Here is an 868,580-nt window from a genome sequence, read left to right on the forward strand (position 1 = left end):
CAAAGTTACCTTCGACGAAGTCAAACGATCCCTTACCGTTTCCTGTCCCGCAGGTAAACAACGGACGCTCGTGTTTTCTGCTTGCTAGAAAATTCCTGTTTTCTTTCGAAACTGCTGCTCACCGACCAGATAACAAAAGGTACAAATATTCCCTATCGACGTTAGTTAAACGTTACTTGGTCCGTTATTCGAGAAACCTGTTCTGCGACGATCTTACAGTCACAACTATTTAGGAAGATCTCGACATCGCTACAAGGAATCTCAAAATTTTATAGACTAAAATTCCCATTCGAAAGTCGTACTTTCCGATCCTTTACCACATTAAAAAGTAAATATAATCTACAATGATCGATAACTTCTGTGTCAAATCTACAACTTTGCAAATAATTAATGCGTTTATAATTGGAGTTACTCAGACCGTTCAGTTAAACTTTAAATCATAAAAATATTTAAGTCGGCAGCATGCTGAAATAAAAGTGGTAGCCAGACCGTGTCTAAATGTAGCGCACTTCGTTAAAAATCAGTCGGCGATCGATCGGAATTCTATAATCCGTGTTCTGGAGGAAAGAACCTCGCTGATTGCCGCGATATCGTTTCGGTAGTTTGCGTGTTTCACGAATAGAAGGAAGTTTTACGCGCGGATCGGAGTTCTGGATTGCTTGGTGACCCGCTGCGACGCAAACGAGGAAACAGAGGTCGAAGAAGAGGAAAGGAACGGTTGATTGCGCTATCCATCCGGGAATCTCGAACGGGCATGGGCGCGGGCGATATTCGAGGCAACCGGGGGGTCGTCTGCGCGTCTCTTCCCGTCACTTTTCTCGTCTTCAAATTGCGTTTTCAACGCTCGATTACCTGCTATCTCTCGTTCCCTCTATCCTGCTTCTTTATCAAGATTCCGCGACGAAACGAGGCAGCGAACGAACGCCTCGTTCTTTTTCCACGCGTTCTTCTTTTTTCCCTGTGCTCGTCGGGACGATCTTTGTCAACCTCTGCGTTTAAACTGTGTCCTCTTTGCGTTTTATCGCGTGTTTCTGCGCAACCGTTTACCGCATCACGCGATCATCCCGCTTTATTCCGACCGGCTTTTTTATTAGTCTCTGCCGTGCCGCGTAGCGTTTTGCTTTGAAGTTTTTTTCATTTCGTTAATTACCGATGCTTGTAATCGACTTAACTCGAAACGATTTTTTCGCCGAATTCAGCGCGAATATTTCTATCGTTTCGAACGGTGCGTCGAGGGTTGTCGAAAATATTGGCATCGCGCCGGAATAAGAGTCTGTATGAATCGAAACACGCGTAGGAACGAAAATGCGGAAACGCGCGAAACTAAAAATAAAGCTCTTCACAAATCTTACACTCCGATTAAATATCGGGGATATACTGGAAATCCCGGATTAACGTAAGCTCGGAAAATGTGTTAGCGTTAGAAAAAGTTGGACCTTTTAGACTTGTATCTTAGTGCCTGAGGTCTGCTGACAATTTTATGAATGCATGACTAACGGACCACCCTGACCTGGGTCACGTACGACCTCAAGGAGGTTTCCTTTTTGGAAAGTAGTTGAGAAAAAGACAGTTGTTCCCCGTTAGAATGTCGCGTGTACCATGAACATATTTAATATGGAACTTATTTTAGCAGCAAAAGATCAATTTTCCGATGCTATATTTACAGAATTTATAAGAAGCACAACGATATTTGGTCGATGAACTAAAAAAACATATGAAACGCCCACATATGTGTAAGTACGAGGCGGTTGAAATCGATCGATCTTCGTCCCCGTTACGGAACTGGAATAAAAAAGATATGGACACGATGCAGATGCGAAAGTGCTTCCTGAAATAACCATAAGAAGGTATAGGGATAGGGAAGGGTCGAAGTGGTCGATTGATCCCGTAGAGGTTGAACGACTTCGGTGATGTATCCCATCCTGAGGAAATGGCGGCGGGAATCCCAATCGGAAACGTGGGTCGCGTCGAAGGGGCTTCTTACGTGCCGCGCGGATAGCACGTTCTCGCGTAAAACGTCGCTCGATTTCCGGCCAGTGGCGTCACACAATCGCCATCCGTTCGCCATCCACGATCGGGTTCTCTGTCGCAATCAACGCACACGCGTTTCTGTCCGTGTGCGTCGACTGATTGCACCTGTAATTAGGGCTCCGACAGGGAAGCTCCACGCAAATGGAAATTCCGCGAAATAACCATGCAACGTTTCGACCCCGATAAAATTCATCGGGTGATCCGGAAGCCAGCGTCGATGCAATATTAATCGCGACGTTAACGCGCGTTAAGGATAATCGTTCGCGTCCGCGAAACGGAACGATTATTATTTTCAATTAAAGATCACCGTCGGTGGAAAATTCATTGGTCGGCGGAGGGATTTTTCCATTTAATCGCGGATTTCGACCGGATACCGTGTTAATCGTGACGCGGGAGGTGGATTTAACGAGCGACCTTCGCGCCGGGCTCGGAACGGATTTACACAGCCGTGCGTAGATGTTTCGGACGGAATTTATGGCCGGTACTCGTGGAACCGTGGAATGTTCGTACCGCGGATAGTCCACGAACGATATTCGAGTCCTTAACACCTTGACGATTGTGTCTTTTTATGGGGCCATTTAACCCGTTAACAAGAAAGGACAAGGTGAACGTGACAGTCTTGGTAATATGTTTACTGGGAGATTTGAAACTTTAATCGTTCCGGTTTTATCGAGAGGATAACATCGACATATATCGAGAAAGTGTTTATTAGATTTGGGAGGAAAAGGAGAAAATTTACAATCCGTATTCTTTACCGATAGAGTTTTGTGAATTGATGTTTGAAACTCAACAAGTAGAGGTTGATGATGGGAAGGTTACAAATCCTTGCATCGGAAAAGATAGTGAAACGGATGATTTGTACTCCTTTTGGAGAAAATGGCTGTACGTAGGGTAGAGCTGTCCCTTTCTTCGAGCACGTCTGCGCGACCTGTAATTACGGTGGCTCGCAATTTGCAAACTGCTCGATCGCGTTAACAGAGCGACGGAACTAGCGTTTGGACTTGATCGAAAGCGACGCGCCGAGTCTCAAAGCGTTTGGAAATTGGGGGATTCGTATTCGCAGGCGGGAATTCGCTTTTGCATATCCACGAGACCCCTTTCCTTCGTATTTCGAAGTTCGCTGAACACGTTCTCGCGGTTCGAATGACGTTCGTTTCGAGCAAGCGTGATCGAACGGGCACGAACACTTTAATCCATAGACCGTCTATATTTTTCTCGAAATTTTCTACGTTGATTACTTAATTTTCGATTAAATCGTGAGCTCAGTTTTCCGCTCCTCTAATGACTCGGCGACTTGGATTACCGAGCAGCGATCTAAATGCAAAAGTGCAAATATTCAACAGTTAAGAAGTAATAAAATTAGTAGCAAGTAGGAAATTGTCGCTCGACTCGTGACAAGGACAAATAGCGACAGTAATCTTTATCGGATAACGTCGCAACAATGTTCAGTGAAATTTGCGTCGTTTATGTAACAGAAATGATCGATAGATCGAATCGATTATCGATCGGTAAAATTAGCCAGGCGGAAGTGTCGCGTGAATGCTGAAATAGAGAGTCGAGATTCGAATCTAGGAATATGATTACCGGTTCGATGAACTTCGATGCAAATTATCGTCGTTAATCGCGTTACCTCACTCTTGAGAACCTGTGGACGGATACTAAAATCGAAAACCGGATCTTTGTGTCGAAATACGCCTTCTACGTCAACCGTTAATTAATCTGTATGGTTAAATAGCCTTGAATCTTTTATCAATCCTTATAAAGACAGTTGAAGGTCGAGCAAATTGCACAGGTGATGGAATACGGAACCAGTTTACCCTTTGTTAAACATTCGATTGAAAATATTTTTTCTTTCATGAAATAACGTCAATTATAATTGCATGTTAAGTACAATTATTTGATTGAACTTTTGTACATTTAACGGGGAGCAGAGCTTTTAGTATGTATCCATGGGAAATTTCATAAGTTTCCAAGCGGTATCCTGTGGACAGGTTCCTTTTTTATCGACGCCTGTTATCAGATCCTGTAACAGTTTGTGCAACCTTACCTGAAAATTCCCTAGAAATTCAACAATCGCTATTTAAATACAGTTGCAAAACTTTATTACATTTGTTTTTTTCTGTTTGTTATAGGTAAGAATCATTTGAGTGGATATTTGACTTCGAAGGAGAAATTGCGAGCGCTCTTCTTCGTGGGAAGGTAACGTAGATGTTGGAATTATCAGCACCACGAAATCGATCGATTTTCCCTCTGCGTTTTGAACACAATACGCAGTCTGATACTTTGCAAAGCTTACAATTCCAACTTCCATAAAACAATACCGACTATTCCGAAATATTCGATCAAACTTCAGAAATACGTACATCCCATTTCTATTTTTCTCTATATATATTTTACAAAAGTTAATTTCATAAATCGTTTCATTATTTAATTCGTTAAAATGTTGGAATATAAGTTGGTCGATTTCGTGGTAAACTAAATGTAAATTTACTCTGTTGAAATCGGTACTAATCAATGAATATGGAGCCTACGCGAAAAAATTATTTTTGAAATTTGCTGCCTTACCGACGGAGCAACAGGAAGTTTGCAGCTCGTACTCGGATGGCGCCACCAAATCCTGTGACCGCGACGCGTCCATTATCGACCCTCTGTGCACGCGGTTTTAGTTTCGCTGGATACGCGCTTCCGTCAGCCTCGTTCACGTAAGCGTCACGTGATCTCTCCGGCTAGTAACATTTTAAATTACACTTCCGTTACGTGACTATAGCGAGTGCCAAACCCAGCGAATTCAAACTTCCTGCATCCTTTACATAAACCGGATAACAGTTTTCTATCAACTTTCAACTAAATTCACCTGCAATTTCTACTTTCTTTACTAAAAAAACCATGTTGTTCAGGAAAAACTATATTAAAACGATTAAAAGATGTTGTGTTCGATTAGCGAGGAATGTAGAAATTTCACGTTCACTGCAAAATGACTACCTAGATTAAATATGCCGATAAGTGATCGAAGCATAAAGCTTCGATTTAACGTAGCACAAATGTTAATTTTCGAAAGTTCTATCTCGCGAAATCGCGTCAATATAGAGCATTCGATTCGCAGCGACTCGTTAGCTACAGTTCGTGAATTGACAATGTTCGTATCTCGCAGCACGGTGGAATTAAACGCATTAAATTATTAATACCCTTCAAAGCGGACTTATAGAAAGGTATAGGGTTGCGCACGAGCCAATCCGGGGGGTAAGTTCGTCCTGGGGGAGCGCGTTCCAGTCCGCCCTCCTCCGACGTTTCGTTTCGCTCCTGTCTATCCAATTTCGAGCGGCATTTCGCTCGCTCTGGCATAGAACGCGCCACGTGACGCTCAGCTGTGTGTTAAATCCCAAAATTATTGCTAGCCGAGTCGACTAGCTCGACTCGATTACGAGTAGCCCCGTTACATAAAGCCTGTCGGGTGCTAACCGTGGGGACACGGATGGAGTAGGGTGGCCACGTGGTGACGGAAAAAATCCTTTCGAACGATTGTCAGTCGCACCGACTCTCGTCGCGCTCTCGTACTATCGATTCGTGACGCGCAAATTATAGTATTTCCTGGTTAATAGACGCGAACTATTTGGGATCGCAATATTGCATCTAGCTTTGATGAAATGGAGTAGCGTACACCGATGAGAGAGAGGGGGCTCAACACCTACCTCTCTCGGTAACAGACGCAAGCTTGCATTTATTACACGAGCATTATCGAAGTTGGAATTTGCTTTACGGATGATTTCTTGGTTGTTTCTTGAAACAGCCGACGTCTTGAGCCGAGACGATATCAACACGGCGGAGATAACATTCGTTTACGATATATTATCTCGTGTGCTTGAATGCAACTGCGTCAGATCGTAGTTGCTCTTGAACAGCTCTATCTGATCGCATTACACGTCAGACATTCTACTATTCGGGATTAGATGCTTTTGAAGGTAGCTTATACGGTTCGCTCTCCTTTCGTAGTGCTGACGCAAGTAACCGATCTCCACTATCATTGAGAAAGCAAATTCTCCGAGATTGTAGTTTAATATATCTTATGAATTCGAGAAGAAAATATTTTTCCAAAGATTTCCAAGTGTTACACAGACTACCGATAGCGTGCTCTAAATGCGGATCCGTTTGAGCCAAAAGAGGCAGGGTTTCGTGGCAGCGAAGGCACATTTTTTGGGATTTATCCAATACCGAGAGCGTATTGATTGCTCTGATTTGGCTAGAGACTGCAGATCATAACAAAAACGTTGAATGTTCGAAAATTACAGCTTATTCGCTCGGTGTAACTTACAAGTATGACAAAAGTGTTGCGGTAGTTGGAAAGCGAAGCGGTAAAAATTGTCTGATACGTCTGTACTTCCTTGTCTTCGTTCGAAATAGTTATTCTAAATTGTTATTGTATCTGTAATATTACTTTTTGACATTACATAGTACCGTGTAATAGCAGGTAACACGTAGCAACGGCGCGAATAATATTTTAAGCAGGTATTTTCTAATGACAAGTTAATAACAGATACGTATTTACACTGGTCTGTGATTAAGCATGGTTTAATGTGTTTCGAGGTCGAGATATAGGTGGCGAGTAATTAGACGCAAGTTCCACGAACATGGCCGTGTGTTATCGCGTACCACTGTTCCGTCGAAATAAAATATGCCAAGCCATTATTTCAGAGAAAAATGTCAAGGATATCGTGACTCCTTTCGTTTAAACTCGATCCTCCATGTCATTTATATTTTCTCCGGTAGTCTATGCAAACATAGTGTTTGTTCTTAAAACTCGAGATTCTCCTCGAGAATGCCTCAACGAGTAATAAACAAGTGTCTATTAGATCTTGAAAACCATTTTACAATCGTTACGCAACAGATGCTACGATAAAAGTTTATCTATCTCCCTCGATCCAATAAATACACGCTCCGGGAAATTATCGAACATGGTAACGAAAGCGATAGATGAACACTCTGTTCATTTTAATTGTCAATTACACAATAACGAAGCGTGTACAAATTGTACACGAACATCCTGCATTTGTTTAGATTTTAAAGAACGATCCATCTTATCGTCCCGTTTTACCGTCCGACATTTATTTATCCGTCGTCGATAATCTCGAATTCCTTTTTCGAAACTCTATCGAGAACTCGAGGAGCTATTTACAAGACTCTGTTAGAAAGTTTAAGCATCGTAATCGTCTGGAAGTAATCGTGTTTCAAGAGCAGATAAGGCTAGATCGGTCTGGCCACGATAAACTCGTACCCTTTATCGCGAAGACGTAGAAAATTAACGAAACGTGGCCGGAAAAACACGAACAGCAAATATACCATGAGGATCATATTGTCTCGTATCTCTGCGACCACGAGGAATGTCGCTCGACCGAGCTCGTACCTGATAAATGACCACCACCGTGGAATATTAAGACTCTACGGCCGGTTACAACGATACAAGAGACGCGAACAAATGTTCCCGGCCGCGTAGCTACACGAAAAGAAAAGCCGGGCATAGTTTCGCGTTGATAAATCGTTACCGCTCGAGCCTCCGCGAACACGCTATCGAGAGCCTTTTGTAAATCTGCCTCTCTCGCCACTCTGTGTTCCCCGTCGATGCGAGTGTCCACAAATTGCCGCGAGATTTATTCGAACCGCGTCCGAAGGCGGTGTTGAGTTTCGTTCTGCAGAAAGGTTGCATTCGGTTCGAGAGATTTAATGATACGATTGCTCGTGTTATTTCTTTTTGTTTTTTCGTTGCATCGACTACTGTATCTGGGACTCTGCTATCGCTTCGGATCTATTTATTTATTTTCAGATATATCTAGAAAGATTCGAGGATGCAGGAACCTGGGGAGACAACGATATAGCGATAGTATAAATTTGGACTATTGTTAAAGCGAATATAAAAACAGACGTGTCCGAATTCGGCTTAGAGATATTCACACTCTAGTTGTTTTCCTCGGGGCATATATACTCGCGTGCCGCAGGTTGAGTATGGACGGATTAGCCTGACCAAGAAGTTTCCGTTCGAAGGATCGCTCGTTCCAGGTAATTTTCCGGGTAATTTTCCTGGACCGGTCCGTCACGAGAGGGCAGCGGAACGTAAAAAGGAGAAAAGGAAAGCGACGAAGTTGCAAGAAGAAGCGGAGAGCAAGAAGGGAGGAAGAGAGAGGGAGAGGCTCGTCCAAGCGAACAGGAATCGGCGATCGCTCGAAGCGTCTCCTTGGCTCCGGTCAGTGGCTGGCTACGGCCAACTTTTCTTCACCTTGCGGGCGAATGACCGTTACGTTTTTTGCTCCAAGGCTGGACGTATCCTTTCGTCTTCGGGTCTCTCCCTTCTCGTTTTCGCGCTCCGTGCAATCTGCCTCCGTCGAACAAAGCTTCGTCCAAACACACCTTACCTAACTTCCCCCTTCGTCGTTCGCTTTTTGTTTTCGCTCTCCTTTTTCCGCGTCTTCTGTTTTTCCGCGTTTTTCAACGACTCTCGAATTGCGGTTCGCTCGGAAAGTGGATGGTTTGATGGCCGAACGCTTGCGAGAACGCTTCGGTACTCGGGCTCGCTCTACCGGCGAACGACGGAGTTACCGAATCTGCTAAGACTTTGCCGAACCACTTTGGGACTTCTGAATGTCACAGTTCTTCGTGAAAATATTTCACCTAAACTTTCGGGAATTTCCAAATTTTGCGATGTTGGAATTTCGTAACTTGTAAACTTTTTGGGTTAATGATTCGACAGTTTGAAACTTTTAGAGGATGAGCAGCACAGTATTGGTGGCGTGGTTCAGCGTATACATTATGGAGTATAGAGAGATATCTTGGAAGAGCACGTTTCGGGCGAAGATCGCAGGTTGGACGGGCAAAATTTTCATTTTCGTTCCGCCGCGAAGTATTCTGTTGGTTACGGTGATCATTTACGCACTCGTTTCAATCAGCTAATTGAAAAAAGGATGAATCGGTGGGCAGCGCGGAGAATCATTAGCAAATGCGTTCCACGATTGAATTTTTCATGCATCGCGGTCGTTCGAACGCGTTGTGATTCGTCGACGCTTTATGCTCGCCGGCGTTATTCCTAGTTTCAATTAGCTAATTAAGCTGATTGAACCTCGAACACGGCCGTACGCTAATGCGTTGCCGATCGCTCTCACTATTCACGATATCTTGCAGCTTTTCTTTCCACGCAGAACGAAACACCGGTATTAATAGTTCGTATCACTGAATACGGAATAATCTGCGAATATTAACGCGTTCGCTGTCGGAGTAGAAATAGTCGTGAGTGGCGCGGAGCGTGATAATATGAAATATTAACAGGTTGTCTGTCGCGCTGGAATTGGACGCGTGCAGTAAAACGCGTTATAACAATTATTATTAAGGTAGCTAAAACATTTCCACGCGGGAATGCGATCCTTCAAACAGCACGCTGCGTAAACAGCGGAGACGTTTATTTTTCGCAGTCGAAGATAAAAATGCCAGCTGTCGATAACTACCAGTACAGATACCCTGTGCACGTCCTCCGTTCGAAAATTTTCGAATTATTTCATGCGTCTTGATTACGATTTGTCCGGACATGGTTGAATGATACGTTGACACGATGTGAGAAACAAAGTATCGATAACAACAAGCGGATACCACGTGTCACGATGCAACTTTACTCGCGTATCGATTTTGTTTCAGCGGTCTCTCACGGGGTTCGTTCACCGTGCGTTCGAACAGACGTATACGTGCCGTGTATATTTTGCTTAAACGCATGCACATTTTCATTCATCATCCACGGCAAGCTGGCGATGAATCACCTTCTTCGGCGATCGGCACAGGTACAAATTTACCGCTCGCCTGTCTCTGTACGTAGTCAGCCGGCTGTTGTATCGCATGCATTATTAATTGTAACGATACGCACGAGATATCGTACGTTGTTGGAACACGGGTCAACGTCGACCCCGAGTGTCGCTTTCGCGAACACGGATCCTCGAATCGAAGTTTACGACCCGCTTCGTTTCTGCTTATCGTAATTTAGTCTCTCTGGAGGTTTTTGGTAAATCGGAGATTCGAAAGGATTATTTTTCTGTTTGAGAAAAAGTTCGCCGCAGCTTTTGAAACGACCGATAAGAGCTTTCGTGGCCGGAAACTAGGCCTGAGGCAGTCTAGATTGGACGAAGTCGCGCGAAATTGCTGAATGCACGAAATGAAAGTATCACAGCTGACGAGTCGGGGTTGGAAGAGCAGGGATGACCGAGCTTGAAGGGTAAAAAAGAGATAGAGAATGGCGAGAGCTAGCGGAGGGTGGTTTTTGCCGAGGGTGCTCCAGCTTTTTCATAACCGGCGGAAGAAGGGTTGCGCAGACAATGGATCTTCATCTAAATTGTAAATGGCACGTTGTAAAATTGTAAATGGTCATTACTACGCGTACTGGTCGATACTACCACCGTCGCGATTAATATTAGCTTTTCAACCTGCCAGCTGTTTTGCATAGAACGAGCCTCGTGTCGCAAAATGCCCTTCGATTCGCTTTAAAATGACCTCCACTCGCTCGATTCGACGTGTTCGCCTCCCAAACGTCCAGCAATTTTCCTGTTTTCGTGTATCTCGAAAGTCGTTTGACGCACGACTTTGAAAAGAAAAAATTTACGAGGAAACTTGGTAAAAGACTCGGGTAAAATATCACGTATCTCCTTCAGTATTTCTAAAAAAGTTATTGTTATTCCCCCATGTTAATATCGCGTGAAAAGTTTCTCGAAAACTAATTATGTTGAGTCGTAAACGAGAAGCTGGAGTCGTTGCTCGGATTTTATTCGATCGAATGTGGAACATTTTGCGACACTTTTATGTCGTCAAATTTTGTCAGTCTGGCCGTGTTCCAAAGTTCACCGTTAGATATGCTGCGACGTAATACGATTTTCTTTCCCCGGGCTATATTTCATTATTTCGTTCCTTAATGCACGGTTGAGATACTTGAAAATAAGATGAAAAAAAAAAAACGACGAGTTAGAGAGAAAAAAACGTAGGAAAAAGAAAAATTCTCGACGGGAAAGCAGGTGAAGCAGAGGAAGAAAGCCAGGAGAAAATCGGAGAGGTCGGTGAATTTGCATTTTGATAAGAAATCTCTTGGAAACTTTCATTTCGAGTTCTATCTCCTCTCGCTGGCGATAGATAAGGGAGGTCCTTTTATCCGAGTCCTTTCGCCTCTTTCTGGCAAATTCCCCTTCCTATTCTTACCTCGTTACGTTGGATTAGCTTATTCTAAGCGTTGCCAGGTGCAACATCCTCGAAACATATCGATGCAAACGATTTTAAGGAAGCGAACGAGATTTGTCGGAAAGTCGTAACCCGGAACGGAAATTAATCTCCGATCAGTTTGTTAGGGATCCAACGATAAGTTTCCGACGAAAATAATAGAAGTTTTCGTTCTGTTTCGCTCTCCGTGTCTGTTTTATTACGTCAAGTTTAATTAGTCCACCTGGCGAGCGGAAAAACTTGCTCATTCGCGAAGCGTCGATTAACCGGTCTAGCGGGGACGATAAATCTTGAGGGTACGTTGTCGGAATAAGAAATTCAAAAGTGAAGCTACTTGGAGGGAACTCATGAGACTCATCGTCATAATTAATTCCTTTCTTTCCCTCCTAAGATGCGATACTTTGTCTTTCTTTAACGCTGGATTCGCGCTACTGAGACTAAGAGAGATTCTGGACATTCTACCCCTTTTGTACTTTATACGGATATAATGCAATTACTCGGCGGGTAAACTTTTAAGTAATTTTTTGTGACGTTTTTACGTCGATCGAATGGAGGAAGTTTTGTCTGCTATGAATACTGTTCGAATGTACATTTCGTTGATTAGGAAAAGAAAAATGGATCAAATTTTTGTTTAACTTTTATAAATTAAGTAAAGCTAAATGATCGAAGCGATAAGTTTTTGAGCACGCGACATTTATTAATGATATTAGAGGCACGCGGAAGAGCATTTTAGGCGCCCCTATTTATTCAGCTGAAACGAGAAAATGAGGAGTCATCGCGTGTAAAGCGACGCGTGCAAGAGGGATGATTCTTGTTCGAGTAGAACCGCTGTCCGCTCGTTTCGGATTACGTCAACTTTTTGTGTTAGTTTTTGTCGATTTCGATGTTCCCAAGCGAGTGGTAAATTATCCTCCGTTCGAAAAAAGATTAAAAACCCGATTTAACATTGTTGTAATAATTTCTGAATGTCGGCAAATATCCTTGCGAATTTTGTTCTTTTATCGAGTGCAACTTCAAACAGATCGAAATATTTTCACGCGAAACACGAGTGCACGAGCTCGTCGTATAAACTCGTCGTTGCGGTCTGAAATTTCGAACGATGCTATCTAGTCGGTCTCGTCCCATCGGGAAATATATACCGTATACGAAGCGGGTGTACGTCACTTTGAAAAATGACGTCGCTCTCGGCTTTCCTGACCGGAGGGCGAGGAAAGGAAAAAAAAAGAAAAAGCGTGGAAACAATGCTTCGATGTCGGAGGGCGAATCGAGAGAAGGGAGAGTATATCGAAGCGAGAGACAGATTGCAAGAGAGACGGAGCTACTTTGCATCGAGCCACTCACCCTCGCTCGGTACTTTGTGTAACGTCTCGCCATGGCTTTCATCCCCGTGGCTTATTTTCGACCGTGGAAACCCTTGTCCCGACGTTTGCACCGTCATCGTGATCGGTTGGACCGGATTATCGACCGTGCCGGGAATATCGCGCAATTTTTACCTTTCCTTTTTTTAAACAAGATACGTCGCGGTTCTACATCGCGATCAGTCGTATTCGTAGAACGAAATTGTTGAACTGTATCCTCGATTAATTTCACCGCGATGCACTTTTGCTGCAGCCACGGGCGAAGCTGCGAACGACCGACGCGTCGAGTTGCAAGAAAAAAGGTCAACATTTTTCGAGCAGCAGAATGTCGTAATTACAAGTGAAGGATCGATATCGTTGAACATCGACCGGAAGCACGAAACAAAGGGTTGGTCGCGAGACAAAGAAACGAAAAGCAAAGAAATCGCGTTACGAACAGGTCTCTATCGTGAAAAGCGGTCCTCGACCAAGTTCCTTCTTTGAATTGCACCAAGTCCCCGAGCTTTGAAGTTCGTCAAGACGATCCTCTCCCTCTTTTTTTCTTTAAAACTGTTCGTCATTAAAGGCAAACGAAATCACAATTTCCTTCGGGAGTCTTTTCACCCTTCTCGCCACGCCAACGACCGAACTCGCCCCATAATTATTCCCGCTCGGCGAGAATCTAATTTCCACGAGAAGTAATATCGATTAAAGTCGGCCTCGCGCGAGTAAACGAACTTCGGAGAAAGAAAATCACGGCAGCTTCTTCCTATTTTTTTCTCTTCCCGAGTTTCTTTCGCGCAGCTACTCGCAAGACCCTAAATCGAGGGAAACGAGGAACGCTTCATCGAAACGATACCGTTCGACCACGCGTTATTTCATCGACCGTTCAAATCCCACGCATTGTTGCAGTACTCTACCGTAATCAATTGCGTTAGTTTACCGTGCGTTATATCGCTACGTGTCAAATTGCCGCGCGTTGCATCGTCACTCGTCGGATCACCGCGTTATAAATCCACGAGTTAGATCGTCACCCATTGTATTCCTCGATTTTCGAATTCCTACATTTTTATCGACATACCATCGGATACCGATAAGATATCGGTGATCGATTTCGCGGTGCGTTAAGCTCGCGCGTCGGATCCCCGCGCGCTGTATCACCACGCGTTGTATTTCCACCAAAAAGCGAAATTCCTGCGCGCGAGACATTGGCCCGACAGACGCATTCTTCGTCAACTTCTGAAGCAGAAGAACGCTCGGCAGTGGACGCTCGTCTAAAAACAATGGACGAAAGTTGGAGAGAGAGTCTCCGACCGGCGTTGATGGCGACACAACGATAGTCGACGGACGAACAGCGCTCGCGAAGAGGAGATCCAGCTTGTATCTTGGTGGATCTCGCGTGCGAGGAGGCATCCTCGTCGAACAGCGTGGACGAGGAGAATGAGATCGACGAGGCGATGGTGAGAGAGAAACGGTTTAACGGAGGGATGCGACGAGCAGCGGCGAGGTGAAGCCGTGGTGACGGATCAATAGGGGTAGTTTTCAGAGACGCGCATGCGAATTCAGGGACCAATGGTCGCACGAGGGTAGTTTCGACGAGCCGAACCACCCTTGGGGCGAAGGTGGATGGATGGCAATGGGGTAGAGGGAGGCTGGTGGAGTATGCGACGCCCAGGGCCGTCGTCGAACGCACCCTCTGCTCAAAACTTTTCACCCGAGGCCGCTTTTTTTTATCCCTTTTCCCTTTCGATCCGCGAAACTCGCTGTTCGGGGTTGCCGTATTATTCGTGGTCCTCGCAATTATCGGTACAAGATGTAATCGTTTGGTTGTTTGCGTTCTACGGTTTTTGAATGTTCTTTCGGTACGAGTGGAAATCTATGGGGAACTTGATTATTCGAGAGTCGCAACGTTTATCGTATTTCGATTCGCTTATTCGTTCGAGGGTGGTGGTTTAGCGCGAGATTGGAAGATGGAAGTTTGCCGAGTGATTCACAAAATCAATTTTTATATCGTTCGTTGAGCTTATTAAGAGAGTGACGCATCGAGCAGATCGTTAATTAGTCTCGGTCGAACTTTTCGATAGTCTGTCGAGAATTAAACAATTTTCCCAAGAAGCGGGTTGTCTGAATTTCGGAAGCATCGGTAGTTAATTGGTGCTGTACGGTGAATATGGGGTGGGTCATGGAGAGTTTCCAACTTCGTCTCGTGTAACTTTGCCATGGTCATTTGTGCGATATGGGGTCAAGCGTCGACCATTGTCTTGCAACAGAGCTGAACCAATTTTTCTTTCTTTTTGCACCAATTTATCGCCGTGGCTTCGCTAGTGGGTCATTCGTCAAATGTTGACATTACGGACCGTTCTCGACACTGTTTTTCCTCGACAGAATACATATTCATAAACCTCACGAATTATCGACTTTTTCATGCTTTCGGAAAACCGGGTCAGCCAATAAAATAATGAAAACATTATGACGAACAAACGTAGCAAATACGGTTCAGGCTTTTCAAACTCGTGGTATTGAAATTCGGCATCAAACGGAGGGTAATAAATATTTTTCGTTCGACACAGTTTTTCAAGTTTCGTACTTAACGATCGATACCGTTAAACAAGAACAACGTTATAATTTTCGTTGTTTCGATATTTCATTAAAAATCTAAATGCCGGAGTTTTATGGGTCGAGAGCGATACTCGACAACGGTCGTAAAAGTCGATAAAGAGGCAACGCGAAATTCGTCGAATTCGTTCGACACCGTCAGATTTTCGTATTCGCCGAGTCTCGTACGGTTGTTTGTCGACAGGTTTTATCACGTCCGGATGTCCAATGTCAGCCGCGAACAGAAGGCTCGTTCGTAAGAATACCACGTGTAGACGCGGTGCTAGGCATGCAAATTTCTGCATCCCTCTTCTTTGTTGTTCAAGTTCGCTCGATACCAGTCGTTTTTGCACGTTCCGTTTCGATTTCCCACGAACTGCCATGCACTCGACCCTACCTCGATAACGGAAATACCATTTTTTCAGCTTCGTTTCGTAATTCTGTTAGAGATCGCGGAAAAGGTGTACTATCCTGCTCGATTACTTTTCTACGAGGTTAATCGTTATCAAAGGGTGAAAGACCTCCGATACTAAGAGGTTACCCGCCCACCACTCAGCGCCGGTCTTTACACTATCATTGACTGCGGTAACGTAATTACACGCAACTACGGTTTAACCCCGTTTACAACAAAGAAAGAAGTCTTGACGGTGCTCGAAAGCCGAGCCAAAGAGTGGAACATGCTAGGCGGCTCGGAGTTCCTTGCTTTCTTTGTGAATATTGATAAGAGAACGAGCAGGAGGATCGCAGAATTTGCTGGATTATACACGATCGCGGAATTAATTATCCTACCGCTGTCGTTTATCAAAAAGCTCGGCTCGTTTTTATGCTTAATACAATGTAAGTAGGTTTGCAACTAGGGACCACACAACGCGTGGCGATTTAACACGTAGACGTCTAACGCGTAACATCTAACTCTGAATGATCCATCGTGTCACGGCTTAACACGTACAGATCTGACGCGTATTGATTCGACGCGGAGTAACTTAATGCATAACGATACAACTCGGAGACTTTTTCCTTTGATGCAGTCTCCATGGATTCCCATGCCCTATGACGTAATGCTACCGCCTACAAGTTTATATAAATTGCAACACTTTATTCGCAGTATGCAAAAGCTAAATAGAACCTGTTCGATAATTCTAATCGGTAGTTTCCAACTTGCCATCAAAGGCAATTAATTTAATCGAAGTACACCGTTGCAGTAAGACGGCTAGATACGAAAATTCACTTATCGAGGAATGGAAACATCGATAATTAACGACGACGAACTATGAGATTGAAAATTGCCCGCATTCCGATCGTCCCTCCTTTCTCTTTCTTCTGTATATCGAAAGGGCAGCATCTTCCAGCGTGATCCGTGCTCGTTAACAATTAGTCGTCGCTGCAACGAGCGATTATCAACCGTTCGAACGTCGTACGATAACCTGTTGTCGCTAATAAACGAGTAAAGAGATTCCCGATATTACACGAGCCGAGACGATCGATCGATTTCGACGAAGGTCGCTTCGAGATATCCTCTTAAGGACAGTCACCCTTCTTTGCTCGACTTTTCTCCACCCAGTCCCTTCGCTCGAGAACGAGAGTGAGACGAGACTCGTCGATGGAAATCATGACCCAATTCCGTCGGATTGTATCGTACGATTCTTCTTTTTATTTTAAGAGGAATCTTAAAATAAGATCTCGACTGTTCGAGTGTTTAGTCTGTGCGTCTTGGACGAAAAGAAATACGGTTAAGAACGATTCTGTAGGAATTTAAACAACTTGAAACTTGCTTTTTAATTAACTTCTGCCTGAATTACCAGCGGGATATACTATCTTCGAAACCCTTGTTAAGTCGAAACTTCGCAAAATTACTAGGGCATTGGAAAATAGTTCTGCAAAATCTTGAAGCACACCTTTATAAAATACGGAAGAAATTTGCATGAAAAGTAAATTGCATTAAATGCAAAACGTAGTTTGGTAATAAGGTGTTGAATGAAACATTTATGGGGTGCAGCTAGTGTCCTAACTGTGACACCAGGCTATAGAAAATTTTGCATTTAACGCGATTCGGATAGCGTGGTCGATATTTGAAAAATGTAAATTCGGATTCCTCCGTCATTTTGGATAGTCGCAGTCTGCAATTTCGCAAAATTATTACTGGGACGCATATTTTCGTGTAATAACAGAAAATACTCGCGTCCAGAATTTAAATCGCGTTAAACGCGGAGTCTACCTAACTCGACGATCAAATGCTAGCTGTTCGTGGAGAAATTTTGCATTTAACACGGTCGAAGTAGTCGTGGATCGGACGGTTAAAAAGTGGCAACGATGGTCAAGCGATTCGTGACTATGTTACACGACACCTGTGCAGGTAGCAGGGCGAGACGGTCTGGAGGGGCAGGTGTAAACGACCCACGCGACCGTTCACCCTTCTCGCCAACCCTTCGATGAAAGTTCAGACTGGTCGTGGCAGGTGCAATACCGTCCCAACGAGGAAAGTGTCAAATTGACAAACTGACAAATACGTCAATCGGATTCCACTCGTAACAAATCTAATTATGATTTCACGACTAGAACTCGAAATCGATCGACACGGTTGAAATATCTTTCATCGATTGCTTCGGTACAAAGTAAGTAGCAACAGATAGATGCAATGAGAGACGAGATGTATCTTTAACCTTTAAGAGCTATAAAATCTAGCACCTCGGTTAGGTAGTTACATTGATGACTAAATATCTCGTACACTTTAATAGCTAAACGTGCATTAGCGCCGTGATTTCCAGATTGACATTTAAACGTTATGATCCCTGCTCGGGACCGTTATATATCCGGAGACGAGGATTTATAAAAATTGACCGATGTTATCTGATTCCAGTTACTTTTATAGCTCGATTGGTATTAAAACCTCGTTCGTGTAAATTTTAATATCGTTGTTTTTCTTATTCTTACTCTTCTGATAATTGTGAATTTCATCGGACGACTTTTGATAGATAACTTGCAGGTTATCTCGTAGCAACGTGTTCGGGTAGGCTAAGAGCGGATCGACACACGGTCTCGGAGCGTTTCTTTTGGCGCGCAGCCTCGTCTGAGCGGGCGGTCGCGCGCGCTTAGGTGCGCGCGCGCAGCTCGGTTTGAAATTCGTGGCGCGCCGCAGATCCTCCTAGGGGGGCTGTGTTCCTTCCTCTCTCGGCTTTCGTTCCACGTCCGTTCGTTCGTCCGTTGGGTTCGTTCGTTCGCTCTCGCCCGGTTCGGCTCCGCTCGTGCGAGTCGATGTAAGGTTGGGAGCGTCGTGTCGCGCGAAAGGGAGTGTCGCGGCCATCTCGACGCCCTCTCGAGCGCCTTGCTCCTCGAATTCGCCGACGATTTCATGGAACTCGCGATGCTTCGCCGTCCGATGCCGCTGTCGACGGCCGTCGTCGAGCGTCAGTCGAGTTCGCGAGTTCCCGACACCGTTCCCTGATCGCGGACAAGTGTCTTCGATTACCAAGGTGAATCTCTCGTACGAGCATCCTCTCGACGCGGCTCGTGAACTGGAAGGAGAGTGAGTGAAAGGGTCTCGAAGTCGTCGATTCGTCTCAAGGGTAGCGCATCCTCGAGGCCAGCGTGGTGGTCTCGGCTTCAAGGACGCGGCCGGAGGAGGACCTTCGCGTCCGGAGAACAGCCAGAGAGAAAGAGTTATCGAGATGACGAGACGCACCAGAGGACGGTAGTTCGTGGTTGGTAGGGATGTCCTCGTGACATGTTACCCCGTGACCTTGGCTGTCGCGACTACAACGTCCTCCATCGAGAGGCTCGTCTCCTGGCGCACGGATCGAGCGAGGATAACGGCCGATCGGTGCCCGTTCGTCCACGTGGAGTCGAATACCGGCTGCTGCCCGTCGTGCAACTGAAACCCGATTTCGCCATCCCGTATGTTCTCTGCTGGAGGGTGGCCAGCACGATTCACAGGATCCAGGTTCCGATACAACACCATCAGCATCACCGTTATCAGCGTCATCATCGACAACGTCGTCGACGTCACTTCCAGACGCCACGAAGACATCCTGTCCCGGTCCAGCCCTCGTCCAGATACCCTTCCCCGTACGGCTGCACCCTGCAACGTGGCAATTTTCCTGCGGAACCTGGTATGGAAACAAGGTGAGGCCTGATCCACTTTCGACCTAGAGCGTGTCTTCTCACCTTTTGCCTTCGAGTTTCGGGGGTGGGGCTTGCTTTTCGCTTCGTGAAACTTGCGACGTTAACGGTGCTATGTGCACCATATTTTACGTTATCGTGCACTCGAGATCGTTCGTCGAGTTTTAATTCGAGTTCTCGACAAGCCTGGCCAACCGGTACCGACGTCGCTTTACGAAACGGAGATGGACTTTGTTGTACGTCACGAGACAAAGGACCCGATAACGTAGCAAAAATTTCGACAGAATTATTCTTTTGAAACGAGGTCGGTGCGCGCTTTCAAAAAATGTGTAATCTTCATCCTATTATGCAATGGTCTGTTGTTCCAGTTGTTTAAACATTTCTCTTTTTTTCCGCGAAAACAACGACCCGGTGGAAACAAATTTCGCTTATTCCATTACCGACTCAAATTGCCAACAGAGAGAGTTATGTAAAAATTCTTTTATCCACAAAGACTTATATTTCAACAAAGTTTCATTTTCCACGAGTTCCAGCGTACTTTTAATCTACTTTTTGGTAATTTATCCGGATCGTGGAAATTGCGAATACGGATTGTAGAGAAAAATTTTCGACGCTTCCATCATTTTTTCGTTTGGTTCGATGAAAGAGAAAGATCGATACCTCCGCTGCCGACAGAAGATTAAAACCGACGAAGGTTGTTTCTGATTGGCTAGGCAGCTGGGTGAAGGCGAGATGCAGTTTCGCCGATGTGCTTTTTCCTTTTTATCCGTCAGGCCCGATCTTCCCTTGTTATTAACCCCTCCTCTTCGCATCCTCCTTTTCTCTTCGCGATTCTTCGGTTGGTTTACGTTTACCTTTTGCCGCGATCTGCCGTGTTTTCTTCGATTTAACATCGCCGCTTGATTTTGCTTTCCCATCGATTAAACCATTAACGATTTGACGGCCGTGTATTCTCTACAAAAACACGACGGCTCTTGTAGCTCGACGTTTCTCTTTACACGCCGTTCTAGCTATCTAAATCTAAAAATTTGAACACAGTGCTAGGAAATTTGATCGTCGAGAATCGAGAGAATTAATTTCGCCAGATCTTTTGTGCTTCGTGAAACCCTATCACGACCCTGATGGGGGCACACCCTTGTCCATTCCTGTCGGTCGAAATGGAAACATTTCGTCATCACCTCACGGCACGAAATTCGATACCGAACAGGTGTTACTACACAATGCCAGAGTAAAGTTGCTGATTAGTATACAATGGATTTGTTAACACTTGCGACGCGACCTCATGATTTCTGACACGTTTGTCTATTTGCATATCGGTTGGTAATTTCTCTTCGCTCCTGATTTCTCTACCGCTTACACGCTATCTTTTATCAGTATTCGAAAGTAGATAACGCGATCGATCGATGATTGTCTGCTTCAAACTTTACTCGTCGATACGTTCTCGATTTCTGTCTACGAAATTCTCGCTTTCTATATTGTTCGGGGAAGTTCGTTGCCTATAAATTACCATATAGATCGCTTATTTCGTATCGGCGAGGAAGGGGTTAAAAGCAGACACGCGGGAGAATCGTGTACTCTCATGCGGCGACGTTTCTAAGCGAAAAAACTAAGTCGACGACGCCTACTGAGCCAAGCAGCCGTCTACAGACTTCTTCGTTCCACGACCTCCCGCTGCTCCGGACACTGAACTCGGCGGCCAACAGTTTCTTTCCAACCGGACTTGAAAAGTGGAGTATTCCTTTTCCGACTGTGTCCTTTAAGTCGCGATTCGAACGGAATATTAATCGAGCTGTTCGTCTTGCGCGAGCAAATAATATACTAAAGTCATTTCCGAGACAGTTGCCGAATATTTCATGCCGCCTGCAATTCTCCTCACGAAATCTCCCTCCCTCCTTTACTTTTTACGAACCCTTTGCGCCATAAACTTTCTAAATTTTAACGAAGAAGATTTTCGAGGACGTCCGCGGTATCGAGCGGCGTATGTTAAAGAAGCAGAACCTAATCGGGATCCGATAAAAAGGATGTACGTTTGACTTACACGTTTGTAAACACGTTTTTAGCAACCCGTTTTCGCGATGGAAGTCTTCCGTTCGTTGAACAGCTCGTTACGTATCTTCGGCAGGTACGAGGGAAGAAAAAGGTTGAAAAAAGTCGATGGCAAAGAATTTCGCTGACCATTCAGCCATTTCCGGCAGCTGAGCTGGTCGCTTAAAAGCTCATTGAATCTCTGGACTATCGATGCTTTTTAAGTTTTTACCTCCTTCGTATTGTTCCGAGTTGCTCGGAATATAATTAAGGTAATACTTATGGGTATTTTGTCAAACCCAAAAACGTTTCACCTTTGGAATTTTAAACTGATATTTAAGACCATATGAACGTCTCCACAACTTAACGTTCTTAACAATTGACAATAACCTTCTAATAGGCCAGAAAAACACGCTTTCTTAACACCAATATACCTTTTCTTAAAGAAGTTTATTCCATGGTCCTAAACTGTGCACCCCAATAAAGTGGGCCTACGCGCTCGAACTCCGATGATAAACACATGGTGCCCATTTATTACTTCCTTTGAAGGACCCAAATCACTCAATTGCTTTGGGTTACTTTGTTAACAAAATGTAATTCACAACCCTGGAATAAAGACTAAAAATCTTACAATCCCATTCGTTAAACCATCTCACCAATCAGTATTTTTCACAAATAACAATCTGTCCTGATTGGCCTTTTTTGGTAACGCCTTCACGTCCTGAACTTCCTGCATTGCTTTCTTTTCTGGCTGTTTAGAAGCGACTAGTCAGTCTTCGATTAACTTCCTTAGAATATACTTACTTCAGGCAGTCTTACATTAACTTTGTTACTATCAACGACTTCAACATACAACAATCATTACTACCAGTGGGATGATGAACTACATCCTTCATTGACCTGGGCACACCAGTGTGGAGGACTCTGAGCCACTCTATCAATTCTACTCTATAATACTAATTCTACATATAATTCCACTACCGTAATAAGTTGTGGAAACGCCATGGGTCGACGAAGATTTACAACCTTCGAAATTAACTATAAATAATTAATATTTTACCCAGCGCGTGAACATTTTTGGTCCTTCGAGCCGGATACTACGAACTTGCTCAGTACATAAACTCAGTTTACAGTGCAATAATCAGGATTAAGTGTTACAATGTGTATGACAAGTGTTTTGAAAAGTCATAGTGAATGACCACACTGGTGTGTTCCCATGAGCGTCAAACGGACTATTAAGTGAAATCAATTCGAAAACATATCAAACAACGGACAATCTGAGGATTTTCCAAAGGCTTCAACAAGATAAGTCAACAATCAGTATATAATTTCGCTTCTCTAAAGTAGGCTCGTTTAATCGTTTCGCCAATTTCTTTGATATTCTTGTTACACGATTTTATGACGTCAAACAGTCATGTCAAATCCGTAAAGCTCAAACATAACAATTCTTAGTACAACAATTTAACATTGCTAGCTTGCGACACTAATGAAATAATAACATCAGGCAGATTTATTTACACATGATCAGTTCACGATTATAAAAATTCACATCATTACGATGTATCATGTATTTTATGCAAATTCAACTGACTGATTTAAATATTCAATCCTTTTCAACAAAAGTCGATTTTAATTGTTCCATGGATCTAAACAAACACGTAGTTTCGGAATTCAAGATAATTATTATACTATCGTAGCCTAAGTTGCATTATTCTTCTAAGATAGTGTCCAACGGGTCCTTCGACCCACTGTTTTAACACACTACCTGACTCGCGCATACCTACCCTAATGGTCGTAAACCATTTCAAATGCGTTTGCACGTATTCTTTAGTAAAACAGGCTTATTGTCCATTCATCTTCTTACATTTATTCAAAATCGTACAAATTGCATATAATAAAAATCTTCGAAAACATTTCTTACATTTGGTCGAACAAACAGATGATCATCAATTAATCTGCGGATTTTAATATCCTTGGTCAAAATTACGGATTTCTGTCACAAAATAAGACCTCCCATCAATTTCATCAGAATGTTAAAACGAAAAACTTCATATCAAAATATATCTCATTGATATTATTTTATTCCTAACAAGAGGTTGCCGTATTTGCAATTGTAAGGATTCTTCTCAGGTCACTTCTTAAATAAACAACGAACATTATAACGTACTTCTTATACCTAAACTGTTCAGAAAATTATATTCTAGTATTTAATAATTGAATTGCTATCATATCAAATTCACACAAGACCTAATTTCATTATTAACTTTTTCTATTTTATCACAAATGCATGTTAATAAATGCATTTCTGTCAATTGTCACATAATTAGGATATGTTGACAGTTCAAGAGAATAGGAAATTAATATATTCATCATTTATGTAATAACAGATAAATCTGTTATGATTGTTTAAAATATTTACTCAGTACAATCGACGACTTTCTCATTGTTACGCGTAAACTGATAATTGTATTTTGAGAGACGTTACAATAAAATTCTCATATCAAGATATTATCATCTTGTAGAATAAATGTTCTACCTCAATTGCATTTCATGGAATTTCAGTCGAATACTATGTCAGTTTTTATTGGAATTTTGAAATTCAATTTGCATGATGTCAACATATTCAATTATTATGTACTATCAATCTTCAATTCTCACTATTGCTTAAGAATCTAAAATTTCATCTTACGTTGATCTAGATTCATATTTCCAAACATCTGATCTGAATTGGTTCATCGGGGGGAGCTCGTCAATTCCCCAATTCAAGCAAACTATGTCGTACCATGTGTAATTCAACTTACTTTCTTTGGTAATGCAACCACACTTTAATTCTGAAAGTAAAGAATGAACTACAAGTTCAACATTTACAAAAATGCATACGTCTTTCTTCTACATCTCACATTTCATGAATTCTTCATTTATATCATAATCTAAAGTTCGTAATTCTATTCAAAATGAACCTTAATCATTAAACTGTTTCAAACTATTAGGGATTTTCAATAATATGAGATCTATTATAAAATTCATTTACAATTTTCTTTTAAGAAAATCCAATAACCTTTTTCACAACACGTGGAACAACCGTACGTGCTTGTAAAAAAGAATACCGACTCTAGGTCAGCATATGGTCATCAACAAAAATCCTTATTCAATAAAAATACAGTGTCGACCTTTTGTCAGCTGAAATCAAGTGCAAAGGACAATCGTCTATGGCACATTATTGTCATCAGGTTTCGACCCTCATTTTAGAATATTACCTGATGAGACCCTGGCTATCCTCATGGTCACAGAGTCCTATTCTTCATCTATCTTACATTCTTTTCTCAAGAAAGTTACTTTTATTTAGTTTCATGGAACAAAACATTAGAACCACAATTAAAATATTATTATTGGAATCTATATTACAGATTAACTTTAGATCATTTATGTTCAAAGCGTCATAGAATATTTCAGTTCTGAAGATTTACGACCTTCTAGAGTTGGAAATTCTATGTAACGTGAAAACAATGTACAAATACATGATACTCAATTCAAAAATATCAAAACATCACATAATTCGTATTATTTAAGCATTTCAAACATGAGGCTCATCCTTTCTCTGTTTCTTTATGGCAGTTTTGAGGCAACTCGTACAGTCTTGGGTTTACTATGGCAATCAGACCTGTTCATTATGGATCCCATTGCTCACCAACTGCACTGTGCACACCAACGGTGCACAGTGTTTTACCGAATCCTTGCTTTTCCTTTGGGCCAATGCATTCAAACTTATCAACATTTATCAGCCGCGCAGTGTCCGATCCTCACAAGGATACGCATGACACTCGGGCACAACCAAACATTATGCTTTATCAGCCGCGCAGTGTCCGATCCTCACAAGGATACGCATGACACTCGGGCACAAACAAACATAATGCTTTATCAGCCGCGCAGTGTCCGATCCTCACAAGGATACGCATGACACTCGGGCACAAACAAACATTATGCTTTATCAGCCGCGCAGTGTCCGATCTTCACAAGGATACGCATGACACTCGGGCACAAACAAACATAATGCTTTATCAGCCGCGCAGTGTCCGATCCTCACAAGGATACGCATGACACTCGGGCACAATCAAATCACAACCATTCTTGCCAGTCTCACTGCAGACTTGATCAATGCGCCCCAATCAAACGGGTCTACGCATTCAAATACAATCTATTGGTGCGCCCCACACAAGTGGGTCTACGCACTCAGACTTAAACGACAAACAGGCACGCTTAACACCCATTCCTTATTTCCTTTTAAAGACCCAAGTCATCCAACTATTTAAGTCACCTTTGCGAATCATCACAATAAAACATACGCAACCAAGACACGAGGGTACACTAGTATGCCAAGTAAAACGGAAAACCAACTTCCGTAAAAACTAATCAACCTCAAAACAATGTATAAATCATACAGGCTGCAACATAACAATATTTCAAAATGCTTTTCACATAAATTTACAATCTTAATATTCTTTGAGAATCTATGAGCCACATCGAATGCAGGTAATTGATTCAATCTTCAATTCTTCATCAAACTGCTTTCATCACGAATACAACTAACTGACAAACACAATCAAAATTCAGCCTCAAACATGTCGCAAGAACTAAATTATTTACATTGCAATTACATGTTGATTATTCAAACAAAATCATTGTGAAATCACGTTCATTCATGTTGTCACATCAGACGCAATAGTTTACTATTCTGCATTCCGAACAATTTGTTATTGGCGATTCGTTAACGAGTTCTACGCAAGCGAAAATCAAATCATCAAACAAATCATCGAGATTCAGTGTTCATTTGAATGAAAACATTATTCAGAAAATAATGCGCCATCACTGCAATGGCTTCTTGGTTCAATTATGCATCCAGAATCAGACAACTCCATCCAGGTGATCAACATTCGAAGTGTCACAATAATTCTTACCAAGAAATCAAACGAGTACTACTTTACCCAATCAAGCAAAACAGGTACACCCAAAGACATCAAGGTAATCGTAGGTGATACCACGTGACAATCAACAGCTCAAAGATAAGTACCCAGACTTTATATTATTGATCGGTACCCTCTCAACGGGGGGAGTATGTTCCGAGTTGCTCGGAATATAATTAAGGTAATACTTATGGGTATTTTGTCAAACCCAAAAACGTTTCACCTTTGGAATTTTAAACTGATATTTAAGACCATATGAACGTCTCCACAACTTAACGTTCTTAACAATTGACAATAACCTTCTAATAGGCCAGAAAAACACGCTTTCTTAACACCAATATACCTTTTCTTAAAGAAGTTTATTCCATGGTCCTAAACTGTGCACCCCAATAAAGTGGGCCTACGCGCTCGAACTCCGATGATAAACACATGGTGCCCATTTATTACTTCCTTTGAAGGACCCAAATCACTCAATTGCTTTGGGTTACTTTGTTAACAAAATGTAATTCACAACCCTGGAATAAAGACTAAAAATCTTACAATCCCATTCGTTAAACCATCTCACCAATCAGTATTTTTCACAAATAACAATCTGTCCTGATTGGCCTTTTTTGGTAACGCCTTCACGTCCTGAACTTCCTGCATTGCTTTCTTTTCTGGCTGTTTAGAAGCGACTAGTCAGTCTTCGATTAACTTCCTTAGAATATACTTACTTCAGGCAGTCTTACATTAACTTTGTTACTATCAACGACTTCAACATACAACAATCATTACTACCAGTGGGATGATGAACTACATCCTTCATTGACCTGGGCACACCAGTGTGGAGGACTCTGAGCCACTCTATCAATTCTACTCTATAATACTAATTCTACATATAATTCCACTACCGTAATAAGTTGTGGAAACGCCATGGGTCGACGAAGATTTACAACCTTCGAAATTAACTATAAATAATTAATATTTTACCCAGCGCGTGAACACGTATCACGCGCCAAGCAGATCGATCTTTCGGTAAAACCCTTCGAGTTTCGAATCTCTTGCCAATATTTCTGATATAATTTCTTCGATAGCTGTATAGCGATGAATAACAATAGGAAAATATATCGCCCATTTTCCTTATTTTCTGGCAAAACTTCTGTGTTTCAAAAAGTTTCATCGTAGAAACTGGGAACTCAGAGTGTTCAACTTGATACCTGCAATTACCGATAGTATTTCTTATCGGGCATATTGCTCGGATTTCTTGAGCTTAAGGTTCTCTTTAGATTTCTTAGGCACTGTTTAGTGTAGCCTCCCTGGATCTTCTCTAGATTCTGAATTTCCTCGAATCCCGCGAAAAGCAAAAGCAAACGGTGCTCGGAGCGTTATCTAGAAGAATCGTTACAGACGAGTATAGACGGAAATTGAAGCAACTCGTATCGCGGTCGGTCGATTTGCTGGAAGGTGTTAGCTCCGATTAGATACATTTATATCGGTCGGATCTAAGCAAGCCGAGGCATTAGGCGAGGCTCACGGAAGATTCATGAGGGCACGGTATTCTCCGGGAGCGTAATTTTCTGCGAAGGGTGCAGGCAGGCCTGAGAAGGGGTTGGGAGCGGAGGGAAATTGTAATTTTTCAGGGACACACCGGGTTCGTGCGCCACGAAGAGGGTGGTCGCTATCGTTGCAGCTGAAATTGCAGCGTTCACGAAAGCGACTGGCGTGTTTATCGATCCTCCACGCTTCGTGTCGCGTACGTACGTGCCTCGTTATCGCCCTCTTAAAGCAAACGACGCTTTATCTGGATAAACGGTGAATAAAAGGGACAGCAGAGAAGAAAAACTAACCCGATATCGCGACGTATGAAAGCCGAACAGAGATGCCCGGGTTTAATGTCCCTTTTGCTGGCACAGCTTTACCCTCGTTGCGTCTCCAAAGGGGATGAATCGTGTCGGACTGAAAGCAGCATTCCTTTCTTCGATTTAATTTCGTAGATCTCGTGAACGGGATCTAGTTTCCCTCTGCAATTTTCCTCGTGATACAGGTACACTGGGTTACGGAGGCACAAAGGACAGGAAAATAAGGAAATTGACCTGCTGACACGAGCTAGCATTTTTCAGTCGCCTCGATTTTATTCTCCTTGAAACGCTATTCGAAGTTCGACGTCGAGAATAGAGGTTGTTCGATTTCCAGAATATTTATTTTATAACACCGAACTCTATGTTTATTTACCATGCTTTGAACAAGCAGTTTTTCTCATCATTTATTTTTGTTTCCTCTCTCAAAGGAAACTGATCAACTTGTTCTACTTTCTTTGATAGTTTTATTTTCATTTCCTGGGTAGTTCGACTACAGTGATTTTCTTACTCCACTCGCCATTCGTTCCAAATATATTCGAACATATTAAATATTTTAGAAACGCGAAATAAATCAGACGTCGACAAAGGACAGAATCGAGCAAAAACGCACAAGTTTTCACAGTGACTTTTGTACCTCTGAACAATTCTTTGAGAAGAAAGAATTGCTCTCTTTCGCAGAATACTTATTTGAAAAGTAATCATGCTCCGTTCGAAAAATGTTCTTTGTAGTTCCAGCTGGCCGCAGTAGAATAAGTTCGTCTTGGTCAGACGCGGAAACAATGCGTTCACTAGCGCAGTGAAATCGGACATACGTAGTAAGACATATTGAAATCCAGATTGTCGAGACTACTAGCAACTGGTTTTTAAATTTAAGTTTGTTATTTATTACCTGTTTATATCCGCAGCAGTTCAGAATTCGATCAACAAAGTTCCACTTGTTGCCATTTCTGTAACGGCGGTGAGTGTATCAGGAATCGAAGTGGATTATAGAAACGAACGGTCGTTTTTGATAACGGTATCATTACACCAATAACAAGCGCATAAAGGATACGGAAAAAAGCAGTCGTAGAATTTATCGAGTGTCGCAACCACCTGGCATTAATAATCAGCTTGATTGATATCCGGCGAGTTTCTTTCGACCAACCTTTCTCGTAATGGCGTCGATTAAACGCCATTATCTAGCAATTAGAGATTCATTGAAAGAGCAGGCAAGATGAATGATCTTCCGACTCCCGGCTCGTTGACAGCGAATGAAAGGAGAATGTTAATAATCGAAGATCGCACACGACCAACGACGGACTCCTTTTAAACGCGCGAACAAACAACGTTTAAGGAAAAAAATTGATCGAAAGAAACGCGTGCTTGGGCCTTAATAGGAGACCACGTCTCTTTCGAGTACACTTGTCTCTTCGTCGACTCTCGAAACTGAACGAGCTACTTTTTCATCACGCTTTACGAACATGTCTTCGAACAGTTTCTCAAATTCAGGACATACTTTTCGATTCGAGAATTCTCTTTTCGCGAAGATGATTAATATTTTATTATTAAAAGTAGCGGTCAAGGTTACTTATCGATGTTAAATTTTTACAGCTGTACACTCGGGTGCAATATACATCTCTTGTGATAACGGGAAGGTAAATTATGTGGACTAAAAAATTTTCAATTGAAAATATTCAATCTTTCCCTTCTCCCGGAATCTGTTACAGAGCAGCTTTTTCGCGGGGTTCGAAAGTTTGTAGGCGAACGCATCAGTCACTACCATTAAGATCACCCCGTAGATCTTGTACGCGATAAAACATAAAATATTACAGAAATGAACGTGGTAGCGTGAGAATGATGCCGCGTGATATCCCTGGAACTGTTGGCCGCGTTCTTCGAACCACACTCTGCGGTGTGTAGAGATTCATATAAATTCTGCGCAGGTGTTGCACCGCGTTTTTCCTATTTTTTCTCTGTTTATCGATGACTTTGAGTAAGTGGCGATCCTACGACCTAACGAATGGCCATAGGATGGCGATCAATCGCAGTGACTTTTAAGCTTCGGCTGTGTTATTTTTATTGCAGCCGTTTTCTAAATTTTACAGCTTCTATCTTCGGGATTGGACTGAAAGTAGGCTTGGTTTTAAGAGCCAGTATTACTTATCGAAGTTAGATATGATACCGAATGATAAACGATACTAATCCTATTTTAGTCAGATTAATCTCTTCGTTCAGAAATTAGTAAATAAACGTTGTGACTTTCTTCGGTCTCTTCTCGATATTTTCTTTAGAAAATTAAAAATGCGATCGGAGTTCACGTCAATGAACTAATGACATTTAGAGACTATTTATCACGACGGGCCCCAGAATTGTCAGCTTCGAGAAAGTGTTTAAAAAATTCATCGCAGATGGAACTTTGTAAGACAGGATATCGAATGACCATCGCAGAAGATCGAACGGTGTTTCGCGGCCTTTGCCTTTCGAAGATCGATCGTCCAGTGAAAGGCTCGTCGATGTCATTACGTTTTATCGCAAGCACGCCCATGACGTCACTAGGCTATTTTCGATTACGTGAGCCGTTGATTGCAGGACCTAGGTACGTCGACCGTTCGTGACACTTTGATGTGTAGTATTCCGTTGCATACAAATATCGAGAAGGGTGTTCGAGATTTAATGTAACTTGTTTTAGAATCCCTGCGAATGCACCGGGGAAATGAATAGAAATGGGTCGCGAGTATTTTTCGAAGACCATACAAAAACAGAAATTGTTACGATTGTAGGGAGTTTGCGGTATTGCCTATCGATAGTTCTCGCGGTTAAAAAGTGGTTGAAAGCTCGAAGCGTTCGGACGCTCGATATGAAAGGAATGTACGTGCACGTTGTAAGCGAAGTTCGCTCGATGGTCTCGCTTCGAATCACGCCGATTTGCTGACGCGAACGTTCGCCTACAGTATAGACTCGTGTTTTTACGCGTCACAGTCTTCTGCACCTGCGGAACTTATTTGGAATCGTGCGTTTCCTGTGTCTGCATCGTGCACGCCCTTTCTTTGCTCGAGGAAATGATTATTTACAATCAGCTGTTGGTTATTTGCGCGATTGTTCGAGGTAATCGAGGCAATTCCTAGATAATTCAACCGAATCCACTGCAAATCGCGTTATCTGCTAATTCGATGCCAATGGCCATAAAATTCGCAACTGCGCTGGATCGTCGACGCTCGACAAATTGACGGACTATCCGTTCGAAGTTTCGGTTTTATCCAAAGTTACAGGTATTTATAGTTCTGCAGGAACACTTTTCACCCTCGAATCGAGTTAAAGATAGCGGGACACTTTGTGTAACCCATTTTATAATCGACGAAAATAGGACGGTATGGATAACAAGTTCGATTCGCAGTGCACCAGGTACTTATAATATTACGTTTCGACGCCCACGCGTCCTCCTCTCGCCTCGTTCCATTGTATCGATGGATTTATTTACACGTTAATTTCCGTGCTGGCTGGATTAAATTACCAAACAAAATCCTCGATGCACGTGCACCGTTGATGATTCGCGAGAGCGTTCAACGATCAAAGCACCGTGCCAATTTGCGTCACGTGTGATTTAGTCGCGTGCTGGTTGCGTTCGTGCGAAACGGAATAGCGGATCAGTAGGTAAAACGAAGACTTTCAAAGGTTCTTGGTCCCGCAGTGCCGCCATCTATGTCGCTGCCATCCCTTTCCCGCCTGTTACTGTTACAGCGTTCCTTTTATGAATTAACCTTTGGACACTAGCTCTTACATAGCGACACTTTAAGCTAAGCTGTAGGTCTTCGTAGCTTCTATTTTCTTCTTTTCTAATTACTATTTTAGAGAAAATCGGAGCGGTTAACGTTAACTCGAAATACGATCAGATTTGACAAAAATTTGATGGCTTATTTGCTACGTTCAAAGCAAGAGTTCCTTGACTCGATGCTCCTGTGGTTTCCGGTAAATTAATGTTTTATCGCGATATTGGCCTGCTGTTCGAGGGGTGACAACGAACAGATGTTCCAAGGGAATGGTGGAAACCAGTAAAATCGATCGGTCGATACGTTAACGCGGCGCGTACGGTTCGCTTTACGTTGCCTCGCGAAAACACCGCGAAAAGTTGATGAAAAGTAACGCGAACGTAATTCAAAATTGCGCGGCGCCGCGCAACGCGCAGCCTGCACCGCTGCACACCGAATGACGGTTCTCAAACTTCGGGTAAAGTACATCGATCGAATTGTCGGAGTTGCGCGTCCATTAGATAAACTCCGGTTCGCTGCGATCGTGTTTTACGATGGATCGAAGAAGGTCCTGGTCGTTCGACGAGTTTCCTGAATTTTCGGAAGGAGGAATCGAGACAGTTTGAGAGAGTCCCGGAATGAGATCCACTGGATTAAAGCAGACGGGTCGCAACGTTGCCACGTTTCGCGAGTCTCACTCTTCTATCGACCGAGCAGCGTTGCCAGCTCCTTTTCGATGCCTTTATCGCCCCTTTCCATGCAGCCCTCCTCGTCTCGTTCTCTTTTCTGCTTCCCTTCTCTCCCTCCCTCTGACACGTTCTTTTTCTACCCTCCACGACTCGCCATATTTCTCTCTCTTTATCCGCACTTGGGGCTACAAACCATCGTAGCTAGGTTCGCTCTCTTCTCTCTTCGTTCGTCCGTCTTTATTTTCCCCCTCCTTCGCGTCTTCTCTCTTACCCTCTCTCTCTCGACGATCCCTACCTCTTTCTGCCCAGCTGTTTAACCTTCCTAGGGCAGATGCCGCGCGGTTAGGTGCAACGTCACCTTTATCGTGTTTCTGCCCTCTGCCTTCGTCCTTCTTCTACGTTCTCCGTTTCGCAATTACCCGATAAGGGCAACCCGGCCACGACGAAGGGCTCCGCGATCGACTCGACCTCGATCTTTCTCCGTCGGATTTTCCATGGAATCTCGACCTTTGAAGGTACCTCCGTCTGTCCACGACTCAGTGTGGTCCAAATCCGAGCCACACAGGGTGTATCGCAACACCTGAACGTAATTCGTTCTAATGCGCGAGGAAGAAAGTACTTAGGTAGAGAATTAGACTCGTTACGTGGGCGGTACTCGCGGGAGTACAAATCGTCTTAGTGCTGGAAAGTTGGATCTAGGTTAAATTGGTAGTTAGCGTTAGGATCCGAGCGTCGGAGGACCCAACTTTCCAAAGGCCGAACTCTCGAGACGTCCTACTCTCCAAAGGCTCGATTCTCGAGAGGTCCGACTCTCCAAAGGTCCACGACTCTCGAAAGGCCTCGACAAACTCGGCTCTTCAAAGATTCAACTTTTCGAGAGTGGCAACTTTTCAGATATCTAACTTCGCCGATGATCGCTACTTAAAAGATGTAGAGATTTTTTGGCGGTACACCCGGTATGTTGTCGCACGCTTACGAGTACCGCGTCTCCGGTCGCGAGTGTATCACGAGCAAAGAGAGGCTCGACGATTCTTTTTCGAGCGTGCTCTCGAGAACGAGTTCGTTCGACGCCGGCTCCTCCGCGCTTCAAGCACAGCCATGAAAGCAATATGAAACGGATGACCGGCCGGTCTCGAGGTCAGCCCGGTCAATAACTTCGTTATACGGGCCAGTCGAGGAGGCGTTTGCTTCGATTCCGCGGCTAAACTAGCAAGAACGCTGCCTTCTCTCGTTGTCACCGGCACGCCGTATGAATTATTTAAGCGTACAATCAGAATCCAAACCAAAATGCTCCTCGTGGATGGATTTTTCAATTTCTCCGACGATAATGGCTCTCCATATCGACGGTTTATGGTAGCCGTAAAAGCCGAAAGGCAGTGACGGAGTAGGACAGAAACGAGTAGAGGGAGAGTCGGATCGTTTCGGTGCGGACACGTTTTCCGAGAATCTCTCTTCGAGTTGGTCCCCTTGCGATCCGCGTTGGTCTCGAACGATATCCTGGACGGATCTGCTCGCGACGTGACTCACCGTGTATATTAGCGGTAGGTGGAGGTCGAAGGGCAACGCGGATCTGGGACGATTTCAACCGTGGACATCGAAACGGTAGAAGGAGAAACTTCGAAAGACACGTCCGTCTCTTTGCCGTTCGTCCGGGCTGTATCCTCGAAGGATGACAGTCGGCGCAGGACTTTCGAATAACACGAAGCCAGGAAAGAACTTTCCACGAAGGACAATTATCCCGGTGTATTCCGAGGATGTTCGCTCGTTATCCTCTTGGCACGGTTATTCAACCGCTCGATCGTAGATTACGTCTTGGCCGCGTCGTTTGCCGCGAATAGGAATTGCACGTTTATACGTTCCATCGCTTTTTCGGCACGACGCGACCACGCTAACGAGCCATCGAAATCCTATAATTCACCAACAAATACGCGATCATATCTGCGAAACGACATCGAAAAGGTTAGCTGCTTTACGAGCGATATTCTGAACGCGGAAAGCTAGTGGAACAGTGTAGCGAGGGTTGATACAGGGATCTTATATTCTGATTTTTTTTAACCTGTTCAATACGGTATTTAACGCTGGAGATTCTCGAATATACTCTTCTTTCGTGGATCTTCCATTTGTAGAGAATTAAAGTTTCACTGTGATCGTTTCGGTACGAGAACATATTATTAATCCGTAAGAAAGGTTTTTGAGGTACTTGAAATTGCTTGAATCGATATCTTATCGTTGCTTAAATCGCCTTGGCATGCTTCCATCAATTTTTCTATAGCTCTGTTTTATTACGTCGCAAGGAAAACAGAAGTAAACAAAAACAGCCTCGTATCATCAATCATCAACATCGTCAACATCATAAATATACATCTCGGTGCGTAGTAATGAAATACAGCGTTGTCGACGTGACAGGACATAGTCATTTTGTTTATCCATCCATTACGAACAACAAGAACAGGTATATTGCACTATTATTTCGATTCCAATACCGCTTCAAATATCAATTCCGTCCGCAACTGAGGCAAAACCAGAACGACCGTACATTGTTAATTAACGATTAATAATAGCTACCGTTAACTATTAGTTTCCTTAATAGCCAGTGGATTCGTTCTGTCGCAACGTTGTCGAACAAAGGCTCGTTCGTTTTATCCTCTTTAACAAAAGTAACAGTTACTTTTTACGAGCGTTAATCGAGCGCGACGCGGGAGGTGTGGGCGCACTCGCGCGCGTGCACCAACAGGGTTTCGTTATCGAGCGACACCGTCTTTTCCACCATTATTGTGATACTTGTGGAATAAAAATCCGAGAGAGAGTTGCTCGGGTTGGCTCGTAAAAACCGCGTACCAGGGCTTTAAAATTTAAATCCACCAGTCTCCGTTTCCTCGCGAATCAACTCGGTCCGCCGAGTTTTCGTTTCTTTTTCCTCGCGTATCAACGACACCGCTCGAGACAGCTGGTGTCTACGAACTACAATTACCGGAATTTCCTGTCCAAAATCTCTTCTTCTGCTCCAAAAACTTATCATATTTTTGCTCCTCTGAATACGAAATAATTACCTCGTCGATCAAAATGCAACGCGTAAGAAGTTCAGTATTCACATCCGTGTACCTTAGAGTTTAAAGTGAAAATTTTCCGAAAATCCATATTTCTGTTTAAACTGCAAGGCACATCAGAAAGGTAGATCAAAGGAAATTGTTTCTTCCGATTTTTGTCTACATACATATTTTTATGTACGTGATGAATTATGATTACCGAGGTTGATTTTATCTACTCCATGACTCAAATGTTAAATCCTTCAAGGGTTTAAGATAAATGAAAGTTATCGATGACAACCTATCTTTGAAAAATTCGAGATGTCTTTTCGAAGATATTTCGGAGACGCGTTGAAAGTATTGGAAAGAAGGAATGATTGGAAATTCGATACACATTGGATGTTAGACCAAAAGCGGAGAAAGGTCAGCAGCCAGTCACCATCGACGAGTTTACCTACAGCGAAGCAGTCTCCGCGTGGACCCCTTCGACGCAGCCAGACGGGATAATGTCGTGTAATGAAGATTAATCTCGCCTAGTAAGCACCGGCCGTTCCTGTATTCATAAATCAATCTCATCCGTCCGATTATCATTCAATTCTGACTGGATCCTTCGCGACGTCGCCTCCCCACCATGTACCGGTATCGCTGCGTGAGATCGACAAATCGATCCCGATTCCTACCAGCAATCGAATTATCGACAATAGGTGTAACGGAGAGTGGTCACGCTTAAACAAATGTCGCTGCGAACGACGTACACTACCGTTCAAAAGCTGCGATCGATCATTGCTCTTTTAACAAAGCCAGCTTTATGATATACGGTAAGACGCTTGGCGCAAAGTTGGCAACGTACGGTACTTTAGACCTTCTATTTGCTTTGGGTCTTAGAAATTGATTGCTATATTACCAGGTACCGGAGAAATGCACTCTCATAGATTGTAAAAATTCGAGGTTCCTTGAATCTTAGATTTTCAACTACTTTATCGCTGTAGAGATCGAGAAATATTTCGAAGAGCTGACACATGCGGAAGTCTCATGAAATATGTTGCACTCGTACATTAAAACGATATTGTATATTCCTTTCACCGTTGGAATTGGAATTATTCCACAAATTTTTGTCGAGCAGATGTTATTCGAAAACTGGATCAAAACAGTTTCGATACCATAGAGGAATAACTGGCGTGTACCGAAATGAATATCGAACAACAGCTTGGAATTAAAGAGCACGCGAAAAGGGTCAATATGTATCGGGTCGAATATCGTACGTCGAAATTAATGAATAGGAAGGTTGCAGGAATACCGTAATGGAAATAGAACCACGCGTTCCTTTCCCAGCGCAATCAAAGCTTCCCTGCGGTACGTGGTAACAGTAATAATAGGCCAACAATAATAACATTCAATTTAGCGAAGTAACGAAACCATTAGCGTTGGTTCCCAGTCCATTTCTCTTTTCTGTAGCAAATCATCGCAGCTTCGTCCAGAAGATTCTCACGTTGCATCGAAGAATTTCGAACGCCTTTCGAATTCCTGGCCGGCCAAATTTGGAGTCCGCGAAAGAAATCGACAAGGCCGGGCTCGTCGAGAAAAATATATCCGAGGGACGTCGAAAAATCGAGCCGTTTCACGCGGAATTTAAAAGCCGAAAGTTGCGACGCACGCAATCTCCAGAAACGGATGCATTTTATTCGCGAAGCGTTACAGGTGAAACGTGGCTATTAATAACCGTCATTATTTATTCTTCGATATTTGATTAAGTTAATTAATGTTTGCCGGTAACGGGTCGAAAGCAAATAGTCGGTGAACGGTCCGCGTTACCGTGAGAGCGTGTGTATATTTGCAAATTGTCCGCGTCGCGTAATCGAAGGGCTCGCTCGACGCGTATGAATTTTGCCGAATAATGGGCGGCGACGAACCGAAAAACACGCTGTCGTTCGTTCAATTTGCAATTCCGACCGAATTAAAGAGAATCCTGCCCGTTTCCTCGCTCTCCCGTGATTTATCCGTCGAATTTAAAGCTGTCGGTTCAACTCTCGTTTATTGTTTTCCTCCAACGATAAATTCTGCCTTCTTATGCCCAATATTAACGCTTTTATCGCCGTACCACTGTCCATACCTGAATTATATCGCGAATTCTCAGGATTTCTCATCCATTTTACGAGAATACCTGTTCAATTTTAAATGATTTGCTGACCCTTCGTTGCGAGACTCTCTCAATTTTTTAAAGGAGATAAATCTGTCTCCGAGGGGCGATGATAATAAAATAACGATACGCAAATATTTACGTTCGACAAGTTACGATAATCGTTTGGCTGTTATTTTATGTAGCGTACTCGCAGGACTCGAAGAACACACCAGATTGAATGTAAAGTTCCGAATCTTACTCGACTTTCCTAGTCGAAACAATTACAAAGACAGCATGTCGCGTGTTACAGCAATTCAGGGTGAATTAACACTAGATTTACAGAACCCGTCAAAATGACGGATAATAGGTCTATTTTAGATGACAGAATTTGTTAAAAAATTTTTGTAAAAATGTCAACTTTCATCAACTTTCATCAAAAGAATCAATGTTTTAGGCAGTTCACATATCATCTGCAATTTATTTATTTTTCTACTTTAGGTAAATTTAAATAAAAGTGATCATCAAACGTCCGTAAATCTAGTGCTAAACTTCTGAACATCCGATCACTCCTTCCAGTTGTTATTTAAAATAAGGTTATCGAACAGTAGTATATAATCGCTTTATCCGAAAAGAATCCTTCGATTTGATGCAGTAATTCGAGCGAGTATTAATACCTTTTTGATCGCTCGAGTGTTAAAAACGCCCACGGTCGATGATATCCCGTCCATCTTAACGCGATCGTAAAAGAAGGGAACCGGAGGAAAAAGGAGATTCGAGAACATAATGGAAATGGTCGCGTTCTTTCCTCAACCCAATGACCGCAAACACTCTGGTCCATTTAATATGATAATCGACGATTCGCGAGATCGAAAGAGAGGTTCGTCCTGTCCGAGAACGTGGAAACCGGTTCTCCATCCTTGGGACGAGTTGCAAAGCTGGAAATAGAGCAAGAAAACAGAAGGAAAGGGATTTGTCGTCGGAAAATTACTCCGATGCGTTCGCTTAATCCTTCTGCAATGAACAACGCGCATACAGGGTGGTTCGCGTTAACAATTCGAAACGGAGAACCTACGACTTTACGGATAAAGAACGCGTATTTCGCCGATATTTTACGAATCGTGTTCGATCGGTAGCTTTATCGAAGTCGAGTCTTTTCTTTCGATTTTGAAAAATCGTAGAATTCCAGTTGGAATTCAATGGACAGGCAAAAGGATTATGTGCATGGCAGTGCTTGGTCGTAAATCGTCGAACGAAGCGTGCTGGACGGTCGATTAAATCCGCGCGTTCGCTTCAAGCGTGTGACAATTTCGAAATTTATGATCTTTACTTTCTAATTACAAAGCGATGCCGGCCAGCGTGATACGGTGGCTCGTTTCGTCGACGCGGTATCTTTGTTGGATTTTAACGCGGATGCACATCGCAGAAATGGAAACGACTCTGCTCGTTAATTAGGGAAGTTAATTTTCCCGGCGACGACGGCAACTCGTACCTCCCTGAACGCTCGCGTATTAATTTACGAACGAGAGAAGTTGCAACAATCGTAATCACTCACCTTGGCATTTGTCTCGAAATGGATACGCGTGTCGAACAATGGACGTCGTTAATAAGTCACCGGCTAATAAGTAATAAACGCTTACCGGGAACCGCGAGACACGAGTTGTTTCGTCATCGTTCGCGTTAACACCTTGCTATCCACCGACGTTACCAATCGCGTTAATTACCTTCTCGAGGCAGTCGGATGTAAGCTACCGTTGCGTACCATTCAGTTTCGGTTAAAACTTCCTTTCATCTTCGTTACCCCTTGACGGATGATCGTTACGTAACTCGAAAATTTCCTACGACGTTACGTAACATCTTCCTCTCTGTTTTTCCGATAAATTTTACAAGCGTAAACTCGAGACGCGGAGAAAGTAAAACGAAGGAGATGTTTATATCGCGTCTTCTCAAATATTTAGGATTAGATAGGAGATCCCGTTGAACTCGTGTCGAAATTGGTGTTATATTTTCCCAAACATTAACGTTAAACAATACTCTATTGTACGCGAGTTTGCTAACGTACGCGGTGTTATAATTCATCCGAGTAATCAGAACTCTACCGTAATTGCAAATCCTCGATTCGCGAACAAGAGAGTCATAAAACGTGTCGCGGACAGAAACGAAAGCGAAAGAAATGTTTGCTACAAACGTACGCGTACAAAACACCGTACCTAACGACATTTTATCTTCGACGTTTGACATTTCGAGATTATTAAATTCTCCCGGTTTGCACGCCCACGCCCTTGTACGCGACCGCCGAGGGAGAACGTTCTCAATATGGCGCCGTTCGCGAAAAAAGACTCGTTTCTCGCTCGCTCTCCCTCTCTTAACCTTCCTGTTCCTTCTCTCTTCCTTTTTCACCCGGTTCTCTCTTCCTCCGCCCGTAACGAACTATTGTCCTACAGCACCGTGACCGCGTTTCTTCGGGAATGGATTCCTCCACGCTTCTTTCTTTTCTCTCCTCCCTTTTCCCCGGCTTTTTTTTCTTCCTCGGTTTCGCAATCCTACAAGCCGCCAGCGAGCTCAACCTACCGTGCAAACAAATTATGCAAGCACATTTTCGTGCGGCGGGAAGAAGGACAGAAAAAAACAACTGGCCAATTCGATCAGGACGAAAACACGAGCTCTCGCGACAACGAAGTTACCCGGTACCTCGGAGAGAATACGCTCGCGTTAACCCTATCGTACCAGACTGCTTTCGTATTAGATAATTCCAGCGAAATTTTCTTTGATTCTTGCATTTGCAGAGGCACGAAAATTAAAATTTAATTTTACGCCGCTTCTCGTTGCCGTGTTCTAACCACCTATTCATTTAGATTAGAGCTTTGCAAACTTTTCTGGGTCGAGATCCACTTTTGAAAATGCTAATTTTTTGCGACTCGCTGAAAAAAAGTAGCCAAAGCGTAGCTACTACGGTCCGCGTCTGGTTAACGTTGATATTAAAATACCCCGAGGTCTCGTATTTAAATAAAATCCGAACACGATCAAACGATGCTGTATGAAATTAAGAAAGGTTTCTCTTTTTGTTCCAGGTAAGACAAGGCATCGTATTCGCATCACGATTTCCTATTCGTAAGTACGTGACTAAATTATCCGCGTATCTTTCCGCCGCGTCATAATAATTTCATCTTTGTGCCATATCAACCACTAGAGTTTCAGAGAGATTCGCTTCGTTGTACCGCGAACGAAACTGCGATCAAACACCCCTATGGATTCGCGTTACGGTCCATGCAACGAAAACTCATCCTGTCACGTTAATTTGGATCATCTCTCGAATCGGTATCGCATCTCGCTGTTTCAACGATACGTTCGAATTCGTGAAACGTAAACACCGCGATCCGGTGCGTAGCGAGTGCATCAACGGCAGATTCGGAGCGACGCTAGCGACAAATCTGTAGCCAATTATATGGTCTCCGATATCGATTCATTCGGTTAACCGCCACGAGTCCTCTTTCCACGCGAATGATCCCTTTTCGCGATCGCGAAATCCTTTACCTCCATCCCCCGACAAAGGCCTGTCCCCCGGCAAAAGGGTGACTCTAGCGAGAGAGAGGGCTGTGCCGATCACGAAATAGGTTCAATCTATGCATCTCGTGTGTCGTTGACGTCACTCGTGTACGCGTCTGGCCACGAGACCAGCTGTTTTCGACATCTGCGACCCCCCGTGCACCGCCTACGGTGGACTGCACAACTTTCCGGCCAACGGTGCTTTCTATTTATTCATTTTTTTTCGAGTGTCCACTAACTTTGACGCCGGTTCAAAGTATCGCCGAAGGTGGAACATGCTCACCGACCGTTTGATCTTTCGAGTTGTTTTATTTAAAGGAACCTTAGGATTCTGTTTAGCCGTATAAGCATCCTTTAGATACAAGAGCTTTTCGTTTCGAGAAAAGCTAACAAGCTATTTAAATCCTTGCACCGACCTTTCATTACGAAGTTGGATTCATTAAGTGCAGTCACGGTCTTGATCAAATACGACGAGTTGATAGAATTTGTTTAAATAATGATTACAAGTCTGGAAATGTGACACGGGTACGAAATATTGGCAAACATTCGCCGGTGAATAACGAAGACCTTTCGAACAAGTGATGCAATAATGACGTTATGAAATATTCGTCAGCGTTCTGACAACTTTTATTAATTATTAGAAGTCCACTATTATGCAATTCTCCCCTGATGGCGCTACATCCTGTTGATATTTGTCCCGTAAAAAATTGGAATAAAAAGTGGCTTGACTCTGCCGACTCGAAACAGCCGTGTACAGAGGAAAAACGGAAACAATTAAACGGCTCGTGGCAGCACGAGCCTCCATATGGTCGATAAAAAACACACGGCGTCGCGGAGCAACGATCATAATTAATGACGGGATAATTACGAGGACACGGCTCTTGTTCCATGAAACCGGAACCGTCTGATAGTTTGCGCCGACCAGTTCCTTTGTAATTCCGCCTATCATTCGTTTTCGCGATCGTCTTGACTCTGACGATTAATATTCTTTCGGCGTAAATTGCGAAATAAACAGAATCCGTAAGAAATTGTTCGGAAAGCAACGTAGACGCTTTATCGTAAGGGTTGTTGCACCCTCGGAGAAGAGCGCGGAACCGAAAGTGCTTCAGATCTCGCTAAACGAAGCAGAAAATCGAGCTTAAGGCCGAAGCTGGTCAATGTCCGAGGATGTGTCTACGCTTTAGCTAACCCGCGGCTTCGTCTTGCGCTCACACCGCCTAATTGTGTTCCGCTAATTACCCGTGACAATTCTTCACGCTATTCTTGCCTCTGATTACAGGGATCAAATATTTTTACCCATAAGTACCGAGATTGAATAAGATTTCTTGCCGGTAAAACGTCGCAAAATTTCCTTTCGAAATATGTCCGATAAAAATCTGTACCTCTAGAAAATTGATACTTCTCAAACAGTTTCGGGAATCGGGCGAATTAATGATTCCCGGAGTTACGATATTTTCGTCGCGGCAAAGCTGGAAATATCTGTCAGTTATTTGCAGTATCGTTAAAAAATGCAATCAACTCTTCTTTGCCATCGAGAGTTCGCGAAAAGTTTGAAGATTTCGTTACGGCGAGGAAAAGCGGATCCGGGCTATGAATTTCCCGGGTTACTCGGGTCGAAAGTTTCCGTCCCGGGTTTCATTTGCCTCGACTGCGAATCATCGTACGAAATAATTGAAACGGAATGCCTAATTTACGTTGGTCAACGAGCAATTAGTTCCAGGATGCCGAAAAATACGGATACAAATTTTTTATAGAAACGCCTGCATTTACTTTATGACGTACGAATTCAGAAATAGGACCACATACATATATTTTATTAACTTTATACACTCGAGATGTTTTACTCAATTTGTATCGATATTCTACGATCAAAATGTTTGCTCGTATTCAACCGTTGTACTTGAATTTCGGGATGCAAGCTCGTTTATGAAGAAATATAGTTTCTTAGTGGAGGAGTTGATCGATGAAGCCTCAGAGCACGATCTCGTTTCATCCAGCTCACGAGATACCGCGTTAATACCGTGTAGTAACATTCGACCCGAAGTCGTAATCTACGTCGAGCCACTGCCGCCGTATAACAGGATTAATATCCACGGACACACAACCGCGAGGGACCCATACCGTTGCTGCGCGAACAGCGTTCTATCGTGCACCCTGATGTGCAACTGTATCATGTAACCCTAAAACAAGGGTAACGTTGCATCAATCGTGACGTTGAATTTCGAGCTGACCCTTCGTTGCGCATTAGCAAATAGACAATGCGTTCGGCGAATCCGCAGTCGACCTTTTCCCTATCGATCTTCCCGTGTGAAATAATTAGTCGAAGCTTTAATCCTTCCTATTGTACCGCTGCCAACTACCATTGTTCCTAAATTGCACGGTATTTACACGTTTTTGTCGACGTATCGTGAACCAGTAGGGCTTTGTTGCCAAGAATCGGTGAATCTAGGAAGATTGCTTTATTACCCTTTGTTTAAGGCGAAGGAGCTTTCGACGACCGTGTTCGTTTCGACAAATCTATACAAATTCGAAATTTACGACCCTACAAAGGGTTCAACTAATATATGTTTGACTGTCGAACGACCTGAAATTTATACCGACTACCGTTCTGGGGTCAGGTGAAAGTTCCGAAAAACTAGATAATATATTTTTTGAAAGAAAAACACGGTTATTAGTTCAGGGCCAATTTGCTCGATCAGAATACCGAAAGTCCAAATAAAGGGGAACTAAAACTCGAAGGGTTGTGTCTGTTCCGGCGCTCGGTATAATTAATCGCGACGGTTGGAAGCGGAATAGTTAATTAATTTACACTGCACGGCTTGCCCGATAAAAAATTAAGCGTCTCCTTATCGGTTATTCGGAATTCGTTGGTGTGTCTGTACGACGAGCTCGAGATCGTGAAATTTTAAAATCCTTCTCTTTCCGCTGTTTGGAAAGTCGTGTTCGGACTTTCGCGGAAAAGCAATGGAAACCCGTGAATAAATAGCACCTCGTTAGTCGATCCTGCTGGACGGTACGATATCGATCGTCGGTGTCGATTCGATGTACGACTTTGAATACATCGTCAACCGCACTGATCACGGCTACGTTCGTATCGGAACAAAGAACCAATATTCGCTATAACAATTATTCTTGTCTGCTTTTATCTCGTTCGAATTGGCCGTTCGTTTTTAATTTATTTTAAAAATTCGTCGAGTTAACTAGTATAAATCGTGAAATTAATTTCTATCAGACATTCGGTAAAACGAGTTGTCTTCTGTCGTTTACCGATGCGAGCTCTGCCGGAGGAACAAAACGAGTCTCCGCGTACAGTTTTGCCGAAATAACTTTCGACAGATGCGTGACACATGTTCACCGTTTAACACGTTCACGGTATCTGTTCTGAAAGGCGTCTCGACTCTTTAACGCGACCGCGAAAACGAGACCACAAGTAAAAAAACAGCCATAAAAGTGTTCCGAGAAGAAACGTTTCGTCTGGCACAATCGGAGCTAGAGGGGAGAGTACTCTTTCTACGCTAGTTCGTATCGAAAGGAAGCGTAGGTTGCGTACATCGAACCGGCATTCGTTGAAAATATTTAAAACACGAAACAAGCCGTGAAGAAAAAAGGAGAAGCCTGCTGTTTCGCAACGAGCGCACCCTTCGCCGAGGGTTGAACCCTACGTACAGTAGGACGTGCGTTTAATTGCGAGAGCCGGCATACTTTCGCGTACTCGCTCGTTATCCTTGGTAGCGACGCGATGGCTGGCTGGCATCCCACCGAATGATTGTTGTTGTAAAAACGAGGGTTGAGGGGGTGGCGAAGGGTGGCGCGGTTTCACGAAAGCTTTTTGGGGATGCTCGACGAGCGGACGAGTATCGGCACGATAACCACCGGTTTGTATTGATCCTCGCGGGGGTGTGCAGCGGCCGAAAGAACCCAGGGGAGCAGAGAAAGGGAAACAGCGTGTCGGAGCGAGACGGACCGACTCGAGAGAGGAGGGTGCATCGAGTGAGGCCGGGAGGAAGGGTGAGTTTGGTCGTGAAACATCCCCCTAGTGACTGGCGCACACCCCAAAACCAAACCAACCCCCGAAACCAGCCACGACCCAACCTAGACGATTACGATGGATATTCCGTGCATCGAAACTTGCCTAAGAAGCGAATCTCTGGTCTCCGGGATAGTTCGGTGTCGTTAGTTGCGTCTTTGCGAAGAATTTAACTCTCGCAGGAAGGATCTAAGGTTCAATTAAGTATCTACGCTCCGGCTCGAAACTTCGGATAGAGACAAAGGAGATTTCCTTCCGTCGAAAATAAACGTTGAATATTATCGTTACACGTTCTCTGTACGGGGTAGCTCTCTGTGCACCCGATAACGAACGCACGAGTATCTCGATACGTCAGGGCTCTTGCGACAAAGTAATCGAATTACACCCATCGGTAACTCCAGAAACTCGGATTCGCATACATGACCGTTCGAGTGCCGACAAACGAGCTTTTATCCTTCTGTGCGATCCAGAGTACCCTATTTGCGACGAATCTTGCGTAGGTTGCTTTATAAAGCGGAGTTTTCATCGTCCCCTCGTGCAGACTTCACAGCGGTCAAAACGCTCGATGGTTTAACCAGCCTCGCGTGTCCACTCCACGAGCCGAGCGCACCGAACCTATCGAGATGTTACTATTGGCAGAAAAACGAAGGAAAGCGGAGCGTGACATTCGCGACAACCGTATCGACGAAACGTCACGCGATTTTCCATCGTTTCCAAGCCCGTCCGAAAAACAAACCGCTGTCCAGGTGATCCACGCGATTCGACGAGCCGTCTGCCCGATACCGGGATTGTTCCCAGCGACGTTATTAATTCGTTACAACCGTGGCAATTTGTCGGAGCGTGGCCGATAACGGGGAACGAAGTTATCGCGAGCATCGGAACAGGATCAATTTGTTTCGCGAAAAGGGAAAACCGGCAGTCGATCTGTAACCGCTTCACCTAACAGATTCACCGTTCCGTACGAATGACGGATCGTTGCATCGTTCGAATCGTTTCCGGAAGGATCCGCGAAAAATCCTCTCTTTCGGCGTTGTTCGATCCATCTCTGGCGAAGAATCATCGACGATGAAAATTGGAATCGTTTCGAAACACCGTTGGGGTGTTTCATCCCTCTTGTTCGATCGATATACAACCACCGGTGGGACATTCTTTTCACATTTTTCGATCTGTACGAAAATCTGAATTGGCCATAACATTCGCAACGTCTACCTACGCTAAAACATTAGTAATCCTGACTTTAGTGATTAGTGATCCTGACTTTCTTCGAGGTACAAAAGGTTGATCTCGACAAACGGATTATCCGGTAAATTTTGTCGTAAAATTGCGCGGGTGAGTAAGTCTAGTTCGTTGTTCCAGGTAGACCACCGACGAGACACGCGAATAATTACGATCAATGGGATTAATCAGAACAGAGAGACGAGGGTGCTGTTCGGTCGAATTCGAACGGGTTTGAACAGTACACCGGTGGATTCGAGGCAAAGGAAATCAATGGCGGATTAGGATGGGGTGCGCGAGACAGAGGGTGTCGTTTGGCAGCAGAGCGAAGGGGTCGAGGGGTGGTTAGGCCACAGCTTTTAGCCAGCACTTTCTGCGGATATGCCCCCTCGCGAGATCGTTGCCAAGGGACGTTTCGACGCGATCGACAATCCCGACTTCGAAGTACGCTCGTGACTGGTCGTTTGCATAGGCGTGCCTAGACAGGGAGAGGGAGAATTGTAAAAAAATGCTGGACAACATTGGACGACACGTTGCAACGCCATATGGCGGCAACACAGACTTCCTGGCCTGAAATTGAAACGCGTGGCTAGAATTGTACGGCGATACGCTCGCCTGTAATTAACGCGTCTGTTACCACCTTTCGGAAAATCCTCTGTTACGGAACATATGACCGTGCACCACTTTTTACGACCGAATAGAAACAAAGTAATCTCAATTGGAAACGTTGATACAACGCGTTTTTCCCGTTGGTCGTCGAACGCGAGTTATCGCCGAGACGTTGTCCTTTTTCTAAGGTTTTATGATACGCGAACAAAAATACACGAATACGTTGCAGCACAGTTTTTTCGAACGAACGAGCTCGATGCAAACCACAAAGTGTTAAAGGCCGTGTTCCTTCGAGGTGAAAAAGACGGGCGAAATCAGTGTGGCAACGCGAATAAATAAGGAATGTGAATGCCATCGTTGTTGGTAATGAGGGAAGTTTTTCGGTGCTCGTAGGTAAAATCGGGAGGCGTGGAATAAAAGCAACGCGAAGAAGATAGAAATAAAGGGAAGGGCAGGTTTTACGGCTAATCTCTGATGCCAGCAACCGTCTGAAAAGGTAATAATCCCTTGCACCGTCGGTGGTGTATTCAGGTACGTGTTTGTATGCAGGTACCCCGTTCACTTAACATCGCCACACGTATAAATAACTCTGCCAGCACTCTTGCGCGACGCGTTTATTCGCGCATGTACCTCTGGCGAAAAACTACCCTTCGGTTGTGCTCGTCCTCTTTTTTTCTCTTCGGCCCTCGAGCTTGTTCATCGTCGAGGGGCTCGCGCGATCGTTACAGGTTTTTTAAAGCTCGTTTAACCGAACCGATCCTCTCACGACTAGTCGAGAGATCCTTTCGTTCATTCAATTTATTTATTTATTCGTTTGTTCGTTTATTCGACGTTTACTCGTACCGACCAAAAATTCTGATAACGTTTTAATCGTTTTGCCGCTCGTGTCTCCGTCAGAAATTCGTGCGATTTTATGGGAAACTTATTTTCAAATTTGCTTGGTCCCCGAAATTTCCTAATTCTCGAAGAATCTAAAATTCTAAAGATCAAAGAATCTTCGCTCCACGATCGCGGACGAGATCGTCAACAATTGGACCCAGCAGGAAGAAGAGACAGAGAGAACAGAAAGCGCTTTGTCTGGTGCGGTGTATTTATATCAGCAGCCGTTCCAAACCATATATAAAATTTATACGGCCGACAGAAGATGGAGCCCTGTCGTAAATACGAATATTTGGCTGAATTCTGGCGAAATTTCGCTCTGTCCTGTCATAGTTTATGTGCCAGCCGAGCAGTATTGTGCGATTTGCTCGATGACACGACATTGTTCTCCGTCCCTTCCATTACACCCGACCCCTAACCAACAGCGCTGCTGTTTCTGTCTCTCTTTCTCTCTTCGCTCTTCCCTTATTTTTTCGTTTCTCTCGTCCTTTGCTCTCCCTTCGATTCTACGTGTCCCCCTCGTGCCGTGTGTGAAAGGAGTCTCGTCAATTCGTAGATACACGAGGAGAGAATCTACCATGGGAGCTGTAACGCCGTTCTCTCGTAACGTTGTTCGACCTTGTTGGAATCGTTCTGCGAGGATAACGCGACTCCGACTGCTACGTATTTCCCATAAGACCCCGAAGAATCCATTGACCGTATTTCGCCAACTCTTTGCGACGATCGCGTCGTCTCGACGAAACGGAACAAGGAATCGCTTTTTGCGAGACGAAACGGATTACCTTACACGTTCTAAGAGTTATTTAGATCGACTTTAATTGACGAATTCGGAATACAAAGTTGGTAAGATTAACTCTGGAGTAGGTGCGTGATCCGAATCACGATATTCTGTAGCGATTCGATTGTCGTCGAAGAATAAGATTAAATGGAAATATCGTGTAAATTGGTGGAAAATAACGAGACTCTATTAGAAAGAATGAAACGTCGAGCGTGTCGGGGACACGCGAGTTCTCATAGCTCGAATGACGCACCGGAGGCTTAATCGACCTTATTATTCGTTGAACAATGAACAATTGCGTACGAGCGTAGAAGTAATCGACGGTAGGTTGACGAAACCCTGTGTGTCACTCGAGGACACGAACCGTCAAGCTTCTCTTTCTACCTACCCTTTTTTCTTTCTCTGGTTTTCAAATACCGTGGCCTCGTAAACGCTTTCTTTCGTCGTTCCCGGCTTTATTGCGGTCCGACAAAAAGACCGTAACAATACGGGAGAAGGAATAACTCGAAGGGGAAATATCGCGTCCCGATGAAATCTTCTTTGAAGAGGAGGAGAGGAAGAAGCATCCGTGTTCCCGAAGTCGAAGCCAAACGAGAGGATAGAAACCGAAGGAATCCTTCTCGGTTTGGCCTCTTCAACCGGCACGAAGGAGAAGAAGAAGAAGCTCGATGAATAAGCGACGGAATATTTTCCTAACCCGCTCTCTCGGTATTGCAGCGAACGAGGTATTCAAATATTTAAACACGAAAATATACATGGAAGGCAGAACCGCATGAATTATGCATAAGACGTGTCCACCACCTCCTTCGCCTCTTCCTTTCTCTTTTTCTTCAATCTCCGACCAGCTTTCTTTCTCTCCTTATCGTCCGATCCTCCTCTTCACGAACTTCTGTCAGCCCCTGTTCCTCCTCGACGGCTTCCCGCCAGGCTCCGTGCACCAGGAAATGCCGTTTGTTTATGCCTCGGGACACCGGTTACCTCCGACGTCCGTCAACCATCATCCTCGTCCAGGATCGAGACTCGACGATCGAGAATCGTTCGTGATTCCAGCTAATAACGCGTACGACGTGTCCTTGATCTTGATCGCATGAAATAACACGAAGACGCTCGATCGCGTCTCGCGATCTTTCGTACCGACTCGATTTGTAATTCCGATCCGACGTCTAGCCGTGATCTCCTCGCAGAACCAGTTTCACCGTTCATTACGGCTCGATTCTTAGGCTTCGTTCCAGACACGATTTTCTATCGATTCGCGAAAAAGACGATGCTCGATTTTTTTTCACCGTTCGGCGAAACATTGTAACGAACTTGTTTTTGTTAATGTTCTCGACAAAATGCCCGAGAGATTGATTGCATCGATTAACCGTGCGATCCTTCGTAATCGATTTCATCGATGTCGAACGGAGGGCCAGCTTCGCGAAGGTTGTTATTAAGCGGAATGATGCTGGAACACGAGAGACATTACCGCAGATTTTTTCTACGGTTCAACGTTTCGTGGAATATCGCTGTCGCAATTTCATGCTTCTGCCGTGTACTCGAAATGGCATTATTCGTGAAATTATGTTGCACAGTGTCATCTAACTGTAGGTAATCGTCGACGTTCGAATCGTGATCGATATTGAACAGAACAAACAAAAATAAAGCCGAGAATAATGACTGAAACGCGTGAACAATCGGAAACTGTTTATTATCTGCCATGATACAGCTTGAAAACTTAGATTGCAACGTCGATCAATTTCGATGCAACATCGACGATAAAAACATGGACTATTAAACGACAGCAATTTTCTCGCGTTTTTTCTTCTCATGATACGACAGCGCTCGAAATTATTCGTCTTATTGATGTCTCTATTAGCGGACAATACTACGGGAGATTGGTTGTCACGGCAGAACGTTGATTTCTTCGTTCATTAATACTTGATTAAACGCGCACCCACGTACGTTCCCTTCTCGCATCTTTCGCCGAGTTTATTTTATTACTCCGGTGGCACACTTACACCGATTTCTGCCCCACGCTCGCTTTCGTTCGACGCGAACCACCGTCGAACCTCCGGGTATATGACTTCGTAATGTTTTTTTCTTCGCTTCTCCTCTCGTTCTCGATATCTCTGATTTTCTCTGGTTTTTCTCCTCTAAAAATACATTGGTTGAATATTGTTTCACCGGTTTCGTTGAGCTCCTCGATCGTTATAGGCTTATCGAACGCACCCACGCGTAGCTTCTCACCTTTTTCTCGTTTTACCGCAAGTGTCCTCGTTACCGCTACGACATTTATTTATTTAGTCGTTCGTTCGACGACTTTGAGCCCTTTACGTGGGTTACGCTTAATGGTTTTTCGGAAATCGCCGACACTTTTAACCGCGAACACGCAATACCGGTTCATGCAAAAGTCGGAACGTTTCTCGTAGAAGGCTGGTTCAGCGAACCGAAATTATTGAATTTCATTCTGAACGTCATTGTTCGGTAATTACTAGACCGCGATGTTTAAGCATTTATGATGTATGAAGGTCTACAAAACGTCGTAAATAAATTATGTAATCCACGAGATCAACAACCTGTGGGTTACACGATTTACTTTGCAGACTCGGATATACCTATCATAAATGCATAAACATCCGCAACCTAATAATTACACAGTTTAGCTCGATATTACGAACCGTGTTACTCGATCAAAATAGTTGTCTATACTATAGCACAGAAAAATTTCGATGAATTTAAAGGAAGTCAGGATTATCGTAACCCCATTCTTTTGCGTTATCCTGTAGTCCTGCACAGATTTTATTGACTGCTTGGACAAATTTTATTGTCTTAACGCGGTCGTATATTTTCGTCTCGTGGAAAAATACCAACACGAAAGGCGATACCCCTGAAAGTCGCATCTTCTTAATATTTATTCGAGAGAAAGTACCTCGTGGTCGTTTCTCAAACCGAATCGCCTTCGTCTCCCCTCTCCGTATGAACCAGTGCTAAAAAGCGGTCCTAACGGTTCGTGTTTGTACGGAATCGTGTAAAGATATCGATTAAAGATGCAACACCTGCGAATTTATTACAGAAAATTTTCACGTCCATGTACCATAACTTGTACGCCGTAAAATCATTGTTCGCCATAACCGACAAGCGGACATTTTATATTAGGAACATTAACGAACGGCGATTTTCTTTAAACGTTAAACTTCAAATTGATATACCATAAGCGTTACGTTGCGGTACTTTGTGTCATCAAATCGTGCCAGACTTTCTATGTTTAGAAATCGACTATTTGATACGGTACAATCTAATACACATATTTCTCTGGATAAATCCGTTTCACGTTCCATTTCGCGTTCTCGCTGTCACCGTTTCGAGCTCGATATTAACATGTAAATTATGGGCAGGTTTTATTTGAAAATTTGAACATCGCGTTTCGAAACGTAATCCAGGCCACTTGATATACGTTTGTAACGTACATAAGCAAGTTCGTCGGGCGATCTACGAAGGGGGAGTCCATGAACCGGGCGAAAGGATTGCCGAATCGCGTTGGCGAGAATCTATGGTTGGTTCGCTAAAATGCCCGAAACGCCTAACGCTAAATGCCAAGGTTCTTCGAAAGGGCCGCTAATGATTTCGTTCCATAGACAGCCTGATCGATTGCGTAGTCGTGAATGTTAGGCTAACGGAGACTAAGTTTCCATGATGTTTTTCGAGCCACTTGTTCGATTTCTTCATCCTCGAGCAATGAAGAAATAACTGTTTCCAAGTTTAGATACATAAAGATTCCACGAACACGTTCAGGTCGTCAATTAGCGCTCGTTCGAAGTTTCGGTAAGTGTATTGAAAGTTTTCTTTCGGTATTAGCGGAAACCTTGTACGAAATTGAAGCTGTTTAATTCCAAGTCCACGAGTTTCGCAAAAATATGCGAACTCGGCTGATAAGTTTCTCGATCGCAGAGCACCGATAAACATTCGCGTAACTGGGTTAAGACTAGATCGAGGTTGGCTTCGCTGAACCGGATCGAGGATAAATTTTCGAAATTTTTTAAATAACAAATTTCCGAATGACCAAAAGTCATACTTGGCGTTGACGCTATTGTGAGCCAGCGATGCTCGTGCAATCATAGTTTCGTCGATGCTGATACTGCGAAACGGAAAGGCAGAAATTGAAAATATGATTGGTTCAGCTTGTCCGACAAGTTTCTTCATAAAAATATCGAGTCGTAACGTTTTCGCATCGTCGAGATAGTCCGATGATATTCGTTCAATGGTGGTCCGATCGCGACAGCTGCGAGTTCGATAACGCGTTGCCACCTTAAAGTAAACTGGGACACCGTAGAAATTGCCAAGCCGTTGCTCGTACGGTGTGTGGGCGCCGGAAACAATTTCCTATTTGCTGCCTTTGGATACGCGCCAATGGCGTCTTTCCCGTTTCTTCCGATAGGAAGTTATCGCCTTCCAAGTCGAGCCACTGACTCCGATCGCGATTGCATAAATTAATCGTTCTCCTCATTTTTTTTCTTATTACTCTCCGCTCGTTTCTAACCCGACCGTCGGCGTAACTAACATTTCTGCCCGCTGGTTATATCGATAAACGCGCCGCTTCATTTAACTAATAAGACAAAGCGATCGTTTTCAAAGACGATCGTTTTCATCCCCGCGATAGTCTCCTCGTCGTCGTTGTTATTCCACTTTATGTTGCTCTTCGGCTTTAATAACGCCTGTAGCACCCTTGTCCCGCTTTTCGTGCTTTGGCTCGATACGTCGACGACAAAGATTAATTAATTTCCAGCCCTGCGTCAACGACTCGTTCAGAAGCTCGAGACGCGTCTACAAGTAGTTCGTCGAGTTTGCTTTATTTTCCTCGACCCATCTTGTAATAAACACGATAATAGATCGAGTGTATAGGAACTGCGTGAAATAAAATTTCTGAATAGCGATCGATTCGTGTACTTTGCTGTTCGAAGTAACCTGACCCCGATGATTATGCAAATCCATAGAAACCTTCGGAAAAAAATTCCAAACGAATTTCAAACGTCCCAACGGTCTCGCGATCGTTTCCTCAAAATCACGTTTGCATTCGAAACACGCAATGCATCGCAACTCGGACAAATCTTCGGGTTATTTGATGCATTATTAATGCGACGCCGATGATTTGCATGGCAACACGACGACGTTAACCATCGAGTGTCTTGCGTAACGGTGGCTAGGACACCTTTAAGGGAATTTCCCTTAAAGGGGCCTGGCGAGAGGTAAAGGACACCGCCTGCAAACGTAGGAGAACAAGCAAAGAGGAGAAGGCTGACTATTAAAGGAACAGTTTGACCATGAGGTTAGAAGGGTCTCGTTAGAATGGCCCCTATATTGTCCGTCACAGGACAAAAGGGGGTCTCTCGAAAATTTTACCGAATATACGACCGGCCTTAGAAAGTGTCTCCGCATATACCTACGTCTGCTTGTGTCGGTACCTAATTCCAATTTTATTCTCTGGGACTACAGTTTGCGAATACCCTTTCCTTTTTACCCTAACTACTCGAAAAGGATCAGCCACCGTTCGCTCGCTAATAACCGATGGCCAGCTGAAATCGTACGAAATACTGGCACACGTGTCATGCGGGGTTAATACGTGCCGAATAGTGGGCTTACCTAAACTAACTGGCGTGAACGAAAAATAGACTCAATTTCCCTAAATTCTAAAGTATCCCTAAGATTTCTGTAAAAGGTCTGAGCCGTGAATAGGTGGTGTATCCGAATAAAAAAAATCGTGAAACAAGAAGCGACGATTTCTCCAAAAATCGTTGGACGATCAGCAGGACAGCGAACCGACGAATCGTTTAGTCGGAGGATCAAGACACGATATCACGACCGTTAATTGCACGGTCGCTAATTGAATCGGACACGCGGTCGTGAGATAGCACGGCGAAACGAACGAGAAAAACCTGTTTGCCACTTGCCTCGGCTACCTTCGTGTGTTCTCTCTTGCCTACATAATATGCCAACGATTTTTGTTAATCATCGAACCGACAAAAACACGTTGCGATGCATTGGATAATTGTTACCACCTTCGTTTCCTTCTCTCCGCTATTCTTTTTTTTCTCCCTTTCTCTACGCCGCGGTTTTTTTAACCCGCTTCGCCCTATCTCTTTCTCGCCCGTTCGTGCTCGCGCTCGCATTGATTAACCGATAATTAGTCGCGATTTATTTACGGTCTCCACTGCAGCGAACAAGAATGCCGGTCGATTCTTTTTCCCCGTAACGTTCTAGTTAGGAGGCGAAAGGATCGGACTGCTCGATGAATTTTTTTGTTTTCCTTACGGAAGATATACGAGCGTAATAAATCGGATGAAAAAATGGCTGAATCGCGTAAACAGGCGCCAGCAGAGCCACGGAACACGAACTTGTTCCATGACGATTCGCTTCTGTTCAAGGATACTTTATACAGGATAGGCCAGTAATTATTAATGCCTTAATTGAGGAGGTAAAATGGTAAACGGTGTAAGTGCCAAAGAAATAAGATACGATTCCTTTAGTGGAAAACGATGCGATTCTCGACTGCGAGTAATATCCTGCAAAAACCTATAATTACCGTAGGTAGTAATTTATCTTGGCTGCTAGAATTATGGCGAGATAAAACCAAGGGTTTGCCCTTTAAGTTAATTAAGTATTATAAACATAATGTCCGATACTTCACTGCCTGCCATTCGATCTTCATGCAGGATCGAGAAGTTTTTTCAAGAAGTTTCAGTCTCCTACCTTTGGACAATTGGAAGCACGTTAAAGGGTAATCGGACAGTGACCTCTGATCCCGAGGGTTAATCTGGAATATTTGAAGCAGAAGATGGCTAGGATTAACAACGTTGCAAGGAGAGCGCAGCGAATGGTTTCCAAGTTGTTTCCATGCAGTCGCTTCTTCCTCGGACGTTGTTCGTTAAGCCTGTTTCGAAGCTACCTGTGCTCGGAGGAGCGTTCCCTTTCACGATTCTTCGTCGGATAGACGCAACCTGGCCGAAACAAAAGTTACCTTTCGCCGTTCAAGGGGGTTAGTATGGCTTTGCGAACAGACCCAAGGGCTTTTCTATGAACGTCTAAACGAGAACCGGTTCGACCGGTTCCACCGAAAAACCGCCCGGTTTTCGAACCGTTTCACGTTGCTCCTCGCGTTTCGGGGTAAATTTTCGACAGGGTTGAGCCATGGGAAAACGCGCCTCTGTGTCCGTCCTCTCGCAGCTAACCGATCATCCTTCGAACCTTTTACGGTCGTGAACTTTCCTCTCTGTGACGATTTTCAAGCAGCCTGTTTTGTCGCTAATTAGCGATAACTCGTTGCCAGTCACGAGTGACCGAGGTCAGTTACGCGTTGGCCAGCTTTCACTCGTTACCACGGGTCGCAAGTGGCCGTGCATAGCCGATAAATCTATGCTCGTTGCGTTTACTCGTTGCTGCTATTGTCCTCGTGGAAAGTTGGATACTGTCGATGCTTTTCGCCTTATCTCCGCTCCTACAACTTTGAGCCAACGACTCTGATTTTTCTGCTAAACGGGAAATTTGTCGATACATGTAGTTTGAACAGTCGATAAATCGACGACGATGCTCAAGGACATAAGTGACCCAGTTCCATCGACCGAGGATCGAAGAGATCGGAAAAGTTTGTTTCATTCAACTATATCGAAAGATGGATCGCGAATCAGCGATTCGATAGTCATTGATCGATGGGAAAGTAATTCTGACGAGGCCTAACGTTTTCTGTGGTATTTAGACATTCACCGTAATTATGGGAAGCTTTAAATGACGCATTCGATTCGTGGAAAAACTAGTCGCAAACAATGTGCGTTTGCTAAGGGTATACATTCTAACGATGGATTTTCAAGGTGATCGTACGTCCGATGGTTCGTACGATGTTTGAGCAGATTTATCGATACTCTGAGCAGGAGAACGAGGCCACAAAAATATTGTGATCGTATCGTGACACGAACGGACATGATTTAACCCAAGCACACGACACGGCAGTCGTCGGGTATCGTGATTCTTCCCAGTCACTGTGTTCATATTTGGTAAAGTACGAAGATTCTAGATAGGTTCGAATCAAACAATGCTCAAGGGGTTTCGAATAACGGTTACTTCCATCAGAAGTTCTATCAAATATCCGAGGACATATTACAAGCTGTTTGCCTCCATGAAATTAGGATAGATGCCCATTAGCTCTCGGTATCCAGGCGCCACTTCGATTGTACTTTGAACTCGACTACCGTTTCTATTTATTTGCATAGAAATGTATTTTAACTGGACGTTCTAACGCTACTAAAACATTCAAAATTTTGTACCATTTTGAATTCGAATAAAATTATAGTAAATTCAACGATTCCAGTTAAAATCTTTAGATAGCGTTTTTAGAAGCAATAAAGATACGCATCGAGTAAAAATCGAGCAGGTATTTATAACGATCCTTGATCGAGGGACAATCGTTCTCGCGGTTGCAATCGTCAACCTTTGTCGCCGTTGATCCGAGAGATCGGCGCGAGAGAGATCGCTCGGTACTCGATCACCTGTGTGTGTCTTATTGATTCTAGCGCCTTTCAAACGGCTTGTGACATTGGTCGATTGGCCTTTCCTAAATACCAAGCCGCCAACCATGTCACGTCGCATACTTAACCAACCAGTCGATCGGCGTACACCTTCTGTGTTTACCGTGATCGAGTAATTCGTGGGCGATCGACCGTGCGATCCATCGTTTCATATTCAACGTTCGAAGCCCTAGAACACCCTGTCATTTCTATCTTAGGAGGCTAAGATACAATTCCCTTACATTTAGGATAGCATGAGTTCTTCTACTATAGCATTGCTGATTATTGGATCTAATTATTTCTATATAGGGTATTCTAAAAATGGTGTAAAGTCACTACTCTGTTTGTAAGATGGTTTTTGTAGCACCGTCTATTAAACCGTTTAGCTCGGTATCCACTTGCCAGTTCGTTTACCATAGAATAGAAATAGCTTTCGCGAGAGGATCGGCTCGAAATAGGGATCGATCGGATGAAATCGAACGGTTTCGATGATGAAACGCGAATATGGGTCGCGAGTAAGAGGCGGCGATCGCCTTAATTCGTCATTAACCGTGTTGGTAAAAAAGAAAAAAAGGTGACAGAGGAAAAGAGAGCGGAAAGTCTGGGTTCGATTCGTTGCGAGTCCGAGGCGTCCTTGCACCGTGGCTCATTCATTGGCTGGCGCGTTCGCAACGCGCGCGACACCGCAATCCGTCACTTTGTAATGAGTCAATGCTATAAATATTCTCACGCTTTTCCAACCACTTTTCTGCCGTCTCGAAAGTGTCACTCGAGCCGAGTTTTCCGAGGTCGGACACGCGGCCGATTCGAGATCCTTGCGCAAGAAACCCCGGAAGAATCGTAAACTGCCGAACGCAAAAACCGAACTTTAAGTCACGTTTAGTTGATGACCTTTGCCCCGAAAAACGACCGACACGTTTCTTGTTACGTGGAGCACCTTTGAACTGGGGTAAAAAGGATTCAAGGATTAAGCCGGTTGGAAAGTTCTGACTACCTTTCGAATTAAGTTTGATTCTTATTCAATAAATCATTTCTTGCGAAGTAATTCGAGAAAGTTAATAATGTGGCTAAAAAGTTAGTAACGTCTAAATGAATTCTAACGCGTGATGTTAACGTTCGCATGTTTTGTCACGGGCCGTCATTTGTAGGTGTTAAAGTTGCCAGAAGGAAAGATTTGGTTTCAGCGCTGTAATAATGAATGAGTAGATGGTGCGTGTCCAGAGGAGGGTTCAGTTATTCCGAGATTCTCGTAAAATTTGGCAATGTACCGTGCAAAATTTGGCACCGGTCCTGCTCGTTATTTACCGTCGAAATTCAAGGCCTGCCGTATATCCTTTCGTTGTACAAATTACCATCTTGTCGGATCACAAAAGAGCCAGCGTTTAAATTCACCTTATCCGAGGAATCGTGCCAATACACATAACACTGTAATTACACGCTAAACGCTAACAAATGTAATCGATGTAAACGATCAAATATCGATGCTTAATTACTACCGCGAACATTTCAAAAATATTAAGAAATTTGCAGGAGAATAAATTAAAAGTATCGATGGGATACTGCATTTCGATCGGTAGTTTTCGATACCCGTTTCTCGGACTTATCAGCCGGTGCAACGCTTTTTACGGAGGTGGACTCTGTGCCGATTTTGCAAGAGAAGTGCAGGGACTTACTTGGTGTCGCCGGATAATACAGGCACACGCTCACACGGCGTCGTTGGGCAACTTCTAATCGTGTTAACGACACAAGGACACGAGCACGTCTCGAGCGTTTGTAAACGTTCCCCTAGCATGCAAATTGCGTGCAGCCGTCGTAGCGTACTAATTTTCTGAGTCTGCTTCAAATACAGCGAGTGCCGTGAAACGTTTCGCATTTAATCGAATGAACCCTTTAACTTCGGGTATTGTTATCGTTTAGCGCGTGCAAAGTGTTTCGTGTACGATTGTTAGGAAATTTTTAATTGCGCGTACGCTGCGCATTTAGCCGTTCGTTTTAATCAGGTCTGATACTCGAAATCGGGAAAACGTAGGAACGGCAAAGTACTCGATCTTCTCGGGTACGAATTACGTCGGCGCTAGATCTCGGTCATAGGTTAAATCTAAAGTAGGTTTCTGCTATAGGTTAGGCCTCGGTTAGATTTCTAAGGATCGATAATAGAGCATTCCAAAAATAGAACATTCGTATAGCAGCGATCGCGTTCGGATCCCTTGGCGAGAAAAACGAGTGAAAGGGTTAAGGATCGGTTCGAAAGAATTCCAACAATTTTACATTCTAGAATTAATTTTCGAAACGTCATTGTTACGTAGTCGGCGTGTTTACGGTGATCCGCGATTCCCTTCACTCGAGAGATTCAGCGGGAGGACCGAAGACAGGAAGAAGGGGATAGAAGAGATGAGAAGAGAGGAGAAGAGAATCGATCGGACGGCTGTCCCTGGATGGACTCGCAGGCTATCGAACTCTCGAGGCCTTAACCTTTACGAGATCGTCCGGAATAACTTTGAGGTGTTTGTTTCTAGAACACAGGTTCGTCTAGACACCAACTGGTTCGACCTACGTGTATCTACGTAGCTCAACTCGCTTCTCGCGATCTGTCGCGCTGCAGCGACCTTCGAGATGCGTTCTTTCTCTCCGTGTCCATTCTTCCGTCTGGAGAAACCGATGATTTGCATGGAGAAGTTGCGACGATCGACGGAACGGTTCGAATCCGTGTCACGAGGTCGATCGTCGTCGACTCCGTTTCACAGACGAAGAAGGTGCTATCGTATTAGCTGTACGAATGAATTATTCAAACTGTTCAAATTGATTGTCTCGCTCTTCTACGCCTATTCGTATTGCTAACCCTTCGCTCCATCGTTTCGTACAATCGCGTTTTTTGCGGTAAAAGTTTTAGTTTACATTTTTCAATAATTCATTTGCTTTTATTCGCTTCGGAGATAAAGCTCGAATTTCGCGTATCGTGTCAATAAATTTCGTGCGCTCGGGTTCCAGTAAAGTGCAAACGTTTAATATTTACAAGCCGCGATACCGGGATGATCCTTATTAAAGTACTCGAGGCCAAATATGGTCGTTTCCACTGTGACGTTGAACGCGTTAACAAAAGTCCCCTCGCTTTTTGACTTTCCCTTGTATTCCGAAGCACTTAACCAGCGGGAATCAGTCCTCTGGAGATATACGAACTGTGACGAAGCTGCTGGAAGAGGAACGGGTCAGAACGGTGTGCATTATCGTTGCAGAATTGCGATTGCAAAATAAAGAATGGAACCCAGACCTCTACCGTTCTCCCCATTGTACGATGCCCTCGTCTTGTCTCTCTTTCGAAAAAGCCTGTTTTTTTTTTACCACCAACCCCGCCACGAAGCACGATGTCGTCGTCGGTCTTCGTGGTGCTCGTCGTCGTCGACGTCGTTCAAATGCAAAAGTTTCGCGACTACAAAAGAGTGCTGGAATTAAAAAAGAGCTCACGGGGTAAAAGGACGACGGATCATCCTCTACGTGGTTGCTCGAGACGCGATTGCAAACTCGCGTGGCATACCGGGTGTTCTGCTTCTCTTTCTTTTTTAATACGCCTTTTATCTCCCTCCCTGCCTTTCAGTTACATTACGCCGCCGAGCTACTTGTCCGCTTCGTTTACTTTTACTTGGCGAATGAATATGATATGAACTCACGATCCGTTGCAAACTTCGTTTACCTCTTCCTTTTACGACGTTTTCTAAGCTCTAGTTCGTTAAGACGAATATAATTATTACGGAGTTCAAGAATTTCAAGAAAGGTTAAGTCTTAAAGGAATCTTTTCTTTATAATCCTTGTTACGCGAATTTTTCAATTTATGAATTCCAAGGGAAAATATCGCAGTACATAATTAGAAGATTGTAATCATTCCTCCTCTTTTACCCCTATTGGTTTCTAGTCAACTCGTACATGGATTGTACAAGATCTACTTGGAATCTAACGATACATATCGATTCGTCGTCGATCGTGGATGAAATTTTTGTGATAATAACGAAACACCCGGTATGCACTGTCACCTGTGTGTGCCTCGAACCACGAATCCGTTCGCAGGAGAACGTCTTTTTCCTTTGTGTCGGTCGTGCTCCCGTGCCTGCTGCGTTTCGAAGACCTTTCATATCCAGCCTTATTGTCGCATGTAAATATGTGAGCACGATACCTAGGGTAAATGACTCGCACGGCTTCCTTCCTTCGAGTAAACATCGCGATTTCCATTGCACGGATACCTGGGCGCGAGCGAACTACGCCTCTATTATTTTTGCATATCTCAGTTAAAACGTTATTAACTAAACATTCTACTGCGTTTTACACCTGTTATTTTCTACGCATTAATCACTTAGGGGTTTTTTTTTATTACATCTCATTTTTATGCAAATATGTTTTACTTATTCTAAATCGGTAGCACTAATAATTTACAGAGAAAGATGTTGATTGTCGGATCATAAAGTGTCCTCGATGAGATAAATAAAAAAATTTAGAAGATGATTTCTACCAAATGTACGTTAATTCTTGTACCCGTAAAAAACGAAGAGTATCGACTTTCCCAAAGTCGGAACCCGCTAATGATCGAAGGTTCGAATATCAAAAACCGATTGTATCCCACGAGGCATCTAATAACGAAAAGAAAGCAATTAAACGCAACTAATCGAATTGCAAATTGCATGAAAATGGTATCCCTAACGAAGCCTTATTTGTCTGTTTCAGGTAAGCGGGTCTACAATTTCCGGAATAGATCGATCTCGTTCGGCGGAACCGTTAACCGTTTCCCGCCGACGGCTGTTCGAAATTTGCTTTAGCAACCGATCGTGTTACCTGAACCACAGGTACGTTTGCCGATATTCGAATGGACCGAAGAACGATCCGGGGCCGCAAAACGCGATAGACGGGGGTACAATTTCACCCTTTGTGGCCGGTTCAAACGAGCGCGACTCTGGTAGCCAGGCTAGCCAGGCGGTTCGATCTTTCGTTAATATTTATGGAAGTCCGCCAGGAATCTTTATTCATTGATATTTATGCCTCGAAGCTGCCGTATATCAGCACGAAACAGACGTGCCGCTCGTACTTGACCTCGACAGGTTCGTTATGCGAAGAACGTTAGAGAGGAAATCTTCTTTGAAAGTTGGAAATAGATGAATTATACCCGATAACGTTTCGAAGCAAAGGAGCACGCTTCGATCTAATATGATAACCGTCGTTACTTGTGTGTTGCCTGTGAGAAACTTGACGGGGCTTCGATAACTGTATTTGTAAACGATTTTCTCGCTAGCGAATATAAACTTTTCACTCACGAACGTTGTTCACTTTTTTACGAGATTCTTCCTTTTTCTCTCGTCTCGAACTTTATCCTTCTCCTTGATGATATCAACTTTTTTACTTTTACGAAGAAAATGAGAGATCCGGATAGAGAAAAAATTTGTCATTCGGTGGAAATCAGTTGGCAGGTCGAGGATAGAATATAGACGCAACCTCCGCACGAGTGTCACCTGCACGTTTTTCCTCTGCTTTTTCACCGATCCACTCTTTCATCGAGGACGTTTCGTCAAAGCAGGGTCGCATGAGGCATCTAGAGACCCTTGACACGCTCCTGTTTCCCTCGAGTGTACCACCTACGACATTAGCGAACGAAATAGCGTCGAGGAGGTGGGGGAAACGCTAGTGCATACGGACTCCTCATTTTTGTCCCGCTTTTTCCACCCTCGTACATGCCTTTTCTTCGTGGAAAACCACGTTGAATACGTGATCGATCGATTTTCACCGCGAATGGAAAATAAACTTGCGGAACAATATAGATATTTTCTGAAACGAGAATTTCATACTATTTATACACTTTCTACTGTGTCCGTTTCTCTGTTCGTACGTTGCAATATTTAGATATAATAATTGGTTTTGCTCGAGCCATAACGATATTTCCAACAGATTTCCCAATTTTCTAATTCGTAAATCTTCAAACCACCGAAATTCCCACATTTCCGAGTTACGAAACAAGTTCCCGAATATCCATATTCGCAGGTTTTCAGACGCCGAAAAATGAAGGAACGGATTTCCCTTTGTTTGCCTTACTTTCTCCAGGGAAACCAGATTTGCTCTTGGCTATACCTCTCGAATATTCTAGCGAGCGTTCCTCCATCGTCGTATTCCCTAGGGAAGTCTAGCGTGATGATTGCAAAATATATTTAGCACGAAACGCGATACGTTAATTATGCTCGGAAGGTTGAAAATTTATCAGCTGTTTATGGATCGAGAAATCAGAAGCGTAATTCGCGAAATTACACGTTGTAAAGTACGTTCTCGTAACGGTCACCCGGTAGAACGGGTCGGTAGCTGGTCTCGCGGTGTGACCGTGCGCAGACCGCGTATATCCTCGCTCCATTATTAATTTCAGGCCTATGTAGAAGTTGCACGTGCAGTCGGCCACGTGTGGGTGCCCGCAAATGCACGCACTCACGCACGATACGCTGTCAGGTAGCGGCGTGCGAACGCACCGGAGTGGGCTGCGTTCTTTAGCTATTTCAATACCACGGATCGCTGCAGAAACGAAAAGTTACACTTAGTGGATTTATAGCTGAAATCATCCTTGATATTTTTCCTACACGGCTTCCTTCAAAACAAGTAAACTTGGATATTTTGAAATTCGCAAAGTTTATTCCCCCGCGGCTTGCATATTTTCCTGTGGAAAGGCTGATTTGCTCTTGACTGTACATACCTATTTAAAGTACGAGTTCATTGTTCTCGAGGGATTACGTTCAAGGTTGCTCTTTAAGACAACTCTTGTAACCATCCTTTCTCTTTTTAATTCGCCCAATAAGAGGCAGGTCGAGATCGGTGAGAATTGAATTTCCAATTACGATCTGGTTCGAAAGGCCAGCTAATCGATACCATGGGTATGGAAAAGTAGATTGATCTTTGATCCGCGAGAAGCGAAATTTCGCAGTTAAACGAAATGTCACGTTAAATGTCATCGATCGGCCAATTTTCATCTCGTTCTTTTTTCTCCGTTGGTGATTCTCGAGCCGGTCGCGTCGGCTGGAATATCGAGGTCGTTAACAATTTTTGCCTAATGCCTGACAGGAACCGTATAATAAGGTGCGGTAGCATTTTTTCCTTATGCTCGATTGCGCATTAAGGAGCTGGAACGATGCGATTTGTTTCACGAGGACCATCGAGCTCGGGCCATTTATGTAATTTCGTCGACCACTTCAGACCGTATTGTTCGAAGGTTTTCGTAGCTCGTTAACCGGTTAATCGCGGATAACGAATTAACTCGTCGTTCTGGGAAAGGTAGGAAAACTTTTGTCTCGGGTAGTAAACAGTCGTACAATCGTTATAACAATATCGCGATGGTAATTCGATACACTCGTAGCCTTTTTATGCTTCCTCGAGCGATGTTTAAGATTATTATCAAACGTTCTGGCGATGTTTAATGGTCGCGTGTAACGACAGTCGCTATCAAAGTTGTATCGATAGAGAAGAAAAATAATAGGAAAGTTTCCAGCAAATCTCCCACGCAGTTCGTGCTCGTTTCGAAAATATATATCAGATTTTCGAAGTATATGGCGCGTTGCGTCGAGTGGATGAGCGAACGAGGTCGAGGAATCGTCGAAACTTCGCGGCCGAAACTCTACAGCGATCATCCAATTTTATCCTTCCGGCAGCTGTGCTAGCGCTTCCTCTCCCAGTTTATTTCTCGTTAGATTTCTCGTGAAATGAGACTCGCGAATAGGAGAGGGAATTGCGAAGGCACTAGGTTTCCCTGGAAACGCGTTTGAAGTTTCATTTTGCGAGAGAGGGAAAGATCGCGCACTGATTTTCTTAACCGTTCGAGTATCACGGATTATTATATCAATCTGCTGCCGTCATACTTTGCTATATCCATAACCGAATCGATCATTCGACAAAATAAGTACCGCACTTCGCGCGCCACGCGAGCTCTGACAGCTACTGAAAAGGACGCGATTTGTCAAAAACATATTCCTCGCGATATACATATTTTCGGCAAGGACGAGCAATTGGTTACAGCTGTCACCCACACAACGATCTGAGTATAGAAAAAAGTTCTCCGAATGCTTCGAAGTACCACAGAAATTTGCCATTGTACCATTGAATCGTATTGTCCGCAGTCTCGAAGTTCTGAAATTGTAAATGTCCCAAAGTTTCCAGACCCTAAATTTCGAATGTAAAAATCCCAACGAGTCGCCGAAATTCCAATGTCCGAAAGAACGAAATCTGTAGAAATATTGGAATACCGGATAACGGTGTCGGAGCATGTTTTCGATATCGAAGGAGAATTACATGGCACTGGAACGAGTTAATTCGCGTGGGTGACCGGGTTGTCAGGGTGTTTTCGTGCCACCGCAGGATATCGTAGGCCGATCAATTTGTCAGCCGGGTTAATCTGCCTTTTCCATCAAACTTCAAGGTCCTCGGTCCGAGTCCTTTCTCCTGGATATTACAAACTTCAGCGGTTGTTCGCGGTTTTCCAGCCACGCTGCCGTTCGTTCCACCTTTCTAACTTGATCACGGATACACGGCCAGAGAGTATCGTGCGTGTCCGTGTGTATGTACCTTCTCGTATCTCCCACGCGTCGCTAATTACGTTTCATTCATGAGAATAGAAGGGATTGTCTCTTGAGCGATGACACGCCAGCTAAGATATTTTCATTCGTATTGGAAAGCGTTCGATTGTCGAGCGGTGCGTAATCGTAGATTCAATAAACGATGGGTATTCAAACTTGAAATTTATTCTCTATCATTTTCGAGGGATATTACGTTTTGGTAGAATGTTTGTTGCAAGATTGTTTTAACCCCTTGCTATACTTTGATCAGTCTGACAAGTGACACACTCGTTCTTGAACTTTTTAATCAACGTTTAATACCAAATTGTCATAACATTTCAACTTTGTTTTAATAATGTAGCTATAATTAGTTCTGACAGATACACATGACAAATAAATCATCAGGCAAGGGGTTAGAAGAAATTATAAACTTATGTTATTACTTAAGTTCATAGATTCTGACTGTTACTAAACATTTTAGCCTGTCATGCACTCAACTTCGTGGGGACACATCAAACTTCCCTAGTAAACTCGAAACTTTCTACGTCGCTATGCATCATGATAACTCAACCCCATAAGGTGCAAGAGTTTAAGAGGCCAATGGCATATTTTACGCTGTGTCACTTAATCAACCATTAACTATTAACAATTTCGCGAGCTCGTATTATTCGTTTTATCGAATTTGGAACGCGAGTTCTGATAAATCGCGATATGACACGAAATGAATCAAGTTTCGCGTTTGAAACATCCGTCGAGATTCGTCCAAACAAATCATCCCGGTGAACGGTAAACTTACGATCGTTTTGATAGCAGGAAAATTTGTTGATCGCGAGGAACGTCGGGCGAAAATAAGCGACGTCAGCTTCCGCGCATGAATTATTATCTGGTTCAGCGACGTTGATTGCGTTGTGGCGGCGACACAGACACGACACACCGTGTCTATCCGTAGCCCGGAATGCGATCAACGAAAGCAAGGTTGATCCCAAGGCGATTGCAAACGATAATTCCTGATCGATCGTACATACGCACACGCCCCAGTTTCCCTGGCGCGTGCATTTTTTCGACGCTTTTCGTTCGCCACTCGGCGCGAGTGAAAGTGCCGTGTTCGCGCGACATTTTTCGCCTGTCGCCACCGCGTTCGGTTTACTTTATCCCCTTTGCGATCTCCTTTGTGTATCGCCTCGATTTATGCCAATTTAGGACAATTACCTGCGATATCGGCATCTTTGCACTTTGATGTTTCGCACGTTTATCGGTTGATTCTTCATAATGGTACATTAACGAGAAAGCTAATATGATCGGCATCCCAACGAAACAATGTCATTCCAAAATACTAGAATATCACGTGAATAGAATTTGTAAGTCATCTTCGGCTTTCGGTCACTTATCTTCAAGGATCATTAAATTCGCGTTATTCGGTATGCTATCTTATGTTTCTTTACCTCGTAAAACGAAGAAATTTCGTTCCTGTAATTTTTAGCATTCCAACTCTTTCGAACGCGAATTTTTCAATTAATTTTACAGCGTCTTGCAGCGTTTTCTAATACCGTTAATTGCCCTCGCAAATTCCAATTATTTCGCGACAAAGAAGCTTGGTCCTTCGGCTCCTAATGGAAACTCGAATTCCGCGACGCGATACAACGCGTCCCTGGCCAATCGGCTCGTCTCGCGGAGACAGAAATAAATTCGTCCAAGTCGGGTCGCGATGTTCGAGGCGTGTCGCGAGACAACTAAATTCAGCTTCGAGTCAAAGGGAGAAGAAATTATGAGCCGATAGTCTGTCAAGCCTTTCTGACTTGCTTGTATACACGGTATAGCGAGTTTCTCCACGCTTAATAACGGTACAAAACGCGGAAGCGATTGGCACGCGACTTTTCGCTTATCTTTGCTCGCCAGCCTTTTACGAAACGGGCACCGCTGCTCACGCGTCTTTTGTATTCTCCTGGACTGCAAATCGATTAACCAGTTAACTGTGGAATTTAGTTTCAAAAAATCAGCACAGGGTGCGGAATTAAAAACAAGCAACGACGTGTATACACGTCGAACGCAGGGAAAATGGTATTATTATACACTTTACGAAAAACGAGAAAGGATTACATTTATATTCATTAAAAAAACTAACAATTAGTTTCTGAATACGTTCTTCAAACGCGCCGCAGTAGAAATTTGGTTCGACGTGTATACACGTCGAACGCACTTAACTGGTTAATTTAACCCTCTGCACTTCTTCATTTCTTTTACCAACTTAATTTACAAAGTAAAAAAATCAAAACATATATTGCAACACAATTTGTATGTGACAAATAAATTGTTAGAATTATTCAGATCAAAGAGAAATACCACATAGGAGTGCTAAGGGTTAACAAAATTGAAACAAGATTCTGGAAGTTCGATCTGGTGTTTGCAAAGTTTGTCCCAATTTGAAAAGACGGGAAACGGGAATTTCTATTTGACACTCGTAATTGATTCGTGGAGAAACTGTAAAAATACGAGCAAGATAGAGAAACGATGTAATTGGTAACGTCGAAAGTTTTGAGAAATTGTTGCCTTTGTCGAACGCGTTGGTTGAATTATGTTTTGCAAACGTTAACTGAAAGTTTAACTGAAATTAATCGCCCGAATGAGTGGCCATCATGGAATCATTTAACTTCACCGCGATTCGATTGTTGATTCGAAAAGCGTGGTCGTGGCTGTCCCGCTCTCAAGACTGATTATCTGTCCGTTTTATTGGACGCGTGAAAGGCTCGTCTAATATTAATCGACGCGTAATTAAGCGATCGTTAAATGATGTCGGGTATTCTATTCGCAGCTTCGTATGATTTACGAGCGACTGACCTATGGGACGTGTAACAGTACACGAGCCCGTCGATCCTCCGACGATGCGACTTTCAATCCTTTCTAGTCTTTTCAACGTAACTTTGAATCCGCTCGCACTCGCTATACGAGAAGCCTCCAAGTTCCGAACTTCGAACGTTGCAAAATCCTACAGTTTCAAAGTCCCGAAATTGCAAAATTACAGAAATTCCAAGGTCCCGAAGTTTTAAAGTTCCTAAACGTCCAATTACGAATACGAAGCGCGGTTGTAATTAGAAATGAAGCGAAGTTCGAAGAGAGGTAACTCGAGATACACCTTCCCTGAAACATTCTGTTGACGCGTGAGTCTGAAGCGTTTCAGGGGCGATAATCATCTGATCCGATGCGTACAGTGGCTTCTTGGTTTATTTAGTCTGCTGGAGAGGGTAGAATTTTCCAATTTCACCTTTTTTTAACGTAGCAAGACGCCGTAAAAGGGGTGATCCGCCGTTTTTCTCCGACCCTCGACGATTCTCCCCGGACGAAACTCTTTGTCAAAGCTCTGCCGTGTTTTTTTCAATAACACTTCGCCGACCCTTTCGCTTAACGCGCTTTTTCACCTCGGAGCCCTCGGACGTGCAAAGGCCGTGTGTCGTTGGTGCTGCACCCGCGTAAGCCAGTCTTTAATGCGTCTGCCTGGGCCGAGAAAGGTTCGATGAACTTTCCTCGGGGAACTTTAAAGGTGAGCGTCCCGTTTTCCAACGATCCTCTCGACTTTTCGACCGCCGCACCCAACCAGCTGCTTGGACACTGCTACTCCGCCTTCTAATTGCCGTATACGCTGGAACTTTCTTTATTTCTACCTCGTATCATATGTTTACGGTCGATTCTCTTTTTACGGGGCATATACGTTCCTGGAAATACGTTCTCTCCGATGTCATATCCTCTTTATGGTCGAACACTTAGTTGTAACGCTTCTCTCGAGATACAAATTCCGAACCGGGTTTTATTTCATAATCAAGAGCGATTAAAAGGAATCATTTCGCGAAACGACAGAGAAGAGTGAGATAACGATCTGCGCCGAGTTTCTTCGACTTTTACGGTGGGAGACTCATTATCGAAAACAGCCATATTTCCTGACGCTCGTCGTATATTTTCTTGGGAAAGTCCGAAGTTGTAAAATCCAAAACTTTAGAAATCCTATGAAAAGGAAGCAGGTCGGTGGGTTTTCCGTTAAAAAATGAGACTCCGTAAAATAGAAAAGGAGGAAGACGAGCTATCGTACAACGATAAACGACGTCGCAAAGCGTAAGGAGAAGGACGCAACGGGCTGTATAATCGTGACGCTCCATTGTTGCACCCACGAACAGGCCCTTTTCAGTTCGCTGCCGTACCAACGGGAGGTTATGACCTGAAAATCGTGACGGCGGTGGCGGCCGTGATCGTCAGAAACATCTGTCGATGTAGCTAGAGGAGCCGATCAAGATGGGCACAAGTGTGACGACGAACTTCGAACACGCACCCACGCTTTTACTTTTTAGGATACCTGGCGCAGCTGCGATTTCGATAGTCCCACATGCGACGGTGTTTTCTAAGGATGGCTGCATTGTCCTCCCTTCGATAGTAGGTAAATATACACCGGGGGTGCCCGAAACATCCTTACATTCTCAGGACTCCCCGCCTCCTTTCTCTCTCGCAGATACATGGGAAAATCTGGCTGTTTGCTGGATCAAAATTCTCTTTACCGAAACGTTTCTTTTTTTGAACATTAACGAACTATCACGTCGAGTATGAAACCTGACGCTTTATCTCGTTCGATACAAAGTTCCGTCGAGTTCCACGTATTTACAAGGATAAAGCTTCGTGAAAACCTCGGGACAGTCGTGGAAATCGTTGAGGATGTTTCATCCGAGCGTTTTAGAGCGGGCTGGAAAGTTTGCGAATCGTTAAAAGAAAGGATATTTGTTCCGCGCGCGTAATATCGTTTTCTTTGGTTTCCGCTTCCTACAATTTTCACGTGGCTGACCGCTCGATTCCCGGTTGTTACTCAACGAGCCGAGCAAGGAAAACGTCGTTCCTCGTCTCCTGTGGCAAATGGAACGGTGCACGGCATCGAATGATCGTTTTGATCGAGCCGTGGCGGTGAATTAAGGTCGTCGTAACAGAGATCGAAGCATTTAACGCGTGAACGCTCGGCAACCGAGATTTATGGTCGTTGGTAAGCCGCTACTTGTAATCGCTTCGCGGCGACCAGCCAGAGAACAAATCGCCACTATTCGCACAAAGAAAGGGAATCACGGTTCTCCGGCGTATTTTCTCGCTTTGCTACCTTCCCCTCCACGCTTTGGCCGCTCCTTTCTTCCCCTCTCTAACTGTACGTTTACATAAACAAACGGTACGTAGTAGGCGACAGGTGTGCGACAATCGCAACGGTAGCGTGATCGTACTACTGCTAATCTTGCCGTGGATATTGCACGATAAGCGTTTTACTCGGTAATTAATTTTCTTTTTTGCTAGAAAACTCGCTATGCTACTTCTATATGTGGCTATTTCGGAATAATTTTACTTGAAACTGCGTGCAATGTGTGGCCACGTAACGAGTCGACGTTAAGATACATGATTCCATTATCGACAACGTGATCGTTTAATCACTTTTATCTGTACATACAGACTTTTGCATGGTGTCGATGATACCTCTAACAAACTATAATTAATGAAAATTACTGTTCCCGTATTCAATGTATAGACATAGTATCAACATATGATACATGGAGGATTAATCGCGTGCCGACTTAACGCCGTAACGTATATAAACTTGTTAGGTAAAATAAATATAATAATAATTGGAAAAGTGGATGGTCGAGGGCTATTATAGTATTCTGCAGAAAACGACCGACTTCTTTGCCGCTTCTTTTGCTCTGTTTGGATGTTTTGTATGCAAGGAGATGAACGCAAATTGTACGCATGGCTGATGAACAAAGAGGAATAGTTGAAAGAAGTCGGAGAGATCGTAGCCAGACGAACTAGAAACTGCACGAACAGGGAACGGGAAGAAGAAGGCAACGTGAATGGGAATTATTCAGGCTAGCCGCTCAATGAAACGTGTTTCTTTCAAATTCTGGTCTGGCTTTGTTGTCGGGTCGCACGCGCACCGGATGTTGGAAGCAAGTTCATTGGGATCTAAATCATTCATCGACCCATAGATAGAATTTGATGCCACAATCCTCGATGTTTCCGAGTTGTAGATTCGCGTAGCACGTCTTTGAACCCGAAGGAAAGGCTACGTAATCTCGCTATCGAATTAGCTATTAATAAGTTACATCCTCGGGCAACTTGCTTCGAATTTCAACGAACTTGGAGTATGTTTACGTGGGTATCGACTACCGGTGGTCGATGAGTTTATCGAGTACAGTATCTGGCGGTGGAGTTGGGGCCGATTTTTCGACGGTAGTTCTCTCATTACCGGACGAGGACAGCTCACAGGATCGAATCGAAAGCCCGTCTCTGGCAATGGGCTCTAAGGAAGGCTGTGGCCGTCTCTCGATGAAAGGAAGGAGCCTGTTCCACGTCCATGAAGGTCTTCCTCGTCGGCCTCGGCTTCACGAAGCAAGTCACTCGACCAGGCCAGGCCCGTCCTTTTCTCACGGCCGAGGATCGACATACCTAAACCTTCCATCAACAGCTGGCCAATCCCTCGGGGAACCAGCTGCGCTTCCTGTCGACGACAAGAGTCATCCCGAAATGCTCTTCTCTCTATCTCTGCTCGGCCCCGTTTCACCGATACGCGTACGACGCTTCTTTGCTAGCTTTTTCGATCAAGTGCACCGAAACGAAATCGTGCGATGCTGTTTCCCTCGAAGAGACAACTTGACTCGTTCTTTCTTTGTTCCACAACCGATCTGCGTCTCTTGGTCGATAATTTGTTTACACTTATTTAGAAATTCTTAACCCTAACGATGAATAATTTCGTCCACGTTGGATGGTTCCGAACTCGATAGAATTATTATTCGAGTATCGTCGAAAATTTGAACGCGAGAACAACGGATCGACATTCCAGCACGAAAAAGAAACAAAGTAAACGAAGAAACATGGCTTAGCGTTTTTCTACCCACAGATACGCTCGTCCATTATCCTAATTGGAACGTCTACCCGACGAAGGAAAGGGATGATCGAGGATAAAAAATGGACTAACGAGATGAACAACAACCCAAAACCACATAACTGTCTTTCTTCGAACGAAAATTATCCCGTGTTTCGCGTTGGCAGCAAGAAAGGCTGCAAGAAAGAAGAAAACCGCGAAAGAAGACTTATTGCGATCGAAAAGAAAACGTGTACGTACTTCTTTTCCCGGTGGTGAACGCTCGGAAACGACGTTGCTCGAGTTTCGTAGCTTTCGGTGAAAAAGTGAAATCCTTGCTAATTTCGTGGTTGCACACCGCTACAGTTGCAGATGCAATTACGATGATTACTCGCTGCAACGCTTACACAAAGTTTTCAATTAACCGCGTTCGCGGAGATTTACGCCGATCCTTCCCCCTTTCGAATCGTTTCAACCTGCATCGTGCGCGGAATATTTAATTGTTCGGATAAATTACCTCGGAATCAACGAGAAAAAAACACGTCGATACGTTCTTTACTCGAATAGAGAGAATGACTACAAATTTTCCCCAGAGAAAATTTCCCTCTTGCAGCTGTAAGTAGGTTAAAAATACGTAAGCTTCAATTTTCACGTTTTCAATAGAGGATCATAAACGAGTCGACCTTAAATGCCGCTACGTTTCGAGTTGTTTGAAATTTTCGGAATTTCCCAAGATTAGAAAGCAACGAACGTCCCTGGGAAGTTGTCACGAGTCTCGCATAAAGAAAAACGGGGAATTTCCGACTTCACGTGTCCGTCGTAAACCGTGGAAGTTCGAAATTGGCCGGATCGGCGGTCGAACCGCTCGCCTGGGTCAAATCGAGCGATTTCTTCGAGAATCACGTTTCCAGCGTTCTCTGTCTTTCGCCGGACAAAGAGACGTGCGCAAATTGCAGAAAACGAACGGCAATAGGAAACGGATGCGATAAAAACAATCTTCGGGCTGACGGTTCTCCGCGTTTCAAAACGCAAGACTCGAATTAATGCGAAATTAATAACCGGCGACGGCGATGTCGTTTTATGATCGAAAGATGACTCGTTTTTCAAGGTTCTTGTTTGCGGAATACTGTTTTAAAGATTTTGTTGAAATCCGCTGATAGAAACATGTTCGTAAAATAAAACTTTAGCCTTTAGTTTTAACGTTAAATTTAAACGTTAATTAAATTTATATATGAATGTCTTTAGTCATGTGATTACTATTTAGCTATTGTTAGAAACATAATTTCTGTACTGACAGGTAAAAATGAAGAAAATATTCTTTGAAACGTATGAGAAATATAAAAGAGTGAACCTTCCAGTTGGAACCAGGTTGTGCGTTTATAAGAAAAGAAGAAGAAATAACGTGGTATACGGTGTAAAGAGCGACGACAATTAGAAGAGACGTTCCTTGGTGTATTTTTTTTCATCTTCTTCCACGCGAGCATTCTTGTTCTATGAAGAGATCAACACAAAGCGTACCATGTGAATCCTCGAACGGAAGTCGATGGTCGTTGAAGCTTTCTCAATAGGTAACGACCTCTTACCTGAAAAAGACGACCTTTTTCTGTACCTGCAAGGATCGATTCAACCGAGCCGAGTGTTCTCTCTGCTCTTTCCGTTCACGGTGACGAGCAGAGGAAACGGAGAGTACGTTATCGGTAGGAAACGCGTAAAAATTAGCGTTCATCGTCGTGAAATGATCGAATTGCCGGCAGACACGCGACAGCCGTCCGCCGTTTCGAGATTGTGGTCTTCCCTTCGCGAAACGGACGATTTCAATAAAAACATCGCGAAAGAACGCGTTTACCTTGGCAGCCAATCACTGCCGTTCGTGAACTCTTCTTTTCAACGTGCGTTGCTGCAAAACACGCCACTTGACGAGTCGATTTCGCCGATGTACCTTAATTTTCGTGAATTCCTTCCAGTATATTTAGGGATCATTTATTCCCCAGTACAGCCTGTCACGTTACCCATAGTAGCAGTTAAAAACTGCCAGCTCTACCGTCTCTTCGTGTTAATTTTATTACGGTGTATGCGCGTAATACGACAGCCAACAAATTTCGACTTGTCACATTTATCGCGAGAATGTGGAACGCTGGCGAGCACGGCGGGCTTCTTCGGTGGCATTGTAACAATGTAGCGAAACTTTATCACTCGTTCGTGTTCGTATTTAAAGACAATTTGGAAATTTGACGTACGCGTTGCACCCGAGTGCACAGGTCTGCTATCGACGATTCGAAATGTTAGCGAAAACGAGTATTAAGAACGCACGAGTTGTCGGGTTAAGAAACCGATCCCAGGAAGAAACTTTTGCGACGACTGTACTCACGTGGAGCAGGTATAACATCTACCTATGCGTGTGTAACTGAAAGGGAAGAGAAGATAAAGGGCAGGTGCGACTGTACGTACCTATAGATGGTGGTGTGGTTCTGTCGAGAGATACGCCCCTGGCACGAGGAGAGGAAGACTATATCCAATTATTAAAATTAGAGGCTCCGTCGCCTTCGGTGAAACAGCATGGAAAGTGTGTTCACGGTGTAGCTCGTTCGTTCTTTCGTCTTCGTACCTTCCTTTTTTCGTCCTTTCGTCTCCTGTTCGCTCGCCTATGCATACTCTCCGTGCTCTCGCAATTTTCGATCGAATCGAGGTGTGCACGTTGTTACGCTTTATGAAAAAGGATGATGCTTTTCGGGAAACGGGCAACGTTCAGCTCGCCACTTTTGTTCCACTTTTCTTTCGTCTTTTTGTTAGCCGAGGAACGAAGATCGATACCGAGGTGCCTTCCCCTCGCGTCTTTTCCACTCGGTGCCATCCACGAAACCTCTCTGCCTCGCCCCAGAAAAACCTGAAGCAACCTGGAATAACGTTAATTCGGTTCAGAAGTTTCATTTATTTGCTGAAATCGCGGATCCTTTAAATTACCGCTGGAACAATGCACGGAATCTCCATGTAAATACTTATTTACAGGAACAATGTTGTTACCGGAATTTGACTTCGATTCCATTTTATTCGCGAAGTTAAATTTAGTTACAGCACTCTCGAACTTATGCCGTAAATCTATACATCCTTAGCTGTCGATAATTAATGTAACGATAAAAAATAGAATTCGTAAACACTCGTATGTCCGAACTGATATTCTGTTGGTCGAAGACCGACTGTAATCACAGAGGCAACCACTTTGAATTTTGGTGAAATGCACGCAAACCCAGCGATCGCGTATGCAGATTCCAGGCTCGGAATAGCTCGTCTCTGATGCAGCCACATACTCGTGCATCCTCTTCGGTACACGCGACACGGCAATAATTAATACGTCGACGCAGCCCCGGTGAAGATTTTCGTCGTGTAGTCGGCTGCATCGATGCACCGTTGCCCCGGCAGAGAGCGTTTTCCCCCTTCCAGGCGTGTGCACTCGATCCTGGGATGCACTCCGGGCTCCGCACTCTCTCGCTATGGTCAATGTCGTTCTCCTCCTTGTCCCTCTTTACACGCTCTCTCTACGTCGTGTTTCTCTGTTGCGCGCGTTGCCTACCTCCAACTGTGGACATACTCTTTGATGCAAACGTTCCTACTGTTTGATCATCGGAATGCCGAAGTGCTTCGATATCGAGTTTTGAGAACAATTTTTCGAGCCGTTAGAAACTTTGAGAAATTTTGATCGTCCTGAAAACTTAGAAAATATAGTTTTGTATAGAGAAAAATCAACTGTTTCATGAACCTTTAAGTACGATTAATTGTTATTGTAATTTTATTCGTTTTCTGTCGCTATAAATAATGTTCGAGTTGTACGTGTATCGATGAAGTAAAGTATCAACTTTACTCTTCCATGTACCTAATTATATTAGATACATTAATCGAAGCGTGGTATCGTGAAGGAAGAAAAAAGAAGCACCACGGCAGTATCAAAGCGAACATGTATGTTACCGAAGAACAAAGGCATGCACGCAGAATATTGATTATAGCGCAAAACTTATTTTTATAAAGCTTCCTATTGATGAAAGTTTTCGAACTCTAGCCTCTAGTAGGAATAATGTAGGAAGTTCGGCTTCCACGGCGTTGTTTCTCGATAAGACAAAGAAAGCGGAGGGTATCCGAGCAAACTTGCCGAGACACGTGTCAAAGAAAATTGAGAATGCGTTAAAGTGTAAGACGCATCTGTCCCCGCCCTTGGACAAGGTTGGGCCGACGCGTCGCGGCGCATCGAGCAACACACCTCGGGCGTCTGTCGAGCGTGGTCATTGTCCCTTCGTTGCACTATCTATCGTGGCCAGGCCCATGCATTGCGCGATGTATAAATGGATCTAGGTGGCTGGCATCGCGTACCGATCGTCTCGCAACGGAGTCGACACTCTCATGGGAGAAAGAGGCAACAGTCAGGCAAAAGCGAGCAGGCGAGACAAGACAGGCCAGACTCGTCTTCTCGCTCTTTCTCCGTTCCTCCGGCTGGGCCTGACAAAAGCCGACCTTCGAGCTGACATTCACTTCACATCCGAGCCTCTTCTCTCCTCTCCGGTGTACCTCCGTGTTCCCGTCTCGCTCTGTCTCTCCGGTTCGTTCGCTGGCATCGTCTTCGTCCGGTCCTCCTGGACCCGACCACCGGAGATAGCCTCTCGTCGAGAGAGGACTGGACCCGACCGAGCACAAAGACCCGTCATTCCGGCCGACTCCGCGTGTCCTTCCTCTCCTCGCCGACCGCCACGCGAAAACAAAGTTCAGCCGAGGAGAACCGTCTCTCGCGAGCGTAAATTCCAATCGTTAGGACGGATGTCCTTCGAGTGCTTTATGACCGTCGTCCGGGGATCGGATGAATTTTCCCGCGATTTTAGACGTGATCGGTGACGCTGACACGTCCCAGGCAAGCCTGGAGACGAACGTCTTCGCTTGCTCTTTCTAACGGTACATCGGGACCAGGTTTCTTTGCCTCGTGTCACTCGTTTGAAGCGACAAGATGGCTGAAAGGGGACACATCTATACGCGGGATTCCCACAGGGGAGAAGGTTTAGAGTTTAATGCCGAGGGGTACTTTCAGCGATATTTCAGAAAATTGGTATGCCACGGAGTTAATTACGACGACGCGCGAGTGATAGAAAAATTTAATCGTCGTTGATCAGAGAGCTGCTCGGAGCTGCTTTTCGGAAATATCGCAATCGATCGAAACGATCCCGGTAATCCGTATTGCATACCGTGCAGCTAATCCTTTGAGAGGATAACAAGAGGCTCCGATTACGTTCGTACCAGAGGAAGATTATCGAACCAAAGCCGCAGCGTAATTGTTACATTTACCTCTACTTCGAAACGTTAAACCTCGTTGCAAACGCGCGATGCATCACGTTCCAACCTTGAAAAGGAACGATCCTCTAAAATCGATCTCCCGATGCAATTTTCTCTCCCGATTTCCATACGGATCAAAACAAAAAGAGGAAGAAGATTAGACGCGAAAGGATCGTACTAGTGGCATCGGCTCGCCTATTTGTAATTACAGTCTCGGGATCTGCATACAATGTGCTGGCATGTCGCTCGAGTTGGCAACGAAGTTTCGCGATGACCTTCCTCTTCTTCCTTCTACTCCGTTCGCTCTTTTTCTTCTGGCGAGCCGCTCGTTCCGGCAATCTACTACGCTCGCCTCAAAATTCCGCGCCGACCTGCCGCGCTGCGTCTCGTTGCATTCTCGTCCGGTGCTACGCATTGGCGCCGACTTCCATGTTTTAAACCCTTCGACTCAAATTTCTTACCGAATCGTTGATTCTTTCTTTGATTTCTCATGAAATTGTTACGATATTCGTTTCCTGGAGCCTCGTATCACCTGCTGGTAGAAATGTCAGAAGAACCTAAAGAACATTGTTGCGTTTCGTGACAATCATAGATAGGAAGCTGCGAAAAAGCCTGTATAGATGTCAGGTAGGTAGACTTCCAAATCTACTTTGGATCTCAGGTCAGAGAGGAGACGTATTCGGTCCGAGGCAAGCTTCTCTCTTCTCTTTGTCAAGTTTACCTCCCATACAAGTTAAATACCTGGACCGTAATACACGACGATGATCGTCGACAGGTTTCATCCCTGTCCGCAGCGAATCCTATTTAGTCTCCAATTTACGACATCGGTTTTTCGGGAACGGACTTCCCCGAGGACAATATTTCTTCGAACGGTCCGTTCTCGTGCGGTTTTTGCCAGTTTTCCTGGAACCCTCGATTCTCCTTGAACAAAAATGGCCCTATTTCACGGGGCAGAGGATTGCTTTCGACCCGACTCTCTCGCGAAGAGAAAATCGGTATATCGGTTTTCTGTACGTTCGGTGTTCGATTACGCGAGGCAGCCCGTCATTGACCTCGAAAATTTGCTTCGATATTCCATGTAAAATTTATACACAATTCGCCGGCCGACAAAAGTTTAAAGGGGATGCACCACGCGTCACCGAAACGCGCTCGAAAGCGGTGCGCACCCTGGGACGTCTCGCAGCCGGTTGCAGTCGTGTGCTCGAGTTTCAAGAGGAATTTAATTATCCCGCGCTTTTGATGCTATTATTTTGCACGATATTACGCTGTAATTATCCCGCTCGTCTCAATGAGCCGGCATTAAAATCTCAGGGACTTTTTGTTTTTTTTTTCTCCTGCCCTCTTCATTTTATCTTTTTTCCATCTCCACCGGTCGGACCCGTTCGAATGCCTCTCGTTGCGAGGTATTACGATTTTAATTTCATCGAGATTGATCGTTCCACCGGTGTTCGTTGCCCTTGAACGCGGCACCATTTAATCCATCAACGAGCGAAAAATGATTGTTCGCGAATTTGTTTCGTTTCCATCCTTTCGATTTTCGTCGACTCGTTAACGAATCTGTATTTTCTTGTTTCCAACGATGTATCGTTGTTCGGAAAAGGCACGAACGAAGTTTTTTGTAAGGCGCTCGTTACCGGTTTCGAAGGTGTTCTCGTCGCGTTGCATTCAACGGCTACCTACGATTTTTCTACCGAGATAAAAAGCGTCGATATCAATCTGGTGGTTTAGGCACACCTGAATTCTGTTTCTACACGCCGAGAGACCCGGAGGAGACCCTCTCTCCCCGAGCCACGAGGCTCCTTTCACCTTTCCCTTCACCGTCCACCGGGACATTTGTCATTCCGTTTGGTCCTCCTCCGGGTGTCCGACTTCCTTTTACCTGCCGTCTTGGTGCCTCTCTCGCAGGCCTCCGAAAAAGGGCTCTTCTCGCCAGCTTTGGCCTTGAACCTCTCCGCATTCCCTCTCGCGCTGAAGAACGTCCGCTCGTTTCGGAATCCGCGTGGCGGACTTTTAGTCCGTAGAAACCTCCGTTCTCTTCTCCCTTTCCTCTCTTCCAGTAAAAGTGTCGGTGTCCACCTCGCCATCGGAGAAAGGGAGAGAAATGCGTTACGACTCTATGACGTATTATTACGTCGGACTTCCTAAAGGCGTGCGCAACGATCCGAGGACCGTCTCGCCGAGAATGAAAAAGAGAAACTGAATACGATTTGACGTAAATCTCTTTTTGCTATGTTGCAATCCACTTTCGATTCATTCTATCGCTTGCTGGAGGCTCTTAGATCATTTCTTAACATTTCTGGATCTGAGAATTTTGGGTTTAGGGATTTTCCGTATATCCAGAAATTTCGAACCATCCATGCAAGAGGGAAAATTTTATTCGTCAAGGAACGAGAAGTCAATTAGTGATTTTGAAATCCTACAGCATGGTTTGAATCCAGGTGCTCAGGTTTGGGAAACACTGGCATTTGGGCGAAGGTTTCTAGGGATTCTGGGTATTCCACACATGTGTACATATGTGCCGCATTGAAAGTCGTGGGATCGAAAGTAGAAGATGGTTTCTTTGAATTTCGTAGTTGGAAACGTTGACCAGCAGCAGACAGACACTCGTTGGGCTGACTCAACGTCGGAACAGCTGGTAAAAGAGGGATACTCGTGCACGAGAGAAAGAGAGGCTGTTACGTGGCCGTGTGTGCGTCTAATATCTGATTCAAGCGAGGAGACTGTAGGGACCGATCCTTCATGCTGCGTGAAAGCCTCTGTACGCGCGTATCTTTAATGAATCTCTGCTGTTATCGATTTCTCGGAGAGCCTGGTCCCTCTCGAGCATTACGAAAACCGTCGCTGCCAACGCTGCGTATTTTCCCTCGACAGAATACGAATACGTCTATATATTCGTATCTTCCCCAGTTTTATGTAGTGTGCAAGATATTAGGTCATTAAGCACGAAACTCGACGAACGTCGACACACGGACATTAACATTTATTATCTCCCATTTGGCGCTAAAGCGATAGGTCAGGTTAGTCCGAAAGACCCAATCTCGCCCATTTATTCGCCCTATTTAATTGCTACATCTTTCCCAATTTTATCGGTTCCATTCTCTCGTCGGACAACACTCGACCCAGCTTCACACCGATCATAGCAAAGTTATGAAAGTTGGAGCTGAAAACTCTCCATCGCCACACACGCCTGACTATCGGTGCTCCTAAAATTTCGACAACTTCTGGGTAGAAAAATTCTTCGATTCACGACTCAGTTTCTTTCGAATACCACCCTTACCTCAGGCTTCTATAGCAGCGATATAGACGTACGACCGTTGAAACGGCTGAAGCGTAAAGGCGACATGAGTACATACTTCGATTAAAAATTGTACGTTGTCAGCTTTGATGACCTAATACGCATCGATCAATCCTGATAGCGCACGACTCGTTCCTTTCCCGTTGTTTAGAAAAGGGAGCAAGAGTTAGACCGCTGTTTTGCATGGTGCATCGTAGCCACGTTGAAAGGTGATCGGCAATTTTCTGATATAAAACGACGACCCGACAAATTGTGCGAGTGCCTTTCCGTGCATCGATGGCGCGCGGCCACGTATACATTTTTTCCGGGGTTAATTCGACGTCCGACCGCCCTGGGTTCAGGGAGCGGTTCGCGAAACCCCATTGCACGAGGGAGAACCCTCGTATCCCTTCAACTGTTGGTCGTTCTTGCTTTCTCTCTGTCTCTCCCTGGTTCTCCCCTCTCGTGCCTATTCTCTCCTTCCCTATACAACTACAGTTCCCCCCGGGTAAACGTTTCAGCATTGGGTAGGTTTAGACACGGGCGTAGGGAAGACGGAAGGCTGATGATAGAATCGAAACGAAATGCACCGAATTTTCTGCTCCGCCCTGCTAAGCGACATGGGAAAACTTTCGATATGCGCGACTCACGAAGTTTTCACGTTACGCGAAGTCGAAGTTGCAAATTCGAGATTGAAATCATTTTGGAGTAACATAAAATTTTCTGTAATATTCTTTGTTCAAAAGTAATAGCCATGTTTATGTTCTACTGTACGGTATCTGTTTATGGTTTTCGTAATTTTACACTGATAAAGGTAAATTGAAAATTGTGTACGTTACGCCACTGAACCACAGCAGGGGTTCTCAAGCTTCATTCTTCGCGTGCCATTCACTTATCTGCACGGACTTAAAATTAAAACGAAGCTTACAGATGTTACATTTCAACTATGTTGATACCTAGCGAGGTACATAATTTTGGGATGAGATGATTGGTATAATTCGATAGGGATGAGAGTATGGTCTTACCGAAATTAAATTTAGAAATTGAATTTTTATTGAAATAGAGAATTTCCCAAAAATTTTAGAGCTTTTTCGAACGTCGATGGATCTTCGGGTATCAGATAAAAGGCTTCCGCGTATGTAGAATGTATAGGATAGATTGAGAAACCCTGCGATAGAGTAGATGATTGGTCCCGGGGCGCTGTAAGCGGTTGATACGCTACTGTACCCACCGCCTTTTTCTCCCCCCACCACTGGGCGGCGCTCCATGCGCGTCGCAGTCGGCTAGCGTTCACGGGCTCAGTCTTCGTTGGATCGTCGCCGAGTGTGTATCGTAGAATCGTGGCGCTCATTTACCCTTGTGCGTCTCGTCGGCGTGGTTTTTCGTTCGCCTCGCCTCTTCCCTTTTCTTCTCTTTCCCCGTCCCTTCCCTCCCTTTCCCCCGACGCCCTTTCTTTTTTATTTTCCCATTTCGTGCACGGACAAGAAGCCGAGAGTGGTGAGTTCTATGTTACATGCGCGCGCAAGCTGCTCGTCGCGCAGCGGGTCGGACCAGTGGTGAAATACGGCCAAGAAGAAAGATAGCAGAAACGCTGTGTGCTGTTGTGCGTGCGCGAGTGCAATATTTTGATTATCTCAGGAATAAAAACACCACGCAAGCAAACACGAGGGGCATCGTGAAGCTCGTCGAACACGTTGCGCGAGATATGGATTGGGCGCTGAAGGCTCGACGAACGTAAGTCTTGTTCTTTGTAGCCTTTACTACTCCGAAATCTCGCACGGTTTCAACGCGCGAAACGTTCTCCACGATCCGTAGTGTGAAGCTTCGAACGTGCTCTCGATGTAATCATTCAGTGATTTTTGTCTCGTGAAGTGTTATAATTCCTACAGTGATCAACTTTGGATAGTTTTTCCTTCGGGCAGTTTCGGCGTGTCGCGCTCGACCCGAGTGCAGCCGAATCTCGCGGAGCGCATTGGACGCGATATCAAATCGTCGCGCGTCGCACAGTGCGGCATTTGAACTGGGATTTGGGACACGATAGTGTGCATGAAACTATTATTACGATTTAACCATATGAATATACCTATTAATAAAAAGGATGATACATCGTTCGATGTTGATAAAAAGTAAGCGACGAAACAGGAAAATGTTTCCTCTAAATATAGAATTGTTTGTCTCGGAGGTTAAATAAAAATCGAACAACAACCGTTTCGAATTTTGTCCACTGCCGCACTGTGCGTCTTCGGACAAATCTCAAACGTCACTCGTACTTGTGTCTCGAGGTCAGTGTTGTTTGCCCAGCCGTCTCGTCGCGTTGCATATAGACGTCAACCAACTTGATAAGCCGATTCGGAGCAAAATAAAACATCGTCTCACGGAACCGCCGTCAATGACGCGTGGGAATTGTTCGGCGAAATGTGTATCCAATCGTAAACGATTCAGTTTCACGAGTATCTCGTTATCAAAATTCTCCATACATCTCTTGTCAAAAATGTTTTTCGAATCTTCGATTGTCATGACCTCTGTCGAAATTTTGTCTATTTAAAGTTACGCGCGTTCTTTCTGACGGGAGTGCACTTCTTATTTTTTTTCAATCGTCAAGATCTTATTTTTTTAAAATAAGTGAGGAAGTTTTAGTGGCAAACGCTGTATGAGAACAGCGAGTCCTAAATGGATTATAGCTTGGTGAAGAAATTTAGTGGATTCTTGTGGTAATGATATTGGAACCCTCTTTAGCGTGGAAGGTTAGAGTCCAATCTCAGTAAGTGAAAAAGCTGTATATCAGATAAGCGGCAGTGATCGATACGGCTAATATCAGGATAGGAAAATCCGAATAAATCTTGTCAATATTTCAAGGCTCGGTATTTGTTAGCAGTACAGAAATAATAAGAATTAATCGTCTGAGGTCTCTAAAACGTTCAAGGAAGTACGTAGGTCTGAATCGACGCGTAACGACAATCGATCTATGCGTTGTTTCGTGTCGTCTAGCGGTAACTCGATCCTCGAGCGTGTTCGATACAACGTATGATTACTCGCGTCGATCGTGGCCAAGACTCGATTCTCCTTTCTCTCATTCATTATTCCTTTTAATTCTCGGCGTTCGTTGCGTAACGGTCGATCAATACCGACAATGTCGCGTTGTCGAAGGACGACGAAAAAGAGGTGCATCGTGTCTACGAAACAACGACGACGTTGTCGAGGGATAACCCGTTCGAGAGCGATGCAGGGATACAACGGCCGTTTGGTATCGAGGAACAGCTGCTCGTTGTTTAACTACGAAACAACACGAGTTCCCGACGTGCATTCTCGATAAACGTCAGGATCATGTGTAGACAGGGGGAAGTGACCAAACAACGCGTTTTGTGTAGTTTCGCTTACTTGATTCAACTTACGTGTTTGTTAAACTCTTCGTTCGATTGTTTTTGTTGCGTCACGTGGTAATTGGTAAAATGCATATGACGTCACTGCGGTGTCATAGCGTTAAATAATTATGAGCCATGTTTCGCACTATGCTGTTAAACACGTCAGCGTTTAACGAGAATACGATCTTCTTTCGTTCATCTTCAGTATGAGGGAATCATGAATTTTGTAAAGCAAGCAGTCGTTAAAGCGTGAAGCTAGGGGAAGTTAAAATATTGCGCATACTTTGCATCAAACTTGAAATTCAATTACAAACACGATCCAGGGTTTGTCTATTTTGTAACAGGAAGGTGTTAACGGTCTGGATAGATGTGTTTATTGTGGTAGCATGTAAGAGTAAACGGAGCACGTTTTCTTAATAAATATCGGCAATGGGAGGCGCCTATTTTCGCTTCAAACTTAGATCAAGTCGGAAATTTACGTGCGGAGAATCTCGATATCGACAGAGGGGAGGAGAATCGTGAGGCTGGGAATATGGTCGAGGGCTTTTGTCGCGGCGAGGGTAGATTTTCCAGCGTTTCTTCGAGGTATTGCGCGGACAAAGAAATCAATGATTCGTTCCGTCGTGTACGCGATAAATCTGTCACGGTGTCCATCGTGTAAGAAAAGGGCAACTTTTTCGAAGAGAAAGATCGATTGGTTGGAAAAGTCAATTTAACCATAGCGAGTGAGAATTCATCCATTAATAACCACGGTTATATTTATAGTACCGTCGATAAATATTAACAACGCTATATCATCAATTAACATTCACTTTTCTGAATAATAGAAGGCACTGTTTTAATGGTAATGCTGGTACTTTCAACGTCCGCTAATTAATTGGTTTAAAAAGTAGATACTAGGTATAACCACCCAATTTGCATCGTTATTATAACTGCTAATTAGAGTTAATTACCGTTAGTGTTAATTACTGCTATTCAGCGACAGATAACTAACGTCGAAACGTCGTATGAACGGTTAAATACCTTTCCCTCCCAAAACATATTAATGTACAGCATCCAGTGAACGTCGTATAATTGCATTCACCCTCGATAGCGACAGGGTTGACTAGCTCAGCTAGAACTTCGAAACTCGCGTCCGCGGTGTCTGCGAAATTCGCAGAACTCCCGATATCGAGTCGTCACTTCGTATGCAGCTGGTAGACTTCCTGAATATGATAATACTAGCGCTAGAACGGTAATATTCGGCGAGTCCGCCGGACAGGACAATGGTGTTCGAAGTAGAGGCGTGACTGGCATAACGCGACCAGCCAACAGAGATCCGTTTCCTCGAAGAAGCTCTGTTGGTGGTTCTTCGCTGGTCAGGATATGTGCTAGCGTTCTTTGTTCCCTCCAGTACCTCTGAACACATGCTACTTTCAAAATTTCCAACGTGCTCTTTTCCAGGATGTTTTCCTCTTTTATGATCTTCTATAGGTAGCTTGATTAGCGAAACCGGTGATGTTGCTCACTTTCTGATCACTTTAGTTGGTGACGTGTTGTATTGACACACAGTGTTATGTGTAGTTTTGCGCGTTGTATTACCAACGCGTTAGAGTGCCTATGTCGTAATCACAGCACGATGTAATAGGCATGCGTTGTCACCGTGCGTTGATAGTCTCCTCACGTGTAATTACTACGCGTTGTGATCTGTACGAGTTGTAATCTATACGCGTCGTAATCTCTATGCGTTGTGATTTCTACGCGTTGTAATGGCTGAACGTTGTTATCCCTACGCGTTGTGATCTCCACGCGTTGTGATCTCCACGCGTTGTGATCTCTACGCGTTGTGAACTCCACGCGTTGTGATCTCTACGCGTTGCGAACTCCACGCGTTATGATCTCTACGCGTTGCGAACTCCACGCGTTGTGAACTCCACGTGTTGTGAACTCCACGCGTTGTGAACTCCACGCGTTGTGAACTCCACGCGTTGTAATCTCTACGCGTTGTGAACTCCATGCGTTGTGATCTCCACGCGTTGTGATCTCCACGCGTTGTATTCTCTACGCGTTGTGAACTCCACGCGTTGTGAACTCCACGCGTTGTGATCTCCACGCGTTGTATTTTCCGCGCGTAGTTATCGCTACACATTGTATTCCCCACGCGTAGTTATCTCTACACGTTCTAATCTCTACGTGTTGTAATCTGCACTCGTTGTAATCTCTGAGCGTTGTAATCTCTGCGCATTGCAATCTCCACGCCTTGATAACTCCACGCGTAGTTATCTCTACACGTTGTAATCTCTACGCGTTGTAATCTGCACTCGTCGTAATCTCCACGCGTTGTGATCTCTACGCGTTGAAATCTCCACTCGTAATCTTCACGCATAGTAATCACCAAGTAAACCTTGCACTATATGCAGCATAAAATAGCAAAGCAACAGATCTTACACGTTACAAAAGACTTTCAAGAGAATTTTGTGCAACTTTCCAAGTCCCCATTGGCAAAATCGACTCGGGACCGAAAATGTTACTTTATACCGAGCAAAGGGTGTACCGTTACCGCTTCTTTCCTGCTGTTGGTTGCATGTGCGTTGCACAGGGAAGGAAGACCACGAGCTAAGGCGAGTCTCGTCTCGAAATACACACCGAGGCACAGCCAGTGGCGTGTGCGTTACACCACGTGTTGTGTGGCATGCTGCTGCTGTTCTTTGGTAATAGAACACCCGTCGAAAGGGAGGGCATTTCCTTTTTGGCCGTGTTTCTCTCTTCTGGTGCGACGTCGACGCGGCGTCGTTGATTCCGGAATTTCGAAAGCGCAGAGGGACGCTCTTCAACCCCCTCCGGGAACAAGTGCTCTCGAGCAGTTTTCCAAAACAGCATTCCGTACTCCGACAAAATTCTAGTAGCGAACTGTTCGCACAGCGAAACGGAGATGAATGGGAACACCAGTCAACAGACCGGTGACGAATTCATGAAAATTATCTCTCTTACGGAATATTTCGTTTTATCGCTTGTTTGTTGTTGCTCTCCAAACGAATGGTTTAAGTTGAAAATACTCTGCGGTCGCAATTTTGTTATACTTCCCTGAGTGTTTGATAAGTTTCAATATTTGTCGATCGAAGCATGTTTCGCTGTCCGTTTAAATTTAGGTATGTATTTTTCTAACAGATCGTCGGTTTTGCCGCTATATGCTCTGCACTGCAACTGACAACCGATCACTTAGTATTAGAAACATTCACGGGACATTTATATACTCGTATTGCTCAGTCTTTAAACTTCAAACTGACTTTCCACATATTTTTGTCATGAAACCGAATCGGATTATCTACGTTCTCAGATCAGTTGGTACACACTTGTTATTTTTGATCCATCGTTCTTCATGTTAAAAATAGCGACGAAAAATTTATCTTCCAATATTTAATTAAGTTTCACACCTTGACGCTATGTCATAAAATCACGCTACGTTTTCTGCATACTCACAAAATCTGGTTATGACGTTTACCTTATTTCTCGACTTGATCGCCGTTAAATTTATCTCAAGTCGGAAATCGAAAGCAATCAATACCCGTTTGGCTGGATACGCTATTTGCATCGATATCGAAGAAACGATTAAACAAACGACTCTTTCAGAAAGAATTAGGTTTCGAGAACAGTCGCACGTGTGCCAAAGAACATTTTTCACGTTCGCATAAACTTTTTCTGGGATCTTTGTGAAAAACAGGTCGTGAGAGAATAAAACCAGGAGTCCTGTCGAACATCTGCTACGAAGAGACTTGACGTCGCGTCGCTTCAAGTGTTCGGCATTGGTCACAGCTGTTGAGGTTGTCCCTCGAAAACTAACCAGTGTCACGTTTTACTTTAATTTCCCTTACAATCTCTTCGGTTTAGCCTGTAATTTGGCTACCATCCACCTTTATTCTGCACGGTTGGAAATCGTTTATGACGTTCTTGTACTTTGCACACTCATTTTGGTATCGCTTATGTCACGGTAATAGTTGAGTATTGTTCCTATTCGGTTTATTGCGGTCTAGCTCATTAGTTGTATCTTAATCACCACCATTCCGAGGGTCAGGTTTAAGCTCCTTTAGGTAAAAGTGTAATTTTAATGCCGGTGAATCATCGCAGATAATTTACACTTATTTTTTACTCCTTTATTTTTAAGTGTTACGTGCTGTAGACCACCACACGTTATAATTACCATGCGTTAAATTGCAACGCATTATGGCGCTTGTTACCTTATACTACAATTACTCTTCTTGATATCGCTACATGTTATAACAAAATGTGTTTACATCTAACTGGAACATCCTGACCACTTGGTATCGATTCTATAAATTTTCTTTGGTCTCTGAAAAGTGCCAGGTTTTAATGTTAATATGCAACTTTTATCGAGTTATGTATATGGAGGAAGAGAGAAGACATTAAAGGGAGGAAGAGATACGATTCTGCAGGAAGGCTGCCCTGCTCTAGGCTCGTTCTCAAGTCTCTAAACGACGAACGTCGAGGGTCCGAGCTTCCAATTAGGGCTTGTTAGGAATGCGTTTCGAGCTCCCTCATTGGCCGTAAAGCTCGCGAGATAACGCTCGAGCATCGCGTTCTCTGTACGCTTCGCAGACACACATTTTAGCGAAAATGTTTCTTGAGTAGACTCGAGAGAAAGCAGAACGTTCAGAAATTCGCGGCGAGCCTCGAAATATGGGAAAATTGCAAGGTGAACTTTCCAGGTGTAACATCGTGCGGCAATTTCGTTTGAGTGCCATCGTCGATCTCGTGCCACGTTGCAAAACATCATATTTTCCGCGTTAGACCCGCGGATGAATTACCATAAAAGATATTTGCTCAATTATTTCTACTTTCACCGATCCGTGATAAGCGCAAGATTGTACGGAATATCGATTCGTATAGTTTCGTGTATCTTAGAGAATTGCCGGTGGCACTTGAACGGTTAACCACCCACGTCAGATGTTACGAGGTATCAAAGCATCCAACGTGTACTCCAGAAATCCTTGAAAAAGGCCAAAAAGGCTGTTTGCGAGTGGCAGGATGTTAATTAAATTAGCCTCTCTCGCTCTCGCGTACAAACGCTCGGGTCCTTAGAGTGGCGGGCAATTAACGCAACACCGAGAACGAGGGGCTGACTTTAATTAACCGGCGACCGGCTGAGACCGTAACGAACGCTACTCTCTCGCCAACGATGTGGGATATTGTGTCAGGAATTATGTCATTAATAACTTGCCGAAATGTCATTAATAATACTCTCGCGTTTATATCCCTCGGAAACCCTCCAAGGAACAAAGTTCACCCTCTCCATTCATCCTCCGATTGACCTCTCGCGTATTTGCATTTCAACGACGATCGCGTCGAACTAAGTCGTTCGAGTAATTTGCTGCTTGTTTAGTCGAGTTGATATTAACGCGCGACGATATAACATGTTCACGATTTAACGCGTGGCTATCTAACGTACGACGGATCCGTCCATTTTCGTCTTCGTTTGTCTTTGCAACGAGGACGATTGCGAACGAACTAAGTTCAATATTGTGTCGTACTTCTCGTTGACTCGACGATCAAGCAAATGGCTTGTCGTCGCGGACTTTGGTAAATAATTAGCTTCAGTCAAGGCCGAGTCAGTGGTAACAGGGTTCTCCACTTTACCCCGCTTGGCTGTTTGCACTTTGCGAAATCTTTTATTTCTCGTCGTTTGTTCCACGCGAAGAGTATTCTCGGAAGTGCGTAACTCAAGCTGACTCGAGCGAATTGCGCAAGGATTTCGAAAATTCAACACGCGTTGGATTTAAAAAGGCGCGACAGTTCGACCGCAGTTTTTGGCAGCGTCTTAAGTCGGAGAGAATATCGGAAGCTTTCGTCCGATACTTGATTTCGTATTATTTCGAGCGTACATTTAATAATCGCCAGGTGTCGATGAAAAGGGGTTAAAAAGTTGAAACTATTCAGAACCGGAAATAGCCTGTTAACGCTCCACGTTGCGTCAGTTTCTCGTAACGACGAGATAATTGAAGGGACGCGCAGAAACACGCGGCGAACAAGGGTGACAACGGCATGAAAGAAAACGAAGATTCGCAAACAACGCGGGAGAAAGACCAAGGGAGATGAGAGCATGCCTCGTGCACGTTAATTAAAAGTGCTGCAAAGGAAGTCGCCAACTAAGAAGGGCGAGGCTGAATGAAAACAGCTGCTACTCGATGACGACACGGTCTAAGAGCGTGGCACGACTTCGACTCGATGCTTGCTGTAGACGCGAGCGAACGCCGTTAGCGCCGCTATTTTCGCTTACGAATATAAACCGACGCCCACCCATCCGACAGAGTAGCATCATCATCATCATCATCGACGTTATGCACGCTTCTACTATCGCTTTTGGCCTATTTTCTCTTTCGATTCCAGCTGTTCGCTGGAAACGATCCTAATATCGAGATTAATCTTCTTCGTTCGAGGTTTATAAACATATTAGACTAACTGGCTAGGTGCCAGTGATAACGTTTTGATCTTGACATTTACCAAGGTGGAAAAATTTTGTGAAATTTCGTCATCGAAGGAAGAGCCGAATAAAATGAAATCGTTCATTAAGACGAAATTACGGTGTCGGTTAAGATACGTGTGACGGCCACACCTCGTATTTCACGAGAAACGTTCAGGTTAGCAGATTTCGTAGCCACGAGCGAAATTTATCGATCCATTGGCGTCGAAACGATCTTCTTCCGGTTTGAAACAAATGGCGGCAATTCCGGGCGAATTTAAATACAATCGAGAACGGTGGCAAACGAACACGGCACGGGCGATAAATCGACACTGTTCGGTCGTTTTACTCGACTCGAACGAATTCCAGATCGCGTTGCCATCTTCGTCCCTCGGTGACCCACTATACAGGCCAGATGCCCGATAAAACATCGAGAATCTGCGGCGTAGTTACTCCGTTTCGAATCTACGACCTGGCTGACTCGATATACACACAGGAAACAGATTAATTCGCGACTGAATTCCTGATTCTCTTTGTCTCGGACAGTCTGGGGAAAAATGGATGCGGATTAATTCAAGCCTCTTGCCGAAGCTAGCGAACTCTTTGATGAATCATTGATTGTCAGTTTATAGAAGGTGTACTGTAGCGTGCGATAGATTCAACGTAGATAACTAATCAAAGTTTAAAGAAACATTTCAAAGGGTCAAAACTATCTGTTTTAAGCTGAAAGCATTTTTGCACGGTTTCTCTTATGGACGTAATTCGACCAATTAACCAGAGAAAGACGAGTCAACTGGTTCAAGTGAGAGCCACGCGTAACCTAATGATTTTTCTCTTTAATTATATCATTACGCAGCAATTTGTGCACGTCACACGCAAAATGAATTAACTCCTCATTACACGCGCAGGGAGAAAGTAACTCTTTTTCATGATGAAAAAAAAATTACTCAATTAACGATTTAAAAGGGAAACCCAATCCAATCGTGTGTCTGTTTTAACGAAGCGTCTCTCGATATTCGAAACAGGTGCTCGAATCATTCTTTAACTAGCCCGTGGATGACTCGATCTTAACGCGTTGGCATATCACAATTTTAAACCCTTTGGAATCAGGTTTAATTGATTGTGGCGAAACGCATTTCACTTTTTTAATCGATGTCCTAACGTGAAAGTTCCCGACATACTTTCAACATCTAGATTTTTGAAAATGCAAAATCATAGCTGCTCCAAAATAGTTTCGACGTCGAAACTTGCAAGTCGCTATCGTAGTTCAGTAATGTAACAGCGGTTTTTGTGGTAGCTGTGGTGACCCCCCACGTTATTCGACGCGTTAAAAATTCATCGCGCGTGTCCGCGCGAGGAAAGAAGAAAAGGGCAAAGTGGGAGGCCAGCTCGTTTCGAGGGAGAGGCTTTTTCGTAAGCGACGATAAATATATTTCCAAACGTATACGAAACGGCCTGGAACGACGGCTTTTGCTGCTACCACCACCGTCGACTGACCCATTTGTGAAACCCGCGCGACTCGCGTTGCCACACACCTTTTGCCGTGTGCGCTCGATTATTACAACACTTTTACGAATTACACGGGTCTCTTGCTCGAGTCTCTGCCACAACAGGGCCGTAACGTGTCTTTTTTTCTTCTCGTGAAGATTCTTTTATCTTTATTATTTCGCGTTGTCTGCTTTTTTATCTTATTCGTAATATCGTTGTAGAAATTATTAATCTCTTGCACTATTTTGACGAGTCTGACTCGTGACGCACTCGTACCTCGGCCGTGATCAATTTTTAATACGCTTCAATTTGGAGTTCAATTATAATTTGCATAGTCAACAATTGAATAATAACATTTTTTTGTCTATTTTAATATTACAGCTTAATTGCGCAGTTCTGACTGACACACCTGACTAATAAGTCATAGTGCAAGGGGTTAATCCGGTTCATCGATAATTACGATAACAATTTTAGTAACATAAGTAGCTATTTGATAACCGGAAAAATTTATAAAATGTGGTCGTCGATTGTCAGACGCGTTGGTCGAATTTTTCTCGATTTCGTAGACAAAGGGGTGGAAACAATCGGCGAAGAGGAACGGAGTTGCTGAAAACGGTTCGGTCGCGTGATAACGCGTGAAAACGAAGCTGTTGCTGCAACTACAAAGGCCTTTGTACGATTTCGTGGCGCAAGCAACGTAGAAGCCGGTATCGGTCAGAGCCCTCGACGCTCGCGGCTTTATCGAACGCACGCGATACGCAAGCCGATAAAACGTCTATCGGTTAGTGTAATTCGCCGCCTGCATTTTTCCTTCTCGATGTTGCAAGCGCCATTAGGTTCGACTTGCTAAAATTTCCTCGAAATCACATTCAAAAGGCTCTATTATGTACTCGAGAAAATAGAGAAGATATTGCAGATGTATATATTCCGTGATCTAGCGATAGGAGGAATATGTAGAAACCTACTGATCTTGAAATGCAGAATCTGGAAATATCTGCAGATCTGCTGATACAAGAATCTGTTATACAAGACGAAAAATATAGAGTTCCAACAAGCACACATCATAGCAAATATTAGATTTTGCTCTTGCAATTAGTTTCCCTTTGAGAATAACAGATGACGGTTTATAAGTTGACGATGGAAATTGATCCGAGTTTCAGTTTGTCGTCGGTTGGCCCAAATTCTGAAATTTTGGTACTCTTTGTAAAGGACAAACTGTAGGAAGTTGGGTGCGGGTTGAAACGTCGATACTCGCGGACAAGCGAGAGTCTGGTCGAGTTGGAGCGCATTGCGCAAGCGGATCGTCCGCTTCGCAAATTGACATTTTCCGTGCGAACACAGGGACTTTTGTGTACACGAGCAGGAACGAACCGTGTCCATCGTGTGTACACGTAAGAATGCAACGCGCGAAGGTCGTGGGACTGGAAGCAAGTCTTTTGTAAAAGGCAAAGAGACGACGTTCTCGTTCGTGCGTTTTCAGAAAGACAGGAGTCGAATGGAGAACCTTTGAGAGGAGCCGCGACGTGGACAAATCTGGACAGTGGTAGAAAAAAATTTCCACTGCGAAGGAAAAATTTATTCGCTGACTTCCTCTCTAAGACCTCTTTCCTTCTGCGCGATTCCGAAAATATGTAAATTTGTTTCTTCTAAAGTAAAAGCTCAGGAAGTTCACAGCTGAAAAAATATTTAATTTATAACCCGAGTCTGGCTCTTGTAACGACAGATAATTTCACTTTTTGTTTATTCAAAGTTTATGTACATAAAAGTTATCTCTCCACGATACGAAGTTAGAATAAAGGTGTTGGCTTTCGAACTTATCAAGAACGCGTTTCGTCACTGATCCGCCTTTTTCTTTCTCGTTACGGCTTAGGCAACGTTTCACCCGTCCCTCGAGCGATTAAACGCTGATTCGAACGATCGCTCGTACGTAGTTGGAAAAGAAAAGAAATCCATTTTCCAAGTAGCTTATGTAATCCAAGCTGAAAATACAACGCTTCTTGCGTCGAGGCGTGTTTTCATCTTTGCAAACGTCGACGTGACGTTAAGATTTCTCATATTTGCAATGGCCATGAGTCTCCGGTTTGTTTGTCTTTGAAACAGGTAGATACCGCTGCTTAGACAATAGTCCGTGTGATTTCGAGTTCCATTTTGTATTGTTAATTGCTCTTAACGACTTTATTCAAGTATTCGATCGTTTAGTATAATTCTTGGACATAGTTTTCTAGACATGCTTCGATCCATGGCTACTATGGTAAATATTTTCAGTTTGTTGTCCAGTGGGTTGGTCCATTTCGAACGCATAAATTATCAGATCGAGCGTTCTCTTAGCAATAGTTAACCTTCGTGACCCAGCCTTCGAGCTTAGGCGCAGCAGTCTATTTGTCACATCCTCATTAGCTTTCTAACTTCAACACGGTCATCAAAATGTTTAGTTTGATAACTTGTCCGGAGGAACTGGGACATCGTGTGATACTTGAACGCGTGGTGATCCAGCGCTTAGTAATTCAGCTTGCTTGATGACTCGATGTCTACTGGTACAATGCGTGGTAGTTCCACTTGCAGTGATTCCACAGCGTAGTAGCTGTGCATACAGTGATAGTACTACGTATAGTAATCAATGAATAGTAATTCAGTGCATGGTAACTGTGGATACGGCGATCGATCGCGTGGCGATCCAACTCGTAGTGATTCAGCGCACCGCGTGGTGATCGCGTTGTGAATCAGCGCGTGATATTTGAACGCGTTGTGACTCAACTCGTGATAGTCCAACGTGTGGTAATATAACGTGGTAATTGAGCGCCTGGTGATTCAACGGGTGGTCATACCGCATGCGGCTTGGAATAAAATCGAAGTTGAGAGCCGCTATCGAAGGATTAATTGGTTCCCACATTCCGGCGACACGGGCGAAACTTGTTAATCGAGCCGAAATATTCGAGCGGTAGGGTGCCGTGGCATTAGAAAATGTTTCGTTCACAAAGAGACAGGCCAAGCCAGACCCCTTTGTTGGCGTCTGAAGGCTCGAACGTGGCTGCGCGGGCCATTTCGTCGTTCCTCTCTTATCCCTCCTCTCTCGGCGAGTTGCCTTTTATGATTCGTTTTTATTTATCGTCGAACCCGAAAGTCTGGTGTGTTCACAATGGTCCCGTACACGGTATGCGGGCTTCGGATTCTTTTTCCATCTTTATTCTTTCTTGCGCGTTTAGGAAGGGGACCGACGCCGAAAGAAAAAGAAACGGGAGATCTCGTCGAGTCGTTTTTCTCGTCGTTTACGATGCCTGTCTTTCTACGAATTAGCATCCAGCGACCTTTTCGATTTGTTCCGTCAACGATTTACGCGAAGATCGATGGGTCGCGTCGTGAGTCGATATCATTCGTAAATTACCAGCCAGAAGCGCTCTGCTTTCCCTTACCAATGCTGGAAAGGTCGGTTTCGAGGTTGTTGGACAATTTTCTCCATTTCGACATCGCAACAGCGAAGACACGGTGTCTTTTAGCGCACGATTGCCGGCTGAAAATTACACGGTTAAGATGATCTGGCTCGGTAAAAGGAAAAACACGGCCCATCAACTCGATAATCGTCCAGACTCCATCGCGCATTGACTAATTCGGTGATGAGCAATCTTCTTTTGCCGCGAGCCAAAATTAAAAACCTTGTATAACCACGACAAAATAAAAAGGAAAGTCGTTAATGTATAAGCTGAATATGCAACAGTTTCAAACACATTTCTTAATAAATCGGCGTTGCATCATTTTGTAATTACATGCACCCTCTTAAACGTCAAAGTTTCGCAATTTAACTTATCAAAGTGCTCCGCGCAAACATGGTAGATGTTCCGATACGACTTAATGTCGTAAAAGTATCGCGAAATTACACTCGTACGTCAATTTCGAGCTTCAACTTCCAACATAATGATTGTACAAATATTTAATGTTTTTTGCAGCAAAGTAACTGACTCATCGTCGAGGAAGATACTCGCTAATGGGCAGTGTCAAATTACCAATTATCGGACAGATTGTACTTGGACAAAAAATCCGCCATTTTGTGTCAGAGATATCGACGAAGCGTTTTAAGCTTAAACGTGAAAGGAAAGTTTGGGGTTCGATCGTCGGTATTTTAGAAAAGTATCCGTATTCGAGGAACCTTGCCCTGTGAGAAACTTAGCGAGGTTTTTCGTAACGCTCGTAGCGCAACCGGGTACGTTCGACAGGTTTCCTTTTGAATTGCCTCGAACGAAGACTTCTTTCACCGGTCCTTCGCGGCTCGGACGCTTTCGCAAAAGCTTGGAGCTCGCTGGCAGCACGTTGTTTCGTAAATTTCAGTCACATATTCGCGGTCCCCTCGGCTCCTTTACAATTAGTGAAAGGAGAACTCGCGCTGTTTCGACACGGCTGTCGACAAAATGTTCTCGACCAACGAGAGAACCTGAATTCTTCGTTTCAGCCGATCGACTCGCGTCGGACTTTTACCTTGTCTCGTTTGCGCTGAAATTTGATCCTCGATCCTGAGATAATTGCGGATCTCGGGAAGAAGAACCGAGGAGATTCGATTGCATTCGTCGCTTCTTCGTATCGTCTGGTAATAACGCTGATCGCCGTCGCTCGATCATCGACGAGTAAACACCTATTAAATCGATCGATCGATTATCCATCCTTGCGGCGTGACGCTCGTACTCTTTTGCTGACAATAAGATTCGAAAGGGAAACTGTCTCGGGAACGAGGACACCGCGATCTCGTAATTTTCAATCCTCTCCTCTCGGCCGACGATCCATGCTACCATAAGCAGTCATTCGTCGCGAGCCAACGGATCTCTTCGCGTTTATCGCAATCGATGATAGTCTTGACTCACTTGGAGGGAATGTCAGCCGACCTGGCTGACAGTTTACGCTTCTCCATGGCCAAAAAGTGAACGCCGCGATCGCGATCGTAAATGTCGCTGATACGATCGAGAATGTTAATCAAGGAAGAAAACTGGTTACTTTGTCCAGGACTTTGAACCGTTTGGAAGAAAAACCACCCAGGTCGAACAGAGGTTATCCGTTTTATTCGAGGAACCGTATTCGATTATAAATTCGTGACACGTAATCTTGATTCAAAATTGGGCACGAACGGTTTCATCGAAGATAACGTTCAAAATTCCTGACTTATTATGTCCGTAGATTTCTTCAGCTGTATTTACCATCTTCCACAAACGGTTCCACAAATTCTAGCGTGTCCGAATTTGCGATGGTGAAATTTTCCTGTCGTTACATCAGATTCATTGACGAAGAAAGAGTCGCGTGAAACGAAGGATCGTTCGCCTTGGCAGAAGGGTCCAGATAGGCTGCAGGTTCCCAGACAAAGAGGACAAAGGCCCAGATCTGGCCGCGCCTCGCACGGTCGTGTCTCGAAAGAATTTCACCACATAGAGAGCCACGTAGAGAACACATAGAAACGAGGCGCGTGTTCGTGATAAAAGCGAGGAGGTTAAACGCGTATGCGTCCCTCGTATCCGTGTGCCTCGTCCATGGAATACTTTCACTGGTTTCACGGCCAACAGACACGTACACACGATGCTAATAATACACGTTCGACGCTGTGCTTGTAACGATCCTCTCTCCTGAACGATGTCGTCGTTCTTATCCTTGTCCCTGGTGTTCCTGGAGAACACCAGGACCTGCCAGATCGGCTGATGAACTTCACCGTGCAAGAGGAGTTGATCGTTTCGCGATCATGACCCCGATTCTAGCGGATGCCGATGCTGGAGCCACGATACCTGTTCTACACCTGTTTAATACTAACACTGTTTATCTGATTTTAAATTGAAAATAAATTTTAAGGGTGGAAAATCAAGTAGCGAAGTTATTTAATTACATTGCCTAGTCTTCTGTAATTTCTTATCGGTTAATACGTTAACCGAGTGCTCTGTCAAAAAGTTAAAGCACTTTCATCGACCGACTTGGGGTACTAACTGTTAGAAAATAACTCGATCGCGTTACTTGGCACTTTTCGAACAAATTTCGGTAATCGCTCGCGGCATTGATTAGTATAATTAATGTAAGCGACTACAACTTTTGGCAGTCTATCAATGCACTTTTGTCTTTCCGTCATCTATTTCCAATAGGAGACTTGAAACACTTTGAGAGGACGTCGAGAGAATTTTTGACGTTTCGTAGGTGGAAGACACTATCTGGTAGGTAGTTCGTGGAGGTCTTGTCGAGACGTGGAATAATTGGCACATATAACCAGGAAGAGGAGGGTGCTCGCTATTGTAGTCCTGGTAGCAGGATGTGTCAACGACACGTCGCCGTTGTACATCCGCCGGAAGAAGCTTCTCTCGGTCTTCGATGCGGTTACATTCAGGAACTAACGTCCGCTACATCGATACTCCCTGAATCCCGTTCACTCCCACCTTTTTTCGCTCATTCATCAAGGATACCGAGTTTCCAGAGCACAATGTCGGTGCCGATAAGGGAGGATAACTGAAACGACCACGTAACTCTTCCCCGAAGTTCCGTAATTTCAATTCCTCCGCTATCAAAGTACGGAAGTTGCGAAACTTGTCTCGAACAAATTTTCCCTGTCCCCATGAATAGCTTTGGCGCGATCGTAAGAACATCTGTTGGTTACAGCGACGGCTCGATTATCGCCAGGGTTCAAAGGTGATCTTTGTTCAGCGGGAAGGTTGATTCAGGTAGAGCCAAGATATCCTCGAGAACTTCTGGAACGCTTAAAAGCTGTCCATTCATGTGTTTCGTGTTATCGTCGCCTTGAAGGCCATTCACGAGATAGTCCGGAACTCGTTCTAGGAAACCGATTACTCTCCGATAAATCTTCGGGTATTTGATTTCTGCGAACGCGTTTCCGGCGTTACTAAACCCCGTTCGTAATGCCATAAACATAATTTCCGCCCGAGTACCACGAATTTAACGCGGGAAATGAACTTTATGTTACAGCTTCGCTCTAAGAAAGCACATGTACGGAAAAGGATGGGAAAGAACCGATAGATTTCTATCTTGCTTTACAGACTCAATGATCCGTTGTTCAATGTGGTTGACAAGCACGAGGTTTCCGTAATTCATGGACACGTGTTGCTCATTAAATTAAGTAACAATCGAGGCACGGTAGATAACTCTTGCACCTCGTTGCACGGCTACCTTACCGGCCACCTTGTTGGCTACCTTACCACCTCTATCCATTCGCTGTCTCCCTACCTGGCAGTCTTCCTCTCTTTCGCGATGTCTCGTAGTGGGGTAGCAAGGATGTGTGTGGAAACCAAGGCACACGGTGGGGTCGGGTACCAGACAAGGTCACGGCTACCAACAGCTAGTTTCTTCTTCGTCTCTCCGCTTCTCCGTTTCTTTCTTCCCCTTCGAACCGGGCAGCCATCTTGGGGAATGTGTAGCGTCATCGAATGCACCGAGAATAACAATAAATTATCTCTCTCGGTCGTCTCTCACCTTCCAACTCCTCTGGACTTGCCCTCGGGTTTTCTTTCCGTCATACTTACATCAAGATAGTTGACTTCCTGTGACTATTTTCAGCAGAAAGGCTCACGAACCGATATTCTCCTCGGAAATCTCTTTATCCGTGACTGGAGATTTGTTTTACAATAAAAAGTTTCACGCGTCGCTTGCTCCGAGATAATTTCTCCTATCTTGATTTTAAATAGGAAAGCCAGATCGATGTACTTGAATTGTAAGAGACATTCGGGTGTATTCGGTGGGATTTGAAACCCTCCTGGTTTCATAAGGGGATCACGGGACATTCTAAGCCTCCAACCTTAGGCAATTGCAATGGGTTTTTTCTGTCTTTCATTGGGAGATTTGGGATAGGATGAATTCTGGCGGGGTTTCGGGCTTCGTTTCATTTACTTGGAACCCCTGTCGCAGTGCTCCCTTGCCTTCCATCCCTTGTCGGTCGGGGACACGATATAACTCGCGATAATCTCGTCGGGAAACAAATTCCAAAGGGACACGCCCGTGGGAAGAGATAAACTTCGCGCTGAGATGTTGGAACATAGAAGGGCTGGCCCTTCTCTCGTTATCGTCCATCTACCGAAGCTTAACCTAACCTCCATGGTCGTATGAATTTCGGAATAAAGCCTCGATCCGGCATTTCTCTCACTTCGTGAAATGTTAGAGGAAAGTTTTCTTAGTTACTTAGGGAGTAGATACCGAAATAGAGCCGGGGTCTTTTATCGTTAAGCGAGCTCCGTAAATTACACCTTCCATCGCTAACATTTGTTCTGGAAACTCGCTGTTAATTTCTGATAAAGTAAGAAATCAATTTTCCAATTTACAAATTACATGCGGTGTGGAAACTTATTTCATACGTGCCCGCGAGTTTTTATATCGGATTTTTGTTCCATCGAATAGTTAAACTTTTTAAACTACGTCAGTGTGTAATAACGCAGGAGCGAAGCGGAATAATGATGCAGCATCTACTGCGTGGGAATTAAAACGCGTTCGTTTCGTATTAATATTTTGATCGCGAAAAACAATTAAACAGGTGCGTCATCGTGATTGTAGAATTAACTTTACACGGAAAAGAGTAAAATCGTTTTAACGATCTCTTAGCAGCATCTCGACGCGGTATAACGCACAGGGTGGAGGTTCCGGAGAGGCACCTTAATCCAAGGGGGCAAAGAGAGAGAAAGAGAAAACAATGGTGATTGTCTCGAAACGTTTACAGCCTAATTATGTGAACACGGGGCCCGGCCATGGTGGAGTAACAATGCTATAACTCGTAACAATGTACGATTGTTCATTGTCTGCCCGTGCCCCTTCGCTTTTCTTCGCGTGTGCACGCGCAGCTAACCCCATGATACTGCGTACCGACTATTTTCAGCCCTTGTTTCGAGATTCGATCGTCTCCCTATGGAAAATACCGATGGACATCGCTGACTCCGGAACCTTGACTTCCCTTCAAAATCCACTCTCTAATTAGCTACTCGGTTCGCGTAATTATAACGCCATTTCATTTTCTTCCGAATTTCGTGAAACGTCATCCACTGTTTTAACTCTGGTTGCAGTGGATTATTCGATGTTTGTTTAATATGTTTCGTAATACAGAGATTATAGATAAAGAGGATATCTTTTTGGAAGGTGTATTGCACATTTAAAATCGCGATAAAATTAATGGAGGGTAAATTTCACGCTGATTCACGTGTTCATCGTTTAACTAGAATTTTTATCAAGTTTTAACAGCGCGTGTTAAAACAACGTCGATGTATCACTCGAACGTCCCCGTGAAAGCGTTAAAATTACACGAATTAACGAACTAATTTCACCGCTACGAGGGAAAATTTACCGGAATAAATTAATTTTCCTAGTACGTGACTCATTTCCAGCAGCAGCTTTGACTCGCGTGAATTTCCACATCGATCAATAAAAGAGAAAAGGCTCGAAAAATTGTCACTCCGAATTGGACTTGTTCGCGGGTACAAACAGCAAGTGACCCGGCCGGATGTACGACCTCGAACCTTTCATAGGTTGCTCGTGACTCGTCCAGCCACTTCTCTCTTTCTCCGTGGGTCTTGTTCCTCGGTCTCGCAACATCCGGCCTGTCTTCCAAGGCCACGCAAGATCACACAGAAATCGGGTCGTTGAACCGGACCGCTGCTTATGCTCTAGTGAAACGAGCAGGCGCCAACCGCAGATAAACGCCTGGTACTTCATACGTCGTTGGTATTTGATAAGCAATGATAACGGTCTCTTGAAAGACTTTCTCTTCGATTGCTTTCATTCTACTTGAATCGCTCCTTCGTATTGGATTATCGCGTGTAAAATTACCATTCGTTGAATCGCTACGCATTTGATCACCATACGTTAGAATCTCTGTACAGTTACATCCGTTGGGATCACCATGTGTGGTAACACCACGTGGAGGTACCACGCTTGGAATTCAGACGGGTAGAACTATCATATGGTTACTACGCGTAGGAGTAGAATGAGTAGAGTAGAGCTACCACGCGGGGGAATCACTGTGCGTAGAATTGCTATGCGGAAGACTACCACGCATTCAGATCAGTGAACATAGAATTATCACGTGCTGCGATCATTACGCGTAGAATTACCATGCGCTGGGATCACTACGCGCAGAATTACCACGCGCTGGGATCACTACGCGTGGAGTTACCACGCACTGGAATTACTACGCGTAGAATTACCATGCGCTGGGATCACTACGCGTAGAATTACCACGCGCTGGAATTACTACGCGTAGAATTACCACGCGTTGGGATCACTACGCGTAGAATTACCATGCGCTGGGATCACTACGCGTAGAATTACCACGCGCTGAGATCACCTTGCGCTGGGAGTACCATGCGCTGAATTACCACGCGCTGGAATTGCTACCCGTAGAATTACCATGCGCTGGGGTCACTACGCGTAGAATTACCACGCGTTGGGATCACTACGCGTAGAATTACCATGCGCTGGGATCACTACGCGTAGAATTACCACGCGCTGAGATCACCTTGCGCTGGGAGTACCATGCGCTGAATTACCACGCGCTGGAATTGCTACCCGTAGAATTACCATGCGCTGGGGTCACTACGCGTAGAATTACCACGCGCTGGAATTACCATGCGCTGAATTACCACGCGCTGGAATTACTACGCGTAGAATTACCACGCGCTGGAATTACTACGCGTAGAATTACCACGCGCTGGAATTACTACGTGTAGAATTACTACGCGCTGAGATCACCTTGCGCTGGGATTACCATGCGCTGAATTACCACGCGCTGGAATTACTACGCATAGAATTACCACGCGCCGGAATTACTACGCGTAGAATTACCATGCACTGGAATCACCACGCGCTGGAGTCGTTACGTTCAGAATTACCACGCACTGGGACCACTACGCATAGAATTGCCACGCGCTGGAGTCACTACATATCGAATTACCACGTGCTCAAATTACTACACGTAGAATTACCAGGCATTGGGATCACCACGCGTAGAATTACCACGCGCTGGGATCGTTACGTATAGAATTACCTCTAGCTAAAATCCCTGTGCATAGTAATTCTACGCGTTGTTATCACTTCACTCAGAATTGCAACGCGTTGCTCTATCACGCGTCGAACTCATCGCGTTTAGAATTATCACGCATTGAAATTACTTTGCGTAAAATTATCAGGCATTGAAATTACTTTGAGTAGAATCATCACTCATTGAAGTTACCACGCGTAGAAATAGTTTTGGCACTGTCTGAATAAACCACGTGTCGTCTATTTCTAATCATGAAAGAAAACATGACAAGTGGCAAGTCGCACGCGATAAATTTGATAGTTTTTTTTTACGACGCTACTAGAATGCACATGTTCCTGTTGCTAATGGAGTTAATTTTATTTATTCCACGACGTTGCGTTTCTTTCCTGCTTCCGTCTGATAGGATTGTTGAATCGATTGTTACGCGAGTCCTGCAAACAGCGCAGAACGTTAGATTCGCGTGATCCTGGCTCGTTACGCTCGTCTGGCCGTCACTATTGGCGAAAGAACGTTACCTAAGCGAAGGTTTCTTACCGTGAACTTTGCCTTCCGTTCCGTGGAGGAAACCAGTCGAGTTTCCACGGAATATTGCGTCGTCGTCGTCGTTGTCGGCGGCAATTATTGGATTCTCGTTTTCGAGCACAGCCGGTAGCATGAGAAATATGCTAATTTCGGTTTCTCGCTACCGTTCGATCGACGAAGAAAATTGCTGCCTTTGAACGATACGAGTTGTAGGGAGTTCGAAATAGATGGAAAAATGATTGCTCCGACGAGTGAACCATATTGAAAGAAACGGCGAGTTTACGTAATGTTAATCGTGTTTCTCTCTTAACGGAGGAACATGGAAAAACTGATTTGTCATTGAGATACAGTGCTCGCGAAGGATTTCATTCGCGCTATTCGATTAACGGATGGCGAGGGTCACCGGTGATTAGTAACATAGATTCAACAGAAGCAACTGATTATAATAAAGAAAAAAAAGAGGAAGGTAATGATAAGTTGCGGTAACGTTGATATTATGCTAATGATACGAGACGAAGGTTCGAATTGAAAAATCAACTAGTGGAATATAAAGTAAACGTTATGGTAATGCGTCTTGCTACATACGACCAGTTTCACTGCGCCGGTTAACGCGTTAACACATCGTCTATCACAGCAGAAGCCGTACCTAATACGGCACACGATAATAAAAATTATGAGGATTAACATTTTTGTCGGCCGTTCGAAAGTGTTACCGCGTAAAGTTTTCCAGTGGCGCTTCGTTAAGCATTCGCGACACGAAGCCAAGTTTCGAGGTAGACGACGAAAAAGGCATCGAGATCGAGAAAAATTTCGCGCAGCGCAAATACCCTCCTCCAAGGACACCGTCTTCGGGAACCAGTCCCATAGCGAAAAAGCGTACGCTCTCGAGACTCATCGAGCGGCTCTACGTGGCTCGCACGCGCGAGAAAACCCGTGAGCGGAGAAACGAATCGCCTGCCTTTCGTTTTTCCTTCGACGAAACAGTCCTTGAGAAAATCTTCCCGCCTCGATTCTCAATTTCGTCATTGGAATCGACCAGGTTTCTCGTTTCGCGACACTTTTCCAGCTCGACCAGAAAATCGCTGATTTCGCGTTACGAGATACACTCTCCTCGATTTTTCTCGACAAAGGGACAGATTTGTCGGAAGATTTAACTCGATTCCATTACGAAATTTCTACAAAGATACTTCGACCTCGTTCGCTCGATGATTCTTTCCAGAGATTACGTCGCATTTGCATACGATTGAATAAGCGCCGAGAGAAAAACGCGTTTCGCCGTTTTCACGCCGACAATTCTGTATACACTCGTTTGTGCTTTCTTTGCAATTCTGCGAAACGAGCTGTTCCCGCATAACAAGGGAAAAGTAGGTTATAGGGAGCTCCCAGGGGAACGATTTTGCAAAATTATTATGGCGAGCACTTTTCTGATATAGGAAAAACGATTTGCGTTTATTGAAACAATTCGAATTGAGAAAACCGCGGAACATAAACAATAATAATTGCGCTGTTTAAGAATTTTATTAACTGCACTGCCCGATAGTTTTCCAATGAGCAAAATCGTTTCACCGGCAACAGCTGTTTCGCCTCCGGAGAGAAGCGTAAATTCGATTCGTTGATTAAGACGGAGATCGAGTTACGCGCATGCCGGGAAAATAGAAAATCAGTGAACGCGGAGAAACGTGATCGCCTTCGCGACGAAGCTTAAAAATATCTTCGGACGATCGTGGTTGATCACCGCACGTGCATGCGACAAGAATTTACTCGTGGCAGCAGTTTGACCCGCGTAACCCGGCCTTAAACGCGTTTCCAAGCGAGCCGAGAGACCGATGATCTCATTTTCCCGAGCGTGCACCGATTTAACCCTTTGGCTGCGAGGAATTGTGTATCGTCGCCACTTAATAAGAGCATCGTGAATCTCGGGCTGCAACGTTCTTTTCGCGTTTCGCATCGAAATGCGAGGCAGTTCCTCGAAGGTGATCCGTTAATTCTGAAACGCCGCAGGAACTCGCAATCAGTTTTCATGAGTCAGCGTAAAAATGTTGACACGACGCGGAGAAATCGAAATCCTTTCTCGAGATAGACTCGAAGGATTTTCAGGTTTCGTGGAAGAGTCGGTCGACAAAGAACACGATTCGAGCACTCGAAGTCGTTCCACGATGAATCGACGTCGATTCATCGTGCGAGGCAGTCGTCGCGACGCGAAGACAAAAGAGGTGGCGGGATAATTGAAACGAGCCGAAAAAAAAGAAACGAGAAGGACCCCCTGAGTGAAGTCCGAGAGAGAATGATCTCAGCGAGTTGCCACGGTTTGAAAGAGGAACCAGGCGCGAAGCAGCTGAGACCCGGCTAACGGCCGCCCTGATATTTGACTTCGATCAAGCCCCGAAGAACGGCCCATTGTCTCGAGACTAGTCGATGGGGCGTGGCTCTTTCTAACAAATGAATCGGAATCGGACGGTCGACGTGGCTGGTGTTGGCGACCGTTGGCGACGTGACGCCAGATTGTTCTTTGATGCCTCGTCGCTTGCTGATACTTTTCGTCTTGCGCCAACCATTTCGAGTCCTTCCTTCGAACTCGTTCAAGGTTCTTAGGTCGTTGCAGTATGGATGATTTTTAGAAATTGTTAAGGTATGACATAGGGTGAACTACTCGGTTATTACCATGTACAGTCGAGTGTGACGACTTCCTTTGGGGTGAGAAGACAGGAAAACTTCCAACCACTCTCAGATTTTGCGGGACTATTTAGTTTGCAAATTTCAGCGATCGCGTTCTGACTAAGTGCACGATGAACCAATGACGCAGTAATCCTATGTCTGATAATTCAGTAACCTAAAGTGCAGAAATTCGCGGTGGTGATCTAATGCGTGGTAATGCGATCAACGATCAATTAACGGCATAATAAACCTGATGCAACGCGTGGTCATAGAACGATCCAGCTAGAACTTGTTCCTTTTCTCGCATAAATCGAGGATAGAAAACCTCGCCGTAAACAATCGTTATCTGGATCCGTTGGATCAAGATGAAGCCGTTGGCCACGATGATCGGACCGCAGCAGGCATCACGCAGATCGAAATAAAACGATAACCGTCCCTCGATCTTAATACAAGAGTCGCGATCAAGCCGCGCCGTGGCCATTGTTTTCGTTTCTCGTGGAGGGTGTGGTTCCAGGCGGCGAAATCCTTAAAAGGTCGCACGAAAACGTAGAAAGAGCTTTGCCGACCAGCTTCGACAAAGGAGAGGTTCCGTGTTGGAAAACGTCGACCAAGAGGTAGCTGGTTTTTATCGGGGTCTTTGTCGAGGCAGCTGGTGAACAGGTGTTACTTGGCCAGCCTTAGCCGTCAGCTGTTCCGCTTCTAAACCATCTTCTGCTAAGCTGCGAGGCGCTGAAAAATGGCCGTTACTCGTTAACTAGCGAGCAAACGTCCGTGCCGATTCCTCCTTTTCTCATGCAAATGCCCTTTCGCGACAGGAAATTCGCCTATTGGTAGATTCTTTCCACTCTGTTCCTTCTTCTTCCGCTGAAATTCGTGACCGGAGTGCGAATGGATACGCGAAAATGGCAGCGATCGGCGCGTTCGTTAGGAGAGGACAATAGATGGAGGTTTGCGGACTGCGTGTGGAATACCAGATAGCGGGAACGGATTTATTGGGTTGATTCGGACCCGAATCTTGGGTCAATAAGTCGAGTAGAACTCGATCGAGTTTGGTTAACCAGTTTCTCCGGAACGGGTAACTTTCCTGCGAGTTTGCTCGATTCGAATGCTTCTGCTCCGAAATGGGAGATCCCGGAGAGCTTCAACGTATAGCTTTATCATTGTTACTCGGAAAATGGGTTAGTTATGTATTAGATTGTTGCCACGCTGAATCGCGCGATGTTAAACCTCGCGGTAGTGGATTTAAACTTATTATTCGTTGATAGTCGTGGGAAAGTAATTCGTGTGGAAGCTTCCTAGCTCGAGAGGCTTTTAACTTATTAACACGTTCGGCGCTGTGGGGTCACTCGTAACCGGCACTACGAGTGTAATAAGCATACGAACTTCTCGACGAATAATTAATCAAATGCATAGGTGTTTTCTCCTCCATTTCAGAGTATTTTGCAGCAACGATGCTTCGAAGAGTCAAAGACTGAGGTACAATTTTATTTGTTGTTCTTAATAAATTCGTCCCTCGATCAAATACCGAACAATGTCTCGCAAGAAGCAACGTCATAAAGAATCACGAACACAAAGAGCGGTCGCACGTGTCGCGAGCGGAGGTCTCGCGAGCGTTTCAACGCGTAGCTCGTGAATAACGACGCGTAATGCGGCGTCGTTTCGGTATCATTAAACGCAATTGACATCTGCTGACTGGCAGTTGGTTGCCAACTGGCTACTCGACGATGGCTGGTGGTACCGTGCGCCATCGTGTATTTCCAGTTACTTCTCGTCGATGTTTGATCGATCTGCCTACCCTTAGCCTTATCGTTCCATGCCGATAACTAGCTTGTCCCGCGAAAACCTCCGCCTTAAATATCCCTATTATGCTGCCGTTTCGTACTGGTCGCGTGATCTTTGCCAATATTATAAGGAAAACTTTGTTTTCGCGTAACTGATGGCTTTGTTGGTAAAACACGAGTTGTACGGAGCATCGACGTAACTAGGCACCAGGGTGAACCTAACCCTTATCACGTAACGCGAAATACGCAAAATATATGACGGTGAAACTTTGAAATCTTGAAACGTTATACGCGTTCAAATTGCTAACTTTATAAATTCGGTAATTTGGAAATTGAGGATTCCTAAGCTCGGGGATTTCGCCTACTCTGGTTGTATCGATAAGGAGGTCTCTTAATCATGTATTTCTGATTGATTGGAATTGATGGGATGTACAAATGTCGGGAGAAAATCCGTGGATTATAGGATTTATTTGGGATAATACGTTCCCTTAGATTCGAGATCAATTATGAATGTGGTTCGAAATTATCGACGAACGTTTCAATGAACCGAATCGAGACTCGGAGAATTTCCAGATTTAAGCTTTCTAATTGCTGTAATTCTATATATGGAATGACCCGATCTTTCCTATTGTAATTCCGCAAACTGAAATAATTTCCAAAGACAAACTGCTACGAGTTAAAACTTAATTACTAAATGTCTAAACAATTATATAAATCTATTACACAATTTTCGCTAAATATAATATGCTCTTCGAGTGCTTAACCATAAAGTTTGTTCATAATCAAAGAACGAAATGCTCGTAAAATCGCTGATAAACTCGAAGGTAAAACCTGTTATAAACTGTCGCAGGTATTTCTAACTACCTTTTCCGGAAATTCTAATCATAGTAGCACCTGTCCTTGAAAACCGGGCCCTGAAAACCTGTTAATCCGGTGAAAACAGGTGAAACGTGGTCCAATTGAACCTAAGACTGTACGGAGTTGCGGCGCTGGATTTTTCCCTGGCGCATTTTTGTCGGTCTATTTTGCAAGCGAGGGGTGATTTTCTCTCTTTCTCTGTCTCTCTTGTTGGTGGGTGTCGATATTAGGGGTAGCGAGAGGGGTTGGAGAGAACGGGAAGGTAGTGGATTTGGGGGTTGGACCCGTGTCGAGGTGGGGCAAAGGTGACCCCCGCGGATCAATACCGACGCTGGTTCGGCGCCTACATCGTACTCCAACGACCGATGCTCTTGTGTTTCCTCTCGAAATCGAATTCGATTCATCTTTTCCGCAGACTTCGCATACTCTACTATTTACACTTTCTCCGTTTACTCCCGTTTACAGAGAATCAGTCTCTGAATCTACATCTGTATGCACTTAATTGTTTGGTGCACTATGATATAGAAATTTCAGTTTGGAACACTCTATAATCGTTGACTAAATTTTAACTGCCATTAACATTTCATATAATTTGTAAGAATTATTTACTGTGAAGCAAAAGTGTATCTGGAGATTAACTCGCTAAATCGTTTGGTGATTTGGTACTAGTAAAACTCGACATTGTCCAAGTTCGAGAAGCGATGTTTTTCAAGGTATCCTAACGTCTGAAAATAACTAAGGTTGTCTTTAAATATCGCGAGTGATGCTCGCCAAAAACGCTGGTAATATCGCTTCCGCGGAAACACGTGGAGTAGCAATTTTCCGACGCGTTTTCACGAAGCGCGAAAGTAGCTCGCGTTCAAGCGAGCGTAACCGTCCGATGGTCGCTGATGATGCAACGGAGACGTCAGTCGATTACTTCACTACTTTCTCCCGTTCCGTAGAAACGTAACATTGTTCTGGATTAGTCCGCGTGGTTAACAGAGATATCGATAGAGGAACGTGTCGTTCCGCGAGCGTGACGAGCACGAAGGGCATCTCGTTGCTTGGCCGGCTGTTTCTCGTCTCCTTCGACGCGGCAAATTAAATTCGAGCTTTCTCGAGCGTGTCTCCTGTTTCTCGCGAGCCTAATAACTTACTCGTTCGACCCGCTGATGATTAATTTACCAGTGTTCCGCAATAGTCCGGAAAGGAAAAGTAAAGTTGCAAACGAGAGCTCCGGTCAGCGTGAAAGCTCTTGAAACCGCGTAGGCAAGTGCAACGGTTTGAATTAATGTCGAATAAATTATTCGGCCTTGGTGCGCTCGTTTTGAAATATTGTTGCAGTTCGGCAAGATTTTATCTGAACAGATCATAGATATTGCAACATGTGAAAAGTACCGTTATAACTATATGCGATAGAGAAGGATGGGTGAAAATTCAAATTAATGGAGATAGAGCTGCTACGAATAGCATTATCGCGGTGATTGCCGCTGTGTATTCGCCAAAATTTCTAATTATAATTATGGATATCTGAATAGCCGTTTATCAGAATATTGTGCATTCGAATACCTCATTATAACAGCGGGACATTTTTATGAAATAATACAGCACAGAGGAATTGACAATAATATTTCAACGGAGCTAAATATAAAGACTTTTGCAGTGTACGGAAAATTGTGAAATTCAATTACCGACCTAATATAGAAATACCGAGCGAAGATTAATCATAAAATTGAGCAATCTAATTTTTCAGGATATTCCTCCTCTCGGAATCTAATATTCAAGCTTCTACCTGAAACGACGACACAGATTTTTCCCGTTCTTTGACAATGACGCGATTTCTCAAGGCTTCTCTAGTACCCTCCAGAGATCTTTGAGAAGTTACCTCCTCTTTTGAAGAAAGAGGATGTTTGCCTTCGAAGTAGGGTAAAAACCTAATTTGTCGACGTCGTAGCTCGTTCTAGAACTTCTCTAACGAATTTCTGTTCCGTCTACCAGCCAGCTTGGCCGTCGAGGATATTGAATTAAAAAAGGAAACCGAAACTTGAAACTTCCATTAAAAAATTTTTTCTACGAAAAGAAGTTGCGCGAGTCTCGGAACGTTCTTCCCGTGAATTTTTCATGGCAGATTCTTTTTCGACGCGAGTAATAATCTTGGGCATAACCGAATCGATCGGATTCAGGATGTCAGTGTCCGGTATCCGTGGCCGGAAACGAGCCGTGGCGAATGGATACAAACTAGTCACGTGTCGTGTTGCATGCCATTACGTCACGAGCGAGGGATAAAAGAAGACTTTGCAAGATTTTCGTTCATATTTTCCCTTCGCGTTATGTCGATACAATTATCGTGAATTAAATGATAGCATATTGCGATGCGTTAGATTTTATTTGATTTTATGCAGAAATAATCTACGCTGAATTGAAGCGACCTCACGCAGCTTCGATCGTGTTCTCGTTTCCTCCTCGTTTGTTTTTATTCGTGTATTTTCAAGCATGAAACTGGTGATGAATCAGGAGAAAAAATGTGGCTGTCATCGTACAGACAAGCTGTTCGTTTCTTTGACAAGATTGAAAGTCGAAGAGGAACGATGTGGACAGTTCGAGGTCGATTCGCAGTGAGTTTATCTCTGTTGGAGCGATTAATTTCACCGTTAATCAGGATAGTTAACCTGCAATCGGAACGAACGGATAGGTCGACACTCGTTTTTCCACGTTGGATTGGATTTCTCGTGGATTAATCGAGTCGAGTGGAGGTCTTTGACGAACGAACGAGAGGAACTCGATTCCGCGCGTTTGCGTTTCTCGAAATCGCCGCTTTTTCCGGCCTTTCCGGCGATAAAACGTAATTCTGCGTTGTTATCGACCGGCACGACCTTCCGTACACCTCAAAATTTACATAAAACTGGTCCGCCGTTACATTTTTATCGCGATTTCCCGGTCGGCCGAATAATCTCGGTCAATGATTAATTCAGCGCGATTCAAGTTATCGTTCAGCCTCTTTCCTCTTAAAATTGCTCGCGCTCTCCGATTCCAACGGGGAAATTGAAAAGGCAAATTCGATTAATCGTTGCGCGCTCGAACGTGATTCTTTTCCGAAATCGTGATTACTAAAAAGTGTCCGCCGTCGGCGAAAGCTGCGGTCGCTGCGGGCAGCGAATTCCTCGTTGGAAGGTCGTATAATCGATTCATCGATGTTGTCGCGAGCTGGCGGGAAAATGTACGAGACAAGGTACAAGCTGTATCAGGGGGGAAGTTTTTCTACGCTTTGGAACGATGTCTCGTTTCCACGGGACAATTTATACGCGACATCAAACGCGGTGACCAGCTACATGACCGAACGACCGTGAACACAATGCGCCACGAATTTATTACGATATTATTCGACGCGATCGCTGTGCCAATAAATATCGCTGCACAACCGGAATTTAGTCGTCGACGGGACGAACTTGAATTCGCCCGAGAACTAAAATTTCCTCTAAAAATAGTTGGTTCTCGCTGTGACTCGCGAATTATAACGCTGATGGTATTTTCCTGTATTTTATACGCGGTACAATCTCCCGGTCAAGAAAATCCGTACCCCGGAGCGTACCTCTGGCATCTATATTTCTGCGTTAAATGTAATTAATAAGTACGCTGTTGGTGAAGCGTTAACGCATCCATTGTTCGTTCTGTATATCGTATGTGATATACTATCGTCCTTTGTTCGACGTTCGAACGAAACCCGATGAGTTTCATTTAAATTGCAATTACTAGTCGAATGTACATCAAAGGTAGACAGTTTGATCGGTATGAACGGATAAATACACGTTATATCTGGGAACCAGACACGTACATAAGAATTTCTCGCACGAAAATTACATAACGATCTCAACATTCGGTGTAGCTAATTAGGGTAATCTCAGAAGTATCAAATCCTTACGGTATAAAAGTACTATTTGGAAAATACTCCGCGTTGTTAACGTCTTTAAGATTCCATGAAAATAACGAAATATCGTGGTAGTAAAACGCGAGGTATTTTGGCGTAAAATGCTAAATTTGTATGTCGGTAAGTTCGACGAGCGAAAAGCGCAATGAACTAATGAAGTGTTTTGTGGTGTGTTCGCGTTACAGGTACAAAGCGAATCGTTGCGTGAGCGGGGGCGGTGGTCGCGGAAACGGTGCGACTGGCGGTACCGGAGGCGGTCTAGGTAACGGAGGCAGCGGCCGCGGAGGCGGCGGGGGCGGCAGCCCCGGTAGGGGCGGAGGAGGAGGAGGAGGAGGCGGCGGCGGCGGAGGCGGCGGAGGAGGCGGAGGAGGAGGTCGCGGTGGAGGAATAGACGGTGGCGCGGTGCCTGCTGCAGCACCACCGACCGTCGGCCATTACCACCACCACCACCACCATCACCATCACCATTATCATCACCTCGTCACCACGACCACCACCACTGGCGTCACCAGGCACCTCAGGCACAAGCTACCCCTCGGCAAGCAGTGCCTCGAACACCGTCATCAGCACCGGCATCACCATCGGTCCCCCTATCGGACCTTAAACATGGGCCAAAAGATTTCAGGTTAGGACCATGATGATGACTCGATGACGATGATGATCATTTCTCCCGTTTTTGTCGCGAATTAAGGTACGGTCCAATTGCCCGACGATTAGCAGAGTGTCGTTTCAGAATAGCCTGGTACGATGGTGGTTGTTTGTCGAGTCTATTTTTCAAACACGATGCAAAATAACGTTGGTTGTGGTTGTTTCACGTGACGAGTAGATATAATCGAGTAGGTGGAATCCGCGTAGCCTAAAGATGCGTTTAGACTAGGCTAGTGGACAGGCAACCAAGCAAGTGTAAGTTAGTCTGGAAATCATACGCGTGCTACTTGCCTGGTTGGGTACTGAACTGCACCCCTAGTCTGAAAGCATTTTTAAGTTTTGTTACCAGTTCAAAGGCAAGAATATAGACAGGTAAGCAAACGTCTAGCTTCGAGGAACAAGAGTCTACTAGATAGTCTACTAGAAAATAGCCAGATCTTTCTTCATTTTAAATACTTGCCCAGCCAACTTTTCACTTATTATCCTATCTTTTCATAGGCAAATCAATCTCGAGACTTTTTATCGATCTCGAATACGTCAAGTATCTTTTGAGTATACGCAAGGTTTCGTCAGAATTAGTTAGCCTTTTTCATTTAGAGACAAAAAAGCACAAAGTGTTTAGAGGTTACGACCGAAAAAAGAAACTAATGAATATTACAATCCTTACTGCAAGTGCAGTCACGTCACACGATACAGCGCTCGCGAGATTAACTTTAGAAGGTTGATTCACCTCGTCGAGCTTCGTCCAGGGTCAAGGCCTTTGAATGCTCTCGATCTTACCTGCTCGTTCAGGTAGAAGCTCGAACAGGTCCTTCAGACTATCCTCTGGCGAGGAACGTGCTGCAGCGAAACCGTAGTCTTATAAATCGTCCCATCAACTTTTTTTTTTTAAACAACCTTCCTTCGCTCCAAAACGATAGGGTTCTTATTATAATAGCAACGCGAGGCAAGAAATAGAAAGTTTGGATTGAAAATTGGGACGATCGAAGCGTTAGTTTATCGACTGCTGTGATGACCAGCGAAAATTGCCATTTCAAATTATGGAATATTTAAATTAAAAAGTGAAAAATCAAGTTTGAATACAAAATTGGAAAATTATAGCACCTTTCAGTAACATGAGTCGTGTATAATTTACAGATCATGTAAATTTTCTTCTCGTAGAAGTAGTAGGCTATGCATCGTAAATGCATTAACATTTTGACCGTGACAGCTAACGCATTAATTTCATCGATCGTTCGTCCCGTTCCATTCGACACTTTCTCACGACTTAGCTGGCCATTTGTCCGCTTCCGGAGGTGCATCCTCGATAACGCGACCCTGTGCGACGTTCCGTTCTCCGCAGTCAAACTTTTTGGAAAAATTTGTCATGCTGCAATCGCGGCCGATTCGCGGTTCAGCTGCGACCGTAAAATTTACGAGTCTCGGGTGTATCGTAAAAGGGACATAAAAAACGCGGCCCAGGTCCCGAAACCCGCAGGAAGGAGAACGGTGTCGGACAAGGTCGAAAAAAAGCAACCACGAACGTGTCGAACCCGAAGGAAAGACCCGGAGGGTCGACGCAGACCGGATACAAGCAGGACCCGTGAAAGGGCCCTTCTTAACCAATGCCCTTCGGCTTTTCGGCCAGGAGAGACCCTTTGAAATCCTCGCGGTCCTTTCCAGAACCCTCGTTTCAGAACCCTCTCGAACGCTAGCGGCGGGTAACAGCTGCCAGAGCAAATAAACCCAATATCCAAGGATATCGTCCTGTGTTCGCTCGACCCTTGAATGAAAGAACCAAGACGCACTGTGTTTCGAACAATGTATAGTAGCTGGACAGAAGCCAAAATTTCGGTTTATTTCAGAAGTCTCCCATACGCATTCTCCATAAGAAGTTACTACGTCATTTCTAACTTAGAACTTTCGAAATACTAGGTAGTAAACGTACATCGAATTTGGATGATTTTAAGCTCGTTATACTATCACTTGTGTTTGTGACAGTGGCCGTAAACAATAAAGAAAGAACTCCCTTAATTTTCACGTCTCGAAGCGGCGCTAAGGGACGTAGGAAAGTTCTTTTTGTTCCTGATAAATATTTAACGAGTTAGGAAAAAACATTTATTCTCGTGAAGAATTCGAAGCTGACGAACACGGGAGCGAGGTTTTGTCCAGCTATCCCCTGTCTCTCGAAACACTTTGAGATCCTTCGAAAACCTTAAGCCCGAGCCTGCTGCGGCCAGGGATGGGTCGAGACGGGTCGGACCCTTCATTATTTTTCTTCCAGTCTTTTTTCCCTGTTCCACGGCAAATCTTCCCCACAGTGTTAGTGCGTAGCTGGCAGGTATCCGACCGCACGATGAATCCCTCAGACGCATCCTGAATTATTAACGACCGCGTGGAAATTTAGCCTAAAGGGAGACTCGGCGATCCTCGACAGGGATCATGGATCCTCAAGGTTCCGTTGTAGATGGATCGACTTCTTAGAGTTACATTGCGCGTCCACTCGGACGTAAAAGTCACGCGATACTTTTACAGGAATTTATCCTGGTGTATTCCCTAGGCCCTTCAAAGACAGCTTGTAACCTGACGCGTAAATTTGACAGAGGTTATCTTGGTTTCTGCAGGCGGTGTGAAAAGCGTGACACGCGAGGCTGCAGCTGGAACTGTCGGTGGAGTCAGCGTCGGCGGTGGCGGCGTCGTAGCATATAAACCCGTGGTACCCAGAGAACTGGCGCAACACTTTGCAAGGCCACCACGGCTCGATGTCCTGTTCGACATGCCACCCGCCTCGCGGGAGATGCAGATTCATCACAGCTGGAACGCCAACGATCGTAGCCTCAACATATTTGTCAAGGTACGTCCTTAAACTCGCCCCTAAATTGCTAACAAGAACACTTGTCCTTTGACGGCGATAGGAGATCGGATATCGTTATCGAGAAGTTAAAAAGCGTTTTCAACTTCACAGGATGATGACAAATTAACGTTTCACCGACATCCCGTTGCCCAGAGCACAGATTGCATAAGGGGGAGAGTGGGATACACGAAAGGTATGCACGTATGGGAGTTGTTTTGGAGCACGAGGCAAAGAGGCACCCACGCCGTGGTGGGCGTCGCGACGGCAGAGGCACCACTTCACAGCGTCGGCTATCAGAGCCTGGTCGGTAACAACGAACAGAGCTGGGGTTGGGATCTCGGTAGGAATAAGCTTCTTCACGATTCGAAGAACAATACCGGTATCACGTATCCGGCCCTACTCAAACCCGACGAAACGTTCATCGTTCCTGACAAATTCCTTGGTAAGCCTCTATCGACATCGAACCCATTTGCGACGCACTCGAAACCCTCTCTAAACAAAGCTACTCTTCGGGGCCTGTGACTGACGCGAACCTCGTATTCTGTTTCAGTGGTTCTGGACATGGACGAAGGTACGTTAGCGTTCGTCGTAGATGGCCAGTACCTCGGTGTCGCGTTCAAAGGACTGAGGGGCAAGAAACTACACCCTATTGTTTCTGCCGTGTGGGGACACTGCGAAATCACGATGAAGTACATCGGTGGACTTGATCGTAAGTATCGGTGGAAGATTAATTTCGCGTTGAAACTCTAACCGCTTTCGTAACCGTTAACCAAAGTCGTTATTGTCGTCGCGAGGTTTTACCCCGTTCACGAAAGATCGTAAAGAACGAGTGTTGTAACGATCGCGCGTTTGTTTTCAGCCGAACCTCTGCCCCTCATGGACCTCTGTCGAAGAGTAATACGGAAACGAATCGGCAAGGAGAAGATAGAAGAGAAAGTGAACGCATTGAGCCTACCGTTAGCATTGAAAACTTATCTCCTGTATCGTGACAGGAGGTAACCACCGAATGGTGTCTCGAAGGAAAGCACCACGATCGCGATTGTGAACACCACCGCGCTATTATTATACCGTTGCCACCACGACGCACAGGGGAACGCCCGCTACCCCGTCGCCAGCCACCGAGCACAACAGCCCATAAGCCGCTTCTACGATCTATGGTGTTTGTATCCGTGTCGTCAGGATAAATCGAGACGAGCAACGACGGCAACACGATCCGTAGCTTGGTCGATCGGTACCTTGTCCTCGTGTTCGTGTTCGTTAACCTCGTCGTCATCGTTGGCATGGTCATCGTCGTCGTCGTTGTCGTTGTCATGTTCATTATCGCCGTTGTCATCGTCGTTGTTGTTAATAACCTGATCGTTTTTCGTCGTTGTCGTTCTTGGATACGATCGAACGACGTTTACACACGGGGACAAGAAAGAAAGAACATAAACGCGGAACACACGCACGAGCCGGTCATATATGTATATTGTATATCGGGTCTAGATAATTATTTAGGTGATATTGTTGTCTTGTGTTAAAACGTCTTGCACGATAAAAATCGTGACGAAGTCTTTATTGATTGTTAAATAATTGAAGCAGAGGGCGGTACTCGTACGCGATCGGGGTATCATCTCTTTTTTTTTTTTTTTTCTAGTTTGATAGCTTTTTCGCTCGACGCTGGCTTGTCTGTCTGTCTGTTTTCTCTTTTGAATCGTTGGGAAAGGAACATGTTCTGCGTGTGGAAAAAGACCGACGAGAAGTCGAGGATCTAGATTTAATACGGGCTAGAGAATACGTACGTGGCTCGAGCGAAAGATGAAGTGACCACGAGAAGAAGAACCAACGAACAGCGCTTCAAACAGTTGGCCAGTAAAACACGTTAGACTTTAGTCGGAGTCTGAAGGCTGATACGGGCAACGTTTCGATTATTAGTCAAAGAAAATGGGTAGCGGGCTCGCTCTAGTCCGGCCACTGCGCGAATAATTACGAAGACGATGAACAGCAGCAACAACAAGATAAACGAACGACGTATTTGGAACAAAGAAGAATCGTCGAAGCGGACATTTGTCGAAGAGAAGAATGTGTACAGTGACGTGAAAGCCAGCCGAATCGAACAGCCACCTTCCAATAGACTCATTTTTCAAGTATTTTCTAAGCATGCGAGGTTTAACGAAAAGTAGTAGTGGTGTGTATGAATCGTGGACGGACACGATAATCGAACGAAAGGGGAGAACTTCGAGGTGATTCGTTTCTTCCTTTTTCTTTTTCTTTTCGTTCTAAAGCCCGCAAAGAATACGTATCATAGCTACAAACGAAACGACGGTTTAACAAAAATCACGATGAATTCGAAGGGTTCAAATTTGAGCAGCGAGAGACAAACATGAATTACCTCGAATTATGTTAATTGAAAACGATCAAAACGAAGATTAGACGTACGTAGTTAAACTTTAGGGCGAGCGAACGAACGAACGAACACGGGGCATATGGCTGAGAATATTCCACACACGAATTAAAACTGTCGACGGAGGGAAAAGAAAAGGCTGCGACACAGTGTATATGTGTGTGTGCGCACGCGTATTATTCGATGCGAACTACGGCGACGATCCAGACGATCATTACCGAGAATGATAATGATGATGATAATGGTGATTGAATGATAATGATGATAGCAAACGATTATAAACGGGCGTGTTGCTACCTATAACTATTAGCATGACAAATTATGACTGGTCCCTAGTAACTCTTTAATCTTACGTTTGTCGCTTAAGTTTAATGATAATGTGCCGATATCGGCGATGTCGATTTGTACATAGGGTATAATTATAATAATGATAATAATAATTATAATAATAATAATAATAATAATAATAATAATATCTATCGGTACAACAATGAATGTATTGTGGGTAGTGATTGTATCCAAGACCGTAAGGACGAACCGAATGCGAGAAAAAAGAAAAAACAGTTCTATCGTCGTGCAAACGCAAAAGCAAAAACACTGTCATATTTTTCTGATCTTTTAAGTTTCTTGCATGATACCACGCATTGTTGTTCATTCTCCTCGACCGGGTTCCAACCGGGACTCGCATCAAGAACGCGTCTTCCAAATTGCCTGATCGGACACACACATACACACAGACACATAGTTGCTCCGTATTAAAAGCTAGATTTTCTTTCAAACGAATCATAGCTACAGTTTAAGAATCAGTTTCGTAGCCATTCCCAACAAAATAAAAACAAGCGCGATCTCGCAATCGGCTGCCATCGCAAGCATCTTGCGGTCCTCAATACTACGCACACCCAATTGCTGTCTGTTAGCAATGTTCGCCTTCGTAATATTTGCTTCGAGACGAGAAGCAAAGCGAAGAGCAAAATTGGCGACGAATCAACGGAGGAGAAGGAGATACGAGCGAACGAACGAGCGCCGCGAGCGTGCGAAGCCGATCGAGCGGAAACGAATGCTTCCTTCGCGCCGTCGATGCTCGTCGTCGAAACGATTCGAAATTAACGTCGCCACGGTAGACGATTACCGTGCGTATTTTATCGCGAATCGACGTTCGTTCTCGTCGCGAGAAGCTGCGAGAAGCCCCTCTTGTTTGCTAAATAAAACAGAGAGAAGGAAGCGAGCTCTTCTCGATTGCGTTAAGAAAGAGAAAAAACGTGTTTCTGGATAGAAGTAAACGGACAAAGCACATAAATAAGAGAGTAAATCGTATTAAAGATAAAGAAAACCACACCACACACATACACACTTGTAGAAAAGATACATACGAAGTACACTTTGTGGACGCGCGTTTTGAAACGAAGGAGAGGAAGAAAGGAAGAAAGGAAGAAAGCGAGCTTTCACAGGCACAGAAAAGATGTTTCTTTCCTTTTGCTGTGAGATACGCTTTTCATCAACTGCTATCGTCGTGTGCTGTAACTATTCTCTATTTTATTGTAATACGAATGATTTTTTTTGTTTCTTTTTTCTTCGTGCACCTGCCACGTTCCGAGCATGAGACAAGGACAAAAAAAGAGTACATAGCGTATAGAATGTTGTATATATTATTAATTAATGATTAATATTAATATTATTATTATTATATCGGCTCGATAGTTTAATTGATTAATGTCGTGTTAGTCGACATAATTGTGGATTCAGTTTTTTCTACGATAGGGAAGACGATCTATATTATACAATTACGCGATCGATCGATTGACTGGATTTGGATCGTGACAAACGGTTTATCCACCTACCTATTCTCGTGTTAGAATTTTTTTATTTAAATCGCACCGATACTTCGATCGGTCACGATGCTAATAAAGCGAATCGAAAGCAAAAAGAAACGTGTTTTAATATCGGCGCGCGTTAATTTTTTTTAAACGTCGTTTTATCTCGTCTAGTATATAATTTGTTTTTTTATTTTCAAAGAGTTTCTTGTTTTGTTTTACCCTCTTGATTTTTTATTTGACTTGTCTCTGTCATTACGTGAATATCTTCGCACGTGAAATTGTTTGTTTCATTGTATCTGAACGACGCTTTTTCGGGTCGAGTCTGTTTTAATGTATAACTTGACACGAGGATCGATCGGTCCAAAGACGCGACCGAGTTTCACTCGATCAACATGTTTTTATAATCGAATTTATTTGTATTTCGTGGACGCTTTAAATTCTTTTATCTGTTCGAACCGACAAGCTTTTTAGTTTCATTTCTCGATTGAAACTTTCCACTTGTTACCTCTTCAAATTATTATAATATTGATGTTACTTGGAATTTTTTTAGTTACTCGATTATATTAGAACCTTCCGTCATGTTTTTATAGTTATAGAGTTTAATTTTTGTCGTCATTAGTTTATTACAATATTACTATGTGGACCAATATCGGTCCCCGCAATATTTAACACGATATAACCTATTGTTGGGTATAACGAAGAATAGAAAATTGCGAAAATGATTTTCTGAAATTAGCGGACGTTAATTATTACGGTATTGGACGCGTCAATCATACAGCTCCGATCACTAGATCGATCGATCGATCGTGCTACACGAAAAGTACAGGAAAAGCCTTTTTGCTCATTGTCATTGAATGCTGCGACGTTCGATTCGTTCGCATCTGTCGCGAGAAGCATTTGAAGCGTTTCGAAATGTTTTTCGCGAACCGACTGCCTGTTGTGCAAAAACTACGTTGCCTCGACAAATGTGTCTAATTTATTGACGACGCGATAATTATCAGGACCTTTAAACTGCGTGCAAGTGATAACCGAATGATAACCGCGTGCGTGTGCATGTGCGTGCGTGTGCGTGTGTCGACAAGAGAATGCGAGTGAAGAGAAGAGAGACAGAGAGAAAGAAATTTGGTACACCGGGTGGTCTTCGATAGAATTCGTTCTTTCTCGATTCTTTTACGTTTTGCGAACTTAGCTGAAATTTTAGAGAGAACGCGACAATCGTGTCCGTTCGACGGAGGACGAAGTTAACGAAAGACCACTTCCGGGAGGTCCGGCTTCGCGAGCGTGTCTCACGCGACTTTCTTCTTTTCCTCTTGTGTATTTTGTTTCTCTGACGGAAAAAAAAACATAAAAATAAGCCTGGACTATTTGCAACGAGCGATCTCACGTCTATTTAAGCATAAGTTTACGAGTTTAGCGTGGTGTATTTGCTGTATAGCGGCGAGTGAACGCGAAGAAAATTTATAAATATGTAATGCCTTAATGTTCTATCGATAAATAATGGATAGCGTTACTGTATAATTAGTTGTGACGCGAATAAAAAGAAAATGGAAACGACACGATAGGATTCAAGAGAAAGAAACGACGGTAGAGTATGTTGACGAGGAACGAAGCAGGCATACATTGGAAAGACGTATATGACAGACAGAACAAGATTTAAAAAAAGAGGAGCGCTGTAGGTGGTGACCGTTTGTCTCCATTCTGTTCGTGATTTGATATTTTTTTATAATTCAAACGACGAGAGAGAACGACTGGAGAGATGGAGCGAGTATAAATGGAGCGTGTATAGAGAGCGGACTGCTATCTTAAAATAGTTCAGGCTAGATGTCGATGTTTGTAGCAGATAAAGGAAAAAAAAACACAGCATATTGTAATTAAAATTAAAAGTCATTAATACCGGTCGCTTTTTTACTCGTCCACCAAAATTCCAATTTCCTCTACACTTCCATCTTTGAAAGGCAAAACATTTTTCCACATTTTAGTTTCACCATTTATATTTTTAAAATAGCTAGTTGTTAGTGTAGATTGAAAAACTAATTAGTAATAAAAGATCGAATTTATGAATTGAATAGGATGGGATACAATAGACTCTCGTTATACTGCTACATTTCGCACCGATCTCGGAACACATTTACCCTATGTATTGTATTGACAAGACGATGCATTTGCCATATGTCGCGTAACATTGTGTTGTATTCACCATGTACTGCGTGACATGGTAATGCATTGTTCTCATCAAGCGTTAAATCCACGCATCTATCTTCGTTTGTGGTAATGTAACTAAAGTGTACCGTCCATTCGACCATATTTCCGTAGTCCATTTTATTGTTTAACAGTTATTTTTCTTTCCAATTTTACTCATTCTTTGCGTGGGTTCTGCGACGATCCCGTCTGTCGACAATCCTTCAAAGGAGGTTGATCACAATCCCTGTAAAGTACTTCGCAATTCTCTCCGCGTATCCCAGCCTCTCCGGCGTCCTCCACCAGACGATCCCAACCGGAAGTTGATCTCAGAGATTTTCCAACGCTCCGTCTACAACATCGCGCAAACGATTCAGTATAGAATACGCTTGTTCTTACGCAAGGAAGAAGGATTTTTAATATTCCAACGTCGCGTGCAAATGACGTTTCCGGAAATAAGAGGCAGACACGTTCGAGTGTCTGATCCAGATTCCATTTCTCGCCAGACGCCGCTCGGAGGAATATTAAATTTTCAGGAGTCGTCGCGACGGGGTGCAATAAAAAAATGGAACTCACGTTAAGTACTTTGCCAGTACTTTACCAGCCGCACCAAATGCTTTTAACAGCTTTCGATTTTCCAGACAGACTGTCCTCTGTATGCAACGTATCCTGGCATCCTCGTTGAGGACTTCCTCCTGCTCCTGTGTCTGAAAGCAGAAGATCGTGGATGTACAAGCAGATTCGAGGCGTTACAAACTGTCTTCTTGATAGTTCATGTTTATCGCTGTGTGCCCCGAGGAAGCATCGTATGACATACAGCGAACCGTTGTCGCACAAGTAATGGTGCACTCAGGTGCAACGGAAGCTTCATTTGACTAACATCTTACCACAGAATTATAGCCATAAGCTGTGTAGAGCTCTCTCTTCCTCCTGGCCGATAACACATCCGTCAAGTCCCTCCTCTTCACGGTCGCGATCGTATTCTGAATTACGGCGAACAGCAATAACAAACCGATGAAGCTAACGATTATGAGCTGCTTGGAGGTTGGTCCAACGGGATAATCGATAGAATGCGCCACAGGATATCCGAAATAAGGATGATCGTACACGTAAGGCACGCTGTCGCTTCTGTGATGAATGAATGTCCTTTGAGGTACTGGAAATTATAACGTCGTTACGAACAATTTCTCCTCCTTTGATTATGGCTCCGAGACGAGGAACTTTACCGGGAAGATAATGATTGGTTGGTGGAGGCGGATGATGCAATATGGGTTCTGGAGGCCGCGTCATTTCCGGTCGAAGGGTAGACTCTATTTTGCTCGATGATTCCGTAGCAGAAGCGTTCCCAACGAACTGGTACTGAGCCTCGATCGAATTAATCAATATACTCAACACTGGCAAAACTTTTGTTATCGAAGAAAACATATTTGTTTTTTACTTATATCACTTGTATTTTACGTAGACGTTCACTGTGTACGTTTCAACGAAAAACGGATGAATTATGGTGCTCGACTGACGGATGGTGGATGGCGTACAGCGATCTTAAGAAGGTCGAGGAAAGAATAGCTTCGTGACGTTGGCAATTCGATCCTAAACGAACCGATGAAAAATGTGCCGGCAATTTCGAGAATTGCAGCCCATCATTCGGCTCGCTGAGCTACGGCTTCACGGTGAAAACGCCATGCTTTTTATTCTCCTAAGTAACCATCGCACACTATATGCTCCCTGTAATGGCTACCCACGACTCGTGAAAGAATCTTCCATTTTACGATGTGATTCTGTACAAGGTGAAACGAAGTCAGCGATTTCTACCTTTCTTTTTGCTATATTAAATACAGTCACAGTTATACCGATTGATACACATTGTACTTACATAACCCATTACATTGCATTTCAAACGTTATAACCTGTTTAATCCGACGCGTTGCGATACAACATACGATTCCAAATAAATAAGTGGTAGCAATTAGTTAAAAGAAACGAAAAAACGTTTCGTAAGTGGGAGATAAAACTCTGTAGAGTACAATAGCATCTAGCACGCAGGTGTACGCGCCGGGGAAACAAAGGGTTGCCTGATTTCTGGTACAAAGGGAGGAAAAAAGAGGAAGCGTGTTTGATGTAAATGTTCGAACAACGAACAACGTTGGGAGGTGGGTAAATCGGTTGGTTAGGCTGGTTGCTGAATCCAAGGGGTTGCTATGGCGATGGGACGGTCGAGGGCTGTTGCTAGAGGGTTCGTCTGTCTGGAGCCCTTCTAAAGGGGATGATGTTCTTCGCTCTGTCTGTCTGGCTAGCAACCAGTCAGCTGTTTCATTGCCCTGCGATTTCCTTGTTGAACCTTCTTAAAGCCAAGCTGCTTTGCAGTCATAAGCAATCTTTAATTTTAGCCAAAAGTAATTTGCCAGCTACCTTTTCATCTTTTCGTGTTTACGAATTCGAAAGTATCATGAATATTTATACACGGTTCGCTTTATTGCTTTTTAACTGATTTTTTCATTGAAACAACTTTTATATCGTACGTTGAAGGAAGTGTTAATCCAATCTTCGAACATACGAAGAGTGTCGATTTTGACACCCGGATAAGATATTATGCTATAAATTTTATTGGTTTAAAAATTACGAGTCGGAGCTCGGCTATGAAATCGAAATCAGTTTAAGAACTGGTTTCTCAGAAATTTATAGACACTAATTCTCTGTTCTCTTTTATACGATCCTCGGAATGATTAATTAAAGTAACTCGCACCGTAGCAAAGCTTCGGTGTTCCATGACTGTCGATACGAGGAATTTTTAATTCCATCGAGAACAAGGTAATCATAAAATAAAGAAAGGAATCGTTCGAGTGTACCAACGGCTCGTTAAAGTTTGCCCGGTAGCTCTGTTCTATGTCCACGATACTCGGAAAATCATCGTGTTCCCAAAGGTTCAATAAGAAACTGCCTTGAAGAACTAAAAGTTCTTACGGTAACTTTCAACGCGCAATGGTGCGATCTTCATAACTTTTCCATATCGTTGTATCGGTCTGCAAAGAAAAAACTGTCTGATTACTTATTTTCAGTTCCATCTCGATCCACTTACCGATCCCTTCGTCCATTTTCTTACGTCAAGTTTGGACAGGTCAATCCAGATACGAAAATTCGTGTCGCAGGTTACTTACCCAACCAGCTCGACACCTTCTATTAGCGACGATAAATTCTCACGGCGAACTTTCTACACCCTAGATGACACGTTTTCCTTAGGCAGCGAACCGTACTATATCCTTGGGACTGCGGGTTCTTTCAAAGAGAAAATGGGACATCTATGTCCTCTTTGCATTATAAATAGCCGTTCTGCGTTACATTTTTCCTTTTTTATTTAAAACGCAGTCTTTATGGGGCTTTGAAATGCACGCTATACCACGCATGGTCACACGTTCTCATCCGAACGGCATATGTAAAGAATATGTTGCGAGACAACGCGTGATTATACTACACGTGGTGATGTAACGCGAGGCTACACTACGCACAGATATAGTGTGTGACGGTACAATGCGTGGTTGAACCAACTCGTAGTGATACAACGCGTAATCATTCGAGCACGTGGCAATACGATACGTAGCTACGTCACGCATGGCAATACGATACAAGGCTATACACATAGTAACCTAACACGTAGTAATCTAACAGAAAGTTCAGCGCCTCTATACAATTGAGTCAGAAATTGAGCTTCGATTAGAATTGACCTATTCGCAAAAGTTGTTAACCGTGATCTCAAATGAAATCTTCCAAAAATATAGTTGAAGCCGTAACCTTCGTTTTAGAACGCGTCGTCAAGTTGCTCGTAAACAGGACCTTTTCTGAAAATATTCTAGCCGTGCCAATCGGTCTCGACGAATTCGTGAGACGATCTGGCGTCTCGCACCGAGGTGGCTCGGACGTTGCCAGTTTACCGTGAACAATAAAATCGGCCGGGGATTGTTTTTATTTTTTTTTAAAGGCGGTTACGTGTATCGGGGTCACATCGATAGACGAGCCGCGTGAACGAGCCCGCGGTTTCACGCCAACGCGACGCGAACAAACGTTGTATTTTTAGTACGCTTTTGCAACCACCGCCCTACGCTCTCAGACACCTTGCTCTCCACGACTTTTTATCACGGTCCGATCGAAACCGCTTGGCCTGCAATCACAGCTTCGTTAGAAGGCCTTTATGCGCGATCCGTACCTTCGATTCACGCTGTCCCGAACGATTTTGCCCGCTTTTCTTCGGCCCTTTCATTCGGTTTGCTCCGATCGACCGTGTACTTCATACGTTTTATTTTCGTACACGATCGAATCTGCTTTGCAATTCGCGAACGAGGGAAATTAACGACGACGATTCAAACCGAATTTCCCTTATGTCGTGGAACTGCGGGGTTACAGCGGCAAATGAGCCTCTACCGGTCAAATTAAAATCTGCTAAAACTGCTTCGACTATTCGGGGCTATTTATTTTAGCGTATTGAACGCCACGCGAGTTTAATTCGAGCTGCATTTGGTCGAGAGGTTCAATTGAATCGATTATCTACAGGAGAGACGCAAAAAAGGCACTTTTGCTAAATATATCTCACCGTACACGTCAATTTTGTGGCATATTAAACAGGCTCTTTAATTTATAACCTAATGAAACTGTGATATATTAAAATTTGCAAACTATTAATAAATCATGCGACAAGATCCATAACCTATAAAATAAATAACATAACCATAAAACTATTTATATCAATCATAAACGTAAAAATGGTCTAATCTCAACGTAAACAATAATCATAAGGAAGTGATCGCATTCGGCCAGACGTCGTTCGTAGCAAACAGACGTGGATTTCCTGCGAGCAACCGGAAACTGGCCGAAGTATCGTAAAGTTGAGCTCTAAAATTCATTTTTCCCGAAAGTTGTGCCAAGAGTAATTTTACTTTTCCGCGCGTTTCTTTGCTCCATCGTTGCGAAACTTTTCGATCGAGATATCCGCGACTCGAGGAGCAGCGGTTACCGAGGAGCGTCGAATTAATGGATAATTCGTGTTTATTCCGTTTCCAGGGATGCTCTCGAACATCGGACTGGTTGCTTGTTAAACTTCCGACACAAGAAATACCGACGTTATTCTTTTTTTCGACGAAACTCCGTTACGTTGGTTTAATTAATTGGAGGGTTCTCCGTATCGTGTCTGACTCGTGGCGAGCTTTACTACTTGCTGGCACGCAACCAACCTGTGTTTCGTCGTCGAACGATCGACGTCGAACGCTTCGCTGAGAAATTGAAGAACCGTCGCGACGGACGTTCTACTCCGATATTTCAATTAATTTTAATCTAATTGCCGGGAGATTTTAATTTTCAAACTTATCTCCTTTTTTAATCATGAGTCAAGTTCTCGAATCACGAAATTATACCCCATCATCGCGTAGCACCTAAATACGACCCATTATCATCGTTTAGTGTCCAATCACGCTCTATTATCAGCGCTCCATCGCGAACGCTTCGCTCTCGAGTACGCCCCATCGTCGACGGTAAATACTCGTCCACTCGATATCGCGTGCTTGATCGTCAAAGCTTAACCTTTCGTTGCCACTTGAATAATAAACGTAACGGTTTGTATCCTGCTGTTCTGATCTTTCATAGATGAATACAAATATTTGACAAACGCTTTGTCGTTCCCATATTAATGGAATCTATGTATCCGGAAATCCGGCGCGATCGAAGAGACGGTGGGAGGAAGCTCTCGAAGGATCCATTCGGGTCAGGCAGCCTGGGAAATCCTTTAAAGCTGAGAGATCTCGATGATTCCGTTTCAACGCCGACCTGTTTACCTTCTTCTTCGTAAGATCCGAATTCGAGTTCCTCCATTTCTTCACCTCCGAAAAATCCTTTCATGATCAATCATTTCCACCGTGCGCTTATGTGGATGATTTTTAAAGCAGATACACAAGTTTAATCGTTTCGTAGTATCGTAGGGGCGAACGTATCGAAGGTAATGTTTGTTGGATGCACGCGAACTCACGTTTCTTTCGTTTCGCTTCCTGGTTCGTGGAGGGTCAGCTTCGAACGTGTTTAATACGTGGAACGACGAGTGCTCGCTTTAATGTAGAGCCTTCTGGCGCGGCCGAACTTCCTGCCCTCTTCAATGATGAACGTACTCCTGCAGGATTAAGGTCGATTTACGTGATCGCAAAACTAATTTTATCTCTACCGAAGCAACTTGTCTCCGTACAATTATTATTTATAGTATCTACCGTTTGTCACACTTGACACGGTTATTTCTACTCTGGCAACATATTACACGAGCAATAATTAAAGTTCTTTAGGACTCGCTTCAACCGAGCATATCGTTTGAAGAATCTATTAGAAACCATTTGGTGACTGCTGTACTCCATAAAAGTAGAATGACGGATTAAACCCTCAAGTGTTTAACAAAGCAATCGTTAAGTTGGCCAAGTGTAGGAAAGTTGTTTCGGTGAAAATAACTGGAGAGTGTATTTTTACGAAATTTCGTACGTCATCCGAATATACGAGGAGCGATATAAAACGAAATTAGATGGCCTGAAAGTTTTCGTCGATAGCGTGAATCAGTTTCGCTCGTGCAAGATTGACGAGCCCCATCGAGACGACCCGTTTCAGCCTTCAAGAAGCGCGTGCATCTTTAACGCATCGACCGGGTCATTCAGCTCTGGCGTAGCTTCGAAATTTCTCCGTCCTCGGTGCTTCAACGACGAACCTTGTAACAGTTTCTCCCGTCTGTGGCTCGCGATTCAGATTCTCGGCGAAAGTGGAACTCGAGGAAGCCGGAGCAGGTTGCCGTCGACACACGACGCGAAATTCGAACGACGATCGCGACGAAGGTGGCAACCGAGCGAAAACCCGTTACCGATGCGTCGACCGTGAATAATTGCGCGAGGATCGCTTTCCAGCTGAACCGAAATAACTTTCATCGCCTAAGGAGCCGGTAAACGAGAGGAAAGATCAATACGCGTTGGCAAACTCCAGCCACGGATTCGTCGTTTAACAAAAGGATTGATCGTGCCCGAGAGATTGATCAACCGGATAGCAATTTTATTTCGGACGCGTTCAATTTGCTATTTTTAACTTTTGTCCTCAAACGAAAATGTCAGTCCATTCGATTTTTCGATCGCGTCGCGTACGCGCGCTCGTTTCACCTGGTTGTTAAGTGGAACGTTAATTAGCGCGTCGTTGATCGATGAAACTGCCCTAATAGTTTTTTTTCCTCTCCTATCTCCTCCGCTTAATCCGCAGCTTTTTACGCGGCGCTGATAATTACACCCCATCAGATACGCAGTCTTATTTTTCCGCTGTAAACTCGAACCAAATCAACGCGCAATTAACCCGTCGTTAATATTCTACTCTATTATTGATCATTATCAAATAAAGAAACAAGGTTCTACACGGGATGTGAAATTCCCACCAGAACGCGTACACTGGCATTTAATGCGTACATACGTTCTTCGCGATATCGAGTAAATTGGTCTTAAATGTCAGACACGTATATTTGTTATACCGTTAATTAACATTCAACGCACAAACGTATACGTTCCGATATTAGCGGAAAAGGAAAACATTCCCAGAATCTCGTGGACGCGAGCTCTTGAATTTAACATATAGCGTGTTTTACCTAGAACTCGACACGCAATTTAGAGCGAAATTTGTGATACATGTGACGAGGCTATGTACACGGACCAACAAGGTATCAACGGATAAACGAAGAGGAGTAATTAAGCTACACGTGATCCTCATTGAATCAATTGCTATTAACCTACCAATTAAAGCTTAATTAATTTTAACGTCGTTCCCATTTTCATTTTCCACGTGATATCCGATACGTGAAAATCTTTTGTTTAGAAATTACAGTATCTGGTACCGGAAGATCGTTGATCACGTAGGTTCGAATTATGATTGACTCGATCACTGTCATTCGAGGATTAATCTACTTAAACAGTGACGCTGTATAATAACCTTTGACCGTGATACAAAGTCAAATGCCATCGTAACACCTTGTAGGTAGTCATCGTGGGTCTCTGGTATTCCTACGAGACATCTAACGCGTTCAGAATTTCACCTGTCCTTTATGCTTCATCAGTTTTTACGTAGTTCTTGAACATAACGTTGCCCGGCTTCCATAAAAGAGATAACGAGTCTCTGAAGTTCTTTCTTTTTAAGAAAATCTCTTACAAGAACGTAACAAAATTTACGTGCTATTGTATATCTGGAAGTTCTCTTCTTTTCTAAGAGGATTAAACCACCGGGATGGCGGATAGAATATGGAATGGATATTGAATATCTAGACAATGGAATTTTTTTTCCAACCTATGTGTGTCATTCATGGAGCTCTCAGTCATGTCGACTGGTAGGAAAGTTAATATTTGGAGGGACGAAATTATTTTACGGAAGCAGATGACCCGCTTATCAGGTAGCACGTATAATTAAAATTTCACGAGACATTTTTATTCGAAGTAAGACTTTGTTCCGAACTAAGGTTTAATTTCGTATGTCCTTTTTGAATAATTGCTGAAATTCTGAACGGTTCGTTATTTTAATTATTCCGGCAAGTTTTTATTCGCGACAAAGATCGTTCGTGATTAATTTATTCCCGATTCATAAATATCCTCGTTTCGTTCGAAATTTAGGTCATAAGATTATTCTATATAATACCGCGAGTATTAATATTTCCCTGTCGAATCCGATTAGGCGATTCGTTCGAAAGGCGGCGAAACGTGTTAAATCCGTATTCGCTATCAGAAATCGCTGCGATCGATCTTCGATCCGATGTTAAGACGTCGACGCGATCGCGTACACTCCGTAAGCCGGTTGTCAAAAATGAGAAGATATAAGCAAAGCCGCAAAGCAGAGGCATAAAGTTGTTCGACCGGTTGAAAACCGCATAGCGTGAAGCAACCCCTCCACGCGGGTTCTCCAACAAAGTAGAATCTCGACCTACGTTCAGGTCTCGCGGTCGCTTCCGGCCAAACATTCGCGTAAGGATCGCGACGCGAGGGCTGGAGGGTGGTCTTTGGCTGTAAATTCGACGAGGATACGTCGACGACGAGAGCGAAAGAAAAGTTTTGGGGCGTATGCGGTCGGTGTGTGACTTAACCCATCTTCGTTTCACCTTCGAGTCCTGTTCTTCACCCTTCCAGCGGACCACCCTCTCTCTCGCTCTCGCTCTCTGTCTTTATTTCCACCCCCGTAGAATCGACGTTGCGCGTTTATCGAACGACTGCGCGCGCACAGATAAGCGGAGATGGGGCGTGCTACGTGTTGGTTGGTCGCAGAGAAAGCGGCGGTGGACGGACGAACAAGAGTACCGAACAACGACGACAACTACGACGAGGACGGCGACGGCGACGTCGGCGAAGACGGCAGCCAACAGACACGAAACGGAGCTCGCCGCGCCACTGTTTCTTCACGCTGTGCCAACACGCCAAGCGTTGTCAACACCGACGGCTCGTGTGTCGCGAGCGCGCTGCTGATCCACGTTGAAAACGATTCGTAAGATCGCGTGAAATTTCGCGGAGGGAAAAAGCTGGATGGTTGTTCGGAGAGGTTCGAAACGGTGACGGGTTTGCAACGGAAGTAGGTAAACAAAGACGAGTCCCGATGCGAAGAGGGTGACGAAGAGTGAACTGTTATCGTGGGTTGTTTGTTGTTCGCTGGTATCGATTCAAAGCGACTGCAAGAAACTGAATCTGGAGAGAAGACACGGCAAAGTGATTTCGGAGTGCAGCGGGAGAGTGCGTCGAGTGGTGCAGCAGGAACAGCTTCGACGGAGGGATCGGGAAGATTTGTGACGGGGACAGGGGTGGTCGTTTGTTCGCAGGGAGGAAAGATCGAGGAATAATCCGGGGAGGCAAATTCGCGCGTAACCTCTGTATTTTCCGTTCGCTTGGTTCAGTCTACCTCCGTGAGGCGGAGAGGGCGGCGAGGCATCGATCGCTCGCCATTTTGCACGTCGACCGACATCTTCTCCACGCATCGACGACATTTTCTTCCCTCGTGACGGCTGCCTCGAGGAGGGAAGTTGTCACGAGCGGATGAACGAACGATTCCACGGGGAAAACCGTGTGCACCGATTGTTACGTTTTCTTTCGTGAATCCGTTCCCTCGTCTTATCGATCGCATCGGGACGTCGCGTTCGAGACACCCGATCGAGATAGAAAGCTGCGCGTTCGACTCGGGGATTAAAATTACAAAGGTCGGAGCGAAGAAGAACAGAGGGTAAGAAAGTTCGTGGGAGGAGCAGCAGGCGAAGTAGGAGGACAGGGTCGTTCTGGTGGAAAGGTAGAAGTCAGCAGGCTGGGAGCTCGGCTGAGCGAGGTCGTGGGTCCCGTCGTGGAGGAGGCCATCGAGCCAGGGGATGCGACCCCGCTGACGGGACCCTCGAGGGAGTCCTCGGTTCCTCGAGCACCCCCGCCACCCCCGCACCGCGTCTCCACCTTGAGATCACCGAGACCTCCGCCCACTACGTCTCAGCAAACGCAGGAACCGGGTCATCAGACCCACGAGTCGAATCCGACCGACCAGAATCCGGGTCATCAGGCCCAGAACCCTAGCCGTCAGTCGCAGAACCCGCAACACGAACAGAATCCAGGTCATCCGACCCAGAATCCGGGCCATCATCAAAATCCCGGCCACCAGCCGTCCAAAACAGGACAGCAGACGCAGAACCCGGGTCATCAGACCCAAAATCCTGGCCACCCGACTCAGAATCCGGGTCGACAGAATCCCAGCCATCAGTCCACCCAGACCCAACAGCCGTCGTTGCAGCAGCAACAATCTGAACAACAACAACAACAGGAGACTCCTCCCAGCAACATGGGCACCGTGTTGTCGTTCAGCCCCCGTGATAGACGGGGCTCCGGGTACCCGCCAACGGGCCATCAGCATCCGGCTGACTTCACCCTGAACAATTTCAATTACGAACAGCTGAACAATGCGAAAAACCGCGAGAACAAGAGCGGTGTCGCCACGGTGGCGCCGGCGCCGCCGACGAATCACCCGCCTACGAACAATAACGCGTTGCAAAATAACAATATCAATTTGAACAACAACGATAACGCGAGGATCATCTCGGAGAAGAACGCGCTCGAGAAGAACCTGAAGAAACACTCGTTGTTCATAAACGCGCTGTCGTGGAAACGATTCAGCACGTCGAACAACAACAAGAAGAAGCTCGACAATAAGAACAAGAATATCGGTTTCCGACAACCGCTCGATAACATACCCATCGTCGATAAAAACAAGAATATACAGACGCCACAGGTAAGCCATCGTTTTATGTCGTTTATTAGGCGTTTACGTTCCCGGTCTAGTGTTCGTCTGTTTCGTCGTTATGCGACAATGTTATTTTGTTTACGTGAACTCGCGTCGCGTCGTAAACGAACTGCTGGAACAGTTTAGGCTGATTAGTTGTACAGAGAGGTAGTACGTAGTTCACGCGGAAACTATTGTTGTGTATATATATTTTGTTTGAGAAGAACTGTTTTTACACCTTGCAGACGCAGGCATGAAGGTAACGATTAATGAACTCTTGTGTATTCTTATATTTAATTACGTACTCAAATGTTTCGATCTAATTTTCAACCTTTTATTCTAAATATTAATTCGACTGTTAAATTTTCATTTTGTCAGAAACGGAAAATTTCTCATATAATTAATTAAACGAATTATTCTTTGAACTGCGAATAACTGTGAGAGAAAAATATGTGAAAATCAGGAATTTAATTGGCAATGTAATACACGTATTTTTGAAATATTGCAGCGTGGAAGTTTCTAATTCGTTACGTGTCGATTGCGGCAAAGGTGTCCCATTTTTGTACGAGTAAAGTAGCCACGAACCACTGGTTCGGAAGACTCGTGCAAAGAACGTCGAAGGTGCTTTGACCCTAGATACGATCGAAAGCATATCGATCTTGCGTTTTCTTTGTTGCGTTTTACGAACACGCGCGTACTTTCTTTCCCCTGCTGTAAAATATCTTGGGAAAGTAAGTCGCTCGTTCGGGGATGCGTTTCGCCCTTCAATTATAAATGCATTAAAACGCGAGTCGAATTCGTTTCTTGACAAAGTGTTCCTTTTAGCTGACCTTGCTATAACTTATACAACGAAACGATTGTCTTGTTACTCGGTACGTTTTTGTACACTGACGTAACTATAATGGACTTACATAACATTTTACACCCCATTATTACAAATGACACGGCAGATAACGGATGTCTTATAATCGTATTATATTTGGACCGACTGACAATAGATCACATAACGTTACTTACAATCTCTGCCGAGAATTGATAACATATAATCTGATCAGGAATAGAAAGTTATGTAAATAATACACTATATCTACATCGTAATAGCCGTTTTAAAAATTGATATATGCATAAATATTCATAGTCCATGTATCACTTTTTATGACACATTTTTTGCCGTCCGAATTTTAATTGACAAAATCGTTGATTTAAAATTGTATTGAAACAGACGAAGCCTCCGGCGTCGAACAATAACCACACCACGCACAACCCGACGTGCGAGAAGCTAGTGCAGAAACCTTTACCCCCTAAGCCAAGGAAAACTGTGATCCAAGCCTCGACCTCGGAATTGCTCAAGTGCCTCGGCGTCTTCCTTCACAGGAAATGCACCCGTTTAAGAGACTTCCAGGCTGGCGACGCTGTCATGTGGCTGAAGACCGTCGATAGGTGTCTGCTACTTCAAGGCTGGCAGGTAAATTCTCCTTCGTTAACACCTGCAAATTTTTCTACTACAATTCCTTTTTTATTTATCAAACGACTTCTGGTTATAATTCCTCTGAAACTATGTGCAATTCTTGGTCCCCAGAACATTGGCTAAGTTAGGCCAGAATATGGCGCTGAGAATGTAAAATATCGGTGATCTTAACTCGTAAGCGATTCAACGAGTTGAAGATCTAACGTAACTATTGCATAAGAGATGCAACACTCGAAGATACATTGCGTGTATAAAATATTGAGTATCAACCACATGGTGCTCGAATGTATGGTAACCCAACGAGTAGCTATCTAACGTGCGGTTATCGGACGCGTGACGATTTCCTAACCACGCAATAACCGAGAGATAATACAATTTCAATTTCAGTATCATCGGTATCTACATGATGATCGTTGCGGCTCGAAGAACCAATTACAGTTCGAATTTCGAAACGAACCGTTCAAGAGTCATTCGATAGTGCACCGACCAATTAACGATAACGCGATAATTAATATTTATCTAGAACCACCGATGGTATCTGAAGCCTACTGGCAGGGAATCGCGATAATGAGTTAATTAAAACGGATTCACCGTTGAAGATCAAATTACGGCGCTATTATCTCGGGGATGAACGCGCGAACGAGTTGGTTCGTCGAAACGAAAGGTTCGTCGATTGAAAACAAGCCTTCGTTGGCCTGGAAGATATTTGCTTTCGGTGCTCGGTCGAATCATCGACATCCATTTCTGAGTCGATGCACATCGGTCGAAGGGAAACGCGAGAGAACAACCACTTAGGCGAAACGAGATCCGCACGCGTCAGAATAGCAAAAGCACCCTCGACTCCTTTCCTATTCCGCTTTCTCGGATGCATATGTGTGCGGTGCACCCGCGGTCACTCACGGGAATACGTGGCTCGTAATGAGAACCACCAGGGGCACGTTAGTCACAATATGTCATGGAGGGAATTAAGCGAGGCACTTCTTCTCTCGCGGAACGAAACGCTGCTTTCCCACTTACCATCGGACATATGGTACTTGGAACAACGGTGAACCATCGAATCTATGGACAGTGACCGAATTCGCTTGCGTTAAACCCAATGTTTTCTGCGTCAGATAAGTTTCAAATGTTTGCTACAACCTTATCTTTATTTATTGTCGCACTTATCGCCATTAGGGGGCACTATTATTTACTCTGCTGATAAATCGGGTAACACATTTGCAGTTAAACTGTCTACTTACAATTTATCTACGTATTTGAATCAACGTTATATTTTTAACGTTACAATCTTTACGTGTCATTTATTATTCGTTGATTTAAGAAAGGATAATTTTAAAGATTCGATGTTTGACCGATTATCACGTGTTTCATTATCAGGAGTGACATCTTTCGAATCTATTTATTTACATCATGTTCTATGTACGCAATATATTGGTCTAGTTCGATCGTTTGAAAGGGAAGCACGTTGTATAGAAACAACCACGTGTCCCTTGAGCACATTGCAAAGTTGGTTCTCGTGTCAGTCGGCCGTACCGTTATCTCATACAGCTTCAGACGCCGTGAATAGAAAGGAAGTGGGTTTTCGATGTATTGTTAGGAATGTTCGATGAACGAGGGAGACATTGTAAGCACAGCGAATACTCGTCAACGAGATGGCCAAAATTCTGTCGATGTAATTGTTACCGACGTAGTTTTGCGTCAGAGGGGAAATAAAGTTGCCGTCTAATTAGAGTGATGCCAAGAAAACGTAGTGGAAGTCCTTTCTTCGCGACCGTTAAGGTCAATATCGATCATCGCGAGTTATCGCTCAGTGTGCCGCTTTTCATGGAAAATCGACATCTCTCTATGAAAGCGATGTTTACTCTTCGTGGCAAGTGCCGACGTGGATGACATTCGCGTCACGAATGAAGTACTAAAACTCCGAACGATTCTCCAGATCGATAAGTCTGACGCATACGAGGTCCACGCCCGATAAAACTATCTCGAATTCGCAAAGGGTGTTCCTTATCTATCCACTCAGCAAATCGTTTACTAACGAGCTCATTCCAGAGCTTTCGACTAGATTATATTCATTTCCATCGTGGAGGGACTTTTTATTTTAATTCTTTTATCGCTCTCGGTCAAGCATCAACGATAAAGCAGATATCAAGACTCGCACGAGCATTTCAAGCTCGTTTCGGCCCAGCTAATATACAAACTTTATTTGCATATTTCGTGGTAAAAATACATTTACTCGTTCGCGTGTATGTTTTGAATTTTCTACGCAACTTTCTGATGTTTTAATTATGGGGTAAAACGTCCATTTTCTGATGGTTAGGGGACGAAAATTCTCCTTGTTCTATGCTAATATTAATTAACATCGGTGCTAATTTTCACGTTGTCAATTTCGATCACAATGACGTACTGTTGTGTATCGAAATGTCAATATCGATTTTCTCACCCCTGAGCGATGCACGTGAACGATTTGCACCCGCGTTTCTCTATTCTTTATTACCGCCGCAGAAAATGTTCATAAATCATTAGACACCTTGGTAATTTGCAAATTCTCGTGATCGATCGAAACAAAGTGCCAGAGGAAATCGATGAGCGTTTGAAGGACTCCGTAGACGTGCGTGACTCGAATGTTGCACTTAGAAAACTTCATCGATTTAGATAACGGTACTTGTGCGTTTTTCACCGAGCATGAGATTGCGTTTCCCTTGTCCGCCAAGATTAATCGAAAAATTCAATTGTTCTATTCTTAATAATCTTCGCTAGAAAATCTCGTACGTGGGCGGGCTAATTGAAAGCTTCCAATGCATTAAGCATTGGAATTTTTATATCGGAAAACTAACGACATAAAATTTCAAATATGAGCGGAATATACGAGTGACCGCATATACCAAAGGGTCACAGAAAATTCCGAAAGTTTTCCGGGTCACAAAGAGTCTGAAAAAGTCACAGGTTGGTAGTATTTCAGAATAGGGGCAAAAGGAACGTCAGGGTAGGTACACCTTCACACAGAGTTCCTAATAAGGGGTAGTAGTTGGTGCGTTCGCGTGCGCGTGTTTATTCGTCTCGACGAGGGTAGGCTGTAGGTAAATATACACAGCACCACGGCTTTCGTTGTCAAAAGGGTCTCTTTAGCGATCGTCGTAGCTACCCTGTTTTCCAACCCCAAATCCTACTAGGTCCTTACGCGAGCGTCGAGCACTCGTTTCTTCTCCGAGCGGGCCTCCGAACTCGATTTTCTTCTTCCAACGAAAATTATTCTTTCGAGAAAAATTAGCTGCGCCCTAAGAATCCTCGTTACCTACTTTCTTCCACTGGTTCTCCAAGTAAAATCTTTTTATAGAGAGGCTCCATTCCCTACTTTGTCCCCCATGCGGCACTAATTCGCGCACGACGCGTTCGTATTTTTTTCCTTCTTTTTTACCAGAAATTGGAACGCAGGGTTAATTATAAAGAAGGATACGAATCGATAGGGTCTGTCAGGGGGTGGAAGAGGAAAAATGTGTGCAGCAATGTGCAGCATCGGGGAAACCGCGTAAAACCGGGTGGGGAATTGAGGGTCACGTGCGTATATCGGCAACGTCGCAGAACCAACCCTTGGCATGGCACCCCTTGCTGTAGAAATATGCGGGAGCTTCCGACAGGGACGTTCACCCTTCGGTTTTAATTGCAAAGGGGAGACGACCTCTTCTCGAACCCCAAACTTCTTGCGACTCCAAAGACGATTATTCGGGAGAAGGGATTACGCTTTCTAAAAAAATTCAAGCTTCCCTCTCTGTCATTTTGTAGTAGGGGATTTATCAAAATTGCTGTGCGCGTAGGACGTTCAGAGATTTCGCATTCGTAATTTTCTGGATCTTTGGAACTTTACTAAAGTTATTTGTATAATTTTCGTACATTAACCGTATTAATCATCTACGTTTTTCAGTGGAAGTAGTACGTACCCTTTCATGCAACCTCGTGTGTCTTACAAATGATAGGACGGAATTATCGAAAGCCCCGATGGTATTACGTAAAAGTTAATTTCATCGATTTTTCGTCACAGAAGAGAATCTCTTCGACGTGTGTCGGTGAAGCATAAAAATTATTTAGCTTCAGTGAATCACCCTTATCTTCATCTGTATCATCCTTACCTTCCTCCAAATCGTTGAAATACATTAATTTTATATCGAGGAATCGATGAACGCAATCAATGAAATTGTCAGATCCGATAGAAAATGTAGAGATCATTAGTTGACATAACAATTTGACGATATAAGTAATTTGCCGTATAATAGTACCTCCGTATCGGTTCGGGGAACTATGTCAAGGAGCCACGTAATGAAAGAAATAACTTTCAAGAAAATTGCGTTGGCTATCGAATGAAAAGCTGTTCGAGAAAGCAACGATAATGCTTCTCCGAACACAGAATTCTTTTCGCGTTATTAATCATTCAGACCACGATAAGAAGACTTCGTGTCCACGTTCGACGTTTCCTCGCCCTTTCGTGGAACTTTCGTGTCAGGTTACACAGAAAATCACGCTCGAGGTTTCCATACAACACGGATGAACCGCAAATCGATTGTGCACGTGCTCAAATCTAATCAGTCAAGGGTGACACACACGGTTCGCCCTAGAAACACACTCTTGTCTACGGTGTCAATAAGTTTCTTCCGTTTGATCGAATACCAATCACGTCTCCGGGAAAATACCGGGAAATGGGAGAAAATGCAACAAGGCATAGCGATACAACCATGAATGCTCCACTTTACGTGTGGACATGTAATAATTCGAACTTAAATATTTTATTAGGTATACTATGTATCTTGCGGAATAAAAAGAATACCTTTCGCGAAACTAAACACATAAATAGATTATCGTCCATCGCGCTAACAAGTAAACAGTAGAACGCTCTCGAAAGTTAGGTAACCAATCTCGATCGGCCCTAATTTCATTCTATCCGCTCCGACAGTTTTCGCATTTCGAGTCGAGTAAGCTTCTTTCTTGCAACTTTCTGATCAAGACCGGTCGCTGAAAGCCCCGAGACAGTTTGCGCCATTAACACCCTCGTCTCGATCGAGTGTCTAATATCGAGAAGGTTCTAGTCGATTTTTCCGAACGCACTCGCGGTTCAAAAACGAGTTCTCAGGAGCAACACGTAGATCGTTTAACTTGGGACGTTAATCCATTTCGTCTAGACGGTAAACAGAAGGAGCTTTTGAACGTCATTGCCGCGAATCCCGTTAAAGGGAAACCATATCGGTTGAAATTGTTTTCCGCGTCTGCGACAAAAATCGCGGATATGTGGTCCAAACGAGCACGTGTAGGACATAGTCTTATTTTTTGTTGACGAGAAGCCAAATAAAACGATTCCGAATATCGGAGATTCGGGACGGATAATCGCGTGCGGTTGTATCGATTACGTGTACGATCATCCGGTTAGATTATCGGAGAATTTGCAACGCGAGCACCTTTCAAAAGGGATCAAACGAATGCTGTGGAATGTGCAGGAAAATTGGATAAAATCCAGGATAGCGAATATTGATGCTTCACGCTGTACGTAATTCGAAAGAACGGGAAAAGAGATAATTAACGAGGTAACTAAAATTAAATTTTAAAACTCGCGCTACAGAATTGCACGACCAATTTGTAGTTCGAAGAATGGTATTAGGAGCAACGTCGATCCGATTAGACGTCGGGAGCAGCATCTTGAGAGCGGTTGAACATCAAAGAGACAGTTTTGTCCGGATCAATGTGGTCTAGCGTTGATCGAAGCTAAAAGCGTCCGCTTCTGCGGTCCGCGTTGGACAATTAACCTATTCTAGGAACGAAATCTGATTACTAACCTTACCACGCAAGATTAAATTTAAAGTAAAAAATAAGGTGACAAATTAAAGTTAACTAAGAAATTTTTTATTCTGGAAAAATATGTCACGGTAAGAGTTGGAGCAAGTTACAGGACAATGAAGAGCCGCGAAAATTGAATTAGAAAGGCTGAATCCTCGATAAGCTGATGAAAAACGCGGTTACAAAGCTCCGTAGGGGTGCAGGCCGCTCACCTCTGGCGAATATCGACCGAACGAATATATACGGTTGGTCGTTCCGTCGTTTTCCGCTCTCGAAAGCTTTACGAGCGTCGTTACGCGGGGACCAAGCGTACTCTGTGAGCTGGCCAAGACACGTGGAAACTCCATGGACGTATCGGCACATGCCTGAATGGGGACTTTATTTTAAAAATAAATACAGTCTCCTTTGTAACCGTGTTTTCTCTCCCTCCCCTTCCTGTTACAGCGTCGATACGGCTCTCGCAATTGATACAGGAAAGCTATTATCTGTCCTGGAAAACAGAAATAGACGAGTTAATTATAAACTCGAACAAGCTTCGCTTCGCTTTACGCGAAAGCCCTTCTCCTCTTTTTGGAAGTTCCGCTTTTGATGTGCGCCCCTTTTTTACCAGACATCCCTTTCATTTCCTTTGATCAACTGTTTTTGCCGTCTTTTCTGTGAACTCAGAAGTATTCAGGAAATTAGTAGACCGAAAGACATTGAATTAATATTTTAATTTTATGGAACAGACGAGAAAAGCGACGTTATACGCGCGTTTTCTAAATTTAAACTCCTTTCGTCTCATTATTTTAATAAATCCTGTTGAACGTATTAGATATATCTTACAAATATCAACAGGGAAACACGGAAAATTGTACTTTTAATTTTTTGAATGTTCTTCGGATTTAATAATCAGAGTTTCAACAGTTACGATCCACTCTGTACAACTTCTGTATCAAACTGGAACAACTCCAACTGCGCGAACCTCTGACCCAACCAATCTCCCTCGATTCATCCTCTAATTAGTACCAGTACTTCGCGATAATTAAAGCGTACAATGTTGGTTATAACGAAATTTCTTTTTTACAATCGGCCGTCAACGATTTACCCGTAAGCGCATATAGGTGCGCGCGCGAGGAAACAGACTGCATGTGGGTGCAATAACGGTGAGGCCCCGCGATGACCCGACAGGATCGATGCTCCCGATACGAGAGATTTTCTCTGCTGGCAGGAATTTTGCGAGCGATGGCTGTTGCACCTCTGCCGTGCACTCCCTCGTTAACGCGTTTAACGCGCGCGTTACGCGGCGCAAAGCGTTCACACGCCTGAACGCGCTTCGTCCCCGATGCAGCCGTATCGTCCAGGAATATCTAGGGACGTCGACATCTCGTAACTCTCGTATTGGAGTTGATAAAAAAATAGCGTTGCTTTTATACGTTGGCCATCGGTAAATCGAACGGAAATTCGCTGTAAGAAGTACGCAAGATCTTCCGAAATCGTAACAGGTGGATCTTTGACGCCCCGTAATTGAGCTGTGGGCGTGCCCTAGTGCGCATGCAAATTAGGTGTACGCTCGGGATAAGTGCATTAAATGCACCGCCAATGGATGCACCCGTACGATCAGCAACACCTTTGTGTACGCGTTAAAGCCGACAGACGAACCACTCGCGGTCTAGCCTGCACTCAACGAGCCAATGCACTTTACCTTTGCCCTCTCGGACTAAATCGACCTACGCGTCCTAATTCGCTAATGACTCGGAGGACTCGGTTTCTGGAGCAAGGAGAACGAACGCGATATCCGATAAAGCGCAGAAGTGACACGAAAGAGACGGCTCCTGACATCTTTCGCTAATATTAAATAAATGGAAACTTAAAATAGCTCTAACGTACGTTCAGGGCCAATGTAGGCTTCCTGTCACTGACAGCAGACGAAAAGCGAATAGCCTTGCATCCTATAGTTCCGAGTGATTTGGAAATTTCTAAATTTTTAAATCTTCCAAAAAGCATCGATTTCTCTTAGGCTTCCAATGGTTTCCTCTCTGTTTAGATCCCTTCTGGATTCTCCCTGGGGTTTATCTAAGGTTTCCTAGGACACCCTAGATGATCCTGTAGTTCAATATCTCTCCTGAGTTTTCTGAGTAACGTCTTTTATCAACGAGTATTGACTAGAATAATCTTTTAAAAAGCGTATCATAAATGAAGGGTAAATGTAGGATGTACGAAAGAGAATTGGCGTTCGGTAGAAAGACGCAAAATAGTGTCCCCAGGGGCCGCGAGGAAAGGAAGACCTGTCGGAATCGAAGTATCGACCGCGGTCGCCGTCGGCTACGACAATGCCGATTGTAATTTCGCAAGCGTGACACGTAACGCGACACCACGCATGAATCATCCCTTTTTGTTCGTCTGCTAAGTAAGCAAGATGCATTTCGCGTCATCTGAATGCACCGAGTTGGAAAAAAAATAATACACGTGTTCCCTCATCGTTGGAATGGATTGATTGTCTGTTTAGCTCTTTCATTCGCAAGAATTCGTTTGTATCCGGTCCCTTCATTACGGTAAAAGACCGTTTGTGTTGTGATATTTAGAAGTTTTCGATGTTGAGATTGAAACGAGAGGATTTTATCGTTTCTTGTACTGACTGAATTCTTCTTCGTAATATAGAGGAATGAACAAGGAGTTAACCTTCATCTTTATAAATATTTTGTCTCGATATTATTGTCCAGAGCTCACTATTATCCTCGGTTCGACAATTCATCTCCATTTGCGTGCATCCTGATTCCGCAGTAATGCAGATATTTTTTTTTTTGTTATAACAGGACGTCGCGTTCATCAATCCTGCCAATGTTGTGTTCGTTTATATGCTGGTGAGAGAGTTGGTGGACGGCGACGAGGCGTCCGAGAGAGAGCTTCAAGCAACGGTGTTGACGTGCCTGTACCTGAGCTACAGCTACATGGGCAACGAAATCAGCTACCCGTTGAAACCGTTCCTGGTCGAGGATAGCAAAGACAAGTTCTGGGACAGATGCCTGTTGATCGTCAATCGATTGAGCTCCAAGATGCTGCGAATCAACAGCGAGCCAGGATTCTTCACGGAAATCTTCACTGAACTGAAGGTACGTACCGGAAGATGTCGCTAGGACGTGTTCGTTGTCGGTTAATCGGAGAATCAATGAGCATCGAGAAGCAGAAACGTTCGCCGCTTCTCGACACTTGACCGCAATACCTCTTGCAGAAAACGTAAAGCGTATAAAATTGATCCAGACAACTAAAAACAATCCAAAATGACAGGCGTGCGGAGCTGGCGATCGAGGTAGTCTGCCTGGTAGCGGCCTCGAGCGGAGCCTCGTCGTCTCCGGAGTCGCGGTACCCACCAAGGCGGCTTGACGGAGCTACACACACCTGCTGGTACGCATCGCCAGGCACGGCTGCGACGTCACGACGCTCTGACGACGGCCATCGCGACGACGAGGAGCTGCCCTCGCAGCTTGACCCCACCGCATCGACCTCGACCTCGACGTTGCATCGACAACCTCATCAGCATCATCATCGCCATCGACCTAGCCGCGACGATGGAGAGCCGAGCGGACTCTGTCCGTCCTGCGGTCAAAGACGCCGCGAAGAGATCTACTACACCATCGAGGATTTGGACGCCATCGACGCGGCGCCTCTCGAGTCCCAGAGAACGCCCACGTCGCAGAGGACCTGCAGCTGCGACACCGTCGACGCCGTCGCGGCGGACAGGGAACGCGGCGACCTTCGCAAGTATCGCAGCACCGACTCCAGGTGGATCGACGGCAGTTTCCTGTCTCCCGACGACGCGATCTGGGACCTCAGGAGACGCACCAGCGAGGGAACGGAGTTTCGATGGGCTCTACACACGTCCAGCACCGACTTGGACCTGGTGAAGAAAACGAAATGCAGCTGCCACAGTCTCACGCCCGAGGAGAAGAAGCCGCAGGACATACAGCGAGGCGACCTGAGGAAACACCACAGTGCGGAAACGGACAAGTGGTCGGTCAAGCCGGACTACCTGAAGACGCCGATGCACGACCTGAGGAAGCACAGCAGCGACGACACCAGAATGGCCAGGGAAGCCAGGTGGCTTCAAGTTCCGGAAGTGTTGCCCAATCCGAAACCGAGATGCACGTGTCCAAAATCGAAGGTGTTGGCGCCTTCGCCGCCGGCGGAACCGCCGAAACAGCAGCAGCAGCAACAACCGCCGGAACCACCGGAGAAACCCGTCGTACAGGAGCCGGAGAGGAAGCTCTACTACTCCGTGTCGTTGAACGTCGAACGAACGGAAGAACCGCCCGCCGCGCCCGTTCCAGAGAAACCGGAATTGAAGAAGCACGCCAGCGAGGACACAAGGCTAGTGAGGACCGAGAGAGTCCGGGAGAGACCGAAGCTGGAACGATCTCGCGCGAGAGTCGACAGTCAAACGTCGAAGAAATGGGGCGCCAAGGAAAAGGTGGTCAGCCCGGAGGAGGGGAAAAGACCTCGACCGAAGTGGGCGATGAAACCGCACTTCTCCTTGCCCGTCGAGAAGAAGGACTCGAAATGGAGGAGCCAGGACTCCACGGAGGGATTCAAGAGCAAAAGCTTGAAAGAACGGCCAAAGTACAGCATCCGAAGGAGCTTGTCGCCGGAGCCGGTGGCTGATCCCCGTCAGATAACGAAGCTGGAGAACAGAATCGTGCGGCGACTGATATCTCCGGAAATCACCATCACGGATGCCAAGTGGGCTCCTTACGAGGACGCTTCGCCGTTGCCAACGATCGGGATCAAGAAACGCGAACCGAAGCACATCAGCGAGATCAAGTGGACCCCTTACGAGGGATCACCGCCGGCGGACGGCGGCAGAGGCGATAGTTTCGCGGTTCAAGAGCCCGAAGAATCGAAATCTTGGTCACCGTTCCACAACGTGACGCCCACCCATCATCCACCTCCAGAGGCGACGCCTTGCAGAAGCGACGACGAAGATTTCCGATGGAGGATCCTCAACCAGGTATCGGCGTTCCCGATCTATCAGGGCGGCTGGAAAGACGAGTCACCGGAAAGGACACCACCTAGAAAGTTACAATCACCCGTGGATCTGTCTCCGCCGATTTGGTCGCCTCTGGTTCCGGCTACTCCTGTCAAGAGACAGAGATCCCAGCAACAGTATTCTCCGCCTCCGCCGGTTCAACGGAAGAGCATCGTCAAGGGCCGTGGCTTGTCGAAGAAGAAGGCTCTGAGAGCCAGGTCGGAGAGTCATCAGGTCGAGAGCGATAGACTGATGCCGCCCGCGGTGATCGTTCGTGCGGCGAGCGAGGAGCCAAAGAGCCGCCAAAGACCGCAGTTGATGAGATCGAAGGCTTTGTTAGAGGTCCCTGTGCCGATAGGGATTACGAAGAGATCGTTAAGCGAGGAAGTGCCCCGTATGCGAAGCCGTGAACGGCCACGTGCTCCCAATAGAGCTCGCAGCGAGGAGGTACCCAAGTACGAAGACCCGTGGTTCGCTAACGACAGGCTGGCAGCTGAGACGACCGAGTTGCGTGAATACGTGACTACGGTTTAAGTGGGGGATCGGAACACGAGTTTGACGGTACTCGAAATCGAGCCAAGGTATTTTAGAATTCATTTTCGCTGCTCCCTCGGCCGAGAGGGTTCCCGTATAGTTAGCTCGCTTAGCTGTTTTGTACGGACGTAGAACCGATCAGGTGTGTACATTAAAGAGATTTCGTGCAACCGCGATCATTATTTTTCGTCTCTGAGCCTCATTCACCTTTTTAAATTGCGCCATCGACGAGCGACGCGACGGTGACCGCTGCGAATCGTAGAGGAACCGTGATTCATAAGAGCGAACCAAGGTGACAGAGGCGGGTGCGTAAACGGCGAGCTGCGAGGGGTTCAAGACGATGGACGAACGTCGCGACGATCATCCGCTTCGTTGGCCTACGAAACGAAGATTACAAAATCGAGTTGTCGAAGACGCGCTCAGCGAAGCCGACTATAGTCGAGGAGTCAACGATTCTCTCCGCGAAAGAGCGGTCGAGAGACTAGGGGGTCAAGGACTGATTTAAAAACGATTTTTGCGTGGCGTCGCTGAAGGGACTCGAACGATAACGATAACCCTTCGGCTTAACGAAACGAACAATTCTCAGCTCGAAACTGAACTTTTCATCGGCAACACTGAGCACCGAAAAGTACAGCTCGACGCGGTTGTCCAGCCTGTGACGACCAGATGACAGTTCACGTAGGATGTTTAAGCGATAACGATAGCCAATAACGTAATTAAAAGAGAGTCGAGCGTAATCTTCGATTATCGAGAAAATCACATCCGACTTAATAATACGAGCTTAGGTGTTTAAGCATAGCTGATACGAGTACCAAATAAAAAACGAACAGAAGTCGTGCGGTTCGCGTGTTGCTGAAATCAAAGTTGTCGTATCGATACGGAAAGGAAGATGAAACCAAACGAACGAGCCGGTTCGAGTACACCGTGACGTTCATGTATCGATCGATCGTTCCTCTGAAAAAGAAGGGGCGTTGGAATAAACCAAAGTTCGTTCGGTGAGTCGTCGGTGCTCGACGAGGACACCTTTGTTACATATTCCTTTCTTTTGCAAAATAAAACCGCGAAACGATCCGCTCGAACGGAAATGGGTCCCTCAGGACCCATGGGTCGTCAGCGAGTCTCGTGCATACGCATAATTAAGTTCTAACGTGAATAAACAAAAAGGGGGTGGCTAATATGGCGGCTGAGGTAAACGACATTTAGTAGCCCTCGTGTGCCGGCGCGTGCAATATTAATTAGGATTATACATTTAACAGTTCATTGAATAGCCACTTAAGGATGGGGTACTAAATATTAAGCGAAACAACGCGATCATCTGTCAAATCTATCTTATCGACGGCTGCATCTTACTTTGCCCCGACTGTTCGCCATTTTAGTTGCCATTTCGCGTGCGATTCTATACGTTTTTGCAAATATGCGCGATCCCTCAAAGATTTTCGAGTACTGTATACATACACGCATATACGTATCTGCAAGGCCGATAAAAAAGAAACGGTCCGAGACTTCGATGTCTTCGACTTTTCTCGTTTTTGTCGTCTTGTACATGTTCTCCATACACGCGTTCGCCGGTCTCTTGCCGGCTTCTTCAGCCGCGATCGTTTTAGATTTTTGATATTCGATTGCAAGGAGATTCGGATGTGTTTCTCTGGAGACGGAGGAAGCCTCGATTGAAAGTGTATTTTGTATTTCGATTTGAATTCCGATCATCCATCGACAAATCAGTGCTTCGAACATACACTCGGGTGCAACGTTGGCTTTTCTTGGTTAACTAAAAAAAACTTTCTTTAACGTTCATATTATGTTATAAATATCGAATGCAACTCTCGTCAATGATAATGTGCTAAATTGAGAAACGAATTGATTATCTTGCGAATAGTACTCGATGCGTTAACAGTAAGCGTAGGAAGGAGTTATCCTAGGGAGGAGAGCCTAACTCAGAACCTCCTGTTCTCGCGCACGAAGATCAAGCGCAAATAAGGCTAGCAATGGAAAATTCCTTCTCTTACGCTTTCTTTTAAGAAGACTACTTCAGACTACTGATGCTCAAAAGGCTACACAAGTTTATCCGACATTGCATATTATTGAAAAATCGTTTAAGTTTTGAAAGGGTTAACTAAGAAAAGTCTAAGTAAAAGTACAAGTACAAGCATTTTTCCTACGCAAAGCGCGTGTTCATGCATTGAAACCGCTTTGAACCCGCGATACATTCGAGCATCTTACACAGTCAGATTTTGTACATATTTTTAATAACGTGTGATAGCTGTAATTGTGCATCACGGTGGCAGACTAATCATTCCAGACGAATTACGACGAAAGATGAGAGGAAACAGAAAGAAGCGACGAAGATGAATTTTTCTAGAGATTCGGGACTTCCTCCCAGTTACAGTTTGGATCCGATTGTTCTTTCTTTGTTCTTCGTTCAGCCGTTCGTTTCCCTCGCGGTTTCTCGATGTCGTCTCGTGTTATAAAGAACCCCTTGCAAACACATTTCCGATGCCGAGGAGGCCGTTTCAATGTCGCGGGTTATCGAAACACTAACGAAAACAGGAATGAAATAAAATTCCCGTGACTGACACGCGTTCTAATTGGCCGTACGAATAAAAATCGAAGCTTTGAAATCGAGGACGGAAGCTTTTTAAACTTTCGTTCGCCTCGAGATCGAACGACTCTTTTTGTTCGTGCGGCTCGATATGCTGTCGCTACAAAAAGAAAATGATAAAAAAAAAGAAAAATTAAAAGAGAGAAAACTCACAGAGATAGAAAAATTATTTTCTAAAGAAAATGCGTGAAACGAGAGAGAGAAAGGGAACGAATGCAAGTGAGAAAGAGAGCGAGAGGATGATAGAGTTAATAAAAAGGGGTGAAATATCGACGACGAGCTTGCGAGGTGCGAAAAAAGATCAACAAAATAGAAAAAAAATGATGAGAGCGAAAAGAAAACCAAAGAAAAGAAATATAGAAAAATTCCTTGCTTTTCCCGGTGAGATCTCGTGCTAGCGAATTTTTTCTATAAGCGTGCGTTTAAGAGAAGAACGAATACACCAACGAGATACAGAACAACGTACAAGAGCAGAGAAGAAAAAAAAGAAAAATCATGTATTTAACTGCGCGCCTGATTTCACCCGTGTTGCATAGCGTACGAGAAATTCTCACTTAGGTATTTGTAAGTACCATTAAGAAGAGTGTTGAAAGAGGGTTAGGGGAGGGGGAGAGCAGCCTGCAGATATTAAACGCCATTAGTTGCCATTCGATCGATGATCTATTTAATTAGTTGGCGATTATTCGTGGCTAGCAATCTGTCTTTCTTTCCGCGTTTGATCTCGAGAAATCGTGCACCGTTTTTCTCTTCGTTCCACTTTAGGATTATTCTAGCGTAAATCGTTAGCTGATAGAGATGCTTCGAAGGCTCCATATTTCAATGATTCTACACGGACACACACCCCCACAGTCACGCGCGCGCGCATGCACATACACGCGTACAATCGCAATTGTTCTAGTCACGTACGTGTACACGCATGGTATCGAGCTCTCCCCACGAACACTTTGATCATTTTCTCTGTTCGTTAATCGCTTTCTTATTCTCGAGGACATTTAATAAGTAAGCAGGCTGATTGTTAGTCGATTACTATAGATAGTAGATGAATCACCCTTACGAGAACAAGGCTGTCATTGCATTTATCGCTCTGGTTCAGACATGGGCATCGAATCGCACGAAGGGTGTCTCTGATGCCGAGTTCGTTTGGAAAATCGAAGTGTTTCAAAGTTGGAACGCTTCGAGACCGGAGGGCTCCAAACTCGAAACGCTTCAAATTTACTCAAAGGCGTTGGATAACGCTCCAACTGAATTTACTACTTGCCCGTGTCTGCTCTAGTTGCACTCGCTATATAGTACTGGTATCTAGGGATCCTGTTCGATCAAGCTTTCTCGAGATCAGACGTTATAGCGCGTTTACGAATCGCAATGCATAAAATGTCGAGACAAATGTGATTTTTGCATTGTTTTAATCGAATGGCGTTCAAGTGTTCAATTGCGAGGTAAAGAAAGAATTAAGAAGAAATAGAAGAAGCCACGCCACTCTTATATTAAAACGTACTAATAAATAAAGCGCTGCATAGCGATTCGTTTCTTCTCGAAGTATACATAGTACATATAATAGGTTCTTTCCTTCGTAGTGCATACAATAATTAATTCTGGCGTATTCATTGCGTACTGTACGATATTAATAAAATAGCGTAACGTATATAATGGAGCGATCAACATCCGGCGAACGACGGTCTTAACGATTGCCGTGTTGCGTAATTCAAGTGATTTGGATAACAAATGAAAAAGAAAAACATTATTTCCGCAAGAACGAAGAAGGAGAAGAAGAGAGACCCGGGCACGTTAAGATGCTGTACGGTGTAAAACAAAAAACATTGTATTTGTGCTGCCATTAGCGTTAAACAAAAAGGAACGGAGGATGAAAAGCGACAAAAAGGGAAAACAAATTACGAGGAAGCCAAAGTATTATAGTTAATGAGAAACTCCCGGGTAAAACACGTACACACACACACACACACACATACACATACACATGCAGTTGGTTACGCTCTGTACACAAGACGCGTTCACGCATACCTGCTTAGTGGGTGGTGGATGAACGTGAATCAAAAGACACGTACACGTTTACATATATAAATATACATACATATGTTGTACGATACATACAGGTTACACATACCCGACGATGTAATTAATAAGTACTTTAATCCCGACAAAACAATTCGTTTCGCGGTACGAGAATGATTTTTAGGAGCCTTCGTGTTGAATAATTAGCAGTCTCATTCCATGTATCGTATAATCGAGAGATCGAGTGCCCGTGATCAGTACGTATAATAGCGATTAAAATCATTAAATGAAAATAAAAGAACAAAAAAAAACTATATGCGAAATGAAACATGAACCTGTTGAAAATAACGGTTCGTAGTGTGTACTGTATTCGAATGTGATGAATTTGTTATACTTACGTCCCTCATTATTGTTACGTTGTGCTTCTTATTATTGCTGATCTATTATTATTACCAATGTCAATGTTTATTATGAGTCCTAACGAGAAGTATTAACATTTGGAAGTATTATTAGCATTATTATTGAATATTATTTATTACCATTGCTATTTATTATTATTGCGCGAAAAAGAAGATCGACCGCCGATTTTTTTCTAGTACAATTTCTCTAGTCCCAATTAGAGTACTGTCGATACTCAGTCTCCCCCGTCCCCGATGTATTTGATTTTTTGTCAAATAAATCCGAAAGAAAGGATGCCACGCGTTGCAGGACACGTAGTTCTTGCCGTAATAGAGTGATGCATTACCTGTGCAACAAATGCAGTATACAACCCATAAATATGAGGTCAATGTTGATTTGTTTAAATAAATGTAAGTTTGAAAATCCACGAACACTTGGTAATCATTTTGTCCTATTTTGTTCTCCTCGTTACTCAGCTTCAATGGAACTTTATAATGGAACGATAAAGTATTAGTCTGAACAAATAACTGACATAAATATTTCATAAAATACCATTATTCCAAATCGTGTAATGATTCGAAATCGAATTGCATGAGTAAGTAATGCGCATGACTGAGAAACCTTTCTGACAGCTACTTATCTGATGATTACTTATCGAACAGTTATTGTGTACATTCAGTACCGACGTTCATGTCATTTCTGTATCAGTACATTTTACGTAGTCGGATTTAGAATTAAAGAAGAATAATTTTATACATGCGATTGTATTTGCTACAACTCTCGTAAACATAAAATATGTGGACGTGTCAAAATGGCCGATCTTAACAAAGAATTGAATGAATATCTTCTTAGCAGTAAAAATGAGAAACAATTTAAGATTACTGTACCTTCGGTGACAATACCAAAAACAAGTATTGGAAAATGGTTCGGAAGAAGCGGAGAAGAAGATAGAGAAGATTCGGGATGGATACAAGGAGCACAAAAGGAATGTTGTCCTACTATGGTAAGGTATAATTTGTAACATAACCTCTCTGCTAAATGTTTTGAAGAAAACAAATGCTTCCGAAGAACGATATTTCAATGATTTTTATCTTTCCCTGACAGACAAGAATTCAGAGGCTAATAGCATTTGTTGTATGCTTTTCTTTGGGTATACTTTGTTTCTGTCTGTCTGCAATTTATATTCCAGTTTTATTACTTAAAGCAAGAAAGTTTGCGCTCCTGTATACATTGGGAAGTGTTTTCTTCTTGGCCAGGTAAGTTACTTTGAGTGGAAATAATGTTTATAAATAAAACATTTACGACGTTTTTGCAGTTTTTGCTTCCTTTTGGGTCCATTAAGTTACCTAAGGTCATTATTCACTGCTGAGAGAAGATGTTTTAGTATGACCTACCTTGTAACACTGATAGGAACACTTTATTTTGCCTTACATTTACAGTCTACGCCATTAACTGTGCTCTGTGCTGTTTTACAATTAATAGCTATGTTATCGTTCTTGGTAAGTCATATACCTGGTGGAACTAAAGGTCTAATGTTTTTTACAAGAATGTTCAAATCTTCGGTTAACTCTACATTGCCTGTATGATGTTATAGCCACCAAATATATATATACGAAATCAATATTGTATATTTAATTTTTATATTTTATAAAATTTCCATTTATCAAACATTCAGATTTATATAATAGTAAATATCATGTTGGTAATCATGTTCTCGTGTGAATTTATTAATGAAATGTACAAAAGACTGACTTTTCTATTACATAATCAAATCTATGTGATGTATATAACAGTTTTATTTGCATGTAAAAGTGAATGAATTAGAAACAAATTTTTATCAAATATAACAATTCAAGTAACTCTAAATTAAAAAAACTATCATTAAGTTATATCATAGATACAACTTTTGTATATAATGTATTCATATTTGTACAAAGTACATTTTCGTTATTTCTGTACATTGTATTACATATTGGGCATTCATTGTAACTGTATAATAAATACATGGTCTCATATTCATTAACTATATAAATGGTCTAGTAATTATTTATACCTTAATTCTTTTTAAATACATATATGTAAAATTGATGCATTATTAATCGAAAATTACTAACTTTTTTTCTTTTGTTTCGCTGCTTTAGTAGCCTTCACGCGATTGGGATTACCCTGTATACGTTTTACTTTTAGCGGGAAATAAGTAACATCTTCGGAGTTTTGCTGTTCTTGGTTTTCAGAATTCTTGCGTTTATGGATATTCATATATCTTGAATTCTTTTCAACATATGTATCGTTCTCAACATCATCATTACCTAACGAAATAAAGTCGCTCGTATCTGCTGCTTTCGAATTTTCTGTTGCGATTGGTGGAACAAACGCTCTTTCTTTACGCGATGATCTATACATATATACATCGGTAGACAATGTATATTTAGCAGTTTTTGATGATTCCATCTGTGACTCCATTTCATTACTAGAGTCGTCCGTTTCGTACGACTCCGATTTTTCCGAATAATTAATTCGTTCAATTAATTTAAACGTATTCTTTGGTGAAGGCATATCCTTAAAAATATTATGTATTGTCTGGTATAATGGATAAAAATGATGATCTGGAGATTCTTTTACATCGTTCTGAAATTAAAGTGAAAAAAGTTACAGTAAATTCATACAATGTTACATAGATCTTTAAATAGTTGTACCTTAAGTGCACAAGCTGCACATGCAAATCCTATAGTACTCAATGTAATAGTTTTCAGTTGAGGCAATAGTAAAAGCGGTATTTTACTATTTTGTGCCATTTGAATAATGTGCTTAACTAAAAGTGGTGGGTCTATATCTGCATCCATTAAAACGCAACATATATTTTCCTTCTCTAAAGCTCTTGTAATTGCATTGATACCCAAAATAACAGAATTGCTAAAAATGATGTAATTATATGTGAATTATCATGATACCCAATAACAAAATAATTAATATCTACCTTATCTTTGGGTCCGGTACACTTCCTTCCTTTGAAATTGCTTCCCTTTTAACTTGAGCACGTTCCTCCTTTTTCATGTGCCTTAGTTTCGACCATGGAATTGAATGGTCAGGACGCTTAATTAATGGCATTGTCCTATAAGAATAAATAATAAAATGGTAACATTTATTGCTTTGCAAAGCATTCTAAAACTTACTTGTTTAAAAGTTCCTCCAAGCCTGAACGTTTATTTGCATTTACAATCGGCCTGGAAAATATTGCTATTGAGGTATGCTGTATTGAACACTGTAAATGATTAAACAATGTAGGTACAATGTATACTTTACCAGTAATTATCTTGTGGCTGAGCTAAAACGTTTCGCAATCCTTTATTTGGCGTTTTTTTCGCCGACAAAGTATGTTTTTGTTGAAACTTCGTTAGTACCAGTGTACTCATGGTTTAGTTATATGAAATTTATACATTAGTATAGGTTATGTTTTCCTTCAAACACATGGGAATCAAAATTTCACGAGCCTTTTGTGCTGAGCGCCACTACTGTGCGATGCATTTCGCGCGAAATTGAAAATTGACAGCTTTATACGTTTTTTTTTACAATTGCACATAAGTTATTATATTATATATTTATTTACTTTAATATGTTGGCTTGCTCGATTGTTGAGATATCGAGCTTAACTTGTAATAATATAAGAGATACGTGCAATAAAGTTTCATTATAATTTTTCAAAATCCATTTCATAAAATTCTCGCGTATTATAAGTGTCGAAAGGTTAAAAAAATGTTACGGTGTGCAATATAAATATTGTAATTTGATGCGATAAATGATGGAGATTTGAACAAAAGGCGGGAAAGTGGTTGGCGAGCGGCGTTGTAAACTGCACCATCGATTCCATTGGCGCTTCGAAAGGAAGTTTGTGAAAGTAAAAAAGTGGTAGGTACTACGCCAGTGGGCCGAAGTGCAGGGGAATGGATAATGTGCAGAATACGCTTTCGAAAGGGAGCAGGACCGCAGCAGTGCACGCAGCAAGCCAAGATTGTCAAGATGGATGCTTGGTGTCGACGGTGCGGAGTATGGATTTTACCGCGTGATTCGTAAGCGGTAGGCCGCCGTTTTTGTTCAGTGAGTGAAAGATTGTGCATCGGAAAGTATCGGCGTTCACGGTGTTCCAAGGTGTTCTACGGTGTCTCGGTATGCAGCGTTAAGTAAACGGAGTGCTTTTATATAGTGATGAGAAAAACACCTAAAACCAGTGCAGTAGCAGCGGCCTTCTACAATGGTGGATAACAATTGTATTATCGAGGGAAACGTCAAATTTCGCGACGGCAAAAAAGTAAGTTAATCCCCCGTTCAATTTTCTGTTAAACTGGTTATCGTTTCTCCATTTACAGTCGGACCGACCAATTAATTCGGGCGAGATAATTGCTGGACTCGTTGTCCGTCAAAAGTAACGCGGTCTAATTTTTCGCGTTAATTTCTATAACGCTAAAATATTACACAACGACACGGGGCTCGTTCATCTTTTTTCTCTTTTCCGAATAAATCGTTAGATTGCACTATAAATCAATCTCAACTCGTGTACGCGAAGTAATTATCCCGGAGTCACTTAGACACGATGCAGTTGCGATAAAAAAAGAAGAAAAATTATATAATGTACGGATCTTGCGCTAACGCACTCGTCTAATACTCGTGTGTTCTGCGAGGGTGTATATACACGAGTATATCTCCTTATCCCATTTTTATGCGATTAAAAATTTTATTAACAAATTTAACCGCGCATTAAAAACTATGTTCCATGAAAAAAGGAATAAAACATAAATCTACTCTACCCGAGTTTAATTTTAATGACCGCGGTACTTCAGTTTTAAACATTTTAGAACTGCTAATTTAAACTTGTAAAAAATTCAAACGTTTAATTAATGCGCTTAATATTCGCGTGAATTTTAAACATTTACGAATACCTAATTAGAAATGGTCAATAGGAATTGAACCGTATCAATGTATACATACAGTGATACAAATATTTACTTTGTTGAATCCATTCATACCCGAACACAATGGCAAAGTTTCCATTTGTCTAGAAGTCAAATTGAGGTGTCTTGACATGAGTCAATGCCCGTTACAACTAATAAGTGGTCTGTTGAAAGGCCAAGGAAGTATTTAATGTGAATGAAATGAAGAGTCACAAAGCCATAAAAAAAAACTAGCTCATTTTCTTTTATTTACATTGAGCTACCGAAAGAAGTCGTTCAGATCGAAAAGGGTAGGGAGGCCTTTTCTTTTTATTACAGGGGAGCAGAGGGTCTAAATGGATTCGAACAAATGTGTAATACATATGTATATCTTTTTTACTGCATAAGTGTATGTCAACATATTTAGCATAATATACAGTACAGTAGATCAAAGGGGCATTGGTATATTTATTATCATAGGCTTCCCCTCGGATTTTGCTTGGTCAATTTTAAAACCTATTTCAAAATTGGAGATATTACAGATTTCAAAATTTGTAAATTAAACAAGTTGCGAGCATATTTGATCACGAATTGATGTACGAGAGAATGTACATAATAATATTTTGTAACGATGGATGTATCATTACCATTTGTTTCTCTGTACACGATAATCGGTTAAATTTTGATTCATATTATTATTGTTATAGTCGGTGAATGAAATATGCAATTTATTTTACAGTGGAAATCACGATGGTGTGTAATGAGGAAATTGTCACCAGTTGCAGGTAAATCTGCTTCTTTTTTACACGCATTTGTTTTAATAAATCTCATTTAATGCAGCTGCTCTGCATCTGTTTTATGATTAACAATAACATTATGCATGCTATGAATCACTTTGTACACTGCATGACTAACAAATATTACATGTGACATGGACAATAGATAAGGGACAGGAAATATTGTTCATTTTACATATCTCTGTTACCGATGTCACTTTATAGATATGGAATTATTGTTCTGTTTACGTAATATCCATGAATTCATTAATTTATGAGACAGGGGTGAATCGGAGGGGAATGACCCCTCTTCTTAACAGCCAACAATTACGAAACTTTAAGTAAACTTCAAGTTTTTTTTTTTAATTTGAATCTTGTAATAAATTCTTTTGTCTCATATTGTTAGTAAGAAGATGTTTAATATACATTGTATACCTGTCCATCATGAATGAAACAGATGTTGCAAATTACTCCTAAAAATTGTATATCCCGCCATAGTTTCTAATCCTATCTCCCGAAAGAATTTCCTTGTTATCAGCATAAAGAATTCCTCCCTCTGGTCCTGTTTAGGGTGGCAGCTGGCGCATCTGTTACAGATTGACTGGCTGAAGAAACAAAAAACAAAAAGAAAAAATTTCCAAGAAGAGCTTTGCTCCTAGCAATAACCATTAATACGTGGCCCTTGTAACTCGAGGATATTTTAAAACTTGGGGACCCCTGTAGCTCATAAATTTTCCTTAGGGAGAATTAGTTAAAAGTACATAGAAGGGACTAAATGGATTTTAGCGCGTTTCTACGTCCGAGTATAACCGTATTAATAGAACACGGCACCAGCCACTTGGTTATACAAGTATCACGCGTTTCGTGTTGTAAAATTAATTTTCTTCCAGTTGTTTATGTAAATTTGATACGTTTTTATCGCCTGATCGTCAGAAAGGCACAATGGCCGTTTAACAGCTTGTGTTACTCCATTGAGATCGGTGTTAGTTTACAAAGCATGCGATTCATTTACAGATTGCCTTCATTTGCAACTGTACGGAGATAGCAAGGATCGATATAAGCAAGGTCAAACGAAAGCTTCGTTAAGCTTGCAACATTTTCTCGGCGTAGAGAGTGGTTTCACTCTCGATAAGGAATCCAATACCATTGCCATAATATGCCAGGATGTGACGGTCGTTCTGGCATTCGACACCAGAGAACGGTTGATACAATGGCAAGTGAAGATTTCGAACAACTTGGGCGAAGGTACTTTCAACGATTAAAACAAACTCACTCTTGTGATAACTGGGCAATTTCCAATTTTTAATATCTATTCACTCTGATCGGACATATTTAATTTGATTGTTTTTGGAATACATTTTTTAAATTATTATTTTGCATAAGCGTTATATTATCAAATTGGTAAGTGTAGGCAAAGTTAGATATAAAGTAGCTCCCCAGTTATGTACATAGCTACACAAGGGTGTAAAGTAGCGAAACGCATCCTTGACCAAGTTATACGTTCGCGCAGATCAACAGTTCCTGATACTGATCTCCACGGTGCCGTCGAAAGCGAAGCTCACAAACGGACCGGCACATTTACACATACAGGACCGTCGCTTCTGCATCACGGTCGGAGTGCCTCCCAGATTAGTCGGAATTTGGGAGATAGCTCATCTTCGACGCTACGGGGTGGTAGAAGGAAGATTCTGTTTCGAGGGTGGCTCGAGATGCGGTCGGGGGGAAGGTCTGCACGTGTTGATAACGGATCAAGGCGAAGATATCGTGAAGATGCTGCAGTTAGCGGCCGAAGGAAAGCTAACGAAAAAGCGGCCGCTAAGCAAGGAGCAAATGATACAGGACAGCCCTCGCCGTCAGTTCTCCCGTTCCGAAACGAGGGCCAGCGATTTCTTCCCCTCGACTGTTTACTCGTCCACGTACGAGGAGCAGTGTGACAGCTGCAAGAACGAAAGCTCGCCCTATTGGTCGTCCGCGGAGAGCAGCCAGCAAACTGAGCTCGACAGGGATTACAGTAGCCGTGACACCGTCTCCGTTTCGGAACTGCCTGACCAACCAGGGGAATGGCGCAGCTGTTCTCTCACTCGTCAAGGAACATCCGCTCTCGAGCGATGCGCTAGCTGCATCAGCAAACTGGGCACCGTCTCAAAGTCCTCTACTCTAGTCACGGCGATGGGCGCGAGCAGCGTGAGCAGCCCGGCCGGTACGATCAACAATTTGGGCTGCCATTTGCAACCGCGTACGCTGGATCGGTTGTCCTTGTCCTCGTACAGCAGCAGCAGCCACGACAGCGACTATTCCAGCTCTCAGCAGGCCGAGTGTCACTGTTCGCAGAAAGGCTCGCAAGCGAACGTGCAACGCGCCTCGCCCAGTCCCAGTTCGCTGCCACCCAGACCACCCAAACCGTCCCAAAGCACTGCCACCAAGAAGGTTAAGAAACCCCCCATGCCACTGCCGAACGAGCAGATCTGCGTGCACTCGCGCAGCAAGCAGCAGCTCGTCCCGCGTAACGCGAACAGCGTCGTTGGTCCGTACGAGAATTACGACGTTCCCAAGTCGATTTTGGGCCACCACGTGCTGTTGGAGCAGAATCCTCAACCGGATCAGTATTACGATACGCCAAGGAAAATCAAAGAATGCCTAGCACTGCCAAAAACGTATCCTAATTACGATACCCCTCAAGCGCCTCAAGCGGTGGTGTTGCAACAGTGCGGTTGCCCGGCCAAGCTTACCGTTCAGTCCCCCAGATCCTCTGGATGTCCCTGTCAGAACATGATGAGCTGGGCAGGCTTCGTGCTACCGTATTGCAGACGAGGAGCCGGTATCGAGCCAACGGGGGTAGCCGTGCACCCCGTCAAACTGTCCGGGGAAGGAAAGATGCCTGTGGTCAACGCGAGCGGAGAGATCGCTATCTACGCGACGGCCAAACGACCTAACAAATCGAGCACCACGGAAGAGAAGAGCAAGGACAACTGCGATTGTCTGCCGGAGAATAAATCTAACAATTACGAGAACGTCGAGCCGGTTATCGACACCCAACCTGAATCCAAACAAGCGAACTACGCAAACATCGATTTCACGCAGTCTCTCGAACATTACGAGAACAGCAAGGATCTCCTGGCCAAGAGCGGTATATCGCAGGAAGAGCTTGAGAAATTTTCTGATCAGATCAAGGACGAAACGCCCGAGGCGCCCGTCGAGGAATCCTCCAAGATATGCCAGAAGTGTGGTCATGTTAAGGACAGAGAGAACGATTATTTAGTCATGGATCCCGAAAAGCAAACGCCAAAGAAACCGTTCCCCGGTTATTTACCCATGCAGCCAGCCCACAACGCTTGTTCCAAAGAGATCTTGTCTAGAATCTGCAGCGGTATTAAAAGCTCGAGCAATCCTGCGTTATCGGGCTCGGCAGTTACCGAGGCTAGCAAGAAGCGTTCCGATTCCGAATTTCGTGTACCTGGTTCAGCAATGTTGTCCAGTCCATACCTCAGACGTCGTTATCTGGACGGAAACAATGTAGCAGAGTCCAGCGGAAACATCGGTATGCTGTTGAGGAAACGATCCTACTCTGCAGAGTCAGCGCACTACCTGGACGACGAGAATCACACGTTCCCGTCGACCCTCACCATCCACAAGTGTTCTAGCGAAGCGGATAAAGCTTCTTTGGTCAGGGGAGAGACGCATACCTCTTGCGTTAATTCGGAGATCAAAATTAATCAGGATAACGGGCAGATGTCGATAGCCACGTCCCAGCCGTCGTTCATCAAAATTCGACGTTCTTCTTCCGTTCCATCCAAGACCGGACATAACAGAGACTCTTCTAGCAGCAACGATTCCGGCGTTTCCACGGGATCTCTCAGTCACAGAACGGCAGAGTTCGTGGAGTTTGAGTTGTCATTGGCACCTTCGACGTCCGCGAGGAAACAGAACGTATTGTCCGTTTATCGGAAAAGTCCACCGCCAACGTGTTATCACAGCAGCTTACCGAGGAAGTCCAAATCCAGCGATCCTCTTCGAGAACTATCCTTTCAATTTCAGAAGATCAAAATACCTACGAAATCCTCGTCGGCGGAAGCTGATATACCCACGTGTTTGCCTAAGGGTGTGAAAGGGTATAATAGTCCTGGGGAAGTGTCCAGTGCTCCTTACATCGACTCGCGAAGCACCAGCAGCGGCACGTCCGACATGTCCGATTATATTGAGACGTTGTCGTTGTCGTCTCACTCGTCATCCGACACGCCGGACAGTCTCAGGTAAGATATTTAATAAAACCACGTTATATTCTGCACAATTTTCTGCCACTGCAAGTACAGTTGTTTGAAGTAGCGAAGGAGTTAAATACCGTGGTGTAAAAGTTTCGAGACTAACAACTATCTTTCATTTCAGACTGGGCGGTAGGGCAGTAGCAACAACGCTACGCCCTCGCAGCGGAAAAGAGTATTACAAGATCGACAGAAGTATTCTTGTTGAACAAGGAAGAACGTTGACGACACCATCAGCCAATTACGCGAACATTACACCGGTGCTTGAGAAAAGCGAGTCCCCTTCGCCTGGATATATGAGCAGTTCTCCCTTTGAACAACCACAACCTACTCGTGAACACTTTTTGTTTCCTGATGTAAGGGATTGAAGTCTGATACAAAGTTACAGTATATTCAAGATTATTCTTTCGATGATTTACGTTTTTTTATTGATTTATCGTAGGAAGCTTGAACGTAGCAACATTGTTTGGGAAGAGAGGGGAAAACTTGAAGTTCCTAGGAATTCCAAACAAAATCTGTAAGAGTATTCATGGTAGAAATGATAACTGGGGCATCGTGACTGTTTACACTATACGCGGGTATCTAGTACAACACTTTTCCTGCGTCTACGTACTTCAAAGGGAGGAACGCCAGGACGATCATCTTTCGTTGATCCAGCATTCCAGAAACAAGAGTAAGATACGGATACTTTACAACTGTTATACGTTTTCGATTTCTTTGCAATGTCTTCTCAACTTTCTAATCCGCACAATCAAAGGAACCTAAACGAGGGGAGTTTCGAGGGATTCTAGGTTCTAGCGTATAGTTGAAATGAAGTCAATAATTGAACACTTCCTACAACGACTCAAACAATTTCTAAAATATGCTCAATAAGAAACTGTAATAGTTTGTATAGTAAGAATCCTGCCCTAGGATTAATCGAGGAGGCGGTGTGCATCCATATATTGTATACTTTGTATGAGTATATCGTTTTTTGGATATGTTTTATTTTGTATGAGTATATACTTCTATATAGAGTATTGTACAGCGGTTAAAACCGAGGAATGCAATTAACGGCTCTGTGTTTTTTAATACCGGTTCACGTAACACCATCGATTTGCATTCTGAAACGCAACCAAAAACGGAAAAAGGAGAAGAAAGGAAAATGCAATGAAAGTAGTCAGTTGCATTAGCATTCACAGGGTTTTTCAAACTTTTACTAGTTATTTTTTAATGGCTAAGATTAACAATAATATAGCCGTCGATGGTCTTCTTTTTTAACGAGATTTATACGATGGATATTGTAGTCTCTCTGGGCAATCAAAGATGGCACTATGTATAGATTATAAAGGAAATATCTTTAAAAAAAAATACTAAGGTCCTAAGGATACGTGAACGGATATATAAAAGTCGAATTATTTTTATTGAATTTTTACCGCCTCGTCAAGCGGTACTTTATTGTACTGATACGGCTTCGATTCGTCTATGATTTCCTATTTAGATTTCTATTTAGGCAACGAATTAGTTTTTAGTCGTCAATTGCAATACTAATTTTCCCTTTTCGTATCGTAGAAATGTACTTAACGTATTTTTTATTCCTGCTTAAGATAATCTATATCGTTTCGTGCGCGAAGAGCCTATATAATATGTCTATATGGAATTCTTTACCAAAAAAAAGATGAAGATGAAGCAAAAGAGAGAGAGAAAAAAGAAAGAGGAATATTTATTTTTACTTCGATGGTGCAGGATCTTTTTGATAATAAAACTATTTATAACGTAGACGGTTAAGCAAGGAGCTAGGAGAAGTATCGATGAGGAGAATCTACTTATTGTTAGATTAGTTAGGCCTATTTTATGTCTGCACAGCTTCAGACTTCTTTAACCACAAATGTCGAAAAGAAAAGAATGCATACACGAGCACCTTGATCTCCGCGTTTATTTCTCTTCTTGCTCTGCTAATCTCTTGCACCGAAGATTAATCTAGGCGTGTGATCGATGGATATTAATGCAGTGATACTGAACGCAATAATGTAGCAATGCTAGGAATTATATACGCTGATTAATTAAAAAAGAAAAATGAAGAAACGGAGAATAAGAATGAAGAGAATATCAAATATTGAATGTTTTCGCATCGAGATATTATTAAAGCAGATTAATTCTGTTTCATGTACAACGTGTTAATGCTCCACGGAGCGGATAATCAAATCAGTATTCAAAATCAAAAAGATGAACGGTGAACATCGAGCGTTTTACCGTGCCGTATTAGAGGTTCATTGAACAATGTAAAGTTAACCGGAAATCACGATTCAAACGACAATATATCTCTGTATTTTGCACCCGCACGAAGCCCCTTTAGCGACACGCGAAAGGAATTGTTTTTTGTCAGCAACAGTAATTGTAATATAAAATCTACGTCCGTCGTGTGTTAAAGAAAATCTTCACGGTGTGTTCTTGTCTTTTTTAACGATCACATCGTACGTAGCAACGCCACACTTATATCTTTTTTAACACGCTACGTTTTTGCTGAGGAAAGAAAAGCAAATCGGTGGAGGAGTCGCACTCTTCTCTCAACACAGATGGATAACTTGTATAAAAAATTAAGATACATATATATATATGCCACAGTTGACTCTATAACGAATTGTAAAAGTATTAAAGTAGTATTATCACAAGACTGAACAAGATGATAATAGTTGCTGTGTGGTTAAAATCGTAGGAGATATCTAAAAAGCTAGAGATTTATAATATAATTTTCTCGTGCGCAGCTCTCTTCGAGCGATCTTTCTAACTGTAACCCCTTTCGAACTTTTTTAACGAAAGATGGAAGAGATCTCACTCTTTTATTTTCTACTCTGCATTCCGTGCGTCGAACGTGTTCCGTGGCTTTTGTAACAGTGATGGGCGATCCTGAGGGCCATGAACGCGCATATGGCACTGTCGGATAGAAGTTTCTCAATTTTAAAATTTCAAATCTCTACATTGCTAAATTTCCAAATTCGATATTTCTATCTCTAAATTTGTAAATTGTCGGTTCTTCATCTGCCCATTACTGTTCCACGATATAATATGACGATAACATGTATCATACGCGAATTAACCCTTCTTCGAATTATAAGGCCTCAAAGCTTGATGCTTGCAAAATATAATCGACTATTTTGAAATTGACAAGGCAAATTTACCGATTCGGTAAACTGGTACTTAAGGGCCTAACGAGAAATCTGGAGAAGGGTTAATAAAGAGAAACAAAGTTTTCACTTTGGTACCGATACCAAGTCACTGTCCAAACTTTTCCGAATTTCTTATCGCATATAAAACTCGTATTCTCTGTACGAATAATTTATAGAACACGACACGAAAGGTACTTAATATTGAGAGATCAGGTATCGTAGTAGAATTAAAGAAAGAAAGCGATCGACCTTATATTTCTCTTATGGATCGTCGAATCCCAGAGAGTTATTATTAGATTGTACTATTGTCGAATGAAAAAAAAGTATACTCTTTAATCTAAAGCCGATATCGTACCCCATACATTCAGTGAAAAATATTGTATACATTTAAGAATGATAACAGATAAATTCTGTTGCACCGATGATTCCCAATCGCGCTAACAATTTAATCGGAAAAGAGGATATTGAATTTTCGGTTATCAGAGAATTATCGCGACTTTAGCGAGCCCGCGAGATTGGGAATCCAGTTCTATAAACACATGCTAGTCAAAGTTAAGTAAGTACTACCGTAGTAATACTATATTTTTACTGTAAAAGGGACTATCGCGTACAGGTCGAAAGCTAGATGCACGATATTCCAGACGAAATAGTTTAAGAACACTGCCATTTCTAGTTAAAATGTCCTAGATGTAGCATCCAAACGCTGCATTAATTATTGAATAAAAGACTAAACGTACACATATGTATCCTAGGAGAGATTCGATATAAAAAGTAGAAGTAGATCTACCAATTTCGTATGCAATTTATTATAAATTAAATATAGCATCGTCGTTCCCATTTTTAAAAATTGTGTTCACTTGGGCTAGTTGCATATTCTCGATAGACTGGCGGCCTAAAGACAACGATAAAGATGTTTCGAAATGTTAGGACGATTGAACCAAGGAGGGTAGAAGTCTTTTAAGGATTCAAGTTCGGTAACACACGAGAGTGCGAGGGAATGAAGTTGGAAGCCTTGGAATTTCGTTTCTGCAGGACTTTTGTAGGATTTCAGTGAATCGTGCAAGGAAATCTTGAACCCTTTAGCCAGTAACAGGTGACTGTATCAAATTTAGTCGATCCCTTAAACGCGGGGACAAAGTTGGGAACTCCCTGATAATGCGAGAAGAAAAAGTTGGAAGCTCTCAGATTTCGTTTTCTAGAATTGCTGCAGGATTTTAGTAACGTTAATCCCTCCGTTCGTAATACGTGAGAGCGCAAAGGAATGAAATCGCTTTTGAATTTCATTTCCATAGATTTGAAAATTTGCAATCGCGAAAAATGTACTTAATACCTTTACAACGCTTTGATTAAGAATTACACCAAGATTATCGAATTTCTGAGTGTTCAAATTCAAAATGTGTACGCGACGAGCTTGCGACGAGGAATAAAATGGAATTGAAAGCGACATCGTCAAGGATAACGTGCGACAGTTTTCGAGCCTAGAACAACCATATCTAAGAATTTACTAATGATATACATATTATATATATAAATATAAATATATTGACTACAAATAGATGATAAAGTTTCCAAGGGTATTATACACGCTCTGTTTATAATTTCTGTACATATACGTAGTCGGTGTGTGGCATTAGCGTATTCGAGACTCTTTTATTTTGTGATCCAAGAAGAATCCGCTGGTAAAGACGACTTTTTACGTGTACATAAAGAACGTGAACAGAGAGAAAGTTGTAGTGCGATGAAATGCGCTCGAATCGTCTTCAGAGAGGATCCATTCTCATGGGTTCCGATTGATTTCACTTTTCATCGCTCTGTTCGACAACCGTGTTTGTAATTGCACGTTCGCCGGGGTGATAATTGATTTGCGGAGAGTGTTTAATGACGGGAGAGCGAGCCGTATTGTCGTCAGGGATTATTTATGCGATACGAGCAATCTGAAACGCTTTACCGCGCGCGCACACACATACACACACACACAGAAACTATGTAGCATACGAATCTCTAGTAAGGGAGAAAGAGACTGGCGAAATTTCCTCCCTGTTTGCGAACTTCTCTGTGTAAACTTTGCAGGAGCCCTAACCCGAATACGTATTCGTTTGAACAGTGAAATTCATGCAACTCTTTCGATATTTTTTGCAAATATTTCGAAAATATCGTAGTTCTGTTTGTATCGAGTGTTATTTTGTACGAGAAAATTAATTTGGCCGCTATTGTAGTTACGTTAGCACTCGATTAGGAATTCATTCACCGTGCGTTAATCAGCGGTGATTTCCATACGGTAAACGGGGTCATCCGGGTTAGGAATCGGTTAGAATTCCTTTGCATTTGGTTCGAGAGAAGCTACCGTTTGCGCCGCAAGCAGCGAAATCCGTTATTCGCGCTGTCGATGCTACCGGTTTAGTACGCTCTTTATTGCACGCGATCGTAGAAATTACGGGTAAGAATAAAGGAAGTGCAATCGAAGTTGTATCTTTTCGCGCCTCTCTACTTAACGCGAAACGGTGTGCGAACGTTCTTACCGGAGTGTTCTGGAATTACGATTATCCGGCGAACGTTTTAACGATAATAGCGTGTCAGATCGATGTAACTTTCACGTCTTTATAGAGATTGAAATTCCAAGCCTTATTTAACTCGAGCAATACAAAATATGATTTTTGCATCAGATGACTTATTTGGAAATGTACAAAAGTACAGAAGAGATAACGTAAAGAGATCGATAGCATCGAAGCACGAAATGTACATAACATTTTCAGTAGACGGTCTGTTGATCATATAAATAATGATCGTGTGAATATGAAGGAACATGTACAATCGTGTGCAATAATGATTTCTATTGAGGAAGAATGTAGATCTCCCATTAATCGTTTAATATTCGCCGAGTACTTGAGTGCAAAGGTGGTTTATTGGAATTCGTATATACCCTAATCATAAAGTATAGCCGTTTTAAAATTCTCGACGAACGTAGTCGTTTTTCCTTGGCGACGGAAATCATCGTTGCACGGGGTTGTACACGAATCATTCCGAGATGAGTCTGTTCCGCGTAAAGGTTTCGCATGTGATGTACAACCGTGCCATCTTTATTCATCTGTTACTTTATTCATTCACACCATGAAAAAATGGCACGCGTCAAGAATGATAAGCGTGTACTTAATGAGCGAACAAAGTGAGAATTCCATTAGCTGATAATTAGAGCATACGTACGAAGAAGTCGAAATCCGTTTACTTTGACAATCCGTTCTCAAAAGCTAGAGAAAAGTTGTTCGGTTCAGACTGTTCGAATACACTTGAAAAAAGAGCTTGACACTTTACCAATCGATCGAGTACATCTATCTTGAGCTATGAAATGATTAAGCGTTTATGTTTAAATTGAAAATGAAAAACGGATAAATTAATATATCGCTAACGACTCGAACGATTGGCAAAGTATTGATGAAGATTGCTGTTTATATCAAATTTTATAGGAAAAATCGATCGTGAACAAATCGTCCTTTAACGCGTTGACTGCTAGGAGATTTATGAAAAACAAAACGAAACGAATTTCAGAATACCATTATGCACTAGTAATTCTACCAGTGTCGGTCAACGCGTTAACAATTTAATTCCCTCCCTTTTAACCCCCTGCTTTATAAAATCGAATTCTACTGTAACAAAAGAAATTGTAAGTGAATATTCATTTACAAAGTCGAGACTTTCCAATGACAACTTACGTAAAACATTCCGTTCATTCTTTATATATAAACAATAAGGCAAGGGGTTAACAAAGAAGAAGAAATATTATATAGACTGGAAAGACAGTATTTTAGATGATCGAGTAAAAAGAAATGATCGAAAAGAATCGCGAGAAAATGTATACATAAATGAAGATTTATTTTCGAGGGTAAAAATCGATGAATTTGAGAAGAAAAACAATAAGCTTACGTGCTGGGTCACAATTTCACGTTGAAGCGCGCATTTCATCGAATATAAATCTGATCGATTACCTTTCGAAGAATTGTTCATTTTCTTTTTTTTAATAATCAAGGTAAGCGGGTGCGTGTGAATGAGCGAGGGTGATCAAACAAAAATCATTATTACGTATTTCTTAAGTAAATTATAAATTGAACTCATACACAGTTTGTAGCGACTCGAGTCACTGATTTATTAAGAAAGTAGAAGAAATAAAAAGATTAAAAGTAATCCTCTGAGTTTCTTTTCCACGTGTCCCAAAGCAGATAATAAAGAATGAAGGAAGAGGTATTTCTTTCCAGAAGAAACATCGTATTGCGTAACAAAAAAGGTTCGATTTATTGTTCATAACTTATGTTAAAATAGATGTATAATCATAATAATATTAATAATAATTAATAATCATAATAATAATAATAATATCGACAGAGCCAATAAAATCTACGATCGTGGTGTTTCTTTATTCTCTTCACATTTAACTAGATTGTTTTCGTTTTACAGATATACCTCAGAAAAATACACTTCTCTTTCTCCCTCTCCTTTCGTTTTACATTCCTTGTATTCCATACGGAAACAGTTAAGAGTAATAAAAAATATCGTTCGACGAATTATCGTTCATCGCGTGCGCGTGAACGCGTATTTTTATTCGTATTATTTGTTCTCGTGTTTAAATATGTATCTCTTTTGTTTGTTCATCACAGATTACTCCTTCTCGAGAAAAATACAGGCCACAGATTTTCTAACGAGCTAATATAATGAATTCTCTTCCCTTTAATTCGTTCATGGCCAACGTTTAAAATAATTGATCGACGAGCAACGATCGAGGATAAAGGAAAAATCTATCTTTTTTTTTTCTTTTCATATTTTCTCATACGTAATATACGCATTTATATAATTGTAATAATATAACAGTGTCAGCGATAAAACTACTCGTTTCTTCGTGTACAAAGGAACGAGTATATGTTCAACAATTACTTGAAACATTCGTTACAGAGCCATAACGCGTGTACATCCTCTCTTCTGCAATAATTCTTCGCAAACACGTTTACTTTCTGGCACAGAAGTGAAACATTTACACGCACACGGTAAGATCCTGTACAAAAATAAGGAGCAGCATTTAAGCGGTTATTGTTCTTCGCGAAGATATTTCAGAAACTTTACTTTCCTCGTGTTCATCCCTTTTTTCCTAATCCTCGCTAAACGCGCGCTCGTTCTTCGTCTCTTAATTTTTTGCTTCTCTTTTCTCGCACTTTTATTTTCGTTTGCTTTTCCTCGGACCGCGCATGGAACTCGTTCTACGGACGCTCCTAGTTTGCATATTTAACAATTTGTTCAATCTCGTTAAATCATGTATACTTAACGTACGTATGTATATAACTATGTAATATGTATATATATATATTCTAAGATTTCCTATAAAAAAGAAGTTTCGTCGCCTGGTGAACGAACAACCATACGATTTCGAAAAACCGTTTCTACTTGTAAGTTCAATTAATAAAAATGAAATGTTAGTAAGTTTGGACCATTTTTTGCTTTGCTTGCTTAAAGACATCCTCGTGTAGTTACTATTATTGTCCATTGTTCTTTCTTGATTAATTTCGATTTCAAGTTCAGTCGATATTCTTCTATTTTTATTTTACTTGAAGAGTACAAGTGTCCAACACTTTAGAACCGCGTGTTAAAGCAAAGAATGGGAGATCCATTTTATGGACGCTCACAAAATAAAGATAGCCAAGTATAAAAAGAAGCTATTTATCTTTCTCGAGAATTACATCTGAACCATAAAGAGATAAGCCATAAGGATAACTCGAAAAATTCTTTTACGTTCATGAACTGAAGATATTTATATTTAAATAAAGATAGGCCTATAAATATCAGATTCACGAAATCGTACGATTGATGTTACCCTAAAGTTTTCTATAAAAATAATACAACAAGCTTCGCTATGTTACGTGTATAAGTCGTTAGCCGTACGATCTTACATATTATAACAAAATAATTAATATCGTAACGCGGCAACAATCGATCGGTAAAAGTTGCGTTTCATCTAAATTCTCTAAGCGTAAAAGTGTGTGTTCTATTTCTTGGTGTTCAGCGCGAGAGAAAAAAAAGAATATTCTGTTCCTCTTTTTCGTTAATTACAAAACGAACTTTGTGAAAACTGGATTGACTAGCGATCTTTTAAAATCTTCTATTAGAAAAAGAAAGAAGAAGAATCATGTACGAGTGACTGCTCGGAAAGATGACCAGAGAAAGTGGAAGATAAAAAGATGAAGAAAAACGAAACGATGACTCGATTTTTGAACTTTTAATATTTTTCATACTTTGATAGCTGCCGTCGCTAATTACCAAAATGTAAATTTCTACGTTATTACCGTTAATATTCGTGTTATTACTAATGCACAAATTATACCTCGAAATGTGGTAATTTTGCATGGTACAAAAGTTACGGATGTAATATTACCTCCATACGGCTATCCTATAAAATTAATGTTGCAACTGCAATTAATTATTACAAACTCATGAATACGATAACAGCCATCAAAGTATTCGGACTACTATATCACATATTTCGAAGATATCGTGATAGACGTATATATGTATTTTTGGGCGTTCAAAGAGCATTCTCGTGTCTTTTCTTTTCCTTCTTTTCCAGGCATCGAAATCTCCCAGGCGCGTACGTTCAATGGCACTTGCACTGTGTAAAGCTTACGCAACATATATGTACATGATACAAGTACATAATGCCTTTAAGAGTTTGTACGTTGTTCGTATATATCGTTAGAATTCATCTTTGGCTTCGAAGCGTCTTGTATATTCTTTCTTTCTTTCTCTCCTTTCACCCTAAAATACATCTATTTAGAAGCTCAATGAAAATATTCTGCGAAGATATTATACGTGTCCTCTCTCTCTTTCTCTCTTTAAATATACACTGCATAATACGTATATATTTCTTCTGACGATGTTAAGACGATAAATTTTGCAGCATTTTCATTGAAACTAGCTGCGCAAACGTTCGCTAAATTGTCTTTTTTTTGGTCAGTCCTTATGTACAATGTTATATATGTATTAATTTTCTCTTTTTTCTAAGACTGTATGATATTTTCGTAGATATTTCTGGGTTTAAGACACGACAGTGTTCCAGGGATTAGAGTTGATCGTTCAACGTTTCGTTAGAGGAAGTGTGTCGGGGAATCGAGTATCCCTAAAGTTGCGCTCCAAAAATTACTTCGCTTCTCGCGTAAATTCACTGGTTCTTTGTTTTCGTTTGTTCTTTGAATAAAAAGTAATCGGTTAACGTCGATGCTCGTAAATCGATCGAAAATTACGATAGCTAGTGTATTTATAATGGCTAACACGCTTCTCGCGGAATGAGAAACGGTTCAATTAAAACGCTTAGTACCGCACGCTATAAGTGTTACGCTAGGCTGTGTTCGTATATTACGCTACGTTTAAAAAGTTAGAAAAAAAAACATGGTAAAAGATTCTATTAAAAAACGTGTTTTCTAAGGATTGAATTGGTTAAAAAATAAGAGCGGCTAACAAAGCGGAATACAGGTATTGTATCGATTAAAGAACAAATAAAGAAAAAGAAACGCCTTCTGCGGATGATTAATAACTACTCGGGACTAGACCTAAAATTGGCTATCAAGATAAATTTAATCCTAAAATTCGTTTATCTCGTGTGTTTCTCCTATATATAATCATCTATTAGAATATATTCGATCGGTGAGTGAACTTTGATAAATAGTAGACCAATTACGTATTAGTTATGCAGCTATAAAATAAAGTGCAAAATATAGTCTTATTCTTTTACCCTTACGAAATTCAATACGTCTAATAAAAACAGTCTTCCAACTTTAAACATTAAAATTGCGGTGCATCTTCAATCGAACAGCAAATTTATTCGAAAATAAACTGTCTCTTTAACGTGGGACTATTAATATCATATTTCTAAAAGAAATGGAAATTTAATTCGAATCCTGGATGCCTAAGTAATTGTCTCGACAAATACGATCGTTCAAGAAATGCATAATATCGTAACGCACGATAAAAGTAAACTTCGTGGAACATCCTCCACTTATAATATTTGACGTGTTCTCAGTCTCATTCGTTATTGCCGATCACTGTAAGTATAATTTATGAAGCACTTAAATACCTGTGTCATTTTAATACTCTAGCATGCGAACATTCTTCTGCCAATTGTATACGTTTAATATACGTTATAAAAAGCGAAGAATGTACGGTTGCGTGCAGCTTAGGTTTCCTTTAGTCAAGGGTAAGGGTAAGGAAAAGAGTATCCTACTGAACAGAGACAAGTTTTAAAACTAAATTCTCCTTGTTCGAAAATTTGGTGAGATGTTTCTCCCCCTACGCTAATCCTTATCCAAAGGAAGCCTACATTGCATCAAACTATACAAGGCGGTTTGAGAATAGGTTAAGACAGTAAAGTAGGTAAAACTGCTTTAAATTTGTAAAATACCTGCTGCCTCTCTTTCATCGAAGAATAATTCTCCAATTAAAATACTGCAAGAACGACTTTAAAACGAGACTGTTAACAAACGAAACGAATAAACTTGTCCCACGAAACGTATAGTCTATCCCTGACTGTGACGTAATATCTTAGCAACAGATTAGATGTGAAATTGGAACCAGGACATGCAGAGAATGATCGATGTTTTCATCTCAGTCTAATCGACGCTTTAAATGCATTCACGCAACCGTATTTTAATAGAGTTGGTACTCTTGGAATTTTCGGCACAGCTTATCGATCTCCTCGTACCTTAACTGCGAGCTTACAGGGCTGGAAGCCCTAGTGGCGGGCGCGGTTCTACTACGTCGTACAAAACTCCTTAATGGTATCTTACTGTGTCCCTGATTATGATTCACGTCTAACGTTGAATACCGCCTCAACGCACGACGTAGGCGTTCCGTGGACGCGTAGTCGGTCACCTCCAGGCTATGTTGTTCTTTCAGATTAGGCTTGGTCTCTTTCGAGTCTAGCAATTTTAAACTAAAGTTCGCGGAGTGACGTTTAGTCCTGTCTAGCATGCACTTCGTCTGCACGACTTTAGGCTTGTCCTTTTCTAAGATTAACGAGTTTCGTCGCTTCATTTTATCGTCCATGGGTCTTTCCTGATTGACGCCAAAGCCGAACCTCGACCTCATCATTGGCCCAAGATATCCTGGGTTCTTCTTATCGAGTTGTTGAGCAGACTGCTTCACGAGACTTAAACCATCCTCGCAATCGATCGAAGTCCTGACATTGTTCGTCTGGTCAGCACCGTTCGTTTTACGCTTGATACAATCCTCGTATTCCACGGAAGAGTTTCTCTTGGGCTTGCCTTTGTCGAAGCTCATACTTGTTGTCCGTCCACCAGCACGATTCACATTGAACGAGGTTCTCCTCTTGCCAAACACTGGATCTTGAAGATGAGGTATCTTGGAAACGCTCTGAGAGAATTGCGCCGGTATTCTGATACCAGCATCCACAAGGAACTCGTCGTCCGACAGCATAACAGGTATCTCGGGCATTGAGCTACAAGGCCAACAAGGGTTATAATGAGCTGGAAACGTTCTGAGAGTGGCAGTGTCCTTGCTGGCTATGTTAGTAGGAAACTCGCGTGCATAATTTCGGGTTAGTAGGAAATTTTGCTGCGACCTTCGCCTGTTCTCTCTCATGATCGCCAAGAAGACAGACTTCGCGTAAGCGGACGAGGGACAAGAATGGAAAGCGTAGTCTTCCGCGTAGTCGCATTCGCACGTTTCTGGCCACAGTATAAATGGCAACGCTAATTTCGAACGGCTTTGCTGCGCCTTTTGCGTAACGTAATCACTGCACGATCCGTTGTCAAAGTTAGTAGTATCGGTTGTGTTAATGTTTGAGTTGGTATGCCCTATTCTTTCCCAAGGATGTGCTAGTTGAATTCTGTTAGATGTAAAGCGTGCAGAACTTAATATTAGACTTCTGTTAATATTATTAGTAAGTTAAAAAGATGTCAATGTTAGATTTTAGCTCGTAAGTCAGTCTCAAAAACATCTACGAATGCTTTAACGAGCTGTACAATTATATCTGATTGAAATTAGTATCATTAAATTAGATGTTAGTATTGTGTTTAAAGCTAATGTTACTTTCATTTCTAAATACAGTAAATGAAGAAGTACATAGTTCGCATACCTCCCTTTCGATGGTTCACTCGACTGACGAGGAGACGGTACACGATCTAGAACATATGCGATTCATTTTACTTGTTAATTTAAAACTCTAAGCTTGTACCAACAAGAAACATGATATGAATTCACCTTGAGATGTCGGCTGCGATCTGAAAAAAATAAAATATGTTAAATTAGTTGTGCGTACGACGAGAAGTTTTTTAGGTTAAGATTTACAATTTCAACAAAAATGTAACTTACACTGACTTCCCAGCGGTATCAATAGTTGCCCGACGCCAACTACCTATAAGTATATTTTAAAATTACATTTCATGTCGCTGTGACATTTATTTATTGAAATTCATTAAGACATACCCCTTTTCGCTGTTGCTCCCCTCCCTGGTGGAGATTTTCCAATAGCTATTCCTGACAATCTTTTTTCTTCTTCTAATTTTCTATTATCTTCGGCATCTTGTTTTGTAAGTGTACCGGTTGGCTAAAATAAAATATTTTATTAGGAATACTTCACGTTATATACGTCTAATCTATGTTTACGTCTACTTACAGTTTGACCTTCAAATTTAAGTTCTACTTCATCCAGTTTTTGTAAAGCTTCGGACAACGTGGCAAGCACATCTCTATCCTTTTCACTGTTTCTTAAATGTCTTATAGTTGCCTCTAACGCAGTTAACAATTTCTTATCGGTTGGCATCCGTAACTGACTCTTTAATTGAGGTAACAGAGAAACTACTTTCAATCTTATATTAGGTACATTATCTTCTGCCAAGTTCAATAAAACAGTAAAAAAGTGTTCCTTGAAATATACAGACGAGAAAATTTCCATGGCCTCTATCATCATACGAACGAACATCATTCTCACGTAACAATCAGGATTATTAGCCAACTGTCTGTATAATTTAATTCGAAGCTCTACCTTTTGCATAGGTTTCGTATTGTAACGTAAAAGAAAAAGGAACAAAGTTCCTGCAGCGAGACGTACGGGTATTGGCCTCTGAAAATTAACAGCGATAAAATAGCTTACCCAGTGTAGAATTCTTTAGCCTACTAAATATAAGTACTTGTTCTTGTAACTTACGGCGTGTAATATTCTGAAAAAAGCCATTGGCACGAAATATGAATAGATAAAATCACTTGAAAAGTATTTAGGTATTACTTCAAGTTGCGAATACATTAATACTGCTAATCTCCAATTGTGTGTCGATGCTATTTCCGATTCACATTTTAACAATGCTCTACCTATTTCCATAACTGTGGTATCCTGGTTTCAATAAATTATGCAATGTAGTACAGAGGAATTTATTATGCAGAATATAAGACGAAAGAAAATATACAAACCACCCTATCTATCCCGATAATTTGACTTTCGGCTAAACAATCAAGCGTTACTCCTAGATTAGGAACTAAACCTTGCAAAACTTCTTCAGAATTATCTTTTAATAATTTGATTATGTCTGTCGTTATTCGTCCGCTCTGCGGGCCCAATACCTTGGCCACCTGTATTTTATAAATGAAGTAATTATATTATACTATGCAACTATAGGGCGTAAAGAAATAGAAATTCTTACTTCATGAACTCCACATGCTACAGTTCTCCTAACCAAGAAATAGTGATCACTGGCTAATGCTGTGAATGTATGAAGCAAGGCGTCCGTGTCATCTGAAGAATTGGATACAAAGATAAACATTGCAGGCAAATTAAAAGCGCAAAACCTTCTGCATTCCACATATTTCTCATCTTCAGCAGGATTACTATTCATCTGAAACAATGCGATTCGTACACTGAACTTTATCTTGAAACTTCGTGTATATTGGTTTCACTTTTATATTTATATGTACTTACAAATGGAAGATTTGGTTTGGATTCTTTTTTTATACTCGTAAGAACACCCATTTGTGCAAGTTGCTGAAAGTACTTTAAAAACCATGTTTTCTCCAGAGGTTGTAAGGACTCTAAAATACGGATCGAATATCATACTGTAATCGCATATAAATATCAAATTATTAAAAGATCTTACTTTCGATGCCAAGTACGATTTTTCCGAACTCCTGAGCAATAACACATACTACGTTATCGTCTGACCGCATCGAATTTTCACATAATTTTTTTATAAGTGGCACTATGATAGTTTTTATCGAATCTGTAAACGATCATTGTAAAGACTGTATTTTGATTTCAAAGTAAATGTACATACAAAGTAATTAAGACGCAATTCACTACGAGTAAATTCAAAACGCTTTTAGTGCACAACTAATCATCAAGCATACCTTCCTGAAGATGAGGTAGCAAATGCGCTATTGTATGTACAGAGGCGCATCTTACATTGATTTCTTCGTCATTTGCTAATTCTACGAGAGATGGTAGCAAAGCAGGTTTTATAGACTCAGCACCAAGGCCTTCAGCAACAAAACGTAGCTGCAAGCAGATACTAGCTCGTACTTCACTATTTACATCCTGACAGAGGGAGTGTACCATTGGTAGAACTTCCTTCTGTATCCTGACAACAATTTTAATACGTATACTTATTTAACGACTTTATGAAAATAAAATTATCTTTTTTGGATATATATAGTTTGCACGCTATTAAAATTTTGTATATTTAATTCCTCAAAAATATTATTCAACTGGTACCCCCCTAGTAAAGCAAATTGATAATACTTCTGATAAGATGAAACATACTCACAGAGCAGATTCAAATCTTGTACAAATCTTTCCTAATATTGTGCTGCACGTTATCCTGGAGTGGACAGGTTGTGACAATTGTCCTTTGCTTATAGTCAATGGAAGAATCTGTATGATTTTATTTTTATTATCATCTGGTCGATATTACTATCATAGTAGATTCGAATAATGTTTAAATTTTGTTAATCGATTGTACCATCAAAGCTATGTCAAATACATAGCGATTCATTTGCAACAAGTGATTTCTGATAGAGTACTTGATGCTTAGTCTAGCGCAGAACAACAAAAACAAGTCAACTTTATTACTGATCTACTATAATTTAAGTATTATGAAATTACACGTGTGCTACATGAGATGACAACCTATTTGCCCTTCTATATGATGTTTTCTGAATATCAATTTCTAAGATCATCTATACAAACCTGCTTTCTTATGACTTCTACCGGCAGTAACTCTATCACATCCAGTAAGGTCTCCAGCCATGCATGACAGATAACTTTAAATGTATATATACATGTTTAATTATGTAGAATAACACCAAATGCATGAAAATGTAGATACAGGCTTAGCTAGCAATTCTAACTTACAAGTGGAAAAAATTACTTTACCTGGATCACGCTTTTCAAGCGAATTTAAGATACTTTGGAGGAATGTTCGACTGAAGACATTATGGCTGACAAGTTTCTGCTCTAATATCGTTTTGAACGTGGATGAAGCCGCAATGTGAAATTCTGTGGATGCAGTGGACAAGGACTGCTGTACTTTTGGTATCACACGAGTCATACATGATTCTGTGTCTGAGGCCAAGAGGTTTGGTAATGTTTGTATAAAATTAAGTTTTTGAATTTCATCGCCTTTCCTGAAAACATTATAAACATAAGAGCAAGATTACACTCGGCAAACTAATTTGTTATTAAAAAAATAAAAGTATTTTATTCAATTTACTTGGAATGAAATGTCACGACATTAATTTTCTACGGATAATTTCGTCACTCTCGCGTTATTTTCAAATGTATGCATCCTCCAAGGACAAGATCTTTATGTAACATGTCCTTTTGAAGCATGTGACAATGTTTTCACTGACATACTGTTTATATACGGAAAGTTACGTGCAGTACTGTGATTTTAACGCTTCATAAATTCGATATTAATAATTAATATCGCGATCGAATTATAAGAAACGATAGAAGAAAGAGACATTCGATGATACAGTTAATTTTCGGAGTAACCTACATCGAAGAACTGTACAATGCCTAATCACAGTCTTAGCTAAGTACTCGCGAATTACTCGTACGTATAATGTCATTTTTTTACGAGTGTCTGTTCTTTAAAAGACTATAATTAGCGACTCTTAGATGATAGGACAGTACACCTCTTGAACGACGCTGCGTTATTTTTAGAAACCATGCACGAGTTCGTACGAAAATGAAACGGGCAAGAAGAGCGGGGCCGCGATTACGAGCGCATGATTTTCTAACTGAAAACTATCTCCTCTAAACTACTTACTGAGGGGATGCGCTCTTGAACAGAGCTTCTTCTTGCAACATTTTCAAGGCGCATCTTATTCAACGATAATACGAGGAAACGGCCAATACACCAATCGATCTTTTACACGAATGACGATACACGCGTACGCACTCTCATGACGCACTTAAACGCAAGAAAAACAACACGACGGAACGTAGATGACAACTAAACTGGGCTCTGACTCCAAGGTATCGATTATATCTGACTTAGCGTACGAGGTGTCGAGCATACCCGAATCTAACCGAAATAATCCGAGCGCGACCTACGTGCGCTGCTGATGAAAACACGTAATGCTGTCTCGCGCGTAATACAATAGAGTGATGCGTTGATCGGTAGCCGATGTTGTGTAATCCGATGAATCGATGTAGTCATTTTGCGATTCTCGTTCGATGATGCATATCAAGCTATGGAGCGTCGTTTGCACATTTCTAAAAAGGAATACTGTTTGCACTTCAGTATGCGCATATCCGATGAATATTAACATAGCAGTAAAATCTCGCTAATGACTCTGAACAGGTTTATAAACGCGTGACAATCTACTATGTACTCAGCGCTCAACAAAGGATCTGTGGCCGGAGCACAATAGCACGTATAAAGCTACAAGCATCGCACGAAAACCATTTTTGTTGGCACAGTCATCATTTAGCGTTATACAAAATTAATTGATTACGTTACACAGCCTGAATACGATAATCGAGCGGAATTACGTAGTTTCATTGAAGGCTCGATACGGTGGTTTATCGAGGCATCATTGCGCGAAATTGCTATGATTACAGAACTTCAAGGATAACGTCGATCTTATAAAAGCTGAATTTTCACTTTCAGCGGAAGCGACATGTATTTCAGATTACTTACGTCAGAAGATGAAGTGCCCTGTCTATGGGCCTTTTCTCCAAGTTAGGATCTAGACTGTGCTTTTTTAACTGCTCTTCGTCCTAAGGATATATTTTTTGTTCAAGTGTCGATCGATTCGAGAAACTTACAATATTACGTACTCTTATATCGGGTATAGGTTTATCTAGCTGAAGGCTGGCGAACTCCTCGTAGTCCATAAACATTTTGCTCGCATTTTATGGTAGAGACGCGCGTATGTAACCCCATGCATTTGAAATAATTTAGCAGGAAAAGGAGCGCGTGTTCAGGTTACGTTCGAACGGTAATGAAAACACGATCGTTTGCGATTTGATTTGTCAGAAGTGGTCATTGGTATACTACATGGGAGAACAAACATTAAGATAATCGAACACACGCAACTGTATAAAATACGAAATATATTTACTTTCATAGCATGTCGTATAATTTATATAGATAAGTATACATACCTTACCGGCATTGCATAGTATATCATATACGTTTAGCGATATAAAAGATTACAGTGTACATTGATATATACAAAAAACGAAAAGTTTGAATGTGGTTAAAACACACTGACAACTTCTGCGTACACCTTATACAATCAAGATAATCGCCTGTTTGCATCCGCGTACGAAGCACTTTACGATTTATGTTTGCGAACTTAAAAAAAAAATGAGAGAAAGATTATAATTAACAGAGAAAGAGAGAGAAAAAGAGAGAGAAGACGAGTTATTAATTGTCATGTTTATTCCACGATGTACCAATTTCCTGATAGAAATTATAAAGGAAATGAAATACGAATATACAGAGAATGGAGAGGGGAACTTGATAAAACGCGATGGGGGCAGTTGACGCTGTTTTGTTGCTCGAAACGAGTCTTCGAACGTGGAACGATCTTGAAATTCCGAGACATTTCGATTGAGAGATGTGCGCTTGGCTACGTGAACGTATTTAAAGATGACGCGGGAGACAACGAATGGAAACGAATATCTCCCTTTTCTCGGCGTGGTTGCAATCAAATTTGCATTTTATTATAGGTTATTCGTTCCGCGAATATTGAATGCTAAACGACTTCGTTACACTGCAACATTTTTCCTCGAATGTCCACGGAGATCTTTTTTTTCATCGTATCGGTTCGACGCGCAGTTTACACACGTTACATTGTATCATTTTTACAAATATTTCCCGCGTAAGAAAACGATTACGAATAATATCATTTCGACATAAGTCTTGTCCGCTACAGTCTATATACTTAACAATAATAATTCTATATGAACGTCTAATTAGAAAAAAGGGAAGAAAAGAAACCTAATAATTAAGGCTCGTGGAAGCACCCTGAATCACTATATAACAGTCAAATTTATCGCTAAAGAGAATCACCAACAACGAATAGCGTTTTCCTTGACTTTACTATTTTACGCGTACAATTATTTTTCTTTTATATAAATTTCTCTCCTCGGATTTGTTGGGTCATAACGTTCCTCGTTGACGACGTAATTAGATACTCTACATGTCGCTATATATTGTTGCTGATATATCGCACGTGCGTTCCCAGTTTTGGACTAGTTTCAGTCGTAACGAGACCACGCGTGTACGCGAGCCAACGCGTACACACGATGACCTCGAACCTGCGACTTATCGGTTCTTTGATTTCGTCGAAGGCGCGCGGACACATTCGTTTCGTGGCACCTTGTTTTAAACGTAACTCTCGTCATCAACGACGGATCTTCCGTATCCTAGATGTCTCGTGGTAACCGAAGCACGAGGTTGAGGAGGTGGACGATAAGGAGGCGGCGGCGGCAGAGACCTTGACCTTCCGGCCACTTTGTGTCTGTCTTCCAGATTCATGTGCACCGGTGGCAGATGCCTCAGTCGTGGAGGAAGCGGTGGCGGTGTATCCGGCCAAGTTCTCTCCTCGTCCTCGTCCTCGTCGCCGTACAAATCGATCGCCTCGGCTTGCTTGAACGAGTACAGATCGTTTCTCTCTCTTGCGCTGTACATCTCGTTCGTTCTCTCCCTATTACCATAGATACTACTTTCAGATTCGTATCTCTCCGTGCGCGTCGACTCTTTGTTCACGTATATCTCGCTCTTCACTTTCTTGAACTCGTACAGATCGCTGCCCGAGTGGTAGCTACCGTTCTGCGAGACAGGAGATTCCCGATTAACATACATTTCCGACTTGACCTTTTTGAACTCGTTGAAGCGTTCCTTCTTGAACTCGTATCGGTCGCTGGACAGAGACGAGTCGCCCGCCAGATCCTGTTCCGAATTATGAATCGAGACCCGTTCCGTACAGATATCCTGTTGCGTCGCTCTCTCGTACTCCGACCTGAGATCTCGCGTGATGTCCAGCTGCGAGTTCCTGTAAATGTCCTTACAATTCTCCACGTTTTCCTTCATCGAGTCCTGCCTGAGGTATTCCCTGCTGTAGATGTCTTTCTCGTCGAACCTGTCCTTGCGATGATCGTGTTCGTCGAGCTTCGTTCGAGGTGTCCTCTTCAGCTGAGCTCTCAGCCAGTCTTGCCTCTGAAAATTTGGATTCGGGTAACCAATACCGTTCTTCTCTTCCCTGAAGCCGTGCTCGATACTGTTCGCGTGATGATTGGTCGCGGTGTAACCGTTTATTCTCTCTTCCCAACCACCGTAGACGCGAATGTACGACTTGCTGGTGGACTTGTCCTCCTTGACGAGCGACTTATCGAAGCTCGTCGTCGAAGCGTTCACGGCAGAATCCTCGGAGCCCACCGGAGATTCTGGAATGAACAGCTGACAATCCGACAGTGTCAGACCGGAGTCTCTCGAAAGAGACATGTGGTCTTTGCGAGGTGGTTCCGTCAGGTCCAGGCTGTCCAGGGAAAGCCCACCTGCTGCAACGAGATAATATTTTCAATAAAATACACAGAACGATCTCGTACGAGTGATACGTTCGATTTTCGGACTAAATCGAAATCGACGAAGAGGAGCAAGGTACTCACAGTGAAGGCTATCGGTACTCTCTTCGGCTCCGCTATCGCTGCGTTCTTCGCCGAACAATTGCGTGACACCCTCGCCGAAAAGAACCTCGCAATGACGAATTAGCATCTCTGTCAATGTAGGAATTACTTTGCCCTGATCGACCGAAGGATTTGGCGACCAAAGTAAACTCGGCCCGCAACAGATACCGAGATTACTGGCACACATGAAGTTGTGCTTCGACCTGCGTGCCACGTGATGCAGCACGCATATCAGGTGCGACAGAAGAGTGTAATTCGCTTTGGGTAGTCTATCTAAAATACTGGAACATACCATCGATCGTTTAATAATCGTGTACTATTTATAGAAATAATAAAGGCGTTTGTTCTTTACGAGAAGGGCGAATGACTTTCGGAACATTGATTTAATCCAAACAGCTCTGTTATGGAAGACTTGAAAAAAAAAATAGACTTCATAAATGAAAATAGACTTGATAACGATGTTTAGACAAATTTGATGTCCAGAAAGTTATTCCTTCTTTTAATTGAACATTCTCTTTAATAAACTTACTTCTTAATAGTTTGGACAGGATTTGGCGTGTCTAAGCTGTCCATCCACAGTGGAAGCAGGTGAGAAGTGAGAAGGGGATCCGGCAGATGCCTCAAGAATTCCTTGAGCAAAGCTGCCACCGCGATAATAGGAGCATCCTCCAAACAACTGGGATCACCGGTAGACTCGATCTGATCTCTCAGTTCTCTGACGATTCTCACGTTCCCAGATTTTCGGAAGATTCCCTGCGTGAATGGCCCTTTGGCAAACAGTTGCTGCAGCATCACTAACACGGGTTTAGGTAGTCCGTTCTCGTCCAGTTTGGACAAGTTGACTCCAAACAGACTGGGGTTCAACGACAGGGATCTCCTCAGCAATCCGGTGATCTTGGACTTGTTCTTCTTGACCGGTGACTTCGGTACAGGCCTGAGGATGAAGTGACAGGTGTCGTGGCCACTCTTGTTGCAATGTTCCAAATCGAAACCCTCTTCCGCGGATAGCGTATGCCGCAGATTGGATAATTTCACGGCGAAAGGTCTCTCGTGACCTATCAACGGATACGGTGCCTCGTCCGCGGACGTTCTAGCCCACAGTTGAAACGGTCCTTGCAGGTCCAACAATCGCGTGGCTAAATTGACGCAAGCTGCCGCCGTCATTTCGGATCCAACCATTATAGTCTTGCACTGCAAACACGGAAAAGAATGTAGCCTACATTCGGGTACAGGCACATGGCACTTCAGAGGAGATACACGTTCGGTCAAGTTAACGAAAAGACACTCGAGACTCGTTTAACCAGCAACGTCGAAACGGACTGGTTATTTAAGTGCAACGAGAGCTGCCTTGGTCGATAATGACCGCGTCGACCGAGGGAACCGCGTCGATAAAGAGCCAAAGATAGAGAAGGCTCCTTTTAGTGAGGAACGATCCACTCATCCACGCCCGTTGACGTCAATGATGTACATATATATGAACGGGGCATCTTTGAAGAGGAATGCTACTTCAGGAAGGTCAACCGATCGAACTCCCTGTGCGAAGAATGGACCGTGAAGGCGTGACCGCGTGTATCTCTCTGGTGCACGGCGACGGAGAGGAGGCGCACTTACGTATTCCGTGTTCGTGTCACTGTCGTGATACACGACTTGAATGTTCGTGTCCGGTGGCTCCTTCATACTCTCCTCTCGTACCAGCTCGGTCAGACGTCCCCACCAAAGATCCCTAGCTGCAGCAGTCCTGGGAACAAAAAGAAAACGATGTGATGCGATACAACAATGCCTAATCGAGCATCGCAATCCTCGGCAAAACGTAATTTCGACAGTCTAACACCTAGAGAGAGCTTGTGGTCTAAGGAGAGCTGGGAGCTAGGGAAAGCTTTAGAGAGGGAATGTAGGATCTAAGAACTTAGAAAGTAGAGGGAAATTTATGATCTGAAAGTATATTGCTGGAAGTCTAGATTCTAGGGAACCCAAGTCTTAGAAAAGCCTAGAAAGTCTAGGTCCTGGAAAGAACCTTAGGAGGATCCTCGGTTCTAAACGGAGTTTAAGTTCTAGAAGGAGTGTAGACTCTATAAAGAGTTGATTGCAGTATTACTCACGAGAAGGAGAGATTAGGAACTTACATAAAAGTGGCGACGACGTTCGTCGTCGGCCAGCCGAGGACGAAGCTGGTCTCCTGAGATTTACTCGTTTCGGCCACGTCTTCTATATGTCCGGCCGTTAGCCATAGCTCGCTCATTCTCACGGACTGCTTCAGTTTGTAATTACCACCGCTTCGAGCCTTTGCTATGAGTAACAAATCGGAGAACAGAAAGAGGTGTCTGTCCTGCGACTGTACACCCTGAAAACCGAGAAATATTATTAGTTTCGCTGGGAAGATTCCGATCTTGAGTTTGAAGCAAATGGTGCAATGGACATTCTTATACCAAGATTACTATATTCGTCTATTTCTTTCCATGAATGGAATCACGTATTCTATCGTTTCAACTATCGTTCATCTCTCGACTCGAGGAACAATTTAGAAACATAATTAGAAACAGTTTCTCTAATGTTTAGGCTTTCAATTTTAGAAACAATGCTTTATTTATAATATCCTCGTTAATCTTTCCTTTCAACTCCGCCGAATATTACAATATGTAACAATGCGAATTATTTGGACGCAGACAATGATGTTTACGATAAGTGCACATTGTTCTATTCACTTACCGTGGTGAATTGAACTGGAGTTTCCAGGAGGAAGGTTCTAGGCGGAGATTTTGGAGCCGGAGAGTTGCTAGACACGTTCAACGACTTTTGCGACAGCACTCTCGTCAGCCTTCCTGGATTTCCGCCGTTCCTCTTTCGAATCAGACTCTTCATCTTCTGTAACACGTAGAAATTACACTGTTCAACGTCCTAGAATAATAACGATAAAAAAAGTGCGAAACATCACGCAGAGATTCGCTATTGGAAATCGAGCGGAGAACATCGTCGCTATTGGGAACCTTGAGAAGAGATTAGCATTAAATTATCGTTCGGTTGGCTCGAGCTACGCTTCTATCCAGTTAACGTGCTCAAGGGTCAACAAAGTAACGACCAATTTTGATGCTCGGATCTAGGACATAAATTATTATCATCCTCGCAGCAGGCGGCTAATAACCGGACGGCAACGTGCCAAGCCGCATTAACTTTCGGCTGACTTAACAGCATTATTTCACCGACTCAATCCGCCGACAGTGAGGCATCGTCTCGCATAAAACCCGTTCGAAATTTTCACGAGCAACTACTGGTAGCTAGCTAACTCGTTAATGAAACTTGTACTTGAACCTAGCCAGTCAAACGAAACTGGTAGCTGGATGGCTATTCGGAGCAATTTCATTAAACGAGTCAGAGTTCTTTAAACTCTTCAAATATTACTGCAATAAAAACGTTCAATATCCTCTATATATAGTACTATTTTATTCTGCGTTTTTTACAAAGTTTAAAAATTTCCCAATGAAACTTCGATCAATTATACAAAAGTCACGAGGTATTCTTTCGCGTATCCTCGTCCGTTCACATCGAGCTACGTCTGACAAATAACAACGAAATATATCAAAGGGATCCAAGACACGTACGACGGGTACACGAAATTACAAACCGAGAAGACGGATTGATTAACATACTTCTCTTTGACAAGACAGACTGGGACTTCGGCTTAAGATCGAAACTTCTCTACCTCGTAATCCTTTTTCTTACGAAATCTCGACGTACGGTCCCCGTTGCTCTCTTCCAAGTGAGATTCACAACGTAACTCAACGTTGTCCCGAGCCAAACAGACTCTCACGTTCAAAGAAACGCCGTGTTTCTTTACGTTATCGTATGTTAATGAACGTTGTAGAAATCAAGGTAACGCGCCGCTGACTCGCGATGATTCTTCGCGATTCGAGGAAACGTTCCATCATCGTTCGCGGGAACACGCTCGACTGCTGCGTGCATAATGCGACTCGAGCATTGAGAAACGCGAGCACGCGGCTCGGAATGCGTGCGACAAACAATCTCTGCGACGACTAAGAAACTACTCTTGACAATATCTTACTCTTCACGCCCGGTATGCTAACCGATCACGTGGGAAGACGAATAAAAAGTCGACGAATGATGCCTGCACAGGATTTTGAGTAAATTTAGAAATTACTGTCGATTCGCCTCCTGCAACTGGAATGATAATTTGAAAGGATCGTAGATCGAATTGGACTACGAAGTACGGATCTATTCTAGGGATAGGGACGTAGGGAGTTATCGGAAATTTAGAGAAGTGTAGAGATCCAAAGATGTAAGTATCTGACACAGAGATCAAAGCACCGAGAGATTTAGGTGTTTTAAAATACGATGATCCACAGATCTAGATTTAGATCTCTGTCAATATAGATCCTACAGGGATCTACGATGAGTGAAAATTTCCATCGACGAGTTTACGAAAGTATTAAATACAGTATTTGAGTCACGACTTGCCAACGCTAAGTCATCATTATTAAAAGCAGATTTCAAACATTTTCTTTCGCTAGCATCTAAAAATACGCGTCCACTAACGCGAAGATGAAAATTTCTCTTTTTTTCTTCGAACGAAATTGCACGCTGTCGCCCTTAAAACTTGAACGAGCTAATTTATCGTGCGGATCAAAAAGCGCAACACACTTCCCGCTTAATATAATCTACACAAATAACATAGCAGACATTGTCATGGTAGAATGTCCCATGAGACGCGTGGGAAAGCATCGTGTCTGGTGTATGAACGAGCTTTCCACGAGTGCCAGGAAAAAAATGCAGTAAAGTCTCGTGAGAACCATTGAAACTCATCGTGCAACGTCTGCCTCTCTCTTTCCGCGCAAACTTGAGTCGCAGCGGAAGTGCGTTCGCGAACATTTTTCTACGCGAAATAACGAGACGAAAAATGAAAGTACCGTAGTGAGGACATCTCGTTCGTGTAGCCGGAGGTTGTCGCCAGGAAATAGTTCCTGGATTCGATGAAGGTCACCTTCCAGTTGACCGCGCTGGAGAACGGCGCCACTTCCGACGCTTCCGTTTCCGTTCTCCACCAGGTTTCGTGCCTCTTGGCCCAAGTACCTTTCGTATTCGGCCAGCCTCTGGACCTGAAACGTTAGAACCTTTCGTTAAATCAAGATTTTAACGTTAAAACGAATAAAACGTGTACGATATATCTTTTTAATCTGTTCGAACTTTCACGTATTCGTTTAGTTTTTTTTAATTCGACAATGAACGGTGAGAAATATCTTCTGTCGAATGATCCGGGTAACAAAAAATAGCGCGCTTTCGTTTCACCGCGACCACGCCTTCCAACGAATCGATGACTTTTTACGCAATTCCAGCGTTCGCGAACGGCAATTACGATAATGCAGAATTCGCGTTTGTGAAAGTAGGAAAAGGAAGCAATTGAGAAACTGGGAACGTTTCCTTTGCAAACGACGCGTGAAAATCGATATTGCATCGGCGAGCGGTAATGGGATCGGAACTCGGCTTCGTTTTCAGCCCTGAACGATCCAAATAATTGTTATTCGCGATACATCTAGGCGAGTTATGTAAATTCGACTAGTCATCGATTAACCATCCTACCGTGGTCACGCGGTTGATTCATTGCTTAATCGATACTACATTTTACTCCTCCGGAATGCTCCACCCACGGCAACCAAAAGGAGATGCAGTCTCGAGTAAATAATTATCTACGGCGATCCTTATTTCGGTTCGACGCAACGAAAACAATGATAAATTTGGTCGTGTTTCGTTTTTAAACAACGTGATACATCGACGGAAATATCCCAGTGATTTGCACTTCTTTCCCCGGATGTGTTGCTCCTTTTCTTCGCCAAGGGTTCAACACGCGCCAACGTTTTCACGCCGCTCCGTTTATCGTTCGCTCCCACGTGCGCTACGAAATTTTCAATTAAAATGCGACCGTGCTTTCACGCTGTACCACTCGCTGGTATCGAACCACCCACACAAATCGGCTGCTTTCATGACGAAAGCGTACCACTTCTCTCATAAGCCGTCGATCGCACCGCACGAATCCGATTTGGTATCGAGACTCGATCGAACAACGTATCTAAATCTTTGTCAATCCTTACGGGACTTACGATGAGCCCCCTTAACGAGCCTAAATTTGTCTCCGCTCTGGATTATCCGGTGATCGATCGTGTAACAATCGGATCGATTATCATAATCGAATGTGTATACAGAACAGATACTGATTTTTTTTTCGGTTTATCGAACTGACTTGATGTAACGTGTCGTGTGACGTTTAACACGAATATCAAAATGATTATGTTGTCTAAGCACATCCCCGTTCATTTAAATGGTTAATTCTAGATTTACTCATCAGTAGATTAATAACAATGAATGTCTAACTACAGACATTTCTATAAAACATCTAAAGTCAAGAACAGTGTCACTTCGAAGGATTAACACTAAACCAACCGGCATACAATGCGTACTTAATTTGAAATTAAAAATGAAGTTAAAAATTGAATAAACAAACGATGAAACATAAATTAGTACACACATTTATTCTTTATCTTGATGAAAATCAATTCCGATTTCAAGAAATGTACTTCAACAAAATGTATACCTTTTAATAAGAAACTTGCGGAGCGGTCATTTGACCGGCTTGGTAGTTTTAGTGTTAAATCGTTACACCCACTTGCACTTTCCAAACTTCAGAACAAGAGCTCAAATACAAATAAATAATTTTGTTTAATAATCTGAATGTCTATTCGAAGCGTAGGGTGATAATGTCCACAAAGTTCGAAGAGTAGTCAGGCGCGAAAAAGTCGAAGAAGCAGAATGTATACCTACAGCCGACGAATCCGACGCGTATCCCTCGTCCACTAACACGTCCACGTATTTAATGAACATTTCGACGCGCGAACGTCGTTCATTCGCGACGCACCGCGAGAAAATGCACGCGCGGTTCGACGCTCGCTTAACACCTTCTGGTGAAGAGCAAAAGCGTGACGACGACCGGTTGCACGACTCGAAGCTGCCAGACTGAACGCGATTTCGCGCGAGCTACTCCTAGCGATACATCTTTAGCGCACAATGAATCACAGCCCGGTCCAACGGAAGTTCACCCTGACAGAGGAGGTTGGCTCGTGTGTCATCTGGCTACCTTGTACGCCTAGATGACGGAATCCTCCAATTACCTATCTCTTTCTTCTATTTCTTAACTTATCGATTAGCATTACTCGAGAAAGTTTTTTATTTTATGGCAGATGATCTTTCCTTTCCGCTTTCACTTGCTGCTGGAGTCAATGATCTCAAGGAAACATCGATCTTCAACGTTTTTTTTAATACGAGTTATTGCTTAGTTTTTAGACAAATAACTTTCTCGAGAGAGGTTTATTATCCACAAACAATCATTGCGCAAATAAATAATTGAACAAGTCATATAAAGCTGAGTTATTTTGAGACTATCAAGTAACATTTTTTTTTAAATAAAATTCTATAAACAAAGACGAAGATTTCTCGCGGAATGAAATTTTCGATAGTATTCATGCATCATCGAGATCGGCGACATCGATTCTCTCCGTGCATTCTCTCCGGCGCCGATTTCGCGATAATTGCCTCGTTCGACGTTCATTACTCGGTTTTCTCTTTCACGGTATAATTTTCGCAGTTTGACGCCGACTCGTCGACGTATCGGCATTCTTCGTGGCCACGTTCGATAAATACCTTCGTTGTCGTCCCCTCTCCATGGCTCGTTTTCTTTCGTTCCGTTTCCCATCGTCATTGTTCAAACGACACGTACTTTTACGCGGCATTCTTATCCCGGCACCGTTTCTGGGCCCCTTTTCGCACACTTTCACCGCGCCATGTCGATTATATTCCTAGGAACACAGATCGAAAACATGGAACGCCGCGACGTTGTTTCGTTGCCTTTATATACGTTCGATCGGTGCCCGATAATCGTTATCGAGTCACGAACACTGTAGGACCGGCGTTTCACAAACCGAGTGTTTTCTCGACGATGAAAACGGTGCAGGAAAAACGTGGCTACTTTCTGTTCACGACATGTGTTATCTTGTTCAATTAGGTAGATCGAGCTGGTAAACGTTTATGGGAGCGTGTACGATCGATTAAAATAGTATTAGCGACTATGCGAACAATTTCTGTATGATATATTTTATTGGTCCTGAAACCGTTGCGCAGATAATCTCGTGACAAAATTGTTGTAAAACGACGGTAAAAAGTTGCTTCGACGTTAACGTAAACTAAAATTAAAATAAGAATCTCGAACGTAGGACGCATTCCAGTTCCCAGACATTTTTCTCACAGGTCATTACAGACCGTCGTCGCTTTAACAACCTAATTGAATCTTTCATCAATTTGCAGACAACAAATCATAGACAGCCCCATCGAACGCTGTGAAAAACCCTAAACCTGTTCACTGGCTGTTCCGAGTGAAAGATAGGAATTCCTTGTTTTTATCGGCGCCATTATACTTTAACATCAGAGGTACGGAACAAATTAACACTTTTTTTATCACGCGTTCTCTACATGAAAAATGAAGCGAAATAATAGCAGCTTTCCTTCGACAGTCGTTAAAAAAAACTTTGTAAATTATAGCGTGTGTAATTGCGATAAAGCGTTGCGTACCTGATCCTATAATTATTAAATTGCCAACCTTGTACATAACACGAAACCGTGTTCAAATTCTACAACTAGAGTCGCTAATTTATCCGAGTCTGAAACTCTAGGAACGATCAATCATTCAAACTGGAATTAATCATCGTCTCTATCGCGTATTCGGACCTCCCTCGACCCATAAACAAAAGCAAAGAGTACGAGAGGGAATTCGAAGAAATCGTATCACCTTCCTCCGGTTAAAAGGAACGAGAAGAAAGATCGTCGAAAAGCCTGGACGCCACAGTTTCGTGGCCCTCGTGGCTGCCCGGACACAAAAGGTTCCGAATGCTCGAATCACGGCTCGAGATCAGCGAAATAAATACTCGGAGACGGTCGCTCGAGTGGTTCGCTCCGAAGCTCAAAGGGATTTCTCTTAAATCCCCGAGACGAGAGGGGTGTGATCGGGTAACCCAAGAGATTCCTTCTTTCAGGGTGGCTTTTCAAAACGAGGGGTAGATCCGAGACACGCATACGGGTCCTCGTTGTCGATGCGACTCGTCGAGTCCGTGCTCTTCCTCGCATATTAAGGAGGTTTTACAAAAGGAGCGACGATGGGTCCTCGAGAACGACGGAAAGAGAAGGAACCACTCGATTCGTTCCAGGTGAAGGGATAATCCTGGACACTTGGAGCTCAACTGTTATTAATTAGCATAGCGTGCATCGCCGCCTTTTCTTTCTATTCGAGAGGAATCTCGACTCGTAAATCGAGCTTTCTGGCTCCAGGCGTAGAAATCCCATTTCGCGTGGAACTCCGATGGTATTTGCACAATCGACGAGAATTTTCGAGCGAGCATACCACCTTTGCTGGATCTACGATCGAGGTCCACCTCACAATGGGAAGAATCCGAACCGTGAAGAGCCACTTTTTGTAAGAACACTGCTTCTCCGTTGATCCGTGGATGTAATTACTATCGATGCGCAGAACTATGGCAGATAGTCGAGCGATCCGAAGGGTATGCACGATGAAACGTGGCAATTTTACGTATGCCGAACGACGCGTTCCATTGTCGAGCTTATCCTTTAACTATCTGTAACTAGATCTGTAAGTCCGCTATCGGATCTAGTACGAAACATATCCCATCCTTTCTTCGTGACTCTCTTTCGTACATATCACGAATCCTCATCACGCGATGATTCAGCTGGATTCGCGAAACACGATTCTTCTGGCGCGAAAGGGCCCTAATAAGCGAACGAACGAGCTCGCGAACCCGAGGAAAAACCACGAGCGAGGGCCGGTTAATTTGTCGGCCAGCCGTAAGATAATTTGCCGGTCGAGGCGATCAATCATTTAATTAGTCGGCGAGAACGTGCTAGCGGCTTGGAAATTGTTCGAACGCGGTGAATGGAAGAGAAAGGTCGCGGAGATTCGCGCGTGTTCGCCAACCTTTTTGCTCGCCTCCCCCGTGCTCCTCTCTCGTATACGACATACACACGTCCACCGGTGCCTGAAATATCCACGGATACGGTGTATACAGCGGAGAGAACGTGTATCTGGCAGCGTACGTACCTAAACGTATCTACCGTTAGGCTCTCGCTCGAAGCATCGACCTCGCGACTCGGAGCGTGTTCGAGTTATTTCTTGATGGACACCGCTTACGCCTCTGCACTGCTCGGTAAATATGTCTCGATCGAGCTGACCCTTGCTCTCCGACCTCTCGACGAGCTCTGATTAACACGATTCCGCGATAAGAATTACGGACGCGGATGCAACGATGTCTCTCGTGAAGTGCTGCATGGGCTGCCTGTACGGGACAATAACTGGAACCTTCTGTATTCATCGTGAATCGGAATTTGTCGACCTTTCGGTAGAAAATCGGAGCTTGCCAAAAACTTGACAACTTTATCACCGATTCGAAGTCATTGTTTCTTTTGGACGAGGACCATTTCGAGATTCTTCTACGACACCTACGCTGACTTTTCTTACCGATCGATATTATTAGCCGTGAAACATAAGCACGTTCATGCTAGGAAAAGACGCGTGGCCGGTGGCTAATCTGAATAGAGAAGGGTCCACCTACGGCGGCGAACAACGTTAACCGGCTAATTTGACCCGGTAACGAGCTGGATGAGGCGCTCGTTGGTCCGTTCGCGGTGCCACGCTCGTTTGAACTTCTCTATGGTGAATTCTTCTTTTGCCGCGTCACGAGCGGAACGGCGAAAGGCGAATGTGGGTAGACGCGACGAGGAATTATCGTCGCTCGTGGATAACCGACGCGACGTTTCGTAATCCTCCTCGGAGGTTGGTGTGTGTATCCTCGTGTTCCTTGCCCGTTAGCTCGCCGCTTTCAATGGATCGTCGCTGTGACCGGAGGAACAGGTTCACCGCCTTCTCTTCCGTCGAACTTTCTTTCGAAGAAATCGAAGTAGGACCCTGGAGGGTGGCGTTTACCTCGGCGAACGATCTTTCTCCGTTTCGTTCGATGAAATTTTTCTTTTCCCTTCAAAACTTTTATATCAAACAGCGGAAGACAAGTTCACTCGGCAACCGAGTGAAATTGTAGAAAGATCCACTGAACTATATTCTACTTACATTTTAAGTTGCGAATAGAGGTAATTCAACGATCAGATTTCTAATGTTACGCGAAACTGTGTTGTACGGAGGTAAGAAGTAGTACAATGAAGAGAATCTCGTTCCCAAAGCTGTCACTAGACATAATAGTTCGTTATCCAGTGATTATTAATGTCAGTCGATAACTTTTGAACTTTCAACGTAGAGAATGAAATTTCTCGACAATTTGTTTAAATCGAGTATACGGAATAAAGAGATTTATCCAAAATTATTCAGCCTCTTGTGTTACGAGAAGAAGATAAATCGACGCGTAAAGAACAATAATAGCGAGCACTTAAACGGCAGAATTTTTATACCGATTGCAGCAATCGCGCTCGGCGAATGGAACAAGCCTCGAGGGCACGACAGAGTCCCTACACTTCTTTCTTCATCTCGTTTTTTCATCGGCGTCTCGATATCGCAGGAGTACGTTACGCGTACACGGGGGACAAATTGCCGCGTTCTGACGCAACGAAGAACACCTGTCTCGAGAAGTTACAAAATCCGCTTCCTGTGGCGGTTGATTTACGCAGCGTCGCGCAACGCGCTCGTAGATTTACATTCAACGGAATCGATATCAACAGAAACAAATCTACGCGTTCCTGCGATGCCGCCGCGGCATTGGAACACGGGTCGTGAAGTCGATTAATAAAGGAGCAATCCGTTTCGCTCCAACAACATATCTACCGAGTTCCTCCTTCTTCGCGAAACCATCTGCGAGATCCTCCTTCGTCCTCTCGCTCGCGCCTTCGAACGGTGGTCGTGGCGGTTCGTTTATATAACGTAATGGGCATTAATAACGCGGCATCGAGGTCAAATCCACGAGGAATGCATAACGCGCGTACGAATGTCGAGGAATGCAACGTGCATTACGTACGATGTATAGGCGTGCATAAGCTCGTTCTCGAGAGCAGCGAGGCACGTTGCAAGAAACGCGAGGATATAACGTCGACTACCGATGGGATTACGAAACGCCGCGTATCCACCGTGGACGATAATTCCACGGCAATCTCGTTGCAACCGACACAAGATATATACGTAACGTCATGGTCGAACGTGAAAATAAAGAGAACGCTCTTCGGAAAAACTCGAGCAAATTCCTTTCTATGCTCCAACTTAATCCTGTCGTTACGATCCACGATACTCCGCTTCCGCACGCACGTATATTAATCTTGACTGTCGCCTTTTAAACGACCATCTAAAGTGTCTGCGAGTATACGACTTAAATTTTCTAATTTGGTATAGAGGCATTTGTACGATGATTATTCTAAGCAATACACGATTGTCCCTTTATGCGAATATCCACGTGGATGAAACATTCGCCACTATCGACCACACCCAGATCTAATCTAGATTATCGTTACTCCTATCTACCTATCTAGTCATCATTACTAGGATAATCATCGTTACGATAAAATTCCTGTTGTAATCGGTTTGGATGAAATGCTTTGAAATCCTTCCCACAGCGCTACTGTGCACGAGAAGTAAATTAAGCAATAAAATGATCAATGTATCTATCGATTCAGCAACTATGTCGACTAAAATTTACGAGGAATGCGCAATACGATATCAAAGATGAAAAACAGGGTCTGTAAGTTCGATCGGAATGAAGCGATTCCACAAATGCTGGAAGGTAGCAGCGCGAAAATTCGAAGCAGTTGTTCGATGTTCATTCATTAAGTGCACGCGATGGCGAGCCACGAGATACAGTTGGTGGCGTGTAAAATAGCGATACCCGATGGTAATGCCAAGCCTTGGCTTAGATTCCAGCTTTGTCGCGTACGTTAACTCGCGTCCAATGGCGTAAGGCATCGAGCCGAGGATTTTGCCGTGTACGGTACTTTCTCCTCGCAGCGGGATCGTGACACGTAATTGCATACTTTCGTTGTCGGCTTATGATGAAAGTTCCAACCAAGAAATCGCAACGTCCCCTTCGCCGAACTTTTTATTCCCTCGCAAACTATCCTGTTTATCGACGGTATAGTTACGATCGGACGAACGAAAAAAGACGATTGAGAAAAAAGTTGCGAATAATTTCATTAAGAATTACGCCGTTTAAGGGAACCAGGAAGCCGTTGGAGGAAATTTATTGAATAGGAGACGCGAAATGTTCAGAGAGACCGCGATTCTACGCCTCTGCGTTTACACGTACACACCTTTACTATTTAGCGGCACTCCGTAATAACCACTGGCAAAGGTATTCGAGCCACGACCAAGGAATCTCATTCCGTTCACCTCGATGACGGAATTCCGATAGCATAGGCAAGACTCCACCGCAGCTTGGAATCGATCCTCGTGATTCAACGATCTTCAAAATCCTGGCTGTCGAACACGTGCTCCGAACAGCGGAAAGAAACGGAGACTCTTGCTCTCAAATCGGGTGATCTGAATGTCCTGAACTAGTAATTAAGTCGGGACAATTTCCGACAGCCTAAAATTCTAAATTCATATCTCGTCACTACCGCGTTTTATCGTAGAGTCCAGCCGTAAGATTAACCGCGATCTGCAAGTTTAATTAAGCATAATCGTAAGTATTCAACATAAACTTTCTAATTCCGTACGTAGATAATCTAGGCACCGAAATGGGCTTATAATGCCCATAGAGTTAAGCGTTAATTTTACGAGCGAAACTGTTACCGAAGATAAGCGTACGAAGACGATTGCCATGTCGCTTGTCGTTCGATCGATATTGACTCTCCCCGTAGACCCGGGAACGAGCCAAAGAGAAAGCACGCGACTCTCTTGTTGCATTAACCACAATGTTATCGTAGTTAACGTACGAGACAAGTTAGCCCGTTAACCTACAACCTATCTCCGCTCCATCATAAACCATTGCCGAACTCGAGCGGCACGCGTCCGTCTCGTGTACAACTTTCAATGTTCGAGGTCGAAAAATCCACGTATAGGTAACACGCCTATGTACGCGCGTTCAAACGATGCATACACGATCGACAGTTTCTATACGAACACGTATGTAATGTCGGGTAAACGACTTCCAGCCTGTAGTTAACGGTATATGTTGTGCCTAATACGAGTCTCGTGTCTGGCAGGGATTAAGGTTGGATCTTTCTTCGATGGTTCACGATCGATCGCTCATATCGTTCAACTGCTTGACGTTCCACGTGTTTCTTTACGCGTAAGCTCTCTGGGAAACCCTGCTTTTTTGTTGTGACGTTAAACTCAACGGATATGTCAGACACAGCTTATAATTAGTCCTTCTGACATTTTTATAACGAGAAAGGGTTAACGAAGCAGACGAGACGAAGGGTTGCGTTGGGGACACATGATAATTTTAAAGTAGAAGTTGATGTAATTTTGTTCTATTAACCCTAAACAGAAATTATAAGATCGAATGTGGAATAGTTGCTTGTGGCAAAGATAGAAATTCCATCGAGTATTTTTATTTTGTCAAAATGGTAGCCAAAAAACTTAAGGGATCGAAAAGTGTCGAGCAATCGGTGCCGATGAAAGAAAGGAATTTAGTGAATGGGAGTGTCGCGACTCGTTTTTCCACTACAATGACACCAAGAAACGTCCTGCACGATCCGTGCACCCGGAGTGGATACCTGTATTTCTCGACACCATAGACAGTATCCCAAGGTGATCGAGGAAAGGATCTATCCAAGATTCTGAACGATCATCGTCGTTTCGAAATTCCCACAGTTCGCGATCTCCATCGAGTTTTGACGTCATATCCAAAAAAATCTATCCGCGTAAATAACTGACGGCAGTTTCGTACGGGTTAGGTTGTTTACGAGTGTCCATTCATCGTTGTTTCGTTTCTCAAAGATCCGTCGCGTTATCGCGCACAAAAAACGTCCCACTCGACGCGCGAATAAATTTAAGGAGCTCATTCGACGTATCGCAATAAAAATCGCGTTTTAATCGACGCGCGGACCCCCGACATTTTTCACGCTCCTTACGAGACAAGGCCCGTTCGCTTTCCATCGATGAAAAATCGTGCAATTAACGGGACGACCTATCGCGAACGAGTCGAAGAAAGAATCGAGAAGGAGGGGAAAAAAGAAGAGGAACCAAGCGTTTGGCCAAAGTAAAGTCAGAAGTTTCACGGTGCAGATCCGCGATAGCGAACGACGATCAGGGACGAAGAGGGAGAGCCGGGTGTCCTTGAAACATGGTAGTTAACCACCACCAACCACGAAAGGACCATTACCATCGGCGTGGATCCTCGTCGAAGGGAACGGACGAGCCTGGAAGTGCGGAACGATGTGCGTGCACGCGCGACCACCGGGGATAACTCCCTTCGCAACGGCTATTTGCCTTTCTTATGCTGATTTTTAGTCTTCGGGGTGGCAAGCGCCGGGTCAATCGCGATTCTCACCGCCACAATATCTACGTGCTCTGGCAAAAGCCTCTCGAATTTCCAAATGAAACACTTTCATACAACATGTTCGTTCTAAACGTTTGTAACTATCGTAAGCATCAGAAATACAAGAGATGTTCGAAATGAAAATCCTATGGCACCGAAGAAGACATGTAGTCTATTTATTTGAACCTGCGCTGACCTTAGAATCTCTGTAGACTCCAACTTTGTAGAAAGTTCAGACTTCTTCCTTGTAGAACTTGACTTTGAGAACGTACTGCACAGTCTATTTCCACGATCCGATGTCAACGTTGCACCGAATAACAAGGAAGAGGAGAATTGCGGTTGTACCGGTAAATCGCGGAGCGCAACGTCGCGTGGACCCTAATCGTCGAGATACAGTTAACGTTAACTCAGCGAAACGTGAATTTCCAAGGTGACACCGGTGAAAACGGTGACCGTAAGAGCAGCGCTACCGTGGCACGATTCCTTCGACGATAACGATCCTCGCGAAATTCGATCCTGCCGCGAATTAGACGCTGTCGTAGCCGTGGTTGCGGTTAAATCTATTTCCCCGCGACTAATTTCCGCGTAAACCGCAAATCGAAGAGTTGTTTCGTTTTATCGAGTCCTGCACCTGTTCGTGACGAACGAGCAATCGTTCTCGGAGGCCAGAGGAGGAAGCCGTGGCAACGGTAGCAGCGACGGACGAAGAGGAGGAAGAGCAACAGGAATAAGAGAAAAGAGAATGGGTAGAAACGGACCAACTTAGAGGCAGAATTTCTCTCTGTGTGCATTTCCTGGTAAGGGTCTTCAAAGACGAGAGTAGTCAGAAGCATCGCGAGTTTCTTGAAATAGGAAGAGAGAAAACTTAGCCACGCAGGAATTTCCGCGTCGTTTCTGCTCTCTCGTTCCGAGAGATTTGTCGGCTGACGAATATTGTTGACTCTCGGCATTTGCCGGAAAGATGGATAACTAAATGAAAAGCTAGATCGAAAGCTAACTGAAAAGAAGATTCAAGAATTTTCAATGCATGGCGATAATACCGAAATACCGATATCGCGAGAATCCACTTTCGTTAACCAAAAAATTGCACGGTTAAAAAAGATCGTTCGAATCGAGAAAGGAGGATCGTTATTGCACCCAATTTTGCACCTGTGCGAATTCAAAGTGGCAAAGTTGGAGGATATTCTCGTTAAAATACGACCTTGCTACCTGGTCCGGCGAGAATTTGCATAAAGAGTTGGCTGCCGTGTAGCAGTCGTGGGGGAAAAAGCGAGAACGAAGCGGAGACCTTTAAATTTCGGTCCAATTTCGTGGCCCCTCGAAAGCGTAGAGGACTGGTCCTGAATAACAAGACGCATCGATTCTTCTTTGTCGCTTGTGGGACTGGTTGCACGCGCGAATAATTTGCGCGAAGGTGAACCAGAATTAAATCGTACGTTAGACTATAATTATACATTGTATGCTGCTACCTGCCACGAGGGGCGAGACTGGATTTACGGTCTCGCAAATCGAAGGAAAAGAGTGCCGGGGGATTGTACGACAGGGTGTACCTGGGGCTATTTTTACGAGGACGATTCTATCGTTCGAGACTTTGGCCTGCTTCTTCCTTCGAACAACGTCACGATGTTTTGTCGTTATTCCAAGACCACTTGGTGTTCTAGATAAACGAGTGTTGTTGAAATTGTTTGGAATTAGAAGAACGGGGTCGCAGGTACCGATTCAGAGTAGAACCGTGACGAAGCCTGGGACGAATTTCAACAAGAATGCACTGATTTGTACTTGGAAATCGTACAAAACCCTGTTTCTCCCTAACCATATTATTATTCCGAACGGAGATTTTCTTCTTGCGGTATCGAAGAAATTTCAGAAAGTAGTAGATATCGAATTGAAGCTCTTAAATAAGTAATGGGAATCGCGGGTCCGTTATTTGAAGGAGCACGATCGAGGAGATCCATTAAAAATATACTCGATACTCGTTCGATACACGGTAACGTATCGTTTCGTGACAGATAGAGGAAGTGCATGCGTTAGGCGACATTCCTACGATGACTAAGGGCCATTCTCCTTGGCCGGACGTCGGCAAGGTCGTTGTCACGACCCTTCCTGACGCTTTATAGAAGCCCTCTTAAGGATGTCAAAAGTATGCTCGTTAAAAGGCGCCAGTCACTTGGTATATACGCTCGCGGCTTTACACGCGGTTACCGGACGCTTCTCTCTATATACGAGACGTCGTAAATGTCTCCTAAATGTGAGAATCCATGACCAGGGTTCACTCGATATTCGTCAGCGAGCTTGTCGAACAATCCCCGGTTAATACGCGTTAACCGTTAACCCCTTGCCTTACATTTCTTTCAGCGAAAAAATAAATAATTAACTAATTATTTAAGGTAGGTATAACACTGCGTGCCAACGTCCGAACGAATTAATTCGAACAAGAGTCGGTATTTGAGTAATAATTTATGACAGCGCGGTATAATAGCGAAGGTGCTAATTTATGAGAGAGATAAGGCTTATCCGTATCATCTGCTAGTGGGTTAGGTGTTAAGATAGAGGTGTCGGTATGCCAGGTGGACGACACGGGTTGGCATTCCCGGAAAGCACGCGAGAAGACGGTCGGCAGACCGTACGAGCGGATTGCAGTCAGCATACGGTCAATGCACCAGCCCAGTTTTCAAAATAACTTCAAACGCGCTCCCATCGGGCTGTCTCGCTCTCTCGATTCGTTGTCCCCTTCTCCCCCATCGTTTCACGGAATCGAGAATATATCCTCGGACATTCGCAGACTGTCTCTTGACCAGGCGCCAAATCGCCCGCTTTATATTTGCCCGCCGACACGGGAATATGCATAAGGCGATTCTATAATCGTGCGACGTCTCTCCAAGTGTGAATCACTTATAAATAAACCATCGAGAGTGGCACGTAACTGGAAGAGATTCTCGCTAATGCCTCATTTTTATCCTCGTCGATCTTCTAACGGGGCTTTCGCGTTATCTCGCGTTCGAGGAATTTTAGAAAATGCCGAAAATCGAATTCTCATTACGGAACGTGAAAACTGATATTAGCTCCTCGCTTTCACCGAGTTCGAACACTTCGTTAATTCGATGTACAGGTACTCCTTTGTATATTTCGTTTGAGCCTCGAATAGAAACCCAGAGCCAGGTCATTCCAGACCCAGGTCTGTGAAACTTCTAACGGTGATTCGGCTAAAATTATCCAAAACGTGTAACGGTGACTCGGAAAATTAAAGTTTTCCAACAAAATTATTGTATATCGAGAAATATTTAAATGTACCAAAATTTAGACAACAAGAAAGAAAAGGAAGTCGAACGTGACTATCGCAACGATGTACTACGTTTAAGGATTTACCGATACCTCGCGTAAATAAACTTATTAATTATATAAAAGTTACATAATTGCTAACGAAATATTGTCCCTAACTTGAACGAGTCTTTCACTTTACCTGGGTTAGATTCCTCGGAGTGATTTTGCAGCAACCGTTCAGCAATGTCCACGAAACTTTAAAAAATCCCAAAGTTTCGCCTAAACACATCACAATTTCTTTTCAACGCCACATCGGAAGGGTCAATCACCGCGAAACCGATCTCTAGCGCGTATTTGCAATTACAAACGATGTCGCGGATCGAGTCACGTTTCATCGAGGAAGAAGACCACCGACTTGGAGTGACCAGCACGAATGATGCTTCACGAATCGACTGACAGTCAGGGTTGTAGGCCTACCGATTATCGGCAGCGACACTCTGGTGGTCGGTGACGAAAGTAAAGCCACCCCTAAGCCGCACGACCATTTACGCTTGGATTTCCTTTCGTCGCCTCGCTTTATCTCGCTGACGTGGAAATCCTCCGGAAGCCGAGCTTTATCTGGCCAACCGATTGTCAGAACGTTTGTTGACGGTTCGCGGTAATGAATGGAACGAGCCAATATTATCGATGCTCCAAGAATGTAAGCAACCGATCCATCGATCGGTATACTCTTCGCTTCGTATTCCGATTATAAAAAGGAAGTCTCCGTTTACATTTTCGATTCAATTTTATCGATCGACGAATGACACCCTCTCAAACTTTTCGCGAACACTTATTTCGCAAAAATTGGGAGACGAATATATTTTTGGACCAAGTCGTAAGGTTTCATAAAATACATTATTTAATACTGGCAAATGACACTTTCACGTCGTTAAAAAACTGTCTTGAAAGTTAGAAAGATGTGACTCGATTTTGGACGGTTTCCAGAGCAAATTGATTGTTCGCTACAATTTTTCGTTACCGACGCCCGACTTTATGGATCATCGGATTTTACGAGCGTAACAGTACCGTGTTGTAAACGTGCACGTAGGCGCCTAGAGTACTGGCCCTCCTTTCAAAAGGGACCAAATTTCGCACCATAGGAGATATTAGACCTCAGAATTAATTGACCTATTTGGGTAATTCCAAAATTCTAAAGCCTTCTCATAAATATGCTAATGAATCTTATAAGATAATTGCCCAAAAATTAACTATTTCTCCAACGCAATATCTATACGGGTATCTCCAAAAGCAAAGTATTTTTTAAAACTTGCCGATCCAAGTTCACCATACATGCTCAAAATTAATTTACTCGAATGTATCTTTTCGATTCGGAGTTGCACGAAGAAACGGTCGATGTCCAATCGATATCATTTCTATTGCAACAATGTATACAAAAGGCTGATTGTATTAACTCGAGAAGATAACAACTGTCGTTCGTTCCAGATGTCGCGCACGATTCGTTCGAACGGCTATCGCTTAACGTTATTATACCTTTGTCGCGGTAAAATCGCACGGAACAATGCCACGTCCCCGGAACAATGAAACCATTCGAAAATTACTGGCTGAATTTTCCGCGTTCCTCGACCGCCAGTTTACGATCGTCGCGCCCTGCAATCCTTTCTTGCGTGCGTGGCAGGTCAATATACGCTCAGGCAACGGCGGCAAGAACGAGTCTCGTCCAGGTAAACCCTCGCTAATTTCCTTTCAACGCGCAAAAGCTGCATGAATTCGGCACTATGTGGAATATCGAAGCTTTCGTGCGAACCGACTGTCTGGCACCGAGCACAGCGGGTCACTGTACGTATTTTGGCGACGGTTCTTTCACAGTCGATAGATAATCGCGGTCGACCACGTGTTTCGAAAGCCAGAATCGTGATGCCCGATGAAATGTGACGCGAATGTAGTACGTGGGAGTATAAATAAATGAAGAGACAAAACAGCTGTTTAGTTCAAGATCTAAACGAGGAGCGTCCTGCGCTACTTGTCACCGATCGAAAACAGCTGTTTTATCGATGTAAGCGATTAACCTCGTCATCGAAATTTCGAAAGTATACGGAATGTCGTGTCGCAAAATTTAAGTTGCCGAATGTTCTGCAAACGGTGTCGCGAGGGTGGATATGTTTAGCCGGCTTTAAAGAATATTCCGCGGTTCAGAGGCGAAGAAAAAGAAATTGCGAAACGTTACAACGAGATATTTTTCACGAGTTAAACAGCGGCTGGAACTCGGAGAGACAGCTCGTATCTCGCGAGGGTGCGACGATAATTTCGCCACCTGTCGTCGCCCCTCTTCTTCGCGTGCTTCTCGTATCATTTTTCCCGAGCGACCGGGGGTGCGTTTTTTTCATCTCGAAACCGGATACTCGGAATATTCAACGTGTTGCACGGGGAAGAAGGAGGAGTCAGTCGGTACGGCGCCAAAATAGAAACGCATCGGGTTGAACGCTACAAGTGGGACGACGAGAAGAAGAGGAGGAACCGACGAAGAAACGCGTCGAAATAACCGGACGACTGGAACAAGTCCAAGAAGGAGACTATCGTTGCACGAGCTGCCGAAGAACGAGACAGTGCACGTCATTCACGAGACTCGAACGCTCTCTTCCTCCTTATCGAACCTCTTCGCGTACAAAATGGCCGATTAATCACCACCTTCCTCCGACATTTTTCACGAAAATATTCCGAAGATCTGATCGATAACGTTTGTCGAGAGAAAGTTCAAAGAAATTTTAGAAAGATCTTAAGAAGGTTCTGAACAAAATAAGATACGCGTACATATTCAATACCGTCTTTGAAATTTCTAAATACCCAAATTTCCTGAGGTTGTATAAATACTGAAAATGAAATGTTTACGGCAAAGAATCGTGTCAGTAGATTGTATATGGAAAGGGTTCGGTCTGTTTTCACCCAATCAAACCATCGAGGCAAATCTTTATTCGAGCCAACTGGATCGTTTAAGTCTTGCTTTGAAAACTAAGTAGCTCGGCTTGGTGAACAGAAGCGTAATTTTACAGTATAATGCTGGACTCTGTATAGCAAAAGTGACCTCTGAAAAATTCGGACCAACTGCCGTGGGAACGTGGCTCGTATCCTGTTTTCTTTTCGGTTTTGTAAGATGAAGAAACAACCGATCGGCGTCGATTCGAAATTATCCTCTCTGAATTTTACGGAAGGGAATTCTTGTACGAAGGTAAATAGGAAACGCGCATTGGCCTGGAAATATTCGAGGAAGACCGTGTCGTAACGCGATTGAAATTCCACATGGACTTTCAACTCCTAAACGCGGCTGTTCCATTACGCGTTTATCAAGATATTTTTTGGAATTCCTTCGGTTCCCTCGGCACCGCGGACTCTATCTCGCTCTTCGGCTACCGATAACGACCCACCAGAGACGTCAATAAAGAGACGCTTCCAGTAGACTGTGGAAACCGAATAAGGGTTAAGCCTTTAAAATATTCATTGTAGTAAAGCGTTAATTGCAAAGAGGATAACGTCTTGATGCGGTAATTAGGAGTAAATATCCCAAGGGTTAAATTCAATAGAACGTTTGTTGTAACAGGGTGCTTGATCGATATCATCCTTAAAAAGCTCTGATTTATAGCCACGTGTCTAAATCCTGATTTATGGCAGGGTTTATTTACCAACGCCGAAATTCTTGTAATCGGTTCTAAACCGAATTACAAGCTCGATGAAAGGCTTATCGACTCACCAGCTCCAGCTCCAGCTTTCTCACGTCGTAGTATCCCTTGTAGTATTTGAACCACATCACTTTTCTTCACTGATCCCGTTGTTATCTATCGTCATAATTTTACCCTCCGAGAAAAGAAGAGCAGGCAAATTCACAAGATCGTGAAAGTAATCACCGCACAATACACAGTATCGGTGTTTTCCTCACTGAACTGCAAGAAAGCGACAGCGTATCGAGTTGTCTGCGTTAGGCCGACTGGCGAAATGAAAGAATGGTCTGTTAAAGGGGCGTTTGTTCGCGGCCTCGGCGGTATCGGTGCAACGCGCGTTAGATAAATATACGGAACGAAGTGAAACGAACCGGGATCGGATGAAATCAGAGAAGAAAGAGAGGAAAGAACCGCGTGATACGATGCACTCGAGGACCTTTGAGAAACTGTTCGTCTCTCGGCATAGCCAACGGGCCAAGTATAGACGAGCACTGTCGGTGTACTCGCGCACGCTCTTCTTTATTCGCGTGTGCGTCGCATACGTGTGCACCATGCAGCTTTTCGTGGAGCGTATGCACGGAACCACTAAAATTAATTAGCCGTTTCATCAGAGGGACTCCCTCTGTTCGATCTTTCCTCTTTCTTTTACTGCTCCTCTCTCGTTGCGCTCGTGGAAACTTTCTTTTTTGATACTTCGCAAAGAGTCGTTCAATTTTTTGATTCGCATATCAGGTCAGGTGAACACTCGGGAGTCAGATCAGATGATTTTTTGTATTAAATTATCGTATGTCTCAATTACCAAATTCTCAAACTCCTAATTTTCTAAATTTCAACATTACTTCCTCAGCTTTTTAGTTTTCGAGTTAGGAAATATTTAAATTCGCTACTACCCCAATTTTCAAGTTTTTAAATTCCTCAGTTACTAATCTTCAAACCCCACTTTCTTCCACTTTCTAATTCCTCATACTCTTTATATTCTGAATCTCTTCACCTCGGATCCCCAAATTTCAAAATCTCCGTACCCTCAGATTTCCAAATGACATTCCCAAATTTCCAAGTCCGCAACTTCAAAAATCCCCACATAGCACTGCACACTGATTGCTGCATATCAGACAAGCACTCAGAAATATAATCCACTCATTTACTAAACAATTACCAATTTCAAAATTTAAATGCTAAAAATCTCTCCATCACTGCCCTACACCATCACACGTTGCTAAACGTTAGATCACCGCGTTACATCGCGTACGAGACTGACAAACCGCATACCCTAACGAATAGAAAAACCGATGGAAGACTCGAGCTTTGTTCAAGGGGCGTATAACGAAAGAAGCGGACCAGGTTGTTAGGCTCGTTAGCTTATCTCGCGCGACCTAGATCGCGAAGTATTAATCAGGTGTCGTTCGGTCAACCATGATCGCTCGTTAATCGATTCCTAATGAACGACGAACGAGTTTCTAATCGGAGTAAACTGTGTCGAGGCGAACTGGATTCCGCCGACTTTTCGCAGACTTATGAATATTTTTGTGCTCTTTCCTGTGTTGCACTTGATGCATGATTTTGCACATTATCTTCTATTTTATGCTCTGAACAGACGTGATTTAAGCAAAAACTTGATACGAAAAATGTAGACAGGAATCGATTGAAATCTGAAGCGATAATGTGCGAACTTGATGTCGATTGTGTTCGCTGCAGTTTACGGTGGAACCCGAAAACGCTTGAAAACGCATTCAAGTGGCTGAAATACGCGGTCGTTAAATTGGAGAGAGGAGAAAAGGACAGGCGGAGGAGTGCTTGTTATTGGTGGATCGTTCAGCTCAAAGATCGTAATTACGCAAACACAATTTCTATACATAGTATGTAAGTATATAAGCGTATACAAAGAGAGCGAAGAACCGGTGTTGCATCGTCGTCCCGTGCGGTGCCTCGGCGACTTCTGATTTATGAGCGGCACGGCCTCACGCGGTTTTCAAGATTGTATCTATTTTTAATGCTTCGAATTACATTTTTCCCCGGTGGCCGGTGATTGGCTTCGCCGTACATCCAACGTCCGAACCGTAATCTCGCGTTTCAACGAGCTTCGCGATGCCAGGCGTCGGAATTAATTTCAATCGATCGTATCTCGGCCGCGCCAATAACGTATCGCAAAATTTATGAGGACCGGTCTCTGCCCTTTCTCTCCTTTTCTACCTCGTTACTAGTCGTGCGATGCCTCTGCTGAATGAGCTCTTGCGAATTTATTGCTCCAATGAAACACAAGCTTTTCTTACGAAAACGGGCGCGAAACCGATAGAACAGTAATCGGTGCTCGTTCGCGGTCGACGAAAGCACCTTTCTATTCCCTCGTTAATGGTCGCCGATATCTGATCTTTGCTAATTTGTCGCGTGCGAAGTGGTGAAACTTTCCCGCGAAAAATGAGGAATTGAACCGCGTTATTATATTTCAACATCTCTATTATTATATCAGTAGACATGTAGCAGTTTTACCAGAAATCTAAACATATGGAGCATTGTGAAATCTATTGATACAAGTATTGTAAAGACCAACAGTCTCTGGTATATAGAGATCTAATACCAGAATCTAATTGGGATCCAGATAATTTTAGAACGTAGAATAACTTCAGAATACTATGATCTATGAAAAGAAATTTCAACTTGAATTTCAAGCTAGGTATGTAGCAATTTAGTCCAATAATGCAACCCTCGTAAATTTCCCCAGCGCGCGGAAAAGCTAAAGTACCAGTCAAGTCCGTAGTTTCAATTAAAATCAATGCCATCTAGGAAAAATCAATCATCGGCCTTTCTGACCGATATATCGTCACAGTAAAATTTATGAACCGCCTGGCCATTAATCAATACTATCTGGTCGCGTTGGTAAAAATCGTAGATTCATTTCTGCTGAAAGGAGGCGAACGCCCGCGTATAATTGCATATGCAAGGGACAGACAGGGAGGGAGGGGAACAGACTGCAGGACACAATTTCGATTTCCATACGAGTAGAACGACGTCCACGAAGATACCGGAGAGACGATCATCTCGCACGTCCTAAAGGATTCCTGATTTATGAGTCAAGTTTTCAAAAGTTTATCTGCTCTTGCACCGTGTGTTTGCTTGTCGCTGCCCCGATGCAATTATTTCGTCACATTGCGTTTCTTTTTCTACTTCCTCGGAATTTACTACGAGTTCAAAACCGATTTCTATCGAGTTGTTTCTTTGAATAAACCCTATTTGTGGACATGCATCATGAACGAAAGAAAGTTTTGCCGATATCGAGCGAGGTATTAAAATGAATTATGAATCGAGTCTGCAGCGCAAGGGTTAACCAAGCGCGAAACAGAAGAATGAAAAGTACTCGAGGATTTTTTCCCCGTTCCGTTTCACGCTCCAAATTTAATCCTTTTCGTGTCTCGGCGAGGCTATTATGAAACTCGTTTCTACCGTCCTGTCTCTATCTCTTTGCATCGACATTTTCTACTCTTTTCTTGTCGATTCATTAAGCAAGGCCACATCTCGCATGACGTAGCAACCGATGCATCTCGAGCCCCATGAATTCCGATTTTGCCGTCGAACGATTCGAGCGTTGCGGCCTTTCTTTTCCCGACGATGGGGCTCCTTCTTTTCAAGCTTTCGAGACACGTTTTACTCACCGATGCCAGGTCGAGCGTGCCACGTCCACGGAACTTTGCAGTCACTTACCTGCAACAACAAAGAAAACAATAGTTAGTTATCTGCAAGGGTAGAGACGCGAACCACGGCTGCCATTGAAACGGAATTGCATTGCAGATTCCTCCGCGTTGCGCTCGGCTACGGCCAAACGACGTCTGTCATTTTCAAGGTTTTGGAGCAAACTTTGTCCATTATTGTTCAACGATCCGCGGTTATCGGCTGAATCGTCAGCAAAACAAACATTCTCTTATCTACCCATCACAATGACCGTTCATTCTGGACAATGCATTCAAATCCGACGATTAGTCAACGATTCAGGAATTTTCACATTTACGCCTAGCATGGAACTTCAACGATATTTTCTAAACAGTACTATTTCTTCCTCTTTTAAAGGACAAAAATTACTTCAATTTTGAGGGCGCGTTTTAATTGTGGATGTTTAGGTGAATTATCAAGAAAATTTTTAATTTGGACATTCAATGTGGAGCGTGCAAGCTTAATAATCTTTTATGAACAGTCTACTATTTCTTCTTCTTTCAAAGGAAAAACAATTATTTCAATTTTGATGATGCATTTGAGGTGTGGATGTTTAGTTGAATGATCAAGAAAATGTTTAATTTGGGCACTCAATGTGGAGCATGCAAGCTTAATAATCTTTTATGAACAGTCTACTATTTCTTCTTCTTTCAAAGGAAAAAAATTACTTCAATTTTGATGATGCATTGGAATTGTGGATGTTTAGGTGAATGATCAAGAAAATTTTTAATTTGGACACTTAATATGGAGCATGCAAACTTAACAATCTTTTATAAAGAGCCTACTATTTCTTCTTCTTTTAAAGGAAAAAAATTACTTCAATTTTCATGATGCATTTGAGGTGTGGATGTTTAGTTGAATGATCAAGAAAATGTTTAATTTGGGCACTCAATGTGGAGCATGCAAGCTTAACAATTTTTTACAAAAAGCCTACTATTTCTTCTTCTTTTAAAGAAAAAAAATTACTTCAATTTTGATGATGCATTTGAGATGTGGACGTTTAGTTGAATAATCGAAAAAAATTTTAATTTCGAGGCTTAGTGTGGAACGTACAACCTCAACAATTTTTTCTACACAGTCTATAATTTCTTCCCTTACCATCATAAAAAGAAAATCAATTCTGACGATGCATTTCTACTAACGATGGACATATAACCTCGACAATTTTTTTAAAATAATCTACAGCGTCCCTATTCCAACAAAAAAAAAATCAATTCACTTCCAAAATAAATTCCCGAAAATTCCTTTTTACGCCCCATTAAGATAAACCTCATCCTTATCGAAGCTGCTCACTTAAGTCTCAAGTGACATCATCTTCAGAAAAAATAATTGAATAATCACCTTGACGATTCCAAAGGTGATACACATTTTCGCTGCTGTTTACGTTGTTCAATGTAAAGTTCACGTTGAGCATTAGTACATTAAAAGAAAAAAAAGCACTAGATACACTCGAGACGGGAAGTAGCTCACTCGTGAGATTTATCAACCACTTATCGCGCGTTGAGCTCGGATCACACTGAGTTTTCGAAGCATCGGTTGCGTGACATCTGCTTGTGGACGAAGAGGGTAGGGATAGTTGCCGACTTCCTATTGGACGATTCGAAACGGAGGTCGTATCAGCCCTTCGCTCGGTGCTCAACTTTAACCCCGAACAGTTTATTTTCGTGATCGAACCGTAAACACCGTGGACTATCGACAGACTAGCGAGCACCGGTGAACCACTTTCTGTAAATAGAAACACGGAAAACATCCTGCGTGCAGGATTTATCGGTGACTTTGTCGTCTGCGCGAGAATATTTTCGGGCAAACAGCAATTTATTGATAAGCGTTACCGAAGGGTGTTTCAAGGGAATCGTGACCTTCTCTATAAATTGGGCAGACTTAGAGAACCTTCGGTTTCGATACTTGTGCTGAAGGAAAATGGGCTAGCAGGGCTAGCACACATGTGACTAACAGGTTCATGCTAGGCTCTCATATATTAAAATTAGGATTCCTTCGATTTTCGGTACTAGCGATTTTGGAAAGACAAAGAATTCGAATTTCTAAATTTAAAAATTCCAAAGTATCCTATAAATTTTAGACGGAAGCGTAAACTCGATTACCGTACGTATTTCAAACTATTAATCTTCGTGTTCGAAAAAAGCAACGGCTATTTTTTGTGCCGGATTTACATAATCTATGCGGAAGAACGTTAGCGAATTATTATGCGCGATCGCTCGAGATTCGCCGCGATCATTAATTCGATATTGCAAATTAATTAACAAAGTAATTATCGCTAAACCAATGTTTCAATTCAGTTACATGCTAATGCATTAACGACACGTTCAACAATTTCAGCGCTTGTTGCGTTTAAAATGCATACACGTGTTATTCGAAGCGGAAATGTTCGATTGAATTGCAAATTCGAGGTAAATAAATTGAAGAAAATTCACGGGAGCGTCTGTGAAAGAAGGAAATGAGAATCCCTGGAGGGCTGACCGTAACGTGCCACCTGCCAAGTCGTCCTAAAGATACAGACCCGAGGAAAAGTCGACGATTTTCCCACCGTTTTCCATCGACACGTGCAAGATATTTGTACAGTTGCCATTTGCTACAACTGTCGCTACGTGGCGCCGTTATTGCGACCTCACGAACGCAAATTAATTAACGTTAACCGTTTCAAGCTTCTCTATTCTGTCTATCGTCGATTCTATACGGTTCATTGTTCGGTTTATAAAAGGACGCCTTTCATACTTATTGTTGGTCATTCCTTTTAATTACCGAGGTTTGAGGGGGAAATTTCAATTTGTAAGGTCTGTGGATGTGGAGGTACGGAGTCGTAAAATTCTAGAGAAAATAAGATATATATTTATTTAACCTCTTGTCCTATGATTTATTTGTCAGGTGCTCACGCGATATTAAAACAGACACAGAAAGTCGAAATGTAAATGCAAATAATTTGACTTGAACTCCAAATTGAAGCATTCTTGAAATTCGAGTAAAATCACAGCTGAAGTACGAGTGTGTCACGAAAATAATAGGGGTTAAAAGTCCCAAAATATCAAGGACAAAATACTTTCAAAGTCCGAAAGTCTGAAACTTCCAAAATCCCAAAGTCTTACAGCATCAAACTCGAATAAATTCCTGTGCGCAACAAACTACCCTGAAGAACTTCGGAAAGGGTCCACAGGACATTTTACGAGAATTTTTATAGTTTCTCCCCGCGGCAATAGGCGCATTCGTGCTCGTGGCAAGCGCCACGTTAAAAAAAGGCACTCGAAAAATTTGTCCGCTCCGGGTCGCGCTTAAAAGCTTCTCTGCTTCAATCATTGGACAGAGAGACTCGTAAACGCGAGTGAAACACGCGAGCCCTCGTGTGAGACTGCGTTTCTGTGACTCTTCAGAGTTTCTTCGTTTTTGTTTCCCCTTTTTGGCACTGAAAAGAAACTCCATCCAGAGTGACTTTTATTATCCCGGACTCGACTTTCGAAGAAACAAACATTGCCCTCGTCATCGGCACTAAAGTTTTTTTCACGCCCTTTTTTTATATTTAGGGTACTCTTAAATCTCCGTTCAAAGATTTTCCTGGACCCAAACTTTCAATTGTTTAGATTTATAAAGTGTTAGATTTTCCAGCTTCAAATTTGCTGCAGTTTCAAATTTTTTATTCTTTGCACTCTTACAGTGTGGCTCAATATTATATTTCTCTTGGATCTTATAGTTAAGTCAGATAAATAAATATATTTTCATTTATTTACTACTTATAATAAAATCCATGCTGCTCCACACTGTTGCAATACATTTTATTGAGAACCCCTTTTTTGATCTATTTTATTTTTTGATCTATCTTAAATTCAGGAGCTGGTAGGTAAAAGAAATTAATTAGTGCAAAGGGTTAAGCTTCCACATCTTAAAATCTTCATATCCTTCACTCCTTATGATGTCCAAGTTTTTGAACCTTTCTTTAAGAATTCAAACATGTAAACTTCCTAAGCCTTCCTAATAAAATCCTAAACTTCCAGTCGCAAAGTCCTAAAAGTTGAAGACTAGAAAGCTCCGACACGAGTTGGAAAGTCGTAGGCGGTAGTATTTCGGTCAAATAAATGACTGAGAGAGAATCGGTTGACGCTCCGCGTATCTATAGGTTCTGTGACGCGATCAAAGACCCCGTCGTTTATCATTCGGACGTTGAAATCGAACGACGAGGACGGTCACTTTTATCCCCCGGAATGGAGCATCCTAGAAGAAGCAATCACCTCGAAAGGAGTAACGGTGCATGGAAGAGAAGGAACGATTTCACGGTTCGGTTGGAAACGGCTGGACGCGTCTGTGAAAGCACGCGGTTAATCTGCTTACGATAAAGCTTTCCGTAGGTTCGATAGATAGGCTAAGAAACGTTATCCAGCCGCGAGTTTTCCAGCAACAAAGAAAAAACGAAGACTCGGGGTCTACGTGATTCTCGTCACGAACCGCAGCGGTCAGGACGTTCGATAAGCATCTTCCTGGTCTTCTACGAGGTGACACACAGTCGGAAGGTTGCTTCGGATCTAGAAACACGAGACATCCAGACGACGAAGCGTGTCCCGAGGTCTCCTGGTGATTTCTACAGTGACGGACGGCTGTTGACACCCCTTAATCCCAGCCTCGAACGCGCACAAAGAACCGTGGTAAAATCCAGGGAATTCCACAAAGTGGGGTGGAATTAAACCTCTGAAAATTTCGGGCATAGTGAACCCATTACGTGATTCATGATCGCAATTACGGAGTTAAAGAGGTGACTCTGGATTTCAACGATGGGAATTTAACGATGTTTATCGAGACGCAAACAATGGAAAGGCTGTTGAAAGTGTAGCGAAATGTTTGCTCCGAGATTTCGCTAATGCTGCGCACTAATGTTCGAATCGCAATTAACGCTGGAACTATGTGAGTTTAGTGTCAGCTTGAATCTTCGAAGTAGATTTGAAAGTGAATCTGATATCATCAATCTCGTAATTCGATTCGATTCTTGTCGTGCCTTTATCAACGAGCACAAGTATGCTGGCACCTAACAGAACAGCTGCGCCTGATTTTAAAAGAGCCCTGATTTAGGTTGATCCGTCAGAAAGAGGTCGAAAGGTAAACGTCCTAGACCTGTTACCTCGGATACGATGACGTATGGACGTTAAAAAAGGGTCGAGAGAAGTTAATCGGTCATTCTATTTGTATTCGATTCATTTACACTAATCACTGCGCGTTGCTCAACAGAAGAAGCTAATTATAAAAAATAACAAACTACGGAAAATGACATAACTGTAACTTCAACGATTTGAGCGACGGTCAAAGTGTTAAACGAGTATGCACCTTCCACTCTAACAGACAAAGCATGAATCCGAGGCTCGTGCCATTTACACACGTAACACTGTAACGAGAAGAGACGATGTTTGTCTCGAGCTACACGCTTTCAAGGAACTTCGCTGGAAGAAGAAAAACGAGCCGTTGCATAATGTCTGGCCTCGTGATAGATAAGCTGCACGGCTTGGGTTAATTCGTGGATTCATCATAGAACAGTGCCTGGGTTCAGCTTCGTCCTCGAAAACGCCGACGGCGTTCATTGCTCATCAACGAAACCCGGGACTTAATTATTTTCTGGCTTCCCACAACTGTGAATTAACATGTCGCTACGGGACGAAGAGTTATCGTCTTACGTGAGGATATTGTAAGTTTCTTCTAGGGAGTTACCGAAGGATTGATTCGGGGATCAGTGATTTGACGGGGTGATCGCTTGGCGAATCTCACGCTTTACTGCACGAAGCGTGGGTGTACGGTAGCGTGGAGGATCTTGGACGCGTTGCTATTACTATGCGTGGCTATTAGTATGCGTAGTAATCTAATGCGCGTATTAGTCTTGCACGTGGTTGTGAGCACACGTGGTTGTTGGTACACGTGGTTATCACTGTGCGTTGCAATCTAACGCGTGGATATTACAATGCCTAATAACCTAACACGTGGATATAGAAATCTGACATGTATCCAACGTCGAAGCTAACTAACAGTATTTTTCCAGCGTCCTCCATCTTGTAAAGAACTATAACGCCTAATAATGTAACAAGTAAAACGTATAGCAACCTACGTATCCAACGTCGAAGCTAACTAACAGTATTTTTCCAGCGTCCTCCACCTTGTAAAGAACTATAACGCCTAATAATGTAACAAGTAAAACGTATAGCAACCTACGTATCCAACGTCGAAGCTAACTAACAGTATTTTTCCAGCGTCCTCCATCTTGTAAAGAACTATAACGCCTAATAATGTAACAAGTAAAACGAATAGCAATCTAAGTATCCAACGTCGAAGCTAACTAACAGTATTTTTCCAGCGTCCTCCATCTTGTAAAGAACTATAACGCCTAATAATGTAACAAGTAAAACGAATAGCAACCTACGTATCCAACATCGAAGCTAACTAACAGTATTTTTCCAGCGTCCTCCATCTTGTAAAGAACTATAACGCCTAATAATGTAACAAGTAAAACGTATAGCAATCTACGTATCCAACGTCGAAGCTAACTAACAGTATTTTTCCAGCGTCCTCCACCTTGTAAAGAACTATAACGCCTAATAATGTAACAAGTAAAACGTATAGCAACCTACGTATCCAACGTCGAAGCTAACTAACAGTATTTTTCCAGCGTCCTCCATCTTGTAAAGAACTATAACGCCTAATAATGTAACAAGTAAAACGTATAGCAATCTACGTATCCAACGTCGAAGCTAACTAACAGTATTTTTCCAGCGTCCTCCACCTTGTAAAGAACTATAACGCCTAATAATGTAACAAGTAAAACGTATAGCAACCTACGTATCCAACGTCGAAGCTAACTAACAGTATTTTTCCAGCGTCCTCCATCTTGTAAAGAACTATAACGCCTAATAATGTAACAAGTAAAACGTATAGCAATCTACGTATCCAACGTCGAAGCTAACTAACAGTATTTTTCCAGCGTCCTCCACCTTGTAAAGGACTATAACGCCTAATAATGTAACAAGTAAAACGAATAGCAACCTACGTATCCAACGTCGAAGCTCCAACAATATTTTTCCAAGAGTCCTCTCGTAACGAATCATCCTTCAAGGACCCATCGATCCTCATCCTGATCCATCATAAAACGTGACAAACCCTAGGAACACCCAGCTATACGACCCATTAATCCTCTCCTCGCTTAATTACATAAAACGCAAAGGAAAGCTAGGTGGTTCGATCGTTTTCCTCGAAGATTACCCATTATTATCGAGAAAAAGGAAAGAAGGTAGTAAAATTACCCGCGGACAGATTTTTCAATGCTCCGACTCTCGGGTTGGTCTGCTCACGAGGAAGACCCAGGTAGATGATCGAGAAAGACATCTGAGAAGCCCTCTCTATCCATCTCTCTGGTTTCGCTTATACGTTTCATTGCTCTTAATTATTATCTTACCGATCGCTGAACGGTTTACCGAAGGATGCACCTAGCGTTTAAATGAACATTAGCCATTCGCGTGTTTCGAATTAACACGAGATCGTTTGTCTGTTTTCGTACGAGTCCCAGATTGATTCACGAGACCCTCGATGCACGGGATATTCTTGATAATGATGATGTATCGTCGGCGAAACAACGTTTGCAAATTTATCTACGCGGTAACGTTGATTTAAGTGTACAAAGGGAGCCTCGTTATCTCGAGGAACACAGTTTATATACGCGAGACTGGAAAATTTTGTTAATGCGTTGAGAATTGGTGGAACATTGAATGCGAACACACAATGAGTCACAGAGCTCGTTAATCACTGGTCATGAATGATACCGGTTGCTCAACGTGTTGCAGATTCAGTTTCAGTAACGTCGTGTAATTTTACAGAATTCAAATTATTAGATACTTAGCGCATCCCAGTTTGGGTCTCGAGGATCAAAAAGAACTCGTATCCCGAATTAGTACACCATCTGACAGCGTCATTTCGAGCAGTTTTACGACTTTCTGTCGCTATACGAGGCAACACGTGTGCAGTCGGCCCTTTTGATTTTTCCAAACGAAACGCTCCTTCCTCTCAGAAAAATGTAGTATAGCACAGCGATAACGACGTCTCTATCCGAAGGCAAAGTGCATATGTGCGTTGACAAGTATCACACTCGATGTGAAGTTATATCGTTAACGGCGCTTGCTCGAATATTATCATTACAAATATTGTTTCAGTTACGAGAACTGTGTGTCGGAGATTCGTTTCGTGGTATCAATCGGTAACTAGAGTACATAAGTGGAAGTTTGTTAACGAAATATTTTCTTTTACCAATTATTCGATTATCTCGTATTTCAGGTCCCAACTGGTTAATCAATTACGCATAGCTCCGAGTCCATATTTCAGTACGAAAAAAGAAAATCAACCGAACGACACTTCCCGAACACGTATAGTAAGAACCCTGAGAATGACTTATTGTGCAACGTTACATAAACGCGGACAGTAAGTAGCGAATTAATCGTTGGCGAACAAGCGAGGCGTTAAGGAATCGAACGAGTTCCCGAAGGAAATAACCAAGGCAAGAAAGAAGAAGAGGCAGAGGAAGAAGGAAAAAAAGGTAGACCGTAAATCAGCGTTGATTTAAGAGCAACGTCGTAAGCAGAAACGACTAGCTCGAGGGAGAAGAGCGTGGCACAGTAGGCCTTATTGAGATGCCGAGTGCACCCACACGTGTCGAACCTTCACAAAACGAGTCTTTATGTTCTTCCATGACGGTGTCAGGGGGTTCAAGACTTCGTAACAGTTCAAGACCGAGCGATACGCAACGAGTCGCTTTTTCTTTTACCGCCTCGAACAGGAATTCGAGACAGAGCTCTTTCTTTTCGTTTACTGTTTTTTGACGATGGAACTGCGATCAAATTTATTCGAATAACTTTAACAGAAATACGCTCGAGCATGGCTTTTTCTTATTTTTACGTCAAACGTGTTTCGTAAAAGTTGTCCCTTGCAGATTGATAGACAGACGTCGATGCACAGAGAACCGATCATAACGTATCACGCGATTTCTCGATCAGTATAATTGCCAGAACGTGACGAGTTACGGTTAAACCTTTCCTCGACGAATCAAACGTCACACGCGATTATAGATTCCGGCATCTCGTGAATGTATCGACGATTCGATAATTACAGTTTAGACACTTGGGAGTGTAGAAGAACTGACGATTTAGAAATTCCAAAATCTGAGAAGCTAATGGAGCTTCGAAGACTTGAACATTCTGAAAATTCCAAACTTGGCTATTTAGGGATTGGAAAATTGGAAACTGGAAGAGTAGAAGAATTGACGATTTAGAAGCTTGGAAATTCCAAAATCTGAGAAGCTAATAGAGCTTCGAGGACTTGAACATTCTGAAAATTCCAAACTTGGCTATTTAGGGATTGGAAAATTGGAAACTGGAAGAGTAGAAGGGCTGACGATTTAGAAGCTTGGAAATTCAAAAATCTGAGAAGCTAAGATTTAGAGCTTCGAAGATTTGAACATTCTGAAAATTCCAAACTTGGCTATTTAGGGATTGGAAAATTGGAAACTGGAAGAGTAGAACAATTGACGATTTAGAAGCTCAGAAATTCTAAAATCTGAGAAGCTAATAGAGCTTCGAAGACTTGAACATTCTGAAAATTCCAAACTTGCCTATTTAGGGATTGGAAAATTGGAAACTGGAAGAGTAGAACAATTGACGATTTAGAAGCTTAGAAATTCCAAAATCTGAGAAGCTAAGATTTAGAGCTTCGAAGATTTGAACATTCTAAAAATTCCAAACTTGCCTATTTAGGGATTGAAAAATTGGAAACTGGAAGAGTAGAAGAATTGACGATTTAGAAGCTTAGAAACTCCAAAATCTGAAAAACTAAGATTTAGAGCTTCGAGGACTTGAACATTCTGAAAATTCCAAATTTGGCTATTTGAAAAATTGAACCCAGTAACTATCTCCACACTTGCCTGTGTCCATACGCATAACCCTTATTTCAAATCAAACGAGTCCTACGTTGCACCCAAAAGTACACACCTTATTTAAAATTGCACCTCTACGAATTTCTTGTTCGGCAAAATTTTTCTGTCGAACCACCACAAAGTTGTAAAATATACAAGACGCAAGGGCGCGCAATTTATTAGCCCATTAGCATAATTACCGTTAAGTACGATACACGAGCGACTTCACGCGGTTGAAAGAAGCTTATTTTCTATCGGACGATTAAAATTACCAAGCAAGAGAGGGTAATCCGGTCTCTTAAACGGTTTCTCACTTAATAGAAACGGGAGCAATCTCGATGTTCTCTTTAATTAATCGCTGATAGAAGCCTGAGTAATATCCATGTTTAAGACGAACTCCATTTGGCGGCAATCTTCGTTGCTTGTTGGCGCTGCTGCGATCCTTAAATCATCCCGATTATCCTGGATCCTTTCTCCGATGTACAAATACGATTTCCTCGCCTGACGATTTGTAACCGCAATTAGTATACTCGTGTGTTCGTTTTGCAAGAAAAAAATATTCCGTTTCTTCGAGCAGCGGAGTTTGAGCCTGAATGTTTCTCCACACTTTACGCATTAATCCCTCGGTTACTGTCGGCACCTATAAGTACACGGCGAAAAGAACTTTATTGATTGTGTGGATTACGAAGGTCGTGCCGAGGGAGAAGATGAAGGAAGATCATTTCATCCCAGGTCTACAAATGGACTCGCCGGTAAGGTTACCTAGGAGATTGTGCTTTAGACGCAGTCAATTACGTAGATGGTTTAAGTGCCAGGATAAGTAAGGATCGAAGAAGTGCAGTTATTGCCTATGGTTAGACTCCGAGTGCGGTTATTGCGAATGAGCTTTGGTGATAGGAACATTACGAAATTATCTTCGTAGATATCAAAAATCTTTTACTTTAGTATTATAATAAATGATATAAGGTTAACGTAGTAACCTTATGCAACGGATGCATAACACCTGTTAACCTCAATTGACAGCGAATGCTTTTTGCGCTACACCTTTTTCGCTCTTATACAAGATCGTGAATACGCTCCGTCAAATTATATATTTTAATTTGTATCAAGATCTGTGACAGGTGTACAAACAAGTCGATCGCGAATGCAAGTTTCTTCGGAGCAACTTGATCGACAGAGAACATGCTCTGGAAAGGGGAAAGGAAAATGTTGCAAATAGCAAGGTGTATGAATACGTAAACGTTTCTGCACAGGTAGACATCGCTCTCCTCGATTTTATCTACTCAGCATCCTGCAGAAACATCGTGTATCGGCGTCGGCGTCAACGTCCACTGAAAAGTCCCTTTTTCTACGTTCGTTCGCGGCTACGGTGATGGTACATCGACCACGACTTCTTCGCCAGTTTACCATTCTTCCTTTCTGCCGACCTCTTCCGCCTCTTCTTCGTCCTTAACCGCCCGCTAGTTTTTCTTCCTTTCCCCCTCGTGCTAGCCTACCAGCTGGCCAACACTCCCTTCTTCTTCTTCTTCCTCTTCCATTCGCGCGGCTCTGCGGTTCATTTTTTGAATTCTTCCGAGCAAATAATAACCGTAAAAAGCGGCACCGGGGCTTTGTACTTCGGATGATAGCCTCCTCCACGGGATAATTTGTTTTGAAAATACACCAATGTCTGGAATGTCATTTCGTTGCGATTCCATGCTTTTTTCTTTACGAGAATTTTGCCACTTTTTAGTATTTTTATTTTGGAGATCGAAGATTTTTTTTTCACGTTATTCAGTGATTTCGAGAGAAATTTCACCGACGCCAATTTAAGGATTAATACCGGAATTTTATTATAGCAAATTTAATTTTATTCTATTTTATTATAGCGTCTCGTTTTATAGAAATTTTATTGCGCTTCAATTTTTGCAGGAATTTTACTGCGCCAGTTCGAACGTTGTTAAATAAATTTCATAGAAATTGCGACAAGTTGAATGCTAACGTTTAAAGAAATTTTAATTTTAACGATATCTATTAAGTAAATTTTATAGAAATTTTACTGTGTCATGTTTAACATTCTCGTATCATTTTTATACCAATTTTACTATGCTAACTTACTTTTGATTACGAAATTGGTTCTGATGGTAAGATCTACATAATGCTTATTGAAATAAAGAATTAGTGTACATACTACATCAGGTAACCCATAATTTATTTATTTATTCTCCTGTGCTAATAGTGACGTTATTTTTTTTCCTCTAATTTGACTGTGCTAATTTATTTTTATAGAAGTAGTTATGCTTTTACCTATTGCTTCATACTTAACACTTTAACGCTCACAACATGTGTGTGACGATAGATGAATGTTTTATTAATGTAAAATATCACATCATACAAAGGAAAACATTTGTAATTGTTGTTTTCGTTTGTTTCACGAGTATGTTAGCACACTATAACATGAATTTACACGAAGTTTTTTTAAAATTCTTCAAAAATGTGGGCCTCTGTTCGACTTCGTAGGCCATTAAGGCGTTAGCCTCATATTTTACTTTCAATTATCCGACACGTCGATTTTGAAATTATGTACAAATTGCCTAGCCCGGCTCGAATCGAGATAGCGGTAATCGAAGCATCGTGAACGCATAACAATAGGTGAAGCAATCACGACTGAATTCCAGACGGGTCTTTGCGTCAACTCGATATAATCTTTTCGGTTCATCTTTTTATCCGGGGTGTTTCTTCATCGGCCGCTAGATAAGCTCCGAAATTCGAAGACGGTTTATCTGTGCAAGAGAGCGGCACCTGCGGTCACAGAATGCAGTGGGTGGGCCGAGATAACGCTATGGAAAACAAAAGCAGTCGGTCGGTGTAGCGTTGACGAAACGGAAAAACGGCGTGGGTCGTGGTAACTCTAGAAGCGACATGTGTACCGAGAAACGGGATTATCGGCTGTCTTGTCACTGGACACTCGACCTCCGCCACCTTTCCATTGTTCCTTCTGTGAGAATGTGCCCATAACGTTCGCCAACGGACACTTGTCACTCGTCCTCGAACCTTCGAGGTATTTCAGGTCCTCCATGAGTCAAATGCTGCAACCGTTCTCGAATTCCGTATCTCTAAATTTTCAAACCGTGCAATATATTCTACGAGTTGCAGGTATAAGCAAGGGACAGGCTCGTTTACGAGGTTACGATCCGTCAATTACTATCGAGTCCTCGTATTTTAATGCACTACTCGGATTCTGCGAAGCTTTAAAGATACTCGAAAACGTCCCAGTCGTAAATTCACCTCGACTAATAATTTGATTATTTCCCGTTTAACGAGCAAATCGAAACTCGATCGTATCGAGCTTTTCTCGGGAGCATCGATAGCGTGTAAATTGAGGCCGTAACTCACGGAAGAATAAAAGAAACCCTAGCGATTTTCGCGATTTTTCATCAGGCCACGCGAATGCAGTACTCGGTCAGGAATGTAGCAGAGGAGGTTTTATGATTGCGCCTCTAGAGAGGGATCGTTTTGTCTCTCTTTTTCTTCCGTGCTGGCCGCAATCGTTTACCCGCTCGCACGCTCGTCCGTGTGTATCGAACGGCTGCAAAAGTGCGAAACGCCAGCACGAGTCGTTGCACCGGAACCACGCTGATTTTCTCTGCTCGATCATCGAACGCTGCTCCGAGCGTGAATACGCGAACCGTGATCATCGGGTATGTAGGTGAAAAAAAAAAGAACAAACGCGTAACCGTGACACGTCGAGAATTTCTCTTTCCTTATTCTTGACTTTGTACTAGCTGCAAAAACCGTGCGACGAGGGTCGTGATCGAACCACCGGCAAGAAACTTAGACCGACTACTGGAACGTGTACTACATTCGTTTCCACGTTCGACAAGTCAAACAAATCTTTTTTTACTATTACCGTAAATGTCTTGTACATCTGAAGATGCTGCATAGCGACTTTGATTAATCAACAGTTATCGACAGTATAGGTAACTTTGTTGTTTCGTCAGTGACTATGTAAAGTTGTTGAAAATTCGAGAATTTTTTAACAACCGTATGAAAGTGATTGGTAATTTATCGTAAAATTGCGCGAACGACAAATTGTGTGAAAGTTGAAACGCGTTTGGAGGTGAAATATCGAGCAAAACAGTGGATGTTTGCAATTCAAAGAACCTTTTTCCGGAGCCAAGGTACGATGCTCACATTGTGAAACTGCAGTTGTATCAATTCCTTTAAGCGCGCCTATATAACGTGGATGCGTTTTACGAGGGAATTCGAGATCACCGCGACTCGGCTCACCGTTTTCTGCCTGACTGGCTTGATGGTTGTAATATGCAGAAGCCCGACGGGATTTTTCTCATTCATTCGAGACGACTCATCCGAGCGAGGATTTATTTTATTTCTATTTAATGCCGCTCGTTGTATCGCGGTATAATCATCGTATGTTTGCGAATGAACGCTCGAAAGTGGTCAATAAATAGTACGATACAAATTCTCGTTGAAAGGATTGTTGCCGACTCGGAGAATTTCCGAAGAAGAAAGGAAATCATAACTCTGCACCTTTTTCTTCGATTCCTCAATTTTTTAATCTCTATAATCCTACTTTTTACGTCGCGCTTCTTACTTCTCGGTCTATATAAACTTTAATTATAGTATCGAACTCTGATTGCGTCACCGGTGATTTCCATCACAATGAACGGCGTTAATAGCGTCGATAATAACAACGCTTTTACAGTTTCTTAGAAATTAATCCCCAACTTTGCGCAGGTAATTGCTACGAACCATTAAACTGCAGCACGGTTATCTTTTTAACGGATTCCTTTCCCGAAGACGCTTTATCGTTCCCGTATATCGAGTACAAGAGTTCAACAGGTGTAACCAGGTAACTCTGAAACAAAACACGTGTTTGGCCAAAATGCGATACCGATCCTTTATCTCGAGACTGCCACTCGTTCGACGTTAATGACACGAATTTCTCGGACTTACGAAGTTTTATTGCTTCTCCGAACCAGTGACAATTAGGCGACTATTTTACCTGCAGCCAGAATAGGTGTACTAAAACAAGTTTTAGGAGGATTGCGTCGAATTGTATAGATTGGAAGGCGTTCGAATTTAAATTTCGTAAAAGAGAACGCGTGGAGCGAAACGTGCGCGATCGAGTGGGACCGCTACCTCGTAAGCGGAATAATTAAAAAGGCAATAGCGTGGGTACACTTAAACCGGACATACTGTATACTGAACTTGATCTCATCCCTACCTAGCAGGATGACGTACGGAAGCGGTGCTGTCGCTCGTGTACGTGCACGCGTGTCGGTGTGCGTGTACGCAAGTTTACGCGTGTACGTTCACCATCGAGGGGTACTGACCGCACATTCCAAGAGGGAGGTGACCGCCTCGCTTCTCATCTGCAAGAACCTATAGAGAGACTGTTGGCTTGCACGCGGTCCGAGAAAAACGGCAGAAACGGTGGACGAGGCGAAAAAGGGGAACAATTTTTCCGGTAACGTTTCGCAAACGATCGCGTAGCTCAATTACCAATGAGATTAATAACGCTGCGAAACGGCGGCCGTCGCTCGTAAAAAGGGTGTACGATTGTTGAAATTATACCCGGGAAGGGTCTAGAAACTTCTTCTTCTTAACCTTATTTTATTTCCCTTCGCCGAGAAGATATCATTAAACCTTTGTGCTTGGAGCTTCTTTTTTTCGAAATAATCAACGTTTATCGGCTTCAATTTTTAACGAATTAATGCCAATTAAATCCCGTTGGCAAGAAATCTATAAGTAGGTATATATTTTCACGGCGCAAATCGCTCGACCACGTTCGTTGCATCCGTGAAACGCGCGGACTCTTCCAACAGGATCAACGACCCTCGCGTGGCTTTTTCATTCATCGATGGCGGATACGCAACTCGCGTGCATACGAGAATCGACTTCGGTGAGAAACAAGGGCGACTCGATCACGCGTTCATGGCGGTATCATTAGACTGGAATCAACGAAGCATCGCTTAGTCGTTTTTCACGGGCAGTCCCGATCGTATAATCAAGTTTTTGCCGGGGCTCTTGATCGCTTCCCGATACGACAGGACGAACCTAACCCTTTCACTGACAAACACGTATATACACGCTCTTAGACGAGCATTAATACCTACCAACGGCCTACAGTAAATTCTGCCTTATTAAACCATCGTATTAAAGTAATTTCCATTTACGATCATAATAAATTCGTACGCGAAGAGGTTCGATGCAAATCAGACCCCTAGGACAATAAACGATTGATAACGCGCATCCAATTAGTCCACCCGGACAAACTAACAATTTTTCCGAAATAATTTACTTGTGAAAACGTACGGTTTGATCTTTTACTTAACTCCTCAAGTTATGATTTTATCAGCGAGTGCGTCAGACAGGGTGGCTTAATTACTGTTGTAACAATCAGACAAACAAAGAATGTTCCAATGTTAGACACGTTATCTATGTCGCAATCCTTGATGGAGGGGTGGGAATTGAAATTAAACGCGACATTGAATCGTGGTGAAAATGTGAACCAGATTCGTCGCCTTCCAACAGTGAAGTCACATTGACGTTTTTTCAACAGCGCGTCAAGTACGATAATGCAAGACAAGGGGTTGAACATCGACCACGATTATCTTCAATATCTCCAAGTTTCTAAAAAACCTTGTTCGTTAGAACTGTGTATAATAATCCCGTAATATCCGGTCGTCTGTCCCGCGAAAAAGAGAAAATTAGTTTAAGAGAGAAAACACAAGAATCACTTAGCGGCACTTCGCAAAATTGTGACGCGCAATCGAGGAAATAAAAAAGGAGGAAAAGAAAACAGAGGCAGGTACGAGCGGAGAATTTCAACGAAGCCGTCCTCGATTTACCTTACGAGCATCCTCCGTCAGCGAATCAGTGAAAGTCATCTGTACCCTTGACCAGGCTCGATTCAGAGCCGAGCGTAGCTAAACTAGACCGTGCGAGTGACCCACGATCGAATTAGCGACGAAAACGAGGCGCAACTTTCCTCGCCATTCGCTTTTTAGCGAGTGCTGCGTCAACGAGAATCGCGTTACAGGACAAATATTTGCACGGCTCTTTTTCGCGTGTTTGCTCGAAACGCAGGGCAAATAACGCCGGGAATCGGGGACATGACAAAAAATCAGTAGCACCTCTCTACAGGGAAGCTTTGTCTTCCTGCCGTAATTCACCCGTGTGGTTCCGCTCGCCGAATACATTGTTTGACCCATTCAAAGCCACTGGCTTTTCCTGCTGCCTTTCACTTCTTTTTTGTTCTAAACGAGACATTTTGCGAGGAGATACATGAGCACCTTTACTAAGGAAACCTAGCAATTTAGTTCGAACTCTACACTTGTAGATTTCTTTCTAATATGTACCACTACAAGGGCAGATTCTCGACAGTTCTTCAAGATGTGTATGATCAAAGTAGCATTATTACAGTAACTACTATTTCAGTGCAACATCAGATGCAGTAATAACAAATGCAGTACCGCATGGAACTAAAACAGTACCTACTTCAATAATAAAATTTTAATTATGAATACCTGAAGAATTGCTGAGAACTAAAAGAACGAGGTCTATAAGGTATAACCAAATCAGTGACCTTGTAAGAAAATGAAGTCCAACATAATAGCGTACAGTGTGGAGGTCCGAAAGATAAAGAGGAGTAACATGGGGAACTCGTGGAATGTCCGGTACTTGAAAGGATCTCTATCCGCGCTATTGTGCGTAACACGCAAGCGGATGATGCGGGTTAGTGTGTCTCGAAGAGTTTTCTTCGTACGCGAGAAGTTCCATCGGCTTCCTGTCGTTCGACACGAACCGACCGCATTGTGCGGCCATCAAAAAATGTAACGAGCGTTATTGCGGTAAAAGAACACCTCGATTAATCGCCGCAAACTGCTATTACACGCCGGGTTTGTATATTCTTCGAGCTTCGAAAGAGAATATACACGTACATCTTTGTCCATCGCAGTTTCGTCGGCATCCGACCGATCACTTTCTGCTCGGAAGACGTGATTTTATTCCACTCCCGTTCGCCTTTCGTTCGTTCCTCTTTCTGGAAGGCAAGGTGTGGTTTATGTCGGTCGACCGGGGAAAGATAATCGTGGTGGTTCCGAGGAATTCGTGGTGGTTCGGGGTTATTTCTCGACGATCAACGATAATAATTGGTAACGGTACGCGGTGGTTGGGATGAAGAAAAATGAGGGTCCACGATTTTCTCGGAAAACATGGAAATTCGAATCTTTTTCTTGTCCACTGGGTACCCCACGCGTGTCCCATGAATCGTGTCTCTACGAAATATATGAGGTCCTCGCAGTTTTCCTTCACCGTTCCTTTGTTAAATTAAATCGAATATTTCTTCGTCACGACACGCTTCTCTTTTACCAACTTTTTATTCAAAGTCCCAAGGGCATTTCTGTATAATATACTTCGCGATCGAGCAAACATCCTGATCCGCGTTATGCAACCACTTTCTAACTGTTGTTCGCACTCGTATTCGATTCGTGGAAAAGACACGAATTCTCGGCGACGTTACACCTGTAGTCGCACACTTTCGTCGCAGAGCCTGCAGATTCGTAGCACCTGCGAGTACCTTTCACGAGCAAAGAAGAACCGAAGAGGTGACTTCGGGCCTGTAATAAACTTTCTCTCCCAAGGAAGAGTGTCTTGTTTCTCCTCTCTCTTTCGCTACCATTGTTGCTCGTCGAAATAAACGACAACGAAGACGAGGACGAATACGAGGCTGCGTAACGAGGCATCTCTTCCTGGTGCGGCTTTAACGAAGCCACGCGTAAACGCCAGGAATGCAACAGCCACGATACTACGTACCGCGCGTTAGTCGTTCGTTAAAATTAACACGCGTTTACGTCCAGACACCGTTCTCTTCACGATATAATAAACCTCCAGACTGTTTTACTGGTCGGACCGTTAATCTCTCCCCTCGCGCAACGATTCGACCATTTATTGCATCGGATTAATAAACACGAAATTTTCGGAGGGAATTGATAAAATGCAGTCGTTGAATAATTTAAGTTCGTGGATTGGTAGGAGAGACCACATGTTAAATGGACAGACATATTTACACGTGTTAAATAACCACGTTACGCTACCACGCGTTGCACTTCACGCGTTGCAGTTCCACGCATTGGATCATCACGAGCAAAATTATTACGTTGGGTTACTACATGGATTCTTCCATCGTAGAAGCGTGCAATTTTCACGAGTAGAATTATCACTCGTATTGCTACGCGTTGGAACACCATGGATAGATGTACATGTAGAATTTCCACGCATGGAATTAGCATGCGTAGAATTTTCACCCATGGAATTAGCATGTGTAAAATTTTCATGCGTAGAATGGTCATGAGTAGAAATATCACGCGTAGAATTTTCGTATGGTGGAATACCACGTGTTGGATTTCCATGCGTGGAATATGCACGCGCTGAATTACCACGCGTTGGATGATTACGCGTGGAATTACCACGCATGGAATTAGCATGCATAGAATTTTCACGCGTGGAATATGCACGCGCTGAATTACCACGCGTTGGATGATTACGCGTGGAATTACCACGCATGGAATTAGCATGCATAGAATTTTCACGCGTGGAATTAGCATGCGTAAAATTTTCTTGCGTAGAATGGCAACGCGTAGAAATACCACGCATAAAATTTTCATATGGTGGAATACCACATGTTGGATTTCCATGCGTGGAATATGCACGCGCTGAATTACCACGCATGGAATTAGCATGCATAGAATTTCCACGCGTAGAATTAGCACGCGTAAAATTTTCTTGCGTAGAATGGCCACGGATAGAAATACCACGCGTAGAATTTTCATATGATGGAATACCACATGTTGGATTTCCATGCATGGAACATACACGCGTGGAATTTCCACACATGGAATTAGCATGCGTAGAATTTTCACGCGTGGAATTAGTATACGTAAAATTTTTATGCGTAGAATGACCACGGATAGAAATACCACGCGTAGAATTTTCATATGGTGGAATACCACATGTTGGATTTCCATGCGTGGAATATGCACGCGCTGAATTACCACGCATGGAATTAACATGCATAGAATTTCCACGCATGGAATTAGCATGCGTAAAATTTTCTTGCGTAGAATGGCAACGCGTAGAAATACCACGCATAAAATTTTCATACGGTGGAATACCACATGTTGGATTTCCATGTGTGGAACATGCACGCGCTGAATTATCACGGGTTGGATGATTACGCGTTGGATTACCACGCTTTGGATGACTACGTTAAATTACCACTTGCTAAATTCACTACGCACTGAATTACCACGCATGGAAATATCAGGAATTGTATCACTACATATGCAATCATCATGAACCGCATTGCCTCCATATGTTACATACCCTAGCATTAGATCACATTGTGCCATATAGGTCACATTGTGCTATATCTCTAACAAAATTTAACCCCCAAAAATCCTAAAATACGCATCTCCCTCGTCATCTTCCAAGTGTAAATATATTCCAGAAATAGTGAAATAAAGAATCCAACTACTCTGGAACCTCTGGAGTTAAGGTTTGGACCGTTACAAACTCAACGTTCTCAAAGATCTTTTTCTCCTACGTCTCTGTCACGTCGGGACTGCTATAATTTAGATGGTCTATCAAAATTATGGGCGTAGAGTATAAAAAGGTTGTTGTTTCGGCGCTGGTAACGATCGATAGTTAGGATCGTGGCTCGAATAGTTGGATCCTCGAGATTTCTCTACCGTGGTTAATAGGTAGCACGCTAAATTACGGCGCGATGTGATTTACGGTTCGTAAAGGATAGGATTGATCGGTAAACAGTTGCCGTGGAAATTTTCGATCGAGGTTCAAGGAACCCGGTCGTTTCATTTACGTTGAACAGTTACGACTGATTGTTTCCTGCGTGGATGATCGATGCACCCGTGGCTCCGTGTTCAACGATCAGTGTTCGATCGTCGACGCTATTGTTGGTTTCTTACGGTGTTACCTGTTGCTTCAATGAAATCCTTGTCTGAAAAATTAATAACATTCTGCTGCTCCTTGTTGTAGAATTTTACAGTATAAACTTTATTCGATATTTGTTCCCTTGTTGTACTTTGAGGAGTCTCACTCGTAACGCACTCACAGTTCAAAGCCTGATCAAATTTGTGATAATCTTTCACTTGAAATTCAGGTCCAACTATAATATACTTTGTTAGAGATAGCTAAGTATAAAATATGACATTTTAATTTTCTTTCTTTGCTTCAATATTATAGCTATGAATAGTTAATTTAACGCAGCTAGCAAATAAATTGTACGGCAAGGGGTTAATCTTTGTGAGGAAACTTAATAGTGAGAATGTAGTTTTTTGGTCAATAAAAAATAGTATTGACGACAATCGAATATTGAACGCACTGTCACGAACAACCTCGCAAAATTGACCTAACTCGTGATTCAACTTATATCTGTCCTAGTTTTTACTCGTTCCTTTTTCTCTATGAAAGACACCCTCTGATAACCAACCTCCGATGATCGGCTTCCAATCCGGTGTCTCGGATTTTTCACGGTGTACATATTGGTCGAACGCGGTTCTGGGATGCCGGAGTGCTTTCTCGACGGCCGGCGAGCGTCGTTAGTCGTTCTCGAATGGTCTCGGTAATTACCTGGCGGGTCCGTTCTCTATCCCAACAACCTCGAGGAGGCGCTCTTTTGTGGTCGGTAGTCTAGCAACGACGCAGTGTTTCACGTTACAATCGTCCCATTAGCGGACGATTCCAGCAATGTGGACGACGAACCGCGACGAACGACCTTCCGAAGGTCCAGCTTGCCGTGTACCCCAGTTAACGTAACTGCATCCAACACCAACGTGTGCCCGCGTTTTTCCCTAACCGTCATCTGTTTCTACCTTTATCTCTTCCTTCTTCAAATATTTTTTTTCCAAGCAAATTTCTATTTTCATCTTGATTTGTTCTTTGAACTAGTTTTAGATCTATCTGGACTAGTTTTGGATCTAACTGTGCATTGTTTCGGACGATACTGATTTCGGGTCTTTCTTTTAGAGTTACAAGAAAATATTGCGAGTAAATTATCTATGAAACTTCACCAATAGTATTTTTACAAAGAATATGTTCTGGTTTGCGAAGTATAAAAATCGATATCGAAATTTTTGTCCGCTATTGTGTGTTCAGAAATAGTTCTTGGACGTCGAACGTGTCTTCCACAGCAACGTGAGTCTACCAAGGTTTGAAAAACTGATCGAAGTTATGCATTACCGTTGCAATAGTGCAACCTTATACCAAGGAAGCGACAGAAAAAATGAAGAACTCCCGTCTCGAGAGATTCGGATTATCAAGATTCTCTTTGATTAGCGAGTCTCTACATCCATCAACGTGTCACAAACGGGTCACAGACGCTAACTGTACCCCATAGAAACCTCGGTAATTTTCGCGTCCTGGGAATTGTTTTCAGCAGACTTCGCTAGATCATGGTCAGGTAAAATTCTTTGCTCGTACGAGTCGTGTTCGATGATGCAGAGATTGAAGAATCCACTGACAATGGCTACCGTGAAACTCGTAACGTGAGCTTCCTCTTCCTCGAACTATTGTTCGATCTTGGTCGGAGCTAATCGACTGGGACCGGTACATTGCGATGTTCCACGTAAATGATCGCGAAGCCGAACGTTATGAAGTCGCTTAAACCTCGTCGATAAATTGCTCTACGATAATTAGTATTAGAATTTTTCTCCCGAGAGTAAAATTCCGATTACATCTTCCGCGAGAAACGCTAAATAGGCAGTGGAAGATAAATCCCCGTCCATTTACTAGATTCCCGGGAAAGGAAAATACATCTGCGAAAGCTATTAAAGCACTCGTTGAATTTTATTCCTATTGAAAACTCTGAATTTTTCTTCGGCATGAATGTAATCTCGAAAAGTCCTCGTAGCCAAATAGAGAAGCTGAACCCCGGTGAAAGATCTCCGCGAATGGCGCATCGGCAGAAACTCGAATTGGCCGTTCAGAAAGTTCGTCGAGGAAACGTTTTAATGAGAACGTTTAATCTAGCGGGACGAAATAACGGAACGGGTTTCTACGAAAAGCGTAATCCATGCAATTTCGACGGAATCCCGAGTTCAAGAGTGCTCGAAAGAAGTAAGACGCGCGTAAAGACTCGTACGCAGGCATGCAGGAGGAAGAAGCGAAGGAGAAAGAGGAGGTGGTTCGGTAAGCAGTGACCTTGACCCAGGCAATCAGGTATCCTCGAAGCCGAGCCAACTGCTGGCACACATTCTCGTGGATCTATACTGTTGCTCGTTCGCGACCTTCCACGTTGACTCGACCTTCGACCCCTGCGAGTCACAATAGGGAAGAGATCACGAGGGCCTGAGTAGGCCACGACAGCCGGTGAACGCGAATCGAGGCCGTTAGAAGGATAATTGAAGCTCGATTCGCTAGAGAGGAAGGTCAACTTCGTGACTATCTCAATGAAACTGAACTACCGATTTCTGAATCGACTTTCGCGCGATTCAACTTCGTCCGTTCAAAAGTTTCTTTGTCTTCTTTTCCCACCGCCATTCACGTTTAGACAATTGGGCTTTACGCGATCGTTACATAAGCGATTATTCGGAGATGGGTCGACCGACATTTCGCCCTATTCATATTTAGATTACCCTGTCCTTAGATTATACCATTTATGCGCGATTTTATTGTACTCCATAGACGTCTTAAGTAATTATTGTAGGAACAGTATTTGTAGAACTATCCTTTTATTTATTTAAGAGCACACAATAACAATAATAAACAAGAACACAAGAACACATTAACGTATTGAACTTTAAACGTCAATCGTAAAACGAATTCGTAATTCGTGGCGTTTTTAATACGTCTTGACCGATCCGTTTCCGTTTCTAAATTAACTCCACAACAACACTTTTTTCTAAACGCTAGCAACTATTTTCGCTTAACATTTCACACTGTTCCTTTCATAAATCGTCATTCACACTTGCAGTCATACATACAATTTCACAACGATTAACAAATTATACAAACATTTAACAACTAAACAAACATAAAATACAATTCACTCCCACATTATTATACCAGCCGATTTCCTTTTTCAAATATTAAAACCCCTTTGTGATTCTCTTTGGATCGAGATGGTCGTGATCATGAAGGGAAAACGTAGTTCACGGAGATTAGATTAAAGTTTGTAAAAGGGAAAACCGTTTTGGACAATGCGCGTCACGATCAGAAAAGACCCTTTCGCTATTAGATGCGTATTAGAGATTACGTTACCAGAGTAATCCTCGAGCTTAACCCTTTTCCTACGCGTCCACGTTCATTCGATTCAGAGATGTATTAATGTACCTAGACAAGCATGATCGAGAGGAAGAATATAGAGTTCGTTCCCGCGCGACGGAAACAGGTTAGTTATCAATCTCATCTATCGCAGCATCGGATTATCCCGGTTTACCTTTTATTACTTCTCAAAATAATATTGTCATCAGCGCAAATAACTGGCAAATTATAAGGCTTGAGTGTACTTACAAACTGCGAACCAGCTAGTGATTAATTTGCTTACCTGGAACATAAAAAGAAAGGTGCAAAGTTAGTTTTAAAGTGATTACACCCTAAGAATTTTATAAATGATATTCGACGGATGATAAATTTGCAATTTAAGGAACATAGTATTAAACTTTGATGCGACCAAATTGTGCTTTTATTAAACAGGCAAGCATACGAGAACACGTTAATACCTATATTCTGCCTTTACACTTAAAGTTCCATCACTATTCACTATAGTAAAAAAAGCTAAATTAGTATTGTGATAACGTTGTAATATTAACGGTACTAAAAATAATTGTCCGTTTTTTTCGAACATGCCAAGACGGAGTTTACGATGACCCCCAAGGTAAAAAGCGTGTTAAAGGGACTTTTTTGCGGGTCGATGTTTGAGTTGGCCTGGGTAGCGGAGCGAAAACAGGCGCAGATGTTTTCCCAGGCAGCGGTTTGCCGGCGAAAAGCAAATCCGCGTGTTTGCTCACGTGAGAAAGCTGGATGGTACTAATCGTCGATAATATTCAACGAGCGTGCACGATGAACAGGGGACCGATGGAACACGTAGAAGGAACACTCGGTGGTAGAAAAAGAAGACGGGGAACACGGGAGGGATGAAAAAGGGGAGGGTATTTCGTGCACGCACCTGAGAATACACGTCGCATGTGCAGCGCTCGCTTCGAGCAGATATTCGAGAGCCGGGTCTCTTCCTGGCTGAGGCGATCGCGTGCCACGGGGCTTCGTCAGCATCGAAAAATGCAGACAGGAGCCGAATCGAGCAAAAAGAGAAGACGAAGGACGGTTCGCTGTTCTCGGAGAGACGGAGAGAGAGGCTTCGGAGAGGACGGGACGAACGATATTGTTCAGCTACTGCTGCACCGAGTCAGGAAGAACAAAAGGGAAAAAATCTATGGAAGGCTCGGTGAAGGCAGCCGAGCGAAAAAGGACTTCAAGGTGCCGCGAATCTCGCGTAACGGGCTCGGAAGGGTCGAAAATCTGACTTCCGAATTTCGGACGCGGTTACCTTTCTGTATCGTTGATCCGTGGGAGTGAAAACGATCAAAAAATGCTTCGTTAGTAACAAATTGAACCCTTCGAACCGCGCGAGCGGTCTTGGTATCGAGTTTCTTAAAAAGTTGTAGCTGACAGGTCCACGAACCGATAATTATCGGGACGAAATAAAACGATCCGTCAAGCAGCACGCTACTTAAAGAAGCCGTGTTGGTAAGCGCGTTATTAAACCTTAACGGCGAGTACCCTGTCAGCTAGCGATACACGTTAAATTCGTACGATGAGCATCGTAATATATTCGCGTTACGTGTAACCATGAAAAAAAATGCTCGTCATAAATTGTTTCAATCGTCACGCAAGAAGAAGATAAAAAGAAGCTGACACGCGGGAGGCAAATCACAGACACGATTATCCCCTCGGTATTCGCGTCTGAAACGACGCGGAACGAGTTGCGTCCGTATAAAACGCGAGACGTGTAGGAAGTTAAAACCGAAGCTTCCAAATGTTAGAAAATCCCAGTGACTCACCCTAACAAAGCAGGGACGACGGGCACATGGCCGTCCTACGACGACCATCGCGGGGTAGAGGCCTGACGTCCGGGCCATAAAACAACCCTAGGGCCTCAAGTTTCGCGGGGACTAGGAAACCTCGCGGAACGGGAAGAGGGCATTCGTTTAGAGACCTTTGGAAAAGGCGTTCGTCCACAGACCTTGGAAAGGCATCCTTCTCTTGAGGACGCTATTTCGCCCACGGATTCGACATATATTTAAAATATATAGTATTTTGAAACCGAACTCAGTTAGCGTTTCAAGCATTTTTCTACCTCGTCTTACAAGTCAGAAGTGGGATACACCTAAAGAGGTTCGATAAACCTCGCGTTTTAAATCCGCTCGTGATATACAGTGCCAATTTTAGACGTTTTAACGCGGTTGTGCCTGTGAGTAGTGAGACAAGTAATAGTGTGTTTTGGTGACAATGGTTCGACCAAGCAGGAAGTCGTGCAGGTCATCTCGGGATTGTTCACGGGGACGTTTGCGTGAGCGTGAACAATCGAAGGACTTCGTGCATAAGGGAAAAAGTGTACGCGATCGTTCGCGAGAAGATTCGCGAAACCGTTCGCAAGATGATTCGCGAAATCGTTCAAGGTACGAGCGAGAAAATCGTTCGCGAGGGCAAAATGTGTACGATAGTGATCGTTCTAAAGATCGGGATCATGGTGAATCTCGTGACCGTGGACGCGATGAATCGCGGGACCGAAAAAGAGACACTTTGCGAAACCGCAGACGTGACAAATCGCGAGATCGTCGGCGTCATAGTTCGCGGGATAATTCATTGGACAGTTATTGTGAATCTTTGCATAATGATGCATGTGCAGAACGAAGGCGTTTATGGGACCGTGAACGGAATTCAGCGCGTGGACACTCGCGCCGTCGGAACCGTTCGATGGACAGTTCTGGATCAGAGAATTTACGTGCGACGGTAAAATGTTTAAGACAACAGCTTCAAGCGGTGCGTTATCGGCCAGGGAATGAGGAATTCCTGATACCGAAGTTCGACCCTGCGAAAGATAGTGCGGATGTGGAGCAATGGACACGTCAGGTTGATCGCATAGCGCGGCGATATAATTGGAGTGACGACGATATATTGCTAGTTGTTGCTCGAAGTTTAAAGGGACATGCACGACGTGTGTATGATGAGGAGTTAGTTAACGATCATACGTGGAGGTCGTTGAAAACGATTCTATTGAGACGTTTTAAGAAGCCGTTACCGTTTGCGCGATTATTATTGGAAGCAGCCACCTATACGGCCAGTGCCGGACAACATTTGGGAGATTATTGTTTCGAAAAGTTGTCGAAATTGCGTGCTCTCAAATTGGATATTCCGGACGCTTACCTGGCAGACGCGGTAATCGGCGGCATCCAGGATGAAAACGTGACCAGGACCATCAGGTCAAAACGGTACAAGGACGCAGACGAACTGTACGCAGCAATGAATGAGATGGGAGCTATGCCGCAACGGACAGATAGCGAAAATGAAAACGGAGTATTTACGCCGACGGGAAGTCCTGGGCCTTCGACGACCGTGGGATAGATTTAACAATCGGCGGTGATATGTTATAGTTGCAGGGAAGTTGGACATTTCTCTGCCCAATGCACTAAAGAACGGAGTATTTGCACGTTCTGCAATAAATCGGGGCACTTGGATAAATTTTGTTTCAGGTTAAGACAGATTAATATTGAACAATGAGCGATATATTGGCGTTTACGCATTGACGGTGACGGCAGCAAAAACGGACAACGATACGGTTGAACTCGACGAGAGGCCAGCAGGTATCAACAGGGAGACTTAGTAACGGCCAAAATGACCATTGACCGAACGACGGGAGAAAGCAGGTAGCTTTGTTCCAAAATCAAAGAGCCGGTCAGGATGCAGCAGACACGTAAATAACTGTTACGAAGTCAAGGGTTTAATAAAGGGAGGTAGACGAGTCAAACTCGCTTTCCTGGTAAAATTGAAATCTTGAGTTGTAGACGGTATGTTAATGTATGTTCTATTCTCGTTCTGTTTAGTGTTATCACGAGTATGTAACTCGTGGTAGTTAGTACACGGCAACAGCAGCGGTCGAAGGTCACCGGTTACAGCTGTTGCTTATGGATATCATCATCTTCGGCAGCATGAAATAAGTCATCGCTGGAAAAGAAGATGTTTTGTTACATCGTGTCGGGGCGATAGAGATCGACCCCGGCCGATGCTGCTGGTGTGATGCTTGTAGAGGTGGCGTGGCCACTTGCAAGATCATACTGAAGCTGTCATGTCAGTGAGCAAGGTTGCTACTGAATGATGGAAAGAGGTCCTAATTGTCAACGGTGAAATGTGTTCGCTGTTGTTTGGTTACCACCTCTTCGCCGAATTCCAGTAGTGGTGGTGCACAACTACTACTGGAGACCGATGAGCGTTTCATGGTGATAGTTCTTATTGCCTGATCTGCGAAGCCGACATGTCAGTGAGCAGGGTTGCTACTGAATGTTGAGAAAAAGGTTCTGATTGTCAACGGTGAAACGTGTTCGCCGTTGTTCTATGACGTCCTTTTAGCCGGAGGCCAGTAGTGGTGGTGCACCACTACTGGATACGATGAGCGGTCACGACAATAGTTCTTATTGTCTGATTCGCGAAAGTGTCATGACAGAGAGCAGATGCTGCAGACTGTCATGATGAAGACATCAGATTCTTCAAGCAGCAAATGGCAGCGGAATACCAGAGACATCAGTAAGGGGTTGCAACTTGGCAACTCTGACGAGATCCAGAAATCGAGCGATGAACAAGAGTCATCGCTGATAAAAGCTGATCAACGGCAAAGGCAAAAGCCGTGACCAGAAAGGGGAGTAATAGTGGCTACTATTTATCGATTATTCGTAGAATATTCTTTCGAGGCTCGAATTGATATTTTAGAGATTGAACAATATACTCAGGCAAATGCTGAATCTTTTGTTACAGAAACCTATTGAAAACCATGCTTGAGGACAAGCATATTTGCAGGCTGGCCGAGTGTTAGAAAATCCCAGTGACTCACCCTAACAAAGCAGGGACGACGGGCACATGGCCGTCCTACGACGACCATCGCGGGGTAGAGGCCTGACGTCCGGGCCATAAAACAACCCTAGGGCCTCAAGTTTCGCGGGGACTAGGAAACCTCGCGGAACGGGAAGAGGGCATTCGTTTAGAGACCTTTGGAAAAGGCGTTCGTCCACAGACCTTGGAAAGGCATCCTTCTCTTGAGGACGCTATTTCGCCCACGGATTCGACATATATTTAAAATATATAGTATTTTGAAACCGAACTCAGTTAGCGTTTCAAGCATTTTTCTACCTCGTCTTACACAAAGTACGGTCAATATTTATGCCGTGCAATTACGGTGCATTTTAATAAACTCGATCGTTTACGAGCAGAAACACAGCGTCGTTGTACACCGAAGGCGGAACGCGAACGAGAGGAAGAGGGCGACGGAGAAGAAGAAGAGACTGAAAGAGAGGCGTACAACACAGAAGCAGAAGAAGAAGGAGTCGTTTCATGCGAAATGGCGATTCCGCTCGGCCGGAATCGCCCTTAATTTGCGCATCGGTGGAGGAGAGAAACGGACGAAAGGAATAAAAGATGTATTCGCGTTGGTACCGTAGACAAATGCACCTGCATTCCGTCCTACTGCATCCCGTCCAATTATCCACCGTGCTCAGGCAACCGGCCAGATAAACCTCGCGAAACAGAGAAACGAACACGCGTTAAGCCTTCTCCACACCTACGTACAAATGTTTATGAAACAAACATTTGTTTACCTGCATGGGGCCGCAGCAAAATTTCTGAAGTTGTAACCTCGATGCAACGCCATCAGCAAGGCCGTTGTTGCTTCTAAATCTAAAGTTCAAAGTAGCGAAGCCTTACAGTTCAAAGTTATCATAGTTTTACTGTTCTAAAATCCTAAAGTCCCAAATTCCTGCATCTCTAACTTTCGGGACTCTAAACTTCAAATTCCTCCAGACAGAAATCTTCCGAGATTCCAAAGAAACTTTTCAAACGCTTACTTAACACGACCTAATAAAATAAAAGTAAAAGCGCGTAGGTGTACGAAGTCTCGGGAAAGGAGAAAGAGAAAGGCGAGTATTTCCCAGAATCGAAATGATTTCCCTCGATCATGGAATATTTATATCCAAGAGCGCGCAAGCAACGCAGGACAGGAAGAAAATACGGCGCCAAAGAAACGCGGAGAGCTAAGAGAAAGAAAGAAAGGTGATCTCTAATCGTTAAGAGCAGCGAACGCAGTGGGTATTCAATCGAAACCAGTTCGCCAAGTACGCACAACGAGCGACATTAGCGATGAGTTATTGCGTCTTCGAACTAGAGGAGAAGCTGGAAAAATCGTCGAGCGAATGGTCACAGGATTATCCGTATTTTTTCTGCCGTAATGTCTTGATTTTTCTCGACGAAGCATCGATCGATTCGAGCAGATTCCGAAGAGTCACGCGATTCCCGCGGCGAGTCCAGCCGAGACACGCTTTTTCAAAATACAATCGAGTCTCCATTGATTTACTGTGCTTAAATTTAACTTCAAGGCTCTCGTTACGCAACGAAGATAATCCGTGTACTGCCTTCTAATCCCGAGATAACTTAAGGGATCGATTAATCCGGTCGTCCTAAACTAGATCGGTGAAAAGTAGATGACGAGTGAAACGATCGCGAACGATTCGATATCAACGCGCAGCTTAGCGGGTCTATCCTGACATCCGGGGACGCGATTCGAGTTGATCTGTTCCTGTTCTGGACCCTCGGCTCGTTCAACGGGGAACGAACTCTGCCGGCGCGGTGATGAACGGACGGGACCAGTTGGCTCTTTCTCCGAGCCTGCGGGACCAGTTCGCTCGAGACGAGGGTAGTGATGGGCTAGTAATCGCTTCGAATCTACAGCTTCTCTCAAAAAAGATGCTCGCTCGACTGCGACCTACGCTTTTCTTAATTAACAGAAAGTTATGTTCTTTCCAGGCTCTGCGTGTGCTCTCCACGCTTTTCCTGAATCCTAGAATCTTATTAGCTGCAGGTTCTCCGTAGGAAACTTTCAAGTTTGCAAGGTGAAACGCGTTAAAAATCGCTAAATGTTAGAACTAATAGTTCGAATTGCAATCAAGTTCCAATGAAAGGAAAGGGATAGAATTTTTAATTGGAATGATCGCACTGCCACATGGCACGTTCCGATGAATCATTCTGATATATTCTTCGAACCTCCGTCATGGTGCACCATCGGACCACCATGCTCGATCATCCTGCGTTTCACCGTGGCTTTGTTCGCGATCTTGTTTGTGTCATCGATGCGGTTGCACGTGGTCGTATCGATAACGTTCCGTAGACTGCTATTAGATCTTAACAAGGTTTGATTGTTTTCAACATCTGATACCGCATCGTTCGTACGAAACGAAGTAAACTCATCCCTCCATCCGCTTTCGAGCAAGTGTTCTCACGTACTGTTCTCAACGGCCAGTGATACCGACTGCGAAATTACTACTTCAAGCGTCTCGTACGCGAACGGAATATTAACGAAAGACATTTGTTTAAATCGAATTTCTTCGATGGTCACTGATTAAATATACTTATAAGTGAAAAAAATTCGCGTCAAGTGGCGATGAGAGGCAGAGATCGAGACTCGCAAACGAGCGGGTAAGAAGCGTAGAGGACGATTTAAAAATCCTGTAGATAATTATTCGCCGCGAAGGCCATCCTATGCGTTAGGTGTGCGTGTATAAGCTGAATGCACGCTCGATGGTCACACGCGTCTCGCGAGCTCGCGCGGAAGACGAAGAGAGACCGCGTCGCAGACCTGTTTCCCGATACCACTGGTCTTTGCGAAAACGCCGCGGGATTCCAAAGCCGCGTGGATCTCGATTTTCGCCGATCGTTCGCGATCATCCTCGAGTCCAAGAGAATTACGCGAGCTAGCGAACGGTATCCGATTGATATACGCTTCCTCCGCAATTAACCGCGAAACCAAGAGATTCCGTGCATCGCTGATCCGGGCGTGGACGAGCAGTACGCTTCGAGCCATGGAATGCTGCGGGCGGATGTACAGGATGCCTCAAAAACGGTACATCGCGCGTAAAGTGCTGACTTCCACTTCTTTCGAGAACTAGTCTACAATTACCGGACTCGTAATCGCGATAAGGTGTTAAGTACATGCATCTTAAAATTGTCGAAAAAATACCGATCGCTTCCTACCCGGGTAAATATACCTTGCATGCATTCTTCGAGATTGTGTAATTACGCACACTGTTAACATTTATCGACAAACTGCACTTAACGTAATAACTACCGCATTTCGATGTCCATCGATTCATCCGCTTCCACGTCTTCAATGTCGACAAAACTAATTGTAACATTTATTGCTTAAGTACTCTCTATATTAACACATTGCCACATTGAAACAATTGAAAATTGCATCAAGTAGTGTTCTAATTTTTAATAAATTTTACCAAATATTTTCACAATATTTCTTTTCCATAGATGGATGTAATTAATGCAAGAATTTTTTCTGAGGAAAGTGAAATTTTTAATTATACTCATATTAGATCAGTTTAACAACTGTGTCACCCATATATGGATAACGTGTTAATAATATACAGGCCACTTAAATGACTTGATTTTTCCTATCACCAATAGTAACCAAGTTATTCAGGTCGGTTTTAAGTGCCTCACCCTATACACCTATTATCTGATCAACAAAAATGATATTCGTATTTGAATCGTTCGATCAGCGATAGCAGATAGTATTGACTTGCTCGTCTAAGATTTTATGCGGCTTTCTATCATAAACTCGGCAAGTTTTAGATCAGATTTAGATTTACGAGTCGCGAAACAAGTTACACGAGTGCAGATCGTAGGACGAAGCGCGAGTACAAAGATAATTGATTAAGTAAAATGGCGAGGGAAGTTTTCTCGGTGTTTATACGCGAACTTCCACGCTGCATAGCAAGATGAACGGCGTACTTTTCGCGTCGAAGCGTGAACGTATAGGTGGTACTGAGACGCAGGTAGAGCGAGTCATTCAGAGAACCGGCAGCCAGGCAAACAGGCAGACCAGGACAACGAAGAAAAAGTCTTATCCTGAATGGCAGGAGGACGGATATAGCGCGAGAACTGGAAATAGGCACAGGCTAACACAGAAAGAGCCGCAGGTTCAGTCGGGATAAAACGAATAAACAGGATTAGCTATTCCTTCGCGATTCGAACTCCGTGCGAGTTTAGAAGCTATTAAATAATACGATTTTATTCGTAGGATTCGAGAATACCGAGGTTCGATTACCTTGTTTATAAGATATCGGAAATTCTAAGATCACTGAGCACATTAGCTGATATCCTATGAATACGTAATGCATTTTTGTCGTACTGGACTTTGATCGTTTCGATTAAATATATTAGCCCCGTAGAGTTTTAAATTCGACGTTTAATCTTTCGCAAATACGATTTCTGTAACTAAACGTTCGCTGCTATTAAAACAAATTAAGTCGTACATGTTCTGTATTTAGATTGCTGACCGTGCAAACTACAATTAGACTGAAACTGAAAATTAAAGCGCGTTAAAAAGGTAACAAAGGTTTCCTGTACTTTCCTGCACCGAGTCAGCTCGTCATTATAGTGCAAGGGGTTAACCTTGAGATTATCCTAAGTGGGTAGTGGCTGGTTTTCTGCAAATAAAGTAACTAGCTTTATCGGCAATCCAAGACACCGAGTTCGTTCTGGTGCTTTGACAAGAGGATAAAAAGCAAGATTAGACGAAGAGAACTCTCCGATGGAAGATCGATCGTCGACTAAAATCACGAAGCGATACAAGAACATGGAATCGAAGGACAGGTTATGGAACCTCGATGAAGGTTTTTCGTAGTTCGTTCCACTCTTCTTTTCGTCAGGTTTTCTGGACTATTGTTGCCTCGAGAGCACGAGTCACTTCGCGTCGCGCACCTGCACAGCTGTCCGACAGCTGGACAAGATGGAATCACGTAGAATATAACGGTGTAACGGGCTCGAAGAAAAGAAGAGGGAAAACGACAGGGAAGAGAACGCGAATAACGTACGGACTGGAGGAGAGGAAGAATCGTCCACCATTATCCACTAACTGCGTCCAACAATCTCGATGGTCGATGACATAATGTCCGGTGAAAGTTCATTCGTCCTTTCTTCGGGACTTCGTTTAATCCTGAAGACTCGACAACGCGGTAGTCGAACACGACGTTCACAATATTTCCGCCTGTAAATATGTTTAAGTACTACGGTGTTATCGAACAGGATCAGAGTCCTTACAGATCAGCCTACACGGTAACGAGAATCCATTATAATAAACTGCGCAAGTAATTAATTTCTCCCTAACTGCTAATTAGATGGAACCAACGACACATATATCCACGAAACAAATTAACAAATAAAGTTTTTACGACTACAATTGCACGGATTATTAAGTTTACAATCTGGTCTAACGAAAAAAAGCAGATCCAGCCGATTAACGTGTCGATGATTACCGTGTTCGATAATTATCAATTCCATAGTGGGAAAACAGCTTTTCGCGCAGACAGTTTTTGCTTCGTTTCTGTTTACTACATTATGTATTCCAGTTTCCAACTGGTCGTTTTATGACGTACAGTGCCGTTTACGATACTGGAGGTAATCCGTATTTCGATATCGAAGGAAATATAAAATTACGGGATTCCATAAAACGCGCAGCCGTCAAAGTTAATATAGAGGGTGTAGCGACTCGCAGCTTACGAGATGTCCGACAAGGCTGATTTAATCGAGCAAACGACTGGACATCGTAATGAGAAACAGGCGCGAGTTGCTCGATCGTTAGACTCGTAGAGTACGTTTCCGCTGCGAGTCCAATCGATTCGATATAGGGTCCGAGAAACGAGCGACCATAAACGTGGATTCAACACGCTATCCTTCATATCGGCGCGCATTTGCAATTTCCTCGATAAAGATTGCTTCCGTGGAACTTCGATCAAAACGTTCGACTGTGCATCGAAATCGACGACAAAGAAAAACAATCCAGATCGGGGTTCAAAAAGAACGCGAAACAACGAGATACGCGCGAAGAAAAAGTGCAAGGGCGTCTGTTGCGAATTAACCTTAATGCAGAAATCACAGCAACGAGATATGGACGAGAGAAAAACGGGAGCTTGTCGAATCGAGAATTACAGTTTCGCAACGAGATACGGATGAAAGTGCAAGGACGTTCGATTATAAACCGATATTAAAATAAAACTGACGAACCGATTAACTCGTTGCGTATCGAAACAGTTTTTAACGTTGAAATAGAAAGTCGAATTTTTCCGACGAAACGCGGAAAAATTGAAACAGACGTGACGAAATGGACGTCGGATTACGAATGGACGCTAATTGTAGAATCAAGGCAGCGACGAAAGAAAGAAACTTTAGAGACGATGAATTGCACGGTGAAACACGCGACACGGCAATTTGTAACCAGGTTACGCGACGCTGGTAGTTTGTCCCAGCAGCTAGTACGTATACCACCTCTCTTCTCCGTCTGATTCGTTTGCGTTAACCGTATGTAATTGTTTCTGCTGGTCGTGTACGTGAGCGCACGAAGGTACAACAGGTAGCGTGTAACGCATCACGCATAAACGAGAACAACGTGTGTCACGCACACGCAGCAACGTTTCGACGAACAGAATAGAAACGAGACAGAGAGAACCAAGGTGCAACAGGTGTACTAACAGGTCGATTTTGTAACTCGGGGTGCGTGAGTTCCTGCCAAAGGGTGAAAGTCGACAGACTGGAACGCTTGTGAGGGTCTCTGGAAAATCTTTGTAGAAATCTTGCGTAGAAATAATCGCTGTTTTCTAAGGGTGAAGGGAATCGATAGAGAACGATGCGGAAAATATCCTTAAAGGGTTGAAGGGTGGATGCATAAACATCAGAAGTTACGATACTATTTCACTATACTACTAACTTCATTACAATACTATTATTAGTCCCAAGGTTTCGAAATTCCAAAACTTTACGAAGTCCCAGAATTCAAAAATTTCAGAGTCCACACACTAACTTTAGCGTGCGGTATTTCCATAAGTAAATATCGAACCATCCGCGTGAAAATAAACGTCCGTCGGAGCAGATACTATGATCCAGATCTGGAAGCTCCTTTGTCGCAAATCTCAGCGAGATAGAGTTATCGGAACGACGCTCTGGATGGACGTATTCCAAAGATGCTTTCACCGGTCATCGTGGTTACGTTTCAATTAAATGTTGCCGGAACACGATATTCAAGCCGGGTTGAGACAACGAGTAAACGTTAACGAACGAAGAAGAAACTCGTGTCAGACACGTGTTCAAGCGTGGCAAGACGGCCGTCGTTGCGTGGAAGAAATGACACGCACGCCACGTTCTCGGCGCCGCACCGATATAATACGAATCTGCGGTACGTAACTGCATTATGTAAATAGCACGCCGCGAAATACGTTTTACATGGACGTGGGTGTATCAAGATTTCCATGGGGATCTCGTGTTACCACGCCACAACAGCGACCACGGTAATTCGACGTTTTTTTCTTGCGTTATTACGTCCGTAATGCGAACCCTTTACCGCTCGATGGCCCGTGAACTACGTCCTTCCGAGAATTAATGCCAATTATTCTGTTTTCCCTACATTTCCCACCCCCTCCATTTTTCCAATTTCATTTTTCTTCAATTCTGAACACGCTTCAATTTTATTTGCATAGTCAGCGACTGATACCAAATTTAAACTTTCTTTGTTGATTTTGACACTAAAACTACCAAATGACCGCTCCACAAGTTTCTTATTATAAGGTACACATTTTGTTAAAGTACATTCCTTGAAATCAGCATTGATTTTCATCAAGGTAAAGAATAAATGTGTGTACTAATTGATGCTTCTTCGTTTGTTTATTTATTTTTAATTTCAAATTGAGTACACATTATACGTCGGTAGTTGCGACTCACACCTGACAGATAAATCATAGGGCAAGAGGTTAACCGTTCATAGTCCAAGTTCGAAACACGATACTAATTTGGCACGACTGTGAAACTGTATCGTAACAGTTTCGCAGCGATACCACAGCTAATATTATTAGAAATATGACATCGATTTGGCACGAGCCTCTTAAGAGTATTCAGAAAATTGTTGAAACTATGAGGCTTCCTCGCGTATGGTGAGCGTGTTTGCTAAGAAATAGTCTGCGTTCTTGTCCCGGTTAAGAAATGTGGGTCGATTGAAGTCGGTGGTTTAGAGCGATGACTTTTTATTTCGAGAACTTGGCCCGAGCGGGTCAAGGGTAGGTGGAAGACTGTCGTTCTGTTTTTAGAAGAGTAGGGAAACTTGGGAGATGAAGAACTTTGGATGCTAAAAGAAGGAATCCTTGGGTCCTAGAGCATAGATCTTCCGTGATCATGTATATATCGTAGCACGAATGTTACAAGAGGAACTTTCTACTAACAACATCGTTACATAAAAAGTTACACCCAACTATTTTAGCAGCTGAAGGAAAAACTGTATATAAAGGATCGATACGAAGTCTAATTACGGAGCAGCATCATCGATAACGACTCGAGCAGCGTAATAACGTTTTCCTTTTTCAGATTCGTTTTCGTTACCATTCCGTGGTAACGAGGTTCACGTAACGGAAATTCGCATGACCGCTTAAACGCAAAACGCGTAAAAAGTTCGATCCGCGTCCGGGCAGCTTTTCAAACGCGACGCTGAATCGTCGAGACGGAGCAGGTTGAATGACAGAATGCGTTTTCTAGTGCGGAAGCGAAGTTCGAAATAGGCCTACCGTTGCCCACGGAGCGCGCTCGATCATAAAGGCGAGCGTGGCATCGAGCGAGCGCAAGAGGAGCGCGTAACGAGCCCCGCGCAAAAGCCCGTCCTGCCATAATCGGCACAGGCGAGTTATACGGCCTGGTTGTCTGTATCTGGAGCGGAAACAGAAGAAAAACGAAATGGTGCTCCTGCTGGGAATCGCGCGCGTGTAATCGCATCGAGTCTCCACTGGACCGGGATACGTTTTTGACGAACTTTATACCATTTCTTTAAATATCGCTTGTCCAATATATTACACGAACCGGCCCCGTATGTCCTTAGCACGGTTCTGCCAGATATAAAATTAATGAAAACGTTGCGAAGACCGTGTAGAGTGTAGCGGTCGAAAGACGAACGAGGAAACGACCTCGGCGTTTACCGGTAACGCGCTCGAAGCAGCCTCCGTTTCGCGAGAAGAAATATTTGGATGGTCGCGTCACGGAGTACCGTTAGCGTAGGGTGGTCGGTGATCGGCGATTTTTCGTGAATTTCTCGGGCCCTCCTCCAGCGAGTCGAGTCGCAAATTTCGCGCCCAGGTCACGACGTCGAGCGAGCATGCTCAGCCAAACGTTCTCGCGTTCCATCCAACCGAAAGAACGAGTCTGGCCACGTACCGCTTCTCTTCTCGTTAATTAGTCCTCGCTTGCCCTCGCGAACCCTATTACCAACGTGAGCGGACACTCAATTATTTCGTCATTGCGTTGATTGGCTGACTCCTCTTTCGTCCCGTAACTCGTCTTTGATTACCTCCGTACAGCGTACGAATACTTTAATCCCGTGTTCCTGTAATAGTTACGTTACTCCGACTTTTTCTCCGCCTTTCTTTTATCAATTATTCCGCTACGTGAAAGGCTCGGGAGTTGCGGATTATTTGAAACGTTAACACAGAAATTTCGTGCGAAACGAAGATGGTTTTCGTAAGCAAAAATAGTTATACTTTATAAGTTGGAGCCATTTTAGTGTATTTGCCGTAGAGGAATTTATTGTGGTCGGGAGTTAAGTAGATTCGAGCGAATGAGTGCGTCTATCACGCTCGGCTATTTCTTCCCGAAGCGAGTTAAAATTTATTCCTTGTTCGTCGAGGTTTCGCTTATTTCGCGGAAAAGAAATTCGTGGAAACGTCGGTGGAATATCGAGGGATATATTTCTCGCTGGAATGGAAAGAAGGGTAGAAGAAGAAGAAGAGGAAGAAAGGTAAAAAGAAGAGGCTCGTATCGAAATCGATTCGTCTCCCCTCTGTTCGTCAATGGAACAGGTTAGGATCCGCGAGAGAGTCGTTCGTTTTTCTTTTTTCCATTCGCGGGCAGAGTTCGTGAGGCTCGCTCGAAAGGCAAGGGAAGTTTCTAAAGGCCTCGATCAACGTCCTTCCCTTCTCGCGATCTCGCGTGGAAATCGATAAATGTCGACGTGCGTACCTCGGTCACGTATCTAACCGGAGTATCGTACCAGGACTCTTTTGGACTTAAGAAATCGACTCGATCTCTCTACGGTTGTTGCACGAGATGAGGACTCGCTTCGACTTGCTACCCTCTTTTCTTCCTTTTTTATTTCTTTCTTTCTCTCTTAGTCCACGTCAAGATTTCTCATAACGGGCTGACCAGACGATATACGCTCAAGATGACAGGATATATCGCGACAGGAGAAACGCGTGGCCGGAGATGAACGCGATTCTCGGCGTGGTCTGAAGCTAATTAACACGAGCGGACACGAACGACTCTCTTTTCTACTAGAACGAATTGCTCGCAAGTGGAAACTAGGCGTCACGATTTATTCGTTTCGAGAGACGGAGGAAGATCGATGGCTTCGGGACACGTTTGAACATCGACTTTCTAACGATGCTCTTACAAACGTACAGACTTTTAACACGCTCTGTCCTCTTCTTCTTGCCTTGTATCATTTTCTTTTTATCGCGATAAATAGACCGATTAACGACAAACATTTTCGTACTTTCATTTCCCGCTATTATTTCTCGTTAACCGCGACTGAAAAATAAATAATTTTGCAGCGTATATTAAGTGACGTAATGACGTTACGTTAACTGATCAAGTACAGAGAGTAACGTGTACAAACGCAAGAATTAAAACCTACAACATGCGCGTCTACTAAAACATTAAAATTACCGAGAATATCCCCTTCATATTTTTATTTTGTAAGAACGTAGTCGAATAGAAGAGGTCGCGAGAGTTAACGCGAGTTGGCTGAGCCCCAAGTGTGGAAGTTTTCCCACAGTTCCGGTGCCAACACAATGCCAAAAGGACGCGCGCGCATCCTGTTGGATGGCTCCTTCCGGTTCGTTCTCGCTTTATTTTCCTTTTCTATCTCCTTCGCCTCGCTTTTGTTCGAGCGTTTCCTACGCACTGCTACGAAACTGTTGCTCTCCTCTCCTCGCTCGTTCTGCTCCGTAAATTTCGTGGAATCACGCATTGTCCAGAAAGAGACACGCCGAGAGTGAAGTACGAAAGGGAAAGTACTACGTATGTATATCACCGTCACTTTAACCCCTCGCTTAATTTTCTAAAGCAAATGTCCGAAAATTTCGAGTCGCTTTATTTGTCCGAACTTACGGTGCACGCGGAATAAAAAGAATACGCGAGTTGTCGGAGAAGAAAGGGGCAATTACCGTTGCCTAGACAAAAACCGTCTTCCTCATTGTCATACGGGTTTCGTCGCCAAGTTTCTTTTTAGTCGTAAAACGAAGCAACCGAGACACAACAGGTACTGGCATTGCCCGCGAGAATGCAAAGTAGCTGTTTTTGATCTCTCATCCTACCTTGCTACTCCCCTTGCCACGTAATTTCTACTCTTTTCATTCCCATCCTAACAATTAGCCGTCGACCTCGTGTCTTTTTCTCCTTTCAAAGTCGTCGCTGCGCTTTGTAGTGATTCCACGTTGCAGATAGCCGAGTCTTTCAATACGAATTAACCGCTTTGACTCGTAAAATTGTTCCAAAGACTTCTCGCACGAAACTCGATCGCGTTACAATGGACTCGCCTCGCGGACAATGCAGAAGCGTAAAGTGCTTAGAGTTGCCAATACAATCTGCTTCGGTCAACGAGCGTCGAGTACGTAAACTAGAATAATTGGAAGGAAGGATTTTCCATGTAAATCGTAGAACAGATACGATTGGTTCTGTACCGTCACGAGGTAATTATTCGTAATTCGTCGACGTTGTTGAAAAACGAGGGTGGTCCCGGAAAGAAGAATGCCAGGTGAATCATCGAGTAACGAGCGCTACGTCTTAATGGAACAATAAATGAGCCGAGCGTAACGGTGGCGCTTAAACTCTTTTAGCCGTTAGTCACCGATAACGTTCCGTCGCCTAAGAAAGAAAGCGCTCACAGAGAAGCCCGTGAAATCGATACGAGAGTGGGTTCACGAGGTGTACCACACGCGAGACGACACAATGGACCCTCATTTTTTAACGTCCGTCACAGCGTGGCTCGTCACCTGTCTAGCGACAGCAGCTGCGGGCTTTCCATGTCCCTCCTCGCCATACAAATCGGGAAACGTATGAACGACCCTTACGAAATAAAAACGACTCTCGAGAGTTCTCCCATAACGGAGATTTCTCTCTTTCATGGGAATACAGGGGAGCGCCGATTCGCATACGTAGAGCGGGCCTCTCGGTTCGAGATACTACTTTTTCGATAGTTAGATCATCGAAGCGTGAACGTGATCGAAGGATTTCCTAAATAATCGTACCGTGTCAACCGGTTCGGCGACATTGAAAGTCGATTAATCGTTAATTGTGGAACGATATCGGGTGTTTAAAATTAACGCTGACGATCGAATCCGCGATCGCGTGACCGGACGGTCAAAATCGATATGGCGCAATCATGCATTTGCCATCGATGACAAAGCCCGATATATCGTAATCGACAGCGACGCTAAAAGGCAATTGATAAGAATAATATTCTTGCCACGATTCGTTCTATAAATCGATGTTTCATACGACGGCGCTGCCTTGTAAGTTAATTGAGTCGTGTTCCCGTAGAAATTCGCAGGTGCACGCTGGTAATATTAAAAAAGAAATGAAGCGAAGGTGCGGCAGAATTGCGCAAACTTGCTCGGCAGTACCGTGAAATTCTCGTCCAAGGACAAGGCGGAGCACGGAATCGAGCCTTCTTTTAACGGGATGAAGCAAGTTCGAGGAGGAAACGAGGTCGATATCTAAACGCGATCGGAACTAACGTGAAAATCGATTTGACCCAGAAAATTCTCGTATCGCGAACGATCGATCGATCACCTAGCCGTGAAAACGCGGGACAGGTGAAACGAATAATGGAGACAATTTTACAACGGTATTAGCCTTTTCAAGTATGAAACCGTGTAATCGGTTAAAGTAGAACATCGGAAGGAAGTTGCATTACGTAACATAGCTTAAGGATCAGAATATTCAAATTGTACAATGACATATCCTATCATATCTATGACATATTGTCAAGACATGTGACATATTGTCAAAAGACATACATGTTTCAATTAATTAAACGCAGCGAAGAAACAACACTGTTAAAAACAATTCCAGTCATGTTGTTCCAATCTTGTCATGTTATTTTCCTTGCATTCTCACGTTGCAAAAGGAAAACGTAATTATCCGGCGAGGTAGCCAAAAATAAAGTAAAGCGCTAATTTTGACCGACAGCGTACATAATTTCATAAATTTAGTGGCGCTTTAAATAGAACAATAACGACAAAACGCTGTCGACCAGACGCCGTTCCAAAGTTAGCCCGTCGATGTATAAATGGAGTACAAGATTCATCACGAATTCAAGGCGGAGGAAAAAGAAGGTGCCATTGGAGCAAGCATCCTCTAAGTACCGGTGAGTATCGAGAGTACTTAAATATGTACGCGTCCTTTCGCAGCAGCCAAGCCTCTTTCTCGGAACGTCCCAACTCGCGACCACGTGTGTTACTCCCCCTGGCTCGACTTGATTTGCCATTGTGATGCAAATTCACCGCGGATTCGTACGCACACGAGGATTCCTTCCAAGCGACAACAACCATCTTCCCCGAGTTAAACTAACAACACGCTCTTTGCTCGTCCTTCTACCTCGTATTTATTCGATCGATTTTTTCTTCGATCCGCGCTCGTTCGGTCGTTAAATATACGGTCAAGTTTTCATCACCTGCGCACTCTCTTCGCTAATGATTTCTGCAAAGAGGCGGAATCTGAGGAGGATCAGTTATTCGGAGCGAAGGTGATAGAATCTTTTTACGCGTCTATTACTCGAAAAATCGTGAATAGAAAAATTGTTAATTATGGGTGTTTATAAATGGCGAAGCGTTCGGCGTTCGACCGAAAAATACTTCTCTCTGAACATTTTTCCTCGAGAGTTCGTTGACTCAGTTGGTCAGAGTTCACTGAATTCTCGATCCCCTGGTCGGATCGTGTTAGTCGTTTTTTTTGCATCTTTTTAAGGGACGTACATACGCGCGCAAGCTGGCTTAATATTTGAATAACGCGCGTAGGTTTGACCCGGTCGAATCAACGGCATATCGGCCCGGCCATAATCAGGCGACATTGTGTACCGTAGATTATGGGGTAGAGAGAGAGAAAGAAGGAGAGCTGCCTCGAACCAGCCAGCTACGCGAATGCATAAGTAATGGAGTTACGAGACACGAGTCTTCCTCCCTCTTCTTTTCTCCAAGAGAATGCACTTTATTGGCCGGCTCTCGCGATCTTCACACCTGTCGACTAAATCTTTGGCCAAGCAGGGAAACCGAGACGAACGAGCGACGATAGAAAGCGCCTCCCGTCGTAATTACTCACGACGAATAAAAGACCCGTGATGACTCGCCGATTCGCTATCACGCGAGTTTCAATTGGAAACGAGAGAATATTTCGATTTTGAAACACACGATTTATGAAGCTTCGTCAACGTTTACCGCATCGAGTTAAGTAGCCGCGGTTAATTAAAATATATCATTTTTCGCAACCGGTGGCTACGATAAATCTAGATATTGTTTCGAAACGCGTTTTGATTAATGAATATTCCCAACAAAGTCTGAGGCCGTTGAAAGTTTCCCGAATAAATCAGTCACTTCACACTTCGCGCAACGATCCAACGCGCACGATAGAATTCGCGTGGAACCGTGATAAAGCGGTAGGTACATAACGGTGCGAGACTGTGGAGCACTTAAATCATGCCTCTCATATTCTAGCCTCGCCGCTCGAGTGCGTGCGTTTATCTCGTATCAACGATTCCGCGTTAAAAGAGAAAGACACAAAAGCGCATATTTCAAACGAATCGACCTCGGTTCGGACAGAGAAAGCTCTCGCGAAATCGTAAATAAAATCGTGGAAAACGACAATAGTATTTGCGAATGACTTGAAAGTATTCGATAGATATTTAATTAACATCGTAGCGCGTTACAATTTCGATGGTCTCGTACGGTAAGCGCAAAGGGATTGGCGTCTTCTATTCACCTACACCGTGGCTCGTGGTGCACACACCTGGTGTCGTGTACGTACAAGCGAGCACCGACAACGCGCTCGTCTACACGGATGCTGACCGAGAGACCATGTCCGGAGATAAATCTCGCGGTGATATTGCCACGGGACTACCCGCGGTGGATCGTTCGCGCGATCGATGGATCATCGATCGGTACCTCCGTGCCAGCGGGTGGGTTTGCAACGTGCTGCTATACGACTCGTTCCTGCAACACTCCTCTTCCACACGGACGCGTGTACGCACACCACCTTTGCACACTTTCGCCAAACGATTATTCGATTGGAGAATCGGCACGCGTACGCGATCTTGCGATAAAGCCTCGACTACTGTTCTCGATTAGTAATTTTAGAGGAAAAGTATTTCATTAGAAATGATTCAAATCTTCGAGGAGAATGTCAGTGATTTAGTTTAAGCTTTTTGTACGTTTTCTTCTCCTCGAATATGCACCGTTATCGAGTTGGATGTATTACGTGAAATCAGGGTTTTATTAGATCCTCGAAAGACGGAACGAGACGGTTTTAAGGAGAGAACGATTTCGCTAACCAGGTAAAAGTATCACGAGCAGATAAGGATTCAGATCGCGTCGTTGCTTGGAATTCTTGCAATTCGGTAAATCCGTGACTGCGAAGGATCCTTTCGAAAATTGAGCGGAATACGTGACACGTTCGCGATGAAACTATAAAACTGGAACTACGCTACGTGTGTGACATTTAATTCCTTTAGCGGATTCTCAAAACTCAGTGTTATCCCTGTGCTAGTTACATAGTCGATAACTATCATGCTAGCGAATTCGCAAAACTTTCAAGACATCCTTCTTCCAAGGCTGCAAAATTATAATTTTAATTAGCAAATTCTTAAATCTTGCAGTCGCGTACTCGTAAAAGTCACGCAAAAATACGACAATAAACCAGTTTCTTCGTTTCGGTGTCACGCGCGGGAGCCGAAAAAACTCGCAGACGGCTAAAAAGCATTCGGCACGACACGCGAGCAAAGTAATTTAACGCCAGATCTAGCACGCGTAAAGCAGCAGCCATCTCTGGAGCGCGTGCACGAGTTGCAATTAAAATCTCGGAATTAACCACGCGCGTGTCTTCTGCTCTCTGCTCGCCGTCTCAGTACGTCGCCGCGTATCTTACGCTCGGACGTCACGACGGAGCCTTAAAATTACAATAGACTCCGCTCGCGATTCATCGTCTCCGATAAAGGCCGAGTTTGCTCGTACACCGATGGATTATCAGCGAGCTCATCGAGATTCCACGGCTCCCTAATGATCGAGGATCATCTGGCTTACGGAGCGCAGGAGATTGAGCGTCGAAGACGCGTGTAAGCGTCGCGGTCGAACGCGACCGGTGAATACCGCGTCTTCCTCGTAGGTGTTTGCAAACAATGGCAGAGAATCATCTACGGTCGATTTCGACATGCGACTGGAACGACGCTTTGCAATACGAACAGGGTGTGCCGCAAATGGGTCTATGCTTGACAAAACCAAAAAGGAGACTGCCAGACGCGTCTCTCGTTTTTCAATTGTACGTGGGGAATATAAATTTATCTCTTGCCTCGATCGGTTTATTCGCGTGGAAGTTTAGGTTCATAAGGTATGATATTTTTTGACTAACATAAGCTTCTTGATAAATGTGATAAAGGTTGGCTGTAAATGTTGATGGTAATTTAAATCACTTACAGCAACACGTATAACAGATTCAGTACTTGACACTAAAACTACCGAACAGGTCAAATGACCGCTCCACATGTTTCTTATTATAAGGTACACATTTTGTTAAAATACATTCCTTGAAATCAGAATTGATTTTCATCGAGATAAAGAATAAATGTGTGTACTAATTTACGATTCGTCGTTTATTTATTTAATTTTAACTTCATTTACATCATATGCCGGTAGGTTTAGCGTTAAAGTATCGTTAGACAATAAAGCAAAGTGTATTTACACAAAGCGACAACGAATAAAATTAAACTTGGTATCAATGAAGAAATCAAATTGAAATATATTGTTATGGACCAAAAGTGCCTATCAAATTGACTGAATCGAACAAGGTATAGTAAGGCGTTAAATGAAAAGGTCTTCTTCAACGAAGAGGTTAGTGTTCCAGGAAATATGAATGGCGCGGATAGGCATGCTCGTTACACCTTTCTCTACCGACTGAGTTCTCTCAGGTTTCCCTCGTTCCGTCTTCCTTGCTCGCGTGGTTACTCGCTATTCGAGCAAACGAGTGGCTGCAAATATGTATCGTGCACGGTCAAGCTGGCATGGTCTGAACGCGTACCTGCCCACGCAACAGAGGACGGAGGCACCGGCGTCTAGATATATGACGCGACAATGAATCAGAACCGGAACCTTCGGCATTCCCGAGGGCCGTATTCTGCGTGGAACAAGGTCCTGTCTACACGGGTGAACGCCTTCGAAAGCGCGCCATCGCCTCGCCACACAGTGCCGTCACCGAACCCGTCGATTGTTGTTATACGTTCCATTAATCGTCGCGAAAATTAGTCTTACGGGATATAAAAGTCGCTTGCGAGACTTTATACTCGCTCGACAATTCTGCTCCTTCCGACTGGGCTGGTACTTTGCACTCGAGAGGTGACTCTCAGTCACCATTTTATTCAGTACAATAATTTGAAGCAAGCATTTTTTAACTGATTTTATAATGTGACACGTGTGACGTATAAACATAGTGAAATTATTAGTAGAGAAATAATAACAAGAGAATTCATTTAACTTCTTAACTAAGTTTTAAAGTTGCTGTTTGTAAACAGGCAAATTACCTCCGAGTGCAAAGGGTTAATATCTAGAAACTGATCCTTCTGACATTTTAAATGTGAAAATACACGGTATGTCAACAAACGTATTAGAATAGCGAGAACGTAGATGTTTTATCGAACTTATAATTGCGGCCGACAAAGAATATAATATAAATGAGATCAGGACACGGTGTTGCCTGCAGCCATGCATATTTACAAGTCCGATATCTGAGCCAGTCGATCGAATTAAACTCAACGAAGTCTTCATTCTCCGTTTCCGGTGTCGACGTACGCGAGAGCGAGAGGAAGGGAGAGAGAGCGAAGGCAATCGAAGTAACTAACCAGAGACAGAAAACAAGATACGACGCTCGTATCTCGTCAATTAGCGTAATTCGAATTAAGCATGTCCCACGGTGCGATCGAGAATCGAGATCGTTCGTATCGAGGGGTTGGAAGGAGGGCAGGTAAGACGGTCGACTAGATCGGTGCTAATACGCTCTCGGGCAGCCGTACGAGATCGAGATATCGATCGGTTTTATCGGGTTCGAGAGGCAGGCCGACTCGTTCGGTGTGTGCACCCGCGGCAGAAATCGATGGCATTCATTGCGTAACGAGCCTCTTACCGCAAATCAAACTAATAGCCAATAAAGTACGCCGTCTAAAATCGTGTTCGCGTAGGCTAGGCCGCACCTGGATTCATCCTCGTGGACTCCATTTAATCCGCTTCCTACATCCACCTTCCCGATATCGCGATCGTACCCTCGGAAAATTTACATTTACCCTGATTGCGTTTATTAACACATTTATCACGAGCATTGTGCACCTGCTAATAATGAAATTTATCGTTTTTACCCTCCATCCTCGCTGTGAGAAAATGACTCATAGTTACTTCGAGCATCCACTCGAAACGAGTTGCGAGTGCTTCGATCAGAACGTGTCTTGCACCTGTACAGAATTTACGCTTATCGAATCTCTACGTTTAGTACTTGTTTAGAAAATGGTTAAATCATGTTGAAATACTAATAAAAGTACCGAGAAAGATGCACCCGTACCAGTTACGTTTAAGTTTATTAACATATTTGCCTCACGTGTCTTCTATCGATACATCTGTTACTACGAACAAACTTGACTCGACAACGGACTCTATCGAGCAAACCATCAAAGGTAACAATAAACTGCATAGATATGCAGTAAAATCGACACCGCGAATGATAAACCGATGAATAAGCCTTCTACTCGTATCGTACGCAAAGCGCATTCTCCACGACAACTGTGCAGCAACGATCGACAATTTTCGTCGACGATGATTTAATCGTGCTCGCTGGACTTTCGAGATAGCGCACGTACAAATGTTCCTGCATACGTGTTCGTACAGATGGAAATCTGAACATGCGAGTACACCTTTAGTCTGCTTTTAGATTATTTTCCAGGTACGAAACAATGGTGCATGGTTTAGATCACGCGACCGAAAGTATCGAATCCTATGTTTATAGTTCTCAAAATTCGTGTGCTCCAGATTTCTACTTATGAACATTCTTAGGTTCTTGTACGGGTAGATCTAGGTTCCAGATTTCTAGATTCTGTTAGATGGTATATTCTAGGTTGCTGATCTTTGGGTTCCAGATTTCTATACAGTTAGATTTCTAGATCTCAGATCTGCGTACATTTCAATCTCTATACCCAGATCCCTAAATCTCTATATTCCCAACTTTCTATATATTCAAACTCATATATCCCTAAATCTCTACATGCATTACTAGATCTCTATGTCCTAATTTCTACACATCCAGATCCTTATATTGGAGATCTGTATACATCCAAGCCTCTGTAACTCCAGATCCTTACATTGCAACTTTCCAAATCCTCAAATTCCCAAATCACTAAATCTCCAAATCTGCAGAGTCCTAAATCCTGAAATCCCCAGATCATTAAATCTCCAAATCTGCAGAGCCCTAAATCCCGAAATCCCCAAATCACTAAATCTCCAAATCTGCAGAGCCCTAAATCCTGAAATCCCCAAATCACTAAATCTCCAAATCCGCAGAGTCCTAAATCCTGAAATCCCCAAATCACTAAATCTCCAAATCTGCAGAGCCCTAAATCCCGAAATCCCCAAATCACTAAATCTCCAAATCCGCAGAGTCCTAAATCCTGAAATCCCCAAATCATTAAATCTTCAAATCTGCAGAGCTCTAAATCCTGAAATCCCCAAATCACTAAATCTCCAAATCTGCAGAGCCCTAAATCCTGAAATCGCTATATCGCGGAACGTTGAAACGAATTTAATACGGTTTCGATAAAGAACAATCGATAAGATACGTATAAATCAAGGAAGAGACAGTAATGCGTTAATAGAAGGCACGATAACGGGGCGTAATCTCGATTTCTCTCGGCCGTTCTCGTCTACCTTCTTTCCAGCCGCTTCTCTCTTCGTGCGGCTCGACGTTAATTCTCCGTTTAACCCGAACCTCCTGTTCCCTGGGTCGAGGATCTTTGACACTGACGACGATCATGCTAGAACAAGACTACAGGGTCGGGAAAGAAGAGGACACGACACGACTTAATGTCGAGGTCGTTAAGACCTCGTTTTCACTACATTACCGGACAGCAACGGTGGCTCCGTTCTTCATGTTCCTCTTCCCATCTTTTCGTAACACAGTTACTGACCCTTCCGTATTTACCACGTTTCTACGTTTCGGACTACCTGTTTCACGACTAAGCTATCTGCACGTTTAGAACGATATTTTTATTATCGTATTACATTTTAAGCGACGAACTATGATATCCTTGTAATAATGACCTTTAATAATAATCTCCTTATTATTGTATAATCCAAATAATTAAAAAATGATTGTGTAAGTTCCAAAGTAAAATTAACGCAACTTTCGAATTCGCTAGTAAATAAAGTCACGATAAGGTGAAGAAAGCTGGCGAGTTCAATTTAATTTCAATAATAACTATTCACGATTGATTCCAGAGATCGATGCGCACCGCGCTTTTTGCTTTCCCCGTTTATGTTCTTCGCGGAATATATTATGCATTATGGGGCTTATCAGAGAAGATGCAGCGCGATTACGAGGCGCTCAGTTTCGCACGGAACCTGTGGGAGAGCAGAGAATTGAATTATGGGAGCACGCCTAGGGAAGATGCTATCTGACTGCTCTGTAATGAAAGAATGCCCGACGATGTTGCGTTTCCTTAAGCATGCGTGTGTGGAGCAATTACCTTCAATACGTCTCGCGTATCGATTAAACGCATGAATCGCATAAACTAGAATTATCGAACGTTCCATGAATTACAGCTCGTAAAAGCCCTACTAATTAGCCATTCGTCTATTAATTTATATAATTCTTACGATAACCTTGCGACATAATTATAACGATACAAGTCCTCTTTCGTAGTTATATCTAAGTCGTGAAATTTTTTCTTGACACCCTTTTAATTTGCTAATAGTTGTACACTCCGAATGATGTAAAATTCGAATTCAATTGAAACGATTACAAAAGGACGAGCAGGTAAGATACCTGCTTCAGAGAACATTCCTGGCGATTTTCGAGCAACACCTTGCGAACGGAGCGAAAGTCGAGGCAATCTCGAATGAAAGTCTAAACGAAAGTCGAGTCAAAGGGCCCGGTGTCGAGCGACCGACCGTGAGGCCGACTGACCGACTGTCCACGAAATCCTATTTAACAGTGGAAAGAGAGAAAACGCAACGGCTTATCGAATACACTACATCTAACTGTACAACTGGGACAAGTACGGTTTCAGGAGGTTTCATAAAGCCACCACTCTGTTAAGTTCCCAGGCATAGTACAGAGGAGTTCCTACTCCATCGAGGTATCATCAAAGTTTCAAGCTATCGAATTACTAAGCTTTCGAGTCACCAAGTGAATAACCTTGCAACCGCTACCGAGTAAGCTCCCAAATAATCGTGCTCGCGAATCGAGTTACCGGCTAATTCGGCTATGAAACTAGCAAGGTATCAAGTTATTAACGAACGAAGTTCCTTGTTAAAAGGCTTAACTACGGCGATTTAAAGGCCGAATAAACAAACCCGGCACAAAGGCGTAAACGTTTAATTACCTCGAATAATTGGATTAAATCGAAGGAAAGGAAGGAAGAACGGAATCAGCTCTGCCCTTAACGACAGAGCATCACGAGAGGAGAATTAGAGTCGAAGAAGAAAATTGCTGCGAATTTAATTGCGATCATTACCGCGGTTACATCTCCCTGACAGCTAACGATCCCGTACTTGCAGGAAGCTGCACGGAATACCGACTGTTCTCTTTTCTTTTCCGTGGTCCTTCGTTAACGAAACGATCTTGCCGTGAAACGACGATAATCTTGGTCCGGTAAATTCGCGAACGCCCTAATAGTCAGGTGTAACGAGACGATTCATTGTCCGCGATATTTAACCCTTCGTGACTGCGTTTATCCAGCTACTCCGGGTAATCCTTTACGACGTAAATTAGTTTGCTCGGTTCGATGAAATGCTACTAGAACGAAATAAAATAATGGTGAAAATCCGAGGGTTAATTGCCGATATGATTCATAAGGACGTAACTCTAAATTCACGGATTCTTGTATGTCTAAACCTTTATTTATAGGTATTCCTACATCTTAGACCCCAACCATGTAGGAACTAGACCCAAGGATATTTAAGTCCACATCTAATAATAAGTGCCATTTCCTAATTCATACATACATATCTAGAGCAACAAGTATCTACCTATACCTAGATTCATAAATACCTAGATCTATGAATATCTAAATCTGTGGACATCAAGGTCTATCTCGACAAACCCATATCCCAAGATCGTTACACTCCCATAACTTTAAGCCCGTATATCTGCATAACACTGTTGCAATAATTACTCCTGCTAACATCGAATCATGGTTCTGACACGGTCAAGATTCAGCGTTCCAGAGACGGTATTCAGAAGCTACTTAACATGTTTCTGATTTGCATCGTGAAACAGGAAAGAGGGAGGGAAATCGGCGTGCGAAAAGCGGCCTGTAAATAAACCGCGTTAAGGGCACTCGATGAAACCTACCGTCTCACGAGATATCGCGAGGATCTCTGGTTAATTGCTGAAGAAAAATGGCAAGATAATTAGGATAATAATTAAAGGCGAAACTTCCTGCTAGCACACTCGTGATCTCGTTTTACAATTAATATTTCATCCCCTACTTATGGGAACGTCTTCCCACCACCTTCCCATCCTAGATCCACGAGGATATTTTCTAGGAAGGATCAAGGACGAAAGGAGATGACGAAAAGAATGTCACGGTCAGAACGTTTTCGAGAACTGTGGCTTGTTTTTTTCTTAACAGCCAGCAACGAGATTCGTTTTTTCTACGAAATCTCTGGTCCCGGAATGTTCAGGATGTCATAACTCGTTCGTCCCGAGGACTCGAAGGGATGCAAAAAGAGAAGGCTCGAGCAGGAGGATCGTAGAGTGCCAGGAACCACGCGGTCTCTCTATCTCGTAAAGAACGAAACCGATGGCCAGACACCCCCGTTGCGATTTTCATATTCACAATTAGCATCTTTTCTGCCTCGTCTTTTCGAATTCGACCGGACAATGCTAAGAACACCCGCGGAGGTGAATTGGCTCGTTCAACGAACAAAAATCGACGCGGATTTTTGGCCAACAAAAACCAACGTTTCGTCTGGAGGTGATCTTTTTAAAATCGATGACGCATCAGAGCCCTGTCGACGTTTATGCGACTGACGCCTCAACTTTTATGTTACCAAGCTTTCGAGATGCCTAAGTACATCAGCGACGCAAAGTTCTGGGTTACCGCGGTATCAAAGGTAACCAAAGTTCAAACTCGCGATGATAAATCGACTTTCGAGGCTCGTGAATTTTGTATGAAACGCTTCGATAAATTTCGTGGAAACACGAACCGATCTTGGATGTTTTTCTGTAGGTTGTAACGAAAGCTACCAAGGCACGCGTTCTTCCGTGATGGAGGAACGAAGACGAAGCTTGATTCAGAGTTTCGGAATGCGCGCGGACCACGGGAAGCCTTCGGGCCAATGGGTTTCCTTGTAAAATACCTCCGCTGTCGACGGGGAATCTTACAAGCAGAGGTCGCGAAGTAGCCTCCGGCATTTTGAATTAAATTGGGCTCGAATCGACGGAGCCGATCAGCGTAAACAAAATAATTTTCAAATTTTAAGTCTTCGCCCGATTATCTTACATTGTCGGTGGAACGGTAACACTTCATAAAATGTACCTTCTGCTTTATGCATTTTTACATTGTATCAAGAATATCGATAAGTACCTAATCTACATCTTTTTAAACATAGAATAAACTATTTAGATTCACCGTAAGAAGCATAAAATGAAATATTTTTGTCTGTCTCGCATTTGACACGCGTTTAAGTTATTACGACGACAATGCGTTTATGGGAGGATAAGAATCTGATTTGGTTGAAAGTAAGGGCCGAATTTGAGGAAAAAGACGCGTATCACCGAGTATCAGATTTTGAAGGGTCAGTCACCGGCGAGGCACAGCAATCAACGCGTTAAATGAGGGACGTTAGCCGTATTCGTTCCATAAAAGCGACGAGGATGGACCGTAAAGTTTTGTAAGATGGTCAAAGGACTTGACGCGTTCAAGGACCTCGCGAGGAAAAAAGGCGAGCGTTCGCGGACCATGTTCAGGATATTCGGCTACCGTGCTCCATCACCTCCGATCGTCGATGTTATCTGATCGAGAGAGCGGCAGCATCGAGAGCCCGTAGGACTTCCTCGTGTCCCGCCGAGATAGAGAGGAAAGGAGAGAGTCGAGATCCGGGCGGTTGTGTGTACCGCGATTTAACTAGATGCACACCGGCAGATCCCTATCTCGCGCCCAGTTGCGAGCAAGAGCTGCTCGACAACGCTCCGGAGAACCTCTCTCTTTCGATTGGCTTCGGCCAAAGGGAGCGAACGGTCGTTAAGGGCTGCGTACAACGGGGAGTTAACGCGTCCTCCTTTTTTATTTCTACCTCGCGAAATTAATGGCGCCTTGCGAATGAATAGAAAAAAAAGATGCACGTAGCGAAGCGGAATGAGCACTGGAACACCCTTGAGCGAGCAGAAGGAGTCGTTAAGAATCACGGTCGCTCGAATTACGAACATTTGGTAACATTCCTTTTTTACTCCTCGGCTACCGAAGCTTCAATTTGTATCGAAGAAATAGAAATTACTACCAAACTAAACAGAATCTCTGTCGACGTGAAATAACTATCTTAATTAAAGATCCTTAATTGGAGAACACCGTAGAGGATATTTAATTACGGATCATTGACACGCTTCTCACGGTGATTTAAACCGCGCGTACCAATATAATTGACACGCTGATTCGCGCGTGCTTCTGCAACGTCGAAGATGCACCTCGATGGCTCGATTCAAATATCGCGTCGTTAAAACCGCGCAATTTCGTCGAATTACAAATCTCGCCGCTCCACCAACGACATTTAATGGCCACGCAATTTCGTTCCTCTCTACGTACATGCACACAATTTTCTCGCGTTGCACCCACCGATTTCGCGTCCCGCTGTTCGCCCCGAACGGAAAGAGTACAATTTCCTCTTGTTGCGAACACGTTCGCCCGTGTACAATGCTACACGCTCGGTGAAAGCTGCCGATTTTACGATGCCCCTGCAATTCGACCTGCTCATCTCGATCCGCGTGTAAGACCCGGAAAGAAGCGCGCAAACGATAGGCAATTTCGGTCCTGAAACTACTTCCTTATATCCCGAGGAACACGTTCGAATCAGGTGGAAATTAATATCGTAAGCGCAGAGAAAGAGCACGTCGCCATTTTCCTATGGAAATCCTGCGGTCTTCGGGGGTGTATAACGCGGAGAAAGCGAGAATGAATTAGAAGAGATTACTTCGCGCCGTACCAAAACGTTCTTCCTCTATATCGCCATTTTCCCAAAGGAAGTTTACCGTGTTCGATACGGTATCTCTATCAGCACGCGCGTAAACATTACAGACATCGGTTTTTGCGCAAACGAATAGCTCGACCTATTCCAAAGTAAACACGAAGCTATCCAGGAACAAGAATCCCGCTTGATGATGATTTTTTTTTCTCCTACTCTATCCGTGTTCCGGTTACACGACGATGTTAATGGCCGAGGCGCAACATTTCGACGCGAGCAAACTAAATACTCATTAACTCGCGTGTTAAGCGTGCTCTCGCGGGTATGTACCGCGCTACATAACCACGCGAGTGTGTTTACGCGAAAGAAAGCAGAGTAAAGAACCGCGATCTAAAAACTGGTATTACGTTGCGTTGCAATTATGCAATCAGGTTAAAGCACGTACGACCGTGACGTTTAATCGCGATTAATTAAAATCTATCGGGAAGGGCCGTTCTCATCGACATCAGAATTCCGATTAATTAATTCCTATCACGATCCAATATTTCAATTGTCCGTTATTTTGCGGTTTCGCTACGAGAAAACCTGTTTCCGATCGAAACCGACGTTTAATCGATGATAACAGGCGAACGGTTTAGAAAGCACGCCCACCACTCGTTCGATCGTCGACTGTTTACTATCATTCTTGAAGTCGTGAAATTGCTTTAGCCTCAAATTCCTGTTGGTTACTCTACTAGAACCTTATGATACACCGTAATAGCCTCGAGAGACAAGCTGTGCACATGCATCGGCAATGGTACCGAAAAAATCTCCGTCGCTACTTCGTTTCGATACCGAATTCGCGGAACGACGCGTGATCGAGTTGCAAGAAGCGAATTACAACGTGGAATTGCATCGCGTTATATCCCCACGTGCGGAATTACCGTGCGTTATATTGCCACGTGTAGAACTGCTATGCATGAAATTGCCCCGCTATAACGCCAGCGTGGAATTACCATCTGCTATATCGTCGAATCGATGGTCACCGAGCGTAGAATCGCTACGCCTTGTCACGGTCAAATCGGTCCGAGAACATTTATTTCTACGTCCAACGTAACGTAGCAAATATTCGAGTTCCAAAAGACCGGAACTCGACTTAAGATTTAACGGATATGGCAGGAAAGCGAAATCGTGAAACGGACTCACCTCTTTCATGCCGTCGAGCCTGCCCAGACTCTTGGTGCCTCGCAGAGGCGGAAAGGCGGCGTCGTGCCATCCGGAGTTGCAGATCTGCACTTGCTCCGAATGCACGTTCAAAGCTCGCGCTCTGCTCTTGCTTTTGCGTTTATCCAGCAGATGTTTAGCTCTGGACTTCCTGACGGGCGCGGTTGGATCGTCCTCCGGGTCGCTTTGCACCTCCCAACGGGACGGGGACTTGAAGCGACGTCGCGGACTCGTTGGCGAGGTCACCGGAGAGGTGAGCCTCTGTACGAGGGTCCCGAACATGGTCATCATTCAATCCGATTTACCACCGCGTACGATCGAACCGATAGCCCTCTTCTCACGAGGACTCTGGCATTTTGCCGAACTTCGTCTCGGCCATCGATACGCTCGCGTTTCGACCACCACCGGTACCGATTTTGTCTGGTTCTTCCGCAACGAGCGCACTGTCACTCGCTACCGCACAGGTGGTTCACCGAAACGGATCGCGATACACACCGGGAGTACACACTCGCTCCGCGCGCCGTTCAAGGGCAGCAAACTGTTATTCACTCGAACGCGGCGGCGAAATAGCACGCGTTATCATAGCGATAGGAAGGAAAAAATCGGTCACATTCACAACGACGGAGATACGAGGGAGCGCGACTCGAGGCGCGCTCGTGTACGCGAGGATACCGTTTTCAGGTAGGTTCTCGGCACGTTTCACCGATCGACCGGAGAAAAGTAGTGGCCTACGGGAAGCGACGTGTCAGAGGCCCGGATCGACTCGAAACCAGGCACAAGTATTTGCCTTCGGGCGTGCAGCGCTCTCTCGCAAACGCGCTCCGCGTTTTCGACCGGTTAGTTCTACGTGCACCGTTTCTTTTACTCGCGCGAATCGCGCGCTCGAGCCTCGAGCGGAACGGCGGTGACGACGACGGCGAACGCGAGCGTGTTTCGAAACGTGACAACGACGACACGAGAATCGCTCGGGAGAATGTAAACGCGACACGATACACGCCACGAGCACCGATCACTGGCTACGTGCGGAATCGAACTGGTCGCGCGGAGACTGCGTTTGCCGACCGGTTGGCCTCGCTCCTGCGAGAATGCCCGAGTACGGACGAAGCCGCACGAAGCGAATCGGAGTTTGACGATCTACGACGGCCGGCAGCGAGACCGAGTCACCGGTTACCATGGCGATCGGGTCTTATTCCCCTTTGGGCCTTACACGTCGTTCGTTCCTCTCCCGGGAAACCGAACGACCTAGCAAGGGTTAAGTGTTCCGAAGATACGTTTTTTAAACTCCTTTTTTCTCCGTTATTCCAAATACTAGCGCCATTTTAAACCCCTTCGTGGAACGTAATTCGGTCACCGTTTGTACTCGCTTCTACCGGAAGTCATTAACATAACTACTGTGAACCTGTTCCTCCCTCGCGAAAAGTTACCGGAGCAGGTAGAAAAACGTTTCGCGCGTGTATTTCAAAGTGACAGATCGGTAACTGAATACGCGATTTTGTAATTGCTGTGAGAATTTCGCAGAAGCGTATCTTAATCGATTATAACTTCGCATACTAGACTTGTATCGATAAAATTTACATAGTGTCATGAAATCATAAATGTTCTACTACATTAAGGTAGTCGGGAACGATTTTTACGGAAGAATTTATAGCCGAGTACCGAAAGATTAGCGACTCCGTGTTTATCTTTAATGAGAATACGCTGACACCGCTTAGGGGGATAAAAATGAAACACCCGGTATATCGATCGCGAGAGTGTTCGTTAGAGAATCAGAATAAGGTATTAATTACAACGAAGACAGCAGATAGGCACAGATAAAAAAAGAAGCATTACGCGAATGCAGCATCGGTGGATGGTACAATAGTATAAGAAAAGTGATAATTGTCGGAGATTGGAAAAGATTGGATAACGAGTAGAGCGCGTCTGGATGCTCTGCAGGGTGCATCGTACTCTATTTGCAACTGGCGGAACGTGTCCCGCCGTAACGGTCTCGACCACGATAAAAGCAATTGATAATGCCTGACCCCGGAATGAATTCCTGTTTCTAGGCGTCAACCGGCTAATTAATGGCACGATGACTGGTTCTTGGTTGCTTCTCGGTGATATTCTCGCATGTCGGACACGATAAATGGGGAGTAGTCGTGCGGAACATCGAGAGAAGGTGCCGGGTTGTCCTGGAACGTCCAGTTCCACGAAGCTCCCTTTCAAAATGCGAAAGGTGAAAACGAGAACTCGATAAAGGAGCATCTAGACTCGGAAAGAAGGGGCACTGCCCGATTAAAAACTTAATCGTAGGATCTAATTAACACCGAGAGTAATTTCTATATCTATTAACCCGTACCCTCGTGATTTTCCCAGCAGTCGTGTCCGTCGGAGCTAATTATTTGCCGGCGCGATATTAAGGCGAATAAAGAAACTTAAAATATTGCGCACATTTCCTACTTTACGACCCTTGACCGCGTAAGTCGCGATTATAAAAGAGTTTAAAATTGAATAATGCCTCGAGTTGCGCAACCAACGTCACGGGTGCGACTCGGTATTATAAAATAAGAGTTAATAATCGAAGCTCGTAATAAAATTTATTCGCGAGGCATCGACTAAACCTAGGTTTAACGATCGTGCAACCGCGGCTTTCATCGTTCCGAAGGACGACGAGGTACCATCAGGGTAGAAATAGTGTAACGAAACGCTGTTTATTCCGCGAACGATATCATTAGGGTGGGAAGCCGTCAAAAGTTGGCTTATTCCCGCGCCTATATACGGCATTACGAGGAGCATGATTAATCGTTCCGGCAGTCCACTCGGCAATTATTACGCGGACGCCTAATTACCGCAATCAGCCGATACTAGGACCATTCTCCGTAGCGCCGTGTCCCTCTTTATTTCCTCTGCCGGTTGCATCCGTGAGAATCTGAATTACGCGAGGCGGATCGGAGCGATTGCGATTCGCCCTGTAACGAGCTCATGATCCACGATGCAAACAACGAGAACACGCGCTGTTACTCGCTACGCTTCCTCTTTCATCTTTCATCTTCATCGTCTCGTCTCGCGGAAGTCTACGTGTCCTGCGCTCCGCGATTCAACCGAGCGATACAACAGCCCTGTAACTAGAAATGTGCCTTATCTTTCATGCACGCTACCGTCTAGATACGAAATAATTAGAGAATCAACGAATATCTTTGCTCACCCTTTCATCAGGCGTTCACTCGTTAGCATTAAATCGCATGCGATACCATCGTGCGTTAGATCGCCACGCGTTTACTACGCTTTCGCGTTTCCACGCACTCGGATCTCGCAAAATGTCATATTTACGACGCGGCCGAACGAAAAGCGAAGGGAAGAAAACGAGAACGAAAATTTTGTCCGAATTCCATCTTTCCTGGCGCGTGGAATCTTCTCGGTTCGTCCTCGCCGCAGGAGGCTTAAATTTCAAGAGCACGACAGGTGCAAAGGCTAAATAAATTCCGGCTATCGCGAAATCGCGTCAGTCGACGGTCGCGGTTGTATTTTTCGCGCCTTCTTTTTCTCGCTTTCGTAGTCCCCGATTTATGGCCACGATTGCGGACGAGTAACCACCAGTTCCTCTTCTACGTACGTTTTTAACGCTTTCCTCGACGCGACGCGAATCTGGAGCAGAACGCGACACGCGCTAATCGAACACGCATCGAGTCGCGGATAACGTCGGGACGCTATAAATGTCGGACCGAATCGGGTCGACTGGCGTGCTGGCCGCATTCTTTTTCGATTACTCGCAAGTAGACAATCCGCGTTTACGTAACGCGGATTCTTATCGCAATGCTATTGTCACGCGAACAACGATCGCTCGTTGGGAATCTTCGCGCTCCGAGTCGGAAACTGGAATGCCAAAACCGCGGACCTACGGAATGCCCGAGCAATAAATTCGAGTTATCGCGAGGAATCGCAACGAGCTGTTTTAGCGGTCGTTCCTTTTTTTCTCGACATTTTTGACCGAGATGATCGCGGAACGCGGAAAGTCGCGATGCGAAATTGAATGAAAAAATTGACTAAACTCCTCAAGGAGAACTTATCGTACCCGCCATTGATCGCACCAGTTCAACAAACGCTTTACGCAAACTTTACGCTTTCTATCAACCTGTTACTTTAATCCTTTCTATTTAACGTTTTGATCAGCCTTCGAGGATTTTCCTCCGCGCCGTTCATCGGCATAAAATCCAACGCTCTCTTAGTAAGTGTACGTGCGCGAGAAGGGAAAACGTTGCGTGCCGATTATACTGTCGGACAGTGTGAGAAATATTATCCTTTGATCTCCGGAGCTGCGCACTCCGTGCCGGTTTCACTCCGGCAAGAAATTAACGACCACGGCCCGCCGTTTCAGTACGACCTGCCTACAGAGAGAGATTATCATCCGCGCGAGAGGCTGCCACGAGACGGAAGTAAGCGTGCCGCAGGAAGTGGCCGAACCGCGATTTCCCCTGACACTGAAGCGCGACCCGCCGCGTCGTTATCGTATCCCGTACCCACGCTTTGTGCCTGCTGCCACCGATAATGCGACAAGGACGTCGATTTCAAGGATTTCCCGCGTCGAATCCTATCCTTCCGTCATCCTTCGAAACGAGTTTCAACTGAATTTATGCCACTGTACTTTAAAACGATAAAAATTTGGGTAGTTACTCTTTAATTAGCTCTGATTTAAGGCGCACTTTCGCAGCGAAATATGTATACTGTGATGTTTACACGTCGTTATTCTCATCGAGATGCGAATGCGAAATGTTGAAATACTTGACGGTATTCAGCTGTTTGCAGAGAGAGATAAATTCTATGTTGCATCACTTTAGTAAGACATGCGTTATAGTGAGAAAAATTTAGACGTATTGATGAGCACTCGAGGGCGTATATTTACGCCTTTTCGTTACTATTGTAGGGTCGAGAAGGACCGTTAGCGAGGGTCGACCGGCCCAAACGGACGGTTTATGATAGGGCCTCTCGATCCAAGTGACGAAAAGCGGGCGTCAAAGACGTCGCCTAACTTCGACAAAAACGGTCGTTAGTTTGAAGTATCCAGTAATGTGAAAGATCAAGAGTGGGAAAAGAACACATTGAAAATATAGAAAAATCTGTGCCACCAAAAGAACAAAATTTGTCTGACACCTTTAATGCATCCTTGAATATTTGAACAATTTGATAGAACCAGAACCGGTTTAATTAGATTAGAGATCTATTAAGAACACAGATATCATTGATCAAAAGCAACGAAAAGTTGCAAAAGAAAGAGAGAAAGGAAAACATGCAGAGTAACGAAGAACCGGGAGTAAATAGCGAAAGAATCGAGGAGAGAATAGAAACCGGTTAGATTAGATGAGGCGGAGGTAAGGCGTGCCGCGTGAAAAACAAAAAACGGAAAAATGATCGGTGACACAAGAAACGTAGTAGATACTCGAAATAGTCGTTAGACAGAAAGGTGATTTACAGCGTTTCTCCGAGCGTGTGCCGAGCGGTCTTCGCGTTCGCCTTCGAGTCGTCCACCGTTTAACAAGCTATGCGATCGAGAGTTAAGGCCGCGAACGAGATCGTTTCTTCGTGAAAGTCGCGAATGCACAGGCCGTAGCCCCGGCCAGGAAATACACCATTCCATCGATCGGGGCAACGATAACGATCCGCTCGAGCGGTCTAATAACTCGCGATCTACGCTGCTGCCGCTCCGTGCCCATCGTGCGCGGCCATGCTTGCGTAAACGGGTTAATGGAGAGGTCAATGATGGAGAGGTATTAATAAATGGCTGGACAATGGGCGTGGAATTCGCCGGCATCGGTGAAGCTTAATCTTCCAATTCGACGAACCACCACTGCCCCTTCTATTTAACATCGTACTCGCTACATACGGAAGAACCGGCCAACGATTACGACGGAAAATTGCATTAGGGATGCGAGCGCTTCTATCGCGATCTTGCAAGAATAATCGATTATCGTCTTCTCGAATGTTTCGAACATTCTACTAAACAGCAAATTTATTCCAACCCTTAAGCGTTTCACCGTCGAAAATTAACTCGATGTATTACGAACCAATCGATCTATTCGCGCACGTTTCTATCGGAGAACACGATCGTGAACGCGTTAACGATCTGTCAAAATTTGTTACACTCGTTCCGAATCTCTCTATACAATAAATCTTGATCTCCCTTGTTCTTGAAGCGGAGTCGTCAAACGATAACAAGCTACAGGACACTGAAACGCGCTCGAGAATTACGTTCAAAGTGTCCGTCATCGGACATCATTGGATAAGACACAATATACTACGAGCTCGGTAAAATGCACCGACAACTCATCGCTCATTCTACGCCAGATGCGCCGGTATTTCGCTTGTGCCAACAATATTGCAATGGACATTTCCATAAAGGACTTTACGAACCCTTTGCTACACCAATTTGCAGTCCCGTTAGCCAGGATCATTACGCCGAACGAGCGGTTGTGTTTCGAGGCGCGTTTTTCCGCGCTTTAAAGGCTCGCACGCAATGCGGAAACGCACGTCCGAGGGCGGTTTGCACGTCGTTAGCACACTTTTACGGAATAGGCGGATCGTGTCAGTCACGAGCTACCTATGGGTTCCTTAATGACGGTCGTTTCAGTTTCGACGTTACGTCGAAGCTTTTGAAAATTCGCCAAGTAGCGTTACGTCTCTAGTTCCTGAACGTCTAAAACGGTATTAGCTTTTAACTCTCGGTCAATCGACTCGGATTCGACGTTTGAACAACTTGCCTGCTATTAGTGCATCGTTGGAGCAAGCAAAGTAGCCGTTGTTTTTTTCTTCGATCAATTACACGTTGTAACTCGTAAAACTTTCAGTCACGTATTACCCTTTTACGTTCGATTACACAAAGGAACCGCAACTTTCCAGTGAGTATTGTCAAGTTACGCGGCCATGATTCGAAATATCCAGCGTTACGTCACGCGCTTTCACGCGTCAGCGTAACCTGTCCACGGGACAAAATCGACCAATCTTCTTCTCGATACAATTTCCTGGTCAAAACGCACCTTGCACGAAAGGAGAAATTGCACGCGACTCTGTCGTCTCTGCTCGGAGGCAACCGTAATGGTAACAGTAGCGTCCACCGGGCGATAATGAAATCTAAATTGCAAATTATGACGGGGCATAACTCGCGCTCGTTATCCTCCGCGCTATGCTCCATTGTCGCACGCACTCTCTTCGAGTTTCGTTCTCTCTCGTTGTGCTGCACCGCTGCGCTGCACCGCTGCGCTGCGCCGCACCGCGCCGAACGGTGGCATGCGGATGCCTTGCGCGGATGCCCGTCTTTAATGCCCATTCGAATCTCCGCGTATGCACGCGAAACGGCCGATGCAATATGCCGTGGACCGTTAAGTGGCGCGACCTCGCTGGTCCTTGGACGAAAAAAAGACCGTTCGAACTCGGTGAAGCATTGTCGAGGACGAGGAGGAGCGGGTTCCAGAGGAAGCGCGTGGAAAAGAGGACCCACACGCGGAAACGTTGCCAGAGGTCAAGATCTTTTTCACTTTGCGGAAAGTGGATAATGGTTGTCTAATAACAAAACGATTCGATGGCATCAGATCGTATAAATGTTCATATTAACACGCTGATGACCACAGTAACAACTGATAGACTATACAGATTAGTCCTTTGAATTCGAAAGGTTACTCTTCGGTTCAGTACAGTAATTTCAGCCACGTATTTTTTTATTGTAAATTCAAATCAAGGTACAATATGATCACTGCAGCAAGTTGTTAATTATCTACATAAGCACCGATACTGCACTGTTATTTGTAAATTACCAGAGCACACTGAAGTCGCCCCGATGTGGCTCAAGTACTATGCCGTTAAGTGGGCAACTTTAACATTTTTTCAAGACTGACTTTTCCGACGGAATGACATTCATAAAATAGCGCTATATACTTGTATTTCATTCGATCGTCGAGATAATGTTCTTGGATGTGGACCGTGACGTATAACGAGGCAAGGGGTTAATTGTGCCGCATTGCGTAACAGAAGCAACTTGTTCGCACGTAGACCCCGTCCATTTGAACGACGGAAACACGTTAGACGATCCCAAGAAAGGATTCCTGAGACTTCGAGAGTGCGCATCAAGGCACGCGGAAACGTTGCGTGAGGTCGTGGAGTCCCGGGCAAAAGGATAGCCCGGTGCTCCGACGGAAGAGTCAGCCGTCAATGAGATAATGGGGCGGGTTGCAAAACATAAATTAAGATATTATCATCCCGAGTGTCTATGTACGACTGCTGTGGCGATTGTATTTATTACGGCAGGCGTGTTAAATCTTTCCCACAATTACATAAATAACGTACCGAACACTGCGCCTCAATCGCTTTATAAAAGTCTAACCAAAATTTACGAGACGACGCTGGAAAAATACGAAATATGATTATCTTCGATTCGTGGAGTCGGTTACAACCGGCCATATAATGTATGGTGATAAAACGGCCGGTCATACACTGCGCGGTGATTTTCTCGTTATCGATCATCGGTGGTATGGCTGGTTGTCTGACCACCTATGTCCGTTTCTACTGTGACAGTCGATGGTCTCTTACCGTATAGCATCTTCTTTCTTAAAATTTCATATTTTTGGTGCATGGACCCTTTCTTTAAAAATTTATATATACAACTTCGGTGAAAAATACCATTGATTGATTGAAAAGCTGCTAATGTGTACTTTGATAACAAGGAAACGTCATTACCGTGCGAAAGTGGTGTTAGGGTGGCAATGTAGTGAAAGTCTACTTATACGAAATTGATACTTCAAAGACAACCTATCAACTTGAGAGCAATCGAAATTACCTCTAAATTAGACCATCTAAACTTATGTCACATTCGCGTTATCTATTTGACTAAAAATTTCATACGCACCGAGTGAAAGTCTCGATACGCGTAAACGATCGATCGGAGGATGAAAAGAAACGAGGAGAGGAAAGGGATGGAGAGACGTTGTCGCGTCGCGATGAAACGGAATCTGTGAGAATGTCCTTCGAGAAGTTCGCCCACGTTCGTTTTTGCTTCCGAAAAGCAAGTTCTCGTCGCGTTCGTGGAACGAAGTGGGAACGTGCAGGGAAGAGGAGAGGTCTCGAACGACCGGTACGTGAGTCAGTCCAAAGGAACCTGGTGTAAGGTACCGGCAAGAGGAGGAATCTTCTCTTCAGGACGTTGCACCGATGCACCTCGAAAGATGTCCCCCGATCTTCGATCCGAATTAGGAGACGCTTCTTCGTCGGAATACGATTCACCGCCCCCTCAATTGTTTTCGCCAACCTTTCGATCATGTCTGTTTCTTGTTTGGGCGCGAAAGTGAAATCCCACGCGAGTCACCGGGAGGCGAACGTTTAGAAATCTGGCTATAAAACTGAGCTAGACTCGCGTAGAATGTTTGCTCGGGTCCTCTGGTGTCGTTGACATTATACCCTCTTTAACGAAAATGTAGGTGGAAGTCGGAGGGAACAAGAAATTAACAAGCTGACAAGTAAATCTAGTCGACAAAAGACATTAATAGACTGTGGATGTATTTATGACATATCGAAGTGTGCAATGCGAGATTCCAGAAATGTGTATACAGATTAGAGAATTCCGTTTATCTCGGATGTACCAGAAATGCATAAACATCCGCGGTTCAGTCGTTAACAATTCCGGCGTTACTTCGCGAATAAGATAAAGGCTTCTGTCGCTAATTATTTTTCGCGACGAAACAAAGAACGATGGAGCGCCGAAGCCTTTCATTTTCTCGAGTTCGAACAAAGAAACGATCGTGTCCCGACGCTAGTTGTTATTTCTATCGCGAAAAGAGCCCGTATCGCGGAAGTCGGTTTCCCCTAAAGGAGTTACGAGTGACGTCAAGGAGTTGGTGATCTAGAGGCAACGCGAGGCCAGCTTCGATATTACAGCTTGTAGTCGCGACGCTGGGTCGTCGTTACCCTTATCCGAGCGGCCCGGCAGGAATTCAATCTGCATTACGAGCGAGAATACCAGTTACAGGCATGCAAACGCGCGGCTTGCGCCACACGGTTGTAACGGCGCGTGAATAAGCGGTACGTTGTTACCTCGTGTTCGAGCCACGTCTCCGTATGTACCGAGAGTGTTAGGACATTCGGAGCTTATGATACGAAAGCCGATGCCAGAAAACTCCCTAACGCAAACTTAACCATGCAAATTTCTCTAATAACAATTTCTCTAATCTCGTCGATACTGAAAAATTTGACCAAAGTTCTGCTTATACGTATCCACTCAGTTACATGATGTTTCCCTGCTATCATCTATTATGACAGTTTCTTTGTTGCCAAATTAATATGTTCATACTTATCGTTCATACACGTACAGCACTGTTCAGCTTCAGTTCTTTGCTTCACAATTACAACATTCAATAAGTTTCTTTAAGAAAAATTGCGTATTAAATCAATAACAAGCTTTAGGTCAAGTTAAACTTATTGTTTAATAGCTTTTCTATTCTTGCAAACTTACAAACCCGAGAATCAGTAGTGCACGCCAGGAGAGGTCAGACAGAAGAGTTGCAGAATAAATGATAGCCTCTTTCAATTTATTAACCTCGGAAAATATTAAAAAGCCATATTCGAAACGAAGAAAGAAATCTTCGGAGAAGTGGGATTGAATACAAGGAACCGAACCGGAGGTCCTCAAGTTTATAGTCAGCTATCCTACGACTCCTAGGGTCTCGATTCCACAATAGCAACCATAAATTAAAATATACATCACCGTAAAGGGATCTCCCAGTGACAATCTATGTTTTTCTTTGAAATCCCTTAAGTTCTTGTACACTCGACAGACCTTGTACTTAAGAAGATTATTTCTGATGACATGTTTCCTGCAGAGAGGTTTATCCTAATTAAGGTACGTACAATTTACTTTTTGCGATTGAACGGCGATTATCGTATAGCACAATAATTCTTGGGTCCCGGTTGTTAATAACGGTTCTTCTCGTAGCAGTCGGTAGAAAATTTCACCAACAATGAAATCCCCGCTAACGATTATCCGTTTATGATGTACCGAGGTCCGCAAAGTACAGATAAACAGTATATCAAGCAGTCTATTTGACGATTTCCTATTATTATAACTTAATCCATCCCGTTAGGTTTTATCTTTACGAGTTTTTGCATCCTGCTAGCGGTAATAATTCGGACGGGTTAATAATGTGTTAACGTTTAATTAACTCTCGTGGATAGACTAGAAACTGTAGTTTACTAGGGAGCTCGTTAAAAACGTGAAAAGGTAACTAAGCAATTGAGGTCAGGCAAGAACAGGCTCTAAAATGTTTACCAAATACGCGTGTCCAGGATAAAATTGCGAATCTGGTTACGAGGTTTCCTGGAACGCGGTTGAGCGGATTTCGCGCTGTACTTTATAGCGCGTTTCTCCGTATACCTGTTACGCGGCGAGCCAGGCAGGTGAGCGTGCAGGTATAACGTTTTAGGTGACACTTTCGTGCGAAGGTCGGCTAGGCGACCTTACCGAGGTCGCGCGTGGAGAATTCGGTATGTGACTCGTTCTGCAAGATCCTCGTTACCGGTATTTCTCCGTCGCTTTTCAAATTATAATATTAACGACATGGCTGAGGACCGATCAAACAAACATAATAAATTGACGATCGAATGGACGGTAAACTCCGCTAACGAATTCCGACGTCCTATATAGGGTGTCAACGAACTATTCATCGAAGAACAAAACGGGAGAACATAAAATATCGCGTGTAATTATTCCTTATCGCGACAACGGACAATATACGTTTCAACAAAAGCACGTTAATAAATTGCGTAATTTAAAAATAAGAAACCCGAGATATCGCCGAGACAAAAGTCTTTCGACGATCGTATTATTAAATGCAGCGTGCCTTTCGCTCGAATGTCGAGTGAACTGGTCTTCACGGGTTATGAGCAATTAAGTGAAACATTCTTACTTCGTATGTTGCAATACATATGTATGTTATGTTAACTAATTTTACAGTTCTAAAACATACGAGAGTTTCCTGATACGCATTACAAATGTTAATTATCATTTGTAATTCACTTAAGAAGTTATATTTTCATTTTCATTCAAGAACTTGTTAACACCTACTTTGTACGTTGTTGTAAGTCCCATTCGCGTTTATGTGCATAAATTGCACGGAGTGTAAAAATATTCGAGCGAGCACGATTCACCTGGAACGGTCGTCCAAGGCAAACATAAATCTGCCGATTTTCTCAATTACGATCGGCCCACTTTCAACGACCTTATACAAACTAAAAGCCCATTTAAAGGCTGCAGAAATTTTTCTGACCCACTGTAGTTACATACCGCGTGAAGGTGCTCGGCCACCTTGGCCGTCGGCTAGCTTTCCATCGGTGAAAGCTCCGCTTTGTGAAACAACTCGACTCACGGTACACACACGCGCATCGAGCGCATGCACGGGAATCGCAAGACCGGTTAGACCTTCCCCAATGCATATGTCCGATCGACGAGAAATCGGCGGAAGTTCGATCGGGAAATCTTTTAACGATCGTGAAAATCTTTATAACACGCGACCGTACTGTTTTATTCTTTATTCGTCATCGACAAAATCATTAACGAATAATTGGAAGGAAATTAACGAGTAATTGACTTTTTACTCGAACAAAAATAAATAACAATTTAATTAGTCCGTAAACGTATATCTGACCGTAATTTCACGGATAATAGGATACGTTCGATTTTCATTTGTTCCTGTATCTAATTTATGCGAGTTATCAAGTCGAATCGCGAAACACCGGTGACTCGTGCCACGCACAGTGTCCTGGAAAAGTCGTAAACCAGGGATGTGCAAGAATCGTTTTACGACGCGTAGTCGACTGTATTCTCGATCGGCGATAGGAGAAACTCGAAAGAAATCTCATTAAGCGAAGTGTCCGTGAACGATAACAGCGTCGTTAATGGTTCATAGAGGGTAATTAACGTCTTGGGTCGAGGATTTTCTTCTTTTCGAGAACAATGACGCGTAACAGCGATATTCGGTGGAAAAAGTTCTCGCGCAGCCAACAATCGATAGATCAAGGTTAATAAACTTTCATAGTGACCCAGGAATAATTCCTCTTTAATCCTTTCGAATAGCGAGCGTTCACGCGACGATAAACTTTCCATTTCGTTGTTCGTGAAACAACTAATCAACTGCATTGATCTACGTTCTTATTTTTTCTCTCGGACAAAAATAAAATTTCTGCTTCGGTGGATATGACAATTCGAAACTTTCGAATATCGGCGGATATGCACTTCGATACACGGTAATGACTACGCTTCGCGCACGTAGCTTTCGAACATCGGCGAATTTACGCGACGATAGCGCTAGAACGGCAACGATAACGGTTTGTTTGCAAAATTACGCAACTCCGCAAACGATCGGCGCTCGCAACGATAAGGAGCTAGGTACCGGTGATAATGGCGAAAGAAGAGTTAATCCGGACGGGTATATCACGGTAACGCGACCCCTCGTGGCACGTGAGGTGAACATCGAGGTTCGTTGCGTGTGCCGTGAGATTTCTGATATTTTTAATAACAATCTCGACGCTATCTACCTTTCAGGATCCGAAAGAAATTGCGGTAACGGAGTCGCTTTGGTACCGCTAGAAACAGTCGATGCCAATCTGGGAAACCTCTGGCGTGGTTGTAGCGAAATCGCGATTGCCAGTCTCCTCGTATTCGTAATTACGAATTCGAGACAATGTTTTCTGCTTTCCAGACAACGCTAAAAACCTGTGTCTAATCGTTTCCTGTTAGCGGCTAAAATACTCGTTCACCGATGAGGCAATAATAACACGGTTCGAGCTTGTAAATTTTACTCATAGACGCGGTTCACCTGCGTAATCTTATGAATTTCGTTAACGACGCGACTCTACCCTTCGTTAGGATTCTTCGATTAATGAACAGGTTTCTCGGTCTATCTACGGTCGACCCCCGGGAAATGGGTCGACGGTGAGCGAGGAGCAAGTGGAAGCGCAGTTGGAGAAACCTAGCAAGATAAACTGAACCGCTCGAGGTGGTGCTCGTAAGTTAAAGCAAATCGATTCGAGCCTCGTTTTGTTTATTGCATTCTGTAATTGAGACTGTCCCCCTCGTATTAACGTTTTATTGCGTGCTCGATCGATTTATTTATTCAAGTCCCTCGCTATTAATGCTAATTACGCTCGCCGGAAAAAAAGGTTAAATTCGATGCGAACGAGATGCGAGTTAGCAAGGTGACGCGTGGAACATATTCGGATATCTGGATCAGCGACGAACGCGAGTCGAGTAAAAGGGAAAGCAAGCGGTCCCACGAGACGAGACGCTCTTGTTCTTTTTTTCGTCGATCCAATTATTCGAGCGACGGTTTGTTATTAATGTAATATCGCCAGGAACAACGAAATCGTGCAGTCGATGGTCATCGAGGACAGACCGGTAGAAAGGGACAAAGAGAGGAAGTAAGAGAGCGTCGCAGTGAAATCTCGTTGGTTTTTTGATCGGTCGTGCACGTTTCGCTTGGCCACCCAATGCGTGTCCTACAAAAGCCAACCTATCGAAACGACAGCGAGAGGAAATCGAACCGTTGAATCGTGATACGCCGAGAAAATATCGGTAAAAGTCCACGGAATCTATTTTGACCAATCCGGAAGGTCGCCGACACGCGGGATTTACAACTTCGACTCTGTTCTCTCGCGCTTTCGATTCTCCCACCAGAACTTAGAAATCCCTCTGTTACTCAACACCTGGACCTTCTACTCTGGTCCGAACTTACAAATTGTTTACGCTGTACGTCTTCCTCGAAACGTATTCCTCTGCAGATAGAGATCTGTAAGGTTCTTATACTTTCGACAGGAACTTAGAAATTGTTCAATCTCGATGTACTGTTCGTGGAAGCAAGTTCCTCCGTAGGTACCGAGAATCCAGAAGGTCGGCGACGCACGGAACTTGAACCTTTTACTCTCTATCTCGACTGGAACTTAGAAATTGTACGCTCTACCTTGAGGTACTCTTCCTGGAAGCATGTTCCTCTGCGGATACCGAGAATCCGTCCGGAAGGTCGGCGACGCACGGAACTCTAACTTGGAAACTCTTGTACTACATCTTCCCACAGATATAACAGAACTTCGTACAGTAAATGAATACTGTACTGTGTCGGACAAGTCAGACTTTGCGACTACTTTCCGGTAACGTTCGTGCAACACGAAACACCTTCGAACAATTTCATATCCGCGGTGTGAGCAGTTCTCACAAGTCGGTAAACGGCAAAGTGTATCATCAATCGATACTTGGAAATTGGTGAGCAATACGTGTTCGGTACCGCCTTTATATAACGCATGTTCTCTCGGTACATTAAACTTGCATTGGCGAAATAAGCAAACCACGAAAAACGATTGGTTGTTTTGTATGGGATGCCAGAGTATCGTAAATCCCACAAATCACGTTGCATTACATCGTTCGATAGTGACGAAGAATTGATTATTGCCAGGGAGAGAGTAAAAGATATCTCGTGATCAAAGGTAGACTAATCGTTGATTAATCGATCCGAGTGTTTGATAATCTCCGCGTGAAAGTCTCGGGACAGCTCGATGAGATACGTTTCGATCGATTGTTAATCGAGATACGTGCAGACATATCGTCCGACGAACCGTCGATGTTCTCGATTAGTGGGTTCGATAGTTGAGTCGAAGAATCAATCGAAATCTCGAGGTTCAAAGTCGACGCGGTTGAAACAAAAAGAAACTCGTAACAAGTTGATCGACGCCTCGTTTTAAGGAAGTAAATTTCTCGAAGCGGTCGATAATAGTCGGTCAGGGAAATATTAACTTTCAAGCGTTTCACAAATCCAGGTTAAAATCTTTCGTGGCACAATAGTCACGAATCTTGACAAATAATTCGCCGAACTCGGCAAGGGACCCATTAAAGATTTACAAAGGCAAATAATCGATTCAGTAATTTATCGAACGCGCCGTTCGACTCGACTGGACTCTCTCTTCCCAGACAAATCGTCCAAGATTCCGATTGCGCACGAACAGGAGGAGCAATAAAATTTCGTCTGGAATTTATTTATCGATTCGCCGTGTTTAGCCGGAGAGCAGATGCATTCTCTTTGTCGGTGTTAGCCGCGGGTATATATCTCCGCGAGCAAACCGTGGCAGAGCAGGTACCTTAGAAGGTAGACGCACGATAACCGCGTCCTGTCCCTTATCTTACGCGTCCCTGCATCCCGTGAGACGCCAACCGGACTGTATTTAAGGCTTAATCCAATTTCTTTCGGTTATCAACGAACTGTCAACAATTTAACCTCCTCGAGGTGCATCGATATGAATTCAACCTCTTGCACTATTTTAACGAGTCAGACTCGTGACGCACTCGTACTTCGATCGTGAACAATTTTACTCGAATTTTTAGTACGCTTCAATTTGAAGTTCAAGTCCAATTATAATTTGCATAGTCAACGATTGCGTAATAACATATTGACATTTTTTGTTTGTATTAATATTGTAGCTCTAATTAGTCAGACGCACCTGACAAATAAGCCATAGCGCAAGGGATTAAACTTTCGAAAATCGAAAGTTCTAGCCCGGAAGCTGAAATCTCGTGAACGCTACGGATCTTGATAATTCGAATCTGTTCGATTTTTATAATTAACGTGAACGTTACGAAAGAGTAGAATTTGATCCGTGAGCGATAGGTGAGATATCGGATCTCCGTGAAACTTCATTGATCGTGAGTGTTGCAATCGGTCGCGTACGCTCGGACGATACTCATCGAAAAGGGCGGCCCCGAACTGTTGCAGGAATTCGCTGTTGCAACGGATCGATATCTCGATTCTCGGTCGCGGATCAAACCGTCGCGGGCCGAGTTTAACGCCCTGCATGTAGGCTACTTTGCAGTTCCGCCGTGCACGACGGTGAAAGTGCACACAGGCGCGCGATCACGCGAATGTGCAAGTGCACCAGCACTATCTCGTCGCTTACCGATTCCGTGCACGCGCTTTGCCGTGTCGCGTCTCCGCTGGTGTGCGTGCAAGCCCTCGAGGAAAAGCATTTTTCTTCTGGGATTTCAAAGAGGATAGCGTTCGCGCGATTGTTCGCTGAAATACGTGCGGCATTGAAAAACTTCTAGGAATTATTTACTTCGCTCCATCGTGACGCAAACAAACAAGAGCGGCTCATTGTCCGAGATCCTCAAAGATGCTCGGAGTCCTTTTTTATATTTCGCGACAGAGTAGTATCTCTTCCGGCAAGAGGTTACAAGCGGTAACGAAAAATTGTGTTCGTGAACAGGTAGGTTGTAAATCGGAACGACAGGAAACCGAACATTGCGCGTACCGAATATCTTACCCATTTCCAGGAATGAACTTTCTCGTCAGTTTTGATACGCGTAGGAAATTACACGCGTGCATGAAATTCCTCGGAGTTTTTGAACGGGTCCCGTGTTTACACAACGCTAGGAATACGCGCCTATGCAAACCTATGCGAGATTTACAATCGGCGACTTTCGAGCAAGACGTTTCTTCTGTCGTTGCGGAGTTACAAGGTGTGCCCGAACGGTTGTACGCAAATTCCTTTTCGTTCGGCGACAACGAAATTTTGCAACAAGCCGCGAACACGGCTCGGGAAGCCAGAAACGATCGATCACGACCGCGTTGTTCTGCCTTAACGAGTAAAACGGCAATTAAGCCTCGAAGAAATTGATGTTCGGTGCACGGCGAAGTTTCGAGTGTTCCGTAGACCGCTGCATAGATCACGCCCCAGAAAGATCAAACGACGTGTTTTCTCAATAATTCAGCGCGTGCCTCGCGTTACGAACATCTCTATGTTTTATTCATGAAGATCGTGGCGTCCCTTTTGTAATTATGCCAGCATGCACCGGTGTCTCGATTGGAAATTCGAATCGATTGACAACGGGTCATCGGTAAAATACCTGTTAACGCGACAACAACAAATTGCTGCTGGAAGCTTCGCGGCTTCGAGATAGACCTGTCGAGTGGAGACAACTTCGGTTTAATGCACGGTCTAACCCGTGTCTACCCATGAATATAGAAATATTATAAGCATCGGTTATGGAGGAACATAATATTGTACACACGATGATAGATTGGTGATTAGTCGATGTTATGTTATACCTTGACAATTTAATAGTTTGACAGTACAACAGCTTCTACTGTCAGTAAATATCGACCTCAAAATTGTAATCATGTGACATATTTTATCCCTTTGCGCTCGAGGGGTGACCATTTTATTTAATACAATAATTTGAAATAAATATTTTTTAACTGATTCTATAATATGACACGTGTGATGTACAAACATAGAGAAACAAACAATTTAATTTTTTAATTAAGTTTTAAAGTTGTTGTTTGCAAACGGTCAAATTACGTTCGAGCGTAAAGGGTTAAGAGTTCAAATCTGTTGAATATTCATTGAAAATAAATATTCATATTTATAATACAAATAGCACATGCGTGTTATTCAGCTAATTATATCCCCCACAATTTCTTCCCTTCCGACAGACTGGTTTGAACCCCTCGGATGAGTCCTTTTTCTAGGTCCACTCATCGTCCGCGAACCTGTTCGTGAATGTACAATCCAGATAAGTGAAGAGTCCTTTCCTCGAATTCGCTGTTTTTCCGAATGTTATTGAATAACTCGCGCTTTCAGCCGGCGTAACAAGCTAAACTCTTACAGTAGGTCTCGTAAAAATGAACGTTTCATTAGGATAGAATTATCGAGTGGAAACAGGCTTCGGTCATTAACGTCGCGCGTCTGTACCTGTTTGCCGTTTATGAGGCGAGTTATAGGCGGACACGTGTTGCTCCCGCCGCGGAGAAGACCGCCATCGGGGGAGGAAATGAAAGTTACTTATTATCGAGAAGAGGACGGGTTCGAAAGGTGGATATAATCGTGCTACGTTCGCGGAGAAACGTTCCCCGCCGGATGTTCAACGGAAACGCATTCATGGGAAATTTCATGGTGAACGAGCTCTTGTCTTTGACTGCACTTTTTCGTTGCTCCTGTATTATATTAGAAATTGTTCCCTTTAATTTTACCTAACTTACTGTTATTAATATCGCTTTTCTTTTTTGCAGTAATTATTGCCTGTCATTATTGTCCACTTTATAGAAAAGTTTATAGAAAAGTTAGCTTTATACAGGTTGAATTTTTAAGTTTATTTAATAGTGGATGTAGATTAAGTTGGATAATTTCATAGAGATAGTTTCTAATAAAATAAAAACTGTTTACGAAGATACTAAAGGAAAATAATATTAATAAAATAAGATAAGGTATCTGTTCGGTATGAAAATTAATCACTGTCGTTTCGCTTTAACGCCGCAGCTTCTCATCCCTCAAAATCGATTGGCGTCCTCGAGGAGGATCGGCACGGGTAGTACTCAGGTTAGGTCTTATTATTCCATAAGGTGTCCCTGTCTCAGCAGCGATTCCCCGCGCACGCAATGTACACGTGACATCCGGTCCCTTCTCTCTCGCGTATCTTTCGATTTTACTAAAAGAATCGACGATGATGCGTCCCCGTACTATGAATCTCCAACGCTCGAGCGTCATATTGGAATGCCGTGTGACGTTACTCGGTAATATTTCTCGCTGCTACGTGATGCTCGTCGATTATTTCTCTCCGCGGTGATTATCGATGCTACCACATGTGCAGTCACCCCTTTTCGTTACGTTCCATTCGTTTCCTCGTATTACGTAACGACTCACCAAGAGGTACATCCGTAAGAGTTTCGTTCTTCTGGGTAGCGGTGTGGTGCTTGAAATATCCGCGTCTCGAGGTCGGTATACCTTCGCGCATTTCTTTTGGATTTAACGCGAAATATATTACCTGTCGTACGCGAAACTCGCGTCGCAATTAATACCAGACACCCGGGACGTAAGATAACCACGTGCAACGAGCAGTTCCGCGAATGATTATCGTAACTTATTGTTCCTCGAAATTCCGGGATTGTATTCGAGGACACGTTCGTGTGCATATTCGTGCGGGATCTCCCGATGTTGCTTCGAATAAATTGTTTAGGGGTTATGTGAAATAAAATAGACGCGTAGAGTATATCGGAGCAATAATTATATTTATAAAGGAAAAATTAAACGGTGAAGAAACTATTGAAGAATTTTGTGCTTACAGGGCGCACAGTTAGAACTGCTACGACAGTACATGCATCTATACCTGGACCCATCTATGTATCTATGCAGGCCCTAATTAAACAATAACTTCGAAGGATGTAGGGTTTTCCACAAACGGTATAAACATGGTCAATTTAACTTGAAGCTTTAACTTCAACATAAACTGTAGAAAGAACCTATTCGCTTAAAAGTATATCTCGTTTAAAATCGTAAGTATGAAAGTAGATTTCGTGGAAAGTATCATGGAACAACGATCGCGAGAAAAGTGAAAATCCTATTATCCGAGCGGTTAAGTTTTTCTATTAACACGGTTGGTGTAGTATAGATTCTACCGCAATTATAATTAAATCAAGAAATAAATAATTCACGGATCTATAACGATCTTGACCGTAAATCATTCCGGTTGAGATGCAATTAACTGGTCCGTCGAGATATCACCGATACGCGAGAACGGTCTCTCTCTTTTTCTCTCCTTCACCCTGTCCGCAGAGAAACACATCGAATTATTAGTATAAGCGATATTCCCCGAACACCGGCTCGATTTCACTAGCGCGTAATTGCGATTAATTAACCGGTCGGAGCGGAAACGCCGGAGGCTGGAAGGAAATGAAATTCGAAAGTAGATAGGATCTTGATAGATGGTGCGAGAATTGCGTAAATACAACGCATAATTAATTTCAATGACGAAATTGGCAAATGATCGCGCAGCCGGTGTAGCGAATTGTTTATTCGGCTAAATCGAAACGGATTTCTCCGATTGTAGGCGATCGTTCTTTCGGCTGCACGAAAGTTCATTTCTCCGTGGGAGTTCCGAGTTAAGTACGCGTACATTAACTTCTTCCTTTCAAATTTTTATGCAAAGTTAATGAACGATTCAGCCGCTTAATAAGTGGCTGTATTAACACCGAACGAGACTTAACGACACTCGAATGCAAATCCCGGTGAGTTTAATTCGTCGTTCGATAACGGATGAAAACGAAACGTTTTTTCTCACGAGACATCCCATCGGAATCAATCGTTCCACGATACGAGCAACGCGGCAAAGCGAGCGCGACAAAAAAACCGAGCAACAAAAGGCGCAACGTGTCGCAAGAATTGATAAATCAACGATCTCTCCGTGCACGTTGCATAACGAGGCAATTAGCCTCGATTCTAACGAGAAATCAACCTGTCCGCCAGGTATGCGCGAGAAGCGACCTTTCGAAAAATCGTTATTACTCGAACGTCAAAGGATCCATTGTTCCTCTCGATGACAGCCTTCCTTATACCACTGCTACTCTTTTCGCTCGTATTCCTGTGAAGGATACCGTTCGAACCTCCGTCACGAACCAATTTTTACGGTATTATCCGCGGCAAAAATTTCCTACGCATAGAACTTACTCGAAAACTCGTGACACGAATTCGAAATATTACAGAAACAAAATGTGCAGTGTACGTTTTCGCTCACAATACCGAATGCTTAAAATACGTAGACGGGTAAATATGAATTTTAAACTTTCTCGTATCCGGCAGTGTACCTCTTTAAATGCAAATTAGATTGTCCTATTTAGTAACTCGAGAAGAATGGCTGTGAAAATATTTGCCGTAGCGCATGTACATTATCGACGGTAAATTTCGATACTTGCCAAAACGATATTGCGAAAGTTGACGCGGGTAATATTTTATTTTTATTCCTATTCGTAGAAGAGAGTCTAGTAGCACATTGTGGCGAGGAAATCTGATGGCAGCCCGTATAATAATTCAGCGGCACCGAGCCAGAAGACGTTCAATTATTAATAATTACCTGTCGTCCGCATGGCGGAACGACAGCTAAATACCGGCTATGGCCGTGTCGCGTCGAATCACCGGCAATAAATTAACATCGTGACGATAATCGTCAGCTTTGACCAGCTTACTTTCGTCGATAAAATAACTTTCGTTCGCGACACAGACGCGTCTATTATCGCTTCTGAAATAATTGTCGATAAATTTCCGCGGAGTCGAAGGAGACACCGATGAACGCGCCCACGTCCGTCGAGAGGAGGAGCGAACCAATCAAGATTCGCCGATAAACAGCTACAGAATCGGCCGTTATCACTCACGATTATCGTCGATTTAACCGCCGCGAAATATCGTGGCGAGCCCGAGACGTTGGCACGCGAAACATGGAATCCAAAGGGACTCGTTTTCGCAGAAATCGTGCCTCGCTCGATCCGCCAACCACCGAGTCAGCGAATGCCAATTTTTTTTCTGCTCGTGCGCGAATGAAACCTTGAAGGCCTTGAAACGTCCGTCACACCTCCGCCAACTGATTTTTGTTTTTTAAAAACCACTCGCGAAGACACCGAGGGCCGGTCCGATCGGAACACCCTGAATATTAAAACCTTTTATGCACAGGGTGTGTCGATATTGCCGATTAATTCCTATAAGGAAAGTTGTACGATTCGATCGGAGACAAATATGTTTACCAACCATTTCTATGACCGCTCGTTTTGATACGACTCGTAGAATTTGCACTATCATGACAATTTGACGCGTGAATGAAAAGTTTGCAGATTATAGCGCGAAGTCACGTGTTGATAGACGCACAAGTATGGAGTGATTAATTGTTACGGATCGTTTACTCGGCCAGCAACGCATACACGTTCGAGATACAATGGTTGTCGAGCGTGTCAATAGAACGTAACTCAGCGAGTAGGCCCGGTTTAACGACAGACCATAAGCACGAGGCCGTTGGAATGCAAGCACGATGTATAATAATCATCGTTAAACTACCACGAGCGTGCCAATTATTCCAACAATTCGGGGTCGCATAAAGGTCCACGGTAATTGTTTATACCGGATTTTCGCCAGCCAGCTCGGTTATGCCGCACACTTATCCATCGTAAAGTTAATGCCTGTGAAAATTCTTCGTACGCGTAGGTTGCCCAATCAACGTTTCCTCGCCGACAATGGCTCGTTACCGTGGCACTTTTTCGTGCCACTTTTGTCTCGCCGCTTCAAGATTCGGTACAAAGACTACCGTCTTTGAGCAGTCTATTATTCCGGACCGAACGGTAATTGCGGATAACCATTTTCGACTAATTGCCAGCCTCCTGACAATTACATATTTCTACGTTTTCGAGGCCGCTCTACGCTCGCCACGCGTTTATGGTAATCGTTAGCGTTAACTCTTACGCTAGACAGAAGTGTTCGATTATGTACAGTAGGCTCTCGTTATATCGGCACTAATGTTCCGCGTTGTGAAGATTTGATTTCTTACTGCACTGTGTGGAGATATAACACGTGGTGATGGGGAGGTGCTGTGATAGGGCTGCATGGTAATCGAGAGGAACGACTATATAGCATGTGGTGATAGGAACATCTAGTGATAGAACGTGGTTGTAGGGACACGTAGTGAGAGGGACGCGTGGTAACAAGAACATGTGTGGTAGGGATGCCTAGAAGTAGAGATGCGTGACATACGCAGTAATATGTACGCAAGTGATCCAACACGTGGTAATCCGATGCGAGTTCTAATATGCGATGATTCAACGCATGACAATCTAACGCGCGAAGACTTAACAACATTGTGATCTGATTTTCCACATGGTAATCTAACGCGTGGAAATGCAACGCGTAATCTAATATGAAGAAGCCTGTCACACGGTTCAGGAATAGAATTAATCGTTTAGCATGCTGTATCTTTGCAATGTCACGTATTAACAATAAGCGGATACTTTTGAGCGTTAGTGTACATTGCCGGTAAGGTTACGGTGCAATTATTCCTCCTAGGAATAATGTTATTATCTACTCGTCGAGTACCATATAATTACTCCATTTACAAGAAGATAATGCCGTCAATTACACGCGCTCTTACAATATATAAATATCCCGATTTTTTACCGGGCATCTCGTGCACGGAACTCGATAAATAATTTTTCGTAACGACAGTAGCCGTCTCCCGTGACGCTAATGGGAATAGAAAGGGTCACCTTGGTAGGATACAGATATAGCGGGTTTTAATCCGTGGAAAGGAGCAGGTTAAAAATGGCCGAGGAGATCGTTAGGATTTGGCGAACAAAAACTGGTAGTAGGAGGCGTGAAGGGCGTTTCAAGTTCAATTTATCTGGAATCTTACACGGTTCCCGAATGTTAATCCCCCGGCGAAAAAACTAAAAATTTGCTGGTGGGTGATATTCGTAGAACGCGGCAGGCAATTTTACGAAGAATCGATTGTTGCCTCGAGTTCTCTGTTGACGCTTCTTGCGTGATCGCGAACCGTGATTAATAGCTTTAGTTACATTATTTATGGCAACACGCCGATTGCTTCTCTCGCGATTTATGCACCTGAGGATCGATCCTCGCGAAACTCATCATCGTCCGTCGCTCGTGCAAAAGTTCGAACAGCATTTTCAGACAATTCTTCTCCGCATTCCGAAACAATATTACGTTACGAGGCAACAAATCCCTCGCGACTAATTGCATTCCTTTCGGAACAGTATCGACTGTTTGACCTGTATCCAATGGTTCTTCCGGTACTCGTCGCAATGGGTTTTACTTTCTCTCGAGTACTCGCCCAAAAACTAGAACGTATAGTTTCGTTAAACGCTCAAAAATTTTCTCGGAAAAGGATTCTCGCAAGGCAACCATCATAATTATAAGAATCCGAAATCCTTAGAGATCCCGCACACGTATTCAAAATGAATCAAAAAGCCATTACAAGCCCAAGACTAATTACGAACCCCCCCATTTGGCAGTGGTTCAAGCTGGAGAACGATACCACGCATCGACCTTGATAATAATTCCGAGGAATAAGAGGAATGCACGAGCAGACGGTCTGGTGAGAGACCTTCGAAGTGCACGACACTGTAGGTCTTCCTCTCGCATCGTCTTCCACGGTTCTTCATCTTTTTCTCGCAACTTTGCGACGGTTCTTCGAATTCGTGAAACTGGTTCAGCAACAATTTGTTATCCGGGAATCGAAGCTCGGATCGATCGCTAATAACCTTCCCTCCCGTTCTTCCTTCAATTTTTTTTTCTTCTTACGTTGTCGTACGTGACCGTGACCGACGAAGGGAGTCCTTCGCGTCCCTATTCTTCGTCTTTGCTCGAGGAAATCTAAGCATCCCCGCTTGGACGTGGATGACGAGGAGGAAGTCGCGGACGTGCTTCGACGCTTTCAGGAAACAGGTTACCGATCGTGTTTTTAATTGTCCTCGGACAAAATCGTTGGAACACGGCCACGACAGACCCGCTGGAATGCAGACTCAATCTGGCGACAAATACGACCACGCGTTTGCATGGAACAAGAGTTCGAGGGGCAGGATCGAACGTTTTTCGACAGAAATTCTTTGCTAACCGAGAATTCTTCTTCCGCGTGCCACGTTTTTAACGCGTCCACCGAGAGCTACGGGACATACAGGACCCGTATCGTTCTGCGTGGGAAACTTTTTGTCGAATATATAACGCGATCGTGAACTGTGTCGGTACAGACCGATACCGAATCCTTTTCATTCTGTTCAAGGACAGTACACGATCTAAAATGTTATTTCGACAGAAAAATACGAAATATGCAGGAGGGATTAAACGCGTCGCTTAATTAATTTTCAGACGATCTCCGTACGAAAACTGTTTTGCTCTCGCAGCATGGGTCTGCCGTGAGTGACACAATTTATAGCAAAGTAAATTATTTGCCTACGCTTTTCTCCTTTTACCCGCTGTCGCGGATGTACGTCTCGGAACGGTCGCGCGACTTGTCCCTTATATTATCGCGTTTATCGCCCATCAAATCGTCTTTCTCTCAGACCGGAGAAAGAAAACAAAAGTTAAAACCGATCAAGCTGCGGATATTACACTCTTATCACTCCGCGAAAGCAACATTGTATAATTTTCTTGCATTATCGATTATTCGCGTCTTATTTCGTGATCGATCATATTAGCATTCTTGATGTGGCAAAATTATACAGCGTGTCTTAAAGAAGCGACATTCGTGTATATAAAGCGAAATTTGCATCAAAGTTTTTCACCGTTCCGCAGTCTGCTATTTTTGCTCCCAAGGTACAGGACATTTAGTACAGGAAACTGGACTACCAGTAAGCTCTAATTAAACTTTCGTGGGAACAGCTAATTGCATGTTCACTAATTTTAATGCATAAATACGAACACGCACGGCGAACAAACCCTGAATAATAAAAGCATTAATGTCTACTGTATTATTTGCAATATTTCTGAAATTTAATGGCACTTATGAAGCTGTAGCGATCTTGCGTCGGCTAGGCAAGAACTAAGTCGCGGCGGAGATAATACAGCAATATCGAAAAATCGAAATTGCAACAAGGAATTCTTATTATCGAATTCTTCGGCAACTAATCCTTTAACATTCCTCGGAATCTCCTCGCTTAAAAAGCGAAGCTTCGTTCTTGTAACGCAACAGAACACGCAACCGAAGCTTGTTTCTATCTTCTTCTTCTACTTGAATGGTTTCATGGTAGCGTTCCACGGCTCAAGCCACAACGAACGTTCGTACTATCGACTCCCGTCAGAATTTTACAGGACGACCATCGATGAGAACGCGAGATCGTTTATCATCCGCGAAGCATCATCGCGTACACACCACAGCCCCTGGCTGTTGCGTATGCATCAGCCACGTTCTGCGAGTCAACGGAACCGTTAGCTTTTTACGCTTTTAATTACCTACACGTTAGTATCGCGTTTCAGTGCTTGTACGCTGACTAGCGTGGTAGGCTTCCTTACTGAAGGTGGCGATCTAGGGGAGGAAAGATGCATTGCTTTCTATATTACTCGGAAGTTACCTTCAGAATAGCCGTGTCGTAGATTGCCACGCCTGAAATTTCCACGCGTTAGAATTACACGCATTGGATTACTAGTTAGATCACCACCCGTGAGATTCCTTAGCATCGTACGTGTTAGATCTCCGCGCCTTAGATTTGTTAGATCTTTGCACTTAGATCGTGTGTTAAATCACGTGAGAGCATCAAATCTTTGCGCTTCAGATTTTCACGTGTTAGAACATTTGAAACGTGCAGATCTCGCGAATGATGATCCGACTCGTGCTAATCTAACAAGTGTAAAAACCTAACGCGTGGAGATCTCCGCGTTTGTTAAACTACGGCGTCAAATCTCCACGCGCTGTATCACCACGAGGTAGATCACCACCCGTCAGATTTCCGCGCGTGTTAAATAGCCACGCGTCGCATCACCGCTCGTGAGATTTGTACGCGTTACATCTGCGCACGTGTGAGATCTCCACGCGTTAGGTTTTCACACTTGTTAGATCAGCACGAGTTAGATCATCATTCGCGAGATCTGCACGTTTCAAATGTTCACGCGCATTAAATCTCCGCGTAAGTTAGATTAGCACGTGTCGGATCTCGGTACGCGAGATTTGCACGCATCGGTTTATCAGTTTAGGAACAGCCTGTAGAATATTACGGGAGAGCAAGCGACCCGGAAACGAATGGAAAAGCGTCTTAGAAGCCTACGAGGGGGCACGATGTAACCGAATCAATTAGAGTTTAAAGCATTTGTACGCGTCCTTAAGGCTTCTCCTTTCACGAAATTATCTTCCAGCCCCTTCGGGCGAAGCACGTATTACCGCGGCACGACGAGTGCACCTCGTAAATCACTCGTCGTTCTGCAACACGCCACGGCAGAAAAGAGAAACAATGAGTGGTTGCTCCACCGCATATATCTGCACGCAGGTGCGTACCAACCGGAGGATACCGAGAACAGCTTTCTCCGAAGATGTATTCGTCTTGGGGATTTTTAGAAACGCGGTATAAAAGTGAGATTCTTTCGACGATTGGCAGAGAATAATTCTTGGCAGATGTTTGACACGAGTTATTAACCGGTATTATAATTTTACACTCTATGTGCTTACCTCCGTTGCTATAATTAAGCTTAGCTGCCATGGTAGCGAACGCGTTAAAAGTGCACAAGTATTTGCACGATGCACCGCGTGAAACGGCAAGCCGACAACAAACGTCACACGGCACGGGGAGCTGATACGAACAAGTACCTGAGTGCCAGGGACACCCACGTGTGACAAGGCATCGCATAATCTACCGGACATTTAGCGTAGGCAGGGTACTAGCCACGGTGGCTACAGGTGCTTCGATGGACAGGTGAAATTTCATAGCGAATAACACGATTAAACGTGACGTCGCGTGCCAAATACCAGTTTCAATTACGCTCGTCGTAAACCGGGAAAATTCGAATACTGTCCATCACGAGATTCCCCTGGAATATTTCCAATTGAGATATTCCTATCGAAAGTATTCTATCGCGCCTTTCTCTGCCAGGTTCAACCTTGGATCGTAATTGACCAGCTAAATAGGCGCAACTCCGCTTCGATTGTATCAATTACGAGCGTATCGGAAAAATATTACTTTCATTTAGATACGAAAGAATGAAATTATTCTCGTCGTCATTGTCTGTCGAAACGTTCTCACCATTAGTTTGAAAATTGCTCGTAATCGATCGAAAATTGCAATCAATCACGCATATGTTATCGGATTTGCGTCAAACATCCATCACGCATACGTTACACGTCATAATTAAGAAAGTGGCAAAAACGGAGGTGCAACCTGCTCGCCGCAAGACCGACCTGACTCCGTCGTCCGAGGTTCAACAGCGACCATATCTATTTTGACTGGCAATTTCGCTAATCTCTAGTAGCCTGCCACTGTACATGGACGTGGCTGATCGATGGACAGATGATCGAGCAATCGATAGCTTTTGTTCGTGGCTCGAAAGGTTAACCGAAGATGATGTTCCCGTAGAGCGTTGCGTCAGTGAGATAGAACTTTCACTAAACCACGAGGATCGTGCTCGTCTCACGAGGCAAAAAGTCTCGACCACGTTGTGGCCCGAGCATCGTTAAGGTCAATTACGGCGTTCTATTTCGTGGCCACACGTAGACGCGTTCCCTCGCGATTCGTCAAAGGGATCCGTCGAAAAGACGGCGCACGTCCCATTTCGAAACGAGCGTAATTAGAAGTAACGACGCGGCGAATAATTATGCGACGGGGGAATACTTGAGACCCGTCTCACGGCATATAAACGATGCCTTTGGTCGGGCTATGATTGGTATTAAAAGTGAAAATCATGTAGTTATCCGAGCCAGCTAACTACCGCATATTTTATCCGCGACTGGATCGCATTAATTTTCACATCGGCTTCACTTCATATTTCGAAGGACCTACAGTACGGTCCAAAAGTATTTCACCGGCTGTACTTTCTGTTTTTCAACCGGACTCGAAAACATAAAGCACGATAACATAAATCGTAGTTCATATTCATAGAAGCTCTTCTATTAACCCTTTGGGTGCATTTGACGAGTGAGACTCGTCATCTACTTGGGCGAAGTTACGGTGAATTTAAGAAGCATGTATTACTTTTATATATTAATTCATATAGTCACAAATTAAGTTCGTCATTGGCATAAAAATCTTGAAAAAGTACTCAAAGGGTTAAAGTCGAAAATGGATCTATTGTTAGGTGCTTTGACGACAGAATGTTTTTGACCGATAGTGTATCTTCTCACTTCTAAACCTTTTTCCCTATCTGCCGCTTAGGCTTAATCGGCCGAGTAATGTTATCGATTACAATGCTAATACGATGTGTTTAATTCATGCAGCTATCAATAACTCACCGGTAGAAGAAGCAAAGAAGATGGGGAGTGCCTTGCCGCCGCTTGCCTAAGACTAAGGAAGTGCAGTAGGGGGTCCTCCGTTGCCCTAAGCTCGTCCAGAATTCTCCGGGCTTCGCCATAGCTCTCCAGGTATTCCCAGTAAGAGTTCCAAAACGACCCAGGAAATAAGTCACCTGGTGACAGCGTTCGGGAAGGCTATTAGAAAAGGTATCGAGCCACAGGATAAATTTGATCAATTTCGATAACGATCGTTCCATTTTATAAACTTTACTCGGTATCAAAAATTTGAAAGGCTCGAGTGAACATCCTTTCGCTATCTTCTCTATACAACCCGTTTCCGTTCGAGGATTTCTCTCTCTTTTCAACTGGTGCTCGTCCGGTGGGGTCTTAAGCATCACGGAAGAGATGCTTCCACGGACACTCACGCACCGAGAGAATATGATTTACCATCGAATAGTTCGTTTTTCTCTGGACTCCATTATCATCAGACACGTCGTAGACTTCCTCGCGAGGTACAGCGCGAATTTATTTAAATGAAATTTAAATCAGGACTGCGAGCCCGAGGCGATGAGTACCTTGAACGATGACAGAAATACTTCTAACAAACATGCTCGAGGTAGTTGTGCGCATGTCAAAGTTAATACGCGTACTGATTTGATAAATAAATGTGTTTAGGAGCAATGATACCGGTAGAAGTCAGCGTGAATGCATTTACTGGAAGACACTCGCGCGTTTAGTCGATATCTTCGTAACCATCTTGCGTAAATACTGATATTTGTACTTATTAAATTTTATGCCATATTCTTAAATCGGATTTGCAATGATCTCGGACGATCAACGGATATCGATACTTCAGGATTCTTACGATCAGCATACAGGTTGAAGTAAAGACTATTTCTAAAATAATCATCCCGAGGAATGTCGAATTACGTCGCGTTCGAAGATACTCATCGGAAAGCTATTGGACTTGTTCATATTCGATATTTTCTGAGATGTCGACAAGGATCGAGTTTTTCCGAGATCGGTAGATTTCCATAAGACGATTAGTGTACTCACTCGACTTGAATGTACTGCCATCCCAATTCTCTAACGCGGTGCGGATCTGAAAGAAAAGAAAAGGAAGGTAGAATTGGTTCTTAAAATACAATGATCAAGATAGGGTAGAGGGAGGTATGTATAATGCATGAAGCATAATACTCGAATAAATCGAACTCGGTATACGGCAGTTTCGAGGCAGGAATCGGTCGGAAATAAACGGTTGATTACTCTGTTATTCGTGCTTCTTTTTTCGGTCAATACCTTTGGGAACAATTAGTCCGAGGAAGAAAAATCGACGATAAAGCAATCGAGGACGAGAAAAAACCGGGTATTATCCAATCGTAATAAATTACAGGGAGGAAAGATTCTGGTCTCGATATAATTTGAATAATCTAACCCTCTTCCAACTATATTAATCCCAAAGACAACTGCGGGTAAAATAAATTTATGGGCCATCGAATAAAAGGTAAATGGGATTGGTTCAATAAAATATTCAAATTTTAATGCACCGATCAAAACCGTATAGGAATATAGAGATGTAGGAACTTAGAAACGTGAAAATTGGTAAAGAACTCTTGCATGTGTTACATAATGTGTAAAGATTACGAGACGCGAGAAAATACCCTTAGCCGTAGTTATCTAGCGAAGAACACGCTGCTGTTAAAAAAGCCTAATAACGTTTCCACGGGGGAAAAAAGACGACGGTTAAAACGTAAAATCGTGACTGCTCGAGCTGACAGAAGCGTACGTTTAGAACCGTGAAAACAATTTTTCAACTTTACAACCTCGGGTTCTAACGTGGGGTTCGACGATCCGGCCGGCTCAAATGGCACGAGGCTAAATCACGTCCTCGAAACGAGCATACATTTTGTCTGTTGAATTATGACGCAGCATTACGTCCAATCAGGACATCATCGAGGGGAGCATATCCGACGTGAATAAGCTCGGTAGTCCTTAAGGCTCTTTCTATCAGCGAGCATTAAAGCGTCAGTCATAAGACGAGGGGAATCTTATTCGAATAATAAATAACGAATAAAACGGAAGAATAATATAGCTTATTGATCGCGACGAACAATTTATTTCGTTGAATCGCCATTCAATTAATCGTCCCAGTAATATTTTCACCGTCAATTATTCGCGACTCTGTTTAATGTTCCCTAACGCGTTGATCGACAGTAGAAACAACCGTGTCTCGTTGGGCACGCAGCATGAGTAATCGTAGGTATTAAGTTAAAGCGCTAATTATTTAGAATACGATCGATCAATTTTCAAATTCGAATTCGCTATTAGTTTGCAGTAACGTTATTCGACGTTAATTTAATCTCTCGAAGAATCGTCGCTCCGCTCGTCGGACAAACGATCCGATTGTGAACAGCTTTACAAAGAAGGTAACATCATACTCCGAGCCGATCGACTTTACAGATACCGAGGTAAATCGTAAAGCCTCGAACGACTCCCATTTAACTCCTTAAACGAGTAACATTGTCACGATGGAATTCACTTATCAGATATCTTTCCATTACGCTTAGTAAAGCAATAACGCTACACCGCGTAAGTGGCGAGAACGCTTGTAAGCAACGGCGTATCGGGCTCACGTTAATCGTCGCTTTAATGTTTAATTTCAACACGGTCGTAAAATCGAGAGAAAGTTGCGTAAATAAAGTACAAGTCACACGGTAGCCACGGGGTATAAATTTGCATTTCTTTCTCGAACGTCTCTTGTCGAATTTTCAACGATTTAAAGCGCAGAATTTCATTTTTAACATTTCATAAAGCATACTACAATGTCATTCAGGAATTTCATGCGGAAATTTAGAAACTTGTTTACACTGCTAATGACTTTCGAACCAAATACCTTTCCGCATTAAATCTCGCGACGAAAAGTATCCATCACGAACACCGTGTAATTACGACAAAGCCCGCCTGATGTCTGTCCCTTTCTTAATTGCCACGTTTTAATTGCTTCGACCGAGTCTATTAGCAATTTTAGGTACAGACTCGACGAGAAGATGGCTAGTTTGACCCATCCTCTGGCACGTGCTGGAGGGAAATGAATGGGATAGAACTCGTCGAGATGCTAGCTCGGAAGACGGGTCATCAACCTCTCTCTCTTATCCAAACCTTAAAAAGGCGGTCTAGAATTATGACCTGCTGAATCATAAACTACGCGATAAGGAATCTCGAATGGAGCGACGAAGCTCGTTTGTATCGTACGACGCTGTTTCAAAAAATTATATCCTCGTTTAATTTTCCAAATGCGTCGAAGAAGCGTTGAAAATATTGTCTGTAAAACAAGGTGGTTAACAATTCTTACGCGAACCGGGATAACCATCGTTCAGCAACAGATGTTACCAATTAACGATGACGTTTCGTCGCGGTAATTCGTGACATCCTGGTGGATGTGCTTGCTTACGGTAGTATTCATGCACGAATGTCTCCAACATATTTGCTCGTGTAATCAAATTATTTATCGATGAAGAATTACTACTATACAAAGATACAAGTAGACATACTTAATATACTCCTAAAATAGGGAGTTCCGTAAGATTTATTTTTCTTTGCAAAAATGTGGAGGCTTTAAATTATTAACACAGAAAAAAATTATTCAGCCTTTCACCCTAGCTGAACACCCTGTAGGCAGATTAGTAATAAGAAACGACCATCGTCTAAAATTAATAAAAACATCATACACACGATCTCCCATGACAGACTAATCGAACCGATCTCGATAAAGTGTTCAAACTCGCATCGAACGATCTTAATAGACAAATCCCATAAATCCTCGAGGGCGATACAGGGTATAAATAAAAGAGTGCGAAGGGGATTTAAAATCGGCAGGTATCGATCGTTCTAAGCCGGAATTCTCGAGCAATCGTTCGTTAGGTGTCTCGAGGACGGTGGACGATGGTCGTCGCGAGCAAATTGAAAAAAGGAGGATAAAAAAGGAGGGATGCGTGTAGGAGCCGACGATGCGTGCATCGCATTGTCACGAGGCTGTTGTCGTGTCACGGTGCGTCGGCGTGTCGATGCGTGTCTTATTGTCAGATACGTATCTATGTTAAGCGCACACGCGAGCGCGTCCATGCATTTATGCATCGAATTATACGGGCCGACGAACGAACATACACCGTAACCCATTCGTTCCCGAACGCTATTCCCGAGAGCCACCCAATCCTCGATTAATTATGAATTATTCATATTCATGAGAAGCGAGCCTAGACGACCAAAAAAAGGAACCACAAAGGAGATACACAGACTCGTTAAACTTTTTCCTGCGTCAAGATCGGACAGCCGGAGCTCACTATATTTCGAGCAAACATTATTCAAGATAATTACTCGTTCCGGAGTATACAGAGGCGGATGAATGAACTTCTAAAAATTTCTCATATTTCTGAGAAGTTTGCTACTTCGAAAAAATACAGTTAGAAATATGTAAATAGCTATAAGTAGGTAGATTCATAACTAATTAAAAATCTGTCCCATCTAATAAATAATTCAGTACGCGTAAAGATGCGTTACTCTATCAAATGAGCACATTTAACATAGTTAAGAATTTGTAAAAATAATCGAGTTTTGCCAAGATGGGATTTTTCGTTTCTCGAGGATGAAAATAGCGAGGCGAGATTATGAATGCATAGGCTAATAAATAGAAAGCCGGTGGCTGTCTAGGTCCATCGAATAGCGATAGATCATCGCGTTCGATCGAGCACGATTATCTTGGTGGATATTGCGAAAAAATTGCTCCCTCCGCGTTAATTTTTCCTGGCGTTTCTCTTCTCTCTTTTGAACGTCGGAGACGCATCTCTTGGAGGCGGTTTTAATTACACGTCGCACGATTCACGATCGTCCCTCTTCTGGCTGGATGTTCGAGACGACCAACAGGACGAGTACTCGAAGGGCGTGTACGGCGAAAAAAAGAAACAGGTCGAACCGGAGCGTTATTAGGCTCTATGCGTGGGCGTTGCTTCGATCCTCCCGTTATTATTTTATAGCCGCGTCGACCCAGTCCCTGTAACGAGCTTTTCTTTTTCCATTTCACATCGTTCAAAATTGTTCGTCGATAAACGAGATTCATCGATACACCTGCGTAAGCGTCACGAAAATGATCGTACGTTCCATGTTCATTGAACGATATCGATACATTTTCCTGTTTCATTTATGCAAACGACGCTATAGGTATAGGCATCTCATTTTCACCGTGGCTCCCACAGATAATTACATGTTACGCGATATTAAGGCGATAAACAACTTCTTTTTGTCCTTTACTTTCCGACAGCTACTAATATCGAACGATGAAAGGACCGCGGATTTGTAATTAGACTACCACCGACGTTTTTACCCTGCCCTTGATTGCCACCTGTCTTTATCGTTTCTTCGCGCGATAAACTGTGTATATTTTAGCTGTACCGCGCTTCTTATACGTTTTTTCCTATATTCTTTGATAAACGCGGATTCTTGTTTCCGCCTAACTCGTTCGATCTGGATTAGCAACCGATACTTACGAAGACGATTCTCGGTAATCTTATGGAGATCTTCTTACTCGCTTTAATGAGCAACGCTCGTTTTAATTGCTTCAAATCCTAGATAATAAAAATAATGAAATACCGCGGAAATAGTCAAGCTCTCTATCGGCAATTACCAATAGCCGACGTTGGAAAATGAGATTCAAAACGTGATGGATCTATTTTCCGATTCAACGGTTCAATCTCGATTCTATTAAATTCGCGGTACCGATCATCGATACTTCCCACGAGCTGATAGACAAACGATGCTACAATCCGGCTACGAAACATTAACCTCCTGAAATCGCATTTTCCAAAAAATGTATTCTTTGCAAGAGACGAAACGCGCCTCGTACACGTGTTCAGTCGCCGTCGTCGCGCACGCATACGCCCGGATGATTAGTTACGAGCGGTCGTCTTATGAATTACCCGAGACCTACGAACGGCTATTATACAGCGCCACGAACATCCGGCCAGGCTGTGTCCCAGGGGAATTGTAATCCTCCGGTGGTCCCGGAGGCGCGGACCAAGAGAGATCGTTCCGGCGTGCTCGATACACGAGCGAACGAACGAGATTGGAACGCCCTGACAGCGACTAATTCGCGGTGAGTCTCCGCGCGATTAAGCTCGACACCGTGCGCGCCCGCCGAGACAAAGGAGAACGAGGCGAGAAGAAATTAGAAATCGATAGAGCCAACTGGTCCCATTAGCGACGCACCCGAAACGATCCAACGGCCGAATCCGCGTATTTGTCAGCTCTGCCCGTTATCGTGGACGACGAACACACGAACGCTCGTCTCTCGAAAATAAACGTGCTCGTTGAAAGGCGGGGACACGCCAGGAGGTGATTAAACCCTCCAACCTCGAGGTAGTCTTATTTCGCCCTTTCTTCGATTCTCTTTCTCGAAACCGTGCCCCTCCGCCTTCTCTTTATCCTCGCGTTAAAAGCTCGCCACGTCACGGGACAGACGCGGGTTACACATAATCCGACCACGCTCTTTTTTCAAGAAGACGAAGCACCCCGTTGTCGAGGGGACTGAACTTTTCTCGGTGCGTACACTCGACGTGATATATACGAAGATCGGGCTTGCAATTTTGTTCGAACAAACTCTCCAAAGTTACAACCGAGTGTTTCTTTCCTTTCGTAACGAGAGAAATCCTCTTCGTCCTCTCTGGTTACTTCACTGATGAAGTACTGACAGTGATGTACGGTTATGAATCCGAGAGGAAACTCGAGTTCGCGAACTCGACTAACAAAAGACGATTAGGTTAACGGGATTCTGGGACGATGACGCATCCCGTGCGTCTTATTCTATTTATCGCCATTTATTGCACGCCTCTCGTGTCACGTGCTCAGAGTAATCTGTTATCGGCGGAATAAAATTGAGCGACTAGTATCGAAATGACCGAAAAAAAACTTTTGAAAACGATCAGGTATTAAAATCGTAGAATATGTAGCCAGTATTTTCTTCCTCGCCACGATATCCGACCTCGCGAACCGTTCCATCCGCGACACGACAGGTGAGGGAACTAGAAAATTCTTGCAAGCCGATATCGAGGTAAAGGACTTTCCCGTGTCGGGCAAAAATTAAACTGGAACGCGTCCGCCCCACCCCCGTCCAAGAAAAATGAGACACTCGCCGATGAAATCGAAACCATTCCCGGCGATCCGGTATCCCGAGTCCACTTTCCCGACAAAATGCCGCGACGATCATCCACTTTCCTGCTCCGCGTTCGTCGTCCCATCTCGGTCCCTTTCCTTTTCTTTTCTTTTCCTTCTTTTTTCTTTGCCTCGTTGACCCACGATCCCCTCCTCCCTGCTCTACTTTCTACGTCTCTACCTGTTTCTTTCTTTCGCCAAGAGACGAACGACGCCCTAATGCGAATAAAATTACGTATCCTCCAGCTCGTCCGCCATTACTGACCGCTCCATTCGTCGCTGACGAAGGTGGCAAGAGGAACTAACGCGTCGGTACTCGAGAACTCTTTGATCTCCGCGCGATAATGTACCCGCTGCCGGATGATTGCACGCCACTTAATTAATTTTCCAGCATTCTCCGGACTTCTTTTCCCTACCACGGAATGCGAGAGGTATCTTAACGCGCCATCTTCTGAATTTTCTGCGCTGGAGGATCATTCTTTCCTAGCCTTTTTCTCTCCCTTTCTCCGTCCGACGCCGATTACGCGTTTTTCCTCTCGCGTCCTGATTATGGAATCGCAAACGCGATTAACATTCATAACCATCAGGCTGGATTACGGACAATATTCGCCTGGCGACTTCTTCGAGAGAAGCCGGACAGCGAGAGGACACGAGCGATCGTTGGCGAAGCGGGCAGGGAACGTATTATGGGACACTTGCAGCGGACCGAACGCTAATGGAGTGGATCGAAGATGGACTAATCGTCCGTTTGATTTTAACCGAGAGATTCCAGAATCCGCTACGTGTTCGCTGTTGGTCCACTCGGCGATAACGCCGGATACGAAAGGTGGAAGAGGGCGTTGGTCCAAGAGTTGTCGCATTCCCATCGAATGGCGTGCGGTGCAGGTGCACGTGCGCATCGGGATGCAACTACTCTTCAACCGTCGCCATGACCGTGGTTACCGTGGTGCGTAGCGTTCCGCAAAAACGTAATTTACGGTCGTAACGTGTAACGAGAGAGAACAACAGAGACTGGAACGAGCTCGACCAAAAAGTGCCTCCGCGTCCTTCACCTCGAAATTCTACGCTCGATCAACGTTCAACACGTTCACGATAAAACTTGAAGTCTAAGTACATCATACTTTATTTGCTACTATGACCACAGAACAGCAATATGCACCTTTTACTCGCTCCTGCACTTTCATTCCGTAATCGCGTTGAGGCAACTACAGCTTTATGCAACTCCTCTTACTAACTTTATAAGAAATTTAGAAATATCACAATCTTGTATCATATATTGAAAATTTGTCTCGAGTTCGAAAATGTTACTAGTCCAACTGCTCGAAGAATCCACGTGATCCGCGGTACCGAAGAGTAAACAGAATCCTCCGCGAGTCGTTCCGTGTCCTCTCGGACAGAAAAACTCAGGAAGAGCGTCGGTGAAGGTGGAGCGAAAGAGACAGAACGAGTATACCCCGCTTTCCAGGTGCGCGATTGCTTCTAATTGCCCCCGCGTTGGTCCCGAGGTGCTTCCAAAGTGAAATTGCACCGCGACAGAGGAGACCGCGCGAACACTCGGCCAACAACGAGCCCGAATAAAAAAGCTACCGGGAACAGTACAGAGACTCCTGGGTCGTGATCCGCTTCAGAAACTGTCGGCGATTCGAAGCGTAATCACTAATTAACCGTGAGGTTTGCCGCTTCGCCGCGAGGTTTTGCAACCGGCATGCACCTTCGCGCGTACCTACGCCTCTGTAACTTGTTTTGCTCGCGTAACAACTCTTTCGCTTGGTCGGTAATAAAAATACTCTGCACTGGCAAATTTTTCCAAATGGTCCATATATTAATTAGCTTATGTAAGAGATACGTCTTTTGTATCTATTGTAGGAATAAAAGTTCAAATAAAAGAAGTGCTGTGCACACAACTTGGAGGCTTCGTGGGAAGAATAGAAAAATGAAATATCCTACATTACAAATTTCCTATGTCCTCAAATCCACAGACTTCTGCACCCCTCATGTCTGTACCCCTAGATCACCTATTCCTCTAGATCCCTAAACCTAAATCCGAAACCTAAATCTAAAGTAGTGACTCCAATATTAATGAAATGAAACTGTCGAACGACACAGGGGTTCGAAGAAGGCGATCCTCAATCGGGTTTCTCGCGCGCAATCTTGGCAAAAGCAAGCCCTTTTCACTTTACGAGGCCGTTGACGAGGCAGCGAAAACGTTCAGCAATCGTTCAGTCCAGTCGTCTTGTAAAAGTCAATATTTATGAGGGTGCTAACCACCGTCATCGCTCATCCCGACTCGTTAACCAGCTCCGCCGGCGTGGCTTTGTGTTTACATCCGAAGGACAGTCATCCTCCTCTTTATTGTCAGCCCTAAGAAAACACGCGTCCGGTGATGCATGCCGAGTAGCTGCTGCTGCATGCTTGCCAAGATCGCCTTATCAGCAGAGAGAAAACTCCACGAAACACGATGCATTTTCAACGGTGTTTTTAGTGAAAACACAACTTCGTTATGGGCTGTGATCGTTCTTGAAGATGTGGACGTTCAGTGTCAGAGTACGACGTTTAAGTTGCTGGACACGTTCGGTTTTCTCTAAATTATTTTCCTGGCTTGGTTAATGAGATATCATTCAAATTTATGACAACCTAATAACGTCAATTATTTCAGAAGCCGGAGTTTGATAGTAAATTTTAATCTCCTCAAATTACGACTATATGAATTTATGGGTCAATTTCGGAAAACAAAATTAATTTTTTAATTTATGTTTTTTGTTGCTGAGAAATCATCGTAGAATTACCCCGCTCAGCGTTGTCATAATATTGCCACGCTCTGCGTTGCTACATTTTATAGAGCCACGCTGAAGAAGAACATGGGATGGTATTATCTCGATAAGCTTCGATCATCTGTTCCCTTTTGAAAAGGTTATACGAACTGGCGTAATTGCGACACGAGAGAACAGAGAAAGGCAACGTGCTCGAAGTAACAGGTGCCGCTCACGAACTTGAATAGTGAATGGCTCGTGGCACGGTTCGAGTGCCGCCATCTCTCCATTGAAAGCCTAGTCGGCAATCGCTCACCGACAAGTCGATAAGAAGAGCCCTACTATTGGCGCATACCGATCAATTCTACGGGCTAAAGACCGAGGAATTTGAACTCGCGAAATACGAAGCAGGTCGAGTGCAAAATTCGAGTCGTCGATTTATAATAATCACGAGACGAAAATAAGGCGAAGTTTCAACATCGGAGCCGGGTGAAATTGTAAAGCGGCAAAGAACTTTCTCCGTGAAAAATTGAGCACTTTTTAACGCGTCGAGATTTACTTACCCTTTGGCAATGTTCGGCGGTAACGGCGGAGAGATCAGCTAACGGCTGAAATATGTCGTCGTGAAATTCCGGATAGTTTCGAGCTAACGGTCGAGCGTACAACTCTTTGGCACTGCACAGAGCTTCGTGATACTCTTCTTCGGCGTGCAGAAGCTTCTCCGTTGCTCTGTATCTGCGATCCGTATCTAGCAGCCCAGTGAAAGGAAACGTTATGTTATTTCTTCGCGAACAATCTTTGACTTAACCCGTTGGCTCGTAACATCGGCTAACACCGTGCAGGTCAAATGCAAGAAACACGAGTCACGTTCGTGTTGTGCATAATAGTCTACTATTTTGTTATCGTCGTGCTTTCATTTGTATTTTACGTCTTGTTTTACTCGAAACTCTTACGTAATTGGGGTTCTATGCGTGATGTTCTCGTATGCAAGGGGTCAACCGCGCTCCAATAGCTAGGGTTAAGACTTGCGGAATGAACTGCATCCTCTTACGAGACAACGCGTACAATAATGTAACGTGTTTGCATAAATAATCTACTTATCGGTTACGACGAAAAAAATGAAAAGGCTTTGACATCGATTGCTGTTTCTTATCGTAAAGTACAAGTGACATGCTCAATTAGGCCGAGTCAAAGAACATCGTGGCGAAACACCGAGTATTAACATAAACATGTCCGAACGAGGGTATCAACGAAGTAGTCGGGCAACTCACCTCCTATCGGATCATACTGTCTGCCGGAGTCCTCGATCAGTAAAACCTCGCCGTGTAATAATCCTACGTCGGCTGCAGGATCGACCTCGGCTCGGGAACCAGCTAGTAACAACCTAGGCCTACAAACACGGTACTTCAGCAGTACGGGTGCGACCACGGATGACACGGGTCCTGGAGAGACTCCAGCCAACTGCAATCAGATCAATCAAATCCTAAATGAACGTATACTGATAATATGCAAAACAATAGGTGAAAACTTTTAAATGAAAATTCGGACTTGTATAAATTTAAATCCCGAAACTCCCACATGTCCGTATTCTAAGACCTAGGTCCTTGTACACCCAGACTACCGTACCTCTGTATCTATGTCCTTGTACTCTTCTAGAGATAAATTTCTGTAAGAGTACATCCTTATCTCTACATCCTTATTCCTAGTTTTAAGAGTTAGTAAATGTTCGTTTGATCAGCAGAAAATATGGCCGATCCGAAACAGTTACTCGTCGAGATAGTACCGAGAACAGCGATTAGAAAGACCGGCATCCGATGTCGGTGTAAACTGCACGTCTCGTATCGTCGTAAAACGAGATTAAATTGCATTGTCCGTTAGTGTGCCAGCGATAATTGCCACGTCGGCTGGCGTAAGGTTACCGGCGAGGTCGCGGGTTAAGCATACCGGCTAACCATCGGCTAACTCGTGCAACAACACCATTACAATTTCGTTTGCTGGTTGGAAGATTGAATGCAGCTTCAAACTATTAAATCGATCGACACAGCTAGGAAGATTGCGCTAACATTGTAACCGTCCTAGCCATTTTCGAATATTAACCTTTTGCTATCTGACTGTTTTGTTCGGTGCATTCAATGTTGCAACGGATCGCTTTAGTCTTAGGTGATGGATCGAGCACTTCGATCATGAGTCGAAGTATCTCGAGTTCCTGACAAGATGGAACGATATCAACTCGAGGGTGATAAATCACGGAATTAGGATTTTTCCTGGCTGCTAGAGTCGACTTAAATCATCGTGAAGTGTCGAAGGGATGAAATCGGAGGGAATGTCACGGAGGGACTCTTTGTTCGCGAGTAATCGATGAATCGGGATTCTTTGTCCTCGATCGGCACGGACGATCTCGACGATACGATCGGTATGATTCGGAAGAATCCGGTAGTTTGCGCACTCGGTTCCATTGTACCGTTAATCATATCGAAAATTCTTACGGAGCTTCCCTGTTCAGGAATCCAACGCATTTCTTCCCTGATCCCTTCTGCACTCGGTCGCGCCGAAGGTAGCATTCTCGATTATCGAACACGCGTCCTACGGTGATTGAGCCACTACGTCAACGTCGAGAATGACTTCCGGTGCAAAATGTGCAAACGAATTTCCAATCACATTTGAATGGACCAAGCTTGTTAACCGAAGTAACACTTTGTATAAAGATGGAAATTCATACGAATTCGAGTGATAATCAGATACAGATATTTAGAGTCGAAACATAGAACATTCGTTCTCGTTTTTACGACGAGAAGACTCTTATTCCATTAAACCAGATATTCTATATTCGTGCACTTTATTTGCATGATTAACCTTGCTGATTATAATATCAAACGAGATCATAAAACGTCCCATCGATGCGGTATCTTACAATTAGACCTGAAACTTACAAATTCATGTACACGTAGATTGCCCAGGTGAAAATTTATAGTTTACATCCTTAACGAGCGTTATTACTGCGTTCACTGAGTAAAATAATTAAAAATTGATATTAAGTGTCACAATATTTCAACAATTACTATCCGGATACCGTAAGAACCAAATACTTTATGATCTTGCCCTGAATCTCGGAATGCGAGACACTGGTATAAACGAGTTGCTCGTCTGCTCTAATAAGGTCTTTTTTTATCCTTCAAATATTTATCGACTGTTACGACAACATTATACACGGTTGCCGAACAATTTTGCTACACGTCGAAATACGCTTCGAAAATTTGATGTAATCTAGTACAAAAATCACCGTTGGCCGAATATGTCTGCTCGAGGATACTCTCGGCAATTTATAATCTTGCTCTTCCGAATGTTTCGTTGGAAAAAGGAAGAAAAGCCACGAAACGAAGGTCATCGGTAAGAAGGAGAAAGAAACCCGCAAAGGAAGGAAACGAAAGGAAGGAAGGAAGGAAGAAGCGGAGAGAGAGAGAAAAAAGGACACACGAGTCCTTCGAGTAAGATAGGAATCGAGCGAAAGAAGGGAGAGGGAGAAGGAGAGAGAGAGACCGGTATAATTATGCAATTTAGATTCAACTTTACGATTCCGGTTTGGGTTTATTAAAAGCGAGAGTGGGCGTACGCGGTCTTCTCTCTTCGATCGGGAGTAGCTCGTACAAGAACCTGGTCGTGGATAATGCGTTTCTTGTATAAGAGAAACGACGGTGCATCTTGTTCGAACATTACTCTTTGCCGTATGAACTGATGAGAATCGTCGGACATTTACAAAGACGACTTATAACGAGCTATGAATTTAATCATTTATTCTTGCACGACTCTTTGCTCCGTAATCGTTTTTCTAGTCCCTCGGTTAGACCCTTACGTGTGTCGTATATGCCACGAAACATATTTTTTCCATGCACAACATACTTAATTCGCAAATTCAATTGCTAATAGTTTGCCTGAGGTATGTTTACATGGAAAAATGAAATTCGTACGTGCGCTTCATACGAATTGTAAATGGGTTTCAACCGGTAAGTAATTCAATTTTCCTTCCGACAATATTTGAATTTTAATCGAACGATTAAATGTCTCTACACCGTGTCGAGCATCTCTCTTGAACCAACCTGTATCGCAATTAAAAATTTGATACGTACCAGATGTAACTCGCTATCATCTTGACGTACACGCGATCGCTCTTTATGGATGTTAATATTAGGCTAACGATCGAGGCCTGTACTTTTTTTCATATATCACCTGGGCCAAACGGACAGCATCAAAATTACAAGTCTCTCTGTCGAGGAGATTCGAACCGTGCTCCTCGTAAACGGGCTCCGAAGAGAAAAACGACCGACGATCGAGAACGTTTCCACGACGGGAATCATTCGAGCCCCTGCTGACCGGAAATTGCTTCTAATTGCCTCGCAAACTTTCATTCTTTACGATGAATATCCGCGACTCCTCTCGTTCCCGATGTCGTTGATTAAATCCCTCACTAACGACCCCTCTCGGATTCCACTTTATCATCTGCCCTTCGTGTTCTCGTACCGTTTAACCCTCGCATCGTCGACAGCCGACGAAAATCGGTTCTTATCTACAGACGCGAAGTGCACGATCGATTATTTGAAGTGGGTAGTTGGGGATTTGGGGACTGAGATGTGGCGGGGTATGGGAATTTGGGGATTTGGGAATTTGGGAATTTGGGAATTTGGGGATGTGGGGATGTGGGAATTTGGGGATTTGGGGATTTGGGGATGTGGGAATTCGCGGACGTGGGAACTTGGAAATGTGGGAATTTGGGGATATGGGAATTCGAGGATATGGGAATTCGGGGATGTGGGAATTCGGGGACGTGAGAATTTGGAAATGTGGGAATTCGGGGACGTGGGAATTCGGGGATGTGGGAATTCGGGGATGTGGGAATTCGGAGATGTGAAAATTCGGGGATGTGGGAATTCGAGGATATGGGAATTCGGGGATGTGGGAATTCGGGAACGTGGGAATTTGGAAATGTGGGAATTCGGGGACGTGGGAATTCGGGGATATGGGAATTCGGGGATGTGGAAATTCGGGGATGTGGGAATACGAGAATATGGGAATTCGGGGATGTGGGAATTCGGGGATGTGGGAATTCGGGGACATGGGAATTTGGAAATGTGGGAATTCGGGGACGTGGAAATTTGGAAATGTGGGAATTCGGGGACGTGGGAATTTGGAAATGTGGGAATTCGGGGATATGGGAATTTGGAAATGTGGGAATTCGGGGATGTGGGAATTCGGGGACGTAGGAATTTGGGAATATGGGAATTTGAGGGCTTGAGAAAATATGAAATTCGCAAATCCAGTGACCGAAGGGTAAATATGGTAATCCACAAATATCAAAGAATGTGATTATTCTAAAAAAATGAACATGTCCAGTCGAATATTCGATAATTCCAACTATTATCCAAGCAATAGACTCGGTAGAACACTGCAGTGCACAGTCCACATTTGTTTTGGTTCGCAACACGTATACACTAACATCCTGTCCCTCCCAGCCTCATTACGGGACAATGAGCGTCGTTACATCGATCACAAGTCAGGCTATTCTGTCGAGGCGGAAGAGAACGTAGCATTTCGCGTGGCCACAGAGTCGCTCGATTAATTTCTCTTGAATTACTAGACAGAGAATTGCGGATTCAAGGCGAGAAAATGTTAATCGAACAATTTGTTACCGAGTAAGGTAATTACCGAGATCCGAGGCATTAGCGCGTTACTTATGGCGATAAAAATGGTCCAGTAAAGTACGATACGATCGGAACTAGAATTACAGCTATCGAGAAAATCTGTTCGATCTCTCTCTCTGTACAGGATCCACTGGGTGGGTACTCGTTCACGCAGAACGACGAGAACAAGCGTGATCCAGTGTACGATTTTCACGATTTCGACCTCCTAAAACGGTTTAAAAAACTACGCGGATTCCGTGTCAGTGGGTTAAGTGCGCAGACTAAGCGAGTGCTTACATTAGTTCGTGCGGTTTTATGAATTCTTACGGTGCCGTTAGTCGCGTGAAAAACAGGTATAGTTCTGCTGCTAAAGAAACGAAAGTGACGCGTGTGACCTTTTGGCACTTTTTGTCCGCTTAAAACGCCACGGTGAACGCTCAAGGCTAACCCTGAACGAGTAAACGTGCCATAAAAGTAACCAAACTTTAATTTCCCGTCGAAATTAGTGACGCCGTTCGAGCAGCATAAGGGAGCATTGTGCACCGAATACTCTAAGCTTTCTTAACGAAATTATTTAACACCTTGACTCTCTGTGGCGTCACCGAACGTGACGCACGTAATTGTTGAAATGGGGCACATATTCACTAGGATTCAATTTAGAGTTTAATTTCAATTCCTCCACCAATGATCCTCATATAGAAAATGTCCCTAACACTTCAATAATCTTTGTCCTTAATGTTACAACAATAATTAAGTCGCCCTGTCTGACGCACTCGCTGAGAAAATCATAAGTTAAGGGGTTAAGCAGTGCCGTTTCTCTTGCAATTCATATGATATTTACCATCTCAAGGTTCGCAGAATCACTCGCTGAAATATTTGTCAGAATCGCAAACTTCATCGTGTCATCTTTATCGCCCATCATTTGCCAAGTAAACCCAACAGAAAGGTGTTAAAACGTTTTAAAATTTATCCCTATTCGAACTCGTAGTTTAAGAATCAACAAAGAAGAACAATATAGCGACTCCAAATTCACGGATACGAAACTATTTCCAATAGTCTAAAATGTGCACAAAGATATCCTTGAATCGCTCGAAGATAGATCGCCTCGCGATAATATCAGCAAACAGGCGTGTACTCTGCAAATGAACAATCATAACGCGTTGCCGGGAAACGATTATTCGGTAGATCAACGTCAAGGTTCCGTCGTTAAAAGCCTAAAGGAGAACGCGATTAAACATCGCGCCTCAAGTTGCAACGATATGGAGAGGACAGGCTAAAAAATGAGGGTCTAATCCATTATCGGGCGTTCTTTCCTCGTTGCAGAACACAATCCGTTAAAGCCGTCGAACGCGGTGAAACCACCCACGCGAATCCTCCGTCCCGACAGCTACGTCCCTTTCCTTTTTCGATCACGAGGATCATCCTGCTGACCTAGAGAATCGAGTAGGCGTTTCCTTTTATTATAAGCGACGATTAAATGCAGGTCGTTTCGCCACGTCAGTCACTATATGATAGACTTTGAGACGTTGTAAATTGGGATCACTTTGGTACTGTTTTATTAACATTTACCCTCGTTAACTGTAGTATGGGATAGTTTTTGTTAGGTAGATTGACACGTGGTAGATCGTAGACCCACGCGTCGAATCTCAACGCGTCAGATATCCACCCATTGAAACTCAACGCGTCGAACTTCCGAGCTCCAAATTTCAACGCTCAGAGAACTTACACGCGTCAAATTTTCACATGTTAAATTTCTTACGTTGAATTATCATTTGTGCTGAATTTCTACGCTTTGGAGATCTGCGGGTCGAATCTCAACGCGTCAGATATCCACCCATTGAAACTCAACGCGTCGAACTTCCGAGCTCCAAATTTCAACGCTCAGAGAACTTACACGCGTTAAATTTTTACATGTTAAATTTCTTACGCGTCGAATTACCACTTGTGCTGAATTTCTACGCTTTGGAGATCTACGAGTCGAATCTCAATGTGTCGAACTCTACACGTCAGATATCCACCCATTGAAACTCAACGCGTCGAACTTCCGAGCTCCAAATTTCAACGCTCAGAGAACTTACACGCGTCAAATTTTCACATGTTAAATTTCTTACGTTGAATTATCATTTGTGCTGAATTTCTACGCTTTGGAGATCTACGGGTCGAATCAGTACGTGTTGGATCTCTACGCTGGAATTTGCATGCGCCAAATTACAGCACCGAATGTCTACGCGTCGAGTATCAATCGTGTCTAATCTCTGCGAACCAAATTTCCACGCGTTGAATCTTCAGGCGCCAAATTACCACGTATCGAATTTCCACGCGTCGTGTAACAACGCCCGTTAAATCTGCACGCGTCGAATAGCATGGTACCGCATTGTCACGCATCGTGTTATATCAAAAAAAGCCTACATAACCAATTCCAAGAATTTCCTGCTTTAACAGTCCGCTGGCAATATAACGCCAGCCTACTGTACCAGAAATGGCAGTCGGTATTGCTTAAAATTAGAAAGTGCCACGAATGTACTTGCGCGTACCGCGAAAAATCTATTCCCGAATAGGTTGGGTAATGTGCAACGCAACAAGACGACTCTTCCAGGAAATTTGCTTTCGCCTATGGGGAGAGAGATCAGTGGCCCCTGATTGGGTCATGCAAATTTAGACCGAGTGAACCGTCTATTCTCGATCGTATAGCCCGAACCGTGAAGAAGAGGATCTACGAAGAAAACGCGAGGCTGACGAGGACAATAGGGCCAAATTAGCACCACTTTGAACAATCAAACAAGTGTCGGAATAAACGGTCGGAAGGTACGTCGAGGATGGACCTTGACGGTTTACTTCGAATGGCCCACACTTTCCGAGTAATCTGCCTATTAATATCTTAATTTTAAGCATCGAATCGATCTTTTACGTCGGAGTGTCAGATTGCATCGCAAATATGCTACATAAAATACGTTATGCAATTCTTGCACGTTATCGTGCCTCAGAGAAGCGTATGTTTTATCGCGGTAATTATCCGACATTTGTCTACCTTCGATCGAGTCTGAACACGGACGGAGATTATTTTCTTGCGCGAACCAACTCATCCGTGAATCATTTAGCCATGGATTAAGCTTGCTGCGCAAAAGAAACCGTCCAGTTCGGGGTCACGTTAAATTTCTTGTCGCGCAGATAATAATCTTCGTGGCACTATTAACCCTTTCAAATATTTTTAATGAATGAATCGTGTACACGCGGAGTTACCTTGACACCCATAACGATTCTGATAAGGATAATCTGCTTAAGGAAACTAGTAAGTTAATCTGTACTGTCGTTAAACCACGGAAAGCAGAAAACCGTGGTGTAACGTTACGATAAACAAGGTCTGAACATGTGCGCTCCAAATGCAGGTCACTACCTCTGCCTAGGTTCTACTATTTTTGACTGCAACGTTACCACTTCTGAGATCATCCGATCTTCGAGCTTTCATGACTCTTTCGATATTCCTCCATTCTGTTTCTAGTATTAAAAACTTCGTGGACGTCATAGAGGACCTTTAACCTCGAGAGCCAATTGCCGGAAATACCGGTAAATCCGCGCTTCCTGCCTTTGCTTTCTTCGCGGTAAACGGCGTTGATTGCCCTGTTCCGCCGTGGCAAATTTGGGCAAGTGTCCTCGAAAGTTGAAGGTTTCTCCGCTGTCACGAGCTAGAAGTTTCTAACGCGCGAATTTCGCATTTCCCTTCTGGGTGCGAATTTCTGTTAGAAAATAGAAATCGACGAACGGTCGACCATGTGCCTTTTGTCATTGCTCTTTCTCAGGGAACTTCGCTGGGCCTAAGTGCCCTAAACAGCCATGCTAACGAGCATGGACACCTCAAGACGAGACCACTCTTATCACAGTAAAACATTGCAGTACTTTTTAAATCGCGCCCACTAGTTTATTTGGCAAACCTCACCCATTACCAATAACGTTCCTGATTACCTTACATTTCCCTAAAAGAAAGGCGTTGCAGAAGCGAAATCCAAAATTACAAAACTTTGAAACCGTGTCACGGTTTCGAAGGTATCACGCTCTACAAATCAAAGAGAATGACAGGTTGACGAGCATGTGCGTTGATCACAACGAGGCAGGAATTAATGCGACGATCGGGTCGAGAATCGCATCGGGAAAGCTTGTCAGGTCACGGAGACGTTGCTTGACGAGCGCGTAATGATAATTAATCGTTCCTCGGGCAACATGCGTGCACCAGATCGAATCGTTGTACGAATGAACAAGAAGCACGCGAGACAAGCGTGCGACCTTACGTCGAGATTTCGCAAACGAGCGCGTTCCAGGATCGTAAAAGTCGATCACGGGAACGAGTGACAAATTTAGGAAGAACGAGCGGAGTTTGCTCAACGTTCAGGCGTGAAAATGCTAAACGTTTCCACGAAAATTCGACGCTCGACTCGCTTTGGTATTCCGCGAGCGTAGCTGCTCGACTCTTGCCAAATCGTTCACCGACGAGGTGAAACGATCTCCGTTCCGCTTCGATGATAACTTTTTCAATTTTTCACTCCATAAACCGTTCGATTTTTATTGCGGTTCGATCGTCCGGCCTGTGTACCTCCTATAATCTGTAGAATAAACGTAGCGTAATTTATTAAACGATCGAAGGATACACGGCCAACTATTGGCGCACCCAGTTGCATTGTAATAATTTTATTTAACACGGAAGAAACGACCTTGTTTAATGTGGCACACTTTTATGCGAATTGTCGAGGATATCAATGTCTCGTATTTTAACTTAAGCTTTTCGTTTTATGATTTTCGTTGTAACAATCCTGTTACGGATTTTTTATATATTCCATCGTTATAATCCTGACTACCGTTACTGTTGGGAAATTTGTAAATTTGGACATGCGAAGAATGATATCGCTACTGGTTAGATTGTCCGGGCTTCGAGTACGCGAAAGATAAGGTATTCGACCCAGTTCACGCATTTGAATTCCCATATGCTGTTCTCACGGAGTTTTTGCCACAAATAAACTTCAGACATTTATGCACTTATAACGGATCGAAGTACATAAAATATATGCAAATCGTGGACTGCGAATTATGTCCGATAAAATGATATGGAGTATCCGAAACATTCGATTAAAATAAATGTGCACGAGTCAGTATGGCATACGGTGCGAGGTTGAAGATTGTTTTACAGCGATCGCGGCACGTTAATTTTGATTCCACGAAATTGATGAAGTAACACAATCGTCTGTTCCGATCTTAATAAACGTATTACGAGGGAGGCACGTACCGCGTTGAAAACAAACGTGCACGCACGAACGTAATGAAAATAATATTATATTACACATGTGCAAACGAACCTGGTGACACGCAAAGGGAATTAGAATACACAAGTATACCGTTACGATAATGGTGAAAGTAGACACCCACTTGTTGAACGTTTTCTGCTCTTCGCTCGTTACGTGGAATTAACATAATTATCGTAATTTTGCACCGGTGACGGTAACCTCGTCCCGGTTAAAAGAGCTTCACCTCCAAATTTTAATTACTCGCTAATTAACACAAAAATACTTGCAAGACGTATCGAGTTTACATCAATGTTAATTTAACACGCGAATTCAAGGTTCGCGGCTAAATTTATGTAGCTGAAAATTTCAACTTCCAATTAAATCCACAGAAAAATGTACATGCAAATGAAAAACCTGTACGTCACGTTCGTCATCGAGCCGATTGAATATGTAATTCCCGACGCAATCCAGGGTACATAACGCAGCATTGTATTACAATTTAATGAATGCCATCGCGCACTTGCATGACGAACCAGCGATGGCGACCGATTCGAAGGAAACGACAATTAACATGAACGTTTGGCTCGACTCACCTTCCTCGATATCTCTCTGGTCCGCCTACATTTTCCATCGATCGAATCCAAAAGCATACATCTACGAGGATACTCGAAAGGATGTCAGCGTCTTTGCGGAATCGAAAGGTACAAAATCTCGAGCTTTCCACTGATGTCATCGACGTTAAAAATCGAAAAGGCGTGGGCTCTTCTACGATTTCTCGAATGTAAACCAAAAAGAGAAATTGTGTTTCTTTGTTGGTGATTCAACGTTTGGAAATAGATAGGCTTCAATAAATTTTCAACTTCCAAACTCACGTGTGTGCCAAGTCACACTGAACTCATAAATCCGAAGCTTGGAAATTGTTGAGTCGTAGAGGTTTTCCAAGAAGAGTATCGAGAAGGGTAGAATAAGCGGGAAAATATCTGGGTGAGCAAAGGGATTCCGGAACAGTAAGAACGCGCAGGAATCCGTTTCGTTAACGGGTCTTCCGAGGCAGAGACTTTAATCTTTTAACAAGACTGGCATCGTTGCGTCGACCTGGAGCGGTTACGTTTAGCTATCGAACATCGTGGCTTATCGCAGCATCATTTCCATAGAAAATAGTGTGTGTTGCACCGGGTGACTGCGTTTCGATAACGGTACGTTTCAAAGGCGATCTCGAAGGAAAGTCGCGCGTGCCACGTTGAGAAACTCCGTTCGCGGCGTTATAATTCTTTGAGGTTCGAGAGCACGGTCGCGAAGGAGGCAACTTTGTCGGGATAGTACCGCGCTGAAGATTATCGTAAGTCATTGAACGACACGGGCGCGTGGTAAACGAGGCGTGGTGCAGACGTTGCAGTTTCCGAGAGAATAATTTTCATCCGAATCGAGGAGAAGAAAAAGGAGGAAGAGTTTCCAGCTGGGTATCGAACGGCACGCGTACACTCCGGGACGTTAACGACGCAGACTCGATAAATCTTCGCTCGACACGCCGAGCCGAGAAGTTTTCGCAACGATCACAACACGGACCGCTTTGGTCCCCTGTCGTTACTCATCCTATTATGTTCATCTTTTTGCCACGGTGAAAGGAGATCCTTTAGATGGATCTAACACGATATCGTCCGGCAAGATGAATACGCTTAGATGAAGAATAGACTCGCCGATGGATGGCTAATATGTTGCGCAGAAAGGAGAAACTGGAAAAATACGCAAGAATGCTGGCAAACTTTGCTATCATTCTTTTTTACCGATCACTGGAATTCTCCGGGAATGAGTAAACTTACTTTAGGCGAAATGCAGGATTTCTACTGGAAACGTAATTTATACCGCGATAAGACGGAAATCATATAACACGTGACTCATAGAAATTCGTATCCCCAGCTCTGTATATCCTTATATGTATATCTGGATTTCTGAATCGAATCGTTCCGATTTCTACATTCCCAAATCCTTAAATTCTCAATTCTCTACGGCTCAATGTTCATACATTGTCCACATGTTTGTATTCTTCATCTGCATCTGTATTCTATATTGACAGATTTCTGAATCCCTAAATCTCCTGCATTCCTAAATTCCCAATTTCCACAAATGCACAATTCCAAATCCTTGTACCACCATATCTTTTAGACACTGCATCTATAAACCAGTAAAGGCTGAAAAGTTCCTATCGAATATAGGACGAACACAGTACCGAACAAAAAGAAACATGACACTTGGAACGACGATAAATGAGAATGACAGGGTTAATGTAGCGAACAAACGTGTTCAAATACGGTAGGTAAGGTTTGAGTTCAACTACGCGACCTCAATTCTCACGGATCTTACATTATGAACACGTTTCCTCCGGATCGAGCAAAATAAAAGCAACAGTTGTAAAACTAAACATCGTTGAGGCACGGGTATATTGCGAACGCAATTACGGTAAGCTGTTTCCATGCAGATTAGGAATTATTGTCGTTCCACTACACAGGCTAATTACTAATTAGTAATTATAGAACGGATAGCTGGCGTTCCACGCATCGACGGTAAACCATCGGGGCAATCGATAAGGATGCTTATTTACATTTATGCATAACTCGCGATGAAAATTGTATCGCGCAATTAATGCGACAATCTTGTCGTATCGTGTAACGTCGACGCATCGATTATATTTTATTAATGAGCCGATGTCGGCGGCGTTAATTTACGGCAGACAGATAAGTCATATACAAGAAGCAAACAAGAGATTTCTGTTTCTAGAATACGATAATGGTTCACCGATTATGCTGCAACGATGCTAATGTCGAATTTCTGTTTAAATACACTAATGGATAGCCAACAAATTTTGTCAGCAAAATGGTCTAAATATAGACTAGTTGAAGTACAAAATTATATTAGCGTTTTCATGTTATATTTAGAAGCACATTGTGTAGATGAAAAGTTACACACTAGTGACCATTGCAAATTTCTCAGAACGCTTTCAAAAGTGAATATTTCTATTTTTACATTAAATACGTAATTTGTAGCGAGCATTTGTGCTCAGCTAATATCGTAAAGCAAATATGTTAAATGCACATTTAAGCACTACTTTTATGTCTAGAAGTAAGAGGTGGCCCATATGTCCACTTGTCTCTACGTGTAGGATTTGAACTTGAAGAAAAAGAGAACTTGTCCAGCCTAATTTTTCATTCTCTTCCGCGGTGGTCTCACAAATAATTAATCGAAAAATGAGGACTTTGCGACTCACTGTACATGTACGTCTGTGGCAGAAAAGCAAGCAACGTATAGGAATTTCTCGAAAGGTTATCGGGCGAGCGAGAGAACCAGAGGTCTTTACGACCCGAAGGAATAATGTAGAACAGGGCGACAACGCACGCGAGAGCATAAATCCCCATAGTTCTCGACACGAGCGACTGCATCGACGTCATTCTTTCTTCTCACGGATTCGAACGGCCAAACGGAGCAACAACCGATCAATCCTATTTCCGCCAGATATCTGAATCTCCCTTCTCTTCCTGCATCGACGCGCGAATTTCTAGCGCAGGAAAAAAGAGCCATTAGATTGTCAAAGATACAAATCGTTGGTGTGTTTCGATCGAGCACGTTTTACGCTCGATTATCTTCCGTGCCAGACGCTAACGTCGATAATTTCATTTTCGTAAAGAGCAACAATCGATCTTTGGAATCGATATCGGCATTCCAACATCTCCGGGCGAGGTATTTACGATCTCTTGGTCAATTTAATAGGTAGACCAAAAGGAGGAGGAGGAGAAGGGATAAGCAAATGCCCGTAGCAATTACTCGGCCAACTTTGAAACAACGATCGCTGGTAGATCGATAACAAAGGTTAGCCGAACGCCGATCCACTGTATTATTATGTTATTATTGCAACCTGACTCAGCCGTGCCAAGGAAAAACTATGGTTTACCTTTAACGAGATATGTGTACTCCGAATAGATACATTGTGCACTGAAACTTTAGTGAGCAATTTCTCTCTAATTGGAAAGTGGATATTCATTTCCTAATGCTATCGAGATTTAACTGCTTATCTCGTGTAATCGAGTTACACGAGTCGAATGCGATAAAACTGAATCGCGTTTGTAGCACGGTCAAATCGCGATCGAGGATCGTTCAAGACATGCGAGATTTCAATTCAGTATCAGAACGAATTATGGAGACTACTACAAATAAAAAATCATTCCATATGCACGGGAATAAATCGATCCAAAGAATATGTACCCGCAATTATCTCTGACGTGTTGTGATTTGTTTTGTCAAGAAATGAAACATCTAATTGACTCGTAAGATCTCTGTAAAACTTCCAACGTTTCACAGCGTATCTATTTTCTGCCACCTTTCTTGTTCCTTTTGACAAGGCAGAAATGCCTAGAACGTTTCGTCCACGAAAGAAGTCTTCGTCAACATCGACGCAAAGGAGATACAAAGACTATCGCTCGATTGGTCTAGCGTTGAATTCCAAGCCGCATTCCATTTTCGTCTTACGAATCGCAAGGTCGAAAGTTGGACAACTTGATCGTGTCGATGAGTATGCGTGTCGATACGATCGGAGGTATGCATACTGTAACCATATTAGCGAAGACCCGATAAAACACGCGCAAGACCATACACGCGTGTGTATATTAACTAATATGCAAGATCGCTTTCGTCAGGGACGTTTCGCTTCGACCAATCGATAGATTTTGTTCTCGACCTTCGTCGTACGGAAACTAATCCCACTTACGTATCTTACTAATCGATAGTTATTTGCGATTCGTGTCACGTGTAATTCACGATTATTACAAATTATCGTTAACGTTCGTAATTTGCAAATATATAGAATGAATCGAATTGCATAGAGGTATAAGTTGGGATTTAGTGGGTTAAGCTTGACTAGAGCAACTCGTGGTGATACAACGTGAGATCTAACGTGTTGTGATCCTAACATTAACACGATCTGACGCGTAATGATACTAATATTCGATGATACGACGCGTGGCAATGTGAGGCGTGGCGATACGCATGGCAATTTAACATAGAACGATACAAGGTCCGATATTAATGACTGATAATGCAGCATGTGACGATATTAATGCCTGACAATGCAACGTGTGACAATATTAATGCGTGGTAATATTGATAAGCTGGTACTGACACGATGCGTAACAATCTAATTGTACAGAGATTTAACGGGTGGTGATCTAATTCGTATAGACCTATTCCCTCTTCAGAACCCATTTTATCAAAACTAGTTATCCTCGATTAAACACCAGCAAATCTAACGACAATGCAAATCTAAAATAATAAAAGGTTCCGATTTAGAAATTAGAGTCAGTAAAATTAGTGCAGCGTAATGAAATTTATTGGTCAAGTTTATTCTCCATGGCCATTCGATTTCAGCGCTAATTGCAGGTAATCGCACGAGGTTTCGCGCGTATTTACGACTTCGACACAGAAACATCGATGGAATAATTTGTCGAAACTCGAAGACCGTGAAGGGAACACGAGTCAATGACGAGGAACGTCTGGATTGCTCATCGGTGACGATACGAAAATTCGTTTCTACCATAACCAATTCTGATCAATGTATATTACGTACACGATTCACGGACGATTCCGTCAGCTTGAGTCATAAATTACTCGCGAAGTCGATTAAAACGTCTGACGGGTCAGGAAAGCACCTTTTGCACGACGATTCATTGACGAGCGACGAAAACGATGATTCCGCACAATGCCACTTACATTTGCATAAAAATGTCTGGAACGACTGCGTAATTTCCGATGTAAACCGTTCGAGTCTTTAGTAAACGACGATCGTACGATAAAACAGGAAATAAAACGAAATATTGATTCCGTTTCTATTACGATAGGTTAAAAGGCAGAATTTATCATCTTTTACGTTGTCATTAAACTTCCGTCGTATCCGGTTGCAAATGTGCCGTAGACTTAAAATTCCTGTCCTCGTCAAATTGTAAATAAGCAAGCTATTACACAATTTTTCCATTTCTATCGATCGGTAAACATACAATAAATTTTACCGCCGAACAAGAGATACGAATAAACTGAAGTTCGCAAAAAGTCGAAAATCCGGTGATAGGAAATGAAAAAACTTGATGGGTGACGCGAACGAAACTGGATTACGTAAAGCGGAGTTAAATTTAGAAAAGCGAAACAGATAGAGCGGACACGATTGGTTGCGTGTCTCGAGGTATCGGTGCTCGATTAGTGGAACGGATGGCACGACACAATACTAAATGGATTTGCATAAAAATGTCTACAACCGTGGTGCATAATGCGGCTGCATAAAATACACCTTGGAAGACCTTGACGAGGCGAGACCTTCCTGACAACGAACGCGCGAAAGCTAGCGCATGCCTACGCGCGATCATTTTCTTCTTTGACCCTGATGCGAATCCAAAATCGAGATACGATCGAACATCGTTTATTTTTACAACCGCTCCGAGAATCCTAAATATACCTGCGATAATTTCAAACACAATGTAACGCGTTACACGCGAACGATATGTCCGACAAGATACACGGGTAGCTTATCTACTAATTTATGCGGCATATCTGCAACACGGTGCAACGAAGGGTTAAATATCGCGTCCCGGTCGCCGTACAAGTTGCTACATTAACAGTCTTCTTTCGAGGGTTAACTGGCAATCTTCCCGTAAGAACGGATTCATCGTTCTCCTTTCGTCGATTTCGCGTGCCAATGCCACTCGAACACGCATTTCGAAAGTTGCCGCGTTTTTAAACGCGAACTAACGCAACGTATCGAAAATAGATACCGGCCGGTTGTACCGCAAAAACCGCAAGAAAAGTTACCTGGTTTTCTTCGGACTTCGAATGGAGCGGTGCGTGCACCGGTAAGTTAAGATCACCCTGAACCGTATCGAATCCGTATTCCAGCTCTTCGAGTACTGGTATTCGTTCTACTATACGACCACGAGGACGGCCTTGACGCGTTTCTTTCGCCTTTGAAGCGCGGCTATCTCTCAACATGGAGAGAGATTGACAACCGCTTCGACAAATCGGTGCCGACCGCGTTCCTAACTACCTCCTATGTCTTCGGAGTGCCATCGATCAAGCCATTCATACAACCATCGATATCCGATCGCGATATTACTCCAAACGATACTTTCTCCTTCAATCGTTTCCTAAAATCTGCTCCTCTGCGAAGGATTCAATCGAACCCGAATCTTCATCGAGAAATACAGTCGATACAGAGGAACTACCCTTTGTACTATTACATTCAACACCTCGTGACACACTTTCTGTGCCATAGTGAGAAACATTCAGCGAAATGTTTACAATTGCAAAATTGGGCCAATGATCATAGCAGTCGAGGCCCATATAAAATCAATCAACTAAAATACTGAAACACTAAATGTGTACCTATCTGCAGTTGTATCGAAAATTTTTCTTAGATGTATCCTTGATCTTGCGTGAGAATAACTCCGGATACAGCGGAGTGTTGGATCTACCATCCGGGAAGGAACGCTAACGAAGAAAGCAAGGAACAAAGAAGCATTCGCATGAATTACTATGATCGATACGCCGATGCGTCGGATTTATCATTGCCATCGCGCTTTATTTCGCCCAAGGGGGTTCGAGCGTAATTTTCAACGCTGTTCAAACGGTGCAAATATTATTCGCTGACCCCGTTTTCATCGAGCCTTTGCATCGCCGAAGTTGTTTAGCAAAGACAAACGAGCCGTTGAGGATTTATTTAGCCGGACGAAAGCGAAAAGATATGCATCGCAATTTGCGTAGGCGAATATTTGTTAACGCGTTTAATGAGGAGAACGCTGTGGACACGCCGTTTATTTAACGTTCCTGCGTTTACGATCGATCGTGCACGTCGAACGGTATTTCGCATACAGTGACCCTTTGTTAATACAACGCTTTAACCATTGCGAAACCGTTCCATCGATCTCAACCTTTTCTTATCGTTCCGACACGGTTTAATTTTTTACGCGGCTAATTATTATTAGTACCTTATTTTTTGAACTTCGATTTAATCAGAGAATGTTCTGAGGGTTGCGACGCACGTGCACGAAGAGAGGTCTCGTTGCAAAATCACGAACGCGACCCGGAGTGCAGAACGCGGTACGCAGAATAGTTTCTCGAAGATAAAGCGAGCTTCGAATAAAAGGAACAACGGGTGCAGGAGCTTCGGAAAAGAAGCATCGACGAAGGAGGCTGTCGTCGTACGTTCGCTTTTAAGATTGAAACACTCTTTCGAGACGGTGCGGTGGAACGAACCGACGAAGGAGGAGAGTCCAAGTCGTACGTATGCGTCGGCATTGCGACATCGCTAATGCATCGTGAGTACGGAACGGCGGCCGTGGATGCACTGCAAAATTACGAGAATAGCGAACAAACGGCTGGAATTCCCTGCTGCTTATGGAAGAGAAACAAAGCTGGTTGCACCGAGCGACAGAGAGGCGATGGAAAATGGATCTGAAACGATTCGCGCGACGACGATCGGTACGTTCAACTGCACCGTGTCAACGTGAGATAAATAAGTTAGAATCGAAGACTAGAGGGAGGTAGTCGACCGTTTAATTGGCACAAACTGCGACTCGGGACTTTCAAATTTTCCTGCTTTCGGACTTTGTCGAGAAGTCTTAACGGACCACCCGTTGGGTATCCTTTTTCCCAAAAACGCAAATAAAAATGTTCTTTTAGAACGCGTACACGATAATCCTACCAACGTAGTTTCTTAGAAGCAGTAAAATTCTTATTTTGCAACGGACGGTAAATAAGAAATTTTTACGAGCGTTCGCATTTAAATATAACAAAAATTTGTTTTTCAAGACTCGCGGCGCCTTCGTTATACGCGCGTTCGAGGATAAGTAATAGTTATTAGTGTCTTTTAATTCAGCTCGATTTATAATAGTATTTATAGAACTGATCGATGTACGTGCATCGATAGAAATGTAAATGTACGCATCGAAAACGGCTGAATATTCAGTGCGAGTACTTTTTTTAACCGGACTCAATAAAGGATGATACATTAACCGAAGCAATTCAGTAAGGAAAAAATGGAAGCAATGTCGCTTTGGATGCTGTGCCTGCACGCATTCATCGTTGATTCGACGATTTATTATCGACGACGTATTATTTGCGTGCACCCGTGTACACGCGCCATTTCGACGGATATTTCATATTGCGGTAATGTTTTATGCTCGCCTTTTCCTGGTGCGACGGCAATAAAATATCGCGATCGTATTTTATTTGTCGCGCGTCAACGGTCCAATTAAAAATAATTCTCTGCTCGAGATAGAGAAGAATATTCGGTTCGAACGCGATCGTCCGAATGGTTAATATAAATCGACCCATTTTCGAACAACGATTCTGCTAACCGAGCTTTCGTAAGAATTTTAATTGAACAGTTAACGTTTATCTCGGTACCTGCCAAGTCGATCGAATACTCCAAGAGTTTCATGTAAAATTAATGAACGTTTAATTGCTTAATGAACGCTGACATGCTTCCCTCCGTTATGTACGAAACGGAATATTGATTAGACGTTATTTAACACCTGAACCCGATCGAACTCACGTTTTTCTCGGGAGAACCGTACCTTGGCCTGGCAGGAAAACTCTGTATCTATTGACCGATCGTCTTGCGAAATCGTTAATGCGCCGTGAGCAGGTAGCATGCGTACAGAGTACACGCAAAGAATCTTTTCTCGCACGCATCGAAGGACGTTTCTCGTCATTCAGAGACAATGCAACGAGATGCGACTCGATGTCTCGCATCGCGTTCGAATGGCGGCGCGTATACGCTTTCAACGACACTTTCTCAAGGTTTCCCTGTTTTCTGCGCTCTTCCATTCTTAAAATATTTCGAGGATAGTGCTGCAAACATCGGTACGATCTTCTACCTGGCGCGGAACCCACTTATCCCTATTCGGGCACAGACTGTAATCCCCATTTGGAGATCCAACTGTACTTTGCAAGATAAAAGGATATATTTACCCACGAACATTCCATGATTTTGAATGATACTTTGTACCAAATGCAATTTCAAATAATAAATTCCAAGAGTTAAATAAAAGTCTCATGTTTAATGCAACGTATTATCTTTCAAACCGCCGATCATTTTTCAAACAATAGACACATCAGACATTCCGAATGGACGTTGGAAACTCATGTAAAATGTTTAATTAATTCATAAATCAGATAACCATAGAAAAGTGAAAAGAAACACAGAACAATCCACCGGCATCAGCGAAAACAACGCGGAGTATGCAGTTTTCCGATTGCATTGATCTATTCGTTTCGCAACGAGTCTTTCCTCGGCCATTCAACAAAGTTACTCCGTTAATTGCGCAACCTTTATCCAACATACTCGGTACAAGTATCCCGTACGAAATACCCGAGGAATCTTCCGTTATACGGTTACGAATCGGCTTTCGTAATCACGCGAGTTTCCCGCAATTTTCATCGTTCCGTAGATTCTATTATCTCGCGTTAATCGATACGCGCGTGCATCAAATGTCTCGGGATACACCGACGATAGATTTCCGTCGGAAAAGTCGCGGGCTGGAATTCGGGACGCATTATGTTTGCTACACGAACCGTGAAAGTGTACGAGCCCCGGTGTTTTATACGTTCCGTAAGCCGGCGCCATCGCGATATATCGCGTTATCAGTACGGGGCGTGTATCGGGCGTGTAAAACTGCCAGATTTATATACACCGTAACGCGTGCGGGTTTACAGCTCGGCTGGAAGCAAAAGCATCGAAAAACATTCTCGCTGCGGGCTAAAGCCGTATCGTGGCTAATGCGATCGTTTAACGCTTGGGCCGGCAGACGATTAGTCGTTCAGGATCCGATATCGACACGTGACCGATATTTCGACAAGTTTTTCGACAATTCGGGATCGAGTAACGTTAATCGCTTTTATGAAACCTCCTTGTAAAATATCCTTAACTCGCGTCGCTGTAAGAAGGAGATACCGTTTTCGACTCATTCTCGAACGTAAGATAGATCAGTTTGCGGTTAACGTAACGGTGCGAGTCGTGGGAGTCACTTGGAAATAAATCGATTCTTGGCAAAAACACCTTTTACTTTGTTACGAGGAGTCGTAAAAGTTTTTTGCGCTCGCCGGCGTTTCGCCATCGAATGCTCGTTCTGTGGCTCGGTATCTGCCGATTCCGATGGAAATGAAGGCAAAAATGAAGGAAGGATAAGAAAACGAAGCTAATGCCGGAAGGACTCGTTCCAAGAACGATCATCCCACCCTAGTAAATTCAGCGGTAATCACGTGGAGCGTGGAGGTACCTAGATTAGAAGCATCGCGAGGTGGAACTTCCTCTAAATCAAGCGTTGTTCGATATCTCGTTTCGCCGGCGAAACGAAGGAAAGTGAACGCGTTATGCCGGAAGAGGCAAGCCGGCCGAGATCGTGGATCTTGTATGTAAATGCGCGTTATATCTGGTATCTGGCGTATATTACATTCCGCATAGGCCCGTATGCCCGTCGTGTCCGGCCATTGTGCGCGAGCAGATTAGAAGCGCACGCTCGCGTCGCATTCCTGGTGGCAGCTAGAAGGCCGATCGAGAGGCGAACAGCGGCCATGCACGACGAACAATTAATCGTGCAAGATGGAAAACGCAACTAGCGCGCACGCAGGAATGCGCGTGATGCGCGTAACATCGACAATCAGGCCCGTGATTGCGTTACACGGGAATCAAATTAGCATCGACCAGCATCGCCATTAGAGTCCCAGCCGAGAGTTATACGCCGCGCGATAGGCGTATTCGCCGATCGGTCCGGACCAAAGCACTTTTTCTCAACCGGGCCTCCTTATCCTTGCACTCGAAGGATAGAACAGCTCGCAGCCCGTATACAAGTGTACGGGAACACGCGTGTTCGCGAGTGCGTGCGCGAGTTACGCGCGTAAACCATTCGCCGGCGTGTTTACCGCGAGCGTGCTCCTCCCAGATAAACGTCGGCCTGGCACGCAAACGCGGAAACCTGTCGGAATCAATCGCGGCATTGTTCCGAGATATCAAATAGGAAACTGATTTCGCCATTACACGCGAAAGCCTTTTTGCGACTTACGAATTACGCAAATTTCTCATTTTGAAATAGTGGAATTTTCAGATCTTCGACCGATGAGGTCAAAATGAGGATGTGATAAAAAACTGAACGGCGAAATGATTTTTACCCCCATTTAGCTACTTTATCGATACCTGCAAATATTTTCGAGTATCGAAATTAACGGGAGCAACTTCGGCTCGTCCCGATCAGGAACATTATGTGCCTGCTTTAAAATTCTCGTGCTTCCGTCCACCCATAAAAACGATAATGATTGCAAAATTCGCTAGTATTTCGATATCACGATGCAGGACGTCTTCGACTATCCTGATCCATGGAAACTGCACGACCCTGTGCGATGTGCGAGCACGAGCACATCGAATGGAGCGATTAACCTCGACCGGGATCTCGACGACGAATGGTTGATTTACGAAAAACTCACTGAAACTGCTTTCCTCCGTTTTAAAAGAAACTCGCAACGAAAAAAACTATCTAAATCCGCGGATTTGCCACGGCGTCGAATAAATTTGGACGAGTATCATAGTGTACAAGTGGAGGACCGTAATATCATTCTCGATGAACGTGCAGACGGAGACAAAGTCACGAACACGGCGTCCTATTGGATGAGACAGAGTCTGTTTCCGAATGTCCCACCTTACGTGTGTTTCCGTAGCCACAAAAATGGTGAGGGGGTTAAATTGCCTAAGGATTTCGCGCAGTTGCTCAAGTGGAAATTCACTACGAGCATGCCGAAGATTTTGGTGAAAATTCTGATAAATACTGGATACCAGACGATCATCAAGAGCAACGACTGGTCCGCCGTTTGGAACTTATCTTGTAAAGATTCGACGAGATATCGGTCTATAAAAAGCTTTCAAAAGGTGAATGTTAAACTAAATCCTTAGGAACATTAGGCAACTTTTGATATTAAAAGGAAGGAATAAATTAGCTAACCACAGAGGAAATAATTTCCAGTCGATCTCTATTTAAAAATAATTGTCTGTTCAGATAAACAGTATTCCAGGATCACAAAATCTCGGCAACAAGGACTTGCTGTGGAACCATCTGAGCAAAATGACGAAAAAATTTGGTATCAAGGAATACGGTTTCATGCCGAAAACATACGTTCTGCCGAAAGAGATCACCAAATTCGAGAACGTATGGCTCAAGAACGGGATTGGTAACACGTGGATTATTAAACCACCAGCCTCGGGTCGCGGTCAAGGCATCAAGATTGTTAATCAATGGTGGGAAATTCCAAAGTGGCATTTGGTAGTCGCTCAACGATATATCACCAAACCGAAACTTATTAATGGCTTGAAATTCGATCTACGATTTTACGTTCTTCTAACGAGCATCAATCCTACGAGGATTTATATATACAAGGAGGGTTTGGTTCGTTTTGCTTCGGTCAGGTAACTTGAACATCTTTACTCTTTTAATTCTTTTAATAATTACTTGCTACTGATTTCTATATTAACGTTAATCGTAAACGGTCATTTATCAGCGTAATAGATATACCGAGGAGCAAAGTAGATTTACGCAGAGAAAATTGTAATGTAGATGTACTTGTATGCTATAATATTAGCTACCGTGACAGACGTGATATTTTATGGCGCTCGATACACTCGATAATTAATCCGTAATTAAAACGTTATTATAGACATATATATTTTAAGACACCCGATAGAAAGAAAATATAGAACGTAGTTGCAATCGTCATCAGTTAAAAACGAGACAGCACAGGTTCATAATCACGAGAAGTACAGGGTGCATGCGATCCCATACGCGAGCCAGCTATTCGCATAAATTTATGTTGCCCTCTCTCGCTCTATCAATTCGCTTGAATTTTTGTCCACATCAACTTGACGATTTATAGTTTCGCAAGGAACTTCCATTAATTTTCGTGATCGGAGTCAAACTACCGCTATCAGTTACATAAGTATTACCTACTTACCAATCGAGAGTGTACCATTCTCATTTACAAGCGAAAAAAGCAGTCTTTTTAAAACAAACGCCTCGTCTTCAGGTACGTCCGTGGAGGGAACCTAAACGACAAGTACATGCACCTAACCAACAGTAGCGTGAACAGACAAAATCCGGCCTACGTGAAAAACGACGGAGTGCATTCGTTCAAAGGTCACAAATGGTCCGTAGGAAGTTTATGGTTGTACCTGGAGCAAGAGGGAGTGGACGTGGTCGAGCTCTGGTCCAAGATCAAGGACATTGTCGTTAAAACGTTCATCGCCGTGGAATCGAGCATGAACGCAGCCATTTCGGAGTGCCTGGTCTCGAGTTACACCTGCTACGAGTTATACGGGTTCGATATACTGCTCGACGAGAATCTCAAGCCTTGGTTGCTCGAAGCCAACATCCTGCCGTCGTTGCAAACGGATTCGCCACTCGATACGGCTATTAAGGTACTAGCATTTAATTGAACGTGCTGCAACGGCAACCGGGAATCAACTATTAGGTACCTTGGCTCTGGAAACTCGAATGGCACCTTGCAGATACCATCAATTCTGCCACTTTTTTAGACAACCATCTGCTACTCTGTAGAAACGATCTCGCGTGATCTTACAGTGCAACACGTTCCCTTTACTCGTGTGCGATATATATTACGTGTAACAGGGGATCTGACGGTTTAAGGAATTTAGATTATTTGATGATCCATTAATCCAATTACTTAAATGAAAAACTCTGTACGTTGAAAGATAACGCAACTGTGCGAATATCACAAGTTTTTCAAGGTATACTTCTGACGAATTAGAACTTTCCCATTCTCGTCATGACTAGTCGAACGATAATTACTTTCAATCGCGAAACCCGTAACATTCTCGTTCACGGTTGCCACCGCTTAATTTTCGAACTTTCGAATTCTTCCACAATGATGCACACGAACGCATAAATCATTTAGCAATGCTGCCTCGACCGATTCACGGGCGTGATTCGCGTGATAAACGACCATCACGATTCTCCGCTCCGAGACTATCTGTTTTTTCCAATTGCAGGGTGCTCTCGTTCGAAACGTGTTAAACATGGCCGGCTATCAGATTCCGAAGAACGATCAGATCTCTGGTAACAACAAAAAGTACGATTCGATCGCTCAAGATCACAGATTGTACAGCATGGCTCTGACTCTCGAGGAAAAAACGAAACAGAACAAAATTAACGCGTTACGAAATCGCGACGACTATCTGGAGCAAATTATCGAGGATTTAACTAGAGACGATTTGCGACAATTGATACGATACGAGGACGAGCTCGGTCAGGCTGAAAATTTTGAGAAAATCTTCCCGACCAAACATTCCTACGAGTATCAGAAATTTTTCCAAGTGGGAAGATACTATGATCGATTGCTCGACGCTTGGGAACATCGTTACTCCGATAATCGACGAGAGGGAATCGAAAGATTGCAGAGACTCTGCGAGAAGATGCAACATTTATAGATGAATCCTGATTGATATGGAAATGGTTTCGATTGAAGCGATTCGTTGTTGGTTCAGGGGTCAATATCGTGACGCAGGAGTTTTATGTAACGAGCGCCATACGATGCGTCTATTTGATTTCAACCTTTGTATCACGTGATGCATATTTTATTTCGCGCAGTTTTTTCAAGAAATTCGGAAGGAACTCGTCGGAATATTAGAAAAAAATAATTTGAAAATTATCACGGGAGCAAAGGCGACAGGGTAAATAAATTCCAATTATGTAAGTCGAGTCGTAATAACTGTCAACAGTTTAGATTTTCGTGCTTATCGTGTAACTATAGACACACGGTATCAGAGTTATGGTTTCTCGAGGAACGATTAGGATAGAAACCGCACAAGACGAGCCGCGAAGACTATTTTGTCTGGCGGAACGAATCAATGGAGTTCCAGAAATCCCTCGAAACCTTACGCTCGTTAATCCATATTGGTCGAGGGTTGCGCAACTTCATAACCATCGGCTTAAATCGTTTTAAACTATTATGTATCGGGTGTGCATTGACGTCATTCATTCGTCGCTTGCAACTTCCCCTGCATAATAGGAGTGTCCGTTTCCACGACGAACTTCCTTTATCGAATTACGCTCTAGCCTAGTTTCTCTTTTCAATCCGTACACGGTGAAAACAAACTTCCATGTACGATATTTCATTCTTCGGCGGATGAGGAGACAATGAGTTTGAAGACACGCAATCTTTGTCGAGGTTCTTTCTTCTCCGAATGAATCGTGTCGTTTACACAGATGCGAAGCGAATAAATTTCATCGAGCCGTCGCGTAAATATAATTCGGTTACCGGCTAACTTTTATTCTTTCAATGGCGAGGTTGAATCTGACCCACAACTTTAGCCACAGCTTTGGTATTATGTAATTGCGCTTTTGAAAGCTGGAAAAATATGAATGCATTGTTCTCACTGAATGCGCGTTGCATAACTACCCGCATCGAAGATAATGCACGGGGACAACAATTATACATTCGCGATAAAACAGAACACGAAAATGTTCCGTACGTTTAATCGATAGTTCGAGCGTCGAGTTTCCCAGTGCCGCAATGGACAGTTTCACAACAATCGTGGTAAAACGTCACGCGAATAACGGAACACGAATTATTCGCTTAGAAACATGCGAGGGGAATCTATTTATCTTGGAATTCCATTTGTTTGCAAAACCACGAAGATGGTGCTCGGCAAACTCCTCCGAACGAGAATTTCCTTTCTTCGATATTTCATTAATTTTCACTTAATTACTTTGTACCACGAACGCGGTGGTAATAATTTTAATCGGTCACGGCTCGTCAGCTTCTTCGAATATGGTGACGCAAGCAAACCGGTGAAAGCTCCACAGTATAGAGTCCATAGGCTACAGACGCGTGAATCACTTCCTGAAAATTCTGTGGACACCGCTTGCAGTAAGTTTTCAGCTCGCTCTTTTATCAAGCCATTATTAACACCGCCACGTGTAAACATTTTTTACAACGTTTCGATTAATTTCATTGTTTCGCATAGTAATCGTTCGAGCACAAAACGTTTGCAATGTAAAACAGATATATCGGACATCTACGGATGTTCAAAATGACCAGCGTCAACACCGATGCCGTCTAATTTGTTTCACAAATATTTATTCAAAGCGTTTATACATTTTATTAAGTCGTCCTGTACACACAGACGTTCGAACAGTTTTTCGACAGAGACCGTAACGAAGAGTTAATGAAATAGCCTCGATGAAATTTCAAGGCAATATAACGGAAAGTGGTTGGAAAATCTTTGCTCCGTTAATTAGCACGCAATTATCGTTTACGATTCTTAGAGGAAAAAAGAGACCGATCTTTATCGCGTCGGAAAGGAACAAAGTTTGGGACGAGAAAACGTTTTACGATCCGCAGATATGATTTTACAAGCGAGAATGTGGAAAGAGTGTGCCTCTAAAAGCAACCCCTAAACTATAAACTGTTAGAGCGATCCTTGAACGGACCGGTTTTATCGATTCCTTATACAGTAAATATTCGATATGTGCACAAATGATCTGTACGATATGTGCACCAAAGTTATCCCCACCACTGGGGGGAAGACCCCTTCAGACGCCAAGAAGCTCGATCGCCGAGAAATGTAAATTGATCCGAGCCTTAGTGTGTCCGTGAGACAATACCAATGCAAATATAAAACTTTTTTATTTTTTATTTTTCCGAGATCCAACTTTTACCAATAGATTCTTTACATTTTTCTGATTAAAATAAGACCAAACACGACATAATTTGGACTATATTTACTGGTGTAATTGCCGATAAAAGTTTCTCACGTCGAAGAGGATAGCGAGTCAAAAAGAGAGAGACGCTACGATCGTAGCAGTCGGCAAAGATCAAAAGTCTGTTCGATTGTTTGCAATACTTGAGCATTGCTAATTTTTTTATTTTTCATCCATTTTTTTATATAACTTTCTCCATCATATTCGAGACATTTTCCTGATTAAAATGAGACCAAACACGACGTAATTTAAGTTATATTTACTTGCAATATCTTATTAGAGTAAAATCATCGATGTACGCGTAACACTTGAAATTACAAGTAAATATGTCTCGAAGTATGTCGTGTTTGGTCTCATTTTAACGACAAAAATGTTACAAATATGATGGAAAAAATTTCACAAAAAAAAAATAAAAAATAAAAAAGTTTTATTCTTGCATTAGGAGTGTCCTTCTGGTAGGTCACTGTTTGTTTACGTTCAGTCTCCTTCGCTCGAAATGTAGGAACTGTACGATATCTGCACCAGTTCGGTCCCGAGAATGGTGCACATATCGAATATGTACTATACATAGTCTAAATTATTTAGTGTTTAGTCTTATTTTAATCGGAAAAGTATGAAGAATACATTAGTAAAAGTTGGATAACGAAAAAATGGAAAATAAAGAAGTTTTACTCATTAGTATTATCCCTTAGTATGTTTCCGTTTGTTTACATTCGGTATCCTTCGCTCGCTGTCCTTTTCTACGTTCGGCAAAACATCAATCAACGTAGGAACTGTACGATATCTGCACCAGTTCAGACCCGAGAATGGTGCACATATCGAATATTTACTGTACCCAATTCGACGGAATAACGCGCGCACTCAGACTCGACGATAACATGATTCTAATTCGAATCCTGTACAAGTTGACAGGGTGAATCGTTCTTACATTATTTTTTCTGGTAGACACGCGTGTTCTGTTCTCGGTCGCGGTCGAGCGTGTTAAAATAGCGGACTGTTTACCGTGGCTACGTTCCGACTGTCACATTATTAGCGAGAGTATGGCCGCGTGACTCTGACAATCAGAGCAGAATGGGATCTAAAATTCGCAATCTCACGAATGAATCCACTCGTGTCCATTTAATTACGACACTACAATCATTAGTCTCTGTAAACTATCTAGGTCGTTGACTTTCTTCATTGAAATTTTTGGTTTTCTTGAACCTACTTTGCTACGCTTCTACTTTACGACCCTTATGTACCTGGACTCATAGATCCTCTACGTTACTACATCGTTAATTTGCTGTTTCAAGTTTTCTTTGGATCCTTGTACATCTTTGGTACTTATAGCTCCAAATCTCAGTTTTCTATACCCACAGTATCTCTAGAGTCTCACACCCTTAAGTTCATATATTCCCAATTTTCTACAGTCTCCGATTCTTATATCCCCAGAGTCCTACACCCCCATATTCGTGTATTCCAAGTTTTCTATATAGATTCTTTGTTAAAGTTAATGCATTAACCAATGCTTTTTGGAAAACGACACATCCTATCCAGTTATTGTTTAATTAGGATCTGAGGCCTGCGAGTTCTCCAGGTATGCATGTACTGCCGTGGCAGTTTTTTTAGTTAGTTTTAACTGTGCGTCCTATTCTTCACCGTTTGATTTTTCTTTATAAATACAATTATTACTCTGATGTTCTCCAGGCGTACATTTTATTCCACATAACCCTCTAACGTTCCTAGATCCGCAAATTCAAGTATCCTCACCTATAAATGCTAGCAGTAATAAATGAAAGAAATGAAAAGTGTTTTATTCCGCATAGAAAATTCCAAAGTAAATCCTTACAATATCCCTAATGCATTTGCGTTAATCAAATCAAGCAGCTAGAAGTTGCATGTCCGCGGAAATGGGTCAGTTCAATAAGCATGCCGGAAATTACATTCGGCAGGAGAAATAGCAGGCATTTCTGCCACCGCAGAACGATATTCTATGCCGGTGTTCTTTGTCTCTGATTGACGTTGAGTCATACCAGCTAGCAAAGAGAACGAGTATGGAAATGTATACGGACGATAATTGATAGGTGCGCGACGAAACGAGGATGGAATCGATACATCGTTGGGATAAATGGTTTGATCGAACGAGATGAATAGCAAATGAAATCTAATTTGAACATTACTTTCGTCCGATGGTTAAACGAATCCATCTTTCACCGTGCCTCCGCTTTGACGCTGTTCAGTTTCACTTACCACGAGTTAATTAATTATTCCATTGTTCCGTGAATTTCCACGTTCGAGGAAATGCTCGATGGATTTCATTTTTATAACTTTTACTTTTTGTTCGTATTTGTAGGAAGTTGGATCGACGACTTTCGCAAAAATTATTTTCTAATGCTTTCGCGAGAATTATTTTCTACTACTTTCAGATTATTAATTATATATTTCGAAGATGCGAAACTTTGAAATTTAAATTTCAATATTCCGATTTCAAATCGAAATTATTAAGATATCTGCACCTAAGAGGTCATCGAGAAGATCGCTGTATGGAAACACGTCGAAACTAAAATTCTTAGTCGATGTTTTAGCGAACGTCGATTCTATGCTAAACACGAAGATAGCGAATTCGAGCGTCACCACTTTCTCCGTCTCATTAGAGGATCGATACTCGAGGTCGAAAGTGAATTTCTCGAGCTACGTGACAATGACCTTTAAGCTTTGTTCACGCGTTGAATGAACAGAAAAAAAGTATTCTGACATAATCTAAAATAGCATGACCCAGACCTACGCTAAAATTATTAAGCAAAACATTTGCAAAATAGCGTAATTGGCGTAAATGATCGTGAGCCAATAAATAACCAGTCAATGTGTCGATTTCGAATTTATATTAACATTTTAACACACCGGCAGATTTGAAGCAACTTTGTGTTCACGTAGCGTATCGATGAGTCGCTACATCTTGTACGTTGATTCGGTATTTATGTAAACGACGATGCAGTTCCAATTAACGATTTAGTGGAAAAAACAAGGACTATTTTGCACGGCCATATTTCAAGATATTCGTTACAGTTTCGAGGCAATTTCTAAGATTACGGTACAATTTACGAACGCGGCTCTAAAGCCATTTTACTATCGCGAGTCGACGCGGAGCATTTTCCTTCGGAAGGATTTTCCAAACGTTATGGCATGTTCTTATATAAGAAAGACGGTGACCGCTGAAACGAAATAAAATGACCGTGTCGAACGCGAAATCTCGCAAAACGACGATAATTTAATTGCGACTGGTAAGTGTTACGCGCGTTTCGATGACGGGAAAAATGTTCCGTTGGAAGGCTCGAACGCGAGACGCGCAGGAAGGAAATAATATTATCGACGTTTAACGAGATTACAGCAGAAGGATTTATTTCTTCCGTACGGGAATCGAGGCTACAAATTATCCGGCAATTAGATCGTAAATCACGGGGAAACGCGTTAAACGAACGAGGCGATCACCGCACGAAACACTTGTCTACGACATTAACATTTAATTAGACTTTTCTGTATATATAGGTAAGCAGCGCGAAACCTCCTTTGAAATTACAGTTATTCGCGCGATGCAACTATACTTACGGGTTACGTGTGCACGTGCGACGACTTTGTGCAACGAGCCACGCGATACGTTCATAGATAAAAATTGAAAAATTATCGTTCCGGTCTAAACGGTCGGTATCTAGTCCACGGTAGCTATCGAGCATGCATGTCGATCGACTGTTCGAACGCAGACATACGTAACGTTCGAGAATAAAATTTACGTACAGGGTGTCCTCAAAAACACTCAAAGATTGTATACATATGAAAATCACTACTACTCTTAAATAGTAAAATAGTACTACAAATACTAGTACTAATATAATAATTGTATACCAAAATTAATGGAACAGAGACGTAAAATTAGTCGAACGATAAATTTTATTTAAACATCCTATGTGTACGGATAAATCACAAATTACGATCACGTGATCGCGGAGTACCACGTGACCGCGGAGCATCACGAATGATCCGTAAAAATCGGAAGCGGGACAAAGTGCATTCTCGCTAGAAAGTGCAGCTATCGATCGCGTTGTGCACTTTCTTTCTTACGACGATTACGTGTAGAGTCAGTAGGGTTCAAGGAACGGTGCATATGCACAAAACGCCTTCACTTTTCTTTCGCGAGGCTACCATACGCACGTGTATTAAAACCAGTCGGAAGCTGAGAATATTTCTATTCCCAGCGATCGAGAGAGGTGGAAAAATGAATAAGTAACAATGACTCTAAGAGGCAAGTAGATTACACGCTTCGTTAGTGTATAGAAAAAAATGAAAGAGGAAGGCAGACGTGGATGAAAAGCTCGGTTCGTATTTCAGCGAGGGAACTTGTATAGACTGGATCGAAAGGAATGTTGTAAATACGCGATCGAACTAGAATCCAAACATTCATTAATTCCTTCGGGAATAATTAAGCGCAACTGGCTGTAATAAAGGCTGATCGGTAACAAAAGTCAGCTAGATCACGGTACACATACGAACGCGAAGCAACGCACGAACACCGGCATAGAATGACGTGCAATGTTTCTATGGAGCGTTTAAATACCGAAGGTAACGCCTCTTACTCCTGTATAGAATGTACGGCACCTTGTAGCCGGTGCACGTTGTACGTGTTGGTACATTAATCGTCGAACCCTATACCGAGTTTCGATTTCTACCTTGGAATCCGCTTGGCTCCGATATATAGGTTCGAGCTTTTCCACGATGTTACAGCATTGATATATGCGTATACATATGCGCGACACACTTCGAAATTATCGGACCAGACACGTTACACCCTCAGGCTACATTTCCACGTGACGACAAATCCCTGTTTTCGAAGAAATTCTACATTTTTAAACCGATACGATTCACTAGTAAATGAAGTAAATAAACATTAGTCAGTGTGCACGATCAGTGTCACGTGGAAACGTATCCTAACTTATATTCGCAGAAAAGGTAACGGTGCGTTTAGATGGAACGAGCAAGAACACAAAACAAAAATAAAACAAGTATTTCATAAAATTTCGATCCTATCAAACAATTAATCGCAGACCGAATATGTATGAAACTCAAATTCAGAGATCGTTGTCATTACGGTGAACCCAATCGCGTTTATTAAAACGTGTCGAATCGAATTGCGTCGGAGTGAACTGCATAAAATTGCATTGGGTCAAACCGAATGACGTGTAATTGAATCGTGTCGAATCGAATCGTATCGAGTAAAATTGCATCGAACGATCGATCAAAGCGAGAACGAAATAAGCGTTTGCTCGGCAAATCTAAACGCACCCTAAGCTGCGGAGCATTCGCGAATTCTCAGGTAAAATATCGCAACGTTGGAATGGCGCGTGTGACTCGCAAGCAAAAACAACAGGTGACCGAGAAAATCGATGGATAGCCGAGTATGGAATTCGTAATTTCGATACTCGCTAAACGATTCGACGATAAAAGGCTTCGAGAGACAAACACGAGACGATAAAATGTAATTTACTCACGGTGAGCTGTGTCTTGTCAGGAGCGATCGCCGTGATCTCCACCGGCCTTGGTTCAGGTGGGTTCGCTTTGCTAAGAATGGCAGCTGGCATTTTCGCGACCAGAGATAGCCTCCTGGTGAGCCGTCTACCTAATTCCGCGCGTCGTCGCACCCTAACACGGGGACCGGTACCTTTGTATCCTCCAAATTCCATTCTGCGAGACTAGTAATCCTTCCTTATCCCCTTGCATTCATGGCGGCAAACGGTCGTGTCACGTGTTCGCAAAATTACTCGATCATATCGCGGCAATTCTCGACAGCCACGATTGAAAACTACACGACTCAACGACGGCCTCGTGATCGTTCATGTCCAGGCTCGTTCCGTATCCTTTCACGATCGGCGCACACATCCTTCACTCGTCATTGCTACTTTCGTTGTTCGCGTTTGTTTTTCGAAAATTTTACGCGTAACACCGTCGATACGAAAGCGTACGCGACGCTGCTGCCCCGAACAACACGTTCGAAAGTCGTTAACTATCCTCGAGGATTCGATTCGATTCGAGTCAAAGATCGCTCCATGGGGTTTTGTCACTCGCGACGAATCATCTTAGAAACTAGGTCGTAGACGCGTCGTACACGTACACGGTGCTTTTCGTATGCATTCGAATACGCGAGTACTGGTTCTCGGAGCAACGGTTGTCCACACTGGGTTACACGTACAACGTAAACACTATAGCTGGGATGCTGGAGGCTCGGTTACCGACACACACACGCGCGCCCTACTGATGCGATCTCCGTCTGGCAACGGACGCATCCGAGTCTCACCGACACGCGGTTGAACGAAGACGCACGAACGTGCACGAAGAGATTCGAAAAGCGAGGCACGAGGTGCGGAAAAGAGAGCAGCCGGTTCTTGCTGGCGCTCGGTTTGCCTGGCGCGCTTCGACTGAAATTGAATCGCAGCAACCTCCTACCATGCTGCCCGTCACACTGCCGGCCTTCCTATACCCTACAACCGCCACGGCGCGCCTCTTCGTCACTCTCGTGTCTTCGATGATCGTTCAACGCGCACAGTACAAATTTACGTAAACAAAACGTGCACCGAAAACGCCGTCAAACTTGCACGCTTCCCGAACAACGATACACTCGCGTAACCAATGCTCGCGATCAATTTCGACGAATCAGCGACTCCGAGTCACTTGCCGCTAAATCGTTCCAGAGGTGTCACTTTCGATTATCGATACTTTATCGGCACCTTATTCGTATCGAATCTTAGAGAGCGGAGTCATTGAATTTGATTCGAATAGAATGCCACGAGTATTAAGTTTATCGTTGTTTATTGTTTACGATTGCCGATTAGATTTTGAAATTTCATCTCGACAGCATTGTTCGCGTGATGATTGCCGAATAATTGAACCGTTAATGAAACTCGTAATTCTACGTAACGCGTGCAACATAGTTTCTCTTAATTAACTTATTGGATGTGGAAAGCAGTGAAATTTTTGAAAGTTTGCATTACTCTCGAAAACTTGTATTAACGATCGATTGTGCGCAGATCGATTACGACACCTATTCCTCCTCGGTATTATTTATGAAGCGTGTCAATCAGCGCTCGCGAGGACAAATCGATTTGTGTACACGATACAATGCTCCTTTCGTTAAGGAACATAACAGTTTTCGAATACACGGAAGCTATTATTGTTCTGATCTAGGCATTCGATGATATTGAATACGTATAAAAGCAATCGACTACAATTGGCATGATTAGCATGTGTTTGCACTTGTTATGTTACGATCATGGCAGCGCCAACGACGCGAAGCCGACATCACGCTGTTCGCTCGCGGTAAATAAATTCTTCAGCCTATAAATAACGAAAGCTTGTTACAAAAGTTCATTTCTGGTCAAGTCGTGTCAAGTATTTTAATTTCCTTACGTAACAAACTCCGTACAATTCGTGGTTAACCAAATTTTGATCTTTTGTAAATTTCGCACCAATTCGAGTATGCTCTGAAACAAGTCTATTTAAATACGAGTTTTGGTTAAGATTCTTGGGAATCGGTAGCAAGGTCAAACCGTTTTTCACGATGAAAAGCATCTTTATCGCTATTAATCTGTTACAGGAAAGAAGTCTAATTCGTGGAAAGTTGGGGAAATCTGTGAAACAACCTGTAAACGATGTTAATGTCCAATGCGAAGTGAAGCGCGTTTATATTCAATTTTACACAATCGAGCAACGCGGAAGGAAAGTAGGACCGTTTCACCCTTGACTTTTCACCGTTTCTACTTGCTTTGTTGAACAAAATTTTATTATACAGCAATCACGAATAGTGACGAACACGGACAACTATGAAATCCAACTCGATGCAGCAGGATAGGCTCGTTAAACAGAACGAGATTAGCCGTCAAAGGCTTGAGCAAGAAATTGTGAAACTGGAGAAGGTGGAAAAGTCGGACTTGAGAATGATGGAGACTGTGAGGCATCGGTTTCGTACGCGACACAAGAACCTGAACATCTCTGAACAATCATCTGGATCAAACGTAATTATGATCTCGTGGTTTCCATTTCGTTTCTATCGAAGCTCTGCAACAGTAGGAAACGCAGGGTCGGTAATATACTAAACACAACCGATGATTGCGTATGTAGTTACCACGTGCATCAGAAGCGAATGTTATGTGCACTCCGTTAATTCGTATTACGTTAATACATGTTATATATTAATTGCGGACACAGTAATTGACGCGCAGGCTATCAACGTGCGCATGTACGAAACCCATAATCCTGGCTTTTGCTACCATTGCACGGGTGCCATCAAAGAAATCGGTCGACCGATCAAAGAGCATATTACCAAAGATTGCTACGAGTTCGTGCGATCGATAGTGTTCACCAAAGACGAGGTAGACCCCGACAAAGTTCTTTGCCTTCATCTGTTAACAGCGCACAGCCCAAAGTGGAACAACATCGACTCCGCCATGGTCAAACCTGTCTCGCCTTTATTAGAAGAAGGTATATATTGTAAACGAAACACGCGTAAAAGATAATTAACTAATCGATGACCGTTTCAAGCTAAGAATAAACCTTTCTCTGGCGCATGGAACAACGTCTTGCCCTGTTACGTGGTCGTTCTTGAAGAAAAGCCGACCGACATGAAACTACATGAAAATCCAGCAGAGCAGTGTTTGGAGGAGCAAACCATTCGCGAGTTTGAGGAAAAGTATAAGCAATACGTGGAGAACAATACTGATTTTAATAATAATAATAAGCGGGCAAGGACAACGTTACACTGTTTGGAGAAAACTCCAACGATAACTCCCCACGTTTATTCCTTGCTGGGTGCTTCTCACGAGCTGAGGATCAAGCAAGCACTCGCCGAAGGTGTTGCCAGGAAAAAATTAGATCGTTTCAACATGGAGCTAAGTGGATTGGACGAGAAGAGTCTGTCTTTCCATCTAGACGACGACGAGGATGATCTCGTAAGCAGAGGGACGACAAATATGTCCAATAGAAATTGGATCACGAGATCGACGAGGAGTCCGTCCAGAAGATCCGCGATGGGTTCGTTTAGGCTCGATCACGATATTACCATGTTGAAATCCAAGCGACGAAAGAACTTCGATGGCACTTGCAAAGATCTCATTATTATAAAGTCTAGTTTCACTAAAGATGCACCGTCCAAAACTCCCAGCACTAAATCTCAGTTTCACAACATGTTCGACAGCCGTCCATCATCGAATTCCGTGCTTTCGTACAATCAAACAGAACCTCAAACAACGCAGTTTAAAAAGTGTATTTATTTAAATGCACCGCCCCGATCCATCGAACTTCGTAAGAAAGATTACAAAATTGTGCCGATCCTTGTAAATTATCAGCTTCAGGCATTGGTACAAACGGTAATCGAGGTTCTCGAAAGGGTGAACCCTGAAAAATTAAGGAAAATAATGGAGACAGTCAGAGATACAGATAAAATCAAAGAAATGTTGTTGCGACCAGAGATACTAAACTTTGCGCAATCCTTGTTGGGTCAGTCTTTGGTATCCTCGCCAGAGAGCTTCGTCGTTTCGGTTGCGACCGTGGCGAATGAAATAGATTTTCGGTTCGGAGGAATTCTAGAGAAGGAAATAATCGCTTTGACTTTGGAAGTGCCGTCGATTTCCCCGTTCGACTGTCTGATTGCCGAGATACGGAGGAACATATTTCACAAGAAAAAGTCGAGTCGGCTGAACGAGAATGCTTTTCTCGACAAAATTTTCTGTGCCCGAAATAAAAGAAGAACCGAAAAGGAGAACGCAGAAGTTTCATTAAGCGCCATACCCACGGATAATAAGTAATACTTATGTGACTTGCTCCTTATATAAATTACAAATTTCTTTTTAATTACTCCTATATACTTTCAGATCGAAAATTAAACGGTTCTCCAACACCGGTAAAAATAAAAGTTACGCAAGGGAAAGATCTGCCAAGCTTCAGGAAACTTCCAGAAACGGTAAGATTCGTGATTCACTGAATTATCAAGTAAGACTGAGGTTCCGCTATGAAAACAGATAAAAGAATGTATTAGATGCTAATTTATACCGTTGGTAATAATTTTCTACTACATAAGATGATTTTTTATGAAGGCGAGAATTGCATTGCAAACAAGTCACGGGAAGATAACGTCGAGCAAGGCAACGATATAAAACGCAGTGGCAGCTGGAGGAAAACCTCAAAGATAAAAAGCGTGGAGCAATCGTCAATTTCAGGAAGTAATATCACTAAACGCGCCTCGAATTTTAAAGTAAGTCTTGCATAAAAAACGATGAAGTATAAAAAGATGCAACGTTATTGCATCGGCACGAATGCATTTGAAGGTTTGAAATATTCAAAGGGGAAAGATCTGATAAGGAATATTTTTTCTATTCTTTGTGGCTGCAGACTTGGAAAACTGCCCGGGATCATGGACATTTAGACGCCGATCATGTAATATTGCGAAGAATGACGAACCCGCAAAGAATTCTAGTAGGACAAATGTGTGCCTCTCTTAAGGCCAGAAAAATTAATAACCAAGGTTCGATCGTTTTTGATTAACTTATTAACATTCGAATCTTCGTACTATATAATGGTCTCACGATTTATAAAAAATTTCAATTAATGTATGTTATCGTTGACAGAGAATGTTGACGTTGGTAAATTTATACACGATTGTTACGTAGGTTTAATTAACGAAAGCGTTCCGCTTGCGGCATTAATTGCACCGGCTCTTTCACGTGATTGCATTAAATTCTTGACCCGAGGAACGGTATATACGAAAATAAACCCGATAAACGAGCAAGAAGAAATGGAAAATAATGTTACAGTCCCGGATAAACTGACCGGTTCTCTTCTTGCTAAGGTTTGCAACTGAATATTCTTACTTATTCGTTTTACATGCTTCTATATAATTCATCGACGAATTGAATGTGATGGTTGATATGATTTCTTTTAGATACGGCAAGATATGACGGAAAGCGAAACGAAGCGACGTTTGATATGTTTCCTGAACAAGGACGTGACGTAGTTAAAATGAAGCATTGTTTATAATCATTTTAATGGATTTAATGACTTTTTATGTAATAAAAGATTGAAAAGGTTCAAGTGATTCCTAATGTAAAATTTAGTCGCAACATTTCTTAATACATACATATGTAATTTGAAAGCAGTGTTGCCTGCGCCATCTGATAGTAAACGGAGACATTTATTCTATTACAACGCATTGAACTAAGCACATTTCATGTGTATATTAACGCTCGCTTTATGCACGATTCGGGATTACAAACGTCGTACATTAATCGCGCGTGAATTATCAAGCGTATATTATATTTTTAATTCATCGCTTTATACAGTAGAGGGCATAACAAAACCCCTATCTTTCTTGCGTGGTCGGTAATTCAGTACTGAATTACAGTTCTGTACCTCGTCTGTAATATGAAATTAGAAACGTATAAAAATCATTTCTCCAGAACAGTATATATTCTTTAATGTAATACCAGTTCTACAATTTACATATAATACAACTTATAATTTTCGTATTCTATTAGGAATTCAGAAATGTATGTAGTATATGTTTATTGCTTACATCTGTTATAGCTAAAGCAATCAGGTTGTTGTAACACTTTATAGGAAGTGGCATAAGAACCATATATGGATATGAAAGAAACGTAATCTTCTATTGTTTACAATTTTAATGTATGTTCTTATAATAAATGTATTTTACGAGATCCACAGATAAATTTTGTACACTTTACTCGATAAATCATAATTGAAATAATTTGTATAATAATGTTCTAATGAATATGATTGAATCGAGTTGGTCAGCTGATCAACGCTGCGCAATCGCAGTTGCGCGACTGACTAGACTCAAAAGAACAAGTTTGCAGTTTTAAATGACGCATAAACTTATATGTGTATATGCATAATAAAAAAAGCTGACTTTTAAAAGCAAAACTATAACTATTGAATTGAAGTAAAACACATTGTGATCGGTGTATAAACAGCGTTCGACAAAATTAGTGAAAGAAGATTTTATCATATTACGCCATGTTCGCCGATGTGGAAAAAGTATTCCAGATGTATCATAGAATTTCTACACATGTCTATATTGAAAATTTCTAATCTACATCGAAACAATGCTCAAGATTTTACTAAGAACAGTACGAGATTCATTTTAAAGTACAAACCTCGATACAAGTAAATTGATTGCATATATGCGGAACGATATGTACGAATGTTATACATGTTTTTTTTAAACAAACTTTTCTGAATATTACAATAAACTCCTGACGGTATACATTTGACGTGTCTTTAACTGTTCTTTTTTAGAAACTGACGATCTATTTAATTGTCAATTAATTGGCAAAAATGTACACGTTCAAACCATTTGTGTTCATGAAACACGAAGCACAGAGCGTGGAACGTCCAAAGGGTAGAAGTGGACATAGAATAGTCTGTAATGATAAAAATTTGTATTCGTATGGTGGCTTTAATCCGTGTATTCCCGACACTGATCCTGACATGAGAAATGACCAAGTATGGATTGCTAGTAAACCACTTTTCAAGGAAGTATGGAAGTTTAATCTTGTTACGCAACAATGGAAACGATTACCGGGTCAAGATAATATGCCCAATGAACTTGCATCTAATGCAGTGGTTTTGAGGGGTAATGCACTGATGGTTTATGGTGGAACTGGTGTGCCGTTTGGAGAAAGTTGCAGTAATCATCTTTATGTGTGTAACGTCGACGATGGTAAAATGTATACAGTTCCAGCAAAGGGAGAATTACCTGAACCACAGTATGGACAAGCTTTAATTTGCCATGGATCATATTTGTACACTGTTGGTGGAACTACTGGATACGAATATACTTGTGATATTCATAGATTTAATCTTAGGACTGGTGTTTGGGAACCTGTTTATATATGTTCTGGAAGAGATCAAAGTGAACCTGCAGGACGATATAGACACGAGTTAGCATTTGATGGAAAACTTATTTATGTTTTGGGTGGAGGAACAGCTGCTGAAGCATTTGGTTTTTCTGTAGGTGCAGTAATATATTATATTGTGATGTTTATTGAATTTAAATTAAAGTAAAAATTGTTTAATTAAGAGTAATTTAAGTGAATTATTTTGTACAAATCATTTATTACGTTACACTTATTTGCAGGAAATCCCTGCTTTTGATTTAGAAACAAACAAATGGATAGTATTAAATACTTATGGTGACAGTGATAATAACACGGTACCGGAACCTAGACGTTGCCATGGTTCTGTTCAATACACAGATGAAAAAACAGGTGTTACCTCGGTAGTAATATCTGGAGGATACAATGGTGATCATGTCTTTTCTGATGTTTGGAAATTAGATCTGAATATCTTACAATGGACATGTTTAAGAAAATGTATCCTTCCATGCCCTGTATATTTCCATTCTGCAGCTCTTACACCTGAAGGACGAATGTATACATTTGGAGGAATAATTAGAGTGAATAATGAGGTTATTACAATTTACTTGCTTATGTAACTATTATTTTACCAGATTGTTTATTGAAAGTTATTTAAAAGAATTTCATTGCAGATTGCTAGGACAAATGCAGTTCATTCTGTTTGGTTGACCATCCCTAAATTGTCAGAAATGTGTTGGCAAGCAGTTATTTATTACAATCCAGACATAAGGCATAAGACACGCAATGAATTACTTTGCATGGGAATACCATTAAAGTTTGTGCAAAGAATCGATTGGTATGATACATAATGTTTAAGAAACTTTTTGATATTTATTACATATGCAGTGCGTTACCACTCTGATCATTGTTACCAGTTATTTATTGCATGAATATTGTAATTGTTGAACATTATTGCCATAATTTATTTGCGATATTTTTATAAATATGGTAATAGTATGTTGGTCAATTAGTTTACAGGATATTATTCATTCTTATGTTTCCCAGATGTTTTTCGAATTTATCTTTTTGTGCAATTATTAATTATTTGACAAATAATGTACACTGTTTCTAGTGGGCTATTGCTTTCTTTATAATTTATTATAACATATTTACATTTTTGACCGATTTAAAATTGTACATATTTAGAATTGCAATACAAAAACTTCTATACAAAAGTTTATTTGTTTATAGATCAATATTTACGATTAATATTTTGATTATAAATTTCATCTGAACTTTTGAATCATTGTTTTCAATATTTTTTGATACATTGGTACTTTCATTACAATTTTCAATTAGTCGAAATTAGTATCTTATTTAATTGATGAAATAAAATTTCATATTAATAAACTATATTACATCCCATTTAAGGTAACTGATACATATGCTAACTAATTTACGTTATGCACCCTACAGTGCTTACAGCAACAATAATAATAATAATAATATATTATGTCCATGTACCTTACTAAAAAAATCTCAAGATATTTTTTCTTCATATGCACATTATGGCTTGTTATTCTAAAATTTTTGTTTGTACATATATAAATATAGATAAACAATAATAGATCAGTAATAATAAAGAATAGAAAACATTGCCAGATAATGTTGGTTAATTTTGATTATGATATTTAATGAATTTTATATATTGAAAAATCAAAAGATACACTTATATAGTGATGTGATAACAATGTATTTCTTTATATACTTGTTCTTCACTGCATATTGCGCAAAGTAATGTATAGTTTCTCTTCCTTCAGTAATATCACGCATTAGATACTATAGCTTATTAGCAAAAAAATTATACACTTTCAGCAACAAATTAAAACAGTACAAACGTACATGAACTTCGAACAAAATAGTCTTATATATTCAATCAATAAATTCTAATTTAATTTGCTAAAGAAAACAGAAAAAAGAATTATTTTTAAATTTTATTTTTATATAAACATAGCATAAAAAATTTCATTTAACTCTTCTATTCAAGACAGTCAACCAGTAGAAAGTGCTCCATTACCGATGAATGCCTCCTTAACAATGATATTATTGATAGGGATACTATTTAACTTAATTTTTTTTTATAAAACTGGCCTGTGAGTATAAAGAATAAATCAAACACGATGTCAGAAACTAAGTTTTAATGATACAAAATATTACGTATGTTCAATTTCGTTCTAACACTGTATTAATTCTGGTAGGGTAATTTCGGGAGAGACGCATCATGCGGACGCATGCACCATTTTTTGAACCTGTCACATCAAACGATTGGCAACGTTGATCCATCTATCGGTGATATCATTATTGTCTATAAATATCATCTGGTTAAAAAAAATGTCGATTATGTTTTCGTGCAATAAAGGTAAAAGAACTTTTTCACTATTTTGAATTATGTACGAAATATTTTCATGCACAGTAAGTAAATACTTCATTACCTTGTTATTGCGTGATTTTGACTGTTATTACTGGTTTAAATAGTGACATTAACTCCTTTTAATATAATAACGTGTTCTGACATTTTTTGTATTTGCTAGTTTCTGTTATGTACAGGTGCATCTTTCTCTCAATTTAAGGATAGATGCATCACTTAGGAAAAAAGATAATTGTATCTAAAATTATTTTAATTAAAAGAGAGGCTAATATACAACAATTTACTACTAAAAACTTTTATGACTATTGTACTTAAAATTTGGAAGTTTAGAAATCGTTTAGCTTTAGAATGAGTTGGATTCGTTGCCTAATTTGCCTGAAATGGGCCCATAAAATTTTTATCATCTATCATGTATTCGATAATATATGTCGAAAGGAAGAAGAAAGAATAGAATTAAAAAGAAGAGAGTACAAATGAATACTAAGAACAAATAAGTACAATTTCGAAGCGTAGGGTGCATCTAACCATAGGACATAGGGAGAGATGCATTTTTTCCAAATTTTTTCAGAAAGCATATGACTATGTCAAAACAACGTTTCTATAGTCTCGTATTATATTTTTCAAAGGGATTAAAATAAATAATTAAACTACATTCACGTATATTTTCAGTTGCATTTATAACGTTATAAGCAGTAAATAAAATGTGGTGCGTCTCTCCCGAAATTACCTTATATGTGTGTTGAATTGTGTAAGGTATACATACTTAAACAATGTCTGTTTATTTGTTATTAAAAAAGAAAGAATAATCAGATTGAATTAAAAGGATGAATCCATCTTGTGTAACAAATCTTTTTTGCTTGAAATAAACACACGGAAGAAAATATAATGATACTGCTTCTTCTTCGGCACAAAAAGGAACAAAGTGTAATGCGCGATAAAACGTTGCCTTTTTCTGCATTCGTAACAATTCTGAATGCAGAACTTCATATCAAACGGACAACGTGTTTGCGTACGATTTTTGGAGTACAAAATAGCTTAAAAAATGTACCTTATTAAGTACACGATTTGCAGAAAACGTGCAATACTTCTGCACGACGTTATTGAAAGATAGCAGAGGGAACAAACGTGGTAATGAAAAGAATAAGTCACATGTACATTGTGGTGCGAAATGCAATGGAAGTTTTGCCTTAAACTTAGATAAACGAAATTATATTCACATTTGTACGAGATACATTATAATCAGTGTCGCCGCCAGAATTTTTTGGTCAAGTACATACAGTAGACTCTTGTTGTATTGCCATTTTTATATAGATGTTTAAGCATAAAAGTGGCGTTTCTTCTGCGGAAAAAATGATCGCGAATGCTGACTGTAGATTGTTATGCAAGAGATCATTATGCGTTGTATTGCAACGTATTAAATTGTCGCGCATTGTATCGATGTACACAATATTGCGACGCGTTATACTGCCACCCGTCAGAAAACTTATTAGCCAACCAAATGTATTGCCAATTTCTAGAATCTTCCGTTCACAAAACCCTTGTCAGTGGCAATATAACGAACGTCTACAGTAAATCGACATTTCTGCTCATCTACGTTGAGTAAAATTGACCAAATTTTGCCAAAACGTAGGGTCCCTTAACCACGAGGTCTGGGACAAATTTCCGTTTTCCCGACGCAAGCGGCGGAACTGATTATGGTTCTAATTCTTTAGCGTCATTCGAATTATTCTTAAGTAGGCACAAAAAGGAAAGGTTGTTTCTCTTCTCATTGTTCAATTCTCGGTGTTAATTATCCAAATTTAAGATGATACACCATAGGTGTATCGTAACGAAAAAAGGTAGATTGTAAATAGGAAATTGAATAAAATTAAACTGACACTCTTACTACTACTTATTTCTCTTCACGCATCCCTTAATAAAGCTACACGAAAACGCTTACGAATTTTATATCGTTGAAATCAATCATGTATGCGAGAAAAATTGTAAACGCCAAACACGTACAGCGGAAGCGTATTTTGTGAAAAAGCAATGTAATAAAAATAATATCGCTACGAAAGCAATACTCGGAACATTGTACAGATACAAATTATATATGGACGTATCAAACGCAAGGGTTTTCAGGCAGCTGTGCAAAGAGTTCATTGAAATCTAAATTGGTACATTGATGAAGCAATTAAGATCTCATTTAATGGGCTGGATGTTAATTCCTCTTGTTGCCTTTATCTTATTAAGAAATACGGTGAAAGTATCTTATAGAACATGTATGATGATTATATTCATTTTTTTTCTTTTTCAACGAGCGCACACATGTTCACTACGATGCTCACGAGACGTGTCAACAATATAATTAGACTTATTACAGTCAAACTGTAGCGTGTACTTCTACTTAATATACTGAAAAGTTTGTGATATTTCACTGGACTCGATTTATGCGAGGAAATAATGTAAAAGTAGTTTACATTATACGTATTTCTTAAATATTAAATTGATTAAAAGTATAAATTGATGCTTGTGTCCTTTGGTTGTAGCAGAAGAAGGAAGAGAATGCGGTGGAAAAATTGTACTTATGTTTTATAGGAAAGGGGAAAAAAACATTGTAAATTACTTTCGTTGCACAAACAAGTGGAAAATTTTTTATTGTATGCTTTAAGAAAGCTCGCTGTAATTTATCGCTATTGTACAAATAATGAAGGATGGAAAGATAAAGAAAAGGTGCTATATAAACTGCTTCTACATTTCTTTTTTATCGTATTACCGAAATTGCATTTAGCCCGGGAAACTGCAGGTTAAATTTCGTTATACGTATAAAATACGTCGAAGATTGTTTGAAACATTTCTTTTAGACCTCAGACGATCAATATATGTATAGAATGTTTCTAGTAACTGAGCAGACTACATATTTCAAATTTTATAACTTTAATATTTCATTTTGCAATCTAAAATATCTCGTGAATTATTTTTTTTACATATTAAGCTTCAATAGTTTTTTATTTAGTAGAGTTAATACGCTTTAAATAGTCCCATTTTAGAAAATGGTGCAGTTATATTCATTACGCACATCCTTGCACTTATAAAAGAATTAAAATTGTAAAAATAGAAGTCCTGTTCAATATTTTCAACATCTCAGTATCGTGTATAAATATTGAAAACCCTGAAACATACATGTATGTATAATACATTGTCTGGGATCTGCATTAACGATATAATATCGCGATTTGCATAAACCGTACAACATTGAAGTTTAAAAAATATTATTCAATTGTTATCGAACAGATTAAGAAAAGAAAGATAATATCAATAAGAAGAACTTTTGCGAAGTTGCAAGTTTTTAGCTAACAATTTCCGGAGATAGTGCAAAGCGATGAAACCAAAGTGCATCGTTCGGATACTTTCGGAAACGACACTCGTGGACTCGTGCGTTTCCGTTTCGCGCATGATCACAGTACAGAGGGAGTAGCATAACCCGATTAACCAAAGCCGCGGATCGTTTCATTTCGAGTCAGACGTCTGCTCTCTCAAGTGGCAGTTTGCTGTCTTTCTGCGTCCAAGATATATCATCGCTTCATTCCCATGTCTTCGACATATCTATCTCCGCGGTACATCGTAATGTACGGTGAAGTGTTTATGTAGTATTCGTTGCAACCGTAGACACCATTCACGAGCCAGACGAACATCTATCCATCCATCCATCCATCGACATCGACCTGAAACAACCTCGTGGACTTGGTCAGTGAAAAAGAGCTCTAATAAACGTTCATTCAACATGGAGCAGAAACGCCTGTACAAAGTGGTACTCACTGGAGGTAAGCTATTTATTTTCTTTCTTGCAAAATTCATTGCCATGTATTCTGTTCGGAAGATTGATTTTCGTTTAATCGGGTGTTTCTATTCTTCGGTCAAATTGGCTGAAAATAATGTCGTCGAAAAGGCATTTACGTGTCCATGAAAACCACGTGTTCGAAACCACTTCTTTCCGATCACCTTGCCCGATACTTTCCGTTTATCGCATTCGTATTCGTCAAGTTTTTTTTATGCACGAATAAACGAAGCGAAACATATCTCGCTTCCGCTTTTTCGTTTCCGTGACAATCACGTTACGTTCAATGATGCTTTGCGAGCTTATCACGGGCGTGAAAATATTGATTGAATTCCTTGTTGAACGTATGCGAGCAAATTGCATTAAATTTCTGAGTACTGCTCTTTTTTGTCGAATATTTAAACGAAATTGATTTCAAGATCGATTATACACATGTATATAAAAGATCGATGCGACTCGAAAAATGTTTACAGTGAAATACGACTTCGAAAACAGTGACAGGTCGATGCATCTAAAATTAATCGTTAGAAACGTATATCATAAGTCATTTGCATATGTAGAGTCGTAATAATACATGATAATTTATTTATTTGATACGTATATTCGAAACATTAGCGAGATCTAAATTTGACATCGAATTTCATGATGAATACAATAGTTGAATAATCGAACAATTATCATTACCACCATCTTTTTTTATATCGAAATCACGATCGATTTAACGAAGCAAGATCGTCGAGCAGAAATAGAATGGCTGTTCTAGAATTATTAGCCTTCGTAAATGAAAGATCGATGATCAATGATCCATCGTTCGATTTGGCTCGATTATTTCGTGTCGAACATGTACCCCCGTAACACAAATGCGATTAACCTCTACAATTGCTCGTAACAATACTCGGTTCGATACTGTCGATCTATTCCATACTCTTTTCTTCCACCGCGAAAATCAAGGCATTCAACGCGATAGGAAAAGTTTAATGTCTAGTATTATTAATAAGATATTATTAATAAAAATGTCGGGTTAACCTTCAACAATAAGTAGTTATTTCTATAAATTCTTTGTTACGACATCCTCGAGAGTGTTGCGCAATATTAACACGTTTAAAATATTCAAATTTTTTTTACATGACAATCAGTAACAATACTATGTTGTTTACATTTACGGCTCGACTGTTGTACCTTCTCCTTGCACGAAATAATATTTAAATTTGATTTAAATGCATTGTCAGCTTATCGAGTATGATAAGCATTGCAACGTGTACGATTAGCTCGCAAAAAAAGGCATATGTATTCACCTTAATTGTCTTTTTTTTTACTTTTACATCCATATACTTTTTGTTGCAAATTATTTCACAATTTTCAAAGTTGGTTAAAATTTGAGATAAATGTGATTCGCTATTACTTTGGCAAGGGTCAGTGTGCAATTTCATTTCGACATTGGAGTTGCATTATTTTACACAGATATATCTCATCCACGTCATCTTTATTTACGATAGTCGAGTTCAATAGCCACGTGGTATCGCGGAAGTCAAGGTCGGCTACGTCGTAATCTTTTTCCTGATCTTCGACAAGGATCATCCGTAATTCCTGATTCGGGAATTTAATCGGTTATTATCCAAATGTATGGTACAGGTCGTAACGATGTCATAAATTGAATCAAGCTATATTCTGTGATGTCCTTTCCGAAACTTTTTGCGGCGCACTCGTTTGTAATTTTTCAGTCATCGGGGTTTAAAATGAAAAAATTCCAGAATAAACATTCCATCTTATTTTTACTCTTGTGTTTCAGGACCTTGCGGCGGCAAAACGACTGGACAGACGCGGCTGTGTACGTTCTTTGAGAATATGGGTTGGAAGGTAGGCATTCCCAGCTTTGCTTATTCCAGTTTTGTATAAAAAAAGAGGAACCATTGCCCCTGCAAAAGAACGGTCTCGTGAGTTTTCTTTCTACGTGGCCATCTCTTGAATAAAAACACCCTTAACAGTTCCGAAAGAGGATGCACTGTGTCCTGAATTATACTTTTTCATTATTATTATTGTAAAGTCCGTTTTACTACATCGCAAAGCTTTTATCTTAAATTCAAGTAACGACACTCGTATGAATCTCTACGTGAACCACGTTTTTATTTCTTTTCGAGTAATAAAGATTATCTTTTGTGCGAGTAACGAATGTCCCTGGTAGCGACGGCTGAACGCGAATAGTTACGTGGTTGTAGAAGAATCGAGGGGAAAAATTGTGAGAAAAAGTGCGAATTGGATATGAGAATTGGTTTTTTGGGTTGTCACCCTTCGATGTGGATTCGATAGAGCGCTGGTTGTCTTCTTTTTCAGGTGTTCCGTGTTCCCGAGACAGCGACTGTGCTGCTCAGGTATGCATTACACGATAAACAAATTTACAGAAACAGAGAAAGGAAGAGATATCAAAAAGAAAAAGGAAAGCTTTTTCTTTTGCTCAAAGTGATTCGATCGAAACATCGCGTCTTCTCAATATCCTGGAATAAGAATAGTCGAAAGATTTTTGTTGTTCTTTGATCTTGACAGAAAGCCCGATGATTCTCGTAACACTTTGATCTTTTCGTTCGTAAAGCTTTCGCCTTAATTTCTTCCATAAACGAGACACGGAAAATCATGTACTGATAGTAGACAATAATCTTGATTGTGTGCATAATCACGATTTAATTATACGCGAAAGAAAACACGAGAGTATTTACGGTGCATCAACATCCTTTGTCATTGATCCAATGATCGTAAACTATTACGATTGTGGCAAACGATGATTCACCGACGGTAAAATCAATTAACCATGAGAATATTTTCTACGCAGTCACAAGAACAGTTATTCGACGTATACGCATTGTTCATTATGTAATATGTATCTTGTTCGAAGAATTGCTAGCGAATAGTGACACTAGCATGCTGATAGAAAGTCATTCGAGAATGATACTCGATCGAGTATTTCCCTATGTTTCAAACAAATATTTTGTCCTTTCTCACTAGAACCGAAGAATCATTTTTATATGTAAGGTATTTCATATAAACGACTCGTTTTAATTACGAATGAAAGATGCGAAAATAATGAAAAAAATTCCTGTAGAGATCGAAGCTTTTCGATAATTAATACTACTACAGGAGATCACCAAATATAGGAAATCGGCTGGTGCTTCAGATTTTATATAGCTGGAATTATTAGGAAGAAATCTACTTCAATCTTGACACGTGTTAAGCTTGGAATATTTCAAATTCAGGGTTTAGACTCGGCACTAAATTTAGAATATTTCAAACTTAAAATGCTTCGTACTTGGATCAAAGCTCAGAATGTCTAGAATTTCAAATTCGATACTGTTCAAAAATATCTGCAACCTTGATTCAATCGAAGCAAGAAATTATTTTTCAAATTCACAAAAAACTGATAATTTTTCATTATTTTCGTGTCTCTTATTGGTCGTTGAAACGAATTTCGCGTTATGAAACGACCTGTATATATAAAAAAGAATAGCAAAAGGATAGCTCACTATCTTTCTAGATTAGTTTCTCTTGCAGAGAAAAGCATATACGCTCCATTTAGTTTTTTTTTTGGAGACTTCTCTGAATCTCTTTCCACCTCTCACGCTTTAATATTACCAACTGTTTCATCCCTCGTCTGCTTTTTCCATTTCAGTGGCGGCATAAAGTTTTCAGACCTGAACGCTGAAGAGGGTAAGTCCACTTGAACTTTTCATTTTGTATCGCTAGCTTTAAGCTTCTCACGATGCACGTTTGTTGCGAATTTGCGTGGGTGGTTCGATTTACTACATTTCCTCTACGGTTTTTGCCTATTGATGTAAAACGATGTCTGTGCATTCTTCTCTTGCGTCGCGACGTTCTACGGTATTCCAATTTCGCCAAACTACGTTTGCGGCGTCGGTAAAACCACCCGTAAAAAGACGGTCGCGGTATTTTTGCGAAATAAGAATCGTCGCAAAATCGCATCCTGATATTAGAACAGAGACGTTAAAATATAGTTTCAAGTTATAATTTTTTTAATTGAGAACATATAGAAGTATAGACATTTTTCATTAAAAAATTCCTCTGTGAATTTTCAACGCCGCTTGTCCATTACTGGGTCAAGCTATTACCCTATTCAAAGTGAATTCTCCTCAAGTGTACGAGTTTACAAACACGTCTAGATGCATTCTTTGCTTATAGTTAGAATCAATCGATGCAGTCAAAATACGACGTCATTCTAAGCACTACTTTAAGCCTAAGTAGTAAACATTACCCTTATCATAATATATGAAGTAGTTGCTATCCGATAAATATCTTAATTGGCTTAATTTATATCCAGCTTTTTATCTTCGTTCGTAGTTGCGTACATACACATTTACACTGATAGTTTTTCACCCAGTAACAAAAGTGATTCAACGATTGTAATTCAAGTTTCTGGCATGTGAACTTGAAAGTATAGATACGTTTATCTTGCGCTTACATTAGTGAGTGACATAAGTTTCGCGAAAAAATACACGATAAATGTTAGAACGGTCGATCGATACGAGCACCTTGCGTGCCCTTTCCCTTACCTCAAGTATACTTGTCATTGCATATGCGTCGACTGTCATAACATCGACAGAATCTTCCATTTAATCCAAACAAAATTATGTTCCTTGACTAAACTTAAGGCTTACAGAAATTCGAATACTGATTTGAACAATTTTTTAATCAAAGCTACTATCAGTGAAATCTCACCCTGTAAGCAATAGTTTTATCATCATCATTGGCTTAAAATAAAAAATGATTGCATCGAGATCTACAACGATGAGAATTGCAACGATGTCAACGTCATTTGATACTTTTCTTTGAAAGTTAATTATTGATTTACGAATGGAAGGGTGGAAAGTACTATTAGACAAACATCATAAGTTGTATGCACGTGCAATGGGGTCGAATGGGTTCGAACCGACTTCGTAGATTTACTTAGGGAGAAATATGTGCTCGAGGATTATACTTGACTTAGGGTTGCATAAGGTCAAAATTGCGTTTGAACAAAAATGTTTAGGCATAAAAAGTAGTGGAGATATTAGGTGACGTTGATGTATGTCCTCCAAAAAAAAGGCATTTAGATACCTCACAGTTATCTCGACACAATAAGTATAAGTTAACTTCTATCATTAGTCTCATGATCAGTTGCTGATAAAATACAAAGTCATTCGATAAAATTAAATGTACGTTGCGCTAAAATTTCTGTATAACATTAAAATTTACTTAATAGTTATTTTATCTTTAAATGATTGGCTCTCACGTGTTTCAAGTTTGTACTAGTTTGATAAATTTCTTGTATCTTCTATCTTGCACGATAAAATGTTCATTTTTGTAGAACGTATTTTTTTTAAATGCAAATCTAAAACTTGTCAATTGCACAAGGTTACATCACGTTTTAAAAAGTTGAGAAAACGCGTCGATGCCAGTTCGAACACCTTCGAATGCATTTAATGACGGAAACGCGAAAGACGTCAAACGAGAGAGAGGGAGTCATGCATTTAAGTACAATAACAATCTCCTCTGTGCAGTTGGTTGCGGGTGGGTTCAAGAAGAATGGCTAATGTAGTTAGTCTGTCGATTGCGTAAAATCGAAACCGGCAACTTGCCAAGATTCTTGGATAGCAACGAATCACGAGACAAGCGCATCGTGTGTTTTCGAACGATGAACGCTTTAGATGACACTCGGATCGTGTTGGACTATGAAGAAGAAAAAGAAAATATTCTATTGCTTCGAAAGTCTGCTAGCGATAAGAAAAACTACAAGATCTTTTTTTACGGACAGGGAGAATGTGGTCCGAGGCTTTTATGCAATAGCGTTTATGGAATAGTAAGACCTTCTTTTTATCCAAAAATACTCTGATAGATTGAACGTTTAATTATATGACATGTGACACCGCCAGAAGATACGGCGGTACAACGCGGCAAAAAATTTTAAACGATAATGGCGACTGCAACGTGTGACACAGTAATTTGAACGTTTAATAATAAAAAACTATACTCGAATCACCCAATTTTATGATGAAATATGGAAATTAACTGGCCGAATTTACATTCTGTATACTTTATAAGAAAAACGAATTCGGTAAAAGTATCGAATAAAAAAGTTGACACAAAATTTTCTGCAACTTTTGGTGTACCCTGTACTCGGTGACCTGCAAATGGAAATTTATCAGCCGAATGAATAAACAACGATGTATGTTCGATTATCGTTTGCACGTTATGCTGCTCAAGAAAGCGTAAATACTTTATTCGTAGGTTTTTTCTATCATAGGTAGACCATATCGAATCCCTATAATTAATTTACCTATTATTATTTCTCAAGGTGCTACTCGATCGTGATTATCCTCGATAGGTCAGCCAGAGCACCTTCTCACTTGGCTACTTCTTCACTGAATTAATCGTTCGTATCTAATAACATGGAAGCGAACGCTTTGCCATCAATTTCGCGTTGGTTTCGTATCATTTGCCTTGAAAAAATATTTCTATGCAAATAGACACCATGGTCGCTATTATATCATCGTACTGACTTGCGAATTGTGGCTATTTTAACAAGGTTATATTACAAAAATTTTTTTTTCCCCAATCAAATAGCGTGGTCATGAATTGTATGGATACGTGCATATTTCTTCTACTACACAGATATATATTTTTTATTCGGCGTACGGTGATACCTGGAGTTTTATAATTTAGTTAACAGTTGTATCAATTAAAAATTTCGATAAAATATGCCATTATTACACCATGTGGTCATTTGTATTTATCTACATATTTTAAAAATAATTTTTGCAGAGATAACATACATTACTTACTTCAACGTTAACAAATTTTGAAATATGTATGGCGATACATGTAATTGTTTGATAACTTACGTATATCAGTTTTTTGTTAGAATAAAGAAACGTAAGTGTAGGGTCATTTTTCCATTTACCATTCCATTTTCCATTTAATTATGAAAATTAAATGCACGAATTTGAGGAGTTAGAAATTTGAATAATTCTAAGTTCGAAAGCCAACGAGCGACATCCAAGAGGCCACTTGCGCTCCCACTAGTTTTCTAATATATTTGCATAGATTTCGCGAGCAACCATGGATAATAATACACCGGTAAAATTATATAACTTAAAATTGAGATCAGAGTCGCGTTAAGAGGTTACACGAGGTAACACCTCTCTCGAAAAACACTCGTTCCGTTGTTACCACCCGTGTGTGCATGTTCGCAGAATGTTCGAGTTGTGAAATGTGTCGTTTTCGATATATTACCCGCGATATCTTGCCAGCTTCTCAGCGTTTCGAGACGAAATGGGAAATGCTTAACCAGTTTCACACTTTCCGAAGAATCCAACAGGTTGACATTAAAAGAATCGTTTAACCAGCGAACGGTTGCCAGAGATCAAACTGCAAATGCATTTTCCACGTCAGTTCCAACTGGAAAATTGAATCATGTTCAATCGCTCGGAATTTTCCTTGCATCGTGCGAAAATATCTTTCAACCGCGTCGAAAGAGACTCATAGTACGCTTACGTAAAGGTATTTGTCGGTTTAAATCCTATGCCCTTGAAACACCGATATTAACCAGGCTTCGCAAGTAAATCCTCCTTTTGGCTTCTTTAACCAGAATATGAAGCGACGCGTACACGTCGATTTTCATCATCGCCGCAACCCTGCTATCGATACTAAAAGGCTGTTAATTTATCGGAAGACGCATTAGTCTTCCACTTTTTAATTGCATCGAAATACTTTGTTACGAGCGTGTTCTACTTAGGAAGTCCTACGATTCGCATTGAAGTCGAGGTGTACTCCACGTACATGGAAATGGTACAGTGACTCATGCATTTATTTACGGGAGAGTCGATTTTTTATTTACATAGATAGGACACATTAGTTGGCACTGTTTCGGTGATTGGCTCTTTTTTTCTTGTAAATTGTATCTATTTTTATCTTTTTGTTTATTATTTATAAGAGTATGACACCAACTACGTATAAATAAGCATGCCAATAATTAAAATAATTCGTGCGTTATTTAGTATTTGGTGCCAATAATTGAGGACTAGTATTTTTATAAAAATTTATTTTATGGAAAATAATTTCAAAATGATCCTAAAGACTATTATTCACCAAAGAGATAAACCTTCAATTTTTTAATACCTGTAAAATTTTCTACAAATCCAAATTAGGTATTACTGGTTTGACATATTGTCTTGCAATATCGACCGGTATTAATTACTGCACGAGAGCCCTGAACATCCTATTTATTCTAATAGTTCATATCTCTCCCGCGTGTTCGAGTAAATGAAGTTTCACGTAATCATAAGATATAGCTAATAAAATCGTTCATTTGTTAATGTAGGTCATCGATAATAAGGTTCTATATATTTTGAACGTAACCGGAAACGTAGCCTAATAAGTTCGTTATATCGAGCGCTGGTTATTAATAAATTCATATTCGATGCATCCGCGCTCAATTGTCGCTCTCTATCGAGATCATACATACCACACCCTCGTGTGTTCTTTGGTCACTTGCCAATTTGGTTTTATCGTGTCTTAGAAATTGTTACAAGATTCCCAGTTTATATTTCAAGGAAGGGATAAACGTTCAAAGACGTCAAAACGGTATATTAATCGCTAACGTAGTTAGAATTTGTGCTTACGGAATTCGATGTCCCGTGAGACTCGTAGGAAGAAAGAACTTAATACTCGCAACAAAATTTTAATTTGGCCAGTATCATTTTCAATTGTTTAATTAAAAAAGAAATCCATTTTCGTGGTCGAATAAAAGTGAGACAGAACGGTATGCGGGATTCACGGTTGGATTTTCTCTGTGTATTTTCGAGCCAAATACCACGGTGGTTGAAAGCTGGCGTGGAAATGAAATTGTTTCAGAGAGGTGCGGTGGAAGCTTTGGTGAAGGTGTCAGGTTTGCTAGGATGATTAAACGAGTGCTCGCTAGGGGAAATGATGAAAAGTGTCACGCTGAAACGGAGTTTACCTGGGCATGAATTTTTTTTCTATGTGACATGCACGAAGAGTAATTTAGTCATCAAAGAACCCTGCTGTTCATTCATCGATCAGTTTTCGCCACTTTGCACGTGATTGAATCTCTTGATGTTTTATTATTTTTTTTTACATGCACGAGAGTACGGCACTTTTAAAACGCGAAGATTCTGGAGCTTTTTATTCTTCGATTAGAATTTTACAAAGTATTTTATCTACTTTACAAAGATCGGAAAGATCAATTCGCACTGAAAGCGTAGATAATTAGCAAGGAATAAAACATTGAATATGTAAATATAACAGCAGAAAAAGTGATATGCAATTAGAATAACTGCGCACAATTCCGTATCCGGTGCGATAGGATTTTTATTTCATTTTTCTTTTTTTGTTAACCAGTTTAGTGGTGCAATACGATTCCTCGAAGGTCGAGCTGCACCCAATAACGACCAGGCATTAATTAACAAGTCATCCAGTTCTGACAGGATACGGTGGGTTTGGATCAACTCTACAGGTCGAATCAATTTACTTGATCAACAAAAGCGTATGTTGACGCATGAAATGAACAGTGCATAATATAATCCATTACGTACATTTTCGTTCTCTGTTTGCCTTGCAGTAAAAGGAATTACATAAATCATTAACTAGTTAGTGGAGTTGAAGTCTTTATTGACTCAAAATTTCATTTCTATACCAGCGATGAACGATCATTTTCAAACTCCAAGTCCCAAATTTTTCAAGTAGCAAAAATTTACGACGCTTAAAAAAAATTATGATACAAGTAGAATTAGCCTGTAATCTCGTTCGAGAACACTGGATAATGCGTTGAATTTCGCACGCCTCCTACAAAGCTGTAAGAGGAGCTGTTCCTTTGGTCACTGAAAAACGATCCCACGGGTTGCTGCATCCTTTATTCTTTTTCCTCGCAGACGGCAATAGGATCCACACTCGCACGACAGTTCCACTTCTGAAGCTTTTTGCTGAGACCACATGTCTGATGACGTAGCAGTTCGCGTATGTCACTATGGTCAGATAAAATCCTCTTCTTTAACCCTCGTCGCGATTTGCGCTGACTCGCGAAGTCAGAGTTTGACCTCGATTAAAAGCAAAAAAGTTCTGTCTCGTTGTCTTCGATCAATCGATCCATTGGGGTTCGTTGAAAGTTTAATGGTAGACTATATGAAGTTTGGGCTAAACGGTTGGTCATCCTCTATTGTCTTTGATGATCACGTATTTCACGGGTTCTTTCACCCTTCTAATTTTATACTTGTATTAACTTGTATTGTATTAACTTTATGGATTTATTTAGGATGTGGATGCAAGTATAGTTCATTGAAAATAGTGCCAGAGTATTTTTGACTCTAATACTTAGTGTTTCATCACTTGTATTTCATTTATACTTCATATCAGTCCATTGTAATTTGAAACTTTGGAACTAGTCAAACGCAGTAGACTTTGTTTAGGTATTGAAAGTAATATTACAAAAATCAGGTAGATATGTAACCCTGATTGTAAGTTAAAAACAAAGCTATCAGAATTGTTGAAACGTAGAAATACGGGAGTAGCCCCGCAACCGTCAGGGTTCGAATGAAAGAAAGCAATTGCAAGGGAAATCGATACCATGGGTTTTCGAATCACGCAGACAGGCGACCTCGCGTGCAGAATGCTAAACAATTTTGGTAGCAAATAATAGGACGGGAACAGGAATGGAACGAAGGGATGGGAAGCCGTCGATAACAGCGGTGATTCGTTATGAAAACCATTCGGTTAAAGGGAAACTCGCTTGAAGGGGGGAAGAGCTGGTTTATCGAACTGAAAGTATCTTCAAGGTCGGTTGGTTCTAGCAAAGGGATCCGTGTCGCGACCTTCGATTACGAAGTCGTCACAGAGACGTTACAGGAACAGGTCCGACAAAGGGGAAGCGAGGTGGCCAGAAATCTTGGAGGTTGACTCCAGCGAGGGTGAGTCTTAAAGTCTCTTGCTTCGAAGGCGATGTACACCATGGATTCGTAATTCGTCATGAAAGATGATGATACAGGACTGGAACATTATTTTTAACGGTTACCAGTTTTCGCTTTTTGTAAGACGAATTACATCCTACGGTGTATATGGACGAAGGTTCTCTTCTTGAAACCAAAGAAAAACCACGGCCAGGAATTACACGCTACGTCCAAGAAGCAACTCGAACTTTTTCCCTCTTTTCTCCTTCTTCTACCATCCCTCCGTGTTGTTTTATGAAGTTGTACAGACAACAGATATATCTATTTTAACAAGAAGTCGTAATTTCTGAGCGTGGTTTGTCATTGTCGAAAAGAAAGAGGACCTTTTGCCTTGCTAGAGCAATTCAGGTCGATCCTTGCTGATAGAAAGCCATCCTGGACAATTGAATCGAGCCATGCTGCACTTGGTAAATTAGGTACGAGCATTTTTGTATTTTGTGTACTGAAGCTGCTAAATCTTCTCTACGTAGCGCTCCTTTATGAGTATGAGATTTTTGAACGATGAATCTATTTATCAGGTATCCTGATCTAAGGAGACATTCTCGTTTAGTCAATTGTACCTGCTAGAGCTTCTGTAATAGAGGAGTAATCATTTGTCGATAGGATTTATCACAGATATCCTAATCTCAGGAAGCAGACTGTCGATACGTACCTCTCTCATAGCTCGTATCTTTTAGTTATCTTTGCTTCTATATTCTACCAGTTGTTGAATTAACCAGTTATTGAGTTGTTGACTCGTTCCGGAGTATGTATATGTATGTACGCTAGATGTATTCGATTCCTAAAGAGTTCGCTAATGAATCAGAAAAAATTAATCGCATGTCATATCATGTGATCATATTCAGTATTTATCGACCTAAAAAACGTTCGGAGAATAAGCATTGATCATTGGACGATTACGGATAAAAAACCATTCAGGTTAATAAAAATGTAAAACGATATTTCAGTTATGGACGATTATCGTACTTCGTCGAGGTCTCCAGACGACCGTTTCGTTAATTGGATTTTTTCGCCGATGCGATAAAAGGGACGTATTAACGGCAAGCGCATGGTTGTTACGAGTCGTTAAATCCGTCTGCAACGACATGACTATCTCTCGCGAATGAGCAACTATGTAATATCGGCGATATCAAAATATGCGATACAATGCACAAACATCAATGAAATAACTCCTGTGTACATTACCGATCAAAAGTCTAAAGCTACTTGATTCATGTTTGCACTTCTTTTATCTTAATTAGCAACCTAACTCAAACCTACTGCCAATCTAACCGTAATCAACACAGCATTATGTAAAATATTAACATACGAGTTCGGATTTTACGATCACATCAGGTATAATTAGAAGATCTGGGGGATACAAGAGCGTAAGAATATAGAGATTTAAGAGATCTAGAAGTTTAAATACAGATATAGAAATTTAGCACAAGCTGGTGACGCAGCAGTAAACAAGCGTTTATCACCCTTCTGTTATTTTCCTTTATCACTAATCTACGGGGATTTTTTCTTATTCGATATCGCGTTAGTGTACTACACTAATCGATTAAAACACCTTAAATAAATAGTTTCGAGTATCAGACATTTCGAGTAATCACGTTACCGATAGTAATTACATCGATGCACTGATTGCACTCGACGTAAATTGCTTTTCCAACGATCGCACATTGATCAACGATATTGTACATTTTGATTGTTCTTGAAAAGCTAAGATATCGCGATTCACTTTTCCTCGATCGTGGTCAAGTATCGATCCAAGTACACTGCTCAAAAGAAATATGGCATAGAAAAATTTTAGGCAAAAATTGGCCAAATTCGACTGATGATAACTCCGTGAAAAATCATCGCAAAGTTATGCTCTTTTTTTTTAAATTAAAGCTTGAGATCTCTACTTTAAGACCCTGTAGTTTGATTTTAGATTTGATGCATCCCTACCACAATAACACCGTAAATGTGAGGTCATGTTTGCAATATTGAAAATTACAAAGTTTGACGAAATGCATGGACTTGCCACATTTTTTTTTGGCGATACTGTTTACAGCAGCATAAAGTACAAACCTTTATCTTTAATTTCCAGTATGTGAAAAACCGCTACCATTTTTTTCTGCAAAGATACAGAACTTTAAAGAAACCCTTGCATTTATGGTATATACCGCCGCCATTAGCATTACCCGATGTGCAGGTCGGAGAGGTTGCTGGACAGATTTTGCACATTATATGGCTCTGACAGGAGCCTTTTCTGTGTGTATTTGTGTGTGAGAATCTGTGTGTGTGTATGAATTATCATCGAGAAGCCTCGTTGAGAATCATTCTCGAATTTTGCAGTCCCAATTCAATTTGATTGCTTCCATATTCTGCAGTAAGTCCAAATTTGAACCCTATAGAAATTTAACAAGACAACCTACCAATCTGTAAGATCTATCGCAAGTCTTAACTGAAATTTGGAATGACATTCCACAGGAAGAAATTAGGGCTTGCATTAACATGAGTAATCGACTGCAAGGGATAATTCAACAACGCGGTGGAAACACGCGTTATTAGAATTCAAACATACAGACACACAGATACTCACACACAAAAAGGCTCTTGTCAGAGGCATATGATGCGCAAAATCTGTCCAGCAACCTCTCCGAGGTGCATATCGGGTAATGCTAATGCCGGCGGTATATGCTATAAATGCAAGGGTTTCTTTAAAGTTCTGTATCTTTGCAGAAAAAAATGGTAGCGGTTTTTCACATACTGGAAATTAAAGATAAAGGTTTGTACTTTATGCTCCTGTAAACAGTATCGCCAAAAAAAAATGTGGCAAGTCCATGCATTTCGTCAAACTTTGTAATTATCAATATATCAAACATGACCTCCCATTTACAGTGTTATTGTCGTAGAGATGCATCAAATCTAAAATCGACCTACAGGGTCTTAAAGTAGAGATCTCAAGCTTTAATTTAAAAAAAAGAGCATAACTTTGCGATGATTTTTCACGGAGTTATCATCAGTCAAATTTGGCCAATTTTTGCCTAAATTTTTTCTATGCCATATTTCTTTTGAGCAGTGTATTTACATTGATTCATTCAGTTTCTATACTGTACTCAACATTTTTCTTGGAACGCAACTTGCAAATTGCTCTGTGAACACGTTGGTTCTCACAAATCTTATTCTCGTATATCATACGTGATCGTTATTGCTTATCAGTGCGTCACATATTAATAAATGTATGACTAATTAATTAATTTCCTCTGTTGCTACATATGTCATTGTAAATTCAAAAGAAATTTACATAGTTCACTCCGTAGTTTCTCGTGTTTAGTGGTTGATCCTTGTAACAAAGCAGTCAATTGATATAGTCTTCGTGAGAAGACTATAATATGTTAATGTTCTGTTTCAGCATTCAAATTTCAAGAGAACCTTCTTCGCACGATGATACAAATAGAGAATACGTTTTTCCAATTGGGTGAGAGCTGCTCGCGAAATTGCCTTATAATCTGTGATCGTGGCGCTATGGATGCCTCTGCATGTAAGCTATTTTTTAAATAAGATTGTTACATTATTTGATATGCAACAAAGTAAGAATAACCATGTTCGTCGATCCTCAGTTATTTCAAAGGACAAATGGGAACTGATGATGGCATCGAACGGTTGGAACAACGTTGAGCTGCGAGACAACAGATATAACCAGATCATCCACATGGTGTCGGCAGCCAACGGTGCCGAGGAATTTTATTCGACCGAAGAGCACGCGTGCCGATCAGAAGGTGTAGAGTTGGCCAGAGAGCTCGATTACAAAGCAGCCGCAGCCTGGGTCGGTCATCCTTACTTCGACGTAATCGACAACTCACAGGACTTCGAGTCGAAAATTTGCCGTATGATCGAATGCGTGTGCCAGAAACTGGGCATCGACATCGGAGACAGATTACGATCCAGCAGCCGAAAAGTCAAGTTCCTTGTCAAAGGTCCTCTACCTTCGGACAGCGAGTTTCCACCGTTTCAAGACTTCGATGTCGTCCATAACTACCTCCAAAGTAACAATCCGAAGATGCAAGCTCGTCTCCGCAAACGCGGCCAAAAAGGTCCGTCTTGCAAGCTTCGCTGTTCGAATTTAATTGTTCCACTTCCAAATCCGATGCGCTAAATTAATCATTAGAAGACGAGAAGCCTATTTTTAGGCTCCACGAGGCTCTGTTATTTTTCCTAATACAATGCCATGTAGTTAATTTAATTTCTTGATATTCCGCTTGCAGGTCATTGGTCCTATATCCACACGATTCGGCGTCCGAAGATGTGCGGGCAAGTGATCGAAGTTAAGACCCAGTTAACCCATCGTGATTATTTGAACATGCTTGCTCAACGCGACGACTCGCATTTCACGATCTTCAAACGTCGACGTTGTTTCCTTATCAACAATCAGTATTTTCAGTTAGACATATACAGAGAACCAGCTCATCCAAGGTAAAGATTAAAACAACTTCATAAGCGTTATGCATAGAAAAAGATCTTTATTAAAATGTTGTGACAAACAACGAGTTAAGGATGTAATTGTTTATAGGTGCCGTGGATTGATGTTGCTTGAAACGTACACAGCATTAACCGGAGACGAGCTCAAGAATATACTACCACAGTTCCTGACAATCGAGAAAGAAGTCACTGGCAATCCGGACTACAGCATGTTCAATCTGAGTCTACGAGAAGAATGGAACAATACCAATAAATACTGCCATAATTTACACGGTACGTATATTCATTTTTGTATTATTAAGCGAAGATACCCGTGTTATTTTATGATGACAGAAGTGACACAAAGCAGGTATCAGTGATGGGCAATTATTTTCCGAAGTTCCAAAATTTCAAACTGACAAAGTTAAAAAATTCGAAAGTCTCTAAAAATCCGAAATTCCGAAATTCCAATAATCCTAAACTTCCAAACTTTTCTGGGCTCATGCGCACTCATGCCTATGATCCCTTTGATGACCACTTAATCTACCCATCACTGGCATAGATTAATCGTTTCATACACAAATACTTTCGTATACATATAGGCAATCTTTCGTTTGATCAGTCTGTTTTGAATTGCACAGATTACGCTCTTGCAGGCTTGACGGAATCTGGATCTGCAGAAAATAAAAATATTAATACTTCAGAAGCGAGAGGTACATCGGCTAAAAAACATGTAAACGGGGCAAGTAACGGGGTTGAGTCTAGAATTAATGGTGTAAACGTAACTGTAAATGGTGTAGATAAAGTTGTGAATGGCATACAAAATGGTGTCCACGGTGTTGCGAATGGTAACGCGAAATTCGTTGAGAGAAACAGCATCAAAAGCAATAGCCAAGTACGCGAGAATCCTACGAAAACGTTGAACGATAGTTCATAAGAAAATAAGCGGCAAAAGAATGTAAGAAAAATACGGAGAAAGATTTTGAAACGATGTAAAAACACGATGATGAAAGTTCAGCAATGATAAGAGACAAATTAATTGAAGCAATTCCAAACACTACAAGATGAAGTATTCTATTGGCACTGACAACTCGATCTGAGAAAAAAAAAAAACTTTTTTTAGGCAATACGAAGAATGATAAAGTTCTAAACACTTCGATACATATTTTCTAATTGACCTTGTATGTGCACATCTGGAACTATTTGATGCGAAATGTACTTAATATAATTCGACTGTAACTTATTTTTTACCGATCCGTTAAACGAGTACTATTGATTAATATATACCGGGTATTTTTACATCTAACTCGCATCACTTCACTTTTCATCTCCTCTTTACTTCATTATGTATCTTAACGGTAGAGTATTGTCGTCGTAATATTTTATTTAAGGCAACTACTATAAATGATTGTGATACAAAATACAACGTGTAGCACATAGCAAAGTACGTTATTCAGCTATGTAATTATTCAAGAACATACGATCAGTGTGAAGTATACTTTACCTTTAGAAAAATGTTTAATATTGTCTCGATAGAAAATTAATATTCTGCACTAAAGTGAAACAGAGATTTCAATTCATCAATTTTTGCCGTAGAAGACGAAAAGCTTTTGTCCTTGTATCGTAGATTTAATTACAGTTTTTGCAGGTGTATTATTTATTAGTGGTACCGTGTAAAATGTTGAGATAAATCTAATGTTTTATCTTTTAATAATAATAATAATAATGGTCGGGTAATTAAAGAAAAGAGAAAAGTATGGTTCAATGATTGTACTGTTCCACAGTATTGTCAGAATTGTGTATTACATAGTCATGACGAACTAATTGTCGTACACGATATAGTACTTAACAGGTGTTTCCATAAAGGTTTCAGTCCGTACAAGACAAAGTCTTTTAATTTATTGGAAATACCGTTGGTATTAAACAAAGAGATCGATTAATGAATTGCAATCTTAAATAGAAATGTTTTGAAGTAAATTAATTATTGAGTAATTATTATTATTATTTAATTTATAAATGAAAATTATTTCGTCATTGATCATAACTTAATGAACGTAAACTGTGATGATTATATACATGTTTATTTTACATAAAAAACATTTATCACAAATATTATAATTGTTTAGAGACAAAGTGCCTGTGAGATGTTCAGTCGCGGAAGTGAAAAGAATGATATATAAAATATATATTTTCAATGAAAGATGCAATAATCAACTATCGATGCACTTAAACCACGTATAATTGATCTGAACTCATATTGTACCCATGATTATCTAATAAAATGTCATGTGCCTATCATTTTTTGTCCATTTAATACCTGTCCATTATTCTTTTGATTAATCGATCATATATTAAATAATTCTTCACTGTCATTTTGATTTCAGATTAAGGCTTATACACGTTTTCATATGGTATGGATAGAAGAAGAATATAAACCGATTACTTATTGATCGTTTCGATTTACTACTATTTTGCCAAAGATACTGTTTCACATGTTCCTTTCTACATGAAATTGAAACGAAGACTTACAATTACAACTTTTTAATTTTAAAATAGTTTTTAATACTGTAATATAATTCCTTTGTATACAAAATTCATACATTATTTTCAGGGTATTGAAAAATTTTAAATAGTATTTCTTTATAATTTAATGAAATAGTGTGTTTACAAAAGGTATATATATGTTACATATGAAATTAAAAAAGCGTTTTACTAATAAAAGTACTTAAGTAATTAGATCACATAAAAAGGAAGATACATGGTATTATATTAATAAAAGTAAACCTGCCTAACAAATATTTCCTTCTATGTGGAATCAAGTAAGTTGTGTTTCATATGTATAACATTATGTAAAAAGATATAATGCATAGTGGAAGCTTAGTTGTTATTTTTGGTATACCATGTTACATGTTATTTTTAGTATCTAATTTAGATACTAAGCAGCTTTATCAAGAAGAAATGTTAACAACATTGTACAAGAAGATACATAAATCTTTTTTATATAATAGTACTTTTATGTAAGTGATAATTTTTACTTTGTACATTAAACAACATCTAAAAATCTTTATTAAAGCTGTAGCGATACTTATAAGATTTAAATACAGTATTACTTCTATGCTTAAATACATTAGAATTCTGATACAGAAAACTTTCAAATAGCTATCTCTTTTCGGTAAAGAAAAAAAGAAAGAAATATAGGTACTGAAATTGTTTGACAAGTAGTAAGAAGACTACTTCAATTACTGTAGATTATAGATAAACTAGAAGCATTAAATATGTATAAATAGAAATATTTATAAAATTGTTTGCATGCAAAACATAATGAATTATGATTCATGTATGCAGGTCCCTGGAAGTATTAATTATACAAGTAAACTCTAATTATTATATACATAACAAACAATTTTCTATAAATATTGAGTAGTATTTAAATAATTCTTAAACTGTCAATTGATTCTGAAATATGTATGATATAAATGTGTCATAAGTGTATTTTTTGCTGGAAGCATGTATTTGTTTCGTGTATTTTTTTTCTTAAACTTTTTGTTGATACACGACGAAGCAATCAGTGTTTTATACTATTCTTTCGTTCAGAAAGCAATTTATGCTTTCTGATCCTTGTGGAAGTTCACAGATTCAATGAATCATAAAAGTTAAAAATCATATATCCTTTTCCTTCGAACAGCTAGTCATATGTTAGTATTAGCATTTATCTACTAATGGCTTTAGCTTGTTGCGCTTTGTACATTTTTAAGACTTTTTTACTGGGTATTAAAGACTGACTTAATCCTGGCCTTTTTTTACGTTTATTCATTTGATTATTTTCTTGATCCACCTCATCATCATCATTCATGGAAACTTGACCATTATATTGGGTCTGACAAATAACTGTTTCTTGTGGTATACGAATTGCTTCTAGTTCAGCTGCTGTTCGGTGTAAATCTGAATCGTGTGCGAAAGTACAGTTATGACCAAACCGGCATCTACCTTTTCTATAATTCCAACAAATCTTTCGACCATTAATCATTTTTGTATCATCTAGAGTCGGTGTCATTTTCACATGTTTCTCAAGAATAGCACTCTTTGCCTTTTCTGCTTCGACAAATGGATTTGAGAAGACTGAGGTTTTCATAACAGGTATACTATTAAAATCTGGAGTTGGTAATGGAAGTTTCTCTTTGGAAGCTGCTGTATTTGGTGCTCCTTCGTTCTCATTAGTTTTATCCTCTTCATTATCCTCTTCTCCATCTTCCTTAAAACTAAGGGTTAGGCAATATCAGATTACAAAGAACAAGTTCAATCTTACGTATAAGTACCAACCTTGACTTAGTATATTCATGCTAATTTAAAGGTAAAAAATTGCAGTACTATAATATTCTAATGATATATTTTATTAAACAAGCGGTAATTGAATTAAGATCACATACAATGCTACATATTTTATTCATTGTTTAATTAGTAAATAAGAGTTTTATATATAAAAATAAAACTACTGAAACATAAAAGTTAACAGAATGTATACTCTCGAACAGTATAAACGTATCCTGTACGATTTTCGTTTTGTAAATACACGTGCGGATGCACCAAATGATTTGTTGCATAAATATGCATATTAATACAATTAGAGTGGTAGGAGCATATTAATAATCGCAGTTTATTATGAAAATTAACATTTACGTAATTATAAGGTGTTTAACGAAGGGGAACAACAAACAACGCGAAACATGCTCATATTGGTGAAAGCTTACGTGTTATCAGCATTATCTGAGACATCGTCACTACTACTGTCCGAACTTGAGGAAGTTCCATAATCCGCAACCAAGGAAGCCATTGTTCTTACCAATTAATTAACAATATACTCTAACAACCACTAATCTAATATAACCATTATAAATTGTTATGTTACTGTCTACATGAAGACAATGTGGCAACACCGCGAAACGAACGTCACCGGAAATTACCGCCGACGCTGTTGTTTTTTTGAAATTAGCGGCAAAAACAAATTTTTTTATGTAAATACAGAGGTAAACTTAAATAAATCTATTTTTAGATTTTTTGAATACTAAATTAAAATTACATGATTTTTCAACAACTTAAAATCTTATTAAATGATTATTTTTTAAATTAAAAAAATATTTATACAAGTGCTTATACAAAATATACTTTGAACTCTAGGTAACAATGAAAATACCTCTATACAATGTACAAAATACAAATTTCAAGAACATGAAATGCCACAATCATTTATGCTTAAAGTGCATGCTACATTTGGTGCTAATTGAAAGCTTTTCCATACTGAAATTTTTCTACTTTCAATTCCAATTTTCTCCATTAATAGTCTTGTATTAGGAACATGTGACCAATACTTTCCTAATGCTGGAGTCACTTCATTATAATTTTCACTTCTATTTGTATTGGTTGATCCTTCCGCATTAGTATTCCATTGAGTAACCAAGTTAACGGTAACAATAGATAATTGAAATTCATTAGCAATAAAATGACACATATTTGCTATGTGATTCAATGCAACTGTTGTTTCATGACTTTGAGAAAATTTAAAAATTATTGCTGGCAATGAATCAATGATTATAATTCTTGTACGATACTCTGCTTTTTCTTCTTTTAAAGAAACTGTTAACAAACGTAAAATTTTAAACAATTGGTCTAACTTGTATATACAGCATACTTTAATACGGTTCATAACTTCATCAATAACCTAAAGTAAAAATAAACAATTATATAAAACAATTTCTTAATTATTCAGCTGCACAATTTTATAAAAATACCTGTTTATTATAATTTTTTTTAAATAATATTTGTTCTATTCTTGAGCCAGAAAAATCCCTCTTTGTATCAATGTACCGTACAATATTTTTAGACTCCAGAGCAACATTATTTGCTATTGTTAAACATAATTGAGTTTTTCCACTTGAAGATGCACCGCATATTTCATATATCTGACCAGGATATAATCCACCTTTTAATATATCATCTAAACTGATCAAATGAATTAATGATTAATTTTATAAGTAGCTCCTGATTAAGTGTTTTTTAATTATATACCTTAATAAATTAGTAGGAATTATATTATTCTGTTCAATTTTAAATAGATCAGAGGCACTTTTCATTATACCTCCATATTTTTGCATAATATTTCGCTTGATTTCAAGTATGTCCTGCAAATTTAACCTTAAAATTAACATTTTATTGAATGATTCATATACCGTAAAGTGTTCTTCCAAAATATCTCTTTCAATGTTAAAATACATAATTCAAACTTGTATTTATACCTTGAGCGGAAGTCCTGTACAAGTTACCAATTTTTCATTATCTTTACTTATAAATTGTATAACAGTACAAATACGTTTCCTTTGTAATTGTTGTATAATAGAAGTTGATAATTTCGAATCTACATTTGGACTTAATTCGGTCATATTTAAGATTACAACTGCTTCAACCACTATTTACAAATTGTGCGTATTAAACAATTTTTTAAATATAATTTCAATTATTTTTGTGCTCATTATCTTTAAAATTGATCAAGTATAAAACTAAAACAATACAAACTTCCGGAAAGTTGTAATTAAAATGAATTTTCAATTTTGTTTTATTATGTACCGAATCAGTATAGAAAATATAATTTGATTTTAATACATAGATACAAAATTGTACAATTATCGTAACAATAGACCAATTAAATATTTATCATTCGTCATTTATTTTACTATAAAATTCAAATTATTATCGCGCATACTACGTAGATCAATGTAAATGTAATAGTGGAACCCAAAAGATGATACGCTGAGTACCGAAATGACCTCGGCGTCGTTCTTACGATTGTACGTATCACACGCGGGTACTTCGTTAAGTATAGAACAATCCAGTAGAATTAGAACAACGTGTTATAGATCCGAGTACATTAATTTTCACTTCTTAGTTAACTATTTATTTGCTATTCATTGTACACTTGATTATGATTCTTTCTGTGAAAAATTGTCGAGATTTTGTTATTACGTTTAAAAATGTGTTTAGCATACGTTGCCTCGTGAGAAGTCTTCGCGCATGTGTTCGGCACCTGGATGCTTGTTCCTTCGAATTTGGTTAGAAAATATACGTATAAATTTAGACAAAAACTGCCAAATAAAGGTCACCTAAAAAGTAAGTAAAACAAACTTCTATTTCTTTTATACATTTTACACATTTTCATGCTATAAATGATAAGACCACGTAATGGTCGCAAGTTAGCACGTGGCGAGTTTTGTACAAACTCGACAACCATGTTGCGCTAACTATGAAATTTGTTTCAAATTGAAACATAATTTTATTTTTCCACTAAATTTATTATAAACAATAATTTTAAGTTGCACGCATATAAGAATTTATGAAGGATAAGATGTAATTATGGATTTCTGATACTGAACTTTCTACAGTGATAATTTTGTTTCACCAGTAGTAAATTAAATAAGTATAAAATGTTATCTTTAATATGCATTATCTGAGAAACGTATATTTCACTTTGCAAATTGAAAAGTAAATGTCGAAGAAAATATGTATAAAGTTAGGTGATATCATTTTGTTTGCTTTATAAACTGTATCGAGACATTTGTGCAAGTATTTACGTGAAATTCTAAGAATGTAAAAGTGATGTAATATCGTTCGCAAGGTATGCCCATATTTGTCCGATTCGTACATAACTTTCAAGAAAAAACAGTAATCATTTAGTATTCAGAAGTGATTGCAGTTCTTTTGGCTCAGGTTTTGTAAAAAACACCTACTTTACGATTGATGCTCATAAAGTTTTCTTTAAAGCATATAAATCCAATTGCTTTTCTAGTTTTTACAAAATTTAAACTGATAAGTTGAATAAATCCTATAAACTGTACGCATTATTTATTAATAATTTTAATAGATGCAATACTGTCGAACACGATAAATTTTGTAGAATGTATGTTTTGGATCAAAAAATAATAGTTGCTGATTTGATTCGTTAGTCGGAAAACGAGTCCTTTTAATATTTTTACCAGTAACCAATCAGGAACATTTGATACTGCCACGTTGCCAAGTATCCGGTTGTGTCCAACCAATCGCAGATGCAGCATTTAGTTGGAGCGGCATCTCTCTGTGGCTTGTGTAAACGTGAAGCAGCGAGCAGCTCTCGGTCTGGTCGCGGTCGAAATTTGTCGGGAGCCGTCGCCATGTTTAGAAGTGTGTGCGTCCTTGAGCGAGTCGAGAGAAAATGTTCTGTAAAATATTAGATATAGCTCATGCACTATACATTACGTGAGGTACCTAATTACAATTTAATGCTCGTCGATCACGGGTGTAACAATTATTTTCGTGGATGGCTCACCTACGTTGCAGAATTTTGTGATTACATTATGGTAAGTCCGCCCTCCTATCAGACCAACGCCAACATGGCGGACGAAAAATTTCCTTTGTATCGCCGCGAGGCTCCACTGACGCAATTCTGAAAAATATTTTTTTTTTACGGAACTGTACGGTTTATAGGATTAAAAAACTTATTTTTATTATCGAAAACCTCAGCTAATAGATTGGCATTACGGTTATCGTTATTGTTTAAAGATAAATTAATATTTTTCTAATAAGAAAACTTGAACGCCCTGAATGCCTGATATCGGACGTTCGAGTATTCGTTACAATCTTTTGTTATTCTAAATGACATCGCTTATTTTACCATTTAGTTGATCGTGGACAGGTTCTTGTTGTTCATAGTGTTGAATTTCGATGGTATTTTCTCTTCTGCGCACTACGCATGTTTTACAAATTCCAATGTGGTGTATCAGTTGGATCAACGGAGAAATTTTGATTTCGGCGCTTTTTTCACAAATCAATTAACATTCTCATTTTGACTTACTGGAATTATTTTACTTGAAAGAAGGCTGAACTGTATATATTTACCTGAAATTCAATGTTAAATTGTTTACATATTTTCAATAATTGTAAAATAAAATATTGTTAGTAATCAGTAAAGTTGTAGTTTGTTGTTTCTTGTACATGTCTTCTTTTTAAATTCATTCATCTAAACATTTGTTTTTTTTTATTCTAAAGTTAACACATCAAATAGCTTTTAATATAAATTTGTGTGATTGATAAATTAATTTGTTGCTTTTATTTATATTTTTCGGTATTTGATTTATTCATATATTTAAATAATTTAAACATGAAAATATTGCATAAATGTTTAAAAAATATAGATAATAAATATATGATAATATCTTATAATATCTGTTTACTTGTTATATGTGTTTACCAAGATAATTAAAAAAAAAACATGAGATTTATTTGCAACATAAATGTTTGTATGCATCTTCTCACTGTTGTACAAATCATTATTTATGTGCAATATAATTATAATAAATAAGATTAAATAATGTAATATGTAACATTTTTTTTATATCTATCAAACAAATTGCAAGGAAACATCTAAATCTTTTTTTTACATAGTGCGCTTGATGCATAGATCTATTATACATGTTATAAACAGTCTTTCTTTCAAAGACACTTATTAAGTTTTGTATTCGATTTTTCAGTGTAATGTGTAATGAGTGATAAGCAGACTGCACCTATTTTGCCGCCCCTTAATGGGGGTGGAGGAAATAATGGGGGAAGCAATGGAGGTGCACCTCAGCAAGTTAATTTGCAACAAGTTCTTGCTACTGCTCAAGGGCTTAATGTCCTCACCACTGGTTCTGGACAGCAATTTGTTATTACTTCACAAGTTCCTGGTATTACACAGGTATTTATCAATTTATTCGGAGTAACTTAAGTCTAGTGAAATTCATTCATGGTACATCCGTATTTACCATTTGTATGTTTTCTATGATTACAGGTTATATCAAGTAATGCAACAACTAATTCAAATATTCAACAAGTTGGTGTTACACGCATTGTCAATATTAGTGGCACATCCCCACGTGCTAGTACCATGGGAGTTGCAGGGGCAAGCAGTTCGTCTCTGCCATCTCCCACTCGCCAGAATTCACCTAAAGTTGTTTTAGCAACATCTCCAAAACTTGTACGAACTTCTATTGGAAATATGTTTGTTGCACCAACTTCTCAAGCTTCTATGCAATCACCGCCTGCAAGAAAAAAGTTGAAGTTGACAGATTCTACTGAAAAACCTACCATGATTGCTGATGATGCAATGGGTTATCGAAGAAGAATAATGGAACACAAAATGAAAAGGATGCGTGCAATAAGGGAAAAATATGCTGAAAATGCATCAGAGTTATTCTTTCTCCATGCTGGAGGCAATATGATGGATTTTCAAACATGGAGGAAGAGACCTCCGACTCCTCAATATCTGCATTTTTTACGACAACATAGATTAGACCCAGATGATGATGATGAAGATTTAACAGTGCCACTGCCAGCAGTATCAGAAATTCCACTAACACCAGCTGTGACAACAACTGTTTCTACAATAGTTCCTGTTAATCAGTGTACAGAAGTAAAAATCTCTGGTATGAGTGTTGCCCCAGTTGCAGTATCTACTACATTACCTGCCGCAGTAGCCCAACTTAATCAACAAGGTAAGCAAGTTGTTGATATTTGTTTGTTTGTGATTAATTTGATGGGGTAAATTATATTATCTTACCTCAGAGTTTCCTAATAAAACCATGTTTATACCATTTTGTATTTGCTACTAATAATTTTTCCTGAAATGACAAGAGGCACACCATTTCTATTTTCACAAGAAACTGTAAAATATATCAAAGTTCGTTGCAAAAATACGGATTTTGATATATTACTTGTAGGTAACTGCAAATGACATAAGCTTTATTCTTCGAGATTTTTGTAGATACATGTTTGAAAATATGGTGATATAATTAACAATTTTAGTATACAGTTTATATCATCCAAATAATTACTTTGCATAATAGGACATGTACCAGGCAGGCCTCAAGGGGGCCGCCATGGCATGGTGTTTGCCTTCAGAGCAGCAATTCAATCTTCACCAGTCACCGCTCACCCTCCACCTACTTCTACTCTAGCACCCACGCTCATTATAGGTGATTACTGCAGGCTTATCATTTGATGTTTAGATTCCTTACCTTTTGTTTCTGACTAGATTTTGTGAAAATGTACTTATTCTATTGTACTTGGGTACAGCTCTTTATTTAATGCATTGTGCGTGTTGGATTAAGTTGAGAAATGATTAAGCTTGAATAAGTACGAACATTTAATATAAAAATACAGTTTCCTTTAATTGAGTAATTATATATGTTTTGCACCGTCATTAAAGACATCTAGTATAGGTTGAACTGAATAAATAATTTAATGTGGTGGCCACTTTTAATAATCAGGGATGCATGTAATTTTGTACATTTTGGAAACAGTCATATTTATTTTAGTAATTGATGATCAGCACTTTATTCTGTTGTAATCATATAACCCCTAATTCATTCTCACAATGATTATACCTCTAATAAATTCGTTGCGTGTTATACGTTACATCTGTTTTTATGTATCACATTATATCTTATTTTAATATAGTGGAATATTTGCTTATTCCATCCCACAAAACGACGGTCGATTCAAACTTACATGTTTGAAACGATCCACTCTTTGTGGGAATATAAACTCAGAGCATATGTAAGGTTGTTAAGTGATTAGCTTTGCAACCTAAGGGCGCTGTTGATACATATGTATACTCGACTTGTTAGAAATTTTGCTTAAAAATATCCGAGTATGTATTAAATCATTGTTTCATTATTACAGGCAATGCACCGATAGTTCCAAGTTCACCAAAATCTGTAACAGCGGCAACAAGTCCTGTAACAGATAAACCTGTAATAGCTACAGCTGTTACAACTATTACTACCACCACTATACCTACCCCAACTTTTACTGGGACTACTACGGTTACTACTTCTGTCACAACTACAGTTACCGCTACTACTGTTACAAAGACGTCCACTGCACCTCCTGTTACTAGTTCTCAACCTGTTACTAAAGTTGTTAAGTTATCTGGCTCTAATGCGACTTCACCATGTGATATCACAAATAACCAGGAACAAATTGTAGAAAAGGCAAAGCAGGTATAGTATCTTTTCTACAACGGCGTGTTAATTACTTCAACTAGATACTTGAATAAATATTAAATTATTCAATATGAAATATCTGCAGGAGGCATACGTTATGCAAAGAATTGCTGAGTTACAACGTGAAGGGTTATGGTCAGAAAGGAGGTTGCCTAAAGTACAAGAACCACCTCGTACAAAAGCTCATTGGGATTATTTATTGGAGGAAATGGTTTGGTTAGCTGCCGATTTTGCTCAAGAAAGAAAGTGGAAAAAAGCTGCAGCAAAAAAGTGTGCCCGCATGGTACAGAAATATTTCCAAGAGAAAGCAATTCAAGCACAAAAAGCTGAGAAATCACAAGAACTTAGGTTAAAGAAAATTGCTAGTTTTATTGCTAAAGAAATCAAAACTTTTTGGACGAATGTAGAAAAAGTGAGTAACTAGCAATTTTATGAATTATAGTAGTTTTTACCCCACACTATTAAGCCGACAGTTTCGATGTATTTCTATTGAAAATGTGTGCTCGTTGTGGGAACAGAAAAGTCTGCTAACAGTGTATGGTTGTATTAAATATTTGAGTACAATCAAAGGAATGATGCAGGACACTTATTTTTATAACACTTCTAATATCGACTACACGAAAATACAAAATTTCATATCTCTTTTTCCTTTTTTTTCAAGTTGGTTGAATACAAACAGCAAACGAGATTGGAAGAAAAGAGAAAACAAGCACTAGATCAACATTTAAATTTTATTGTTGGTCAAACAGAGAAATATTCAACTTGGTTAACGGAAGGACTTAATAAAACTGACGGGCCTCAAAGTATACCTGCTTCTATGAATAGTTCACGAATTTCTTCACCAGTTCCACCTGGTAAATCTCATTCTGATGGTATGTTAAACTTTGTGATCAACATTATACTATTTTCTTAATAATAGTTGTACATGACATATATTATTTTTTTTTTTAACACAGAGGACTTTCAACCAAATCAAAGTTCAGATGATGACGAAGAGACTATAGCTAAAGCGGAAGAAGAATTAAAGTCTGTAACAAATCATAAAGAAGAGGTTGAATTATTAAAAAAAGAGTCAGAAATACCATTAGAAGATCTCTTAAAAGATTTACCGCCAGATTACTTAGAAGACAGAAGTAAAAGCTTGTCACCTGCTTCAAAAGAAGTTACTGAAGTATGTGTACAACAGTTTACATTGCTTTGCATTGTTTATTATTTAGGATTAATGTTTGACTTTTCTACAGGAAAATGAGAAGACGGCAGATGGAGATACAGATTTTGTTGCAGCATCTGACGAATCGTCAGACGAAGAGGAAACTATTATGGAACAAGAAAAATTGGAAGAAAATGCAGATTATAAACAAGAATTGGATGATCTCAAAGTACATATACATTTTACTGAATATTATAAAAATGTTAATGAGCCATTTATATGCAAAGTTCATTCTTTTAGGCTGAAAACGAAATGTCCATTGATGAACTTATGGCAAAATATGGTAATATGTCGGATGTTCCAATGGATGTGGAACAAGAGTCTGTTCAAGGTAAATAACATGCTATTTAATTTCCGCCTTATAGTATTCATACACTTAGTGATGATATTTTACCGTTCCTGACAGTTCAAGTAATGGTATTCATTCTTGATTCTTGTTTCTTGATGTAATTGAGGCATTTGTCTGAAAACTTCATATATTTATAACTTTTTAATAGATGTATAAGTTGATCATAAAGTAATATATATACATCCCTCTGTATTTAGAGTCGGATAAAGAAAGTATAAAGGAAGAAGAAAGTCAAGAGAATGAAGAAGAATCCACCAGTAATGAAAGCGAAAGCGAAGAAAGTGACAACGAAATTGGAGAACCAGAGTCTCGCATGCAAAGTGATCACGAAGCTGATATCGGTCTTAAATCTCTGTTGGAAGATATATCCATGGAAAAATCTTCAAGTGATAAGGTAAAATAGTATTTGTAATTTGTTTGGATAATTTGAACATTGTAATATATTAAATATTTTCAAGATTTTAATATACTAGTAATTTTTATAGACTGCAGAAATAGATCACTCAGATGCTAATGACGAAATGGATAATGTCGCAGCGTTGGCAGAAAGCATCCAACCCAAGGGGAATACTTTACTTACTACCAGTGTACGTTATTTTAATTATAGAGGAAAATTTAGCCTTTCATCCAAAGTAAAATGTTGTCTAATAGCATTTTATTATTTCGAAAGGCCAGAATATAAGTGATATTTATTCTCGATAAATAAATTATTTTGATTTATTTTAGAAAATTATCACGACAATTCTTAATAAATTATGTGAATCAGAAGCATAGTTATTTATTAATATTAATAAAATTTATATTATAATTTTAGGTTGTTACTAAAATTCCATTCCTTCTAAAACACTCATTGAGGGAATATCAACATATAGGATTGGATTGGCTTGTTACAATGTATGAGAGAAAATTAAATGGTATTTTGGCAGATGAAATGGGTTTGGGTAAAACTATACAAACAATTGCTTTACTTGCACATTTGGCATGTGAAAAGGGTAATTGGGGACCTCACCTTATAATAGTACCAACGTCAGTGATGCTTAATTGGGAAATGGAATGTAAAAAATGGTGCCCTGGTTTTAAGATTTTAACTTATTATGGTACACAAAAAGAAAGAAAACAAAAAAGGACAGGTATGAATCTAATTTCCTTTCTGAATAGGCATAGGGAAGAATAACTGTGTTGATAATATTTTCTCGTGTTACCTAGGTTGGACAAAACCTAATGCCTTTCACATATGTGTAACATCGTATAAATTAGTTATACAAGATCATCAAAGTTTTAGAAGAAAAAAGTGGAAATATCTTATATTGGATGAAGCTCAAAACATTAAAAATTTCAAATCACAAAGGTGGCAATTACTGTTAAATTTTCAAACGCAACGGTAAATACTTGTAACCTTCTGCATAAAGAATATATTTATTTAATACTATATTGTATTAAATTGTCTATTATAGGCGATTATTGCTTACTGGCACACCTCTTCAAAATAATTTGATGGAACTGTGGTCTTTAATGCATTTTTTAATGCCAAATGTATTTCAGTCACATAGAGAATTTAAAGAATGGTTTAGTAATCCCGTTACTGGAATGATAGAAGGAAACAGTGAATATAATGAGAATATCATTCGTCGACTACATAAGGTCTGTAGGTAGATTATATTCATATTAATTTGCTTATGTACACAACTCGCTACCGACCCAGATATGCGTCAGAATGGCACATGTCTGTTTTATCTATACATAGCGAGATATTAAAGTAATTCTCTCTTAAAACTCGCGTGTCAGAATCTATAATATGACATACGAATCCTGTCGTGAGAAACAATTTTTCTTTGCAAAAATTGTTATTGCGTAGTTAGGTAAAAATAAAAATGTTATAACTGTGTTACTTGCAGGTTTTACGGCCTTTTTTATTACGAAGATTGAAAACAGAAGTAGAAAAGCAATTACCTAAAAAATATGAACACGTTGTTATGTGCCGCCTGTCAAAACGACAACGATATTTATACGATGATTTTATGTCTAGAGCAAAGTAAGAATTATTCTCTTTATTTTTACTATAATTTTTATGGCTTTATTATTGCAATGCTAACGGAGATTATTATTATTTTAAAGAACAAAAGAAACTTTGGCTAGTGGTAACTTATTAAGTGTCATTAATGTATTAATGCAATTACGGAAAGTTTGCAATCATCCAAATTTATTTGAAGTAAGACCTACTGTGTCACCATTTCAAATGGAAGCTATTGAATATGTTACGGCTTCCTTAGTATGGAGTGCTTTAGATTATGATCCATTCAAGGTTTGTCATCTGTTTATTTAATTTCCATCTAATTCTAAATAGTTGTTTCAAAAGGCTGGAAAAAATAATATATTCATTTGTTACAGCACATTGATTTAACTAGTATTAATTTTTTATTATGTGATTTGGAATTGACTCTTACTGCATTTACGGCACATAGAGTTAGGCGATTACAAACTCCACGGAAACTTATAGAAGAAATAGACACACAACCAGATCCACCTCCAAGATGTCCACCCGGAAAAATTAAAATTAATGTTAGATTATCTAACCAAGTTAAACAGTCTCCTACACCTCAACAGACTCCAACGAAATTGAAGAATTTAGTTGGAATATTGCCTACTCCAAGGGTTGGAACATCTCCCTTAATAAAAACAGCAAATAATCAAAACACTCCAGGACAAGGTAACACTCGCTTCGAAAATCTAACACGTTACTTCTTTCTTGCAATTAATTTTACTTTATTTTGCAAATTTATAGGCGTCACTTTAAGAGTACAAGGAGGGCAACAATTACAGGGATATTCTGTGCAATTAGTTCAACATCAGGGTAGTGTGAAAGGTATTAATTATTTTAAATGTTTTAACGTGTTCTACGTACACTTACTCCCAAATTTGGGTCCCTGTGCATCATCGATCAGTGGTTGCACTCAGTATCATCGCTGTGTAATCATTTTTGCAGTGGTGCTAGAGGAATTGGTCTCGGGCCAGCCTGTTTATAGTTTTCCCATGTTATAAGCATTCTAGAACCGAGAGCACATTAACAAAACTTACATTTAATTATAATCTAACATTTGTAAGTCACAGTTTGTGTAAAACATTTGTTGTTGTGTTTGCTTCGAAAATAGCAATTCCTGTTGGAACACTAGCACATAACCCACAAAGTACAACAGTGACACCAACTACAGCAGCAACGAATGCACAGAGGATTACAGTAGGGAATGCAAATATTAGAGATGGACTGCAACGACTAGCCACGCAGACAGTAACAGTTAAACAAGGTGATTCCGTCCAAAGAATAGCAGTGCCTAGTTTTGCACAGCTGGTTCAGACATCTACTGGTAGACATATCATTCTGACTTCAAATCAGCAAAACACTAACACAGGTTTGTCCGAAGAGTGCTCATAATCCCACTGACTTCATTTATGATCCATATTAAACATCGTGGTCCACGAATTTCCTTTTTCATATCATTTGTATGCACTTAAATGAATGTTGTCAAAAAATAATCCATGATGCATGATTATAAATAATAATAATAATTCCCTATGTTTGTGGACAATTTTTACTACAATCTTAAAATGTAACTTGTAGAACGATTAATTTAGTAAATACTGAATTATTGCAAAAAATATATAATTTCTTATACTTACAGTTTCATTTCCAGTAATGACACCAAGCGGACAACGCTTAACGGTTTTATCCAAATCTTTGATGGGCCTATCTACCTCGGCAACTACAGTGAACAAAGTAGTAACGACTACAAGTGGTACAAGTGGGCGACCAGTAATGAGGGTGCCACCGCTAAACGTTACTACTACTCAAACACAGTCTTCTCCTACTGGCAATGGACAATCTCAACAACAATCAATTCGTTGTGGTATCGTTACCAGACACGCACAAAAAGAATCAGAGAAGGCACAAACGAAGGAACGTCCAAAATCTGAATTTTATTTGGTAATTATTTAAATTATCATAATGCTTTAACTTTTTCTTGACGTATGCATAAATTCTTATGTAAATGTATTTCCATAGCCACAATTGGAAGAAGAAAGAAAACAAAGACGGCAAGCTAAACTTCAGCTTCTTGCAAATATCAATGAAAAAAGATGTGCCGCGTGTCCTCTGTATGGTGAAGATTTGTTTATGGCATTAAGAATTGGAAAACCATCAACGGCATGTCGATGGCACAATGGTTGGGTTCATTGTGCAAATGCTAAAGAAAGTGTACGTACGCGAAGACAGTTTTTTTCTCGTACGGAAGCACTTGCAGAAGCGATCAAAAGTACGGAACAAATTGTTGAAGAGCTTAAAGAAATTTTTGAAAGGTTCGTCTATTGATAAGGATTTGGAAACTTATCCTTTGTAATCAATTTAATGTGTGTAATATATTAATTTTATTTTAGATTCGCTGTTTATGTTCCTGCTGTGTGCGCACCTACCCCACGTTTTCATGTTTCTCATCCCCCTCCACACAAGTTTTACGCTCAGCGTCGTATGCAAATGGAATTGCAACGTCAACTATCACCAAAATTGGCATTGTTCCATCCAATAGCTAGTGCAATGATGACACAATTCCCTGATCCTAGATTAATACAGTATGACTGTGGAAAATTGCAGTCTTTAGATCAGCTTCTTAGGAAGCTTAAATCTGAAAATCATAGAGTGTTAATTTTTACGCAAATGACAAGAATGTTGGACGTATTAGAAGCTTTTCTTAATTTCCATGGTCATATATATTTGCGCTTGGATGGTACTACTAGGGTAGATCAACGACAGGTACGTTCTTATTATCGCTCAATAATTGTTGTCATTTTTATCGTCTTTATTATATGTACTTTTTTGTTGAAATGCAGGTTTTAATGGAAAGATTTAACGGAGATAAGCGAATATTTTGTTTCATTTTATCGACAAGGTCAGGAGGTGTAGGTGTGAATCTTACAGGAGCAGATACCGTTATATTTTATGACAGTGATTGGAATCCTACAATGGATGCCCAAGCACAAGACAGATGTCACAGAATAGGACAAACACGGGATGTACATATTTACAGGTAAATATAAAAAATACAGTACACGAACTTGTGTAATTTCAAGTATACATGTTTTCTCTTATTACAGATTAGTAAGTGAAAAGACTGTAGAAGAAAACATTCTGAAAAAGGCCAATCAAAAGAGACTTCTTGGAGATTTAGCTATTGAGGGTGGAAACTTCACAACTGCTTACTTCAAGAGCGTAAGTATTGCATGCGTAAAATAAACAAGCTTGTTCGTTGTAACATATCTTATAAAACTGATTATTATTTTTACAGTCTACAATACAAGATCTCTTTAATATCGATCAAACGGAAAATGATGCAACGGCGCGAATGGCCGAAGTGTTGGAACAAAATAAAGATCGAGAAAAATTCTTGCAAAAGGACAATCAAGGTCAGCCAGTGGACGATAAGGTAGCTATGGGTGCACTCGAAAGCGCCCTTGCTGCTGCCGAAGAAGACCTTGATGTTCAGGCTGCAAAAACAGCGAAAGCTGAAGCTGTTGCGGATTTAGCAGAATTTGACGAGAACATACCTTTAGAGGATGCTGATAAAGATGACATGCAAGTCAGCAAAGCTGAACTTGAAGTACAAAATTTAGTATCTCAGGTAAAATATTTTCTCTCTTTGCGCGAACAAACGATTTTTGAAACATATTTTTTTACAAAACGATGATTTAAAAATTTTCTTTCCATACTCAGCTGACACCCATAGAACGTTACGCGATGAAATTCGTTGAGGAATCAGAGGGGGCATTTTCTGCGGCACAACTTGCTGCAGCAGAACGTGAACTAGAACAACAAAAGAAAGAGTGGGAATTAGATCGGTTACGAGCGTTACGTGAGGAGGAAGAAAGACGAATGCGGTTGGCTGACGACGATGAGAAGCCCTTAACATTTGGACGCGAGGATGCGCAAAATCAGGTTAATAGTGCTAGTAATTCTAAGAAATTAGTCAATAAGAGACCGAATAGGAGGAGAAATTCGCGTAAAAATAATAAGAGTACTCAAGAATCGGAAAGCGAGACCGAGACTACTACGGAATCGGAATCAGAGTCGCAGGAAGACGTGGTAGAGGATAGCCTTGACGAAGAATCGAGTCACACGGAGAGTCAGAGTCAAGGCGACGAGGACGAGGAGGAGGAGGAGGAGGCAAATGATCAGAATGATTCCGAGAAAGGCGGGTATCCAAAACGTAAAAATCGCTCTAACAAATCGTTTAGCCAAAATCATTTTGATTTGAATAGTCCGCGAACAAGATCCAGAGGGAACGTTAAAATTAACCTATGGACTTTGGATGTCAGTCCTATTTTGCCAGGTATAAAACCGAAGGCCCGAGGTAGGGCTAGTAATCTGCGAAAACAGCGCGAACTTGAAACGAGAATGAAAGCCGAAGAAAGTTTTGTTTTACCTTTACCACCTGTTTCGAGTCCTAAAAAGTTCAACAATTCAAATGTTTCAAATAAGTTCGACGAAGAACACGATACCGATTTAAATTATATCAATACCGAAAGAAACAAAACTTCGCCTGTTAAAGAAACAAGTGAAAGTGTTGCTAATTGTAAAACTGTTACGAATCATTGTACCATTTCAACAGCTTCGTCAACGCTGAAATTGAATAAAGTCACGGAAGAATCTAATTCTGTTACGCATTTAGATTCTTTAGAAGCAGAAACGTGTTTCCATTCGTATAATTCATCCGACATGTCGGAATCTGATTTGAGAGATGACAGTGAAGTGACGCAAGATTTAACAGACACCAGTGAGTCTTCGGTACACATTGCACGATCCACGCACAGGTCTACGGCACAGAGCAGTAATTCGGAAAGCAACGCAAATTTTAACGAGGATTCTGAAAATTCGGAAGCTAATGGTGATTCCAATTCCTCTACGGTAGAGTCAGGCACTTTAAAAACTATTTCTGATTCAAAGTCTTTAAGCAATTCAATCACTTTAGATATAAACGAGGAGATCAATATATCAGAAAATTCATTGACTGCTCCCGTAAAAAATAAAATGATTATTCAAGATACAAAGGAAGCTAGTAAAGAATCTGTAACAGAAAACTTAAGTAAGAGCTCAGGCGATGAAACAAACGACCAATTAACCCAGGAACCTGTTTCCACTCTACAATCGAAGACGTTAGAAAGTAAAAATGTAAAGTTCCAGAATGAAAGTAGTGCAAAAGATACGAACAGATCGCATAGTCCTATCGAGACGAAGGAGAACATAGACATAGAAACGAATAAGGAACAATTGGACAAAAGCGATTCGAATTTAGATGTAAAAGACGAGTCCGTTAATGATAATATATTTAATTCTGTGATAGAAACAAACTCTAGTCAAGAGTTTAGTAACAAAGAGGAAAAGCGTACTAAAGTAGAAGAATCTACGAACAATGAAGATGAAGAAGAAACTCAGTCCTCGTCCGATAACAATGACAATAATTCTGCTTCGGATACGTTCAAATCAGACACTTTATCCGAGTCTGAGTCAAGCACCGAGAGCAAGCTCAAGTTTCGTAAACCAGACACGATATCCTACGCGATAACAACGAGAAGCGCAAAATTAAATCAGAACGTGGAAAGTTCGGAGAACAAAAATTCGGAGACGCAACCGATTCTGCCAAGTATTTCCAACGAGCCGAAACAAAACGAAGCTTCAAGTGCAAATTTAAACGTTCATCGGAAGGAAGCGAATAAGGTGTTGCAAATTCGCAGGCCTGACACACCACGGCCCATGATAGAACAAAGTAGAGTGACAAGGTCGAGCGCGGGTCGTTCTTTAACGCCTCCACCGAGGAACAGTCAGAGTCCCTCGAAATCGATTCAAAGAAGACGACCGGACACGCCGTTACCCGAATGTTTCAAATCTTCTCCGCGACCAGCGACGAGATCTATGACGAATGCGAATTCGCCGGTGAGAAACGAAGAACAGAACACGTCTTATGAAAAACCAACAACCCGTAGTTCAAAAACTTTGGACAATGGTTTCTTGAATCCAGCTCTATTCCGAAGAAGTAGGTCGATACCACCTATGAAATCAGCATCGGAATCGAAAGATTCCAGTCCTGTTTTAACCAGATCAAAAAAGACCAGTGATTCCACGTGTGTAAATACGAGTACTGTAAAACGACGACCAGATACACCGGTTCCTACTTTTGAACAGATGTCAAGGGTCACTCGGTCTGGCTTAAATTTCACACCAAATTCGGGAAAATCAGGTTTTAATCATTCGTCGGCAGTTAGAGGCAATAAACATACGAGGAAGTCAGAAGCTTCAGACTCAAAGGCGGAAGAAGATTCTGTTACTTCACCATCGGCCGACAAAATAGAGGCATCGAACACGGATTCAAACGGAAACGATGTGGCGTCCGAGAGTTTCGCGAAACAGGAGGAGTCGCCGTTGCCTCCTTTCACCGAAATCAACGAAAAACCACAAAGAACGGCCAAGGTAGTCGCGATTCTTACTCTGGACACGAGGAGCAGTCACGTCACCAAAGCGTCGAGTTCTGTTCATTCGAAAACGTCGAATTGCAATTTCACAGACACGAAGAGTGTTAAAAAAAACGCCGATTCTAATTCGACGTCCGATTCGCCGGGAAAGAATTGCGTCTTCAGGATCTCGGACGTGGGCTCCAACTGCAAATTGGACGGCTGGCACGGTTCTGGATTAGACGGTACACGAGATCGCATCTCCTCCAGCGTACTTTCCAACGTAGCAAGTACTTACGGTAATAATAAAACGGGGAAAGCGTCAACCGTGAACAAAGTTACGTCGCCTTTGAACTCTAAACTTAAAACGGAGAAGATTCCGATGCCTGTACAGTCGGCGGCAGTGATAGCTGTGGTAGATCTGGATAATGATTCCAATTACGACTCATCCGATGGGTCGAAAAGATTGCGAAGAAAGATCAAACGATCCCGAGTAACGTCGTACGCCAAGTCGTTTATAACTGGCAAGAATGAGTCGCAAATGGACGACGCGTTAGACGATAAAGAGGAACAGATACCTCCTATAAAGAAGTCTGTTCGTTCGCAACTCACTCCTCCTCCTTCTTCGCAAACCACTCAGTTGGAGAAGATCAGTAGTAGTACTATATCTTGAGTCTCGCTAAAACTTTATCGCTGTAACATTTAGCAGCGTACTTGTATAAATGTTTCAGACACGCATAAACATTTTGGACTGTTGCTTGGAGTGGCGTGCGCATAATCCAAGTTCTGATTATTATTATCATATGTTTTTTTCATCTTTTTTTTTTCTTAATTTTTCACACGATTCTTGTACATAATTCACGAAACGTAAGGAAGTAAGCGAGACATTTCTTTAGTTGTACTGGGTACACACGTGTAATATTTTTTAGCATTGTAAATTGTGCTCTCCTGTAAAGGTTTCTCGAGAATGTCTTTGAGCGACATTGTAATTTATACTTGGTGATATAAAGGAAAAATGTGAACGAAAGATTTAAGAGATCCGACTGTGTATCATAATAGGAATAGAAACGAGAAAATGATTCGTTATAGATTAGTTGATTTAGCACGACTGCAAATAATTGGTTTGCGGCGTGATCGTATAAACGAGATACAATAGACAGTCGATTCAGAAGTATAAAATTGATAAAATGAAAAACGTAATATTCTTCTGTGAACGCGCCGTACTTTGCTCTCATGTAACGCCTTGTATTATATAACTTGCAAGGTAACGACCTGATTACATGCTAGATTTTAAGAAGTTTATTCGTTTAATGGTATGTCCCACTGTAATATTTAAGTTGCGTGCCTGTATTTTGTATGATCGAGTGAATCCGAGAAAGGAAATAAACAAAATATTCCTTGCTACGAAGCCGATGTGTTTTCTTATTTCTTGGTGCGTTTCCAAGTCTGTTCGATCAAAGGTTCAGTTCCGTTTTGGTGTCAAATTTTGCTCAGTGTGCTTGGTTATATATACATTGAGGATCATTAAAAGCGACGATCTCGCGTTCTCGTGATGTTTTGGTGTGGCAAGGCTATCATGACCGCACATTAAAAGAAAAAAATTTGTGTAAATTAGTCAGAAAAATAATCGCATGTAGTAGAATGCTCCAATAGTTATTTAAAAAAATGGCACCAAAACACTGCCTTTGCCATTCCAAACTTGGAGTCAGCCAAGGTATAAGCAGGCACATTAATGAGCGTCTTGTACGGTAATTCATGTTAACACGGAATCGAAGGAACATGATATTTTGCTAGGAAAATGAGCCTTTGAACGAGCACAGTGTATTCCTATTCATTTCCTTGATATTCCAAGGTGATCCGTTTTTCATTCGGGATAAGTGTCATTTTCATTAACGTTCTTTGCTTGCAACAAAATATGTCTGAAATCCGAAGGCATACGGGTCAAGAATAAATCGCCAATTTATTTGTTTGATTATATCTTTATATTTGGGTGCGGTGTACACGACGCTCGTTTTTCGTAAACTTTCTCATTAAGTCTTCTGGAAGAAGATCATTATTTGTAATCTGAACAGATCTGATAGTCGTACTTTAATGTCTTACAGATATGGTTGTCGGACGACAATATGGAACAGATGCCGGTTCGTATATGAATATTACTTTTCTTTCTTCAAAATCTTGAGGAAGCGGATAGACAATTTCTTTTCTATTTGTCAGATGTGGTGTCCTCCAACGCCTCCCACAACGGATAACGATGTTTACATCGACTATTCTTTGGGATTTCTTTATGAAAATACACCTATGTCAGAGGCTCAATTGCCTCCGATATACATTAAGAAAGAACAAAAGAGAAGTAGAATCGACGCTGGACTTAGCGATCGCGATGGTAAGTGTCTTCCATTATAGCGAATCACATTGATATGATAATCCAAATTACTTGTTGTTTGTTATGTAAAGAAGTAGTGGGTAAAATTTGATCTTGCGATCGGAAAGGCACTTAAAAAAACTATCAATAATTCTTCATGTAACAAATAGGTCCCAAGTAATTTTGATAGTACCGTGAAAAATTATGTATAATAATATTTTGCTAAATCGTGTATTTGTTGCATAGGACGGCGAGCAGTTAAAATGCGACACAAGGAGGAATCGGTATACGCACCGAGATCTTTGTTCGATCGGCCTTCACCAGCATTAACGAAAATGCGTCGTGACATGAAATTACATAAATATCGCATAGTTCGACCGCCGATTCCATTGCCGGGTGTAAAACCGCATATGTCGAAGTCTTCAACGGACCAAGAACTTGTTTTAGACTGGATGATACACGAAGATTGGGCACTTCTTCAAGCAATTCAGATTTATCAAGGACTGCCATTGAATTTAATGATCTTATCCCCTGGTCATACTCCAAATTGGGATTTAGTTGCGGACATAGTGAACAATACGTCTCGAATATATAGGTCCCCTAAGCAATGTAGAAGTAGATACGAATCGGTGATAGTACCGAGAGAAGAAGGAAAATTACTTTATGATACCACGCCGAAAAAACAAAAGAAACAGAAAGGCGTTTACAAGATGCCTCAAGTTTCAGAGGTATATTGTGATATTTTTATTGTACATTTGAGGAAGGATGTTGACACAAATTATCGTTGTTTAATCGTCTTCTTTTAGCAACAAAGTAAAACAAACAGGCCAATGAAAACGTCTCAGTTATATAATCAGGATAAAAATCACTCATTCACATTAATGTGCTGTCAAAGATTTGACACCATAAAATCTGTTTCCAATAAGAGAACACCTACCGTTAAACCGTTGCTCGTTAATCCGTTAATGAAGAACCCCACTAATGCTGCCGTTTTAGCCGAATGTGGCATTCAGTATGACAGTCCCTTAGCACCCATAGAAGTTGCAACCCGACGAGCTGACAGGATCGCAAAGGAGAAACTTAAACATGCTGTTAGTATAATAAGATTCAACATCTCGACCATTTGAATGAAATGCATAGAAAGTATTATATATTTTTTATTCAGGTTTTAACTGCTGAGCAACAGCAGCAAGTAGCTGCCCGTTTGCTGCAGCAACAGCAGCAGCAGCAACAACAGCAACAGCAACAAGCTCAACAGCAGCAGCAGCAGCAGCAGCAGCAACAGCAACAGCAGCAGCAAATAAAATTGCAACAACAGCAGCAGCAACAAGCACAGCAAAACATTTCGAATACCACGAGTCCTCAAGTACATCAATTGACCCAAGTTGTAACGACAGTTACGACTGGCCTGACAACGATGAAAACTGTCACAACAATGACGAACGTTACCACGTGTGGAACGACAGTTGCTACATCCGCGGCCAAAACTCGACCAGGAGGAACGTTGACTATGCAAGACACGCGTACTGCGCCAACCGTTGTTAGTGTTGGTAATCTTCAAGCTGCTCAGAGAATCGCAACAGCGAGTTTGGTATCCGCTGCACAGAGTTCTCCGTCAGCTACGCAGAAGGGTATCGTTGGAGTCACTGTAGCGACAGCTTCCGGTAGCAAAACGTTAACCGCTGCACAATTGCAGTATTATAGACAGCAGCAAGTTTTGTTGCGACAACAGCAACTGAAAGTACTACAAGCCCAGGCTGCGAGTGGTCAAAAAGTCTCAGTAGCTGTCTCGGCTGCTGCTGCGCAGCAAAGAGCTACTCTGATGAAGCAAGGTATAACCGCTGGCACTGTTGCACAAACAACCGTTGGAAAGCAGACGGTAGCACGTACAGTGTCGGAAACTGAAATGGCCGCTCTGTTAAAAAGACAGGCCTTACAGCAGCAAGCAAAGGCAGTGGCTCAGGTTCAAGTACCTTCGCAAGCCGGGCTTACTCCGGCTCAAATATTCGCGCAGGCAGGTTTGCAAGTGCAACAAGCTGGAACATCTGCCGGTGGAACACCAGTTGCTACTTTGGTGAAAGCAGCAAATGTAGCCAGTGTACGAACAGCAACGCCTCAACAGATTCGTCAGCTTGCTCTTCACCCTCAAATCATTACTCAAAGGAAATTACCGGCGCAGAAGGTTGCACAGTTAACGCAGGTTGCTGGTAAAACTGGGGTTCAAACGCAATTGATTGTGCAACAAAAGTCTCTGCCCGCAACAATGACTGTGCAGCAGATTCAACAAGTTATGAAACACGTCCAGCCGTCGGCGATGCAACAATTCACTCACGTACGTTTATATACTTGTTATTGAATCCCTAATTAAGATATAGAACTTTGTTGTTTTAATTAATAAATTAAAGAAGTTGATAATTTAGAAATTGGGTAATATTAACTTCATGTAACCTTTTCCAGGTTCTTTATTTTTAACAGTAATATATGTGATTTCAGGTCTCTACGGGACAAGCAGTTTCTTCCCAGCCCGGTCAAGTAGTTTTAACAAAATCTCCCTTACAAACGCGAGTAATTCCAGTTGTATCTGCCGCTTTGAAACAAACAATACAAGTTGTTACGGCAAGTAGTGCTCAATTGCGACAAGCTGCACCTGCTCAAGGGAAACCCGTTGTTACGACTGCAAGAGGTAGTCCTGGACCTAGTCAAGTCAGATTGCAAACCATTACGCATCCTGTTCATCCTCAGCAAGTGCAACAGCAACCGCAACAGCAACAACAGACTCAACCAGATGCTCAACCAAAATAAATATTGTATATTTCGGAAGACGCACTCGAATCGACTTAGCATTAGGAATTTTTATTTCGAATTCAGGTGGTTGGAATAAAGGAAAATGAATATCAGGATTCAATTGGGGTTCTCTCAAAATAGTGACAACATTCCAAAAGGTATTGCGAGTAATATAATTGCAATTGATGTTGTAATCCTATTTCGGATCAACCAGTACACAGTTGTAATATTTGTGCAAAGATTAATACCACTTCACCTTTACGTAATAAAGGTATTTTTTTTATACTTCGATTTTATCTACGAGAAAGTGACACTGCAAACGGCGAATGTTATAAATCAGTATTGAAAAATTTGGTTTTTAATCGTAGTATATCGTCTTTCAAAATTTGCTGGCCGAATTTGTACATAAATCATACTGGCAAAACTTTTGTTACGCGTTATTGACTTTGAAGAATTCTGGAATAGTATTATGAATTTATTATGACATAGTTTGTTTTAAACGCTTATTCGACGAAGAGCCCATTCGTGACGATTACTTCACATTTTAGTATCTAATCGAAGATTTTAATTAAATAGATTTTTTGTGTCAAGTTCAGTACGGTTTTCTTTATGTAATATGTACATCTATATCACTTTCAACTCCTAATATATTATTTCATGGAAAACGAATAATTTGCGAAAGTAAGCATGCCCTGTTGCGCATCGAGACCGTATCTTTCTCGGTTTTCTAAGAACAAAAACAAATTTAGCCTCGAGAAATACGCTTAACTTGTCGATACATGTGAGTAGAAAGAATAAATATGAATTTACGACTGTATATGTATCTATAGTTACCTGTAGGATTTAAAATTTCGTTCGATAATATGATGTTTATACTAGGCTCTTTATCGAATTGTGTAAGATTGTACTAAATATATATATAAATATATATATATATATATAAATATGTATAATTCGTGTATTATAGACGCTAAAATAAACAAACTCGGAAGGAATGTATGCATTTCGTACGCGGTCTATGTATATTCTTTATAATTGTCTTACTAAAGACGCTAACAAGCACGTAATTCTATAAGTATCCTTATATTCTCATAACATAAACTCGAAATACATATTTTAGCGTTAAGAACCATTCTTTCCGATTCTGATTAATAGAATTATTTTTGCTTCAATTTGTTTATACTCTGTCATTCTTTGATGTATCCATCAACGTCACTGATAAATGCCTGGTAGTTTTTTACGTTGTACATACTTGCTAAGTCATGTCATTGCGCCGATAATTATGATAAATGCCAGATATGCGTTGTTTTGTATAGAATATCATTTTCTCTTAAAAATTTCATATCATATGGTACAATGATTTGAGGAATCTAGTTTAATTATAAAAATTGAGTAACAGAGATATCTACAACTTAAAGAGATTACTCTAATATATATCTCTTTTTCTACATGATATTTGATAATCATACTTATATAATTGTACATGTCTACCATAATCTAAAACAGCGTTGTATGCGAACTGGTAGTCATTCAGTTGCAAACAATGGCAGTGTTAAGTTCTTTCCTTCTGAACTTGGGTTTTACAGTCGTTGCGCTCTTAACTATTTTAGTTCTTTATGTGAAATATAAACGAAGTTACTGGCAAAGACGCGGAGTGTCTACTCTACCAGGGCACTGGTTGTTTGGTAACATAAAAGACGCTGCATTACAGAAAAAGTCTTTTGCTCAAGTGTTTGGTGAATTGTATGAGCAAGCTGCGGATACGGATGATGTTTTGGGAATTTATGTTCTCCATAAACCCTTCTTGTTAATAAGAAGTCCGGAAGTAATTAAACAGATTCTAATTAAAGACTTTAATGTATTCCCAAATCGCTATTTCTCCGTTCGCTCGCTTCACGATGACATCGGTCATAGAAATCTTTTCTCCATTGAGAATCCTCCATGGAAATACCTTAGGTGCGTTTCGAATTATTGCTAAAATTACTTTTTGTAAAATGTTTATACATATTTTATCAGCTGGGAATTCGAAAATTTAAAACTACCTATTTACGTATCCTATTAATGATACTTTTATTTCAGAACCAAACTTTCGCCCGTATTCACCGGTGTAAAACTAAAGAAACTTTTCCATCTGATAGTTCAAAATGCTAATTCAATGAGCAAATATATGGAAAGTCAGTTTTTAAACGGTACAAAGACAAAAAATATGAGGGTAAGAGATATTGCCTTGAAGTACACGACCGATATTATATCTAATATTGCTTTTGGAATTGAAGTCAATTCTTTCGATCCTGAAAAAGTAGAATTCTTCAACAAAGGTATTTTGTTGAAATTACAAATTACAGCTTTTTCACTGTTTGTTGAAATAATTTCATATTTCCGGTTTTTGTTTCTCGTTTGACAGTTCAAGAGGGACTTCAATTTTCCTTCAAGCGGGGCCTAGAATTTTCGATGATGTTCTTTTTCCCGACGATTGCTAAATACATAGGTACTCAAATGTTAGGTTCGTCTACGGATTACTTCCGTAAAGTATTCTGGGATTCAATGGATACCAGAGAATCGAATAAAATTAAACGAGAAGACTTGATCGATTTGTTATTAGAGTTGAAGAATGAGAAGCAGGAAAACTCTGAATTCAGTTAGTGATAGTTAATTAATCCTGTCTTGTAATATTTCATAAAATTTTGTTTTGTTATTGCTCTTCAGTTGAAAAATGTTTGTAGAATTTGAGGGCGATACACTGTTGAGTCAATCAGCCATTTTCTTCGTTGCTGGCCGCGAATCTAGCGTATCAACTATATGCTTCACCCTTGCTGAACTTGCTAAACATCCAGAGATTCAGAAACGAACGAGAGCAGAAATTTTAGAGAAGTTAGAACAATATGGAATGACATACGAGGCTGTTCAAAATATGAAGTATCTTCATCAAGTAATTTCAGAGACTCTGAGACTATATCCACCAGCTCCGATTCTTGATCGAGTGCCTGTTGAGGATTACAAGGTAATGTGGATGATGACATATGAGGAAAAGAACAGAAATTGATTGATAATGTTTTAGATACCAGGTACTGATATAGTATTAGAGAAAGGGACACCCGTGTATATAAGTTTGACTGGTCTTCACCGCGATCCAAGATATTATCGTGATCCCCTATCTTACAATCCTGATAGATATACTGATGAGAATAAAAATGATATTCCCCCATCCACGTATATACCATTTGGTGAAGGTCCACGAGTTTGCATTGGTAAGAAAAGTAGTTTATTCAAAAATTATATCTTTAAAAGAACATCGCTAGTTTGTATTATCAAATATAAATATGTTTCGTAGGTACACGACTCGGCCAGTTACAAAGTGCAATAGGTATACTCACAATACTTAAAGATTATGAAGTTTCATACGATTCTACTTGTAAATGTGACATTGAGAAACGTAACGTGTTCTTGTCACCAGTGGAAGATTTTAGATTAAATGTAACGAAAATCTAAAGTGTACTTAATTGTAAATATTATATTTGTTTTACAATTAAAATAATTCATTTGTTTATGGAAATGCACAAGTCTAATATAATATAAATATGACGATAGAATGATAAATGTATTTCTTTATATATACAAATATAAATTTTTAATACTATCATACATAATCTCTTAAATAATGTTACTAGTTACTATCTTATTTTGGCAATAGTGTCAAATATTTTTTAAATTCTGGAATGACACATTCTCGTGGATTTAATGGCGTTTGCGAAGTAAGATAATCGCTTAAATATTGTGGCATAAAGCAAAGAATACCTTTGCTAGCTAACATCGCCCAATCAATTGGCTGACTAACTTGTCTGACATTTACAAAACAATGAGTAATCTTTTTACCTGTAGGACTAGTATCGTATGGTGGTCTGAAAGAAAAATAATATATTGATTATTCTCATAATAGCAATAACAATCTGAAATGTTTACCTTGCTTGAACAACTTTGCCACCTCCAGCTTCAATTAATCTCTGGAACTGGTCGTATTTATCACCAGAAACTAATAGCAACGCTACCATGTTACAAAACGGTCCATTTGGTTCCTTAAGCAACTTCAACCTCCATCTATATGCAGCTGCTGCGATTATCTCTTCAATTTCACCATTTGGTTCTGGTATAACATCTTTACTCTTCGGATTACCCCATTCGTATTCTTCTTCCTGTTAAGAAGTGAATGCAATTAAGAAATTAATGAGTAGAAAGATCAATTATAAATTAGCGATGGGTAAGCCTAGGAAGGAAATTTGCCCATCGCTATTGCAGATAATAATAACTAATTATACTAACATTTAAAAATTTTCCTTCCTGTTCACAATCCCGTAAGTACATACAATGAAGAACCCACTTTCCAGATGCTATACTACCCAGCATCTTTTCGTTTCTTGACGGTCTGATACAAAGTAAATGTGTCGCAGTGATATCAAAACTAGGATCCGAAGATACATCACCTCCAAGATCTTTTATTACTTTTTCGTACGCCGTTCTATCCTGTTGAAGTGAATGTGTTAATAAAATACTAATATTATTTATTATAACAAGCAACATACCTTTATGCCTGAAAGCATAAATTTAGGTCTTTTTGGAGGCTCGATTTCCTCCACTGATTCTTCTTCAGCATCATCTCCATTTTGCTCGTTTTCATCGATACTTTCATTTTGTTCATGTTGTATTGTTAACTAGTTATACAAAGGTAATTCCAGTTAAATTAATTTCAGATAAAATCAATTTATGTATTTAACTTACTTGTTTTGCATGACACGGATCTTCCCATACAATGGCATCGATGGGTTGAGAATCTTTTGCAATAACTACGGAAAAAAATATATATTAAACAGACGATTAAATATTACTAACATGATAATTGATACTTACATTTTTGTATGGGATCAGAAGGTTCTGTATTGTACGAGCTTGCCTTTTCTCCAGAAAGAGAATACCTATTTTCGGGGGTACTCGATGTTCGTTGCAGCATTTGATCCAACTGTGCAATTTGCCTACCATGTAAAATTATACGTAAAGTTCATGTAACTATCTTGACTCTTTAATACCTTTGTATATAAACTTACATATTAATTTCAATATTTTGTAGCGGACTATTTTCGTCGGTGAATTCCAATTTTCTTTTAATAGGTGTAGTATCAGTTGCTTTATAACTATCATCTTTTGTTTCTACTGTTTCTGGTATTTCTGCTGCTTCTGCTGTCTCCGCAACTTCTGGTTCTGCCGACGATTGATTATTAACAGTAAGTGATGTCTCCCCTGTGCTGTCCTATTACAATTAAAGATTAAAAAATACGTTGTAATTGTTATGAGTGTATACTAATAATAAAATATATTACCTCCAAATTTTGACCTTGATTTTTCAGTTTTTTCCATAACTGTTTTTTCAGATCTGAAAGAGGCTGTAAATTTCATTGTATTAATACATGTACATACACGAAGAATACAAACATGATTGAAATTCATAAGATACAAACAGTGCTGAGAGCTCTTTTCTTCAAAGGTGGCTCTTCCACTCTTAAATCCGGAAAATTGTCAACCCATTTGACCCAACCTTTTCTCGTATCTGGAGAGGGATCTGGTCTAAACACTTGACCATACGGTGTTTCTGGCGTAGACACATGAAACGGTGATTGTGGAGTTTTATTCATAAGTAAACTGAGTCTCTTATTTATTAATGGTGTCTCACCGGAACCACTCTCTTGATTCTGTAATATATATTTTTAAGCAATAAATCGTAATACAAAATGATACCCAATTAACATTCCTTCGATTACCTGTAAATGAGCTAAATGACGTTTCGGAGTAACAATGTTTCTATTTATTGGTTCGACTGGAGGTCTCATTTGACTTGTATTGGTTTTAGATAAACTTGTATCTCCATCGTCTGATTGACTCGATTTTTCAGGAGCTTAATAATAAGAGATATTTAAGTAACTCAAACATGTAATCTAATTCTAAAAGTTTTACATACCCATAGTCTCCCCCACAAGGAATGGTGTTTCATTGACGCGTTTCGATTGAGCTGCACAAGACTTCAGCCAGTCAGCGGTTACAGCTGGCAATTTCCATTTGACTGCTGCATTATACTTATTACCTTCAGGTGTCGGACAAACCAAATGTGTACTTCCATATGTATTCTTTTCAAGATTAGTCTTTCGGACGAATATATCTTGAACCCTAAAACCAATAACGAGTTAATATCTACTTGATTAGAGTTATTTGTTAGCAATAAAAAAGATTACATGGCACCCAATTCCGTGGCTAATGTTGCAAGATACGTTCGTTCTACGCCAGTATACATGCTCATTGTAATAACACAGCCTGACAATGGATTCAAATATTTTTTTATGGATAGCGGTCTATGATAGTACATAATTTCGACTATTTGTTCTTGATTTACACAATCTTCCTACAAAGAATTTTAATAATAGAATATGCCAAGACAACAAGATTTAACGAGAAAGATATTGATACCTACAATAAATAAATCAGTAACAATTTCATTTACTGTATGTTTTAACGATGCACCACATTTTGGTACAACACCGTAATCTGGGATACCAGAAAACGTACTCGAAACTACTTGTCCACCCATGGCTATTATAGTTTCGGCTACGTAACTGTCTTCATCGTTGAAGCCGATTACAACAAATGTCAGTCCTACATAATTGTATCATTATAAAATTTGAACTTAGTATTGTAATTTGTTACGTATGTACTTTAAATTACCTTCAAACAGTTTATCATTTAAAGTGGACATTTGACTAATTGGCACCGCACTATCGTCTGCTAAGCATTTGTTTTTTACGGATACAGACGTTGACGGTGTTTTTGTACGTTTATCTTCTTTTTTATTATCATCGATTAAAGTCTTATCGTTAGTATCTTCTGTGGTAGGTGTTTTTGGCTTTGTAAATTCCTGTAATGTTTTCTCATTTACTGTAACTAGATGAAAAATTATCCATAAATTATGTATTCAAATTAATATTTCCGGAATATTTGCTACTAATTATTGGAAACCATTACCAACGGTATCCTGAAGATATTGTTCGAGAATATCAGATTGATTTTTCTCTTTTTCTTTTTCTAGCAGTGATAGTTTCCTATCTATATCGAATGATGGTATAGGAACTTTTCTTGGTTTTTGCAACATTTGTAAATTCTGTAATGATATATCGATTAAAATAATTATACGTTGTTATGTAACTCGTGATACTTACTTTTTTACTTAATGGAGATGGAGGTTCTGGCGGTTTCTGCATTGCACTATTTATTTCTTCAAATAAAAAATTTTCTTCCGGTGCGGGGCGTTTCAATTTAATACTTTGCTCAAGCCATTCCAAAGTTAGTATAAAAGGACTACATAAAATAATGACATTGTTAAAGAAAGTATAACCGAGAATACTAGTGTAGACATTAATTTTATATCGTACCATAATCCTTTTGACTTCATTAATTTTAGCTCACTAATTGCTTTATGCTCGTCTCCCACAAGAACGTGTGTTAAAACGTCTGATATATCGTCCAGTCGTGTCGCACTACCGACATTTAATATTTTATTAATTTTATCCCTTTGATTAGGAGCAAACCCAGCAAGATAAATCTGAAAAGTAGAAAGACGTAGATCGAAGAAGTTGTATGTCATAATATTAAAAACTAGCACACATTTAATCCACATACATTGCATCCATCTAAAAACGGACCAGCCGATTTTGCTTCACTTAGAGTTAGTCTATCAAAAACTGTAATAACAAAAAATAAAAATTTTAATGTATTTAAAATTAAATATATTATCAATCTATTTATGATATTATTTACCATTGGAAACACCATTCGTTAAATGTTCTACAGTAGAAGTACTGCTCACTGTTGTAGTTAAAGTCTCATCAACACAACTGCCCTGTTGCAGATCACATGGAATCGAACTTATAGCAGAACAATTAAGACTTTCATATACTGGTACAAATTTAAAAAATAATAACATTAGTCGTCAAATTGTAGTTTTAATATTGTAATGCTATTAAAGTATTGTTCACCATTTGATTTTTCTGGAGTAGACGATACTTTTAGCGACGTGATCAAATAATTTTTAAAAGGCAGAGCATAGCCCACTTTTATACTCTCATATACCCAATCTGGTGTTAAACAAGCAATGTTTGCTTGTTTTGCATATTTAAGTTTATCGCTTATTGGACTATTTACAGGTGCAAGCACTACCTTAACTTTTGCACCATCTAAAGGACCCATAAATGTCTAGAAGAAAAACAATGATGCATACAGTGAAATAAAAAAATTGGAGATGAAATTATCAAAAATATATATGTTTTACCCCTCCATTGTCATTAATTAAATGTTTGATTTCTTCTTTTTGACGTTTCGGAAGATTTGTCGACGTGACTACTAAATTGAGGAAAACAGGTGCTTTGTATTTATCAAACATACTATCACTTGCTTTAACAAAATCCTTTAAATTTGTTTTCCAAATTGTTTCAACCCATTCCTTTGTGACTATTGGTATTTTCATGTCTATTGCAGTCTGTTAAACAAATCAATAATTAATCAAATATTACAATAGTACTGATTTAAATAATAAAATAAATTCACTTGCCTCATATTTTGCAGACATAACAGACCCTGTCACAAGGTGGGTCACACGACTACGTAACTGCTTTGTAAAAATACCTCCCATATATTCTACTAATTTTGTTATATGATCCTGCAACCATTAGATTTTAAAATATCTGTAAATTTATGATTTAGTTATTAATAACTTTTAATATTTTAAATATACTTTTTCTTCTGGCGGCAAACCAGAAGCACAGATGCAAAGACCTCTCATAGCAGTAGTATATACTGGATTATTTCCTTCTGGAATTGGTTCCCCATTAATGAAACAAATTAGTAAACATCGAGGTCCAATTATACTGTAAGATTAAAACCATGTTGATTGACATAAAATAAAATTAATTACAGAACCTATTCTCATCAAATGATTCTACTTACGGACACTTAAATGTTTTCAACTGTTCAAATATATCACCTTCAAATTCCTCCATTACAAAAACATCATTTTTAACAGGTTTCATTTTACTACATTTTTTTTCAGTAATCCATCTTGGCTCCAGATCGTGCTCACAACATTTCTGAAAGAATAATTAATGTATTTCTTTTTACTCCTAAACAATCCTTTCTTTCAGTCAATATTTGTTTACTAACATCAAATGCATGCCACATTTCTTCAATACAATCATTTTCAGATTTATATTTGCTTGGCACAATAAAATAAAGATTTACATCTGTGTCAGGTTGACTTTCTTGAATCATGCTTTAGTTTTCTTCCAAAAATCAAAGGATCATAAACAACTTACATTTATGATTTGTTAGAAAAACATTCTGTCAAAAAATGAAATGTACAAAACATTATTAAAAGTTAGTTAATCAGTTATAAATGGACTATTTTATATAGATTTACAAACCCTGCTATATAAACTGTATATAGTACGTAATTTGTAATCTTTTTAAAACAATATTGCATTCACTTTTGTGACACTGTGACACTGTGACAGGTTAGACCACGCTTACAGATCAATTTCGAACCGATCATTAATTATAAAAAAATGTGTGTATTTTTTATAAAACAGTGTTCAACACGTTTTGATAGTTTTCTATATAATATTGCAGATAGTAATAAATTTCGCAGTTAAAACCCACTCTTACAATGTCTACGCTACACGACAGAACTGTTCGCGCCTAAATGCCTATGGTAGAAATTGATCGGCTTTGCAATCAAACAGGAAGAATAAAATTCCTTTTTAGCATTAATATGTACATTCTGAATAGATATGTTAATGTAATGTAATTATTTTAACAAACTCCAAATACCGTGCAAGCTTTATTTTTACATTTTATAATTTTACATCAATCGCGTTTTGAAAATAATATTGCTAGCGCCATCTGCTGCAGTTAACAAAGCGCCGTTAGATTAGAATTCGTTTTTGAATAAACTGCTCTTTGTACAATAAATAATTTTGAACTACTTTATGTAAATTCTGTAGGAACTTTATATTCTTGTTTAATGATTCGAGCTCAATCGCTTATTGACAAGCGTTAGAGGGAAACACAAGTCAATTTCTGAGAAATTACTTTTTCTCCATAAGAGCTTTATAATTACAGAATTAAATGCCAGTTTTCTTTTACTTACTTTCTCCATTTGCCCATAAATAAGAAGACAGAGTAAATACTTACCTGGAGAAGGAAATTTAGTTATTAAAGGAAGGAAAATTTCAACGAGACTCGTCATAATATTAAAATAATTTAATCATATAATTCGACAGACATAAGTATAGTTGACACAAATGATATAATGCCACATCGAAGTTGTCGCATTTATATCAGGCGTCACTTGACAAAACCTAATAACACTGTTCTTAATACCGTTGCAGCAACATTAGTTGCACGTCGTTTATTGACAATCGATAACAGATACGTAAACCGAGTAAACGGCTTGTCAGATCTTAGGTAGATAGTTCTCAAACGTTAATTCACATTTTTACATGTCTCGATAGCGTATAAATATAATTTCTCTCGCATATAGCCGATTCATAAACACGTCTGTAACGTTAAAATAAATGGAATAATTTTGTTGCCAGTCAACTATTTAATAATACAAAGTTTCCAATTTTGTAGGTGGTCCTTATTTAAAAGACAATTTAGTTGGTAAGCAATCAGGCAACTGGCGAGTTTCAGTTTAATTAACCTGCAATAATAAGTACCATACGTGAAGTCATACTTTCCTTTCATACAGAACACAACAGAAAAACTCATTTTCACCAAGATACCAAATATAGTACAAAATCTTACTCGCATTATTCTCAATATTTGTCAGATTTGTTATAACAAAGCGCACAGAAATCGCGGATACCAGGGAAAGGGAAATTACATTACATATAGCTCCCCCCTGCATATTTATGCAGTTTTTACTTTGTACCTCCGTAACCTGTATTTTTATCACTGGCCATTCGAGTGAAACTGTAGAGAAGCTGTTCCGACATAGTATGTATCCGATGATTCTCATCCGTAATAAAATTTTTACACCTTGTCTATCATTCACACGATCAGTTTAATAAAAAAGTAAAATGTATAATTAATCCATGTATTATAAATAGTTTTGTAATTATAATACACTGAATTTTATTTTTTATCTTGTTTTATCACTTTTGGGTTATAAGTGAATCGTCGATAATTAAGAACTCCACAATTAACTTAGCGTTAAAATAGTCATGAATAATTTTTCGCTCGATAAGGTGTCATGAAGAAGGCAATAAAACAGCAGCGATTAGAATCTCTTCATTGGCGTAAATAGGATTTTCGTTACGCTAGGTCTTTTAATAACGGCAATAATGCCACACCTACATAATCAAGTGACTTTCGGGAACTTGTAAATGTCAGAATTCGAAGATTTAAGGCATCCTACCTACGACATGAAGTATCCTACGTCCTACCAAATGGTTCATGAAAAGGGCTAGTCCATATCATTTACTTGAGAGGGAGAGTCAGGTGCACTGATAACTCTAGTTACGCCAATGAATTTCTCATGCTTTCTTCCGCGTATGCGAATCCGAAACTCCGAACGAACGAAGCTAAGACGCGCAACGTAATCGTGAACGATTAGGTACACAGTACGGATCCAAGTAAAACGATTATCGATTAAAATATACAGAGAGAACAACCATTTTCGCGATCGGTTGCCACGCGCAGCAGCCAACAACGCCTGTTGATCGACATTCAAGGCTCGATCGGCGCTCAATCTTAAACTAGACGCGTCCCTGTTGTTCGCCAGATAGTTGGCCGTTCTCGAATCCCTTCAGGGAAAGGTCGAGCGCGACTCCTCGAGCTCGAGAAGGATCTTCCGATGAAAAATGCTCCCTCGTCGCTCGTCCGTGCAGCTGGTTATTTGTTAGAAACTGGCTGTTCCAGGTCCGTCGTTAGATGTCACAGATATTGTACAGGTTCAAAGTCCGCGTACCTAAGGGAACATGTATCCGAGGTCACGCGTTTGGGGTGTTGGTAGCCTCGTCCTCTTTGTTCAGCTCTATCAGCTTCTCCAGAGAGAACTGACGTGCCCTGGCTGCCCAAACTTCTCCATTCGCCAGTACTCTGCAAAGGAAACCACATGATAATTGATTACATTCGACTTTATGTGATTTACCAAATACTTTCAACCGATAATGGTACGGTCTCCAAAATGTTGGGCTACCAGAAATTCGTTAAGCAAACGTTTCCCGAACGAAACTATATAGGTTGATCGAGGATACCGATTAAACGTTGCCCGATTACTCGGTTACATACCGTCTCGTGTTTTCGCTAACCAGCCTGTCCGGCGCTCCGTACACCGGCGGATTAGCATAAGGATCATAGCCGAGCACAGAAAGCATCGGCGCGATGTCAGGCATCTCTCTAACCACGTCGTCCGGAATGTGGCCCACCCACTTGGTCAATGCCTCCAGGTTAACCGGCTTTATGATCTGGTCCGACGACCTCTCGACCCTGCATTCCCAAAAATACAATGGAATTTAGTTTCCGATCACCTTGTATATTCTGAAACTGTTGGCCTGTCGCTGCAGTTCGTTTATTAGCTAGGTTGCATACCAAATGGTGCATTATGTTGCTACAATTACGTAGCATGATAATATAACATTTTGTTCTCGTGCCTGCTTTAATTACCCATTATTCTAAATTTATGGCTCCCGCAATTTCTCTTTTGTTAGAACAGAAGAGATACGGTCGGGATAACTTTTTGTTCCAGCAACTGCTCTAGGACAGGTCCGCGTTAACGAGAAACAGTTTGGCAAAGTTTTTCAATTTTTCATCGATAACTACTCTCTTACTTGCTCAGCGGAACACCGCCTGGTTTATTAATGAATTCCTCGTGATGCATTACGGATTCGTTCCAAGGAACATCGAGGAAGTTGAGAATCTTCTTCATCCATTGACGCGGATGTAGCACCAGTTGCTCGTACGGAACCATCAGACACTTGTCCGTTCCTATTTCCTTGCATTGTCCGTACATGATGGAAATCGCGTGATTCCATTTGATCAGCGATTGCCGGTAGGACGATAAATCAAATCCCGTTATGGTCACCTGAAAGATATCTTAATTACGTATCGTCCGCTTTATTAAGAATCGATTATTTGACATTTCAATAAAACAATATCCGACTAACGCTGCGTCATAGATTAAAAAAACGATATTCTTCGATTTACATAATTCTATGATCCAACGTTCCACTTTTATCCTCTTTTTTGCATTAGAGGAATACGCAAATTCACGCTGGTCTTTTTTCTGTGCCCACCTCTTCTCTATGCAAAGAGTACGTCGCGTTTTCATATTCGCGGATGAAGTGGGATAAATTTGCATGCATCAACCGGAATGCCCGTTAAAGCCACGTTGGCGGTTGGTCGATGGTTCTTCGATCGGATCGGGCCATACCTTTCTAGAGATAATGGAATGCACGGTGGCACGGCCGTCGCGGATCATGAAGATAAACTTGGCATTTGGGAAGAGATCGAGAATGTAAGAGCCCATCTTCAGAGTGAGGGGATCCTTGTTGCACAATCTCGGCGCCGGCTCCGCGTGTCGCGCTATTATCTCCAGGCAGAAAGCTGCTATCGCGCTGTCCATCACCTGGGCAAATCGTTCGTTTTCAGATTAATATCGGCTATAGAATTCATCCGTGTTCCGAATCTTATATCATTCGGGATTAAATCCTTCGGATAGAGATTCGAACATTTCTAATTAATATTGCTATTGTGCTAATTCCTGGAATCAGTATAAGTTGCAAGGCTTTTCGAACCAAATAACTGATTACACATCGAGTTAATACTTTGATGATACGATTCAGAACTCACCTCTTTCGAAATACCCGCTTCCGAAAGCCTGAGGTTCTCCCTCTCGGACTTGAGCCAGTGCATCCTCATCTGAAGGATCCGTGGTATCACCCTAGTCTCTTGGCCGCACCTGAAAAACGGTATCCTCAATGTTAACATTCTGAGTCATCGATAGATCTTTGAATCTGGTTAGATACAAAGGCCAAATATTTTTGAGGAAGTTGAATGGAACTCACCTGACATCAGGATGCGCATCAAGCATGGCTCGCACCAAAGTGGTGCCCGATCTAGGTACCCCGCCGATGAAGATCAGCGGCATGTAACGATCGTAGGTGTATCTCTTGTGATCGAAAGGGCCAACCACGTATTTCTGCAAAATAGAAATGATCTTGCATTTGACTTCTGGTTTAAGAATCAAATTATAACTGTAAGTAATCTAGCGACCCAATAAGTTTGGCTAAAATTATTAATCTAAAGTCTCGTTATAGTGTTCCAGAATTAATTTAACGATTTTTAACAAAAATGGTAATTCTCTGGATAAAGCTACGGAGAAACGATAATTTCATCGTTAGTTCGGTGTTCTTTAACGATGATGATCAGCGTTAGCGGGATATCGGGTGGTGGATCGAAAGTTTCCTTTAGCATCGTTCAAGAGAGCAGTTTATCGAACGTTTCTTATAAAATTATGCAAGGTTGATTAAACTTCATTTACCAACAACTTATCGTTTGTTTTACAATATCGTCTCTGGTATCAGGAACAAGAAGGATCGATAGACTCCGGATTTTCCTCATACGAATCGCTATTACCTCCTAAAACGTTCGCGATTCGATTCAGGGAAAGTTTAAACGATTTTCTCAGCATCCTGCTTCCGTGTTTTCTCTCGATCGATTTACTCGATCGTCGACCGATGTCGTTTGAAAAATGTTCGCTACGAGTGTCAACGATCGAGAAATATTTGTTTTTCACGGTTGTTATTATCGTAGCGGAATAAAAATGGGAAAAACAAATGTTCGGAGGCTAAGAGAAACGTTCGTAAGAATTGTACCGTGAGAAACGAGGTAAATCTTTTTCCAGCGTTCTGTCAAAGAAATCCATAAATATGTCCCGAAGGTGCACGAGGACACGTTTCGATGCGAACAGAAATTTTGATGCTAGGTTTTTTGGTCTTTAATGAATCACGGTAAAACCTTTCGGTACGCGAAAATCAATGGGTTCTCCGAGTGGTTTAATGAGCCGTAATCAAAGCGAAGTAGGATAACATTTCAGCTGGCATGGAACTCGATTATGCAAACATTATATCAAGAACCTTATCGTCCGATCAAATCGTCAATATGTTCCGCATGATTATTAATAAACGTTGACCACTACTGTTCATCAACGTGGTACACAAATTGAAATTGAATTATCTCGTACAATTTGAATTATGACGTGTCCTACTGGCATTCCATGATTGCTTTATCTAAATTAATTAATTACGAGGAAGAAATATTTCTTCATTGTATTAGCATTCTTTTCAGGATTTCTCTGGTTCTATCTTATTAAACGAAATATGCAGCGACGTTTTACAGAAGATGAGATCGCAAATCCGAATAAATCTGATTAAATCTTGAAATCTAATTAAAATGCTTTCAATGTCCAAAAACAGTGGTGGCGCAGAATACGTTCTGTAATTAGCATTTTTTCCACGTGAAATCACATGCTATCGCGCATCCAGCAATTTTTTCACTACTCTACGCTCATATTTCGCGAGAAACGAATAAACTAGCGGTTTCTGCCCTCGTGATTTATGCAAACAGCTGTAGAAAAAAAGCCGGTAATTAACGTTTCAATTGGCAGGTCATATTACTTTAATTATTACACCGATCGCGTTCTCTTTTGACAAAATTAATTAACCGCGGTTTAATTGGAAGCGCGGCGTATCCTTAGGGGATGCGTTTCAATCACAATTTCGAGCTTAAACGAAAACCCGTACTTCGTTCCTCGGAGAAATAAAAAATGAAGGTGCAAATTTTTTTAACAGGCGTCGCTCGTACTACGAGTACCCAGGAAATTTAACGACGAGCGGGTCAATTAGCGGCGAGATTAAAATTACAATGACATGCAAACGAAGGATAGACCTCATGATACGTTATTGTGCATCGCGACGGAAGTCGAGACGGTGTATATAATAAACGGTCTCGATGTGAGACGAAAATTACTTTTCTACAATAATTTTAATCGATTACCTTAATTCAGAGGAGAAGTAAATTACCACAACATACTTTCGCGTTAATGAAAAAATGATGAACCCCCATAAAAAAGATCTTTTCTAAACACTCGAATGAAACGTCTGGCGAATAAACTGAACTGCGAGTTAAATCGGAGGTTTTATCGCCGAGAAAAATCCCATCCCCATAAAGGAAACTGTCATTTTGAAGAATAAAGGCGATGGTGAGCGTGGTGGTGCGACGCGTTTTATGATTTTTCAGCGGGTAGGCATCGCGTCGGAAGAAAATAGGAGAAAAAAAGAAGCACACAGCATATTTCGCAATTAGCATTCCTCTTGTAAGGGGCGCGAGAGGTGTAGGCATCGTCCTGCCGACCCTCCATTCTCTTTCGCTTCTCGCCAAAAGCGAACGGAGAAAACTACGCGTGAAACTCAACCGACGCGATTTATGTTGCACGGAGGGTGAGCTCGACAGACACTCGTTTCTCTTCCGTTCGCTCCAGTTGTCGGCTGTAACCTGCGAAGCTTCGAGCGTACACGTATTCACGCGTGTTGCTTCTTCTTGTCCCTCGTTTTTTTTTCTTCTGTTCTCGCTTGGCGACACGACCGGGAAAGTCGCAAAATATGGGAGCGAGATCCAGGGTGTTGTGCAGGCTTTCGAGCGGCTGCGATTTCATCCCTTTATAGCAGTGTTTCCCAACCGGTTTAGAATCGCGACCTCCTTTTATAATGGCCAACTAGCACGACGATTTAAACCGTTCGACATAATTGCCTTCTTTTTTTTCGAACAATCGATTACTTCCGCAAAGAATGCTATTTTACACATCTGTCGATCGGATTGTCGTTTGCGTTGCGTATAACAATAAATTTAAGAAGAAAGACTTGTTTTCTCGACGGCGATGTATTTTCTGAAGGAAGAGTGCCTTTTCCGGTCATCGAATAGACACGTACCTCATCGATCACGAAGGGAGAGGTAAAGCTGCTGGGATTTTGATAGATTGGGATCGATCAATCGATTCGAAGATAATTCAAAGTCGTGTCCTTAGGATCACAACGGTCCAATTAGTCAGCTAAGACCACGTTCGAGATTAGATCGCAATTTTCCTCCTGGTTCGTTCCTACCCGACGCTTCTCTGCTGCGAAGGTGACGCTGACGTATCCCCATCGCGACTAATCTCCACGAACAAAAATCCAATTTCAAAGTTTCCGCCGCATAAACGAAGTTCCAAGGAAATTTCTGGCCTCTTGTAAGCCACGATATGAGTTCATAGCGAGCACCGAGGCACCGAGACTTCCCTCATAAGCTATGCATAGAGACGCGTGCAAGCTTGTCAAAGAAATTTCCCGTGTCTCGTGAACAATTAAAATGTTCGCTGCGAAAGTCAATCCTGCCCGAGTCTTTGCGTAACACGCGATGCCGTTTGTCGGCGCGATCGATTTTGCTTCGTGTCTCATCAACGCGGCCCCTCTACATAGTAATTAATTGTTTTCATAAAGGGGACAGCGTAGGAAAATTCGATTAAGTCTTCGTCTTATCGGAAACGAGGTAAAACGGTGTTTAAGTGGAAAATACGAAAAAAAACAATCGTCGTATTTTAATACTCTTGCAGAATATAAAAGTTAATCTGCTGATTTTTAATCGTGCATGTCTTGGAAGCACTGTTTTAACACTATAATGGAGGTGTCACTGGCAGTCGAGAAGCTAATTTTGTCGAGCAAATAGAAAGCGAAGAAAGAATCCAATTTCTCACCTCATATTTTATAACGAGTGACCGTAAAAATTTATGGATTTCTTAATATCCTCGTCACACTTCTAATGGGGTACGTTAACAGCCCGTTGAAGGACTCTCAATAGAATTCTTTCGATTCTGAATATGAACATTTCTCGAATTTTAGAAAGTACTCATCGATTCGGTTACTTAAGCTCGCGCTTCGCAAACATGCTCTAAGAATAATCGAACAGAGTGTTTTCCTTTCGACGGGATTAGAGACATTCGTCTTCCGTTTGGAAAAATAGAGAAGCGATAAGACGCCGGAAAGAAAGCGTATCCGATGATCGGAGGAGCAATTTTTCCGCGAGAGATGTTTGTTCTTCGGATCAAGTTTCCATCGAGTTACCTTTGAAGTTGCAACCGTCTACACATCATTTAGAGAAGTTACAACCACGTTTTAATGGCAACATGGATTTTAATGCCACGACGCAACCTTTGACAGTAATCTCTTTGTTCCTCGTTCCAGCCATGCTTGTTAAGAGCGTTTCCGACGAGCAAAGTTGCCTCTTTGGTATCGCTGTTATCTTTCCTCTACGATAACAAGATAATTCGAGCTTGACCGATTTGCGTTTTCCCTGCCGGTCACGCGACCGCGTACTCCGTGCAACTATCGCAAATAGCCAAAGTTTAGAATTTCTTGACTTATCTGAAACTTGCAATTTTCACGCGATTCAATAAAGATGTAATTCGACGTATCTCGATTCGATATCTTCAATAATTACAATAAGTACGAAACGAAAAAATTCATAAGCTAGAAAAAAAATAGAAAAGACAAACGTTTAAACGATTAGACAAGTCGTTCAGAGTTAATTAATCCGAAAAGAATTCCACAGTGTGAAAACGGTATAAAGAACTTAACACGAGGATCCCATCTTCGATAAATTAAAGAGGAATTTCCGGGGAATAAAGGTAAAGGAGAAAAAAGTCGGGAAAATTTAATGGTCGTCACCTTTCGTCGTCGGAAACGTGGCCGACAGAAGAAAACGAACGAGTGGAATGAAGTTAATTCGCGCGATAAAGTCCGGGTGGCGTTACTTTAATTACGTCTCGCCCAATTCCGGTAGATCTCCATTGAAATTTTACCCGAGATTCGTGGAAATGACGTGAGACGACGACCACTTCATGCTCCGACGATCCAGCTAATAATAATCGAACTAATGCTCGTACCTTCGGGCTATCCAATAACAAACGACGCGACGTCTGTCTTGTCTGACTACTTCGCCGCTCTACTACTTGCATCTCCTCGAAATTCCTTTCCTATTCAATTTCATTTCTTTGCCGATTTCTCCGTATCTCTCCATCGAAACGATAATCGTACATTACTTTCGAGAGTTCGACGCTTGTGACCCAACATAATTTCCGTGGATTGAAATTCGCATTTTGGGAATCTTCAATTTCACAGATTTTCTTATGGATCATATTAAAAATCGTTGTGAATTGTCAGCTTCGACCAATGTCCGTTCGACTAAAATTTTCAACCGATATTTTGCATCAAGATTTTTAATCGAATCCTTGAATTTAGAAACTGTGGTGGTCGGAGCATTAATAATACAATCCCCTGGAGTAGAAAACTCATCGAAACTAGTTACAGTTTGCTCGTACGTGGAACGCGTTAACTTTCTGGTTAGCAACAAGCATCGGAAAACGAATCCTCGCTAATATCCGTTCTTTTTGCGTCTCTAAAATGATTTTAGAAATACAGCAATTTCAAATATACGAGTGTTCGCTAATTTCCTCGTTCCTGAGAAAATGTTACGAAACAGTCTTTGTGTTATAGTTGTTCACGATCGTTTGCTTCGTCGTATTGTTCGTCGAACCGCGTTATTTCATCCGTGGAAACATGAATGCGGCAAAGTTGGCGAAACTCGTTTGTCCAAATGTTCGTTTGGGAATCGCGGATTGTTCGAGAGCCCGATTGCGCCGGTTACGAATTATTTGCAGGACAGTTCCGCGAAAACTGGGATAAAACTAATTCGTAATCGCTCGGCTACAGAGTTTTCGAGCTGCGCTCGTAAATCGTCGACACCGTAATAGCGCAATGCATGCTGTGCATGCTGTCTCTGCAACTTCGTGAAAGCTTAAATGCACTTGCACCTAAGTGATTTCTCCCTTAAGAATAATTGCAACGCGGTTTTTAAATGGAGGATAAAGAGCTGTGCTAGTGGACTTTAAATCCTCTGAATAGTAAGTATCCATGAATTTATTACTTCAAATAGCGGTGATCTCCAGCTTTATCTCCAACCTACATTTTTATTTCGACGATGAACTAATTCGAATCCAACTTGAACGTTGATGATTCAATTGAAATTAAAATACATATACATTATGTATGTATGTATGTTAAATGTATGTTGAAGCAATCATTTAACACGTAGACCGCCACAGGGAAAACTGACTATGGTCAGACACTTTATAATACAGATTAAGAATAGGTGTACTCCTTTCAAAATTTGAAATCTTTCAATGTCTTCTCTTGATCTACTAATATATTGTCTCAATATTAAGCTCTTAAAAGTTCCTTTAATTTTCTTGTTAATAAACGATTCGATTAAATTCGCAGTGCAGATCACGCGTGACCACTCTGACGTCAGCGTGTTAATCTTTCGCTTAAACCTGCAGCGTACTCGCACATGGAATCATTAATATATTCGGTGGGATATTCGCATGTCAATCGCTAGCTGTCGCACATCATTATGGTCATTTGCAATTGTCAAATATCGATTCACTCGCGTATGTTCAGTTGCTACAAACAACGTATTCCATGTAAGATCAGTTTGCCCTTCTATTAACCCCTTAACCTACAATTTTCCAGGCATGCGTCATGTATAATTTATTGCTACAATAAGATGAATAAAGAAAGTTAAAAAGTTAGTATCCTTGAAGATTATAATTAAAAGTGAAAAATTGCGATGTAAATACGAGACTGGTTTATCAAGCATGTGTGCGTCACGATGTTGTAGGGCAAAAGGTTAATAAGTGTATCGATGCAAGGGTGCTTGTCACAGCGAAAGGGTTTGTAAAAGGGAAGAAATAATTGCAGAGAAGAACTCACCTCTTTCGCAACCATCATCGCAGTGGGCGCGTACTTCATCGATCCACAAATGATTCCCAGCTGATAGAGGGCGAAGATCAAGAGGAGACCGGCGAAGCAGATGATGGGCCCTTTTCGGCCGCCTCGACTCAACAGGAACGACATGTCGTCGTCGAGAACGACGAGCACGTCACTCGCTCGCGCGGATTTAGACGTGTTTTGGAGAACGCGCGCGCGCGAGCGAGCGTGCACCGATGCGAGCGGTAGAATCGGTGCGATCACGACTCTTACGAATACTCGAGGCCAAGGTTTCAGGGCCTCGCGGTGTCGGTTACGCCATTAGCTCATTGCACCTGTTTAACGAGAAGGAAAATTTCATTAGGCAATGCTACAGTTGATTACCGTGTTTGACAGCGTTATGCGCTGCACTGAAAATGATCCTTGTATAGCCCGGCTTATTATAGTAATAGTTATGAACGCGGTGCAGCGGAAACGACTGTGTTTAGCACGGCAAATTATAATCGCTGTCATTCGCGACATTATCAGTTTAATTATTCGCGCAGAATCTCTGCTACCTTTTTTTAATACTCGAATTTTATTCGCTATTTCGGTTATGTTAAAGTTTAAGACGGATGTAGAGGTTTTATCGGTAATTATTCTCTTTCGTGTCGTAACTTGTTTATGGATATAATAAAATAAACCGAGAGATGACTTTTCTGAGATATTTTAGTATTAAAAAACTTCATCCGAGTCGCGACGGTTTTATTTTAATAAATAAACGTGATTGTACGAGGTAAATACATTATATGAATGGTAATGCAAAAAAGGTCAAATTTATAAATGAACGATAAAGCATGTGTCGAATAAAAACACGACGAAGAATGTTACATTATTCACATAGCAGAGGAGAGTTTGAAACATTTCCAAATTTGTATTATTCATCGGGTGATTCGATAAAACATTGCCAGCTATTTCAACGTTTCGTGATCGATCTGTTCTGTTTATATCGTCGTTTCAACACCGAGGAAAAAGGGGAACATATAATCTGCAGGGAAAAATCGTTACTACCCCTGCTAATATTTATCTCCGATCAGTCGGAAATTCACGCGAGCCATCGTAATTCTCGTTCGATGGCTCGATGCCATCGAGTTCCTTAAGCGTACTTTGATTTAGCTGCTCTTCCGTTTTGTGGCTCCGTTTTATGGAATTTATGGATCGGACTTGTATTTATAAGGATCATCGAATTGCGTTAGCGTAATAAATTATCTGACCGTTCTTATATACAGAAAAGATGAACAGACGCACTCGTACTGCAATATTTTACGAAACAAATTTTGTAATTTATTGTTAGAATTGGAGTAACAGGGGTATAAAGTTCTTCTTCTATGTTTTATTTTTTAATTTTCAATTTTGAAACTCAAGAGTTACAGAGGAGCTACAAATAAAGCAGGAAAAGAATTCTGGTTATACCAGTGGCGTTACAGCGTCAATAATTTCTCCGAAACCGATAGAAAAATCCAAAGGCAGAATAAAGTAAGAATTTTGTTGAAGGAATATTTCGTTGTACCGCGCTCCGCCAGCAACGTTGTTAATAACATCGTATTGTGTGCTTAAAGAATTTCCGATACTTCCAGAAGATAAGCTTGTAAATTTCGTTGGGAAAGTTCGTTGGCCACGTTCATTCGATATTAGTCCGGCTAAAGTGCAGTTAATGAAATTGGAACGAACCGAGAAAACTTGCGGACGTTCTTCGAGGAGAATTATCGACTAGGTTTATTCGCGACTCAACTTCGGACGAGTTGAGGATCGATGTTGAAGTGAGAAAGAAAAAAAGATAGACTGGAGAGGTCGTCCTGGTAATTAGATTGAAAAAATTCCCCTTTTTCGCAGTTTCCGAAAAACTTTGCTCGATCACGGATGCGGGCTCCGTATCGAAACGAGCGGCTGATGAAAAGTAGCGATCGGATATAAAGAGAGGAGAGAATGAAAACGAAAGAGGAAATCCGTGCAACTGGCACGTATATGAGCGGGTTGTATCTATTTTTCCGGCGACAGCTTTCGAGAAAGGCTTTCCATTTCGCGCCTTGCCTTTGACCTCTCTTTCCACCGAAGCTCACCTTTCCTCGAGGGATGAAAGATGAGGACAATCGCCACATATTGCTAGCTCCGAGCTACAGCTCCAATCTTACCATCCCATTCTACCTTAAATCCTGCCCTCGAAATAAACCGTTACTTCGTTTCCTTATACCAACGCGATTGTTTTCTGGATTTCCAGCTGCTCTCGTTCGATCGAATCGAAATTGGCAATGAACCTTTGAAGGAAACGCTTGTTATAAAGCATACGGTAACAGGCAATTTCTGCGACAACCAATTTCCAAACACCCCTTTCAATCGGGATGTTTTATTGTCGCGAACTCTCAACTTTCCCGTGTAAACGTTCTTTTGTTTAAGACGTTAGTTTCATAGAACGTTCAATTAGCGAGAACACGCTAAAAGTATAATATAAGCCGGCTCGCCTAAGGGCTCGTTTCGTTACGTAGTTATCGTTCGTTCCCACGGACCTCTCACATTTTCCCTCGGAAACGCAATTGAGGCTGGCCCTCGTTTCTTACTTTAATATTTATGCCGCTTTTAATATCCATGCAGGGCAACGGTTTATTGCAACGTGCAGTGCATTCGTGCGGTTCCGCCGAGTAAATTCGGACGAAATAACAGTGCTGAAACGAGGCCGACTGCTAATCCTCCCCGGCCAAACTCTTTTTTTCTTCTTTTTATTTTTTTCGACAATATTGTTACGAGCATGTTTAACATTTTCGTTGCCGGGTATTTCGGCTTGCCTAATGGGGAGATGAAATGTTTGACGATAAAATAGTACTGCGAGACATCAGGATAGTTAACAGTTGTACGGTGGAATTAGAACAATAGTAGCGTAGTGTAGCTTCCACGCGAAATTGCACACTTTTTAATCACCGTACATTTTGCTCGAATTTAGTGACACAGCGTACTGTTTTGAAAAAAAATTGGCAAGGTAGTTTCCCCTGTATAAAATCTTTGCTTTTTGTCTCAAATAAAAATTGTCGAAAGAGCTCATTAACATCTACGAATTTACACAGACGCGAACAGGCAGTGACATAGAAATATCACAGAAATGTGTCATAAACTTGGAAATAAGTATGCATTATCTAACACGACCTGAATGTGTTGACTTCCAGTAATTTCTCACATTATTCCGCGAGAATATCTTGCCAACTATAGCAGTATCGAAGTTCTTTCATTAAACTCGAGAGAACTAGTGTCCCCACGGAACAAAGTGTCGAAGGATGACCTCGACGATCGATAATGTTGCCAGTGTCGGGACAAAGAGCTCTCTGTGGTGTACAGAGAACTTTCGACCCCATCGGTCAGGCCTCGATTTCTCACGAAATCGCATGCAATGCCGAGCTGCTCGTGGCACGCGAATTTTTGTTCCTATCCTCCTCTCGTTTCGGGTTATTCAATTTTTTTTTTTTTCGCGGATACGTTATTTCCAGACATATCGGTTTACCAGGCTGGATTTACGGTCCAGACTTATAGCCAGCTGTTCGCATTTCACGCGAGAATGTTTGCCGAATTTTTAGCATTTTTCGATTTATGACGGTCGAGGAGAAAAATGAATTTTTAGCATAAACTGCAAGTTTTTCATTTTCGATGCGAACTGGCGCGATTCGATAACGCGAAAGAACGTGGAAATAGCGCTCATGGTTTATCAATTTGTAGATAGAAATAGAAAGCAATTTACGTAAACGGATTCACGGACGATCAATATTGTTAATATTTCAGTGTTATCAATGTTATCGAGTGTAGGAGAGAACGGTTTGATGTCCATTGTGTGTACCGTAGTTTGCTGGAAACCCAAATATTAATACAGACGACGATAAATACAATAATTGCTGTAAAAGCATTCTTTTGACCATACTTCGTTGAACATTAATTCGAAACAATAAATACTGAATGTATGACGTAAATGCTGCTTCAACAAATTCGGTATTATCCACTCTCGCGGAAACATCTGCTACAGTTTAATACTAAAAAAACCTGACACAATTAAAGCGAAGGGTGGGTGTACTCCTACATTTCTGCTTTCGTTGCGTGAGTTCGCATCGCGGTGCTCTACGATAACCGCAATTTCTGCAAAAATTGCAATTCCGCAAACGTCAGCTTGAAAATATTGCATGTCGTAATCTTGCAATTGCTGTATTATCAGTAGTTAGAAATTCTTTCAAACTACGACTCATTACCTTGGAAAATGGACTCATTTCTGAAGAAAAGTGGAATATTTTGTTCGCGAGTCGCTTTTGAAATGGTGAGGTTTGCCATCGATTTGATTGGCACAATTTTTTTGGACGACGGTTGGGTAGATTTTTATGTGTAAAATTGTTGGATTGCAAGGCAATCTCAAATACTTAACACCAAACCTACCGATATGTAATGTGTATTCCTCAATTCCATATTCCCCAATTCCATATTTCCCAATTCCATATTCTCCAATTCCCACATTTCCCAATTCCCACATTTCCCAATTTCCACATTTCCCAATTCCCACATTTCCCAATTTCCACATTTCCCAATTCCCACATTTCCCAATTCCCACATTTCCCAATTCCCACATTCCCCAATTCCCACGTTGTCCAATTTCCACATTCCCCAATTCCCACATTCCCCAATTCCCACATTCCCCAATTCCCACATTCCCCAATTCCCATATTCCCCAATTCCACACTCCCCAATTCCCACATTCCCCAATTCCACATTTCCCAATTCCCACATTCCCCAATTCCCACGTTCCCCAATTCCCACATTTCCCAATTCCTACATGCCCCAATTCCCACATTCCCCAATTCCACATTCCCCAATTCCACATTCCCCAATTCCACATTCCCCAATTCCCATATTCCCCAATTCCACACTCCTCAATTCCCACATTCCCCAATTCCCACATTCCCCAATTCTCACATTCCCCAATTCCACACTCCCCAATTCCCACATTCCCCAATTCCCACATTTCCCAATTTCCACACTCCCCAATTCCCACATTCCCCAATTCCCACATTTCCCAATTTCCACACTCCCCAATTCCCACATTCCCCAATTCTCAAATCCCTAAATTACCACGTCCCCAAGTCCCTAAATCCCCAAATCCCGAAATCCTCAAATTTCCAAATTCCCAAATTCCCGAATCTCCAAATTTCGAATGCCACAGCTACTTCGTATGCAGCGTTAAAACGACGAGTAAATTTACAGTACCCGTCCAAGTTGAAAAATCCCACTTACGTCAGAAGTCGAAAGAATTATCGGGATGTTTCTGGTTGTCTTACGAGGCGACTAAAAGGGTCCGGGCTAGCAGCCAACAATTTTACCCGGCAGAAGGTTCGATCTAAGTTATAACACTTTGCGAACGGTACAATTGATGTTGGATAAAAGGGTAGCAAATTTCTCCGGCAAACGTTTACCGAGCGAGTTGCGTTCGTAGCGTAACATTATAACCGAGCTCCATCGGTGTTACGGGTCATCTGGGCGTGTTAAAATGTTGAGGTTAAAAGGGAGGGAATATAGGATGGTTAGAATGTAACGTGGGAGAATCGAGGCATCGTATTGTTGCTTTGCGTCATTGTAAAGTCTTCTTGGTCGGCGAGTGAACGAGAGGAAGCGATTTCTCGTAAGTTTAATGAAAGAAGTTTGGCACGGTAAACTTTAAGCCGATATTCCAATCGACGACGGTCGTTTAACCGGTGCTAACGAGAACGAATCGATTTTGTCGAGGAGCGGGTCGGGTTTCCAACGAACTTGCGAGCATCGATCTCCTTATTTGAAACCTTCAACGTGATACGTGGTTACCTTTTCACGCTCAGATACCTTTCTCAATCGATTCTGTTAACTACGTTTAAAAGTGTGTATACAGTTGCTTGGTCAGTGACTATTTCCAGCATCATAAATAACTTTTTTTCAGAAAAATTCAGGCAAGCAAATGTTTAGTTCGACAGAAAAATATTATAAGACAGAATCCAAGATAATCCTATCCACAATTTATGTCTACGACTACGTCCATGAGACGTAATATCTCAGAAGTCATTAAAATTTATTTTCTCATAAAAACACGAATGATCTTATTTAACTTAAATAGGATTTTTCAAGTACCTGATAAAATATATTTTCTTATTTCCCGACTTCATATAATATGTTTCCCTGCGAAACATGCCACAATTTGTCACATTGTACCAGGCATCACGCATGCGTTTTGATTAATGCTGATTACACGCCATGGTGTTTTATTAAAGTGTCGAGCCAGGAATAATTTTAGGTTTCTCTTATCAATATTGCATCGACTCTCTAATTAATTGCGTCAGAATACTTGCAGCGTGTCGTGAATTACAACAATGTTTTCCTCTCCAAGGGCTTTAACCGACAACGTAATCATCGCGTTCAGTGTCGAGCATTACACGCGATGACGACAGTTTCTATTTCAAGTAGAAATCTTTTTTACCTCAGTGATCCATCGTCGCCTTAATTGCTATACCTTTTTCCGCATACCGTTCAACCGTGAAATAACCTGAGAGATTAATTCTATTTCGCTTGGACCAACACCGGTGAATAATCGAGGATAATGCCGCGATAATGTTCCTCTTTAAGCCGGCACATTACACTGCTACCCGGAGGAATTCCTGTCAATTCACTTCTTATTGCTCGGAGTAAAATTTACATCGACGAGAGAAGATAGTATCGATACCGATTTGATTGGTGGAGTTCCACCCTTGTTCAAGGGTTCGAGATCCGATAATTAATATAGATAAATTTTATGCTCCAAAAGATTGTCGTTTTATTAAAGTGTAAACCCTGCTTTAAACCCGGCATGATGACCACAAATGGTTTGATAGAAAATAAAAAAATTAATTAAACGATTTAAAAATACTGAGATATGAGGTGCTGAGACCCATTTTTGAAAATAATAATTTTACCCGATAATGCATTATATTTTAACCCTTTACGCTTGACTGAGAAAACATTTAAAGCTTACATCCTAAATTGCAAGCATTTCAGAGTACGTTTTATTACTTAAAAATTGCACTCTGATATTTCACGCAACGATATTACAAAAACCACTCCAATTACTCTGTTCGCGTTAAAGCGTCTTTCCGTCGAAATTGAGATTACAACATCGATAAAGAGGATCACGGGCAAAGCGAAGCAGAATAGAGATGCAATTCGAAATGTGGGAGAGACAGCATCGCAACGAGAAACGGTTTCCGGAAGACAAGCGTTGAAACGCAATACTAATAGATACCGAAATGCGGAAACAAAGGAAGATGGATCTTGAGACAGTAACTGTAGTTTCGGTTATCTTATAGTTAGGTATGTATTGCAGTTATGCATAGTTATATTATGTTGCAATTAGGTGGGTGTAATTATTATTGCAAGATGACGAAATATGCGAAGCGATAGCAAATAGATCTTTATGCGAGATCGGAATCTCGATGTCATGGCTGACGTTCTTTTATTATTTATGAGAACTATTTTAAGCACCATTTAAAAATAGTATAAGCAGTCTGAAGTTGTATTTCAATCCTCTTTATTTGCTATCTGCGTTCAACTACAAAATCCTGTTCTATCAAAAGTTCTCCGTTTCCTAAATTCTAGCATTCCCAAAATAGAACAAAGAACATCAACCTGCTCCGGCAAGTTCTCAAAATAAAAGGTCATCAGTCTTAAAACACCGACTATTCTTCAATCGACCTAAATTTCTTTTACGAAACCAAGAAGCGGAAGCATCTCCAACGCAGAAAATCTCCCAACAAACATTTTAAGTCAAAAATAGAGAAACGCGCGCAAAAACGAGCGTAATAATTGCGAAACAATTACCAACTAATTTGTCCAAGTTAACGTGGCAATCAATTACGTTTTACAAAGATCTCGTATACCTTTGTACCCGACCTAGTAAATCAAAGGCTAACAAAAATTTTCACAAAAGTCACGTATAAAGAAGAGGAAAAACGACACCAAGTGGTCCACCTACAGGCAGCAAGGTTCAATATAGAAATTAACGAAGGAGGAGAGAGCGCAGGACAGATAGGCAATTAAATTGTTGCCAGAGCAAACCGATGGAGAGTCGTATACGGACACGAGATGGGAAAAGGGTAAGAGACGGACGCAGAAATTGAAGTTCTAACGCCTAGGGTTCACAAACACGACCACTGCTTCATACACAAGAGCTAAATTTTACATAGCCTACGGCAACAGTCAAAACCTCGGCTGTGGAAATTTGCACGGGGAGAAGCCACGGAATGTCGCATTTAATTGCACTATAGATACTGTATTACTGCGCGTGGTGATATGTCGTGTTCAAATATGACAAGTGAAAATGCGATGAAAGGACATGCGACGCGTCGAAGTACGCCGATGGTATGGCGTGTGAAGGTACAGTGTGTGAAGATACAACACGTAGAAATACGGAGCGTGGGGATGTAGTCCGTGAGATTATAATGCGTGGAAGTACGGTGCGTGGAGATACGGCGCGTGGAGATCTAATACGTAGAAATTCGGCGTGTGGAAACACGACGCGTTGAGGTACAGCGCATAGAAATATGGCGCGTGGAGATCTAGTGCGTGGAAATACGGCGTGTGGAGATCTAACGTGTGGTAATACGGCGCGTGGAGATCTAACGCGTGGTAATACGGCGCGTGGAGACCTAACGCATGGAACTACGGTGCGTGGAGATCTAACGTATGGAACTACGGTGCGTGGAGATCTAACGTATGGAACTACGGCGCGTGGAAATCTAACGCGTGGAGATACGGCGCGTGGAGATCTAACGCGTGGAACTACGGTGCGTGGAACTACAGCGCGTGGACCTACGGCGCGTGGAACTACGGCGCGTGGAATTACGGTGCGTGGAGATCTAACGTGTATAAATACGACGCGTGGAAATCTAACGCGTGGAAATACGGCGCGTGGAGACCTAACGCATGCAACTACGGTGCGTGGAGATCTAACGTATGGAACTACGGCGTGTGGAAATCTAACGCGTGGAGATACGATGCGTGGAGATCTAACGCGTGGAACTACGGCACGTGGACATATGGCGCGTGGACCTACGGCGCGTGGAATTACGGTGCGTGGAGATCTAATGCGTAAAAGAACGGCGCACGCAGATCTAATGCATCGAAATTCGGCACGTGGAAAACCGAGGCGAAGAGATACGGCGCGTGAAGCACGTGAAGATACGCGTGGTGATCCAACTCGTGATAATATTCCATGTAGAGATTTAGCACATGGTGATACGGTGCAGAGATTCAGCGGTCAGCGATGCAACGCGTAGTAATACAACGCGTGAGGATATGGCGCGTGAAAATACGACATTATAGAGATACGGTGTCGTAACGCATGACAATCTGACGTGTGACGATGGATCAGCGTCCGAATTTCCGTGACATATTATCATCATTACATTGCGCGTGTTGAAGTATATTTCTGTATCTATATAATAAATCATATAACTTACGTTTACAACCTATGGATTCAATTTACTTCGCAGACTTTGTTACGAAGACGTGAACTTCTACAATGTGATTATCGTAAACCAGAATATCAATTAACACAGCTTGAGAATAATATGGGAGTACGTGGGCCGTCAGTAAAGATCCGTGTTACGAGGCAAAGTTTAGGGTAGAACGATTAGAAACGAGGAAGAGACGAAATGCTGGACGACTGATCCGCGGTCCCACGTGCAGCATGTGGATGCAACGTGTTAGTAGCAATCCAATTAATCGACAGACTCCACACGTGCGCTCATACGTATAATACAGCGGCCATGCAAACATCGGCAAGCTTTCAGGTAGAAACGAGGCCGATGCACGTATATTACCGTTGCAATATGCATCCCAGGCCGTTCATCTGGCGACGGATTCACCCCTGTTCCGCCAATGTGGCTCGTCTTTGATACGCGTACACCGGGAAAAACTGCGCCCTGGGAACGAGGACGCGGATAAACACGCGAACGCATTTGTAATGATTACGGCAAATGGACCTCGTGTATAACGGATAATCAGGAAATGCTATTTCCCTGTAGCGCCTCGATATCATTTAATTAGTGTTTTTCGATTCGACGATACCCCGCCTGATCGACGACGAGATTATTTTGTCACGGAACTGATATACCGGTCGACTATTAAAAGAATATTTTTTGGATCTCGCGTTATCTTTCGGGTGCATCAAAGGAGATCAGACAGCTCGTTTGCGAATAAAATACAAGTATACCGAGTGTAGTACATGTTTTCGCTTTGTACCTTTACAATTAGCATTGCTTTCGTATGCAAAGCGAAATTTACAAAAGGAGGAGATTATCTTCGTACAAGGATAATCAGGTAATACCGTTCCTCTGTACACCGTGTTATCATTTAATTAGTGCCTTTTTGTTTGGCCGTTCCAAGTTCCATATGGAAGACTATTTTGTTACGGAAATGTATGGAGTACAAAAGGATTTATTTACTATTATACATAGATCATTTTCCGTCATCGAGAACGTTTTCGAAAATTCATGAAATATACGAGAGTAATAAAATACTAGAAAGAGTGAGCTGGGAATTCATTTTTAGAAATATTGCATCGCTTTCATTGTTTATAAAAGTACTTCAATATATACGCACAAGATTAAAACTGTAAATCACGGAGGGTCATCGTTTCCTTTGTCTGCAAAGAGGGTGTAAAGTCAAGTAAAGCCGTTCGCCGGGTGCAAAGTGTTCTTGAAAAGTTTACAGAATATCAGGATATTGTATATCGATTTTTAGTGACTTTGAACTAAAAGGAATTCTCCTGTCAACAGTAATGTCGTTCCAAGATTGGAATACTTCCGATAACAAAATGTTTAACAAAAGCGTATCGTATAAACGAGCTTGACTAGGAAATAATTTTCAGGAACAAATCGATTAGCGCGTACATTAGCACTTCGTGGATTATACGTATTATCGGTACGTTTCCTCCGCTAATTTCGGCGGACGCCGCTTACCAAACTTTAAATTAATTCGATTGTCCCGTTGTTCAACAGTTTCTAGTGTACTCCGCTATAGCCTGGACATTTATTATTCAAACAGAGACGTTTACACATTTGTTCCGCAAATTGAAGTATACCAATTTCATTAATGCAATAATATTAGTAGCGAACGTCACGACGTGACGGTCAACCCGTGTCTGACTAAAACTGAACATTACTACTGCGAATCGCTCTATCTCTTATCATCCGAACCGTATATCAATCATCGTAGTACGGTAATCTGATGTACGAGTAATCTAGTACAAAAATCCTCGGCAAGATAAGAGATTAAAATTGATAGTCTCCCAGTTATTCCCCATAAATGATACCGTTGGAAAAAGCGAACGGCGGAAAAACAAGTACGCAGAAATTGAATGAAATATAGAGTCTAGTTTGTTGGTGTAGCATAGTCCAACGAGCAGTAAATGGTGTCGTGGAGCACCCAAATCACGCAGGAGTCTACTAATTGAAACAAATGGTTGGAACAGCCACCAAACCAGCACCCTTTTGTTTCGCCTGTGAGAGGCGAAAGCCGCATCGAATCGGAAGTTAAACAAATTTCCAATCTAATTTCACGCTGCACCATTCCGAACGAACTTCTGTGCGATGGTCAAACATTGCCACCACACCTACCACGCGTTCCTCTCTTAAAAATATTTCATTCTCGTGACAGTGATCAGGTGTTATGGCTCTATGGTGATCTCAAATGTTTACATTTAAATTCAAGGTTTGAGGTTTCGTGGGTTTGGAACATTGGTTTCGGGGATTTAGACGCTGAGGACCTGTGGTCTTGGGAATTTGGGGATTTGGTGAAGACTCAAGGATTTAGAGATATGAAGATATCGTAGCTTAGCGATTTAGGGATACGCACGCACCGTAGTTCCACACGTTAGATCTCCACGCGCCGTATCTCTACGCGTTAGATCTCCACGCGTTAGGTCTCCACGCGTTAGATTTCTACGTGTCGTATTTCCAGGCGTTAGATTCCTACGTGCCGTAGTTCCACGCGTTAGACCTCCACGCACCGTAGTTCCATGCGCCGTAGTTCCACGCGTTACATCTCCACGCACCGTAGTTCCACGCGCCGTAGTTCCACGCGTTACATCTCCACGCACCGTAGTTCCACGCGCCGTAGTTCCACGCGTTACATCTCCACGCACCGTAGTTCCACGCGCCGTAGTTTCACACGTTAGATCTCCACGCGTTAAATTTCCACGTGTAGTATTCCCATACGTTAGATCTCCACGCGTTAGATTTACACGCGTTAGATCTCCACGTGCTGTATCTCCACGCGTTAGATCTCCTCACGTTAGACTTCCACGTGTCGAATTTCCAAGCGTTAGATTTCTACGCGCCGTAGTTCCACGCGTTAGATCTCCACGCATTGTAGTTCCACGTGTCGTATTTCCAAGCGTAAGATTTCTACGCGCCATAGTTCCACGCGTTAGATCTCCACGCACTGTAGTTCCACGCGCCGTAGTTCCACACGCCGTAGTTCCATGCGCCGTATCTCCACGCGCCGTATCGCCACGCGTTTTATAACTTTAAGATTTGAGGATCCGGAGATTTAGGAGTAGCTTTATTATATAGTGTCGCTTTCACAATATTTTCATTCCTATTCTAAGTTCAACGCTAATATTTTAATTCGTCATTCACCTCTGCGCTGAGGATCTGTGCACTTGGGAATTTGGAGATTTGGTGAAAATTCAGGAATTCAGATATATGAAGATATAGCAGCTATTTAAGGATTTTGCAACTTGAAGATTTGAGGATCTGGAGGTTATGAATTGCTTTATTACACAGTGTTACTTTCATAATATTCAATTTCATCAATATTAAACATCCTCCAAGTTTAACGATAATACTTTAATTCGTCATTGCACCGAATATTCGTGTCGTTTAATCCATGGAGTGCAATATGAGGATTAAGTTTATGAGAGAAAGCCGTAATAAGTTATAAGTGTAGAAAACCACAGAGGTTTGGTCACCGTGAATTCTGGCGGGATTTTAGAGAAAAGGGTAGCGCGATGAAAGAGGTCATCTGCCCTTTATACCCATAGCTTGCAATTTTATGACAGGTTTACATTCATGTTTCACGCTCGTTCGCTATTCTGTTACGTGGCATTTGTATTTTTATATCCTTCTATCTTCTCTCTCCCAAAACAGACAGTTTTGATCCACGCAAAGCCGTATATTAAACACGAAACAGTTCTGAAATATTCGCACGATAAATAATAGCGCGGATGAATGCACAATTTTAGTTATAAATATACTCAATTTTTTTCACCGGATACCAGTCTGATCGTAACTTTATTTTAAAAATATGTTATTCGATTGATATTTTGACGATTAACTGCACGTTGGAACGTCGAATTACGTCACTGTTTGCTTCTGTATCGCGACTGATTCGACATGTTCCATTTTTGCCTCCATTTTATGAACGTATACGTGCATTTTAGAAATATTTCACCGGAAACTCGTCGAACTGGGAGCAATAAAAACCAACCAAAGAAACATTATTTCATATAAAATTTTCTCGCTGTAAAACTTTTCAATTCTCTGTGGTAATAAATCGTTAAAAATATCGTTATTAATTTAACTTTCATGTTACATTAATTTGAACACTAATTATTGGTTCTTCAGGAAAATACTTATCGACATTACATCCATTTCATTATTCACAATCTCTCATTTTAAAACTGTATCTTAATAATATGAAGTTAAAAATATTAAGACGAGAATTTTGTTCATGATGGATATTTTTAACGTTTCACTGAAGATAATCAACCTAATCTCTGTTCGAGTTGTCATTAGGATGTACAGAGGCTTTAACGAGTAGCGAGTAATAAAAGTCGCAAAAAATTCTCCGTTTACGTAAAATTCCCGAGTTTTCCTTAAACACAACAAGTACAGCAAGGCTCCCGAGCGTTACCGTATACGGGTTCATCATTCTCAAAGAGTTAAGAGTGCTCCTCGCGAACGTATCGCTAACGAGAATCGTCTTTTCTTCGAGTCGAGCTGCTCTCCTCTTCTCTGTCTCTTGCTCTTTCTTTGCCGGTGACTATCCCGTAAGTAGCAGCCCTCGAATTTCCTCGGAGATTCGCGTAATCAAGCCTTCATTCAACGCGAACGCATCCGTCGCGAGAAGCTCTTTCATTTTGCCTGATGCGTCGTGCAAAACAGCGAAGCCTATTCCCGGAAATAGATAAAAGACTGCGAGAGAGTCTGAAATAGAAGCGAGAACAAGGCCGACAATTCACGCGTTACCCTGCAAATGCGTGTCACTGGCTCGCCCGGAAATCGTGTCAAACTTTATCTCCGCCATTTTTCATCCTACTTCTAACCCTTTGCTCCAAACTTTACCGTTTATCCTCTTCTTCCTTCCGCGATACAAATGCTTTAATCTTTGCACTCTGCGAATGCACTGTTATACTCATTTTCAAGAATAAATACGAGAAGATTTAATTCCTGTGTTGTATATTTGATATGATGTTTCATACGGGAGTAAAATCCTTGAGAAATATGGAGATGAAGGAACGGGAATCCTACAGAGTTGAGGATCTAGAAATTTGATATTACAACGTCTGGTGTGGTAGGAGTTTTGATGTCGTCTAATGTAGCATTCTTTTTGATACCATTTAGTGTAGGATCCATAGAGACGAAAGGAGATGCAACGCGTTGAAGTACGCAGATGGTATGACGTGTGAAGGTACAGTGTGTGAAGGGACAACGCGTGGAAATACGGCGCGTAGAGATGTAGCATGTGAAATTATAATACGTGGGAGTACGGTGCGTGGAGATACGGCGCATGGAGATCTAACGTATGGAACTATGGCGCGTGGAAATCCAACGCGTGGAGATACGGTGCGTGGAACTACGGTGCGTGGAACTACGGCGCGTGGAACTACGGTGCGAGAAGATCTAACACGTGGAACTATGGCGCGTGGAGATCTAACGCGTGGAACTACGGCGCATGGAAATCTAACGCGTGGAACTACGGCGCATGGAACTACGGTGCGTGGAGATCCAATGCGTGGAACTACGGCCCATGGAACTACGGTGCGTGGAAATTTAACGCGTGGAACTGCGGCGCATGGAAATACGGCGCGTGGAAATCTAACGCATGGAAATACGGCGCATGGAACTACGGTGCGTGGAGATCTAACGCGTGGAGCTGCGGCGCATGGAAATACGGCGCGTGGAAATCTAATGCGTGGAAATACGGCGCATGGAACTACGGTGCGTGGAGATCTAACGCGTGGAACTACGGCGCATGGAAATACGGCACGTGTAAATCTAACGCATGGAGCTACGGCGCGTGAAGATCTAACGCGTGGAACTACGGTGCGTGGAAATCTAACTATTAATCTATTAATTATAAAAATTTGACAAAATGTCATATCAGTTTTAATATTATAGATTACATATTAACTTGCATTCACATCATCCACAATCCGTAGCACAGTGCCCCTAGAATACAACATCAATATGTACACATAAAAAAGCACATCCGAAAGCAATAATTTGGTAACCAAAAATGATTGACCGTTCGGAATGGGAACGGGAGGGTTAAAGACAGTGTAGTCGATTGCGATATCCATTGTCGGTTGATTCAAATGACAATTCACCGTGACGGGAAAGTGACACGCAAGAGAAGAGAAGAGAAGTCGAAATGAGCGGCATTGTTCGTGTTCTTTTTGTCGTCGTTGCAAGCGGGTCATTTGCATCAGTTACAGCACTCTCGTTCGCTCGACTTCTGCTTCTGGCGTGGACGACGTTGAAACGTGGTTGTTTCTCCTTTTTCGCTGGAATCATTAGTCTTCCATCCGTGAGCTTCGTAAATAATTTCAAGCACCGTGCGATTCTTTAACGGATCCTGATAAAACACGCCGGGAAATTCTTTCGTTTCTTTTGCTTCCCGCTTTCGTCGGTTCCGATAGTTCTGTTATTCCTAACTCGTTGTAAATCGTTGTTTCTGGCTCGTAGCTTCGTAAAAAAATTCTGTCCTTGTTGTTTTTCGTTACGAGATACGAGGCGCGTTACTCCCTTTGGAATACATTTCTCTGGTCTCCGCGAAATAAAGCTGCAGACTTTTTTATTGAATAAAATACGTTTTCGTTCGCGCTTGTACGGAATTCGATTAGCGGCCACGGATTATTTAGGAGACTCGTTGTCGAACGCGTTCCGAACACAGTATCTGGCGTAGTAATCTGCTTCGGTTAATAATTCGCCGGCACGAAACGTTCAACAATTGCAATTATGCATGGTAATACGTAAGCGAGGTACGGGCTTACACAATACAGTGATTAACGTTAAATTACAAGTAACCTGCTTCACTAACTTTCAAACATTCTAGGCTCGTGTGCGTTCATTAGATGTTTGCCTTGTTATCCGCGTGTTATGTACAATTATCAAACCGTATTATTATTTCAATTTACCTACAAAATAGGTAACGATGTTTATGCGCGTGTGTTATACCAAAACCTATCATTGTAATTTATAGATCCCTTATCCCCCTATTTCCAAATACTTTCGTAACTCGTCAACTATAATTTCAGAAAGATTCGATCAAGTCTTTTGATCAGAAAGTTGGATTCGTTTAGGGAGCGACGTTGGATCTCAATTACGTTCAAGATAAAATACGGTATCGGTAGAATTATTTAAACTGTGACGCGTTTCTACGGTTATCACCGAAACCGGGCATTTTTGACATAAATCACCCGTGCGGCAGGATCGAAAAACGTGGAACAGAAAACCTCGAACGTGAGTTAAATAAAACGATGGATGTTCGAATATTTACAATTTTAATAACGTTGCCGTGCAAACCGCAGCCACGGATAAATTCGTATAATCCGAATGCAAACATATTTTCGTTGTCGTCTCGATACCGATAAATATTTAATTTGCTTTCTCTGCGGTTCCTTTCTATTTTCCATCGATCGGGACTAGTTTTTCGTTGACTTTCCATTCGTTCGTATTTTCGTAACATTTCATCGAGGGTTCGCCACTCTGTTTGATCGGGATAAAAATGTATGGGCGTCGGAATCGAATAGTTTGGTGAAAAGCGAGTTGTTTCATCCCCGGTGAAGATTTCAATCCTGCTCGCAAGACCGGAGCTCGAATACTTTACCACTGAATTACGCGGAAATAAGGATGTTCGAAAGGAGTTGTATCTTTCGTTGTTAGAAAGGAACGTTTGAAACGTTTCCTTTCTTCGGGGCTTTCTACTCGTATTTCTCGGATTTGAATACGTATGTATTTTCCCGAGTGCTACATTTCATCGGAGAAAGACAGCTACAGGTATGCAACTTCAATCGATATCTTTATAGAGGTTGGAACCAATTGACACAGTATTCTGCACTGATATTCGGATCCTTCGAAAAGCAAATATAACAATGAATCTGGGTTGCGTCTCATCATCTTCGACCCAATTTTCGGTCAACCGGCGATCAACAATTTTCGCCGAGCATCGATAAAACGCTTGCGTAGTCATCTTACTCGAAATCGATGTCGTAAGTGTTATTTTTGGGTCGTCGGATCGCATTGAGAGCACCAATGGTAGATTTACGTAGTCGTATCGAATAAAATTTTCTGCGACGAAACGGTGTCGAGCTATTTATATTCGAAAATGCGGCATTTATCACGCGACAACCTAATAATATCGAGTTTACGGTATCGCGACGATCGAATAGACGGTTATTCTCGATTTTCCCCTGTCGGCGAGGTTCCATATGAGCAAACGGAGCCGTGCATTCAATTTCGAAACTGGAAACGAGCAAAAGAATGTTTTTCACCGTCTTCCGTCGTTCCATTTGCCCGTTCGAGCTCCTTCGACCGTTAAATCTCCCTTTTTTCCCCATCCTTGTCCACTCGAGGCTGCAGAAACTCGGTCTAGCTATCGAGCATCCATGCCCATTTCCGGTTCTTGTCACCGTGCCCCTGCGGTCTGCAATCCACGCACGTTTCTAATATCCTGAAGTAACCCGCGAAGAACGTATCTCTTCTCGTCGAGATTCTATTATCCGTTATCTAACGCTACACCAGCCACTGTGCCATTCTGTACGTTCGATGATTCCGTTCGGAGATCGCCGATCACGTTTTCGCGTTCCTTTCTTTCTATCCTTCGTCGAGTACCGTGAATCGTTGGACACCGCTGGGAATCGAAACCCATTCTCGATTTCGTACGTGGTTCTTTATCTTCCGTTTTAGTTGCTATTTCGTGACGAGGAAATTTATTGCTCGCTATGAATCGAATTAAATCTACGCACCGTATAAAATCCTCGCGCTGTTCCAGTTATTCAATTTTTCCCATGCAATTTATTTTGTCAGGTACACCGGTATTAAAACAGATTTAAAAAAAGTTCTAACATTATGTCTATTCAGCAATTTTTGCACGAGTTTATTTTTAATACGAGTAAAATTTATGTTTGCACTGTGTGTGCGTCAAAGTACAAGGGATTAATACTAAAACTATCAAGATCCTTATTATAAATGACACAATTTGTTAAATTGATTCTTCTTATGTCTGTATTGATCTTCATCAAGATAGAGAATTAACATGTGCACTAATTTATGTCTTGTCGTTTGTTCATTTACTTCTTGACTCCATTAAGTACATATACACCGGTCGTTTAGTGTTAAATTCATTAAACATAACCGCGTATCGAAATGTTTTTACGTGAAATTTATTACACGTTTTCAATCCACCGATACGAGTATAAAGATACATAAACAGTCCCCTTATGAGCTAAACTCTGGATTCAGAGGGGACGAATCGACGAGCGTGTCGAAGTTCATTAGCCCAGAATAATTTGCAACGAGGGCTCGAATTTTCGCGATCTGTATTCGTCGAGCAACGGGTCAAAAGTAACGTTATTAACGAATCGTAATTCGATCAGCGACGAGAAATCCCCTGGAAGCCTGATATTAAAATTGTGCGATAACTCGGAAACGAAATAAAGTTACGTTGCTTCCGTTAATGAAATCACGACGCGATCGCAAATTCGACGACCTGATTAAATATCCAGTTGTTTGCAGCCCGCAGCGCCTGTTTCCCTGTTTAGTATCGCGAAGAAGAATCGACTTCGTTTGCTATAATTTATCGCGAATATACGCGGTCTCCCTGTTAAACAAGTGGAAAGTCGCGCGATTTATTAACCGTTCCCTTTATCCGCGGGCAAAGGCTACCATTTTATACGACGATATTGTATAAAATTGGTATTCAGCACATTCTAATAGCGCGTTAAAGCTCACCGCTGGAAAATCGATTGCCTCTCCCAACCGACTATTTGAAATTATGCAAATTCTACGGCTAACGATCGTTCGCCACGATTAGCATACACGTTCGAGCTGACGATCGCAACTGTACTCTTCTTCCGCCAGCAGTTTCATTTATATTAATCCGCCCGGTCAGAAACGATTTTTTTGATAATGGAAAGCCGGCTTTGACTGGTATCGCGGGATTTTGATAACGAAAAGAGTAACTAGTGGAAGTTGTATGATCCCTCTATAGAACACGGTGACCAATTCGTTTTTTACCATTAATCCACGACTTCATTTTGCGATTTTTTATTTTATACTTTGCGTTACTTTTATCGTTTATTCACTACTTAATCTCTTAATCGCTAAAACCGATAACTTTAGATAGACGTTTATTCGTGTTCTTTGTACGAAGATCAATTTGTGTTAAACGAGATAAATTAACTTCGCGATAAGAATGTGATTGCGTTTCAACCAACCCGGAGATCAAGGATGATTCAGCGTATGAAATACTGTCCGGAACAAACGTTAGACGTTTCTGTATGATTTTTGTTTCCAAAGAGAACCGTCAATCATCCCGTGCGTCTACCATTCCGCATGAATTATGAATTGCATGAGAAACTGAATCGTAGCTTGAATTATAAAGCTCGCCATTATCTGCGATCAGCGTCAGCTTGTCTTAACTATTCCGAATAAACAGCGAATTTGTATTACCGAGCACTGAACTGGTTAGCATATTCGCGCTATAAAGTGAACTGTCATTCTGACACAACCTTTGCGCAAGGAATTTATTTCCCACCGAGTTATAAAATAAACATTGTTAAGAATGCGACCTGTGTTTTCCAGAAAACAAAAGGCTTGATTCGCGCGCATCGCGAAAGCCACGAAAAGATGAATAAATAGCGGGAACGAGTAAATCCACAAAAAAAAGTTCTGAAATCGAGCAACGAACAATGTGGTTATGCGTTTGTTTCCACGATCGACGTTTCACGGTGTTTGCGTTTGAATCGTACACGAGAAAACATTTAAACGGGAAAATATAATTAACTTGTTTCAACAAATAAACAGTTCGGGTGGCACAAAACAGTATAATTTCATTTAAATTCCTAATTACGATAAAATAACTGTGCCACGAAGAGTACTGTCAAATTAAATTAAGATCAACTTTTTCAGACACGTTTCTATTTTCATTTTCTTTCATTATTTCTGGGAGAGGAAAAATATTTTTTCAGCAGATGTTAATTATAGCGAGAAATAAAAAAAAAATGTTCCAGTATCGAAGAATAACGAAGGACAAAGAAAACCAGAAAGGATGGACCGACCGAAATTTTTCAAATATCGGACTGCCGATTTTCTGTCTGTTCAATATCGGTTCTCTTTCCTCGTATCGCAGCACGATGCATGTAGATGGTCGCTTTGTGCGTCCACTCGATTCGATTCTTTCGAATAAAATAAAAAAGAGCGTCGCACAGAGCGACAAGTAATTAGAATATCCGTCAGTCGTCCGTGATATACCAACGTCATTTTCATCGCGATCAAAGGGTACACACGAACGAAATGTTTTTTGCGAACATTTTTCGACGATGCATTCCGTGTCTTTATTTATTGTTGCGCTTATCGATCTGTGTTTTCTTTATTTCACAAATTCATGCGCACGGAAAACAGTCTCCTTTCTGCACTCATTTTGCTTTCAAAGAAAGCAAGAACTATTAACACTAAACCTACCGGCGTACACTTATTTTGAAATTAAAAATTAATAAACGAACTACGAAATATAAATTACACACACTTATTCTTTATCTTGATGAAAATCAATTCTGATTTTAAGAAATGTATTTTAACGAAATGTGTTCCTTATATTAAGAAACTTGTGGAGTTTGACCGGTTTGGTAGTTTTAGTGTTAAAACGTATTTGAAAGTACAAGTTCGATTTAGCCTGATTATTAACCCTTTGCACTCCTCAATTTCCTTCACCTACCAACTCTTTAATTTATAAAATAGAAAGGGGTTCTCAATAAAATGTATTGTAACAGAGCGGAGTATGTGACAAGTACATTTTTCTTTTATTAAATGATAATATTCATATTCAACTAATCTACTTATCTGAATTATTTATGAAACCCAAGAGAAATGTGATGTCGAGCCACAACCGACATAGGAGTGCAAAGGGTTAACCCTTTGCATTCGGTTGTTTCGAGGAGACATTTTAAATAGCAAAATAAATTTTCGGAAGGTTAATATTATTTTTGCACGGTTTATCTAGAGTTCCGCGAATCTGAAATGCGTGGAAAGTCGAACGCACTAGATTTCGCGCGAAAACACCGAAGTAACCGAAGAAGCACAATGCCATTGTAATTTAGAGCATCGAATCGTCGTTGAGAACGCGCGTTCCGTTTCGAATGGTTGAGCCTTTCGAAACGACGAACGCCAGCCATAATTGGATGTTCGAGAGGAAGGATCGACATTTCTCGAGCAGCTCGTCAAAAAGAAATTCCGTTGTTCCAGTTCCATTAAACGTCAAGCGAGAAATAGTTGAACTAATTTTCGAGCCTCGCCATCGGGATGTAACCCAACTAATTGCGGTGAAATCGTCGAAACTATTTCACTGATTTTCCAAGTTCGCGGGTCGGAAACGAGTTATTTACAATTTTCCTACATTTCGGTTATCGAAATATTTTTTCTCTCGACTTTCCAGTTGTCGGAATATAAGCTGGTGATGTAGGTCATCCACCTGACGAAGCAGTAAAAGTACCGATTTATAAGAATATGTTAAAGTTGAATTATTCTTGTTATACTTGAATAGTGCATCGATAAAGTGGGTTAAACAGTGAAACTCGATGAAAAGCGAAGAAATCGTGTCGAAAATTCAGGATGAAAATCGAAAGCGGAGTAGGAATATTCAACGAGCATCGATTAATCGTTAGTTAAACATTTAGAGCTTATGAAGGCCCATCAGGCTGTCGGTTTAATTGAGGACGATTCATTTCCTGTCGAATCGGGAAACGGAAAGGCAACGCGTATATGCAGGCAATATATCAGACTGGTAGAAACATGGCTGTGAAGCAGACGCCAGAGCAAACACAGTGGAACAAGCCGATATTGGGTCAGGCAGCTTTTCGGACCGAATTAGGTTTACGTCTCGCTTATGAACTATTACGAAATCAAATATATCTCAAATATCTCTTTCTACTTTCTATCGTTCTTTCAACGAGCCTAAAAAATCCTCTTTCAATTTCCCAGGGAAGATTTTTCCGCGAGACGAATGTTTCCCGCTAATTTGAAAGGTGCGAGCCGAAAAAGAGCATACCTCTGACAGAAGACGGAATACGCGAAATTCGTTTCGCGGGAAGACTGAATGCTTAGCTCTGAAAACCTTTCAGTGTAAACCCTGCCACGGATCGGATAAGCGACGAGCTTAATCCGCGACGTCACCGAAGATTTACTAGGTTTTCCAATGCGTGATCGAGTCGAGGGTCTCGTTCATCGGCGGTCTTTTACCGCGCGTTCTACTACTTATTGTTGGCTCGACCGTCGCTACAGAGATTTACTCGCGACGCGCAGATGGAAAAGTTTTCCCGGTAAACAGCCAGCAACGCGAACTGTTACGGATACTGCTACACATAAATTTCCTACGTAGCGACGCTCTTCTTCCTTCCGCCGCGTCCTTCGCCTCCTCGCTTATTTCCGTTTTGCTACCGGTCAACTCTCAACACCTATGAATCTCTGCGTTTCGAAACAACTTTTCTGCCTGACGGAGATGGATACTGTTTTTCCCTGCTTCTTTCAATGGATCTAGAATAATTATGCCGGATGCCGCTCCACTGTTTTTTTCTTTACGAGTCATATTTGAATTGCGATGTTTGTAATGAATGTAAAATTCGTAGAATTGTGCATCTCTCACCTATAAGCACTGTACAATTTTAAAGAGGAGGAACTGATATGCTTTGGTACATTGATCAATTTTTAATGAATGTAAAATATAATTAAATTTACTGATTTTTTAATACGTCTACACTGTGACATTTTCAATAAGAGGAGATAATATGTAGTTTTGGTGCATTGATCAATTTTTAATGAATGTAAAATATAATTAAGTTCAAAGATTTTTTAATACGTCTACCCTGTGACATTTTTAAGAGGAGGCTGATATGTAATGTTTTGGTACATTGATAAATTTTTAATGAATGTAAAATATGATTAAATTCATAGATTTTTTAATGCGTCTACCTTGTGACATTTTTAAGAGGAGGCTGATATGTAATGTTTTGGTACATTGATAAATTTATAATGAATGTAAAATATAATTAAATTCAAAGATTTTTGAATGCGTCTACTGTGTGACATTTTTAAGAGGAGGCTGATATGTAATGTTTTGATGCATTGATAAATTTATAATGAATGTAAAATATAATTAAATTCAAAGATTTTTGAATACGTCTACACTGTGACAATTTCAATAAGAGGAGCTAATATGCAGTTTTAGTGCATTGATTAATTTTTAATGAATGTAAAATATGATTAAATTCACTGATTTTTTAATACGTCTACACTGTGCCATTTTGAATAGGAGGAGCTAATATGTAGCTTTGGTACATTGATCAATTTTTAATGAATGTAAAATATGATTAAATTCATAGATTTTTGAATACGTCTACCCTGTGACATTTTTAAGAGGAGGCTGATATATAATGTTTTAATACATTGATAAATTTGTAATGAATGTAAAATACGATTAAATTCATAGATTTTTGCATTGGCTTACACTGTGTCATTTTTGAGGGAAGATATATCGAATGCGTCACTTTATGGTGTTCATACGTGAATTAAAGAAATATGGTTTGCAACTTTGCAAGTATACGAGCAATTCCGATATAACATCTGTTAAACCGGTATTGAGTTGTTGGCAAGTTGGTTTTGTTCCCTTGCTGAGCTCGAATCCCCTTCAGCATTTCTGTGTATTTCAATTCAAGCCATGCTTACATCTCCAGGATATTAGCGTAATTGAGGGAAAATGCCTACGTAATACAATAGCTCCGGATGCATAGAAGATTCAGAGCACGAAATTTGCCGGTGATTATGCAACGAGAATATCCGATCGAAGGAGACTGCGATATGGTAAATGAAAAATATAAACACGTTGCGGAAGAGACTCGTGTTTCGGTTTTCGCTGAAGGTACACGAGAATTTATAATACGCTGAAACGAGATATTCGAGTTTACCCTCGTTTTGTGCAAATAAGAGACTCCGGGTCGTAATAAAGAAGATGACGTGGAGGGAAGTATAAAATCTGTCAAGTAAAGGGAGATTGAAAGGCATCGTTCCAAGTCTCGTTATTAAGACGGGTCTTTATTCGACCAAATAAACAACGATCTATCGTTTCGGAGAAGCAGTCACGCTATTGATTTTGCGTCTATCGAGGATTTCAATGTTTTATGGGGGACCAACGACACCTACAGAGGATATCCGGTGCACGTATGTCGAAATAGTTGCCATAAATAGGGATTCTGCCCAGTTGATCCAGCTGCACAGCTATGCACTTCCGGCTTCCTTACGTTTCCTCCAACGATACTAACTTTCTGCGTACGAATATCGACCGTTGGGATCGGTCCACAATCGATGCTGCAGTATTTCGTTGCCCGTTCCTCAGGCTTTTTGTTCGAAACTTCCAACACGTTTCCTACAAAATTCTTATTTAAAACTGTAGGAAAGTTCGAACAGACTGTACGCTCGCAGCTGATACATCGAGCCCATGTTATGCTGCCAATTATATCGACGGATACCGAGCGATGATATATGAAATTCGTATTATACAACATTTCGCGTCAGGCGGTTTCGTTTCCATGCGAATAAACAATGAATTATGAACAATTGTGTCGAATCGTCGGCCGCGAACGACGTTTTGCCGATGTTTCGGAAATTGCGAGCGTTAATATCCACGTGTTCTCGTCCGTGCGCGTGAAAGCGATAAAAGAGACGTCCGTTTTGCGATTATAATTAATTGCTTTTCCCACGATTTCGCAGTTGCGGCCAACGTTGAGTCGCCAAATTGCTTTTTCACCGGTACTGATGCCAAATGAAAAATTGATGGGCTCAAGTCGGTTCCCTTTAATGTTACCGACACGAAAATTATCTCCGAAGCATTTCTTTATCATAATTTACATCCACGTATTTTCCAAATACTCCAACTTGTGGAAAAAACTATTCACGAGCACAGTTATCGTAGGTATTTCTCTGCGGTAGAGTTCGACGATTCTGTCTTTCGCGCGTGAGGATACTACGCGCGGAGTTCCGACGCGTGGAAATATAGCGCGTGAGGATACTATGCATGGAGTTCCGACGAGTGGAAATGTAGCGCGTGAGGAAACCACGCGTGGAAACATAGCACGTGAGGATACCAAGCATGGAAATACTGCGCGTGAGGATACTACGCGCGGAATTTCAACGCGTGGAGTTCCGATGCGTGGAAATACAGCGCGTGGAGTTCCGACGCGTGGAGTTTCAACGCGTGAAATTCCAACGCCTGGAGTTCCAACGCGTGGAGTTCCAACGCGTGGAGTTCCCACGCATTGAAATATCGCGCGCGAGGATTCTACGCGTGGAGTTCCGATACGTGGAAATACAGCGCGTGGAGTTCCGACGCATGGAATTCCAACGCGTGAAGTTCCAACGCGTGGAGTTCCAACGCGTGGAGTTCCAACGCATGGAAATACAGCGCGTGGAGTTCCGACGCATGGAAATATTGCGCACGAGGATACTACGCGTGGAGTTCCGATGCGTGGAAATACAGCGCGTGGAGTTCCGACGCATGGAAATATCGCGCGCGAGGATACTACGCGTGGAGTTCCGATGCGTGGAAATACAGCGCGTGGAGTTCCGACGCATGGAAATATCGCGCGCGAGGATACTACGCGTGGAGTTCCGATGCGTGGAGTTCCAACGCGTGGAGTTTCAACGCGTGAAGTTCCGACGCATGGAAATATAGCGCGCGAGAATACTACGCGCGGAGTTCCGACGCGTGGAGTTACGACGCGTGGAAATATAGTGCGTGAGAGTACCACGCGTGGAAATACAACGAGTGACAATACGAAGCGTGGAGTTCCGACGCATGGAAATATAACGCGTGAGGATAATCTAAAATTTAGAAAATTTGTTAAAATTGAAATTTAAGAGGTTGAAACTCGCGTCGGGAAAGTCCCGCAATGATTTGAGTGTCTATAATTAATTATCCGCAACAGTGAAATTGATTAATTCGGTGGGTTATCGAATGAAAGTAATTTATCATTCTGGGCGTTCATGACACCTGTTTCCAGAAGTTCGTTGCCATCCAAGGAAGATTACACGCGCCCGTCTCGTCCCCGTTAATTTTCCGGGACGTTTTAAACGGCATAACAGAAACGTCAGTGGTCGCGATGAAAAATCGGTACTCGTAGACTGTTCGATTTTTATCCTCCCGACTCGAGCATCGTTTTTGTTATGAATTGCGGATTCGAGACAATTTCGTCGGATGCTCGAGTATGCACAGGTTGTTAAAAGTCTATAAATTCCTCCTCGGTACGATATTTTCGCGTCACGGTATCGAGTGACAAATCGGTTTTATGCATTTTCTACCCGTGTCTTTTATGACTATCGATTACCGTTTCATCGAAAATGCCGGTGTGTAAATTGTTCTTATGTATTCGTGTTATTTTATCGATGCTTCGAAAATGTATTCAAAGAGATGAACAATCACCTCCTATTGAATAGCTCTTTAAAAGCGCTTTCAATTAATATGGTATTGGGGAAACTCGAGAATTTCCAGGAAATTGTTGAATATAACGGATGAACATATTCGTTTAGCTGTTAATAATTTTCCTCTGCATAATGTTTATATTGTAATACCGAATATATTCCTCGAATTTATTATTATAGAGAAATAATCTTTGGCGCAGTTAATAGTCATTGTTAGGTCCACTTTGTGCGGCTTCATTATCTTAATCGTATTATTCCATGAAATTCATTAAACAAATTAATTTCGTTGGGTGGACTGATTAATTTGTGGAAGAAGGTGAAATTCCAGGTTATTTGCTTTGTATGATTTCAAAAAATGATACCGTACGTGATAAGTTTACTTAATTAGCGATGTAGAAGTACCTCATATTTCGTAATTCGAGTAATCAACTTTCTAATTGATACCTTTTACAATATAAATATTATTTCTGACTTTAGCTCGTAGCGATTCAATTATGAAGTTCGAATTTTATGGTTGCGAAATGTATCGAATATTGCAGGAAACAAAGGAAGGATTGTAGAAATGAAATTTATGGAATGATTTGGAAGGCATTCGATTAAACGGTAAAGGGCAGGCGAACGGCTTTGAACCACGAAATTGCTCGTTCCTTCGTCGATAGGGTGTTAAGCTCCGAACGCGCGAAAGCGAAGATAAAAGTCGAAGCTCGAAGGGAAAAAAGCGGAAGTGGATAAAAACGGGGTAATATTACGAGGCGGAAGGGGCGGTTGCTCGACGCGGGGAGCCACGCTTCTTTTTGCTTGCGGCATCGTCGAGTTCTTAATTAAATTCAGCTATCCTCCAGCCAGGAAAACGAAAAGTCTCGAGGAAAGGCAGCTCGCGAATTAAAGCTTTCCGCGATGAGAGCCGACGATCGCCTGATTTTTGTCCGGGAAGGTGTCAAACTTTCCTCGAACGTATTCATCAAAATAAATTGAAAATGTTTAATAAACATGAGTTCACAAATATTTATACAGATGTATGCAAATTGGAGAAGTTTCAGCGAAATAATCAGATGTCTTCAGAGACTGTTGTACTGTTGCTCCAACTTTTGTCCACGCCTGGTATCTTCACGCGCTATATTTCCACGCGTCGGAACTCCACGCGTAGTATCCTCGCGCGCTATATTCCCACGCGTCGGAACTCCACGCGTAGTATTCACATGCGTTATATTTCTACGCGTCGAAACTCCACGCGTCGGAATTCCACGCGTTGGAACTCCACGCGCTGTATCTCCACGCGTAGTACTTTGACGCGTTATATTTCCACGCGTCGGAACTCCACGCGCTGTATCTCCACGCGTAGTACCCTCACGCGTTATATTTCCATGCGTCGGAACTCCACGCGTCGGAATTCCACGTGTTGGAACTCCACGCGCTGTATCTCCACGCGTAGTACTCTAACGCGTTATATTTCCACGCGTCGGAACTCCACGCGCTGTATCTCCACGCGTAGTACCCTCACGCGTTATATTTCCATGCGTCGGAACTCCACGCGCTGTATCTCCACGCGTAGTACCCTCACGCGTTATATTTCCACGCGTCGGAACTTCACGCGTCGGAACACCACGCGCTGTATCTCCACGCGTAGTACCTTAACGCGTTATATTTCCACGCGTTGGAATTCCACGCTCCGTATTGTCACGCTCTGTACCTCCACGCGTGGTATCCTCACGCGCTATATTTCCACGCCACAGAATTCCACGCGTAGCATCCTCACGCGCTACATCTCCAACATTGAAATTTGCAAGTTCTGAATATTCGAATAGCGTAAAATTAAGAAATGAAAGCAAACGTTTGCAATTAAATTGAAACAGTTACCCCGCCACCCGGGAGCTAATAGAAGAGTTATTGCACACGCTTCGTAAAATCGTCGAGAACATTTCGCAAGATAGCACCTCTTTCCATCTTCAAACATCTTCAAGTACTTAGAATAAGACTCGAAGTTGTTACTAATCAAGCAGTCAAACACGAGCAACGCTCTATCATTGCCAAATTAACATCCGCGACCTAGTTCGAGCTGCGAGAAGAGCACGCTCGAATCCGTTCTCACGATATCGATCGCCGGTGAGAGGAGTCTTCTATTAGTCAGAGAATCCGTCGAAATAAGGGTACACTTTAAGGAGCATGCTGTCTGTAAGGAGGCGGGCACCGTCAGTCGTTAATGAATAATTCAGACGATGATTTGCATGAGCCGGTGCAAACGTCAGACTTCGTTTCGGTTAGGGACGACTCTACTAATGGTCTGGTTTTTGCTTCGTCGACTTCGTGTGTCGTCAGCCTTAAAAGTCGAGGTTTATTATGTTAAGGTAAATGTGTCAGTATTTACGATACACGATCGTGGTTTCTTGGAGACTTATTTCTTTGTGGACACATTGAGGTGCGAACTTATATTTTGCTATGGTACCAAGGAGAAGGCGATACAAGGCACTTGACTTCTATAGTATAAGAACATTTCTACTTTAGCTACAGGTTTTAACATGTGTTAAAAATAAACATATGAACACTTCTATAAAACAGGAACATAATGTAATAATATATTTAGTAGTTTGTAAACGAGTGTATTTATATTTGGACATCGTTTTCCACGACGATCTTCATTTATTCTTCCCTGCCTTACGAGGCACACCTGTTGAGCTTATTAACAAAGTGGCCGTTTATCGGGTACTCGCCCTTTAGATTTGGAGCTCAAAATCTCTGTTTCTGATCGTTGTTTCCAACATCCATCTGACGTGGAATTCTTATCAGCGGAGCTTTCATACGATGGTCGATCAACGTAGGAGATAGATTTACTTAATAAGGAAATATTTGAGCTTCCGGGGATTTGTGTGCATTTAATTTAACAGAGTCAACAGTCTAAGAACACGAGCAATTAGATTTCCTTTCTGAAACAGGACCTTTTCAAAACAATCTCGTTTCGAGTGCAGACTGTGGATTTAAAAGGTGCAACGTTCAAGGATTATACTTAAGTCGAAATTATTTTCTAAATTTCCATTCATTGTATCGCCAGACATAAAATAACGAAAATGGAAATGATCATGTTAGAATATTAAACACGAAAAATCTCACACGATTGTCGACAGTTATAACTATGCGATTCCGAGCCGGACCAAGATCGTTAAACGTACGTCATTATTATCGCAGTTAAGTTTAATTAGCGTTAATTGAACGAGAATGGAGGCCTATCGAACCGAACGGTCGCTTAACGGCCAATTAAATCTCATCTCAAGAATCGCATCGTCGATTTCTGTCGCTCGATTTTTCAACGTGAATTTTCCGGGAAACATTGCACCATGCTGACACTTTTTTCTATTTCAACGGCACCAGGAGTTTCTCGGTAATTAATTCCTTTGTACCCTTTGATGTCTGCAGACGCTTTAAAAATTGAAGTATAAATGGTCAAATACGTGAGCAAAACGAATTTTAAAACTGCTTCGTCTCTTTAGACGTTGACTAATTACAGCGTCATAATTACACGAAAAATTTCGGGAAATATTGCAGCAGTCATTGATCCCTACAGAAACAGTCGGAATATTAAACTCTCTTATTTAGCAGAGTTTAATAAAGGCTCTTATTTATCATTGTCTCTTTCTAATTTTCAATCGAATTCGGTATTTTCGCGAATATGAAAGTTGCAATTGCCGCTATCCGAGCGTAGAACGCAGATGGCACCGAAAGAAAACTTCTCCGCTCTTGCCGTTATTCCGCCTCGTTTGTCGCGTCTAACGCAATTGCTCTACGGTCTGATAGTAGCAGAAACGAAAGTTAAATTTCGTGGTTCCTTTGAGAATCACCGGTGACTCTTTTACGGGTCTAAACACGAATGCAGGACAAAGAGACGCTTATCGTCGTCACCGCGACGGGAACTTAGATTGCGGATCGCTACGAGAAACAGGGAAACCGAGTTAACGCGTCAACTATACCCGCCAGCATTTCCATCAAAGAGATCCACCTACGATCTCTCTAATTAAATCCCTGCGTAGAGTTGCTTTAGGTGTTGCTGGGAATGATCGTCGACACAAAAGCTCTGCAAATTCGCGGTTGTTCCTTCCTTCTTGTCCCGATTCGCTTTACCCTCGTTTCCGTCTCTAATTCTAATGAACAATAAACCTACTCGTGTCTTACACAAAACAGAACATGTTATAACGTCATGGATTTGATAATAAAGACATAATACGGAGCATGCTAACTCGCTTACGGAAAATTGTAGTTTCAAGGAAGATTATGTACGCTATTGTGCTTCAGTATTGGAGTGCTGTTATATAGTACCTGTGTTTAGTCGCATAACGGGTGGAGGTAAAACGTGTGGCGAATTTACGCGTGGTAATACGCGTGGCAAATTAACGTGTGGAGTTACGGCGAATGAAGATATATCGCGTTGAAATTTGGCGAGTTGTAGTACAGCGCATGCAGTTTTGGATCGTTGAGATATTGCGCGTAGTAATATGGCGCGGGGAGTTTCGACGCGTGAGAATACTACGCGTGGAGTTACAGCGAATGATAATACGGAGCATGGAGTTCTGACGCGTGGAAACATAACACGTGAGGATACTACGCGTGGAGTACCGACGCGAGGAAATATAACGCGTGAGAATACTACGCATGGAGTTCCGACGCGTGGAAGTGTAGCGCGTAATGATACCATGCGTGGAAATATAGCACGTGAAGATACCATACGTGGAAATACAGCGCGTGAGGATACTACGCGTGGAGTTCCGACGCGTGGAAATACAGCGCGTGAGGATACTACGCGTGGAATTCCGACGCGTGGAAATACAGCGCGTGAAGTTCCAGCGCGTGAAGTTCCAGCGCGTGAAGTTCCAGCGCGTGAAGTTCCAGCGCGTGGAGTTCCGACGCTTGGAAATATAACGCGTGGAGTTCCGACGCGTGGAAATACAGCGCGTGAGGATACTACGCGTGGAGTTCCGACGCGTGGAAATACAGCGCGTGAGGATACTACGCGTGGAGTTCCGACGCGTGGAAATACAGCGCGTGAAGTTCCAGCGCGTGAAGTTCCAGCGCGTGGAGTTCCGACGCGTGGAAATACAGCGCGTGAAGTTCCAGCGCGTGAAGTTCCAGCGCGTGGAGTTCCGACGCTTGGAAATATAACGCGTGGAGTTCCGACGCGTGGAAATATAGCGCGTGAGCATACCACGCGTGGAAATACAGCGCCTGTAGTTCCGACGCGTGGAAGTATAGCGCATGAGAATACCACGAGTGGAAATACAGCGCGTGACAATACGACGCGTGGAGTTTCGGCATATGGAAATACAATGCGTGTAGATTCAGTGCGTGAGGAAATGGCGCGTAAAGATACGGTACGTGGTGATTAAGTGCGTAGTAACACGGTGCATGACTGATCGCGCAATGATTTGCGTGGCGTTCTAACGCATAGCGATAGGAGACATTCAGCGCGTGGAAATTTAACACGTGACGATTCAACGCATAGAAATCTAACACGTGGGGATTCAGTGCATGGTAATCTAACTCGTGCGATACGCTGAGTAGTAGTTTAACGCATGAAAATATACGCTAACGCGCCTGGTAATGGTAGATCGTAGTTCCAAATAATCTTATAATCTAAATTTGGAGTAAAGCCTTCGCTTATTTAGGAATTGAGTGAATAATTTTTATATTGAATAAAAACTTATTCGAATAATGAACAATTCACAAAGTCGAAATCTTACATCTACTATAAATAATTTTAAATTAAAAATTATTCCCAGTTTTTATTATTTGGAACTTGTTTTTAAATAATGTCGAAATCTGTCTAATGATCGTCACCTTACAAGCTACGACGAGAATATAACGAAACTATATTTAAAACCTTCATCCACCCAAGATGAATCCACCGGGCCATCACGCTCTGTTACCTATAACCCCGCATATAATGCAACGCATGAACAACGGTGATAAAAAGGCTGATGTACGTAACAAAGGTTTATAATGATGGGAGGCACAGGATGCAGAGGGTCCTGTACGATAGCCTGGAGGGAAATTCAACGCATTCGCTTAATGTTTTAATCAACCAATGAATAACAGCGGTGCAAACGCAGCAAATATCATTTTGCCGCAGCGTTTACCGTGGCGCATTATTGTTCAAAGTAAACAATGTTTTAACGCAGTATGTTTGCAAACCGGTACGTGAGATCGATCGAATGCTAACTAATTAACGAACCCTGCTCGTGCTTGCCACGATTTTGAACAATGCGAAAGCAATTAGGATAGGCTTGTGTTCGCGAACAATATCCTGTTGTCGGTTACCTCGAGACAAATTGGAGATATCGTTTCCACCTCCATCTTCTCGATGTACCTCGTCTTTCCGTACTGATTATCAGAAACTATCGTACGATTATTGAATCGATTAATTATAGCCTTTTGTATTGAGTTGCATAAGAGAAAAGAATAAGGACTTCTATGGAATCATTCACTTATTCAAGACGAAGTCCTTTTACAGTGGTCAAAGGTAGAACCTATTTAACCTGTAGTTCGAGGAGAAGTTTTATATTGTCCACATTTCGAGGTACTTAAAATAATCAACACTGCTGAAATATTAACAATAATGTACTGATAATATGTCTCATATGAAGAAAGTGTCTCATATGATTTATTTAAAACAAAATGGAAAATGTAACTTCATCGACGAACTCAACAAAGTAATATAATATTACCCACATTTCGAGGTATTTAAAATAATCAACACTGCTAAAATATTAATAATACCGTACCGATAATATGTCCCATATGAATCAGAATGTCTCATATGATTTATCTGAAACAAAATGGAAAATGTAACTCCATCGAAGAACTCAACAAACTAATACAATATTGTCCACATTCTGAGGTAGTTAAAATTTATTTGACCCTGCTGAAATATCAACAATACCGATAATATGTCCCATATGAATCAGAATGTCTCATATGATTTATCTGATACAAAATGTAAAATATAACTCCATCGAAGAACTCAACAAACTAATACAATATTGTCCACATTCTGAGGTAGTTAAAATTTATTTGACCCTGCTGAAATATTAACAATACCGATAATATGTCCCATATGAATCAGAATGTCTCCTATGATTTATCTGAACCAAATTGTAAAATGTAACTCCATCGAAGAACTCAACAAATACAACATTGTCCACATTTTGCGGTACTTAAAATTTATCGACACTGCTGCAATATTAACAATCTCCCATACGAATGAGTGGATGGGAAATTTGGAAACAGGAGAATTTATTAATTAATAAAATTGTATGGGCAACGTGTATCGTATATTGATCGTCTCGAAATATCGGAACACGGATTAATCGTGAGAGATCTCCATAACACTTGTTCCCTACGTCTTCTATCGACGACTCGAGCGAATTTCACTTCTTTATCGTGATCTATGGATCACGCTCGGATGCTCGTTTCACGATGATGAAACACGGTAGCCGAGTAGGAGATCAGTTTTCCATTTTTCTTAGCGAGTATCGCGAAGACGAACGGCCTGGGGTAACGATTTAACCCGTGAAAAATATCGCGAATCATCTCGTGCCGAGCGCAGGAAATCCTGCTCCTTTCACGGATTCCCTAGCTCCGTTGTGTCTCGAATTCCTCTCGATGGCGCGCGTGTTCGAGCGGATAGAATGCATGTACTAGATTCGTATCAGATTCGTGGCTGCATAAATACGGGGGATACGCGCGATTCCTCCTGCGCCTGCTTTATTCCGCTCGTACTCGCTTTCGGAGCTGAACGTGCCATTTGTGTTCCTTTGAAATCCGCGATGCATAACGCGCTTCTGAAAACAACTACGAAAACGACCATTCACGATTTCCTATTTAAGCTCGCTCTGCTATTTTTCACATATTCAATTGTATACTGCCCGTGCTGTTAATTAACGCGCTCTATTCTTTCATATTATTTGTCGTGAAATAAGGGGCATTCCACCAGCAAATAACAATCTTGTATCTCATTGTCAATTTTAAGTCGCTAAAATATACCGAGGAGTGATGAAGATGCAAAAGTACAACATAGTTAAATTTTTTTGTACATATGAAATACTTTTCTGAATCGTATCGTAACTAATAAAATATGTACTGACATCAAGTCTCATTATTTTTGCCCATTACAAAATTTAAGGGTTGAAATGAATTTATAAATCACGATAAATAATGAGTAATTTATAAGCAACGATTATTGATGTAACTTGAAAGTATTACGACGTTGAAAAGTTTGACATGGAGGACTGAAGTTGCGCTGTCACAAATGATCGAACTCCCCGACACGAAATCCTGACAAATATTTCCTCCTGATCCAACAAATTTCTTTCCCCAAGATTTCTTGTTCTATCGTAGAAGACATTTTTCGAAGAGCACGCTTTTCGGGACACACTGTACGCTCGAACCTTTCGCACGTAAATATCGTACCGCTCGAATCAAACTTCCCCGAAAGATTCAAGAAAGTTTTATTTCCGCGAAAAAGAAAGTGTGCCCGCGTCACGGTTAATACGCTTCGCGGGGGAATTTATGAGAGAAAAATGGAAATCTCGAATGTGCGATGAACTCCTTCCATGTACGTGAATCTCGAAGATAGAGAATATACGGGAACTATGTGTGCTTACAGCACGTATGCGTGCCTCTTTATATTCTCCCATATTCCAGCCGTTATCGATACTCCACTGGAATTGTTCCGAAATTGCTCTCGTGTAACGCGTATTTCCAGATCGGAACGCGTCAAAGGGCATGCAAGACAAATTGCTACACGTTGCATTGCTACGTTTTCGATGACCGTGTATCGTTATGCGTTATGTTATCAAGATCACTGTGCGTTAGATCTGTTATATCTGTCTTCGTAATCTCGCGTTATATCTATTGTTGCGGGCAGTACTGTGCTTCTATTGCCTCGCATTGTATCGCCGCTAATTTGTATTACTATGCATGCCAATTTCAATGTGTTATGTCAGCATGTGTAGTGCTACTATGTGATCTATCACCACGTATAGTATCGCCGTGTGTTCCAATTGCAACGCGTTATATCGCTATGGGTTGTATCACTAAGCTTGTTATATCGCCACGCGTCCATTTTGTCACGTGTAGTACCACCACGTTTTGTACCACCACGAATAGTATCGCCATGTGTCCGAATTGCAACGCGTTATGTCGCCATGGGTTGTATTACTACGCGTAGTATTGCCTCGCGTTATATCGCCGCGTGTCCATATTACCACGCGTAGTACCACTACGCATTGTATCACCATGCATAGTATCGCCACGCGTTCCAATTGCAACGCGTTATACCGCCATGCGTTGTATAACTACGCGTAGTATTCCCTCGCGTTATATCGCCACGCGTCCATATTACCACGCGTAGTACCACCACGCATTGTATCACTACGCATAGTATCGCCACGCGTCCCAATTGCAACGCGTTATACTGCCATGCGTTGTATCTCTACGCGTAGTATTGCCACGCATTATATCGCCATGCGTCCATATTGCCACGTGTGGTACCACCACGCATGGTATCACCACGCATAGTATTGCCACGCGTGGTATCATTACGCGTAGTATCACCACGCATAGTATTGCCACGCGTGGTATCACTACGCGTAGTATTGCCACGCATTATATCGCCACGCGTCCATATTGCCACGTGTGGTATCACTACGCGTGGTATTACCATGCGTCCATATTGCCACATGTGGTACCGCCACGTGTTGTATCACTACGCGTAGTATTGCCACGCATTATATCGCCACGCGTCCATATTGCCACGTGTGGTATCACTACGCGTGGTATTACCATGCGTCCATATTGCCACATGTGGTACGGCCGCGTGTTGTATCACTACGCGTAGTATTGCCACGCATTATATCGCCACGCGTCCATATTGCCACGTGTGGTACCACCACGCATAGTATTAGTACGCGTGGTATCACTACGCGTAGTAGTGCCACGCGTCCATATTGCCACATATGCTACCACCACGTGTTGTATCCCCACACATAGCATCACCACACGTTCCAATTGCAGTGCATTATACCGCCATATATTATATCACTATGCGTAGCATTGCCACGTTACATCGCCACGTGCCATATTGTCACAAGTAGTATAACCATACGTTGCACCACCACATACATATATTATTACCACCAACCCCTATCTCAATCATTCTATTACCGCGCATAGTCCCTCAACGCGTTATATTGCCAGAAATCGTAACGACAATATGACAAAATGTTACTATACTCGAAAACTGCATCAGCACTAAAATTTAACGATCCAACAACCTACCTACAGTAGAATCGTCTGCGTTCCATTTTAGAGGTTCCACAAACGTTCACTTGCCTCCAATGTTTTGTTTTTTGAAGTCAGGTATCCTTGAAACGGGAAACGGATGGTTTTCTTCCGCAGCTTTTCTTCCACAGTCGATGCATTCATCGATCGAGGATGAAATGTGACCTGGCAGGATGTTCTGTCGTTGATTAATTGTTTCTCGAAGGAAGAAAAAGGCACAGATAACAGAAAGGCAACATGTAAAAAATTGTTGAAACTATTCATTTTATCTGCACTTATTAGCACTCCTTAACGAACGTCGAAAAAGTACCGCGTGTGCGAAAGGACACTAACGGCGACACTTTTCCTTTTCTCTTTTTCACCACGATGGTGGAAGAAAAATTAGAACCAAGCTCGCCGCCGGCGACCCTCGAGGATCACCCGCTGCAACACTTGAAATTTTTACTGCTCCCAATCCGGATACTGAATTTCCCGCGCGAGGAATTACAAATGGAGACGTTATTGAACGTGCTCTCGCAGAACTGCCGAGAAATTTACGGCCGGTTGACAGAATTTTACGAGTCTAACTTGGAATGCTTGGAAGATTGGAATCAGTTACAGTAGACCTTCGTTATATTGCCAACGGCGCGACAGTCAGAGTCGAATATTCCGGAGTCGTTACTGACATTACGGATCTAGTTCACACCGCGTATCCATTTGTGATTATACCCCAATTTTTGAAAACCATCAAATTTTAAAAAGACTGAATTTTTCAAGGTACTAAATCTTTGAACAAATATCAAACCATATAAGAGTGTAACAACACTCTGGGAATAAAATGTTTCGCCTTTGACGTCACGATTACCATACAAATGGAAGCGTCATTAGCGCGCTTGAAAGTGCTAACATTTTCCGAGTACATGTAAGGCGATGGTCGGCAGTGAAAATCGAAAACCATTTTTCACGTAACGTCGATGGAAAGCACGAGGCGAGATATGCTGGTGGTTAGGACGCTTTAACGCGAGTCTTGTCGTGGCATACGAGCGAAACGGCAAAAACAATAGACCGTCCCGAGCACGCGGCACGATTTATGCCAGGCTTCCGTTGAAAATTTCAACCCCCTTTCGCCAGATATTAACACTTGTCATGTGCACTCTGCAACGCTGCCAAGGAAACATAGGCAACCTGGCCGCTTTCGACTTTGATGAAGCTTGGCCGATCTGTTCTACCCTTCTGCTGGACAACCTTCCTTCTACGGTGATCAGTTTGTTGCTCTTTTTTTCCAATATTTGCCTCCTTCCGCCATAAATCAAATTCGAAATACCTGGCGCTCTCTGTTTCAATGTTGCACGACTAAAAAGCTAACTCAGAACTTGTTATTTTTTTAATAGTTCGAAAGATAATTCTGGTAAACATTGTTTATGTTGGCTGAATAGTTTTTCAAGAAGACATTTTTTCTTCAAATATAACATATGTGATTAAAATTACATATACAATATATCAATTGTTGTTTTTATATACGAGGTCATTATTGGTCATTTATAAAACCTAACAATTTAACAAATATTTAAAATAATGTAACAATGTAACAAATAATTAATAAATAATTTAACAAATATTTTATAAAACACAATAATTCAACGTTTCAAATTTTAGTTCTACAGACAGTACTTTTAAAAATTGAAATAAATGAGATGCAAGAACTAGACCGTTCGTGCTCCTGCATGTCTTGCGAAGTTCATTATCTCCATGTGCAATAAATCAGCGAATTTGAAGTGTATAAACAACGTTCCAACCATTCATTCAATAATCGATTTCGAAAAGCAAAGAACCACGAGGAAGCAAGCACGCGCGACCAATAAATTCAACCTGCCAGCACGAAGTTCGGTACTGCAGTTTTGCAACTGCGTGACGTAACGCAATAGATGCAATTTTACTCAGCGTCCATTTAGTTCGTCGAATCATAAAAATTGCCAGCCACCGGAACGAGTGGCATTCGCTAAAATTTCAAATGCTGATAAAAGTATAACCAACTGTTTCTCGTTTCGGTTTCGATAAAACTGGGTTACGATACCCCTTTTAGCAATCAAAGCATTATATCTAGAGGGTGAAAGCGGTTCTTGGAAACTTTTGCTTTCCAACTCGTTTGATTCTTAATGTAACGGTGTAAAAGCGATATTAAGATTATACGTTTTCGGAAAGTTCCGCATATTCGATTTCGAAACTCTGGAAAGCGTGATTTAGTTTGCCTGTAGGGTCCAGATTTCGAACGAAAAGGGTAACTTGTAAATCTCGAAATAATTGAAAACTATCGACTAAACTCGAGAGTTGATTACTTTCGAATTGTATATGCATCTAATCCCGGAGTCCAGCAGTCAAGGGTTAAAGTGACCTACCCCGAAGCGTAATCCAGAAGATACGAAACGTTATCGACGAGAAGTTCAACCGAAATTCTCCCCGCCAAAACCCGGGACCCAACCTTCCTTCATTCAACGTATCTCAGCACCCTAATCTCAGAGCCAATGGGTGACCCAGGCGAGCAGCCAAGAGTTTGTTTCGCGAGCGGTTTCGTTCGATAACGTACGTGTTTCCAAGTTTCTAGTTCGTAAAACGCTCAATTTAGAGGGTTTGGAAGCTGCAAAGCTCGTGTCGACGATTCGACGATACACATTAAAAAAAAAAAGAGGACGAAGGAAGAGTGGAAAAAGTCGGTGTAAAAAAGCAAAGCACTCGTTGCCAAAAAATTTACAGCTCGCCGACAGAATAGCCGAGCCGTAAATATTTTTCCTGGTCGACGACCCACGAGAATTATTTCCTCTCTCTTTATATTTCCCACTCTAGTATGCAAGCCACCGTGCAAGCCCTGTATCCCCTAGCCTTTTGCGGCTTGCAACGACTTCTTCCATCGACCTACAACCCCTCGCTCTCTCTCTAGCCCAGATTTCATTCAATCTCCTACCTAACCAACCCGAGAAATGAAATTCTTTTTTTATGCCCGGCCCGTGCGGTTGCATCGGTTTTTACATTGTGACCTCGGGCTTCACGGTGCTCGATTCTTCGGCTCGGGACATCGAGTTCACGGGTCAAATCGAAATATACGCGGGCACCTTTGAACTCGTTCAATGGACACGAATCACCGATTCTTCGCCGAAATAGATATTCGCGAAATGGCTGCGAACCGTTCGGTCTTCGATTAATCGATGGTAAAAGCATTTTGGGGTCAATCGTCGATGACACTCTTCGACGGAACTAAACCACGCTTTCGGTGTTGCTCCAATTTTTCACGGGTTTATTCCGCTTAATTCCAGGTCTTCAAATTCGCACCGAAATATCTGCATTTCGCAGTTATATTTACTAATTCTATACTCGAGTTCATTTTCACCATTCCTCTCGTTTAATCAATTTCCATACTGAAGTCTAAGTGTCCTCTCCATTTTTGAAGTATTAAAAACGAAGTTTGATTGCAGGGAATTATACTTTGAGAATTTATAATTTTTCAGCGGAAAAATATGAAACATAAGAGCCTTTGATGCGATAAAATATGAAGTCAGAGTTAAGTTATTCGCGTTTGGAGACACACATCTCGCGCACCAACTTCTAGAGTACTTTACCGTCCACGCTCGTCGTGCTCGTGTTTTCCGGTTTAATTAAGTCTAACGGCGATAACGAAGTGGCATATACGCTAACACCTAACTGTAGTTGGACTATGATAATTCGCTTGATTCTCCGTGTGTCAGACGGAAGAACCAGCTCCGGGGACTACTATTTTGTCACTTAATCCTTTAACGAAACACGCGACGGTGGCCGTGTCCTAGAGGTGATAACAACGAATAGCTTTCGGACAATTTTCAGCGCGAGGAAACCGATTATGGCTAGAGAGCTATTTCATGCGATATGGCTTTATTGGAAAATATATCTGCAGATTATGATACATCGACAATTTACGGCTCCGATGGGGTCGTTGAGAAATACATCCAAAGTTTATGACAGAAACCTCGCCTTTAGTATTCTACAGTTAACATTTAATGGCATTGCTAATAACTGTTACTATTATGCCGCGAATTTATATTTATCTGTACATTTATATCTGTGCTATGTGGAGGATACGTGTATATGCATGTTATATCGAGATATAAACTCTACAGGTATTCTTCGACAAAGAAAAAAGTTGTAATTTCTTTTATAAGCAGTCAAGGAAATTTCTGTAGAAAAAGGTTGAAAGATTGAAACATGTTCTCTAATTCTCCGTGTCCCTGGATTATCGATTTTCTAACGAACGACAAACGAGCCAATCTTCGTCTGAAAAACGTCCTTCCTGACACGCGATCATCCAAGGAGAGGGTGTATTAAATTGCACGAACGTGAAAGACGATTTCTTATCATTTACCTTGCCATCTCTTAGCGTGGATCCTTTTAGTGCATCATCTATCCATCCAGTGAATTACCTACGAGAATAGTTTCTCATCGGAAGAAGATAAAGGCGTGGACGTGGGTGAGATAAAAATACAAGGGAATAGGGTGATCCATCTTAAACTGTGGCGTAGAGCTGGGCGTTCCTCTTGCGTTCTCTTTGAACTTTCTTCAACTATTCCATTCGGAAATACCTGTACAGGAAATAAGTTTCCTTTGTTCTATGCATTCGCTGTCCACGAGTGTTCCATCAAACGCGTTTCGGACAGCCTTCCGAAAGCTCTATTATTTTCATATCCAATCTCTGCCGCTCAAACATCAAAATATTGCCCAGTATTGGAAATAAATTTTTCAACGTTTCAAAGTGTACATTTTAATAACGAACGAATGTAAATTCTAAACATGACAATCGGTTCGGCAATTCGTTCGATTGATATTAAAACGTGTAATCTATATTTCATACTGCGATTTATCTTTCAATTACGACAGTTATTCATACCTGGCAATATTTTGATAAAATATACACATCGGGGATTATTGAAAGCGTTAATAATAAAGTTATTAAATTTTAATCGGTACAGAGTTTCTTTCATTGCAACCGTGGAAATGATTAAATTTGTTTTTCCCCGATAAATGACGGGCCACAATTTCATAAACGAATGCTAGTTTTTGAAACCACTCGCGATAACAGACTTCAAAGCCGTCTATAACCGTCGATTCCCAAACAAGAATTTCGAGCAATAAAAATTTTAAATCCCCCCCGGAGGAATTTTCTTCTTCCCCGAACAGTGGCATTCTGGTAAATATGTTTCTCTACCACGGGAATTCATTAACGCTTAAGAGTTTTCTGTGGATCTCCTGTTATTAGTAGCCGCATAATAATGAATTTTTCAACAGCGGGAAATTTAATTATGTTTGCAATTTGTGTTATAATATTGAATGTAATTGGACATATCTTCCAGCATTTTCCAAACGAATTTCATTTATGACTTCTTTTATCTGAAAGGGTGTTTAAAATGTAGAAATGAAGGATTTTGTATAATCCGTCACTCGTACACTTCAGTCAGTTATATCTGATTGTTACGGCTCAGAAATTTCACATGAAAATTCAAAATACCTCTGTTGATTCTTTCGATATGACGCTTCAGTACTTTTTTGTGTAGAATATTTCATAGAATCGATCCGCGTAGAACAAATATATCGTTCGGCTCGAGAAAACAGATATTTTTCAAACTCGGTGTCACTTGAAATGATCGATTGAAGCATTATCGGGACTTTAAAGTGAAAGGCAATTAAAAATTTGAAACGAGTCGAAACGCAAAGTTCTTTCCGAGCTAAGAAGTTAAAGTTTGAAGAAAGTGTAGAATACATTTGGATCAAAATTAAAGAGTTAGTTGTGAGATATCCTGTATATTTTCTCGGTACATTGGAAAGGAAAAAATTGAAGAGTGGGACAGGGAGTGGCTTTCCCCAAAATTGACAGCAATAAACCCAAGGATCTTGATTTTTCAAAGCACATGTGGAACCGAAAAAATACAGCTACTCGATGGAGTGACCGCTGACTCAATGTGCAAACCAGGGTAAAAATGGACAAGTTATGGTCTTTTATTACTGCTATGGTAAACCTTGAATATTCCGAAACTCTTAAATCTGCAATAATGTCTATAAAAGGAAAGGAAGAATTTGACTCGTTTTGATAGCGGGTATCGGTTGGATGGTCCTTCAGGAAAGGCAGCTCGAAAGGTGACCTGGAAGCCCCGCAAAACCGGAAACTAGGCCGAAGGCGCAGCCGTTTAACCCCTTTTCGCGCAGCCACCCTCGCGAAATCTCGGTTCGCGTGCAACGATTGGCCATTCGCACGGAATAAATGACGAACGATGAATATTAAATTCGTCGGCTAGTCGATCCATCGTCGGAATATTCGGCGGCGAAATAGGACAACGGAAACGGAAGAAGTGTCGCGAGTATCGGGGTAATTTCGTCGATAAAATAACGCTGGACCCTCGACATTCGCGAATTTTCATCGAGTTTTAACTTCGCGCACGAGTTTCGATTTACATTGTTTAAATAACGGAGTGGGCGGATAAAAATATTGCAGAGCGTTCGAGCGTGTATTCCAGGTATTAATTTGAAGTGCGTTTCGTAACTTGATATCCGTTCGGTCGAATTTAATTAAAACCGAAAACGGGAAAGAGAGGGATAACGAACGATGTAATGAAAATTGCAATTTGTTCGGGAAAATGCAAACGAAGCGTGTCGTGTACCGCTGCAGTCGAAAATGATCCCGTTAAACTTTAGTTTAGAGTACAAGCGAATGCTAATCGTGTTGCCGGAGTTCAACGACTGTTGAAAGGCTCCCCGTCGAAAAGATGAGTTCGAGCACAAAACATTTCCGGATAATTATCGGAAATAATTTCGCTTATCTTCGTGGCGAAAACAGTTGCCGACTTTTTCGGAAGAACTATCTAAGTTGAACGCGTTAATCCGATTTTTGTCCAAGAAAAGTTTGTTCAATTCGTAGATTACTCCGAGGGAAGAAAGTTGTAAAAAACCGTGGTTCATGTAACTTTAATTCGGGCAAAATATTTTTTAATCGGATCAAGATGAATGGGAAGTAAGTAAGTAAGTTCACGAGAACCCGAGCTCGGCCAGGTTAGACACGTAAAACGAGGATTTATGATTCTCCCAGAAAAAGTGTTTTACCATTTTTATAGCCGCTCGCACCTGCGCGGCTTAACCAATGGCCAGGTAAGATTGAATAACAAATTAGAATGTTTGCGCAACCGGTAGCACGAGAAGACAAGAAGTTGTTAATGGTCGATGTACCTCGTGATCTGTAACAGAAAATGGTATTTTCGTGTTATTCGCGCGGTCTGAGGACAGCACAGGCTTGGGAACTAAGGGTCGACAACGATAACCCGATTTATCACGGGCGAACTTTACAGCGAACGAGTAATTTAATCCCAGTTTAATCTTACAACGCTCTCTCGTAATACGTGTTATGAATGCTACACTTCTTGGCCCGTATTTCTTCCTTGAAACTGTTGAAATTATTTCTGACGAAAAACTCACGCAGAAACCTCGCACGGTATCGAACAGAGCAACTTACATGGTCAATTTTTTAATCGGTAAATCCTGTTTTGTTATATCGCGGCTATAATTGTGCTCGACGTTGAACGCGTACTAAAATCGAAAAATATGTAAGCGCGAGCTCTTTCCTTTCCATTAAAAATTTCTTTACGCGTCGCTCGTCGAAGGTTCCATTTTAGTCCGCTATTCACCAACCTTATGCATTGAAATTGACAGTAAAAGAAGTAAATTAAGCGCTAAAAGCTCACGTTTCGACGGGGGTATTTCGTCGCTTTGTGTACGTACAAAGAGCGCAACATTTTCGCGGAATTTCAAAGAGAAATTCGCGTGTCGAAATCGGCGTTTTCCCAAATTGTTATCTATAGCCAGGGAAAAAGCGCACAAACCGAGCAAACCTATCAACGAATTGTTGTTTCAACAAAATTGTTCGAGCAAATTGAAAAAGATTTATTTCCTGCCCGCCACGTATTTTAAATCCAACGCGAGAGCATCCCGAAGGGACGAGATTTTGCAGCCTTGTTTCAACCCTTTCCACTCGCAATCCCGTAGAGGTTGTCTCTTCTCGTTACTCCAGAATCTGCCAGTGTCCGGATCAAATAATTGCTTTCGAACTATACTTACAGAATTATAACACTAATCGACTAATTGAAAAGATTAAACTGCTGATGCACAGAAAGCTAATTTTCTCTCGTTTAAATACTTTTACAAAGCTCTGCGAAAAGGAAAAGAAGATTTAGGGGAAGAGACGCGGTTTTACGATATTAAACTGTAGGAAACAATTTACGATTTAAAATATTTAAATCTGAAAACTAAATGCAACTGAACAAATTGGATAAAATTTTCTTCTCAGTTGTAAGACACGGACTCAGACTTGCTAAGGATTGAAACCATGATTTGTTCGGGTGGCCATCTTTTGTGACCGACTTGAGCATTCCAATCTCGTTATTAATTACCTCGAACCTTCCTTAAGCCGTTTCGTTAGTTTTTCAATAGTTGTACTACGCGTAGTATTGCCTTGCGATATATCGCCACGCGCCCATATTGCCACGTGTTCGATCCCCACGCATAGCATTGATACGCTTCCAAATTGCAACGCGTTATACCGCCACGCGTGGTATCACTACGCGTAGTATTGCCACGCGTGGTATCACTACGCGTGGTATTGCCACGCATTATATCGCCACGCGTCCATGTCGCCATGCGTCCATATTGCCACGTGTGGTATCACCATGCATAGTACTGCCACGCGTGGTATCACTACGCGTAGTATTGCTACGCATTATATCGCCACGCGTCCATATTGCCACGTGTAGTATCACCACGCATAGTACTGCCACGCGTGGTATCACTACGCGCAGTATTGCCATGCGTCCATATTGCCACGTGTGGTACCACCACGTGTGGTATCACCACGCATAGTATTGCCACGCGTGGTATCACTACGCGTAGTATTGCTACGCATTATATCGTCACGCGTCCATATTGTCACGTGTGGTATCACCACGCGTGGTATCACCACGCATAGTATTGCCATGCGTGGTATCACTACGCGTAGTATTGCCACGCGACCATATTGCCACGAGTGGTACCACCACGTGTAGTATCACCACGCATAGTATTGCCACGCATTGTATCGCCACGCGTCCATATTGCCACGTGTGGTATCACCACGCATAGTATTGCCACGCGTGGTATCCCTACGCGTAGTATTGTCACGCATTATATCGCCACGCGTCCATATTGCCACGTGTGGTACCACCACGCATAGTATTGCCACGCGTGGTATCCCTACGCGTAGTATTGTCACGCGTCCATATTGCCACATGTGGTACCACCACGTGTTGTATCACCACGAATAGCATCACCACACATCTGAATTGTAACGCGTTATACCGCCATGCGTTATATCACTACGCGTAGTATTGCCACGCGTTACATCGCCACATGCCATATTGTTATTAATCACCTCAAACCTTACTTATGCCGTTTCGTTGTTCAATAGTTGTATCTAATTGAACTTCGCACTATGGTTTAATGCGCCCCAATGCGTCTTTGAAAACCATTTGCAGATAAAAATTTGGTTGGAGAGTAACATTTACGGGTACAAATAGCCCGCACACGTAACGAAGCAAGAAACCTAACGACGAAAGTTGGCAAAGTTCGACAAAGAGTTTCGAGTAGCTTTCTGCTTGAATCGTAATCGCTTCGTTTGATGGTTTAATTTGTTCTTCTAAGAAATGCCCTAGTCGGAAGTCGGATTTAGCGTCGTCCCGTGGAGAGTGCGCTTCTTGCGATTCACGACGAGTCGCTAGGTGGATTTGTATTTTTCCTTGGAGAAAAATCTTGTGTCTCGTGGCTTAAGCTTGCATTGTACGATTTGCCGGATGCCTCGCGTTTTCGTCGCAGCTTCAACCGAGCGTTCACCGTCCTCGCGGGAAATTACATCAGACACCGGCTGTAAACCTTAAACGGGACACTTAATTTTTCCTGCAAGAAACCGCTGGCGATTCTTTTCTTTACCTTCGTTACAATTCGTGCGAGCGGCTAACAAACTGTAAGCTTGAATTTGAATGTTATCCGTACGCGAGTTGAATTTCGCTACGTCTGACTATACGTGTCTCGCTCTACTGTCGACGCACGGCGTGTCGAAAAACAGATAAAGATTGAAATATCGTTATGGCTTAAAATTTTTGATCAATGTTTTGCATCAATAACGAGCAATAAAAATGATAAATTATTCGGCTAAATTGCATTTTTAATTGGGAAAAAGGGGGACACGCTCGGCCGGCAAAATGATAGCGCAATTAATTTGCGCCGTTTCTGTCAATAGTTACCGGGAGATGCAAATGAAAATCGAGCGTTGCGTTAAATTTATACAACTTTTGATACACCATCGAGCATTAATTACATCGATATCTCGCGTTCGGCAAACATTATACGACGCAAACATCGAAACATTGACTCGAGGCAATCTGTACACTTCAAGCAAGATGGATAGCCAACAATCCTGAAACAGCGATCGCGTGAATTAATAGGGTATCGTTCGGACATTGTCATATTTCGATTATCAATATACGAAACGGCGGAATCTATTACACGCGTTCGGACGATTAACGAAACGCCGCTGCCGATAAAGAAAGCGTCCGAACGTTTTATCCATGATTTTCGCGGCAATTTTTTACAGTTTAACAGGCTTTATCGAGTTTGTTCTCGATAAAGATGCAAATTCGAGCGTCGTTCTACCGAACGCGTCGTCGATAAATGAAAACGGATACGTTGAATACAGAAACTCGTTTACGGTGCTCTTTTCCCGTTTCTATCATCGGCTCCTCCTCGCTCGATACATCTTTGTCCTACATTCCCTCCTTCCTGATCGATGAAACGCTTTCAGACTCGATCTATTCGATTTTAATGCTTCTTCTCTGCCTCGCAAACATGCTCGCAAATCCGTCTAACGTACGAGAATCTCACATACTGTAAAACAGTGATGGATGACTGTGCGTGGAAATGAGTCTTCCTCTGATTCTACTTGGAATCTCTTCAAATATCACTTTGCGTCTTCAGGTTCTATTCAGAGCCTCTTCGGTGCCTTAGAATTTGGAAATGTCGCAGGGAAATTTCTGTTCAATAGAGCCTAATATTTTTTTACGTATTTATCTTATTAGAATTTGGTACCTCTCGGAAATCACTTAAGAACTGGATCTCTCCAGTTTTTGGGAACGCTGGATTTTTTAACCCTTCGCAGGATTTTGTCAGAGTGAAATTTTTAATCAACTGAAGAATTTAATATTTTTCCACGAATTTGTTATTTTAATATTATAGAACTTGGTATCTTTCGGAAATCACTCTTAAGTCCTAGTCTTAACTAGGATCTACCTAGTTCTGGTGAACGCTGGACTCTTTAACCCCTTGCAGTATTTTGTCACAATGAAATTTCTACTCAATAGTAGAACCCTATTATTTTTCCACGTATCGACATCTTAATAGAATTTGATTAGGTTAAATAACATAAGACTAGGATCTACCTAGTTCTCGTGAACGCTGAACTCTTTAACCCCTTGCAGTATTTTGTCACAATGAAATTTCTGTTCAACAATAGAACCTAATTATTTTTCCACGTATCGACATCTTAATACAATTTGATTAGGTTAAATCACTTAAGACTAGGATCTACCTAGTTCTCGTGAACGCTAGTTTCTTTAACCTTTGCAGTATTTTGACGAACCAGACTCATGACGCACTCACAGTTCAACTGCGACAAATCTTGCTTGAATATTTAATACATTTCAATTTAAAGTTCAATTATAATTTGTACAGTCAAAGACCTGTTACAATGATGTTGAAGACAAAGTAATCACATTTTGATTTTCTTTAATGATTTTAATACTATCGTAGTTAACAGTTATTTCTGACTGATAAAAGGGGGACAAAAACATCTACAGGTAGAAATGCAAGGAGTAAACGGCCTATAAAAGCGGACAATTCGAGCTAAAAGTTTATCCCAAGTTAACGAGACACGCGTTAATCCGCGTTGTTTGTGCTTCTCTACTGGTCTTCCACGCTTCAGCGAAAGTAATTGTCAGTCGTTAGCACCTACTTCCGTCGTAATGGAGCGGATCCAGCCGTTAGTTTCGGTTTACTCGCCTCGACAGCTTGCGCAAACAGGATAAAGTGTGGATGAAATGTTCGGGGACAATGAAGGAGAGACCACAGCCTCTCTTCCGCTCGAATCATAGGGATGCTGAACACGATTTCCCTAGGGAATCGGTCGTGACAATAAGATTGACGAGATACGCGCGGCGAATTTTTGCGACGGGCAAATTACTTTAGTCGGAAAACTTCAATATCTATTCTTCACTTTCTTTAACTAATTTTGTCGTTTAATCTCAAAATATTTATTTCTTAATCTTCCTAATTTTATACTTCAGAAGCAAGTTAATTAAAGCTTAACCCTTTGCACTCCTATGACATCACATTTCTCTTATGAATGATTCAGATAAATGTTGAATTGTATATTTTCATTTAATTACTATTTATAATAAATGAAAAATGTATTTGTCACATACTCCACACTGTTACAATACATTTTACTGAGAGTCCTTTTTTGATGTATTTTGTAAATGAAGGAGTTGCTACAGAAATTAAGGAGTGTAAAAGGTTAATGGAAAAATCTGAATTTGGTCGAAGATGTTTCAAATAAGAATCACGTTCGAGGCAGCTTCGATGTAAGCATTTCGGAACGACATTAATAATGAGAACGTCAGAGTCTGAGTAAGGTTGCAGGTAGCCGTCCATATTAACTAACAACGTATTTCCCTGCGGAGACGTGAATCCGAGCTGACCAGTTCGACAGACTCCGGGGAAATATAGAATTGAATTGTTAATGCTGAGCAACGCCTGTGGTCGCTGTTATTGGAAAGCGATAAGGTCGTTCCTCGAGGTTGAACCTAGGTCTACTTTTTGACGCGGAGACTCTTCAGGCGTAACGATCAGAAACCTTGTCCAGAAAGTGTCTTGTTATCCTTAAGCACCCTTGGTTCTCGGAACCCTGATATTACATTAATAACGATTAACGTTACGCTGTAGTGTCATAGTAAACTGTGATTACGAATTAATCAAAATATTAGCGAATTTCGATTGTTTCCTCGGTGGAACTTTATGGTTAGAATACTTTAACCGAAAGGATCAATAATTAAATATTGTGATATCGATCTTAATGGAACGGTGTCGATGCAGTTAAGGTGAAGATCACAAGCGGATTTGACAGTAGAGCACCAGCAAATTAGGGAAACAAACCTTGTCACGTTTCAGTGAGAAATCCATTCGACGCCGCGGAAAATTCGACGAATTATAATTGAAAACCGAGCGGAGATCAAGATTTGATGTTAGCGTGTTTGCAACTCTTATTAGGAGGCGCACCGAGTCGACGACGTGCATTTCAATTAACGCAAGTTCACTGTCTAGAGGTTCTGCGACGGGCTACAAGAAAGAGAAACAGCCACGTTGCCTTCGGTCACGCGACTGCGACAGATGGATTTCCAAGGATACGTTTGCGCGGATGTACATGCAACAGTTAATTAACTTGGTGGCTCGACGTTTTCCTCCGGGGAAAACGACGGATCCGCGACATCGTTCCCTCTGCGAAGTAACAACCTCGAATCGCGAAGTAACAGTTTCGCTCGAACGAAACGACGATGCGCTCCATTTTTACCGAACAGTCTTCTCCGACTTGCTAATTACTCCAGTTAATGACACGCTGCTCAAACATCGTTGTATATAACTATATGTTAATTATCCCAGATATCATATCTTCAATGAACCTTTTCAACCTTCCGTAATTAGCGTCACGAATTCGATATTACGGATATCCTACTAATGAGAGCCCTCAGCTTCGGGCGAGGTTTAATGCTCCATTTGAGGCTTCGACTCACGGGGATTATATTTTTAACATTTCGAACTGTTCGAGCATTGGCTGTTTAACTATATCCGAAATAATCACTCGGTTCTTAATTTAGAAATGTTTTTTATATGTACAGGAATTCGGAGTTTGTTAAAAATTGTGACTGCAGTCGATTAACCCCTTGTACTTTGACGAGTCTCACTCGTGACGCACTCACAGCTCAAATATGATTTTACTAAAATTTTGAATACTCTTAAAATTTAAGTCCAACTATAATTTGTATTATCAAAGATCGCTGAATATAAAATATTCACATCTTAATTTTTACTGTTTGTTTAAACATTATACTTATGAATAATTAATTTTGTCTTTACGGCAAGGGGTTAACAAGTCCCCTGACATTTTATTCGAATAAGTCTAATTTGGAGTCCACATAGTCAATGATTGACCAAATTAACATTTCAACTTTCTGTTTAATATCGCTAGTTCTGAGCACCTGGCAAATCAAAGGGTTAATAAACTTCGACTAATTATCGAACAAACGACATCACGATTGACATGTATATTAACCAGAGTACATATCATAAACTTCGAACACTCGGTTCCTCTAAGCTTCAAAGAGCATCGATTAATTGCAAATGGCCATCGTCGAATTTCGTTCTTTCATAATCCATGAGTGTATCGTGTTTTCTATGCTATCGTGTATTCGGTCATCCAGTTCTCGAGCACCCTTATCGCTTTCAATGGAATCGTTCGACTCGTTTGTTAATTTAAAACGAATTTTTCACTGCGAGAGCTGTTGTTGTGTTTCATCCATTTCGACTCACGGCTGAAAATATTGAATTTTGTGTCGATATTTATGGCTTCATTTCACACCTTTTACATTTGCTTCGTCAAATTACGTTAACGCTTTATGGGTAATGTTTCCACGGATTGATCGAACGGATTAATCGAACGGAACGTAATTAGGATCGACTGGTCCACATTCTCGTTGATTTCGATTAATACGCCAGCATCAAATATTTCGGTACTTATGGAACTTGAACAATTTTCAACAATAGCAGACAGTAATTCGATCCACCTTCTACAATATGATTATTCACTTTTCAATTATATGACAGAATTCGTGAGAAGATGTAATGTCGTGAATTTATTTATTGATCCAATTTTTGCTTCAGCAGACTAGTGACTGTTAACTACTGTGTCTGTCAACCGTGGGAGAAATTAACGTACGAGTCTCGATTTATACACGAACGTGTTTGAAAGAGCAGCTAATAACGAATTTTGATAGGAAGTTCTTCGCAGTTAGATCGACTAAGAGAATGTTGCGAATCTCGGCTTACAAGATGTTAACAGTCCTGTCGAACGAGATAGTTCGGAGCGAATCGAACGGAATCGATAATGTCCCCGTAATAGCAATCGAACGCGACGTTTACAGGCCGAAGCGAAGGTTAACGCGTGTAACGTCGTTCGAGAAGCGCCATTTACGAAAATAGCTAGTGTTTTGCCAAGTTCCGAGCATCCCAATTTTTCGTGCAGTTTCTCGAAGAAATTGCCTCGCAGTTACGCCGTGTTTCGTTGCATCGTTACGAGTCCCGATATATTGGAAAACAATTATATCCTAATTACGGGCAGAAATTGCTTGCACGAACACACGGACCAAATTCCCTTTTTTTTGTTGAACAAAGATTTCCCTTGCGTCGTGTTCGCGGGGATAATACGATTATGAGATGGTTTCGTTCTGGCTAATTGAAACAAATTCCCGTTGAAGCTGCGAATCGAGAGAAGATTGCAAATTTGCATTTATATACCGACCGCTGTGAGACATTAATTATTTCTTGCTCGGTTAAACAATACGCCACGTACAATACGGAATTGTCTATGCCAAGAAGAGGATAATACGAATAAAGAGTATAAGCCGTGGGGATTCGCCGGAAAAAATGATGTTAATAGGGGTACTGGAGGTGCAGACTCATAGTGCTGATGTTAATATGAGTACTATAGATACAAGCTGATAGACGTATTGTAGGTACAATATTTAAAAGACATATTGTAGGTACAAGCTGAGGGTGCTGATGTTAATAGAAGAACTGTAGATACAAGCTGATAGACGTATTGTAGATACAAGCTGATAGACGTATTGTAGATACAATATTTAATAGACGTATTGTAGGTACAAGCTGATGGTGCTGATGTTAATAGAAGAACTGTAGATACAAGCTGATAGACGTATTGTAGGTACAATAATTAATAGACGTATTGTAGGTACAAGCTGATGGTGCTGAAGTTAATAGAAGAACTGTAGATACAAGCTAATATAGACGTATTGCAGGTACAATATTTAATAGACGTATTGTAGGTACAATATTTGAAAGACATATTGTAGGTACAAGCTGATGGTGCTGATGTTAATAGAAGAACTGTAGACACAAGCTGATATAGATGTATTGTAGGTACAATATTTAATAGACATATTGTAAGTACAATATTTAATAGACATATTGTAGGCACAATATTTAATAGACATATTGTAGATACAATATTTAATAGACATATTGAAGGCACAATATTTAGTAGACATATTGTAGGCACAATATTTAATAGACATATTGTAGATACAATATTTAATAGACATATTGTAGATACAATATTTAATAGACATTTTGTAGGTACAATATTTAATAGACATTTTGTAGGTACAATATTTAATAGACATATTGTAGGCACAATATTTAATAGACATATTGTAGGTACAATATTTAATAGACATTTTGTAGGTACAATATTTAATAGACATTTTGTAGGTACAATATTTAATAGACATATTGTAGGCACAATATTTAATAGACATATTGTAGGTACAATCTGATAGACGTATTATAGGTACAATAATTAAAAGACATATTGTAGGTACAATCTGATAGACGTATTGTAGGTACAATAATTAAAAGACATATTGTAGGTACAAGCTAATAGTCCTGATGTTAATAGAAGATATTTAGTGTTGACTTAAAAACGCGTCTCAACTGGAAACACGTGAAACCACGTGGAATTAAAACGTATCGAGTTCGAAGGCCATTCGTATTGAATCAGAACTCTTAGGATCTTCGAGCACGTTATCTCCTTGTAGAGATTTGCATCGGAGACAAATCTGGATGTCAGGAAAAAGCCAGACAAGATCCTATGGATACGGAAGAAAGAAACGAAAGGAGAGGTACGGTGAAATGAGTGGAAATCGACCGGATTCCACACGGATTTCAGCCTTCTCCTAATCCAGCCTGGAATCTCTAATTTCGTCGGATGGTTCTGGCAAATGGCCGGCCAGGATAACCGGTCCTGAATTCTCAAACGATTTTTGCGCGGCTTCTTTCCTCTCCGTTCTGATGCTTTCCTCGCTGTCTAAAGGACCGTGTTCGCCACTGAAATAATCAGGATTATTCTTCGTTGAAAACATTCGCGAATATGTTTGTTCAGTTTCCCTCGATAAATAAGCTCTCGTATACAAATGTTAACGAAGGAGGATTTATTTCGACGTCACGGATTACAGAATATTAGTTCCTTTTCTGCTTATTAAAACATTGGCGATTACGTAGCAAACGTGGGAAACTCATTTTATAAATATCACTCTACGGTGTATTAAATACCGATCTGAAAGCAAACATTTCATCCTGCTACCGATTAAGTATTCATAAAATATAGCTTTCCGTATCGAATCAAACGTTGAACACAAATTTTCTACGCGTTTATAAAACTATTTTTAAACGCTGCATCGGAAACGAAAGACACAGCGCGGAGATGAACATTCATTTTCTGTTGCGTTTCACTGTTCATTGAAAGTTGAAAGTAGAATCAAATTGAACGTATCCATAAATTGATTTCAACTTCATAGCGGGATGACAGAGCCGAGCGAACGTTTTGATTTCTGACGCTAACTCGGTCATCGAGTCGTTTCCATAGCGAGGAAAAAATCGATAGACCACGAAGACCATCTTTCTTCTGTGTCTGACACGCGTCAGCCTCGCACATCGATCGTCACTGTCGGAGAAACGGATGTCAATAATTCTTTGTTCGTCAAGAAGCGCAAAAATATTCGTGACGATTCAACTCTGACGTTTAATTCCATAAATCGCTATCGACGAACGTATACACGCGGGATTTGTTAGGGAAATTTATCAGGCGGAATCGAAAATCATATAAATATGAACAGCGAGAAAATTGCGCTGCGAAGAAATTAAGAGTGCAGCAAGAACTCACGGTGTGTCGACAAGTATACTGTAAATTGTAAACAATTAATTATTTTAGTGAAATGTAAACAAGTAATTATTTTAGTGAAATGTACTTTCATGTATTTGAACGTAACTGTCTTAAAAAAATAAAGAACGAATCTATGTTAAGTAGTGTAAAAATTAGAAAGTACAAGATTAAATTGAAAAAAGCACTCGAGTTCCGGAAGCGCGCATAGATATCTGACACTTTTGCTTGAAAGAATGTTGCCCTCTCGACCCCTTATTGGAACAATCTTTTCGCAAGAGGTAGATACAATCTTTCTCAAATAAAAGCAAAAAAATAGAAGAAGAGAAACCATCCAACAGAAACGTAGTCCTTACACATTCATTCGAAAGAGACTCACCGTCTGCCCTAGTTTCTACTTTTCAAAGAACGAGCGACGAATTCAGAACAGAACTGGTTCCAGCGAACCGTACGTACGCATAGTAACTTTTCCCTAAATCCCTCTCTTATACTTTGCAGGATAATACCTTTATATACGGTAAGAGATGATGAATTATGGTCCGCCTCGTTATTTCGAGGTGAATAAAGAAGTCGGTTTTCGCGACGGTTCAACCCGAAGAAAAAAAAGACAACTACGTGCATTGTCTGAGGGATAAAAAGAGCTAATATAGTCTGTAGAATTACTGCGGAACCGATCAGGTATTAGGGTGGCCAATCATTTTATGTTAGACTTTAACTTGTGGGTCCTTCATGTTGAAGTGGTTTGAATTGAAATGTATCGGTGCGAGGACAACTGAACTGTGCTGCTGAATCGCGTAGAATTGAATTGCATCGATGTTGAACTCAATCGTGGTAAATTAAATTGTGATTAAATAGTGTAGAATTGTGTATCGTTGAATTGAAACAGTACTGAGTATTTATTCAGTATTGAGTAACACTGAAAGTTACAAGGAATTGAATTGTAAAGAATTAAACTGTACCGAATCAAATCTGATTATGTCGAATTAAATCGAGCAAACTTAAATAATATCAGATTGAGTCATTGCGAATTAAATTACATCGAACTGAACCGTTCTGAATTAAACTACATGGGACTGAATTATGTCGAATTGAAACACGTATAATCAAAACGCGTCGAATTGAATAAAACCGAATTGAGTCGCAGCAGATTGAATTACAAAGAATCGAACCGTGTTGAATTGAACTACATCGAATCGTAGCGTACTACATCAGATTATGTGAAATTAAATCGAGCAAATTTAAATTATATCAGATTGAGTCATTGTGAATCAAATTACGTCGAACTGAATCGTTCCGAATTAAATTACATGGAATTGAATTCTGTCGAATAAAATCGCGTAAGATCAAAACGCGTTGAATTGAATAAAATCGAATTGAGTCGCAGCAGATTGAATTACAAAGAATCGAACCGTGTTGAATTGAACTACATCGAATCGTAGCGTACTGCATCAGATTATGTGAAATTAAATCGAGCAAATTTAAATTATATCAGATTGAGTCATTGCGAATTAAATTACATCGAACTGAACCGTTCTGAATTAAATTACATGGGACTAAATTATGTCGAATTGAAACACGTACAATCGAAACGCGACGAACTGAATAAAACCGAATTGAGTCGCAGCAGATTGAATTACAAAGAATCGAACCGTGTTGAATTGAACTACATCGAATCGTAGCGTACTGCATCAGATTATGTGAAATTAAATCGAGCAAATTTAAATTATATCAGATTGAGTCATTGCGAATTAAATTACATCGAACTGAATCGTTCCGAATTAAATTACATGGAATTGAATTCTGTCGAATAAAATCGCGTAGGATCGAAACGCGACGAATTGAATAAAATCGAATTGAGTCGCAGCGGATTGAATCACGTAGAATCGAACCGTGCCGAATTAAACTGCATCGCACCAAATCAGATTACGTCGAATTAAATCGTGCCAAATTAACTGACATCGAATTGAATCATTCCCAGTTAAATTGCACGGAACTAAATCCTGTCGAATAAAATCGACCATCGAAACGCGTCGAATTGAATAAAACCGAATCACGAATTGAATCAAAGAATCGAACCGTGCCGAATTAAACTACATCGCACCAAATCAGATTACGTCGAATTAAATCGAACCAAATTAAATGGTGTCAAATTGAATCATTCCGAATGAAATTTCGACGAACCGAATCGTTTTGAATTACGTTTCACAGAATTGAATGGCGGCAAATTAAATCTCGTTGAATCGAAACGCATCGAATCGCGTACAATCAAATCATACAGAATTTCGAAATTGCTGATAAATCGATAGCATCTCTAATCCTTTGGTTTGACAAAAAAAAATGTCCATTGTCCTGGTGTACCTCCAACAAGGCCGGGTTGCACCTGCAATATCGGTTCGATTTTTGAATCGACTTTACACTGCCTGTTCACCGGCCGATAATACGTTCCGGAAACAAAGTCCGCGGAACAACGATATCGTCTCGCTTTTCACTCCATTCGGTGAAGGTGGATAGAATATGCAAACGGGTGGAAAATGGACGAGGAGAAAGGCAGAGAGAGATAGGAATAGCATCGAGATCCGCGCGAACAATGGAATTTTTCTGGGTCTGATGGAACAGTCTGAACGGATTCCCGGATTTTAAGATCTTAAGATCGTCGCGGGGGACAGTCAAGTCGGCCCCGACAGCGGCTTTTTGTTCCCCGTGTTACGCTCGCCTTTTTATTTTCTTCCTTCGTGTCGCGGGAGAAAGAAAAATTTGCGGATAGGATTTTAATTCATCTCTTTCGATTGGGGTCAACAGGTTCTATCGACTCGAGTTTCATTGATACCGTCACTGAATGGAGGTGCTTTTGAATTTTAAGGAGATGTTTTCAGAACAAAGGACGGTTCACATTTATACCTTGTGAATTGTTCGAGGAGATTTCTATATTCCATCAATTTATTGAAATCACCGAGAAACGCGTGTACTGCTAAATTCGTCCGTAAACTTCTGCTCCACATTCAGATATTTTAAATAATTTATTTCAATGTAAGGAACTTTACCTTCAAGAGCACAGGCTAGGTAAAGAGGGATTTTTTGAATCATAAAAATATAATGCATTCGAGATACAAATAGAACCGTTCTTAAGGTTGTGTATAATAAAAGAGTTGCACAAGCATAACTGCAAGTTGCATAACGCGTTCATTTTTGATAAATGCTGCGCGTACGTTTCATTCGAGATGCAAAATTATTTATAATGTCACTTGCGTGTATGTGTAATGAAAGAGATAGTTGCCAAGACAGCAGCAAATGCAAGATGCTGACTAGTTACAAAGCGTTGAAAAAATAAGGAAAGAAATTGAAGCAATGGTTCTTTCGTATAAACGTAGAAGCAAAGAAAATTCACGTAGAATCGAAGCATTCCTCAGGGCGTTCGAACAAAAGACCAAGCTTTACGGAAAGTAGAATTTAACGTTGCCATCCATAAGGATATCCAGGACAGAGGGAAAACGGCCTGACGGTGATAGAATAATAGTGTTCGATTCCTACGGAATCGTCGTGGTTCTATTGGATCGTTTGTTTCGACCACGAAGAAAATGAGAAATAACAGGCCGCAGGAATTGCGAAAACCTGTGCGTGAACCGTGTTATATTGACTTTCAATTTGCATATTTCACTCGGGTATAAAACAGGTCCTTTACACTTCTACGTTGTTGTTGCAGACACGACGTTTTCTCGAGATAAAATTGAATCAAGAAGGAACAGTCGGTGCAAAACAATAAGTCACGAAACAGTAACCAGCTAAATAAAATCAATCTCTTCACCGTCGGACTCTTCCATGCAATTTTATTCCCTTCTACAGCTTCAATCTATAGTACAATTTATTCCTGAAAGCATTTCGAAATTCTATTCGCTTTCGTTATGTTAAACAATCTTTCGCACGAGTAGCAAAACCAGAATTTTTAAAAGATGGCGACAAGACGAGTTTAAATACAAAGAGACACTCCTTACTCTTCAAGAGTCTTAGAGACACTCCAAGTCCCTTTAAATTACAAGCATGAAATAATCGCCAGAATATAATTTTAATTTTCAAGCTCCTGATTGCATAAATTTTTCTAAAAGTTACTTCGAAGTGTTCGAAGCATGTTATCGAGGAGCTGTTCACATTTGACCGCGGATCAGCACGAAGGGCATTCGCGTATGAATAAATTCGAGCGGGCAAAGCAGTACCCTGTAAGTCAACCCCGAGGGTTTATCATTCGACCGCTATGGCTTATCATCTTTTATTCAGGGTAGACAGAAGCTCGAGGAAGAGTAGGTGTCTCGATTCGTGGAGCTTCTATCAAAAACCGTAAATCGAACGTGGCCGTCACGCGCGTATCACCGGAAACCAGAGGACGCCCTTAAGAGGGGTGTTCGAACAGGTCCTTGCCTCGAAAATGGGATTAACCACCCTTGTCCCAGGAACTTCGGTTTTCCGCTAGACTTCCATTTTCCAAACACTTATACTCTACGATATTGATTCGAGACTTTGGATGCCATCATAAAAATTTAAATCGAAGAAATGAAAAAGAAACGAGCAGAATTTTAAGGTTACGTTTGTACTCAAACGTATAAACATGTTTTGTATATCGGAGAGAGGTGAATTTATTTAGAAATTTAAAAGAGGCATCCTGAAGGGCCAAGGGGAGATTTTTATTAGAAATGCAGAGGAGGTATGAAAGTTTCATGGTAGGAGCTCGGCCAACCGTTTGCCTAACATCGTGCTGTTTCCTCGTGGCTGACCATGTATTGATCTATACCACTGATTTCTTTAAAAACTCCATTTTCAATATTGTCCGTGATACGAACGCTTTGCACACCTTTACAAAACGGACATTTAAACCGAGGAAATAAGCCCTGCGTATTGAATTAATTGTTTGCAAATGTATTTGTGAAGTCTGATCATGCATCGACCTATATCACTGCTACAGAAACTGATCATTAAAAGCTCCACTTCCATCATCGTCCTTGCTACAAAATCTTCGCAAACCTTTATAAAACAAATATTCTGAAAGAAGTTTACGAAAATAAGGCCTATATATTAAATTAATTATAAGAAAATGAATTGGTGTACAAATTTTTTACATAAAAAATCTTTGAGCACTAAATTTTCCGATTACACGAGATTTTCCGAGGAGCCCCATATTGAGGAAGGAAAGAGACAAAACATATGACAAGCGTTTTCGATCGGAAAGTTCAGTACAGTTTGTAGCTAATAAACCGTCGACATCCTGCTGAGCGCAAGAACTCCAGGATCTGGAGCGTAGAAACTAAAATGGACCTTCGAAATAACGATGACAGTGACTCGACGAGTTGTTCGCAACAAAATAGCTAACAAAGGATACGTTCCCCTTCATGGGATATTAACTGGTTCAAGGGGAAATGTAGTAGACATTCGTGCGACATTTATACTGGAAGTTACTGTCTTCGGTCAGTTCGCGTAATAAAAGCAAAAAGTATAGAAAGATTTACATAAAAAATTGACGGTATAAATTTGTAAGCTCGAACATTGTTCGAGCGGAGAGTCCATCGATCGTGTTTGATTAATATTTCACGAGCACGTACTGTATCACGGAAGACATTAATATTTTATTTAAAAGTTTGCATACAATATCTCCTCGAGGCGAGAACGTGCTACTTTTCACGAGCAGAAAAACACGAAGAAATGCTGGAAAGAATGGAAGACCAGCGGGACAAAAATCGTGAAACAAAGGGTCAGGTTCTCATTCGTGCTCGCATTTAACACGTAACAAAGAGGCCTCGAAATTACAAATTGTAATCAACGTCAATTTACACCTGCAACTTGACCGACTTCGCTGGAAAGCGCAAGGACTATCGATCGGTCTATTTATAAACATTTCTCATAATTCGGGTCAAGTCCACGTTACTTCGAATGTTTTCGCAAAATGGTTATGTTCCGAAATAATATAATAGAAATTTGACCGAACAATCGAAATCGCGGCGGGGGAAAATTAGCGAATTAATCTTGATCGCGCTGACTGCTCGGTTTACTCTCGGATTATTAATGCTCGGTAGTTTCGTTACTGAATTATTTGGCAGAATGAAATTTGTAGCGTCGGTCGACGGTGATCGACGTGGCGGAACGCGTTAAACTCGAACGGTCATGATCTCGTTTCGAGACAACACACGCGTCGAAAATCGCTCGTCGAGCTTCTCGACGATTCGAAGTTGAACGCGAGTCACGTCTCGTATTCGTGTTTTATTCCTCGTCGAAAAGGAAAGAAGCGCAGAGGATCGCGAAGCGTAGCTCGTAAACCGCGGAAAGATCTTTTCACGTTCTCTAGAGCAGCGTGAACGTTAAATCGCTTTACGGTGTGCACCAGTGATACGGGTTAGAGGAAGACGGCCCTAATTCGATCCATAATTCATAACGATTACAGTGGAGCACTATTATTGTCCATAAATTAGCATCGCGCTTGGTGCGGCTGACGTTAAGATAGCTAACGGTCGAGCAAAGATCTCTAGAAACGAACCGACTGAAGATTCGATGAAAGCTCTTGAACGCGTTTCCACGAGGTTACTCGTAAAATAGAGGCTTAAGGGTGACGCGACGAAACGACCGAACGGATAGTCCGGATCAAACTCGTCGTTGCCACCGGCTGAAATTGGTCACGTCTTTGATTATCTTCCTTTATCGTTTGCAGTACCTTTACTAGCCGATTTCTTGACAAACCCGATCGATAAGCACCCTTATCGACACGGAAAGATGGAGTATATAGGAACGTTACAACTCCTTTTTTTCGTTAAAGCAGATATACCGCTTTCTCCCTATCGATACTAGCAAATTTCTAGTATAGAAATTTCTTTCTAAATTTCTGAATTTGTGGAAACATTCAAAATGTCCAACTTCGTAAATTTGAACGTTTAACAGCGTAGTATAACGTCTTAATTAATTTTCCTTGAAAATCCACATTCTATAAAACGAAGTTTATCCGTAATGACGAAATGGGATTAAAAAGAAGAAGAGAAAAATCCTTTAATCCCGTTTTCGAGTTAGCGATCACTCTCGGCGAACGACAAACGAGGAAGCCCGTGGAACGAAGCGGAACCAGATAAATCAACAAACAGACAATTTAAAAGGCGAGCAAACATACTTCGAGGTTTGTAAATAGCCAGCTTCTGTACATAATACAGTGTCTACGAAATAGTCCGGTCATCGTAGTACGGAAACGTGAGTTCAAACGCGCCAATAAAAACGTGCAAATACCGATAGAATTTCCGCAATTTTCTACACCGCTGACCCGCACGTACCCCGGCGTGGAAATCCTGCAGGATGAAGACTCCGTCGGCCATAATCATTTCCGAGAAATTGGACGTAAACGAAAATCTCAATGGCGCGATTTCACCGTGCTACCAAACTTCGTTTAATCCTTTCGAGGAATAAACGGAAATCGATCACGACTTGCTAATTACCCGTCATATTTGCGCCATAATAATTAGAACTTGTATTTCATTCGCTAACTAGGTCGTGTATTAATTATTGACCATGTAGTATTTAGATACCCATTAATGACGATGCCGAGGCGGTTTATTCAATGAGAATTTTATAATCGAAAGTAAATTGCTAATTAGTGCTCTGTTTATGATCTCTCGGAAAGTGGAACGCTATGTTTAAATGATTTGAAGTATCTCATTAAGCGGATTAAATATATATATTCTTGTATAACCGCGTTCGTAATTACGTTAGAATTATACGTAGACTCTATTCACTTGAAATTGTATAAAACAGTCAGACCATTTATACTGTACATATTGTTCTCATTATTTTTTCTCAGACAGAAACTTTCGATGTCTACTACGATATCAAATTGTACTACATGAAAATAGGTGGAAAGTTGGAAAAATTTGATAGGTCATGTTTGTTGATTCAAACAATAGCAAAAATATTAAGGAATAACAAGAAACAGAGATACTAAGGAATTTGCGGTAAACGAAACACCTCGTATTACTTTTACGCTGAAACATAGAAGGAGGTTGAAGGTACTCATGTTTCTGCCGATCGTCAGTTAATGCACCGTCAGAAGTTCCCGCACACGAAACCTCTCGAAAACGGCAAATTACGCGAATGGAATTTCTCTGGGAACTCGAGGAATTCCCTTGTAGGATCTTCCACGCCTGACTTCTCTCGGTCCAGCCTCGCGGGACGAAACTTGCCTTCTTCGAATGGCTTCGGCAGACTTTTTCCTCTCCGATTCACATGCAGCGTTATAACGACTATGTTTTAATAAGCCTTTTTACGTCCTTCTTTATTTCAATTTCTCCCGCGTGTAAAAATTGATTTTCTTATCTAAAGTTTCATTCATACGGATTAAGATGGAAGTCGCACGATTAATCTACAATTTTCTGGACAGTCGCGTCCTTTACAGCTAATATAAATTTACTCGCTAATTATTTAGCCTAAAGGCAAGATACAATCTATGACGCAAAGAAAATTCAAGAGTAATGATATGAAGATTATAATTCAAAAGAAAATTGAATAGCGATGAAAATGAGTCTGGTTCGTTACACAGTACTATAGAGTGTGTCTCGAGTGTGACAGTATATTGTAGGGGTTAAACAACTTCTGTAACGCGAAACAAAGTGTAACACAAGAGGGTGTAGACGAGGAAGGAGTCCGTAAGTGTAAGAGATGGAGTAATAGAAGTTCCGGTGATTCATGCACCGATTCGAGAAGCAACCCCCGCAAGGGGTGGGTTACGCGTACGCTTGTCTACGTTACGAGACGAGCAACGGCCGCTTTCTCTTCGGGTAGGTCGTGTTGAAAGGGGTCGTTGAAATTTCCGGTTCTATAGTTGGCCAAGCTCGTGCACCAAAAGCCACCTCTAGGTATATTTCCCTGCACTGTGTCCAGTTCTAGTATGCTCTCTGCATAATGAGAGATATATACGACAGACCCGAGGGGTGGATCACGGAGAAGAGAATTGAAATCCCGTACACCGTGGCCTGGAAGCTGCTTCCTCTAATCAATGAGGAACGCTTAATAGGTTGCCCTAAGCTTTGCTCCAAGGAAGTTTGTTCGCTAGCGAACTACCTGCTTCTTGCCGCACAAAGCGGACCTTTGTTTTATCACTGAATGCGATAAATAGGACTCTGAGCAAGGACACCATTCAACTTTCGCAATTTTTACATTTGTTGTTTTTAAAGTTTCAAATCACTGATTTTACTGAATGACTACATTTTTGTATGTAGGAGGTTTCTAAATAATTACTAAGTATGCAAGTGTTGTATATATTTCAAGATGTGCTTCTAACGAGGAACAACTGACTGCCTTCTCAATGGTTTCGAAAAAAGTTCCTCAAGAGTCGGTGCGTTCCTCAACAAGGACGCACATGACACCGGTCAAAGTGACCTCATAAAGTCACCCTCATAAAATTGGTGAAAGGCCTACCACTTAGGCTCTAAGTAACTGCGAGTACCAGCTCTAGTATTCAAGTTTGAAAACTGATATAATATTTAAGTAAAAAATATTTGTTTGAAGTTCGAAGTCATAGTCAGAGAGCAAAGGAATTTTGTAAGAAGAAATAATGTTCGAATTGGTAACTTTACAAGATGGTTCCAACGGACAGTTTGGAGCGGCGTTAGGCGCAAAAGCGATGAACGATTAAGCTGCTCCCATATAAATAGCCTTGTCAAATGTCGAGGTCGATCGACCCAGAAATGCCAGAAAGGTAATTGAGAGGTTCTGGCTGTGCGCTACGAGGGAATAATAGATCGAGTTGCGTGGCCTGATCCTTTGCGGTTGGATACGCGGATCGAACATTGTTTGATCTTTTGCGTACCTCCGGCAAACGTGACATTTGCATTTCCATTACAACCCCGGTGTATAATTTCCGTTGCGACGAATCACTCGATCTGGCTGCCCTGGCCAACTCTGTGTCGCTCTGTGTTTCGAGAATATTTATTCGAAATAATGCTGGCCTAGAAAGACCCTAAGGAAAAGGAATAGGCAATAGTACTTCTGTCATAAAAAGCAGGCAGAGTGCTCGGAAATTCCCTTTCGAAAGTAAAAGACTTGCCAGATGGATATTTGTGTCGCTGCAGGAACCCGTACGATTTGTTACGATGAAACGTCGTGAAAATTTCAATAAAGCGATATTCTTTCTTAAGTCGGAAGCAAAGTACTCTGAAATTTTTTAGCAAAAAATTGCCGGGTCCTTTGTCTCGTTACGAGAATCCACACGATTTTAACGACAAAAAGTTGTGAAAATTTTCGATAAAATGATTTACGCGGTTCGCCGCGTCTAAAAGCACCCTCGAGTGAGTCTTCACTCGCGATGAAAAGTCATGAAAATTTTCAATAAAATGATTTATGTAGTATTACCGCTTCGTAGAAGCAGCGCAGAGAAACTTTCCGAAGTAAAAGACTTGCCGAGTGGATGTTCGTGTTACAGGAAGACTCCATATGGTTTCTCAAGAATAAAAAAAAGATACTTACGCGGTATTCTTCAGGTTGACAATACGAAAGGGTAGAATCGAATGTTCGTCGAGTAGATCACGCCTGGTTGGCTGTATCAGAGAAGTTTCGATTGAGACTATTTATCCAACCTTTTCAGAGTCAACGGTCCGGAACGAAGAAAGGAAAGAACGTATCGGAAGCATGGGAAAGATAGAAAAAATTCAGTTTCCGTGGAGTATACCGCGAGCTGGATCACCGTAGAAGTCGCAATTCTTTTCTTGATGGAAGCAATAAAAGTTCATGTTGCATCGAGCACATGCTTCTGCCCGCTCGCAAGGAAAATATGGGAGTTCCAATAGAAATATTTTAGCCACCCTTTACCGAGGCTATGGTATAAAGGTGCGGTATCGTGCAGATGAAATATCCACTTTTTGAAAAATGTTCACCGAACAACACTTCTCCCTAAAGAATCATTCTGTTATCGGTAAAAATCTTTTACATACACTATATCGATACCTGTCGTTTTACAAAATTCATTCGACGCGGGTTCCGCATTATTTCGCATTATCTGATCCACGAATCGATGTTCATAAAGAAGGAACAAGTTCGAATAAATATTTGTCTCGAAACTTATCATTTCAAGACTTTTATAAGAAATTTTATTCTGAGACTTATATATAAATTTTCAGTACAAGTAAATATTCTTGAATGTTTTTTATTTGAAATTTATGTTCCAAGATTATCCGCAATAATTTCGAAGAGCACTTAAAGGTTTAATATCGATCCGGCATTCGAAGCTGGATAAAAGTGACCGTGTAAATATTTGATCGATCTTTTCAATGGAAAATGACTGGTTGAAGCAACGGTCAGTTCATTCTCGCAGCAAACTCGTATCGTCCTTTATTAGATAACGCATCGAAAACGGTTGAAATTGGAAAGGTATCCAGGGAGCGAAGAAGTTTCAAAGTTAACTTATCTTTCAGCCACTTACGCTCGAAACTCGTTACTTCGGATCAACGATGAACGGTTTCTTGCGGAGAGAAATGGGTCGAGGGTGAACAGAAACGTTAATAGAATCCGGAGCATTTTGCCTGTTAAGCGGAATTACGATAATCTGATTCGCTGATCCCATCCCGAAATTGATTAAGGTCAATACTAGCTCGGAAGCCGGTAGTTTCAAATTTCCAGACGGACCCCTGTTGACCTACATGAAACTACAATGAGACGTATCGAGGCGCCGATAACATCTCGCGAAATTACAGGGAAATTACCTGCAACTATCTTGAAACTCCCCGAACATGCGTGGGAGGTCAAAGTACATGTTCAAAAGTTCCCGCGTTTCAAACCTTCGGATAGTTTTTTTTATAACGAGCTTTGTATCTACCAGGGGAACATTGAAAATTTAGAAATTCTTTGTGAGGTCTTATCGGTTGCCCTATGATCAACTTTAACCTCTTGCACTACACATACTCGTGACACTATAGTTCAAATACGTACTTTGTGCCTAGCATTTGAACCTCTTTTAACACTAAAACTACTAAACCGGTCAAATGACTGCTCCACAAGTTGAAAAATAGATGTGTGTGCTAATTTATGTTTCGTCGTTTATTTATTTATTTTTGAACTCCATTTTTAATTTCAAATAAAGTACACATACGTCGATAGGTTTAGTGTTAACATTGTAGCAATAAATAATCAGCGACTGCACATAAAATTTGAAGTTCTTGCAAAGTTTCGATTTGATCCGAAAATGGAGTACAATGAAAAAGCGACTTTTTGATTTTTCCATGTGAAAGTTTGGGACGAGAGAACCGAAACCCAGCGCGGTTTTACGTTCCCGCGGATCAGAAAAGGTTCACGCGGAGGAAGTAAATGTTGAATTGAAGGAGCGAGCAAAGGGTGGCAAGGGGAGGTTTTTCCATAAAGGGCGAGGGATGTCTGAGTGCGCGCCTACTTAATCGCCATTGTAAGATTCCACGAGTACGCTCCACCACGAGGATCCCTTCTATCTAAGGGAAGATACCCTCGTCGGCTTCTGGACATTTTGCAACCCTTTGTGATACGGTCACCTCTCTTCTAGGGCCGCGGAAAACAATGCATGGAACGTTAAAGGTAGAAAGAAAAAAGAAAATGCTAAATCCGACCGCGGAATATTTACATTCTTTGCTAAGACAATTTCGCGAAATAATGGTCCTGAAAATAGTTCCCTACCTCGACAAAGATGCGCAACATTTTTCGAATGAAAAATTAAGAGTTAACATTTTTTTATTTAAACAGCGACGAGTCGATTTGTTCGAAACTTTTTAGATCTTAAAAGTCCATTAGTTTGCACGAGTACGAATTCCGCTATTAATTAGAATTTTGAAACCGTATCGGATACAGAGTCCGATCGCGAATTTTCCCGGGGGCAGCAGTTTAATTACGAGAAAAACGCGACCGGTTTCAAAGTAGAACCTAAAAGATGGTTCAATCGCAAATTGCTTAACCACTTTACGAAATAAGAAAGTTTCCCTTGGTTCCGTTTCTTTTCAACGAGTCAGCCTGTCTGCGCTCAAGAATGTTTCCAAAGTGGACAGTACGAATAAAGAACTTTGGACCTCTTTGACCGAACTCTGAAACACCCGGAAAAATATTCGGTTTAATCTTCTTTAATGAGAAAGCTGATTCTCGAGAAAGCAAGTTGGACAAACGCGTGTTCTCGACGAAGCTTTTCACCCTCTGACTGACTTCAATTTTCTTATATAAATTCATGTTTCATAGTGAATGTACGTTAAGTAATAGCTCGCGATTTATCTCTACGCTGATCCAAAGAAGCTCGTCTAAAGAAATTACACATCCGTCGACTGAATCGCGATTCAGACGGGGATTAATAAAGTAACGACGGAAGGAACCTAATTCTTAGCCGTCTCGAATGCACCGTGCAACAAAAGAGTGGTTTATGAAAATTTTTCTCCGAGCTCTTACTGTTCAAACGAGATCAGTTAATTACGTTTGCCTCGCGAGTTTCGTCGTAATTCCGATCGTAATAGGAATCGCAAACGAACGATACATTCGATATGCGGAGAGCGGTAGCGAGGGTGCATTACACCCTCTAGGGAAATCAGCACGGCACCCAGAATCGCGAATACTTTCCAACTTTTTTTACATCGTCTATCTCTCTCCGTTAGAAAACTTTTTATTCCGCTCGGAGAAGAAGAAGCATGTAAAATTCCCGGTGCCTTTCCATCCGGGGTATTTCTCTTTTGTCTTGCGTTATCCCCCTTACGCTGCCGCTTTTCTTTCTTTATGACCGCGGAAAATGAAAAAGTAAAGGATTATTTCCGGGAACTCGTGGCAATCTCCCTGGCGCGCCATTTGTTCGCCTATTATTTCGTTGCGCTCGTAAATCTACCGGTTCGGATAAAAGTCGATTGGCTTTGTGAATTTTGCAAGAGTTACGCCGTTACGAACGAATCTACCGGGGGGAATAAGATGAAGATTTAAAAGCAATCGTGTCTGTTGCTTCCAGTGAAACGTACACGATTCTTCTCGGAACGTTTCCTTACCATTATCTCGCGCTAAGCGCGATATCGCCTCGCGTTAAATCGGTCACGAGTAAATCAACCGCGTGACAGAGATACCAACGATTAACATCTTCTCCTCCTCTCGGGAAAGAAACTAAGCGGAATTGGCTCGCTTTTAAAAAAAAATCAACTTTTCGTACGTTTTCATTTCCGGCCCTCAAAGTTTAGTGCCTCGAGGCTCACTCAAAGTTCGTACGTTCGTTAAAACGAGCTCAAATAAAATTCTCGTCGTCTCGGAACGAACTGACAGCCGAGGGTCGTTGATTTCCGGGCAGAATCTTTTCTGGTAGAAAGCTCGATACAATTAGAGAGCGCTCATTATTTGTCGAACGACTTAAAGGCTCCAATTACCGCTAACAAACTCGATCAGCAATTCCGTGAAACGTCGCTCGGCTGGAATTACTTTCTCGAGCGGAGAAGAGTAGAAGTAGCGACTGGTCGATGATTCGACGGCGGAATTCTTGAAAACGAACAACCTAATGGTCCTACGAAACGAACGGAGAGAGAGAGAGACCATAAACAATGGATGCGGGCAAAGAACCACCCTATTATTTCCAGGTGATCGATCTTCCTTCACGGAGTTCCTAACCGTAAGGGCCTCTTGCGAGGTATCGCATTTTTAAGCATTCGACCGCCCGAAGGTGTCACCTTTCTCGAACATCCTCGTTTCTTCCGAGAAACGTATCTTTTTCTTGTTATGCTCGTTACATCTGCTCGGCACGTACTCCAATCGTTTCACACCAAATTTGAATGCTCCGTTTGCTTATAAGTTGGATATTCCATGTTGTTATCATACGTTTTTGAACGGGGTTGCGAAAAGGAAAATTGCGTTATCCGGTACACTGGAGGTTTGTTAAAATTTCAAATAAGTACAGTTAAATTATATAGACTCTCTGCTGGCAATTATGCTTAAGCAGACGTCTGCTGACTATTTCATTAGCTAACTGAAAAGTCAGTTTCTCAAGTATAAATACACTTAACCCTGACAAGTATAAACTTGGTCTTCATTTAGAAATCCTACAATGGAAAGTGAAATTGCTAGTCTTTCTGCTGGCAATTATACTTAAGGCCTTAGAGGTCCGCTGACAACTTTATTGGATAACGAAAGCCAGTTAGTTCCTCCAGTATAAATATATTTCATCCTGACAAGTATAAACTTGGTCTTCATTTAGAAATCCTACTGGCAATTATACTTAAGTAGAGGTCTGCTGACGATTTTATTAGCTAACTGAAAAGTCAGTTTCTCAAGTATAAATATATTTAATCCCAACAACTTTACACTTGGTCTTAACAACCCTACAATGGAAAATGAAATTGCTAGTCCTTCTGCTGACAGTCATACTTGAGGCCTTAGAGGTCTGCTGACAATTTTATTGGCTAACGAAAAAGCCAGTTGGTTTCTCCAGTATAAATATATTTAATCCTGACAAGTATAAACTTGGTTTTCATTTAGAAATCCTACTGACAATTACATCTAAGTAGAGGTCTGTTGACAATTTTATTAGCTACCTGAAAAGTCAGTTTCTCCAGTATAAATATATTTAATCCCATCAATTATAAACTTGGTCTCAGAAATTCTACAATAGAAAGTGACACGGTTTTCGGCTATTATTAGAGAAATAAAGTATAACAAAGCACAGCGACTAATATAGGAACGAAACGAGACACGCCGAGGACACAATCAGCAACCTACATACCCCAAAGGGAGCCATGGGTGGACAGTGAACCGTTTGGGCGTACCTTTTGTGTCCTCTTAATCATCGTCCGTGTTTCTTTGACTCCTTCTAGCTGCGGGGCTTTCCGTTTTGCTTCCGTTAAGTTCTAGCCACGGAACAATAGACCGCGTCGTCGAAAGTTATCTCGGCTCGTGTTCGTCCGCTTCAGCGCGAGCTTTCGAGCTGGCTCGCGGCGATAATAACGCGCGACAATACGACCAACGGTGTTTAACGCGACGAGAAAAATTCGTCGACGGGAATCAACGCAGTTTATATAATCGAGTTCAGGGAAATTCGACTCTACCACCTTGAAGTAAATGTTGCGGTCATAGATTTTGGTGGACGAACGAAAGTGAAATGAATTGATAAACAAGAAAATGTGGGGTGCGCTTCTCCGCTTTATACGCGGTATCGCACCGCGATAGAGGTTTTTTCCGGATGAAATAAAAATGGAGGAAAAAATGAATCGACGAAGGATGAGCGCGAAGATAGGACGCTAGGGAGCTGCTCGGAACGGTAGAGACTTCCGATCCGCTCGGGGGCGCGCAAATGATTATTCAAGCAGGTACGAACTCGACCAGCATAGACGGTGAAAGAAAGAGCGGAGTCAAACGCCAGAGAAAACGGCAAGGGGTAAAAGCGAGTCGGCAGATATTAAAAGCTGTTGGTCGCGAATAAATTCCTCGTAATTAAACGGTCGCCGCGCCGTTCGTTCGGAAGAGCCAGACCAAAGGAAGAAAAAATGCTTTAATTAATCATGATAGCGAGCAGCTTGGCGAAGAACGGGGGGGGTGAAAAGCGAGTAGAATGGAGGCAGATTCATTCGATTCCGTCGACGAGTATCGCTAAAGACAATAAAAGAAGGGAACCGAGTGAAATGGGAACGCTACAAGTGCCTTTCATCGAGACTACCTCTGTACCGGAGGATTAGGGGACTCGAAGAAAGAATAAGAATCGGGAAAGAAAGAAAGAAAAGGGACGAAAAAAGAAAAGGAATGCCTTTCAGTGTTCTGCTCGAGGACGGGGATGAAAGAGAAGGTACAAGAACGAGGGAGGTTCCGTGTGTCGTTGACTATTTTCCATCTTCTCGTCGTGTGCTGGCTTTGCGAAACTGCTGTCTTTCGAGAACAGAAACTCGCCGATTGCAATATCGATAGCGTAACGTTCGAATATAAGGCGCAGATGGTCAAGAAATTGGAAACGAACGAGGTATTTCTTTTCCGGTAACCCTCCTCCAGAAATCATATCTAAATTATGCCCATTTTAATATAACCGAGTTTTGCTTGCGTTATTGGAAATCTAACTTTCAATGGAGAGCGACATCCATTGTAATCCGACCAGCAAAAAGTTGGATTAGCATACATCGAACGCGGACTTCGATTCAAATAATTTTTGGACGCAGGTTTCGAGTGGAGCAAAAAATATCAGAATATTTATGGCTAAGGAATAAATTATTTACTCGAATAATTAAGATAAACGAACGATTCGGAATTACCTGTTATTTTCATATATATTGCTTCGAGGTTTTTATTCCGATTTTCATTCGAAAAACAAATTATTCCTGTTGCACAAATATTTTTATTTCTCTTTTACAAAATTCGCGGCAGAAAATTATGTGCAATAATGGCCAACTCGGAACAAACGTAGCGGGTTAATTTCCCTTCGAATGAAAGATATATTTCCAACAAATCGATGAAATCGTAAATCCGTTCTATCGAATTCGTCGGATTTATCGAAAATTTTTGAATAAAGGATAAATCTAGACCCAATTTGAATCGGGCATATCGATACAGTGTGTAATAAATATCGGCAATTGAATTGCGTAACACCGCGCATGTCTTTACTCCGTCGAAAAAATCAGTCAAAACAAGCGCATTGACGTGGAATCGTCGAGTGGTGGGCAGAATTTAAATAATATATTTCCAACACGGGCGTAACTATAATTTTACGGTCGGTCGGTTCATCGTGGATTTATCGTATTTTCAGCCGGAGAATTGAATAGAAAATGGTAGTGGTCGACCGCGAATGCATCGCGAGAGAATAAAGTTCGGTCGAAAATTTGCCGGCAAACTAGCAACCTCGTTGCTATAAGTCACCTGGATTTTTCGATGCAAATTTTTAAACGGGATAATAAATATCCCCAAGGCAACTACGTGACTGGTCTACCGAACGAACCCCCTCGCCGTTCGTCGTTTGACCGATCTTGTCGTTCGTCTTTCTTTTTTCTTTTGGTCACTTCATCGAGCGTTTTATTTCTCCTCCCTTTATACTCAAGCTAGAACGCAGACGTAAGGGAATAAAATGTTATTGCCAACATTTACCGTGTGTTTTACCATTTTCTTTTTCGGTGAACTCGCAATTTATTTTACGCCCTAGGATTTTATTCTTGTTCCGTCGACAAAGAATGGGTTGAAGTGAAAATTGCAAGTTAAGTTAAAAAATTGTATCCTCGCTGTTAAAAAAGAAAGTAAGGGCGCGGGTGGGTTTTCTTTGCCGCAGCTTTAGCGCCAGTATTTTTCTTCCATCAAGCTGGAAATTATTCCGGTACTCCTTCGCTGAACTTTAATCCGGTCCAAGTTGCCTCGCATCCCACAGTAATTATTTTTCGCAACTCTCCTCCGAACGATACAATCGATCGAAATGTTTATCGTACAGATTTCATTGCTTCTTTCCACCATCGGTTCAAAGAGACAACAACGGATTTCGTAGTTCCCGAAGAGGAGGTGAATTAAATTAACTACCTCCTTCGAACTCGGTCCCGCGACCTAACCGCTTCTGAAACTTTTACACCGTACTTTTTCTCCCCCATCCTTCCATGGTTTTGTCCCATCCTTTTGTCGTCCCGCCGACTTGCCCGGAATAACGAACAGAATGTTAATCCAAAAATTGTCGATCTCGACACCTTTTCTTTACCTTTACCGCGACGTGACCTCTCCTCTCCCGTCAGCTTTATTCCTCGCTGAAAAATCCTCCATGATTTTCTTTCCACGAACGATTGGACCCCGGATTCTTATCACTTCTTTACCTGCTGAATATTCGATTGGAATTCCCGTAACTCGTAATACTTCTCTCGCTTTGTCGCGGTTTTTTACGATCGCGTTCGTTGCCATTCGATTGATTAACCTCTCGCTTTATTTTCGAATTTAGTATTTCTAAATACGTTAACGCTCTTTTCTTTTTATTCTTGTATGAAGAATTTTATGGGTCTTATGCATTTTATGAGATAAGAAGTTTTTGTTGAAGTAAGGATATTCGACGTCCGCAAAATAAATATGAATCGTGTAGTTTAGAGACCGTGGGTCACGTAGATCATTAGTACTTGGCAAACTTGGAGATATCGTAAATGCATAAACATCTGCGGTGTAATAACCATTCCGTCATCCGACTTGGCTATATTTATAACGAGAACGTTTCCGCACGGAAGAGCAAGAATTATTATTCATCCACTTTTTCCTTCTACCTCAACCTCTATTTTCATTCTTTTCTCCGAGTGTTTGCTTCTTAAATATTATCGTGCTTCACGGCCAGCGTTATTCTCTTTACTACTACCGAACAAAAACTTTAATCGCTTTCTTCTTCTTGACGTTCCTTCCCGTTTCGAGCTACGCGTCTAGAAATTTCATCACCGCAAAGCCGAACGAGATATTTGGAACGCGTCGGAATATACGTTACTTTTCTATTATCTTATTTCAAGGCGAAATCGGGCTTCGCTAAGAAACGTTTTTCTTATCTCGCCTCTGCGTCGCTGCATTTCCACCTAATCTCGACCTCTTATCTTTTAATTGCGCGAATCGTGCAATGAATCTTAATTGCCTTGGCCGGCAATTTAATCGTTAGATTTTCTCCGATTTCCGCGGGGGCTTGTCTCGCGAGTTTAAGAGAATCGATCATCGAACGATTAGGTAAATCGGTCCCGAGGAAATTAGCCATCAGTTTCGTGATATTTCGCCGCGTGAACTGATAACGAGGCGCGATAAGAGCAAGTACGGAAACGTATCGAGGGTTTAGATCCGTGAATTCCGTTTCATCCGGTTAATGCACTTCGCCAGAGTTCGGCCAACGAAGTTATAAGGGCGACGAGATCGAAGCGCATGTATCGTAGCTACGTATACAACGTATTCGTCTACTAATACCGAACAAACTTACGGAACTTTATGCATCATCTGCATCTTATACGTGCACGTATGCTGAATTTTCCGTCGCGAAAAATGCCTCGATAAAGAATAACCTCTCTGGGCTTCATCTTCGCCGTTGCCAACTTTTTGACGTAAACGCAAACTAAGTATTATACGCAACTTCTGTAATTTTCAGATAACAGAGATACCGAACTTGCTCTTATAAACCCGTTATATTCATAACTTCTGTTTTCCTACCTTCTCCGCTGCGCACCCTCCTGGCTCGTGTACAGGATGTCGCTGAATTAGGGGTAGATAGCACCTCGCTGCAATTCACTGCAACAAGGAAAAATATCTTGCTTACTTCCACTGCTGCGAGAATTGCTACACGTTGCGTTACCAACAGTTAAATAGAAAATTTACGAAATTAAGAACTCTGAAAAGTAGAATCTTGGAACATCGAGAATTTGAGAAGGTAAAAATTTTGAAACCTTCAAAGTAGAAATTGTGAAGTCAGAAAGTCAGAGTTTTGAAAATTGAGAATTTTTTAATTAAAAATTGTACATATATAGAAACGTGAAATAACGTCACAGAAAGTGACCTACATATTTTTCTCTCGCAAATAAAAGATGAATGGAACTCGAATAAAATACCGAGTTCCAATATAGCAATTAATAAAAACAAAATGTTTAAATTCGATAACACAACGTCCCAGCATGTTAACATGCACAGCAAATATAAATGCGGTGTAAGTGAAATTTCCGAGCGTAAGATCAGGAAATTCAGCGTGCAGAGAAAGCAAGCGAGCAAGAGGGAAGACTTCTTTTATTCGGTCCAAGGGGGGCAGGAAAATTTAATTGGCCCACGGAGAGAGCGTTTCACGAGAAGGCAGCTCGTGTCGACGTTTAAAAGTTTCAACGACGCGCGGCCAAGAACGTCGACGCTTTAATTCCTCGAAAATCGTCCACAAAAAGGAACAAAGAAAGGTGAGAAAACCAGCGTGTTCAAGCAACGAACTGAGCTATTTCTTTCGGACACCCTAATACAAATTGCTGAAACAAAATCAAGGTTCTCGAAAACAAATTACGAACCTGACCTCCTGAAATTTTAACGATTACCCTGCGAACTTTTTAATTCGACGATTCGTTTACTTGCTACAATCGTCTAATTACTTGGGACAGCGTTTTTCAAGGGACGAATATCAAACTATCGAAGTTTAGTTTCTCCCGAGAACGATCGATCGACCAAAGACAAATGACAGGTCCTCGGACACCGGACACTTGGAATATCTCGTGTTTGTCCAGGAGGCAATGGTTAGGTTTACATTAGGACCACTTCCGCCCAATTGATTAGTCTCAATCGGTTTAGGTGGCTCCTGGCCGCTCCCACAAACCGCTTTTATCGATCTCTGTTCTTGTCCTCTTAAATGCTCTCCCATTCGATCACAGAAGTCAAGCTAGCAAGCTAGGATCAATAACTCGTTGCGATAACTCGTATTAATTAAAACAAAATAAACGGTGCCGATCGTCGAAATTTGCCGAACGTCGAACTCGTGCAAGAAGATTCTGTTCGAACAGTCAGGGATATTAACGACGTATATCGACGAAGCACTATTTGTGCACGAAAGTTCGAAGCTTGATCTGGGGATGCGCGTGAAGCTCGCGATAGCAGCTACGAAAATTAATTACGCCGTTCGATGTTCCTATCCCTCGCAGTCTGCTGCAGTGCATGTTAATTACAATAACACCGTTTATGAATTAACGCTCGCCATCGATCTTGTCGCTTTCCACGGACATTGTCTTCGTCACTTATCAGCTTACGTTTTCTCCCTACGTTATCGTTTCAAAAAACACTCGCACAACTTTTTAATTTAATTCTACTCAACCCTTTGTACTTCTATGTCGAAGTCACGTTTCTCTTAAGTGTTATAAATAATTCAGAAAATCAGATTGGTTGGAAAAATTCTATTCTGCAAATTGCAGAGTTGGTAGGTATTAGAAATTAACCCTTTGCACTTCTATATTGAAGTCACATTTCTCTTGGATGTTATAAATAATTCAGATAATCAGATTGGTTGGAAAAATTCTATTCTGCAAATTGCAGAGTTGGTAGGTATTAGAAATTAACCCTTTGCACTTCTATATTGAAGTCACATTTCTCTTGGATGTTATAAATAATTCAGATAATCAGATTGGTTGGAAAAATTCTATTCTGCAAATTGCAGAGTTGGTAGGTAATAGAAATTAACCCTTTGCACTTCTATATTGAAGTCACATTTCTCTTGGATGTTATAAATAATTCAGATAATCAGATTGGTTGGAAAAATTCTATTCTGCAAATTGCAGAATTGATAGATAATAGAAATGAACCCTTTGCACTTCTATGTCGAAGTCACGTTTCTCTTAAGTGTTATAAATAATTCAGATAATAAGATTGGTTGGAAAAATTCTATTCTGCAAATTGCAGAGTTGGTAGGTATCAGAAATTAAGAGGTGTAATTTCGAAGCTATCTATATGTCAGACATCCAAATGAAAAAAATTGCGAATCAGAAATTCGCCGAACGTGTGCATAAGTTCTCGAGAGCACTTAACCCATCGCTACCGTTTCGCAAATTTGAAAACTACCCTACACTCGAGTGAGCCGTCAAAGTATCGTGTCAGAAGTTGTCGGAGGTAGATTCGTAACGAGTTCAGTTAGATCCTGTGATCGTTCGGCGCGATTGCTTCGGCTCGTGTCACACGTGTTTCGCAGTCAAACGAAAAGATCCCCGTAATTTCGTTTCGGCGAGGCGAATTCCTCCCTCTGGCCCCGACGTTTATTTCGCGAAAGAATATTTTTAGCCGGCAGGGACGCCAGCTATGACGGGCAGCTAGTCCGCTCGACATTCTGCCGGTTAATAACCCCTTCTTCAACGTTTCCCCTCTCTCGCGCGTTCTTCTCTTTTTCTCTGTGTACTCTCGTCGTGGCTGCCTCTGTTCTCTGGTCGCATTTTCCGTCCACGAAGGCACACGTAAAAACGCGGAATACGTCCCGACGTGGATGCCTCGTGGATCGGCCCTTTTACGGCCACACCAGCTGCGGATCATCGCGAGCCGAGATGCCCGATGAATCGCGAAACTCCTGTGTCAGCGATACGCCTTCCTGCGAATGCGTCGATCAATCGTTTCCCGAAATTCCTACAATTTTCTCGGCACTCGAGCGAATCGATAAAATTCGGGAGAAATGAGTTCCGGTATGAAGCTGTAATCGTAAAGCCTCGAATCTAGTTCGGGTAATCCTAATAATTCGAAATTTCGAGTACACGGTTATTTACAGTTTTATACCGAGACCCTTTGATTATCGAGCCCCCGTAAAATTCAATTTCTTGTTCCGTTAAAATTATGGAAGCAGGCAAAAGAAAATTGGCACAAGAGTCGGCTAGGAAACGAAAAAACGAAGTTGGCAATGTAAAGGAGACTCTTTGATTTCCATTGGTCTTCGCAACCTTATTCTCCAACTTTATTCCAGTCCTTTCAGCATTTGCTACGCATTTTTGCTAAAATTACGTAAGTTGGAAAAAACTTTACGAAGGAACGAAGTTCAGAAGACGGCTAATTGTTGCTAATATTCTACAGTGAACTTTACTTTTATTATATAGTTACTTGCTTTATTAAAAAGGGAGCGTGATATTTAAGCGGAATATTCCGATCAGGTATATATAACTCTTTGCTTGAATAAAAAGGAAATTATTCAACTTCGTTTGAAATATCGATCGCGAACGTCGATCGAGAATTCCAAATGCGATAAACTGACAATAGAGTTCGAGCCCTGATCGTTCAGTTAACTCCATAATTTGGATGTTCCGTTGAAACGTGTCTTGGACGTTTTCAAATGGGGCTTTTCAGGTCTTTAAAGCTTTCAGCGAAAACTTTCGAAATTCGCGGTGAAACGAATCGAAAAGCTACAGAGAGAAAGAGAGCCCTTCCGAGCGAGATAAAGCGAGTATTAGGGGTTAAAAGCAAAGGACGGCGATCCTTTTCCACGGCCCATCTAATCACGTTAATGGAATCTTAATGTCGCGACTCTTACTCTTTCGAAGTGTGTAAAAAAGTTCCATAAAAGGAGCCAAACAAAAGGTCCCTCTGTCGCTATGGAAAATTAAGGAACAATGGCGTTGAAGGGTGAGGAACAGGATAGAAGAAGAGATAATAAAATCCAAACGAACTAGAAGAGTTTTTTGTTCTTTTTTTCCATCCACTCTCTCCTATCTTTCAGCCAGTATCGATCCAGATTTAACCCATTTCCATCGGCCGGTTGATTTACGCCCGGTCTTTATTCGAGATCGAAATTCAAATTACCTTCTACCGACTGAAATTACCTGCTCCCTGTGAAACGTTAAACATGTCAAACTTTTTATGAACAAGAAATTTCTGAAACGGTTTCGAACCACGAGTTCTATAACTATATTTTCCGCGCGCAACATTGTGTGTCGATAGAAGCGTGATAAAATTCGATGTTCATAAAAAAAATTACCGTGGAAATGGGAACGAAAATCGCCTAACCGGACAAGTTTCCGACAACAAAGCATTTTCATCGTTCCCTCTCGATCTTAGCACCCCTGTTTTGTCGCGGAACAATGGGACCACGAGCAACCCTGTTTCTCTCATGCATAATGTATTCATTCGACGGGCGTCACCGGTCGCGATAAAGCCGTATCATTGTTTACGAATCATTGAATCGGCTGAATGAAATTACACCGATACCAGTGACTGTCGCGGAAACTTTCGATCAGTGTGTGTCGCGACAACCACTTCTCTATCGCTCCATCCGGGGCACTAGAGCCATTCGATGTGCCATATAGTGGCACTTCAGGGGATTCTTCTAAAGGCCCGTTAGAAAAAATACAAAACCATTTTTTACAACTCTGTCAACCGAAATGAACTGCCGTCAAATACTTCCCCTTTAAAGTCTTAAAACGATTTAGCCAAAATTAAAGGAGAGATACCACGGTTAATTTATTACGGATTTTTAAACGTTCTCGATGCTTCTGAACGAGTTGCACATTGCTGCTAATTTCTTTGTACTTAACTGCCGAAGTAAGTAGTTTGCAAACGGCGATAAGTAAATGCTAAATCGAAATTAATGAAGCACGATTTATGTGACTGGCAGGATTTGGCAGGCCTTCCCTGTTTGGTATTCTTTGAAGAAGCGAGTGTCTAGGGAAAAGGCAACTTTTAAAGTAGTCTGGTCTGGTTCCGGGCGTTCCAAGAAACCAAGTGCTGGAAAGTTTTCGATTCAAAGATCCGAGGAATCTGTGCGTGGCTCTGATCGTTCCAGATTTAGTCCTTGATGTATGGAATTAGAGATCGCTTCCGTGTCGCAGCTGTTTGGAATACTGAATTTAAAAGAGCTGCTCCATGTTATTTTATTTATTAAAATATGTTTGACATTATGGTACCCGTGCTAGGCAATGAATTGTGTTTCTACTGCGATAATCAGGTTAAAACATCCTCTTCTTCTTCAACATTAATAATATCTGTTAAGTCTCTCGTTCATCATTCTTTTTATTATACTCGGGGTTTCTGTTCAGAAGAGAACGAAGTAAATTTGATGCGTTTGAGAAAAGAGAAAAACATCCACGAAGTTTCTTTTCAATTCCAAGCTAGAGAAAGATTGGTCACGAAATCCGAGATCATTCGTTTCTTAGAGAGCTCCGTTTCAAAGTTTCGGTGTTCTTTGCCATTCTCTTAACCTTTCGCAGCACGGGAGATCTTCTCTCCCGCTTCTTGCGCAATTGTGACCTCTGCGAGCGTGCATTTAAGAGTCGTAAAATGTTAATCATTCATCTTCTCGATCAACGACTGTACTCGCTACTCACCGAATAATTCGTAAGTACGTTGATAAAAATATGATCACATAAATTTCTTTACATCGTAGAAATGAACAATTTGTTAAAAACGTAGCAGCGAGTAGAAAAGTGCTTTGTTTCAATTTTGCAGTCGGTATTATGCAGTTGCATTTGTAAAACAGTTGGCCGTGTAAAACCATGAAAATCACGGCGAAGAATCCACTTTCATTTGCAAAATTAACGCCTCCGTGATGTACGGGCCACTCAACGGCCGGAACTAACTTTGAATTAATTGTAATTGCACGGGTCGCAGTCGTCCAGTGATTTACCTCGTGAGGAACCGGCAGAAACATTTCGCGAATTTCGTGAATTCAGCAAAGCGATTAATTTAAGACACATGAAATTCAAAGTGACCCCTTTTGTTCGCTGTTCACGCACAGTATTTCACGCTCGAAAGCGACCAATTTACGTTATTGTTACGTTTGTTGAACCCCGGAGAATTTTCGTTTAATAACGTCACCGTGACGTAACGTGACACACATACGGGTACGTTGGAACGAGAATACACCTTTCGCCGGAAAAATGGCTGTCGCGCGAAAGGATTTCGCGAATGTCAACGTTAGGGTGGTTAGCTTTATATAATACGGGAGAGATATTGATTTAGTGGATCCTTCGAAGATACGAAGTTGGTAAAGTACTTCGAATGGCAAAGTTCGTGCTGGACGTGACCAGATCACGATGAGAAATTACTCCAACGATTACGAGGGTGCTCGTTACTCATCTAATACCGCAGCAAACCAGTGGGACGAATTTGGACCAGGTGAATGCCGATTAGTTCCGACTTCTCCGCATCAAAATTGCAAACAAGCAGTAACGACGCTTTAATTGTATACCATGAATTTTTATACAACGCATAGCGATCGCCGGAAAACAGGATTCGGTAAAAAAAATCTTCCGACACTGCACCAGATTCTTTCGTACGAACAAAACGATAAATCACCGAGGTTTTCTTGTGGACCACCGTTGCCGTGATTTCTTTCGATTAATCAAAGACGTACCCGACACAAGGATTACCATTAATTTCTCTCGCTTCGGCGAAACGTACCATTGCATTTGTTGAATTAATCTTTGTTTCAAGGAGAAGAACTCCTGCAATTACTATTCCGAGCAGTCGTACTTTCACGAAAACAATCGAATTGTAAAATAATCTGAAATCTTAAAGGGGGAGCTAACCGAGATAGTTTTCAAAAGTTTGCTTAAGATCTTTTGTAAGTATTTCTTAGTTTCTACAATCTATGTACATACGGTTGTGTTGTACTACATTCGTCACAGGAAGGATTATCTCGAAAATCCTTGCTTGATCATCTATTCATACATGTAGGTTCCCTGACGTAGCCGTAATTGTCCACCTGTGTCCAAGGGTCGCCCGTTGCTACTCCTCTTTCCACTTGCAATTATTTCGCCACATGTTTATGGGACATTAATCTCGGCAAATGTTTTTCAATACATTCGCTCACATGCGTAGTCACCATTTAAAATTTCTTTAAAGGTCCATACGAAATACTAAATTTTCAAATTTTTACATTATCGAGTTTGTTTTAAAATTCAGTTCCTTTTTAAGGTGCAGTCGTAACAGAGTTTATGACAAAATTCGAGTGATTTTCTATGATAAAATTCGCTTTGTAGTAAAATTCATTGGCAGTTCAATCAGCTAACGTCGAGGAAAAAAGGCGCGAAGTTACAAAGGTAATTCGAGCGAATAAAGGGAAAAATAATACAGGTGGACGATCGATCAAAGCGTGATCAAGCTTTCGTAGGAAATAAATCGACACGCGCACTATTAGGAGAACATCGTCGCGGAGAGCTTTCGGGAGTCGAAAAGTCTCGAACCGTACAATCCTTTTCAATCCCCTCTTTCATTTATCTTCCGGTACTTCTTGCGAACAACGAAAAGGCATCGTAGAAATTAGCCAACAAAACATGAATAATTCGATGAAAATGTGCAAGCCCTTAACTAAATTAATTCAGCCACTTCAAAGGCTTTTAAAGAGGATCAAATTTTTCTTTGATCCAGCTACTTGTTAAGCGAGATTTAAACCGTGTCCAAGAGGATAAGTATAATAAGTCAGACAGTTTCACGAGGGGTTAAGAGACAGTCTGCATGCAGCTGACTCTTTACCGAAGGTGGATATCCACCTGGACATGGCTTATGCTCGAAAGCCTCTACAAAGTCTAATCTCTGCTCCCATAAGTGGATTAAAGGTCTTTCGGATTCTTTCCTACAAATTACCGTTCGTATGCTAATTACTGTTGCGAACTTCCGTTTCATACGCGTCAAATCCCTCGAAAGTCCTTTCGTCGATTCAGAGCACGACGCAAACTTCGAAATTGATTAGTTTAATTTGGTGAACCTTGACTGTAGGTTGAAAGCTTCTGGTATTCCCTGGACAAACGACTTTCGTTCTTTTACTGCTTTCATACTCTTTCTTGGGCACCAAGAGCTTTTACACCGAGCTACATGACGCGATACATCGTTTCGCCCGGCAAAGGCGCAACGTGACAGAAAGAAGTCTCGCGGGGATGCCGGAAACTGCTACTTTGCGGGTCAAAGAAACGTTTGTTCGCGACTCGTGTGGTGGACGTCGAACCGTTCTGCCCGCCATACTGCTCTCTGTGGACTATGTTTTACCGAGAAGAACGTGGTTTTACAGCCCTCTAAGAATCGGGTGCGCCGAGTGTGCATCAAGAAAATGCGCGGTTTAACGCGAATCACTGAAAACACCGCGTCACGTATCTCCAGTGAAAAATTTACTTATGGGAATGCAAGTGGTTGCTATAACAATGAGTGTTTGTAAAGAATTTGCTACGCAAGAGGAAAATCTATGAATTTTCAAATATCCTTTAGATTATTTTCTCCAGAACATGAAACCTACAAGCGAACCTTGAGGACTTAGGAGAACCTATAGAACATCTAAACCGTCTACCTTAACCTTATTAGAAAGTCATTTCAATTTAGGAAACTTGCCAGGTCTCTACATTCCTAAATTTTCAAATATCCTTTAGATTATTTTCTCCAGAACACGAAACCTACAAGCGAACCTTGAGGACTTAGGAGAACCTATAGAACATCTAAACCGTCTACCTTAACCTTATTGGAAAGTCATTTCAATTTAGGAAACTTGCCAGGTCTCTACATTCCTAAATTTTCAAATATCCTTTAGATTATTTTCTCCAGAACATGGAACCTACAAGCGGACCTTGAGGATTTAGGAGAACCTATAGAACATCTAAACCGTCTACCTTAACCTTACTAGGAAGTCATTTCAATTTAGGAAATTTGCCAGGTCTCTACATTTCTAAATTTTCAAATATCCTTTAGATTATTTTCTTCAGAACATGAAACCTACAAGCGAACCTTAAGGACTTAGGAGAACCTATAGAACATCTAAACCGAGTCTACCTTAGCCTTACTAGGAAGTCGTCTGAATTTAGGAACATTGAGAGAATCCAGAGCTCCCTGCTAATAAATTTGACCAGTTGAATCTTGCATAACGACACGAAAATAGTTCCGTAAATGAACTTGTACTCGTTCTGGCAGGGTAATAGAGAAGTTCACCTTCAAATGATACATTACAATAAAACGACATTCGAAACTCGAGATTGACGAAGTAGCAGTCTTTAATCAGCCATTTGTCGGCAAAGTTCAAGAGTAAAAGGAAGTAGCAACACACGTTGTTCCCCAGAATTGCGAGAGCAAACGCAAACGCGTATAATTGTACACACGAAACAATGGTCTCAACTATCTCGACGCTGGCCGGGTGAAAAGAGAAGCTTAAAACGCCGGGCGAATTTCTCGAGCAGACAGAGAGAAAACACTGTTCGGCAAGTGAAAACTTTCCGGCCGACAGAAGCTGCTTTTGGTATCGAAGAATCGAAAACGATCGCGGCTAACTTTCTCCTGAAACTCCGACAACACGTTGATTTTGAAGCTAACTTCCAGCAACGACTTCCTCTCGGCTCCACGCTTTGCGAATTTATGAGAAACGCCATGGTCGCGTGTCTGTTACACTACAAACCGAATTTTGGAAACAGGAAACCGTAGTCAAGATTGTTCTTTTCTGAATTTCGTTGCCACGGATACTGCAACGCTTTCACTGCTCGTGGTTTGTCTTCTGCTCTCGTGTTACTTGTACGCGTGATATTAAGCGGCTTACTGTCGTAGAAAATGTTGCTACGATTGATAGGAAGTGTAGATTTTATGTAAATTCTTATATTATATTATATGACAGGAAAATTACACTGGTTCATTTATATAAATTTGTTATCCTACAGAGAATAACCAGATGAATATTCATATACCCCATTTAAGAGAATGAAGAAACTAATTGTTTAAAAAATATTAACAATCGAAGATAGTAACTTAAATTCTGAAGTATAAGACCCGAAACAGGTACGAGTTATTGGGTGTGCGATTAGATGTCTGCCTGAAGATTAGGAGGTCTACGGTTCAATACTAGTCACCAATCTTTTTTTTTTCTTTTAAATATTTAATATATATTGAGGTTTGAGAATCATACTACAATTGCCGTTCCTATTAATAATTTGTGAATTATGTTACATTTATTTTAATTTGAAATCATCTCTATTGTTCATTATGCGTGTTAATACGGTTAGACGTAATTGAATTCCAAATGAACAAAAATCGTTATAAACGGTACAAATGCATAGATTAAATATGCATAATTATGCAATGTTATAATACACGATATTAATGTGTATAATGAATAATGGAGATAATATGAAATTATAATAAATTGAGCACTATTGATAAATGACTAATGGTAACAGCAGTTCTAATTCTTTGCAACTTTAATAATATTTATAATAATAAATTTATAGAAAACTAAATACAAGGTAGGGGATGTTCAGAAGTTCACAAGATGGTAAAGTATACTTAGGAAGTCATCTCCGTTGTAAGGGCACATCTCTATTTTTGAACATCGATGGTGGTTTCATCGCCACGTGCACAGCTCATTTGCTCCAGCATGCACTCCGTTATTCAGGTATCGAGCTTTTCTGGTAGGGCACGTCTATTTCTGTACTTCCATGGTTCAAATATGGAGCTCCATTTTGTCGTATCGATTCCCACAAAGCTGCACACGTAACTTTTGATAAAAGTACCTTGCTCGAATCCACGTTCGGTCGAGAATCCACGATAGTCCAGAGGAGCTCACGTAGGCGCACTATTTTAGAAAAGCGAGTTACCAGATGATAAATAGCGAAACAGGTAGACACACCGACTTCGCTAACTGTTCGTGCGAGAAAGAATAAATTCCGCGAAGAAATTTGCGGGATCCCTTTTTCTTCATTTGCGGGTATCGTGAAATGTGGCGGGCGCAACGCGGCTGCAGTCCGGCTGGAAAGTGAAAATTACGAGCCGCGGCTCATGAGCAACGCCCTTTTGTCTCTTAATGATGAAAATCGGCGTAATGAGAGCATAATCGCGTGGCCTGCGCTGCCCGCTGGTCTCGCGTTTGTCCGCCAGCTTTGAAATACGAACAGTGCGGTTAACCAGCCACATATTGGGAAACTGATGAAACCGTGGAAGCTACGGTGCTCGTACATCGGTTGATTTAACCGTATTCTATCCACGAATCGACAACAACGATTTTTGGTTAATGGAACCGTTTGGTGATCAAACGCGGCCCATAAACGGTTTACGGACCCGGTCAATGGATCTTGTAACGTTATCCGTTCAGAAGAGTTTGCGTACGAATTAGGATGATTACGTTAATGTCCAAAGAAACAGACGTACTTCAGCATCATTGTAAATCATTGTACAACACACGTTACTTAATCCTGGTCGCAAACAGTGTTATCTAACAGTTATCTAACTGGACTGTTATCTAATACGGCACTTTATACGTTATGTAAATTTTTGAAAAATAAAAGTAGATTAATATTCTGTGCTGAACTCTCAAGATCAAGAATAAAATTAACGTAAAAGGATCGCTAAAAATAAAACAAAATCAAATAAATTGAGAGGGAACTTTTTTAGCCAGAGGATGTCCTTTTTCAGCGCACTCGTTCAAAGATGAAAAGTGTGTGCAGTTCGAAAGTGTGTACTGCTCGACTCGATGCGACTTCACAGTTACGAACATCATCGATCATCGAATAGAGAGGATCGTCGAGACGCGTCTACGATTACAACGCATCCAGGAAATAGGTGAAACGAGGAATACGCGTCGATGCATAAAATCCGGCTATCCTACACCACGTCCCGTGATGGATCCTCCGTCAAACGTTGTCGTTCGATGAGCACGGCACCGAGTGGAAATATCGACAGACTCTTGTGTCGATCTATTGCCATACTACCTACAGGGTGTACCATAACTTTCACTGCGACGTGCACGAATGTGCGTGTGCAATCGTCACAAAAATGTATGCAAACATTCGAATGATGTTTGTAAAAATTTATGTGGGTTCACATAAATAATTTATCTACGTCTATGAATCTTTATTAGGGTGTTGAAGTTTTCCAAGATCCCAAAATTTTTACGTCCCCAAGTTTCAACACTACCAAAGTCTCAACTCCCCAAATTTCTGCGTCCCCAAATTCCAAAATCCCCAAATTTCTACGCCCCCAAATTCCAAAATTTGCAAATTTCTACGCCCCCAAGTTCCAACCCTACCAAATTCTCAACTCCCCAAATTCCTACATTCCCAAATTCCTACATCCCCAAATTTCTACGTCCCCAAGTTCCAACACTACCGAATTCTCAACTCCCCAAATTCCTACATCCCCAAATTTCTATGTCCCCAAATTCCAAAATTTGCAAATTTCTACGCCCCCAAGTTCCAACACTACCGAATTCTCAACTCCCCAAATTCCTACATCCCCAAATTTCTACGTCCCCAAATTCCAAAATTTTCAAATTTCTACGCCCCCAAGTTCCAACACTACCGAATTCTCAACTCCCCAAATTCCTACATCCCCAAATTTCTACGTCCCCAAATTCCAAAATTTGCAAATTTCTACGCCCCCAAGTTCCAACACTACCGAATTCTCAACTCCCCAAATTCCTACATCCCCAAATTTCTACGTCCCCAAATTCCTAAACCCCCAAATTTCTACATGCCTAAATTACTAAATCCTCAAATTCCTAAATTCCAAATTTCCACACCCCCAAATTAAACCCCCAATTCTCAAATCTCCCAATTTGCAAAGATCCCAATTCCTCAAATTACGTACCCAAATTCCCGGACCTCAAATTATACTCGAAACTATAACTGCGAAGTTTGTGACACTTCCTAGCACTATGATACACCCTGTAGATATCAGTAGTTAACCACAAGAGGTGGTCGGATGCATCGCGTCCAAAATGCGTTGTCGAGGTCGACGAGTGAACACGAAATGTCGGAGATCCATTCTGTCCAATTACGATAGAATTGCTCGGATATGTGCGCCGTAGAATCGATTTTCCCTTTAATAGATTTGTACAGGTTTCATCAAGCTTTATAAAGACCGTCCTTTGAGCCGCGATTTTTTTCTAACAAATTCGACGTGAAATATTCATTCAATTTCGCATCGATTCTCCGCGGAATGACCTTCTGTATTTCGATGAAATTTTAACGTGGTCGTCTGTTTGTGCAAGCTATTCTAATGAATAGTAAATCGCGATGACGAAAGAATACATTGCCTCTCCATGTTTGATGGATTAAAGAACTGTTTTGATTCGGGATAAAAAACGTTCGGAACATCGGGTATGTTACGTGAATTAGTAAACGCGATAAATCCGAACGTAAATACCGTGGTAAAATAAAAATAGCGTCAGGGGAAAAGTTAACATATTTCAACAAGGACATCGTTGCAACGTCAACAGCAGGAACGTTTATTGAAGTTTCGTGTACCGATGAACTTCTAATCATTAGACTGTAATGCAGTCACGCTAGTAACTCAATATATACGTGTACACGCTCCTTTCAGCGGATCGATATCCTGTATATTCGATAAGCTTGTCGATAAACGCAGCAACTTAGTTACACAATGTACACATTACGCGAATTAACATCGGCCGGAAACTAAACACGAAAACTATGCTTCGTTCGACGGGTATACAAAGATTGATCAAAGTCGTCGGATAACGAGCGGACAGATAAGCGTTAACCTACTTTTCGCTGATGAGATTCAAATTTCATCGAGGATGTTAGGTAATCTTCTTTCGTCGAGTTAATTTCGGGAGAACAAGTCGATTCGTGCGAAGAGGATCATCGAGGAACGATAATCCCACGAGCAATTACGAACAGTTTGCTGCATTTTTGCTCCGCGAACTGTGCCCTAGCAAAGATCTCGATGCCGGAATTTTCGTGGAGCATCGTTTAATCCGGCTCTGCGTGGACCGGCTAATCGAGAATGCGAAATCCAATCAGCGTTGCAAAGCGGCTGAAAATTAGTTTGGGCTGAATATCGAAGAGCCAGTCCTTTGCCGCGCTGCCCTGTACACGATGAACCGTGCAGGAGCCTTTGTTACGGCTACTCGGCCTCGAAAAGACCCCACGGTTTTCGCATCGTTAAATTTACAAAATATGCCGGATCCAAAGTGCCTCGTCACGACGAATAATCCTGACGACAGCAACAATGTGGCTTTTCGCAACGTGGATCCTGCCACATTCACTCATTGTGAGCCCGCGCACGTCGCTGGATCCGTAGCGAATAATCTTGTGACAATGCACAAATTGAAAAAACTTGGTTCGGTCGGTGCAACCTTTCCCATAGCCATCGTTATCGATTTTGCTACCGTGAGAATTGTTAAATTATCTTAATTGACATCCGTCATTTTCAACGAACGCTCTCCATTAATTTGCGGTGAAATACGATTAAAAGTTATTTTGTCATTTTCGAAAACAGGTAGTTCTATTGTTCCGTGTAAAAGGTCAAATGGTTCCATTGTTTCCGTATAAATGAACTTCGCATACTCTTTGCACGACAGTACGGAATATGTACTCGTTAAAGGTATTACTTTAGAAATGTTCAAATTACACGTATATCGTCTAATTTAGGTTTTAAAAAGGTTTGCACGTGTTCTATCGCGATTTTGTTCGCCCGAGGCATTGACCTTCCGGCAAGTTTAGTTCGTATCGAGTAACTTGAACGATAACCCAGATTATGGTTAACACTGTTGATTAGCCGGTTTATTGGTTGACCAAAGGATGCACTCGAGTTTACACGCGTTCCGGCAACGTGATCGCTTAAGGGCTAGACTGGGAGCTGGCCCTTCTCAGAGCGTAACATTTCCAACGTCTCGACGGTTTAATCGTTCGGAATAATTGGAAGATGCGATAGGGAGCTAGCGGGCCGAAGAAGCCATAATTTTCCCGGATAAAAAGTAAACGTCGCGACTTGGACCGCGACGTTCATCTTCCGCGTGATTTATGATAGCAGCTTGAACTATGGCCCGGTCACAAAGAGATTTTCCGAGGAAAAGGAGCATTTTTCGCGACGATGCTCTGGAAGGTAACTATCAATCGTCCTTCGACGGCTGCGCTTGATAATGATCAATTAACGTTCGTAATGGATCGTTGCAACGTGTAGCTTCGTAAATGGACGGACGAGAATTAAATGTAGTGCTGGATGTATTAACTGAGAGAGTATGATCGAGGGTGATCGACCTTTGTCGATGTCTCGTACACTCTGAATAGTAATTTCATTCGGTGCTAAGTTCCACATTAAATTATCGGTTTTGTAATATAGAAAGTCCGACACGATTTGACAAGGTATTTCTGTATCTCTACTTTTTACGGATTACCACAGCGATATCCTACAAATCCAAGATAAAGCGAATGGATCTATTCCTTTGATTAATATCTTCCCTTCTTTTTATTTCGCCAACGAGAATTCATTCCATAATGGACGTTCTTTTATCCTCCCCGAGAGCCATCAACTAATAATAAGTCGAAGGTATCGAGAGTCCTTCAGCGTCCAGCCTCTCTTACAACCGATCGAATTTATATGAAATAATCCCTGGAAGGATTCTACAGTCCACTCGTTTTACTCGACAATCAACAACGAGCATTCAAATGAATCGATAAGAACCATGACGAACCCTCGAACATACGTTGTCGTAAACTTGTTACGCTGAGCTGATAAAGATTTTACATCATACACGAGTACGTACATCCCGAAACGACGTCTTTATCCAACTATACTTGTACCTAGTTCGCAGACACGTGAGACTGTCCCGACCGGAAGCTCATTATGTCTGCGCAAGTTCTTGAACGCCCGAGATATTTACGCTGATCTGGGAGATTAGGCTTCGCCGTCTGTTCCTCGTCGGCTTTCATTTTCGTCGACGAGGCGAATTTTGCGCTCTTCAAACCTTTCGTGTCTGGAGTGTTTAATTCACCCGGGATGATACAATCCATCTTTCGATTCGTATATGTCCATGTAGTATCCACTCTCAAATTTAAGAGTATCTGAATCTCTATATTCTGAGATTCCTACATCGTTAGATTTCTAGGTCTCCCTGTACGTTCAGATTTGGAGGTATCCAAATCTCCATATCCTCGAATCCTATATCGCTAAATCTTCGGATTGCTGTGTCCAGATATGGAGACATCTAAATCTCTATATTCGCAGATTTTGTACTACTAAATCTCCACATCTAAATCTCCGGATAACCTCAACATCCTTAAACCCCTAAATCTACGAATTTATTTCTGAACCTAGAGTCTCCCATCTCCCTAATGGTAGATAAAGATCATAAAAGAGCAAAGTAAATGCTTTTGAGGTATAGTGTACGTCAATCGTGAACAAACGTAGCCCACGATACGGTCGGCGATCGTGAACCCTTTCAGTTTCAGCTCGTCGAGGCGATTCATCGATTCACGAGCAACGAGAGCTATCGACGAGAGGTAGGATCGAGAGAGCATAGAACACGAAGCAGGAAGAATGAGGAGCACGAAGAAAAGTGTAATCAGAGAATGGCGCGGGGGCAACGCGTACGAGTGCATAAATCATTCCACGTCGGAGGATGCATTCTCGCGCGTGTCACTCGACTCTCGACTTCCCGGTTGGTTTATTGTAAGACTGGTGGAATGCGGATCATCCGTTACGCGGCTGTAAACGCGCTTTCCGAGCACCGGGTACTGCACTATCGTGCACGGTAATTTCGCTGCTCGATTAATCTGCAATCGTCCTGCGGCGTCGCGCATACGAATCACTCGTTTCAGCCGGGAAGAAGATGAAACTGCGATCCGGTGAACGTGGCCAGGTTACGAATATTCTGGCGAAAATCGTATCGCCCGATTTAAGTTATGACGTCGGCGACTGCATTGCCTCGTCAAAAACTCACCGAACTCAGATTTATGTCGAGAGAATTCATAGAAATGTGGATGTGCACGGCACAAGTTTAATTTGGATTTTTAATACAGATGTCACGCTAAGGTGTTACGTGACTGCTTATATTTCTACCTTCGATCTTGTTATTCAATCTGAAGGTCTTGATCCTGAACTGCTGAGTGTAAAACGAGTTTGTTTTTTAATACCTCTAATATATCGAGTATAACCCATTTAACCCTATCAGACTGTCTTTAATTTCAGATTGAACAAACTCTTCAAACAAATTAATAATACTGAACTCTAATTTGGAAAAGTTAATACAGTACCTACATTTCTTGTTGATAATTGTACCAATTAAAAATGCACGAATACGTTGCAAAAATATATACAAAGCTTGAAAAGGTAAAGACGACAAATACTTTCACGGATGACACACCTAATCCTTGTTCATCGAATCGCCAAGTAGAGCTTATAAAAAAGCCTATCAATTGCCGAAGTGTGTCAGAAATATAATAACATCAATGACGAAGGAGGCGTGTTAAAAGAAAGTTGATCGTCGGTTTTCTAATTCTTGTGGAAGGCACGGAAAGAAGAGAGATACCGACGTGTACGCATTATCATGCAAGAAACGCTGCATTCTCGCGTGCATCGTCTCGTTTCACGCCTGTGCGTCTCTGGTCGGAATTCGGGTCACCCGTTAGACACTCTCGTTCGAGGCGACTCGCGTCAACCTGCAGCGTTTCCCAACCGTTTTCCCACGAAAAACTATGCTAATAACACGGTAGTTTCCCGACAACGGACGACATCGTGAAAATCTCGTGCGAGTGTTCGATACTCGTTCGGCTCGATTGAACGTAGCACAGGTAGCCGCACAGGTGGCTGGATAATTGTTCGCGTTAATTGAGCTCGTTCACCTTCGTTCACTTCCAAGTGATTGGAACCTTCGAAAATCAACGGCGATCGCTACTCTTCGGTTAGAACTTGTAAACATTCCGTTGCGTAACGCATACCAGAGAGTTCATGCACGAGTAGTTATTAGATGAATTTCGAATTAGAGTTTAAGAATCTAGAACGTTAGACAGTAACGTAGAAACTCACCGTTTCTCTTGATATAACAATTTGTTATTTAAATACGAAATTGAAAGAAACGATGGTTTGTAAATATCTGAGGGAGACAAAGTTGCGTCGTAAAAAATTTTACGACGTAGGGGACTGTGTCCCTAGGGGACGTTTTATGACACGAAGGAAATCCTAACTACTCTTTCATTCCTGGCTAGTCGATTTTCGGATTGAGAACTTTGGAATTTAGAGAGACGGAAACTTGGAAGTTAGTAGATTTGGAAATTTGTGAACTTTCAAACTTACATTTTGCAATTTCTCAAATTCCCAAATGTTTCAACTTCTATATTCTTATATTTTTAAAGACCCAAATCCACGTATATCTAGAAACGTCTTGGTTGCCAAATTCGCGACAGACACGACTGATAAACCTAGAATCTAATAAATAAAAAAAATGTCGGAAATTTACCGACTTGTACGAAATAAGTATTAAAAAATTCCTCGCTACGATTCGTCGAGTGAAAACGACCCACGCCTGACAGAGCTCGGAAATTTCACCTTGAACGCAACTTTTCCGAATCAGTTATCTGCGAAATATTTTCCGCACGGTTGAAAAAGAAGGTTAGGAAAAAAGCGAGCGAGCGAATGCGCGATACTTGAGGACATCAGTCACTTGGTTACTATCAATTGCAGGGCGTGATCGGGATTAACGACAACAGTGATAAAGAGTGCAAGTAGATTATATCGAACGGAAATCTCTTGTCAGGAACAATTCGGGCGATTACGAAAGCGACGTGGTTGCATCGCGCTCGTCCACTCGTTTCCTCGAAAATGGTCTGCACGGGGGTAAAAATTGACCGATGAAACGCGCATCAAGCTCGTTTTTCGATCCATTGGAAAGAAGGATGAAGCACGATATTGAAATTTGCAGGATGAAATTTTTCAATTTGTACAGCCAATACAAACTGCATGGCCACCAAATTTCTACGGTTTACGATATCAATATTGTTTGTACAATTTTCATTTGTAATCGTATTTCGAAAACAAACAGCGCTTTCGTTAACGCAATTTCACGGTTCATTGTGGGCGACGGGATCGAAAATCATCGAACGAACGGTCCTCGAGAACGGAAAATAATTTCGACGAAAAGGAAAATGACATCGGGGTGAACACAGTTTTATAATTTGTTTTTTGCGATAACGATGTTGCAATTAAAGTACGTTAATTGAATACCAGGCTGACCGTCGAATATTTCGAATCTAACCGCGTTATTTTATCGCTGCGTGTAATTGCGTTTCATAACGAAGCGTTTTTCCCCGACCAGCCCGTCCAAAAACACAAACACTCGTTGCATTTTAAATTCCTTTAATTTCTGCATCCACGAGTTTGTTTTTCCTTCATTACAAACAATAATTACTGCCGGTTTTGTTACATTCTCCTTTCTTGATTCAGCGTATAATTAATAAAATATTTTCGTGCGCGATAAATTGTTCGCGTAGTTAGCCTTTGGTCTCGCGTTAAATTGTAACCGTAGTTCTCGACCGTAGGCGGCGATATAACGGGAACCTACTGTATCAGACGTTTGCGTCAGAGAGAAAGAGAGAGTCCGGAAAAACTAATCCTTTGCATGGTTCTTACGTGATGTTCCGAACGTTGTCAGCTCACGAACCGAAGGGCATGAATAGTGCAGTGGTAGTAAAACAAGCTTCTTTCAAACGAGGCAACTTGATTCCGTGAAACGCAGTCGACACGCTTCCTCGATTAAAAAGGATCGAGCGCCTTAAACGGCGTGTACCAGATTTAATTAAGTGCACCGCGAATGTTTTTCGAGGAGAAGTTAACAAGCATGAAAGCGCACGAGCGAGAGTTCGATATATTAACGCTGAAACCGGAGGAAACTTTTTCACCTAACCACGTTATTTCCACCGAATTTAGTAACATCGATTAATTTAACGATGTTCCCTTCGTTGGACAAAGTTTTAGCTTGGGGTCCGGCGATTCCATACCGGATAACACACTCAACCTGCGAACAAACGCTTGTTCACGAGTGTATCCGGTGCATTACGAACAATTTGGCCAGCGTATTACTGATCATATTTATATGCGCGTACGTGGGCAGCCTATCACTGACGCGATACAGACGCGTCAACTATTTAGTCGACATTCTGTTTGTCTCCGGATCCGGATGCACCTGCCGCAAACTGCATACTCCTGCATGGCCGTACACGTAACACGCTGTTACACAATGGTAATCGCTAAACGATATACGATGTTTGCATGGCGGTTCGTAAAGATTACCGTTCAAAATCCTACTGAAACCTGCCGCGTAATTATACGTCTTTTGGCAACTTTGATGCTTAATTGGCGTTTCGTTTGCGTACCGAAAAAGAAACTGCAGCTGAAAGTTTCATAGGTTCGTTTGAAATTATAATTAATGTCAAACATGACATATTTGTTTTTCGACTTCGATTACTTGAACGAAATACTTTTTCTAAAGAGCAAACTAGACGGTTTTCGCTAACAGTTTATGTAGTGAACAAGTACAACCGCGCTACAGATACCGATACTTAACCCGTTGCACTCTTTAATTTCTTTTACCAACCAACTCTTTAATTTATAAAATAGGACAAGAAAGGGGTTCTCAATGAAACGTACTGCAACAAGGCGGAGTATGTGATCAATATATTTTTCATTTATTACGAGTAGTACATAAATGATTACATATGTATTCAACCAATTTATTTGTGATACCCAAAAGAAATGTCGAGCTACACTCGACATAGGAGTGCAAAGGGTTAAAGATTCGATCACAAAGTTTTGTTAGAATTGTTCACCATGATCAGGTCTCTATATCGTCCACGAATTTACCTAATGAAGAAGAAGGTGGTAGAATTAAATCGAAATTTCCCAACCCCCGATTTTCATTTTCTAACGCCCCAGTAACCCGATTAGAAAATCCAATTTCCGAACTGATCACATTCCCGTTATCAAAACTAATTCCAAAGCTGTTCACCACTCGACCGGTTCCACAAATTAGCTCAAAGTTCAATAACTCGAGCAGAGTATTCTTTAACCTTTTGAACCGTGCGTCATTAGGGTGCGCAAATCCGTCGACGAAATATCAAATCCCTGAGCGGCAAGATCTCGTCAAACAATCTGTCGAGCGGATGAGAGATTCACGAAACGTCCTCGTCGGCTAAACAGCCGTCGTACTTCTCTCGCATTATTCGAAGCACTTTGCGAGCCATTAAGCGTTGGCCACGCTCCGATTCGCGCCTTCGTCGTTGCCTCGGCTCGAAAATTTAGTTAAATCGTCGCGTCGGACAGTTTCTGGACAATCGCCGGCTGTTCATTCGAATGCGAGCGCACGAGAGTTCCGAGGATGCGTCCCGATGAAAAGACCCGGTTGCTTCGCGTACACGTCCCGTGAAATCTCGTTACCCACGGGTTAAAGGGACTCCTTTTCGCGACCGGGTCAAAAGCAATTTCGCCTAAACCTGCCCCTTTTACATCCGTGCTCGTTATCCTTTCTCCTCGATGTCCAACCGTCGAACTTCGTCCTCGACGGGATAACCTGCTCCTTTTCGGGTACACAGACGATAAGGAGATTGAATTCTACGCTCGTGTAATGATCGCAATAACGCGAAACAACCGAGTCAGATAAGCGAACGATCAAGGAAATCGAGGCTGAATCCGTGCCGGATCGAGTTCCGTAAAGGAGGAGGGAAAATTGAAGTGCCTGTTTGTTTCGATGTAAAATTGAATTTTCTAACTCGCGAACACGACTCAAATATCGCGGGGGGCTTTGTGAGATTGCGAATTGTACAGAGGGTCAAAGACGTACAAGTTTGCAATTAACTTTCTCCGTGATGTAGATTCACGATTTGTTACAGTAACGAATAATTTCGTGCAAACTGCTGATTCGTAATTTATGTTAACATTTTCGGTAATAAACGCGCGTCCGTTCAAATATTATTGGGTCCGTTATATCCGATTCGTCGCGAAGCACGTAGCGATGGGTCGAGTCAAACAATTTTATGCAAATTTCCGACGAGTAATAATTTATGTTAACATCCCTGGCAACAAACGAGTTTACATTAAATTATTATGTTTAGCGTTTGTTAATGTAAATTTGTACGATGCGTTGTACTGAATAATATTGTGTAAACAAATTGACATCGATTAATAATTGGTACTAACATTTTCGGCGTAAACGCGTTACCGTGAAAATATTATTGTGTTTGTTGCACTCGGTTTGTTGCGATAAATCACCGTGATGTATCGCGGCAAATAATTGTACACAATCGATCATCACCGTTCGTAGCGTTAAATATTCTTGCCGGTAATAAGCATTTTCGTATTGAAACACCGCGATGTTACGCTTAGTCTCTTAAAAGAATGGCGCATTAACACCATTCAAGAAGCTTTCTCTCATTTCATAATACATCACTGAATAACTAATCGAAGATATTTTTTCTCATCGATCACACAGTTAAACACGAAAAATGATAAATGTGCCTTTCTAAACGTCGTAAAAAGTTCAAATTAGTCATGATTACTGGTGGAAAGAGTGAAAAAAGCAGTGTCAGTGATGCAACGTACGCTGCTAATAAAATGTTCCGATCGATAGCTGAAAGGATTGAAATTACAAATAATTGCAAATATCCGGAGAAACGTAGTCGATCAAAGCTTTCGAGTTGAATGGAAAATGCAGCGTTAAATTGCGGCAAATAAAGAAGTTTACAATGCACACGCGAAAGATGTTCTTTCCGATAATGATTACAGCGGTAATTCGAACGTGGATCGTATTTACATTATTTTCATTGGAGCCAATTTGGTCTCTTTGCTCGTTCATGGACCATTGCGACATACGTTCGTGATGTAAATTTCCTGTTAACTCTCGCAACAGGGACATTCTACTGTATGCTAATATTTATTCATTCCTTGTACGTTTTCTCTCGACGTCTGACAGACGAAATATACGCGGTGAATCGTGATTTCGGATCTCGAATCTAGTTAGAAAAAGAGAAATTCGGACGCGTTGATTCAACTCGAGGCTATTTAACGCCTGTTACAGGTAGAATAATAAAGTCGAGGCATTTGCTAAATATAAATATGGCTAATTGCGATGGATTTAATCGCCGGCAAATTCGGATAAAGCATAAATCGTGGCAGCCAAGTGAAAGCAAACGCAATTAATTAAGGTAAACGCGTTTGTACGGCAAATTAAAGCGATGAATCGCGGGTAAATCGTTAAGAAAAACAGGCCGAAATATAGCTATTAACGCGAATTAACTGAACACCGAGTTGGCAGTCGAGGGCATCGATCCTCGTAACTGCAACGAATCTAAAATTCGTCGATGCGTGGAAAATCCGCGGGACTGCAACGAACGCTCTTTAACGATACCTCTCTATTCGCTCGATACGATTAATGACCGTTAAACACTCGCTATTAATCCAAAGTGTGTTCAAAACGACCGTTTCGGTATCGCCGAATTGTGTTATATTATGTATCAACGGACATGAATAGTTTCGCTCGTTAGAGCATCAATTACTCGTTAATTACCGAACAAAACGAATGGTTCACTTTGTCCCACGATTATACCTATTGACGAGCTGTTCAGGAGGAAATGCTGCGAAGCGCCGGCCGTGGTAAACGATATTTAATTTATATCGAAACATACAAATTTTCTCTGTTGTTTACACATCAAAATAAAACAACGTAATATACGAGATCCTTAGTTAATTAAAAGTACTAGGCTTCTAGTAACGACTACAAAAATCAGTTGAGCTCCGAACAAAAATCTTCATTCGAGAGTATCGTCCTATAACGAGGAACTGAACGAGCCTCGAACGAATTAAAACGCGATCTCACAGTATTAAACTCGTCCGGAAGTGGAAGTCATTCAATCAACGTTCGCGTTAAACAGTTTTTCTCCCCCAGTTCGGGGTAACACCGTTTCAAAAGGTTTAAGAAGCAATTAGCCGTTGATAACGCGTAATTAACCCCTAAGCCACGTGCACGTATGAATACCGAGCATTAATTAAAATGTATACCAGACCGTTGCTAATGGAACGATAAAGGCTGCCTCCCTTAACGATCATCTCTGTTAACGCGTGGTTACGACCGTCAAATGAATCAGAGAACAGTTCAACTTACATTCTGCTTTACTCTCCAAATTTATTTCATAGTTCAGCTACTCTGTTTAATCGCGTTTCCTCCTTGCTTTTGTGTAACAAAACTTTGCAAGTAATAATTTAAAACGAGAACGCTGCGGGTAACTCCATGCTTGACACGAATAAAACAGCATGAAAGGTCTTTCAGATCCTTTTAGAGCTAAAAGTGTCTCCAGACTAATTTCATCGTGTGTACATTAAGTTTCGAAAACTGTAACAACTTTTTCACTGCACCTGATCAATTTTAATGTATTTTCGTAATTATGAGAATCCATCGTCAATGCGTACTACGACAAAGATTGTGAACATGTAAATCTGTTCACATGAGGCTAGGTGAAGGATTACCTTAAAATTTGAATATCTAAGAAATCTTTGGAGCAGTATGTTGGGGAGTCTTTGCTAATGTAAATGCGCTTTTAAACGAGAAACGCAAAGGAGCGAGAAATGAATCGTCATAGCAGCTGTAGGAAAATCGTCGATCACGAACTGTCGATCGACGAGAGTCATCCGTTGAGTTCGACGGCCAACGAGCTCTCGTCGAGGGCTGGAACATTTTCGTTGATCGACAGCCGCTTCAATTTCACGCGACGCGACGCGGTAAAATTCGCGTTAGCTCCGCTTATCAGTCACGCCTCGCTTTGTCGGGTACCGTTGACATCAAACGGCCCCTGGTTTGGTCGTTTCTCCTCGCCTTTTACCCCATTCACCGCACGTGATGATTCGTCTTTGACGAATCACCCTTCACCAACTCGTGACGCTCCTTCTGTGTTCCACATACTATAGCCACCACTTCTACCTACACGGCGGTAAGAAAGTACGGCCATGACGTTCCGAGGTAATTAGTAGGATTCCAGGGAAAACTAGGTAATTCGTAATTGGAGATCCGTTGCAACTGATGCTGAGCAATTGCAGAGAGATGTACAATGGGTTTTGGTCAATTTTTATTAATTGTTGAAGTTGTACAAGTTTTGTAATTTTCGAGTCCTCAAATTTATAAGCTTGCAAATATTCAGACTCAAATTTTCACCTAACATACGGTGGTATAACATGTGAAAATATAACGCGTAGTAATGTAAGATGTAGTAATCCAACGCGTAGTAATCCAACATATAGTATAATAATGCATAGTAATTCAGTGCAAAACGGTCGAACACGTGACAGTGCTATACGTAGTAATCTAAGGCGTGGTAACTCAACGCGTAGTAATCTAGCTCTTAGTAATCTAACGCGCAGCAGTCTAACGTGTATAAATCTAGCGCGTAGTAATTTAAGGTGTAGTAACCCAGCGCGTAGTAATCTAGCTTGTAGTAATCTAAGGCGTAGTAACTCAACGCGTAGTAATCTAGTTCTTATTAATCTAACGCGCAGCAATCCAACGTGAATAAATCTAGCGCGTAGTAATCTAAGGTGTAGTAACCTAGAGCGTAGTAATTTAAAGTGTAGTAATCCAGCGTGTAGTAATCTAGCTCGTAGTAATCTAAGGCGTAGTAACTGAACGCGTAGTAATCTAGTTCTTACTAATCTAACGCGTAGCAATCCAACGTGAATAAATCTAGCGCGTAGTAATCTAAGGTGTAGCAACCCAGCGCGTAGTAATCTAGCTCGTAGTAATCTAAGGCGTAGTAACTCAACGCGTAGTAATCTAGTTCGTAGTAATCTAACGCGCAGCAATCCTACGTGAATAAATCTAGCTCTTGGTAATCTAATGCGTAGCAATCCAGCGTGAATAAATCTAACGCGCAGCAATCTAACGTGTATCTAGCGCGCAGCACATAAAGTAGAATACACAGCAATCTAACGAAGGATTAAACAAGCTGACCCTTACTTTGCTAACACCCAGTACACACATCCCCCGACAATACTTGGAAGAAAGGATGAATTCAACCTCAAAAGAGGTGCTTCAGTGGTGCTTTTCTGTAGCAATTCCTACGATTCCTTTCGAGCTCCACCTGTGTCTCCAACCCCTATTTTCTCACTCCCTTGTTCGTCCAGCTTTCTACCGTTCCTCTATATTGTTCCTGCTTTTCAACCAGCCCTATCTTCCGTCTCGACTCCGTCTCTTTAGTTTCAACAATTTTTTAGGTAAAGTCTCTTTGTCCGAAACCCACGGAAACTTCTCTACCGGCGGATCTTTTTGTTCCACACTTTCTCGGTATTTTTAATCTCGTTTGTACCCTTTTCATTTGCCACTTTCGCGTTTGCTAGTTCGATTTCTAGAAACCAGTAACGAGATGAAATACGAGTCGGGTTTCGTGCCAAGGTACGGTTGCGTAGCAGAGGGCCAGGTTCATGGCTAGGTCGGATGACCGAGCGCCGAGAATGTTTGTAATTCAAGAGAACGCATTTCCGGGAACATTACCCTAGCGTACAACTACTGCAGAGAGAATCGAGTTCTTGACTTCGCTTCGAGTAATACAATCGGGTCACGAAGAACTGCATAGAGAAATTGCTAGCTAAAAAATTCCAGTGAGTAAGACGAAATTGGGTCAGATTAAAGAGTTCGATTAATTCGCTCGCGAGCCTGATGTAATTTTTCTAAATCGCTCTCCGTTAAATCCGATTTAAACAGCGTTCAATCATTTCCCTTTTCGCGTAAACTTATTTTTATAGAAACGAACATTTTTACCAACTTGTATTTTAAGACCCATATGTACACACGTATACTGGTTTCCATGTTGGTTTTTGGTACGCGTTAAAACTACCCCTTTTTACTCGTCGATCTTGCTGGAGAAGCACAGGCAGCCACGGTTGAATTTGTTCCTTTTCCACCTCTCCATTTTTATTTCTCGTATAGTCTTTCGCATGGAAATGTTGATTTGCCGAGAATGATAAAAAATGCTAACCACCCGAGGGTTGCACAAAGTCGGTTGTAATTTTAACGAACACTTTTCGGCAAAAAAGATGTTTCGTTTTAAAACATCGCTGTCGGATGTTCGGTTAAAAATTCAAAACGAATAAATAACTTTCGGACAAATTAGACACTCTATGCCAAATTTATCGACAGGATGTTAAAGATTTCCTGTACCGGAGAAATATTGCCTTAAACTAAAAGCTTGCTCTAAAGTACACGAAATTCTTTCCGTTTTATCACGAACTTTCGTTCGGACGTGACGCTAAATGAATTCGTAAAGCGACTTAAGGGTTGCTTACCCGAGAGTCTCTTAACGCTGAAACTACCCTAAAAAGGTGAAGATCGTAAAAACATGCAAGATTCCAGGCTTTCGTCGAAAATAGCGGAGGGTATAAACTTTCGTGTCCGATGAAAAATGTATAACTCACGTTTCGCCGATGCTCCCCCTTTCCTCGAGGTTTCCTGTAACAAACAATAAAGAAATCGTTAACACGCGATCATCGATTTCCCAGCGAAAGATGTTCGCCCGATAAAAGGAGCCCGTTTTATTTTCGTGGATCACGAGAATTGACGGTGGTCGCAATAACGAGAAAAATCGTAGAAAATCGTCGACTTTGTTCGCGAACGAGCGTCGAACTTCCGGATTATTATTCGATCTGTCGGCTGATGGGTCTCTGGCGATATAGCCCGGCCACCGGCAACATTTTGCTCCGATCGTGTAACGATGGCAATCGAGAGAATCGTTGCTCGAAATGAGTCAGCAGTCCCGTATCTGAGAGACGGAACAATTAATCGATAACGTCTTTCGATCGATGCCCATTGTTCGTAACGAGACGCTCGCTTCTATGATATTTCGCCGACGAAAGAACGAAAGTTTAGGATCGTTGACTCGGATTCATGTGCAGTTATTGCATCGCGGTGCTTACGAACTAACGTTACCGTTATAGCGAGCAATAAACATTATCGTTAAAAGAACTGTTGCGATTTCATTTTCTGAAAATTTGACAATTTGCGCTGCTGGAAATTAGAACCTTAACTAGCGTACTGTTACTGCTAGCGTGCTGTGTACTACTTTTTCTAGTTGTAACTACAAGATCACTTCTAGTATTCTCACGCCTTGTTATGGAAAAGATAAAAATTTGTACCGGAATATTAGCTAAAATTTTGATCAGCAGTTTGTGACGATTAGCTTCAAAGACCATACAAGTTTCGATAAGTAGCAAATTCGTAACAAATAGTGTGGCACTTAGCTCGCGGAAGCGTTGAAAATTATCTAGCACGAATATACCGTGTTTACCAGAGATCCTTGCGAGAAGTTCGCACAAGAAATTCCTGCAAGAAGTCCTTGCAAGTAGCTCACGATGCTAGTTAAATATTTTGTAACGTGAATTATGTAACAGGGATTTGCGAGCGATCTTCGGGAACCTGCACTGTTTTGGACGAAACTTTACGACGATATAAAGTCATTTAAGACATTAACCATACATAATAACCTATAGTACACGGATCTTAAAGGAGACGAAAACAACTAGTAATACAAATCATTATAAAAGTGAAATAAATTTTGTTAATCTCCAAAAATATTGAATACTCTGATATTTCTTATTTTCGAACTTGACATAGCGTAGGAAATTTATTACATCGCTAATGCAGTTCCTAATAAAATTATTTAAATCGCAGGTGAAAGAGCGGAGCGAGCAAACACAAAACGAAATGTAAAATTCGCCGGTTAATGCACGAGCATTTAAACTCGAAGATTAATTAATCGCGAAGCCCTGTATAATTCGTTGAATAAGTTAGCGTGGCCATAGCGAAGTTCGTTTCAGCGTGCTTGCCGAGATAACGCTACTGAAAAGTGTTGTTTGTGGGCCATAACTCAGCTGCCGCGTTGACACGACCTCTTAACCTCCGTTTCTGCCGGGCGTATTTTAATGCGCCGCTAATTTAATTTGCATCGTTGGGCATCGTTGCGCGTCGTTGATTTTCAAATAAAAGATTCGAGTCGACGGGAAATCGATGGAAAACACGTCGGTCGGGCGAAATAATTGATACGTACAAGAGAAATCCATTTCACCGGCAGTTTGGAAATTAAACATCTATCGCTCGAATCGGCGAATCTGGGCCGTCTCATTCAAATGAACCCCCGAAGGAAACCCACTCTGCTCTCGACGTATCTTGATCGTTCGAAAGTTTCGTACGGCAACGTTTACCCCGACGGAAGAGCCTCTTCCTCTCGGTTGGCTCTTTATCTATCTTCGATGAGACTCCATTCGCCTCGACCAAGAAAATTTAGATATTCCAAAGTTCGGTAAATATCGAGATCCGTTCGAAACGCGACAAGAAACGGGCTACCGTTGCTTCTTCCTTCTACCGTTTGCATGATTAACGCGAAGGAGGGCTGCTATGCTCTCGACAAGAATTCGCTCTAATTTCGAGACAACGCGAGATTAATTGGAAATCGATTATTTAAATCCACGACAAAGGCGAACCGCCCTCTAATCAAGAGAACATACAAACTCCCGTTGGCAAGGCTGCGCTCTAACGTTAACGAGTTTATCGAGGAAACTAATATGGAGGGGACTAATTAATTAGGGGAGAACAATTTTCCAGAGGATACAAGGAACGGGCCAAGGAGCACAATGTGTACGCGTACCACGTCACCGAGTCTCCGAGTGAACAGCATTACGTGTACACGCGTGCCTGTCACAGGTCGATAAATTATTCAGCAGAAGGACGAACCGGCGACAGGCATCCTGAGCTAATTAACCTCGTTATCACGTGTGCGAGGCTCAAATGATCGGACATGTCCTGCAGCCTAATCCTTTCGAAACCTTCGCCATTACGACTTAAGTTGAACCCCGAACAGCTGTCACTGAATTTCGCGATTTCTCTCGTCTCAAAATTTACAAACTCTTTAACTCTCGGATCCTTGCATTTCCAACGTCTTAAATTTCCAGATTCCCGCACTTTGAAACTCTGAAATTTCTACGTCTGCAAATCCCGAAATTCCCAAATACATGATCCGTAGAGCAGAGAACGTTTCGGCGATAAGTGAACTAATCGTCGTGGGTTCGAGGGATGTGGAATGTCCGTAGCAACGGAAATAGGATTCGTACAGGTGACGCACGTCGATAGAAGGATTTCGAGCAGACCGTTCCCTCGCGCCCGCCTACTAATTAACCTCGTTATTTCGGCGACGCTGACAGAACATATTTGTCGCTGCACTCGATTCTAACGGGAGACACCGTTTACAAGCTGAAGTCGACGTCCATCGAGTTCGATGACACGGAGAATCGACACGGATTAATGATGCCACGTGTTCATATTCTATTCCAAATTGTCGACAATTTTAATTGTCGAACTTTTTATTATTGTAAGATCGCAAAGTTTCTCGTATTTACTCTTAACGATAATAATTAAGGATAACTTTCCGCGTAAGAACATTGTCAAACTTTGTTCGTGTCTGCGTTTGCTATCGATTAAAGCGTTGAAATTCAGCAAGAGTAGACCTGGAACTAAAAGGCAGTCAATTTACTCTGCACTTTAGTTCCTTGAGAACACATTACATCATCCTAAGTGACGTCTTTAAATTGATTTAAGAAGGCAGTTAGGCACCCGGCACTGCGGTAAAAGATAATATTATCCCTGAGGGGAAGCTCGTTCGTTCAGGTGCAACCGGGTTAAACTAATATCGTCGTACCGGTTGATTTCTCCGGGTAAAAACATTTTCACAATACGACGATTTTCATCGAATGCTCGGCGAAGATAAACAGAACGGATACGGGACGAAAAACGTGGATACGTTTCGAATCAACATGGAAAACCATCGAACACGAGAGAGCAACAGCCAATATACTGGCGAGCTTGACGTCTAAATAGAAGTTACGTCGAGTATTCTCTCAGAGAGAGGATTTTCAAACTAGCATTCCAGTTCTTTGAAGAGCATTCGATGCTATGGACCGAAAGCACGCGATCTTCTAGCTTTCCTACCAACGAAATAATCTAACCAACGTCACGGTGATCAGTTTCCATGAAAGCTCTTGCGGACTGTTTCTACGTGCTCTTTCGGCTCCCTGAATAAACGACAAAAACGATCTTCGTTCCAACATGGATCACCGATGTAACCTTATCTGATTAAATCAGACCAATCGAAAATTCCGATCATTCGCCAGATAAAAGCTTCTGTGAAACCCTTTGGAGTAGTCGGACAGAAACCTTGATGATCAAGTTTCGTTAATGGACACTAATTTCCAGGCAAAAAACGTGAAACGTAGAATTTTTTCGATAGAAGAAAATTTTCCTTTAACCCTTTTCGTGATCACGTTTCACTTTTAAGGGCAACATCGTACGGCTTACAGTGAAAAATTTCCGGTCCGAGATACAATCGAGAAATCTTGTTCGTCCGAACATTGCAGCTGGAAGAGAAAGATTTCGACTGTCTGCCAATTTTTCTAAAACTTTTTCAATTTTCCCTGGACGAGTTTCGCCGTCGTGTCAGCATTTTTATCGTGCCATCACGGTTACGCCGCCGAGGGTCCATTTATTATTGCGTCTATTTCGCGTGGTTCAAAGAAACTTCGGCTCCAGACATTCTACGCATTCTGCCGATAACCAGCTATGCAAGAGAAATTCCTTTCACGTAGTCAAAGGACACGGCTAAGCACACACGGGCGCACGTGCGCGTGTACCAACGCACAGGTACAAACAGGCTTAAGGGCTTCCTCACGCGTGTTAACTGAAGCTACTTGTGATACTAGGTTATCGCAAGGGATGCTACGGTGTAACGGGATTCGCTGATGGTGCTAGATTCGCATTGCTCGCATTCTGGATCCGTAGCCTAATGACCAGGAACGGAACGGTACATAAAACACAAATTAGCATGCCACGATAATGGATCGCGAGTTCCGAATTGTCTATAGGTCTTCCTCGCGCTTATCGACCATTAGCTCCACCGTAATTCTGCGCCGAGCATCCCCGAAACCTATGTAGATGACAATTGGACCCAAATTTATCGTCGGGTCACGAATGTACACGCATTCACGATGTATCAAAGTCTGCAAAGTAAATCATTTAATCGTAGGTTGTTTTCATAGATTTATTCGTATCCCTCGATATATCATAAGCATTCGTAACCCATTTGTGAGATTCGGTAACGCCAGGAATTAAATTCGAAATTTTAGAAACTTGAATTTTTGAATATTGACAGGGTAGGATATTAGGACCTTAAGACCTTGGAGTCTAGGAACCTCTGGACCTTGAAACGCTTGAACTTTGAAGTTTGGATGTCTTGGGAACTTTGGAAGTCTGAGACTTTGGAATAGAATGCGTTAAGAATTGTCGTTTTCGAAAGTAGATTCAAAGGGGAAAATGTGAAGTTGAAAAATCAGTGTAACTTTCGACGTTTAGAAAGAATTATTTCTATTGCGAAACGAAGAGAAAGGTGAGCGACCTTGAGAAAATGATTTTCACCTGGCATTGTTACCCTCGCGTTTTAACGAGATCCTCGATGGGGTGAATATGGGTCAAGCGTAGGGGCAAACGGGGACGGCATTAACCCCGAGCAAGGTGCAGAAAAAAGCTCTGCTCACACAGGGTAGCTCCGACTGTCGTTCCTGTGAAGGTCTCGCGACGTTCGTTACGACTTATCGATCCCATCCGGTTGAAATTGAATTAAGTTTCTCCGACAGGAAAACGAGGGAGCGATAGAAAAGGAAGAAAGGAGAAAGGAAACAGTAGAACGTAGCGAAGAGCAATAAGAGACTAAGCAAGCGCGATGAGAAAAGGAACGAGAGAAGCTGGAAGACGTCTCTCGCGCGGAATTCGCCGCGTTAGCGAGCAGATCCTCTAATACCATCGACACCGGGATTCCAATTAGCCACTTTAACTGATTTCCTAACCGTAATCGAATCGAATAGTTTCCGCTTCTTTCGCGAAGGGAGAGAATCTGCCGAAGAAAGGACCGTCTTCGATGCAATCGACGTCTTCGAAAGGAAATGCTTTTATCCGATATTGTAATTTCAACCCTTGCAGCGATAGAAGTTGAAAACTGTTACGTGACATCGAGTTTGATCCTTTCGAGAAACCTTCTCACGGTTGCACAGTATGCAACTGTGTTGTGTAAATGGCAAAATGCTAGAACAGTAGACACGCGCGAGTCCTATACAATAGGGTCTCGTTTGGAGTAAAGGGTGTTTGTAACAGCTACGATCGACACCTGTGTACGATATTAATCGAATATGGTTTTCGGAACTGTTCGAATTTCGGTTGGACGGTTTCGTTCGTAGCCGGTATTTAAATCGAATTTGGAATCGGTACGCGGTCTCGTCAATTTTCCACGCGTCCAGATTAAGTTGGTCGGAACATAGATTACGGTGACGCGGACGTTGCTGCAGCTTCCGTATCCCGGTGTTCGGAGCCGACGAACCGTAACGTAATCCTATCTCGTAGCTCATGCCTCGATTCGTCGCCGACACGGCTCGCCATCCCGTTTCTGTCGACGTGCATAAAACACGACGCTCTTGACGCGATTACACCCGTCGAGTCGTCCACCAGAGTTTCGTCCTCGATACGAGCTCGCATTATGCATGGCTTCTATCACGCGAATTGCTGCCGTCAAACACCGCTGCCTAATCAATAATATTCCCTCATTTTAATCAACGCTCAAACGATTGCTTATCAAAAATTTACTCGAACCAACGCGTCTAATTGCTATCACATTTAAAAACTTTCATCCTTTTTCCAATCTCATCTCTCAACATCCCATGTTTTAAAACATGGTCTTTAGCTAAACACTTGTTGAACTGTCGTACATTTTAAAATCGAAGTACTCGATTACAAGTGAAACAAGGGTTTAAAGCTAAGCGACGGATTTCACAAAGTGAATCGCTCGAATAATCTAAAGTCGGAAAATAGAGTTAATTCGCAGGGGCCGTTAATTGAAATTTAAAAATCTTAAAGTCAAGGAGAAATAGCGTAGGAGGAAGTATCGAGACGTCGGAAACGAATTCTTCAGTTCGACAGAGCGAAACGAAACCGGCAGGTAACGAGACCGAAAGTCAGAGAAGGTTAGCTACTTGGTGGATCCTTTTGATTCGGTGAAAGGCATCTCGTAGCATCTTCAAAGAGTTCCCCTTACCGAGGAACCAGCCACCGGACCGTAAAAACAGAAGAGGGAACTGCTCGCTTTTAATTTCGCTCGGCGAAAAGCCCGTCATCCAAGTGAACTTGGCGCTAAGTCGATGAGCTGCGTGCGGACCTCTCTGCACACTTTGCGGTTTCAGACTTTAAAGCATCGAGATTCTGCCTGCTTATTTCTTCGAATCGTTTCTCGCTCGGCTGCCGTTTCAACATCGAATTAAACGCCTTCGGTGCAACGAACCGTGTTGCCTCCTAATTGTCTTCAAGCAGCTTTTTAACTATTTGCTCGACGTTTACTATATACTACTATTTACTATATACTTTACTATTTACTATATTTGTGCTAATTTTATCTCATGATTTCGCAGAAATTTTACCAACATTAACACGTTACTGACCTGCGAGTTTTTATAATTCAAACCTTGTTGACCGATCGCGAGCAGACGTGTTTGCACTTGCATTAGCTATATTAATTTTAAAAACTCCGAGTAACGTAGATACGGGAAAAGCTTTCGCATGATTATAAAAAATTACATTTCCTGGTATTCGGATTTTCGTTACAGTTCTAGTGCTGCAAACATTTCATGACGTTGCATCGCGAGAAGAAACATGGGAGTTATGCACTTTGGAGGTGAAATGTGGCCTGAATCGTTAACCCATATTTGTACCTATAAAGCAGACGATTCGCCAAAGGTTAATTAAATAGAGCACGGATATCTGTTACGCCGACGGTCGTAACGACTCTCTTTATCGCGACCACACCTCCGAATCAGTCATCCCTTTGCAAAAACTAGCTCTTTATCACCGTCTAACTCCTCCTTCGTCTTGCTTAATGACTATTCAATGGCAGAGCGGGCAGGTGTTTCTCGTCGACTCGGTGAACTTTGCAGCGCCGTCGCTAATAATAGAGGCAGGCGGATCCTCCGGTGCAGTCTCGTTTGTAGATGTCTCTCGTTCGGAACTTACAATCACCGCTCCGCAAATTGGCTCGCGAACGCGTTCCTCTTTAACGGGACGCCTCCTGTAATCTCTGTGGTTCGGGGGCGGTCTCGGTTACTCGATGACAGCTACTGGAAAAGATGAGAGGAGTTGCGGGAGCACAAAGCACGGCTAGAAAGCGAGTTCACGAGAGATTGCTGGTATCGCCGCCACACGACACGCTGGAAATACACCGTCCAAAGCGGAAAGATACGCCAACGAAAACGAGAAGCTGTCGTTTGACGAAGAGTAAAGTTTGAACCCCTTAAAGCACCAGTGTACGCCGTTGGAACTTCCGTGTTTTAGCCACCGGTCGATGCCCGTTATCGTTCGGCCGTATTTGTACGACTCTTTTCTTTCGCTTTGCTTTCTGGAGTTGGATGTTGGCTATCTTCTCTCTTATTGAGGAAATCATCGCTGCATCAGTCTGTATTACTATAGGAATTCTGCCGAGTACAGTTCTTTCAGAACTTGGGATACTTTATCAGTTGTGCGAATATCCACATGATTTATGTTCTTATCTGCAATTTGATTATCGTCCGTTTTTGCCTATACCGTTCTTATCTGCAGACATCCCCGATTGCCCTATCTACGATTTGGATATCACTTATCGTCCCTATCTGCGGTTTGGAAACCCTTTGTCATCTCTATCCACAATCTAGATATCCCCCATTGTCCATATTCACATTATGGATATCTGCTATTGACCCTACCCAGAATTTGGATATTCCCAGTCGTCATACATTATGTGGATCACACGGTTGCTGTAGGAGCAATTTTGAAAATGAGTAATCGTGTTTGTCAAGTTAGTCAGCGTGAACAGATTTGCGTGCACGACGTACGGCATAGGTTTATTTATCGTCGTGTAGGGTGTGGCACAGTGCAGCGATGCATTTTGTGCGTAATTCTTGCAGGGGATTGCTGCACCGCGGTCACCAGAGACGGAATTAGCGATGATTTGTTTGCATAAGAGGGTAATTGTACGGAGAAACGGGGTTGGCCGTTGAGCTTTTCATTGCTGGATCCGTGGATTAAACGAGTCTTTTAAATAGCGTAGTTTTGGTTGCAATATCGTTCGTATTACGAGCAAAGGAGTGCGATTGTTACGAAATTTACAATTTAATGTCCATCGTTACCTTGAATAAATATTAAGGAAAAGTTGCAAATCGTTGCAACTTGTGAATTCACAACAGCTGTGATTTTACGTTAATACTACACGGTTTGCACCCCGTTTCGTTACCAAAAGCAGCAGAAATTATTTTACATTACCCAAAGTGGCACATTCAACCTCGGTACATGTACGACCTTTTCAGCAAGAGGGTTACATTATCTCGATAGCCAACCTTTTTCCCCTCTTATAAACTACGCCGTAGACTAATTTGAGTCCTTTTTGCTCGGTTAAAAAGGAACACCTCACCGAGTAAGGGTCGAATAACTTATTAAACAAAAGCGCCTCGACGAACTCTGAAACATGGAACCAAGTTTTCGCCCCGTTTCCTTTAGACTACCAAACGAGAAATTTCGTGGAGCCCGGAAAATGTTGGTCCACGTTTGTTCGTGTGAGAGCAACGTTCGTCAAAATAGCAAACGTGCCCTTAGCAAAGTTGCCCGAGGAGAAGTGGCATTTTGCTGCACGAAATTGTACGTGACACGAGAAGAAAGTTCAAGGGAGTCGGTTTAGAGAAATTGCTGCTAACACAAGGAACCAAACGCTTGTATGGATACTATTTTTCACGTGTATTCGACGTTTTTGGTCTTGGAAGAATAATCCGATCGTTACTCAAAGCTACACTTACCTGTTACATCAATTATTTTTAACTTAATTATCCAAATACAGTCTTTTCCTAAATAGAGGATGTTACGTCAAATAACTCTGGTCGGGACTTGTGTAAGGATTTTGAAGTTTATTTATAAAAATTAAATACTCGTAGAAGATATCGTTGGTACGTGCGCACGAGTGGATTAATAACATCTTGTCGAGTCAACGTGTCCCGAAGTGGAAATCAAGTTTGTATCCAGCGACTGGTCAGCAGGTGGCGGAATATCGTCCCGTTGACGATCGAGTTCTCGATCGAACAACCCGAAGGATCTCTTGCATGCACAGAAACTAAATTCGGTTTGTCTATCGTTCCGCAAAGCCGTCGGCCCTCTAGATACCCGAAGTGAATCCTGGGAACGATCTGGCAAAGCTCCAACCGCTTCCGTTTTCCAGCTCGACTAGCCAGGATCCGCTTTCGACCATCGTCATTATCATTTCGAACTGCCAACGCGCCAGGATATCCTGAGATCTGGTTGCCATCGATCACCTTGTTCCTCTTTTTATACGTCCAAGGAAATTGGACAATGAAATCGTGGTCACGGTTCTTCGAGATCGGTAAATTCGAACGATCCATCAACCGAGGTCATAAAGCGTTAACTTTTCGACGGATCGTTGATCGGCGGCAGGATTTTCGCCGATAAATAATAGACGATGCATCGATAATTCGAAGTGGCAAATTGTATAATTTGGTAATCTGTATTATTGTTCCACTATCGCGGGATTAACATTATGGACGATTATTCGGGCTCGTTTGCCATCGAAAGAGAATTTAACTTTAATAATCGAGCAGGATAATTTGGTGGATCACGGGCCATGACGAGATGCGATTACGGAATCTCTTTGGAATTTATTTCCTGTCGGAGAGTCTCGTCTGAAAGTTAATTCCATGGGCTTCTATATAGCTTGCGCGACTAAGTAAAAGCGTGGATAGAAGTCAAAGGGCATGGATGAAGAGCGCCAGAACCGATCTCGTCGAACTTTAAACTTTGAACAGCAACCAGGCTCGTAGCGCGATCTGTATCCCTCTGTTTAAAATTCTCCATGCTTCATAAATATAATTCTCGCTTATTAACGAAAATCCTGCAAACTTAATTGCTGTATCGATTGCTTCGGGTGTATCGAACGCTATAAATGTTTCAGGCCGTTAAGCACAGAGATTAACCAGTTGCTTTCATCCGACACGCGTAACGTCGAAACGCGAAACTTTTTACACACGCATCGATCAGTAAACGCGAGGCACTCGATGGCAGGTCGTGGTTCTTGCGGAGGGTTGGTTTTGCCGCGTGTTACGCGGTTCCTGCGGCCATCCGCAAACCAACGCCGACAAGCGGACGAACGACCGCTAACGATGGTTAACGACCTCCAATGAAACAATGAACAACGCAATGGCTACTGCAAATTTGTCCTCTCGTTTTGCACGCCTACCAAACACGGATCAACTACCTCATGTTCCAACCCTGTTCATCGATGTCTTTCGTCCGGTGCGAAATTGCAGTCCATTAGGACTTCTTTGATATATGATACCATAACTTTGACTCAGCTTTATCGTAGACGATGACTACTTTTTGTATCTGAAGGTATTTTTACTGTTGGCAAACTGTACAACTCTCCAGTTGGAAAATTTACTGAATTTTTTTGAAGTACTTATTTCTCCATTTTTAATTGCTAGTATATCACATCAACGACAATATAGATTCAGTCAATGAATAGTGAATATTTAGCAGAACAAGTATGAATCGCCTTCGAGACAAAGTTACGTGGATTGAGTTAAAGATAAACTTGGGTAGAATTCGTGACGGTGAAAAAGTAAGGAACACAAATGGACAGAAGCAATCTATTGGAGGTTGACAGACATTTTCAAATGCCCGCGAACAATTTCGACAGCAACGACAGCTCGACAACCCTCTCGTCGGCGAGTCATCCGCGTGACGCGTCCCATTAATTTAAATCGACGTGCCTGGAAATCCATCGTGGCCACGTTCGTTGTACCTCGAACGGACATCGACGTTTTCCCGTCGATTCGTCGGGCGTGCGTAATGTTTGGTCCACGGGGAATTAAGTGGCAACGGGTCGCGTTCGGTCACAGGTGATTTTCCATCGTTGCACTTTTGCTCGGATTAAGGCGAAGTTAACGGTACGCGAGTCGTAGGCGTGACCCGTAGCCTCGTCGTTTGCAATTCGATTCGCGTCGAGTAGTTTCAAACAATTCCAACAATTACGTCCTATTAAATTGGCCCAACTATTCCGGTCCAGTTAACTAAACGTATTTCGCGCAACACGTGGAATAATTCGTGGATCTATGAATTTATGGGGGCAGGTTAACGGGCGCTAGCAATTTCCCAGCTTCGTGCGCGGCATCATCGAAATCGTTAATGAACCTACTTGCCGATTCTGTGCAAGAAAGCGTTAGTTTCGGTTTGACGCAACTCGCAATTAATTGCACCAAGTTAATCGAGTGATTTCATCAAGATTCCACACTTTGTCGAACTTCGTATCGATTATCGATTCACGAACTCGATGAATACATTTGGTAAAGACAGAGTTTTATGGAAAGGGAATAATTGTAGAATCTATTCTGATCTATTTTATTCTATTTTGTATTTGCTACTATTTGAAGACTGTCAAATGATTTCCAGATTTTCGGAAAGGAAAACAATATGATGGTCAATGGGGTTGGTTTTGAAACGAGGTGAAAAATCGGAGATAAATCAGCGCTTCCTGCGACCGAAGACGCGACCATTCTTCAGCATCCTTGTCCGGAAGCTCGATTCCGTTTCGGTTGGTCGGCGCGAACGAGCGTTTCGAAGATTTACGCGGCGCGAAGTCAAAATCGATCGCGGTCAAACTACCGTGCTCGACTTACAGAATTACCATCGATCCTCTCCACCACGGAAACCCGCTACTAATTGTAACCGACGTGATGGCTCGCGTGTTCCTCCGTGATTTGTACCAGGGCCACGATCACGGATCGTCCGATAAATAATTCCTGAGATCGAATTCAATTCGATTTTAGTCGCGATTAATTCCATCCTCGTGCACGGTTCGCTTCTCGCCGAGATACTTCGACGAAAAACCGCAGAAACTTCCTTGCTAACCCTTCACCGTTACGAATTGGATCTTACTCGGTTTAATCTATCTTTCGAGCATAAATTTCTTTCCTCTGAACTTTAGGCAGATTGAAAATATGCATAATACGTGCAATGAAAGCATGAATAAATAAGCACGCTTACTCGTGTCAATTACGCGACTAAATTACAATCACGCTTTAATGAAGGATCAAAATATGCAATTGTCAACCGAATAGCAATGTCATTTTTAATTCAAGCTTATGAACCCGAAATTTAATTGCACTTAAAATCAACCTCGCCACAGAATCAACTCCCAGTGTTTCGAGGCAGCAAAGATATTTTCTAATTCGACGAAAGTTAATTTCCAAAGTAAACTCGCCCCATTTTTTATGCACTTGACAATTTTTAATTCAAACATCGCTGTATCGGCCGGACCGATATATACGCGAAAATTGGCTGCGAGAAAAGTCAAACACGGTTCACTCGAAAGTTCACCGTAAAAAAATCTGCAGGAAAGGGCGAGAACATAATAGGTGAAACAGCCGTGTCGTCGAGCGTCGATTAACTCTTTGTCGGCTGCAATTTTCGCGATCGAGTCGTTGAAGATGACGAGCGAGAAGATCACGTTCAAGAACAGACTTAACCGCGTGTAAGCTTCGGTACAAAGGCAAGCTCGACATCGTGTGACAAGCCGCTTGCACTCTTAAGCGCGTGTTTGTGCGTCTCGACGACGGGGCGCCAAAGAAGTTGCTGGCTCGTTACAAGGAACGCGTCGTGCACGGAATTCGCGACGCGTCGAGCAATTTCGAACACGACGATTCACACGACAGCTTCGAGACACGTTGTTTTCATCTCGAAACGCTTAATGACACCTCGCAAAGGAGAAACGAGCGAATTCTAGGTCCTGGATCGATCTTAGAACCGATAGCATTTTTGCACGTAATGTAGACTAAGGGAGGAGACACTTTCGTTTACTCACAGGGTCTTCTTTATTCGGTGTGGAACTCTTGGCTGGAGTACAATTTATATTCGGCACGCTGGAAGGGAGGAAGTACGGAGAGGGAGCGAAGGGGTGGTTTCCGGAAGAGTGTCATCCGGCACTGCGAATTAGCGTAGCGATAATAAACTCAAGGATTACTTTCACTTTTTTGAATCACGTGCGAAAACTAAAAATTATGACTACTCCTTGTATTCAATATGAAAACCAGCTCAGACAGCAAAGACTAATAAGTAATGGTTTCTTGGCCTTTGGTATGCTTAGACCTTTACTATGCCAAGACTCGCTTAGCACCAGAATAATTAACCTACGAGTCTACACTTCATTCCAAGATAATTAACATACAGGTCTACACTTCACTGCTCCATAATTAACCTTCGAGTCTCCAGTAACATCCGTAGTTATAGTCGCTTTGTAGACGCCAAATAACCTACGGGGAATAATGTTTCGATAGTTTTCCAGGTGCTGTATAGATTTCCACGGTTCTCTAGAGACACGTGCGCCTGCAGCCACGTAAGCTGCCTAGAAATCGTCGCTTCCGAAAGGGAATGCAACAGTTGCAAATGCGAGACGGTATAGCACGAATCCATGCGAAATGGCACCGCGGGAAAGCATCCGCGTGTTGAATCGGCTGAATTCGGAGCGAAGTGCTGGCTCGAATCCATTCGCCGACGTAAATTATAGACGCGTGTGCTCTTCGATAAAGTATGCTGGAAATTCGCGGTATTTCGCGCGTCCTTCGTTAATACGCACACTGCCATTTTGCAAAGTTTCGACATCCCAAATTTCCGGTGAGTTAGGCTGTAAAACGATGTCTCGTCTTGGGTAATACGGAGTTAAAAATAAACTCGGTTTCAATACGAAATTTATACCTTAACGTACAATTTTCTGGGCAGTCGCATTCAAAGCTAGCTAATTATTTGTACATAATGACAACTGAAGAATCTTATACATTCAGCGATCCTTATAACGAGGAATTGAACCCGATATTTAATTACAGTGAAAAGACGAGTCTAGATAATCATATTCGAAGTATACATGTAGTATTCGAACTATATATTCAGTGTGCGTCACGAGTGACACGTTATTGTAGGACGAGGGGTTAATCTCTGAAGCGAGTTTAATCCGGTGAAACGCTACCAGGCTCGCAACGATTTAGATTATAAAGCGCAAAAAAGTCTACCGACGAATATATTTCGTTCAGTCCTACCTTATAGTTGCAACAAAAATATGAAATTAATACAAAATTTGACTGACGCGAACTTCGAAAGAAATGCTCGAGTCCAAATAACTTTCGACGACAGTAAAGAAAGATAGCTCTTGTCTATCCTTCCGTTTCGTTTTCAACGATAGGCCCTTATCGAGAACACGCATCGAAAAAAGAGTTAAAACAACCACGAATTTGCCGCACAAAAGAAACACAATAAACGCAAAACTGCCTACTGGGGATTTTCAAACGCTTTTCACGCTCAAAGAGGCGAACTCGCTTGATCCATTAGATTAACCTTTGCAAAACGTGGTTAAACGTACGTCAAAAGGATCGATCCAACCGCCATTCGATTAGGCTCGATCACGCGAACAGACAAGGAAAACCGAATTACGCTTGCTCGAGACTTCGATCGATTCCCGCGAACTCGTTGTTCTCGTTTCGCGAGCAATCGCCTATCGCTTTCACGCTCGATACGCCGCGATCGAGCCGTCTTCGGAATAATCTTCGCGCACACTTTTATACACTCGTGGAAACAAGCGATCGTTCTTTTCACCAGTGAAAATCTTACGAACGCTTCTCCGATTTCAGTAATTTATGAACGTACACAAAAATTGAGACTCATGTTGCAGTACTGCAACATACAGTTTAGAGTTTTTCTTTGTTGCAATAAGAATTGTTTCAAAATAAGTAGTGATATACGCATGAAGTTGCAGAAGTGCAACTGTACATAAAATATGCACTTTTTCTGAATTAAAAAGTATTGAAATCAGGTCTAATTATTTTCATATTTACTTTTACAAGAATGGTGCACTTAAAGGTTAACTGAATGCCTCCTTCGATATTACCTATACGAACTATTTGATTTAACTTAAAATCGAGTAACACTTCACCTTATCAACAGCCACCCACGTGATTATAGTCGAGTGTAACGAGAGAAGCAATCATCATTTCCCGACTTTATTGGCGAGTTTACGATCTCCGTGAGAAGTGTGATAACTTTAAGAACACTACCAGATAAGTGGAATTCGGAGAATAAACTTCCTCATAAGAGTTTCAGGAAAATAACATTCGACAAACTACTAAATTGTTAAACCCAGTTATTTCAATATATAATGAAAGGTTTGACAAAATCTGAAGTTTCGATATTAACTTCGTGTACTTTTACATCGTCATACCTTTCTACGGTTGATACCGAACGACCTAATAATCTTTGAGCAAACTTGGGACGAGAGAATTCGAGCAGAAAGAACGTGCCCCGTAAAATTCTAAAGTAAAACAGCGTCTAAATGATATACTCCGAGGATGAAAGGCATCTATGTGATCACGGGCCTGTAAAACGCTTTTTTTCCGTGCAAAAATCGCTTCTTGTTTGACGCAACAATTTCTAAATATAGCTCACCGAGTTAAGGGATTTACCTGACGTTGGCTTTGAAACGCTTTTCAGATTCTTCTCGTTCTCTCCTGAAATTTCTTTAAAGATAGACCCGGAGAGATAGCCCGGCATCCAACCTCACCAGGTATTTTCGCGAACAATGAAAAAAGCAAAATGATCCGGCTCGATGAAGCATCTTTTTCTACGTCGCAAACCGAGGAAAATGTTGGCTAACGAGAATGAACAGCTTCTTAAACGGCTCATTATGGTCCGTTTGATAGATACCGATTCCGGCATTGATAACGCGATACGCGGTGCGAATGTCTGTGCTTGACGCAACTAGCCAACGGCTTCAATTTGGGAAGACAGGCGTGCAAGTTGATTTCCTTCGTGTAATTTACGTGTCGATAACATGATTTGTCATAGACACGTATTTAACCAGCCGAGGGTCTTGACCAGCAACACGTGACGCACTCTTGACGCACTCTTTCCACTGTTACTCGAATTTTTAATATTCTTCTTGGAGTTCAAGTCAAATTTGCATAGTCGGTTAATACTAAATTGATATAACATTTCAACTTTCTTTTATCTGATGATAAATCATAGGGAGTTAGCAGGAATCATTAGACTATGCAGTTGCATCATTATTCATAATAGTGACAAAGTAGTATTATGATGATAATTTATTTCCAAAATGAAAACTTAAATACTCTCCTGTTTCCACTCGTGCTCCGAGTGTAGACAACGAATTCGGTAAATCTCGCGAGCACATCCCATAAAATGTGCGATAAAAAAGGAAAGTGTATCCCATAATCCGAATTACCTAACACGGTAGAAAATTGAAGATGTCAGCCTAAAACCCGAAACTCCGGGCCACACCGGTCATTAACATATTTCTGCAGCGACACACGGTAAATGCTCTAGCCACGTTTTGCCTTAAACTCGTTGCCAGAAACGACACGAGCTACGCATAATGAGCATTACGCCCCATTGCTCCCAAGCGTCCTGTAAACCTCGCATTCCGTACACCATAATCCTGTGACATCTAGTTAAGAACCGTTTCCTGTTGCCGACCGGCTAGCCCGTGCCCCTGGAGGATCATCGGGAACGTAATTGTGCGTCTCGAGTTTCTTGCTGGCAACCGAAGATAATACCAACAAGTTCCATTGAAATTTCATCGATAACACCCATTCGAGAATTCGTGCACGGTCACCGGAAGCGTAAATTCTATCGACCGGCAAATGCAAGTTATATCTAGCAGGAAATCCGTCGTAGACCGATACTCTGATTCTATTATTGGCGGTGACAAATGCGACTATCTTCCTGCAAATCGGAGGGAAGGAGCGAGAAGATAAGTGAATGAATTTTATTATCGAGGGCTACTGGATTACTAAATTCTGAGATGGTACCATCTGGCAAAGAAGTTGGTCCTTCTTGAATTTAGTGCTCCAATTAACTACCGACTCGAAATACAAAATTTATAAATTATCACGTAACTATTGCACTTTCGGTACATCAGAGCGATATCGTTTTACGTTCAGACGAAACCTCTATTAAACACCGTAAAGTCGTCTCTTGGATCACCTTCCTCGGATTAAACATGCACTCATCGCATTTCCCGAGCACAATTTGTCCCCGTGTCTCGTTGCCAGCTACGTCGAGCTGGTCGGCCGAAAATTCGTCAGAGTTTCTCGGTTTGTCCTGAGATACCGCGGAATGAGGGCAGCCAAAGAGAAAGGGGTTTGTAATGAATATGTTAAACTGGCCGGGTCTCTGGTGTCTCGTAAAGCTTCGTGTTTCGCGCCAAGGATCCTCGCGACTTTGCTTTAAGGAGCTTTCATTGTCTCGACACGAATAGTTCTCGACGAGAGGAAAGAAAAGCGCGATACAACGTCGGGATGGAAAACAAAGGGGAAGGAAAAGAAAGAGTCTTTTCGAGGGATCATGTTGGAGGAACAGCGCGAAATGTCGCGTCGTCGAGTTCCGCGACAGAGATTCTCGGCTGTAAATTATTTCTTCGTTGGCTAATAGGCGGGCAAAATTACGCAGTGTGTCGGGCACAAAGCGACCAACGACGGCCGGGTCCATTGTATCGGACAAAAGGAAAATTCGGCGAAGGGAAGGGAAAGTACCGTGAAAATTGGACGCGTTCCAGCGGTTTTTGCGAATCGCTCGTTGGATACGAGACTTACGTGAGCGCGACAACCCCTCTTGCCCTCTCTTTATTCGCGTTACTATCGATATGCCGCAGACAGTTTATCGATAGCTGTCGAAACTGAACCTTTCAAATATCTCGGCCTCGATTGTACATTTCAATTTCGCCTCTTTTTTCCTAGCCTGACAGAAGCACACAATCTAAAAGCCAGGTTTGCATGCTCAGGCAATTTGTACAGATAAATCTGTTTACGAGTTCAGTTGTGTTTGTACAATTTCTCAGCTTGACAGTCGATTTTGATGACTGAGTTTCTCTTTCAACGAAGCGACATGTCACTACGCCATTAATTTAAACAATCGATTCTATCTAACTCTATTACAAACTTTTATCGCTATTAACGATTACCTCTTTCATTCCCATTCATTAACTTGGCTTTCCAAAGGTACTCGAAGTCCATAATAACGCGCCAGTTCCATCCTTCGTCATATTCGTTAAATTCGTATTTAACCGCATTCTCTAATCGTTCATCTATATTCAGATTCATTCATAAATTTATATTCAACCATACACATTGTGCTCGATCTCGTTCATTTAATCGCTCATCTGTATTCATCCTTACAAATATCAATTAAATTATCCGGCTGAACAGGTTTCGTGTTTACATGTAACGGCCTACTTGTACAAACTGAATTATACAAGGCAATTTATGCAAATCGAGCGAACACGCGCGGAAGAGCCTGAGATAACTTAGAGATATTTTTCAAGCAAATACCGAACCGATCAGTCATCCGTATTAAATGACTAACCGAACTTTCATTGGAACATCGCGATACATAATAGCCAAGTGATCAACTAATTACCCCGTTACCGCATCAATTAGGACTTTCCCTCTGGAGCCGAAGAAGCTCATCAAAGTTCCGATCAGACTACGATTAAACGTTGCCGCTAAGTGTTCTACGCTTTGTCTTACCACCGCGTCCAATTAACTGATCTCCTCTCTACTGTGGACATAATTTAAGTACTTTAATAAGGTTTATAGATCTTAACAGATCACTTGGTCTTTATTAAAGCTAACAATCTGAGTTACGAAGAAATTTGTCACTTGTTCTTGCACCACAGACTTTGTCCCACACTCTATGAACTATTAAAAAATTAGGGGATTATTCGATATTTCAGTATTCAAAAACATAGTCACAGCTTTTGGTTTAAGATGAAATATTTTTCTATTTAAAGATATTGTACATTTGTGATATCTACACTTTCTGTGCCAGTTATCAGCATGCTACTAAACTCTGCGAAGCATAAACCATACATAATCCACAATCTATAAATTACAGGATTCGTGTTTATTCTGTAGACTTCCATATGCCAGAAGTACGTAAACTGCAGTCTGGTTATGAGCAAGTAAAGTTTACCCTGGAAGATGAGCTCTGGATACTAAACAAAAGTTCCTCCGTTCCAGTTGATTTACATTGCCATTCGAACGATGCATTTTGATACGCTCTTTTAAGTCATCAATACCGAACGTGAGTTGACTTTAGAGATGCAATAGGTCAGATGTAAGGACAAATGTAAAAAGACATTTCTGACATAAGATGTTACATATCTGACGATATTTCAACGACCTGTTACTTTAATAATAAAAGTGATTGATTGGTTTAACAAAACACTTGGGTTGCATTAAATAAACGACTGCACTTGGCAGACCGGTTATACAAAAAATAAAGTCACAACGATAATCTTATCATGGAATATTTCCCTGAGATTTAAAAAAAAAGTACCAGTGTTAATTTCCAGGATCTGTTTGTCGTCTCCAAAGAGTGAAGCGATAAAACAAGTTGCGACCCAGCCCGTAGGAAGAGAGAACACGGAACGAGAAGTGCAACTCGTTGTTAAAGGAACGTAAAAGCGAAACATCGTAGTTGGAAACTGGGGAATAAGAGAAACGACGAGGAGAAGAAGGAAAACCGGGGTGGCGATGTAGGAACCAGTCGTCGTTCTTTCGCTAGATTTCGCGAACTGGCTGATGTTTGTATCGCGCGCGAGAGCGGTGTACGAATTCAGAACCGTGGCGCACAGTTACCAGCCACTTTGCCGGCGTGTACTTTACGAAATTTCCAGTTTGAACGTCTCTCGAATGGCACCATATGAATAGCGGCGACGATTCGCGTGAAATTTACGAACGTTCGACGCGATTTTACCGCGGCTAAAAGGACCCGTGACGGAAAAGCCGTGTCGAAACCCGCGGCTCCGTGAAATTCCAAATCGCATCACGGCCTCCCCGATTCTCCTCCATCCCGAGAAAACGTGTGTTTCGCGCGGAACTTTCCTCGTGCCATTTCACAAATTTCAACGTCATCGACCATGTTCTCTCACCCGCGACATTTTTAGAGAAATTCTGGAGCACAGTATGACTATCATTTTCTATCCCCAATTTACCGAAACGAGTTTTCGACTAGTTACATATTTCGAACTGTACATACGTTGAAAGTTTTCCATACTCGAACGCGGAACAACCATCGAAAAGAAGCGAATGGAACGGACATCGAGAAGAGGTTGCAAAAATTAACTCGTTAAAGAGGAAACTTTCGTTTGCCTGAACTCCGCTATAAAGCTAGCTACTGCAGAAACTGCGGAAACAGCGAATCCTAGACTGGACGTTGCAACCAGAGAGCCATTTCCGACCTGGAAATCAGTGGCACTTCGATGCACTTGAGCAATGGTCTGCAAGGTACCGGCTCGATGAGGCGAAATGCTCATTCTATCGATCAGCGGTAGACGAGAGCAACCTCGCGTGAAATATGCCGAATGAAAATGGACGCAAAATCGTTAGAAATACAAGTAGCCGATGTAGGAGCAAAATGGCTCGATTACAGTCGGAAGTCAAAAAATTTGTCACGGCACAGAAACGGCGGTTCGATCATCTCCGTGCATCACCGACAAACTGAAACGCAGTCGATGGATTTCCGACGGGTTCCGATTTCCAAAGGAACCGACGAATCGGATCGGAAAATGACAAAGGGGTCGTGCATTGTCCAGATCGAAAAAGCTGAAAAACACACGGAACGAGGCAGAATGCGCGGACAGGCCTGTCCGAGGAACAACCGGGTCTATTTTCAACGCGTACGTCAGCCGCGAAATCGCAACGCAGCTGACCGAATTCCTCGCGTTTCCGCGTTCCGATGCCACGCGTCCGTCGACCGAATAAACGCTCGAGAACGAGTCGAGTTAAAAGGGACGGCCCTTGAAAAGGGACCACGATCCAATTATCCAGTTTTCCGGCTCTCTGTCCGTTTCGAAATCCGCGTCTCTCGCGAGCGGCACGGATTATTCCGCGAACTCTAATCCGGTCCGGGTTCGTTGTTTAAACCATTATTCAGTTTGCCAGCGATCCGCAAATACGCCTCGAACGACAAAGAAACTTCGCAAACACGTGTCCTTCGCGATGAACGATGACAGGGATCGCGTGGATTTCCCGTACGCAATAGCTTGCGAAAGCTTGCCGAGCGTCTCGAACCGTGTCTCGTCGTGTACGCAACGTTAAACGTTACGTCATTGATCCTTTCATTGTTACGAGATTTTGTAGATACCATGGGAATCGATGGAGGTCCGCCCCAGGAGGATATAGGCACCTGCGAAGGCCTTCGGGAGGTTATGAACGACTATGAATACCTATGTGTATCTAATAAACCCTTGTGTATGCCTGTGACAGGTTACAGATGCGTACCAGTACCTATGAATACATACAGGTGCCTTAGGATGCTTACGGTTACCGATATACGTCTACGTATGTGTACGGGGGTACACAAATGCCTATAGGCAGCCCTACATTATATTTATCTTCCTTTATGAAGCGGTGGATATTTTTAAAACGGGCGAACGACCTGTGCTGCCAGGTTATTTAACAGCACAGACACGCGGTTAACCGTTTTATAAAAGTTTGAAGCTATCGACATTTCAATCTGAAAAAAACGCAATTTCAAACTCTCTGTGGTCTGAAATTTGCTCTACCGATCATGAAGCATGCCTACGGGGCTCCGTGAATGAATTCGAACTGACATGCTCTACTGACCAACCATAGAAATACTACCACGGGAGATGTTACCAAAGATACCAACAAATAGAGAGTTTAACTGCGGCTTTTAATTTTAAAACGTAAACGAAGCATATCATTAGCACTGATCAGCCGATAAAACCTTCCGCGTTTTCAATTTCTAAAATCAATCTACTCTGCATAACATTTTTTTCTTACTTTCATTAACAAGAGTTTAACGTCCTCGTATTTTAAAATTCGTTTTATTTATGGGGGAAAAAGGGAAATGTTTGTTCGCGTTTAAAACGAGTAACCCTTGCGTTATGGCAGATAACAAAGAAAAGTTTGAAAATTGCCACGTACTTTGAAATTGTTTAAACAACAGGGGACACGATATTTACGCTCGAAGAAACGCGTGGATAGATTTAAAGCTCACGGACGCACGTTTTCGCGATACGTGAAAGAAACGCCAGCATAATTTTTTAACGAATCTCTGCTATGTATACGCGAATTTTCTCGTAGATTAAAATACAAGCGAGTAAACGCATTCTTTTTGACGGGAACTTTTAATTCGCTTTAGTGTATTTCCTTTGAAGCACTCTACTCCGTCAAATTACCAAAGTATATTCTAGTTCGGCAATATTCTGGTCGCAAAGCATAATTGCTCAATGGTTAAGCTCGACCAGAGGAATTTTATCATACTAATAATGCACCGTTTCGCGAGCATATTATGTAGCCACCCTCCACGAAATGCAATATTCTGGAACACGGTTTCAAACAGATAGCGAAGCAATCTTCTTTTGACGAAGACCGTCGACAGAGATTAATCAAACCTAGCCAAGGAATATTTACCTACCTGTAAATACGTTCGCGGGCGCAGTCATATTATAAAATATGTATTGCCCAAAGATCAAAGCTATCCTTTTATAGTTATGTAACACCTTTCTGTTGAATAGCAACATGTAAATTCGTAGCTCGCAGTAACGAATTCCTAAATGGTTAAATCCCTGGATTCCCAATTAAATAGTTAACGAGTGCTGCTGACTAAAGTTTAAATCCTCTTTTTTGAACACTCCACGTTAACGAATAATGTTCCATGCATACACACCAACGGGCTTAATAATAATACTGCACCCGCGAGGGATTAATTTCCTTCCGCTATTTTAATATTTAAACGGTAATCTTCGCAGCTTAAGATTATTAATCGTAAAGAATAATACGCGATTCTGCAACATTTTAAAAGTTTCGAAAAGCTCGAATAAGACTGCGAATTGCACGAGGATTAACGGTAGGAATAATTCGATCGAATTAGTTGAATTTCGTAGATCGAACGAATTTCGAACGGGTCGAAAACCGAGTTCGATTAAGAGCTTGGGTCACAGCCGACGATATATCGTCGCTGCGATCTTAATTGCCTTTTCAATCCCGAAATGTTCGCTCGACTATCGAAATTTCAATTAAAATCATCGCCATCCCTATTACGCACGAATTGTTACGCGCCCATTGAAAAGCCCATTTATACGGCCCTGACGTTTCTTGGAAACAATGCCGATTCAGGCTGATTCGCTTTCGTTCCTACGCCTTTATTCACTCACCGTTCCGTGTTTTACGCCCGTACACGATAAAAGAACGCACAGAGAGGAATGCGATCATCGAGTTCGGTAAATTGAGAGTTCAATTATCAAGCGAATAAGCGTCGCTCGTAATAAGCCGAAAATGTTCCATTTGTTCACAAATGACTCGCATAACTTCAGCGCGATCTTTATTAGTTCATTCCTAATTGATTCGACGAAGAATAAGAGAGAGTTGACCCGATACATGAATTAGATTAGGATTTCCTATAGTTTCAGATCCACTTTCGACAATTTGCAAGGTACAAAGTTGCTTCATTATTATCTTAACGCTCAACCGGCATGGGTACTTAATTTGAAATTGAAAATAAATTTAAAAAATAAACGACGAAACAAATTAATACACACATTTATTGTTTATCTTGATGAAAATCAATTCTGATTTCAAGGAATGTAACAAAATGTGTGTCTTATAACAAGAAGCCTCATTTTTAAAGCTTCAAAAATTCCAAATCTAAAACTCAAAAATACTTAAACTCCAAGACACCAAATCTCTAAATTTCTAAAACCCAAAAAATTCTAAAATTATGAGCCCCAAATTCCCAACCATAAATTTAGGGAAGACTAAAATGAAACAATTTCGGTCAGCAAAACGAATTGACCCTTATTAGCCCTTGTTAACGAATAGTCAGCTTACGCACAGTTATTAAACGAGGTCACGTTTGTATGCAAAACATACTCGTGAGAAGTTAAATTACAAAAAGCATTGCTCTCAATTACACCGTTTTTACGGTCAATGTTTTATTTCTCCTAATGTTACCATTTTATGTAATTACGCTTTTCAAAAGCGAATGCCAGTTAAACGCGACATATTTTATGAATTTTCACCTGCAGTTTCAACGGCGAAGAAATAAAAAATAAGCGGTGTGGTATTCGATGAATGAACGCTCGGGGAATGCAACCTTAGCTAAAACGCATTTTTCACGTCCGCGATTCAAGTTTCGAGTGACCATGTCCGCGAAACCAGTTCGTTTCATACTCGATTAATCTCTGGATTGGCGAAAGTGCCGGACAAGTTTTCGATTAGAAACGCGATGAAATCAATCCAGATTCTGTCTCATTCAACGGAGATAGTAAACAAATGTGACGCAACCGACCGCATTCCTCTCTTATCAAGCAATTACCGGGTAATTGATATAATTTCTGAGATATTAACCCTCTCGAGAAATGCAATCTTAACAAGAATTATCATTATCTTGATATCACTTCATATCTCTTACCTTGCTGCAAGAATACTCAGAAACTTGCATCTCGAAAAATGTATCAAAAGTTACAAAACAGACGTATATGATTCTAAACCTACTAAACGTATCTTCTCGACGTGCGAATGTAAAAAATGATCGATAAAATTGAACCGCGATTAGACTTCGCTGACAATCAAATCTCACCTTCTGCAACAATTGATCATATCACATTGTGTGCCATAATGGCATCAATTTCTTTTCAACGACCCACCCATCCGAGAACGTGATATCACTGCTTCTGTACCTGGTATCTTTGTTCTCTCGTATTAATGTCACGTGTAACAGAAACGTTACGATAACTCACTGGTGGTCCGTATGACCCAGGTACTTATGATTCATCGTCGCTATGAATCTTTTAATAAACCCTAACAGGAACAATGGACGTCCAGTCTCTCCAAACCTACAACTAGTTTACAGTCATAACTCGTAACTTTGTTGTCCCCCTTTTATCTATAAAATACAATTTTTCGTCTACAAAAATTAAAATTTTTTATCTACAAAAATTAGTCTTTGTCTAAAAAAATTAAAACCTTTGTCTAGCAAAAATAAAAATTTGTTGTCTACAAAAATTAGTCTTTGTCTAAAAATATTAAAACCTTTGTTTAGAAAAATAAAAATTGCTTCAGCAAATTTCTAAACGTTCAGTGTGTCAAAATGGTCAGGATAGTGATTAAAGAATTTTTGATGATAGAGTGTAATCAGGTGTGTTAGCGTGAATTTCCTGATTTACGAACAAGCTCGACCGCGATAGTATATCTCGCTCAAATATCGGAAATCGGTCCATTGTGCACAATCGGATACGCGTTGACGATTCGAAACGTACCGCGAGAGCGGTATTTGCGATACGATCGTTTCCGCGATTTCATTTAACCGACAATTAATCGAACAAAAGTTATTTTAGTTATTACTATCGAGTTTGGCAGGAAATTACCGATTGCGTTTTTTTTTTCAATTTTTCGAATAGAAGTGTACGGAAACGATTTAACGTCGCAGTTCGTGTAGAACATAAGACCTTAGATCAATATATTCAGCATCAATATTTTAGGATTCCGGCAATCGATATCGGCGTCTGAAAAGTACCTTCACCCCTTGCACTATTTTAAGTGTGATTCGTGGCGCAAATCTATGATTAATTTTAGACTAATTTTTAATATACTTCTATTTGGAGTCGTGACGCACTTGTTCAACTATGATCAATGTTACTCAAATTCTTAATATTCTTCCACTTGGAGTTCCAGTCTAATTATTAGTAAACAATTGATATCAAATTGACATAACATCGACACCTGAAAAGTCATAGTCCAAGTTAATATTTCGTTTTTGTACAATATTGAAAATGTTCATGAAATAAAATTGTATACTGCTTCAATAATTTTTTATGGACAGTAATTTTTGAAATATGCAAAGTCACAGTACTCTGCAATTGACTGTTTAACGATCGTGTACTTTCAAACACAGCCTGTACCGGTCGAAATTAAAATCGGGTTGTTTGGAAAAAAATAATCGCTCGTGTCGTATCCACGAATTCACGATTATTTCTCCCCCGCCCTTGCTCGCACGGGACGAACAGTTCGCCGGTGTTTTCAACGCGAAACTTTATGGAAATTTCGGTTGCCCAAGCTCGCAGCAAGTGCTTCGTTTAAATTTCATTATCTTGAACACCGGCTAAATGACACGTTCCTCGTTCCCAACGACCCGAGTAAAACTTACCTAGTCGTGTCGTAAACGAATTAGATGATAACAATTGTCGTGTGCGTCGTTGTAGCTCCGAATCCAAAAACGATAAAAATAGGGAGCATAATGCAGATTTCGAGTTCTAAATTTATAGCTTTAATTTATTACTTTAACTTGTAAAATTAACTCTTTATCCTACTGCATCGTAACGCACTCGTGACGCACACTACATTCTTAATAAACGAGACTCGTATTTCCATCGCAATTGAATTTTGTATTCACTTTCAATTATCTTCACATTCTAAGATCAATACGTCTACATACAATACGTCTCTAACTTTATTTTTCTCTATTCTTTTATTCTTCTCGTCTTCATATAGTAACAATAATTACTCATTTGTGTATGACGCAACATCCTAGAAAATTGTAGGTTAAGCGGTTGAAGACTGCTTGACAACGAAACATAAAATTTCCTCTCGTTCCAATTACCTTCTCTTTTTAAATTAAATTGTTCAAGTTTATTATAATATCGTATATTACCTTATTTATTTAAAACGGTTACGACGGACTATTTATAAACGTACCGTAATGCAAATCAGTGAATAATAAAAATGCGAAGTTACATGATAACGTAAACAAAGTTCATCTGGTCGTGAAGAGCGCGACAACTTCAGGCGGATGCTAATTCCGCCCTTTTCTCCCTGACGCGATTATTCGTCTAAAATTGAACGTCAAGCGTAGGCGAGCATCCAGTTGCTATTTTTGCCCTTGTTATCCGGGTAAATAGTATCGACGCGATTATTTCAAAACGCATTTGAAACGGGCAAGTTTGAATAAGTAATTTATTCGTGAACGGAGAACGGGAACGCTCGATGGATACGCGACATAAAACGTTACTATGTGTGTCGCACGGATAAACAGTTATGTCGCGTATCATGCATATTAACATTTATTAACCTAACTACTTTTTGATATCTATATTCGATAATTATTGTTTCCTGTCATTTGCACGTGTCATAGAAGTACCAAATTGTAATTAGTGGTTGATAGAGTAGATAATGAAAAAGTAAAACAATTAATGCGTTCACTGGCACGGTGAAAACGAACTCGTATAGTATGACATACATATAGCAGAGCCGACACTAGGGCCTGCGAGGCCCGGAGCGGGAGACAGGTCACCAGAGTGTAACTAACTGTACAGTGATCGTCGAAGCCCTATCAACAAGAATTGAAATTGAACTTTCTACAGTTCTGAATCAAAAATTTCTGAATGTAACTTCTACATTTTCATCTTCATTTATAAACTGCGCCACTTTCGCGACGATCAACGCGTTAAACGTCAAAATTACTGTAACGTGACATTGACCGTCAAAGTGTTAACTTCTTTGTGAAACGGTTTCACTATGTCAGTAACTGAGAATAAATCAGTTATGAATAAACTTCTCAATGGGTTTGCACTTTACATTCCGTATACAACACACCTACTACGATGACTATGTAATCTTGCACATGCACCACGCGCAATATATAAAACGAATATAAAATTGGATAATAGAAGCACGTCGTATGAAACACGGGATGAGCGCCACTGACTAGATGTACCGATGATTTAAAACACGTTCCGTTAAATCACATACGTATGCACATATTAGAACTGTCTATCCGTGGGATGAGACCCGCCACTCCCGCGAATCCCACGGCTAAAAAATGCCTGTGGCATCTGTGACATAACCTATCTTGGCTTCGTTTGGACATGTACTAATCATAAAAATGAGCGCGCGTCCTTTTGTTTCGCACAAAGTGTTCCTACTATATTTTTCACACCGTAGACGCGTACAACGTGGTAGCAAACGATGCTCTTTAAACTGAACAGCTTGGAGTTCAGAAAAGGGAAAACTTTATAACATGCGACTCGTACGCGTGGTATGGTCATTGATGCATCAGGTGTCAGTCACCTCGAAAGGGTACGCGAGTCTCACGTGTGCGCCTTCCATGTACGACCGACCTCGAGAGTGATCTCGAAGCACGTGCCTCGATACAATTTCCTCACAGCTCACGTACACACGTATAGAACAACGTAAAATTAAGACTCACCAATTTTTCAGGATAGATATGTCGTGACGGATTCTCCTTGCTCTTCCTTCGTCCGTCGTTCTCCTTGCACGTCCTCTGTACCTTTCACCGTTTCGCAACGTGTCAGCGGAGGAATTGGTCGAATAGCACGGATCCGGGACAGTCACTTGTCACGAGTGTCGAACACGAGGATCACTAGAACGAAACTCGACGACGTGGAGAAACGTCGTTCACGATCGTACCGGTACGATCACACTCCGAAACGCGCTACGAACACGACTGCTCCATGCCGTGCCATGGATCAGCTGCTACTACCGCAGCGCTGCCGCGCGTTGTGGCACGCGAGTGAACTAAGGAGTGGGGGAAGGGCGGGAACGTGACGGGCAAACACGCTATTGGTTCAATTTCGAGGTCGAGATCTGTGCACCGACCGAGATTCAGCAACAAACTGTTTCAAAATTATAATTGTGTACTTGTTCGATGAAAAATCTTCGTAAAAATTCGCTAAATTCCATTTAACCCCTTCAAACATCACTTGTTCCAAGGAACACCTTGCATTACTCGAATCACAGACTGATTAATAATAATGAATTTTGGATTGAAGACATTACTGTAGTAAACTGATGTCATTTCTTAATTCTGCAAATTCCTGGACACGTATAATGTATCCGAAAAGTATTGTTATATGTTCTAAAATCGGAAGAGAATAAATATTTACATAATAATGTATAAAGGACTCGAATGAGTTAAGGAAATACTTTTTTAAAATTGTTAAATTAAAATAGATCACGTCATAAAAATCTACCTTTCTTATTTCATAATGAATGCTCCTTTTCCTTCTATTTACTACCTTTTTGTATTTATTTCATACGTGTAATCACTTAACTGTGTCTTAAATTGGCGCCAATGTCGCCTTTTTATAACTGAATTGCTCAGCTGCGCACTATTCCCTCTTAAAATTTGTATTCACGTACAATTAAATTTTTGTAATTGCTTGCTTTGCACAACAATGAAAGAGTACATAACATTATAGTACAGCAAATATTATGATAATCTGAAGATGTCATAAAAGCCACCTTTTTATGTATTTTCATGCGCGCGCTGCAAATTGTATCACTATTGCCACCTAACGGCGCAGGTTCAAAAGAGTGAAGCAGAAAATTGCTGCTCTTTTATAGAATAAGCAGGTTTCACATTCAATTGACTAGAAAAGAACAGTTCCACAGTTTTAATGTAATTCACATAATAACATCATAATTGGATCAAGACAATAAAATCGAAAATTTAAAAAATTATATTTCCAAGTTCGGAAATACTATTGCCATCTACTAAAGAATACCGGCACTAAAATATTTTGAAGTCCATACATATTTGCCTATGTTTTCATTTTGTTATATGAGTGCATCAGGATGAATTAAAGCTGTTGAAAGTAATTCATATAAAAAGACGCACATAATATTAATTTTTGAATTTTGATCTTGATGTACCAAATACTGGTATCAAAAAGCAATTTTGTGTTGTGCTCATTTCATCATTTCATACTAGATGACACTGTCAGCATTACTGTCGAAACGTTTGCTTCATCGTGCAATAATGTCATAAATACTTTAATATTTACATAATACTTAACAGCATGTATTGAAAAATTATACTGCATTATGCAATGATAATGTACATAGATAATTAAAGTTGAATGTATCTTAAATGTACAAACATATTGTATCATAAACTGTACAGGTGAAGTATTGCTATATAATATTCTTATTTTCTGTTCAATGTAATCATTATATTTTATTTTTGTATGCAATATAATATGTTTTATTTGTAGCTTTTCATACATGCATGTATAGAAACACAAAGGTATTAAATCCCACTCTCAAGTTCATTTCATCGTAAAATAGCTTCGACCTAACCTAAAATTTTAGTTCCATTACCTATTACAATTGACGATCATAAATCTAGAAATAAACTATGGCTTGTGATACAAGAATAATATGTTTCCAACATTGCTGCTCGAAGAGCATATTTTGTAAAAATGTTCCAGAAACCTGTCCAATTTGTGAAATATATATTACAGAATATAAGGTTGATCCCTTCCTTGTCCCATATCCTTATAAAAATGCAACATATCAACCAACTTCTATAATAGTGAGACCATCCCAAGGTGATTTCTTAAGTGACTATCATGTTGCTAATGATTTACATATAGGAATAACAAATTCTGATGGAATTATTTTTGAATACGACAAACACGGAGTTATAATAAATGATTATTCAAAGTGGACAAACTGTATTGCATTACAGATTGTCCCATCATCTTGGGATGATCATTGGAACGAGACATTGAAAATAATGTTAAAAAGTACTAAATGGAAGTCTGATAATTATGATGAAACTTCAATGAACTGCTTTAATTTTGTCATAGAATTTTTAAATAATTTACAGTATATAAACATGAAGTTTACAAATAAAGAAGATATGTGCAATGAACTGATATTACCAAAAATCCAAGAAGCAATTAAATATAATACTTTGTTTAAGAAGCTAGAAAATAATGCATATTTTATATTGTAAAAGACTATTTTTCTATTTGTACCTCTTAATATTGTTCGTATAAATATAAATGTAATACATATTAATTTATCATAATAAATTTATTTTATTTATTATTGACACATGTAATACATGAAATATTTTATTTGTTACCCTAGGTTATCTAACAGCAAAATGAGTTATAAAAGTATTAGATTATTTTCAAATTACAAAAAAGGACTTCTTCACTTAGTAAGGAATGCTTCATCTAGCAATGATCAGTATAAATTTGATGTAATTGTTGTTGGTGGTGGTCATGCTGGAACAGAAGCTTGTGCTGCTGCAGCCAGGATGGGTGCAAAGACATTACTAGTAACCCATAAAAAGAGTACAGTAGGTATGAATAATATATCTATCTTAATAGAAAACACAATTCAATACATATAATAATTTTGTTATAGGGGAAATGTCATGTAATCCATCCTTTGGTGGAATTGGTAAGGGTAATCTCATGAGAGAAATTGATGCCTTAGATGGGGTTTGTTGTCGTATATGTGACATTTCTGGTATTCATTACAAAGTATTGAATAAAAAAAAAGGGCCAGCTGTATGGGGTTACAGAGCACAAATAGATCGTGATTTATACAAAAAACATCTTCAGGCAGAACTGTTTAATACACCTGGGCTACACATATGCGAATCTTCTGTTGAAGATTTAATTATACAAGGAGATTCTCCAAATTGTTGTGGAATAATTCTTAGTAAGTACTGGATATCCTTATTTCGGAAACGATTTGTAATGTGCAAAACTTATGTTATAGGAGATGGAACAAAAGTATATAGTGATGCAGTTGTTATAACAACTGGTACCTTCTTAAAGGGTCAAATCAACATTGGTCTAGAAAAACGACCTGCCGGTAGATTAGGCGATGAACCTAGCATCGGACTAGCTAACACATTGGAAAGGATTGGATTTAAACTGGGAAGATTAAAAACTGGTAAATATCCTATATGTTTCTGTATTATACTTCACAACATTTTCTAAGCTTTTTGGTGTTTTTGTAGGTACTCCACCACGAATAGAAAAATCTACCATAGATTTCTCTAAATGCATACTAGCACTTCCTGACGAAATATCAACACCTTTTTCATTTATGAATGAAACGGTGTGGTTGCCGGTAGAAAAACAGTTAAACTGTCACATGACATTTACCAACGAGAAGGTGGCAAAGATCATAAGAGACAACATGCATTGTAATTTACACGTTACAGAAGAGATATCGGGCCCACGATATTGCCCTAGCATAGAAAGTAAGGTGCTAAAATTTTCAGCGATTCAACATCAAATTTGGTTAGAACCCGAAGGAATCGATTCGCCTATAACCTACCCTAGTGGATTATCTTGTACGCTGCCAGCAGAAAAGCAAGAAGAGCTTATCAAGTGTATTCCAGGATTAGAAAACGCTAGGATGTGTAAGTATTATTAATATTTAAGTACTTCTGGTGGCTTCAATATATCTTGTTCGATTTATTTATAGTGAGACCGGGTTATGGGGTCGAGTACGATTATATAGATCCAAGAGAATTGACAAATAGATTGGAAACGAAGAAGATTCCAGGATTATTTCTGGCTGGACAGATAAATGGTACAACCGGATACGAAGAAGCAGCTGCTCAAGGAATTGTAGCTGGTGCTAATGCAGCAGCCAAGGTCTATATATTTTTTTGCGTATTCTATAAATTTCCTACAGGAGATTCACGCCTTTTTTACATGCATTTTTCAGGTGCTCAATAAAACACCGTTGATCATAAGTCGAACAGAGGGTTACATCGGCGTCCTCATCGATGACCTAACTGTCCTAGGTGCAAGCGAGCCGTACAGGATGTTCACCAGTCGTGCAGAGTTCCGCTTGAGTCTGAGGCCAGATAACGCGGACAAAAGACTTACCAGAAAAGGATATGAAACCGGTTGCGTATCAGAGGAACGAATGGCGAAAACGGAGAAAATCCTGTCGAGACTGGAAGAAAATCTCGAGTTGCTCAAAAGTGAAAAGCGATCGATTTACAAATGGAGACAACTGTTCAATGCCTCACAGAGTAGAAATGCTGTTACGAAATCTGCGTTTGATATACTACGTACAGTTGAAATAAACTTGACCATCGATATGCTGATTTCTGCGCTTCCAGATCGTTTCGGACACCTTGCAAAGGACCCGATTATCGCAAAAAGACTAGAGGTTTGAGAATATTTTCTTGTTTCCATGATCCATCGTGTCTCGTTACGAATAATATGAGCAAATCAGTACAGATCCATTGCTAGTTATTATGACCAATCAATTGATCTTGTAGATAGAAGCATTATACGCGTTAGGCATCAAGGAGCAGCAGCAAGAGGTCAATGAAATTCGCAAGAACGAGCAGATGATCATACCACCAAACATAGACTACAGCTTGTAAGTTGAATAATACGAAATGAACGTTAACATCTATCAAGAACAATCATTCTTTTCAACGATTTATTTTAGACCTCGATTAAACCTGTCTACAGAGGAAAGAGAAAAACTATCAGCATTGCAACCATGTACGGTAAGTATATATAATAACAGTATTTTATATTATATTATATCTGTTACTTCTATATTGTAGATTGCAGCAGCTAGTCGAATATCAGGCGTAACTCCCGGTGGTATTTTACGCCTGATATATTATTTAAAATCAACTGTAATGAGCGGCGCATGAGCCATGATTGATCCGAATAAACAATTTACTCAATCGTATTCGTCGTACGTATTTCTGTCCTTCATTCATTTCAGTTAATGCGGTAACTAAAAATAATCCCGATACGTGATCGAAACGAAAGCAAGCTACCGGCTAAAACGTTGAACCAAAGTCTAGAGCGACCCAAATTCTCCGAATGTCGCTCAACTATCGCGAGCAAATGTTCGATTTACTAGTAGAGTAAACATAAGGTTATTGCCCCCGCGTTTTACCACCGGATGCACCATACTAGCACTCATCGATCTTCTCCAAATAGAAACTTGTCTGCTATTTGACAAGTATTATCGGAAACCATTGTTTGGACGGATGTCTACTGCGAAATTATTCATAATGTCCGTTTAACATAGTTTTAAATATACCTCGTATATCATGTATTCGGTCAGAACGCACGAAATCCGATTGTAGACGTACTTGTAAACTCCATTCGTCTAATAAGATTGCTTACAATGCGGTCGAAGTTTCCGTTTCGCCTAACATAGCTAATGTCAGAGTCCATAACATGGAAGTTGCCTGATTGAATTAGGAAGGGTTCTGTCCACCTTCAAACTTCTCACTACCGAATTGATGAAGCATACTCGGAGTAAACGTCGTTACGAGATTACCGGAGTAATCAATTTACGTGACCGTACGCGTGTACAGTTGCTCTTTCGTCGTTTCGAATCTTGGACTAAAACAAATGGTATGCAAGTCCGGTCGCGAGCAAACTTAGTTAAGGTCCATGCTCTATACGTGAGAGGGCAGAAGGTTATAAAACACCCAAATTTCTAAATTCGATCTACCAAGACAATGTAAAGGATGGGAGATCTCTTTTAAGGACTTGTATAAAATTATTTTTGGAGATAGAAGTCAACGATACGAAAGATAAAAATTGAGAACGGTAAACTTACTAACAGTTATCATTTATTATACCATTAGTGCGATAGTAAATACTGTTACAATACATTGTACAGGAATGGTGTGTACGATCGGCCTTAGTACAGGGTCGTTGTAATCGTAAATCCTCTACCACGATGATAATTGGCTGTTCTCTACATGGTTAATCGAGCCAAGACGAGTTCGTCGCAAACTTGTCTTTAATATGCTCGACGAGTTAATACTATTGTCTCTTTATATAGCCTCCGTGTCGCCGAAGAATTCTTCTTCTCGATATACATATAACAATTTCTACGACGGAACAGTTTCTTTTCTCTACTTCCTCGATGCTGTCGTAAAAAATATACAAAAAGTGACAAACTATTTTGGCCAAACCGCGAAGAATACAATGTTGAAACTAGCCTCGAGCTTCTCATTTTACCAAACGTATTTTTATCGGTATATTATTAATTTCTTCTTTATATTTAGCATATAATAGTTTCAAATGGACGATTTTTTCATGGTACATACATTCAACATTGAATTTTCCACGGTACGAAATTACATCGTGAAGGTACGAGGTTCTCGATGACTATGAATATATTGACAAGCGATTGAAACAGGAAAAGATATCGGAAACACGATCATGTCGTCTTAACTCTTTTGCTCTGAAAAATGTACACGGTGTGACCTCGAAAAATGAATATTGAAGTGTGAAGAATATCATAGTTAAAAATATAATATTTTTCAGAATGCAATCAAACTCTGATAATTTCGAAAAATAACTCTAATTACAGTACTAAATTTCATAGTTAGTGCAGAGGACAATTGTGTATCGTCAGCACTCTCCACGTCAACGTCCAGTCGTCACCAACGCATTCTGTCCACGGTGAGCATATTTTGTCACAAACGTGTCAGAGCCAAAGGGTTAAAGCAGCCTGATACGTAAGCAATAAATCGTAATCGATTGTCTTCTACCATAAATAAATTGCTTTAATAACAAATTCTATCCGACACTAATATCCATATAACTAAGTAAACAGTGCTGTACAATAAAAAGGTTTATCGCTAATTGCTCGCCAATTTATTCGCAGTTTTAATCACCGTAATTTCTCTTCCACCTCTCGTACCCTTCTCGTGTTTCACCTTAATACTACTTTTATACTGGCAAGCTACCGTGTACGTTTATTATTCCTATGTTTACTTGTACGTGTGTATGTGTATATACTATACTTCTCTTATCGTTCCATACGCCAACAACGACTACTTCGAATAAATTAATTTAAGGCTACGTCTGTACCTTGCTTCATCGATTATCCTACCTATCCGACTAAACACTATTATTACGAACGCTGAATATCGAGTTCACCGTACATTGCGAGTCCTTGTTGTGATCAGCTTCCATAGAAGGAAGAGAATCTTGTTTTCGAACCGCAAAGCTGGTAACAGCAAGAACGTTAATAACTTACATGTTTATGCGCGTTACGGTAGCGTTATCGTTCTTAGACTAACGCGACTCAACGCTGTAATTACAAATATGTAATAATATTATAACGACGAGGAGTATGTTATCTACAAGGATGCGATGGCGAGCGACGATCGATGCGAAAGAACGCGAGTCGGTTTTTATTCCAATTTTTATTCCCTTCGTTGAACGAACATTTGTCAAACTAAATCAAATTATCGTAAACAATGTTAATTTTAATATTTGAAAGTTCGTGGAAAAATGCAGGGATTTAAGCCCTCAGGTCGAATGTTTCACCCATTACGCCAACACATAAATAAATAACGAAAATCCGACCCCGTCATTTACCAGTTAATTGATCTTTGAACGCGTGTCAGGTGGGAAATAAAAGGGAAAAATGTCGACAATTCGTGCGAGCAAAAAGGTTGCCGCCGCGTCGTTACACATCGTTCGAGCGCGATTATACACAGCGAGGGATTTATAATCGAGTTAATGCTCGTTGATACACTAATTACACGGTGCGGTTCACACACACTTCACATTGTCACGCGATCATTTGTAACTTGCACACGCGATGCGAACGCAAGTCTCGTCAAACAGTGCCGTAATTTTTATCGTTCATTGGTCGCACGTTATTTTGGATCGAGGAAATTTTGACGACGTTGCGTTCCACCCTCATTCACGCACAGAAGAAAAGGAACTAATATGGTTTTCGAAACTACCCGTCTCCGAGTGGAATCCATTTTGTCTTTCGATTTTGAATTACGAACAGGAGTCAGTAAACTTTTCAGATGAAATTTTTAATGGTTCCGTATGTCCATAGAGATTTCATTTTACAAAAATCTGCTCAGTTCGCGAAGCGTACAAATGTTTAACATCTGACCTCGTAAAGGAACGAGTTTACTAACTCCTGTTAGAGATAAGGAATATAGTGTAATGCAGGTTGAAATCAGTTTGTTATCGTGTGGATCTTCGCACAGAGTCCAGATAGTTTCGACTAACATGAGAACGAAGAATAACACGTGGATCAGTCTCTTGAATGCACCTGAAAAAACAATGACAATGACAATGATTACTCTACTCGCGGCGATGACCGCGTACTTGTGCTCTAAAGAATAGCAAACTCCAGTGCGAGGTACTCTAACTCTACGTAAACGCGAGACGGTTTTTATGCGGTGCTTGCTTCCTCGTTTTTCCACAAATTCCTCGACGATTCTTGCATTAAAAACATATGTCATATCCTTGAATGCATTAAAGCAGTCGTATCAAAAATCTGCATAAACGTAAAGTACGCAAGAAATTCTCCTTGAAGTTGTTACATAAAAAGTTTACACGAACGCAAAAACTTTAGAATTGTGCGAAGTCGTCGAAAGGAAAATGTCAAGATCATTATTTCACGGCGAAAGCTCGATTAATTGATCGATGCATCGTGAATGAATCTGTCGAGGAATGTGATCGGAAGTTGGACCGGAAATCGCGCAAATGGTCGCACGCGATGCAAGAACCGTGGAGACTTCGCTCGGCCTCCGGTTGGTTCTCCATTGTATACAGTTCGGCACATTGAACACCACGTTTGGAAGGCATTTCAGAAGGCATTGAATTCCTAGTGTGTATTGTCACGAGTTCTCGTCGATTATGCCCTGACCTACCTACGTATTTCGTGTAAGCGTGACTCATTTCGATGAAAAAGAAACAAAAGTCCCGATCGATCATCGTGCGATTCGTCGCGAACTTGAGCGTGATACGACGAGAATTTCATTGCTTTTATATTGTTCGATCAGTTAACGCCTTAAGTCGGTATTCCGTTATTCGTAATTCAACTAAAAACGTTTCCTCGGCATCGATCAAATGAACAACGAACGAAACCCCGTTTGACGCTATCGATTCGCAACAAGTACCAACTTAAGGGGTTAAGGTGTTTGCGATATTAAAAAGTATAAAAAAGAACGTTCGATGCTTCGTTGTGCTTCCATGAAATTATGGATATAATCTGTAAATTCTTATCAAAAGTTCCTGCAGAGGTGTTGAACATGTGTTCGCTTCGATTTTGGCAGTATAGATACACTTTCTTTTTACACGAACCGCTGACAAACGGCGTGTTAGCTGGTTACATATAAGTTGTCGTTGGACGACGTTTTGCGTCCAATGGAATATCTGTAGGGTCATCTATGTTTCGTTCTTTTAGTAACAAAACGTAACAATATTCGAATAATGGTGCTTTTACAATTAGTAAACTGCTAATGACTGATTGCAACGTACACCCTCCCAATGTTTATAAAAGTGCAAAAATCATTATTATAATGAGAAGATGGTGCGAAAGTGTAGTTGTCCTTACGTCTGCTTAAACTTAGCTAATCGAGAAGCCGATATCGAGACGAGGTCACATTGTAAAAACTCTTAATGATAATGGCAGTCACTATTGTAGCCGGTTACGGTGTCGATGTAAATTTATGCCGAAGGAAATCGAACGGCGATCGCTCGCGGCTTTAGATACGCTCCACGAATAATGAAGAGAAGAAAGCTCGGAGTTCGTGGTTCGTCCTTTCCTAGTACGGTGACAGTGAACGCGGGTCAAGGTCATTGCATGCTTCATCGAATTTACTGTCCTGATTATTCAGTCTTTCGAGTCGCTCATGAATATGCAGCATTTTTGGTCCCAATCGAATTATTCTTCTGTAAAATAAATACGAATCGAATTCAATTTTAAACGAACTACGACATGGATGTGCCGAGTCCTTGCATAAAAATGAAGAACTCAACGACAGACCCTGGTTATTCTACGCGTTAACCGTTCACCACGCATAACATCAAAATCATCTAACATTAATTTAAATTATTACAATTTTATAGTCTTACAATACTAAGGTATAATTATCTTAAATAAGTTATCGTAGGTCAACTACACCAGCAAAATATTTATTCTTAAGAGTATTTTTAATTTAGTATAATAATTAATCTTCCGTCGGAAGGGATTAGAAAGAAATTCAATCACAAGCTTTCGGTTTTAAAATCGCTACGTAATAGCCAACGAAGAAGATAATAACGTAATTTGAACGCAACAAATGATCGATAATAACGTCTCTCCTCGATATCGTTCTCCGTAATAACAGACACCAGATTCTCGTGTACTCAATTAAGATGACCCCACAGCACGCAAAAGTCAACGCAACTCGACAGCGCGAATTACGATCTTAACGCGAAGCGTACTCGAGCGACTCTAGGGAGCTCGAATCGGAAGGACGGGGTTCTCTACGAATATTTGTCGCTTCGCGTTGTTTTCTCCGCTCTCCATTGCGTTGTCTAGCGAGACAATGAACTATTCAAAGTGACAAGCTGTCGTTGTACCGTTTTCTACGCGCCCAAGTCCACGGGGAAGGGCGTCCTTGGTCGACCACTTCTGTCTCTAACGAAGGTCTACGACCTCTAGAGACAAGAATTTTCGAGGCCTACTAGAATTTGCCGCGGAAACGTGTCTCGTCGAAGCGCAAAATCATCCGGAACGGGGATGATCGGTTAAACGAGACGCGATGCCGAGCGCGAAGCTCACGATCTCAAGGTCGACGACCCTCTAACGCGATCAGCGAAGCATTCGACGAAGATTCATCGTGTTCGAAGATCGATCAAACGAGACGTAGCAAGAAATCCACGGAAAGGGTTCTGCTCGGCCGGCATCGATTCATCACCCGCTTCGTATACAGTGCTCTTTCCGCTCTGTAAGCTTCCGTGTCTGGTTGTGCGTCCCTAGAAACACACGTGGCTAGCTCTGCGTCCCGTCCGTCGGATCCCGTGGATCTCTGTTTACGGGAAGTTCCTGCGCTTTGGATCTCGAAAGCGCCAGGGTTCGATGCTTCTTTAACAGATGGTTTCCAACGGAACGGTCTTCGTGCTGGGATTCTGAGTGACGCTGTCGCCCATGCTGGGCATGCCGTGACTGGTGGTGCTTAGTCCGTTTCCCTGCCTTTCGGCGTTCGTTCTCGGGTTTCGGTTGCAGATCCTCTTCACCGCGGCACGGACCTGAGGCTGGCAGCCGACCACCGCGAAGATCAGCACTCCTTGGAACGCGTTTATCATGTCCGTGAAATACCAGATGTACTGCGGACCTCCGACTGCCCATGAGACCACGTCCGCTACCCAGGTGACGCCCATCACTACTACCAGTTTCATGCATACTCGACCGAGCGCGGCTCTGGAACAGAAATGTTTTGTTTTTTCAAATACCTGCAGATAGCAGCTTCAGCGGACGACGTATTCCTGAACATGTAATTTCTATCGAAATGTACTCTTATTTTCTGTTACTCCTTATATCCTCGTAGCATGGTTTCTAGTTCGCATAACAGTACTACGAGTTTCGACAACTGGGTTCGAGATAATCGTAGCTTTGATAAGGACTCGCCAGTAAATTGAGTTAATTAGACATCGAGCGAGATTCTATTCGTATAAACGAGCTTCTATTACGTATGTTGTAATCTTTCAAATGGTGAGAGAAGGTTTATTGGGTTTAAAAAGGAGGATCACCGATGGTCCGGATAACTTAATTGGTTAAAGCAGTCGCACGGGAAGCAAAGATACGGGTGGACGTCGAGCGAGACAAGCTTTTTTAAAGAACCTAAGAATTTCAAGAATTATCCACAGTATAGACTCCCAAATTCCCTTTAGATTTATAGTATCTTTAAAATTTCAAAATCATAAATAGATTCCCCGGAAAGTACGACGTTTACAAATTTCCCGAATGTCGTTCATCAACGATACCGCAAACGCTGGCGACGAATTTCCGGTGACAAAAACGACCCCGATTCAATTAGCGCAGCGTTCAATTACGACGGGCATAAATCAGCCCACAAACGTATCCGTTTGTTCGGCATGACACGTTGCATCGCGCATAATGCATGCATCGCATTGTGACCGAAGTCAAAGCATTATTAATTCGTTCCGGCAGAGTATTCGCAGCCCGTTACGGTGTTGTGTCGCGAAATTATACCATTACAAAGGTTACGCAATCCTCTTACCCTCCCGTCAGTTCTCGTCACCCGTACAACCTTGCATTTACAAATGTTTCAGACATTTCTTTTTTCATTACCATAGACGCCGTGTCGTTTACGTCTGAATTTTATTTTCAAACAGCGCAATTGTTATATGGGGATGCATTGTCATGCGTTGCATAATCACGTATACATAATGTACGTCACGAGGACCTCCAGAGACATAGTTTGATTTGATTAGGGTGACAGCTGTAACCTACGCTGTTTCAGGAACATGTTGCTTTAACCGATCGCAACTCTCCTTTCTTACTATCCAAGGATGATATCATGGGAACTGTACCGATCTTGCCAATCATAGGTTTGGACGAATTTTTTGCACCTACATCGATATACCCTATTTTTGTATCAGTTTTTTCAGAGAGGGTGCTAGTCATTCTTGTCTGAAGGTGGCTATTTAACCCTGACGGAATGACAGCGCAGATTTTTTACAGCCTCTCGTAAAGTTTGAGGTAATTTTAATTTTCGTACAATCACCGCTTTCTCCGTGAATTAAAAACGAGTTCGTGGAAGATTTAGACATTTATTTCATTTACCTTCCCCCTCGGTAACGCGTGTAACACGATCCGGCGATGTTGTGACAGCCGTATCCTTCTATTCTCGTGCTTTCGCTAATTGTTACGAGCGGACAAGCCGCGATTTCCAGTTGGCGGTGGTTAAAAATAGTCGGGATCCGTCGACGACGCGAGAGAAGAGGAAACTGAAGGAAAAGCGGCGAGAAAGTTTCGTAGTTGTCGCGTGGAGCGTATAGAAACTCGAGCCGATTGAAACTACCGTCCAGATAGGCAATTTCGAACGCACCGCTTCTCTAAATACAGCCTCACTTCCGGGGTGAGGTCTGGATTATGAAAGTCAAATCAGCGGCGCGAACATTTGCGTAAAGTTTCACTATTACGCTTCTGGTTAATAGTCGACCGATTTTGAATCCAAGATGTTGCGAGATAGAAACCAACGGTTTGGTAAATAGAAGAGAATCTGATAACAAGTCGATAATTGGATGCTAACTATTCACGCGTCGATGGATAGAATTCAATCGAATTGCTGTTTGTACTGCAAACGGTTTATAGCTTTCGAGTTAAATTGTATGAGATTTTTTGGAATATGCCGTCTGACGCGTAACGTAATGTTTATCTAAACTCGGATCTTTATGAGGATTCGTGCTTGATTCGCAGGTTAGATAATGGGTTAAGGAATGTAATTTTAAACGAACTGGCTCTGTTAGCGACACGCTTGTCAGTTCGCAGCCTTCTGGTCCTGAAGCTGCGTTAACGTCTGGACCAGAGGATTTCGTGACGGTGAATACGCTGGGCTCCGGGTCTAAAATTACTCGGGGAAGCCAACGTTTGCATTCGGAATTATGAATCACAATCACGGGTAATCTCGATTCTCCGTCGTTTAATGTAATTCAGCTTTTAACAAAATTCTCTACGTTCGTAGAGAACGCGGCCTCCGAAACGCAGAAATTCCCATACCTCTGAAAGCTTCTAGCGATGTTCCGCGTTCGAATGACACGTCATAACAATACGGCAAGCGGGAAGTTACGCGAGCCAGTGTTAATGGGAATATCGCCGTAATTTTCGCGTAAATAATGCAGAACTTTTATTATTGATCCACGGTTGCGAGGCAATCTGTGTATTATTGGAACGAACACGGCCGGTTGAAAAATTCATGGAAGCGTCGAGGCGTTGATCATTCGAAATCCAAACAGAAAGGTTTGTCGGTAATGATATGCGCGGAAAGCAAATTAGAAGCAAGGAGGTGAACTCGCGTGTGCCCAGGAACGCGCATACGTATGCTTCGGGGCAGGTGGGGACGAAAGGCGTGATAAGCATGAAAGTCGAAGAAAGGAATGCAAACAAACGGTCGATCACCTGTGAAACAGCTGCGAGCGAAAGAACCAGCATAAGCTCGATGAAAAGAATTCGACAGAAATCAAAGATAAGCGATTTTTGAAGTTGAAACGATGAAAAGCTTTTTGGATGCCAAACAAAAGCAAACAAAGCGGAAGAAAGATTTCTACCTTCTACAAAAGACTTCTAAATTTTTGAGCGTTTAAATATTCTTGGATGTATTCATTATTCCATGCATAAATAGCTATCTCTGTTTTCGTATTTTCTCTAGTTGTACTTTTTTGACGTTAAGATAATTCTTCTTTTGGTGCGTTTTCCTCAGAGCTAAATTACTGCTTTCGAACGGTTCGAAAGCATAACAAATGCGACGGAAAGATGAAAAGCGTGAAAAACGTAGAAGCGAACGAAGGGAAATCATTCACGGAATAGACAGTCGTACGCTCGCATTTTTATTCGATGCTCCAAATTAATGCCACTCTACGAGTTTCAAAAGAAGGCAGTTTCGTGGATACACCGACAGGTTAATTGACGTAACGAGACAGAACGGTGGATATGGATTGTTAGCGACTGACTGAGACTGGAAATATGAACGGCATTAATAGCAAAAAAAAAAGCATATGCGATGCGACACAGGGGTCGTCGATGCACGACTCGATCGCTCGTTACCCTCGCAAGAATAACGAGACGCGTTCAACGGAGACTATTTTGTTTGCTCAGATAAAGCTGACATTCTCGACGTAATCGTTACTAATCGCTATGGAGCAAAAAGGAACACGGCAGGAAGTAAAAAGTATCGTCGACGATTTACAAAATCCTTCGTACAGCTGTGTACAGGCAAAGCTGAGAATAGAAAAGAATGTTTCTCGTCGGTTTTAATGGATTAACGGAAAACAGATCAAACGCAGCTTTCGCATGATCAACGTTACGATTCAATTTCCTCGAACTGTTCTTTTCCGATTCCTCGGAACACAAGGAACGGCCAAAGGAATGTTACTCGTCTCGAGGATCCTGCCAGCCAGAAAAATTGAAACGATGACAGGGAAGGAAACGAGAAACGACTGTAGACGGACAGGCACAAAGTAAATTCATTTATTATGATCCGGAAGAGGAGATTAGCAACTGTACAGCGAACGGAGACAACCGAAATAATGTGGGTCTATCCGGTAACCGAGGTCGGTGGTGGCCGTTCATTTTTCTTGCGACTTTCGTTCACCAGAGTGCCCTCCATCCGGAATCTCACCGAGCCAGAGAAAACACAGGTCTCCACTTTGCGGCCCTTCAAATCCTCCAAAGAGAAACGACGACGAGACACGAGAACGAGATGCAACCGTCACTGCACCCCTTCCGCGATGCAGCTGACGGCCATAGCTCGTGTTTTATCGCGTTTACGTTCAATCGGGTAATCTTGTCGTTTACGGCCCCGGGCCGCTTCAAATGGACATTGCAGTTTTGATTGGAACCGCTGCGATAATTTCGACATTCCGTGTATTTGAATAACGAAATTGGCCTCGCGATTATTCGACTACATCTGTATTCCAAACTTTTCGCATATTCAAGGCTTTATAGCCATAATCTCGACGTCGCTCGAGTTTTATTCGCGAGCCGTTTATTTTAACAACAACGTGGATTCTTTAAATCATAACTGGGGAAGCTGGCAGCGGCCTGTCTTCGGAGCAATTTTATGAATGAATGGGACGGAATTCTTGTTCGAACTTCTTTGAGATAGAAAATGTTTTATGGCAGAGTATTTTTACACTTCTGATTTGCATCCGTTGCTTGTTTTTCTGGTGACTTTAATTTTATGGATTAATTCAAAAATTGAGGAAAGTTTCCAAATCTTATTCTGTGTTGTGATCAGTATTCCGGCACAATTATTCTAAAAAAGAATTATTTAAACAAACATCACTAACATTCTTTAAAACACTGTTCGCCTCTGTTTCATAATCTAGAGAACGTATATTTTCGCAACATTATTTCGATAAAACAATCAAGCTGTACTATAAGAATAAATAAATGAGTTCGTGGTTGAACTTGAAGCGGATCGACTCCAAACTTTAACACTAAATCATTCGTACATAAGCCACGAAAATATTATTTTCCCATAGATAATGAAGTTCGTGAAGCGTCGAAAGAGACGGAGAAGCCAAATATTATCACGCAGATGAGAACGGGATGCGAAAAAATGGACAGGCAGCATCATGCTGCGAATCTCTATTCCGCTATTATAGCTCGTCCCTATCTCTCCCCATAGGCGCAGACAGAGGCGTACGTCCAAAAGAGAATCGCAAATTGAGATCGTCAATATCAATTTCGTACAGGTCGAGGGAGCAAAGGTGGTTCGAAGGGACGCTGGCGTACGAATGGAAAATAACGATTCGATGCCTGATATCTGTCGGCGCGGCAGTGATAAAATAAATTCTCCTTTGAGCCGACGTTACCGTGTGAAAAGGCTGTCGGCTGACGAGCATATATATATTAAATATCCGAAAAAATGTGATTCGTCAAACGACACTCGTTGCGCATCGCCGCTTCCATACGGTTCAAACACGAGGGTGAAAGAAACATTTCTGTGGAATTTTCTTTCGAGATTCTACTATTGGGGACCCCTTTATTCCCCTTTACTGCTGAAGTTATAAACTGTGAAACCTTCTTTCTTTATTTATTAATTTCTAGTCTACTGGAAAGTCGATATTATGGAAAAAGGTTTTATAGTTTTTACGTAGAGTTGTTGCAGTGTTTGTGGAGAATTTTATTAGGTAGATTGGATGAAACCGATGAAAGTAATTACTTGTTGGTTGATTTTTAAATATTGAATGAATTGTATACCTCTATAAATATATAGTAAGGTAATGAAATTATTGAAAACTGTTCTTGAAACGTAAATTCATTGTAAAGTGTAAATTCGACAGAAGGTCAGCTCATTATAGTTATTTTTTGAGCGTAACGAAAGGATGGAGTATGCAAAAGCAGTAACCCAGAGGGGTAAAAGTAAACGTCCCGAGGTTGAAGTCGTCTGGTGATTTCGATTATCCACGGGTAAACCACGATGGAACCAGTTATCCTTGATATTTATCGGCCCCGAGCGTTGTCTTTCGCGCCGAAATAAAGCGTCGTTCGCCAGCAGCGATAAAACGGGAGCGGCAGACGGTCGGTCTTCGTTATTCGATAACCCCTTTCCACGTTTCCGTTACTCGTTCCTGTGTTAATCGTTGTGTATCGTTTCGCCGACCGGAGCCAAATAAACGAGCTTCTTTAACTTTGCTACACCGTCGGTTTAAGCTCTCCGAGGTTTACCGACTCGCCGCGTAATCGTTTCTCCTTAAGCTTTCGCGGAGTTTCGTGAAAACACGCTTACACCCCACGGTAATTACCCCGCAAAGGTGCAACTTCGTATACTTCCCACTGTTTTCCACCTATTTTCGCGTGTTTCGCTTCCGGATTATGACGCGGTAATTCGAACTGGAACTTCGGAATTTGGGATAATGAAATTTTGGAAGTTAGTCCGAGAATTTGGTTTTCCAACACCGGGACTTGAAACTTCAGGAATTACCGATTTTGAAAATTTGCAATTTTTTAAGAGAACGAGTGCTTTCGGAAACTTCCAGTCTATAGAAACGTCTGTACCGCAAGTTACAACAGTTTCGAAGTTCAGTCGGATAACGAAGGTCACATTTTCGACAATTTGCGTCCCACGTCGACGATTAGGCTATCTCCCATCTAAAACGTCCATAAAGTTAGTGGATTTCCGAAGCTTTTAGCATCGTTTAGACTCTTAGGAAGATCTAGATCTTCCGCGAGACTGGGATGGTTCGGCAAGATTCTCGAGCCAGAAATAATCTGAGCATGGTATCGTTCGTAGCTAGGAAGCAATAGAAGAATCGAAGAAAATAAAATTTCCCATGCAATGACCTCGTATCCCGAATCATCGATTTTTCTCGGCTGTTCTTTAAGAACCTGTAAAAACAACGTTCTCGGAAAGAATCCCGTAAATATTTAGCCGAAACAAAGACTGCGCGGTGGAACGAATCTCAGGCATGAATGCAAAATACGTTTACGAATCCCGCCCAGAAAGATTAAATATTTCTTTTTCCCGCGCAAATACCATCGGAACGAAGTCATATGCTACGAGGATATTTAGAGTTCTATATTTTTATCGAATTTTCGAGTCGTCAAAATTTTCGGGAATTCACTCACCTTTCCGTGGTGCTCTTCACGAATTCACCCTTCCACAACCCGCACGTCAGCTCGCGGGCGGTGGCAGCGAAAAACAGTAAATTCACTGCTAATAGAACGCCGATGGGTCCGAAAAAGTATGCCAGAATCTCCATATCACCTGTAACGAAAATAATGAATATCTCGTTAGTCTTTTATCGATAATTAAATTATGACAGTTTTCGTTAAAAAGATACAGCGATAGGAAAGTAACAGATTCGAATGTTTACTTGTTATATTAATAACGATCTATAAATCCTATCATAAAAGGATACAGGACGCTCAGTTCCAGGTAATTCGTATTAATAAAATTCTGAAGAAATCTCAGTTCTAAAGCGTCTAAACATAAGTTGTTTACCATTAAAAATTTGTTTACAAAGACGACACATAGATCGCAAATTGTTATCCCACGCTTGCCAAGTCTCTTTGTCGAGGATGAAAATTCTAAGCGAAGTTAGACCTGGAAACGCTCTAAATATCTGGATCTCCGCCGCTCTCGAGTTCGCTGGCGTGTTCAATAATAAACGTTTCGATCGCTTGAATGGCGAGCCAGTTTATCTTTACGACGTTTAATTCAAGCCAACGTGTTCTCGCAGCGGATCTCGATCTGTCGGATCTGGAAATCGCGAGAACCAACAGAGAGGAACCGAGGGATGCGTTCTCTCTGCTCGCCAATACCGGAAGTCACGGAGGTCACGTACGCTTTACCCGGATACCATTAAACTATTACGCGAAACACCGTTAGCCGCGGGGTGAGCAACTTTCATGCCAGATCGTCTTGTTTTCCTTATTATGCTTCCAACAATTTGCTTATCAGAATCGGGAAAAATATTAGGTGGATGCAACATGTTCTCTCCCTTCGTTCGTTGCATCAAATATTACAAATGCAGCGTATCAAAGGTTAATTTACTCGAGTATTTGTATCTAAAAAAAAATTTGTCCAAGACATCACGGTAATAAATAATGAGGAAGAAATTTCTGTAGCCATTTTTCTCCGTGGAACGGGAATATCATCTTTCTCTGATGTTCTTCGTGACATACGACGTTGTAAGCATAGTTATTACGGTACAGACGAAAGATAGCCAACAGACTCTATTAAAATGTAAAAACAGGAGAAAACGAAGCCCAGAAAAAACACGTAGGTGTCGCGTTCTTTGTGGTAGTACTCTGTCCAAGGATAAATTCTTTCGAAAATAAAAAAATAATAACGACACTCACGCGAAATTGCACGAGTAGACGTAATAGTAACTGCATTCCATGAAGTACAATTTTCTGGTTATTAATACGCGGTGTTTAAATATATCGTCTAAATTTATAGAATCGTTTACTAATGGCTCCCCAGGGCTTTATACGAGTAATTGCAATTTACGCGAACCATAGAGCGTCGAACGAAGGGTGTTTCCGTACGTCCCATCCTGAAACGTTATCCCCCGACATTAGAATGAAAAACGCGACGGGAGGACTGAAATTTGTCAACGATCGCAGAAAAAAAGGCGTGTAATCGTTCCGATAGCGGAGAAAAATCGTTTCCGGTAGGAATAGGTGCAAGGACGGATGGACCGAAATAAAGCGTAGCAAAAATTTCAGTGAATGCCGCAAATAGATCAATAATTCAGGAAGGCAGAATAAATCGTCGGACTTAAACCCGCTGACAGGAACAGTTTGTTTTCTTAGTCGGTAAAGCGAGCAACGAAATGACGGCAGAACGAAACGGACTTGTCATCGTTGTCATTGTTGTAGTCTCGCGCGCGCACCAGCCGGAAGCAGCGTTTCATTTCCGCGTACTTGTTACGTTAAGTTTATTTTCAAAGATTACATAATCCGAGAAGACGGTTGTACGATTAGACGCGAACAGGGAACGATAACGGTCGAAATTAATTTGTTAAGAGAAGCCAGCGGGGAGTTGTGGTCTGTTCATTTTAATTATTTCGTTCGATATTCTCGATATTCTGCCGCCCCGACGTTGTTAATTGGATCCATTTGTTTCCCTTTTCAAGATCCCATTACGAGCAGCCTGGGTTTTCGGATATTTCTCGCGGTTATGTTTCACCGTCTGTCATTACTCTCTTGCAGTTCCATTGGTTTGTTACGTTGTTCGTTCGTTCGCCATTTTCGAACGTGGTGCACGTAAAATGGACTCCAACCGCAGAGTATAGCTTATTTATCTATTTTGTTTACTTGTGTCCTGTCAATCGATGGGTTATCGACTGCTGTATATATTTTACAATACTTCGTACTTGTAGAAACAATAAAATCTTCCGGTAATTAAATTGCAAAGTGCATAATGATACCGCGATTAAATTTACTTTTTCTCCTTTGCGTTGAGGGAGTTGACTGATGACCTACACTTATCAATTAATCACGATAAACCACGAAATTTCTCCTCATCCTCTCATTCTGTTTCGAAGTAATGATATATAATTATCAAGTTCGTGATTTCTTGTCGAAAACCCAACAAAACAAAAACAGGGGATACGATAGTCGGAACGTGAAGTTCTTGCAGCACGCAAAACCCGTGCTTTCGTCAAAATTACGGAGAATCACGTGAGCTGCTATCATGGCATAGTTGTTTCCTCCGTTCTTCGAGAACAGAGGAAGTACCCTACTGTGCACTCTACGGGCAGGAAACATTACTATTCGTTGGAAAATTTTCAACCGTAGAATTTTCGAGTTCATTCAACTTCCAAAAATGAAAGGCAAGCTTTTGGTCGAACAAAGGCGTAACAGTCGATCGTAAAATCCGAAACTTTAATATTAAATACATTTAATCGATCTCTACACGTAAAAACGTTGTAGCCGCGAACGAAAAACTTCCTATTAGAGGAAACGGCTTGTCAGCTTCAATTTTCCCCATCGTCGAGCGTGCTTTGACCGTAGAACATTCGATTCAAAGTTAAACGCTCTTTTATTCCCGCTTCTATCTCGATGTGGTCGTGATTTTATCGAAAGCGAACAAAAACCCGTTCGCGGTTGCGGTCGATCGGCAAACCTGCATTACTGATCGAATAAAGAATACAATTTATTTTTTTCCGCTCGTGGTTAACTGCATTTTCTCTTTTCTTCCCTCCTCTTTTTTACAAAATGGCTCTATTAACGCATCGCTGGTTCAGGAATCCGTGGTCGGTCCGTCATGGTAAAGGTAATAAAATTTTAGTCGGAACCACGAAACCCATTCCGCTCGGCGAGCACCGCGTGAATTTTATGGTAAATAAAGAACCATCCGATGCTTGGACCCGTTTATCGGACCAATCTCACTCCACTTTTTCTGCAGCCCCATAACCCAACGCGCAATCTGCCAGAAGCAGGCTTCCACGGGGGCCCCCCATAGCCACTTATCGGCGAGAGGGTCGCGCTCGTCCGCAAACAAACTCATAAATAAAATCCTTACGCCGCAACTTTCATGGACGGCAATGCACACCAGCGTGTACCCGTTGCTCGATATTGAGCTGCAGCTGACCCAGTTGCCGGTATTAATCTGGAATGCGTGAAAGGGAGCCACGAGGATTTCGAGACTGTCAACGACACGCACCCGGATAAATAAACGCTCTTCCGCATCGATCGATTTTCCCTCGGTAATCTGCTGATTTCTCTTCTCCGGCCGGATTCGTTGACGAATGGAATATTCAAAGTGAAATTTGTTGGAACAACCTCTAGTTTGCTCGGGGAAAGTTTGCGAAACGATATTTGTGAGATGCTCGCTTGAATGAGGCCAGGTGAATTGGTTCACAGCCAATCGAGTTACATTACGCCGATGATGTTACAATAACTCAACCATAAATAACATTAATTCTTTAAACAACCGGTACAATTTTGTCGGAAGAAAACTCGTGACAAAACTTTCGATAAAAAAAACAGATTACGCTTCGACAGCCTCTCCTCGAGATCGCATAGCGGAATATTAAACGGAAGCGAGCAGCTCGAGCGTAATGCGCTTCTTTGCAGCCTCTCGTCTCTCCTTTTTACGTGCTCGCTCATCAAGCGACTCAAAATTCAACGTTCGTCCGGATCGACCAAAATTCAACAACTTTTTCCAACCACGCGGCACTCTTCCACCGGGATGGCCGGTTTCTTGGCGAAAGTTTTTCTATCAAGATTACCTGGCCTCACTCCAATGCTCGCGGGAGAAAGGGAACAGGGGATAACCGTTATCATACCGGTGGCCTGGGACTCGCAACTCCAAATGGATTTTGTTTGCTCGGCCAAAAGGAGAAATAATATTTCTCCCGTACACGCCACGACTGATAATGTCCGACTTTTTAATCAGACTTCGACTCTCGGGGGACCACATTCCTTCGGGGCACCGTGGATAGATTTTGTCGCTCAGAGCGATAACGCCACCGATGTAATCAAGTTTTTCGGGGATTTATTTCTATACCGAAAAGTTAGAAGTTAGACATATTTTGTTAAATAATTCTAAATAATTTTTTACATGTGACAATAGAAAATGAGACACTGAAATATACTCGAGTATAGTAGTAAAATATTACAATAAGAATTTGTAAATTTTCTTAAACTATAGATGAAAGGATTATTTGTCAGAATGATATGAGGATCATCAAAATCGATGAGGCGTATCTTCATCTATGTAATTACCGAGAAGCTAATTGTGCTCACTGTGCTTTTCTCCTAATTGATACGCAAGCGAAACAGCACGGAACGTGACACCGAGTGTTTAAAATAAAATACCAAAGAATAGAGAACGGGTTAGGAATACTAAAGGTAACGAGAAAGAGAGAACAAACCGGCGTCTATATTTGCAGAATTTTGGCAGGTAGCCAACAATAGCTGTTTCGGCTAGGTTATATCTCACTCCATGGCAACCCATAACAAACATAAGTGAATTATGTCGACGCGTGCCGTTCGATACTTTACGGCATCGCGGTCAAACCCGATTAGTTTGGCGTCGAAAACGCTTCGCGAGATCAATTGCGTGCACCCCGCGTCACCTTTCATTTCTCTCTCGATTAATTTCACCCCTTCGCAGATTTATCCTTTTAATACGCGGTGGGTTTTCGATTGATTGCACGGGGAAGTAACGCGGCTAAAGTAACACCTGACATAAAACACGATTCATTATGGTGATACACAAACAGGACCAAAACTGCAATACTTAACCAGTACTTAACGTACCTCTTCCAGAATGCTTAAACAAATGTGAACATAATTATTGCAGATGAAGACATTGTTACATATAAAAATTGAATCTTTTCTTAACCTTAAAAAAGTCATCATCGAGTTAATTAAATTGAAGTATCTATCAAGGAGTCCTAAGCTTTCCTAATGTTAAAAAAGTTATCACCGAGTTAACTAAATTGAAGTACGTATCGCGGAGACTAGGGTAATATTTATTACCGAGCCGAAAAGAGAAAAGCATAAGTGAAGACACAACAGTAGCTGAGTTAATGGTGCCCGATTCGGCTGAAAAGATCAATTACCAGAATCAATGTTGCAACCGGAGACGAAAATACCGCAGGAGAGTAAAGGAAGCTAGCGAAGCTACAATTAACGTCAAGAATGCCTGGAACAAGGCTGCTTTCATTAGAGGGCTAGATTGGCTGGCAACAGTAGCGGTTCTCGCTAATGGTATCGTTCTTCTTCGAAGGTGACAAAGATTTATCGTCCGGCGTCACCGTAATCGTCGCTGTTTTTTTCCGGATGATCGAGTTTAGGAATCAAGATTTACGGCTGTCGCTTTCCGCGCAACAACGAGCTTTCGTCGCTTTATCAATTACCGATGTTCGAGCACGGAAGTCGACGCGGCCGCGTAAATCAACGATACGGGGAATTTGAAAAACGCGTTAAATTCGCGAGCACAAATCGTTGTCAAATATAATTAGCCGGTGGTCCAGAGCCGTGTATCGGTTTTGCCTGGATACCGGCCACCCTCTATTTCTCTTCTTTCGCAACCCTCCTGTACCGACCAACAACAGGCCAGATTTATCACCGGCGTCATTTTAATCGCCAACGGTTTTTCAGATAATCGAAAGTGATTGCGAGAGTTTGTATCAGCGTATCGGGCAACGGGCCCGCGAATTCGTTGCCAACAAATTTCCATGCTGGCCAACGCACAGACCCGAAAAACCCATCGTTTCAGCCAAACGGTATACGCGAATCGTTCTGAAACTCGAATGTAATTCTATTTAGATTTACGAGGCTCGGTACAAACAATCCGCGCAACTAGACGCCGCTACCATTTATCCTGAGCATTGGATATCGTCAACAGCAAGGACCTTGAAAAAAGAATCAACGCAGTAGCGGATAGAAAACCCGTTCACGGATTTAGCTAAAATATGGTCCAAAGTAAATGTCCCCTTTTCCGCTTATCTAAAAATATAGGCAACGAAACAGAGTTCCGTTATCTATATTTATCTCGGGTGTCTCGTAAAACGTACGATCAGCGTACCATCTTCGAAAGTACATTCTGTAAACAAAAATCCAGGTGTAGCACGGGCAAGAAGGGGCCACATTTTGGTAGCAGTTGCCAGAGCAGAATATTCAACTAACGTTCGCATACATTAGAATGGTAAATCTCTGGGCTAGTCCTCCGTATCTATGCAATCTCATGCCCCTGGAAGTTCGGCATAGCCATGGAACAGCGTAGACCGAAACGATAGGATTAGAGAGATAACCTGTCCAACTCGACCGTGCGAAACGCCACCCCTATCTCTGGACTCCACCAACACGAACACTCGATTCGAGCTCGTGCGTGTGTGTCGTGGAGCCAGTCGAGTGGCCCATGAACGTTCCACCCTCTCGACGATATTTATTATCGCTTCGTTAAAGCCGCAGACTCTTAGCGAACGACATCATCCTCCACTTGCTCCGACTTATCTCCTGGGATTTGCCGCGCTAACTGCACCGCCCAAAAGGATTCCATTAACCCGAAACGGAACTGTTTCACACGCATGAAAAATACTTTATTCTGGTATAGGGTGTGTGTGAATTAGGCCACGTTGCTCTGTTGCTAGATACTGCTAGGTTAGATATTCGTGCGCTTGATGTTTACGCGTTAGATAGCGGGACGTTAGATATTTACGCGTGGAATCACTGTATGTTGTATGGTCAAGCGTTAAATTTAGAGGTATTAAGGTATGTCACGTTGAATTGTTAATGCTTAGAGTTCTACGTTGAGTTACCACGAGTCCCAAACGTTGAATTACTACACATTGGATCAAATGCACTGATTTACCACGCGTTAAATTCCCAAATCTTTAAATACCACGTAATCGATCGCAACGTGTTGAATTACCACGTGTTGGATTCCCAAATGTTAAATTACCACACATTGGATCATCAAGCACTGAGTTGCTGCGCATTAAATTCCCAAATCTTGAAATACCACGTAATGGATCGCAACGCGTTGAGTTACCACGTGTTGGATTCCCAAATGTTAAATTACCACGCATTGGATTATCAAGCACTGAGTTACCACGCGTTAAATTACCAAATCTTCAAATACCACGTAATCGATCGCAATGCGTTGAGTTACCACGTGTTGGATACCCAAATGTTAAATTACCACGTATTGGATCATCGAGCACTGAGTCACCACGCGTTAAATTCCCAAATCTTCAAATACCACGTAATCGATCGCAACGCGTTGAGTTACCACGTGTTGAATACCCAAATGTTAAATTACCACGTGTTGAACTTTCATACGTTAAGTTGCTACAAATTGCGTTACCACGTGCAGAATTCCCAAGTGTTGAATTTCTGCATATACGATTTCCAAGCACTCAGTTACTAAGTGGATAACAAGTAGGATTTCTACACATTGCATCTCTCAACCCTGTCACGGGTTGTATCACGCGTAAGATCTGTTGTAACGTCTCAGATAGCAATTCCGTAAGTAATCAGTTTAATCGCCAGGCAAGAAGCAAATAGAAATAATTTGGCAGCGTAAATGCAGAACCACAAATTTTGTTACGCTGGTTCTTGTTTACCGGTGTTCCCGTGATTCGAAATTGATTACGGATTTCGTCGTTCCCCCGTTTGCTGAAACTCCGCAAACACAGGAGGTTGCCTGGGGCATAGATCAAAAAGTTAAGAAGCTTCCTCGTCCACGGAGTGGCGTCGTCGTTTCGTGTTAATTGGATCGCTGGAGGAGGAGCGAAACGAGATAACCAGCTCGGCCAGAGCCAACGAACGGAAAACGTTAAGCGTCGCGAAACAAGCAGCTGGAAATTAAACGAATCTACCCGGTGCAATGTAATTAATAGGCGTCACCGGTGATTACACAAATCTGCGTGGTTCGTTTGGCCGGTAATCGCGGCGCGAATAACGAGGAGGGACGAGAAAAAAGTCCTTTGTATCCGGCGCATTGACGGAAACAGGCTCGATGAAAATCCTATCGGGAGAGATTGATAACGACTCGTATTCACGGTAAACGCGTTAATAACCGGAATCGATTCGATACGATAATTTAAACGACGCGAAATTCCAGCGTGCCCAGTCGGATTAAAAAGAGATATCGCGAATTATCGGCTTTTGCTAGATCGATGAATACGAGGCACGTGTTCGAGAACACGCCTCGCTACGCCTTTTAATAAGATTAGTCAAATTGAAACGCTTCGCGGACGATATCCATCGAGGCGAAATAAGAAAACTAGCAGGAGAGCGAAGAGGGCAACGGAGATCGATATCGGTTAACTCGAGCTAATCGACGCAACGATTCCGGGAACGTCGGAGTTCGAGGAACGAATCGATTCGGAGAGGGAACGATTAGGACACACGAATTGGTAATGAAATGCCGAGGGTTGGGAGCTGAGAGAATTAGCGAATGCTAAAGAGCCGTGCAAGTGGTCCGAGAGAAACCCTTGTTCGATCCTCCCCGCGATTCTGCTTTATTTATCGCGCACTCTGCTTTTATTGGCCGCGCTGCCAATGAATTGGAAACAGGGGCTCCGAAAGGAATTCCCTTATTGTCTTTTTCGAGTGTCGCTAACTCGTCCCTGGTTCGCTCTTTAAAAATACCACGTGCGCGCCTTTGAAAATCCGCGACTCTTACAGAGCTAATAACTTTGAACACTTCTACTAAGCCGATTAAAAATACTAGGTACCTGGAATTATGCCTTCATATTTTCTTACCAAGATCGTCTATACTTTTCACTCCATAACTCTCATAGACATAGAAAAAACTCGCTCTATAAATCTTCTTTCCTTCGACCGTAATCATTAATCTCTAATAACAAGCATAAGCACTCTTCCGGTCTCTGCATCATCGTATCGGTAATTACCGATTCACCGTTCCTCTAAGCCGGAAGACTCTCGAGGATGCAATTTCCAGGCTGAAAATCACGATGTTCGAGCCTTTCCAAACAACAATAACGACACCGAGCTAGCAAAGCTTTTTGTTCCGCGGATAAGTGGCGGAACGGTAGCGAATGGACGGTGCAGGTGCAGCAATAACGCGGATCAAGAGAAAGGAAAGGGTCGCTCGTTTCGGAGCTACTTAGAGTACACGGTGACGTGTGTGCGTGAGTTTACGTGAGCAGTTTAGTGGGCCGCACGGTAGTTAGTAGGCTTAGAAAAGGGGTGGCAGAGGTGGAGAACAAGAGTTCCGCCGGTTTCGCACGGCGGGGTTGGGACTGGCTGGCACCAGATTTATCTCTCGACCCCATCGTTTCGGCCTACGTTGTTATGGGGTGCGTCGGAACGCCAGAATGCCAGTGCACCAGAGGCCATAGGGGAGGCTTCGACGTCGGTCTAAGCTCCGACCATTTCGATGCGAGGGTAAAATGAGTTTTCTTAGGGAGCGTTTTGACTGAGCGGGCTATTCGCGTCGAGTCCTGTTAAGTTCCATCGTGGTGAATTAAATCGTGACAAGTCGAATTGCACGGAATTACTATGTGTTGAGCCGCAGTGCGTTCAGTTGCAACCCTTTCAATTGCAACGAATTGCAGCGTGACGAATTGAAGAGCGTCGAATTGCAGCGTATCGAATTGCAACGCGCTGAAGCGTAACGCGTGGAATTGTAGTGCTTCAGTTGCAACGCACCGAATTGCATACCAACTTGCAACGCATCGAATTGTACCCTGTTGAATTGTAATACGTCGAAGTACACCGTGTCGAATTGCAACGCGTCATCTACAGTGTATCGAACTGCAACACGTCGAATTGCAACGCAGCAAATTACACTTCGCGTATAAATTTCCGCGAAGCTTAGTATCATAAAATATTTTGAAATATACTTTGATCGTGAATGCACCTTTACGTGTCCTTTTCGCGCACCCTCTCGTGGGAACGCCCTTCCCGCTTTGAATCTTTTGCTTCCATTCATTCGGTTCTCGGTATCGGCCCCGTTTACCGGAGCTTCTGTTTTTCCTTTTGTTTAGAAACTTGTATCACGATCGCACAAAGGGGTGAAAACGCTTTTCACCACCGCCCCCGTTGAGTAATTACGAATTAAACGCAGGGCTGACGGAGACACGTGCCGCGCCAAGGAAGTTGTTTCCAACCTGTTTATGCATTCAACGGATATACACGAGCGTTCCACGCGTGCACCCCAACTATTCACTTACGCCTGCTGGTATTACCTGTCGGTCCTACCTCGTCAGAAGGGGTACGAAAGAGGGGCTGAAAGGGGAACTGGCAAGTTTCAGGGTGGAGGGATTGGACTGGCTGGCGCCAGGTTTATCTCTCGACCCCATCGTCTCGGCCCACGTTGTTATGGGGTGTTCCCGAGTGGCTTAGTGGGGGTTGCGAAACCCGAGGGAAGCGAACGGAGAGAAAACGAAGACCCAGCCAACAGAAAGAATATGAAAATGAGGCTCGATGAGAAGAACAAGATGGGAAAGCGAGAAGAAAGGTGACGGAAGGGTGACGCGAAATAAAGCGAGGGATGAATACGCCAGTTTTCCGCGGTTCAAACTTTTAGCATATTTATTGTCGTTTATGCCTGTAACAGCAAATCTTGGAGGGAAGTGTAAATTGAGTCTTGTAACAGGTTGAGTGTTGGGTTTCTTGCGAGTTGGGGGAAGGTTAAGGGGATGAATCGTTCAGTCGACAACTAAATATTGTACACGATATTGTGTTTCTCTGCTACAAATTGAAAGGTCTTTTACTCTCAACAGAACACCGACTGAAAATTGAATATTTGCTCACGAATAACATGGAAATGGAAATCGATTATTCTGGACAAAAAGCCAATAATTTTTATTAAGAACATCGATGGAATGTTTAATTAATTGAAATTGATGTATCACAAACGTTATATTCCGATACTTTTCCATCGAACTTTCATGTTGTATGCATCTGATTTTTTCTCGTAATTGACAAAGTGTCGTCAACGTCGATATACGGCCATTACGTTAGTAAAAAATAGAGGGAGGCGACAGGCATAATAAAACTGAAAGGGCCCGAAGAAAAATGGCTTTCTATAAGAAGAACGTAAGAGGCAGAAACGAAGACAGAAGGATGAAAGGCAAAGGTTAAAATACAGTCGAAGGAGGCTAGGGATAACGTCCGTTCCAGAACAGACTGTCCCTCTGAACCCTTCATCCGTTCCTGTGCAAAAGCATTGTGTCAGGACGTAACAACTCGCGATAGTACGAAGCAGCATCCCATGGGGCACCATTATCCTGATTTAGCGCCACGGCTACGACTCTATTTCCTGCATGCTTCCCGGCTACACGCTTTCCTTTGTCCGGCTTAGCTTTATTTGCGCGAAAAGGGAGAAAAGCGTGGCCACGCCAACGGATTGACACGTTTGAGTGCTCTGCGCTTCACTTTTGTGCTCTCGTTACACGTTCGCTCCAATGCGATTACGTGACACGAAGATACGATACTATCGACTCTGACGTGACGGCGAACCTGCTTTCGATCTCCATTTTAATCCTTGCGCGCCGAATCGTTGGAAATCTGAGCGTTAATTGCAAAAAGTGGGTGGACTCGGGATTTAGTATCGATCCAAAGCAGGAACATTCGCCGCTCGCGAAGGCTCGTAAATAAATTATAATTAAACATCGGCGATTGGTCAAACACGATTCGCGTCTCTGGAACGTTTATCGCGAAATCGAATTTCGATTCTAAATCATGGTAGAGTTATTAGAACCTGGCACGCGAGCAAACATTTCAATTTCACCGTCTGAAAATTCTGCAAACGCTAATGAAAATCGATCGAAGAGCAAACTGTAAGAGATTAGAGTAGCTCGAAATCTGGTCCGCGATGGCGAGGCTCCAAGAATCCCAGCCGTTTACGAGCATCGCTGTCTTACGAGCTAGACAAGGTCTTGGTGACCTCGTAAGCTTAATTTGCGCCGTACCAGAAACTCCAGCCAATGAAATCGACGAGCTTATCGATCGACAAACCTGCACGGAAGTACCAAAAACGAAAGAGGAAGCGATCGAGATGCAGCGTACACCGGACCCCTGCTCAGCGAAACGAAAATACACAAAACCGATTTCCCCTATGCGCGTTTATATTTGTCAAAGGATATAAAAGCTAAATATTAATCGCCAGGGGTGTGCTATTCCTGCTTGCCTCGATAAATATCGGCAAATTAATGCCCAACGCAGTCGCAACTGTTTGGAACGAATATTTACACCGCGCGAGTGTTTTACAGTCTATGGAGAGTCACAAAGTAGTAACTTTGAACAAACGATATTTGAAATAACTAATTTCCCTTTTGTCGAGGTTTTAGAACTATGATAATAAATAAGCAAACAGCAATGAAATATTCGGTTTATTTTAAGTGTACACGATTTGATTCACTGGATCACGAAGAGTAACGCAACGAAATGGTTAACGACTAACGTTAAAATATTATTCTACCAGTGTCGAACAGTGGTAGCAAAGAGAGAGTGTATATACTAGACGGATTACAGACGGCCATACAGTAGATATGGATTACAGAGGGATGCTGGTTAAATAGCCTGCAACGATGGTTAGGTTGAACCGCGAATAAAGACGGCCGGGTCCTTATTATCCCCATTGGACGTACGTAGAAACCGTGAGCCGGGGTTGCATCGGTTATTATTAGGGATCTATGGGCATTAAAGCGTACTTAGGGGTATCGATCTTCTTATTCGACCGCCCCGTGTCACACTTAAATACAATCTTTCGGGAGCTGTGTAATCCTCTTAGCGAAATATTCCCGGGCCTGCCACTATGTCGGTTCCTGATAACGTGTGCCATTGTTTCTTATCTGAACTGATTATGCTTGTGCATACGTAACTCTGAGAGACAACAGGAGGGTGAAGGTAGCGGAAAATGTGGGTGCACCGTGCAAGGAGACATTTTGGGAGACCTGTAATCCTCTTAACAAAATGTTCGCTATTAGCTACCGCATGCCTCCTCCCGTTCTACTTCCTTTTTTCCCTCGTTTGTGTTGAAAAATCTAAATTTCCCTCGTTACCGTCGACGTCGTTTTTTGCACATTTTTTTGGAACCTCGTCCGTGATTGCTTAAGTAATAGTTCTAAAGCATCTCGGAAAGAGGAAGGCTTTAAACGTCGGACATCCTAATTACTCTTGTGGTTCCGCCATTTTGTGGTCGGATAATCGATGTTTACATAAAATTCGAAATAAAAAATCTCTATATCAACAATTATACGACTAGCAAATTAAATATTTTTTTTGCCAAAGATTTTTAATCAAATCGACTGAATGATTTTTAAATTTAAAATCAACATAATTTGAAACAGGAATCTACCTCGTAAATTTATTCGGATTTTAAAGCCATTAATCTCAAATTCCTGTGTAGGGCATCTAGTGAAATCCACTTTTTCGGCGAAACAGAGACAAACACGCCGCGAACAGACCGCGATTAGCAATTAATACTCGGTCATCCCCTATCGATCCAGCGATTAACGAAACCGATTTAATCAGCGGCCGGAACACGACTGGTCAGTCCTATTAATTAGCGGAATAATCGGATCACAGGGAATGACGTGTTAACCGTCCTCCTCTTCCTGGCGTGTATTACTTTCGATAATAGGCTCCATTACCGTCTGTGGAACTGATCCGTTACTAATGTCAGCAAGTCCGGTCCGAACAACGGTACACGAGACAACCCTCGTTGTTCCGACACTGGCTAAATTAATTCACTGATAAGTCGTGTGTGACGCGATCAAATTAATTTGCACTGGACATAGCACGGAATTAATTATTGCTCTAGCGAATCTCCTTCCGTTTCTGCTGCAAATCGTTATCTCGATCGTCTCGCGTATTTCATTGTAAATTCGCTTTAGGAAATGATATTCCAAGTTTCATTTCTGACAGAATTCTCAAATATCTAAATATTCAAATATACAAATTCCAAATGTTTAAATTCCTAAAATAAATTCGAGATGAGATGAAAATTTGTCCCAATAATTTGGAAACACAGTATACATCGCGAGTCCTTTCATCCCGGAGCATTGATTAAAGTCAAGTTCTCAGAGTTCTCTTCAGTCGGAGCAAACTTCCCCCGAGGAGATTCAAAGAGAGAAGGCATTCGCGCAGCCGTTCGAGCAAAAATTTCATATGAATGGAGAAACAAGGTTGGAAAGAGAACTCACCGTAGAACCAGCACTGTTTTTCGCCGAAACGAGGTCTGAGGAACGTGTACTGAGGCTGAGGCGGAAGATGATCCAGGAGGGCGGCCAAACCGGCGACCAAAAGAGGGCCACCCCAAGCGTAACAGGCGTACACGCGAAGTCTGAGGGTCTCTTGGCTCTTTTCGATGCTGGCTGGTCTCAGATCCCTGCAAGATGAAGGAAAAAGAATGGTCAGACGCGGAAGCCACGAAACACCGAGGTCGTTCTGTGCGCACTTAAACGCTGCCTAGAACGCGAACAATAAAACACTCCAACAATCGCGGCGCTCGAGTTTCTTCTTTCATATGGAGAGTACCATTAGTAGCGGCGGAAATAAAAGGATCTATGAAAACGCTCCTTTGGAAGACCGATGACCTGACTGGTCTGCGTAATCGAGACTCTTAATGGTTCTTTCCGGTATCCTCGAACGCTTTTAGCTATTTACGATGCTTCATAAACGCTTTGATTCGGAGGAACAAGTATTTTAATAAATTTCCATGAATCGTTACTTGCTATTGCAAGTAATACTTCAAATTGATACTTCAAATTAAATGTCATGGTCTCTGTTTTATGTCTTTTAGAAATAGAGATAAGATTTAGAGAGGTGAAAGTAGTCGAAAGTAATCACTAAATATGTAAGATGATACTGTTTAAGGTTACGCTAAGTAAGCTTGAAAAATGGTTAAAAAGGTGGAAGAGAGAAAGCCGGTTGGAAAAGTGAAACTTAGAGCATATGTGTGTTTAGATTAGGCAAGCAGCCAGGCCTCTTTCCCGTTTCCAGGTACTTGTCTAATCTAAACGCACTCTATGGCCATAAGAATTTGTAGCGTTTAAACGTAAGCACAGACTGTCACCAAACATACTTTCTCGATGACATGTTGCTAGTTTGTCAGTTTCCTAATTTCTGTGAAAAACATTAGAGCCAGCAGATAGAAATCGATGGAACGAGAGAATAAAAAGCTACCGACTATCGATTGCTTCGATTGCAATCAGTGCATAACTAAAGAGGCTATCGAAACTGACAGACTGTTTTTCAAAAGGCCTTCAAAGCGAAACGCTCGGATTTGCTGTGAAAGTTTTTCGGTCATTAGCATCCCTTAGCGTCTCATTATACAAGCTCAACTTTGATCGCAAGCGATCTCGTTCTATTTTTACTGGCCGTGCAATAACTATTCTATCGTACGAGCGATACGTCTACGGAATCCTGCAGCTCCGAAATTCAGCGAAATGAAACGCAATAAGGAAGATCGCAGGTTGGCAGTGGTCCAGGGGAAAAATGAAAGTCGACGGTACGATGAGACGTAATGAAAAAGATGTCGACCGGTAGAGAGCCAGCGAATGACGGTCATTCGTATGTCTGCCAGTTCTCCCGTCCACGTTACAGATATGGTCAACGAATTTGCCACGAGTAACGATCTAATTAACCGTGACGAGCACCGACACGCGACATAAAAGAGGAGCTACATTGCCGACCGGAACGGTTCACCTGCCTGTTACCATTCTGAATCTTTAACGCTTCGAATCGCGTGTGTCAACCGGTTCAACCGTTCCTCCAAAAGGTACAGGTTAATTGTTTCTCGCTTGCGCCATTATACGGCTAACAACGATGACACGTAATTTTCCTGCTCACTTTTCAAAGGAGCTGCGAACTCCCTGGCCTCGATAAAACGAGGCGGGGAGGAGTTTAATACCTTGCGCATCGCTTGCAGATCAAGTGGATAAGCACCGCTGCTTTATAACTTAACAAGATAAATGTTGTAACTGTGATAGAGTTCAAATATTTAGAACGGTTATTCATTATCATAGATCAGATGCTATCTTCTCTGGTTAGATAGACGCCTAATCAAAAGCTATCTTCTTAGGTGACACGATGGTTTATTTCTATGAACGTGTGTACACGAGATCAAGATTATAATAAAATGATGACGAGATACTAGACATTGCACTTTGACCCCAACATGTTTCAATTATTTTTCCAATTATATCTGCGAGTATAAATCTTACAATTTCGTTTGCATAATAAATGACTCAGCAGCGATCAAAAGCTCATTAATTGGCTTCGAGCGAATAACCAGTGGCATCAAAAAGTTTATTAACAGGATTCCGGTCGGTAAAGTGTTAATTACATCGATACGGAAGGGAGATGCATTGAAACGAGCAATAGTGGCGCACGAAGGGAGACGCGATTATTATTATTAGAGGAACCGTGAATAATAGGGTCACTCGCGAGATCGTTCTGTCGTCGAATTTATCGCGGCAAGTTATTAACGAGACTTCGAATTCATTAAATTTCGACCCCGATATCACGACCAATGATTACCGGAACGGCAAAGCTCCGTCATTGTCTGGGTAGCTTAACGTCGCTATAACAACAACGCGATGGCAGGGGTTGGTCCGACAGGTTTTAGCGCGGAGGGTCGTTACTCGTAAATCGCACCCTATCTGAAGCTGACGTTACTGCGGATATGGCAAATGTCGAACGGTAACGACACGGTTCTATTGTCAAAAAGTGAAAATTCGAATAAAACGGGAGGATGACTGTACAGTATTGTTGGCGTCAGTTGGACTGCACGGACGAGAGCTCGTTTGTTTCATATCCGGTTATCCATGTTGCGCCAATCTCTCAATTTTGTGTCTGATTGAACCTGAACACCGTTATACCGGTATATTAGATCGTCTCTACATCCTTTACAACATTTACGTGTATTTATCGAAATGTCTTCAGGTAAATGTTTGTCAATAAATATTTACAGTTTCGAGAATACACACATTGTCCGAAATTCCCACAACACCGGCAAGAAATAACACACCTTCTGAGAATGTTGTCTAACCAGACGAGCTTGCACCGGTGCAAGTATACAAATGTAACTCCGCCCTTGACAAGGATTAATAGACCCTAATGCAACTTCCAACGCCTCACACGTAACCGGTGAACAAATTAGCATTATACAAGATTAAACCGATGGGACATTATCAACTTGTCCATCCAGGCAGAATCACGATCTCACGATAATTACTCGATTACTCTCTTAACAACGCTGTTAGGAAGATTCAAAGGGGTAAATTTTCAAACCTAATAACGAAGCGAATGTATCGAATAAGAAATTTTGCGTGTAAAGGTAGAGTGTTGGGCGGCCCCAGATGTCGCTATCCGAGTGTTAATTTCTGACGGCACGGTTCATTTCCGGCAACGCTAATTAGCCGTCACCGTGGTCGTTGCGCGCGATTAGTTACTGCTCGTCCGGCAGGACGAGAAAGTTTACCCGCAAGAGGAAGAGGGTGCACGGTACTCGCGTCCCGTTTCGATGCCGGAATGGCGCCACGATAATTTTGCCACCCTCTCGCTGTCCCGTTGGAAACGGAGGGCCGTGGAGCCGGTGCCAGGGATCGAGGGAAAACGCATTAAATATTGCCGTCGAGAAAATTAGGGAGCTGTTACGTGCTGTAGGCAACGAGCCTCTCTTTTTCGTTCCTTCTTCCGTTCCGCCTGTGAACTCGTCTAGCAAATATTTTTATGTTTCCAGCCTGTTTATGGAAGAGCGCTTGTATGCGTCCGCGCACACACCGCTTCCGATACAGAACAATTTGCGAACGACGACGTCTACTTCCGTGACAAAGAGGATTACTCGCGAGACTCTCTGTTGCGAAAGTATATAACCCATTGTCGGAGCACGGAAAGAGATAAAGGTTATTTTTATAATAATGGATTCCACGGGAAGGGTTTCCATTCGAGCTTGACGAACGACGATGGAATATACTACACTATTATCGCTACGAGCGCACACGCGAGACGAACAGAGAAGGGACTCGGCTTAATCCTGACAAAGGACTCGTTGGAATAGCTTCTTTTAATTGTATCCTGTCACCGCGCGTATTTATCGTTCGTATTTGCGAACGGAAAGAAAAAGGGGAAGATTCGCAAAAGGTCGGATAGCCATTAAGGTCTTTGTACCCGGCAACGTTTTATTTGGCCGTCACCGTGTCTCGGATGTCACTGTTTAAACGCTGCTCGCTATTGGTACCGGTAGATTCGATATCTCAGAACATGATTGATCCGATGATCGCCTCGAGTCCCATCGCAGATATTAAACCTATCGTTCCTGCGCTTTTATGGATCGACACTTATCTTTCAAATTCATCATTTTTTACGATCTCGGCCGTAATCAGAAACACACAGCTGTGCATACTCAACGTGATTCTTAACATTTTTACAAAAATGTAAAGCAAGTTCAATGTTTTTAATGAAACGAACCTATAAAAATAAACCTAACACAAATGACACTGACTAAATGTAAAAAGTATAGAAACGGAAAAGTCAACTAAAATATTTCCGAACTATCTAAAAATTTGTTACATTGTATACATCTAACATAATCCAATACGAAGCATTTTAAATGTAAATCACTTATACTGACTACAGTACACAAGAAAACCGATGAATAAACAGAATTGCGTGTACTAAGTACATCGTCATCCATAAATCCTGTTTCTCCGCGGTGCGTAATGAATAATGAGCAGTCAAGTTCCCACTGCGTAAAGAAAAAAAGAAGATTCGCAAATTGTTACACGCCCCTTTTCAGTCTGTCGTGTTCTTGTATCTTAGAACCGCACGCCCGACAAGAGAAGGACTTTAAACGTAATGGACGTAAACGTCGCTGGCTGTCGGGTGGGCAGAAGGTAAGAGCCCTATATTTATCTGGCCGATATGGTAATTATACGGACAGCAATTAGCGGCGGTGCCGGTTAGGGGCACACTCGAGCCGACGCGAGGCGACGCGACGCCACGGTATCGCGCTACCCGCTCGAGGAGAATACGGAACAGGAAGGAGAAAGGTCATTACGGAGCCAGATTATTTATCTCGTTGTGGCTTTCGTGACCGCGGAAAAATTGCATCCTTTGGTAAAACGCTAAAAATTAGGCTCGGTACGAAACAGATAGGACTTCTCTCGAGATACGTAGATAAATTATTTTTGGAATATTTCATTGGTAACTTTGTCTCTTAACACTAAACCTACCGGCCCATTTAAAATAAAGAAATAACTAAACAAACGATACAATACAAATTAATAGATACATTAATTCTTCATTTCGATGAAATTAAACACAGATTTCAAGAATAAAATCTCAATAAGTTTTACAAATTTAAAATAAATTACTTCAGAGCACATCAAATTTTTTGCAAATCGTGTTAACCAGATTTGACGTTGTGTATGATAGAAAATTAAGAGAAGGAGTATCTGTAGCTAATTTTATTCTTTGAACGCGCACAATGAAGACCGGGAAAGTTTCCGGAAAGAATATCAAGAATGATAATCCTCGGTAGGGGTGTGTCACGCGGAGAATCCGGCAAATGTTGCGTAGGAACGATAGTGCCCGAAAACTTTGCACCCTAGGAACGTATGGAAAGCGAGTTACGCTTTATTGAAAAGTTTTAGGAGACGCGGTTAAGTGCGAGAGAAGTTCTCGTCGACCCGCGAGAATTTCTCACTTCCGAACTACGGCCGACCCTTTCCTCTTTCTTCCCTGTCAATTTATCTATCCACCGGTGAATTTCTACTGTTCTATTTGCCCATTTATCCCGCTCGCCAGCCAACGGCTCTCGATCGATTCTCCTGTGGTTCACCCATCGATCCTGTACAACTGTCCATTTATCCGCGTCTCTCGGTTTACCGCCGACTCGCAGACTTAAAAAATCGTCAACGATTACGAGCAAATAATAGCCTCATTGTTGGCAATTAACGAAGGATGAATGCATTGGCTCTGGCTTCTTAACTGTGCGCTTCAAGACCATTCTCATTGCCGCATTAAACCTTTCATTGTTACTGGCGCCTTCGTCGAGTCATTATTTGCTGCAGCCTTCAACATACTCACACGAGAGTTTAAAACGACGTACTTTGGCTGTCTTCAATTTTGAGAAAATGTTGGGAGAACTTACAGAAAGCCTAAATTAATTGTGGCTTTTTTTGACAGTTTATTTTTTTTGTGAAACTTTGCAGATAAAGTTAGCAGAGAATTAGAAGAATCGATATCAATTATTTGTAGCAGTGTGGATGTCTTTCGTTGAAGACACTTTGCCAGTCAGTTAAGGAGACTTTGCCGAATCTGCGCGTTATATATACGAGTTACCGGGAAATACAACTGCTCTTGTCTCGCTGAAGATTTGGCCAAAAATAACTGTCTGAGATGTTCTTGGTTCTTCAATTCGCAAGAGACAAGCTTCTCGAGGAAGAAGTAGACCGGGAGAAGTACGACGTGGAATCGAAAGAAGAGGCAGACGGCGGTCCGAGAAAAGAGCAGTTAACGAACGAGCGTTAATTAGCCGCAATAACCGACGATCGCGACAATTACAGGGTGATCTTGTACGTTCTCGCAAGGAAACCACGACGGGAATATAAATTCCGTATTATCCGGTGGTCTGCCGTGGAATTACAGGGGTGTCAAGTGGTTTGCTCCTCGGCGGAGAAGCAGCGAGCATCGGACGTCGATCCGTTTCCGTATAATCAATATTGTACTTCCGGAATTAGACGTCGATTACGACTGGCAAGGCGGGAAGATAATGACTGGGAAGTGGGGGGAGTTCGGCATTGTCGCCTTGGAAATACGACTCATCCCCTCCCTTTGTAGGCTGTCCCTTTCTCAACCCTTTGACTGCCGTTTTCACCCCTTTCGGAACCGGTTTAACATACCCTGGCGGAGTAATTCAAGAGTTTCCGCACGGCGAGGGCAATGACGCCTGGCTCGCGTAGAATTTTCAATATTCCGGCGTTACGTCGCCGAAGCGATTACGGCAATTAGGGAGTGGAAGGGTTGTTCGTCTGCGGAAGAAAAGGCCTGCGGAAATAATTCATGCGACACACGTGGTCCTCTCGCACGGCATTCTTGAGGAGCTTCCGAGTAGACAGTAGGAAACGCAGTTTCTTTTCTTAGACTCCCGTTTTTATGCTAATATTTATGCTACGATACCGCTTCAAGACGCTTTTCCCTTCATGTATTTTTTAGTACCGCACTGGGACATTTCTTGTCACTAAAGCGGCTATCGGGGGACAGAGTTCGAGAATACTATACTTAGATACATAACTCATAGTTACTTATCCAATAGCTCATATTTGATTTAAAACCTGTATTTTCCTACCTCTTTCTAGGAAGCTAATGAAAGCACGCGTAACTCGTATAAACGAGCAAAAGCAGCTCCATGCAATAACTAATTTAATCAATCAATTAAATCGCTTTCTGACACGATAAGTTTGAACCAGTTTTCTCCGTGACCGGTTACGAAGCGCATTGTGCAGGGTCCGGTCAACCAGCAGGTTAGCTCTAGCGTTCTGACGCGGTGGAAATTGAAAGTGTCAGAATCTTTTCGTTCTCGCGATAGTGTCAAGTTCTGGAAAGACTGTACGATGCTTGGAAGTTCACGTGTCGTTATCGAGTCTCGCGTGCCGCACGAACAGGCAGCTCCTTTTCTGCGAGAAACCTTCGTCCTTTATTCCGATCTTCTCGCGGGTAACACCGCGAACCAGCGACAAGAAGTAGGCGTGCCGGAACTCGTCCACTGCGAGAACTTTCATTAGCCAGAACGTATCACGACTACGAAATTCGTACGGCACAAACTTTGCATGTACTTCAGTTTCATTTTCTCTAACTCGATTTACGCAAATGTACTTCGACCCTCTTAAATCGGTTTATATCGCGGGATATAGGCATTTAGATATTTAACACTACCAAACCGGTCAAATGACCGCTCCACAAGTTTCTTATTGTAAGGAACATATTTTGTTAAAGTACATTCTTTAAAATCAGCATTGATTTTCATCAAGATAAAAAATAAATGTGTGTACTAATTTATGTTTGGTTGTCTGTTTATTTATTTTTCAACTTCATTAAAGTACACGTTATATGTCGGTAGGTTTAGTGTTAAAGATGTAGGAATATAAGAATGTAAGAATGACACGATCTGGGAATACAAGTATGTAGAAATACATGTGGAGATCTGTCTAGCTATCTAAGAAATTAAAAATTGTATTGTTATTTTTTTCTTCGGCTTTTCAACGCGAAGACAAGAATAGATTTAGCGCTAATGGTACTAAGATGGAAATAATTGTGGAAGGTGTATTGTCAGAAGTGGCACACCTTTGTTTGCGAGAATCGGAATCGAAAGAACGGGCAGGATCGTGCGTGTACATGCTGAAGAGTATTCTAGCTGGAACGCTCGAGAGGAATGCACGCCCTTGACGTAACTGGTTGGAGGAATGCCATTGCATAATCAACGAGAAACCGCACCACTAAAGGTGGATAGGAAAGGTGTTGCGAGAAGTATCTCGAGAAGTTGTTACACGAGAATTCGAAAAAGGAGGAAGCGAAGATGAATCGGATCGAGATCTTTTCCTACTTGGAAGCGATAAACGTTCGAATTTCAATTTAATGGAGTTTAACGTCCACCGTAATGAACAGCATTTTATACGCTTGTGTGACCGCTGCCTTGCTCCCCGCGAGTTTTGCGTCATATGCCATTACCAGGAAAATTACCATACTTTTAGCTATACCTCGGGTGTAGATAACGGCCCTTTTAAAATATAATGAACGAAAATTGGCATATGCACTTATATTTCCATGCGTATATTCTAATCGATCTCGAAAAGTCTCCCCCTCGCAGTTATCGAAGGCTATTACACTTTCCTGCGACCCGTAGGGCTATGATGTTTATTATAAATATTACAAATAACGTCTACCGTTACAGCTTTTTACCACCTCCGTATCTTCCATCGAGTTCAGCCCTGTAATCGTATCGAGGCCTTTACTTTACCGTGATTGTACGTAACAGGGACCGTGCAGAAAACGCGACGATACGATGGAACAGCGTGAAAAGCAGTGAAAAAGCCAGAAAGACGAGTACGAGCTCGGACAAGTCGTTTCAGGGATAGTCGTGAGAAGCTGTCAGGTGTTTGTTGACGCGAATAACCGAACGACAATAAAAGAGACAGGGAGAAGACACTAGGAGCGGAACATACACGTACATACATAGATAACGTGCGCGAAGGGTGGCGAAGCCGCTAATGGAGGAAAAACAGAAGGGACCAGGAGGAAAACAAACACGAGGGTTAGCAAGAGGATACGCTATCGAGGCAACGCTCGTCTCTTCAAGATCTGGCCCCTCGAGCGGTAACGAAGAACGACTTCTTTCGACACGCTCCATCGTCCATGACACAGCGTCGTCGCGGCTCAAACCGAGGCGAGGGTTGATATTCAAAACACACAATGGGTGACAACATCGATCCACTTGGTGGTTTGGCGAAAACATCGTGCACTGTTTGCTCGAAAATATTTGTCCATTTATAACTTTCCGTATTTGGGAGAAATAGGCAATACGGCTCGTGCGAATGTTTCGATTTCTCTGTGGAAAAATGGGAAATTGATGAACGTCCTACGTGCAACGGCAGAAAAACGCGGTGTATCCTGTCACGAATTGGAGTATCGGAAAAATTTTGGTTACGATTCGTTTTCTATTCCGCGTCGTTAATACAAGTTATTATACTTTTTCCGATAATGAAAATGGAACAGGTATCCGATAATTGCTAGATTATCCCTGAACATGGTCGAGGTACTTCAATTAATTCATTAACAGACATTTCGCGACGCATACAAACGAACCGCGGATTTAATTAATCCCAGGAACGCGTTCCCGATATTTATTGTGTCGCTGCAGTTTTCGATAAAGCGACGTCATTACAGATCAATTTTCCCGGCGCATCTCTATTATCCCCCATGTACAACAATCGAGCCAGGAACACAATAACACACGCACGGACTTAATATTTCGAAATTCCACGAGTTTCAATAACAAATACACGAGGCTGGGACGAGATCCTTACCATTAATTAATTCCTGTTCCTTTTCGCTCCGGCGCATCCACTCGTCGAACAGAATCGAACAAAAGGGAGAAATCAGCCCCCGTTACGCTGACGTAAAAGGGCAACGTTTGTCGTCGTCGGTAGTCTGGCGCGATTCTCGCGCACATCCGAGATATAATTCAAGAAAAAGAGGGAGGAACGCGACCTTCGCACCCTTTTCGACCCCAGACACCCTTCTTTCGAGGTTCTCGAGACGGTCCACCCTCCTCCACTTTTCCCTTTCGCCACGAATCCTTTCCAGGTGTTAGCTGTTTAAACGTTGTCGCGCGTAAAAGGAACTAGCTGAAGGGTGGCAAGGAAGGAAGGAAGGAAGGAAATGAATGGTAGGATGCACTAGAGGGTCCTGCTGATTGTTTGGTGGTTCCAGGAGTGGTTATCTGCAAATGAAGGGCCACAAATGCGGAACAGTAGAGAAGTGTGCGCGTGGGGTGGCCAGGAGAAATTGCGGGGATGTCGGAGTTTATGCTGGAAGAAAGGGGATGCAGGGGGTTGGACAGGGTCAACGGAAAGGGTGGCGCGAGAGAAACGACAGTCGCCCTGCTGGCTGCCAGCAGTTTGTTCGCGTATAATTCGATCACCAACGGGGAATTATTGTCCTAACGAACTTCTTTCGCGAGATTGGCCGTCTGCTTTCTGTTATCTCGACAAAAAGCTTCGCTAGATTCTTATCCGGCAGGAAGCGAATGTTTTCTCGTTTTGATGGATTTCCATTCTTCCCGATCCCCCAACGGTGAAATGCATTAGCTTCGTAATCCCAGAGTTAACATCGAGTGCAACAAAGATCGATAACCGAAGATATTCTTATCCTCCTACTTTTTTCATTCGTTTTAACCACCGAGATGTTATGCGATGAATTATTAATATATTCGTTATCTTATTAATAACACATTTCTCTGGGTTTGGATCTTACTTTTCAGCAATACTGTAACAGCTCATTTCAATAAATTTGAAAATGTACATGCACGTAGTCAATTCTTGATCTGTTCATTCCTTAGAGTGGCTTACAATCCCGCTATCTAATGGCGTGTGTGATTATATTATTCCTTATGTTCCAGATTTGCACGGATCATTAACGTTATTATTTAAGGTGTCTTAAATTCTCTCGTGTATTTTGATGTATGATTTAACCTCTTTTCTCTGTTCATTCTACCATAATTGAAAATACTGTTGGCTGATCACAGAGTTATCGACCAGCTACACTTTTCCGTGCTTTCGAAGTAAGTATTTTACGTCCGTACTTGTTCGGGTTTGTCGTAATTCTCCCGTTATCGGCCTGTATTTCCGACAGAGCAATTCTTCCGACGATAAAAATTGACGGGAATTCCTCTTCCGTTTTATGACACTCGGCACGATCGGATTCATATTCAGAAATTCTATTCTACCCCGTTCAAAGCCGATAAGGAAGATCGAGAACCCGTTAAAACGCACGAAAGATCCAATTTTTAAAGATCCGCATTCGATTTGTCCGATGTCTGTATCGAACTCGAAGAAATTTCCGGCTCGGGGAAGATTTCGCTCGGAGATTGAACGACGCGGTTGATTCGTTACACTCTCGAAACTTTGAATCCCTAGATATCTAGATACGGGACTGTCAGATAGATATCCACGAAACTGCGGACATTTTTCACGATCGTTTATCCCGCGTATCTCGCATTCGTTCGGCACGCTACATTTCTCACGACGTTTCCGAGGGAAGAACGGTTTGTCTCGCGACCTTTCTAGCGAAAAGCTTAGCCTGCACACCAAAGATCCATATGTCATATCTGTCAGCCGGCGATCGGAATCCGCTGCGTCTCGCGAATCCCAAGGACGATTCGTAATCTTAATAACTTCATGAATTTATCAGAGATATCTTCGGCGAAGGTTCGAGCGATTTGTACAGCGTTCTTCGGGAAAAATGTCGACGCGGAGAAAAGAGGATTCACCACTCGCCGCAGATAAATCGAGACAACCGCAGGAGTCACGGATTATTAATTTCCGTTAAACCGCTTTTCTCGCATGATAAATAGAGTTCAGTCGAGCGTACAGCAATTAAATTGGCAGACACGAAACGCTTCCGTATAGTCAAACTTTAAGAAGTTCATTTCGCTCGGTAAATAAAAATTTATGGACTTCGGAAGAGTGATATCGGTGGAGCAAACCAAAGTATTTTATCGAAGTTCCAGCGAGTTCTCGTCGAACTAGAACTATGCCAAAGGATCGATACTTGGCGAACCGTCGATCGAATGTTGGCCAAGCGACGACGTACGAAAACCGCAAATCCGCAAGATCGACGTAGTCCAAATCGAGCGGCGACGAAGGAAGCTCTTTGACGTTGAACTGTGTACGGAAGCGGCATTCAACGTCCAACCTACACCTCGACACCATTTACCGAGGCGATAGTGTCGATAAATGGCCATTAGTCGGCCATGTTAGCCCGCAAAACCGAAGTGCACGCGTGCCATTGATAGACCGGAAGCCGATTTTCGCCGGTAGTTAAGCCCGAACACGAAGTTTTCGGTGTGGAAAATCGCCACCGTTCAATTGACGTTCACTTTGACCGAGAACAACTTAATCGCCGCTATAACCGCCTGTCGGTGCATAATTTTATGCAATTCGCTCGGTCGGTTTATACCGATATGAGCGAAAATAAATAATCGCGTTTGACCAAGTATGCAAGAATGAAAAGTTCTATGGGCTAATTATCGCTTAATCACCGAGTTTAGCCTACCGAAAAAAGGCATTAGAACGAAACCAGCCTCCTCGAGATTCCAAAGATAATTTACTGCACTAATAAACGCATTCCAAAGGTTGCTCGATTTAAAACATGGCAGCGCGTGCCAGTGTCCCGCTTCTTATGAAACGCACAAAAAATAGAGAGACTGGAGTTGCTTCAAGAGGCAATTTCTTCTCCCGAGATCCTTTTCTAATTAATACGTACAGCTCGACTCGTATGATACGCGATCTCAACGAGACGCGTTTTTATTCCTGGCGTCGTTGCTACTCGACGAAGAAAGACGTTTCTGTATGTTCGATGCATGGAAAAGATTCGAGGTCCCATTATTCCCGAACAACTTAACGAGAGTGTATCGTGTAAAAGCTTGAATAATTTTTCGACACGAACCCCGAGATTAAAAGCCGAGTTCTTATCGGCCATTCGAAGCAAGTGTAACAAGTTTGCCCATAAGTTTCGCCATTAATACCGGAATGGCCGTTGCCTACAAGAGCGTTTCCCGTGGCGCTATTTACGGCATCGCTTTTACAGCCTTGGTCCCTTTTATTGCACACTTCCGTACACTCCTGACATAGCCGCATTCAAAGACGACCGTCCTGCCCTCTTTTCTCTCGTTACTCCTTTCTCGTCCCGGTTGCCTTCCGTCCATTTCGCTCGACAGCCTGAAAGACCGATGTCAACGTCGGTTCTTCTGGTATTAGCCGGCTTCACGAGCGCACCGACATCGTTCGCGGGGACTACGAACCGAGGATGATCCCGAAGAGTTACGAGCGCGAACTAGAAGGCTATCGAGGGCTTTATAGAAACGACGACCACGAGAACTTCGGCTTTATGAGCGATAAAAGCAGCACGGGAGGTCGGTCGACTCGTGCAGTTCGCGGCTTTTTAACTTCTTTTTTGCGGTTCTCGTTGCTGGCGCCTTCAACCGAAGGAGCACCGGATTTGTCTTCTCTCCGTGCTTCCCATCTTCTTACGGCAAACGACTACGGAATAATAAAGCACCGACGAAAGGTAGACGCGTTTCTCCGACTTTGTAACGTCGCAGGGAAACGTTTTTAGAAGCCTCTTCCCTTCCCTCTTAATCGTTGTTTAACGTCGCAGCAACTGCTCGGTTATTAGCGACGGGGATAATGAAACTGTTCTTTCACGATAATGGTGCTAGTGTTATCTTCCTCGTAATAATTTTTGCAACAACTTGGGAACCTTCGATGCTCGATACCGTGTTTAAGATTTCCTACTAAAATCTTTCGGCGAAATTCGTTGTTAAGTTAAGTACGTCTGCTAGTAATTACGAAAATGGCTGCTACGAAATGCAAATTAAAGCCGTGTGTATTCAGTATGCGCGTACGTAAGCTCTACAATGGCGGATGTGTAAGGACTATCGCGGTAGACAAGCATCGACAGCGATAACCTTTGTAGTTTAATACTATTCATTCGTTAAGTAAATGTAGAAGCCCAATTACAAGAATTGCAACAGCAGCGCGAAATTTTGAAAGGAACTTTTTCGCTCATTTCGCATCGAAACGATGGTACCAGCATTATCCGCAATCGACGTGTTAATTTTCTTCAAAGGAGTGCTCTTTCTGTACAGCGTCATCGTCCGCTCGTATATCATTCGATGCACCGAAAGAGCACTCGAAGGGATGCAACGTCAAACATTTCTTGGCGAACGAGAAACAGCGTCCCGTCACGAAGAACGGAAAGTAATACGCGTGAAAAATGGTCGGATTAATTCATCGCGGAGCCAGACGCGAGGAGCACAGCGCGAACCATTGAACAGAGATTATAAACAGCCTTTCTGATCTTCGACTGGCTGAGAAGCAGCAGGCGTCCCGAGGCACAAAGGCTGCGATGCACTCGTTAATCGCGAGAAGATCGAATCCGCAAGAAACGCATTAAGCCCGGTTGGTTACCGATAAAGGAAACATCACGCGATAGCGTGGTACACAGCAGGGCTCGTCGCGACGCGTTTCGTTCGCTTTTACACCCCGTCTTTTGACACGTGACGAGACGCACGACCCGCCAGTATCGTTCGTGGCTCGACAAATGTCCCGTAATGGGGCGTGTGGTAAAAACTCGCGTGCAACGTGGCTTTTCCTCGCGTGATCTTACCCCCGATCCCCTGTCTAATACGACGCCTTGACTTTGTTCCCTTTTAAATAGTATCAGACGCGTCTGGCACGGGAGTCTAAAAATAAGCAGCAGGGTCGTCAGCGAACAGATTAATGTCTATTGTTTTAAATCCAGTTTGTCTATATTTGGAAATACACGACGGGTCGTTCACGCTCGACCTTTGTCGACTGGATTCGATAGTATTCGACACGCTCGATCGCGTCCCTAGTCTCACTCGACATAATCTAACCTATCAACGGAAAACGATCGTTCATCGGGTTCGTACCGTTCCATCCATCATGACTGGACGCTTTTAAAGTCTCGTTAAGCTCGGATCGTTTTCTTAGAAAATACATTAGAGACGTTCCGTCGAGAGGCTGAAATTCAGCTCGAACAACGTGGATCTCTCGTTAGAAATAATTCTGTCTGGTCCATCTGCTCGCCCGTCCAAAGTACCTCGACGAATTCACCCTTTCTGCTCCGATAGAAGGAAAAAAGGACGAATGTAAATTGATCCGGGATCGCTTAAGCCTCGCTTTCGCAGCGGCAGGATTTGAAGGAAGGACGATCGTATCGTCGCGAAGATTGCCGTCGCGAGCACGGTGGTCCCCCGGCTGAAAAGGACCAGAAAAGACCCGCTTCTTCTCTCTAATCGCGATGTCCCCGACACGGAGGAACGAGATTAACGTCCAGCTGCGTTTCGCAGATGCGAGTCTTGCAGTTTGGCTGCCATTAGCGAAACGTCTGGCTGGATGAAAGCTTCAAGCTGGTCTCTCGTTCGTTTGGTCTCTCGGAATGGAATAACTGCTCGGCCCATTAGGCCTGAATCCGGCTTAAGCGACGAGGACTCCTTCTCGAGCCAAGTTCCGTCGCCTGCAGAGGTGGAACGTCACGGAAAAGCCGCCACCCTGAACGGAGAATTATTTATCGACGGAATTATTCCGCGCGAGATCGAAGGAGCCGCGAACCCGCTCGTTACGCATTCATGCGGCTTCTATTATGATCCGACGTAGCGACCCGTCTGAAAGAGGCCGAAGGGTAAAGAAGGGAAGTCTCTCTTTTTTTTCCGCTGCCAGGAAGTTCGGTCACCCACAAGCCCCAACAAAGGATCCATTCTTACCGATGCGATGGTCCGCACCCTTTTTCCGTTCGGCACTCCGACCGCGTCGCGCGAAACTTGCGTCGTTATATTCGACTGTGAGAAAAAATTCAATCTCTGAACGCCGATCTCTTTCAAGCTCAATCGCGGCTCAAAAATAGAAAGCGCGAACTTTGTTCTCTAGGAAACTGGGTTTGTACACAATGGACTGCGACCCAGTTGACCGGACATCTTGAAATTTCACGAGGAAATAATCCCGGAATTTTGAAATATAACGTTAACGGCACCACTGCTACAATTGATGTAGCAGTCTGATTGAAATATCCGGCTGTCAGTTTCTTCGAGATCAGTAGTCTACTCGAATCGAATGCACGTTCCTTCCATCAAATCCCGCGGAATCTCTGGCGAGCAGAGGAACACAGGATTCGGTAAGACGTCCGTGAAACGAGAAACCGAGACAGATGAAACAAGAAGAGAACGGAAACGAGGTCTCAAGCTTTGGCAGAAAAATCTTCCTTACGCGGGCCATCCAGTTCTTCCTCCTGTTCGATCAGCCGGTTTGTCTCCCTTTATATTTAATCGAACGATCGGAACTATTTCCCTTTCGCAGATAAGAAAGAAAGAAAGGAACTTTTTAACGGAGCTCTTCGAAGAATCGTACGAAACGGAACGCGAAAGTATGCGATAGCGGTTCAACGATTAATTAGATTGCAAGGGAGACACATAAAATTGACCGAGCAAATTTCCCCGCTCGGTTTTGCCTGTTTGAGCGTATACGAGCCCACTCGGAGTGGAAAATGTATTGCACGGAGTCGTGGTCGTGCCATAATTAGGGTCGAGCACCTTCTTCAGAGGCTACGTCGATAAGCTCGGGATTATACGCATAGAAATGTACGGTACATTTCGAGGGCTTAACCTTGGCCCTACTAAGGAGCACTGGGAAACTCGAACAAGTTAGAAATTCCTTCTCGAGAATTTACTTCGAGCGTACGGCTTTGAAGGCTATGTATCTGTACCGACTCGACTACCCTTATCCACGGATATCCGGCAAATTATTAAATTATTCTGCTTGCTTTCTGTAATTTATTTGCACAAGCTGGCAGAAATTATTGACTAGGGTGGTGGATAATTTTGGTAATTTAATCTGCATCGTGAAACGAAAACATGCGTGTATCGGTTGAATGATCGTACAAGTGGGTACCTGTATAATATTATAAAATTGGGAATTACGTTTTTGCGATAAAATCTATGAAATTACGGAAATCAATTGTGGCGCGCGTAACCGATAAGGAAATTGTCGAGCGAAGATTTAATCGCACACGAAAAGGGCGTGTCTGAAAACTTGGTGGACATTGTTCGAACGTGGTCATTCAACTCCGACCAGAAATTCTCTCGTACATCACACTTTCCGGAGAAACATCTTTCCCTCTCTTCTTCTCCGGTCCTTTCCCGTCTCTTTTTAGCCGACAAAGTTCGTCGCTTTTAATTGTTCGAAGCTTTCCCAAACTTCTCTTAGCTCGGACTCGATCTTTTCGTACATTGTGCGCCATTTCTCGATGTTTACCCGTCACAAAAGAAACTTTGATCGTTCGACGATTTCCTCCGCTCGAAGTCCTCTTCTTTCTCGTTCGTCGGCCGCGCGGAACGGCCGGTGTAAAATATTTTCGAGACGAACACCGAGCAAACAATAATCGAACAAGCATTGCATCGGAAAGCTCGCCTACGCGATAGATTCATCATCTCGGCTTGTTCGTTTTCAGCTCACGTGTCGGCCACATGTTCGTTCTCCTATTTCTTCCTTCCTGCTTCCTTTCCTTTTGCGCCACGACCAACGCCAGACTGATGGGAGCTCGTTCTCTTCCCCGATAAATGATCGCACGCTTCTTCAGCGATTTTCATCCGGTCCAACGAACAGGACGCCCCCGTTCGTTCCTCGTCGAAAGAATCCTTGATAAATGATCGCGGCTAGCCGACGTGCACCTTCCGCGGCCCGATTCGATCTGTCTCGGCCAGCACCGGTTTTATCACCCTTTGCAAGTAAATTAGTGCTCCTCGTTGCTGTTTATCGATCGCTCCCTTTCTATGCGCGCTCTGCCGGTTCGTACAGGTGTCGAAACGATTAATTTCCTCGCATTCGTTTGATTAATCGCACTCGGCTGCCTCTGCGGAGATTGCCATTTCGCGCAGTTAAAAACACGGGATTTGGTTGATTCGATGTCATTGAATTATGTTGGCTTTCCTGTATTTCCAAATGGAACATTTGATACGAGATAATGTAACGTTCAAGCGTTTCGTTTACGCGACATCGTGTTGGGAAATGTTTCAATTAAATCTTCCCAAGTATTTGTCCTTATTTATATGCTCGCGCATTAAAATGGAATTTTGATGAGAGTCATAAATTGTTTGGCCGGAGCGTTTGAAAACTTATTCATTGAATTATGTGCGAGATTAAATGAATAAAACATTAGATTTACCTTGATCGGATAAGGGTTAACACGGAACATATAAATTGTTTCGTTTCGTTCCGCGAATTCACAGCCGATTAGTCTTGCGTCTCGGACTCGTACCTGTTATTCTTCCCTCGCGTTTCCTTTCTCGCTCCTCTCGAGAACGAACGAGCTCGTTCAGACGTAATTAAGTCCTCTATGAATATTCCGGTCTTCTTGCAAGAAGAAGCCGCCAACCAGCCACTCGTATAATTCTTTTCACCGCGGATCGTAAACTTGGAGAAAAGCGAGACGCGTTCTACGGACTATAATTCGAGCTTTTGCGCTTCTGGCTTCATCGAACCCCGATTGATTCCTCGAAACGATGCAACGACCCCTTGGAATTCTGTCAATCGTCCTCCACCGTTCTTTTTCCCCTTCGCGGCATCGAGACAAGTGTACTCGCTCTGAGTTCTTTTACGGCTATATAAAGACTCGGTCGCTTTCAAATTTCTTCTCCGATCGGGACTTCGAAAGTTTCTTTGATGCGAGAGGCGGGAACTTTATTCGTCGCATAAACGAAAATACTTTTTGCATTTCGATCGTAACCCGCGCCCCAAGATTCTATTTCGGAAATCGATCCCAAAGTCGTGTTAACGACTTTCAAACTTTAGGGAATATCAAATCAGAGGTGCGAAAACGTTTCCGTCGGACATCGACGCGAAATAGGACGCTTTCCGCCTAATATAACCCAGAAATCCTCGAAAACGGATTTCGTGTCCGAAGCTGCTCCTTTCCCTCCGAATCAGAATCCTCTCACTCGTCCAATATCCGTCCGCAGAGAGCTTTCCAATTTCGCGAATGACGAATAACTCGTTTGGCTCCATCAGAGCCGATCAACCAGATCGTGGCTCGATTTTGACGGCTATCTGGACAGAAAAAGGGACGACGCTCTAGGATACAGGACGGAAAGAGAGCCGGGTCCATAGGCACCGCGATATTTCGATTTTCATTTAGACGCGACACGTAGCGACACTTCGAGCGAAACAGCGATTTTAATTAAAGCCGCGGTTGTCCCGGTGGCTCCCTTCCGATATTCAAATCAAGTAACCCGCGTTTCTCTGCGTCACGCTCGTTCCTCTGTTCTCCGGCTCTGGCGGCAGATGGTCAGAGACCTCCTCCTCCGAGAAAAAGGTGTCTGCATGCTCCTCATCCTCCTCTTGGTCGCCAGACGCTGCCCGTGTGTTTCTACCGCGATCCTGACGCTTCTCGCTGCGTTAAGCTTCATTCACATATGCCACGTAATCCGCGGTGATATAACGCGCGGTAATCTAACGCGCATTAATATCAACGATCTAATCTGTGGTAATCCAACGCACGGTCATATTAACGCGTTCTGATTTAATAGCACTCTGACACATGACAATATTAACTTATCGCAACGGTACGTGCATGCGGCGTTTTAACGCGTATCGATTTTTCGCCTGGCTATCTAACACGCAGCGATCTAACGCGCAGCAGTCTAATAGGCGGTGATTTAACGCGAAGTAATCTGACACGTAGCAATCTAACGTGTAGCAACCTGACGCGTGGCTATTTAACGGATGGCGATCTACAGCGTCGTAATATAATACGGTGATCCAGCGTCCACGGCGATACCACTTGTGGCTATATAGCAACCTTCGAGATACCTCTCGCATTAAATCTAAATTACTACACCGAACCCTGGCAGCTTCTACGCCGCCATTTCCTCCAAAGAAGACAGTATACAGATGGACCCGTAATCGTTAAACGATTATTTGGTTACGGAAAAAGTTTCCCGACACAACATGCAGCTCGGTGCTCTCAAGTTTGGCAAACTTGTCCGGTAATAAACAACGTCTCGCGCTCCTTGCATCCCGAGAGAAACGAATTTCAAGTCGAATAAAAGTGGATTCACGAGGCTGGTAGAGGTAGAGATATTCATGTTTCACGGTGACAGCAGTTTTGTATAATATTAGATGATGGTTATTTTAGCCCCTCGTCGGAATGACAGATTAAATGCACGTGGAACGAAGTCTGTCCGTGTTTGTGACGTGCATGCTGCGGAAGGTATCTGGCAGAATGATAAAAATGAAAGCACCAGGTTTCTGGTGCAATTTGTAACCAGGGAAACATTTTGCTCCCCCGGAATTGAATAGTACGGGAATCTTTCATTTCTTGATGGAGGGTTTCATTTTTCGCGTGGTCCATGCGTTTTTCACATACAGTATGCTTAACGTCGTACTCGCATCCGAAGGATATATTCGATAACGTTACAGACAATCTGTATCAGCGATAATACAAGCAATATTTCCAGCAAATGATTGCCTATCATACATATTGCCTGGGGGATAAAAATCGAACACGATTTACTAAATTCAGACCAAGAATTATTAAAAGGATGAACCGCGTTAATTCAAAAATCACAAAGGATATTAAATTCCCGAAGGAAACATAAACGCAACAGGAAATAACGCCCACGTTTGATCACGGTCGATCGTAAACATTTCGAGCGGCAATGTACGCAAGATACAAAGTTCTCCGACTACGATCACCGTGATCATCATGGTCATTGGGGTCGTCATTCTCCGTCCGAGGCATTATTCTCGGAGACGGTGGAGTCTGCGGCATCTCGAAAGAAGTACGACCCACGCGAAGCCCGTAATCAACCGAGGCTGTCCTACGGGCTTCTCTGTGCAACTTGCCAATTGCGACTGTTGCAGTCGGTGCAATGTTTTCTGCCAGCGTGTCGACGACCCCATGTGCATCGTTCCGCGACAAGAAATACGACCGGCGATGATTCCTTTGCCGAATGCGCTAACCGTCACGCGATTATTCCAGCTATTTACCCTCCGCACTGGAAGAAACTTGCTCCCTTTCCACGACACTTCTCATCGCCCCGCTCCGAAGAATCGCCGATCGGAACGTTTGATATCACCTGGGGTGGAAGTTCGAGGCTTCGTGCGCGACGTTTCAGTTGACAAGGAAATTACTCATACCGTGAACTAATGTGCATCCGGATTTCGTGCAAGATAGTTCTAGTACTCAGTTCGAAAAGAAGAATAAACCTCTTTAAAAACTTGAAGCTTACGATGAATAGAGGTAGCTGTATTTTCTCATGTTCCCCATAAAAAAGAATGTCGATTTACAAGGTTCAAAATGAAGCTGCTATTCCTTTTGTACAGAGATCGTATTTAAATGAATCCCTGATGCATCAGATATTTTAGACTTAGAAGCGCAACGAAGAATCGTTATTGACCGCGAGTTGGAAATTGTAAGTGTGCAAGCGAAAATCACGGAAATCGATCGTTACCCACCGTATCGCGTCGTGAATCGATCCGAGAGGTTCGCTGGTTTTATCGGCGATCGCAAAACGCGCCCGTAAATATTCGCGAGGTAAATGCTCCCTCGGAGCGCCTCTCGCCGGCTAGTTTTCTTATCTAATCACGCACCGTGTAACCATACCGTGAATCACGATCCTTCGATCGAGCAAAAAAGCGTTCTCCGACTGGTCCTGCCTAGCTCGACGACTTTCGCCATAAGCGGACTCACACCTTTACCATGCACGATTCCCGCATTCCCGTACCGATGTCGTTGAACGTCGTCCGCGGATAATCAATAAAGAGCCATTACGCTCGTTTCGAGATTCGAATTAGCGCTTATCCAAATAGTCCATTTACGCGGAACTTTATGAAAACTTATTTGTCGAACTGTAGCAGTTGCCGCGTAAATCCGCTGGGCTCGGGCAACTTTATTCTCGGAGGCGAGAGCAAGTTTCCAGAAACAAATTCACGACGGTGACGAGATTCGTTTCATTGACAGCGTTCGCGGACATCTTTAGAACAGCTCTCCCCGGATTCCTCCGTCTCGGTTTAGAGGTCATAAAATGGCGAAAATGCGAAGAATTCTTCGAAATGGTCAGACAGTAGGGAGTCTACGATATTTTGTCGAGGTGTAGGCTTATTTTAAGCAGGCGAGTGTCCCAGGAATCGCGCGTTCTTCGCGTATTCTTGGAATACTTTGTCTTTTTATAGGACGTTTTGCCTGGATCGTAGCGCGACGAAACAAAGGTTGCATCGACGCGTGAGCCAACGGAAGTTCGATCGCGGAACTACTTGGATGCCGGCGTATAATTACGAAGCGAAACGATCAAAGGGAAACCGAAGCACAGAGTGTACGGCGTTTGGCTCGAGGACGATTGACGCTCGTACATGTTGCGGGTCGATTAGCAAACCCGGCCGGATCAATCGATCGCCTATTTTACCATTTCCTGCGATAGTCGCGCTGTCAACGGCAATTTGCCATAATCTGAACGGCGCGTCGAGCAATCGACGGGGCCAATCAATCGGCCGCTAATGGATTTATGATTTCGTCCGATGTTCTCCCCGCTTTCGTTCGCGTGCTCGAGTGTATCCATTCTTCTCTCCGTCCGTGTTCCGATTCGTGGTGCCGAGTCGGAAATTCGTCGAACCATAATGCGATCGAGTGTCTATTACCGTCACGGAGGCGCGGCAAAAATCTGATAATCCGGATTTCGTAGCGCAGACTCCATAGTTTATCTTTCCCCCGGTTCGATCGCGACTTTTTCACGCTCCGATGGTGACCGGTTATTAAGAGATAACCGGAGGGAAAAGTCGGTGGTTCGGTGGGATTGCGTGGTGGATAGGTTACTCGGTTCCGTTGGCACGTGCCGTAACTTCCTGTCGCGGGCAGCTCGAGGAAAACGAGCCAATAGCTTGCCTCTGACAGATCGAAAGGAGTAGAAACCGGAGCAATTGGCCGACATCGGAAATCGGGGATTTCTCGTGTGGCAGTCTACCGTTGAAAAGACTCGATAACGCGTCGACTCGACACAAAAGGGTCAGTTGCGAAATCAGAAAGAGGGAGACTATACCGACAAACCTGTCCGGCTGGCATTTCTCTCGCGGAAAAAACTCTCGGAACGCGCGAATGCTGTGTAATAGCCACTCTCGCGATCTTGCGAACACGTTATTTCCTTTTACTTGCACATCACGCTGCGGTTTAAAAGTATTTACATCGAACCGATCGTTGCATATCGTGCTCGATTAAGAACCTGTGTTTCGCACGATCTAACTGCATCTCACTCGTATACCGTATCGCTTCGTAGCTCACAGTTTAATGACGAAGTTTAATGAAAATTATGGATAACATAAACCTCTCATTATATTACTGCTGATTGTCCCCTATCTAAAATATTAGTACTAAAACCTTGTGCGCGATGAAGCACGCAACGTAATAGCACATTTGAAAAATTTGGAGAGACAGAATGGAGAAATTAAAACAGAACGTCGAACAATTAAAACGACACGTACCGTGAACGGCTGATTCGTTTCGCGCTTCTATTCCTCTCTATTTCTCTAGGCAGAATTTGAAATTTACCTCTGTATTGTTTGTCAGTTTACACTGGCAGCATCGGCTACGCAATATGCCGTAGCGATCGCGCAAAGCGTGCGTCACATAAACTTTGGCCCGGTACCCACAGCACCGTTCGCATTTTTATTCGAAACTCGTAGACCAAAGATATATGGCTGGCCACAATCGGTTGGCGATCGATACGGTGCGAACCGGTCGAATCGCGTCATCGATTCAACGCCATGGAAAAATAATTAGGAAAGGAAAACGAAATGAAATCGTTATTTTCTCGTTGCATTTTACTCGCTTATTGCTTAACACCCGTAGATTGAATTGTGGCTTTCTTAATGATCGCGGTTCTTTGGACCGTAACGCGATACGTTTACGAAACGCTGAGCTGTAACATCCGGTTAAACGTATCGTCGTACACGTATGGTATCATGTGTTGCAAAAAGAAAATCATCTCCTGTAAATATTGGCTCACGTTGCAGAATATGATTATCGTTTCTAAATTATCTTTGGAATTATTTAGTGACATTATCGGAGATTCGGAAAATTGTGAATCAGATTCGAAAAAATCAAAGAGGAGCGTGCACGGTTATAAACACGATATAATGCATAAGTACCAGGTTGCCTATCTGCATTGCCATTAGACATATTGTACGTCGAATTAAGGACACGTTTCGCTTATTTCCTGTCAGACAACGAGGATAACGATGTTAACGATTTGATCGACTAGTTAATTCCTCGTCAACTATGAATGCTTGGTAGACTGAAAGCTTTAGCATCGCTGGACAACCCTTCCGTGACAACCAGACAAGTTGGAAAGCTTTCGAAAGCTATCGAACTTTTCTTCCTCGGAGAACAGCGTTGACTGGTCCTCCATCTTCGAAACGTCACACCTATACCCACGACAGGTGACCCTTGTTCCATGTCGAATCGAATAATTCATGGTACAGTGATTTTCTCTGCTTGATAGCGTAGTTCAAACACCGTTGTCCGTGGTCTCTGATACAGGCACCATCTTAACGGTACAAAATTTTGCTCGTATTCATAACCTAACCGATATCAATTTCACGGCTAAAAATTATTAAAAATCAGAGATGAAAGGGAAATTCTAAATACTACCAAGAACATATTGATATTTTAAATAATTCGTATTAACGTATGTTATAAGTATGTCTGCTGTAGTCAGTGTAGAATGTGAAGAGGTCTAAAAATACTGAAGATTTCTACATAATTCAACGTCCATAACAGATACTAGCCACCGTAACTCTATCGAAAGACGAATGCGCGAGCACACAGAGGAATTCCCGTGATTTACTGGCCAGTGGTTTCCTCATGCTTCCTTTTTTGCTCGGAAAACAAAAAAGGAAGAAACGACAGGGGCGTGTACGCAAAGTACAGTCGCCGGTCGGCGAATTAGCGTAGGTGCTCGCGGTAAATGCATTAAACGACGGCATCCTGATTACGCGACACATCATGGGTGCAATTAAGCAATTGGCCGCGGTTTCCATTTCGTCGACACCCGGAAGCGCGCGTGCACGACGCGACGCTACGAATTCCGTTCGTCGAGACGCCTCGTTTCGTCGCGACGACCGATCTATCAGTCTGAAACTTCCTGTCCGCCCTACTAATTTTCCTCGTTCATTTTCGGTTCACTTACGCGATTACCATTTCCGATCATGATTTACGCGCACGCTGTTGGATTGACCGGTGATCGGAGCTGGTTTTCGTCTCGTTACGTCGGCGAAAATAATCCGCGAGGCCTTTGAAGCCGCGGAACGGTGCTCGAGAAAATTCGAGGCTCGAAAGTCAAAGATCGCGGAACTTTTGAACATTTTTTGCGGCATCGGTAGCAAACGAGAATTGCAGGTCTCCGAAATATTCGGGAGAAGCGGCACAAAGCGAGGGCGCATTATAATTATGGCTTAATAAGTCCCGTGACACGTAATGAGTCTTTTGACGAGACGGTAATTAGAGTTATCCGCGCGAACATCAAAGGAGAGAACGGAGTCGAGCCGTGGCGAGCGAGCAGCGAGCCGTCGGCTTTTCGGGTTAATGTCCATCTCGCGCGGACACTTGCTGCAATTTGACGCCAACTGTCCTGCCGGAAGTGGATTCGGAAACCGCGTCCACGAGGAACAGTTAGTCCAGCACCGTTAGCGGGCAACGCGTAACACACAGTTCGCGGAACTTTCGGAGCGAAATTTCGAGGGAGGAACGCGCGCTCCTCGCACCGTTGGACACGCTCGAAGTATCGAAGTAACGTTTAATCGATCTGTCCCGCGCTGAGATAGCGGTCGAACAACGCTTCAGAACGGAAAAATCACGTTTAATCGATCTGTCCCGGACATCTAAAACGCTCCAACGATTCCTCCAAGCATTCGAGTCGCGCTCTATCGATCTATGTCCTGCAGATTTATCGTCTACAACGGCGAATAGGTTCCCGGTTTGCTCGATAACGATCGATCGCCACTTTCGCTCCGACGATCTTTTTCACCCGCTGGAAAATTAATCGTTCGTTGCGTTTCTTTGTTCTTTCTCGTTCCTCTGTCGCTGAACTTCGTCCGAATACTTTTTTCATCGTTTAATCGCCGCTTATCGCGGATTTATGGGATCTTGTGCAAAGCTCGGAGGATTTATCGTGGATCGTTTAACGCGTAGTACCGATATTTTTAAAAGTTAATATACCAAATGTTTCAAAATTATATAATCGCCGTACAGTTCATTCTGCTCCCCTGCACTGAGCCACGATTGACCCAGGCTGTACGAGGATTAAACTGGCCAAGTTGTGGGCGGTGGCCACTTGGAATATCAAGTCGAAAGGCACAAGGAATTCGTTGACAGCCTGAATAGCTCAATTAGAGAACTGTCTGTAGACGAATTCAAACTCCATTCTACAGGACTTACGATACTCGAATATTAAATCCTTACGACTGGCGTGAGCCCGGCCCTATTATTCCTGCGAGAGAATACAGCTCCTAGTTTCTTAGAGCTCCACTTTTGTAGAACCTTAACCTTCGGAAGATAAATCCTGAAGGATGCACGGTAGCGTGTACTCTTGTATGTAAAATATACGTAATTACGAGAATGTACGGAAGTTGATTGGATACTTCAGTATTGAATAGACAACCTTTCTTCCCATTTGTATAATCAGGATTTTTGTTCACCGCGTGCATCACCGGGTCCACTCAGACCCCCAGCTGGTTCTACCGGCTCCGTTTTCAACGAAAGATCGCTTCCGCGATCGGTTAAGACTCATCGAAGGATAACGTTTCATCGAGCGAGAAAAATGTACGGTCGAGTCACGAGTTTTTCACGGTACATCGAGAGGAAAGGCAGACGGATGAAAGTTGCGATAAAAAGCCGGAAGACGAAGGAGAGAAAGAGCGGAAGAGAAGAGGCACGGATAATTACCTGACGGGCAGAGGGGTTCAGAATGGGCGGCTTCTCATTCAAGACGTCGCTACGGCCTGCTTATTCGTCGTTGGAAAGGGCTCGTTGACTTTAATCCAGCCGCGAAACGAGCAAAAGGTAATTTTCGATCGGTCGAACGAGCTACGGATCATATATTATATACGTTCACGTCGCTACCAACCGATTGGTCGCATGCTTCGTGTGCACCGTTTTAATTAATTCACTGTATTTCCTCGATCGATCCCCGTTGCGGCTCCGGCTAATTGCGATCCCGGATAATTTTTAATTAATGGCGCGAAACCGACGACCCGACGCCTTTTCGGCGAGCTCGGTTATTTTGGCCTTGCTCGAAGATAATTAATTTCTGACGGGCATTCATTTCCGCGCGTCGACTCGTTCGATGCTCGTTGATTATCGCGGTCCTCGCGCGAAACTGACGAGATCGTTGTCCACGAGAAGTCTTCGTACCGGTTTGTTACCGTCGCAGGTGTAGTACTTGACCCATTTAATAATTAGACTGCGGATGTTCTCGCATTTATGATATATCGAGATCCGCGAAGCACAAATAAACCATGCAATCTATGAGATTTATGAAGTCTCGCGTGATCGATGACCATTTCGTAGACTTCCATATATCATACGCGCATAAACATCCGCATACAACTCTTTTTTCTGTATTCAAATAATCTCACGATCAGGGTACGTAAAAATAAAACGAGTCTTGCGAGTTTATAATCCCAAAGTAATGCGCAAAGGTGTAATCACGAAACGAATCTAGCATAGTCTATCTTCCCTATCAAACAGTTTTCAACGAAGAAGCCACTTAACCTTACGACCTTTCATCGAGCCTCTTCTCGTACCTGCACCATTCCGTTCAGTGGATCAGATATTAACACAACGAGTCTTATTCATCCTTCGATACCAGTCAATGTACCTTAGCCGCTCGCTTAAGGGTTAACGACACGAGTCCCTAGCTGGTGAATAGCTTGTGCATCGAGGTTATAACATTGTACGCTGATGCAGGAGAGAGCAATAAGCACCTGGTGCCACCGCCTGGTAGACCCGCGGAATTCGATTAATACCATGGTACACGGCATCGATCGGTTCTCTGGCTGTTCGCGACCCGTTCGCATAACATTTAATTAATCCGTACGTGGCTGGCTTAAAAGGAAGGAAGGCAGTTTCGTCTCTGTCTATTAGCGACCGAGCCAATATGTTGCGGCGATCAAGCGTTGCCCGGTGTTTGGTTATCCCACATCAAAAGGGCTGTCGTCGTTTAATCGTCGCTTTCTGCTCCACAAACTCGCTATTCCGTTTTATAACGTCGAGTTTGCTAGCCTTTCTTAGGAGATTGTCTCGGAGCAAGCGCTCGAAAATGACTAGTTAATCGTGGCTGGTTAAGATTTCTATAGGAACGAAGTTGTCCCAAAACCGCAGGCGAACCACAGCTTCCGCGTTAATTTTAATCCGAGAAAGCCTACGCTGTACCAGAGTGCATACGATGACATCGTCTTCGAGACATCTCTCTTAGGATATGACTCTGGCGCGGTTAAATGCGCCGCACGGGGATCGTTGGTGGCACACTGTTTGGAACATCGTCGCGAACTTCTAAATGCGTAAATCATCGAACCGATCCTCCGCGACTCTTGAAACTGGGTCGGAAGTCTGCCGTACTACATATTTCAACAGGATGGTTAGAAATAAAATCTGAGACGGCCGAAATCTCGTCTCATTGTGAATTCGCCGATGCTGGAAAAGTTAGTGTCATCGCTTATTTATGACGTACGTCGTTGAGATTTATGAGGTTATTTAAAACGTTCGCACTTTTATGCCGGTTCCTTGTTATTTGGAAACTGATCATTTCATGTTTTAAATATGATTCGAAGACGCTGTTAACCCGAAATTGTTCTATCTTTGAAAATGTCAATTTGCACATTCAACTTGCAAATGTATTTTTACCAATTTTCTGAAATTGACAGACTATTATGTCTCTGTTGAGAGAAGTCTTGTGGTAAGAACGAAATCTGAAACGTCAGCAAGGATTATGGCCTGGAAGAAAGGAACCGATGGACGAGCGGATAACCCTGATTCAGGGCCTAATTGCAGGACCCTCGAAACCTAAAACGTATGATTTATGGACCCTTGGAGATCCAGCGGGATTTTAAGCGGTTCTTAAGCGAGCAAGGGAAACGGTTGTTGGCTAAATCGGACCTTGAACGCACTCTCGATGCGAGATTCGATCTGGGACGCTTTCAGGGAGCCAGATCTCTCCATTGGATAACGTCGACGATTCGTCACAGGAGGGAAAAGCGTGTGTACACAGGACGGGAAAAGTCGCGCGTGACTACAAAATCGATCGACCGTCGCACTCCGCCTCGCCGTGTAAATATAATTTTAATCTTGACGGAAATTTCGAGCAGGAAAGGTACACGAGCCGGTGAGAACCAAGATTGAAAGCGAGTTCTCCATTTTGGTCGGGTGATTTCCGCGAGTTTGCACGGCTGACGGGTTCCAGTTCGAATTTCCGGCTTAGAATTCAAAGCTAATATTTAATATCAACGACGGCTTCGGGAGAAACACGGACACACTTTCGACACACACTTTCGCGTAACGCGATACATGGATTTATTAGAATCCGTGTTACTTTATCGAGGTTTTAAGATCTCATAAATACTGGGAACTATAGAGAATCCGTGGTGTATGGACTTTAAATTCGCGAACGACTATGATCGTCAAACTGATGATGTTCCTTTGATAGCGATTTGGAATCGGTACTAATTTTCTCGTAGACGTTAGGAAATCCTCTGGAGACGCATATCACCTAGACGACTGTAATGTATCCCGCCAAATCGACAAATCGAAGGCGCAGAAGTTCCTTTGATACTCTATTAATACTGTGAATCCTTCCAAGGAGTCGGCGACGTACGGTACTTGAGCTCGCAAACGATGCTTCCTAACATACAGGGTATGTACATGTCCTTAAATCGAAAATCCAAATCGTTGTCACATGAATCGATCATTTTGAAATGACATGCTCTTATTAATTGCTTGTATCTATCTTTAATAATAACGAAAACAAAATAAATTCCCATCCTCACTTCCTGATTTTTATGTGGCTCAGGTACCAGTAAAGTCGACGACATATCGAATGACTTTCATCCGTTTTCTATGATAATACATTTAATCGCAGAGCAATATAACAGTTTGAAGGGGAATTTTCGTTATCATGCTGGGACATGTCTTTACGAAATGGATTAGATGGTGATCGATCATGCGAGCCTGACGTACACCTTCCCCTCTAAACTTCCGACACCAACTCGTTGATACTCCGTGATGGAAGACGATCATCAATGGTTCTTGTACCATTATATTTCCTTCGAATCGATGTCTCTTCCGCCATTTTTCCGGCGATTTGCCACGAGAGTCAATGTTCATAAAACATCCACTAACGATCGCAAATATGTCGAAACGCAAACGAGGCTAACGATAAATCTTCCATTAATAGGATGGCACGTAGTCGAAGCGTGAACGAGGATTAAAGTGGATTTTGTCGAAAAAAAAAATTCATGGGTATTATTTGCAAAACGTTTTAACAAGAGACAACTGGATGTCGGTTTCGACTTATTCTGTTGAACGCACGAGTGACCACAGTAGTCACCGGATTAATTACGCGTCTTTCCATTATGGGATTAATACGCGCGTGCATACACGCTGAAAGTCTGTATTTGCAGAACGATGTTTGCCCCGTTGTGCAATCGATCGATCGCAATATAGAGATGGCACGCTATTACGGCTTTACATCAATATTTACGCGAGACGCGAGATTTCATGAGATTTCGGTCGCTGCAATCTAGCTTGAGAAAGGTCGCTGCTCGTGCAAGCGATTCCTTTGCTGACAGATCACCGAACGCAATATCTACCGAGTTCTCAAAACCCAATACTTCTTCCGAAATAAAAATTATTGACACTGGGTAGACTTTATGCGTTTCTACAAAAAAAAAACAGACTGGAAGATATATTAAATTTTAAAATGCCGAATAATCAAAGCTCGGTGCATCCCCGCTAACTTCAACATTTCATAAATCATTCGTGTCATAAATTTATAGCTTTCGCTTCCACCCTTCATAGGTACTTTGCATCGTCATGATTTATGTGTATATATTAAAGCCGAGAAAGTTGCAAGACAATTAACCCTCCCTTGTAGCTTCGTTACATACTAAATTTCTATCATAAACTTATACAGTTTCTTTGCATCCTTTCTCATCTTACAAACTTGCGAAGTAACCCTTCATGCTCGAACTTTATACATTCCGTCAATTTGTATTTAACACTTTTTAATAGAAGCCAACGTGTCCAGAAATTCTCAAGCAAACTATGTTGCTATATCACTTTCGATTTTCAACCCTCGCAAAACGAGACTTCGTTTACATTTACTCGCGTGATTGGACACTACTTTTGGACCAGGGTGTTGCTAGCTAGCTGCCAGGCTCGGAACTCTGCCTATGCAATTACACGTCGCAGACGAGTTCGTTAGGGAAGTTTTCATAAGTTTCTCCGCATCGCGTGAGACCGAGCCATCGACACGTTCTCTCTGTCTGCCGGTTTCCCGACCACCAATCCTGCACGCACAATTTTATTTCAGAGGTGTCGACTGGCACGGCTACGCAAAGTCGAATAAAATTAAAATGTGCGTGCGCACGTGCGAACGTATCCCTTTTCCGGATGAGTCACGACGCGTTTCCAAGGGCGGAAGCGCGAAGGGTGAGACTACCGGTTACGTACGAAGAGTACTCGAGCAGGGGAAGCCCTACCGTATATTAATCATCGATTTCATTACAATGAAACGAGTTTAATCGCGCTACCAGTTTCTTCCACCCACGGCCGAATCTTGGCCCAGCGAAACCCCAGCTGCGTTCAACTTAGAACCAGTTAGATTTGCATTTAGACCCGTGTCTGGCAAATCCAGTTTCTCGGAGATTTAGATCCCTTGAACTCTGATCCTGAGGAACCTTCACTTTATCAGGACTCGGTCAATACTGGAGAGCATTCGATTTGGTAGATTGAAATTATTAACCAGGTTCTTTAAGGATATTTTTGACTTTGTTCTTTAATCCTAATGCAATGTTAATTACCTTTATAAAAAGCCTATTCCATTCGATAGATTGAAATTATTAACCAGGTTCATTAAGGATATTTTTGACTTTGTTCTTTAACCCTAATGCAATATTAATTACCTTTATACGAAGTTCTTACATGAGAGCAAATAAAAAGAAGTTTGATCAATTTTCAATTTTATTTAACTTTCTAATAATCGTAATAACGTGTCACACTTGTGGTGCACATTGCACTTGAGATACAAGTCAAAATCATTTTCGCAACATCATCGAGGATTACCAAGAATAATTAGCTCTGACGCAACTGTCAAAAAAAGTCATAGGTCAAGGGGTTAACACGGCTCATAAAGATTTTTCAATTACAGTCCGCCTCCGCCAGAATCACGAAGTGCATTATGCATGGGTGACCCAAATTTCCCGCGGTCTCCCGAGGGTTGATTAATCGGTCGGCTAAGCGGAATGCGCGGCCAAGGTGGCGATGAAGAATGCGAATTCGAAGGCACGCGAGGAATCCGCATTGTAGAAACGTCGAGGGGAATTGCTCGCGTGTCAGCAACGGGAGAAAAAGTTTCGCGACTCGTCGAAATCGGTTTAGATGGCGAAAAGTAAACGGGTCGTCGACGTAGCCGCGAACGAACACGTACAAAGAACCCCTGGCACGGTTTTCTGGGCCGTCTACGTAAAACAATACGCGTCGAGAGAGCGTCTGCCTGCTTCTGAATCATATTATTCGAAGGAAAAGCTGCGACGAAAAGTGTCACGTCGACTTCGCGATCTTGGAGAAGCGTCTTCATTTTAAAGTCAGATTCTTCTCGACCCAAGCCTGTCATTTGTCCTGTGCGCTGGAGCAACTTCTTTCCGTGTAACTGACACGCTTTTAGGAATTGCGAAGATTTTCTGGACCTGCTAAATACGCTACGGTTAGCAGCCTAAAAATTGAGTCTGCTAGGTCACTTATTTTTATATCTCTTTTGCAATGGTTCTGATTAATCCTCTCTTTTATTTCTGATTAATTTGTCTTGATTAATATGCTCGCCTGCAAGGCCTCCCTTCGATAAGAATGCGTATGTTAATGTAAAAATTTGTTAATTTGTAAATGTTCCTGTATTTTTTTTTTAAATTTCCTAAAAATAAGAGTGGATGAATTGTAGTACTCGTTATGGGAGTAACGATGATACGATTTTATTAGCGGTAAACACGTTTTGATGAAAAAGATATCTCTTGGCTCGAATTCCAGAGACTAACGAATGCATGGAACGACTGCGCTTCACGTCCACGCGATGATAACCGAGACGTTTCTGCCGTCTCGTCAAACGTTAACGAGTAGGACAGGAAGATTAAAAGTCGATGGGTGGTCGGCGCTAACGAGAAAGCGAAAGAAACGAGAAGAAAAGCAACGCTCGAAAAACAAAGAAACGAAAAAAGAGGAGAGAAGCGACGAACGAAGGTGGCGCAAAAATGAGACACCGTGCGGTAAAAATTAAAAGTCCACGGGATAGACGAAACCGAACGAGACGGTGGTCCGTGAAAGGAAGAAAGAAACGAAAAGAAGAGTGGCGTAAAAAGGGACGAGGAAGAAAGACGAACGGTGGAGAAAGAGGAGAAGGGAAGAAGCGGAGAGAAAAAGATGGAGGGATGGTTGTGCCTGGCAGTACGTCGAAAAAGAGGGTCGGGATAAATGAGTTAAGTTAGAGCGACAGAAAGGGGCCAACCTCTGCCAGGCGCCGTGTCCGTTCAGATTACTGGCGTCGGACGGAAGAGGAAGAGAGCTGAACGAATCACGGAACAATAATGCTTAGAGAGAAGCACGGCCTCGGTTCTACGATTAAAGTATTTCCTTTTTACACCGGGATAAGTAAGGTGCGCCTTTTTCTCCTCGGCTTGTCGGTAATTCAATTTCGAAAATGAAAAGACTCGACACCGGAGCGAAGTCTCTGCCACGCGAAACGATATTTCATTGGTACCTTTCTTCGATATCTTAAGGTGAAATCTTGTTTGCGAATTGTATCCTTGTTCGGCCTTTCCTCTGTGCCCTTACAACCTCGTAGTTTTCTCCTCTCGCGAGTCTACGAACGAGGAGATGAAATAATTCCTCTTCGGATCAAAGGACGCGTTTAACAGAACCTGCAGCCTCGGTAATGCTCGAGCAAAGTCGATCCTGAGACGAAACGTTTTAAGGTAACAAAGTTACAACGATACTGCGACGAGACTGCTGTGTTACGGTTTTTTAACAAAGAAACTCTCGAAAAATTGTTTTTTCTCATATTTTCATACGCTGTAGAACGAATTACCTGCGGTAATAATGCAGTGCAATTTGTGGAAAATCGTGTTGCATAAAGTAAATACCGGGTCAGATTTAATTCCTTTATGCACAGAATATTTTTCCCAGCAGGTAAAAATGAAAAGATTGAATGCTATTACGACACCGTTCAATTTTAATCGCTTTTATGCACAGTAAATTAATTATGCATTACAAAAACTGTCCCTCACGCAGGACACAAAAACGTTATTTCCACGAAGGTTGCGTGCAATCGATGCTACGTTTACCTTCAAATTTGCACGCCAAACAACTTAATACGTATATAAAGAGTCATAAAAAAGAGGAAGCGAAGAAGGGAAAAGAAAATCACTGGTCTACCTCGGTGTTCACCGCCTCTTTCTCCGACTTTCTATCGTCCCTCTCGCTCTGCCTTTCGTCCCACGACGACGGGGTCGACCTTCAATTTCCGCCGAATGAGTCTAGCTGCACGATACACAACCAGGGAAGCACGAGTTGCCTAAACGTTGCCTCGGTTGCCAACGGTTCACAAAACGTCGGTTAATTGCACGCGAATCAAGAGTCTACGACGCCGATGCCCGACAGCGACTAAATTAATTTTCAACTTAATTGCTACCGGCCCGATTGCATCTGCGTTATTGGATACCTCACCATTTTATAATTGATTACGGCCAATCTTTTCTTTTAATCGAATGTCCGAATATATTTAGAATTCGCTTTATAAATTATTGCTTTGGACGTGATGATATGTGGACCTGGGATAATTATGGAGGCACACGCGTGTGGATATGTAGATATGTGGTCATACAGCATTCACATATATACATACATCCACATACATACACATACGTACGTACATCCACATACGTACATTCATCCACATACACACATACATCCACATACATACATCCACATACATGCATCCACATACATGCATATGTACATGTACATGTGCGTATTTGTATATCTAAGATTGAGGTATCTAAACATCTAAATCCTTAAAAATCCAAGAGTCTAGCAGTCTACTAATTTAAAAATATGTTGACGACTTCCTTTTAATATCATAGATAAAGATTATCAATTACTCGAAACAAAACTAGCAATTTCCTAGTAATTACCGAACAGGCCATCCGCATACAAATCAAACACGAAGATCAAAACCGGCAGGCAGCAAACATGGAGACCATCACGTAGCAAATCAATGGTCCGAAGATCTCCGGGCCGCTTAGTCGTGACGTTTCCATGGACAGTGGTCCTTCGATTTCGGCGTCGGAGCGGACAAAAAGCGTGGTAAATCATCGTGCGACGAAACACGAGGAGGTGGCGGGCGGGTCTAGGAAGGGCGCAGTGCCGAAAAGAACAACAGAGCTTTCAAGGGAATTGGAAATGTCTACCGATAGGTAGGTAGGTCGGTGTCGCGAAAAACGAGAAGTCACCGAGAAACAGAGCCGCCCAATCCATTAAAGAGGGACAGAAGCGAGCCGGGCTCTCTCCTCGCCTTGCAAATATTTGCTACATAAATCTGGCTGGCAAAACGCTCGGATCGACCCCCGTGGCGCTCGACATTCCTCTTCGCTCCCCGTAGCTACCTACGAGCTTAAGGTGCATATTCACCGAACGCTACTCGCAAACAATAATGGTAAGAAGCTTGCAAACATCTTGTTGGCTAGTTCTTTCGAGTCGATGACAAATTCGCCAATAATTCACAAATATTGAAGATGCGGGAGGAAGCGATACCGAATCTTTAGATACTTTGATATTTACAAATTGGGAAATTCAGAAACATAGAAACGTAAACGAATAATTAACGAGTCGAGTAGCGGTATTATATTAATGAAATAGTCGGTGAATAATCGCAAGAAACGTCAGCATTGGATGCACCTTAACGCGTGCTGACGTCCCGCTGGGCGACTACTTCCAAAAGCGGCGACCAGCTGAATGGAAACGAGAGTATCGAGAACCAGATACGCGGAAGCGGAGCAATTTGCATACCAGTTGCTAGCACCGAGAGACATTGGTTCCTTCTAGAAATAAAAAAAACTAGAAACTACTCTGATAGTCTGAGTGGATAACGCGCTTGAAATTCCGGCGGCGAACCGCGAACTGTTTACTGTTATCGATTATTGGTCGTTCACTGGGTCAATTACGAATTCCAACGGGGTAATTTGCTCGAGAGAGGGCGTGTGGAGTGGGATTTGTAAGAGCAAACAGTAACGAATTTGCTCGGTTGTTCGTATCGAAGCTACTTGCAACTATGGCCCTTTCGATCCAACCGGAGTAATCAGGCTACTAGCGAAGCTCATTTTTCAGTTTCCAGAACGCTCGTTCAAAGTTACTTCGGACTATGAGGCAGTTGTTCGAGGATTCGGTGTTTCGGGTACTTCACAGTTGTTCCACAGTTCAAGTACCTGCTTGATTGCTTTGCTATGTGGGCTAGCAAGTTAGTTTCCAACCGAATCGGTGAAAAATGCTTCGTGATATGAAAATAAGTCAGTTGCACATTTTTCATAATTTTTTCATATTAAACCCGTAGAACGATGTACATTTCCTTTCCTTAATCGAAATATATGAAATAAGATTAAATCTTTTCTGAACATATCGAGTTTCATTGGTATAAAAGATTAATATTGAAATAACTAGCGCTGGACGTGTAGGTAACTACCTTCTGCTTTTTGCTCTCGTTAGCGAATACCAATTAGAACGAGATACAACATATCTCAAGATACTGCACGAGATATCTGCCGCGATCGAATATTTGTCAGATGTTTCGTATCGCCTGCCGCGATGATCGAAAAGCACAGCGAAAGAAAATAGAACAGAACGGATCGTTAGCATCGCGTCGAGAATGATGCCTGGTTATTTTTATTTCTCTGGTCACATTTTTATTCGCGTACGGGAAGCTTTGGTCCCGGAATAGCTCCACCGGTTCTCGATACCACGAGAAGAATATCTCTTTCCCGATCTCCCGGCTGTCTTGTCTGTTCGCTGCGCGTCTCTCGCGAATCGAATCAGTCTCTCCGGTTGCACGCACGAAGGAAGAGGATCCGCTTTGGCGTCGTTGCCGCGAAACTTTCAGCGTATCTTCAGTTTCGACGAGGCGTGACCGAGATGCACCCTCGCGTTCGCATATGAAATTCTCGCGTGGTCGTGCTTATATCGGCGAAAAAGAAACTCGAGTGCCGATGGAATGCGACGTAGGAATGCGCAGCTCACGCGGCATCTTCTTCGACGTCCACCTTTCTAAACATCTCTTCGTATTTTCCTACGAGGTATTCGTTTCGAAACCGACAGTGATGGGTATAGATTTCTGAATGAATTTTGGACGAAGACGAACACGAAACCAGGTCGGGAGAAGGGGTTCCCGTTTATTTTGAGTTAGAGCTTGTCCCCACGAGGTCCTTCGGTTATGAATGAGCCTCAAAGGCGTTGTTCGAGGAGCTCGCGAGGGGCTGTGCCCTTTTGGGCTCGTCGAGCAAACATACGGGATTATTAAACCGTCTACGCGCTCCGGAGACGTTTCATCTTTGATTGGCCCCGACGTAATGGGAATTCCCGGTCGATCCCGAAGTTTACGAAGGGTGTTACTCGCCTCGACTTCCGTCCTGTACACACACACCGGCTGATCTTTCTCTTAGCTGCGCCGCTCTATTCGATACCGATGCTTTGATCGAGTAATTTGTATGGCCGCGAGGGTGTCTCTCCGTGGAACAACGATGAAAAATGGAGGGAGGTATGTCAATGGAGCCTTCTAATTAAATGAAACGTGATTTCGAGGGTCTGGATGGCGATTAAATTTGTACGATAGCAATGGTAGACGGGATCGGGGTTCATAGATCCAGCTTTCAAAATTTACGGCATTAATAATTGGAAGCTACCACGAAGGTTACTCCGTCAATAATTACACAGAGTATCACGTATACAAAAGTGATCTAACTACATATTTAACTATTGTCGTTTCTGTCCACATTTCACCCGGGTTGAATAATTCTCCGTACAAAAATATAAAATCAACGATAGGCAGCTTACAAATTTCCCACCGTCGCGAATTTATCCGATTCTCCCGCTCCGAATACGAAGAAAAGAGGATGAAGAGTTTGACGGGTTAAAGGAGACGAATTCCTTTGTATGAAAGTTGACGCGGCGGAAGGAAACGCGACGAAGGAAGGAAGGAGACGTTGAACAGCGTTAAAAGAGGAACCGTAAGAAAGATACAAGCGTGACGCGACCCGACCGAAAGGATGTCAGAAGCTGCAAGAACGGCGTGTTCCGTAGGCAGACGCCGAAGAAACGTCCTCGTCGACGACGAGGCTCGTTGAAGCGCGGCGACGAGACGGGTGGCGGGAAATGAAGGGCGAAACAAACCGTGAAAACGAGACGAAACCCGCTGGAAATGCAATAAACCGGCCTGACGGACGCCGACGTGATTCCTGAAGCGAGCAACGCGCTTGCAAAGCGAGAACTGACAGGGCGTTAAGCGAAGAAAATCTGATTTGAGTGCTGGCCCAAGTGACACATCCTCCGGGAGGACCACCCTCTTTGATAAGTACCACGGATTTCGTGATACCAACTGCTGTTACACGATCGTTCGCGACGATTCCGGTGTCACGTAGTCAGCCTGCAAATTAATGCGCGATATAACGAGGAACGTCGTGACGATTCAAATTTTATCCTCGCGTAACCTGCAATCTGCTTAACGAAGGGCTCCGTACTCTCGTTTCTAATTGGCAGCTCCATGTTCTATCTGTGAAGTGATCCGCATCTAATAGCGCACATTGTCAAGAGCTTCTGCTCTGGATGATTAGACCTGTACTTTGCGATCAAGGCAGTTACGTTGAATACTTGTTTGATATTTCCGTCGGAAGATACTCTTCGAGGACACTGATGCATATATGGAGTTATAAGCTTAATAATAAATGGCTACTCTGTTTTACTTGTGTAATGCTAATTCTTCTGGAAGCTTATTCAAAATAAAATATAATAGTGCAAAAGAGTTAGACTATTTCTTTATATAATCTTCAAAAAATTGTTTTTAAAGTCCAAAGATTTATTAATAGGTTTATGAATATAGAAGTTACTAACCAAGAAATTTAAAACATTTTAAGTTAGACTACTTCTTTATATAATCTCCAGTAAATTGTTCTTATAGTCAAAGATCTATTAACAGGTTTATAAGTATAGAAGTAACTAGTCAAGAAATTAAAAAAATTTTAAATTTGCAATAGTTAAGCATCGTGTGAAGATAATAGATCTTTTTGTAATTCAGAAATGTCAGGCACTAAAAACATGGAAATGACACGTTCGCTGCGAAAGAATCGAGGAAAGCAATAGCCAAATTGTCGCGACCATCTGCAGGGTATAAAGTGTCCTTTTAAACGAGTTTCCACGTATCGGGTGTCCTTTTAACGCGAAAACCTGTCCCGTTCGTTTACGGGCAGGAAGAAGGGTTTCGGTATCAAGCGGACGCGAAAAGTGACACCGAAACAGCCGGTTATACGACGAGGAACCCCAGCACGTGGCCACGAGCGAAGCTTGACACTCCGCAAACTGGCGCACGACGCGACTGCTTGAATTATTCAATTATTTCGCTGGAGGGTTGCGCGCCGGCAAGTATCATTCGCGAACAGACGCGACGACGCGGCTTACTCCGAAACCGTGTTCCACCGTGCTTTACCCGAATACCATCGTTTCGTCGCGCGAAAAAGGGACTCGAAAATCAAGGCTCACGAAAATCTAATTCTTTTTGCTCGTGCAATGAAATTAAATAAATTCTGAAGGCAAAAGGTAACCTTGAAATGTTACTGGTTTAAGTTCTTTTTTGGGATCGACGTAACAAACAGTATTCAACGCTCGACCATAGAATGGTTTCGAAGAAATTGACAATGCCTCGTTCCTCGTCGTTATCCTCAATAATAGAAATTGCCGTTCCCTCGATATCGATAGCCGTTTCCTAGCAAGAAGTAACGGTAACACGATTCTCCGAGTCGTGCAACCTGCGCCTAAACGGCGTAGATTTTATCGTGCAGCAAAATCGTGCGCTGTCGGAGCTTGGACCGTAGGTGGTTTTCATTGTTCGCGGAGGATGCTATACACGGTCGAATAAACGAATCGCTCGCGGTAAAAAGAGCGAGCGAATTTCTCCGGGTCGCTCTACCGTTAAGCCACGTGCTCTCGAAAGTTTAATAAAGCACCGGTAACTCGAGCATTGTCTCCGTGGCCGTTCCTCCTCGAACAAGAAGAACGTGGAAAAACCGGCTGTGTACGTTGGCTGAAAATCGATGGCGAAAAGAGTAAAATCTGGTCGCGAATCAAACGTACTAACGATAAAAGCGGCTGCAATTTATTTATAGAGCTCTCTCGCCCGGAAGGAAGTACAGTTTATTTACCGAAGACGGGTCCGGCGGCAAACGGAATTTACTTGGCAAACTTAAAATCTGCTGGCACGGTAAATTGAAAAATAGAGGTAGGCTCTTATGAATACGGGACTGAAGGATTTGAGCAAGCCTTTGCATTCAAAGCAGCTGTACCACTTTCAATATGTGAGGCCTTATTTCTGTTATTCTGTTAGGTACTCGTTCCCTTGTCATACTTTCACGAGTCTCACTTCGTCATGAATTTTATTCGTATTTTTAATTTGGAGTTCAATTTGCATAGTCAACGGTTGTCACTAAATTGACAAAACATTTTAACGTTCTTCGTCTGATTTAATATAGTAGCTGTGTTTAGATAATAAATAGGGTGAAGTTTCGCGAGAGGCTTAGCTCGATTTCCTCTTTCAATAATTTCCTTCTACTCGTCCTACATGTTGCAAAGTACTTTGAAGCTCTCTTTTAAACGCGCTCTCCATAAATATTTTAAGTCAAGTCAATATGCAGCAACATTCTTTGTACCTTGATAGTGAACAGGTTCTTGAAAGAAAAGAACCTCTCGCAGTGTCACGAGAGGCGTAAAGTGGTTTCGCGCGAAACTATAAGTACTGGAGGAATTACAGAGCCTAATTGTTCGCCTAACGGCAAGAGAGAGCGGGGTCATTGCGATCTCACGTTAGAGGGAAACCCATTTCCTCGCGGAAATGAGAAAGGGTGACGAGCGTTTTCCACCTACCGATCCTCTCTCGATTTGTTTACGCGTCCCGTTAATTAACCTCGATAATTGGCTACGTGCCAGGCATGCGTTACCCACTTCAGCGCTTTCAGTTTTTCTTCCGACCCGGGGAAACAGGTAAAGAGCTCCTGCTCGTTTGCATTCTTGCGCGTCGAAGGGTAGAGAATCGCCGTGATAGCTTTTCTAATTGCGAGTTAAAGAGAATTTGATTTTTAAACGGGATCCTCTCGGCGTTCGCTCGCCAGTTAATTACTTATTGCTTGTACGCTTTCAATCGATCCTTTCGGTATCTAAAGATCTAAAATAAGCAGTAGATTACATTTTAAGAATTACTAGTTTCACGGAAGTTGAGATCGATTGCATATATGAATATTAGTAGTGTATACAGCGCGAAGAAATGAAGTTTCAGAGAAAAGGAAAAAGGCAACGAAACTCGTAACGACTAATGAAACCGAAGCGCATCCGCAAAGGGTTGTAACGGACTTCTTTCGGGTCATCAAAGCGTTCCTAGGCTTCTCATTTCCGGCCAAGAAGTTTCAACGAGGACGCATTCCGTCCACGTAGATGCAAGCGGTCGTATGCAAGTTTCGTGCCACGGTTAGCCAGCCTCTTTATTTCGAAAATTCCACATTCCTCGGCCCGGAATAATGGCCGACTCGTTCCGACGATTCATTCGCGAGTAATCTCGCGTTCGTTGGGCCGCGATAGAAAGTTCCGAGTCGGTGAAACGACGCGAAGAATGCTCCTCTACCTCCAAGTACGGCCAACGTTTTAATAAACTCGCTCTCCCCGGTTACTGACGAACGTCCTTTGACCTCCCGACGGTGGAAGCCGCAGAAGGGACGAAGCTTCTTTTTCAGGAAGCTTCCAGCTCCAAAGCTCCGTGAGAATCGATCAAAGGACAAGATTGAACGTTAATTGACGCTACGAGACCCGGACAAGATAATTGCTGTAATCGTTGATCCATTGCCGACCTCTATGAAATTGCAGGACGTGATATCTTTCGACGGTGATTCTCGGAGTTGTGTGGCCGGAAACTCCGGAAATTGCAAAAAATATTTTACGTGATTTTTTTTTAAGCTAGCTACGTGATAATTTTCCTTGGGTTACATCGTCGAGTATTGAAATCTTTATGCACTAGATTGTTACATGTTAGATCTTCTCTTACGTATTAGATCTTATGTCAGATTTTAACATGTATGTTTACATAGGGTTTGTCAGCAGAGTGATTTAGATAAAAGCACGATTGTTCAGAAACAAACAATTAATCTGCGAAGATTAGAGATTAATCTGTGTACATTTCTACGGCAAGACAATCGATTAATCGTAGATTTGCAGCGGGTTTCTCGGTAGATCCGCTCCTTCAATTTATCCAACTATTCGGAACCGTCGACGCTCTGTAGAGTGTTCCAAATGGCTACCGTCTGTGGTATTAATCATTGACGAGAGTTCTACAGGATTCGCTGGTCAATTTGAGTCGCTATTAGTCACTATTAATTACGGACCCTTTTCAATCCTTTCCGCTTCAAGCTCTCAGAGGGATGCGACCGTTCCTATCTCTTTATATAATCCAGAAAGGTGTCCAATTATACTCCCCAATATGCAAATGTGACTCTTGCCTTTATGCGAATTAAAATTCTTTCAACCGCACACTTCGCCAACTAAATGGTCTAGAAATTTTCCAGTAAATCCTATTTCCGATCTACTTTATTCTAAATGTTCAGTTATCTGCGAATTTCGTTATAAAGAGTATGTTAGGAAGGGAACATTTATTTTTTCTCTTTGGACACTTTCAAACTAATAAGTTTTTTCAACTTTCCAAATCCTTAAATTTCTTATTTCTCAATCTAGAAAGTTTCCAACTTTCTAGTTTCCTAAGTACCCAAATTCTCACATTCTCGAATTCCTTACGTCCCCACTTCCCAAATTGCCGAATTTCAAAATTCCGAAATCTCTAAATCCCTGAACTCTCACCTTCCCAAATCACCGCCTAGAATTTGCAATTCTCCGAAAGTCAACGTGGAAATATCTGTGCATAGCGAGGAGAGGAATTTCCGCTTGTAGCACAGGCGAGCACGAGGCGTCAGAAGACACGCGATGCTTAGAGGAAACGCGGAGTAAATCCGCGAATTCCGCGTGGCATTTTCTCTTGTTCCGTGGCGTTCGCGCGCGTCCTTCGAGCCTCCGTGCACGCCACTTGGAATTCTTCTTTCTCCGCGCGGCAGAGCGCAGATGGTCGAGCAACTTTTTCACGGCTAAGGATCAAGTTCACCGCACGACGATCGTCGCTGCAACGACGAGCGGAGCCTGGACCCCGCAGGTGATGCAGGTGCAGCCTACGGCCGGGGTCATCGACATCGTTCCCCGTTCTGCCTCTCGCTCTTTCATCCCACTTTCAGCTTCCTCGTCGAGCCACGTTACCGTGTTACCGACTTTGCGACCGGCAAACAAACGAGTCTGGAAAAAAGTACGAAAAGAACCGACGCTTGACCTCGTTCGAGAGACCGACTTCTTTCGGCGATAAATTTCCTCATTTTTATTTAGGTTCCTTGATTCTACCAAGAAGGAAGTCCTCAGATTAGTCAGACGGGGACGTATTTTAATCGAAATTTTGTTTACGGGTGATATATGATTCTTCGAGTGAATTCGGTTAACCTCGTTTCTTCAGAAATTTAGAGAACCGGAGGTCTCTCGAGTGTCCCTAACGGTAATCGCGTAGCTTCCAGTATCATTTTCCAGAAAACTCGTTCCTAGTTCAACTCGTTTGCATCAGAAACGAACGAGTCTACTTGAGTAGAATAAGAATAGAAATAATGAAGTAGGAAAAATGTCAGGACGGTAGTAATCTTGTGCTACAGCATTCTAAAGTTTCAATAGTATCATCGTAGATCAAAACGAGGAAAGACAAATATATGTCTATAATAAACAGAGAGAATTTATTTGACGATAAAGTTGATATGTCGGTTTTAATCGATTCCTCAAAAATTATAAGAAATTTAATTAAATTGCCATTGTATCTCCGAGAGTAGAAGTTAAATGTAGTGGAGACTAATCGACTGAATCGCGATCACGAAGTACGGTTACGGAAGACGAACGTGTACCGTGCAACACGATCCGTGACAATGTCACGCTCTGGAAGTTCACTGTCACAGAAGCATGAAGCCCGTAATTTCTACCATCTCCCCGAGACCGCATCGTCTAACTCTTCTCGCCGCTTAATTTCCTCCTCAATCTCTTCCCTCCGTCATCGAAACTTTACCCTTTCCCTGTCTTATCGAGTCTGGATTCGTTCCACGCGCACCCCTCTAACTAACTCCGACAATGAAACAATGATTAGCTTCGATCGTTTCCTGCTTTCACCGAAACTTAAATTCGATCTGATCCGGCTTTAAATTCCGTGTTCGACTAGTTCTTACCTCCTAGTTACCTTTTAACTTGTTCAAGATCTATATCTTGGCTGAGTTTGAGTTGCGGCCAAGTTAGATCCACCGGAATCGCGAATGACCTTCATTCGGTTTATTATTCACTTCGGCTTTGACTTTCGCTCCAGTTTATCTTGGGCTTAGGTTTGTCTTGGTTGTTCAGCTAACCCTTTCTCGATGCGACAATATTTCTGTTATATGAGAATAACAAAATTTTTATTATACAACTGTTATGAACCAAACCCCTAGCAAGGTACAATTGTGAAGTAAGGGGTTGACTCTTGGCGTACGATTAAAAATACTTGTGTCGTAGAACCCTTCGAGAAGCCTCGAGAAGCGGAAAAACGAGACGAAGTCTGAAGCAAGGATGCGTAACTTGGCACCAGCCTTTCCTACGCGTATTCGCGTGTGCAAATCATGCGTGTAACGAGAGCCCTGCACGAATAGGGCTAGCCATGTCCCCGGGATAACGACGTGAACGGCGCGAAAGAGATAACGAGGAGAAATTTAGGACGGGTGTTCAGCTAGGTTCAATTTCGAAATGGCGAAACTCTGTAACCGTGACAAGTTAATTATCCGCGAGTTGACGTATGGAAGAAAACAAAAATTACCGACGTTTCGAAATGAATACGCAGAAATTGAAAAATATGGAAACTTGAGTACATAGAAATTTCGTTTCAGGTTGAGAGTCAGCGAGTTCAAGTCACTTGCATCTTTACGTAATTGTTTCTGAATTATCTATTCGTGCGTGCAACAAAATGGTGTAACAGGAAAGCTGACTAATTGGATATCAACTGGAAGCATGTTAACACGAACTTAATCCCTCGGTTACACGGGGTGACACACATATAACTTTTGTTCTCGGATTACCGCGTTAAAGCGTCATACGTACAAAGTTTATAAGGCTTCAAGGAAGCTATTGCACGACGGAAATCGCTTAATAAGCGGATCTACGAGAGGCAAGATTTCAGCGGGATATAATAGACATAGTCGGCGCAACGTCTAGTTCCCGGAAAGCAGGCATTTATTCCCGGGGGATGAGCAACGCGTCCAAAGAGTCGTAAACGAGCTGCTTTTACGCGTCTCGCGACAAATATACACCATCTCGTCTATTTCTTTCTTGCAATATTACTCTGCGACAAATTTGAAATCTGCACCTCCTTTATAGAATTTATATCTTCTCTGAATTAATGAGTTGTTCTTAAAGACTGGGTTCATGATCACTGTTGAAAGATAAGAAAGTTTAACTTCGTACGAAAAACTTTGAAGTAAACCCTAAATTTAAACTGCCTCTATTTAGGATGTCTTCAACTACACAGGGGGAATAAACTACGTCTGGAAGTTAACGCACGTATACCTCCCCGAATCAGTCCCCGTTGCGAGCGCAGCCAATAAAAACGTCGTATCCCGTAAGAAATCTTGGCGACCGAAAATACGGAGTACAGAACGAAACGTTGCATTATGTAGTCCTCGAACGAGGACAAAGACGTATCGCGAACATTGGCACCGGTGGAGAGACAGAAGCCTATGGGGGATGCAGGAAGTTGGGCACAACTCCTTGGCACCGCTCCCTAAGAAGTCCGTGCCCTCCTCCCGAGGGAACCATGCTCCAAATCCTAACGACCGTTCATGATTTACTCTCTGCCAGCGTTAACAGCGGAGACATTCGCGATACACCCTTGTCTGCTGCTCCGAGCAATTTCTTTGGTCGCCTGGTATAATGCCCCTTATCTATGAACGATGCCTTCGGTCAAGCGGGTCGAGCAAAGTGTCTGTTCGACAAACGACTCTGGCTTAGAGACGTCGGTGGACACGGTTTTTGAGGATGTCGGACACGGAGAAATTAAGAGGTTCCCACGAGATACATTTATCTAATACGGTGCTGTATTAATCAGTGTTCTTGTACCCCGCCGCGGGAAACAGAAGCTTTGCTAAATTATGCTATTAGACTTGTGTGGTATTGTGTCCACGCGACGCCGGTTTGAAACTTCTTTTCATACGGCAAGTTACGAGTTATCTGAAATCGGTGAAACTTAGCAGAAATAATGCCTCGCAGTAAAGAAAAGCGGTTAAGCGTGTATAATTTACGCATTATGCTCCATGAAATTTGTTTCGTGTTTGACGCGTTAACGGCACAAAGGGTGTTCCATTAAAAAGTATGGTATTACGCATAACAAACTTCCGGAGGCTCAATATTGTAAAAGGTAAACGGCGCAAGGGAATCGTAATAATAGAACGCTAAGTTTGCCACAATAACATGTTCGATAATATCAGTGTCCAGTAGAATGAGCATTTATGGTCAGGCAACCTTGCCGAGCGGCCATTTCAGGGCGCATATGTACGCCTCCTCGTAGTTAAATGGCTAATCTGAGCTGATTTAGACGTGTAACTCGAGGGAACGAAGGGACACGCGTAATCTCGGCGATACCTTCATTCTTACCGATCGTACACCTATAATCATGAAAGAAGACGTTTTCGAAACGAACGCGAGTATCAATAAAATCCGTAATGAAACGTCGACGAAGGGAGAGTTTGTTGCACGCGTAAGAGACCGGTTTGATCGTGGCTTAATACATCTCGGCTGTCCTCATTTGCGTTCCGAGACGACGACGCTAACGTCGTCCAGCGCGTTCGCGACTCGTTTCCGAATGAAGCGATTCGCCGTCACGCATCGTCATTACCTGGCTGCGACTGTTCGTGTGATCGGAATTACTCGAGTGAATCACGCACCACGGTGTCCGGCCGTCAGGGAAACCGGCTTCCTCTTTTCACCTCGTGAACACCTCGCCCCATTCGATCATTCTATCGATAGAATTTCAATTTCTGCCGCGTTAATACGCCGCGATGCAATCTTTGCTCCTTCGGGTTATTTACATTTTATCCGATCCGAAGACGGATCGATTCCGACGGTGCTCCATTACCGTGGGCGTTGATCGAACCGCGGACACCGTCACACATTATCTCCACTGAAATGCTTTTCATCGAGACTGAATGGAAGTTTAATCGGAAGACGAAAATAACGCTTGTTCTTAAATTTATTTCGAACGACAAACGACCTCCCGGGTACGCATTCTCCGCCGGAACGAATTTCTCGACGCATCTTTATCCTCGAGATCCAAAAACGACTAAAAATTAACACGAATCGTTTCAAGCTCGAACGGTAACGAGATCTCTGATTGGCCTCGATTTAAATATATTCCACCGGTTATCGGGTGATTGCATTATCGTAAATTATTCTCTGTCGAGTTAATTTGACGTCTGAGCGAACGAGATCCATGAAAAATCGTTCGGGACGCTCGTCCTTCGACCCGTTTCTGGATCACCGACGAGGTTAACGACTTGGCCCGTTCCTTCTTCTCCGTTCATGGGACTTCTTGTTACGCGTTAGATAATGCATGCAAATTGCATTAACTCAACGTGACTACCGGTTCTCCGGGGCACGAGAAAACGTCGTCGTCCAAGTCTTTGCTAGTCAACGACCTGTCCATGTAAAGATAGACGGAATCGTCACCACGTTTACCGTTGCAGTTTCCAAGCGAATCTTACACGACTGTCGGCTCACGCGAGTGTGTATTATGAATGTCCACGGGGCTGGCAGTGAATCACGAGCGACGTTTCGAAACTTCGAAGACGAAACTACTCCTTTGAGACGGTAGGTCGTGTCCGGTCGGTTGGCTCCGCGCTAGCGATTTCGACGAATCGTGCCTTTGCTGTTTTCTTTATTAGCCTTCTCCCTTCTGGTCCTTTCGCGGCTCTACCATGGTCCATGGACTTAATTACCGCGGGGCCAGAGAGCCGGTATCGGTGACTCCTCGCGGCGCGGCAGTTCTCGTTTTAATCCACGGCAATTAAGAATGTCTGGAGCTAATAAATGGCCGAGTATTAACGGATGAATCCCGCGTTTAGTTATTGCTACCTAATAATCGTGATTCCTCGTAACTGACATTTGTCTATGGCTGAGTTATAACCGCATCCTTCGAGCGGACACGTGTTTCCGGAGAATCCAGTTGCATTTTTACGGTACACTCTAGTTGTAGACGCATGAACTTCATTTTCAATTTTTAGTTTTATTTTCAAACCTTCGAGTCCTCACATTTGTGAATTACTAAATCTTCAACTTTTCAATGCAAACATTTTTCATTTTTCCAATTTAAATCTTTTGAAAAAGCACATGAAATAAAGCACGTGAAAGGAGTATTTAAGCAATTTGTCACTTTATAACATTTCAAATTTTTTCTGCTTAAAAAAGCTATCTTATACAATTCGACATGGGTTCGGGTAAGGGGGAAATCTTTTGCCCGCAGCAAATATTCAGTTCCCACGAACTTTGACTCGCTTTTCGACAAATCGATCGTTCCCAACTTTTCCGCGTTCCGTGATAAACGTTTCGCGGTAAACGATCTCGTTCGCTGACCGTTTGCCGGATCGCCCAGTTTCGTAAATCGTTCGAGTTTTATTTATGATCTTCGACGAACCGGTGGTCTTTCGGCGGTATCCGCTCGAATATACGTCCACATAGGCGTGTATTTACCGGGTCTCGTAATACCGATCCGCTTTATCCCGTGGCGCGTGCCAAGAAATTTTTCCACAGGAAGCGTGGCTTCTCTTGTGGGTTCGCCATGGCGTCACCGATCGAAAATAGTCGCGACCCCGCTCGTTGATGGATTATAAACACTTTCACCGTGATTCCTCGTTAATCCCTGGGCTTACGGTTCACCTACTTTTAATTTTACTCGAAGGTTCATCTGGCCGGGAACGAAAACGTTGCGACACGGAGCGTGCGATAAAACTGTGCCTCATAGAGAAATTGTTTTCGACGTAAATCTCGTGTGCCGGATCATTATAGAATTACGAGAATACGCCGACTACACGGTGCGATTCAGGATACTGGCAATTGATGCGTAATATTTCTCGAATAGCTTACACAATTTTCCTGCAATTAATAAACTTTTTATGGTGCCGTAATAATTTAATAGTCTAGGAAATTCTTTCGAATCGCTCGTTACAGTACCAGCCTATTATCCCAGCGTTTATAGTCTCCCTTAAAATTGATCACAGATATCCTGTAATTTTGTACACTCGAACTTGTCTGCTTTGATGAACGATAAAGTTGATTCAAATTATAGCGATATTTTATTGTGACGGTTCAGAAAGGTAGAAAGTGTCGACAGAGTCTCAAAGTTAAACAGATAACTTGGGATGGTACATAGAGAATGGATTTGACCGTAAGGTTTCGATTCTTACACCGGATATCGTGTTCCAAAGCAATCTATGGGAAGGACACCTCTCTTTCCGACGCATACGAGCGTCTCGAACGCAGTTCGGCCGGTCTGAAGCAATATTTGGACTCGGTCGAGTCGGCAAGTGTCAACAGACCTTAGAAAGAGGACCGGTCCACCACGGCTGTCCAACGACGGGTGTACATGGAACTCGCTTCGAGAACTCGATTCTCCTGTCGACTTTACGTCGCTTCGGACCAGTCTCTTACTCGTAGGCAGATGCAGGAGCCACGGCTAAAACCGACAGCAATGACCGCAAACGTGACGGTCAGCGAGATATCCTGTTGCTACCGCGTCCACAGTCTCGAGGATCCCTCCAAGAAGTTTGCTGGATCGAAACCGGGACTACTACTCGTCGGGTTAAACTAATTTACCCGAGAATTCTCCCCTTGAAAACCCATCGAACTAGAAGTCTCTTCAAGATCCCTGTAGCCGATGGTGTTCGTCGGTGTTACGCCATAAAGGAGAAAGAAGAGAAAGAGAGCTCTCTGTGCTTGGTCGGCTCGCGAACACTGGCTGAATTTAATTAATTAGTCCGAGGGTCCGAATGAATTACTTAAACGACCCGCTGGAACGAACAGGGACACTTTTCAGAGCCTTATACATTCGGTGTTTCTGCGCTTTCAGAATGACATTAAAAACACATGCAGATGAACCTTTCACGTACGGAAGCCTCTGAAGCAATTTATTTTTGCTACTCTTCAAATTTGTGTTTTTCTGACTATTATTCATTTTTGTTTATTAAGGAAGATTGTATTTGAAGGTTCAAGCTTAATCCTCACGAACATGTCCTGGTAACTAACAGTTTGGACGTTGACAGATGGTAGTCCATCCCCAATGTCATTAACCTTGATCAAGATCATCTTGAATAAATCTGAACAGGTTTCATAGTCTCAAGTAGTCTAAGGACTTCAGTTCCTATAAAATCTCATACTTTGCTTAAGTGTCATACTCCGTTTAAATCTCATATTTTTTTCATCTTTCTAATCGACAAAAATTCGTGCGACACGAAAATGTAGCTATTACGAAATTCTATGAGAACCTGCGGCCAATTTCTGGACGATGTGGGTCACGCTCCGTTTGGCATCGTACAAGAGACGAATCGTCGATGAATGAGAATTACTCTATTTATAATGTCGGTCTCCCAATAGAATTTGTACTAGTTTCTCGGTGTTGACAAATTTCGTGGTGAGCCAGCGACTTTTTTCGAGAAGGTAATCGATCGGAAGCGGTCGACTGGTCAAGAGATCCGGTGACTGCGGAAAATTAGATAACGGAATTAATGAGCTGCTGTGTTCGAGAGCAGAAGGGAGCTTAATCAAGCCTTGTTGGGATGCAAGCCACGACAGACCGGCCGGTGTTCTTGATCACGTCCTCCGCGTCTCTGAACCTCTCTTTTCTCTTCTTTTCGGCTTTCTTGCCAATTCCGCGTGTATCGCGTGTTCGACGTAAGACTACATTACAGTCGACGCCACTGATCTCTCTCGTTGCGGAACTTGGCAGCGACCTTGCTGATTAGCGATTGCACTTGTTTTTATCGACTCACCGAGATACGTTTCACCCGAGTTCTGCTATCATTCGATATCCGATTCGATTTTCATTTTATCGAAGAGAGAATGTTAGACTTCTTCCCGCAAATGCATGGAAGCTAAGAGATGATCTCACGAGATCGCAACACCCAAACGACGCTTTCGTCCACGCAATTAATCCACAAAAGCGAGGGACAGTCCGATCTTAAGCCAAAGAACGTAGTCCGATGCATCTATCGGGGACGAGATAAACGAAGTTAATGAGCCACTCTTCGAGAACAGTGGAGACCCTAACGACAGGACACGTACGAGTGTACACACGTACACGTAATACACTTGACCACGATTCTCAGACGACACACGTCGCCTTTGTTCTCCGGCGGGTCCCGCTGGTTGACTATTGTTTTGCAAGCCAGCGTCGAGATTAGCGTTTCTTTGCCGTTGACAATGATCGATTGTCCTAAGGGCGAACCTGTGCCCACCCATTTCCTTCGAATCATCCGGTCTGAGCTCTCTATAAACCGCGAATCGACGTACAACATCTGTTCGCTCATTTCCGACAAATCTCCTGGGACCCTCGAGAATCCTCGGAGCAAAAAGTCTTTAAATTACATGTGAACTTTTAACTACACAAACGGAGACGACACTCGCGCAGATTACCGTTATAGAAAAAAGTGATTGCAGCAGCGATCGACTCATCCTTATCGTTCGCGTAACGTAGACAGCTTCGATAAGGTTTCTCCGTGAAAATCCGGTCCAGGATTTCAGCTTGCAAGAAGCTCGCGAACGCGCATAAAAGGACACACTCTGAAGCATCGTCTTGTCGAGGGTAAGATGTTCCGACGAGGCTTGCCACGACCGAGCCAGTCAGCTTCTAGAATGCAAATTCGTTTAGCGAAGAAACTCGCTGAGTGCATCGCCGCAGTCTCGAGTGCACATCAGCAGCCGGCAGCAGGAACTGCAAGCGACGAGGTCACGATATTCCCTGTGTGCGTGCGTTACGGCTACAGTGACCGTGGGAAGCTGCTGCATGGTTAGGTAATTGAAGAATTTCTCAGAAAATGGGTACACGCGTGTCGAGGTGAGCGGCCAAACGCGGGTAGAGAAGAGTCGCAATTTCGGACGATTAAGAGCAGACACGTAGCTGCGACGCGAGATAAGCCGGAATACTAAAAAGCCGCGGTTGTTCCGAGCGAAAAATGCGACACATATGTAGACTGTGCTTAATTACCAACTTAGACAGCGGGTTCAACAGGTAATTTGGAAAAATTTGACACTGTATGTACATACGTGGACGGCAAATAATATTCTTTTTATAATGAATGACAAGTCAAAGTGCTGTTCAGGTGCATATTTTCCTGACATCTAATTCATGGCATAAGGTTACATGAACAGTAGAAAAAGAACTTGAACTCAGGAAAAGATATTCAATCTCAAAACGTATTTCTTGCTTTAGATGTATTCTGAACAAGATCAAATATTTTTCATATTGATCAGGTCAAAAAATAAGGAACATCCTCTTTGAAGAATTGCAGTACATTCAATAACTGACTGCAATATCTTGCAGCAAGGAATCAGAAACCGTATCAAGCTGCAACGAAGCAGTCTGAAAGTTTGGGTCGAATGTATCAGAATCTGCAGGTAGCAGATACAATCACCGATTGGCAAAGAATCGAAAAGCAGCAGCTCGTTGAGCAATCCTTTTCCAAGCACTTAGCGTCACTACTTCTTCTCTGCGTTGCACAACGCGTTATTAACACGTCCGTAACACGCCGTTAATTAAGTTCGACAAGTTATTGACCGTTGCCACATCGATTTCTCTCGTCAGAAGGTACTTTCGACTCGCGAACAGCGGAAACCAAGTTGCACGCTGAAAAGAAGGAACGAGGAAGCGACGAAGCTCTGGCAAACGTTCTGGCACAGCCGCAAATGACACCGGGGCTAATTTTCCGGCTGGAAAATCACGGAACAGAGCAGCTACCGTGAACGAAACGTGTCGGTGACACCTCAACAAGTGGATACAACGCGTGCGCACATGTCGCTGACGTTTCGAAAATTCGCGGATAAAAGCTTACACACGCCGGTGGTTAGGGTTCGTCGAACCGTAGCGGAAAGTCAGGGTCATCGATGCGGATGCACCGAGTCGATTATTTTTGGAAAACGGCGCAAATGCGTTGCGACGATCATTATTTCGCGAATTGGCTGATCGAAGCAACAAGGGTGGTCCTTTAAGACATTGAACGACGTTGACTTTAAATTCGAGTCGTTGATGTAGATATTTTATGAAAGAAATCGAAATAATTAAGAATTCTTTCCAGTGATGAACAGACGTTTCCAGTTCTCCAAATTTGACGAATATCAGAGATAAACAGCGTCCGTGCTTTTACGATATATTCGAATCTGCGTACGTAACAGGTTTATCGTGAAATGCAGATTTATGTATTTACGTTTATTTTTCATATCGCGGTATCATGAATGCATAAACATACGCAGTCGATTAATTACCTAATGCAACGTACAATATAATCGAGCGAGGTAATCGCAAGGGTGCATAATCGTCCGCATCGAGACGCGACACGAAGGACATTTAATTCGACACGGTTCGCTCCAAGCGGCATAAAATAGATTCCCGATACGTTTATAGTTTGAAAGACCGTCATCTCCGGAGGAAAAACGGTAGCAAAAAGAAACGGTTAAAATAGAGAAACAAGCGACGAAGGAGTAAGACGTTGAACGAACGGGCTAAAGAAGCTGAAAGCGGTCGGTTAAAAAAGAGGTGAGAAATGAGCCATGGTCGAAGGATCAGACGAAAGAAGTTTGAAAAGGAGACGAAGAAAAAGAAGCAAAAGAAGGGGAGGCCCGTTATGGCGACCGTGTTGCATCGCATTAACCAGTCGACCGAGTGATCTTGATCCCATCTCTCACCGAGCTGCCCTGCTTTTTTACTTAAGGTCCTACGCTCGTAATCCACTCGCTAACGATCGCAATCGGGCGAGTTTCCATTGATAGATCTACAACCTTCATCTACTATTTTTGCAACAACTCGTTACTTTTAGGTTTTTTGTCATTATTTACTCGTAATTCTCTTTACCATTCGTAATGAAATCAATTAAGATCTTTACGAGTTAAGGTCTAGTTAGGATTGCTGAAGTATTTATAAATATTTGAGTATTTAAATGTTGGTAGAATTCAGAGGTGAAGTTGGAATGTTACAATCGTTAGTTATTGAATCATTCGTTGAAAATTGTCTACAGCCAAATTACGACTTGGAATGCATTGAGTCGTATTGGATTTGGAATAATACATAGAATTGTAATGCGAGGAATTATGACGCATGGAATTGCAATACAGGAAACTACAACGTGCCAAACTGTAAGTGTACAGAATTGCAACGCGCTGAGTTACAACGCATAGAATTGCAATATGTCGAATTGAAATACATAGAATTGCAACGCATAGAAGTGCAATGCATCAACTTGCAACGCGTCAACTTGCAACGCATCGAATTGCAACGCACCGAATCATAACTCATAGAACTGCAACGCATAGAATTCCAACGCGTGGAATTGCAATGTGCCGAATTACAACGCACAGAATTGCTATGCACCGAATTGCAGCGCGTAGAACTGCAGCGCGCCGAATTGCAACGCGCCGAATCACAACGCATAGAATTCCAATGCGTGGAATTGCAATATGCCGAATTACAACGCGAAGAATTGCAACGCGCTGAATTGCAATGCACCGAATTACAGCGCATAGAATTGCAATGCACCGAATTACAGCGCGTAAAACTGCAACGCGCCGAATCACAACGCTACGAATTGCAATGGACCGACTCACAACGCATAGAATTCCAACGCGTGGGATTGCAATATGCCGAATTACAACGCGTCGAATTGTAACGCGCTGAATTGCAACGTATAGAATTGCAATGCACCGAATCACAGCGCATAGAACTGCATCGCGTGGAAGTGCATCGCACCGATTTGCAATGCGCCAAATCACAAAATGTAGTCTTGAAATGCACCGAATTGTAACGCATAGAAGTGCAACACGCCAAGTTGCAATACGCCGAATTACAACGCATACAGTTATAACTCACCGAATTGCAACACAGAAAATTTTAAATTACACCAAATTAAAAATCGTAAAAGTAACAAATATTTACTGCTAATGCAGCTCGAGTACCGTGCAACTCTCCGTAAACCTTCCGTCTATAAAAAAGAAAATAGTTTGCTACCTGAGTTCAGTTATAACATCCCGTACGATTCTGATTCATCGCCAGCTCGCGATAATTGCGAGCAACTATTTCCCGCGATTATGTTCTCTAACGTATCGCGTTGAAAAAAAAGTAACGGCTTCAGAAACTGTTTTTCCCTAACATCGTAAACGTACGGTTTCGCAATCGGCCGACCGTTATCGCTCGCTATCTTTGCACGCGATTTACCCGCGGCCGCGATGAATTAATTGCCAACGAGCTTACGCTGTTACTCGCGTAATTACGCGCCGATTGCGTAATTGCGAGGTAACGAGCAGTGGCCTTCCGATCGAAGACGACGCATCGGTTACGCGAAACTCGGCCAGGTCGATAACCCGGGACCCAGGCGTTAATTAACGATGTACACAAACCACGGGGTTACGCTTCTCGCATCGGGACAGGTCTTCCACAGGTTACCGTTACGAGCTCCACTTCCCGTTTGCCCTCGAAAATTCCATTACAATTACATCATAAAATGTCATACATCTTGCCTCAACCCCATTCGTTTGTCAATTTTCAGCAATAATTAATTGACGCAGCGAAACGGCAAGAAACGAGGAAAAATTTTTCAGCGCGGTGTTAAACGAATACTTGACCCTTCGTATTTGAACCAATTGACTAAGACGTAAGACGATTTCGAGCTGTTAACGACAGTGTCAACAGTGGAACAAACTCGTCAAAATGACGAATTCCAAATTTTTGTCTCGGTTATAGAATCGAGTTGCATTCTTGCGGAGATGAAATAAAGCTTTCATTACCTTTAAATTGAAAATGATGATAATATTTAGCTTCAGGTGGAAGTTCGAATACGCATGCAACCTTCGAGGGCGAGAGGTTAATTGCACCGCGCCGATGGATCGTCACGAGCGTGCCTCTTCGACTGATAGCCGTATCAGTTAATAAGATAGTAAATTTAATGACCAATAAGTTGGTAGTACCTGTACAGCAACGTTCGCGTGTGAAAGGTTAATTGCATCGCGAGGGCAGCTCGCTAGAGGCTGTTTCCTATGCGAATCAATCGATAAAGCGTGATTAAATGATTTGTTTGTCATTTATTCAAATGTTCTGAAAATATGCGCAGTTCCTGCGGTAACTTCGCATTCATTAAATTCTCATTTAATGCCTTCTGTAATTTCCAATTCTAGTATGTTGCTAGAAGCAATATTCCTCCAAATCAAAACATAATTTCATTAAAATCAGAGTAACGAGATTTTTCTATTATCGTTACTGCTATTGTCATCGTGTTAAAGCGTTTAAGAGAACGACAACCAGAGTATTTGAGAAAAAGAGTTGGAATCAAATAAATCTCAGGTGGACACAATCGTCCGTAAATTCGATTCGAAACCGGTCACTCGGAAGAGTACACACGTGGCGAAATCCTTCGCCGCAGATCCATTCTCTCTAAGTTCAGTTGATCAGACAAAAGAACACCACGACTCACCTGAACGTCCACCAGATGTTGAAGCACATCGTGTTCAGCCAGAAGAACGCAGCTAGGAAGAAGAAGTGCGCCATGATTGCTGAAACAGAACGAGAAAAATGGTCAGTTCGTTACAAACTTCTTTGCGGTTGTAACGCTTACGGGTAATGATTTTCTTCTTCCACGTCATTTTTATCCGGTTAATGGTTTTCTTGTTTCGAGACGGAATACTACTTTAGAATTTCGAAGCTTTCGGAAATAATAGATTTAATCCTAGAGTTCAAACTAAATAGTTATCTGTTAAGGTTAAATTATTTGTATAAGGGTTACATAAAATATAATAAAATTTGATTATAACTAAATAATGAATAGGCGTATATAATCTTGTAACTGATAATTCCTTTCGAACGTCATCCCTTGAAAATTAAATAAAAGATCGAGTGTAACAATACTGTCCAGACTAAAGGGTTAAGTCTATGCAGATACCGGCAATTTCCAAGTTGAGATCGAATTCCGAAGACGCACAAAAGATTCGATCAATCTTTTGAACGCGTCCTCGCAGCTGACAGAACCGCTGAAACCGTCGAAACAAAAGGACACAGAATGTCAGTTCCCAGGTTTGCGATGAACGCTTAAAGATTCATGAACTATAGGGGTGGATGTTCAGGCTGCGGCCTGTCGAGGGCCAGACGAAACTCCGGGGAGCGACAGCTTTTGTAAAGATCTATTTGAAAAGATGGCTGTATGGCGAGAGAGGGTAACCGGGTGGGTTTCGATAAATTTTTCACCCGGTTCCCGGTATTCGTGACGAACAAGAACGTCGTACGCAGGGGCTCCGACCGCGACCATTAATTTCTGAGAACTGAATGGTCCGAGATGCGCGTGGACACCTCGTGGACACAAGGAAAAAAGCTCGTTTCGATCGAGTACCACTCGTACAAAAGACTTTCTTTGAAAAGGAAACTCAGGTGGCTAGCAAAATGGACCCGAGACGGTTTGTTCGTTGCGAGGGGTTGCGAAGTTACCTCGTGAAAGGGAGCTGAATTGTTCAACATTGAACGCACTCCATTTTACGAAGCGTAGCTGCGAGCTAATTGAAGTATAAATAGGTAAAAACTCGATCGACTTGTTTACATAATGACAACGAAAAGCTGCTTTGTATCGGCGGTATTATTTGGGGGACGTTGACCGTACAGGATAAACATAGGAAAATGGACCGGTTTCGACATCTAAATTGATAGAGTTGCATTGTTACAGCTGCATATTTAATTGTACATAACATTATCGCGTGCGGAGTATCAATTGTTTTCCTTTATGAATATAATCAATAATGGCCGCGGCGTATTTTCCATTATGCGAAGGGGCGCGATCGCGTACGTGACCACGGAGGATGTACGCGAAACAATTGGTTTATATATTATGAATGCTCAATATTGCGTATTCTCGTAGTGCATCAGGAACAAAGGTAATTATTTCGCGTATTATTGCCTTATAACTATCCACGAGTCAACAGTGCATCCCACAACGCTGCATCTTACAATTAGATGTCGTGCGATTGTGCAGCGAGATAGGAGCGGACGAAGCGTAAAAATGCGCGCGTTCAAGGAACTCTGGTGACGCACATGGAACTTTTGTAACCGAGCGAGTAGTCATGATTTGCATTCACTTCGTTATGCACCGTCAGTCACGAGCCAGCACGGCGGTACGCCACAGGCAAATGTTTACAATCGTCCAGCTTTTTCTTCCATATAAAATTATGGACGTCCTGTGGACTACAGCCGTATACCGTGCAATTAACGATCGTTCCATTAAATGTAAAACTGTGAGAAAGCGCGTGGACGAAGTACGAGCACCTTGAGGCACGTTGGCCTTGTACACTCGACAAAAAGCATCGACTAACGCTACGTGGAACTAACTTGACATTAATTCGCAATTATATTATGGTAATTGGTCCATGTACGTTTTGCTTTCGTATCATCGCTGACGGGATGAAACGGAAAGGACAGTGCAAAGGATGCATTTATTCAGATGAGTCTTCAACCGTAGCTTATGCGTTTAATGGATTATGATCGGTTTCTGAAGGAATTACCGCTTCCGTATCTGGGGATGCAAGGATATAGGGATTTCGATTCTAAGAATTTATGCTCGGTACAAGTTTTCCGAGAAGAAAGGAAAATCTGAACAGGTGTCCCGGTCGCGGAGAAACTTCATTACCATGGCAAAGAGACCGCGCGATATCCGGAGAAGCTCTCAAACCCTCTTCGCGTCACTTTCCTTACTCTCGCTTTCGTTGCGCCCTCCAGCGTCTCGCTCGAGTTCTAATTCGTCCGAGCCGGCAGAGATAGAAAATGCAAACTAGAGTAAACAGCGAAGCGGATAAGAACGAGCGGTTCGAACGCGACCCGGCGCGAAACATCGTAAATTTGAAAAGAAGGGTGAGAAGGGTGACGGCGGGGCATGGAAAACGATTTCGTCAACCCCACGGTGTTAAGCCGGCCACGGACGACGACAGGAGGGACCATGTTCACGGATGAATGTCGTCGGAGTTATAATTGCAACGAGGTGTAATTAGTTTTGGAAATTTAATTATTTCCGGGCGAAACGGCCGCGCGATAAATGCCGCCGGCAGCCGTTCCGCGCGCGCAAACCTTTCGACGAAGAATTATCGGAGGACTTTCCCACGTAGCAGCCGTTAATCCCGCTTCGAGCAACCTCGAGCCAATGGAAAATCGCGCAGTTTCGAAACGCCCGCGCCTGTCGCCGGCTTTTCCATCGTGTCCGCGGTAATCCGCCGACAAGCGTCCTCCTTGTTGCTTCGTTAATCAACCTCGCAACGCCTAAGGACACTACTAATTTGCGGCTGCTCTACACGTGTTTTCTGCTGACAACAATTTTTGCTCGTTCATTTTTAACACGACTGTTGACAGGGAGAAAACTAGTCGTGCTAAGCTACACTTTCAAACACTATATATCGATAACAAGTCTTTCAGAAGCTCGATTTGAACAGTTTCTTTCTCCTAAGTACGATTCACCCGTTCGTCGAGGTGAACGTTTTATGTACGATTCGAGAATCGAGTTTTACGAGTAGGTCTAGACATAGATTGTAATTCATCGTAAAAATGTTTATACGAAAGAATCGAAGGACGAGAGGTGTTTGAATTGGACTGTTTACGACAGGGTCGAAATCTATCGATGGTTTCTTTAGGAGTAACCTTAGTTCACGAGTTCTCAAGGATACAGAAGATGCAAATACAGTCTAATATCCATTAAGGCACGCAGTTGTTGTCTGAGTAAATTTAGTTACTTTTTACAGGGGTGTTTTTTAACTGACCAACGACAGAAATAATGAAATTTCGCGCGAACGGTTTCGGGCGTACAGTAAACGAGTACGATAAAACTTGGGAATCGTTGGCAATCGAGCGCAGCTAGTCACGTCTGTTTCAATGTTTTTCATTATCGGGCTGCAACTAATTTCGTCCTGGTCGTTGAAATTGACCCCGGGAGAGAGGAGAGATCCTGGGAACACAGAGAATAACGAGTATCGCAGGAGAAAAGAGGAGCGGAAAACGGTCGATGCGACGGGGTTAATTTAAGTCACGAAGACTCGAAGGAAGATAGCCTCGGTTGTGTTACGACGCCACGAGGGCGAGTGTCAAGGGTTGAAACGTCAGCTAGTTAAGGGTCCCGATTTGCATGGGGTCGGAATTAGATTGCGCCGCCTTGACCCGTCGTTTATCCTTTTCTCCGTTAGCGCGCGCGTCTAATTGCCAGGGGCGCGATACACACCCCTACGAATCGCGGGTAAATACGTGGCCTCTTAATGTTCAAAGGAGAAACGTTCTCGTTTCGAGGTAGGGTACAGACTTAGATAACATCTATCATTCGCTTAAAACGAAATATTTTCGATGGAAGTGTAATCGGATTTAAATTCACTCTCCTGTTATTCGATCGAAGCGTAAAACTATTAACCCATTAGTCAATACCTGCTTTTATTTTTATAAAAAGAGGATGTTGGAAAATATTTTTACAACATCGATCGAGCGAATTAAAGAGCAACGTAGGTGCACGAACGCTGTAAGTCCCTTTACTCGCTCGTTTCATTAACAGGCTAACCACCCGACGAGTTAAGCCGTAACATTTCAGTTCGCTAAACTGTTCAACTTTTTCAAAGGGGGTTGGGAGGATGAGATTAGCATTGTCGGCGTTCTGGGAGCGAAGTTGAATCGGGATCCCGAGCGTGTCGTTCTTTTCCAGCTTAATATTTCAACTGACCGATCGAGCGTCCCTAGGGCCTGTCGCTAACTTCCATAATTCATCTTTGCGCGACAACCCTTCCTAGAGCTCGCTTAGAGCGACGAAGCGTGCGCTCGTTCAATTCGAACTCTAATCCCGTCTAAATCGGTGCGGTGTAATAAATCTGGCGTGATTTAATTATGAGTCGTCGCGGTGCCATTCCAAGGTATTTAACTTAATAACCGATGTTAATACGGCGGCATTAATCTCTGAAGTTGCCGTCCGCTCAACCGTGCTGGTATTCTAACGAGTTTCTTCCGTTCGAGCGAAGACACTGCCTCTCTGATTGGTTTCGCCGCTAAATTGCCCGAGAATTAAATTAACCGATCGAACAGCACGCGCTTCTTACGGTAGCCGCGTCTTCTAACGCGCCTTGATTAATTCCTTCTTTGCGTCGATGAAATATACAACCACGGACTCTGGCGATTATGAAGTATCGTGGCAACTATCAATAAACGTACAATGATTTACCACGACGATGCACTCGCGTACGAGAAAGATTTCCAAGAAATTTAATCGTGCGATAACTTAATAATAAATGTTCATAACTCGGTCAAACGGAACGAAAATAACTTACGAACTGCGCCGACCGTGAGCGCCTGTCAAAACATCGTTGAAAACATATTATAAAGATCGAAAATATTGAGAGAACAGTAAGACGATATTAACAGTACGCGTCGATGCGAGATCAAAAACGCGTTGCCTTCGGGAATCGAGTCAGCTGTTCGAGCAACCGGAGGAGCAAAAATCGAATGAGACGCGGAACAAAAATACACTGCGTCTTCGCGAAAATTACAAGCGTAAGCAAACGGATAAATTCGCGGGGATTAATAAAAGTCGTGCGCTTTTCCCAGGAAATTACGATCGGCGTTTTTACGAGCTATCGGCCGTGCCGTTGCCAGTGCAACCGTGTCCGCAATTTTACGGCCACGATCCGCGTTATTTCGAGAACCACGGGCTCGCCCGCGTACACCTTTACATCCATAATTCTGGCCTGGAATTAATTGGTGCCACGTAGCGAGCGTCGAAAATCATTTCTGCGACGAGGAGCTACGACGCCGACGCTTCGCGTAAACGATTAACGCGTGGGGGCCGAGTGAAAAAAAGAAAAGAAACGGACGACGAGGTAGAAAATTTATGGAACGAAGCGAGGAGGATTAATGAATTTAGGAAACGCAGTGACTGAAAAAAAATTCGCCAACGGAAGTAGGAGAGCAAGAACGAAAAGGTAGACTCGTTATCCACGGAAACTCGACACCGTCGACGATATCCGCTACAATATTAATATGATCGTCAACGAGCCGCGTAAAAACACCGTTCGAAACGTCGCGCCGGTTTTCATTCGCGTTTACAAACGGGGTCAGCGCGCACGTTGGACAAACAACGCGTCCTGTACACCAATTTAATCAAGCCCGCGATAAAACTGATGCGACGAATATTAGATTCCGAAATGAATTGCCAGTATAAATCCCGTGTGAAATACGAAAGCATGAAAACTTATGGACTACAAAATACGGGGAAAAAAGCGAGAGTGCCGCGAGGATAATAGCCCGATCGAAACTGCATGGGACATTTACAGTCGCGTTCCAACGACACGGTGGTTTGCGCAAAAACACCATGCGTGTATCGCTCGATTGGACAATGTTCTACGTCCCTGTTTCCGCATAACTCGAGTCTCCAGTATACCGTAATCGCCAGCTTACGATCTGCTACGAGTCATCGCGATTCGCAGTCGCGAGTAAAAATATGCCATAAAGTATGTACCTCGTACGTCGTGCTTAACCGTGCTAGTTAAGAGTTAATCTTGCAACTCCTTTGAAGATCCAGTCGTTAGTCTCGATTAGAAACGATCTCCGTGCACGGATAAATTATGTTCTTCAAGTGGTAGAATTTCAACGTCTTCGACATAGTTTTATTTCCTGAAGCGAACGACTTTGAGATCATTTTTGTCGACTCGAGTGTTCGTTTATATTTGGATGACATTTATTTTGAGTTTCGCGAATAAAGAACTGGGTAAATTGTAGTCAGTTTGGAGCATTCGTGTCGCGAATTCGCATTGGGCGGTCCCGTTCCATGAAAACGAAGGGTTAGTCCGCGTATATTTATACACCCGGTACGCTGATTCATAACGCGTTTCATTAGAGCTCTCCGTAGTAAAAAATCTGTTCAAGTGCTTCCCAATGTGGACCACTTCGCTCCTTCGTCCAATCGATCATTTTTATGAGCCACGAACATTCGTAGATATTGTATCTTCCGTAAAGAGGCGATAAACTTCTACGACACTACAGAGATAAACGATCATTCAGATTTCTGGTCCAGTCGCAAAAGTCACAAACGACAAATTTCGACTATCCCATTGTCCCAGCGACATAAACGAACAAGCGATATGCAAACGAGCCAGCCGAAATCTTCGCGGAGGTCCCAAACTCGAGTTTCAACTGCGTCCCAATTGCGGCTCGTCTCAATTGCTTCCGATTAGCCCCGAAACTCGCGGCAACTTTTCCCCGAACGGATTCGTCTGCCTCTAATCGACGCGAAGTCCTCGAGAAGCAATCAGCGAACCGAACGAGCCGAAATTCTGTTATATTTAGACGTAACGAGCATGGGCCAATCGAACCCGCGGAGGGGTCGGCAGGGAGCGAAGTACAAATCGACCGAACGATGGAGAGACACAAACGTGTTCCACTCGAGAATCACCACTTATGGTGGCTGGGCGAGGAGCATCCGCGACGCCAACGCCGTGCAACGCGGCCCACGTTGTGTCTGCGTCTCGAGTGATGCTGAAATTGTTGCCGGATGACGTCGTCAAAGGAGTTCTTGGAGAACTTCGACAACCACTACCCCGAAATCAAGACCCTTAACCTCTGTTTAACCCTTTCGCTGCCATGGCTACTAAACGCTCGCGTGTGCCCGATCGTGTAATTACGGATAAAAAATGTTTAAGAAACCCCCTCGCGCATACGAGCGTTTGTCATTTTTATAATAGGCTGATAACTTTTATTCCGGAGCAACCCCTCGGGGATTGCTACGATTCGATTAAGTGACCGTGCAACGTTACAGATTTGTATTAATAAAGAAACATTTTAAGAAACTGTAATAAAGTATTTCATGTAGTAAGTGTGCAGATATAAATATCACGAAAACATACAATTAAATTTACTTTCGTGTAACTGGTTTCATCGCCTGTTCCGGTCTGTTAAATAAAACATACTTCCCCTCTTTTGTGCTTGGTTTTCTTGCTTTTCCAGCCTCGCAAGATACACGTATTATGAAAAATTCATTACTTTTGTACAATGCAATTCAGTATTGTAAAAGTATGGTGATTCCTCGTATCGTTTACGTTTCAAATTTTCCTTCGACCGGTACTGTAGCGACTCGTGTACTCCGCAACCGCAGGTTATGCTAGGACTATAAATATGAGACGACGCGTGTAGTACTAGCGTCGTTGCAAATTAGTCCTATAATGTTCGCTACTATAAACAGTGGTAGCATAAGTTGAAACTAAGCGAAACTGGCGGGAGACCACTCTACATTCGTCCTTAGCCAAAGATAGCGTTGTACGCGCCTGTACTTTACATTTATCCCGGCTTACCTCCAGTAAGTCTTTTCCGACTTGGCTGTAGAGGATACACGTAACCAGAACTAGCAACATCGGTGCAAGCGATGGGGTTAAACGTCCAGATAACGGATTACCCGAAGAATCAGCGACTTCCCGAAACGAAGATGCGGTATTCCGCCCCTGTCGGTTAATTAATTTTCCGCTCGTCGTCGCCGGCAACTTCGAAGCTTCCTCTTTTTTCTGCCGCCGAAACTACAACGTCGACCCCCTTTTTGCGTCGGGATAATTAACGAACGAAGTCGGGCCTGGTTTTCGCTCTCGTTGTTGGCAAAGAGAAACAACGTCGCCTCTCGTGGGACGTCAATTAGCGGGTTCTTCGCCGGTTTTTCGTCTTTCCCTTTTTTTCTATCTTTCTTCTTTTCGTCCAAGGGAATTTATACGAAGGGCCCGCGTGTCTACAGGATCGCTCCGGCGCCGTGCACCACGTTGAATAATGGACGAGGATATCTCGCTACCAAAAATACGAGAAACCAGCGACGAGTGGAAAGCGTTACTGAAAGGAACCCGAGTGGTAGAAACAGCGTGTATCGTTGTTTTCGCCGCGAGAAAACATCGTTTCCGGTTGCCTCTGCTTCGAAGAAGCTTTCCTCCGGTTCCACGCTCCTCGACCCTTCTATTTCGAACAAAGAACATCTCGGCGGAACGTCTGCCACGAATCGTCAGAACGATCGTATCCCGATACCCTCGGAAATAATTGGATCGTAAAACTCCAAAAATTTTCGCGAATCTGCCAGCAGGCGCGTTTTATTTCCGACATAAAGGGTACGTCGACCTCGGACGTAAATTAAGAACAGCGATCGTTATAGAACGAGAATAAACGAAGAAATCGTGGATGGACGAAAGCAAATATCGACGTCGTTATCCGAATCGATGAACGCGATCTAAGCCCAGCTACGCGTATCGGTGCGTTTCGAGCCGACGACCTCGCATGACCGATACCGATCAAGAATCTATGGCAGCGACATTAAACGCTGCAACAAGTGATCGAGAGGGTAACGCGAATCGAAGAGAGGAAATCCTCGAGCTGCAGTACGAAATGAAAACTGCGAAAGAGGGCAGGGGATAAAGGAACGGCAGAAAAAGCGGAGAGACAAAAGGCTGTCAGGGAAAATATGTATCGCGGAGCACGCACGATTGCACAACGGCTTACCATTGCGCGAGGCCGGCTTCGAAGATCGCAGTTCTGGCGGCGGGCCAGAAAACGGGCCAAAGTTCGAATTTTCGTTGGGTCGCGATATAATAACGGCCGTTCTACCTTAGGCATTCTCGGCAGGCTCTCGAAGCTTTAGCAGAGAAGTCGAGAGAGCGGAAGAGAGACAGATGGATGCGAGTGGCTTAGGGATAGTCCGTAGGCGCGTTTACGAAGCCATATTCCGATCCGCGAGGATGTGTGAGCGGCGAGCGCACACGCGCGAATCGTAGCCGGTCGATCGCAGCGAGTCGAGGGTCCTCGAGGGTTAAGCCGCTTTCCAATGTTGCTCGAGCACGTGGTACACAGCGGGGCTATTAAACCGACGGACCTCGTGAAAAATTCGCCCCCTCCGCCGATGTCCTCTGCCTCTGACTCGACTCGTTAAAATCGCCGAACGGAACGGGAAAAGGGAAACAGAAATGTCTTTCCGCGTATATTTATGAATCCCTGTTTTTCTTCCCACGCTTTCTATCAACTATTGTTGTTATTGTTAACGATTTGACGAACGGCCGTCACGTATTCACCATTTTTATACCCTTTGCGCGGGACCGGCGCAATTTTTCCCGTCGATATTACTTTATAGAAAGACGGAATGTTTCATTTGATATTTTCAATTTTCACATGAATGGCGCGAATCGATCAACTTTGATCAATGTTTCTTTGTAACAGTGTATACCCGTCACAAAATGAGCTCTATGAATTTTACTCTTTTTGTTTTTGATTCGATCCGTGTATCGGCTGCTGCAAATAATTATTCCATCGCGCTGAAAATTCTTTGCGCTTCAAAAAATCCCCCTATTCTATCAGGACGTTTCGTACTGTTGCAGTCGCAGTTCCTCTTTATTTATAAGTCGGAAGAAATCAGTCAGGAAAACATAGTTGATATATAAAAGGAAATATTCACTGTACGTTTCCGAAATAAAAATCCGCAAGGTTCATACTTCGATTTGCATTTGCGTCAGTGATTCCGCAGCGAACGCAGATCGCTTCCGAACGAAGTCATTAGGAAAACATGAGGTCAGCTTTTGAATTCTAAAGCGCGAGCAGGTTTTCGTGTACCGGTTTCGGTGTCTGCTTAGAACCGGAAGGACAATTCGGAAGTACAAGTACTACTCGAGCGAGGGTGCAGCGATTGGACATCGAGGAATTCGCAGAGTCGACAACCGAAAGCGGCCGATGTGGTGTCAGCGAAGTCCTAAGCAAACAGCGTCACTTTTCAGTGGCTCGTTGGCAGAAAAGTTGGCTCGGCGATCTCTAATAATCGCGGCGATTCGGCCACGAAGACGACGTTTCACGTCGTTTCGATTCGACGCTGGCAAAGTTGCCTTCGATGCGAATTCGAGTCGCGTTTGGCCGGTGGACGCGCTTCGAATGCAAACCGAATTCAACGTGCTCTCCGTCTCTGGCTGTGTCAGGTAGGAAGAGGGACGAGGGGGCAGAACTGGACACTCCCGATGGAGCTTTTCGTCGAAGCCCGTGTATATTTGTCCGCAGAACCGTCCCGTCGGACTCTCCCTCGGGAACTCGCGCGATTACGCAATTTCCGCTTTGGTTTGATTCAATTTCGGAAATCGTTCGATTTCCTACCAGATGTTCCAGACCCCTGTCGCCGAATTTTCGCAGACTGGTTTTTTTTTCTATCGAGTAATTAGGAGACACGGTCCTCGGGGAATTGAGTTCTGACGGAGCAAGGAAACGACATATGTCGAGATCGAATATCGTGTTTCCCGTAGTTGGAAGATTAGGACTTGTCTCGATTAGAGTCTCTTTCAAACTGAAAAATATCTTTTCCGATAATAAAGATTAACTTCCTATAAGAGATGTTCTCAAACCAGTATAGTATTCCATTTTTAGAGGCATTTGTCTATAAACACCTGACCCGATATTTCTTGCGAATGTTCGTAAATGCTAGGAATTAGGGATCAGAAGTCGAAGGGCGTAGCTAATGACAGGAATCATCGATGCTCGTTCGGGTATCGATTATCTGTCGTTCGAACGTGTCGCGTGTGTAGCTGGTGTGCATCGGCGGTGCGTGCATTTACGCGTGCCAAAGGATGCGACCGACATGCGGATGCGCCTTGACACACGCGACGCCCGAAACTCCGTTACATCGTGGCGCGAGCCAATTGTGTTCCGCCAACAGCCTGTTCGTTTCACGTTCTGATGGACGCGAGGGCATCCGAAATCGTCCCGTGTTCCGTCTATTATCCCTTGTTAACGCCCAAAATCTGTCTCTTCGCGGATTCGAAAATAATGCGTCTCCCATTATTTTAATTAATGGACAACGCGTCGACGCACAAATTTTCCTGTTCTTTCGATCGTTTAATTATCCGCGAGCCAAATACGAGGTATAAATATTTAAACGCGATATATAGGTATGTCATTATATATTTAAGAAAATTTTAATTCACCGAATAGCCGGTGTGACGTACATTGATCTTTGGATACGAAATCGCTGATTCACCGATAATCGAAGTTCGATTTTAGACTTCATTTAATTTTCATATGCGAAATTTTACACCGTGCTTTCGAGTCCGACGAGATTGGCTACGCCATTTGAATAGCAGATTAATCCATTACCTATTTTGAGTTTCATCGACAGAAAAATGTAAACGTCAGGAAAATTCGAGGGTTACGGATCAACCTTAGAGTACGCGACAAGCCCGGAAACAACGCTCGCTGTTCCTGATGGACGCGAGAGCTGCATGAAACCACGACTAATTGGTTGCTATAATTAACAGGACTGACGTTGAATGGCGCGGCATCGATCGCGCGACACGCGATCCTCGCTGATTCGTTTTATTCCGCGTACACGTGCGACGAGACGGAGCTGACAACGCGGCCATAAACGCTCGAATTTCCTGAAAACCCTGTCATTCGTCAAAATTCGAACTAACTTCAACTTGACGTTCGACATCAGCCATTGCAAAAAAAATATAACCAAAAACACGATTTATCAATATCCTGTTTCCTCTCTGGCGGAAATAAAATTCCTAAAACTAGTAGCGTAGTGAATATACTAACATAGTAATATAGTACAGAAGATGGTAATGTAATCATAATTAACGCGTTAACTCGCTGAAAACTTTTACGGAGAACGGAGAAAAATCAATAGGAAAATACGCAAGTAAGATCCCCGTGCAATAATAAGAAAAAACTGGCTCGCTTTCACAGGGGCCGCGAAAAAAGCTCGTTTCATTCCTGCATACAGAGCGCAACGAAAATTCGAGTATATTTTTATTCCAGCCCGATCGATTTCGCATCTCGTTTTTTGTACAACCGTTTCGGTATGTGGCGTTTCGTTTTTTGCACGGTTTACAGTCAGGTATGGGCCGTATATGGCGCACGTCACAGAGAATATGGGCTCTTTTTTCCATGCCGACACAGGGTGCTCGATAAACGACGGCTTTTCTGTCGGTAATGGATTTCGCCTTCAAAAACCTTGCACTCTTTCGCAGAAGCATCGAAGACTATCAATTTTAGCGAAATTTACGAGATTCTTAACCCCTTCTAACGATGCACGTACGCGATGGTTCCGATTGCAGCAGCGTGCAGATAAATGCAAGTTTGCTTTATCAATATTAACATTCTTATCGAGGGGAGGTACGTGTGTGTGCACGGTGCAGACACGCAGTCGGATGCGAGCACCGTTTCTTTGACATTGTTCGGTTTTGGCAACGGTTGAAAAGCCGCTCTCGTCCTACGCACAATGCACGCGCAGACATTGGAAACGTCCTGTGCACGCGTTTGGTCCATGTGTTTACATTGCCTATACGGAAAATCGAAAACACGTTTCCACCCCCTCGAAATCGATCCCCGTATTATCGCGACCAAATTGTCAGTCACGCTCCCCCGTTCTCGTATTACGGAACAAATATCCCGTGAAGACGTTCGTTCCCTCCCTTTTCTCTTTCCGTTCGCGAGTCGATCGAGACGGCGGATAGAAGCTTCGACTAATCCACCACGAAATTGCATCGTAACGATTATCTTTTACGGTGGCCACTGTCGCAGCTTGTTCCAGTTGCGCGGAGACAGCGCGAGGAAATTTTAATTTTCTCCTCTTCATCGGCGGGAATTAATTTACCGGCGGGAATTGAGCCATTTTCTCGAGCGTGTTCCGAGATCGAGCCGTCTGTAGCGGCGCTTCTCGCTGAGGATTTTTCTCGAGTAACGAGCAAAGAGAGAGTTAAAGAGGGAAACGAGAGTACGCGCGAACCGAAGAAAATAAGCGATCGTATTACCGTGAAAAGAGACGTCGAGCGAAGAGGACTGTTCAGGGAACTCTTTCTCTCCGCGGCATCGAAACCGTTTCTTTCGAGGCTTTACCGCGAAAAGCAATCCTCGAGTTTCAAACTCTTTTACCAGTTAGCGGAAAAGGAGGGAAATTCGCGCGAGTACAGACCTCTTTGTCGCCTCTGACCAAGCGTTTTCATCGGCCAATAATGCCCCGACCGGTCGATGCGAATCCCGTCTGGAATTAATCGAAATTTTCTGGCGTCCCTGTTATTCGAAATATTTTCTGAAGCTTTGCGAGAGCCAGCCTGTCGGACGCTTTTGTGAAACGGTTATTAATCCCGCCGTAAAATTACAGCCTCGCAACCGCTGCCCTCGCGCGTATGCGTGCACGTACTACCGAGTATTTAATTATGACAGCGATCGAAATTAGCGTCGCGTGCAAGGAGACTGGATCATTAATTACGCCACGATGATCGTTCGTCACTTTGTCGTTCCACTAGACACCCCGTCGTCCACCACCGATATTAATTCGGAACTTTGCTCATTAACTGGCGCGCCGATCGAGAGGCGGGTAAAAGCTTGCCCGATCCGATTCAGCACGATTTTCCATATATTCCCCTCGCACGTTTACGGAAGAATAACGCGTTAAACCAAATACCGTTTCTCCCTCCACTCTCATCGAAAGAAATATAACTAAACGAAGGACTTGAAAATTGTTCAATTTTCGAGTTACACGGGACACCTTGCCGATCGTTAAAACGGGATAACGCAAAATCGTTTTTTAGGCGAGAAACGATAACGTTAACAAAACGAGCGCACGATCGCAAAACGATTTCGACCGCAAGCTACAAATAGGCAGGGCAGATCTTTATCGGTCCGATCGGTGCAGCAAGAGGTAGATTGAATTTTGAGGGGCTCGCGGCGCGCTGGGGTTATTCCGGGGCACACGTATAGCCTTCCAATTATTCGAGCAAACATGCGGGTATGCATACCTGCTGCCCTGAACCCCAGGTGAGTAATCAAGGTGAGAGCCGCACCATGTACACAGGAGAGGATCGTGGTCGAATTCGTGCGACCGTGGATGCGCCAAGCCTCCCTGGAATTGCTGCGTTTCTCAATCGACCAGCCTATTATTTCGAGCACGATAATCCGTTAAAAATGCGACCAACCCTCCAGTGATTCTGGGTTAGAACGGGATTCTTGTCGTCGGACAGTTTCGCGCGATCTATATTTACGTCGCACGATATTATCTCGATCCTTCCTGACGTTTCACGATGCTTTTAACCTTTCTCGAATGAAAAGTACATCTCTGCATACCGGGGCAGTAAGGAAAAGAAAAACAGTAACCGCGGTGCGCCTTCGTTTATGAAATATGAATCTTGCGAGTTACTCGATGCACGTATCCGACATTCCTATTCAACCGAATCACCGTATTCATCCTGTGAAAGTATCGATGCACGCGTAGAAACGGATGGTGCATTACCGACCAGCTTTAATCTTCGTTACAACTTCCTCGAAAGTTGCAGCGTACGTAATCATACAGGAATCGTTGAAGTTTGAAACTCGAAAAAAAAACGCGTTCTAACCCGATAAACCGTATCCCGTGTAACGAGAGGGGTATTTCACGCGAAGAAAGTTGTAAAAGCGTGTAATCGTTTCGCGTGAGCGCCTCCGGGATACATTCGCGGAAATCAACCGTATAATTTTCTTCCCTTGCGAGCCTATCCATTTCCCTGCCCATTCCCTAACGTCCGTCAGCTTCCCAGACGTCCGCGGCCTTTCAGATATCCGAAAGAACAGGCGAGCAACCCCATTGAGAACGATATTCGTTGACTTTCACCCGGTCGATAATAATATACGTTCCGAACGGATTTTCCTGTTTACCGTTAATACGGTAAATTAGTTAACTCGAGGGTGAAACGATTCGCTCAAGAAGCAATTATTAAATCGTCCGGTGCAAGCCCGATACACACCTGTGCACACAGAAAAGTAGCGGGAAAGAAGCGAAATAATTTTATTTCTGGTGGGAAGAGGGCGAGCAGGGAGATCGGGCGGTGAGCATCCAATTGGAAGGCGTGGAAGGAGGGGTAAATAAACCCCTGTAGGCGCGCGAAGGGTTCGCTCGCGGAGCGTACGGCCGATGAAAATTGCATTTCATCTCGATACACACGAGAAGTCGCCATTATCGAGTGGCGGGGATTTAATAAAAAATTCGAGTCAGGGCCACCGAGGCTTCTGGGAGGACGAGCGAGAGAGACAGCGCGAGGAGAGGATAAAGCGGGCACAGAAAGGTAAAGGGGTGAGCGAGAGTAGATTCGAGAGGGAGGACAGGTTTCCTTCGCGAGCGGAATATCGAATAAACTCCTTGGTGCTCGCGTTGAGTCCTCCTACGATGATAAACGCACCCTTCGAGAACCGCGAAATCCTCCCTCGGGGTGCAACTACTTTCCCTGCGCGATTTTCTGCCTCCGGATATACGCGATCCAGTGCGCTCGTTTCGCTGGAATTCGAGTAGTTTCGAACGAGTTGACGTGCACCGTTCTAGCATATTTGGTATTCGCACGAGCTTTTCATCGTTTCTATAACGAAGCGATACGAACGCAAAATTAATTATCTCGGAGATCGATGCAAATTGTTGTCGAAGTTAATTTTTCGTTTAATATCGTAACAAGTTGATGAATTGTATCCTCTCGTCTATCCCCTTTCCATCTACTTCACGCAGACACGATTATCAGATTTCGCAATGTACACGGTGAATTTAGCGATCAAATTAACTTATTCGTACAGTTAAATCAGTTCGAAACTTTCGTGCGCCTGACATGTAACCGGTTTATCATTTTCATTTTTACGTTATCCGTTAAAGCCGTGCGCGTGCAATAATGGATTCAACTTTGACAGAGTCAATTCCGTGCTTCGTACTCAACGATCGAATTACCAAAGCGCGACTACGCGAAGTCTAACTAGAAGCATTAAACTGTAATTTACTTCGCGAATACACGGGCAAAGTTGTCTGTTCGATTTTAAATAATCAGTCGGAGAACAGGGATCAACTACCGTTCGCAAACAAACCCGGAAATTAAATATCGTTAGAAAGGCAGGATCCTTCGAACCCAGATTGTATAACCGAGGTTCCAATTATCCAAAGTCCTCGAAAGTTCCCTTGTAAGTCCTTGTAAATTCGCCTCCCAGATTGTATACCGATTAGTTTGCTCGTGGACCGAAGCAACGCGTAATTGCAGCCCCGGAGCGAGGGCGGAGAGGAAAATTAACGTGGCAGCTGGACGAGTGCCGAACGTGTTCGACAGCTGCCAAATCAGTGCCCGGGTCTACGCTCGCGATTCTCCGCTTCCAATCTTGCGGCCCTTTTTGTTCCAGTCAAAAGTCTGTGGACCATCTGCTTCTCGAAGGTGTTCGACATGTGTTGGACCACCGGCACCACGTTTTTCGCCGCGTAACACGCCCTTGACCCTTAATCTCGTCCCCTTGCTCTCACCACTTTTTCGCCGGAAACGCACCGCGATTATGAAACTCGACACGGGTATTAAAATATCCAGCTGGATTCGAAAATTCTTACTCGTCTGAATGCGAAGTATGCACTTTATTTCTTTTATTCTTATAGACAATACAGGTGTTACCAGAATCTTTAGGATCAAGTTCAAAATCAGAGTATGTCGATAAACTATGTACTCGGTTAAAGAGAGAAGTGCATCGCTTTTTTTGTGATATTGCTCAGAATTCGAAAAGATGAAACCGATGTTCTGACGGGCATGAAGTGTTTAGAACGTTTAGAAAGTGTTTAGCATGAAGTCTCGAGTATCCCACAAATTTTCAAAGCAACTGTTTAACCATTTCCCCTCTAAAGATTCTAAAATTGCAATGTCGCCCGTGGAGCAAGGCAGTTTCCTCGAAGCAACAAAAGCCGAAATCTCAAAGTCCGTCCGGGAAATATAAAAGGTTTCGAGGTAAGATCCGTGGCGGCCTGTGGGGACGAGGTCGAGAGGAAGAAGGTCGACGAGTTCAGGTAGTTGGATTTCGTGAGAGGAGAAAAGAAGAAATTTGAGCGGAGGACGAGGGATTGTGTTGGTTCATTGGGACGAGCGGTGGTTGGCAAGCAAGCTAGGCTCGCGAAAACGTCGCGGTGGCTCGTTGAGCTCGTTAAAAGAACGGGAAGAAAAACAATGGCGAGGAAAGCGACGCGGTCGACAGGCAGACCACCAACACCGCCGCGGATCCTCTTAAACGGAGACACTTGAACTTCCGCCTCCTGTGGTCGCTTCACTTCGCGCCGTAATCACTTTAATGCGACTGCTTATTATTTTAATGCGGCTGAGGCCATCGCGTTGCCCGTCACACGCTGCAGTTCCAGGAAATACGGAGAAACTTTAAAATCATAAGACCAATTTTATCAATACGAGGTAGCTGAAATATTTTGCTGGAAGCAAAATCAACATGTGTCTCTACTCTACTAAGCCAATAGAATTTATAAAACGTAATTCGATATAAGAATTTCGCGTGTCAGCCGAATTATCGGTGTCGAATGACGAGGTGCAACGGATCCCGGTCGAAGAACGATATTAATTTTTCAGAACAACGAACCGGTATGAATATCAACGAGGATGTCTGATATAAAAAGCCTCGTTGCAGCAAATGGGTCGCAAGAAACGCGATAGGATGCAATTATTCCGTGATTCTTGATAGGCGAGGCTCGGACGTGTTTTGAAACGTACAGTGACGCGTTCAATTTCCTCCGGGAACGAGGAGGAGGAGTACCGAAGAAGCACGTTCATCCGGCGTTTTATTTGGCAGGTTCGAGCGGAAATTTCGTGGATGATGGGAATCAATTAGAAGTCGGATGAAGCACCTTTCGAGATTCTTTTGGAATGGAGCACCCTCGATCGCCGAGCGACTCGATATTAATTTTCGAGAGCGCCGGCAAATGCCAATGAACCGAGACGAAAAAACTGGAATGACCTTTATGATTCTTGCTTCTGAATGAACTAATCCTGCGCTACGTAGACCGGCTTCCTCTTGATGAATCATTCACTAAACTCACAATGTTAATAAACTTTTTATTCCTCTTCTATGCTGACAGATTTAGTCACGATATAAAAATTGTTATTTATATTGGAAATAAAAGGAGTAGCCAGCAGGAAGAAGTTACACGCGTAGATAAGTAGAAAAACTATTAATAACAGGATAAATATAACTAGCAGAAAACCTGTTGATGATTGCTGTCTTATCATTCTAACTGGTATCGCGTATTCGTGCTGGGACTCGTAAGCTTTACAAGTCATCGTTATGCGGTTCGTTTCTCTCCGTGTCACGTACCGACCGTAACTCGAAAATTGATATTTTTACAGCTTATATTTAACTAGGGAAAAGAATCTATCGTACGTACGGTTTGGGTGACTAGTGTCACGTGCGATAGTTAACAGTGCTTCGGTAAATACAGAAAAGGATATAAGAGAGCATCAAACTGTGGCGACAAAAGGTTCTCCGCTTGCAGTGTATAAAGCAACACGGATTTAGTTCGCGCGACTAGTCGAGACGAAAACGAGTCGCCGTGAAAGAAGAGCAGGTTGTTTTTCAACGGATTGCCAAAGTATCGATACGGTATACTCCGAAGAGCGTGTACCACCTCGATGCACGCTACTCGATACCCAATGCGCGGGATTAATCCAACAAACCACCGGGTTAGTGGACTAAAACGATGCGCAGCGTGGCAACGAACGAGCCGATGTCAAAGCGAATATTCAGTCCCCGTCCATTTGATTTTTCGCCGGTTTTAATCCTCGTTCGAGCGTGTAACCATCCGTAGGTTTTATTCATGCGAGCGTCGTATTAAAAAAAAGCCGTACGTACGTTCTCGTATGACGTTAAATCGCGTCAAAGGACGCTACGAAGCTCGCATTATCGATTCGCGGCTTTTAATCCGCGGCGCCAACGCGCGCGGATCCCCGTGTCCGACTGCTGGAAGCCGATGTTCACGCTCTAATTTCGAGCTTTAATAACCGATAACTGGCACGAAACGACCACCGCTGATGCGCATCGAGATGCAACCGTGACGGTGACGCAATCGCCTCTATTTTCTTTGATTTATTCGACGTAGGAGAGCGTGTCGTGACCCTGTTAGCAAGTGATGACCCACTCGTCGCCTTCGAACGATCGTTTCGACCATGTTTCATCGGATACAAATTTCCTATGAATCGATTTTATCGAAACTACTCTTCCTGCTTTTCTAATATGCCTAAATTGCTATACGTCTAGATTTAGATTTATGTAGAATTTCATACCGTAATAAAAACATGTTATCGTGCGATACCGTATCAAACTAAGGATCGTGAAATATCGGGCGGCTGAAATACTGAAATAAAGTGTAGGTTAAGTGGCTGGCTAACAGACGACGCTTTCCGAGTTCAGGGAACTTTAAATCCTGGTGTTAACGTAAGATTTTCAAGGTTTTTCTTTAAGCTTGGTCGGAGGCTTTAGAGCTTCTTCTTTCATTACAACTTCGTAGTTTTATCCTGAGCAACGACGCCCTGAATCTTTGAAAGAACACAAAGTGTTCGGGGAGAAGGTGAAAGAACCGTCCCGATAACATTTTTGCGTTCAGAATGCAAGAAAAACAGCTATTGCGAAAGTGCGAGTCGCATATTGTCTCATGAATATTTATCTCGCATTATTTAGTCGACAAATTTCTACGTCTGTTCCGAATCATTTATTACCGGTGAAAGTGTGGAGCATAACAACTGTAACCTTCTCGTTAAAACGTTCACCGGTCTTTAACCCACATACGAGCATCGGCACATATCGCGCACAAAAATTCTCACAGTTTGCTCGAGACTTTCAACGATCGAAAGGCATCCGATAGATGGTCGAGCATCGAAGAAACCGATCGCTCCGAGCATTCTCCGATTCCTAAAAGTCCCGCTCGCCGACAGCTGGTCCACTTTCAGCGCGGAACAATGGAGCCATAAATTCCTCGCGAAGAATCTGGCCGAATCGATCTTCGGACGGAAACGGAGCAGGAACGAAGGAGCCACGTTGATTCGTCGAGGCTCGTTTTCGTTCTGTGCCGATGGAGAACAATAAAGCGGCTGTGCGGTTCGTTTTCCGGCGGAAGCGAGTCGACGGGTAAACAAGCGCGATCCTGCACAAACTACGATCCTGTTTTTCGCGTGTGCACGGTTCGTTCCGAGGCAAGCAACGTTTCATTTTCTCCGGCTGTGCCAGCCGCTTACTTACTTATGCTTCATGCTCTACTTATCGAGAACCGGAGTTCCCTCTTGGCCGGCGAGCGAGCGCGGCTTTGTTGCTCGTTCCAGTTCGCGCTATTAGTCCGGTGATCGTGTAACGCGATCGTTCCGAGGTTGCTGAATAACGGCTGCTTCAACCGCCATTACCTTACTCCACTAGTTTCTCTAAACTCTATACTGCCGACCACGAACACTGGAACTTGCTTCGAACAGCTGCAATGTCAACGCGGTTACGCTTTCTTCCTGATACAGTAGACGCTCGTTATATTACCACCAATGAGAATGTAGACAACATCGAATCTTCTCTTTTTATCACTTCGGTAAACTTTTATCGAGTTTACTTTTTAACAGCTGTTGAGAGACTCACAGATTGGTACTTCTGAATGGTTGCTGCTATTTCTTTGCTTTCTAGCAATTTGAACGACGGAGTGGAAAGCGATGATTTTCTGTCTTTGGTTCACGCTGGCCTGATCAAAGTTAGTGGCGTTTTATTTCCTCGGAAGATAAATACAATGTGCGAGAGTCGATAAAGCAACCAAGGCGGAGGAGTCGTTGGCAAGACGTTTAATTGGAACACGGTTATTAAAATATCTCCTTACGGTTCGATCGGAGCCAGGTACGTCAGGAATCCGTGCAATCCTAGCACCCGTCAACCTCGCTCTGTCGCGGAATTATGCACAGGAATTCGAGGAGGACCAACGATTTTATCCTCCCGTGGAATTTATTTAAAATAAAAATCTGTCCCTTAACGCACCCTCGTCGGGGCAAGATTTAATCCGTTTCGTTATCATGAATCTCGGCGCAAAAAAGGAGGAATTCCTTTTAGACCTTTGTTTGCGATGTACGTCTGTTGGGTGTTTCGCGTCGGTACGCTCGCGCGTTTTTGCGATTTATTCGGCAAAGACCGTGCCTTTTTTACTTCTTTGTGTCGCTATTCTACTCGACAGGGGGGAAATCCAAGCGCACCGTAGATTTTTCTCTTATTAGCCGGCTTTTCGTAGCCGGGGTATTGTTCGAAAGAACCGACGACGGTGGCAACAGAAGGCAGCCATGGAAAAGGCCGGAAGAATCAACGGGTCGTCGATCGAAAAAAATACGCGGCTATCCAACCAGAACTCTTCTGATCTCTCTTTTTGCGCGATGAAACCGTGTTCCGGCATTATCGCCCACCGAAAATAGCGTGCAAACGCAATTTTGTTCGTTTTATGTAGCGATACGCCGAACCCGAAAGTGCTTCAGAAACGACACCAATTTATCGGCTAACCGTAACGCAGTCGAGGGGCTGATTCTGCAGGCTTCATCATTTCGTACTTTATTTTTATCTTTTTTTGTGGGAGGGAGCGAAACGCCGCGCCGTCGAAAAGACTCGAGTATGATACGTTTGAAGAGCTCTTTAACGTGTTCGTTCTTGGAACAACGAACCGATCGTTTCCAATCGTCCGCGCCAACGATTTCCAACGAATTTATGCCGAACGCACTTCAATTTACTGCTTCACTTTTACACGGCTTTCCGCCGTTCAGGATTATCGATCCTTCGCGAAAAATTGTGCCACGAATACGAACATCCTGGTAAAATTTCTTGTTTCCAGATTCTCAAGTTCTAAATTCCCAAAGCTGTAAATCTTCACGTTCATAAGTTTCTGATACCGATCTTCTAACTTCTTAATCCGACAGACCAAGTTTGACGCGATGAATTTTTATACAGGTATCTGCCAGTCGGGTATCGACATGTTGGATATCGGAGCGTCAGACACGAAGGCGTAGAATATCACTGCGTTGAATGTCAACGTAAGACATCGATGCGTTGGATATCGGCCTACAAACTCGTTCACAGTTGGACCCGAATATGGACACTTAACAGGGAAAGTGTTTCTGGGAATTCGAAGGAAGTAAAGAGGATGCGAGTGGGATACATCCGACACGCGCGATTCGAAACTTGCTCCGAAGCTTCGCTTCCAGGAACCGGTGGGACGCAGCGGACACTTAAGAGAATAAACCGAGAACGCGCAAATGTACGCTTTTGCATTTCATGTCGATGCGTTGTCCTGAAAAGTTCAGCACGAAATAACAAAAGCATCGGCTTAGGAGAAAAAGTGACCGAGCTTTCTCCCTTGTTTTAGATTCAATGTCCCTCACATATCGTGCAGTCTACCAACACGTGTCTACGGTCACATGTCGCGTAGTAACGTGTTGTACGACACGATATATGTCCCTATGCAGAAAGCCTAACTACGCCGATGTAGTCGACCTTCCACGCGCGGGAGGATAATCGTCGTGGCGAAAGTACACGCCCGCGTATTCCTCGATGCACTTATCGGCGATGTAGAACCACCTTCGGAGGACGCGATGTACGTTCGCTTCCACTCACCACTTACAAGATCTGACCGACATACAAAGAAGCGTGCATAGGTTCTCAACCTGTGCTGGAACAATCGCAGGAATGTTCATGAATTACCTGTGCGTGACTCCAGCGCGGTAACTTTGTCGTTGTCACGTTGCATTGTTGCGTGCACAGAACTCTCGTGAGGACAACCGAACCCATTATGCACCTCCTGTCGCTACGAAAACAGTGCTTGTCGTGTTCAAAGGCGTGTTCTCGCCTCTATGAATAATCCTTTGAGATTTTAATTCGACTTCTTCTTCCTTTTCACGTATTTTTCTGGACCGCGAATCTTTGTGGACTGTTCGCCGGAACGGGATAATTAGATCGCTCACGGTATAGGTTCGAGGACTTTGATGTTTTTTTAGTCTTGGGGAAATTTCTATCGACTGTCGACAAAAGTGTTAATCTCTCTTTTTACTAAGACATATATCTAGATATATACCTAGATATATATCTCACGTAAGATAAAAGTATTCAATTTATTAACGAAGACACTCCTGTATGTAATTTGAGATTAAAAGTTTTAATCCTGTACGGGTGACATATTTTTCATTAAACCAAAATTAAATAATGCTCATGACTAGAAAGTCTGCCTGAAATGCGCGAAATCTAAATTTATTGCAAGGTTACGCAACACGCAAGACGTAATAATCCTCCAGCCACATGAACAAGATGTTCCAAGGTTTTAAATCTCGCTCGCCCGGAAAACAAGATACTCTTGACGACTGAAAGAGCATATCGAACGATGGTTCAGTGAAGCATAGTAATTAAAATTGATGTCAAAAAGGGTGAAGAGGGGTAGGCGTGAAATATGGGAAACGATGGAACGCGAACACGCGCCGCGAAATTTCGAGTCAGGACACGGGGGCAAAGGTGGAAATCGCGTCGCCTGTGCGAGGAAATTGAAAGCCATAAAACATAATGGTGAGCGACATTCGGAAAGATTTACGGCCATCGCCATTTCCCATGACCACCTCATTATTTCTCAGTCGTGTCATTTCGCATTCGCTGGACTAGCTACGTGCCTGGAATGCCTTGGAAACATCGGTACCACGCTACGACACACGAGTAGCATCCTCTGCCACGACTGTAATCAGAAACCAGAAGGACTCGTGCCAGGTGTTGTTGGCCACCATAGAATCGTTGCTGTGCCTATAGTGCCATATGGTCGTGTAACTCAGTGCCGTACGTTAGCCGGAGAAACCCGTGTTCCTATGAATTCTTAAACGCTCTACTTGGAATTCTTCAAACGCGTTTCTAAAATGTTTTTGCTTTTAACTTTCTGTACACCTGCATTTTAATAAAAGGAAAACTCTATGAAAATATTCTCTTTCTCGTTTCAAAGAGAGGAAGTTAGCCGCGAGCGCTAGAAATGTTCTTCAACATGTGAAATTTCAAATTTTATTCAATTTATAAACTGTAGAGATATTGTTAGTGTTTTAAAGCTCTGGGGATTGAATTATGACAAATGTCTTTAATTTACATATAAATGTTTGTTGTACGACAAAAAGGTATGTCAAGTCATTTCTGGAACTCTGCAGAAAAGTAGCCACAAGCGAATTCCTCGCTCATTTGCATCCGGTGTCACCGGACGAGTCCTGGTACGCCATTGTTTCCTCGATCGATCGATCAAGTGGATGCACTCCAAGGCGGTCGTTCTGCTTACGTTGAAAAGGAACGCGACCCAACAAGTATTTACGACCAGCGATCATTGTAATGCCGCGTTCACACTGGCGGCCCGTGACAAAGCAACCGGTGAATAGGTGTACTTCATCATTGGCGTAACTAGATAGAAGCCGAGCATCTCCAAAAACACAATTTAACCCCTGCTGCAAAGCGTGTAGTAAAGCTTAAAATACATCCCGTAGAAGCAAGATGTAGCACAGGTAGAGCGTAACATTATCAACTGGTTTATTGAAGAAGAAATCGATCTAGACATCCCCAAAAGCTCCTGAATCTCGCGTAAAGCAGCTGCAGTCCATAAATCGAGCAGTGATTCGAGCCTGTACAAGCCGCGCTCGTAAAATAAAGAATATTCTACTAGCACGACACACTTTGGTCCTTTTCTTCGAATTCAGCCGAAAGCTAGCTTGTCTCAAAGCAACCACTCTCGGTGAATAGAAGAACCCGTGAAATCCAAAGGTTGCCACAGCCAACAGTCGTCTCTTTCCCTTACCAACGGAGCATCAGGACCTCTCGTTCCTCTCTGCCAAAGGAGAAGAAAAATCCGCCACGATTCCATTACTTTCCAACGCTGGTCTAGACACACCCACGGAATCCGGCAAGAGAGCAATGATTCTCGTTGCAAACTGCCGCAGAACTTCCACGCTAAGTCGGGGGACACTTGTACTCGGCCGAAAACACGTAAATAAAACGAGCAGAAACGGTTTGGGAATGGGGCTAAAAGAAATTCATGGCGCAGGGAAAAGGAAGAAATTTAAATCCTACTTTGGCCAATTGTAAACCAAATTCAACGAAACTGACTTTTTATTAGTTTGCACAGATATTAAAATCTAATTAATTCTGGTTCGACTACTTTCACTTAACCCCCTTGCACTATTTTGACGAGTCTGGCTCGTGACGCGCTCGTACCTCGGCCGTCACCAATTTTACTCAAATTTTTGATACGCTTCAATTTAGAGTTCAAGTCCAATTATAATTTGCATAGTCAACAATTGAATAATAACATATTGAAACAACGTTTCAATTTTTTTGTCTATTTTAATATTATAGTTTAATTGCGCAGTTCTGTTTGACGCACTTGACAAATAAGTCATAGTGCAAGGGGGTGAATGTTTTGAAACGTGCAATATTACACAGTCGAGTGTAAAAGATCATCTTTAAGCAAGATGAGTTACAAATTTCTATGTAAGAACCCATAACCTAATATAATTAATTGTCACAGTAGAAACAACCATGTACAGTAAAATATACTATGTATTAATAAGAAAATTAAAAAATAATCTTCTTAACATCTGTACTCGCCCAGTCGGTTTCGAAACCCGACAGCGATAATAAACTGTTAGCGATAGATGAAAGTGAGATTGGGACCAGAAATTGTGTTTCGAAAAGTTATCCGAGCAGCAGACACCATGAAAAGGAAAACTGCAGTGATTCTGTGCCAAGAAAAATCTCGACGCGCTTTTCAGCGGCAGCTACCGTTTCGGTCGGTACTCGCGCGATTTCCACGCGTCGAATAAACGCGGCTTTTTACGAGCCACCCGACCGTCTGCTGGAGGCGCCAGTCACGAGAAAAGCGCCGCAGCGCCGCGGCGCACGCTCGCTTTTCTCCTTCCGAACGTTTCTTTTTTCGGGGAACTTTCCCCGGCTCTTTTTACCTCACCACTCCGTTGCTACAATGAGATCTGCCGTTGAAAGGAATCGCTCGCGAGCAGCGCGTAACGAGATACGAGTTTTCGGTGATGAAACGCTCGCGAAGAATGCTTTTGAGGATACGCGCAATTTTCTGTCGCTTTCCATTCAACCTGTACACGTGTGTCCAATTGCGTCGATGAGTCTCGACGATGAAACGCGACGTGCCTCAATTTTCGGATTTAGACAGCCGGAGATTATTATTATCCTGTCACGGCGAATTTGTCGAAACTTTCTACTAATCACGTCTTGAGCAATTCTGACATGTGCTATGAAGCATTGTCATGCTATTATTATGTGGAGACACGATTGGGTACGCAGAAAAATATAGGTAACGTTCCACTAACGACGTTGATTGGCAAGAATTTATTGAAACCTTCCATACTGACATAAGGTTATTGTTTCGAAAGGGTATCGAATCGTCAAAGCCATTGCTCAGAAATCAATAATTAAACTTCAATCGTGACATATTTCTTTGTATTTCATACTAAGGTAAAAATTTCGGTCCGCAAGCTATTACTTACCCGCTCACCGTATAAAAGATCGTCAAATCATAAAAAAAGCATCTCTGCCTCTGTTATTCAATTCCTTCCCGCGTCGGTTACTAGGTTACCCAGAGGAAAGTATTTCCAAGCTGTCTTTGATATCGAGCAATTCTTCCGTTTTGCAGAGAATCCAAGACGGAAGTATATATTTTATCTCGGCGAGGCAAAACTCGCATCGATCCCACGAAATTCCACGTAAAATCCATCCGTCTCGTTTCATTGGATATTCCACGATTGCAACGGGGACAAAAGGAAGATGCGGGAAGGCAAACCCATGGAAATCTTGGAGATCTGCTCGGGCCAGTTCTCGCCGTGACTGAATATGTATCGAAACGAAAATGGAATACAGTCGGATCACGAACAACGCTATTTCGCGTAGGGTAATGTCGCGGAAGCATCGGCTATCCATGACCGGTAGCTCTCTGTTAACTTCGGCCGGTCGCGGTGAATAAATTTCCAAAGGTCCTGGACGTGGTCGGTGCGTTCCTTTTATTTCGAATTTCCCGCCCACTCGAGGGGAACACCGAGAGGCTGGATCGGTACTCGGCCACCGCAACACGCTGAATTCCGTCGAACTCGAATTTCATCGTGCCACACGGCTAACCCTGATAATTGAAGGGGATTCTACCGAGCCGGATACTTTGTTTCTCTTCTTTTACCGTCCTCGAATGCTTGATTTTTCAACGGGCGAACCGTCCGCGCGTTTATTAGATTCGTTACGCCAACTTCGATTAAGGTGCTTTTAAATTTGTTCTAAAAAAGGGTATGAAACGATGGCTAGTAGATGCAATTTAATTAAGGCTCAAAAATTTTGAGATAGGGTGTTAGGATAATTTCATTTAACGTGTTCGACTCTGGAGTTACGCGAGCTTCAACGAATAGAACTGTCTCTACAGTTGTTTTAAGACGAAAGCATTTGGTTAAAATTGACTTAGTGTCGCTGCGAACAAGATAATATTTATAAGTTGTCTCACCGAGAACTTAACGAACGTCACACAAAATGAATGAACGCTGAGACGTAATTGAATCGCGCGATAAAAAAGCGTATCGATCGATGGACAAGTATATCGAACGAGGGGGGCTTAAAAATGCGGTTTCGATCAGTAACCCCTGGAGACCAGCGGGAGCCACCAAGATGGATTTATCGGAGCATCGAGGAAACTTAATCGCGTAGGAGAGAGGGGAAGAGCGGCGGTGAAATACGAAACTCTGCGATTCGCCTTAATTTCACGGGATGAGAGGCTCGTCGCATCGAGAAGGGAGGATAAGAGGATACACGGAGAAAGAGCACCCCAACGAAAAGAGGGAGGACGAGCAGCCAGCACACGTCACGATGATAAATCGAGCGCGAGAACTACGAGCTCGGGGCACGGAGCATGGTCACCCTAGCGAGACACAATCTTTTCCTATTAGCCGCGCATGGAACCTTAAAAACGTTGCCAAAAAGGGGGGAACGGAAAAACGAGGAAAAGGATCCGGCCACACCAGACCCCGTGAATTATTGCGCGACGCGGTGTGTGGCGTGGCCGTACGAATTTAATCGGACGTGCCCGACCACTGAAAAATATTTCATCGAGCTCGGACCCGGCGAAAAAGGGCGTCGCGACCACCTCGTTTCGCTAATTTTAATAATATCAACGCATCTTTGTTACGCTGCTTTTGAATCAAGGCTGCTGTACAAACTAGAGGCGATATTTTTAATTTCCCGATTTCCAGTTACAAATATTTGGAAAATGAACATTTTCCAGGTTAGTAAATAGTCTCGTTGGCAGATGTTTCAGTAATTTAAAAAGATTTCTAAATGAATTCTAGAGGGGATTGTAAAAGTTTGTTGATAAAATGATAATAGAATACTGTGAAGTTTGTTAATTCACTTAAGGGAGGCAGAGAGCAATACCAGCAACGTAATCGACGACGAAGCAGTTATATTCTCTCTAATAATAATAAGCGATCGGTCCTCTGAGCGGTTGTCCAATTTATTATAGTCATAATCATGAATATGGTCGACGCTGTCGCAGCCAACGACAATTTATTACTACTATCATTATTATCGCGACTCCAGAGATGTATGTATATGCACCGGTGTTGGCCGTATTCCCATAATCATCGTTATACTCGTCCTCGACCAATTACGATCGCGACAAGAATAGAACGCTATTAAAACCTTAACAAACTTTGCAATTATGGATCCTAGTTTCAAGCGGCGCTGTTTCTATAATTCACTCGTAAAAATGACAAACTTCGCAACTTTTACATTTTTTTATTTTTGAGTATTCAACTTTCGAATCTGAGGACTTTGCAGTTTTCGAACTTAGAATTTTTAAACTTTACAGAGTTGACAGGTTAGGTTCCAAGCATTGAATTTATAGTTTGAAAATATCAAAACTAGAGAGTTGGGAGTTTCTAAAGTTTGAAAGGTCCAAAGTTTCAGGCAAGAAAGAAAATCACAAAAACAGAAATGCGGCAGGAGCTAGATGTCGGAGCTCGTTTCAGAAAAGGACATTAAAAAATTGACAAGACACGCGGAAATCTCGACGCGAAACGAGCTACATCCGGCTTTCCGCTACTCGTCGGGCTTTCACGTCCGTCAAAAAACGGAGAGATTCGGGATTCGAAGCAGTGGGTCGGCTCCGCGGCGGGCAGACAAAGAAGATGCGCCGCGAGCAACGAGCGGATGAATGTAGGCCCGGGGAAGAGAAAATGGAAGAAGCGCGCGAACAAAGCGTTCTGATGTTGCTGCCATGGGTATTGTCTGATCCGAGAACACTATACCTTCCTGTATTTCTACTGTTTTGATGTATCGTTCGCTTTTACCGATGTATTCCTCCAAAGAAAACCAGCTGTTATTTCATTTTTTCGTCTTCATAATTCGTAACGTTTTCGTCATGTCGAAAGAAACTGAAAAATTTTTTACTCGCGAGTCAGACTATACCATCGAAACAGAACTCCGTTCTATCTTTAGTACGAATTGTTTGTTTTTATTCCAACTATACTCTTAACTGTAACTTTTGTATATTGTTGGAAACGTTGAGAAGCATCGTTCGAGTACATTTCGAAAGGTCAGTAACGATTCAAAAGATCTTTACTGTCTTTTTTTACGGTCGACAAAAATTACAAATAGCGCAATTCTTCGGATTAAGTAGTCAGAAATAAAACTGAAAATCATCCATAACTTTGGCAAGATTTCATTTTTGAATCTATGGCCAATAAAAGTGTTTTTCTTTTCAAACGCGGCGGATAAACGAGAACATTTTTCTAGCAGGAAAAAGCAGCTGTAAGATGGTAAGAACAATCGGTAGAGGAATAAAACCGCGGTGAGCGTAAATTGAAAGCAAAAGAATGAGACGAGAAGCGAAAACGAGAATGGATGTCCTCACGATTGCCGTGGCTCGTTTCCTAGAGCGACGCTGTACTACGACGGTTGGCGTCGCGACGCTTCGATTCGTTGTTTTACCATCGCCTTTTCTGGAATGGCCAGTGGCGAGACGGTTCCCTTCCGGAAAATGGACGCGTTCCAACCGGTCAAACTGCTCGTTTGCTCGCGACGGTTTGCTCATACGCGCTCATGATTCTTCCACGCGAAAAATATCCTGGAAGCGTGTTCGTGAGTTTGGAAAGTCGGCAAAAACACGGTCAAAGATCACGGGTTTCCGGTTGGCTTCGCGGAGATAAGAAAGCAGACTTCGACATTGCGAATGTTGCTTCCTCTTTTTGTACTTTCAATTTTACAACTCCAAAATGAATTGGCAGCAATTCGATCCATAATACATCATGTCGGATAATACAGTGATCGAGCAAAAAGAACAGAGAGCAGTTTCAGGACTTAATCTGAAAAATAATGACGGTTCAAAAAGCAGCTACCCCCTTTATCGCGTTCGAACACGTTTCCCGCAAATGAAATTACTTTCCCGAAGAAAACGCATCCTAGTAATTTGTCTGTGCCCCCGCGGTCGGGCGTGGGCAAATAAAATAATTGTCATCGAGCGGGAACACGCGTGTCGCGGCACGTAGACGCGCGAGGGAACGGTCTAGGGGTAAACCGTGTGGAATAGGGCGTGTAACTGCATTTTCTCGTCCCTGCGGTGCGACGTTCGCGCGAATATGGCATACAGTCCGAGCATAGGGAGCAAAAATAGAAGAAAAATCGCTCTCGATCGTGTGTATCGTGGTCGCGGTTTTGCCGAGACGCTCAGTCGCGACGAGAGCTTCCTTTTCATCTCTGTAACGAGGTTAGAAACCGGCAGAAATAATTTTTCCCCGTCGCGGAAAACTGGGGTTGCTCTCGCGTTCCACCCTCCTAAGCTTTGGGCGCTGTTTGCCTTTTTCCAACAGGATTCCTCTCTGGGACTGCAAAAGCCTAAGAACCAAACTGATTGCCTCGACTTCCCTCCAAATCACGGCGTTATTTATTTTTACTCTTGGATAATGTACCGGAAGCTGCAACCGCGATGCACGGCAAACGGCAAAATTGAACCAATAAAACTGTTTTTTCGCGAGACACTCATTTATTCATGTGCCGTGAAAGTGGTGCTGGGTTAAATTGTGACTATGCGTGGACAAATAGTACGAAAATAAAGATTTTTTTTTAATCTGACTACGATGCAATGTAACTTTATATTCACAATCAGTAGGATCATGTCATGCACATCTCTAATCCCTTCAAGATCAAGATTAGGTTTAATTTCTTTCAAATATATCAAGTCACATATGTGAACATTACCATTGCTTTCGTGTATCATAAACTCTTAAAATTCATTTACATAATTGTTATAGAAATATAAACATTAAAGATTGAATCGTTTCTTTTCCTAGCCTCAAAAGATCATGCATGAAGAATAATTTAAAAACAATACATGTCTTAAGAATTTGATATCGATTTAAAGTATATTGCAAAGTAACGAAGTTCCCAGTCATCGACTGCAAGGACACATTTCAGGGTTCGAAGTGAATTCCAGGAAATTTAAAAGAGACATCCCGGCGATAAAGTGGTAGCACTAAAGAAGGTAGTTTGAGGGTAGCCACGACCATTCGATCCTAGTAGCCACCTTCTGGGGCCAAGGAGAATCTTGGGATCTCTTATGGGTTTGTCCATGTGTGGGACGAGCGATGTAATCAGGGAACGATTTCTTTATCCCGTGACAGTCTCTGCTCCTTCCAGGACGGGAATAACACCTCCTCGATCGAGGAAAGAAGGTCGTTAGATCCTGTACCTTCTACGGAAGTACTGTACATTGCCAGGACTATTGCTACACATTTCACGGTGCGGAAACTGTTTCTTCTCGTATTCGAACAAAAGGTCGATGATCGATGAATGAGCTTATACACGATGAATCGAGTAAAAGATGACTGCGTCGACGAGTCAACCCTTTAAAGGGTTATCTTATCGTATTCTCATTTTTATGTTTACAACCTCCGCTCTGCTCTATCGTGCTCGACTCGTACGTCTCTTTCCTTATTTGTCAAAAGTCCAAGTGTACTTTTTCTCGATTACTCGTTACTTTAAACCGATTCAACGCACCTTGGGCGTTCTTCGCTCGGCTAAAAAAAGTATATACCTGCTACCTCGACGGTGTATACCTGCTCATAAATCTTGGACCTTTGTATTCCAGCATGCATTATTCTCGCATACTTATTGCGTATTACTCTTAGGTGTCTGTTCAAGAAACGTTTTCCTCTCGAGTCCAGCTGAAAGAATCTCTACGAGCCAATTGTCTTCGAGAATCTCAAAGCCTCTTTTTCCAGCGGGATCCGAGTCGTCTCCGCGGACTTGTAGGTAAAAAGTAAATTGTCCTACGCGCGAGCTATATCGTTCCCATAGAAGAACGGTTTATTTATCGCGTATTTCGCACGACTCCTGCCTCCCTCGGTCGCTTTTATGCGCGCGGAACAAAGCTGCAAAGCGAGACGGGCGAAAGCTGGCGGGACACGGCACGAAAGAGAGAAGGAACCAGGAACGAGGGGACAAGGGGCTCGCGTATTTTGTTCTTTCGACGTGGACGCTTCGAAAGCACTAGCGGTGCATTCGACTGGCGCTCGCAGTGCGAGAGAGAGAGAAAAAAAGGAATTTCTACGTCTCTCCACGCTGTTTACCCAGATTTATGGCCGCAGACTCTGTCACGGATGAAATTTCCGACTGCCGATGCAAAGCCAATTTTTCATATCGAGATCGGCCCCCGTGCGACCCACCGTAACAGATTTCTCACTCCTTACGAGCAAATGAACGAGCTTCATTCATCATATTTACAACGTGCCCTCGAATGCTGCCGATCCGACTGAAAACCGTTTCCACGCCATTTCGAAGCTACATCTGTTCAATTAATTCGACCGGGTGCTTTATGCGCCAGCAATTTTCAATCGGACGGTTTTTCTCCTTCTGACTTATTTATCTTGTCCTTTCGCCCTTTCAGGACGCACACGCGAACGAATAAAACAAACATCTTTTTGTCGAGGGGCTGGAAAGAGGATAAACCGTGTGTAACAGCTACTAAGCGTGAATTGAATTTATCGTGTACATCAATAATGAAAGTCTCAGGCCTTCGTAGAAAACATTGAATCATTTATTTATTGGTAAAGGTGCAATTAATTAGTGCGAAACACTGCTATAAGAATTTTAACGAGTACAAAAGCAAATGGCATGTTGTTGATGAAGAGCAATACGTAGAAGCAAGTGTTTTGTTCCTGAAAGGAGACGCGAGAAGAAGAGCAGATAAATCAAGATTAGCGAAGAATAAATTGCGAAGAATGAAATTACATCGGTGTACAGATCGATCACGCTAACCGCAGCCGTCTGGAACGGAATCGAAATTCGAGATAAAAAGAAAAGCTTCGTCTTCGGCCGGTTCCGCGCACGAACAATACAACATCTAACGAGAATCCTATAATCATCCGGGGAAAAAAGAAACGCAGCCAGGCGCAGACTGCGTGTGTCTGGTGGCAAAACGAGGCTTCGATCGGTAGCTCTCGTTCAATCAACTCGCCAGCACCGACTTTCAATTCAATCTCGAGGCGCGATTCAAATGTCTCCGGTTCGCACCCCTTTCACGAAACGCATCGATCATATTTACAGTGCGACAGGAACGTAATCTGGTTGTCGACAAGGATCGGACCGAGTCGAATCGGGAAAAAAGAAAGGGGAGAGAAGAGGGTACGCGAAAGGGAGCGGAGAGGTCGTGGCGCCATGGGACCACCAGACCTCTTCTCTCCCTCGTCTTTTTCCCGTTTCGTCGTTCTCTGTCCCGGCCACGACGAGACACGTCCCAGTCACGTAACCTTAAATTGGTCAATTATTTCCCAATCGTTCTACCAGCCGCCGACGTTTGCAGTCCCGAAGAGTCCCGGTACCGACCGATTGACTATCCGTGCCAGACAATCGCGGTATCTTGCTCGACAAAGCCCCGCCGCGATTTCGTGTCCCGAAATATTCCTCACCGTGAGTCAACCCCATCGCTAGAATATCCTTCGACAATAATCCGAATAACCGCAATTACATCGGTGTCGCGAGACATAATTTCACGACACGAAATTGTCGCAATATACTGATAATATAAAACGCCCGGTTGTCGGTTAGCGAAAGCAATTTTCCGTCGGCTCGAATTTTTGGGAAAATCCTGGAGTTGAACGTTTCATAGCGACATTAAGGTTTTACGAGCGACGACGCAGCCGTGAACTGGATGTTTTTCGGCTACTCTTCCTACCGTGTCTCCAGTTTACAGCTCTCGTTTTAAAAGCGAACCGTTAATCGCACAATATGGATTCACGGGGAGAGATAAAAGAGAAATGTAGACAACGTCTGGAACGGTAGTTCTTTGTTTATGGACGAGAGGTTCAATCTTGGAAATCGCGACACGAAACTTTCTCACGGTAGAAATAAGTTTGCCAGACTATTCAGAGTTTTTCTTTCTAATCTGGATGCAGTCACCGTGATTCTTTCAAATTTACGCTTCGAGATTTTCCTTTACTTTCAATTCTATCTAATAGTTATGTAATTGTTTTCAAACATTTATAAAATCTGTTAGTCTCTTCAAAGATATTCAGATATGTGGACGTATAGTGTTCTTAACACTAAACCTACCGACATATAATGTACTTAATTTGAAATTAAAAATGAAGTTAAAAATATATAAGCAAACGATGAAACATAATTTAGTATACACATCTATTCTTTATTTCGATGAACATCAATTCTGATTTCAAGGCATGTACTTTAACAAAATGTGTACCCTGCAATAAGAAACTTGCGGAGCGGTCATTTGACTGGTTTCGTAATTTTAGTGTTAAAGCTGATGTGGATGTTATTTCTTGTTTTTGTATACCAGATTTATATGTTGAGTAAAATATAACGACGTTGAGATCATTTGCTAACCTAAAAATTGCCTATGATATTTATAATTTGAAATGTTGCAAAATTATCTGGTAATAAAGTGTCTCGTGAATTTCCTTTTAACACGGCGAGCCCGAATCGACAAATTAAACTGTTTGGCGAAATGTCCGCAATAACATGCAGTTATTACCCGACGAAGCTGTATTCCGAGTCCGAGTAAATATTACGAAATTTCCAGTGGGTTTTTAACGCGAGTAATCCTCCCCCCTTGTCATACAAATCCCCGACGAGTTCTCTATTTTTCTACTCTCCACAGATTCCCGTCCTGTCCGCAGTTCCGGTTTCGCGCGACAGTAGCCAGCGATGCGTGCACCGTGTGCCCAACAGACAATAAAACCGCGAAACCGTGACAATTCTGCTCTCGGACTCGTAAAAAACCGTATTAAACCGGCGGATCGAGAAGTTCGCGCTTTTACCGAGGATCGCAAACTTTCCCCGTAGCAAACGGAGAAACCCAGCTGAGTTGGCAACTTCTTAAAGACAATGTCATTTCCGGCGTCCGGATGAATAGGCTGTTCTCCTCGACGATCGGATCCGATGCAATTTAAAAATTAAACTCCTACTTTTCCATTATCCGGAGGAACTATGCAGTTCGCGATAAGACAGACGATTCAATGTTCCTCGATTTCCATTCGATTTCCTCGTTCGCTGAAAACCGCGTACTTTATCTTTGTTCCAGATATTTTTACGTCAGATATATTCGTCAGTCGTATCGCGATGCGTTGTAGCCACGCATAATTTCTACCACTCTTTTCACAGCCGTTCTTTGGAGGGTAATTAACGTTCCAGCGTGGTTAACACAGAAACGGCATTCCTTTTTCCCTTTGATACAGAAACGAGAGACAAAAGATAAGCGAGCCCCACGGAATAAGTGTCCCGTAACCAGGTACGACTCGCTATGAATGGAGGAAAAAAGAACTTTCGTTGTCACGGAAGCCCATCGCGTCTACCCTTGCCACTATTTTAGGCTAATTAACGAACTTGACATCGAAAGAGAGTGACCTACGATAACGGCTTCCGTGTCACCGCATTCCTGCAGCTGTATCTTATCTTTTAATTAAGTAAAACGGTTCGATCATGGGACGAGAATAAACGTCACGGTATCTTCGAGCGTGTTTTACATCGACAGCAATTTCGTCACCTGTTAAAATATGTAAATTCCGATAACTGTTAGATACGTGTCGCGGTATTTCCCAATCAATCTGTTTTCTTACGGAAAGGCGTACAGGGATTTATTCGTTTTAGAGGATGTTTCACGTTAGAAAATTTCAGGAAAATTTTAGTTCAAAATTTGGGAATTTTGGTACTTGAGAATCTAAGGGTTTGTTTAAGGAAATTTAAAGATTTGATCTTAGAATTTGGGATCTTAAAGGGATGAGTTAAGAATTTGTTGACATAGGAATTTATGGATGTAGGAATTTAAACTTAGGAATTTGGGGGCGTAAGGGTTTAGGGACTTAGGTATTTGTGGACTTTGGCGTTTTTAGAGTTTGGAGATACGGGAATATGGAGACTTGGGATTTAGAAATTCAGGGACTACGAATTTTGACACTTTGGGATTTTAGATATTTCGAAATATGGATTTGGAATATAGAAGTTTAGTAACTTAAGAATATAAGGACTTTCGGGATTTGGAAAAAGATACAGAAGTTTAGAGATTGTGGTCTAGAAATGTACAAATCTAAGACTTTAATGGTGAGGTAATTAAGAAATTTGAAGAATATGAGACGTTAAGAAAAATTCCAAAAATGTACATATCCTTATCAAAAGAGCTCCCGTTAATCTCGAGCGTAAAACGCGTTATAGTACATCACGGAAGAGTTAAACACGACAAAATTCTCGGAACAGAAAGGAAAATGGCGTCAGGCGACAGAAACGTCGTCTGGTATGTATAAATACGGGGAGCCCCCGTGAAAAATCAAAAAACGGAGAACGAATATGGGTGGCTGGTGTACGTAGAAAAATTCGTGACTTTTCGTCGAGGGAACTCGAAACGTTTTTGTCGTCATTAGTTCCGGGGATATCGTCGACGTCACCGAGAGGGTGAGCTTCTTTTCTCGTACGGCGAACAGAGATTATGGATCCACGTCTTCGCGACGAGGCAACGGAGAGAAAAAAGACAGCAGCTAACTCAACGTTTTTTCGAAGCTCGGTGAACCATCGTAGACCCAGGAAAGTATGGGGCTTTATCGCAGACGAGCGTGCCTCGTATTAGAAATCAGATTACGGTTAATCTCGCTTATACGAGACGCGGTGCCACGATCTTACGAAGAATAAAATATGGACCGTTATATTGCCATTATTGTCGGGTGAACGAATTCTTTGCTTGAAGAGTATATGCATTAGATATCGTTTATATATTCTGTAATCACGCTTTTGGTCTCTTTAAGGATGGTGAGGTTCTGTATACTCAAAATTACGAAATTTATTATGTACAAGAAGGTGATGTATATACATATGCATTGATATAAATATACATACACATAGATGTACACATACATGTACATACACACACATGTACATACATACACATGTACATAGATATACGTATGCATATACATTAATATATATATATATATACATATACATATACATATATGTACCTATACACACATGTACATAGATATACATACACATACATATGCACACATATACATGTATGGTAATTGTTATTGAATTTAATTTAAGAACTAAATGCACGCGTGTCCCCGAAGAGGTTACGATATCTGGCATTATTTTATTTCTGACAAGTGTATCTCTGAAAGATAAGCGTCGTAATCTCGCAAAAATTTATTTTCGACTACCGTAGTAATCGCAGTGAGCCAATAATCATATTCTGCGAAAGTGTCTCGAAAATGGTGTATACCCCAGAACCATAAAGTTAGGGTCCCATAGCCCAATTGACCAAAAAATTATTCCATCTCATCTATCATTCATCCAGTAATCTACATTGCAATCTTTGGACCCTCGAGAAGCGGTAAAAGTTGCGAAACTAATCACGGAACCCTTGGTCTAGTTTCCCTACATCCCTCGAACGTTACCCCCATAAAAGGGATAGAAGTCAAAGTCATGGGGAAATAACCTCGAGAGTCACTGGTGTTCTCGAACGTAGTCGAAGCAATTCGATAGTGGTACTATTCTCGAGAAAGATTACGTATTCCTGTGCAATTTTCTTGGGCGTCGCACACACGCAACGCGCAATTATATTTCAGGGATATATCGCGGCTGGATCGATTAGAAAGGAGTTGCAGCGGAGAGCAGAATTGTTGGAGAAGGTCAAGTCACGCCTCGACGCCACGCGCCGGAAGAACAGTTTCCATGAAGTCATCCGGCAACCAGACACGACAGAGATATTCGCAAGGTCGAAAGTAATTAAAAGTGAATCGTGTTACAAGATGAAGGAAAGCGTCGAGGGACGAGAACGTACCCACGGCTGAACGCAATTAAACCGTTACGAGATCAAGACGTTCTTTTATCCAAGGCTTCAACCGAAGTCTTCCTCGAGGATCTTTGGATAAAATTCTCGAACAAGAGGATTCTTTCACGCAAACGAATACCGGATGACTCGAGACATTTTGAAATAAATCTAGGTAAAGTATTCCGAGCGTGAACGAAGAAATAATTAAAAGAAGATGATCCGAAGAAGCGCGTTGCCGCGAAAAGAAGGTGGCTGTAAATGTCAGCATCGATTTAACTGTGCACACGAGCGAAAAAGCTTCTCACGACATCTAAAACGGGCACAACGATCAATTTACTTCGATCGGTTCGTCTCGAGGGATCGCGAAGGTGACGTTAACGCGTAACACACTAGCGTCAGAACTTCAGACGTTGCGACACGAGCGTCGTAAATCGCGTCGCGATCGCCGCTGAAAAACGGCATAACTCCCTTGCGGAGGTAATCGGCTTGACCGCATACCGTAAGCATCAAGCTACCGTCTGAAACGCTGAAAAAAAGTCCCGTAATTGCGGCATCGAGCATTTAACCCGTTATTCAATGGCGCGTAGTTGCAAGGCCATTGATACACGAGCGCGATTCCGCGAACAATAAGCGTGCGTTAGCTCGCCCGAAGAAAAAGAAGAGTCGCCTTACCGTTAGCGTCGCGACGAACCGTCTTCGTCGCCAAGACTCGAATTCCGTCTGGTACGCGACTTTCTTATGGTAACTGAATACTCGATGGCATATCCAGTCGAGTGCGTCTCCAGTAACAGGCAAAAATCATTCGCCTTTTTTTGTTTCGTCGTCCTCGAAGGTTGATACGGAATCCGGTTCGCGTGTTACGTAAAATTGCAACCAGGAATCCGCGAACCGCAAACGATCGATGGAACTTCAACGAGTAAACAGGTAGCGCGAGTTGCCAACTTCCGGCAACTTGAGTCCGCGGAAAAATAAATTCAAACTTTTGATGGAATCAAATGGACGATACAGATCGCCAGAGGGCTTGAAAAGTTTACGGTAGACCCTCGTGTTCTTATTCTTCATACTGCGCGAATGACCAGATAGTCTACATGATGCATCATCACGCGATGCTTTGACTTACCACGCCTTAAATCATTATGTGTAGAATTACGCTTTGGATCACCAAGCATGGAATCACAAGTAGAATTAACACGCGATCACTTGTAGAATTATCGTGGAATTACTAAGAGTCGAATCCATCAACGTCCATCATGTGTAGAGTCACTACAAGTAGAATTACCACTTGTTCAATCACCACGAGTAGAATTACCATGATTTGAATCACCATGAGTTGGGAACAGTACGCGTTTAGGTTAACACGTACTTAGATTACCAAGTGTTGAATTACTTCACGTAGAAGGATCGCAAGTAGAATCGCCATGCATGCAGTTACCATGCGTTGGATCACCACATGCGTAGAGTATCACGCGTTGGATCACTACGCGTAGAACTACCACGCACAGGGATTACCATGAGTAGAATTACCACGCGCAGCGATTACCACGCGCATGGATTACCATGCGTAGAATTACCATGCGCAAGGATTACCACGCGTAGAACTACCACACGTAGAATTACCACGTGCCGAATTACCACGCGTCGAATTATTACGCGTCGAATTACCACGCGTCGAATTATCACGTGTCGAATCAGCACGCTTGGAATTACCACGCGTCGAATTACCACGCTTGGAATTACCACGCTTGGAATTACCACGCGTCGAATTACCACGCTTGGAATTACCACGCGTAGAATTACCACGCGTCGAATTACCACGCGCAGAATTACCACGCGTCGAATTACCACGCTTGTAATTACCACGCGTCGAATTACCACGCTTGTAATTACCACGCGTAGATTACCACGCGAAGAATTACCACGCGTCAAATTATCACGCATCGAATCAGCACGAGTAGAATTACCACGCGTCGAATCACCACGCGCTGGAATTGCCACGTGCTTATATTACCACTCGTAGAATCCCTACGCGTAGAATCTCCACCTATACCATTACTACACATTGAATCACCGCTCATTGACTTACCGCAGTATCTACTACGACTAAAAATCGTCACACGCAATTTTATCAAGCATACAATCAACACAAATTACTCACTCAAGCGTAAAATCACTATACTTTGCACCTAATTGAGACCATCCAAATAACAGGATTTCCCGTTAAGGCCTATATGTAAGGAGTTCTTGTTATATCGCAAATTGCAAGAACTTTCCGCTTTTACTTTTGAATGAATTCGTTAATGAAGAATGATCATCAAAGCAGGAGACTCGAGTAAATTTCCGGCCAGAAATTATTCCGCTCGCGTTCGATCGAAGAAGAAGAAGAAAGAGGACAAGTTAACATCGTGGGAACTAGATTTCACCGACGAACATAATCGAGTTGAATTTTTAACCAGCAGTGTTGTCGGTTCTTGAAAGACGACCAAAGTAATCGAATTAAAAACGTTCATGAATTTTAATACTTCCCTCTCCGCTGAAACGAATAGAAGTTTGCGGACTCGCTTTACGAACGTATCCCCGGATGGTCACGGAACAATTGTCTAAACCTTGAATTTGTTCGGTTGCTAATTTCCTTCGGTAAAAGTTTGACGTTTCTATTTCAACGCTTGCTCGCTGTACGAATGAAAAACGCTAAACGAGAGTGCTCCAGTTTTTGTAACAGCCGCTTCTGCTTGAGCAAGCATTGCCTACTGTTTGCTTTTTTTATCGTTTCACGTATGCCTTAAATAATGATATAATCGTACGAAAACGAAACAAACATTCCCTAACAAATGAGCTACAAGGTGTTTCTACTGCTTACTTTTTTTATCAGGTTTTGTAATTACATGTTCACGAGATGAACCCTGACTAGAAAAAGTGCAGCGATTGATGAAATCGAGAAGCAGATTTGAAGCTTCAGAATTTCCAGAAGGAGCAGTTACATCAGTCATTCGCGCCAATCAGATCAAGCAACAAGGAAAACAGATTTACCTCTGTCGAGCTCGTGGTGCGCATAGATGTTCTCGATTGTTACGTAAACCGATATATCGGAATTGGAAGAGCAATTAGGATGGCGTACGAGACAGTGAGAAACAGGAACGTGGCATTTAACGCGTTGAAGAAATAAACAAATCCATCAGCGAAGTGTGTCAATGCAACAAAGGAGTTGGCTCGTAAAAGCTTCTCATTGTCAGATGGGAGTCGTCGATAGGGTGCGGGTCGAGAAAACTTCTCGCCTGTTTTTCCGAGAAGAAGGAACGAAGAATAAACAAGGAGTAACCGAACGAGAGGATTGTGGGTCACTCGTCGCTTCGTCCCACTTTCTCTCGTCTCGCAGCACGTTTCTTGGTCCGCGACCCTTCGGCTCCTTCTTCGCCGGAAGCTATAAACCTTCTTACTCCGCCGATGCAGCGGAGATCGTATCGAGCTTATGAAACGACGGAAAACTGCAATCGTTGCTTTCTGTCAAAAGCAGCCCGGGGAAAAAAAGGAAACACGGAAACCGAGAGGGATTCTCGTGGAAATTTAGTGGCCTCCGAGGAACGGAAATAGCCGCAGGGTTCGAGGAGTCAACGCGCAAAGGGATCGCGACCAGCCAAGAAATACGTTCCATGCAAATTCCCTGAGTGCAACATAATTACCCCGCGGAATGGACCGTGCTAAATCTGCTGGGGAAAAAAGGAAGTACGCGGAAAAATGGCGGAACGATAATACCGGAAACGAAATACAAACGAGAGTCGTCGTACAGCCAGCAGGTGTACGCGCGGCGATAATCGATTCCAGCGATCGAAAACGAACAGGGAGAAAGCAACGTCGGGGGATTAGCACGATTATCTGAATAATTAGCCCGATGGTCGGGGGCGGACGGGCAAATAAAGCTTAACTCGGCCCGCAGAACCATTTGAATTCCATCGGTGTATTTAGCCGCATAGCTCTTCTATGATGAATGCGTTGTCGCGACTCGGATGTAAAAAATTGATGCGTTCTAGGGTCGCTAACGATGAGGTTTCCGTAACTTTGACTTTTCAACCAATTTATAGAGAACTTGGATATTCTATCCCGTTCGAATAAAGTTAACTCTTTGCACTCGAAGATAATTTTATTGTTTACAAACAGCAACTTTAAAATATTAATTAAAATGTTAAATGAGTTCTTTGGAAGTTATTACTTCTCTACTAATAATTTCCACTATTGTCTACTTCATTATATTTATACATCACATGAGCACTATTATAGAATTAATTAAATAATGCTTATTTCAAATTATTGTATTAAATCGAATGGCACCTGAGAGGCACCTCTCGAGCGCGAAGAGTAAAACTCGTTAATTTAGAATTAAAATTCTGTATCATATAGGCATCGGAAGTTTTCAAATTCTCAGAAAACCTGTTTCGGTAGAAAAGCACACGATCGTGCTCGGGAGACGAAATTACCGGAACCAGAGGGGATGAGTAAAATCGAGCGGAAAACAAGGACGCGTTTTCTAATCAAGAATCTCGTCTCGCGGAGATTCTAAGGCACCTTTATGCGGTGGTTTGTTTCGATTTAATCCCCCAGGTCCCGCGGGAAAGCAGCGTGGCTCGTAGACGAATCAAGGGTGTCGCGAAAAGAAGAGAACGATAAAGCGGAATGACTCACCAACCGCCTTGCAGCTTCCGCCATGCAGGTGATTTACGGCGAGCTGAATGATGGCCATGAGAATATCACCAAGCATCAGGCAAGCGACGTGATGAGTCTGGCATCGCCAATGCAGAACGTGATGAGAGGCAGGGAGCAGCCAACCAGCGGCCAACGTGGCTGCCAGGAAAACTGCACTAATGATAAAGCCCACCGGGTACAAGGTGAACCTGATGTCCGCGGCTTTCATTATCGGCCTGAAAATTTTGCAGGGAAATGGTTCATTCCATTTTCTTATACCAGCGAATTAAAGTAATCTTTCGTTTGATACGCTACGCAGACTGCTCCCATATTACGAAGTACCAGGGATTTAGTGTCCGCGTCTCATTAAACTGTCGCGAACATCCGACAGGATTTGACGCTTTACGGTCAAGAGGATTAGCGAAAGAAGCTTTAGTTTTATACACCTTTTTATTTAATTTACGAATTGAACTTTACCCGGCGACCATTGCTGTAACTGCGAACTAAGATAAAACCTTTTTAAAATCCTAGTACGCTTGAAACGGCTCAAAATTTTAAACGAATAATTTTTTAGGGTCTATCGGAGTTCGGAACAGTCTTCGTAGATTGTTATTTTTCCTTTACATCTACCTTAATACTATAGTTACATCTGTACAGTCTAACTGGTTTCTTTAGAAAGCTTAAAAAATTAGAACTTGAAAATTAGGAACTTGCAACGAATTCTGAACTTTTCTAATCCGAAGGACCCAAAATTCTTAACCTGCCCCCCATTGTCAAATCTCTGAGATTCTTAAAAGTAAACAAGAGGCAGGTCTCTGACCTCTCGGTTACCATTCCTACCGACAGCCAGATTTTCTTTCGACTGTACACACCTTCGAATGACGCTAACCCGAGAATATTAATAGGCGCATTCATCGGTGTCACTCAGATTATACCTGCTGGTCAAAGGATTTCTCGGACATTTCTATTCAAATTTTGCCGCAGATTCTTAACCGGTTTCCTCGAAATTGAAGTTCGAACGCAGTGAAAGTAGGAGAGAAATCGTTTCTCCGATTTCGAGCAGGCCCCGGCTTAGTCACGTCCCGTGGACAACGACGCACGCGAGTGCCAGAGAAAAGAAAAGAAAAACTTTTCTTAGCTAATACATACTCGCACGTATTATCAACGGTTCGTGCCACTTTCTACGCGAAGGTATTTGTTTTTCCATTCCACGTATCGCATCGACCGCAGGTTTTTCCAGCGGTTGTTCGAACAACGTCAAACATCTTGAATTTTGAATAAAACATGGCTCACTGGTCGAGTTTCCGTTTGCAAAAGCTTGTAAAAGCCTGCCCTTCACCGTGCACGGGCCACATGTAAACGATCGCGTTAATTGAGTTTCGAGCATTGCTTTGCGAATTGCGAGAGAAATTCAGGCGCACAACTCGCGGCTACATTTTCTGTATGCAATTTCAGGGACTCTTGTACCGTGCACGCTGCCACCAGCCATCGTTCAGGAATGCCAAGTCCGGAAACGCGTCCAAAGAGAATCGGTAACGTCGAACGCTCGTACGAGTACCGGAGTTATTCAAGAAATTCCGTTTTAGAACATGTCACGAATTTCTGTGGCCCGTAATTAATTCCTACATCTCGCGGCTTTCGTCCAACTACGTTTTGCGGTCATCGATTCACGCTCCACGTTTCTCTTTCCGTCATCGATTCAAAGATTTTACGATCTTTAGGACAAGCTCTACGATCGTCGATTTGAGAGAAATTGCTGTTCAAACGAAGTATGTTTCGACCTCGATTCCGCAGGATAATTCTAGCTCGAAACACGCGGCACAGTTTTCCTTTCGTCATCGATACGAAAGGGAAGGAGTCCGCTTCAAGTGGCACGGATCATCTCGAACGGAAACGCGTTCACGGATGACGCGGCGCATCGCGAGCCACAGACATGACCTAGAAATTCTTCGTGAAGAGGAGTGAAAGTGAGGAGGGAACCGAGACTTTTTCTGAGCGCTTCTCAAGGAATCGCTTACAACGGGGCTACCGGGCAATTAAGCCGTACGATAAATCCTGATCGAGACGGTCGATACTGGCAAAAAACCGATTCGAGTTCCGAATTGGGTCGAACCGGATCGTTCGTTCGCGTCGATCGGAAATGAATAACGGGGAAACGCACGATTAACCTCGATTTCCTATCTCGAATCGCGGAAACGTATTCGACGTAAACATTCGCGATTATTATTTCGTGCGATCGGTTTGTGTTCGTTGCGAGTCGTGGGTGTTTTCCATCAATTTTCTTCGAAAGTGTATGCTCGCGGCGCGTTCATTACTTTAATTTCGTTCGACGAAAAAACGTGCACCGTTAAGTAGAACGCTCGTTGCGCTCGTTTAAGTCGCGAGGAACGCGACGCGTTAACGAGCGGAAATCGGACTGCAACCTCGAGGAATGAGTTAAGAAACTGGTAAAATCTACGGTTGAGTATATGCGTGTGACGTTATTAACGGTAATAATTATGTCGATTATATATCAATGCTCCGATTAATCGTAATTACCGCGCTATGGTGGGTATCCTTTAACCATCGTATAACTGTACATGTTTATTATCGATAGTACCAGTTTATTATGGAAAGATTAGACAAATGTACGAACCTCTGCGACGTGTGCTCGGAGCAGGCAAAGACCTTGGACACATGATTCAGTTCCTTGATCCTCTCGACGCAGAACTGGCTGCTAGGTAAGGTGTGTCCGCTTATTTCCAGACCACCATCCGGTAACAGCACAGCATCCTTAGCGTCACCCACGATCGTGAAATTATCGTAACGATTACAAGTTGGAAAACCCGATCCTATTTCGACAGCGGACGACGCGTTCGGCAGCAACGGCGTCGAATCGGTGGCTTCCTTTAGCTGGGCGCACGTGCCTCTGCGAAATTAACAAGTTCCGGTTACACCTCATCCTTACGGCGAAACGTACTCTATTAACTTGGTAAATTATCCTCTAGGGACCAAATTTGGTCTACTTCGATATAACTTTTGCAAATTTATAAAATCGACTTAACACTAAAACTACCAAACTGGTCAAATGACCGCTCCACAAGTTACACATTTTGTTAAAGTACATTCCTTAAAATCAACATTGATTTTCGTCAAGATAAAGAGTAAATGTGTGTATTAATTTATGGTTCGTTTGTTTATTTATTTTTTAACTTCATTTTTAATTTGAAATTAAGTACACATTATATGTCGGTAGGTTTAGCGTTGAAGTATACTGGTCAGAAAGTTACTTTTAAACGTTCGATAGTTGAAAGTCCCAGTACCGCAATCCGCATGGATCATTAAGAACTTTGGAAAAAATTTAGACAGTAAATATCTTTGCACATTGCAAATGCGTGAGTCAGATGTTGGAGAAAGGTGAGTCAGGAATTCGTTAATTCGTGTTACTTTTAACGCGAGGAACACAAAAGGAGCTTGGATAATACGGGTCTCCAAATCAACCGTTTCAAAGTAAACAGCGTCTTCTGTTGACGGATGATTAACACTCGACCATCAGTGGGTCCTTTAGAACCTGAGAATCAGATTTCTTTCATTTCCTTCCTTCTAGACTAAGATTTCTACCGTTCTTTAAACGCCGCAACCGATGACGTTTCATTGATGTTTGCAAAACAAGAATCTCGGATAAGACTGATTCATCCAGGTTTACGAGTTGCAAAGTTAAACTCTCGATATTCTAAGATCTGTGTCTGAAGGTTTTAAGAAGTACGTGTCAGGAAACGAGTAAAGGTTGCATCACGAAAAAATGTTTATTAAAACATCGGTACTTGAGATTTTTGAAACGCGCATTATGACGTGATTTTCCCGGTTACTCAAACCGTGGAGAACGTAACTGGCAGCCGAACGGCACGGAAAAAGGAGCTACCCGTATCGCATGAATTTATCTAGGAAACGTTCGTTGGCTACACACAGAATGCCAACAAAGTCCAACGAAACGCCCAAGCACGAGCGATTGGAAACGCGATTAAAACGGAACCCAACATTTTTTTTGTTTGCTCGAGCGTCACGCTTGCATCGCAAACATCGATTCCAAGGGAAAGCTCGATTGCTGCAACTTTCGATCATTTATTTCCGAGCCGGGCGTCAAACGGCAACGAGCCTGTCAATAAAAATACACCGTGCCAAGCGAACCGACGAATTTCTCTCGACCCTACAAACGAATATTTTTTTATTTTATTTCCTAAATACCTCGTGTTTCGTGTTTTGGAATCCGTAACGCTCCGAGGAATTCAGACGCGTGTATCTTCAAAGCGAATGTCGTTTCCACATGTTTCGCCCGAAAGAAAATGTAACAAATTATCTTACATCTAGACAAACTTACTACGTTACGTCGGTAACTTCTCTTTTTAACTTTCACGTTCGTTAAATCACGTGTTTGTTCATTTTTTTACGTATTAACGCTTCTCGTGAAAGTTTAACTCTGCACTCAGCTGTTCCTTCAGAAGGAAAATTTTAAAGACTAAAACAAAATCTCCGGGTCTAAAGAGTGAAGCGATTCACTAGAGATAAAACCGCAACAACAGATTTCAAATTAGAGAAAAAAACTCACAGTTTGTCGTGATAAACAGCGTCTTCGCCACAGCACTTTTTAACTCGTGGTCTCATGGTGGCAGCCAAGTGGTTTCCGTCCATTCTTCTTTGCACGCACACGAGTAGCGCATTCGAGTCAACGCAGTACTCGTGCGGTTCGAATTTGTCCCCGGAATCGATTTCGAGTAGGACGTTACCGTTCTCCATAAGTACAAACGGATTCGAGTTTCTGTAGGGCACGTAGATCAGCTCCGAATTGTCGCCGCATTGTGGCTTCCTTCCCTGAACGATGTTCCATTCATCCGGCGGAGTGAACAGGAAAGTTTTAAGGGACGACGAGTAAATGACGGGTTTCCACTCGTTCTTGGAGGCTTCGCAACGAGTTATCGTCTCTTTGTCGCTGACTTTCACCAGTTCCTCTTTGTGGCGGCAACACTTCAAAATCGTCAATTTCGGAGTGGTATCCGGTTCGGAGGAAACGAGCACCAGCAACGCCGAAACGATGGTTACCAAACGAAACGCCTTCATGGTGAACGCGATTTCGCAAAATGCAATGAAACTGAACGCAAACCGAACTGTCTATGATTTTACACTGGGAACATCACACGATAAATTCTCGAGAGTTCACGATACTTCACGAACCACAAAAATCTGACAGAGTCGCACGGGATCGCGCGTCTGCTCCCGTATGTTTATAAACACGACAGGCACGATCGTACGTTTCACTGTATCGAACGGTTCGAACGAATACAATTTTTCATCGTTCGATTAAGAGAACAGTTAGAACGCGAGAGTGTCGAAAGAAACGCGACGGTGTTAACTTGACGAGGAGAAAAAGCGGTTTTGGCGCGTGTCGGCGTTCGCGACCAGGATCGAAATCGGACGTGACTCACCCGCTCGAAGGTTTCGGAGTTACTGAAGCGGGCCGACCACGCGGCCGACTCTAAACCCACCGGCAGCAGCGTGGCTGCTGGCTGCGCGCGCATTCTCCCGCCGTTCCCGCCCTTATTCAACCACCTAGCTTTCTTCTTTCCAAACGACGACCTTCGTCGCGACGCCGTTTCCCCTCGACGGGGACAGGAGGCTGAGTGTGCGCCACCACGTGCTCGCTCCCACTACCGACTTCTTTCCTCCCGGAAGTGCAACGGTACCTTGCGTGAAACTCTTTGCTCCTCCGTGGGAATCCCCCTCTTCGTGTTCTCCTTTCGAACGAATGCTCTTCGAGGATTTCGTGGGCGAACGAAATCTTCGTGTAATTTTCTGAACCGCGGTATTTAACAAATAGTAGAGATATTTCAGAATCTGTTTGCAATTTTTCTAGCTGCTACAATAATTTTTCTAAATTGAACTTTTTTTTCGTAATTATTCGAACATTTCCAACTGCGCGTATGATAAAGGAATTAATAACGTTGAATTTTAAATTGAAGAACATATTTTAATACAGCCGCATTTTTACTCCTAGAAGCGCATTTACACTGCAAGTCTCAAAAATAAATTCAACGTTCTTTAATTCAAACAGGACAAATAGTACGTGTGTTGCAATGTTTGCAGAGTATGAAAGAATTAACAACGGCGACGTGATGTTTACTTTCCGGGGGTAAAATCGTGAAATTAAAACGAGTACCGAGAAGAAAATTTAGGAGGTCCTGGTTCAGGGAATCGACAGAATAAAATTGCGCAGGCAGATGTAAAAGTACCAGAACGCTCCGGGTAATTTCCGGGAAAATACAATGGTCGAGCGAAAATAAATGCCCTTGCGTTCATTATTATTGACAAAATAAATACGGCAGAAACTGTGAACGATCTTCTACCTCGAAATCAGTATCGCGTACTTCTTGACCTCGACTAGCTTAGGACGCTTCCGCTCGCGTGCGGTTCAACGATGATAATGACCGAGAATCAAGGTAACAGTACGCAAGATCAAGTCCATAAACCATCCTCAAGCTGACTACGAAGGTGCTTACTGCTGGAGAACACTTTCCGCGTAGCGCTCGTTCGGATAATTTATAGACGCGTTATGTTCGCGAGATTAACAGTGTGGCGGGCGGTCCCGTTTAACCGAACCAGATTCACCGGCAAACGGTGTTCTGTAAACCGTCGTTGGATCTCGTTATCCCCGTATTACCCAGAATTCTTCGTTTCCACTAATTTCCCGTCCGGTTTCTCCTGTTTTGACCGATCGGTGAAAAACAACCGGTTTAAAAACAGCTCGTTGTTCCTACTTTGGGGTACGTTCAAGTACACGGCGCGAACAAATAGCTCCATATAGTTTACGTTTGTGGTCGTTTATTTCGCGAGTTTACTTATGGCGAACATAGTACCATCCTGAAGAACGCCACCGATTTTCAGAAGTTTCCCTTCAATCGAAAATTGATTTAAACGACGGCGTTTCTCGAACAGAAGAGTTCCCTTGATAAAAACCCCTTCGCTGGCTCGTTTTTACCCTCTCTCGCCAGCGAAGGGACGAACAAGACGGTGTTCCGGTCCGACAAGCGGAAACGCTTTAAAAGTTTCGGACGGCGCCAATTAAACTTCTTCGCCATTTCGCGGCGGCGAAAATTGGGAATTTATGTCGGAACCGCGGAGGCGGCGTCGCGTCTGCGAAATTTTGTCAATTAAAGTGTCCTTAGCGTTTCGGAACGAGCCACGGACAAAAAATTTCATCGGAACTTCTCTATTTCTTGCGGATAAAGATTTAGAGATTTGATAATGCGGCAATTGGAATGTTAGCGACGATCGTAACGCTCTCGATTCGTAAAAGTTCCGGTCGGAAAGCGTGCAGTTGGTCGCGAGAGAGCGACGGTACGGTTTTTCAGCCTTAATGCGAAGCTTATGAGGAAATTAGAGAGGCGAGATGTATGCGGCAATTACGCGGCTGTCCCCCGTCGACTGAAATATCGCGGCCAGCGTCGAACCGGCTCGTGCAATCGGGTTTCATCCGCCTGCCGATAAAATCGTTTTTCAAATTTCGTACGAACAGGAGCCGCGTGCGATCCTGCGATGCAGCCGGTTAATAGGAAGCTTTGGAATTCGGAGCAGCATCGGCACGCGTAAATCACGAGACTCCAGAACCAACCAGCTCTCTCCGTCTCTCTCTCGATGTTGTGCGTCGCGATGCAACGCGTGCACGTTAATAGGTTTGCACCGGGTCCGTTGTACTCGTGTACGTACAGTCCCTAAACGCGATACAGATTTTATCTACCCCCGCTATTGTCTACGTACGGAGGGTACCGGCCAGACGGTTTGATCCAACGTTGCTCGGACGATTTCGAAATCCGGCCAAATCATTGCTCGATCAACCGTTACTCATTAAGGGAATCGCTACTGTACCGACGATCCTATCTCGAAAATAATGTGCTTCGGGGCTGCGCGATAATGTACACTCCCCCTCGCGCTCCACCTCTACCCTTATCTGCTTTATGAATTACAAAGGTAATCGAGCGTCGACTGATTTTGTTTTATCGATTAATCGATCCAATAAATTCGAAAAGTAAACAGATCGAAGATTTTTACGAGTCGGTTATAACTACGATGCTCCACTTTATAGTATGTAGACAGCTGCGAAGAATACTATCGTCGGTTTAACCGAAAAGAAACGCGGAACACGTATATCTTGAAAACCGGAGTAAAAGCAAAGTAATAAAGTTATTCGTGCGGCAGGGTCGGCGATAAAGCCGTTCGATCACATTGCGTTGTCGTAAAAGTCTCTTCCTTGTCGTTCGTGCAAAGGTTAACGCCAGGGTCTAGTCGAGCTAATCTCGAACTCCATAAATACTAGGACCCATGGGACGAACGTCGTCGATCATAGCGATCTCGAAACACAGCGCAGGGAGCCTGCCAAGGAAAATTAACACGCTTCTCGTCGACGTTTCATGATAATCGGCAATCTCGTAACACAGCTTCGTGGATCGTATTCGTTCTCCAGATTCACCGATATTATACATTCTGTCGCGTGCTCGACTATGCGCACCTGTTCACTTCTCGACAAGGAATTTTTCTACCGGCAATTTACCTTATCTTTATCGCTAACGATACATTCCATATTGCTACGTACAACGAAGCGTTCGAGTGCGTTATATAGCCACGTAGGGTGATTGAAAACTAAACGGTGTTAACGAACCGGCAAAAGTGATTATCCTCGCAGCCGCAAGTTCAAGGATGAACAGAAGTTTTTTCAACGAACGCGATTATTATAAAGCGAAGAGGCTCGTAGCTGATCGAGGATGATTAAAATTGGCTTCGTTAATTAAAGATCTTTTGAACGGGATAACAGTCGCGTTTGCGATTACTGCAAATTCGCTTAATTCGTCGCTGATGATCCTGTTAGCCAGAGATCTTCATTAGAGGCACCGGCGGAAGTGGAAATTACGCGAAACGCAATTAAAAGTGGAAACACGTACTGCTAGAAAGAAGCCAACCACGATTAACGAGCGGTTCTGCCGATATCTGGCTCGAGCCACGCATCGATTATTCTAAGATTTCTTCGACTTTCCACAACGGGGTGGAAACGCTCTAAGAGGATGGGATAAGATTTCGAAGCGAAAATTCAATCGTAATGGCCTATAAACGACCACCATAAAGATCATAACGGTACATTAAACCGAGTGTCGTCGATCGCGGGTGTTACGCGAAATTTTTGCAAACTCTAATCGTCTGGCAACCGCAGACTCCCATCGACACTTTGTGGCTCGAATTGATTTTTCTGATCCTCAGGAAACAAGAAAGCAATTAACTATTCTTTCAAACTCTTCCTTCTTTCTTTCTCTCTTTAATCCTTCAAATTGTTGAAAAGTTCCAAAAGAACCTCTTGAACATCGATCTACGTAAAGATGATTCTGCTTTTGCGCAAAGATTCGACGTTTAAAAAAGAGCAGTGAACGTCTGCTTCTGGTCTAAGGGAAATTCAGGGTTGCGTTTTAGAGCCGAGCGTTGAATACGTATCGGAAGCATGCAAAAGCTACTTACCATCAGGGCCAGTATCACCGGCAATTTATGGGCTGATGCATTGGTCGGCGCATACACGTCCCTCCAAGATACGAGCCACACGCTTCCTGCTTCGCTCGCTTCCTCGCTTTGCATATTTTTCACAGTTTTTCCTGGTCACGGGGACTAACCCTTTATCGCGGGTAATTTCGCGTCGCCAAGGATCGTTCGATACGAAAATTATAGACTGAAACCGTGCCACGCTTAAGATTAACTGCCCCGTACAAGATTATTCACGGAGTAATTTGCAGTAACTCGAAGAGGTTGGAAGCACGCGAGTTTTATGAAATAGTGGCAATAATGTTGTTGACCAAGTTTAAGGAAAGAGTCGGGTCGGCGTTCGTGGGAAGTCATTTTTTCAAAGATAATCAAAGATTTCCGATGAAAAATCAAGCACCTGACGGTAATTTATGAATTTTACGAGCTTGGCACGATCGCTTGCACCGAGTTCCGCATTGTGGAACTTCTAAACGGGTAATAATGTTCGGGGGAAAAAACACAGGTACGTGGAACGACTTGAATAGGCTATTGAACCTGATCTTAAGAAGGTGTATTCGGGTAATGGTTACCCGAGGAAACTGCAATCGTAAAGTTCGATACCTGTAACTTTTATGGAGTTCCTGTACAAGCGAGTATACCTGTTGCAATCCTTCTGTCGCTTTTGTAAATTAATGACAAGTCATCAGGTTATTTATAACATACAGAAGGTTGCGGCCAACTTTCGTACCGATTTCGTTAGTGCAGTTTTTCAAGCATCGATTATTTAAAGAGCGTATTCAAAATCTGTAGGAATTTTTGGTCAGGTTCAATTGCTGTATCAAAGGGCAGAAATGTGAGGAACGTTTCACGGATGCCGTGACATCACGGTGTATCGTGCGAGTGACGTTCGTGGAGATGGTAAAAGCCTTCTTCCGCGAAGGGATCTTTGTAAACTCAATTTTCTGACTGGCGCGAGATAAGGGCTGGTCTCTTCCGGCCGCCACCATAGCCGGCAACAGCAACGCCGCTGCCACCCTCGTCACTTTGATATCGATGAGGGTAATTTACGCGAACATTGTTGGCGAAGAAGATTGATGCGTCGAGTGCGTGCAGGGGTACCGAGAGACCCTCGGGCCGTTCCTCTTTCTCGCTCTTCTTCGCTCTTTTCTCTCTCTTCCCTCTTCACCCACCCCTACTCGTTTCTTTCTCCTCGGCACGCTCCTCTGCCTCTTCACCTTTCCCTTCCTCCTTTCACGACTATTCTTCAGGGGCGCGCAACATGATGAATTGCGTTTCGACACCCGACCGCCTCCTACGATTGTCCTGCGAGACTGCCCCGTCATTCCGCGTATTATCACTCGCGTGAAACTGGCGCCTCTTCGTTTTTCGCTTCATCCTGCACGCCCTTTTGTCTCTTTGGTGTCACCCTTTGTCGCCGACAGAAATTAAAAATTTCGCTCCCTATCCAAACACCAGTCGTACACTACAAATTTTTTAGAATTTTCTGAGATATTTGAATTTATTCGCAACTTGCAGTACATGATCGATGTTCAATCCCTGTAAATGCGATAAATTTGATACACTGGTTAGTGAATAGCGGTAATCATATTGATGATTGCTTCATGAGTATCGTCATAGTGTGACAGTAACAAATTTCGCTCCCGTCGGTTTTGTAGTATTAAGGATTACAGAGAACAGGTTTTGTATCCGACAATCAAAACCGCTTTACGGAACCGCGCGAAAAAGGGGTAATTTTTCGAGGATCAGTAAGGTTTTCCGAATCGAGAAGTTACCGGAAATGGACGTTTCATTGGGTTTTATTTGCGGGGCCCGCGTGAAAACGAGGGAAAGATTGGACGACGACGGTTGCATCAAAACACCATTTGCCTCGCGAAATTTTGTTGCTCTTTTATGGAGTCAACGAATTATTGATATCTGCAGGTGTTTATGATATATCAAAGTCTGTAAAGTACAAGCCTAGAGAAAGTCAGATTATGCGAAACTTGCAAAGTGATTCTAAGCACCCTTAATCAATCAATTCGTAATCTAATGCTAACGAATAGAATGAGATGTTAATTGACAAATTAGAGCATTTCGTAGTTAATACCATTACTCATTCGGAAGTTTACATCCTAACGATCTCGGTAAATTTTTCAATGAACCATTTTCAGAGCGGCACATTAGATGTATTTGTATATACGTCCATAATGGGTCATCCAGTACTCTGCACCCAAGATTACCGGCGCAAATATTATCGTCGGAGAACCAGACGCTGTTCGATGATGCTTTATCTAACGTTCAACGTGCTAAGAAAGTTTCCTGCGCAAGATAAATCAGATATTGCGATGAATCACATCGGCCAGTCTCTCACATCGTTAGTTCGTAAAGGTTGTTGATTGTCTACCGCTAAAACCTTCGTGTTTGTATAACGAACGAAGGAAAACGAATGACGTAGCTCCCCGCGGTGGGACCTGGCTCTTATCTATGATCGTGATTACGTTCAATGAGCTGCGTAGGGACGTGCATTTAATAGTCTCTTGCATGCTGAAGTACAATGCGCCCTTAATCTCGTGCGATCGCTGGATAACGTCCAAATTATAGGGTACACATGCAAGGAACGCTGTTTTAAATTTTTACAAATTTATACATTTGAATTGAATTTTTTTTTAAAATTATACTTCATTGGGGCGATGCAGTTTGTAAGCTTCTGAAGCACGAGAGGGTTGAAATTTTGACATTAGCATAGTTGGAGACACGTCAGGGAGACATTACGTGTATAGTTAATATACTTTCTTATAGATAATAGCGTACTCGTTTCATGATCAGAATGCATAAGAAATTATTTAAGAAAACTTACGTAAATTACCCTCCTTACGTATATTTTATTCTCAGGTTTGCTTATGTCTTGATTTCAGTTACATGAAACGTAATTTTTAACCAAATGAAGATATTCATGATTCTCTATGTTAGAGTCTCTGCTTCAAAAATCATCAAAATTTTTTTCTGTCTCAAAATGTTACTACCGCTTTATACATAAAATTTATCCAAACCATCAAGGATGTGTGAAACGTTCGTAAACTAAATTCTGAACCATAATCCACGAAAATTGAATTCGATAATAGTACCTGTTTTATCAGCAATCTCTGGAACAGCTTTACTTCGGACAATATCTTTGGAGCAGGAAAAAAATGAAGTACATCGATCAAATTTCTCATTTCGACTGAAGGGGGTTGGAAAGAAACGTCTCGCGTGGTTGACGAGGAAGGCTCCTATTTCAGAACGTTCCGGATGCGTAGACACCCCAATTCGATTGAACCAACGCGATCCAGCGTTATCCACCAGAGTATCGTCCTTCTCCTGCTTTTGTTCCGCGTCTTCGACGTAACCCTCATCTTCATCCACCAGCACCGCTGCTACCGATGGGGATTGGACACGTGTCCTTACTCTTTGTTTAAACTTCCAAATTTTCAACTCTCATAGGTTCTATATTTCTAATTTCTACATTTTCATATACTCCGATTATTGAGGATCCACTCTGAAATTTCATGTGCTCAAACTTCCAATTTCTTGAACTCTCAAAGATTCAGGTTCACAGGTTCTTGAGTAGCTTCAAGTTTTTAAATTTCTAAATTCCCAAATATTCAAATTGCTAAACTTCCAAGTTCTCAACTTTTCAAATCCCCAAATCTCTAAATTCTTAAACGTAGAAATGCTCAGAATCCTCTAAACCCTCAAATCCCCAAATCTCCAAGTCGCAAACGAAAAGTGTAAATATTGGGGCCGGGCGCCCGAAAGTCTAAGGCCGTCGATGAGATCCACCCTCGTAGTCCAGGTCGAATTCACCAGCAGCTTGCTCAGCCAGCGAAACGGGCTCGTCACGGTAGAGCGAAGATCAGCAGCTGCGTAGCATGCTCGCGGTGCACCATGCTGGTCTTGATGGATGCTTTCACGCGTCTACTCCTCGTAACACGTGTCTATGTGGGGTGCTGGATTCCCACATCCCTGTGCCCCGTTGTCGCTGCGAGTCGGATCGTTCCCCGATCGTCTTCCTCGAGGAAGTCGAAACTCCCTTCTCCGTCTGGCAACCCCTGACCGACAACGATCCCTTCTTCCACTTGTTTTTGATAAAGAGTCACACGCTTCGATCGCGACGAAGGGAAACGAGTCCCATAGGCGGATGGGTCTTCTTCATATTTTTTCCCTTTCATCTCGATGACATCGTTCGAGGGATCCAATCGAGACGGCCGCCCCCATTACAGAGCTTCGGGGGTAATGACGACCCACGATGGGACCGAATAATACGTCAAATATGGAGTCGCCTTTGTCGCTTTGATTCGGAGACGGATCGATTGTCGGAACGCGTATCCGAAAGATGGTCTGATATAGACGCGCGGGAAATTTAATATGAATTATTCATGAAGGCATTGGTAGCAGAAATAATATTGTTGCGACGGTGTAAGGCGTCTTTTATCGTAAAGCTGAACGTAAATCGCGGACTTAAAGATTGTACGAGAAAGTATAAACATAAGGAAAATCTTGGAAAATGCTTCGGCATTTAAATGGCTCGGACGAGTAGGATCTTGTAGCCACAACAAAATAAAGACCTCTACACTTTTCAAATATTATACTACATTATTACTTTACGAATAACTTTGACTTCTTTAATATTCCTAAGGTCGAAATGATTTGTGTTTCGAAATTGATTCAGTTTTGCATGAAGCAGGCTGTTCCATTAAAATTCATGACAAGAAAATGTCAAAATTCAAGCAGCATCGTAGATTACAGTTTTATAAAAGTTCCCCCGAGTTGATTTGCATGGTTCGATCTGATCGTACAGAAATCCATCCTTACGAGTTCCGCGTTCCGACGAACGCATTCGGTAGGAAGGGCGACGAGCCGTTTAATTATTTTTATGTAAATGCCAAACGACGCCGGTCGGGGATTACTGTTGCAATTCCGTGGGATGAACGGACGGGGCCAATCGGTGGGGAACGCTGGCTCGCGTAATGTTGCGAACGCGTCCCCGATCGCCACGGGGGTTACGGGGAAAAACCTCATGGGGCTGTTTACCCCTCGGTTGGGCGCGCTCTGATCGTCGACACACCGAGAAACAGATGGCAACGTGCTTGCATTCTCGATCAGAAATTCTCTGCGTTCTGTTCTTTGTCACCGATGATGTGAACATTTTCAAAGGAAAAATTTGAAGGGTTCACGGTTCAAAACGGTAAAAAAATTTAAACTTTTAAGGATTTTGACCGAGCATCGGCATTTTTAAATCCAAACTATTCACACGTATCTGTATCTGCTTGGTGACACGATTTTTAGTAGACACTATTGATCATAAATATTATTTTTTGTTTTTATATTAACATATTGACCGATACAGGGAAAATTGGTATTTGTAGTCAGACAGACTACTTAATAATAAGGGTACTTAATCTTTCAATTTTTTCTTTCAATCTGGAAGTGCATATTATTGTCTTAACATTAAGAACTAGTGTGTATCATTGTCCTAACAAATTTCTTTCATGTACTTCTCCTGCAAATAATTACACTTATTGCAGTACTTGCACCACACAAAGTGCGGTGCAGAAAGTGCATAAACAAAATAACCGTTGTTTAACGAAGGATTATACACCCTCGTAGTCGGTAGTTAGACGAGCAATGGGAAACTCGATATCAGAGGGAGACTTGGAGGCACTTGACTAGGGCCGGAGAAAACAGCAGGGTGCGTTTCGTTTATTACGAGCTTCGGCGGCCACGAAATCCGCAACCCGCAGCTTTCCTTCGATGACTAACGCCTCCAGCTTTTTGTTTGCCTACGCGATACCAGTTTATTTGTCGTGCAACGATAAACGCAGCCACTTCTACCGTGTTGCACCATCAACCGTTGCGCGGCGTTAGACAAACAAGGCATCTTCCTCCTCTAATCTTCCGATCGTTTCGAACGTACGTGAAGCGCGTTTGAAAATCATTTTTACGCGTCGTAATTCTCTTTTACAACCGGTTCAGGTACGGTGTCCAACGAGGTCGTTGTCCAACGCGTAATCGCTCGTCTCCAAATATAGATAATAGCGGTGAATTCCGTGAAAAATAGGAAGAACGAAAATCTCTGGGAATACTAATTGACACGTGGGAGAGAGGAAATGGCTGCTGTGGGCGTCGGACGCGATACGGGCCCTAACGCCAACGCTCGGGCCCAATCTGAAGATACTATGATTTTTTCCTCTCCCTAACTGCTATTTGATTCTCTATTTTCTACAATATTCGTATTGTTTGTCATATTTTTATGCAGCTATGTTTGACAATCATTGGTCACTGTAGCTGGCTGTGATATAAGTGCTACTTTGCGACATTGTAGCGTTCTGAAATTAATCTCTGTATCATAAAGGTACCTAAGAGAAGTTACTACGAAGTAATTTTTTTAACATCCTCGAGTTAAGCATCTCCAAGTGACCGCAGAGAATGTCCGTTTCAAGCTTCCCTATCGTCAGTTGACAGAAGATAAACGCGGTAGGCTGCAGTTACATTCGGTGTCGTCGGTCAGTCGCCTACGGCAGACACGTCGCCCCTGCTTTTATTATCTATTTACACCACGTGCATCGTATACGATACCGGGCGTATCACGGACGGATCAACAAAGATTTCTCCGAAATTCGGCAAACTGTATGACACAACCCCATAAAGATATTAACGCCTGCTTTTGTGTACCAAGGTTAATAATTTCGACGAACGAATCGATCCTTAGTCATCGAGCCTCATTGTCGAGAGTAGAATACATTAAAGTCATTTATTATTCATCGATAGATAGTATCGGAAAATCATGACACCATAAATACGGCAATTATCTGGAACACGGGATGTAATCGCGAAACATATTATTTAGCAAAGAACCCTGTCCTCGTTTCATAATTTATACGAACGCGAATCGAACGGGCGTGACAAAATGTTTGAACGATGCGCAAATCGAGCAAACAGGTACTTCGTTGTCCGACAAGATTTCTCGCTTCACACGATCGCCTCCAATTTCAATCAGGCTACGCTAACTCGAACCACGAATCACCGTTAATCCGCCTCTTTGCCATTCTCGAGCGTGTAACACATTACACGCGGCGGACGAATCGATGAACGCGTCAGCTTGAATCCCGTCGCGCCTACAACGATCCGTTTCATGCTGAAAATCGCGTGCACCGCGTATTACCTGCTAATTAAATCCAGGAAGGTTCGAACGACGTCGAACGAGCGTGTTTTCCGCCGGACAATGGCGACGATTGTTCCCTAACCGGCCGTCATTATGCCTCCGCGCCTCGCGAGTTTATTTTAAACTCTGACGAGAGCGTTCGAAAACCGGACGATAACTGTTTATTAACGCAGGATGTTGTTCGTCGATGATTAAAAATGGTGTACCGATATTTCGGTCGAGACGAAACACGAGTTTCCCCAACGTCTTTCAGTCCCGAAGAGTGAAGTTGCCAAGGTGTGCACGAGGTACGGTTACGAGGTTACGAAGAAAGGATTACAGGCTGCAGCTGCAGGCCGCTGTTTACGCGGCTGCTGAGTGCAGCGATCGCAGAAACGAACCTTCATCCAGCACGTTCTCGAAACGTAAACCGAACGTTAATCGTCTCCGGCGAACGCTGAATAAAGCGTTTCGGTAAAACTCTGCGATTCTCTGACCCAGATTTTCTCGGAAGCCTTCGATTAAAAAGTGAATCATGTGAAACTCTGACTTTGAGTTTGGTGTAAGCTGATTGAAATAGTTCAGTATGGGGTTCACCCTAGAAATCTTGTGGATGCGTTTGAAAGTATTTCAAGGTTTCTTTATTTTGTCCTCTCTGGACGAAAGCTGGAGAATGTATTAGAAGACGCAAACTCGTCTGAGGACACTCGACATGGTCGCTTAGGACACTTGGGCCGGAACAACTTCCCCTTAAGGGGAAGTGCACTGACGAAGGGCACATGGCCTGCCTCGACTCTTGGTCAATTTCTATATTCTTAACACACGTAAGCGTCTACATTACATGGTACTTTGTCCGTACCAGGTCCGTCGTTAGATAGAGAAAGCTATTAAAAAATTTTCTTCCCCGAGTTCCTAACACAGCACTAGTTACTAGCATAATGTAGACATTCTCTAAAGCTCGATGCAATTCGAAATCTTGCAAGAACGTCTCCGCAGCTGAGCATGATACCTCTTAGACTGCAGTCGAGTCAATTTCTAAATAGAGGAAGAAGAAGAAAGATTATCGCGAATGGCAGGAAGCAGCAACACGCGATCTTAATTAACAACATAGTCTCAATTTGCTGGTTAGAAAGGCGGCGCGTCGAACGGTCCCCGGCGGGTGGCATAAATTTATGGGGCCGTCTGGTCGCAACTTCAAAAGCTAGCTGCTCGATATAAATCAGCCGAAGGGAGGCGAAAGGAACGAAGATGTACGGCCGTCATTGTTTCGCCGTTTCGTAGCGCGCGACTGAATAGATCTCGGGCCCTGAACGAAGGTTAATCCGCATTCATAATCGTTCACGAGACGCTCTCGCACGCACACGCACGACCCCGAAGGGAGACCATTCATTCGTTAATTCACTCTTTCTTCTGCCTTTCTGATACCTGAATGCGACCGGAAGCCCTTTCACGCGTCCTGATTTCGTCGTTTGAACGAGATCCACGGCTCCCACCTTTCTCGATCTTCGACCCTGCTTTCCCATCCACGCGACGATACCAGCTGGAAAAAAAACGCGAGGCATTTCGATCTTTCTATGGATCCTGACCGAGGGATCGACGGGCAAACGAGGATCGAGGGATTTCGAGGCTGTCGAGGATTATTCCGAGGGGTTGACGTTAATTCGATGTTCCTGACCCGCTTGCACGATTTCGGCATAGAACAGCCGCCATTATCCGAACTATTACACAGACGTATAGTTGTTCGAACATTCTGTTAGGCGTATGCTTTGATCGTATTGTACTCCGTTCGAAACGTAAAACTTCCACGTGCCACGAATTTGTTAACACGAACGGGTATAAGGTCGTTCTGTCGGATTGCTTCCCCAAACGAAATCGAATCGAAGGTTCTCTCGGTGTTTGCGCCGCTCTAGACACAATAGAAGCTCTCTTATTCGTGGCTCTTTCGACTCAATACCTCGTTGTCCGAGTACTTTGCTTGATTCCCTCTTCGACATTGTAGTATCCAGAAATAGAAATATTCCAACCTACATTTCGATGTTCCAGTAAACGGACGCAATTAAGCGGGTTGTGTAACTGGTCAGAAGTCTGTATCGCGTCATCTGGAAATTACGAGCTTCACGATTATTTGGAATACGTATAGTAACTTTTTTGTGTCTTCTAAGAACCTATGCGCGCACAGCTTATTCACGGAAAGTGAGCATTTAGGAGTTTGCCTTTAAATCTGAAGCTGTAGAAACGAATTCGATTTCCCAAAATCGAAGATAGATAAAAACTTTTTCTCGCAGTTATCCTTGTTCGCGGAAAGCTCGAGTTTATTTAGGCAGTCGGCGAACATTCTGAAAATTCAAGTAGTTCCACTTACTTCTGCAAGTAACAGAAAGTGGGTCGTGACACGAAAATGTGAAAGAGGAACACGAGTACGCGGGAACATGTTGCTTTCATGGATCTCGTAATTTTTTATGGGTTGTACGAACGAGTTAACCGGCCACTGGATGGATGCCTGTTGACAGTTTTGAAGTACACTCGGAACGTGTGCTCTCGAGACGAAGAGCAGAGGTGACAGCTCGTATCGTTCAGCTGGTGCTGGCTATTTCCACGTGGACGCGTGAAATGAGAAAAAAGAAGAGAGACGGAGGAGGAAGGAGAAAGATAGGCGTGCAAATTCGCGTCGAGCTTCTGCCGTGCCGATAATATTTCACCAAGGGGTCTCACCAAGACGAAGGAAAGATTGATGATCGCCATTGGCCAACTTCGCGTAACACGCGTCGACTTATCCTCGCCAACTTGGTCCGAGTTATTAACGCGAAATCGCATTACGCCTGACAGAACCCGATAATCACGATTCTTCTCGTTAATATCGATACAGTTCACTGACGTTGATGGAATATTCAAATCTTTTGAATCATAGGGACATTTAACCTCAAAGATGTAGTTGAGGAATTTTTAAGTTATGAAATTCTTAAGCTTCTCTGACAGGTCTAATATTGAAATACTTCAAAGTCTCGAAAGTTTAAAATTCCCAAAAGCTAGATTAGTAAATTACCAAGTCATAATGTTCCAAATTCAAAGTCGAAGGCTCCTAAGTTTTTGACAATCCTTAACCTTAAAGTTCCGAAATGACAAAGTAGCAAAATTGTAAGTTTGCAAAATTTGAAAATCCCCGAAACGTCAGAACTCTAACTTCGAATGGGCATCTTGAATCGTTAATAGAGTTGCGAACGGTATCGGTTGATCAGCGAGAGAGCTTCCGCTTGTTTACCGGGTGAAATTTAGTTTGTAAGTTTTCCAGCGAGTGCAGGTAGGAAGGAAAACAACGGCGGAGGGGAAGAGAGAGCGAGAGGAAACGTGATCAACGAACGATGACGCCCGTGGTAGCTTTGATCATGATAGTCTTTGATCCTAGCCATTCCGCGGATCAGTTTCTTGTCGTTTGTGTCGACTTTGTCGTCGTCGAATGAGAGGCAGAAATCGGGATAAGAAAATAATTATCGTCGTTACAGCGGCGAGGATAATGATACGCAGCTTCAAGGATATCGAGTTACCGTCGCGATACATTGATTTTCGTGTACTCCAGCAACGTTAATTGAAGGTTCGTACAAGTACGATCTCAATAGAGGCCGAGCCCTTTTTCCTATTCAGAGATAATCATCGTTCGAGAAATATCGCGGTGGTAGTTACGCCTGGAATCTGTTAAGAGGCGCCGAATAAGGAGAAAATTGTATTAGAATCTATGGAATAAAACCTTTACTTTTTTCTGACTATGTAATAAGGAAAGATTAATAAGGCCTTCGTTTTATTGAAGATCGAGGTAGAAGGAACGAGGAAGATCGAAGTTGAACAAGAAAAAGAATGATTTTGCTATTCGGAAGTATGTTTTACTTTGTATGGGAGAATATTATTAATCGAGGAACATTGCACAAATCTTGTTATAAGTTTACCAAAGTTGTATGAGGGCGCGCTTTTGAAACGGTACTGCTGGTGCTATCTAGTGGCTAGAGCTGGAAATAAAATGGAGTCTTCTTTGGAACATGAATTTCCATGAAGATTCATTAGCATTAGTAGATAACTCTGCGATACTGTTTCATCAAATTTTATGTAGTAATAATGACATTATAAATCACAGGAAGTATAATTCTCCACGGCTGAAAATTATTTGGTACAAAAGGACTATAGCCATCCAGTGATAAATTATCAATTTTACTGAAAGCAACACCTTTTATTGTAATAAAACCACTTTCTTTCTACTTGTTAAAATTCATGACATGTCCCAAGCGAGTAATACTAATACAGATTATAAATATCAATACTAATCGGTTTTGAAATAAGTTGCAGAAGTTCAGTTTCATTAGTTCCATGTGGTTACCGCCAGGTGGTTATAGTGTTTCGATACCGATTATGTGCATTTTTTTTTAATTATTAAACGTAACAATCTTAGTTAATTGTAATTTCAGATGAATGTTGGTCATAGCTCTTCAATTTTGTTAATAAAGCACAAAAATCTCTTCTTTGTAAAAATTCAATTATCTTTTGCATTAATTATTTCGTACACCGCTAGATGGCACTGATTATGCTCTTTCAAAAATGCGCGACATAAAAAATTGGAACAGAAAATTTACCCAACCCACTTAATTTATTAGTAAATTTACAGTAAAATAATTATTATATTGTATATGATAATCAATCAATTTTAAGGTATACCATAAGATATACTATAAAAAGAAGTACCTCAAATATGAAACAGTGGTAATTTTTGGTCATTCGAAATAAGAATCTCTACATGTTTATTGATGGTTTGAAAATTAGCTATAGTCGGATAGAAGAATGCGTTGCATAAATGGTCTAAGTCTGTTCTACAGTAGCTAGCATACCTTGCGTATGGTTTTACGAGGCGACAACTGACGAAAAACACTCGCCCATCCGTTTCCTCCTCGTGCATTCCTCACGAATTATCGTTCCAAGATAAACAGGATTCGACAGTTATTATTCTCGTACGTTGATGCAGTGGATCTGCTCGAAGGTTAAGAAACGAATCGCTCCATTTAAGATAAATTAGCACAAATTAATGTACCCGGAATATTTATCAGGGTGAACTTGCCCTCTCCAAATTACAGTCCCTCTCATATAATACAGAGAACATAATATTTAAAAATAACATTAAAATTAAAGTAATAAATTTCAAAAATAAGGATGCGAGTAAATTTAATTCCAAGTACTTGTGTTAAAAGGATTATTCATGTTTCATCCGACTAAATCGAAAAGTTATAGCCAGCGCATCATCGGGAAAGTTTTAAATGCCCCACTAGAGCAAATTGGTTCCGGTGATTTTTTATCATCTCCTGAAGCGCTTTCCGCTTAGCGGCGATGTTTAATCTCGATTAGGTAGCGCATTAAAATTTATTCGATCGCGTTAACGCGTGGCGAAAAGGCAGCCGAGAATCTCTTACCACCTACGTTCCTCCGTAACACGGTAGAAAAGATCGAGAACGAAGGCACTTCTTTCTCCCTTTTGCCCTTTTACTCGATATCCTGCGAGGATGTGGTTGCCGCTGAGAATCAATTATCGCGACTTCAAAACACCCGCTTGGCATTCATGTATTCCCGTCGACGTTCGTGATACAACAAATGGAAATGAATCGGGCTACGATTGCGTATTTACGTCCTCGTTTCCACTGACGCGACGGGAAAAAGAACGAGAACGAAGATCGTCGGGAGATCGTTAACTAATTATTGTCGTTTTTCTGGGAATGTTGTTGCGCTCTGGGATACTTCTTTCAAGTCGCGCAGCTTGAAATTACTTACAAAGGAATAGCCTCGTACATTTTTCTAAAGACAAGGACATTCTCGTCGATTAAAATAGAATTTCAATTTTCTCTCGCAACCGAAGATACCGACAATAACGAAGGCTTTTCGACCTTTATGCAACGTTTAAAAAATTCAATGAATAAACGCGTTGTAACTTGCCGAACGCCGTTCCATTATTCAGGCACCGCTAAGCATCCGTTGTAGTACAGCAAAAAGTTTTCTAATTCGAAATCCAATAAATCGGACAAAGGTTATGTCAACGGGGAAATGTCAGGTGGTATTTACCACTCGTGTTTATTATTATCAAAAATGTTTACGCTGGAACCATCGTTTGTCTTCGATTTTAATTCAGGAAGAGCCTAGGGAGGTTCTACAAAATGTTTCGAAAGAACCTAGAGAATTTAGGAATCCATCTGACATTCTTTACCCTGGTTAGTTTGGTTGTGCCACCGTTGAAGAACGGAAACACGACGCCCACGAATCGTAAGAAAAAAAAAACACCCATTCAATCTGCGTATACCATCAAATCAACATCAGCAAGTTTAATAACGCCTGCCAAAAATAGCGTTTCCCCCAAAGGCAACCCGGTATCGCGTATTTTTATACCCCGAGTAATTTAGGTTGTTCGGTGGAAGGGTGCAATTAAAAGTTGTTTTAACTCTGTATTCGACGGTACCGACTAAACCATTTTTTTATCCGACAAGAGATCATTAAAATATCACCGACTCAATTTCCGTGGCAACTTCAAAGTTCCCCTGTTTGTTTTGCACGGAATAGTAGTACAATAGCGGAATAGAACCCCAGCAAAATGCACTAGGTCTTATTATAGGCACGATCATTTGTTTATGGGTGAATCAGCTGTCGGATACTCGTGAATCACGTACGCGAGAATAAAGAATTAAACATCTTGTTCGAGCTGTGGCAAATTTTGATGTATTTGTGGAAGCGGGAAGGATATTTCGAAAGCTTACCTAACAGGAGATTTCTGGTCAGTTTGCTAGTCTTTGACATGGTGTAATATAACGGTGACAACTATGTCTGTTGATCAGTTAATAATTTAACGAATGGACTTTTACTCAACTCTAGCGTCAAAGCACACCAGATTGCAATTACCGTAAAATTGAACTGTCCTTCTTTGCATCCTCTAAGAGAATCTGTAACAAAGTAAATATCTGATATATTTCAAAGAAACAGAATATCATAAATTCTCTTTCGGCGATGCACCGAATTAAAAACCAGAAAGTGACATAAAAAATCAGTAACCCTTAAAAATTGCAGACCTAGGTCGAAGAGGAAACGAGCGTACAAATTGAACGCGGTCGTGGAACGATCATAACCCGACCGTTCCGCAGGATCCAGGCGTGCTGGAATACCTGTCGTTACGACTAGTCGTTGTTTCAACCCCGTCCTAACGAAGAAATAAAAAGGAAGGTTCTCCGTATATATCCGGGCTTCGGAAAGTCTTTGACGATGGAATAAAGGAGTCGGCTTCATCGGATCCCGGCAATAAGAGGCAGGATATTCGATCAGCTTCCATCATCCGCCGCAGGATCACGACGATTACGCGATTATGTTTTCGCGGGTCCCTCACGAACCGACCAATCCTCGAACGACACGTAAAAGCGCGAATTCTGTGCCAAGAATATAGACCCGTCTTAATGGGAACAATCCTGTCGTGGATTCGCTTCACGTACGAACCTCTTTTCAATCGTGCGAGCAACCGAGTCGTTTAGCGGGCAAATCGCCACGTTTTCGTTTATGCACGATTCGAAAGACGATTCGAGATCATTGGCCGAGCTATGTACGGAAGAGAGATAGTTTCTTCCGTGACCTTAATAGGAAATCAGGTTGACCGGCAAAGATTGTATCCGGCACAACGAGTCGGAAACTTTTGCCCCCTCCGTCTTCTGTTTGCTCCGTTTTTTATCGAATCTTCTTTGGCTTCCTTGCAACGCGTGCTCTGACCCAGTTGCTATTCCCGTGGAAATTCAAGATTGTGGACAGATACCAAAGATCCCTGACTTTTGGCTTTTCTTCCCCTTACGGCGGGCTACTTTGCGACCAACCGTTAGTTTTTTATACTTTTCGTTGCCCGTGTTTTGTCGCGACGTCGCCTGTTACGCTGAAATTACCCGAGGGTTGAAATAACGTCGATTCAACTGTTATGTAACCGTAGTCACGAACTGCATTTTCAGCAACCCCGAAGATTTTTAATGAATATTTCAATCCTTTCGCCGTTGTAATCTTGCAATAGCAGGTATTCTATTTGTTCATTCTACAAATTATTTCCGTCCAACATAAACATAACGTGCATCACCGAATGAGTAATTGTTTTCGAGCTCCTTCTGAGTAATTGCGATTGTCGCGTTACGAGCGTTATTCGCTTCGGTAACCAGCCCGTTAAAAAGCCCGCTAATTCATGAATCCCGCGCAGAATAATAAATCGAATTTATATTGCTTCTGGACAATATCGATCGCATCCATCGAGGAATTTTCCCGGGGAAGAGTATTCGGCAAATTCCGCGAATCACGTAACGGAAAGGATCGTCTAATTTTGGCAAAGCCAGTTATCGTCGAGCTGAATCCACGCAGCTTGTTTGAGAGGCTGTGGCGGACGTCTATCTACGTGGGTGTGTTGCTCCGTCGTGTTATTCGTTTATTATGCTAGCTGGTTTGGCTGGCTTATATTGTGCCGGGTGGCGTTGTAAATGCATGGCTGGCACTGTTCTCCAAGCTACGATACATCCTCCTCGTTCGCCACTTTCATTTTCAAACCTCTCAGCTACGAGTTCGAGCTGTCCGATCCTCTCGATCGAATCGAAGTGCTCGCGAGATGTGGCGATCGTTTACAGCGAACTGCGCAACGAACGATACCGTGAAACGCTGTTACGCGTTTGCGAATTACCGTCCAAGTTGCCATAAATTATCATAAAACTTTCTTAGTGTCGTCGAGTTAAAAAAACTTGAAACACACCAGTGACATTTTCGAGGATTTTCATCGAGGTTCCAGGGTGATTATGTTCCTAAGTGGACGAACGTGACGATAGAAGACAAAAGGGTCGGTGCTTTTACAACTCCAAAGATCACGGACGATTTCTCTTTCGTCGGTTCTCTGTGTTTGCCTCTCCGTCTTTCTAATTAAACCAAACAGCCCTACCGTAAATACGCGACATTTAATTTAACGCGCAGCATGACCGTAAATTCAGTCCAGGAATTCCCTGTGTCCGTGGAGGTTCGCGGAGGGCTATAAAAGTTTTCCCAAGGGACGCGTTGCGAGTGAACGAAACGGAGGGTGCAGGCCGTACGCGGTGAAATGCGTTTCACGAGAAGCTGCGTAGTTACCCGAGATTCTTCTCGTTTCCCAACGACCGGTGTCGCAGTTTAAATCGAGGACCGTCTGGATATTCAATCACGACAGTATCGATGATCTATGTCCGCGGGAGAAGAAAGGACACCGACGACGAATGGTAGAGGGACGTTTCAAAGGATTATTTAAATCTGTCGAGAAAAGGTGATTTATGTCATTGCCAGGGCCATGCCTCTCAGATCGGAAGCTTCCTCTTCGAGGGACACCCTTAACACTATCACCACTACGGTTAGTTCGAAATCCCTGCGAGAAATCGATATCGGTTCCGATCTTTATCGCTGACGCGGTATCTTCTCCGTGTCCATTTACGACACGTCTTCGAAAATACTGACGACGCGAACAAGTTTTATTTCGGACTTTGAATTTTAGCAGTTTTACGACAAATTTATTTGTAGCACATTATTTTAACCCTTTGCGCTCGAACGTAATGTGACTGTTTGCAAACAGCAATTTTAAAATTTAATGAACTCTCTTGAGGTTATTATTTCTCTACTAATAATTTTCACTATTGTTTGCTTCTCTATGTTTATACATCACACGTGTCATATTATAGAATCAATTAAAAAATGCTTATTTCAAATTATTGTATTAAATAAAATGGTGACTGAGAATCACCCCTCGAGCGCAAAGGGATAAATTTTTATCACAATAATATATGATAGGTACAATGCTACTTGGTTCCAAATCACAAATCATTTAATTACGGCGAATAAACTTGCTTCCATAAAAACGTGAAAACATAAAAGTCAAGTTCGTACGAGTGGAATATATTGAATCGGAAAGGTACATCCTGTATGTTTAAAACAACCGCGTTACCAATGTCTAAAGTTCGAAACTGGAGTTGCGAAATGTTTTTCAAAAAATAAATTGGTCACAGTAAAACATTGATGGCTGTAAAATTGAAATGGCAGAGAAAAGTTTGGAAGCGTAGCGTTTTTTCAGTGGTTCGAAATTTAGTGTCGTTTCGATACGACTTCCGTTCCGGTTGTTCGAGTCCCATCTCGATCTTTCGAACTCCTCCCAAAGGATCCGAAGTTTAGAGTCTAAACTCTGTTGCAACCTGGAAGACGGATGTGCAGGGAGTCTTTGGGCCAGTCACGATCTTAAAATTACCCTCGTTCCGAGCTTAGTCCTTGTTCCGAAGAAGTACAAAGAGAAGCGTACATGAATGGAAGAGGAAAAAATGTGTAACGTCCTTATACGACGCATTAACCGCGCGGCGGTCGTTAAATCGGGGAAATGGCGTCGTACGAACGCGGCCACGAAGATGAGGTCGGTGGAACGTGATTTTCTGTTGCGGAAACGTAACACGCGCACCCGTATGTCGCGCCGTATACAACGCCTTTTGTAAAAATAGAAACGCTAGGAAATCCGTGTCGTTTAATTTTAATCCCTCTGTTTTTGCGCGATTTAATGGAAAATGCTCCGTCGCCATTTTTTACTCAATTTAACCCGCAACGAGTTATTCTCCACATTTACGTGCCGGTTTATCAGATATCCTTCAAATGTCGGCTCTTTCATCAGCAAAATATTTTAATTTCAAGAAATATGCTAGCTTGATATGTCTCAAAATTTTGGAAGACGCATTTTGTACATTTTGTAAGTTACGAATGAATTTAATTTTAGTTCTGAAATATTACAAAGTAATGGTATTTAAAATTCAAAGCATATTTGACGTGCAAAGTACACCTGTTGCGAACACAGAAAATTCATTACCGAGAGATAATTCGCCATGGTTGTTTACGTATTTGTAATATAGCCCGGTTTAGTCCGCGCTTAACGCGAAATACATTACGAAATAGGCCGTTTCTGTGTTCGCGATTATCTACATCCGGTGGTAGGTCAATTTGAATATGATAATAGCAGGGAAAACGTTGCTACTCACGGTATCACACGATGATTCCTAACGCAACCAAATGATACGTATACAGGTCGCAACAATTGCACGGCATGCAAAACAGGTTGAATGCCGTGGGTCACCGGCGACGTCATAAATGAAATATATTTGAATAATTGAGAAAAACATTACGCCAGTTTTATTTCACAAAGCGTTATATTCTGGGAAAGTGAAATATGTGTTTATTTTACTGTGATGCATTCGTCAATTTTTTGATGCAGAGATGTTTGCATTATTGGATTTATAGGTTCTTAGATCTATAGATTCATAGATTCCTAGATTCAAGTTTGTGGATTTTTACATTTCTCTTGAACTTCCGGATTTTCAGTTCTCCATATATCTAGATCCCGACTACAGAGATTCTTGCATCCCCAAATCTCTAGTCCCCCATACACCTATACATACGTATGCACATATGTATCGTCTTCGACATCCCCAGTTGCATACATCGCCGTATCTCTGCATTTCTCCACTGCGAGTAAATTGAAAGCTGAAGGTTTAATATTTTGTACGCAACACGTCCAGTTTTCCCGCGATAACGTTAAATCGCACGGGTGTTGGACGAATGGAAATAGGGCTGTCGCTTCAGCCGCGATCGCTATCCAAAATTTAATACCGCCCGATCTGGACATCGTGCTTTTTTCTCCGCTTTTATTTCGTTCGTGCGATGGCGCCGATTGATGCGACCAGAAAGAAACCACTCGTCATCCGAGTAAATAAATTCTTTGTTCCCTTCTGGTACACCTGATGTTCTTTGTATACCTTTGACGCGTTCAATCTTTCGTTTTTTTTATTGCGTTTTCTCGGAATCTGTTTTTACTACCACGTGTTGGTATTAACACTCTGTCCGTTACAGAGGAAATGACCGTGTCTATGACCCGGTGCGATAAATATCTCTTGCCATTTCGAAATTTCGGAAACATAAATCAATGCGGTACAAAGGACGATTCCAGATTTGATATCCAAAGTTGTTAAGGGAGATATTGTTCCGTGAATTACTCAGGGGTTAATTGCGTTTACATTTGGAAGCTTGGCACGATATTCGAAAGCAAATAGAACGTGACACGGTAGACGCAAACAGGACATAACAGGATGGCATAGAATCAAAGACACGATACTTGATAAAGGTCAGCTGTCGCACCATTGTCGTGAAAGTTAACTATTTTGTATAAAAAAGAAGTTAATAGAATGCTCCAATAATTGAATTCTGTCTAATCGAGCTGATGGTGCCAGGCTCACCGTTAGACTCAGTTTTGCTAATCCAACATAACCTAAAATACGAAGCTTGTGAAGCTTGGTTTTGAATCGGCAAGATTTTTTAAATACACCGACAAGATTTTGATAATGCACTGACAAGAAATGGTTACAAAATCATCGTCAAAACAGAGAGACATTAATTAAATATATTAAATCGAGAAGTTCATCAAAGTCTGAATAGACTAGGTGTACGAAAGTTTCAAAAATACATTATTTTCAAACGAATAGTGTAGAGTCGTCCTTTCCTTGCGGCCATCTTGTTAACATTAGCAAACACCTCGTCTCAAACACCTACTAAACTTTGCCTTTATTAAGCATAGCAGTCCAAAAATAGCTGACTACGAAGAGTAAGCAAACAAGATGGCCGCGAACAAACAATGTACGCCGTAAACCGTTTTTTGTAAAAACACGGAGCGGTTGGAAATGGGCGAAACAATAACTGGACATTTGTCATTTGTTGACAGGACGAGCGACGTCGCACCGGAAGGTACGTCGCCGGTGGGGCCGTTCTGGCAATCATGTTGCTCAGCTTGCACCATGCACTTTTGCGGGACGCGTCAACCCTGGCCGGTGTCTGCATACCCGCCATAATAATGGTGTGCTACATTGTCTGGATCCTGTATTCCGCCCATCGGGATAGACGAAAGGTAACGAGTTCCAAATCGCGGCCGTGCAAACGCGTTTCGAGCGACGCTGTTTCGCGAAGCTGGAAAATTGCCAGGGGGCTTCGTTAAATGTTTACACAATTTTTTCGCTACAACGACGGGTTGAAATTTGTTGCGATAGTTATTTTTTCCCCCGGCAGCGAAGGGAGCAATTTTGCGACGCATCTATGGTGTTTTTAAAGCGGACCAGTTTGCAAAAGCAACACTTTTTTACTCGGGCGAAACGGTTATCGGCATTTTTAGATACAGCAATTTTCTCTGTTGTAAAAGTGCTGTTTCGAACTTCAAAAACGGAGTTCGATCAAAATTGATCTTATCTCTGGATTGGTTTCGTTTTCTAGAAAAGTTTCGTCGAACTTCGGTAATAACAGCTCGACGATATATTCGCTTTATTGCCCATTGTTCATATCGGACGTTGTAAAATATCGAATTGCTCGAAATATATTTCTTGCAAAGAAAAACTTTGTGACTGCTGTTCCGAACGTTAACTATTAAAAAATTGATTCTTCCCTTTGAAATTTTCTATCGAAACTTGCTAATAAAAACGATTTTATTAAATGAACACAATCGTTGAACCCGATAAGCGGATAAAGTTCCCGTAGCGTGTAATCTTTGCTAAAGGCTCCAGATTAATTCTCGAAACTTTTAATCCCGTCTAGTTCAAAGTTCCCAAATATATCGGTGGTTAGTTCTCGTCGTAATTATCGCGCGGCAAAACAAAAAGAAAATCATCTCTTAAATTCACCCTCGAAGTTAAGCTCGTGTCGGACGAATTAAGTAAAATAAGGTACTTAAATTTTTATACTCGACGTTGAGGAGTGGAGGGAAAAAGAAGAGAAAGAACAGTCTTTCGAACGTCAGCGAGAGCAAAAAGGCGTACGAGCTTCTCCGCGGCCGTTTGTCTCTCGAGATGAAAGTTGGCCGCTTTTTCATAAAGAGACACAACCACCGGCGAAGTCGAGTGAATTTCTGAAGTGTTTCTTTTTCGCGAAAGCTTAAACTCCTCCGAACTCCTATCGAACCAGAAACTTTTATTACGCCTCGTTCCTTAAAAATCACCCTTTCTTTGTTCCACTTTTATCTTCGTGACCTGAACCCATCAGCATTATCGATGGAATTAACTACTCATCGGCCTTCTTTTTCTAGACAGTTTCCAGACATTTACAAATTATAGTATTTTTATTTTTGCAAGTTTTGGACTTTTTTACCAATTCTCGAATTACTAAGTTTCGCAACTCTCAAGTTTTCGGATCCTCAAGTTCTTGAATTCTCGCGTTTCCAAATTGTCAAATCCCCAAATTCTTAAATCCTCAATTTCTCAATCCCCTAAATTTTCAAGTTTCCAACTTCTCACGTCCCTAAATTCTCAAGTCCTCAATTTCTCACTCCCCAAATTCTCAAGTCTCCAATTTCTCACGTCTCCAAATTCTCAAGTCCTCAATTTCTCACGTCTCCAAATTCTCAAATCCCCGAATTCCCAATCCCCCAATTTCTCACGTCTCCAAATTCTCAAATCTCCAAATTCCTAATCCCCCAATTTCTCACGTCTCCAAATTCTCAAATCCCCGAATTCCCAACCCCCCAATTTCTCATGTGTCCAAATTCTGAAATCCCCAAATTCCAAACCCTCCAATTTGTCACGTCTCCAAATTCCCAACTCTCCAATTTCGCACGTCCCCAAATTCTGAAGTCCTCTAATTTCCAAATTTCCAAATATCTCAATTTCCAAACTAGCAATTTCCCAACCCTCCAAATATCCAGTAAACCAAACGAACGCTTTTAGAGCAGCACAAATGAAACGTCTAATTTAAGCGAGTTTGGGAATAAATGTCGCGTGGCGGTGAAGTAGAAAAAGCAACGACACGAGCGTGCGAGGTATGGCGAATTAGAGAGTTGATTCGCGCCGGCGACGAGTTTGAATTGGACAACTTTTTCGCCTTTGGGATAGTTTTAATCTCATAATAAGTCATCGTGATTGGACGCGATGCATCCGATGGCGTGGAAACTAATTAAATTGGCTATAGCTTGAATTTGCAACAAATTGCGCTCGTGGTGCGCAGGTGTTATTGGAAGCAATGCTTAATCGTGATCGTTTAGTCAGCGCTTTTCAATTGCACTCGTGGATATAATTGGCTCATGTAAAATTAATCTACTTTCTGTTCCACTGATTTTCGATTATTCTTCTGTTTATAACATTTGTGTCTTTTACTGTTAAATTAAAACGAGCTTTTACTATTAATTTTCTGGTGAAACCAATTTCTGTCGGATAGATTTTTTAATACCACCGATATCTAGAGAGTTCATTTATTAAAAATAGCGAATTTGAAGCTATCAGTTTAGATTTCTCTATTTTTCCACGAAGCTATCGTTCGTAGGAAATGAAAGGTCATTCGAAAAATCAATGGTTCTCATCCGGCCAAACAGTATTTACGATTTTCCGCCTGTTCTTCCTGTGCGTTTAACGCGCGGACAAACAATGAAATTCAAATGGGATAAAGCGTCGCTACAACGATGACTATGACCACTTTTCACGCTCGATGAATTCCTGTCCATTGCGAAAATTTAAATGCACGTAACGATCGGTGCGTGAAAAAACAAGCGATAACTGCCTGTTTACTATGGATATTCACGATCGTGACAAATGTTGCTAGAAATTAGTCAGTCATATTTCCGTACCTTCCAATTTACAAATATACAAACTCTAATTTTTAACCGGGTTTCTCAAGTTTGAAAATTTAATTTAACAGAATTGTTTCTGTTAGAGAAATCTCTTGTGTACCTTCCTTCCGTATCTCAAAGTGGAAGATTATAAATGACCTTTATCCAGTAGTTTATGATACGGAGGAAGTTTATGATACGTCACGTAACGAGGTAAACGGAAGTAGGCGAATAATCGAAACGAGAAAAATAAGCAACAAACGCTGAAGGTAGTCGGCGCGCTAGAAGTTTAAACTGGAACAAGGTTAGTTGATAACATAAAACGGGGTTATCTCTTTCCAGGTAGGATTCGTGATTTATGAGGATTAAAAGCGGGGTTCCTTGGATGTTCTCGCTGTTTAACGCGTCTCGAATGAACCGCGGAATAACTTCCAATGGAATTCCTCCTCTTCTTTGTATCATCGTTATCGCGAGAACACATGTCCTAGTACAACCTCTGATATTTAAAGACTCTCTTCGCAAGATTGAACATAACTTTCCTATAAAATGATTACTTCGATGTAAACATCTTTTTCTCGCCTTACAAACTCGTTTAATCTTTCATGGAAAAGAAGGTATTATCCTTCTTTACTCCTTTCTTTATTCTGTGGCGAACGCGTGCGAACTTCACAGCGGTGCACAACCTGGTCAATCGAATTCTGGTGACATTTGAGTAACATGAAAAGAACTATAATTTGTGGGATAGTTATGAGGTCCTTTTCTGCGTTGCCAGTTTTAGTAACTGTTAGTCAACAATAGAGATACTTTTTGTAATAGAATTTCTCTGTATGATCGCAGACAGATTTAGGAATTAAACAATGAAAAATTGAAGAATTTTAGAAATTGCATACTTAGTTGTATTTATTGGTTCATTTATACTTGTGCAATTATAAATGCAACGAATATAATTAAAATCTTATTATAGAACATACTGTGCTTGGGTTTCAATTGTGCAAGAATTAAAATGTAAGAATTAATGTGTAAAAAAAATTATTATGTAGGAAGACTTTCATTTAATCATTGCCCTTGCTCTTGTAGACCCTTGCGTTTAATACAATCTTACTGTATATTCCACTTTTTCGAGAGACTGAATAACATTTTCATCTTCATGAAACTGACGTGATATTGCCAACATCAGTCTACGAATCTTCCATTTTTCACCACGTAATGAAAAACTTCATTATAACGTGAATTTAATAAAAGTCTGCTCATAAGATATAACATTCAGCTGTGTACAAAGAGAGAAACTGTCCATAATTTACCTAAAAATGAACTTATAATTTTGAACACCTAGATGAACCTGCAATACATGTTCCGAATGAAATCGACAAGTTTCATTTTCCAAGAGTTGACATCTCGATATTCTGGTTTCAGGCGTCGAGGCTCGCGACGGCGATGCAGCTGACGGAAGTGATCAGCGTCCCATCCGGATCCGACGAGACGATCTGTAAAAACGGGAAGAGCAAGAAGGAGAGGCGAAAGTCCGAGTGTCCGAAATTAGCCTACGGTGCGCAGTCCCGCGAGAATCCCGCGTTCTCCTCCAAAGACGAGACGTCGTGAAAGAGGAACTCGCCGTGGAATTCCAACTCTCTTCCCGACTGTTTTTCCTATTTTTTTCGTGGCGTGTCTCTCTGGAGATCCTCTTCCATCTTCTCTTTTTCTACGCGTCACGAATAATAAATACGGGCTCGCTTATATTAATATTCGCACGTTCGAGGTTTCTATACGCGAATTTACGCGATGAAATTATTTGTTTATTCGACATCGAGGATTATTTGTTTGTTCCGCGTGACGCAACGTTCGGCCGCAATTTTCGTACGTGCGTTCCGCGCCTGCCCACGTATTTCGCAAATAAATCTGTTCGCCGGCAAGATAAATCGCACGGCTGGCTCGAATTTATTTTGCGGGGACAAATCGGCCCGGTCGAGGGTCAATTCGATCGTGGACCAATTTCGAGGGTTACCCTTTCGTTCGAACGTGCCCGTTTTCGACAAAATTCACGGATTCGAACCGCGTGTCTCTTTTGCCTCTCCCTGGTGAGTCAGCCCTGTTTCTCGTGGCTTCTTCGTCATCTTTTATTTCGCACCTCGGCGGCTCGTAAATTGTGCTTATAAAGACTTATGCGGAATATTACTTGTACAATGCGGAGCCTGTTTAACGCGATTCAACGAAGGTCTCCCATTCTTCAGGGTAATCCAGAAAATTCGAGGATGAAGGACAGGGGGTGGAAGATAAATGCTTTTAATAAAATTGCATTTCGGTCGGACGCGAGTTCGAAGAAAATTTACGCTTTTTATGACAAATAAAGATTCTGTTACAAAGTATGACTCGTTTCTTATTGGGTTTATGATCAATGTTTTCCTGTAGTAAACAATTTTATAGACGATTCGATTCGTTCACTCGCGTACATGTTTTCTTACTGCATTTAATTAACCGTTAATCGGATACATTCTCCTCTAACTGCCTGTAAAGTTTCTTTCTTTATCGCCACAATTTTTCAACGCCACCTGAATAACAGTCCTCCGTTTCCGCGAAAGAAAACCCAAGGGTGTAACCTCGGCCAGAGGAGCGATTCAGCGCGGCCGCGTTTTAATAGACGGCGTTCATTAATTAGGAAAAAATATGAAGTGACGGCGAGATTTATTAGCAGAACCTCCGCAATTCATTTTCGTCGCAGATCGTTTCCTTCTTATCTCTCGATTATTCCTCGAATTAAGCGATTCGAGAGATAGGGAGAAAAGGAGGAAAAAAGAATCCTCGGCGTTCGAAGTACAACGGTCGATCTCGTCGAGGGGAAACAGCGCAGGAGAGAACACCGGATGTTTCTGGCACGGCTGAACCACCAATTCGATTGAATCGTGTTCGATTCGTGCGGATTACGCAACCAGTAATTCAAGCAGATTCTATTTCGCCGGAATAATTAGATTCCGGGACATGCGACTGCGGCATCCATCTTTCAATTACAACGCGGAAGGAGCACCATTTCGACGCTTGTCCATCTGCACATTGTCCATGATTTTTACAGACTCAAAGTTGAATTAACACTATGATGTCAAATTAATTTACTTACATGTAAAGCAGAAATCGAGGACTTTTAATTCTTTGCACTCTTCAATTTCTTTTACCTGTCAATTTCTTAATGCCTAATACAATGTATTTGTCAAATGTATTAAAGCTAACTATTCATGGCTATAATATTAAAATGGAGAACAAGTATATGTGAGCATTTTATGTTCAATGATTATTGACTGCATAAATTATAATGGGACCTAAACTGCAAATTGAAGAGTATTTAAAATTTGAGGGAGATTTGTCAAGTCTTTCAGTGAGGTTCTGAATAGTGAGTCATGAGTCAGACTCGTTTAAGTAGCCAAGGGGTTAATTTACAAAATAGAACAAGGAAGAAGCTCTGCATTAAATGTATCACAACAGCGTGGAGTGTGTAACATATATATTTTTCATTTATTATATTATGACTGCACAAGTCATAATGGGACCTAAACTGCAAATTGAAGAGTATTTAAAATTTGAGGGAGATTTGTCAAGTCTTTGAGTGAGATTTTGAATAGTGAGTCATGAGTCAGACTCGTTTAAGTAGCCAAGGGGTTAATTTACAAAATAGAACAAGGAAGAAGCTCTGCATTAAATGTATCACAACAGTGTGGAGTGTGTAACATATATATCTTTAATTTATTATAAACAGTAAATAAATGAAAATATTGTGGCGACAGGGAAAGTTCCGAGTGGAAAACGAGGTCTGGATTTTGTCAGAGACCTTTTGACCCGTCGAGTCAATAGAGTCATTAAGTTGTAAATAGTTTTGAGCTGGCTCGACGGGTCTAAGAGGCCCTCGGCCCTTTCCACTCGGGACTTCCCAAAAAAGGAGAGAGTTTTCTCTCTCATGCGAAAATATTTTTCGGGAGACATTCGAGTCTCGATCTTCGTATCGCGCCTTCTGTATAAATAAAAGTCATTCGCCAAATACACGATTTTATTCATTTCACGTACATCACCTCAATATATATTTAACCTATTTATAAGGTCCAAGAAAAATATAATATCGACATAGGAGTGCAAAAGGTTAGAAGCGTATAAAAAGAGAGAACCTGTAATTACATCAGTGCTCGTTAATCAAGACGATTAAAACCTCTGTCCTTCAGTGGTTTTCATCAGTGATTTTCGTGCAAAGGATAACGACTAGAAACCTTTGAGACACCTTTGATCAGATGTAATTACAAAAAGAATTTTGTAGTGTTTATTGTCCAAGATCCATCGGAAGTTTGATGGCGTCAATGCGGTTAAGTTGGCTTGTTTCGAGCCGAGGAGGAAGTTTCGTATTGTTGTGGTAATCAGATTGGCGAGGATGTTCTTTAAACGAGCTGACCTCCGAGCAATTACGGAAGTTCGGGTTAGTTCGAAGGAGTCGGATATAGACAACCCTGGACACCGTTTTGGGTTAACGAGTGGAGCGGATAATTTATGGGATAGATAGGATTTTCCCGGAAGGAAATCCGTTGACACGGTATCTTGAGCCCAGATCTCGTATCTCGTTCTTGGGACGTCTCGTTCAAAACAAACTCAACATTTTGTCCTCTCCCGAGAATTTATCTCCTGTTTTCGCTTTTTAACGATCCGGAGTTTCGCGTTTACAGCTCACCGTTTAATATTTTCTTTTTTTTTGCTCTTTTGCTTCGTAACCTCGAAACGTGACGCTCCTCGTGACAGGCAAACTTGTAAAAGCGCGAGTTCCACGTTCGAAACTCGTTTAATCTTGGATAAGTTGGAAAAGTGCTCGATCGCACGGTTCGTCGTTGAAAAATCAAACGTCCCGGTGTTGAACGACGCGAGTTTTCCCGAGAAGAAACGAAATTTGAAATAACCTTCCTGCGGAATGGCTGGCTGCGCCATTTGCTCGGAACGTTCGTTGAACATTCTGAAAATCCAGAAACTCCGATTCATCGAACTCGGGTTATTAACAGCACGGACTTTATTATCTTTTAATTCGATAATGAATATCTCGATATTACGAGCACTCGTGTTTTATATAATTAACTCGATTGAACCTCCCGAGAAAACACAGCTTGAGTTAAGTACAATTCACCCGGCGAATGCGTTAACACCCTCCGTTGAAAACCTTTACCAAAACTGCCTGAAACACGAATCAAATTTCCGAATATTATTTGACCAAATATTATTTTGTTTGGCGCAGTCAAAAATATACCGCCATAATTTTAGCAAAGTTGCGATACTTTAAACCCGATGATTCGATGTGCAATTTTCAGCGTGTTAATTTTACCAAAACTTGTTGTTTCGCATCGCCACATGCCTCCGCCTGTTTAAACACAATAATTTTTACGCGAGAGCGAAACATTCACGGGCGAAAAATTCGTCGGTTGTTTGTTTTGGTACTCGGTTGTAGAAACCGTATTTTCATCGTAGAGAGCGTCGAAAGCGATTACTTATCGTGTATATATGACCTTACCCATAATGGACAAAGTGTGTGCCCACACTGACCATCATGGTCGAGACCTTTCGCGCTGCGCCATCGTTCGCCTTTCCTTTCATTACGCTCGACCTGAAACGCATTAGCGCCGTTGAAATGCGTTGGGCTAGAAAAAGTGCTTCGATCCTTTCCGTTACACTTTATTGCAGCGACAAAATTGAAAAACTGACGAAGGACTCAGTTTTAAATCTGAGGGAGAAATTGGAGAGTTGGAGATTTAAGAATTTGGGGATCTGAGTAGGGGACTTGGAAATTGGGGATTTGGGCAGTTAGAGATAGGGAAATTTGGAAAATTAGGAATTGGGGGATATGGGAATTGGGGAATGTGGGAATTGGGGAATGTGGGAACTGGGGAATATGGGAATTGGGGAATGTGGGAACTGAGGAATGTGGGAATTGGGGAATGTGGGAACTGGGGAATATGGGAATTGGGGAATGTGGGAACTGAGGAATATGGGAATTGGGAAAGGTGGGAATTGGGAAATTTGGGAATTGGGAAATGTGGGAATTAGGAAATGTGGGAATTGGGGAATGTGGGAATTGGGAAATGTGAGAATTGCGAATGTGGGATTTGGGGAATGTGGGAATTGGGGGATATGGGAATTGGAAAATTTGTAAATTAAAAAACTTGAGAATTTGAGCATCTGTAAATTTATAAATTTACAAACCCGCAAAACAATATTTCCGACAAAGTTTCGCTGCAACCACGTATTTTTTCTTGGAACATTAAGGTAAGTGTGTAGCCTGGAGCACAATGGAAACGTCTCTGGAACGGATGTAAGCGTCGATCCCCTGTCGCGAAGCAAGAAACGAGAAAGAATAGCTCCTGAAAGCTTTTTTCAATGTTCCACCGCCCGGGATGAATCAGGTAGGATGCTATAGCATCGATTTCGTTGAACACTCGACGATACCGTCAGTATCCGACTTGCAAAGTGATTTTTCCGTCGCAAAATTGGAACTTTATTACCGTGATAGAATAAGAATAATTCGACTGTAATCTCGTCGGGACATCGGTTAAGCAGAATTATGTCGAATCAACGGTCAACACAATGCTCAATTAATCGTCACAACGGGGATATATCAACAACGTTGAACGCGAAATTTCGCGAACCATCTGGCTGGAAGCAGCTACAATCAGCGAGATTCAATCGGCGAGATTTATTGCGCGACAGCATGAAAGCCAATGCTATAATTTCGTCCTTCACCGGCGAAAATGAAGCGGACAACTAGAGGACGTTTAATGTGCTTTGACAAATCTGTTGCAACGTCTCCTCCAACTGCAACTTTTCACTTTCTGTTCATTTCACTATAACTGATGGTCAACTTGCAAATTTATGACTTAAGTTTTATATGGTATATGGTTAAAAAGTTATGAAATTTTTTAATAAACAATAAGTAGTTTATATGTATATAAGAAGAAGGTTCTCTGGCGAAGATATAGAGTTTCAGAGAAAGGCAGAACCGATTGAAATGTCCATGCGGAAATCGAGAGGCGAGATGCTTCCAGTACGACACTCCGAGAAGCATGAATTTATGGCACATTTTTCAGGGAGTTTTCTGTCCCCTGTCATTTTACTCTGACTTGTCCCAGTTGGGACATGCTATGTTTATAGCTGTTATAAATAAATTTATATTATGTACTCGCATAAACATACGTATGAATGCACCTCGAAAATCAATATTAGTTACATACAAAATTTATAACAAACAAATAGTGAATTATTAGGGAACATGAAATTAAATTCAATTAATTCGACCTATTTAATGGAACACTCCACATATGAATATCAAAGGCACTACCCGAGGTGTCACTTCTTGTTGCATCTACTTCTTAATTTTAATGTTGTATCTACTTTATGACAATCATCTTTTGCTAACTTCTAATTTACCAAACAAATCAATGTCTTAGATCAAGAACATCGAATCGAATCATACTTTCAGTTCTGACTGTACCGCGGAAAAAAGAATATTCTACAAATTGCCTGGCCAGAATTGCTCTCAGGATTTCCGGGGAATATCCTCCCCTCTTAAGAGTCATATCTGTCACCTACACCGTATTACTGCAATTTATTATTTCCTCCTTAAGAAGTTTCTGAAACGCAGCTCACGTATCACGGTGGAAAAAGATTGCAGAACAATTCTATTCCGATCGTAAGTTCGAACGCCATTCCGTAACGAGTATCCGACGAGCGTGAACGGTTTCTCGCAGCCGACGGTCGTTTCGATATCAATTTAACCGAAACTCCAACATGTTATCGCGTCGTCGTTAACGCGAGTCCGCGCGTGCACGCGCACGGAACTGACAGGTATGCGGCTATATACGTAGATACATCGCATTAACGGACTGACGTGTACCCTGGCTTCTATTAATTCAGCGAAGCGGCATGCACGTGCGTCACTTTGCCAGTTTACTGGACGTACACTAATGGTTCGTCGTTTTGACGGTGCGCGAGCTACAGACGTATTTATTCGTAATGCGGTTACGGATACGACTTGCACGACGCGATAATTATTAATTAACGAATACGGTTGTCGGCGAATTTAAAATGTGATTAAAACGATTTTCGAATGTAATAAAACTAACGCGATTCCTGCAGTACGATTTGGAGATTGAAGTTTAATGAAAACGTCCGAGCAAAAGTTTCATGGAGATGTCAAGATAGAATATAATATCCGTACTATGCATTATAATGCCATGGGACATATGTTTACATGATTTAATGCATAGATTTCCATCGAATGCATTGAAATTACTACATAGGCGAACAAGTTTGAAAATTCGCTGAAAAGACCCGTGAATTCAGCTGAAAGTTCTTTAATAGTTTGATTCGTTTCACGGTGACCCTCTTCGGAAGTTATTAACACGATAAGAGAAAATTGAGAAAGTTTTCGATGAAACGGTAAATTCAATGAATCACCGGAAGGCCGATGCGAGATTATAAACAGCAGCGGTAACGCAATACGCCGGAATAAAAATAGGAAACTGAAAGAAAGACCGTACAACTTCACTGAGATATGCGTTTCTCCGATCGAGAAACAAGGTCGGAAAGCACGGCAGGAGCATCGAGGTGCAAGCGTTCCATCTACATTCCGCTCGTGATTCACCTTGCTTTCTTTAATTTCCACCTATCACTGTTCTTCCCTCCACGATATTGTAACTCCATTTTTCTTCAAATTCCTCCGCCTTGCTTTTAAAAAGACAACTTCCCCGTAACTTGAAAAACTCAACTTCAAAATGTATATTATTCTCATTTGCATTCTCATTATCAATTCTTATGTTCTTTCTTGTTTAAAGCAAACTTCCAAACAGCTTACGGCTGCACCATTTGCATTCAATTTTCTTTCTACAGACCGCTTTAATTGTACACCCGAGCCGTTGCATCGTAATGGCGCAATTTAATTAGTTATCAGTTAGAAAGAGTAGGTTTTACTCTGCTACTGATTTGCAAATCTTTGGGAGTTGCCTATGAAGAAATGTGACGGTAATTGCTCTTTGAAAGTGTTACATACGTATTTATTGCCAGGGTGAACTATGTACATTTATTTCTACGGTGAACATTGACCATGCAGTTTTATTGTCACAGTGAACATTGGCCTTACATATTTAATCCTGCAGTGAACATTGATGATACATGTTTATTGCCGCAATGAACATTGACCATGTATATTTATTGTCACAGTGAACATTGACCTTACATATTTAATCTTGCAGTGAACATTGATCATACATGTTTATTGCCGCAATGAACATTGACCATGTATATTTATTGTCAGAGTGAACATTGACCATATATATTTATTCCTACAATGAACATTGATCATACATACTTATTATTACAGTGCACACTGATCATACATTATAGTCACAGTGAACATTGACCATACATATTTATTCCCACAATGGACATTAATCATATTGCCATAGTGCACAGCGGTCATACATATTCATTGTTACAGTGACCATTGACCTACTTATTACTGCAGTGAACATGAGCAGACCTATAACGCAAGAATGCAATTATTTGAATAAATCAGGGGAAAAATTATAAAGAGAAGTTACAAAGGGAAATTACAGGTAATAAAAGGAGGGGAAGAATTGTTTGAAGTTAACGAAGAGATTGTTCTTAGCAAAATGAAGATGCACAAACAACAATATTGCAAAGTTGAGGGAGTTCTGTGCGGTTCGAGACATGTGCAGGGATGCTTGAACGATTTCGCAAGCAGTTCTCGGATCAAAAGGTTGAAAGTGCAGGAAACCGAGTTTCTCGAGGGCCACGTGAACGAGCACGCCTCTAACTGTCGTATCTCGAAAGTTTCTTGGCCCGTACGGTTATTGTTAACTCTAGTTCCTCCTTCGCGCAAGAACACAGTCCACCGTCTCCATTTTTCCGTGCTCAGCTTGGAGGTCCGCGACGCCACGGGAAGATTAATTCGAGCACAATGATCTAAGAAAACGGTCCCGTTGTAAATCGCGCTATCCGATCCCGGGCCAATTTATTTTCGCAATAACGATATATCTCGTGTGTCTCGATTTTCACCCGGCGAAGGGGAAGAGAAATCCATTACCGTGGCCGATGAACTCGCAATAAAAGAGATTTTCTGCGATATGGAGCACAGGATGGGGGACGAAAAAACGTTGTAGCTCGAGCAGAAGAATCCTTAACATTTTCAAAACGATACGAACGGCAGATTTTCACAGAAAGCGTCGCGTTTTATTACGCGAATAAAGATCTTGAACGGAAATATGTACCGCAATTTCAAACCGATTGCCCCAGTAATTGATTATCGCGTAACGTAGAGGTCGTTAACTCGAAACCCCGATGTTTCTCGCTTACGAAGCTGGGCATCATGGTAAACAGATTGTTTACCGCATTTCGCTTCGAAAGTCAAGTGTTAGCCGGTGTGGCGGACCAATTAAATTTAATTCCTCGGCGGAGAGATTGCCCTCGTGACGCGAGTGTATTTGCCCGATTGCTCCGGGCCACGCGTAAAATCCCAGCTCGAAATTTTCATGGCTTTAGCAGAGCGATGCTCCGAGAGATTCAAGGGAAGCAGGATTACGCCTAGATTTACGGAGACAATCACGGATTTGCGGCGCCTGCTCGGGATTCCCTGGTGGTCTCGCGGCAAATTATCCCTGAGTGGTTCGATGCACCATTGTTCCTGCCCGTTATCCGGAAATATTGATAAACAAACGCTGTCCGATAAGGTAGCCGCTAATTAATTGCGCATCGAATCGTGGCAATCGGTTAACCTTTGCATCTATTGTTCTTCGCAAAATTAAAATTCCCTTCATTCGCTTTAATATGTCACTTTTCACTGAATAAACATTCACTCTCCTCACACTTCAAAGAATACAATCATTAACGGTTCACAATACGGAACCAATGCCTACATTTATATCAAAGTGAATTTTAGAAAACTTATGCAACCTCAGACCGACGAATTTTCTCCATTTTCAGAATTCCGAGCTAACTTCAAATGTTTCGAATATATTATACGAAGTCTTCCGAAATAGCAGAATCTGAAGGAACAATATTGGCTTTTACGCGTTGCTAGTTTACAGAGTAAATTAACAGAGAAATCCTTTGTACGAATTGCTACTGTTTGCACGGCAGTACGATTACGTTTCGGAAGTTTTCACTTAATGTTTACTTAACGAAGTTCTTTTTGTGATCGTTTGCATGGATATAGCTATTTACGAAATTGTAAAAGTTGAATTAACTTTGATCAGAAGCACTTAGCAATTTTTTTAAGCATGACGAATCTTGTCCTAATCGATAAAGTCTCAAACTTCGTTCGAGTATGTCATTCAACGTCGTATAGTCGTTTACGGCCATTTTGTCTCTTTACGGCCATCTTGTTTAGATTAGCATCTGTCTCAAACACCGTCCAAAGTTTGTCTTTATTAAATGTACGGTATTTATTGTTCAAAAATATTTATCTAGCGAATATAAAGTACTGATTGTAGTGAATAAACAAGATGGCCGTACAAGTGCGACCCTACGCCATTAAACATCTTTCTAAAGGTTGAAAATGTTCCTGTACCGCAAGGTAATGGGTCTTTTCTTTCACAAACTAACAACGTGTCCCTAGCAATGACATAGACAACGTTCTCTCGCACATTCCTGTATCACCTTATTAAGAATTCATAGTCTTTGCTATTCTGTTATACGTACCAGCAACATCGTTGCAAACGTCTGCATAAATGCATCCATATGCATGAATGGATTCGTTACGGAGTATCCATGATTTATCAGCAGTCGAAAATTTATTTGTAAACACAGGTATATTCGAATATATCGATTTTAATATTTCACGTGTCTGCGATAAAAATATGCTGTTTTTGCTGGACGTGTTTTTTAATCAACTCGCACTTCAAACTGTTTATTTTCGACGAGTTGTCTCGAAGTAACAACTTCGCTCTCTTGTTCAAAACATACTGGCCTACTTTCAACTTTATCCGGACCGTGCTTGGTCATTGAAACTGTGTCTGATCCTCGTGTTTACGCGGTTGTCGTTGACTTCTCAGAATTTCATTCAATTTGTTAATTAAGAGTCGGTGTCCTCGATTAACCTTTGAAGCTGTTCTAATACGGAACACGATCTTTGGGAATTGAAATCCCTCGATTGCTTCGGGTTATTTTTGTTCCAACTCGTGTTTCACATTGTTGCCCTTTTCATTATGCATTCCATTTCAAATTCTTTTGAATTTGCAAGAGTTCGACTAGCGTTCAGAATATTAGTTTTGCGAGAGGAATAAAAAACCTGACGCCAGAGTCGAAATCGCGGCGCGGAAATTAATGCATTCAAATCCAATCCAAGAAGTTGTCAAAGCCGTCGAAATGTTGCGAGTTCAACGATTAAGTCACGTATTGGATGGTGATCTTAACTACGGGATCCGCATTTGGGATGCAAAGTTCAGAATATCGAAGCAAACGTCGAGCGTACATTTATGGCTTAGAAGGAATTTTCGAAACCTTCACGCTCCAGTTCGCTTTGCCCGGCGTGCCTAACCATAAAATAAATAAGCGTCTGAAAATTTGTTTCTGAAAAATGCACAAACCTTCCGCCATAAAGTTTGCTTTAAAAAGCTTTTAGCAATTTTTTCGCACCGGTCAATGCAGTCTTCTTTCACGGAAACAAACGCATGGAAAATGTGGGACAACCTTCTTAGAGAAGATTAGATTTTTATCTCTGAAATAAGCTTGCAAAGTGTAAAATAAGTCGAAGCGAGATATTTTGAGGAAAACGCATTTACGGTTCGAGTAGATTCGAGTGCACTTCAAATCCTTACACGTCCGTCAATTCTGCACGATTCAGCAAACTTTCAGGAGATATTTGAAAATATATTGTAAGAAAATTTGAAAGTTAAAAGGTATAAAATTGAAATTTGTTCGCTGGTAGCCGGCATGTCCGTTCACGCCGCGTTTGTTCTCGCTCGAGCGTTAATTTCGAGGATTTCCCGCAACTCTCTAGGCGGACGTATCACCTTGACTCGCTTCTCTGCAACTCCTATTTCCCGAAACTTTAGGTACACGAAGAATTTCCAGCGAGAGACGCTCGTCGATGCCAAGTATCCTGAATTTCCGCGGAACGCTTCGTCACGCCTCATTTACTCGTACGGACTAGACTTAATATTCGACTTAACGACGACCCGTTTTCGCGGTTGAGCATCGTAAAGCTCGCCACACAACTTCGCCAAGTGTCAATTAGGTTCTTCGCGGTGTTACGTGAACCAGTTACTAAAGAGCGATTCGTGCTCGCGCATTTCGGACACGTGCACGATGTCGACGTACCAGCAGCAACGAAAAAATAAACCACGGTATCATCCTTGAAATGGACAGTTTCGATTTAATCTCCAAACTTTGTTTCACTCTTGCCACGTAAAATGCCAGATAAGACAAAACGTTAGAAAAGTTTTATTCGAATCGAGGTTGTGGGTCTGGGTCACGATCCGCTCTAGTTATACAAGGGTTAAATTCTGCATAATAAGCAACTTGTCTGGTTGTTTAATTAAGCCAACTACAACCTGTTCAGTGGCTTCGAAAAGGAAACGACGCGTCCCGTTTACGGGTGAAGCTTTAATTACACGGAAATTCTCGTGCTTTATTTCCAGTACTTTATAATTCTGCGTACACCGTCCCGCGGTTCCTAAATATTCCTCGGTGGCTTCTATTACCGGATACCAGAGCCAAGGATACACTCTACGCGTTATATTCTGGCGTTTCACTGTAATTACAACCCCGTCGCTTCGAGCGTTATTTAACGTCGGACGATATGCACGGACAAACTGGAAAACCTCTCGCGGTTGTTATAACGTATTGTGACGGTGTCAGTCCGGGTAATCCCATGCTAAAAGAAACGTGGAACATCTTCTTTCGCGTGGAAAAATTTATACAATTTTCCGCGTTGCACCGCGGTTACAAAGGCTCGGAATTTTGTAAACTCGATTATATCTCTTCGAGTGTAAATGACAGACGCGAAGAGAATGTCATGAAAGTATGTACTTGGCAAATTTTTATTTTTTAATGAACCTGTTCGCTCAAGTACCTGGGTGTTCATGTTCTCTGAAATCTGGGACCAGAGACTTTACGATGAAATGTATTCCGATGACATTCAATGAGGAGTATAATGAAAGAGCAGTAATTAAAATGAAAATGAATAAAATTGTATATCGAAATTATATACTGAATAGATTCCGTGAAAGCACAACGATAACCGCGTTATCGTGCACGTATCGTGATCCTTTTTATTCGACGATGAAGCGAGACCATTGGCAAATGGAAAATTATTTACCTGCAGGTGAAACGACGCTATTATCTCCGGGTATTTCGACCGATTAAAATGTTGCTGATTACGAGGAACGAGCGACGGTAATTCTAAATTCTGCCGCGCTAATCCAATTGAAGTTGGCCCAGGATACGTTCATTAATATTCTTGTTACGTTACAAAATTACGTTGAACCTCGGTCGGTGCACTAAATTTCTCGGGTCATTTTTGGCAGTGGTTTTCCTTTCCTCTCGCAACGAAATTCTCGCTCGTGTTTCTCACGAAATCTCGTTAATTTTCGTGTTCGTTCCGCTGGAAAAAGTTTCACGCGTGCTCTCGTAAAAGACGCGCTAATGACCCGTAAGAACGCTTTCTTTTAGTTCCGCCAACAATTCTATGCGTAAATCTTTGTTGGATATCATTCTGCACTGTTCATTTCGACTTTTGATATCATTCATTTTTAAAGAATATTCGTTTTGAAAATACTCGAACATCTTTGTTGTACATAAAGGAGACCATGATTTTATAATCGAAGAATATCATTTTAAACTTCAATGTCTAATTTTGTAGCTAATTCTTCGTTACTGGATATATTGATCATTTAATGCCTAACCTGAAAAATTTTCAAATAAGTCAATTTCAAGGATAATACTGAATATCTACAGAAATACAAAAAACAATTATGATGAACAGAAAAAAATAAAAGCTCAATCGTGTTAATATAAAGAAGAAGTTAAAAGATAATGCAAAGAGGGTTGAGAGATAGTGAAAGGAGTAAAAATAAAGAATGAGGGTGATTCGTTAACGATATAAGTTCGCGTTATCTTGATATTCGATAGGATTTCGTGAGTCGGACAGTTTGAATTAACCTAAGTCCCTGTATTTCGCGAAATTGTGCCGCGAACACGCAAGTCGACAATTGCGAACGCAAGTTTCCGACTAGAATAACGATGGCGAAACAGCAAACTAGTTCGTAGTCGTTCGTTACCGTTCGCGGTATTTAGTTCTCCGCAACTATTCGGCAAAGTGCTGCTCCAAACAGGCGGAGCAATGTATTTGCCCGGAATAAAGTAACTGTTTCGGTTGAAACATAAACGAGAGCTCGTTATAGAATATTTCGTACTTTGGTCGAGGCTTCACTCGTTGTTCCTGTGTTTTTAACGAATTACTCTACGCAATTAGAGATATGCGTTCTTAAAAGGATCCATTAAATACTAACAATGCGAAACCGGAAACGAAAATTCTATTGCATTGCTCTTTACAAGCTATGTAGAAGTAGTGGTTAGGATGCTAGAGCACAGGTTAACCCTTGATTTATGGACGTATTTATATTTAAATAGGAATAAAAGTATAAAAATAATGATACAGTGGATAATACTTAACTCCTTGAACATTTATTGATCATTTATTTTCAGGGTGCGTCAGTCAGAACTGACTAATCATAGTTAAAATGTTAAAGCAGGCAAAGTAGATTGAAATGTTATGTCAGTTTTGTATTCGACAGTCTTTGAGTATGTAAATTATAATTGGACTTGAACGTCAGATTAAAGTGTATTAAAAATTCGAGTAAGATTTGTCACAGTAGAAGTGCGAGTACGTCAAGAGTCAGACAAGTAGTTAAACCAGCTTATATGATTTTTTATCTCACATACATTCTGACAATATCTTCTTAAGAATTTCATTGAAAAATCTAAGAACCGTTTTATTCTGTAAATCTAGAGTTAATAGCATTAATATCGTATGAAAAGTATGAAAGTTTAATAGCAAGAGTAAGAAGGAAATAAGTTCGTACAACACTTGGCAGCGACAAACGGTATGGTAACGTTCTAATGGAATGTTGAAGAGGATGAAAGAGAAAAAATGAGGTGTCATTAGGTTCGCGAAATTGTCGGTGAAAAGCGGGTCGAATCGCGAAAACTTCTCGCGACGTTTCTTCGATGCGGAGAACTTTTCAACCGTGCTTTTGTGTTTCACGAGCGACCTTAATAAGCGAGCACCGCACCCCGGGAAGAATAGCTGTTTCCGTCTTGGCTGTACCCGGAAGTTGGTCAATAGCATTTCCGTTTCGTACTCGCGTCGCACTTCCTCCCCGCAGCCAGAGTGTACTTGTTTTTCCTTCCTGGAATTCCCTTCTTTCCCTTTTTTCGAAAGAAATATACGGAATTAGCAGTAATTTTCCGATTTCCCGATTTCCCAATTTCCCAATTCACCCATTTCCCGATTTCCCAATTTCCCAATTCACCCATTTCCCAATTGGCTAATTTCCCAATTTGCTAATTTCCCAATTTCCCAATTCCCACATTTCCCAATTCTCAAATTTCCCAATTCCCAAATTTCCCAATTCCCAAATTTCCCAATTCCCAAATTTCCCAATTCCCAAATTTCCCAATTCGCAAATTTCCCAATTCCCAAATTTCCCAATTCCCAAATTTCCCAATTCCCAAATTTCCCAATTCCCAAATTTCCCAATTCCCAAATTTCCCAATTCCCAAATTCCCAAATTTCCCAATTTCCTAATTTCCCTAATTCCCAATTTTCCTATTTTGCAATTTCCTCATGTAAGACGAGGTAGAAAAATGCTTGAAACGCTAACTAAGTTCGGTTTCAAAGATATTATATATTTTATATATGCCGATTCCGTGGGCGAAATAAAGTCCTCAAGAGAAGGATGCCTTTCCAAGGTCTGTAGACGAACGCCTTTTCCAAAGGTCTCTAAACGAATGCCCTCTTCCCGTTCCGCGAGGTTTCCTAGTCCCCGCGAAACTTGAGGCCCTAGGGTTGTTTTATGGCCCGGACGTCAGGCCTCTACCCCGCGATGGTCGTCGTAGGACGGCCATGTGCCCGTCGTCCCTGCTTTGTTAGGGTGAGTCACTGGGATTTTCTAACACTCGGCCAGCCTGCAAATATGCTTGTCCTCAAGCATGGTTTTCAATAGGTTTCTGTAACAAAAGATTCAGCATTTGCCTGAGTATATTGTTCAATCTCTAAAATATCAATTCGAGCCTCGAAAGAATATTCTACGAATAATCGATAAATAGTAGCCACTATTACTCCCCTTTCTGGTCACGGCTTTTGCCTTTGCCGTTGATCAGCTTTTATCAGCGATGACTCTTGTTCATCGCTCGATTTCTGGATCTCGTCAGAGTTGCCAAGTTGCAACCCCTTACTGATGTCTCTGGTATTCCGCTGCCATTTGCTGCTTGAAGAATCTGATGTCTTCATCATGACAGTCTGCAGCATCTGCTCTCTGTCATGACACTTTCGCGAATCAGACAATAAGAACTATTGTCGTGACCGCTCATCGTATCCAGTAGTGGTGCACCACCACTACTGGCCTCCGGCTAAAAGGACGTCATAGAACAACGGCGAACACGTTTCACCGTTGACAATCAGAACCTTTTTCTCAACATTCAGTAGCAACCCTGCTCACTGACATGTCGGCTTCGCAGATCAGGCAATAAGAACTATCACCATGAAACGCTCATCGGTCTCCAGTAGTAGTTGTGCACCACCACTACTGGAATTCGGCGAAGAGGTGGTAACCAAACAACAGCGAACACATTTCACCGTTGACAATTAGGACCTCTTTCCATCATTCAGTAGCAACCTTGCTCACTGACATGACAGCTTCAGTATGATCTTGCAAGTGGCCACGCCACCTCTACAAGCATCACACCAGCAGCATCGGCCGGGGCCGATCTCTATCGCCCCGACACGATGTAACAAAACATCTTCTTTTCCAGCGATGACTTATTTCATGCTGCCGAAGATGATGATATCCATAAGCAACAGCTGTAACCGGTGACCTTCGACCGCTGCTGTTGCCGTGTACTAACTACCACGAGTTACATACTCGTGATAACACTAAACAGAACGAGAATAGAACATACATTAACATACTGTCTACAACTCAAGATTTCAATTTTATCAGGAAAGCGAGTTTGACTCGTCTACCTCCCTTTATTAAACCCTTGACTTCGTAACAGTTATTTACGTGTCTGCTGCATCCTGACCGGCTCTTTGATTTTGGAACAAAGCTACCTGCTTTCTCCCGTCGTTCGGTCAATGGTCATTTTGGCCGTTACTAAGTCTCCCTGTTGATACCTGCTGACCTCTCGTCGAGTTCAACCGTATCGTTGTCCGTTTTTGTTGCCGTCGCCGTCAATGCGTAAACGCCAATATATCGCTCATTGTTCAATATTAACCTGTCTTAACCTGAAACAAAATTTATCCAAGTGCCCCGATTTATTGCAGAACGTACAAATACTTCGTTCTTTGCTGCATTGGGCAGAGAAATGTCCAACTTCCCTGCAATTATAACATATCACCGCCGATTGTTGAATCTATCCCTCGGTCGTCGATGACCCAGGGCTTCCCGTCGGCGTAAATACTTCGTTTTCATTTTCGCTATCTGTCCGTTGCGGCATAGCTCCCATCTCATTCATTGCTGCGTACAGTTCGTCTGCGTCCTTGTACCGTTTTGACCTAATGGTCCTGGCCACGTTTTCATCCTGGATGCCGCCGATTACCGCGTCTGCCAGGTAAGCGTCCGGAATATCCAATTTGAGAGCACGCAACTTCGACAACTTTTCGAAACAATAATCTCCCAAATGTTGTCCGGGACTGGCCGTATAGGTGGCTGCTTCCAGTAATAATCGCGCAAACGGTAAGGGCTTCTTAAAACGTCTCAATAGAATCGTTTTCAACGACCTCCACGTATGATCGTTGACTAACTCCTCATCATACACACGTCGTGCATGTCCCTTTAAACTTCGAGCAACAACTAGCAATATATCGTCGTCACTCCAATTATATCGCCGCGCTATGCGATTAACCTGACGTGTCCATTGCTCCACATCCGCACTATCTTTCGCAGGGTCGAACTTCGGTATCAGGAATTCCTCATTCCCTGGCCGATAACGCACCGCTTGAAGCTGTTGTCTTAAACATTTTACCGTCGCACGTAAATTCTCTGATCCAGAACTGTCCATCGAACGGTTCCGACGGCGCGAGTGTCCACGCGCTGAATTTCGTTCACGATCCCATGAACGCCTTCGTTCTGCACATGCATCATTATGCAAAGATTCACAATAACTGTCCAATGAATTATCCCGCGAACTATGACGCCGACGATCTCGCGATTTGTCACGTCTGCGGTTTCGCAAAGTGTCTCTTTTTCGGTCCCGCGATTCATCGCGTCCACGGTCACGAGATTCACCATGATCCCGATCTTTAGAACGATCACTATCGTACACATTTTGCCCTCGCGAACGATTTTCTCGCTCGTACCTTGAACGATTTCGCGAATCATCTTGCGAACGATCGCGTACACTTTTTCCCTTATGCACGAAGTCCTTCGATTGTTCACGCTCACGCAAACGTCCCCGTGAACAATCCCGAGATGACCTGCACGACTTCCTGCTTGGTCGAACCATTGTCACCAAAACACACTATTACTTGTCTCACTACTCACAGGCACAACCGCGTTAAAACGTCTAAAATTGGCACTGTATATCACGAGCGGATTTAAAACGCGAGGTTTATCGAACCTCTTTAGGTGTATCCCACTTCTGACTTGTAAGACGAGGTAGAAAAATGCTTGAAACGCTAACTAAGTTCGGTTTCAAAGATATTATATATTTTATATATGCCGATTCCGTGGGCGAAATAAAGTCCTCAAGAGAAGGATGCCTTTCCAAGGTCTGTAGACGAACGCCTTTTCCAAAGGTCTCTAAACGAATGCCCTCTTCCCGTTCCGCGAGGTTTCCTAGTCCCCGCGAAACTTGAGGCCCTAGGGTTGTTTTATGGCCCGGACGTCAGGCCTCTACCCCGCGATGGTCGTCGTAGGACGGCCATGTGCCCGTCGTCCCTGCTTTGTTAGGGTGAGTCACTGGGATTTTCTAACACTCATTTCCCAATTCTCAAATTTCCCGAATTCCCCATTTTCCAATTCCCAAATTTCCCAATTTTCTATTTCTCCAATATCCTAATTTCCCTATTTCCCATTTGCCAATTCCCAAATTCCTGAAGCCCTCAATTTCCAAATTTCTTAAATTTTTTCAAATTTTCTAAGTTTCCTAAATTTTCCAAATGTCCTAAATTTCCCAAATTTCCCAAATTCCCAAAATCGATATTACAGTGCACAAACACGCAACCAATTTGTAATGTTAACTGTTTCAAAGCACCAAGCTTACACGTATCGCGGCAGAGAGAAAATTTGTAAGATCGAATATCGAGAAAAGAAAGAATCCGCGAGTGGAAGCTCAACGGAGAAGAAAATTGTGAATCAAGGGATTACGTAGGGCGACGGCGAGTAAAACGATAAAGCCTGGAAATAAATCTGTCGGTGTAGGACACAAAGAATCGAGTGTCGGTCGGACGGCGAAACCGAGAAAAAGGAAGAAACGTAAACGGATTCAACGCGAGGACGACATTAGGTCGTTTCAGGGTGTTGCAACAGGTTTCACTGTTCGCTGCAACGATCGACACAGAGGCTGGCTGTAGCTCGAAGCTTCTATTGTGCAGTTAGTTAAGCGGCATACACAAGCGTAATTACGTTCCGCGATACCGACGATGAACGCGGCCTGATTCGAAAAAGCGTGTCCCAAGCGGCACTCGTCCGCTTTATGCAAACTACCACCGGCGAATCTGTAACCGAGTGGAACGGTAAAAGGATCCCACTCCCCCTTGTCTTTTTTTATCATTTCTCGTTGAACAATCACCTGAACGGAAATTGCTTTTCGCGGGCTGGAAAAGAGGCGGTCGTTTCGTCAAATAGCTTTAGACACCTCGAAATTGTAACGGCTTTAACACTTTGCCGGCCGCACAGTTCTCGAATTGCCGACGCGCTGCCGCCGGCGAGATTCACGCAAGTTGTTGCAATATAATTATTATTAAAAAAGGCATTGAAGTAACTGTTACGCCATTTTTATTGCATAATCTTACATTCTTTAATTATTATTTAAACATTTTACTTAAAAAATTTAACCTTTAGGATCTATATTCTTTTTTGTGTGATAAATTTCGAATTGTCTCACAATGATATCACTTCCACTGTCTAAATCACTATCGATATCTCTATTAGAACTTTTCTCCACGTCTGATAACGGAACAGCATATATTTCCTCGTTGTATGACATTTCGAAAGAGATTTTATAATTTTTAATAAATTTAATGTAAGCTTCCGATATTCGGAGGCAGTGACGGACAGTGTCAAACTAACTGAACAAGCTCCCGCTTCGATGCGGCTGGCAGAGTATTTAAATATTTCAGTAAAACACAATATGGTAAATTGGGAGTGTAAAACAGTTGAAACCACAGTTCCCTATTCGCCAAACATTGTTTTGCAACAATGTATCTCCCTACACAAACATGGAAATTAAGCATTACCGCTGGAGAAAAAAAAGTCACGCGTACGTGATAGCGGCCGAAAACGGTTGGCAGAAGAAAGTCACGTATACGTGACAGCGGCCGGCAAAGTGTTAAGAAACGTTCGCTGGTGTTGCGAGTGTTTTGTTTCTGAAATTTGCAACGTTCGACGAAGGGAAATTGAATCGAAACACCCGGACCGCGAGCTCGTCAAACATTTAAAGCTCGAACAGCTTTGTTCGAGGCGTAGGGGGTTTTTGAATGATCGATCTGAGCCCAGAAACAGGGGGTGAAATGTGAAAAATGAGGTTGATACATCGATAAGACCACCGGTAAATTACGGATCTGACACGCTCTGAGTGTTCCTCAGCGATGAGCTTTCGAGAAAATTCATTTGCGGATTGAACCAGACTCGTAGCCATCGCTGGGTCTGAAATTTCACCTGATGCTCGCGTAGAAGGGGAAAAATAGCTTTGTTCCATTATTATTATTGATTCGACATCTGTAAGGTCTAAATTGGCGGATCCTTTACTTTCTGGATATTTTCAGAATTCTTAAGTTTTTGATGCTTTAAGTTGTGAAATTTTTTAGTTTTCAAGGTTCAAGTTTCCCAATTCCAAATTTCCTAATTCTCAAATTTCCCGATTTCCAAATTTTCCAATTCCCACATTTCCCTATTCTCACATTTCCCAATTTTCACATTTCCCAATTCCCACATTCCCCAATTCCCACATTCCCCAATTCCCATATTCCTCAGTTCCCACATTCCCCAATTCCCATATTCCCCAGTTCCCACATTCCCCAATTCCCACATTCCCCAGTTCCCACATTCCCCAATTCCCATATTCCTCAGTTCCCACATTCCCCAATTCCCAAATTTCCCAATTCCCAAATTTCCCAATTCCCAAATTTCCCAATTCCCAAATTTCTCAATTCCCAAATTTCCCAATTCCCAAATTTCCCAATTCGCAAATTTCCCAATTCCCACATTTCCCAATTCCCACATTTCCCAATTCTCACATTTCCCAATTCCCAAATTTCCCAATTCCTAAATTTCCTAATTTCCACACTCCCCAATTTCCAAATTTCTCAATTTCTCATATTTTCCAAATTCCCAATTCCTCAGATTCCCAAATCCCCAAATTCCCAAATTCCCAAATTCCCCAAATTACCCAAATTCCTAAATAAATTTCCCAACTACAAAAATTTCTCCAAATCCCGATCATCAAATCTCGCATATCCAAATTTGCAAATCCTGAAACCCCAGATGGTTGTTTGTACAGAATCAATACGTTGTAGCAGCGTACTTCCAGCAACCATAATCATATACCGTGAGCGTTACTTCGGCACAATTATTAATGGAGGAACACCATTAACGGTAATGTCCGAACGCACTGCATTCGACGCGAAACGTAAAACGTGTTGTTGGCGGTTTAACGGCTAGTGTACGCGGCTATGCTATCTCGATCGAAGCAAAAGTTCATTGATTCGAGGGGAAATGTCCGTAGCAATAAAACTTTGATCACCAACAACGATGTCAGCGCTTTACGTCGGCTATCGTTTGGAAAGCAATTTCAAAATTTCATCGAATTACCATGCGTTAAACGGTGTTTTAAAAGCGTTAATATCTCCTGTTATCGGGGAAGAAAAATCGTACGAGTGTGTTCGGTACTGTTTAGTACGAAGAGTTTCAGATGTTGCGTGTAAACGAATGGAGTGTCTAATGGGGTGCAATGTGTTGCACTATCGTGTCGTTGAGAAAGCAAAGCTATTCCGAGTATAATTACATTTAAAATGTAAATACGTAAATAAAGTTTTGGACGCAGTTCTCTGGTCTTGTCAGTTAATTAACATGTGCCAAAGACAAAATGCAGTTTCATGTATTTTCCTGGGAGAAAATTGATAAAAGACATACCGCTGTAGTTAGATGTATAACATATGCATTGAAAGTCGACTTTAGAGTGTTTTCGTTGCAAATTTTATTTTAACCTTAAATACATCGTTTCTGTGCGAGTAAGGAGGAAATAATGAAGTTCGATTTCAATGCATATTTTATTAGTTATGATAGAATTCAGAAAAGTGTCGCTTCTTGCAGTACTATAACATACTGTAAAATTGTAACATTAAAAATCTGTAACATTTAGTTGCAGATATAATACTAAAATGGATTTACTCAATAAAAAAAATTATGAGAATGTGAATGGGTTAAAAATTATAAGTAGCATGTTGCACAACGAAAACTATTCCCCCAATTTGCAGACAACACATGTAATTTCTATTTGCAGTTATATCGCCAGAATGGAATTCACGCGTGAAACGAATGACCGTGTAATTCCATCGAAGCGTGTCTAGCCGTTACGAAGACCCTTCTTTGTTTTACGCAACGCGTCTCCGCGATACGTTTGCGTATGGAAACGATACGGTTTCGTAATGTCGCAGATTTCAGTGGAAAACGCCACTTGTCGGAAAAAGAGTCACGTTTCCCGGACGCGGCGAGAAAATCCGGGGATCGTTACGCCATTTCGAGGAGCCGGCGAAAGCCCGACTTACGGCTGTAAGCGTGGGTCAAAGCACTTCGTCGCCATTGTACAACGAACCTCCGCTAAGAGATGATTTTAAACGAGGCCGGAACTTTCGAACGAGACGCGACAATTGAAAACGTGTCTTCGCAACTGTTTCGTTCAAATTGATTGTCCAACTTTACTTAATGATCCATTGTTTAACTGTAACAATTCGTCGCTAAAATATTACCACTTTCTACTTCAATGTTGTAGGGTGTCTCACAACTAGTGAAGATCTCTGAAGTGAGGGGTAGCTGATTCCGAATAAGATTTCCTTTTGCAGAAATAGGGGGTGAAGCTTCGTCTACCTTATTCTTAAATTGAAAATAATATAAAAAATAACTAAATGAAGTATGGACTGACAATCCGTATTTATCTGAACAAAATATATTTTGACAAAAGTACTATGAAAATTTGCAATACAGTCTGAAGTCAGCCATTTTGACCAGTAGGTAGTTGTAAGGTAGTTCCTAACAAGATTTACTCTTAGAAGAAAAAACCACGAGCTGATAAATTGCAAGCAAACGGAAAAGTTCGATAAACAAATTACGGTTCGTTGGGTTATTTATCGGGCACGCGACGGTGTCGGTTTTTATTGTTATCAGTTGGCGCCGTGACACGATGAACGAGCTTCGTAAATCAGCTGTACACCGATGAAAAACCATGTATTATTAGAAGTAGATCGCGTCTCTCGGGTCGCCAGTAAATCTTTCGGCATCCAGGACAGAATAAAGGGCGATTTCAACTACGTCGACGAGCCGGAAACTCTCAAAGGCGTGCGCTAGAAGAACGGTTACAAAAGAACGGGGGAACTAGGTGGTCGTCGAGGAGTTTTGCGTGGTTTTCACGTTCTAGCATCCTCTTTAATCGTCAACGAGCGAGACCTACCAAGAAACTCGGCTTCGCACGTACGCGTGTAAAAATTTTGTCAAGAATTTCAAGCGTTTATTCAACCGAGAAGTTCAATGGGTGATTTCGATTCGCTTGTTCTGTCGAGAACCATTTCACGTTGTGCGCTCGAGTTGCTCGATTTGGTTCAAAATTTAGTTTTTTTATTTTCATTGGCGTAACTGGAGATTGGACATAAAGTTAACAGAAGGATTAACGCGTCAATTTCTCAATTTCTGAATTCCCAAATTTCCTAATTCCCAAATTTTCTAATTCCCAAATTTCCCAATTCCCAAATTTCCAAATTCCCAAATTCCCCATTTCTCACATTTCCCAATTCCCACATTTCCCAATTCCCAAATTTCCTAATTCCCAAATTTTCTAATTCCCAAATTTCCCAATTCCCAAATTTCCAAATTCCCAAATTCCCCATTTCTCACATTTCCCAATTCCCACATTTCCCAATTCCCACATTTTCTAATTCCCACATTTCCCAATTCCCACATTTTCCAATTCTCACATTTCCCAATTCCCAAATGTCCCAATTCCCACATTTCCCAATTCTCACATTTCCCAAATTACCTAAAGTACCTAATACCAGCAGTACAATGAATAAAGACCTGTTCCACCGAAATAAAAACGCTAGTTACGCCAGTGACCGTGATCCGGGGTTCAAGCGCGTTCGAGTGCCCTTCCAACGTTGTTTCCCGTTCCGATGTTTCAACGCGAAAACATCCGATCCCGAGAGGAATTCGAAGGTGAGCAAAAAAGAGGAAAAAAGAATCCTCTGTATCCCATAAACATTCGGTCGTTACCGGGAAAGCGAGGAAGCAGGAGCGAATGAAAATATTTATTTAACTCCAGTGATTTTCTGCGTTGAACGCGACAAACGGACCGTCTCGTGTTTGTAAGTAAGCGAGGTCCACGACCAATTTCTCGGAGGCTTTCGTCGGAAAGAGAAGCATAAACGGTCGATAGGATGAAAAGAAGTAGCGCGAACGGCAATAACGGCGAAACGATGACATCTACGTGGCTTGTTTCACGGGAAATTTAGCTGGCGTCTTGTAGAAATCGAGGAGACCCTTCTGAGAGTTGCTTGTCTACCGGGCATATCGGAGCTGTTTGGTCTCCCATTAAATTCGTTTTCCGGTTCAGCTATTAAGTCGTCGAACTTGATAAATATCGAAACGCAAACTTTCACACTTATCTTGCGATTGACGTCAAATTTCAGCACAGAATAAGAAAGATTTTCAATGATATCTACTTAAGTATATCTGATAGTAGGAGGAAAATATAGCTGGTCTTGTGTAACAGGTAAAATTAGGCTTCCAACTTAATGGGATATCGGTTATCTAGGTAAGGGAGTATTTAAAGGAGCCAGGCGAGAAGTTGCGGGCCAATCGGCGAACACGCGGATAGATCGACGTGCTTGCGAGTCCACCGCATGCCAACGATGCTTTCCGAGACTTGATTTCGCTCCAAGATGAGAGGAGATTGGAAATTCCGTTCTGTCGCGTTTCGCTTTCGGCTATGTACCACTGTCGATGAAAGGCATACCACCGAACACTCAGTTTTATCTCCTGTTTGTGGTATCGGGACTACCAGACCCAATTATTGCAGGAACCGGAGTTGACGTCACAAGTACCTGCTTTATGGAGTGGAAGATCCATTTCTATTCTTTTATGGATTTTATTGCTAATTTAATCCTCGTATACTCTGAACGTTTTGACGAACATTCTTGTAATTTTACATATTGTCATACTCAACAGAAATTACTGATGGAGTTATCTTTGAGAACATCGTTTAACGTACACAGCAATACTGTCTATTTTTATATCATGTGATTGAATAAATGGTAAAAGTGATATGGTGAATAGCGATAGTGTAAGAGGTTCTGACAGTGATCATCAAAGAGCTAATTTTTGAAGTTATTCTTAATTGCCAGTACCGTCTGCTTCACTGATTTCAATTGTCGTATTAACTTCGTCAAATTAATGGTTGAGAGTCACCCTTTGAGTGCAAAGGTTTACAATGCAACTCTGTATGTCAGTTTGTAGTCACACAGACTCAATTACAGCAATTACATTTAATAACATACTAACAGACGAACTGACTTAAAATAAGAAAAACCAGTTAATTTCGCGACATCTCAAAACGAGATAAAGAAAATTCAATATCTCGCACAGTTCTAATACGATGAATTATGGTAAGCTCTAAACAAAGAAAATTCATGGGCCCTTGTAAACGTCATGTCAGTGTCTCGCAATACCCTAGAGCAACGAGCATTCGATGCTGGTGTTTCTCTTTACTTTGCAGCGTCTTACAACGGCGAATGAATGAATGATGAACGTCTTGAAGCCCATTACGCTTCCATAAGTGCCTCTACAGTTACCGGAGAATCCATCTTCGTTTATCTAGCAAGAAACGATCTAATGGATTAAAAGTCTCGCGTTTACTGATCATATAAATACGTTTGGATTTGTTCGCCTTGAACTTCAAGCAAATAGGGAAAATAAACGCGGAATTATTTATCTATCGAACCGCGTCTTCTTTACGCGGCGCGAATAAAAACAAAGAAGCATCGAATAAAAATAACCGCGTGAACGCGATAACTTCTATCTTAGCGATCACAAGTCGATACAACCTCGCTAATTTTAACCCTCTGCTTCCTACATGTAACATCTGCAAAAGTACTATCAATATAAAGGCAACAAAATAAACAGTCTCAGCTTGAAAGCCGCAATTGCTCGAAACCTGATCTCGTTGAAAACTTGCGTAGGAGAGAAATCAAACGGTGTAAAAAGCAGGACATTGTTTTCACGGTTCCCTTGATTCACGCTCTTCCACTTGCGTCGAAGGTGTCAAGAGCTTCCAACCTACATCGAAGGTGAAACCACGGGGGTTGAAAATTTAATAGCAGCTTTAGTCCCCACAAAACGTTAAATGCCCATCTTAACGACCCAATAATCCGTTATCCGCCAGTAGCCTCCCTGTGGCTGCGAAGTATTTAGCAGCCAAACGGGCGGGTCTAAGTACGACAATAAAATTAATCGTCCATATAGCTTGTTTAACTTTTCGACGTGTCCCTGACGAGTCTGACCTTGGTTTCCGCTCGATGAAGTCGCGGAAAGTATAGGCCGTGGAAAATGAAGTCTGGTTCGCGATTCTTCGGGGTAGAAAATCGGGACGGGACGTTAACCGAAGGCGCAGAAACAAAGTTAAATTCCGTCAGAATGAATTATTCACGCTTCGTTTCCGGGGAGTCACGGTTCGCGAAACGAAACGTTCAGACAACGATACGGAGAGCCGATGCCAGCGCGATCCTCGTTGCCTTCGAGAAATTCAGAGCCGGTTGGTGCCGGTATCCCGGAAATTCTCGTTTCCGAGGAATTTCGTGATGTTCGCGAACCTCGGGTCGAACGGCCAGCGGACGTGTTCGAAGTTTTATTTCATCGTAATTCCGGTGCAGCCCGATGACTGCGTCTTAAGGTATCGCGACACGTCCTACTTTCCCCCGTAAAAATTTCTCCTATGTTCCTGAGAATCTACGTCCTCCGAAATTGGAAATTTCTGTATCTGAAAACGGCGCTGTTCGAATACGACCGAATTCGCAGCTTTTCTTACAGTCATGATTCATCGGAAAGTATTGATTTCCAAAGTGACCAGTGAACAGAGCAGATCTAATCTCTGCGGTGGAGTACAGGTGATTCATTCGTGATGCAACAGCAATGACAAGTATAATCTCTGTAAATTGAATCGCGGATGAGACGGTATAAATACTCCGGCTTCAATTTTTGGTATATATTGTGCTCCACATATGCGAAAGCCTATGCTGTATTCGAGAGTTTGCAAATTTGTCACGATGCGAAAACTTTTCGCGTTCTTGAAGCTAGTTCGCGGGGCAACGTCCGAGTTCGAGAGTTGTTTTCGTCCAGTGTACAATTCGCGAGAAATATCGACGTCAGCAAATATCAGCGATCCATTTTGCGAGAACGACCGGATTTCCTTCGTGCTTTTTGCGCGTTTCTTGCCCACTGGCCTCTTCACGGCTGACCGCGTACGTAGCTATACTACTCGAACACGGAGACGCTGAAATGGACCAAGAAACGCGATCGTCGATTCAAACAACGAGATCTCGTTAAACTTAAATGTCCGCTTTAATCGTTCGGATGAATTATGTCAGTTAGAAAGTTGATCGGGTAACCAATTAATTAATTCCCACGAGGAACGTTTTTACCTCCCGACAAGAGAGGTAAAAATATTCGTTGAACGTTTCAATCATGTCGAAAAAGAAAAATGTTACTTTCTGACCGAGTGGATGAATTTGTTCGATTCTGATCGACGAAGAGTAACCCGAAATTTCAGTTAATTCGGCCGGACAATATGCCTCGGAGATATTAATTCAGGAATTTACCATCGCTCTTAATTGACCTGTCATAATTAATTCGATAATCAGTTTGAACATGTTTTCGCTGATACCTAACATTCGGCTGTGTGATTAACTGTTTTGTTTCTAAACAAGGATACAGTCAAGTCTATTAATTTTAGTTACTCGATTATATCGATACTTTCACTCAAACGAAAAACGCGATATTAATTTCTGAAAGGCAGAAGACACGGGAGCAACAGTTTCCAAACAACATACGACGCCTGTTATTTCGAAACGTCCATTGATCCAGAACAGGGACGTAAAATTGGAAAACTTTGGAGGAACTGGCAAAATTGAATGACCACCTCGGCGTTGGTCGGTCCGGGTCTAATCCTAGCATCGACTAGATATCAGCAGGATGTTGAAGTAAGTTGAATCTCATCGAAGTTGCACACAAACATTGACCCTATCGATACCATCTCTCAAGATAGAACAGCGTCGAGGAAGGAGGATAACGATGGTTGTGGTCTCAACTTGGCCAAATAGTAACATCGCTAATCCTCTCGCAATAGTGAAACGTCAGGTATACACAAAGCGCATTCTTTCTATAAAGTTATAATTTCATTCGTAAACGCACAAACTTATCGCGAAAGGGATTCACACGAAGGTTAATTGCAAGAATGCCGCGAAATTATTCGCGCAACGCTCTTAGCAGGATGGACAAGTTTCGCGCTACCGTTTCAAAGTTTGATTAGTTTGTCTACGTAAATGGAGTGGTTGCGTCGAAATAGCTCAACATGGCTGGAATTTGATGCAAAAGACGGCTACGAGCGTTGACCCTGGTTCCTACGAAGCATCGTGTTTTCGGTGTCGATCGAAAAATTCATCGTCAGCGGATCGATGAATCTCCGATTTATTATTTACAGCCACTCGGTGCTTGTTCCACGGGGAGAAATTTATGAGAAGCGTCGTAGCCTAGATCAGTTCCTAGCGTTCGGCAGTATACTCGAGAGATATGTCTTCCTTATCCACGTTGTCGCATATAAACGATACGTTTATTTGCAGCAAAACGGTGGCAATATTTGTCCGATTCCGGGATGTTTTATCTAAATTCAGTTGCTTCATCTCGAGTTTACTTCTCGAACAGTATCGACGAGGTACCGAAACTTTTTATCTAGTCAAATTTCTCGAAAACTTGTAAACTCGTAACTAGATGTCGAATGACGAAAAGACCAAATTGGACGATCTCTGTTCTTTCGAAGAAAATTTGCACGAAAGCAGGAATCTTGCTTAAAAGATTTTTAGTAACAGGAACAATAGATCTAGAAGACAATGAAAAGTTTCGAAAGAAAATAACCGCGGACGCAGAGACAAAATGTCTCGAATAAACATTTCGACCTTAAATAAGTACCGTTGAAGCGAAAGACTCGAAGCGACAATGCAAATCTGCGACAAAAACGTTCCGACGAAAAAAGCGTAAAGACTTTCTATAAAGCAGTTACCCGGAGCGCGGGCGTATCCTCGCAAGTTCCAAACGTTAACCAAACAACCGATAAACACCCGTAATTACCACCTACGTCTTCCTCGATAAACAAACGTTCACCCCTTAGCGTACACACGAGCATCAGCAGGTTGTTCGACCTGGTGCGCGTTCTCCGGTCAGCGCGGACGAGCAGAAGCAGTGACCCTACCTCAGGTGCGTGCGGGCAGGTGGTGGTAGGCAAATCAGGTGAAGCGAGGGCAAAGGGGGGCACACGAGCAGAACAAAGAGGGACAACGAGAGACAGGACGGAGGTGGAAGGACGCGACAAAGAGGGAGGAAGACGAGCAGCTATCGCGGCTGCAGTCTAAAATACGCCGGGCGTATTCGGTGGGGGTGTGCAGGTGGAAGAGAAGGTCGGAAGGTTAGGAGAGCGCAGACGCCGACTGAAAGCATCGAGGATAGCACCCGGCACGGTACCGAAGTACCGGACAGAGCTAGCTCGTCCGCAACGCCGTGTTCGTCTGACAGCGACCCGACCCGCCAGGACACGATCACGTTCATCCGAATCTCGACCTCGTTACCTCGCCATCGCATCGACCGAATTCATCGAACGTTTTACCGAACGCTCCTCGCGAATCCACGAAACGAGACACGCACGCAACGTGCCACCGACGAGTTACCGACGGATCAACCGAGGACCACTCGAAGCTTTGCCGCGCTCTCGGCTTACACCTGTTGTTAACCGCAACCGAGCCGTCGCGCTCTTTTACTCGCGCCCCTCTCAAACACGTAAGTATCGTGTTTCCTGTTCTTTTCTGTTCTTTTTAGATTTAACCGATCGTTATCCGGCGTGCTTGAACAGGTCTTTGAAACGAGTTCTCTTTTCATTTTACTTTCGGGTAGTCTGAACAGTGACGAGTGATGAATCGTTTTTGAAAGTAATCGTCAGTTAGGTGATCTCGCGCCAAAATGGACTTCGGAGGGTAGACTGCTAACATTGTTTCGCTCGGTAAAAATAACCCTGATTGACGGTATCCTCGGATCTTGCACCCAATGAGTGATGAGATGTTTCTAAAAATACAATAGAAGAATAGAGAATAATGAGAGCAGTGCAGTGAAATCGATCGTTTTCCAACAGTCAGAATTTGAATTATGATTAATCTCGCGCGAAAATGGGATTCGATATCGATTCGCCGACTCCTAGCCTAAAAGCACATTGTTTTTATTCCGCGTTAACTAAGAACAGCTTTTTCTAACCTCACAAATAATAAATCCTTCTTTAAGAGACCATCGAACTTTTTAATGATCTGTCAGAAAAACGCGCGAAAATAAACCGTAATATCGAACCGTAGTTTGATTCAATTGCAAGTTGGTTAAACTGTTTTGTCGGGCAAAAATAAGTTTTCTGACATATATCGTTCGATAAAATTGTTAGAATGTACATGCGAAGGAAAATCGACGGTGTCTTTGACCGGTCGGCCTATTCTCGAAACTTTCTGGAAGTTCGCCGAAGACACATAAATTAACTGAACGATACGGTCCCATGGAACATTAGCCTATACTATTGTTACTGGCTCTATAACCAATCTTAACACGCTACCACTGTCGCGTATACGCGATGCTCTGATTTCTCATGAGAGATGACCGTCACGCATGAGGTTTCGTTTTATGCGCCGTTAAAACAAATGAAAGTTGTTTCGACCTCATGTTATTCAGGAAACAGTACATGTTCACTGGCACACTATGGTCCCTATTCTTTGATATACGTTACATTGTCCAATTAATTAATTGCCATGGGGTAACTGCAAGTATGCCTTAGAAAAATTATCAATGTGTGTAGATGGTCACGTATGGTAAAATATATTAGAAATTAAGGTGTCATACTAGAATGGTGTTGAAAATCTCCCTTATAAGATAGTCGTACATTTCTAAATCCTGCGATAGATCCTTAGATCTCTCTATGTAGTCTCAGATATTCCTACAGCTCTGTAGATGCCTATCATTCGTACAAAACATTCTTGGATACCTATAAGGTAGAAAAATTCCATACACATTAATATATCACCTCGACAGCTAAATTCATGACCACAGTATTTCTTCTCCCCACGAGGCCATTTGTTAAGATTTAAAAAAAATTTATGGCAGTTTAAAAATTTTTCTGCGGCAGGATTCGTGCAAGTGCGCGAGAACGCGCGGATATCGTAGGTAACATAAAAATTGTATACGGTGTAGATCATAATTTCGATAGTAAGCAAGTTGCCAAGCAAAGTGGCAGTCATGCATGTTTAACGCGATATTAATGGTATTGCATCGGACACAATGTGGATGATGCATTTTCACTGCATTACGCACCGCAACGCAACCTCTAATCTTCCCACGCAGATTTCCAGGAGCCTGCTCTCGTTACATCACCTCTCAATCGTATTCGAAGATTCCACCCGCCATTTGCCGTCCCTTTTTTCCACGACTCTGCGAGGAAATGGATTTTCCATTTTGTCGACGAAACAATTTCCCGGTAAACTTGATTCTTCCGATACACCACGTTCGAAATTCATTTCCCGAGGTATTCCCTAAACGTGGCTCGACGGCCGCCGTAGAGACGAGACTGTCGCTTTTGTGTACAGAACAGGGAAATTAATGTGTGAGAGGAGAAAGTCGGTAAACATCTGTTCTCCCTGTGTGCCCGTAGTACAGTTTGTTTACAGGTGTGCTAGCAGCTTCCACGGGAGGTAAGATGGAAAAGGGTGTGCTTTGAAGCTATTTTAATAAAGATTCCGTTTATCGTCTCCGACGTGGTTGTGGTAACAAATTTCAACGTTATTAAACAAGGTTACTCGGTTCAAAGTAATCTCGAAACGCCTGCATAAAACACTTTGATGATCGCTCCCGAAGGAAGCTCATCCACTTTTTAACACTCGGATAGTCAGGTCCTCCCATTTAACTTTTTTCTAAATTCTCAAATCCACAAGTTCTGAAACTTGACAGAAGAAACCGATGCAGATGACTGCTAAGTGTCCCGAAGACAGTTCCTCTTTTCTTCTTCGCGCGTTTCTGAATTGCGTGACAGGTTTTGGGCACGCAAGCACGTTCTGTATACACGTCGATGCTTCCGCATTTCCCTGCGGTCTTATCTAGCCAACTGTTCCGTCAGGTGTCGGAAATGGCGCGGTAGATTGCACCATTTACCAAAGTCCTTTCAGGTCGCGGCTTTCTGTATATACTAGGTTGCACGCGCGCCACTTTTAATGCCGTGTATCTTGGCCGTAGTTTGTTCGATTCGATAGAGAAGATTGACGAGCATCCTCGTTTCGAACAACGGTGTACGCGACGGAAATCTATCGACCATCGCGCAGTTTTGTACTTCGAATTAAAGCCATCTATGCGGAAAGTCGCGATAAAAGTATCGTACGGATTAACGCAAAGCTCAATGGTTTTAATTTCGAACGAATTCGCAAGATACGAGCGTGAAATTGAGAGAACTTGAAAGTAGTCTGGCTGCATCGATCACGGATCGAGTTGGACGTATTCGTACTTTAATTAATCCATTAATCATTCAACTACCGTGTACTTTAGTGACATGTTCTATATATCGCAATTACGAAGTTTGAAAATAACTTTGACGCGGTAAACACAAATTGCGTAGAAAAGTTGGAACTCATATTTATATTTTAATTAATTTAATTAGCTATTTCATTGCCGTGCGCTTTAATTGCCAGGGAATATGAGTCAAAGGTATAAGTGTGAAGTTGGGAAACGGGAAAGTAATTTGAACGTAGTAAACACGAGCAGGAGCGAAGGGTCGAACTAAAATATATTTACGTTTCAATTAATATCCATTACTTCGTATGCTTTAATTACAAGTATACTTCAAAGATACGCTGGGAGGTAACAAAATTTGAAAACTGTTTTTGTAACGAGAGGGTTCTAGAACATATTTGCATTCCAATTAATGTTGTCTATTACTTAATTGCTGTAACTCTACAGTTGAAAGTTTCGTTGAACCTCAAATATCTCGTACGTAATTTCGTCGTAAAATAATCGAAAAACACGAAATAACGTTTTAAAAACTCGCTACGCAGTGTTTTCGCATTTAGTTGCAAATGCGATTACTTCGTTAGCATAATGGTACGAACCTTTGTTTCAAACCGAAAACCTTCCCCCGGTGTTAATAAATTTTCGAAACGTATCTGAAATACCCTCGCAGCGTAGATGCACATATTTAACCTCCGAGTCTTCCCGGCCGTGCCATATAATGAAACAGAAGGACGACGTTATACGGTCATATTTAACAGGTTGCTCTCGAACGAGGCTCCCAGATGAAGTCATCAAGGAGGCGTTTAAAAGACCCGTGTATTCCACGGTCGAGACGATAACGCGATAAAGAACGAACAGGCGTGTTAAGAGCAGTCACCTAGCATGCAAATTTCCGCGGATAATTCTGGCGGCCTCGGAGAGAGAATTGGCCACAGGAGATTGGCCGCGGGCTACGAGCAAGATTAATTTTAAAATTCGTCGAGATTCACAAAGGTACGCTCCGTTTACAGCAGCTAATTCAAAAGCCGAAGGTATCCGTCCGAAGCTATAAAGATGTTCGTCCCGAGGCGTGGTTCAAAACACCGCGCCGGGATATAATGATAATTGGAACGAACTTCTCGGCGCAAAAATAGAAGCGAGATCCCTTTTCGCTCATGTATATGAAAATGCCAGGGAAAGTCCCGTGGAAAGTTTTTACACGATCATCGCTACCACCATTATCACCTCGACGAAACTCGAAGCAAGTTTTGTTCGAAGAAGAACCAGATAACACGTTTTTCTTATTCTAAACGGATTTGTATCATACTCTTCGCAACTTCTCCATCGGACGTTCTGGCGATGCGAATTTCGAGCTAACTACCCGAGTAAAGTCTAATTAGATTGCAGAAATGTGACTTCCGTTGCTGATACCGTCACGTACCTTGCTGCAAGTTTTTTCGAATATTTCCCACGATATTCCGCTGTCGGAACTTTGGTGACATTCATTATTCGTTGTCAACGCGGTTCACGCTTTCTTTCTTCTGCCCATAAATTAATTAATCTCCGGTCTGATATTCGCCCTCGTATTCCCATTTGTGTACGAAACAACTTCCTTGCGGTGGTTTCTCATTTTATAAATTTTGAACTTTTTCGTTTAAAGCGCTCTTTCGTTTAAAGATCGAATTTTTTGCTTCGCGATGCTCGAATTATGCGCGGATTTATTTGCTCGCGTTTTTTAACACCAAACGAATTAATTGGAGCGAATTAATCGACGACAAAGGCGCGACTTTCTAACGCGAAACTATTGCGTATTCGCGTGCGACGGTAATACGTAATGTTCTATAATGATCTGGTAAATTGCAACGTGGGTTTGGTCAGATTGAATACGATAATATCATTTCGCTGTATACCTCACTGTGCGCGACATTATAGACGGATCGTTAGAACAAATTGTATTCGTAATATTATATTACAGCGAATGACTGTTAGCGCTGTTGTAATTGATCTCGCAAACATTCTACACCGCTTTGTATCGACGTTCCTGTCTTCGGTTATAAAGTCAAGAATTTATCGTTTAATTATCTCTGCAGTTCGCGCCTTGAGTTCAGACTACAGTGTTTTATTAATGCCCTTACACCTCTATTTAGCAACGTTTCTTCACTGTGCACAAATTCTCTATTACTTAATCTCGCAGGACTATGAAATTATTCACCTTGGATGATCCACCGACACTGCTGAGGATTTTCAAAAAAGTCTAACAAAGACTTCGATGATCAATATTATGCACTGTCGATGATTAGTTCAGGGGTTATGTGAAATAAAATACACGCGTAGAGTATATCAGAGCAATAACTATATTTATAAAGGAAAAAATGAAACGGTGAAGAAACTATTGAAGAATTTGGTGCTTACAGGGCGCACAGTTAAAACTAACTAAAAAAGAACTGCTACAGTACATGCATCTATACCTGGAGTACTCGCAGGCCCCAGGCCCTAATTAAACAATAACTACGAAAAATGTGAGATTTTCCGAAAACGGTATAAACATGCTCAATGCTTTAACTCCCACAATGATGAATATTATCATCTTTTAAAATACGAGAATGAAGCGATAATGCAGCATTAAAGCGATTATAATACAACGTGGTTTACTCGGTGGATTCTGATCGCGACCCATCATTTTTCGCCTAGCGGAGCAAATTCAATTCGCCACTGAACCCCGCAACAATCAACCTATCAATTTCCCCCAAACCCTGCACACCCACGGAACGGTTCATTCATCACTATACTCCAGCACTCTTTTCAGCGGCGCACAATCGTTGTGGGCTAACAAAAACAGACGCGATCGGGTCGGAGCCACAGAATATCTAGTACGGCAACAATAACAAGCAGTTACAATACGCATTCGAGCAACATTGTTCGCGACAGTGACGATTAATTGTAATTCGGTGGCCGGTGTAGCAGCTTGGAACAATAAAGTCCCTGAAACAGGGTTTGTTACGGAGATGGCGAGCGGCGGGAAGGGAGGAACAATTGGTCCGCGAGAGGTTCTCTGAGAGGACGACGAGCGGACGCCTTTCCAGCCATAAACCCACAGGATGTACGTGCACGTTCAATTAACGTTGCAGGTTCGACGCAACAAAACGACCAGGGTGGACAAGGGGTCCCACTATCGATAATATGTTTGACTTGGTGCACCCTGTGCGCGGACACCGGGCTATCGATTGCCGTGTAACGCGACGATGAAAAGATACGACAAGAGCAAGGTCGATCCGAACAGCTTCGACTTTCAGTAGCGAAATCGAGTCGAGACCTAACTTTTATTTCAGACGGGGAAATTTACTTAGGACCGAGTTACCCGGACCGTTCCACGCGAAACAATTTCAAAGATCGAATCTTGCGCGATAAAGGTATTAAGTTCTTGCTGCGGAATCGACGAACAAATAACTCGACCACTTGAGAACATTTACTTAGGATCGACGCGTATAATCCACCAATCAGTTTCTTTATGCGAATCGGAAAGATGGGAACTTTGCAGGCTTGAAAATCCGATCCCTGGTTATTATGTTGTTGGATCAAGGTTTTGCGGGATCTCGCATCTTTTATGTGTCGGGTTCGGATTAATAAATTTTTGACGGTTAGTCCTTTTGCGGACAATCATATTTGGGGTAAAGGAGGCTCTTTTATTAGCGTGACTAACGGAGTATTCTGACCTGGGTCATGTTAACTGAGTCATTTAGTTCGCAACACATCTGACATAGTATAAATATATTTAATCTTGACAATCACGAATTTATACTTATTTAGAAATCCTACATATTTAAGAACGATTTTCTGATATCGTAGCAAACAAGTTTTTCTTTATGTTCGACGAAGAAGAGACAGTTCGTAGATCTTTTGATTAGGTAGATGAATAAAATGTCTTGAAAATTCCAATATTACTGCGTTACTACTTTACGATATTATAAGATTTACTGTTCAACGAGGTGGTGTAATGCACAATGTATTCAAGAAATACACGCAGAAGTACTAGAAATGCAACATATTAAAATTGCAAAGTGATGCAACAGTAGAATGGTAACTCGTGGGAATACAGTGCATAAATGTGGAGTTCAACGCGTGAAAATCAATGCGTAGTGTAATGGACAGAAATACAACGGCAGATTCAAAGTGTAGGAGCACGAGGTAGAAGTGCAACGCGTCGAAATGCATCGAGTAGAATGCACAGAAATGCAACGCGGAGAGATGCAACGTAGCGACTCAATGCAGCGTGCAACCTGAAAATGCAAAGCGTTGAAATCACAATACAACGTGGTGCAGAAATGCAACGAGTAATGCAACGTGTAATTCTACTTATAAAAATGCAACAAGGACGCGATGCATAGAATATGCAAGAATGCAGCGAATAGGTAATCACTCGATTAGAAAAAAATATCGAGCTGGTTTCGTGTACGTGAAAATGTAAAAGTGACAATATAAGGTGCACCGTATTATGAACTAGATAGCGCTTATCACCCACTCGACCGGACGTGCTACATTTTCAAATGTGGCCGCAGGGTTAACAAACCCTGTACGAGCACGTTCTTTTCCAGCTAAATTGCGGGAAGTTAACAGCGTTAAATTTTGTTGCAAGAATAAATAAAAGGATTTATTTAGGTCCATTATTCCTGTCCGCGTAGGAGATAGCGAAAGGAGGGCAATATATTTCCGTTGTGTCACAACCAGTTTTTAAAATGAGGAACAAAGTAAATATATGATTTTGCCCACGGTTCTGCAACCGATTCGGTTAAAGCTAACGAAGGTCTGTGTATATTTATTGACGACGATGATTTTACGGAACGAATCTCCAACTCAAATATTTCCACGGAGAATCGTGCCGGAGATTCGTGCTAGTTATTCTTCGAATAAAACTCGAATTTGTTATCTAGCTGGACGTCTTATCGCGAGATTTGCAGAATCGCGAGAATGAAATCGCTAGGGAGAGGGTGAACAAATTCGCCTCGTTCTTCCTATTTTTTTATCTTCGCCTTCTTCCGTTTTCATTCCCTTCCGAAAGAGATTGATCTGTCCCGCGAGTCTGTCTCTTTCGAACGTTGATTTGTCAAGCTTTCATCCAGCTGCGAATCGAACCGAGTAGTTTGCGTGCCCGGAATCCGCCGCTGTGGATTTGCAATTTCTTCAAGACCGAAACTTTCAATTCCGTCCTTTTGATATTCAAGTTGGACGAAGCGTACATCGCGTTCCTCTGTCGCGTTGACTCGCTGATTTTCAAAACTGCCTTCGTAATATCGCGAAAATATAAAAGCGTCGTTCATCGATCAAACTCGATACGAGCACGAATTGTATATTATTTCGGAATTTATCGTAAAATTACAAGCTGCGACTGAATTTCCCGACGTTCATTAAATTCCTGAAGGCCTATAAATATTCGCGGATATAATTAAAAGACCGTGGCAGGAACAAGAACAAGCACCACGTGTACTGTTTTTACGGGATATTTAACTCGCATAATTGCTCTAATAATTAATATTGTGAGCAACATCGTTCGACGTGGCCGAGCATGAACGAATTCGTAGCCGATCAATATGGAAATTCGTAATTATTTGTGTGCGAGAACTTGGACAAAAAGCTGTTTGCCACAGCGACGCGAACAATTTCATTTCCATAACAGTAGACCGCGTAAAATATCCGCGTGTTTTCGACCGATGACGTTTCATAACGCTCGCCAGAGATGCTGCGACGAAAATTCGAGCCGGAAATTCGCACAATGAGAAATCGTTTCTGAATCAACGCGACAGCGACCATTTGTCGTGCACCGGCTGTTGAAACTTTGTCACTGAAAAATGATTCTGTTACACGACTCTCTTGTTACCTTTTACGATACTCTGTTTCGCCATCGTTAACATACCAAGAAACCTGCGAGAACTACGGGACTGTTCGAAAAATATTCGAGTTGAAAGTCGTGATGCCTTCAGAATACTAAGGGGTGCTTCTTGGCAGACATGTTTGTGCTTATATTTCTGGAGATAGTTTTGAGGTACTTCTGAGACAGGGATGTGAAAATTTTTATATATTTTAAATTCTTTTTGTGTTTCTATATTTTGTAATTTTATGTAATTATGAATTATCAAATTAAGTTATCAAGTTTACAAAGTTTTAAATTTCTGAATTTCGAAATTGCTAAATTTGCACTTTCTCAAGGTACATCTTTGAATTTATGAATTTTCAAGTCGAGAATTCACTAAATTTCCAGATGTTCGAGTCCCCTTTCCGAAATCCAAATTCACCAATTTCTACGCCCTCAAATCCCTAAATTTCCGAATCCCAAATTTTCCAAATTTTTACACCACCAAATTCCTAAATTTCCCAAATTTCTGCGCCCCCAAATCCCTAAATTTCCGAATCCCAAATTTCCCAAATTTCTACGCGCCCCAAATTCCTAAATTTCCCAAATTTCTACGCCCCCAAATCCCTAAATTTCCGAATCCCAAATTTCCCAAATTTCTACGCCCCCCAATTCCTAAATTTCCTAAATTTCTACACCCCCAAATCCCTAAATTTCCGAATCTCAAATTTCCCAAATTTCTACGCCCCCAAATTCCTAAATTTCCCAAATTCCTATACCCCCAATTCCCTAAATTTCCTAAGTTTCTACGCCCCCAAATCCCTAAATTTCCCAAATTCCTACATCCCCAATTCCCCAAATTTCCGAATCCCAATTTCCCAAATTTCTACACCTCCAATTCCCTAAATTTCCAAATCCACGGTAGGTGTATCGAATATCCCCGTTGAGTAACAAGAATTCCCAATTGTTTCAAGAGAAATTTATGCACCGTTTTCAGAAACTTGCGAGTACAATTGAAGTGCTCGAGACGTTATAAGAGTCTCGATGAAACTATTGTCGTCGATTCGATATATGTAGCAGTGTCTGCAGCTAGGGCGGATACATCGTAAATTCGGAAGTCCCATTCGTTGGAGGAGCAACGTTCGATTTTGAGACGGCCAATCGAAGTAAGAGGTTCGCAGGATATAAAGCGTGTTTGTACTCAGGAAACTTTACAACGCGCAAACTTTCTACGTGCTGTTTTTGTGGCTTGATCGAGTTTCGGCGATTGAAAAGCTTCGCGAGCGAACGTTTCTGGGTTAATTACCCTTTAACCGTCGCTTACGAGACTCGTATCTCGCGAGAGCTCATCAATTACAGGATATAAATGTAGAGAGACTTTGTTATTTTCATTTTTGTAATAACTTGAATATTCCGAGCGCGTCAACGACTTCAAAGTTTTCTCCTCTTCATATTTTTCTTATCGATTGTATCTATCGCCACGCGTTACGAATATCAATTTGCTAAAGCATTCGCACGACACCGTTCCAACGAGGTATAATCGATAAACTATGTAAAGAACGGTCTACCAGAGTCGTTAGGTAGAAAATGGTTTCGCAGTAATAAAGCAGGCATACTTTCGGCTAATTTACATGGACAGAATTCCAGCGAAATAATGCGCGAAACGAAGTGGATTAAAGATTCCAACGGATATCAATGATCATTGGCAGCAGCGACAATTAAAGTGTCCATAGATCAGGGTGTACCACGATCGTATTACGTTTCATGGTGTCACGAGCAATTACTCCATTCAATTTATCTGGTTTTATCCGAAAGAGTGGATGCATTGTTAAACCCGGCTGGATGATATACAGACGTTGTTGCATAATTTCGTTCTAGATTATACCGATAATTCGCCGGTACATCGTTGAGCTCGAAAAAGCATTCCTGAATTCGCAGACAAGTTTTTGAGGTCGTAATTCGAGTAATCGGTCAATTAATTATTTGTCGAATTAATATGATATTTATCGGGCGAAAATGAGGTAAACTCGATTAACGCCGCACGCAATTTATGCCCCGTTAATTTGCAAATTACACGCTACTAAATTTCTGGACAAGTAATTCAAAGTTTAGCGCGTGGCGCGCGGACAATTTACGGGAATTTCGTCCCACCATGTATCAAATTTTCCCGTTAAGATCTCCCGCTCGATCTGATTCTATCTGATAACAAAGAGAGCTCCGCTTTGTTCGAACACAATCACGAACTAGGTGAAAAAGTTTCCGTACTACTGCACCCTAACGACATCGTATTTTTCCTAGGATAATCGGATTTCGGATCAGATAACGCTTTCAAACGGTGTTCGAATTGAATCGTTTACATAATTTCCCACGACCCGCTCCAGTAATTTCTTTCTCGCTAAAATTCCACGCAGGGGAGTCTGTCTTTATAATTAAACGATTAGTAAAATGGCGGGAAACGACGTTTTCAACTACCGACGGTTCTTATCGAACATTTTTCACTTCTTTCCCAACTACTTTATCGGATCCATTTATCGGACTTGCGGAAAAAAATAAACATCCTTCGTTCAATCGGTTATTTCTTGTTATCGGGTGAACACTTAATCCCCGATACCTTGTAACAAAGTATTTTCCACGACGTTTAATGAGTTTTCTTTCTCGATGCCATCTTGCAGCTTCGTGGTTTCACTTTGTACCGAAACAAGAATTGACACAAAAGAAAACCTTTTATTAATTATTTCATTATTTCACTTGGAAAATGAATTTCCTTAAAAGGAACAGGACTAATAAAAACCATGACTGCAACTTAAAATTGTTATCATTTATAATTTTGCAAAAATGAGTCAGTAGATGTTAAAACAAATTTGCAAATATTTTAAGCTAATTTATAAATGTATATGTGCAGAGTTTGAGAAAAATAGATGCTATAGTAGTTATGCAGTAACTGCAACTTAAAATTGTTATCATTTATAATTTTGCAAAAATGAGTTAATAGATGTTAAAACAAATTTGCAAATATTTTAAGCTAATTTATAATTGTATGTCTGCAGAGTTTGAGAAAAGTAGATACTGCTGCAGTTATGCAGTAACTGCAACTTAAAATTGTTATCATTTATAATTTTCAAAAATAGTTTAACAAGTGTTCAGGCAAATTTGCAAATATTTTAAGCTAATTTATAAATGTATGCGTGTAGAGTTTGAGAAAAGTGGATGCTGCTGCAGCTATGCAGTAATGACTGTTTGCAGAACTTGCACATATTTTAAGCAAATTTTTAACTATATGCGTGTGCACAGTTTGAGAAAAGTAGTTGCTGTTGCAGCTAATGAAAGTTTGCAGAACTTGCAAATATTTTAAGTAAAATAAGTATATGTGCAGAGTTTGAAAAAAGTTGCAGCAGTTAATAACAGTCTGAATTTGTGAAAAGAAATATAACGAACTCCTTAATTCGTCCGTGTGTGAGTGAAAAATACCTGCCGTTCTGAGTATTTTCAAAAGCACACAACCCTGAGTTAGCAGAAGGGTTAATATCGTACTCGATCACACTCGATCTATCGTTCATCTCGCAGCAGCTGCGTTGTACATGAAAAACATCCACCCCCGTCTCTCAATTTCTTCGATCTACGAGACGTTCATCCCCGATTAACGACACAGTCAAGTTTAATTCGTTGGACCGTCGCTCGTTATAGTCTCCACGGAAACATGAATCTTAATGTCTACTTTCCATAATCCATTTTTCCGAGAGGTCTGGGGATCGATGCTCGTACGCAAGGTACTCGATTTCAATTTCCACGCTCGAGACGTCTCGCCGTTGCGGTTTCTTTCTCGCGAAGAAATTGAAGATCGAGGTCACCGGAGCTTGTGGAAATGTAAACCGAATCGTGAGCTGGGGCAGCAATATTCCGGCGAGATTCGGATAGAGCCTAGGATGCAGCAGAGGACGACTCGCGACGAAATCCTTTCGAGAGGGTAAACAATGACGCGATCGCGAGCTGCATATCAAATGGAATTTCGCCTCTCGAAGTCGGATTTTCTATCTCGAAAGTATCGTTTACAATTTAAACACCGGCAGCAGTTTCGACGTCTCAGAATCTCGGAGATTCCATGGGGAATCGTTTTTCAGGGAAAACAAGCAATATTGGTCTTCGGTTTCACGGGTATCGTACGCAAGTTTATCGAACGTTATTGGCTGCAAACTCGCGAAAAACAGCTTTCGAAATAGGATCGAAGAGAAACTGGAGAAACGTCGGCAAGTTAGTGGCGAGAATTTTATCGCGAGACAGCGCCGGATAAAGTTCGATCGAGCTGACACGGGCAAATATAAATGAGGCGGCGAAAATGTTTTCTCGGAATTCGATGAAAATCGACTTGTTCGATGTGCATCCCTTTTAGCGAGAAATGTCTACCGTCGACGGAGACAAACCGCGCAATTTTCCGTGACGCGCGAAATTTATTTTGCGAGAGAATTCCATGTATTCTTTTTGTGGTCGCGTATATATTTTTCTCTGTCGTTTCTTTTTCGCTATATTTATTCAACGAGGTTAGCATACCTCGGACAGACTACAATTTAAAGTTTTTAGCTACCGCTAAAGTTTTGCTACTTTATTGCATATTAGTGGGAATTTTGGAACAACTTTTAGTATTCGCTTTATTTTTGGGTGCACCGAGTTAAGAAGCTTTTATGTATAATGCAGTAAACTCTTGTTATATTACATTTGTACTCTGCAGGCTGGCATAAAACCGTGGCGCCTCAAATTGATTTACATTTATCGATTCAACAAAGTATCTTAACAGAATAACTTTAGGAAATTATTCATCCGAACGAGAAATAAATTCAATGAAAATTCGGTACAAGTGGACTAACGAAAGAAAATATTAACTTCCTGAATAAGTTAATCGGCGAAACTAGAGTTGGTAAACAGGAAACCGTAATCCCTTCGATGTCCATCTGACCCGGGTCTTGCAGCATCTTTCACGGGGCTGTAAGAAAACACCGAATTACCCGTCGTGAGAAACCATTTGATGGTTGATGGGGAGAACAGTGTTTACTGTCTCGTCGAATCGCGTGACGGGATCTACATTTCCGAAGAAACGGAGAAATATAGCGTTCTCGGTGTTTGTTGGTGTAGAACAAACGAAGGATCCCGGGGCAAATTCGATTGGTCTATTGGATCAAACTCGATACGGTGGAGGGTCTTGAAAAGCGACGGTTCCTTTCGCTAGAGAAAACAGAGGTCTCGAAATATCGAGGTGCTTTCGATAAAAAATCGGCTCCCATTGCCGTTCGAAAATGAGCGTCGTTTCTCGTCAAAAGAAAGCGTGATCGATCAAGAGGTAACGCGAACAATAAAACTGTAAACTTTCGTCGAAAATGGCGAGCGCAATTTATCAAAGCCGAAACTCGTGTCACCGACCGAAAAAAACGGTCTTGAGTATCGGCGACGTCATTAGCACGCGACGAAAGGAGGTTGCTGCCACCAGCGACGAAACAGGCCATCGAAACTGGAGCAATGGCTTTCCATCTCATTAGAATATTTACCGTGAGAAGCAAGAAACGCATCTTGGCTGGCGACGATCTAGCTGAAATCTCGTGACGTACGTCACGCCATAAATACGCACCGTCGCTCGTAAACGCGGCGGCGAACGATAAACGCGACCCGGCACAATTTTCGATCCGGGTAAAAAAGCTCGTAAGTCATGGCCGTCGAAAAAAGAGAGCTTTCTGCGACGCTGCTGCCATTAACATCGCGATCAACGACGCGGAGCAACCCACGACCGTCACCGAAACACTGGCCAAAACTGGAATAACGTCCTCGACGCCCCAGTTGGATCCTGACTCGGTCGAAGGCAACAGTAAATTGCCTGCGTGTCGAGATTGTGGAAGTGGACGGACCGAGTGCGTTTTCTTGCTCTGCAAACGTCTTCGATTTTCTGCCTGATAAATTTCAGAAATTTCTCGACTTGGGGATTTGGAAATTTGCCGATTTCACAATTTGGGAGTTTTAGAAGTTGGACATGTGGGAATTTGGGGGTTGAAAAATTAGGAATCTGGATTTGGAAATATAGGAATTTGGGGTTGAAAAATGGGCAATTTGAGAATTTGAAAATGTAGGAATTTGGGGGTTGAAAAATTAGGAATCTGGATTTGGAAATATAGGAATTTGGGGTTGAAAAATGGGCAATTTGAGAATTTGAAGATGTAGGAATTTGTAAACTTGGAAATATAGGAATTTGGGGGTTGAAAAATGAGGAATCTGAGGATTTTAAAATATAGAAATTTGGGGACGTAAGAATTTGACAATTTAGAAATGTTGGGGCATAGAAATTTGAGAATTAAAGAATTTGTAAACTTGCAAAGGAAATTTACGAACGTCCCCACTTCAGAAATACGAGTATTCGGGGATTTGAATTGGAAATGAAGATCCGAAGATCTCGAAACTTTCAAATTCTCATGAGCCGTATGAAAGACTCTTCGGTCAACTTTCACATAAATTCACGTAATACCGCAAGAATAACGAGGCTATGAAAAATTATCCTTGCTATTCTCATACAAGAACCAGAGGATTTATGGGGGTACACGAATGGTTATCGGAAGCCGAAGAAAAATCGTTTATCCGTATAGGTATAAAAAGGGGGATGGTCAAAGACGTTTGGGGCGGATGAGTGAAGGGTGAAACAGGCCCCCAGGAAAGGACCCGAAATACGGCAGGGACGGTCTATAAAACCTAACGATTGTTCATCGAAACGAGAAGCAACGGCTATAAACGAAATTACATTCTCTTTGCTGACCAGAATACATTGTTTCTTCGTCGACCTCGCAACAACCCCGTTTCTTTTCGAAAAATGCCCATTAATATCGCGGTTGTCTGCTACATTAGGGTCAACGGATTCAGACGCGAGCTTTCGGGAAACTGGCCAAACGTTCCGTTGGCAACCACTTCGCATAATTCATCCAGTCGTTTCTTTGAAGCTTCCGCTCGTGTACGCGTCCCACGAATGTGAGTTGAAAGTTCACGCAAATCGTTGCATACATTTTCGTTTCCATTCGCTGCGATGAAAGATGAAATACTGGCAATGGTAATCACTACTACGCTTTCGCCTGTTTTGTATCGTAGAATAAGCCAGGGAGGAGTCTCTCGTGTTATAAATATATTTGGGAGAGATGATCTCTGATAAACGATGTTACGGGGGATACTGACAATTTTTAAACTTATGAAGGTCTACCTTAAAATTTCTGATCTGGAGTATCTTTTACCTGTGACAGGTCGGGTGGGTTATTTCACTTGGACAGTTCAGATGGCTTTACTCGTGGGATTCAATTTGTCATTCATTCAGTTGTTCATGAAAGGACTTTCTGAATTTTGCCTTAAAATAATTTCACCTGTAATTCCTATTTTATATTATTGAAGTTAATTGCTTATTACAAAGATCACCCCTAAGTTACTTAATTTTACAATTTGAGTATCTGAGCCCGTAATGTTCCAGACAGTGAAAATGCGACAGTCAAAATGTGACTGGATTGGAACGAAGTGAATATTTTGGTTTGGCTGGAATAATAGGGGCAGTAGTGAGAGAATGGGTGTGATAGCGAAGGGTAATCAGTTGGCGACGCGTGGGTGGCAGAAGGTGGATGCGTACGTTGGCAGAAAAGTGGAGCAACGACCGGGAAGCTAGTCGGAACTGGCCGGCTCCATGCTGTCGGGTTTCGTCGTATTGCACCGATCCAGTTCAGACGATCCGTGGGTAAGGGTGGCGAGTACGACGACGCCGACCTCGAAGTCGACAAGCTGTGGGGCGCGATTCCCTCTTCGTTTCTGCTCGTTTTTTTCCCCTCCGCTTACATACGAACGATTCTGGCGTCCCGTCGAGAAGACTCGAGAATCAAGCCCCCTTCTTCTTTCGCCACCCTTTCTTATTTCGCCCCCGGTCGACCCCGTTGCTCTTTCCTCCAACGCGATATACGAAGATGCCACCGTGGGGAGCGCCCCTCCACACAGAACGGTTCAATTGAACGTTGAACCCGGAATATAAGCTGACCGAGTCAGCAGTGCTGCGGGAAAATATCGTTCGAATCGCGCACGGTTCGATGGCTTGACGAATCTTGTTACTCGTCGCGTCCTTCGACTTTAATTTCTACTTTTCTATCTCGGGATACTCCTCGACCGTGATTAATCGAATGCTCTTTCTTTTATAGCCGCACCGAGGATCAATTGGACTTTTGGATTTTACTTCCGGGTTATTTGTGATTCCCTTTATTAAATTTCCGTTACATCGAGGAGAATTTACTGTTTTCAATCGAGAGCAAATATTCCAATATTTCCAAGATATGCTTTCCTATGGTAACTAAAGAGAAGACATAGTGGCTAATTTTTATGAACTTTTGAGAGAATACGAAGACATAGGAATTTGAGATTATACCAATATGGAAATTTAGAGATCCAGGAAGGTCTACAGATATGAGAAGTTAGAGTTAAAAAATTGTTAGGTTACATACCCTATCTAAAGGAAGTCCGTTGAATATACATTGACAGAGCTGTACGATGATACCCTAGTTCTGTTAAATAAACACTTGTGGTACTTGCCCAATAACTTGCTCCACTAACATTTGTACATCGAAGTATGAAACTGCTACCACTGCAAATTGAGTCTAACGTGCTGCCATTACCTAACCGAATCTAAATATTTAAAACCAGATGTCATCACGTATTCTACCAATGAAGGCAGACCTAATAGCCTCTTTAACGAGGTCCATAAACTATCACCAAGTTCTATGAAGAATATTTGCTTTTAACACAAAACGAGTTTAATCTACGTTGTTTAGATTAATTAAGCGAAGAAACTACCGTGAAGTCGACACATTCAACAGCTCTGAATAGCAGGGTAAAGAGGAAAGTTAGTGCAGCAGCGTTCTGTCCTAGAAACTTCTTATGTATAATTTAGTATCTAAATGGTTAAAGCTTTCGGTTGAACCATAACACTTTCGTAGTACAAGGACGCAACGAAAGGGGAGAAAGAATCGCTTACGATGCGTATCTCGTGATCAACTGGTCCGTGTCGGTGATAAGATACTGGAAGTCGAAGACGATCGATTATCGGTTGGTTTCGCTGGAAGAGGCTCGCATGACTGAGATATTGTCGCGAACTTGTTGCCTCTACCGTGTAGACGTATAATTTACGAGGTCGGACGAGGTTCGTAAAAGCATTTTCCACTAGGGTTGGGCATTTATACCGTGTACGTGTGTTTGCGACCGGTAAACACCTCTGATGGCAAATAATGCTGGATTTCGAGAAGCTGATACAGGCCGGAGGGCCCTTTTTCACCTTACACAAAAATTGCCAACCGACTGGAAGAACACCCTAAACGAACCGCTTCACCCCGTATCCTTTATAGCCTTATAGCGTTAACGATGAAAAATATCTTTAGGCTTTACTCGCTTTAAGACTTAAAAAATTAAATAATTTTTAACGTGTAATTCTTGTAACGAAATGACATTCATTTGCCAAGATAGATGATTACAGTAAAGTCAAAATTACATATCTTTTGAACATGTAACTCTTGTAACGAAATGACACTTATTTGCTAAGGTGATTACAGCAAAGTTATTCCCATATGATCATTAAAAAAGACTATTGATACCGTTACTCCAGATTGCTTATTCTTTAATGAATATGCATATAACGGTTGGCAATTCCCTTAATTAAAAGCATCTTAGAAGGTGAAAAACGGCGCGGGATAATGGCCGTTTTCATTTCTTCACAAAAAGCTGGTAACGAGGCTGAAATCTTGAATTATCTGGAATTCCTTAAAAGCTTTGTCGCCGTGGCGCCTACGAGTCGGTAATTACAGTCATTGGACAAACAAAAGCGGTTCCTGGTTCTTGAACCGTGTGTGCAAAGACAAAACGAACGAATAGAAAAGTTCGTACCTGCAGAGATCAACGAATTTCGAAGCTCCATTTGACCTCACAATTTACAACTTCTGAAGTCTGTTTAAAATTATTTTTATAATTTTAACAGTTTGAAATTTTTTATTAAGATATCAATTTTGTATGAAGGCATCAATTTTGTATCAAGACATCAATTTTATATTAAGGCATCAATTTTGTGTGAAGACAGATTTTTTTTATACAAAAGCGTACATGTAATTCAATGTATATGGAATTCTTTAGGAGCAGTGTATTTATAGGGAAATACAGTGCGATGGTTGCAAGAAGAACTTCTAAAAGTTCATATTTCTTTAGTAAAAGTCAAATTAAATTGCATCAAGTTGGATCGAACCGATAGGCGTCAAGTTTGATCACGTCGAATTAGAGAGCGCCGCAACTGGATCATGTCGAATTGTACAGTATCAAAATTGGAACACGTCGAATTGAATCGTGTCAAAATAGGATTACGTCGAATTGAAACGCGCTGAAATTGAATCGCATCGAAATTGCATCGTATCGAATAGAATTATATAGAAATTGATATAGGTTCAGCTGAATGGTCTCAAAACGTGAACCGGCAGAATTGAACCGCGCATAAATTAACTTATATGGAATTGACGTGTATTAAATCTAATTCTGCCGAATTGGGTCCCCTCGAATTGAAGTGCGAAATTCAATGGCTTCGAATTAAATCACATCAAATTAAATCGCGTATTATAGATCCAACTAAAAGTTTGATGACCTGAAAAATGAATTCCTAACAACCTCTGATTCGTTCAAATTCCCAAGTTCTATAAATACCCCAAGTTCTATCGAACTACTCCAAAAAAATATGATAAAAAATAAAATGTGAGCAGATAGAAAAGGCGTAATCTTTTTTCCGTCGAAATGAATTTCCCCATGAACAGAGGGAGCGAAGATCGCGTTGTTGGCCGTAAAATCAGCGCTAAATCGACGCGACACTCTCTATCGGATAACAGTCAGGTGACTTTTTCAGCGACCCGTTAACGCCGGCATTAACGCAGTCATTGAATTTAATTAATGTCAGAGCGGTGACGCGTGCTGCCAGGGCACAATACACGAAGAGGGTTCTCGTACGTCAGTCTGATCGTCGTCCAACGAGATTGTCCGCTTTTTCTGCCGCTCTTTTTTCCTGCCCCTTCCATCCATTTTCTCCGCTGGTATCGCGAAAGATCGACGATGTGGGCTCGTTTAAATCCCGTTCCGTTTATCTCGCGGCATCCGCGATTTAAACAACATTTATTCGAGCTTTCGTGGCTGGCGGTGAACGCGAAAACGATGAGGACAGACGGCAGATAAACCAGAATACGCGTTCGTCAAATTGGCAATAAATCGTGGCAACAGCTTATCGCCGGGCCGATGTGCTACTTGATAACATGACACGCCTACCCGCATCGTTCCTTCTCTATCTCTTTTTTTTCGGATAATCTGAATATCGATCCGAGGTATATCACCCGTTTCCGCATAATTTTAACCTTTTCTCGCTACCCGCACCGGCGTAAACAACTGCAAAACGTTTCTTGAACCTACTTAATCCTACTCCGTAAAAACGTATATCTTTTTTTTAACCCTTTCTAACGACAGGATTTGGCCGGGGAATCGGGGAAAAAGGAGGATCCGAACGAGATCCTGAATCTATTTAACTTGGCTTATTTCGAGACGGCGGATTTTCAGATGCATCTGATTACGCGAAGCCGTAATGCTATCAGACCGAGTACTTTTCGCCGGTAAGACTCGCTTCCATCTGCCGTTCAATTTCCAGCCTAGGATTCGTAGCGTTATGAGAAAACGTAGTTTTAAGAAACACGACAAACCACTCTGTAATCGAGTTAATTCGTTATTCTTTCGCTCTCCGGAATCGATCGGTTTCTATCTTTGTTTCCAAATCTCCAAAATCCCCTTGAACTTTTCCTAACCACTCATTATAGTTCCATTAGAAAAATCGGCAACGGGTATCCAGATAATTTTTATTCGAAAATAATAGTAGTGCGCGGACAAAGTTTATCTAAAAATAGGTAGAACGCATTATGTAACGTACACATAGCCGTTATTGACCGTGCCGTTAAAGATCGGTGAAACTATAATTGCTAGCTACCCTAGGGAGCGATTCGTTTCCCTACAGTTAATTACAAATCGCGAACATATATATATTACCGCGTCTGATCACTGCGTTCGCTAATTACCGCAATTTGTATCAAGCACAACAGCTCTACTGAAATACGTATTACAAGGAAGAGATACGGCGGTGAAGGGAAAAAATTGATCGGTTCGAGTGCACTAGACGAAATCGTGCAGATAAATTCTCTAGGAACCAGATTAAATGTTGAACCAGCGTTTCGATGGTTTATGACGGTAATATCGGTAGAAAACGTTGATCAATAGGCGGCGTCGATGCCCGTACGGAGCTTTATGAAGCAATAAACGTGAAGATTAAAACGTGAACGCGGAGCTGGCCAGATCGCTAGGTGCTGTGAATTTTTCTTTTATTTGCTTTTCTACGTAACAAGAAATGGCGTCGATAAATCAGCTCCAGAAATATAACGTTGCACCACTCAAATTGTAGTCGTTTATTAAATAATTATAGATGCTATGTACAAACTGATTAAAAGTTTCAACCACAGAGCTGACTATAATTACTTGCTTGTTTACCTACGAGATAAACATAACACGTTATAAAATACATCGTATCGTTCGTAAAACTCTCGTGTATACATTGTGAACATTGCAAATATTTCGAGTCATTTTCAAACTAGTTTCTATTAAAAATAGTAATACCATAGCTCCTGTGAAGTTTCTATTTTTAACACACTGCAATAACCTTTAATCGCTAATAACCTTTATCTAGCCGCATAAATAAAAAAGGAGTAGATGCTCGATAAAACAATTCGGTCAGAGTTTGGAAGATAAACGAGAGACGAAGGTACAAGGGGTTTTAACTAACGAGTAGTTAAAAGAAGAATTTATAACGGCTGCAGGGGAACAAGACAGTTAGTTATCAGACCCGAAGTACTTTAATCCTGCAGCCGTACTCGTGAATATTCTCTGCTTATTTTTCTCCGACTCTTTCTTAAAGCACGTTTACTTCGTTGCTCATCTCTATGTAGGACCATGCTGTGCCAGCGCTACATCAAATTTTTAAACGCGACCGTACTCTCGACGAGGGTAGTGCGAAACAGAACCAAATGTTAACACGGGATTAAAATTTGAAACGTTTCTCTTTTACTCTACTGAACAATTCTCTGTACGCGAATATTTCAATTCTTAACGCGTTCAACGCTAATGTTACAAGCGCAACTCTAAACGTTTATATCTACGAGGTATAATTACGACCTGCATTGCTTATACGAGATGCGACGATTACGAAATGGAGCTAAAAAGGACTCATAAACAGAAAAACGGAATCCAACGTCAAGTGCTATCGGTTTTATCGGTTGTCGCATGCATCGCACTCGAAAAGTACAATCGACGCACGGCGTTATCGACGAGGTTTTCACACGGTTGCTCAGCAATTATCGCGGCTACCTATCGATCTCTAAAGTCTTGTTCCTCCAGCAAATACGTACATCGAGCCGGTTCTGTCGCCGAACACGCGTATCATTTATCTCGACGGGAAATTGCGTTACGCCTCGTATCGATCGGTTTGAAACGGCTTCACGGAATCGGGTATGCGTGTTCACCCACAGCGAATCGAGACCACGGTAGGACAAGATTAGAAAGCGTCACCTACGTTGAATGACTCTAAGCTAAAGGACGATTAGGGACCCCGTTCGAGGTCACTTTCTACGATACCGAACGATATTAACCGCTGCACCGCGATCGATTCCGCATTAAATGAGCGTGCACGATTAGGTAATGGAGATAAAGTTCTATCGTGACAAAAGGAAATACGGTCTTCTGACGATCATCTGGAATATCTTTGAGCGTCGTTTGATGCCACTATAGCGACGTTTGGTATATTGCCAGATAGAGAGGTAGGAGGTCGTACGAGGGAGATTACCATGTTGATATGCGTGCAGATATCAGTTGAAATTATAATGCGAAGAAATTACAATGCGTCGAAATTGCAAAGTGGTGAAATTTCAGTCGGTTGATGTTTCAGTGTGCTGAGATTGTGAAGGGCTAGAATTACAACGTGTCGGAATTACAGCGCGTCGAAATTCCAACGCGTCAAAATTACCACGCGTCGGAATTACAGCGCGTCGAAATTCTAACGCGTCGAAATTCCAGCGCGTCGAAATTACAACGCGTCGAAATTCTAACGCGTCGAAATTCCAGCGCGTCGAAATTACAACGCGTCGAAATTACAACGCGTCGAAATTACAGCGCGTCGAAATTCCAACGCGTCGAAATTCCAACGTGTCGAAATTCCAGCGCGTCGAAATTACAACGCGTCGAAATTACAACGCGTCGAAATTACAGCGCGTCGAAATTCCAACGTGTCGAAATTACAGTGCGTCGAAATTCCAACGCGTCCAAATTACCACGCGTCGAAATTACAGCGCATCGAAATTACAGCGCGTCGAAATTCCAACGCGTTAAAACTACCACGCGTCGAAATTCCAATGCGTCAAAATTACCACGCGTCGAAATTACAGCGCGTCGAAATTCCAACGCGTTGAAATTACAGCGCGTCGAAATTCCAACGCGTCAAAATCACCACGTGCCGAAATTACAACGCATCGAAGTTACAGCGCGTCGAAATTACAGTAGGTCAAAGTTACAACGCGTAGAGACTGCACCGCGTGAGGATTAAAACGCATCGATGTTCCATCGTCCCGAGATTTCAACGCGAGAGTACAACGCGCTAGTATTACAGCGCATAAAAATAGCTTCACGTCGATATTACATCACATAAAAGTTAAAACCGTGGCATCTCAGAAATTCTCAGCCATATCGCATCTTAATGAGAGTTAAGCGAATAAATAATCTGTAGGCGTCATTCAGCGCGTGATCGATTTCGGAAATTTTAATTGCGGAGAAATTAGCGCGCAAGATCAAACGCGAAACCTGTTAACAGGAGAGTCTCTGTTACCGACAGATGTGCAAACACTTCCTTTAATCCGTCTTTCCTTAAGCCACGAGCTTTCTCGTTAAATTCACAATATTCCTTGTTATTCTCTCTGATTGCAATCTTCCGCGTGACGCTTTGAACCGAGTCGATTTTCGAATGAAATTTTCTTCCACTTCGCACGACCGGAAAGAAAATTCTTGATGATCCGATTAAAGAGTAAATTTGTTGGCTCGCGAAATTGGGGTTATTGTAAGGCGCGATTAAAACGGGTCAGAATCGATCGATGTAATATTCGATGCGACGCGTACGATTCGTTCGGCTTTATCAGCAGAAACGCGAACATCTATCCACATATCGTAGATGGGTCAATCAGTTCTATTGGTTACGGTTCCCCTTGCGGTTCCGTTTCGTGACAGCTGTTCCAAAATTCCGACCACATCTGCACCGTCTGTAATAAAATGTTACGAACGTCCCGCCGTGACAAAATTATACTAATTTCGAAACACTGTATCTTTAGACTTCTGAATGGAATAGATAAAATATTTGAGAAGTTGTACATTTTAATTTAATTTTTTGAAAGTAAATAAAAGTTGTATGAAAATATATTTGTAACCTACACTTTGGAAAAACTGGAATAGCGTATAATTCTAAAGTCCGAAAATTTCAGAGCGTGAAAAATTCAATGAGACAAAGGTCCGCAGGTTCTAAAACCCAGAATCTAGATCCGAGAGACTAAATGTCAAAGTTTCAAAGTACCAAGGTTGTAAAATTCCACAATTCTAAAGTCCTGAAAGCCAGAAGCTGTATGAACTCCCAACCCCAAGACCCTAAACCCCAAAAATCCAAGAACCCCGAAAGAGCTGAAAGACCCAAAAGCTAGGTTCTAAACGTCGGAACGTAAAATCGTGTAAAAGTAGAACTCCCTAATGCACCTAAAACATTGAAGGCATTTAGAGTCGTGAAACAGCCACGTTCGCAACTTATATCAGCGCGCAAAGTAAAGGAAGAAAGCTCGTAATACGATACCGACACTGTAGCGTCCTCTCTATCATAATATTCTCGTCCTTTGATCACAAAAGAGCTATAACTTTTCATAGACACTGTAACGGCTGTCGTTTTCTTCTCAAAGATTCTGTTTGCGATTCTTGAAAATCATGAGAAAGTGATATTTGCACAACGAACACCGTGGCGCAAGCTGAGCAACATTTTACCGCATTTCCCTTCGGAATTCCTCTTTGCATCTCGGCTAACCGCTTCCTTCTACGAATTTTATTTTCTAGAAACACTTCGGTACAAATGATGAAAGGTCGGCATCAGTTTCGCCGCCGTTTCAGTCTGCAGCCGTCGTCGCTGAAGGAGGGTCAAGAAGATGGAACGACGAAAAACGTTAGGTAAGAAAATTATTCCCTGGAAATCGAACCCATCGCTAAATCCTCCCCATAAAGGAACATCTTTATCCTTTTCCCTGTTGTCTTCCGTCGGCCATTTTGATATCTCACCGGAGCGAATGAGAGGTTACCGGACATTCGAGCGAACTTCCTCTCGGCTGTTACTTTCATTAATTTCGAACAAATAAAGAACAAAACGTTCTCCAACAGAAGTGCGTGTTCTCGTCGAACACGAAACACATTCCGGCCTTCAACAACACCACTTTTATTTTCCTTTTCTCCGTTCTCTCTCTCGCTGTTCTTTCCGGCCAGCCTCTTGACTCGCTCTTAGACCAGGCCGAGCTTTAATTTTGCGGCTAGTCTTCGCAAAAAAGGGAAGCTCGCTCCTCGCCTTTGTGCGCTCGGTAATAACCACGTCTGACTCCTTGCGGTAATAAGCGTGGATGATTACGAAGACGAAGATACTTAGAAACAGTTGTTATCTGGTGCATGCAAAAGCACCGGAGTGCCCCGTTCTGCGAGAGATATCCAAGGGAGCAATAGCGGCTCGAAATCAGGACAACCGCTATACGAAACTGCTATTCGATAACGTGTATAGCCGGGGAAAAGGATCTTCAATGTTCATTAACGCTATTCTTTTCGACGGGCTGTCCTCTTAAATACGGGACATTCTGAGCTCCTTTGTTCGAACTGGGGCTAACTTAGGTCACCTCTTTTAATATTCGAACGATTCAATTTTTGATCCTACTGAATATTTCGTATAGATCCTACTAAATATTATTTTGAATAGCATTATGCTGAATTGTAAGCAGGTCACATTTGATGTTGCGGGTTTGCCATGTTTATTTATACTGGGTAGGTTGTAATTAGTAGTGATATAGTAGGTGGATCGTTATGCGTGTATTATGTTCTTGTATAATACATGTGTTATATAGGACATTTCAAAAATTGTACTACAGATAGAATAAATGAATAAATGTTGGCTGTGCTAAAAGGCGTTATCTGTCATTATTCTTCATATTTTTGATGCATTGACGTATAACATGACAGTACGTATAAGCAACGACATTATATAAAAGACACTGATTAATAACATCGTCTAAATATCAATCATTCGTCAAAAATTTTGTTAAATTACAAAAATGTACAACCTGTATCCAAAGAATAACTTTACTTACAGTCTACAAAAATGTTCAAATTTTTTTAAAAACGGCTATGAAAAAATGTTACTCTGCTTACTCCTACATGTAAAATCAATATCCCGTTTGAACCACGATTATTAGAACATTCTACTGACCTTCCCAGGTCTCTATCACAGGAATTCTCGATAACGAATTCTATTCGGGAGGAAAGAAGACCAGAAATTTAATTGGCATTCTAATTATAACAAACGTTTCAGAAATGAGAGATTGTCGGAATCGGACAGCGGCGGCGGAAAACAAACGGACAATTCCATACGATACAAAATCGTGGTGATGGGAGCAGCGAAGGTTGGAAAGTCGGCCATTATCAATCAGTTTCTTTACAACACCTTCACTCCCAAATACAAACGAACAGTGGAGGAGATGCATCACGGCGATTTCAACGTTTCCGGGATACACTTGACGTTGAACATCTTGGACACATCTGGATCGTACGAGTTTCCAGCTATGAGAGACCTTTCCATCAAATGCGCGGATGCTTTTATCCTCGTCTACGACGTCCATGACGCTAACACGTTCCTCGAGGTGAAAACTCTCAGATCCGAAATCCTCAGCAAGAAAGGAGCGGTGCCAATCGTGATCGTTGGCAATAAAGTCGACCTAATCGAAACGGAACAAGAGGTACGACCTACGCGCAATTCAATAAAAAAGGAACATACTTAAATTCAGAGATTAATTTGTAATTATCAAGGAGCAAATCTTTGTATGCCTCGAATAAAAAATACAGATAAATTCGTCGATTAAAGCTTACATATGAAAACATATCATTACTTTGAATATTATAAATTCTTTTATTTAAAGAAACTTTTATTCTTTCTTCAACTTTTATTCTCTTTTGAAGAAGTTAAAATCTCGAAGTTACAAACACATCAGAAAATAAAATTTTTCAAGCTAACAAACAGGTTCTGCAGGTAACTTGCAGAAGCTATGAGGGTGTTTTTCACGAAGTGTTATGTTTGTAGGTGGATACTGAAAGCACGAGAGAGCTGGTGACCACAAAGTGGAACAACGGATTCGTGGAGGTGTCGGCAAAGGAGAACCTGAACATCACGCAGGTGTTTAAAGAGCTGCTGACTCAGGCGAAGATGAAGTACAATTTGAGCCCAGAGCTACGGCGACGCCGCCGACAATCGCTACCGCCTCCGCAACATTTAAATTCCCGCAGCAGCAGCGCTCACGTTCCATCGCCCGCTCAATTGCAACATTTGCAACAGATTCGTGAGCGTTCCGAGTCCAAGAGGAATTCCTGCATTCTCTCGTAAACAGTGGCTGCTACGTTACAGCAGATCCGATAGAGAAGGGGCGAGCAAGTCGAACAGAAAGGGAGAAACTATGCTACGACGATTCTATTAGCGATTCCATTCGCTGTGATCGATCGATATTCTCGTTTCGACGTGCCTGCCTTGCACGGTCGATAGAAACCACGATCAAACGATCCTTCGGTGGATTAAACACTATCAGGGATATGTCGTAGGTGAAAGGTCGAAAGGTAGCTTTTAACCGTGGAACACGATGAATTTTTTCATTTTACGCGAACAATTGAATCGACATCGAGACAGTTCGAAGTCCTGCGCGTCGTTTAACGCGTTCAATTTCGTGATTCGATGATGAGTTTGATACCGTAATAAAGAGAAGTCGAAGGAAAAAGGAGGTAACATAATTTCGGTACAAATTGGAAAGTTTGAATCGGAAGCAACTGTAATTCGAGTACAGTAGACTCTCGTTGCCTCTTTTATGGGAAGTTCGTAACACGATAGGACCACCATTTTATGATCCCGAGATCGTCGCGCGTTAGATTTCCACGAGTTAGAGATCCAACGCGTTATGTCTTTGACGCATTGTATCGCGACCCATTGTATCGCAACGCATTGTACCGCAACGTATTGTTCCGAAACGCGTTGTACGGTTAAGCATAATATATCTCCACGGAGACACTCGCAACATCAAAGGAGAAAACTTCTTATCAACCAGATATATTGTCGACTCGAAGAATTACGCGCAGTTACTGTCCCAACCGCGGGCCATATAACAAGAGTCTATTGTAATCAGAATTATACTGTACACTACATCGCCGGGTTCCTCACGAGGTTTAACGCGTTAAATGTCCGCGAGAGACTTAACCGTAGAAATGGCCTCGAATTTTGAACTTTGACGATAAGGTTCGAATCTTCCGTCGCGCAGTCTTAATCGTACAAAGAAACGATTCGATAAATCGAAGATAAATCGATGTTTATTGTTCGACATTTCAATGTGTAATAGGACGAGTCAGAAATACTTGATGTATCTCTATTTTGTCTTCGACTAAACACGTGTCCTGAAATTCGATCAAGATGTTCTTTGTTCCTTTCAGAAATAGGGTAGAAAAAGAAACTACCGTCACCGGAATATTTTGTAACTTGTGCTAGTCGACGACGACCATTTCTGGTGATCTATCGTTTTCTTGGAGCGAAAAAGGAGACGAAAACGTAAAACAATGCAGACGAGACGTTTCTAAAAAAAAGTATAACCGAACCAAGCGATGTATACGTTAAGTTTAACTAATTTATTCCGAATTATCAAAACCATAGGGTCCCAGAATTTGCAGGCATACCAAAGTATCCTACAAAGATATCCTACTTCAGGGTTGTCTCCCACTGCCCGTTCAACATCTTATTACCTAATCCAACGTATATACAACACGCCCAAGAAACATTTTATAAATCATTACTTGACTAGTCGATCGAATGAATTTACATTTAAACAATCGCCTACGCTGTTCTTTATACATACTATATATACACACGCAATTGATTTAAAACAAAAAAAAAAAACGTAATCTTGACTAATTCAATCTATAATGTAAAGTTACGTGTAGGCAGTTTATTAACAAGTATTATTAAATATTAATATTCGTTACTTACGACGTAATACGTATATTTCGAAAGAGATAACAAAAAGTCTATCATTCTCTTACCTAACTATGAAATATCGAATTATTTGTCAATTACGATAAACGTGAACTTATTGTACACGATTGCCTTGCTCGAACCTGAGTTACCCTGAGTACAATAACGTTCAGGTGAAAATAGCATTACCACGTACAAATTCTTCTATTCGATTGCAATAGCTTTTTAAACAGCGTCATTGTACTCGACTAACGCTAAAGACAAAACGTAACAAACAAGTAGTGTGTATGTTGACATTGTACGAAATTCCATTATAGACGCGAATCTTTGCTGAAATCACGTATTATCAACTTGAACTTTGCAAACGCATTACTTGATCGTGTTAATTCAATTAATGTTAACTAGGTCCATCGATTCAACGAGGAAAACATCAATCAAGGGATCGAAACATTTAACGCGTGAATTACTTGTAACTAGATACAGATAAACTTTCGTCAGGCCACACTTTAACACGACCGTGACTATTTCTAGCGTAGCTCCGAACGAAATTCTATTGGGGACAGATTATTAGTAGTAAGCCCTTGACTTTGTATCATTGCGTTACCAGAAATTAAATAAAAGATGGATGTTATATTTAAATTCTCGAAAGTCGTTCATACCTTTCACTTCTACCCCTTATTATTTATATTATAGTTATACTTACATCTACATTATGATCTAATATAGAATTTAAAGAAATTAAAAAATTTTTAAGATACAGATATATAAACATTTGAGAACTTGAAAAGTTAAAAAATTAAATATTATTAATAGTCATGTCACTTCTTTATTTACTGTAGATAAAGTAGGAACCTTCCTCAAATACTAGTAAATTTTCCATACCTTATCAACAATAGATCAATAAGTATAGGGATATTTAGTACCATTGACAATCTGTAGTCGCTAGTAGTACACGTTTCTCAATGAACACATGTTTGTAAACGTTGACGAAGTAACCTAAAAAATGAGCCGGTGGAATTTTCGCGTTAAACTTGATTTATCCAACTTCTACAACGATGTGCGACGTTTCAGTTGGATTTTTATTGATGGTGCGAAAATGCTGAAAGTTGTACATATGAAGGAACACATTGCAAAATTACTGAACATCACAGAACCGTTTCATTTGTTGTTAAACAAGACTGAATACTTGCCACCTAATGAAGATATTCGTATTGTCAATGAGAATGAAACGATATTGTAAGTATTTTTAAAATCAGTGTGAATGAGTTTGTATTTGCATTAATACGTTGCAGAGTTTCTCCTGGGACTGAATTAGAAAATGGATTACAATTATCTACAGAAGATACAAGGATTTGTATAAAGAAAGAAAAAAGCAATAAAGTTAAACATAAACATTCTCAGACTAATATCTCACCAATAGAATTAAATACAACTGCAGTTCAAACTGTATCGGATGAAGTTTTAAACAAATCACAAAGTGGTTGGAAGGATTTATTCTTTTATACTTGAGGATTATGATTTTTTTATATTCTGTATAATACGTGAAAATTTCTGTTATCTAGAGTTTTCAGAATTTAGTGCAATATCTTTTGGAAAAGAAGATAGCGAAGCAAGCAGTATGGTAGAGTCAAAAACTACTGATGTAACTGTGATGGAAGATTTTAATATAGAACAGGTGCCCAAAAGAAAACGTGTAAGGCGTAGAAAGAAGAGGAGTGAAGAGATTCAGCAAAGTACTTCACAGGAAAAAGAAAATATACCAAAGAAACCTAAGATTATAGATTCTTGTACTATTTCCTTTGGCAAACACATTCGTTTTGACAGTGAAGAAACTACAGGAAACAAAGATGCTCCTGTCAAAGTAATGAATGGGTCTCATACAAAGACTATACAACCTACTCATGAACTTGCTAACTTACTGTCATTAGGTAAATGTTCTACTCCACTTACCTTTACCAATCCGAGGGTGAAGGAGGAGATCAAGACAGAGCCCATGCACGATGAAGAATTACAGCTTGATGCTTCTCCTGAAAACAAGAATAAAATGAGTGTAAATGAAAGACTGCAAAATGGAATAAAAGAATTGGACAAAGATATTTCCAAATGTTCAGTTATGACAACAAAACCACAACTTAAAGATGTCATAGCTTTCAAAGTAATTATTTTACTAATTCTAAATTCTAACTGACTTAATTCTAAAATTAAGTGTAATGTATTTTTATATCAAATTATTTTTCAGATGCTTAAAATTGGGTCAGATTATACACCACAAATATCAGATTTTGTTGTGGCAGAAGTAATATCTTATTGTGCTGAAACTTCTGTGTATACTTTCAAAATATTAAGTAAGTACTCTATGCAGTTTCTACATTTATCGATCTTGATTGGATTTAATTAATTATGTTTTTTATATTTGTAGAAGGTTTAACAGAAGTGCAAGTACCAGTTGGAAAATTCACAATTGTGGAGGATGAAGAAGAACATGTAATGAATGACACAATTACTGTAAATTATGCTCAAATTATAGAACCTCGACTTGTATTTAGTAATACTACCTCAGTTCCTTGTAGCAATTAATTATGTGTTAGATACTTGATGGTGCATATACAATTCAATATATATTTTTTACATATAAGTATATGAATTCAATAACTATTTATACATCAAATAAAACCTATGACTTTGAATTACTAACAATCCTTGTAAATTGTGTATAATACTGCTGTTCCGAGCGATAATTAAAATTAAAGACTTCAATTCAAATGTAAAATAATTTCATTTCTACAAAACTATTTATACCAATTTAATGTTTTAAGGACAGTATTACTCTAAAATTTGTGTTTATAATGCTCATTTTACTATAAAATTACATACCTTCGTAATAAATTAACAAACGAAAACGGTTGATATTAACTTTCACTCAATTTGAAAATAACTGTCGAATAACGAAATTAAAGCTGCTAACTTCAAGTACATTGCTGACGCTCTCTGGTGAGAAGCGAATAAACTAACACAATAGAAAAATCCTTTCCTTGATAAAATAAATGATTTTCATGTTTTAGTAAGATAAACAGAATATTCCATGTCCCATTGAGTTAATTACTTTTCAAGTAATAGATGTAATCGAATTATTATTTTTCAAATTATAAATGTATCGGTTGGGGAATCACATTATAAATACCCAGAGGATTCGTAACTTATCAGCATAGCATATCATTCGCAGAATCATTTATCATTCGCAGATAAATCTCGTCCCAAACCCAAGATTAGCACCAGGTCACAGGAGTTCACTTGAAATCAGGAAGATCGTGCGATTCATCTTCGCAGATTCTCGTGATCGTTTCAACGATTAATAATTATGCGGAGAAGAATTAAATTATAGACTTAATGGCCCTTTAGTCAAAGTCCTTTGTCGTAATCAAGCGATTAAAGGACGCGCAGAATGAACTGCTATAATTAGCCACAGGACTTCTGCACCGTTTCACTTCGTCTCTCCCTTCTGCTTGTATGCTCGAATTTGTTGATTGCTGAACTATTTTGCCCTACTATACATGCAGACATACACACTCTCTTTCCCGTATCCTATATTTCCTTTCTTTGACCAGGATTGAATGCTTCATTAGCCGTATGAGGGAAATTAACTCGATTCACGGGATTATGACTCTCAAAATTTTATAGCGATGTCATAGGGTTTGGTGATCGTACAACGGTGTTCCTTCGAGTCGTAAACGCATTACCCACGATCCGTGGCTATTAAATTCGACAAACGGAAATAAAATCAAACTCGTAAACTTTGTTTCGTTGATTACATCGGGCGTTTCAATATTCCTGTCCACACGGTAGAAGTTAGACGGCGGTAACGTCGACAAATTAAAACATTACACCCTCGGATCACAATTTCTGTACTTTTATTTTAGGTCGAATCATCGGGGAATTTATCAGAGATCAAGTACCATATGGGAAACTGCTGAAAGACTGATGAGACTTTCAAAATGATGAATGTGTTTCGAAGACTAACTTTGTTTTCACGATCGAGAGACTTACAAAGAATAATGTCCCGAAAAGTTGTCAGCGAAGCAATTTTGTGACACCGAAGAAATTGTTCCAAGATGATTTCGATTATTCTTCTGTTGATGTTAACCGAGAACTTAGTTAATATAAATTACCTTGACAATCCACTGCATGTAAACTTTGACATATATTTCCAAGATCTTTCCACTCGATTTTAGATGTAATTTGTCTTCCGACCAGTCTGTCGAACGATACACGCTACGATGGTTTTTCCGTTTTAAAATGTGCACCATGGTGTAACAATCTTTTACAAATGTTTGCATCGACCGAATAACGGAATCCTGGTAATCCGGACGTGAATAATTCACGAGATAAAGCGGAAGAGTAAATCCGCATCTGCAGTGGCTCTTGCAGGTCCATCCCTGCAAGACGATGAATTTACTTCTGCGCTTCGAGAGTGAATAATTCATCGTCAAATCGAGAACGGAGTATATCGCTAACGCGTAATCTCGAACTTCGTGCCTTACGAGTATATTTCTGTAAACACATCGGTCTCCAATGCGATTTAAACTTCTCATTTTCCTTACTTCTCCCGCCTCTTCGCGGTAACGTCAAGTTTCGAAGTTACCAACAAATTATATTCACAATATTCGTAACTATAAACGTAATGGACATTTTCCCGAGATACTTTCCACCGAGGAGGTTCGATAGAGAGGAACGTGGGAGATGAACGTCTCGCGTAACAACCGAGGGAAAATAAACACCTTTAAGAATCTTCCATTTCACAGTACGAAAGTTTCGCGAAGGGTTGGCTCTTCGTCTTGGTCAGGATTTTGACTCGAGATCTTCTCGAGAAGCATAAACAACGGCCCGTATAAATTTCAAGCATAGAAGTTTACGCAGGAGGCAGGTAAAGTCAAGCCGGAAAAGTGGCATAAAAACGGCGAAGTGGCTCGTAAATCGAAATGAATATTACTGTAAGGCGTTATTGGCATTGCATCAAGCTCTTATGCTTATGGACAACGCTTATCCATTGTCGTTACTCTATTCGATAAAAAGAAAAATACGCGTTCGAAATGCTTTAAAATCTCGGTCAACATTGGGGTAAATAGGATTTTTATACGGGGAGTCCTATCGGAGGTTATATCATCCACGCATTATATCATCCGACGTTAAATCGCCGCGCGTTATATCTCGTTCGGGGGTGCCACCCCTTGACTCTCCGTAGTTAGTCATCTAACATCGAGAAATTCTCTACTTCCTCTATTTTGTCTCCTATTCGAAACAAATGGTCGACCCGCAAAAAAGTTCTGCAGCAAATGAATCGATAGCGGAGGCTCGGGTCATAGTTATAAATACTCCGCGAATCTGCTCGTAAAAAAGTAATTAACAAATGGAAGGAAGGGAGATTCGCGAGTTCTTTGCGATTGGAACTACCAGGAATTGCAATTGTATACTACGGTACTCGTGCATTTTAGCGCGTTCGTTAAAGAGATATCTCGATCAGTCTTGCGTGGATATTTGTCTATGAAAAAGTTTGGGACAAAAACAAATTTATGGCACACGAGTGTTATAGCGCGTTGAAAGCAACGCGATAAATCGGCGAATCTGCAAATGGAAGACGATGAATCTCGTCGAAGAGTGGACGAGGACTGTAAAGTCGAATTGTAGTAGTTCCGCTCGATATATAGCGCGACGCGTTGCATCGCTGTGCAAACTGCGCTTCGACTACTGGCGCTGACGCTTGTTTCTGAAAAATTTTCTGTAATTCTGTGCAAGCGTACGTGATTAACGGAAAAGCAATTAATTTGCGCGTTGGTAATCACAAGAGTAATTACGGTGCAGCGTTGGGAAAAATAAAAACAGTGTTTTGTTAGATAAAGACAAAGTTAAGTCTTTTAGAAATAGCGATTTTGAAAAAACGATTCAGGTCGAATCGTTTTCTTTTTAGGACAGAAGAAGGACAACAATGGTACGAACAATTAGCAAAGTAGCGTTCCAGGTTCCTGCAGTTATCCCAGGAAATAAATGAACGGGGTTCTCAGGTAAGCTTCGTCTGAATAATTGCAGGAGCAAGGACAAGGATAAAGTAACGCAGCTAGGTTCAACCTTCGAATATCCGATCAGAAAGCCGAGACTCAGGATCTTGAATCATTCTGGCCGTCTTGAAGCGTTCTCTCGACATTTGTCGTATATCAAGCCGGTAAATTTTCTTCCGAGATAACGTCGGCTCCAAAGATAAATTCTTATTCCGACAGCAATGTTCTGCTTCGATAGTTACGTCAGGCGTGTCGTTCCTCTTTTCGCTTTTACGACATCAAACTCCCTATCACCGTTATCCTTGAAGCTTAAAAATAAAAAAAGAATAAAATTAAGTCGTAATGTCGGCCAACGAACGATCGAAGTCGTTTTAAAGAAGCTGAGAACGTTCCTCCTCGAAATTTCCCTGCGAGGCGTCTGTCGTTCGCGGCTCTATTTACTTAACTACGTGACGGCAACCCGTCACGAGTAAATCTAATTTAACGGCCCATTAAATTGATCGATCCTATTGCGAAATCTTGTCGTCGAGGTGGCTAATTTTAGCAGGGTCGTTCTAACCCCGTACGAATTAGGCGATTCAAACACCGACGCTTTAACCTCTGCCGTACGACTGCCAGATACGTGGAAAAGTTACCCGGAATCATCTTGACAACACGTTTCAAGGTCAAGGACATAGTTCTCTATTTTAAATAATTACCTTCTAATTAGGCAACTAGTCTTGTCGACGATATAACGAGAGACTACTGTATCTAATCGTGCGTAAGTGATTCGTCTGCTTAGGAGACGAAGTTTATTCATAACGAATTTCTACGTCTGTTTAATTCTTGAGAGTATCGAAGTTCCTGCGCCGGTGTTGGAATTTACACCCAACCGGTAACGCGATATAACAATGCAGAAGTTTTGTAGCGAACAGGTAATTTAATCTGGCTACACTCGAAACAAGGTATTACGATATTGTTCCACACACGTTTCCCGCTTGGAATTCGTTATATTACTCTTCGCAATTCCAATTTCTCGTTGGTTGATAAACTTCACCTCCGGTAGACGGCGTTTCTATTATTCCATGGAAGCTCGGATTACGTTGTGCATTTAATAATTAAACTTACATCGCGACTGTCGTGTCCAATATATTTTCGTGAAACGCTTCCGAAGCGCTAGGAGCAATCTACAAAGAAAGTGTGACCATTTTTGTATAAGAACGCCATAAAAGGAACGGTCCCGAACGGGCTATAAACACAGAGGAAAAAAGAAAATTAAGGAGATTGAGCTGCTAGGTGTGGCCGCAGTATCGCGATCGTAAAAGAAATTTTCGCTACTACTTTATAGATGGTAATCTTGAAAATTGGCGCGTCCCCTTCCCAGTTATTTACGTTAACCGTTATTGTTACTCTTGCTCTCTATGCAACGTTACAAGCCATTAAAGACCAGAACGAAGTCTCGAGATCGAGCAACGGGACGGTGAAACGAGCCCAGAAACTATTTCAGGTAATATCTTGGTGGAAAACACTGCTCCCTTGAGATTATTGTTCCACCGTCACCAAGAGTTGCTTCCAAACCCGTAGCCGGATCAACGGAGGGGAGGTCTGGAAGGTTAGATTTTCGCGTGACAGTAAGTCATGACATTTAATCAGGGCCGGATTAAGGTATGCAGATACCCCGAATTCTGAAAGATTATGAGACTCTACATGTTCAGATTTTACTCGTCAGTTCAAATTTTAAAGTTCAAGAATACATATTTTTTAATGTTCCTTTTAGCTTTTAGATAGAATAGTAGAATGAACAACAGAATTTAAAATATGGATAATTTCTGTTTTTTGAGTTTTAATATCTGTAATGATGTTGTGAGAATTATCTATGGAGGGTGTAACTTTTATGTGGACTTCTGTTGAATGACACATATGTTTACTTCAAAATAATTTTCAAATTTTCATACTTATGAATTTATAAATTTTTTAAATTTCCATGTTGTTAGGTGAAATATGTAAATTTAAGAATTTTTGTATCTTGAAATTTCTAGATCAAATTTACAAATTTCCATATTTATTGTCTTCGAATCCCAACGTCTCCAAATTATGTTTTCAAATTCGAAAGCTTTCAGATACTTAGACTTTCACGTACCTAGACCTTTAACTTTCTACATGCACAGTCCAACATCCAAAATTCCCAAAATCCCAAGGTATCCAATATCCTACGTCTCCAAAACTTCCTCAACTTCAGATCCTCAAAAATCCCCATATACTAGCAGGAGTTATTATATTTTTTCTGGGGTAGTGAAGTTGCGTAGTGAAGGGAGGTCAGAGCATTACAACGTGAAAAGCGACATTTATTATCAGGTGGAAAAGCAAGGTTCGAAAGCGGCCATCAAACAGGAAGATTTCCCCACGAGGAGCGCGGTGGGCAGCGTCGGAAAGACGAAGAGGAGGAAGAAGAAAAGGCAAGAGTCTGGCTTTAATTTAATCGGACGAGTGGAGTTGAAGTGGCGTCGGGGCGCCCTGCGCAGCCGCCGTACGTTCCTGGACCACCGACCGCTAGTAGCTACACGGCGACGTCGGTATTGTAGTTGTAGTGGTGTTGTTCGTTGTCGTCGCGACGCCCAGTGACCGTGCCGCCCGCGTTTCTTGAGCAGTACGCGTCCACACGTCGCGACGATACGGCTCCTCTTCCTCGGGAGCACGTTTCCCTCGCGTGCACCGATTTCGAGCCCCGTGCGCGGTATTCCTGTGCACGTTACTTCCTCAGTCCGGAGTCGTGGTTCTTCCTTCGAAGTTGACGTTTGAAGCATGTCGCCGACGCGGGTCGCTCGCTGCTCGTCGCTCGAGGGGTGATTTTCAAACAGGTAACGGTGAAACGTGTTCCGTTCGATTATGCTCGATCGCGAAAATTACATTTAGCGGGTCAGGTGGGATCACGAGGTTGTCGCATTTCCGAGGGATCGAGGTCGAATCTGGTATCGAGAATTCCGAGGGGGCGTATAAATTTTTTCGCGAGCTCGTTAACGCTGCCGCTCCAACAGGTCGTCGACAGGCGGCGTTAAGCGCCGCGACGAACTCGTAAAACGCGTTTCGTCGGTTCGATAGCGAGTCCCGTTGGAACGCGTGTGCGAGCCATGACATCAATTTTTTCTCTCCCCCTGTCTATCGGGACCGCTCCGAAAATATACAGGGATTCTATGGCCGACAGACACGCCGCTGTAAACCACCAAACACCGCGTTTATTTATGCGACATACGACGTTCCGAGGAAATTATACCGGCAGTAAGAAAGAAATACGCGCGTGAATAATTCATACGACTATGCTTGAACATTTTGCGACATTCGCCGTATAAATATTGTACATCGTAAGTGGCCGGTTCGAGTCTTTTACCCTCTTCAGCTGCTTGCATTTAAGTCGAATTCATATTTCATAGATACAACTGTTGAAGTAACTTTGCTTAAAACCTCTCATCATACAGTACATCGATGCAAAGTAAAATACTCAAATATATCACACACAAAGAATAAATCTTCGTCTTGCCAGTCATTGAACTATTTACACTAAACTGCAATTCCCTCTTTCCTAAAATTTTCCGAAATTGTACCGCAAATTATAATCAAAACAGTGTCCTCGCGATGTAATTAAAACTGTATCTCCGCAAATGTTTTCCCACGCGGGTAAATAGTACGTGTTATGACTTTGAATGCAATTATCTTCATTCTGGTGTAATGAAATCTTTTAAAATTTCATTAGCGTTTACAACCCAGTTAAATTTGAAAAAAATTTCGCAATAAAGTGTATTTACGATACAATCACCTGAACAGCCTCCCCGTTTCAAATTAGACTTGGAAGAAAACTTGAAGCATGTCCGTTGTTTCGAGAGATCGATACTCGGTTGAAAATCATGTACCAACACCATGATACTCCGTAGAAATTCTCCTCGTTGCGAGGTTCCTGAGAAGGACAACCCACGACCATTCCTTTCCTCCAGGACAACGATTACGTTGGGGTGTATCGACACTAGGGTTCCACGTGTCTCGAGCCCGAATTTTTTTACGTTTGTTTATACGCTGTCGATAGATTTGACAAACATTACTTGTAAATTATTGTCTTTATCAAGCAATCTTTATTAATCTATGAATGCTGTTTTTTTACTTATACAGTAAAATGCATCTTTTCTCTAGGGGTTCTTGTTAGTAGTCAGTGTGATTAATATTGCACATATTTTCTGCATTTCCGTTTTAATTTCATATATGGCAGAAATTTCAGGAAAAATTAATTCCGCGAATTCCATTGCCACGTGGACTGTCAGCGAAAATTCACGTATATGACAGTCGTTACATACGAATCAATAACAATCAAGGGTTCATTAATTGACGTCAAATTAAGAACGAACGGAAAAGTCTGTGTCAAAAATATTCATAAAATTTTTTAAAAATCACATTTTCAGCTCCCAGATAGAATCACAGTTCCTCTAATTTAAGCAGATATTCGAAACGAAATGTAATTATGCGCTCGTAAAAAGTAACAATGGATTTGAAATAATTACGCAAAAAAATCGTTCTCTTCCTAACTTCGCAAAAAAGATTTCTGACGAGGTACGCTGTTCAGCATAATATTTGAAAGCTCCCGGGCTTTCTCGAATTTCGCGTTGCTGTTTTCTTTTAATTCGACGCGTACAGTACCGGAAACAAAGGAAACTGCGACGGGAATGTTTCGGGATGCAAACACGCCTCGAAGGTAAAAAAAAGGTTCGACCTTGCTCGATACCTCTTTTCGTGGTGTCGTAGGGGAAACATGCACACTGCTCGTCCATTTTCCGTTGACAGCGTTTTCTGGGTCGTTTGTTATTGTATTTGCGGCGCGAGTCTTGTATCGCTCCGCGATTTTTCCACGCTATTCCTTTTTTTTCACCCTATTGGCTGCGTACAGGCACGACTTCCTCGAAGCCATGCGTTTGCCACGTCGTTGGACACACGTGTGCGTGTGTGTCACGCGTGTGCGTGCGACGGACGTTGTTTCCAACATTCGGTTCGTGTCGCCAGGGCAAATTAGATCAACGTCTATAAAACGCACCAGCTCGTTCTCTCCACAGGAAGCTGCCGTGTCAGCGCTGTGGAAACAGCACGCAAACACCTTGTTGCGACATGATAAACGTATGTTTACGCTGCCTCAAACATTTCGACGTTCTAATCCATCCATCTTTCACGCTGACTCAAAGAACCCTCTATCGGAATAACTATAATAAATTTTCTTTTCTAGTTGACGGACGGGTAATACCGTAAGCTTCAATTTAACCCGTTCTTGGGATCCATGGCTGGTTGGGGCATTAATCTCCCCACGGGCTATCTTTTCACGGCTAGGAAATTATTCCTGTTTTCGGTGCATATTTTATTCTGTCATGAATATAAAATACATCTCGAAAGAATTTATTTTGTGTTGTTATTAATAAGAATTAACTTATGTTGTCCTCTATATATTTTTAAGTATTCTCAACGAGATTGAACTCGATTAATTGTAACATATCTACAAAAATTCTAATCTAATCTAATTTGTTGATTAATGCTCTACATTTACAAAATAAGTGAGGTGAACATTTTAAAATGAAAGGATTAATTTCTATTATATATTCGGAACTTTAGTTGAGTAATTCTGTCAGAATTAGTTCGGAAACGTTAAGCGGTAGAAAACTTCTGTAGAAACTTGCAAATAGAAAGAAAGGATCCTGTTCGTTGAAAGGCAATTTATTCATGGAGGAAGAAGGGAAACAAAAGTACAGGATATTTCGTCAGAATTAAGTAAATATTCATCTTAGTTTAACTTGTCGTTGCTTCCAATTAATCAAGGGTAACGCGTGCGTGTGCCAATCACAGGGGGCTGGTATCGATCGGTAAAAGTATCTATAAATTACGTAATACGCTCTAGAGCACGGTCCAGTGCCGCTATTATGGAACAAATCGATGACGAAGCTGATTGCTGAACCGACTGGAAAGTAAAAGAACCAATGGAGAAATCGTTACCATACAAATATGCTTTCAAGTCGCACCATTCGAACCCTAGCTAACAGTTCATAAATCTTACCTTTTATTTGCTTTGAAACGACTGTGCTGCTTGTTTCTTCGCAATTAATCGCTGGAATGCGAGTACACTCCAGTGCAACGTACTCTTTTCAACACTAACGTATTTTAAAAATTGTTAAACTCTCAAGTTTCCACAACTTTGGACTTTCAGATTTTTAAGTTATTCGAATTCAAGCATTTAATTCTCTAGATCCTCAAATTCTTGGATTACTAAATTTGTATGTTTCTCTAAATCCCCAAACGAGAGTTTCACGTTCTCTAATAAAGTCATATTTGTTCTAGACTGTACACACGTTGAAAGAAGGAAACATGTTACATACGTAGCATGTTACCGATTTTATCAAAGACCCTTGTTAGATCTCACTAGCAGATAGCCTGTCGTTACATTGCTACCTTTAAATGAACTTATCCTTCGGGCACGATTTTTTGAAGGTTAGATGAAATGATTGAACCTTTGTATGTAATTATGCATTGCACCTTTTGATCTGCAACATCATGAATTCATAAAAAGTTTGTAATGTAAACAATGATAAAGGTGACCTTTCGACGAATTTAGAGGTTGAATTCTAGCAGAATATACGTGGAGAACATATTGACATTTAACTTTATAATTTCGTGAACATATTACATTACCAAGAATCCTGTAGAACCCTGTGGATGGCAATATAATGAAAGTCTACTGTACATAGAACGTGGGTTACGTGGGGAAGCATCGCGCAACGGGGATTTCACGACGCTGTCACGAGCCTTACGTAACTCGTCGAACGTTTAATAATTTCGCTTCGACAACAACGCGATCCTTAAATATCTTCGCAGGCGTAGGCACAGAATACGCCTCTTCCTTCGCGAACGGAAACGCGTCAAACGTCAGAGCGTCGAACAACGATCCGTGGGTCCATGGTTTCCGACAACCACGACGCGATGGAACTCGAACTCGTTTAGATAAATATGCATCAAGTTGTCGGAGGTGTCGTACCAGGCATGATCGATCGGCGTTGCCGCGTGTCACGTCGAAACCCATCGTAATTATAGTCATAAATTTTGCCACGTCGTACCAGTCGGAGTTAAGGTGCGTTAACCGCTTCTATAATTAGAGAAACATCCGAGACGGCCTCGTTTCCTTCACCATTTTCCCGTCACGGATCACTGCCTTACCGAACGACGGATCCTCTTCGAAGGAAGCTTACGAACCGGAACGTTCGTTTGTTTAACAATGGCGTCTACGAACGTCTGGATAGTATCTCGCACAGTTTATGGGTTAAACGGACGACGCTTACATTTATTTGTTCTTTCGACTGCCGATAGAGTGTTCAGCTTTTTCGCCGAGTTATTACGTAATTAACACCGTTGAGATGACTAAGGCTTTTGTCTGGGATGGGCCACGTAACTTTGCTAATAACTACGACAGGGATGATCAAGGTTTTCGGGAATGTCAAGACTTAATGAATATTTAACGATATTACAGTTTCCTCGAGGTGTCCTTCTTTTTCGAACAGCTGTATCCTCGTAAACAATCCCTACGCAAGGGGTGATGCAACGTGGCACACGTGTAACCGTAAATTTGGGGACGTTGCTTCTCAAAACTATCGATCATCGTGTCGTTTTTACAGCTTCTATCGTGATTCAGTGTTTGACCCCTTTCCCGTTCCAAAATACACATCGTACCGCAAGGTACCGGTTCGAGAAATTTACTCTCGTACGAACACATCTATGCGATCGATCTTGTCTGTCGTTGACAGTTTGAAAAAAAAACTATTTCCTCGCGAACAAATTTTCTCCACGAGCGTATAAAATTTCGAGCCACACGATAGCCTCTATCTCTTCTCGACACGGGGTTATATCGGGAACAGCCCGATCGTGGATTCTTCAATCTCCCCCTTTCTCATTTACCGTTTCATCTCGTTATTACGAACAATTTCCGGCGAGCAGGCGATCCGAAACGCTCTTTCAAAAGACTTCATCGCGCGTACAGCCGCCGTAGATCGGCGGGAATATGTGGTCCGCGATACGAGGCGATTTTTCTTTCGTAACAAGGGGACCACGGCTGGTTTTTCGTTATCGGAGTTTCTTCAACGTATACACATTGTTCCGTCAGTATCAGAAAGCCGGTTTTTCTCTTTCTTTTGTCGCCTGACGTTCCCTTTCCGCGTCACCAGGCTTTACGCTCGTTTACAAGCTTCCCGCTAACGCGCCCAGACGCTCGTTCATGGACGCTCTTTGAAGAGCTTTGATTTTTGTCTGGAAAATACGAGCTTGCCACCGGCCTCGCTTTTGACGTCAAAATCATTTTCCATCCAGTGCTGCCGATGAAAATAAAAACCACTTCGATCCGCACCAATTAATTAGGGGAATGAAACGCTTTTGAACGACAAATCTCAAATATTTTCTTTTGACACCGTGATATTTCTTTTCATCGGTAGATCTAATTTTCGTAATTTCGGATGTGGTTGGCGAAAACAGTTTTAAAATTCTAGAGAGCCACCATGGACTATTTTCAACGATATACTAATCACTCTTCGTTTTTCGTATTTGTCTCAACGCGACTATTATTAGGGTACTCTTCATACTTATACAATCTTTTCAACAGAATAGGTTATTTTAAATAATTATATTTTCCTATAAAATTTATTAAGCCATTGCACTCTTTAATTTATGAAATAGATCAAGAGATAGGTTCTCAATAAAATGTATTGCAAGAGTGTACAGTGTGTGACAAATATATTTTTAATTTCCTGTAAGTAGTAAATAAATGAAAATACGTATATTCAATGTACGTATCTGAATTATTTGTAAGATCCTAGATATCCATACTCATAGAAGCGCAAAGGGTTAAATCTCCCAACCAGAATTTTGAACAACGCTAAAATACCTAAAAGTAAAAGTTATTTTTAATTAAACGTTCCAAGTGGAAAGATCTCGAACAAGTTGCGATTACATCGGTTGCCTTCGAATCGCCAGCTGAATTCTAAATTATTCATTATTTTGATTACTCTGATAAATTCTTATTCGAGGCAGAAGTTTCCTTATTCATAAACTTCATCGTTTTGCTCGAAAGTTGGATGAGAGATTATTTGAAACAATACGGAGCGCTGCCTTTCAGCTCCAGCTCCAGGAGTCGGTGTTTTTATTGCGACCCTCTCGATCTTCTGTTTGCATTCGGTAACGAAAACAAAGCAGTAATTGGCACATCCACGTCCATGGTTTGTTACCGGAATCGCGCGAGAAGCTGATTCGGGATCGAGAGCTCGTCGACCCTAACCTTCGAACTCGAACGAGATTTCTTTCGGACTTTTCTAACGAACTTCCGAAAGTTTCCTCGTTTTCAACGATAAAACGGGAGCCAGCGACAGCTGAAATAATTTGCTCGACGACCGACTTAATGGACGATGAATTCTTCAATTTCTCACGAAAAAAGAAAAATACGTCAGGAAATTCATTACTCGATAAGGGAGAGAATTTATCTCGAAATAAATGACGCGAATTCGTTCGCGTGTTTATTCAGCGAATAAGTTCAGCAGAGGGAGTTAACTCGTTAATAAAGAACACCTTCCGCGTTCCCATGGTCCTCATGGCGAAGCGAAACGCAAACGGTCGTATCGGCGATGGGGAAACCACCAGGAAACGTAACGGCACCGTCTGCAGCCAACGCATCGTCCGAGCGCGGAAGTTGAATGTGCAACTCGTAACAAACTTTGCCAACTTCCGCGACTGTGAAACTTTCCATTCGAAACGAGTCGCGATAATCGAGACGAATTTGCTTCGACCAACGACGATCTTCGAACGCGTCGATCAAGATCTTGTTTTTGTTCGAAATCGAGTTTCATGGATCAAGTTAAAGACTTCTTTGTGCCCTGGCTTTTCTTACTGCATCGAGCACCGTTGCGAAGAACTTGTGCAACAATAATCCTGAGTCGGTAGGAGAAAACTTCGGGAAGCAATTAAAAGGAGCTCAAGGACGGGGCTAGAAAGCTTGATAAAAATTGAAGGAGAAAGCAAAAGATATAAAAAACGATTATCAGTATACGGTTTTAGAGGAAAGAGATAAGCCCGCCGGAGGCACCTGTGACACCAGGATTTCTCGCAACGGCCAGACGCTATCGAGGCGATCTTTCGTTTGATTTGCACAGCCAGGAAAATTGAAGAAATCGAAGGAGAAAACGATGACGAGATCAGGAAATAAATTGAACAGCGCGAAACACACGGAGTCGTTCATTCGTTTTTGATTCGACGTGTCGTGGGATGGAGAGTAGCGTAAAACGGGTCGTGTACGGAATGAAGGCGAGAAAAGAATCCCGAAGGAATCCGATATTCCGGGGGAAACGAGGGTCAACGAGAGCAAAGCTTCTCGCGATTTGGCGAAACGTTAAAAATATCCGAAAACGGGTCAAACAGGCGAACGAGAATGGCAGGAAAAATCGTCGATGGCTGAATCGACGGGGATCGGTTGCGACAAAGAAACTGTGTCGAACATGGAAACGGAACACGCTGAGATTTTACGGATACGGTCGGATAGAAACGTGGTACGATAAAGGGAAAGCTGCTTCGTTTGTTCAGAGAATTTGTCAGAGTACACTTTGGAGCAAGGTGGCTTACTCCAAGAAGGGGGAAAGTATTCTTTCGAGATCAAATATTTGGGAATTAAATAAAAATCCTTGAGCTTCTACGTTTTCGAATTTGTAAGTTCCCAGATTTTTAAATTTTTATTTGCCATATTTTCAAACTGTAAAATCTTTAAATTTTTACAATGCAAGATTCTCATGTCACCAAAATAAAAATCTAAATCTTCAAGTCGGGTTCATCTCCAAATTCTTAAACTTGCAAGTTTTCAATTTCTTCAATCCCCAAATTCTCTAATTATCAAGTCCTTAATTCCTGCATTCGCAAATTGCTGAATTTCCAAATTTTCTATCCGGTGTTTCTGCTCACCGGTGTACAGTAGAAAACACGATTCGCATAGAAAAGGATGGTTCCGCCCTGATACGGTTTAGTCTTCGAGTTACCGACTCTCTGCCGCACCCTCGCTGCCCTGACATGCGCCATGACCCGCATGTAGGTGTCCCCATAGGTAGCTCTAGGACGTTTCTCCGTTCTCTCTTCGTCAACGTGGCGAACACGCGCATCAACTTGGACATACTTGCTATATCTCTTATTAGAAGTACAACACCTGCTACAACGAAACACCACAGCCAATTTCCTCTTGTCTCTTCCACACTGACCTTCCTTTGTAGATCGTGATAAATCCGCACGGAATTTGTTAATGAAACTCCTAGCTATCTGGAGTTTCGCTATGCGAAGAACATCCCGTTTGCTTGCAATCTTGCCGAATACTGCAAATTGCGAATTCTATTGTTTATCGCTATTGCATTGGCTGTGATTAACAGATAAAATTATGGTACTTTGTTGTTCCTTTGTGGTATGTGGTTAACATTTTTGATATTTCATGATCTTTTCATGCACAATATCTATACATTTTATGTACAATAATTTATATATAACCTTCATATAAATACACATATTTCCATTGCAGAATCTCGGCCACTTTTGATGTTTACCTCGTAAACTTTTGAAGTCTATATAAATCTTTGTCCACAAGCATGACGACGTTCTGGCAAGTTTCTAGTACCAAAGGAATAAAAATTTGCAACTTGTTCCTCTTTGTTATTTATGGTGAGAAGGGTGTAATTGTGGAGGAATAAAAGTTTCAGAACTCTGAGAAGAGAATTTATGTCGCTCAGAGAAATCAAATGGAAGGCGTAAATTTTCTGCTGGAGCGTTTTAAACAAGATACGTTAAGAGCGATCGAAGTACGCATTTTTCCGGTAAATTTCGCGGTCATGGATTAGAAGACAGAACACGCACGGTCTCTATCTCCAGGAAAGCGAAGGGTGCAGCCCCTTAGCGCAAATCGAAGCTCGGTTCTGATCGATTTTTCGCCTCGAGCCTCTCGTCGGAACCGATCATATTTATGTAGATCGCGGAGTATGCGGGAACGAAGTCGTCGAATTTAGATAGGTTTTCGCGAGTTTCGTTGTCCTCGCCATTTATGAGCAGTTCCTATCTTTCGAACGTGGTTCTCCTGAACTTTCGATATAGATAAACGAATATGTAAAATGGGAAGATGCTGGTAAATTGAATAAAAGAATGGAGAGAAGAGGATCGATCGAAAAAAGTGGAATAGGGACGGGGTTAAAAAGGAAAAAGAAAACCGATTCATTTTGGAGGGGAGTTCTATCGGTGTCGTAAACAATGAAAATTGTCTGGCTTATACGTTTGCCACGGTATTGTGTAGAAGTCGTACAACAAAGGGGATCGTGTTTGAATGCACTCGTGCATCGTTTTGCGACACGAGTGGATCTTCCGTAACGACAGTTCGCGTTTATGGCTCGTTCGATGTGCAAGATAATTTCTGGATTCAAAGGTCGCCAACGAGTTTTCGTCTTTGTTAAGTATCCGAATAATCGGATAATGCGCGCGAGCTTTATACGAGTCCACCGCCTTCCGCAACATTTGCGGCAATTAAGTTTAAACGCATAACGATTGTTTATTTAGAATATTCTTTTAGAGTGCATACTTTTCGAGTTAATAGGCAGGAAAATTCGCGCAATTGGACGGAAGTTTAATCCTTTGCGAACATAATAATTTGATACATATGTTTAACGAATGAGCACCGTGCTTTCGGCACAAACAAATAAGCTTATCAAAGAATTGTTGCAAATATTGAATCTATTTATCGTATAACGAAATCGATGAATTTAATGGCAATACCGTGTACGCTATATTTCTTTCTCCCAATTCGAAAGCCAAGGCGAAGTCCGCCGACTACTTGTTGCCTATCGATCAAAAGCAGCGAGATACCGATGATAAAATGTCACGAGTGGGGTCGGTTTTAAAAGTATTTCGTGAAAAGGAAACAAAAGCCGTAAAAATCAGTCGCACATTCAGTCACCGCAAATGGAATGCTAATCAAAGTCGGTTGAATGGCAACTGCGAGTCCAATAAAGTCCATGCTACACGCATCCCGGCGAATCGATACAATCGCATTGTTCCCTTCGTGGTACGTTTTACGTTCGCCGGCAAATATTCCAGTCACGAGTCACGGTTGCGTTTCAAACACCCGACATTCTCTTTGTCCAGTCACGAACGTGATTCGCGAGCGGCGAAAAAAGGGGTGGAACGATGAATAGTGTCCGCGGTGGTCTATGCGGCCGTGTAATATATTCGACTGCCATTTCCGCGAAGAGAAAGGAAGGAATCTCGTTGCCGACGAATTGACGTTAAGTAAACATTGTTGGCTGACGCGGCGCGACGAATCGATGAAAGGGTTAACTCGTTCTGGCTGTCAGATATCGTCTCCGGAGTGCCACTTTCGACCCTTTTATCCTCGAACAGAATGCCGGTATTTTCGTTCGTCCACGCTGTATCTGGTTGCGGCGAAAAACGAGGAGAAAAGGGAGCGGAGAAGCTCGCAACATCGATGGAATATTACCGGGTTATTTTCCGCTCGTATCACTACCGCCAACATCGCTTCCTCTCGAACCTACCTCGTATTATATTCCTCGAAGAATTTCCTGGAAATTCGTGTAATTAGCCGACCAGTTTCGCTACGATATTAATCGCAATACCACTCCTGCGGTAACCTTCATACTCTAAAACTACATAGGTACCTCTTAACGTTTTAGGTGTTAGATTAAGTTCATTCCGAAGCTCTAGTTTCTAACTTCTGAAATGTTTGCGTTTCTAACTCCGGAACCTCGGATACTGAATTTCCAAATTTACATTTCTATATTATCAAATCTAGAATTCCGAAATTTTCAAACTTAGTCCCTAAATTTCCGAATGTTTAAATCCTCAAATTCACGAAATTTCTCTCTCAATCCACATAAAAATCCACATCTAAAAATTTCTAAACTTAATAATTTTCTCCGTGTACGGGAGCTTATGATTCAGCGCACGAAGCCCGGACAATATTCGATTCGCCAATTGACCAAGTTCATTCATGAATTCAGCGAGTTTATTGTTCATTGTTCATTCTAGCACAGTTCATTGTTTGGAGCGTTTTACGAGCGCGTTGCACGCAGTATTACCACTATACATATCGAATTTCCTCCTGGTTGCAGTTTGATATATCGAGAAAAGCATGCAACGCGTTAAATTCGCGAGGAATTCGGAAATTCCAATTTCTCTTGATTTTACACGCGAAACACGCGGCGAAGCAATTTTACGACGACGGAGTGACTTAATGTCGTGTACGATATTAGCGTAAAATAGTCTATTCAATTTTCTAGACATTAATACGTCCAGATTTTCAGAATTGCCATTCCTGTTTATTGCGTGCTTTGACGTTACGTCGGAGGGCTAAGAGGATTTTGTTTAACCGGTGGAGCACAAACGCAAACATGAACCTTGCGAATAGAATTCTGTTTGCAACATGCTTCTTAGGAGACCGCTAAAATGGAAACATGAATTAATATCTCATTCTGAAACAGGGTGAATTTCATTGCACTGCAATTTACTTTCTTTGATATTCAACATATTTTTCTAAATCTGCACCAAATTGAAAATGGAACACTTCCTTTAAAGAGAACTGAACTCCTTGAATAATAATTTTAAAGAATAGTGAGAAGAGTAGCAGAAAGTATAGCGATTAAGGGATTGTCCTAAATTGTGAGCGATTATCAGACGGATAATAAGAAGGATAACTTATCAAGGATAAAACGTGGAACTTTGTTTAGAGGCACAAGAAAATTGACGACGTTCCACCGAAAAAATTTTCCTCGAATTTTCCGGATTCATTTGTCGAAACAGCAACAGGAAGCATTAAGCTCGCATAAATTGGAGCATTGAATTATTCCCGCCTGGAGAAACGTTCCTGCAAGAGCACATCGTTATTAGCGGACACAGAAACTAGTACTCCGAACGAAATTCATCTAGGAACGTTGAAACGAATCGTCTTTGTGTCTCGCGACGGTGGCTGCTCGACGATAAGGCGCGACTATTAATTATTCCTCGTTCTGTTACGTTTTTACCCTGTCACGGACAGAGAAGAATACTCCGTTCGTCGAAAGTCGGGAGCAGCACTTTCTTTCCTACGGATATTCCTCGAATCGCCGTGGAAATAGAACTGCGATCGTTTCGCGTGATCTCCGGTTCAAGTTCTAACAAGATTTGCAAGTTTCGATATCGTTGGCGCGGATTTTCTGGACTTTGGTGCACATTCGGATGAAATACCTTCGAATAAAAGGACATTTTTTCACTTTTTTTGATTCGCTAGAGATTCAATTTTTGTGCTGTCGCTGGTGACAAATTATGATTCTTTATTGTTAAAGCGTTCTTTGTTACTTCTATCAAAAGAGAACTTAAATATTTCATTCTTATTCTGAGATAGACGCGAGTGAAAATGTACATCTGGTGTTTTAATAACATTTTTTAAACAAGCTAATTTCTAAGAATAACAACTTTGGTTTCTAAATAAAACGAAGGCCTTTCTCTTAGGCTCTACGTACAATTCTCAGTAAAAGTACCAACTGTCTACACTATAAATCATAATCCTAAAGTTACAAAGTCTCAGTACCTCGAAAGTTGCGAGAGTCAAAAATTCTAAAATTATAACATTAAAAGATTACAAACATCTTGAAGTGTTTAGAATGGACACGTTCATGTCCATGTGAGCTATATTGTACAGGTTAGGTCCCTTCGCGCCATCTTGCTGACAGTATGAAAAATTCTCCGGAGAGAACAGGATTAACTGCAGCGATGGATCAAATCGTCTGTTTTTTTGTGGTCGTATGTGCGACAGAAGACAACAGTCTGTTCTATCTTCGATCGTATTTTTCCCCTCTAATGCGGCACAGACGGACACTCGTCGCTTTGTCCGTGGCGAAAGAAAGCAACAGTTTATAGAGCGGGCAAGATACTCTTCTTATCCCCGACGAGGAAATAAAAGTCGTAAGAGTGTATAGGTCTCGAATATTTTCTGGAGGTATCGAACGTTTTTCATCTAGGAAGACAAACAGATCGGCAGTGGGATGGGTTGTTTCCGGAAACCGCGGGATACCGTTCATCGGCATCCCGCCATGCTTTATTTTCATTTTGCTCGCGTCTATTTGTTTCTTGCCTTTGAATTTCCTCGTAAAATCGTGCACAACCGTGGAACGGTTCGACCGTAATTCTTTCACATTTTCCTTCGTTAAAGCCTGCACAGATTGACCCGACGGTGTAATTCGTTTTCCCTGTCATGCGGCGATGAGAACAAATAGGATGATTCCATCGGTTTCGCAGCGAGAAGGAAACTCGGATTCGACGCATTATATATGCAGATTTCAACCTTCTTACCTTCACAATTACGGAGGAGAATCGTGGAATTGAAGGGAGAGATATTTCAACATGATAAACGGTTTTTACGTAATAGTGCCGCTCGCTTTGACATTGAAAGTACCACCGATCGCTTTAAATCGTGTTCTCCGCAATCCTCTTACCGGATCGATCATTTTTGTTTCCGTTTTAAAGTACCCGCGTGCAACTGATCCGAATTTCGAGAATTTTAATTATACGCGCCACTTGAACCGTCGATTTCAACGAGACCCTCGAGAGCACCCTTCGACCGATAACGAAGCGAAAAATAATCGAGATATATTTTTATTACGTTGGTTAATCCACGATGACAAACATGTTTATACGAATATTTTCCGGAACACGAAATACTGAATCAATATAAAGATTTCGCTACCTTTGCCAATAAATTCCACATATTTTCAAGCAAAATAATTCCCGGAATTCTACCTCAAAGGAAAATAACTACAAACACGGTAGAATCATTATTGATTCGTATGTTACATGTTCCGATTCGAAGCTATTAGTTCAACCGTAAAAACAATTTTTTGTAGTTTGTTATTTTGAACAAAATTTAAAATCTTCACACTTTATCCCGAGGGGATTCAGGTCGCTTCTATCTTTAATACTCTTATTTACACTTCAAGTTCCAACCCCAATAAATTTCTAATAATACCACTGATCACGCGTAGTAAACAATGCGTTTCATTTTACAATTCATTAGAAAATCATTTTGTCTTCGACTCACAATGGTCTGAAAAAAGTGTTGCAGAGGAAAACCTTCGATTGAGTTCTCGAACGCGACGTTAACCGGAGAAGCGTTACCATTGTAAAAAACTCCTTTACATCTTTGTCCATAGAGCTCCCATTGACATTTTAAACCGGTCGTTCTTGTAACGACTGGCTGCAATCCAAAGATACAACGAACACGTAACGTGCCTTCGCTCTCTTCTCCATTCTTATTCACCGGTGCATAGAAAATCCCTGATAGGATCTCGGGAATGTCTATTCCAGAGGAATCCTTCAGACCGGATTTCGCCTGGCTGCGTGTACGCGTCTCGTCTAAGATGTTCGCCGATTCTCCACGGAAACGTGCGGCTAAAGTGCTTTCAATGATCCGACAGCCCCATTTTCGTTTCGCGTTCAAACACGGGATAAAGGAAACGATCGAGAAAAATAGCGTATGCATCGTTTAAGATGGAATAAATTCGAATTTCCGCCGTTACGAACACTCTGGGTAGGAATATGTAGGTGTATACAAACACAGGAATCTGAGAATATACAGATATAAGGATTTCGGGATATCAACATTCTGAGATATGCACCGAGATAAACTCGTGGAATTCGTGGAAGTCTTCTTTGTTTCTCGAAATGATTTATGCGATATTGACTTAAACAATTCGCTAGAGATGCATATAACATCAGCAATACACTTTAACTCGTCTCGTATTTATTTGAGTACTCAGGCTAATATTGTGACTGTCAAATTGTATGTAGGAATATAGGAATCTAGAGGAATGTATGCATGTAAAGATTCTAGACATGTAGAAGGCTATGGACATAAAGATCTAGAGGTATAGGATCCAGAAATGTACTCATGGGTGCCGAGATTTGAGCATATGTATAAAGATCTACAGTGATAGTGATCCATGGACATAAGGATGCTAGCTGTCGAAATGTAGGGTAACAGAGATCTTCAGACATAGATCACACACACAGAGATTTACTGATATAAAAAATGTATGAATACACCCATATATCTAGATATACATATAGAATTTTATAGATGTAGATATTTAAGGGTTAAAGGACGTTTCATATACAGAGTTGTATCGCATGTTGAGATCAAAGTCGCAAGCAATTCATTTGCGGGGATTTTGAAACCCTCCTAGCGGAGTAGTGTCGAAGTAAAGAGATTCCGGCGGTTCGATTGATGATCCTGTTGAAATTTGCCAGTAATCCATTGCGAGTGAGCAGCTGCAGCCAGTTTCGACGCGAAGTGGTTTAAGTCAACGTGGGATCAGCCAGGACCGTGTTTAATTCCGACCATCTGCGACCATTCGATGAACGAGCCGAATTCAATCCGTGGCATACCATCGCAACCGCGTCGTTAGTTTCAACGACACAAATTAATTATTATTGTTACAGGAAGAATTAGATTAACTGGTTGAAGCTGGATCTAGACACTCTTTGTGATTGCTTTTAGCTTTTTGATTCAATGTCGCTCATGAGAGCCAACTCGGTAACATGTTCATAATTGCGAATTAACTGGAAACGAATCTAAAGTACTTTCATACTACACTAATCTAATTTCAATAGCTCACCGCTGGATGTTCTATTAGTAAACCTTTTGAATGCTGATCGAAGGCCAATTAACGAGTCTTTGATCGCTAATGATTCGGTTATTATTCCATTCGAATCGCGAGCACCGGGTAGATAAGTAGTTAAGTAGTTTCGATCGTTCTACGAATCAACACGTTCCTCGCGCAGTAGAGTAACCCACGCGAGGTACATAAGAAGACCAGTCGATCTAATCGGACATCTTGAAAATCCTCATCGATCCAAACTCCAATGTCGCGTGCATGAAAAATCAGTTATAAACGATACCTATTGTTAGTCGTACCGGGTTGTAACGAGCTGAGTGGGATACAAAGCAGTTAATCCGATAATAAACTTCTGCGACGATTAATCGTTACGTGCACGACCGTGCACTTGCCTCTCATTCGAATAGAACGATGTCGTGGCTTCTGTCTATTATTTGTCCATTTGAAAGCACTCGCAATATCTGAACTCGAGACCGTTCGGTTGGGTGAAGAAACAACGATCGTATCGACACTCGTATTTTACCTTCTCTATTGTTCTCTAAAATGTTTGAAATTCTTCGAACTGGAGAGCTACATAAGAAATTTAGTCATACATTTGAAACGAAAGTAGAACTGGAAGTCCTAAACCTTCGAGGTTCTAAAAGATTCAAAATCTTAAAGTCTCTAAGCCCCAAAGTCTCAACAAGATCTTAAAATCCAAAGTAAGCTCTGAAACCTGAAACCCGTCAAAGTCTCCAAAGATATCGAATCTGTAACTTTGCAGTTCCAAAATCTTAAACAGAATTTGAAAACGTCGTAATGTCTTCGAAGTTCAAAGATGTCTCGAAGATCAAGTTTCCAAAGCCGAGTCAAAGAGCCACACGTCTGTAACTAAAAGTTTCATAGGCGTTCAAAGCAAGACGGTCCTACGTGCACTTTATGGATAACGCTAGCTCGGACAAGCATAAAAGCGTCATAGCAGTGAAGCGTGTTAAGTGAACTTCTTGATAACACGCTAGCTTGAGCAGGTATAAAGTGACGTGGTAGTCGAGCGTGTTAAGTGAACTTCCTACGATCGGAATCATTATTTCAAGGATGTACTTTACGATCGTTCTAACTGAGCGATACATCGTCCACCTAAACGAGCTACGTTCATTTGCCGCTTGAATTGTCAACGATACGCAACCGTATAACATAACTGCTGTTGTAAACAGTGCGAGATATCTCGTGAATTATAACATAAATGGAACGGTTAATAATTCTTTATGGGCCTGCAGCTGCAAGCTGAACGTTTTGTGTTGGACAGCTAATTAAGCAAGATTACGTGCACGAAATGTTCTTGCAAATTTACGCTAATCTGGATTGTTTGCGAAGAGATCAGATCAGTTATTGTCGAAATCTATGTGTTAGGAAATTCATCTGAGTAGAATATTTATAGAGATCTACCTCTAGGTTTAATGGATGATGAGCTATGGAATTATGTATGAAATCTATGTACTAGGAAATTCACCCATCTGTCTACAATATTTATAGAGATCTATCTCTAGCTTTGAAAGATAAGGTCTGAAATTATGAACGAAATCTATGTACTAAAAAATTCACCCATCTGACTAAAATATTTATAAACATCTATGTCCCGCTCTAGTGAAAGATGAGCTATAGAGTTATAGACGAAATCTATGTACTAGCAAATTCAGCCACCGTTTGATTTATAAAAATCTATCTCCAGCTCTAATGAAAGATATAGAGTTAGACCAAACCATCACCTATCAGATTTATAAAAATCTATCTCTAACTCTAACGAAGGAAATAGAGTTATAGTCGGCGTTTTAACGAACACAGTATTTACGCATCGAATTTGAATTTCCATAATTTCATCGAATCTATTCGATTCCGTCTTTTATCTTCGTGTATCTCTGTTCCCCACAGACGTTCCAAAACGTCATACATTTCTTTCATCGGGTCGAACGCGACGGAACTGTCGCAATTTCCTGGCGACGAGTGTGCCACGTCGATAGCGTCGACCACAGAAAAGCTCATAAAGAATCGCGACACGAATATTGAAGCGGGAGACTGGTTTTATAACATTTTTAGAGCTGTACGACCGCATGCGGGCTCGCGGAACGTATGGGCGGGAAATTGGTCGAACGAGCGTCATCCTTTGTCGCGGCATAACCATCATTATACTTCGTGTACTTCTGTTCGCATTAACAGGACAATCTTCTTCCCTTATTTTGCGAAACAAGACTCACGCAAGAAATTATTTCAAAAAATTATTAAAGATTAGCGTTGAGATTAGTAGATCGAATATTGATAAAAATCTCTCTCCAGATTTAAAAATTTATGAATCATCGAGTCGTTCTTTTTATTCCGATCAATTACGTGCTTGAAGATTGAATTAAATTAAATTCTTTCACCTGCATTGAAGACGGATGAAATTACCTGTCTCTAGAACTTTCACCATCAATCACCTCATTCTTTATTTTCAGCTATTTCTGAAAAGTAATCCACAGTAGTTTCCGCGGAGAAGATTTCTCTTACGCAGTATAAAATTGTAATTTTTTAATTCGCTCCTGGGGAGAAAGAGGGATATCATTTCCAACGTACAATGAGACGACTGTGAGACGTGGATTTAAAGAAGTTTTCTCAAAAGGAACACCTTACACGCTATTCCCGTCATTATCTCGTGAAAGGGAAACTAGCTACTGGGGTTGGATCTCTCGGTAACGCGGTTAGAACGGAAAACGAACTTTCCTTCAACCGATCTTTCCGTGACTGTACTTGAAGAAAAATTTATTACACAATGCATTTATCGTAATTCAACTTCTGCTACTTTCTTCTCGATTTTTATGAGCGATGTATTTCCTAATAAAATATTCGTAAATTTACCTTTAAGAAATACGTTCAAATATAAACGTTTAAAAACTGCAAATTGAATCTTGTTAAAAAGTACTCGACCTATTTTAGCCCTTTGCTGCAAAGGTAACTCCCGTCATAATTTTGAATAAATATTTTTTAACAAATTTTATATTACGTGTATAAACATAGTGACAATAGAAATTGTTAGCAGAGAAATTTCAAAAGAATTCATTTAACTTTTAACGCAGTAAGTTTCGAAGTTGCTTGCAAAAATACAGTGGAGTTCAAGGGGTGGAATATAACTTTCATCAATGAAATTTCAGAAATGTGATGAATGTGAAAACTCAGAGTACACAAAGTCGTATAAGAAAACAAAAACACGGTGAAGGGGAAATATCACGTATCTACCCTCGGGGACAAAAAAGAAGCGGTATCTCTTATTAAACACCCTAATTTTCCCAGCTCGTGTAACAACGACTATTCCAATTCACTCACAGTTCCATCTACCTTTTTTCTTCCCATCTCTGCTAACGAACTATCCGTTTAACTTCCCTGCAGAACTGAGACTGTAGTGATCCCAGAGAAAAAAAAGCGAAGGTTCTGTATCTGTCCTGACCGAAGGGAGGAATTCTCGAAATAGCATCAGCGTTAAAACTAATTATCTGACGTCTGCTAAGTTTTTACGTTTCCGTCGTGGAGGATCCTCGAGAGGGTTAGACCGGACGAAAGCGAGCCTCCTGTTTCTTGATTGTCCATAACCGAGTTGCTCGTTGCCCGAGGCGAGAGGGGTGAATTTATGACGAAGAAAAATACGTGGGTGGAGACGATGGATCGAGACGATGCGTGTCACGAATATTCGAGAAACAAGTTTCAGCAGCAGGTGCAGACAGCTCGGTCGAAAATGGCCGGTCAGTACCGTCGTTAATGTCACCGGGAACAATAGCTGGATAAAAACTGCGACAGGTTGTGTCAGTTTTTTAATTTAGGAGAAGTTTGGTAATATATGGAGCTTGTATAACGTGTTGCTGGATAAAAGAACAGGTTCATTTATAAGTCAAAATCTGTATCTCTCTCGTATTTTTCTGTTTCGGGTTTGATTTCAATAACGTTGATTGCTGCCTCGGGCCTGGCAAATTGTAACGTCGGCTCTGATCGCTACCCTGTTTCCAGCCCTCGTCACGTTACTCAGTCCGCGGAATAATAACGAGAACGAGCCTTGTCCAGGTCTCTCGCGAACTCGCGATAACACGAGGCGCGCGTGGGCGGAATAACGGAGCGAGTAGCTTAGAGGCAACTTTTATCATTAACGTTGCCACCATGGAAACGAAATTCTTGTCGAGCTAATTCTACGTTCTACGCGTATTCAGCTGGAAAAGTTGGATGATTTTGTCCTGGATCGTATTTAAATGAACGCACGTGGCTATTTTGTTCTTGGTACACGGAAGTTGGAGTTTGTCGAAGTTTCTAATGTCATTGGAGATGCAAATTGTGCACAATAATCTTGTAGAACCGATACATGTTTTTTAACGACTGATGTTACAAATTATTAGGGTATGAAGGACGAATACAATACATATAATGGCTTATATAAGGCATATACATTCATATAATGGCGTATGGTGTATATAATGGCGGACAGACAGTATATCTTGCGTACCTAACCTATTTTACGCGATAGTTGCAATGAACAAAAACAAGTTTCTTGATCCTCCAAGGAAAACATGTAATTTCTTGTTTCTGTCTTTGATTTTTATGATCTGTTTTTATTTTATATTATACGATTATTATTATACGATACATACATTTATGAAAAAGTCATTATTCTAAAATACAGTGTCATTTTATTAAAGAATGGTGATTTCTGACATCGTTTACGCTTAACATTCTTTTATCCATCACCATAGATCGAGATCACACGTTCGGGATCGCGAGAGCGAAATGACGAATAGGGGGATGGTAATAACCTCGTGTAATGTCGAGCATCCCGACGTAATCGGTCGTATAGTCGATACCGGGGCTTTCGGACGGCGTGATGTAGAGATGTTAAGGTGGCGACAATAACCGTAAGGTTGGCTCGTAAACTTCGTTTCGGAAATTAAACCATGCCGGCTTAATTCCTATATAGCCTGTCCCCGATACCCCTCTCTTTAACCCTGGAAGCACCCTTGCTTTTACCCCCCGCTTATACGATCCGTCGAAGCGTCTACGTGACGGGGAACAACTTAAGAGAGATTCAGATCGCGAACCAACGTTGCAAAACTTCCAATGGATCTAGTGGAAAATTTCAGATTCCGATACCGTGTTACCGAATTATTTTCGATGTTCTCTAACTGTCAGGTTAGTCTCTTACTCTTAGCCTTCGACACATGTAGAGATAAACGTGAATCGATAAACCTCGAATAAATGTCTGGAAAGCCACAATGTCGCCCGGAGGATTCGTTTGCCATTCGTAGCCTTTTTTCCAAAGCTTCGAATATCAAAGTTTAAAAGTCCCCTCTTGTCTTTCCCTGGCATCCGTGCCCTTTAACAGGTTTGAGGCTATATATCTTTATACTCGTTCAAAGAACCTTTCCATCGAAGCGTGAATTTTACATCAAAGGGTCTCGGGAATCTAATAAAATATGTGGTGACCCTTCAGAGAGGATCTCTCTCTTCTTTGACTCGATGAAATCTGCTAGTAAATGGAAAGATACTGTCGATCAATGTTACCGTTCAATTATCGTTTGGAAATGGACACGACTTTAATTCACTCGGAAATGACGATTTCGTATCGATCTTGTATACTCTATTTCCACAGCACACAATGCAGACCTTCGTTAGTATGCATCAGATGCTGTCTAAGCATAATTAGAATCTCCGCGAACGGAATTATATTTCAAAATTTTGCGTACGCTATGAAATTAGAGATATTCCGAAATATTTAAATCGTAAGAAATATTCCGCAGAATCGAGCTATTGTGATTGAAATATTGCAAGGGCGCCATTCTACCCCGCCACGAACCATTCTCGAGTTCGCGTTTTTGAATAATAAACGCATTACCAACGCCCTCTATTTAGCCCTTATCTCTCCCATCTTTAATAGGAGATCGGACATTGCCTCGATCTTTCCCCGCAAATTGTTAGCTCCTAAAGGAACATCCATCCGCAGAATACGGAAGCAACGGAATAACTGTACGAGCCGCAATGATTTATTAATGACACAAAAGGACGAGGGAGTGACGCAGCGACACGGGGTTTCAAACGCTATTTTTCGAATAAATATGAGCGGTTTTCTCAGCCGCGAAGAAGGGAAGAAGGCTTAAAGTGCGTGGTGAATAATAAAACGATATTTAAGCCGCCTCTTTTCGGGACCAGTGTAGTTTTAAAACATCCTGTAACCCCTTTTGCTTCCCGCGTTTATTATTGGTAGCCGTGATTCTGATAGCAAGTTCTCGGAGAATAATGATATCTACACAAAAAGCATCGTAACAGTTAATTAAACGCGAATAGAGTAACAAGAGTTCCGAGAAGTTTGCGAGAGTCTCCGTTAATACCTTCAGGAATTCAACATTTAGAAACAATGAACGACGAGTGCATGTCCCCGTTACCGAGTTCTAAGAGTTTACCTACTAGTCGGTCAAATTAATTCCATAATGTGTAAAGCACAATTTCAGCTCCTTCAATTATCTAACATCTCGTCGAGGAGCAAATTTTCCACCGCGGAAAGAGGCCACCGGGGAAGAAGCGATTTCAATTTACTTTTTTAACGCGAGCGCGGTTAGAAAAACCCTAAGTACGAGCGCACAAAGAATACTAGTTTTAATTACGAGACCACAGACAACCTCGAAAATACATATTCTTTTGCGACACGATGAAGCTTACTGCCAAGTGACATTACTCGAAATCAGAAAAATTCCTCACGAATGTCTCAAATCGTGCGTTCTATTTGTATCGAGCTGCCAACACTCATATCCCGACAGCCCGAAATTTGTAGGATTAACGAAAAAAGAGGGTCACTAAGACCTTCTTCTGGATCTAGGCCTCCGGAAGCGTTAACCCCTATCAAACGTCCTCTTCGTATCCAGCAATTTTTTTTAAGGACTCGCCATTTTTCTTCCACGGACGTCGGGCGACCAGAGGCCAATAACTCAAACGTCGACAGTTTATGACGACTTTAAACATTTCCTTTTTATCCGGAACGAAAGCATGATTCGTATAATTTGTAATATTTCATCGTCCTCGATTATCTCGACACGATTCTTTCTTTCCTGTTGCCCTGCAGCTACCATTATATTCTTGGAGGAAACGAGCAGCGTTTTATTGTCCGCATGTGCGACCAGCACTCTCAGATAAGAGAACTTGGCATCACGTAGCCCTGTAGCATTGTAAGAACGCGCTTTACTCGTCCGTGTACGAAAATAACGTCGTTCGTGCTGAAAACGCGAAACAACTCAAAGTGATTTCTTCGGGTTTACAGAAAAATTATGCATGCCTGCGTTCTCCTGTTAGCTTACAAAAGTATCGATTTCGCGCGCGGACGGTTGTGTAAACGTTACACGGTTAAATCCGAAAATGTGCTACCGCCATACACGGTAAAACCTATAAATGCGTTGAATAACTTGCACTGAATTCGTTTATGGATATTTATTTATAAAAAATATATGAAGAAGGCAATATGACGATCGCTAATATTCATTTGTCAAAAAAGATGGCAACTGTGCCGCATTTCTGTCCTCCTTGGTGCGCGCCATACAAATACATAAATGCAAACAAATTTCAAAATACAAAATCATATTAAATCTAACAAAATGTTTAGACCGCAATTCGAAAAAGTTTCATTTCGCTTTCAACTGTATCCTTTCAGTAAAGAAAAAGGAAGTCGAAGAAAATCGAACGCCGATGATTAATTGCGTCCATTATGACGGCTTCAATTTGAACAATAGCGCATTGTTCGGGAATAAAGGGTCCGCGACGAAAATAAATTCAGATTGCACAGTTAATGCGAAAGAAAGCCCGAAAAAGCTCGGCCCCGAGTGGAGCGGTCGTATTGTTTGCGGTACGTATTTGGTTTCCTGTGGGTGTTTCCGGTCTGGGCTTTTCCCGGTTCTGTGGTTTCCCTTCGTTTTTACGTCCTACGAGAGACAAATATGGCGAGAAAAACGAGAACGGGCAGGAATTCCTACGGAAGTTATTAGCGGAGATCCGAGCACGGGGGAATGTCCCTATTGGCGCAGAATTTGGCTAAAACTGTCGCGATACGACGAAGGGATTTGACGGGTAAGCGGCTATAGATTCAGGGTAACGAGGCCAGCCCTCCGATCCCAAAGCGAGCCGCTATCGCTCGACAGATCTCACGGAAATCCGCTGAGCAGACTTCCGAAGCTTCTCGTTAAAGAGGCTGCCGGTAATGATAAACCCTGTGATCGAAGACGTCGCGACGCGCCGACGAGAGCTCGCGAGCGGAATTTCCTCGCTGAAAGACCCTCGCAATTAAACGAGCCTTTCTTTTCGCGAGCCACGTGCTCTTTGCTTTTGCAACGTTCGCGTCTACTTCGAGTGACGTAATTAAAAGGTCTCCGACGACGTTGACCCGATGGAATTCCGCGCGAAATACAACTACCAAAACGAACAATGTTAGTCCGCTTCGAATAACGTCGAAAGAAATTTTTAGTGCACGAACGACCAGTGGCCGATGAATCGCGGCGGACAACGAGGATAGCCAATTAAAACCCGGTATTGCCAGTGCGTAATGCACTCGAGGACGCGATCGAACAATATTGAACAGATTCGTGGTGACGGCCGCAGTTTTTTACCGCCTCGAGCGGTATTCCATAAAGTTTCGATAACCGTTAGAACGATACTAATTAAAATGTTTATCGATCGGGCAATTCTGGTAAAAAAAGATCGCTTAGCGGTCCCGCAGGTAAAATACTGAAAAAGGTTAAAAACTTTAGTCAGTAAATCTAACAATTTTGCAATTTTGTTGTTCTAATATAACTCGAAGCTATTCCAAGTTAACGTGGATCGAAATTCGAGGCGAATTTTGACAAGACATTGGCAGTCGCAGGCACGCGAGACACGTTGGCCTTTGCGGCAGACATATCGACATCAACAGGTCCTTTCTAGGTGTGGCCAATCGAAACGCAGACCGAAGGCCAAAGTCGTAGGTGGAACGAACCGTATGCCGATAAAGCGAGGCGTGTTCGCACTTTGAAGCGACGCTGACCGACTTTACGCCACGTTTCACCGTGGCCGAGGGCGGCGAAGTAGGGTGGGCATCGTCTATTAGTTTCATTACCGCGTTTCACTCGAATTTCCCTGTGGTGTGACTGCGAAGGGTTAGGCTACAGAAACATAGACAGCCTTTCGAGCTTGTCCCTCGACGACCCTTTGTCCCTCAACGATACGCCGCACTGTTTATTCTCGCTTTTGTTTGGCCTGTAGCGCGACTCGGCTAATAACACCTTTCCTTCTGGTATATTCAATTATCTCACGCGACACGTCCGGCGAAAAAACGCGGAAGAAAAACAACGTCCTACGTTCTTGCTTTTTCTCCGGTGTGTATTTAGAACGTCCGTCGATTAATTAGCGGAGCCGTTAATTGGTTGAAACACCGGGGAAACTGTTTCGAGAAGAGGAGAGAAAAGAGCTTGATATTTGCATTCCGAGAGCGGGAATAATGTCATTGTCGGCAGCCAGCTCTTTTTCGGTATCCGCGTCACGTGGGAGCGTTTAAGTCCTCGAGAAGGGCGCTCTCGCCCTTATAGCAGCTGCAGGGACGCCAAATATTAGCGGAAAGTGCAACGTACACACTCTGGATGTTAAATTACCGACAACCGACCGATGACTGTGATCCAGACTGTATATTTGCTCGGGGACTCCCAGCAATATTTATTTCGCGCCCCTTTCCCGCCCTTATCTGCGTATGCTCCTACCTGCTGACCCTACTTATCATTCCTCCGCCTCGATTTATCTTCCAGCTTCCAATTTAACGTTGCTCACGGCCACCGGGAAATTCAACCTCCCTTCATCTCTATTTTTATCCGCTTTCCCGGCCACCTTCCGACACTTGGTCGACACTTTTTCTTCTCCCCCGGTCCATGTTTCAATTTCTCCAGCCTCTCGCTAACATATTGACCGTCACATTAACGCTTCGGATGCCAAACCGAAGTCGCCGGGAAACCCTACCACGTCGTAATTTCACTTTCAATTTGTCACCTTCAAGTATTTGACAAAGCGTTCGCGATAAAACAAAAGTTATAAAGAACCCTCCGGAGGGGTCAGATATTTCCTCATATTACAACTCTACCTTGAAATCAAGTTACTCTGCAAAATTGTTGTAAATGTACGGCTCAGAAATTATTACCTGTTGCGTCAAAATTACAATGCATCAATGCACTGAAATAGCAGTGAAATTTCAACATTAGAACGCGAAAAGTATTATACAGATGCGGACAAGGCACTGAAAGTATTAAAATGATAAAAATCTGCAATTATAATTGCAGGTATTCATGAATATTGGAGACACTTCCGGAGCATATTGCTTCGATTTCTTTTGTAACATCTCGAATGTATTCAGAGCGCGTTTAAAGCATCTTATGAGTCACGTAGCGACTCCTTTGAAAGAGGGAAGTAGATCGAGTGGCCATTTGCAAGGGTAGAAATGGCGAGAGAGAGAAGTTCACGGAATTGACATGGAAGTTTCGGGTGAGAAACCGTGTACGTTTGTGTATACGAACAGTGACGTGACTCGTTGGCCTGGTAATGGCAACTTGAAGCTGGGTTAAAGTGTAAGCCAAACTTCGGATGTCTATAGTGCAATGCGATTCAATGGAACTTCTGGGAAGTGTACAGATTACCGATGATAGACACTCAATTAATTCCCCTGAAAATATACTAACGTTTGCACAAAATGTATTCATTCAAAGCAGTCTTGTAAATACTCGAACAGTAATACGAATTTAGTTTAACCAGTCGTTTCTTCAATAATTGCTTGCATTGGAAAATTGAGGAATTTGTATAAAGTCATACAAAAATTGATTTGGATTCATCAATAGATTTCTTGAATAACAACTTGTACTGGACAATTGAGGAATTTGTATAAAGTGGCACAAAAATTTATTTCATTTAATCAATGAATTCTTGAATAACAACTTGCAGTGGAAAATTAAGAAATTTATATAAAATCGCACAAAAATATATTTGGTTTAATCAATAGTTTCTTGAATAACAACTTGCACTGGAAAATTGCGAAAGTATAAAATCACACAAAAATTTATTTAGATTAATGTATGAATTCTTAAATAACGACTTATATTGGAGAATTCAGAAATTTGTATAAAATTGCATAAAAATTTATTGAACTACCCATGAAGAAAAAAGTGTAATGTTTGTTTTACGAATATGAGAGATGCGGTGAATATGGGTGTAGCGTTGTGCATCGAAATTAGAGTGCTTTTCTCAAAATAATTGCCTGTAATATCGTTTAATTAACGTAAATTGAGTTAGGTTCGATCGCATCAGGGCGATAACGTCATCGAAATTGAATGCTGATTTTCGTTGCTTTCCGCAACGAACAATGTAGCTATCTAGCCATTCGCCAGCCATACTGGCGCGCGTTAAATTATTACACTTATTACACGGTGCTGCGTTAATGTGCCACATGGCGGCTCTATCATCATTTCAGAGGACGTATCTGGGCGAGAAAATCGTTGTCCAACGTCGTCGTGACGACTGGCTGCTTATCGTTTGTCACGCTCCCCTCGCGTGAATTATTCTGATTATTCTCGATCAAGGAATTGCCGTTATCCTTACAATTTATCGATTGCGAACGTCGATCGTGTTTACGCGGATGAGTCACCTTGTTCCGACGTTCGTTAAACTTCCGCGAAGAAATGTTATTAAAACGCTAATGGAATGGACGTGTCAAAACAAGAATTTGTTGAAAGGTTAATTAAAATTTTACGTAAACTAGCTGCTGCAAATGAGAAACTTCCAAATGGAATGGTTCGTAAACAAAGATGTCTACTTTTCTTTACGTCCGTTCAATTTACGTGATATTATTTCAACCGTGCTGTATACGCGAAAATGTTTGCAGGACATTCAGAAAATGCCGGGAAAGTTCATTTGTCTCGCAAAGAAACTCACCGTACCGAAATAATAAGATTTTCCACGCACATTTTGTAACATTCTGAAAAGTGGCTTTCTTCGCAAAGAAAGCGATGATGTAATTTACAAGACTCTTTCAAGATTATCGTATTTATTAAGCAGTGACACGAACGTAACAAGAATTCAACTTCCGCGCAGCAGCGGTAATTAAGTTAAGAAAATGCACTACCATAATTTCTGCCGAAGCACGTAGTATTAAATACGCACATTTTTACCGAACGAATTACAAATTAAAGCATCCATGAAATGCTTTCACGAACATCGATTATGCCCATCAAGTTATCAATCAGTAATTGCGACCATACGAATGCTCCAAATTGAACCTACCTTTTCAGATGCTTGAATTCTAATTAGCATCGGAATAAAGTGCTCTCAAATTGCGGAAAGCTTATGAGGCTTGCCAACCTGTTCATTAGTATCACTTAACTGCATCGAATGCTTTTAGGGATTTGCGAGTCTCATTTCCAGTAATATTCTTAGACATTTAATTTTCTTCTCTGAGAGTCTTTCCGCAGTTGCATAACTTCTGTGTTGCGTATTTGGGGATGTAGAGATGGAGATGAGGCGATCTAGGTATTTTGTTGTGTAGAAAGATCTGGGGATTTAGGGATAAGGGGCTGTGGTATGGAGACGTAGGGATTTGAGGAGGTGGGGGTTTAGGAAGGTGGGGATTTGGGGACGTGTGGATTTAGAGATGTGTGGATTTAGAGATGTGTGGATTTGATGATGTGTGGATTTTGGAATGTGTGGATTTTGGGATGTGTGGATTTGGGGATGCGTGGATTTTGGGATGTGTGGATTTGGGGATGCGTGGATTTGGGAATGCGTGGATTTGGGGATGTAGGGATTTGGAGATGTGTGGATTTGGGAATGCGTCGATTTGGGGATGCGTGGATTTGGGGATGCGTGGATTTGGGGATGCGTGGATTTGGGGATGCGTGGATTTGGGGATGCGTGGATTTGGGGATGCGTGGATTTGGGGATGCGTGGATTTGGGGATGCGTGGATTTGGGGATGCGTGGATTTGGGGATGCGTGGATTTGGGGATGTAGGGATTCGGGGATGTGTGGATTCGGGGATGTGTGGATTCGGGGATGTAGGGATTTGGGGATGTGTGGATTTGGGGATGTGTGGATTTGGGTATGTGTGGATTTGAGAATGCGTGGATTTGGTGATGTGTGGATTTGGGGATGTAGGGACTTTTAGATGTAGGGATTTACATATGTGAAGATTTGAGGATGTAGAAATCTATCAATTTAAGAATTTGCTGAATTGGAATTTGGAGATGTACAAATTTGAAGATATAAATATTTGCAAATATACAATATATTAATATACACTTCTAAAGAACATGAATCCCTAAAAATTTATAAATATACATCCCCACATAACGCGAACCCGCGTTTCGCTTTTGGAGTACACACGCTGAAAGCAGCAATTAAATTTATAGGGGCTGTCGTTGACAGCGAACGCGTTAAAGGAGGCACGTCATCACTCGTCACGTTTCTCGATCGTAACACTCAAAGTTATTATTTGCATTCTGAAATGAATCGCGGAATCAAAGAAGTAGCGCGAATTCGCGCGTTTCTAGGGCAAGGGGTCGCGTTTTATAGCCGTGTAATTTCGTTTGGTCGCGGTTACTTTCTACGCGACACGTGTTGAAATATTGCTATTTACGAATCGCGCGAATCGCGGTGCAGTAGGCGATTTTACGAGCGGCGATAAAAGCAAACGCGAACGATTCTTCAAACAAGCCGTCTTTCATCGGCGATCCTTCGCCTTTCGAATAATTGGCAATAAACCCAGTTTTACACACTCGAATCGCCTTGCGCTTCGCACGATCGCTTCAATGAATCGGCCACGTGCTCTTTGCTTTTCTCCCCGTTCGTATCGCGTTTCCCTCTTATTGCAAATTAAACTACAGAGACAACAACGTAACACAATGTCGTATTTCGTTGTATTGAAGCATTCTATCTTTCACTCTTTGAGGCACTTGCTTTTAAAAAAAGTAAAAACACAACGTGAACAGAATTTTTATTTAATGTAAACAAGGAAGGAAGGAACATTATTTATACGTGTAATATAACATAAAAATATAAAAGCATAAAAGCTTTTTGAGATGGGTCAAAGTGTATGCTACTATGCATAAAAGATACACAAAATGTAAGGCAGGTCTCACATAACCTCAAAGAGTGATAGGTCCTCAAACAATTACTCTTTTAAAAATATGTCACTCAGTCAATGTCAATAAATATGAAGGTCTCATTCATTATATAAATAAAATACTTCGACATAATATAATATCAGAGTTTGTTGTATTGAACAAAATATTTAATAAAATGCAGACTTCAACAAAGCTGTTTAGAGAAAATATATTTTTCAGTCAACGACAATAAAAATGTAGAACACATTCGTACATAAATCAGACTTAAACAGAATCGTCTAAATAAATTTCTCGATCAGCAACAAATATGTAGAATTCATTTACAAAGAAATACATAAAAAATTGAAGTTTCAAACTGATCAAGATTACCTCGTTCACCCCGTTACGTAATAAAGGTATAATTAGAATAATTGATAGGGTTGGTTTCGCAACGTAAGGGTTTTTCTCCGAGAAACGTCATTAATTACCCGAGAATCACTATCGAGGAGAATCCACTAGACGGAACCGAAATAATCGTCAGAGCGTAGAGTGTAGAACGTAGCCGAGGAAAATCCGTTCGAAACAGCTCATAAATCACCGCCGCACTCCGACAAGAAGCCCGCAAGATTTTCGATAGTTCGATTGGTCGTTCGACGAACTTGTGTCGCGTTATTCTCCATGTTTTTCCAGCAAACACGGACGCGACAAATTTCCACGCTTTCCGGGTACAGGAAAATCAATGACCACGCAAACGTTTTGACACAAAACCGTGACGGATGTGACCGAAATTATTCGCAGCACCGTACATCATTTCATTGATTTCAACTTTTTTCGAACGCTGTTTCGAAATGTAAATTTTCAGAGAATTTTGCTTGTTGAAGGACTGAATGCGGAGAATTGAACAATGGTAGATGTAATATGAAGCACATTTACGAAAATAATTTGTGTGTCAGAATGAAAAATTTACTGTTCGAGGTTTGAGAAGTGATAAAAGTAGTCGGAATATTTATAAAATTCAAGAAGGAAAATATTAAGTAACATAGAAATAAATGGAGAATAAGTGAGTGAGATTATGACAAAGTTACACGTATTAATGCTAAGAACAATATATCGTTGTTCAACTCCTAAAAGGGTTAGTGTGTATCCTACACGAGGAACGATGAAACTAAAATTAAAAGAATTGATCGATAAATGCGTTATCTTACTTTAATGTGCAAATTAGTATAGCAGATTTCATATTTTGCAAAATCTGCAAACTCAGCATTGCTGACGCAGCCAAACCCTGTATGCACCCCACAAGCCGTTACACGGTTCGAAGAAAAATACACATAATAAAAGTACACAGAGCCTCACAGTACATACACGGAAGAAGTTCGCGCTCAGAGGACGTTGAAATCGCGTAAGAAAACGAGGCACAGTTTTCTCAGAGCAGTAGATTTCCTTCTATGACGAAAATCGTCGTTTTGGCAATCAGAAGGTACAACGTTCCTCGAAGTTTACTCGTTGAAGCGTGAAATACGAGGAATTCGCGTGAAACTTTCACCGAAGTTTCTACCTAGTGTTTGATTCTTTGATGCGACATTCGGAAACTTGGGGAATTTTCGGGAAGATTTTAGGGGAGTTTGCGAATTGAGACAGTTGGATGATGATAGTTGTAATTCTTTTATTGTGGTGTGTGTCGATAAATCTGTTTTGTTGATGGTATTGAGTGAGGTATAATAAAGAAATTTGAGGGTTTTGGGATTTGGGGGTTTTGGGATTTGGAGGTTTAGGGATTTGAGAGTTTAGAGATTTGGAGGCTTAGGGATTTAGGGGTTTTGGGATTTGAGAGTTTAAGAATTTAGGCGTTTTGGGATATGGGGGTTTGGGAATTTGAGGGGTTAGGGATTTGGGATTCGAGAGTTTAGAGATTTGGAGCCGTAGGGATTTGAGGGTTTAAGGATTTGAGGATTTAAAAATTTAAGGGTTTTGGGATTTGAGGGTTTGGGAATTTGAGGGGTTAGGGATTTGGGGGTTCGGGAATTTGAGGGGTTAGGGATTTGGGCGTTTAGGGATTTGACAATTTATGAATTAAGGGATTGAGAAATTTAGTAACATCCAAATTCGGAAATGTAAAGATTCGGGGCTATAGAGATTCAGAAATATAGGAATCAGAAATATCAGGGACAATATTAGGCAAAATTTGTGAATTTATAAATCTGTAAATTTGTACATTTATAAAATAAATTTGATTTGTACATAAATTTGACAATTTTAAAACTTGAAAATTCATAATTCTAGGTACGTCAAATTTAACCTTACCCTACACCCTAACCATCTCATCACAAACCAACTCCTCCCCAAAACTAAAGATCTTAAATAACTCTAATAAACTTCCGAAATTAAACAAGCAAATTTTGAACAATTTCTCAAACTTGGAAGTTTACGTGTTTTAATAAGTAGTTTAATTCTATTATAATTATTAATTTTAATAAATTAACAGAGATATATGAAATGCAAGCGATAGAATTTTTGATTCATCTCTTCGCGGTGACGAATAAAATACGGCGAAATTTATGGGGACAACGTCATCCAGCGAATTTTGAAGCGTTGAAACGGTAGTCGGTTAATAAAATCGTCGTTGGTGCGCGATTTCTGTTCCGCCGTTCGCTGTCGCTCGATTATGCCGAGCGAAATATTTGCCTGATACCAGAATATCGTTACCAACGATGCTAATAATATTATGTTTATCCGTATATTTCACGGTAGATAGAACAATTCGTCGCGGAACGAGAATCGAATAATACGCGCAAAACATCGAGCGCGTTTAATTCAGGATTTATTTAAACATTAGTAATACGGTGAATTTATAACAATCGCTGGAAAATCACTTGAACGTTCGAAATTAGTTTCTGGAATAAATCCTCTTTCGCCGACCTGCCATACGTTGTGTCCGAATAATTTATTATAATGTTAAGGGAATATTAAATCCCCGACCGACGGAATTTCCAATTAAAATCGTATCGCGCCAATTATATTACAATAAGAACTCCGACGAATTTACCGCAAATTATTGTATCGAGATTATCATTTAATTTTTGAAAAGAATATATGAAACTTTCATGACCTGACCTGAACGTAAGATGCAGTGAAAATTGCAATATTATAGTTACAATGTTGCAGATTCATATACATTACTCTCAACAAGTAGCCTTAGTGTTAATAAGTTTTCCGAGTTGATTGTAAAAAGATACGTGTAATAGCAAAGTCGTAAAGCGGTTCGATCGACAGCCGTTCAAATAAGGCTTCTAAACGCTCTCGAACTATCGACTAGAATTTTTAATGGACGCTGCAAAACGGCCAGCGGCAAAAGCGTTTTAACAAGCCCGTCAAATAATTGACGCGCATTAAACGATGTAACGAGAGCAGCGAAACGCGATAAGATATTATCGAAATTTCATCGAGAGCCTAATCGCCTCACCGCCATCGACCTATCGGCTCACGGTACTATTCGATTTCCATCCCGGCTTTTGTCAAATCGTTAATCCCGCCGTCGCTCACCCTCTGCCACGATCGTTTAATTGGTTCACCGTGTCATCTGTAAAACACAGATTCGCTTCCGGCAATTACGCGTTTACCAGCTGTTTCCTGCCGTGAAAATTTCGCCCGGCAAAAAACCTATTGGAAATTTTCACCGTTTCGAACAATTTACTCGATCGTTACAGTCTATTTCATGGCAAACAATTATATACGCGGAGAAATAACTTTGTTTGGGAATATGTTTTGGGGAAATGGAGGTTTGGGATATAGGAATTTGGGGGTGTAGAGATTTGGGGATGGGGGAATTTGAGAATGTGGGGATTTGGCAATGTATGGATTTGGGGATGTAGGGATTTGGGAATGTATGGATTTGGGGATGTAGGGATTTGGGGATGTGAGAATTTGGAGATGTAGGGATTTGGGGATGTGTGGATTTGGGGATATGTGGATTTGGGGATGTGTGGAAATGGGGATGTGTGGAATCGGGGATGTGTGGATTCGGGGATGTTTGAATTTAGCAATGTGTGGATTTGGGGACGTAGGGATTTGGGGATGTGGAAATTTGGACATGTGGGAATTTGGGGATGTGGGAATTTGGGGATGTGGGAATTTGGGGATGTGGGAATTTGGAGATGTGGGAATTTGGAGATGTGGGAATTTGGGGATGTGGGAATTTAGGGATGTGGGAATTTGGAGATGTGGGAATTTGGAGATGTGGGAATTTGGAGATGTGGGAATTTGGAGATGTGGGAATTTGGGAATGTGGGGATTTGGGGATGTAGGGATTTGAGGATGTGTGGATTTGGGGATGTGTGGATTTGGGAATGTGGGAATTTGGAAATGTAGGGATCTGAAGATGTGTGGATTTGGGGATGTGTGGATTTGAGAACTCGGAAAATAAGGATACCGACATTTAGAAACTCAAGAACCTAGTTATCCAAAAATATTATGTAGATATTACGTATGATGTTGTGTAGATATGTTGAGATATCATCAGGAAATGTATAAATTTGATAATACATTAATTTTAAAACCTTCAACAAATATATAAACTTGAAGACGTAGAAAAATGTATAAATTTGAAGACCCACTTCGAAGATCCCCAAAATTACCCTATCATAAACCGCTTCGATAACGAAATAAGCACCCCAGCTATTTATCTGTGGTAGAATTTATCGAGTTACTCATTCAGCGCAAACCTGGCGCCACCAGCAGATACTTAAGCCATAAACGTCTGTCGAAATAATTATAGCGCACGGGTCGTTCCTCTTTCCGAAAGGCCGCACGAGTTACGCGCGCTGCCGAAGATAAATGGAATTCGCGTGTTTTGTCAGGGAAAAAGGTACTCCTGTAAATCAGCGCTGGGAGTCGAGGACACGTTTCATTCCTAAAATATTTCCGCTGCTTATCGGCGCTGACGGAAGTGGTACACCGATAGCGACCAGATGGATTTCCGAACAAGGAAAATCTATCAGGAATCGATCCGATGATTTATCGAGCTATTGTTTACGAGTCTCTTCAACGCGATGCGAACTTTGTGAAATCTCCCGATTGAAACGATTTTTCCATTAACTGAAGATGTCTGTGGTACACACTCTTCATTTATCGTTCTAGAAGTGTTACGTTTACTTATTACTCAAACTCGGATTAAATTTCTCAGATTTAGTGTTTTCAGATTGGATACAAAATTGATTGTGTGATATACAAAAGCGATTACTTTTCTTTAAATATTTAAACAGTTACGATATTCTTTTGTGCTACATAAGTTCCTCAGATTTTGTATTCTTAGACTACTTCCTTTAAATATTTAAACGATTCCTATATTCTTATAAGTTTCAGTGTCTCATGATTTTTCTGCGACAACCTTTGACTCGTTTCCTCGAATTTAAACAAATGACCCGTTTACTTCTAAGAAGTGTAAAGAAACTGCAGACAGATCTGCCAAGGGATATTTAATTACAAATTCTTACTTCATCGGCAGTGGCAGTAAAGGAAATAAAAAATTCATCATCGACGACTTTCGTCCCGTTAAGCTGTCGTAATCAACTTTTCTCACGGTTCCGCGGTAGTTATTGATTTAATATATTGCACACGTATAGCGCGTGCGATGTGGTAGGATGAAAAACTGTTTCATTGATGTTTGTTCGAACGAGAAGCCATCTCCTGCGTCATACCGTCGTCGATCATTCAATTGCTGGCGAAAAAAGAGAACCAGATCGTCTTCGTGTACGTTCGTGTTTACGGGAATGAAAATGCAACGCAAGGAAATGCAGGTGCATGTGTGCGTCATTGCATGGTATTCAGAACGATGGGGCGCGTGACGTGGAACACCGCGAGGACACGGTTCATTTCACAGGTAATATTCCCGATGAAATGAAATCGTCCTCACACGCGACGTGTCATTTCAGTTTACACTTCCCGAAGCAATTAATGTCAAACTCCACCTGGCTGATCGACAACCGAAGAACAAAGGTAAAAGTTCCAAGGATTATTTTTTCAACGCGTTACACGTTTCGGTCTCCTACATTTTGTATTTCACGGATATTGGGATACGCTGTTAATTTAAATATTCCACACATATGTTTGATGTACACACATGCATATGTATGTCACTGTACACGATGTATATGATTTTTTGATTCAAAACATTTGAACATAGCAAGGAACTTAAGTGAGGACGCTCCTCAAGCGTGCAGACAAAATGGCGTCCTCTACATAAAACAACGATCTGCAGCGCTTTTATAAAATTATCCACAAGACTTAAAAGACAGGAGGCGATTACTATGGTGTCACTGTTTCATTGCATTTAATTAATAGGTATCGGAATATCGAGTTAATTCAAATATGTCTCTACATTGCATATGTATGATGCATACATACGTATGCATATGTATATCACTGTACATGATGTATATAATTTTTTGTTTTAAAATATTTGAACATAGCAAGGAACTTAAGTGAAGACGCTCCTCAAGCGTGCAGACAAAAAGGCGTCCTCTACATAAAGCAACGATCTGCAACGCGTTTATAAAACTGTCCACAGAACTTAAAAGTCAGGAGGCTGCATTACTTTTAAATGAACCAGCAATAAGAAACATCTAATTCAAATTAAAAATAGAATCAAAGTGAATTTAGATAAATTTGAATACTTGTATTGTAACTCACAATGGAATAACATTTTAAGCCACAATAAATTAAATGCAATATAAATAATTGAAACAGAACTTTCAATGCATGTGGCTGACTATTCTCCGTTAATGTTTGCGTGTCAATGAGAGTCATTTATAACACTCTTCTTTAATACCTCATGTCATCCAATCTTAAATCTCGCGATTAAAATCCGTCGCAATTTCAATAAATATTTTCGAATCAGTTGACACGCAGAGATATTTTTCATCGATATTGCTTTATAAACGATTTCCACGTCCATTTGGAAATAAAAATTTAGAATTCTTGAAAAAGTAATTTGTTTTTGCTCCCAAACGATCAAAACAGTATGAAATAATAAAAACGCATTAAAAAGTTGTCAATAACGATTGGTAGAGGGAAATCATGTACGTGTCAAAGTGTTAACGCACTTTTTCCTCGATGTAGATGATTTATTACTTTTTGTTCTGTTTTCTGGTAGCTTTTGCGAAAATTATTTTCTGCGCAGTGACGTTCTATCAATCTATATTTCTATCTAACTTTTCACGTTCGTTGTTTGTTCCAATTTCATTCCGTTATAATAAATGCACAAAGGGGGAAATTTCAATCGCGCGATCAAATAATGTCAGAATAATTGCCAGCTGACGACCACTGTATCGCATGTTCAACGCATTTATGCCTCTTCAATAATATCTGACTCCAAAGCCACCGGAACCGTTGCTTTCTTTTAGGGAAAAAATTAATTAATGTCCAACCGTATCAACCTGGCAAACATTTCCGCTTCGATATAATTGCATGTGAATAACGTTAATGAAAAGAGACTTCGACAAACAACGGCAATTGAAAGCACATGTCAGAAATAAAACTCTCCCGCTGCTAATGGCACCTTTGTTTCGAGGGAAAGCTGCTGTCGCGAACAGTTCTCGAAAGAAACCCTTTCGAACAACCCTTGCTAAATGAAGGAGATCGCGGTGAAACTGATCCCGGAATGAATAGCAGTCGTTAAAATAATATAGTCTACCGGCAAAAACAATGAAACGGTAGATTATGAAATCTTTATGCCGGCTATACGTTTCATAAATTCTTTCAGAAAATCGCGATCCTTTGCGAAGCTCTAAATTTATTATTAAATAAACCTCTAAGTAAAGGGGGCACTAATTTAAGAAACTTCGTTCGTTAAATTCGTTTACACGGTTTCATTTTGCCGTCGATATAAAATAATTTTTGGATTATTTTAGAAGTTTTGATGCAAAAATAAATCTTACAGAGAACAAAGACTTGTTCCATGATAGCTTAAGTACTTGCACGAAGAAACGGTTAGGACATCGTGAAGACAATGGGTCTCTTGACTGCATAATCTTATGGGGTTGAATAATAAACACATCGAGGTTGCATACTGTTCTAGCTTTTGACTGTTCACTTCAACCGTGAAGACGGTCTGAACTTCTAAAATAAAATCTTTAAGAGACAGAAATATGGGTGCATCATTTTTCAAGCAATTTCCAATAAAAACGAAGCATGGATTCACGGATTGACGGCGAAAGATTGGTGTATCGTGCAAATCAATCGACGGTGAAATTCTGAAGCATTCGAAACGAAAAACCCAGTGGTAATCGATCAAAGAAATTCAGAACAAAGCAGTGAATCGGTACGTAGACACGCAACCCGGTTATGCAGCCATATGTTCCAGAAACGGAGTGAAGTATGTACTATCGCACAATAGCGTCTGGCACATAATCAACCATTGATTTCATGAAAATTCAACGAGCGTTGTTACACGTTCTATTTGCCGTACACAAAACCGCGTATCGATCTTGTATCCCTTATCACGCGCACCTATTCGCTTTGCCCCGTGAAAGGTCAAGCAATCTCGAACACCTGCTCAATGCACCGGCTCGTTCACCTTAATGTACACTTCATTTATGCTCCAGCGATGATAATATGGTCGGATGTGGTTCTAACGAGGTCGAAGGTCGACTCTATCGGAGCAACGAACAGAGAGAGGAAGGATAGGCTCGGAAATTCAGGATCCTCCTTGTTCGAGCTCACGACAGTGTTATTGATCCATGATTCGATTACACGGGAAATTGGCAATTCGTTCGATGCAACAAATGAAAAGTCCTCTAGGAATCTCTGGAGCCCTGGCTCCGACAGCTGTTGCCCATTGTGTAAACCGACGTGACTGACGTGACGCGACTACTGAGCTGTGTGTTCGAGAACGAGAGAAATACAGAACTATAGGACCGCTTGAAAACTTTCTACCCTCGAATTTCACAATTGCCAAATTTTTTTAACTTTACAATTATCGAACTTCTCAACTTTGGAATTTTTTTTTCAATTTTCGCCAAAAAATATTTACTGTTTGCACGATTAATTTTTTGAAGAACCTTTTCGCGCCTTTTTATCGTTGCCAGTTTGTTCCATTTGAAATACGAACTGCGTGTCCGAGTGGGCAGCTTGAAATAGCGGTGGCGTGAAACGTAGATAAAAGGGAAGAACAAAGTATCGGCAAATATTTAGATACGAATCTCTGTTGAAGTTGCAAAGTTTTCGTTTCTCCCTTTTTTTAGTACGTTGTAGCTTTTAAGCTAGCTATTTCAAGCACTTTTATACCTTTGTCCCAAATATACGTTTTGCGCGAATTTCGGGAGCCGCTTTTTGACGGAAGAATGCGAACGGGTGTCATCTTTTCAACATTTTATATCTGTGGAAGCTGTTATTGCGCTGTGCAACTTTTTATTTTTGCATAATGAAAAAGGGTATAGTACCTGAATATCTTTTATCTTGCATTTCATATTCTATGCATGGAGCATGAATGCTACGTGGGACGATATGAAGTAGCATGTAGTTAGGGATTTTTTAGACTTCATTCTCGAATATATTATTATAAATTATTATTCTGATTTCGGTAGAAATATCAAATAGTAATACAATTATAGAATATATGACTTGAATTGATTTCTAAAACTTCGGGGCATAAAGACTCTAAATTTAAATAATTAAAGAAAGCGATCTACATATGAACTACCAGTAACGTTTTGGGGTATATCAAACTTAAATATCTTTAGGATTTAACAATTTAGCATATAGTTTGCTTCATGATAAAAAGTCGAAATGAACAAAATTAATGTTCTACAAAATACCAGTAACAATAACAAGTACAACTATCTGTTTGCCTACAAATTTCTTCTTGAACAGTTTCACATTATTCTCACTAGAGTGAACCTAACCTAACCTCTAATATAACCCCATACTTCAACAACATATTGAAACGCCCCACATTTAGACCAACTCTAATAATAATATTGTACGGTTAAATTAGATTTGTAGTCGAATGACAAGTAACCTCATAATGGTGTAGCCGTTAAAGCCTCGTTCCTCGAGGTGAAGCGAAATCGACTTCCGAACATCAAACACCGAGGAACAATAGACGCCTTAATTACGATTGACCGGAAATGTATGAGGTACTTTGGGTGGCACAGAAATCGTCTTCGCTGTTGGCTCCTTTGACGTAACTTCAAGATTTCACGGTTGAAACACGTGTCTGATCGTCTCTTGTCAAACAACCTCTAAAACGGATATCCTGCGATCCGAAGCTCTCAAAGGAGTCTTCGGAACAACGGACTCCATCATTATCAACGCCTCTCTTCTACGAAGCTCGAAAACCTGATTCCGATTCGGTGAAAAGATGCGTGGCAAAAAACTGGCGAAGTTCGAGTCGCCTGCAGTTGAGTCTTTTCCATAAGGTGAAGCGTGAATGTCGAAACTTCGGCAATTTCCTCGAGACGACTAAAATCCCGGAATATTCCGACTTCGAGATGAGTTTCGACGCGTTTTTACGTATTTGCACGAGACTTTAATTAGAAACGATAACAGCTGCGTTCGAAAGTTGGAGCGTGAAAAATTTAAGAGAAAACAATAGGAGGACTTAAGCGAGCAATGTAATCGAAGAACGGTATAAATTTAGTACCTAAGCTCGGGTCTAACCGTGGTTCCATCTAAGCCTGCCCATAACAAGCTTAGCTGAGTTAGAACTGCTATGGTCTGAATTTAGTTCGGGGTTTAGCACAGATTTGACGTGGCCTGAATTTCGCCCAATGGTTGTCTATCGTAACCAATCAAACCGCAAATTTGTCGCGGTTTGGGCTACTGGTCGCCCGAGTGTTCGACTTTTAAATAAATATCGATCGAATCATCCAATTGTTAAAATATCACGCTCGACACTTTTCGTGAACCTGCGCTTTTAACCTTTTCGGATATTAACACGCGTATTTAGTTAGCTTTTAAATTAATCAAAGGTCATGCATCCGGATTATTTTGATATGTCACGAAGTTTAAGAATTATTTATGCAACACAATTGTTACGGAGTAAAACTTGCTTATATTAAAATATCATACCTGAAGAGGTAATACCAGCACTTTTTTCTAGTTTCATTAGAAGAATGTATTGAAAATAAGACCGATGAGGAAACTCCAAATGTACGATACTAAGATATTCATGAATTCTATGAATTTTAACCTTCGATCCAAGGAGATCAATAATTTCCCCGACTCCGCTCTGTTGACCCAGAAGGATATAAATATAGGCCAGAAGATACGAGAATAGGAGATAAACTTTTGAAAGTAGTAGACGGACGAAAGAACGATACGTAGGATATATGAAACCTTTGCTCGAAAACGGATCGAAATCTCGTTAAGAACCGGTAGCGGAAGACTGTCGTATAAAATATCACCGTCTTCGATGAATTTTAAAACGCGTCGACGGAACTCCGCTACGTATACATGGCTCGGAAATCTTTCTGAAGGTTCACGGTAACCGGAAATCACGAAAACGGAGCTAAAGGAATTCTAAGTCGAGCTGATTAAACTTTCTAAACTCTTTTACTACGTCGCTGTCTACTCGTTCTTATTGGTAATTTACTGCGACGAGTATTTCAACAAAATTTCTGATAAAAATCATCGAAAGATAGCTGTAAAATTATACAGATAATTTGGTAAATTTAAAGAAATGACAAATTTGAAGAAATGACAAATTTAAAGAAATGGCAAATTTGAAGAAATGACAAATTTAAAGAAAAGACAAATTAATAATTTCGATGGGTAAATTGACCTTTAGGATCTTTAGTGATGCACAGTAGGGCGGGTTATATACGATTGTTTCTACTGCGACAACACGTTAATTTGCTTCGTGATCGTCTGCGGAGACTTCAACCGCGTTGCAAAGGTTGACAGTTGGCGTGACGACAGATAATGAATCGATTAATCAAGTCGAATGACTTTGTAGCTTTGATACCAGAACCGTCATTGCGAAACACGATGTACGACGTAATATAGTAATTGCTCTTTGGCTAACAAAGCGATCTCCTGTCTGCATCTACGGCTCCGCGGTCAGGTTGTCCGACTCGTTTGTCTCCTAAACTGATCGTCGATAATTGAAAATAAACCATCAATCGTGATTGCGCTAGATTCACTATTTTTACCATTAATCTATACATTCTTTTCAAGCGTCCTTAGCTAACCTGATTATTTTTTTATGTATCGAAAATGGTATATAATATTACAGATGAAGATTGTACGATGTTGAGGATCTTATTAATTGAACGCTTTGAAAAGTCAAAGTTAATGATAAAATTTTGAAGTTCGATGTATCTGGTATCGCTTGGATACTCGCAGAAATGATCAGGTTTAAAATAGACACGTTATGACCTGAAACTGTCTGGCGGATTTATGCGAATTTGCAACCGCGCTCGTAGTTGATGTTTGTTCATTTAATTTTCGTGTCAAAAATGGAGCTCGCTCGATCTCCAGACGATCGTTATCAAGTTTTCCTCGTTTAATTAATTCACGCAGGTTGATTCATTGTAGTTTTGAGTTTTAACCCCTGCTCAATTAACCGTGCGCTCGCTGCGAGCTAATTAGCGAACAATCTCCACAGCTGTCCTGACCAGAGAACCTCATAAAATTGACACGAAAATCCATTATCGAGGTTCATCGTTCTCGTGCTGCTTTTAATGGAACGCATTCGTGTTGGATCTATCCTAACAAGCGGCTTCGACTTTCGCTATTATCAGCAGGATTTCATTTTGCCAATTCGACCGACCGAATTTTGCTTGCAGAAACCAACCTGCATATTTCGTACGAATAGCACGAAATTATTATTCGCATTTAATCGTGAAAAATCTTTAATTCAGTCTATCACCTACAATTCAAAAACAATGGAATTCCTGTCGCGTTTCAGGGAACTCTGGAATTTTACGTAAATGACATACCTCGAACAACTTGAATTTTACAGTAATTATTAAAGGTACGAGAATGAAGAGAATTTCGTTATAGAACCTTGTTAAAACGCGTACAGAACGATTCTGTGAAAAAATAATTACAAACAGGGCGGACTACATTCTTGGAATGGATATAATAGCAGATAAATCATGAGAAATGTTAATTACTAAAATCAGTGCGATAAAGAAGTGACATATGAATACAGTGATATGGATGTAGTATGTACTCTGTTTAAGAAATATTAATTTGTAACGCGTCACCAGTGTGTAATAGTTGTCTGGCGAGAAGACACCAGTTATGGATGTGCTCGAATGTAGAACAATGTACCATGTAATTTATCATGATCCTTGGGATCCAACCGTGCAAACAAACCACGTCTCGTTGGTGATGCGCGAAACGTGATGTGCTTATGCAGTTACGATTCACAAAATCTATTACGGTAGATTTGTTGGGAATCCGGCAAGATTCGTGACTGGCGCCGAAACAATCGAAGAAGATATTGGATCAGGTAAATCTTGCAGGAAATCTAGGATATCAACGCACCTATATCCAACGCGCCGATATCTAATGTGTCGATATCTAACGCGCCGATATTCTATGCGTAAATATCCAACGCGCCGATATCACACGCGTCGATATTCAACGCGTCGATATCCAACGCGTCGATATCCAACGCGTCGATATCCCACGCGACGATGTCCAACGCGTCGATATTCAATGCATCGATATCTCACGCGTTGATATCCAACGCGTCGATGTCCCACGCGTCGATGTCCAACGCGTCGATATTCAATGCATCGATATCTCACGCGTTGATATCCAACGCGTCGATGTCCCACGCGTCGATGTCCAACGCGTCGATATTCAATGCATCGATATCTCACGCGTTGATATCCAACGCGTCGATGTCCCACGCGTCGATGTCCAACGCACCGATATCCAACGCGTCGATATTCCACGCGTTGATATCCAACGCGTCGATATCCAACGCGTCGATATCGCACGCGTCGATATCCAACGCGTCGATGTCCCACGCGTCGATATCCAACGCACCGATATCCAACGCGTCGATATCTAATGCGTCGATATCCCACGCGTCGATATCCAACGCGTCGATATCGCACGCGTCGATATCCAACGCGTCGATGTCCCACGCGTCGATATCCAACGCACCGATATCCAACGCGTCGATATCCAACGCACCGATATCCAACGCGTCGATATCTAATGCGTCGATATCCAACGCGCCGATATCCAACGCGCCGATATCTAACGCGCCGATATCCAACGCGCTGATATCCAATGCACCGACATAACTCGTGAGATCACGTGATGTATCGCTATAAAATATTAAAACCTGAAATTGTGAAATTGAAGCGAATGGTGAATACGGTGTATTCTGTGAAACCTTTCGGTGACGTTCATGATTTTTCATCCGACCCGCGTTATTAGCGTTCTCGTTAATGCTTTGTCCACGATTTAATTAACACGTCGGACGTGCAGTTTCCTGCTTGATTACAAATGCTAAACTGACGTATTTTCCTCGAGGACGGAAATTAAAGGGCTCCGTTCCGTGTTTTCAATCAGCCGAGTTCGCTCGTCAGTTCCTATTTTACCGTTTTGTTTAAGTTGCAGATTGCCTGGCCGACAAAGTGTCTTTCGAGCAGATTCCGAGCGTATCCGCTCGCTGAAACTTTCGCGTATTGTTATCGCTGCTATCCGCCGATATCCGCTCGCTGCAAATATTTGCGTGGCGGGAGAACTTCCCCCGACTGTCGATCACAGAGAGCCAATTTTATTTTATAGCCGCGAACGAATCGCAAAAATTTTACGATCGGACGATTCGATGGTAACCAAGCTACCGTATCAGTGTTCGATAATTTGTTTCGCAGGGTGAAAAGGATCGACTTACTCCCCGCTGACAACACGATATTCGACGGTAGCAAAAGTATTAGAACAAAAAGGGGATTTAGTCATCCACTTTGCGAATAAAATACTCCTCTCTGATATTCCTGTCGGAATTATCTTTTAATACTTAATTTTTAAAACGAATCGAAGCGCATCCGGATTCGAATAATCGAGCATTTAGAACGTAGACAGATACCGTCTATTGTCAACGTATTATCAAGACGGCTTTTCAGCTAATATTCTCCACAATAGGCTCGCGTATAGCAACGATCGTCGCTGTTTTGCCGAGGATCGTTCGTGCTTCATCCCTGATATTTCCGCACGGCCGTCGAGCACGAGATTGCCTTTTTTCCCGAGCGGAATAATCGCACTGCCTCGGGTACAGACGTTTTTCAACGACCAAGCTTATCGTCCGTGCTCGTCCGCGGATTTCCAATTTCGATGTTTAAACAAACGATATCGCGTATCGGTGCGTATGGCGATTCATCAGACACAGGCCTCGCTCGTTATTTCTGGATTATTCCCTTTCCGGAAGAAAAGTAACCGATAATAAACGTTTTTCTTCTGTCTCGACTAAGTACCTTGTATAATTCATTTCATTAAACTCTTAATCTCGTTCGACAACTCTGAAGGATCTTAACCTACAATACTTTAAGCAGTTTTACATGGGCAGCTAATTATTGCTATAACGTTAAAATAACTAATGAAAGTTAAAATGTTAAGCACTTCGATGATCCTTGATTGTGCAGATTATAATTAGAATTGAATTCAATTGAAGAAATAAGAGTCTGGTTTGTCACATGTGAACTGTAGTGTGTGCCACATGTGTGACGCATTGTAGAGGGGTTTTTAAGAAAAGATAGATTGCTGTACCAGACAGATTATAATTAAAATTGAATTCAATTGAAGAAATAGAAGTCTGGTATGTCACATGTGAATTGTAGTGTGTGCCACATGTGTGACACATTATAGAAGTGTTCTTAAGAAAAGATAGATTGCTGTATCAGACAGATTATAATTAAAATTGAAATCAATTGTGGAAATAGAAGTCTGGTTTGTCACATGTGAACACCAGTGTGTGTCACATGTGTACACATTGTAGAGGGGTTCTCAAAAAAAGATAGAAAACAGTTAAACTTTTAACGTTGACAAGTAAACGAATTCAACATTCTCTACAGTAAAATCTGACGTTATAATGCAAAAATATATAAAAAAGAAAGTGCATCACGTGTAACAGGAATATCGTACTGTTACTCCAGTATCAGCAGGCGGATCGACTTCTCCGGCAGATTGAAATCTGAACTGCATTCTGAATGGATTTCTATGGTTTTACGCAAAACAATAAGAATGTGTTGTATATACTATCGACATCGAATAATCTGCAACTCGATTCCACGGTTCGTTACGTAACGTGATAATCGAATCTCTTATAATACCTAACTTCTGCACATTTCGTTAAATATTAAAGTTTGAACGGTATTCTTTGCTAACCGTGGAAGAATGAACTCTTATTTCATGTTCCCAAGGAGAGCTTTCAAGACTTTTCCCGATAAAAAGGTAGCTTCTTTCCTTCGAACCAAGATTACTGGAATAATAGCGTCTGATGTACAATTACAGTGATGCAAAGGAGCTCTTGCAGATTCATTGTACGAGTGTTGACAAAGAATCGTAACTAACTTATTTCTTGATCAAAATATTCCCTGGTGCGTATAAAGCAAGAGAACAGTTGTCAAATTAAGAAAGCCATTCATGTTGACTATTAGAGCACGATATTCTTCTTCAAAGTAACAAATTTGATATTTCACCTTCTTCAAATCCCTGACTGAAAGCTTTCCAAGAAACAATTTTCTAAACCGATGAAGACTTCCATTTAAAGTTTTTCTTCTTATCGCAACGAGTATTTTCAACAATCAGTCTCGTCAACTTTATAGACCCTACAAAGCGTTCGAACTATAAGGAACTCTGACGCGGAATCGGTAAACTTTCAAACGAGAAAAAGCTTTGGACACGCCTGGAAAATTACCTCGATGCTAGCGAGTCGCGTTTACGACACCCATAAAAACACTCGCATCCTACTTGGTTGAATGATCTGCATGTATCCTATATTGCTGAACTTTGCATCGGTGAAAATTTCATGACTTTCCTTTCTGGTCTTTGAGGACCATTATGTCATGGAGGAACATTAACAAGGCGAAATATTACGCATTTGAAATACGTGGAAATGTAACTCTTCGAAATTCAATGTTTGGAGATACAACACTTCGTTATTCAGTGCGTTGAGATATCGTGCTGCGACTCCCGGTGCACTGACATTTATTGTCTCGACATTTGACGCGTCGACATTCAGCACGTGGACTTTCAACGCGTCGATATTCAGCACATTGACTTTCAACGCGTCGATATTCAGCATATTGACTTTCAACGCGTCGACTTACAACGCGTTGATTTCTAACGCATCAACTTCCAACGAGTCGAAATACAACACGCTGAAATTCAATGCGCCGATATCGAACGCGTCAATATCCCACGCGTCGATATCCAACGCGCCGATATTCAACGCGTCGATATCCAACGCGTCGATATCCCACGCGTCGATATCCAACGAGTCGATATCCCACGCGTCGATATCCCACGCGTCGATATCCAACGCGTCGATATCCAACGCACGAATATCCAACGCACCGATATCCAACGCGTCGATATCCCACGCGTCGATATCCCACGCGTCGACATCCAACGCGTCGATATCCAACGCGCCGATATCCAATGCGTCGATATCCAACGCGTCGATATCCAACGCGTCGATATCCCACGCGTCGATATCCAACGAGTCGATATCCCACGCGTCGATATCCCACGCGTCGATATCCAACGCGTCGATATCCAACGCACGAATATCCAACGCACCGATATCCAACGCGTCGATATCCCACGCGTCGATATCCCACGCGTCGACATCCAACGCGTCGATATCCAACGCGCCGATATCCAATGCGTCGATATCCAACGCGTCGATATCCTACGCGTCGATATCCCACGCGTCGATATCCCACGCATCGATATCTAACGCGTCGATATCCCACGCGTCGATATCCAATGCATTGATATCCAATGCATTGATATCCAATGCATTGATATCCAATGCGTCGATATCCCACGCCCCGATATCCAACGCCGCGATATCCAACGCCCCGATATCCAACGCCCCGATATCCAACGCGTCAATATCCAACGCGCCGATATCTAACGCTTCAATATCCATCACATCAACATCCAACGCCCCGGTATCCACTGCATTGAAACATAACGCGACATTCAACATCCCCATCGCGCGTCTTTGTAATAAAGCCGTATGCTCGACACGTGCTCTAGCACAGCTCCTCGTTTGGTCGGCACTTTACAAGGGGAAAAGTTGGAGAGCCTCCGAGCTGGTTAGACCCTAAGTTGGGCCAATCGATTTCGTTTGGACTAAAAGTTTCCGAGTCACGTGTCCAGCATCCGAACCAATCCATCTGATGTCGTAATTCTGAGTCGTGTTTGCGACTCGAAGGTTGAACACTTTAAAAGTTGGCTATCGAGAAGATGTTCCTCTGAGGCGGATCAATTTCTGGAATTGGCAGCGGTTACCGAACGACGGCCTCGTCGAGAGATCAGCTTCTCTAGCTCCGTTTAGCCTAATTTTACGCGGCAAATCCGCGGATGAGAGTCGGGTGATTTCAGTCTGAACGAGCGCGATTCTGACGAAGTCTCGTTAGTGAAAAGTACAGAGTGCGACTGAAAATTGTACGTTTGTAATATATGGTACAATGCGAGTAAAGATTATTTCGTGATCAGAAATTATTGTGACGTTTGATTTGCTGAACGGAATAACGATATTACGATTCGCGCACTTCTCTCGACATTGACTTTATTACGATCAATATAATGTGATGTTAATTCACCGTCAAACATTTGAATTATTTAAACCGGATTAAATTATACTCGAATAATATAGAATATATCAACGAGCCAACGAACACCCGGAAACTATGAAACTGGAAACCCTGAATTGTTTTCGTCTTCACAAAGCGTACCAGACTTCAATTTTCATGTACAAAAGGTTCCCGAAACCCCAAAACTTCGCGTCCTTTCCAACTGGCGTTTCAATTTTAAAGAAGAAGGAGAAAAAAAGAAGTCAGCCTTCCGATGTCGCGAGAGGTGCTCCGGTAACTACTCAACTTGAAGCCATAAAGTGCATGCGAAACCTGCCTTCCGCGTGGCTCGCCAGGAAATTTGAAAGAACGCTTTAAAAACTTTGTACTTGCGGAGAAACCCTTTTGTACCACTCGAGGTCGATGAATTGTTCCACTGGCGATACAAATTATTAATATCTGGAGCGAAATCAAAATGATCTCGAATTACGGTTCGCTCAATTTATCATCGACCAGTGGACTTCAACATCGATTACACTATCAAACGGGCAACTTTGAGCCAGCGCTAACGATCGCTACCTAAACTTCGTTACATCGTTGTAACTTTGCGTCCCTTCGATGATGGAACGGTAAAATATCACTTTTCAAGCGAGAAAATACCCCTAGGGAAGAAATTGTAGAACAATTTTGTGAAAAAGTCATTTTGAATGCTTACGTACTCTATGGGTACTTGGTAATGAGAGATAGGTATTATATATAGGATTATTAATAGGGGTAGATAGGCTAATTAAAGCTGATTGGTGCATAAATTTACTAAATTTTAGATTATTAGTGTCTTGTTTAGTGGTTCCAGAAATATTGACATTGGCCTTAGTGACGCGCAATTCATATTTGATAAAGTAGACTCATATTTTCATCTCAATTTCGAGTTCACTTCTAATTACAATTTTCACAAGGATCGTTGAGTACCTAACCTTTCAACTTTCTTTACTCGTCTCCATTTTGTAGCAATAATAGTGCATGACGCAAGCTAGGTTAAGAAGTTAAGCGAGATATTTTATTCAAAAGCGAATGAGTGCTCGTAAACCAATATTAATTACCGTGAACATCTAATAAAAAGTTCTGATATTTCTTTGAATCTGCATTCACAATGCACGATAACACCCGTCGTCGAATGGCGGAGCAAACAGAGATCTCGTTTCCCCAAAATTGCGGCCATCTTTTCGAGCCTTTACGACGGAACCCTCTCACAGAAATTAATTAAGCTATTTCGTGGACTCTCCCCGGTAATTCGAAGACTTTCGCGGTGACAGACGCTCGCGTTTAAAGAAGAAAACGGGCGGAATGGAAAAAGTGTAGGCTAACGTGGAAATTTAATAAGCTAGGAAACACCCTCGTACGGACGAAATCGACTTTGACGTAATTGCTGGCGGACCCTGAATTATCCGGAATAATCCGATTGCCCTGTGGATCCATAAAAGGTCTTGTTATTCCAAGCAGAAGTATCTGCACGAAAATCGTTATCAATTTTCATCGTCACATTCTTTTATAAAGGGTTGCTTCGAGACTTGCTTCGACAACAGATTAGTTGCCTTCTCCGTTCAACAAGAGGAAGAGTTTTGGAATACTGTTTTGGTTAAAACTTTAACTACAGAGAACTTCAAAAGTAATTACAACACTTTTAATTACAAAAGTGCTATGACGCATTTTGCAGAATAATTACTGTTCAGCGCCTTTGTCGGTAATTGCATTAAGTTCCCGAGCTATGTAAAATACGAAGTGTATCAAAATAACTGGTATCGTTACATTTTATCCGCACATTTCGCCGGAATAGTAGCATCCAGAAGAACGAGAACAATGTTCTCATTTTGGACCGATTCCACCGAACAGAAACACGATTGTAAAAGAATTCGCGTGACCAGCAAAGATCTATGGTCGGCGAAATTCGCCGAGTTCTCGAGATACCCCGAGAATCCGGTATTTAGTGTCGCGATTACGTTCACCGAGGAAAATATTGCGCGAATTTACAACCCGGCAGATCTCGTAATCGACGAGCGATGAAAAATTTAAACGAGTGTCAGCATTAATTACGCTGCAATTTTCCCGAGAACGCTGTTTTATCGACGAGCGTCGACGTCGTTTCATTTTGCGTCCAGAATGCATTCAATTTGTACCGTCAATCTGTCGTCGATAAAATATGAACGCGGCTACGCGTTCAGCGTACAATCTCCGCGAAGAAATTCAATTCCTCCGTCATATTATTAGGAAAAATTAATTTCCCTTGGCTGTTTACGGCACGATGACTGTCACATGACCAGGCGCCGTTACGGTCGCCTCCTCCTGCGGACATCCGATTTAACGCGACCATCCGTCTTGTCGAGTTATCGATTTCGCGTGCGTCCACCCTTCGGCTTCTACTCCAAACGACCGGCTTTGCCTTTTTATTACCTCTGTCTCCGCGACTTTTCATGTATTTTTTATCCGCCCCTGAATTTTCATGAACCACCTTTTTGTCGAATAACGCGCAATCAGAATGCATAATGCGCAGACCGTGCTTCGGATTAAAGGGATTTACTCTCCGGAAAATTAAAAATGTACGACTGCGCGAAAAGCGATCTTGTATCAAAGATTTGATAAACCGCTTGATTTTTTTTTAAAAACCGTTTAAGTTCTGTGGAAGAGGTATTAAAAATTTTATTAAACTTGTTATTTGTTGTTATTAATGGTTTTAATGTTAAAGTTATTGTTATTAATGAAGTAGTCTGCAGCGGTTTTGTATGATACTTGTTAAACTTAAATATATGCAGCCACAAGTTAAAAGAGCTTAAAAAATATTTATTATCGTTCGCATTTGATTTTTTCAATCCCAGAAAGATTCAGATGTCTCTTGCAATAAATTAAAACATACTGCATATATTTGAAACGTAAATGCACGGTCAGCAATAGAGGAAAGACAAGTCCGTACGTCTTCATTTGATCCTCGATTTGCTTTCAACGCGCGCTCCAACGTTGTTCGACGTAATCGATTCATTTGTATCGGTTACAAGGCAACTTCGCTCAGGAGGTCATCGTTTCCGTTTTAACCAACGACTCGTGAGATTACTCTTATTAGCGGCACAGTTGTTTACGCGGACCTCGCTGCTATTCGAGAATTCTATTCAACTCGGGCGGAAATTCACGCATTGTTTCGTCAGGGATGAAGGAAACACCGGGACATTATTATGGTCGAATAATAACGATACGTCTCCGCTGGAGCACGGCTATACATCATACGGAAAGTGATACCAGTTACTACAATAGGACGGATTAAGCATTAAGTCGACCTGCCTAGACAAATACGTGACGGGACGTCAGATATTTTGTATAGAAAATGAAATTCAACCTCTCAAGCTTGTTGGAAATGTACACTTCTTTTGTTGAATATTGGATTTCCCTGAAGGTTTTGTAGGTTTTATACTGATTTTCTACAAGTCTGACATGTGTTGATAAAATGTCATTAGAGAACATATTAAGTTGACTGCCACATATGTGACTGACATGTAAACATACCACCATATACCTGGCTGTTATTGACTATAACTGGCTATTGAATTTAGCACAACCTCACTGTGTACCATACATGTTTTTCATATTGAAATGTTCTTATTATGAAAATAATGTAACATTTTCAAAATGTACCTGTTTCATTTTCAACCATTTATAATAAATGAAAAACTGCCATCTTGACGTCGTAACTTTAATAGAATACAATAGCTCAGCTACAGTAGAATAGCTAGTAAGCTTCCTACCATTTGTTAGAATCTGCATAAGTAAATGTCTAGAGACAAGAACGTAACCAACACAATATTGTGATACATTTCCTGAATTTTTTGAAGCAAGGAAAAAAGAAGATAAAACACAGTCAATCTGATAATCACAGTAATTCGAAAATGTACAGTAAAACAGAGTAAACACAGAGAGGCAATTTAAACAATGAACAAATTAAACTGTCCTGTAACTAGAACCAAAAAATTGCACGTTACATGTTTGCCAATCGTACTTTTTCGATAGAACTTCGAGAGTTGGAAGCTGGTTTCCGGGAATTTGCGAATCGAATCCGGAATTAACGCACAGCTAGAGCGTGTAAAGCGATTGCTGTCGATAATTCGTAGCTTTGAAAGCGGAGTTCGGGTTGAAACGCACGTCAGACTGTTCGTATCGAGCGCAATTTTATCGAGTGCAAAGAGAGAAATTGATAGCAAAGATTGCCCTTTTCGTTTTGTCGACGCATGTTGCATTCGTTGGTAAAAAAAAAATTGCATAAAATTAAACTGGTGTTCAAGGATCGGTTTCATTAGCGTGCAGAAGATGAAACAAGTTACGAAGCGAGGACAGTAGGAGAAAAAAAGGGGACAACCTCGAGAAGGGTGGAAAGAGAGAAAAGGGTAGAAGAAATTAATTACCCCCCTAGCTCGGCAAGCAGCCGCCACTAAAAGTAGAAACTCGATCGGGAGTGTACAGGGTGGCCTGATGTCGCCACTTCGGTACACAGTCCTTGAACGATTCGAGTAGATGAAATGATTCCCTCCGACACCGTGCAACTTCCGATTGATTGTAAATGTGCCATGATAAACTGGAGCGGCCGAAGGACGGAATAAAAGCGGCCGTTTGCATATTGATCAAGGATATTTCACCGACAACGCGCTCGTTACATTCGCGACGATAAATTTCTGGATCGTACTGCATCCATTCGTTGCGTATCAAAAGTTCTCGGGACACGCGTTCAAATTAGTCGATTCATCGGCCAAAGAGTAATTATACGCGTAATCGAATGGAAACAAATGTACCGTTCGTTTATTTGCCGACAGAGAAGAATTAACGCGACGACATTCGAAGCTTTTAAACACGGATGCACCGTTGTGATTCATTTAATTGCGTTAATCTACCAGTTTCTGTGTTAATGACACGAATTTTAAATGGCAACGCTGGCGTGGGCAAAGTTCCGGATCGAAGTTTAGTAACGCTTCCGCAGTTTGTAACAGCGAACTAAAACGTGGAGGTCTGACACGTGGAAATCTAATGCGTGGTAATCTGCCATGCAGAAATACGACGCGTGGAAATGTAATGCGTGGGAGACCACACGTGGAAATTTGACGCGTGCAAATCTAACGTGTGGCGATTTAATCCGTGGAAATTTCACGGATGGAAATCTAATACATAGAAATCTAACGCGTGGATACTTGTGACGTGGATATCCGACACGAGGAAATTTAACACGTTACGATTTCAGACGTGGAAATCTAATACGTAGGAATTCAACATGTGAAAGTCTAATATATAGTAATCTGCATAGAAATGTATCGTATGGAAATCTGAGACATGGATATCCAACACCTGGAAATACAACATGCGATGATTTCATGCGCGAAAACCTGATATGTAGAAATCCAACGCGTGGAAATTTCACACGTGCAAATCTGACATGTAGATATGTAACGCGTGGATATCTAACTTACAGAAATCTAATACATTGAAATCTGACGCGTGGAAATCTAGTGCACGAACATACAACGCGTGAAAATTTAACATGTGACGATTTCGCACGTGGAAACCCAACGTGTGGATACCTAACTTGTAAAAGTCTAATACATTGAAATCTAAAGCGTCGAACGTGTAAAAATTTGCCACGTGGAAATCGACCATCTGCCACCCAAAATAGAAAATAAAAATTTGTTCGCTAACCAAAAAGGGGAAACGTCGCAATTCCTAATAATCATATCAAACAAAAATGTTAACCGGAATCGCATTTTCAATCTCGAAAAACGTACTTTCTCAACCGTACTCGGAAGCTGCGAATTGGTTGTACAGCTCAAAGGGTAGCTTCCATCTGAATGACTCGCAATTTCGAGCTACAGCAGTCGATTTCCGTAGCGTAACAGTCATTCGTGAATCAGACCCGCGAGTAATATAGTATGAAATTTATGGAAACAACGTACACATAGCTGTTCACGGGGCCGTGTTAGTTGTCGCAATAAGGGGAACGGAATTTATTAGCAAAGCTGCACTTAATCGCCCGTTTTCCGTCCTTTGCCGCTTCGAACGCGTATGAAATTCACGCGAACGTCCGGATTGTAAACTGAAATCCATCTTTGGGTTAAACCAGTTTATTACTAGCGATACTAATACGTTTCCCTCTCTGTCATTAAAAGAGCAACTGGAAACTCGTACCGGGAACGTTATTACTTGCAGTATTTTTCTTGGACGTGACACGCGTACATGGAGGCAATAAAATCCGGCAACGATACTGTCTTTTTTTTTCTGCAGTGCTAGGATAAACGAAATTGGGAACTTTCCAACGCGACGTTTTTATTTCGAGTGCAACGATTTAAATGCAATCTTCGAACCTGCGCTACTGGTCAAAAATACGCCGTTATATCTTTTATGATTTTAAAACGTTATTTTTTTGCGTGATCGAATATTTTGCTGCGAATGTTATTTCATCGTTGAACGAAAAGAAAAACAAGACGGGTGATTTTAAATATTTCAAATGTGCAGAAATGGAAACTTTATACACGTTATCTTTAGAATTTCGATGAACTTTCTGCTGAGAAATCGACGCAGTGTTCGAATGCACGGACGCGTTAAAAGCGTGGATAATCTTTCCTATTGGATACCGATAATGACTCTCGTTTAATGAAACTGGACGCGGTATCCGCATTAAACAAAAATATGTATTTTTTATTTTTGGCCCTTTTGTTTCGTGGGCGTACATTAACGCTTTCTTTCGAGACAAATCCATCTTCGACACGTCACGGTAAATTAACCTCGTCAAACTCGAGATCAGAGAAGCTTCAAGTTCCGATATGTGCATTAATAATTCATGAATTTAAAAGACTATTTGATAATCGTAACATCTGCACGCAATTAAAATGCAAACGCGCAAGTACGCCAGAACGTTTAAAAGTTTCTCCCGCTGGTTATCTTCCGTTCGAGCAAACTAGCGTTTCCCCAACAGGAAAAAAGTTGCGAGTTCACTGATTATACTTTTAAGGACACCGCGTGTAGCTTGCACATCGTTAAAAAAGAAACTTTGAACCAGTTTCCGAATGAACCAAATGGAAAACGCGTGCTTTGTTAACCAGATCTGAAAACTAACACCAGAACGTAAAAATAATGTTTTCCTCTGCATGCTTTTTCGGTTCCTTTGTATTCTGCTGCGATAAAACGTAACTCTGTGTTCATATACGGTCGAATATATTGTTTTTCAACAATCGACGTAAGGAACAAAAACAGAACGGTTCGATGGAAATTAACTTTACCTAACTGGGCTGTTTCCGGTCAGAAAGAGAATATGTGCAATACGAAGAAAATGGAGGACAGTTAATTTGTGATTATTAATGCCAAGGATAATATTATTAAACGCAAGTTATTTAGTAATTGCCTTATTCTTCTATTCATAGTTCAAATAATTAATTCGTCATTAAACAAGAAATGTCCTCCTTTTCTAAAAACAAAAGAGTTTCTGTGACTTGAAAAAAGAAATCTAAGCGACACGTATTATTTTTATAATAACTTATTTTGTCTGGTATTTTCCTAGAAAACATTTCCGGCACTTTACGTCGTTCAAATAGAAGTTGAAGATGATCTCTCCACCCGAAGCTCGCAGAAGCTGGCAACAATGGTAGCAATTTTTCCCGAAGAATCCCTTCAGGGCTCTCGAGCAGAAGCTGAGCAAAGTTGATTACTTTCCTGATCTCCGTCGCGAGCTTTTTCAAATCGATTGACGAAAGTGACACGTTCGCGTGGAAAGCGGACAGCGTTCTGTGTACGCGGTTTACCAAGGGTACACGCGTAGTCCCTTTTGTACCGTAGGGAGTCGTTTGCGTTGTTTCCGGCGTGTTCCGTAAACAGTCGGCTTCCATCCACCACAGGGACCATCGCGTAGTTTTACAAGGTTGAATTCACGAGTTGCTCGACTCGGAAACCGTTTGCTCGCCTCGGTGACGCGTTTCCTGTAACGCAGCGAGGTCTTGCGGTTGCCTCGAAGCTTTAGCTCGTCTCCGTGGCTTCCACGGGTCAACACGGTTCACCCCAACAACTTCAATCCGCTCTTCCGTCCCTCCTCTTATTTACGCACTCGAGTCTCCACGAGATTCTCCGCCCAACTATGCAAATATTTCCTGATGAATCTCGAATTTGCTTGGCGAACAAACACGGTGCATGTCGAGCAGAACGCGTGGTAAACAGAGAATATTCATAACTAGGTAAAAGCATGCGGTTTCAGTGCCAAAATTATATTACTCTTTGGATCGTAAATCGGGTAACCGAATCCGTGTTCAAGCGTAAGGAATTAGATGCTCGAATCTCTCGCATAGACGCAAATGATCGAAATTTAATCGGGTAATTGGGTGTAAGTACCTGTAGTAGGTCCCTGACTCGTGTACTTATCGAAGCATAACGCTTTATCGAATTTCCGATAACGTTAGGCATTTTTATTTCCCGTTATTAAACTTCTGTCTTGCTTCTGTTGCGTAATGTAAAGTAAAATTTGAAGTTGCTATCAGAGAAGTTCGAGCTACATCGAGCATGGTTACACGGTCGAGAGAAGCTCCCTCGAGGCGATTTAAACCCGATAACCTGATCGAAAATATATGGGAAGAATGAAGCGATAATATCAGACGAGTCAGGCGGTACAAATTGGTTTTATTGTCCGCAATAATTGAACACTCGCTCGTGTCTCATTTTCGCGTCCCTCGAAGCAAAAGGTTTCTTCGCGCAAAATCACGAGCTTAGCGTAACCGAGCCTCGTAAATCCGAACATTCTTCGAAGTCCAGCGAGCGAATCGAACGCTCGACACTCGAGAAGAGCTCTCGAACGAAGATCCACGGCGTCTAAGGAACTAGGCTAGCGACGGCGTTTAATCGATGCCGGGCGAACGGCCTCGAAGATGTAATCTGCACGGTAGTCGAGTATAATGGCCCTCGTTGACCCGTAAAAAGTCCAATCTTCAATCGGTCTGACGCGAGAGCGCTCGCGTTCGAGTGCGACGATCCTCTTCGAAGCTCGGCTATCGGCCGCTCCCGTCGCGCGATCTCAAAAGCGTCTTTTCTTCTGTTCCAGATTTCCGTTGCGCCGAGAAAAACGGAGGAAAGGGAACAACAAGAAGAGACGATCGTAATCGCCGGTAACTCCCGTCTTCCGGATTATCGCGTCGCTGGAAGCACGATCGTCGACGGAATGACGACGAGCCCGTCCCTCGCATCGTCCTCGTCGACGCAACGAGCCTTCGTCTCTCTGTTTCGCGATAAAAACATCAGAAACGCGCATTTAACCGAATCGTCCTAAGGCGATCAGAGTATCGTGTCCCGAAGAGAACCTCGAGATTCTAGGAAAAAGGAAAAAATTCCCAACCGTCTCCGTTCGCGATCGTTGCTGGATTTCAGGAGTCGTTCGACGCTGATCCTCCGCGTAAGAAGCTTCTCCGGCGCGAGAAAAAGAAGATTGACGACGCAACCGTTGAAGCGGAAGAAGATCTCGACCACAATGAACAGCACGGTAATGAGCACCACCAGCGTCATCGATTACGCTTGGAAAGTGAGTCAAGAGGACTCGACGATTCAGAACTGCGAGGCGGATCTGCCGATCGTCTCGCTGGTTAATCAGATCCTCTATTCCATCGTGTGCATCGTCGGCCTGCTGGGTAATACCCTGGTAATTTACGTGGTGCTGCGATTCTCGAACATGCAGACGGTCACCAACATGTACATCGTCAATCTCGCGATAGCCGACGAGTGTTTCCTGATCGGCATACCGTTCCTGGTCACCACGATGAGCCTGCGCGGCTGGATCTTCGGCAAGATCATGTGCAAGGCTTACATGACCACCACGAGTATCAACCAGTTCACCAGCAGCATCTTCCTCTTCATCATGAGCGCCGATCGCTACATCGCCGTGTGCCATCCGATCTCCTCCCCGAAGATACGCACGCCGTTCATCTCGAAAGTGGTCTCGCTGACCGCGTGGGTCACCAGCGTGCTCTTCATGATCCCCATATTCCTGTACGCGAACGCGATGGAGTCGGAGAGGGGTATCAACTGCAACATCTACTGGCCCACCGATCGGGGAGGTCACACCACCTTCACGCTATACACCTTCATTCTGGGCTTCGCCATTCCGCTGATCCTCATACTGATCTTCTACTTCCTGGTGATCAGGAAATTACAGACGGTGGGTCCCAAGAACAAGTCGAAAGAGAAGAAACGATCGCAACGCAAGGTGACCAAGTTGGTGCTGACGGTGATCACCGTCTACGTACTCTGCTGGCTACCCTATTGGCTGATGCAGGTGGCTCTGATCTACACGCCGCCCAAGCAGTGTCAGAGCAAAATCACCATCACCAGCTTCCTGCTGGCCGGCTTTCTCAGTTACAGCAACAGCGCCATGAACCCGATCCTCTACGCGTTCTTGAGCGACAACTTCAAGAAGAGCTTCCTGAAGGCGTGCACCTGCGCCGTCGGCAAGGACGTGAACGCCACTCTGCATATCGAGAACAGCGTGTTTCCGCGGAGGAACAAGGCAAACGCCGAGAGACTTCAAGCGAATCGACTGGCCGCTTCGGGACAATCCAGGCTGGAGCTCGAAGACGAGGATGCCGAGAGAGGACTGCTGATCAGCAAGACTTCCACGACCACGGTGACCATGACGTCACGATCGAACATCACTATAGGCAACGACTCGAAGGATCAACCGCAGCGGGAGAAGGATTCGATGAAGAACGGAGCACAGCTGACTCTGTTGACGCAGGTGTAGGGATCGCACCCGATCGATCAGGTCCTGATCGATTAGATCGAACCTCGGTTGACTCTCGATGAGGTCTCGCCGCGAGAGGTTTTTAACGTCGTCGATAGACCTCTGACAGGTCGACTTGAAAGTTTCTTAATGCCAGCGTCGTCGTCCATCGAATTTTTGCTACTTCCTCGTGAGTCTGCGGTGTTGAATTCCGGTCTATCGAACACGTCTTATTTCCTTCGAGCTCCTGGTTCGTTCACCGGTGTCGTACCTGATCTCGAAATCGTACCCAGGAGCGCGATCTCGATAATTATCGGAGAGACGAAACCGAAGCTTATTTGATCTTCGACGTGAAAAATGAGTCGAGGGGTCGTTTGACTCTGAACGAAGCTGCTGAGACGTATGGATACCTCGATGTTGACAAATGTACGATAACGAGGGGCACTTGTTCGACAGAAAGATCAGAGCGATCGACTTTTTTAAGAAGTCGGACGTCGCTGACCGGTCGTATTTTCTTAAGGAGCATTCTTCAAACGCTCGTATTTAAAATTTCATTGTGACGTATAAATTGAACCAAACGAACTCTGTATGTACATAATTCACGATGTCAATTGTTGGTTTGCTGGAAGAGTACCTCCAAAATTATTTTCATTTCGAGCGACGCTGTAAAATTACATTGACTATCATTGAATAAGATCTTTTCATAAATAATGTATTTTGTAACGTTTACGATGTGGAAACTGATGTTGCTAAATAGTTAATAATTGTGTACTGTGAAGGTTTCTAGTGACGCTTCGAGCAAATCAACGTATCGACGATGAGCAACGGGCATCGGTGCCAAAGTCGTGAACTGTTTCAGAAACGATAGTCTTTAGAAACGAGTCGCTACGAAGGATTCTCGTTAGCAGAACAAGGAGAGAGAAAGTACAAAGATCATCTTACTTCAAGGACGAGTCTGCTCGATTCATAGCCAAGCAAGGTCGATTCACCTCGAAGAGAAGAGCGGAGTTCCCTGGGGAATCTACCATAGTCTTTTCCCTTATCTCCTTGCTGCCTTAATTCCCTCTTCTATTATTTCCACTCGCTCGAGGTACCTTCTGACACATGACGGAGCGTGAATCGCTTCGAAAGTTCTCGGGAAAAGTATCGCTCTTACGAGTGATTCGATCGTGTTTCGAATAATTGCGTGACACGCTGTATACGTTCGTTTTTACCGCGGTATTCCGAGTATTAAAGGCAGAGAAATTCAGGAAACTCATTTCCATTTGCTGGAACAAAAAATAGCTGCACTGTGTTTCGATCAACATACCTCTCGAACAGCGTGTTTTGTTACAATTCGATAGCGTAGAATTTCGCTGTTTGCATGTGTCGAATTTGTAATAAAATGTTAAATATCGAATTGCTTCGCGTAATGCAAGAATAGCGGGGTCGTGAAAAATTTATAGAGATTCGATGCGTTGCAATTCCACGCGTGGAGATTCGACACGTAGCAATTCGATGCGTGAGTATTCCACGCGTGGAAATTCGACGCGTGGAGATCTGATGGGTTGTAATTTCACGCGTGGAGATTCGACGCATGAAGATTCGACGCGTGGAGATTTGACGCGTGAAGATTCCACGCGTGGAGATTCGATGCGTTGTAATTTCACGCGTGGAGATTCGATGCGTTGTGATTTCACGCGTGGAGATTAGATGCGTTGTAATTTCACGCGTGGAGATTCAACGCGTGGAGATTCGACGCGTGAAGATTTGACGCGTGAAGATTCCACGCGTGGAGATTCGACGCGTGGAGATTCGATGCGTTGTAATTCCACGCGTGGAAATTCGACGCGTGGAGATTCGACGCGTGGAGATTCGACGCGTGGAGATTCGACGCGTCGAGATTCGATGCGTTGTAATTCCACGCGTGGAAATTCGACGCGTGGAGATTCGATGCGTTGTAATTCCACGCGTGGAAATTCGACGCGTGGAGATTCGATGTGTTGTAATTTCACGCGTGGAAATTCAACGCGTGGAGATTCGATGTGTTGTAATTTCACGCGTGGATATTTGACGCGTGAAGATTCGATGCGTTGCAATTCCATGCGTGGAAATTCGATTTACTACGGATCGATGTCTCTATTTTTGAAGAATAGATTGGGTTGCCAAACAGCTCTCGGTTCATGTCGAAAAAAGTAATTCCGTAAAAATAACAGCGAATAGGTGATTCGGATTAACTGTCGAAGCGCGTCGTTTCGCAAGCTCTTCCTCTTTTATGGCACCCTTCGAGCCGAAGGGAATTAGTTTAAGGTTGTTCACACGTGCTCGAGATGTACGAGTTTTCGCGAGCTACTTCTTTTCGGTTCGCTAATTTCGAAACGAATTCGCTGGTAATTACAAAACATTGGCCTAACTAGATAGATTGAAGTGGATTTTTTCAATTCTCCACTCTGGCACTATCAGCAAAATTAGGAAACTTGCGTTAAGAAATTCTAGTTACGCCAATGGACTCTTTCCAAGTTGAAAAAGAGGATTTCCGAACGGTGAAAAATACAGGATTTCTCTGTTAATATTACTTCTACGTAATCGTTGGTTATTGAAATGCCGATACGAACGGGTAATATCGGAGCAGAGTTTCTGAAACGTTCGCTATTGATTCACGTTGCTTCGCAAGTTCTGGTTAATCCTTCCCAGACACTATCGGCAACGTTATCTACGTTGCGAGATCTTTATTTGACAATTTAAGCCATCGAGCATCACGAGTACCGATAACGCGGAACTACTCGTAATTTAAAAAAATTAGACCCCTCCGATAACGTGGATCAAGAGTGCAAGTTAAATAGAACCACTCGAGAAACGAGGGACAAGTTTTTCGAAAGTTTGCTCGAAATCCTTCGTGCGGTGATCAAATTTATTATACGTTAAGTGGAAGGCGACGTTAATCGTTTGCTAGAATAATGACCGAAATGTTAGAACAACCGTCGTAAACAACAAGTATTTGATATGTGTGTTAATCCATGCCTGGAGGCGGCACAATATTGTACGAAGGATAATCCCATTTTCCTTACCTCCGGTGACAACGTATCCTCGGTTGATTATAGTCTGCATATCAGATTAATCTGCCGGGTAATATTTACAAACATGATTTTCAATCGCAGTCAAATATTTGTTACACTGAATATTTGAGTTGAATTACAATTTACCGAAAGTACGGTTCAACAATCAACCCTTTAATAGACCTGCAAAGCTTCCATCTACTTGGAAACAAAAGACCGTCGTAATTAAGTTAATGAAGCATTTCCAGAAACAGGCGGCTAACACGACCAAAGGAAGATTAAACTTCTTCCTGTTACGTTTGTATACCGAGTCTCAAAACATAGCCTTTATGACTTGTTATGAAAGTTACATATCATTTTCAACGTCCAATTAAAGTGGAAGCTAAAAAGCTGCATAAACCTGAGTATTCCAAAGGGTACGTTGCAACCGTTCAATACTGGTTATCCGAATAAAATTTCAACTGGAAAGAGAGAAATATAAGTACTCAACGAGAGAAACACGAGAGTACAACTGACTAACGAATTAACGTTAATCACGTACGAGCAATTAACGGGAACTCGGTAGAGAGGTGTGAATCGAGCAATCAAGCGAACATGGAAATTTCATCGTCCAGGAAAACTTATTTCCCCATTTCGTTTTGTTATTTCCGATTCTCTCAATTAATCCATTTCTCATTCGCTGTTCAAACTTTGAGTTTGAAAGATTACACCTTTGTTACATGTTTAGGATCACTTTTCTAGTTTACTTTAATTTTTCGAGGTGTATCATGTACTTTAGGGTACTTTCAGGTACTCAGGGTACTTTAGGGTTATATAGGGTGTTTCACAACTAGTATAGGTCCCTGAAATGGAGAGTAGCTGATTATGAATAAAATTTCCCTTTACAAAAATGAGATTTGAAGCTTCGTTTTTGAATTATTAAGGAAAGCACGGACTAATCAGAGAGCGAATCTCCACACGTTGAATTACCACGCAGCGAGTTACCACGTGTCGAGTTACCACGCGCCGAATTACCACGTATCGAGTTACCACGCGTCGAATTGCCACGCGTCGAATTACCACGCGTCGAATTACCACGCGTCGAATTATCATGCGTCGAATTACCACGCGTCGAATTACCACGCGTCGAATTACCATGCGTCGAATTGCTACGCATCGAATTACCGCGCGTGGAATTGCAACGCATCGAATTTCCACGCGTGGAATTGCAACGCATCGAATCTCCATGCGTCGAATTACCACGTGTGGAATTGCAACGCATCGAATTTCCACGCGTGGAATTACAACGCATCGAATCTCCATGCGTCGAATTACCGCGCGTGGAATTGCAACGCATCGAATTTCCACGCGTGGAATTGCAACGCATCGAATCTCCATGCGTCGAATTACCACGTGTGGAATTGCAACGCATCGAATTTCCACGCGTGGAATTACAACGCATCGAATCTCCATGCGTCGAATTACCGCGCGTGGAATTGCAACGCATCGAATTTCCACGCGTGGAATTGCAACGCATCGAATCTCCATGCGTCGAATTACCACGTGTGGAATTGCAACGCATCGAATTTCCACGCGTGGAATTACAACGCATCGAATCTCCATGCGTCGAATTACCACGCGTGGAATTGCAACGCATCGAATATCCACGCGTGGAATTACAACGCATCGAATTTCCATGCGTCGAATTACCACGCGTGGAATTGCAACGCATCGAATTTCCACGCGTGGAATTGCAACGCATAGAATCTCCATGCGTCGAATTTCCACGCATGGAATTGCAACGCATCGAATCAAGTTCTGTGTAATTACCAATATTAATCGTACAATTAATTTTTAATAAAAAAGAATTTTTCACGGTGAGATATTTGCGGAGTGTCACGAATCAGCCATGTGTCGCGTATCGATGTATCGAAGGTATCGTAACGAGTTAATTATGTTACTGAAGACCTCTTAACGGCGAAGAGGACGTAGGCGAGGTGGTTTGATAAAATAAAGCAAAAGGAGGCGTAACCTTGGTACCCTTTGGTCGTTATGGTCGTTAAGCGGCGGCTGGCATGGAATTCGTATTTAATTTCGTTAAACGAAACTGCAGTCGCATTTAAATTTTAATGTTCACGATGCAACGTAGCAGACTATGAGGGCGGAACGTTTAATCGGGATGCTTTTTAATACCGTTGAAAGCGAGACGGAAAACGATTGTAATTCTAATTCCAGATTAAAACAATGTCTCGTTTGCCAGGGAAAACGTCCGCGTTCTTGAAAGCGTCACTCGTTTTACGATCTTGTTACGAATGTTTTCACCGTTCTTTCAAATTGTTAAATTAAGTAAATTGTAAAATTTACTGGTTTAAATTTATGGACTCTTAAATTCATGTGTTCTTTAGATTTATTTCATACGTTTATTAAATATATGATTTTTCAAATTCAATTATTCTTCAGATCCATAAATTTCTATTCTAAATTCATAAACTTTGCGAACATTAAATTTGCTAATTCGTACTTGTATAAAATTTCAAACTTGCAACTTTCCTAAATTCCTAAATTTCCACTTACATCAACCAAATTCAAGTTTCACGATTACCAAAGGAATTACGAGTATTACAAGACAGCATAATGAAAAGTTAACAAGAAAATTTCGAAGTGCAATATTATGATCATGAAGAGACGGTTAGGAAGGATATTTGGTGAACTTTGCGACGATATCAGTATGAAGGAGGGGAAACAAGAGCCCACGCACGGTGTATAATATTCGCGAGATGTTTACTATAAGGAAGCGTTTCCCTAAAGATTTTCACACAATTTCCATGTAATCTTGAAGATCCGCTCCGAAACAGCTTGCTCACGGTCTCGGCAGGATTCAATCTTCGCGTCGCTGCGATTAAATATCCCGCTGATATAAAGGTAGATCGTAATTCTCGGAAGCGAAGTCTAGTTTGATATAAAAGTTCGTAAAATCGACTGGAGATGCGCTAAGCAGGATTAACTGGTTACGAAATACGAATTTATTGCGTAGTTAAGCTGCTTCCAAAGTGTCGTCCATTACCGACGAGTTTATCAAACGGGAATTCGATTTCCTTCGACGTTGAGTGGTCATTACAATATAAGCGTACGGGGACATAAAACTGAAGGTCATCCACGCGAGTATAGATTTTCGAATGCATACGAAATTTTTTTTTTCTCAGCTTGCGAATGGTGGTTTTTATTTGTCATAAACGGAGTAATTTGACGCGTGCTAATTCGGTGCGTGGTAATCCCAAGCGTAGTAATTCCATGCGTGGTAGTTCCAAGCGTGGTAATTCCACGCGTGGTAGTTCCAAGCGTGGTAATTCCAAGCGTGATAATTCCACGCGTGGTAGTTCCAAGCGTGGTAATTCCACGCGTGGTAGTTCCAAGCGTGGTAAATCCACGCATGGTAATTCCAAGCATGGTTGTCGCAAGCGTGGTAATTCCAAGCGTGATAATTCGACGCGTGGTAGTTCCAAGCGTGGTAATTCCACGCGTGGTAGTTCCAAGCGTGGTAATTCCACGCATGGTAGTTCCAAGCGTGGTAATTCCACGCGTGGTAGTTCCAAGCGTGGTAATTCCACGCGTGGTAGTTCCAAGCGTGGTAATTCCACGCATGGTAGTTCCAAGCGTGGTAATTCCACGCGTGGTAGTTCCAAGCGTGGTAATTCCACGCGTGGTAGTTCCAAGCGTGGTAATTCCACGCATGGTAGTTACAAGCGTGGTAATTCCACGCGTGGTAATTCCAAGCGTGGTACTTCCAAGCGTGGTAGTTCCAAGCGTGGTAATTCCACGCGTGGTAGATTCAAGCGTGGTAACTCAACGCGTGGTAATTCCACACGTGGCAATTCCACGCGTGGTAATTCCACGCTTGGTAATTCAACGCGTGGTAATTCCATGCATGGTAATTCCACGCTTAGTAATTCGGCGCATGGTAATCTGGCGGGTGGATGTTCGACGCGTAGTAATTCGATACGTTGTAATTCGACGCGTGAAGATTCGACGCACTCTGATCTCCTACAACGCAATTATACTGAAAATTACTGACCCATCATAAGAAATGCAAGTAACAAAAGTTGGAGATGGATCGTCAAAGATCAAAACCCCATGTTCTTCACCGATAGCTCTGAAAGTGGTCTCCAAACTTTTGATTCCCATTTTCCGAGCAAACCAGAAAGATTTACTTATTGGCTGGTCAAGTAACTTTGAACCGCAGTTTGCTGGTTCTCCGAATAAATGTATTCACCATATATCTTACTATTTGCACATATGTTCTGTGGTATCCTTGTCCAGGAAAGTCGGTCATGCTCGACCAGTTTACTCAGCACTCGACACAGTACGGTCGTTCACGTGACCGTCGATGCAACTTTGCCTCCTTCCGGCCCTCGAAATCCTGCTGGAGACACGTCCTGTGTTGTCCCGTGGCTTGTTCTTCTTGTACATTTCCTTCCATTTCTACGATCGAGGAAAGATTATTTGGATGTTGTATCTTTGAAACGGCTTGAAAGATTGGTCGATGTCTGGGAAAAGAGCTTCGATGGTTCTTGAAAGCATCGAATATCGCTCTGAACGCGTGGCTTCCTCGGAAGGAACAACTCCATTCGCCCTACGTTTGATGGCTTTTATCGAAATGCCTTCGGAAGATTAATCTGATAGATGTGTATTTTATTGTTGCTAGTAAGCCTTCTACTATTTGCTTGCTATTTTATGATAATTTTTATCACTGAAAATTTAATTGGGAAATTTAAGAATTTAGTAAAATCTGTCCAAGCAAATTTTACTAAAAATCCAATCACAGAAATCTTCGTTTTCTAAACTGCAAGCTTCAGCGTTTCGTAAGATACAGCACTCGATGATTTTCTGTTTCCCTATCTTCACGTTTCTCATTTGCTATTGTTGCCAGCTTTTAGGTAATCACTGCTGAAAGAAGGAGAAACAATCCATACCGAAAGCAGCGTTGATTGCGAATTAATCGTCGGTGAACCGTGTGATCATCGTAGGTTTCATGAATGAAAATAGAACAGGTCTTTTCACCGCTCCGATTGATGAACTGACTTTTTAAGGAGACTGACATTAACCTTTGCTGGTATAATCAATAATTTCTCGGATACGTTTGCACAGGTACAATTTTCTACATTCTCGTTTACGACGTAATAACGTATTTTTTGATGGAGATATTACGCCGCTATTGTGAAGAAAAATGTGGTGAAACGCGTTCGTAAATGGAGAGCGCTGAAAGCTCTTTTGATAAATCGAAGACCTTTCGCTCTTTTGTGTCGGCGAAGTGTCGATTTCGCGAAACGAATTGATGCTCAAATAATGTCATTATTGAAGAAGCATAGCAAAATGTACGAGAAAAATGTGGGTCGCAATTTGATCGTTATTTTACCTACCTTCAAAATTAATATTTTCAATTTCTAAATATATTCCATCGATAAGCAAATTAAAAACGATTCTTTTTCGATTTGTTTAAAATTCATTACGCGTCGAATTACTATGCGCCAAATCTTCACGCGTCGAATCTCCACCCGTCGAATTTCTACGCCTTGAATTACTACGCATTAGATAGTTCCACGCAGCATCACCACGCATTAGAATTCAAAAATTGTCCGATCTACAGCTCCACCTCCGCCCAAACACCCAAAGTCAACAGTAATCTATTTCTCCGTTCGAAGAAGGAAACAAACGATTGTACCTTCCTAAATCACCATGATTCAATGTAGGAAAGCAAGTTGAATTTCAACGAGTTGGACGATTGTTTTTACGCTCGGAGAGATTCGGTGATTTTGTTTCCTCGCATAACAGCGTGAATGAATAACCAAGTGGAACGAATCGTTCGGCTAATCCAAAGAAAGTTATCGGTGCTTTCTTCGAAATTCGATTACCGAGCAAATGAGATTCGGATCATACATATGCTGATTGCAGAATAATCAAGCTCGTCTTCTGATTACGGCTTGCCCTTATTCGACGAATAAAGGGGAAGTTGCTGAATGGAACGAGCTACTCAGGGAGTGACGAAAATGGGGAAAAGTTGGATCTATAGAAATAACCAAGAGACGTATATGGCGCGTTCGGGTTAAACATGATAGGCTAAAGTTGATCCTTCGTTATACGTCAAGTACTTTGCAGTATTCGATTTTCTTCAATATGTCCCTCTACAATGAATTTCCATTTGAACGACTATTTATACAATAGAAAAATGTATTGAAAATCATTTGAAATTATGTTTGGCCATTTTAGCGGCACAGTTCAACCACTTTCATCGAGTCCCAAAATATTATTAATATCTAAAATACGAAAGTGGATGATACAATCGTCGCGCGGTTAATATTTGCTCGAAATTTGCCGACTGAATCAAACTTTCCCTGTCGGTGGTTTCGGCTACCCCGGAACTGATTAGCGCGAACTGCATTCAGAACTTGCTAATGGAGCGTTAAGCGCTTTATCCGACTTCGTTCACCGAGTCCATTTAATTCTTGCTCGTCCCTTGACTATTGCGAGTAACTTTGCACAATCATTATTATTAATCGATAATAGGATACTCTGTTCCTCGTTAAGATCATGAATTCGTAATTCCCGATGCGGAACATTGTTTGCGAACGTTAAGTCCTGCATTTAAGAGCATTTGCAAGAATTGTGAAATTACGTTGATAGATAAATATTGAAAGAATTCATTCTGATTAATTGTAATTAGACTGCAAATTGTTTGTTGTGATTCTTTTAATTTATGATGTAGTATCTGGATGCAGTGTTTGTACATGGTGCATGAAGATGTAAAACATAATGCAGTAACACATTTTAAAGGACTACATAAAATATTGTAAAACACAACGTGGAAATACATTGTAAAATACAATGTACTAACATATTGTATGACACTGCATAGAGTACACGTTATGAAACACAACATGAAAGCACATTGTTAAACACAATGTATTAACACATTTTAAAACAGTATATACAAACACATTGTCAACTACACTGTACTAACACATCATAAAACGCAATATACAAACACATTGTACAAACAGACTGCAGAATACGTCGTCCATTAACGTTGTTTTCAATAACATTGCAAAATGCAAGAACGCAAAATACTTGAAGTAACGCTTCCTATTTAAAATGAAGTGCAATATGAAAATGCGTTCATTTATGAACCTGTTCATTTATGAACTCGAGACAATTACGCGACGTTAAAGGTGAAATGGAGTGACGTGACTGCGTCGATGCGATCATCGATGAATCGCAGTTTGCCTGTACAAATTGGACCAGGTGTCATTTAATCCCGAGTTACGTACAGAAAATCGTTGAACACGCGATAATTATCGTACGATCGGGCTCATTGTCCATTCACCGATCAACGTTACTGTTGATCCGTTAAACTCACCGTGTTCAACGATGTAACGTGTTACGAGGTCGTGTTGTATTAATAGTGCATTGTCGCCATTTGCACCAATATTTCTAGTTCGCTTCTCTGGATTAATAAGGTCAATGGTGACTTTTATTTGTCGTAAGTGTAGTAATTCGACGCGTGGAGATTCGGCGCGTAGTAGTTCGACGCGTAGAGATTCGTCGTGTAGTAATTCGACGCGTGGAAATCCGACGCGTGGAATTTCGATGCGTGGAAATTCGAAGCGTAGTAACTCGACGCGTGGAGATTTGGCGCGTAGTAATTCGACGCGTGGAGATTCAGCGCGTAGTAGTTCGATGCGTGGAAATTCGAAGCGTAGTAACTCGACGCGTGGAGATTCGTCGCGTAGTAATTCGACGCGTGGAAATCCGACGTGTGGAATTTCGATGCGTGGAAATTCGAAGCGTAGTAACTCGACGCGTGGAGATTCGTCGCGTAGTAATTCGACGCGTGGAAATCCGACGCGTGGAATTTCGATGCGTGGAAATTCGAAGCGTAGTAACTCGACGCATGGAGATCCAGCGCGTAGTAGTTCGACGCGTGGAGATTCAGCGCGTAGTAGTTCGACACGTGGAAATTCGACGCGTAGTACTTCGACGCGTGGAAATTCAACGCGTGGAGATCCGTCGCATAGTAATTCGATGCGTAGAAATTCGAAGCGTAGTAATTCGACGCGTGGAGATTCGGCGCGTAGTAATTCGACGCATGGAGATTCGGCGCGTAATAATTCGACGCGTGGAAATTCAACGCGTGCAGATCCGTCGCATAGTAATTCGATGCGTGGAAATTCGAATTGTAGTAATTCGACGCATGGAGATTCGGCGCGTAATAATTCGACGCGTGGAAATCCGCCACAATTATACAGAAGACTTATAAAAGCGTTCATTCGCGATATCAAAATATAATAACATGAAATGTTTCTTTGCAAAAACACATATTATGGACTGACCTAATTGTATATGAACTCTAAATTATTCGCGAGATGTTTCGAAATTAATTTATGTGAAATTTTAAAGACTCGAATGTACAAATCTCGAGGATCATGAACCGATTAAACGATCAATCGGTGAATAATTAATACGTGGTAAGAGGCAGCGTGATAGGACGATCGAACCGATACCGGAACTTACGTTACGTTTCTCTCCGAATTCTGACCACATTCCTCGCACGGGCAACCCTCGGAATTTCTTGGAAGGAACGCGAATGAACCGACGCGGCGGAATTCCAGAAATTCCGTGGGCTCCGTTTCCGCCAGCTCGAGTTCACACTCGTAGGCTTTGCGGACAACCACGGAAACGGATGTTCCACGTGTCGAGATCTCCAATTTCGATGTATCTACTCGCACACGTTATATCGAAAATATCCTACATTACTGACATTCTTATATAAAAAAAAGTTTAGCAATGCACAATTAATATTTTGCAAATATTTCTTTCTCAACGTATATTCACCCCGTCGAAATCAATTTCGATATATGTATTTGCATATGTTAAATCAAAAAGATCCCATACGATCTTGTACACGAAAGATATCTAATAACGATAAATATTTAGCAAATAAAAATTGCAAATATTTTCCAACGAATCCCATGATCGATCGCCCCATTTAATTTTCCATATTTCGGTATACATATAAGATCAACGCGTTTAATTACGCTCGTCCTCCATGCACATAAAATCATTTTTACCCGGTGAATATTCAACGTTCCCGGTATAAACTGTGGACGCGATAATTATGTCACGTGCATCAGGAGTTTTGAATAGCAACGTAATAACTCTTATTTTGTTAATATAAATGGGTGGACGTTTAAGTATAATAGACGTAGCGATCCTTGAATAATAGGACACCGGAAATTGAAGCCAAGTCTGTCGGCGACCGGCAGTCCATTATCATTCCTGCTTCCACGATTCCTCTTCGTACGAGGGTTCCGATTCCACGTATACAAGTAATGGATTTTTATATACGTGTTCGACGAGATGATATAGATCCATTAAAGAAATTAACTTGTCTCTTCAAACTTGTAGCGATGTTACGTGTGCTAGCTGGATGATATATTGTACATTCGATAAATAAAAGAACGAAACTCACTTATGACTGTGAACGTAATTCATGTAGGAAATTTCTGCCCTAATTCGCGATTAACCTCTTTTTGAATTTTCAAATATGTTGCCATTATTTTTGGCTGGTAAATGCAAATGTTTGTGATGATTAATGGTCATTATTATTTAAAGTTGCTTAAAGTTTAACCTCTTAATTTATTTATCAGGCACGTCAGAAGTAACCAATCATATGTACAATATTAAAATAGATAAAACAAGTTCAAATATTATGTCAATTTGATATCAATCAATTTTGACAATCATCGACTATGCAAGTTATTGAAATTAAATTTCAAAATGCTTATTAAAAATTCGACTAAAATTCACGGCTGAAGTACAAGTGAAACTTATGCAAGTAGTTAAGTTACTTAAAGCTTGTCACAAAATTCAGATCAATTTTTAAACATTTAGTCTCCCGAGGCTGTTTAAAAATGCACACCCTTCTGCATATATTTTTGTACGGTATCGCAGACATACTACACATAAATAATCCGAAGGTGCTTAAACTTTCATCAAACTTGAACCTCGAGCCAGCGATTTTAGACACCGTTCATAGTTAATCGATAGAGCGCTTAAATAATTACGATTTCTTTTTGTACGAAGAACAGAAATAGAACCGTATTAATTCCCGTTCGTATCGACAAACTTTGAATTCGATTAAAGTTGTAATTACATTAACCTTTTCGTTGAGGAAGATCGCTGTATCTACAAACGCGCTATTTATAGATCTGTATTGTAATAAGTGGACCATTCGTTTGCCAAAGTGATTAACTCGGCAAGAAAGTAGCGTCTTATTAGTGGGTTAAATTTAATGGAAATTGAAAGACGTGAAGTTAATCATTTTGGTCGTTGAATGACTCGATCGTCATCTTCACCGAATTTACGCGTTGTCTCCTCGAGAACCTTTAGCTCGATAAGAAATGTACATTAATTATACGTAACTATATAAATCGATCAATTGTATATGTATGTGTAACGAGCGTGCACACGTGTACACGACACGTGTTTAAACGAAAGAACATAATTGTAAGTTAATTATATCTTGTACAGCATTTAGGTATGAATCATTCGTGTTTAACTGTATCGTTGATGACACAGAACCAAACAGACGATGTTTTAGAATATAAAGAGGATAATTGTTAGTCGGAAAGGCGATTTAATATACATATACGACTGTAAATACATGTGGATGTTCCCTGTGCGAAATCAATCTTACTTTCATGTGTAAATTACGATTAACCATGATGTGGGACACAATTACAAAGTTTGCCCCGACTTGTTCTAATTTTTCCTCCGACCTTAATTTCCATCGGAATATTCCACTTAAGGTGAGTAATTATCCGCGATGCGAAATACGTATAACTCTTCCTGCATCGTCATCAAATTTTACCTCGACAAGATAATCGCGGCCGAGCACTGCTTCGATGTAAATTTATTTACTGCCGTACACGAAAGGATAAATGAAAAAATGTTAAAAGACCGTAAACTCGGCGATCTTTTGAAAGTTGCGGCGTCAAAATTTGATTGAAATCGATCGAATCGAAAGCGATACTGTTTTAATCAAGATACCGGTGCATTTACGAGGCAAAAAGTGTGATTCGTGTCGATACACACGTGCCAATCATCGAGTTTGCTTGTTTCATCGTTGCTTCGTTACCGGGACCGTCGTTCCTCGATATTATCTCTCATCGAATTATGCATATCGGCTTGAAATTTACTTCCATCGAATGCACTGGTCGTTCAACAGTTCCACGTCTGTTATTTCGTAACAGGGCGTCAATGTATATATTTATATTTACCAAGCTTTTAAGGAAAATTTCTGCAAACTTTCGTTCATGACCTTAATCTTTTCGCTACAGTTTTAGAGGAAATTGAACCGTGGCTGTTTACACTGCTTTCCGGTCTCACTTCAACGGAGATATCGATGACACCGGGAATTTAATTAGTCCATTAAAAAATTGTAATCCAGGCAAACGCCTTTCCGATAATTAATATAACTATAACGGTAACAAACAGTCGCTCCGGTGTTATTCAGAGATTCAATGATTTAAATTCAATCCTCCTCTGCAAACATTTTTAATTAGACGTGGCAGTGCCAAGGAATGTCTAGCTTGTTCGTTGCAATCTTACGTGAAACAGTTTTGAGTTTATCGAATCGTATAATTTGATTGGCAAGGGAAGCAGGTCAAGTGAAGGGAAGAAGAGAAAGTTTCATCGCGCTCGTGGTTGGACTTCGATTTAATTACGCTGCAGACACGGGAAAAGGTAACGTTTTTCAGACTAACTGACATGAATTGCAATAGAAAAATGTTCAGTTGTTAACAACAGTGGATTGTTTCTCTCGCTACATCGGAACAATTCGGACCGCATTACAGTTTACATAAATATAAGTGGCAAGAAAGTGCTCCAGGAATATTGCTCCAGAATATTTTATGTCTAGAGGAACGAGGTCGAACGAAGATGAATATTTCTCACCCGCTGCACACGATTTCGCATTCTTCATTCGGTCTTAAAACTTTTCTTTCAAACTCCTAATGGATGCGAGTGAAACGTAATTGCTTATTCTGCAATAATAGTAACAGTAAATGGAGCTCTCGTAACAAATTAACTGTCGATCAAATTCTAAAAACAGGTGAAAATTCGATGAAAATCTGACAGATGCAAGTTGATTACACAGAGCCATAAACTGGACCATCTTCAGCTAATTTCCAATCAGTGACCCGTTGGTAACATCGGAGAGATCGCAAATAAAGCTGTACGGTTTACAAATCGATAATAGGGGCGTAAATTGATATGCATCGAGCACGATAAACAGCAAATGCAATTCACGTTCGGATTAACACGTCGAACAGTTTCTATCGACGATAATGCATCGACCTGCACACATATCGCTGCGTAATCTAGCATCATTAGGCGACGGAGATTCACCGCGACGTGACGACACTCTTCGAGCCACGATTTTTATTCTGTTAGCTGGCTAACGCGAGACAGAGAAGAGGCTTGACAGTGAAACGGATCGACTTTCGATCGAGGCCGTCGGGACGCACTGTGCATTCGAACAACGTCGAATTTCTCTTTGATTCGAGTCGACTGTTTAACTCGATCCGACGTATCGACGGATGCCTCTTAATGCTTCGAACACCGTGTTTTCCTTGTAATGCTCAGCTCCCAATTTAATCTGGCAATAACTTCTTAAGACATTTTTAAACCCCAACCTTTGCACAATTTTTATTTTTTGTCGTCACTCTTGTATCCTGAAAATTAACCTTGAATCTTTTTTACAATTTTTTCATTTATAAAATTGAAACTTTATATAAATTACATAGTTTTGAACATTAAGCATGAATTTTTTTTAACTTCTTAAATTGTAAAACTTAAATTTTGTACACTGTAAAACTTGCAAATGTTGATACCGAAATTTTGCACAAATGTTGTCAATGTTTTCATGACTTTTTTCATGTATAAACCACTTTTATCGCGTCAATTACAAGCTTGATATGCTATAAAAATAAACGAACCTTCCACCACCGTTTTTAATATAAAATAGCAAACGGTCAGACAGAATAAACAATGGCCCTGAGTGAGATTGATATATTGTTTCTATACCATTTTCAATCAGCCTGCGCCGGAACAAACGTTGTCAATCCCATAGCACGGTGTTGGTTAATTAAATTTAAATCGAGGCATGTAAATCTCAAAATTTTCACACAGTCGAAGTAAACAAAAGGTAAAAACGTGTAAAAAGAGGAAAACAAACGGTGGCTTTACAAAATAGTTCCGCAACGATATTTGATTAAAAAGCGATTTTGAAATTATCTTCCAATAAAATAAAATACCTTTCTTACAAAATAGAATGGAAATAATAGAATCTAAGTAATTGAAAAAGAAAAGTAAAATGAGGGTCAAAATTGTACCACAACGGATTAAAGAAAGAAGGCTTGTTGCACGTGTACAACAGGCTGAAAAGGTAGAACGATAAAGGAACAAGTCTGAGGGAAACGCGGCTCGTAAAAGAAGGAAAGTAATGGACCATAAAGTGGAGAGCTTTTAAAAATCCGTGGAACTTATTCATATTAATTTTTTATGGCGTAAATTTCTTTTCGACACAATAAAAGCAGTAGGATCGTAAAAAATACGCGAGCGCAAGTTTCCACGGCGGGCCCTCGATCGAACTACCCTTAACCGAACAACGACCAATAAACGAACGACATTGGCCGATCCAGGAAATCCAGCCACGTAAAATTGGACCATAAGCTCCTTAAAAAGCGTCAGCATCCGAGAAGAAAGAAGCGTTTAAAGTTTCCCATGCGGTGTAGAAAGCTGCACGAGGTAAGGGTATTGGCGTAACTAGGATTTTTATGGCGGACTAGAATTTTTTTACGATTTTTTTATGTGAACTATTAGCCACTCGCAAACTCGAAAATTCTGGATCTTAAAAATTTCGGTATTTTAGAGTTTGAAGATTGAACTGTTTATTCGGTGCTAAAACCAAAAGTAATTTTACCTTTCAAGAATTTAACAAATTGATCGCCATGAAAGAACACGTTCGCGTTTCTATAAAAGGGAAACCGCAGGGTAAGGGGTGCGAAACAGGGTAAATCGGATAAATCGTTTTGCAAGAAAAGATAACGAGGGCCGGTACGTAAGTCAAGATTCAGCTCGAGGAACGGAAGGCAGCTTCTTCCAGGGGTTAAAGAGGGGTCACGATCGCTTTTTCGTCAAGGCAAGAATGTTTCGAGGGTTGGATACGAGTATTGATTTCCAATTACCCACCGCACACCGCTCTGTTCCGACGGGGTTGGTGGGTGGATACCGGCGGATGGAATCGAAAACGAAAAGAAGGTACGCATAATTAATTAACGAGTCTCGCCTCGACCCTGCTAATTTCCCACCGTCGTTCCAACCTCGAGTCCTGATCGTGACTCTTGTTTAACCCCGTGTAACGTAATTACAAATTTTCTACCAGAAAAATGGAGAACACGTGGAAACCCCGTCCTCTCGGTTTTATCCCCCGACAGAGTCCAAGAGGGCGTAAATTGCGAGGATTCAACAATTTCAACTACCAATGGCTACTCTCGGCTGTTCGCGTTAATTATTACCTTCAACGAATTGTTCATGAGTTTGCGTTAATAAATCGAAATTATTCATATTATGCAAATTGTCGTTTATCGTTGCATGATCATTGTTCTTTTTCCCTATTTACTTCGTTCGTTAAATACCTTCTGTACACTTTAACATTTTCGAATTTGGCAATTTGAAAATTTTTTAAGTTGAAGAAGCAGGAAATTTCAGAATAGAATTTTTCAGATTTATCAGATCAAGGACCTTTGAAATTTTCCAACAGGTAAGTTCTCCACATTAAAGATGACCATTGAAACAAAGAAGCGGAAGCACGTTGTGTGCTCGTTGTTATGCAACCCGAAGAAATCAAGACACGAACGTTACACGATCATTATTCTCTCTCAAACACGACGATTCTCAATTAATTGTTCTGTCCGGTTGACGTTTATGTGGATCTTGTAATTCCGCTCGACTCGATCAGTCCGGATGAAATAATACTCCGTTACCGGCCTGTTCGAAGAAATCTTAATGAGGTGCCACTGTAATTGATGTCCTGTTCATTCGGTACGTTTGTACATATTTTTAGCTACATTTTTTATGTTATTATTGAGTCGATTTAACGTCGGGCGTGATTCATTGTTGATATTATTGCATCTGCTGACAACGTGCATTAAGAACGAATCTTGTTTGTTAACATTTCAGATTTATCCATTAACGTTTTTTAGGGAAGCGATTATCATTTATCACTGTCTTCGAACTTATTAAAAAATTGAGTTATCATTTTTTTCGATTGTAATCGGTAGACATTAATTATGGTTTAAGTGTATCGGGGCTTAAATATGACTTTGATTATTGTATTAAGATTCTGAATGAAGAGTTTCACTTGAATATCAACTACTCAAGTCTTGATACTTTACAGAAGTTATAGATTAATATTTCTAGTAGAAATCTCTTTTATGACCGCCAGAGGCTGATACGGAGCCGGTGGCGCCATCTTGTCCTCAAGTCGTAAACGTTCTTCTATTATCAATTTATCAGACTAATGTTACATCAATAATATACTATTCATTTGTTCTATTAACAACACTTGTTACTCTATTTTATTTTAAACTCTAATTCAACTTCTCAAACTCACCCTATCAAAATAAAAAAAATCGATCAATACCTTTGCTTACCACTAACAATATCTTAAATACCCCTCATATTTTTAAAATAAATATCAATTTCTCTGATACAAGTCTAAAGTGTCTATTTGTCAGCAATAATTACACCGTCCTTTGAAGTTAGTTGTAGGTTATGAATTTCACGGTGTAACTAATTCCGAACAAAACAATTGTCACCGCGTAATTAAATCCGACTCATCCTTTGAGCAATCGGGCATTTCGATCGATTTTGCGAGCAACCTAGCAGCGCGGTGAGTTAATCCTTATCCGCCACTAATTACAAATCGCTGGCAAATAGCATTACCAGTAGTCGGTAGGGTTGTCGCTAAATTACAGCATCCAGTTCATCGATTCCGCAACGATCAATCGTTTGCGAAGGATACCGTTACGTCTGTGTTTGATACTCCCGGAATTACGGAGACGTTTAGCTTGCTCCAAACAATTCGCTCCACCGCACTTGCAACAGGATATTAACCCCTTCCTTAAGTCCAAAATATGTCATATATCGCAGGAAATCTTTGAAAAAGTCTCATTAAACCTTTCCCCAAACCAAACAACAAGTACATTTATGTAAATATCGAATACACTTGTGCGAATATTAAATTTCAGGTTCATCAGAATATCTACCATCAGAGTATCGAAAGTAATTAAAAGGTGGTTAAGAAAATTCGAACGGGTGTGAAATTTCGCGACTAATTGGAGAATTTCGCGGCCAGTGAAAATTGAAAGCAGAGCGAGAAAGTAAATTTTAATCAAGCTGACTTCCGTTTCAACGAAGAAACGCTGCTTCGCGGAAAAATATAGAGATGCTCGAGGCAAGAGGTCGAATGGCAAAACGGGTGAAAGTTTCGGTCGAACGTGGCCCTTATTAAAGAACTTTTGAAACTACGCGAACAGAGGAGATATACTCTCGCGATAAAGCTCCGAGCGTTTCGTCCGTGTAACACGCGTCGAAGGACCGCGATCAAGCGTACACGCACGTACGTGAGCAGAAACGTTAAAGGAAGGACGCGTGAAACGTAGCGTACTGTCAGGTTATAATACTGCCGCTAAATTATTATCAATATACGGCCATAATTTTTATGCAACGGCATTTATGAACTCCATCGGCAGGTTACAATTAACGGGAAGAATTATTGACGGCGATATTGAAATACGAGTATCCGAAAAGTGTAGCGATCGCCGACGAAATTTTGCTTCAGACGGGTGCAACAGGTGTCATTCAACCACCTATCATTTCGGGCTTCGATAAAATCGATGATTTCCTGTGCTGTAATCTATCGCGCGGCAGGAAATTGAATTTCTATTGCATGAAATTATTGTATGTTAACACTTTGAGTCACTTTGAAAATTATTGTTATGTATGATTTTGATTTTTTAATATTTAGGACTTCATTTTTTAAATATAATTCTATTGGCAATTACACATAAAAAGTGATATGTAAAATTACAAGAATTGGATTCTTCAAGGTGTTAGCCTAAAGAAGATATGCTTAAATAATTTTGTCTGTCTAGTTTCATCTCCTGTACGAAGCACAATATCTAAATTAATCATACTAATAAATATCTGAGTTACTTAGATTAAACTCATCCGAATTTTATACAAGATTTCTCGAAGGTCCTACAATTATAATAACCATTAATAACGTCGATTTTCCTCCACATCAATTGATTCGCCTTTCATTTGGAAAACAAGAAAGAACTCAATACCGTAATGTGCTTTTCCCGCGTTGCAGGAATTTACCGCGAAAGTTCGGAGGAAATACTAGCTACCGTTTCGAGAAAAGACCAGTTTCGTTCCGTTTCGTATTTCGTTGGATGATAAAGGCAAGCGAGTTGGACGTCCGCCAACAGAAGCTGAGAACAGTTGTAAATGACGAGAAAGTATCGGTAAAAAGGGCAGACCTTTTCGATGGTCACGTACTCCGCACGACACAATTCCTTTTATTTCTTCGGCGATGTATGTATCGGTGTTCGGGAGTAATTTATGTTCAAAATGGCGGGACGTGCACGCCCGCCGCGGATAATCGCTGCAATTACCGATCGAAAAGCGAGACAATTCAGACGGTGCATTAACGGAATTAACGCCGGTATTTTTACGGGAGGACGCTTCTGGCTAGAATTTATTCCTTTTACTCTTCTTCTTACATCAACGACTTCATTCTGAAATGCTGCCGATCTACATAAAATTCTTCACGACAATTTTATCTTTCATTGTAATTTCTGGAGCCTCATATTTGCTGTGAAAGACTATTTCCAACTTCTAAGGTTCCCAAAATAAACTAACTCTCAACTATGACGCTGAAGTGATACATTTACTTGTTACAATAATACATTTACGTTACCTATAATCACTTACATTTATAATAGTTGTAACACAAGTAATTATAAATATTTACAAACTGTTGGAATTCTTTACTTTACGAATCGCCGCTGCTGCGTAAATGCGACGGCGATCGCATTGTCTGCGATGTAACGAGATCGCATTGTCCCGCCACGAGGACAGCAATTACACGGAATTTGCTCGTTTTTTCCACATAAGACGACATTATCGGCACGAAAACGAGGCGTAACGAGCGTTTAATGGTCGGTCCCACCCCGATTTCGATTAACAAGCTCTGGCAAAAAGATTTAATTAACCGCGCGGAAAACTGGGTCGCGCGATAATGATTCACTAACCGAGGGCCAGACACTTCGTAGAGAGTGAGAGAAAAATCGTGAAGAATAGCTAAGTGACTGGACGGGACGCGATTAGCATGCTAACCGGACGATTTGCCTCGCGATCGAGCGTGAAAGGGCGTGTTCTAGCTAATCCGGAGGAAACTTTCACACCCTCCGGATGATTGAATCTTTCTTCTTTTTTTCCTTCTCGGTTACGCCCGCAGGCTGAACGATATTTCACGACCTTGTTGCGACAGAACGGAATTTCAAACGATTCTTTTTGTCCGCCAAAATTATGGGGACCTTCTCGAGAAATTAGATATCTGATGGAGCGAATTAATAACCGCCTGTTATGCTAATTGTTGGAACTGACTGCCATTTTTCTTACGACGAGGGCGATTTATTTGGCCCGTTTTTATTAACGAGTCGTGGTGGCAAATACACAGCTGCCACACTTAAAATCGACACTGGTTCACTTTTTCGGTTTTAACTTTTGTTAGTGTATAATCGTAAGTGTAAAGTCAAAGAGTAAGTATAACAGAGAGTTTCAAATAGACTTTTGAAGATCGTGTCTGAACACGTGGCTTATTTGGAACGCGTTTGGGAACAGATTTAAAACTTGATCAATGTATACACAGCTGAAAATACAGAGCATAGAGTTCATTCAGAAAGCAACCTCAAAACTGTGTCTTGAACAATGAACACACGAGACTCGCTCTAAAAGTGTTGAGAATCACGGTTAAAACAATATACAGATGTATGAAGAAATCAAGGATCAGCAGTTCACATGCTTCCAAATTCTCAAATTCTCAATTATGCGAACCTGTAGACTAGTGCATCTCAAGTCTATTTTATTCCTTTTACTGTTTAACACTATGACTTCCTTCCTATTTTCCTATTTTCAAGTATTATCAGTTACTATTTAATGTACAATGCACTAGAATATTGACGATAAATTACTGATCACCCAGACTGAGCACTTCCTCCAACCATCAATATGTACAGCACAATATTCGCGCGTCAATTGCACGTCGTTATATCCATCGAAATGTTTGCGACAGTAAAATATTGAACCTCCGATATTCGGCTGTTTGCAGTCGCTGTTACATGAACCGATAAATTCTAATTAGATCAGTGAAACGGTAAATGTATTATACCAACAATTTACAGCCTATGCAGGTCTCTCGTAAGTATAGACATACACGCGTTTCGCGGTGAAAAGGTTAAGAAGCAAATGAGAAAATGGCACGAATCGAGTGACGATAATCTCGCCGGAACCTCGAGTCTGTAAAAGGCGGCAATGGTTTCTTCGAAAGGTTTCGATGGAAGATCGGTGGCAAGTTTCGCGTCGCGACGCGGCCAACCACGCTTTTGTCCCCGTACGTAGAATCACCTTTCTCCAAAGCAAGTCACGCGCGAGTTCCGCGCGTTCTTACGCACTTGCGTAATGCGTAATCGTCGGAGGACGCGAAAAAAGAGGGTTATCCGACTTGAGATACCGTACACCGTCTCCCTTTTCCTCCTCCCCGATCTATCGAAACCACGATCGAGACCCACGACCGACACAATCGATACCCTTTTTTTTACCGATCGATTCGGCAATGACAAGTTTTTCGTGCCACGGGGGACTATCCATCAATCAAGTATTTTTTTGTTTAAAAGAGAACGCCTCCGTCGAATGCGATACATCGATTCGATGATTTATCTTCTGCGCAGTCGCTCTTTCAACTTCCAAACTTTCCGAGTCCGTTTTTATCTAGTTCTTGTTCAGATCAGGTATGTTTAATGGAACAACAGGGAACTCCAGACGTAATTTCATATTCGCGAGTCTCGTTGCTCGGCAGCTAGAACTTTTGAAATATGCGACACGCGAGCTGCAGAATATTTCGCCCGCGATCTGCAACCGAGGAGATTTGTTTGTCCCTGGAAGATAGCTCCCTTTTTCTTTCACAGAGATAACGTCTTATCTTCTTTGATGTCGCGATGCTTAAAAGAGTTGGCAGATCAAATGTGACCAAGAAAGAAGAAGAATTGTAACGAAAATTTGCCAGAAAAAATGACAAAGAATAATTACAGAAAGAATGTTTCCACAGATCAATATCGTTCTAAATCTTGTAACAATAGAATCCGTATTTCGCATCCGATCATCCTTTGTCCGTGACTTATGAAAACTCCCATGGAAGACCATTCATGCACGGCAAAATGTGTACGGAAAAATCCTTTCAGACATTTTGCCGAGAAAACGTGGCGGAACGCGCACGGAGAATCGATCCGTACATTTCTCGACGTAGCATGAAACGAGATTCGAAAGTTTCGCTTTTTCAAGTGCCGATGCAAACGCGAGGGAGGATTAGATTATTTTCAAAGAACGAGACTCGCACCGTTCTCCAGGGAGTAACCTCTTCGTTCTACTCCGTAGTTCTCGTAAGGGAAGTAGTTCTACCTGACGCTTTAACGCATGATTTTATTTGCATCTGGCAAAGTGC

At 42.0% G+C, this 868,580-nt stretch overlaps 24 protein-coding genes and 2 long non-coding RNA genes across 68 annotated transcripts in view; 16 read left to right on the forward strand and 10 right to left on the reverse strand.

The window, feature by feature from the left end:
* LOC100879512 (protein gustavus) overlaps nt 1-122,861 on the forward strand; it is a 179,099-nt gene extending 56,238 nt beyond the window's left edge. The window contains exons 1-7 of one of the 6 annotated variants that reach the window (XM_076530362.1): nt 49,395-49,466; nt 61,983-62,101; nt 113,476-113,915; nt 116,542-116,771; nt 116,883-117,213; nt 117,322-117,480; nt 117,631-122,861. In XM_076530362.1, coding sequence (XP_076386477.1) covers nt 49,410-49,466; nt 61,983-62,101; nt 113,476-113,915; nt 116,542-116,771; nt 116,883-117,213; nt 117,322-117,480; nt 117,631-117,770 — 1,476 coding nt within the window. In that variant the 5' untranslated portion in view covers nt 49,395-49,409 and the 3' untranslated portion in view covers nt 117,771-122,861. Of the gene's footprint in view, nt 1-18,467; nt 19,311-49,394; nt 49,467-61,982; nt 62,102-82,571; nt 83,017-83,981; nt 84,044-111,843; nt 111,981-113,475; nt 113,916-116,541; nt 116,772-116,882; nt 117,214-117,321; nt 117,481-117,630 lie in introns of those variants that run through there. The other 5 variants (XM_076530360.1, XM_076530361.1, XM_076530365.1 and 2 more) reach the window with 5 other exon arrangements.
* On the reverse strand, nt 122,532-125,791 carry LOC100879402 (uncharacterized). Its single transcript, XM_003699833.3, has 4 exons — nt 124,373-125,791; nt 124,034-124,302; nt 123,723-123,853; nt 122,532-123,498 (listed from the first exon to the last, which is right to left on the reverse strand). The coding sequence occupies exons 1-4, from the start codon at nt 124,569-124,571 to the stop codon at nt 123,324-123,326; spliced, it is 774 nt and encodes a 257-aa protein (XP_003699881.2). The 5' UTR covers nt 124,572-125,791; the 3' UTR covers nt 122,532-123,323.
* A 3,774-nt stretch (nt 125,792-129,565) lies between these two features.
* Nucleotides 129,566-145,197, forward strand: Cdk5alpha (Cdk5 activator-like protein). The gene is made up of 4 exons (XM_003699859.3): nt 129,566-134,423; nt 135,637-135,879; nt 144,492-144,788; nt 144,964-145,197. Exons 1-4 carry the CDS (start codon nt 133,977-133,979, stop codon nt 145,057-145,059), a joined length of 1,083 nt encoding a protein of 360 aa, XP_003699907.1. The 5' UTR covers nt 129,566-133,976; the 3' UTR covers nt 145,060-145,197.
* A 7,854-nt stretch (nt 145,198-153,051) lies between these two features.
* Nucleotides 153,052-153,861, forward strand: LOC100881631 (uncharacterized). The gene is made up of 3 exons (XM_003699851.3): nt 153,052-153,243; nt 153,345-153,496; nt 153,556-153,861. The coding sequence occupies exons 1-3, from the start codon at nt 153,052-153,054 to the stop codon at nt 153,824-153,826; spliced, it is 615 nt and encodes a 204-aa protein (XP_003699899.1). The 3' UTR covers nt 153,827-153,861.
* Nucleotides 153,862-154,259: 398 nt separating this feature from the next.
* On the reverse strand, nt 154,260-155,812 carry LOC100879287 (uncharacterized). Its single transcript, XM_012290290.2, has 5 exons — nt 155,544-155,812; nt 155,414-155,464; nt 155,218-155,352; nt 154,937-155,153; nt 154,260-154,868 (listed from the first exon to the last, which is right to left on the reverse strand). The coding sequence occupies exons 1-5, from the start codon at nt 155,651-155,653 to the stop codon at nt 154,350-154,352; spliced, it is 1,032 nt and encodes a 343-aa protein (XP_012145680.1). The 5' UTR covers nt 155,654-155,812; the 3' UTR covers nt 154,260-154,349.
* Nucleotides 155,813-156,200: 388 nt separating this feature from the next.
* LOC100879173 (uncharacterized) lies at nt 156,201-169,522 on the forward strand. The gene is made up of 6 exons (XM_003699831.3): nt 156,201-156,546; nt 157,905-157,950; nt 158,956-159,186; nt 159,452-162,191; nt 162,325-162,556; nt 162,643-169,522. The coding sequence occupies exons 1-6, from the start codon at nt 156,490-156,492 to the stop codon at nt 162,649-162,651; spliced, it is 3,315 nt and encodes a 1,104-aa protein (XP_003699879.2). The 5' UTR covers nt 156,201-156,489; the 3' UTR covers nt 162,652-169,522.
* Nucleotides 169,523-169,733: 211 nt separating this feature from the next.
* On the reverse strand, nt 169,734-181,109 carry LOC100879061 (serine/threonine-protein phosphatase 4 regulatory subunit 4). 6 transcript variants are annotated; one of them, XM_012290323.2, is made up of 17 exons: nt 180,669-181,109; nt 180,529-180,608; nt 178,755-179,005; nt 178,569-178,642; nt 178,147-178,253; nt 177,731-177,960; nt 177,481-177,603; nt 177,306-177,415; nt 177,031-177,222; nt 176,801-176,959; nt 176,541-176,723; nt 176,010-176,456; nt 175,820-175,940; nt 175,706-175,748; nt 175,595-175,614; nt 175,470-175,515; nt 169,734-174,830 (listed from the first exon to the last, which is right to left on the reverse strand). In XM_012290323.2, the coding sequence occupies exons 1-17, from the start codon at nt 180,729-180,731 to the stop codon at nt 174,020-174,022; spliced, it is 3,060 nt and encodes a 1,019-aa protein (XP_012145713.1). In that variant the 5' UTR covers nt 180,732-181,109; the 3' UTR covers nt 169,734-174,019. The 6 variants fall into 6 exon arrangements, with proteins under 6 accessions (XP_012145713.1, XP_076386459.1, XP_012145701.1 ...); XM_076530344.1 differs by having other exon boundaries at nt 169,734-175,220; XM_012290311.2 differs by lacking the exons at nt 180,529-180,608; nt 180,669-181,109 and adding an exon at nt 179,653-180,434 and having other exon boundaries at nt 169,734-175,220.
* On the forward strand, nt 179,295-181,807 carry LOC143264238 (uncharacterized). Its single transcript, XR_013037793.1, has 2 exons — nt 179,295-179,436; nt 179,547-181,807. It is a non-coding gene; the product is annotated as an uncharacterized LOC143264238 (long non-coding RNA).
* LOC100878281 (uncharacterized) lies at nt 181,258-340,668 on the reverse strand. Of its 5 annotated transcripts, none has more exons than XM_076530341.1 (12): nt 339,831-340,668; nt 306,849-307,038; nt 306,141-306,325; nt 296,684-296,729; nt 295,628-295,800; nt 188,444-188,632; nt 186,231-186,386; nt 185,648-185,865; nt 185,136-185,262; nt 184,054-184,715; nt 183,507-183,805; nt 181,258-183,395 (listed from the first exon to the last, which is right to left on the reverse strand). In XM_076530341.1, exons 1-12 carry the CDS (start codon nt 340,020-340,022, stop codon nt 182,224-182,226), a joined length of 3,609 nt encoding a protein of 1,202 aa, XP_076386456.1. In that variant the 5' UTR covers nt 340,023-340,668; the 3' UTR covers nt 181,258-182,223. The 5 variants fall into 5 exon arrangements, with proteins under 5 accessions (XP_076386456.1, XP_003699871.1, XP_076386457.1 ...); XM_003699823.3 differs by having other exon boundaries at nt 181,258-183,398; nt 339,831-340,625; XM_076530342.1 differs by lacking the exons at nt 306,141-306,325; nt 306,849-307,038 and having other exon boundaries at nt 181,258-183,398; nt 339,831-340,607.
* On the forward strand, nt 328,749-332,302 carry LOC143264252 (tubulin monoglutamylase TTLL4). The gene is made up of 4 exons (XM_076530525.1): nt 328,749-329,468; nt 329,596-330,002; nt 330,617-331,007; nt 331,599-332,302. The coding sequence occupies exons 1-4, from the start codon at nt 328,893-328,895 to the stop codon at nt 332,034-332,036; spliced, it is 1,812 nt and encodes a 603-aa protein (XP_076386640.1). The 5' UTR covers nt 328,749-328,892; the 3' UTR covers nt 332,037-332,302.
* A 486-nt stretch (nt 340,669-341,154) lies between the features above and the next one.
* Nucleotides 341,155-346,539, forward strand: LOC100878949 (uncharacterized). Of its 5 annotated transcripts, XM_076530353.1 has the most exons (10): nt 341,155-341,652; nt 341,930-342,055; nt 342,125-342,347; nt 342,555-342,813; nt 342,874-344,131; nt 344,202-344,290; nt 344,424-344,581; nt 344,719-344,851; nt 344,997-345,175; nt 345,269-346,539. In XM_076530353.1, the coding sequence occupies exons 3-10, from the start codon at nt 342,156-342,158 to the stop codon at nt 345,338-345,340; spliced, it is 2,340 nt and encodes a 779-aa protein (XP_076386468.1). In that variant the 5' UTR covers nt 341,155-341,652; nt 341,930-342,055; nt 342,125-342,155; the 3' UTR covers nt 345,341-346,539. The 5 variants fall into 5 exon arrangements, with proteins under 5 accessions (XP_076386468.1, XP_076386470.1, XP_076386469.1 ...); XM_076530355.1 differs by lacking the exon at nt 341,155-341,652 and adding an exon at nt 341,660-341,809 and having other exon boundaries at nt 341,930-342,347; XM_076530354.1 differs by lacking the exon at nt 341,155-341,652 and adding an exon at nt 341,665-341,867 and having other exon boundaries at nt 341,930-342,347.
* On the forward strand, nt 346,167-352,353 carry slim (scruin like at the midline). 4 transcript variants are annotated; one of them, XR_013037789.1, is made up of 6 exons: nt 346,168-346,540; nt 346,642-347,355; nt 347,483-347,812; nt 347,894-348,057; nt 349,249-349,354; nt 349,460-351,513. XR_013037789.1 is itself a non-coding variant. In XM_076530372.1 (5 exons), the coding sequence occupies exons 2-5, from the start codon at nt 346,681-346,683 to the stop codon at nt 349,506-349,508; spliced, it is 1,218 nt and encodes a 405-aa protein (XP_076386487.1). In that variant the 5' UTR covers nt 346,167-346,509; nt 346,642-346,680; the 3' UTR covers nt 349,509-352,353. The 4 variants fall into 4 exon arrangements, 3 of the variants coding, with proteins under 3 accessions (XP_076386487.1, XP_076386489.1, XP_003699876.2); XM_076530372.1 differs by lacking the exon at nt 349,249-349,354 and having other exon boundaries at nt 346,167-346,509; nt 349,460-352,353; XM_076530374.1 differs by having other exon boundaries at nt 349,249-351,513.
* A 714-nt stretch (nt 352,354-353,067) lies between these two features.
* Nucleotides 353,068-372,669, forward strand: Ttd14 (TRPL translocation defect 14). Of its 7 annotated transcripts, none has more exons than XM_076530369.1 (10): nt 353,068-353,432; nt 355,236-355,303; nt 355,778-355,815; nt 357,105-357,142; nt 364,294-364,410; nt 367,832-367,960; nt 368,040-368,513; nt 368,685-368,892; nt 368,990-369,171; nt 371,262-372,669. In XM_076530369.1, the coding sequence occupies exons 1-10, from the start codon at nt 353,393-353,395 to the stop codon at nt 371,264-371,266; spliced, it is 1,299 nt and encodes a 432-aa protein (XP_076386484.1). In that variant the 5' UTR covers nt 353,068-353,392; the 3' UTR covers nt 371,267-372,669. The 7 variants fall into 7 exon arrangements, with proteins under 7 accessions (XP_076386484.1, XP_076386482.1, XP_076386481.1 ...); XM_076530367.1 differs by lacking the exon at nt 371,262-372,669 and adding an exon at nt 369,534-371,175; XM_076530366.1 differs by lacking the exon at nt 371,262-372,669 and adding an exon at nt 369,519-371,175 and having other exon boundaries at nt 353,072-353,432.
* Nucleotides 370,592-373,854, reverse strand: LOC100875398 (uncharacterized). 2 transcript variants are annotated; one of them, XM_012290168.2, is made up of 2 exons: nt 373,626-373,854; nt 370,592-373,136 (listed from the first exon to the last, which is right to left on the reverse strand). In XM_012290168.2, the coding sequence occupies exons 1-2, from the start codon at nt 373,706-373,708 to the stop codon at nt 372,587-372,589; spliced, it is 633 nt and encodes a 210-aa protein (XP_012145558.1). In that variant the 5' UTR covers nt 373,709-373,854; the 3' UTR covers nt 370,592-372,586. The 2 variants fall into 2 exon arrangements, with proteins under 2 accessions (XP_012145558.1, XP_012145567.1); XM_012290177.2 differs by having other exon boundaries at nt 370,592-373,125; nt 373,626-373,817.
* Nucleotides 373,855-373,970: 116 nt separating this feature from the next.
* Rad51D (Rad51 recombinase D) lies at nt 373,971-376,050 on the reverse strand. 3 transcript variants are annotated; one of them, XM_003699827.3, is made up of 5 exons: nt 375,915-376,050; nt 375,168-375,337; nt 374,941-375,053; nt 374,664-374,874; nt 373,971-374,593 (listed from the first exon to the last, which is right to left on the reverse strand). In XM_003699827.3, the coding sequence occupies exons 2-5, from the start codon at nt 375,309-375,311 to the stop codon at nt 374,096-374,098; spliced, it is 966 nt and encodes a 321-aa protein (XP_003699875.2). In that variant the 5' UTR covers nt 375,312-375,337; nt 375,915-376,050; the 3' UTR covers nt 373,971-374,095. The 3 variants fall into 3 exon arrangements, with proteins under 3 accessions (XP_003699875.2, XP_076386496.1, XP_076386497.1); XM_076530381.1 differs by lacking the exon at nt 375,168-375,337 and having other exon boundaries at nt 375,915-376,043; XM_076530382.1 differs by lacking the exon at nt 375,915-376,050 and having other exon boundaries at nt 374,941-375,066; nt 375,168-375,305.
* dom (domino helicase) lies at nt 375,910-397,309 on the forward strand. 7 transcript variants are annotated; one of them, XM_003699875.3, is made up of 33 exons: nt 377,119-377,258; nt 378,429-378,634; nt 378,728-379,430; nt 379,782-379,910; nt 380,620-380,939; nt 381,028-381,354; nt 381,604-381,814; nt 381,899-382,113; nt 382,184-382,321; nt 382,393-382,483; nt 382,699-382,895; nt 382,987-383,088; nt 383,316-383,631; nt 383,708-383,882; nt 383,956-384,142; nt 384,397-384,533; nt 384,617-384,803; nt 384,890-385,208; nt 385,284-385,364; nt 385,651-385,908; nt 386,179-386,480; nt 386,559-386,851; nt 386,930-387,302; nt 387,380-387,576; nt 387,644-387,758; nt 387,835-388,167; nt 388,260-388,481; nt 393,094-393,129; nt 393,206-393,374; nt 393,600-394,081; nt 394,160-394,444; nt 394,519-395,685; nt 395,847-397,309. In XM_003699875.3, exons 2-33 carry the CDS (start codon nt 378,440-378,442, stop codon nt 396,153-396,155), a joined length of 8,571 nt encoding a protein of 2,856 aa, XP_003699923.2. In that variant the 5' UTR covers nt 377,119-377,258; nt 378,429-378,439; the 3' UTR covers nt 396,156-397,309. The 7 variants fall into 7 exon arrangements, with proteins under 7 accessions (XP_012145608.2, XP_003699923.2, XP_012145600.2 ...); XM_012290218.2 differs by lacking the exons at nt 377,119-377,258; nt 393,094-393,129; nt 393,206-393,374; ... (2 more) ...; nt 394,519-395,685; nt 395,847-397,309 and adding an exon at nt 375,910-376,035 and having other exon boundaries at nt 388,260-392,399; XM_012290210.2 differs by lacking the exons at nt 393,094-393,129; nt 393,206-393,374; nt 393,600-394,081; ... (1 more) ...; nt 394,519-395,685; nt 395,847-397,309 and having other exon boundaries at nt 388,260-392,399.
* Nucleotides 386,558-391,417, reverse strand: LOC143264237 (uncharacterized). The gene is made up of 2 exons (XR_013037792.1): nt 391,290-391,417; nt 386,558-388,349 (listed from the first exon to the last, which is right to left on the reverse strand). It is a non-coding gene; the product is annotated as an uncharacterized LOC143264237 (long non-coding RNA).
* A 135-nt stretch (nt 397,310-397,444) lies between the features above and the next one.
* LOC100883162 (cytochrome P450 6k1) lies at nt 397,445-402,579 on the forward strand. Of its 2 annotated transcripts, XR_013037788.1 has the most exons (7): nt 397,445-398,093; nt 398,217-398,455; nt 398,542-398,775; nt 398,861-399,138; nt 399,196-399,385; nt 399,469-401,410; nt 401,558-402,579. XR_013037788.1 is itself a non-coding variant. In XM_003699865.3 (6 exons), exons 1-6 carry the CDS (start codon nt 397,681-397,683, stop codon nt 399,624-399,626), a joined length of 1,512 nt encoding a protein of 503 aa, XP_003699913.2. In that variant the 5' UTR covers nt 397,445-397,680; the 3' UTR covers nt 399,627-402,579. The 2 variants fall into 2 exon arrangements, 1 of the variants encoding a protein (XP_003699913.2); XM_003699865.3 differs by having other exon boundaries at nt 399,469-402,579.
* On the reverse strand, nt 399,706-406,105 carry mus101 (mutagen-sensitive 101). The gene is made up of 26 exons (XM_012290099.2): nt 405,647-406,105; nt 405,387-405,563; nt 405,174-405,313; nt 404,962-405,094; nt 404,779-404,886; nt 404,500-404,706; nt 404,207-404,423; nt 403,989-404,126; nt 403,851-403,912; nt 403,604-403,773; nt 403,391-403,529; nt 403,197-403,332; nt 402,900-403,115; nt 402,649-402,830; nt 402,413-402,579; nt 402,142-402,347; nt 401,945-402,078; nt 401,645-401,875; nt 401,507-401,569; nt 401,234-401,436; nt 401,040-401,161; nt 400,911-400,975; nt 400,715-400,843; nt 400,455-400,655; nt 400,098-400,327; nt 399,706-400,036 (listed from the first exon to the last, which is right to left on the reverse strand). The coding sequence occupies exons 2-26, from the start codon at nt 405,492-405,494 to the stop codon at nt 399,814-399,816; spliced, it is 3,930 nt and encodes a 1,309-aa protein (XP_012145489.2). The 5' UTR covers nt 405,495-405,563; nt 405,647-406,105; the 3' UTR covers nt 399,706-399,813.
* A 364-nt stretch (nt 406,106-406,469) lies between these two features.
* Nucleotides 406,470-549,361, reverse strand: Tpst (tyrosylprotein sulfotransferase). 5 transcript variants are annotated; one of them, XM_076530375.1, is made up of 10 exons: nt 549,063-549,361; nt 520,079-520,112; nt 492,656-492,733; nt 417,089-417,420; nt 410,294-410,427; nt 410,079-410,187; nt 409,660-409,854; nt 409,058-409,311; nt 408,519-408,716; nt 406,470-408,326 (listed from the first exon to the last, which is right to left on the reverse strand). In XM_076530375.1, exons 4-10 carry the CDS (start codon nt 417,230-417,232, stop codon nt 408,218-408,220), a joined length of 1,143 nt encoding a protein of 380 aa, XP_076386490.1. In that variant the 5' UTR covers nt 417,233-417,420; nt 492,656-492,733; nt 520,079-520,112; nt 549,063-549,361; the 3' UTR covers nt 406,470-408,217. The 5 variants fall into 5 exon arrangements, with proteins under 5 accessions (XP_076386490.1, XP_076386493.1, XP_076386494.1 ...); XM_076530378.1 differs by lacking the exon at nt 492,656-492,733; XM_076530379.1 differs by lacking the exon at nt 417,089-417,420.
* A 1,215-nt stretch (nt 549,362-550,576) lies between these two features.
* On the forward strand, nt 550,577-554,350 carry LOC100877336 (5-taurinomethyluridine-[tRNA] synthase subunit MTO1, mitochondrial). 2 transcript variants are annotated; one of them, XM_003706474.3, is made up of 10 exons: nt 550,577-550,778; nt 551,753-551,970; nt 552,035-552,334; nt 552,395-552,571; nt 552,639-553,046; nt 553,112-553,284; nt 553,358-553,810; nt 553,923-554,026; nt 554,099-554,159; nt 554,220-554,350. In XM_003706474.3, exons 1-10 carry the CDS (start codon nt 550,735-550,737, stop codon nt 554,310-554,312), a joined length of 2,031 nt encoding a protein of 676 aa, XP_003706522.3. In that variant the 5' UTR covers nt 550,577-550,734; the 3' UTR covers nt 554,313-554,350. The 2 variants fall into 2 exon arrangements, with proteins under 2 accessions (XP_003706522.3, XP_012148124.2); XM_012292734.2 differs by lacking the exon at nt 550,577-550,778 and having other exon boundaries at nt 551,828-551,966.
* Nucleotides 554,351-555,234: 884 nt separating this feature from the next.
* mthl1 (adhesion G-protein coupled receptor methuselah-like 1) lies at nt 555,235-688,666 on the reverse strand. Its single transcript, XM_003706466.3, has 7 exons — nt 687,707-688,666; nt 685,757-686,029; nt 683,122-683,357; nt 639,775-639,853; nt 582,265-582,449; nt 567,749-567,887; nt 555,235-560,854 (listed from the first exon to the last, which is right to left on the reverse strand). Exons 1-7 carry the CDS (start codon nt 688,213-688,215, stop codon nt 560,521-560,523), a joined length of 1,755 nt encoding a protein of 584 aa, XP_003706514.2. The 5' UTR covers nt 688,216-688,666; the 3' UTR covers nt 555,235-560,520.
* Nucleotides 688,667-708,284: 19,618 nt separating this feature from the next.
* LOC100877224 (uncharacterized) lies at nt 708,285-719,498 on the forward strand. The gene is made up of 3 exons (XM_003706473.3): nt 708,285-709,226; nt 712,617-712,799; nt 716,889-719,498. The coding sequence occupies exons 1-3, from the start codon at nt 709,167-709,169 to the stop codon at nt 717,072-717,074; spliced, it is 429 nt and encodes a 142-aa protein (XP_003706521.1). The 5' UTR covers nt 708,285-709,166; the 3' UTR covers nt 717,075-719,498.
* Nucleotides 719,499-746,876: 27,378 nt separating this feature from the next.
* LOC100876326 (ras-related protein Rap-2a) lies at nt 746,877-776,883 on the forward strand. Its single transcript, XM_003706465.3, has 4 exons — nt 746,877-747,247; nt 772,050-772,160; nt 773,557-773,980; nt 774,322-776,883. The coding sequence occupies exons 2-4, from the start codon at nt 772,066-772,068 to the stop codon at nt 774,619-774,621; spliced, it is 819 nt and encodes a 272-aa protein (XP_003706513.1). The 5' UTR covers nt 746,877-747,247; nt 772,050-772,065; the 3' UTR covers nt 774,622-776,883.
* Nucleotides 776,884-777,186: 303 nt separating this feature from the next.
* On the forward strand, nt 777,187-778,941 carry LOC100877110 (uncharacterized). The gene is made up of 5 exons (XM_003706472.3): nt 777,187-777,480; nt 777,537-777,724; nt 777,807-778,399; nt 778,484-778,589; nt 778,664-778,941. Exons 1-5 carry the CDS (start codon nt 777,248-777,250, stop codon nt 778,819-778,821), a joined length of 1,278 nt encoding a protein of 425 aa, XP_003706520.2. The 5' UTR covers nt 777,187-777,247; the 3' UTR covers nt 778,822-778,941.
* Nucleotides 778,942-784,863: 5,922 nt separating this feature from the next.
* On the forward strand, nt 784,864-851,110 carry LOC100876999 (somatostatin receptor type 2). Its single transcript, XM_076530553.1, has 2 exons — nt 784,864-785,131; nt 842,994-851,110. Exon 2 carries the CDS (start codon nt 843,417-843,419, stop codon nt 844,680-844,682), a length of 1,266 nt encoding a protein of 421 aa, XP_076386668.1. The 5' UTR covers nt 784,864-785,131; nt 842,994-843,416; the 3' UTR covers nt 844,683-851,110.
* The last annotated feature ends 17,470 nt before the right edge of the window (nt 851,111-868,580 follow it).

The sequence above is a fragment of the Megachile rotundata genome, chromosome 4, assembly GCF_050947335.1.
Source record: "Megachile rotundata isolate GNS110a chromosome 4, iyMegRotu1, whole genome shotgun sequence".
Taxonomy (NCBI): Eukaryota; Metazoa; Arthropoda; class Insecta; order Hymenoptera; family Megachilidae; genus Megachile; species Megachile rotundata.

Coding starts and splice junctions, on each gene's coding strand:
- slim (XM_076530372.1), top strand. CDS start 346,681: ATGTACACGTTCAAACCATTTGTGTTCATGAAACACGAAGCACAGAGC. Junction 347,356..347,482: donor CTGAAGCATTTGGTTTTTCT/GTAGGTGCAGTA, acceptor ACTTATTTGCAG/GAAATCCCTGCTTTTGATTT. Junction 348,058..349,459: donor TTTGTGCAAAGAATCGATTG/GTATGATACATA, acceptor TAATTCTGGTAG/GGTAATTTCGGGAGAGACGC.
- Tpst (XM_076530378.1), bottom strand. CDS start 417,232: ATGTCGTTCCTGTTGAGTCGAGGCGGCCGAAAAGGGCCCATCATCTGC. Junction 409,855..410,078: donor AAGCGGGTATTTCGAAAGAG/GTGAGTTCTGAA, acceptor CGATTTGCCCAG/GTGATGGACAGCGCGATAGC. Junction 409,312..409,659: donor ATTCCATTATCTCTAGAAAG/GTATGGCCCGAT, acceptor GATATCTTTCAG/GTGACCATAACGGGATTTGA.
- Ttd14 (XM_076530366.1), top strand. CDS start 353,393: ATGGAGCAGAAACGCCTGTACAAAGTGGTACTCACTGGAG. Junction 355,304..355,777: donor TTGAGAATATGGGTTGGAAG/GTAGGCATTCCC, acceptor CTTCTTTTTCAG/GTGTTCCGTGTTCCCGAGAC. Junction 364,411..367,831: donor GGAGGTTGACTCCAGCGAGG/GTGAGTCTTAAA, acceptor GTTCTGTTTCAG/CATTCAAATTTCAAGAGAAC.
- LOC100881631 (XM_003699851.3), top strand. CDS start 153,052: ATGGCCGATCTTAACAAAGAATTGAATGAATATCTTCTTAGCAGTAAA. Junction 153,244..153,344: donor AGGAATGTTGTCCTACTATG/GTAAGGTATAAT, acceptor TTTCCCTGACAG/ACAAGAATTCAGAGGCTAAT. Junction 153,497..153,555: donor AGTGTTTTCTTCTTGGCCAG/GTAAGTTACTTT, acceptor ACGTTTTTGCAG/TTTTTGCTTCCTTTTGGGTC.
- LOC100876326 (XM_003706465.3), top strand. CDS start 772,066: ATGATGAAAGGTCGGCATCAGTTTCGCCGCCGTTTCAGTCTGCAGCCG. Junction 772,161..773,556: donor GGAACGACGAAAAACGTTAG/GTAAGAAAATTA, acceptor CAAACGTTTCAG/AAATGAGAGATTGTCGGAAT. Junction 773,981..774,321: donor TAATCGAAACGGAACAAGAG/GTACGACCTACG, acceptor TTATGTTTGTAG/GTGGATACTGAAAGCACGAG.
- LOC100883162 (XM_003699865.3), top strand. CDS start 397,681: ATGGCAGTGTTAAGTTCTTTCCTTCTGAACTTGGGTTTTACAGTCGTT. Junction 398,094..398,216: donor CCTCCATGGAAATACCTTAG/GTGCGTTTCGAA, acceptor CTTTTATTTCAG/AACCAAACTTTCGCCCGTAT. Junction 398,776..398,860: donor GCAGGAAAACTCTGAATTCA/GTTAGTGATAGT, acceptor AAATGTTTGTAG/AATTTGAGGGCGATACACTG.
- LOC100879061 (XM_076530344.1), bottom strand. CDS start 180,731: ATGTTTATGGACTACGAGGAGTTCGCCAGCCTTCAGCTAGATAAACCT. Junction 177,604..177,730: donor GCTACCTCATCTTCAGGAAG/GTATGCTTGATG, acceptor GATCGTTTACAG/ATTCGATAAAAACTATCATA. Junction 176,960..177,030: donor TAGCATGTGGAGTTCATGAA/GTAAGAATTTCT, acceptor TATAAAATACAG/GTGGCCAAGGTATTGGGCCC.
- mthl1 (XM_003706466.3), bottom strand. CDS start 688,215: ATGAAGGCGTTTCGTTTGGTAACCATCGTTTCGGCGTTGCTGGTGCTC. Junction 683,358..685,756: donor TCCGAGCACACGTCGCAGAG/GTTCGTACATTT, acceptor CAAAATTTTCAG/GCCGATAATGAAAGCCGCGG. Junction 560,855..567,748: donor GTGAAGAGCACCACGGAAAG/GTGAGTGAATTC, acceptor TTTCTGTTCCAG/AGCCGCGCTCGGTCGAGTAT.
- LOC143264252 (XM_076530525.1), top strand. CDS start 328,893: ATGCAGGACGTCTTCGACTATCCTGATCCATGGAAACTGCACGACCCT. Junction 329,469..329,595: donor CTATAAAAAGCTTTCAAAAG/GTGAATGTTAAA, acceptor TTGTCTGTTCAG/ATAAACAGTATTCCAGGATC. Junction 331,008..331,598: donor CACTCGATACGGCTATTAAG/GTACTAGCATTT, acceptor TTCCAATTGCAG/GGTGCTCTCGTTCGAAACGT.
- Cdk5alpha (XM_003699859.3), top strand. CDS start 133,977: ATGGGCACCGTGTTGTCGTTCAGCCCCCGTGATAGACGGGGCTCCGGG. Junction 134,424..135,636: donor AGAATATACAGACGCCACAG/GTAAGCCATCGT, acceptor GTATTGAAACAG/ACGAAGCCTCCGGCGTCGAA. Junction 135,880..144,491: donor TGCTACTTCAAGGCTGGCAG/GTAAATTCTCCT, acceptor TTGTTATAACAG/GACGTCGCGTTCATCAATCC.
- LOC100875398 (XM_012290168.2), bottom strand. CDS start 373,708: ATGGCTTCCTTGGTTGCGGATTATGGAACTTCCTCAAGTTCGGACAGT. Junction 373,137..373,625: donor TCAGATAATGCTGATAACAC/GTAAGCTTTCAC, acceptor CCTAACCCTTAG/TTTTAAGGAAGATGGAGAAG.
- LOC100879287 (XM_012290290.2), bottom strand. CDS start 155,653: ATGAGTACACTGGTACTAACGAAGTTTCAACAAAAACATACTTTGTCG. Junction 155,465..155,543: donor CAGCCACAAGATAATTACTG/GTAAAGTATACA, acceptor AATATTTTCCAG/GCCGATTGTAAATGCAAATA. Junction 155,353..155,413: donor TTGGAGGAACTTTTAAACAA/GTAAGTTTTAGA, acceptor TTATTCTTATAG/GACAATGCCATTAATTAAGC.
- mus101 (XM_012290099.2), bottom strand. CDS start 405,494: ATGATTCAAGAAAGTCAACCTGACACAGATGTAAATCTTTATTTTATT. Junction 404,127..404,206: donor TACTCCAGAAAAATCAAATG/GTGAACAATACT, acceptor AATTTGTACCAG/TATATGAAAGTCTTAATTGT. Junction 400,844..400,910: donor ATCCGTGTCATGCAAAACAA/GTAAGTTAAATA, acceptor TTGTATAACTAG/TTAACAATACAACATGAACA.
- LOC100876999 (XM_076530553.1), top strand. CDS start 843,417: ATGAACAGCACGGTAATGAGCACCACCAGCGTCATCGATTACGCTTGG.
- LOC100879173 (XM_003699831.3), top strand. CDS start 156,490: ATGGTGGATAACAATTGTATTATCGAGGGAAACGTCAAATTTCGCGAC. Junction 156,547..157,904: donor AATTTCGCGACGGCAAAAAA/GTAAGTTAATCC, acceptor TTTATTTTACAG/TGGAAATCACGATGGTGTGT. Junction 157,951..158,955: donor GAAATTGTCACCAGTTGCAG/GTAAATCTGCTT, acceptor ATTCATTTACAG/ATTGCCTTCATTTGCAACTG.
- LOC100879402 (XM_003699833.3), bottom strand. CDS start 124,571: ATGTTTTCTTCGATAACAAAAGTTTTGCCAGTGTTGAGTATATTGATT. Junction 124,303..124,372: donor AACCAATCATTATCTTCCCG/GTAAAGTTCCTC, acceptor TATAATTTCCAG/TACCTCAAAGGACATTCATT. Junction 123,854..124,033: donor CTTATGGCTATAATTCTGTG/GTAAGATGTTAG, acceptor TTCTGCTTTCAG/ACACAGGAGCAGGAGGAAGT.
- LOC100877336 (XM_003706474.3), top strand. CDS start 550,735: ATGTATCTTAAATGTACAAACATATTGTATCATAAACTGTACAG. Junction 551,971..552,034: donor CCATAAAAAGAGTACAGTAG/GTATGAATAATA, acceptor ATTTTGTTATAG/GGGAAATGTCATGTAATCCA. Junction 554,027..554,098: donor CCAAACATAGACTACAGCTT/GTAAGTTGAATA, acceptor GATTTATTTTAG/ACCTCGATTAAACCTGTCTA.
- LOC100878949 (XM_076530353.1), top strand. CDS start 342,156: ATGAAATCCAACTCGATGCAGCAGGATAGGCTCGTTAAACAGAACGAG. Junction 342,348..342,554: donor AACAATCATCTGGATCAAAC/GTAATTATGATC, acceptor ATTGACGCGCAG/GCTATCAACGTGCGCATGTA. Junction 344,582..344,718: donor AACGCGCCTCGAATTTTAAA/GTAAGTCTTGCA, acceptor TTGTGGCTGCAG/ACTTGGAAAACTGCCCGGGA.
- LOC100877110 (XM_003706472.3), top strand. CDS start 777,248: ATGAGCCGGTGGAATTTTCGCGTTAAACTTGATTTATCCAACTTCTAC. Junction 777,481..777,536: donor AATGAGAATGAAACGATATT/GTAAGTATTTTT, acceptor AATACGTTGCAG/AGTTTCTCCTGGGACTGAAT. Junction 778,400..778,483: donor AAGATGTCATAGCTTTCAAA/GTAATTATTTTA, acceptor ATTATTTTTCAG/ATGCTTAAAATTGGGTCAGA.
- Rad51D (XM_003699827.3), bottom strand. CDS start 375,311: ATGACCGAATTAAGTCCAAATGTAGATTCGAAATTATCAACTTCTATT. Junction 375,054..375,167: donor GTACAGGACTTCCGCTCAAG/GTATAAATACAA, acceptor TTAAATTTGCAG/GACATACTTGAAATCAAGCG. Junction 374,875..374,940: donor ATTCCTACTAATTTATTAAG/GTATATAATTAA, acceptor TCATTTGATCAG/TTTAGATGATATATTAAAAG.
- LOC100877224 (XM_003706473.3), top strand. CDS start 709,167: ATGCCTCTCAGATCGGAAGCTTCCTCTTCGAGGGACACCCTTAACACT. Junction 709,227..712,616: donor TTAACACTATCACCACTACG/GTTAGTTCGAAA, acceptor ATTTGTTGACAG/GACGAGCGACGTCGCACCGG. Junction 712,800..716,888: donor CCCATCGGGATAGACGAAAG/GTAACGAGTTCC, acceptor TTCTGGTTTCAG/GCGTCGAGGCTCGCGACGGC.
- dom (XM_012290218.2), top strand. CDS start 378,440: ATGAGTGATAAGCAGACTGCACCTATTTTGCCGCCCCTTAATGGGGGT. Junction 379,431..379,781: donor AGCCCAACTTAATCAACAAG/GTAAGCAAGTTG, acceptor TTTGCATAATAG/GACATGTACCAGGCAGGCCT. Junction 386,481..386,558: donor CAAAATCTGAATTTTATTTG/GTAATTATTTAA, acceptor GTATTTCCATAG/CCACAATTGGAAGAAGAAAG.
- LOC100878281 (XM_003699823.3), bottom strand. CDS start 340,022: ATGGAATTTGGAGGATACAAAGGTACCGGTCCCCGTGTTAGGGTGCGA. Junction 188,633..295,627: donor CTTCTTTGCTTCTTCTACCG/GTGAGTTATTGA, acceptor CTAACGTTTCAG/GTCCAGAGGCTGGCCGAATA. Junction 183,399..183,506: donor GAGTACCGATAGCCTTCACT/GTGAGTACCTTG, acceptor ATCTCGTTGCAG/CAGGTGGGCTTTCCCTGGAC.